The 1153433-nt window shown below is 42.5% G+C and overlaps 4 protein-coding genes and 11 long non-coding RNA genes across 59 annotated transcripts in view; 9 read left to right on the top strand and 6 right to left on the bottom strand.

Moving 5' to 3' along the window:
• LRMDA (leucine rich melanocyte differentiation associated) overlaps positions 1-255735 on the top strand; it is a 733109-nt gene extending 477374 nt beyond the window's left edge. Inside the window, 2 exon segments of the mRNA XM_081913871.1 lie at positions 128323-128407; positions 253135-255735. Of these exon segments, the coding sequence (XP_081769997.1) occupies positions 128323-128407; positions 253135-253214 (165 nt within the window). The 3' untranslated portion in view covers positions 253215-255735.
• LOC309371205 lies at positions 69558-70944 on the bottom strand. The gene is made up of 2 exons (XR_014168908.1): positions 70824-70944; positions 69558-69797 (listed from the first exon to the last, which is right to left on the bottom strand). It is a non-coding gene; the product is annotated as an uncharacterized lncRNA (long non-coding RNA).
• On the bottom strand, positions 137067-154600 carry LOC309371299. The gene is made up of 3 exons (XR_014169027.1): positions 154318-154600; positions 139612-139722; positions 137067-137143 (listed from the first exon to the last, which is right to left on the bottom strand). It is a non-coding gene; the product is annotated as an uncharacterized lncRNA (long non-coding RNA).
• LOC309371307 lies at positions 159294-163635 on the top strand. The gene is made up of 2 exons (XR_014169034.1): positions 159294-159763; positions 163494-163635. It is a non-coding gene; the product is annotated as an uncharacterized lncRNA (long non-coding RNA).
• On the top strand, positions 170377-182338 carry LOC309371293. Its single transcript, XR_014169021.1, has 4 exons — positions 170377-170399; positions 170982-171136; positions 180162-180839; positions 182178-182338. It is a non-coding gene; the product is annotated as an uncharacterized lncRNA (long non-coding RNA).
• Positions 255736-257024: 1289 nt separating the features above from the next.
• On the top strand, positions 257025-272682 carry LOC309371274. Of its 2 annotated transcripts, XR_014169000.1 has the most exons (4): positions 257025-258238; positions 268972-269065; positions 270253-270342; positions 272649-272682. It is a non-coding gene; the product is annotated as an uncharacterized lncRNA (long non-coding RNA). The 2 variants fall into 2 exon arrangements; XR_014168999.1 differs by lacking the exon at positions 268972-269065.
• Positions 272683-364563: 91881 nt separating this feature from the next.
• On the top strand, positions 364564-463539 carry LOC309371193. Of its 9 annotated transcripts, none has more exons than XR_014168872.1 (8): positions 364564-364778; positions 365374-365476; positions 368971-369045; positions 389417-389534; positions 401743-401882; positions 431907-431984; positions 434233-434280; positions 463312-463539. It is a non-coding gene; the product is annotated as an uncharacterized lncRNA (long non-coding RNA). The 9 variants fall into 9 exon arrangements; XR_014168875.1 differs by lacking the exon at positions 463312-463539 and adding an exon at positions 437836-438039; XR_014168876.1 differs by lacking the exon at positions 463312-463539 and adding an exon at positions 435996-436095.
• KCNMA1 (potassium calcium-activated channel subfamily M alpha 1) lies at positions 378615-926176 on the bottom strand. Of its 15 annotated transcripts, none has more exons than XM_081913468.1 (32): positions 925709-926176; positions 780523-780687; positions 679098-679159; positions 618263-618356; positions 614049-614160; positions 591421-591496; positions 584203-584278; positions 581775-581945; positions 579984-580075; positions 557394-557504; positions 553394-553499; positions 551781-551863; positions 547934-548003; positions 546452-546607; positions 537166-537275; positions 526323-526391; positions 522433-522444; positions 512680-512766; positions 510826-510902; positions 497408-497581; positions 462935-463031; positions 442876-442999; positions 438067-438291; positions 435869-436061; positions 412978-413091; positions 411904-411987; positions 409987-410117; positions 405700-405894; positions 400175-400293; positions 397466-397690; positions 394806-394834; positions 378615-385799 (listed from the first exon to the last, which is right to left on the bottom strand). In XM_081913468.1, exons 1-32 carry the CDS (start codon positions 926060-926062, stop codon positions 385645-385647), a joined length of 3948 nt encoding a protein of 1315 aa, XP_081769594.1. In that variant the 5' UTR covers positions 926063-926176; the 3' UTR covers positions 378615-385644. The 15 variants fall into 15 exon arrangements, with proteins under 15 accessions (XP_081769594.1, XP_081769596.1, XP_081769598.1 ...); XM_081913470.1 differs by lacking the exon at positions 497408-497581 and adding an exon at positions 467748-468035; XM_081913472.1 differs by lacking the exons at positions 497408-497581; positions 579984-580075 and adding an exon at positions 579799-579890.
• On the top strand, positions 534078-541236 carry LOC309371237. 2 transcript variants are annotated; one of them, XR_014168952.1, is made up of 4 exons: positions 534078-534317; positions 536251-536333; positions 539502-539592; positions 540538-541236. It is a non-coding gene; the product is annotated as an uncharacterized lncRNA (long non-coding RNA). The 2 variants fall into 2 exon arrangements; XR_014168953.1 differs by having other exon boundaries at positions 540492-541236.
• On the top strand, positions 680181-688062 carry LOC309370467. 2 transcript variants are annotated; one of them, XR_014168582.1, is made up of 3 exons: positions 680181-680248; positions 684031-684117; positions 687926-688062. It is a non-coding gene; the product is annotated as an uncharacterized lncRNA (long non-coding RNA). The 2 variants fall into 2 exon arrangements; XR_014168583.1 differs by lacking the exon at positions 687926-688062 and adding an exon at positions 684915-684974.
• A 267-nt stretch (positions 926177-926443) lies between the features above and the next one.
• Positions 926444-933905, top strand: LOC309371209. 2 transcript variants are annotated; one of them, XR_014168912.1, is made up of 3 exons: positions 926444-928245; positions 928642-928743; positions 933459-933905. It is a non-coding gene; the product is annotated as an uncharacterized lncRNA (long non-coding RNA). The 2 variants fall into 2 exon arrangements; XR_014168913.1 differs by lacking the exon at positions 933459-933905 and having other exon boundaries at positions 928642-930681.
• A 2857-nt stretch (positions 933906-936762) lies between these two features.
• LOC309371313 lies at positions 936763-940458 on the top strand. The gene is made up of 3 exons (XR_014169040.1): positions 936763-937328; positions 938899-939100; positions 940077-940458. It is a non-coding gene; the product is annotated as an uncharacterized lncRNA (long non-coding RNA).
• Positions 940459-943652: 3194 nt separating this feature from the next.
• LOC309371222 lies at positions 943653-945647 on the bottom strand. Its single transcript, XR_014168935.1, has 3 exons — positions 945526-945647; positions 944967-945093; positions 943653-943773 (listed from the first exon to the last, which is right to left on the bottom strand). It is a non-coding gene; the product is annotated as an uncharacterized lncRNA (long non-coding RNA).
• A 67281-nt stretch (positions 945648-1012928) lies between these two features.
• Positions 1012929-1152907, bottom strand: DLG5 (discs large MAGUK scaffold protein 5). 14 transcript variants are annotated; one of them, XM_081913422.1, is made up of 34 exons: positions 1152009-1152907; positions 1110142-1110210; positions 1107337-1107505; positions 1106717-1106860; positions 1105680-1105863; positions 1093973-1094232; positions 1092834-1093146; positions 1092166-1092396; positions 1090365-1090549; positions 1088891-1089061; positions 1087958-1088090; positions 1087611-1087738; positions 1085953-1086128; positions 1085677-1085780; positions 1084602-1084694; positions 1083364-1084389; positions 1080682-1080820; positions 1080388-1080532; positions 1079595-1079716; positions 1077895-1077987; positions 1076722-1076890; positions 1074454-1074531; positions 1073594-1073756; positions 1072276-1072409; positions 1071346-1071510; positions 1070527-1070710; positions 1069633-1069781; positions 1067409-1067579; positions 1066101-1066297; positions 1064799-1064942; positions 1062999-1063126; positions 1061020-1061129; positions 1059069-1059178; positions 1056545-1056689 (listed from the first exon to the last, which is right to left on the bottom strand). In XM_081913422.1, the coding sequence occupies exons 1-34, from the start codon at positions 1152025-1152027 to the stop codon at positions 1056586-1056588; spliced, it is 5910 nt and encodes a 1969-aa protein (XP_081769548.1). In that variant the 5' UTR covers positions 1152028-1152907; the 3' UTR covers positions 1056545-1056585. The 14 variants fall into 14 exon arrangements, with proteins under 14 accessions (XP_081769550.1, XP_081769548.1, XP_081769545.1 ...); XM_081913419.1 differs by lacking the exon at positions 1152009-1152907 and adding an exon at positions 1151046-1151609; XM_081913425.1 differs by lacking the exon at positions 1152009-1152907 and adding an exon at positions 1151046-1151609 and having other exon boundaries at positions 1077895-1077984.
• On the bottom strand, positions 1021149-1052354 carry LOC309371114 (disks large homolog 5-like). Of its 6 annotated transcripts, none has more exons than XM_081913737.1 (9): positions 1052155-1052354; positions 1033715-1033993; positions 1029892-1030051; positions 1029084-1029260; positions 1027665-1027848; positions 1024577-1024785; positions 1023542-1023854; positions 1023043-1023108; positions 1021149-1022110 (listed from the first exon to the last, which is right to left on the bottom strand). In XM_081913737.1, exons 2-9 carry the CDS (start codon positions 1033920-1033922, stop codon positions 1022057-1022059), a joined length of 1371 nt encoding a protein of 456 aa, XP_081769863.1. In that variant the 5' UTR covers positions 1033923-1033993; positions 1052155-1052354; the 3' UTR covers positions 1021149-1022056. The 6 variants fall into 6 exon arrangements, with proteins under 6 accessions (XP_081769863.1, XP_081769862.1, XP_081769864.1 ...); XM_081913736.1 differs by lacking the exon at positions 1052155-1052354 and adding an exon at positions 1040136-1040307; XM_081913738.1 differs by lacking the exon at positions 1052155-1052354 and adding an exon at positions 1035723-1037207 and having other exon boundaries at positions 1029084-1029221.
• Positions 1152908-1153433: the final 526 nt, after the last annotated feature.

Below are 1153433 nucleotides of genomic sequence, written 5' to 3'. Positions count from 1 at the left end.
CATGAAATCTGAACATAGCTGATGAGATTGGGTTTGTCGTTGGCTATTAGCCATGAAAGTTAAATGGAGCTTCTATGTTCAGAGGTAAAATATGACCAGTGAGGTCATTAGGCAGTGAGGTGGCTACCACACACATGGATGCTGAGCGACAGGGGGCAGTGGTGAGGTGTTAGAAGGCATTGCTATGTGTGCAACATGCCCTGACTTGTGCCCCCTAAGCAAGCCTCCTGCCCTCTAAGCTAGCCCTCTGCCCACAGGTCAGTGGTGAATGCAGCCTTGTCACCAGCAGACATGGTGGAGAAATTGGTTTTTTTCACATTTTAAAGTAAAGCTACCTTTATTTCTTTCTTTATTTGTCTTCCTGAAAAAACATGTGATCTGAAACTATCTATCCTTTGAAATTCACATTTCTTTGGCATCTGGGATGCTGTAGAAGGCAGGAAGCAGGTCTCTCCTACTATGTGGCTCCAAGGTTTTGTAAAAAAATAATAATTAACATACACTCCTGGTTTAGATAGACCTTCAGAAGAGTTTCCACCGAAAAACAACAAGAAACGGGAAGTCAAGGTTGTTGTGAGAAGTGTTGACATCAAGCTATTTGAATGGCCCATGTGACATTATGTTTCTAGATCCACATTCTCTGCTCCCCCCCCCCCAGGAGTCACTTCCTTTGTTACTTGATCTTTGTGTGTTACTCTGGCATTGCTGAAAACCATTTCCCTTGGCATCCGATGCTAAGGCATTCACTGTCAACTCTGCTGATTGCAGGGTGCAGAGGAGAAACAAGAAATGTCTTTCAGTAACAATGATACGTGAAAATTATCACTATTGACTTGAGACATTGCCTGTAATATGCAAAGTAAGACTATTGTTGCGCTGGTATCGGGCTTTCTGATTATATTTTAGTTTGTTTAGGTTTGCATTGTTTCCAGCATGTCTGTCTTTCATAATATATTCCTTCCCACACTACAGTATTTTTTCTTTCTTTCTTTCTTTCTTTCTTTCTTTCTTTCTTTCTTTCTTTCTTTCTTTCTTTCTTTCTTTCTTTCCATAAGAAAAGCATGCTGGATTAGGTCAATGGCCCATCTAGTCTGGCATTCTGTTCCCAAAGTGCCCAAACCTGAGTGCAAGATGTCATGGACTGGTTGGATGCAGACGAATGGTGAAAGGAACCAGCTGGGGAACCACCAAGAACCTGGGAGTGGTGGTAGGACAGCAATAAGTGGTCAGAGGGAGAAGACTGGGAAGAGGAGGTGTCAGAATCTAAAGAGGTAACAGGGCTTAGTGAGATGGGAGAGTCTGTGGCAGAAAGCAGTCAAAATCAGAGGCATAAACTGAAGCAAGGGGAGCCAAGAGGCAGAGATGAGTCAGGCTGGTGAAGAGTCGAGGGTGTCTCCTCCTGCTGCTGCAACAAGCTGCCCTCCCTGCTTGTCTCTGAGAACCAGAAGAGTCATGAAAAGGGTGTAGGAGAGGTTGACTTCATGCAGGTGCAGTCTCTAATTGCTTGGGGAAAAAACCCTGGAAAAGGAGGGGACTTATACAGCTTTGGAGAGGTGGGGACTTTCAGTCTCTGCAACTAATCCATGGGGCAAGTCCTACCAGGGATGAGCTGCTATGCTCATTAGGGCTGACAGTCCACTAAGTCTGTGTAGATCGTGTCCTTGCTAATAAAGAGTTAACTCCTACTTGCATGGTGTGATTTACTGCTGGCTCGCCACTGGCAAATAGCAGCACACTTCCCACTTGTGATTCCCAGCACCTGATATTCAGCGGCATGCTGCCTCTGACAGTGGTGGTAGAACATCACCATTGTGACTAGTGGCCACTGATAGTTTTATGTCGACAAAGTTGTTCTAATCCTCTTGAAAATGCATCCAGGTCTGTGGCCATCACTGCCTCCTGTGGGAGTGAGCTCCATAATTTAAGTGTCCACTGTGTGATGAAGTACTTTATTTTATCTGCCCTGAATCTTCCAACATTCAGCTTCCACTCGATGCCCACAAGTCCTAGTGTTATGACAGAGGGAGGAAAAAACTTTCCTCTATCTGCTTTCTCCATGCCGTGCATAATATTATAAACTTCTGTCATGCCAAGCTCTTACCTGCCTTTTCTCTAGCTTGTTGTTGTTTAGTCGTTTAGTCGTGTCCGACTCTTCGTGACCCCATGGACCAGAGCACGCCAGGCACTTCTGTCTTCCACTGCCTCCCGTAAGCTCATGCTGGTAGCTTCGAGAACACCATCCAACCATCTCGTCCTCTGTCGTCCCCTTCTCCTTGTGCCCTCCATCTTTCCCAACAATAGGGTCTTCTCATGAGGTGGCCAAAGTATTGGAGCCTCAGCTTCACGATCTGTCCTTCCAGTGAGCACTCAGGGCTGGTTTCCTTCAGAATGGATAGGTTTGATCTTCTTGCAGTCCATGGGACTCTCAAGAGTCTCGTCCAGCACCATAATTTAAAAGCATCAATTCTTCAGCGATTAGCCTTCTTTATGGTCCAGCTCTCACTTCCATACATCACTACTGGGAAAACCATAGCTTTAACTATACAGACCTTTGTTGGCAAGTTTCTCTAGCTAAAGAGTCCCAAATGCTGCCACATTTCCTCATAGGGGAGCTGTTCCATCTTAGTGGATGCCATGTGAACCCAGCGACTTGTCAGTTTTTGCTTTGTCTGTTAGGCCTAGAACTTCATCTCATCATCACTATCTGCCTCAGTTCCCCAGACTCTCTTCCAAAACAGATGCAGATAGTTCATTTGGCTTCTCTGCAATTTTCTTATTCTCCTTCAGGACAGCTTTGACTCTCTAGATGGTCTCCTGCTACTAACATATTTAAAGAACTTCTTGTGGTTGGTCTTAATGTCTTCCTTCCTTTCACAAACTCTGTGCAGATGTTAAGTTTTATGCTATGATTGTATATGACACCTGTCAGGATGAACAGAATGTATAGAGAAACACGTTATAAATGTTGGAAGTGCTCAACATCAAATGCTCACGTAACACACATGTGGTAGAATTGTCAGTGCACCTATGATTTTTGGAGGTTAACATCTGGTAAAGGGGACTAAGATTATAGCAATTCAAGTGTGGATTCTATTGGCCTAATCACTATAAAAAGAAGAGAGGAATAGAGATGTATTTGAGTGTTATTGCTCCAGTTACATCTTTTGTTTTAATGACTAACGGGCAGTTTACTAAAGCATACCCCTCTCTCTCTCTCTCTCTCTCTCTCTCTCTCTCTCTCTCTCTCTCTCTCTCTCTCTCTCTCTCTATTTTTGGGAGGGGGTACCCAAGACAATAATGCTGACTTAACATGAAGTGATTGTTGATTTGAATTCCTACAATAGGCAGTTGAAGCTTGTGTGCAAGAATACAGTCATGTTCCTCGAAACTGTTTATTTTAATCCTTCTTGTCTGACTGTACATGTTGCATACTTGCCGCCTGATGGAATCTAGCCAGATAAGCAGCAAATACCTCATTAGGCCTTCAGTGTAGGTGTGTGGGTGTGTGGTCTATTAGGTTTATGTTATAAAACATGTCAGCCTGCCCCTAAATGGGTTCCTGGCTCTGTGCTTTACTTCTACATCAGGAGTGGGGAACTTGGAGTGATGCTGGACCAAACATCCCAGCATCCCTGACCATGGGCTATGATGATTGGGAATGATTGGAGCTGGAGTTCAACAAGCCCTTGAGGTGGTCTTCCCATGGTACCTGAAACAAAGCCCAAGCATGTGTAGCTGCATTTATTTCTCACCTTTGCCTTTATCACCCTGTCAAAACTAAATTGTGAGCCCCTTGGAACAGTGACCAGACTTCAGATACATTGCACGTTCTTCCTTCCTCTGCATACTGTAGAAGCTGATTCTCTCTTCCCCTGCATCACATAGTTAAATGATATCTGTTAAGGACAGAGATCTCATGTTAGTTCCAGTTTTTGTTTTTTACTATATCTGCCAGGAAGCTTCTGCTACTCTGGATGTTGTTTCAGATTGACTCTACTTTTTTGAGGCAGACAGATTGCACCTCTTCTAATGCCCTCCTGCCATGCCTTGGAGTGAAAATTGACTCTAAACAGACTTTTGGACAGGGGAAATGTAAGTGAAAGACAGTGAAGTGAATGGGCACCTCAACGTTTATTTATTTTTAAAATAATGACAGCCCTACAAAGATGAAGATTGGTGGTAGGCAAATGGTACCCCTTCAACCTGAAATATGTCATTCAGTGTGTACTGCTTAATGGTCTGCTTTGTGGTTAGGACAATGATCATGGAATCATAAAACTGTAGGGACTCTTGGGAGGGATCCTGAGGGTCCTCATGTCCAACTCTCTGCAATGCAGGAATCACAACTGAAGCATCCATGACTGATCTAACCTCTGCTTAAAATCTTCCAAGGAAGTAGAGTCCACCTTCTGATGGATGGAGTCTGTTCCACTGTCAAACAGCTGACTGGGCTTGAAACTGACTGGGCATCTCTGTTGGGAATGCCAAGTTTCTACCTGCCTGGCTGAACTTACCATTTGTCCAATAAGTGGGTTGGATCTGGAAATACGTTGACTTATTGGGCTCCCAACATTTGCTGCTTAGTTTTTTGTTGCACATATTGTAGATTATATGTTTGTGGGTCCCCCAATCATATGGCAATTCCCCTTCTATTGTAATTATGTCCATATTAAGAGTATGACCACTCTGCTCCCTCTGCTGGACTCGTTGAAAATTCTCCACAGTCTCCATCACAGTAAGTACTTTTGTATCACATGGTGGCGTATTCCTGATTATAGTTAGTGTTAGCCAGTCTGGGAGTCAGTGGCTAAGTGTTTGATGTTTGAAGTGAATAATCACTCTGGTTATTGACCTCTGACATGAATGAAACAGCCTGAGCATAAAACATTCCGACTTGTCATGTTGGAATGATTATGTGCATATAGAAGTAATGGATGGAAAGGTAAAATGTTCAGATAGCAATCTCTGAATGGGTGTACTGTAGAAGGGCAAAATGTCAACCAGTTGCAGTCTGGGATTTGCCGTGTTTGTTTGTTTATATTATTTCATTTTTGATCCCACTTTTCTTCATAGTATCCAAGGCCGCTAATAATAAAAGTAGTCACATTAAGCAGAGGAGTCAAAATCAATCAATAAAAACAGAAGGTGGTTAAAATTTGTTAGAAACAAGCAGTAGATCATCAGAGCCCAGAGGTGGCCACTGAGAAGGCCCTTTCTAGTTCCCACAAATGAGATGTTGAACAACAGAGAGAAGAGCTTCTCCCAAAGATATTAACTTGGCAGGATTATATGGGAGCAGGCAAGCCTTCATGTAGTGTGGTCTCAAGCCATTTAGGGCTTTACAAATTGAAATAAGCACTTTGAATTGGGAACAGAAACAAACCAGTAACCAATGAAGTTGTTGTAACATCCAGGTCACATTCTTGGTCAACAGCCTGACTGTAGCATTCTGGATTAGCCGGAGTTAATAAGCACTCTTCAAATGCAGCCCTGTGTGTGGTGCACATCACAGTAAACTAAATAAGATGTAAGTCACGTATGTAATTAAGGCATGTATCAGTCTGGCCAATCTGACATGTTCAAGAAAATGCCTTCCACATGAAAAATAATTGTGAGATCCAGTGATCCACAATATATTTCCAATGTGTGACAAAGTTGCAAACTCTTCTACAGCCTCCATATGGCAGGATAGAAGATTCTGTGAGATTCAGTAAACTATTGTGCTGTTTCTCAGATGAAAAGCAGTAATACACACATGCACACATGCCTAATTATTGAATTAGGTAATAAAAAGTGATGCCTGAAGAAAGGGTCAACTTGGGACCAGAATACCTAGGGTACCACCTCTCCTGGTTCTCAGGTTAAGCTAATCTTTAAGATCTTATGAAGGGAAACTACTTGTCATAGCTCGGTTAGTAGATATTTACTCTGAATCTCAGGTTTGTGGGTTCAAGCCCCACATTGGGCAAAGGATTCCTGCATTGACCCTCGTGTCCCTTCCACCTCTACAAGTCTATGATTCTATGATTTCACAGCCAACAGAGTGGCAATGCTGAAGCATGACCACTGAGGCATTCTGAGGGAATGCCCTCCTTGGATAATTTGTGAGGCAGAGATGGTAATGACTTGGGAAGGCTTTTTAAAAAAAGGTTTTTTATTGATAATTGTTTGAATAAGTCTATAAGTCTGCTGAGATGCTCAGTTTTCCTGAGCTAGGAGAGCCACCATTGACTTTAAGCCAAGGCTCTGCTGACATACAGATAAATGCATTTAGAATGTACAACCTATTTTATTCTCTGTATAAGACAGTTTGTATTATTAACCTGAAATCTTGGTCTGCAAATAAAAATCTAGATGGGCAAAGCAGTCCTAAACCAGCCAGTTGAAATGACGGAGCCATCACTGCGTTCACAGCCTTGCTGATTCCTGCTGGTCAGGGTGGAAGGTGGGGCAGTTTCTTGGGACCCTCTCTAGGAACAAGTCTGCCATAGGATTCTGTGGGTTGATTGCCAGCTCTGCACCCAGGATGTGTGCAAAAGACTTCACAGAAAAGTAGAATTCTGACTCACAGTTGTCCTCTAAAACAAACTTTTAAAAACCACAAGAAGTTGGCACTCTGCAAGGGGTCACAGTGGATATATTCATCAGGTTCTGTAGACTTGGAAAAGGATGCTACATATTTTCCCCATGGAGTTATTTTCAGACCTGTAGTATGGTTCCCTCATTACTGAACAGATGAAACAGAAAAATCTGGACCCAAGCTGTAAATAGGGGCTGGACGTTAAGAAACCCAATATATAGTAACTCAAAAGAGGCAATATGCTCAGCGACAGAAGTGTTGTGACCTTGATGTCAATCATATGTATATCTAAAACTCAGTTGGGTGCTTTGGCAAAAGCTAAGACTGATAGTGGTAGCCCTAGTTCTCCATCCATGCAGGTAGTTAAGTCACCATGCTGCAATCTTTAACCCACCTCTACCTTACTAATCACTTTCACTTAAACACTAAAGGCCACAGACTGCATCTCAAGTAGCACATGAATGAATGCTGTGAGGTGCCCTCGGCCTTTTTATTCTTAGGATCATTGACTTGCAGAGCTAAACATGACTGAATGAAACTGCTGTGCAACTGCCAGCTGCACAGTGGGATTAGTCGTGCAAACTCAGATTAATATCATTGAATGACACGAGTGCTGGGTCATTTATACTTCCTAAGTTTCATTCTAAACATATGGTTCATGTTACAGCCGTAGTATTTGCACTGAAAGTAGATGGAACCTGAAGCAAGCTTTCCAGGGATGATCACCTTAGGGGGTCAAAGGAACACTAGTGTACATCAGCTTCTGTCCCCTCCCTTCCCACACACATGTAAGAAAGTAATTAGTCCTGTTTTAGAACAGCGTGTCTCTCCTTTATGATGCATACTTAGATATAGGCTGCTAGTTGTTTATGCCAGATAAAAATGGGTTAGGGAAGATAAAGTATGTGGTAGAAGCTATGATTTGGATGTGTGAGGTCTCATGCTTAGTTTCTTCCAGAGTGACTTGTTTCATTCTAAACTGGGGTTTTTTTTATTGCAGAGTTGCTATGCTTTGTTTGATTGTGATTTGTATTACTTTACACCTTTTCTAAGTAAAATGCGAATTGCAGAACAAAACAAAGAAGAACTGTGGAACAAAAATAAATAAAATCAAACCATGTGATTCCTAACATATGCAGTTAAAGGGGCTTTAGCAATTGGGGTGGGAATGAGCTCTTCCTCAGAGAGATGCTGTTGATCAAAGGTGACAGTAATGGGCTAGATGGACCAAAGTCCTAGATCTGTATGAGGCAGTATATGTTTCCCTGCTCATTGAAACAACTCATTATAGACAAGGCTCTATAATGGGTGGGGAACCTGTGGCCCTACAGATGCTGCTAGACTACAATTTCTATTACCCCTGACTACTTGCTGTGGGAGGTGGAGTCCAACATTTTGAGGACCACAGTTTCCCCATCCCTGTTCTACAGTGATGCTAATGGAAGTATGGGGACCTGGTGTGTGCAAGGTGAGATGCTCTTGCACCTTGAAGCAAGAGAGAAGAAAGGGCTAGATCAGTTGGCTGGGAATGTGGAAGACAGAACCTGAAGATACATGTTTGTGAGGCTTCTGGTGCCTCTGAACTAATGGATGGGACCTGAATGACATGATGAGCAGCCACAATTTAGTAAGCAAAGGATACGCAGAAGGTTTCAGATTCAATTCCTGACATCGTGGGTTTGAGCCCTATGTTGGGCAAAAGATTCCTGCATTGCAGGGGGTTGGACTAGATGACCCCTGTGGTCCCTTCCAAAATGTCTCCCATGTATCTGTCTCTACAGCCACAGCAGGTGCTATAACTCTCCAACGGTTTTACTTCACCTTTGAAGGCACACTTTTCCATTGTCTCTCGAGACAGACAGATACCAACAACAAACCAGGCAGAGTTGACAATACCAGGGCATAATAATGAATGGCCTGATTCATTATAAAACCGCTTCGTATGTCCAAGCAGCAGTGTCAATGACAAAGGACTACCTTTTGAACCTTTGGTATATTCAGCACAACTAGAAGGCAGCAATTAAATTGGGGCTTAAGACCCCAAAAGCCAGGGCTGCCCATGGCCAGACCATGAAACAACATAAAGTATTTGCTTAAAGCAGCGTATTGTCATTTTCTTGCCTCAAACCTGCTTATTTATTTATAACTAAGTCATTTATTCCAAAGTGAAGATATCATAATATCTGCCAATATTCAAAGGTTGGTGGTCCCTGGTGGGAACAAGTATTAAAAGCAATTTTGCAGGATCAGATTAAGGATCCGTCTAGTTGAACAGCCTCTTTTCAACAGTACCTCATAAGCAGGACACAAAAGTCTCTGCATGTAGGTTCCAGTCAAGGTAAAAAGCCACTCCTGTCTTGTGTTCTTGAGGCAGATGTGATGCAAATAATGCTTTTCCTCTAACCACACTGACTCTTGGGAATGGTTAATGAACATTTCCAAGTTCTTGTATTATACCGTTACTGACAAAGAGGGATGATGTAAGCATTGGCACCCCTGGGTTTAAACGTTTACTCTGGCATATTTTCCTTTCCCTGTGACACCAACTTAAGCCCATGCTTTATTGCATCATGGCTGGTGCATCAGCTTCTATATGCTGAGTTGCTGGCACAGCAGGTTCTCAGAATTGGGTTGTAAGTTATGCAACGCAGTATGTAGATGTGGGCTCCCATCGATAGAAAGGGGAACCTGTCTGTCCAAATGAACTTTAAATCTAGAAGGTGCAGGCCAAATTCAGAACAGTGAGCACGTACTACTATTTCAGCAGATGGATGTGCACTCAACTTGCTAACCATCTGCAAAATAATTTAAAACATCATTTTCTCATAGCAGCTGCATTTACTGATGGCGCTGGAAATCTTTCCTTGTAACCTTAAAGCTTTAGTAGACTCCAGAGGGGCACAAACAACAGTAAATGCAATCGTTTTATAAAAATTTCTTTTGTTCACACTATAAAATAAAATTGTGCTTGCTGTAGTTTTCCCCTTGTGATGATTACACGAACATTTACATTCTTTCTGCCCTTTAAGAGATTTTGTAAGGCAATCGCATTGCACGTTTTTCTGGACAACACATCTGTGCAAAAATAGTAGAGGTGCTGGGCTGGCAAGTGGGATAATACTGGTTATGAATTACTTTGTAGTTTGAGCCAACTACTGTAACAACCTTGGATCTCGTTCACTCTAAAAATCAGTTTCCAAGATCTGACCATCTTGGCAAAAAAAAAAAACCAACCACCTCATGATCTTCTTTGTCTTTAGAAAAATAGGTCTTTCTCCTATGAACATTCTGAATTGCCTTCCCTTATGAAGGCTTAAGCTGGTTTCTAGTATGCTTTCCTGGAAAATATATTTTCCATCTGGAGGGACAGAGTTACTGTCTTTCTGTTACGTGCTCTGTTTTTATTATCTAGGCTACTGCATCCTAAACTTTGTTGTACTGGTGGCCACTATTCTGATCTTCTTTTTAAAAACGTTTTGAACGTTTTAAATACGTTCTTATTTTAAAATGTGTATGCGTGTGTGTGTGTAGCGCAAACTTGCAACAGCTAAAGAGCAAGTACATAAACAAGGAATAGCCAAAGGAGTGCAAATAAAATGAAATAACAATTGAAGGTCTGTAGTAGTAGTAGTAGTAGTAGTAGTAGTAGTAGTGGTAGTAGTAATTTATTATTTATACCCCACCCATCTGGCTGGGTTGGGCAGCTTCCAACAAAATATTAAAATGCAATAGTCTATTAAACATTAAAAGCTCCCCTAAACAGGGCTGCCTTCAGATGTCTTCTAAAAGTCTGGTAGTTGTTTTTCTCTTTGACATCTGGTGGGAGGGCGTTCCACCGGGCGGGTGCCATTACCGAGAAGGCCCTCTACCTGGTTCCCTGTAGCTTGGCTTCTCGCAGCAAGGGAACTGCCAGAAGACCCTCAGCACTGGACCTCAGTGTCCAGGCTGAACAATGGGGGTGGAGTAAAAAAAAAAAAAAGCAAATGTCTGACAATATGATCCAGAAAAGCATTGATTGTAGGGAAACTCATGCATGCATGTTATGACTTGATGCCTACACTATCTGGTAAATGTTTGCATGTGTCAATAGGCTATCAGAAACAACACCACAGGCAGTACTTTCATATGTTATCGCAACACTTCAGTCACAGTGCTTTCAACTGAACTCAGTCCACACATTCAGGTGTGCCGGTTAAGTGATATACATGCTTGTGTGAACCAGACCTTAGATCACAGAGGAGCTTCCTTTTGATTTATGGTTTTCTGTTCACATATCTTCAGAGAGTGAAGCTACAGGTGAAGAATCTCCTTGGGTCCCTGAACTTCCTAACATTAGCTCCAACTTGGGTCTTGTTGTCAGAAGAAAAAAATTGCCAACTCCTATATATATATATATATATATATATATATATATATATATATATGGACTGATAAAACGCGTTAGAAGTGGCAGCTAGATTAAAACTTCCACATCAAAACGAATGTGAAAAAAGCTCTTCTCAGGGCCGAAGAGGAGATTCGAGTTGTCAGCAGCCAGCCTGGATCTGGCAAACAGCATAATGCACTCAAGGCTAGGGAACTTTAATTAGACTTTTCTTCAGGCTAAACAAAAGTTCTCATGTAGACCTTGTCCAAGATAACCGCATTAGCATTGGTTTCTGTTGTACCAGCAAATATTGATATTAGCAGTGACAGGAGTTAGTGGTTGTGCCCAGCTACAGGATAAATGCCCTATATTGTTATATGAGTGAAATTCTTGGTCTTTTATCCATCTATTCATGCTTTTATACATTTATGCTCTGTCCCACATTCACACCCTGCTTCTGACTTGTGTTCAAGATAGTAGCTCAGTGATAATATGAAATCATAAAACAATCCAAACACAAAAACTTACAGATAAAAATAAAAAATATTAAAAGAAACCCAGAAAGCACTGTTATAACAGGGTAAAATTTACATGCTGCATAATCACCACCAGTGCCCTACATTTCTTTCTCAGTGTACTTGTATGCTGCACCAGGACATTTATGCATGCCAGAAAGTTATCCTTCCTGCCGTGATATAATAAGTCTAACCTGCGGCCCTCCAGATGTTTATGGACTTCAACTCCAGTCATCCCTGACGATCGGCCATGCCGGCTGGGGCTGATGGAATCCAATAATATCTGAAAGAGTGACAGGTTAGCCACCCACAGAATAAAGAAAGATGGCTCAAATGTTTCGGGTGATATGGATAGCTTCCTGACTCTCTCAGGAATTTTTACAAAGAGCAGGAAGAGTTGGTACTGATGGTGATGATGATTTATTACCAGCCATTCACTCTAAGATCTCAAGATAGGTGACAGCAATTTAAAATGCAACATTTAAAAAAAAGTTTTTGAAAACATTTCAAATAATGCAATCACAAAAAATAGGGTGGGTCATGAAAACACACATCTCATGTGTAAAATGTCAGGGGAAAGAAATGTCTTCAGCATTCGCAAGAAACTTTCCAACCTCTGTTGGGAAGAGAGTTCCATGGTTAAGGGGTTGCCCTCTCCCAGGCCATCGCCACCCCAAGCTTCTGTGGGTGGCAGAACTGCCAAGAGAGCCCCTAACACCCAAGAGGATCTGTAAGGAAGGAGTGCTGTATTAATTCCAACCCGCTCTCTTATGCAAATATAAAGCATGTTGAGAAATAGAAGGTCATGGGCATTTGGTTGGCCACTGTGAAAACAGGATGGTGGACTAGATAGGCTTTTGGCCTGACCCCGCAGGACTATTATATCCTAATGAAGTGGGAATTGAAAACACATGGTATGTTGAGGACGTCCCCCTCCCTGTACCCCTCCATTTTTCAGATTTCTAACATTTACATTAATTATGCTCATAAACACATTAAATGATGCCTTGCACAACTCTCCATGATGTTCCCTGTATCGTAACTTTGCAAGTCAGCCATTGTTAGACCTCACAGGATTACAGTGTAGACATATGCATAACTTCTCAAGAGCGGCAAGGCCTCTCTCTTGCTTAAGGCTTAGGTATTTTTCCCCTAAAGCCTGTTTTCAAAGCTTTGGAGATTAAACTTTATGCAGCAGAGATGTTTAAATAGAATCAAATAAGATAATATGTGCAGGAGAGTTCTTTTATAGTTGTTATTCTCATGTCGATTGGCTGGAACCTGATTCACTTGACAGATAATTGCTTGAGAGCCAACGCCTTTGATGTTAAGCTTCAGTAAAGCAGAAAGTCAGTTCCTCACCTCCTCCCAGCAGTCACTGGGTGGTCTTCGGCTGCCCTGTGATGGAAGCCTTCTTAAGAGAGGTGTTTTGTTTTGCTTTTTAAATAAGGGGAGGACCTTGGGTGGATTTCAGCAGCACAGCCAATTCCTCACAAGCCAGCGCATCCTGTGGAAACCGAGTGTGGTTTAAAATAAACAATTTCTAAATTAAAAAGAATGTTAAGTACAGATCAGCTGCTCGGCTCATGACAGCAAATTGAATTCCTCCCTCCCTCCCTCTTTTACCTGACGGGGATGTGCCTTGTGCCTACAGGGTTCGCATCAATTACCTGTTGACATGTGGAAGATGATTGATGAGCTGCCTCAGGCACTGGAGTCTACTTTGTCAACTACTCATAATTTATACATCTTATCTCTAGCAGAACAAAAGGAAGGACAGTGCATGCACTGAAGGAAAAGAAGAAAGAATAACAGAGAGGGAGGGAGGGAGGGAGGGAGTATGGGGGGGCGGGAAGAGGAGGGGGACTGCTTGGGTGCCAGCATGCAGTGTGAGGTGATAACACTGATGGCTATCTATTAGCTCCCCTAGTCAGATGTATTTCCTTGCTGCTTCTGCTGTGGCGGCTTGAGTTCATGAAGCTATTTGCCCCATTCCCTGCTGAAAAAGACGCTGACACGGAAAACACGCCGCAGCTAGAGTTACATTTTAATTACACTCCTATCTGCAAGAGTCTCTGGAGCACTGATGTTTGCTGTGACCTTTTGTTTTAATCAGCATTCTCAAGGCAGGCTGTTAACCACTCCTGACAGAGATTGATAATTTTATACAGTGGGGCCCTGTTTTAAAAGCTTTCATTAGCAAGCATTACTGAAATCGGATATATATATATATATATATATATTTGCTTTCGTAGATTTTCACGGGTACAGGAATGCAGGTTTTGGTGTCCTCGGGTGTCTTCCCGTGTAAAAGTTGGGGTGTCTAGGCGACGTTTCGACGAGGTCTCACTCGTCATCTTCAGGCTGGTGCTTTCGGCTTCTTGTTACTGGAACAGAGCAGGATCTCAGTGTTTGAGTTCCTATAAATACTGTTGAGGGGGTGTGGTGTATAGCCTCCAATGTTCTGGGCAGAGAGGAAGTTCCCAGGCTAGTGTGCCTTTTCTTCTTTTGTTCCTTAATTACTTGAGGGATATCTTGAGTGATTTCTTGAGTGATATCCTGAGTACCACTTAGGTGGGTCATTAGGTGTGGATTAGTTGCTAAAGTCTTTGTGTCTTGACCTCTTGAACTTTGTGAAGAGTTTTTCTGAGAAGATGGCTGTACTGCACTTAGTTGTGCTCTGGCTTGGCTTCGTGTATAGGGGCGAGCTGTGGTTTTGTGGCCTGTGTCAGCCAGATCTGTGTAGGGATTGCAGGGGGGTGCAGCATCCGGAGGTGCCACCATGGTTTGGCTACTGGATGGTGTCTGTAATTTATCTGTGGAGAGGGTCTGGGTTTGGGTCTGGTGTGGTTGATTGGTGATGGCGTTCTGTGTGCCTCTGCTCTTTAACATGGAACATCACCACAAGAGAATAATCATGGAAGCCATCGAGATAGAGAAACACCCTCACAACATGAACAAACGTGACGACACATCCCGCTTGCCAGACATCTGGAAATTAGCCCTCCCCACAAAAACTGACACCAGATCCAGAGGCACACAGAACGCCATCACCAATCAACCACACCAGACCCAAACCCAGACCCTCTCCACAGATAAATTACAGACACCATCCAGTAGCCAAACCATGGTGGCACCTCCGGATGCTGCACCCCCCTGCAATCCCTACACAGATCTGGCTGACACAGGCCACAAAACCACAGCTCGCCCCTATACACGAAGCCAAGCCAGAGCACAACTAAGTGCAGTACAGCCATCTTCTCAGAAAAACTCTTCACAAAGTTCAAGAGGTCAAGACACAAAGACTTTAGCAACTAATCCACACCTAATGACCCACCTAAGTGGTACTCAGGATATCACTCAAGAAATCACTCAAGATATCCCTCAAGTAATTAAGGAACAAAAGAAGAAAAGGCACACTAGCCTGGGAACTTCCTCTCTGCCCAGAACATTGGAGGCTATACACCACACCCCCTCAACAGTATTTATAGGAACTCAAACACTGAGATCCTGCTCTGTTCCAGTAACAAGAAGCCGAAAGCACCAGCCTGAAGATGACGAGTGAGACCTCGTCGAAACGTCGCCTAGACACCCCAACTTTTACACGGGAAGACACCCGAGGACACCAAATATATATATATATATATATATATATATATATATATATATATATATATATATATGCAGGTTTTGGTGTCCTCGGGTGTTTTCCCGTGTAAAAGTTGGGGTGTCTAGGCGACGTTTCGACGAGGTCTCACTCGTCATCTTCAGGCTGGTGCTTTCGGCTTCTTGTTACTGGAACAGAGCAGGATAGTGCAGTACAGCCATCTTCTCAGAAAAACTCTTCACAAAGTTCAAGAGGTCAAGACACAAAGACTTTAGCAACTAATCCACACCTAATGACCCACCTAAGTGGTACTCAGGATATCACTCAAGAAATCACTCAAGATATCCCTCAAGTAATTAAGGAACAAAAGAAGAAAAGGCACACTAGCCTGGGAACTTCCTCTCTGCCCAGAACATTGGAGGCTATACACCACACCCCCTCAACAGTATTTATAGGAACTCAAACACTGAGATCCTGCTCTGTTCCAGTAACAAGAAGCCGAAAGCACCAGCCTGAAGATGACGAGTGAGACCTCGTCGAAACGTCGCCTAGACACCCCAACTTTTACACGGGAAGACACCCGAGGACACCAAAACCTGCATTCCTGTACCCGTGAAAATCTACGAAAGCATATATATATATATATATATATATATATATATATATATATATGCGCACCGTGGAAACTACCCATCAATTTGAAATATTTAAATAACATGGAGTGAGTGAGCCTGTTGTAACAACACAGAGATCAAACCCCAAACTCCTCAATGTTAAATCAACCCCAAAGTGATGTGTTCAGACTTACACAATGTTGCTTGTATTAGTCAGAAACCACAAAACATGTATTTACTGGGTTTGGGGTTTTTTGCAGAGAGAGACTTGTTATCTCCCTTTGGATTTCACAGTTGTGAATGAATAAAACATTTTGGTAAAATTCTTAATTTTGGAACTTGGTAGCAATACTGCCACAAGTATTCTTTTATTTTTGTGTGCATTGTGTTGGGGTGTATTGACTTGCCAAGGCATGCATAGAGATAGAGTTGGGATAGAGATAAACACACACACACATACTGTCTTTAGAACATTGCACTTGGAAGGAACAGCTTGACAGCATGTTTTGTTTTTAATGCAGGTTGGGCATGGCCACCAGATGATAATGTTCAAGAGCATCATGTTCCTTATGTGCACTTGTGTTCCTCCGTGCTTGTTCTCTTGCCCAGTTGCCTGCAGACACCTTGCTCTTGCCTCCTTCTTTGCCCTCTGCTGTTACAACCTTTGAGTAAAGGATTCCAAAGAGGGAAACGTATCTCTTTGCTCTTTACACATATCTCCAGGTATTTCTGGATGGCACTAATTATCTAGGCCTGGATTCAACTAACCTGGTACATTAGCAGAAACAGAGTGAGGGCTCCTGCTAATTCAATGAGACTTCGCCCCTCTCATACCCCAGCTCTCCCCGTGTGCCTTCTCCAAATCCATGCTGGAGGGTCAGAAGAACTCCCAGAACAGCTTACAGAGGGAGGAGAGGGGGAATCATTCCATCTAGCAAGCAAAAATGGTTGCACGACAGAATGATCAGAAGGGCAGAATGTTGAATTCCTCCCCTAGAACTGTTTTAGTCTGGTTTCTGGTTTGGTTTGAGGATACAGCTAAGGGTCTCAAATTTCTGCAGTGCCCCATGAGACACCAAAATGCACACCCCAGCCTCTTGCAGTCTATTCTAAAGAATAGTTGTTGTATGATGCTCCCGAGGCTCTGTGCCCAAAGCAGTCGCGCTCCCCTAAATCCACCTCTGATACAGCCTTGAGCATCCTAGTCAATGACTTGCACTGAGAACTGGAGAGTGGGAGGATGTTCCTCTTCCTTTTTGCTGAACCTCTCAGTGGCTTTTGATATACGTAGTATCCTTTTGGATTGACTGGCTGGAATGGTTCTTTAGCTACAGTTTTACAGTGGTTCTTGTCCTTTCTGGAAGTTAGCTTGCAGATGGTGGTGAATGGGGACTCCTGCTTGAGCCATTAGCATTTGGTTTATGGAGTCCCTCAAGGTCCCAAATTCCCCCTGCCCCCATACTGTTTTACATCTTCATGAAACTGCTAGAATTGATTGTCTGGAGATTTAAAGTTTGGTCCTATAAGCATGTGGCTGACACTCAGCTTTACTTTGCTTTTTCATTTCATTCTGGGGAGGTTAGAGAGGTTTTGAATCAGTGCCTGAGTGGTATTCCTGGATTACGGATATAGATTGATTGAAATTTAATCCAGGCAAAACAGAATGGTCAAGAGGACTCTAGTTTGATTTGGATACAGTTGCACTACCCTTGAAAAAACAGGTTCTCAGTTTCAGCATGTTCCTGGACTTATGAAAAGTGTCAGGCCTGATCTACAGGGTAACACAATCCTGGAATAATTATTTGTTTCAATTTTCAGTACATTTGCTCTGAGTGTAAATATACCCCCTTGTCACCCTGGCTTGAAGGATATATTATTTATTTACAACTTTTATATTCTGCTGTCTTATATGATTTGTGATGGCCGCTCACAAAAGAATACTATAAATCTACCTAATGGAGCAAATGGGCACATAGGCCTAGTTCAGATGTAATGATCTTAGTCTGACAAACCATTGTTTATCAGACTGACTGTCATGCCCACACACACACTTCGCCTGCAATATCCTTGAGTCTTTTAAACCACGGTATCTCATTATGTTAGAAACATGTCTTTTAAACCACCTTTTTGTAAGGAATTTTTTTTACACTGATTTGCCTAGATATTGTACCTGCTGTTTCTGCCTGTCATTCTACAAAATGTTGAACCTAGTGGCTAGGGTCCAAATCCAAGGAATCTGAGGGATTCATTTATAGCCATTACCTTATAGAGGCTGCATTGTCTCTCTTGATGTTGGCTCATGTGGGTTCCTATGCAGAGATGTAGCAAGAGTTTTCTTTCTGACCCGATTCAGACATAATGATCTTGGCCTGCCAGCATGCTCCCTCTTCCATTCTCTATCATCCCTTACTGCATCACTTCCAGGGTTTCTTGAGCCACAGTTTTCTGTTACATAAAAACTGGGAAACAATGGTTTCAGCTCTCATTGCAATGCTGGCTTGCAAAACAGGGTCAATCCATGGCTTGCAGTAAAAACTTAGATCACAGTTTTCCAGATCTATCACAGCATCACATGTGTCTAATGAATATGGATAAAACATATGCATGGGCGTAGCCAGGGGGGGAGCAGGGGGCCAGCTACCCTCCCATCAAGTAAATAATTTTATTGACTTAACTAACTGAGGTTCTGCCCCCCTAACATTAAGCTTGCCCCCCCCAACATAAATCCTGGCTACACCTGTGACCACATGTCAGATCCTTGTGGGGTTGACTGGTCCCAGGGTCACCCAGGGGCTTCATAGCTCAGCATAGATTTGAACTCAGTGCTCCCAGGTCAAAAGCCCAATATTCAGTCAATTAAACTGCTTGAAATGTGCAAGTTTTCCCCATTAGATATTGGTCCAGTAAGGGGTATTGTCAGTGTGCGGTTCTATGAATCTCTAGGTAAAGTCACAGTGATGATGAAGAATATTAGAAGAATTGGCACATTCTGTCCACTTATGGTCTAAGCTAGCTCGCGATTAAAGTGGCTCGATTCTTTTTGTTTGAAATGAAGAGCAGTGGCCTATGAACGTGGCCCAGTATCATCAGTAGAAAGGAAAGGGTGTAATATATTTACTGGTGCTTGTGTAACTAGCCCTAAGGTAATTATTTTTTCCCCAGGAAGGAGGGAAAACTATTTTATGTTCTTTTGCCTCAGATACACACATCAGGAAACCTACCCATTTGAAGCAGCTAGCTACTTGATCTTTGTACTGCAACATTAAAAAATAGGAACAATTCTACTATTCAAACATAACAAAAAAATGCTTTTTCCTGATATGGAGGTAAATCTCCATATTGGGAGGGCGGGAGAAACAATTTAGGTTTCCACTTGGTAGATAGTGAAATTCTTTACCTTGATGGGATACCATCCTCTCGACAGTGCTTATTTGTGTATATCAGCTTCCCACTAATGGTGGAATCAGTGCTGTTTTAGATCACATATGTATACTGAAATATAAATTCTAATCTTAAAAAATGCTAATGTTAGTGCTTTAGAATTGGTTGTCATTGTGGCAACCTCTTTTTACTCATCACTTCACATTCTGAGATTACTCAAACCTTGATTATCAAGAGTTCAAACTGTCTTCAAAAAAAAATAATCTGTGTCCTTACTTTATATTTTAAAGTGCTGCTTTTCTTCAGAGTACTAACCTATTTTTGTTGTTCTGTTTGACAGGCTGCTTGTAGATAGAACAGTTTTCCATAAGGAATTGAAATCATACATCAAATGTATTGTTTTATATGTAAGCCACTTGAGAACAATGAAAGCAGTTGCTGGAACCCAAATACCATTACAAATAGATTTATTGTAGTATGTTTTCTCCCACCCTTTTCTAGAAGTTATTACTTTAATCTTAAGAATTTATGTAAGTAGGTTTGTAGCTTTTATATGCGTTATGCATTCACTTTTGAGACTTTTTAGCTATTTAGTGGCACGGTGTTTAAAACAAGTGTTATCAAGGAAATAATTTCGGCTTTACATCATTTTTTTATATTTGCCTCTGAATGCTACATATAAAATAGCCAGATGGTAATATAAAAGAGTTATGGCGAGTGTCATGGAAACTTATCTTCACAATGCCCTTTAGCTTGCTCAGTGCTCATCTCAAGCTGCAAACATCAAGAAAGGAATTGAGATGCAATATCCCTTTGCAAGAAAATTATAGAAAATTTCAATGTCTTCAAACTTTAAATGTTTCTAAGAGAGAGTGCATGTTGGAAATGTGAGCAATTAAAGTCATTCTAGCACTACATTTAAAAAGAGAGAGAAAGAGAGAGATAGGGGGGAAAACAGCAATAAAAGACTGCTCCTCCTTTGGTGAGTAGAAAGCTTCTTTTGAAGTACAAATAATTCCCTGATGTAAGAAATCAGGTGTTCCAAAGAGAATATTTTCTGTTATTTTAATCTTACAATTAAATCTCATCCCCCCCCCCAGAAAAAAATTATTTACATAGGGTTTAATCCAGTTAAAGAGGAATGTCACAGGGCTCTATATAATCCCCGCCAATTGTCGGCACGTGAGCAGGCAGTGCAAGGGGGCACTGCAGAAAATGGGAGACCCATGTGCACTGCCTATAGCCCCCCTCTAGCTACACTCAATGTGACAAGCGTGTTCATATGCCACATGGAGGAATGACTTGACTGGAAATATGCTGTCCATCCTTCCTTGTGATCCTGGGACTTGCATTGGTGGTGGTGGGAATACAGCAGGCTCTGTTGAGCCCTCTGGGACTTCACCACGTGTGGGTGGTACACAGGCCTTTAACAGGGTTGGTTCAACATCTAGTAGGGCACCCAAGCCGAATAATGTTCAACAACTTCCTAAACATGTATATAATCAAATACTGGTACACTTTCCCAGGTCTTGTTTTTGTCAATCAATTTATTACAAAACACTGCCAGTCGTTTGAAAATATTCCCTTGGGGCAGGGTGGGGAAGTGACAAATGACTCGATGGCAAGACTCCTAGTTACCACATTTCCCCCTACTTGCTTGGCATACATTTCAGGGCCAGGCTAGGTGTGACTTAGAGGCTGTGATTTATCACCCAGCATATTTTTTTCAAAGCTTAAAAAAAAGCTGTGGGTGCCCTGAATTGAGACCATGGTGTGGAAGGGGGAGTATAACTTGATTAATTCCCACCTCCCCCTGGGAGCTGCTGTTTGTCCTCTCTGTGCTACCCCTGCCTTTTTTCATCAGGGAGACTATAAGCAGCTTGTTGGGGTAATTTTGATAAGGACTCTAGAATGGAGGGATGGGTTAAACCTGCTACTCACAGCTGCTCTGAACTGAAAAAGAGGTAAGGAGATAGTGGGAGCACTTCTGACATTGTTTTGTCCTAGACATATTTTTTAAACCTATTTACATTGAGTGGCTGGAAAATGACTAATGATGTGTATCTTTATAATGACAGAAGAGTTCAGTCTCAGTGCTCCTCAGATCCTTTTTGGAATTCATGCTTTACATATTCAAGTCTGACTTTCCTGGCATTGCTAAAGCATCTTTTACTACAGTATTTACTTTGTATACCACTGATATGCCAAAATGGCTTCCTGGTGGTTTGCAACTATATAATCAATTATAAAGTCCATATGTGATTAAAATATACAATAAAAATTCCACTGGGCATCAAAACATCCTTAGTTAAAATACACAGTAAAACACATCAGTGAAAAAGCATGAGAATTAAATCAATTAAAAACAGTTGAAACAATAAGTTCAGAAGTTCAGAGGAATGGTTGCCTAAACTGTTCCAAGGAATGCTTGCCTAAAAAGGTGTGTCTTCAGGAGCCGGCAGAATGCCAATACTGATGGTGCCTCTCATATTTTAGCAGGGAGGGCATTCTATAACATTAGTGCCACCATTGAAAGCCCACTTCCATGCTACCAGAAGCCAATGATTATCAGACCATGTTAAAACTAACCGGGTTCCATTAGCTGATTGTAGTGCGTTTATCGGCCAGGGAAGGGGAAGTCAGTTTTTCAGGTAACCTGGATTGAAGTAGCAAAACCTTAAAACTGGCTTGGTGGCTAACAGGCAGTCCTTCAGCACCAGTGTGATGCATATCTGATAAGGAGCACCACTCACCAGTCAGGCAGTGGCATTCTGCAGCAGCATTAGGCTCTGGACCAGCTTCAAGGGAAGCCCACACAGAACACATTACAGTAGTCCAGGCATAAGGTTAAAAACACATGTGTTACAGTGGCCAAGTTATCACTGTCTAGGAAAGGGCACACTTGACCCACCAGCTGAAGCTGATGATAGACATTGTTTGCCACATAAGCCAACTGGGACTCCAAGGACAAAGACGGTTCCAAGAGTTTTCCAGGAACTGCATACCTGGCCTTTCAGAAGGAATGCAACTCTGTTTAGAAGAAGAAGGCTCCCCAATTCTTAGACCTGGAACCACTTTCTGTCCTAGCAGGATTCATTTTCAGTCTATTGACCCTCATTTAGTCCACCACCGCCTGGTTCAGATTTAATAGAGAAATAGAGCCCCAAGTCTCTGGATAATAGCTCCCAAGAGTTTCATACAGATGTAAAATAGTGTTTGGGAGAGAATTGTGCCTTGCAGCACCCTGCAATTAAGCTGCCAGTATGCAGACATATAGTCTCCCCCAAGCCATTCTGTGGTACAGGTCACACACGTAGGAGCTGAAACGCCGTAAAATAGTGTCCCCAGCTCCCAATATTCAGAGACATTCCCAGAGGGTACCCTGGTCAAACGGTATCAAAAGCCACTGAGAGATGCAACAGTAGAATGAGGGTTCCATGTGTCTCCCTTGAAGGAGGTCATCTGTCAGGGCGTTCAGGGCCAAAGTGGGAATCTTTTCCAAACACAAGATTCTTTTGCCATTTGCATATTTTAAAACATAAGTTATGTAACCAGTGTTAGCACCAGGTTTTAGAGGGCCCGTTGGCAATTTACCCGCTATGGGTTCCCTTCCCTTATTGAGCACCAGGTCCAGAGAAGTCTTGACAACATGGCCCCTCCCCTGTTGGGGTGCATGCACTTGGCATGTGCCCAACCATGCCAAGACCTGCTGCCAGGAAGAGGTCCAAGTATGCTTACACAAGTATCTTTTTCATCAAGTACAGCTGATCCAGCTTGCAGCTCCCAATGGAGTGTTGTAAATGCCATATAAACATGTTGTTGTCTACTACATCTTATTGCATTGAAGTTAACAGACTCCAGATAACCCAAATTATTTATCAAAGCAATGTTGTATCCAGCCAACTAGAGTTAATTTACCTGATTGGGATAGATATGAGAGCTTTTGTGATTATTTGCATCCCTTCACCAGCTTCCAATTGTTATGCTTGTGTACTGTGACTTGAGTTGGCGGGACTGCATATTAGGGAGATTGTGTATGATCCTAGTCTCCCTTTTCTGATCATTAGCTTGGCTGATTAATCATCTGTATACAGGTCAATTAATTAAACTGAATTCTTCAATTTAACAAAACTTTGACATAGATGCCTTTTTGAAGATTTTGAGAGAAAGTACTATCCGATAAACAAAAGCTTCTGCATTACAGGGAAGAGCCAGTCAATACTTTCTGTTTACTATCTCTTTTACAGTAAAGCATTAGAATCAAAACAGCATTTTAAAAAGTAACAAATGTGCTGTTAACTTTCAGTATCATCAGCTAAAATTTGCCGTCACTATTTAAAATTGGTCTCCTCATATTAATCAACTAATGTTTTTGTACAATGATCCAAGCTTGTACCCATTTTAAATAATATATTGACTGTAGCTGCTAATGGTGTTGAACTGCTATAAGTAGTATTTGGTGTTTAAATCAGCTGAGAATTCAGTAACTATATAAATGACAGTACGAGGGAAAAGCATTCATTGATCACATTTCCTTTCTTTCTTCCCTACCTAATGAGGGAAAATAGGTGGCAGGGTGCCCTTAAAAATTATTTCAAAAAATATTTGTGATTGTCATGCAAGAATCTTGAACACTGGCGTGCATCTGATTTATCAGTCATATAACAGAGCATGACTGCATAGCTACCCCCTCCTTCCAGGAAGAAGTTTTATCTGAACAATTAAGGCACACCAGTTGATCAAATCAATTTAAGTTACATGTCATGATCATTGCTTACAATCTTTGCAGTGTAATAGATTTTAGAGAGTGACATTTGGAATTAGAGAAGTAAATAAATAGGAGGGGGAAATAATAGTAATGATGAATTGAAGACAAAAACATGAAAACAAATTAGGGAGGCTGGAAGTACTGCCATTTTAACTGTATTGAGCTACACTGATAATCTAACATTGTGACTGAACGGTGAGCAATTTGCTGCTGTCTAGGACATTCTTTACCTTCCTCGTGAGACTAGTACAGAATTAATTGTATTTCAGAAATGCATTTCTTGAGGAAAGCAAGTGAGGAAGGCAAGCAGTTTCACTTTATGATAATAGTTGTTGTTTACATTAAAGTAAGTGATGTCAGTAAAGTCTTCATTTTGTAAACATCAGACCTTGGATCCTTAAACTTCTCCATTTAGCGATGGTAAAATGCTGAGTGAAGTACTATACAGTGCTGTTAGGGAGGCTGATGACAAATTAGAAAAGATTCAGAGGAAAGAGGTGCAGATGATAAAGGACCTTGATGTAGGTCATATTATGAGGCTGAAGAAGCTGGGAGCCTATTTATACTGTTGCATGCCACCCAAATTTCCGAGTGGTCCAAGATTCCAGGTGTTCCAGATGCTTACCCAAGATTTGTGTTGCCTTTGGAATGAGGTATAGTGGAGGCTGCAGTGTATTTATGATAATAAATAATAATAAGTAATATGAAATTGGATTTGTGGAACCCAAATTGAGTAACTATGTTTGTGTGCCCAGTTTTGTAAAGGTATAAAGAAGGGTAATGATTTCCTCAGGTTTTCAGGTGTGTTGGAGCCCCCCTCCCATTTTTGTTACACAAAATTATCATAATTCATTATTTTTAGTGCTCCTAGCACATACTAGGTGTTGTACATCAGCTACCAATTACAAAGACCTGCCTGCAGCCTTAACAACCTAATCAAAGTATTGGATTTTTTGAAAATTCTCTTCCTTTTCCAACCTCCATTCCAATTCTTTTTATATCTTCCTTCCATCAACTTGCTTCTTATTTCCTTAGTCCTAATCATTTTACAGGCTTCTTTTCCTGTTTTGATTCTCACCTGTCACTGTTATTGTGAAGCAGAGAATCCTCCACCTAGCATATTATTTGTTTCCCTGGGAACAGGAGCCTGACAGTTCTTTACACATTTATTGGGTGAGGCAGTGGGCAGTGGAGCAGCAGTGGTGTGATTATATCCTGTTTGCTTATGAATGAGGAACTTGATTTTATTGGACTAGAGATGCATGATTTAGAAGTCTTTCTCATCAGTTCCAAATCAAGGAGAACAGTGGAGTTTAAGTTGGTTTGGCTGAAGGCTGATTTGCAGAAAGATGCATTTGCTAGGTCATTTCTGTGTAGGACACCATGTGGATCCTGAATGTAATTATTACACCCAGACCTATGGCCTCCCCTGTTTGCAAACTAAAATATCTTGTGAGGGTGGGCTATCAACCGCTTATGCTGCCTTGAGTCCCACTCCAGGGAATCCCCCAACCTCCATGAGAGGCTTTTCAGGTGTTATGAAGGTGGGTTGGGTGGGTTAAGCTCTTGGAGGGATGTACTGTGTTTAGAGTTGCCACCTTTGGTCAGGTCAAAATAAAGGATATTCAAGCAAAATATGAGACAAGTTGGATGGGCAACTCCCCCTCACTTTCTGACTCTGAGTCTCTGTCTCCGACCCACCTGCCTCTGCCTGCACACAAACTCTCTTTCCCCCTGTTCTCCACCAGGGCCATGCAAAAACCCCTCTGCTGCTCTCTGAGTCTGACCCACTCCCTGCCCATGCAAAATCTGTCTCTCCCACACTAGACCGGCCCCTGTAAACCCCCCTTCTCACTCTCCACAACTGACGCTCTGCCTGTGCAAAAACTCTCGCAAATGTCTCCTCCTGTTTCCACTCCACCCTCTGCCCATGTCCCACAATAACTTTTGCTTTCACTCTCACTCTCCCTCCTCCTCTCTGCCTGCACAAATCCCCATTCAGGCTCCTGGTCTCCTCCTCCCACTGGACCCACTCTCTGCTCATGCCGTTTGGAGGAGGAGGAAGAGGAGTTCGAATAGGTGAAAAAGGGCATCCCATTTGAAGCCCAAACAGGACGGGGGACACTTTTATCCAAAAAAAGGGACAACCACGTTTTTCTAGGGATGGGCGGCAATCCTAACAGTTTTCCATGTTTGGTGATTTGGAACTCAGCCCTTGGCTGCGAGTTGCAACATCCTGTTTCTGGATTGTGCCCATTCTGCTCCACTATTGTGACTCCTCTTTCCCGCTTTAGTATATCATGCACATGCTCACACTTTGTAATTAGAATTACACTTTAGGCAAGATCATTATTTTCTTTTGAAGAATGCATAACGATATTATGAATATCCTCATAAAATAATGCACTGGAAAACTAGGAAAGTGTGCAGCCTCGATAAGTGTGTTAAGTACATTTTGAAATGGCTGCTCAGCTATTGTTTAACAAAACTTTTTTCTCTCTCTTAAGAAATGTTTACATTCCTTGTGATCATTCCAGGAAGAGAGAAGTAGTTGTTGCCACTCAGTTCTCATTCTTATTTTATGCATCTCTTTATTAAATGATTGCACTTCCTTGCCCTTCTTTATTTTTTAATTTCTTCCTTTGCGAACAAATCAAACAAATTAAAGAGTACTTACTCACTGTGAGATTAACAAATCCAGAAAACAAACTGTGAAATGAAAATGAGAATCCAGCGATCAAATGAGAATGTCCATCAACTAATCTCTTTGAGTTGGAAGATGAAGATTGTACAAAAGGTTGAACATTGCAAGTGCTATATAAATATCTCATTTCTTAATTAATTAAAGGCTTGTCATTTTCTGTACTTGTGGTTGAGCTCTGATTTCAGCAATATACAGTCATTATTTTTGCTATTATATGCTGATGACACACAGCACTATTTCTCCATAACATCCGAATCAGGAATGGTTTTGAAAGTTCTAGACTGGTGTTTAAATGCAGTGGGGGATTGGATGAGGGCCAGTAAACTGTGTGTGAATCATGGGAAGATCAAGGCTCTTTGGGTGGGTGGTTCCTGTGTCCGGGAGACTGACAAGTGACCTGTTCTGGGTGGGGTCACACTACTTTCCCTTGAGAGTGCTCCTGGATACAACTCTGTCATTTTAGCCCTTTGTCCTTGCTGGCTAGGAGTGTCTTCTACCAGATCTTTCTGGTTCACCAGCGACAGCTGATGCTGGGCAGGGATTTCCTGACTGCAATAGTCCATGCACTGACAACCTCAGGCCCGGATTACTGCATTGTGCTTTATGTGGGGCTGCCCTTGGGCATGGTTTGGAAGCTTCAGCTGGTGCAGAATGTGATGGCCAGACTACTGATGGGGGCTCATGGAAGACAATGTGTGACACAATTGTTGAAACATCTGCACTGGCTTCCTAACTACTCCCAAGCCAAGTTTAAGGTCCTTATATTAATTTACAAAGCCCTGAACAACTTAGGTCCATGGTACTTTAGGGGTCCCTTATATCCTAGCTTAATCACTGAGATCAACTGCAGGAATATTGTTTGTCTTCCCACAAGTTGGCGATGCTCATTCGACAGCAACAAGAACCTGACTCTTCAAGCTTATCAGCCCAGTCAGGCAGAATGCTCTACCAGTAGAGATTCAGCAGGTGTCTACTTTTTTTTAACCTTTAAGCACCTGTTGAAAACCTTTCTATGCCACCAAGCTTATGCTGACAATTAACAAAATATCCTTCTGTAATATTCAGTGGATCTCATATTTTAATTTTTATATGTTTTTTTATCACATGAATTTATGTATGACTGTTGTAAACTGCTGTGATTTTTTTTTAAAAAAATGAATAATGATATATGCATGGTTTAAAATAAATAAATAAATAAGCAAGCTACTCTGCCAGTGATTGATAGCTCTGGGGTGAAAGGGCTTTACAGAAAACCTGAACCAAATTTAACAGCTGTTGGAGAGCCCTGGTATTTACAGCCATTCTGAGCATCAAGAAATAGGTGTGTGTGTGTGTGTGTGTGTGTGTGTGTGTGTGTGTGTGTGTGTATATATATATATATATATATATATATATATATATATATATATACACTTGCATCCATGATTTCCAAAGCTGCTTGAAAGAGCAGCTTTTTCCAGGTGCCTAGTCCCTGGAAATTCCCCACAAATCAAAGCATCCACATTACAGTTCTTCATATTTAGTTCCAGATCATCAAGCATTCTTGGTTTGAGGCAGAGGAAAACTCAGACTCAAAGTAGCCAAGCAGGAGCCATGTGACGTCTCCAAGTGCCCAGAAATAAGCTGTACCCCACTGGATGGCCTTTTGGCACAGGGTGAGAAAAACTAACATATTCAGTTGGTTTTATGCCTTGTGTGGTCTGGCAGGAAGTATAGAGAAGGGAGAAAGGTGTGTAGTTTATGAGGTTTAGGAAGTTCTTCCAGGCAACTCCTGGAAATACACTGAGCAAACCGTTGCTTAAGCTCAGAATTCTGTTGTGTCATTCATGCCAATACTTTAGCGGTTTTTATTATCACATGTTTAGAATTGGTCTCTGTTACCACAAGGACTAGAAACTTGTGGGGGAGGTGTGTTTTTTTTGGGGGGGATATCCCCAGAAAACCTGAATTCCCAGGATTGGGCAAAACAGAAAAAAGAAAAACAAAAGAAATGTCATGTGGGATTCATGTTGTCCACCCTCCTATAACCTCACTCAATTATTTCCTCGCTCCCCCCCCCCTTTAGAAAGGAGCCCTTTTCTATAATGTAGCCATTTAAGTCAAGGACAAGGCTTGTCAAGCTGCTTCTGCCGGGCCATTTGTGTTGCTGCCTCCTCTGCTTTGTCTGACGTCTCCAAACAACTCTTTAAAAACGTTGGTTTTGGCATGCTCCACAATGGAGCACTGAAGAGTGCTGTTTAAGTTATTTAGGGCTTCTCTGTTTTTCTTTCTGTCACACTCAGAAAAGGGGGATCCCCCCTTTTTGAGGGGGTGACTCCCCAATAAATGCATGTTTTAGCCTCAAACGACCCCAGCATCTTAACGTGTCCGAGTGTTAATAAAGTGCTTCAGCCTGTCATAATGTGGAGGGTTAAAGTAAGTCTTCATGAGCTGTCTATTAAGCTGTGTTTTTTTTGTTTGTCACTTTCTGTAGTTTCTTTTACGGCTGCGGCTTGTCTTGGTTTGTGGGCAGCCAAGCAAATGGGCTTTGTCTTTGTTCCCTGCTCTGTTTAATTCTCTCCCTCATTCATTAATCATCCCTTTGACTATTTATACCAGTGGCAAGTATAGCTAACACACTTAACGTTTTCTTTTGTCTCGGTGGCACTCTTTGTGGAGACCAAGGGAAGGCTAATTATTAACTGTAAAATGACATTAAAAACTCTTAGATAAGCATACAAATGCAGCATCTCGGTGAAAAGCATTTTTTTTGTAACCTTCAAAGTGCTGGCGGCCAAGTGAAATTTTTCCTTCTTTATATAATGTCGGGTTCATGGTAAGCAGTGCCAGCACTCGGATAATTAATGAAGGAGCTCCATTAAAACCCATTAGGCCTGCCAATGTCAGCCCCCCACCTCTCAGTTTCACCTCTGGACAGCTTAGCTGAAGAATTCCACACCTTATCAGGCAGAAGCAGGAATGCCATTTTGTACAATTTTAATGCATCGCCTCCAAAAATCATTGTAAATCCCATGCTTTTTAGTGCTCTTAACTGTATAGGATTTTGATGCCATCTTCTTAGTTTAACCTTCCTGGGTTTAGAAAAGGCAGTTTATTAATCTGATACCAAACTCAAATAGACCCCAAATTAAGCCAGTTATATGGGAAACAAAAATATAAAATTGTATTCAGGATTGTTGCTTACAATAAATACAAATAGACAGGGAAATAATGTGGGGTCTGTAGCGACCAGAATTGAGACAAGCTACTTATCAATTTGGGTCAAAACTGGGGCTGGCTGAGGTGAGTAGCTGGAAGTTTCCCTGGCTCACTTTTCTTATTGCTTTTTCACTGTTTCTGAGCCCAGACTTAAGAGCATGTCTTTGACTCATTGTTGCTAACTATTGCTCAGAGGGAAGGAATACATGCTACTGCCCAGTGGGAGATACACAAAATCCTGGCATTATTTACTGTGCCCGTCTCTCACTTCTGCTCCAGAGGAAGTAGAAAACAAAAATACCTTTCAGAAAGAACCAGGAAGTTCAGTCTTCAGACAATGTAATAATATGGAAAGGTAATATTGCACCTGAGCAGATGCTGTCAGACCTATTTCCTACAAGCAGTGGTAACCAATATGTGCACATATATACTATTCTTCCTGTACAGATAGAAGTCGAGGGTGAAACCAGCTGATGTCAGTGCTTTAATTCTCCTTGCTTTAATTTCTATACAAAATAAAACATCTGCATAAGACTGAAGATAAGTTCTGTACATCACCCAGCTCTTTTTGAAGCCATTGTGAAGTCCATTGGAAAATATTAAACAGGTCAAGAAACATAACTTTGTTCAGTAAGTAAACAAAGAAAGGCATTTGTGAAACAACTATTAACAAAACTTTGCTTCAAGACCCAATTTGACAGAAAATGTTTGTGATCAAAAAAGCACAGGAGAAGTAATCCAGCTCCGACTTTTCTCAGGCTCTACCTCTGGTTAACGTCTGCGGTGATTCATTCCTGCCGTTGTTGTGGGGATGTTCCTGAACTTAATTTAATGTCTTAAATGTTGGAAAGATTAAATCCCAGCCAGCACCGCCGAGTTGTCCTTGAGTTTCATCCTCTGTATTCAATCTTGTAAATGCTTCTTGCTGTTGAATAGTAATCTCACTTTCCAAGGCTCAAGCTTTGCAGTGTCTAGAAATATAGATTTTGAAAAGGATAGTACCTGTATCCAAGATGGGGGGGGGATACCTGGCATTGTAATATCACACTTCATTTTGTTCTCTGCCTGTGGTTCTTTCATCAAAACTATGTGTTCATGGATAATAAAAACACACCAAGAGCTCATGAACTAGGAAACCTCTAGAAAATGAATATATGTACCATGGGTATGAGTGGCAAGAATTCTGATATTTTCACCTAAAGGGGCAGGAAGGTATATCAACATTTCATTGTCATCCTACTTGCAGACAGGACATTGTAGTTCTCATCTCCACATGGCTTGTTTGGCTGTTTGGTTGCTTATTCAGGGGCATCATCATTTTTAATGTAAGTTGAGTGATCTTTTCTCTCACACACAGAAGTGTAGGACTCATTCATCATCGGGGACTTCTGGCAAATGGAGAGATTCTGGGCAGGCACAACTCTTTCCAGCTGTGCAGTTTTGGAAATATTGCCTTCGTTTGCATTAACATTATTCATGCACTTGAATTTTATTGAATTTGGTTGCATTTTATTACAAACATGTAAGAATAACACTGCGCAGGAACTTGAAATAACAAAAATGTCTTAATACTCGGGGTGGAATTCCATGCAGCGCTAAGGAGATCGTTTTGTTGGTGCAAGCATTTCTTTATGCTCAACTGAATGGCCTTCTCTCTCCCCCCATCAGTGGACTGTTCCAGGGGTTTTCTCTACCCTCCAGAATGGATTTGGGGAGGTGCCTAGGTGAGCAGGCGGGGGGAGGAGCTCCATTGAAACAGCAGAAGTCCTAGCACTGGCTTCCACTAATGGGGTTAATTGAATATGGCCCTCCGTGTACAGTGTTAGAAATGGTGTGTTAGTCTGCATTAACATTAGTTATATCAGTGGTTTTCAGCCAGGGTGCTACAGCACCCTGGGGTACCTTGAATGGCGGTGTAGAGCCTAACGTGATCCCACAGCTGCAGAGCACATGGCATCTGGCTGCCATAACTAAAATTCTCTTTTTACCTGCCAGGCTGGAAGCAGAAGCTCTGTTGCCCCTTGTGGTGAATCACTCAAAGATGCAGAGAGAAAGATTTATAGGGCAGCATGATACCCTTTCAGGCCCCAAAGCAACTCCTTTCACTCACTCACTGCTCTCTTTATAAGCTGTAAGGTTGTAAAAAAAAAGTCAGGCTTGGGTTGTTCCTGGGCAACAACCAGGGCCTTGAGTCCCTACCTCGATCCGTTGGCTCTTGTTTCTTCTCAGGACTCAGTATCAGGGATGTCTATATTCTGCTCCTTACCCTGCTGCCTTTCTAGGCTACTTAAGGCCCAGCCCAGCATTGCAACACTTCCCCAGAGGTTGTACAGAGCAGGTCTCACCTGTGTAGGTCACAAGACTACCCTTCTATTTAACAAAGTGCAAAGGGGTGGGTGAGAGAGAGGGGGAAAGGGGAATGAATGAATGAATGAATCATTGGAGGTTTTTAAGCAGAGGTTGGATGGCCATCTGTCATGGATGCATTAGTTGAGATTCCTGGATTGCAGGAGATTGGACTAGATGACCCTTGGGGTCCTTTACAATTCTATGAATGTGTGAGTGAACATTATTTATTGCTGGTGGGGGAGGGGGAGGAAGCAATGCTTGTCCCTAAGGAAACAAGAGGTACGATCACTTTATCTAGTAAGCAGCTGTGAATATAATCTTATACTGCACAGTTTAGTTTCTCACACAGCGGAGCACTCACTGGCTTGAACTGGCTCTTGTATCATCATACCGTAAGGATGCGCTCTTGATAGAAGAGCCGTACTCTCCTGGGCCTCACGTGGTTTCAGTTTTCTGAGCACAGTGGGTGACTTAGCAGTTGCATTAGGCTTTGCAGTACAGTTGTTGGTGTATTTTGTAAAGGCGTCATGGGAGCCCCAACTGTCTTCTGGATAATGTATGTCATGCAGATGTCCCTGGAGTTAATTTGATACAGCATTTTTATTATGAGATTCAGAAAGCTAAGTGGGGGAAGGGCATGGGGGGTGGGGAATCAACCTTGGGTAGGATTCACCTAATGTGTCTGGTTGGGTGAAACCCTGCTCAAGGACAGCTGCTTGTGCAATTGGGGTTTCCTCCCTCCCTCTGTGTGCCCTCTATGCCCCTCCTAATCAGTTTGGAGGGGGGGAGTTGGGAGAACCCCCCAGAATAGTTCAGAATGGGAGAGAGAGGGGATTGTTGCATCTGGCAAGCTGCAATGCTTGTGCAGATGGAGCATTTTGAAGAACATGCTGTTGAATTCCATCCCTTATGTTTTCCATGACTTTCAGGCCCAAATACTTGTCCTGGTTTGATTAAATCTTTAAGAACAGACTCAATAAAAAATAATAATAAAAAAAGAACAGACTCAATTGCTGAGTAATAAGCTGTGGAGGAGCAAGAATAAAAATAAAACCTGCTCTAAGAAGCATCAAAGCTGCATCTCCTTCACAGCTCCTGCAATGATTCTATACCCTTCTCTGGCTCATGCATATTGGCTTATATGGTTTAGATTGCGTGATGGTGAAACATCTCTGGAGAAAGGGAATCATGAAAGAATAGCATTTTTAAACTTGAGACAAAGCGATCAGCTCCTACTGAAAGTCTATAGCTGTTGTTGTTTTTTTAAATCAGCCTATTTGAAAGGGTGGGGAACTTGGTATCTTCCAAATATTGTTGAACTCCAACTCCCACCAGTCCCGGCCAGCATGGCCAATGGTTAGGGCGGAATTGTAATCCAAAAACATTGTTGGGGAGGCACGGATTTCCCCATCCCTGTTCTTCGGCTTTGGAGGCTTAACCACTTCTTTATCATTGCTACCTCTCAGGAATCCAGCCTCATGAACCATCTGGGATTTTGCGTGCTTAGGCCACAGAGTTAGACATTTTCTGTGATAGTACCAAGGCTATGGAATACCCTTTCCAAGGAAGCAGGCCTGGTCCTTTCATCAAATGTTTCCCCATGCCCAGTGCAATTTTGGGGAAACCTAGGGGTGGGGGCACAGAGTTAGATGAATTCTGAGCTGCTAGTGATGCTGAGTTTTCCTGCTGGTGTCAGAGGCGGATTTAGGGCAGCACAACGGGTTCCGACGCACTGGGGGTTGAGTCTAGGGGCTACTGCCAAATCAAGGGGGTGCCTTAGGTTTGGGTGTTGATTCACAGGTTTGTCCTGTGACAGGTGTACTGCAATATTACATTAGTAATGATTTAAAGCACTAAAAAAATAATCCATTCATCCTGAAATATAAAATACTGCATAAGAGCTGCTCTTCTTTTCCCCCTCTCTTTCAAATATCCAGTTTTTAGACTGGACTAACTGGGGCACATGGAATCCCCCAAAAGAAAAATCATTTTTTATTTCCTGACCCCCTACCCCAGCTTTCCCCAGACCTTTAGATCTCTAGGTTACTCCCTTGATCCCTAGGCTGCAACCCTGATCTCTGCTTAAGTTTCAGACTTTCGCCATTTAAGAGTCAGAAGCCCTATGGCATCATGAGGTCTTTCTTTTTCTTTAAATTGGACTTGGGCTGGACATTTCTTCAAACAGAGGATGAGCCTCGATAAAATAAAACACACAGCCACCCTAACAATCAGTTAAGATTGTCTTGCGGTGATCCAAGTCGTGAATATGTTGCAGTTGTTGTTGTTTAGTCACTTAGTCATGTCCGACTATTCGTGACCCCATGGACCAGAGCACGCCAAGCACTCCTGTCTTCCACTGCCTCCCGCAGTTTGGTCAAACTCATGCTGGTAGCTTCGAGAACACTGTCCAACCATCTTGTCCTCTGTCGTCCCCTTCTCCTTGTGCCCTCCATCTTTCCCAACATCAAGGTCTTTTCCAGGAAGTCTTCCCTTGCAGTAGGTTCTCAATTATTCTTCACTGGGGGGGGAATACTCTTTGTTGGGTTTTGCTGTCTAATCAGTTGTTTTCATGCCTAGGCAGAGATGGAAGAAATCCTTTATGTTTCTGTTATACATTATAGGAATGGACACAGTAAAAAAAATTTTTGGAGGGGGCTTATATGGCCCTTGCTAACATTCCCAGATACTCGGATGAGTCCTATGTGCAATGTCCCATAGGCTTTGCCTGGCGCCTGTCTTCACGAAACCCCCAAAGATGCATATTTTGAGAGCAAACACTATTAGCCAGAGCAGGCTGAACATCTTCATCAGCCATGTGAGTGGAGGCTTGGGCTGTAATTGAGACACATGCGGTGCTGTCAGCAGGTGATGGCAGACAGACGTACCTGAATGACAGTGTGACAAGGAGCAGAGACGGGGGGCCCCATCTAGCCACTCTTACTGCCAGAGTGATGAGCACACGGGAACACAGTCTGCGAATTATCAGCAGGCCAGGATGGAGCTCAGGCTTCGGGAGGGCTGCCAGACAGTTTGCAATGTGCTACAAATTTCTTTCAGCAGTTAGTCTTTTTGCTATGCACAGCCCCTTGCTATTAAGCAGACAGAGCAGCTCATATCCTGTGGACGGATGATAGATGTGTCACATCTTTGAAAAAAGCTGTTTGTCTTCCACAGGTGTATGGGTTTCCATCTCCAGCAAGAGGCAGAGGAGAGCAACACATGACACTTTTCAACACTCTCTTTCGATAATGATTTGGCATTCAAGGTGTATCAAAAGGGAGAATCTTTCACGTGCAATTATGATAGAAAATAAAGGTGATGACGTCTTGTGTACAAAGAATAGAGGGGAGATCAAAGGGTCCTAATGAAAATGGATGACAGTAAAAGAGATGCTTCAGACTTAAGAGTCACGCATTGCTCTTTGGGGCACAGCAATGCAGCGTGCACAACAAAGGTTACTGACAGAATTGTCAATACTGCTTTGCTTGGAGGGACAGACTGGGGGTGCACTTTGTAGCCCTGTGGCTTAGTTTCATACATTGCATGGAAGAAGACCCACATAATAGAAACATTCTAAAACTGCTGTTGTGTTGAAAGAGCATTTGCTTGTTATTTTTAATATCCTTTATCATGCTTTTATGACTTTTCAAATGTATCAGAAGGATGTCTATTTCATATATCTGCAGTGGACCTTAGATTATTGGCAGGTGGGGGGGGGGTCAAACACCACTGGACTCAAATGGGGGTTTAAGCATGCTTGGTCTAAACATGAAGTAAAATAAGATAAATGATTCCAGAGAAGGTAGAGTGGACTGTTCTACTTCAGGGTGTAGGTGGGAAATGCCATTTTTGAAAACCCTCTTACTTTGCAGGGTGGGGAGAGGAAATCCCTGCATGTAAACAACAAACTCCTTATTATTCTCATCATGGTGCCACATTCCTTCTTGTGCAAGTATTGTGATTTTTTTTCTTAAAACCTAAAGGAGCTTTCAAAACTGTGATTCCTCATTTGCAGTCTGAGATGGTTCCATCCATTCTGTCAACTCTAGGACTCTACTGTCCCGTTCTCTACAAGAGTTGAACAGACGTCTCACTGCACCACCAGGTGCAGCTGGTCAGACGGAAAAATGCATCCCTTCAAGCCAATGGGCAGAAACTTATGGCATTGCCTTAAGCCAGAAAGTCAAGTGATTAAGGAAAACCACTTTCCACTGGGTGCAATCATTTGGAGTTTGGGATTAAAGTGTCATCAGTACCCCAATGGCATTCAGCTCTACTTCTCCATAACATTTGATTTAGGAAGGGCTGTGTATGATCTGGGCCATTGTCTGGGCACAATGGTGGACTGGATGAGGGCCAATAAACTGAGCTTGAACCCTGGGAAATTGGCCAGTTGCCTGTTCTGAATGTGGTTTCACTCCCTCTGAAAGAAGAGGTTCAGAGTTTGGGCGTTGATCTTGGATCCATCTTTACCACTGGAAGCTCAGGTAACCTCAGTGCCTTTAACCAGCTACTGCTGGTACATCAACTACAGCCATTTTTTGACAGGGATAGCTTGTCCACAGTGATTCATGCATTGGTAACCTCAATACTTGACTACTGCAATATGCTTTATAGGGGGCTACCCTTGAGCCTTGACAGGAGGCTCCAGCTGGTGCAAAATACTGCAGCTAGACTGTTCGCGGTAGAGACTATCACCAGCACATAACTCCAGTGTTCAAAAGCTTGTACTGGCTGCCCTTGTGCAACCAGGCCAGGTTCAAGGTTACTGTATTAATTTACAAGGCCTTAACAGCTCATGTCCAGGATACCTCAAGGACCTCCTAATCCATTATATCCCTGCCTGATCACTGAGGTCTGTAGAGGAGTCACTGTGACCTAGATGCCCGGCTCTTATCCACCAGGAGTCATGTGCTTGGTATTATGGTCCCAAATTTACTGAACTCCCTTCCAGTTGAGGTCAGAGAACAGCCCCCCCCCCCTCTGTTGAACTTCCATCATCTACCGAAGACTTTCCTTTTATTTCAGCAGGCATTTTAATTGAAGTCTGGTTTATAGTTTTGACCAATTTTTACCTTTTCTTTATTTTAATTATTGTACGCCACTTAGAGACATAAAGTGTTTAAATAAAATAAATAATAAGAGCACCCCTGACCATTGGCTGTGCAGCCTACAGTAGGTGGGAGCTGGAGCCCAACAACTTTTGGAAGGTACCACATTGGCTTCCCCAATCCATTGGAAACCAAGGGGTAGCATTGCCTCCTAGAACTTCTCGCTGCTTGAAGCCATGGGATAGTCATGCTCAGAGTAGACCTATTGAAATTAGTGGACATGACTAACTTAATTAATTTTAATAGGTCTATTCCATGTGCCGCTTAGTTGGATGCACCCCACACTTTTCAGTTTCACACACACACACACACACATTCTGCATCTGCACACGCTTGCCCAGATGTTTTGTGAAATCTGTTGGTTACACTCAGTTGTGCTTCTAATTACTGTTTCCAGGCACATAGTTTACTGAGCATACACTTCAGAATTCTCCAATAAAGTGAGGCTTATTGCTGCTAGACTGCCAAAAATATGAAAATGTGTGCAATCCAATAATGCCAAGGGCTCTCGTGTAATATGACTTATTATTAAAAATGGGTTTTATTGTCAGCTTAGCAAAACACACTCTTTAATCTCGGACTCTGTGTAGTTTTTATTAATACAATATGCAGCTATTAAAAATAACTACAGATAATGCAACATTTATTAAATGGATCTCTTTAATGTTACTGCAAGACATTTTGTATTGTTTCTTTTCTACATATCCAGGCAGTTCCTTATAAAGTAGCAGTTACGTTTAGCCTGAGGTGTGGAATATTAATTGGGTGGTGTTATGGGGATACTTTGTTTTAAACAGAGCAGTTCAGGGGCAATGCTAAATTTACATTCCTAGTAACTGATATCATCGTCACCAAATAGAGATTTAAAATGCCAAATACCCATCCCTATTTGAGTTTTTTAAAACACACACACAACTTACTAGAGTTCTGGAGTTCACTTCAACACACATACACATTATTATTATCTTGTATAGAGTGTCATACTGCACTCTAGTTTACTATTGGATTAATTCTGATGAAACCAAACCACAATTCAGAAAGCTTAACTATATTTTGGCATGCTCTCTTAATTCAGAAACCAAAATAGCTCTTCCTCCAGATGCTCTGTGCACCATAGATTTAGGAGTACTGAAGGAGCAAGGAAAATGAAACCTACTAAGCAGCTTTGAAATATGCCTTGCCTTTAGGTTTGGAAATGTAAACCGTGGTTTGAGTTCTAAACTGTGGTTGGTGCAAACTACTGTCTGCCATGATGCCTAGATTGAGCCTATGTGCTAAATCTGAGGCATTCAAGTGTTTTTGAAGTAAAAATGCACCTTCGAATTGTACAGCTTTTGTGGTGTAGCAGATAGTTTGGACTTCAATGGGATTCAAAGCTATGCTCGCCCATGAAACTCTCTTGGTTTTCCTGGGGCTGGGAACCTACTAAGATATCTATCAGTAGACCAGTGCAGTCTATTCTGACTGGCAACAACTTTTTTAGGCAGGTGCAGTGTTGTGGTTTTTTTAAGGGGGTACTCAAGGGTACGCAGTACTGGCACCTCTTGGGGGGTGCGTTATAAAGTGTGACACTTACTGTAACAACTTCATGATGAACACCAACCCCTATTTTTCTAGGAAAAAAGCACTAGGCAGGCATCTTTTTTAGCTCTGCTACTTGAAATCCTTTTAACTGGAGATACAAAGGATTATTCTTGCATAGTATTTCTTCCACCACTGACATACAGCCAATTGCGACTTAGCCTACCTCGTAAGTTGGTTATAAAGAAAAATGGTAGGAATTCCTCTGTACCTAAGCTTAAATTGATGAAATTGCAGGATCCAAATGTAATTAGGAATGATAAAATTGCTTTCCTCATCCACTTATTTTTGTAAACTGTTTGGAGGTGAAAAAGTAAGAGTGGCACAATGATAAAAGCAGCAACTATTTGGAATTGTTGGCAAATATCAACAGATTGAGTTTTAGAAAAACACCAGTGCCCCATAAGTCCATACTATAAGGACTGGCTGCCTAGAGCCTGGCCCGGGTGTTTGCAAGCACGGTGCAGCTATTACAGGATGTCAGAAAATGTGGTTAATTGGTAGTGATTAGGGCTGTCTGAAAGCTGATTCCCTGAGTTTTTAGAACATATAATTGTTCAGTGCAATCCAGGGCGGCAGTGCTCTTTCATCTATATGAAGAGATCAGAAAAGGGAGATTTACAACTTAGTTTGCCCCGAGCCACACATAGCTGGCTTAATTTTTCTTTCCAAGAGGATCTAAAGATTGTTGTTGTGACTAGTTCTGTGTTGATTATATGTTATTTTGAGGTCACCTGAGAGTTGTTTTGGTTAAATGACTGACTGACTAAAATTAATGATTCTGTCAGGGTTATAATGGAGGTAAGATTGAGAACATGTTAAGTACAAAAGCTAAAGCAATTCTTGTAAGACCGCTTGCATACCCCTTTTTCATTTTCTTTCTTTTTTAAAAAAAAAAGTTTAAAGGAATCAGGGAGGATATATATATCTAGACTGATGGTATTAGGGTGGTAACTGCTCGGAAATTAATGGCCTGAACTGATTTTCATCCTCTTAGCTGGCTAATAATCAAAACAGAACGAGCCTAAACCAAAAAGAAAATAGCATGTTTGTTGTTGGTTGGTGCATTTATAGATGGCCTTCTAGAAAACGTGTTGTGTACAAACACATGAACACACACACACAGAGAGAGAGAGAGAGAGAGAGAGAGAGAGAGAGAGAGAGAGAGAGAGAGAGATATGATTGGATTTCAGGGGCAACGTGCTTAGAAACACCACATCACAACAGGGATTTATTTTGAGCAGTACAGAGAACTCTTATTTGTAATTGTGACAGACACCCACACTTAAGATGGGTCAAAGGTGGGTTTACAGGGGTGCACACTGGGCGTGGAGCCTTGGGGTGCTGCAGGGGGACCCACAACTATGATGCCGAATGGAAAGCAAGAGGCGAGGGTGGGACCAAATTTTGGGGTCACACAGGGTACTGCTCTGATTCCCTTCTAATATTTGAAAGGTTTAATTTGCAGGCCACTTAGTACATCAAAAAGCCTACTTCAACAATTACCAAAAGTTCTGTACAGACTAAAAGCTTAAAATAGGAAATATTTTCCAGTCTATATCCATTTTTTGTTACAAATCATTCTAAAGAAGCAGTGTGAACTATGTAATCATTCCAGCTAGAGCTTTACCAGGCACTACCAAGTTACTTGGCAGACATAAAGTTATCTCTCTTAATAAAGTCATTTTGCAGCTGGGAAAATAAAACTTTAAAGGGTAGTAAAATGTTTTCTTCTGCAAGTCAGAAAGTTTTTTTACGATTAGCGTGCAAAGCTCTTTCTCCCATGGGAGTTTCAGTGTATGTGTGGGCAAAGGTTCACTGAATATAGTAGCAATCTTTCTCATGCTCGTGGTTTGATGATCTTTATTTATTTATTTGGCTTAACTTCCGGTTGAAGTTACAAGAGACTCATTGAACATTGCTTTTGCAAACATAATCATGTATACATATAGCTAGTAATATTCCACACGTTGATCATTTATTTGAATGATTTGGGTAGCATTTATTGACTGTGAAGCTGCACTGTTGAGATGTTATGTAACGGAATTCCTTATTATAAAACTTGTAATAGACATTTTTATATAAAAATATGACATTACGGATCTAGGGAATTTCAGAGGCATCTAGAATTATACCAATTTTTGGAAACCATATAGATTCCTCACTCCAAACTTAAACTCCTGTACTTTAAATAATAATGATGATAAAGGATAACAACAATATATTTTGGAAAGTTGTTTCTTTGGTAGCATTTGGTCAACTCTTTTGATATCATAACCAAAGTTCACATGCTGGCTCCTGAGATCAAGGAGCAGGTTTCCATCTATGTTTGGATACAATTGGACACCATTTTGAATCAAGATGCTGGACTGAACCTTTCAAAACTGCACCGATTTAAACAACTGCTTTCAAAACTGAACAGATTTTTTTTACTTCTCAGAGTTCCTGAGCCACAGGGAGTATGAGGCTGCTCAAAATAAATAAGGGGAACAATTTTGTCGGTCACCTGTGTATGGAAATGCATGTTCATAGCTCCATAGTGAAAGACTGAAGTGAGTCCTATGTTTTAAATCTTTTTTTTTCGGGGGGGGGGGTTTCATAGCTGTCAAGTGTCCCTTATTTGAAGGGACAGTCCCTTATTCCAGCGCCATGTCCCGCTGCTGTCCCTTATTGAGGGATGTCCCTTAAATGTCCCTTAAATTTCAAAGGAAGCAGCTCCTCTCCCTCCCTCCCTCCCTGCCTGCCTGCCAGGGAGGAGGGAGGCTCCAACTGTGTTGCTTGGCTGTGTTGCTCACCCAATAAGAAGTCTAAGAACGACTGGGGGGGGTGGAGCTTGCATACCTTGTGTGTGGCTAGTTAATGCAAGCTGAAGAGGTTTTTGAATGCTGGGTGCCATTTTGTTGCACGTGCTGCTGCAAACTTTGCAGTGCAAAGCCAGGCTGGGGAGCCATCTTAAGTTGAGGCTGCATAGGCCTTGTGGTGCATGTGATTCAGATTCTATTCAGTTGAACCTCTAGTTACAAAGTTGGTTGGACAGTGTTCTCGAAGCTACCAGCATGAGTTTGACCAGACTGCAGGAGGACAGGAAGACTGGAGTGCCTGGAACAGGTGAGGCTGCAGGTCCCTTATTTTGGCTGCTGGTCCCTTATTTTCAAGGCTGCTGGTCCCTTATTTTCAAATCTGTAAGTTGACAGCTATGGGGGGGTTTAAGAGGGCATAGAATGTTAATCAGCCCAAAGAGGAATGCTTTCACTTGGCACCTAAAAATTTATTAGGAAGGCACCAGGTGAACCGCCTTGGGGAGAGGATTCCACAAATGGGGAAGCACTGCAGAAAAGGCCCATTCTTGTGAAGCCACCTCTTGTGGCACTGGGGGTATCGGGAAGATTTAGACTTTCCAATGCTTATTTGAGAATGAATTGCATAGTTATTAGGAAAGCTGGCAAATATATATTGAGCCAGGTTCATGGGCTCTTAAAATACCACCTCAAATGAATGGTGAACTTTTAAAACCTAAATTCTACTCCAACAGGAGTTAAAACCTGAGCCAGAAAGCAATTTCTAACTTACTCCCATTCTGCACCTCTGCCATCCTTCCCTGTAGCCAAAAGCCTTCCCTGTCAAACCCACAAATTCATAACGCTCCCCTTTTCTTTCTTTCTTGCCTTCCTCCTTGCCTCTTGCACCAGTGCCTTTCCTGTCAGAGTCGGTTGTATTGTCATCCATGGACTCTGAGGACTTCAGTTTGGAAGTCCTAGTAGCAGCACAGTCTCCCCCCTCCACTGTTCTGCCAGAGTCAATTACTGCTAAAGCAAGCTGAATCTCTTTAAAGGTTCTCAAGGAAGGCAGAGGTTCATAGAGCTGTCCGGGGTGCCATGGAAGCCTTGTCTCTATACTGCTGAGAGGCAGTTGCTCGGAGCAGAATACATACCGGGTCAGATCATTTAGTGCAGGCAACCTGGCTCCAAAAGTGGCCAACTCACAACTGGGCATGGAAGCATCAGCCCTCCCCTGTTGTGCTGTTGGTATTTGCTGGTAACAGCAATACTGCCTCTGAATGTGGAAGTATCCTACTTACCATATTTTTCGCTCTATAAGACGTACCAGACCATAAGACGCACCTAGATTTTGGAGGAGGAAAACAAGAAAAAAAATATTCTGAATCCCAGAAGATGAAGGCTCCCCGCTGCCCTGAAGAGGCTGCACGCGGCTAAGCCAGGAGCTAGAACAGCGAGAGGGAGCGCTGCGCAGCGATCCCTCTCGCTGTTCTGGCTTCTGGGATAACTGCGCAGCCTGCATTCGCTCGATAAGACGCACACACATTTCCCCTTACTTTTTAGGAGGGGAAAAGTGTGTCTTATAGAGCGAAAAATATGGTAGGTATCATGGCCAACAGCTGCTGATAGACCTATCCCTTAATTTGTCAAATCAATTTTAAAGCAGTCAAAACCATTGACCACTGCCATGTTGCAATTAATACTACAACCTAGGCATTTGTGTTGTGCTCCATGGGACAAGCAAAGGGCACCCCAGCCCCCCAGCCCCCCCGCGGCCAAAGGAGCTGCATATGGATAAGATGCATGTGGAGTCTCCGAACATGATTTAGAATATGCACATCACTCCCACTGCAGCCTGTTTTAACCATTAGAATATCTTCTCTTGTGTTGATCCAATGAGTATATTTTTCCATTTAAATGATTCCAAGGACGGACACTTTTTATAGCTGCATTATGATGGACACTGCACATCTGAGATTAGAAACTGGCCCTCTGTCTGTAACTATGATAGGACTTTCCACTTATACCTGCCTTCTCCTGCCCATTTCCTCAATCCTGTTTTCTTTCATTCCTGCCACAAAGAATGTCATAAATTCTCCATCTGTGGCTGTAAATTTGTCAGCCTTTTCTTGAAATAAGACTGTGGTCCCTGTTATAAAAAACAGAAGGTTGGATGCGGGGAGCAGCCAGCATAATTTTGACTGATTGATCTGAGGCATTTAGCTTTTCAAAATGGAAATACAGAATCAACAGTTCCTAAAGGGCAAACGCAGTAAATAACTCTGAGAATCAAGTGACTGTTTTAATATGTGCTTGGTGGATTTGCTTGAACCATTTATATAAGAATAAAATAAATTTAACTTTCTCAGAAGTGTCAGGGAGTACACACCAAAGGGAAATTTGCTTTAATTACCCTGTCAGGGTTATAGAGCTAACAGGGTTTTTATCCTTCCGAGGAATCCCGATTCAGTCTCTAAACTTTTTATGCAATTGCAAACCTGGGTCTGGGGAACTGTAACCTTTTCCTCATCCATGTTCAGAAAAGGTCTTCCACCCCATCTTTTATTCCCCACCTCCCTGGGTTCATTTTCAGTAACTTAGGGCATTGTAGCAACCAAGGAAATGCATGTGGGCGGAGAGGGGAGAATCTGAATCTTGAAAATGAAATTTGCACATGGAATTTCCTCACTGTGTTAAGATTGGTGTTCAAGAGTGTCTGCTTGCAACTTCCTTCTCTGCACTTAGAAGACCTGTTTCTTTACTTCCAGATGAGTTGAATGTGGCTGTAGGTAATTGTTATTTAAGGAAATGAACTCTATATATGCTCAGATGTGTTCTGCTATTGCTTCCCTTGGGGCTGAGATCCATTTCAAATGAATCCCTGAAAACTCCACAATCCAACCATGGCCCTTTCTGGTGAGGTGGGGAAGCTCACAGATTCATTCGTTTATTGCAGTTATTTACAGCCCACCTTTCAGGATGCAAATCCAAGGCAGCTTACAAGAACCATGAAAATGCATTAATAGAATCACAATAAATAATCTCAAAATATAGCAAGTAAAGCTGTTTCCCACAGGTCTGGTGATGGTAGACCTGCATTGCCTTGTTTAGAGACATGCTTCTGCTTTTGAATGGGGAACTGGATGTTGAGTTAAGCCAACTGCGGATTGCAGGATGCACCACATGATTCAGTCCTTCAACACAAATAGAAAAAGGGAAATGTCTGAGTGTCATTGATATGCCATTTCATCTTGCAAAAACCAAAAAACAGGGCTTTTTTCAGCTGGAACTCACTGGAACTCAGTTCCGGCACCTCTCAAGTGGGTGCCACTGCCATTCTAAGAGAACAAGGGAACAAGTGTTCATAATGAATTCCAGCACCTCTTTTTCTTAAAAAATAGGACTGCAAAAAAGCAATAAAAGAAAATAAAAATAAGGAAAATAAGGGGTTCTTTTCTGCACATCTCATATTATGAATTTTGATCATGCTTTATTTTATTATTATTGGGTTTGTTTGTTTTTATAGGGAATGGGATAATAGTGTAACTCTCTGAGAATTACTGAATAGGCATTCGATCCTTTACTAGTATGTGGAAAGGGTGAGGCCTCGTTCTCATTGAGATGGTAAGCCTGTATCTGGACTGTGATTGAACAGTAGTAAAACATTCCCTGCATACACAAAATCTAGCATATCAGAGATAAAGATTCTAGCCTAACCTTCTCCCTGGCCTGCTAATTTTCTCTCTTTTTTTGTTTGTTGTGTTCTCTGATTGAGAGCATGCCAAGTGAGGCCTACCAACCATCTGAAAGAGGTACTGTCGGGCTGCCATTTAACACATTTAGCAACAGCTAAGCTTCACTGTATTGTAATATATGTCTTCTCTGATTACAGTGCTAAACTGCAGACATTTATGCTTTGATAGTTCCCTGGTTTAAAAAAACATCCAGACTCAAGGTGTGTGTTATTTTACAAATGTCACACATAATAAAGTCTGTTTATCTAACAGCAAAATTTTATTAGCCTAATATGAAGGATTGAATATGCAAACATCAGAGTTTGTAGATGTACAGTATGAGGTATGTTTTCATTTCATCAGTTGTTGCATAATTTATCTTATACACATACATTTAGTAGTCACATGGGTTTTTGATTTTTTTAAAAAAAAATCAGTTTCTTTTTTTTAAAAAAAAAAGTAGGTTTTTTGCAGAGTTGAACCTAAGCAAAATATTATTATTTTTGAAACACTGACTAGGCTTACTGTTTTCAGCTTTGCTCAGAAGTTAATCCATCTCAACCACAGAAATAAAATTAGCCGAACAATTAAAATTGAAAAAGCCACTTCATCAGTTGCTTAACTGAACTGTGGTTTTTTTTTAAAGAGTGCAATTTTATGCGTCTCTAGTGAAGTCTAAAAACTGCCAATTAAAAAGTCATTAAAACATAGTTAGGTTTGAAAGGATGTTTGTCAGCTGAAATAATTGTTAAACCCTGCCGAAAATGGCTCTAATTCATGTAACTGTACCTACTCAGGAAGGCTGTTTTGGCATAGAGGCTCTTAATCTTTTGTTGCTTATGAGGCCATTTGCACAATATGAAGGACTATCATGCTCTCTAGTAGTGTTCACAGTGAATTCTGTAACTGGGGGACTGAGAAACAAACTTCTGTTTTGGAATTCCTCAGCCCATTATGACATGAGCCCAAACCCCTTCCAGTGTTTGTATCTGGTTCATTCTGAGGTTGGCTCATGCCCCAAACTGGTGCTTTCCATTGACGGGTGGAGCTCACTTCTTTATTTTGTCCCAGTGGGTGGGTAGGGGTGACTGTACACTAGAATGGACCAACAGACTCCTTGCCCTAGACCTGAAGTCAGAGCCAGCCCAAGACATTTTGGTGCATGAGGCGAACCACAAAATGGTGCTCTATTCCCTTCTGGAAAAGAAAGGGCGAGTGAAGATCTATATCAGGAACAAGGGTGGGGAAATGAAGATCTCCATCAGGATCTGCTGCCCCTGTGGATCCTGCCTCCTGAAACTGTTGCTTCACCTTGCCTCATGTGTGGGCCGGCCCTGTCTGAAGTTAACCCTGTTGTATCTGCCATACCTGGGTGCATGAGGATCAGTATTTACACGGTAACTTTAAGTGTGTTAACAGTGATGAATCAATGGCCTACTTTGTTGGCTCCTAAGAGGATCAATTAAATTTAAATGATTTGGGGGGCTTTACAGAACTAAGTTTTGACGTCTTGCATTTCTGAAAAGCACTGAGCAGCATACACTTTACCAGCCCTGTCAGTAGAAGCCTTGCCCAAGGACCCTCACTTGCGCAATGGGGCTTCCCCACCTTCTCTTCCTCCTGCATGTCCCCATGCCCCTCAAAATTGGCTATGGGAATTGGAAGAACACATAGAACAGCATGCAGTGTGTATGTGTATAGTTCTGTTTGGAATACCTGTGTGACTGACAGGATGACAGGAAGAGTGTGGTGTTGAATTCCACCCTGTATGTTTAACTTGCTCCTGAATTGTCTTATTTTTGTGTGTGTGAGCTACATTGTAATGGTCATTGGATACAAACAAGGAAAAGCTGACTAACACTATGTGAGTGGAGCAGCAGAAGTGGTGATGGCAAGGATGACCACTGGTCCACCACTGCAGCTTCCCTCCATTGCTGCTGACCTAGCTGAACCCAGCGCTGTCACTGTCTTCACCTCATGACCTCTGATGTTGACATTGGCAGAAGGCCTCCAAGGCAATAAGAAATAATAAACTGAATGGCTGTGGAAGAATCTGTAATTGCCTTTCCCAGCTCATCTCCACAGTGTTGGGTGATTTGGCATTCTTTTTCCAAAGGGGCCATGGCGTTTACCTGACCATACCTCATGCTGATGCCAGCTCTTCTCAAAATTGCCATCTCTAAGATGTTTTGTCACCCACAACATGAGAGATATGGGAATCCTGTATCTTTCTTCCTGCGAATGAAATAGCAGTTTGGGATAGATGATTTCCAGAGCAATCCTATCTGCACCAGGAGTCTGCCTAGTGGGCCTTTGATGTAAGTGCTGCTACACTGGCAAAGAGGAGCTCCACTGGTGCCTCGGAGGAGCTCCCAGTATCCCAAGGGAAGGCTCTTTCTACATGGAGGTACTGTGGAATTTCAGTACATCAGTGGGGCCTGAAATGTGTCTGGAACAGTCATGGGTGCACATGATACAAAGCACCCTTGTTTTCCTAGCTTGCTCCTCCCAGATGACTGAGACCAGCCTTGGTGCTAACATAGTTTACTTCCCAATTATGTCAATGGAAGGGATTTAAAAAAAAAAATGGAAGAAGAAGAAAAATGGGGCAATGCTACCCTACTCCACCTCTTGCCGTGGCAGACTATAAGAAGTGATATCTCTGCTATGGATTCCTCTGTTCCATAGGATTGCTACTCTCAAGCTTAAAAATGACTGCTGAGGAAAGGGTTAAGCAGTACATCCTTTTCTGTTTTGACTCACAACATGGCTCATATACTGATTCTGACTTAAAAACAAAACAAGAGAAGCTACATAATGTGGAGTTTGACTCTCTTGAGTGCTGGAGAGCAACAGATTCAGATTCCTGGTGAAAATCAGAACTGCATTCTGAAGTAGTTGTATATTTGAACACAGATACTTATTTTAAAAAAACCAGATCCTTTACCTTGAGATTAATTTTTTTGGGGGGGCACCTGAATTCTGTTTAGTTTAAGTGGCAGGGAGACAATGAAGGGCAGACCTTTTCAATGTTTATGAAATTATGCATTGTATGGCTAAAAAATGGCTAAGAAATATTTTTTCTCCACAACACAAATTACTAGAACTTATATTCACCTCCCAAAATTGATGGGCAGTAAATTCAAGGCAGACAAATTAATAATTAGAGATGAGCACTTTAAAGTTCCCCTTAAAGTTCCCCTTGGAATACTGAGGAATTACCTCAAATCCCCATCTGTAATAACAGAATCTTGTATTTTACCCAAACTAATCTGACGGCTCTGAAAAATTACCTACCAGTCTGCACCTTATTTCATGAAATGGCATAAAGTCACTCTATGAGATTATATGGGTGGGTGTAAAATACTGAATGGGCAAAATTCAAGGGAATGGAGCCCACAAGCACAAACAATCTGCAGAAGGTGGGTTTCCAAAACCCCTGGATTTTCACTCTATTGTGTATAATGAAGCCACGTCACTTAATTAACATGAAATAGCAGAAATTAAGATGCAAACCTGAAGATTGTGGGGGATCCCGCCCCTGCAGATTTTTCCATGCAGAGGTTTTGCCTCTGTGCAATCTCTTTCCCCCTTTTGATTGGAGTGGAGCAGTGTTTCCATTCAATAGGTAAAACTGAGAGGCCAGGAAAGCCTGCGTCTTCTTCTCTAGTTCAGATTTTAACCTGAGCCATAGAAGAATTTGGTGCCCAGTAAAGCACACATCTCCTTTGAGTCAGAATATAACAAGCTCCTGAAGTTGTTTCTTGAACCTCTACTCATAATTAACTATTGGAAATTGCAACTGCCTCTGGCTTAGAAGGCTTTAAAAGGGGATAAGGCAAATTCATGGGAGATAGGTAATAGCTTATAATGGCTTGATGGAACCCACAAACTATACGGGGTTCTTATGACTTGCTTGCTCTTATCTTTAGGCTTTCCAGAGGTAACCTGGTTGCCACTTGTGGGAAAAGGCTTGTGGACTAGATGGACCTTTGGCCAGATTCATCAGGATTCTTATTATGTTCTTATGTCACTGAAGTGGTTAATGTTACATAGTATTGTGAGTATTATTGGATTTTAAAAATCCTATACAAACTACTTCATACAAAAGAAGTTATTTCCACATGATTTGAAACTTCCTCCTATAATTTTGTTTTGTGTCTCCGTTTTGTCACTTGTCACACACATCAAAAAGTGCTTCATTTTAACTCTAAGAAACAACCGATGAAAGACAATCCAGGAACAAAACAAAAAAGCCATACAATTACCTACATTTTAAAAGGGTTCTCTCTTTTTTGACATCTGAATTTTAGAAACAAGTTTCAGAACTTCCTTTTTTTCCTGGAAGGGAAGAAGTTTGCTTTTCGGAAGCCATTACGGGGCAGTATTGAATGTCTGAGTTTAAAAAAACAACGAAGAGCAGCAGCAGCAACAATAACTAAGCACCACCACCCAAAAAACCCTGCCAACCTCCAAACTTTTAGAATTGCAAAGGCAGCATTTCTCATCCCTATGTATGATCATTTCTTGAGTTTCTGCTCTATGAGCTGAATTTGCATTCACAACCCAATTAATAAAGGTTCATGGGAGGCAGTGAGCCATTTCTGTGGCACGAGATACAATGCATTTGTAATTTGTAGGCTGGATTATTGTGGAGATTATGGCGACTGTTGTTCTATTCTATAACAACAATTATATACATGGCACACAGTATCTTAGCAATAAAACCCCTACCCTGAAGAGTTTACAATCTAGATTTAAGGAACAGGGGAGACAACAAACTGACTGAAGTGCTTCAGCCATGTCTCACTCTCAGTATGACATTGCCTCTGCTGTTTTGTTTTGTTTTTTGCTATCTTTGCATAGAAGCACCACTTGGAGTTCTAGGTATGGAGAGGAGGCAAGAAAGAAAGAATGGGGTCAGTTTAAAAGGAGCAGGAGACAAGAGGGTGGTGGAGTTGGAGGAGTGATGACTGACAGACATGGGCACGGGAGATAGGGCATTGTGGATAGATAGATAGATAAATAAATAAAGGAGAACATTTGGTTCTGTTTTATACAGCTACACATTTAGAACAGAATTAGAGAAAGATTGCTGAAAGCTGGGTGAGTGACAGAATTGCCTTCAAACCATGCAGTACTAGTTTGGAAAGTCATTTGTGCATTAAGGAAAGCAAAGGAGCACCACCCATGATGGATCTGAGCAATTGTGCCCAGCACACAGTGTCACACGCTTTCATGATAACTGCCAGCAATTTTAGTTGATTACAGAACTGTACGTCCTAATAAAATACAAATACAAACGTCTTCTTTGTGCGTGAGGACCTGTATATGGAAGAGAACAGCATTTCCATAATTGGCAACTGAAAGGGAAAATGTTTAAACACAAGCTGCAGTACAGTAATAGACACCTGTATAATATGTCTACATACTTTTGGATATATGTTAATTTTAAGATCTTATCCTCCTGGTTTCAAAAAAAATGAATTCCATGACTGGCTGGGCTGAGTGAGAGTGGTTGTCCAAAGGATTCCCAGGTGACAGAATGGAGATCTGGACCTAGATTTTCCAAGTTCTAGTTGAACAATATTAATCAAGACACCACACAGATTCTGATTATACTCACTGCCAGCCCAGCTGCTCAGGATGAAAAGGAAGCAGTAGAGAGACCAGTGTCCCATCCATACACACAAAGATGTCACCCAACCAAGTTCAGGAGCAATTATTTAATTATTTAATGTTATGGGACGCAGGTGGCGCTGTGGGTAAAACCTCAGTGCCCAGGACTTGCCGATTGTATGGTCGGCGGTGCGAATCCCCGTGGCGGGGTGAGCTCCTGTCTTTCGGTCCCAGCTCCTGCCAACCTAGCAGTTCGAAAGCACTCTTAAGTGCAAGTAGATAAATAGGTACCGCTTTATAGCGGGAAGGTAAACGGCGTTTCCGTGTGCTGCACTGGTGCTGGCTCGCCAGAGCAGCTTCGTCACACTGGCCACGTGACCTGGAAGTGTCTGCGGACAGCGCTGGCCCCCGGCCTCTTAAGTGAGATGGGCACACAACCCTAGAGTCGGACACAACTGGCCCACACGGGCAGGGGTACCTTTACCTTTATGGCTGACACGGTTCTCTTCTCCCATATGGTAGTGGGTCTTTTCAAGATTGCATAAATACAGTATGTGGGATTAAGCCCTGTAAAATAGCTGTAGAATTGAAATGATTCCACAACTGGCCTCTTCTCCATATCTGACGTAAGTAGCTAGTAGACATTCTAATGAGATCTGGAATTACTTGGATTTAAATCAGATTTCGCAGGTGTGTTTCCCACTGACATGTTTTAGATCAGAGTCCAGACTGCCTGGAATCTGTATCTGGTAAGATGACCTGTGTCTAGATCCAGATCAGGCATTCAGGCCTCACCAACCATGTATTTGTCACCACAGGCCTACAACCATCACACAGCATTTATGCAGCGTTTCATAGCACTGTTCTAGTGAGTGGCTAACCCACCTGGCCACACAAATGTGTCACTGAGGGGTTTTCTCCAAGAACTAGAATTACTGTTTTTAAGAAACAAGAAAAGCTACTTGCTTCATAATCATAAAAGCAGTGTAACAATGCCCAACACAAAAAGCATCAAAACAAGTTTTAAAAATTGAAAATGGAATTAGTAAATCCTGTTATGATTGTAGAGATTAGCACAAATGGCTATACATTGAACAAATAGTTAACTTCTTCCAAGCTAAATTGGCTGCTGCTGAGCCATTAAAATTCATCATATTAATCTTTTGGTACAAACAGAACTATGCTAAGATCTTTATATGAAATCCAAGCACATGGTACGGAAATCACATTCCAACACCAAGTAAATCAATCTTCTTTTTCATTGTTTATTTTTCATAATCCTCCAAGGCACTGGCTCACACAAAGAGGCAACTGCCTTGCAGATTTTTACATTTTTTAAAAATAAAATAAAATAATGTGTATTTATATGTTAGGTGTAAACGGGGAGGGGGGAGTTAACTGAGAAATAAACAGCTTTTATTGGCTTTCATCACTTGCAATTATGAGAGCCTTGTCACCATTTCAAAACTTTCATAATACCATTTTTTAGTGAAGTTTTTAAAGCACAAAAAGCAAGAAATGGTCAGTCTCCAGAGATAGGTAGAACTGACACAGTAACTCCCATGTAATTCACTTTTTTATGTGATTTCAGTCAATGCAATTGTGTAACGACAAGAGCTTCACCTACCTCACAGGGTTGTTATGAGGATAAAACAGATCAATGAGCTATGGCCCTTTCAGGAAGGATGGGATATAGAAACTATAAATAAATTAATAAAGCATTATGTTTATTGGGCATTTCTTACTGAGGCAGTAGCTAACCCTCTTAGTATTTGGAGTCAACATATTATGTTTTTGTCCTAACCCATGCCACATTGTTCTTCATGTTGTCTAAAGGGCTCAGGTATTTGGTCTTGCTTTTATCTTGCCTGCTCATAGGTGTGTGTGTATTTTCATTTGGGTGTTTCCCAAAAGGGCACTGAGTTCAAATGCCCAGTTACAAGTGAATTGGGGGGGTGTAAGGTGGGGGGGGGGAGAAAAGACACTGCACACCCAAGGTTTAAAGGTTTGAATGACCCCACCATGTGAGTGGGGGGGGGGTTCTAGCTGTCAACTTACAGATTTGAAAATAAGGAACCAGCAGCCTTGAAAATAAGGGACCAGCAGCCAAAATAAGGGGCGTGCAGCCTCACCTGTTCCAGGCACTCCAGTCTTCCTGTCCTCCTGCAGTCTGGTCAAACTCATGCTGGTAGCTTCGAGAACACCGTCCAACCAACTTTGTAACCAGAGGTTCAACTGAATAGAATCTGAATCACATGCACCACAAGCCTATGCAGCCTCAACTTAAGATGGCTCCCCAGCCTGGCTTTGCACTGCAAAGTTTGCAGCAGCACGTGCAACAAAATGGCGTCCAGCATTCAAAAACCCCCTCAGCTTGCATTAACTAGCCACACACATGGCATACAAGCTCCACCCCCCCAGTCGTTCTTAGACTTCTTATTGGGTGAGCAACACAGCCAAGCAACACAGTTGGAGCCTCCCTCCTCCCTGGCAGGCAGGGAGGGAGAGGAGCTGCTTCCTTTGAAATTTAAGGGACATCCATCAATAAGGGACAGCAGCGGGACATGGCGATGGAATAAGGGACTGTCCCTTCAAATAAGGGACACTTGACAGCTATGGTGGGGGTCAAATTTAATACCGCAACAGATGCATTTGTTGGGGTAGTCATTAAGAAAATGTTAAGCATTCAGTACAGTGGTACCTCGGGTTAAGAACTTAATTCGTTCCGGAGGTCCGTTCTTAACCTGAAACTGTTCTTAACCTGAAGCACCACTTTAGCTAATGGGGCCTCCCGCTGCTGCTGTGCCGCAGGAGCACAATATCTGTTCTTATCCTGAAGCAAAGTTCTTAACCCGAGGTACTATTTCTGGGTTAGCGGAGTCTGTAACCTGAAGTGTCTGTAACCTGAAGCATCTGTAACCTGAGGTACCACTGTATTGCTTTTTAACATATACATAGAAGGACTTTTAAGGTTCAGCAAGGGCTGCCAGCAAGTGCATGCAGCTGCAGAGTCCTTTGCCTGGCACCCACAAGATCCCCTCCCAGCACGGAAATGAGGTTTACAAGAAGCGCTCTATTGTAACCAAGCGAAGAGTGTGTGGCTGGCTGCAGCCAGGGTGTGTGGTGCCCATGACAACTTTTACCCTTCTCAGCTTGCAAATGTGCCCACAGGTCCCAAAAGTTTGGCACCCCCTGTTTAAAGGAACAAATGTATGACTGTCAAGAGTAGACTCCAAAAAACCCCAAAAACTTATTTGGTTTCTATTGGCACAATACCATCCCTATGCTGTTTTGTTCCAGTATTAATATATAGCATTAGCATACTGTCCCGCAACACTCCAGATTTAAAATACTGCACTTAGTCAGCAGTTTTCTTCCTTCTTTTAAAGTATTTTCTTTTCTTTCCCTCCATCAGTTTTCCTGCTTAGGAATTTGCATAGCCATATAAAGGGGGGGTTTGAGCAGAGGGAAGTTTTTGGTGTTTTTTTTAAACAAAGAGTTGAGTTGAAAGTGTTGGGTTTGTTAATGGAAGGTCTATGCTTTCTTTGCACCCAAGAAAGTCAGCCGGCAGCTGAAACTCACTTAAAACAACCGCTAAATGAAAGAAATCTAAACACACATTTAATGACTTGGTTTTTTCCCTTTTTCTTCTTTCATGAAAGTGTGTGTCAAAAGATTTTCACTTGTATAAGGTAACTCTTAATGATGTGGGAGCCAGAGGAGCCAGAGATGAGTCTTTCGTTGATAATTTCTGAACAGATGAAAAAGAATATTTTAAATTCTTGAGATGTTTGTGACTTTTTGGATGCCTCTTAGTAGATAAAGTTGACAGCTCTATCAGCTTTACACTTTGCGGGGGGAAATACTTTACTTCCAAGAGCAAAATGTCAAGGCATTATTGATATGGTTTTCTATATGTTAATTGAAATACGTGATGGCCTTTCCCCCAACTTAGTGTGAAGTTATCTCTGGCATTATCAAAGGAACAATACACCCTCCAGTACTGTGTTGTAGCAGGTTAGGGTCATGATCTTCAGCTGTTTCCTGAAATGAAACTCCAACATCTCTTGCACAAGAGTTGGCACTGGAAATTTCTCATTCACTGAAACTTGAAGTGATTTTGTGGTTTCCCCACACATAGCTAGGTTGCCCCAAATCTTCCCTAGAGCAAAAGCTGAAGCAAATTTGGAGGCTTCTCAGGCAAAACATCTGAGGAGTGTTAGGGAAACAAAGGATTTCAGTAGCATGAACAAAATATTTATTTTTCTTGTGGGGGCAGAATGTATACATATCCCAGAGCACTATAATTTCTCCATTTCCTGTTGGAAACAGCGGAATCTGCCTTATTCTGAGATGGACCATTGGTCCTTGTAACATATTGCCCACATTGACTAGCAACAGGGCTTCAGTCAAGATTCTTTTCTCATTCCTATTTTGGGACACCAGGAGTGAAACTAGAAGCTCATTTGGAAATCTTTGCATGGATCTAAAACTTCTGATTTGAAAGCATGCAAGTGCTATGCTCAGTGTTTTAAATGGTGAAACTGAAACAAACATTTGTTCCCGTCCTGTTGGAAAAATTACTCTCAGATTCCAGAAGCGCCTTTTCTAAAGCCAAATATGTAGGGGATTGTCTATGATGGCTGAATAATATAACAAAATATCCTTATTGCAGTGAGACTTGTATTCCATATTCTATTAGGTGGCTTTCATGAGGCTATGTGAGCGTTGTTATCATTGTGCAGAAGCCTTATTCTTTTTCATAGTTAATGGCTCGTGTTAAGGACTTTTGTTTCTTTCATGATACCAGTTTTGTTATCTTGAGTGTGTTTATACTTTCTAAAAAGGAGACAGAAAGAAAGATACAGTGGGAAAGAAAAGCACACAAGAGAGAATAGCCACCAAGAGTAATAATTCCAGTTAATGGCTATTTCATCAGGCTATCATTCAAATAATTCTATCACAAGCTAGCTTTTCACGGCAGAGAGTCAATATTTTCCCTGTGAAAGAGATCTCACTCAAAGTCATGGGGATTCTTGCTCTGGGATTGGGGCCAACATTGTCACTGCATTATGGCATGCAACGGATCGCTAAACAGGAAATACTCAATGAAAAGCTCCTTTCCACCTTAGAAAAGTTGTGGAGGGACATTGCGCTGTTAGTGGTAAGATGGCTGTGTAGGTGATAAGTTTACTTTTTATTGCACCACAGTAAAGACTTCCACCCAAGAAATCAACAATAAATGCAGTTTGTTACTCATTTAGCTGAAATGAACAATAAATCCAGCAGTGGTGTACCACACTGCTCACTTGACCGTCAGCTGGTTGAGTTTCTCCAGCCTACCGAGAAAGGAAGGGGTGCAGCAATAAGGTCAGCAAAGTGCAAATACACCGTCAGGAGCTCCAGATAGGCTCTGCTGGCAGATTTCCGTGGCACCAATTTTGCCACCACCACATCCCTCCCTTCTCTGTGCTGGTATTCTGCAGCGACTCAGGTGGCTAGAGGTCAGGTGAGTGGGGCAGCCCCATCATGCCATCCACTTACAGTGAATGTTTACCATTTGCTCTCAGTGATCATATGTGTGTGCTGACAATCCCAGATGAATTTTGTGAATGCTCAAAGACATGATGTATGCTTCTCTGTTTTGTTTTTTTTAGATAGTCATACCAGCAAATGCTGATGCTCACATTTAGATGACTATCTTATCACTTACTTCCGTTTCTTTTTGGGATCTAATTGAAAGTGCTGAGTTTGACCTAAAAAGCCCTGGGTGATTCGGAGCTTAGTATCTAGAGGGACTCCTTCCCCCATATTACCAACCCATACCTTAATCAATGGAAGCCCTTCTTCAAGTGCCCCCTCAATAAGAGGTGTGGAGAGTTGAGGACACAGCCTTGTCAGTGGTGGCCCCCCTGGCAATGGAATGCTTTTCCTAGAAAAGCTGAGCTGCTGCATACTTTACATTATCAGCCCACAGATGGAATGGGATTCCCTTTTTTGCTTCTACTCTTCCATGTGTGCTAGTGGTGTGGGTGATTCCTCCATCTCCTGTGCAAGGTCAATCCATCAGCTCAAGAATCATTATAAAGGAATAATGTGGATATAATTGCTAGAAATCTGTCCTCATTTGAACAGGGCAGGTATGCCATTTGGTTCTTTGGGTGTATAGATATAAAGGAATGTTTAGAGTAGAGGTCACTGGAAAAATAATAATTTATTTGAACTTATTTTGCTAATTGTAATATTGTTCTATTGTAAACAATATTCTAATGTTCTATTGTAAACAAGATTAATCACTGGTCTCATTTAAACCAAACCTGCAAAGATATCCAGTCTATCTTCAGTTTCTTTGATTGCCCAGAATACCTCATTCACATTTAAGGGCAGATACAGAAACAGCTAGGAGGACTTTTAAGACCTGCCAATCTTTTGATTTTGATTTTAATGTAAGTGTTGTCCACACCTCTAGCCATTAGAAAAGACTGACACTACCATTTTGAGTCCATTTTGTTGTTTGTTTATATAAAGCTTTTTAGTAGGCAAGCAAAGAGTGCATGTTAAGGATTTATTTTATTCACTCCCTCTGTGAAACAAAAAAGGTTATCCTGAAGTTTGCAGAAGATTTCATATTTCAACCAAGCTCTGCACATATCTCAAGCAATGTCTTTTCAATGCAAAGTATTTGTGCTTGATCCATTGTGCAGTCGTAGTATATCTATTTTCTCTCTCTTTAATGGCTTAGAAAAAAGGGAAAACATGAACTGCCAGCAAGTTAGGAAACAAATAGTTGATGGCTAAGATCTTATCTTGGAATTTCTCATCTCTCTTGCCATATTAAGTTCAGGCAAGAAACACACACACTGAATCACTAAAGGACAAGAGTTTGGGAAGCTATTTCAGCACTCTTGGGAACAGTGCTGTTGTGGTCAATACAATTGCTAAACATATGCAATAATATAGCTTGTCGCTTCGACCTTTGTGTTCATTTTTATCTTTCTCTGGGAAATCTTTAGCAAACTGATGACCTGGGTCGGGCAGTGGGTGGGTTCCTTTCCTCCTACTAAGCCTGACTTCCCTTCCTGAATATCAGATGTCATCTCCTTGGACTAGAATTCTCATAGGCCTTAGGAACTGGATGTGGTAGTTTTCGACTGCTTTCCACATCACAGTATTGAGACCATATTGCGTAACAACACTCTCAGTAATCCTTAAACACCATTCTGATCTCATTGATTTCTGTCTTCTGTTGACTTGGGTAGGGACAATACAGCAAAGGAAAAGCAAGATAATGTAAAATTAAACATGATACGAGGTATTTATATGATAAAACCAACCCTTCCATTCGCTACCATTAGTCTCACCATCACTTACAGCCCCAGAAGATAGAAAGGAATGTACCACCAGCAACTGCTGCGAAACAAACAAAAGACAATCTTATGCCTGGGAGAACAGAAGTGTCTTTGCCTAGTGCCAAAGAGATATCTGTGTCGGTTGCAGTCAAGCTTCCCTGGGCAGAGTATGTCATCTTACAGAGGCTGCTACTGATCCTACCCACTGCCTTACAGGACATGTTCAGGAGAAGAAAAGGATGAGTGGAGTCCCCAAGATGGTTGAATGGTACCTTGGGCACCTCCTTCTGGCAACTTCTGCAGCCAAGCTGGCACCAAACATATTGCTCAGCTTTCCTTTGGACCACATCAGTGAGGCTGAGAAGGGGGGTATTGTCATCTGGGCATCCCAGGACCTCGATTTACATGGCCCAGGCTTACCCCTTGGGGAGGTCAATGAGGAGGCAGCAGTTACGAGTTATGTGTCTCTACGGTCACAGAGTGGGCAGTAATGGGTACCTGCAGTGGGTAGCAGCATCAGGACAGGTGGCACAAAAGGTCCTGCAGCTGCCACCAGGCATTGGGGGTACAGTGGTATCTCAGGTTACAGATGCTTCAGGTTACAGACTCCGCAAACCCAGAAATAGTACCTCGGGTTAAGAACGTGGTGGCGCGGCGGCAGCAGCAGGAGGCCCCATTAACTAAAGTGGTACCTCAGGTTAAGAACAGTTTCAGGTTAAGAACGGACCTCCAGAACAAATTAAGTTCTTAACCCGAGGTACCACTGTACTGAAAATTGTGGTGGCTGCAGTTGCCTAGCCTAGTACATCTCTCTCTCTCTCTCTCTCTCTCTCTCTCTCTCTCTCTCTCTCTCCCTCTCAGCTTCACACATTAGGCTTTTTTAAAAAAAAATAATAAAACAGGTCCCATGCCATGTTCTTCTTCCAGGCCTGCTCCTGTGTTTCCCCACATTGAAAACCCATGCAAATATTGCTTTTCAGTGTTAATAACAGCAATGTAATACTTAGCACTATAGGCAATTGAAAGTGTTCCATATACATTGCTTTCTCATTCTTACATCTCTTTGAGATGTTGTTGTTTAGTCGTTTAGTCGTGCCTGACTCTTTGTTACCCCATGGACCAGAGCACGCCAGGCACTCCTGTCTTCCACTGCCTCCCGCAGTTTGGTCAAACTCATCCTCACTGTCCAACCATCTTGTCCTCTGTTGTCCCCTTCTCCTTGTGCCCTCCATCTTTCCCAGCATCAGGGTCTTTTCCAGGGAGTCTTCTCTTCTCACGAGGTGGCCAAAGTATTGGAGCCTCAGCTTCAGGATCTGTTCTTCCAGTGAGCACTCAGGGCTGATTTCCTTCAGAATGGATAGGTTTGATCTTCTTGCAGTCCATGGGACTCTCAAGAGTCTCCTCCAGCACCATAATCCAAAAGCATAAATTCTTCGGTGATCAACCTTCTTTATGGTCCAGCTCTCACTTCCATACATCACTACAGGGAAAACCATAGCTTTAACTATACAGACCTTTGTTATACTATACTATAGTATATACTATGCTATACAGACTCTTTGAGATAGGTTAGCATTATTAGCCTATATTGTGTAAATGCAGCCAGAGAGAGAGAGAGAGAGAGAGAGAGTCTTTTCCAAAGTCCAACTAATGAGTTCATGGCAGATTTGAACTGAGGACTTCCTGATTTACAGCTCAATGTCTTAGCTACTGTGCTGCAGCAGCTTTAAGGCCAGAAGTTCACTGCCATCTCCACCACCTAGCCTGCTATAGGAGGTCGAAAATTCATATGTTTGCTTTTCCCAGTGTAATCATTTGTTCTCCATTGCATACAAATAGAAGTATCCAAAATATACTGGAACGTGCAATGCATGAATAAAGAACAATGTGGAATTATAGCAGCTACAAAAGAGTGGGCAGAGTTACCACCCACTACCCAAACAGCCATGAATTTGTCTGCCATCCTCTCTCATTAAAGAAAAAGAGAGGCACATCTTTCCTTTGGCTTAATTACACATAATCTTGGTGACAGCCGAAACACAAACCTAAACAGTCAATCAGAGAAAAATATACACAAAATTAAGCACTTCACACAGTGTCCAACCCTTTCAATCTTTATTAATACTTTAATTATATTAATTACACTGTAGTTTAGTGCATTTGCTATTTACAGGGAGGTGGGCGAGAGTAGTGATGGAATGGATTCTAGTAAGTAATGAGTCTGAATAGAATGGGCTTGTGCTAAAATGAAGATTATTAGCAAAACCTAAAGTAGCAGTGATTTGTATAAATAAATAATTCAAGTTTATGCTTCCTTCTGTTCCACTCATTCACGTATTCTTTTTCTGCAGCAAAGTGTTCTAACATGGGCTGTTGGGCTTTGAGCAACAGAGTAATTATCAAAAATCAGGCTGCACATTCAAGTTTCAAAAGGGTTGTTTTGCTTGTACTTAATTCGCCTAACTGCTTTGAATCTGTGTTGGTCAATGAGCCTGCTGCTCCCCACCCAACCCCACAAAAAACAGTTTGGGGGAGGGATATGGGGCTTGCAGGCTTAATGGCTTAACAGAGGACAGGCCTCTATTTTAAGGTGTCCTCTTTTTTCATAGCAGACGAATCTCATCATGTATATATATATATATATATAGAGAGAGAGAGAGAGAGAGAGAGAGGTATACAAGTTTGGTGGATTAGGGGAATGCTGTTGATGTAGTGTATCTTGATTTCAGTAAGGCTTTTGACAAAATCTGCAATGATATTCTTGTGGAGAAGCTGGTAAAATGGGGACTGGAAGGTAGCTGTAGCTGTTAGGTGGATTTGTAGCTGGTTGAAAGACCAAACCCAAAGAGTGCTCACTAACAGTTCCTTGTCATGGGGGGGGGGGGAGAGAGACAAGTTGTGTGCTGCAGGTTCTGTCCTGGGCCCGTTATTGTTCAACATCTTTAAAATGACTTAGATTAAGGAATTGAGGGGATGCTAATAAAATTTGCGGGACGCGGGTGGCGCTGTGGGTTAAACCACAGAGCCTAGGACTTGCCGATCTGAAGGTCGGCGGTTTGAATCCCTAGGACAGGGTGAGCTCCCGTTGCTCAGTGCCTGCTCCTGCCCACCTAGCAGTTCGAAAGCACATCAAAGTGCAAGTAGATAAATAGGTACCACTCCGGCAGAAAGGTAAACGGCGTTTCTGTGCACTGCTTTGGTTCGCCAGAAGCGGCTTAGTCATGCTGGACACATGACCCGGAAACTGTACGCCGCCTCCCTCGGCCAATAAAGCGAGATGAGTGCCACAACCCCAGAGTCGGTCACGACTGGACCTAATGGTCAGGGGCCCCATTACCTTGACCTAATAAAATTTGCAGATGATACCAAACTGGGACAGGTAGCCAATGCCACTGAAGGCAGAATCGGGATTCAATAATAAATAATTAACAAATAAATAAATGTGACCTTAACAGATTGAAGAACAGGGCCCAAACTAACAAAATGAATTTCAATAGGGACAAATGTTAGGGTCTACACTTAGGCAGTAAGAACCAGCTGCACAAATATAAGATGGGGGGAAACTTAGTCTTCTTTGAGGATATTTCCTTTTTTTATCAAATGTGTAGTAACTTTGTGTAAGTGTGCAAGTGTTGTATAAGTGTAGAAGGAAGGAGGAAGGAAGGGAGGAAGGAACTTTGGTTCTCACACCACACTAAGTCCTTGGAAACAGGAAAGTAGTTTCAGAATACTTTAGCTGGAAAAAATTATGGAAGAAGAAGAAGAAGAAGAAGAAGAAGAAGAAGAAGAAGAAGAAGAAGAAGAAGAAGAAGAAGAAGAAATAATAATAATGCTTGAATTCCAGACAGGACAAGAGAGATATCCAAAGATGGCCAATGGGATTTCTCCAGGACTTGTTCCATAAATATATTCAAGCATTTATGCAGAGGAAGTCTTGATAGACCCCACATACATATACTGTTCTCTGAACTCTGAGAGGATGACTAGAACAAAAGTGTAAGCAACCCATTAAAGGGATGCTGGAAGAAAGGAACTAGCACATATGTGTTCTCAGGTGGCATCTCATTCATGCAGCTTTCCTGGCTGGACTTCCTTTCCTTTAGCAGGAGAACTGCATCATTCAGCATCAGAATCCTTCACAATCATGGGGATCACAGATTCAGAGGTAAACTGAAACAACAGAAGATTAATCCTCCGAATGAATAGGGATTAATTGTCTTTACTCTTCATTTGAGCATACACTTCAGTTATTGGGAGGGGTGGAAAACTTTGTGCAAAACTTAGAAGCTGGGGTGGGAGGAATACTTGGAGCCAGGTAGAAAAGCAAACAAGCAAGCAAACAAACAAATGTTTTTGACCAAGGTTTTAATTAACCTTTTGAGATTTCAAATGTTGTGTCCAGTCAACTAGCATCAGAGGGTTTTTTTTCCCATTGAGTATCTCATGACTTAGGGACGCAGGTGGCGCTGTGGGTTAAAGCCTCAGCGCCTAGGACTTGCCGATTGAAAGGTCGGCGGTTCGAATCCCTGCGGCGGGGTGCGCTCCCGTTGCTCGGTCCCAGCGCCTGCCAACCTAGCAGTTCGAAAGCACCTCCGGGTGCAAGTAGATAAATAGGGACCGCTTACCAGCGGGAAGGTAAACGGCGTTTCCGTGTGTAGCTCTGGCTCGCCAGATGCAGCTTTGTCACGCTGGCCACGTGACCCGGAAGTGTCTCCGGACAGCGCTGGCCCCTGGCCTCTTAAGTGAGATGGGCGCACAACCCCAGAGTCTGTCAAGACTGGCCCGTATGGGCAGGGGTACCTTTACCTTTACCTTTATCTCATGACTTGAGTCTTATTTATGCTTTATCATAAAGCACACAGGAGGGCACACACTCCAATGCACTTGTTCTGTTAGTGCAAGGATTTATGCTTGTGCAACAGAAGTCCACCCCCACCCCCCGCTACATGCACCCTTCACCCTCTCCAAATCTATTATGGAGGGTGGGACAACCTGCAGAACAAATTTAAGGAACATGTTGTTCACTGTGCAAGCATGAATCCTTGCACAGATGGAACAAGTTAGGTAAAAGGTAAATGGACCCCTGACCATTAGGTCCAGTTGTGACCGACTATGGGGTTGTGGCGCTCATCTCACTTTATTGGCCGAGGGAGCCGGCGTACAGCTTCCGGGTCATGTGGCCAGCATGACTAAGCTGCTTCTGGCAAACCAGAGCAGCACACGGAAACACCGTTTACCTTTCTGCCGGAGTGGTACCTATTTATCTACTTGCACTTTGATGTGCTTTCGAACTGTTAGGTTGGCAGGAGCAGGGACCGAACAACGAGAGCTCACCCAGTTGCGGGGATTCGAACCGCTGACCTTCTGATTGGCAAGTCCTAGGCTCTGTGGTTTAACCCACAGCGCCACCCGCGTCCCTCATGGAACAAGTTACTTAGTGCTATATTGAATGTAACCCCAAGGAGTCCATACTGGTAGCAAAGTTACCCAACCCTGGCAAATCATAAGAACTTGTATCAAATGTGATACAATGTGAGGGGAAATCTGTTAAAACTGTTGCATAGAAACTTTGATGCAACAGGAGGTTAAACTTAGAATACACACATTTTTCTTAACATTGTAAGAGTTGCCCAATGATTGGTTTCAAAGTGGCTCTTTCCCTAGGTTTCAATTCTCTGGTGATGTTCCACAGAATTGATTCTTTCCATAGAACCTGGTCATAGAAAATTCTGGTTCCTGCTATCGTTGCAGACAGTGGCATATGTACACATACCATAAATAAAACACAGCAACTGTTGTGCTCTTTGCCCTTTGTTTTGTTTCGCCTCTGTAGTGCTTCTGATAACCGGAATTATTGTCACACGGAGAGTTCTATATTCCACTAAAAGTGTGATATCTCTGAGAACAGATGATGGCTTTATTGCATAAACTTTTGTCGTTGGTGAAGTGCAGCCATAAAAGCCTTAGTCCTGGTCCTTTTATGACTCCTTTTGTTCAGGAGAATCTAATGGAGGAAAAACAGCACTGAGATGTGAAAAGGCTGCTTGTTTACGATTCTATCCAGATTCCTAGCTTGCCTTTCCCCCCCCCCCTTCAATAAAAGGAAAGGAAACCAGCAGGAAAATTACAATACAGAGCACCTCCCGGATTTCTTTCACCATTCCCTCTCATCTGTGTATCAAGCCACAAGGCAGCTGTTGAACAAGTAATATCAACAAAGCCATCTTTTAGCCCTTTGATTTTAGGCTATTCATATCTTCTGCCCTGGAATGAAATGACTTTCACAATTAAAACAGCGAAATCAATGCCGTATCTATTGTCATGTCTTCAGGAGAAAAACTTTAATTACAACCGTCGTTAGATAACACAATCATTACACCTCCTTAATCTCAAATATAAAACCAGTCTTCTTTGAGTGCTACACTACCCTTTTTCTTTCATTTTTTTAAAGAAAATGTGAATGGCTTTTTATCTGAGTACTTCAATTTGCATGGCTTTGCTTCAAGGCAGCTCCCCGTGATATGTTAATTGCAGAGTGCTTTAAGTACTAAAAGATTAACATAAAACCCTTTGCAAACAAGCTAATAGTTTATGATAATTTTTGCACGGCCTTTGTGTGTCTATCACTGCATTGCCTCTAGCTGTAATTTTATAAAGAAGCTGTAAAATATCATTTAAACAAGTTCATTTACACATAATTATTATACCAGAATCACATTATTCAATTTAGATACTCCAGCCTATTAACAATCCATGAACTAAAATGTAATTAAACTATTTTCCTTTTATGAACCTATTCATTACAATGTGTGGGAGATGGATCTTTCGGTTTCACTAAGACTTTCAGCACTTTGTTGTCGAAATTGACAAGTCTGGCACTCATTTTGTGCCTTTAATTATATTAAAAGTACTTCAAGACAGCTCAGATAAAGAATATATTTAGAAAAAGAATGCTTAGAAATGCCAATGATGGTGCCATCGAGAAATTTATATTTATTTCTCACCCACACAATTTTTGCTCACTTAACTGTGGAAAATATGATCAGGAGTATTATTGAAATTATTTTTTTTCCTGTTGGGTTTCTAAGCAAGTTCCCCCCCCCCAACCTCCCACCGCTCCAATATAATTTAAATCATTTTACCACACTGCTCTTTTCTATAATATCTATTCTATTTTTAAACAATAAATTGAACTCTCTAAGGCAGATAATTATATACCATAGATATTGTGTACATTTAGATCGAATGCATAAAAATGGAGTGGAATGCATATTTCGTTTAGCGTAAATGGTGAATATCACACTGGTTTATAGTTCTGGGTTGCATGGAATTGCTCCTTTTTTGGATTAAGGGAGGGGCAGTGGCTCAACTAAGAGAGCATCATAACCAGTTTCTGTTTCTCTTCCCACTCAAGCCTTTGGGATGGGGTGGTCTATAACTTGATATGGAAACAACAAAATCTAGTTTGTTTTAAAATGTCCTCAATGCTTTTTGTCTTTTTATACATCTGACTAAATGAGCTGTGGTCCACAGAAGTTTGTGCTGTGATATATTTCTTAGCCTTTAGCATGCCACGGGATTCTTTTCTGTTTAAGTTTCACAAGGTTATTCATCAGGAATGCTTGCCTGAAGCAAAAAATATATGTAACAAAATGGAATCCTCCTCTTCAGTGCCAACATCTGCTAGGTTGTCCTGAGACCAAAGGAAATAGCTGAACATCCAGTGTTAATTGGGTTATGAATAATTTTGACCCACAGTAGCTTGGTCAGTGTGCATTTGGCTGCCATTGCAGTGTTGGGGTTAGATGAGGAAGGGTTTGTTTATTTATCTAGAAGATTTATAAACTGCTTGATCACTCTCCAAGCAAATACAAATACAAAAGAAGCTGCTGAAACTCAATTCAAATGCACAAACCAATTAAAAATCAAACATGCATAAAACCATAATAATGAAAAACAAAGATAGAAATCAATAAACCTTTATAAAGGTAACTAAATTCTATCACTGGATACAATTTCCTATCTGGTTCAGACCAGGAGTCTTGGGAATTAGCTCTATGTCCTTTTTTACTGTGCCATCGGAACAGCTAGTCAGAAGAAGGAAATTCAACAAGCAAAAACCTTGCCAACTAGAGTCAGAGCAAGGAGAGAGAGAAAGTATTGCGGGTGGTGAACAAAAGAAAAGAAAGCCTTATGACTTATTCACATATGAGCACTATTTAGGTGTTAATCCACTTTTCACCCATTCAAATTAGGCCAGAGTATTTGAATTAGTATATGCGGAATAACTTTGGTCTTCCCTGTTCATACTAGTAGGTGTTCCTGTTTGTTTTTGTCCCCACTTCTAATTCGTTGATTCAATATGCCAATTAAATACTGACAGATAGCTTTTTTATAACCTTGGTTATAAAAAAATATCCCTGATCAGGAAGTGTGCAAAAGCATACAGACAATTGTAAATTCTTAGTGCGCACTTTTGCAGCTTTCTGATTTTGTGCAAATCTGAGGGATCATGGTGCTGCAACACTTATTGCATCCTCACATATGCTGGTAGAAGACAACAGATAGTGCGTTGACTCACCATAAAGCAGGGAGGCTCATGCACAGATGGCACACACAGTGACTTCTGGAATGACAGAGCTGATGTATCTGTAGAAAATGTAATGGTGTTCAAAGGAGTGAAGATGTGCCCAGAGATGATGAGTGGGAGTCACCAAGGACATATAGGAATGGTAGGCTGCGAATGATGGACAAGGGATACAATGTGCTAGCCCAATTTAAAGGCCTAAATTGAAGATATGGTCCAAAACTGTGACCATTGTGCAAACTGAAGACAGAATTGCAGAAAGTCCATGGCAATCAGGAATCCACCCAGCAGGAGCTGCTTGCCATATATTAGCAACAGATCTATTCAAGTAAAGTGGCAAGCCATATCTGCAGTTATTACTTCAAAGTGATGCAATTACAAAAAGCAAAAAAAAAAAAGCAAAAAAATGCTTGCATGTGCTGTAATAAATCACAAGAAGACTAAATTTTCCAGGTGCCGTATTCATGATAGTGAGCCTTGGTACACATCAGAGGAACTTCATAACGTTTGCACATCCAACTAGGGGCAATAGTCTAGTTGAAAGATATGTGATAGATGGGTCTTGTGGTATTGCAGACTATGGGGTGCTTGTTTTGAAGTTTGAGTTAGGGTGGTCATGTTTATCCTTTACAGTGAAGAGTCCTCCGTTTGAAGGATCTAGCAGAGGACGGTCTCTGGAAAAAGTCCTCTCTTTGAAAAATTGCCTGGTTGAAGTCTGGATTAAAGAATTAGAATTAGAGGAAGGGAGAGCAGGGGCTTTGAAGTTGCCCTTCAAAAGATGCCACCACAAGAGCAGGCACACAAGTGATCTGATCTCAGCCTTCCTCTCTATGGTGAGATCAGGGCTTTTTTCCAGCTGGAACTTGCCAGAACTCAGTTCCGGCACCTCTTGGGTGTGTGCCATTGCCATTCTAAGAGAACGAGGGAGATGTTCATGATGAGTTCCAGCACCTCTTTTTCTAGAAAAATAGCACTGGTTGAGATGTATGAGATTTCTATTTAAATTATTGTTATTATTTCTAAATATACACAAAATGTAGCATATGTAGATGTGTCCTCTTTTTTGATATGTAACTGACCACCCTTATTTTACCTTGTGCATTTGTGCACATTTCAGGTGTACAATATTTGAAATTTGCATAAGCTCAATGCATTCTAAGAAAACCATGACCTGCTGCAAATTTAAGGTCCTGCAAAAATAAAACAAAATAAAAAATACAGAACTGATGGTGCGGACGCTTGTTAACAATGAACACTGGGTTGGTCACTATTAGATAGGCTTTTGGTCTGATTTAGCAGGGCTTTTCTTATATTTTGTGACTTGCTTTTATAGAGATCCCCTTTACACAATGCCTGCACTGCCTTTGGGGTGTGTGGGAGAAATTCGCATGTCCATTTTTAAAAGTTCATGTCAGTGTCAGCAAAGAACAAACAGTTGCCAAACACCGGTACAGGAGCTACCTTTTAAAGCATCTATTCTGAGGAACTCAGCTTGTACATGAACATAAGAGAGGCGCAGAAGCTCATGACACTCTCAGTATGAATTATGGGCAGAAGACTAGTTTCAAAGGCAAAGGTCATGATTTTGCAATACTTTTAACATGTTGCGAGATGGATAAACTTAAGGAGCATCACTAGTGGCAGCCATTAACATAGGATGTGAGCTACCATCAGCTCCTGTCAGGAATGTCTGTCAATGTGCCATGGAGACTTTCCACTTGTTCACAGCAATCCATGAGGGAAGCCATTGTTCTCATTATGGCTTTGCATTGTGGATCAATGGCCCAGTACAGCCTGTTTCAAGGAGTCTCCGCTTGGCTTTCATAATGCATAAACCGGCCCTAAGCCATCAAACTTTATGAAATCTCCCTTGTAGCAGAGTTATAGCAGCGGACTAAAACAATGGAGCATCTCTACCATAAACTGAGTGGTTAGGACAGTTACTTAAGGAGAATATTATAACATTTTCTATTCTACAAGGGTATATTTCCTTCTCAGAAATGACAAGCATGCTTGTTTAAATTTGTGTTTTACCTCACTGTTCCAAATCCAATTGCTTCTGATGTATCAGGGAAGAACGTTTATGAAGCAACCACAATGTATAAAGAAAAACATTTTTTCATTTCAGTATCTTCCAGGTCTTTCCAAGCCTCCATTACTTGGGCTGTCACCCCGTCACTGCCTGAGGTGCATTCCAGCTCTCTGCTAAAGAATATGCTTTCCCACTAATGGGGATGTTCTTGCAATGGGAAATGTAATTTTCCACTCCATTACAAGTAGTGTGTAAAAGGACCTTTTTCCTCACTGCACACAGATCAGTTCCCAATGAAATCCTATTCACTAAATATTACAATAGCAGACTCCACTTCAAACACAGGTGCTTGTCATGGTGCTGGGCAAACAGCCTGGATCAACCATGAACAAAACCTGCACATTCGATGTTTGGATGTCTATCACAATTTAACAAAAATAGGGGGGGAATCAGCATGCTTAGTGAAGGGAGGCAAGAGAAGGATGATAAAGAAAGGACTTAATGGTGTGTTCCTCTGACTATTTCCCTGCTGTTTTGCTCTTAAATCTAACAATCATGTGCATACTAGGAGTAAGTCATGTTGTACCTGCAAAACTCTAATGATGAAAAATAACCAAGCAGTTTCCTTTAGAGAAAGCAAAATGCAAAACATTGGAACAAAACCATAGCATTAATAACAATAACCTTGGCCATTAAATAATATACTTACGTGGTGACACATTTCTCTGCCACATTTTCAGTAGCATGCATTTTGATCATTACACAAGATGCTGTCCTGTGCCCGCAGCATGAAGAAAGAGAGAGGAGAGAAATTGCTGCAGGGATTAAGCTAAAATGGCCACAATTGGTACAGCTTGGTGTCCTGATCTGGAACCAGCTTCTCTGCTTACAGCGGAACCCACAGCCTGTCTGCTCAGAGAGGAGTCTGTAAAAAAAAGGCCAGGTTAGGATATCCAGTTATATAAACTACTACTTCTGAGATGGGCTGGCCTATGCATAAGTGCCCTCTGAGGGATCATAACGGATCTCCATGGGGTCACGGGGAGGGGCGGGATGTAATGGAAGCTGCAACCAATCCAGCATATTGAGTTGGATCGTTGGATTCAGCCTAGCCCGATTGGCCCTGCCTCTCCAAGATCCTAGGCAGATGTCTCCCCAAAAATCAAATAGGCTTTTAAATGGAAGAACTCTGCATGCTTAGAATGTGTTCAGCCACTGAGTTAGGCAATTATTGCATACTTTGGATGCAGTCAAAGCAAAAGGCTGTTGTTCAGTTTATCCACTGTGCTCTAGCATAGAAGCTTTTGCAAAAGTAAATTTATATTATCACAGTAAACCAGCCAATCAAACCTCATCCATTCATTAATGGGCCTATGTGCACTTGAGTAGCCATATTGCTTACATGCACATAATATTCATGTCGGAGGTACCAACAAGACAAATTGACTCTGGGGCATGCTCATAGTAGGATTCAAGATGGAACATTGTGGAAATGTTTTGGCTACACACAAACACACTTGCAAAGTGTAACTTGAGCACATTTAACCTGCATGAATTCAGCTTTATACATCTGGCAAAAAAAGGAGGAGGCAAGTGTCCAGGGAAATTTTTTGGCTTTATGTGACATTTCCAGAACGTAAGTTGAGAGTCGCCTTTATACGCATAGACACAGGCATTTATATACACGCTATACGTGTGTATATGTTTTCTGGAGAAATGGCTAGAAATTCTAAGCAGAACGGGGCTTTTAATAAATTTTGCAAATGTGGTTGGAATTCCATGGCAATGATGACTACCATCAATCTTGGAATTCAGCTTCCCAAACTCATCCAGCTCCGAACCTTCATTTTCAGCCTGCGAAAGTGCTTATATAGGCAAAATGGCTTGCAGAGTAGTCTCTGCTAAACAAAACCAAACCTCAAAGGGGCTCCCTACAGTCAGGGTCACAGACCTTCATTCCTTATGGCTGCATGGCTTCTCCTCACCTTCCCTTGGTTGTTGGCCTGTCTGGGCAAGCGCCACTGAATCTGGAAAGAGTGAACAGCATATTGGAGCAAGTATGCTGAGTTGAGTCCGCACCATTTGCTTAAGTTATTGGATAAAATGAGTCCCAAACTTGATTGTTAGTCTGCTTGTTGTGCCTTTCATTTCAGCTTCCTGAATAGCAGGAGCAGCAGTTGTTATTATCAGTGCTTTTTTGTGATAGTACACCTTGACACAGATTACTGACTCCTCTTTTTTACTGGCACCCACAGCACTTTATCTCAAGATATGAATACCAGCATCACATTTTTAAAAAGCATCTATTATTATTGCAATTAAAAAAACAATTACAATTAATTAATTAATGACTCACCTTTTACATGTGTGTGTCAAGGCAAACAGCTAAAAATAGCTTTTAAAGCAGTACAAAAAAACCCATTAAGATGAATCTTAAACTAATACAAAACCTAAGGCAAACTGCAAAAGCCTATTGTTTCTGGAAACTACAAATAGTGGGTACAGAGTTCTGGGACCAGGGTTTTGCATTGTTTTTGAACCATAAAGTCATTCAGACAAGTTGATGAAGTAACAAGGCAACCTGCGGTTGAATTACTTGTCAGGTAGGCAGATTTAGTGAAATATGAGGGATGCGGGTGGTGCTGTGGGTTAAACGACAGAGCCTAGGACTTGCCGATCAGAAGGTTGGTGGTTTGAATCCCTGCGACGGGGTGAGCTCCCATTGCTCGGTCCCTGTTCCTGCTAACCTAGCAGTTTGAAAGCACGTCAAAGTGCGACTAGATAAATAGGTACCGCTCTCTGGCAGGAAGGTAAACGGCGTTTCCGTGTGCTGCTCTGGTTCGCCAGAAGCAGCTTAGTCGTGCTGGCCACATGACCTGGAAGCTGTACGCCGGCTCCCTCGGCCAATAAAGCAAGATGAGCTCCACAACCCCAGAATCTGTCACGACAGGACCTAATGGTCAGGGGTCCCTTTACCTTTACCTTTGTCCATCAGCTTTCTAAGTGTATACCAAAGCAAATGCCTGAAATACTAGTCTTTTGTTTTGTATTTAAATTTTAGTGTTGCAGTTTGTTCGTTAACGTTAAACAGCCCCTGCCAGTTATAAACAGCAGAAGGGTGTGTGATAACCTGCCATTTTGCACCTTTTCATTTGCAGCTTCCTCGTGAAGAAATGCTTTTGCATAATAGCTTGTTTTAATTTTAAAAGGACAAAACATATTGTTTGTGACTTCCTGCTGGCATCAGAGCTAATTCCAAAGCTTTCAAACTTAGCTTGAAATAGCCGGTGAAGCAGTTTGTGTGTGTTATTTTAGCTTTATATCTGTATTTGTAGTCAGTGCATAATAGCTCATTCTAAGAGGATCACTTCAAGGGGATATTATCTTTCTCTTCAAAGGTAATGGCTGAAAGAAACAATGGTTTAAAGCCACTTTGAGGTTAGAAACCTCTACTTAGGAAATGAAAGTTAATTTGATTAGAAAAGATGCTTAATTAAGTCTTTCGACTATAAGTTTGCCATTAAGGAGAACTCTCCATGTCATACGTTTCGAAGGAAGGCAGATTACAGTTTAGAGATAATTACTTCTCTTTCTGAAATGATACTTGTCCTAATTTTATTAAAATGAATATGATCAAGGTCCTCAATCAAATGACAAAGAAAGCAGTCAACCAATTACACTTAGCATGGTCAAATACATGTGCTCTACTTCCATGTTATGTAGTAGATCTTAATTAAAGCTGCTGTCATAAGTTACAGCTCAATATAGGAGAAGGTGGTTCATACTCAGGAATGTGTCTAACAGTTGCTGAAAAGAAACCGATCGAACTGATGGATACTTCACTCCAAGTTGGGGAAATGTGTTTTGGGCAAGTTTTCTGAGTTCTTTGGGGTTTTCTGTTCTTCTCGAGAAGAACAGTTCTGCCAGTAATATAAGAGAGAGAAAATGTCCAGTCATTTTGGAAAACTCAACTGGAGGCCTGCAAACTGAAAGTAGCCCCTGAAAATACTGTTACAGGTTAGTGGGAGAACAGATCCCTGGATACAAGATTTCCCCCTCTAGATTCTTGGGTGCTGGGGTTTAATCAGAGCTGACAGGTTGAGCTTTTATTTTTATCTAACTACTTTGGATCCATCCTTGATGGAAATAGGAAGATAATAAATGCAATTGCTACCATCCTATCCACAGTGAGATACATCATATCTAAGGTGAGCCCTTCTCTGTGTTCTGCTATGGCCTGATACTAGGTTTATTGTTGTTGTTGTTGTTGTTGTTGTTGTTGTTATTTATTGATTTTCCATTTAATCACATCATCATTATTCACTTTACTTCTTTAGCTCTTAAGAGCATATTGACTCCCCTCCCTCCCACCTTGTGGTTTTCAAAGTTAACCTCTGTATCATAGCATTTATACATTTTCCAATTTACAATTCACTCATCTGAAGTGTCTTAATTTTAAATAAATATAAAAAAGGTAAATACAGTTAATGTTGCAAGCCTTCTTACAACCCTACCTGTGTTGTTAGTTGCTTACAATGGTCCTTCAAATATTGTATAGATTTACTACGGTCTTTTTAGAATGCTTGATCACGCTTGTTTCGGATTTTCCCGGTCAGCTTTGCCAGTCCCGCAAAGTCCATCACCTTCATCTGCCACTCTTCTTTCATTAGTACTTCTTGTTCCTTCCATTGGCCTGATACTAGGTTGATCAGGTCACACAAGTTGGCCTTATCTATGGCTGCACCCCAGGAGTGGAATTCTCTCCCATGGGCTTGTTTCTATGAATACTTTTTTTTTAAAGGCATTATTATTATTATTATTATTATTATTATTATTATTAACCTGGGTTTTTATGCTGACTCTGATGGCTTTGATTGATTTACCTGCCATGATATCTCTTATTGTTATTTCAGAATTGTTTTAATTTTTGATTACTATGATTGTTTGCTTGTAATTCTTGAATGCTGTTAGCTATCTTGCATGCTCTTTTATAGTCAAAATGAGGATATACATGGCGTGGTAATGCAGAGGCAGGCTTTTTCACTGGTGGCACCACTCTTGTGCTGAAACATGAGAGTCCCCATCAGTGTTTGCATTCCAGCAGCTCCTAAAGACACACCTTTTACGCAGAGCATTAAATTGTTATGCAGTTATTATATTTTTTACTGTATATATTAATTAAGGATGCTCACCACAGAGCCTAGGACTTGCCGGCGGTTCGAATCCCTGTGACGGGGTGAGCTCCTGTTGCTCGGTCCCTGCTCCTGCCAACCTAGCAGTTCGAAAGCACGTCAAAGTGCAAGTAGATAAATAGGTACCGCTCCGGCGGGAAGGTGAACGGCGTTTCCGTGCGCTGCTCTGGTTCGCCAGAAGCAGCTTAGTCATGCTGGCCACATGACCTGGAAGCTGTACACCGGCTCCCTCGGCCAATAAAGCGAGATGAGCACCGTAACCCCAGAGTCGGTCATGACTGGACCTAATGGTCAGGGGTCCCTTTACTTTTACCTTAATGTTACATTCCCTTCTATCATCAACTATGCTGGTGGACCCAGTGTGTAGGAAACTGAGGCCTGATTGCTTCAAGTCTTCTGGTACCAGACTGTCAAACAGAGAAACCCAGTCATGTATGAATGGCCTAAAGCAGGCAGCAAGTGACTGGCAGAAGCACCCTGGAAGTCCTTGCTTGGGCAGAAGTTATCACCTTGGGACACTATCCCTTTCAGGCCTTGACTATGTGGACAAGAAAAGCTGTCCATTATGTATCAACATAGCCATGATTTCCAAGTCTGCAGGACAGTGACGCGATCACAACTGGAACCTGTAGGAACTTTGATGGAATAATTTACTGGTATTTAGCATGTTAGGTTGCAGCTAGGGCCGGTTTAGCCTTTGGCTAAACAATGGAAGCATCCTCGATCAATATGGAGTTACTATTCAGAATTCATGTTGCTTTTATGTGCTTTTACACAGTTCTGCCTTATAAAAATATTTCCTATGGGTGAGCTCCTAAGTATTATGGTATATGTGAGCTATCAATACAGTTTATAAGGTGTTGGAATGTCAGAAATATAAAATTGCTCAGGGTTGCAAGTGGATTATTTCTATAGTACTGACACCAGGATTTGTTATCTAACACCAGGAGTGTGTGCCAACTTCATTAAAGTTTAAAAATTCACAGTTGAAATATTGCCTTGAACCTCATTTTCTAATTCTGGCATGTCTCCTGTTAACCTTCCTCCTCCCGTCCTCAATTTTTATTTTGCTGTGTGCAAGCTGATGCAATGTTATTAAATGCTCTAAAAGAACAGTTGCAATAAATGGCTCCCTTTTCCTTGATTAACAGGATTCTCTATCTCCTGTGTTTGAAGCTATAAATTAATTGCTATCTGTGGAAAAATTGCAATCAAGGCTGCTCACGGATTATAATATTTTTATGTAGCCTTGCATTTTTCGCACCTCCTTTTCTGCTACCAAATATTTCAGGAGCACACACACACATCTTTTGGTTGCGCCCTTTCATCTAGCATTGCTTTGTGTTTTCTGGAAACGCTGGACTTTCTGAAAAAGGGATTTGGATAGTAAAATAAACTTGCGAGTGAAGCTCTGCAAGCTCTGCAGACCAATATTCACATTCACAGCTGTTGCTTCACCAGGAATCCAAGGTTCAAATCCCCACTCACTGAGCTCACTGAGTGATATTGGGCAAGCCACTAACCCTCAACTTAACCTACCCCACAGGGTTGTTGTGATGGTAATATGGTTGGGAGTAGGTGGAAACCCTGTATCTCACATAGAACTCTTGGAGAAAAGCTGGGATATAAATGTAAACAAACAAATAAATAAAATGTTATGTGAAAGTGAGCTGTCAGTTAGCTATTGCCTGGGTATAATAACAGCATCCTTTAGGATTGTTGAGCTGAACTTACCTATCCCCACTTCCCACCCCCCATTTCAATATCAAAATTAGAATTTACTGTAACTGATAATCTTCTTTGGCAACATTATTGTGGAACTTAGATGGCAATTGAAACATACTGATTAACTATTGAAAGTATTTGTGTGTGCTTCGTTCAAGTCCTGGGTACCAAGTATGGCTCAAATAAGTGTTTGGGCTGTACAGTGGTACCTCAGTTTAAGTACTTAATTCGTTCTGGAGGTCCGTACTTAACCTGAAACTGTTCTTAACCTGAAGCACCACTTTAGCTAACAGGGCCTCCTGCTGCCAGAGCACGATTTCTGTTCTCATCCTGAAGCAAAGTTCTTAACCTGAAGCATATTTCTGCGTTAGCGGAGTCTGTAACCTGAAGTGTCTGTAACCTGAAGCGTATGTAACCTGAAGCGTTTGTAACCCGAGGTACCACTGTATATCACAATGTCCAAGCTTGGAGAAGGTCCCTGATGGCAAAGGAAGGTCCAAAGTGTTTCTTCCATTCAGTTTCCGGGGGGATTTACAGAACAAAAAACAGTCATAGCAATTTGCAACAAAGGGTGATGGATCAACAGGTAGAAAAGTAGTGCTTTAACCTTTCTCTTCAGCAAGGTTTTTCCTTTCAAAACCATCACCCCTAAACTGCTCTTCTCCATCAAAGAGAAAAGATCAGACCTGTATTCTCACCCAGTAGAGGATAGTTCATTAGTTTTGTTTAAGGATCTCCTGCCCTTCCAAAACTGATTTTTGTTTGTTTGCTTTAAAAGGGAAAGTTACGTATGACTGTGTGTAGCGTGGATGTGAGCAAAAGCTCAAGCAGTGTGTGTGTGTGTGTGTGTGTGTGTGTGTGTGTGTGTCTATCATCTATCTATATCTATCTATTCCTCTGTTTAAACTCTCCCCCAGTCCATGTGACCAAGAGTTAGATAAATAGTTTTGCCTAGCTCTGAAACACACACTGAAATTAAATGGCGGAACTGTGCTGCTGTGTGGGAGATGAGCAGTGCCTGCATTTCTAATAGCAGTAGCCTCAGGAGTCTGCTGTTTATTTATCAATTGTTAATTGACTCGATGTTTACCCATGATTGCAAACAGATGATTAATTTATCCCAGACTTTTATGACTATGATAGTGAAGAGATCATTAGAAAGACGGATTATAATAGAGTTCTCTGCACTTATGAGCCTTCTAATAAAGATTGACTAATATAATTAGATATAGCTTTATAACAAATACTATTAAACTGACTCTGGATTTTTATTTAAATGCACTGGCCTGCTATCTTAAACTTATTAGCCATGTGTGGGTTAAGGAGAACCCCCTGCCTGCGCTGTTTACTCTTCTCTCGCCATCAGAGATTAAAGCTGCAGTGTGCTTGGAGGGCAAGTTGTGGTATTATGTTATTTGTTCGAACACATTTCTCTGTCAACCTTACCCACCATCAAAAAGACTGCCACAAATTAGTGGGAAGGGGGGTGGGAATACCATTTTAGTTGTAGGCTTTTAAACGGGGATCATTTTCAAACTTTGGTGCTGAGGATCAGTTGATTGAGATAACGCAGGGAACTAGCATTAGGCTAGTTCATTTGAAGCGGCTGGCATGTTATTTGCATAAATCCATTTAATAGAAGGATGGATTAGAATTACCTGGGATTATATTAAAAAAAACAACCCTACGAAACATTCCCCCCCCCCCCCGAAAATCCTCTTTCTCCCTTTAATTCTGAAGCCGGAGTTTGTGGACGGGGTAGAAAACAGAATATAGCATATACACATATAGAGCCAGTGTGGAGTAGTGGGATATTGGACTGTTGCAATATATGGGTCCAAATCCCTATTGAACCATGAAATTCATGGGATGACTTGGGTCAGTCCCTGTGATCTACTTTACACATGCCTCAGGATGAAGTGATAGACTATGTACCAGACTGTCAGTGGGAAATACCAATTTAAAATGTGACTTTCATCTTACAATGAAACTCAACTCTATGCTAGTTTTATTTCTTCTTCTAGAGAGGTATTACATATAGGATAATGCAAATATGTGATTTTCCACCAACAGCATGGAATGATTTTAGCCCAGCTCTTGACCTAGCATACCTCACAGAATAAAATGGATAAAACCATTGTCTTCTTCAGTGGCATCAGGGAGCAGGAATGTGGGGGGAGGATGACATCATCTGCTGCAGCAGCAGAATTTGTCAGTGTTGTAGGCTTGTGGTGGTGATAGTGATTGAAAGATAGGTTTGGTTTGGCACACGATCCCATTGTTAGGTATGTTAGGCTCAGGCAGTGGACTGTCTCAAGATAAACTTCATAGCTGATAGGAAAATGAACCTAGGTCTCCAGCCAAAGCCCAATGTCATAACCACTAAACCACTTTTTACTAGCTTCTTATTCTGTCACTGTCAGCTGATCCTAATAAAAAGGGCACCATGCTATCTGACATGTATATACATATACATATACATATTTAACAGCTGCTTGCAGTTGCGGGCTCTCCTTGAGGGCATGGCTATGGACTTTCTCTGCTAGTGTGGTTTCAGGGACAAACTCTTGCCTTCAAAATTTTATCACTCTACTGCTGATATTCTGCCTTGAGTTCACCGGAGGAAAAACAGGTTTAAACTGATAATATGTTGAACATCACATAACAAAACTTATCGCTTTCCCATTAAAACTTCATAAATTAGCTAAGAATACCCTCTTAATTTAAAGTGCATGCCCTGGTTTATATAGGATTTGCACAAAGTAAATGAACTCTTGGTCAGATAATTTCCACTTTCCACAGTATAGAATTGTATAGTTCTGAATACCAGGGACTAGAGACAAACAAAAGGAAGTCCATGTTTTCCTTGGTAATTCCCTCAGTTATCTCAGAAGCAGGCTTGTAAGTGTTCCCTGTTGGAAAATAGAATATGTGTCTGGACTGGTTGGAACCAGAAAGGCAGTTCTGAAATGCAAACATTCCATACTCCTCTCACTCCTTTTTTGATGTTACATACCACTTAGATCAGGAGCGGGGAAACCTTTGACCCTCCAGGTGTTGCTGAACTACAACTTCCATCAGCCAATGGCCAGGGGTGACAGGTGTTGTAGTTCAACAACATCTGGAGGACCAAAGGTTCTCCACACTTGACATAGGACTCAGCTACACTGGAAAAGAAAAAAAACAACGCTTTATATTCATTGTTTATGTATTCTAACACTGTGACACCAGAGGGCGCTGTGGAGTTCTGGTTTTTCTAACCCGATTTCTCATTCAAAGTTTGCAACGCGTTTAACTGAAACGCTTCTTTGATATGTCTAGATCCAGCCTCGGATGTATAACAAATGAAGACCTGATTCAAATAATCCTCTGTGTAAAAGAGATCCTAACCACATGATCGGGCTCCAGTTCATGCATTTATTATGTTTTAATGCTATCCTGGCATGGGTTTACTGGACTGAGTGGGAATCAACTTGCCAGTGTCCCCATGCAAACTAGTGGACCTGTGTGGGAAGAGCATTCAGAACATTACTGCTGGTAGATGGAATTCTATTAACATGGCTGCAATTTTCATCAATTCTGGGAAAAGACAGTTTGAAACAAGGCTCTGTTGAGTCCAGCAGTGACAGCCCAACCCTGCCTTTCGACCCATTTCTACATTTTGAAAACACTTATTTAACTCAGGCGCCCAGTCTGAAGGCATTAGCAACAACTTTAAAGGAGTGTATACTGTATATCCCCCTAGGCCCTTATCTTCTATTTTATACAAGTGAAACATTGTGCATTATGTAATGGTAACTAGGATACATCTGGTCTCTGACAAGGTTTTGAAGAAATTTATTTTTTGAAAGCTGTTGTAACAAAAGTTTGTTCTCTGTCTTCAGATGTGAATTAGTTAAAACTAATTGTCTTTCAAGGTGTTTTTGTGTTTCATTTTACTTCCAGATCTGTCCCCCACTTAACACCTGAATAATGGACAGTGGTTTGGAAAAGTAAAGCAGCTTTTTTTAAAGGGGAAAAAAGTGTTGCTAGGGAATTTCATTTTTTATGTAGATGATGTATGGTTCCTTGAAGATTGTAAATCTGTGAAGATAGTTAAACAGAGTAGAAATGAATGTGTGGAGGAGAATGCTTACAGGCTTCATCCATTGTGTGTAAAGATCCACATGCCTAGACTCAAAATGCACAGTTGGTACGCTGCTTATTTATAGAAAATGTGAGGGGAAAACAGCTGCCCCGCCAAGTGTAAGAATATTTTTTGCCCCTTAAAGTTTAACCCAACCTTTAGAGGACAATTAATTCACACCTTACTGAAATGTCTGAAAATTGCTAGACCAAATACTTCAGTTCAGCAATACTTAGTGTAATACATTATCTTCTAATGCATTCTGTACGTTCTTTGAGCAGTCCACAAGAGTATGTTGACCAGCCTATGGGCACACTAACTGATTGATACTGCCCTGTGCATTTTTCCAAAATCCCTTGGATATTATGCATGTCTACTGGGCAATGGGATATGCAAGATGTCATACTCATCCTGCCAGTATTTATGTTAATTCCTCTTTCAACTCACCCTAACCACAACAACATAGTCTGCATTGTCATCCAAAGAAATAAAACAATAGGTTCATCTCACCATGCGAGTCCAGATCTCCTTTAGTGGATGAACCCATAACCCCTGGAAAGGGCAGTGATTTCCAGTATGAGGAGCAACGTGTAAACAGAGGGCCTTGAAATATGAAATATACAGAACACCACAAAAGTCTTAGGTTCTCTTTTTCCTGAAAAGCATTTCAGTTCTGAGACATAGCAGAGTGTATGTAAGCTCCGTGTTTAACATGTACCTTTCTGCTGGAATGTCCACTGATTAATCCATTTCTGTCAACCAGGCAGGACCCTTTAACCAATCTAAATAATCTTTATGTTGTTTCTGTTCACATCCTATAACCAGAAGCTCAGTATAGGCAATAGGCTTGTTAGTCTAGCTCTATTTGGGTGTGAGGTTCATGTAGTTCTATATCACAGAGATTCCAGCAGACTCCCCTCTGCATACATGCCCTTGATGAAGGGAGCACAGCAATGGAGGTGGATCCAGTGGGTGCGGCTGCACTTATCCATGCCACACAATTGTAGTTTTCACTGTCAAGCACAAATGTCAGACTTTGTTTTGTCTGGACACAATTTGACATATCTGGTTATGATTACAGGGCAGCAACCAATAGCTATATCTTGGATGCTATGATGTGTAAACTTTTGATATTTATAGAATTCAAACATATAATATCCTCATTAATCTTTACAGCATCTCTAGAAATTTAGCCAGTGTTGTGCTCACATGGCAGACAGGAGGAGCAGACCGAGATAGCATGCCTTGGCTCAGAGTTAGTGATTTCTTGGCTGGGCCAAAATTTGAATCTGAGATTTTCTGGTTCATACCTCAGTCTCTTAACCACTGCACAAACTTTCTTTGCTAGCAAAGATAACCTTTCCACTAAAGCAAAGCTGCAATACTTTATGAAGTGGCCGGGTAGTGGAAAATGAAAACTTACATGAGAAATGAAATGGAAAACCTCTCAGGACTTGTGTGTAGCCTCCATTCTGTGAGGCTTATTTAAACAATATGGGCTGGGTATTGTGTGTCTGACTTGGCGCAAATTCGCAGGTCTTATACATTTCATTATTTACAGGAAAGAAATTAGCAGGAATGAGTAGAGTGGAAGTCACTCTAATCCCAAAGCTCTCTATGGAATTGTGGTCGAGCTTGCTGTGTCAATGCAGTTTAGCCCTCACAACATTTACAAATAGGCAAGAACTAGCTGAAGATCATGAAGTCAGCAGAAGACTTATGAAGCAAAGGATTAACTCAACTGCTGTTTGTTCTTTCTAATTCTCTCTGTTTATATTAGACAGAAAGGAGAAGTTGACAGTTGTATTACAGTGTCAGAGCGTGTATGGGATTGAAACAATATGCTTTTGAGGAAGCCAAGTATAGTCCCTGTTGTGGAAATAGTTAGATTTACTTCTTTCCTTTCAAACTGTGCTGGGTTGCCCAAACTTCTTGTTAACTGGGATTCCTACTGGGATTCCTCCTTCCCTTCTTGCCTTTGAGAACTACATGAAGATGTTGCTTCCTTGAAGGTGAGAGGCTGGCCATTGTGACCTGATGATGATGCTCCCTCTTTGAAGAAGAGAAAAAAGCCACTGTGACCTCATGATGACGTTGGCTCCGTGAAGGAGAGAGCCTGGCAATTGTGACCTCATGCTGATGCTGCTTCCTTGAACGAGAGAAAAAGCCACGGTGACCTCATGATGATGTTGCCTCCCTGAAGGAGAGAGGCTGGCCATTGTGACCTCATGATGATACTGCCTCCCTGAAGGAGAGAGGTGGCCACTGTGACCTCATGATGATGCTGCCTCGCTGAAGGAGAAAAAAACCACTGTGACCTCATGATGATGTTGCCTCCCTGAAGGAGAGAGGCGGCCACTGTGACCTCATGATGCCGTTGCCTCCCTGAAGGAGAGAGGCGGCCACTGTGACCTCATGATGATGTTGCCTCCCTGAAGGAGAGAGGCTGGCCATTGTGACCTCATGATGATGTTGCCTCTCAGAAGGAGAGAGGGTGGTCACTGTGACCTCATGATGACGTTGCCTCCCTGAAGGAGAGAGGCAGCCACTGTGACCTCATGATGATGTTGCCTCCCTGAAGGAGAGAGGCGGCCACTGTGACCTCATGATGATGTTGCTTCCCTGAAGGATAGAAAAAAGCGACTGTGACCGCATGATTGATGGTGCCTCCCTGAAGAAGAGAACAAAGCTACTGTGACCACATGATGATGTTGCCTCCTTGAAGGAGAGCGGCTGGCCATTGTGACCTCATGTTGATATTGCCTCCCTAAAGGATAGAGGCGGCCACTGTGACATCATGATAATGTTGCCTCCCCGAAGGAGAGAAAAAAGCCACTGTGACATGGAGGAAGAGGTGTAAAGCAGGGTGTTCAGAATGCTACTCCTGCTGCTTGTTGGCCTAATGGAAAAGCACCATTGTGAACATTTGAAAACTGTGGTCATTCAACTTGATCTTGAAGAAATTCAGTATAAATCTCAGTTTGCAGTTCTAAGTGACTTTGCTTGCTTTTCTATGGACACAATCAAGAATTTGACCCCAAGCTCTTTTTGTGATAAACAAAACTCCTCTAAATGTTGATTTAAATGTTCACGTAGAATGTAGGTTTTGCTGGCACATTCATCAATGCAGTGGAAATCAGGCACAGAGGGTTGCAGCACTCAGTTGCAAGATGAATGTTCACAGTAGGTTTGACAAAAATTGCACATTTTGATGATAAATGCCAGAATATTCTGAGTAATATTTGGCTTTGTTGGGATCTCTATATTCAATAAAATTCTGCCTTTTGTGAATTCTAGGGAAAGAACTTAAAACTCTGAAATCTGACATTGCAAATGACTTTAAATGTATCTATAAGCCTTAGCGGGGCCATAGTTGTTCTTGTGAGTCAAATGTCTCACCTTTCAAAGCTGCAGTTATTCTTCATTCTTGTTTTAGAAGCTGGAAATCTAGGCACAGGGAGGCCAAATCACTTGTACAAAGTAATTCAAAGCTTGGCATTTAATAGAAGTCTCAGGTCCAGTACATTAACCTCCAGATAGTTATTTCTGACCTTACGAAACAAGATGTTGGCTAACCATTAAGCCGATACTTTTGGGTTTTGTTTTGGGGGTTTTTTATTGCAAGTTTTAAAACATGAATGGTTCAAAGTCTTCCCTTGGGCTGAATTTAAATTTGCAATAGCTTCAGTTAACATCACTGTTTTGTCAGAGTGTTTACCTTTAGAGGTGGGGGCCACACAGTTTGGTCATTGTTATGTGGTTTTAAAAATTGAATCTTCTTGGCACATGCCACATTAAACGACGCTGGCTGGGATCCACAGAGGAACTGTCTGTGCACGCAGAGCACTTCTGTGCATGCACAGGTAGGAGACTGTTTGCCATTTTTCTCTTTTGGCAGCAGCATCTGTTGTCAGCTAGCGATATGCATTTCTGGAGCTCCTTCAGTTGGACCTGCGGAGGCTGCTGTAAGGAAGGGAAGGCTGCACAGGCACAGTGTACCTCCCAGTTTCCTATCCAGCCACCCCAACATTTCTTCCTTCCACAGCATTACACATAAGGTTTTTCAAGATTTGCATATATGCATTTTCACTATTGATTATTGACCCCCAAAGCACTCATTGGCTATTTATCCTGGGCTATTGCTCATTGTCTTTTGCTTGTTGAAAACACAGTAACCAAAATTTGCTCAGTCCCTGCTCCTGCCAACCTAGCAGTTCAAAAGCACGTCAAAGTGCAAGTAGATAAATAGGTACCACTCTGGCGGGAAGGTAAATGGTGTTTCAGTGCACTGCTTTAGTTCACCACATGACCCTGAAGCTGTATTCCGGCTCCCTTGGCCAGTAAAGCGAGATGAGCGCCCCAACCCCAGAGTCGTCCACAACTGGACCTAATGGTCAGGGGTCCCTTTACCTTTACTACTACTACTACTACCACCACATTCCTATCTTCTCAGTCTTCAGTGATCATGTTAAATAACTCACTAAAAATAATAGAAGTAGTAGAGAGCAAACTTCAACTCTTGTGAAGCTTTGTATTTTTCTTATTTCAGGGTCATGTGAACAATGGGCATTAAAAAGAAACTGCCAGTTCTCTATATGTTGTGTGCATGTTTTCTGCTGTTGTCCTCAGTCATTTCCCACATTTGTCAAGGCAAAGGTTGAAAAGGGGGAGAGGGGGACGGACAAGAGAAATAGGCCACCCATTCATTCCTGTATGTCAGAAGTTCAGTTTGTCATGATAACATTCAAGTGGTATATTTATCTAGCCTGCTACTGGAGGTTACAGAAAGAGTGGAGATGATTTTTCTTTTAAATTGGGGGGTGGGGGTGGAGGAAGAAAAAGAGAAAGAAAGATGAAGACCAAGAAAGAAAAGAAGGAATTTGTGTTTTCAGGCTTTACGGAGTCTACTGGAAAGACTCTGGGCAGAGGGAAGAGTTTGCTGTGGAATGTCTACAATATGGCAACCATTGATATGGGACAGGACTTGTAGCTGCAACAACAAATCCATTCATATAAACAGAGAATCCCTTGCTGCGGAATGGGTCTGTTTTGGCTTAAGGTCTGAGGAACATGTTGCTTTCAAAGTGAATTCTTAGGTGTCACTTCCCATAACTTATTGCTGAAGATTACAAAGCTACTGATATAACATATTAGTTTGATGGACAGAATTATACCCCCAGTGCTTCCTGCTTTCCCCGATGACGCACACTAACTTAGTGTGCTGTGACAGCTGCCTTGATTTACCACCAGGCTGGGAGGCCAAGTGGGAGACGGAACATTCACATGAACGCCGGGGCCGATTCTGGCCCACAGCCTAGTTTATAAAGCTGCCCCATAATTCACCACAAATGTGTCACCATTAAAAGGGGGGGGAAAGGATTGCAGATAATAAATAGTCTTTAATTTATTAGCTAACAACAAAGAGATCAGAGCCAGTTGTGATGTGATTGTTTGACATAATATTGTCAAGGAAAAAAGCTAAGTTGACCAAAGATGTATATTACACATTCAAGCAGATGCATCAACTCTTGGCTTGTCACAAGGGGAGCTAAACAAAACGCCAAACAGAAGAGAGAACTGGCAAACTGCACAGCCATTTATCTCCAAAAGAGACATACTCAAGAGCAAGTGAAATAAGACATAGTTCTTTCAGCTTGGTCAAGAGCCAGATTCTAACTATTATAAATTAAATGTTTTGTGTATAGTGTATGGCAACTGCACACTGGCCTCTTCATGGCCTTGGGAGGGGAATGCTGGAGTCCCCCCCCCTCCAGATTTCCCATTTGGAGAAGGGCTGATTGTGTTTCAGGAGGTGTCTGTGTATGTGTGCGTGCCGATGGCCACAATGGTTTGATCTTTACATGCTCAATTTTAGTAAACAGAAAATTAAGCAGCATATTCACAGTGCACACTGGGATTTGTCCAGCAAATTCTTTCGTTGTCCTGTCTTCTTTCTTGCTTGCTCCCCAGAGAGTGGAATGTTGGAATATATACTGAATAGTCATCAATAAAATGATTTCAGGTTCATATGTTTTTAATCTGATTTTCAAACTGCATGTCGTTTATTTTGAGGAAACATTATTGGCTTATTTCAGCCTGGTATTGTTCATGCTGTTAGAATGATTTGTATCCAGTGTTTTCAGTGTGTGGTTTTGTTTTTCATACGTGCTAAAGAATTTCTGCCTTGGGATGCAAAGAGAAAATGGGAAGAGCTGCATGTGTTTGTTTTCTTTCTGCTACATGCATGGTCCCCTCCCACTGTTTCACTAAATAGTTCAGATGTGTATGAGCAGGTTGTCTGCATCCACCGTCACACTTTGGGATTCAGTATTTTACACACCACTGCAATAAAGCTATCCATGCCAAAACCTAAATACATGGCCATGGATGCATGGGGCCAGCTTACAGTGGGCTAGCAGCCAGCATGGGAGGGCTTTTCGTGCACTTTTCCTGGGTTCCCTGCATGCCTGGTGGTTGGGAAGATGAGCCTCTTGAGTTCCTGGATGAGGCAACATATGATGGGGTCATGAGGCCTAGTCCTGTTACTGTAACTATAAAGATCAAACCATGCAAGACCAATTCTCTTTGGTACGCCTATGTGCCTGGATATGAGGTAGGCTCCAAAGTTTCGGTAGATCTGGAAGTACGGCTGTTGATGCACATCTCTTAAACTAGTGTGTAAAATTTGAAGGATATATGCATATTTGTAGATGGTGAAGCTGTGACCAATCAGGGTACCCAGGCACAGATTGCTAGTGTTTAGGGCACACCTACTTTTTCTCTTTTGGAGGGTTTACTAGAGGAAACCCTGGTGTAAGAATGGAATAGCTACAGCAAACACAGCTACGCTGTAAAGATAAAGCCTTCCTAAAGCTAGTATTGGATTTTGCCTGCCCTGAGAAGGCTAGGGGTAAAAGGGCAATAGAAACATAGAACATTGTAGAGTCGGAAGGGACACCAAGGGTCATCTAATCCAATTCCCCCCAACCTCTGCTTAAAAACATCCAGTGTAAACATCCCACCTTTCTGACTGTCAGTCTGTTTCTAGTTCTTGTCACCTTCCATAATAATAATAATCATAATTACCATATTATTATTTGCAGTAGAACTTCTCACATGGTTTACCAGTCAGTTCCCCTTCATTGTGGGTGAGAAGGGAGGATAATAATTGCAATTAACATTTTTAGAGCATAAAATGTTTGTCTCAGTCGTGTTTCCAAAAGTTCTATAAGGTAGGCCAGTATTCGTGTTGTAATTTTCCTACGGACGTCTACTGAGTCCATGGCTGAAATTAAGCATTTGAGTGAGGGATCTCTTCATTCAGAGCTCATTTGCTTAGCCATGATGCAACGTCAGCTGTCTGGTGTAGTGGGGGTAATGGGGAACAGCTGAAGAAAATAGAACAGAACAAAAGAAAAAATGCCTGCCTTGTGTTTGCAGCTCTGTCAGACTAATATATATATTCCATGCATTTAAATGAGCGTTAGTCAACCATATACTGAAATATCCTCAACGTTTCCATCAAATAATCAGGCACTTAGTCTGATTCACAGCAGGAATCAGACACCCTTCAAAAAGTGAAGGAATCTTTTGGCAATTCCGAAACATTCAAATCCTATTAATTCCAATGACAGTTATCCTCTATGTCACTTGAGGCAGCTGCACTTTTTTTTTCAGTGTTCACAGCTTTCAAGCAATGTGTGTATGTACATGTATGTGTGTTCGCGCCCAGGTCTGCAACCATGGACTAATTTTTTTATATAAGTTAAAAATATGCTTGATACCCTCAGAGGCCAAGTGCTGAATGGTACGTGCTGGTTCACTATAAGGAACTTTGTGCTTGTTGAGAACTTCAAACTAGTATGCCTTTTTATACTTATTTTTAATGGGCTCTCCTAGAATTATGCTGGACTAACATTCCAGACTAGGAACCCAGGAACAAGGGGCTGGGAACAGGCTGTGGGGCCAGGTACTTCACTCACACATATTTCCCAGCCCTCCCCATGCTTTGTCCCCATGGTTAGGGGTTGCATCAGGAACAACTTGCATCATGTATGATCTTAGCCAACAGGGGAGTTGTGTGCAAGAAGGGAGGAGCTGGGGGGAAGTGCAAGTCATCTCATGGCCCATGTTACATCTGCATTGGCTTGCATAGCCATGGTTTGTGGCATAAGGCTGCCACATACCACCCATGCAAAGCACTTAGGTCTTTCTCAATCTGGCACAATCTGGCAGCTCCAAGATGGCGTCTGCCAGATCAGAGGGTAGAGACAGTATGGTAGAAGCATACCCTAGTGGTAGGAGCAGAGGGCAGGTCTTGTAGGGTCAGCAGAAAGGCCTAGCTGTGTTGAGTTCTTCAGGAGTGAAGCTAGAAGAACATGGGAAGTGAAGAGAAATGGAAAATAGACTGCCTCCTGGGTTCTGACCTGCCCCTTTGCTTCTTCCCTTTAAGTCCCTGAGAAACTCTTGAAATTTTCTGTCAAATTTTGAGACCCAAAGAAGATTCCAGTTGACATGAATGAAATTAACCCAGAGTAAACAAGTTGTCAACTGCAGTCTGCACCGGTTTATTGTGACCGGTTTTTGTTTGTGTTCTTAGATCCAAAGGAAGCAACCACTTGACTTGTCACTTCAGGTTTGCAGTTACCATTGGACTATGGTAATCTATACTTTTCAGTGTAATCTACACTTTTCTGGGAGGCAGACATTAGACCCATGATAGGGAAAATAGCTAACAATGTATGTAAAGGTGCTTGCATAGTAAAACAGCCTTTTTAAAGGAAGGAACCTCCTTTATGTGGTTGTTAAGTATAACAAATAGATAACCATGTGCAAATTGAGAAATGACAGGTGGCTGTATTCCATTAAGGCTGAAACCAGAGGGAAAATGCAGAATAATTCCTGATAAAACTGAAGCATAACCCAAAGTTACACATCTGCCATTTTGGGGAGTGTGCGTGTCAGAATAACACTTACTAGATATGTCTATTCGTGGGGTGATAAGGACCAGATTCTCCTGGATCCACCCCCTCCCATCCTGTTTATGTAATTCCTGAGATGGGGGGGGGGGGAGTACACTCACTTGAATGTACAATATCTGTAATTCTCATTGAAAGCAAGATTCTTATTACAGGGTCAGAGAGATGCCCTGAACTCAAATAAACATGGTACCTCCCATTTCAGGCTGTATGTTTTATGCACAGAATAGTCAGAGTGGGAGGTGCATATGAACCTGAGGTCCATGATCAGAGCTTGATCTCCATTCACATAGGTTCCTGAAATAGTATTACTCATGGCAATGGGACCTTTCCCTCGCTGCAGTTTTCTGTTGCAATTTTACATCATGGCTGGGGAGTGAAGATGTAAACCTCTCCTTCCTGCATACAGCAGACCTGGTGGAAATTGACCGCCCCCATAGGAATAATTTTTGAAAATCCCCTGATATAGCTGCAAGGCATGCAATAAACATAATATATAACTGGGTCCTAAGTCTGTGACCTAGTGTGTCAGGAGTGTAAATGAAATGGGAAGCTCTGTAAACAGTTGATTTTTTTAAAAAAAATCAACAACAAATATTAAATATTCACGTATATTTAATGGAACTATTTACGTGTAATCTAGTTGATCTACCCAAATGCTTTAGCACGGTGAGTCTCCCCACGCCTATGTTAGTATTTATGGTTGACATTAAGTAAAACCAATGCCTTTTAAATAATTATCCCTATCTGTGTGATAAAGCTAGATTATACAGCTGGATTCTGTATCAAGGACATCACTTAACTTCATTTAGAACTATGGCCGACTCTGCCGTGCCCATTTCTCGATGCTATAAAGTAACCATAAATCAGGAGAAATGACCGCACAACTTAAAGCTTCTGAAATGAGCTTTTGAGTATCATGCTTACAGGAATGTCAACCCATCTCAGTGTAAATCATCAACATGTCCTTAAACTTCCCTTGCATCAGTGAGATCCTCCTGCTTTATTGGTTGTAGGGTTGTCTATTCATTATTGTTCTCAGCCCTGTATTTAATGCTTATTTTAAGTTTTGGTACTGCATCATGCCTATGTGCAGTGTATTTTTTAAAAAATATATATTTGAGAAACCACTGAATTCACCGGCAACCACAGATAAAACACTGGTTCAGCTACAGAACATCTCATCCATGTGTTTTATGCTGCTTCTTCAACAGCAGTACAACATCTCACAGAGCTGGCCAAGAGAATGTCCGCCAGCCACATGCGGTACGTCCAAAGGGACAGTGGGCCGGGCTGGTGGGGAATACAGCTGTCCAAAGGGTGCACTCAATTCCTTGGGCTCACCTGAAGGAGTTCTTTAGATGTCAACTTTTTTATATATATATACAGTGGTACCTTGGGTTAAGAACTTACCGTATTTTTCGCTCTATAAGACGCACCAGACTACAAGACGCACCTAGTTTTTGGAGGAGGAAAACAAGAAAAAAAAATATTCTGAATCTCAGAAGCCAGAACAGCAAGAGGGATCACTGCACAGTGAAAGCAGCAATCCCTCTTGCTGTTCTGGCTTCTGGGATAGCTGCGCAGCCTGCATTCGCTCGGTAAGACGCACACACATTTCCCCTTACTTTTTAGGAGGCAAAAAGTGAGTCTTATAGAGCAAAAATTACGGTAATTTGTTCTGGAGGTCCGTTCTTAACCTGAAACTGTTCTTAACCTGAAGTACCATTTTAGCTAATGAGGCTTCCCGCTGCCACTGCCGAGCAATTTCTGTTCTCATCCTGAAGAAAAGTTCTTAACCCAAGGTACTATTTCTGGGTTAGCGGAGTCTGTAACCTGAAGCGTCTGTAACCCAGGGTACTACTGTATACGGTAATTCTAAGGCTATGGGTAGCTTAATCGTGACAGAATCATAGAATCATAGAGTTGGAAGAGACCACAAGGGCCATCGAGTCCAACCCCCTGCCAAACAGAAAACACCCTCAGAGCACTCCTGACAGGTGACAGGTTGAGACATATATTTATTGTGACAGGCTGAAGCAGTTGGCACAGGGCTTGGGAGCTTTAACACTTCGCCCCAAAATGGCACCTATTGGAATTAACCCCTTTTGTGCCTGTTGCTCAAAATGGAAGAAGAGCTGTCATTGCCACCAATAGACGCTTACCTCCTATGACAAATAGCCAGTTCAGGGGTGATTCCAATCAGGAATGTGGTGGACCAAAGAGTTTAGGCCACCATTTCACATGCCAGTCTCAGCCTGACTCCTTCCTTCCCCATACCAGATCCCCTCCCCCCCCAGTAAAAAGACGGCCATAAAAAGCCAAATGACATGAACGATGTTATGTCTAGTTTGGCCTTTCTTGTGGTAAGAATGTGAAGTAAAGAAATGTGGGCTGAGTTCCTATTAAGATGCAGCACACAGCACAGCTTCAAGCAAACTCTGTTTATCCCTCAGTCTGGTAGCTTGGCCATGATTTCCATTGGTGGGCAAATGTGCAGCTCCCCAGGGGAATATTCATGTATCTGTGTCCCCTAGAGGAATGCCCCAGAGTTTGGGGCATAAAACAGACAGGTAAAGCCATTTTCACCCTACGGGCTCAATTCATGCCAAATGCCTCCACCATGTGGCCTCTTGTCATTGCTACTTGTTTCTTTTTCTACTTGAATGTTGGATTATCTGAATGCCCTTTGGGTGATGCATATGAAACTGCAGGCTGGAACAGTAATTCAATATCCAAGAGATAGTACATGTTGATATTATATATTGTATAGTTAATAAACTACCGAGATGTTCCTAGAATTTGTGTTTAGCTACTGTTGCAAATAAAATAAGAGAGAAAGAGAGAGAAAACCTTCAGATGGTAATTGTTTTCTGTCAGTAGCTACCCAGGATAAATTTGAACCATTGACCTGGAGGTGAGAGTCTCCTTATCCCATTAGCTTTCTCCTGCTTTTTGTTATCACATGGCGTGTGTGACGGAGATATGTGTGGGCTTTCACTCTGGGAAAAGATTAAAATAAAAATTATGAAGTGTTCTCAAATGAGGCCTGTTATCATGCAGGCCAGTTTTATGTCTATAATAACCCAAAGTCAGTAGCTGTACTCATAGCTCTTATCAATTTGCCTACTTGGGCTCAAATGGAGGCCACAGTTCTAAATTTCAGTCCCATTTTGCACTCTTGGAAATGTTCAAATGACTGTGATTATAGAATGCAAACGCACATTTCTGTTAATCTTGACGAAACAAAAGCATTCCTAGTTATCTCCCCGCCTATTAACAGTAACAGCTATCTAATGATATTTGCATGTGATAACTTTCAGTAAAAAGTGTCCTATTAGATGTCAGAAAGTTAAGTAAATTTGAGCATAATCGTGAACATTTTACGCATTATAGTTCTCAGTCTCAATAATGAACCATTCAGCTTAAGAGTTTAATGCAATTATAGCTATTTTTCTCTCTCTATTGAAACAACCCGGTGTTCTTTCCTGAACATGTTACACACTTGAAATGCAATGGTTTTTGAGGGGAGACTTGGGTGATTATTCTGGTAGTGTGCATTCCTCTGAAGATGTTGCTATAATTTGTATAAAGTTTTATTCCTGTCCCCAGATGTCGACAATCAGGATCTGCATAAATATATTATGTGTAAATCTCTCAGCAGCTGCTTTCCATTCAGGTTCCTCCAGATATTAGCCTGTCTTTGAGTTTATGACAAAGTTAAAAATTATTCATTAAACTGACCTGCAGTATATTCAGTAACTGGAAAATTGCCTTGCAGTTCTATTTGGTTTGTAGATGTGATCACGAGTAAATTTTTAACTTAATTAATTGGCCGTTTCTGTTGACAAGAAATTTATGTGGTAATAATTTGCTCGAAATAGATGCCGACTGTAGGAAATGAGATATCCATCATAGGCTTGTGTTCCACCAGCTGCACAGTGGCTATTATGAAAGTATTTCAGCTTGCAACGACCCCACTGTTTGTGCAGTCAGGATTATATATACCCACGATCCATTGCCTGCCTGAGAGGCGCTCATGGAGGTCTATGATAACAAAGACTTTGTGATTTATGGCTTGCTGTGAAAGCAGAGCTTGATGAGATTAAACAATTTCATAGCACAAGTGTTTCTTAAGACCTGATTTGTAGTTGCAAGCTGATGGTAAATCACATTTATATATCCGAAAGCATGCTCAGCAGAGAAGTGCAATTACAGTTTAAGACAGCTACTTTTTATTTAATTTTTATCCTGGTTTTGTCTCTTTTATAACCTCTTCGTCTGCTAACCATTCACCTTCACAAGTCCTTTCCCCTGGTTGGGAGGCCAAAAGACTGAATTTGCGGATGTTCCTCGAGCCTTATGTGCTCACTTATGGAAAGCACTGAGGCATTTCGAAGCAGCTTTTTACTGGATCCTACTGTCTTTGAACTGGCTTCAGCTGCATTTCTTGGCTCAGTTCTGTGTCAAATGTCGGTGGGGGGAGTCTTTCTCACTTTAAGCCATTGTGAATCAGGCAGCAACACTTCAGAATGCTAGCGATTAACATACAGAGCATGGGCAACTGGCATTCGTAGCACATCACACCACGCATTAGGAAGCCAAATGTTTTTAGATGGCATTTTTGGTGTGGGTTAGAGAAATATTTTTAAATAGTCGTCTAGAACTGCTTTGGGATGGCAAAGAAATTGATATTAGTGATGATAAACTTGCTCACAATTCAGAGGAACTCCTGCCGAGCCACTGAATTGTATGGAACACACGAGTTGCCCAGGCAAAATTACATACAATCCTGTAAGGTCTGCCTTGGAGTTCCTTCTCAGAACCTTTGTGCAACACACACAGACACACACACCCCTTTCATATGCTCAGCAGCAGAAAAAAAATATTGGAGGAGGCAAAGCGCTTATCTGGGATGGGATTTCTGAGGGAAATAGTAACACTCTCACCTCAAATTTATTTTCTCTAAAGCAAAGCTTACTGTTTTTGTTTTTTAAGGGTATGTCTTTCAAGTAGACATGCCTTGGACTAAAGTCTTATTTTAATTTCCAGTTTTTTAATTTCAAGGTCATTATTACTATTTATTAATGTTCATGTGCATTTGCATACACCACATGAGAAGAACATTGATGCATTTATTTCACATCAGAATGGTGGGGGTAGGGTGGGGATCATGACAGGGAACACAATATTTAATCAGTGGTGTTGACAATACAGAGATGGTGGTGGGAGACACAAAAAAATATGAAGGAACTGAACAATGTAGCAAAGAATGGAAGCAGAACATGTTCCACTTCCATAATTAATTTGAGAAATTCAGCTTGTTGTGCCAGAATTTAGGAAGAGAAGAACATAGGGAAGAGAAAGATTATGAAGAAGTATAGAAAAACAGAACAGGAGATATCTGCTCACCCATCCTTTTAGATATTTCCTTGAAACTTACTGGATTAAATTTAATTGTGAAAACTAAAACCCTTTTCCTTAACTTCTGTATCCTTAAAAGAGGGGGGGGGACCAAACTTCCCCTGGTTTATAACTGCACATTTATGTTTTATGAACTGCACTTAAATTTGTATTGAATGTTGTATGATAATTTCTTGCCTTCTGCTAATATATTATTTGCTGGTTGCACCTATATAATTTGTGATTGTTAAGGGAACTGGGGGGAAATAATGGGAGAGAAGGAGAGCAAATGCTGTAAGGACCACACAAACTCACCTCCTCCCATGTTAGTAATATTTCAAAGAAGGAATGCTGCCAAACAAATATTTGAAGTAGGGAGTGACCAAGAGATAAATTACAGGTAGGTAGCCGTGTTGGTCTGCTGTAGTAAAAAAAAAATAAAAAAAAATCCTTCCAGTAGCACCTTACAGACCAACTAAGATTGTTATTGGTATGAGCTTTCGTGTGCATGCACACTTCTTCAGTGCATGCACACGAAAGCTCATACCAATAACAAACTTAGTTGGTCTCTAAGGTGCTACTGGAAGGAATTTTTAAATTTTGTTTCAAGAGATAAATTATTTGAGTTGTTCTACTTTTCCTTTGGGGTGCGGGTGGCACTGTGGGTTAAACAACAGAGCCTAGGACTTGCTGATCAGAAGGTGGGTGGTTCATATCCCCGCAACGGGGTGAGCTCCCGTTGCTCAGTCCCTGCTCCTGCCAACCTAGCAGTTCGAAAGCACGTCAAAGTGCAAGTAGATAAATAGGTACCGCTCTGGCAGGAAGGTAAACGGCATTTCCGTGCACTGCTCTGGTTCACCAGAAGCGGCTTAGTCATGCTGGCCACATGACCGGGAAGCTGTATGCCGGCTCCCTTGGCCAATAAAGCGAGATGAGCACCGCAACCCCAGTCGGCCACGACTGGACCTAATGGTCAGGGGTCCCTTTACCTTTACTTACTTTTCCTTTAGTGATGCTGATAGTATCAATAAATTGAGGCATATTGGGTTACGTACTATTCACATTTCCCTCCCAGCATTTGGATGAGGGGGCACTTTTGTGAATATTTTTGTTGTTTAGTCGTTTAGTCGTGTCCGACTCTTTGTGACCCCATGGACCAGAGCACGCCAGGCACTCCTGTCTTCCACTGCCTCCCGCAGTTTGGTCAGACTCATGTGAATATGTTAGATGGCTTCAAATAGTACCGCCCCCTTAGGTAATTGTTAGGCAACATGCTTCAAATGGGAGTGAAATCATACTGCCTATTCAGTAATCATTGTTCTCCCTCTGAGTTGGTTTCATTTGCCTCACTCTGAATTGGCCATTTGCCTCATCACATAGACCAGAGCTTTCCAAACGGTGTGTGTCGCGACACATTAGTGTGTCAGCTGCAGTGTGTAGGTGAGTCACACAAACACTCTCCACACTCCTCCCGGGGCTGGAAAGGGGTTAGTTTAACCTCTGGTTTGCTAGTAAAGCTGAATTACTGTGTCACAAAATGATGCAGGTCTAAAAAGTATGTAATCAACATGAAATGTTGGGAAAGCTCTGATATAGATAAATCTGATTGGAAAGGCAGCAGTCCCACCAATACCACAGAACAGGGGCTCTTCCTGTTGAATGGGAATGGTTGGGGCATACAGTATATAGCTGGAGAGCACTGTACCAAATGCAGGCATGAGGTAATTATAAAGTTAAAACACACAAGGAGATTAAAATTTCATGACCACAAGGAGCTTGGACATGACCACAAGGAGCCTGGTTCCATGTATTCATTATCACTCAGGTCTCATGTTAGCCAAGTGGCATGGGAACTGCAGCAGCAGCAGCAGCTGACAAGGTGAGAGCCAAAACCGTGAGGGGGAAGAACTCCCACAGCTGTTTCTCTTCACACCTGCATTAATCCCCTGGAAACTGAGCTGCCTTCTTTGGAGAACTGGCCACAGTTACAGCTCTTCTAGCCCCAAACTGGGGTGAAGGGGTTACAAATGGCAGGGGGAACTGAATGGGGAGCTTAGCCCAGCGCCCTCCCGTTTCCTCTGCTGCTTGTGAAATTGTGAACAATGAGAAGTGTTTTCCCTCAGGGTTCATCTTTGGTCCAAGATTCAGGCTGGCTTGCAGCTGCTAGGCCCAGGAAGTTGTGAGGTAGGCGGCTTCTGTGTGAATATAAATGATAGCAACCAATGACTGTGTATATGTATCTGCAAAGTATATCTATATAATTGGGGAATTAAAGGCAGTTATGTTTAATTTGCTTTTAATTACATTCTTTACCCTACTTTAAGCAAATAAGCCTTTGGAAATTAAAGGCTGCTTCTCTTGGGTGACCTTGTAGGAATTTCTTAAGATAGATGCAAATGTAACAAGAGTGTTAAAATGCACCCAGCTACTTCTGAGAAAAAAAAACCATTAATGATACGACTCCAGAAGCAACTTTGGCTTCACAAATCTTTTCTCCCTGAATTCTATCTAATGTGAAATATGTGATTACATGTCTCTTTGGACATGGATACTCCTCACCAGCTCAGGCCATTTAACCTATTACTCCTTTTTCTGTCTGTTTACATCAGCACCGTGTTCAAAAAAATATAAACAAGACTTCAGCAAACAGTTACACCATAGAGATGCACTCATCAGCGAAAAATGATTGGCTTCAGCTCCCAGGTGTAGATATTTTAAATAAAGATTAGATTTGTGCGAATATAGCCTTTAGGCTATTGTCAGGGTTTCAGGGAGAGAAGAGCAGATGGGGGAGGAGACAGAGAGCGAGGGGGAAGAATCCCAGAGAGATGAGGAGGAGGATGACGATGCCCAAAGGTCGTCCATGAGTCTGACCAGTGAGTCAGAGGACTCCCAAAAGGGGGGCCCCCTGGTCAGGCCAAAGGGAGGCCAAGGGGGAAACAGTGAGGAGCAGGGGAGCGAAGGGAGAAGCCCCAGTGGGAGTTGGACACAGGAGCCGGCTTCTCAGCCGGAACGGAGTGAAGGGGGTGGAGTTACCAGTGTGTCAGAGGGAGCAGAGCAAGAAGAAAGACCCTGCGGAAAAGGAAGGAGAGGAAGAGGTGGTCCAGCACAAGCCTCTTAAATTGGTGCCGAGGCGGTACGGATTCAGAGGGGACTTCAGCGGTCTAACGTTACAGACGTAGAGTCACAAAGATGGAATGTAAACGCAACCATGATCTTCAATAAAGACTTTCTGTAAATAAACCGGATCGGAGTTGGGTCTTGTGAGCTGGGACCAGACGGGTGGCTCTGACAGCTATATACCTTAAGTGGTTTAGAAATTAAATTATCACAATCATACCTGAGTGAGTTGGCTCATATTAGGTTAAACAGTGGTAGTGTGCCCTCTTAGCTCTTACCTATGTGCTAAGGTGGGATAGGAAAGCTGGGGGGGGGGAATTCACATCTGGCAACCAGTGTGCCCAGGAGGCTTAATTTGGTCAGAATTGAGTGTACACTTTCCAGAGTTAATGCTAAATACATTACTTCTGGTAAATGAGCTACCATAGCCACTAGAGGGCCATGAAAAATGGTACCCCAGGATTTTTAGACTAGGGACGCGGGTGGCGCTGTGGGTTAAACCATAGAGCCTAGGACTTGCTGATCAGAAGGTCGGCAGTTCAAATCCCCACGACGGGGTGAGCTCCCGTTGCTCGGTCCCTGCTCCTGCCAACCTAGCAGTTCGAAAGCACACCAGTGCAAGTAGATAAATAGGTACCGCTCCGGCGGGAAGGTAAACGGCGTTTCCGTGTGCTGCTCTGGTTCGCCAGAAGCGGCTTAGTCATGCTGGCCACATGACCTGGAAGCTGTACGCCGGCTCCCTCAGCCAATAAAGCGACATGAGCACTGCAACCCCAGAGTCGGTCACGACTGGACCTAATGGTCAGGGGTCCCTTTACCTTTTATCCATGTACTGTCTGAAAACAAAGGGGTGTATTGGTTGGCAGATGTGAAATATATTGGCATTATTTTCAGTTCTACCCCACCACTTAGTTAATCAGCTACCTTTCCCCTACTGCCATCCTCTGCACACATATCTAGAAGTAAGCATCATCACACACACTGGAACTTACTGAGTGTCCAAAGACATTTTATTTGGCTCTCTTTTCAAATCAAACTGTTGCATCTAATATTTGTTAGTGGCTTAATGTGTTAATAACCTTACAGCTGTTGTTTTTCTTGCCTCTCTTGTTACTGGGTTGAAATTTCATTTAGAAGGATCAGTTTGAATTGTTTAAAAAACAAAAAAACAACCCTAATTTTGCATACAGATCAATGTAAATTTATTAGCATTTATTTTTTTTAAAAAAATTACGTTAGAATAAGAATCTGTTTCCAAGCAACTGAAACATTTCTAAATATTTTAACATTTTATTATTTAAAATTGTGAATGGCATAATTATATTGCATTATGCTAGTGACGGGGAAGCCTCTAACACTGATTGGTTGAGTTGGTGTGATGACATAGCATGTTCATGAACATTCTATCATCTCAGGGAACAAAGCTGTCAGCACCAAAAGAATCGAAGTCCAAATTCTGTAAGGAAAGACATTTAGGAATCAGGAATTGAGAAGGCTTGTTGATAACTAAGTTCTGATCAACATCTTATTCCAGGAGGTATGGATCAAGTCAGTTACTATGAGGCTCTCACTCCTCAAGTGTCCCTACTGGTCAGTGCCCCTCATGAACTGAATATGCCCATTACATGATGCCCAAGAATTCTCCACCATTTGCATAATTTTATTTCAGAGAACTTGATATGGAAATTGGTCTCTGGAAGCAGAAAACTGACTTAAGTGATTGATGTAAGTGACACCACATAATAATAATAATTATTATTTATTTATACCCCGACCTCCCCAGCCGGGCTCAGGGCAGCTAACAACCAATAATAAAAACAAGTTTATTAAAATACATTTTAAAAGATTAAGGTACAACATTAAAACATTAGGGTGCAAGCTCTTCATAGGAGGAAAAAGGAAAAAGAAAGAGGGGGAGGGAATCAAACTGATTCTAAGCCAAAGGCCAGGTGGAACAACTCTGTCTTACAGGCCCTGTGGAAAGAAATCAGATCCCGCAGGGCCCTGGTCTCATGAGACAGAGCATTCCACCAGGCCGGAGCCAGTGTTGAGAAGGCCCTGGCTCTGGTTGAGGCTAATCTAACTTCCTTAGGACCCGGGACCTCTAGGGTGTTGCTATATATGGACCTTAAGGCCCTCCGTGGGGCATACCAGGAGAGGTGGTCCCGTAGGTACGAGGGTCCTAGGCCGTGAAGGATTTTAAAGGTCAAAACCAGCACCTTAAATCTGACCCTGTACTCCACCGGGAGCCAATGCAGCTGGAAAAGTACTGGGTGAATATGCTCCCATGGCAGAGAGCCTGTGAGGAGCCTCGCTGCAGCATTCTGCACCCGCTGGAATTTCTGGGACAGCTTCAAGGGCAGTCCTGTGTAGAGCGAATTACAGTAGTCAAGCCTGTATATATATCTTAATTGTGCTGTTTTGCGGAAAAGCGGCAGGTTGTGCAGTTTAAAAGTTAACATTAAATGCACGTCCTTTTTATAGTTTCACCTTTGAACTACTGAAGGTAGATAAGTGTTTTCTTTGGACTTCTTTTGTTGATAGAGAATACTAATTTTTGCCTTTGGTTAAAATGGAGTGTTTAGTGATGATTAACACACACAGCCCAAACTTCCAAACTGCAGAGTTATCTACATCTTTAATATTCAACCTCATGTGCCGCCTTTCAGCTGGAGGCTTGCTGGCGTGAGCCATTAACCGCCTGTTGGATGTAACCTTGCCATGTCTTACACACAGCTGCACACGAGCCTCTGGTTTTGTACAAGAGGCTTTCAGCTCATACCATGCAAATAAAAAAGGCCGTTTAACTTGTGATCAGTGATCATATGATCCATTTACAGGGTGCAGGCTCAGTCAAGTAGAACTGGTAAATCATTAAAAAATGCACTCCACACTCTTCCTGCTGAGTAGAACATCATGCTAACATAATTTCCCCCAATCTCCCTAAGTAGCTCGCGATATGTTATTAGTAGATCTAGATGGTGCAGCAGCATATTTTCAAATACGTTTACAGATTGTGCAGGTTCATTTCAAAATACAAGGAATTCATTGGGTGTTTGCTATTTAAGTTAGGGGGGAATGTTTTATCATTCAGTGCAACTGGATTCCATTGGCTTCAAGAGCTTGGATGCTTTGCACAAAAGCACAGTTGAAAATATAGATTAACGTTATTTTAGAATAAGAAGGTATTGTAATTAATATTAAGAAATTCTGAGGCTAATTTGTAGGCACATGCAGAGTAGAAGCAACTGAGGAATTTTGAGGACAGCAATAAAAGTTTGAAAAAGATTCATGAAATTTATCCAGGGGCTTCTGCACATCCTTAAGATGCTTCCTCCTCTGATCACTTCTTCACTGCCATTCATTTAACCCTAGCCCAAAACACATAAAGTGGTACTACTTTTGAAAGATCTTCATATTAAGAACTTTTAGATTTTCAGGGTAGTTCCATATGGGCAGTTCCCAATGCTGTCCATTCATTGCTTTCCTGCTATAATTTATATGTTGAATAAAATAGGCTTTCTAACACTGCCAAGGGTATTGTGCTTTTTGTGTGTGCATCATGCAATGTTTCATCCATACTTGTGGGTGTAACATATCCATATAGGGGGTGAAGGGTACAGTTTTCTTGAGCAGTACCTTTCCTCTCCTCCTTGATTTTTTCTTTTAAAACAACAACAACAACAACAAAACAGGATTCCATCTTTGCTGCCTCCAGACCCCACTAATCTCTCTCTTACTGGTGACCCCAGAATGAACCACCCACTACAAATTTATTTCCAAAGTTGGTACCCCAATCCCAAGCCAATGTCTGAATGGGTACCATGGCATGCATTAAATTGCGGCTAATGTCTGAATTGGGCACTATGTAAAGGACCCAACTCCCAATATGCTCAGGCCTGAAAAATGCAGTTGGTCCTCTTATGCAGTACAGTGGTACCTTGGATACGAACAGTCCTGTTAACGAACACTTCAGACAATGAACTTTGCAAAACTGGAAGTAGATGTTCCAGTTAGCAAACTTTGCCCCAGAAGACAAACGGAAGCCGAATGGTGGAAGGGCACTGGCAGCGGGAGGTCTCAGTAGGGAAAGCAGGTTTAAGAACGGACTTCCGAAATGAATTAAGTTTGTAAACCAAGGTACCACTGTATAGGAATTGATCTTGGGCGCCCTGGTTGTTTTGTACCTGTGCCCTACTCAACCACAACCTCATACTTGGATATCTGATGAGGCGGAAAAGTGGGATGTGGGAAGAATTGAATGTAGGAATAAGGTTGGAGAGAGAATTTTGTTTGATCTCAGCCACACAGATTTTTAGACTTTGCAGAATCTTATCAAGTTGTTTTTGTTGTTAACATATAGATTAAATCAATGAAATTAAATACCAGCAACCAAAGTAAAGAGGAATTTCATTGAATTTATGTGTAATTAGGGTAATGCAAAAAAATATTGTTGTTTCATTTTGTTATTCCATTCAATTTAATTCTGCATCTGGGCCTAAATTGTGTGTGTACATGGATTATTCATTTGGATAATTTTCTTTTAAACAGTTATTTCAAGGAGCAGATGCTGTGCAAGAACAGTGAGAAATTTTTGTTAGGGGGATAAATGATAATCTAGCTTTTGGAACCAGATTTCTTACAAGCGGGGGAAACTCCACTGTGTGAATTCAAGTTTAGAGGCATGGGCATAGCCAGGATTTTTGTTAGGGGGGCAGGACTTTGTTAGGGAGGGGCGGGGCTTTTGTTGGGGTGGACAGAACTGATGTGATTGGTCAGTTTGTAAGTATTTCTATTGTTTTACATGATCTGGGGGGTGTAAAGCTGCCCCCCGGCTACACCCATGTTTAGGGCAATGTTCTAAAAACAAAGTGTATGTAAAGAATAATCTCATGAAAATTAGAAGAGGGAGGAGAGAGGGTACCATTTGGATTTTCTGCCTCAATACCAGGATGCTTAGGACTTTCTTGGTCTGTGCTGTGTCAGTTTCTGTATATTTGGATTGGCACTTGGATGATGGTAGCACTTTACATGGGTAAGTGCAAAAAAGTGCATATGCAGAAAGTGAATCTTAGCTCATTTTTCACCTTTTTTATAAAAAAAAGATAAGAATACAGATGTAGCAAACATTCTGAAATTCCTATGTTTACACTTCATTGCGGCATGAACAGTTATACTGTTCGGCATGAATCAGGAGTTATACTGTTGCATTGACTGTATCCCGCTCTTGGTACTTAACATTTTTGCCAACAAATTAAGAGTCCACAGTGAAATAAGATCCATATCAGCCCTTTCCATTAATCAGAGTATTGCATGTTCAGCAGACATGGGCCATTTATACATAAGGGGATAGAATCATTATTTATTTATTTGCAATCACGGGGTGAATTAAGTGCAAACAAAAATGTGTAGAAATTTGTAAATATGATCATGCCAATATGTGCATTTATACCATTCAGATTGTAGATTAATGACTCAAGAAATGTTACAGCCAAGAAGGCAATGAATTCAAAACTAGACTCAGGATATATGGGGAAATAGGAAGTGGAGCACTAGGGTAGTCAACTTTTAGAATGCCTCTCCTGCCAACGCAAGCGCACCAACGCAAGGGAGAAGAGGTGTTGTCAGCCCCCTCAATATTCCTTATCAGGGGGCTCAGCCTCACCCCGCAAAATATTCAGGGGGTAGAGGAGGCCAGACTGTTGAGTGTGGTTGCACGCAGCATCTCCTGACACTTTGCAGGCCAGTGCAGCCTTCTGCTAGGCTGTTCCTGAATGGCCTGCACAGCATTGGAAGATATGTGTGATGTCACATGAGCATGCCAGCCACCACCACCCCCAAATCTTGGGGGCAACCTGTTGCCTGTGTGTCTATGTACAGGCCTCTAAGTGCCACATTACACACTACGTACCAGCATTTTCAGGTTTGCAGCAAGTGTAGACTTTATGAGGATCTGCACTCAATCCTGATGGTCTATAAGGACTGATTCAGTGTAGGTGACCATCACCTTCTTTGGCAGACCATCTCCACATCTGCAGTGTGAGGATAATACTACTGACATACATTATACAGTTGTTATAAGAATTAAAGTCAGCACTGTGATTTATGTGAAGGGCTCTGAATGTACAAGTGCACACCTAAAAATGTAACATGAATAAGACAAACAATTTTGGGGGGAGAAATGTGATCAGAAGATGAGTCTAGGCCAGCATCCTTTCCCCACAGTGGCCAGCAGCTGATAAGCAGAACATGAGTTGCTCAAGATCCTCAGCAATTGGTATTCAGATTCATACTGTCTTTGATACCTGAAATATCAACAGTAGCCACTGATGGCCTTATCACTCATGAATTTCTCTAATTCCCCCTTTACAGCCAATCATAGATACACGCATTAGAGAGCCAGGCTACGGTTCAGTCAAGTGAACACTCAATTACAAACCCAGGTTTGCTAATGTGTAATGTACAGAGTGGTTTCATATGTACTGTAGTACAGACTAGGCTAGCACTATTACTTTGGACATGTATTTTTACCAAAGAATTTGGCTGTCCCTTAAGCAATGTTCTCATGAACGTTGATGAGATCTCCAATAAGTCATCTTGCTGTCTTGGCAGCAACCGCAAGTACTCATGGGGAGTAAAATGGGTCATAAATTATTAGAATGAGCACTTCTAGCACAGATACATTTTGTATCAGATTTTTCTTAAAAAAATAATAAGATAGATAGGAGCCCATATTCAAGGTAGCAAATTGTGTGAATGTGTGTTTGTATTTAAGATGTCTATCTCTGTGGAATGTTTCAGGGCAGGAACACCTTGGTAAGATACAAAGTTTATTACATTTCTAGACCACATTATCCTTGTCAGCTAGATTAAAGCATTCTTGCAGTTTCTGCACAGTATTAACATAACAAGTAAGGAAATAATGTAGTGTTTTTACACAGAGCAGCTTATCAATTTTGACATTAAGTGTGTGAGAAATCACATGAAAATGTGAAGCAACCAAGAGGAATAATTAGGAGCCAACAGAACAATCCTGGTAATATGACAACAGAGTCTTAAAGCACCCTACAGGATTGAAATCATCAGGTTTACTTGACCTATATCTTTAATAATACAGCTCATTGCCCTTTTATTAAAGCTTGAGGGGAAGGGGAAGTGTCTGCTTTATCTTGTTTTAGGGGCAATTGCAAACAAAAAAAAGTTTATTTAGTGACCCTTTGCAAATGACCCATTCTCTTATTGCCAGTGACAAAGCAAGTCACCATACTGAAGACTAGTTGTGTGTGTGTGTGTGTGTGTGTGTGTGTGTGTGTGTGTTCATTCATTTCTTCTTAGATAGATGGATATAAACATATCACCCATACACATACATACACACACAAGCTTGGGTTGACAAAGGGAGAATAAATATATAATACTCAAATAAGATAAATGGCTATGTTAGCAGTGGAAATAACCTCCTGTTTAATTAGAGCATAAGAGCTATATGGGACAATAAAAATGGTTACTGCTGCCCTCAGTCTCTGTTTAGGAAATATGATTGTACTGGAGATAATTATAAGCATTATTTATTTGTGCTATATCATAGGCTTTGTAATTGTTTGCAATGTTGATAGTTTTCAGACATGCAGAATAAAGCTGCTTTTAACAAAATACTCACTGAATTATAAATTATATCCCACGAATTTGTCTAATCCTCCTTTAAAGTCTTTCAGATTGGGGGCTATCACTACATCCTTTGGTAGGGGGTTCCATAGTTTAACTACGCACTGCGTGAAAAATTGCTTTCTTTTGTCCCTTCTAAGTGTCCTACCATTCATATTTAGCAGCTGATCGATGAGGCTGAAGCAATCCAGATAAGCATGCACATGACTCAACAGCAGGAATATGCAAGCTTGCAAATGTTGAGCTGAGCTTTTTGATTGCCTGGACCATGGTCAATTTAGAATGCATATTCCTGGGCAAAAAGTGTAATCAGGACATGCGCCTGCAGTGAGTCCTGAACTTGAGGTCTGGTAGATATTTAGGGATGTGTACACACAACATTGTATCCAAGAATCAATGAAGACAGAGCTTATAATAATTATAACATTTATGAACTCTTTAGTAGTTTTTTTTCCTATATAGTCCACACAACAACCTAGATCTATTGCATATATTTTGCTCTTGAAATTTTTTGATTGAGAAACTGTTTCATTCTGAAAATAAAAGCTCATTGCAGATTGCTTTTGCATTACTCTGAAGTGTATCCATTTGGAAACATAGTATGTAGGCAGTCCCAGCAATGGTGTGTGTGTGTATCCACACCTGCCCTATGGCATTGTGGGTGGGTGCATCCCTAAATTGCAATCAGAACTTCCTTCTTCATTCACCTGGCATACGTGCTGGGGGGGGGGAGAGGTAGGTGAATAACCTAATCTAGGGGAGGGTGTTCAAATGTAACCACACCTATACTTGTGGACGCCGGTATCTAGAATCAATTTAGATTGAAAGCAGCATGTTGAGGATTAGCTCAAATGATTCTGCATTAAGAAAAACTGCATTTTTGTGCTATGAATGGGTTAGTGTGTACGCACTTTTTCTGCTATCGCCAAGCTCAACCCAAAGCAGGGAACAGCAAGCTAAACCAGCAAGTATGCCTGTTACACAGCGGTAGTTGATAAGGCTTCAACCCTAAAAATGTGTCTTAAGGGTGCGAAGTGGGGATTATTGTGCTAACTTTCCTGGCTGTAACACTAGTGCTTTTGTCCTGGTTTCTAATGTTCCGTTACCTGTTATAGGACTGTGTTCTAATGTGCTGCATTACCTGTTGTGGGAAACCCAGCCAGATGGGCATGGTATAAATAAATGAATAAATGAATAAATTATTATTATTATTATTATTATTATTATTATTATTATTATTATTATTATTAAATTGGGGATGTGGGGTGTATGTATATATATATATCAATCACTATGTTGTGCTAATCTTATTTTATACTAGTGGGTGTGGTGTGAAACAACAACAATATCATTGGACATGTCACCACTCTTTATGCTCATGTTCTCCCATGTTCCCCTATGTAAATAGCAGGAACTGTATGCCGAATACAGCTCCTAATTTTAAGCTGCAAGGGTCCTTGTACTGAAAACCAAAAGGTACACAAAAGCAGCTATTTCCTCCCCCCCCCCCATACAATTGCCCAGGAAGTCGTGACATAATGTACAGCTGCTTCTAGGTACATTTTACTGACAACTTTTCAGCAAGGAAGGCAGGACCCTCTTCTTGCTCCAATCATTTTTTAGACGCAAGAGGCCATGAGGAAAAGGTAACCCTAATGTAACCCAGCCCTCTTTAATTAGAGTACTGCTTTCATCTCACTGTGACTCCAGTCAAATTCTGAGCCACCTGAAACTTCATTAACAAAAAAATAGTAATTTTAGGAGACACTTCACACTTCTCCCACATCTAATTTGATCTTTTAAAGATGCACATGCTTTCTCTTCTTCCAGACTGTTCCATGAACAGATTAAACACTAGTGATGGTTCCTCAGTGACATATTTATCATATGGAAGGGTTACATGGTAGATCTGAATGAATGGGTCAGCACTAGACATGACAGTATCCTATTTGATATGTAGATAAATAAATGATGGAATGTCTGGATCTTTTTATCAGCAAACCAGGAGTCTATCTCCACAGGAAGCCTACAGATGGTAATATTTATTTAAGAAGTGACAGTTTCCCCCTGATATCAAATCCAACTTGTCAAATGGGCAATTCCATAGCATTAAACCCAATTGCTCTGGAATTCAGCATAGAGGGATTTGAAGGAGAGGACCTGTTTCTGTTGATATACTTGGAATTGCTTTAACAGGAATGAAACATTGTAAAAGGGGAGATTTATTGAGAACTAAGGAAAAATCTGGAAGTGACAGAATTATATGCAGTCTAAGATATCACCATGTTGCTGTTATCTTTAAGGAAGTCCATCTTTCAGTAGTGGTATTTATTGCAAGATGTGCCAGGTTGCCAAGCCAGATCTATTATTGCTTTTAAATGTACCAGAAATATAGGAAACTGGCTGGTGCCGAGCAACATGGCTTCAACACAAAATGTTCTGACAGGAGCTGCATCCCCACAAGGGCATTTTGCCTGTGGAAACAATAAATATTGCAGCAATACAAAGTTAAACTCTTCATCAATCCCAGTGATGGGAAAACTTGCTATTTAAAAAAAAACTTCATAGCCTATAACTCTGCTGGTGTGTTTTATGCCATTAGGTGTCCTTGTAACAAGTTGTACATAAGCAAAGCCACAACAAAATTAACACCCAGGTCATTTAGGTTATTGTCCATCTGCTGACAGAAGGAATCTGCCAAGAGTACAGACAAGGGAGCAAATACGTGTTATTTGCAGCTCCCTGTGCAGCCCCCCATCTCCCCCCTATATCTACTTCAGAGGGTAGGAGGACCCTCTGGAGCTGATTTAGGGGGCATGGAGGGGCTGCAGTGGGGAGGGCCCCCATCATACAGATGGAAGTCTTCCATCAGCAAAGCAAAATTGTTGGATTTAACCCTGTTTATAGCCTACCTTTCAGGATGATTGGATTCAAATAACTTACAACAGTAATGTACATAATAAAATACAATTAAACTACAGTACCAGAACATGGAGCTAAAGGAAGTAGCTCAACAGATAGACAGCAACCAAGAATTGCCAATACCGATTAAAATGACCTCAAAAACCATTAAAAGAACAGGAAAACAGCACCAACTGAACTTTTCTAGAGGGAGCAGTCTATAATTTGGACACCACTGCAGAAAAGACCTCTCTCTTGATAGAGAAGAGCCTCTGAAGATGATTTTTATTGCCAGGCAGGTTCACATGCGGTCTCCTCATGAGCTGCAACTGTATGTCATCAGGAAAAGTACCCCTATCAAGAGATGCATGTCCCCTGCAGATGGTGCACCCCACCCCCAGGATGCACGCCCCACTCCTAAGACGCGCGCCAGCCCCACTCCCACCTGCTCTCTGCCCCCACCCCCCACCCCGGTGCCGGAGCATGAAGCTCCACCACTGCTCCTGGGTCTTTACTTAGAAGACAAAAGGGTCAAACAAACAATGGTCTGTGCCTCAACTTCAGAGAGGCATGGTCTTAGCACATAATTAGTGATCAAGTTCTGAACTGAGTAAATACACAGTCCTGCCTCCCCAGTCCTGCAGCATTACTTCTGCGGTTTTGAATTGCAGCTGCATTCTGGCATTGGGCAGCTCTCACAGACTTTGACTTGAAGCTGCATTTTTACTGTCAGACCATTGGTCCACGCCAGAGTCTCTACTCCTTCTGGTACTGGTTGCTTGAACCGGTGTTAGTAGCTCTCAAAGATGTAGGCCGGTCCTGTTTTGTGAGGTTGTTTTCATCGGGGATCCCAGAGGCTGAATTTAGGATGGTCTTCATGCAAAACAGCTGCTCTGCCAACTGAGCTGCATTGTTCTAAGAACTTTTTAGGAGACTGAAATGTGCAAGACCACCCCCTGGAAGCAGTATTTAGTAGCAAATTGAACAGCTGACCATGTTTGTTTGTATCCTACTTATTTCTCCACTTAATAGCATAGGATGATGTTTGTTTTGATTGTATGTTGTTGATAGTATTACAGCATTTTATTTTGTTGTAAACTACCTTGTGACACAGGTGGCGCTGTGGGTTAAACTACAGAGCCTAGGACTTGCCGATCAGAAGGTCGGTGGTTCGAATCCCTGCAACGGGGTGAGCTAGCTCCTGTTGCTCGGCCCCTGCTCCTGCCACCTAGCAGTTCGAAAGCACGTCAAAGTGCAAGTAGATAAATAGGTACTGCTCTGGCGGGAAGGTAAACGGCGTTTCCGTGCGCTGCTCTGGTTCGCCAGAAGCAGCTTAGTCATGCTGGCCACGACCCAGAAGCTGTACGCCAGCTCCCTCGGCCAATAAAGCGAGATGAGCGCCACAACCCCAGAGTCGGTCACGACTGGACCTAATGGTCTGGGGTCCCTTTACCTTTTACCTTGTGATCAATGATTAAGGGTGGTATAGAAACTCTTTAAATAAATATGAGAGAGAGAGAGAGAGAGAGAGAGAGAGAGAGAGAGAGAGAGAGAGAAATATTTATAAAATAGAATGAAATCTATCAGTACACACTGTGCCATTGGAAACTGACACTCACATTCCCCATGACTTAGCCCTGTTTCTCTTGTTCTTCCATGTTAAATCATCACTTTGGATTGCAATATTTTATTGCTTTTGCAGCCATAAGTTAGCTAGAATTGAGTGAAATAATGTTATCTGATTGGTTAGCTTTGACTAAGCTGGAGTTTGCACCTTGTTCAAAGTATCATCATGGCTGCAGAGTCAATATTTTAATACAGGTTTCATTTAAACCACCTAGTTTCTACCACTGCGAAGCCATGAGGATTTGTGGAGAAAGCTGGCAGCCTGAAGCGCTTTCGTTTTTAACGTGTAACATTGAAGAAAGTACATATATTTAGTACCTTTATTTTCATGCAGGAGAGTTACAAACAAAAAAATAAATTGTATCCATGTTTTTCTCACATCTCATTGTAAAACTGTCTTTTAAAGACCCACTGTTTTTCTTCATTCAATTTCACTGCTGGCTTCAAAATCCCCACCAAATCCCCAATCTCCCTTTCTGCTGACTGGTTCCCACTCTCTCCTTTCCCCGTCTCCTCATGAAAGAAAGGGGGGGGGGAGGCTCTTCTTTTTAAGGGCTTGTAGGTTGGAGAAGGATGCTTAGCAACAGCATTCCTTAAGTAGCTGCAAGCCCCTTGCTGAACCCTTTGAAGTGACTGTCAGGCCAGATTTATTTTGTTTTAGCACATTGTCTACTTGTCCAGATGTATCAGGAGATAAAAAGGAGTCATGTTTACACTCCGTTTTTTCCCCTTAAGATGTAATTAAATAGCAGTTTTGATGAGTCTCTAGGAGATTGGAGATGAAACAGAAAGCAGGAATTGGCTGGAGCAAACGGGAGGAAACTCAGTTGCTAGCCTAACACCTGACACATTAGGGGGAGAGAAAAATTAAGCCATGAGGCTGTGGGTTGATTTGGTTCTGCTGGAGACTTAGACTGTTGCTCCCCAAATGTTGGCTAGTTGGAGGGACACTTCACTCTTAGGCTTACAAGGAGTTGTATTTAGTCAGTGAAAAATATATTTCCTGATGTCAAAGCAGTCCATGCCTATGTCTCTGCCATGCCATGATCTTGCCATATGACTATAAATAAGGAAGCCCTGAGCAATAGCTCAGGCAGAGACAGAGTGGGCAACTTTCACTGTGGGCAAGGAAATTCTGTGAACGTTCTAACTTAGCAGAATTACTAATCCCCGGTGGGAGCTGACTGGAAGAAGGCAAGACCAGAAGAAAGTAATGAATCATGGAGAAGCAGGGGCAATGCATTTCTGTGGGTGGTTGTTTTGGCTCACAGGACCCTTGAATTCTTCAAAGAATGTGTCTCTCCCCACACCCTAGCAACTCTCTCTTGACACATTAGTGTGCCATGGTGTGCTATTTGGGAAGTGTTTTGGCTTAGGCTTTCCTGGCCCAAATGGTAGAGAGGACAAAGTGTTTATATAAAACAAAGCAAAATAGAAACAACTGTAATGCATAAAGTATTTCTTTACTGAGTCTGAAAATGTCAATATAATGGCAAATTCTCTGTACATTATCTATCCTGGTATTGGTGGTAGTCTTGTGGTTGCCAATCACATTGTGAACTGCAAAACTTTGGAGTCTTAGTGGACTTAAGTAAAAAGTTCTGAGCAGGGCAGGCCTAGTTCTATTTTCATAAGAAACAACATTATAAATAAATCCTGTGTGTAAGTGCATAAACCTGCATTGTTCTAACCGCTATTAAAACTTTCCAGAGTGCAGTAATAACCTGGTTCTTGTACTGAATACATGTCCAATCATTTTGAATATGCCTGGTGCCCAAATTTCTATCTTAAACATAGAAGACGTTTATCCATTTGCATCTTTTAAAAGGTTACGCTGTAGCACCCCCTTCTGCTAACTGAGCTGTGTGGCAAGAACCTTCAGGTACAGCTCAGTTTCTCCCCCTTAACATAGTGTAAAGACATCCTAGATTTACTTAATGTCAGAAAACAAAACTCCACTGCTAGTATAGTTGCTAGATCGTGGTCTCTATGTGTAGCGTAGGTAGTATTTGAACTAGACCTTTCCCATAAATACTCAATATGGGTTCATTATATTTTTATATTTATATGTCACCTTTACACAGTAAAACACAAGAAATTTAACACAAGTGGTTAAAACGCCATTATTAAGATCCCCAACAGTTGCAAAACAGCCTACAATTATTGGCAACAAAGGCAAAATATGATGAGTAGAACAACAAAGAAGCTATGCCATAAGAATAAAGAAAATGCTATTTGGAATCTCCTAAAGTCCTGTTGTTCACAATCGTATTGACTGCTCATCTTAAAAAAAGGATTATGAGGCAAGGATTCATTTGGTGACTTGAAAAAGCTGGGAGGTTCTAGGCATGAGCTGAAATGTGGGATCTTCCTTTCACTAAACCTTACTCTCTCCAAAAAGGACTTCTGATAAACTGAAATCAGGGGTGGGAAACGTCATATTGCGCCAGTTGGCCATTTTAAGGAAGGGGAGACACTCCTCATGGAAGAGCACTTGCAAGTGAGAGGCGAGGGATCATACTGTGCTTTGCATCACCCTTCCTTTAAAAACGGGGGGGGGCGGGGGAATGGTGGTGGTTCATATGAAAGAAAGTACTTTAACATATTTGAAATGCACACAAGGTCGATTCAGTCAGATATACACTCTCTCTTTCTTGAGACAGCTGTTTTTCCACACACCCTATTGTGAGAATCCCTATGACAGTGGGCTACAAAAACTTTGATAATCCAGGCCTACAACGACCTGGCCAGCCTCAAATTTCAGTATAGTATGTGTTAATTAAGCTTGAGTGTGTGCTAACCCAAGAGTCCAACATGTGTTGGACAAGACCTGTGCTGCAAAGTGACGACACAAAGACAACTTGTTACAGAGACAAATGGCTGTGTGAAGCAATGATAGAAATCAAAATCAGTTAATGTAATATTCTGTTGTACTTAGAGATCTCATTTCTATCATAATTCTTAGAATTATTGTCATGAGTTATTATATTTCAGCCCGTATTATTATCATGATGAGCCACCCTATGAGGCTTGAGTTGAAGGGTGGGGCAGAAATGCAATCAGCCAACAATTGCAAAACCTTGAAAATCAAAGGAAGCAAATGGACCGGCTTTATAAATGTGCAGTACATTACAGTAAAACAAATCAATTTTGATCTCCTTAGGAACCAGCATTGCCTTATGATTTTGTGAAGTCATGTGGCCTTTGATCATAGAAAGGCATTTAAGACTAGTCCTTAATCCCAGCTTTTAGAGGTGTTTAAGCAGTGGGAGTGGAAAGAGGAGAGAGAGAGAGAAAGTTTGATAACAGCTGGGATTTAAATTTTACTTTGTCCTTTCTTTTGTTTTGAAAGGGTTTCTATTATTTGTTGCTTCCCTTTTTCATACAGGAAAGATGGGTCATTGAGTAAACTGAAAGGAGTAAGAGGAAATGGGTGGGGACTTTGAATTAATCTTCTGAGAGGGGGGGAAATGTTTGATCAGTGAGCAGAAGAGGATGAAAACCTCTGATGTTGACAGCAGGCAACTTTCTGACTAGCATGTGATTGACATCTTTGATGCTTCAGTGGGGAACTGGGGGTCCAGCTACGCTAAGGCATCCTCTGACTGTGGGTGGTAGTGTTAATAGTGTGGCAACTGGAAAGATTAATTGTGGATGAGAGGCAGGGTTATGAGGGGGGCTTCATGTGTCTAAAAGGAACAGTGGTAATAAGGCCTCTGATCTGTCATTCCAAAAGGAAATTAGTCAGGGCAGACTGAATCAGGCCTATTTTATTATAGGAAGGGAGGTAGGGGGCTGGGTAAGGAAGAAATTAGAAGGGAGGCATTTAGGATATTAAAGCAAAGCACTGGAGAGGATATTAAAGTAGGTCATAGGAGAGGAGGAAGCGCTAGCCTTCCTGAAAGGCGAAGCCTGCCCTTTTCCAAAACTAGCTTGAGAAACCTCAGTACACTGGTGCCCTTTTACAGCACCGTCAATCTCTTCAATCTGTTTGCGGCCAGCTCATGACCTGTTGACTTTTGCAGTGGTTTTGCCTAAGAAAATTCATTATTCATTTTGAAACGAGCTTGACAATAAATTGTTTGTCCATTGCCAGCACATAAAACCATGGTTAGATGAATAAACTTAACGCCCCCCCTGCCCTTCCCTACCCTTCTCTCTCTCTCTCTCTCTCTCTCTCTCTCTCTCTCTCTCTCTCTCTCTCTCTCTCTCACACACACACCCACACCCACACACACACACACCAAATCAAAATATATTTGCAGAAAGTTTACTCAAGCAGTATCTGCAATGAATTGTTTCTTTGTATATTTTACTTCCTACCCTTTTGGATAAAAGTAGATTTTTTTTGCCGATAAATTCTGTGTTACCATTAAAGGGGCTATTCATCATGCTTACTAATGTTATTAATCAAGATAACCACAGTACCCTTAAAATGAGATCATTTTGATAAATCATGTATGACATGAAAAGACTTTATTCCTTTTAAGTGCAATTTAGACTGTAATTTCCCCCCCTCATTTATGATTCATGGGAGAAGCATGGATAAAATTCCCTTGCACATTTACACCTTATCTCCAGTCATAATTCAAAGCTACTTTTAGATGGAAATTCAAGGTCTGATTCACCAAAGCAGATTGCTGGCTCATAATTTTTTGGCATTCAGGAGCCCCCCAAAATAATGTCCATACATTAGGCGCTTATCGATTTCACTCAATTAAGCTTAAATGAATAAGAAATCTTTTGCCTTGATTAACATTTCTGATCCAGCTACACCCAGCTCTCAACCACACATTTTTCTGTAAGGTGGAAGAAAGAGATGGGGTGGCCTTCAGCAGACAGAGATTCCTTTGCATATGACAATCAAGTAGAATTTTTGGTGCCTTCTTAGTTCTGAAACAGTGCTGCATTACTTACAGAAATTACCTGGTTTATGGCAGTAAGTGCTTTTGTTGGCAATAGCCTACATCATCAGATTCATGAGCACTGAAATATATGTCCACAATTGGAAAGATGTGCACAGTCACAAGGGAATGCTGTGAATCCCTCATGATCTGGTGAATGTCTGAAAATAGATATAGACCCATGAATGTCCATCTCCTGGTGCCCAGTTTCAACAGTATTCTTTGTCACTGCATGCACTGCTTGTAGAGGTGTTAATATTGCAAACAGGCCATTTAGAGGTTGCAAATAGGTTTATTGGCAATTCATAAGATTTTACATGGAATGCCAGGAGCACCTTGCTGGATTGGCCAGAATCAGTTTGTTAGCTTCCAGCAGATGGGTTGCTCTTACTTACCAGGGGTGAGAGAGGCAAGGCAACAAGGAATATAGCACCATGCAAATGCCTTGGCAGGAGTGCCAGATTGGCACCGCAAATACCTTTGCACCATGCTAAATTCCCAGCCACCTCACTCCTCCTGGTAAGCAGCAGTGACCTGTCTGCCAAGACATAGGGATTTCAAGTTAGGACCTCTCGAGTCTGCAGCTTGAGCTGAAGAAGCCTGAGCTCAGAGACTGGCAAGAAAGTACATGGGCTGAGTAGGGCAAAGGCCCCAGGGCAAGATTCCCAGTATTTCTACTATTACCAGACAATCCAGAGACTTCATGTCACTTCTCCTTCTGCACCTGAAGCCGGTTATAAAGCCTGATCATGCATAGGATGTGGTTCCTCACTAAGCGAGGCTGTACCCTCAGGCCATTTTAAACTTTGCTTATCCCTGACATGCCCGTACTGTATAAAACAAGTGAGAAGTAAAGATAGAAGAATACTTTTCATATCAAACTTTGCATTTTTCCTTGCTATGTTTGTATGTATAAACTTTCATTTCAATTGTAACTATAATCATAATAAAATTTGAAAAACAGCCCTATGCCTTCTTTCCCCCATCAGCCAATGCCAACGAAGCTTTGTTTTTGTTTGTTTGTGTGTGTGTGCTTTATTTTAAAGTAGCATCTTATATGAAAATATGTTAAAAACAACACCAATGTCCTTGTTGTAAAATGTAAAGTTCGCACTGTTGATTGCAAGTAAGACAATGGCACTATTCATTAAGCTGAAGAATGTCTGAAATGTTGAACTGTTATTTTCTTTAAATCCTGAAATAAATTACCTAGAAATGTTTAGTTTACACTGGCATTTAGGTTTCACAAGAGCAAAAAAAGAAAAAGAGTAATGCTATTTCATTTGGAATAGAGCATCATTTAAGACTTGGTATTTTTTGAAAAAACAGCTGTGGTTGAGAGCGGATTGGCTAAGATGGACCACAGGCCTCTCTCTGCTTCCATCAGAGGGTGAAGCATTTGGAGGAGTGTGGTCGGTCTCCAAGCATAACAGGCCTATTTTGTGTTGTCTTTAACCACTGGCCCCTACCAATCAGGATGGATGTGGTAGTTATAGAAGATATATCCTGTCTCTACATGGAATTTGCATTTAGCTCAGAAAAGAAACCTACAGATATGTACAGTTCTCCACATTTTGTAGCAATTTGTGATTACTATTTTTTTAATCATCATGAAAATTCACCAGCATTTATTGTGACTTTCTCCTAATAAACACATTTTTATATGCAGTTTTGGCTAATGTACACATCCTTGCAAGCAGTTTCCCCATATATAATGCAGTTTTGTATGTTGTTTTCATGAATATATTCCTATTTATGCACAGCTTCCCCTAATATATGCATTTTCGTAATCGCTGTTTGGTTGGAGAACTGCATTGCAAAGTCAGTTCAGTGTGAATTTTGAAGGATAAACTGTGTTTTGGTTTGCATATTACTTTGGAAAGTGTGAATTTGATAGCTTTAAATGAATACTGAATCAAATATCTTCCCCATCCCCACCTAGATAGAACACTTTATGAATCTGGTGGAAACGGACTAGATGTTCTTGTTAGTTTTTAAGGTGTTGCAATACCCCTCCTTTTTTTCTGCAGCACACTCAAATGGCTACCCCTTGGGGAAATGTGGAAGGATAGAAACAAACAAAACATTCCAAGTTTGGAAGACAACTTTTAAGACACATTTGTGGCATTCTGATGCATTTATTTTCAGTGCAGCAAATGTGTCATTGAGAAACCACCATACTTAACATTTTATGTCTGCCTTCACCCTAAGACCAAGTGCCCTGTCTTAAAAGTGCCTGAAGAAGAAGAGAATGAAGTCAGAGTGGTCCCTGCTGGTGCCCACTATTTATCCATATTCAGAGGAACTAACAAGTCTTCATTCATTTATGGAAAGGTTTCCTCCCTCCTCCTCCTTTCACTCTCACGCTCCTGTTCTCTCTCCAACTCAGCTGTCTCCATTACTTCCACTTTTCCTTTGGGGTCAGGTTTTAATAATGAACTCTTTATAGAATATTTACCCACCTCTACAATTCACAGCTGTGAGATAAATCAAAACTAGAAGAGTCCAGTTGGATCTTTCAGCCTTACAGAAATGATTTTTCCCCCCAACAGAGCATGAGACTTCATAGCTGTTCATCCATTTCATCGGGTTCTAGAGTGAAACTGTGGACTGTAAGTCAGAGAAATCAGTTAATGGTCTATTTCAATATTTCTCTGATCTCCGTGGGGACCTATAGTATGAGCTGTACACATTTATGTGACTTTCAGCCTCCAGCTCTACTTTAGCATCTGATGAACTAGGAAACGTCCCATGAAAGTAATTTCTTAAGCTAGACTCTTTTAGTAAACTTTTCTTTAATAAAGACTAACCCAGCAACCCTCATTTTAACTTTTATGTTATTTTAATCTGCTTTTAATAATGGTGTGTTTTAAATATGCTCCTTTCCTTATTTTATTATTGCATTTTTTATGGCTAGTATGCTGCTTTGAGTCCAATTTTTTTAGCAAAAAGGCAACCTAAGAAATTTTATAAATAAAGAGGATGTGAATGTTTGGATCAAATGTAATTCAGTTTCGGTATTATAAAGTGTTATATAAAGCCTGTAGCAACTGAGCAGGAGGAAAAGTCTCTGTAGTGTATTGGGTGATATCCAACATTAGTCATATTCAGTGCAGGCCCACTTAAATCCATGGACTTAAAAAGTAATTTAAATCCATTGATTTCAATAGGTCTTCTCTGAACATGATTTAGCTATATACCAAACATTCTGTAAGTTAGCAACTGACCCAAGGTAACACAATGAACTCAATGAACTTTGCATATTTGAAACCTAGTCTCTGTATCCAAGTTTCTATCCACTATGATGTACTTGCTCTCCAAAGACTTAGCATTTCCTTCCATAGCTATGGTTGTATGGATCAGGTTTTCTTCACTGATCCTCTCTCTGAATTGTTGCACAGAATAACCTTAACACATCCTGATGTTTGCTTCTGTTTTTAGTTTTCTTCAGGCTTTTCTCAGGCTGTGGAATAAAATGATGGAAGAGAAAGCTAAAAGTTTTATCGTGAATATAGGTTTTTAACATACTTGCTTTCTCCTGGGCTGGAAATAAAGTTATAGTGGTAACAAATACATTCCTTCACAATATAATTGCTAATGATTTGCCAGAATAAACCATTAGTTTCTGAGATTAATCAGGACCCTATTTATTGCCTTTAAAAATATTGTTTCCATTCATTTTAATACATTTGTTATAATAATTCCTGCAATCGTCAGCACATTGCAACAATAAGGTCTGTTTAGGGGGCATCTTGAGTCTACTTGTGGCGGATAAAGTGAAAAGTAAAGGTTTTTTCACCCATAATGAAGTGCTTGTCTGTTGTTCGGGGCCATGGTCAAATGTCTGAAAAACCACTTTTTGAAACAAGTTGCTGCTTTTATGTGGGGTTACTTAGCAGGTCATCTCATTAAGCTGGTAAAGATTAGTCCACTTGCGATAATGCCATACAGATGGTATTTCGTCCTAATTAAAATAACTCTTTATGACTAATTTATTCTGCAAGTTTACCAACATGGATGCCCCCCAATGTATACTGTGCCATTGCAATGTTTAAAATGAAAAATAAGCTCCTGGGGCCATTAGCAAGGAAAGTCTCTAAGCTACTGGACTGGGCAGGAATGGCATGCCACCTGTTGGATCATCTGAAACATAACAGTCACTGGTTATAAATCACACAGGAGCCCAGACCTTCCTCTCACTTGAAACCCATTTTGCAGTAGGAGGCAAGCTGTTTGTACCTTCCTTAAGAAGAAGTCTTTCTTCTTTCAAGCTGATAAATAACATTGTCATGTGTATAATGTTTACATCATACCTTTCCAGCATGGCCACTTTATTTTCCTCTTGCAGCAAAAACAGCCAACATTCCTGTGGTGCCTTAAAGACTAACAAATTTATTGTGTCATTGCTTTTGTGCATTAAAGCCTAGCTTTTCAGTTGAAAGAAGTGTGATCCTCAAGACGAGAGATAAGAATGATCAGTAAAGTTTGTAAACAGTGTGGTCAGAATACCATGAGTTGCAATGGGAAGCAGAAGTTGTGTGGTGGTAAATTTTGATGTGCAGGAACTCATCGTGATAGACCCAAAGAGCCACACCCCTCAAAAAGCCATAGCTGAAAGGGAAGGTCTGTATGTCGTTCAGGGGTCAAACATCTACTTTGCAGAGGATCCCAGGTTTGACCCCGGGACCCTGAAACCCTGGAGAACCACTGCCAGTCAATGTAGGACAATTCTGAGTTGGATGAACAAAAGGCATAAGTCAGCTTCTTAACAGTAGTACATAACACAAAAAACAATGTACAGTGGTACTTCAGTTTTTTAACATCTCCACTTACAAACATTTCAGTTTTTGAATGCCATAAACCCAGAAGTCGATGCTCTGGTTTTCAAACACGCCTCAGAATTCAAATATACCACACAGCTACATACTGAGTTTTTGGTTTTCGAACATTTCAGAATTCAGTCTTCCAGAACAGATACGACTGTATTAGGCTCATCATGACTGCTATGCATAATTTTCTGGGAGTATGTTGCACTGAATTTCTGATTTCATAGGTTCAATGTATAAAACATTGTGAGCTTCAACCAGCTGAAATGCAACCATTAATTTATAATGAGAAATGGAAACAATTTTGCAAATAGGTGTTAGTCTATCCTCAAAAATGAAAGAAGCATGGAGCCTCTGCTTGATTATTTTCCTACATTCTGGTTTCCTCTGTGCTAAGCTGCTGCAAAGCTGGAAGCTTCACTATGACCTCACTCACTTGCCAGTGCACAGAGCAGTGTTTCTCATGCTTTTTTCTCTGGGCCACACTTTCAGAAACTCCAAATGTTTTATTGATAAGAAATAATTTGAAAAACAAAAAGAAACAACTCCTAGCAGTGCTTGATTGATAACAAAGAACGCAACTATTTTCTAATATGATCACAGGACATGCAGAAAGTATAAAACAATGCAGATACATAAGAAAATGACTCATTCCCAAAATAGTATTGAAATTGAGCCACTTACATATGTACCTTAAGTGTGTATAGAATCTCAATGAGAGATGTGAGTTTGCAGTATCACTTGATGCTCTGGGTCTAATTTTGAAAAGATATCTATACATATTCTGCTATTATTATTATTATTATTATTTAAATGATACTATACCATACCACAGTGAAATGTTTAAATGTTTCTTTGATTGTCCTTGAATCTTCCTGCCACACTTGCCATCCTCTCCTGCCACACAAGTGTGGCATGCCACATCCTTTGAGAACTACTGGCATAGAGAATCCAGGTCCGTCAGTTACCCTGTCACCCATGTATTGTCCTGAATTTGCCCTCTACTTCACTTCTGGGTAGCAATAGGATTGCTGCATTTCTTTGCAGAACCAAATCTATACAAAATAGATTCACTACAGCAATGACTGATAATATTGTATTTCTTACTATATTAATTTTACACTGAAAGAGAGACAGTTATTTCTGGGCTGCAAAAAATATAATTTCAATCTCAATTAAGTTCAAGTTGAAAAAGCTTCAAATATCTGATATAGTTTGGCAGTTTCATACTGAAGCCTTCCTTTGAAATCTTTTAGTTGAAGTCTTTTTGCTGACCTGTGGTTTTCTGGTCAACAATAGAGTATCATAGGAACTCAAATATCCTCCCACAAGTACCTTGGTTTCAGAACAGCGTAGTTTATGAACAACTTAGATTAAGAACGCTGCAAACCCGGAAGTAGGTGTTTTGGTTTGTGAACTTTGCCTTAGAAGCAGAACATGATCTGCTTCCTGCTGAGTGTAAATTGAGTCCCCCGCTGCTATGGGAAAGCATGCCTTGGTTTAAGAACGCTTTGGTTTAAGAACAGACTTCCGGAACTGATTAAGTTTGTAAACCAAGGTACCATTGTATATTAAAGTTGCCATTGTTGATGTTGGATTTGTGTCCATTTATTCTTTTGCATAGACAGTAACCTGTTTGTGCTATGTAAACAGCAGAAGAGCATTGTTAGTACAGTATATATGATGTTGGAGCATGTTCAGATGAATGAACCCCTGATGGTGGTATGAATGCCTGATATAGAAATGAATGAATGAATGAATGAATGAACACCATTGAAAAATAGCGTGTTTCAGGTGATGTACAAGTTTTATTTGTAGCTACGTCATTGATAGTTCATTCTCACTTGGAACTTTTCTTTTGATGCTGAAGTTATTGTGTGACAACCACCAAAGTGTGTTTATGGCCCAGTATAAAAGTCAGTATAAAAGTCAAGTACTGAGGACATTAGTCTTTTTTCTTGAGGGAGAAACCTAGCCTGCCACTTGCCATCCTCTTTGTGCCACTCCTGTGTAAATAGTTTTCCAACCCTGGGCAATAGGGCTTCCCTTTTGGGAAATGATGAGAATGCATACTGTATTTATCAACTATCATAAAAAAACTCCAGTTAATAGCAACTGAAAAATCCAGCAGTCATACACATTCATAGTTTGCAAATGTGACCTATGAAAATGTGAATGGCTATTTTGTGACTGTTGTCAACGTTTGCATTAGTTGTGGATGGCATGGGGTCTTGTGCCCACCATTATTATCTGGTTTGCAAATTCATCAATGAGCCCGAAAAGATTGGATATCCTTGCACTGGTAAACATCTATCCAGCTTCACTTTATAGATGGGATGGAGAAATGACATGAAGTGGATGTGCAGTCCTGGAATGATGTAAAGTGTGCATTTATATCATAAGCAAAAGATCAAGCCATTATTTTTATTATATTTCAAGAGGTGACGGCTAGAGTCTTTCTATTTTTCATTAAAAATAGTGTGTGTGGAGGGGGGGGAACTACATGATGCTGAAACCAGACAGTAGTATTTCCAATTGGGGGCCCTCACATAAGCTATGCACATTAAGAATGAGTAAATACGACATAAGCACACAGCCTGCAACATGCACCTTTGAATGTATTGTGAAACTATTGTCTTGTAGTGTACTTGTTTACCTGAATTGCAAGACTTTGGCTTCTAGACAAATGTTTATCCTAGAATCCGTCTGTAACTACTACATCTCTTTTCTAAATAGGCCAGCTATCTTGACTGTCTTACGCTCTTGGGTTTAAGCTGCTATCAGCAATGTTTATTTTGTTCCTCACGTTTGTATTCTTGCAGCCACCCAGAAATAAAGAGAGAGAGAGAGAGAGAGAGAGAGAGAGAGAGAGAGAGAGAGAGAGAGAGAGAGAGAGAGAGAGAGAGATCAGAGCCGGTGTATAGATTAATTGTCTTCTAACAACCATATGAGCCAAACTAGCTGATCAATAGTGAAAGGGCACCAGGTGTCAAGGTCAAGCTGAGGGTGGGGTGTCCAAAACTCAGAATTCCTGGAGGTCAGGTGTTAGAGCTAGAAGCCTAGAGTACAGCAAACAGGAAGTACTGCCTATTGCCTGGCGAAGACAGAAGACCTATACTGTGCTGGCCAAGGCAGATGCTTCATACTGCCTGGCAATCATCGGGTCTGAACTTATACATTTTTGTGCTTGAAAGGGATTCTGAAGCCTAAGTGAATACACAGCCTGTGCCATCTGTCTCGGCACCCCTGTATTCCTGGTTCAAGAAGCAGAGCCACTAGGTAGGTAGCAGTATGAATCAAAGTGTTCCCAGTCGGACACTGTCCATTGCACCGCACTGGCTCCTTTTAATTAACTGTATGTCATGGTTAATATATTCAGTGTTGGAAATGAGGGGTGTGTGTGTGTGTGCGTGTGCATGCAATTAACGATTTTCAGTGTCCTTTTTGTAAGTGCTCATTGCACGCTCTGAATCCTTTTCAGAGAGGATGTTGACTTACTGCTGTTCTTCCTGTGTTGTAAAATTTTGTCAGGTGCAATATATTAGTGACTATTATGGTTATTGATGTGTGTGCATGTGTGAAGAATTTATAGCATGCGATAGAAATGAGCACAATTTCTCACATATCCTGGATAAATATTTAAAGAGTCAGAGGTAGGGGAACACCACCTTCAACAGGCATAACCGCAAGCTGCGGCACATGGAAGGATACCAACTGTTAACAAGTCTCCTTGGAATACAGCAACGTTGCATCCTATAAAGCAAGACAAACGGTTTGACAGAATCCTACTTTTCATAAGCAATTGCCATTGCTGAAGTGAAAATAAAACGATCACAACGTTTTTAAGGGACATTTCCATTTCAGGTATTGCAGCGTTGTTGAAAAAGCAGCTTGAGAGTCTTATTTACTCAAGGCTAGTATTTAATTTGCTCATTACATCAAGGCTAGGACTTCCCAACTAGGACTGCCACTGAAACCAATGGCTCCAGGCCGCCTCTTCCTATTTCCTCCTCCATTGAGGTTGGGTAAAGCAAGAATGTTGAGTTTCAGTGGGATGGCACAAGTTGTAAAACTTTGCCTTATTTAACATTATGGGTAGAGAAGGTAAGGTAGCAGCAGCTTGCAGCAGTGTTTGCATATCTGCCTTAACAGTTAATTGCAGCCCTGCTTTGCATATCGCTCCTGCAGAAATCTAAAGGCTGCTTAAGTGTGTATGCACTTAGGCACGCTGGATGTCTGAAGGCCTCAACATTACATGCGTTACCTTAATGCTGTTACTACTTCTCATGGCATTTTCAGCAGATTCTATCCAGCCCCCCCCCAAAAAAAAGTGAAATGGGAAATAATTTCAGTAGTGCCAGTGTTTCGAGAGCCAGTGTGGTGTAGTGGTTAAGAGCAGTAGTCACGCAATCTGGGGAACCGGGTTCGCGTCTCCGCTCCTCCACATGCAGCTGCTGGGTGACCTTGGGCCAGTCACACTTCTTTGAAGTCTCTCAGCCCCACACACCTCACAGAGTGTTTGTTGTGGGGGAGGAAGGGAAAGGAGAATGTTAGCCGCTTTGAGACTCCTTAAAGGGAGTGAAAGGCGGGATATCAAGTCCAGACTACTACTACTGCTGCTACTCTTCTTCTTCTTCTTCTTCTTCTTCTTCTTCTTCTTCTTCTTCTTCTTCTTCTTCTTCTTCTTCTTCTTCTTCTTCTAGAAAGTTTTTTAGGGGTGTTCCACACAACACCACTCCAGGGTGGCGTTTCCCAGTTCAGGATGGCTGTAGCTTGGAGCTATAGATTCACCAAGAAGCAGCTCAGACTGGGAGCTTTTTTTGATTCTGTGAACCACCCTGATATCTTATGATGAAGGGTGTTAGATTTATATATATAACAAATAATAAAAAAATGATAAGCTGGATAATTCACCCTCTCCTGGTTGCCAGTCAGAGTGGGGTAGAAGAGCTGAAAAATAATCACCTTTAGTTTTTACTTTATCTGCCACAAGTAGACTCAGGCTCCCTAAAACTCCTGTCTGGCTTCTTGTCTCTCCTCCAGCTGTTGGAGAGATGGGTGGGGGTCTGAGAGCCAACCAGGAATCCAGGGTGCTTGTATTCTGATCTCCAGCCCTGGGCAGGATGCATAAGTTCAGTGGCTCTTCATGGTCACTGATAGCATGGATATCTACTGGTGGACCTCAAATTATGGGTCTGGGCAGGGCCAAACCCTGACCCCCCATTTTGTTCCTATGCCTGTATGCATGTACATTGAATGTTGCAGACAGTGATTATGTGACAAGTGGCGCAAGGTGGCTTGCACGGTGGCACAAGACTTAGTTGTATCTGGGTGGAGCCAGGAGTTTTTTATTGCTATTCAGTATTCTTTAAAAAGAGACAATACAACTTCTTGTCTAACTTTCTGACTGATGTTTCTTCTAAGGCTTCCATGGCAGGTTTTTTCCCCTCCTTGCCTAGACATAGTGAACTTCAGTTTCTTTTAGGGGTGGTCAAAGTGGTCAATTTCAGATCACTTGGTTCTTCCAAGCTTTTCGTCATGCCAGAGCATGACAAGCCAGTTCAATCATCACCCTGTACTACAGCTTGGAAGTTGTGATCTTCAAGCTGAGAAAGGGGCCCTCTCCATTGCCCATTGTATAGACAAAAACCTGCACCAAGATCTTGGATCATGAACACACCCACATCTATGCACTGTGTTTAGGGTGGGTCCCTTGATGCCCAGTTTCCTGGTGCAGTCCTGATTCCTCCTTTGCAAGTTGACCAACCTCCAAGGCTTGGTAGGACGAATCAGACCTAGGAGACGGAGATTCCCCACTGCTGCACTAGCTCAGAGGTGGGGAACCTAAGGATGAGAGGGCAAGTGCTGTCTTCCAGACTTCTCTGTTTTGCCCCTGAGACTTTCTATGTCATGCCCATTCCCAGAGACCACACTCTTAAGTGCTTTCATCTGGCTGTAATGTGTATTTGTGATAGTTCTCTTGCTTGCCTGAAAGAAGGATGGAGAGGTGTTTTTCCATCCATGTTTGTATCTGGCCCTCCCACCACAGTATGTGGCTCCTAGAAGGTTACTCATGAGTTAATGTGGCTCTCAGGCTGGAAAATGTTCCCCACCCCTGCTTCAGGACATGGATCAGACTGTTCAATTGATCCCTCCTTTCCATTACTTACTGGAGGTGGCACGAGAATAGCAGTAAAGGATATGAAGCTAATCAATAGTATGTTTCCTGGGTGTCTTAAGTACATTTGGTAAATTAATTCAGTTTGTCTGGAATAAATATGGAATGGTGGTTGGCAGGGACAGTAGCTAACACATTCAGACTGGAAACAATTTGCCAGTTTTCTCTTAGGCAGGAGAAATATCTTCATTTTTGTTTCTCTTTCTTTTTTGTATCTGTCAGCAAGATCCATTCAAGGTCATTTTTTGCAATGTAACTGAAACTTCAGATATGACTGTCAGAACTATCTGTAGACATGAGCTGTCGCACATCAATCCTTTCAGTATCAAAATATTGTGGCAAATATTAAAGAATCATAATTCTTTACAATTCACTTTTGGAAAATTGGTAAGGGCATGGTGTCATTCAGTAGTTAAAAATGAGAAACAATTGACGCTCTTTTTTCCTTTTTTTTTTCTTTTATACAGACATTATTCGCATTATGTGAATTTTTCAGCCAGTCACCACTTGTGCAAAATAGTCCTGATGTAGAATTAACTAGCATTTGTAACAGAACACTTAGTGCAGAGGTAATGAGACTCTTGTACCCTTGACAGGGAATTATGCACAGAAGAGCACGAAAAGACCTATCTGAAACCCTTCTGTTCTTCCTTTTCTTAACATGGAAAATAAAGCTAAATTGTCCCTTCACACCAGTATCCTTTTTGGAAGTTCTTGAATTTTGATCTGTCAGTGGTATTTGCTGAAAAGGCAGAGTTTCCTTCCAGTAATTTTAAGAAAAGCTATCATCAAACTGTCAACAGCCTAAATTGAGATTAAAAGTACCGAAGAGAAATCTTTGCTATTATCAGGGTTTCAACTAAGAGCCCTTGTGCAGACAGAAAATATCTGAAAGGTCTAAAATGGAGCCGCGTCATCTTTTTTTATCCATTGGAGAAACTGGGGGTGGGGTGGGGGTTTGTAGGTCATTCTTTAAATAAGTGACAAAAGCTTAAACATACTACCTAGATTTGCAGACAAAGTCAAAATATAGTGTAGTGTATGCACCTGTGCTTTGCATACCATTTCAGAGTCACTGAAAACATCAGACTTGTCTGCTGGAGCTGTCCAAAGCCGGAATGGGCTGAATGTCTTATATTCACCTTGGTTGCTAAAGGTGAAGATAAGCACATGTTTCAACTGTCTCTCCCTTTTGGCTAGGGCCAGTCCATACTACTAAATGCTTCTTATACTTAATACTTTGGGAAGATATTGCAGATTCCTTTAGAAAATATTCCAGTGTGCACACGTGTGTGCACCCTGTTAGTATTTCATGCCTCCGATGCTGCAAATGTGATTGGTGTAATTCACATGCCTGTCTGGGAAGAGTGTGGGAATGGTAGACAGTCTTGTCTCTTCCACTATGTGTACTGTTACACTGTATGTAGGGAACAGGGAAAGAGCCATGTTGGTTGTGACAGTTAGCATGTGCAGTTCTTCCTGTGTAGGTTTAGTCTTTCGCCTACAGAACAAAAACAAAAAAAAAGTGTGTCTTCTTTAGATCAAAATGCATGCTTTCACACTTTAAGTTGAGATGGGTTTAATGATCAGTAGGTGTAATTATCCTTCTGTGAGTAGTTACCTGGATTTAGTTGCTCTGAACGCAGCTTGTAACTCCTGTCGGAATGTACTGCTACAGCAGTTGGCCTAATATGCTACAAAAGTTGGCCTAATATTAAAACATGTTTTAAAGTAATATATGTTAGAATAATACAGATTTACAAATAAGACCTGTCTCTTGCTTTTGAAAAAAGCAAAGCTACTTCTTCCTAGAATGCCTAGTCGTAAATATAGTAAGGCCTAAAATTCCTCAGCCTCCAGTAGGAAATAATTAAATGTGTGCTTGGTTGTTTCAAAATTAATTTAGACCTGTTATTACAAGGTTTATAGGTTTATTTGATATTCCAGTTGTTATGGGACAGTTAAGTATGTTCCATAACAGAGTTTGAGATTTATTGTTTAAAAACTAATACTCGCCTCTTATAGTTTATTTTACTTAATATATTCCGTGTAGTTTGGATTTTGAGAGTAGTTAATCTTGCTTACAAGGCAGGATGGCCACATCCAGTGGTCAAAGCTGCAGCTGGTAGAGGTGGAGCTCTCTCCATAGGTAGCTTGTGAAGGTATGTGGAAGCTGGTTGTGCTGATACCCTCTGGGCAGCATACCGTAATGCTCTTCAAATCAAGCCTGCTTCAGACCCCATTTCCTGGAGCTGACTTGCAGATTGCCAGAGTGCCATTTTAGTGTTCAGGTGGGATGGTGGGTGATATAAAGACTTCAGTACTCCTGGGGCACAGTGGCGTAGCGTGGGGGGTGCAGGGGGGCCGGCCGCACCGGGCGCAACATCTGGGGGGTAGGGTTAGGGGGCGCAAATCCACGGGTTAGAGGGTGCAAATTACTTGTCTTGCCCCGGGTGCTGACAACCCACGCTACGCCACTGCTGGGGCAAGTTTCAAAGCATGGTTTAACAGCTTGCTTCTGCTGGGGGGGGGGGGAGCATACCATCACATCAACCCCTGCCTGCAGCCTGAAGTGGTACAGTCAAGACATGAAAACAATTAAAACCTAAAAAGTGAACAAGAGTTGGCTCACCATGTCAGTCACTTGAAAGTTACGTTTTCCCAAATCCAATCAAAGTTCTGGGTACATGGCAAAATTAATTTTATCTCTAATATTGTACTTTGCATTGTGTGTACATGTGTGAGTGTATCCTCTTAATGAAATATACATACTAGCATCAATTATATTTATCTTTCTTCCCCCCAGGCAACAACTGATGCTGCCTCCATTTCTCCTCAGATGAGCTATACACCTCTGCCAACTGGATCAAGGGACCTCACCAACCACAGAGGTAAGAAAGAAAAGAACCACAATACACACATGGACACACACACACAAAGGAACTATTGTCATTCACGACTGTGAGGTGAAAAACTTCACTGTAAGGCCATTAGACTTTACTACCTCTCTGTAGACACCCTGGAAACAATGCACCAAACTTTTGAGATATTGAGAAGAGCAATGTATTTGGCAAAATTAGTTTTTAACAGATTTCAACAAGCCTTACAGGTACTCTACTGGGAGATAATCTATTAAATAACATTTGCTTCAGTTTCAACAACAATTATGTTACATATTGCTAAATTGACAACTGAATCCTCTTATTTTTTTTAAAAAAACTGTAAATGATAAAAATACTAAAATATGTTTATTTTCCAATTAACAGTTCAAGTTGTGATTTACTATTACTTTAGTACACATTTACTTGACATTTGCTTCTTCTTATCATTCTCTGTTTACCATTAAAGGGTAGAAATCTTATCTACCTATCTCGCAGGTCATCGGAAACTAAAAATGCTGTATTCATAGAAAATGGAAAGAAATGAACAGTTGCAGTAAAGGAAGTATTTTTAATGGCCAGGGCAGAAGGGTGGGGGGCAGGCAAAACTTTGTTCCATGCTATTCCAGCCTAGGTCAGGCCTGATATCATCAAGTGTTGACAGTGAGGTCAGCTGGAAATCCAATGAATCTAGAACTGACTTAGTCACTCTGTAAAATGTCCTGTCTTGCTGATTTCCATGGGATGCTCTTTTGGCAGGTAGAAAGGGAAGATTCCCACCTCAGGAGTGAGGCCACTAGAGTGGCGTAGGGCTGCATGAAGGGAGACTTTTGCCCCATTTACCCCCACCCTTCACTCCAGCATGGTTTTGGATTGCAGCCTTAGTTGTTCATTATGCAGCTTTCCAATCTTTTCTCCTTTCTCGGTGGTAGTCTTGTAAAGTAAGTGACTAAATATACCAAAGAACTGTAGTCATGCTTTGTGATAGCAGTAGGGAACCTGTGGCCCTCCATATGTAGTTTGACTGCTATAAATTGTTGCAACCTGAGTAGGGTGCTGATGCATCTGTAAGGGCTACAGGAGAGAACATGGAGCCAGTGATGTGAAGTTGCTCCTGGCAACTGATTCAAGAAACTCCATAGCAACAGAGTCAGTGAATAGGGGTAGAACTACAGCCACTGCGGAATCCTACAGAGCCAGCCATGGCTGTCTATTTCATTGCACTTTAGCTACTACGATATGGGCAAACATATCGGCATTTACCACTTGGTAAGTTGGTCATCTGTATTCATCCATGGTTTATTTTTCAAAGTGTTACTTATTCATGGTGTTGCAATCAAAACTACCAGGTGGGCAACTATTGTTCACCAAGTATCAGAGGGCAAACTAAGTCAGTGGTTTGCCTTAGGCCTCTCGGTGAGTTAATGGCAGGTTGAAATTGTGAGCTTCATTGTCTTAGACGCTATGCTACATGTAGCTCTTTATTTTGATAAGAGAAACATCCTTAACTTGATTAGATGAATTTCAGACTGCCGTTTTATCAATTACTGAAAACTGAGCACACATTAGTAAGGAAAACTGAGGCTCTGAGGAGAGTTTACACCATTTGAGGAAGCGCATAAAGATTTTGAAGGCCTTTTGAGGGAGATAATATTAATAAATAAGAAACTACTTAGTTGTGCATTAGTTTAGCTTCGGGAAAGATGGACGATAGATACAAGTAGTTTTAAAAAATAAATCTACTTGTAAATCTACCCCGAGAGCTGGTAGTTTTTAAACGGTTTATAGTTTGTGATGATTCATTTTGCTAGATTTTTAAAAAATATATACAAACAAGACGAGCAATAAAGAAACAAAGAACAACAGGGTGGAGAGCATTGTTGCCGTTGGGATAAAATAAACAGAAGAGTAGCACACTTCTGCAGAAGGCATAATACAATAGATTCCTCGAAGGAAGAATTTGAGTCGTGTATCGACAAGGTAGCCTTACCAAATAGAGACTTGTGTTGTGGGGCGGGGCTATGCAGTGCACTATTTTTATTTATACAGCATATAAATGGAGCCAATACCAAATCAGCATGTTCTCATTTTGTAACCCCTGTTAGAACCCTCCTATGAAGGGTTAAAGATACATTTTTTAATAAATGTTCAAACCAGTGAGTATTCTTCTCTGTATTTCAAGCTGAATTGCATAGCCATGTGGGCCGGGAGAAGGAGGCAATTCAGTCAAAGTTTCAAGTCCCTGAGATTTCAGTGGGAAGTTGCTAAGCAGGTCTGAGATGAAGTTAAAAATATTTAAGTTTGGCCAGATTTCACCCTGTGTGAATAAGGAGAGGGAAAATTATCCAAGGGTCAGGTAAAACTGGCTCTTAGCAAGATACCATTGGCTCATTTTGACAGTTAATGTGTATATATCCTCAAGGAAATAGTAATTAAGGGATGTTTTCCAGAAATCCAGGTGTTGTGAATTGAGTTTGGAACATCCTGCTGGAAGACTGTATGTGAGCCATCAACTTTTTCTTTAGAATGCAAAGAAGTTCTCTGAGCTCACAAAACCTAATTGGAGTCAAGAGTGTACCAAGAAAAGAATGAAACACATAAACATGCCATTTTGGAATCTCACTCCTAAGGTTTTTCTATTCCCTGAATGGTCTCAGTCTCACATAAAAGATTGAATCAGCTATTGCATATGTAAATATTGGCAGCTTTTCGGGAATTCTTTGCAGCCTGAAGCTAAGGGAGAGAATGACCACTGCCTTTGTTCATCTCCAGAGGGGCTTGTTTACAAGACTGAATCTCTTGTGAGCAACTTAAGGCAGCTGTAAATTAACTCTGCTTGGGGCTCAAAAAGAGGAAAAACAGAACCAACTCATCTGTGTTTGGCTGCATTTTCACAATTTCCACTTCATTTTTTCCTTCGTTTAGAACAAAGGAAAGAATATGACAGAAGCTATGCTTTTCCTACTCAGCTTAGTTTGCAATCTTTGTCGTGGATCCAAAGAACCAGCAACTAGTTGCATGTGCCCAAGCAGTTTAAATGTTTGGCTCCTGACCACAGGCCCTCTCCCCATGCCAAATGAAATCCCATTTTTTTAAAAAAACTAAGGGGAGCTTTGGAAGCAATTTGGTGAACTGTCCCCAACCCATTTCTGAATGGAACTGATTAAAACTAATTATTTTCACCTGATTATTATAATTCAGGTCCTCATTCCAAATTTGTTTCTATTAAACTCCCTACTGCAAATGGATTTCAGTGATATCACTAGGAGCATGATAACACCCAGAGGCTTTCTTGCTGCTACTCCTCCCTCCTTTCCCTAAGTTAATTTACCAGAGTGAAGGTGGTGACAGGGAGAACTCTCAAGAACTGCATGCCTCAGGACTAAATTTCAGGTGCTGCTGGAGGCAGGTAGGCAGGCAGGCAGTCATGGCTCTGCTATGCACAGTGCTTGTAAGGTATTCCTCTCCACTGGGAACCTCAATTGTTCATGTACAAAAGTGGGAGCATTTGGAAGCCTTTTCAAACATACAGGTGTTGGGGGCATGCCAGAAGGGCTTGCTGACATGGGGAATTGACTAGCCATGTATCCCTGCTCCCCTTCAGCATATTCTATGTATAAATGCTGAAAAGAACTAATGTTTCTGACTATTTAAAGATGCCTATTGCTTTCTTTTTGACAATAAACTCAGACTACTGCATAGTGATCTTGGGGACACGGATGGCGCTGTGGTCTAAACCACTGAGCCTCTTGGGCTTGCTGATCAGGAGGTTGGCGGTTCAAATCCGTGCAACGGGGTGAGATCCTGTGGCTCTGTCCCAGCTTCTGCCAACCTAGCAGTTCGGAAGCACACCAGTGCAAGTAAATAAATAGGTACCACTGCAGCAGGGAAGGTAAATGGCATTTCCATGCATTCTGGCACTTGTCACAGTGTTCTGTTACACCAGAAGCGATTTAGTCATGCTGGCCACATGACCTAGAACAGCCGGACAACGCCGGCTCACTCAGCCTGGAGAGAGATGAGCACCGTACCCCCAGAGTCACCTTTGACTGGACTTAACCGTCCAGGCGTCCTTTATCTTTGGCTTTTACCTATAGTCATCTCGGCCTGGTAGGTATGTCCTCTACCATGATGCTCCCTTCCCCTATTAACTCATGGCATTAGAAACAGTGAGCTAAATCCAAACTGGTGAATCTTTTGAAATGTCCATTTTTCCTCCTACCAAGTTTCAGGTTTTTGCAGGGGTTTAAGTGCATATGTTGTGCACAAAAGAATGGGAAGAATTTGTTGCATTTGAACATGGAGAAATTTCAGTGTTCAAGCTCTGATATTTATCAGCAATTCTGTTACAGTAATTCTGCTGTAAGAAGAAATAGTGAAATGACATTTTTCTTTAAATGTACAGGCAGAAGGTTAATTGCTGAAGTAACCAGCGACCTTGTTAAAACTTGTAAAGGTTCCATGTACATTAGCCTCCTATACCTCATCTTCAACTACTGTATCTATTGCTTTATCACAGGAATACCCTGCAGGAGAAAGAAAATAAAGTGCTTCTTGATCAAGAATGATTAGTGTTTCTTGATCAAGCAAAGTAAACTCTATGGAATCTTAGTTAAAATAGACATTGACTTAAAAGGATGAATTGTTTCTCCTTTGTTTGCTTGTTCCTGTTTCTTACTGCTGCAAACAATTGAAAGTCTTCAGCAATATTTAGTCTTCATGAATTTTGTCGTGCGTCACTAGTCCTAGAGTTGTTCCCTAGTCTGTCAAAAACATGTAGATGGGCTCTTCCACTAGATACTATGTACTTGGACGGACTTTCAAAAAGCTTTTGATAAAGCCCCTCACTTAGCTGTTATGAGATAAAGAGTGTGTGTCCTGATAAACTGGTTAAAGGACAGACAGTGGTTAGAAGGACAATGACTATTCACAGTGCAGGGCAGTAAGAAGTGGATGGCAAAAAATAAATGCCTGTTCCCAGTTGGATCTGTTCCTAATTGAGGAGTAAGAAGTGAGTCCACATTTGCAGGTGATAAAAGCTCACAACAACACAAAAGGATCTCTCTAAACTGGGGAAATGAGCAATAAAAAGGCAAATGAGATTTAGTGTAAATAAATGACATAACTGTAACTTCCCCTGTACATGAACAGGGTCAAGAAATGATGGGAGGATATGTTTGCTCTGTGATATGCAGCAAACTGAGTTGATCCATGCCTTCTGGTTCATTGTGTGGAACAGAACATGGTTTTGTAGGATTTTTCTGTCACAGGTGTAAATTAAAGTTTTCGAAACCTTTGAAGTTTAAAAGCAGTCCCCCATCCTCAACAAGGAGCGGAAGTTCCAAGCTTTCCAAATGCAGCCACAAGTGGAATGATGATGTGCCATCTTTGCAGGGACTTGTATGGGAAAAGGTGACTAATGGGATACCCATCTTGTTTCAAAGAAACTTTTGATAGCACAGGGGGGCGGGGTGGCAGAAGTCCCCATCACTGCTAAAATGGGGGGGGGTGTATGGATGGACTAGACTCAAAGCATGTGCATTGGGTACAATATACCTCTTCCACACTGCAAAACTGTATTCCTTTTTTTAAAAATGTTGGCATAAAAAAGAGATAAGTTTTTGCTTCCCAAAAGGTAATTATATGGCTCACGCTATCACTGCAAATCTTTACTGTGGTGATGGTGGTTGATACAGTTGTTAGGTTCCTATCCCAGTTTACAGCCGGAGGCTTCATCTATTTAAACTTGAAATTGATTGCTGGGAATGTCACAGAGTAATTTACATAGCAACTTATCATAATTAGTCAGAGTTTGTAGTTTCCTTAATGTGAGCTGCACTTTATGCTTAGCAATTGATTTTTCTGTATATCTGTGTGAAGCTTCTTAATGTGAACCATCTAAAAAAAAAAACCCCTGTGGGTAGTTTTTTTATCATTTAGTTAACCTGAGGAATCATAAAGTATGTTTAATCATGGACTATAAATAGGAAGTGCTTGCTTTAACGCATTTAATATGGTGCAATGAGATGAATAAGGGGGGAAATGTAAGTGGTTAAAATATATTGGAGTTCCATTTCAGGCAGAAGTGGTTATGAATATCAAGGTTTTTCGTTTTGTTGGTTTCCATAGTGTATTTGCAACACTTCAGAGAGCTTCCACCCATCCCCACGAGCAAGCAAACCCATTTTTGTTGGGAGTAAAGCAATAGAGCTTGCACCAAACTAAACATGTGAGGGTTGATTGACAGGAAGAGTAGCCTGTTCTTATTCCTCAAGGTTTCCTTCTCTGTTCAGTAACTACTTGTTAGTAAAGGAGACCGCGTCCTTCCAAGCTTTACTTCTTTCCTACTTCTTCTCCAAGTTCAGAAGCTTTCAGTATGAGTCAGAATGTGCTTGTGTTAACTTCTTGGCTCCACCTTGGCCAATGTAAAACATATACAATGGTACCTCAGTTTACAAACTTAATCCATTCCGGAAGTCAGTTCTTAAACCAAAACTGTTCTTAAACCGAGGCATGCTTTCCCTAATGAGGCCTCCCACCGCCGGTGCCCTTCCACCGTTCGGATTCTGTTCTTAGACCGAGGTAAAGTTCGCAAACCGGGACACTACTTCTGGTTTTGCTGAGTTCGTAAACCAAATCATTCGTAAACAAGACTGTTCTTAAACTGAGGTACCACTGTACTTAGAATGGCTTGCTTGCCATAAGTTATAAACTTTGCATTTTCTTTATCCATTCAACCAGCAGTCTTACCAGACTATTTCTTCCTGTACATTACTGTTGTATACAATGGTACCTCGGGTTAAGAACTTAATTCGTTCTGGAGGTCCGTTCTTAACCTGAAACTGTTCTTAACCTAAGGTACCACTTTAGCTAATGGGGGCTCCCGCTGCTGGGGCTGCTGCGCTGCAACACAATTTCTGTTCTCATCCTGAAGCAAAGTTCTTAACCCGAGGTTCTATTTCTGAGTTAGCGTAGTCTGTAACCTGAAGCGTCTATAACCTCAGGTTACCACTGTATTTACCAAACATTTTTGTGTGCACTAAAATAATACCTTGCAAAATGGCAGACAAATTGACATAGTTTCCCATTGGGTATTTGCTGTGGAATAGAAAGTGAGTTATTTCTTCGCTCACTTTTTATGGGGCATCTACATAATGTCATGATCAAAAACATGCCCATCTCCTCCTCTGTTTTCCCTTATCATCTCCTACTTTTTAAAAAGAGCTTAGATAATCTTGACTTTAAAAAGCTCTGTGGAAAACTGCACAATGTCTCTAGGTGTAGATGTCACGTTGTGCTGCTACTCTGGCCAGTACAACTTGTTCTAACTATCTCCTTTTCTATGGTCTGTTTCTCCTGTCTTGCAATCAGATCTTACCACTCTAACCCTTCTTTTGACAAATAGCTTAGGTTGTTCTTCAACAACAAACTGAGACTGAGTCCTGTTTAGTGTCTGAAGCTGCAACCCAATAATTAGACCTGCCTGCCCCTGCGTGCCTTCCCGCTTCTGAGTCCTCAACCTCATTTTCTGAAGGGTTTCCAACATCAGAATCTCCACCCCCTCAATAAAATTTGCTAAGCGTTTTAATTTTGCACAATTATTCTACAGTTCCTCACATTCATAGTAGGGTAGGAGTGAAGTAGAAGTCTCATCCCCAACCCTTGGGACACTTTATATATGTTAAGGAGTGTCATAGAAGTGATTTGAACTGCTTTCTGCGTCATTTGTTACCAGGGCAGTGAATGCGAATTCTAACCATTTCAGCCGCATGTAAAAATGTGCATTCTAATCCAGTGTATGTCCTAATCCAGTCTTGAGATTTTGACAGGCCTTGCCTACTGTATTTCATCTTTCGAAGTGTAAGACAATCTTTGTGTGTTGTTCTTTTTTAATGAAAGCCGAGATCCTTTGGAAACTGAAATTTGCACCCAGTGTCATGTTCTTTGCTCTCACAGAGCATCAGTGCATACATGCAACCCCTCCTGTCATTTCTCTCAGCTTGCATTTCAGAACTCCCCTGCTAAAATAATATTTTTTCTTCCATTGCTACAACTATTTTATCCCCTTGTTTAGAAGTCTCTATGTTGGCTGTGGACCACTTTTTGCTCTGAAGCTTTATAATGCCCAGAGTGATGGGAATAAAAAGAGGTTCCTTCGTGTCTGCTTCCATACTTCACAGCTTAATTTATGGCAAAAACACTACCAACCCACCACCTTATATACAATATCAGTCTGAAGCAGTGAGTGGATGCTTGTCTGCTTGCACCATGGCCTAGTTCTCATAGAGGTTGTTAAACCTGTGCCTGGGCTGTAGCACTTCAGGCTGCTCACATGACTGAGTGTTCTTCCATTTATAGAATACTCTCTGCATACAAATGGTAGGTTTCAGGAAGACGTGTTCTAGCTTAGCCTTCTCTCTGAGATGGTAGTTTTCTATGGGCATGGATTTGCACACCCCCCCCCCATAATGTGAGCCCCCACCTGTAGTCTGAAATGGCAAAAGTTTGCCCCTTCAGCAATTGTACGCATAAGAAACCAAACATAATTTATTGATTAAACAACAAGGGATTAACCATTTGCAACAACCACTGAAAACAGCATGACAAAATACAGTATAAGCCAATGATAAATCTAGTGCAAACTTTCAGCTTGGCAGTCACATGAGCCTCTATGAATTACTTCCTTAGCAAAATTAGGCCACTCCAAACATAACAAAGCATATAAGTATCTGAAAACAAGAATTTTACCTGGAGGCAGAAAAGGGCTAGTTAAAAACTAGGTGACTTATGAAATCCAGTCAATTCACACCTCCCTCTCTCTTCTTTTCCTGCTGAGTCACCTGGCCGTATATTGCATATCGTGTAGTAAGTATGCTTTGCTCAGAATGAATTGTTAGCTTGAACCCAGCTTTAACTGAGCTTCCTTTACTTGTACAACAATGGTGTAAGTCGTTTTCTGTGCCTGCATTTTTCTAGGAACCACACAGATGTTACTGAATGTTTAATACATTGCTGTTAGTTTTGATTCTGACCCTTGACTTAATATGGTTCAAAACATACATTTATCTGGGTCACTGAATTCATGTTGCTGTCACTTTCTAAGCTCAACAATTTCTCGTCTGTGCTTCAAAGGAATGTTGGATTCCTATCAGGATACTGTAGGCTGTTAAAACTTTGGCATAGAAATGTACCACTGCCTTGTGTATAATAATGATGGGAGCAGGAAGTCATGTGGAATGAGGGATGGGTGAACGAGCTCAGAATTGTACATAAACTCTCTCAGAGGCTTTGCTGAGAGCTTGGATGAAATGTTTCTTTAGGCACTCGGGAAAGAAAACCAGTTAATAGATTTGAAGTGGGAAAATGCTTTCAATTGGTGAAGTCATCTACCTTCCTGAATTTCAGCCATGAGTCTTGACATTTTGAGAAAAGGAAGAGACGATCCGCATTCGCTTGCCAAGCAAGTTAATGGACCTTTCCTGAGACTTACAATTAAGTGTGCAAGATTGTGCATACTGCCATAAAATGAACGCAATGCTAACAAAAGATTAGGATTAAGGTGTGAGAGCAATTTGATAAAGTAGTGGGAGATGGCAAGATTTACAGTTATATTTAGTGGTATACAGACGTGTTGCAGGACTAGGTACAGCAGCAGGAAAAAGCAGGAGTTGCAAATTATTATCAAAAATACAAAATGAGAACAAAAAATACAAGAGCAAACCAATACCCCACCTCCCACAACACATTTAAAAGGCCATAGATTGTTTAATCAGCCAAAGGCCTGGTTATAGAGAAACGTTTTTGCCTGGCGCCTAAAGATATGTAATGACAGTACCAGGCGAGCCACCCTGGGGTGGGCATTCTATAAACGGGAAGCTACCGCAGAAGAGGCCCATTCTCGTATTGCCACTCTCCATTATTGCAGTGGATTGTTATAGGATTGTTATAAGTTTGTGGGGAAGTGCAGGAACTTGACATGTTTTGCTTCTTATCTCACTCAACACAGAAGTGAGACTGGGAAAGCCCCTGAGTTTTTACAGGAATTTCCCCTCTGCTCATGACTCCAGTGTCTTATCTATTATATGGGAAAGAGGTGAACACATGTTACTATCTATGAAAGACACAGGAAGGCCAAGGTTCTTGAAGCGGTTTGCTAGAGTTAGTACCTTCTTCTAGGTCTTAATTCATACGACATGTTTAGATTAGAGACTGACTTGCAGGATTTCTTCCATGCTGCAGAAGTTTAGTGGGTAAGGTTTCAAGTTGAGGTGACATAAGTGAGTGCAGTTAGCAAACAAACAAACAAACAAACAAACAAACACCACCCTCTCCTCTTCTGGTGAAATATGTACCTTTTTGGTGACAGTTCCAGGCAGATTATGAAAGGATTTTCACATTCAGAATGAAAGCAAGAAGCATTTCACTCATTCCTATGTGCTCCTAAAATTGGTGCCACCATGTAGTCACATCTGAAAGGCTGCATGGTGTCATGATCAATATGCATGGTGTCATGATCAATATGATGCCATATTGATCCTGTGCTCTCTACTTTTCCTGGATCAAAATAGCCAGCAAGAACAACACTGTGTTTTGTTGTTGTTGTTGTTGTTGTTGTTGTTGTTGTTGTTGTTGTTGTTGTTGTTTTTAAATGGCACCAAGTGAAACAATGCAGAACATAATGGTTTCAGGTGTATTTTGGAAAACATTTTAGGCCTCTTGAAACCCTTTCTGACGGCCATAGAGGCTCAGGACGCTGTCACTGTTGTGTAGCCCTGCTGATGAAGAAGAGTGGGGGAAGTGTCTAGACCATGAGAAAGGCATATTAAATCAGAAAGCTGCCTCTAGCATGAGTTCATCACATGAGTTGCAAAGCTAAATAAACAGCATTGGCAAGGAAGGGAAAGGTTGGAAATCAATCTTTTGGTCAAGTCAAAAGATGCATTGGAACAAAAAGAGATGCCATGCCTTCCCACCTTAATCTTTTTGGTGTTTTCACTTTTGTTGGTTGAAAGTGGATTTTTGGAAGCCTCACACTGGATACAGGGCAAAACATGCTGTAAGGAATGTCACTTCAGATGGTAATTTTGCTATTAGTCCACACATGTATAAGAGCCCTTCTGGATCAAGCCAAAGGCCCATTTAGTCCATCATTCTGCTTCTCATGGTGGCATACCATTCAAAGCCCCAAAGCAGGAGATGAATTCAACAGCACTCACCCACTCTGATTCCCCCATGACTGGTCTGTCCTGAAGTGAGATGAGTCTCTCCAAGTTTGGGTGATTGCCAGTAAGGACCATAATTCATTCACTTTATGTAGTGAACCATTGCTAAAGTAAAGTAAAGGACCCCTGACAGTTAAGTCCAGTTGTGAACAACTTTGGGGTTTCAGTGCTCATCTTGCTTTACTGGCCGAGGGAGCCAACGTTTGTCCGCAGACAGTTTTTCTGGGTCATATAGCCACCATGACTAAGCATTTTCTGGCAAAACCAGAGCAGTGCATGGAAACACCATTTACTTTCCCGCCAGATCGGTACCTATTTATCTACTTGCACTTTGACATGCTTTCGAACCGCTAGGTTGGCAGGAGCTGGGACCAAGCAACGGGAGCGCACCCTGTCGCGGGGATTCGAACTGCCGATCTTCTGATCGGCAAGCCCTAGGCTCGGTGATTTAGACCACAGCGTTCTCAGTGTGTGTAGAGTGGGGGTGTGGATTGTTCCTTGCCCTTTCAGAATTTTTTGCTGCTGCTCTTGGTTCATATTGTTAATTCTTGGAGAGGCTCTGAAACAGGGGTGAGCAACTCTTAGTGAATAATCATATTTTAGAACCTTTGACCAGTTGTTCCAGGACTACAACTCCCATCATCCCTGGCTGTTACCCATGCTGGCTGGGGCTGATGGAAACTGGGGTACAACAACATCTGCAGGGTTGCTAAAATAAGATTACGAGATTTTTTTTTCAATGAATCCAGCGACACTTTTCAACTACAATGGATTCTGTATGGGGTCTGCTTTGTAAATTCAGGGACTGTCCCCGGGAAATGGGGACGCATGGTAACCTTATGCTAAAAATGTCTCTTGACTAATAGTGGGGTTGTTCAGTAACACTCAGTTTGAGAATATTTAGGCTAAGCTAGTCTTTCTTTCCAAGAACAGCCGTCATATAGGGGAGTCTTAAGTAACCACAGCATGCCTCTATACATGGAATTAAACTCTGGTGAGCAATCTGTACCTTTTACTGAAACAATAGCTGCAGTTAGTACACAAAAAAATTAATCATTAAGGCTGATGGGTGTTATATGAGTGTGTAGGGAGACTGTAGCAGGTGTGCACCTCAATAAATTTCAATTGACTGTAAATGTCTGTAGCCAAACAGCTTCATCATCTGGTTTTTCAAAGCTTGTAGACAGGCAATTTTTCATGATTTTACCATTTCAGCCAAATGAACCCTTTAAAATTAAATATACCCCATGATTCCAGATGTTTGTGTATTTGTTCCAATGATGCTATAAAATAACTGCATGATCAGGTTGGTGATTTTTGAAAAACAAAAAAGAGGAGGAGAAGTTGGGACTGAAATATTTTTAAAAGCATGGACATTCCCCGGAGTCTGTCTCTGGATGTTTGTTCTAAAGTTGACTCTCTCAGTGGACAGTGGTTCTATACTTAAGTGAAGGAGCATGGATGCACATAAATTTAATCTTTAATGGAAGATTGGGATTATTAATCCACAGGACCAGTTTCCTAGCCTCTTTATTTTTTATTCCTGATTGTCATTTGTGGGCAACTTTTATTCCTAGAATCCAGCTAACATCAAAAGCTGATTTCCACCTAGATTCAGATTCCATTTCTACACCCACCCAAAGGCTCTGTGTGCGCGTGTACATGTGTGTGAATTAAATAACAAGATTATACAAAATCACACAAAAAATTCACACCTGACTGGCATAATTCCTAGAATCTGAATATCCATCCTCAAAGGTCAAAGACAGCTGTTACAATAAATATTGCTCGTGATTTCTTGACAGCAACTTCTAATGGTGTGTTGTTTTTTGTTTGTGTGTGGACATGCATGCATGCATGCATGTGTGCACACAGGAATTACATTTGTACCCAGGAATGAAGGGGGAAAGCTCATTTTTAGAACATAAAGCTTCTACTGCAGAAAATTCTAACTTAGGTCAAGTTCAATACCAATCTTCTCCCAGAGGGGTCTACACAACTGATTAAGGAACCTTAACTATTGTTTGGTGTGATGTTTAAATTGACAAACAGCTGGAAATTATGGTTTTAAGTAAAACTATTGTTTTATGTGCTTTTGCAAACCATGATTTGCACTATGCTTTGGTGTCCCGTGTGTATGGTCAAGCCATGATTACAGCTAAGATTCTGCCTCAAGATATTCTGTAAGATTCTGTACCATAGAGATAGGAATGAATGTATCAAATGGTGTATTGAGATAAAATGAAGAGAGACTATTGTATACTTGGAAGCGTCAATCATCTTTGCATTATAAATTGTGATTAGCACAAACCATGGTTGGGCGTGATTTCTGAATTGAACACAATGAACTTGGCAGAGATACAGGTGTGACATTAACATATGAGAGTGCTGGAGGTGAAATAGTTAAACAGGTTACCCAATCAGAACCTAGGGGGTGGAGTCAGAGTATAAAACCAGCTCTGGGAGGGGCAAAGGGGAGTTTGTTGGGAGTTGGGTGGTTGGTTGGAGTGGGAGTGAATTGGGATAGAGTCTGTGGGTAAGTTGAGTTAGTGTAGTGAAATAAGCTGAGTCAGGAACAGTTAGAGACTAGGAAGACAAGTAAATATCTGAGAGGTGGTTTAGTGAGTGAGTGCAGGTAGCAGAAGTTATAGGTCTGGATAGGCACCCCATGATTGTAATTGAGTGACATTTATTACATAGTACCTTCTTAGGCTGGATCTAGACACATCAAAGAAGTGTTTCAGTTAAATGCGTTGTAAATTTAAACAGGGAAATCCAGTAGGCAAAAACAGGACTCTACAGTGCCATCTGGTGGCACAATGTTATATCGCATCTACAAGGCATATAAATCACTTTTTCTTTACCAATCTACCTGAGTCCTTAGAATGCCTATCTTTATGTAGTCAAGAGAGCACTGTCCACTAACAAGAGATACAGGCAACCCGCCCATTTAGGTGGGTTCAGTATGTACGTGACCGGATATACACATCATGCTGAGCCAGGAAGTGACCCAAAAACATCACAAAAAAGGGCAGGGTGGCATGGAATGGCGAAGCCCTAGGGACTGAGCATGCTCAGTGTGCATGGAATGGCGAGAGGCTGTTTGGGAGTGGACTGGAATGGAGTGGCTGGAGGGGTATTCTATGCTGTACATTTTGTTACAGGTAGAGGTAGAGGAATTTTTTATTTAGCCTACGTTTTAAAACAAACCTACCTAATTGGTTGGTCCTAGACTTGTATATGTGGCAGAAGTGCAGACTACGCACTTCTCCAAATTTTACGGTGCAGTTTCGGTAAAAAAAGAAAATGGCACCAAAGGTGTACATTGTAGAAAAATGCACATTTTATAGGGGATAGCATTTTTAAAATGAGTATTTTGAATGAGGAATGTATGTGAAATGTGTACAAATTAAATACATTTTCTGTGCATTTTTTTAATCCACAAAAAATGGGTTAGAATGAATATATGACTGAGCGCATGTAAAACTAGATGTGGACTAGAGAAAAGCTAATCCATTCACCTCTAGTTGCAGGTCCCACTTTAAATGTAGATTAAATACACTGCATTACAATACTAGTCTGGGCAGCTTGGCAACCCTATTCCTGAGTCTGTGGCCATTTCTTCCAAAAAGGCAAAAGAGGTTATTCATTTCATGGTGTGTGTGTGTGTGTGTGTGTGTGTGTTTCTGTTTCTGTCTTTGGAGAGGGATAGGTATCTCTGATTCTCCTCTAATAGAGAAGAAGAAGAGTTTTGGATTTGATATCCCGGCTAACATTCTCCTTTCCCTTCCTCCCCCACAACAAGCACTCTGTGGCGTGAGTGGGGCTGAGAGACTTCAAAGAAGTATGACTGGCCCAAGGTCACCCAGCAGCTGCATGTGGAGGAGCGGAGACACCAACCCGGTTCCCTAGATTACGAGACTACCGCTCTTAACCACTACACCATACTAGAAAGTGAGTGGTTGTGGAGTCTTGCTTACATGTTATGCGATATAAATTGTTGTATTCATGATCTAATGATGCATTTGCTTATCAAAGTTTCCTCCAAAGCATCTTTCATCTTTTTCTTTTCCCCCATCCTGTGCATTTTGCTGTGTTAGACAGCAGGATTGATTGTGGCCAGTGGCCCTGACAATTCTCCCTTGGTTTCAGTGGCGTAGCGTGGGGGGTGCAGGGGGGCCAGCCGCACCAGGCGCAACATCTGGGGGTTGGGGGCACAAATCCACGGGTTAGGGGGCGCAAATTACTTGCCTTGCCCCGGGTGCTGACAACCCACGCTACGCCACTGCTTGGTTTCATGCTTTCTGTAGTAGGTAGGAGTGCTCAAATTGTCTGTTCTGAAAGAAACACACACACAAAAAAAAAAAAAGCCAAGAAAGAGACCCTTATTTTCTGCTGGAGAATGATAGTTTACTTCCACAAACTGCAGAAGTAGCGGGTGGGGTGGGGGGACTTGATCCCTTCTTGTTACTCTCAAGAAATGTCATCTTATGAAGTTTGAGAGCTGCAGATAGTATTGATTTTGTGTGAAAATAAGCCTCTATTGACGTTGTAATGAAGCACAGTTTTCTTGCACAACTGGTGATATTGGTATCTTTTAGAGTGTTTTTAAACTCAGGGGTGGTTCTTAAGTATCTGCCAGGTTTGAGGAATCGCTTGAGACCCTCATTCTCTGCACCCCCACCCCTAGCCCATGGCAGGAGAAACCTGAAAGAAAGGATGGAAAATAACTCATTGACTCTGCACTTTGCTGCCTGCTGAGAGCAAAATGCAATGCAGTGCAATTTTAGTACTTACGTGCCACTAGGGAAAACAGACACTTTCCGTCACATTAGTGAGCACTAGGGGGAAGAATCCGTATATTAGTTGTTTAAGCTCTCTGTTTTGAAACTCAAGAATGCTAGAGTTACTTCTCGAGTTAAAGAGATTTTGTAGTTTTTATCCACCTTGTATAATTAGCAGGATAAACCAAGAAAACTGAACAAGATCCAGCTACTATGAAAACTGTTCCCTTCTGAGGTTCATGCAATGATGGGGATGAACAAGAAGAGATTTATTTCATTGCTTTGTAGTTGATGCAGAAGCAGGGCACTTTGAGGTGGAAGTGAAGCTGAGACAGAAGTATGCATACATTTTGCACTCTCTCAAGAATTTTGACATTTAATGCTATCAATGTTGAAAGTCCAAAATCCAATACGATTTTTGAGAGGTAGTCTGTGTTTGATGAAGAGTGATCCAAATGTTTTAGTGTTAACCTTTCAAATCTTGTACATAAAGCTTAACTTGAACTTTCAAACAGAAAACTCAAAAAAAAAAATCTCAAATTCCTCAACTTGCATTTTTTTTTGCATGCAAATTTGGAAGTTAAATTAAATATTTAGCTTTACCTGAATTAAGGATGGGACATGAGTGGCGCTGTGGTTTAAACCACTGTGCCACTTGGACTTGCTGATCGGAAGGTCGGTGGTTCGAGGCCCCGCGACGGGGTGAGCTCCCATTGTTCGGTCTCAGCTCCTGCCAACCTAGCAGTTAGAAAGCATGCAGTGCAAGCAGATAAATAGGTACCGCTCCGGCAGGAAGGTAAATGGTGTTTCTGAGTGCTGCTCTGGCTTTGCCAGAAGTGGCTTAGTCATGGTGGCCACATGACCCAGAAAAACTGTCTGCAGACAAATGTCGGCTCCCTTGGCCAGTAAAGCGAGATGAGCGCCGCAACCCCATAGTCGTTCGCGACTGGACTTAACTGTCAGGAGTCCCTTTACCTTTAAATAGAAATATTTATAAGTGCTAGAGGATTGGATGGAGCAACAATAGGAATTTGCATTAAGAGTTTTAAAAAAGAAGAGAGAGAAATATGGCACCCATCTGATCATCAGGTTCAGTCAAGGGCAATTTAGTGCAGCCTAATGACTGACGTAAGAAATAGGATCTGCCAAGGATAAGAAATATAATGTGGGAAACTTCAATGAAGCCAAATGGAGATCATTATACATACTCTCCAAAACCTGCATAATGCTCAGTTCCAGAGCCGAGAATTTCATTTAGGGAAAAAACAATATCTGGGTTTTTGTTTAGTGTCCACTTCACAATGCCTTTTGTTTTTAAACCACAGCATTAATGAAAGAAACACCGTTTTCTCTGATACATTTATTACATAAAAGAAACAGGTACATAGCTGTATTGTCCACCCAGCCCAAAGGTACAGAAAAGCTTCCATCTGTTTTGTTTAAGGAGCGGCGAGAATGTGGAAGGGGACCTACCTTTGTTTGTTTGTTTAAAACATTTACACCCCATTTAGGATATCTGCAGTTGTGCGTGGTACATCAAAAAATCCCATGCTCCATCAGTTCCATGATGGTACTTGCTCAGTCTTAAAAGAAAACTTAAGTCGTTCTAAACATTCAGAGCACAACATTTAGAATGCACATACATCTTTATGTAGAAGTGTTGTTCCACACCCTTGTCCTTAAGGTTCTCTTCTAGATGGAATGCAAGTAAGTCCATGACAGCTGTTAAGTTCACTAGTAAGAGACAAAGTCCTTTGTATCTATTTCAAGGTTCCCCTTTTCTAGAGGCTTCATGCCACAACATTTCCTTGGTAGTTTGTGTGTGTCCTGGTAACCCTGGATGTGGAGCAACCCATTAAGCAGCTTGGTAGTAGCCTATAATCCCACCCCCATGAAAATTGTGAATCCACACAGCGAATGTGAAGGTGAATGAAACAGTTCTGAATTGTTCTTTGAATTTTAGGCTAACTCAAGTATGTGAAAAAGGGAAACAAATAGCTTGTTTTTAACAGTTCCAGATGAAAAATGAGAGAGGGAAATGATTTTATTTCAAAGAAAAGTACTTCTGTACTACTGCACATATTTAACCTGTAGAATTCATAGCTGTGATATTATACAAATCCACAGAGAATTGTTCCACCAGGAGCTAATGTATCTAATATCTACCCCAAAATCCTGTAATACAAAAACAAGTAACAATAACTTAACAATTCATGAGTCTGTCATAGGCTTATTTCATACATTATCCTAGCAGTGTAATTCCTACCTGGGATTGACAGCAGCCCACTGGTTGGTTGTATGAAGCAGCACTTTTATATTTAAAAAAAAGCCCAAAATAAACCTGTGAGCAGCAGCCTCTATCTCTCCCCCCCCCCCCGCTTTGTTCAGCTCAATCAGTTTTGGGGCCCTAGTTCACACTGTATGGAGACATGTCTGTGCCAATTTCCAAGTTACCCCATTTTGTAATGAGTTACGGGGCGGTTTGTGAACAGCATTAAAATTTCAGTTTTTAAAGAGGACTCTTACAAAGAAAGTTAATCTGCAGTTAATTCAGAGTTGGAAAAAGTTCAGAAAAGACAACCAAAATAGTCATGGAATTGGATCAACTCCCCTGTGAAGCGAGGTTGTTTAGAGAAAAGGCGAGGAAGGGTAGAGGGTGCATGATAATGTTGTATAAAATTGTGCATGATGCGGACTTTGTCAGACTGTAACATGGGTTCATCCAATGAAACTGAATGTTGGAAGATTCAGGACAGGAAGTACTATGGAGTGATGTAGTGATGGCCACAAGCTTGGAGGCTTTAAAGGGGGATTGGGCAAATTCACAGAGGACAAGGCTATCAATGGCTATTAGCCACCATGTATATGCTTTGCCTCTACTTTTGGAGCAGTCTGCCTCTGAATACCAGTTGTTATGCATCACAAGTGGGGAGAGTACTCTTGTACTCAAAAGCTGTTTGTGGGCTTCCTGTGGGCTTGTTTGGCCAATCGGATAACAGATCCAACAGGGCTTTAATGTTCCATGTGCACCTTGGGTGTCTGAAAATCCAGGTGTTCAAGCTTAGTGCCTTATTTGAGTCCTGCTTCTCCCTTGTACACCCATGCAGCTCATCACAGTAAATTGGACATTAGAGCTAGTTGCTCTCCAAGTTGTTATCCCCACCAAATGACAAGATGCATTTAAAAAGAAACAACAACAACACCTACAGCTAGATGCTGTTTGCACAGTGGACCAGGAATGGGAAATGTTGTGGACCCATCCCCAAGGTTGCCTCCATGTGGCCATCCCCATAGGAGTGATTGCAGAAATCATTCGTAATGCAGGAACACGGGCAATTGTGTGAATTTGCTGTCTGGAAATAAATGGGATATTTGTGGGAACAAAGTGGAGATAGGTGTTGAGGAATCACAGAGAGGTAAAAGGGAGGGACTTTAGTGAATGGCAGCAGGAGTTGGATGAGGCTCTTGGAAGTGTAGAATGTTGTTATGCTGATGGTTTCGGAAAGGTTATCTATAGAAGATCAGTGAAATAAAATATTCATTCATTCATTCATTCACAAATGTATGTTTTGCTTCCCATTCCTCAGTCTCAAAGTGGCTTACAACATATGCATAAAAGGACAAGAAGTATCATGAAACATCATCACAACAATACGGCACAAACTTTAAAACTCAAGCAAAAGTGACTTAGAACTCGGCTTCTTGCATCCCAAGGCTTGAGCTAGGCTAATGAAACTCCCTTGTTGAGGAGTCAATATTAGATATTGTTAGACTCTTTTCTCCAGCTTTGCAACACTGGCTTTCTATCAGACTCATTCCAAAATACAATGACCGTATGAGAGATAATGTGGAATCAGTGCAAGTGTGAAATCAGTGCAAGTTTCACTCTTCCTTTCCCTCCATTTTTGCTTAAGCTCAGATTGTCCATATTAAACTTTTGCAGAGTTCTTTAAAAAAACAATTAAGCTTTGCACGATTGTTTATGATGTTCTGTCATTTCTTTTTTCAAGCTTGTTATAGCTCAAAAGTGCTGCAACATAATGGCTGTTTATCAGAATATTCATAGATATTTCCTGTGACAGGAGATATAGGCATGTGTGTCAAACTGTTTCCATGGAGGAGAAAAAGATGCATGTGCTTAGATTTTGCTCAAAATTATGACATTCAGTTGTAAACTTGACAGAACTAGTTCAGCACATAATCCATAATAAAATATGAATTGTGGTATTTAAACATGCCAGTTTGTAGGCAAAGATGCTTTTTAAAAGATATTACAAAGTAGTTAAAAGACCCGTGAAACTTCACAGGTGGGTGAGCTGTATCTCCTTCCCCATCCCTTTGCATGAAGGGGCAATGTTCTGTGGGAAAGTGTACAAATATATCGCGTTGTTGTTGTTTTCAGTTTTGCGGGAAGGGTGCCTCCAAACAAGCTGCCTTTTAGAATGATAGCAGGAAGCAGTGACCTTGCTCTGATTTAGCATTGTGATATCAGTGTTAAGTTGTGGGTGAACATATCAGACAACACAGCGATTCTTCAAACAGCTCTTGTTTATTCACAGGCCAGAACAGAACTGAACTGAAGGGTTCAGCCAGCCTGCTTATATAGAGCTCCACTACAACGCAACAGTAACCACTTTCTGTAACTATCCAATCACTGAACGTCACTTTCAATCCCTTATTTGCATATGTGGACCTGAGTGAAAACTATCTACAGTATCCCCCTGCTGGCCCAGGGTGAGAACCTCAGTACATAACAATCACCACATAGCCACTTTTGATGGCTTAATCTTAATCTTGGCTCTTCATGCAGCGGATAGTTAAACTATGGAATTCCACAGGAAGTGGTGATGACCATCAACTTGGACAGGTTTAAAATGGGATTAGACAAATTCATGGAGAGTAAGGCTATCAATGGCCATGTACTACCTCAATTATTGCAGTGTTCTGCCACTGAATACCAGCAGCTGAGGGGCAATCTGCAGGAGAAAGCTATTTTGCTCATGTCCTGATTGTAGGCTTCCCATAGACATCTGGGTGGTCAGTGTGAGAACAGAATACTAAACTGGGTAGGCCTTTGGTCTGATCCAGCAGGGTGCAAAAGTATGTTCTTTATGTAATGACAGCCCACTACTTACTTTAGGGCTGCCATACATCTGGATTTTCCCAGACATTACAGTGGTACCTCTGAGAATAATTAGGCTTAATTGATTTACGGCCCCAATTAAGCGCAACTCCTTCTATGGCTGTCCGGCACTCTTCCGTCGCGACCTCTGCTCAGGTCCTCCTCCGGCAGCCGCAAGTTTGCAGAGTAACACAGCGGAACAACTGTTGCTTCAAAACCATCCAAACACACGAAGCGTTAGTGTGCTTATTTCTTTATCAGCCTTTATTGCAGCAGAATATTTACAGCTCAGCATTTCTCAGATTCTCCTGGGCTGCTAGCAGCCATGTCTCTCTCTCACAGATACACAGAGAGAAGTGAAAGTACAGGAAAAAACTCCTCCTCCTTAGCTTCTAAAAGCTTCTGTCTCCTCCCGGCTTACGTCTGACGTCGGAATGTGACGCACACTCAGAACCCTTAACCGTTTAAGTTCTGAACACTCACACCCCCCCTTGCGTTGGATTCCGACTGCACCTGTGGAACATCCTCAGCAAAACTCTGTGAGATCAATTCCTTCCCCAATGCTTTGTGCCCTCCCTTGGCAAACCTGTTTGGCATTTGTGGAATCACCTCACAACTCTCAGAATCGCACTGTGCGAAACTTACCCACGCACCTGTGGCCTGGTACCTCTCTGGTGGGATACCTTTAGTTGTGCGACTGCTTCGCCTAGGCACAAACTCAGGTGTTTCCTCTGACTCACTTTGATTAGCAGGTGTGTCCTCTGCATCATGGGATTCTCCTTCTGACTTAAAGCGTCTTCGAATCCTCTCCATTACACTCACAGGAGAACTAGGCTCACTTTTGGGCACTCTCTTAACAACTTGTGGAGATGCCACATCCTGCTCCTGACCCTGGTCAGTGACCTGGTCGTCATCAGCAGCCTCAGCCCCTTCTTCCGCCTCATCAGAACTGTCTTCTGGATCAGAGAGACATTCTGAGAGAACATCATGCCTGACAGGAGACTTTGTCTTTACATCCTCCTCACAGAACGCAGCGTGTTTACTGATCAGCACCTTACTCTGATCACCTGAAGGGTAAGCAAACCGCCATGCACGGGCTTCTGGCTCATACCCACAGAAGATCATTTTCTGGAACTTGGCTCCATCTGGCCCTCGCAAAGCCTCAGGCACAGGGATAGCCGCAGGAGACCCAAACCTGCGCAGAAAGTGAACCTGGGGTTTGCGGCCATTCAACAGAGAAAACGGAGTGTCACCTACCAGCGAATTGTAGGTCCTATTCCAGGTGAAGCATGCAGCTCTAGCCGCCTCCAGCCAAAACTTTGGAGGTAACCCAGACTCTGTAAGCATCACCTGTGCTGCCTGAACCAGAGCTCCACTCCTCAGCTCTGCCACCCCCCTCTGATTGGGTGAAGTAACTGTGTGACGTATCCCTTTCTCGTGAAAGAACTTCTGCAAAGCAGAACCAGTGTACTTAGCATTTCTGTCACTGATGATCGCTTGCACTCTGGTGGAGAACCTTAGTTCCACCCCCTCAATCCAGCTCCTGATCAGTTGTGCTGCATCCTCTTGGATCTGAGACCATGACTCCAGGAATTCTGCGAAAAATCATCCAGAAAAGTCAGCAGATACCTGGCCCCCCCTAGACTCTGTTCCCTGACAGGATTGGACAGATCTAGGTGTACCAGCTCAAAAGGTTTGGTGGCAACCCGTTCCACCTTTGGGTAACTGCACCCTCTCACCTTTGCCTGCTTGCAAGTGTCACAATTAATGGCACTTCCACAATTTTTAATCTTACAACCTGCAGCGACCTCAGGTAACACCTGCAAATCCTCTAAAGGATTGTGAATCGTTCTCTGATGCCATGCGCATGCACATGTGGCATGAGCGGGAACCGTAGTACGCTGGGTTAAGTACTTAATTCGTTCCGGAGGTCCGTTCTTAACCTGAAACTGTTGTTAACCTGAAGCACCACTTTAGCTAATGGGGCCTCCAGCTGCCACCGCGCCACTGCTGCGCGATTTCTGTTCTCATCCTGAAGCAAAGTTCTTAACCCGAGGTACTATTTCTGGGTTAGCTGAGTCTGCAACCTGAAGCATCTGTAACCTGAAGTGTCTGTAACCCGAGGTACCATTGTACTGGACTTTCAAATGTGGAATTGACATCCGGGGGGAATTTCTGAAAGGTTACCACTTTGTCCTGGATCTTAGGCAAGTCAATCGAAAAATTGTGGTGTTTTGGTGTTTTTGTACAAAAAGCTCAACAACTTTCGGGGTGTCCTGGTTTTTACTTTTTGAAATATGGCAACCCTAACTTACTTAGAAGAAAGCGAATAATGCACAGGAAACTATTAGGGTGATGTCTAAACCTGTTTATTGCCTCAGCTTATGCCAACAAATAAGAGTCAAGATGGCTCACGAGTTTGCATAGCCCCATCTTGAATTCTGTTTTTTTAGTCAATCAGGAGTTTGACAAAATAGATTGAGGCTATTTTGCAGTTTGCATTTACTCTAGAGCTGAATTAGGACCTTAGTGAGCCCCAATTTGTGGTAGGGGGGTAGGAAATCCAGTATGGTCTCTTCATTTCATTCTAAGCATTTGGATATGTGGCACTGCATTTTTGACTAATTAGGTATTAAGGATGATTTTGAAATTAAATAAGAAAGCACTGTGGAGTTTGCAGAGCAGAGAAACTGCAGCTAGGAATGTACCTATAATTTAGGGTAAAGAGCAATAATGAGAGCCCATAAAAATAAATAGCCATGATGTTAAATAGACTGCATATCATTTGCACCTCAAGACTTTGCTTGGATTTTGTGCCAGTTAAGAAATGTGGTAATAAGCATATGCAGGTTTTGCCAAGAGAATTTCTTAAACATAAACTTTCATTTGTTTTGAAGGGGTTTAGGGTTCCAGAAAATATTCACAAAGGGAATAAGGGGCAGGCATCATTAAAGAGTCTGCTTCCCAGTTTGAGGCAATTCTCCACACACTGATCAGTTATGGGTTGGAGATACTTTAGAGCTGAGGTAGCTGTGGTCATCTTGTAATCTCTGCTGAGTGTAATATACAAGCATATTTTTTTCTTAATCACATGTAGGCAAAACAATGTAACTGCTGCTTTTCTGAGTACTTTTTTGCCACATGGGTAAGAGCCATTTGTTCCATGTCTCCACATGTGTGCTTCTCATTCCCAGAGGCTGTGGCTTAAAGCATCTACTGCATCCCATGATGCACATGGGCTCCCTCTGTGCAGCCCCTGACGATCCTGTACATTTATGCTCCCATGCACCACTACTGCAAGGAGAAAGAGAAGAGCTGGCAGGCAGGTGCACATGCTACCCAAACTACAGTGTGTGATGGATTGAGCAGCCCTTGGGACAACATGCTCTTTGTTGGGCTGCACATGCATCTAATGCCTCTGTTCTTTATGCTCCTGGCTCTTCTGTTTCTCCAAAACAAATCCATTGGACATTAGTAGTATAGAGGGCACTATTTGATCCATATATTAGTAGTCGTAACACAGAGGAAGGTGGCCTCCAAGTCACATGCAGGTTTTAGAGGAGGATTCTTTTCGCACAACTAGGTAAGCACTTCTGAATGTCCAGCAAACATCTTTAACAAAAGCATTTCGGCCTTTGGAGGATTTAAGAAAACATATATTGTTTGGGTTTGTTTGTTTTTTGTATGGAATTCATTTACTGGATATTAGAGCCATGTCAGGGCTGTGGGGAATTATTCATGAGTCTAGATGCACCTAAGCTATGTACACACTCCTGTTTACTCTGTATCCAGTGCACTTTACCACTGGTTTGGGAAGTAGTATACACACGTTAGCTATAGTCCATATCTATCCTGTTGTTCCTTATGAAATACTGTGTTTTTCCAGCCACCTTAGATCTGAACTGAGAAAAAGCATAACGTGGCTACATTTTAAGCTGTTCACAGCCCTGTTCTCCAGCCCCAGGGTCCATGAGATCAGTTGCTGAAACTTGAGCTATGGATGGAAGTAGCAGGCAGATGATACTGCTTGGTTGACTAGGCAAGGACTGAAATAAAAGGTCTTCGTTTTCATCTTGCCTACCAATCACAGTTGTACACCCCTCTTACGGTCTTCTGTGTTATTTGTGGCCTTCTGAAGTCCCGAGACACCCTGAAGAGAGCAGGGCCCCTGAATTCACTTCTTAAATCTTAACCTTAGGTTCTGGGGATTCCCAGTTTAAAATATTGAATTTTCTCACACAGGCAAGGAAAGCATAAGTTTTGTTTTGTTTGTAATTTACTGCTCCAAGCCCAAGAGAGTGGACAAGTCATGATACATTTTGTTTATCTAAAGCTGTTTAAATATCCTCAAATTGCATTTAGAATGCTACAAATTCTAATAATGTGTTTTAAGTTTGGTGAAAAGAGGAATTGCCAACAACATTCCCCTTCTCAAACAAAAGGGAAATTTATCCCCCTCCACTGAGGCATAAAAGTAGTCTACTCATAGTCATTTATCTGCAAAGTCAGTGCTCGTGGTGGTAATTCATCAAACATTTTTGTGGAGTGAATCTGGCGGCGTTCCTTGGCATTGGTCTTTGAAATTCTAAGCATTCTTACATCCTTAGGGAATACTGTGACTTTCACTTCTTATTGCACATCTGGAAGGAATGTTGTTCCTGCTTTGTTTTATGGTAGAGGGATTCCCTCCTCCCCAAGACAGTTATTTCACCTCTTTGAACCATCCATTAAAGTTGAACTATGGGTTCTTTGTGCCTACAATCAATGTACAGGATAGAGTTCTATGATACTTACCTCTGTGCAAATTCACTGTTGGGGACAGCTGGGGAAGCAGCACCGTGGAGTGTGGGTTCCAACACTTGGCCCCTGATAATGGCTTGAGCTAGTAAAACTGGAGTGTAGCAATTAGAAGATAGTGCTCTGTTGAGCAGAAGGCCAGGCTTCTATTCTTCACCCCAGGACTGGCCAATCTGGAGGCTACACGTTGCTGAGAAGCTTTCATAACGACAGATTTTGTCTTCCAAAGGCTTGTCTCCATCTTTCATGTTATGTTCCATCTCTGTTCACTTCTTCCTATTGCTGAGTGGAGTTTTCCTTCCCTGAAGTACCTGTGTGACATCACGGCTTGGCTCATAAGAGAAGTGTATCATCCATGATTCTGATTGTTAAAGATTCTAGAACCTCTAATAAAAGGCTTCATTGGGCGATCCGTGAGGGACTGAGCATATACTGCAGAACCAGGCGCAGACAAGAAGAAAAATGTTCAACAACATCCCTTTTGCATGTGCCCAAAGAAGGCTTGGGGGGGGGGGGAGAGAGAGAGAGAGAGAGAGAGAGAGAGAGAGAGAGAGAGAGAGAGAGAGAGAGAGAGAGAGAGAGAGAATGTGTTCCTAACAACCAATTATGATGCACTGCACTTATAAGCCAAGGCAGTATGTCACACAGCTGCTATAGGGAAAGACACTCCATTCTGCCAGCAGCTAGTCCAGGACTAGATGTGGCACAGAACTGAGCAGAGCTGAAGCATGACACAAAAGATGGAAGCGAGATTCAGAAGACTCACAAATGTACCATTCTGGAATATATTTCAGTCAGCAAAGTAGGATCCAACGATTGGTTTTTGTTGTGGTAAAGTCATCATGAGGTATCATGATGGTAACAGTTAGAATTTAATGCTAAGTTTTGGACTTGGATCAGGGAGAGCTAGATTCAAACCCAATTAAGCCATGCAGCTAACTATATGATCTTGGTGGGTGAAAGACATCATCTACCTCAAAGGGTTGATGGGAAAGCACATGTAGGTCATCCTGGAGGGAAAACAATGGGATTTTGTAGGGAAAAAATGGAAGTTAGTGCTTAGAAGATTCTGAGGGTTTTTATTAAATAATAATAAAAATATGACTAATGAATTTTCATTGGCAATGGTAGCTTAGCAATTTAAATTTATACAATTGGATATTGAAATTTACCCCAAATGTGCATTCGGACACACAACAATTTGGCAGTGTAGTTCTGCATCATTTATGAGTAACTGAAAGACTTTCCCATAACATCCCAACAGTATGTAACTTATGGAAACTGGCCACTACCACCATATGACTAAATAATTTAAGATGTGCTTACATCCAGCAGGATTTAAAATTAAGTATGTCGTTTGATGAATAGGGGTGCATTTTTCAAAGCCCTTTGTATGCCGAAACAGGAACCTATAAGAAGAATAAGAGTTAATGCTCTTTGGAAGTTTTATGTAACTAAAATCCAGCAAAAATTGAATTTGGAGCAAGATCTCAAAGACAAATGGTGTAGGGCAAAATGCCAAGAACAGATGCATTAATAATCCCCATAAAGCAATGGTAGCCAACTAATTTGAGATATTAAAGGAAATCATGAGTTTAAACTTTCCTATATTTCGAAGATGCAAGGTTCCATCGATAAGTGCAGGAAATATTAAACTACACCATTAATGCACAAGGAGAACAATAAAATATCCAGAGATCTTATTTCAGTTCTTTATTTTTACTTTCGAAATGGAATCCATTATCTTACGTGAATGATTGTAAAGACTTACTGTACCTTTTAGGGATTCTTTTATGCTGTTTTTATAAATTGCCAATTGTAATCAAGTAGTATGGACTTGGGTGCATGACATCTTTATTGGACCAATTTATACAGATGAAAATGTGTGCAGACTTTCTAGTTTCACAGAAACTTTGTTAAGCAAAATGGAAAAGTACCTGTCTTTTATAATATATGGGAGGAGACACAAACCTTTCAAATCTGCAATCTATTTTAAAATAATACTCTTCAACAAGAATATATTATAGATGTGAAACACATACCCCCACCAGCTCAACTAGTAATTGTCCGTGTTTCTGAACTTGCTTGATGAGTTCTTAGAGAAAACTTCCATCGTCCCTACCATCCCAGAATTCTCTTGATTCCTAGTGTTGGTGCATGCATGCTGCTGGTGCCTTGCTTGTACTTCAGCTGGTGCAAATGCTGCTGAAAGGGTTTGAGCTACAGCCCATTCAGTCTGCACTGGCTTCCAGTTTGTTCGTTTGTTTCCTGAGCTTAATTCAAAGCTCTTAACGTGGGACTTGACCTCTTTCCGCAGGGCCTGCAAGACAGAGCTGTTCCACCAGGCCTTTGGGCAGGGCACAGCCTGACTCCCTCCTTTGGCAATCTTCACAGAACTCTAGCCCAATGGTTGTCATTAATTTGATTTGAATTAATTTTATAATGAAATGATTTCAGAATGTTGTATTTTTTATTTATTTATAGAATGTTTTATTTGTTTTATTGTTGTTAGCCGCACTGAGCCTGGCTTCGGCTGGGGAGGGCAGGAAAAAATATTATTATTATTAATAATAACAATAATAATAATGGTTGGGATCAGAATATTTAATGGACTACCTTTCCCCACATTGAATTTGCCCATTCACAGAGGAGTCCCGGGACAAGGCTTTTACATTTGTGGCTTGTGGTGATCCCTGCCTCAAGAGACCCAGTGGATCTTCTCCTTACTGGCATTGCAGCACACAATAAAGGCCATTTTGTTTCCCTGTGGCCCTTTCAGGCAGGAAGGCAGGGTATAAACATTTAAATAAACAAGTGCTTGAACTTATAGCATCCATGGATACCGCCGTTTTGCAACTGCTTGCCTAGCTTAAGAACCAGTGAGGAAGCACACACATCTGTCTATTTCAAACAGTTCACTTTCACAGCAATTAGTGAGGGTTTCATTTAAATCTGAGGTTGGGGTGAGAGTGGAGGAATTCCATGCATGGAGCTGCCAAGCAGCTGATGTTTAAGTGCCATACCTAAAGCAGACCATACATGAACAGAAGCTTGTTTAGCATTCCAAACTGTAGATACATGGCCCTCAATTCAGATGTCAGTCAAGTATTGCAAGGTGGCAAAATTTACAATCTGAACCAGGTAATTGTGAACTTTGGGTTCCTTACTAAGATGCACATTTTAGTAGTGTGTCAGGCACTGCCAGCATGATATATATAATAGTGCAATCTAATACTGATGTGAATGTTCCTTGTATAGAACATTAGGGATGAGATTTAGGAGTGGTTGAAATTCACCGTTGTCACCCCAGAGCCACTTTGTCTTCCAGAGCCCACTAGCAGGGCCGGATTTAGGTCTGATGTGGCCCTAAGCTACTGAAGATAATGGGGCCCTTTATATGTCCAGCTGTCCTTTGTCAACAACAAATTGTCGCTGTTTTTGTGTTGAATATATGCTATATGGTAATTTATGAACCTAATAGGTATCTAAATGCATTTGCACATAACAAAATATGTATTTTATAAAAGTAATTGCTGAACTTATCTTATATTTTGGAAATGTACATCCAGTTTTTTTCCCCTTTAATTTTTTTTGTGGAGCCCCAAGAGAGTGGGGCCCTAAGCTATAGCTTGTTAAGCTTATATTTAAATCCGGCACTGCCCACTAGCATAATGCTGCATGATGATGTAATCTTTGGGGGAGGGGGGAGGGATGTCCTGTTACTCCAGAAGCTCTTTTCAGAGCAGCACTACATCATCATGTAGCATTTGTGTCAGAGGGCTTTTGGAGGAAATGGTAGTCACCTGGAAGAACTCCAGGGGGCAGTTTGAGAGCAACAATGAATTTTGTGTCCATCCCAAAATGTTCCCATCCAACCAATGATTTTGCTACCTACAAATAGGGTGGCAGAATGGCAATGCCACTGTAGCTTGCCTCTGACAATCTGTCCCAGCCCTTTGCACATGCACTTTGGCTTGCACAACTACCACCTCCTCCGCAGTTGCTTACATAGTGACTGTTTCCACCCATATGGTTTACAGTGGTACCTCAGGTTAAGAATTTAATTCATTCCAGAAGTCCGTTCTTAACCTGAAACTGTTCTTAACCTGAAACACCACTTTAGCCAACAGGGCCTCCCGCTGCCACCGTGCCGCCAGAACACGATTTCTGTTCTCATCCTGAAGCAAAGTTCTTAACCCGAGGTACTATTTCCGGGTTAGCAGAGTCTGTAACCTGAAGCATCTGTAACCTGAAGCTTATGTAACCCGAGGTACCGCTGTATTTTCCAGCATGGTGTAGTGGTTAAGAGCGGTAGACTCCTAATCTGGTGAACCGGGTTCGCGTCTCTGCTCCTCCACATGCAGCTGCTGGGTGACCTTGGGCTAGTCACACTTCTCTGAAGTCTCTCAGCCTCACTCAACTCACAGAGTGTTTGTTGTGGGGGAGGAAGGGAAAGGAGATTGTTAGCCGCTTTGAGACTCCTTACGGGGAGTGAAAGGCAGGATATCAAGTCCAGACTACTACTACTGCTGCTACTCTTCTTCTTCTTCTTCTTCTTCTTCTTCTTCTTCTTCTTCTTCTTCTTCTTCTTCTTCTTCTTCCATGTGTACTTACAAAATACACATGGTACACAGCCCCTTGAAACATGCATGGCTTCTATATTCTGAAAACATATATGGAAGAGAAATTGCATAGGTAGAATCCTTTACACATAAATGGACGGATGTGGGAACAAACTATGGAGGCAGCAGCAGTAGCCACAACAGGAAAGAAAAGTGTAGAGTCCCAAAAGCAAAGGAGAGAGGGTGGCCACTGTGACCTCATGATGGTGCGGCCTCCTGGAAGGAGAGAGAAAAGCCACTGTGACCTCGTGATGATGATGTCTCCCTGAAAGAGGGAGAAAAGCCACTGTGACCTCATGATGATGCTGCCTCCATGAAGGAGTGAATAAAGCTACTGTGACCTCATGATGATGCTGCCTCCCTAAAGGAGAGAGAGAATGGCCACTGTGGCATCGTGATTACGCTGCCTCCCTGAGAGAGGCTTTGTTGATGGGATTGTGCATCGTATATAGTTTTCAAGAGGGGTGAAGCATATATAAATAGGTCTAAGAGTTATTAAAAAAGAACTTAAGACTGGGGGTTTGTGGCTTCTGGATTCTTAAAAATGTCACTTTATGGAGATCTTAGTAGTTTTCTGAGACTCCCTTGTCTTACAACATCTGATCTAGAGGGAATACTACCATGGGCAAAAGGAGGTGTCTCTCTCCAGCTGTTAGATGCATTTGCCAAAACTGAGGTTATTCTAGAACATGTTAGACATATATGATGCTGCTCTAAATTCTACTAAGATTTCAGTCAGCCAATATTCATCCCAGACTTGGAGTAACAGACTATTGTTGACCTATCTTACCTAAGTATAATGGTGGAGAGCATTACAGCAGGTAAATGTAAAACACATTATTTTGCAGGTGGCATTGGTTGATTTTTCTATTGACAAAAGGTTACACCAGTATCTACCATTGGGGATATACTTCCTCCCATCCCCAATTTCCTCATCCACCTGGTTTTGGCATGCCTCCAGGGTTTTAGAGATGAAAGTTTTGTTCATCTGTGACAGCCACATGTTTTTCTTCATCAGCCTATGTAAGTTAACCTGAAGGCTTGAGCTCTTGGGCAGCCAACCACTGAAGTGTGTTCCTGTATCACTTTCTGCTGTGTCTGAATATATCTAATTTCATGAGACATCCTGGCTTCAACAAATTATAAACCACTCTTGGAAGAAACCTTCAGGGCAATAAATTCAGGGCAGTCAAAATGTTGTTTCTGTAATGATAGCATGAAGGCAACCATTAGCTGGCCAAAGCAGAGAGAGCTAATGGGCTTGCTCCTTTACCATAGCCAACAGTTTGCAATAGGAAGTGATGGCATCCCATCCTTTATAGCTATGCATTTATGCCTGAAATTCTGGAAGCAGGCCTTCCTTCCACGACTGTGTATTGTTGCCAGGAGAAAGGCTTGCTTATCCAGCCCTTGCAGAATGTATCATGAGTAGAACTAAAGGGTAGAGTACTGACCTAAAGCCACTCCCACCCCCAGTCAATATAATATAGAATATATGTGCTCCATCATCTTGTACTGTTTGCCAATGCTGGCAATTCATAACACAACTCGTTCTTTCTCTTGGCAAATGTAATACATCCTTAGTGTCTTTCTTGGGTAATTTTAAAGCAATGCAGTAGTCCATCTACATTCTTTCCTGGTTTTGTTTGCATCTGTTCATTGCAATGCAGAAAGCAAAAAAAAAATGTTTTGTCCTCCCAGTACTTGGACGGCTAAGTTAGTTGTTTGATTACCTGAAGGAGATTCTCAATCACTTTATATGAGTAAGTGCCAATGGGAAAACATGCAGGTTCTGGCTTGGGATCCAGCTATAAGTACCCAGGTTGCCTTCTGAGAAATTTTTGAAATGTTATCGGTGCTGCTTTTGCTTACATGGGAGTTTGGGGGATTTTTCTCAAAAGCAAATTCAAATTTCAGTTGAAATTTTGTCTTAGGTTTAAATTCAGTAACAACTATAACCCTTTTTCTTAATGACGTTGCCACATGCAAAGTTGGCCTGGTTCAAATGTAACACTAAGCTGGGGTCACCAATATGGTGCTCATTTCTCTTTCACTCTCCCCCCACTAAAAGAAGCATTACATTGTCACCTTCAGATGAGGTTATGGTGTGAACTTGGTTGTAGTGTGTGTGGTGCCCGCAGTGGTTTCTCCAGTTTGCAATTGCATAAACAGGGCCAAAAAGGATGGCAAGCCCTACACAAATCAACCTGTGGCTTAGTGTAAACAAGCAAGCATGCTGTTGCATGGAGCAAAAATCATGGCTGCTCCGCTCCTCCTCTGATTCTACTGCTGCCACATTATAAGGAGCTAAGCCATGGTTTAGCCTAGGATTGCATGTGAACCAGGACTCATGGTTTTTCTCACTCCAAATATCCCAAGCACTGTAGCCAAGGTTTGTTCTTTAAAGGAGAAGAAACCACATACTTGGGTTCTCCAGTAGCACTAAACTAAACCATGACATAGTTCTTTTTAGCAGGCCTAGGGAAAGAAATGAACCCATTGCACTCTTTGCTCCACCATCAGTATACTTGCTCGTTCATGCTTAGTATTATATGTAACCAAGACCATTATATTACTGAATAATTTCATTTGCTTTCAAATCCTATGGACGTGAGCTGTGTGCATGTTTTAGTGTTTTCGTTTTTGTTTTAAAGTATGGCTGTGATTCCCCCCCCCCCTCAATTTTATTGTTTTATCTTTTTGTAAACTGCTTTGAGGTTTTGTACAATCAAGCAGAGTATGCATTTTATTAAATAAATATGCATTCAAACAAACAATGGAGACACAAGCAGCTTTAGAGCCACATCACACTCCAGTATGGGTGGGCCATTGATGAACTGAAAAATCTGTGAGACTAAGGCATCCTCCCTCCTTTCTAAGTCTTGTATCTTGTTCAGTTTATTGAGAACTTTAAAACAATTCTACAATCTGTTTAAATGCCTTTATTCCGAAGCAAAACATGTTAGCGGTACTTGGTGCTTGATTGGGCTCTGACAGATACTGGCACTTTACAGTGTGATGAAAATGGAGATAAGATTTGATTAAACAGAGCATCAATAGAAACACTAGGCTTCCATCTCCCTACAATGAATGTTAACAGGGAAGTGTTTTCCAATTTGCATTGCCGTTTAAGCAGCCGTGCCGTAATCACTGAAACAGTGTAATGACTTAATCTCCCTATGGAGTCACCCTGTTGTGGTTTTCTGAGGGATGCTAGCCATTTTCCCACACGGTATACACCATGAAATTCAAATAACACGAAGAGAGATGTAATTCATTTCTCTGTTGCCTTCTGCTGGGCTTCATTCCCAGAGCCTAGAGCAAAGATATGCGCGCACACACAGACACACACGTACGTACGTATGTGTGATAATACGGCAGTCTCTGCACACCTGTTCTGAATTATCCATGGAAGTACCATGGAGAGGGAGAAACTCATCATTGTTTATCAGTGGGATGGTAGGGGTGGAAATATCATAAATTTGTTAGGATAAGAAAGAGGGGCGGGGAATCAGTTTTCATAGTCAAGTTGGTATTCACTGATAACATGTCCAAACCATTTGCATACTTCTGAGGCAAATGTTGAAGCATGGTTCATATGTTACTGGAAAGGATGTGCTTGCCACTTTCCCATGACCACAATACTCCAATAACATTTGGAGGCGAAACCATGTGTGCTTTCTGAACACATGGCTGCTCCTCAGGCCAGTGTCAGCAGCCAGGATGCTGGGTGGGGAACCAGCATGGGTACTTATTTATATATATTTTAATTTTTCCCACTTTTATTTCGGGGAAGAAAACTGGAAACTGCTAAGAACAAATCAAAATACATTAATACAATCAAACACATACAAGGGGGGTGGGGAGCGTGACCAGCCTTTGAAAACTTCCTGAAACATTATAAGATCTTTATTCTGAGGTTGGTGTTGGCTTGTTAGGCCATGAGGTTGTATTTTGTTCAGGAAGAGACACATGGTTTAAATGCAGAAGGTCCCAAGTTCAATCTTCTGCTCTGCTTACAAAGATTCCCTAGTAGATAAGCTGGGCTGGTCTCCAACCTGTAGCCATGGAGAGTCCTTGGTGGTCATCAAAGATAATACAGGGCTAGACGAATCAAGGGGTCTAACTAAGACAGCTTCATGTGTATCTATTTTTAAGGCTTTAATCCTATAGTTGCTTACCTGGGAGTGATCCCCCTTTAACTGAGCAGACATGTATAGGATTGACCTGTGGGCCATGTTACTAAGTGTCCACAACTTTGAGGAACATGCAAGAAACAAGTGAAAGTAATTAAAACTGGGCCACAGTCAGTGGAAAGCATTCCTGTACAAGCTGCATTAAAATGAGCTCTGTGTGGTAGAACCTTTGTGCAGCTCCTGTTCATTTTAAAGGGGCTTGAGCACGAGAAGTTCCCTCTGGATTGTGCCCATAATATTTAAATATTTCCAGCTGAATTTTTAATGTAGTTTATTGATCTTTCTCTAAGTGGATGATGAATAATTGTTTCTCACACTCTCTCCCCCCTTTTTGTATTTTTATTGATTTTAATAGAAACAAACAGCATTACACACACAAAAGAGGAAAAATCAACAAGGAATCATAGGGACAAAGGACAGCACAAATCGCATATTGTATTCTGTGGCAAAATAAAATTTAACCCAAGAGTTTAAAATATATTTGTTGTTAAAACAAATTACTTTTGGTCTTTAATTTTGTTTGGCATAGCACTGGGTGTTTTACACAAAAAAGTAATACTTTTATGAACAAAATTTTGGAAAGAATAATAGAAGGGAGTGTATATACCCTTTAAAAAGTAAAGCTCATGTTGCATAAATAGCTGGGATTGATTTAAATCAATTGAAGACTATTTCATCACTTTAAGTGCCTTCTCAGACAAATGTCCATTATTACTCTGTTCCTGCAATATCGAGTGATGACTCTGAATGAATGGGTCATCACAGATCATTGTTTTACACTTTTAAAACATTTTTATCTTTCCCTTTGCTCAAATACCTCAGGGCAACACACATGATATCCTGCCCCCCTCCCCATTTGACTCTTCCAGACTGAGAGGCCTGTTTCTTTTTGTTTGTTTGTTTTTAACTAGGATCAATTCACAGATGTCGTTATAGACCTGCTCACATTTTGTGTTTCGCTACTGAATTTTCTCCATGCTATCATCCTTGAGTACAGTCATAGCTCGGGATAAATACTCTTCAGGTTGAGCGCTTTCAGGCTGCGCTCTGCGGCGACACGGAAGTAACGGAGTCTGTTACTTCTGGGTTTCTCCACTCGCACATGCACAGATGGTCAAAATGACATCATGCGCATTCATGGAAGTGGCAAAACACGACCCGCGCACACGCAGAGGTGCTATCGCGTCTTGCGTTCCGTTCGGAATGCGAACGGGGCTCCAGAACGGAACCCATTTGCATCCCGAGGTACCACTGTATGTGCAAGCCCTCAATCAAGTAAAAACAATGCCACATGAAGCTTCAGTATGACTGGTACAGTTGGGTGGAATTTTCACAATCAGAGCAGAACACTTGGGGGACACCTTTGATCACAGAAATATCTTCTAAGTAGGCATGGGTGAATCTGAATTTTGATTTCACTCAATTTCTAATTTGACTAATGTTAAATTCAGCTTTCCACATTTCTGCATCAGTCTGTGATGTGTGAATTTCTCCTAATAAGCACATTTTGTATGCCATTTTACCGAATATGCACAATTTTGCAAAGCATTCTTACCTAATACAGTCGTACCTTGGAAGTTGAATGGAATCTGTTCCAGAAGTCCGTTTGACTTCCAAAGTGTTTGACTTCCAAATTGCAGCTTCTGAATCAGAAGCTGTAGAAGCCGTGCTGGATGTTCGGCTTCCAAAAAAAGTTAGAAAACCGGAAGAGTCATTTTCGGGTTTCAGTTGTTCGGGAGCCAAAACGTCTGAGTTCCAGGGCAATTAACAACCAAGTTACAGCTGTATAATGGATTTCTGTACATTATTTTCACTAACAGCTGCATTTCTATGCACATCCCCTGGTATAAGCATTTTTGTACAAGTTATTTGACTGGATAGCTGCATTACAATATTCAGGGAAGTGCCATTTTTGAAGAATGACACTCTTCAGTTAGTGTATTGTTTCAGAAAGTGTGAATTAATTAAGTTCACTTAAATGTGAACTGAATCAAATTTATCCCCATCCCCTATTTCCAAGTGTGTCTGAGTATATACATTATGTTTCTACATGCCATCACTACCTCATTGAGAACATCATGTAAAAAAAAACCAGTCACCATCTAAACCAGTCCCCTACTTCCAGATGTGTTGATTGACTGGTCTGAGTTACACACGCATGTTCCTTACTTGACAACTGGAATACAAAATGCTAACTTTATGTCAACGAACTGACCATCACAGATCTAAAGATAAAGCCAGAACTTTCATATCTGGCTGTGTTGCATATGTTATTCCATGGGGTTGCTTCACATATTCGACTGCCCAGCTATCAAAACTACATTAATCAAATACAGAGGAATTAACTGATGTGCCTCTACATGAACCAGTCTTTGCTGAGGGGGAGCCAAGAGTGTGAACTATTGAATTGCACTGTATGTGAAGTAATAAGAATTTGTGGTAAGTAGAACCTTGCATGTCAAGTACTTCAAACAAAACCTGGGATTTATTATGGATTAACACATACCAGGTTTGTCCCTGGTTGCCTTCCAGCTTCTTAGGGCACAGAGTTGTACCAGAAGCCTCCTTGCTTGTTGCACTTGTTGCCGCTAAGCATTATTTTCTTTTATCTGGGATTCCCAGTAAGAACAATATAGCAGTATCTTGTTACCACACCCTTTGCCTCCATCCATGGGTCCAGTTGGGCATGGTCTCAGCACTCCAGTCCAAGGTGCATTCCACTCTCTTTCCTGCTTTTTGGGCTTCCCATCTCATTTCTCTCTGGGCTTCCTCCTCCCCACAGTTCGTTTTGTCTCTTCCATTTTGTACCCATTGAGTGGTTTTTTATTTTAACCCTTGCTTATCTGCATTTCCTTTGTGCTGGGCCCCTCTTAGATGCCTTCTGTTGCATTCTGGACCATCTTCAGATCCCTTCTCTGACTGGCTTCTGTACCTCATGGTACAACCAGAGTGAAGACAGGTCTTCCTGCAGTATTTAATCTGTGATTATTCATCCTCCTATTCAAATTATTTGATGTCTGTACATGAGCACAGTGAACCAGCCCACTAAAATATTTCCATGCACAAGTGAATTCAGAGAAAAGAAACAGGTTTTAGCATTGCAGAATTTTGAGAGAAAGGTATGTTGATAAACAAAAATTATCCACTTATTGAGTGGAGAATAGTTTGCTTTTATTTGTGGGCTAAAGAAGGGGATATAATCAAATTGTTTTCTTAGCAGTCATTTTCTAAGAAGTTCACATTATAATTCATCAAGAGTTGATTCAATATGTGTAATTGAAAGTTGTACGGTAATTTAAAACACTTTCCTTGCTCTTTTGTGAAGAGTCCAGGCTATATAGATCATTTTAGCATGTAATCTATACATATTTGGTATTTTATGATTTTATCGGTAGATTTATGTGTCGGTAAAATGATGGCTATTATGAGTCTACAACTGTATTTAATTCCCGACTTTCTAATATGCATTCACAAATCAATGAACCTAGCTGTCTCTGCACCTGATTCCCAAGCTATTTAGATTCCTGTACTTTGCCCTACATGGCTTTAGTTGTACTTAAAAATAGACATTCATGTGCCAGAATGAGACTGGAGAACTGTATTGCAATTCACACCCCATTAAAAGCAATGCAGGGTGGGTGCACAACATTGACACCTGGATGTGCATTTGGGTCTCATCAGATTGACTGCTGTAACCCAGTGGTGGCAGCTGGTCACCATTTTTATTTCCCATTAGTCTCCTGGAAACAATGCTAGATCGACATAGAAATATACAGAAGAATTGTGGGAAAAAATAAAAACAGCAGTCCTCCAACCTTCAAATAAGGTGATGAAAGTGGTCATTTAGGGTCGACCCTTTCAGATATATCTTGTTTCTAGTACACATGGGAGTAATTAATAACAAAGCCCATTTAATTTGCCATTTGCCATTTCACAAAACACAATTTTGTTTTTCTTGTGTTGTTTTGGCTAAAATAACACACTCTGGGCAATCAGTACACCAGGTGGAAAAGAGCCTTCAGCAATGTGTTTCTAGTGCAAATGGTTGTGACTAAGACTTGTGGGAGTAGAAGTGCACAAGAATATCCCTATTTTCATCTGTGAAATGGTGTAGGGTATGCCATAGCGCAAACTGTTTTTTGGCAATCTTGGTGAGATGTAATCAAATCAATTTCCTGAAGCAGCCAACAGTTCCCACAAGGATTGTCCCACATTTACAGCAGGAGTCCCATGAGTTTGCCCCATATCCCATTAGGAAGAAGCACCCTCGGCATCTGTTGCATTTGTGGAATCCTGCCCACCTGCTCTATAGTAGTATGAGATTAACCAGTCACACTTTATGAGGACTGAAAAGGAATTTGGATGTCCCTTGACTGGCCCATTGGGGCACATTTCCCCCCTCCTCTATTCTGATGAGGGGTATTGTCAGTTTGTCTAGTTGGATTTTGTTTGTGGGGCTTTTTGTATTTTTTTGAACAGTAAGGTAAAGGTAAAGGGACCCCTGACCATTAGGTCCAGTCGTGGCCGACTTTGGGGTTGCAGCGCTCATCTCGCTTTATTGGCCAAGGGAGCTGGCGTACAGTCATGTGGCCAGCATGACTAAGCCACCTCTGGTTAACCAGAGCAGCGCACAGAAACGCCGTTTACCTTCCCGCCGGAGCATACCTATTTATTAACTTGCACTTTGATGTGCTTTTGAACTGCTAGGTTGGCAGGAGCTGGGACCGAACAACGGGAGCTCACCCCATCACGAGGATTCGAACCGCCAACCTTCTGATCAGCAAGACCTAGGCTCTGTGGTTTAACCCACAGCACCACAGTAGACTCCTACAATTACACTTGATACAAGGTGCTGTTAGGACTCCCTTTTGTTTCAGAAGTGGATTGCAATACAGTGGTACCTGGGTTCTCAAACTTAATCCATTCCGGGAATCCATTCGACTCCCAAAAGCGTTCGAAAACCAAGGTGCAGCTTCCAATTGCCTGCAGGAGCTTCCTGCACTCAAGTGGAGGCCTGTGTCAGATGTTCGGCTTTTGAAAAATGTTTGCAAACCAGAACACTTACTTTTGGGTTTGCAGCGTTCAGGAGTTGATTTGTTGCCATTCGGGAACCTAGGTGCCACTGTATAGCAAGTGGTGGAGAGGCGGGAATAGTTACATGGTTCTTGAGATCCTGGTTGTGGTTCTTTGGATTCCGGACTAGGATGCATTGCAAGGTTGCTGATGCAAGCAGCGCTGCTCTCTTCAGTCTTGCAAACCACTACTATTTGTCTGCAATATCTTACCTTTGGGGAAGGGGAAAGTAACAGTGGCAGAGGGGGGTGTTCCCAGGCATCCAAAGGAACTCCCCTGGAACTGACCACTTTATACATTACATTTGCAGCTGTGCTACACCTAAAAATGTAAAGTATGATTGCAAAATGTATAGATGCAGATACACTCATTAAGGCTATTTACAAACTCTTGTTGAATGCACACTCAATTTCAAACACAAGCTTGTCTTTGGGTAATGTGTGAAATGGCCCTGAATATAAATTCAGTCGCTAATAGAATACTATTCAGTATATTGGGGGTTGGGAATGCAATCAATTTGTGTTTCCCCCCCCACACCAAATATCCTGCATGTGGTTATATGAATCAAACTGTAAATATACAGTTATGCTGAAATATACTGATATGAATCTATGTGTCGGAATAATGCAGTGAATGAGCTTTAAAAATACACCTTCCCTCCAGAGATGAATTATAATGGCTAACCTTTTTTTCCCTTTAATTACAATCAGTTTTTTCTCAATCTATTACACCCCCACAGGTCAAAATGATTTATTTCTCTATTTTTGGACATGTGAGTTCTATTCTACTGTTGCCAGTGAGTGTTCAGCTGTGCCAAAAACTGAGCAGGTTTGTGGTTCCTTTGTAACATCAAAACGAAGACATTTATCATAGAGATTTATCATGGGACAGCCAGCCAGATGGTTTGGGTATTTTAAAAGTGGGTTCTTTGGGTCTTGATCAGATCATGAGATCTTTTAGTTTACAACAACTCCATCAGCTGCACAGTAAAATTTCCAGGGTCTTTTTGTTTTTGTTTTTTTAGTAAAATAGAAAATATTAATATAATGGCTGCTGTAGCATAGACTGTCATTTTCAGAAAGAAAACCTAGTCATAACCAATTCTACTGATTGTGTTCTCATAATAACCTGACCTCCTGTTGCTTTGCAAAGAGGCAATGTTAATTTCAGACGTACTGCTGAAAAGTATGCACAATAAATGACCCTCAAAGGGCCCATTGCAAAATCCTAAATATATTTTCTCCCCTCAAATCAAAGGCTTTTATTCTGCCAGGCCTGCTCAAATTCAGCTGGAAGAAATACTTTCCAAACGCACACAGCACGCTTTGGATTTCTTTGGAAGAGCTTGCTCAGACTTTCAGTATGTTGAACTCATGCCACAGTGTGCTGATCAGTGTAAGTTAGTACTTTAAGTTCAAGTGCTATTGTTAAACAAGAATTTCCTTTAACTTCTGCTGCACACAGTTCCAAGGTGTGAAGAATTTAGGAGATGTAAATCCCTTTAAAGTAGGACCAGAAACTGGCAGCCATTGGGAAGAATCCAGCCAGAGGAAGTTCTCCTGCTTGCCCAAACAGGGGGAGGTAATGAGAAGCGTGGCGTCCTTGGCACTTCCACAACCACCACTGCGTTAAGTTATGGAGTGGCAGCAGCCACATAAACATTCTGGGCGAAAACCTGCCAAGCAAGGCAAGCAGGGTAGGAGAAAGTAGGGGAAGATCAAGTGTATGGTGCATTGGCAAAACCACCTATGTACTCTGTTGCTTCTCGCTTAGCAGATAATATTAGCATTCTCTTTTTGTGGTTACAGAGCAGCTCTGTGATCAGATACTGTAAACACCATGGTTAGATGCCCATGTTCTTTCTGCAGTCTGCGTGCCTCCAGAAAACCTTAATAAAGTTCTGGTAGATGTGACGTTTTTCAGGTAGCCCCTTTCCCACTATTGCTTGATCCTTATGAAGATGCATGTTGACATCTTCCCTGTCCCATATGTTACACCATTATTGTATGCTTTTAATGCAGTGACACATGGAGACTAGTCCTCTACAAAGGACAGGTTGATTCCAGACTGGCCTGCAAAGGGACCTTCATCCGTCAATAATACGCAGGACTTTTTTTTTCAGCTGGAACTCACTGGAACTCTGTCCTGGCACTTTTGCCATTATAAGAGAACAAGGGAGGTGTACATGGTGAGTTCCAGTACCTCTTTTTCTAGAAAAATAGCACTGAATGTGGGGCAGGAAAGCCTGTGGAGTGGAAAATCAGGGCCTTTCGGCTACAACTACTTGCAATGCTGCAATTTTTCTCGAGTGAGCAATAGCAAAATTACTTAGTACTTAGCATGAAGAAGTACTTCAGAATAAATGTTCTAATTGTTTCTTATGGATTATCTCAGAAATTGCAGAAAAAGCAGGATTTTTTATGATAGCACTGTAGGGTTGATCAGTATTATCATTCCTCTATTGATGAAGATAAAGTTTCCCTGGAGGGTTAGTTTGGGAGCAACTTTCACTTTATACAAGACTAGCCTGCATGCTTTAAAAATGTATATTAGTATTAGCTTGACTAGGTGAAGGACGTAGTACAAGTTAAAACACAGGTTTTTAAAAATGTAGATAACTTTCCCAGATATGCCACTACATAGATAGACCTGCATAAATACAGAATGGTTCACAGAGTTAATCACTTGGCAGCTTAATCAGATAATTATATGTAAATCTGTTTATGTATTAATGGGGAGGATAAGTACACTACTCCCTTTGTTCCCTAAGGTGCCTTTCTTCTTACATCTCCTTTGCTGCTGGATCGTGCAAAATAAAAGGGGGAATGAAGAAATAAGGTGGATGAGATGGGAAACTAATGATTCAAGAAATCACACAGCATTGGATAATTCTATTTTGAAATCACAGCAGTGACTCCCAGAGGCGTAAGCTTCCCAAATTACTAGTGAAAACCTCCTTTGACATATCTAGTACTAGCAAAAGCCCAGAGGCAACCTCCCCGCTCCCCAGTAGTGCCTAATGTTTCCTGAAAAGACAATACTTAGAAAATATTATCTACCTATGCAGTGTTATTTTCCAATTTTTCAAGTCTTTATGGAAGGAAACATCCTTTGTTCATCCTTTGCAAAGAATGATGTTCCTTCAGTACTCAGAGTAGTCCTGGTGTTTGCTAGTCAGAGGGGTGTGCAAATCCAAGAATGTCCTCATTGCTGCCAGACTTTTGGGACAATCTTCACTGTTTGAATATGAATCTGTGTTTCATACCAGCCAGTCACTGTACAATAAGGGCCGGCCTGCAGCCAGCATGACCTGAGATCAACGTAATTTTCAGCTGATTTCAGTTCACTAAAAGCCAGTGTGTTATGAATTCATATTCTAAAATCACTGTGTCTGAGAATTGTTGCAAGTTTGCCCCAGGTAAACAGATACACATTTTATTATTTCTGGATTCAAAGGCAATGTAAGTTGGGAAAGTGATTTGTGTAATTTCTTTGCTAATATTTACCCATTTTCATTCTTGGAGATGAGCCTTACTATACATTAGACAGGCTTTCGTCTGTAAGACCTGATGTCTCGGTGCCTGTTAGTATGCCCTGTGACCAGGGAGAAATCGGGGGCAGGGGTTGGGATAAATTGGCCAGCCCAAGAAGTACAAACCCTAGATGAAACAAAGTATCCCCTAACATTCAGACATTGACTCATACTATGAACTGTCACAGCCACCCCCATTTCCCCCAGAAGGTTTTAAGGTATCCCGCAAATAGAATAATTCCTCATAATTTAGAAATGATAATCTACCAGTTCCAAAGATTAAAGTTCTTATTCCAAGATTTAAATCAAGATGTATCCCTCACCCATCTGATTCCACTGGCAGTTTTACAATGCACATGCTTCAATTCCTTCCACAGATCCAACCGTGGACTTGAAAGTTACCTTACATTTAGCAACAACAACAACAACAAAAATGGTCAAAGCAAGAATCTATTGTGAATCCAAGAAAACTTTGATAATTTCAAACTGATATCTGAAAAGAGTGTTGAAAATTCCTCTTTGCCCTGAGGTTTTTTCCACAATAGTGATTTCAACATATTGTCACTTTTGGAACTTGCAAGATAAAAATTGGATTGGCTACAGTAAAGAATATAGAACCAATGAGTGTAACAAAACCTGATGAATTTGAAATAGATAACTTCTAACTGGTTTCTTTAATCTCAAGGCTCTTATTGTTGAGGCAGATTTAAGGAGTGTTTTGCTTATGGATTTTTTTTTTAAAGGTTAATAATTTGTTTTAAGGGGTAAAAACTCAGAATATCTTGATAACCCTCACACCTAATAATTAATCACCAACCTAAAGAGGTGACAGAAAGTGAGTTGCTATTGCACATATTTATGAGAAGACTTAGTGAACTAGAAATTGCACACTCAGAGGTGAAGGTAAACCAAGACTCTGAGGGGTGGCACAAAACTCTGAAGAGGTAAGTGGCAGGACAGGGCTCAGTGGAGTGATACACCATGGAAAAGTAGCCAGTGGCCGAGTGAAGTGTGCCTGTTCATTTTGCCACAGTCCCGCAGAATAACATTAAAAAACAGATTAAGGTTATACATTTTACTGGACCAGAACTTTCCTTAACTCCCCAACATACACTCATCATGAGTTTCCAAAATGTCATCAAATACTTAAGTTTAGTTTCTTCTCTATGTTTAAACTGGCTTCAAAACAATCATTGGACGCGTTAGAAACATTCTCACCTTTTTATAGCCGATGCCAAACCCTTTAGCAACTTGAAGCAGAGTTTGATTTATATTGTGAGTGGAAATGGTTTGCAAAAATAGTAGAATCTGTTACTCTTTCCAGGGCAAAGTATGAATCTGGTATAGGAAAGGCAAAGTGTACAACCATATATTTAAGTAGGGTGGAGGGGGGAAATATCATGGCAATTTAAGAAGATAACTCACTTTAAGAATGTGATCAGTTGATGAGTTGTGACAGGCAATGTCACTTCAAGAACATTCAAATGAGTGAGCTGTAGAGGTCAGAACCAGCAGCTGATTCCAAGATCCTGTTACTTAGCCTAGTAATGGACTGATGTTAACCAGAAGAAAAAAAAGATCTGCAATTATGTGGCTAACCTTAGTATTTAAGTGAAGGGGGGAGGCTTTGAAAAACTTGTAATATAAGAAGGTGATCAAAACAGCCAAAAAGCTTTAGGTTTTTCTTTTATCTCCTGTATATACCCCCCTCCCAAATCTGTTTAATGATGGAACTCAATAAATTACAAGGCAAAAATAATAAAATGAAGCTGGGTAGAGTTAGTTTATATTCACATATGTTATTTATTTAAAATTTGGATGGTTTTGGAGAACTGCTGACTCTGTGGGTTAAGAAATATTGGTGTCATTTTAGGAGGGTGGGGAGTCCTTAATGCTTTGCATTCACTTGCATTAATTTGACATGCTGAAAGGGAGCCTGCTTTGACTTAACGGTTTGAAATAGACTAACCATCGGTTCTATCAGAAGAGAAAGTATTTTAGATTTGAGTTATACTTTCTTATTTTAATTGTTTACAGAGCCATGTACATTGATGGCACTGTTTAAATAAATGTTAATAATAACAGAAAAGGTCTGGGAATGCTACTCCATAGCATACTTCATAATGCGCTATAAGTTACCAACTGTGTGTACCTTTTATGTGTATTCTGTTCAGTGCTTAAATTAATGGAGGGGTGGTTTGCAAACCCTTTTCCTTTGGGGGAGCCCTCTCTACATTGATTCATGTGCTGTGAGGACCCACACACGTCAACCATAGAACCCATGTCATAAAGGCTTCTTTCTCTGGCATATACTAGGACACACTCATGGAGTGCATTTGGGCTTGTTAGCCTTCACTGTCTTCTTGCTTAAATGGACACTGTGGCATCAGATCTGCTTTCCATCCTCTTGCAGGATGCCCCTTGCAAGGGAGAAATCAGTACTGGTGAGCACAGAGTCTTTCAGAGATATTTGTCCCCCTTTCTCATTTTATTAAGGAATTCCTGATTTCATATAATGAACCCCAAAGTAGTCCAGATAAGAACACAGTTTTGAAAAAGACTATCATTGGGCCATCTGTAATGCAGGTACTTAATTATATCTCTTGAACATTGTTAATATTTGAGGTTTTCTGGTTTTAATTATTTGATAGGCGCCTTCCCCAACCTGATGCCCTCCATATGTTGAGCTATAACCCAATCATCTGTATTATTATATTTATTACTTTTGATTAAATTTTTATACCACCCTTCCTCTGAGAATCACAGGATGGTTTACAATATAAAAACACAAAAAATATATAAATTTTCAGCTGCCTCATCCATATTTGTACCCCATTATGGACCATTTAAGCATTTTCATCCTGCTCTACAACTAAATAATGCCACCTTATGAATGCTATTAAGTGACTGTCTCTGTGCCTCAGGCTTATGATCAGACTTTTTGCTGCTTTTTTGAGTTGTGAACTTAATCCAGTTATATGTTTGTTTCTTTTCTGAATCATTTCCCAGGAAACAAACACTGCTGCTTTTCTGTTGTAAGCTACATGTGGAATTCCAGTTGAATTCTCACACAACCAGAGACATAGCCATCTTAAGTACAAACATATCCACATTTGTTGATGTGACATACCCAAGTATGGGTAGGGAAGGGACAATTCTGAGCATGTTTTTTAAAAATATCTTTTCCCTGAACAGTTTTGTTTCATTTCACTCCTCTTACTACGTTAATAGCCTTTCAAAAATCAGCTGTAAGCTGCAGAAACAAGAACACAATGAGGCTTTAGGAGGGCTCTGATCTGATTTGTTAAAGGGGGGTGTTATTAAGATGGCACTTTCACTCTCCAGAATCATCCCAGTTCAACATTATTGAGCCCCCCAAGCTGATGCTCTCTTCAACTCTTCTTCAATTTTCGGGGTGTGTGTGTGCAAAATACAACTGAATGTGAACATCTATGTTGAATAATGAGGCACCAATGCAAATCCTGGACAACCTTCTGAATTTCAAGGATGAAAGCCAATTTGACACCCAATTCAAGGAGGCCAGGAAAAATATAAAACACAATTCCATGTGCCCTCTTCCTTGAAGATGAAGACATTGAAATGAGATTTTTGCTCATTCACACAGTCAGGATACCATTCTGTGTTTCATGTTTGAACTCCCCATGGACCCATACAGTCTATTTTCAAGGGTGCTGGGACAAATGTAAAATGCCCCTCAGTGCAATGTATGACTTGAAGAAGAGACTACAGCCATATTTGATATACTTGACTATGTCGTTTTAAGACATAATTTTCATTGGCAGTTGGGATACTTGCTTGGCCACCCACCCCACCTGTACACACACATCTGTTTTACTGGGGGCAAAGATGAAAGATGCAAACAAGATTATAAAGTGAAACAAGACCTTTCAGTCCCTGCATTTTACTAGTGCTCATTTGATTTATTGACAGTAGTCATCTGTTCCACTGTGAAGCTGAATGCTTTCATTATTAAACTATATTTAGAGCAGGATACTTTGGAGACTGAAGTGGTCAGTGATGCTTGGCCTTAGCATGATGACAGATGATTTACCAGTGGATGAAAAACATGTTTCATCAGCTGGGTTCATCATTGCTTTTATAACGTACTGCTAGCCTAGCAGATTTTTCCAGGGAACATAAAGCAAAATAAAGCTCTAGAGCAGAAATTAGGTGCCTGTGGCCCTCCAGATGGGTTGGGCTACAACCCCTGTCATCAATCTTGATAGGCCATACTGTCTGGGGCTGATGGGAGCCTAACATTTGAAGAGCCACAGATTCCCCTTCCTACTCTTGGGACATCTTTGAGATGTCCAGAGGTCAGCAATGTAAGAACAGGCCTTTCCAGCAGTAGCTCCCCTCTTGTGGAATGCTCACCCCAGGGAGGCTCACCTGGCACCTTCATTACATATATTTAGGCACCAAGAAAAACCTTCCTCTTCTCCCAGGCCTTTGGCTAATCAATCTCTGGCCTTTTAAATTGTGTATGGTGGGGATGGGGATATTGCTTTTGTTTGTTACCACGGTATGTATTTTGTGTTTTTATATTGTAAACCATCCTGTGGTTTTCGGATGAAGGGCTCTGTAGAAATTTAATAAATAAATAAATAAAATTTCACATCAGAGAATGTTGGTTGAGGCAATGGCAAGACAGTCCCTGAAGCCTATCCTGTCCGGAAAGGTGACAGTAGGGAGTTCCCTCCTCGCCTCAGAATTCCAGGCACATGAGGAATCCTCTCCAGGTTTTTCCTCAGTGTGTGACCTGCATGCTAGAGATTCGCAAACAACTACTATTCTTATCAAAAGGGTTAGTTTTAGTGCTTGCTTCCTACATTCCTCATGAAGTAATATATTCAGCATTTGAAACCAGTGGGATACATTTTCTTGACATATTTTTCTTGCCCCAGTCAGTGACATGTGTTCTTCCCTTCACAAAGAACATGACAAAATGCCTTCGTTACACATAATACTCATTATAGCCAAACATACTGATAATGATTGTGGGGTGGGGAGAACCTTTTAAAAATGTTGTATACCTTTTCTGCTTAGCCTGCACCTTAATATGGACAAAATACTCCCGCTTTGGCCTCCCAAGTATTTTGTGTCATCCCCTTTTGGTTGTGGCCTTTTTGGCACAGGTTTCTTGTTTTCCCAAAGGCTGTTGCTGCTCATTTTCATTTTATTTTTGCCCAGCACCCATTCTCTGGAGATCGTCCCAGCTGTGTCTGCACTATGGGTGATATCAGCATTGTCATGTTGTCCACATGCATTATAGCTAGGTGGGTGACACCTAGTCACGTACACTTCACAATTCAGCCAAATGTATTGAATGCCTTACATTCCATAGTTCATCTAAAACACAGGGACCTGAAATTGCATGCCTGGCCTTGTTAGCTTCAAAGTTACTTTGACTATATATATATATATATATATATATATATATATATATATATATATATATGGTTTCATGGTTTGGGGCATGCCATTAGCATTTGTTTCCTTTTTAGTCCTCATATTTCCTTAATAAAATGGCTTTGAGGCCCGAGGGGGTGACCTTTTCCTTTGTGTTCCCATCAACAAAATTTCATGTAGTCACTTTAAAAACTACATATGTAGCTTTTTCCTGTTCACATTCCACATCTTGTTCTCTCTACTGTTGCTGTCGTTCATTGGCTTTGTTCTGCCTGTTTGCTTGCCAAGGTCTGTGCTGTGAAGGCTCTTTCCTTCGTTCCAAGAGGCCATCACTGCACAGCAAAGTTTAAATAAACAGCTCATTTTATTAGACAGAGATTTATGGCTTTCAAGGGTTTTGTTGTTGCAATAACTGACTGGCTGGTTTTGCTGCTTGTCTAATCAGCCAGTACGGGGACACAATTTGCAAAACCTTTCTCCCCAAAATTGTTATGTTTGGTCAGGTTATTTGCCTCTTCTTCCTCAGCTCAGCATCAGAAGGAGATACACACACACACACAAAAATTCCGCTTTTGTAAGAGACAGGCATTTATGATGCATTTATGATGAAGACATCCCTTCAAATTACATAATTTAAAAATGTAACAAATTAAACCAGGGACTATGATTAATTACAACAGTTGCAACTAACCTGAAATGACATGCATTACTTAGTGTTTTAAAAGATATATAGATTTCAAAAACAGGTCATTATTTAAGATAAACAAATGTAGGTAACACACCCCACTCATGAGTTCAAAGCACAACACTTTGTCTCTAGAAGGAAGAGATGGAAATTTCAAAAAACCTTTTAAACTCCACATGTACCCCTCAGTTTCCTTTGCCTCACTCCCAAAGCTGACAGCAGGAATAAAATTTCATTATATTCACATTGGAATGTGATTTTTTTAAATGGCAAAGCCCCAACACCTAGTGACAGTGGTAGGCTTGCTGTTTGGGTGACATCATAATTGGGAAACCACACTGCAGAGCACAACAAGTCTGACCAAACTTTGTCAGCTTGCAGGCTTTCCAGGGAGTATGGATGATTTCCTCCTACCAATGTTGCGATCACTCACACCTTTCCCACACATTCAGCAGCATTTCAGAGATGTCCTCTGGTGTCACTGGCAACTTCTGATAGTAAGCACCAGTGTTTCCCACGTTGCAGTATCTAAGATATGAATTATAGGGCTGGCTGTGTAGTCTTTGTCAGGCTTTGGTGTCCAACTTGGGAAGCGGAACTCAGACTTCATACAGTACTGATTTCCTGTGGGGGAGCGTCCGTGTTTACTGTGGGTTAAGGGTTGGGCACTTGGGCAAGGAGAAGACCTTCAGTAAATGGTCATAGGGCTTATTGTTGCTGACTGGCACATCCACCACTCCTTGATGAGCCAGACCTTCAAGCATCTCTTCACTCTGAGCATCAGTTCCTCCAGATATTAGGAAGACACTCTTCTGACCATGGGTTCTCTCACTCACCCTTTCCTCCTCCAGATTCCTCAGGAGTCATTTCCCCCTCCTCTCCCACTCTGGCAAGGATCTGTTCCCCTTTCTTCTCATCAACCCTGACTGGGCACTCTACCTTACCTCTACTCCAGCATCTGGATCTCTCTCTGGCTTCCCTGGTGTGGTGTTGTCTACTACGTACTCCACTTTGCCTTCAGGCCACTTTTTTCACAGGCAAAACACATGTTAAAATTAGGGTGAGGAGGCCATGAGTGGCAGATGAATGTAACCACATTTGTATTAAATCTGTTTATAAAACAACGTGCAATTACAGTTTTAAGGAATGACAACAATTAGCAGAACAAAATTTGAATTACGGTATTGTCTCTTGATTTGAAATATGCTTAACCTTAATTTATCCAGCACCAAATCACTCTGCAACCAATTTAAGAGCTGCCCTATGTCCCCTGCCTCAGGGTCCCAGCACTGGCCCTAGCAGGACTCTACCTCCTCCTACACCGAGGATGATTTCCCTGCAGCCTTTCCTGCTCCACAGCCACACAGGAGCATCTAGCTGCAGAATAGGCCACAGGTCCTTTAAATATTGCAAGCAGCTCTTGGTGGGAGGGGACAGAACCACAGGAAGATCAAGTCCTGCCAGGTTCTTAAAGGCTTCAGATGACTTTATACCTTTGCTGACACAACTTCCCCAACTCAGCTAGCAGGCCTACAGGTGGTTGACCAGAACTGCCTGGTCTCACCTTAGACTGGTTCTCAATGGCTTTTAGCCATGATGGCTATATTCTATGTCCTGTATTGGAGGCACTATGACCTTGAATATCAGTTGCTAGGAACTGCAGGTAGGGAGAATGCTGTAGCAGCCAGGTCCTGCTCTTGGACTTCCCTTAGACACCTGGTTGGCATCGGTGAGAACAAGATGCTAGGCTGGATGGGCCATTGGCCTAATCTAGCAAGACTCTTCTCATGTTGTTACAACTGCATCTGAATCAGAGCCCTCAGCTAGCCAGATCACACAGACAGGAATTGGGCTGATGTATAAATGGACTAGTAATAAAACACAATAGCATACAGAAATGCTTATTTCACTGGCAAAAACACATAAGAAATTGATGATGGCATTTGCATGTGGATCCATTCTGCCATGGAGCCACTGTGATAATTTTGTTGTAGTTCAAGGGAAATTTGAGAGCATCTATAGCTGTCCTTGGTAAACATGGAGCACTGGAGTATATATTGTCTGTGAGTTTTTAAGGTTACTATAAAAATGTATATGCAGGACTAATAATCATGTTCTTTAAGATGACTTAGACTTTCAAATGGAACAAGGGGGGATTTATTCAATAACAACAAGAAAAAAAGAAAAACTTGAATGTGAGGAAATAGGTTGACACGTATTGGACTGTTAATTCACACTTTCTGAGCATTCCACAGTGAAACTGAGACAATATCATTGCCAGTTAACTGCCTATTTTTTTACAGTATCCCTTCCATTATCTTTGTTTCCTATGGCTGCTGCTCCTTGCTGAGGGGAAAATGAAAAGAAGAACATCAAAGAATAATCTGTTCTATGTTATGCCAGTAGTTCAAAAAGACACAGTTTGACTGTCAGTTTAAGCAGTAGCATCAGTACAATGGAAAAACTATAATGTGGGTACTGAAGGAAACTGAAAGAAGAAAAACTGTGCTTTGGAAACTTGAATTGGAAGAAGTCAGTGAGTTACAGATTTTAGGTTAAACATTGTAGGGGGCAATTGGGGGGTTACAGTCACTTTCTTCCAAACCAGGGAGAAGAAATGCATCCATTAATGTTTTCATATCGTTTTTGCTGTTCTTAGACTTTGAGCTTTAAGGACATATGTCTACATTGTCAGCCACATAACCCCTACCCAGTGCATGGGATCCTGCAGTATATTATACAGTGAGACATAGATACGGTCCCTTGAGCCTTATTCTTCTCTGGTTTGGACTGAGTGCATGCTGCAGAACACACATTCAACTCCCTTATAGCGGCAAATTGCAAGAGAGAGAATCAGTTGTGGTATGGAAGCCTTTTGTGATCTTCACTGATAAACTTCCAATGGAACCTGGGATTCCTTGGAACACAGTTGAAAAACTACTACTACTACTACTGTTGTGAATGCAGTGTTGCATCTGGAGGTGAGGTTCAGATCCATATTCAGTCAAGGAGCTTGGTGGAAGGCTGACCAGGTAACTGTAATTTGTGCAATGCTCTCTCCAGGGAGGCTCACCTGGCGCGCCTTCATTACAGGTTTTTAGGTGCCAGGCAAAAACAGTTTTCTATAACCAGGCTGATTAACACTATGACCTTTTAAATGTGTTTGTGGGAAGGAGGTTAATGGTGTTTTTTTAATGTATTTTGTTTTCTCATTTTGTATTTTTATGCTGTGAACCACCCTATGATCTTCGGATGAAGGGTGATATAATGATGATAATAACAATAACAGTAACAATAACAATGTAATTCTGCCTAATCTTAATCTACACAGAAGGTACATAAATTGCTGAGCTCAGAGTTATAAACTTTGTACATTGCAGGAGCTTAGGAATTTATAAATAATGAAAGTCTCTATTCAGGACCCGTCTTTTGGTAGGCCCATCCACAAAAACATTGTCCTCGCACCAAAGCCATAATACAATAGAGTACACCTCATAAGATTCAGTGCTTAATCCTGAACCAGGTACCTGAAGAAATTTAGCCAAAAGGGATTCAGCATGTGTGCCACAATTTGACTCTGATGAAAGCAGGATACATCAGGGAAGTTAGCTGTGGTAAAACATAAGCCTCATCAAGGATAGGCCAGGGCATTCTGTGTTACCCCAGTAAGGGCTTTCAGGTAGAGCTTGCTCACTTACCTGTCTGAGCACCCAGGAAGCAGTTATTGCTGTTCCTTGTATGGGCTACAACATTCACATTTTCCCCTCATCCATTTCCTTGTGAATGATACAGGGGCATTCACTATGCAGTGGGTATGCTCAGATTATAGTACATGTGGGGTTCTAGTGCATATTATACTTTGGCAAACTGCTTATGCAAAATGCTAGGAGTAGTTTATTTTGTGCCTCCTGTATCGTACACGTTACACAAAGAAACAAAATGCCAGGATATACTGCGTGCAAAATGTTAAGCTCTGAAAAGTTACGGCCTTTGAGGCAGAAGCGCGTTACTCTCATGTGAGCCAGTGTGATGTTGGGTCTTAGCTCACCTTTAGCTGCAGCCAAGCAAATAATATGTACTGAGCACTCTATCATGTACCATTATAATTAGCTCTGTCAGGTCTTAGCCCTGCAACCCTCATGCAGATAATATGATAATATGTCTTCATAACCAAGTGACCTTACATGCACAATATTTCTCCCCTTATGAAGATTGCATGTCAATAAAGTAATTGAGTCTCAGAGGCTGGAGCGAGTGAAGATTTAGATGATTGGACTTTCAGGGCAGTGATGTATGACCGTTATTATTCTACTTGTCAGGGAGCTGCATACGAGCGAGGATGGTCAGAAGATGGCAAGGATGAAGGGTTGTGTTTCATTAAAAAAAAAATATTGCTGTTAATCACCACTCCATTCTTTTCAAAGTCACTGAGAAAAGAAACTCCTTTTCATTTTAGCCCTGGGAGGGAATTCAGACACAGGGGTTTTTCAAAGCCAGTGGCACTGCAAGTCATCTAGTTTGGTGAACCTGGACCAGGACCGCTATTTATTTTTTAAACTGAGGTGCAGGGAGTTGTTTAACGCCAAGAATCTGTATCCATGTCAAGTACCATCTTAAAGAATTATGGATTTGTGTTTGTGGGTGAAGGTTTGAATTGGGAAGGGCACCTGTCAGGCATAGATCTCCTGCCGTGTTGCGGGGGGAGGGACAGGTTGTTGGGACCAAGAAAGGTTGGGGAGTAGGGCAAAGTCAACGTGAGGAGGAGCAGGAATCAAGCAGAGCAAGGCAAAGCATAATACTGCAGCATGGAATAAACCTAGCAAAACTGATGAGCCGTAGGTTGAGGGCAGATGAAAGAAAGTACTTTACATAATGCAAAATTAACTGATGTAAATCACTGTCACAAGATGGTGTGGTGCAGACTAGCTTAGATGGACTGAAAGGGATCCAAGAACTTCATGTTTGCCAGTTGATATCAACATGGTGCACAAAATCTACATGGTGCACATGCATGCAAATAAACACACATGGACACATCAATGCTCTTTAACCAAAAGGACATGCCAAGGCCCCGATTCCCCACCCCATATGTTGAATAATAAAACACATGGACACCTGTATTTTTGGTTAATGGGATAATTAAGGCCACAACTTTATTGGTTACAGAATGTGAGTGGTACTGGCTTAGGCACTGGTATTGAACTGACTATATCTGACTCCTGCCCACCATGCACGTATTCCAGTAAGGGTCAACCACCAGTAGGGGGAACGCTGTTGATGTACATCATCTGAGAGCTCCCCCAGGGTCCCCGATGGGGTCGTGGCATGGCCCTAGCCCAAATCCACACCCCCGGATCCCTTTAATGGAATACCCTTAAAGAAGAGGGGCAGGTGATGGCCACAACCTCCCCTCCCATAAACCAGGTTTTACCAGTGCCTAACCGCCAAACCTTACAAAGTTGTGATGATTGCTATGAGGAAGGTGAAAATCACATGGCTGGTGCCAATTTGCCAAGTGGAAAAATTCCTATCAGGCCCCCTCAACAGGTGACCAACAGTATTCCATAGAAAGGCCAATATAGCAAACCCATGAAAAAAAGGGCTGGAGGGCACAAGATCCAGAGAAGCCAGGAAGCGAGAGGAAGAACCTCTGGCCGTGCGGCTGTTTAAATACTGCAAGCCATGCCCCCCCCCCCCGGCTGACCTGGCTGCAGCTTTCTGTTTGTGCCATGGTGTTGTGATGTGTGAACTAGTGTGATCCCAAAATGGATTAAGGTGAGAAAAAAATTGGGGTGGATCCTGGCTTTTATTAATAGATTGTCTAAGCCCAGAGGTGTATTTAATGATTCAATTTAAATATGTAATGATGTTCTAGCCTACTAGCTTCAAAGCTATGTTTTGCCTAAATGTTTAAACAGTTTCAATAAACAAGAATGGAGCACCAATTGGTATTGGTGGGCTAAGCTATTTCTGCTTGCACTGATTTGACTAGACACTTGTAGTACTTGATACATTTATAGAATCGTAGCTCACAGAATTGTAGAGTTGGAAGGTACCTTGAGGATCATCTAGTCCAGTAATGGCCAAACTTGGCCCTCCAGCTGTTTTGGGACTACAACTCCCATCATCCCTAGCTAACAGGACCAGTGGCAGGGATGATGGGAATTGTAGTCCCAAAACAGCTGGCGGGACAAGTTTGGCCATCACTGATCTAGTCCAACCTCCTCCTGCAGGAATCTCAGCAAAAGCAGCTAGGCCTGTGCAGAGCTTGTCTCAGGCCCAGGGCACAAGTCTTGTTAAAATAAAGTCATAAACTCAAACAGAGTAAGTCTGGCAGGCCATTGGTGCCCCCCCCCCCAGTTTAATCCTCCGAGGCCCAGGGTAAGTGTACCCAGCTGCTCCCCCATGGGCGTGAAAGCATCTGTGACCCATGGCCATCCAACCTCTGCTTAAAGGCCTCCAATGAAGAAGAGTCCACCACCACCTTCTGAGGGAGTCTGCTCCACTGTTGAGCAGTTCTTACCGGACAAGCCCATTCTGATATTTCCACTTACTCCCACCTCACAAAATTGTATTTTCTTCATGTAAATTTGCCATAGGATGTCATAACAGCTGGAAGCATGTACATTGACAAAGCATAGTTTCATGTTTAAACAGCTTTAAATATGTACAAATGCAGTATATTTCTTTATGTCAGCATAAGCTGTTCTTATTTTGTTGCATGCCACACCGACAATGCTTTGCAATATAAATTAAGGAAAATAATTTATAACATCATTTAGTTTAAAAATTGTGGCATGTTTTATCTGTTCACTGGACTTTAAAAAATGCTTATTCTATTTGCAGTTCTGTATGGTGAAAATATTTAATATACAAGGGGAGCTTGGGTTATTATATAAAGGAGCTTATTGTTCATTTAGGGAGTAGAACATTTTAATTGGAAGTACATCTCTCATAAGGAACTGGCCTTAGAAGTCTTTAAATCTTCATGGTTAAGTAACTGACTGAGATATAACAGCCTTGAAGCAGAAAAAGCCTATCATATCACTTTTGAGCGTACACATTAAGGTGGCAATTTATTATATGAAATTAGCAGCAGCATCTTTTCAAGACTGGCTGGTGATACGAATGGCTCCTTTGACACAAACAATGGGAAGAGTACAGCGTCAAGCCAGTTCATTCTAGAATAGTGGTAGGCAACATCTTGTTCTCTGACTATTGCATCATAATTAGAACATGATATGCAGGGTCACTGCCTATTTGTGTGCCATACAGTCTACTCAGAAGGAATGGGGTGTTCCCCATCAGACCTTTTGACAGACAGGCAGTAGGAGGCCTCTGGAATGGTCAGCCTAGTTTAAAAACTACCATATTTTTCACTCTATAAGATGCACCAGACCACAAGACGCAACTAGTTTTTGGAGGAGGAAAACAATTAAAAAAAAATATTCTGAATCTCAGAAGCCAGAACAACAAGAGGGATCGCTGCGCACCTAAAGCAGCGATCCCTCTTGCTGTTCTGGCTTCTGGGATAGCTGTGCAGCCTGCATTCACTCCATAAGATGCACACACATTTCCCCTTACTTTTTAGGAGGGAAAAGTGAGTCTTATAGAGCAAAAAATACAGTAAGTGCCTAGTCTCTTCCCGTTGCCCATTCAACAGAGCAGTGCCTACTGATGTAGAGATGTCACCTCTTATTTGGGTATGTGCAACTGCCCTCTGTTCCAGCCTGGTCCTGGCACTGACACACCTAAGATGTGTGTTGAAAATACTGAACCATAGTGTTCCTCAAAAAAACGCTAGAGTGATGTGATTTATTTCATTGATATCATTCCCCCCCCCCAAATCTCCTTTAGGTAGGTGATGATGAAATTAAGTTAGCTTCCCATAGGAATTCATCTAAGAGATAGCATATCTTCCTCACTTATTTGGATTTAGCAGACAGCTGTGGTAGGCTTTGGAGATGGGGAAAGAAAGAGAAAAATACAGTTATCACAATGTGGCTTAGGAAAAAAAATATAGCAATGAATCTTTCCAAGGTACGAATACTTGAATGGTTATGCAAAAGCCAAAGTTACTAGCCCATTAAATATTTGATATGTCCTTTTACATCAAGAAAGAAGATTGATCCCTTCCAGTCAAATGGGGCCTTGACATGAGTGATCCGTCTCCTCCATTAGTGTGACACCTTGCTCTTTGTTAACAGTTATTGGTGTTGATAGGCGCACTCTGCACAGAGAGCCAAATGAGGCTGTTTTGATCCCTTGTTCTTTTATTTCTATCCCTTTCCCCTGTTTTCTGTCACTGTGTCATGTCAAATCACTGTGTGGTGGCAGATGTGGGACCCCTAAAGTACTTGGAGGGAGGTATCAGGCGTCACAGAGCTGCAATGAAATGAATATAATAATGGGAACCAGAAAAGTAGCACAAACCACTTATCATGGAAGGAAGCCGCTAATAAGTGTTGTTAGTGGTTTCTGTGAGGGTAAAGTTAGAAGTACATCCTGTGGACAGGCAGGTGCAGTTTGCCTTGTCTCAGGGTCCGGTTACAGGCAGGCTGGGAAGATTAGTATTGATGTCTGTCACGTTGAGCCTGTCAAGCTGTTTATTTGAGAAAATGGTAAAGGCAGTGGTTATCCTATCCAGTAATCAACCCTCCTCAGAAAGGGGAAGGAAGGTATGGAAATACTATTTCCTGGGGGTTTCTAGGTGTTGCCCTTAGCCCATTCTGCTGTGTATTCCTCCTCAGTACATTCTGAATTTTTGTTTTCTCCCTTTGAACAAGCCTAGCATACATGCCTATAAAAAACGTTAACTAGAATTATTTTCGTGATCCTTTTATCTGTATATTTTATACCTTCTTTATCTATTCAATTCATTATTATAAGAGACTTCTTTGTTGTTAAACGTTATCCCACCAGGAGCTTAAAGTTACATTTTGCAAAAGAGCAAAAGTCCAGGTCACACCCACACTATGTATTAAAAGTACATTAAGACACAACTGTAGCCCTATGAGGGGAAACGACAGTTCCCATGGTTCTTTGGGAGAAGCTATGTGCTTTAAATTTTTTTAAAATGTAAGGTGAGGATGTGATCTTTAGTCTTACGGAAATGGTCACAAACATATATTGGGCTATCTCCAGTTACAAATGCTTACTATTCATTTATAGTTTAGTTTGTTTACTGTATTTAAGATAATTTCTCTACCACTTAATGTATAAAAAATATTAAGCAGTATACAACAAGTAAAAACACAATATTAGAAATATACAGTGGTAGCTCGGGTTACAGACGCTTCAGGTTACAGACTCCACTAATCCAGAAATAGTACCTCGGGTTAAGAACTTTGCTTCAGGATGAGAACAGAAATTGTGCTCCGGCAGCGTGGCAGCAGCGGGAGGCCTCATTAGCTAAAGTGGTACCTCAGGTTAAGAACAGTTTCAGGTTAAGAACGGACCTCCAGAACAAATTAAGTTCTTAACCCAAGGTATAGTAAAACCATCAAAACGATGGTAAAAAAGCGATAAAATGTGGTAAAAAATAAATGACAACAACAGATTAGGGAAAGTCTGGGAGAAAAATGCATCTTCTGAAGCAGGTAGCTGTTGGTGCTTCCTGTATGATAGGGGTGTGTGTGTAGATATAGATATACAGATGTTTGTGTATATGTGTCTGTATATGTATGAGCAAAAATATAGAGAGTGAAAGAGAGACAGTCAGATAGACAGACATGCATGCACATATACTTAATTGCATTTATAGTATACCACTTCTTCCAAGAAATATAGTATTATTAGTATTGTTATTATTGCTGTTCAACCCTATAAGACAGTTTGGGTTAAAGTGTCTCAGACATTTTGAAGTGGAGCCCATCTGTAAACTTTATCAGTCTTCTGTAACTCACTTGTGAAATAACTCTTATCTTTCAAGCTCTATTTCCCCACTCCACAACAGCAAATACTACTACTACTACTACTATTACTACTACTACTTTTCACCTAAAATTATCTAAGCTGTTTACAGAGGTTAAAAGATAACTCAAACCCTGCTGTTACAAAAGGGGGGAAAGGCTAGGGTAGTAAGAAGAAAGCAAGCATATTAAGGTACTAGTTCTTGAAGGATACTTATATTTGAATAAAATATGCCATGCAATGTGTTTAAATAGAACTTAAACATAATATATAAGGAAGGAAAAGTGATCCTGTATCTTAAAGGAGCTTCGCCATAGCAATGGTGTGTGCTGTTGGCCTAGTGGAAGAAAGCAAACCCCTGAAAATTGGGCAGGGGAGGCTCCCCCTCCATTGTGTGATCCACCCAGAAACAAGTTGGGACTCTTTGTGGGTTGAGATCCTCGGTTTGAGAAACATTAGGCTAAGATAAAGTGTCACCAGGTTAACTTTGCAGTCCCTGGAACCCAGGTCTCCCCACTCTAAGCACAACATTTGATCCCCGGCTCTTAAATTTTTATATATTATTTTACAAAATTTGTATGGAACTGGACTGTAAATAAAACTGTAAATAAAAGGAATACAGCACTTCCTGGGTGTCACGCTTCAGTAGTTTTTGTAGTATGTTAGAGGCTAGATGAATAGTTTTATATATAGTACAGAATATATATAACTAATCAAAACATTCACAAATTGAACAGTTACCCACAAATGAGTCCATAATAGGATTTTGTCATCAAGTTCCTATTCCTGTATTGGTTGACACATTTGATTAATTTTTTGTGGCTTACATGAAGATTTTCAGTTCCATTATTTCCTTTCAATGATTCCTGCTTGAAATGTTCTGTATGTGACTTTAAATGTTTAAAATATGAATATCTAGCAACAGCTAACAAAAAAAACCCCAACCCCAACTAAATTGTGATAGTCTTCAGATATTGCATACTGTAGAATCCAGAGACAAATGAATATGCAGTACTGTATAAATTGAATTTGCTACAAAACTTTTAAGCTCTTATACATTTCCCCAATATATGCACATAATTGCCTTTTATCTCATGACTGTATCAACAGTTTCCCCTGCTGATGTTATAAAGCTTATGGATTTTCCAAGGAAATAGACACTTCTGGATCTTAGAACAGTTTTTTCTCAGCGTTAAACACAACAAAAATTCTGACCTTTTCTAAAAAGAAAATTCCACGTGCATGAAGATTATTTTTTTGGCAACATGCTTATCCCTTGTAGATCAGGATTGCTATCCTAGTACTGCCGATTAATCTGTAAAATTTGATTGCACACAATATGGAGAATGTTTGGTGATCTCTCTCGCTCCAGCTTTATTATAAAACATACACTTTTGCCATATAACCTTTTCAACTACAGTTGCCATACACTGAACCCAGGACCTTCAACATGTAAAATGTATTATTTGCTTCTTCCCCTCTTCAAAGGTGTAGCCTCACTTACTGCTCTAGGAGAGAGAGCACACAAGAGACTCAAACCTGCTGACTGCAGAAGCAAAATGCATAATTCTCAGCCTCTAGTTCCGTGGCAACCTGGCAAGGAAAGTAGAAGAGCCATCTCTGCTTCCTCCAAGAGAGGGTGGTACTAGTGACTTGCATACTGCTGTCTTAGGGTTGTATACAGTGCTGCACCAGCAGGGTTCTGCTGGTACAGTGAGACTTCCCTCTCCTCATTTCCATGCACTCCCCAGATCTGCTCTGGAAGGTTCCCCCAATGCTCCAGAAGGGTTTTTGAGAGTGTACAGGGGGGCGCACTTACGTTTTTGTTACCACTTCATGGCTTTTGACAGAAGGGCAGATTAGAGATGGACCAAGCAGCCTAAATCCATCTCATTTTTGTTTTGCTGGTGCTGAATCAGAGCTTTGTTCTGTCTTCTTGTGTGTTGGCTTTTTGAAAGGATGCATGAAAAACTGCATTTAAATTTTAAGCAGTTTGCCTGCACTTTTAACATAATATATGCATTTCTCAGCATTTTCCCCATAAAATAGGCATTTTCTATGTAAAATACATACTTTTGTGTGAACATTTTGAACATCAAAAGTTCCTCACAAAATCTAGAGAAGTGGAAATAATCCAGCTGGGCATTGCATTCTGGTTGGTCAGTGACCAGAATATGGACTGATTGAATTTCTCCATAATCCATAGGCTGTGGATATGCCTAAAAATTTAGACACTGCCTTTCATTCCTGAACAATACATGAAAATATCAGCCACCACTACCAGGTATGCCTCTGTTCGCCTGTGTGTGAGAAAGAGCACATGCAGTATGGAATGCTATACTGTCCTTGTATTAATTTAATAGGATGCAAACCTATTTGTCTCTTCTTCATTAGCTTAACTGCTGTTCTCCAGTTCCCTTCTGTCTATTTTTCTTCCCATCAACTGACAGACTGCCTTGAATTTTGGTCTTTAATTTAACATAATTAGTTTGTAACTGAAAATAAAAGTGATTGGTGGCTTACCAATGTGTTTCTCAGAACCATCTGTTTCTCTCCAGCGCCTTTTTAGTGCTTGGAAGGGTAATCTATTTTTTTATCTAGACCAACAAAGGTCAGATTTAATTTGGACTTACTTTTGAGCCTGTCAGTGTTAACACAACTCAGGCTATTTCTGAAACAAAATGTCTGGTGTATATTAATTGCATCTGTTATAGCATTCAAACCCAAGTATGCTTTTTCTTACGTGAAATTTCAGTAGTAATGCTATGTTACAAGAGCATCTCCCACTACCAGTAGTGGAGCAGAGGTGAAAATACTGTGGGCATAGATCTCAAGAGGAAGTTTAATGCTTAAAGCACTTGGAATAATTAAATTGCAATTAAAGAGAGAAACTCCTTGTTGTAATGTCTCTTTGAAAATGAAGTAGCAGAATGAGGTGTAGAATGTTGACTTGCACCATCTTAGACTTCAGGTGGGGGTCATATTATCCTAGGTACAGGAGAAAGTCATCTTCTTGCATGTAAAAAATTAACTCGCCAGACAAAGACTTAGCAAAGCCCTCTGTGAAGTACTCGCAGCACTGATCTATGCATTCTTCCTCTACTTTTGTTTCTTCTGCTGACCACATTCAGTGTAGGTGTCTTAAATGAATTGCATTCACCAGGCGGAGACCCCCAAGAGACCACCAGAAGGAAAGAATAACTCATGACAACATGTTATGGGATTAAATTGGCCACAACTTCATTAACTCCTTCAGATGTAGGAAAGACCTTGGTACAGTGTAGTACTTGGTACTACACTCAGCGTAGGTGTCTTAAATGCATTGCTGGCCAGTCGGGCATGAAAGCAGACAATGCCTGGCCAACCAGTGAGGTGCTGGCCAGGAATAAGGGCGTCTGATTGGCCCACTTGAACTTCAGGTTTTTGGCAGGCAATCAGACCAGGCGGCCAGGGGTTGTATGGGAGGAGGCATCCCTTTGTTATGCAGGAATGGAAGAGGTAAATTTTGCTATTATACACTAGGGTGGAATTTTAAAGGTCAGGCCAACACCTGCACAAGAACGTAAAATGTTGAATACTAACAGGGAACAGCAATTACACAATATTTTGGAGTATTCCAAGAATCTTGTTGTAACCTTTATAATTGCCAAAAACAAAGCAGGAACAACATCAAAGGTTTTAATATATATGTATTGGGTTACCTTCCTTAAAAGGATCAACATTTCCCCAAATATATATACTGATGCCCTTTGCGGGTTCCTTCATTCTACCAGCTCTCATCGACATTCGTTATTTTGTACAGGGAAGTATTCAATTGACGAATGTCATACTCCGAGAGAAGGGCAGTCAGTCTATTAGCCATTGCAACAACTCTTGGATGTAATCTATATAATGAGGCAGAACTCATGAGCCTATAACAAGTTGCAATATGAAAGCACTGGATTGCTTATTAGTTTAGTGCACATAAGAGGAAAATCAGTTGCTGCTGTTCATGACCAAATAATTACAAAGCGTTTTATACTTAAAGCAGCGTGTTGAGTAAAGTGTAGACCACATATGCAGGGCTGTCTCCATTCCACATGTCTTTGAGTCCAAGTGAGGGTAGAACTAAATATTACTCAGAACATCGGGTTGCCAACCAAAACAGTGTTTCCGGGTCTAATTCCACCTCCTTTCCCGTAATGAATTGGAATGAATCACATTATGTGATGTTGTCAAGTTGTGTGTTCCCTTGCACCCTGGCAAAGCAGACAATGAATTGGAATAGGGGAGGGATCACCTGCTCCACTCATGGAGGGAGAGATCCACACCATGCATAGGAATGTAGCCCCTGGGTGGTCCCCCTCCCCCATACATACTCTCTTTACTTCCACTGATGGAGCAAAACTGGTCTCCATTTGTTATCTGTTTTCAACATGTAGTTAGCTGTGTTTGGGCATTCAATGTACTCTGGTTGAAATAAACATGAAAGGAGGAAGAAGGGGCGTGTTGCCAAGCTCCACCCGCTTCCCACCCAGTGTGTCACTTTGACTTCTACAAGGGTGCGAGTGGTCTGGAGCAAGGAGCCACCTCTGTCTGTGGAGACTCCCTATAAGATTTAGACTTTTTCTGCCCTCTGCAAAACTTTGTAGTAAAATACAATGGTAAAATGGTGGCAAAGAGTGTGCTCTTTTTCAAGGTTGTAAGCCATGCAGGATATAATGAACTAAAAATTAAATCTTATTTTTACTCCATAAAAGTGTGTCATTGCTTCTTCCTCTGTTCCTTCCTATGTTTATTTTTGCACATCATTTCACAGTAAATCTTATATTGGGATATCGTTATTGTAATGTTATTTTTTATTTAGCTCCATTAGACTGTTTCTTTTGAGGCTTTGCTTATCTTCTTGCATATTAAAATGACAAAACACCCTCTAAGGGCCCGGCTTATTCAAGTTTGACAGATTATGATACTGCAGTTATATTTACTGAGTTAAGTACCTGTCGCTAAAAGACATAGAAACGCTCTGTTTCCCAGTCATCCAATGCGTCCCTTATCTGCAGGATGGGAGCTACTGCACTGTAACTTTCTTTGCTGAGAATGTAGCCTGTGACAGCCCTTGTCACAGGGACATGCTCCACAGGTGAGGGGATTTGGGCAGATCAGGCTTTGAATCTGAAGCATCTCATTTTTCATACCCCCTACCCTGTAAAGTTCTAACCTGGACTTAGTTCCCTGGCTTTTAATTCCCCTTTTAAAATTGTTTGCAGGCTGAGGAAAGAGTTATGGATAACTCTAAAGCACACATAGGGCATTGTAAACATTTTTTCCCATTGATAAAGGTATTATTTTGCTGGTTCTGTACCCCTTTTCTGTTCTTCAGATATAATACCAGCACCAACCTAGGCATGATGTATTTGGATAAAATGGAGACTCCCCTCCCAATGCAAACAGCAGCTACAAGGGGTCTGTTTTAACTGGAACCACAGTGATGGAGATAGGTTTACATTCACCATCCCCGGCAATCCTCCCTCAGAGCTGCTTTTTGCATAACAAAAAAAGTTCACATTGATTGCTTTAACACCTAATTTGAGGTAGTCGTATTCTGTGTGTCAGCTATAGGTATTGTCTCTTAACCATCTTCTCAACTTATAGCTGAGGCAGTTATGTAAATAATGAGAGAGAGTGAATTATTCTCGCTATTCAGAGCAGCTGTACACATGATGGTTTAGTACACATGATGCCTGAATGGGCACCTTGGTTTTGCAGTAATGGGGGAAATGCACTCTTTATATGTGCCAAGGCACTTTCCTGGATAAAAAGTCGTAGTTAAAGGTAATGCACCTAGTGATTTTCTTTTCCTGAGAAACACCTTCAGGTGGCCAAAGTTAAATTTAGCAGTCCCATCCCTGTTCTCCCTCTATTTCCATGCTGAAATTATGTTAAGGAGCTGTTTGCTTGCTTTTCATAGGAATTAATATAGGGAAAGGGAAAGGTACCCCTGACCATTAGGTCCTGTCACAAACGACTCTAGGGTTGCGGTGCTCATCTCACTTTACTGGCCAAGGGAGCCAGCATTTGTCCACAGACAGTCTTTCTGTGTCATGTGGCCAGTATGACTAAGCCGCTTCTGGCAAAACCAGAACAGCCGATGGAAATGCTGTTTACCTTCCCACCGGAGTGGTACCTAGTTATCTACTTGCACTTGACGTGCTTTCAAACTGCTAGGCGGGCAGGAGAAGGGACCGAACAACGGGAGCTCACCCCGTCACGGGGATTTGAACCGCCGATCTTCTGATCGGCAAGCCCTAGGTTTTGTGGTTTAGACCACAGCGCCACCCACATCCCAAGAATTAATATACTGCCTTTCAAATAAATTCTCAGGGCAGTTGTTTCTGATGATCGATTTAAAACGTGAGAAGTTCCATAATACTACAGTAAATTACTTTTAAGCAGTGGAATTGAAATGCAGAAAAGCCAGTTTTGTGTACATGAGTTTTGGAAGATGCCAACACGCTTTCTTCTCTTACTTGCCTCTGAGTTTGAGGGAGATGAGTGCTTGTTAAACTGTTGAAAACTGGAAGATTACCTGGCCTGCTGAAGATCAGTTTTAGACTACAGCATGAAGAGATTAGCTCAAATTTATAACAGTTCACACTTTCCCTATTTCTCTTCTGGATTCAGTTGGCGAGGAAATTATATTTGTGATGTTCATATTGGTGTCACGTTTAAGATTTTGCCCGATACATCCGAAGGTAGACATAAAATGTAATAGAAATTGAGAAAAATATCTGCTTCTTGATTTTTCATTACAGCAGAGTTAAGGAAGCAATTTCTCAGGCTATTATGTGAAATCTTGACTCGAAAGTATCCATTTTAACATGAAATCAGATTGCTTTGATTTCCTATGCAATTTTTAATGAAAAGAATCACTTTTATTAGTCAGTTGATACCTGTGCATACATTGTGTTTGTTTTGGAAATGTTAAATGTAAAAGGAGGGTTTTGGAAAGCTGCAGTAAAGATGATCTTGAGATTGTGCAGGATGTTTCCAAAGGCTTCAGCAAAATTAATCTAGGTGTCTCTTTGGTAGGATTGCCAACCAACCAGGAAAAACAACAACCATTTTGGTTTTGCTTTAAAGTCAGTGTACAGAAAAGGAAGGGCATGTTCCCCTTTCCCTTGACCTTTTCCTACCCCCATTGCTTTTTTGTGTTTTTTCTTCACAACTTAGGTAAATACATAACTTTTGCACTGGACTCTGCCCCTTGACCTACCCCAAACTGCTGGGCCACCCTAAACCCCTCATGTTTCTGCTTGAGGCATTGCTCTGGGCATCCTTCCTGAGTGGAAGGAGATGAGTCAGAGAAACAACTCATGCAGAGCTGCCATTGTCAACCTCCTTTACTAGTTCTGCTGCATCTCTATAATCAAAGTAATTTAACCAGTCATTTGCATACAATGTGGAGTTGTGACAGGGTTGCGTTTCCCCCAGCAGAAGGGAGCGGGAAATTCTTTGTCTAGAAGAATGCAAAGCCAGGGCAGTGAATCATTCAGAGATGCAGCAGGAAGCCTACTCTGCAAATGTATACTTCAGGTTCACAGGGATGTAATGCATTTCTCATGGCATTTTAATGGGTCTCTCGTGGCACACAGTTTTGAAATTACTGGCTTTGAGACATAGTAGTGGGGATGCTGTGGGGGTTTGCAATGCTGGTTACTCTGCGATGTCTGTAATCCAGGCAGACTGTTCCTAATGTAAATGCCCCCACCACTATCAAATTATATTCACAGGATATGCTACTGTGATCACCTCTTCAAAAGTTCCTCTCCATTTAATTCACCCTGTAGTTCTGTGCAAAACCAAGGAAAGTGTGAGCACTAGCTGTATAATTATGTCGGCTCATTAAGGAAGAAACCTTGAATTGTTTCAAAAGGAATCAGTGGTTGTGTAGGAGTGTGATTTGCTTTGAATCCACCTTTCACTAATAAAACTCCTTACGACAAATAATTGTCAAGTTACATGATATAGAAACTGGAATTTATTACACAAGAAAAAAAACATAACCTCTCTCCCTGCTGTGTAAATTAACAGGTATGCAACTTGAAACAAAACGTGCATGCAGTGTTTTTGGCAATTGCTGATGGGGTACATCTCCTGGGGAGTTTGAAAAGTACCAGCAGTGTTTTTCAAGCAAGGTTAGACTGACAAAAACAAAACAAAACCCACCACAGATGTGCTCAGAAACAAAGAATGACCCTATGCTTTTGCTTTGAATATCCCAAGGCTGATGTGTTTGGTGGGGTTAGCAAATTAACTTTGGGAAGAAGCACAAAAGACCAGGAATAAGCAGCCATGATAGTAATGGAATATAAATATTCATACATTTCTATTTGCCCTCTCTCCTTTTTGTTAATCCCCCTATTCCTTTTTTTTCCTTTTTAAAAGTTGAGGATTGGGAATTTTATATTCTTACAGATGTACTGATTACTTCAGCTTTCTAGCTGCTATTAAGGCCAATGCAAATGTGCGAAGGGGGCAACAGAACTCCCACTTAAACCCAACATATTTCTCCCATATATTATTTTCTTGCCCTCTATTAGGGTACTGGCCTCTGTTATGCAATGCGTTTTCACTGTTAGATGGAGGGGGGGGAAACTAAACACCTACTCTGTCAAAATAAATAGGATGTCGGGTTATGTGTGTATACCAAATTTTAGCTTTACAGCGGTACCTCGGGTTACATACGCTTCAGGTTACATACACTTCAGGTTACAGACTCCGCTAACCCAGAAATATTACCTCAGGTTAAGAACTTTGCTTCCGGATGAGAATAGAAATTGTGCTGCAGTGGCGCGGCAGCAGCAGGAGGCCCCATTAGCTAAAGTGGTGCTTCAGGTTAAGAATAGTTTCAGGTTAAGAACGGACCTCCAGAACGAATTAAGTACTTAACCCGAGGTACCACTGTATATTGTTTATTAATTTGTGAATCGCCTTGCAAAGGAGTCTCGGGGTGATTTACATAAAAGCAACTAAAATAGCTTTAGAACAATCCAAAATCAACAACTAAAGACAGGTTTAAAAAACAATACAGAATAAACACCTGAGGCAGAGAACTCTGCAACCAGCTGGAAAAGCTTGTTGAAACAAAAATGTATTCAGTTGTTTCTGGAAATAAGAAATAGTGGCTACCTGTCACATCTCAACAGTGATGCTATAGGAGATGCCACATAGAAAACCCTGCTCTGAGTTTCTGTGGAACAGCCATCTGATATTTTAGGGCTTTGTATGTTAGTACCAAAATCTTGAGTGCAGCCCATCAGAAGATTGGCAGCCAGTGGAGATGCCACAGATAAGATTTTATATGCTGGTGTTAGTTGCTCACACAAGCAACTGAGCCCCTGCAATGTCAGGGACCGGCAGGACACTGATGAGTGTGCACTGGGGGGGCAGGGGGGCTAGAGTCTGACTCTGGAAAGGGGGCCAGTGATTTGTGAGGAACTGTACCAGCTAGGAGGCAAGAGTCAGTCAGGGGAAGGTTCAGAGCTGGAGAGTGGGACACTGGGTGGATTGGAAGAAGAGGAGGATAAAGCCAAGAGAAGCAAGTGAAGGGCCAGATGCTTCTCCATGCTCTCCTGCACCACTGTCTCCCAGAACCAGGAGGGGATTGAAAAGGGATGAGCAGAGGAAGTTTCTGTGCAGGCACAGCCTCTGGCTGTGTGTGTGCAGCCTGTCAGGGGAAGATACATAAATTGGCGGAGGGGGAGTGATCATATTTTGTGGCAACTGCTCCATAGAGTACAGACCTGTCAATATGTGCCTAGATGCTAGATCAGTGCATGTAGAAGCAACTGTAAGTGTTATCTTTGACAGTAATGAGTAAACGATCCGCCATGTGCATTCCTTTAGCTGTGAAGTGCCCTTGATGCGTGGACTGTACTAGCTGCTGCTTTCAGACCAACCTCAAGGGTTGTCCAACCTTTCAGTGGTCCAACTTTGATGTCACCCTGGACTCACCCAGTAATTGGCTAGCTTTAATCAACCACAATTGTCAAGGGTTGAGAAGGCACATCATTGGGTGTATACTCACAACCACCTTGCCAGAATCATCAGGATGCAAAAACTGAAACTGATGCAGCAAACCAAGGAATTAGACCAGTGAGAGCAGCCTCAGCATGGATATTGAATGCCCCAAGACAGTAGTCTAGGGTTCTCCAAAACCCCACCATAGCTGATGAAATGAAAAAGAAATAGCTTTAACTGAGCTCAGGAGTGGATGGTTCAAAAGAAAAGTGTGAGGGCCGTGTAAGGATGGAACCCTGGGGAAGCAGGATGGTTACATAAATGATGTTCCTCTGTGCCTGCAGTCAGTGTAATGGCTCTTCCACTGTCCTGAGCATTCCACTGTTTGTGAATGCTCTGAGATGAGTTCAGTCATACCCAAACTAGCCCATCTTGTGTGCTGTTGTGTTGCAGTGATTTGCAATTTGGCTCATGACATTTGCTCATTTCTTTTGTATTTCTTTGGGTCCTCTCCTCCCTCCCCTCCCTCCAACCTGAGCCTCTGGTGAGAGGGTGTTGAAACCTTTATTGCCAGCCTCAAGTCAAGCGATTCTCTCTGTCGATGTTGGTTCCTGACACAACTTTAAATATGCCTTATTGCCTTTCAATGTATTTCAGTAAACACTTCCTTGTAAGAAGGTAATAAAAGGAGACACTTCATAGCCTTTCAAGTTCTGCTAAATATGCTGTACAGCACTGCAATTCAAATGCATTAAGATTTGCTGACTTTATTGTTCTTAGGAATATGCCCTTCAGTGCCTGCCTTTCATCACACATGTCTAAAGGAATCTGCCAAATGTTAAATCTACAGTTCCAGACAGGTGTGTATTATTTACAAGAATGTTCAATTGTGGGACCTGTAATTGACTAGTCGTCTTGATCAAGCCTTCAATCCTTTTGCACTTCACATTTTCTGACTTGTTTTGAAACATCTCTTGCAGTGCCAAAGTCACACTTAGGGCCACTTTCCACAAGATATTTCTTTTCTTGCATGTTTTCCAGGGTTAACAGTGGAGGTGTGTTGAATGTTTTGCAGGTAGAAACAAAGCATTTTTGTAGGGTACAAATCTGTTCTTACCCTCAACACAAACTGTGTGAATATTCATCTTTCCCCCCTATCCTTTTTGACACCATTGTTTATGCTATATACTACAGCTTCCAGGAAAGGCTTCACAACATTATGCTGGCAGGTTTGGCAATAAGATGACGTCACTGAAAGCAATGCAAATGAATAAGCATTATTTATTGCCTTCTTACAAGGAAGCATTTATTGTGCTTTTAAAGCTTGTACATCACCTTGCATTTCTTCAGGAAGAGTGTGATTTATAAACAAGCAAACATTTTTGCAAGAGTTGCCAAAATTCCAGAAAAGAGGATGCATTTTTCAGCCCTGCTAAGCATTTGTAAAAAAAAATATAAAAAAGCAAAACTGCTCAGCTGTTGTTAAAGCAGGTATGAAAGAGGTTCCACAGATCAGCAGTAGGGCGCTTGCATAGCATACAGAAGATCCCAAGTTTTCAGACCCTCCCAGTGTCCCTATTTTCCAGGGACCATAGTGGATTTACAGAAGCCAACCCTGGTTTCTGATTTGATCCCATAATGTCCCACTTTTCCTTGCTTAGTCGTGTCCGACTCTTCGTGACCCCATGGACCAGAGCACGTCAGGCACTCCTGCCTTTCACTGCCTCCCAGAGTTTGGCTAAACTCATGCTAGTAGCTTCAAGAACACTGTCCAACCATCTCGTCCTCTGTCGTCCCCTTCTCCTTGTGCCCTCCATCTTTCCCAGCATCAGGGTCTTTCCCAGGGAGTCTTCTCTTCTCATGAGGCGGCCAAAGTATTGGAGCCTCAGCTTCACGATCTGTCCTTCTAGTGAGCACTCAGGGCTAATTTCCTTAAGAATGGATGCGTTTGATCTTCTTGCAGTCCATGGGACTCTCAAGAGTCTCCTCCAGCACCATAATTCAAAAGCATCAATTCTTCAGTGATCAGCCTTCTTTATGGTCCGGCTCTCACTTCCATACATCACTACTGGGAAAACCATAGCTTTTACTATACGGACCTTTGTTGGTAAGTTGATGTCTCTGCTTTTTAAGATGCTGTCTGGGTTTGCCATCGCCTTTCTCCCAAGGAGCAGGCGTCTTTTAATTTCGTGACTGCTGTCACCATCTGCAGTGATCATGGAGCCCAAGAAAGTACAATCTCTCACTGTCTCCATTTCTTCCCCTTCTATTTGCCAGGAGGTGATGGGAACAGTGGCCATGATCTTCGTTTTTTTGATGTTGAGCTTCAGACCATATTTTGCACTCTCCTTTTTCACCTTCATTAAAAGGTTCTTCAATTCCTCCTCACTTTCTGCCATCAAGGTTCTGCCATCTGCATATCTGATGTTGTTGCTATTTCTTCTGGCAATCCTAATTCTGGCTTGGGATTCATCCAGCCCAGCCTTTCGCATGATGAATTCTGCATATAAGTTAAATAAGCAGGTTCTAACTGTAGCTTCTTGTTCCACATAGAGATTTCTCACTTTTCCTTAGGATGTCCCTATTTTCATTGGAGAAATGTTGGAGGATATGAATTTCAGGTATCTCCAGTTAACACTGTCTAGCAAACACCTCTCCCCACGACTCTGGAAAGCCGGTATCAGAGTAGACAGGAATGGGTTACCTGGTAGATTGGCCTTAAAGAGTGGCAAGGAGGATATCCAAACTTGTGCCATGGGTTGATGGAGGGTACTCAGGGAAAGGAGAAAGGCAGCTCCATGTGGGCAGTACTGTCTCAACAGACAGCCACAGCGGAACATCCCCCTCTCCAACTGCACTCATCAACCATGGTTGTGGGCTATCTTGGGGCTCATCCAGACTTGCAGTTACCCCCAGGGTAACCCAATCTTTACCGCTGAATTGGAGCAAATGTCAGTTGGGGTTTCAGCCGACAGACGTTTGCATCGATTGAGCGCTAAAGAACGGGGAAAAGCTTTGTGGGAGAAGGCAGTGGGGCAAAGGCAAAACTGCACAGACCCATTTCTAGAAAGCAACAAGCAGGAAATCACTCAGACCTCTGCTTTCTATGCACTGGACAAGTGGAAGTGTGGACAAGCCCTTGAACAGTGGCCTGACTCAGCAGGGAAAACTCATATGTTCATAGTCTCATTTTTATACTTTGCATTTGTGTGTGTGTGTGTGTGTGTTTAAATAATTTTTATTTAATTGGGAGAGATAATGCATGCAGAAGGTCTGACTTTCCATCCCTGGCATCTCCGGTTAAGGTTAAAATATGTCAGGTAGCAGATTATGGTCAGATTTTTCTGCCTCAGACCTTGGAGGATCACTGTCAATTAGCATAGAATACTGGGCTTGGCGGACAAAGAATCAGATCTGGTATAAAGCAGCTCATTATATTATTATACATCTTGAGCTTGCATAGATGTGGATACAGTTTTTTTAAAATCCCATTTCCATTTGTTTATGTGATAAGACTTGGATGACAGATATATGTGTACCTGTAGTTTGCTAGTAAGTTAATTGCTTCAGCAGTGCTCAGCACACAAACTTCGGATGAAATGAACTTTCCCCCGAGTTAAACACACAGCAGATGTTGAGGATCTCTACCGCTTCTCTGAATGGTTTCTGCTTTGAATTGTGACAAAATTACCATGGACTCTTAAATAATAAATACTTGTACTTTACTTGCTTGCTTCTTTTAGTGTGATGGTCTGAAATGAATGCAGCACTTTTTATATCGTTTACATAAGTTGTTTTTTTAAGACTTTCCTTATCTTTTTGTAGAGCTTACAATAAATATTTGGTTATATTTGTGCTCTTTTTTTCTCACATTTGAGCTAGGCCTAGTAAGTTACCAAACAAGTAAAAATGTGAACGTTACATCAACTTTTATATTAATTCTTTAAACGCTAAATTGTGAGTGCATAGTGTTGTTACCTGCTTATTTCAATAGAGTTTTTCAATAGGACCACCTCACCTCAAAAAGGTTATTGTAGAGCTGGAAATATTCAGAAAAGGGCAACCAAATGATCAAGGGTTTGGATCGATGCCACTATGGTGGGGAAATTTGAAAATGACTTCCAAATTCAATGGTAGGTTTCATGATTCAGTTACTATAACCAGGGACACACAGTCGTTTACTGTAGAGGGGAAGAGGATTTTGGAACCATATTTGCAGCCAAGGGAGAAGTGTTGCCTGGGCATTTATTGAGTGGACAGAGAAATCAATTGAACTACCCACTTTTTTCTGCAAGAACAAGTGGCTCACCTTACTGGTGAGTCGACAACTCTAGTTTAGTTTGGAATTAGAATCAACAAATCCCAACCCCCAAATTCCTGCTGTGATCCCAGTGTGGTTGGTAGCATGCCAGGGTCCAAACAGCCTTCATACTTTCCACCCTGCCTTTCTGCCCTTCTCACTTACTTGACAGCAACAAGGGAACTTCCTTCCTTCCTTCCTTCCTTCCTTCCTTCCTTCCTTCCTTCCTTCCTTCCTCCCTCCCTCCCTCCCTCCCTCCCTGCCTGCCTGCTTTGAACAACACTGTTCCAGGTGCCTTTGGTTTTCCAGGGCCCATGAATCAGCTGTCCTAGAAACTGCATGTTCCAGAGCACCTTGCACCTGAAATGTTGTGAATATGCTTATAACAGCATCCTTGGTACAAGGAGCCCTGCAATGCTGCCTTTGCGGTGTTTGTGAAGCCATCAATGGAAGGAGGCATGCGGAGAAGGATGTCTGGGACAAGTGTTGTTCTGTTCATTGTGCAGCCGAGCATTATGTAGTTGAACCAATTTTTATCCAGACAGAGCCAGGTAAATAAGAAGGTTTGCAACATCACTAGTTTCTACCAATGGTAAAGACCCCTTTATAACACTTCTGCCCTTGACCATCCACACACAAATTGATGTAGTTCAGAAACAGCAGTATAGGGTATAGATTTTCAACTAATTGGGTTTTATCTTTTCGGGTCTGTAATTTTCTAATCGCTTTTCCTTAAGTCCCTTTAACTTTTTCTTTTCTTTCTTTTTTTAAAAAAAGAAGGCTAGGAGTATTTCTCAACCCACAGTTGTCATGCCTGTGAACAAAAATAATGGATAATCTTTACATGGGGGAAAAAACAAAACTAATTCCAGCTTGATTATCACTGATGCTTTTAAGTACCTTCAGTCTTTCCCCCCATTATGTCACATGCTGCAAGATGGATTTTCAAAATAATCTTTATGCCCAGGATTTTAACTGTGGAACATCTGTTTCATTTTGACGAAACTATGATGAGCATCTGTTTCCATGGAAGGTATGAATTAAACCAGACCACATTCATTTGTGGAGTTATGGATTATCTAGACTTGTGCTGTTTCACGAATAAATCATAAAGGTTGGATCAGCACTATCAACCATATTAGCATGTTTCAAACTTAGTTAGCATCAAAAATGTTGGTGTTACCCTAAATTTAAGACTACATTTAAAAAAGAACCAGTGTGTTTCAACACACTTCCGGTTTACAGATTCCAGAACTAGCTATACTGTATATTAAACAAGTGGCCACAGTCAAGGTAGTGCATATGTAATGTGCATTTACTGTGGAGAAAAATCTCTTTAAGTATACAAATGCCCCAGTTCAAAAGGTGCACAATCAGGTTCTATAGATACATTTCTTTTAACTGAAAGGCCCACACCACTATACATGTGTGTCCCAGTCACATTCTCCAGTAATGCTGATAGTTCATTTTGGAGAAAGACTGGATCAAATCCTCAATACAGTGGTACCTTGGGTCAAGACCTTAATTCGTTCTGGAGGTCCGTTCTTAACCTGAAACTGTTCTTAACCTGAGGTACCACTTTAGCTGCCGCCGTGCCACTGGGGCACAATTTCTGTTCTCATCCTGAAGCAAAGTTCTTAACCCAAGGTACTATTTCTGGGTCAACGGAGTCTGTAACCTGAAGCGTCTGTAACCCGAGGTACCACTGAACTCCTCTCTGTAGCTCATATCATGAACATGTTAATGAATAATGCTATTTTAGGACAATTTGCTTGTGGCTGTGCTTATTCCCCAGTAAATGAGAATACAGCCCAGAAAATGTTGATCGGTGCTTAGTTAATAAATGTCTAAATAAATAAAAAATTACGCACACACACACACACACTTCTGATTGACACATCCGTTTCCTCCTGTTGGATCAAAGTGAAAAATATGTGAGTCCAGGTACAGCATTTAACTATATAATGAGATGTGATGAATCTACTATGAAATTTTCTATGGGTGAACAGCCTTGCCTTTGACCATCCACTTTTGATGCAGACTGTCACTTGACAGTTTCATGCATCATATTTGGCTTTCAGAATACAGTACTTTCTTTCTCTACTCCTGGTCCAGGGTGTATTTAGATGTTCCTGAAGCTAAACTCCACTTGCTTGGAGTATGGCTGCCCTGGCTATTTTTCAGGCTTTAGTTCTGAACTGAAGATGCTAGCAATGCAAGGCAGATGCCACAGGTGGCAGCTGCCTCCTCACAAATCTCACTTTTCCTGAATCATGAAGCTAAGTTTCCTACCATCCCTCCTCTCGCGAGCCACTTTGACAGCTGTACACGGCTGCCCACCTTCTAATTGTCTGACATCTTTGTAAGTGAGAAGTTAGAGAAAGAAATGTGCCAGAGACCAAGAGGCATTCCTCCAGTCTCATGTTAAAAGCTTTCCTAGTTCTCCCTTTTGAATCCATACTGCTTGTCTGCTCTTTTTTATCATTTACATTTATAAATATTGTCCCCCCTTTCTTTTTTTCCTCCTCCTGTGATGAGGCTGCCTTTTAATGTTTTACTGTTGTATTTTAATCTTGTTTTTTAAATTGTATTTCAATCCACTTGTTTTTATCATCGGTTGTTAGCTGCCCTGAGCCCAGTCTTGGCTGGGGAGGCGGGGTATAAATTAATTATTGTTGTTGTTGATGATATTGATGATTACGGAAGCCTTGAAATAGGAATCATCTACCAGTGACCCAAACCAGTGGAGTTTTCATGTAGTGCTGATAACAAGTACTTGCTCTATTCCATTGCAAACAAGCACTCCATATTTAATTAAAAACAATCAGATTAAACATAGTTGGCCCAGATTCAACTAAAGTCACTGGGTTTACTTGGGCCAGTCACCATCTCCCAAACAAATAAATGACTGGCAGTGGAATCCTATGCACGCCCAGGTAATTGTGTATAGGATAGCTGCCTGTATCATACTGAAACCAACAGAACAAGTTATTTGTGACGACTTTAGGTATTATTACTTCTGGTGGAACATTATAGCTGAATTAGGGATACTTGTTGTTTGCAGTAAACTAAAATATTGGTTGAAGCATATGGACCTAATGGTCCCACCATTAAAAAGCAATAATACTACAGAGGTCACAGATTCCATCTCTAGAGCAGATTCAATGACAGATGTTTCCAATGATCTCTCCCCCTGCTCTTCTCGGTCAGTTAATGACTTTTCAAGAAAAAATGTTTCTTAAGCCAAAGATACAAGTCATGTAATGGACACCCTCCCAACATACAGTTTTCCTGGAAACTGACCAGGATACGAACCACTAGGAAGTTCTCCTGTGCAACCCTCAACAAAACAAACAGGAGCTACAGAAAAGCACTATCATCACACTCTACTGAAGTAGCATAGCTGAGGCTGCTAAAATGATTAGGGAGGAGTTTTTGCTTAATGGAAATAAAATAATATCTTTTCTCATACATAAATGCTGAGGGAAATTTATTGGGAAAGTCAAGCTACAGGAATAATAATAATAACCCTTATTAAATTAGTGATCAATGTTCATGGCACAGCCACCTTTATTTTTTAACATTATTTATCTTCGTTTTGCAAAAAGAAAAAAAAGAAGGAGGAAAGCTAAAACAGTGATAAAATAAGACTTTCTCCATAGAATCAATCATTTGTGAAATTTCATTTTTTAAAAATATTGCAGGTGATTTTGGTGCCGAGGTCAGGGAAGTATTTGAGATACATAAAGTACATAAGAACATAAATTGTGACATTCCTCTGTTATTTTCTCATATATATATATTTCCTTTACAAGTGTATTCAGGCATACTGAGTTTGCCTTTAAAGATGAAAAGAAAAGAAATGATTTTGGTTTCTTTTATTCCCTTTCTGCTTTATGAGGTTTATGAGCACAATAAGCACATTTTACCTACAACTGAATAGCTCCTATTTAGAGATAACATTTGGTATTCTTTATGGCACATCAGTGCCATGGTTGTCAGTTACTCCAAGACAATGGAGAGATACAGAAGAGGCAAAGAGAGCACGCTGCATTGGAACAAGTCCATTTCAGAGCTGGAAAGGAACCTTCTCATCAGACACAGATTTTTAAGAGCCATAATTAGACAACTGGGTTACTTTTCAAAATACAGTATTTTTGCAATCGTATTTTTTTCCCCACTTTAAAACAGCAGCAGCAACAAAACAACAACAACAACATTATGTGAATCTTTTCTCATCTCCCCCACCCCCACTCCCATAAACAACTTTTCTAATCACCCTTGTTCTAAACACTCAGTTGGCATGGGAGCAACTCATTCCAGATGCCTCACTGTTCTTGCATCTTCTCATACCCAAAAGCCTGCACTGTCCTCACTCCTGGTGGCAGTCAGCCATACTTAGTCACCCACCACCATTCCCTCCTTGAGGCTAAGGGGAGCTGATTAAGCACCTCTGCATTTTCTCCAAAGTTATTTCACTATGAGATGCAGAAGGGTGAGCACATCCATATTTAAACAAGAGGTAATTTTTGTAAATTGGAGAGAGAGAGAGAAAGAGAGAGGGGGGGAGGGAGGGAGGGAGAGAGGGAAAGCGCAATTCACACCCCACCCTTCCAGTGTTTCATATTGCATGTGGTTGTTCTTTGAATCTCTTATCCCTCTGGGAGGAGAGCTGCTGTTTGGGGAATGGAGTAATTAGAGAGGGGAAACTGGGAAAGTTAAAACTGAGTTAAAAGCATTCTAATCACAACCTGGCAGGTGGAGGAGTGCTGAAGAAGGGCCCATTAGAGAGAGATGAGAGGGGTTACAGCAGGCACTCCCAAACTTGGCCCTCCAGCTGTTTGGGGACTACCCATCACCCCTGACCACTGGTCCTGTTAGCTAGGGATGATGGGAGTTGTAGTCCCAAAACAGCCAGAGGGCCAAGTTTGGCCATGCCTGGATTACAGCATATCAGAACAGGTAAGGGAGTTCAGGAGGTTGGGGGAGCAGACATGCCTTCCAAAGATGGCGATGAGGTTGTCAGCAGGACAGCAGGGGTGGGTGGCGGCTGGCTGGCTAGCAAACGCTTTTTCATTGACCAAAGTTGCTAAACCAGTGTTGTGTGGTGTGTTTCCTTACAGCTTGTGAAGCTGGATATGTTTGTTTTAGACTGTGGGTTACTGCAACATGTGAGTGGGGGCCTATGAATGTGTTTCCAACTGTGCTGCCAACGGGCCACCCAGTTTCACGAGCTGGAGGATCAGCAACCCCTTCCATTGTATCTTTCTTTTTTGTTTTTTATGATTATTTTATATTTTGCCCTTGTCATTTTATTGTCTACTGCTCTGGGTATTTTATACAGAAAATGCACTAAACTCAGTTCTGTGATCCTCCAAAGAATCATCTTTCTCCAACAGAGGAGATGCTCATGGGGCCATCATAACATAAGGACATAATCTGTTATTTTTCTCTTGAGTATAAATACTACCGAGGAGGTAATGCTGTTCTTCTAGCATACTTCTTCTTTATCGTCACAACAACAAACCCTGTTGTTTGTCACTAGAGAGAGTGTGTGATTGGCCCAATGTTATGTTGGCCTTCATGACTAAGCTAAGATTTCAAATCCAGCATTCCCAGTTCAGCTTTTTGTTTACAACAGTGCTGACGTGTGTGTGTGTGTGTGTGTGTGTGTGGATCTTGCACTTTCTTGACAGTTTCTCATCAAAGAATAAATATATTTTGTCTGTTTCCACAATTTGTATCATGATCATGGCCTATCTGAAATATGAATGCTGTGAAATGTGTTGGTTGTTGTGTTGGTCGGCTGTATCTTTGAGAGAAGTTGGAATGGATTTTATTGAGTTCCAGGTTAAAGTTCTGACAGATGAAATAAATCTTGGCTTCTTTGCCCCAATATCAGATATTTAATATTGTCAACATTACCAATACAGATCAGTGTTAAAGAATCCTCTCTCTTTTTTAGTTACATGTAAACATTTAGTTGAATATAAACTAACTTATTGATAGTCTATACACAGAATGGTTTATTGATACTTTTGTCAGATTTCATAATATTCGTCCTTCTTAATAGCTCCATTGATTTGTTTAGAGTGGGAAAATAATAACGGTAGATAATAAGGAAAAGGGGGGCTATTTTCTGTTGTAAAAACAAATGCTTGAATAATGGTAGATTCAAAGATGCTGAATTCCTGCTACATGCTCCCCCAAAAAACAACAACAACCAGTAAGGTTTTTTTTAAATAAATAATTGCTTGAAGGGTTTGGTGGGTGGCAAGAAAGAGTAGCATGGGAGCAAGAAATGGTCTATGATGAGGAGAAGTGAATGATACAAGTGGCACAGTCTGCAGATCCAAGGAAATATGAGATGGAAAATCTGTGATAGTATCTCATCACTCTTCCATCCTTCCTAGCAGCTGCTGTGGACATTTCAGTCAAAGCATTTTTAAGTGGGGGGGGGGAGCGAATTAAAACCTACCTCCACATCATTTCCTCATTTGGCCCCCAATAGCTGTTATTAGCCCTGCTGAGAGCAGGATGATAGAGGGACCTATTTATTTTTCTTAGTGGGGCTAAAAGGAGCTTCAGAAGGTTGACTTAAATCAGAAATAGCATGGTGGGAAAAGGTTGAGCACTGATAATTTTTTGTTTAGGAGCCAGGCATCCATAATGGCCTGTAGAAATATTCTGGTTATGTTTCAGATGGAGTTTAGAGTGGCATATCTACCCTAAGGTTCTAGAGTGGGTTATCAACCCTGAGGCTGCTGGCAGCTCATTAAAATCATTTGTTCCCTGGCTATGGGCAGCAGTTTTGTGGAGTCTTGCCATCACCCATGGTTCATTTTGGGTGTCCTACCATGTGCTCAGTGGAATCAGTTTGCTCTGTGTGATAGTGTACATGTCAAGTAACACGTTTGAGCACTGAGATCTTCTAATGGGGCCTTGCTCCAGGTGCCTTCTCTGGTTATGATGTAATGAAAAGCAAGCAGTATCTCAGGGCATCCTTAATGTCCCAGACACTGTGTGAATGTTTTGCTGATAAATGTTTTGCTTATAAAATCAAAGTGACACTAATTGCATTTGCTAAGGGAAGAACATTTGTAAATGTTGACTTAAATTTCCTCCTTTTAACTTTAAGACTGCTTGGCACTCTGAGATTCTGCCTTACTTTAAGTATGGAATGTATGTGACCCACCCCCCCTACAGCTTTTCTGCTGCTGTCATCTGCTGCTTCTTTTTTTGGCAACAGTGTTCTGATTACTATCATCACCAAGAATGCTGATGTTGCCAGGGCTTCAGTTATAGTTGAGTTGTTGTAGGAATATCTAGCATATCATTTGTTTAATTTATTTAACAGACTTCTAAGACAGCTTTCAAAGTATAATTATCTTTCCAAAGCAGTGTACAAAATGTAATAAACGCATTTTAAAACAAACCTGGGAGTTCATAATTAACAGAGAGAGAGAGAGCATTTCAAGCTACCCAGTCTAAAACTATAACTCGGTCATTGATGAGGCATACAGAGAGCAAAGAAAGAAAGTTAAGCCTACCCTCTTAATTAAAAAACAGATTGAAAGAAAAAGAAATCTCTAGGGCTCACTTAAAAGAAAATAGAGGGTGCTAATTGTACCTCTTGGGGGGGTGTTCTACTGATGTGGGGCCACCACATTTCTAAATATGCTTAGAAATGTGTGTTTGGATAAATAATACATTTAAAATATGTATTTAAATATATAATGAAACAAACATTTCCATGCAGTTCAAACAAGTAATTATCACATGCAAAAGCAGGATGGAATGGATTTCTGGGTGATCACATGCAAAAAGTAATTTGGATCAGAAACAGACTTGCATGTCCCTAGACTGATTCTGGATCCTTCAGCATAAAAATCAGGCCCTCTACCACTGGGTATGGTCGCCCCCCAAGGGTCCTAGCCACCCCTAATCCCCAGGCATCTTGAACATGTGTTCCATGGAAGCCTGTATATTTTCTCTGCAGGCCTCCACACGCAGGATAATTTTGAAAAGTAAATAACATCTGAACCTTAAGGGGGGAATGTGAATTTTAAAAACCCTAGTTTTTAAAACAAACAAATGCACATACAGAATGTTTATTTGCTTAGAATGTTTGTATCTTCTAAGTTTACACAGATTAAAAGATAAATAGGTAAAGGGACCCCTGACTGTTAAGTCCAGTTGCGGACGACTCTGGGGTTGGGGTGCTCATCTCGCTTTACTGGCCGAGGGAGTCGGCGTTTGTCCACAGACAGCTTCTGGGTCATGTGGCGAGCATGACTAAGCCGCTTCTGGCGAACCAGAGCAGCGCACGGAAACACCGTTTACCTTCCCACTGGAGCGGTACCTATTTATCTACTTGCACTTTGACGTGCTTTCAAACTGCTAGGTTGGCAGGAGCAGGGACCGAACAACAGGAGCGCACCCTAACACGGGGATTCGAACTGCCGACATTCTGATCAGCAAGCCCTAGGCTCTGTGGTTTAGACCACAGCGCCACCCACGTCCCATAAATACAAGTATGTAAAATAAAATAACAATAATACCACAGTAAAAGAGCTGCAGTTTGTTAAGTGTACTGGAAATGGTAGTTCTGTGAGGGGAAAACCACAGTTCCCAGCAGAAATAATGTGCTTTAAATGTGCATTGAATATGTTTTATGTATAGCGTGGATATCACAGAAATAGAGTACTTTCACATTCCCAAACCTGGTGCCCTCCTGATGTTGATGAACAACAACTCAACCATCACCCTCACCACTGGACATGCTGGCTGAGACTGATGAGAGTTTGCATCCAACAACCTCTGGAGGGCACAAGGTTGGAAAAGGCTGTGTATTTGTGAGCTAAGCTCCTTGACCTCTAAATAGCTATATTGATATATATGTCACCGTAAGCATTATTATAATGTAATTATTTTGACTTTCATCATATTCAGAAGCCAATTTTCATTGATCAGTGACTGTAAGGGTTAACTTGCAAGTTAAAATTTCCAGACCCAAATGCGGCAATTCCCATGTTGGATATACAGGAAACCTGCTGAGTGACTGGAACCTTACATGTGACTGGAAATGGGCAGATTTCCTATTCCGTTCCTTTCTTGTTCCATGCATTTGTTCTGCCCTGCACCCCCATTCCTCCCCCTGCCACATGATACCTGTGGGTAATTGGTAGTGTGTTGGCTATGGACGCACTTTTCCACTGCCCTGTCGTTGTGTAACAAGAACAAAAGAACAATGATTTCCAAAAGCAAAAATGTTAAAGAGATTAACTAGGATTTGTGCAGTGACTTCATGCAGCTGACATGCACTCAGAATTGTGCAGTGGTTGGACTTGGAATCTTCAGTCTTGACAATTTTTACACACGGGAGGCATTCTTTCAACGGTGCACTTGCTACCTAGAGGACAGATATGATTTATGGCACCCCAGCAACTTGGTCCATTTTAATTTCCGTATATGAAGAAAAGATGCTAGCTAGTAATGTAAGAAGAGGAGACAGGCACAAAACAGAAACGAGAACATATAGGGAAGGAGCTTCAGAGTGGGGAGTCTGTGGTGATAAAAGGAACAAAAGGAATTGATGAGATTATGTGAATCTTTGTGCACATGTCTATGAGTATCCATGCATCAAATCAAGCTTTCTTCAACACTGTGCACCTGGTATCATAGCAGACTAATTTGTAGATTAGGTGCCCTAGAAAATAAATGCACAATATGGGGTTATTCTGATTGTTGTGCCAACATAACCTCTTCAACCATAATTTATACTTCTGGCACTTAGGACTCTCTGGCAGACATGCCAATGCAAACATTTTATGAGCGTGATTCTGGTCCTGGTTAATGATGCAACAGCACTGAAACTGATATATCTGTATATCACTGTCTTGGATGGGAGACCACTGGGAGTTACATGTGGAAACATGTTGTCATAATGTGTGCATGTCTACTGATAAATTTGATTAAGTCTAGAAGATGCATATGAAAGGGCAGAGAGAGAGATGGAAACGTCAATGCTACCAGGCTGGAAATGGATGGGTAAGGCAGGTCATGGCAAGATACAAATGGGAAGGGATCCACTGCATATTGTGGCTTTTCATTGGTGGCCCCTCAGTTGTGGAAGAGTCTCCACAGGAAAGTTCACCTAGTGCCAATGTGCCAATGTGGCGCTAGGCATTCTCTCTGGTAAGTTGTGGGTGAACATATCAGACGACGCAGCAATTCTTCAAACAGCTCTTGTTTAGTCACAGGCTAGGACAGAACTGAACTGAAGGGTTCAGTCAGCCTGCTTATATAGAGCTCCAGTACAATGTAACCTTGTTGTTGTTGTTGTTTTTCTTTGGCAAATATATTTTATTTGCAAGGTAAATTGGCAAAATTAGTAAGTATTCTGTACTTCAGACTGGTACCCCATTGGTTTTTCTATGACCATAATAAATGCTCTAACAAAGATGCCTCTAAAAATAGTAATAAACGTAAAATGGGAAATGACCATGTGATTGTTGCAGCCGCAAAAAGCTTAGGATAGGAAATACCAACAGCTGTGTTAACTCTGCATGACATTGCATTAACTTGATGTGAGTGTTCTTCTTCTGAGGCAAATGTGCCAGTTAAGGATAATGTTCCACTTAGCCCTTCAAATACATAATTTTTGTCTTTGTTTTGTTAGTGATTCTCTGGTGAACCTTGTAACTTCCACCCTTTTCGTTGCACACATCAGTGATAATGCTTGCGTTTTTTTTTCAGTTCTAATATATTGATAAATACCGCTGATTCAGAACGTTTACATAATCTTTCCAATGTCAGCAGTCATTTAAATTATCCTAACTTTGTACTGAATCTCTAAAATCCAATTACCAGCTAATAATAATTGTCAGTTTTACTCTAAACCTTTAATGATAGGTCACAAGGGATGTTGTATCAGAAGGATTAAATCGTTGGAGACGGTAGCTGTGCCCAGCCTTAAATTACTAGCCTCTTATCTGCTGGTAACAGAGCCACTATATGTTTTGTCGCCATTTTTGCTAAATAGAATAAATGTCACCCAAATTAATTTCATCTCTCTTAAATTAGCTTCTTAGTGTGATTTCTCACTTCAGTCAAAAATTTATTTCCCACCAGAATTAAATTTCCTTCGTAATCTCTTTTATTTGCAAGAGGGAGTTGAGGGGAGGGGTGAGGAGAACGTTAAGGAACAAATGCTGTTTAATTCGTTCTTTGAGTAGCTTTGAACTTTTATTCTTCTTAAAGAATAGACGGTGCAAGAACAGGAACGTTCAATAGATACAAATCCAGCCACTATAAGCTATGAATTGAGATGTGCACCCAGAATGGCATGGTCACTCTGAATTATCTGGAGAAAGGCATGTTTATGTGAGTGGGTATATACTGTATTCCCATGAAGTGGTTAGTCCATTTCTTACAATCAGGAGCCTGCTCCAAACCAATATTCCTGGATACGGAACTGTCCACAATAGTGACATGAAGACACCTGGTTTCCAGGAGGTCTGTATGTGCATCAGAGTTGCTAGGGAGCTTTGTCTCAACCTGCGACTTTTGGTACCCTGGTTCCTCACCTGGGTATGCATCACCTCTTGCCCCCATCTCTATTCATCCTCCTGGCCCTGTTTGCCAAGTTTTGGCAAGATCTCCTTTGGATACATTTGTCCTCACATCTGCAGTGTACACTTCATTCTCCTTTGCTCAGTGACTCTTGGGGCTTTTAAATTAAATTTGAGACATTGGTTCCCTTGCCCATAATAGCTGCTCAGGTGGGCTTATGGTATGAAAAAGTGAACCCACTGCAATTCTTCTTTCTGCTCAACTGCTAATAGAAAAGCAGCTAATTAACTGAACTACAAATCAGGAAATCTCCTTTTCAAATCTCACCTCTGCCATAAATTCACTAGGTTGCCTTAGGCGAAGTACTCTCACTGCATCAGTCCTTCATTGGCAATATGGAGATAATACACTGCTGTTGAAAAGATTACAAGAAGACATATGTGAAGTGCTCTAAGCATTCTAAAAGTGCTATGCAAATGCTAATTGTTATTCATTGTTGTAAGTGAATGAGCCTTGTATGAAGTCTGGCAGCTTTACTATTCTAGTTTAGTCTTGCCAAGGATACTCTGATTGGTAACTATTGCTTACTTTAACTTCTTCGTTCCTCCTCCAAAGCACAGGGTTACCAAGTTTAATACCTAGCCTTTCCCACTATTGCTGAAATGCATTGAATACAGGGCCAGCCCACCCATAAGGCAAGGTGAGGCAACTGCACTGGGCTGCAGAATCCACAGGGGCAACAGATCTGCCCTCCAAGGAATGCCTCACCCAGTGCTGCTGTTGCTGCCATAGTTGGAGCAACAGATCCTTGCAGGCCAGGTCTGCTACCTCTTCAGCAGCTTCCCTCCTCCACGCCACCTCTACGGTGTCCTCTTGGCAAATAGGAGGCACTGCTGGTCTCCTCCCACCCTTGTTCCTGATGTAGACGTCTTCTCCCGTTGTTCCATTTTTTGGTTTGCCTCAGGTGCCAACATGTTTTGGTCCAGCGCTGCCTCCATATTACTTTCTACAATGCCTTGGAGCAACAGGCCTCTCACTTGTGACTTCATCCTTCGCTGCCTTTTTGGCATCAGAGTCACATAAACCAAGTGAAGATGAGGTGCTGGGGAGTCCTGGAGATGAACGTCTGTGTTGATGAGAGAAGGGGGGAACGGTTTGGGGGAATATATGATTAGAAAGAGGAATTGACTGTTTTTGATAGCTGGCTAATAGTCATCTTTATTATTACTGTCATTTACCAATATATTTTTGTTATAATAATAAAAGTGCAACACTCAAAGGACCCCAAACCTTCTGTTTTTTGTTTTTGTCTTAGTAATGCCCCATTAAGGGCTACCATTACTGAACTTTATAGCTTTGGAGAAATATGAGTCCTCCTTGTTTCACAGGAGAGCCTCTCAAATTCCAGCATAAAAATTTCTTATAGAAGATCAAACCTCTGACAGTGTGTTCACTCCCTGCCTTTTAAAACCTGACCACTTTCTTTTTTTGTCCATTATGCCTGGAACTGCCTCTCAGAACACCTATGTGATGCTGTCTCTCATTTCCTTCAAATTCCTCCTCAAAAGTCCACCCCCAATAAGTGTGTGCAGTTGAAATATAGACATATTTCCCCTATAGACCTCAGCCACCATCTTCCTCTCTTTCTTTTGCCACTGCTGTGTTGAATTTCAGATTGTGGGCTGTACCGTACGATATAGAATATGTATGATGATGCAGAATGTGTCAGTATTTTCATTCTCTTGAATGATCCACAGGACACTTCTCCCACATAAAAAAGGAATATTTTATTAATCCAGTGTGACATATGTGTTACATTCTTCTTGGGACCATGTAAGATTTCATGCTCCCCTGTCCCTACTTATGGAGGACCTGTTGAGGTAAAACTACAAGCTGAGCCAGGGATCAGTTCACAGCCCCAAACAGACCCTTGTCAAGGCCCTTTAATGGCACAAAATTCACATGGTTTGAACAGCAGTTCTGCTCATGTTTTCACCTCATGTGCAAGCCATCTTTCAATGCCTTTTGCCTCTCTTTGTGCTTGTCATTGTTGAACACCATGGATTTCCTCCTTCCACAACCTTGCGGTCAGTTCCTTGCACATGTGTTTCCTTGGAAGCATGATGTGCCATAAATGAGAGTTGTGAGAAATGTTGCGCAAAAGGAATGCTGAAGGTTAGCCCTAAAAATGCCAGGTTCCCCATCTCAGGGATGAGCCAGGGTATACTGTTTTAGACAATGTGGGTGCCTTTACAAGTTTTTAATCAGATACAGAAAAATATATCTTTAAAGTCATAGCATAACTGGGAACTGTGTTAGGGGAGCGGAAATATACTTCATTACCAATGAAAAGAGCTTATTACTCCAGAAATATTGCTGAAGAGAACTGTAAAGAAACCACAGGCTCTGTAGGCAAATTTCTCCTTCAGGGTATGAAACACATTTTCCAGATACCTATTAGGGAATTCCAACCAGAACAAACCATCCTGTTTGCAATTTCCTTTTCTTTTTAGTTCTGTGCTTTTTGAGATAGGAAGCTATCATCACAATGGGGCATAGAATCCTCCCACAGAAATGGCTGAGTATAAAATGGAACTGCTTCTTTGTATGATCTGCTGCTAAAAAGCTATGTCATTCCAATGAATGTGGAAAATTCTTATTGTAGATGAATAAAATCAGCAATATCAGGTGAAATTGTGAGGAATTGGTTCAGTCCTCATTTTTCCTTAATGTCTTCCAGTTTTTGAACAGTCTTCCCATCTCTGGTTATGTGTAAGAAATTAATAAATGATGCACACAATGCATTAACTACCGTATTTTTCACCCTATAACACGCACCTGACCATAACACACATGTAGTTTTTAGAGGAGGAAAATCCGTAGGCATGCTACCCGTAGGCATTCCCTCCATAACACGCACAGACATTTCCCCTTACTTTCTAGGAGGAAAAAAGTGAGTGTTATGGTGCAGAAAATACGGTACTTTCCATTTCTATCCTGACATACTGAGTAAGTGCTCTGTAGTCTTGATCTAACCTCTCTCCCCCCAGTTCTCAACATTCTGTTGCATACATTCTGTCACACTTTAGCATGACCAAGAAAGGACCCAGAGTTAAGCTATACAGACAAGGACTGCTTTGGCACTTAATGGATCTCACCAAGTGCTATGGAACAAAGTAAATGAACTACAACCAGGGATACTTGGTTTGCTTTATTTACACTTTGCCTGGAAATGTGACATGTAAACGTTTTAAAATGAAAGGACATACTCAGGCATGGCAAACCTGTGCCACAGGGAATCATGTGTATTTTGACTCATACAGAAACTCTGCAACATGTAGTTTTCAGGCCTCCTGACTTCTTCACTAAGTAGTCAAGAGCCTTAAAAAGTTACCTTGCTCAGGGTCCCTGACCTCTGGAATACTGGCATTCCAGCCTTCAAGGTGCCAGGACAGTAAGGCCTTCCCATTATCACTAGGAGAAGCACCTAAGCTTTAGGCAGCGGTTCTCAACCTGTGGGTCCCCAGATGTTGTTGGACTACAACTCCCATCATCCCTGAGCTCTGGCCTTGCTAGCTAGGGGTGATGGGAGTTGTAGTCCAACAACATCTGGGGACCCACAGGTTGAGAAAGGCTGCTTTAGGGGAAGGGGCCAGATGTGATGGTGAGGATTCCATCCAATTTATTCCATCACATTCATTTGTTTGATTGCATCAGTTCACTCACTGAACCGTCTTGAAAGCATAATGCTGAAAAGCAGGTTACATTTTAAAAAATAAATAAATTAATAAATGAATTTATTGATCTCAGTCTTCTTTGGAGTTTAAGCTTAGCTTCTAAATATGGCCTTTTTGACAGGTGGAGAAAGACCCTTCGGTTTGTTGTTATGCATCTCTCAGTTCCTGTGTGGCCAAATTTATTCAGCTTATTAGCCATTAATATTTACAAATAGATAGTAAAGTCTGGATTATATCCACCAAGATATAAGCAAGCTCAAATGTTGGGGTGTCCAGTTCATGAAAACTCCTTTAAACGATTGCCACCATCCAGGAAATAAAACAACTTGATTAGTTATGATGCTTCTCTATCAGTTGCCAGAAAATCAAGACAACTGATATTTTTTAGCTGCATGACTTTGGTTAGCAGAAACTTTATAACGTAAGCTCCATCCCCTGATTTGCTGAGCACACCTAGGTTCTGCCCCTAGACTGGCTAAAAATTGCTCCATTCTACCTCCCAAACCCACCGAAAACCACTGGGATTGACACCTCCTGCTGCCTCTGAACTCTGTGTCCTTTAACCTAGGTAGCTCCTCCGACACAACCTCCCCAGGTACCAAAATTTATAGTTGGAAACCCGAATATCAAGGATGAAAACCCATCAGTCATGATACTGAAAAGTAATGAGAAGCCCTAAAATCTGCTGCAAAAATTGTGACTGGGTGTGATGATCTGCATATTATCACATCAGTATGTACAGAGAAAATAATTCTGTGTAACTCTGATCTGTAAATTGCATGAGTAGCCCCATCCTATGTATCTTTACTTAAAAGTAGGTCACACTGCATTCTTACTTCCCAATAAGTGTGCATAGAATTCAACTGTACACAGATTTTGTCCTCTAGTTGCACATATATATAATTTGTACACTCCATTAACAGTATAAAATGGATTTTAATAATATATTTCATATTGATCCCCTTAACTTCCACTCGTTGGCAGTATCTTCATAGTGTGTATAAATTGTTCATGCAAGAAGTATAATATTGTAAATTGCTCTTTGAATGAGAATTTTTTAAAAAAAAATCTACAGGAAGTGCTGAAAATGCAAACAATGATCAGGATTCCAAAAACTGAGGTTTAGTAGTTTGTTGGGTTACATTTTTTGAAATCCTAAAATATTTGTAACTAAGATGAAAGTTGCCTGGATTTGAAGCTAGAAAATAGTTCTACTAAAATTGTCAGCTAAACTTTAATGAGGACTTTTTCCTCCCTGTCTTTCTATATATATATATATATATATATATATATATATATATATATATATGCAGGTTTTGTACCCGTGAAAATCTACGAAAGCATATATATATATATATATATATATATATATATATATATATATATATAAGCTCCATTATTCAAATTTTAAACATGATTATGATTATCCATTTGTGGTAGTCCACCTTAGGTGTCAGAGACTTGCTTGTATGCGTCATAGCAGCTTCTCCCCATTTTATTTCATATTCATTTTTTCAGACCCTCAAATTAATCTCATAATCTAACTAGCCACCCTCACAACCACTTATATTTGTAGTTCCCAGAAGCAGTGAGCAATATCGCTACATTAATTAGAAAAATATTGGGGGTGTGGGATGATGGCAACATCAGTGCTGACACTCTTAAATTCAAAATTGGCTGTCCTCTACTTCCAATAGCCTGACAACCTTAGCAGCAATCAGCTCATCACATCTCTCTGTTATCTCTCTCAGGTTTTTGTGACATCCTTCTTGTCATAATTTTTACCAGACACATACTCTTCTTTATTCTTGGCCAGTATGTCTCGGGACTGTTGCCCTTTGCTCCCCGCCACAAAACTTAGTAAAAATGAAAACAAATTACATGAAAATGCAAGCCCACACGACCAGCAGCTCTGCATTCTACCACCCCGTTCTTTAAAAGTACTAAGGCGATTTAGTTTCTTGTTTCTATAATACAGAGAATAACATTTTGTTTTGTTTTGTAAAGTTTATTATTATATATTTTTATTTCTGATGGTGAAAAAACTTGCATTATGAGTACTTCTAGAACGATCTACACGTATTTCAAAGTAACAAAGCAGTATGTCTTTCAGTTTTATGTGAAACACTCCTGAGAAATGTTGCTAATGCTATTGAAACTGGTAGCTTCTCCTGAAATTTTCCAGATGTTTGCCTAAGGAAGAACCTCTAAATCCAGTTGAGGTAAAATCCAGTGGCAACGCAGAAGTGTGTGGAACTGGTATTAGATTACAAAAATTTGCTAGTCATCAAGACTCCTTTGATTTCCCTGAGAACCTAAGGATTCACCTGCCTGAACCTAGGATTCACCTATTTGAGTAAATTCCGTACTGTGTAAGTGGGGCCTTTCAACAAAACGTTGCAGTTTATCCCCAATCTGGGCCTCTCTAGGCTATTATTTTATTATACTCAATTGCATTTTGTATTTGGTTGTTTTATTGCATTCAATATATTCTTAAGAAAATAATAGTGAATGTGGTGAATTTATTCTTCTTTAGTTTGTTTTGTAATGCTTCCCCAATGTTAGCACATTGCTGCTGTCTGGAAGAGTTACAGCGCAACACAAGCAGGATGAAAATAAACTAAAACATTGGTGGTACAAAAAGTTATGGGATTTCAGCACGTTATACGACATACCCTGATTGAAAATGAAGCAGTGTGACTGCTCCAAAACTTTTGCAGGCACAGGAAGTGTAAGGAAGCTGAAGGAACGTTCTTTCACCTCTGGTGGACATGCCCGAAGGTGAAGGCATTCTGGGAAATGGTTTATAATGAGTTGAAAAAGGTATTTAAGTATACCTTTACTAAGAAACCAGAGGCCTTTCTCCTGGGCATTGTGGGCCAGAGAGTGACAAAGAAGGATAGAACTTTCTTTTTATATGCAACTACAGCAGCAAGAATTTTATTGGCTAAATATTGGAAGGTACAGGAGCTACCCACGCTGGAAGAGTGGCATACGCAGCTGATGGACTATATGGAACTGGCCGAAATGACTGGCAGAATCCGAGACCTGGGAGAAGAGGCAGTGGAAGAGGACTGGAAAAAATTTAAGGACTATTTACAAAAACATTATAAGTTATGTGAATGTTGAGAATTTGTTAAGTTTTTAGACAACAAGCTTCAGATCCCAAATTTCTGATATTGCTGAATTTAAGTTCTGATGATGAAATGACTAAAGTCTAGGGTAAAGTTTCTATATTGAGGACTGTTGGAATTGTGAACTAACAATATTTCTCCTAAACCTAATATACAATTGAGGAAAGTACAAAACACAGGAAACAAGGTATTAATTTGCTGTAACTTTATTTTATTGAAAAAGATGCAGGGGATGGAAGATGTGGGGAAGTCCAGTAGATCATGAAAAATTGTTTTGTAAAGTAAGATCTCTTTTTTGCTTATAACCTCTTTCTTTTTCTTTCTGTAAAACTGCCTTTGTTGAATAACTGACGATGTATCTGACCTTGGAAAAAAGCAAATAAAAACATTATTATAAAAAAAAAACAAAACTTTTGCAGGCACAAACAGTATGGAAAACAGAATTGTTTGAGACAACCCTGATTGCATCATTAGCGCAATAATCAACAGAAATATGTGCACATATAAATGATGTCTAGAAGGGCCTTCTCTAAAAGTAGTATTCCTGTTGAGTGCTCCAACCAGTGTGGAACCACAGCTTTTAGTGCTCCTTGGGTTTCAAGAGACCTCTTTTCCAAACCCTTCCCTAGTTGTGCTATATAGTACTAAAAGATTAGCTAATGAGGACCAGCTTTCAACTCTTAACTTGGGTGCTATACTGCTATACTGTACAGCAAAGGGAAGAAGAGAATATTCTTTTTAACCTCACAGCATGCATTCCCCTGCCCTGGGCTCTAATACTCATCTCCATGATAACGATAAGCAGGCCCCTTTTGACTCACAGTTTCAACATTGCATGGCTCAACTGCACTGAAAGGAACTAGAACTTGAACTCAGGCAGAGTGCGTGAATCTAGATACAGTGGTACCTCAGGTTAAGAACTTAATTCATTCCGGAGGTCCGTTCCTAACCTGAAACTGTTCTTAACCTGAGGTACCACTTTAGCTAATGGGGCCTCCTGCTACCGTTGCACTGACACCGCCGCACGATTTCTGTTCTCATCCTGAAGCAAAGTTCTTAACCCGAGGTACTATTTCTGGGTTAGCGGAGTCTGTAACCTGAAGCGTCTGTAACCCGAGGTACCACTGTACTAGATTGACACAAATCTGCTCAACACTCATTTCCTTTTATTTCTTCTTCTTCTCTGTATCCCATAGTGGAAGTTAGAGTGAGTTGCTGTGTCCTACCTCTCCCTGAATCCTGCCCCAGTCATGTTGCCTGTTCCTTTCCAATTTGTCCTTCGCTTTCCTTCAGTCTTGTTGTGCCATCCACATCCTGACTTGCCCTGAAAAGCTATGATTGCAGTGATATCTGCCAGCTCTCTGGATTAAGTGATATTCAATGCAGTTCTCAATGCAGTTGCATGACCACAAGGAGGAATCTGACATATAAGCCTGTCCTCAGCACTGGCGGAGGAAGAGGAGTGCAGGGAAGCACACCGCCCCCAGCAGCGCAATCCCGGTGGGGTGCCATTGCGGCTACCTCCCCTGCCCACGCTGAGTGCCACACCCCCACAGGTGGCACACCACGCCCCAGGACGCGCGCCACTCCCCTGCGGGCAGTGCGCCATGCCCCCAGGACACGCACCAGCCCTGCCCCCGCCTGCTCTCCACGCAACCCCCCCCCCCGGTGCCAGAGCATGAAGCTCCGCCACTGGTCCTCAGACCAAGAAATGTGCGGAAAATTCCTCATTGAGGCATCTTTTAGGACCCCCTCCCTGCAGCCCATGTGGATCTAATATAATTGTATTATTCACATGCTGCTTTTTGAATACATGTCTGGAGAATCTCAAATTCCCCCATCAAAAATATATTCTACTGTATTTTCTAAATTATTCGTTTGCAAACTGTGGCATGTTTTTAGCAAGCTGTGATATTTGCCTTGCACCTTTGCTTCCACATCTTACAAACTCTCCAACTTGCCCTTTTCACCCCCACAGACCGTTGGTGGTCATCTTCCTGGCCCTCTTCCATCATCTTCCAATGGCGGCAAACAGGTTATGGAGGAAACTGTTTCCCCTGCTCTCTGTTTCCTGTCAGTCACAACACTTGCTTCTGTGAAGCTAATGAAAGTGTGGGGTCTCTGGCTACACCAGGTCGCTTGTCTCTCTGCATTTTACAGGGTGACAGTTTCTATGTACTCAAAAACATGCTCTTTGGTAACATAGCTTGAGAGTTGCACTTTAATGCCTCTGGGCGATGGTAGCACGGCTTTATTGCAGTGAAGGTAAAATGCACTGTACGCTACTCTTAAGTAATCTTCCTATGTAGTTAATGCATCAGTTATCCTATTTAAAAAGATTGCTGAGAGTTTAAACCTTTGAATTCAAGGTGTAAATTCGTCCTGTCAAATCCTAGCTAAAATGATGTTCATGGTGTTCAGCCTATAGTGAGGGGCGAGAGAGGAGAGAAATCAACAGGGCAACCCCCTCTTGCTGAATTCTCCAAACTTCAAGCTAGAAATGTATTCTGTTGGTTCTAATACTTTTCACTAAGATAAGAGAACTTTATATATGATAGTATGATGGGATAATGAGCTGCTTGCGCGTAAAAGCTGGATCCCGCTGGGGTTTGGCTGGTCATCCAAACCCAGGCACTAACGGAGCTCCCCCAAAGCATGACTCCGCTAGTCGCTGGTAGAATCTGACAGTGGGCGGCTACGGAACTTACGCCAACATAAAAGTTGTTTGACAGACATGCGCCTTCGTGACTCTCTGCGTGACAGTTTCCGGCGAAGGGATGGAGTTCCTAAGGGAGGTCTAGTAACCTCTTCACTGTTTCCACTGGAAGTGTCCCAGAGCCCTTCCTCCGCAGTGACTCTGGCACTCCCCCTGCTGGTTCCCTCCGCTGCTGCAGAGTCTCTCCTATTCTGCTGGAGCCTGTCCACCACTTTTTCCTCGGATGACAGTTCCCTGACATCCACCTCCCCCCCAGGGCCCCCTTCACACCCCCCCACCTCCTCTCCCACTGGCGGTGAGGGCGGAAAGCCCCTGAAGGAGCTCTCCTCGTCATCCGAGGATTCAAACACTTCTAACCAAGGCGTACCGTCTCTCTCCCCGTCTTCCTCTTCTTCATCGGAGTCGGCTTCCTCACCCACCCCTGACTCTGGGAACCCTTCAAACTCTCCTTCCTCATCGGTGGTCCCAAAGTGTTCCCTTCTAAATCGTGCCACGGGTTGCGGTTTTTTTGGAAAACGCTGGTGAAATGTTTCTATTAAAACCTCGTCCTTGACTACCTCTGCTGGTACCCAAGTGTTTTCCGACTCTACTTCCCCCTCCCATTCTACCAGATATTCCACCTGATTCCCCTTCCACCTGGAATCAATGATTCCTGCCACGTTCATGTCGCGTTCTCTCTCTTCTATCACGGGCGCTTGGGTGGCCTCTCTCTCACGCTCCCCCCACTCCCGTCCCTCTCGGTACGGCGACAGTAATGACCTGTGAAATACTGGATGTAATTTCATGTGACTGGGCAGTCTGAGTTTGAATGCTACTGGATTGACCTGCTGTATGACCTCAAAGGGTCCCAATCTTTTGGGTCTCAACTTCTTACTCCCCCCTTTGAACGGTAGACCTTGGGTTGACAACCACACCCGGTCTCCCACCCTTATGGTTTCACCTTCCCTCCTATTTCTGTCTGCTTGTTTCTTATATTCCTCCTTGGCTCTCTCTAAGTTAAGTTGGAGCTGACGGTGAATCGCTTCCATCTCTTCAAAAAACATTTCCGCCGCCGGCACGCTCCACCTCTCCCCTCCCTCTCCTGGGAATGCCCGGGGATGGCACCCATAGTTTGCCAGGAAAGGACTCATTCCTGTGGACACATTCTCCGCGTTGTTGTAGGCAAATTCGGCCAGCGGTAGCTTATCTACCCAATCATTTTCTCTGTCCTTTATATAACACCTCAGGTATTGTTGTAAAATCCCGTTTGCCCTTTCCGCTTGCCCATTAGTTTCTGGGTGTCGGGCAGTGGAGAAATTGAGTTCTACTTGCAGTAAGCTCATAAGTTTCCTCCAGAACCTGGAAGTAAATTGTTTGCCTCTGTCACTGACCACCCTCAAGGGGGCGCCATGCAACCTGAAAATATGCTCTACAAACAACTTGGCGGTCTCTTCCGCTGTAACCGCATGTGAACATGCTATAAAATGACACATTTTGGTTAATAGATCTACCACCACCATGACAGCTGTTTTGCCTTTGGATTTTGGCAGATCCGTCATAAAATCTATGGATACTGCCTCCCATGGCCTCTCTGGCGTGGGTAAGGGTTGTAATAGCCCCGCTGGCGCCACCCTCTCTCCTTTTGCTCGCTGGCACCTGTCGCAACCCCTGACATATTCCCGCCCGTCCTCCCTCACCTTGGGCCACCAAAACTCCCTGGTAACCAACCACATGGTTTTGTGCTGTCCAAAATGCCCCGCTGTGGGGCTGTCATGCAACTGCTTGAGTACTCTCCCCCTCAGTTCCCCATCTGGTATGTACAGTGCCCCTTTGTAATATAACGCCCCGTTCTTTTCTTCAAACCCCCCTGTGTTCTCTTCTGTCCTCCTGAGTTCTCTGAGTTTCTCTTGGGCGTATGCATCGTTCTCCGTCCCTTCCATCAGTTCCCTTTGCCCCACCAATGCCGCCCCACACACCCAGCGGTCTTCAGATATTACATGCCTTGCCTCAGGCGCTCCCTCCCCCTCTAAGTACTCAGGTTTCCTGGAAAGGGCATCCGCTCTCACGTTCTCTGAGCCTGGCACGTAACGAATCTCAAAGTGGAACTTGGAGAACTCCTGAGCCCATCGCACTTGTCTCTGGTTCAGCACTCGAGCTGTTCTCCAATATTCCAGATTTTTGTGGTCAGTTCGGACTTGAACCTTGTGTTGCGCCCCAATCAGCAAGTGCCGCCATTTCCGGAATGCTTCATGAATGGCGAGCAGTTCTCTGTCGTACACCGTGTAGTTCCTCTCGGATTTGTTCAATTTTCGCGAAAAGAATGCACACGGTCTCCATTCAGACGTATCCTTTCCCGGCTGGAGAAGCACGGCCCCCACCGCTCGGTCTGACGCATCAGTCTCCACTCTCATTGGTTTTTGTAGATCCACGTGCAGAAGCTGCTCTTCCGACGCAAACGCCTGCTTTAGGCGTTCGAACGCCTGCTGCGCTTCTTCCGTCCAAACAAATTTTTTTTTGCTACTAAGACAATCCGTGATGGGCGCAGTCAAATGGGCAAAGTTTTTGATGAACTTCCTATAGAAGTTTCCGAAGCCCAGGAACCTTTGCACGTCCTTCTTGGTCTTTGGTGTTTTCCATTCCAGTACCGCTTGAACCTTGCTGGGATCCATGGCCAATCCCTTGTCAGACAACCGGTACCCCAGGAATTCCACCTCCCTGGTATGAAACTGACACTTCTCCAGTTTCACCCACAGCCGGTTTTCTCGAAGTTTGCTCAGTACCTCTCTTACATCTCGCACATGCTGCTCCTCATTCTCTGAGTACACCAGGACGTCATCTAAGAACGCTACGCAGTTCTTGTAGAGCAATGGCCCCAGGACGTGATTCATGAATGATTGAAAACAGGCGGAGCCTCCTTGTAATCCGAAGGGCATAACGAGGTACTCAAAGGCCCCCAAGGGGGTGAACATAGTGGTCTTCCACTCATCCCCCTTCCTCACACGTATCAAGTTATATGCCCCCCTAAGGTCCAGCTTGGTAAAAATTTTCCCTTTTCTCACCTGTGTCAGAATGTCATCAATTCTAGGCATAGGGAAAGTCACTGGTTCTGACACTGCATTCAGGGACCTGAAATCACACACAAGTCTGGGCTTGCCCGTGTGTTTCTTGTCCACAAAGAACACTGGACTGCCCCCCACCGCTCGTGACTCTCTGATGAAACCTCGCTTAAGATTCTTGTCAATGAACTCCCTTAACTCCTGCATCTCACTGTCTGACATTGCATACAGCTTGCCCACTGGCAATTGTGCTCCTGGGAGTAAGGTGATTTGACAGTCAAAGGGTCTGTGCGGGGGCAGTTTATCTGCTTCTTTTTCGCTGAATACGTCAATTAAATCAGCGTATTGCGGTGGCACCTTCCCCTTGTCCATCACTTCCACCCCTGCTAGAGTGGCCCTGGCACCTGCCTGCGCCTCTCCCTCCTTCCAGTGTTCTAGGCAATGTGCTGATCCAAAGGAAACCACTCTCTGATGCCAGCCTACTAGCGGATCGTGTAGTGCCAGCCAGCTCATTCCCAAGATAATAGGGGCTCCTCCCAAGGTGGCTACGTTAAACGCAATCAGTTCTGTGTGCCGTGCCACCCTCATTATCATAGGTACAGTCTGTTGGCTCACTTCTCCTCCCAACAGCTCCCTCCCATCAATTGTGGTAACCTGCAAAGGCTTACTTAATGGGATAGTCTGTATCTGATGTTCCGCTGCAAACTCCTTACTCATGAAATTACATGAGCTACCTGAGTCCAATAGCGCTTTTATCTTTAGTGGGTGTCCGTTTGCCAGTTCCAGCAACACCTCTATCACAAGCGCTGGTCTTGGAGGTTCCGGCGTGGGCACGTTCACTACTCCCTGGCCTGGCTGCTGTGCCCTGATGTTGGCAACCAGGCGTTGGCTTTTACTTGTTCCTTCATTTCTCCCTCCTCCTTCCCCCCAACAGTTCCTGCCATCCCTTGCCATTCCTTCCTTTGCGGACAGACTCTGGCAAAGTGACCTGGCTGTTGGCAGAGATAGCATCTCTTGCCGCTCTTTCCCTCCTTCTTCCGCTCTTCCCTGGTGTTTGAAACTGCGCGCGCGCGCGCTGTTCCCAGTTCCATCGGCTCTGCTGGCGGGAAAGGCTGCTCCGGAATCTCTGGAATGCGGAAATCCTTCCAACGTTCCCCCTTTTCTTCCCGCTTTTCCATAGCTCTAGCTTCCTGGCGTGATCCTATGGACAGCGCTGCTTTAGTCAGCTGATCCATAGACTCCGCCCTAGGTGCCCGGGAAAGTTCATCCTTCACTGACGGAGACAGACCTTCTTCAAACATCATCTGAATAGGTTCACTAGCAAGGTCCCACCCCAGTCTGTGAATCAGCATGGTGAACTCAGTCCAGTACTCACGTACAGATCGGCTCCCTTGTTTACATGCCATTAACTTCCTGCGCACCACCCCCTGCTCAATCTCGCTGGAAAACATCAAGTCCATGGCGCGAAAAAACTTCATTGTGTCCTTTAAGATTTCGTTATTGGCTGCCATCAGGGGCCGAACCCAGTCCCTCGCCCCTCCCTCTAGATGGCCAATCACGTACGCCACTCTAGAGTTCTCATCGGGGAAGTCATCAAACAGTAGATTGAGAGCATATTGCATCTCTGTCCTAAAGGCTTGATAGTTCCTGGGATCCCCCCCAAATTTCTGCACCAATCCAGGCACCCTTCTGGCAAGTGGGGTGGTTTTCCCCTTATCTGCATCTTGAGCCCTCCTCTCCTCTAGCCTCGCCGTTTGCAGTGCGAGCTGGACCTCCAACGCCCTATACCTTTCTTCCAGGCTTGGACCTGCTCCCGCTCCTCCTCCTGCTCCGGCTGGTTCGCTCATGATGCCCTCTGCTTGCACAAGCTGCTTTCGGAGACTGTCAGATTGCTATGATGGGATAATGAGCTGCTTGCGCGTAAAAGCTGGATCCCGCTGGGGTTTGGCTGGTCATCCAAACCCAGGCACTAACGGAGCTCCCCCAAAGCATGACTCCGCTAGTCGCTGGTAGAATCTGACAGTGGGCGGCTACGGAACTTACGCCAACATAAAAGTTGTTTGACAGACATGCGCCTTCGTGACTCTCTGCGTGACAGTTTCCGGCGAAGGGATGGAGTTCCTAAGGGAGGTCTAGTAACCTCTTCACTGTTTCCACTGGAAGTGTCCCAGAGCCCTTCCTCCGCAGTGACTCTGGCACTCCCCCTGCTGGTTCCCTCCGCTGCTGCAGAGTCTCTCCTATTCTGCTGGAGCCTGTCCACCACTTTTTCCTCGGATGACAGTTCCCTGACAGATAGGGATACACGGTAAACGGTATATGTTTTTGAACTGTTATTGATATGTTGTAAGCCACTTTAAGCACAATTTTGTGAAAAAGTGGTATACAAATAAATGTATGATCATGATATGCACTTGGTGGCTGCAATCCATCCAGCTTGAACTTCCCAGATGGCAGGGATGGGAACCTGTGGTCCTCTATATGTTTTGGACTACAATTCCCATAATCCATGACCTTTGGACATACTGGCTGGGGCTGATAGGAGATGGAGTTCAATAACATCTAGAGGGCCACAGATTCCTGCCGTGTGGTCTTCAACACAGCTCCAAGTACTCCACATGTATGCATCTCAGCCTCTTTTCCACTAGGACTGCCACTCTGTTTGTCCCTGATAACTTTGACCAGTGGCTACTGTGTTAAGATGGTTTTTCTGCTCCCTCTCACCCTTTGTTGGATTATCTTGGATTTTGAAAAATCTTCATGCAACACATTTAGGTGCATTATAAATGGTACACAACAAAGGCAAAACAGGCCAAGTATACCTGAAGGAGCTTCTCCACCCCCACCGTTTACCATTACCTGGACACTGAGGTCCAGCACTGAGGGCCTTCTGGCAGTTCCCTCACTGCGAGAAGTGAAGTTACAGGGAACCAGGCAGAGGGCCTTCTCAGTAGTGGCACCCGCCCTTTGGAATGCCCTCCCATCAGATGTCAAAGAAATAAACAACTATCTGACGTTAAGAAGACTTCTGAAGGCAGCCCTGTTTATGGAAGTTTTTAATGACTGATGTTTTAATGTATATTTAATCTTTTGCTGGAAGCTGCCCAGAGTGGCTGGGGAAACCCAGCCAGATGGGCGGGTTGTTGTTGTTGTTGTTAGCATTCCCTCTGTAGTACTTTGGTGTGGGGGACATTGTGGGGAGGGGTTCTTCCTCAGGTGGGAGTTTGCAGTCTATTATCTCAGTGTCAGCTCTTTTAACAAGTACCGTATCTCTTCTACCCACATTGATAAGCAGTTTAGGGGAAGGAAGGAGACAGACAGACTTGCCAGGGGTGTAGGAAATTATTATAAAACATACATATTTACAAGGGGAAAAGATTCTGAGGGAAATAACACAGTGTATTTTAAAATTTATCATTGATCCTATGATTCTGAGGCACAGACATAATATTCCTTAAACAAAATAGAAAACTAGGCAAGGAAGGGAAGGTTGCAATTTCATGTGTTTATTGGGGAGGAGAAGAGTATTAAGAAGTGGAACACTGATTTATTAAAAGATTTTGGGGGGGATAGCGAACTAAGGCTCTTAAAGCCTTAGTTCAAAGGGGATGTTTAGTACTAGGAAATAAGACCATGCGTGCCCTTTATACACTATAATTTAAGGCTGATTTGTAGAACCATTGTGCGGGGAAAATATTATAACAATAATTTTGTTGGAAGAAGGTTAAGCACATCTTTATGAAAAGCCGGCATTGTACAAACAGTCCTCTTTCTGGTATTGTTCCCTTATTGCTTTGTAGCGTGTGCAACATCCAGGTCACAGCTAGTGCAAACCAGACAAGCTTAAGCCGTGATGAGTGATATTTGGGGGTGGGAGAGATTGGGTGGATCTGGATTGTCTCAAATAGAGACCCCAAGCAGAGATCTAGGGCTGTCAAATACATTGCGGGCCTGTGGGGGGGGGGGGAATTCTGCAATGAACGTCTGTAGAGATTGTGAGTGAGTAGTTCCAGACGAGGCCACCTTGACAAAGGTATTAGGTGTAACAGGACATGCTGGTGTTGTGAACACACCGGCAGTTATGAGCTTTCTAAGCAAATGTTTCTCATTTCTCCCCCCCCCCCCGCTGCCTTTCCCCCCTTTGTTTGTTAAGTTGGATTGGGTGACTGGTGCTGAAACAATTTAATCCATGTCTGCGGAGCAAAGCAGAGAGAACCCATTATTGTGTTCCTTCGTCACTGATTTCTTTATTGTTCTTGGCGGGGTCTGCCTTTTTTCCTCATAGAAGTTTCATTTTGCAATTGTAGCGGTAATATTTTACATGTGTTACTGTGTCTTTCATCACAAAAGCCCTTTGCAGACAAGATAGTGAGGAAGACGCAGCTGTGCGTGCCCAGCGGTGAAGTGGTCTTAAACTTTAGGTCATAAACATGGCCTCTGCTGGAACAGGCTGTAGCCGCACCACTTGAGTATTCTTATTCTTCAGCTTGCCATTAAATACAGTAAAAATAAAAATCAGAACTTGCAACATGAACCTGCTCTTTTGTGCAGCTTCCCGTGTTACTTACAGTGTTTTCATGTGATCAGTGCGCATTAAATAAGTCGTGTGAGTGGAATTCACCGGCAGTGTCACACCGTTACAAACATGCTGTCTGCACAAGCATATCGGCTTGCCCGACTGAATGAGCCTTCCTCTTCCACCAATTGCTGTTCTGGGGTTTCCCCCAACCTGCCAAGCCAATTTCGGGGGGCAGGAAAGGCTACACAGGGAGAGGAGAGACCAATCATTGAAAAGCAATTAAACATTAATAGAATTAAATCTATCTATCATCTATCTATCCATCCAGGCAATGACCATTTTGCATGCGTTCAAAGACTGCACGACTGTGTGCATCTGCATCGCCGCAAACCCGGAAGTGGCAGGAAAATGGGGCAGGCAGGCTTGCCTTGCCTTATACATGCTCCACTGTCATGCGTGGTGACCCAGAACACACACTCTCTCTGTGTGTGCATAAAACAGACAGTATTAGTTCATTGTTACCTATTTTGTTTTGTGCTTTTATAAAACCCGGAACTGCGTATGTGTGTGTGTGCACACGTGTGCACATGTGTGTATAAATAACAAAAAGTTTTAACACTGTCTCTCTTCTTAGTTCATTGTTACCTATTTTGTTTTGTGCTTTTATAAAACCAAAATGTGTTTTAAAACACCTTGCATCTTGTTTTGAAAACTGGTGTTCTGTTAATGCAGCCTTCTGTTGTTTTCTGTGTTGAAATATGAATAGAAGATGTAACTTTAAAAAAAAAAATGCATTCAAAGCATAATTTCCCCCAATTTTAATCCAAAGTAAAGGTTGTTGTTTTTTTAATTGTGTTTTTAATTGTATTAGTTCCTGGACTAGAATTTGAAGGTTTTGCTATGCTGCTAAATTGCAAAGTTAACATTGGTAGGATAATAGGGACACTAGCTTTTCGTGCAGTGAGCACGTTCAGAAGAATCTTAAGGTTTCCAGAAGTATGGGGAGAGGACCCCAAACCACTCAATAAACAATCTACAGTGGCCATGTTGCTGGGGTGGGGAGTGGGGATTGAATGAACTATATTGGAATAAGCATGGCTGGATGGAGCGTTCAACACTGCAACATTTTGTTGCAGCTCTCACTTGTTAAATATATTCTCAATTTTGTTGTTTAGTCATTTAGTCATGTCCGACTCTTCGTGACCCCATGGACCAGAGCACACCAGGCACTCCTGTCTTCCACTGCCTCCCGCAGTTTGGTCAAACTCATGCTGGTAGCCTCAAAAACACTGTCCAGCCATCTCATCCTCTGTCGTCCCCTTCTCCTTGTGCCCTCCATCTTTCCCAACATCAGCGTCTTTTCCAGGGAGTCTTCTCTTCTCATGAGGTGGCCAAAGTAAAGACAACAGGCATATTCTCAATATGGTACCTCAAAAGCCAGATAACTGCTTCCCTAGAAACTAAGTGAAGGTGGCAGGCCTGGCAGGACACTGTGCTGCAAAATCAAAACAACAAAACAACGAAACTTTGAATTACTATTGACATAAATGGGCTCATGTTACCCCTTTGCTGTGAGAGGTTACAACAACGTATGCCCCCTTGAGGCTTCAATAGTGAAATGCACCCATAAACGGGTGAGTTAAGTGCAGGAAGATCAGTGACAGTAATTGATTAATGGGTATTTAAGAAGCAGGGGGGAAATGCAGGTTGCATGCCATTTATCTCTCCATGCTCTGTGCAAGAACTATATGCATGGAATGTTTGCTTTGCAGCTGCATTTGTTCCCTTTCCTGCGTTAATATTCACTTCCTATCATGTCAGAGGGTCAGCAGGGCGAATCCGGGAGCCAGATGTCTTACCTCTCCCGTAAGGAAACATACTGATACTTAGCTGGGTATTGAACCAAATAAAGCCCAGACCAGAATCCAGAGTAAATGCAAGAGCTGGTTTTAAAATGTGTATCCTCGCATTTGCAGCTATGACTTTCTTAAGGCACTAGCATGGTGTTGTGGGGTTTTTTTTTAGTCTTCTCTGCCACTCTCGGCTGCTTTCCCCCAGTAACTACGTCTAGGAAAAAATTACTGGGGGGCAGTGGATGTGTGTGACTCATTTTATTTACGGCCCCTGCTCCGAAACAAGTTTCAGTTATTTTAATCTGACTGAAATAAGAAACCATAATCCATGGATGAAAAGACAGTGGACAAACTCAGTTAAATCTCGAGTACCCCGAGGACATATATTTTGTCCATTTTTCTGGTTCTTTATGTCCCTTTCCCTCCCCTCCCCTCCTGCCGCCGCTATTCCCAACTTTTAACTTTTGAAAAGCCAAGCAGTTTAAGAGGCCGGGCCTGGGGAACTGATTGGTATGCAGCAGCAATTTCAGGATCTGTTCCCAAGCCTGTGCAGAGTGAAAAATGGCCTGCATTTTCTTGATAGCCCATGTGGTTGTAAAGAATAAATGGCTAATGAATTACAGATGAACATTGACGCAAATTAATCTTCCTGATGTCCCTGGGTTATATGGCAGCCATTTAAAAGTTTAATCAATACACTAAAGTTGAAAACATGCAGGCACTGCAGTTGTTTGGATGTAATAAACATCAGAGGGAAACGGGAGGCTTGTACCCAGTCCATGTATCATAATGACAGGTATTTATGTTTAATGGACTAAATATTTTTTATTGGAAGAGAGCAAATGTCAGCCTAACTTTGTAAGCCCTGCATTCAACTTTCCTTTGTGGTTGGTGAGAGACGGCTGACATGTCATTGAAAATGAAAGGGGGAGGGATGCCAATAGAGACAAAGCCAAGGATAAGGAGCCACATTTGCACGCACACCGTGCTGTTTTTAATGCTCCACAACCATTCATTAAATAAAAATGTTGACTCCATTTCTAGCATTGCTGTAAACCGGTTTACTGGGGGGGGGGGGAGGCTTTTAATGGGTATTAGGGAAAAACAAGAACCAACCGCTGCCAGATATTCTTTTTCCTGTGAGCATATTATTTCCAGTGTCCTTTTGCAAGTTTCAGTTTGGGAAGATTTATAATTAGCCCCTTCTACCCTGAAACCCCCCACCCGGCCACTTGGTGAGACAAGTAGAAACAAGGAAATGACTTTTGGAACCTGCGTTTCCACAGGCTTTTTCCTTTGGAGTAGAGTAATAGCTGTGTATATGCTTTCCAAACACTCTGATATTAATTGCACTTCAAGTCCATAAATTTTAGAGCCATCATGCTATTCATCTATGCTATAAACAGAAATGCCCCCCCCCCCTCTCTCTCTCTCTCTCTCTCTCTCTGTGTGTGTGTGTGTAGGTTGCAGGAGGGGGATCATCCTTGCTTATCAGTTTACAGTGGTACCTCTGGTTACATACGCTTCAGGTTACATACGCTTCAGGTTACAGACTCTGCTAAGCCAGAAATAGTACCTCGGGTTAAGAACTTTGCTTCAGGATGAGAAGAGAAATCGCGCAGTGACAGCAGCTGGAGGCCCTATTAGCTAAAGTGGTGCTTCAGGTTAAGAACAGTTTCAGGTTAAGACCTCCGGAACGAATTAAGTACTTAACCTGAGGTACCACTGTATAACACAGCTGGCGGGGGGGGGGGGGAGGAAATACTTTTAAAGGTGAAATAAAGCTTAAAATTGTGGTAGCCATCCACTTCTATGCAGCTGTGCTCCACTTTGGCAGGACATGAAATCAACTACTATAAAAGGTCAGACCTGGCCAAAGTCACAACGGCAAAGGGCAGGGAGGCCAGTTTGCAGTAAGAACAAGTATCCGTAATGTCCTCTCTGGTGAGCAGACGAGAAGACAGCCTTGACCAAGAACCTGGAAATCTTATCACATGACTTGCTCTGGCCTGCTGCTGTTTCGAAGGGCTTACTTGCTAAAATTGACCACTTACAATTCCCTTCTTTTCTCTAGGTTAAGGGTTGCTGCTGCTACTGGTTCTTAACTTTTAGAAGGTCTTTATATTTGAGGGAGCTTTGTCTGTAACAAGTAGGAAAATGTATTGTGGATGGAGAGCGTCCATATTTTTAGTTAAGGCCGAATTGTGCGTCATAACCATTTCAAAGTTGTGCTTTTAATTTAATCAGAAACAAGTGTTGGTTCATTGTTGCTTTTTGAGAAAAGTCAGCAAAGAGCAACACCATTTAAAGCAAGAATTGTTTTCCATAAGTTGCTTTGCTTGATCACCTTATTATGTCATTGCTGCAATAGCTAATAAGGGACACTGTAATGATAGCAGATGTAATGAAAGTGGGTGTATTGGGGGGGGGGAGTAGTTGTGGGGATAACCTATGGAGATTTGAAACCCAGGGTGGCGGCCACTGTGAACCATTAATAAAGAGTTGCACTGTGTTGAGAAAAGTTTGTTTGCTCTACACTTTGGTCTCCTGTAGCATCCTTTGATAAAGTTTCAAGTGCCAAATATTATAGGCTTTAAATTAAAGGCCATTAAAGTAAAATGGTGCAACAAGTTATCTCCAGTTACACTGGGCCCCCTGTACTTTACTCTCATTTGGCACAGGGCTGCTGCTGAGTATGGCTGGAGTGTTCGTGATTTGTCAGGTCGAAAGGTGGTAACTCGAGGCCAGCATCCAGTGTGAATTTGACCCCTGCATCCAAAAGGACTAACAAAAGAAGGCAGCATATCCTTTCGCTGCAGCACTAACTAATCAGTTAATTCCATTTATGAATTGTTTCCTATGAAACATCTCAAAGCAATTTTACAATATAAACCCGTTGAAGTCTGGCCCACCCCAGTTTTCGAAGGGGGCAGGACTGAGGGTTCATTCACACTTGCACTTACCCCATGCTTTCTAGACATGGGTCCAGAAGGTTTTTCTTTTGCACCTCCGCAAAGAATTGTTTGTTAAGAAATCAGCGGTAAACAGCGGGCTTTCCTGGAGGAAAGTGGAGGCACAAAAGGGAAAGCTCTTGGAGTCGTGCCTAGAAAGTACTGGACAAGTGGGATGAGCCCCAGGTCTGCCTGGGAAAGCATATTAAAAGTATTTATGAAATTGCTGCTACCTCCCCACGCCCCCCGGTAAGGCTTTGGAAACAGTGTATTCAGCCAGCCACCTGCCTGAGCAGTTAACGTGTGGGGCTCCCCCTAGGAGCAATGGGACTTGAGGTCACATCACTTGCGTGGGGAATTTTATGGGGTGGGGACATGGGAGAGCCAACATATGCTATACACAACCCTCAGACAACCTCATAGTAGCATGCACCAGACTGTGGATTAAGAAATGAATCACTGATCTAGTCTGGGCCATAGTGATCCACTTGGATCTGATCAGGCAAGTCCGCTTTGGCATCCAAGCAGGGACTGTTTCACTGTGGTACAAACTTATCCTGCAGGGGCCATAGTTCATGGTCCAGAAATACGTTTTGTGGGCCTATTGGTGCAAGACTGGTGATGTTACCACCTGGCAGTACTTCTGTTTCTTTGTTCATTCTTACAGAGCAACACTGAAGATTCTGTGACTTTGGTTAAGAGTCTCTGCCTTTAGTCGAGATCTGGACAGAGCAGCCAATGGACAAGTTGTTTAATTTGAAAATTGTCGGAATACACACTGACGTAGAGAATGGCAAAGTGATGTACTGTGATCTGGCAGGGCATTGTCCTACTGCCACGTCCATCTCGAATTCCTGGAATAAAAATGTTAATGACAGTATGGAGAGAAATCAAGTTGAGAAGCATGCCAGTCTCAGGCCTATGGTGTTTGAACCCCTATCTTTGACAGCTAAGTCAGAAATCAAGTAACTTTTGGTTCTGATACTGTATAACAAGCATGTTTTAAAAATGGGGTCTTCTTCAGTATTACCCTGCAGACATAACTCTGTTGTCTGCCAAATCATACTGCATTTTATTTTGACAAAGAGAGAGCATTAGGGGGGGGGAGTCACTTTTCATCACAAAGGCTTAGTAAGGCAATAAAAAAGCCCCCCTCTCAAGACATTGTCATGTACTGCTGGTTATTTGTGATAGTTAAAAGAATTATTTGGAAACAAAGACATATCTCACAAAAGGCCTAAGTCGCATAAAGCTTTAATAACATTTACATCTGTGTTTCGTCCATGCTTCGAAATGTAACCCATGAATAACACATAAACCACAGCATATAAAGAGCAGACACACCAGCACATCATTTAAAATCCTACATGCCCCCCGCCATCGTCTGTGGAATCAAGTACACAGCAGGAATGGTTCCAGTTGATAGGCGCACAATGAAGTCATTGCAGACAAAAACATATTAATTATGTTCATTTAAGACTAATATAGGAATTCCGTAATTGTCCTGTAATGCTGGTGATTCAAAAATCCAAGTTGTTGTGGGAGGCGGGCATGTATGGTGCTTCAGAAATGGTGGAAAATGGCAAGGTTTGTCTTGGGCTAATCCTGCAATTGTAACATGCTTCCTGGCAGAGTCAACAACTCGTGGTGGTAACAGAGGACAAAACCAGGAAGAATTGCAAACCAAGGAAGGGGGGGGTGAGGAAGGGGTTGTTGGTTCAAATAAGTATCTTTGCCCTACATGTGCTAATTGTAAAAACAGACCATTTTGAAAATGCAGCTGCTATGTACTTAAGGAACCGCAGCTGGGAGAATTGCTTTGTAGTGCTCTTCTGTTATGGAAGACATCAAGAGATGCTTAATAAAGAGAACCAAGAGGGCAATGTCAGAGGGCATGTGTGGTGGTTTTATTGTTTGGGCTTGTTTGTCAGTATTTGGTACCCCAGATGATTATCGGAAAGGTGGATTTATTCATCTTCAGATAGTTTTCTTGGCTGCTTTGTAAATTTTTATTCCTAATCAAGAAGTGTCACTGTAGCTATGAGCATCTGTAGAATACAGGGAAACAAGAGCCACTTTCAGACAAAGCCACCTAATTCTGTTTGTATTACACCCTTTCATTTTTAACGTCTCCTTTGAGTTTTGAAGGAGCGTTCACATGCCAGTTTGCAATTAGGTGCGTTTGAATGCTGGCTCCCTTTCCCCCTGCTATATCCAACATGCATCAAGAAATTTTCAGTCTTTAATTCTATGAGATCTCGAATTATCTTCCCCTCTGCAATGGGTTAATAGTTCTTATTTTGATGCACTTTTAAAATCCCGCCTCTGGGGAACGGTATTTCAGCGAGAGCTGAGTGTAATTGCTAAATAATACAGTCGCTCTGTCTTATTTTAAATGAGTAATACTTGAATCGTAACTGATGCTGCCGTATTATGTCTAAACTGGGGCTATTCCTTCATGGTGTTTGATGGCACCACAGATGTAGGTGTTTGCGAATTTAAGCCTCTAGGTTTTAAAACGCTGTACCACATCGTTTTTAGCTCCTTTATATATGCTCCAGATTATGTATAATTGATGGCCTGCATTTACTGACATGGGTGGTATACAGATGTAAATGTTATTATAGCTTTTATATTTTATGTTCTCTCTGAAATATCATTTTGTCTTTGAATAATATTCTTGTTCAGGTTTCTGGGGGTTGGGTAGGCTGTGTGTGTGTGTGTGTGTGTGTGTGTGTGTGTGCACGCACTGCTGCTGTAGATGTGTGTGTTATCTTTAAAAGGGAATATGAATTGGGTATTGCACATCATATATTTCTTAAAAGTAATTTGGAATTTTAGGATATAGGATTTGCAGTGACTGATAGGCTGCCTGGATGAGCTATACCCCATTGAAAATAACCGCGCCGGTACATGCCTACATCTGTCTAACCTCATAATTCACTTTCACATTGGGTTATGGATGTCTGCATTCAGTGAGTCTATCTCCCCTTCAGGTATTATTTCAGCCCTTTGAGATAATAAGGAAAGTTTAATTGCGTTGTTAATTGATTTTTTGCACAACATTATTACCTTGATTGATTGCCGAGTTGATGAAAATGTTAGACACAGGCAGCGTAAAGTATCAGCCCCGGTAAGGAGTGGGAGCCTTGCGGAGAATAGATAACCTTGATGTTAAGAGCTATATCCTTCAGATATGTCTTCCCTTGACATATTGATGGCCCTTGAAAAGGGAAAAGCTGATTGTATGCAGAATGCAATCATTAAACCCACTTCAGCTAGCTCTTGATTAATTTGTTTTTTTTTTCCTGAAGGATCTAGTTAAAGAGAAGACCTCACTGGTATCAACAGCAGCCATTTCCCAGCTATCAGAGTACTCTTTAACCCTCTCGTGGTAGAAAGGATATATATGTGTGTGTGTGTGTGATGTGTTAGGGGCTATTTCTCATGTCATGAACTGGCCGAAATATTGTGGTGTGAACAATCCAAATGTCATCTCCCACCTCCACTTAATAGCAGGGGCACAATCCACCAGTGCAAATTTAGTTGGAACTAAAGAGTGAACCCATTCAAGCATACAGTAGTATTCTCTGTCTGACTCCCACTCGGTCACCCTTAATGGTGCCAAAAATCTGCTACCTTGAGGCTTCTGCCCCAGCATGCCTCATGGTAGGGTTTTCCTTATATCAGGTTAACTTTTGTGCTGGGGAAAAAAAAGGGTACATGGAGGTGCACCAAAAATATACTGTGAGATTCACCAAAACACACAAGTATCTTACATGAGAAGACCTACACAACTATGCCGCTTCCAGAATCTTACTTTTCTTGTGGCCTCTCTCATACACATTTCTGTGTGGCACATGTATTAAGGTTCTTACATTATTATCCCCAACCATTTCTTTACCAGTAATGTTAAGTAAGAAGCCCCCTTTAATTTAGATTAGGAAAATCTGACAAAAATGTTTTATTCTGACTACAGTTAGAATTCTGCCTACAATAACATCCTACTGAAGTTCCATCTTGGAGTGTTTGAGTATTTGGTTGCTTCAGTGGGGCATGGTTACCTACTGGTAGCTTTTTCAAGAGGGGCTAATGCAGAGAATCGGTGCTCCTGTTTAATCTGTTACACTTTTTGCACCCAAAGTCTGCTTTCAAGTTTGTACTGTGGGTCAGTCACACAACATACACTTTTTTACTCCTGATTGAGCATGGTGAGGTCAGCCTATTTTGGTGATACCATGTTAGCACATACACTTGAGAAAGTGTCCAGTCCAGTCCAGGCAGGCTTCAAATTGGTGGACTTATGGCAGCAGTGTCCCATAAGCTTACTTCTGCAAATATAAACTTCTTAAAGCAGTTGCTGTTGGACAAACTGTTTGTTTGCCGTTGGAGATGCATGTATATGTGCACTGTCTTCGCTACGCAGGCATTTGTTTTAATTAAGTTTTTTTTTGTAGGAACACAATCAAGGTAGCAATTACTCTTACCAATTAGCGCATGAATCCACGAGCAGCTGCCACTGTGCCAAATTTGTATTGGTGGCAACTCCAAGTCATGCGTCTCTCTCTCTCACACACAGCATATGCCTGGCTAGAACACCATGCATATTGAGTATTTCGCAGACATAGCCATGCCATTGGGTGTGTGCTTTCTCGTGGTACATTTCATAGCTCAGTTCCAGCATCTTGTTTGAAACACACTTTGATTGTTAGAAGGGAAAAGTGTCAATAGAACAAACAAACACACACCCCATGCACACTTTTTTAACCTGGCAAAATATGGACATCCTAGTCATCTGTTGCACCAGGAAGACCAAAGCATTAAGAAGTCAAGAGGTTTAGTGTGAATATAGTATGTTGTTCAGCGTCTATTTACATCATTTTAAATATTAAAAATAGGGTTGAAATACAGGTCTAGGATCCAAAAGTTACTAAGTCTCATGCAACTGTGCTAATCTAATGGGCTGCTTTGTGGTTGTTTTAGCACACACAGCAGGTGCGCACAAACAGACCCATATCGTATCACAAACTCCTTTTTTTTGAAATGCCTTTCAGTTTCAGAAGAAATTTATCATGCAGGATGGCAGGCTTCTGTTTGAAAAGAACATGCCTGGAGCCTGTTTGGCTCATGAAACTAGTCTTATGGGTCTTGAGATCCTGCCCCAGGTCACTAATGTGGTGCTATTATTGATGGAGGACACATTGATTAATACAAAGTGGCAAAGGCACCACTATCTGTGGTCTGTGTGAAATATTTTGTTTTCCATTGGGATTTAATTTCTTAGGGGCAAAAAACAACCCTCTGACAATTAAATAAAATGGGCAAAGCTTTCTAACTTTTCTAATTATAGTGGACAGGGACCCTAACATATGAACACTCCATAAAAATGAACAGTTAGCAAGTGGAGTGCTTGGGCTTAAGGTAACCTGCATGTAATAATTATATTGGTGTGTTGATGTTCATGGTCTTCTCTTGTAAGGAAGGATGGGGTGCTGCTGGTGGTCATAGAAACAGAGAATTGTAGAGTTGGAAGGGATACCAAGGTTCATCTAGCCCAACCCCTTGGAATACAGGAATCCTGGCCACAGCTGTCCCTGGGTAGGTTTGAACCACCAGCCGTCATGTTAACAGCAAATCTGGGTGTTCTGATTTATATCTACGGACTTTCAAAGTCACCTAAAACTTGTGCCTCTTGCTGTCAGGGCTTATGGCATACCACAGAATATTCTGGACCCAGTACAGTGTACATAGATTGAGTTCTTCACGCCAAGTGGGGGGTGGGGTCTCACTGGCATCATGCCCACTGGCTCTGTAAGCAAGTTTTGAAGGAAATTTTACAGAGGGAAGTTTGGACAGGAGATCAGGGCCTAGTACAAAAGACCTGAGCCATGGGGCCCCATCAACCACCCCACTGACAAAGTCCGTGGCTACGCACACCCACAGGACAGCAGCCTTTCCTCTCCCTGCCCCAACAGAAGGTGGTGGGTCGGATTGGGCTTATTGTCCTGCTTTTTTTTTACTTTTTGAAATATGGCAACCCTAGGTAGGTGCCACAAACAAGGAAAGTCTGAAGTAGCTGTGATGGTTTGAAAGAAAACTACACAAGTGCTGCTATCTCAGCTAGGGAAGGACAAATATGTCTATTTCCAGATTGTGTTAATTTTGCACATGTTGATAAGTCTGTTTCATGACATTTTTACATTTACAAACATTTAACTGTATTTTATCTCTGTGTACATTTTAAGATGTCTTTTACCCTAAAGTATGTATTTTTTTACACGTTTCTTTAGTTCAGAACTGTATTGTAAAATACAGAGATGTGTGAAATCCAAAGAATAATTACACACTGTGTAATAAAGTGTGTTAGTAGTCACTTCACTTAGAAATGGGGGCCAAATAAAATTCTCTTTCACCCCTAATTTCACCTTAGACTTATGCAAATCTAGTTCCACATAACTTTTCAATAAGCAGAACAGAACAACAGCATCTGTCATAAGTATAAAGATACAGCAGTAATAAAATTCAGGTTCAATGAAATTCAGAACACTGGACATGTTATGTTCATCCCCTTCCCAATTACCCTTAATGTAACCCCACCTTCACATGCTAATTATGTGAAGAGGGTCCACTGAAAGCTCTTGCTCATCGGGCAAGATCACATAGCTTTGCCAGGTCCACTGCCTCTATGCTAGCTTTCTACATGAATAACTTCCCCTCTTCAGTATTCACACCTATTATGTGGGATTTCAACTGCATGCACAAGAATGCAGAATTCATCAGGGGCAAGAAAGCCATGTGACATTTGGGGATGGACCAGCATGTGCCCCCCGCCCCACTTTCCCCTTTCAATGTGTAGGTCCCCTTCATGTGATTAATGCATGGAAGGGGCTATAGATGTTGCTTTCCCCACTTCAGGTACACAGTGAATTAATTTTTCAGTGAGCTGCTCACCACATTCCAAAAAACGCTTTCCTGAGAGTTCACAAGTAATTCAGAACCCAGTACAGTGGTACCTCAGGTTACATACGCTTCAGGTTACATACGTTTCAGGTTACAGACTCCGCTAACCTCAGGTTAAGAACTTTGCTTCAGGATGAGAACAGAAATCGTGCAGCGGCGGCGCAGTGGCAGCAGGAGGCCCCCATTAGCTAAAGTGGTGCTTCAGGTTAAGAACGGTTTCAGGTTAAGAACGGACCTCCGGAACGAATTAAATACTTAACCCGAGGAACCACTGTATTTAGAATTAAAATTGTGTTGCAATCTTAAAAACTCTGACTAGGGAGTAGATCCTATTAAATACAACGGGCTTACTTTGTAATAAACATAAGATTTTACAGTCATTTATCGGATGATCTAAATTGGAGTAGCTGTTGCTTATTGTTGCTGTTTTTTAAGTTTTAAAGGGCAATCAGTGTAAAGAATGCAGTGTAAATAGATATATTTTCGGATAAGTATTTTGTGCATATATTTTTCTAAATGCAGAAATAGAACAGGTTTCATAATGTTTACATGCAAAAATGACAAAAGCAAGGAGAAGAACACAAATTGGTTTAAATTTTATCCAAGTGTCTTGCAGCATCTTACCTTAAAGACTAACTGCTTAATCCTGACATGAGCTTTCAAAGACAAGATGTCCCCCCTCCAAAAAAATTTTTTAAAAAAAGATGTTGCTTGATAAAGTCTGATTTTGCCTCTGAAACTTGGTTAGCTTTTAATGTGCCACAAGACACTTCATTGTTTTTGTTACAACAGACTAACAGGGTTGATCTTCTGGAATTCCTCCGCAATAAAATACTATGTCCTATCACACATGGCGGAAATAACACGAACATCAAAGCAGTTGCTTGCATTTCTATGGCAGCTATCTCCCTTTTCAACAAATGTCAGGTGGGCATGGGCAGAACCTACCTGAGAAATGGTGTTCAGTCTTATCTAAATACTTACTTTGCTTCTCTCAAAATTCCCAGGTATTTCTTTTAATCGGGAGCTTCAAATTTTGCTTCAAAATACAGCTTTCGGTGAAATTCAGTAGTAATTGCTGACCCAAATGTTGCCCTCTGCATTTTATTCAGCTGCAATTTGGTGGCCACTGTTAAAACACACACACATGCCTTTGATCTTTCTCCTTGGACTACACAAGATACGGTCGTATTTTTGTTACTGTCAGCTTTGCCCGCATATTGATGGTAAGTGGGATTTTTTTCCAGCCTCACAGAAGTCAAGTTTCAATGCAGAAGGCTGAAAGCATTGCACTTATAAATTCAAACCACTGATCCTTACAAAACATAAAGTGGACTGCGAAGGAAGTAAACAGGATTGCTTTAATTGTCCTCAAAGAATACTTTGCTTGCTGGCTTTGGCCTCTTCGTTTGACAAATTAATGCTGCCCTCTAGTGGTCAAGACCTTCACTTCAGAGGCAAAGCAGCTAACGTGGGAATAGATTTCTTAGCTTTGGAAACTCGCTCTCCATCCCACTGGAAACAACAAGGGCAACATGCCTTGTGCTATAATTATTAATGCTAACCGTAAACTTACATAGTAACATCAGTCAAATGTGAATACAATTTTGTTTCATCTTTGGTGCTGTGTGTTTCAGAACCTGGCCTGGTTCTGCCCACTATCTATTTGCATTGCCAATGAGATATGATGTGCTGGGCAACCTTTCATGTAAAGTTTCTTTCAGTTGCACATTATGCCATCTGTCAGTTGTATGCTCTACTGACCCTTACCTGTATTGCAGAAACTCAGCCCTTATTTGGGATCCAAGTGGCCACATGCAGAGATGTTTCTGAGGATTCTTTTCCTAAAACAGCCCAGGCCACATAAAATTCAAAAAGGCTGAAAGCAATCGAGGAGAGGCATCCAATGTGGGGGGGGGGGGGCTGTGTTTGGGGAAGGTCATATGGGAACATAAAGATGTGCTTGCATGTACCTATGGGCCTTTTTTGGGTGTTATCCTGAGAATTTTTTGGTATTTCTGAACTCCCATTACACTCCAGTTGGGCTAAAAGGTAAAGGTAAAGGACCCCTGACAGTTAAGTCCAGTCGCGAATGACTCTGGGGTTGTGGCGCTCATCTCGCTTTACTGGCCGTAAGAGCTGACGTTTGTCCGCAGACAGTTTTTCCGGGTCATGTGGCCAGCATGACTGTCAGAGTCACCCGTTTGGTCCCAGCTCACAAGAGACCCAAGTCCAATCCAGTTTATTTACAGAAAGTCTTTATTGAAGATCATGGTTGCATTTACACTCCATCTCTGTGACTCTACATCTGTACCGTTAGATCGTTGAAGTCCCCTCTGAATCTGTCCCGCCTCGGCACCAATTTAAGAGGCTAGCCCTGGACCACCTCTTCCTCTCCTTCCTTTTCCGCAGGGTCTTTCTGCCCCCCTGAGTTCCCCCTCTCCGGGACTCGCCCGAGGCTGAATCCTCTGACGCCTCTGCCCCCCTCCTTCTCGCTTTAGGGCCGGGCTCCTCCCCAGGGCTCTCCTCACTTCCGCGCGCCTCTACCTTTGAACTTGGCGCGCGTACGTTGCTCCTGACCTTTCTCTTGACCGCTACACTGCTCTCGGTGCTGCTCTCCACCCCTTCCGACTGAGCGCCCTGCTCCGATCTCCTTCCCCTGTCTCTCTCCTGCTCTGCTCCCTCTGACACACTTGTAACTCCACCCCCTTCACTCCGTTCCGGCTGAGCAGCCGGCTCCTGCCTCCGACCCCCACTGGGGCTTCTCCCTTCTCTCCCCTGCTCCTCACTGTTTCCCCCTTGTCCCCCTTTCGGTCTGACCAGGGGAGCCCCCTTTTGGGAATCCTCTGACTCACTGGTCAGACTCATGGAGAACCTTTGGGCATCGTCATCCTCCTCCTCATCTCTCTGGGATTCTTCCCCCTCGCTCTCTGTCTCCTCCCCCATCTGCTCTTCTCTCCCTGAAACCCTGACAATGACTAAGTCGCTTCTGGTGCAACAGAACACCAAAACCAGAGCTGCGCATGGAAATGCCGTTTGCCTTCCCGCTGGAGTGGTACCTATTTATCTACTTGCACTTTGACATGCTTTCAAACTGCTGGGTTGGCAGGAGCTGGGACTGAGCAATGGGAGCTCACCCCGTCACGGGGATTCGAACCACCGACCTTCCAATCGGCAATCCCTAGGCTCAGTGGTTTAGAGCACAGCGCCACCCGCGTCCCCTTCCAGTTAGGCTACTCTTTCATTTATTCACAATGCATGTTTTTGAGATTGTTTTGGGCTGGAGATGCCAGATCTTTTGCATGTGCTCCGCAGCCCTAAATGGTGCAATGCCACCTCTCTCCACCCCCATTTGTATATTGTTATTATGGGAAAACAACAGCATAGCACTGTTGGAGAAAAAGGTTCCTAGACTGGAGGTATACCTCCCAGAAACCCAAAAGAAAATGATGCATTCTCCAAATAGGCATAGGGACAGCCTCAAAAATAAGGAGGCTGTAAAGAACCATATCCTAAGCAATGTTTTTAATACTCTTCCATATTACACACGTTTTTATTCAACAGTCGAAAGATCACAGCAATCTTAATAGACGCAACCCAGTGTCATAATCTTGAACCAATCAAAATCATTTGGCTCTTCAAATCAGCCCTCCTGATAACATCATGTGATTACATATAACCAGTATTTCAGTGTCTTTATTAAGATTTTGACTAATTTCCCTATTCATTAAATGTATCCTAATTTTCTTTTTCACCCATCTACAAAACAATTCAATATTAATCACAATTGTTATGCCTAGCCAATTTTCTTTTCATGCTTACAATGGCCACCATATCAGGGTTGGGCATGGCTGGCAATTTTAAAATACTGTAGCGAAGGTCAAGAACAAAACAGGTCTGGGAGCTCACTTTTAAATTTATTTATTTGTTACTAAATTAGGCTGGAATCCTAAACTGGGCCACGTGGGATAGGGGTGGCTATGGCAGATTAACTGCTTCATCTGACACAGTGCATAGCTCTGCTAGCAAGGTTGACTTGAAATGCTCTGCATTTTGCCATGTATTTCCAGTCTACCAACAAAATGTTTAAGCTCCTCACCAACATTTTTTTTACCCACCAGAAACAATGGAAAGGAAAGGAGAATGGGGGATTAAACATGTTAAGAAGTGTGCATAAACAGAGAACTGGAAGGGCTCAGGGTCCATTGGATCCCATCTGCTTCCTGGAACACCCCCTTTTTGGAACTTAGTCAGGTCTCCCTCTTTGACAGCAGAGCTCCTTCTCTCTCTCTCTCTCTCTCTCTCTCTCTCTCTCTCTCTCTCTCTCTCTCCAGTGTCAAAGGGGTACACTGGATCTATCTTATGGTCCCAAGGACAGCCTCTAGGTGCCTAAGAAATTATATCCTAAGTTGCTCTTTGTCCATTTTCTAATGTCTTTTCCTACCCTTCTTCCTCTGTTCTGTGTTTCTCTTTCCTTTTCTTCTTCTCTCACTTATAACAAAGAAAAGAGTGGTGGTACCTTTGATGTGACCTAACTAATGTTGGGGTGCAATCCAGTTATGGAATCAGAATCCACCCATTGGAAAACAATGGATTTAATGCATCTACTCAAGGCAACCTCGAGGTAATGGAGCTGGAAGTTGAACTGAGGGTGGACATTAGGGAAAGAAAACACTCTCCTAATTGCATCAAGATAGCTAGACACGGTCATGGAATTTCCCCTCTTGGTGGTTTCCTAGAACATTTTGGAGTTGGCACTACTTAAGCAGTACTAAAGCACCCTTCAAACACACCCTTCAAACAATGCCTGCTCAAAATTTTCCTGAAAGCTACCAGGAGGGAAAATTCCATGATCATGTCTAGTCATCTTGATGTAATTAGGAGAGTGTTTTCTTTCTAACATTCACTCAAAGTCCTCCTTCCACCGCCGTTGCTTCTAATTTGCTTTCAGTAGATACAGCAAGCTGCTGTTCTTCAGTGAGTGGGTGCTGGATTTGCTGACCTATTGGGTGAATATAGATGACCACTGTCCCAACTGACATTTACCATAGTGTAATTTGCATCCCTTGGTAAGGTGCCCATTTTAATACTCTTAAGACACATCCACATCCAGTTAGAAATTGGGAAGCGGGGAGGGAAGTACAAAAAAATGATCCTCGTTGCTTGGCAGAATTGGTAACAACAACTGGCTAACTCAGTGATTCCATGCACATTACATGTGACTCTGAGTAAATGCAGAAGAGCATTCACCAAACAGCAACTGTCCACTTGGCAAATGGTAATCCTTATTCAGCTGTTGTGTCTCTTCCAGCTCTGTTAGCCTAGAAAACCAAACATCCCAAGCTCTCTTCTTAATAAGAAAATAAGTAAGTAAGGCCTTCCACATTGCAGTTTGTCATCGTTTACAATACAGATGTCTTTCTGCAAAGTCACCAACCTACTCACACCCAAGGGTCACAGCTACTTTGAATGATTTAAGGTAATATGCTGTAAATGGGCTCATTTTCACCAGAGGGAGTGGATCTGTAGATAGCATATGCCTAGATCAAAGGTCATCATGTCACTGTCATTCAAGGAGGAAGAGATTCTCCCTGTCTCCCTCCCCCACTTTTTTTTACACAAACGAAGTATGACATCTAAGGAACAGTGTGTTGTTTGTTCCACTGCCAGGATATGCATAATGGAAACATTAGCTCTGAAATCTTTTTTTTTTTAAAATAAAATCTGTCAACCTAATGGCTCAGTTCCTTAACGTGTTAGAGAGCTTTAAACTATATATCAGCCTGGGTCGTATAAAGCAACCTCTAGATTGTGGCCTGACTAGATCATTGTGACATAATACAACCTTGGAACAATACAGCTTATTATTACATACCAGCTTGTCTGCTTATTCCCAAGGATTTGGGCAAATCCACTCCCCAGCCCACCCCCAACCCGGGAAAAGATTCTGTGAGAATTTTAGTTATTTAAAAATAGGCTTGCAGTGCATCTCTGCCCCCTCCTGCTCCTTTATTTCCTCTCTTTTGAAAAAAAGAACACACATTTCATCCACAGTTGCAGTGGGAACTCTGAAGTACATTTACACCAGACCGAATTTAATCACACATCAGCTTGACTGATAGTTTAAACTGAGCATTATTGCAGCTTCTCCTAGCCTGGTTTGGAAACTTCGCATGTTTCTCCTCCTATAATCTTCATTGCAGATTTTCCCAACATGCGTTCCCTGCTGACTCCAATCTCACCTCTTTCTTCCCGCCACCCACCCCACCTCCAGGCCTTTCTTGCAGCCATGGTGGTGAGGTGTGATTTGCTGCTGTTCTTGTCTGTACCAGCTGCTTGCATGAGGCGCTTGCTCTTGTCTGTACAGGAGGTGATGTTGCCATCCTCTAAAATGTTCTATTTCGCTAGATTATCTTTGGCAGAAGGGAAGAACTTGGCTGAAATTTCCCTCCTAGTTCCTCGGAAATAAGCAGCAACTTGGGTATTTTACTCTGCTCTGTTGTGGGATGCAGATGTCTTTCCGCAAAATCACCAACCTACTCCCACCCAAGGTGGGTGGAGAGAGAGAAATCTATTTGATTTTGGTGGGAAGGGGCTGCCACTTACCTTAGCAGATCTCACCAGGAAGTGTGGCTGGTAGGAAGCTGTGGAAATAGCCTTGCAATGCATTGCAGAGCCCGTGGTAAGCTTGTAGCCTTATGAGGCTTTGCCCTCTGGTGGGAAAAATATTGCGCCTGGGAAAGGGAAGTGGGAGTCAAAAGACACTCAAGGAATAGTTTCGGAGAAAAGGCTTTTATTTCTACCATCCATGAACTGGTAGAAGGAGCAAGTGTGATAACTCACAAAAAGCATGCATGAGTTCACAATCATGTGCACAAGCATATATACCCCTTTCCAGTTCCCTCCTCCTTTCTCCTCCTTCCAAAGTCCTGCCCCATGAGTTCCTCTGAGCATGAACAGAAAGCTGTCTTGGGACTATTGGACTCTTGGCACCCTTCCCAGGAAAGGGGTTTCAGAGTGTTCAGATAGGTTTCAATCTCTTTTTCTGGCATGGTTCCCCGACAGAAAGTAAGTTGCAATGTGGTTCTTTAGCAAGGCCAGAAGGCATCAGAAAGGCCTGAGAAACAATGGACTCTGTTCCCTACCTTTGTTGCAATCTTTTTAGTTACAGCAAACGGAATGTTTCTGATGCTTAGCTAATGCCTTTTAACTGCTGAGAAAAATGATTTTGAAAAGCTCTGAGAAGCTTTGAGCCTGCTTTGGTGGGGGGTGACTTCAGGCCTAGGTGAGGTCACCTGTCCTCACCTTCCTTCAAGCTGAGGAGAGAGCCTTGCATCACTGTGACATTGTTAAAGTTAACAATTTGCTGGTGAGGGGGAATGAAAAACCCTTAACTGCTTTATAAGTTTAAGTAAGGTAAGGTGGAATCCCCTCCTAAACATTACACACACACATACACGAGTATCTATATACCATGACCTTTTCACTCCCAACTAGTCAAGAAAATAAATTTACAAAATTGAGTCTCACATCTTGAAAAATGTGTATATTGTAACCTAGCTATCCAAGAGTTCTGAGCAATGCACACCCAATGCTTTTTTTTAAAAAAAAAAACAACTTGCTTTAGTATGCAAGTGTGTCTTTATTTATGGTGATAATTGGTCCTCCCTCCCCCCAACCCCAGCTCTGGAAGGTCTATCGTGCTGACATTACAATGTAGTGTTCAAGTGAGACCGATCTCTCAGTGCATGCGAGCGATTGCAAGATTGTTACTTAGCCGTTATAATTAGAACATCCATTCCGCAGAGGGAAAACATTTAAAAGATAAAGGGTGTATTTAAAAATGAATCTTCCCAATGCAATTTTTTCATAATTATAGTTTTAACATCTTATGGTGATGGTGGAAGCGGCTACTTAAGAAAAATTAGGAGCCTCATTTGGGGGAAGATGATCCCTCAAGAGACCTCATGTTGTCATTTTTCAAGAGCCTGATCAGGGAGACCGCTCTGAATGGAGCTCACGGCTCCTGATGCATTGGAAATATCCTTAGCTTATTATGACCAGCACTGGATATTTTAATTAAAAAATGCCACTAAATAGGGTGGGGGGGTCTCATTCCCTCTCTTTTTTAAACACGTGTTTTTGGAATTATTTTCTGAAGGTGCAAACAAATGAACAAATTGTGGGCGCACAAACACATACACAGCATGCTGGGTAGGGGAGCTATATCCCCTACAGAGACAGAAGCGGTTGGTTTCCCTAATCCACATATGCTGTATCTGATCATGAAATGCTCTGACTATAGCCCACAGCCCCCTATAATTTTCACAGTTCTCTGCAGTTGCTGTGTGTGTGTGTGTTTAAGGGAGGGGGGTAGAGAGAAATGCTTTTTTATGTGTATGTGGGAAGAAGGGGTGAATCACTGTCACCTCATTTAAATTATAAGGACGCCTATTGTTTTACAAATAACCTTCATGATAAAAATAAAGTCTCGTGGCACCATTTTCAACTGTGCTTTTATCAGGACCCTCTGAGCAGAAGTGTGTACACAATACGCCCGGCAATCGAATCACAGCTGTGCGTCTTAGTAGGGACTCTCGGTGGAGACAACACTTCGTTAATTTAAACAATTGTAGGCTGCAGGAGTTCAAAAAATAAAACAAAATAAAACAAAATCAGCTGACTTTAACTGTCACTAGCCCAAGCACCTTTATCCCCAGGCGAGCAGCAGCAGCTGGATTTCATTTCTTGCTGCCAGACTGTCCGACATCTTTGCTGAACATCCCAGGAACTGAGCGCCTTTACTTTAAGGATTTTATTCAAGGTGACAGCTCCTCACACTTTAGCGTTCAGATCACCTCAAGTAGCTGAGATCTCAGTGAAAATGAGAGCACTTCTGCGGCAAACTCCAAATTTAGATTGACTGAGGTTATCCTTAGGCCTCTAGGACCCAACCTCCATGACAGAACAGGCCTGCCAGGAACTTTAAAACTACAGTGGAGTTTGTAATGATGTCTGGGGAGAAATCTTCTGCAGGAACCACAGAGAATACTATAAGTGATAGGAAAGGATGTCAGGTTTCGTTAGGGCTGGAGACAGTGTTAGAATATACGTGGCATAATATGGCACCGGTATCTCTGTCAGCATCTCTGTTTTCTGTCACCGCACACAATTCCAGGCCTGTCTGTAGCCATGACAGTGTCTTTTCAGATCAGGTTATTGCCAGCCCAAAGACTCGCTCAGCACACCGCCAGATAGCCCCCTTTGTTTGAAGCCTGCCCTTTTGTCATTAACGCACTTGATGTCTATTTAAAATCTGATGGTGAATGCAGTATCTGTTTTCCTGTCAAGAGATCATTGACAATATTAATACCTCATGTCCTTGCCTCAATTTCTAAGCGCTGACACCTAGCTGCAGTCTCCGGCATTCATCAAAGAGCACTCTCTCACCAGGATTTCCATAAACAGCCATAGTCCCAGTTTCTGAGAAACATGGCAGCCCTCGCAGAGGGCTTTTATCAGTGCCGTCTGCCAAAGGAGTCTGAGGAATGTTGCTAATTAAACAAAACAAAACTATTGCTAATAAAAAACACACTTCGTGGTCTTTAAATTTTGATACTTAGAATCTGAAAGCACATTCAGCCTTATGAAAAGGGGTAATGATATCCACAGTGTTCATGGGAAAATGACATTCTAGAAGATAAAAGCCTGGTTTTCCGTAGATGCTGACTCCTAGGAAATGGCTGAGGAATGGGTAAATCAGTATTTTTCTTGGTCCTGACACTTTTACTCCATTCACCCATACGTCTTTTCCAATTTAATGCATTAATATGATTTATTTATTTAAAATGCAGCTAAATAAGTAGATAAGTGTAATTGTAAAATAAAATCATACTCTTCCAAAAATACTTATTTTAAAATGTATTTCTAGTGCGCACCTACACATGTTGACTCAATAGTAAGTCTCCCATTGAGTTCAATGGTGTAAGTTCAAGCCAAGTGTGCTAAGTGTATTTGAAGGGAGCCTTGGGGGGGGGGGCTGTTGATCCTAAGCTTATGAACTCCCTGCAGGACAGATATCCACAGTGGGCAGAGCAGAAAGACCCAGTTTTGCTCCCCAACTCACACATATATAAAAGTTTGGGGAGTTTAGTCCAATCCAGGCCAATAGCTTCTTCCTCCACCTTGAGAGCTGTTAAGCATATAGCAGTTTACTGAAAGATTCTCCATAGGTAACAAAAGTACATTCAATATCTCTGTTTTTAAGTCTTGGCATCTTTACTATCAATCAATTACAGTCAGTTTGAGACATTTTTGGTTGTAGTTAATGAGGGGTGGGGGGAGAGAGGCAAGGAGAGGAAGACAAAGTGAGGGGGGAGATGAGGGAGGCATTAAACTTTCTTTGCATAATATATGAGTGGAGTTTTTTGTTCTCATCGTCACATGGATGGGTGTCTTATTTTTATACAGTACTTTTTACGGAACGGAATTGATAGCTTTACCTTTTCCTGCTCCCATCTCCTTGCACATGCAACCATTACACCAATGCACTAAGCGCTAACCTTTTCGTTTCTCTTCTGCTGCAGGTGTCCTAGGGAAATGCCGCTACGTCTACTACGGGAAGCAATCTGAAGGCAACCGGTTCATCCGTGACGACCAGCTCTGAGGCGAACTCCGCATCAGCAAAACCATCCACGTTAGCCACACACATCACACACACACACACAAACACACACAAAAGCACAAACTTCACCCACATCTTTAAAAGGGGTTAAAAAAAAAAGCTTGTGTAAACCAAAGTCCTCCAGTACCTTCTGCTGACTTTGCCAGACCTGTCAAAATCATCCTTCTGCTTTAGCTTGAGTAGTCACATAGAGATTGACATGATTGCCTCTAAGCAGGTCCCATCCACCAGTGTGACAGACAGCTGCAGCGAAGCACCAGGCCTGACAGGAAGAACACCATGATGGATTGCCTGGCCCAATTGCTGCTTGCAGAAGAGCAAAGGTCACACCTGGGGCCTCACTGAGCATGCTCAGCTGCTTTTAACAAAACCAGCCCTGTTTTATGTACAGCTTGCCTGTTGAGTAAGAAAGCTCTGTGTGTGACTGTGCGTGTGTGTGAGAGAGAGAGAGCGCGTGCACACACACACACACACATACACATAAACAACAACAGTTAACCTGGCTGCTGCTTGAAATTTCAAAGAGCACCCCCTCCTTACCTGCCATTATTTTTTCTCAGGAATTAAGTGTTTATGGTAGATGCACAAACAATGCAGCCATGCCGTATGTGGCTTTGTGTTTCTTTATTGGGGGAAATAACAAAAGCTGTCAGAAATGTGATTTAATTTCAAATGCTGGAGGGGTGGTGGAAATTACTTGATAACATGCGGAAGTGTTAATATTAATTCCAAGCTCCTTGGGCAGGAGTTGGTTTCATAGTTGTCGGGTTTTTTTGCAAAGAGGAGGTTTAGAAGTAAAAGTGCAAGAATGGAAAGAGCAGGGAAACAGCAACAAAAACTGCTGATCCGGATTAATTTTGGGAAAGAAGAAGGGACAAAAGAGCCAAAGTCCTCTCCCCTAACCTTAACTTGTGGAAATCAGAACCACAAAAGATGTATCTGTATGTCCTTAAGCAGTATTGACAGTCCTTTTATTAACAACTCATCAGCATAGATCCAAATGGAGCTAACCACACCTCTTGCCTTTTTGTGAACTAAAACTATCACCTTTTTAAAGTGTTTTCTGAAAGGATTGTTTTGTATTCTGTTTTTTTTTGATAGATATAAAATCCCCTAAATATAAAACCAACTCATGTTTGTGTAATGAAAGCTATTACCATCTGAGGGACCACAAAGTCTTCTGTGAAATGGGTTAGCGGACTCAGGCTGAAAGTAGCCATTACAGTAGACATGTGTTTGAAACTGAAAACAGCCAGGTCAGATCTCTTGCCCCTTTCTCCTGCCTCTGTAACCCCTAGCAGTACAAACTGTGATCATGCTTTGGGTTTCCCTTCTCCACCTCTGCTCCTTGCAGGGAAGTATGAGGGACGTTCACATTGTATGCTTCGTATGTCTTGACATTTCTAGTGGAGAGGAGAGGCAGATAAGGTGTTGGGCTGCTGTTTTCAGTGGCAGCCTTATAACATCTGGTTCCGACCCCCATTCACATTCTAGGTTGAGGACATGCTCACAATGTGGAAAGGCAGATCACATGGCCTTATGTGAAGGGTGGTCTTATCCACCCATATATTAACTTTTGTATGGGGAGGGGGAAGCACTGCTTGCAAATACTAAACCAGGTCACTAGCTGATTACCATACTTTCAACAGCAGTCATTTATACCACACAAAGTCATAGAGCATCTCACCCAGGGTAGTTAGCAGATCTTGACTGATTCCAGATGTTTGTTGGACTCCAGGTCTCATAATCCCTGACAAATAGTCAGGAGTTCAAATCCAACCATTTCCACAGGGCAGCATTTTGGCTACACCTTAACTAACCAGACCTATCTATCTGTATCTGCATACATATAGAAAGTGCCACTGAGTTCCGTTTCCACGTACACATAGCAACAGGTCAAGAGAAAGACTGAATCCAGGTTTAACATTGGGAGCCAATTTAAGTTTTTTAAATGTCCTATATTTTGGATGCAAGTGCGTGAGTCCTGCAGTTACATTCCTGTGTGTGTATATCAGGATTGTGACCATTCTGGTATCATGTTATGTCTGCATTTTAATACATACATATATGTATATATGAAAATGTAGAAGAATATAAACGTGAGAATTCTATACCACGAGTTGACTGCAAAGGAATTGCTTTACAGTGGGTCAAAAAGAGGAATCCATTTTCAGGAACTATTAATTGGTTATTAAACTGAATCGTGACCCAAAAGGCTTAAAATTAGAGGCCTGAGGGTAATTGGTATGACATTAACACATGCAAAAAAAAGTTTTTGAGGGAACTTGAACCCATTTTCCCAAAACAACCGCGAGCTGTACAGATTTACATTTGACTGGCTGTTTTGAATCGTAAGTACATGTTTTGACCATGGCGGTGGAGTTCAAAGCAGGGGTGTCTGAAATCACCTTCTGTCACATTCAGTCTGGTTGGATATCTCTTCTTGTCTACATCAAGGACTTTTTAACCCTGCCTCAAACAATAAAATGCACTTGCAAACTGACCACATGACTTTGGTGTTTTCCCCCCTCTCCCACTGCAATGGTATGTTATTATGTCAAAACCATATGTATCATTCTCAGAAATGCCTTTTCACCCTTTGGAGGCAGAAGTATTTTTAAAATGCATTGTGACCAGAGCGTGGTATTATTCCCAGCCTAATTTGTGTTGAGGTTTGTTTGTTTGCTTTTTCAATGTTGCATATAGCAACTTAAATTAAAATCAGCATAATTATATAACGCTTCAGCTACACAAAGTCTGGCATACCTTTTTATTTTATTTTGTTTGGCCGCAGCAGGCTAAAAACCAGTACATATATACAGTTTCCTTGCTAAGAAACAATAAAATAGCATACAAAGGTTCTGTTGCTATTCAAGCCTGTTCTCAGCCCCCGGCATGGTGGGCAAATGGCAGGGCCCACTGAGGTTGATGCCTGCAGGATCATGCCTCTCTGCCTGTTGTAGCCAGCAGCGTAGCTAGCCGCTCGGGTGCCAGGGGCGGCTTAGAGCCTATTGCGCTGCTCCCCCCTCAGCTGTAGGGCGGCTGAGGGAGAGGCGGAGGGCAGACGCAAGTCCCACGCTGCCGTTTCAGGCAGTGCTGAGCCTGCAGGCGCCCAAGCCACCATGTCATTCCCAGGAGAGACGTGTGGCTTGGGCAAATTGCAGGCCTCGCAGTAACTGCCAGCCCCCGCAATGCGGCACCCAGTGCCAGTCATGTTTCGTTACGTTTTTTGACTGAACTAAAAAGTTTCGTGAGCCCTTTTTTTAAAAAAAACACTCATATTTTTGTCATTTTGTCACCCCCCTCAGTGATGACACCTGGGGCAGCCCGCACTCCATTCCTCTGCCACTGGTTGTAGCCCCCCCGCCTCTACCTTCACTTGCTGGAAGAGACCAAGTGGCTGCCTGTCTTGATCAGAGCTGGGCAGCCTTCGTTTTTATGCCCCATGATTCTTTGAGTCAACACCCACCTAGCTTGCAACAGCATTGTTCCAACTGTCTTTTGCGAGCATAGCTGGATAAAGCTGTGTCCAGCCCAGCAGGCGGCGTGGCAGGAAAAGGAAGAATTTTGCTGTGGGCATGCCGCTGGGAGGCGGCAGTAGCAACCCCTCCCAATCTGAGCAGGACCCCCTGCTCCCCACCCCCACACTTTGCATTACTTACTTGGAGGAGTAAGTATTTCCAGGCTTGGAGGAGCGCAGGTGGCTGAGAGGCCTCAGATATTTCACATATGTCCTCTACGACCCTTGGATACCTGTGTTGTATGTAGAAGCATGTAGAAGCATGTAGAGGAGGGAGTGTGCCCATTTGGGTCAGGAGGAGCCCCGGCTGCTGTGGGGCCCTCTCAGGCCCCTGTTCTTCTCTTGTAGAAATGAGAAGCACACTGGAACCTCCAGGCCTTCCTTGCCAAATCATAATCGACCAGTTTAATAACAATTAACCTTGGACACCCACTTAATCAATTCTTAACGGACCAATTAGGAATCTTGCTTCCCTTGTGTCACGCATTTGATGTTTCTGTTGTGACCTCTGCTAGTGCCATTGGAAACTCCAATTGCAGGGTTTTTCAGTGTATGCATGGGGCTGTTTCTGTTTAATTGTGAATTGCTTTGGTGAATAATATTATCCCAATGGTAGATGAGAAATTGGAGAGGAGTGGCGAAACCACGTGAATGCCAACAGCTTGCACAACACTCTGTGTGTTTAATTCTATTTCTTTAAATGGCAAATCACTGTCTGCATTGGGGTTCCAGTGGTTAGGTGGTAGTGCTTTTCACTGCCAAAACAAGTTGTGCAGGTAAAGTACATCAGAGAAGGTGATTCATCCCGTCATGGTCAGTTCGGATGATACATTTCAATCCCAGAATAAGGCTTTTTTCCTAAACCCTGAATGTGCCCCCCTTCCTTTTTACCCACAATTTTCCATTGGAAAAATGCCCTCCTGCCCCCACTTCCCCTCCCCATTTCCCTTTGGTTCCCTTTTGTGTACTTAGCACATTCCTGTGCTGAAGGGTGAGGGGAATATTTCTGACACTTATCTGGTTTGTGAAAGAGTGGCAGTGTTTATAGCCTTTGCTTCCCTGTGAAACTGTCACTTCCTCAATTCTTTCAGATTCAGCTGGCCCATGGAGAATTATTCTTAGATTGTGTTCCCAGGACCTCTGCATAACCAATTATGCCTGGTCTCTCAGGGAAGGCTAGTAGTATCGCTATAGCAGGCCATTTGTCCCATTCAAAGCCTTGTCTTGGCGGCCACTGAGTCATTAACAAAATGAAACTGGTTAAATAATCTTCTCTAAGGACTTAAAACAAAACAAAAAAACCTTCTGATATATATTCCACCCTATGCTAAGGCATTAGACTCTGAGCAGTCTCTGTGTACATTTCTTTATCGTTTTTTGCTTTTCTTTTTAAATCACAAAGCATCAGGGCCAAGTACCATGCCTGAGGCTGAATTCAGAGGTTCCTCTTCAGGTGAAACATCAAAAAAGAAAATGGAAATTCAAGGTAAGTCAAAATGGTTTCAAGAAAGCTAGCAAAGTATCTCGAAACAGTTCCACACAGCTATTGTTACAGGACAGCAAGATCACAAAAGAGAAAGGGAACCTGAAACTCTGGAGCAAAGTGGACTAGAATTGGGCATATAATTTTTTAATATTGTCCTTCTTCAGAGAGGTGCTTCAGACTCTTGATCATTTTTAGTTGCCCCGCGCTGCAACATTCCCAATGCTGTGCACGCAGCCCAGGGTACTTGGCGCATGAGTGCAATAACAACAACACCCCCCCAAGCCACATTTTTGCATACAAAGTTGGTCATTTTCTGCAGCCCTTTTAGGTGGCTGGCTCTGACTTTGATTTGTAGCCTAATCTTTCTCCTGAAAGAGCTGGATGTCTCAGCTACACCAAGTGTCAGCTCCTTGGCAGAACACAGACTTATTTAGCTTAGGGAAATTGCCAAGGAATAAGAGCCTGAGTGTGGCTGCTGCAAACTATAAAGCAGCAGGATTCAGATCGCCATGAAGGCACCTATTGTACTGCTGTGAAGTCATTCTGACTGCTGCGGCATTTATGGCGTTTTTACAAAAGGATGGCCAGTTATACTTTGTGACTTTTAAGGCTATTAACTCTTGGCACACTTTTAAGGGTCGAAATTAAACTCCAAGACGCTGAGGCAAGCAGCTTCACCCACCACACTTCTAAGTAGAAAAGAATGTGCTTTTGGCCAACCCCCACCCCCCACCCCAACAGACTATGCAAACCTTCAAGCTGATACCTCTCAACCTTGCTTGGAAACACGTCTCAATGGGAGCTCTTCCAATGTCACATGCAAGTCCAAGTGAATCAGAAGAATTACATCATATGGAATGCCTTTCTGATTCCCAAATCCTGGCTTGAGTGGACATTTCCAACCCCCCACTCTAAAAACAAAACAAAACAAAAGCATCACTGGCTATTAGCCCCCGCAGTGTTAGCTGAGACTAACAGCTGTTCTACAAGGCTTGAAAACATCAGGCATTTGGGAGAGGGGAACTTAACCATGGGTAGTTCCCACATGTTCAGTGCTTCATTTTAGCATGGCCAGGATCCATAAACTGGGAAGATGTGGTCAGTAGCAGTGGGTCCCAGAATCTGCCCAAGGATGCAGTATGCATGTCCTTGCATACACCACCATGCAATCTCTCCATGATCCCTTTGCCATAATCCTCACCCTTATAAAGTGATACCAAAGACTTTTAGACACCAGCTTGGGCTGGTGAAGCAGCTACACTTGTTTTTGGACTGGGATAGCCTGAACACTGTTGTGCATGAGCTGGTAACCTCTGGGATGGATTACTGCAACATGCTCTGTGTTCGGCTGCCCTTGAGGTTGGCTCAGAAGCTGCCACCCAAAAGCTCCCTGGGTAGGATACTGCTGGCAAATTACCCAACTGTTTGAAATAATTACACTGGCTACCAGTTAGCTACCAGGCTAAGTTCAAAGTGCCAATTTTGGTGTAGACAACCTTGTACTGCCAGGATACCTGAAAAGATAATCTCACCCTTTAAATACCCAGTTGATCATTGCACTCTGAAAGTGAGGGCCTTTTGAAGACACCATCTTATCCACACAATGTAGGAACGGACACCTACCCGTTGAAATTCCCTCCCCTTGAATATCCGACAGGTGCCATCTCTGTTGTCTTTTTGGAACCTACTGAAGACCTTTCCTCTTTCAACAAGCCTTCTAAGTTGAGATTTCCCCCAGTCTGCATCTATATTGGAATTTTTGAAGATGTTCTTAATGTGTTTTATCAGTGGTTGTTTGCTGAACCTGGGTTCCTTTGGGAAGAAAAGCAGGATACAAATCTAATAATAAATGAACAATATACCTCCCCCTGGCCCCTCCCCTCCCTCCATGGGCTTTGTCAAAATGTGACCAAGGCAAAATTGTTTGAGGAAAATGTGTTTTTGTTTATTCTTCTGTAAGGCAGGCTTATCTGCAAGTCAGATGCATTCAGCTCACCCATCTTGAGTTTGATAGGAGGAGAGAGAGAGAGAGAGAGAGAGAGAGAGAGATCACCTTCCACCTCACTTGTTATTTTTTAAATCTCTACCTAATATTCCACACTCTTGCCCCAGTGAAGCAGGGCCTGGATGTTTCTCATTCTTTAACTGACTTGAGATGATCATGGCTGGTGAGGAGGGCAACAAAAAAAATTAAAAATCACAGACACCTTTGGAAGTCCTGCTTTCATTAGCTTGGAGTGTCCCCCCCACCCCTTCCTCTGTGCTCTAACACAATTATTTTTACAACACCTCAGGGAAATAGCCGAGATGTAAGGGCCTAGCTTGGAACAACACCTCCCTTTACAATGAGGACATATATAGTCGGCTGGTCTCCATGGTGCACCAAAAGGAGGCAAGCTGTTTATTCACACAAAATAAATCCCTTTACCATAGTGATGACTTGGAGGCGCAACTGGAAACTCTAAAACTGAGTCAGCCAATTGTGGACTTAGCGCTTCTTCCTGTTACATCCACAAAGTAGCTCACAGTTAAAGCTGAAAGATCAGCCTTTCCCTGTGGAAGGAGAGTTTAACAAACGAACTCTTAGACTCCTGATCGCAAGGAGCCAACCACCGTATCCTAAAATAGCATCATTATATGCACGTTGTGCCAAAGGATGCATTTCTGTACACATTTTAACATTAAAAATACACATTTTATATGCATTTTGGTATATATATAATTTCCATTTGAAAACAATGCTCCAAAATTTGGAAAATGTACAATAACTGAAGGAGAGCAGTGGTGTGATCTGTGTGTTAGTCCAGGAAATGCAAATCCAACCAGCACTATAAAAAAGAAAAAGAAAAAAGATGCAAACTGAACAAACTTGTCTTGAGAGTCCTCATGCAGATTTAGAGGTGCATTCACTTCTGCAACTGCATCCGTATCAGCAGATTTTGCCCCCAAACTACTTCTTTATTATGCCACTGTGAGAACTAATTATTGGGTGGGAAAGGGTCCTTGGGAAGAGGTGAAATTGTAGAATGAAGGCTTTCAGCCTCCAGCTTCTGGTTTTGTCCCCAAAGCCTCCCCCCACTACACACCCACAATATTTTGCCCACAAAACTCCCAATATTGGGACGGGGCGGGTGCTGGCACTGGCCCTTCCCTGTCCACACTCTCTGGTTATCCTGACTGGCCAACGTAAACAGAATTGGCCCCCTTTGAGTGGTAGATTGCAGATGGACTCCATCTCCCCAGAGGGTCTTTACTGAGTCCCCCTCCTCCAAATTTGTTTTCAAGTCAAGTAGCTCCCTGCTTGGCCATCCCTCTTCCCTCTATCATTTCTGATGCTTGGACTTTATACACCTTAGCAGCTTATAATGCAGTAAGGTCACTCCCCATGTTTCAAGTTGCATTTGCATGCTGTTGTATGCACCAGGAAGAGGCTGGGATGTCTTTACCCAATGCACATTACCTGTCTGGTTTCCCAACAGGAAAACACACCCTTCAGGTCCTTTTCATGAGGCTGACATCCACACATGCACAATGGCTCCTTCAAATGCACACACCCCTGCTTAACTGTGAAGTAAATGTGGTTTAGTTTTCCTTTTGGATTGATGCTAGTTTGAACTGATGCTGGCACACTGAACATCACTATTTCTCTAGCATCTCTAGTTCCAATGCTAGCACACTGAACATCACTATTTATCTAGAAACTTTAGGATAGCTTTGCATTGTGCATAATGTTGTGGGTGCACAGCTTCAGATCGGTTTTTTGGTTTTTTTTTAAAAAAATTGTAAGTCACTTTGAGTATTTTTGTTTGCTGAATTCTGTTTATGAATCACTTCCCATAATATATACTGAAGCGATTTCACAATAGAAAACATAATCACCAATTTTTAAAAAATAAAATTTCATATATAAAACCAATGAGGAGACAGAAACACTTTCATATGCAAAAACAAGACAAAAAGACAATTTCACTAATCAGAACAATTAAACCAATTTCATATGTAAAACAATTTCAGATCTAATACAGATTACAGATGGATGGGACTTAAGCAAAACAAATAACGAAATATACATTTGGGATTGTATGAGCTTTTGGATTTTTCCACATTTATGGCATCATTTCCCTTTCTACCCACTTTTTTTAAAAAAAATTGTGTGTTTTCATGAGTGTGTTTTTTGGGGGGGGAGGGGGAGGATGGGTGCCGCGAGGTCAAAGCAGTGTGTGTGTGTGTGTGTGATGTACACACATGTGTAGACATACAGGTCGTCTTTGTGTTATATTCATGTATTCCTTTTGTAAACAGTCTGCGTGGTGGCTCCCTTCTTCCTGTCATCAAGGCACTAGGCAGGCATATGAGAGATCATGAAATGACCCCATGCCCATAAGAAATAAGCAGTTTGCTGGTGTGATGTAATGCGCATCAAGAATGACAAACTCAAGGATTTTCTTCCATTCCCTGAGATTATTGCTCTTGCCATTTCTCATCTCCTGCCTCCAGGCTGCTCACTCTGATTCATGAGATGAGGGAGGTAGAACCCTTGAAGCTTTGGTGATCCGGTTGTCCTTATCCTATTGCCCAGAGCTGCACATGCTAGTGAGGGATCATAAATTCACCCTAGCCTTCTTTAATAACCTAGCTGCTTTATTTAGCCCTCTGACCCCCTGCTGCAGTGAATTCTGGGTCTGCCTTGTGCGGAGCCGTATTTCTTTCAGTTGTGGCGCTCTTCTTTTTTTGCTAGCCAGTGCTTTTCTTCCATTTATACGATGGCAAGGGAGGATAAAAAATGAGGGCACCTGAGTTCTAAAGTAATATGTGATGCCTGATGAGTTTGTGGCCTCTGTGTCCTGAAACAGACCCTTCTTTGGAGCGCGGGAACGCTGTCGCCGGCCTTGCGGGAACAGTGCTGAGGACAATTCTGAGGCCAGATTATGTCATCAAGGATCTGGCAGCATCACTGTCAGCCCCTGCCCTAGTCATACCTTCCAGAACATTCCATCCTGCAAGTGAAGCTAACACTGGAAGCTATGTAGCAGTTGCTAGGCAGCCACTCACACTTGGTTTGCGCACTTTCACTCCTCCTTCCTTGGGTTTTCTAGGTCTACCAAGCAGGCAGGGATTGACCCTAGGTTTGCTCAGGTATTGGCACCAGCCTGGTCATCTAGACACAAGGGGTGTCATGGCCTCAATTCCTTAGGCTTAGGTAAATTATTATGAAGAGAACAGGAAGCACTATGGGGCACTAGGGACTATGACTGGAGGCCTGGTGGGACCTGGCCCCTCATGATTGGGGTGGGGAGGAGTTCAGCCCCATCCCCACATACTTTGGGGGGGACTGAGCTACCTTCAGCCCCATAGAGTTGGCATCAGCAAGGATTTTGCACTAGGGACTTAGCCTTATGTCCCCAAACAGGCATGCTTGTCAGTTGCCCATGTCTCCATCCATTGACATATAGAACTGACAGCTTCTTACATTTTCTGTTTGCATTACACAGAGAATCTCTTAGCTTCGTTGTCTGCAGTGCAAACCCTTGTCCCATTTGGAAACACAAGTAGCTATACAACCATCATAACCATTCTAATCCAGAGCACAAAAAGCATATGCATAATTGGCGGGGGTATGTGTGTGTGGTCATTGTCTTCACCACCAGAATCATGGATTGTGTTCTCCTCCTATGGCTGCTACCCCCCAGCAGGTTTCAGTGGTAGCTAATGAAGAAATGCTATAAAACTCACCAGCTATTTTTGTGTGTGTGGTGGGGTGGTCATTTGTTGAAACAAGTTATGTGAGTCTCCCCGCCCCCCGCCGCCACCCAGTGTTGCAGGGTAGGTCCATGTTGAGTTGTAGCAACCTGCCATGATAGTAGTCATGCCTCCACTAGTTCACAGAAGAGATAGAGGACCCCCCCTCCCCAGTTTCACTTCAGATTATTTTGCTCCAGAATAAATTGGACTGGATCTTAAAAGCAGAATTGATTCCGCAAGCCATTGGGCTACCTAGCACAGCACAGGGACACTGGACGTTTCTGAGCTATTTCTGAGGGAAATCAGCAAAAACGACACTGCCGACATGGGCTGCCGTACGCCCAGATTTTCCTGGAGATTTCACCAATTTCCGCCCGGGCACTGCTTGCGGCTGCAGTATTCCGGATATGTCCGGGAAATTCCAGACATATGCAACCCTACCTGAGAAGCAATGATATGATCAGTACTGGGGGCATCTGTGCGTGCAGCAGCTGAGGGATACTCCTAGGCCACAGGAGACTCTCTAGGCATACCACTCAAAGGGACTGGGTTGGTAATGACATTGCTAATCTGGCACCACAATGAATGCTAAAGTCCATGGCAGATGAGGCATAGCTTGACATGGAGACATCTCTAAGCTGCTCCATGACTCACCTTGCTTATTATTACTAGGCAGGCCACATAACTGACCAGCAACCAGTGGATTCATCCAGCCTTTGATATGGAAGTCGATCCCACAAATCTGAGGAATCCATCTCAGATTACATCTTATTTTGATGGAATTTAGCACTGTTTCCTAGTCCACTATTTAGGAGCATCTGGATGCTTGGCTTGCAGGAAGCTGACTTCATTAGGTTGGGGTCAGATCCCAAAATAAGTCTACTTGTAACACAGAATTAGGGACAGGATACCGGGTGCAAATGAAAGAAAGCCTGCACTTAGTTTGGGAAGGGGGAAATACTTGCGTTCCTTGCTTAAATAATAATCCCCAAAGCTTTTATCATGAACAATTCCCATTCTCTTGGATCTGAAAATAATTTTCCTTCAGGGTCTCCCCTGCTAAATGGCAACACATTTAAGGCTGGGTGGGGGGCTGTGTCTTTGACTGTGCTAGTCAAAATATTCAACAGCAAATTAGGAAAGAAAAGGAACAAACTAAAACATTTATCTGCGTTTGAGGGGAAGATTTCTATTTTCTGTACACTCTCTCTCCCCATTTACACCATCCCACTGTCATGTCCCTGTGCCCCTCTCTCAAAGCTTGGTTTAGCACATATAAGGCAAATCTGTAAGTCCCTGCCTTGTGCTTGATTTATCACTCTGTCTAGGTAGCCAAATGATTTAAGTGGAAACCAGCCTCATAGCCTGTAGGTGCTACTGACTTTTTAATAAGAGGGATTTTTGTAAAAATGCCACTTGCCAGAGGAGTCACATTATCGCAGTCTGATTGTATTTGGAAAATGCTAAAATTAAATCCACAGAATTTCACCTCCAAGGCCATTAGATTTAAAAAAAAAAGGGCTGCTCATATTAAACTGAAAGGTAGACAGAGAGCACACCCTCAGTCGCAGAAATCAATGACAAGTGAATAACTATTAACTATAATTCTTTGGATACCCCATCACCTCTTCTGAATTGGGGCTTTTCAGTAATATGTGCAATGAAAGCAATTTATTGGGGAGGGAGATATTTAGATATGTTTATGGCATACAAAATTATTTTCTATAAAGTACTGTCATGATGTTGGCACAGCAAAAAGAACACATGACGTTTGCTTCACATGAACCTTCTCCTGCCAAACTTTTTTTTTCCAGGAAACTGGAAATGTTTCATCAGAGCCAGAAGCTGCAGTACATGCACACCTTTGCATTACTTGTAGATTGTTGCATTTCTATGGTGCCTCAGGCATTTTACCACTCTTCCTAATTTCACATTGATACCTCTCTGCTTCTTCCAAGTCTCCTTGAGCAACTGGGCAACTGGATAGCTCAGTCGGTTTAGCATGAGACTCTAAATCTCAGGGTCACGGTTTGAGCCCCACATTGGGCAAAAATATTCCTGCATTGCGGGGGAGAGGGGTTGGACTAGATGACCCTTGTGATCCCTTCCAACAGTGACCTTGATGTTTTTGGTCCCATGTTCCCCTCTTTCCCCTTCCTTTAGCTCTGCAGATTGTTAGAGTATGATGCAGATCTATATTACCCTCACTCTTCACCCCATTTTCACAGCAATGGCAGCCTTTTGGGGTCTCTGACAGGCACTCTCACTTCTATCTGTGCTTTCCTGGGATCCCCAATTGGTGTGTTGTTGTTTGCAAATCACACCCTGCTCTTCGGTCCTAAGCGGGGTGCTAAGTTTAATAAAATATTGGAGGGGGGAGTAAGCCCTGCCTTGCCAAATCAATCACACACACCCCATTTGAATGGCAACGCCCAGCACCCTTGTGGGGGTCCTGAGCCCCTCAAATATTTTAGGGGGGGGCGAAGGGACCTCAGCACCTAAGAGTTGGCTTCCACTGGTCTCTCACAGCTACTGTTTATAAATCTGGGCACAAAGTCAGCTCTGGGAAAGGATAGGTCCCTCCCACCAATTGCAACAAAAGTTCCCAAGTATTAAGGCTGCATCCTGATCACAACGAAGCACTCTGATCCTGTGGAGGAAGAGAAGATACTCAAACAAAACAATCCAAATCCTTTGTATGACTGACATCCAGTCTAGGTCACTAGGGGTCAGGTGACCATCTGGAGTGAACACATGTGGTTTCCTTAGAGACACCTCGGGAGCAGCTGGGGCAATGGCTCAGTGACTAACATCAAGGACCATCTCTTGCTTGAAAATATCCTTTCTGGAATGCAGAGGAGATGTGCCTGGGTCAAGAACTTGACAAATTACTGTCTGTGTCTTGCAGGAATTAATCCGAAAAGAAAAATCCACCCTGACCTTCTATGAACTCAGATGTTGGGTGGCTGGTCCAATGTTATGGCTGCTTCATAATATCAATTAGACGAGTGGGGAGCGTGTTGTTTTAAGTTTCTGAATTATTGCTGTTGCCTGCGTCCATTTGTCTTCTCTCTCTCCCCCCCCCCCTTATCTTTCCAGTGTGACATGACAAGGATTCGATGTGACACACACCAAACTTTGAATGTCCCGCAGCCAGCTTCAGTGGCTCGGATGCTGTCATCTTGAGCCACATCAGCAGGACTGGCTCAATGGCTGCGTTCGTGACACATGTCAGAAACTTTTAAACGTCTGCTCTTTTTTTCATCAGGATGCTTCTGCATCCTTGCGAGGGAAGAGCTGACATTTTCTGTTTGGGTGGAAGTTGCTGCGGTCCCCTCTTCCTGCCTCCTCTAACTGTCAGTCCAAGTTTCCCCTAAACATATCAAAAGGCAGCCAAATAAACCTTGTCATTTAGAAATATATTCAGCAGTAACCAGGCTTTTACAGCAATGTTTTTGTTTTGTTTGTTGTTTTTTAAAAAAAGAAACTTGGGCACATTTTCTCATAGAACAGATGCACCACACAAAACACAGCGCCAGGCTATCTCTGACCTTTGTTATGTGCTGCATTCAAAACTGATGTGCAGAACTCGGCTACACATGAATTCCTTAACATTTCTGGACACCCTCCCTCCTACCCATACACTAACGTGGAACAATTTGGTATACAAAACACAGACAACATGGTAGGAGTGTCCCCCACACTTGGCAGAATTAACATTTTGAGCAAAACGTTTAGTTTAAGGGCAAAAGAATAGGCAGCTCTGCAGATACGCAGCAATGGGCTCTCAGGGATGGCTGCTATTGAAAGTCTCAGTACTTGGCAAGGAGAAGCAATTGTTGGATATGTTATTACACAAAACCACTGTAGACTTCTTTTGATCCACCCCACCCAGCTCAAATGGACAAAGGAAGACCCTGGCTGGATCAGATCAAAGGGTGTAAAGTCAAGCATCCTGTTCTACCAAGGAACTTCCAAGAAGTCTGCAGCGAAGTAGGACAGCATCATCCCTCTCTCTCAATTAGTATATTACCATTGAATACAGTGCTTCTGTGAAGCTGGTATTAAAGGCTGTTGCATTAGCAGTCCTTTGTTAAAGAAACTGTTCGTAAATATTCCAGAGTGGTTGGTTGTAGGAATGGAAAGAGCAGCTTTATTCGATCCAGTTTCAGTCTCACTGGGGCTCAAGCCCAGGTCTGTCCCATTTTGTGTAGACTTTTTGAAACGACGCCCAAAGAGTCCACAATGAAATGGTATGCATTTTGTACACAGTTTTAGCCAAAATACTCATTTTCTCCATGAAAGCACGCGTATTTCAAAGTGTTTCAGTGCCTTTCCCATAAGATATACAATTTGCAAGCACTTTTCGTTCACCGAAGTCACATTCCAAAATTCAGAGAAGTTGTGATTTGATCCCCATAAGCAAGTCCAGAAGCGTTGGACTGGAACAAATTCTTCCTCCGTTCCTAGATGGTAGATATTTGTTTCCTTAATGGAGCGACTCGTTAGGAGACAGTATTATGACACCTTTCACCAATCTGGTTTGAATTGGGAATGGGGAAATTAGCCTATTTCTGTTCTGTGTATGTTTCCCATATGTGCAATCATAGGTCTATTCTGCCCCATGCTTTGTGGACTATATTGTTTCAAGCACATTAGAATTTTGCACTTAAATTGTACATATTTTGCATGCATTTTATGTGTGTTTCCACCCTAAAATACAGAATTCTGAATGTCCCCCCCCACCCCAGATATATGTTAACTTAGAGATGGAAGCCCAGTTTGGTTGACACCATCCCAAGTTGGGGGGGGGATTTTACAGTATGGACACCATAAGAAGGCCCTTTTGTGCACCCCCTCTCATTGGATTAATCCCACTGGAAGAGCTCCATCCCTTGCCAGCTGCAGCACTAGCTGGTGTACGTTTTGACAAAAAAGAGGGGAGTATCCATGTAACTTTTGGTTTCTTTATTTCTTTATTTTTCTGGCAGACTTTGAGAAATGTGCAGGCATGGTATTCCCTTCTGCCAAAGTTCAGAAGGATCAGCTGCAGTGGATGTACTGCAAGGGCAGGCTTTGCAATTTGTGAGTGATTAAACGAAGGATTACTTCATCTCCCCTATTATTTTTTTTTCTTCTGGGCAATTTGTGTGAAAATAGTACATATCATAGAGGTGCCCTTTGGCAGGAAACCTGCCAAAAATCAGAAGGATAGATGTAGGGTGGATTTTGATGTTGTTGTTGCTAGGCAGTTTTAAAATAGATTTTGTGAGGGAGAACTAAAAGCGATTGACTTCCCTCCCTGTAGTTTTTGTGTGTAATGATTTTAATATGAATGCGGCATACATTGCAGAGATGCCCCTAGGAAAGTAAGCTGTAAAATTTCAGAAGGGTAGGTGCAGGGGCTAGAGAGTTAAGATAAATGAAAAGAACAGCTTCAGGCTTGTGTTCTGCTGAATTGACACCAAGGCATAGAAACTAAGTGCAAAGCTGATTTGACAGGAATGGAAGTGTGGGCATGTGGCAGAGAAGCAGCAGGACTTGAATGTCCAGCAATTCCCAAGCATGCACCACTTAGCAGAACAGGGAACAAACACAGAGCAGACAAGCATAAGGTGATAAGTCAACATCCCTTCTCCAAAGCACTGTGGCTGGAGATCATTGGCAACCTGTCGGCCACAAAACTGCACTCCATGCCTGTCCACATCCTGACATTTCCCTTACATCAGGGGTGGTTAACTTGTGGCCTCCAGATACTGTTGGACTACAGATTCCATCATCCTTACCATTGGCTTGGGCTGATGGGAATTGGAGTCCAACAACATATTGGAGTCCAACAACATTTAGCCATCCCTGCCTTATATGTTAATTGTGTCGGGAAAGATTTTACATCCTCCCTAGGACCATAGCATTATGGGGTTAAATAATATTGTCAGGGTGAGTTTTACTGACAGCTGAAATAAAGTCACCAAGCTAGCTCCTACCGTGTTGAAGTTAATTTCCTATTTCAGTTTAGGCATCTGCAGGTCTACCACACAATACCACTAGTACAGAAAAAAGGGGGAGAGAGAAAACGAGAGAAGATTTAACAGAACTAAGATGCATTTGTTTTTGGCTTCTAATTAATCAAGATAACATCTCTTTCAGCCATTAGACAGTAAAATCAATAGGCTGGGCAGCCTGACTGCCATTTAGACTTATATACGAACACCTATTATTGGCAAAATAGTGATGTATTTAACCATTTCATCCTTTATTATATTTCAAATAAGGATCACTCTCGACAAGAAGGAGATGAACCAAGTGCCATGATAATGTTCGCCTTGCTGTAAATGTTCACCTTCCTCACCTTATTTCCCCAGGTAGGGTTTCTTTCTGACGCTTGTGAACAAAAACCACACCTCAGAATACCAGACTCTGCCTGATAACTGAATTACAGCTGAATTTTGAGACAAATTTGGAGGTGAAGTACATGCAGACATTTCTAAAGTAGTTCAACATTTTTTGACAGGGCTGAGCTGAAGCCACTCACATATTTTTATGAACAATTTCAAATGTCAAAACCAGTTCAGTACCTATTCAACTTCATCCCTTCATAATCCTGTCCCTCCAAATGTCTGCAAAAGTAGGGAAATTGCTATGTAGGAGCAAAGAAATGTCCTGTCCCCATTACGAGAGCAGCTCTCCTCTTAATAACAGTTTCTGGGAAACACAAGTGAAGAGAGCGCTGCTGTGCTCAGCTCCTTCTTATGGGAAGCCATTGACATCTGGTTGGCCATTGTGGAAAAGGATTCTGGACAATAAAGGCCTTTTGTTCTGATCAATCTTCCTATGTTCTTAAATCCAGGATACAGTCATCTTGTTGATAAACATCGGACCTCTTGCCAGCATCTCTCTTGCTTAGCTTTCGCTAATAGGATAAATCAGGGCTTTTTTTCCCCAGCCGGAACTCAGTTCCGTCACCTCTCAGGTAGGTGCCATTGCCATTACAGTGGTACCTCAGGTTACATACGCTTCAGGTTACAGACTCCACTAACCCAGAAATATTACCTTGGGTTAAGAACTTTGCTTCAGGATGAGAACAGAAACTGTGCTCCAGCGGCGCGGCGGCAGCGGGAGGCCCCATTAGCCAAAGTGGTTCTTCAGGTTAAGAACAGTTTCAGTTAAGTATGGATCTCCGGAACGAATTAAGTACTTAACCTGAGGTACCACTGTATAAGAGAACAAGAGAGGCATTTGTGGTGAGTTCCGGCACCTCTTTTTCTAGAAAAAGAGCACTGGTATCAATACTATCCATATCAGTACCTCATTTTTTTTTCTCCTCCAGGAATACTACGGTGCTCAGGATCGCCTAATCACATTCAGCATATTGTTGCCATATCATCATATATCTTTCGAAGACTATCAAAGGAGCAAAAACTAAATATGGACCCTTAGGTCATATCCACACCAAACGTTTAAAACACTCTTATACCACTTTAACTGTTATTGAGAAACTCAGTAGCTATAGTTTGTTAAAAGTGCTGGGAATTGCAGCATTGAGTGTGACATATTGGATACAACCCATTATTTTATTTGGGTACAGGGTCATTTTTGTCCTGGCGGCGGCTGCTGCTGCTGCTTTCCTGGATGAATCTCACAGATGGTCCCACTCAATCAGGGATCACCCAGTGAATGGAATACAATAAGCCCACAATTTATGTGGGGTTTACGTTCCTGGGATTGCGCCTAAAGCCAAAATCATGTATAGCCAAAACACACTGGGTTCAATGGTGAGTGCAGTTGCCAGTCAACTTTCCCAGAACCTCGTCCTTTTCTGCCCTTTTATTAGTTTTTTTTTTAAAGCCACATACATAAAGCTACACATAAGATAAATGTACATAGGTTGTGGAGCTTATTGTACCAAAAAAAAAAAAAAAAAAAGGACCTAGCCAATCAGATTCAGATTCATGGCGATGTTACTATGGGGGAATGAGGGCATCAGAAATAATTTAACATTTTCTCAATGAGCACCTAAATCACAGAAATGGGTTGTTCGGCACCAGCAAGAAATGTTTGCAAACAACCGTGAGCAGTTTTAACTCAGCTCTGACGTGCAAATCGCTTTCCCAAGAACATTCCTGCTGGTAAATACAGTGGTACCTCGGTTTAAGTACTTAATCCATTCTGGAGGTCTGTTCTTAACCTGAAATTGCTCTTAACCTGAAGCACCACTTTAGCTAATGGGGCCTCCTGCTGCTGCCGCCGCGCCGCTGCAGCACGATTTCTGTTCTCATCCTGAAGCAAAGTTCTTAACCTGAAGCACTATTTCAGGGTTAGCGGAGTCTGTTACGTGAATCGTATGTAACCTGAAGCGTATGTAACCCGAGGTACCACTGTATACAGTTGCTGACTCACACTTGCGTGCATCAAAGCATTCATCTGAGCCCCTCCCTCAAGTTACTGTGGGTGGGATTTAGCAATTTCCCAGAAGCCTTTGCTCCCTCTCCTTCCCTCTGCTTCTTCAAAGAAGCTGCAGCCAATTAAAGGCTCCCACCTGTGAGGAAAAGCAGGTGAGTGAGAAATCTCTCCAAAAGGAGATTTTTATGGCCCGGTTCTTTAAGAAAGAAGCAAAGCTCGCCCTTTTCAAGTCGTTTGGAACCACTTTCTTTATTTTACTTGCCAACAGATGGATACTTGTTTGCTGAAATGTCTGAAACTCTGCAAGTAAGATCTACATTTTGGTATCTGTGATTTACTCCAGCCTAAGTGGTTTTTTTTGTGGAGGAAGTTGGTTTAAAGGTGGGTGGGGGTCACATGTAAAATCTAACCAAATTTTAATGTGCTTGGCTCATTGTGCTAAATACGGGAGAGTCAAGAATCTCTCTTGCAAACCTCTCTCCAGTACATTCTAGAGCACTGGGGATACCAACCCCTTCCCTACTCTCTTCAGCTGCTAATGTAAATTAATGAGAACAATATTTTCCTTCTGAATAGGTTAGACAAATGCTAAATTATACTCGGGCTGTATCGGTAACTAACAGCCAAATGTGCGTTATTCTCAGGGCCCTGCAACATCAGATGATGGAACAGGCTCATTTTAACAAATCTCTGAGGCTTCAGACCAATAAAATATTGAGGCATACATAATTTGTCTACCAAAGTTAGAAAACAGCAATTTGGGGAAAGTTTGTAGTTTTATGTAGGCTGCCGCTGTTCGACGTCTAAGGCGCCTTGGGCTGCTTTTTGCCACATGAATCTCCACAGCTGCACAAGGCCCCAAATCAGCCTGTTTTGAGTTTCCCCAGCAGCACTTAATTTTAGGCCTTCCACCCACCTGATCCTTGATTGGTGGAGAGGCAGGGGATGAAAACAGCTGCTTTAAATGGCTCCCCATTCAGTCTCTTTCATGTCTATGTACAGTCTCTTACTGATCAACTTTGGGGTTTTTAGCCAGTAATGGGGCAGTCTAAAAGGCCAACGTGACCAGGTAAGCAATATGTCTAGCTTTGCTTTTTAGATGTGTTCAAAGCCCTGACTTCTCTTTATGCCTCTTTCCTGATCCTCATTGTTTGTCCTAACTTGGCTGATTTTAATAGACTATGATAGGTCTATAGGTATGCTGTGTGTTTTTATTGCCTGCTTTGAAGAGTTTCTGAAACTGCACCATATCCATGGGTTTAGCTTGTATGCAAATCAAAATCATCTTTGTATCTTGGAGTCTTCTCTGTTTTTACTGTGGGTTTTTGTTTTGGTCCTGCTCCTCTGTCTTCTCGCAATATTTTAATATTCAGTTTAATACATTTTCCAATATAATGGGGGTTTAGTTCTCTCCTGCCAGGTTTTGTTGTCTTGCTTCATGAAGAACAATAGCCATAGAAAGATGGCCTCCAGCACTGTACAATTTATAGGTGTGGAGTGGTTTAAATAGCCAATTTGTAAAAGCTTCAGACTCAATTTATGTGCTAGGTTTCCCCTCCCCCCCCGGCATTTACGTTGACAAAAGTGTAAAATGTTCCAAGCTTCAATTCTGTTTACTCCTCTTGCACCTTACCAACTAACCAAAGAGAGAGTGGCCTGTTCAACACAGTTCCAAGTCCATTTGTCATTGAAAATAACAAATGCAAAAATATTCTTAAAATGATTAAACCATAAATTGAAGCTACCTAAAAAATAAATAAACAGATGGAGATAGATTCCTCTCCTTCCTGGAAAATACTTTTAGGGTCCCTCCCTCTCTCTCTCTCTCTCTCTCTCTCTCTCTCTCTCTCTCTCTCTCTCTCTCTCACACACACACACACACACACACCCACACACCCACACACCCACACACCCAGTTTGGCATCACATTTCCCCACAATTTCTCCAATGGCTGCTACTTTTCTTATTCACATGGACGATTCCAGCCATTCACGGATCTTGTAGTGACCAATCACAGTATGTAGCCAATCGCTTTCAGTTATGAGTGAGGTAACAATTCCTGGATTACAAGAGGGAGATGAAGCGCCCAGCTGACGAAGCACCTCAGTGCCAGTGGAGAAGTGTCAAGATAAACTGAAGTTAAGCAGACAGGCAGGGTGAATTCAGCAGTGGAGTGGAGGCCAGGGTGATCAACTCTTTCTCCTTTTGATCCCACAAACCCTGGATTCATAAGAAAATAAGCTTGATAAACAATAACAGCTACAAAGACAGAAAGGCAACTGGGGTTTGGGAGTGTCACATGTATAACTGTCCCTGCCAAAGAGGAACCCTAGATGTGTACTTGGTGTAGTCGGCTTCTGGTGCACAAGGGGCCTTTGTTACCCTGGGAGATTGAGGATGTTTTTTTGTGTGTACGTATCCTTGCCTTCTCCCCATTTTTAGTGCAAATACATTCTGGCAAGCTCCTGAATAGGGTTAGGGCAGGGGTAGGCAACCTAAGGCCCATGGCCCAGATGCTGCCCAGTTGCCTTCTCAGTCTGGTCCACGGACAGTCTGGGAATCAGTGTGTTTTTACATGAGTAGAATGTGTCCTTTTAATAATAATAATAATATAATAATTTATTATTTGTACCCCGCCTATCAGGCTGGGTTTCCCCAGCCACTGTGAGCGGCTTCCACAGAGACCAAAAATACACCAAAATGTCACACATTAAAAACTTTTATTCAAAATGCATCTCTTGGTTATTGTGGGGCCTGCCTGGTCTTTTTACATGAGTAGAATGAGTGTTTTTATTTAAAATGCATCTCTGGGTTATTTGTGGGGCATAAAAGTTTGTTCATTCCCCCGCCCCGCCCCCCAAAAAATATAGTCTGGCCCACCACATGGTCTGAGGGACAGTGGACTGGTCCATGACTAAAAAAGGTTGCTGACCCCTGGGTTAGGGTGAACATCAAAACCTGTGGTCAAATACGAGGGTAAATGCTCACCTATCACAGGTCCTCCTACTGAGAACGGTTGGGGAACTGGTCTGGGAGCAAGAGAATGTGGGGTTACAGAGTGTGTGTCTGTGTGTACTGCAAGGGTCTGACAGAAGACTGACAAACCACATGGACAGATGGGTCACTGAAGAGGTGCCTCTCTGCTGAGGGACTACAGGCAGGCAGAAGACATGTTAGGATTCCAAGGAAAATGGCAACACCCGTAGGGCTGTTTCTGGGCATTCTGCTTCAAGAAGCCTAGCTTTTAATACAGCCCTTCACCTGTCAGGTATCCCAGCTGTCTCATGCCATCTAGACATCATGCATCTACCCAGCATTGCCCACTTCCCCCACACCAGGCCTCCACCTCCATGTATTTGCTCAGCAGGAGCCACAACACAAAACCACAACACTATTGATTCTGGATGCTTAACTGCATCAGATGCAATAGCCTGGGTGCCAAGTCCCGGAATTGCTGTCAGCATCCTGGCTGTGTTGCTAAAGATGGGGCCGGCTAATTCAGTCAGGTCTGCTCTTTCTGCCACCGCTTTGAGTGACGTGCATGGCCCAGTGCACATTCACTGAAAACTAGTATCAGGGAATGACATACAGTTTGATAACATAAGATGCTTAGGGTTTTTTTGGCTCAAGTGAGATGTTCAGAGCTAATAGCCCTGGTGAGCGGAGTTTTAGCTGTGATCTGTACCTTGAGATATCGGCTGTGTCTGGCTCAGGGAAAAAGGGGGAAAGAATGAAAGCTTATTTCTAGAAAAGGCTTCCGATGAGCAGCATTTGTCATTGAAGGGGAGATGGGTATAATTAGCTTGTCAGTCTCGTTTGGGCTGAGCTGGCTTTCTGCGCTAAGAAAGATGGACTAACTGCCAGAGCCGCTGACAGGTAGTCGATAATGCAGCAATTAATGTCATAAATAATTCTGGAACCAATTATATCAAAATGGACTCTGAGCTTAAAAAAAGATCAGAATTCCCTTCTCCTCCTCCTCCTCCTTCGCTAACAGCAAGCCCCAGCTTTCATTTTTCTCTGTAATTACTTTTCATTGTATATAGCCATAAAGTAGGGTCTTTTTCTTCTGTCCATATTTTTAAACTCCCTTCCACCCCAGTTTCTCTCCCCAGCCCCCAACGTGTCCCTTTCCGCCCTCCTGCTCCCCCAGGACTCGGTTGTTACAGGATATCTTTGGGTGAGCACATAATCTTTGAGCCTGGCTGTTTACATGATAACTCCCTCTGCACCGAAATGATTAAGAGCCCAGTTTTCTCAAATGTCATGAGCAATGACAGCGGAGAACACCAAAACAATGGCATTTGGAAATGAAGACATTTGTGAAATAAATTGATTTGTCTTATTATTTTAAAGGTTGTTCTGACTTTGCTTACACTGAACTTATCGATTTTTGTTGGCCTCCTCCTTCTCCACTACAGTTGCAACCGGAGAATGTGAGCCAAGCTATTCCCTCTGTGCCGCAAACACAATTTACTACAAGCTTAACAATGGTCTTGTAACCCTTTCTAGTATCTCCTGCCTATGACGGAGAAAACAATATGAATGATGGTGTATTTTTGTTGGGCTGACTGCACTTTTAAAAGAGAGAACTTTAAAATGAGGTTTGGGAGAACAGCCAGGCCCGTTTGTAGTTTTGTCCTGATGTGCATTTTGAGAAGTTGTGGCTGGGATCAGCTTTGTACTTTAAGGTGACAACAGCGACAGCAGTTCAGAATGTTTAAGCTAAAGTGCTTAATATATAATGATCTGAGAATCCTGACAATTAGGGAGAGTCTGATCAGGATCAGTTTTGCCAGGGGTTGAAGTGGTGGGGTCTCCTGGTTCACAGGTCATTTTGCTTAGTCGGCAACATATAGTTTAGTTCCTCAGTCCTCTACAAGCCCCCCACCCCTGAAAGAAACCTAGCTATTTACAACTAAATGATATTTTTGGCCAAAATTCAATGTTGTTAATTAATTGATATAGAACAATTCAAAATGAGGAAGTCTTCCAGGGGGAAGATACACTGGTAATCCACTTGTGCTGAGTTTGCTGCACTCTAGCCTCCTTCGGCAATGAGGGGTTCGATGTGTTGGGAAAAGGAAAGCAATTGCAGCAGAAAGAGTGTAGGCATACCCATGGTATCCATAGGAAATTTGGATGCAGCATGCATGGCTATATCACACACCACCCAAATTGTCTTGAGATGGTGGCTTAGAAGGTGTTGATAAATCAGTATTAATCATCAGCATGCACCCTCATTACCACCCAGGCCCTTAGGGTCTCTGCACCCCATCTCTGTACCCCTCTCTCACACACACATACATACACACCAAGACACAGAACCAGAGAGCGCAATGGCCATTTATTGTCATGATGGAAAAGAGTACACAGCCCAAACAGGCAGGGAAAGCTTTCACAGCAGCAAAACACCCCAAACTGAGCACCCCATGATAACAGATAGACATAGCAAGGAGATGGCAAGTGATGGGAAGGTGGAGCCACACTAGGAATGACAGAGGAAATTTCCTTCTGTCTACCTGTTCAACTCCCATCATGTAACAGTCTCTTGCTAAGAATGATTTTCATCTTGGTTCTCTACAACTGTTGTTTTTTTAATAAAAAAAATCATGTACACGTTATACATAATAGATACGTAAATTGCATAGCAATTTACGTTATTTACATGTTCATTGATGTACAATTGTCACTGTCCTGACATTGGTCTTGCAGCTTTTCTTTTTTTCCTGAAATACTGAATGCTGACTTTGTGTACATATACAGCCTATAGTCACCAAGGCTGCAATCCTAACCATGTCTACTCAGAAGTAAGTCTCACTGAATTACTTCCACGTAAGTGGGGTTATGGTTGTAGCCTTTACCTGCTTCCCACTGTGAATTTTAAAAACCAATGAAATGCATCATTTATTCTTGTTCTTTGTTACGGAAAGAAGTACAGTAGTCTCTATTGTCATCTGTTGACTTTATTTGTGCTCCTCAGTTAAAAGTCTGAGGATTTGAAGCAGTCAGACATAAATCGTGTTTACTACAAACATTGAAAACAAATTAGCTTGAACATTATATTTCAGAAGATGCACACACACGGTCATTTTCTGAAGAAAATACACATTATGGAATAAAAGCATGCACTACAGAAAGGGCTTATATAAGTGCACAATGTTTAATATGCCCACAGGAATTCTTACAGTCCAGGACACACACAGCAAAATACCAGCAGGGTGCGAACCTATCCTTCCTTGATGCCTGAATGAGGGAAAAGAGGCAGGGTTAAGTTCATACCACACTATAAAATCCAGATAGTGAGACTTCAATCCTAGTCCCACTTACCTGGGAGTAACCCAAGTTGAATTCAGTAGAATTTACTTGTCAGAGACATGGTTAGAATAGCTTTTTGATGACCTATTAGCCACTTCATTAACTTTGTCTTTAAGGTGCTGCCAGGCTCTTTACTTTTGCTGCAAAAGACTAAGAGGGGTACTCCTCTGGAAATTCATCAACTTTGAAGGGGAACATACAAGGAGGCAACTGATTTGTCAATATCTCTCAGTGGATGAGAAATGCATCCCTCTATTATGCGCTACAACAGATGTATGAAATTGCATATATTTCTGCGTCAGCGGACAATGGAATGAAAGAAAGGCTTCTGCAAAATAAACGAATTGCAGCAAAATGGAAAGTACCAGATGAAAAGGCAAATGAATGTTGGAGCAGGCTGGGGTATGTCTGTTCATCCCTAGGCCACATGAGTTGAGCCACCAACAAAGAAGAGCACAGGGGGTAGTGAGAGAATGATTTAGACCAGGCCAACTGGTGCAAAGATCAGGCACAACAAATGCCACTGGTGTGCCACCAGTGCTCTACACCAGTATCACAGGCAGAGGGACTCAGAGTTGCAGCAGTATGTGCACTGGTATGAGCAGACTGGCCCTTGCGTTGAGTCCTGCGCCCAATTGCGTCATCGGCTGCCTGCACCAGCTCATGTCCCTTCAGCATCTTTGGGAGGGTCATCCTACAGAACAGTGTCCATGGCATCTAGCAAGGCAGCAGGTGGGAGGATAGCAGTTAACATCACTACCGTTCCCTAGTCATTCCTGCAATATATCATACAATTGGATGGTGGAGGCTGCCTCTGACACAGGCCTCATCCTCCACCTGTTTTGTATGGATATAGCTGGTGTTGGCTTTTTTTTTTTTTTAATCAATCAATAAAGCATTGTGGAAGCAGCAAATTACTGCAGCGTTCTTTCACAACCTTTTGCTTCCTAGAGCCTGACAAATGTTTCCAGTTTCACAGCCATGGTGGCATTTACTCCTGGGAGGTTGGGGGAAACAGTTCATGAAGTTCCCACTGTTTTCAAACTGGAAACATCTGCTGGCATTGCACTCTGTTTTGGCTGTTGGGTTCTGAAGCAGAGAAAGATCCTGTAACCTGATCAGCCCCTCTCTGTAGCAGGAGGTGTCACTGCCATGACTGATAATTACAGTAGATGGTTGCAGAGGAGGCAGGATCATTTGGCCAAACGGGCGAATGCTTTAAACGCTTAAAATGACCATATTTTCAAATGCAAAACCATGTCTGCTGTGTCTGCGCCTTGTCTCTGGCTGCAGCAAGAGGCACAACTGCTTTAATCACGCTTGCAAAGGAGCAAAGTGTTTCCATATTTTTATTTTATTTTATAATACAGACCATTGCTCTGTCAGGCGGTTTGAGGAGTGGGAATTCTTTTGCAAATAAAGCACAGGCTCTGAAGAGTGGAGGCTTTGATGGACTTATATGGATATGCTGAAAACACCATATACCTAGTTCATTTTTTTAAAAAAAAGAGAAAGCATGCTTACTTTCCACAGATACTGCATGATACCATCACATTTAAGCATTCTCTTTCCTGGATAGCCATTGTAGGTCAGTTTAGCCCCCTGCCTCTGGGTACAGTACTTCTGGGCAATGTGAACATATGAAGGCATAATGCCAGGAGTCAAAGGGATTTATTGTAGCATCTATGACCATCAGAAGGCAGGTGTTCCTTGGTGTTGATTAGGCTGGACTGGAATTTCTGGAGAGGATTCCAATTTTGGTAATCCATGGAAGAATGTTCTCTAGTTATTTTCTAGAATGGCTGGAATGTAGGGTCCTCATAAGTCTCGGTCTTGTGATTTCCTTGACATCCCCTCCCCAATAGGAACATAGAAAGATGCCTTATAGTGAGTCAGACAGTTGGTCCAAGTAGCTGAGCATTGTTTGCACTGAATGGCAGCTGCTCTCCAGGATTTCGGACAAAGTTCTCTCCCAGTCCTACCTGGAGATGCTGGGGATTGAACATCCAGAGCAGATGCTCTATCACTGAGCTATGAGCCTTCCTTTTCTTCCTGCTGCAGGAGAGCTTTTTGAGTTTGTTTGATCCAGGGCTGTAGAATAACCAGCTTCATACAACCAATGTGCTTAAGTTTAATTAATGTATGAAAGGGTTAATGCAGGGGTTGGCAAGGTTTACCTTGCCTGGACCGGTTGACTCCAGTGAAGATCGTGCGCCCGCAATTTCCGACGTCTGCGCAGACGCGATTTCCAGTGCCGCGGAAGTGAGTCCTTGCCCCGCACTGCGCCGGTTTAGCGCAGCATGTAGGGACTCGCCAAGTGGGTAGCTAGGTTCAGGGGTGGCTCGTGGGCCAGTTAAATGACCCCCGTAGGCTGTTTGTGGCCCATGGGCCTTAGGTTGCCGACCCCTGCGTTAATGCTATAGAGTAAGCCAGGGGTCCTCAAACTACGGCCCCCAGGCCAGATCTGGCCCGCTAGGCTTGTAAATCTGGCCCACTGGCCGAAACACCATGCCAGGTTTACCTCAGTGTGCGGGGACTGACTTGAGTGGGCAGCGAGGCTTCCGCGGCTGATGTAAATCTGGCACAGCAAGGAGTTTCCATTGAAAAGAGCGCGCGTGAGCATTCTTTTCAACAGAAACGCCGCGCTGGGTTTACCTCAGCAAGTGGGGACTGACTGAGGCTCTGAATGGGAACAAGCTCCTCTTTTTTTTTAATGAATATTTAATAAAGTTTTCAATAATAATACAATAAAAATCAAAAAGAAAAAAGAAAAGAAAAATAACAAAAATACAAAAATGGAAATAATTAAAAGCACACAAAATTTCCATTACTTATTTCCATTAACTTATTTCCCAGACCTCCTCATAACTCCCTTTTTTGTATTCCAATTCAAATTGTTGGTTCAGCAAATTCTTATCAATAAATTTTAACCTAATTCTAAACCTTATTTTCCATATTCTCTTAGAGCATTACAGCTGAGAACCACTAAGTTTCTATCCAACATCATTCTAACATTCATTAATTTTGCAATGGGAACAAGCTCCTCAAGCGGCGGCGGCTCTGCCAATGAAACTCTGCGTTGGGTTGCATAGGAATTGGTTCATATTTTTTTCAAAATATAGTCCGGCCCCCAGCAGTGTCTGAGGGACAGTGAACCAGCCTCCAGTTTTAAAAGTTTGAGGACCCCTGGAGTAAGTTCTGCCAGGCTTAGCTTGGTCACTTCCCTTTACCTTGGGAGGAAATGGATAAATGAGACCAATTCTCAGATGGAAGTGGAATTACCAAGAAGAACCCCTCTGCTTAACACCTGAGAGGGTCTGAAGGGAAGGAGGTAGTCTTTCATTTATCTAGGTCCTCAGTCATTTAGGGCATGAAACACTAATGCCTTGCCAAGGACACCTGGAATGAGTCCCACAAACTGGCAACCAGCACTGCTGCTTAAAAACATAAATTATATCAGTTCTAAATTGAACCTCACCCTGTAATATGACCCCTGCATTTTGTACCAGATGAAATACTGTTTAAAAGGCAGCCCTGGTACTGGATATGCTTTGGGGGAGTCCTGGGTTGTTGTTTTTTTTAAAAAGCTCTCTATATAGTGGATCAAATTTGGCATGTCCTGGGAGTTTCTCATTTGAAAATTTATTCCAGAGGGTAAGCTGTGTTGGATCTGTTGCAGAAAAGTTTTAGGGCACCTTTCATAGGCCAGAACCAACTGCTTTTGAGTATTTGTGCACAACTTAGCGTAGCGGCTTTTAAGTTTCACTTCCAGGGATATAGTAAGTTAACAACAGCATAGAGGAGGTTGGTGTGTGTGTGTCGGGGTGGGGGTGGGGGAGAGATTGCAGCAGCAACAGGCCTAGACCAATCTAGGCTGCTTCTCTCACTGCCTTTATTAGAGATGGGAATATTGTTTTATCTGCCAAGGAGTGTCTCCTACAATCAGTCTGACATGCATTTAGCTTCACAGCAGCTGTCACATATTATGGATTTAGTAAATAGGAGAGCTTAAAAATTCTGTTTTGCTGTCTATATATTCCCCCAATTTACTTGCTTTTTCTTCTTGCAAACTCTGCACATTTTAATGTTACTTTAGTGGCTGAAATTGCTGTGAATACCTGGCAAGCCAGCCAGCCTAAGTGGAACTGGAACGCGGCATACAAATTCAATGTCAGTTAGGAACAATTAGCCAAATTTCGCATATCTCCCCGTGTAGTAATAAAAGCTATTTGTTTCTATAAGGAATGGAAGTTTGTCTAGTCACTGAAGGGATATGCGATGATGAGTGCTGGTGAAGAATAAACGGAAAGGCAATTTTTGCTGGGTGTGTGGACCTAGAAGCCACATTATTGTCGATGAGAATAATTAATATTCTTAGCAAATTGGGTACCTCTGAGACATGAAGACGACAGCACCATCCCTGGTCGTGATTCCTACCAGCGCTTCACTATGAGGCCTGGAAGACCTACTCCTGACCTTACAGGCCTTTATTCACCTGGCCTGAGAGTGTGAGACCCTGACTGACTACAGCTACAGCAGCTAAGGCTGCTGAACAGACTATTGGGCTGCAGTGTTGTTTGCTTGGGGGGGGGGTTGCTGTTGGGTTTTTTGTTGTTTTTGCATCTTCATTTTAGATCTTGTGACTTATGTGGAATTTGTTCAGTTTGGTTGTGTATTTCTTAATGTTTTATTTATTTACGGCTACTTTTGTTATGTTGAAGCTACATACATTTTTTATGGAAAGGCGGCATACAAGTAAAATATGTGTGCATGCATAGCAAAATCATGTAAAAATCCTTCTGGCGCTGTTATTTATTTCAAAAAAATTATACACCCTCAAAGCACTGTACCACTCTTGGATTATAAGCAGGGGAATCACAGGGATCACCAACCCAGCACTCATGGGTAACAGGTTGGTGGCCCTTCCGTATTGGGAAATACTTTTACCTGGGAGTGAGTCCCATTAAACTCAGCAGATCTCACCTCTGAATAGACATATGTAGGATTGCACTCCTGGGCTCTTCATTGGTTTTAGATTTAGTGAGCTTCAGGGCACCAACACCTACATTGCTTTTGAGAGAAGGGTGAGCCCTGAGGAGACCCAGAGACTTCTCCTGAGCCTGTTGATTGATTTTTGTGTGTTTCTTCAGTGCTGTGGATTGTTGGCACCATTTTTCAGGGCTTACCTAGGCAACTGAGGCTTGTGGGGCTTAAGATTATTTATACTTGGTCACGCTGTGATTCAGGGTTTGTGGTATATGTATCATTTAAAAGGCTTGGGTGCCCTGTTCTCCCTTTGGGTGCCTTCTCCAGATCATCCTAATTTTGGAAGAAAGCACCTTAAGCTTACTTAAAAAAATAATAATCCCAAAATCACGTTTGCTATTTTATTTCAAATTATTTTCAGTAGAATATTGTAATTCTACACACTCCCCAGCCTACCTCTCAGCAATTTTTCGTAGATATCTGAAGACAACACCTCTTCCTTGACAGATTCCAAATGACCGCATTTGTTCCTCCTGCATAGAAAAATATGAGTTTCCTTCTTCATTTCATCATCCAACAATTACCATCTAGTATTCTTCCTTTCTCTCTCCCTCTCCATTTAACAAAACCCCAAAGTCAGTTGTGATCAAATACATAAAAAACAATAAGAACATAGTGAGTAATCACCAATGAAAAGTCATAACTTCTGTGGTTGTAAATCATGCCTGAACAATGCACTTTCTAACCGACATACCTTTACCACATCTGATCCGCGAACATACTTACTAGGCAGATAATGAATAACTTATTCTTGGACAGAGTGGCCTAGGTTTGATTTATCTCTTAGTATAAATAAATAAGAAAAGGCTGTCAAATCCAGGTGAATAAATCTCATCTCTCCAAGAAGGCTTGTGTATAAGGATGAAGGGGAGGAGAATAAGTGAGCAGGTGCTTTTACCTTAATTGGAGACAGAATTTTTTAAAACCCTTTTGAAGGAGTAAATCGTATTGTTTCTGAAAAATTAAAGGGCTCTGCAAATCACATTTTCAAGTAGATTCTGATCTCCTTTGCTTTCATGGAAGCCTTGAGATGCTGGAGTGATTTGGGTGAGGAGTTCCCCAATTGAAGTTACCATAGTCTTGGGACAAGCACTATTAAGTTGCTGTAGCTCAGTCAGTAGAGCACGAGACTCTTAACCTCAGGGTCATGGGTTTGAGCCCCACGTTGGGCAAAATATTTCTGCATTGCAGGAGGCTGGACTAGATGACCCTCATGGTTGCTTCTAACTATGATTCTATTATTGTTGCGGTTGTCACTAGGATGTTACTGGTCTGTTAACTCTACATACACACACACACACACACACACACACACACACACACACACATTTGGGTTATTTGACTTATTGGGAACTTCCTAGTTCACCAGTGCCTCATTGCAGGCCCTGTTCAGTTAAACTGGTTATTTCCTAGCCACCCCAGCTATTCATGTGATTCAGGACTGGTTTGAGCTTTTTTAGCATTAGTGTTAAAGCCCGAGACAAGGGCTGCAGGTACTTTCAAATTTGGTTGATTTCACTGATTTATGACAGTTGAATTTGAATTTGAATAACCAAATGGATATTTTAATCTTGCAAGCAATGTGTGCATTCATTCTGCTGTGTTTTATTGCCTTAATCCAATAAGAGTGTGTGTTGTTGTTGTTGTTGTTGTTGTTGTTGTTGTTGTTTGGGGGGGGATTCCATGCATAGAAGTTGGCTTCCACTCCTGCAGTGGATACAGATAGGGGCTGCACATCGCTGTGTCAATCCATATCATGCAGTCTCAATTGGACATGCTGAATGTGTCCTTTGAGGCAGCTGGGAGTGCACAACATCATCTAAGAGCACTAGTTGTTGTTGCTGTTGTTGTTTTTGTAGGGTGCTAGGGACGCAGGTGGCGCTGTGAGTTAAACCTTGCCGATCAGAAGGTTGGTGGTTCGAATTCCTGCGATGGGGTGAGCTCCCGTTGTTCAGTCCCTGCTCCTGCCAACCTAGCAGTTCGAAAGCACGTCAAAGTGCAAGTAGATAAATAGGTACCGTTCTGGCAGGAAAGTAAATGGCATTTCCGTGCGCTGCTCTGGCTCGCCAGAAGCGGCTTAGTCATGCTGGCCACATGACCCGGAAGCTGTATGCTGGCTCCCTCGGCCAATAAAGCGAGATGAGCGCCGCAATCCCAGAGTCGGCCACGACTGGAGCTGATGGTCAGAGGTCCTTTACCTTTACCTTTAGCTGCATCTGGCCTGTTTAATATCACAACACATGAGTACACAACACTCACGTACATAGCTTTCTTACATTTATTGGTGCTGGGTTCCTGAGAAGCTCAGAATGGCAAAGAAACATGGCCAGAGTCATATAGGTATGCAGGCAATACATTCAGATTGCCAGGCCACAGACTGAGTGGGACACTCAGGACAGGATGGGGAACTTTGTCTGGGATCACATTGTTATGATTCTAAATCGGCCAGGGCCTTCATTTTTAGGAATATACAGGCAGATCTTCACATCCAGACTGCAACATGCACTTTATCACAGCAATCTATATATCTACATGCTCCCAAATGTTCCCTCTCTGCCCACCCCCATCTATGTCAAGTTGACCGCCTCATTGTCTACCACAGAACTCTATGACTTGCACAGTATTCTGGGGTCATGTTCTAGGATATACTCTCTGTTCAAACAAGGTGCTGGCCTGCTCTGCTGACAATGGTGACTTGAGAGAGGTTCTCAACAAAGACAGTCTTCTGGGGTTGCCCATTTTGAAATGGTGGTAGGAGCCACAAAGTTTCTTCCTTTTTTATGCAGAGCTATCTCCAGAGAGTAGCACTGGTCGATTTCTCCGCAGCCCAGTGCCGATTGGGTTGCAGGGTTCCATCTTGCCCCTACTGAAGCTGCTGGGTGCAGTCATCATCAGTATGCTGATGTCATCCAATTCTGTATGTCCATTACATCAGAACCAGTTGTAGCTTTGTTGCTGCTGAATCAGAACCTGGAGGTGGGCAAGGTGGGGGCCTGTAAGCTGAAGCCGAATCCCAGTAAGATGGAAACACTGTTGATGGGTGGTTCTTGCATCAAGAAACACACTATTTAACCTGTTGTGGATGGAGTCATGTGCCTCCTAAAGTACCATGTGCACAACCTGATTATTCTCCTTGATCTGTGTTTATCATTAGGGAGCCAGGTAGCCTCTGTGCCTAGGAGCACCTTTTTCTAGCTAAGTCTGCTTTGTCAGCTTTGGCCTTTTCTGGGATAGCCTGGCCACAGTTTTGATTCTCCACTAACCTCTCGTCCTGACTACTGTAATACACTCTGTATGGGGCAGCCCTTGAAAATAGCCAGTAAACTGCAGCTAGAGCTGAATACTGACACCTCAGTGAATAGTCACATAACACTAGTTTTGTGGAATCTGCATTACCTGTCCATATATTACCAGTCCCAAGTTAAGGTTCTTATGGCAATGTATAAAGCCTGAATCACTTGGGACCTGAATATCTGAGAGAACACATCTGCAAATACCAATCTGTCTGGGCTATTATATCAGCACTCCCAGCAAATGTTTCTCACTGTATGAGAACCCAAGATGGGGCCTTCTCGGTGGTGGCACTCAATTTAATGGAACTTCCCCTAGTGGCATGGATGAGCCTTTGTCACTACCTAAAGAAGTTTTTATCCACATAGACCTATGGTAGATCTAGGTAAAGGTAAAGGTACCCCTGCCCGTATGGGCCAGTCTTGCCAGACTCTGGGGTTGTGCACCCATCTCACTCAAGAGGCCAGGGGCCAGCGCTGTCCAAAGACACTTCCGGGTCACGTGGCCAGCGTGACATCGCTGCTCTGGCGAGCCAGAGCTGCACACGGAAACGCCGTTTACCTTCCCGCTAGAAAGCGGTCCCTATTTATCTACTTGCACCCGAGGGTGCTTTCGAACTGCTAGGTTGGCAGGCACTGGGACCGAGCAGCGGGAGCGCACCCCGCCGCGGGGATTCGAACCGCCGACCTTTCGATCGGCAAGCCCTAGGCGCTGAGGCTTTAACCCACAGCGCCACCCGCGTCCCATGGTAGATCTAGTTGGCTGTTATTTATGGATTTTAAAGCTTTGATGCTGCCCTATTCTGTAGGTTTTATGGTATTCTTCTATTACTTGGTGTTTTGTTCCTTTTCATAATTTCTATTTCACCTGTTCAAAATGTATCATTTATATTGACATTGTTTATTATTGTTGGGTTTTTGGAAACCCTTTGGTGATCATTTTCCTTTATGAAAAGTGGTATACAATTGCTTGTATAAATAAATAAAAATAATAATTTGGGCAACTTCTTTTGGTGAGGTGCATCACTTAGTGGGCTGTCTGCATATTTGCCTCCAAGAGATTGGCGGCAGTTGTTCAGAGTTACAGTGATAAATAGGTAGTGGGAATTTTAGCTTTGAACACCCAGCTGAGGTGAGAAGCTTTCTTCAAAGATCAACTTACATCCTCAGTTGTCTTCTTACTTTCCCCATCGACATTAGATATGATTTACAGCTGTGCAAAGTGAGTTTTTGTGTAAGACCCCTCCTCTCCCAATCTGCTACATAGATCATTCTTACTTGATAAATGAGTCTCAATTAGTCTAAAGCATTTGCTGAAGTTCAGTGCATGTTGGGGTTCTAGAATTCTAAGACGGTTTGTAGACCCAGAAGAAAAGATCGCTGTATTTTTTATTTTAAATCACCCTGCTCAGATTCATTAGGTGGGAAAGCCAGTATTGGCTTTCATGGCATAAGTTAAGCTGCTTATGTATACAATGCTGGCAGCAATATGGATGGAAAAAGCATGTGTTGAATACATCTCGAGTGTCTTGGGTCTCTGAAGGTCACTCTGCTAAAGTAATATATAGTGCCAGTATTGGTGGCTCAAGGTCAAGTCAGCTTGCTTTTCATAATGCATAAACCTGAAGCTCTCTCAGACACCAATCATCTGACCTAAAACCTTGGAACAAATATTTTACTAAGTAAATCAGTGAGCATGCTGGCATTTCTATTAACCTTCAATGCACTGGTGACAGGAAATGAATAATGATAAATAATAACTCAGGCCTGTAAATCATACTTAACATCACAGGCAGGAAAGGGGGAAAATTCTGGTAGGCTACCATCTGTTAAGAGTAGAGCTGGAAGAGCTTGCTTGGAGAAAACAAAGGGGAATGAACTTGCCCCTTTTCCCAAAGGCTTCCCAAGGTGCCCTTAATAATACAGTGAAAGGAAACATTGATTTGAAAATATAGGTTTCCTAAAGCAGACCGAGGTAGGTTATGTAGGGGACCTTCATGTGAGGCGCTGAGATTGTTTTCAGTCCCTAGTCAGCAACTTATTTTACTAGGTGTCATATCTGTGACAGGGCAGGAGCCAAAGGGCCAGCAAAATAAGGCTGTACCTATGGACACACTCCCATATGAAGTATGGCAGAGGCAAAAGGCTCCTGAATCCCTCTTTGTCACTATGAACACAGCAAAGGATTTAGCAGAGCCCTCCTCTTATGATGAAGTTTAGCTGTTCACTTCCATTCCACTTGTCCGTGGGTATGAACAGCTGAGACACACTGCCATTGTCTCCTACTGTTTACATTTACGGAGAAAGGACTGAGAGCCCTTTGCTTTGCTTGTAGGAAAGTGGCTGGAGTACAGTTGTCCTTGAGACAGGGGGCGATGCTTATATTCTTCCTGGTGGATATTGTGTCATTAATTGTTGATGGTTGCATTATTAATTTCTTGCTTTTCTGGGTGTTACCTGTTGCCTGAGACAAAAAATAAATCCAACAGATTTATTTTATCTTAACATATGCCTTGTATTTTATTTCTTGTCCCAAATGAGGAGTATGCAAGCATCGTTCCCTGGGGCCCAATTCATATTCCTTGCAGCACAGTCACTGCCAGGGCCCTGAATGGCAAATGCATGATTACTTCTATGTGGGAAACAAAGTATGTTTAGATCCAGTTTAACCACATGAACCCTGCACCTCACTTTTGCTATTCTCTGAAACTATCCCAGAAGTTGGAAAGGAAGCACTTAGTCCTTTTTTTATAGAAGTTTTATTTATCTGTTTATATGATCATGGATAGCCTGCATCATCAGCCCTAGAAAGGGCTCTCAGAGTAGCCAACAGAGCATATGAAAACACCAAATCACGCTAAGAGTAAAATGAACAGTATCAAATGAAGCACAAAACTAATTCCACTACAGCACACATGGCAGCAGCCACAGATGACGACAACCTTCAAAAACGAGAAAGTGCATTAGAGAGAAAATGTGTGCCTAAACAAAGCTGTTTTCACTTGTCACCTATATCCACACAGCGAGGAAGGCCTGCCAAAGTTCCTGGAGCAATGAATTCCATTTCCTATGTACTGCTGTAGAGAAGGCCTGGTCCTGTGCCCCTATCCTGCACATCTTCACAAGCAGCAGGGCCACTTCTGATTATCACAGTGTACAGGAAGAGAAAGGTCTGTAGCTCAGTAGTACAACACCTGCTTTCCATGCTGAAGGTACTAGGTTCAGTCTTCCGCATTTCCAGATAGAGACTCCTGCCTGAAATCCTTTTGAGCCACTGCCAGTCAGGGTAGAAAATACTCTGCTAGATGGACCATTGCTCTGATAAGGCAGCTTTCTGTGTTCCTATGTGCAGAAGGAAAGGGTCCTTCAGATCACTTAGTCCCGAACTGTTAGGGCTTCAAATGTGATAACCATCATTTTGAACTGGAACCAGGAGCCAGTGCAATTGAGATAAAACTTGTTACATGGTCAGGTTCCTGTCAGTAGCTTTGTCAGTGCATCCTGCACCTGCTGAAGCTCCTGAACATGATTTCAAGGACAGCCCCACATAGAGCCATTGCAGTAATCTTATTTTGAAGTGGCCAGGGTATGTATAACTCTGGCAAGATCAGCTCTGTCTGTAAAAGATTGTGGTTGGGACATCAGATGCTCTTAGCCACCACCACAACAACCTGCTTATCCAGGAGCAAAGCTATATCCAGAAGAAAAAAAACCTCCCAAACTACAAGTCTATTACTTCTGGTGGAGTACAGTGCTGTCCAAAACTGTAGTGGATGGGATGAGCCTCTGGCTCTTCTTGTGGGCATAATTCCAAATTTCTCTTGCAGTCCTGTTGCTTTTAAAACAAAGGCTGAAGATGACTCACTCATTCTATAGCTACCTTCAGATGTATGCTTCTTGGGGTTTGAAGCTGTGTGATACGTTGCTTAGCGTTACTCTAGTCTAGAGAACAGTATCCAAAACCTAGAATGAAAAGTACTAAAAAAATTCTGCAGATTACCAAGTGCTCCCTAGAAAGCTGAAAGAACTCATTGAGTCTTAAAAGGATGCAGATTTCAGTTGCTTCATGTTAGATGATTACCTGCATAAGTAATCTTATTTGAGAACTGTTCTTTGCTGGAATTGTTCTGCATGGTTCAATTCATAGATTGCCCCCTCAGTACTAATACTACAAGAGGATATTTGTGCCATGTGGCAAACTCCAGTAGTAGCAGACCAGTAAACCTTATATCTATCAGTGGAAATGCCAAACTACCTGGATCTAATCTGGATAATCAGTGAACCATTGCATCCTTTGGCTTGGGAATAATGTGTGCCCCCCCTTTTTTTACTGTCTAGACCTCTCTTCAGCTGTGATTACTTTTGACTACACGATCTGAATAGACTGTAAGAATCTGACTCCATCGCATTGCCCTGATAATATCTCTCTTGTTCTTTAATTATCTCCTATAGTATCTTGAGTTACTTGCAAGATTGACACATCCAACTAGCCACACTGGTGAGTCTCTCTATCTATTGATTGATCAATTGATCTAATTTTACCCTTGGTTCAAGAAGCTCAGAATGGTGTACATATACATATTGTTATTTTTTGTATCCTGCTGATACACAGAGATGGTTCTTACAAAAAAAAAGAGAGCAAACATATAAATATTGCTTTGACTCCTCTTTGTATTTTATAGACTCAACATATTTGCATGGAAATAACTTTCATTTATTTCAATGGGACTTTCTTGCAAGTTAGTGTGCCACCGCTTATGATTCCACCCTTTGGGACTGGAGGTGGCTTCTCTAGAACCTATAATTAGAAAGGAAAAAATAAAACAGTAAAAGCAAAATGAAGACACTGGTTTCCAGTTAGCAAGAAGAAATATATTGCAAAAATAGATGTATTCTCTTTTGTCAGGTGCCATAGTCTGGTCTGAGACTAGCCCAAAGGGCTACATTAGCGCTTCAGCTCCTTGACTGTAGAAGTGGTACCAGGAGCAAGAGGAGGAGCAGGTCAGGAAAGGGTATGGAGAATGGCCTCCCTTGGTGATCAGACTCATTATTCCCCAACAGTGGGGTTCCATAGGAGGCAGTGGCTTGGGATTTGTTCTCTGGGAAAATCACCTAGTATGAGGAGTATTCTTGCCTTCCTTTTTAGCAGCTTGGTTTCAGCTGCCTGAAACTATCTTCTCTGACTGGTGACTCCACTGAAATAGGGAACTGGTGCCCAACCAGCAAAGTTCTTGGTTCAAACCCCATTGCACCTGATGAAAATGTGCCTAACAGTTATGTCAAGGACAGGGATCCTGTGGCCCTGCAGATGTTGCTGGAGCCCACCTTCCATAATGCCTGACTGTTGGCCATGCTAGATGGGGCTGATGGGAGTTGGATTCCATCAACATCTGGACTACTATAGATGTAAAGAACAACTTAGCATTAAGCAATGGATGTGCACAACTGAAATCTGAAAATGTTTGCCTTGTTTTGTTTCATGCTTATGTGCTAACATAAGCTTCCCCATCCCATAATATACTACCAACATAACATAATATGTCCATTATTATGTTGGATCACGTATTATAAGAATCCCGGCTTCTGTCTTAATAGAGGGCAGACTATGGAGCCTAACAGATATCTGCATGCACATGTATACGTGTGTGTGTGTGTGTGTGTGTGTGTGTGTTGTATCTTATTAATATGCATGTGTAATATAATACTAATCTCAATATTTTGATGTTATGTGGTTAGGTGCTGCATTAATTTCTCTAATCTTGTTATTGTTCTTCTGTTGTAAGAGAAAGAAAAAGAAAGATGAATCTTAACCTGAATGAACTGGCAGATTAGCTGATTTATTTTATCCATTGCCTAGACCTGGTCCTCCCCAGAGAAAGCCTTTCCAATTAAGCAAAAATAAGCCAAACTGTGTAATGTGGATTCTGATGGAGGCTAACCCTTACAAGAGACAGACAAATTAATTTTCAAGACTTTAACATGTAGTCTGTAGCCAGTTCCTAAACAGAAAGCTCAGCGTTTTATCCCTTTAATCTCTACCCTCCACTTTTTCAAATACAAATTAAATCATTTAACAATGATTTAATAAGCACTAAAAAGTGTAATGAACCGGGTAATGAATAGGCGCTCGTATTTTATTTTCCCACTTTGTGCACAAACTACTGTGCAGTCCTCCTTGTACATTTCATTGGAGCTTCCAGAGGAGAACATGCCATCGGATTAGGCCCTTTCTCCTTTATTTTGCACATTCCTGATTCATCTAAGCCACAAAAGAATAATCATGAGAACAGGTGAAAACCCCCACACTCATATGGACTGGAATTTTGTCTTGGGAGAAGAATGGTGTGGCCATCAAAAATAAAGGCAAAGCACAACACTGGAGGGGATTCCGCACTTGAGATGTTCCCTTACAAACTACTTGTACCTTCTCCCAACCTTAAAAATAGTTGTGGGGTTGAAGCTGGCCTTCAAGTGTAGAGTAGTGTTCTGAACATACACATCAAATTTCACTCTATTATGTCATTATTCCTGACTCCCTTGAAACCAGATCTGGTTTGCAGAGGCGTGAAGTGTAACTAGGGTCCCTTGCACCCTCGGCGGGAGAGGTGACAATTTCACCCCGGCCCTTTGCCAGGGCTGGGGTCGCTGCAGCTTGTAAACGGGCTTGGTCCCATCTCCATCCCGCCCCCATCGTTCAGCCCAGACACTGAGATCCAGTGCTGAGGGCTTTCTAGCGGTTCCCTCATTGTGAGAAGTGAGGTTACAGGGAACCAGAGAGAGGGCCTTCTCGGTAGTGGCACCTGCCCTGTGGAACACCCTCCCATCAGATGTCAAGGAAATAAGCAGCTATCCTATTTTTAAAAGACATCTGAAGGCAGCCCTGTTTAGGGAAATTTTTAATATTTAATGCTGGACTGTTTTTAACACTCAATTGGGAGCCGTCCAGAGTGGCTGGGGAAACTCAGCCAGATGGGCGGGGTATAAATAATAAATTTTTGTTGTTCCCACCTCTGCGTGGAGTGATGGCGTGATCACTCAGGAGTGATGGCGATTTCACCCACTATACTGCCAGGTGAAGGCGTTATTGCACTCTGGCCCTCAATATATCACCCAGGCCTACAGAGAATGATGAGGAATATGATCTTGGGGGTCACAGTGGATAACGTTGGAACCATTGTGCAGCAGCTGTGAAAAAAGGCAAATTCCATGTTACAACTAATACTGTAATAATCTGTGATGCGACCACCATTAGAATATTATGTATCATTCTGATCACCTCACCTTAAAAAATGGGTGTTGTGGAGTTGCTGCAGAAAGGAGCAACTGAAATAATCAGAATAATGGAACAACTATATTCTGAGGAAAGGTTGCAGTATCTTAGCCTTTTTAGTTTTGGAGGCAAAAGGTGAATAAGTGGGGACATAACAGAGGCGAGTAAAATTATGCGTAGTGTAAAGAAAGTAGTGGAAAGTTCCAACTGATCAGGATCACATTCTGAACATGATGACATCACAATGTCATATAGCCAATCAGATTTAGCAATGTCCAGATGTCTTTGAGGACAAATGAAGCTCATACAGAGAGGGCAACATTTTCTATACCGGTCACATGACTAGCCCTAGCTTAAATAGGACTGATTCTCAGAACTGAGTTACTTCTCAACCCTTTCATAATGATCCCGGAAAACTTATCCACCATCTTGGCTTAGCACCTCATACCAGATGGTCCATATCAGAGAAGTAAATGATAATGTTGTTTTTACTGGCTATCTAAGCAGCAGCAACAGCAACAACAAAACTTAACCAGAGTTTGTTTTTGTGTGTATAAGGGTGCTGGTTTACACATTTGCTTCCCAAGTATCATACATATCTGCATAATATAATGTGTGATCCCAAGCATTAAACACAAAGGTACTGTGCACACTATCCTTTTGGCTGTTTTTAAAAAAGACTTTAGTGTTAACTAAGATGAATCTACAGATTAATTAAAATTAAACAGTGGGTATTCATTTTGTGGTACAGTCCATGATGAATAGCTCTGAAACCCACGTCACAAATGAATAAATGGTTCTTCATCTATTCCATGTGACTTTATAGACAACTTGATATATTGTAGCCATAGATGTCTCAATGAATGTAATCACTTGATCATAATAGATCATATTGCATTAGGATATGACCGGAGATGTAATTTACTATCCAAAGTGTGAGGTATTAGCACTGCTGAAATAATCTCTACATGGAACAAAGCACTTTGAATTCATTACGCGCAGGCTTTGGACTTTAAAACGTTAATAATATTGTAAACTAAAGGTACACTTTGTGTACCATAAATCTAAGTGTCTGTTCATCCTTTGCGCTCAATAAATATACTTCTCATCAACTTTTAATTATGCTGTTTACATTATTCTGTCCTGAAGAGGATAAGGCTCAGTAAATCACTTACTTCTAGTGTATACTGCAGCATAAGTTTAGTTAATTAAACCATATATTTTATTAGTTCTTGCACTTCCATCTTGCAAAAGTATACACTGCTCTTCTGGGGGGGGGGTGGAAATAGGGAGGTCTTTATTTATGTTAGAGTCAGTGCCAGAGAAACTGCATGCAGCATGATTTTTTCCTTAATATTTTCCAGTAATGATGGGCTACTCTCAGCCAACAGATGGCACCAGAGAGCAAGAAAGCAAGTCATAGGGGAACCAACAACCTTAGAGGTTTCTGCATAGGACAGGGTCCCATTACTGTTGGGAGGATGGCTGGATTTGGAAGCCATTTCCATTTCCAGCTACTTAGTGTCACAATTTTCACTGGCGGGCGTGGGGGTGGGAATGATTGAAAGCGGCTTCATGACACACTAAGATTCAAATGTTACTTTTAAGCCCATAATCTGACCATTCTGATTAGCTACATATATGAGTAGAGATGTGGCCAGCCATATCATTAAGGGGAGTGAGATGGCCACCTCAGGCAGAAGACCCCGGGGTGCTGGAGGACAGAGCTATGCCCTGCATTCCCTAAACCAGTGTTTCTCAACCTTTTCCCGAACGTGGCCCCCTTCCCACCTTGTTTTCTTCCTGTCCTACTGGTACAAAGGCCATCTTTCTAGTGCAACCCTCTGCAATGTAGGAAACTCAGCTAAAGCATCTATGACCGTTGACCACCCAACCTCTGCTTAGAAACCTCCAAGGAAGGAGAGTCCACAACCTCCCAAGGGAGATCCATCTTCCATGTATTATAAAAAGTAAACAACACTTATTTGACCCCAGTTATTTGACGCAGAGGGGGAAACCTACAGATACAGTCCAAAAGGTGCACAGGGAGTTCAGTATATATGGGCGAAAAGCAAAAAGATCTTGTCATGCAGAGAAGCCCTGGCTGCCTAGATAAAACACTACAGTCCCACATACTCTTGCATGGGAGTAAGGCCCACTGAACTCAGTGTGGCTTTCTTCTGAGTAGACAGTTATTTACTAGATGCAAGACAGCAGCAGCAGCAGAATGCCCCGCTCCGCTAGGCTCTGGGATGGATTGCACCCTGCGCCTTGAGGAGATGGCCGGTGCTGCCGATGAGCCCTGTTGGGACTTTTCATAGAGTCATAGAGTTGGAAGGCACCCTGAGGGTCATCTAGTCCAGCCCCCTGCAGTGAAGGAATTGGGGATGTTCTAAATATTGGTGCATAACTGCATTCTGATCTGCACATCAGTTTGACAGGTGCAGATCAGGCGAGTATACATATTTCTCAAATACTGAATTCCTCACAATATATAAGCAGAACAATTCTGGCCCAGCCTTCATGATTTTGCATATTAATAAGGAAATTAGGCATTTTCCAGAATGTGGTATCCCTTCAGAGATTAGTCTTTTCCCTCCACTTAGATTTGAATTAGCATTGACCCCCACCCTAAACACAGAAAAAAGTGCTCGTCCGCTTATAAGATCTATGTAGACCATTGTGAAGCGATTGAAAGACATTCTCCCGTAATCAGAATACAAGTTGTGTGGCTTCTCAAGAAGACAATCTATTTACCAGATGTTTCCCATGTCAAAGCATCCCCTTGGGGCTGGTTTTGCCCACCCTCCACCACTTAGTGAGGGAATTCCAAATACATTAGCTCCACCCCTCCATTGTCCTCCATGAAATGTATTAGGCCAGGTATATTGTCAGTGATGCAGTGTTTTTAAATCTTTTTTTTCTGATTCTCAGCAGTTACAATGTGGAAATTATTTCTCTGCCATAATATATTCCAGTTTCTGGCTCCCAGCACTTAACCAGTATCTTATTCCCAGGCTATACTAACACCAGATGGACTGGTAGGTCTGGTATTTAATAGGCTATCATATATGTTTGAAACTAGGCCGTTCCAGGAACTCTGGGCAGTTGGCCCCAGTCCCTCAAACTGAGCCCTAGTCCTGTTATTTAACAACAGGATCTTTTTAAAAGCGAGTAACCTGGTGTAACAGTAGCCCAAGGATTTGAGGATTCTGCAAAGTTGCTTTAATGTAATCCTGTGTCACTGGTAGCCCACGGTTATAGAAATCTCTTGTGCGATATTGTCCCCACTTCCTCCAGGTGGACAGTTGTTGGGCTCTATCTCTGTTGTTAAAGAGCGAATGACCTCAGGGGAAGAAGAGGGGTGAGTGGAAGAGACAGTGGGATTTGCCATCTAGACCAGATTTGCATGGTTCAATTTAAATGAGGATTCTTCACTAAGTCAAATTGTTTTCCTGTCAAAGAGAGAAGCAGAAATGTATCCAATGTTCTGTTGTCCTGTTCTATGGTCACCCATTGTTCATCTTCCCCATTAATAAGAAAGTAGATGTATTGACATCAGTTTGATCCAATGAGTTCCCACAAAGATACATTATTTCAGGAAACCACTTTTAATATCTAATTTGGCTTCCTGGACCGCAAGGTTAAAGTTACTTTCCTGAAATCTGTGTAGGTTATTTGGGATCCAAACACCTAATTATTTAATAATCTTATGGTAAGGGGCTGCCCGATGGGCCACTTGATCCTTGATGACTTCTGGAACCAATGTGAAAGTAGAACGTAGACTATTTCTGATTTATGATAGCTGAGAGATAGACCTGCCACTATACTGTTGGCCTCAGATCAATTTGTGCACTGGATTTGCACATTGAACACGATGGATTAAATCAGTTGAATATACAGTGGTACCTCAGGTTACAGACTCTGCTAACCCAGATATAGTACCTCGGGTTAAGAACTTTGCTTCAGGATGAGAACAGAAATCGTGCAGCGGCAGCAGCGGGAGGCCCCATTAGCTAAAGTGGTACCTCAGGTTAAGAACAGTTTACGTTAAGAACGGACCACCAGAACGAATTAAGTTCTTAACCCGAGGTACCACTGTAATTTGAACAGAGGTGGCAACACTTTCAGAGTAGATGGCTACATTCCCTTGGAGTAAAGTGGCCAGGGTGGTGGATGGGGCCAAAGCAAAAAGTGGGTGTGATGCCCCTTCTTTCCTCCTCCCCATCCACCCATGGGAAAATAAAACTGCTAGCACTTTTGCAAAGCTAAGCAGGGTCCAGTAAGGTTTCAAATTGGATGGGGGACCCCGTGTTGAGATTTCCTACATTGCAGAGAGTTGAACTAGTTGGCTCTTGGGGCCCCTTCTAACTCTACAGTTATATGATCTGATTCTATGAAACATTCTTTCTGCCTCCTTCCCAGATGTATGAGGGTGGGGTGTTGTATATAGTCCCTGGCTGGAGGTTGCTGTCCTGTGAATTACAGAATGAATTTGGGCAGTATAAGTCTCCGGCTTGAGGTTACATGAATGATGGTGTTTGCCTGCTGTTTCTCCCAGTCAACTAGTTCTTTGGTTCACCGAGGAAGTTGTGTATTTTTGGCATACCCATGTTTGTCTGAAACTGTTTATTCACTCTGCATGTGCATTTGTTGTTGAGATGAAGGAAGACATCTCTGGATTTTTATTTATTTTTTGGTAGCATGACTTAAAAGGAAAAGCGCCGCATAAGCAAATTGGCAGTTTGTTAAACATAATGAACGAGTATATACCCACTTCTGAAATAACTGCTACAGAAATCTGGTTGCTTTTCCCAGTTCCCTTTTTAAATTAATGCACCAGTTCCGTTTTAATATTCTTCTTGAGCCACAAAAGGACACAGGAAGGCATGGGTGCTTCAAAACAGTGAGGCCGCTTATTCTCTCTTTGAGATGGCTAAGAGCCCTACACATTTTCCCTCTCTCCTCCCTCCCTCCCTCTCCCCCATTGTGTGTTATTGATGGAGTGTACACTTCTCTAACCCCACTGCTCAGTACTTAATACAAAAGTGGCCCGGAGCTCTGAACCTATATGCTTTGACTTTAAACACAAGCAGCAAAACTAAAGCTCACTGAAAACAATGACATTTATTCATATTATTATCACCAGGCAGAGGGGTCACAAGGAAAGAAAGTGCTTTCTCTTTTAACTGCAGAAGGAGCGGGGGAGGCCCCCTGGAGGTAGATGTAGCTTCTGTAATGGAACCCACCTGACGGAAACTGTTCTATGATATTTGCCAGCCGAAGAGCACCTATAGCTTTTACTTGGGGTGGGGGGCGAAGGAGCATGTGGCCGTATGATCATGAATTGACGGCCGTGAGGTGAATTAAGCAGCAAGTAGCAATGTTCCATTTAAAAGACACTGCATGCACCCCTTCCCCAGATAGCCTCATTTTTTGCTTCTTTCTTTTTACAAGGCTCCAAACAGGCTTTAAAAGTGCTTCTGAGTCAGTACTGCTTGAAGTTAATTAAAAGGCATTCAGCAGTGTGATGCTTTTACACAGGGTGGCTGGGATTACTCAGATGTTGCAGGACGCCTCTCTGTTAATGGCTGATGTAGCGATAGTGGTAATGCTTCTGATAGCGATGGCTAGACCGAGGATGGCTGGCCAACATCTGTAGGGGCAACATTTCTCAGGAAATAGCGGGAGGGAGGAGGTTGTATCATCTTATGTTCTCGAATAGCCTTGGATTTGGAGTGAGCGGGGTTTGCTTCACTCAGAGTCCTCCTCTGTTCCTTACCCAGCAGCAGTGGGGAACAGCCATCCAGTTATTTCGTTTGCAGGAAATTTGTAGGGGGCCCCCGACAAGACATTTTGGACTACCATGATTATGAAGGGCAGCTGTGGACGGCCCCAATTCAGCTAATAGTTTCTTTGGGGTTTGGTGCAGGATCTCTGAGGCACCCCTTGTTCTTCCCATTTGAGAGCTGTGGCTGGCACACACACACACACACACACACACACACACACACTGCATTTGTGTTCCATAGGTAAAGGTAAAGGGACCCCTGACCATTAGGTCCAGTCGTGACTGACTCTAGGGTTTTGGCACTCATCTCGCTTTATTGGCCGAGGGAGCCGGCATATAGCTTCCGGGTCATGTCGCCAGCATGAATAAGCCGCTTCTGGCGAACCAGAGAAGCACACGGAAACGCTGTTTACCTTCCCGCCAGAGCGGTACCTAGTTATCTACTTCACTTTGACGTGCTTTCTAACTGCTAGGTTGGCAGGAGCAGGGACCGAGCAACGGGAGCTCACCCCATCGCGGGGTTCGAACGGCCGACCTTCTGATCGGCAAGTCCTAGGCTCTGTGGTTTACAAAGACTTTAACAAGATAGATAGCATTTAAAGGAGGCATGGCTAAACTGTGGCTGCCCAGATGTTACTGAACTACAATTTTTGTCATGTCTAGCCTTTGGCCTTGCTGGATGGGAATTAACCACCCCGATTTAAAGTGGGCAATATCTCCAATTCCTACAAGTTGTGAACATATCCTTATTCTTTTTAGTGAAAAATGTTTTTTTTTTCTTGACTGGAAACTTGTACGACTGCTAGATCAAAAGGATATCAAAATGGATTCCAGTTTGTGGGCGCATTGACCACCCCTGATCCATACCGTTGAAAAGAAGCAACTCATTTGCAGAGAGCAGAAACAAGCTGGGTCAAAGGGTATAGGCAGACTGAGCTACGAGGAGGACTTTGAACCTAAGGAAGACCCTACATGCAATTGTGATGAGTACTTCCCATATAATCTCTTCAGCTGAGACTCCTCACATAATACAGGAGAGATGGGGTGATTTATATCTTGAAAATTTTCATTTGTCTGGTGAGCGAAGTTTGAAACACCAGTCCCCTTATAGGATTTTTGAAAATGTGTTCCTTAAGTATCTTTGGTAGTAGAACACAAACATTGATTTCAAATTCAATATGCTTTTAATAATAATAATAATAATAATAATAATAATAATAATAATAATATATAATATAATATCTAGATTATTGAAAGAGCACTTTCTGGAACATTATAAGAAACACATTCTAAGTGTCCTTTATGATTATAACCAAATTATAAGGGTTTTCAACAACAAAAAGTCGTTAAAAAAGAAGTTTGTCTTGGGTAACTGAAGATGCTTGTAAAAACGGATAGTCTGAATATGGAGGCAATTCTCTACACTGATAATCACTCCTCACCCGAAACTGTCAAGGAATTCAGCCCACAAAAATGGAACAATGTCGCAATTGCCACTTGTAAATGACTTAAGACAGCAAACTGAAAGACTTTGAAATCCTTCATGCTGTGTAATGGCCTACATGCTGTAATTCCAAATGATTCAGGATACCACAGTTCATGTTACAGAAGATTCACAGCTCTTCAAGTTTTACAAATATAGGCCAATGTCAACAAAAAGACCATCTGTTTCAAAGTGATGTCCAACATCATCCGACATCTTTATCTGAAACGCTTACAGACTTCTGCATATTCTGCAACCAAAAGCAGGCAAACGAAGGTGGGAATGAATTGAAATATTATGCTAAACACAACCCACCAGACACATGTTTTTGGGGGGGGATGACAAATAAATTTCTCCGGCTTTTAAGACTACTGGCAAAGGAAATAATTCCTCCAATAATTTATGATCATCAGGGATATGGAAAACCTCTCTTTATTTCAAAGGAATTTCACATTTTTCTGCCTTACAGTCTTAGATATCTGCAGAAACTGTGGACACTGGAAACAGCATCTAAATTTGTTGCTTTCATGTAATATACATATGGAAGCACATTAGTTCTTAAACCTCCAGCTAGGCTGTGTAACGGTTTGCACATCCAGCTGTTGTTTATTTTTCCCAATGGCAACTGCATAGGATAGGTGAGTTATATATCTCTGTTCATACAGCAATTTTAAAATATCTACATCAGACAATGGGCTTGTGGGTTACAGAAACTCTTTGTTTTGTATTACTTGGTGTTCACATTTATTCCTATCGGAAAGAGATGATATAATCAAGATAGATTATACTAGCTATTCTAGTTGATTACAGATCTCTAAAGTTAATTGGTAATGCCATTTTGAGCATACCACCCACGCTAGAACAATAAGGCCATCTTCTGGAGGCAACATAAGACCTTTTATGTGAGCAAGAGTACTTAAAAAAAACAACTGGTTGCTTTCCCACTTTTATCAAAATGTATTTGATTCAAATACAGTCAAACAGAAGATCAAACAGTTACAATGACAAAGAATTGAATGATAACTAACAGAGGTGGCTTAATAAATAAAATGATCTCTCTCAATCAGCACCATCTCTTTTTTGTTTCTTTTAAAATCCATAATAGGCACAGTCTAGCAATAAATTAAGCATGATATATAGCACAGCTCTGTGTGTGTTTCCCCAGAAGCAAGTCCTATTAAGTTGCCACCGAGTTAAATAAGACTTTAATGGGTAAGTATGCCTAGGTGGCAGCCATTAAACCCTACCCGAAATATATTCTGCTTCATAATGGTTGTGATCTGCCCTGAGACATCAAGGAAATGGCAGGTTCTAAATGTAAAGAAACAAACAACCTATCACCCTGTGTGGCAAGTGGGGGGGTTATGGGCTCTGCCCTGGACACTAAAGAACAAAAAATGAAAGATAATTGCTATGAACTTGGTCTGGCAGTGGTGTTTGTTTGACTTGATTGCTGCTGTTAAGGTTGTTTCCTTTAAAAAAAATCCACTCCATGCTTAGTACATTTTCAAATAATTCCTTAAATAAAACCATAGCAATCCCAAGTCTTAATCCATAGGAATCCCAGGCTTTTCCAACCCACTGATTCCCCTTAAAGGGTGTCTTTGATCTTGGATCCTAATGTTTTTCTGATAAATTAAATGTGCACATTACCCTAGATAGTACCATCTTTTGAGTTATACATCAACAGAGTGACTCATTCTGATGATGTATTCTATTAATACATCATCAAAGCACCTTGTAGTGCTGTTGCACTAATGACATGTTACTGTAATACATCAATGAAGTGAACTGCACTGAAGATGTATTACTTAAATGGAGATAGCCTTATATGAGCGAAGGTTGAGGGATTGAGTGCAATTTTATGCACAAGCAAAAAGCTAGCTATCATTACAGAGTAGAAGAAATTTCCTAATAGTAATGCTGGCCCTAAATGACTACCACAGTCCACGAAGCCAAAAGCGATGAACTACTTATATTCTGCAGGACTTACTGTGATAGCAACATTTTATGTTTGACCTTTGTCTCTACTGATATGCACTATGGTTCTCAATCAAGGAAGTCCGTCAGCTCCAGCATCTGATTCCCTGCACAGCTATGAGGGTGACACTCAGTATCTTGGATAACACTGATGCAGCTGGCCAGGATGTCTTATAGTCCTGTTGTGGCCTGGCCCAAGAATCTTCAGAGACAGAGTTCTCTGGTTCAGAGGAGAAGCCAGACCATCTCCCTAGTTCTTTCCAAGTAGGGCCTTCAAAGGAGTCCCTGGAAAACATTTCCCACTGCCCTGGCATTCACTTTCTAAAAAGATCCCAAGACTGCAAAGCAAAATATGGACTCTTGAAAACAGTCAGATGCAGCATCTGTGTGGGGCAAGGTGAGTGGGAGTGGGGGATGGAACCGTGTAGACACAAACCCTTGGCCAGTCTATAAACCCTGATAGTTGTTTCTGGCTGGTACTTAGGTAACTCGCCTCCTGCTCTAGCAGCAGAATTGCAAGGTGTGGTACTGATCTCATGCCAACAATCCCTTGGTCAGGAGCTGTCGTCCTGCCCAATTTCCTGAATCTTTTCTGTTCTAGATCAGCACCAACTCATTGCTTCAGTTCCTACCCTCTTACCACAGCCACTACCTCCCTGAGTTGACAGGATCTCTGATGCATCAGGATAACCCTACTGATGATGATGCAGATTATCAAGTGGTGGAAGGAAACTATAGTGCTTCACATTCTCTGATGAATTCACGTTTGGCTGGGTTCTTCAGTTTGACCATCCTGCCTCTAGTGTGATTTTTTACCCTCCTTAACATTCTCTTGTTTTCAACCTAAATGAACACGGCTGTTCATCTGGTTGATGTGTGGCAGCAGTCATTGGACTGGGAGGACTAGTTAGACCTTGGGCTTACAAGGGCAGAGGCTGGGCCAACCAATGGACAGAAGGGATGGTGGTGGTGCCTAGTGACTGTCTCAGAGTGGAATGATCCATACAGCACAGCCCTATGCGATTCAGCTCCCCTTTCCATTATCCATCATTGATCTCCTTCTCCTCTATTGCCTAGCTAATGCTGCCCTGATTGTGACCAGAGCAAATAAGGCAACATGGCAGCAAACTCAAGGTTCTTACCATTTGTTGCAGACAATTTAAGTTCCAACTGGAATGAAGGATGTAGGCCAGTGCTGTATTACTGCCAGCTCAGAGGACGTTAGTGAGCTATTACTAAGCTGAGTGATTTGTGGCTGCCACTTTGACCTATTGGTTTCAGTGATGGACTGTCTTACCATTGCCCCCCAGAAAGCATGGGGAAGCCATTTGGACTATTTTGGAGGTGTATGTGAAATTTACTAGTACTTGTAGGATCCAAAACTACAAGTACACAAAACTATTGCTTATTTGAGACCTGATTGCTTTTTCTCATAGAGACTGAAACATCATTGACCGAGTACTTGGTATATATGTCTTTAGGTTTTGTATTGCACACAATGAAAACTGCTGTTTTACTATTTTCACCTGAATATTGCTATTATGGGTATATACGAAGGTATCACCTTCAATGCTGTTTGACAATACATTTTTAAACTACTCCCTGCATCCCACCCTAAAAAAACCCTTCACTGTGACTGTTGTGTGCAACAAAATTGATTATCAGATCACACAGGCACGCTGAGTATCTTGCATGCAGTAGCTAAGTGTTCTCAATTTGGTGCATGCAACTCTTGCCCTTTAGCATTGCTCTTAATGGCTTTCACTCAGCAAAGCACTCATAGTCAATATGGATCTAATTAGCATTTCTTTTCCAGATAGATCTATATTGGCCCATTAGTACTGATTTAACCTTTATGTTTCAGTCAAACAGAATCACAGAAAAATTAGAGTTTGTGATCTGCAAGAAAGGGGTGGGAACTAGCGCTTCCTCTTCCGCTTCTTAAATTTATTCACCACTTAATGCAAAATGCAACTTACAATTAAAATGGAATTATACAATATCTATCTATCTAATATATAAAGCAGTCTTAAAAAGCAAAGGCTAAATAAATAGAGAATCTCCTTTCAGCAAATATTAACCCCAGTGGAAACTATTGAATCATCAGCAGAGGAAAGATGGCAAACTCCACAAACCTGAAAATTGTTGCATTGTAACAGAGCTCCTAGAGTCTTGGAGTACAGCTAGGGCACAACTTTATTTATTTATGGGCAGAATTTTACCAACATGTCGGTAGTGGTCTGGGTTTCTGTACCAGTTTTGGATCCAAGCGTATTCTGAGCTTTCTGCCCCAGTGACTCCTATGTTAAGTTTTTGAATTTGGCTAAGTATTCCCATTTCCAGGAATTCCACAAACTCTGCTGGGTGGTTCCTACATGCTTCCTATGCCACTGATTGCAAGCATGTCTGGTTTCATCTTCTATGTGCTTCATTCCCGGTCCTCCCTGTTGGGATACTGCCAGGGAGACAAAGGCCATCACTGCCTCCATGCCGACTCCGGACTCCGGACGGATGTCCATTGACCTCTCGTAGATACAGTATCAATGTTTAGCGACACAAGCTCCAGAAACAGATTGCCACATTCCTGGGCTGATGCACACTCTATCAGCAGAATTCACGCAGCGAAAGTTGCACAGCAGGAGAGCATATTTACAAGTTTATTCAGCGTTGGTCAGAACAAAGAACAAACATGGCTGCCTTCTAGCGTGTTCAGGCACCGAGAGAGAAATGAAAGCAATAGCAAACATAAACATCCTGTGAACAGGAAATACGCAGACTCTGACTCACACAGCCTGCTCCCTCTTAAGGTGGAACGGAAATATCCTAACACTCCCCCCCCAAAAAACTTTTCTACCAGCCACAGACAAATTGTGATAGTAATTCAATGTATAACTTTACAGTGATACCTCAGGTTTACATACACTGCAGGTTACAGACTCCACTAACCCAGAAATAGTACCTCGGGTTAAGAACTTTGCTTCAGGATGAGAACAGAAATTGTGCTCCGGCAGCATGGCAGCAGCAGGAGGCCCCATTAGCTAAAGTGGTGCTTCAGGTTAAGAGCAATTTCAGGTTAAGAACAGACCTCCAGAACAAATTAAGTACTTAAGTTCTGTATAAACATTTCTCTAGGTGTTGCCCAACTGACGGGGGGAGGGAGAGGGGTAATGCCCAGTCTTGATCTATCCAGACAACATGAAAACCTTTCTTCTGGGCCCCAGTTGAAGGGCCTGATTGCGGCCAAGCCAAACAAAGTTAGCCAAAGTTAACTTTGTTTCCACAAAACCTAGCTTAGTTGGTTCGAGTGTGGTGCTGATAATGCCAAGGTTTGCAGGTTCCATCCCCTTATGGTACAGCTGCATATTCCTGAATTGCAGGTGGTTGGGCTAGATATGGGGTAGGCAACCTAAGGCCCGGGGGCCGGATGCGGACCAATCACCTTCTCAGTCCAGCCCGCAGATGGTCTGGGAATCAGCGTGTTTTTACATGAGTAGAATGTGCCCTTTTATTTAAAATGCATCTCTGAGTTACTTGTGGGGCATAGGAATTTGTTCATTCCCCCCCTAAAAAAAATATAGTCTGGCCTACCACATGGTCTGAGGGACGGTGGACCGGCCCACGGCTGAAAAAGGTTGCTGACCCCTGGACTAGATGATCCTCAGGGTCCCTTCCAACTCTACAATTCTTTGAAAACTCTATAAATCACTTTGCTATCCCCAGCCTTCCAAATTTTTCTCCCATTTATTGTATTGCTCAGTGGCGGAGAGAGCTACTCAAAGTATTTAGAATAATTAAGACTGCAGTATAGTAATTACAAAAGGGGGGGGGGGGAATCCTCAAACAAATGTATTGAAAGGACCAGAAGCCTCTCAGGAGGATCCAAAATCAAATAAAAAACAGGTGATTTTGAAGTTTCTGGAAGAGGCCAAAGGGGGAAAGGTGTTAAAAAGCTGTTTTGTCCAGGGTTTGTTCCCCCCCCCCCGCCCCATGTTCTCTATACAGTGGTACCTCGGGTTACAGACACTTCAGGTTACAGACGCTTCAGGTTAGAGCTAACCCAGAAATAGTACCTCAGGTTAAGAACTTTGCTTCAGGATGAGAATAGAAATCGTGCAGTGGCAGTGGGAGGCCCCATTAGCTAAAGTGGTGCTTCAGGTTAAGAACAGTTTCAGGTTAAGAACGGACCTCCAGAACTGATTAAGTTCTTAACCTGAGGTACCACTGTATTCCCTTTTTAACTGTGGCTGCTTACTGAGGCAATTAGAAGCAAACATGTAAGATAGTGAGTGGAGTTTAAGCATACCCATACCCACATGCCTGGTGTCGGGATAAAATAACCCTTTGCTAAATAAAGAGGCCCCACAAACACGAAAGGGAGCAAGCCCCTCTGATTTGTACAGCGGAAGAAATAGAATAATGTAACTATAAAAAAGGAAGGAAGGGACAAATGGAAATGGGGGGGGGGGAGAGAGAATGTGAACAGATGGAGGGAAATGAGCTTCAGTGAAGAAGGGAAGCTGAGGATAGAGAAAAAAGACGGGGGCAAGGAAGGTAACCAGACAATGGATAGAAGGAAGAGAGGCAAAGGCAGTAGCAGTATGCTGTGCGCTTGACAAACCCAGGAATAGTTTTCTTCCATTCTAAGGCTCATATCCCTCTTGCATTCTCTCCTCTGTCACACCCACCCACCCACCTCTGCCTTACCTAGAGTGAGGAGCCCCAGGACTTCCTGGGTCCTTGGCCAATGTTCCACCCGGCTGGCCACCTGCTTCCACCAGCCCTGGATCCAGTGCTTTGATGGATTTGCCAGTCAGTGTGACTAGCAGGAACTATGATTTCATGAATTCATCTGGTAGCAAATGTGGCTGAACTGGGGTGGGAGTGAATTGAGCCTTCACTGTTTAAACCAGGGGTCAGCAAACTTTTTCAGCAGGGGGCCGGTCCACTATCCCTCAGACCTTGTGGGGGGCTGGAATATATTTTTTGGGGGAAACAACAAATTCCTATGCCCCACAAATAACCCAGAGATGCATTTTAAATAAAAGCACACATTCTACTCATGTAAAAACACGCTGATTCCCAGACCATCCGCGGGCTGGATTGAGAAGGCGATTAGGCCTTAGTTTGCCCACCCATTGTTTAGGCAGAAATCAGCCATGTAAATAAATAAAATTGTGCCCCATGGCATGTGTGTGCTTTCCAGTGGGTCAAAACTCGTTGTCTACTCTTGGAAACAGTGCTGAACTTGAAGGAGCTTGGTTTGCTTCAACAATATCATTCTTATACTCTCTCAGTCTTATATGGGTAAATATCATTTCTTTCTTAGAATGTGCTTCTAGGAGGCCCATATTCTTAAAGGGAGGGGGTATAATGGATTGCTTTAGATACCTTAGGATTCTTCATGCTACGTGACTTACTGCAAGCTAGCAAAACACGTTATCCTAATTGTATATTTAGTACAAAGTACTTTTCTCTTGCCAAGAAGAAAGTGTGAATAGCAGAAACACATTAGTTGCTCATAAACAATAAACACTCCTTTTGATTGAGTGCCATAAAACCTTCTCTAAGCTCAGGGTCTAAACTGTTACTGAGAAATGATGTGGCTGTTACAAATGGTATCGTAATTGGACATGTGCAAATGTTTGAAGGCCTGGAAAGGAGAATTTAGCCTAGGACCCTGGTTTTGTTTTCATATCCAGAACTGGAGCCTTGGACTGTGTACTGGAAATCACTTCCAATTTTGTTGTTAGCTTAACTGTGAATGCTGTATTTTAGACTGAGTAAACATTTAATTACTGGACTTGTGTTACACAAGAGATAAAATTCCACAATTTCAATTGAGCATATTAAAAGCACTACAGAAAGCACTGATTATATTTTCAATGTGCAAGACTGGTTCATCCAGTGACAGCCCTACAATCAGGTAAAGTGAGGTGACCACTCAGGATGCAGATGGGTTGTCACTAATGACTTGCGTACACCTCTCGCCAAACCCACAGTGGGAGTGCTCTGGATAAGGAGTAAACAATTGCTTTAGTATTAATGTGGAGGCAGATTTCCATGTAACCCTGTCATGTTGTGCTAATTGATCACAAGATTTGGTTCCACTTTGACCTCCACACATTTAGTATACATGGAGAAGCACATGTCTGGATCACCCTGTCGTGTTGTGAAAAGTGAGCAGTAGGCTTCTAAGCTTTGGTGTACCTTGTCTGATCTACATCCATAAGTTTATTGACCCCTAGTGACTGAATCTCATTAATTTAATTGGATTGATGAATGTATGAAATCTGTGGATATGTTTACTCACAGCTTGCAGACCAGTATTTGTGCATTCATCATCTTCACTGGCCCTCAATGGCCTGATGACTCTACCCACAAAAGCTCAGCCACAATAAGCTTGTTACTAGTTTCTCTCAAGTACCTGAACCCAATTGCAAGTCGTCTTCTTTCATGTTAAATATTCCCAATTCCTGTATGTTCCCGTATCTTGTTACACCCATCAAATGAGAGGACAACCTTTTATCCCAAGACTTTTCTTAAGTTAATAGTTGGTGATGACTCATTAATGGTCACTGAAGGATGGAATAAAATTTGCATAAATGAGCATTTATGGCTCTTACCTTTTTAGGTACCGAACACCCCACCTCCATGTTTAGGTGGGGCTGGAGATAAAGAGTTCTTTTTAGGAATGTAACCAGTGCAGCAGGCAAAAGTTTGAGTTTCGTAGGTATCTAGCAAGGAGTCTCAAGGAGCTATTAGGAAATTAGCTATTTTTGAAATGAGCACTGTTTTCCTTGTTTTGAATATATCCCTACTCCATCCTCATCTCCTGCTCAGCATAAAGGTAAAGGTAAAGGGACCCCTGACCATTAGGTCCAGTCACGGACGACTCTGGGGTTGCGGCGCTCATCTCGCATTACTGGCTGAGGGAGCCAGCGTACAGCTTCCGGGTCATGTGGCCAGCATGACTAAACCGCTTCTGGCGAACCAGAGAGGCGCACAGAAACGCCGTTTATCTTCCCGCCAGAGCGGTACCTATTTATCTACTTGCACTTTGATGTGCTTTCGAACTGCTATAGCTGTAAATAAACAGATACTACAAAGACACCATAAGACTCTAGTATTCCCACCTTCCAAGGGAAAGTCTCCTCTTAGATTAATTTCTTATCCCTTGGGGAAATGTGGAGCATAGTGCAAAATAGTTCATTATAGTTCATTTCAAACCATTTACTATATCAGTGGGAAATTTTGGAGCCTTCTCTTTGCTATTTTACATTAAATTAACATAAACCGGAAACAGCTAATAGCATTTGTATGTTTTAAAAATTATTTGCTGAATCATGGATCGTGCCTTAAGCAGGTCAGTAATGTTGTTCTGCACTACTAGAATGAATCACGAAATGTAGCAACGGCCAGCAACTTGGATGGCCTTACAGAGAGGGATAGATCAATTCATGGAGGACAAGGCTATCGGTGGCTATTAGCCAGGATGATTGCGTGATATCGCCAGAATTGGAGGCAGTGTTCCTCTGTATATTGGTGGCTGTTTCAGGTCCTATTTGTGAGTTCCCAACAGACATCTGGTTGGCCACTGTGAGAACAGGATGCTAGACTAGATGGGTCTATAGTCTGATCCAACAGAACATAAGGATAGTCTTATGTTCTTAGAGTATTCTCAGGCTACAAATACAACCTTTTCAGAAACAAGGGGAATCCCGCTACTTTACAATCTGCTGCAACTTTTCAGAGACTTTTTTTTTAATCCCTCCCAAGAATTTGTCCCTGCTGTTTTGAGGACAGAATGATAAATCTATCAATTATCTCATTAAAAACAAAATAATGTTTAATGCTGACAGATGTCAGACCTATGAATGTGTAAATATTAATAAGCTAGTTGACACATTCCACATAAGCAAAGAAGAATCTGTATATTTCAACATTCCCTTGTGTTTTCTGAACATAAGGATGCCAAGTTCCTAAATTGATTGAGGTAGAACAACAAAACAAAATCTTAAATGAGCTTACTTTTTTTTTGTTTTTAAATACTACAGTATCATGAGAACACAGACTTAATATCTTAACAAATCAAGTGTTCATATATGTAAATGTTGCAAAACTTCATATATATATTTCTTTTGATTCTTTGAAAAACATTCAAAATGTGAGCCTTTTCCCTTGAAGAATTATTTGTCATAACAGCTACAACAAAACGCAATACCCCCAAGCTAATAATTCATTACTGCTTTCATTTAACCCCTTGAGTCAGATGCATTCTGATACAACGGCACTGCGGAATAAAATTATTTAGTTTTGTTTATGTATATAGTTATCTGCCCAAAATTTGCTCTGCATTGCTGGCCTCTGTGACTTCCTGCCCAGCAGACCCTTTTCTGAATGTGTTCAACATCCAAACAACACTCCCAATGACGCCATTTTCTTCTGTTGGACAGCTTTCATGTTTATTAGGGAACTTGCTTCATAGCTAACCTTTGGGCTAATGTGCTGCTGTCTGAAGCTAATGCATATGCAGTGATTAATATGACTATAATCATGTAAGGATGCATATGGAACTAAATAACCAGGCTAATGATTGTGGAAGAATTAAATTTTCTTGGATTTCAGTATTGCTTGGATTTCTTTGGGTTCAGCCCTTTTCTGAAGGCAAAACAAACCTTGAAATAAGATGAAAGTTTCAATCCTCGTAATATTTCAACCCTCGCAGGCAAAACTCCACATGAATCACAGTTTAAAACAGAACAGTGCGTAGAGTGCCAATATAAACCACAAAATATTTGTGGAAAACAATGCACTTGGGGGATTAAGACATTCATCTGAAAGGGAAACTGCTAAACAAGTGAAAAGTTATAGAAATTACATTAGAAGCACAGCCGTCAGCTAGAAATATAATCTATAAACAGCCATATAGACAGCACGGGGCTGCTTTAAAACTTTGCAAAGGAAGATGAAAACAAATAAAAATGAACTGAGCAAGATGGAAGGATCAAGGAGCAGGGTTGGAGTGTGTTTATGTGTGTAGGGGGGAGGGAATCATCCCAGGAGTTTCCCAGAACTGCTAAAAGGGCAAAGCTAAACATAATTCGCTGAAAACATGAGTTTTGATAAAGTGTGATAACCAAGAACTTAATGAAAGAATATTGTGACACATGGTTGTAAGCAACATCTCCACAAGCAATTATTTTTATTTATGACTTACAAAATGTTTGCCATGATAATGATCAGTGTGTGTACAGAGGGAGGGTCTGCACTTACGAGGTGCCCTCCAACAGGTCTCCTTTGTTGCCATTGTCAGGTATCCTGAGGCTTAGACTATCAGATTTAGGGGGCAGAAGCTCGCTCTTGGCATGTCTGAGGAAGATCCTTGCTGTGTGTGGTGCCTAAGTGTAGCATCTGATGGGTGTGCTGGTGGAGCACATAGCAAAAGTTCTCGAACCAAGCAGAAAATATTATTGTTTGCTCTTCACTTTCACCCTAAGATTTAACTCTCTCCCCCCCCCCCCCCGAGACCCTGAGAAGAGGATTAAACCCTGAAACTTTAGGTCAAACTCTTTGAGGCCCAGCAACCATGGATGGAAGCCAGCCACTTGGCATCTGGGTCGTGTGGGTGCTCTTCCACTTCAGTATTGCCCCCGAATGTTGCCCTTCACTTTTTCTGGTAGTAATGGACAACAATTCACTTATATGGAAGAAATAAAAAAGCTGCATTTGGCTAAGACATCCCTTGGTTACCAGTATCTAAAGTGGCAATCTAGTTTTGCTTTCTTTCAGCTGCACCCCAGATTGCTACCCATGTACTTTGTCCCATAAAACTCAAAGGGGCCCATTGGGAACCAAGCCGTGGTCTTTCTGTATAATCCTGGCCTGTTTCTCTTTCCTTCCTTCCTTGTGGTCTTAGTATGGGGTGGAATGTTAAGTATTCACTTATTCATATTGTACACTAGCAGCCTTATGACCAGCTGTGCTTAGAAATCCTAAGAAACCCAAAACATCAGGCTGGTTTGTAATCAGTGGTTAAAATCAGTGCAGCTTTCACAGGTTCAGTCTACCATCTTGATTTAAAATGGCACCCAGTTGTATCCAAACATGGACAAAAGCTCTTTGATTGCAGGAACAATCATGCAAAATTTGGTTATGATATTTTAGGAGGTGTTCAAATGTGCAATAAAAAAACAACTTTCCAGAATAGGTATTAGATAGACTTAGATTTCTAAAACACCAAAAATGACTAGGTGTCATACAGTGAAGTTAATATTTTCCCATAGCATAGTGACATGCTGTTTTACCAGCTTGAGTGCTGGTTTCCTTTGTGCATTACAAGAATTTTATATGTTCATAATGGATGTTGAGAACAACCTTTGTGTGTTGTTATGGCCAAACATGAACTGTGAATAGTTTTTGACTCCTCCGATTTTCCTCCACAAAAAGTAGACATGTACCCTTAACACTTAGCCCCGCTAATTAAAGTCATTGTCATAGAATAATAAACAAATATATGGCAATTTGGATTACACTTTCAGGATAATAGCTGTCAATGGGAAAAGGTCTGCTAATATTACACACAAAGAGTCCAAAACAGCGCTGGAGAAATAGTTATTTCACATGTAATAAATCACTTCCCAATCATTGATTGCACTTTAGTTCTGCCTGTGGATTGTTGTTGACTACATAACATTGCATATGGGAACCATTTTGATACATTTTAAAACATTTATTCATCTACTATTAAACAGAATGGTCCTAAGGAAATGCAGAAGCCCTCTGAGAAAGTTTGCTAGACATAACTAAACCCTTTGTGCGTCCTCAAAATAACTCCGATGTTTAGCATCAGCAGAAATAAAGTTCTCTCTTAAATTTCACTATAGGTCAAATTGTGTGGCAAGTTAAAGAAATGTAGAATGCCTCCTGAGAAATTTATCTAGTTTTATTACTATGTGCTTCTTTCAGAATGTATTGGATGTTCCGCACAATAAGGAATCTCCAAATTCACCTGAAATTTGGCTTCAGCCAAGATTTGAGGGCAGAAATTACCCAGCACAGGCTTGTAAACAGCTAGTCACCTGGGGTGAGTAATGGGTTAGCCGGCTGCAATACCAGCTGCACCAGCTGTTCTAGAACAGATTACAATTTGAGGCTAAGTTGCATCCACTTGGTTGGCTGAAGGCAAGGGTAAATTTGTTTTATGTGCATTTAGTTCTGCATACATTTAATTAATGCTATACTATCTGTTTGGTGGGGTTAGGGCAGACTATATTGTAGCCATGACATAAAGTTAATGAATTTATATTGACTAACCCATAAAATGTGTAGGATTTTTCTATAAGGATTAACATCTTTCTCTTAATAAGAAAGTAAGAAAGAGAAGCCAGAGCATGTTATGACACATTAACATTCCCACTAAATCACAGGACTGTACTGACAGGATTAATGAGCTACCAGATTTGGTCATTTGTGGATATATAGCCATTTTGATTACACCACCAGCATCATTGTCACTAGAAGAAGGGTTGATAATTTTACATAGAACATATCCAGGACAGCATTGCAGATAAAAGTTATTTCACATGTAATAAATCACTTCCTAAGAATAGATTGCACTTTTGTTCTGCTTATAGATTGATGTTGACTTTGTAGCATTGCATATGGTAACCATTCAAATACACCAAATGAACGTTGTGGCTGTGTGTAGCACTTTGATTTCTTCAACATTTAAAAACCCTCTCAGACATGTCTGCTGATGGATTACAGTCTTTCAGTATCCCATCCAGTGCTTTCAGTTGTGCCTGCTTGATGGATGCTCTTTTGCCATATGTGAAAGGAGGAAATCAATGGGGAAATGCCTGCTTTGAGCAGGTACATATGCAAGGTTTTGATCCCCTGTAATGAGAGGTTTCTTAGACCATCTCCTTTTATGCATGCGAAGTGCGATGGTGGATTAACAACAATGACTTTTACCTCTGCAGGCAACTGTCCTGTTGTGTGTTCACTTTGTTCATTTATTTCAAACTTTATATACCACTTTCCCGCTGAACAGAACAACTCGCCACAAGTGGAAGTACCAAAAAGTGACCCACTCTCAGCACTACTAAACACAATTTAGTTAGCGCTGATATAAATCTCAGCGGGATGGATCCAGTCTTTGGTTTCTGTGGATTGGAAAGCTCCTTCATCTGTAGAAGGCTTTTAAGCCAATAGAAAGATGCCACTGGCAGATATAGGGGGCATTTTTTTTGCCAATTCCACCTCCCCCTTCTGTCTCACACTATTTTTGGGTCCTCCAACCCTCCAAATCAGGGGGAATCAACAATGGTTGCCTTTCCCTTGTTGACAGGAGCGTCCTTTGAGTGAAGCACAAGTCTTGCTTCAACTTGGTGTTTCTTATTTCTTCTGAATTATATAACTATATATAAACAAAAGTGGTTGCCATATTTTTAAGCATTTTAACATGTGTTAGGAAGCAGATTGAGTCCCTTTCTCCACCTCCTCCACGTTGCAGGCAGGAGGACATTTCACCACCTACGTTTAGGAAAAAACACAACAACAGAAGCTTCCATTTTGTTTAGAGGAACTTCAGCTATGTATCAAGGTGTCTTTCTTTCTGACATCCAGTTTATGTAACCTTGAGATTCCCTTAATCCAGACTGAACAGTGGATAAGGAGAGCAAGCAACTACTTATGGCCTTTTCACACCTCTTAACCTTATGTTCCGCAAAGCCAAAAGAAACAGGGAACAGTTGCCACTGCCCCAAATAGGGTTCATGTTATGACCTTTTCTTCCATTCACATCAGCTGCCAGTGTCAGTGTTCACTCTGCCCTCTCTCTGCCTCATTCACTTTCTTTAGGGGCTCTGGGGATTAGTGCAAGCTTTTATACAGCTGCCAGCATGGCATGGAAAAGGAAAGAGTGAAGTGGAAGAAAAAGATATTAAAGCATCTTACTGGGACATTGGGACCATCCTTCATAATCAGAGCTGTCCTTGAGAAACTACAGCTCTTCCAGCAACCCTTAGAAAGCCATACTGTGCCACTAAGCGGAAAAACAACAATTATCTTCTGATGGATGGGCAAGATTACAGTATTTCTTATTTTCACTTTTTATAGCTTCAAATAAAAATTTCCACTTGTTTCTTGTTGACTTGCTGCTCCTGGAGGCGACATCCACTTCAGCCAGGAACCCTTTTATGAACCATCACAGACCTTTTCTTTAAGTTTTGCTGGGATTGCTAGTTTTGCCCTTTGTCTAAACAGGTGTAGTTGAATTAAGGCTGCACTGAATGTTTTCTTTTTTAATTTTTTTGGACCAGAAATACAACTTTGAGGGTATTTGTGAATGTCCCTTTAATAGTCAAGTCCTTTCCTTATGTTTCTTCATTTCATCCGTCCTTTTTGCCCTTCACTATACTTGGTTATAATGGATGCGGGTGCCGCTGCGGGTTAAACCACAGAGCCTAGGGCTTGCTGATCAGAAGATCGGCGGTTCGAATCCCTGCGGCGGGGTGACCTCCCATTGCTCGGTCCCAGCTCCTGCCAACCTAGCGGTTCGAAAGCACGTCAAAGTGCAAGTAGATAAGTAGGTACCGCTCTGCTGGGAAGGTAAACGGTGTTTCCGTGTGCTGCTCTGGTTCGCCAGAAGCAGCTTGGTCATGCTGGCCACTTGACCTGGAAGCTGTACGCCGGCTCCCTCAGCCAATAAAGCGAGATGAGCGCCCCAACCCCAGAGTCGGTCACGACTGAACCTAATGGTCAGGGGCTCCTTTACTTTTTTATACTTGTTTATGCTCGGGGTTTCTTTTTCTTTCTTGTACTGGTCCCAGTCAACCAGTGATCACATAGTGCTGGGACATCATCATATTCACTATGTAGCCCGGAAATAACATTGGATAGCATTGAGGACAAAGAAAGCTGACTGAGGCTGAAGGCGATACTCCCTCGATCATCTTTGCCCATTGAATGAGCACAAATTGTCAACCTTTTCATTGAATCATAGACTTTTTAATGAAAGGTGTCCCCTGTTGGCTCAGTCCTACTTGGAACTGGTACAAGGCATTGTTGATGCAGGAGAATACACCAGTTTTGTTGGATACACAACCCAAGTAATCTTTAAGAAATCGTACCATGTGAAGCACACCTAATGTCATCATCTAATTTTAAAAGCATAACTTCCCAAAGCAATGTGCTAACAGTTCTAAAATAACAGGGGTGGGGAAACTGACCCTTCAGGTGTTGTTGGATTCCATCTCCCATCAACCCCATCCAACATGGCCAGTGGTCAGTGATGGTGGGTCTAGCAACACCTGGAGAGGAATAAACGAATCAATGTACCAGTGTAAGAGTGATGTATCTCTTTGGATCCTAAAATAGCACTCCTATTCAGAAACTGTTCACAACTTTCTCACGGCATACTGTGCAAGGTGTTGGAAGATTCCAGATGCAGACCTGTGGTATTTGAGATCTGAATTTCACCACTTTGGACCTTAATGGGCAAACAGACAGTCCATGTCCAAGAGAGTTGAACAGAAAACATGACCACTACTTTTCAATCAACCTTGCATAGTTTTATTACATATGCAGAATCACTAGGACATATAACAAATTGTGAACTGATACATGTGTTTAAAAACTGAAATGGCTTTAAAGTTTAATTTACTTAAACAGAAGTTTGCTGCTTTTGCTGGGGGTGGGTTGGATTGTTGAATGTTGACTGTTGCTTTTTGTATAAATAAGTGGAAACAATAAAATGTTTGGGAGGGGAAAAATATATATTTCCAGCACATCTTGCTATAATTCCTATTGTTTTTGTAAAGTTCAGTGAGTGATTTTATATGTGTGTGTGTGTGTGTGTGTGTGTGTGTGTGACTGAGGTAAAATATTTTTATATACTTTTTGAGAAGTAGTGGCCTTTTAACCATAAAAATTCCCAGGTTGTAAAAGATATGACAGCATTCAAATCCTGTGTGCATTAATAGTTTCTTTTACTTTTTTGACTGATATTTTAATTTAAACAAGATAATATGTACTTTTGATCACTTGTGTTCGGTAGTACTAGAGATCAATTTTTTCAAAATCCATTTCTCTCTCCTTTCACTATCCAGCTTTACAAACATGTTATTTCTTGAAGATTTTTAAACCAAAGGGGAATCTCAAAAATATTTTTGTTTTAATCTCCATAAAATGATAGAATTCAGAATTTCTGATGAGATCTTCATATCTTTATGTTCCGTGTTTTTTCCCATTTATCAAAGTTATCTAGCCTCCTCATAGAATTAAATTCCATATTATCAACTACAGATGCTGTTGGAGCTTTAGCTGGAATTGATAGATCCCTATTTGTCCCATAGTCTATTTGAAAGAGTAAAATTATTTATTTATTTCAACTTGATCCATTTTCTTTGCCCAAAGGATAGGGCTTAGATCAATATCTATATATATATTCTTGCTCAAAAGCTTTATTACCATCTTTATCTGTTTGATTGTATAATCAGCTGCAGATATATAATACACACTTCTTTCACTTTTCTCCCGCATCTCCTTCATCGGTGCGTATAGTTGCCAGTAAGTTTTGGGAGACATCGGAGCTAAACTTTCCCCCACCCATCCCCCCAAAACCCTGCCTCATTTATTATCCTCTTACTTTCTGGCTGCCTGGCACCAGCAGGAGGATCCAAAAGTAATTGACTTCCGGCACAATCTCCAGAGCCAGTGTGGTGTAGTGGTTAGGAACGGTAGTCTCGTAATCTGGGAAACCGGGTTTGCGTCTCCGCTCCTCCACATGCAGTTGCTGGGTGACCTTGGGCCAGTCACACTTCTCTGAAGTCTCTCTGCCTCACTCACCTTACAGAGTGTTTGTTGTGGGGGGGGGAAGGGTAAGGAGAATGTTATCCGCTTTGAGACTCCTTCAGATAGTGATAAAGTGGGATATCAAATCCAAACTCTTCTTCTTCCATGGCGAACTGCCAATCCCATGGTAACGGATGCCAGCCATGCAGTTAATTAAGGATAATTTGAGAGTATTATCCTTGCAAGCCCCCCCCCCCGGGGTCGGGGGGTAAGAGCTTTCTCTTGCGCATCCGATAACTGCTTCTCGCTCCAATGGAATGCAGGGGCAGAGACACTGCACGTATTGGAAACTCCCCAATGCGATTGCCATGAGCGGAGGTATCTCTGTTTCTTTTAAGATGTATCTGAATTTGGACTTAAGAAACAGACGTGCTTTGAAAGAAGGAGAAAGATAACCTTCTAAATGAATCAGCCACTGAGTGCCAAGGTTTTGATCTGGAGAGGACTCTTGTTAACATGATTGGAATGCTGCATATGCGAAGAGGAGCCTTTGCTCTCTTTTTTGCATTATTTTTGCTGTGCTATGAATCTGCAAGCCTTCACTGAAAAAGAAACTATTATTAATGGAATGAAATTACTAATGGATTACAACTATATATGGAATGCTAGAGGGATTCAACAAGAACTTATAATTTTCTTTATGGAGTGCTTGAAAGAATAGACTGTGTGAAATAATGTGATGATTTGTAACATTGCCAACTAAAGAGAACTCTAGTTCTGATTTATTGCGGTTTTGGTGAGACGCCTGCTGGTTAGAAGAAGCAAGACGATAAACACTGGAAGTTAACCAGAAGTCACGACTGGATGCTGGATTGCTTTTGGTTTCAGAGAGGCAAAATGGAACTGTGGCATACCAACAAATGAGTTTTCGAAGGAGGGGCAATGTTGAAGAAAATTGACTGATTACCACTTCTTTTCCTTCATGCTGTAAACAAATATTTCACACAGCTACAGGATATAAATTCCCTCTGCAAGTTAATGGATTTGGATTTATTAAACACAATCAAAAGTCATGACATCAGTAGCTGCTAGAACAAAGGATTATGATCGGAATTGTGGAACTTGGACTAATTAAGAGAATTGGTGCAGGATCAAGGAATAACATCAACTCCTGATAGCCGGAACACAGGAAGTCATCCCAAAATGTTTAATTTGGAACTGTTTAATTGGCTGTTTTGATTGTATTATGATTTGGCATGATTGGCATTGTATTAATATGGCCTCCATTGGCTTGCTATTAATGAAAAATATATAAAAAATATTTAAAAAACAAAACTAAAGTAATTGACTTTAATGTGCTTAAGTCTTTATAGCAGAAATGGGGAACCACAGGGTTGGATGCAACTCTCCAAGCCTCTCGGTCTAGTCCCGGGGGAGTCTCTAAGCCACACTTCCCTCCAGCCCTGCTTTGCACCTTCTTTAGTGTTCTTGCCTGGCTAGAATGTCTCATTGAACACTTGACAACTCATATTGCTTGCCTGGATTGAAAGGGGAGCTTAGTCTCTACAACAGTTGTACAAAAGTAAAATTTGTGTTCATTGCTCTGCCCATATTTGCCCGACCAAACCTACTTCTGCCTTTGGCCTCTCCAGACATTGGCCTGTGGCCCCCAGAAGGTTACCCAGAAGAGAATGCAGGTCTCTGGCAGGAAAAAGTTCCACATTTCTACTTGATAGGATTGTGTGGTAAGCCCCTGTTATGGAAATTAGGCCTGAAAAGTCTTTTAACATTGGATAGATCTTGCTTCTTGTGTTAAATGTTACATGTTCTCAGGCCTTTGGAGATTCCACAAGCTCAGGTTACATTTTTGTCCCAATAAGTTGTGTGTGTGTGTGTGTGTGTGTGTGTGTGTGTAATCAGGATGTTTGGTGAAGTAAAAAAATAAATGGAATTTGTACCCTTACTTTTTTGAGGGGCACCTGTATTCAGCACATTCGTAAATTAGTCAAGATATATTTTGCAAAGCTAAAAGAAACCTACTTTTCACCTCTTGTCTATTACTATTTTCGTCTGTTTCTTTCAAACAGTCTGAATTATTATTTTCTTGCACCTCTGGCAGTCTGCCATAACCCTTGGTATTGAATTCCCATAAGGGTGTAGTGCAGAATGTACATCCATTGTTGCTTTTATGTGCAGAGTAATGTATATAATAGATGGAAGGATAAAAGCCTGAGGAATCATCACCTTTGATAGAAACCAAGAAGAAGAAAAATAAGGAACCCAAAGGAAAAATGTATTATCCGCACCTAAACCGAAAAGCATCAAATGAACAATACAAGCATCATAGTGATCACAGAGATGGCAAAACTATGAACATTAATCTGATAGATTGCAAAAGTTTTGTCTAAATCCTATGATACTGATATGATGGGTGGGGGGGGGGACAGACTTGGAACAAACAAATAACATGCATTTTTATCATTGAAATAAAACAAGGAAAAATATATGCATTCTTGTAAGCTGTGTGCCATCTTACTTAGTGCCTTGGCTAATGACAATGAATGCTGATTGATAGATGGGCACCTGCAGTCACTTAGAAATGCAAACTTAACTTACATGTCAGGATGGGTACTGAGGCCTGTGAGCTGCCCCCTATCTGTACCAAATGGATAAAGAGGCAATATTGAATGTGGGCAGAAGAAAATAAATAATGCAGATTTTTACAGCTGCCTGACCAAAAAATAGCATAGGGGACTGCTGTCGCTTTTCGATGATTGATGCTTTTTCGGTCTATTGCTACTTGTGTTCATAGTCTGTTTCCCATCTGCTAAACTGGTACATTTGTAAATAAACAGCTGATTACCAAAGGCAAACTTCTCTCCTCATTAAGAAACCTGCTTTCTATGAGCTCTTCTGCCACTTGGAGAAATGGATACTCCAAAGGCAGTGCTCTGTATGGGCTCTGTATGTAACTGCGGGTTACATAGGTAATAATGGTAAGCATTTCAGAAGCAAGGAAAGCAGCATTCACTTTATGAACCATAAAGGCCTTCTACTGTTGTCACGGCCTGCAGACTGCCAAAGAGAAGATGACAGTGTAGTACAGGGGCAGATGAGGGCTGTCAACCTGGGAAAGTAGCTCATCTAGGAGAAGGAAAACTGATCCTAAACCTTCACTGCTATGCGGGATATCTTCAGGAGAAGAAATGGCTAAGGAGTAAACTAGAGTGGAATTCCTAAGACAGTTGAACTGGTCTGTCAATTTTTGCAGCCACTATGGTGCCTAACCTGTTGGTCTGCTTTCTTTTGGATCACATCAGTGGGGCTGAGAGAAGGGTTTTATCATCTGGGCAGCCCAAGACCTCCATGCAAGCTTGTACCCTGAGGAGGTCACTTTGGTGCTGCTAATGCAGCGTTTTGACTTCACCCTTGGAGTCGCATCCCATTGGCTCTTGAAACAGACAGATGCCCTGTCATACTGGCAGACTATTTCTACATAGAGCAGGGAACTGTGACCCTCCAGTTATTGTTGAACTTCAACTCCCATCAGCCCCAGCCAGATGACCAATGGCCTGTCAACATTTCAGGAGCCACCAGTTCCCCATCCCTGGAGCAGAACAAGCACCTCTACCCACTCATACGTCTTTTTCTTTTGTAAAGGTAAAGGTATCCCTGCCTGTACGGGCCAGTCGTGTCCGACTCTAGGGTTGTGCGCCCATCTCACTTAAGAGGCCGGGGGCGAGCGCTGTCCAGAGACACTTCCGGGTAACGTGGCCAGCGTGACGAAGCTGCTCTGGCGAGCCAGCACCAGCGCAGCACACGGAAACGCCGTTTACCTTCCCGCTATAAAGTGGTACCTATTTATCTACTTGCACTTACGGGTGCTTTCGAACTGCTAGGTGGGCAGAAGCTGGGACCGAGCAAAGGGAGCTCACCCCGCCGCGGGGATTCGAATCGTCGACCATATGATCGGCAAGTCCTAGGCACTGAGGTTTTACTCACAGCGCCACCCGCGTCCCTTCTTTTGTACTTCCCCATAATACCAGGACCCCTCCATTAGCTTTGATACTGCCAGTGAACTATGAGATGGAAATCTGAATCTGGGCAGGCCCATCACATGTGTGATTTGGGAAGCATAATCATAGAGCACAATCTTATTTCTTGGGCAACAGAAGTGACTTGGGCTTTTTGAAGGCTTGCAAGCATTTGTGAGACTGCAAAATAAGAAGAGTTCCAGATAGCTGCTTAGCTTTCCTATGGTGTTGCAAATGGCAACCATTTTTAATTTATTTGCAGGCTGACTTTGGGTTGGCTTGTTGCTATTGACTTCATGTCTTTATGAGAAACAGCTCCACTTTTAATGTAAGCAGCAAATTGTCACAAGGGAGTAGTCACAAGTTTTCTCAAATTGTAAATAAATTATATTTGTATACTGTCATTACGAAAATTTCTCCAGAGGTTTCAATGGCTCAAAGCTACAGCTACTGTAGACCACCCTTTCAGGCAAGATATTCCCCCCACTTTTAAAATTAAAATATTACTCTGAATATTTTCTTAATTGTCCCTCATTACTCTGTTTACTTCAATTGGTAAAGTACTGTTGTTAACACACATCAGAACCTAAACTAAACTAGCTAACTTGCCTTTAGCTCTTGTTGTTTTCTATCTGCAATGTGCCCGTTTACTTTGGGAATGGTTGCATCTAGATTTCAGGGTTTGGCATAATCCCCCCCCCCAAAAAAAATCCAGCACTTCTACTGTATTCTTTAATTTGTTTTCATATCAATGAGCATAGACTCCCAATGTATTTACCCTGGGATGTGCACAACACACTTTACTCCTGGTGAAACTTTTGCAGCTGCTCTAGAGTTCCTCACATTTTGCTGAGGCAGGTGTCTCCAAACTGGCCTCTGTTTTAAGTAGCGTTATCAGACCTAGGTCTCAGGTCTGGACCCTGAAATCTCAGGCTCTGGGATGCTCCTGACCTGGCAACCCTAGTTTTAAGTGGGTTTCGATGGCATCCAAAAGATATATGTAACTCACTTAAGCAAATATCTCAAGGCCTATTGAAACCCTAACCCAAATCCAGACTCCACAACTGTATGGGGTGGTTGTTGTTGCTGGATAGATAGCTGGACCCTGGCAAAAAAATGTGGCGTATGGTGAAGAAATGATTGGACAAGATAGGGTTGAGCATCCAAGGGGTAGTAGGTCATCACTGTTGACAAGCAGCATCCTTCATCATCAGGGTGGGAGCATCTTGGTCAGCCACATTGAATGGACTATCATACATCTTCAGCCAATAACCAATATCATGATATCAAGGTGGAGGTAGCAACGCCGTTGCAATAGGCATTCTTTACTAGCGGGTCTGGATTCATGTTTGAATTGAACGTTGTTTGCCCCCAAGAGCCATCTTTCTGAGCCTGAAAAAGTGAGCCTCAAAAAACAACCTATAATAAAGCAGTGAATAGATAATGAAACGTAGCAAGCAACCCTATGATTTGCTCACCTCCAGAATTATACTGCCTCAACTTTGAAATACAAGCCAGCTCATTTCCCCCCTTTTTCTTTTGTACTTTAGGTTTATACTGTTCTTCTCCATATATATCTCTAAAGATTAATATGAATATGTGTGCGTAAGTATGCATTATTCCTACCCTGCTCTCCACGTCAGAATGGAAAGTAAATCAAGATTGGTGGAAGCTGGTCAGGTTGATTAACTGCCCCCAATTAAGTTAATCCCCAAATGAAGGAACTTAACACTTTTTAATTCTTTCTATTGGACAGCACAGATCTCAATACCTATTACACAGTTGGCCAATGGGGACCCAGAATGTGTGGCTTGTACTTTGTCAACCTCCCAGCAGGCACTGTGGGACACAGTTAACAATATATCTGGTGTTTCTTTTTTTTAAAGTGTGGATCTGTCTGCACAACCTTTTAAGTAATTTATGAGGGAACATTTAAACTGCATATATCAAAAATAACAACATGTGATTACTTATATTAATGGGAATTTCATGCTACAACGATAATCTCACAGAGGAAATGTAAATTTTAAGCTTGGCTTGTAAGCAAAGCACACACATTTACTCATGTGTGTCTGTTCTGCCCAATTATGTAAAAATCACAGACATGGGGAGGTGAACCTCCTGTACAATGTAAACTAGCCAAGGTAACAGCACAGTTGTCAAATGCTGTTGAAAAATAGATACTGCATAACCTTGCTAATGTTAAAAGAATTATGCTAAAGCAAGCGCCGTGTGCAGTTGTACCACCAAGGTGTTGATATGAAACTGCGTGAGCGGGACCTGTGAATAAACAGTGCAGCGCATCCCCGGTGAAGTACAGGTTAAATTCAGGGCCTGGTGCCAGTTATTCCATCCTTCATCTGTCCCAGTCTTCCCTTTCCCCACTATGGCAGCTTGAGAGCACAGGCCCAAACAGCCTCAACTCACTAAATTTATGATCAGAGGGATCATAAATTTGCCCATTATTTTGAAAGCAATAAGCAGAATTCACCAAGTGGGAAGGATGCTCTTCATACTTAAGGATGCTCATCATCATATTTTGCAAGTGAAATAGGGTAGGGTATCCTACTTCCAAGGGATCACTGTTCTTCTAAAGTGCCTCTTACTCTTTGGAATGGATTAATAAGAACCAACTCCAGAGAAGCCTTCTTCTGGGTGGAAATGTCACTGAGGCTGCTTGAGCTGAGGATATCTGTGAAGTTCATTCCCATGTATCAGGGCTAGGTGGAAAAACCTTAAATCCCTCTTCTTTGGCAAGGGAATTGTGCTTCCTGCTTCCAAAACTCGCTCTTTGAGGAGCTGTGGCAGTGGCACCAATGTCCCATGTAGTATATGATGACTCCCTTCTTCACGTTGAGGGAGTTCCCATCTGTCCCTCCCACCTAGGGAAAAATACTCTCCAGCAATCCACCTGTGCAAGGTCAAAGCAGGGGGAATGCTCAGACTGTGACTGTATGACAACATACATAGACTTGTGTGTGTGTGTGTGTGTGTGTGTGTTTGTATGTGTGTGTGTGTGTGCGCGCATACTGCATACTTTTGTACACTAAATATTTATCATTAAGCACGTACGCAATTCCAAAAAGCAGCCCCATTCTCTTTTGAAAGAACTGTGAAATGTTAATGAACCTATAAGGACAAAAGTCTCAAGGCTGCTGAGAAAAATGGTGGCTCTGTATTGAGTTGTGTGTCTTGTCCCTGCTTCCCCATTTTGGTGTCTTGAAGCTGTGAATTTCCTGGGGCAGAGCACATACTTTGCAGGCAAAAATCTGAGGGTCAATCTCTGGTATCTCCTGCTAGGGAAACCCCTTTCTGAAACCCTGGAAAGCCATTGGCAGTCACTGTTGATAATACTGAGCTAGATGAACCAATGGCAGCTGCCTATGTTCCCATCATCAGCTGTAAAGCAGGGTTGAGGAACCACACATTATTTTGATAGCAGGGAAAGGAATAAAATGAGAGGGAAACCTGAGAGTGAGTTGCCATTTATTTTCAGATCATCATTATGGTGATGTACTTTGTAATAGCTAGTGTTGCTGTCAAAAAGGAAATAAGGAGCACTGCTGGGTCATCCAAGGATTCATCTAGATGAGCAACCTGCTCCCAGCAGTGGCCATATAGATGTTTCTGCAATGCCCACAGGAGGGAATGATGTGTTTAAAATACGCCAGCTTTTGTTCGTATGTGGCACTCATGGTATGCAACAGACGGAATAGTGGAACGTTAAATACAGGCCATCCTTACCATACACTGTAGACAAATGTGCCCTCTGCCACCTATAGATAGAACTGTCCTGTATTAAAGTGGGGTTTTGGTACCCAAATGTAATCAAACGAAAGTGAGTTCTGAATAACCTTCCCCAATTACTAATAAGGAAAGGAGGAGTTGTCCACTTCATGAGATAAATGTAGGGTGTCACATATTTTCTTGTCCCTGAAAACTTTCCTTAATCTTTCATCTGAGCAATTCAGAGGAATGTGTTACTTTGGGCTTTATATGTAGGGATGCCAGAATGACCTCCTGACAATTTCAGAGATGAAGGCACATCTTAAAGCAATATATTCGTGATTGGAATGGTGAGGGGCGGGGCAGGATATTTACTTTTTTCTACCATCTCAGCCATTTCTTATTAGCTGCTGTAAAGATGAAAAACATTCCACTTCTGATTCCTTTCTCTTTCTCTGCCCCCCTTTTGCTTTTTTTGATTGAGTAGGTCAGTAATGTAAACTGATAAACAGTAGGGAAACATGATCTGGACATGAAGACTTTAATCAAGCACATCGTTATAGAATAGCCCTCAAGTTAAAAAGGGGAAACGGCGGGGGAAGTTAAGAGAGATATTCATAGATTTCTGAACTTGAATGCTTTCTTTAGTTTAAAAAGTTGCATTTTGTGCTGAAAAAGTGCACAGCATCAGTAAACCTCTTGGAGAGAAAAAAAGCCCCATATCATTTTCAGATATGCTAAAATTCGTACATAAGTTTTTCCAGAACAGAAACATCTGCATGCACTATATGTGGATTTAAGTGAAACTCAGTTTGCACACATAGAAAATTCAATATGGAGGAGAAAGATTCAAGCACAGTCTTCCTCCTGCCATGATAGTAGAACCTCGGTTCTCTATTGTAATCTGTTCCGGAAGACAGTTTGACTTCCGAAACGTTCAACAACTGAGGCGCAATTACCGGTTGGCAAAATCCATTGAAAAATGGAGAAACATGCCTCGGAAGCAGTTTGACTTCCAAGGCGCATTTAAAAATGGAAGCATTCACTTCCGGGTTGTCGGCGTTCGGGTTCTGAATTGTTTGGCTTCTGAAGCATTGACAATCAAGGTTCCACTGTATATGAACATCCCATCTTATGAGCTAGTGGCTCTAACCACTAGCAACACAATCCTATGTGTGCCTAGCTGGAAGTAAGCCTCACTGAGTACAATGGGATTAATTCTCCGTGTATAACATTGCAGTCTAAAATGATGCAGCTCAGACCGGGGTTTACCACCTGTGTTGGCCCCAGAGTGAAATCCAATGGGGAGATCCTGAATGTCTATATTGATTTGAAACCTATTGCTATAACTTTGATGTTGCCATAGCACCACTGGATCTTGATATACCCAGGGTAGAATTTTGTATTAATGGGGTTGAATGCATCATATTCCCGAGTAATTACTAAAGAAACAGCTGCAGTTTTCACCAAACTATTTAAATAAATAAATAAATCAGAGTTTATTTCCAGCCCCACCCCCACCCCACAGATTTGGAGTATTTCTGGAAGAACTTCAGTCTCTCCTATTATTGCTCCCCAAACCTAAATTTACCATTCATTTTGGTTTTTATAGCTTCCAAAATCATTCATATGTGCATAGATCCCTTGGCTGAATATACATTTTACCTCGCACCTGATTAGAAAGAAATACACTCTCCCTAGGTTGGGAAGCGTACATCAAACCCAGAAGATAAAACAATGCCTTGTGTGTCTTTGTTGTTGGGCTTTAATTCTGTTAATCGCCCTAGGTAAAGATTAGCTGCTGTTGTCAATTTAATTCAGCTTCAAACAAAGCAACAAGGTCACTACCCCTCCCTCTTTTTTTTAGCAAACAGGATTGAGTTGTCATGTAGTCCTAATAGGCAGCACAGGGAATCATTAGTCCACCTCGGCTCCCTGACTGATGGGCATTTCATTTCAATCATCTGACTGAGCTCTAGCGGTCCAGTACTATTGACACCATGTCAGGGCTGAGAGTAGATGCCTTAATCGCCTCAGACACTCTCTGCATTGATTTGACAAGTTGCTGTAATGACCTTCTTGCTTCCCCACCCCCTCTTCTTTCTGAAGGATTACTGTTTACCCAGGGAGGTGCCTGGGACTAAATGCACCGCATTGTCATGGAAACTATTATTGTTGCATCTCAATCCCATTAACGCCGTGGTGTGTGACATTGATATGAGACACTGAATATTTCAATGGAGTTCAGGCCACTTCAATAACACTAATCTCTCCCCATTAATCAGGCTTTACACAATCCACAAGGAGTTTTCCCCGTGGTTGAACCAGGAGGAGGTATGTAAGTGCTATTTGGTGGTTTATTTTCACGAATGATCCTTAACGTTCATTTTTGATATTCATCTCCAAATTGAATTATATAAGGAGTCATTGATTAGAACATGCATTCAGTTTAAGCATGGATTTCTTTTTTGCAACTAATAAGTGAATATAGATAATACGGCAAAGAGTCTTATAGGCTACCAAATTTATTATGGAAGAAGCTTTAGTGGACCATAGCTTCATCAGATGCATGAAGTGTTATCCTGAGTTGTAGGTGCGTATATACACGACTTGGGGTGGGGTGGGGATTGTAAACATTGATGTCGGAAGGAAATAAAACACAGAAAACTACAAATGGTCATAATTACCTTAATAACAGTCACCATTCACTCACACACACAAACCCAGCAGCTGATAACAAAGACATCCTGACATTAGCTAGCCAATTAGCACAAGTAAAGTGAGAAAAATCCGCTGTGCTGATTCAGCATACCTGTGATAGCATTTAATATTTTTGTGCATTGCAACTGTTTCACATCATAGACAGTGTACACACTTCCATTTGCTCTGCATGCAGTGTGCACCCACCACTGTTTTGGGAAGCAGTTGTAGACATGGTAGTAACAACACACATCTACCCTGTATCTATCCTGTCATTTCTTAGAAATACTGCATTTTGATACATTTCCCATCAAGCCACAATTGAACACCTAGCAGTGTTTTAAGTCAACAATCTGTACATAGCTGTAGTCTTCACTCTATCCATTATGTAGTGTCCTGGGAGGCTGAAATCTCCCCCCACTGGATTTTCTATAATGCCATTTCTGATGCCAGATTTCTATCCATTTATTATTTTGCATAAAAACTGGTCTTCTTGTGCTATGTAGAATGCAAAATGCCACTGCTGGCAGATTGTATCATATGTCCCATTGGAAGGTGAGCGGGTGAATGAACCCCTGAAATTGTGGGTGACATTATCAGGTCTTCACACTGTTGGGAAGGAGGATTCAAGGCCACAACCTGATATGGCATCATCACTTTATTGGGCTGGAACACTTTTATAATTCTGTGTGTTGTGGAAGATCCTCATTTCCATGAGTGGCTGGCTTGCCAAACTCTGTGGGGCACAGATCTCAGGTCCCAAGAGCCAATCAGCCAATGTACTGGTTTCAGGATAGACCCACATGATCACATTACACTGTACATACAGACTGGGATCATATGGACTGGGGCGGTGATATTGACCAGCACTTAGGCTGTCCAGTGAGAGGATTGTTGATTTACACCATGCTAAACTCAGTGGGCTTTAATCAATAAAGTTATGACCATTATTAATTTCATCCTAGCTATTGCTGCTGGGCACCAGCACTATATGCTGCTGGTTCAAGCTTTGAGTTGGTGAAAAACCCGTAGCCTCTTCTGGCCCAATCCACGCTGCTGTTCCTTGCTTCTCTTTTGTTTTATGCACTTAACAGCTCATTAAAAATACAGCCCTTGGGTTGCCAAAGGGGAAAATAATATGCATAAATAAATATTATTAATACTGTGTGGCATTCATCTGATTCTTCTGGGGTTAACCTCATGCATTTAAAAATATGTTTTGTGTGCATATTTCATATACAGCACAAGATGTGTGCTGATACGCATGATGCTAGAAAGGAAATGACAGGAATATGTGCTATGTTCAAATAGATCATATAGGGACTTGGCTAAATTTATATTAAGATGACAAGACTCCAACCACGATGCACTCTAAAACTGCTAATAGACAGTATGTTGTCTGTTGTCTCCATAGTACATTACCAGTGATTCAAATTAAGGAGGGAGCAATGCTGGATTATGGTGCGTCACTTTAAATCGAAATGCATTTTGGCAATGTACATGGGCATAATGGAAGATTACCTATCTAGCATCAGCATGTTATTGTTATAATACATTTAGCCACGAGAAATGCAGCACACAGAGAAAAATAGTAATAAATGGCATCTAAATTAGGAGGGGACTAGCTCCTGACTAGCTCCTTGAATGAAGGCCCTGAGGGCTAGCATGGAATATGCACGCTACAGCCTTTACTTGCCTTGTTCTGTCCTTTTCTGTTTGCTACTTGCCTTCTATTTAAATTGAACTTTGCCTGGTTCTTCTAAAATGGAATCTACTCAAGGCATGCTTATGCAACCATATGTCCAATGGTATTTCTGAAGTTTCACATTGTGACTTTCAGGATATAGTCAGTGGTATCAGAAGCTAGGTTAATGGGTAGATATCAGGTATCAATTTTTTTGCCATCTGCGTTTTTTGGGGGGGTGTCATGATCTGAGCACTGGGCAGGAAGCCCTGGTCAAATAGCTGAATAACAGGTTCTCCCTAGAGAAGAAACATGAGCGAACACCCTAGAAAACTGGAGCCCGGTATGCTTTCTCTCTTCCCTTGAGTGGTCTCACTCTTTGGAGAAAAATATATTCCTCATACCAACATATCAGAGAGATGGGGGAAGCAGGGAGAGAGAGGTCACACTCACTTTTGTGTCCTCAACCTGTTATCCTCACAGGAATACAGTGTTCAGTGTTGAGGACACTGTTGAAAGGAGCCTGAAACTTTTTCACATGCAAAACTCCTTGAGGAAATAGGGCCAGTTTTCCTAGCTTTCAGTAAAAGTGCTAGTTTTTGCCTGAAGACGAAAAGTGTGCTGGAAGTGATTTGAACATACACCTACTGCATTTAATGTATTGTAAACCACTTTGCGATTTCCCCCTCTTAAAAATATAAAGTGGTATAGAAATAAATATCATCATCATCATTATTACATCAGAGGCATTTGTTTTTAAGTCAGCAAATGAGTGCTGAAGTGGCTCAGGGTCACAGGACCACAAGGACTGCCTCTCCCTATATGAACTGGTCAGGACCCTACAATCATCATCTGATGCCCTGCTTTGTGTGCCTCCTCCACAAGAGGTCTGGAGATTGGCAACACAACAATGGGCCTTTTTTAAGTTGGCTCCCTGTTTGTGGAATGTTCTCCCCAGAGAAGCTCACCTGGTGCCTTCATTATACAGTGGTACCTCAGGTTACAGATGCTTCAGGTTACAGACTCCGCTAACCCAGAAATAGTACCTCGGGTTAAGAACTTTGCTTCAGGATGAGAACAGAAATCGTGCAGCGGGAGGCCCCATTAGCTAAAGTGGTACCTCAGGTTAAGAACAGTTTCAGGTTAAGAACAGACCTTCAGAATGAATTAAGTTCTTAACCCGAGGTACCACTGTATATCTTTAGATGCCAGGTGAAAATGTTTCTCTAGAACCAGGCCTTTGGCTGATTAACATCCCATGCGCTTTTAAATGTGTTTGTAGAAGGGGGGTTATTGGTTTGTTCTTGTTCTTATTACGTATTTTGTGTTCTCACTATTCATGTGTTGCTTGTGTGAAGGGGGCCCATGCATAGAAAAGGGGGCAGTGGGGCATTTTCCCTCTCCACAGGTGCCCATGCATTAGACATGTATGGCTAAGTTGTCGGAGCCTTCACGCACTGGCTTCCCCAGCTCAGACATCCCATCCCTAATACTGGTGTCAGTCAGATTAAGCTGTGCAACCTTAAGGGCAACCTTAGCAGCAATGATGTTCTACTGCTCTTTTCTCTATGGACTCTGTTCATGTGGGTAATACATGAAGGGAAGCCAGACATTCTAAGTATTGTAGAAGTTGTTGGAATCTACATTTTCTGCTCTGAGAACAAATGTCTCAGAATGCAGCAGGGGCATGTTCAAACTGGGTCCGCCCCACTTTGAAAGATGGCCCCATGAGACTTTCATCAGTACCCATCCCCAGCCTTCAGCCCAGACCTGGATGTGGGTAGAAACCAACACACCTAAGGAAAGAGGCAGACATCTGAGCCAACAATGGGGATTGTTGCCAAAGCTACTGGCATCACAAAGGTACGGATGTCATCTCCTAGTAACACAGAAACAGAGATGGGCTACAGTTGAAGAGGAAGAGGGGAAGGAAACAGGAGTTGTGGGAACAAGAGTCCCACAGGATGGAGAGAGGGAGGAAGCAGGAAACAAGGAAAGACAAAGGTGCAGTTCAACATCTACACAAACCCACTGGGAGACTGGGAACGCAGTGTCATCAGTGTGCAGAATGATGTCCACCATTATCTCTTCTATGAGATGCTATGGAAGACCTGAGCCATCATACACTTTCTCTCACTTGTCCTTTGTTAGAACATCTTCTGTCTTCGTTGAGATCATGGTAAAACCTTATTGGGTATCCTTTTTTTTGCTAGGTTCCCCCCTAAATGTAATACTGAACTCATCGATGCCTATAAATGTCTGTGTATGAGATTTTTAATTTTATTTGCAAGGTAAAATTGTATAGCAGTTATTGACTTAGACTTGAACTTTCTAACTACAGTCATAATTCAATTGTTTTTGAATTATCTAAAATACTTAATTGTTCATAGGCTGGCACTGTCAGTTTTAACTTTTAAAGAAAGTGTTGTTAAGCTGATGAATATTATCTAGGAATTCAGCAAAACATAATTCTCTGCTCACCAGTTACTAGAATTTGGCTATTCTACTAAAACATCCATTTCCACCCTGGTATCCTCCAGATTTTTGGGACCACAGCACCCATCAGCCTCAGCCAGCATGACCAGTGGGCAGGGATTTGGGGAGTTGTAGTACAGCATTGTTTTGAGAGCCCCAGGTTGGGAAAGGATGTACTAAAGGAACAGTGACCTTTCTATTATAATATGTAATGATTGGGCAATACAGTATTGACAGTTACAACCCAGCTGCCATTCTGTTCTAGAAATATTCTCCCCCCACCTGTGTTTTTTCCAAACTTCTTTATCTTGCTGGGTTTTTTTTAAAAGGTTACTAGTGTCTGGCACATAAAATTGACCCCCCTCTTTGTACTTCCACTTTTTAATATAAGTTACCCCTTTTATGCAAGCACCTTTTTTATACAATTCTCTCCCTGCACCCACTTCCTTGAGTATATTCTATTAGCTTTCTAAATTGGTGGTGCCTTTTTTAATTAGAGGCACTACTGTCAACATTTTATCCTCATAAATTTCTATTTTTGTGCCCATTCATCTTTCATTTGTCCTTTCTTGTGTTCCTACAGTTCACTTTCTGTCTTTAAAAAATGCTCCTTTCCTAACTCGGACATCTGTCTATGGCATTCTAACTTCCTTATTATATTCCCTTCTTTCTGTGGATGTACAATGTTTTCATCATTACTCCTTTTAATAATTATGCCCTGTATTCCCTTTTTCTGTTCATATGGTTTATAATTCTTCCCCATAGACTATCAGCAGTCATGTATCACTCTTCTATATTTTCCCCATCGGTCCCAGAAATTTGTGTGTGATTCAATCTGTGACTCTCCGTTCCCTCACAAAATGCTTAATTGTTCAGTTACCTGCATTCTTAAAGTTAATGTTCAGTTGTCACCAACAGACTCAGATTCCCACTCACTGCATTCCCTGCTTTCCAGTAGTGATTCTGAGAGGAATGCTCATTTTGCTTAATCAATTAAAAACATGGCCCACTTAATTGGTCAGCAGACCTTTTTTATAATATGCATTTGTGATCAGAAACACAAACATCAACATAGATAAAGCATCCCACCCAAGGCCAGGTCAGAATCCTCCAACCCCAGTTCCCTAGCTCTATTCACTATAAAATTGGGGAGGCAGGCCTTTCAGCAGTTTTCAGGGTGCAAATGTAATTTAACAGAGGTCTCAGGAACTATGTCAACCAGGCAACTAACATTTTTTATTTCCTAGAAGGCCTCATTCCAGTAGATATTGGAAGGGGCCAATATCAGCCACTAGAAAATAATGGAACTGGTTTGTTTGTTTTTGAGTGCTGCCATTTGTTTACCCAAACGCACCATGGTACAGAACATTCTGGGAAATTAGAAATGGCATCTGTCAATTGGACAGTGCTTCAAAGAGCTCTGGTAAATTGTGTCCACCCCTTGTGAAAATTATGCCCCTCCAAATCATGAAAAATAAGAAATCTCCCTTTTTTTTCCACCAAGCCCTCCCCCCAAAAATTATTAATGTGAACATTTGCCTTTGGTCCAGGTCTGATTCCAAACTCTCTCTCACCCAGGAGGTAGTACCTTTTCAATTTAGATACCTTCTCTGGTACCCTGTTTTTAGAAGTACATGTAATAATGATGTGAATAATAATGCCTTTTCCTTCAAAACTATTTTATTCATCAGATTTCATCAAATAACTAATTGATTAAAACTCATATATTTGATTTACTAATGTGCCTTTCTACTCGAAAGCAAGCATATTTTTGTTCAATGCTCAATAAGTGCCTTTATTAGTGCAGGCTTAATTAGGTTATAGTCACAACTCTGGGCAAAATTACAAATTCCTTGTAAGGAAAAAAAAGTATTTCCACCTCAATATTTCTTTGCATTAAGCGGAGATATGTATATATACAGTGTGTGTATATATATAAAACCAAGTCAATCCCCGTCTGCAGCTCATTGTTTAATAAACATATAGACAATGTTTGTGGTTGTTTTTTAAAAAAAGACGGGATGAAACAGGAACGTAAGCCAATCCCCACACTGACTTCATGAAGATATAAAAGTATTTAATGACCAGGTGGAATGGTCACAGAGGTTGACTGAGATGACTGACAAGCTGTTGGGCACTTGCCACTTTTAAATCTTATTAATTTTTACTTTTATTAGCATTTTGCATACCTTAAATGTATTGGCAATTTGCTTTGACTTACAACTTCACCCACCCTGAAATCCCTTCTGCTCTTCATGATGGAGCTTGTGAAGACAGCAGTTCTAAGAGTGGATGGGACACACTTGGATACTGTAGAGTTTACTCTTCCACGTTCACAGTTAGAGGGAGAGTTCCAAGATTGGAGGCCTCCCTCACGTCTCCTTAGCAGAGAGCTTCACCATCATTGTCAGTGTTCTGAGGGCAGCACGGCAAAAAGGAGGTAGAATGGGGAAGGCTTTGGATCAGCTGGATTCAGAGAAACCTCATTCTCCAGACACACCTTCAAATCGGAGGGGAGGACTAAATCAGCCCTGGCATTGTTAGATTTTCATTTTTTAAGAAAGAGGAACTGGTAAGGAAAACTGGGTTAAACACGGGTCAAGAGCCACTTGCCCCAACTCACACAGCTCCTGTCAGGGGTGCTGTGTGTCCAGCAGGGCTTTTGAAGTGGTGGCTCCTTCATCACAGACTCTCCCCACCATCAACCCCTGTAAGGTTACTTAGCAAGGGTGCAGTTCTATACACACTTACCTGGGAGTAAGCACCACCGAAGTCATTGGAACTTATGTGGTGGTAGTAATAGAGTGGACAAGTATTGGCTTGTGTTGGAAAAGGTGTCCTTCACACCCCACCAGGAGCTATAATTTGTACTGAAAATTGCCAAATATGATCATTTCCCATCTCTAAATTTAGATTAGGAGTTTTAGAATTGGAAATCTGATTTTCTGAACCAGATTAAATTTAGCTCTATTGAATATGTTGTTTAGCAGTTCTGCCGAAATCAGCTGCAGCAGAGAGAGCCCCGGGCTATATTTGTTTCACCTCTAATTTCTCTCTTACTTACACACACTTTCAGTAGTTTCTTTTTATAAGAGCAAGAATGAATAATGACAGCCCGAGGAAATACGAAAAGTAATTTTTTATTTAATTGGTTTTGGACACAAATGTCATCTTTGGTTGTTTAGTGGAAGACAAAAGACAACTGCTAATGGCAATGCAACCTTTTGCAAAGAAAAAATGCTATTTAAACAATAAATTGCACTATTATGGAAATGTCAGCAGTCTTTATTCTGCATATATGTTTTGAGGTGAACCAGAGACCATTTAGTCCTCAGTGTTTCCCATGCAGATAATGTTTATCCCAGATAATGGTTCAAAGGCACACAATGCATTTCTTCTGCTAAAGCTGTTCAGAAGGTCTCACTATGCAAGCTGCCAGAGTGGGAAACTACCTGCAACCATATGTAAATTGATGGGGGAGAAAGAATGGAGTTGAAGTATAAAACATAAAAAATGTAAGTGAAAAAGTGGGAATGAAATATTGTAGTAACATTGGACATGTGGAAGAAGTGGCTGGAGGAGAATTACCTTCCCGCCGGAGCGGTACCTATTTATCTACTTGCACTTTTTGGCGTGCTTTCAAACTGCTAGGTTGGCAGGAGCTGGGACTGAGCAACGGGAGTTCACCCCATCACAGGGATTTAAACCGCCGACCTTCCGATCAGCAAGCCCAAAAGGCTCAGTGGTTTAGACCACAGCTCCACCCGCATCGTCCCATTTAAATGGTATAAGATGTTAAGATCTACTAACTAAATTGACCAGGGTATTGAAAAAAAAAGTTTTGTACAGATACCCTTGTCAAGGGGTCACAGTTGCCTACATTTCTGTACTTCATGTACATGCAGTAGGAAGCCTGGGCTTGCCGGTGTTCAGTCCCTGAAAAAGCCCTGTGGCTCATGTTTAAGTCTAAGAATATAGGTAGCAGCCCTTAGAGTTGAACTTGTTGGTTTGTTTGTTTTTAAATTTATATACTGTCTTTCTTCCAAGCAGATCCCAGGGTAGTGTTTGATAATATCTAGAAAACCTTGTATTTATCCCACCCACCCCCAAGGCACACACAGACAATAGGGTTAATTTTGAACAGATACTGCTGTCCTTTTCCAACATGTTTATTTCTTTAGGTGGCCAAGAATAGTTTATTTCCCTTCCTTCTAATTCCTCTGCTTTTATCAGCACAGCTCTTAATTGCTCACTTTTAGAAGGTGGTTGTGTCTTAAGTTTTAAAACTCAGTTTCCTTCGACCAAGAAAGTTTACTGCCCTTCTTCTCCCTTAATGAGTGCCAAAATCATCACGAAAACATACTTTATGAATAATGCATTGTGGCCCAATTAAATGTGACTGCTGCTTATTTATTGCAAGGGGTATTTGCTACCTAGTAGTCAAGTGACACTATCTTTTGACAGACAAACCAACAACCTGGAAACACTTTAACATAGTGGGAATTGTATAAATTAAAACGGCTCCTGTTTTAAAACCTTCACCTTAAATATCATCCCCTCTCAAACACATTAATCATAATGTTTAAGTTAAAAACGTGAAACTATCTGCATTTATTTCCTTAAACCAGCAGCGGCTGCAATACAGAAAGATCTCACAGCGTCAAAACACAAGGAATTGTGGTGAGGATTCAGATGGTGGGGAATTCTTCTAAAATCCTGTTGTGAGTTGGAATTAGAATTGAAATTTGGACGGGGATGGAAACAGAGAAGCAAATAGCTGTGGGATCAAAATGGGGGTATATATTAGGTTCAAATGGTCACTTCAGAGGCCCAATGTTGGGTTGGTGGATCTGCTGCCTGCAGTAAGAGGGTTGATTTCCTTCCAATAGATTCTGCCTCTATATTTGTAATTAAAGCAAACATTGCAAAAATACCACTAGTGTCCTGTGCTATTTCATGCAGTAGAAACTAAACAATGTAGTACAGCCCCTGGAGCTTCTCATCGCTTGGGAAGTGGGGTAAATATACCTTACCATTTGTTGGATGGATAATACATTCATGTTTAGGATACGTGTGAGAAATGAGGGTTTCTACGTTGCCACTTCTATGCCCATTATGTGTCGGGTACCATACTCGGAGGGCGGGAACTCTGAATGGTGAACCACAAGATAGGCAGCAAGATGACAAGGTATTGCTGTTTAAGGGTAGCAACAATTGCAGTGAGGCTGCAATAACTCAGCCAAATTGAAGTGCTGCTGTAGGAGTGTTGAGAATTGTCACTGCTGTAACCACTATGCCAGTGTTTCTCAAACTTGGGTCTCCAGCTGTTGTTGCACTACAACGCTCACCATGTTGTCGGTCCTCCTAGCTAGGGATGATGGGAATTGTAGTCCAACAGCAACTGGAGACTCAAGTTTGAGAAACACGGCACTATGCTGAAGGTGTGTGAGATTTAAAGAGTGCTCTGACTTTAAAGAAGAGAAGGAGGAGGAGGAGTTTGGACTTGATATCTGGCCTTTCACTCCCCTTAAGGAGTCTCAATGCAGCTAACAATCTCCTTTCCCTTCCTCCCCCACAACAAACACTCTGTGAGGTGAATGAGGCTGAGAGATTTCAGAGAAGTGTGACTAGCCCAAGGACACCCAGCAGCTGCATGTGGAGGCGCAGAGAAGCGAACCCGGTTCACCAGATTACCAGTCCACCGTTCTTAGCCACTCCACCCCGCTGGATCTCTTTGCAGACATGCACTATGGCAGCATTAGATATCGGCCACAATGTGCATATTGAAAGTTCTTCAGAAATGCTCCAAAATATTCTCTAATCTACCCTCCACCCTGATATGTTACTTTTCTATATCCAGAGGTTTTTTGTTTTGTTTTGTTTTGGTTTTAGGTGGAAAACCATTAAGATACAATAGCTGTCTTTCATTCTGAAGCTATACACTCAAAAAGGACATTGTCATATGCTTTGGTTGAGCTTTTAGACATTCACGATATACTATAATGTACTTTAAAAGTAGTTTGGGTTTTTGTAAATAAAATGTGTATTTTTTAAATGTGGAAATAATATGGTTTCATTGGGTGGCTGCGGAAACCCAGCCAGATGGTGGGGTATAAATAATAATAATAATAATAATAATAATAATAATAATAATGGTCTGTCATTGCTGTATGACTGTATAAAAATACACAGATAATAAGGCTAAAGTTTGGCTGAGTAGAGGGGGGAAGTGTGGAGCTGTTTTTAGGAAATATATTTTCCCTCAAGTTCAGTTAAAAAATTATTATAGCATGTTTCCCCACACACACTCACAAGTATGTGCCCCCACCCCACTATAGTGGGTAATAATATTGATAAGTAGTTTAACTGATGAATTAATCACCACATTCTGGCAACTCTATGATTCATGTCAATTATTTAGACTATATTGCTGGAAATGATTTGAAATAATTGCTAGTGAAACAATAAGATTCAAGATCTTTTGGAGTGACAAGGCTCTTAGTTAAACTAAAAAAAAACTGCTGTGCTTCATTACAACAAGATGGGGGAAAGTATTATATTATGTGGTTTCAAGATTGTGTGAAAATTACAGCATCACCCTAATGAAATAATTCATGATTCATATCCATAAAAATACATAGTCTTTGAAAGAACAGGGATGGTCATAAGTGGCACCTGCAACAAAGTGTTGCAGTGTAGCCCCAGTCCTTCAGAGGAGCTCTCTGTTTACAACTCTAGCCAGGAACTGGAGCCTTTTAGTCGTGTGGAGGCATGGAAGTGTGAGGAGTGGGAAATTAGCATTTTCCCCCTTTCCCCTCCCTTGAGAGCTTCCCTTTCTGTGATATTTAGTGTTAGAGAGCTTAGGGTAGGGGCTGCTAGCCCACAGATCTGAGTGTTTTATAGCTGTGCAGTGGGATGGGGTGGTTAAGAGTGGATATCCTTTGTCCCTTGCCTTCCTCCTGAAAAGTTCCTCCCAGAGTGGTCCCTCCTTCCCCCAACGGCCACCTCAGAGGTGCCCAAAGGACCATCTGGATCTGAGGGGAGTGAGAACAAGTTTTTTCCTTTCGTTGTGACATATTTGTAATGCTTTCTGTTATAATAATCTTATGTAAACTGTTTTTGTGAGAGGGGCATCAGAAAAAAAAATTCTCTCCAATCCTAATCCCCTCTCCTTTTCAAGATACTTTCTAGAACAGACTTGAACTGGCCAAGGCCCTCTTTGTTTTAAAACCTTTCACCTCCCTTTTTTTCCCTTTCTCTCAGCTGTTACCTTCACATTGCATACATCCTAGAAGCTCAAAAGTACTTGTCAGACTGTGTGTGTGAGAGAGAAACATACTTTCCCCTGTTAATTTACAGATAGTTCTGTAAAGCTGGGGTGATGCATCCCGGTTGCATCCAGAAGCCGCCATGTTGATTTTGAATAGTCCTGGTTTACTTTCAAACCATCCAAGTTTGTTTTAAGAGGAGTAGATGAACAGCTCATACAGACAGCTCCTAAATAAGTTTTATCAGAAGTAAATCTCATTGAATTCGGTAGCTCTTAGATTTATTCTACATATTAGAATATGGCGGAAGAATCCTGCTCTGCCCGAGCTTTGATCTTGGGCTTCTGGAGGCTTCCTCCCAAGATGTGTGGGGAAAGCCAGAGGAGCTTGACATCCTACAGAGAATAAATGAGGTGTCATTGGTCCACAACTCTGGTTTATTTGCCCTGTTATTTCTCTAGTTATCTTTTTGAAGTAATCATCCACCCTGTCCGTGCTAACTGCTAGGGAAGATGAGTTGAGTAAGCTTACTAGGATAACAGAATGGGTCGCTGGCATTCCCCTCCTCAACTTCAAAGTAAGGCCCTCCAACATTCCTCAGGTGGGAGCCTTCAGAATTCTGAAAAATCAGAGCTAGGATGCTTTTCACATGGTGAGTGCAGTGAGACATTTATTGTATGTTAATTAAATATCAATGGAAAGAGCACTGATTTTCAGTTACTTTAATTAAGGTGTATGTCTTCATTACCTGAAAATGGCCATAAGTGGCACAGGCATATTTACAAGCTCCCTGAATATATTTGACAGCTCATTGTCTGTTGGCTTAGGCCTTAGTGGTAGAGAATCTGCTCTACATGCAGAAAATCCCAATTTCAACCTCCGGCGTCTCCAATTAGAGCCAGTAGAGTTCCACTTGTGCAGTGGGACTTTTGGCCTCTTTCCCCCTCCCCTGCCTCCCCGCAAAATGGCTCTGGAGAGGTCATGAGAACCATCTGAACAGCACACAGTGGGCAGGAAGGAGGATAGCTCCATCTTGCAAAATGCAATGTTTGTGTAGATGGACGGTTTATAACAGTGTGAGGATGAATGTTACCTGCTGCTTATTTTTTGTTCCGCAGTACCTCTTTAGTTTCCATTTCTGGAGCACCCTGAGCTGAAGGTCTTCAGTGCAGCAGCACCCGCCCCCCCCCCAGCCCAGTTCTCTTGGCTACGTAGTCACAGGTAATGCAGACTCTGACAGGTTATAGTTGAACCTAACATTTCCACACAATGTGCATCACTTTACGCTTAGTGTATTTCACCTGCCTTTTTGCTACCCATTTACTCAGATTAGATCTTTTTAGAGCAGTGTCTGCTTGGGATGTCTTTATGGAAAGGTTTTCAGGTACCGAAATATGCCTTTGGTAACCTCTTACGTCACTGCACTGCTTCCAAACAATAGGTCTGCCTAGCGTTTATGTCTCTGACATTTATTGTCTTAAAACACAGCTACGTTGTTCTTTTTCTCATTTTGGATAGGAGCTGGTTTGAGGGGGAACGGATCAAAATGCATTATTTCACAAGGAACGACAAGATGGGTACAGGATAGATATGGATTGTGGCTAGTGGTGTGTGTACTCCACTTCATAAACTGGGGGTGAAGGGAGTACACTGGACGCAGAGTTAACAGGAGTGCATACACAGCCTCTGATACCAATTCAGATGAATGCTAGCCAGGCACATCTCAGGAGTCACTTGAAATAAGATTGGCAACCTCTGGTTCTGTATGCTTCTTCCACATGTGTCCAGCTACTGTTATTGCAAGTCAGATCATTCTTCCCTGGGCTAAATGCGTTCTTGCACTGCATGGTGGTTTTACCTGTCCAGACTATTAATTTGATTTGGAAGACACTATGACAGTTTTCTGTAAAGATATGCAGGTAAGGTTGGTCCTTCGCCTAGCTGTGCAAGGTCTTATAAAAATTATCACTCTTTGAGGGTGCTTTATTTGTGGTAAATAACAAATATACATTAGGTTGAAAATAAAGCAATTTAATAAATACTTGGGGGGGGGGAATACTTGTCAGTGCTGACCCTTAATTAAGATGAGGGACGATGCAAGCATATGCATCACCATTTACAGGGCATGATTCAGTCATCCAGCACATATTGCCCACACTGCTGTCCACGATGCTAACAACTGAGTTCTGTTTTTGTGTGTGTGCTGCACACCCAAGCCACCCATGATCAGAAGGGCCCTACTATATTACCCCTTAGAGGATTCTCACCCCATAATTCTGTTGTTCATTGCATCGCTACAGAAAATGGTTTAGGATTCTATGGCTTCTTGAATCCACCTGACAGGATTTTCATCAGTGTGGGGAAGAATCTAAAAAGGGGGCTCTGGAAGTTGAAATGCAGTATGACTTCTAAACACTCTTCTAATCAAGCAGAAAACAGGAAGAGCTTTTGCCAAGACAGCCAGATACTGTTGATGAAAGAATTTATCTTTTGTTCCATAAATAGGTTTCAATCCATCCCTTGCTGACAGAGCAAGATGCAAGATAATGGAGAGGTGATGATTCAGGGAGGAAGAGGATTGGCTAGTCCAGCTTATTCTTCCTCCTACTTCTCATTCAGAGCTCTCATCTGATGCCTGGACAAAATGAGAGAAAGAGAGAGACTAGAATGCCTGGAGAAGGAACAATAATCTGGGCTGGCCAATCTTCCCACCACCAGACCTTCCATGCCACCCAAACCTTGGTCTTTTCTCTGTCTGCTTCTCATCTTCTACACATGGGGGGGGGGGAGAATTGTATCCACAGTGACTTTATAATGATCTTTTTACCCTGTTAAAATGTTTTCATAGTATTCACTCAAAAGCTTTCCATCTTGGATGGACAGAGATCAATTTGCCTCAGTTGTTAAGTGATTAATTCCTCAAATGAGCTTTCAAAATATTGATGGCAGATAAGCTCTGACATCCACATACCATGATAGCATGGCTTCACTTGTATAATCATAGCTTCACAGGCCATAAATATTAGAAGAATAGTGATGCCATGAAACCCTGGCATATAATTGGGGTGCTGCTAGTTTTATATAATGGGAGAGCTTCCACTAGAGACTCATCAGAACAGTTCCTGGACAATGCCACTTCAGACTCTAGGTGAGTGGTTTTAGCCTTGCCTTCCCCATGTCATCATAAGTGTTGTATGTGCATGGATTTCCTCATATGGGGAAGCATTCTTCAATGTGATCTCCTATCTCAACTTTATTTGAAAACTCTACACAGGTTTCATCTGATTAGGACCCACCTAACTGACCACAAAATTTGGCTTCAGGTAAAATTCAATTTATAGTTTTTGAAGCCATGAAAACCTTGTTTCCCCACCTAAAAACAACAACAACCAGCACCTCCCAAAATCAAACATATGTGAAAACCTTACTTTCTTACTATACTTACTACAATTTTCTTGCTAAATGTAAACTTACCAGTTTAGGACTGTGGAATGTTTTGTGTATAACTTAGCACATAAAGTAGTACTGATTGGTATTGTTCCACTCACCCCACCTTCTTTCCTAGTGTATTGCTAGGCAGGCTTCCGCAATACTCTCTTCCTTCACCCTTAGGTTCTAGCAGCCACCCAACCCATAGGTAGTTCCTGTGTGCCTTCCTTATTCCTGTCCTGGTGCTTCCTTTTTTTTTGGGGGGGGGTGTGAGTATTGTGAGGCATCCTTCCCTGCCAGCAGTAAATACTGCCAAGGCAGTAAGAGTAATGCATAGCAATTTTCTCCTCACCTAGCCACCCCTTCCGCTCCCCAACTCTGGCAAGGTAGGGAAGCACTGGCAGGAGTCAGTGTTGGTGACAGTGGTGGAAGTTGCAAATATTGTCTTGAGTTGTGGGGGAAGCAATACTAGTGTGGAGGCAATGATGTGGGAACATTGCAGAGCAATTTATGAAGTGGGAGGTAATGCAGTCTACTTCAAATCCATTATGAATACACTTTGATCACATCTGTGGGTTGCTGCTTCATATACCTGCAGTAAAAGACCTGTCTTGAAGTGCCCATAGACACCACTCCATCATTAGATGGAGAGGAGAGAATTGTATGTCCTTTGCCAACATGTGTACCTATTTCCTGGTCTTTGTGGGCCATTTGCCTGCAAGTATCCTAACAAAAGATGTGCATCACAGCTTTGCCACTGACTATTCCATAAGTTTCAACTCCTCCTCCTGGATGCATTAACCCTTTCCTTTTGCAACCTCCATTCTTAAGATATATTTATAAAAACCTGAAGTATAAATGCTTTAATTCAATTCAGTTACAATATACGCTTTGTTAGATACGGAGATGCAAGCTGTTGCACCATAAGGGTACCTAAGTATATCTTAGATTTTGCCAGTTGGGAAAATAAGAAAAAAAAAATACAGTGAAAATTGAAACCATAAATATTGTAGTAAAAGGAGGAAAGTTTTATTATCTGGGCTTAGAAACAATATGTTGATATAAAAATTCTCTTTTAATAACTTTTGCCTTACATTTGAGGGTGTTCACAGGGCCAAAGGGAGCCAAAACCCCTATCAAGTGTTGTTGGGGTTTTTTTTCTGGGGGGGGGAGAGCAAAATTGGGGTTAGGGTGGAACTTACTAGTATCATCAGTGCTTCTCACAGTAGTCTTATGATATATATATGTATGTATATATTTTTAAAAGGTGACTGCCAAGAAAACCATTGATGAGGCCAGTGACTTTCCCCTCAACCCCCTCAAAGGTCCTCCCCAACTTTTGCCACCTGAATGCCCTGTATAGACCTCTGCATTAATCATGCAGAAACAGAAAAACCCCTCACCTTTTTAAGACAAGTTCAGAAAATAAACATTTGTATACTGTTGTTAAGGAATGGCAATATGTTTAGATACCCAGTAAAACTTTGTAATACTATAGCATATGATCATTAATATTGTTGAACGTAGTAGAGTTGGCTTCTTGAGTAAGCGTGGACACGAGTAGGCTGCAAGCATCATACTAACTGCAGAGAAACATAACTATCCTGAACCCATATAGTCATATATTGCTCCATCCCAGTAAATGAAATATCCTTAAAAATACTAATGTATATTTCTGAGTTCTCAAATTGGTGTCCTAAAGATACATATTTTTTGGTCCTGAACTTTCGCTTTGAGCTTGCATGAATTCAGTGAAGCTCCTCAATTCTTGTACGTGCTTGCTTGTTCCCTGTGTGTAGGTATATATTTTCAAAGTTCTATCAAATTGTTTTGTTTGATGCAGTGACCTGAGGAATGAGAAAGCAGAAATGTCAGAGGCCCAGTTGTCCAAAGGCCTTGTCACCATGCGGCAAAAGAAGGATGACTGGCAGATTCCTAGTTTAGTGCTAAGAGGCTTATGTATTTACTGATGCAGACAGATACGGTAGCAATGCTATAATTACCAGCCTTATTACCTTTCAATACAGGATATAGGAGTTTTGCATCTGTGAAATTGGCAGTAATTTATTTCAATGTGCTACTTCTAAAAGTATTTCAATCATCATTCTAAAAGGTTTTTCTTCTTTTAGAAAAATGCAATGTACCAATATTTCTGCTGGGATAAAGGGAAAAGACCAAAAAAATGGGCGGGAGTAAGGGTTAACTCTAAACCTTCACATTGCTAGATAATAGGGCTTGTAAAACCCAACTTTGGAGTCAAGAATTATTCTTCAAAACCCTGTTGCATGTTTCCCATCCAATGGGCTGCAGTTTGTTATAAGCTCTCTGTTGTTGGCATCTGTCTGTCTCGGGAGACAATGGAAGAAGTGTGCCTTTGGGGGTGAAGTCAAACTGTTGGAAGGTTACGGCGCCTACTGTGGCTGTAGAGACCAATATGGAAGACATAAAGGTAAAGTAAAGGGACCCCTGACCATTAGGTCCAGTCGTGGATGACTCTGGGGTTGTGGCGCTCATCTCACTTTATTGGCTGAGGGAGCCGGCGTACAGCTTCCAGGCCATGTGGCCAGCATGACTAAGCCACTTCTGGTGAACCAGAGCAGCGCACGAAAATGCCCTTTACCTTCCTGCCGGAGTGGTACCTATTTAACTACTTGCACTTTGACATATTAGGTTGCAAATAGGACAGATGAAGGCATCCAGTTGTTCTGCTGCAAATGCACCAAGGCGTTTCTTCTCTGCACTCCTCCCAGTGGCCATTCCTTCTCTGGTCACTGCTATGGATACATGACCTGTCTGTCTGTCTCCAGGCACTGCAGTCGTCTGCAAGGAATTCCCACATGGTGGGGTTAACGTTGACAGCCTTTGTGTCAAGTTTGCAGACATCTTTGTAATGCAGAGTTGGTCTTCCAATGGACTACAGTTTGTTACAAACACAAAGCATTTATTTGCACAACCACCCTATGAGAAGGTAGGCTGCTGTTCTTGTTTGCAGAGGAGAAATCAAGGCTAAGGAAGGTCATTCAGTGTAACTACAGCAGAGATGGAAACTTGATCCAAAGCATACAGGGCCCGCCTCCATCCCTTTGTTCAAGCTAGGTGTGCCCCAGAAGCGTCTTCCTGGGAGCAACTGCCTGAGAGTGGCACCTGACAAAGATGCAACCTCTGCACTTGTTACAACCTTTTCTAATGCATCTAAGGCAGTCGCAGAAAGCTGTGTGTGTACAAGTCAGAGTTCTGCATGACGAATGGCTCCTAACCCTCACACCCCGCTTGCCTGAGCCGTCGCTTCTTTTAAATCACCCATCTTATCTTGAAGAAACACATCTTGTTCTGTATCCGAACCAGGTTGCTTATCTCACCTCCAGAGGCTGCCCATCAGTGTGAGGGTGTGAAGTGAAATGACTTCGCCAGCTATCGGCTCAATTTGCAGTGAGCAGCCCACATCTCGATACCAACACATAATTCAGTTGGTTTTGGCAGATTGCTAAAAGGAAGGCTAGAATCACACTGCCAGGGACGCTGAATTATATCAACTTGAGACAGAATCTGAGCCCTGCAGGTCAGGATTTGAGGACACTAAAGGAAGCTTAAGCTTGTATTTGTAACAACAAATATTTTGAAATGTGGGTGCTCAATGCAGACCAAACTATAATGGAGGCTGAGGTTAACATTTGACAAAATTTTGCAGAAGCAATTAAATACAATACATATGTTATCAGTTAAATTTATAATTCAACACAGGAAGCAGCTGTATTGATTGATCTTTATATTCAATGTGATCATTGTTAGGGGAAACAATTCTTATATTCATTCCTAAAATTGGTAAGAAACTGCTCAAAAATCCTTCATAGCTAAAGTTAGTGTAAACACACTGACCATTTCTATGCCAACCCTAAGAATTGCCAGGCACATCACTATCAATGCTCAGGACTGTGTTTTGCCATAATTCCATGAGAATGTAGAAACAGCACAGAACTGAAAACAAAATTGCGTTTCAACAATTTTTAAAGCAAGTTTCTAACCCTTATGGTCAGGAACACATGCATGTTGAAATTGTGGACAATGATTTCTGAAAACATAGAAGCCTGAGAATTGGTTAAAATGCATTTCCACTGGGGCTTCCATGGCCTGCATAGGTCCTTGACCCTCCACCTCAACTTTTTTGAACTTGTATTATCCCTTCCCTCCTTTGGTTTGTTGATTTGCAATTCCTCCTCTTAGTTGGTCCATGGTTATTTAGGGGGAACCCTTCTACCCACACCATAACAAAATCTGTCCATAGGTGTCAGCTTTTATAATCAAATAAACCAAAACACTGTGATAAGTATATGTTGTTATGGGCTTCTGTTTCAGGTTTCTGTGAATAGGACTGTTGGTGTAAGTTGCCTAGGGAAATACCTTGACATCCTCTTAATAGTCTGTTGAAGCATATAGCTATGCTCCATGCAACCTATCTATTTGTAAGTAAACACAAAATATTACAAAACAACTTGCACCTGCATTTTTGGACACCAAAGTCAATATAGGTTAGGCAAATGGCTCCTACACACACACACACACACACACGTTTTGTTCTGTTTATGGCCTGACAGCTGCACATCAGAATGAAGCCCATAAAATTGTGACGTATGGGTGTATTTCACCAAATCCTTCCTGGGTGACATTTCAAAGGCTGTAGTGGCCAGCCACAAATGTAACCTTAATCACTGAAAGAAGCACATATATTCAACATTCTATATATATATATTGTGTGTGTGTGTGAAGAGCATGGGTAGAGTGTAAAGAAGGACTAGGTATGGTTATTTCTGGCTTCTGTTGCTATTGGTTTAACCTATCTGAACTGGTCACAGTGCCGACATCCCTTATACTTCGTTAAAATGCACCACAATCTTACTCATGTTTATGCAGAAGTACATCTCCCCTGTGACTTACCCTCTGTTAAGTGTGCTTCAGGTCACAGCCTCAGAAGCGATGTTTCGACTGGAGTCCTATACCCACCTCCCTGGGAATAAGCCTCACTGCACTCAATGGGGCTTGTTACTGAGGAGCTATGTGTAGGATTGCACTGTCAGCGAAGTTTTACAAACCTGTAAAGCAGCTGTCCCTCCTCCCTCCTGGTGCCTCCATTGTCAGCATCACAACAGAAAGGTCTGCAAGAAGGGAGGGTCTCTTTTTCTTTTCTTTTTATCTTGTCATTCCAGAATCCCACTTCTCGCCTTCAGCTGCTTGCATCCATATTGATGGGGAACAGGATAAATAGAACAAGCTAATTTGTAATCCCAGATAGAAAATGATGGCTCGACTGTTTCCGTCATTGAGCACTCTGCCAGTTTAAACAGCTGATTAGTCAGCTTCTGTGGAATCGATCTGAATCAGTTCCACCTGCATGCTCCCACCAGGAGCCACTTTATTGTAAATCAATCATTCTGAAAACAACTCACAAAGGGGCCAGTCCTCACTAACAAGCCATCAATTTGACCTGTCTGTCTGGAGCACACTGCCAATTAGGAGTGCAACAAACATTTATTCAAAAATTATGGGCAAGTTTACACAGTTTATTTTTCCTCTTCTTAAGAGGCACCTGTAGCAATATATGTTGCTGCATCATGTTTGTTTTTAAAACCTTATTTGGGGAGGGGGCAGTTTCCAGCTATCACAATAGAAAGGGCTTTTGGTATGTGCATGAGAAAGAAAACATGTTCAGAATTTTAACAAACAGATGGGGCAGTTAGCCTTTATTACCAAAAGCCAATGTTAGCAGGAACTCAGAAGCTTTATGTCCTGCCCTTGATCCCCCAGGGTATAAAGATCAATCCTAGAAGTCAGAGAAGTTCTCCTCTTTCTTTGACATGATGAATTGCTAAATTTTGGCCTTGCGGGATAGTGGCTCATCCAACTGGCAGTGGTTGGAGAATCTGCCTTAGGAGGGATGCACAGATATATGGTTTGGTCTTTCAACTTTTCCTTTAAGATAGTTCAAACTATCCTAAATAAAAGAGAATGAAATAGATACGTTCTAGCTTTCTGCCCTTTCCTTTTCTTTCTTTCTTTTTTAATTGGCGTGTCTGGGCATTTCATTTATGTCAACACTAAAGTGTGAGAATAATGTTTGGAAGCTCTGTGTTGTGCTTAGTATCTCAAGAGTGTAAGACTCTTCCAAATAGATGCAGGAGGGATGGGTGCGGGGATATGTACTGATTTAAGCTCTGATGCCAGGCTGGGTATGCTAGCTGAGCTAACGCCATTGCATTGCCAAAGTGTGCTTTTCGAGACAGGTTATGGTTGGCTATAAAAATGTGATACTCTGTCATACAAGCTGCATAACACCACAGCTCAAGAAGAAGAAAAAAAGGCTAGGGAAAATATTTCATTCAAACCCTAACTTAAAAGCATAAGAAGAACCTGTTGGATCAGGCCAATGACCATCTCATTCCACATCCTGTGGCCAACCAGGTGCCTGTGGGAAACTGCCAAGTTGAATCTGAGCATACAAGCACTCTTTTCTCCTGTTGTCTCCAGCAGCTGGTATTTGGAAACCGTACTGTCTCTGACTGTGGAGGCAGAGCGTAGTCATCATGGCTAGTAGCCATCTATAGATAGCCTCCTTTTCATGAATCTTCTTTTAAAGCCATCTAAGTTGGTGCCCAAAAGGGACGAGGGTGGCGCTGTGGGTTAAACCACAGATCCTAGGACTTGCCAATTAGAAGGTCGGCGGTTCGAATCCCCGCGATGGGGTGAGCTCCCATTGCTCGGTCCCTGCTCCTGCCAACCTAGCAGTTCGAAAGCACGTCAAAGTGCAAGTAGATAAATAGGTACCGCTTCAGCTGGAAGGTAAACAGCGTTTCCGTGTGCTGCTCTGGTTTTCCAGAAGCGACTTAGTCATGCTGGCCACATGACCCAGCTCCCTCGGCCAATAAAGTGAGATGAGTGCCGCAACCTGAGAGTCGGCCACGACTGGACCTAATGGTCAGGGGTCCCTTTACCTTTACCTTTAAGTTGGTGCCCATCATTGTCTCCTGTGAGAGCAAATTCCATAGTGTAACTATGTCCTGTGTGAAGGAGTTTTTTAGGAAGAACTTGGTGACTTTAAAACTTCCTACCATCACAGAACTCTTTCCAAATCAATGCATTTGCTAAAGAGCTCCTCCACATGTGTCACAGAACCCCAGCGCATTGCAGATGATTCTGTGATGTTCCAGGGTGAATTGCACACTCATTTGCTCAACAGGTGGAAAAGTCTGAGAACGTGACCCAGAACGTGTCCAACACTCTTGTGTAGCTGGAGAGGATTGAAAGGGTGTGGATATGCTGTCTTTCGCACAAGTTTGTCTGCTATTACTAATATAACAAAACAGGTGTGAGGGGAAAGGCAGTGGACTTTGCATCTTGTATGATTTTAAGAGGGGATGTGGGAATAGAGGAGGCACAATACAGGTCTGTGAGGATCTGTAGTTGCAATGCAAGTTCCACCAAGCCCTTTTGGGAAGGAGAGGCAAACAGTGGCTGATTTCTCCATCTCTTGAAATACAAAAGCCAAAGAAGATTGTCACATAATAAAGTAAGAAGGTCCACATTTACCAGGATAACTTAATTTATAATTGCTGCTGCTCAAAATGTGAGAGAGGACACCACCCATTACATGCCGTTCCTCCGCTCCCAGAAACTGAAGCAAGAACTTGACAGTCCTTCTCATGTCCCCTCTCTTGGTTCTACTTTATTACCACTGTAGTCAGCCCATTCTTCAGAAATGCTGAAAGTCCAGCGAAAAAAATAAATGGTTTCTTTAGCCTATACTTGTCCTGCCAACTGATCCTTGGAATGCCTTTTGCTATAACTCACTTTCATTCTAGGCTGGAATTATGGAGGCTCAATGCCGAAAAGCGACACCAAATGCTTTGTATTTTCTGTCTCAATGACTTTCACCCTCCGTTTGTAAGGAAAGAGATGTAGGCAGAGTCCTCGATAGGACAGAGAAGGATTCACAGCCTCAAACGGAACCCAAGCCCTGTTTATTATTTGGCTGAGGGATGTGAACTGTTTCAGTGGGACTGATATCAGAGTAAACATAGACATTGGTTGTAGCATGTTTATAGTATCTGTAAGTCTCTTTGAGTCATTTCCACAAGTAAAGTAAGTATGATGATGATGATAAAATATCTGGTCTGGTTTCATACCTGGTTTTGGGAGAGAGATGGGGAAATGTGAGCCTGTTGGTTCCCCTTAATCTCCAAGTGGCTCTTGGCACCATAGACCATGGTGTTCTTCTGCAACAACTCAAGGAGGCACTGTACTACAACAGTTCTGCTCCTACCTGCAGTGTCACTACCAGAAAGTTGTACAGTCGTACCTTGGAAGTCAAACGGAATCTGTTCCGGAAGTCCGTTCGACTTCCAAAACATTTGGAAACCAAAGTGCAGCTACTGATTGGCTGCAGGAACCTCCTGCAGCCAATCAGAAGCTGCGGAAGCCCCGTTGGACGTTCGGCTTCCAAAAATAGTTCACAAACTGGAACAGTCACTTCTGGGTTTGTGGCATTCAGGAGCCAAAACATTCGAGAACTAAGCTGTTTGAAAACCAAGGTACAACTATACTAGGAAATAGCTTTTGGGCTGTGGGGATCCACAAGAATCCAGTCTGTGCCTCCTATGCTTTCTATATGGAACCATTTGAAGCTGTCTGTCTTTCTGGATCCATGTTCCTTCTCCTGCATCCTATTCCTCACTCTGTCATGTCCTCAGGTATCACCTTGGCACCAGATAATGTGTAGCTTCATGTCTACTGAGGAAGAGATCTGATCTTCCATTTAGTGCATGGAAGGTAATAAATGACATTGTTTTCTTCCTAGCTGACTATAGCATAGTATCATAAACCTCAAGAGGCAATTGTCTGGTCATTTCTACTTACTGCACTCAGAGCTAGGAAGGGTCTATGACCACTGGCAGGAAGAAAATGGGATTGCTACTTCCTTTTTGGGTGGGTTTCATGTATTTTTGAGGGTTGTGTGACCAGCAGAGTTGTTAGCACAGCTTTTAAAAGCATAGGAACCCTCCTACACTGGAGAAAAGGCAGCAACCCAAGAAGGTAATCTGGAATAAGAGGTAACCTATGCAAGCTGTTGTATAGAGGCTAAAAAGCGAGAAGCCCCTCAGTTCAAGTGTAATCTCAACTATGAATTCATTAGGGGACCTTAGACAGGCAGGTGTTCTTCCAGTTTCTGCCCCCTCCATCCCCTGCAATATGAGGTCAATAAAACTGGCTTCTGTTACACAAGTACTGTAAAGAATACTGGAGAGCTTGACTTACACTATACAGAAGCTATTATCATGCTAAGATACACATTCTGGAATGTGAGGGTCTCAAGGGCTTGCAAATTGAAATCCATGCATTTCTTAGAAGGCAGTCTTCTGTAGGTCTTTAGGACTGTCATGGAGCCATAATTCTTCATATGCCAAGTCTATTTCTTGAGCCTGTCCTGTTAAAAAAAAAAAAAAATCCAACTGGATCCCACTATCCCATATCAAGCTGCTACATTCCCAGCCAAAATGATCTGAAAGTCCCCCACCAGCTGCCAGTGTTTCAATAAATGCTCCAGAGTTGTGTCTGCAGCCAGATGGTCCTTGACAAAATCTTCACATGTCAACTTGCATTGTGATATCAGAGCAGTTTCTTCCCCATAGTTTTGTGTGCATGTGCACACACTTGCCATTATTTTGCTTCTCTTTTTTTTCTGCACTCAGAAGAAGGATTTCTGTTTTACCTCAGACGTTATTCAGTAATGGCAGCCTATGAATCGCTGAGAAATTCTGACAGTTCTAACACGTTTTATTCCAGGATGTGGCTTTCCTTGGTTCAGAATTTTTACCCATAGAATGGATAGCAGAGAGATCCACAGCTTTGCTATATTTTCTTCTTGTGTGCCAAGGAGGAAGATGAATCGCCACAGAACCCTAGTGAACTGCTAAAGGAGGGACAAAGAGAAAGGAAGGGAATACAAATAATATGCAAAGGGCTAACTAACAAGACTTGGGATAGTTGGCCTAGACTAGTGGGAGAAGGTATGTATAAGGAGCTACAATGGCACCTTGGTACCCAAACGGCTTAGTTGTCGAACAAATCAGCTCCCAAATGCCGCAAACCTGGAAGTATTTTGGTTTGTGAACGTTTTTCAGAAGCCGAATGTCCGACGCAGCTTTCACAGCTTCTAATTGAGTGCAGGAAGCTCCTGCAGCCAATCAGGAGCCGTGCCTTGGTTTTCGAACGGTTTTGGGAGTCGAATGGAGTCTCGAGTTGAACCCTGAATGGCATATTATCAGCTTGAGATGGAGAGAAGAAGGAGGAAAGGGAGAGTTATTTCTTTATCAATCAAACAAACATCCGGAATATCCCTTTCCTCTTTTGAAAGTCTTTTGTCCCCCATGAAAGGGGGACATTAAATGGAGCTTGGTGTCTTCTATTCCTTATGGGGAGGGAGGCTTGCAATTTTGTTTATAAGGATTTCTACTTTTTCTTCCTTTCTTGAACAGCAACAAAATCTTTGCTGCCACTCCCAGTGATGGTTAAGCTGCAGTGGGCAGCCTGACGATTTTCCTAACTATAGTCATTCTGTGACAATGATAAATACCACCCCCAGACATATATTAATACTCCATGAATTCTTATTCTCTCTCTCTCTCTCTCTCTCTCTCTCTCTCTCTCTCTCTCTCTCTCACACACACACACACACACACACACACACACCACCCCAGCCATAATTGTAGCCCAGCTCAGGGTTCGAGTCACGAGTGGCAGCTGGTACCCATGAAAATCAGAGTGCTCAGGATTCCACCAGCCTTAGCCTCACCCCCTCTTGAGATTCAGTATTATCATCCCGTGCTTATGTGTGAGTGACCTCAGCTGAAAAACGTGTGTGAGAGAGATGAATTCTCTTGTTTCTAGTGTCTGACTTGAGATACCCAGTTTACACATGCAAACTGTTACTTGATAGTCATTAACGGGTGTACTTCAAACCAGCTCTGAATTCTTATCAGTGCTCCTCCTTATTTGATACATTTTCTCTGGAGTTTGCATTCATGCTGCGATACCATGAAAACTGTCATATTTGATTATATTTTTTGTGAGACTTTTTTTTCCTTTTCATTTCCATACATTTACCATGAATATTAGTTTTAAAATTTGAAACAGCAAGAGGAAATACTTTGCTTGTTGGGGAAAATATTTCAGAGTCTGTCCAGTTTAATCTTGCCACCATAACCATGAGATGGCCACCCTAACCAGCAGCGAGGGTGTCCTTCAAAGACTAGCCCCTAGGCACCGGCACTGGCGTCTAACATCTAGCAGCCGCACATCAGTCCGAGGGAAATTAAAGCCAATTTCTGGACACCAGACTGTGGTTTTTATTCATGCATCTAGACAGCATGGAGACTGCCTTGCCATATACTGACATGAAGGACAAATAGACCTAGTTATTATCTGTGACACAGTGAGAGCCCAGATGACATGCTCCGACAAGGTCTGAAAACAGTAAAATAGAGATGTTGAAAGGAACTGGTGTTAAAATGAAGCTCCAAGGACTGCATCATGGGATGGTGGCAAGATTAGGTGTGTAGTGTCTCAAAAGTAGCGTATTGGGACACACACGCACCCCTTGCCAGTTAACTTCCAATCCATATAAGAGGCTGAGTTTGATCTTAACAGTGTTAGTCCAGTGGATTCTTTGTTGGAGTTCTGAATTTGCAATATGTGGTGTGAGTGTTGATTCTTATGTAGCCAAAATTCATGGTAAAGGTAAAGGGACCCCTGACCATTAGGTCCAGTTGTGACCGACTCTGGGGTTGCAGCGCTCATCTTGCTTTATTGGCCGAGGGAGCCGGTGTACAGCTTCCGGGTCATGTGGCCAGCATGACTAAGCCGCTTCTGGCGAACCAGAGCAGTTCATGAAAACGCCGTTTACCTTCCCACCGGAGCAGTACCTATTTATCTACTTGCACTTTGACGTGCTTTCGAACTGCTAGATTGGCAGGAGCTAGGACCGAGCAACAGGAGCTCACCCCATCACGGGGATTTGAACCACGGACCTTCTGATTTGCAAGTCCTAGGCTCTGTGGTTTAACCCACAGCCCCACAAATCCAGAGGGTGGTAGTCTTACTTAGACTAGATCCACAACATTAATGAACATAATCCATTTCAGTGGGTCTACTCTGAATACCACCCACTAAATTGCCATACACCAAACAGAATCCAATGGAAACAAAGCATGCTAAATAGCCACTGAAATTGCTAGTAAAAACAGGTGTGGCCCATGGAGAAGGTGATTGGCCGGTGAAGGGGAGGGTATAGCCCCAGTGGTCCAGGAGGCTTCAAAACAAGTTGGCAGGATAGGACTAACTCAGGTATCTTCAACCTTTTCAGGCCAGGATCCATTTTTAACACACACACATTGGGGAACCCATTTCTTATTCTTTTACCATACATTTGCAGGGTGGTAATGTTCCTGTTGCGACCCGCCTTGGATCTGGCTGAGACCCACGTGGGTCCCCACCCACCAGCTGAAGACCAGTGGACCAGCCCCTAGAGAAGGCAAGGAGTGCAGAGGGTGTAAAGAGGAGAGTGGGAACCGAGAAGTTCTGTATATTTATTCCTCCTTTGCCCTTTACTCCATTTCTGTCTTTTTCTCCAAGTGAAATGAGCAAAAGAGAACAGAGGAAGAGACGTGTGTGTGTGTGTGTGTGTGTGTGTGTGTGTGTGTATGTGTGTGTGTGTGTAAGTGTAAGAACCTTCTCATTGTTTTGATATGTCACTCCCTAGTTTACTTTGAGATGCTATTTTTAATCGTCTCCATAGAAGGAAGTGAGAGTTGCCTATAGAAACCAATGGAGAAATTAAGTTAGGATTGGGCATTAGTACATCCTACACCTAACGAAAATACCAAAAATAGAGCAGCAAAGAAAAGAGTTCCTGCAAGTTAAGGGATGGGCTGAAGCCAAGAGGGTTACAAAATAGAATCTTATTCTGTTTTACTCAATTTGAAGGGCTGTGCCGAGATACAGAAACCCTGTGCTGTTGTTAATGCAGATCAGAGGTAGGACTGAATCTGCTTCGGATTCCCAAGTTGCCCCCACACCATACATTTAAAGCAGCTGTTACATGCCACTTTAATTGTCGGGACATCTCCCAAACAGTCTCAGGAACTAGTATATACAGTGGTACCTTGGTCTAAGAACAGCTTAGTTTATGAACAACTTAGATTAAGAACGCTGCAAACTTTGAAGTAGGTGTTTTGGTTTGTGAACTTTGCCTTGGAAGCAGAACATGTTCCGGTTCCTGTTGAGTGTGTTCCATTTGTAAATTGAGTCCACTGCTGCTATGGGAAAGCATGCCTTGGTTTAAGAATGCTTTGGTTTAAGAATGGACTTCCAGAACGGATTAAGTTCGTAAAGCAAGGACCATTGTAATTAGTCTTAAGGGAATGTGGGAACATTGGTGATACATGAATGGCTTCTGCTACCAAATTCTGTGTACAAATCCACTTAAAATGGATTTCTTCTCCAATCCCGGTAGGAGGGCCCCAGCAGTGACTTTGATGCCAGAGGCCTCAGACATCCCAGAACGCGGCATGATTGCCAGTCCGTGTCACTGCTATTCTTGTAGCCTGCAGGTGTCAATGCAAGCACCAATAAAAATGAACCAATAAGGATAGGGAAAGGAATTTAGCAAGATGAGGAAGTTGGGGGAAATATATTTTTCATGCATAAGTCGATCAAATTCAGCAGCCTGCTGTGATGGGAAAGATACATAATATGATAAAGCTTGGTAGCAAAGACATGTGTGATTGAACAAACCAATGAAGAGATAACATTTGAAAGCTTTACAGCTTGGAAAGCTGTTAGCAAGCTGGGGTCCCCTTCATCATTTTTAATTTTAGTTTTACTGCCCTTCATTTGCTTTGACAGGTTGATGTTGCCATGGTGCAGTTGAAATCCTCATAAAAGTGCTGTTACCCTTTCCAAGAAGGCTATTTTTTCCAAGGGTTTATGCCACATTTTATAGTTATGTCAGAAGGTTTACTTGGTTTATGAATCCTGCAAGCAGTAGGATTGCTTTGGAAACTCTGAGTTGCATTTTGGCTTCTGCCATTTAACGGTTTAAGCTTTAAAAAAAGATCACCATATCAACGTGTTATGTCCTTTCAATAATTAAACTCATTACAAATTTATCCTTTTGTTAATAAGGGCACATAAAAAGCATTCGATGCTTATGCTACCCATTTGATCCAAAAAATATTTGCTGCAGAGAGTGGGTGGGTGTGGGGAGCTGTCACATGTCCTTAAATATTGATCAGATATAGGAAACAACATCATCAATCACATAAACATTTACAATTTGGGGTGGGGGTGGGTGGATTGGGACTTACACAGAGTTTTTGTCATACCTATAGAGTTATTTCCACTAGCAGGCAACCCAAGATGCCCATGACAACCTGTCCAAATGCTATGGCCAGCAGCATGCAAATGTCAGTCTGAAATATAAAAACTTTTGCCAGCATGAAAAATAGCATGTCCGTGATAGCTCACTTTCTCTGACCATTGGCAGAGGAAGTATTAGCTTGACATCAAGTTAACATGGGGTCACAGCACAGTAGGAAGTTAGCCAAATATGTTACACTACCCAACTAGCTCTGATCCATATTGCACTTGGCCCTAAACTACAAGAACAGAGATTGGCTAAGATATGTTTATGCAATTTCCATTAAAAATGCAGTACAGTGATACCTCGGGTTAAGTACTTAATTCGTTCCGGAGGTCCGTTCTTAACCTGAAACTGTTCTTAACCTGAAGCACCACTTTAGCTAATGGGGCCTGCTGCTGCCGCCGCACTGCCGGAGCCCGATTTCTGTTCTTATCCTGAAGCAAAGTTCTTAACCTGAAGCACTATTTCTGGGTTAGCAGAGTGTGTAACCTGAAACGTATGTAACCTGAAGCATATGTAACCCAAGGTACCACTGTATTGGGCCATGTGGAAAAGAAACAAGCTGCCCAGCCTGTGTTTTTTGGTGAGCCGCCTCTGATGGATAAGCTTGCTAGGAAGTAAGTTGCACTGAAATAAGTAAGACTTCTGTGTAAATGTGCTTAGGGTTGTTCTGCAAGTAACGTGCAACATCACAGAAAGCCTATATCAGCGGATGGAATTGACCTCAGGCTTCTCAAGAACCAGGCTGGTAGTTTTCTGTGCAGGCTTCCTCTTCAACTTTTGGGTGGTGGCAGTGTGACATGTGCCTTTACATTAAAGACATCTTTGATCCAACGATTTTGGAACAAGAACACTTCCTCCCATTTCTACCCCTTTCTCTTCAGTCAGTTAAGCAGGTCACTTTTGTTGCAGCTTTATAATCCTGCTTTGTCTTAAAAAACAGTACCCTGTCATTGGTCCCTCCTTGCTCAATACTTTCCTCCTTAATTGCCTTTCCATTCAAGCCAGAGACGTATAGCGGCAACTGCAGTGTGGTGCAAAAAAACCCATTCATTGTTATCAGTCAACAGAGTCTCCTACAGGAGCACCTTAACAAGAGCTAGTTCACAACGAGCTGAAGGCATAAGATGGATGGTGTTCATAGTTCATTATTTGAACAAGGGTATCTGACTTATGGCAAATCTATCTGAGAGAGTGTTGTAGAATTCTATTTTATCTTTAAGAAATGGTGTTTTAGAAAAGTAAGATATTTACTTCTCTTGCAGTGAAGAATTTAAGTAGAAAAATTCCCTCTGTTTGTTTGAATCATACTAGAATGATGAGGCAGGGCCGAGTCATACATCAAGCAACCAAAAGGTGGGGGGGCAGGGGGCAGGGAGAGACATGACTCTTCAGGGTTGTATTTTATTTTGTGCAAGAAGAAGATGCCCCATGCTATTGCTGGACATACTTTGTGCTTTAAAAATATTGTCGCATACTACCCCAGTCTCTGAACAGTGCAAGGTTATGGGGGTTCCAAGCCAGGGTTCATGTTTCCTTTGGAATGAGGCACAGAGGAGACTGGGGTGTCTTTATGATACATGGTTTATTTACACATATATACAACCTGAGCCTACTATGGAGGGGCTTGCAGCATTGACACAGCAGAGGGGCCTTGCTTCCCCTGTAGCCACAGCCTTGGATTAAACTAGAAATCAAGCATCACTCTGTCTCTCTGGCTTCCTAGCCTGTCGCTTTTCCATTTCTAGTTTCTAGCTCAAATCTCTCAACTCTCAGCTTTTTTCTTTCTAACTACCAATCAGTTTGCTGCCTGGCAGAGATCCACCTCATTTGTTCCTTTAGTGACCCATTACCTAGGCCAGGCATGTCCAACAGGTTGATCGCTATCGACTGATCAAGTGCGGGGGTGTCACAGGTCGATTGCGGTATCAACTTTGCCCCCCCCCCAAAAAAAAAGCTCTACGACTTTGGTCAATCTTCCCCATAAAAAAGCTCAACAACTCTTGACAAGCAATGAACAAAGGGTAGATCACAGCCAGTCTTTTTATACTGTGAGTAGATCACAGTCCCTTGGGAGTTGGACGTGCCTGACCTAGGCTATTGCCCCATCAGGATGCTAGCCTGGCTTAATTTTTAACACTTGCTGGATCTAGAGGTTACAAGGGTCTCGGCATACAGCCTGCTCCCCTGCCTCTAAATTCATAACAATGAATTCATTGTCACTTCTTTTTTTCTGCTTATGTTACTCCTTAAATTACATAAATGCAAATGCTTAATAATTGTTTCTCAACAGTTTCAGCTGTTCTCTCTCTCTCTCTCTCTGTGTGTGTGTGTGTGTGTGTGTGTGTGTGTGTGTGTATTCCCAGTCATGCCAGATACCAGATACGGAAAACAGCTATAAAGTTGATAGGCATAGATGAGATAAATATAGGCGATGAGCATTTTGTGTTCATTCTTTGGGACCTGGAAGAGGGCATAACAGGTGTAATGGGGCAGGGCAGGCTTTTAACACTCAGCCAATGTGCACAGGGGCCAGGAGCTGAGCTCCCATGCAAAATGACCACCACCTGTAGCAGAAAAGGAAGGAATCATTTTCACCACTTTGGATGGGTCAAAACTTTATAGCTGCAATATCAAGCGATGACTTCCAGATTTGAATGGGCTATAATATTCCACATTGCTTTACTTCACCTTACCTAAGTATACTCAATTAGAGATAGGATGATTCCCCCACCCCCTTCATTAACAGGATTTGTACAATTAATTTCAGAATTGAAGATGCATAGTTTGTTACTGCTTTAAGTCCTTCAGTTGTTTTGCATATTCTACTCCCTGCCACATTGCCAATGGAAAATAAAATACTGTTACAATTTATCTTGATGTGGCTGATTTTAGTTGCAATCATGTGTATGCTCTTTTTGTGCAGTGTTTCACAAACACACACACATATGTTCCTGTGCCCCATTCAAAATGATAGTGATAAAACCTGGACTGTAATTTGCTTTCTTATAGCATCTGATCACTATGCACAGCTGCATATGCATGCTGGTAAAGCACTGCACAAGAAGAATATTGATAATAAGTAGAAGCATTTCAAGATAGAAGTTTTGCATTATGAGAACAACAAAATATCCCCAAACCCAAACAAACTCAGGGAGCGTTGACACTCTGTTTATGCGGGTGGGAGGAACTGAAATCTGAGAGGAACAATGGAAATTGATCATGTGCTATGCTTTGTACAATTTTTAAATTAGATATAATGAGAAAGGGTCCCTAATGCATCTGCTACGTTGAGGGGAAAAAGAAAGAAGGAAAAGATCATATCCAATATTTGGTGAGCTATTCAAATGGATAGAATTTCAGATGCATCAAGCTTCCCCAGCCTCTTAGAGTAAAGGTGCATGGTGCATAGCTTTAAAGCTAACTCCAGAGCTGCAAGCTTCAGATCCAGGGATGAAGGCTGTTTGGCTTTGGAGAGTTTTATGGAGGAATTAACTTTCTCTGGCCCATATCTGGCCCAAACATGTCTCTGACTGGTAGTTTATCATGGGAAGAGGCTGGTGCATTGTGAAGCATTTGAAGGAGTGTCCTGATACTGAGGCGAGCGACACTGCTTTGCAATGATGTCTCTGAAGTGCAAGCATATCACAAATCATTTGGGCTGCAGAAGCACAGCAGAACTGATGTGCACCGATGTTGCCATTTAATGTAGTTTCCCAGCAAACCTTTCATAAAATTCATGATTGTAGCTGACCTCTCTTACTGGGCTCCTCTCTCTTTCTTTTTTAAAGGCCTATAACCTGGCTTTGAGAAACTGTGTGCCGGAAAAGTGATGTGCAGAGAATCATGTTCTCTTCAGAAAAAAGATACAGGAGGTGAGGCCCCAGTCAAACAGTTGATTAAATGTCACAGTGCATTGGGCCATTTCCTAGACTGTGGTGGGATTTATTTCATTCTGTCTGCACAAGAAGAACCGGACCCTGCACTCTTCTTATGTTACAGCTGCCACTGAAATGCAGGCTGAAGTTAATTTTATGCATTTATTAATTAAATGTATTGCCCACTCTTCACCCAAAGGTCCCAGGGCTATATTAAAAAAGTAAAATAACAACAACCACCAAACAAAAAGTTTACACAATAACACCCTATGATCACAGTTAATATACAATAAAAGCAGCAGCACATCAATATATCAGAGAGAGTTCAAAAACATCGGAGACCTTCTAGGATCTGCTTAAATTGCCCCTGGCCTTCCTCTCAGTCACTCTTTCCACTTCCTCTAGTGCAACAGAAAGGCGTCCATCCCTGAAAAACAGATATGCACTAAAAATAATAATCCTGCAGACAAAGTGGCAGTAACTAGGAGGAAGGTTTGGTTAGTGGGAGCTTTCAAATTCCTCTCCAGGAGGTGCCCTGTGTGGTTGATATCTTCCATATGTACTCACATATTGGAAACCTTCAAGGTCCTGTATGGCATCTAATAGCAGAAAGTTTATGCCCAGCTTAGGTAAGACATATCCAAGGGCTCCTCTGCGGATTCCTCAACCCAATGCACTCATGCGCTGCCCCTCCATCTCCACATCTCCTGTAGCAACTGACCTTCAGCAGATACCTGCTGCGTGTGGGCCAAGCTGCTGTTGAAGGCACAGTTGCAAGCTGCAATCTACGCTCAAGGCACAGCTTTGGGAATGACACTTGCAGGGATGCTGCTTTGAAGATAGGCTTTGCCCTCTTACCATTTTTCAGTCCCTTCTCAATGCAGCCCGCCCGCTGCTGACCAGAGCTGAAACAGATAAAACGCTAGGGCAGAAAATTGGGAGGCTGCTGTTGGCATTTTGAACTTAGTGCTATACAAGCCAGGACAGTATGCTAAGTGGATGTAGCTGAAGATTGAACTTTTGGTTCTTTTAGTAAAGTATATGCTGTGTAAATCGATCCTATTTGATACTTGTCTTTTGGACAAAAACACATTAATGCAATCCATGTTATGTTTAGTCTGGTCCAAAAAGCTGAAGAGCTCACATTCTAGTTACCTGCTTCCACCAAAGAAGAAAGAGAAAGGAAATTTGAACAGGCAAAAAACAAATATATCAGTTAGGGTTACTCTGAGTATATGATAATCAAGGAAATGCAACTTGAGGAGAGGCAAGCAAAAGTTCTTTCCCCCATCTCTTCACTGTAATCATTATCAAGGAAGAGCAAGTATTGGTCTGTTCAGCATAGCCAATGAAATGTTCCTCCACCATTAGAAACCAGAGGGAATGAGTAGTTTTCGTCTTCCACTGTTACATCAGTAGCTGTTACACCAATCCACTGTCATCTAGGTGAATGCCTACCAAGAGGTATGAAACGACATGGGATTGGTAAAATGGCTGCTGATGTCACAAAGGCATTTCTTCCACAAGCCTAGTAACCAACACACTTACTCAGAATAAACCCCAGCCTCCTAAAAGCTCTGTAGGAGGAAGCTGGAAGAGATGGTTGGGGAAATACTGCAGTTATTGCTGCATATTCTATTCCTTTCCAGAATGACTTTACTAAGCCTTTGTGATGTTTTCTTAGATCATCAGGCTGCCCCCAACTTGACTCTGAATTTCTTAATGCAGGAAAACATGAGAGGAAGGAGGATTAGGCTTAAGAAGGTAAGGCAGAAACAAGATAAAACAAAAGACGAGCGAAGCTAGTTGGGAAGGAACACAGCCAAAACTACTACCACATATCCACATACATTTGTGGACTTTCTGCTAGTAATAATTACACCATAGGCTTTTCAGCACCCCTGCTCTCAAAAATGATTTCTGCAGTTTTTCACATACCCATCATCAGTTAATGAGAAAAGAAATTCCATTCAGAAATGATCAAAGGGAAGAGAAATTGCAGTGACATTTTTATGGGTGGGGTATGGAGCTTTTTTTTGTTGCACTTGCCTTACCTTCAAGGTGGCCAAGGGGTTTTCTGAGAGCCCTGTATTTTTGTGGTCTGCTTTCTGCAGACCTCCTGGGTGCCCACACTTCCTGAAAGCCCCATGATGTTATAGTTATAGTTCATTACTTCTTTTAAATAAGTACAGTTTTGTTTTTGTTTTAATTCAAAAGGAAGGATTTTCCTTTAAAAGGAAATCAGCAAGCTCTCTTCAGTCTCAGGTGCTCATTAACCAGCTTCTCCAGCCTCCTGTATTTCAATTAAAGCTGAAAGGGAATAGGTCATGAGGTAGCTCCTCCCATTGATATTTTTCAGGTGGGGAAGTGTGAGCAGCTGGGGGAGCCAGGAGGGTGCTGGAGAAATATTCAATGGACATAAAAAACACACAAGTGACCTTCAGGCACCTCGCAAGGCTAAGGTAAGCTCAACTCAGCACCTATCAAGCTTCTAAAAGAAATTCTAAGGTGATACTAAAGCACACTGTGGATAGGTCATAAAACAGGAGCCAAATTTTAAACCCACTTTGGAAGAAATTTTTAAGTAAATTGGAGGGTAGGTAGTTTTCTTGGAGTAGTGAGCAGCAGCCAGTTGTGGTCGTTTCATTGTCCCTTCATGCAGAATTTTCTCAGTCCCATCTCCAGCGCTCAGTGGAAAATGACAACGACTTTTGCTGTTATAAGGGCATAGAGATGGGGAAGCTGTGGCTCTCCAGGTGTTGTTGCATTAGGGCTGGGGCTGACGGGAGTTGGAGTCCCCCTTTCCTGGTATTAAAATACGCTGAAATGAAATTACGTATGTAAAAGAAAAAGAGAGAACACCAAAACTACATTTTTTTTTCAGAATTTTGAATTCTAAACTGAATACTAATACATGATTTGTTGTTGGCATCCATCTGCCTCGAGAGATGATGGAATGCACCTCCAGGGGTGAGGTCAAACTGCTGTGTTAGCAGCACCAAAGTGACCTGGGCTGCCTAGACAAAAATACCCCTCTCTTGGCCCCGCTGATATGGGCCAAAGGAAAGCAGGGCAATACATTTGACACTGACTTGGGTGCAAGTGTTACTGGAAGGAGGTGTACAATGTACCATCCTGCCGTCCTAGGAACTCCACTCTGCAAGGCGTGTGTAGGGTTTCTCCTTAGGCTTTTGTTTTTCCAAAGATATCCTGCAAGGCAACAGAAGTTTAGCATCAGAGTTTTCCTTCTAGTTGGGCTACCTTCCTAGGTGGATGAGCCCCATCTGCCCCTCACTTCCCTCTACAGCATGTGCAGAAACAGCCTTGACCATTGGACCCATTATTGGTCTCGTCTGCTCAATCCGCTGGAGCCTGTCTTTGCATGTAGGGGAAGCTCCAAACTCAACAAGGGTTTGAGACACGTTGACTACCGTCGCCTGGTATGGCTGGCCAAAGCTGTTTCTGGGGTGTGACCTCTGACTCATGCTGACAGCTTCTAGGAGCCACTAGAGAGAGCTCAATGCAGAGTGGAGCCAAAGGTGGGCAAACTACCACACAATGAGGATGCTGTGTCTCTCACCAGAGGGACTGTCTGTCTGTCTACACCAGGGGTAGTCAACCTTTTTATAACTACTGCCCACTAATGCATCTTTCTTGATGGTAAAATTTCCTTACCACCCACCAGTGCTCGATGGAAGGAGAATTCAGCTTCTGCCGTAGAACCCCCTACCACCCACCTAGCATCCTGAAACGCCCACAACACCTAGTCTACACCCACCCACTCCCCTAAGAAATAGTAGCTAAGCTGTGTAAACTGTAATTCCTAGAGGGAGATTGCTGTTTCAGCCAGGAAGGGTATAAGCCAGGTTTGTGCTTTCATTGTCATGTTATTTGAGGTTGACACAACCTCTTCTTCCTACTGCAAAAACAATACTCCTTGTACATCAGTAAACTGAGAGGATAGCCTTGAGAGTGACTACAAGGGCAAATTGGCAGGACATTGTCGTGGACAAGCACAGTCTATTAATTGCAGCAAAAACAGCTGTGGAACATGAACTAGCTTCTCAGCCCAGACAATATAAATCTGCTGGCGCTAAATGCCTTCATTTATATATGAGGATACAAAAGAATGGTCTTTAATTATTTCTGGCATATGTCCTTTAAATTCAAAGCTGAAGAATCGTTGCGGGCAAAGGGTAATACTTCTTAACAGGTTACACTTCCCTCAGGATTTCTTGATTGACATCGAAATGGGTTCCCCCCCTCCCCATCTGATTGACAGGATGGCAGGTGTGAAGTGATGCTGGAGTGCTGTAATAATGTGTCAAAAGACCTTAAATCAAGACTAATGTGGTTTCAGTGATAAGTTCCCATATGGCTCATATGGAATTACAGGGACAAGCTTATCCAGGGACTGTTATTTTTGGAATATCTAGATTATTTAATAGTTCAGTCTCCAAGGAGTATTTGGACAGAGGTTTAAGAAAAGCAATTGCTTTTTTTTTTTTTACTTTTGTGAGGAGGTTCCTTAAGGCAAGAGATGTATGCAGGGGGGGGGGGGGAGTTTGCCCAGACAAAAATTGATGAGCTAACTATAAGAAGGTGCAAAAGCGCTTTGAGGAAATTGGTTTTTCTCGACAAAACTTTATAGTAGAAAGTGCCAAATTCATATTAAGATTTCACTTCAGGTACTGGTAAGTGGCAACTTTAGTCCCAGACCAAAACCAGCTTTCTCCACTGCATCAGGAGGGTCCCTCCCCCCCACATCGTCTCTGAATCCTCAACAAGGACATTCAGCATTGGTGAGAGGCCAAGAGCTCTCACACTATACTTTGACTATAAATGTTTACTGCATGTCACTTCAGTGCTGCAAATGCAGCAGCTACAGCCGTAGCAGGTGCTGTAACCTTCCAACGGTTTGACTTGGTGTTTTGAGGCGCCATGATCTTGCACAGGTTGCATGACTCCTGGGGGAGCATGTCCTGGAATACGCACATCCCCATTTTCTCCCCATGACCTGTTGGAGGGTATGTGAAAGGCATGCTCTCATCGAGGTGGCAGACTTGTGTCTGGGTTTCAGATTGCCGGTGGGGGCTTTCATTAAATGAATGTGCCATATAAATCAACAAAAAAATCTATTCCACATAGAAAAACAAGCTGACTTGAACCAAGTTGAAGGACCATCAAATTTTGGGGTGAATTTGGTGACAGAGGAGGGGGTGAAGCATCTTCTTTCTTTCTTTTTGAAACTTGGGGTTCAATTTTCGAAGGAGATGAAACTTGCTAGATCTCTTTAATGGTTAATCAGGCTGGTGGCCACCAATTTGAATTTCTCTCAATGCCCTGAGGTTCCTGGATTGAGAAACAATAACTGCCCGAAAAAAGTTGTTGGGAGGGCTACCTCTCTCCACCCCTGATTAGATTAGGACATTCTGGAAAACTATAAATGACAACCACCATTTTTGAGGAGCTTCAGTAAGTTTTGCTCCGCCCCCTCAAAAATCCACCTCATGACCAGAATGCCACCTCATTTAATGGTGAACAATGCCATGAAATTAGGTAACGGGTGGATTGCCTAGCTCTAGCAAATCCCTGGGAGAAGTAGGCATCAGTTATGATCGACATGGCTAACCAACAGTGCACAGGGTGACCTAGTCAGAAGCACACTGCCTCACAACTTTCCCATGGAAGAAGAGGTGCTGAACAAAAGTTCTGCCTAGGGGACAAAGGCTTACTGCACAAAGAGGGTGTACCAGTTGGATTGTCCAGGCCAGCTGTCCATGGAGCCAGCTCTGCTAGGAGGTGATAACTTACAAGTGTTTGCTTGTGTCCTGCCTTCTTTCTGCCTTGCTAAATGTGAGGTGCTCCTTGGTAAAGTTGCATGTATTTCAATCTGCCTTCAAGTTTTCCTTCTGCCTAGTGTGATATTTATCACCACCATCATCATTATTTTCAGTGCTCCCTAGCAAACTGGCAAGAACCACTTCCCACCTGACAGACCGCATTGCATCAACCAAACAAGCCAATATAGGTATGTGGATAAGTGTTTTGTTTGGGTAGGTTCATTGTATCGATTTGATACACACACACTGACAGACAGAACAATACTTGATAGATGTTAGATAAAGACGGAGGATGTGAGTATGTTTTGCAGTTTGGCATCCTCCCGCAACAACACTTTCTTGAACAGCTGACAAGAGCTTGGACAATCCAGCAGTATGCATCAGCTTTGAGAAACGTGGAGATTTGTGTGTTGCTCATTTGCTTCATGCAATCCTGTTGGCCTTCGTCGGATTTCTCTGCTTTGTGGCTGAAGCTTGATGTATTGAGTGGACTCTGGCCTTCCTTTGTGTCCATGAGTTAGCCTTACATTAATTATAGCTGTATGCTGTCCTCTCACATTCTTCCCTTCTCTCTTGTTCCCCTAAGAGCAGGCTGTTTCCAAATATGAATAAATCTGAATGTCAAACCGAGCTCCCCCTTACTGCTTCAAATACCGATCTGAATATGAATGTCAGGACCCTGCACATGCTTAGTTTTTCGTATGAGCATTTCTCGCCTATCCCCAGGAGTGATTTGACTTCTCTGTATTGCATTAGACCACTGTCATTAACGACAGGGGTGTCATTTTGATGTGATCTGTGAGGCAGCCGAAGCTTTGAAGTTGAAAGATAGAACAGACATAGATAAATTGTGCTCAGAGTATGCTGCTATTGCAACCATTATTGCTGGCAATTATTTTGCCAAGTGACACATCTGATAAGAAGTCATCCGGCTTGCTGGGAGGGAAGAGAGGAGGGGTGGGGGAACCTCCATTCATTGCAGAAATGTGGTAGATCTGTTTATTTATTTGGGTATTTTTTAAAAAAATAAATAAACAAAACACACCAGGCTGATAAAAGCATATTAGATTTGAGAGTCGGTTCTGTCCCCATATATTTCTTGTGCTGTTCTTTCTAAGCTGTATTTAAGGTGTGACTTTCTTTCTCTTTGGATGACCTTGGGCCAGTCAGGTTTGCTTTCTAGCATTTTGGACACCAGACTTATTTTTTATTGTGTTCTTCTGAGTGTCTTAGCCATTAAGGGCCATGTCAGAATAGCCATAGCAAGCCCAGCCCACCTTTCCTTATAATATCCATTAGTTTATACACTGTGGGTAGTGCACAACCTTGAAAAATGGCAGAATTACCAGCTAGTTCTGATAGTAAGCTCTGAACAGCCCAACACTGCACAACCTGTTTCTTAATCACTTGGATGATGGAGTAGAGGAGATGCTGATTAGATTTACAGAGGACACCAGACTGGAAGGTGCAGCTGCTTCTCTTAGAACAACATGGGTTCCCAGACATTGCTGAACTACAATCTCCACCAACCCTAGCCCAGCCCAGTGATGCAGCAAGATAGATCCCACTGTGGATCAGCAGGAGAGGGGGGCTCTCTGAATATGTTTGTGTGTGCAATACTGTATATACAGTGTGGACATTGGCTTCTTAGGCCAGTGTCCTATGTGGAATAGATTCCTACTAGAATAGGAACCTTGGTGGGTTGGCCAACCCTTGATGCAACTTGGTTTAGCCACCCCAATCTTAAGAGGTTTGGTAGACCACAAGCTAATCACCAGTTAGCAGTTTTAGCTGCTGTATTGCATAGCTAATGCAATTGTAGACCGCATCAACATAGTGAGTGTCCATATCATGAAAAGTAATTGGTCCCACTCTATTTGGCTTTGCTCTGACTTTACCTGGAGTACTGTATCCTGTTCTGTGCACCACAGTTTAAGAAACAGATTGATGAAGAGGAAGGAGTGCAACAAAGGTAGTGAGGAGCCATCACTGGTGGCTGGTACCTATTGAAATTGGTAGAGACGAAGACCAGAGAGGCCAACAGTAGGTGGAGCCAGAGCCATTAATTCTGTTTTTACCCCCACTCTCCTCCCTGCTGGCTTCTGTAATGGCAACACTGAAACTAAGGAGGAGAAAGATAACAGTTCCACACCAAAACTATAGAAGGCAAGTAGGTGGGGTCTACCTGAGGTTGGTGGTGCAATGTCCCATTTGCCCTAATGGAACAGCCTGGAGGTTACCAAGTCCTAACGAGAAAGGTTGAAGGAGTCAGGTATGCTTAGGCTGGAGTGGAGAAGAGGTGATATAACTGCCAAGTTTGAAGGTGCAAGTTTATTTTCAATGGGTTCAAATAATGAATAGTGTTTTGTTTTTAAGAAACATTAAGAATAAATTCCTAACAGTAAGTTCCTGATCAACAAGAGGACCTCTCCTCTTATTCCATGACTGCTAAGCTTACTCAGGAATCTTTGGTAAGATGCCTAGTTGAAAGCTTTTTGAAGCTACACTCTGCCAATGGAATCACCTCTCTGCACATGCTCATTGACACTCTCAAAGAACCCAGATAAGTTAATGAGATAGGACTTGCTGTTGCAGAGGGTCATACCCTTGTCATCCAAGGGACCAACAGGCGCTTCTCTAGCTAGTTTCTTGCTACTGAGGTCTTCAAATAACTTCTTGTTGTTGGTAATATTTTTAGCTATGTGCTGCTTCTTTGGTTTCCCTTACTACATGCTTGCACTTACTTTGCCAAAGTTTTGTTCCTTTTCACTCTCTTCATTTGGACAAGTCTTCCATTTTTGAGGGACTCTCTATCATTAGTGGTGGACTCACCTTCAGCAGAGGGTGGTTGGCCAAATAGCAGGAATGTCCAGAATTTCTATTCATGGAGGAGAGATACTAGAAAAGTTGTATTTCTTTTGGGAGGGAAATACAATCTTTTTCAATCTATACAATATGAAAAACAAAATGGCTTGTGTCCGCTGCTTTGTCTCATCCGCATCCCTCATTTTAAAATTAGAACTGATGGTTTCAATCTGTCTTTATAAGGGACATGTTTATCATATTCTGTCTTGCTTCCCAAATCAGAATTGTACATCGTGGAAGCTTCATCAAGCAATATTAATTCTGTTATCCACACTGTGAAGACTCAAAATTTCATAGCATATATTAAACACTTTAGCTACTCCAGTGTTAAATGATACTCAAAGAGAATCTTCTCCAGCAACCAGCTATAATTCATTTGAATAGTTTAAAAATACTGGAGTTAAAACCATTGATTTAGGGTCAGTGATACCTCCCTTGCATTACAAGACCATTATAAATAGGAAACAAAAGTCTAAATAGGCAAAGTCATCCATTGAAAGTCATTCTACCTCACAGTAGTCAATGTGTGAGAAAAGGTGTCAACTGTTGCATCTGGCTAGATGGCACACCCAGTGATATAGAAACCCTTCGCTGAAATCTCAGATGTGTTAGAATCATAGAATCATAGAGTTGGAAGAGGCCACAAGGGCCATTGAGTCCAACCCCCTGCCAAGCAGGAAACACCATCAGAGCACTCCTGACATATGGTTGTCAAGCCTTTGCTTAAAGACCTCCAAAGAAGGAGACTCCACCACGCTCCTTGGCAGCAAATTCCACTGTCGAACAGCTCTTACTGTCAGGAAGTTCTTCCTAATGTTTAGGTGGAATCTTCTTTCTTGTAGTTTGGAACCATTGCTCCGTGTCCGCTTCTCTGGAGCAGCAGAAAACAACCTTTCTCCCTCCTCTATGTGACATCCTTTTATATATTTGAACATGGCTATCATATCACCCCTTAACCTCCTCTTCTCCAGGCTAAACATGCCCAGCTCCCTTAGCTGTTCCTCATAAGGCATCGTTTCCAGGCCTTTGACCATTTTGGTTGCCCTCCTCTGGACACGTTCCAGTTTGTCAGTGTCCTTCTTGAACTGTGGTGCCCAGAACTGGACACAGTACTCCAGGTGAGGTCTGGTGTGGATGCCAAGCTGGAGTCCTGGGCAGCTTTCTCCAGATCTAGATGTGGAAGGTGTCTTCTCCATTCCAGGGTTCCTGAGGGCACTTGGTATGAGCCAGAAGGGACCCAGGCATTCTTCTGTTGCCGAGTATTCTGAGCAGACCTGACCAATCCAGGAGCTCTGGATAGTTTGCCAATCGCAGGGCCCAATACAGCATAATCCTACTTCCTTCTATGCTTGAAGTGCCTCAGCTGAAGCGGTTTTTTCATGGCCGGCCCGCTTATGAGGCAGGATGAAGCAACCGCCTTGGGCGGCAGAAGCTGAAGAGGCGGAGCCCCTGTGCTCACCCCACCCTCTCCACGACTGGCAGCATTGCCACTTCTCTGTTGTGGTGGGGCAGGTGAGGCACCAGTGGGGGCACCATATCTTTGCCTTTCCAGGCAGGGCCAGTGGCACAGGGGTGGCACATTCCCGCTTCAGCTCAGGAGCCAAAACAGATGGTGTGGCCTTGAAGTCCTGTTTATATAGCAAGATTTGCCTTTTTTCTTTCTTTCTAGCAGGGCTCCTGCTTTTAAACAGCAAGCAAAACTTCCCCACCTCTGTTGCCACCTTTGCATTCTGGTGAAAGCTTCACCTGTTGAAAGCGACACCTCTGGATTTCTGATTCATACTCTGTGCTCTTTGACTAATGTTTGTTATTACTCTCTGGTGAAGAAAATGTACTCTGCACAAATGAAGATATATTCTCTCATTTGTTATTAAAAAGCTGAGCTCAGGCTTCAAAAGTTCCAGAGCTGAGCCCTGGCTCTCAAAGCAAGTCCTCTTGCTACAGCTCTGGCCTGCTAAAGTTTGTGTTTGGGTCTCTCTGGGCTGATATTTTAGTATCTGCTTCTCCTTACTATATTAGCAGTGTTGGCACAGGAAGCCCATTCTGATCTGGGGCCCAGTCCAGCTGCTCCAACATGTCTTTGCATTAATCTGTCCAAAGGCATACATAATAGATTATAAAGGGCTGTCTGTATTCTGTGGAGCTGCAAGTTCATGCAGAATGAGGCATCTCTCTGACAGCTGACTTAGACATAACTTAATAAATGTAAGTAGCAGATGGAAAATGCACCCCCCCACACACACACAGTGAATGGTTGCGGATGAGATCAATTTATTAGTGGTGTGCATGTTAACCTCTGATAGTTGCTGTGTATCAGAAGTAGAGGGGGACTTCTGCCATCTGTTTTTCATACCTTTTTTAACACATAGAGAAATCCCCAGCCCTTACATTTGCAATATAAAACTTCAGAATAGGTGGGCAGTGTCGACTGAAGGCTCAGGAAAAGTGAATTTAGAGCAGCCAGGAGTTGCGCTGTGTTTATCTTCCCCTTCTCTTTTATATTCTTGCCCAGAGACTGAGGAGGGGCTAGAAAATGCCATTAGATGACAGCTTGCACAGGGTCTTGGGATGGAAGGTAGAGTGGATTGTTGGCAAGAGGGATAGTGTGGTTTAGTGAATAGAGTCCTGGACTTGGAGCAAGGTTCAAATCAAGCTCCCTAGATGACCTTGGACTAGTTACGTTTCTCTACCTAACCTAGGGTGGTTGTGCAGAAAACCACATATACCACTCTGAACTCTTCAAAGAGTGTGATGGGCAGTTATGATGATAAGACCAGCCATTTGGAACTTTTTGAAGCACAGAAGAAAAAAAGTGGAATGTGCTGCATTTCATGTATGAATTGTGCTGGTCTAATGTACTGTAAGGGGATGCGGGTGGCACTGTGGCCTAAACCACAGAGCCTTGGGCTTGCCGATCAGAAGGTCGGCGGTTTGAATCCCTGCGACGGGGTGAACTCCCATTGCTCAGTCCCAGCTCCTGCCAACCTAGCAGTTCGAAAGCACGTCAAAGTGCAAGTAGATAAATAGGCACCACTCCAGTGAGAAGGTAAATGGCATTTCCGTGTGCTGCTCTGGTTTCGCCAGAAGCGGCTTAGTCATGCTGGCCACATGAACCGGAAAAACTGTCTGCAGACAAACGTCGGCTCCCCCGGCCAGTAAAGCGAGATGAGCACCGCAACCCCAGAGTCGTTCGCGACTGGACTTAACTGTCAGGGGTCCTTTACCTTTACCTACAAAAGTTGGGTTTCACGTCTCTGCTTCTGTGTAATTTGCATATGGTGGGCAGTATTCAGCTGCCACCCAGAACCACACACTATTTAAGATTGCATTTGTGTGTTGTTGTTGTTGTTTTAGTCGGAACCATGTCTGATCAATATTTGGTCACTTAAAGCACTTTCATGCAATGACACACTACTCCTTCTTTGGCAAACACTGGTAGCCGATTATCTTCCATAAATACGGTTTTAACAATGAGTCGGTATTTCTGGACACACCACAACCATGGCATTGTAATAGAAACAAGTTTTATTATAATATGTTTTGTGTTACCATTTCATCTGGTTCTTTGGTAGTTTTGTTTGGTAACTTCCCCGTATAACTTGGCTCAGAAAGCGCCTGTTTGAGTTCACACATTGAGTGTGCCTTGTGTCAGCCACATCATCTGACAGATGGAACGTGATTGCTCAGCTTTAAAACATGCCGTCTGGGATCTGCATCAGTTCTCTTCTTAGAGTTTTAATTCTTTCTGCATGCCTCTGTCTAGGCTTTGGGCTTCAAATGTAACCATTCTGAATGAAAGAGATGAATGACCCTCTATTTTCATGGGTATGGGTCATTATGGTAAATCCAGTTTGGGGCTTATTCTGTCTTCAAAAGAGAGGCCGCTTCTGGAGCACCAAAAGGGGAAGAATGGACAGTGCTCTTTTTTCCAGGACGGCTATCATAGTATAGCAAGGTCTGGAAATATAAAGGGACATTTATGCTGCTAACCCTGCAGATTTCCAGGCAAAATGCCCACCAACTTGGCTTTCAAGTGCATGTTGATAAAAATTGATTCTAGGAAGTCCGGGTGATTATGTGAAGTTGAAAGAGAAAAGGATTCTGCCTCAGGCAAGTGCCGGCCACAAAGCAATACCAAGAGATTTCAGAACTGCCCCCTGGTCTCCCAGCATCTTGAGGCCCACTGGCTGATTTGGATTGTTGAGAAAGTGCCATGGGAGCCACCACAAACCAAAAATCCTGGGGTCCCATAAGGAGCTGTGCCCCGGATCCATTTTTGTGTCCAATGGCAGCCATGTGAAGTGATGGGTCTTTAATCTTGACTGTGCAGTCTATAGATACTCTAATTTGATGGTGGTCTGGGGAGCCCAGGATTTTTCTTTTATTACAGTACTCACCAGTACAGTACTTGGCTTAAGTCAGTGCAATGTGGCAGCAAAAAATGCCAAAGTAGGTGAGAACTAATCTCCGAAGCCTAACTGTTCACATTGTTTCAGAAAGCGATGGTTTGGTGGACCACGTTATGCAAACCAGCTTAGTGAATTTATAAGGGTTCTTGGTAGCAAAGGCTCACTTCAGGAAATATTCACCTTTCATTCTAAAAAATACAAATCAAGGATATAATATTTATTATTATATTTAAATCCTGCCCTTTATTCAAGCAGCACAAGGCAGGGAGCACACACAGACGCACACCTTATTACACTGCGGTGTGAAAAACAGTCTGATGAAGAGAGTCAAACTTCTGCTAAGCTGTGAAGCTGGCCTTGGACATAACACTGCCTCTCAGCCTAACCGACTTGTGTTACTGCGAGAGAATCATCACAAGTAGGCCACCTCGAGCTCCTTTGCTATTCTAAACATATTTCATGCAGGTGATCTTTAAAACACAGAATTGATCATCTTTCTGCAAGCATTTATTATTTTTGTGCCAGTATTCCAATAAACCATTTACCCCTGAAAATGAAGTAGGCAGGTTAGGTTGCTTCCAGATGGCCCCTTTATTGAGCATCCATCCTGATTTGTTTGCAGGGGACTTAGGCGATGTCAGTTATTTACTGAGCATTCATTCTGATGCAGTTGAAGGATGTTATGACATTGGGTCAAGCAATCATTATCCCACACTTTCCAGTGCATTTTCCCATCCATTATCACAAAATGTCTGTTTTGGGGCAGTGGGATGGATTTGTTGTACAGCACCTCCCAATGGACTATAATTGCACATCTTGAATTTGCCAGTATGTGACTGAATCCCACCCAAAATAGTGATAGTCTGGAAGTGCCCTTGTTTTGAGAGGGGAAATGTGTAACAGACATGGTGTTATTCCTGTTTTTGAAATATTAAAAAAAGTCCTTGACAAAGTGGATTATGTGAGAAACTGATCATGTCAAGGCAGGAAGCTGAAAAGAGCAGCCATGCTGTGTCACATTTCTGTTGCCTTCAGCTGATGTTTCTTGGCAACTGGGCCTCTCACTCCCTAAAGGGAGAATAAGTCTGTGGTGGATCAGAATATCTGGTCTTGAATGGTCTATGTGCCTTGACTATTTGTAGGGCATATTGCAATACATTGTTTTTTTATGAATGCACAGATGCACCATGGTAACCCTGCAGAGGAATATGCTAATAGTTTTGTCTGTTATAACATGCAGCTATTGTAATTGGTATAAAGAGTCAACAAACAGCTTGTCTGACCCTATGGAGACATTTTAGGTGTATCAGGACATTTTAGTTGCATCATTGACATTGGGATTGTTCTTGGAGGTGCAAATGTCAGCAGGGTTCTCCCATAATACACTAAGCACCATCCTCTGCCCTTATCCCACTAGACTCCATCTCTGGGGTCTTAAAGTTCTGAACCTGAAATCCAGAACCCGATTAAGAAAGCCGATCAGGGAACAGACTCTCCAAGACCTGGCCATGTGCATGGTGGCCAGCGGACAGTTGGTTTTGGTCAGTCAGGGTCCACCTCCAAGGTTCCTGGAACAAGCTGGTATTAGAAGATATTAGATATTAGCTTGGAAGATTAAAGGAAACGGACTTATTCCATTGCCCCTTCAGCCCAGGGACATTGTGGTGGTGGTGTTAAAAAAAGCCCAACACCCACAAAAAGCTGGTTTGTAGCACATAGTGTTAAGACTGGCTGGCTTTTCATTGAGTGAGATACATAATCTCCCTAAATTTCATTTCCTATAATCCCCCCCATGCTAAATACACATTCTTTCAAGTTGTGTCTCAAGATGCTTGGCAGGAGGAGTCTAGGGGTCCTTGAATCAGATGAGGCACTTCAGCATTTATGGGATCTCTGGTGAATGTACCTGTTGGCAAGTTGAAACTCAGGCCTTCTCTTCCTAATTCATTTCCTCTGGGGCAGGAAAGAAAAAGGGTTTCCAAAGGTGCAAGAGACAATAATACTGCTGATTCACTTTCCAAGGTTATTGTAAGCATTACTGGGGCAATATATGTGAGTACTGTACTTCAAACTCTCAAAGGGTTACTTCTGGGTGAGACTTTTAGTTGACTGAGATGCCATGAATCATTCAATTACAAGATGATGGTTTAGGGCTCTGATTTAACACTGCACAAGTGCAGAACAGTCAGATCTATGTTCATGCAGCCCTATAAAATAAGGTGCAATTGCACTTAGCTCCCTGCTACAGCTTCTAAATAGATGATTAGCACAGTTGTACCTTGTTTTACATGGTTATGTGCACAAGCTCCTGCTGGTAGATTGGGCTGGAAATCACGTGTGCTACTTGTTTGCACACATAATTCCCTGGCCAGCTGTGGCGGTGTGCGCACACGTCTGCTTCTATATGCATATGACCCCCAACCTAAATATGCATTATATCATGGGGGAAAGAAGGAAGAAAAAAGCCACACAAGTATAGCTCCTTGGTTTTTAGAACACAAATACATAAATTTTTAATCTGAGAAAAATACAAAATGAAACCATGTACAAGTTATGTACAAACCCTTTTTACAAGACAATATATTTATCACTGGATATTACATATGACAAAGTCAGGTAGATCATTTCTGAGCACCAGCATTTGCGCACTCTCTTTCTCTCCCTCCAATCCTTACTCAAACAAACAAACAAAACAAATGATGAAGCCACACTCCTTTTTCTTGATGAACTTTGAGTTAACACCCCTGTTTCCCCCCCTGTTGTCCCTTTGGGAGAAACAGCTGGCTAAGACAGATGCCTCTGTAAGTCATAGTCCCATATTTGCTTCATTGCTGGGCCGTGGGGAGAATGGGTGGGCCACCTTTGATAATTCACAAGATTTCTAAATCTTGACTGCAAGGTTTTCATGACAAGCCGTTTAAAATTTGCCACTTCTACTACACATGTATGTCATGGACAGTATCCCAAAGGAGAAGTTAATTTTTCAAAAAGATTGCTTTGAAAACGTAACACAAGTCTACTAAACCTCACCTTGGAAACATCTGATGACTTTTCTATAATGATTTTTTTTCTTCTTGTTCTAGTCTATCTTCCTAAACTGCATTAAGGTACCAAACTAGCGTTTCTCCTTAAGTTTCAATTAGATGCATTTGTGCAGTTTTCTTTTCTCATTTGAAGGCCTCCAGACCATAAATTAATTGGGAATGAACCTGGGTGAAATGGAACATGCAACAATAGCTGCCACAAAACAATACGAAACTTTGCTTGCCTCACAAACCCACTGGGAAGCATGTCTGGGTGATCAGTGCATAGAGAGTGCATTGCTGCCAGGGTTTAATGCTTATGCCTGCTCTTGGGAGGCACTTTAGCATGGGCACAGCACTCGAGAGTGAGGGAGCCTGCCAAAGTGAATGCAACTAGGCAGGCTTAAGAGTGCTTCACTGGTCAGTTCTCGAGGGTCATATGCATGTAGGTTGGCCAGGTCAATTTTTCAGGAAACAAGGCGTGCTTGGGACTAGTAGTATCTGAGACGAGGGTATTTCTTTGTGGAGTCTGTGGAAATGGGACTCATGGAAGTAAGGAAAAACCAGCTACCCTGATGCAGCATGGAAGCAGACTGCCCCTTGCACAGCTGCATCATGCACATCTGGCCATGTTGGTCACGGGTGAGATTGGTCTTTCTTCCCCATTGTAGATGGAATGGTAGGATTCTGCAAAAGGGGGCGATGCTTTAAAGTGTAGGACAACTGGTGACCCTGGCAGGTGCATGCCGCAAATGGAGCCCTTAAACTGCTGCTACTTATGTGTGGTGTACTTAAATCTTTGAAGACCCTATAAGGTATTTAAAAGGAGGAGGTGGCCGACCTGGCTGTGGACAGCGTCATGAATGCTCAATTTTGAAAGCATGGATCATTAACCCACTTGTAAGTTATTGCTGTTGTTATGTGGCGAGTTCTGCAGCTTATTATTGCCAAGTACCTTAAGCACGTGTTTCTGCAAATAAAGCCCTCAAGTTTACCCATTTTGCTTGCCTCTCAGTGGCATCCCCACCACATCAGATTAATAGTTAGACGCTAATACTGTTTTCTGAATTTCCTTTGAAAATATAGTGAAAGCTTTCTGTGGTTGCCTTCTGCATCACTGCTAAATAGTGTGCTTGAGGAAATACCTTTCATCCTTGCATTCTCACCTGCTTCTGCTTGCTTAACTCTTTATCCTTAGCTGAGTCTCAAGAAAGAAAGAAAAATGCACAAAGAAAAATGCATTGGCAGGGGCTGAGGGGAAACGATATAACTCCCCCCTTACTTGTGTTGCTCCTACTAGTTCCTCAAGGCAACTGGCGACTTGGTTCCCTGTTACTGTGGCCTTTCTCTAGATCTAAAAGGGCTAACTCTTTGATATACCCTGGATGGAGAGAGATCCCATAGCAGTTTCTTCCCCAGTGATTCTTACTAAGTAGTGCTTAGAGGGAGCTGAAACAAATGAAGAAAAGACTCTTCAATTCAATTCAATTCAATTCAACTCAGCTGTGAATGACACAGTGAAACAATTAAAGTGAAAGAAGCGGCTAATTGCACAGTATGTACTTAAGAATGTAAGAATCTCTTTGTAGTCCATTTAATCCAGCCTTCTGTCTCCAGCAGTTACCAAACCCCTACGATATACACAATACAAAAACAAGCAGGGCACAGTGAAGAAAACCATCTGACATTGTTGTTTCATCTCTGGCATCTACTAATTAGAAGTATGCTGTATCTGAATATAGATCTTCCATGTTTTAGCTATCATGGGTTATCAGCCACTGACAGACTTGTCTTATATGCATTGGTATAATGTTGAATTATAGAATGTGTGGCTCTTGGAGTCATCACACCTTATGGTGCAAGACCATTAAGAGGTTGTCTCTTTAATTTTGCTATGTGGCTGCTAATCCAGACAACTTCTGAAATTACAGCTGCATAATTCAATGGGATTGGGGGAGACTTGCAGCTCTACCTTCATTAATTGTCGCTTTCTACCACCAGAACTGGAGGATTGACTGTCTGGAGGCAGTTCACCTATGTGCAAACCCTTTTCCAATATTTTTCACTTCCAAAATTTAGTTTTTCATTTCATCCTAAATTCAAAGCACAGAAAAACATCTTTAGACTTGGCTTTATTCTTCTCTGATTATTATCACTAAGCAGCCCATGAGCTAGCGTGTGCAAATATTCACAGTGTGTGACTGATGGCACAAGGGGATAAGAAAGTGGGATCATGTTTGCAGGATAGCCATATGTTTGTGGTCCTGCCTGTGCAATAGCCAATGCTTGTAGGCTCTGCGTGTATGAGAGCCACCACAAGGTAACTGCAGAAAAAAACACCTTCTGTTGAATATAAATTTGTGGACATCTCTTTAGCCAGACACCACTTATCTGACTTTGTTTAATTTCTCTGTTGCCTAGACAGGGGCTGGTGGGGGTGGAAGGCAGGGCTCCCAGCAATAGGTGGCAGCAGAGCCAATGGCAGGCAGAGCCAACAAATGCCATTTCCATCTTCCTGCCTGGTGAGTTCTACAAAAGCAACACTAAGGAGGATGAGGATGATGGCAAGTGCTGCCTCTTGGACCAGTTGTGAACAAGAAAGGCAGGCAGATGCGGGATGGCTGAGGGACCAGCCTCCACTGTCTCTAGATTTGTAGGCCCAGTTTGCGTGTAATGCTAAGAATAAACCTTGATTACAGCTCATGGTTTGTCGGGAGTGAAGCACGCCATGAGCTTGAGTTCAGACATAATATTAACCTGCAAAAAAGGCTTAGCCCTGGATTGGCTAGGTGTTGCATGTATAACTGGTTGCAGTCACACAGAAGTCATCATTGCTTGATGTATTTGATGTGTGTGTTGGGGTGGGGGAATACTATCCTGGGGCACTGTCTGAAGTCTGAATACTATCTGAAGGCACTTGATGATGCAGTTTTGCTGAAGCTAAGCAGGTTTGGCTATTGGCAATGCCTCTTTGAGTGACTGCCTGGAAACCTCTTGTACCCTGCCTTCATTTCTGTTATGGAAGGAAGGTGGAATATAGGTGTAAAATATCACTTGTGGAACTGATTGGTTAACACATGAAAAGTTCCAATTCTCTGAGGCTGCATATTAATGTGGAACAGTGTAGTGTGTGATCCAGGCAGGCATGGCCAACTGGGAATGCTACTGCTATCATGGAAACTGTTACCAATGGAGGCTGAATGGCCTCTTCCCCAGGGCTGTCTGTGTGCCCTCTATATGAAATGTATTAAAGTTTGGTACTCACTCAAGACAGTCCATATTCTGCACCAAAAACCTGAACTTCTTACAAATTGTGCAAACTAAGTACAGTATTTTTTCCATAGATTCCCTCATTCTGTATATGTTATTTTGCAGTGTTCGTTATATTGAGTCATGCATTCTAATTTTGCTAGATCTGGAGAAGAGCAAGGAACCGTGCTTAAAGGCCAATAAAGTCCCCCTGCCCCATGCTGATTTCTGAAAATCTGTTTCAGCCATCCTCGCTGTTGAGTGAGATTTAAACAGACTTACCTATACTCAGAGACTTTCAAATATACCTTCATAGCAATAAGGGCTAGAAACTTGTTTAAAATAATACATACATACATACATACATACATACATACTAGAAAGTGAGCTGAGAGTCTCAAGAAATTCTATCTATACCTAAGGCCACATTTTGTACTTTTTCTCAACCCACTGAATTGGAGTGCATACACAAGTCCTTGCCTATCGATATCCAGTCATTCAAAGCTATTAGCAGTCACAAGAAGGAAATCGTAAGAAAGCTTCCACTATAATTCCAATCTGTGATCATCTTTGCATGGGCTTATCCGTGTGTTGTATTTATTTATAGGCTACACCTGGACCTGCCCAATTCTTAATAAAGATGCATTGCACAGCTGAGCTATGAGTGCCACTCTCTATTATTTCAACTTCATTGTTATAAAACTTTCTGCTTTATGTAACGTGGCCAAAGAAATAGAATGGTGAGCTTTTTTTTTCTTTACAGGTAATTTAAACTGATTTAATTCCTGTTCTTTGCTCTCAAAGCAAACAACCACTTGGACCCAAATTGAGTGAATTCTCTTGGCATTGAGGCATATTTCACTTTTTTGTGTCTTGCAGTTCATGAATGAAAAAGGAGTACAGACTCAGGCACAATCCACATGCGTTTGCACAACCTACACAGGCTGCAGTTTGGCCTTTGCAAACTGTCTGGGTGGATTGTGCCCTTTGGGGGGGGGGGGATTTTTTAATGACCTAAAGCAAAATCCAGAATACAAATTGCAGCCTGCCTGTAGGCTTATACTTCTCAAAGCTAAAACCCACCTTGGTTTTGGGTATTGTGATATGGGTATAAAACAAACTGCTGTTCGTTTGCTCTTTGTGAGGAAAGTGATGATATAAGTACTTTTGATAAGCAATCCAATTCCCCATACATTATATTCACAGTTCTTAATTTCCTCTCTCTTTTGAAAAGCTAATTCTACAAAACATAATGACAAAGTAGTCACAGTCCAAGAAGTCACTCCGGAATTAAGTCTATTAGGTGTGAGTATGAATATATTTGTACTGCAGCCAGTAGACAAACATTAAAGCTGAGATAGTTTTTAGCTTAAAATAGTGGGTTATATAGTGGACACCTTTATCTGCTCAGTACTCGTTTGATTCACTGATATTACTCTAATGATAACAATATCACAGAATGTTTAATCTCAGCGTTGGTTTTTTTTTACAACTTTGCACAATTACAAAGCCTAAAATCAGCTTGTGTAGTGGAACCTGATGCCAATCTCTTGCCTTTCCCTGATTGTGTCCCCCTTCACTTCAGGAGATCATCTGCCCCAGCTCAGCCTAGATCAGCAGTTCGTAATTTAAACCGGAGAGAGTTGCTAAATTATTTAGAGCTTCAAATGCTGGAGTGACCATATATTGCAGCGCAGATATGAAACATCACCATTTTGCCTGATGGCTAGAAAGCTTATTGGCCGTTTTGTAGAAAAAACTCCTGGCGACCTTTCCTACAGGCCTTTTTTTAAAATATTCTATTGAATACATTCATTATTCTTTGTTACTACAGTTATGCTTGTTTTGTTGTTACCTTTAGGGGCAGAGTCCCAAAAGCTTGGAAATTAAAAGTTTTATTTCTATCACCTAACAAAGGAAGACAGAAATTAGGTGGCTGCAGCATAGCATGAGCAGTGCCTGAACTACCATGTTTACATCACAATTAGAGCTCACCTAATATCTGGATGTATTGCGATTGGGAGGCTGGATTCGGCTTTTGCAAGCACGAGAGGCCATTGGCAAGTTGTGGTATGGAAATTAGTTTTGTCATCTTTCGGGCTGCAGCTTATCTTTTGCTAAAGACAGTTCCTGGCATATATTACAATCGGATCCCTTGTCTCCCTCCCCTTAAAAATCAAAACAAAATAGGTTGGGATTAAAGGCCTCTGAATCTTGGTGATAAACTTGAAATTTCCATGCTTGACCCCTTGGCACCGAGAAGTGCTAATCATAGTCAACATGAAGCAATGAAGGGAAGCAGCATTTCTTCTACCGCTTTCTGGGTAGTCCCCATTAGACTCTCATTTATTTGCTGCATTTTTGTTTTATGCTATGCTAACGTCCGCTACTTTATTGCCACTATTAGCCATTTATGTGATATTGGACTTTCTATTTACCTGTGAGGAAGATGCTCTGTATGAACATCTGTAGTAACTATTGGAGCAATCCCATGCATATTTACTCAGAAGTAAGACCCTTTGTGTTCAGCGGGGATCACTTCCAGGTGAGTGTGCAAAGGACTGCGCCATATGGTAGTAATCTAATGGACAATTTCAGAATGAAGTTAATTTTACAAAAATATGACGTTTCCACTTTTTTTTTCCAAAATAAATATGCTTCAGTTTATTAAGAGCTGGTGTCAATGCTAAACAAAATACACATCTTCCAGGAAAGAAACATTCTAGTATGCTCTTCTTTGTTACTTCTTCTTTGAATTACTAAAATACAAGTTGGACCTTTTTAAAATACATAATTTTTCTCTCTAATTACATTTTTTTTCTTTGTTTTGTGACCATCATTCTCCTGAAAGACATGAAAAGGAGCAGGAATATAATATATATATTTTGCTGGAGTCTGGCCACATTTGTAGCTGTTTTGTTAAGGGAAAATACTGGACAGTGAAATAAAGAAAAAAATATATTTTCTTTCTAATAAATAAAAATAATTTAGAACGCTAGAGCCTATACATGACTGCTTTGATTATGTTGTTTTATAAATGAAATAGTTTCCAAAATACATGGAAGCAAATATTAAAGGCAGACAAACAAAGATCTGTCTACTTTGCTTTCTGGCAAACACTTGCCTTTCTTTAACTTTTCCCACCAGTGGTTCGGCATGAAAGAGGAACAAATGTCACATCACCATTCATGAAGTCTGTCAAGTTGTTGTTTTAAAAAAAATAGTTCTGGCCTTCTGTGAGTCAACATTCATCTTCAACTTCTCTGATTGGTGGTATCAAGCTGCTTGTAGACTTATACTGATTGATCTGATTGGCCATGTGTGTACTCATGGGCTTGATTTGAATGTTTCTGGGATAGGCATTATCCGGCTCATCTGTAAACCATTTCTTTTCTGCTAAAGAGCAAAATGGATAGAGAGACAGAACAAGGGAGGAGGAAAGGGAAAAGTTTAATTAGTGCCATGCCAAAAGCAGTTGAGAAAAGTGCAGGGTGTGGGCGGGGGGAGCAATCAATAGAAAGTGACTTTGAATAATGGCTAGCAGTGAAGTGCTGTAGATTTTATAAACCCAAGAACACTGATTAGAAGAGAGGGTGGAACGTTTGCAGGCTTGAAAGCAAAGGGTTAAAAAGAACTGGCAGGTGACTGACTCATTTGTGGAAGGTGACCAGAGCCTTCAAAGTGGTGTCAGAAGTGCTGCCCTCTGTTTTAATGTGATTAGTGAAATGACTAGTGATTGGCTTTTAGAAAAGCACTACCTGGTTTAAATTTGAACTGAAATGAATTTGCCCCGATACATTTCTCTCAAAGAGTCCCCATTGTGACTTTCTTTGCTTGATTATCTGAACAGTTTTTAATATTTCACAGATGATTTTTAATATCGTATTTACTCGAGACTAATGCACCACCAAATCTAATGCACCACCTCAATTTTCAGAAGCTTGAAACAAAACAAAAAAGTATTTGCTGGTGAATGTGAATCGAATCTAATGTACACCTGAATTTTCACAATGTAATTTGGCCAATAAAGGTGAGCATTAGATTTGAGTAAATACGGTATTAGACAACACACATGTTATTCAATGGCATTAGAAAAATATGTAGTGCTTATTGGGGAATTAATACATGGTGGCTATATCTGATAGCTGACATAGTACAGTGATGATGTGCAACAATACCAGTATCTGACAGCATCTGGTAGAGAATGTATAATGGAATTTAATAGATAGATGACAATTCATGAGACTTGTATTTCATGTCTGCCAAAGTCAAATTAAGAGACACCAACATGTCCAAATCACATACATTTTGAATTTTGAGGTTAAAAATTGGCATTCAAAATGTGGTTTATATTTCAAATGCGAAATGTCAAACTCAGAATCTAAATGGCAAAACTGGAAAATGCAAAATTTCAATTGAATCAGGGCTGGGGCTACTGTATTTCCCAGCGTTTATTGACAAATAGTTGCTGCTGTCTGTTCCTACATGAGCTCCTTGGTAGCCATCCCAGGCTTTGTTTACCCTGAATACAGTCATGAGTAGCTTGTTCAGCACTGACAAAACCCATCAGGATACCCCCCCTCCCCGGTCAAATAACCTATTCTCTAAATAAGTACAAGTTTCTAAAATCTCTATCAGGTTTGAAGGAGATTCTGCTCATATAGTGATGCACACAGAGGGCTCATTCCATGCAATATGGAATTCTGCTTTTTCAACAGTCTCTTCTGTATAATATTAGTGGGACAGTTACTATGTAACCTCATATTTTACTAAATACTGATGTGCAGCTTGGAACTTAGCTAGCCACTTTGTGAATGTTCTGTTGAAATTACTGGCTCAAAAAAGTAGTCAAACGCATTTTAGGGTGCAATCTTACGGTCGCTGGGAGCTACAGGGCCATAGGATAGATCAGAACTACCCCTCCTACTCTGGAGAGCTCTGACATTGAAAAAGGAGATTAGCAGAGGGATGTTCTGGAGGCGATTTGGGAAGCAGCTTGGATCTGAAGATTCCCAAATGTTTCCTGCCCCTTAACACGCCCCCAAACCAGGAGGAAATCGAGAAATGCTTCTGAGACTGTCTCCTCTCTGCCCCCTTTGCCTCCCATTATTTCCAGTGGGAGGGAAAGAGAGGAAGTTAAGGAAGACTTTATCCGAAGCCTGGAGAGGGATGGAGGAATTTTTTTTAAAGCATTCCTCTGTCCTGCCAGCCTGAGTCCAGCAGAGGGTGTTGGTTCAGCTGCCATTCGTCATTCATCCACACCCCTAAAGACTGGACTGTTAAAATGAATTTTTTGTGAAAAAATAATTTTTCATTATAGGGCAGTGGGGGAGGCAGATTACTGTGGGAAAAGGAATGGAACGGGTTTGTGAGATAACATATACACAAGTGGCAGAGGCCAAAAATAGGCTGCTTTCTCAATTCCTGGAACTGGGGAAATGGGCGGTTAAGGTAGGAGCAACTACAGTATTTGAAGGCATGGCTAAGAAGCTGTGGGAGGATGGAAGTGAGCCCTACTTTGGTGAGGAGGTGGGTGCCTCTATCCCCTCCACAATGAGGGGATTGTTGCCGCAGTGGTCCTTGCCAATGCACCCGTCCCCAAAACAAAATTTAACCCATATGGGAGTATCCACACTGTTCCCATTTAGAGGAACTCCTGTTGGGTTCCTTTGGAAACTTTACACAAAAGAATTGTGCATGAATAAATTCCCATGATGGTAGTCAGCCCAGTTTAATGATTTATGTATGTGAGGCCCACAGAAGCCACTCCTGAACACTGCTGCAGATACATATTGATATTACTTTGGAACTGAGCATAGTTTCTAGAGAATGTGTGTTATATTTGTTAGGTGTCCAGCTGAAATTTATGTGCTAGAAAATTAGCTGACACGCTGAGGTTTTATTCACCTAGTGGCTTGTTATGTATAACTTTATGTTGCTTGTAGAATTTTTTTACTTAACAGATTAAAAACTGAAAATATCCCGTTATTTAAAGAAAGGCATATTTTGCCTTTTCTGTCATATATGTGTTCAAGAGTAGGGTATGCTTCCTTCTTCTTTTTTTTTTTAAAAAAAGCATGTATGATTCTGAACCAGGTTCTTCACTCTCTAATTAAGTTTGCTCTGATGTGAACAGATTGGCTGATAGGAATTCATAATGTTAAATCCTGCACAGTGAAGCTAACTGATTGAGTGCCTTAAATTATTCTTCCTGACAAAATGATAAAGTTACAGTCTGTTCTCAGATGATCTACAGCTTGCCAGACTCCTACAGCTTCTTTCTATATTCATTTATCTTTTTTGTCAAGCTGGGTTTTATACACACACATATAGCCATAGATCTTTTAAAGTCATCAGAATATCTGAATTGTTAATGAGGCTCTAAGGGAAGGGTTTCTGACGGGCTGGCTTCAGAAAGGTTGTAGGGGGTGGAATTCTGGGAAATGCGTACACATCAAAATAATTTCAGCTCCATTTAAAAACCATTTAGTTCAAGTGTGACACATGAACCATTATGCATTTGTGAAACCAATTTTGTATGATCTACGATTAAACTAACCTTTCAGAGAGGTGTTAAAATGCACTGGTTCTCATGTTTTAAAAGTCTTGCAAGATCACATAAACAATTTCAAACTAACAGTTTTTCAAATACTTGGTATTTAAAATGATATTGAGAGAAGTTAAGTTTGTGTACTTTTTATCTCCCTCGTTTGTCATTACTTTTCGTCAGATCTGCTGCTTTACAAACGTTGCAGATGGGAGAAAAGCTGGGGCAATTGGTCTGGTCATCGGAGTCTGCTCCCACTCGCTCCCCCCAAAGGTGCAATCAGTTCCTGGACTTTGAAATTTGTATGAAGCATCTATTTGGGGCATGTGTTTCCATGTACTGGTGCAGCATGAGCTGCCCGGAAATAGAGGAGTGGTTGCTCTCATGGTCTAAATATGATATGTGTGCGTAATTTTCCTGAGACATTTTGATGGTTGTGTCAAACTCCTGTTTGTTTCCTTTGCAGTTCTTCAAATATTCTCCCAGAGCCTGACCTCACATTTTGGTTGAAGCGAAGTTTGGCAGTAACACTACTACATTTCCAAGAGTTCTGCAAGACGAAGGGCACAGATAACCAAGCTCAGGTAGGCAAGCTTAGATTATTTTGGAAGGCTCTGCATTCTAGACTTGTGCTGTGAAATTGCCCATTGGTTTGGGGTTCAAATGTGGTTCATGCAAAACCTACATGCAACTTTCTTTTCAGGCTTCTGATATTGGTTGGAGTAAATTACACTTTATTCCCATAGCAATCAAAGGGACTTGAGTTAGTTGTGATCATGACTTATTTGCCTCACTGATTTCAATGGGGTTAAAACTTGAAGAACTTACAGTACAATCCTATACATGTCTACACAGAAATAAGCCCCACTGAGTTCAGCAGAGCTCTCTTTCAAGTAAATTGGCATAGGATTGCAGTCTTAGTCTGGGTACAACCCAAAGCAAAACACAATCCATATATGTCCCCCCACTTCAGTCCTTGATGTCACTGGAGGAGATTTAAGTATGGGCTACCATTGGAACTTTACTGTGCTTAACTGTGACTAGATTGTACTCTTGGGGTGGTATTCAACTTTTACTCTTAAGTAGACCTATTGAAATTAATGGACCTAATAGAGTAGATCTACTAGTATTGATAAACATGACCTAAGTAAAACTACGTAAACCCCCCCCCTCAAAAAAAAGAATGTATAGCTAGATGAAGGGGACAGAATGCCGCTGGCTGCACAAACTTTCGTGTGGGAGAGAGAAATATATAATCCGCTGCAAATACCTTGCAAGTAACAAGTTTCACAGCAGAATATTTACAATGATAAAAGCAATGTGTGTGTTTGTGGTGGGGTGGATTACCTTGCATGCCTTTTTTTCACTCCCTCTAAATGGCATATTAAAAGTTCTGCCACCCCCATGCTTGTTTGTTTGGCAGGGAGTATTTTATATGCAGTAGGTGCCAGTCAGCTTGCTGGGAAGGCAGAGTGCTCTCATTATATCTGAACTGCTTTCACAATTCCTGACTTGGTTTTCCCTGCAAACATGTTTCATGGCATGAACGATGAGGGGCTGAAATAAATGAAGATGCTCAGCTAAGGTTGTCATCTACATTGCTTCATAGCTCTAGGTTGTTTCTCCTACTGCACTCCATGTCTCACTGGTAAGGTTTTATGTTCTTGAGTTTTCTGTGGGCCAGATGAGGTGAACATGCAAGCCACATTGCCTGAATTATATGTGTCCGTCTTAATTCATGCATAAGGCAGGGTGTGTAGCCAGTTTTAAAGAATTGTGTGGATGAGGAGAGCTGAAGCCTTCCCCTTTACCCAGCTTCCTTATAGGAAGTGATCCTGGTTGAGAAAAAAGGAATGCTTTGCTGGTCCCACACAGAAGGAGGGGATGAGGGTTTCGAAACCCCTCCCCTGGTCACGCATTTGGATGTTCAAATCACATCTTTAACCGTCCTGCTTTACAAAGTAAACAGACATGATTGCCACCATCACCACTAGTCTAGCCCTGAGCTTGGGAAAAACCATCAAGTTGTATTTGTGGGACTTTCTGACCCAAGATTAGGGCCATATACGTAAAGGTGCATCTGTCAGCTCAGGATCCACAACTAGGCTTGTCCTCCGCATCACTTTGAAAAGATACCTATCCATAATCTGCAAATAATATAGATAGATAGATATGATACTATACAGTGGTGCCTCGCAAGACGAAATTAATTCGTTCCGCAAGTCTTTTCGTCTTGCGAGTTTTTCGTCTTGCGAAGCACGGTTTCCCATAGGAATGCATTAAAAATCAATTAATGCGTTCCTATGGAAACCGCCTTCAGACCAGGTCCGGGGACAGTCTGTCCCCCGACCTCTTCTGAAGGCCGGCGGGGGGCGAAAGTCTTTGCTTCCCCCCGCCTGCCTTCCCGGGACAGCGGAGACTTCTCCGCTGTCCGGGGCGATCTTAAAATGCTGGCGGGCGGCAGTGCTGCCGCTCGCCAGCATTTTTTAATCGCCCCGGGACAGCGGAGGAATTCTCCGCTGTCCCGGGGCGATTTAAAAGTTTTCCAAATGCAGCTTACAAATGGACACTTTCTTATTACCACCATGCATTTTAACATCGGTTCTAATCTTCCTGCAATCATGGTGCTGGAGCCAGAGCTATACCTCCCACTTACACGAGAGAGGTATCAGACTTTGTTAACGCCAAGGTTTGCTGACACCCCCAAAAACTTTACAGAAAAACCTAAGAGGTTGAACACATCCCTGTCAAACAGCCCCATGATAACTCGGTGGCATGAAATGTTGAATGAATGAAATGAGAGAGCGCGAGAAACAGAACTGGATGGAAGGGAGTCTGGGGTAGAATGTGTGGACCTAGCTATAAAAAGGATAAAAAGAATCATCTCATTGTCCGGATAGATCAATTTCTGGTTCACACTGAAAAGCCATTTTAAAATGTCCTGAGGGATGGAAGTGAGAGCTGCTCATGAAATCAGTAGGGAAAGCAGAAATTTTAATCTAGCTGAAACAAAGCGCAAGTGTGTTCCTCCCCACCAAAACAGGCTGGGGAGGTCTGTGCATACTCAGCGGGCCCAAATGCAGTGCAGAGGGAAACCAGGGAGCCGGGTTAATGGCTCAACCCTCTGAACAGCAGCATTCCGTTCAGCAACATTATGTTGCCGGGCTCACTTGTGTACATATTTGTTGAAATAGCAACTTGCACAAAGTGTGAAAGGACGTCACTTGTTTGTGATGTATTAAAGTCAATTCATGGCCTAAATCCTCTAAATCCAGGGGGGGATAACTTAAGCATGTAATAGCTCAATAGGATCCCTGCTTTTAGGTCTTAAAACCAAGTATGTGTCCAGCCCTTACAGTTTTAGTTCAGAGATGTTTGGTGCCTTAGCATTTTGTGCCATTGTGGTTTCAAAATAAAAGCAGTTGGGCAACACATCTGCCTGTCGCAGTTTAGCCATCATTCATGTAAAGAAAAATTGTGGGAATAGATGTTCGTGTTACTAAAATATGCAAAACAGCTGTGCTCATCAGGCTCATGAAGCGTTCTGCCTTCAGTGGGGAACAAGTTGCCCATTTCTGATCTCAACATAAATGCCCACCCAATCCAGCAAGGGAGATCCATGTGCATAAGCAGGCAGTGGACACTGACCTGGATGTGCACCTGCAACCAGAGGCGGAGCTAGCTGTGCCGGCACCTGGAGCAGCACACATGCTATGCACCTGGGGGCAGGGCTAGCTGCCCATGGGGCGGGGCTAGCCGCCCAGGGGGTCAGGGGAGCATCCCGGGGGGTCACCACCTGTGGCGAGTAGCAAGCATCTGGGGGGGCGCTGCCTGTGGCGAGCGTCCCAGGGGTGCGGGGCAGGGATGACACCCAGGGCGCACCGCACCCCCTTCCTCTGCCAGTGCCTGCAACCACACTGCACTGATCATCTGGGCCTCAGTGAACATTGCTGGATGCAACTTTCATTGTGGATGTCCCCATCTTTTAGCACATCTCCATCCCTGCCCTTGGCCACCACTTGCACTTGCCTCCTTGCATGAATAAAGCCCAGGGGTTTTTTTGTGCGTGTAATATGTCTAGTATTAGAAGTTAGGCACATTCACATAACATTTTCAGCATGAAAAAAGATTGAGGACTTCCAAAATATTCCCCAAATGTTCTTGCATGCTTACTGTTCCTTTTATTTGTCTTCTTCCACTGGTTTGGAGCAGCTTCATAGAGTTAGCTGGCTGCTGCTGCAGTGCCACTCATTTTTTAAGAAATCTTTCTCTCCTCGCCATCACCAAAACAAGCAAGTCAACCTCAGTGAGCTTGCTCGCTGGTGATGGGAGTTTTTAATGGTGCTGCAGTAGCAGCAGCTAATCAAGGCTGTGAAGATGCTTCCAGTTGCCACCCTCCCTGGAGAGAGGAGCCTATATGGAAAGTGGCTTTTGTCCCCTTTGAGCCCCAGAAATAACTATGGAGGATACCAGGGACTGTGCTAAACTGTTTTGGTTAACGTCATGGGAAGGAGTGTGACCTGGGGTTCAATAAATGCCCCATGTCAGCCACGAATCCCATCTCTGTATCACTGCAAATTCTTAATACCCTTTGTAATTTGTACACTGTAACCTGCAAATTTGCTAAGCCAGGGCACCTGGAATTATAGTCCAAATTAATTGAAGGGATACCTGTAGGATGTAGTACCATTTCAAATGGGAGATGGCAGGGACAGGAGGGAATAATAAGCGCATTATTTGGTGTGTGTTTCTCATATAATTTTCACATCTGTTTTTATGTTACAAAGCCTTACGTGCTTCAACACTTTATAAACACCTGGGCCTTTATTCAAAGACAGTGTTTTCCAAATGAGTAAACAAACCAACAAACAACCCCATGCACACTATCTCTACTAAGTGAATCTACTTGTATATTGAAAGCAGTGTAAAAATGGGTAGTGATTTAGGGCACAATTCAGCAAGCAAAGTGGGCGAATACTATTCCAGTGAATGTATGGTGTTCCTGTGCTGGATCTTGTTAAAAGAATGGAAAGGCCCTACAGCAGCAGTATTTGCTGAATCGAGCTCCTTAAAGGCCCAATTTAAGCAAGGCTTTCATTCATAATTTTGTGTCAGGCAGAACATTTTCTGGTCTTTTCCCCCTTTTCTTTCTTTCTCTAATACAAACACATAATCTACAATGGTCTCCATTTTAGATATACGGTTATGCATTTCCTCAGACACATTCGTTGCTGCATCAAATTCATGGGACAACTGCTTTCATATTGATATCCCTTCCATTGTTGGAGGAACCAGGTTGTAGCATTAACAGAAAAGCAGGTCTGATGGCAAAGCAGCATATGGAATCCCCACCCACAATCCCTAAATAAATTAGTAACATAATATCAAGTCAATATTCACCACTAGAAATGGGGAGAGGGGGAAGAATGGTGGTGAATGTATACTGGGTGACAGAAGTGGGGAGATAGAGTGACAAGACAAGATGGCACCACAGGAAAAACAAAAAAACAAAAAAACAGTTTCACCAAGTGAGCACCTAGTTGTTCATTTGGGGGGGACACGTGCAGTTGGAAATGAAATGCAAGCAGGTGATAGGGTAGAAAAAAGAAATCGCAAATGAGAGTTGAGCAACAGCAGCAGCAACAACAGCCAGTTTACTTTGGGTTTAGAAACAAAGCCAAATAAATAAATAAAATTAAAATAGACATTACAACAAATCTGAAATTAAAAAAAAAAAACTGAATCAAGTTTGGTAACGTGGTTTTTAATGTGTCACAAGTTTCCACAAGGACAAAGTTATAGAAGGAAACCCCACAGCAGTTTTCTAGCTCATGCAGAACCATCAATTGTCATACCTTGGCCCATTCTATTCATCCTTGTCGCACTTTAGAAAGAGAAGTAAGCTATGTAAGTTTTACAACGCCTTTAAACTGTCACGCGTCCCATTGAGCACTTTAACTGGCACATCCTTGGTGTGTGTTAGAGAATGCCTGGTGGCAAAGATCAGGACCTTCTTTTGCAAAACTGTGCAAATTTATCTTCAGGGTCCAGCACAATGAGTTGGCAGTACTGCTTTGGTCTTACAGGGCAGAGGGTGAGTGGTTGATGGGGGTAGGGACAATAATAGTCTGAAATGTTTTCCAGTAATGCCAACTTGCAGTCACCCCTCAGTATGTAAGACTGGGAATTCCCAATCAGGATTACAAGTAAGGCGGAAAGGCTTTAGGCATTGCACCAAACCAGAGGTTGTCAGTAAAAGTGCTTGGCTTCATTGTCAATTCACACAGCAAGCTTCTATAATCATCATGCTTTCCGGAGGAGGAGAGGGGAGGGGAAATATCTATATAGCAACTCCCCGCATCCCCAATATACTTTCTAAAACATAAAGCACATGCCAGGCAACCAGCTAGCTACTATTTCTATAAAGGGAAGGGGTAGGACAGAGGAATAGGGAGCAAGGAGGTGCAGTTGCAAGGAACTAGTCTTCTGCAATGGATAAATAAGGTGGTGCAGGGCTCCAAGGTGCAAGCCTGATAGTTTAGAAACATGTTCTGTGAACATTCAATCCTGACTCCATTCCTGTGAACCACATTTAATTCTCTGCAATGTTGTTAGCTTGGCCAGTGTCTTGCTGAACTACATTATTTATGCACGTTTTTTTCTGAAACTTAATGACTAGGTCTTACTGACAAGTAAATGGGTTAGGCACTAGATATGAGCTACTGATTAGCACAGAGGGTTGCAAGATGTCCTTTCAGAGAGCTTCCTGACTGTACAGCGATTCCCCCAAAATGTTCACTGGGTACAAAAGCAGACTTATATATTGGGGCGGCTCTGTGCAGGATTGTTTCTTCACATACAACCTGCCAATTTATGGGCAGTGGCATAAGCGAGAACACACCGCAAATCCCTCAAGTAGCCCTGCCTGCATTCCAGCTGGTAAGTGAGAAGAAATCCCTGAAGCCTCAGCAGGGCCCAGAAAGTATGGGGATGATACCATCATGGAGCCTTCCCTGAATGGACAAAAGAAATTTTTGGGTGCTGGAAGGCCATGTTAACAGGGCTATTCCCAGTCATAAGCATGTCTGCTGCTCTAGGAGCAGATTGTTGTTGTTTATAAAAAAATGCATATATTTTTGAGGGAGTGCAAGAGAGACAGAGAGAAGCAAATTTCTAGTTTCAGTCCAGAAACAATTGTTCCTCACTACTTTGGGAAACTCTGGCTTACTAGTTCTAAGGCAGTGGAATCTTGCAACCCCGATTGAAGGAGTTAGCAATAGGCACTAATGCAAGGCAATCTGTTTTGTGCGTTCTTTAAATCCTTTCAGGGATTTAAAGGGTATGTTGCCATTAAGTTCAGCAGGTGCTATGCAACAGCTATGTTATTATTTACCTTGGCTAAACCCATCAACCTAAAGCATGACCCCAGATTTTCCTGTTCATGTGTATGCAAGTTCTTTCTGGAGGTTTTAATAGCACACAATTAAGCTATCAGAATGGGAAGGGAGTGCGCTGATAATAAGAGTTTATTGATACGTAAAGTTACTTGCTCTTTTCTGAATAAAATGAGCATGAGCGTTTGCCATAGCGGGGAGGATTTATACCCCATTTATTCTGTACATAAGGTGACTAATTCACCTTTTAATAGATATAAAAGTCTCAGGGAGGAAGATTCTAATAAGCTGTATTCTGTATTTATGATACACATGGCTTTTCTTCCCAAATGTCAAAAGTAAGAGAAAATAGTTATTCATGTGGCAGTATAGACAAAAATTAATATGCAATTAGAACATTGTTTTAAAAAGTGGGGGAGGTTAAATAATTAGAACTGAAGAACTACAGGCCTAGTTTTTTTTTTTAAAGTATTTTCGTATTAATGTGAAAAAGGCACTCTCTCTATATATTTTAACAGTCCTATGTGCAAGAAACATCCTGATATTACTTTGGTATAAAAGCAGGTGCAGCAAAAGTCTATAAAATAGTGTGAGGCTGTTTCAGCACAAAAGACTGACCCCCACCCCTACAGCACATTTATCTGAGGCTTAGAAAAGTAACCAATTTGGGGTTGAATTTCATGTGTGTGAATTATTTTACGCAAGTGCCCCTTTTACCACACCAGCCATTAGAGAACTTTCTGTAGCTGACACCCCAAAGTCAGTAGTCACACTACATGTGGTTTAATCTCTGTTAGAATAGTTATGGTGAGGGGTTCTTAGCATCTGCTCTTAACTTTCCCCCCCACCTGCTCTGCGTCATAAATAATGTTTGGTCTGTCTGTTTCGTTGCTGTTGTGCTTAAGGGTTTTATGGTATTGAAATAAAAAATGACAACCACATGCACACTGTTATACATATGCAAAATATGTGTATAAAAATGGGAACTCCACAGGGGAGGGCTGGGGAGAAGAGGGAAAGCTACTATTGGACACACCAACTGGGAGGGTATGGGTGGTGGATACAGCTTCACACACGGTGGGAGTGGGTACACGTATCAAAGTCTATCTTCCTGCACGTACTTCTGCTTTTCCCGGGAGTCCCTGGTCTTAGTTCGATTCTGTCGGTTTGCGGTTGCTGGGATAGAATGAACCGATGAGCTTTTCTTGCTAGACGTATAGGAGGAATGGGAAGAATGGGAGAGACTAGCCCGGGACTGGCCAGCATTGTGGTCGTACTGCATCAAACAGAAGATCCAGTCTGTCGGCACAAGCTCAAACTCATAAGGTGGGTTGGCTATAACAAAACTGAAAAAGAAAAGAACAGCCATCTTACTTCCTTTCCATGAGGTTTCCATGCTCTACACAAATAATATCATCAGCTTGATATTTTCACGCTGAAAGGAAGGGAGTGAGCTTCTATTGTACAGTCATTGCATAGGTATCTGATAAAGGTTGCAGTAGTGCTGTGGGGAGCTGCTTTTTCATGCATCCATCCCACAGCACTACAGCAATGGTTCCCAACAAGATGTGTGAGGGCCTTGACTTTGAAATGTACTGCTGGTGGAATCCATAGAAGAAACAAGCGTTTTCAGGGTAGTGGTGGTGGTGGTTCAGCAAATCTTTGAGTTATATTTGTCAGTCGGAATTTGAAGCAAGACATCCAAGGTACTTCAAGAGATGCCCCTAGATTTTCAATAAACCTGTTGTAATTTCTCTGCAGCCTTCCGCGCATCTCTCACCACCAAAATAATGCAACATCCTCCCATCTTAATGCATTCAGGGAAAGGATATTTGCATCAGCACAAGAGACAGAAAACAGCTGAGGCCATTTTCAGTTCAAAGGGTGAGCATCACTGAGGTGGCTTAAACATCTGGAGGGTGCCAGGTTTGGGAAAAGGTGTCTTACTATCCCTGCAGCCATGTCTGTAGGAAACAGATCCAAAAGCTGATAGGCAGGTGAGGAGAATATTATAAAGTAAGAAAAGTGGGCTGAACAAGTCACTTTGTCTTGGAAGCAGTTGCCTGTAATACACTAATGTGTGTGGCAGCCCCCCTTGCTGGAATATGCTCTGCCACAGTAGACAGGTTGGGGAAGACAGTTTGTCCTGCAATCTGTGACTCTTTTGATCAGTTCAGTTCAGATATTTTTTGTTGTTTGCCTCTGAACCCTATCTGCTGTAAGTCATACCTCCAGTCTTCCCTTCCCCCTAATTTCCTTCGCCCATTTCTCTTCCTTGACCCTCTTTCCATACTGTGAGTTTTAACCTATTGCTGTATCTCATTTGCTAACCTGAGAATTGCAAGGGCTTTAAATCCTGTGCCTACTTTGGAGGCAAAACAATTGTTAAGAGGGAAACAGAATGGGGAAATCTTGTATGTGTTTGCTCACCAGTGGTGTTTGTTCATTTACTTTATCTATTTAAACTACCCATATCTCGTGTTTCTACCCAACAAACGTACAACATTCAAATGTTGAGAATATCAGATACAGCCATGTCAGGAATTTAACAGTAATAATTATGTGTTGTAGTTTTTTTGAAAGTTACCCTCCCCTTTCAAGAGCCCAGAGAAACAAAATAAGTTTTACCTGCTGCTGGAAAAGGAAAAACACATGAACTTCATGGGGGTGGGAATTCTAGAGATAGGGCATCATCACAGAAAATGCTTGCCCCTGGTTCCTACTTGCCTCACTTCTGACAACAGGGGCATCTAAAGCTGGGGTTTTGATGACACTCTCAGCACACAGACAGGTTCAAATGAGAGAAGGTACCACTTCAGATATCTCAGTCACCTTTGCAACTTTGGACTAATAGCTTGGGGTTATTTGGAGCAAGGAAGGGAATATATTTTCTACATCTTCTAAAAAAAACACATGGCTTATTAACAGTTAACTCACTAGTGAAGTATTCTGGTACATTGTGATCAACTGGTGACAGTTCTTTAGTTATTTATTTGTAGTTCAAAATCAGCTTGTTCTACTAGTACATTAGGAAAAAATGGAGCTGCTAAAATAATACCTTTTAGGCTTTCAAGTTATACAGTGTACTTCCTCAGGTTTGATGGGGGGGGGGGAGAAAGTGTGTGAACCCAAGAATGGTTTAATCTTTGCCCATATATTTTTTTCTCTCTTAAGACGACTGAAGGAGTACTTTTATGCACGGCTATCCTCTGCGTTAGGGATGCGGGTGGCGCTCTGGGTTAAACCACAGAGCCTAGGACTTGCTGATCAGAAGGTTGGTGGTTCGAATCCCCGCGACGGGGTGAGCTCCCGTTGTTCGGTCCCTGCTCCTGCCAACCTAGCAGTTCGAAAGCTCCTCAAAGTGCAAGTAGATAAATAGGTACCGCTCTGGCGGGAAGGTAAACGGTGTTTCCGTGCGCTGCTCTGGTTCGCCAGAAGCGGCTTAGTCATGCTGGCCACATGACCTGGAAGCTGTACGCCGGGCCAATAAAGCGAGATGAGCGCCGCAACCCCAGAGTCGGTTACGACTGGACCTAATGGGCAGGGGTCCCTTTACTATCCTCTGCATTAGGGGGTCTCTTGATAAACATGGAAGTTCACTATATTCAGGAAATGATCAGTGGTAGTGAATTCATAGTGAAAAAAACACTGGATGCTTCATACTTACAAAATGGGCTTAAACTCAGTGAAGCTTACTACTTCGAAAGAAGCATGCAGTAGCATATGCACAAATACTTCTACCACCTTGGTGCTGTGGTGAAGTTTACAGGGACAGTGAAAAACAGCAATAACGATAATGGCTGGCCAAGAGGCTTAAGTTTTGTACATACCGCTTAGTGCATTGGCTAGGCGTGCTTTGGTTGAAATCTCTCAATCGGTATATTCCAAAGCAAAGCATATTGTATGTTTTCAAAGCTTTACAAAACAAATCTCCATAACAACCACCGTCCTAGGAGACAAAAAGGAGAAGAAAGGAATTAAGAGGTTGTTCTCCACTTCCTTCCCACCCCCCACCCTTCAGCCTCAGTTGCAACAGTGATAATGAAAGGATGTATGGAGGGGGATATTTTTTAAGTCCGTAGTTCTGTGCCAAGGGGACAAGGTGTGAGGCAATCTGTTGTTTACTTGTCACGAGTGAGAAACAATTAGTCAAGGAGCTGTCTAATTTAAATATTTAATCTTGAAACCAGCTAATAAATGTGTGCATGGGAATGTGTCCGATCCCAGTGATTGTATCCCCCCCCCCCAAAAAAAAACCCTCACAAAAACCCCAACCTGAACTGGGAACAGTGACTGACTCTTATTTTAATTGAACATGTAAGCTTGGGGCCCAGAGAACAGCTATTCCACAAATTAAGAGCAATGTAGTCTGAACTACTGGATGATTAAGAAGGTGTGACTTTTCCTAACTTGCTCCGGTCTTGCAAATTACTGTGTCATATGGCTCAGTTTATTTAACTATGTTGTCAATTTTCACCAAGATAGTTTGGATTTCACTGGGGAGATTAACACTTAGTAGGTAAGAAACCCCCCCCTTTCTTTAGCCCTGAAAAAAATGGAAATTAGAGAAGGTGAGGATGTGTTTGTCTATAACTGAAGTTGCCACCTATCAAAATTGTCTTTTGTCTCCAAGCCAAGCATTTGTTTTGATTAGGGGACTCAACTGGCATTCAGTATGGCAGATACAGAAACTGTTTCATATATATGATGAATCAAACTTCCAGCTTCAGTATCATCTGTATAAGTAACAGCAATATATGACCCCCACATACTTCGAGAACCATGGGGGTAGTCAAAACTGGTATTTCACAAGGATCCAATTTGTGCAAAGGGGCAGCAGGGTTGTGCATGTGCTTCCCATCTCACATAGGATGTGCATGGGCATTTGTGTATTCCCATTTGCAGGATTATCCCTTCTACAAATTAGGTGTCATCACCTCAAGCTCAGAGGAGTCGTCAGCCAAGTCCAGAGCTGCTATGCTACCAACTGGGGAATTGGATCAGGCTCTGGATGTTGGGGTTTCGGAGCCAACAGTGCTTGACTTGTCAGAGCAATCAAGCACTTCCCATGCCACCCCATCTGTCCAACTGGTGGTGAAAGAGACCTAGCAGGCCTAAGTTCACCTCTGGCCTTTGTTGAACCAAGTATGGAGTGACTTGTGGTGCTCCAGCCACTGGCCTGCCTTGTCCCTGTGGATACCTGATTAAGATGGGTCAGAACAATAAGGGGAGGGAGAATCAAGTGCATGGCCATTGGGGTTAGACATACTTAATCTGTTTGATGTTACTCTATATGTACATGACTTCATTTTCTACACTGGATGGCTGGTAGTTCAATGTTTGAACTGATGGAGAAACCCTGTGTCTAAGAGTATGTTGTGCTTGTTTATATTTACAGCCTGCCCGGGTAAAGAAATCTTGAAGAAGATGGAGATGCCTAATTCTCACGGAGGTCAGGTTTGAACCACACCAGATGCAGATGGGGAGCTCTTATGGAAGAATATAAAGCCATGTATAAAGTGCATAAAGAATTGACAGGTCAGTGAGTCCTTCTCAACATTTGTTTTCTGTTTTTTATATAAAGGGCAATTGAGTCACGTTGAGCTACTGGCACAGTTACATCCCAGTTCAAGTTTATCACCACTGCCAACCCTAGTTCCAGTTTAAGTTTCTTTGACCACAGGGAGAGCTAGTCTGGTTAGAGGAATGACTCCTTCCCCTTGAAGAGAAGGCCAAAGGATGGGGAGGAACCTGCCTGATGCCTCCAGTAGGAGGCATCAATTCTAGGAAGAAAATAATAGCTCAGTCAGTAGAGGACAAGACTCTTAATCTGAGGGTTGTAGGTTTGAGCCCCACACTGAGCAAAAGATTCCAGTGCTGCGGGGGTTGGAATACATGACCATCGTGGTCCCATCCAACTCTACAAGTCTATAAAAATCTCCCACTTGGATATGGCAAATTGTAACAGCAGCAATATAGCAAACAACAATAGAAAAATAGGAATTTACCCAAGCCGGAGCAGATGGGACAACTAGAAACCTCCCCACAGAACCATGTTTTATAAGGTGACTACAAGGTAGGTAAAACAGGGCTGGGGGGGGGTGCCTATCTTGTGGAGGACATTGCCTAATGATGGTGCCACATTTAAAAAGGTCCCTGGGCTACTCCACTATTCCCTTGCTATGTCTTGGGTTGCACTCAGAAGCCAGCAGCCAAGGTACATAAGTGAAGAGCTTTTCTTTGCTGCCATTAACAGTTGGAAGGGGGTTGTTTGGGTATTTTGCCCAGGACTGGTATGAGGAGCAGACCACGATGTTGGTATCTCTCAGTGGTATATCGCTGGTGAAACCACCACTGCTCCTGACTGAGTCCCTCTGCTAGCAGTGTCCACTGGAGGGAGTCAAGAGTTCCCTCCTCCAGCGGGCTCTTCTATCAGAGGGACTCAGGGGTGGTGGCGGTTTCACCAGTGATATACCACTGAGAGATACAGTGGTGCCTCGCAAGACGAAATTAATTCGTTCCGCAAGTCTTTTCGTCTTGCGAGTTTTTCGTCTTGCGAAGCACGGTTTCCCATAGGAATGCATTAAAAATCAATTAATGCGTTCCTATGGAAACCGCCTTCAGACCAGGTCCGGGGACAGTCTGTCCCCCGACCTCTTCTGAAGGCCGGCGGGGGAAGGCTCCTGGGAGAGCGGAAAAGGCAGCGCTGCCTTCCCGCTCTCCCGGAAAGGCAGGCAGGGGGCAAAAGTCTTTGTCCCCCCTGCCTGCCTAACCGGGGGCTTTTAAATCGCCCCAGGACTGTCCGGGGCGATTTAAAAGCCCCCGGTTAGGCAGGCAGGGGGGACAAAGACTTTTGCCTGGACCTAGACCTCTTCCAAAGGCGGGCGGGGGACAAAGACTTTTGTCCCCCCTGCCTGCCTTTCCGGGAGAGCGGGAAGGCAGCGCTGCCTTTTCCGCTCTCCCGGGAAGGCAGGCAGGGGGGAGCAAAGACTTTTGCCCCCCGCCAGCCTTCAGGTCCTGGACCTCTTCTGAAGGCTGGCGGGGGGCAAAAGTCTTTGCTTCCCCCCTGCCTGCCTTCAAAAGCCGTCCGGGGCTTTTAAATCGCCCCGGACAGTCCCGGGGCAATTTAAAAGCCCCCGGTTAGGCAGGCAGGGGGGACAAAGACTTTTGCCCCCCGCCCGCCTTCAGAAGAGGTCCTGGACCTCTTCTGAAGTCTGGTGGGGGGCAAAAGTCTTTGCTCCCCCTCGCCTGCCTTCAAAAGCCGTCCGGGATAGCGGGAAGCGCTTCCCTGCTATCCCGGACCGCTTTTAAAATGCTGGCGGTGGGGAGCAAAGCCTTTCGCCCCCGCCGGCCTTCCTGGACCTCTTCTGAAGTCCGGAGGCGGGGGAAAGGCTTTGCTCCCCACCGGCAGCATTTAAAAGAGGTCCCCGGAGATTTCCCTATGGACTTTCGTCTTGCGAAGCAAGCCCATAGGGAAAATCGTCTAGCGAAGCGTCGCAAAAACCGAAAAACCCTTTCGTCTTGCGGGTTTTTCGTCTTGCGAGGCATTCGTCTTGCGGGGCACCACTGTACCGCCATCCCACTCTGCCGTCATATGACGCAGAGGGAGAAACAAGCTGTAATGGTGAGGTGCTGATACAGCTTGTTCTTCCCTCTGCATCTTTAAACTGCTCGACTGAGGAGTGTGCAGCTGCCTTGCCTCAGCTGAGCAGTTAAAGGAGCCCTGATGCTCCTGGGAGAGCACCAGGGCTGTCTCACCTAGTGTGGGGGAACCTTCCTTTTTTAAAAATAAATTTCTGTTTTAAACAACCTTAAGATATCAATGACTTCCCTTCCTCTCTTTCCATGGTTCATTTTGCACAATATAAATCCCTGCATATCTTTATTACATCCATCAAAACTTATTTACACTGTTGAATTTATCTTAATGCTGCCCACGTTTTCAAACACAATTTTCCTCCATATATTCAATAAACATTTTCCAATCTCCTTTAAATATATGTTCTTCTTGTTCTCTTATTCTATATGTTAGAACCTTCCTCTTCCTCAGCTAAGCTGTGTTGTCCCAGCCCGTGAGTGCCTGAGCTCCCACAGTGAGAGTTGCAGCAATTTCACTTGGTGCCTTGTGGGCCAGTGCAGCTTGTTTTTTCAACATCACGATATATTGCCAAACTGTGATGTTTGGCAATACACTGCAATGGCGATTCACTTTCAAGCTGCATTGGCCCCAGCTGGTGAGGCGCAGGGTGAAACTGCCTCAGCTCTCACTGCGGGAGCTGAGGCGCATTCACTCAAGTGCCTTGTGGGCTGGGGCCAATGCAGCTGCCCCCAGCCTGTGGCAGGGGTCCTTGGCATGGGGGGCTGCCCGCTTGCCTTCCACTCCCCAAATATGGACCAGGTGACAGTAGTGTTTAACTGCCTTCACCCATACAAGCATGCTGCCTCTTTCCCCGGGGTGGTTGTTCACCCCAGGAGGAAAGACAAAGTCCATCCTCCTGGGTGAAGTCTGCAAGGGAGGGCTGTCTTAGGGCACGATGGTGGGCTCCGTTTTTCTGGGAGGAAAGATGCAGCCCACCCTCCCGGACAAAGCCAGCCAGGCCATAGCCAAGTTAGGCTGCCTCTGCACGAGCTGGAGGCGTAAACGTCTCCATTGAGGGGCATGCAGCTGCGCCCCCCCCTCAATTGAAAATTGTCACAGAGCCTGCACCTCCCCAGCTAAACAACCACAAACCCGTTCCTACTTGTGTATGAGCAGGAGCCGGAAAGGGGAGAGCACATTAATGGAGACCCCACTGCGCTGCTGGCTCATATGAGCCAGTGGCTGGTCAGGCGCTCTGTAAAACAGCTTGGCTGAGGCGCCGGCCCACTGTGGCGGCAGTTTCACTCAGTGGTATATCGCTGGTGAAACCACCACCATTCCTGACTTCCTTTGCCTCCAGCGCCTGGCTCCCCTTGTTTCTCCCTCAGCTGGGCGCTGGAGGCAGAGTGGCGGTTTCACGAGCAATATATCCCTGAGTGAAACTGCCATCGCACTCAGCCCCCTCATACCAGTCCTGGCCAATATTATCAATATATTGCCCAGGACTGGTATGAGGGGCAGAGTGCAATGCAGATCTAATGCAGAAGAGGGTTTGCCAGGGGTCAGCTGGAAAATATCTGGGAGATGGGTTAAGTCTTCCAGCTGCCAATTCTCAGATCACTGCAGCAAACAACCCCCAAATTCAACAGCTCTGAGTGGGATACTCAAAGAAAGGCAACACTGCCTTTAGAGATTACGCATCTTCTCTGTTGAGGTCAAGACAAAGGCAGCTACGGAATAACTCCCGGACTTTTCATTTTGCTGTCCTGGTCTTACCCCGAGGTCTGCAAAAGGCCCATCTAGCAATGCCAGCTGCGCCACCCGACACCTGTCCCTGTTTGCAAGCGTCTGGGGTGTGCTGTAGCCGCCTCTCAGCGCGTTCTCCTCCGCAATCAGCGACTCCAGCTCTGGCGTGGCTCCTCCTGTTACCAGCGTACGTATCAGCGTGAGAATATTGTCATTGAAGTATGTCTGTGGAGATAAAAGAAAGCTCTTCAAGCAAACACCATTAAAGTCACAACTGAAGACATCCAAATTACAACTTTTCTAGGTTTCTGCTGTTTAAAGTTCTTGGCTTGTCTCTTCAAATAATTTCTCATCGGAAGTGAAAAGACAGCAGCCCCCAATTACTCTATTTTCTTCTGTCCCATTAGGCTTCTGCTCGATCCCCCTCCCTTTATTTTATTTTTTTTAAAATCCAACTCAGGGCTGATTTTTATTAAAGAACAAAAATGTAAATCATTTATGTTTCCTATAATTGGTGTTAGTGGCGAAGCAATGACTGCCTTCCTTCTCATTGCCTTCATGTCTAATAACAGCCTTTAGGACATGTAATTGTAAAAATCCAGACCACATTTAAAGCTTACACAGGCTAGATTGCCTTTTTATACTTGTCACCAATCCATTGGGGAGCCGCCTCTGTGCTTCGGGTGTCATTACTTATTACTGTTGCTGGACTCGAGCTGTCTTCCCGCTGTATTGTACTAAACATCTTATTACGAGACTTGACAGTGTTCAGACACAAGCATGTATCAATTAAACATTTTGAGTTCATTCCAGATAAATGTATGATGAGTTTAGGGTCCTGCTGGTCCTTTTAAAAAACTCTAGGGTATGGGGTAAGTGTAGTTTATTAGGGAAGATTTTCTCCACAGTGACATTTTGCCAGCATCAGTAGCTGCTCTGGTCTCTCAGGCAAAACAATGGGCATTTTAAATATTAATTAGACGCCAGCGGAAGGAAGTTCATTTAAAAGTGCACATGTCGGGTTGCAAGAGGCTTCCTTAAGTAGCTGCAGTCTATGGCTGGTGGAGGACAGTATTTTATTTTATTTTTAAAGAGGATTATCTCTAATCCTAACAAGGACTGCTGTATTGGTCACATATGTGGCAATTGCTTCAGATTCTGCTTCAGGAAAAATTGGATGGCAACCCAGGAAAAACTTCTACAGCACAATCCTATACATGTCTGCTTACTACTGTAAGCAAATCAATGGTGCCTTAGCATTCCTCAAATTATTCATACGGGAAGAATCCTCCAATTGTGCTTAGCAGGCACATTTCTGTTAACAGCTCTACTCCACTGGCTTGGATGATAATATCCTTTTAGATTCAAATAACATCTTTAGAGATATAAACATTTCTGAATCCTCCCAGTTGCAAAAACTGCAATCAGGGCATTGAAACATTTTTGAGGTGTTACCATCTGAGAAAGATCTTTGAAACAGGACCTTATCTAGAAGCCTGTCTGCTGTCAGCTGCTTAGAGCATTCTTCAGCGAAATAATAATTATTTTTATGATATATAGTTTTGGGATTTTTTAAAGCCTTTGCTGAAATGCTCATTTTGCAATTGTGATATTTTATCTACTTGATTGTGAACGCATGATTATCAATATATTGTTGTTGCAGTCCTATGGCTTTTGTTTCAGCACTTTCTGTGGTTGCTAGGGAAACCAGATTCAACAGAGGGCGGGGCGCTTGCACCTCTGAATGGCCATGGCCATGTAGAATAGGGAATAGTCCCCCCCCCCTGTAAAAGTTACAGAAGCCCCGTTCCTCTTGGCCTCTGGTCGCACTATTGACAGCAAGGCTGCTGCTTTCGGATAAGAAGATGGAAGGGATTAGAGTTAGCATCACAGAGACCTCACACTGTTCTGAAAAGGTGCTCTTTCCAGAACCAGGTTGAGTATTTTAATATCCAGAGAGCTATGCCTGCTACTTATTCTACTGTGGCTTGGACTCCTGCATATTTAACAGTTGGTAGAAGTAGGGAAAGTTGCATCTGTTGAAATTCCTGGAATTGCATGGACTGAATTTCAATGGATATGTTTGGTAACCCTGTTTTTTCTTTGAGGGTATAGCAGCTAATCTTTAGCTCTTAGATTACTACAACTACTACTAAAATAACGGAGGAAAATCTTGTGGCAGCTTCAAACATTCTAAATAACATTTTACTATGTAGTAAGGACATGAAACATAAGGAAAAATTAACTAGAAAACTATTTTCTGATTGATCCATGAAAGAGGTGATGCAATCTGAATCTGCTACTCACAGTAGGAAAAAAATCTGAATGCATTTAGAAAGGTGATTAAGTTTAGCAGAATCCTTTTAGGCCAAATTCCTGCTGTTGGCTGTGTAGCAATCAAGGGTAAAGACCTTTTAATATGCAACCACAGTTGCTAACTAGATAATCATGTGAGTCTATCTGCAATTGTTCCAGCATGAGGGACAAAGGTAAGCACAACCCTGGCTTACTATAACCTGGGCAAAATATAGGTCTCTATATTTGAGCTTGCAGTGCCACCTAGCCCTTTTTTCTGCATTCCATCAAAACTGTTTTGAAAGAGCACAACTATTTGGGGCCTGCTTTGTAAAATCCCCCCTCCCTTTGAAAAGTAAAATAATCACAAGATCTTATGGTTCACCATTAATGCTGTCATGCTTCTTAAACTAATTGGTCTCTTACAGAAAATTTAACTGAAAATTAACAGAGCTCTTTAATACATTCTAATAGCATTTTGCCTTTCATTTATAATTATTCTAAAACTATCATTTTCTGTGTCAAGGCTGCCACATTTAAAATATTTGCTAGTTTGCATAGAGTAGCTTAAAGAGAAACTCCAGTTCTGGAGTATTTGTTTTTTGTCAGTATTACAGAAATGCATTTTTATTTGTATAGTTTATTTAAAATATAATGGATCTCCAAATGCTGACAGTCTTGAACTGAAGTCATTATCTTAAAGCTAGTGATGTTACAGGGAGTGAACCCTAAACAGAGCAGAAATAATCTAATGTATTTATCTGATAAATCTACCACACAGATTTGTACGGAATTGCATGATTTAATCATAAGATAAACCAAGAGAGTAGTTTATCGCCTGATAATATTTCTGAACAGCAGGAAAGTATAAGACTTGTGTTATATTTTATTTAACAAAAATTGCATACCACTTGATTGTAAGGAAACCTCTAAGCGCTTTACAAAAATAATCATTGTGGCTGTCAACCAATATTAAAAAAAAAGAAAATTTTATTAGATGGATTGCCTTGTTTTTGACTAATTGACTAAAGTAAAACACTGTATTTACACAAATCTAATGCACACCTCAATTTTCAAAACCTTGAAACCAAAGACGTATTTGCTGCTGGCTGTAAATGCGCCATCAAATCTAATGCGCACCCTCATTTTCGCTGCTTAATTTGGTCAAAAAAGGTGCTTGTTGCACAGTAAAGCCACATATTGCAAAATCTAAACATCCACTACTTCAAGAACTGTGAATGAAAGGATAGCTTTACTCTTAAATATAATAACTTACCTCATTAGGGAACTGCTTACTTCCTCAGCTGTGTTTCTTATGAGGCCCGTACTTGGCCATATCCCTGCACAACTCCTTGGCTGGATGGCTGGCTTCTGCATACCTGCTTCTTACCTGCATTCATTTTAGGTGACTTTATCTGTAGCCATATGGGAACATCCTTGCATTTTGGACAGGATTCTTTAAAGGGGTGGGGGAGGTCCAAAATAGCATACAGAATGAGCCCCTGTGTCTTATCACTCCTGCAGCCATTTGTTCCTGCAGTAGCAGTTCCAGGCCTGTTGTGCATGCAACATTTATTCTCCATCCTGGATGTAGGCTACACACGTGAGCTGAGACAACATTTGAATTACACAGCATGGAGCAAAATTAGAGGTGGGTGTTTTCAACCATGCAACTAGTTGTGGGCTGAAGGACAGAAGCTTAGCTTAATGTCACAAGGGCACTTGAGCAACCTATTCTCAGACCACCTTGCTTGTTTGTCCCCACTGTAGTTCTTAAGGCAAATGAGGCACTGGGAGATGTTTCCCCAGCTGAAAAGCTGTGTTTTCTCTACAACCTATGAGCCACTGGTTTCTGACTGTACTACTTCTACCAGCGCTGATCGAAAAGTTAAGGATGTACAGGCAGAGTGAGACATACAAGGTCAGGTAAAAGCAGCAGTCTGTTTTCCAGCAGAGCTGTGGTCGAAATGGCAGGTTTCAACCGTCTGTGTAATGAGGAAATAGAAAACACTGGATACTTACTGCGCTCATGAGAGAATCCAGCACGCTGACTGCGAATGCAGTTCCACACGCAAAAGGTTGCGTGAGATACAGTTCTGTATCAGGGTCGTCGTCATCATCTTGGTCCAGAAACTGAACATTTGAATCATTCACTAAAAAGATAATGATTAACAAATAAATAAACCAGCAGAAGACCTTGTCATGCTACATGTGTCCGGGTGTGTGTGTGTGAGTGTGTCCCCAGAAACATAGGCGAATGGTGAGAATGGAGTTTAAATGGGTGTTTGAAATGAGTGTTGGGAGAGGAAACAAATAAACAAACACCAGCTGATCGTTATGAAATGTGAATGTCCCAAAAGGTGAAATAACTTTCTCATATGAGGAGTTTCTTGGTATCATCAGGAGCACAACCAAGATTGCCTTGTCAGTAGGAGGGAACAACTCCATTACACAATAGAAATCACACAAAATACTGTTTCAGCTCCAAGACAAGTAAAGGCCCAGATGGCTTCCTATAACAGACCTGGTGTGGCACATTTGAGGAATTTCACCTGAAATTAAACCATATCTGAAAAAAATAGGATCAGTGTGAGGAAGATTTGCTTTATTTATTTAATAGATTTATAAACCGCTTCATGACCAGAGGCCATCAAAGCAGAGTACAAGTGGTTTGTTTTTGTTTGTTTGTTGTTAAAAAAAGATGGTCAGAAAGGAATAGAGACAGTGTCCTGGACCCATATTCTCTGGTCCTAATATTATACAGCAAAAACGCTACAGTGTGTTTTACATGCCTTATTATGAACACTCCCTTTTCCCAGGCAAATTTTGGCCACAACATGTGTGAGCCTAGTTCACACTAAAAGGATGAACGTGAGGCTGCAGTTGGGAATTGACATTCTCCATTTATAAAAATCCCTCTGTGTCTTATAGTCAATGAATAACAAAATTGCTTTGTTTAACATTCTTTTCTTCTTCTTTTTGAAGCAAATGTCTATTTGAGAGAGTACATTCCGCTTCAAAAATGGACCTTTGGGGAAGACAAGAGTCTGTTTTCAAATGCTAAATTAAACCAAGGCACAATCTTCAGCAGCATTGTATATACCACTTCCTACTGGCAGACTTGAAAGACTAATAACTCACACAAGGCTAATACCTGACACAAAAGCTTTCCCACCTTTTACATGGTGACAATTTCCGAATCGCAGCAAAATCTAATGTGAACGTTGCAAGGCTAAGCCTCAATAGCTTTATCGTCCTGGCCTACATTCTCCTGCTAGGATTAGTATGAAATGTCTCTGAGCTAAGATGGGACTAGAGGTAGGATTGGTTTAAGAGTGCAGGACTTTGCCACAGGAAGTGCTAATCAAAATTTCACTTTCCCAAAGAAGCTTGTTTAGAAGCTTAGCTGGTTTCAGGACATCAGAACCCTTAGCTTTTGTGTGGAAAGTGGGCCCCCAAAACAAACCAACAGCTTAAGGGAAGAGCTGATGCTGGCGTTTCTTTCTCCCCCACCTAAAATGTCTCTTATTTCTTCTTTGACTCCTCTGAGAGCTGTTAAGACATGTCAGTCAAATTGACAGGTGGCTAGATTTTTTTTTTTTAAAGGAAAGCAAAGCAAGAGAAAGAGAGAGAGCGAAAATGTCTAGACCAAAGAAAAATGAATTGGTGTGAAGATACTATGGGAGCAGCCGGCAGGTCAGATGAGTGTGATCAAAGATTTACTGATGCTGCGTATGGAGGGGCGGGGGAGAAATCATTAAGAAAAGCCAGAACAAGACAGTCGATTTCAACTGGAATCACAAATAAAACACATTCAAAGCGGTGCTCTGAGGGTAGCCCCTTCTGATACAGCCAGATAAATAAAAGAGAAAGCTGATGACAGTAGGAACAACAATAAAACAAAAGACAGTTGATGTGAAGGAAAAAGGCACTTCTTACCCAGTTCAGTTATCATTAGAATGTGAGTTCCACTGTTTTTTTCCTGACTGATTGAAACCAAAGGCAGAAGTTTGCCAGGCTTAGCTAATAAGTAAAGTGTTTAGGAGGGGATTGGGGTGGAAGGGGAAAGAAGGCACAGAAAGAGAATAAAGTAAGGGATAAGACAGGTAAGGTCTAAAACTAAATGGAAAGAAAGTGAACAGGACAAAAGGACTACAAATCAAGCTTGCCTTTACTATGAGAAACAGAATGGCTTTCACGCTTCACACTGCTTGACAACACTCACTAGTCTAATGCCACAGCAGAAATGGGAAACAAGCAAACGGTCGCCACATTCTCCATGATAACACTCCCAATGCCATTACGGAACAAATTAGTTATTAATTTGTCAGCATAAGAGCAGAGGAATGAACAAGCAAATATTTATTTTTGTTAAGATGCAGGTAGCACACGGGGCAAATGGTTGCATTTTCTCTGCAACCAAAGAGCCACACCTACTCTGGCACATCAGTCCTAATAAACAAATGTGCAATCCTGCATCTGCCCACAGGGGTGCTGTAATCCAGCGGGCAAGTGTAAACTGGGGGATAATTGCACTCAGTGCAATGGCTCTTACACAACCACCCGCAAGGGGGAGAGGGAAGTGTTAAGGTGGTTTTGTTGAAAGGCAAGGGGCAAACAACAGAGTGTAATGGTGGGCAGTAGCCTGTGGACCTTCCAGCTGTGGCATGTTGCCCACCCACACTTCTGTCTGAATGTAGGGATCAGCCCCACTCTTAGCACTGATTTCTGTTCCCCCTCTGGTGGTGCATCCAAGCTTTGTTTTATAGAGCAGATTCTGAAGATCTGTCACCAAATAAGGGAAGAAGTAAAATTATGTTCAGGCTTCAGTGAAAGAGCTTGCTTAATCATTGTTCCCCCGCCCCCTTCCTTCACAAGAATAATTAAACATAAGTACATCAAATGAAAGGTACTACGTATGACCTGTGTTCATTTCCTTAGGCTGGCAAAGAGGGAGAGAAGGAGGGTAAAGAAATGAGCAAAGAAGAACAGATCACCTTCAATTTCTCTTACCTAATTCTGTTATAATAGGGATATCAATTCCTGTTGTGATGGAGTGCTGCCGTAGAAGGCCATGCACCGGGCTGTTGTCTGGTGACGACCTGTCCATTCCTGGTGGTGAAAACCCTGCGGAGAAAACATCATGCCAAAATTTAGGCATTACACTGGGTTACCACTTATTTAACAGCTTTCAATGGTTCCTGGTCTATTCCTGGGCATATTAAAAAAAAACAACGCTTGTATTTTATTTACTTTGCTTTCAAAACCCTTCTTTGGTATGGGATCAGAAATCCTTATCTGAAGGATTTCATATCTTTACATGTGCCTGTCCAGATCTCCATTACCATCTTCTTAGGCCAGGGGTTCTCACAGGGTGTGGCAATGGCGTGGCAGGAGTCTCAAGGACAATCCAAGAAACAATAAATTCTTTTTATTTACAGAATGTGGATAAATATATTTTCAAAATTAGAGCAAGAACATCAAGTGATACTGAGGACAATCCTAGTTGGATCTCCCCCACCCCATGTATTCCTTATCAATAAAAAAATCAGAACCATGTTGGTTTTGATTGCTCCAAGAAGCTCAGAATGGTATGTAAGGGATACCTAGCTGAGTTGCAGCATTGACAGGACCTAATTAACATCAGACATAATAATGGCACCTGCAGACCATCGACCGAGCTTGGAATTGTTATTTCAGATTAGTGGACTGAAATCTCTGAACTGACCTATGCCTTCCATGCCATGCTATCTTACAGACCTTATCATACGACAGAATGGTTAATCAGTTTAAAAGGTAATTAAAACAAGGAACAGGGCTGTGCTGCTATCCTTACCCTCGTCCTTACTTGCACTACAAGGCTCCACCCCCTGAATATCCGTATGCTGTCGCAGGGAGGAAATCTATACGGCAGCAGTCAAGGCCAAGAAGTGAAACACTTCGACCTTTTGTGCTCTATTGCTGTCTATTAGGTGTATCTGACCAGCCGTGTTTGAAAAGAGTTTTGGGAAACAGGAGAAAATCAGGCTATAGTTGGCTGCGTTATTCAGAGCTTCTCCAAAGTGGAACTGGTAGTCCTTTGCATTCTTCTCTAAGCAAAATATGGCTGCAATATAAATACATGGACTCTTCCTACTCACCGCAGCAAGCCAGCTTTTAGCCTCAAAGCACCCACCCCCACTATCCCCTCTCCAGTGTTTGTTTGAAACGCATATGACATTTCTGTGAGACTGTCAGCAGCTTTATAATTTCAAATTGTATACACAAAGCAAATGCACAGAAGAAAAAAGTACTAAATGGCTTGCACTTTCTCCCTGAATGGAAAGCTAGTTCTACACAACTGTATACAAATGTATTTATTTAAAACATTTGCGAGTAATCTTTTCACTCGGAAAGAGAGCACTCAGTGCATGGAATTAAATGGCTGGTTGGCATTTCCTCACCAAAATAAATTAATAAAGGTCGTCTGGTTTGCCAGTCTGGGGGTGCCATATTTCAATAAAATAAATGCACCTTTAGAGCAACAGGAATGAAACAAGTCCATTCCAGGGTTGCCAGGGGAAATGATTTGCTTATTTATATAAATGTTAAGTGTTATTATTTCCATTCTCTTAGAGAGCTGGTAGGGAGAAGAGAGGTAGGCAGTAGGTCCTCCTTCCCTCCTCCAGGAACATCCTCTTTGCAGTCTTTTCTAGCCAGCCCAAAGCATAAATTTTAGATGCTGCCTATTTTCTTCCTTCAAAAAAAAAAAAATTGAAGGAAACATAAACTGTTTTATCACAACTTTTATTTGAAAGTATGAAAAACTGCAAGTGACAGCTGTGCGAATTCAGTGGATGTGAAGTTTTTGAATTTCTTCAACTTGACAAGTAAACACCTTAAATCGGTAATGCTATATATGCATAATACATGGCCTGTATTTTGACATCCATCATCAAATGCTGACTTGAGAAAATACAGATTTGTACGTCAAGGAATAGCACCCACAAAGCAGGAAGGAATTCAGGTCACAGGGTATTAGGAAAGCAGTATTTCATTACAGCACCAGAAACAGGCTAAGTCATGAGATGTAAGTGCTGTTTGGGGATGTGAAGAGATTCTCTTCTACTTCACAGAGCCCTCCTTCATTCAGAAATGACACGCTTTACTCAAAATATCCATTTTCATTTGCCTTCTCATGTTTTCAGTCATCCAAGCTTAAATATTAGGGCCCATAAAACTGAAGAGGGGTGACTGTTATTGTTGATTTTCCTTTGGTTCATAAAACAACCCCACATTAATTAGGAGCCACAATGCTAGCAGTTGCTTTAGTTTATTGTCTAGAACAGTCATTCTCACACTCCAAGCCCTTCCTCTGCTAACCACTTGGAAATGGCTGGGGAGTCTCTCAGTGGACCATTAAATAAACTTTTTTCCTTCTTCAGCACCACCATCATCTTCAAAAACATCATCATATGTTATGGAAATTACATGACCTGGGCCTGAGAAAAGGGCAGCTTTAATTGGTAGGTTGCTAGGGGGGATAATTACATTAAATTTATATCTATTTATTCAATTTAATTTTTTATTGTGCCAAAAGCTTATTTGAGCTACTGAAGGCAGTGTGTGACATCTTGCAGTTTGATAGCTTCCACCCAGTGTTGGAAGGAGTTGCCATATTTTTATATTTAAATAGTATTGAGGATATTGGCTTGGACCCTTAGTCTATGTTGCAGTCAGGATATGGTGATTCCTGCCAGCCTCCAGCTGCAGCCTCTAAAAAGCCAGTCCTGGTGATCAGAAGCTGCAGAGCAAGAGATGAAAGCAGTGACTTCCGCAGACACAAGCAAAAAAAGGCTGATTGGATCTAACCTCTTAATATTAAAGCACATCTTTATTATTTTCTCTTAATCCCAGTTACACAACATACTAAACTAAAGCTGCGTACGAAAACAAAAAACCACACATACAATTATGCCTTGTAGTCTTAAAGGAATATATTCTTTCCCTTCACTGAAAGGGCATTTGTGCTTGAAAGGAATCTTGTTTTTGCCTCGCTTGATCTCTGGGCCCTCTGCTTTTTGGCTTCTGCTACCTCTATGGGCACCCCTCTGAACACACCTTTAGGAAGGGTTCACCCTGACATCACACACCTATCATCAAGAGAGCAGGAAAACTAAGTTTTATAAGCCAATTTCATAGGCTACAAACAGGGAAACGCTTAACCCACCACCAAGGGGAACAGACCCCAGGGCAGAGTGCTCCTTAGGTATTAAACTCTGCACAGTAGACTAACAGTATTTTCGAGGAGAGACAAAAGCAAGTTGTGTATTTAGCCAGTGTGGAAATTGCCACTTCCCAAACTAAAGTTAACCAGACAGTTGGGGCTAATAGCTATATTTTAGCTGGCACCCTCACATATATACCCAATGTGTAATGGATGGAGTGGGGGAATCCAGTTAGCAGATATGTTCAGATTAAAGACTTCTGAAACGTTAAGGGGAAGGTCAGTTTTTTTGCACAGTGTTATCCAAAGACACCCCCCCCCCACTATATACACAGATGTGCATGCGAACACAAATTTGACCCAGTTTCTCCCTGATTTTCATATATTTGCCCCACGAAATGTGTCATTCAGAGCTATTTCACATTTGACAAAGAGATTGTGTGTGGCTAAATGTTAAAAAGATTAATAGCCTTGCTTCTTTTTAAAAGTTTAATAATTGCTATGGGGCTCACACACGAAAACGAAGTTCAACACAGCCAATCACAAACAAACAACCACACCCTAGGCCAACCCCAACCTCTCTCACCACCAAAGGAACACAAGTGAACAGCACAAGCAATGCTGACACCAAACCCTACATACATTAAGCATAATAGAAACATCGCCACCCTACCCCACCTCCACCCCCTTTTTTCTTTTCTTTTTTTTCTTCCCCCCCTAATGTCTCAACAAATGAAACGGATTTGTAAAAGTGTTACATGGAAAAAAATATGAGGCATGACACTTACTTCTGTAAAACAAGAAAATCTTTTTTAAAAAAATTGCTATGGGTGCTTAAAATCTAATCTGAACTACTACAGTGCAGGTGTTTAATTTCCCTCCCAATTTCCATATAACCCCCCCCCCAAAAAAAAACCCCACCCCTGTTATTTCTGGGGTGGAGGGGGGCAGATACAACAATGTTATCGTCCTTCTATGTTTCTCCCGCAGAACAAATAGCAGATACCCAAGGGATTTTTATAAGGAAAATGAAGGGATGGAAGGATGTAAGACTGCTCTTAAACTTTTTAGAACAGTGGGAAATCCTACCATAGCTTTCTTAGTATCACATCTAGTTGTTCCTTCATTTTAAAAAAAGTGTTGTCATTGAAATAGGATTACAGTGAAATTTCAGGATAAAATTGGTGGTTCCTGCTTTGGTCAAACATCCAAGGGATTTTCAGAGGTGGTAAGAAATTTCAGCAAGAAATTTATTGGGAAAGTCACATACATGCCTAAATACATTCACCTGGGCAAACGCAACAAGCAGCAGGCTTGAATACTGATTATGTTACTTGAATACTGGTATGTTCCACTTGGCATGAATGAACCATTTCACAAGATTTGAGTGTAATTATCATGATTTTGAAATACTTACCCAAACTCTGTTCGCTTTCTGGTGCAAACCAGTGTTAAATTTAGTCTTGGTATTAAGGTATTGTGACCTGTGCTCACCTATTCAAATTAATTAAACTGCATTAATCTTTACGTTTCCTAAGGCAGGTTGTCAATGAGTTGTAAATGGAAGCTCACTGTTTCAGAAAGGGAATTTTAAATGCAACTTAGGGAAGACTTCTATAGGCACCTGGCTTTTTAAGTGAGAGAAAAGCAAAGCAAAAATAAAAACATCAGTGCAAACAAAGAACAAAACATATTTTGTTAAGTAAACACAACAATGCTGTTTAACACATGACTGGCAACTGCTCAAACATAAATTATATAAAAAAAATTCCCATTGCCACTTATGGGGAAATTATGCAGATTAGAATTTGATTAGGCTTATTTCATGAGACTCAATTTGGACTTTTAATCTATTAAGCTCCAATAAATGAGGCATCTGAATAGCTCCCCTGAGCAGCAGCTGTAATAACCACAGCAGTCTTCCCTCCCTGCTTCTGCAATACGTATTTCAACAATTTCTTTAGCAGACGATGTTAACGGAAATTCCAGGTCTCTGAGTACAATTACTTTTTAAGTAGTATGAAAATGTCAGGTGTACAGGGTAAGGGAAATGGAGCCTTAAAATGTGCTCAAACTGCATTTTTATGGGCCTCAACATTCATCACATTTTCTGGTGCTTCCGTCTCCCCTCTCTTGTTTTTGACCAGCTTTGTGTGTTTGGTAGGGCCTGCAGATGTGTACATGAATAAAACCGCAATGAGGCACAATTATAACCAATGCAAAGCACACCATTGTGCCAGGCAAGGTCTCCATGGAGAAAAGGCCTGCACGCTGCACTCTCACCTCGCCACCTTGCAGTGGGATGGTGTCTGCTACTGGAGCCTCTTTCTGGGTTCTGGGTTGTGATCAAATTGTGGGACACTTTTTTCCGGTGCTCGGCAAATCTTCCGAGCACCAAATGTACAGAACCAGGGGGTGGGGCAAGCCAAAGGGGCAGACAAAACTAAAAAATGCCCCATCTGGTCATTTTCTGTCAATGGGCTGGTAGGGATTTCCAGCCCAAAATAGCCTGGGCCAATATTTTGCCCTTTCAAACACCTCCCAGAGCATATCTAATTTTCAGTGGCCTGCAGAAGCCTTGTGATTCATCAACGTGTGTGCCTATTCCTTGCACTTGTTCATAAAGACTCCAAAAAAGTATGCTTTCCCCACACAAAACTCAGAGCAAAATTGGTATAATTAGCAAACCATTTGTACAATATGTAAATTGCGGCTGCCTATATTTGAGGAACTGGAATATGACATTCCAAATGCTGTTAAGTAGCCATTGCTGAGCATTAAGTGAAGCAGGAAGAGGGAGCTGCTGTGATGTTAAGTGGCAACAGAGGGAGGGAGGAACGTATTGGGGTGCTGATAAGCCCTCTCCTTACTCACTACTTAGCTACAGTGGCCAGCCAATGCGGCTGTAAGGATACTGCAGACAGCCTATATTGGAATGAAATGTGGTTTTAGAGCTATGAAATTGTCCACCCTCAAAGCTGCTATTAATCCAAGAGCTCTGAGGCTAATAACAGCTTCGGTGGGGGGTGGGGGGGGCATCATTTTCAACGAGAATGCCATGGGCAGGGGAAAGGATTATTGCTCTCTCTGCGATCCCGATCCCGCTTTCTTCCACAAACCCTTCTTGCAGCTGCTCCTATTACAATGCGGAAAACAGGCATGCTGAAGGCATTTGTGTATTTAAACATCACATTTGTATGGGCCCTAAACTTGTGTGACGGGCAATAAGTCTTTGTAGTAACACAGGACAAAGAAGATACTGAAAGAATGAGCCGATATCTCAGAGTAAGAGTAACCAGAAAACAACAGATGCTTTGCTTTTGGTTTTATGGGGAAGCAAACATACTGGAGAAATAAGCTTCTCTTCAAAACAACAACAACAACAACAACAAACAGCAAAAAAGCAACAACTGTGTAGACCAATCCAGTAAGAGCTTGGTCCAGCCCTGAGAGAAAGCATGCAGAACACAGGCTGAACCTTGCATGCTGCATACCAGTTTTTCCTTTGGTCAATGCAAGTACCTAAAGTTATATTCCTTCACAGTGGCCACAAGGAAGTGAAACATATTAACCAGGTTCTGTGTGATAAATAAAAAGTACTTCCTCATAATTGGAAGTAAATTGGAACTGAAATTTAAGAGGATAATATTCTTTTGAACAACATACCTACTATATGGAATTTGACAACTGGGCAACAAAAATGGATTCTGATATAGATGCATTGGAAAGATAAATGTGCAGCTCTGTTTATTCAATGGATTGAAGACCTGACTACACATGCCAACCGATGAATAGACTGCTTATAGACATAAACTTTGCATGGACAAATAGAATTAAATTTGGAACTCATTTACACAAAATACAGTAGGTTAAAAATTGCAGTTGTTAATTGTACCCTTTTATTTATTTTTCCTTCTTCACTTTTTTATTATAAAGAAACACTTTTTTATGTGCTGTATTTAAATTTAAGAATAAATAAGTAATAATAATTGGAATGAAAAGAGCTAATAAAATCTCTTACAGTCTGCAAGAGAATGTTCAGATTGCGCAGAAATGAGGCTATGTTGAAATACAAAACACATCAGAAACATTATGCTACACTGCCCCTTGCTGAAATACCTATTATGCCACTGCCTTCCATGAAAATAAATACCTTTTACAATAACGTATTACAGGGAGTATGGATTTATGTTACCTGATAATAGGTACAGACTGATGGATAATAATGACTTATTATTGAACAAGAGTTTTATGCTATATATGATGGCTAATCATCAATTTCTTTATGCAGTTAGCGGCATTGTTCCACTAGTGCCAAACAACGGAAGCCTCTTTTTCCCATACAAATATTACAGTATTTTTCGCTCTATAGGACGCGCCGGACCATAGGAGGGAGAATGGGGGGGGAACTCCCCCTCTGCTCAGCACCCATTCAGCGAAGCAGCAGGAGAAACGGAGCCCCTTCCATTTCTCCTCCCGCTTCGCTGAAGGGGCACTGCGCAGCTCTCCCTCTCTACTGAAGCCAGGAGAGTCTTGCTCTCCCGGCTTCAGCAAAAGGAACCCGAAACCTTTGGAGCGCAGCGCGAGGTCCCCCTGTGCTCCAAAGGCTTCAGGTGGTTATCCCTGAAGCCTGGAGAGTGAGAGGGGTCGGTGCGCACCGACCCCTCTCGCTCTCCAGGCTTCAGCGAAAGCAACGCGAAGCCTCCGGAGCGCGGAGGGAGCGCTCCCTCTGCGCTTCGGAGGCTTTGCGTTGCTATTGCTGAAGCCAAGGAGCCTGCATTCACTCCATAGGATGCACATACATTTCCCCTTAATTTTTGGAGGGGGAAAAGTGTGTCCTATAGAGCGAAAAATATGGTATCTCTGTAGATCTGTAGTTGGCAGTGCTTTTCCAGTTATGCTGTTAAGATGACACAGCCTACCAGAAGGAAGGACTCATTTGTGCATAATCAGTGTAATGAACAGGGGGGACACAGCACCCTGGGCTGTGAAGGGCTTCAGCTCAGTGGTAAGGCTCCTGCTTTGAACAAAGCAGGCCAGCTCAATCCCTAGCATCCCCTGGTAAAGCAGGGGGAGATCCCAGTCTGAAATCCTGGAAAACTGCTGCCTGTCAATGTAGCTGGACCCATGGTATAAGGCAGCTCCCTGGGTTCCTATGGCAACATTTCAGGCTTGGGGGAGGGAGACTGGGCTCTTTGGAAATCAGGCAGGCACCTTCAATGTACTCTTTTCGGTGCCTGCTAAAAGCATGTTTGTTTAGGCAAGCCTATCCAGACCAGTAGAATGTCGACAAGCATTTTAATATGGTCTTCAGCTTACCATTTTAAATATCCCACCCCCTACATTTCAAACAGCTGTTTTCAAATGCTTTTTACTGATAGTTTCATTCTTGCTGAAAACCACTTTGAGGTTTTATTGCAATCAAGTGGTGTATAAATCTTGTGAAGCAAGCACCCAGAGCATCTCCATGCAGCAAGAATGGCAGTGAAGGATCAGAGCGCTGCAGTTGGACATGGAGCAAAGTAATGCTAAAAATGACTATAAGAGCTGTTCGACAGTGGAATGGACTCTGTTGGAAGGCAGTGGTCTGTCCTTGGAGGTTTTTAAGCAGAGGTTGGATGGCCATCTGCCATGGATACTTTAGTTGAGATTCCTTCATTGCAGGGGGTTGGACTAGATGATCCTGTGATTCTGAGTCTGTCTTAAGATTCTTGGAAAACACACACACACACTACGAATTTTCTGTATTCCCTCTAATAACTACAACTTGTGGACCTTTGATAACCATAAAATGCAGCATATTAATAAGGCATTTAAAATACAAAAGAATGACTCAAAGCGAGTCACCCATCATATACCTAAAGTTATATTCCTTCACAGTGGCCACAAGGAAGTCACCCATCATGATAATCTAAACTGTAGTGTAAGATCTTTGAAATTTATATTTTACCCATTATAAGTAAGCATAAGGGCAATTGGGGGGCAGGGAGGAGCCACCAGCCTCAGTCACTTTCAGAGTAAGCAACCGTGTGCTGGGGAAGCTCAAGCCTGTGAGATGTAATATTATACACACACACACACACACACACACACACGTGTGTGTGTGTGTGTGTGTGTGTGTGTGTGTGCAAAAGACACAGTTATCTTCCATTGAATAAAACAGAACAAACCATTGAAAAATTCAGTGGAACTAGAATCAGTCAGCTAAAACAGCTCTGGAATTCCATCTAAGATGAAGGTCACAGCTGATTAAGGAGATCATCTAAGAAATTTCCAAGGAAGATACAAGAGTTTATCTTCACCTAGTGAAATTTCCCAGGAGGGTTCTGAACATCCTTAGACTGTCATTAGATTTCACTATCACCTAAAATGAATTTCGAAGTGAATTTGGAGAGTCATCCTGGGGAGAAATTTTTAAGGCAAGCCAGAAACAGCATAATTTTGCAGTAGGTTTCTCCACACTGATTGCTATTGCAAAAGTAAATGTAAACTGAAGCCACTTGGAGAAATGTAGGTGTCTCTTTAAACCGAAATATGCTTCACAGTTGATTTACTATGGCCACAGATGATGTGAATAAATCAATTTGTTTTAATGTTACTAAAAATGCAACATTTCCCTCCTAAGTAATAATACGAACTTCTTGCATAATAAAAAAACATCCCTCCCCACCAGGTTGCCTTTTTGTTAACTAGCTGCAAAGCTCGGACTTGGGTTCCCGTTACTGGCCACGTTGCCATTCACATGTGCCCTCTCCAAAACTCACCCAAAGATTAAAGGTGTATTTAACACAAGCCAACTATGCTCAGTAACAAAATACCTTATTCTGGCGCCATTAAAAGTCATTAAAGAAGCATCTTGAACTAGCTTTGAGTAACTCTCTTAGGCTGCAATCCTAGACACACTTACTCAAGAGTAAGTACCACTGCAATTGATGCTACTTACTTCTGCATACACAGGTTTCTCCGCCTTGCTATTATATCTGCACAACCTTGTGAGTTAGATGAGGCTTACAGATAGTGATGGCCCCAGGAACACCAAAATAGCTTCATGGCTGAGTAGGGATTTCAATTTTTTTGCTCAAAAATGGGAGGAATGTTGGAGTTATTATTAAGTATTAATAAATAACCACAACAAATCTATTCTGTGCTTGCTTTAATTAAATCTTGAATTTATCCCAATCATGATCATCTGAACTGCCGTAAATCGTAAATTACTTTTGATCCCCTCCATCTGAAATGTCACACCTGGTCTTACAGTGAATGTAGCATAGTCAGACCTACAACAACACAACTTGCTTACAATGCATGAAACTTGGGATTATTTTTATGGTTTAGGGTAGGCGTTGGAGGAGAGCAGGGCTCTCGTGCCCTTACAAGATATGTGCCTTTTGCAGTATGGAACCACAATTTTAGGGAATGCTCCACCTGTTGATATTATGTCTGTTGGGCTTCTTATTACTTGTGTGTGACCCCTGGTTTTTGTGTGTTCCACTGCCACCTGAGAAAGAAGGTACAGATTTGCATGCCACATAAAGTATACATAAATGTTAGGCAAATACTGTACGTGTCTTCTTTGGCGAATGCAGCAGAAGACCCAATCTACATACAGTATAGTGGGCCCAGTAAAGCCTTTTGGCACCCCTGCCCACACCTGGTATCAGTGCAACGTCAGGTCTAGGGCAGATACATGTTGCTTTGCCAAAATGGCCTTGTGGGCCAAATGGGGAGGCCTAGCAGACTTAACAGTGGGCCAGATATTCCCCATGCCAGCTATAAAAGAATTTAGAATCGACCAGCATTTGGACAGTGCACTAAACGAATGCCACATGGATGGGATGCCATGCAACATCACTGTCAGTTGTGCACTAAAATATTAACATGGACACAACAAAACCCTAGCCCTTTGTTCCTCCCATTATACATTGGGAACATCTTGAAGTTAACATTCCTTTGGAGGCACAACCTTCTAAGCCAAAGAGAAAACACTGTATTTTTAAATTCATGAACTTTCCTAAAGTAATTGCCTAAATGCACATAAATAACCATTTATTAAACAAACAATATGTGCCAAAACAAGGAAATATCCTGGAATTATGCTCGGGAGGCTGCCGGCTATCAGCCATAACATCAAACCTCTCTCATAATCCTGTAATATATTATCGATATGTTCCATTTTGTCGAAGCTATCTTCATAATCAAGATACTATCACAGCCGCTGTGGGCATTGAAACTATTTTTAATTTTAATTTAAAGAGCAATTAAAGAAAGACAATGGATACACAAGATAATAAAGTAAGTGATTAGCGGCATGCAAACGACACAGGCTTAATGATAATACCTAGTCCTATTCTCTAAAGGGCCTGTCGAGAGAACCCTCTTCTTACTCGGGGGTTGTTCAGCTAATGTGCCTCAACCTACAATTACAACATTGCTGACACCATTAACCACTGAAACAACATCACTTCGTGAAACCCTTGTTGTCTCATTAAAATGTAAAGGGTCAGGTAATTTGCCAGCTTTGTAGGTCTAGTTTTGTTGTTGATAATTAGCAAGCATTACCCAGAATAGGCTCCCACTGGGAACCAGTGAAACTTTGTGAAATATTAAAGAGGAAACTCTCTGCATTTTATTGAAAACTGAAAAGATTTGCAGCCAGCTGTGACAATAGCTAGACTTCTGAAAATATGAATTGGTACTGTGCTAAAGCCCAGCATTAATGAAATGTGTGTCAATTTTAGTTGTAAAGATAATGCTGATGAATCAGGTCTAAATGTGACTTGTCTGCCTAAACATAGGCAGGTTATAGATCGACCCCCCCCCCAAGAATGACTTACTTAGAGGTCTCACTGTATTGAACAGCACAAAGCCACATCCCTATATTCACATAGAAGTAAATTCCATCAGATGCAGCACTCTTACTTCCAAGTCAAGGTATTTAGTAGTGTTAGATGGAGAGTTTATGCCTCTGTGTGATTTAGCTGCATTTGTTAAAACAAGGAGATTGAGAGAGAACGTCTTGGAATTCCCGGTCCTCCTTTTATTATAACTTTCCTCCCATCATTTTAAAACAGCTCCAATAACATTTACCATCAGTTAATATGTTGTCTGGGAACTGAGCAGTGTCCTGTTCTTTAAATGGATCTTTTGGAACATAAACCACATTCCAATAAAAAGTGAACAGAAAATTATGAATTCATTAAAACCACTTTGGTATCTTTGGTACTACATATAATATTTATATTCCAAATCCTGTAAAAATATGCTTTAATATCTTTAGGCAACTATAAGGGCTTAAATATTTATAAAATGGCTAAAGATAAAGCATAGCCCTCTTATTCCGACATACAGATGATGTAAGGCATGCAATCAAAGACAATAACACTTTCAACCCATTTGTCATCTTAAAGGAGCCTCTCGACTTCAGTTCCCTTGTGAGCCATCTGCATGAGAATTGTTGCCTGCACGGGGCACTCCAGAGGAGTTTGCTCCTTAAAAACTACCAAGAGTGCTATACTTCACATAAAACAGGGTTTTCGGAAAACGGAGACAAAACTATAAATTTGCAGGCAAAACAGCTCCGGGAGGGGCTTCAAAATACTGCTGTATTTATCTCTGGGACATCTGGGAAACAGGAAGCATTTTGATTTAATATTTCATAACACACAGGCAATTGCTTCCTTGCCTGGTATATAATTAATGCTCATAAAGAGAGGGTGTGTGTGTGTGTGTGTGTGTGTGTGTGTGTGTGTGTGTTTTGTTTTGTTTTATTTCTCAGTATCAGGATATATATATATATATATATATATATATATATATATATATATATGCACACACCTGCATATTAAAAGGTTTTGCTTTCCTTTTGAAATGCAGAACAACAAATAATAATACAAAGGAGCCATAATTTGTTTCTCTGCTACTATTATTTATGTTTGCAGTTAATGTATACCACCATATGCTTAGCAGTAGATTATATCCCTCCTCTACCCATTTTCAGCTCGTTCATTTGGCCAGAGCTGGCTTGACTTTAATTAGGATCAGAGAGGCTGTGGTGGCAGATGAGAAAGGTGTCTCTAACTGAACCAGCTATTTTCATAAAAGCCCATCTGTTTTCAGGACCCTTGGTTCTCTTCTCCTCCACACAACTAAAGCAGTGCAGAAACCGTGTGGCCACCCTGTTAGCCGAGGAGCCAGCCGCAGCCATGCGCATTCCCTTCCCTCCGACATTTGTGTTTCTCTTCACACAGGGTATGAAACTCACTTCATACTGCCATTTTAGATTCTTGGTTAACAGAAACTCGGCTTAACGTAAATGCTGGCTAAAGACTAATCCACTGTTAAATGGGGAAGGTGGATTCCCCAGGAGTCTGGTGGTTGGATCCCAGTCTGGAAGCTAGCATGAAGTGGCCCATTCTGCCATGTTGAGAGCAGCTCTCCCCTCTATCTACTTTTTCAAAAGCTAGGCCTTAAAGGCCTTAAAGAAAGGCATCTCGGCACTATGTCCCCCCACCCCTGGCTACTTTTGCTGAAGTTAACTCTGCCTTGTTACTGCTTACAAGGCTTTCCCTGGCTTACAGTGGTACCTCGGGTTAAGTACTTAATTTGTTTCGGAGGTCTGTTCTTAACCTGAAACTGTTCTTAACCTGAAGCACCACTTTAGCTAATAGGGCCTCCTGCTGCTGCTGCGCTCTTGCTGCACAATTTCTGTTCTCATCCTGAAGCAAAGTTCTTAACCCGAGGCAATATTTTTGGGTTAGCGGAGTCTAACCTGAAGCGAATGTAACCCGAAGTAGCACTGTATTGTTCAATTCTGTGTTGTAAGCTAAGAGAGGCATGGCTAATCCACTTGTGTTTGGCACACCACCTATCATGCATTTATGCCAAGAGTTCTGCAGTAACTGTGGTAGTGATGCCATGAGGTCAAATAATCTATTTAAAAAAAACCCGACAGCTTCCACTGCCCACAAACCATACCATTAGAGCACATTTAAAGCACAGTCCCCACCAAAGAATATAGGGTAGTTTATCCCTCACAAAGCTGCAATTCCCAGCACCTTTCTACAACAGCACCTAGGATTGGGAGGGGTGTGTGTGATATGCTATGGAAATGATGTCAGGGTTGCTGTGTTGTCTGTTTAAACTGGTATAATTTTATTGTCAACTTCACTGCTGGGACTGCATAGGATCTCAACTACACTATGCCAATATTACACTGCTGGTGCTAGAGTCACTGCTGGCATAGGTTTGTCTAACCCCAAACTCATTTTCTATTTTTCTCTATTTATTTACTTTTACACCATCTTGTCACAGGTCCCATTACAAAAATTGAAAATGGACCTCGCAACAAGATCACTTATGTGGCTAAAATACAGTTCCCAGGAGAAACTCCCATAAGTTGAAGTCATTCAGAAAACCGTTCTCTGAACATTGCAAGGCTGAACTACACCTGAACTGTTACGTTGCAATCTGTCTTATAATGCCTTTGGAAAAAATGTTACTGCTCTGTCTCTCTTTCTCCTCCCACTCAGCTTCAGAACTGTTCAAAGCCATAAGGTGTTTTTATTGTCTGAGAATCAGTTTTTAATGACATGCATTGTTCTTATTATGCAGTATTCAAAATCACAGCTTAAATCATTAGATGATAAAATAAAATTATTGGACTGAATATTCAGAGTTATGACTCAGAGGCAAATCCATCACATAAAGGCAATTATTATACTTAACTGTTTAGGAATTTATACAAATAAATTTATACTTATTTATACATATAAATTCCTAAACAGTTATGTATAATAATTGCCTTTATGTGTTTGGCAAGAAGCTACCATGCACACTCTGTTTCAATTGAGGTGTTTGTGTGATGTTTTGGATTTGGTCTGTTGTGGCAAGTATCAGCAGGTTTGAGGAGAAGCAAAGACACATAAGAAATTTAAAGAGGGAATACAAAAAAATGAAAAGTGGTCAGCACTATATTTTTGACAACATTATTCTGCAGTGCATACAATATACTTCAAACTTTCCGTTTCCTAGTATTGTAGCATCTGATAAACAAGAAATTTTATCATATACTGATAACTGCTTTCCCTAAAAATTGTTGACCATGCAGGCATGGCCAGCACCGATTGAGAGTGATGTATCAAATGATACCTGCACATATGGATGGGCCACCAGGCATATTTACAATATAGATGGAATGTGTATGTCCCTTCAAACTCAGTTATCTTCACAAAGAGTCAGTTCACACATGTTGTTGCCGGCAATTAAGTATACAGGAATCAACTAAGGGACAAGTGTGTGAATCAGGCCTAAGCCTCCCTTTGGCTGTGAAAATTTAGAGCAGAGTAAAAGGCCTGGCCTTGCCCACTTAAGAAATGGCAAGGATGGCAAAAATCAAGGATGCTGATTCTGTGGAAAGGACTCACACACCTGCATGCAGTTTGAATCAACATAAACTTCCATTGTGGACAAATGGCTCCCACATGTTTGCAGTTGGGGTATTTGTATGCTTTTGAGCAGGGGGGAAAACAGCCAGGGGAAAAGGGTTAAGTAGATCCTTTCCCCCCCACTAATGACCATGGCTGTCAACTTTTCCCTTTTCTTGCGAGGAATCCTATTCGGAATAAGGGAATTTCCCTTTAAAAAAGGGAAACGTTGACAGCTATGCTAATGACTGTGACCTCCCATAGCTGCGTTTCATTTTTAAAAATCCTGCGTAAAACAAACATGCAACTGTGTGGCGTGTGTATTTTCAGTTTAAGTGCAATTATCTTTACTGGAACATTGCCTTTTTCTCAAGATTGCTCAAACTAGAACCTGTTGGAAAGCTACATTGTTTATTGTGTATTGTTTAAAAACCTATTTTCAGTTTTTTCCAGTTTTAAAAACTATTATTTGCTGTTTGTATTATGTTTGAAAATCATCTTGAGAGACATTTAAAAGGCAATACATTATTATTATTATTATTATTATTATTATTATTATTATTATTATTATTATCTTGGTAACTGACTGATTCTGGGCCATGTTTTCTATCTACAAAATCTATAGTTAAAGCAGATAACTATTTGGAGCAAATGTCGAAGGCCACCAGCAATCCTCGCAGTTCCCAATGTTCTGCTGTCCCTCATAAATCAGCAAAGAAAATGCTTCAACAGTCCAATCTGTGGATACTCAGCTCTTCTATTGAATGTTGCTCATTAACTTTTGAAATAATTAGCCACTTAAAAACACACACAACCTATTTATTAGTCTTTGGGACCCTGCTTCTCAAACATGTTACAAAGGGGCCCCCCTTAATGAAGTGATTTTAAATAGGAGATGGGACTGTATGTTTTAAATTTGCTTAGTTGATCTTCTCAGTTTCAAAGGTGTTCATTCCTTAACGCTCATTTGAAAAGCCTGAAGAAACCCTGTTGTTCTTTATAAAACATCTTTGAAATGACTATTTGGCTTTGACAATGATTTACCGCCTCAGAATAAACTGTTAAGATTATAAACAGCTGTTGAAACAGTTGATGGCAACCCAGCTAACTTTGGGCTGGTTTAACAGAGGTGAAACTGACAAATTATGGTTGGGACAGATTCCCTCACTATCATACAAGAATATAATGTACCCAGCAATCCATATAAAAGCAGTTTAACTTGTCAGGGTGCACATACAGGCACACCTCTGCCTTCATTTAGCCAAAAAAAGGGGGCGAGTATAAACAAGCAGAGGAGGGTGAGTAACCAGGCAGGGGCAGGAAAACTGTTTCCACTGGAATTTTAAGTAAAGTCAAAGCAAGAAGACAATTTCTTTGACGTTCCTCAGTGAAACATCTAAAGAATATCCAAAGCCAAAAAACTCTGATACCAGTTCACCAGTTCAGTCTATGCAATGCTTTTTAGAATCATTAAATGCTTCAAACCTGGGGACGTGGGTGGCGCTGTGGGTTAAACCACAGAGCCTAGGATTTGCCGATCAGAAGGTCGGCGGTTCGAATCCCCATAACGGGGTGAGCTCCCGTTGATCGGTCCCTGCTCCTGCCAACCTAGCAGTTCGAAAGCACGTCAAAGTGCAAGTAGATAAACAGATACCGCTCTGGTGGGAAGGTAAACGGTGTTTCCATGTGCTGCTCTGGTTCGCCAGAAGCGGCTTAGTCATGCTGGCCACACGCCCCGGAAGCTGTACACCGGTTCCCTCGGCCAATAAAGCGAGATGAGCGCCGCAACCCCAGAGTCGGTCACGACTGGACCTAATGGTCAGGGGTCCCTTTACCCTTTACCTTTAATGCTTCAAACCTAGAGAAAATCTTCTAAATACTTGGAACAAATATTCTCAGATTTTGATATTTCATTGAAAATAGCACATTTAGTGCAGCCAAATTACTGCGAAATATTCACACTTAACACCAGTGTTATTTGAATGCTATTTGGCACTCATTTGATCCCTCTCTTAGTGGCCACTTCTGGACACCATGTCCCTCCTCCTTTGCCTTCACAATCTTCAGCTTAGTTTGCCCACTACTCTTTGTTTACAAGTTGCTATGGCGTCCTCACATCCGGTGACCTCACATCACAATGACATGTTGTGATGTAATTGGCAAAAAAAATGCAGGCAAGGGAGGAGGAAGGAAATGGTATTCAGAACAGCATCAGAACTATTTTAATCCTGCAGCCAGGCAAGCAAGAGTTATTATCAGAGCTCAAGGACTCATTCCAGCCAGGCGAAAACACTCAAGAAGAATACTGGTAGGGGTACAGACTGGGGAGTGGGTGGTGTGGGGAGAAGCCCCAGGGCCAGGCAGAGCAGCTTGGAATTGCATTTGGCCCATGAGTCTGAGTGTCCTCGGCCCGTGTGACACCCAAGATAAGAGAACAATCTCCAGACAGGTGTTTTGTTTTTATTGAAAAGCAGCCTTTGAAGATATGACCGAAAGCAGGAGTGGAGAGGTTGATTAACCATTCAGCTCCTTGCTCAGTCAAAATCCATCTCTCCCTATGTCCTTCTTGCTCATTAGAAGGCTGGGGTGGGATCCTGTATTTCCGTATCTTTCTCTCCTGCAGCTGGGCCAGGTGATTTGGAATAGATAAGTGGCAGGAGACATGCTCTCTCCCCAAAAACCTCCCACAAAAAAAGTATACAGCTTTACATATGCTAATTTATAAATAAATATATAAACAAATAAAAAGGTGCATATTATTAAATGATGACTGTAATTGAAATAGGATACATCCAATACAATAGTGGGGAGGGCTGTGAGCAGGTACAGCAGCTAACTGGGCAAACTTCAATGTCCCTGTTCTCAACTTCTTAGGGGTCTTTATCTTTTATGTGGGCTTGGACCAGGCAGATTCCTTTCAAATAGGAACTGTCTTCTGTAGACTAGGAGACTCTGTCGCTGCACCCCCCCCCCCTTTATTCTGCTTAAAGCGGCAGCCTCCCAGGGCAGCTGTTCCATAAAAGAAAAACTCTTGGGAGACTGTTGATGTATCTCCAATGTAACATTGAGTTTGTCCCTTAGAAAAAGTGGTGAAGAGCTAGAGGGAAGGCCGGGTGCAATAGGATTTGAGGAAACAAAACAAGGACAGCACACTGAGATTCGATAGCAAGGGACAGAAATTAACCACTAGCTCTGCTGCTTCATTCTGATACTGATGTATTGTCAGTGAAAATTTGGCATGCGATATAACCTATCAGGTGGACTGCTTGGCTCATCAACTCATTTGAGTTTGATCTCTCTGTCTATATTTGTAGATGTACACGTGAGTAAACTCTCAGGTTCATATGGCCAGAGAACTGCAACCAATGTTATTCTTTACAGAAAACAAGCAGGTGAAGCTTTTCTAGGTTCTGTCTAAAAATATTTATGGGTGTCAATCTGCTGTTAAAAGCATAGAAGCCTGGACAGAAAGAATAAGGAGGTGGCGGCCCTACATGGTCACTGCCACTGCTTTTGGTGCAATTTCAGCTTCCCTGCATTTCAAAGCAGAAAGCTATGCCTAGCGATGGGTCAGGGTTTGTACCAAATGATGTGAATTGAAATGTTTTCCCAGGATAAATAATGCACAAACTTTTAAGCAAAAGTAAAGTGACAGCCGGCTCTGTAAATAAAAGCACTTAGTCGCCAGTAAGGAGCTGCAAAGTGGAGGCACTCTTTGCTGATCAGCAGAAATAGGATCACCATATATATATATATTGCCGCCGCCGCCACTGTACTTCCTGTATATTAAGGACAGGATCTGTGGGGAGGGGGGAGCTCTTCTGAGCAAGCCCCCCCATTGACATTAATATTCAACCGGGGCTTGCGCAGAAGGGCTTTTTGCTGGGTTCTACACTAAAACTGCATCTCACAGAGAAAACTGTCACTCCAAATACAATTTGCAGCAAAGTTTATGCCACCCCTTTGATCTAATTGCTTTTGACAATGTGAACCGTGGTATTTAAGATCCTTCAAGAAAATCTACTGTTCTGTTGTGAAAGCACAATAACGAGATCAGAAGTAGTGCACACGTAAGTGGCACAAACCTCCATGAAGCTAAGCGTTTCCTTACTGGGTACTTTGGAATTTTAAAGAGTAAGTATCTCAGCACCATTCCCACTCAGAGCCAAATGGCTTACTGCTTGTTCCCAACTTTGAGTATGAACTATTGCCCAGGCCCTCTTAAAAACCGTGACCTAGGAACAGATTGTCTGTAGATCAACAGAACAGTCTGTTTCTGGCCTCTCTCAGTTCCACATATAAATCAAGTTAGGTATTACAGTGAAGTTTATAAATTCAAAGCATCTGTATGAAAATTCATATTTAAATATAACTTTTCACTCAACGCACTGTCCTGAATTTGTTTTCTCCCAAAGTCAATATTTCTTAATTGTTTATTGTAAGATATGTAGTTTTGTACATTGGTTTAAGTGGAGAACTGCATCAAAATGTGAAATCCGAAAGTTAATTGTGTTCTGATCGGCACTTTAGCCTAGAGGTGCAAATCAGGCTGGTCACAAAGAATCAATTCCTCAAGCATTCCTAATGTTGAAGTGGTATGTATAGATAACAGGGCATGGCTGCAATATCAACGAATCACCCATATATTCAATCAAGACAAAATAATAGGATTTGAAAAAGAAGAATCAAAATTACAGAAACAAAATTCTAAAAAGAATATATCCAAAATGTATAACCTGTTATTAGAGTGGGATTTAAAGGACGAAGAGGTGTAGGAGGTCATGACTGAAAGACCTACATTGGCTCCCAGTACGTTTCCGAGCACAATTCAAAGTGTTGGTGCTGACCTTTGAAGCCCTAAACGACCTCAGTCCACTATACCTGAAGGAGCGTCTCTACCTCCATCGTTCTGCCTGGACACTGAGGTCCAGCACTGAGGGGCTGCTGGTGGTTCCCTCGCTGCGAGAAGCCAAGTTACAGGGAACCAGGCACAGGGCCTTCTCGGTAGTGGCACCCACCCTGTGGAACGCCCTCCCACCAGATGTCAAAGAGAAAAACAACTATCAGACTTTTAGAAAAAACAAAAAAAATCCTTCCAGTAGCACCTTAAAGACCAACTAAGTTAGTTCTTGGTATGAGCTTTCGTGTGCATGCAGATACACTGAAACAGAAGTTTCCAGACCCTTCTATATAGTGAGAAGGTGGGGAGGGGTATTACTCAGAAGGGTGGTGGGAATGGGTGATTTGCAGATAGCTGTGATGAGCCTGTTGCCGACTCTTAAGGACTGCAATAGGTCTTACAGGAAAAAGCAAGGGGTAAGAAGGTGAAAAGTGGCTTTGTCATGTATAATGAGATAAGAATCCAATGTCTTTGTTCAGGCCAGGTTTGCAGCCCTCTTTAGGGAAGCTTTTAATGTTTAACAGACTACTGTATTTTAATACTTTGTTGGAAGCTGCCCAGAGTGGCCGGGTTATAAATAAATTATTATTATTATTATTATTATTATTATTATTATTATTATTTGATGGTGATGTTGGTGTCTTTTCAAAACACATATTTTCCCCCCACACATTATGAGGATGTTGCAGTTATGGACGGACTATGCCCCTCTATGCCTCTGCAATTATATTTTCTCCTAGGCCCCTTTTATAGATGTGTTGGTGGCTGCTCATAACACAGCAGAATGGGTAAGAAGTTTTCCTTATGTGGTTTTGGCACATATACCAATGCAAATTCCTCTGGGTGGAGGGAAAGGGTTCTAATCTGCCCAAGCCTCATACAGGGTGTGGTTCCTTCTATACAATTACATTGTGAACAGCCTCTCAGTGGGACTGCAGGATATAGGAACCAGGAAGTAGAATAAATAAGGTTGCACACAGCAGTATTGGCCTTTGCTACTGTGCTGCATAGATATTCTCTCCATAAGCAACATTGTTTTGAATATAAAAGTGGGATGTTGAAAGCAATAACAATTACTGTGTACGTTTACTATTGTTGGTGTCTCATCAAAACTTCAATTATTATATCCACTTCTGATATATTATATCAGTCTGAGCCTTATATATTTGGGTTTGCTTCTGGAGTGTTAGCAGAGAGTGGAGATAGTTATATATATATATATATATATATATATATGCTTTCGTAGATTTTCACGGGTACAGGAATGCAGGTTTTGGTGTCCTCGGGTGTCTTCCCGTGTAAAAGTTGGGGTGTCTAGGCGACGTTTCGACGAGGTCTCACTCGTCATCTTCAGGCTGGTGCAGGCACCAGCCTGAAGATGACGAGTGAGACCTCGTCGAAACGTCGCCTAGACACCCCAACTTTTACACGGGAAGACACCCGAGGACACCAAAACCTGCATATATATATATATATATATATAAAATTTCATAGGATGGAAAGCAGAGGTAACTTCGAGGCAGAGTTGGTAATAACAAAAACACATATAAAAGAAATGCACAAAATACAGAGATTTTTACTTGTTTTGCATAATTCTTATTGGTTTGCTTTTTTCTGTGTTGCAATAATGAGATCTGATAGGTAGCGCACAGGAAATGCCCAGTCTTATTTGTGCATTATAATTTTATAGGGTGTTAGTTTTGCTTTCATAAGTGTTTTTATCCAACCTTGGGAAAGCATTGGTGAATAGTGTGGGGGTCAAAAACAAAGGACTGCCTTCATGTAGAAATCATGTAGAATTGTAGATAAATTGTGAGAATCTTCATGTGCATTCTATGAAGCCAAACTTTCCATTCTTTCCCCCTTTTCTCTCTCTTTCCCCCCTGCCTTTAAAAAGTATTATCATTATTTAAAAGGTGTTATTATTGTGCCGTGTGGCACTTGGCTGCTATCTTGCGGACAAAGCAAACACCCTTGTCAGAGAACATTTGCAATTATCCCATTTTGCATCCAGCGTGAGGACAAGCCACCTCTGGCTATGTGATGTGTAGCAATGTGACTTCATTGCTATAAACTTGGAGGCTGCAGAATGCTACAGATTTAGCAATCACCCATCTGAGAGTGAAATGAAATAAAATTCTACCACTCAGTCAATTTTCGCTCCCTTGCTAGGATTGCCAAAACTTGCCTTTGTGTATGTGTGCAAACAGTGTGGTGTTGCGACCGTCCCTTAAAAACCCATCATACCAATCAGCAGGTTTAACTGTCAAGCAAGCTGATGTAAGGTCCCTTTGAATTACTGAGTGAGGGATATTCTTCCTGCCAGGTCCTGTCCCCTGTAGGCACTATAGAGAAGTATTATAGGGCAGTTCTTACCTTGGGAATTAGCCTGCAAGACCCCAATGCTGTCATCAAACTGCATAGACTTGATGTTGAGTGACGCCAAGATGCATTCCTTGTCCTGCAGCGAAGTATCATCAATATTATTCTGATTGGCTGACAGGATTACGCACATGTCGCAGAGGTTGATGTTGACAGCCCTTAAATCAGCTCGACTTAATGGTGTACCCTTCGGCAGAGAGAGAGAGAGAGAGGAAAAGGGGAGGGAGTTGGAGGAAGAAATGGGAAAAAACAAATTAAATACTGAGAAGGAGCTTTGGGAAATTATTTAACAAGTATCTTTTTTATGCTCTGACATTAAGCTGGTCTAACTATGTGCCAGGGAATAGAAGGAATGTGCTAATCTAAAGGGTAGTTGGTGCTGATGGCAGCATTTTAGCGTTAAGTCTCAATACTCAGTCAAGCTATTACTAACAAACAAGAAGCAGGAACGTTGCCAGAGCTCTGCATCTTGTCTGCAGCTCAGAATTGCCTTGATTTCAGTCAGCCTTGTGTGGCAAGTTCTTGCCTTCCAAGCATAGCAAGGGGTGTGTTCCAGTATCTGGAATATTGGGCCATGCTAAACCTGGGGGGGGAGAATGCTCTGCACACACAAATGCAAGGAAAACACACACTAGGTGAAGCAATACCCAGCAAAGTGTAATTCTAGTCATCCCCCGCCCCACGTACTTCAAACAAACTGTCATTTAAAATGGTCTGATTGAACCATTTAAAAAGAAAACGGAATTGTCTCAGTGCCTATTCTTCTGGGAGCAAAATTACCCATAGGAATGTAGCAACATTTTGTAATGTAATTGTCTTATGGATGTGTATAAGTTTCGGACTGATGTTTACTTGGGAATAAGGGATGCTCAAAACCATTGTGGCTCCTGTGAGACAGCCACTGAAATGCATTTATTGTTCCAAGTGGCAGACATCCATTTTTTGACGGGCCTTTCCTGATGCAATGACATATGCATGCATATGAACCACAGCAAGGGGCCAAATGCCAGCCACTTGATGCATGATCAAATGTCAGTGTTTCTGAGGGGGCTTCCACTCGGCAGGCTATAATGTATGCCAGTGTATAGTGTTTACAGTCTAGCATGATTTCCTTCTTAGCCACAGTGGTGTGCAAATGTTGCATGGATGAGGGTCGATGGCCAACACAGATCTGAAAATGTGACATGATTTGCCCTGGATGCAGCACAGGAATGTGCATTTAGACATGCCCAGCATTTTGGAGAAACGAGGCATGATAGAGCGATACATTAGTAATTATTAGTTGCCTTGTGTTTTGGGACAGCGAGGTCACTCGTGATAGCTGCAGCTTTGAAAAGTAACAAGCAACTTGGATAGACAAGCTGGATTTAAAGCCTTGTTACTTTTAGGCACAAAAGAAGAAATAAAAGAAAACAGACAATATTAATGCAAAGCATTTGATGTGGAAATCATGCAATTCTCTTACTGCTTTGCACCTTGTTTGCTGGGTGTAAACAGCAACCTAATAGAAATTTGCACTATCGTTAGCAGTCAGGCATAAATGGCAACACCAAGTAGTGAAGAATTGGGGCCCTTTCAGTTCAGGGCTCATTGTGTTAGAAAGAAATTCATATCTTCTGACTGTATGCCTCCTTAAAAAGATGAAATGCCACTGTCAGGCTGTTAAATAAAGCAGAGCCAGCAGGCCAGCCTTTCAAAGGTCTTTATGGATGCAGATAGATTAGGTAGATAGACAAATAATACAAAAATGTTTCCAAAGGTTTCATAGGCATAAATAATGCCATAAGTAATGACTGTCATGCTGTCAGAAAAAAAAATCATAACATCAAAATTGGCTGCATGCAGGGCACTCAAGCAAGTGTTCAATAGATAACATAGCTAACATATTTGATAGCAGCTGAAATTCATCCTTGACGAGGGACTGAGCACGTCGGCAAATTTCTTCTAATAAGGTCTCCCAGGGCTTAGTTTTCACAGATACAACAAACAGGGAAAAGGCCAAGTCCTGAGGCCTATAACCGAATAGGAGTTTTAAAAGAAGAGGAAGCCCAAGATCAAAGCCAGTGTGGTTCTCTTCAGTTGGTGCGAAAGAAAGAAAGAAAGAAAGAAAGAAAGAAAGAAAGAAAGAAAGAAAGAAAGAAAGAAAGAAAGAAAGAAAGAAAAAGAAAGAAAGAGGTGGGCTTTGGACTTACAGGCAAGATTGAGAGTTTGGGGAAGTTATGCATTGTTTCCCATTCCCTCTTCAAGTATTCAAGGGAGCCCACAAACACAATGTGCTTAAGCTCATGGTAGTGGAAATTGCTGGCTCTTAATGGCATCACAAAATTCCTTAGTCCAATCAGCGCTGATGTCATATCACCAAATATGCAAACCACCACATGGCCACTTAACACTGTCATGGCTGCTTCGCTTCGAGTCTGGAAAAGCAAAACAAAGTCAGTAAGGAGGACAATAAAGAAAAACAATTAGGAGGAGGGGTAAACAAACAAACAAACAAACAAGTTTGTGTGTGTGTAAAGTCTGGCCTTGGGGGCTGAGACGTGCTTTCCGAATTTAATATTTAGGCCTCCTATACTTATTTTGCTGGTGGTAAGCCTCATTGAATGCAAGGGGGCTTACATGAATAGGGCTATCAGAATACCAAGATGAAGGTGGGGTACTTTGACATGTGTGACAAGCAATAGTTGATTCTCTACAAAACACATATTTCAGGGTCTACCGTTGGATGAACAAACTCCAAGCGTGCAGTATATTCTCAAGCATATCCAGACATAAGAATCATTCACAGGAGTGTGATCCCTCAACAGAAAAGGAAATGTCTAAATCAGCCCTAATATAAATCTTACGAATTGAGTGGGATTACTTAGGGTTTAATGCATGATTTATTGCTAGCAATCTGATATTCAATGGGAATTGATGGACCATTGCTGCTGTACTAACACACCACATTGATCACCGTTATCCTGCTCCTTGCAAGAGTGGCATAGGCAGCAAAGAACAGCAAACAGTAGCCTTAGCCCATGTCTTCTGCCTTAGTCAGTTTAATGAGCAACCAGCCAGGGAATGTGTGTGCATGAGCACCCGCATTTCTATGTATTATTTACTGCAGTTCGCATATTTGCATTGTTGGCAGACACACAGAGCAAAACTAAATAGATGATTTCAATCTCAATCAGCAGCCGCAAAATTGTACAGATAATGATTTCAATTACAGGGCAGTCCCAAAACTCGGTAATGGTGGCTCCTGCCTAGCTAGGATAGATAAATCCTGTCCCAAAGCTATATATGACTGTTTGAATATTAAGTAACTCTGTTCCTCCATCACTTGGAGGGGCTATGTGGCATTCTCTCTCTCACTCACTTCTCCCCTTCAAATCTATCCTAAAAACATTTTCAGTGAAGCCCTGACTTAACACTGCTACAGCTGTAATGATGATTATGGGGCACTTGCCACCTTCATCTCATCCTTTAGAAGCTTAGTGATACAGCGGGTGGCGCTGTGGTGTAAATCACTGAGCCTTGGGCTTGCCAATCGGAAGGTCGGCGGTTCGAATCCCCGGGACAGGGTGAGCTCCCGTTGCTCGTTCCCTGCTCCTGCCAACCTAGAAGTCTGAAAGCATGTCAAAGTGCAAGTAGATAAATAGGTACCGCTCCGGCAGGAAGGTAAACGGCGTTTCCGTGCGCTGCTCTGGTTTCGCCAGAAGCGGCTTAGTCATGCTGGCCACATGACCCAGAAAAACTTTCTGCGGACAAACGTCAGCTTCCTCAGCCAGTAAAACAAGATAAGCGCCGCAACCCCAGAGTTGTTCATGACTGGACTTAACTGTCAGGGGTCCTTTACCTTTATGCATGCAGAAAGTCCCTGGCATCTTGGAGAGAACCATTCCTGAAACCCAGGGGGAGCCCCATTTCGGAACCGGAAGTGGGTGGGGCAGGCTTACGTGCACATGGTGTCTCGGAACACAACCCCTGCATAAATGGGGAGTTGCCTGCATATAAAGTCCTCAACAGCTTGGGATCAGTTAACTCAAAGGCTTGGCTTACCCCACGCAGGCCCATTCAATCACTTAGATTTGTGGATATGGGATTTGGAATGTCTGTTTTGCATTTGTGAGGAATCAGACTTCTAGTGTGATACCACCTACTCCCCACCACTTCCTGTTACTATTAAGCAGCTGCCTTTGTTATATTTTTCCGAAGCCTGCTTAAAAACCTTTTTGCTTCAGCAAACCTACTCGGAAATGCAAATTTATTATGTATATTTCCTTTTAAAACGGTTCATTTCATTTGTATCTTTATAATTTTGTTATGTCTACTTGTTTTTAATGACTGCTTGCTTTATTGGCATTTCCTTATCAATATTTTATACTATTTTTATACTTTTTTATGTAGACCGCTTAGAGGGATATTTTTTTTTGGGGGGGGGAGAAATTAAGCGGCATATAATTAAATTTTATTATATAAAATAAGACCTGGGAAATATAAGTGATGCACAAGATAGAATTGTATATGCACATCCATTGTGTGCAACTGGGTTGCACACAACCTGTGTCTTAGATGGAATTGTTGCAGCAACAACAACAACAAAAATGTAATCCTGGCTGCACATGCGGTTATTCCTTGTAGCCATTCTCTGGCAGACATGGATCTCCCATTGGGATCATAGCCCCAACCCCAAGGACCAATTCATTTGACTCTGTACAAGCCAATCGGGTACAGCAGCACTCTCTTCTAATGTGAACCCCTTGCCAAAAAGATAGACATAATCAGACTATAGAATTAAAATGAAATAACTAGGGATTGAGGCACACATTTTTTTCCTTTTCTTTAGAGGGTTGAAAGCGGAATGAGAGAGTCATCATCATGTGTAGTATGACCACACATTGTTTTAACATTGTCTCCTGTGTCAATATATTGTCCATGAAAGTTCTTAGTACTGCAGATGTTGACTATAGTAAGCTGAACTTGTTATTTGTCGCGTTGCTATGAAAGGGCTCTCTCTCACACTCACACACCCCTTTTCCATGTGCAAATAGAATGAATAAATGTTAAGTCACATCCTGATCAGGAGGCCACCCCCAATGTCATATATTTTTTTTACATGCAAACTTTCTGAAGTGGAACATTAAGGTCATTAGCGTCATATCTGTTTGAAATATATTTAAAATATTCTAGCTGACATCTGTCGCCCTCAGTTATTTAAGAACGCAAGGAAAAGTTGTCTCTGGTGGTCTAATGAACACTGTGGAATGCATATCAATTTAAACAGTTTTGAATCAAATTCGTAACAATTTACTCAGTGGAATTGACTGCTTTATCGATTGCTTAAATGCCAATATTGCAGTTCTAGACAATGTCATGGTTATTATACAAACTCCCTGAGGAGCCCGAGGAACAAGGTTTTGTCTCCCAATCGTTAGACTAAACCAGAGCTGTCACCATTATTGGTTGCACCATTTAGTGGTACAGGGAAATCTTGAGGAAGCAGACGCTGGAAAAAGCTGCATCAACTGCAACAAAGTGAAGACACACCAGGGAGTTCATTTCACATATCATCAGTTTTGTCTATGAGATGTGGAGCTGCTACTCTTTGATTCAAGCACACGAACATAAACGGCACAAACTTTCGCTGAACCTAACAAACTAGAAGAGGCCTTTTGATTATATTTAATTAGTTGAGTCAGTTTGATGGCTGGCACCACAAGGAATAAAAGGAAGATGGAGAGAGCCCAAATTAAGGACTCGGATAGCAAGAGCAGCAGCTTTACACTTCAGCTTGTTGGGCTGAGAACAGAAGTTGATGTTACGGAAGACACAGGGATCTTTCCAAAAATGGCACTCTTGTGTTGGAATTTTCTGCCTCTGTAACCTGTATAGAATTGCTTGTTCCAAGTCACCCAAGGGACAGACAAGCAGATAATGTCACAACATCACAACATAAAGAGGAGTAGCACTCAACATGGAAATGCTGCTTTCATCAGCAACCTCATGTTTCTTATAATGTCTAAAATGGCCCTGCAAGTGTGAGAAACTGTGGACACAGCTTACCAAAATTGAATAAACACGCTGGCTGTTGTGAGATGCAAGGCAGAAATATTTTCTTTTGCATTCTCACCTGATTCTGAGAGGCCAGCTGTTACATCTAGGCTTTGCCTGTTTATTTTAATCTAATGAAAGTTCTTGAACTTTGCTCTTAGACTGGACTGAAAAGAGAATTTCAGTACTGTATCTATGGAAACTTCCTTTCACAATCAACTAGCATTTAGCAGAAGGATAGCTCAAAGGCCCCCACAGATATTTCTGAGTGTAACATAATCATTCGCATTATGGTAATCAAGGCTGCAGCATTGATCAGATTAGCTGTAGATGAATCAGCTAACTCATAAATCACATTTAAAATGTTGATTCTGAATTGGGCTTTAATATTGCCAACGTTGCTCAATCATGTTAGTGGCATAGTTATAAAGCGTCTGTGGCAAAACATGGGCATTAAAGGATCTCTTGACCTTATGGGTTTTCCGTAGAACAAATGACTTATTTGTATTTAATTAAGAAACCTATAATTGAATGGTCTCAAATTATCATGTGGACAACTAAAGATGTGGTCATTTGATTTCCTACCTCCACTTACAATTCCCTCCCTCTCTTTGCTCCCAGCAATGAAGGTAGAGGACTGAAGATAAGCACAATCTAACCCTGTGGTAAATTATGACACCAGGCAGTCTGAAAAGCAGAACCTGGCAGCAAAGTGGGACTAATGGCTGTTGAATATCCACAAGGAACAGGAAACCTCAGGGGTCTAAGCCCACCAAAAATCTGTGGACCTACCAACAGTCAGGAAAATGGGTTGGCTAAGGCACACACAGCCTACAGTCCATAAATCCTTCATCCTGGAGTTCATTACTCACTGGATTGGTTATATGCAAGGAAATAAACAAAACAGAGTGCAGTCTGATAGTATGATACGACTTGGGAAGTGCTCCTTCCTTGCAGATACCCACCAAAATAACCTTGTCAATCTCCTTGGCTGGACACCAATGAAACATTCCCGTGGAGTCGTATTTTTTCACGTTGCAATCCATGTTGTCAACTTGTTCATTGCCAGGTATTAATAAGGGGTCGTGTCTGAGGAAGAAGAAAAATGTCAAGGTTAATATCAAAGGAAGCCATAACTAGGAGCAGTGCCTGTAATACGGTTTGACACACCTGCTTTTAAGACAATAACAGAAAGATGAGGTTATATTTAAATTTGGGGAATTGAGAGGGGAAGAAAGAGTCTCACGATAACCTTTTATGAAATACAAGTCTTTCCCTCACCTTATGGCCCACGAACGTCCCACCCCAGTCCTCATTCCTTCCTCCAAATAAACATCACAAGAGTCTCTATTAGCATCTGCAGTGGAGCGGAAGGGATAGCTACAGAACCCCCATGCTAACTGACTAGCATGAGGATGGGAAGCCAATTGCTTGCTTTTACCGCATACAACTTTTGACGTGACGCTCTTCGAAGTAAAAGCTTTAACAGGCTGCACTTTAAATATTTTAGCAATTTGCCCAATCATATTTTGCTTTTCCAAACTGAAGCCCTTTAAAGATTCAGCAGTATGTCATTTTACAGCAAACTGACTAACAAATGCCCACATCTAGAATACATGATTTTAATACTAAACAACAATGCCCATTTTCTGTGACAGCTACGGCATTTGTAACAACCTTCAAAGCATTTCTTGTACTAAAACAAAACCAAATAATAATAGTAATAATAATAATAGTGTGCTTCATCCTCACATATTTAAAAGAGGCCAGGAAAAAAAATGCCTGTAAAATCAAGCTACATCTGCCACAATGTCCACTCTCAACATGCCACACTGATCATGCCCTCTTGAGTCTCCAGCTTTAATTATTTAATGCAAGTTTCCAGAATTCTACCACCCTGACAGCCCTCCCTTTCTCCAACGCAGCTCAGAAGGAAGATGATAAAACTGTTGAAGTGTCCCTCTTACCCCACAGAGGGCTGTGGCTATGGGGTTGTGGGCTCCAGGGTGAATCACACTGTGTACCCTCCCTACCCCGCCATATGAACCATATTCATATGTGCCAATGAGTTTTTCAGTTGTGTTCTGGCACAATGTTGCTCTTCCACCTGTTTCCACGTCACCCCTTAGGCAAATTCTGAGGTGTCAACTTCACAGTGAATGCACATTATGCATCACATAGAGTGATCCCTCACATCTTTAATCCAACTTCTTACATCCATGAACAAGATGGGTTAACCAATGCAAGTTTGAGTAAATTAAGTTCCATCCATTATTCATAACGTTTCTGTTTTGCAGGATGCATTCTAATTTTGATTTCTGAAGAGCTAATCGGATTTGTAAATTGTATAGCTGGGATGGTGCAGCCCTCTTGGTTCTTAGACACCAGCACTCATCAGCTCCAGCCAGCGTGGTCAATGAGGATGGTTGGAGCTGTAGTCGACCACAGGTTCTTACAGTGTCAGTCCATTCTATTCCTTCTGCAGTGCTGCAAGTTACCTTTTCAATGCACTTTGTAGAGGATCCCTGCCCCTCCTCCCATGTCTGCTTTTTCAAGAGTTGCAAAAGGACTTCCAGGTGAATATGTGGGTCCTGCGCAGATGTTGGTTGGGTGTTTGGGATTACCTCCCAGGCAGTAGGGCTGCTATTTGTGGCAACCGGCACCACATTAATGCACTCCCCATTTGAAAAATTGGGAGGGGGGAGGCTGTGGAAACCAATTTATACCACTCTCCCAGGGATGGCTCTGAGCCCGTCACTTAATTCTATATTCACCAGTTCCTTCTGTGGAGTTGAAGCTTATTGGGCTAGCATAATGGTTTTCAAACTGTTCTGGAGTCCTGAGGTTCCTTGGAAACATATCAAGGATTTTTCAATGAAAAGAACTGTAACGGTGGAAAAGCTTATTTGGAAAATACATTGTCTGCCATGACGAATGCCCTCCTGCAATGCAGAGTCATGGGGTGGGGGGATTGGGTGGGTACACTTAATACAGTGGTCCCATATGCTTGGTCAATGGCCCATGCAAAGTGAGTGTACACCCTAGAACTTATTACAATATGCTCTATAACACACAAAGGTTCCGTGGCAGATCGTTTTAAGTTTCCTAGTAGACATATTGATGCAAAAAGTGTTTCTGAAGCTAGCTGGAAAGTATGAAAGCCACTGGGTTAATGTGTAATCGCATAACATTTGGGGAGTTGCTCTTAATTCATCTTTATCTCCCCTCTGCACCCCCTGCATGCTTGCACCGGATTTTGACCAAATAAAATGAATGTGTTCATCCTCAAGGCAAGTGTGCTCATCAATGAGTACAGCTTAAGAGTAAAACTTGCATTGCTGCAAAGTTGCAAAGTGGGAGTTTGTGAATATCTTTACTGGTGGTGCGGGAAGGAGACCCCACTTGTAAGTAATTAAGATCATTATTTTAACCCCAATGGCCAGAGGCTGTACGTTTTCAACGCACTGCAACATCCACAATTTCGTGCAAGGAAATAAACAGAAATCAATTGTACACGCTTCAGAAAAGCTACCAAGCTACTTTTCTCACATCTATATCTCTAGCCATATAAATAGCTTCTCTGTTCTTATGGCAAAAATTATGTGCGCCTGAGTTAAAGCGTAGAGGAAAGTACAATCTTTTCAGGGTTTTGCGGAGCATATAATGCCACTTATCATCAATTAAACTCAAGAGCGACACTAAATGCCATGCTACAGCTGCAAACCCAAAAAGCCTGCCTGGAAGACAACAGCCTAAAGCAAAACCGCAAATCCCTTTTCCAGCAAACCTGCTGTGAGATAGCCGGCATTATATTTTAAAGAGCAGTGCTCCCCTTGCAGCCATTTACAAGTACTCTAAACACATTCAATTGGCGTTTTCAACTCTGGAACTTTTCTTCTGAACTGACCTGGAAATGGAGGAAAAAGTCAAAAGAATGAAAAGGATTCACTCCCCCGCTCCCAGTTCAAATTCCGTTTCATTCCTTTCACGCTCTCCACAATTCTGGCACTTTGTTATTATGGTATGTATTTCAGTATCTTTATATTGTAAACCGCCCTGTGATCTTCAGGCGAATGGCTCAATAGAAATGTAATAAATACTAATAATAATTATGGGGGTCCTGTTAGTTTAAGATGAGAATTGCCAAATGGCCCCACAACCAGTCCTTTTTTTTCCTAGGGGGACACATACCCCTAAACATGTTGTGAATCTAAGTTTGGCCTCATTGAGGGGCAGTATTTCAATATGCATAGGAAAATGAGAGTACCTCTAAACATTTTTTTAAGGGGGGGGTAAGACTGCCTACAACATTGTAATCACGGTATTGTTTTGAGTTGGAGGCGGGGCTGTATGCCTGAATCCCCTCTAATTCCTGGATCCAGCAAGGATTTAATTGCTGGAATAGCAAAGGCAGCTTCTTGGTGGGCTAACGGCTTAAATGTCGGTCATTAAGGTAACAAAGGAAGTGGCTCTGTGCCAGAGAGCAAATGGGTGGGACTGCTTCCCTCAACTGGCTGTTGTTTAGAAGGACAAAGGCCAGAGTTGTGTGTGAAACCTAGAAGCAAGCGGCAGGCAGAAGTCAGAGAAGGAGAGAGATGCTTGATTTCTGTTTGAATCCAAGGTTGTGGCTATGGGAGAAGCAAGACCTCATTGGAGTGTTAATGCTATGAGCCCCTCCATCATAGGCTCAGGTTGTATTTAAATGTAAATAAACCACATATCCTAAAGACACCACAATCTCAGGAAACTGAACCCAGGGTAAGGATCTGCTTGGAGATTGGTGTGGCATGCAGCAGTATGGTGGTGGTGGTGGGGAATTATCGCAATTTCATTTGCATAAAAACAGTGAATGAAATTACTATGCAAAACGATAAGGAATCAACAGTGTGCTTTTGTAATTCTGCTGGCAATTAGATATTAAGAGTTGTGGCCCCAACTCAGCAAGACTTGTTGCTGAATAAACAGAAGGCATAAATCAAAGGATGGTCCAGTGCTCTTATGCCACTTAAATTTGGGGTGACAGTTCACACTTTATGAGTCAAAGGTCTAGTTTTGTTCATGGAATCAGAGTTGGAGAGTCAATCATCTAGTCCAGTGTTTCCCAACCTTGGGCCTCTAGCTGTTTTTGAACTACAACTCCCATCATCCCTGACTAGCAAGACCAGTGGCAAGGGATGATGGGAATTGTAGTCCAAAAACAGCTGGAGGCCCAAGGTTGGGAAACACTGATCTAGTCCAGGCACCCCCAACCTTTGGCCCTCCAGATGTTTTGGACTACAATTCCCATCATTCCTGACCACTGGTCATGTTAGCTAGGGATCATGGGAGTTGGGCCAAAACATCTGGAGGGCCACAGGTTGGGGGTGCCTGATCTACTCCAACTCCCCTGCTCTATGCAGGAAATCAAGACCTAGAACATCCTCAACAGATCAACAGCCAGTCTCTGCTTGAAGATCTGCTGGGGATTTCTTTCATTAAAGCAGACATAGGCAAACTTGGCCCTCCAGATATTTTTGGGACTACAACTCCCATCATCCCTAGCTAATAGGACCAGTGGTCAGGGATGATGGGAATTGTAGTCCCAAAAAACATCTGGAGGGCCGAATTTGCCTATGCCTGCATTAAAGCCTCTGGTAAGGACAGTATATTTAAGGGAAGTTATATGTCACTTGACTGTTGTAAAACCTCTAAGGCAGGTTACAAGAGGTATTAAAGTTCTCATTTAAAAACTCAGTTGAAAAACACACCAACAATTGCCAATAAAAGAACTTAAAACACATCAAGATCTACATAGGCTTGCCTAAATAAAAATATTTTAAGTTGCTACATAGCTGGCAAATGCCTATTATGTTATCTGACGCTGCACAAGCTTCACCCCTGGTTACCCTAGGCTCTCCCATCCAGTCTTAAGCTACTATATACATATTGTGTTTGTCTTATAAACTTTATTGTACAGCTACTTTATTGTACAACCACCACCCACCTGCTTCTGAAGAGGATCTTTCACTCTGCAGCCCCCCTCTCAGTAAGTTCATACCAAATGCACAACTTGCAAAATGACAGTATTAATAGAGCCTGACAACATATGAATGAGTTTGTGTTGTGCCAGCCATTTGGAGTTGTTGTTATTATCCTCCACCTAGAGATTCTCACCACTAGTGAATTAGTGGGAAACCCAGCCAGATGGGACGGGGTACAAATAATAAATTATTATTATAAATTATTATTATTAGGGAAGAATGGAGTGAACGGCCACAAAAGTTAGCCATTCCCAACATTGTGCTATGTTGAGTGTTTTGTCAACAAAAGCTTTTCAGGTTACCAGACAAAATGATTCCCCCACACTTCCCCCTGTGTGCTGTTGTGAGGGTTGTCCTGGCCCACTGGGCCAATTTTGTGGGTACAGGTTGGAGGAGCGGGGAGGGACAGAGGAAAACCACATAGCAAGGGCAACAGTCCTTGTGCAGACTTCTTCTTGATGGGACTCATTAAGGGAATCCCACCCTATACGCTGATGCCTTTCTTGTATACTGAAGTGCCAGTATTTATTTATTCATGAGCTTTTTTACTTATTTATTGTATCTGCCCTTCGCCACAAGGTCCCAGGGTGGGTTATACTCATTTAACCATACAATATTATAAGCCAGTAACACAGCTTAAAACAAACCAAAGAATGTACATCAGGCAATATATCCCACATAAATGACACAAATATTAACTGTCAAAGACCAGGGTAAAAAAGTTTATTTAATGAAGACTATATAATGAGGATGCTTGAAGCATCTCTACAAGGAGGGAGTTCCACATTTTGGGAGTTGCTACAGAGAATAACCTCACCTCAGAAACCATCTCCTATATTTCCAAATGAGCCAATAGTTTTGTAAGTATATGTTTATCTTTCTGAAGCTAAGCAGGGGTGGGATTTGACTAGTATATGGATAAGAGCTATCTAGGAATCCTATGCATCCTACTCTCATAGGGAAAAGATGGGATAAAAATATTTGTAGCCATTCAAGTTAGCAAGTAAAATGTCATGGCTTCTTTTGGCTATTACCTAGAAAAAGCCCTCCTACCCAATAATCATAGTTATTGAGAATCACAGTCACCATACTAAGAGCACTATTGGAATGCAAAAGATGCATTTAATCCTCATTCACTCCCGGCTCCCATTTCACATATGGATAACTGAGACCAAGAGACAGTCGCTAAGATCATACTCAATATAACAGTTAGGCAATGTTGGCTTTGCTTTATTGGGGAAAAACTCTTAATATGACAAGCAGATTAAAAGCTTTCAATGACTTGATTATTCATGCTTTGGTTACCTCCAAACAAGACTGCTGCAACATGCCTACATGGGGCTACCTCTGAAGACGGTCTTCAAGCTACACTCACTACACTCTGGGCAAAATGTAGCTGCATGAATCCTGCTGGGAGCCAGAAAACCTGAATACACAACATCAATCTTGCACAAGTTGCGCTGGCTGCCAGTAGATTTCCAGGCCCAATTCAAAGAACTGGTCTTAATCTTAGAAGCCCTAAATGGCTTGGGGTGAGGTTACCCTAAGGGCTGCCATCACCCATATACTTCTGCATGTACACTAAGTTAATAATAATAATAATAATAAATTTTATTTATATCCCGCCCTCCCGAGCCGGAGCTGGGCTCAGGGCGGCTAACAATCAAAATAATCCGACATTCTAAAAACATTCATTATAAAAATTAAGTAAATCAAATTAAAATCAAATTAATGGCAACCATCAAGCAAATTCTGTGTAGATTGCCGATTGCCAGAGGAGGGGGGTCAGGCTGCGCCCTGACCGAAGGCCTGGTGGAACAGCTCTGTCTTGGAGCCCTGCGGAAAGATGTCAGGTCCCGCAGGGCCCTAGTCTCTTGTGGCAGAGCGTTCCACCAGATTGGAGCCGCGGCCGAGAAGGCCCTGGCTCTGGTTGAGGCCAGCCTAACCTCTCTGTGGCCTGGGATCTTTAGGATGTTTTTATTTGCAGACCGTAAATTTCTCTGTGGGACATACCAGGAGAGGCGGTCCTGTAGGTACGAGGGTCCTAGGCCGTATAGGGCTTTAAAGGTGAGAACCAGCACCTTAAACCTGATCCTGTACTCCACCGGGAGCCAGTGCAGCTGGTATAATACCGGATGGATATGATCTCGCAGCGAAGACCCCGTAAGGAGTCTCGCCGCGGCATTCTGCACCCGCTGGAGTTTCTGGGTCAGTCTCAAGGGCAGCCCCACGTAGAGCGAGTTACAATAATCCAGTCTGGAGGTGACCGTCGCGTGGATCACAGTGGCTAGGTCAGGGCGAGAGAGTTCCACCTCAGAGATCCTTCTTGAGTGCCTGCTGCTAGTATCTGTTAGGCTGGCATGCACACGAAGCAGGGACTTTTAGTGGTGGCCTCAGAACTATGGAGCTCCCTTCCAATGGCCTTATGTCTTGACCCTTGAACTCTAGCATTTAGGCAGGCCTTGAAAACCTTCCTCTTCACAATGGCTTCGTCGCTCTATAAAAATTCGCCATCTTAATCTGCACATCATGCTATTCCCATTTTTCTATTGCAACTTGTCTCTCACTCATCTATACTTTGCTTTGTGAGGGTGTAGTTCTAAAAAGTGGCTTATTTATTTATTCTGTAATAATTTGTTTCGTGAAACAGCCAGGGATTCTTCTTTATTTGCTGTGAGAAATAAGGAGGCAGCATTTTATATGGTATGAATGTGCAACCAATTCACAGGGTTACCTTCCTCAGTTTTGGAGGGGCAAGTACTGCATAAATTGGATGACTGGATACTGTTCCCCCTCATATTCCACAGGGATAATCCAGAGAGGAGAAAGAGCAGGCAGGAAAAGGACAAAATACTATCATCTCAAGCGCACTGCTTCTCTGCTCAAAACCCACTTCCAAAGCTGCTTTGGGTTTTTGTTACACTACATAATGGATAGGCAATTCATGCTGGAGAGGAATGCCTCCTTCATACAACACAGAAAGGAAATTATTTGATGTGAGGGGTCCATGGAAGGTATTTGGGTGGACCTGCTTAGCATGATTCTTCCTCAAAGGGAAATAATAGTCACAGGGCTAGGCATGCATGGCTATTGTCTGATGTAACTAGGTTTATACAGGGGAGGTAGTGCATCATTCTCTGCCACACAAGATGGCACAGGCCCGTGTCTTATTAGCATGGGAAATAATATTTAGAAGCAGTTGCAATCCCAGAGAGTAATTTACTGTATGTCCTGTGGGAGCAGGTGGACACACATTGACTCTACAAATGTGCAGCTTTCTGTCTGCATGCAGCGTAGTGTAGTGATTTGGTTGGCTTGGGATATTTTGGAAAGGTGTAAATGGGAACAGGCACCTTGCAAATGTACCATGTTTAAATGCAGCGAGTAACATCTCCTGCCTTTCACGGTTCCCCTTACAGCCACCCTAACAAATTGTGGCAATTAGCATGCTGTTAGTGTTAGATGTAGGCAGAGAATGCAGGTGCTAATAATTGAAAAAGCGTTTAGAGGTTTTACACCCCAGCTGAATATTTCATAATGTGCTGCATGTTTCGCTATTTGCTCAGTGGGTCTCTGTCACTTCAATCTTCCCTGACTGCTTTGACTGGCGCTCCAAAGCTCCACCAAGCCAAGACTGACGGCTTGTCACAGGCAAACTCCACCGACTACTGCGGCAGCTCGCTGGGACTGGCTGCAGAGGTTGTCACGCCGCTCTGATGGAACTTGGCAAATGTTTTGTGACTAATACACCCAACATTTGTCAGCTAGCATTAGCCAGCGCCCGTGACCCTCTCCAGTCTGCACCAATGGCATTAAGCTGTAATGAGAATTTGTAGCCCCTGTGTGTGAGTGTGTGTCGCACTAATGACACTTTCTGGCTGACCTTTACTTTCACAAGCTTAATCAGCAATGAAATTTCCAAGGATTCAGAGCACATGTGAAAGCAGCTCTGTCAGGCAAAAAAAAGGGTCACAGTGATGAGTAATGAAATGTACCTTTCTCCTCCCACTCTGACGTTCAGAGTTTAGCCCCAGACAACTGCCATGAGTGGATCACCAAATGAGAGGCTTTTCATTCAAGTCCTAAAAAGATTTAATGTGTCGTGGACTATTCCCCCAGATTTCTGCTCAACACTTTATCTGCTGCACCTAACAGGCTTTTGATTCGGTTTTATATTTGTGTTTCAAACCTCAGTACATTGTATCTGAAACATTATGGTATCTTTAAGTGCAGTCTGCATTTGGTTAGCAAGGTTTCCGACATAAATAAGAATTGTTCTCATGGCTCCCACTTGGAACATTTTATATGAGGATTCTAAAAGGATGCCATGAGTTTACTCAACCTTTAGCCCCTCTCCATTTTCTTTTACCAGCTGCTGTTTTCAGAATTTAGGTAATTTGGCACGGGGAGGGGGTACCTAACACCCAGCCAGAAGAATTTGTACAACAGAGTGCCTAAGAATCATTATTCAGTGAAAGAGTCTTCTAGTTGCCCGACTATTTGATGTTCTATCTGGAAAAAAATTAAAATTCGTATTTTACTCTAAATGGAATCCCCGTTTACATAACCCAGCTTTTGTTAACCTTGGAGAAAAGCCAGCCAGCATTACATCCAAACAGACAAACCATGGTTTGGGGTGTTGCTCCTCCCTTGGAAGCCACAATTTAGGAAAGCATTTGGGGATTTTCAAGGGACATGAGAAAAGACAGAAACCACACAAACCATGGTTTGCCTGTATGCCTGGAACACAAATTGCAGCTTAGAGTCTGAACTGCAATTGTTTCATGTTATCTCTTAACCAACCCACTATCTCTCTCCATTGATCTCCACTCTTTAAAACAGGAAATACCATCAAGTAATTTGCATGTTAAAAGTACTAAGTAAAAGATAACAATTATAATGGCAGTTATCTGCAAATGTAGTTGGCAACTAGCTATTAAGAGTCTTAACCGAATCCCTATAAGGCTGCAATCCATGCTTGCCTGGATTTAAATCCCATATATGACTATGAGAGGGACGCGGGTGGTGCTGTGGGTTCAACCACAGAGCCTAGGACTTGCCAATCAGAAGGTCGGCGGTTCGAATCCCCGCGACAGGGTGAGCTCCTGTTGCTCTGTCCCTGCTCCTGCCAACCTAGCAGTTCGAAACCACATCAAAGTGCAAGTAGATAAATAGGTACTGCTCTGGCGGGAAGGTAAACGGCATTTCTGTGCACTGCTCTGGTTCGCCAGAAGCGGCTTAGTCATGCTGGCCACATGACCTGGAAGCTGTACGCCGGCTCCCTCGGCCAATAAAGTGAGATGAGCGCTGCAACCCCAGAGTCGGTCATGACTGGACCTAATGGTCTGGGGTCCCTTTACCTTTACCTATGACAATGAGAACTGAAAAGTGTTCAGCTGCTCAAATTGGCCGGGATCAGACATAATAAAGTATGGCTTAGTGATATGGGAATGAGCCTTAGGGTTGCATACTCCCCTCTCCTCCTATGGCATGGCCTTGAGGAGACTGGAAGCTGCCAGTTTCACTGTCTATCAACCAGAGCTTATGGTTATGGCCAAACCCTAAACTGTGGTTAATCTTAACTATGGTTTATTGAAAATAAGCCTGCTTCAGAAACCATGGTTTGAAGTGGGCGTGTTTCAACACACTGTGGCTAAAACTAAGCACAGTTTGGGGTTGACATAACATTAAGCTATAGTTAATTAACAACAGAAGTCAAAGTTTTCTGTCTTCTTCTCATGGTCGTGCAAGAGGAGAGGGAAGTGCATGACTGCAAAGTTCAGTCAGGTAATATTAAACCATAATAGCCATCATGTCCAAATTAGGTCAGTATGTTAGCAATATCCAGCCTAGAACCAAAGTATAATCTTATGGTATTATGACTTTGACTTACCCTATGGAAATTTGCATCTAAACTTTGGGGTGATATATTGTTCCATGGATGATGGGGCTTGTTTTGTACATCCCACACTGTAACCACTGATGCTTCTAGTAATCATAGTTTCTGGGTAGCTAGCAGAGGCTTAATAGGACACATTGGTTCTCCACAGCCTTCATCCTCTACTGCTAAGTACTCCCATATTGCCTTAAATGACTAAAGCCATCGTCAACAGGCAGGGACGAATAAAAAATTATGAGAGTCTCTTGTCTGGGTGATCAATATTTGAAGAGTTTAGTTTGTCTATCGGTGTTTGCTTTGCATGGAAAGGAAGGATTAGCTCAGATACCTACTTCATACAAAAGCTGAATGTACTGTATTTCTTATTCGGATATTCTAAAAACAAATATCATGGTGCTCCTGGAAGTTTAAAAACGGGATGAATTTGGAAGCACCCAGATTTACTCTGCATACATGGCAGACTTTGTGCTTGATTGTAAGACCTACAAATGTAGGGTTATAACAGTGCAAGTAAGAGATCTATGGGGGTTTCTCTTTTTTCTTTACATGGTTGTAAAATTTAATTTAACAACAACAATAACAACAACAACAACAATAATAATAATAACAGACAAGTGTAACATAATAATTATTATAGCAGTGAAGTGTATATGAATGAGGTAGCTGGCATTTTATGTGATCAGAGCATTATCAACATGTGGCAATTGACTTATTTTTCTCATCACTTGGGATCCCTGATGGCTGCCCCTCTCCTTTGTATTTCTGTTTCCCTGGAGACAAGCTTGTGTATATCCCAGAAGTGGTGGCCTAAGTTTTTATTCAAACAATCTGTGGCCAGATACAAAGAGGGATATGGAATAGTTTGTTACTTATATAGGGATAAGTAGGGATGGTGGGAGTTGTAGTCCCAAAACAGCTGGAGGGCCAAGCTCGGGGATGCCTGCTTTAACCACTACACCATACTATCTTTCATAACAATACCCTTAGCAGCCCCAAGCCCCTGGGATGGCGTCCATTTAAACCAGAGCTTTCCAAACTGTGCATCACAACATGTTAGTGTGGTGGCTGCAGTGTGTAGGTGTGTTGCATGAACGCTCCCTGCACTCCTTCTGGGGCTGGAAAGCGGTTCGTTTAACCTCTGGTTTGCTAGTAAAACTGAATTGCTGTGTTGCAAAATGATGCAAAACTGAATTGCTGTGTTGCAAAATAATGCAAAACTGAATTACTGTGTCGTGAAATGATGCATGTCCAAAAAGTATGTCATCAACTTGAAGGAAAGCTTTGGTTTGAATAAATCCTGCTCACTAATGTGCCTAATCCTTCCCAATCCCATAGGTTAAGAACATCTTAGAGTATAGTTTCCCAGACTTAGGTCTCCAATTGTTTCTGGACTACAATTCCCATTATCCCTGAGCACTGGTCCTGCTAGCTGGTGCTGATGGGAGCTGTAGTTCAAAAACAGCTGGAGACCCAAGTTTGGGAAACTGGCTTAGAGCATTATGTGTCATAAAGAGAAAGATGCAATTCAGCACTGCATTGACTGAACAGAATATAGCATGCGTCTGTGAAAAGGGGGGAACGTCTAGTAGTCCTCATCCAACAAACTACAACTAGTCTAACATGGGGGAGCATCATTTAAATATACACACATTGTGGCTGTGTTTTATATTTATTCATAAGCCTGTCTCATTATATTTTCACGAACACTGCAGAAGCGCTGTCCTTTTCGCAGTCACTTTGCTGGACCTTGGCAATCTCTGAGCAAGTTTAGTGTGTCCTGGTTCGGTTGGCAAGGGAGTGAAGGCAGTGGTGGGGTGAGGGGTGGGGGGGTTGGAAAAATCAAGAAAAATCCTCAGGGTTATGAAATTCTCCTTGGCAACAAACTGGAAACCCAGCAGACCCAGAGCCTCTGTGATTCTGGTGTGTGATCAGGGACACTAATGAGAATGACCCTTTGCTGAGAATGCTGCTTGTCTAGAGGCCAATGTCAAGTATACCATTCAGTTTGGAGTGGACAGGGACAAACTATTTGTTTTCTCTTCAGGCCCTTGGGCCCTGTCATATGCTATTTGCTTCTGCATTAAGAGGCATTGTCTCAGCAGGTCTGACATTTCCTGTGTACGCCGGACTCATGAAACCGCAGCGACTGAAGCACTGAGGACTAGAGGCACAGTCCACCAGGAATTTCCCCCAGTGCAAGCCCAGTTGCAACAAATAGGATATAACACAAGAACAAAACGTGCTCCAATAAAAACCCCATTCAATTAAATGGGCTTTATGCATGAGAAGTTGGATTATACTCTTCAGTGTCGCCAGTTTACACACCTTGTCAGGGTCTGGTAGGTGCCACAGTTTTGCTTAAGTTGCCTCCAGTTTCTTTTCAGTCACATACCATAGGGGTCACATTAACTATAACCATACAATTGCTACAAAGATTATCCCATTAATCAATGCATTTCTTATTGTCAATAATGGCATGTGACATTTATTTCCAGCCCTCCACTGGGATCTGAGGAAATATTAATATCCTCTCTGTACAAACCCTACATTATTTCAAGATTTCTAACACAGGTTTAGACTTCAGGCTCCCTGAATGAGACCTAAACCTCTTGTGATGGTGATGCTAACTACAGATCAACACCACAGATCTGTTGCAGTTTATGTTCTACCACTGTTTTGTGCTCATTAATAAAAAAATTAACGCTTTGCATGTCAGCTGTGTTATACGTCTGTAACTGTTTACTTATTGCCTAAAGTTGGAAATAAATGTCTTTGACAACATCTCTTTCCTCTTTCATTATGGATAGCTCAGTTGGTTAGAGAGTGGTGCTGATAATGCCAAGGTTGCAGGTTCAGTTCCCGTAAGGGGCAGCTGCATATTCCTGCAATGCAGGGAGTTGGACTAGATGATCCTCAGGCTCACTTCCAACTCTATGATTATTCCATGTTGTGTGGAAGTACTGAGTGCCATGGTGGACAGCCACCAGCTGGCAGATCCCTCACCCCACCCATCCACCAGAATGCCCAACTTATTTTAGGAAATTCAGTTTTGGGGCCCCAGGGTCTTGTGTCCTGGCATATTGCCAAGGAAGCATGGCAGCTTCTGGAGGAAGAGGAGGAGAAGGAGAAGGAGAAGAAGAAGAAGCAACAGCAGCAGCAGCAGCAGCATTTGGATTTGATATCCCGCTTTATGTCTATCCTAAGGAGTCTCAAAGCGGCTAACAATCTCCTTTCTCTCCCTTCTGCACAACAAACACTCTGTGAGGTGAGTGAGGCTGAGAGACTTCAGAGAAGTGTGACTAGCCCAAGGTCACCCAGCAGCTGCATGTGGAGAAGTGGGGACGCGAACCCAGTTCACCAGATTACGAGTCTACTGCTCCTAACCACTACACCACACAGGTGCTCTACTTGTGTTCCCTGAGTGTCCCCACAGTGCTGTCCCCATATACTTCATTTAAAGGGGAAAGGAGAGAGTTGGAGAGAGAGAGAATGGGTGAGAGGGAGCTTAGATTTTACTCAGATCTGGTGAAGAATTTCATTCATTTCCCCTCCTACAAGTCAGATGACAAACCACCTCCAGCCAACCCACATATATGTGACTGCTGCTCCATGGCAGCAGCAAGCGACAGAGTGGAAAGAAAGGAAAGGGAATGCAAAGGAGATTTCCCTCTTCCTTCCAGTGCCTGGCATGTTACTAGGCAATGAATTGGGCAAGCACAAGTAGACGAAGGAAATGTAATTTCCCCAAGAAACAGTGACAAAAAAACCCAAGTTAAAACTCCAGGGCCCCCGGAGGTAATTCAATCTGACCCCCTTATATTTCCTGGAATTTTAAAATAAAGAAATATAATAGGTAAACTGCTCTGAGGAAGAGTCAGAACAGCAGCAACAACTACCAGGGAAATGGATGGGAGGGAGGGGCATTTGGGGTTTCTAAGGACTATCAATCCTAATGTTAATCCCAAAGTTGTACTCAAAATAAACGTTGCATGCCATTAGTGTTAATAAGCACCAAAACAGACTCATAGAATAAGCAGTAGTTAAACTACAATTTCTCAGCTCAAATGTCCCAGGAAACAGTTTTTAACCAACCACATCGCCTTCCTTGAAGGTGGGTGCGTGTGTGGGAAGGAGAGAAGAGGGAGAACATGGAAACAAGACTGATTTCTGATCTGCTTATTCATTCCACTGTTATCCCACTCTTCTTTTAAAGAGCTCAGGATAGCATACATGCTCTTCCTCCCTTTTTATCTGCACAAAACAACCACCACCCTACGAGGTAGGTAGGGTTGAGAGATCATGACTAGCTGAATGGGGATTCAAACCTAAGTCTCCACCATCTGAGCCCGAAGCTTTTAACCATGACACTACGCTGGCTCCACGGTTTATTGGATCATTGCGTTTGAATGGGGCTCCTATCCTACGAATGCCATGAATTAAGACAGGGAAAGGGGATTCCATTCAATTTTGTTACTCAAGAGCAGAGTCCTCCCTAACAGCCAGTTTAAGACCTCCGCAGAAGAAAACACACTATGCACCAATGTACGTTTACTGGTGAATCTTATCAATGTATCAGTTTTAAATGAATTAAAGGGGGGAGTGCTCCAAGTATACAGCTGCATATGGGTGTAAAGATAAATCAGTAATCTGTCAAGAGGTTGGTAATAGTCTCATTAACTGAAAAAATAGAAACTTTCCAAATAAATAAATACAGTAACCGTAAGTGGTTCCATTTTTATGGTAGTCAAATTGTTCCATATATAAATCTCCACAGTCAGGATCCCAAGTACTATTTTAGGTGTGCCCAAGGCTGTGTGAAATGACCAGGGGGATTCTCAACAATTTTTTTCTATTTTATTGGCAGACTTCCGTGCCATATCACAAACAACTTTTGAAGTCCTGTCAGTTTCTAAAGCACTTTGACATGAGGCATTTCAGGGTGGGGCTACTGTTTGAGAACCCCCCCCTCCACTTAAGAGCATGGATTGTAGAGGTTTCCTGAAGCCAAAAAGGGTCACATATTAGACTAGAATCATTTCCCATTGTGGATTTTAGTCAATCCTGAAAGTTCCCAACCTAAAATGAAATTCAGGCTAAATTTGGAAGCTCCCATTCACAAGACACTTGCATACAATATTTCAATAGGGATTAGAAAAAGTTTCGATAAGACTAGTTAAATTTCTCATGGGGCTTTTGCATATAAACTCAATGAACTAGGCAGAGAAAATTAGCTGGGGTTAGTCTAATAATTTATTTGCAGATGTTTAAGATAAATAGTATATTTCTGGTTCATACAAATTTGCAAAACGGCCTTTTTCAATATTCTGATTTATCATCTTTGGGGCTTCGTAAACATGGAGCCCGCAAATGATGCTTCACTTGGTCAAGGGCACAAGACGCAGGGTGTAGGGACAGGGTCAGGGATCAGCCACTAAGGACAGGTGACTAGAGTCCAGCAGAGAAGACCAGGGAGGAAGCAAAAACAAGTTCAGTTTTGGCAAGCTCCCCACTCATTGCCTGACCTATGTTTAGCAATTCTGATGTGTTACTGAGCAGACAGCTCAAGCTTGGGATGAGTAATCTCCCTTAGTCCCTCTTCAGCAGGCAATGAAAGCAGGTTCCACTTTGAAAATTCTTCCCCCATCATGCAAGCTGACACAGGCATGCTTTTCAAAAACCCACAGCCAATCTGTTGATCATTACTTATTTACAAAGGCCTTCGGGCAGAAAGTCCTGTAAAAACCATACTTGATATGGTATACACTAGCTTTTTCGGCTTGCAGAAGGGGAGGGGGGGAAGTCCCCCTAAGGCTACCTCAAACCATCACTTTCTATTGCACATAAAATGTACCGTGTAACACTAAAGTATTTAATATATATGGTATAATATATCTACAGGAAAGGCATTTGTGTAGAAGTGTGTTAGCCTGTATTTGGTAATTTGATGTTTTGCTGAAGGCTATGACTTGAAAAAGCCTGCACCTAGTGCCGAGGACCTGTCATCTCAGTACCCAAGAGCCGGTAGAATAAAGAAGTACCCTAAAGCAGCAAAACTTTGACACAGCTTTGAAGCATATGAAAACAGTATAACTCCCTAGAATTATTATGACTTAAGATCAAAGAAATGAGGCATACTTTACATAGCAAACAGGGACAGTGCACTTCACTCCAAATGTTGCTCTGCCCCCTTCTCTCTCTCTCTCTCCTTTTATTTCACATTGATGCCCCTACATTTGTTAGATGATAGAAGGAATGGGAGGTGGGGCGCTCTCCCCCCCCCTTAAAATTTCAAGTGGATAAAATTAATGGAGATGAGATGACTTAGAGATAAGTGGATTGGAAATGATGGAATGACAACATGCACCATACAAGTGAGAAAGTTCTCCCCCACCTCCCATAAACATGCATGCAAACCAGTATTGCACAGGCAATTACTGTAGTTTACATAGGCTTAGTTAACAGAAACTCGGGGAGCATTTAGAACAGCAATTTAACAGCGATACATGGCCTGTGGTGGGCAAAAAGGACAGAACTAGATGCGTTTCCCCTCTAAGAATCAACCCAGGTCCTGCAATCATAATTATTCCAATGGAAACAACTTGGAGATAAAATGGTGGTCTCAGAGGTGACTTACTGCAGGAGCAATTGAATGCATATTTCTCTAAGCTGCACTTAGTGATAGAAAGTGTGGGGAGGGGAAGTAAGATATGGATTTGTTGACAGCCATCAGAGAAACATTGACCGCTGCCAGGTAGAGATGCCTGTAGGAATTCAACCTTTATGAGTTCCAATACAATCCGATCTGACTTGCACCTCTCAAGCTAATGTGAGGATCAAAACATAGTTATCCTGATGTTGGATTCTTCAGGTGTGGTTCTCAGGGGTTTTTAAAAAATATTATTTGGAGGAAAATATTTTTTAAATTGTGTATTCTGTTAAAAATATGTATTTAAATGCAGATTCTCAAAAATTGTACATTTTTACCAAAACAGGCAGAGCAGAGCTGTGAACACATGTAAATGGTTCACAGACCAGAAACAGGATGATCTGTCCATCCATATTGCCATTGAAATAAGATAGCAGTTAAGCAGAAATATCAAATAATTGCAAATATTTGTGTATTCATCAGAGGAGGCATGCCTTTGAATACCAGTTGCTGGGAATCAAAAGCAGGGAGAGTGATGTTGCACTCAGGTCCTGCTTCTAGATCTCCCATAAGCATCTGGCTGGCCATTGTGAGAAGTCGGTTCTGGACATGTCCCTGGCATGATCTGGCAAGGCTCTTATGTTCTTCTTTAATCAAATGCACCCACTTGTCTTTCTGCTAATTTAGGTATTATAACTTGGATCTAAATCGGTCATAATTTATACCCAAAGTTCAACTTTACGTGAAAATACATGCAGGGAAAAGGGACTAACATTGTGTCCCAAAATTTCTGCAACAGTGCCATCACAATGTTCACGTAGCATGGCTTTGGAGTGTTGCAGTGGTGTAGCTGTGGTACTCCTCTGCTTGTATGTGTAACATTTCTTCAAATGTGGTTGTAAAATCACCACCACCACCACCATTGGTAGGGGATTCTTGGCAAGTGAAATAGACTTCAAAGGGGAATATCTTTTTTACAAATTCAGTGGGATGGCGCTTACAGAATCATTAATAGAATTTGGCCAACAGCAAAATCTAAAGTGAATTTGGGGCCTCCTACTAGAGCAAAACATCTGAGGAATTGTGAGGGTTTTAGCAAGGCTGTCGATTTGTTTCTTGGCAGTGGGTATCCCAGATATCTCTATTTTGCCACGGGATTTTGCCTCAAGCAAAACTCAGGGTAATGTGGAGCTTTTTCTCAGGACGAGAAAGTTTTAATAAGATGAGTGAAAACTGTGTCAGAACTTATCACTGCTCCTAACACTATACTGCAGGGGTGAATAACCTCTGTCAGCTCAAGGGCCTCATTCCCTTCTGGTCAACTTCCCAGGAGTCACATGACAGTGGTGGGTGGAGTCAGGGGCAAATGTGGGCGGGGCAACAATGGCGAATTTTAGCTTTGTACAGTAGATTAGTTTCTATTGACACTCAGACACTCCATCCTAACATCCATCCAGACAAGCAAGAGTTATTATCTGAGTGTGAGGGCACACACTCCAGCCTGGAAGAAACACTCAAGTGATTAGAGGCCCATGAGGGATGTGGTCTGAGGAGAGAGGGCTTCACTAGGGATGGGGTGTAAAATGGGGAGAGTTCAAGACAAGCCTACTAAGGGGCAGCGGTTCCCAGAGGCTTAGTATACAGCCTAAGGTGGGCTTGCTTGCAATATCAGCTCCAGAAAACCTTTGCTTAGGGCTCATCCCACGAAAATAATCTATAGGGGAGCTCTACTGGAAACAAATGCTGCACATCTGAAAACACATGGGAGGGGAAAACCACTAACATCCATAATATGTTTTCACCACCTGCCTTCATAATGTCTTTTTTTTTTAAAAAAAAGCAAAAGTCCCCTTATTTCATAATTAATATTGCTTTTAGCCTCAGTAAAACTGCATTAGTTTCGAACTTTGCTTTGGCAAGTACAAAGATTACTAGACCTTTTAAAAAAAACACAGTCAAAATCAATTAGGGGAAATTTGATTTCAATCGACAGGATAAAAGGAAGGTAATATTCAGGTTCATTTTTGATTGTGATGATACATCTCACATATGGCCTTAAGTACAGAAAACAGTACTCAGAGGGATTCCGACAAAAAGAGAATTGCCCAAGGCAAACTAACCACACGAGTTCTTCTGATTGGTTAGTGCTATCATTAGTGCCACTGCTGTTTAAGAACTACACATGGACAGGACAGGGTGACAGCTAAGACTTTAAAGCCTATGTATTTTTCAAACAGCTTTTCAAACTGTTTTTCATGACAGATTTTTTTTTCCAGCTCTATCATTAACTGCTGACAAGCTGACAGAATAAATACTTCAGCCTTTCAGAAACCATCTAACAATCTTCTCCTTTCCCCACCACCCTGCCATGACACCCCCACCCCGTCCACCACCATTTTTATTGGTGAGGAGGATATGTTGGGAGAGGAGATAAAGATGCGAGTTGCTTAGGGTCTTACCTCATCAGCTTGGGTGAGGAGTTGGGCGAATTTCTCATGCCTCCGTTTCGCTGCTTCTTTTTGGGCGAGAGTGTCGTCAGCTGCTGCTCATCTTCAACTGGAAATACAGGCAACCCATGATGAGGTTAGGATCAGCTCAGATCGCCACATGTCATACTACAGGCGAAATAGCCAAAGAACACACACACACAATTCCATTCACACACTGATACTTCACTGCTATCTTGTCTATGTTCAATAAAGACCAAACTGGTGTTAGTCAAAATAGATCAGTTTGAAAGACGAGGAAGAGGAGGAGGAAAGAGAAGCAAGGTATTGACTGAAGAGATTATGACATGCTTTCATAAAAGATCATCTTTTTTCTTTTTTTCTTTTAGTTAAGCTGCGTTTTGGGAAATGGAAATTAGTGTCCTGCTGCATACACCAAAAGATGAAGTCTATTCAGAATCCGAACACTGAACGTTACCAGACTGCACTTTATTAAAGAACCCAATACCCATCGGTTCTGACTCCTTGAATGCCAGACCACAGAGTCTTTGTGAAGAGATGTGCAGCATTCAATGCCTTGATATTCAATGCTTGCAATAAATAAAAACTCTGCGGCTGCGCATTGATCTCCAGCACAACTCAGAACTCATCGCTTCACCCTTTATCACAAAAGGGGATGTTATCACAGGAGCAGGTGGAACGAGACCAAATGACGGGACAACTTCCTGTATAACGAAGGATGGGAATTGTGGCAGAGGTTCTTTTGATGGGGATGAAGTGCACTTTGAGTGGAAGATCGTCTTCTGAATAGTAAAACAATAACAGCCAACCACCTTAATATTATTAAAAACAAAACCACCTTTGGCTAACACTACTGCACGAGGGTCTTCACCTCACCCAAAATTACAGCAAGTTTCCTTACAAGCTAGCAGTAAGTACCATATTTACTCAAGTCTAATGTGCCATCAAATCTAATGTGCACCTCAATTTTCAGAACCTTGAAACCAAAAAAAGTATTTGCTGGCGAATGTAAATGTGCCATCAAATCTAATGCACACCTTAATTTTCGCAATGTAATTTGGCCAAAAGTGAGCATTAGATTCGAGTAAATACGGTATTTAACCACTATTGTTAATGTTTAAGGCTCTATTTCCATCTTGTAACTAAAAAATAAAAATAAGTTTATTTCCATCTTGTAACTAAAAAATAAAAATAAGTTTATTTCCATCTTGTAACTAAAAAATAAAAATAAGACTAAATATGACTGAAGTGGCTGAGCCTTAGGTAGAAGTTGCTTCCAAGTTAGAAGAAAAAGAGCAAAAAGTACATAAGTGAGAGTGATGTTATGAATTACCATGAGAACTGTGGCCAAAGAGCAGGACGAAAATTAACAAAAGAAACAAAGAACTATGTGGATATAACAATGACCCACTTAAAAGGTAGATCTGATTTAAAATACTAATCCATTTCCAAAGAATTATAAAATGCATCTTTCAAAAAAACAAAAACAAGGAAATGCCATTCTGCATGGCACAAGCACTGCAAAAGTCAAATTGCTTAATTTCCCGAAATGATCCCCGCCAAAAGGGATCACATAGGAAACATCACCACCATCAGTTTGATTGGGAGAGAGTTAAGCATGTGTTTTATGTTGCGACTGAAATCAATGGTATATAAAAGCACTTGACTTCAGTTGCATTTTCACTGCTTCTAGGGAATTCTAATTGCAACGCAATACATAAGAAATTGAAGAAAATGCGGCTAAAATTCATACAGCATCTAGCACGGCACATTACAATTGCTACAACAGGCAGAAAAATAAGTGGTCCACCAAGACCTTCAGAAATTTTCAACGGGCCCATGGCAGGGGAGGGGGAAAGCTTTGGGAACCACTGTATTAACTGATTCCCCAATTAACTGCTTCCTGACTGAAGCAATGAGCAGCACATATGGATTTAAAAAAAAATTAAAACGAACGTTTCTAAACATTACTACAGACCATGAAAAGCCAACTGCAGAGCCCACTGCAGCTGGCACCATTTTAAAAACACCACCATTACACACAGAAAAACCCCTTTTTATTACAATTTTGAAGGGCTGGTGCTGATTGGAGAAGAGCCAAACCAGGTAGCTGAAGCACCTGTACTTTCCTTTTTCCACAATATGTCTCTTCTCTACTTAGTGATGGACCTACATTTTTTTAAAAAAAGGGAGAAGGGGGGACAGGGGCATCAGGGGCACTTTCCTTTCAGGTTTACCAGTTGGCAGAAGTGGGAGCAAGTGGCAGGTGGAGTCAGTGGCACTGCAATGCCCAGCCCCATTTTTGCACCTTTAAAAGCTGGGCCTAATGCTGAGTGGGGCGGGGGGGGGGGAGGTATTATAGAGAGAAGCAGAGGCTGGTCACTACAACTCCTTGGCCTGGTGCTGCTCCACTAAGCACCAAGTTTTAAATGAAGAAAAAGAAAACAGGGACAGGCAATACCAATACCATCTGGCGGGCTTATGGATGGTACTTGTGGGAGATGCTCTGGGGAAGGGCCTGCTGGGCAGCTTGCCCAGGGCGCTGTGCAACCTGTTCCTTGACCTCAGGCACTCTCAAATGCCTGGTGAAGCAGATGCACTTCCGGTGGCTTACAAAGATGATGTATGGCCTGCCCTAGGAACCAAGTCCACCGCCGCTGAAAACATCTTGCCCCATGCCTTCACCACCTGCACCTGACTTTCAGATGGGACTTGGAGAAGAGCTTTATCCAACGAGGTCTCATCACCACTATTCAGGATGCAAAAACCTCTAAGTTAAGAGTGCTGTGATTTGCTTGGCGTGGGACAAAGCATTTGCAGACAATAACTTTGGTCCAACTCCTCTCTTGTTTGGGCATCAAGTTAAATCTGTTTGAATTGGGCAAGCGTTTGGGGGAAGGGGGGAAAGCAAACTCCCTTGATATCTTCTTGATCCTCTTATCCCAAATTAATTCACTTGACACATTGGGCAGTAGTTTTGTTTTTTCGATATTTTGATTTATTTCTTAGCCATCTTAGATACTTAAAAGTAGAAACATGAGATAATAGTTATTTAGGTAACTCATGGGGCGGGGCTATATGGGAGAGGATGCTTCCTAAAGTATGTCGATCCCAAGACAAAATAGAAATTGCTGCTTAAAATAACACAGAGATGGTTTCAAACGAAAAGGGTAATAACAACCAAATTTTAATTTACATGAACTAGATCTTGCTCTCAACCACTTGGCCTGGCCTCCCTGGAAAGGTAGACATTGGGATTCCTCTATAGCAGGCTTCCTCAGCCTCGGCCCTCCAGATGTTTTTGGCCTACAACTCCCATGATCCCTAGCTAGCAGGTCAGGGATGATGGGGATTGTAGTCTCAAAACATCTGGAGGGCCGAGGTTGTGGAAGCCTGCTCTATAGATCCCCCCCAACACACACACCTCAAGTTTCTCACACCTCTGAAGTCTGGAGAGCTCTTAATTGGTCATGAGTAATGTGACTTGTTCAGAAAACTGGTCCCAAGAACAAAGCTAAGAAGAATGCGAAACACTGAAGGCAAGCAGGTCTCATTCTGGTGTTTCCCCCCTCCCCTCTGAGCTTCATAAACTAGCTCTGGATCAGGCATCCATTGTGCCAGCTTAACCTAAGCTGACATAATTTACACCAGCTTTCTATGCTTAGGATGGCCCAATTAATTGTTAACACTGCATATTTATTGAGCTGCCTTTTAATGAAAATGTGTTCCTTTTTGCTGAATTGATAAAATTATTGTTGTTTGTTTGTTTGTTTAACTATTCTGGAAAATAAACTGACATCAATGCATGTACAGAATTATGCAGGCTTCCTTTTATCAATTCTGAAATACAGTGGTTCAGGAATTTGACACAGAATATTGTAGGATCTGAACTCCCATCCTGTAAAATCCAAGACCTCAGTTTTCTAGATATCTTTGATTGTGACACATAATATACAGTACCATCCTCACAACAACCTAGAGCTTACTTTTGCCTAATAGACACAGCATTAAACTGTTTTATCTTTTGAGGAATACTTGGTGTAGGAGAAGCATCAGACAATGGCTAATGAGGCTTCAGATACTATGATTAGACTGCAGTTTAGCTTTAAAGTCACAAGGATGTTTTAAAACCTTTGATTATATATATATATATATATATATATATATATATATATATATATATATATTCATTATTTCAATGACATAACCTCCAGACAATGTTTCATGAAGTGATTTAAGATGTGCTGGTAATTTTAATGGCCTTTGTGCAAAGGCGAACATCTGAAACAACATCTTACTTGGCTTTTATCCTCAATTCTTACTTTAAGCACATTCAAGAAAATGACTTCAAAGAAGCAGTGGTCAAGGTCTTTAGCTATTTAAGTTATTTTAATACGCTTATAAAAATAAACCTGTCACCTTCATTGTCTCATCTATGTCACCAACAACACAGTTAACAGGGGCTTTTAACAAAACCCAACTTTGCTGATCCCAAAGTAAGTTGTAACAGCTAACAAGATTAATCAAACATTAATGCAAACTTGTACACTTGCCAAGCTTATTGATGAAAAAAGGTAAAGATTTCAAAGCCAGCCAAACAGGAAACACAAAACCAACCAGAAACCATTAGTTGACTAGCTATCTCGATTAAGGTATTAATCACTACATCTGGAGAAACTCACATCTGCAAGGACTTAGCTGAGCATTAGTAATGTCATTTTCACATTGAAAATGTTCAGATTGCACAACCCATGCACAAAGCAGTATCGGTTGCCTGATGCATCCGGCTTATGGGGCTACCTACAGAGCTCTCGGTTCACCCCCGGCTTTTTGTTCTGGTAATGGCAGCATTTGGAAGGTGAGCTGCGTGCCCTTTGCAGTCTACAGTAGGAAGTTTTTCCATGCTCAGCAGAGTTAAGGGGCAGCAGCGAGGGATTGCTGGGTAGCAGGAGGGCTCCTTTGCGGTTATTAACAAGCATAACTGGTTCCGGGACTCCATCAGTGGACTTGATGCCAACTACTGCATGGGTACATGAGCCCTTGGACTGAACTGAGCGGTTTGAGTAACTCGGTTTAGCTTCATTCTTTACCTCTAAACAATAAGGAAAAAGCGCAAATTAATGCTTTGTGCATTAAAAAGACTGCCCAAAGTACATTGATGTATCGGGTTTATGTGGCAATCTTGGGCTTGCAGCAGTTGCCTCCAAAGCCCAGTTCACACGGGCTCCAAACTATTCACTAGGTGACTCTGGAAACCTCCAGCTTTTCATTAAACTTTTTCTCCATGTGCAGGTGGGTTCTGAACCTTCCCCCCCCCCCCAATCACAACTACAGACTCCTGTGCTGCGTTGTAGTCACTATGGAAGATTCAGCGTGCAGGTTTTTGGATCCTGGCCTACGTGTGTGGTCAGCTTCATTTATTCTAAAAATGTACTTTTGCAAAAATAAATATATGAGGTTCATTTCACTATATTATCATCGTCTGTAAGCAATAATCCCAACCTAGAGGATGTGCATCCAATGCAATCTTTACTTCCCACATGTTGATAAATCTCTCTCTCTCTCTCCCTCTCTCTCTCTCTCTCTCTCTCCCTCTCTCTCTCTCTCTCTCTCTCTCTCTCTTTTCATGGCAGAAGAGACAGATTCTCTCAGTTCACCCAAAATAACAGGGGAAGCATCTATGAATATGCTAACAGAGCTAGGTAGCTCCATTTACAACATTTTCAGGCACTTAATCATGAAATAAACTTTATTTAATGGGACTATATGATGCTGAATCCTGGTGTCCTGACTTAACTGAGTTGTGTATTGGACTACACAACTTCATCTTCAGGCTGGCTGGGGGGGGGGGACTATTAATGTTTCTGGACTATTGCTAATGTATTTCCCCCCCTTTTGAAGATGCACACTTGCACAGCATTGCTAATCCACCCTTCATCCACCCGGATCCCAGGGCAGTTTACAACTGGGACATTAAAACAGCAATAGCATAAATCCTAAAACAATGCTTCAAGCAAATAATGCTATACACAATTAAAGTTAGCCATATTATTGCAACAAACTAAGAGCTTTGTTTTCAGCTAGTTTCCCCCAGCTTTCCACCCCCAGGCCTGTGTGAAGAGACATGTATTCTAATGGCATCAAAAGCCTAGTAGTGAAAGTGCTGGACACCTCTAAGGGGTGGAAGGACCCCCCTCTTCCATATCACCAATAAATAAGCTAAATTCATTGGTGGAACAACAATTTTAGATTTTATTTTATTTGGTTGCGTTGTTATTTAGACATGGTTTAAATCAGCATCAGTATCATTTTATTATTTATACTCCACACATCTAGCTCGGTTTCCCCAGCCACTATGAGTGGCTTACAGCATGTGCATAATTCTATACTAAAGTGATTTGAGGCGCAATCGTCTTACACGTTTACCTGAAAATAACCCCACTGTATTCAATGTGGCTTACTCATAGGTACGTACATATTTCTTTGAGAGGAGGAGGCCCCATGGAGTAAGCATTTATAGGATTACCTTGTCATTTTAACCACCCTCAATACATTTGGGCACCTGAGGCGAACCACAAAATGGTGCCGTCCCCCACCCACCAAGGAAGAAGGGGTGAGTGAATATATCTACATCAGGAACAAGCAGGTGAATAATAATACACATCAGGAACAAGGGTGGGAGGAGACTAGCAGCCCTCCTATTTGCAAAGAGGCCTCTGTAGAGGTGGCATGGGGAAGGGATGTTGAGACAGAAGATCCAACAGATCAGGCTGTGGCAGTAGTGAGCGGGTTATTCCTTGGTGTCTGAATCTGCTGCCCCTTTGGTTCCTGATGCCTGAGGCAATCTCCTCACCTTGCCTCATGGGTGGGCCAGCCCTGTACAAAGCCATGCTACACTAGTGATCCCAACTACATCAAAAAGCGAATAAAGCACATGAAGAAATTTCAGAGCAATGAAAGCAAACTTTCATGCTTATAAATATATTATAATACTGGTAAATAAAAGGGAGCGCAGGGAACTTGTGTGCTGATAAGCACGTATCTTTGTATGCACAGGAAGGTATGCAGAGTTCTGCAATCAAATAAGTAGCTCACAAGTAAATTGCCGATTGGGATGTATACATAGAACCCAGATGTCAACCAGTTGCTTTCTAGAAACAGGAAACATGTCTCTATCACAGAAAGCTTATCACATGCTATCTACACCAGATACATTAAAGCTTGAAAGAGTTATTCCGGTTTGCTTTTTAACAAATTCCATATGAATGGCTTAATCCTGTGCCCGCCAAATTCAGGAGAGGGGGGGGAATCAAAGTTTTCAACGTTAACATTTTGCATCTGCAGCCTTGCTCCAGGAGTAATTCCTCAGGGTGCATGCATGTGAACATGTTTCATCTAAAGGTTATCTGAAAGACTTGCTTGTGCGTTATCTTATGAATGGCAGTATCAAGGATGCCAGCCATGACCTTTATTTCTAGCAAAGAGTTAATAACGCAGATGGCATCTTGGTTTCATATGAGTGTACCAACAGGGATCACTCCAGGAGCTACAACTAGCATAAGACCTAAAATGCAATGAAAATGATACCTACTATCATGTACCCTTTCTAGTTTATACAAAACCCTTGGACAGAGAGGCAAAGCAAAGCTAACTATGAAAAGATAGTGTGCACAGGTGGGCTAGGTGTAAAAAGAGCAAGAGGTGGAGTTGGTGGAGCTGCAGAACCCAACAACGCTGAAAAACCAAGGTAACCTTTTCCAGGAACAGTCAAGAGAAGACTGAACATCCTTACCAGATAGGTTCAAGAAGAATATAAGGAGAGCTCAGCTGGATCAGAACAAATTTACACTTTATCTAACACCCTGTTTCCACCAGTGGCAAACTAAATGTCTCTGGGAAGCCCATGAGCAAGGCTTGAAAATAAATAGCTACTAGCCATAAAGAGAAATATACACATTCTATTTGCCTTTTCACAGCGGTTGCCGATCTGGTTCACTCCAATGTTGTTGGGAGTACAACTTTCATCATGCCTGACCACTGGTCGTGCTGGCTGGCACTGATTGCTGTTGAGTTTATAGAGGTAGCAACAACTCCGCACCACTGCCTTTTATTGGTGTGGAATATGAGATGCAAAGGGATGCGGGTGGCGCTCTGGGTTAAACCACAGAGCCTAGGACTTGCCGATCAGAAGGTCGGTGGTTTGAATCCCCACGACGGGGTGAGCTCCCATTGCTCGGTCCCTGCTCCTGCCAACCTAGCAGTTCAAAAGCACGTCAAAGTGCAAGAAGATAAATAGGTACCATTCCAGCAGGAAGGTAAACAGCGTTTTCATGCGCTGCTCTGGTTCGCCAGAAGCAGCTTAGTCATGCTGGCCACATGACCCAGAAGCTGTACGCTGGCTCCCTCGGCCAATAAAGCGAGATGAGCGTCGCAACCCCAGAGTTGGTCACAACTGGACCTAATGGTCAGGGGTCCCTTTACCTGTACCTTATGAGATGCACAGCAGCTGTCCGATCACAGCTACATTAAACCCTGGACAAAACGCATGATGTGACCTCATCACCCAGCGTGTTTCTCCATCCCTCCTCCATTCCACTGGCTGCCACTTGGCAAGGAAACTCAAGAGCACAATGAGTTCATGTCACACATTTTGGTTCGCTAGCCATTACCAGGAAGAGGGGGAAACAAAATGCAAGGCCAATGTCTTTGGCAGCAGCCCACATCTAAAGAAACTAGTCGTAATCCAGGTGTCTAATCCATGCATGTAGAGGGACATAATTTTGGTTATAACTAATTTTGGCTACATAACGCCTGCAGAAATCTTGTTCCAGAGGCACCCAGGGAAAGATGTCATTAAAGCTTGAGTTATGTAAAGACAACTCTGGACTTTCGTTGGAATTTTCTTTCCTTGATATTTATTTGCTACATTAAAGTTAATATTAATGATAATCAAGTCCCGAAGCATTTTTTAAAAAGTAACCAATGTAGATAATTGGGTATTTCCATGCCCGTGGCACTCTCTGCTATATTCCCTTTGAATGTGCACTTGCCACAACTAAAAAAGGGGGGGCTTTATGTAGCTTTAATTTAAATGTAACAAGGCAGAATACCAGCGCAGCATTTTGAAACAAATGGCTGAAACTAGCTCCTGCATGATTTGCCTGGAAGCAGCGCCAAGAATGCATTTAAAATAAAATGATTAAAAAAGGAAGAAAAAGGAACTCGCCCACTGCCAGCATCAATATTCTTTGGAATTGTTCAACATCCAATAATCACTGTGTCTCCAGATGCCTATGGAGTATTAATCTGCATTAATGGCAAAAACCTCATATTTATTTCTCATCCTACTCAAGCATTATGAGCCATATAGCATAGCTGTGTTTTCCACTATTTCTTGCCACACCCTAATCATAGACACTATTTTGTTCCCTCCCCTCAATTTACAGTTTCTTACCTCTTCTTAAGGAACCAACAAGAGCAAATACTAGGCTTCTATTTTCTGGCAGTTTACATAAAACCCCCCTTCAGCTATTCTCTGAGCATGTTAAACAAACATGCAAGGGTGGAGGGTGGGTCAGTGAGAATCCGTGCCTTAGTTCCACCTGCTATTCTCATTGACCTCCATTAGATGCACAGAGACTGACTGAAGTGGGGAGCCCCCCCCCCTGTAATCATGCGCCTCTGACTTGTGGAGGGTAACAAGAACAATGACAGGGACAGAGCTAGCACACTAATCCTCTTTAACACACACACACGCACACACCAAATCTTATTTAACATGCTTAGGTAATGTGACTTGCTGGGTTACGATGAGCTACAAATTCTGACACACAGACACACAAAAATGATCAAGATTTCTGGTGACCCAAGTTCGGTTTGATTCAGGTGTGGGCAAACAATGCCTGTCTTCCCATTTTTCAATGACAATGCCTATTTAGACTTATCTACTTATGACTCTGTGAATCAGGCATCTGAAAAGACTCACAACGGTTCCTCCAAACTGTCAGCTATTGCTGTGATTTTACCCAGCACCCTCTGTACAAGACAACAGATTAACCATTAGACTAGATATGTTGAAAATATACAGCTTCAACCTTTCCCCAGCTAGCTCAGAGCGATGTATGGATGATTATTTCAACCGTCAGCTGCCGCATAGACTTAAACCCCTGCACAATAACTCCTGGATTCATCTGCCCCTTGTCAAACTCACACAGCCTTACTTTGAATATACGTGGTATGGCAGTTTCACTGCGGATCTAGAATAATCCAGACGGCCGCTGTCTCTTTGTTAACAGGAAGTTGAGCTGATGAGTTTGTAATGCATTTCTTATCAAAGGTAGTTAAAAAAAATGCACTCAGTCGGTCTGGGTTGGAGTTTATCATATACTCAAAGAGAGTTAAATCAAAACATTTAATTTTTTGTTCGGAGAGATAAAAAATCCTTGCAAGTTCCTTAAAAAACAACAAAAACAAACCCTTCCAGTTATTTGTTCATACATTGGCCATTGATACTTCAGTTTCTTTCCATTTCCCAAGCAAGATAAGTAGCAAATAATTGATTATCAGAAATACAGGGTCATGATTTAAAGTGTTTGTTCTCTAAAACAGTCAATCTGAATGAAAGGGAAGGTTTGCAGACTTGTTTAGGACTGATGCAAGAATCTGTGAATTTCTTTTCCCAATGAGAAAAGCTAGGAACATTGGTTGTTGCACTTAAATGTCAGAAGGTTTGAAAATATCACTCTCAGATCTGTGAAAGGAAAACAAGGTGAGGGGACCAGAACTGTACACAGTATTCCAAATGTAGTTGCATCATAGTTTTGCAGAACAGCATTATTATATTGGCAGTTTTATTGTCAACTCCTTTCCTAAGGATTCCTAACATGGAATTTGCCCTTTTCACAGTTGCCACATACTGGGCCAACATCTTCATCAAGCTATCCACTATGACACCCAAGGTCTTGCTCCTGGTCAGTCACCAGATCCCATGAGCGTATATGTAAAATAATAATAATAACAATAATAACAATAACAACAACAACAAATGTCCCAACATGCCTCACTTTACACTATTTTTCATTGAATTGCCCTTGTCAATTGACCACCCATTCATTCAGTTTGGAGAGGTCCTTTTGGAGCTCTTCAAAATCCCTTTTTTGTTTTAATTGTCCTGAGCAATTTAGTATCGTCAGGAAACTTTGCCGCCTCACTGTTCACTCCTAACTGTAGATCATTTATGGTCAAATTAAAAAAGCATATGTCCCAATATTGATCCTTGGGGGGATTCCACTTTTTCATCTGTCCATTTATTCCTGCTCTGTGCTTCCTGAAACTTATCCAATTCCTGATTCACCTCTAATCTTATTCCTTGACTACTAAGCTTACTGATGAGGTACTTTGTTGAAACGTTTTTGAAAGTCCAAGCACACAATGTCAACCCAATCACTTCTGTCTATATGTTTGTTGACACTGTCAAAGAACTCTAATTGCTTCCTGAGACAGATCCTGCCCTTGCAGAAGCCATACTGGCTTTACTTCAGTAACTTTTGTTCTTCCATATACTTGCTTATTTTATCTTTAACAATACTCAAATTTTCCTGTGATAAATATTAAGCTAACCAGTCTGTAATTTCCAGGATCCTCCCCCCACCCCCAATTTAAAAAATGGTGCTACATTGGCTAATTTCTAGCCACATTTGAGTTATTTGAGAACTATCAGGTAGATGCCATCTGGCCACAGTAATTTGTCAGTTTTTATTTTGCCTTTAGGCCTCTAACTTAATCTCTCTATGCCATAATTTGCCTCAGTTCCACTTTCTCTTGCTGCATTTCTATGTCTGGCTCACCTCATTCCTCGCTTCTCCATTTGCTGTCTCACTGCTGAAATTTTGCAAAGCATAATGTATACTGCTGGCTCAGGGCTGGGGCTGGTATCAGCCCCAGAATCCTTGGAGAACTCTAGGGGATCTGTACCCTAGAAAAGCCCATGGGCACTGATACGTACCATGAGCTTCCTCGAGTGGTGGCGCATAGCCACCAGGTAAGCCCAAGGCCATAGTTTCCATCCAACTATGGCCCAAAGCCATAGTTTCCACCAACTTAATAGGGGTCCCGTAGGCAGCACCTTGTTGAGGGCCCCCTCAAACCTGAATCAACCCTGATCAGGATCCCAAATGCTGCACATTACTCCCTCTGCACATTATTCTCTCTGCACATTATTTTAGTCCCTCTTCCAGTGGTAGGTCCTTGTAAACCCTCTATGTTCTTCCCCAAGGGAAGGAAGACCTTTCTGCTCATACACAGGGTTGGCTGTTGCAATCAGTTAAACAAACAATAAAATGACCTTTTCCCCACAATGTTCATTATATCAATGACTAGGCCAGGGGTCAGCAAACGTTTTCAGCAGGGGGCCAGTCCACTGTCCCTCAGACCTTGTGGGGGAGCCGGGCTATATTTTGGAGAGAGAGAAAAAAGAGAACAAATTCCTATGCCCCACAAATAACCCAGAGATGCATTTTAAGTAAAAGGACACATTCTACTCATGTAAAAACACGCTGATTCCCAGACCGTCCGTGGGCCAGATTTAGAAGGCGATTGGGCCAGATCTAGCCCCCGGGCCTTTGTTTGCCTACTCATGGACTAAGCAGCCAAAATTCTCTTTCCCCAGTACTCCAGCAAATGATCTAAAACGTGAGAAACAGTTGTGCACATGCAGAAATGATGGTGCCAGTAACAGCGCATCAGTTGCAGAAAATGTACACAAATGACATTTTTGCAGCATAGTTGGATTGGCCGACATATTATGCCCCTATATGTAGAGACATAAATCTGGGTGCTCAAGAATGCAGCCATCACTCTGCTTTCTAACTCACATATGACCACACTAAACATTAACTGCTAATTTGTGGGAAATTAGAATCAAGCACAATTTCCACTCTGGCACTTTTATGGCCTTATTGAACCATGCATATTTTGGGACTTTTGTCCTCTGATTCCTTCATTTTGCCTTTTCAGGCCTTTCTACAGTGCTGACTTCCTAGTTTATGAATCACTGTCTGTTTATTCAAGTCATTAAAGTGCTATTGGCAAACTGTCCAATGAAAGCTTTCAAAGATATCAGGGGGCATTTTTCTCTGTCAGCTTGACAATCCATACATGTCCATGCCGCCGTGGTATAAAAATGTTATGATTAAATTCCGTGGATGAAAATTCTACAGCCATCCACCCACTCACACATTAGTACTATTAAAATGGAACAGAAAGTTGTTTTGAACAAGGCCAGCGCTACCATTAGGCAGAATATGCCGACTGCCTCAGGCAGCAAAGGCAGGGCAACTGTACAATAACATACCCTCCAACATTTCTCCGATACAAATAAAGACATCCTACCATACCCTCCAACATTTCTCCAAATAGGAATGTCCTAAGGAAAAGCAGGACATTGTGGGATCAAATAAAAAACTAAGATGGCTTCTGTAAATCCAGGAGTGTCCCTGGAAAACAGGGACACCTGGAGGGTCTGTGAAAACAGCCTCATTTGGAAGAGCCCAAAAACATCTGCACACTCAGGACTTTATTTGACTTTCCATGACCACAATCACCCTATAATTACTGGGGGGGGGGGGGGCTGCCTGCCTAGTAACATAATATTTAACCTGAAAAGTTAAATATTAGAACTTTGTATTATGAGCTACAGTTAGACTCCACCCACTGGGCTTTTGTTTGTTCTACTGTTCAGTTTCAGTTCTGTTCTCTGCGCAGTCACCAACAAAGAAGCATTCTGGGTTGCCAAATTAGGTAGTTTTTTCTGCAGTTATTATGAAGGGAAGAGCAGGACTGGGTGCTTACTGCTAAAGGGTGAAATAAAGAGAAAACTTAGTGATCTGGAAAAGCCTACCCTAAGTTACCCTATGTTTTAAATTCATTACAACCTTTTCATTCTTCTTCTTCAGTAACTGATGGCAAAGGATGAAAACATCCCTAGAAGAATGAAAGCACTGCTGTGCACCCTACAGTTCGCTGGGCCATAAATCAGGTCCAATTTCTGATTTTCCCAAAAGCACAAGATATTTTCAGAAAAACCAACCAAGCAACCATTAAACTAAAAAAAATAAAAATTCAATTGATTCCACAATGGGTTTCCAATCTCTCAATAGGCTTCTATATAGCAATCGGTTAAAAAGTTTTCCCTTGATTGTCCAACAGGAAGGAAAATCTGAAGGTCACAAATATGACTAGAAGCAGGGACCCTCAAGAAGGAGCTACCAAACCTACTATAAAGTATTTTCATGTCTGCCCTTCCCTAAATTTGTAGTATGGAAAGGTTTGTCTTTTGGGTGGAATTTGAGATACCCAATTCTGTATTTCAAGAGGGTTAGCTACATTTCTTAAAGTTCTCTACGATACACAAATTCACAGCCAATATTGGGAGAAAATATATATTTCCCCAGAGAAAATATATGAAAGCTTTCCAAGGTAATCAAGAGCATTTCAATAAGACTTAACAATATTGTATTTCTCATTAAGTGTGTGCATATCTAAATCATATCCTTAAATTCAGGCAAATATTTTTTTCTTAATCTAAAATAGATTTTTTTTAATGGATGGCACCATTCCAAGACTCTTTTGTAAATGTAAGTTTTCAAACCAGTCTTTAATGTATTTATTTAATCATAAAATTATTGCTATTATTATTATTCCTTCTTAAAGTTTAACAGTCTCAGGCTAAGCTGTAGGCTTAAGATTATTTGCACCTACATATTTGGGTTTTCTGAACTGAGATACACAAAGTGTCCTTCTCTTAATATATAGCTAAGAAAGACGTCCTCTGCCCTTTGTCTTGTTGCCTGAGAGAAGGTTTTGACACCAGCTACAGGAGACATGGAAGCAAGGAGTTGCAGCGTCAGAAGCATTAGTGGGAACGGGCTGCGATTATGTAGTTCTGTCAAACTGTACTAGTGATCTGTCCTGCTGCTGTTGTCTGCTAGACACTAATGGAGGTTGCACCTTTGTGGCTAAATAGACTGCACAACGATCAATCACGTTAAGGTCAGCGAAGCCTCCAACACGCTCAAAATGCGGAGCTCACAGGTGTATCATATTTAAAACAGAATCACCTACAATCCACCAGTTACTTGTACCTGGTGTCGTTAACTATTTATGCCCACCCAGCCTAACCAGGTTTATGTGGGCGAGCATAAATGAAGATATATACAAGTACCTTGTTGCCAAAAAGAAAAAAGAAAGAGGGGAAAGAGGGAGAGAAGGAATAGGGCCCTTGGTGATTGTTCTGTTCGCCTGGATTTAGAAGCCTTCTGTTTATTGTATACAATGTATTTGACAGGAAACTAAAGTTATTTAGTAGAGAGGGAAAGGGTCCAGCAATACACACATGGATACTTCTCTATAGCACTTAGCTATAAATCTGGAGTCCAGCTCAAAACTCCTTTCTTACTATCAGAGACTGAAATAATTCTACCCTGGACAATGGAGTTAACTTACTGTGCAGGATGTGCGACTAGCTTGGGAGAACATACCAGTAGGCATTGAGACCACAGATGCAGACAAATTTTTTATGCATATTTTAAGATGTACCCCTCTAAACCTTTCAGACTTGGGAGCTACCTTTAATCCTTGCCTGAAACAGGACACACACGATTGATTTTCATTTTTTACTATGTACACCTGCCTGCCTTTCTTTTTTTCTCCCCATGCTCTCTTTTATCGCTTTCTGTCTTTCTCCTTGCCTTTCTCCCTCTCTTTAACAACAATCTAAGAAACTGAAAAAAGAGAAAAATCCACCTTAAGAGTGCAGGGCCGGCCCATGCATGAGGTGGACTGATGCAGCTGTCTCAGGTGGTAGAATCCTGAGGGGTGGCGCCTATGCCTGCCGCTGAAGAAGTGGCAGCAGTGTCTTCCAGCAAGATCTTGTGGAACTCTACCAATTGCTCACAAGATCTCACCAGAAGCTGCTGCCACGCAAATCCCAGTACATGATGCTTCAGTGGCAGGGATGGCACCTTCTTGTTTTGCATCAGGCGGCAAAACAGAATGGGCCACCCCTGTTACATTGGGTGTGATTCACTTATGGGTTTCAATCTACAACTCCACTGAGTTTTCATTTCAAACCAGTAATGAAATAAATGTCTGGATCTTTTTAGCAGGAAAATGAGGCTACCAGAAATTCACCGTTATGAAGACCTGTGAGACAATCCAATTATATTACTGTATCAGCTCTTGGGGGCAATCTATATCTTACTGACTTTATTTATTTAGCTTCGCAAAATCATTCCTTATTGTTTTGGCATTGTGTGTAGTTTTATGCTAAGGGCCACTTCATATATTTTTTAAAAAGCCATATTGGATGTACACCCAAACCTGTAAAATATGAATGCTGTAAGCAGGTCTTTGCAAATATGTACACCGAACAGGGTACATGAGCTGGAATCTGCGGCTGTCTATCAAGAATGCATTGGGACAAACCTGGGTTTGTTGCACAATGTGTGATATGTAATAACCTGCATCTCTTGTCTGGGATAGCTCAGTTGGTAGAGCATGAGACTTTTAATCTCAGGGTCATGCGTTCAAGCCCCACATCGGGGAAAAATATTCCTGCATTGCAGGGGGTGGACTAGATGGCTCTTGTAGTCCCTTCCAACTCTGCAATTCTATTATTCTTCCCAGGTGAGCATCTAGGCTTTTAATACCCCTTTTTTTCAATTCTGCTACTTTTTATTTGCCACTATTCACAGCATCCTTTCATGATCTCCAAGACCAAATTATATGTCATCTGTGTGCCATAAGTAGAGGTATCCATGATCCCCCCCCCCCGTGGTTATGGGAATTTCTTCCCACATATGTTCCTCAAAGTCTGAGCATCTTCTGAAAAGTGTTGTTAAAGTACTTTATTTGAAGCAGCTTCCGGTGAAGTAGCATTGATGTTTGCCTCAGCACATTCTAGAACCAATGCACTTCTCCTTTATATATGTGTTGGCTCCTGGAACCCAAAATTAAGGAAATAGGGTCAGGTTGTTTTTTATTTTTATGATGATAGTGATCAGTGTTTTTGTTCTAAAAAAATGTTTAGGGGTACTCTCATTTTCCTACTCATATTGAAATACTGCCCCTCAGTGAGGCCAAACTGATGTTTAGGGGTATGCGTACCCCTGCATCCCCCCAGAAAAAGCACTGATGATGAAGATTACAGCATCTACTCCATGTTACATTACCTATTTGATATGTTTCTTTGTTTTAAAAATACAGGATTATGGAATGGGGGTATGGGAACTGAAACAAATGCTAACACATTTGGCTGTGTGACGTTCTGACTTGAGCCAGCAGTATGGAGTAGGTTAGCAATTAAAAACAAAACCCTACAGCAGGCTTCCTCAACCTCGACCCTCCAGATGTTTTGAGATTACAATTCCCATCATCCCTGACCACTAGTCCTGATAGCAAGGGATCATGGGAGTTGTAGGCCAAAAACATCTGGAGGGCCAAGGTTGAGGAAGCCTTGAATCCAACAGTGATTGTTGATCAATCCAATTTCAAACAAAAACTATGATGGATAAGCAGTTTATCAGGGGGTGGGATATGTCCTTGCTATTTATGTTTTGCAATTTTATATGTGAAAACAAATCAGAAGTTTAAAAGAAAAGCTGATTCTCACAAGCAAATGAGGCAAACCACTCAAAAGCCAAGCCCACCATGCACAAAATGGATTCTGACAATGGATGCTATAGTCAGCTCCCAAGGATATTATCAGCTAGCATCAGCACACTGGTTTAGCAAAGAGTTTTTGATGTACTGTAGACAAATCTAGAGGGTTTGGATTATTTACAGAGTGGGGCCAATGAAATTAGCCCATCTCTAAAGCAAGCACTGGTGTGAAATACAGGCTGTTGTTGGTTGTTACTGGCCATTGAGGTTCAGCGGTTCTGGCAATTTTCACCTACAAATCTTAATATATAAATTATATTTATACATCCTTTAAATGGTTATACAGTATAAGGAAAAGGTAAAGGTTGCCAGTTCAGAGCACACAACCCTCTGAAATATTTGTTTCCCTTTAGCAAAGCTCTTTTGGCTTCCTGCCAAAGGATAACCCCCTGACTCTGTTAAGTTTCAGGGGCAACTCTATGTAAGACACTGTATAGCAGGCCTCCTCAACCTTGGCTTGAGACTACAATTTCCAGCATCCCTGACCGCTGGTCCTGCTAGCTAGGGATCATGGGAGTTGTGGGTCAAAAACATATGGAGGGCCGAGGTTGAGGAAGCCTGCTGTATAGTGATTGTAACTAATGAGCAAATCACAAATTGAATGTGCTCCATTTAGCTATGCAGCGGCACCATGAAGGCAATTCAGACTGTGGGCAATGCTTCCTACCCTCACTCTGAATGGATTAATACTTCAGCACACACACCCCTCAAAACTCACAGACAAGGGCAGTTTTCATACTGAGGAGAGTTTCAGTGAAAAAATGACCCTTTTTGGCTCAGCCCAAGATTTGTTTACATGTGGCATAATATAAATATTTATGTGCTTGTATGTACATTTAGACAAGTGATAGGCATGTCTAAGTTTTCAAATGTGTTTTAATTGGAAAAAAGTAATTCTTCTCTCTCTCTCTCTCTCTCTCTCTCTCTCTCTCTCTCTCTCTCTCTCTCTCTCTGTTTGATTCTTAAGGTGGCAGCACCACCTGCTGGTATTATCTAGTAGTCTGAAGCTACCCCTACAATCTTTTTTCTGTACTTTCCCCTTAACTTCTTTCATGAAATATACCCTAAAACAGGCACATTTCTTGGCCAACATTAACGATAGGACTTTCATTAACAGCTTTCAAACACAGAAAACATAGCTTACTCCATTACCTCAGTTACGTCTTCCACGAAAGGAAGGAAATCTTAATAGCTCCGAAACCTAATACTGGTATGGAAAGACTGGAAGTCACAACAATTAAGCATGCAAACAAGTAGGTAAATGAATTATCCCATTTCAGTAAAAGCTTGCAATTATAGATGCCATTGGATTGGATACTGAAATTAAATACAGCTCCTCCTGAGTAAAGATGGTGGGGAATTTCACATTAATTGAGCTTTATTGCAAACTCTGCAATATTCTTCACTCATTTTTCCAACTGCGCAAGCCAGTCAGGTTTCTTGCGAGTATCAGCAATATTTAACACACTTAACAACAATGCTTTTGAACCCAGGCCATTATATCAGTGATACTCTGGGGTTTGGGGAGGTAATTGTTTTGGAGTTAGGGTCTGATCTGATGTGCTAAAATGTGTATTCCCTTGAACTGTGCTTTAGCGAGGTAAAGATGGTTAGAGTCATTGTTAGATTTCTCATCCTGTCTCCCTACCAATATAGCTCTATATTACATGGTGGGGTAGGGTATAGAAGGCCATGCTTAATAGTACTAATAGATTATACAGTAAATACACAGGCAAATACATTTTAAAGGAAAAACTATTCTCTGAACATCTCTCAGAGGTATGTGAAGTAATCCCAGAGCTCCCCCCCCCAGCCAGAGCTCAGTTTTAGCACCTCTCAGGTGGGCACAATATCCATTTTTAGAGAATAGGGGAGAAATTCATGGTGAGCTCTGGTGCCCCTTTTTCTAGGAAAAATAGCACTGGGTAATCCTATAAATGAAATACCTCACTAATTTACGCAATCAATGTTGATTAGCAGTCTGTGCCCTGGGACCAAAAGTATCATGATTAGGTGCATGGCAGATGGACAGTAAAATACTATCTATACCACAAATAACCATGTTATGTGGTGGGCCCAGCATTATCAGTTTTAGGCTGGGTCGCACTTTACTATTACACTATGCAACTAAAGGTCAGCGGAAGAAGAACACAGCATTGCAATGTTTAAAGTAGAACTATACAGATACATTGCTCCTCAGTAACACTAAAACAAAAAAAAAATCCAAAAACAGTTAGAGCCAACAACACAATTGAAGATCAATAATTGCATAAACTTTAAAAAACAGCCAAACAATATGCCTTGTTCAGCTGCAAACAAGCTTCACTGAATTCCTAAAAATATATATAGAAAGAAGAAAGGGGCACATCAAAATTAATGTGATACTACAAGACAGACCAATTACAATACCTCTGGGGGCATGCAAATGGCTACTTGACGATGGGCATTGAATAACTGTAGCAGTACTGTAGGTCATGATATCCATTACAGCTGTCAGGAGGATAGAAAACAATAATGTTATTCTCACAAACCACCCAATCGGGCCGAGGTCATATAAGGTTAACAAAAGCCGAACTGCAGCGGTCCAAGTTTGAGTTACATCAGTGCTGTCAAAAGACCAGCAGATACAGAACTGTAAACCCCACCCCTGTTCATGACACAGAGGCCTCCGGAAATATGTTACGAAATAAGAACATTTCTTTTTCATGATTACAAGATGGTGGAAGGAGGAAGTCAGAAGAGATGGCTTGCATTTTACAGAAACACACTGCACCTCCAACACCTGAAGGCCAGGATTTGCCCACATGCAACTGTGTCCCAGAATGCAGGCTTTTCCTTTATATCCCATAAAATTCATTGACAACTCAACCACCCACTACCTGCACAGCCTCACTCCTTCATCTCCTTATCATTGTCCCAGTTGCATTTCTTGGTTTGACACTACAGTGTGATGAAACATTGGGATCTATCTTCTCGATATATTTATATTGATTCCTGACATACACCATTACAGGCTTCGGTGCAACACAGTTCCATTTTCTTCTAAATAAACCCACCAACACCAGATTTGTCAGTGAATGTATTAATGCAACAAATAACCCCAGTTATAAATACTGAAGATTAAATCTGTAAAATAATAGTAAAAAGTGGCAATAGAGGAAGGCAGAACTGAAGCATATTTCAGCAATATAGAGTAGCAGAACATGTGTGGCCTATCATTTTTGGTAAATGACGGCAAGAGAGAAAAGGCAAAGTAACACAATAAAATGGAGCTATGGGTATGTGATAGCTAAATCTGATTACATTTGCAAAAGAGAGAGAGAGAGAGAGCTCTTCCATAAAGAATATATTCTAAAACATCCACAAAAGTACATAGTACTTTGGCTAGAATTGATTGTTATGGGGGAGCCCAGACTGGCAATTTCATGAGTGGAAAATAAACTGTAAGCTAAGAAATCTAGCAGTGATAACTAATGGCAGTGATACTTACAACGGCGATTTGATCTCTAACAGAAAAAGTACTCTAAAGGATGGATGTATGCAGCCCAGGTCATTTTTCCATATAAAAACAAAATAGGATCAAGGCACTTCTGCGAAATAACAAACGGTTGCTATGCGTTTCCACTGATTCAATCGCTAACAAAAATATTACACCGATAACACAGGAATGGCTCTAGAGGGTAGCAGCAGACTACTTATGATTGTGTCATGACGGAAGGAGAGTGTCATTTCACATATATCTGTGAAATGTGATGATGTGCTTTAAAACTTATGGAAATGATTCTTCCCTCCCTCCCTCTTTTTTAAAAACAAACAAACACCTATGTCAGAAAAATCCCCTAAAAGTTCATTCTTCAAATGAGTTGAAGTACAAAGTCTGGTTATTACGGGTGTGCATGGAACGTAATGGGCATTCCCTCTGCAAAAGCTACGAGGCAACTACTGGATTGTGCTGCATTGGGGGTTTGCTGGATGAATTGTTAGTCTACTTTGAATTATCCTGAAGGATATACAGGTTCGCCTTTAAGCCTTCTTTTAAAAGAATTTTAATTTCATGTGATCATATTTTGGGTCATCTACCTCCAACTAATTTATTTGTTCTTTGAAATGGAGGTACAGGAGAACAATGACAGCAAAAACAGCTGGCTTGTTTACCGAAGATACGAAAAGGATCAACACCCACCCGCCCCCCCCTACTGTGCAGAGACTTCTGAATTCCTCCTGGATAAAATGTTAAGGCAATGGACAGTCTCTGGAGGGACATGTGAGACGTAAGCCTGGGGGCTGACTAAAAGCCTGAAGGGGTTCTCAGGCAATTCCTCAAGCTATCTTTGCAAAACTTGTGATGCTTTCTGTTGACCCATCTCAAAAGAAGGAATCTCAGGGGGGGGGGGTTGCAGAGGCAAAAAACACACCAAAAAAGGCAGTTACTAATAAAATCAGTCAACATTCAAAGCTTATGAAGAAAGAGAAATCCATAAGATCTGCATGAAATATGCTTTTGCCTCGATTCCGGGCAATGGGTTTGGGATGCCTGTTGAAAGGTTTTGCTAATGCTATCACTTGCAAGCAGATTTACTTGATTACCTTAGAACCACAGCATATACGGCAGGAGTCGGGAAATGGACTCTTCCCACCCTGACCCTGCAGACCAATCTGAGAGGTGGGCAGGGCCATCATATCCACCTGTCAATCATGTGACATCATTCTGATGTCTAGTGACAATTTCAGAGGGGCTTGCTGTCAGCAATGATCAGCTGATCAGGGCTGACAGCCAGCCCCTTTGAAGGCATGCTGATTGGCACTGACAGCAGCAAGCCCCTTTGAAGTCCATTTGCAGACACTTTTTTGGCTTCAAAACAATGCCTACAAGCTCTGACAACAAGCAAAGCTATCTGCAAAGTTGGCATGCAGAGGAAAAATGCCCATTTGCAGGTAGAGTGTAAATCCAAATTGCCCCTTCAAACAGGCAGCCTCAAAGGACAGCTTGCCAAGGGACAACCAGGAACACATTTTAAGCTCCTGGTTGTTCTTTGGCAGTCACATATTTACCTGTCCCACACCTGGTGTCACATATTGCCTGTTTGTTAGTTTAGCTACGGCATGAATTCTGAAAATATTAGAACAGCATACTTGGATAGCAACGAAGGACCATGTAGTCAACAGCAGGCAGCAGGGGCAGACTTTGGGCTCACAAATTTCAGCGACACCCTGTGTGATGCTAAGATTTGGTGCCCCACTGCTTCTCATGTTCCATTCGACAGCCTGCAGTGTGGCTGAACCAGTAGCATTACCCTAGAACCACCTCTGTGGGCAGACTTCTACTTTGCACCTGGTGCAAAAGACATACACCGAGAATGAGAGAATTGTAAGTCCAGGATTTTGTTTTGAGCACCAGAGCTGAACAAAGCTGAATACCCATGCAAACATCAACTCATGGTTACCCCAGGCTTCCTCCATTTCAGCATCATAATTTATAGCAGGGAGTGGGTCTTTTGGCTGCTGTTTTTGCTAAACAATTGGGAGTCAAAATGCTTGATAATCAACTGCAAATCACTCAAGAGATCCATCAATAGAGCCAGAGTACCTTCTGCCTACTTCATTTCCTTGCCCAGTATTCTGTTCCCAACAGTGATCAACTTCCAGTATGCCCACAAACTGCAGGGCACATTAAACAACAGTTCTCTTTCACTCAATGCTCACAAGTGCCTCTTATTCAGAGGTGTACTGCCTCTACCTTTGGACGCCACCCTACACTCAACTCTCCCCTGTGGTTCCCAGAATGCTACACCCAGGGAATGGCTTTGACTGGCTGGCTAAAGCAGGTGAGTGTAGCCGATGGGTCTCAAGCCCTCAGTGAGATAGGGACTTTCCCTGCATGCGAAGACACACTCCCATTGAAATGGAGGGGCTTTGTAATTAACTCTGTAGAAGCATCCATACATCTGAACTCATCTGAAACGAAAACGAAACAAACTTGATTTGACAATGCAGCAACTAAGTTGTGAGAGTATCTAAACTCAGTGGTAACCAGTGCATTTGCTGAAAGAGGGGAATGTGGCAGATTTACTCTGATACAACTGAGGGCAGAGAACCATAAAACACGTTGGCCAGAGAACATGAGGCAAGGTGGGCCACTGCAAATGAAAGGGGAACTTAATGTGGGGCTGGCATTAATAGCAGCTCCAAGTTTCTTACAACCTGTAGTTATATCACTGCCTAGAAGCAACAGTTTTATTTAAGACAACAACAACAACAGCAGCAGCCCTTTTTTTGAATTTTGACGTTAGACAAAGTTGCTGCTTAGTTCTGACTAGTACTAAAATCCCTGAGCAGCTGTGCTACCACACAGGCAGTGATGGGAAAATGTTTTGCTGTGCTGCAGTGACAATGCGAAGCAATTTGAGTTTAGAAAAATAAGGATAATGCTGTGCACACCGTGGAGACAGTGACATCTAATGCAACCAATGTCTTTTACGCAAGAGCAAGCAATGAAAATTGCACAACAAAGCCTAGAGATGCTGTATGATTTCTAAGATTTTATGTGCACCCCTCTTTTGTGGCTTATATTAAAACTAGAGATTAAAAGTTGTTGGAAATTACATAGGATTTGCCATTTGTTTTCTTCAAACTGAGTTTCCCAGCAATAACCCTTAGAGTAAAACTTTCTTCCAGAATGGAAATATATGGAGATCATCTTTTGCCATTTCCTTTAGTGGAGTAAAGGGTTCAGACAAGGCAAAGAACACACAGAGAAACAGTTCTATATAAAGAAGCAGCTTTTAACTATAAAGCAGAGGTGAGAAGCCTGTGACCTGCCAGATGTTGCTGGACTCCAACTCCCATCAACCCTGACTAATGGCTATAGTGGCTGGGGCTGATGGGAGTTGGAGTCCAACAGCTTCTTGAGGGCCTCAGGCTCCTCCCTGCTGCTAATAAAGCACCCCCAAAGTTGATTCAGATATCCAATTCCTGTGACATCTTGAGCTCTGAATCTACCACAAACATTTCTATGCTACTGCTGTCTATGCAGACACTCATGCACTAGACCCTATCAAGAAACCTAGTGCTATGGGAATCTCAGCCTGGGAAGCTCCTCTGTAAAATGCAGAATGGAAGCCATTTTAGAACGTGACTGCATCCCACTTTCAAACAGTTGTCAAAATTCAAATGAGCACTTTAGCTCTTCTTTTGTGCATTACTCTTTCCGTATTCTCCTAAGAGTTAATAACCCTGGAGTTATTGGTATGACACTAATTTGAAGCAGTGCCCAATCGCATCGCTACAAATTAGCTTCAGACACCAAACAGCATTCAATTTAGGATTCTAAGGAAGCGGGTGGGGTGTTGGGGCGGGGAGGGATAATCTGTCCTGAAATTGGTGCAGGGAACTTCCCAGAACACTTGATGTACTTTCTCAATCCTGCAGCTGTTTCTAAACGCTTCCTCCCAAAGGCACATTTAGGACTAAATTAAATGTAACTTTGACTTAATTAACATTTTAAATGATAATGAACACAATGTAGATTCATAGGAAGCATTTATATTGTGTTGTAAAAATGGATAAAAATTTAATAGCTCTTTGTTAATAAGTTATGTCTCTCCAGACCTGTAAAGCCTAAGGCAGTCCAACGCTCTACACTAAGGTCTAATCTGGGCTCCCTAATGCAGGTGGAAGAAGGAGGCAGAAGTCTGGCTTGACATTTGCTCTAAGCCTGCTCTGGATCAAGGCTTTGCTTGTTCATAAGTACTTTATTTCATATAAGTAAAGGTCAGGATTTGGGCTCAAGGCAGGGCTACGACAGAAACGTTCAAGAGGAAACTGAGCTAGTCCTGGCATCTGTCGCTTGAGATAGCTCAGGAGAAGGAGAGACGGAGAGCTAACTGGCTAGCATCTGTCCTACACCGAGGAGGTAACAGGGAGAATCTGTTGCCTGGTGGTAAGAAACTGTCAGGGTGAGTTTCATGACAACCAGCCACACTCAGGAAATAAAAATGCAAACATAATTTCCATGTCACCTTTCATAAGGCCCTCTCTGAAACCCGCTCCACGGGCTGGAGACAGCTTTTCTTCCCCTAGCCTGTCCCCATCAAGGCAATCCATTCACTAGTCACTTTCCTGTGACCCTGGTAAGAAACACTACCCAAAGTAGAGGCCCGAAGCGATTTCTCAAAAAGACTTCTCTCTGCCTCTTCCGTGCTCCCCGCCTTTTCCATCTAACTCTTCGGAAATATTTGCTGCTAAACTTAGGAGCATCTGGTGCCTGCACAGAAGCTGGTACATGTAATATTCAAAGGGTTGAGGACATCAAATTCCTTTGCACTAACCCCAACGATGAGGATCTAAGCTAACCCACTGCATTGCACAACAAAACCCATCTATTCCATACATTCTAGCTATTTATAATAAACTAGTCAGGCTGTCTTGTGTTTGTTCTTCTGTTGCAGCAACCAGCTTTGAATGGGAGAGTCTACCCCCTTTCCCTGCTACACACTCCTTGTATCTCTCCAGCTATCAATCCTTCAAATCTGTATCATCCTCAAGCAAGCACAATAATCCACTGAAATATCCATGTTAAAGACCTAAATATAAAACTACACATACTAATAGTCTTTGAAATTAATATTTTACGGGGGAAATGTGAATGAGAAATGATTGTGGCAAGAAAAAAAGCACACCAGTTTGTATATGGCCGGTCTTAAGCAGAGCAATTGAGCACAGGGATGAGGACCTACAGATGTGGACCTACAGATGTTGCCTGGCAACTCACAGCATCTTTGGCTAATAGCCAAACTAATGGGGCTAGTTGGAATTGCAGCCCAACAGAATTTGGAGGACTACAGGTTCCCCACCCTTCACCTAGCAATTAAAATGTCTAGCAAAGGTTCCAATTCTCTACCTCAGTGGTCCCCAGTTAGTGGTCTGTGGACCCAGTGGGTCTATGGCACATACCCATCAGCTGTCAGGGATATCTTGTTTTTGGGCACCGTGCTCTCATGTGGGTCATGTGACTTGCGTGGAACCATGGTCTGGAAGATGTGTGTTCCGGTTTTGTGCTGGGACATGTTGGAGGGTACGGTGGCACCAGTGCTATTTTTCGGGGGGGGGGGGAGAGGTGTTGTAACTCACGGAACTCCTCCCTTGTTCTCATGGCAATGACGCCCACCTGAGAAGTGCCAGAACTGAGTTCCAGTGAGTTCTGGCTGGAAAAGAAAAAGCCCTGGGTGGCACCATTCACATAACAAACAGTACCATGGAGGTATCACATTTGCAAAAGTAAGGGGTCCATGGCTTGGCTTTTAAAAAAACAGGGAGTCCACAATACTTAGCTATTTGTAAGCCGCTGTTCTACTTCCTAATCTGTTAAGAAAGACAAGTGATGTAATGATATAAAGTAACACAAATAACTTTTCTTTCCCCAAACACGCAAACTCTACTGCTAGGAAAAAACTTACTAAAAGTAGCAAGTATTCCTGTTAGTCAGACTGCACATTGTTCCGGGCAGGGACTTTATATGTTGCTTGCTTGTTTGTTTGTTTAATTTCTATACTGCTTTATATTTTTAAGAAAAATCTCAAAGCGGTTTACAGCATATTATATCAATAAAACAATCTGAAGAAAGTCAAATATAGAGTATACAGTCAAAGCAACATAATTAACAGAAAAGTAAAATATTATCTTAAAGATTTCAAAATAAAACATTACAAAGGAGGTCAACTACAGAATACATATTTAACATAAAGAATAAAAAATCTTTATATTACTACTGCTACTACTACTAATAATAATAATATTTTTCATATTGCAGAAGCGCTGCTAAGTGATTGCCTAGTTGGCATACTATAAAGTATTGACAGTAATTCATTCTGAAGCAATGACTTCTTGTTCATTATTCTATCTACAGCATGATATTTATAGTGAAGCCAGTGATTCCTAAATAGTGGATAAAGCATCCGCCACTGGGTTGCTGGAGCCTTGTGGGTGGTCCATCACACTGCCAGCAGTTTGTACTGGGATTATAACAACACAGGAATTTGAAGAGGGATGACAGTCAGGTCATGGGGTTAACTAATAAAGCAACATGTGGGTCTCAGACAAAAGCAAAATCCCACTGGTGTTCCTACCCAAGTCAAGCTTTTGCATTATTGGAAGGGTGTATTATTCACATACCTTCCCTTTTGCCTGTTTTTTTCTTTTTCTTTACACAAAGTATACTGAAAGCAGCGGCGGATTTAGAGTGGTGCGGGCAGTTCTGCGGCACAGGGCACTGAGCCGAGAGCCCACATAATTGAGAATATCCATTTGGAGGCACCAAATTGTGGCCTCAAACAGGACACCATATTACAAAAGATTACCGAAGTATACCCCTGATGAAAGTATCCCTGTTAATACATGGAGTTCGCAACATGCAAGAACTGTACATTAGATAATTGCGACGGGAAGGCTTGAAAACTACCATAGTTGAAACTTGTTATTTGGGCATTCAGGATTATCATCAAACATCACAAAGAGGAGAAAAGAATGAAAGGCAGGTCGTCTACAACAATCCTTATTCCATTTTAATGTACATTTTAATGTATTTTTCATCTTTGTTGGAAGCCGCCCAGAGTGGCTGGGGAAACCCAGCCAGATGGGTGGGGTACAAATAATTATTATTATTATCATTGTGAGAGGCTTTCGTTTCCTGGAAGTTCTTCTCCAGAGATAGTCCACTCACATAAATATAGCCCCTCACTTTCGGCTTTTTGTTTCTTCATTGCCCATGCCAATGAAATACTTTAGAAGGAAGAGGTTTGTATGGAAAAGACAGACAAAATCCTGAAGACTACATGCCCAATGCATTTTTTACTTGGGAGTAAGACCCATGGAGCTCATTGGATTTTACTTTCAAGTACACACATGTAGGGCTATGCTACAAGGCAGATGAAACCCCTTGACTTGATTTGTGATGGCTAATGGAATAGAATAGGGGACACGGGTGACTCTGTGGGTTAAACCACAGAGCCTAGGACTTGCCGATCAGAAGGTCCGTGGTTCGAATCCCCACAACAGGGTGAGCTCCCGTTGCTTGGTCCCTGCTCCTGCCAACCTAGCAGGTCAAAAGCACGCCAAAAAGTGCAAGTAGATAAATAGGTACCGCTCCGGTGGGAAGGTAAACGGCGTTTCCGTGCGCTGCTCTGAAAGCGGCTTAGTCATGCTGGCCACATGACCCGGAAGCTGTATGCCAGCTCCCTCAGCCAATAAAGCGAGATGAGCGCCGCAACCCCAGAGTCGGCCACGACTGGACCTAATGGTCAGGGGTCCCTTTACATTTACCCTTTAATGGAATAGAATAGAATGTTACAGTAGAGGAAGGAAACTTTTTAATGTTTTTTGGAAGAAAGCAACCTAAGCATCAGGCCCGTCTTACCTATAGAGGCTAGTGGCGCAGGGTGCCACTGTGCCAAATTCTGGAGGGCGCCAGGCAAAAGTCTGGGGAACACCAAATGAGTGCGCTGAGTGAGTGAGGGCGCGTGCGCTGCTCCCGCCAAGTGTCAGCTTGTTTTTTCCCCCTTTTAGCCTGCAGGTACCAAATTCTGTGGGGTGCCAGAAGGCTAAAAGGGGAAAAACCGAGCCGATGCTTGGCGGGAGTGGCGCATGCGCCCTCGCTCACTCGGCGCAGGCCTGTTCGCACGGTGTGCTGCCTGCCGTGTCCACCATGGCACAAAGCGGCCAGCTGAGCCAGGAGGCACCGCGTCCAGCACCCGCCTCTTCCCCGCTAGGGGAGCCGCCCTCTAGCCACTGCCCACCTCCTCCAGCCCTAAAAAAAAGGTTGAAATCTATGGGGGGGGCGCAGAGGGATCTTTGCACCACGGCACTGGATATGCTTAAGATGGCCCTGCTAAGCATCTATATTCATTATGAGTTTCCTACACAGCAAGAGTAGGGAAGTTCCAGCCCATGGACCAAACAGGGCAAGGTATGGCTCCTAATTTGGTCCATGCTGTATAATATACTGAAAATGTCCTAACAATGCTGGTATAATACCTTGCTCTGCAAGCAACAAAACAGCTGACATTCCTCTCCCCAAGCTTCTATTTTCTAGTTTAGCAAATCTGTGGATGAGGCCATTAGACCATCCCTTCTACACCACACTGGCTTTCTTTACAAAGGTCAGATATTTGTGACACATATAGTGTGTGATTTCTCATCTCTGTGGGCTTGAATTAATACATTTTTTTATTGTGTCACTCTGCCCTTGATTTAATTGTCTTTTTATATTAGTCTCGTTAAGAGAATGTCAGGCCAAAGTAATGCTTAATGCTCTCCAACAGAGACCAGTTTGCTTGTTTCATAAAAATTTGGGTTAGGAAAACACAGCTGCCTGATTGCAATCTCTTGTGTAGCCCTAATAAGATTTTCCTGCAGGGCTTGAAATCATCTCATTTTTCTTTGCAGAGTTTCTTAAGTTCCAGTTTCTCAAAGAAACCTTGGTTCCTTGCTTCTTCCGTTGGTGCCATACCCCACCCCAAGATACTAATAACTACAGGTTCACAGGATGCTGAAAAGGATATACTCTAACAGTGAATTTTTTAAAAATAAAAGTAAACAATAAGGACAAATTTAAATTCTATTATTTCTTTGCAACATATTTCTGTTCTGTTGCAGCTATTGAAAGTCATGTGCAGCAGAGGAAATAGCTTAAGAAATAGTTTTCCTATCCAACTCATCCTGTGCTTCAAAGGTTAAACATTCACAAAAATAATACTTTTAGCATTGGTACAGTGCAATCTCACGTATGCTATCTCAGTAATTCTTTCAACCCACTTGTAAAGTCAGCCAGTAAGTTCATGAGCTATGATTGCTCCCCAAAACCCTCCACTTGCTTCTCAATTCAGAGGAAGCCTTTTTCTCTCTCTATCCAATTTATCCCATCTCCACAACAGCTACTTGGACAACACAGTCACCAATACTAATATCAGAACATTCCCAATGCCTTGCCTACACAGAGATTCAAAGCAGGAGAGCATTATGATGGCAAAAACTAATGTCCGTGTGACATAAAAGGAGCCCTTCTAGATCAGACCAAAGGCCCATCTAGCACAGTAGTCTGTTCTCACAGTGGCTCTTCAGATGCCTAAGGGAAGCTCATAGAATTGCACTCTCCATCTCATATTCCCCGGCAGTCATTATTAAGAGGCATCCTGTCTTTAAACTGGAGTAGTAGATAGTTTTATCCTCCATGCAAGCAGGACATCCACTGAGGTCACAGTGGTTCACTGTGACATCATATTGGTGGTTGGCAGGCAGAGAGAGTTCCCATGGTATCATCATTAACCTCCCAGAAACGGTAGTGGTGGGCATAAACCATCACAGAGGTCATACCCACTAGTTTTTACAAGGAACATGTAACACATTCCCCCATAATCAGAGAGAGAGAGAGAGAGAGAGAGAGAGAGAGAGAGAGAGAGAGAGAGAGAGAGAGAGAGAGAGAGAAGAGTTTGGCACAGTCTGTGGTTGCAACTTGCTGAAGCATCTAAATTTTACCACTACTGGAGAAAGGATACTGAGCCTTGCAGATAAGTGATTTATCTGATTGTAACTACATAGACTGCTGGGGTGGGGGTGGGAGAAGCAGCAGTGTGGGGGTGCTGGTTATGGAGGAGGAGAAGCAGAGATAAGCAGAATGAAGGGGCTGCTTCCCCATTTGTTTGCTTAGCAAGCCCATTTTAATCCGTGCTGCATAACCATAGTGCCCTTGATCTGAAGAACCCTACAATTAGTCCTGCCCACCTAAAAGAGCTTTAGAATTTTTCTTCTTCTTGCAGTAGCTTTCCCTTCTACATGGAAAATCTCTTTCGAAACTGGTGGGTTTTGCAAAGGGTGCATGGGTAAAAAATTTCCATTGGGTAAGCACCCTGTACACCTCTTTGAATCTTTCTATTTTTTCTATGGAGGGAAAGTCACTATTTTGAATGGTGTTGTGAGTCACCCAGTGAACCTTTCAGCTACTGCAAAGAAAGATATTGCAATGCCCATGCCTTTAGCTACAGGAGGGTAGGCAATTCACAACACTGCAAGTTTAAATGGATGTGTAAAATAGATGTTTTCACAGGGCACAGTCTAGCAAGAAGTTCTGCTTTGCCATATAAATTAAAATGGATGGGGGCTGTGGAGGAGTAAAGGTTTTGCAGTTCCCATTCATTACATGGAAGAATTTCCCACAGGATTGTGACCAAAATACTGTGGTAGCCACTTTCTCTTTAAGGATTTCTTTCACCAGTCCCCCTCCCCCCTGTTTATTATTATTATTGTACGATTGTTTCTCTTTAAAATGAAAAGCCAGGAGAGAGATTGGTGGGAGAGAGAAAAAGGGAGAAATGAAAAGCACATTAAGCCATCTTAGAAGCACACACTGACTCAATGGGGAGAGGGGGTGGCTGTGACCAAAGCCAGCCCTGTAATAGTATAATGACCTTTAATGAGTGTCTTGGGAAACAATACAGTGCTAGCATGAAAGACAAAGGGCAAAACCGATCAAGGTTTTGCTGACACTAATTCAAAATGATTTCCCGAACAACTGAAGAATGTAAGGGAGGTAATCTGATCCGCCAATCTGACCTCACTTTGATTCCAGGGCCTTACTGCTGCCATTTCTAATTGTCAAGCACTCTACATTTCACATCTGCTCATATTTAATGAAAAGCCAACTCTCACCACTGTTCTTTGAGCTAACCAGCTCTTGTCAAAATGGGCATTGTCTGACCTCTCCTCACTGGAAGGAAAATGCTGATTTCTATTGAAGCCTTGCCAATTGGATTTCAAGGGTGTGTGGGTGTATGGAGATGCAGATATTACAATCGGGGACAACATCAGCTAATAAACTAGCATTGGTTTACAAAGGGCATGGACTGGTATTGATGCTTGTTTCTTATTATTAACCAGCAAAGGTGGGCGATCTCACACACAGAGAGAAGAATGAAACCTTGTTTTTGTGTGACAGTGTGAATGACGGGTGGAAGGTGAGAGAGGGAAGCAGAGGAACTAGAGACCTTCTAAGCCATCAACATCACTTTTATGACTGAATGCAATATGTGGCTAGTGCATTTTTCAAAAGCTGTACTTTGGGAGGTGTTGATGATATCACATGCAGCGTGTTTTGGTTTGTTGGGGGGGGGGGCTGATTAGGTTATGCAGCCCAAACCTTAATGCTCCTTTCCTTCTAAAGGCAGCAGTAAAAAATAGAAAGTTGCACCAAATTTCCAAGTTATAGTTTCTTTTTTGTTTGCAGGTGCTACTATGAAAAAAAATTATGGGTAGCTCTAGTTGTTGTGGATACTCCAATGATGTGCTAGCCACAATTCAGTAATGACTGGTAAGTACAATGGATACAAGAAGTGCTAGGTAGGTATTGGGGGAAGACTGGGTTCAAGGTAGATTAAGTTGGTTAAATCAATGGGACTTAAAGTCATGAGTAACCTGCTTTATGGATTTCAATGGCACCTAAAGTCAACTTACCCTGGATCAAGCCCACTGACATCAAGCCATCATTAAAGCCCTTGCCTTGGAACCTGCAAGTTCCTCCAGAGCAGGGTTCCTCCAGACAGATATACTTTGGGTGTTCACCAGAAAGATTGAGCTTTGACCTGTGCCATTTTGGATGACTCATTTTTATTTCAAAATACTGATCCCTAGATGGGTTAGAAGTAGGTATTAGGCAAAGCTGGTAGGCCAAGGTGGAGGCAGAGCCAGGCAGAAGGCTGTCAGGTCAATCATGGGCATCTCCAGTTAATGGATTTCAGGTAGACAGCATGGGAAAGTAGTAGCCAAGACTTTGGAGACCTATTGCCAGTCTGAGTAGACAGTACTGGTCTACATGGATCAATGGTCTGATTCAGAGTAAGGCAGCACCTAGCAACTCATGGGAGAAGCATGGGAGAGGTTAGTGCACTATGTATGGAATACTGTAACTCCAGGAGTTTGCTATTTCTGCTCTAAAGTTTACCGACTTTTCAGTTCTCAGTGCTGGTTACCTGTCCCCAATATGTTTCACTGGCTACTCAAGTGTTACCCTCAAAGGCTTGCATGGACCACCAGATCAAAACATGTAATTAGATAAGTTATACAGAACAAAGAGTTTGTGAAACACCCACCAACCATGAACCGATACCGGTAGTGCTAAATGATAATCAAATTATGTTACTTCAGACAAATGATGGGTCATTTGCAGATCTCCAAAGGTACACCTTTGATGCTAAACAGGTTGCGTGCTACACGTACTGCAAACTGTTCCAAATCTGCCCAAAATAGCTACAGCATTTGTTCCCTAAGTCATTGTCCCTATGCCTGGTTCAGAGCATAGCATGTCTACCACAGCCATTAAGAAAGCATTTAACCACCATTATACTGTGTGTATGAATCAGAAACGAAATGTCACGAAACTACACTGTTGCCAAGATGCATTTTCCCTGAAAAGCTCACAAGAGGAAGGGAGAGCAACAATTACACAAAATATTGTTTCTTTTAATGAAGTACATTGAAGAATATATAAATATAGATCTGTATAAATTAAAGTAGTTATAAGGGGGGGGGGAGGAAACGTGCTGACTCACGGTATATATATATTAAAAAAAAGAAACAAGAAAAGGAAAGGGGGAGGGGAGGGGAGAAAGCCAAAACAATAAAACCACAATGTACGACACAGGACGGGGATGATACCACAGACACCACAGACATGGAACAGCATGTGCTGGTGTTAAAACTTACAGGCACGTAAACTGGTGGAGCAATCATTAACAGAGACAGAAGAAAGTGGGAAGGCTCTCTCAAGGGTGTCCATGTTACTATGCACACTGCCTGACATGCAAGAGCAGTCACGCTCAGAGCGTCCGCAATCAAAACAACATGCCAGTTTGATTCTCTTGTAGATGGACATCTTGGCTATAACCATGGGTTGGATGGGAGGAGAGGAAGAGTAGCAGGTTAATGGAAAGGTTAAATATAACAATGCAGCTGGAAGGTCATTTAAGGGATTTAAGATACAGGCCTTAGTTTATGGCAGTCTTGACCCAGGGATATAATCATTCTGATTATTAATAGCACTGTGTTTGTACGTCAAATGTAAAGGAAAGATAAGTGATTCTTTCTGTTCTGTCTAGGGGGTGACACAAGACAAAGACTTTTTTTTTTGCATGGGGGTAATAGAGAGGCAGAAACATATAAAGGTTTTCCCTCGCACCCTTGTTGCCACTGTAATCTTTAAATTGAAAAGGTGAATAGTGCAAAGCCATTGCTTCTTAAGCTAAATTTGGCTTCAGCCATTTCCTCCCCTCAGTACTAAGGAGATCACAATCCCATTCGTTGAGCATGCACCTCAGAGGACATAAAACCATTTTGACAAAATACCAAATTATGTCCATTGCAAGAGATGCTGCTACTAGCTGGGATTCCTGCATTGCAGGGGGTTGGACTAGATGACACCCAGGGTGCCCTCCAATTGTACAATTCTGTGGTTCTAAGATCAACATTAAGGGCAGTTCACATGTAAGGCATCACCAGAGTGCACCAAATATGGGTCCACTGGAACATGTTGAACCAATCATAATCATCATCATCATCTTTTCTCTTCTGTATCTATTGCAGGATTTCAGTATTGTAGCCACCACAAGAAATAATTTTGAAAAGCCATCAAATGTCATAAAGTCAATGATTTCCATCTTTTTCAGTGAGGCTGATGAAGCTCAATGCAAATTGACAGTTCTTCAACTTGGAATGGTTTCAGGTTTCAGTGCTTCAAGTGAAAGCCCAATTTGTTCAATTCTACTAACGTGACTTCATTCACAAATAACACATGAAGGTGAAACCAAAGGACATCTTATAATTGTTTCTCATGTTGCACTGGGCCATATTTTATTGGCAATGGCTTAGCATGAACTAATTTAATTTTAGTGACATTGAAGCATGTCGCTGGTAGTCAAAAAGCACAACCCGTAAGAGCAAATGTGCACCCAAACTTTTTTTAAAAAAAAAATACAAAGAAGCAGTCACAATTCCCATGTTAATTTAAAACATTTCCCATTGACTTGGGGGTTGCTGTTGTTTTTAAACTGAGAAAGGATATAAATCTCCCAAAATGGGTCAAGTCCTATTCTAAGGCCTCTATGACTTGCCATACACAGTATATCTGACAAGCAAGGGGTAACACCATGGTTGTGGGGAAACAGGCATTGAGGGAGATGGATGAGTGATCTCTTCAGCAGTGATTCTGTTTCTCTAAAACTTTGATTGCATTTCCTGTGGCATGTGTTCTTAGCATTCTCTTTGAGTTATCTTGCAGCTGTTTGAATATGTCAACATGCAACATCAGGCTCGGTCAGCGCACCATACATCATTCCCCAGAACTTGATTTTTAGGAGAAAGCTGGAATTCCACTACAGCTTTTGATAGGTAACAGTTTAGACGGCTAAAAATTATTCGGGACAACTTATCAGTTTCTTTGCATCTCCATAACTCATTTAAGGGTTATTCAGAAAAAAGAAGGAAAACATTTCTTCATTCAACAAAGATTATGTTTGTCCAAATATTCCTACATTAAAAAATCCCCAAAACATAACAATATTTGGCTTTTTCTTCTTGTTTAAAGGAAAATTAAGATCTGGTCTGAAATGCACTGATTTAGTGAAAGAAAAATGAAAGTTCTTCCATTCATAATATACAGCTGCTTTGAAGAAGCTTCTACTGATCAAATGCTGTAGCGAAACCCAAGTAACTGCCAGTTGTATAATGTTTTGATATTGGTTAGTAACAGTCCCTGGTTTTCATTTCCATCTAAGTTGTATTTTGTCAAAATGCAATAATAGAATAAGACACTGGGGGAGGGAGGGTACAGAAGAGGAAAATATTTAAGAACCATTTTCTTCAGCAATAATTTGTATTCTTCTGTTCAATAATGGAACTGGTGCAAGGCACATTTCAAGACCCAATGCATTTCAGGGACTGTTTTTAATTATTAATATCAATTATTCAGGAGACCATGCATCATTTTATAATACATTCTGTTAACATGCAGGAAACAGTCTCAAATCTGATAGCAAACTTCTCAAAAGGACTTGCTATGAAGGTTTTAATCAATCATCATATGAGCAATCACATATCAGAGCAGCACAGTTTATAAGGCAACATGCTTATTACTCTTCATTCCTGTTACACAGTCATTTTGCATTCATACCAAATAGAAGAGGAAAATAAATATTTTTAAATACACCCGCAAACATATAACAAGATGGAGTATTAGGAATAATGGTTGCTGAGCAGATTAAAGACATAATGGAGTGATTAAAGCTGGTACAGCCAGACACATACTGTTTCCCATTAAACCACCATAAATGTTAATTAAATATGGCAATCAGCAGAAAGACAGGAGACTCTTCTGTACAACTTCATTAATTTTGGTGTCATGGTACTTGGAGCACCTCTAAAAATTCTACAAAAGCCAACCAATTTCAATCATATACCCTCGGAAGAAGGTATCTGCCCACTAAACAATATTTTCACTTTGACAAGCAAAGCAAACAGGGATAAAGATCTTCTCTGCTGATTACCTGGTTTTTTGTTACCATTGTCTATCCAACTGCTACCACTCCTCTGCCTGGCTTTTACATCGCCAATGGTAACAAAAAGTAGATCTATGAGGACATCTAGTGGAACTGCACCAAACAACAGCTGGCTAAAGAAAACCTGGACTCCATGTCAGTCAACTGGGGTTGAGTAAAAAAAAAAAAAAGGAAAGGGGGGGAAAAGAGCCAGACTACCATTATGAATTGAAATGGATACAATGTCATTTCAATTCAACTTCTCTTATGATCCACAGCAAGAGGTAAATGACAACAAAGGAAAACTTCACAAAGAAATTACGGTCACAAAGGAACTGTAGTGTTACAGGAACAGCTAGATTGATTTAATTTGCCTTGTGGCGATGTTGGAAAAGATCATCAACCTGAAGAATAGCAAAGGGTTCCCCCCACAGCTGTTTCAGCTGTGTAAAAAATATTTTAAAAATTTAAAAATACAGCAGCGTGTCTTAAAACTGGTTGTGACAATTGATTTTTCTCTGTGCTCAACAGGCAGAGCTTTCTCTCCCTTATTCCATAGTACGCCAGGGAAACCACAGCCTTCCTGAGCCTTCTGCAATTTTTTTTTTAAAGTTCTGGCTTTTAAAGAATATTAAAGGGAGAGTGTTAGCTGTTTCCAATTATACAGTCAGAAATTGCTTAGCTATATATGTTATTGAAGGAAGCAGTTTGATCATTCTACTATATAGCACTTTTCCTAATGTTTCATAGCATGTTTGGATTAATGGTGTCTAAGAAAGCAATCAACTTTTTTATATTCCCTGCCTTTTATATTCCTTCAGCATACAACATGGGGAAGTAGCATGCTTCTTAATAAGTGAGTATCTACACTAATATTATATTATAAACTGCAAATCTAAATACCACTGAAAATCCTCTGCAAGCCACAGTCTTGCCTTTCCCATACTCAGTAAGCATCAGCAACGTATTGCCTGCCAGTACTGGTTCTAGCCATGATCAGAGTTTGAGTGTTGATGTGCAAGGAAGAACGAACAAAACTTTACTTTTAGATCACTTAGGGCAAGTTGGGCAGTATTATTTTCTGTCGAGTGCCGCATTCCTTTAGGGATAATCTGTTGAGTGCCGCATGCTGACTGTGCATGGGGTTTAAACAGGGGTCAGCAATCTAAGGCCCATGGGGCACAAGTGGCCCACGGGGGTCATTTAACCAGCCCACGAACCAAGCTGCCAGTGCAGCACGGGGACTCACTTCCGTGGCATTGGAAACCGTGTCTGTGCAGATGCAGGTGCTGGAAATCGCAGGCGTGCGCGATCCAGCCTGTGGAGGGATCTCTGCTGGAGTGAACCGGCCCAGGAGTGGTAAACCTTGCTGACCCCTGGGCTAAAAGCCAGCAGTGGGCAAGGCCAGAGTCAAAGGAAGATAACTTTCTCTCCCTTTCTGACACCTGCTTCCACCCGCGTTTTCTCCCTCTTCCTTCTGATTTGCCGTTCACTTTTAGCAAAGTTCTGAACTAGCCACTTGCAGGGGGCTTTGGGAATCAACTGGGGGGCGGCACATAAAATTAGGCTGAGGGACACATGTGTCTCTAAGGCTGTTCACTCCTGCTTTATCTAAACATTGGCAAAATAACACCCTATAAACTCACACCAACAGCTGTGGGTGTGGATTTTGTAACCAGAATTGGCAAGAAAAATCTACCCACCTTGACTCGCCTCTGAAAATAAGGTATGTGCCAGCCCCACAACGGATCTTATTTTGACTGCCGAAATCTGACTCCCCCAAATATTCAGGTAACAAGTTTGAATTTCAAATAACAATGTTTGAATACACTAAAATTTGATACCCGAATTGTGCATTCATTGATTGATTCAGACCTTGTCTGTTGACTGAGACTGACATTTCAGTTGATACAATTTATGCCTTTCAAAGACTATGGATTTATTTCCCTGCCAGTAACTAAATGATTTTGCTGAACATTACTTAAGAGTTAAATATATTCACAAGTACAGTATCAGGATTCTGACTGGGATGATGTTTTACAGAACTAGTGTTTCTAAAGAAAACCAAACTAATTTTAAGAGTAAAACTAGGATTATAATTTAATCATTATAATTTAATAAAGTAAAATGAACTCTAATATGGCATATGGTTTGTTCTCATTAAACATGGTTAGCTCTCCCAGTGCTCGAGTCTCTGTGCTTGCTAGTCGACATATACATGCTATCTGGGGACAGGGTTTAGTGTGCCAAGCTAACCCAAAGTGTTAAAATACACCTGGGTCTTAACCAGAGCTGGGGCAGCAAACGATCCATGATTCCTGCTAACCATGGTTAAGTCTTATTTCTGCATTTTTTTAATAAGAATGTTGATAAAATGCCAGCTCGTTATAAATATCAAGGCTGCCATAAAACTATAAAGTCATAAAGCTATAAAATCATATAACTCCAGGGAAATGTATGTGTGAGAAGGAAATCTTTCAAGTGGTGCAAAATCCAACAGTGCTAAGTTCTGAGCAATTGGTCCCAAATTAAATCAACAAGGGGAATTCAACCCCAGAAAGTCATACTAGTGAATTCTTCGTGAACTCTGTGCAAGGCAATGATCTTGGCCAAACCTGGCCCTCCAGATGTTTTGATACTACAACTCCCATCATCCCTAGCTAACAGAACCAGTGGTCAGGGATTGTGGGAATTGTAGTCCCAAAACATCTGGAGGGCCAAGTCTGGCCATGCCTCAACTTGGCTCTATTCAGCCATCACTGATCATCTTGAACAAGCTGGCTAATTAATGTGATCCCTGAGTTGCTCACGGATGCCGAGCCGTGAACATGAACTAACACCGCAGAAATTTTATGTTCCTCCTTGCCTCACAATGGGTATCATAATCACTATCACAAAAGGCTACTGAAGTGCAGGAGTACACAAAGTAACCCCATGTGATAATAGCTTTTTGAGAGGTGCCAAAGATGCACTCAAGCTGGGTGGGAGGCCCACCAGGCAAAGTGCCATATTATTGGGGCTTCTTGTCCATACACATGTGCCCTTTTGAAACTGCAGTTCCCTTCCACTACTTTAAAATATTTTTAAGTGGCTTATCAGGAGGTGTATCAACCCTGTTGCAAATGGGGGCAGGGGTTGCATTTCAGGAAAGCCAGCAGGAAGGCTCCACTCCTTAGACTGAGCACCCCACATCCTCTGGAGGACAGAGGGGCCCCCTATGACAGAGTGGACTTGATTCCCTGAAAGCTTGTGCCATAATGCATTTGTTAGTCCTTTAAAGTGCTACAAAGCTCTTAAGTGTTTTTATTTCTTAAAAGAATATTCCACACCATGTCCTGCAGCTACTTAACTTTCCCCTCAAGTGCGCAAGACTAATTAGAAGTTTAGCTTGGAAGCATTCAGTGCAGACTCTATTTTTTTTAAAAAAATGGAACAATGAAGAAGGTGCACAAATGCAACAACACATTTAAAGCAATGTGTAGCTTGGGTACACTTTCTCTCCCCCACTCCCAGATGGTAAACTAACTGTCTTTTGAAACGTAGCCCAAAGGTAAATGAATAGCAGTGCCCCAGGGGACTGATTTACACTTCACGGCTTGTATCCAAGGTTGTGCCCATGGAGGTCCACTTGTGCAAATGGGCTTCCCTTGCCTTTCCTCTCAAAATCTGCTTGGGGTGGGTGGGCAGCCCATCAACCCCGTGGAGCCCATTTGGACAGTGCATGGAGGGCTGCAAGGAAAGAGGAGGGGAAATTCCCATTGCAGAAGTAGAACTCTGCTGTGCTGGGGGAACAGCAGCACTGGGATACAACCCCATTTTTTTTTAGGTGCAGACCTAAAAAAGTATTAATGTATGAATGAGGCCAAGGCACAATTAGGGGGCGGGGGGCATTTAATAAGGGTACAGTTTCACGGAAGGCAGAGGGTCTTCTCGGTAGTGGCGCCTGCCCTGTGGAAAGGCCTCCCGTCAGATGTTAAGGAAATAAACAACTATCTGACTTTTAGAAGACATCTGAAAGTAGCCCTGCTTAGGGAAGTTTTTAATGTTTGATCTTTTATTGTGATTTTAATATTCTGTTGGGAGCCACCCAGAGTGGCTGGGGAAACCCACCCAGATGGGTGGGGTATAAATCAGGCACAGGCAAACTCGGCCCTCCAGATGCTTTGGGACTACAATTCCCATCATCCCTGACCACTGGTCCTGTTAGCTAGGGATCATGGGAGTTGTAGTCCCAAAATATCTGGAGGGCCGAGTTTGCCTATGCCTGGTATAAATATGTTGTTGTTGTTGTTGTTATTGATATCCTGGATTAGCTGCAGCTCTCTGCTTAACACATAATTGGTTACAAACCAATTAAGCAGCCCTATGCTCTGATACATTACAGAAAATGTAGTATTTAGGATTTCCACAATGCTAGCATTCTTTTTCTGACAGAGGTATTCTTTAGTCTTTCTTTCTGAAACATAACAAAAATGCAGGAAGAAGGAGACTAAGTTCACCAGGCCAAACTATTTACAGTAAGTCTGCCCGCCCCCCTGCCTCCCACTCAGTGCTACACTCTATGCACACACAATGCTGTACACTAGACTGACCTGGCCTCACTTTTGCTAATATTTGAAACCAGATAAATTTCACAATGTGATGTCCTTTTACACTTTTCTGTATCTGCATGGGAACTACTTATCTATGAGTGGTTTATAGCTGAGAGCAACATTTAAACAACCACATAGGTGGTGGCTTATTGCGATGGTTCCTGGCCATGGAATTGGTACTTTGCTTGAGGCGAAGTCTTGGTTCCCATGGAAAGAGTGGTACAGTCAGCCCCTACCTATGTGATCAGGATCATTTAAAGGCCTTCCTGCTTTGTGGGTGCCAGTCACAGGGAAGTGGTCCTCATGTGTTTTGGAGGGTATATGAAAAGCATTTCAACGGGGAGTGATAAACAAAATTGGAGACAGTGGATGCCACTAAAAATATACTTAGGCCATGCGCACATGATCATTATCATTTCTTCTCCAAAGTCTACAGACTGAGGGAAACACTTAGCAACAATAATTTATAATTAGTGCTTTAGAACCACCTCTTTCTACTGAAGAACTGGTGCCTAATCAGTACAAGTACCACAACTGTATTAGCATATCAGGGTGCCTTAACTGGTGCACAGATGAGTATTTGCCAAGTTTGAATGTTTGATGCCGGAAGTCATTCATTGGGTATTTTATATCGAACGTTCTGCGCATCTTTGACTGGGACCTAGAACTGAACAACAGAGGAAAGGGCATTTCTGCAGTACAAATATATACTGGTTTAAAACCAGTATACATGGCTTCCCTCAACCTTCCACAAAAGACTCCTAAGAACTGATGGGTTTTCCGTTGGAGACCCTTGTAGGAAAACAGTTCCCAGGGTTCTCCTGGGCTGAGGGGACGAGTATTAACCTAGTCTGTGATGTTGACCCGCTGCAAACAGGGATGGCAATTTCTCTCAGCCTCGTAATACATAAGGAATTAGGAAAGCTTGAGAAAAAATTGTTTGATTTACAATTGGGGGAGGGGAGATACAGTTGGGAATGAGAAGAGGCCAGGGGAAAGCAAGTTGAAAGACTGCTGTATTTTCTTCAACGTCGCCCTGACCAAAAAGGTCAATAAAGAATGAGGAAAGGTGTGGGTATGAGACGCCACCGCTACATGCAACATAAAAGTGTATAAAGAAAAGAACCGGAATACTGAACAAATGAATACTCTCTACTGGAAGAAAGACAGGTTGGATTGCACTCTGGGCTACAGGGAGCCCGTTTTTACTCACAATAGATCACTATCAGTGTGTAGTTAAAATATAGTAGGGGCCGTGTTCCAAGGCAGCAAGAGGAAAAATAAATCAAAACATTGTCAATTATCACAGGTTAATGCAATTTCCTTCAAACATTATCAGTGTACACACACATGACCTGTACCTCGGGGGTTCAATGGCCCCCTTTTGGAAGGAAGCATTGCGGCTGGAGGAGGGGAAGAAAAGCATTGCATATTTATACTAAACTGGTTAATACAACAAGAAGAAACAAGAGTAAGTATATCATCCTCCCCCGTTGCAGCTTTCATCTCAGGCTGGCTGTGGCAAAAAAAAACATTAGAGCGGTCATTCAGTTACGTGAATCAGTCGTGTTAAGTTTTCATTGATCATTCTGTTAAATAAGAAAGTCAATCACCAAATTATCTGAATATGAATCAGACGATTGTTCTGCTTGGGGGGGGGGAAACAATGTTCATTTTTAGATGATCCATGCAAACATTTCATAGCATCTCAACAGGCAGGCACCATCTTAGAAGAGGGTTCTCCTCCTTGCAAGAGAAGGGGGAAGCATCTCTGCTAAAGTGCCACCTGCAATTTTTGTAAGAGCTTGCATTATATATATATATAGTTAAAAAGATGTCTAACACACTTAATCGACTAAATACTGCAGCCTCAATGAAGGTTTGTTTCTCTAACCACAATATGTACACATGCATTAATACTGGCTCTCAGCTGGAAAGTTGTAATGAAATTAAAGCAAGAACACAACTGAAAGCAGATTATACCGCAAGGCTACCACAGTAATCCAGAGCACAGGATTTTCACAGCAGAATTTCTTTTTGGACAACATTACATGAAAATCTACAGATTATTCAAGCAATAAGGAGAAGAGGGCTGTAAGAAGGGGGGGGGGAAATATCTGTGAAAGGAAAGCACGGTTACTCTAATTATCTCTGGCTTTGTGGAACTGCAGAGCTCTGTGCTGAATTATTAATACTAGGCTTAACAGGTTTGGACAAACAGCTATGTAGGTCAGACTCACTTTTAGACCCTGACAATACTGAAGCTAATGTTCAGACAGCATCTGAAGGGACGTGAAACCTCTGATGCATTATTAAAGAACATGGCTTTCAACTATCCCAGGAAACTGCATGTAATTAATGCCACAATAATTAAGATTTCCATGTAAAAAAAGATATTCTATCAAATTCCATTCACCTGTACACACAGGTTTATTCTCGTGCCTCCCTTTCATCTTATGCATAATTTTCATTTAAGGTTTCTAATTTTTATTATGAAGCTCATCAATTACGAAAAGCAAAAGTGTGGGGGGGGGGAGAGGGAGGGCAGAGAGAGAAAAGGTTCGCTCTCACGGCCATCCATAAATGAAGCTGACAAACTGAGTGGAGAGTGTAGAACTCCAAATCTTGCAGCTTTACAAAGTCCATTGTCAGTACTAATGTAGCTATTTGACATATTACAGCAGATTAGTCAAATTCTGCTGCACAGAAAGACATGGGGAGTGGAGAGGAGAGGGGGAAGAGAAGTAGGCAACATTCCTCCTGTCCTTGTTGACATGCTTCTCTCCTAACATGGCCTGCAATCCTCTACTGCTAGTCTCCTGAAATTCAACTGAAATGAATCATATTCCTTTCGTCTATTCACGTGCACTATTTACCTAGCTTTCACCAGGTGGTGCTACACTTCTCTATGCCTCTGCCAATTTACAGGTGAAAATGGCAGAATAGGCAGTCCCCAGACTCAGAAATTCTTGGGGTGAGGGTTGGAATTTTGGGTAGCAAGACTACAAAGACCTCTGCCTCACTGTTGGAGGGCTGGATTGAAGAGCTGTCACCAGTATGACTGAGCTGTGTCGTCATTGGCTTTCTTGTGAACCCTGGGGTTGCTTTAAAGCTTACCAGAGGTCCTTCAGTGAGAAGAACATGAAGGGCAGATAAGCAGCCTTCAACAAGACCTTGCCCACGGATACTGATCTTCCCTGCAAGAGAATTCCTGGCCTGCTATAGGGAGCCTTCTCTGCTTACACAGAGCAGCTTGAAATGAGTGAAGTGCCTCCCCCAATTCCTCTACAACAGCCTTTCTCAACCTGTGGGTCCCCAGATGTTGTTGAACTACAACTCCCATCACCCCTAGCTAGCAAGGCCAGAGCTCAGGGATGATGGGAGTTGTAGTCCAACAACATTTGGGGACCCACAGGTTGAGAACCACTGCTCTACAGCATGCAAAGCTATTGTGGCAAACATGCAGAGGGTTCCCAGGCATTCTAAAGTCCTCATGTGACAAGAAAGAGTGGAATCGAGCACATTCACCCCCACTTCAGGGTTCAAAATCGCGCAGGTAGCCTACATGAGTGGAACAGAATCCCCATTCCATTACAGAGGCAGACAGGGATGGCAAGAAGATGACAGGTGTTGGAGCTAGTGCATTCACAAGCACTCTCCCTCTTCACTGGAGGGATTTAGAACTCCAGCACATGTCTCTTCCCTGAGGGATAATCATGCATTGCGACTGGGCATGCAAAAAACTGCCAACGACTCTCAACAGTCTTAGGTATCATGGTTCACTGGAAGGGCCTTAATCAAATTACAAGTAACGACCCAGTTACATCCAGCTCTAGGGGACATCCATTGGAATCAATGGGATTTGGCCATGCTTAATTAGGCACAGGTTGCTCTCTAATGAGGGATCACTTATATTCCATATGTGTTGAGATGCCAACTGCATACTAGGTTTGTGCTCGGAACCACAGTTATGTGAGCAAACCCTACTGGCACAAAGTGGTTTTTCGTAGGGAAAATTTGCAGGGCAGATGCAGTCAGTAGAAGGTGAATTGGCTGCTTTCCTCCTGCAACTCCCCCCTCCAGGTTTCAGACCTAGATTTGCATTGCAACAATGCAACTTGGTGCATCGTATGCAATTCTGGCCAATGTGTGGACTCATCCGCAGGTGGACTCACACAGAAATAAGGAGACTTAGGATGGGATGCAGTAAAGTAGCCCTATCAGCATAAAGGCTGCTCAAGAATTTCTGCTTGTGAATATTCCCTTGGCAGAAGCCCCAGAACAACCCATGGAGGAAGGAAAGTGGGATTGTTCCATCTGGCAAGCTGAACTGCTCGCACAGACACAACATTCATAGCAGTGCAATGCTGAACTCCACTCTTAGTCTGCAATGCTACATATAGTTGCTTGGACATAAGTCTTATTGAACTCAATGGGACTAACTTCTGAGTGGACTGCATAAGATTGTGCTGTGAGGAAATACTCAAAGGGAGGGGGTGTCCAATTTTGCTATCCATGCCTTCTTCCCAACCTGTCTGGTTGATTCCATGCTCAGGACAACGTTTCTGACATCTTCCTTCTATGCCATCCTTCATTTTATTTCAGCATCTGCCCAACGGTTTTTCATTCGCCAGAGTGACTGATGCTTGCAATCACTAGACTATTTCTTATATACTGAGGGCTGACAGTTTGGTCCTCTGAGAGCTTCCCTGTAGTTTTAGAGTTACCTTTTGCTGGAAGGCATTTTGGAGGATTAATTTCCACTTCTTTAATTTCCTCTCATTGGCCTCCCAAATGTTTATTCTCCTTTGTCATTCTGTTATCTGTCTGCCTGTCATGATATTTCTGTATAGGCAGTGACACAAATATATGATCTGCAGTATTCATATAAAGGAGGAGTTTATATGATCAGCAGAATTGCGATAAAACTTCGTCTCCTCCCTTGGTGTAGACCACTTCAGCCTTTGAGAAGGGCTTTGAGAAGGCCCCTTCCAACTCCTCCCCCCACCTGTGCATGAAAAAATAGCACATGAATAGGAAGGATAAGATGGTTTTGTTATTGGTGAGAAGCATTCAAACATGCAACCCGCAGCTCTCAAACGCAAGGCCATGTAGTTGCAGTCCACATAAAGTGTTATCACTTGATTCTGCTGATTATATAAACTGGCCCTAATATTAACTCGTTTACTGCAGGGGTGGCTAAATTGTGCCCCTTCAGATTTTGTTGGACTACAACACTCTGGCTGGCTGCAATCGATGCAAGCTGGAATCCAACAGCATCGGCAGGGACACAAGTCAGCTATTCCTGCTAACCTAGAATAAATAAATGGACTCTGGGCTGAGGTTTCAATGTGCCAGTGAGCTTTTGCACAGTTTGTTTAGGGAGCTTCCCAAAGTTTGGTCCCTGTGGAGCAGCTTGGGGATTATAGATCTGCTTTGCTTCCCAAGGCTGGACACAGCCTCTTTAAATTTCCTGCACAGCTCCTTCTGATCAGTGCTTGATGTCCACGATTTGTATATGCAAAACAAAACAAAACAAATATGTGCAATGTTCAGGTAATTTAAAATTAGGGTATTTTCCTTCATGTAAGTTATGGTGGGTTTTGCTTCAAACAGGCAATAAGTGTACTGATCTGTGGAAACCCTTATTAATGTTTTTGTGTGTTTTTTGAGAGGGGTGAGGGGATAAAACACTAAGCCTATATACGTAATTTTGATGCCTATACATAATGTAATCATTCTCTAAATTTTGTTAACTTAAGATGCCAAATAAGTTCTAATAACAGCGCAAGTATAACCAAACGGTGGGAAATTTAAATCTCAAAATATGCAAGCAGATATTGCAGGAGACAGTTATTAACCGTGTTGGTATGTACAGATTTCCTAGCCTCTCTCTAGCACTATTCAAAACGTAGAAATATATTTAAAAGAGATCCCTTAATGCTTAACAGTTTCTGTAGAATAGAAAAGCTGGGGGGAGGGGAGGAGGAAAATTACTTACGTCGTTTGCAGCCGCATTTTTTTATCCTTTTGGGATCTGTGATGTCATCATGACAGGCCTTGCAGTAAAAAAATGCCCTAGAGAGGGAGGGAGAATGGAAAAACTGACACATTTCTTAATCCATACAAATGAAATTAGTCCCACATTTCCTCCTTGCTACAAGTGCCAAATTAATGAAACATGCCAGCACTAATTTCCTTTAATCTTTTGAAAGGTTTAGACATTTAAAAAAGGAAATGTTTGCTACAAGACAATTAATTTCAAACACAAGGCCGGGTGATTCAAGTTCGTGCTTCTTTTAATAAATTTAACTTGAAAATAATTGGGGGAACGGTTAATAAATATGACACGGTGGATCAGATCATCCAGCTTTCATCTTGGAAAGTAGCATCCAAAGTGACTTTATTATCCAAACACACAAGAGATGAAAACACTGTTCTTGGCAGGGGAACTGCTGGCTCAAAGCCCCCTGGTTTTTATTTTTATTTTATTTTTATTTTTTTTAAAAAAGCAGACAGCTGAAGATATATAAGGCCATTTGTTCCACTTAGTTTCACATAGCTTAATGTTTTAGAGGAATTCAGATGCTGTCATGAAACAAATGCAGGACAATAGCAATTATTCTTGCAATTACTGTGCTTAGACAGACACCTATGATGCTTTACGAATATTTGGCTTGGCTTAAGGACTCCTCTGTGAAAGGTACTTCTGCTCATACAAAGGGGGGGGTCACTCATTTATCCTTTTCTGTAGCCCTCCATGTACCCCACTGAACTGGCATGAGGTCAGGGCCCCATTCACGCACCTTATTGTAGGAAAGTATAAACAGGGAGGGGAGAACTGGCAACTTCCAGCTTGCTGTGGGGGCTTCTGATCCAATATACTATTATTTATCAATGTAGTTCTAAATGATATTGTGACAGATAGCTGGGGCTTGGGGCTAAATGAACTGCCTTTTTTAAAGGTTCTCCTCACCCATATACTTTGAGCATATGGTGATACCATGTTTTGAGGGTCTCTGACTTCTAAGACTTGGTCCTACAACAGGCAAGGCTTTGTGGTTGCAGCACCCTCTTTATGGAGATCTCTCCCAAATGAGACCCATTAGGCCGGCTCCCTTATGCTCTTTAGGAGGTTGACAAAAGGTGTTCTTCTTCTGAAAGGCCCTTCAATACTCATGTGGCTGGTGTCACCTGATAATACAGATTAGTCTTATGATGCAATGTTGGTGATGCTCAATTGGTATGCTGTTTTAGTGCTGATTTCAAATCTTTAGGTTTTTTTATGTGAGTAAGCGTAAGCTGCCTTGAGTTCCACATTGGGCCCAATTTTGGGGGCAGAGCTTGCTCCAGCTTACCTGGACAGAGCTAGGGTGAAGCAAAGTGACAATAAAATTGGGGGTGGATGGGTGATAGGTGGCACCTGCACAGTCCTGCCTCACACCAGCCCTATTTGGGTGTGGAGTTGATGCAGTGATGCTGGTGTCGGGAGCATGGTTCCACCATACCACGTTGGCCACCACTGAGTTGGAACTACAGTATCTGTTTGTGGGCTTTTCAGAGTCATCTGATTACCTGCAAGCAGAAACAGAACACTGGACTACATGGGCCTTTGGTCAGAACCAGCAAGGCCTTCTCTATCTTTTATCTGCACTGCTGAGGGTTTGCTCTATTCCTCACCAGATGAAGGAAATTTATGTGGGACCAGTTTCTGAAACATGCCTTGGACAGTTGCCAGCACAGTTTACCAAGACAGTTTAAAGTTGCACCATATGCCACATTGAAGAAGGAGAAGAAGAAGGAGAAGAAGGAGGAGGAGATCTAGAGAACAACATAAAATCTGACAACGTATTACCTTTTTACTTCTTTGGCATCGCTTGCAATGAAGAATCCTAAAGTACCCTCTTGAATCTTCACATGGTTTCCAGGATTGATTAATATACTGTCAGACGAAACCAAACCAAACAAAAAAAAAAAAAACAAAAGCCAAGAAGACAACATCATGAGGTCATGCTGCTTTTCAGTTGTGAAATCAAACTAATTGCTTTATCTTTGTTCTGTGATAGGGGGCCCATTAGTTGAGAAAAATCAAAATAAGAAACCTGGAAGCCACTTTTATTGAAGGTCTCGAATCTGACCAGGGCTCCAATCTAAAGCATATTTTAAATATACCTAAAATTCAAAAGATAAACAATGACAGTAATCATACAACTAACTCCCAACACTTGCGTTAAGAGTTGTGTGTCTTAAATTAGGAGAGGAAAAGTCTATGGAGCCTCTCAGAAAAGCTTTGATTTTTTTGCTCTGCATTAAAGGCTGACAAAATCATAATGATTGATGTGAAAGGAAGTGATTCCCAAGGAAAGAGTTGCTTGGAAAAGGCTCTATTTCTCAGGCATTTTACCTCTTCATGTCAATTTCTGTTGAAATAGGGACGTTATTAATGGGCCCCCTATCTCTATATATCACATTACTTACAGTACAATACACATATATACTCAAGGGGAATGGTACAAGACAACCAGTTACTGTAGCTAAAGCAAACATAAAATGAGTATAATGGTTAATAATTTCTCCATCCCAAAGCTCCTTTTCAATGTGTTGCCAATGGATAAAAATAAATTACTCATCCTTTCAGGGCGGGGGTGAAATCAGCTAGATCTGAAGAAAGGGGATAATATCTAATCACATTGTTCATTGCTAACCTCTGTGAATTTCAGGTATGGTCATCAAAATGAATTATTTTGGGTTTCAGGCAGTAATCAGCATAAGCCTAAACAATGCCAGCTCAGGGGTCTTGCAACTACATGAGGTTTGGTGGGATGTTGGGTAAATATAGAAGTCCATTTACCGAGTATGTAACTCATCATCATGTGTAGGTATATAAACATTTGGAAAGCCAAATCGATGTTTAATTTTATCTCACTTTCAACATCAGCTTAGAAATATGGAGCCAGAGTAAATGTCTCTTCACTGCAGGACAGCACAGAGAACTAACTTACTAGCTGAATACACACAGGCTGTGGTAACTTACCACTTGATAAATGGTTATGCCTATTTAGTGTGAAATATATTGTAGGAATAACTTTTTCTTTGTGTTAAAGGATGCTAAGTGCTGGCTTTATTAACACTAAAGACTGGATGAATTTCTCTGGTGTTGCATCCTAATATCCTGATGAGCACGGGTGTTCATGAATCCCCCTTCTGATCTGCTCCAAATCCCACCCATGAGAAACTAGGTTCTCTTATTCCAATGCAAAGTTCACTAGGAATGTATTTGGTGATGGCAGGGGGTGGGGTCAGGAGGTCCCCAGCATTAACTTTTGCATAAACAGCAGCAGAGAGCTTGGATATTAATATAACACTGTGTTGTGTTAACACCAGTAATCATTTTTCTCTTAAGTTTTTTTTCTGTATTCAGGAGAGCAGCTTGCTCTGTGAAGTATCAGGCAACCCCAAATTCTTCTAGGGCAGAACATAGGAGGCAATGGGTAAGATATTATTGTTATTGTTATTTTTATTATTTACTATTACTATTATTATCATCATCATCATCATCATCACTGTGACACTTTTGTGTTCCTAGAATAGCTGGTTCCCTCCAATAACTCCACCTCATCCATTTTAAGGCAAGACTGTGAAACTTGCCCTATCAATAAACTGGGCCATCTAAGCTATTTAGGACTCTGTTTGTGGCAAAGCCTCAGATTTTTCCAAGTAGTGTGAGAAGAGTGTTAATTCTTTTGCTTTGTCTGTGTTAGGTGAGAAGAGAGTCGACATCCATGCAATACAACTTGGCAGAAAACCATGTTATTAAAGGGATGAAGCTGATAGGACAGTTAAAGCACATACATATGAACACATGGCACAAACAGTGCAGGTCACAAAGGGTACAGTTTCCTGGCATTGTCCTGTCAGAGTTGTTGTCCCCCACCCTCAAGAAATACTGCTATAAATTGTATACTTGGAAAACCTTGAAGTACATGAAAGAGATTCTGTAGCACATTGGATCACTAGAAATAATGGGAGGTATCTAACTAGACAGTTCCACCAATGCAAGGACTTTTAGCTATGAAATGGAGCCCTCCCACCTTCTCCTTTCCCTGCATGCCCCAACCTCCATCTTAAATCTGCTCTGGAGTGTTGTTGGAGTGGAAATCCAGAACATATTTTGGAGGGACAGTGGAGTTTCATTGTGCAGCTAAAAGTCATTGTACCAGGAGAACTGATACCACCCAAAGTTGGGAAGCAGAGATTTAGTTTCATATTTACTGCTATATCTGCAGTATCTGGTATCTGCACTGTCTTTTCTCTTTTCTAACCAGGACCGGACTGACTAATATAATTGACAAGGGAGGGAAGCACAGCCATCCAGCCTCTTCTCCTTCACTGATCAATACGTGCAAGAGAAAGCCGTGAAGGATGACATCATTGCTTCAGTCACATGCCAATCATATCAGTGCACTTGCACTAATTGGTCAGAACCCTGGAAGACAGGAAGAGGGTTAACTTCTTACAAAACAAATGAGTAGAATTAGAGTTGCCACTCAATTTCACCTGAAGCAAACATCAAATTTGGAAGTTCCCACTCGGGCAAAACATCCAAGAAATTTTGGGGGAACCAAAAGAGATTTCTACCTTATTTTTGCTACTTATTTTTTACTATTTAAATAAGACAAGCAAAATGCCCCAGGTGGTTTTTTCCACAAAGGAGAGGTCCTTTGTACCCAAACAGAAAACGTGAGTGCAGGTTGTTATATAAGCTTGTCTGTCACTCAGCAGTAATGGATATCCTGGTGGAGCTGGTAAAAAAAAAAACAAAAGTTGATTTAACTCAGGGATAGAGTTTGCCAAAAGTGAAATTCCAGAATGACTTTTGGAGGCTCTTGCCCAAGGTATTTCAAAGGAAGCAAGAATGAATTTTAAATGCAGCTAGAGAACTTTCTCTAGGAAAGGGCATTAAGCACAGTAGGAATGTCTCCAGCAGGTTTTTCCTGATAGCCTCACATTTAAAAGAGCTACAGATCCTTTTAAAAAAGAAAAACGGCTGAAAATTCAGGGGAAGGAGGCTTGAATATCCATAGTGAGTTATGGCCCCGCATGCAGACCTCTGCTATATTCAGGTATATGAGCGATTAACATTGACTACATTTGAATAAGTATTCATGAAGGGAGATGTTGTTGGTTTTTTTTTTAAAAGTCTGTTGGAGATGATAAACTTATGTTGGATCCAAAGTGATACTAAAGTAGCTTACAAGGAGAGTTGACACTCAGTATGTCTATTGTGAAAGCAAAGCTGGATGTGGAATTCTAAAATATGGGACTGAAGTTGAGAAATATCAATTCTTGATATTTTCACCATACACAGGCATGTGTTGAGCCAGAAAAAAACTAATATATCAATTTAGACAATTCTAGGCAGATATTAAAGCTCTCTAAAGAATCTTGCTATAAACCACAAATTACCTAGGTATCATATTTTGGCAGATTCTTTTCAGTTTACAAAGCCTGAGAATTCTTAGCAAACTGAGGCTTACTATGGGCCTGCCTGATCCTTACTATTCCTGGCTTATTTGATCTTGTCTAATATGCACTGGATTATGGAGAAAGCTAGAGAGTTCCAGAAAAACATCTACTTCTGTTTCATTGACTACACAAAAGCCTTTGTGTTGACCACTGCAAACTATGGCAAGTTCTTAAAGAAATGGGAGTGCCTGATCACCTCATCTGTCTCCTGAGAAATCTCTATGTGGGACAAGAAGCTACAGTTAGAACTGGATATGGAACAACTGATTGGTTCAAAATTGGGAAAGGAGTACGGCAAGGCTGTATATTGTCTCCCTGCTTATTTAACTTATATGCAGAATTCATCATGTGAAAGGCTGGACTGGATGAATCCCAAGCCAGAATTAAGATTGCCCGAAGAAATATCAACAACCTCAGATAGGCAGATGACACATCCTTGATGGCAGAAAGTGAGGGGGAATTAAAGAACCTTTTAATGAGGGTGAACGAGAAGAGCGCAAAATATGGTCTGAAGCTCAACATCAAAAAAACGAAGATCATGGCCACTGGTCCCATCACCTCCTGGCAAATAGAAGGGGATGAAATGGAGGCAGTGAGATTTTACTTTCTTGGGCTCCATGATCACTGCAGATGATGACAGCAGTCACGAAATTAAAAGACGCCTGCTTCTTGGGAGCAAAGCAATGACATACCTAGACAGCATCTTAAAAAGCAGAGACGTCATCTTGCTGACAAAGGTCCGTATACTTAAAGCTATGGTTTTCCCAATAGTGATGTATGGAAGTGAGAGCTGGACCATAAAGAAGGCTGATCGCCGAAGAATTGATGCTTTTGAATTCTGGTGCTGGAGGAGACTCTTGAGAGTCCCATGGACTGCAAGAAGATCAAACCTCTCCATTCTGAAGGAAATCAGCCCTGAGTGCTCAATGGAAGGACAGATTGTGAAGCTGAGGCTCCAATACTTTGGCCACCTCATGAGAAGAGAAGACTCTCTGGAAAAGACCCTGATGTTGGGAAAGATGGAGGGCACAAGGAGAAGGGGACAACAGAGGATGAGATGGTTGGACAGTGTTCTCAAAGCTACCAACAAGAGCTTGACCAAACTGCAGGAGGCAGTGGAAGACAGGAGTGCCTGGCATGCTCTGGTCCATGGGGTTACAAAGAGTCGGACACAACTAAACAACAACAATATGGAGAGGTTATCAATGGCTCTCCAAGATAAAAGAAGAACCCTTATTCCAGATAAGATTGCATGGTTCGTTGGGGGTTCTGCGGGTGCTGATTAGGGTGTTCACCCTGTTTTGGTTGGAGTTTGCACTTTCCTTTAAGAATCAGCTTCATAGTTTGGAGGTCTGGAGAATCATGAGTCTGTTAGCATGGTTGGATACTCAGGAGGCATTAATGGCCATAAATATTTTTACCAGCTTCAATTTGTTCACCAACAGGTCTAAGCATGGTCATTTATGTTCTAATAGCCGGAATTAAGATTGCCGGAAGAAATATCAACAACCTCAGATATGCAGATGACACAACCTTGATGGCAGAAAGTCAGGAGGAATTAAAGAACCTTTCAATGAGGGTGAAAGAGGAGAGCGCAAAATATGGCCTGAAGCTCAACATCAAAAAAACGAAGATCATGGCCACTGGTCCCATCACCTCCTGGCAAATAGAAGGGGAAGAAATGGAGGTAGTGAGAGATTTTACTTTCTTGGGCTCAATGATCACTGCAGATGGTGACAGCAGCCACGAAATTAAAAGACGCCTGCTTCTTGGGAGAAGGGCAATGACAGGCCTAGACAGCATCTTGAGAAGTAGAGACATCACCTTGCCAACAAAGGTTCGTATAGTTAAAGCTATGGTTTTCCCAGTAGTGATGTATGGAAGTGAGAGCTGGACCATAAAGAAGGCTGATCGCCGAAGAATTGATGCTTTTGAATTCTGGTGCTGGAGGAGACTCTTGAGAGTCCCATGGACTGCAAGAAGATCAAACCTCTCCATACTGAAGGAAATCAACCCTGAGTGCTCACTGGAAGGACAGATTGTGAAGCTGAGGCTCCAGTACTTTGGCCACCTCATGAGAAGAGAAGACTCCCTGGAGAAGACCCTGATGTTGGGAAAGATAGAGGGCACAAGGAGAAGAAGACGACAGAAGACGAGATGGTTGGATAGTGTTTTCGAGGCTACCAGCATGAGTTTGACCAAACTGCGGGAGGCAGTAGAGGACAGAGGTGCCTGGCGTTCTCTGGTCCATGGGGTCACGAAGAGTCGGACACGACTAAACGACTAAACAACAACAACAACAACAGCATCCAGGTTATATTACTGTAACATGCTCTAGGAAAGCCTGCTTTTGAGAAATAATAATAATAATAAATAAATAAATAAATAATTTATGCCCTGCCCATCTGATTGGGTTGTCCCAGCCACTCTGGGTGGCTTCCAACAAATATAAAAAGCATAATAAAATATCAAACATTAAAAACTTCCCTATACAGGACTCCCTTCATATGTCTTCTAAAAGTTGTATAATTATTTATCTCCTTGAAATCTGATTGGAGGGTGTTCCACAAGGTAGGCACCATGACAGCAAAGGCTGCCTGGTTCCCTGTAACTTCACTTCTCGCAGTGAGCTAGATGTGTGTCTAGGCTGAACAATGGGAGTGGACACGCTCCTTCAGGTATACAGGGCTGAGGCTCTTGTACATCTGACAGGAGGGCGCTCAGAAGTGCTCTGATACATCAACTGGACTGGAGCATTTTGACCGAGCAAAGTGTAAAGCGCATATTACTTTGGTGTTATATCATCTCCACTAGTTGCCATTTTTTTGCTGAGCCTAATTCAAAGCGTTAGTCAGAATCTTTAAGACTTTAAATGGTCTGGGACAGAGATACCCACTTATATGTACCTAGCCAAATACTTAGGTCAACCTTGGAGGCCCTTCTCTCCATGCTGTAAGCAATTATAATGAACAGGCTTTTTCAGTCACCTTGTCAGACTTGTGGAACATCCACATCTGCTTGCCCCATTGTCGCTGGGCCTTCCACTAGACTAAATATGTTATTTTCTAGAACATTTGGCAGGTGTATTCTAGAAGGTGTGGCCCACATCTGACAGGCATGACATTGGTTACCCCTGGACTAAAGCAATTGTATCTATGTGTAATTAGAAGAAGCACCCATTTTGTCTACTGAGACTTATTGCCAATTATGTGTGTACAAGCCTTAGAAAGTGTGATCCTATGCATGCCTTCTCGGACATAAGCCCTGATTAGCTCAATAGAACATCCTACCGGTCTGCTGCATAGGATTTATGCCTAAGTGTACTATATACTGGAAGTGGGCAGGAAACTGATCGAGAACTTGGAAAATGTTAAATACTGAAACATCTGCTCAGTCTTTACATCAGACTATTCAAATTTGAAACTATATATTAGGTTCTAAATCTGCTGCTGACAAATGCAGCTTCCCACGAAATATAAAACCACCAATATCAATTTGGCACGGAAGAGCAGGAAAGATAAGAGCATGTAGCCCTGAATGGTGCCAGGACAAGAGACCACAGGGAGACCCAAGTAAGTTTCTCAAGTTTTCTAGATCATATGTATCATTGAAATAAATAAAAAAAAAGGGTTGGGGAAACCTATTCCTGCCAAACTTCTGGATATCACACAGCTAGTTGTAGTAGTAGTCGTCTAGTAGTAGTAAATATATTTGCATCAAGAGTTGGCATCTCCAGCTAAAGACCTACTCCTGGCTCCATGTCAGTAAAAAATGTCTAGTACGTCCATATGCACACCAAGGCACACAATTCCTGAGTGCATATTTTCTGAGCTCATGTATAGAACAACGAGCAAACTTTTGATGGGATGGGTAACAAAACAAAAAAAAAAGTACAAGTAACTTCCATTATAAGGTAGATGTGCTGTACCATTCCCCAGGCAATTTAAGATCACAACAAAATATATTATTCACCATCATATTGCAATCGCTGTATTTAATTTAATAGACATGGGATGTTCTTGATTAGGTTTATCACAAAGTCAAAACACAGCTGCTATTGGTTGTCTTTTTAAATGTTTGTTGATCCATGGGCTGTGCCTATTGGTTCATGATAAGGCCAGCTTGTAATGTGGCAAACAGCTCCTTAAACTGTGGTCCTTAAAGCAATTAGGAATTATAGGTGTGCTTTCGTTTTCGTTTTTACCCTTAGCCTCGCGGCTTTTTGCAGAACAGTGTGGGAGGCATGCACACACATCTCTTTGGGGAGCTGTGTGTCTCCCACCTTTCTTTGGGGCTTCTCTGACTAATTTTAATACAGATTCCACATCTTTATATATACATAGAAAAAAAATTCACTGTAGACACTGTAGAGAATGCAGACAACAAGGCAGCTCCATAAAGTTACAGAATACTGAAGCTCCATTTAACACCAAAGCAGACAATCGCAAGAGTTGCTCCCAGGGAATTAAAGTCCTTGGTAAGAATGTCAACTGCCAATAGACTACATCACCTGCTCCTTTAGCAAGAATGTGTCCAAACTTGTTTCAAGTAAAACGGTGTCGAACACAATGTGTTCTCAAACATTCAAATTGTTCATGGTCATTAATTGGGTTAGCCACATAATGTGAACAAATGAACGTTAAAGCAGCCCGAAGCTGTTTTATTCTGGGAGCAAGTCGGTGCACTTTTTAAACCACACACACTTTTCTCACACTGCCAAGCATGCCTTTACCACGAGGTTAACATTACTGGTAAGCAAGAAGCCATATTAAGAGGTGCAACAACTGCAGATCCTTGAAGATGCCAAGTGTTGCAGTAACTTCTCTGCAGTTGGATCATATGAATAATGCCAAACTGACAGGAAGCCACCTCTCTTTTTCGCATATCTACTCCAAATCCACAGGATATAAGAACTAAAAAGAAAGAATGTTACAAACTACACAGAATGATGTAACGAAAACAGGAGCAGGAGGGAGAGGAAGGGAAGAAGAAGGAGGAAGAACTAAGGTTGGGGTATGCAGTGCAAGAAGCAATGAAAGTATGTCAAGGTTGAGGAGGTCCCAGTGGGCACCCTCGGAAGTGCAGGCTTGTGAAGCAATACAGAAGTAAAAGGGATTTGGTAGTTCATGCCTTACTTATTTCAAATCCAAAACAGCAGGATGGCATGTAAGCTCGAGATGGGGCGCTGAATATCGGCCCACAAAAGTAGTATGCAAAACATGCCAGTGCAAAGTGTGGAGAAATTAGCCAACTCATTCAAAGGTCCCAGTAAATGGCCTCTCCCATGTTGGTATGAATATGAACATGTAGGACAAAGAGCCACCCACTGTGCATGGATAAAACAATATAGTTGTTTCTCTGTGTGACGCCGTGTTCTCAATTAATCCGACTGAATGTTATATATCCCAAACTTTAAAATGTAAACAAAAAGAAAAATCAACACATTTGTACTTTGTTAATGGAAGGTGAAACTTTAGGACATGGAAATAATACTGTGTGTACAACAGGTATGCTGAAGGAGGACTCAAGGGATCTCTCAGCAAAGGTGTGAATACGACAAAGACAATGGGGCAGTGCAGAGGTTAATAGACAGGGAGCAGACACTGTGGCAACATAAGGGAGGTACATAAAACAGGGGGTGGGGAGAGTACGGAACAGGAGAGGCAGTTCTCCTACTGTAATAATCTTAGGCACCTCTGGCATCTTAATATAGAAGCCTGGAATCAAAATTTCATTTGTATATATACCCACATGTGTGCATGTATATATATATAGATATAGGTATATTCCTGCAAAGAAGTTAATGCGAGAGTCACAAGAACCAACGAAGAAACAAACTGTTGCTATAAAGTTCTCTCTCCTCTTTGAAACTGTGGGGGGGCCTCATATATAGAGATACATATATATATATATATGTATGCACACTTGGATGTGTATATACATATATTTACGTGTATATATATGGAGAGAAAGATAGACAAAGGTGTTATCTTCCTGTACTCTTGGCAAGGGGTTAGTCCTGAAGTTAGGAGGAGTGAAGGTAGGGCTGAGGTTGGAAGGAAAGGTAACGAAGAGGGCATACCGCTTTCGGCTTCTGCAAACGACAAGAAAAAAAAATGCAAATCAAACACTTTGGTAAGAAATCAACTGACACCAAAACAAAGGCAAAAAAACCCTTTTATTTCAAGTCCTCCACAGGCTGCAACATGTTTTGCACTTCTTTTTTCAATGAAAAAAAGGTTTTTCTGCTGAGAATGAGGACAAAATGGAGAGACAGGGAGAAAGTTCAACGGAGGAGTAAACATGGGGTGTATGAGAGAAGGGTGTTGATTCTCTTTCCATTTTTACTTTCTTTTGCAAAAAGAAGAAAAGTGTGTTGGGGGAGACACTGTCAAAGTTGTATTTGAGGAAGGAAACCGTGTTTTTAGTAGGGTACTGAAATATCTAGTTGCTTGATTAACTTTCCCTCTGCAGGGCTCTTAGATTAGATGTTTCAGTTCTGCATTGGGTTGCAAATGATGGTGTCCTTGAGTCTGAAGGAAGACAAGAAGCAAACTGAACCCACCCACTTGGGAAGCTCAGCAGTGTGGGTCCAGCTGACCTAAACTGAAGAGTCACCTGGAAGCCCCCTTTTCAATCAAATACTAACACTCATCCCTAAATGTATACTCCTGCAATCAAGTTCCACTGAATTTAGCTTGTGAGATACCAGAAGGTGACACACAATACTAGTGACTGTGGTGAGACTGGGAGCAGGGGGAGAATCAATATGTATACCACAGATAATGATTCTATTATTATTACTCAGCTGATAAATGTTAGGGTATGCCAAGGCATTGGTCACCAGAGAGCTGGTTTAATGGTTCACACAACTGGCCATAAATTATTGTTGGCATTTCCTAGGCTACTAACTATAATGGGAAAAGAAGCTTCGCTATGGGCTGGGAATGCCCGCTACTGCAGCCATTTCCAATGTAAGTTTAGGGAACTTTGGGGCAGGAGAAAGTGGGGGTGCAGCCTGCTCCTTTCAGGCTGTGACATCTTCAGTTCCATTCACCCGAACTCAGGATGCTCACCTATGCAAGAATTCCCTGCTAAAATTCTCACAGTACTCCCTTAAAAACAAGCTTAAAAGATCAACGACATGCCCAAACCCTTGGGTGTACCTTCAGGTAGCTCGTTGTACCCTAGCCTTAATTTCTAAGAGAATGATCTTGATATATATATATACTGTATATTGTCTTTTGTGATGAAAGATTTGTTCCAGTTTCCTTTGAAAATCATGAAAACCACTCTGGTTAACTCAAAAGAAGGGATTGCCCAGTGTGCTACTAAAGAAAGGATGTGGGAAATGTACATTTGATGCACATGTTAGTAAATGGCAACAAAGGAAATTACTGTGAATATTCAGAGCAGGAATTATTGAATGATGTGCGGAGTAACGTATGACAGCAATTGTTGGGAATGTGGTATTGGATATTGTAGCAGCTGGGGTGGTAGGGCAGAGGCATCGTCCTGTCACCAGTGCCACAGCAGCTTACCTGGACAGGACAGGACAGGACAGAAGAGCTGTGCAGGTTCTCCAGCAGAAGCGTCAGATTGGCTCTGCTGGTGCATCCACACAGCACCAACTTCATCACCGCATTGTGCAGGAAAGCTGCAGCAATGCCATTATTGGGAGGGAAGCCACAGTCAGCTCGACTACTAATGAACAACTCTGTTCAAAATCAAGCATAGACTTTATGTTTGCCAATACATTGTGGGGCTTCTCAATGGCAATATCTATTTTGAAACTGGAACAGCTTTCAAGTTTGTGAATTTTTGAAACTGGGATCCCTTTGAAATAAACAGAGATTAGTATTTGACAACATAAAACAAACATCTGGGATCACATACACCCTTTCTACATATCACTTGTCGGCAAAGTGTTACAGGAGATACGTAGGACCAAACGTGCATGTTTTTGCTCCAAACATTAGTATAACAAAGAGTGCTGAATCTGTGTTTTCGGAGAGTACCTAGGTCACCAAAAAGCAAAACTGATAAGACACCAAGTAGGAGATCAATAATTTCGGGGGGTGGGGTGTCGTCCCTTTAAAATGCCAAGGAAGTGTGCCAAATTTTGAACGTTCCTTTCCAATGAATGACTGGCCTAGGTTCACCCTCAACCCAGGAGAGGTTGGTGCACAGGTGAATTAACAAAGAGCGCAATAAATTTCCACTGTAAAACCTTATCAGAAAGCACAGTTTTGTTCAACTGGTAAGCTGTCTTTATCAGACCTAATCAGGGCTGTTTAGAAAACCGAACTCCCTTACTTTGCACTCATCTTTAGCTTTATGAATGTTTGAAAGGTCACCTTCCATTCACATTCATTTCCAACAAGTGCGGCAAGCACCTTCTCATAGTTTCAGTCCTGTTCTTTCCTTTCCTTTGTGTTGCCCTCATCTTTATTTGTTTACATTGCTGTAAGCAATGTGGAAACCCATGATTTTGCCAATCCCAACACTACACCAGACATGATTATACCACAATCTTTTGTATACAATATATTGTGGGTCAAGACAGGTGAGCTTTCCATAGCATACCCCCCCTCCCAGCTTAACTAGGAAATTATTCAAATTCCAAGGGGGATAACGTAGGTATTTTTTCCTGGGGCTTGGGGTGTGTGGAAATGCTGCAGTTGTCCATGTGGGGACAGCTTTAGGTTACCACCCTCTGATTTCACCCCTGCAACTCTTAAAACTGGCCCTGTGAAAGGTAGTGGAGCAACCTAGCTCCATTATGCATTTATTCCATCATTCTATTTGTATGCCTCTTCTCTATATAAATGTGCCCACAGTGGCAGGGGGACAACTTTTAAGAGGTGTGTGCAGCCTTTGGAGACCAACACACCCATAATCCTTGTCTGGTAAAGGCTTTGCTTAGGCTGTAAACAGCATTTGCCAGTCAGGAAAGCTGGCAGTTCTTCTCCCATCTGGATATCAGTTCAAGCAGAGAAAGAATCAAGGGGTCTTAAAAGCTTGCCTCTCATCTGAGTTGGGCTTCTATAAGCCCTTGATGTTCTTCTCTGAGCCTGGCTTGGAAGAAACTCACTGGCATCTACAGTCCCCCCCAGACAGTGGAATTGAAAAGCCTTATGGGCAAAAAAGGCAAGAAGACTGCGAAGGTGAAGATGGAAAAAATGAAGCTGAGCCAATGGAACAAATGATCACTGGAGAGCATTAAGAAACAAATGTTTGGCAAGGTCCCCCCCGGCCTCAATAATCTGTTTAACTGTGTCGGAAGAGACACTTTCAAAGTGAATTATGCAATAGTTAGCATGGAGCTACATGTAATCTTTACAAGAAATTATTTTCACCGATAACTATACACACATCTATAGTAGCTGTGTATTTACAAGGACTAAGCGGAACCATCTGTAGAATTAGTTCAAAGAAAAGAACCTTTTGCAATACTGATAAACACGGACAAACACCGCAAACCAAAACAAAAAACGAAGTTGATGCAATTATATGTACGATTGCATCAAGATTGGGGTTCTTTTTTTGCAGCATTTTATGCAGGGGTAGAAAAATTGATCCCTCCAGATGTTGTGGATTACAGCATGGTCAATGGTGAGGGATGATGGGAACTGTAGTTCAACAACATCTGAAGGGTGCTAAGTTGCTACCCCTGGTTCCTAAATATGCAGTGCATTTGGGGCAGGGAAAAAGAGAGAGCGAGAGCGCGTTTAGCAACAGAAATTAAAACACTGTTCCTTTCAACCATCCTCATGGGAGTCTCGGTCAGAAGAGAGATGGTGCAGCCATTTGGTTGGGTTATGTGAGCTGGTGCAGCGATGCCACAATGAGAGAGATTTAGAATGTTTCCATAGGTATAAAGATCCATTCAAGGGAAGGAAGGAAGAAATATAAGCGGGCCAAGTTATCAAAGGTGCCTTAGGAAAAATGGTTTTGTCGACAATGACTTACCTGCTTTCCCGTTGTTCCGACTTGTACTCTATGGCTATCATTAAGAGCTTTAGCTTCGCAAACACCAGCCTGCCAGAAGGAAGGAAGAAAACAGTCACCCTATCATGGGTAAAAATGAACACTTCTTCATTACAAACGTTACCAAGACACAATTTCAGCTGGAAGTAAAAGGCGACAGCACTGTTGAGGCTAAACCTGCGTTGGGTAAGCAAAACAACATTGTGCCAAACACTAAGCTTGTCAGTGCACGTCTTATTTCCAAGGGAAGATTATTCCACATGGCTGATACAAGCACAATTTAGTTCAGGGGTAGCCAACTTGGTTCCTTTAGACGAGGCTGTACTTCAGCTCCTGCTATCCCCAGTCAGTGGTGAGGGATGATGGGAGTTGCAGTCAGCATCACCTGGAGAGTGCCATATTGGCTACCCTTGCTTTACATAATGCATAAGCAAGAATCTTTATGTTGTTTCAAGCCAGCTGATTTCATATATATGAGACCAACCATTTCCCATGAAGCCAGTTTTAGAAAACAATGTTTCAAAGTTAGGGGAACACGATGAAGGGGGCTTACATAAATGAAAAAATCCCAGTTTTTTTACACCCTCTTCCGCAGCTTACTGTTCTAACGGCAGCTGCAATAGGGACCTTCTTGAAGTTAGGAACCAACAATAGCAAACATATTGATTCTAATAAATGCTTTTCACCGTGTAAGTACTATAGCAAGATTCACAAAAAGTTTTTTTAAAAAGACATTACTCTTTCCTATTTTTTGAAATGCTAACATTTTATTAATGACAGCAGGATGAACACAGAGGATCAACTGTTTCCACCTGCCTAGAGAGAAATAAATTATTCTAATTTATTATTCTGGGGGGGTGTTGGGGGGGTATTGAACTTACCACTCACATAAAATAAATTTGAAACATTCTGTATACCTAGTTCACTAACCCCACCCCAACATCTGCTATTATCATGGAACACACAGATATAAACATGGACTGGTATCAGTATTTTGGAAACTTCAACGCATATAGAAAATAGAAGGCTACTAGAAAAAGAAAAGGTTAGTCACCCCTTTCCACCTACAGTGCACAGATTAAGAAATTGTGAAAAGGAAACAACACAGAGAATCCAACCATTCCTGCCACCACAATAGCATTAAAACTCCACTTTAGCATGTGGCAGTAATAATAATAATAATAATTTTTTTATTTATACCCCGCCCTCCCCAGCCAAGGCCAGGCTCAGAGCGGCTTACAAACAATAATAAAAACAAGATGAATGATTACAACTTAGAAACAAAAATAAAATACAACATTAAAATAATGGAACATTAAAATATTAAAATGCAGCCTCATCGCAGGAGGAGAAGGAAAAGAAAGAAGAAGAAAAAAGAGAGGGAGGGAATCAAATTGGCTCCAAGCCAAAGGCCAGGCGGAACAACTCTGTCTTACAGGCCCTGCGGAAAGAAATCAGATCCTGCAGGGCCCTGGTCTCATGAGGCAGAGCGTTCCACCAGGCCGGAGCCAGAGTTGAAAAGGCCCTGGCTCTGGTTGAAGCCAATCTAACTTCCTTAGGGCCTGGGACCACTAGGGTGTTGTTATTTATGGACCTTGAGGCTAGACAGAAGTTCCCACAAAAAAACAACACCTTTCACTAATTTGACACCACAGGGAAAAATATCCAAAGTGATGAATTGTCATGAACTGGCAGGACAATAGAGAGGAGGAACAGGATCCTGGCAAGGGGCGTAGCACACAAGCTGAGGATGGGGAAGCAGAAGTTGGTGTAGGAAGTACTCACAGAGTAACAGGCGATGGGATGGGGGTCAGGACACAGGAATCCGAGGAGCAGGACCCATCACCAGAGCCAGAGGGGCCCCTGGCTCCATGAACACAGCAGGCTCTGATGCATAGGAAGCAGCCGAAGGGACACTTTAGGAGGCTGTGGCAAACAAGGGCCCACAGCCCAGCTCACTAGCTGGCCAGGTGGGGTTCATTAACTCTGGGAGGAGGTGTGTGATTCCTCAAGCCTGAGGAGTCATGTGCCTCATCAAGCTCAGGTGCTACAATCAAAAAAGGTAAGCAAAACTGAAGTGCTTTTTTGGGGGGGAGGGGGACTATGTTTGTGCAGGACTGACCTCCATCTACCCTGACCCCTGGGTCAGCTGACCTTTGTGGTCCCTTCCAATCCTATGAACCTACAAAATATTAATTTACAGTACATGGATATTAGCTCAATTAAGTAAGCACCCCCCACACTTTTTACACTTGGTGGTTAGAATTAAGGATAGGTGCTGGTGTATAAAGGGAGTGAACTTTCAATCAACCAATTAGAACAGGGGTGGTGGACTGAATTTGGGCCTTGAGACTATTTTTCAAATTGTACTATCAAATTTTTAATCAATGATTCCTTGCACTCACTTTTAATAATTCCTGAGTCGTGCCACCCCAAATGGTGAATTGGTACCAGTTGTGTTGAGTAAGTGTGTTGTTGTTTTTTGACACGATCTATACGTCAGCAGTTTGAAAATAGAATGATGTCCCACAGAACGATGACGCATCTCAAAGGAGAGAGTTCTCAGATGATGGAAGTACATGATCTGGGGTATTATGATACATATTTTGTGGTGCAGGGTCAAATAAACCATTTAGGCTATTCACACAGCTTTTTGTTGAATAAGGAACTGAGAACCAACTTCAGTATCATTTATTCATTTTTTAAAGACAATGATGACTTCATGGTTACCACCTATATTCCAACTACTGAGGTACAGATCTTGTAAAATAAAAGAAGAAGAAGAATCACATTCAACCTCATTAAGCACACTTGGAACCCATTTTGGTCCTGGCTCATGTTCTCTAAGGAAAGGAAAATAATGTTTCCAAGTTGTGAGAAATAAAAAAATATTTCACATTGCAATGTTAAACATCTCTTTTTAATTTTGTGTTTAATATCAACATGAAACTGCTCTGAGAAACTGTCTGGAGATTTGGTGAGAAGTGCTATCAGTAAGCTCTGTTCTGTTACTCCTTTTCTCCCCTGTTTCTTCTTTTCAATGGAGCCAGATGAGGCAAAAGAAGCGCTCAACAGATGCTTCACATCAGGATATGGGTGAATGAATTAAAACTCAAGCCAGGCATGATGGAGATGTTCGTTGTGGGAGGCCCAGTTGGTATGGGATTTGGCAGTTCCCCTTATTGGGACATCACCCCCCCCCAAAAAAAAACACAGACAGAGCATGTGGTCTGGATATGCCGCAAGTCCCAGGACTTATCTTGGGTTCACAGGTAGAGACAGTAGCCAACAAGTGCCTTTTCCTAGAGTAAATTGTTTTTTCAATTATGACAACCCATACAGGAAGTTAGTAAGAGTAACTTTTGAAGCTCATGAACTTTAATGAACTCTATATTCTACTAGGAGAAAATTCAACTGGTTCAAAATAGCCAGGGGTTAGTAACAGGTCTTTTTCTTGCCAATTCCACCCCTACCCAGTACAATTTTAAAAGTGCTGGTATTAGGAATGGGTGATTGCCTTTCTACTAATCGCAAAAGATCTCGGAGTTTTCATGGTGTTCTGTTTGAACATTCAAATAATTACTGTGAAGTGGCTACCACTGCTATCTCCTCCTCCTCTGCTTGCCTTAAGATAAAATATGAACCTTACAAGGGAGGTGGAGGAGGCGACAGCAGTGGAGGCGGGCTTTCCCAAAGGCACATGGAACACAATATTTTCCCACCACAGACTCAGATTTGACTGCAAATCCCAGGATTACTAGTGGGGAAATTTAGTCCGTGTGCCATTTATTGTAGGAACAGGTGCATGTATAGACATATGTGACCTCAGTGGGAATAATGTCTATGGCAGAACCCAGTGACACCTCTCATTTCTTCTCTCTCTCTGTGCATTGTGAAAGGGTTGTGAGGAAGCACTGGCAGAGGCAACAGTAGCAGGTAAAACCCTCATTGGTTCTGCTTCCTCCATTGCTAATGCTAACTAAAAGTCAGTGTGACTACCCAAGAGACTGCTGAACCCTTCTGCATGCATGCATGCATGTGCGTGCATTCTCTCTCTCTCTCTCTCTCTCTCTCTCTCTCTCTCTCTCTCTCTCACACGCACACACACACACACACACACACACACAGTAAAACTCTCTGGACACCCTCTGCCACTGCCAAAACGCTAATATGTTTTGATTGGCAGGGGAAAGGAGCAGGTTCCTTCCAATTCAACGATTCCATGAGTTTGGCTTTCTACATTAATTTTTGCTCCTACTCAGAGCCAATTTGCATGGTGGAAAACTGGCTGTGGCCATGCAACATTTTCATGGGTTATGAAAAAATCTAGTTGTGCAATACTGCAACTCTATATCTGTAGGTAGGCAGGCATTCATTCAGCTGAGCCCCGCTTGATTTCACCTCAAACAGATTGCATGGAGGCAGGGTGTGTGGCCCTGTGAAGCAGGCCTTTATTAGGGACCTAAATAATTGGAAATCACTGAAGCCCCAGGATGGTTCTGTGAAGAAGAACTGATAAGCAAAAGACTTGCAGCAAGTAGCAAATCATTTATTTGTATCGTTTAGCCTTGTTAGTAGCCAGCCAAATGACCTCTCTGACTCTGTGTGTGGCAGCAACCTTTTATCGGATGCGCCAAACCATCAACAAAAACTCTGAAGTGATTTCAGTTCCCATTCCTAACCACTACTCAGAGCAGGAAACCGGAAAGGGTAAAATAATAATAAGACCTCCTTCTATTCGCTGCCCTCTCAATTCCAAGAAGATGCCATAGATATCCCACTTGACTAAGTAAATGAAAAATAATTAAGCTTTATAAATTGGAAGTAATTAATTAATGAGGTTGATGGAGAGGAACAAGGCTCGAACAACAGGGACAATGTGGTGGTCCTCAGTCTAAGACAGCTCTGAATAGGAACACTTTTTATTCCTTTATCTTGAGCTTCCTGAAAGAATTTACTATCCAGCCCCCTAGGAAAAATTATCTGCTTTATCCCGAATGATCAATGTTACATGATGCAACAGTGCCCTCAGAAATGCTGCTTTTCTATGGCCAGGAAGAACCAGCTACACAAGATCTACCAGTAGTATGTGTTACCAGTAGTATGTGTTAAAAGGATCTAGGGGTCTTAATTGACCATAAGCTTAGCATGAGTCAACAGTGTGATGCAGCTGTAAGAAAAAAGCTAATGTTATTCTAGGCCGCATCAACAGAAGTATAGCATCCCGATCAAGGGAAGTAATAGTACTAACATCTCTGCTCTCCCTTGGTCAGAGCACACCTGGAATACTGTGTTCAGTTCTGGGCACCACAATGTAAGGATACTGGAAAAACTGGAATGTGTGCAGAGAAGGGCAACCAAGATTATCAAGGGTCTGGAAATCAAGCCATATGAGGAATGGTTGAGGGAGTTGCGTGTGTTTAGCCTGGAAAAGAGGAGACATGGGCTGGGCGATATCAGCTTTTCAACATTGTGATGTATTACCAGCCAAACATTGTGATATAGGGATACACTGTGCTGCTGGAAAGTAGAGTGAGGAACAAGCTGCATCAGCCCATGTCCCTAAATAAAGTTCACAAAGCGAAGAGAAAAACTACAGTATTTTAATCACTTTCATGTTTGGCCAGCTCAAACCTCTGAACTTCCCCCCACTTCTTTTTCACTTGGAGTTGCTCTGAATTTCAATTTACACGTTGGCCCTGATCTTTTCTTTGCTCGTCTTTTTTTTAAGGTTGAGACCTGTGAAAAGCCTTCTGAGAACTGTGCTAGCTTAATCAGAACCCTTCCTTTCAAATTCCTCAGACTTTTTGCCTAATAAACACACATGCACATTTTGCTTTGCATTTCTCTTCAGGCACCATTTTGGGTGGCAATTTAAGAACCGGATTATCAATCCCTATAAAAGAGCAATATCCATTACAAACTGTTTTAAAGCACGAAAGGCTATTTAAAGTGCTCCATCTCCGTATATTATATCAAAACAGCTTATTATAGGTGTGCCACCATGTGACTAAACAATAGGTACAAGCAATTTATGTTTGTTTTCTAGAACCAAGTACAAGCACATTTTAATGTATTCCATGTTACCATGAAACAAAACACAAATTCCTTGCTGTAATGAAAATATTCATGCTCCAAGCTTGGTGATATACAACACCACATCCTAATTGCCGCTGAGCTTTAATTAACCCGAAGTGAGGAATCATGTTATCATTAAAATGTTGGTTAAGTTTGAGTTACTGCCTCTCTTTAATTTAAATCAGAAAATAGATAATTAAGTTTCCAGATAATCAAATACTTCAGGAGCGTGCCAATGTTTTGGGGGTGCTCCTAAAATTCATTAAAGGCCTCTTTCTTTATCGATTCTACCTCGGCACTTGGTACAAATGATAGCCGTAGACTGAACACAGGCATAGCGTAGGCATGTTTTCAAGAACCATATGGAAACACAGCTGCCTTGACAATGAAAAATGCTTTGAGCTTTTGCTCCCACTGGGTTTGCTTCACGTGAACCATGCCCACTGGGGCATGATTAGCTGCACTGCAAAATGTTGCAAGAATCATTTGAGATTTTATGTTTAGCAGGTGACATTTTCGGTTCAGATTCATATGAAGCCACGGGGACTGCTCACCACGTTAATAAGCTAAGCACCAAGCTTTGCAAACTACTGCAAACCCTGCTAATGGTGAGCACATAAACTCACAAATCAGTTTTATACACTGGCAGGGGTGATTAGAAAAAGGATGAGTAGGAAAGCATCTTATGTATTTCTATACCTCACTTCTTCATGCCCCTTCCTAACGATGAAAGAATCAGGCCTCTGAAATGATGCTACATGGAAATGACGTTAACATGCAACTCAAAGAGTCCAACATGGAATGCTACATGGAAATGACGTTAACATGCAACTCAAAGAGTTTACCCCTCCTTAAAAAAAGAGTAAAATTGTAATCTGCATATAATTGCTGAGATTCACTTGATTATGTGATGAGAATTTAAATATATGGTATAATTTAAGGTTACCAGACATCCCCGTTTCCTGGGGACAGTTCCTGGATTTACAAATCAGTCCCCATACAAAAACCAATCAAGTTGAAAAGTGTCCCCGGATTCATTGAAAAAAATCTGGTAACCTTATTATGTATAGATTTTTATGTGATAATCTGTATCTCATAGTGAAATAGTTACTAATACAGGAATTAAACACCTCTTTTTAAAAAATAAAAATAAAAATGGCCAACTCATCAGAAATGGAAATGTATTTGAAACATCTTACTAATTTTGAAAAAACAAAAACGCAGAGCAGTTTTATGTGGAAATAAAAATGTTTTATCCAAAGTTTGTCACAGTCTGTGTAGGTTGAAGGCTAAATGGAATGAAGACTTGCAGTGTGAAATAGATGGTGCTTTATTTTCATTGCAAGTAAGAACATGATTTGAGCATGATTCAAACTATGTTAGCACTAGCATAGCTAAAATCAGCATGCTACCATCAAACAGCTCAAGCTTAGAAACTATGTGTGGCCCTGCTATTACTACAGCCAGACAGAGGCAACCCTGAACTGCTTATGATCAATAAATAGCATGCAGGAAGAGAATGGAAAACAGTTGTCCAATAGTTATCCAACTAAGGATTATTCAGCCAGCCACTATTGTGGACATGAGCCATTACTGATAACGTGTTCAATTCGCTGTTTCCTTGGGTTCTAGCCTCAATTTCTCTCCATGAAATTACCCTACTAGGACAACAGGTTCCTTCCTGGCAACCTATTTTAGGCAACACCTTTCAGTCTGGGCGCTTCCTTCCTGCTCCCAACACACACATATGGCCTGATGCCCTCACATCTGCCTCTATGGTAACCTGATTATGACACAGCTTTGACATTATGGCACATCACACACAATGTTTGCCCCCCTGGATCTGAATATCAGTTGGTCATTTGGCCACCAGACCTACTGTCCCGTTGGGATCCAAGGGTAAGTTGGGTGTCTCCAAAAAAACAAACAAGTCATCATCTTTAAAATCTCCAGTGACGTTTCAGATTTGTCCAATACAGTGGTGCCTCGCAAGACGAAATTAATTCGTTCCGCAAGTCTTTTCGTCTTGCGAGTTTTTCGTCTTGCGAAGCACGGTTTCCCATAGGAATGCATTGAAAATCAATCAATGCGTTCCTATGGAAACCGCCATCAGACCAGGTCTGGGGACAGTCTGTCCCCCAACCTCTTCTGAAGGCCGGCGGGGGGCGAAAGTCTTTGCTCCCCCCCCGCCTGCCTTCCCGGGACAGCGGAGACTTCTCCGCTGTCCCGGGGCGATCTTAAAATGCTGGCAGGCGGCAGCGAAGGTTTTGCTGCCGTCCCCCAGCATTTTAAAAGCCCCCGGGACAGCGGAGACTTCTCTGCTGTCCCGGGGCGATTTTAAAATGCTGGCGGGCGGCAGCGCTGCCGCCCGCCAGCATTTTAAAATCGCCCCGGGACAGCGGAGGAATTCTCCGCTGTCCCGGGGCGATTTAAAAGCCCCCGGGAAGGCAGGCAGGGGGGACAAAGACTTTTGCCCCCCGCCAGAGGTCCTGGACCTCTTCTGAAGGCCGGCGGGGGGCAAAAGTCTTTGCTCCCCCTGCCTGCCTTCCCGGGAGAGCGGAGAAACCTCCCACCGCAAGCCTTAGGACAGGTCCGGGAACAGAGGAGAAGGCGCGCTGCGCTTCCCCGCTGTCCCCGGAGATTTCCCTATGGGCTTTCGTCTTGCGAAGCAACCCCATAGGGAAATTTGTCTTGCGAAGCCGCTAAAAATCGGAAAACCCTTTCGTCTTGCGGGTTTTTCGTTTAGCGAGGCATTCGTCTTGCGGGGCACCACTGTACTTAATATGACTGTGGTATTGGCTTTGTTTGGTTACACACTGTTATATTTCTTAATGGTTTAAACTTTACTACATTTAAGAAAAAGAAAAGCAAAAAACTGATTTAACTGAATTTCATTAAAAACACAAAAATAGTTTTGACCAAAGTCTTCCAATATATATATTGATAGTATCTGTATGTATATTATTAATCAATAAAGTTTATATTCAATAAGTTTATTGTACTAGCTAGAGGCCATTTATTGTATCTTAATATGAATCAAGAGGTCATAGACTAGTTTAAGAACAGTCACAGAGGAAGTCTTTGGTTGAAATGTATTTGGCTCTTTTAATGAAATTCAGTTCTAATCATGTTAAGCTGATTTACTGTATTGGACAATCCTGAAATTTTTCACTGCACATATTATATAATGGAGATGACAGATGCAGTTTGTCACTTTTATTGAAGGCATTGTGAATGATGTATAGTAATAAACTCTCTGGCATGCAAGACAACTATTGACATAATTGTTATAAACAATTCTTTCCCTCCCTGCCATCATAACCCTTCGTTTTTACCATGTGTACAGCTCAGTCACCTGGTTGTAGCTACTCAACAGTTAAATTGCCCAACTTTTGATTAAACCAGGAAGCTTGTCTGCAAGTTCTTGGAAGTCTGTAAGTGCCCAGCCACAATCAGAACCAACTTCCACTCACGGAAGAGACATTTATACCTAGATAGCTGCATGTTTAAAATTAAACCCAAGGCTGATGTTCTGCTTGCAGAAGACCTTGTACAGTATCTTATGCAAGCATGAGATCCACTATAGAATTTACCTACTAGAGCATCCAAGTGTTTGCACAACAGCTTATGTGGCTGTTTTCATTCCGTAGATGATTATTTTGGTCCAGCTCTATTATAGGTATGAAAATATATGCAATGCAAAGCCTATAATATGTCAGTATCCTAAATATGTCTCAGTCAACATAGCTCTCTTCTTTGTGAAATGTATCTATATGACAATTAAAATAAGCCTGAACTTGCGGTTGGCACTGATTATTCTTGTTTTGGTCAGTTTTTATAATTGTTCATAATGGAAGCAATGTGTCATGTAATCCCATCCTGCAATGACCAGTCCTGTGTGTACTTTGACTTAAAGTAAGTAGATATCAGCATTCTGGAAAAATAAAAGAATGATTCTGTGACCTGCGTGTATATCGCAAAATAATACCCCTCTGCCTAGATTTGCTTAATTTATTCTGCTTCAGCTATTGATGGGAGGAGGTGCTAGGGAGTTATGAAGGAACCCAAGCCCCACCTGACCCATGGAAATCCTATTCAGCTCACAAGCCTCATACAAATCTGCATGGACACTTTCAAGCTCATTTTCACAGTGATAGGAGCTGCCTTTTTAAAAAAGCAAAAATGGGGAGCAGAATTTCATACCAATTTCTGTGCTTTCATGGTATGTCTACAAAATGTGCAATGTCCTACTTCTTGGAAGATAGCTCTAAGAAACAGATCACAAGTAGTCTGTTTCCCAAAAAAAACCCCACTCCCACTTCACATCAATTCTAAATGCATTTACAGTACATGGGGGGAAAACCTTAGTATTTGAAGATGTCCTGCAATGCTGTTGCATTAACAATGAACCATGGTACAGTTGTACCTTGGAAGTCGAACGAAACCCGCTCCAGAAGTCCATTCGACTTCCAAAACATTCGGAAGCCAAAGCGCGGCTTCTGATTGGCTGCAGGAAGCTCCTGCAGCCAATGGGAAGCCGCGGAAGCCCTGTCGGACATTCAGCTTCCAAAAATAGCAAACCGGAACAGTCACTTCCAGATTTGCGGCGTTCGGGAGCCAGAACCTTGCAAGAACTAAGCTGTTCAAAAACCAAGGTACAACTGTACTGGGTTTGGAACAAGGAGCTTCTGGTGCCATTTGAGAGGAAGAAGGCGGCTTACAAATAAATGGTTGTATAAATACTTACTCACAAACAGCAGGGAATGACAAACCGACAAAGGCACTAGAAAGATACTCTGTATACATTTCATTAGCAACTCCTTCCAAGTAGTATTTCTGCCACGTATCCTCCTCAATCTAGAAAGGAGGAGAGAGAGAAAAGGGGGTGGGGAGAGACGGTTTTAGAATTTGCAACCACATTCCGCAAAAACAAATGGAGGTGATTAAAAACAAATCAATTCTGAGGTAATTAAACATTTTATATCAGTTATTTGCTTTACCAATTAATTATGTCTATTAAGTTTCCATTGCATGTTCTCTCTATCAGTGGCGTAGCGTGGGGGGTGCGGGGGGGGGCCCGGCCGCACTGGGCGCAACATCTGGGGGTTAGGGTTAGGGGGCGCAAATCCACGGGTTAGGGGGCACAAATTACTTGCCTTGCCCCGGGTGCTGACAACCCACGCTATGCCACTGCTCTCTATAATTGTCAGCAAGGAGGAATAATAATAATAATAATAATATAGGCAACTTTTGGAGAACAATAGCCTTAGATTAAAGTAAGCTAAGTCCTATGAATTGCAGGGGGAACCTGGAACGTTTAGTTAGAAAAATATTCAGATGCGTCTTGTATACAAAGGCTACAGTACTACATAGTGCTTTCTCCCAGTAAAATTAGATGCATTTCTGAACAAACCAACATAGGATAGGGCTGCCAGCTATTGATACAGATATAGATATACACAGATTTCCGTCTATTTCAGTTTTCTACTACAAGAAAATATTATCTGCTCCCTTTTGGATTACCCATGTATTTATTTATTTTTTAACAGCAATTTGATGTTGAGTCTTATGAAGGAATGACTAAGCCTTGTAAGCAGTGTGTAATTCTGTTTTTTATAATAATAATAGTTATTAATAATATAATTTTATTATTCTAGCCAAAGGCCATGACAAACCCGCAACAACGGTACCAATAAAACAATACAAATCATATATACACAATATGAGCCAACATCCATGAGGTAAACAGAGGCTGCCAGAGACCCCAACAAACTCCAATCTAGCTTGGTTTCAGATTAAACATCTCAATCAGCACAATATTTTATAGCAGTTTTATCTATCTCCCTTTTCCTGATTTTTTTAATCCAGTGCAAGATGTATATTTTATAGACCCACCCTATTTTTTGTCATTGTATTTTTTTGTAATTGTAGATTTTAAATATTATTTTAATGTTGCATTTTAAATGGCTGTAACCCACCCTGGGACCCGAGGGTGAACGGCAGGCAATAAATTAAAAACAATCAACCAATAATAATGTATCTGTTAAGTATATGTATGTGACATATAAATTCCTTATAATGAAATATGAATGCATGTCTCCAGCAGTAGTCAAGCAAAGAAATTAAAACACTGAACTGGAGCAACTCGCTGAAAGATACCCAAATTAATTCTGTAGCCATTCAGTAATCAATTGAAAACATCCTGAGGCAATGGCTTATATCTGACTGTCTTGTTCAAGGGCAAGCTGCTTCAGAAAAGCATCAATGATAGTCAGTGTGTCTCCACAAAACACAAGACTCTTTCAACGATGGTTTCTTACTACGGATACAAATGCATTTCAGGTCATAGAGCTAAACCACTTGTAGAGTGAGCACTGTTTGCTATGGGAAGCAGTTCAACTACTTCAATCAAATGCTTCAACGATCGGGCATGTCCAAATATAGACGGGAAAATGCCCCCCCCCAACAACTGATTTCCTCAATGTTCTAAAGAAAGCAGAGTGGTGGATATGCATGTGTCTAATTGGTTACAAAACGGGTCAGACAGCTAGCAATCAAGGAATGGAAGTGCCATATTACCATGTAGACCACAAATCAAAACGAGGTCCAGGCAAAATAGTTTTAAAAAAATTAAAAATCCAATAAATAAAAAATTCCAAGCTTTTTCTTCTGAACTGATAATGGATTAGCAACAGAAAATCAGTAACATGCATAAACATCTGCAGGAACCCCCCCCCCCACACACAATTTTTTCTCTTGTATAGAGACAATTTGGTGGCAAAGGGCATCACTGGAGATTGCAATCCTATGAATACTTACTTCGAAACAACCTGATTTAAATCAATGAACTGTAACGCTGTAAGGCCTTACAGAACTAGTTTCATATTTCTCCTTGGATCATTCAGCCCAACTTAATTTTTAGTAATTCTAAAACAGCATTTATATAAATGATGCACACAGTTTACTGATTTTCTGGTTAAAACCCTACTGCTAACTACACTACTCTTTATTTTAGCATTTAGTGGGGAGATGTCAAGATTATTGTTGCTATTATGCAACCTGAATATCCCACTCTTCCTTCAGATATCTCAGAACAGCTTACTCCAGGAATAGAGAACATCATGCCCTCCACATGATGTTGGACAACAATACCCATGAGCCACAAGCCAGGAAGGTCAGTAGTCAGGGATGATGGGAGTTGTAGTCCAACAACTTATGATGGGCATCATTCTGGCCACTGTGCTCCCTCCAATGCACTGATCAGGTCCTTCAGCTCTAGTCATTGATATGAGCTCATTAGAGTAACACTGGCCTTGCTTGCCACTATCTCACATTTAATACATTGAACTTACAGCTTGGCTGCAGAACAACATATCCCACGGCAGGGGGTCATAAGAGAAGTCATGCCACTGGCCAAAAATTGGGGTGTGCACACTTCCTAGACCAGCCTTTGCTAATCTGGTGCCCTCCAGATGTTTTAGACTATAACTCTCAGCAGCCCAGCTAGCATGGGATGACGATGAGTTATAGTCCAAAACATCTGGTTGGCATCAGATTGGCATATGCTGCCATAGAAGATTTCATCATTTCATATATGTTGCTAGAACAGTGTAGAAGGCAATTATAGTGAAGTGGGACCCACAGCCACATTCATTTTGGAGGAGAGATGCTTGTTAGAATACTGTCAGCATTTAAGCAGGGACACTCACAAAACCAAGCACTCTTGTTTTGAGTGCTTGAGAGCAAACAGGATGCAGGACTAGATGGGCTTTTGGTCTGATCCTGCAAGGCTCTTCTAATGTTCTTAAAGTGAGCACAGTGCTACTGGTTGTGTGAACCATCAAAACCACCACTATGTTCCCTTCCTCCAAAGCCTTTTGGGTCAGGAGAAAATGGTGGTATCTGCTGGTGCTTCCAAGAGGCCCAGCAGAGTAGCTTTTCCTGCCAAGGACGGAATTGCAACAACTAGTTTAGCATTGCAAAGATTTCTGAAGGATTGTTACTCACTTTCATCACCAAAACCACCATCAGAAACATAAAAACTGTCCTATACTGTCATATTTTTTTTAAAAGCTGAATTTTACTCTGAAGTGCTTTTTCAACTTCGTCATTTCACAAGCTGAAGTCATACGTCTTCCAAAGAGTATGAAAACCTTTGAGGAATATATCAACTATCAAACCCTAAAACAGCTAGCACATCCACAGAAACAACAATGAAATGGCGATAAAGCCTGGTTCTGCGGCACATGATATCTGAAAGAAACAAGCACATCTATTTTCTTAGGCTCTTCAGTACTTAATAAAGAGAGATTTATACCCAGTGTCTGAATAGTTTATTCGGCAAAACAAACTTAAGGTTTTACAGCTGAAACCTGTGCTCTGAAATGAAATCCATTGTTGCTGGCTCAACTTTATTAGCCCACGTTGTACAGAGATTGGGGATCTCAGGTACTGAAAATCAGCTGTCATGGAGCTAAAGCTTTGTGTCTTCAATGACAGAATTGTGTCTTTATAAAAGGAAAGGGAAGGTCTGCTTCTCACGGTACTCCAAGTGCGTTTTCACAAGCCATGTATGATTTGTTTATGAACCTTTCCAGTTCAGTTAAACTTTGTGGTGATGTCTCATGAGACTTTTGGAGATCCAAGGACAACCACTGGAGCCTACATTCTGTCTTTTAACCAAATCAGTCGTAAATACGCCAGGGCTAAAAGTCTGCAGGCTGAGAATTGGTGAATGAGTTCATATTAATATGTAAAACTCAGCCCCTAGTCTTTCTGCTGCTTCCTGTCTTTCTGTTGCCCGGTCAGGGTTGTCAGGTCACAGTGCAGCAGTGACATCATAAGCCACAACTAGCTCAGTTCTACTTCTATGTAATTATTGAAAGAACAGCAGCTCAGGTAGTTCTAGAACAGAGGTGGTGGACCTGCAGCTATCAAAACCTGTGGGCTCCAACTCTCACCAGCCACATGCAGCATGGTCAGGGATGTTGACCAGTTGTTGTCTAGCATCATTGGAAAAGGTTTCCCTTCCCTACCTCTAGCCAAACACCCCTCAGCCCATCAAACCCACTCTGTATACAGCATGCCTCCTTCCTTCTTACAAACAGTGCATAGTCCCTACCTGTCCTTATCTCCTCCTTTCTTCAAAGTGATAACTCCACCACACACATCTGTGGGCCTCTGTTGGGGTGAGCTCCCATTGCTCGGTCCCAGCTCCTACCCACCTAGCAGTTCAAAAGCACGTCGAAGTGCAAGTAGATAAACAGGTACCGCTCCGGTGGGAAGGTAAACGGCGTTTCTGTGCGCTGCTCTGGTTCGCCAGAAGCGGCTTAGTCATGCTGGCCACATGACCCGGAAGCTGTACACCGGCTCCCTCAGTCAATAAAGCAAGATGAGGGCCGCAATCCCAGAGTAGTCCACGACTGGACCTAATGGTCAGGGGTCCCCTTTACCTTTACCTTTAACATGCATCTAGCAGTTCAAAGATTGTTCCCTTTTATTGACCAGCTGTCCTCTGAGGGAAAATATAAGCCACATCAGGTTCTGGTAGAGAAACAAAACTCTTCCCACCCACCCCTCCTCAAATCCATATTCCAAAAGCTATTAGTCTTCTGAAAGGTGGATGGGGAGCTTGCGCTGAAAATATGCGAACTGCATGTTTTGCTTTGTTATCTAGTTCCAATGAGCGCCACAAAGCATATCATGCAAGCGTGTCGATACGGTTTGAACAGTCAGAGAATGATTGTGGAATTGCTTTCTCGTTACACACAACAAGCTGCAAGCAGCAGATCCAAAGGATACAATGGGGAATAAAGTATGACACTAAAAGTGTGTGTGTGTGTGTAGAAAAATACACATAGGGGAAAAGAGGGCATGAGAATCTAGGACCTCAAACAGCATGAAGTGAAACTATGGGCAAGAAACGAAGGTTCAGAGGGAAAAGATGAGTACAAAGTACAGAACACGACTAGACACAAATCTGGCCTGTGTACATTATAAGGAGCTGATGTGTTTCATATCCTTGTCACTTGTGAAATTAAACACCTTGGCAGGTTTCTACCCTCAGGCCCTTCCGAATACAATAGGAAGTTCCAATAGTGAATTTTCTTTGGAGGACAGAGAAGATAAATGTTTGTGCAGACAGAGCAGGTATTTCTGAGGTGCAACTTGCAATCAAATTTATTTCATTTATATATACAGTGGTACCTTGGGTTACAGACGCTTCAGGTTACAGACGCCGCTAACCCAGAAATAGTACCTCAGGTTAAGAACCTTGCTTCAGGATGAGAACAGAAATTGCGCGGCAGCAGTGCAGCGGTAGCGGGAGGCCCCATTAGCTAAAGTGGTACCTCAGGTTAAGAACAGCTTCAGGTTAAGAACGGACCTCCAGAATGAATTAAGTTCTTAACCCGAGGTACCACTGTACACCACCCTTCATCAAAAGATCTCAGGGTAGTTCAGAAGATAATGATTTTGTTAACTCCAACACCTTGGGAGAGCAGCTGTTCAATGTGGCCATGAGTTGCAGTACACATGGCCTTAACTGCCATTCATGTGGGCTCACATGCTGATTTCAGGAACTTGCCTGCACCGCTTCCCCCAGAATTTGGAGGGCTCTCTCCCTGAGTTCATCTACCTCCTCACTGAGATGGTCAGTGCTGCCCATTCACTTACCCTGGCTATCAAGGACTATTCTTCTGTCACTGATTTCTCGCTCAAAAGGGCAAATGCGAATGCAGACACGACCAGGTGGACCAGCAGCAGAAGAGCCAGGGAGGTCCAGGGGCTGGCAATTGGCACAGGCACTGGTAGATGATGCCTGATTGTTGATGACCCAACAATGGGCATTCTGACCTGCACAGCTGATATGACATGTGAAGCCAGCTAAGCAAAGTGGAGGTTCCAGGACCTCACAGTTGGCACCAAACAGGCTACCCCCCCCCACACACACATTATTTCCTGAGCTTGTTCTGTATCCAAGCACCTTTTGGGAGGGGGGCCCTATGGAGCTTTCCCCACAAAAACCTGCTATTTAAAGCTCAATCAGCACAAATGTCAATCTGTGGAACTCCCGAATTGACATTTGCTCCAATTCGGCTTTAAAGAGTGGGTTTTCATGGGGAAAGCTCAGAGCAAGGCAGCAAACAAACAAAGCAAAATAAAAGAAAAAGACATGGAGCGTTGGTGTGCGGACCTCTGTCTGAAAGGGGCAAAACATAAGTGTAGATAAGCATTTAATTTGCTATACTATTTCCGCATACAGCAACAATTCTGTCTAGTCCTGAGTATATGTACATATTTAAGTACTCATCAGTATTTTATTATTTTACTAGTAATACAACTCTGATGTGGGTATATCCTATAAATTATTTCTGCTTTAATTCCTTCTTCTTTTGCTGTTAAAATCCACATTACTAACTCTCTCTCTCTCTCTCTCTCTCTCTCTGTGTGTGTACACATACATACACTAAGTATTTTCAGAAATTGCTCAGATCATGCACAATTGAACGTTATGTACTTTGGTTGTCTTGGCTTTGTTTTCCTTTGGTCAGGTTAGATGCAAAATAAGAGTTTCCATATGAAGAATGCTGCTTTTTTTTAAAAAAGGAAAAGAAAAATATTCAGATGCAAAATAGCATTTTTGGTTTCCTAAGTTTGTTTTACTGTGGAGAGTTTAGACAAATAATTTGGCTGCAAAGTGAAGCCATAATCAGTTAAGTATGTGCAATGTCACCACTGATCATGCACCGTTGTCAGTGATGGATCAAACATTTATGATGTATTATCCTGCTTTGCAATCAGGGTAGTGAGAGTGGGGGGAGAAACTCTCCACTTCAATCTATTTTTTCCCAAAAATGACAGGACTTCTGCTCAGATTTTGCTGGCAAGCTTCTAACATTGTATATTTCCACTAACGTTATTTACCTGAAGCATTTTCTATATGGCCTGGGAGCAACTGAGACTACCTCGCCATTCCCCTATCTCCACAGAGCTGGAGTAGGGTGGGGGCAATGCACTCCGCCAGCAAAATCATGCAAGCTTCAATGCTAAAAAAATTTGCTTCTTGTTTTTGTGGTCCTGTTCGTGATTGTAATCACATTCTTGACTGCTGCCGGGCGCCTTTAAAAACAAAACAAAACCCAGAAATCCACAGGCTTTTTTTAAAAAAAAACAAAACTGATAAGAATCCAGAGTAAGGCCAGGAGGTTTGAAACAAATGCAGAACAGGACAGGGAATTGGCACTGAGCAGAAGCCAGGAGCACAACCACCATCAACAGTAACTGTGCTGCATGTTTTATCACTCTTTGTTGCAGGCGCACACATCCTGCAACATAATAATAATAATAATAATAATAATAATAATAATAATAATAATTTATTTGTACCCCGGCTTTCAACAAAGACCAAAAATACACTAAAATGTCACGTGTGTGTTTGTGTGTGTGTGTGTGTGTGTGTCTTGGGGACATATATGTACAGCATTCCTAAACATCACATCAGGGCCATCCATAGGTGGCCCTTTGGAGGTACCTGCTGCAGCCCGAATATCCCCACTTCCTCCCTCACCTCTGCTTTGAGAAAACTGTAGTGTTAGAGAGAGAACAGGAAGATTAAAACGAGATGCTTCTGTTTCCTTCTCTGCCAGTATATAACTGCTATTTAGGGTGGGAGACTAAGGGAGAGGAAGGTCTGCCAGGTGGGAAGTTTCAGCTCTCTGTGTGTGGAGATTAAGATAAAATGGTGTCTGAGCACTACATAGATATAGTTATAATTTTGTGTTTTATGAGCATCATATGAGATTATTAATGTATTTTGCTCCCCCCCTTTAGTTTAAGTTTAGTTTTCTTTAGTTTTCCTGTTATATTGTGTTTTTAATATATATATATATATATATTGTTCCCTTTAGTTTGAATTTTATGGTATATTAGGTTGAAAAGCTTTAATAAAATTGATTGTCTAGGGTTGTGGAAGCCTCCATGTATGTGTGACAGAGAATGAGTGAACAGATGAATGAGAGAGGGAAGGAGGGAAAGATAGAGAGAGAGGAGGGAGGAGAATGGATTAATAAAGAGGAAAGTGGGGAAAGAGAAAAATGAGTTTTCCTGTTCACTTTGGCCTTGGCCACCACAGGTATGTAGCCCTCAGCCACCTTCTTTCATTGGAATGTGGCCCTCAGCCCCTACAAGGTTGTCTACCTCTGCTATGCTCTAGGCAGCTTCAACAATTACTAGAGTATTCCATCCCCTTTCTTTCATGATTGCGGTCCTGTTTCCTTGCATTCCGTTTGTCCAAATGAATCAGCCCAAGTTCCCAATCTGGGGAGAGCAGCCAAAAACCAAATGGGAGCAAATTAACTCTGAGGGAACTAGTGGGGTTTTAGCCGAGAAGTCCCTACTGTAGTCGCCTCCAAATGCTTGAGAATCATTGGGCTTTATAATTTATTACTATTTTCACGTAAACCTCGAGGGCCTCGTTGACTGAAGAGGATAAATGAATTATTATTGTTGGAGACTTGGGCTTTTGTACAGACACATGTTCTGTATTTTATACTTGAAGTAAGGGATCCATTGGCCACTTGATGGGTTGGAAATGGGGTGTGTGGAGAAGCCAAGAAAGGAAAACTTTTGTGTCTTTTTTCCTCTCGGCACTTTGTTGCCATATGGATTGGATAGAGATCACTTTTTATATATGTATATATATATATTTAAAAAACAAACCTGTGGGGGCTTTCTACATTGATAAACATGTGGTTTATCTGAAAGAAATAAAGTATTAAAAATGCACTTTGAACAATCTTTAATGCCCATGGATGTGCCAGACAAAAACAAAAGCATAATTTTGAAGGAATCTGGCCCACTGCCCAATTTGTAATAGGCTATGGGTTTTATTTTCCTTTGGAATATGTTGTTTAATGTTTTAACCATCAGAACTGATGTATTTCTCTCTGTTTTGAGTTTAGGCCATGCACTCTACTCAGCCCCATGACAAATTGAATCCCATGCTAATGTCCTGTAATAAGATGAGACATTACCTTTATAAATGACCTCATGGAGAAGAGGTTGGCCAGCATTGTCGATAGGCCTGGTGCCAGGCAGCTCTGGGCGATGAAGCCCAGCTTGAGTTCTGCAAGGCATATTGCATCATCCCCTTCTTTCCAATTCCAGCTTGGGATATTTAGCAGATGGGCCTGCAAAGGAAAAACACAGGTTAAAGAAAAATGGGGGGGGGGAAACCCCTAACCAAACATTTGCATCTGCATTTTGCTAACAAAGGATGGGAGAGAGGAGGGGGGAAGAGGCAACTGCTCTAGGGTTGCCAGTTGTTCAGTTAGAAAATCACTTCTACCCTACTCCTAAATGAGTGTATCAGAGCATGTGCAGAGTGCCTTTTCTTATTTGAAAATAGTTGCCCTAAGGGCAGAATGGCCCCGAGTGCAGGGTCCTGCCCAAATGGTGCCGTATTTTGTGCACAAGAAATGAATTTTATTGACTGTACAGAAAAAGAACACTGAACACACAGGGTATTGCTGGTTGATGTCTTTTTAACAGGCAACTGGCCAGGAGGATGATATTCTGGCTGACTGTTACACCTAGCTGTCCCCCAGAGAAATGCTGGATACCAGAAATGTACCGCTCCAGCCCCTTCAACTCTCATCCTCTGTGTTGTCATAGCTGGATAAATCAAGGTTTACCATTTTAAAAAGTACTTACAATTTTGCCACATATTTAACCACACCTTCACAACTGATGAGTGGAAACACTCAGCACACTGCTTAGCAGCAAAAAAAGTTCGACCAATAGTTTGGTTACCTCTTTTGTCTTGGTTTTTTTACTACACACACACACACACACACACACAGACACACACACACTGCCCATCTGGCTGGGTTTCCCCAGCCACTCTGGGCAGCTCCCAACAGAATATTAAAAACACGATAAAACATCAAACATTAAAACCTTCCCTAAGCAGGGTTGCCTTCAGATATCTTCTACATCTTCCTTGACATCTGATGGGAGGGCGTTCCACAGGGCGGGCGCCACAACCGAGAAGGCCCTCAAGCTTTAACTACAGCTTGAGTTACAGATAGGTAGCCGTGTTGGTCTGCCATAGTCAGAAGAAGTGTGCATGCACACGAAAGCTCATACCAAGAACTAACTTAGTTGGTCTTTAAGGTGCTACTGGAAAGCTTTAACTGGTTAGACTGTTGCAGAGAAACCATACAAATGACCAAGTAGCTTCGGGATGAGATCCTGGAGTAAACTTGGTCATTCATAGAATTCTTCCAAGTGGTGAGGATGATTTTACCACTTATTTAGTGTAGATGGTGGTAACATGTGCAATAAAATGGCTGTAACCACCCTTAAAGGTTGTATCTTAATCAGAATGTAACTGTGTTACAGATTAGCTTTATTCATAATTTCCTGCACATTACTGAAACTTACAAGAAAGGCTTATGGGTGAGGTGTTAACAAGAGAAAGTTTGGAGATGAGCATCCCACAGACTTTCCATTACCTTGTTGTGATACTGCAGCATCTGGGTGATTATTCTTATTTTCGGATGATAATTCTTGATGGAAATTACTCTGAAAAGAAAATACACCAACATTTTTTATTTTCACTCAACAGCAATTCCACAAATATGACTCCATGGCCAAATAGGATGTCATATTTTTCAGTTCAATAACTCCTTCACGTACTTCAGTGGCTACTTAAAATACAGCTTTCCATAATGCCTAAACCAGGAAACTATGGCTTAAGGGCTCCCTCCCAACCATGGTATGAAACCAGGGTTTGATCAAAAGGAGCAAATGTTGCACAGCCTACTGTGAACTGTTAAAACAGGACTTTATGTCCACCATTTCCACGCAGAACTTGGACTGTGTAGTCCAAATTCAAACTTGCTATCTTGCTAGGCTCCAGGTCAAACACTGTGCCCCAGCATCTCTGAATTGTAACAACTTATTGCTCTGTTGGGTCTTGTCTACATTGTTAGCAAAAAAAAAATCAATAGGTTTGGGCCCCATTCCCCTGTTGACTAGCCTGGGTCACTCATAGGACACTGTGTTTCTCTATACACACCATCCATAATATATTTTGTACATTATAATTTATATCCCATGATTAAAGTGAGGCAAGAACCTCTGGTTCTGGCTAAAAATCCATACATATTCTATCCACTTTATTAAAAAGCAGGAAGACACGACACAAAATACTGCATTTGTCGGAAAACAAATAAGTAGCTCCTGTCAAACAAAGGGTGGGGGGAGGAGACTTGTGACCTGTCCTTGAATTGACCATTTTGTGACAGTGCAGATAATGGCTAAGGGACATTGTCCCAGATGTAGGGCAGAACAGGAACAAATGATTTCACAATGTGGTTCAGCTCCCAAGTGGTGCAGTGAATATGAATGCTCTTGCCTTGCTTCTTTTCCCCACCCACAAAATAGATCTCCAAAGCCTTCACCAAACAAACAAATGTTATGGTTTCCAGTCAGCTACTGGGAGTGGAGGAGAATGTATTGCTCCTATATTCCACAGCCAAGCATGGACTTGACAAAATTGGTTGCATAGCTTGCTCTGACAAGCAAGAAGCAATTTGCAAAGATATTTATCCCACTCTTAATTCTCCTTCTTAAACTCTTTTTTAGCTGAAGCATTTAATTAAGCATTCAATTTTATTGAATCAAACTCGTTTGTTCTGCAAATACGCAGGAGGATTCTGTTCACCCAATAACTTTTTTTTTAATTAAACACATGGAATCTATTTAAAAGCTCACTAATCTGCATCTGGATTTCTCTTTAATCTATGTATATAATTTAAAATCAAAGCAAGAGTTCTCCCACCAGATTAAAATGTGCCTTTGGAAAATTAAAGAAGCCGGGGTTGTGTTTTTTGGTTGGGGGGGGGGCACGGAAAGGGATATTCCACAACTTTGTTGCTATATGTAGTAACAGAGGTTCTTGTCAGATCCTAGCCACGCAAGACAGATTTGAAAGGGGAGAGGGGCTAGCCACCTGCCAATTATGTCAGATGATTGGACACTTTGAAATCCCAAAGTTGGGACTTCAAAGCACCACACAAGGCTTGCAGAGAGCCTTGCATGGTACTCTAAAGCAAATATGGATTTGGCCTAAGAGCCAAAGCCTGTTTTCTGTAGGTAAACTCGATCCAGTAGGCTTCAACTGGTGTGCAGTACAGTCAACGCTTGCTTTCTGCCGGGAAGCGTGATCCAGCAGTAAAACCAAAGCCAACTTTCTTTGTGCATTGGATGCCTGAGTGAGTTCCCTGCTGGTTCCCCAACCCTGCCATAGGTATTTGGTCACCTATTTCCTAGTTGGTGCTGTTAATCAAATTATTTGCAAAATTGCCCAAACAGGAACAGGGAAGCACCTGTGGTACTTCTGTAGCTGGTCTGGGGTTTACCTCCCCACACTGCCTTGTGGGAGAAGAGAAGGCATGAGCTATCAATCGCACCATGCCAGAACTACATATGGCTATACACAAATCCAGACTGTGATCTCCGACCCACAGTCCCTGGAGGTCGAGTGCTTGAGTAGGGGTTGGAGCCTGAAGCACAATGAGCACAATGTATATATTTTGTTGATGAGGCAAGGGTAGAAGGCCAGACACATAGGACTTATACAAGGCCTGGTGAATTCAGAGGCTCCTACCAACCTCAGGGTTTGACGTTCCATACTCTTAGTCCCCTGTTCCTGAAGAGGGCTCTGACTCCTGAGCAAGCACAGTGCCATGTAGCTTTTTAGGCTAAATCCTAGTTCACAACCTTGAGATTCTGGGTTCAATTCCCAGAGCTGTTGTTGCCATTATGGGTGAAACACTGCTGCTATCCAACCTCAGTTGGTTTTCACACTGGGGCTCTTACAAGAGTCCTGTGCAAGCCCCATCAGAACAGCAGCTCATCTTACTTATTGTACTGCTGCCTTAAGAACTTCCTCTCAAAATGGCACTCAGGAAAAAATAAAATAAAAAAGAATGGGCACCACCCCATGCAGCGCTCCTTGAATTTAAATGGCTTCTCATAGCTCTGCCTTCATTTTGCAGGATGTGTGTGTGTGTGACAGCCCAATAAAATTGGTTCTGAACACAGGCCAATTCACTGCATTGGTTCATTTTTAATGGTACTCTGACATTTTAGTGTTGTGCTTTTTTTAAAAAAGGGGAAGATTGGTTCCATTAAATAAGATCTGTATTAGTACAATGCAAATAATAAGGAAAGCTGTCTTATTATAACCCTACATTTGTGATTGCTTTGCTACCTTTCTGCCATTGAGATGAACCATAACATATTTTTTTTCTTTAGAAATCAGTACCACCCAGACTGGGAGCTGTATTTTTCAGTTGTGAATAAAGCTTAAATCCAACAGGTTAGAAGCAAGATAGGAACTAACTTCCTATGAGAAGGAGACTGGTGTTACATGGCCCCAACCAGCCAGATTGTTACATAGCTAACTGGATTCTGAATTTGTTTTTTTAAAAAAACCTTTCTTACAAGACTCATATGACAGGGAGATTTGCTTACCACACAAATGATGCACCCAAGAGTCTATGTGCTATTTTTATGATATGCTGAAGGAACCACTTAGTGGGAGCATAATAGATTCTAGGAATGTGTGATAGCAATAATGAAGGCAACTGCAAGTACATTAGCTAAGATACTTGTGAGGGAAGGGTAGATTTTAAAAGTGTGATCCTATGGCAAATGCTAGATTTGGGAGCATGCAGCCTCAGTGGATGAAATGTTGAGAGGGAAAGGGAGAGGAATGTCTCAGCACTTCCTGCCTATGGTGTTGGACTTGGAATCTGAGCAGTTCCTGTTCTGCCCAAATTCCTGAAAAGGAGAGAGATGAAGAGGATGCTATGAGAAACACCATCATTATCCTTACTTTTAACCTAACGTATCCCAAGAGCTCAGAAACAGATGGAAAATATAAAAGGAAACAGTATGAGATCTGTGTTCATGACCCAATGTTTCTTCTCTGAGATTTTGCTGCCTGAGGCAGGCAAGAAGCTTCATTCAACATGAAGAAGCTGACTGGACTAACAGTCGAATCTTACCTCTAAGTCCTTCACCAGACATGAGGGGGCAGGCTAATTTAGGGGGAAGGGGTGCAGGACATGCCACATAGCAAACATAGGTCTGTCCTCCAAGGGAGAGGAATGATCGAAGGGGCATGGAAGGGAACAGCAGGAGGGACTCCTCCTCCTCTTCTTCCTCCTCCTCCTCAGCATTTGCTGTCTGAGGCAGTTGCCTCACTTGCCCAATAATAAGCCTGGTTCCATTCTTTCCATGTTTGTTTCATGGAGTAAAACTGAATCAAAATGTCCTCTTCTAAATTACCTCATAATATTGGAGGCATCTTCAGCATCTGGGTCAGCGCAGTATTTATTGGCAAGGATTAGGCACGCGTCTGCTGACTCTATCTGGACACCAAAGGAGAAAACAAACATAAAGAGCAATCTGATGTTTACAATAATTTTCTCCAACCCTTATCAGCTTTCATGGCATCTCCTCATTCCTGCACTAGACTGTGGAATCATGTATGTGTGTGTGTGTGGTGTACCATGCCGTGAGCTACATGAGTCACATAAGAAGAGCTTTCTGGATCAGTCCAAAGGCTGATCTAGTCCAGCATCCTGTTCTCACAGTGGCCAGAGGGTATCTCTAATCCTCCACTCCTCTATCCTTAACACCATATTGGCTCACGCAGAGGAGACTAGGCCTCAAAAGCCTGGCCATTCCACAATAACAGCATTCCAGAAAGTGGAAGACTCCTGAGGATTAGAAACGGCTTGCCTAGTGAGGTGGAGCCACAACACCAATTTAACCGTAGGAGTGTCACTGCCGTTTACCAAGTGATGGTGGGGAGGTCTGTGTGGACACATTGGGCACAAATGCCAGATTGGCTATTCCCCAATGCAACTCCCACTCTTGGCACACGACAGCAACACCACTGCCAGGAAGCTAGTGTTGTGGTCCTACCCCGCTTCTGCCAATGATGTAAACTCCATAAACACAGGTGGGAGGAATGACACACCTCCATGGGTTGTGGGGAGAGGTAGAAGAATCCTCTTTGAGGTTTTCAACAAATTGGAAGAAGAGTTGTGAAAAGTCCAGGGATAGAGGGACTTTCAAACTATTGAGGCCAGGACGATCTACGGTTGAAAGTGTGGAAATGCAGTTGCCTCAACAGAAAACCCCCAAGGAGTGAAAGCAACTGAAAAGAATGGGTAACGTAATATCAAACCCTGAACCTTTTCATAGGATCCTCCTTCACACATTATCTGCGTTAAGAGAATCCACACACAGAAAGAAGCAGCAGGGTCATGTTATTGGTCTCACCTCCGACATCCACATATTAGACATGGATGTGACAGCTGAGGAAATCTATACATTCAGAACTCTATGCATGAAGGTTTCCATGGGAGCTGGAACTCTATGCAATCAGAGTTTTGGCTTCCATAGCTTCCTCTCACATTGCCATCCTGGCTCAGACACTGCCTCAACTGTGGGCATCTGCAGCCATATTTTGATGTTATTCCATAACATGGGCGGGGAGTCACCACCCATTCTGAAAATAACAAATGCTTTCACACCTTTTATACCCGATCTGCTAGTTTACTAGCACATCAGGTCCCCCACCTCTTTTCCTGCTGATAATTAATTGAAAGTTTCCTTTCGATCCTCTCTGAAGTTGTAATAACCAACAGATTGTTTCGAAGTTGTATCTGTACTACAAACCAGTACCACTTTTACTCCCATAGCTTTCCCCAAAGGATCATGGGAACTGTAGTTTAGTTTGGTAAAGATGCTAAGATTTTCTTGCCTTCCTCACAGAACTACACATTCCATATTTCCATGGGGAAAGAAAATAACTGTAACTATACAGTAGGACCCTTAGTTAAATGCAGACACCAAACAGAAAAGTAGAAAAAAAGGAAGGAAACCAATACCTTTACTCTAGCCAGGTCATGCGGATTGAGAACTGAACCCTGAAAAAATTCCACCTGAGTGAAGTGTCGTTTAAAAAGAGCTTCCAACTCAAGGTTAGGGGAGATACTAAATTGAAAAAGAAAGGACAAAACAAACAGAACAAAGTCAGTTTGTGAGCATTACTCCTGTTTTTTCTTTTCTTTACAAAATTATTTAATAGGTATGGAGTCAATTCTGTAGGAACCATGAGTGGTTTATGTTCTAATTTTCTCTTCCTTTCTATCTCTATTAAGGACTACTGCAATGCGCTCTACGTGGGGCTACCTTTGAAGGTGACCCGGAAACTACAATTAATCCAGAATGCGGCAGCTAGACTGGTGACTGGGAGCGGCCACCGAGACCATATAACACCGGTCTTGAAAGACCTACATTGGCTCCCAGTACGTTTCCGAGCACAATTCAAAGTGTTGGTGCTGACCTTTAAAGCCCTAAATGGCCTCGGTCCAGTATATCTGAAGGAGCGTCTCCTCCCCCATCGTTCTGCCCGGACACTGAGGTCCAGCTCCGAGGGCCTTCTGGCGGTTCCCTCCCTGCGAGAGGCCAAGTTGCAGGGAACCAGGCAGAGGGCCTTCTCGGTGGTGGCGCCCGCCCTGTGGAATGCCCTCCCACCGGATGTCAAGGCGATGGACAACTACCTGACATTCAGAAGACATCTGAAGGCAGCCCTGTTCAGGGAAGTTTTTAATATGTGACATTTTAGTGTATTTTTCATTTCTGTTGGAAGCCGCCCAGAGTGGCTGGGGAAACCCAGCCAGATGGGCGGGGTACAAATAATAAATTATTATTATTATTATTATTATTATTATTATTATTATTATTATTATTATTGTCAACAATCCATAATTTTACTGGTCCAGTCTGGCAAGTCATCAGAACAGAAACATGTAAAAAGGAAGAAGAATAGGAGAAGAAGAATATATGCATTGTTGTCATTGTAATTTCCCTACATTCTATAAAACACACTTTTTTAAAAAAGATGGTGTTCGTCAGAGGACAAGAGACTGTCCATACTATTTATTTCATTAGGAGGCCAATTCCAATCATCTGGAGAGATACTGTGGGTGCCCTCACTTTGAATTTAGATCCTTTTTTTAAAGCACGAGACAGGAGACAATCTACTTATGCTGAAACACACAGTTTAAGGCGTCAACATTGTTTTATGCAAAAGTTGGAAACTCTAATGCCTCACCACTTCCATTTTGCCATCCTTGGTGACTTGCTAGACAGAAACAACCTAAAATGATCAGAGCTTTGAGGCAATCCTTTCTATAGTCATTCCCCACTTTGAGTAACACAGTGACCATACTAAGCAAACTGTGGCTTTGTATGACTTGAGCAATCACATGGACTCCCAGTGAGAATATCAGGGCAGTTTGGCTCCTCCTGCTGTGAGTTTAGCCATGGTTTGGTTTAGCATGTGGTGTTACTCGTATGTGGATTGTGTAATGGCTAAGATATTTTCTCCTTTGAGCCAAGCCAAAGTTTGGCTTAATGTTACATGAGAACTGAGCTAATCTGTTAAAAACAAAACAAAAGCACCACTGTGCCATTTGCACTTTGCTTTATCCCACACTTCTCAGATAATTATACCCTGTTTAATGTAGCCTGCTGTTAAGGGCACTGATATCACTCATTTCAAAATTGCTTCCAGCATTTAAATGATAAGAGAAAGGTCAAAACTGCCTTACAAGCAGCTTTGAAAAAATGGAAAAGGAAAAACAACAACCCTGTCAGTTCTGGAAGACATGTCAGATCTGATGTTGGATTTTATTGTAATGGCAGGATCATGACAAACAGCAACTACTTTAGAGCATTCATGACTATTGGCAAGGACATTTATGGGGAATTATTAAAATCTGTCTAGAGAATCTGAGATCCAGCCTCTCTTTTTTATGTGTGTATTGTTTCATAGTTATGAATATTTGCAAGAGAGGAACACTTCTGCCTCTCTGGAAATTTGTAAATAGTTAGTTACCCATCTAACCACCTGCGGCAATCATGGATAGCCTCCAAGCAGGGAACCAGGAAGAGACACTTTCATAAACTGGAAGAGAGGAAGGAAGGAAGGAAGCCTTCCTATCTGTCAATATGATTTAACATTAAGTAAGTGTAAGCAAGGGGACACGGGTGGCGCTGTGGGTTAAACCACAGAGCCTAGGACTTGCCGATCAAAAGGTCGGCGGTTGGAATCCCCGCGATGGGGTGAGCTCCCATTGCTCAGTCCCTGCTCCTGCCAACCTAGCAGTTCAAAAGCACGTCAAAGTGTAAGTAGATAAATAAGTACCGCTCCAGCGGGAAGGCAAACAGTGTTTCCGTGTGCTGCTCTGGTTCGCCAGAAGCGGCTTAGTCATGCTGGCCACATGACCCGGAAGCTGTACGCTGGCTCCCTCGGCCAATAAAGCGAGATGAGCGCCGCAACCCCAGAGTCAGTCACGACTGGACCTAATGGTCAGGGGTCCCCTTTACCTTTAAGTGTAAGCAAGTGGGCTAGTAAGAAATATTGTGGACTAGAAACTTGTGGATTGACTTGCAAAGCTGGATACAGTCAGAGACAGAACTTGAATAGCATAATGCATCATCTCAAGTACAATGCTTCTGCTGGTCTTATATTCAACTGCCAGCCATTTTTATATACAGTAATAAAGCATAGAGAAATAAAGTCATGCACATGCATGTATGAACCTGCTCTCCACAGAAGTATCCAATTTGCATTTAAAATTTATTTTTTTCAGAAGATTGTTTCAGCCTCAACCTAAGCCCCAAATATCAAAACAATAGTACCTGGGGGAAGGGCTAACAGAGGGCATGTAACAGGTTCTTGTATAAGCCAGAAGTTTATTTGGGTTGGAGCGATCTTTGGGGCTTTGCCAAATGGTCTTAGAGACTGTGCAGCTTATTGTTTCTAGCACCCCAGCAATTCCCTGCACTTCCCCAAAATGTTATTTAAGAGCCAGCCAGCCTGTTGGTTTAGCACCGTCTGAGCAATGATTAGTTTCCAAGACATGGACAAAAAGTAGGCTTATGCTAAAAAAAAACAAAAAACCCAAACATTCTGTACATGTGCAAAATCTCATTTTACATTCCGAGTTGTAGAATAACTTCTCAGGGAAATTTATGCTTGGATTCATAATGCATTCAAGCATTACTACCGGGGCCAATTCATAATCTGAAATAAGGAATGACAAACTAATTTGAGCCAGTTTTGCATCTGTTGATTGAATTTTGACATTCCTTCCATACATGCAAAATATATAAAACCTTTTGTGGTCATCCTCTTGTTAATGACTAGGGCTGGACTGTTTTTTGACTTCATAGTACAGAGTGATGGATTTTTGGTTCCAAGTCTTGGGAGTTATAGGATGACAAGCTATAGAGTATATTTGAGGCCATAATCATGTTTTCTTACATTGAATGATTTCCTCTTTAATAAGCATTATAACATTTATAGTTATTTTTAAAAAGCGGGGGGACAATGGGTAAGCTTAACTGTTACAAAGTATTGTTCTGCAGTATGGGTTGTGCAACCATTTTTGCAAGCACGAGACACCCACCCACTGGATTCAGCTCTTGTGGTACACTAAGAAATAGACTCCTGCTAATGGAATGGCCATTGTGCAAGTGGAATGAAAGTTGGGTATCACCCTATTTTATGCAGGCTGGTGGTTTCCAAACTTCCTACTTTCTAACAATCCTGTCCATCTTAACTTGTCTACTAAAGAGTCAATGCACATTCACAACAGACAGAACTTTTGCTTCTTATTGAAGTTTCATGAGCATCTTTCTAGGTACAAGACCACACACAGTTCCATTGGGTTGCTGGCTATGACTGTTGGTTCTCACTCCTCTCCCACATGAACTGACAGACAAACTTCACTTTATAATTTTTTTCCTTTTTAAAAAAATAATAATTTAAAAAAGCACGTTGAAGCTGGTAATTGAAGGTTTGAATTTTGTACTTACTTATGCAGAAAGACAATTTCTACGTTCACATCATCCCTGTCCTTGTGCAGGAAGTCCTTCAAGAAGTTGGACACGCTTTCCAAAGTTATGTGGCCACAGACAACTATGTGCCTGGGACAGGGAGAAAAAAAGGGAGGGCACAGTTAAAAGTTTGCTGAGAGGAACAACCAGGCAGGAACACAAGCAAGCTCAAGAGAATTTGGAAAATCACTCCTTTGTTGTGGAAAGAAAGAAATGTGAAAAGGGGAAAGGAAAGAAGCACCAATCTACTGGTGTGTGCCTCCAGTTCATTCCTGAAAGAGAGAAAGGAAAATACCAACACACTGAGAAGCCCAGAGACACCAAAATACCCCAGCGGTCTAATTTAGCAAAGGATTATTACGAGCAAATGGCCAACTGGTTATGTCTACATAATAATGGAACACAGGCCCTTTTCGATGTAACAATTCTGCTTGCTTAACTATGGGCCATTCACTCATCCCTCACCTCTTTCCTCTTTGCTTAAGTGCTTCAAACCTGGTCTGTTTAAACTAGGAATCCCTCTTTACATACAAAAAAGGGGAACTCTGGTTTAATGCCTGTTGACCTAGCCTGATCTTAAACCAGATCTGAGTTTGGCCTACAACTAGTAGTTTCTAGTGTTGCTTGCTGAAAGGGTTACATGATGCTTTACCAAAGGTGTCATGGACTTTGAAGACACTCAAACTCAGAACGCAAGGGAGAAACGTGCTAAGAGGAAGGCACACTTGGCAAATCCACACCGTGATCAACTCCTGTCTGGAAACCAATGTCCCCACTGTGGAAGGACGTGTGGGTCCAGAATTGGCTTCCACAGTCACTTACGGACTCATTGTTAAAACCGTGTTTATGGAAGACAATCTTACTTGGCTATGAGTGATCGCCAAAGAAGAAGGAGAAGAAAGAAGAAGGAGACATGATTCTGGTGGTTTCTTTCAATCACCAGGTTTATTGCCCATTATAATCAAAAGTTCCTTCATCTTAACTGTTTGCTAAAAATAGATTATTCTACATTATAGTATATTTTAAGAGCTAAAGTTGTAAAAGAACTGAAGACTTAACCTAGATTATGCACTGATCAAAGGTATGCTTGGGGTATGCACCATGTAAAAAGTCTATTTTCCTAAAACTATAAATTTATTTAGCTAATAACTGATTATTCCTTAACCATATCCTCAATACCAAAATATGCTTATCCAAGGAAAACATGATTTGAGCTTCTTGTTTAAAAGCATCCTTCCTCTTTCCCTTTGATTTTTTTCCACCCAGCACTTAATTTTACTGTGTAACTGTGTATCTTCTGGAATTTTGGTATCGGTGCTTTTTCTTTCTTTCAGAGGGTACTCATGGGTATGCAATACTGGCACCTATCTTTTCTGTTTTTAATAACAATAATAATAATGTGTGACACTTACTGGAACAACTTCATGGTGAGTACTTGCACCTATTTTTCTAGAAAAAGGAAGCACTGGATTGTGAGTTGTGAACTGTGTTATACTACTTGTGGTTTGTACGAGTCCGCAGTTTTATTTGATTTGTTTTGTTGTGTTGTGTTTCATGATGGGCGTAAAGCCGAATAAACATTTTGATTTGATTTGAAGCACTGGTGATCTCGATCAGGGATTGGAAACCCATTGACTCTCCAGATGTTGCTGAACTACAACTCCCATCAGCCCTGACCAACGGCCACACTGGTTAGGGTTGAGGGAATTGGAATCCAACAACACGTGAAGGTGTAGCCCTGACAGTGTCTGTCTCAATTTCTTCCTGTGAGTTTCATTTGCCATAAGGAAGGGCCCAGTGCCCTGTGAGCAGTCCCATTAGCAGGGGCAAGGTAAGGCCACCTCCCCAGGCAGCAGGAAGCCCCCCTCCCCAGGTGGTGAACTTTGAACTGGAGACTTTCTAGCTCTCAGGTAACCATCCTTAGTCACTATGCTCCAAAGACATAGAAATCTGCTATGTCCTTTGAGAATCACATATTCCTCACCTCTACATGCAGATAAGCCATTTAACCTATCGTACATAACAGCTAAGGACGCGGGTGGCGCTGTGAGTTAAACCGCAGAGCCTAGGACTTGCTGATCAGGAGGTCGGCAGTTCGAATCCCCGCAACGGGGTGAGCTCCAGTTGCTTGGTCCCTGCTCCTGCCAACCTAGCAGTTCGAAAGCACATCAAAGTGCAAGTAGATAAATAGGTACCGCTCCGGTTTGCCAGAAGTGGCTTAGTCATGCTGGCCACATGACCTGGAAGCTGTACGCCGGTTCCCTCGGCCAGTAAAGCAAGATGAGCGCCGCAACCCCAGAGTCGGCCACGACTGGACCTAATGGTCAGGGGTCCCTTTACCTTTATCTTTACATAACAGCTAACGCAGCAAGACTACAGATCTCCTTGCAAATACAGTGGTACCTCTAGTGGTACAGTGGTACCTAATTCGTTCTGGAGGTCTGTTCTTAACCTGAAACTGTTCTTAACCAGAGGCGTGCTTTCGCTAATGGGGCCACTTGCTGCTGCTGCACTGCAGGCACACGATTTCTGTTCTCATCCTGGGGAAAAGTTCTCAACTTGAGGTAACTCTTCCAGGTTAGCTGAGTTTGTAACCTGAGATACCACTGTATTTTGTTTTACATGCAAATAAGTAAGATGTTAAGTTATACCCAAATATTTTTTCTCCAAAGGCAGAGAATATGGCAGACTGGAATGACTACTGAGGGCTTTGGGCTTCCATTACAAAGGCTTTTTCTTCTTCTTTTAAGTAACATAAAAAGGGGTTGCTAAATGCAGTATAAGCATTCACTGCATAGTTTGCAGCTTAACCCTTAATTTACACATGTTTTCACAAAAGTGATTTCCACTGAGTGCATTGGGAGTCATTTCCTGGTAACTATAATTAGGATTGCAGTCTTAACATACCATTGCAAATGAGCAACCAAAGAATCAGATTTGACAGTAGCGAATATGACAGCATTCTATAATGTTCCACAGCCTCCAGTGCCTTACATCTCAATCCTAATTATTTTTACTTAGAAGTAAGCTTCTTTGATTTCAGCTGAACTTCTTTTCAAGAAAGTATACTGCAGATCACAGTGGGGAGGGGTGGCCGGAAACTCCAACTGACATCAATGAGATTGATTTCCAAGTAATACAATAGTCTATGATCTTTGCAGAGTGTTGAGTTTTTGCTGGCTATTTAGTGTGTAAACTGGTTCAAAGACTGAGCTGAAATGGTCAACTGAGGGATGGACATTTTCATCACAACACAGATTAAACTAACGCTTTTATTCCTCACAAGTTTTCAGAAGGTTGCTTCATATGAAGCATTGTACTCCCATGCTTCCTGCCATAAATTTCCCACGTGTCTCCCGATATTCATTGGTGATCTATGGGAATGAGTAGAGACAATCTCTTGCTGATATCCTACTACAGTGTGCATATGAGCTACTGGTGAACCAGTCATCTGTGTCATCATGCTAACTGGTGTGGAGAATTTGACTACTATCATGTTTTCCCCAATTCCGCAACAGGTGCAAAGTACGGGGGAATTATCCTCACTGCTTGGCCAAACAATGCCAGCGACCAGTTTGCAAAGTTGGGACTTGCCTCCCTTGGAAACCTACCACCTCCTAAATGGTAATCTGTATTCATTTCCAGAAAAGAGTGTGGCTAAAGTTCATTTTGTTAAGGCAATGGCACCACACTGTTCAATACACCGGTCTCCTGGAGGGTCACCAAGCCTCCCCCTTTTGTTGTGCACAATGTAAGACTGTATTCATCAGCTGGCAGCTGAACTGGCAGCAGGTGGCAGATAATGAGCAAAGCACTTTCAGAGGTAACATTTAGACCATCCAGGTCACTCCTGCTTTGTAATTGTTCTGAACACATTCCAGTAAATGTGTCTGTGTGGTAGTGGGGAACCACTGACTGTAGGCTATGAGAGATAGGCAGCAAGCAATCACCATCCATGTAATTTACCATTAGGGGCCTTTATGAGCTCCTGCCCTTGTTTCATAATTCAATGCTTGACTAAGAATGTGAGAAATAATTGTGGGGGTCTTGTTGGTGGGAGGATAATAATGCAGAACAATGGATAAACCGAGAACAAGCACAAAGGCTTCATTAACATCACCACCCAACATGGTTCTACTTGGAGTGGCGTCATTAGTGACAGTGAAATTGCACTGTTATATAGCACAGTACATCTATATAGCATTGCTTTCTTCAGTGGGCCAGAAAAAACGAGTTAAAACAAAACCCTGCGTATTTAACAAGTTCTTTCTATCCCAATGAAAGTTTCTTTTTCAAAAAAATAAAATAAAATCATTATAGTGATTCTGTCTATATGTCTAAATCCAAGGCTTTTATTGTTAACTCTCATAAATTGTGTTTCTCCACTAACATAATATAATACAGAGGATGTGTTAGGGTGCACAGAGGGATTGTGAGTCAGTAGGGGGAACAGAGCACAGGAAGACTCTGAAGAAGAGCACAGAGATGGACAGATGGCAGAAACATGGCGGAAAGGAAGAGCAGGGTTGGGACAGGATGGAGGGAAGAAACAACAGGGTGGAAGGAGGAGTGAGCAGACTGGCAGAGGATAAATTGAGCTAACACAGGCTTCCTCAAACTCAGCCCTCCAGATGTTTTTGGCCAACAACTCCCATGATCCCTGGCTAGCAGGACCAGTGGTCAGGGATGATGGAAATTGTAGTCTCAAAACATCTGGAGGGTGAAGTTTGAGGAACCCTGAGCTAGCACCTCCTTTGTGGAGCAGTGCATGTCACTTGGGGAGGAGGGTGTCCTATTTATTTCCGAGGCCACCTCTATTTTCCTGCAGGGGAAAATTCCTTACTCTCTGGTGGGGGTGTCTTCTTCCTCCACCGACACAGGGGGAGTTGATTTTTGTTCTTGTTTTATTGGTTTGTTTTTGTTCTCGTTTTATTAAATATTTAGTGTTCTCTGTTTGGATTTTTATGTTGTGAACCGCCCCGTCATCTATGGATGAAGGGCGGTATATGAATTTGCTAGTGTCTCAAGGTGAGCAGGGCTCTGCCCAAGCCTCTGTTGCTGTTCACCATGAGTCGTTCCTGGCTTATGAAAGAGTTAAGTGGGCAGAACCAAAGCTGCTAAGCCTTTCAGCCCTTGCTCGGTTCAAAATATGACCCGAGTTAAAAATTAGTTGTCAATGAAGGCTTATCATTCACATTCTGAATAAGAAAGGCAGGCACAGGGGTGGTACTAAAAACCCCTACATGCTGTTGACATCGTCCAGCAGCCCCACCCTTCTCTTATTCCCATACAATTGCCAATTTTCTTACAGCATTTTCTTCAGCTGTTGCATCACAAAACCAAATCCATACCTAAAGGAGCATGAAACTGAAAACCTGGCCTATTGGCTATAACCAGTCTCCCTCCCTCCCTCTCTCTCTCTCAGAGTTTTGGCTTACTTTTTAAAAAGCTCCTTCTTACAGCACAGTTTCTGATTTATGCCACCAAATCTACAATAATCTCTCCATGTGGCCATGTCACCACCATGAAGACTACTCTTTGCCATGTGCTGCTCAATTGCCAAAAGGAAATGATGGAAGAGAATACAACATTTTAACAGCAAGCATCTATTGATCTCCACATGCCACTTGGCACGATTCAAAGATGTGCACAGCAGGTCAATGTAGCCATTAAGGAAAAACTTGCTTGCCTGACTGCCTCCATTCTCCAGCTGTCCTCCTGTCTCCAATACATGCCTTCTATATTTTCTTGTCTGTAAGCAACACAACCTATAGTCTATGGTGAATGACCTCTGTTACCATTCTATCCTTGGCTTGTTTTACCTCTCCTACAATCCACTGCCATCTGCCTGTGTCATATGCTTCAGTCCAAAACTGGTTTCCTTTGAACAACCCATGACTTAATTGCCATAATAACCTTGTTAAGCCCTACTTGTTGAATTTCCTACGACCTTCTCAAGCACTGCACTTATTTTTGACCCAATTCGTCCAGATGATTAGATTCATCTAGGAGTGCCAGAGGCTGATGTACACCAATCCAGCAGCTTTTGAGCAGCTTGCCTCAAAAGCGAAATATTGGCCAGGGATTCCTGAAGACAACCCGCCACTTCCAAAAGCTTACCAGCTCATGTTGGATAAAGCAGGAGGTGGAACATGGAGTCTCCTCTCTCTCTCTCTCTCTCTCTCTCTCTCTCTCTCTCTCTCTGTCATCTATCTAACATTCCCCCCACTGAAATGAACTGGAATAACTAACCACTCTAGCACCAGCTTGAAGTAGTTGATGGAGATGCTCCTGGGGCCTCTCAAGGGAATAAAATACAACCTGCCTTAGAAATACCCCATACTGCTTATACCTGTGCATATCTACACCTATGCAGCTTCCCATCTCCTCCGTGATCATTCTGCCCCACCCCAACAGAAAGGTGCTTCCAACCCATAAAAACTCTTTCCAGCCATCAGATTTCCAAGCTAAGATTGCTCTCTTAGTGTGCAATAGCTTCACTTCAAACTTTAGCTGCTCAGTAGAATGGTAAGAAGAAATCAGCTGGTTCTAGACTGTCATCTTGAATTGAAAAGAATCACTTTTCTCCTGCTAGAATAAGTGAAATTTATTCTACAGATAAGATCAAAACCAGATTGTCTGCATGCTTAAAGAATGTTATTAGGGACACTATTTCAGAAACCCTGGAGAACCCATATTGTTCCAATCATCTGATCTGAAGAGTTACAGACTCCCCAGTTCCATGCCAAAATTCATGTCTTAAGTGTTTCTTACTTCAGCTTCGTTAAAACAAAATGTTTCTAGAAGCCAACTTAATGAAATTAGAGATGCTGACAAAGCTCATTATGACAAGGCCCATAAACGAGCTTCAGGGGCTCAGACCTTCACCTCAAAGAATAAATGAGCATCAGGATACCCCTGAATTCTTCTCAGTTCAGATTAAAACCCAACTCAGAGAAGAATTCCTGGCTTACTGCAATGCTAGCAGCCCTTGAGAAAACTATTTCCCAAGGGCCACCAGGACCTACAGAGCATGTCAACCAAACAGGAGCGGACTTTGGTAATATGGCACCCTGAGTGAGGACAAAATTTGGTGCATCCCCTCTAAATACTGTATTTCTTATTTTCACAACAATTCATTCAGGTACAGTTTACCCATTTGTATATTTTATTATTACTAGTAACACTACTATAGTTTGTACCCCCTTGGCGTGGTGCCCTGTGCAAGGTACTGCACTGCCCTAAATCCTGCACTGAGACAAAGAAGAGAGGGAGAAACTCCATTATCCCTCTCACTGCAGCTGTTGCCACCAGCACCGCTGCCCTGATAGTTGCACTTTAAAAGGGCTCCTGAGTCCCACAGGGGTGCTGCAGAAAGAATGTAATTGGTCAAGGGAGCCATGGACTCAAATAGGTTAGAAACCTAGCTGGTCACTAAGAGTTGCTTGAGAAGAAGAAGCAAATAAATATATTTATTCAATGATGATTAACATGCAATTCTGGAGCCAAAATCACTGCTCCATGCTGGACCTTAACACTGCATCTCTTTAGCACAGAATAATTAATTATAAATTTATTATAATTCTTAGTTTTTGGTTTGAGGTAATGTTGTTATATGTGGAGCAGGGGGAAAGCTAACTCAGAACACTTTATTAGTATTAGACCTTTAGTTAATTATTGTTATTCTTTTTTAAACTTACTCCAAATTCCTCTGGAATTGACTGCTATTACTGCTGGGCTTCCCCCTTTCCCATTGGTATTAGCACTTAAGTAAGGCAAAGCTGCAAAGTCTGGGGTTTTCCCATAATACCATACTGCTAAAACTCAGACCCAGAATGGAAACTAGTCCAATAACATCTGGAGGACCACATGTTCCCCATCTCTCAGCAGGAATTCAGCCAATACTAGAATATCCACAGTTACTTCTAGTCCAGACCAGCAGAGTTTAGTTGTTTTGTTTAGTTTAGTTTAGCTTAGTTTAGTTTAGTTTATCTGAAGAAGTGTGCATGCACACGAAAGCTCATACCAAGAACTAACTTAGTTGGTCTTTAAGGTGCTACTGGAAGGAATTTTTTTTGTTTAGTTTAATTTAGTTTAGTTTAGTTTAGTTTAGTTTATAGCTGTTTGGTGATGTGGGTGCTGATTTTATATCAGGCTTGCACACATGGTCTACAAAGTCAAATGCCACTAATTCCATTTCCCATCCTCCAAAGTAAACTAAAATTGTTAATACAACAAATGCACCACTATGATTTAGCACATCCAGGTTTTCCAAACTTCTAATAGACAATACACCCCCACCCCGAGTTAAAAATAGAGGTACATTTCACTCATTATATCAAATGTTTATTTTTAGAATATGCACAAGTAAGACTCACCAGTCCTCATAGGAGCCCACTTTCATCTTTTGCTTCTGTATAGCCCCCCCAAAAAAATTTCTAGGAGGCAATTCCCCGAGCAATAATTCTTGCAGTGGCTGCAAGCCCTGATCAATGCATCATGCAGAGATACAGTGGGCTGCTGAGTAGATATTAAGGGCACAGGGGCTTTGCACTTTTAAATTCATTTAATTTCCATTGCATGCTGCCCATTCTTCTTTCACTGCAGACTTGTGTAACCCAGTGCACAGTTTGGAAATTATAATTTTAGAATAAGTGAGCATGAATCCATATGAACAAAATAGGACGTTGTTTTTGTTTCTTTCCCCTACGTACATAGCTTTGCCAACCACAATTAGAAAATCAGTTCCCAGTTGGGGCCCACGTAAGCTACTCCCGAAATTAAAACAATGGGAACCTTAGCATAATCCTTGAGGTGGGATATTCCCTTTCTGTGCACTCACAGGCAAACAATGCAAAATGCAAAGCTCCCCTGGCTGTTTATTTTCAAGGAAAATTACATCCATTCTCTTGGAACAAATATAAAGAACCTCTTAAAAAGTCACCCTTGCCATCCCATCATTTTAAATCACAGGCAGTAAATTGAAGATTCTGTTCAACATCCACTGACCACACTGCATTCATTTTGTCAAGTAAATAAATGAAATATGACATATATTGATCTAGATGTCTCTGTATAACTATAATATTTATATCAAATACATGTGTCTGAGTCTCTCCACCCCCACCCCCTGCATCTTCCTTCTTAACTTTGTGCATTTGTCTACTAGCTGTCCAACATCTCTGCTCCCACTCTCTGGTTCTCCCCTGCTCCTTCTGTCTCCACTCCAGGAGCTGGCAAGCTTGAAGAAAACTCAAGGTATAACATAGCTGACGTAAGGCCAAATCCACATGTAGATCATTATTACTTTTTTTAAAGTGCGTGGAACAATATTCTTAATAACTGCTTTCCCCATTAAACCTATAATGGAACACTCTTTCACATAAATAAAAGCTGTGTATGATTGAGTTTGGGCAGATTAACCATCTTGGACCTAAGATTCTATTACATGGTGGTTAAGGTGGGGAGGGGAGGGGGGGTCAGACCTGGTTCAAGAAAGTTCTTAGAAACAGCATTCTTTCAACAGTTCTATATTTTTGAACCGAAGTTAGATCAGACTATTGCTTCAACAGGACTAATAGAACCCAAATCCTATGTAAGAAGTCATAGAAAGTCATGCTCAAAAGAAACCGCAGAAGATAACTGCTTTGAAGATCTTGTTAAAAAAACAAAAACACAAGCTGTTTTCCTGCCTAGGATTTCTAAAGGAGCAGTGAGGGAAGGGGAAAAGGTTGTAACACTTGATTTTTAATTAATTAAGGGATTAATTTAAGCCTGCTTTGCCCAGAATACATGGCGCTAGATGACTGCATTGGTATCTCACGCTCAAAAAGGGCAACAGTGGCCCACCACGGAGCTTAGTGTCAACCTTGTTTTGCAACCTATCGCTGATAACAAAACAGCCCTGGTAAGGTTGGTGGGCTGTTTTCAATTTAGTCACCATTTGTGAAGGCCTGCTGCACAAGGATATATAGAAGAATGAAGTATTTACCCTACCTAAGATCTGCACCTCTTCTGACCACACCTACCATATCACCAGCCATGTGTAGAAGCAGCCCACTTGAGAGAGCTACATTAGCTCTGAGAAAGCTTTCTTTTTTTCAGCCTTGTCTCTCCAAGAGCCCTTCTCCTTTTGTGTTCTAATCTATTTCTTGGTTCTAATTTTAAACCCTAAGTTTGAACCTGAGCTGGTGTGCATATTCCACATTTGAGTTTGTTCTCAGGTTTGAGCTCTAGGCCTGTCCCTTCGTGTCTAGCAGCCTGCAGTGCCAAACTCCCTGTGCCTCACTCTTCCCGTCTCAATAAATGCCACTGATCCAAAGTTTTGGAAAGCTGGGGCAGCCAAGAGGGCCCCACCTGGGCTGATTCACTGGTCTCTACTGACCTTGACCCTGTAGCAAGTTCTAGCACTAAGAGGCAGGAGAATCACCAAGTATCCTGACTATTACCTGCAGAGCCCTGGGACAGAAGGAAGGTTGCTCAGTGAGGATATTTCACCATCTTGAGAATTGTGAGAGCCATTTACTGGCACTTAAAAAGTGGCCTTATTGAAGCAGGAAGTACCATGACATTTGCTACCGTACAATTAAATCAAGATTGCTGAGAAATGTCATTGATCTAATTGCAAGGGTTATTTTTTTGTTTGCACCCCCCCCCAAAAAAAACAACACCCAGATGTTTTGCCTGAGTAACATTTTGTTTTAGACAAAACTTTAAGGATGTATTCGGAAACCTCACAATTCACCTCAAATTTCACTTTAGCCAAAATTCTAGTAGCAGCTCTACTTTTGCACTAACCAAGCAGGAATAACTCTAAGGTATAGTAAGGGATAGTAGGCACGCCCCCAAAATAATTTTCCACTATTCCATTGGCTTCCCCAGCTTTCAGTCTCAAGGTCCTATGTAGCCCAGACTACTTCCCAAACTAGTTTTTTTCTGGAATCCCCTCATGACCAAGGCTATAGCAATAAAACTTAACAGTATAATTCAAACTCAGTCCAGGATAAATACCCTTTCATTTGCTCTGAGACATACAAACACTGTCTCAACTGTGAGCTGTCTTTCTTTTGCATGACATACTGTGATGAAGTGGACAAGCAGAGTCTAGATCTTTAGTCATTAAGAACTGAGACCAAAACCCAAAAAGAAAATGTTAACAGCTGTGAACATGCAGTTAGGACGGCATGCTAGCCAGCAGATTCATAGGACACCGCAGGATTAAACCACACTTCCAGCACCAGCAGTTTCAGCATCAACCAGACTTCTGTCTACTGCTCTAATCCTTTGAAATCCCGGCAGTTCTTGAGCTTCCAGAAGCAACAGTTAGGACACACAAGAGACACCCTGCTATTATTAAGCAATCAATGTTTTTGCTCCTGCTCCTCATTTTACAGTGTTTCCCCCCTATTTAAATGGCCTTATAATCTTTGCATAGCTTGCAATATGATTTGAAGTTATAGCTAAGCTTTCCACCACTGATGACTACCCTTTTCTAGGGTTACCATTTTAACTGGTACATTAATCAAGAAGTTGTCAATGCGGTGCCCTTCAGATACCGCTGGACTCCAACCCCCATCAGCCCCAGCCGGCATGGCCCATGTTTAAGGTTGATGGGAGCTGTGGTTCAACAACATCTGAAGAGTCCCATGTTAGCTACCTTTGATCTATTGCCATTAATTTATGATTTGGTATGGGTCCATTTTAATCAGTTAGACTAATGACAAATGTTTTGGTTTTTTAAAGGCTGGTGGTTTTTTTTGTCCTGACAAACCACATATATCAAAATTTGAAATGGCACCCTTGGGTTTACTGAACCCCATTAACTGAACAGATGCTGGGACAGCAGTTGCGCATGACTCCTGTTGCAAGATGATTGGGGTGGGTGGGGTGTAAACCTTAACAGTATGAGAAACGACTGGTGTTAACTTCACCTCTTAAGAGGTGTTTAATCTAAGGGGGGAGAGGGTGTCAATACACCAGGTCCATTATATTTGCCCTCAATTTCTGAAAGAAGAGGAGGGGAGAAGAGAGCCTATAAATGGAATTCTCAGTTGCAGGATGTAGAATCATAATAAGAAATCAGAGTGGAAGTTCACAGTATGGTATTTTGAGAAAGTTGTCTATAGGCTTGACAGTAGATCTATATTTAGTAGTTAGAGAGAGAGGTACAGGGAAGGAGGGTGGGGGATTGAGAGCAGACTATTATTTTAATCAGTGTTTTATTCAGAGTTAAGTAAAGCAACTGGGAAATAACTATGCAAAGGGCATTTATTGCTGAAATACTTCAGATGAAGCCTTGGAGTGGTTGAAAACAGAGCCTTCCCATGTTTTCTAACTTTTCTCTTGAGAATTTCAGAGGAAAAGAGACTGCAGTAAGCAGTTAAATCACCAGGAGAAGGTCCAAGTAGCTGTTGAAAGTTGCTGAATTTATTCTTCTGCATTGTCAAGAATCACAATATACTGACAAAGTAAAATACAGTTTGTTCAAGTGCCATATATTTATGTATCATATTTCTGTCCTCTTTGAGGTGAAGGAAATAAATGTCCACCATAATGCTAATGCAATAAATGTGAGCGTTCACATGGGTTGTGCAAGTCATAGTGCAGAAGCTTAATAAAAACAATTGTGCTAGGAGTTGTACAACATCTTTCACAAATGCAAAGCACTTGTTGGAGTCAGTTGCTGTGCAGCACAAAGAACATTAGTGTTGCACTAAGAACTAGCACAGTGGTAGTTGCGCAAGTGGGTTGCCACAACTGGATAACACCCACAGAGCTATTTCATTTTACCTCACAACTATGGAGACTAAGAGACGACAATCCACTGAGCATCATGAATAAGTAGGGATCCAAATTTAGCTTTCTATAATTTAAAAAGTAACAGTATTCACATTAAATTAGCATGGCTCTTCTTTCCTTTAAGCAACATGTGGATGAATGCACATGGTTTTGAAGAGGTTAATTTCAGTGGAACTTTGCCACTGAGAGATGTTTCTCCCAGGCCTTTTAAATCAGTATTGTATGGGCTTGCTCTGTGTCCCTCATTTTAGTGAAGTAAATCAAGCACAGCAAGGAAAACAGGACTCTCCATGTGGTGGCCCCAGTACTCTGCAGCACTCTGCTTCTTTGTGTATACATTCTACTAAGAGGTGAAAGCATGTTTATATATAAGAGACCTTCACATCCACTGTGACTACATTATTTATTTAATTCTGCCCATGCTGCTGATGTTTAAGTATTTGATTTGTTGCTATTCTAGTTTGATCATATTGTTTTTGTTTTGCAATGTTTTAATGTTGTGTACAGTGCTTTGAGTGAACTTTTACCAAAAAGCAACTGCTACTACAGACAGGTGAGGTTTTCGTTTGTCTGCATTTTTAAGTAAAGCGGCCTGAATGGCACTTCCTGACCTAATATGTGGACCGAAGCACAACTATTCCTCAGTGTTTGCACTTCTCTGAATTTTGTAATATGCATCTCAGCTCAAAAAACAACAACACTGAAATGCATGTGAAAATATGCATTTTTAAGATAAAATGTGAATATCATAGCTATGCTGGGGCATGGGAACCTATAGCACATAGCTCAAGGTCTTCACCACTACAATATACAGTATTGCTTAGTGGAATGTCATTTGAAGCCTAGGAAAATCAGAGGAATTATTAGAAAATTTAAAAAGATCACAAGACAGGACAGTAGTCTAGGTCATATGCACTTCCAATAAAAATGTATTTCATTTGCTTGTTCTTCCAAGTCAATTTAATAGGAAATGATATTATTCCTTTTCAGACAGAGTTCTTCCCCTCAGCTATGGGAAATCTAGAGGCAAATTGCTAAGTAGAAGAAAAACAAAACCATGTTATAGCTCAGAATCAACATACTACGTCTAATCTATCCAAGGTGTCTTGTCAACTTAAATTATCTGTTTGTCTGTTCGTTTACACTGACTGTCTCTCCTCAGTTCTTTTTTATGTCTGAGAAATGCTGCTATTAAGTCCCTACGTTTCCTTCCTGAAGGAATCTCACAGATTGTTCTTCTTCTTCATGATAGGCTGATGATTTGGTAAGTTATGGCTCATAGATGAATCAGAATAAATATCTGAGAAGCAATCATGGACTGTGAGAGAAAGAAGAGGTCTTCACAGTGCTACACAGCAGAGAACCAAAGCTAGCTTAAAAATTAAAGGCATTCAGACACATGACAGAAACTTAAGAGGTCTCAGGATAAATGATATTACTTAGTGCTTTTAAAAGCATTTTCAGCAACAAAACACCAAAAAGAGTCAAGGGAGAGGCAGCCCTCAAGCTAGTCCTTGAAAGCAGCCACTTATTATGGGAAGATTGCCCAGTGTGCTTTGACCAAGGGTTTTCCTCTGAAGAAAAGGTCTAAATAGGCCTCAACACCTCACTCAATAATAAACTCACTCACGGGTGGCGCTGTTGGTTAAACCACAGAGCCTAGGACTTGTCGATCAGAAGGTTGGCGGTTTGAATCCCTGTGACAGGGTGAGCTCCCGTTGCTCAGTCCCTGCTCCTGCCAACCTAGCAGTTCGAAACCACATCAAAGTGCAAGTTGATAAATAGGTACCGTTCTGGCAGGAAGGTAAACGGCGTTTCCGTGCACTGCTCTGGTTCACCAGGAGCGGCTTGGTCATGCTGGCCACATGACCTGGAAGCTGTCTGCGGACAAATGCCGTCTCCCTCAGCCAATAAAGCAAGAAGAGCGCCGCAACCCCAGAGGTCATGACTGGACCTAATGGTCAGGGGTCCCTTTACCTTTACCTACCGGGGGGGGGGATCATTTACAATGGTGTGGCTCACAGATTCATGTTTGATTGACTGCATGCATGTGCTCTTATTTGATTCTTCCTTAAGCTCCTTTTACAAGATTTATCATGCAAGGGACACATTTTGACGGAAAAATCGACCGAAGGAGAGAGCAAGACGTTGCCGAACATTCCACATTTTTGGCATGGTTTAAGAAAGGGAAAAGATACAGCCATGTTACTCAAATCCATTGACTGGCTGTACAAATAAAAACTGAAACGAGAAACATGGTTGTCATTTAGCACTAGTGACTGTAGCGCTTGGAAATGTTTTTCTTGAAAAGCCCTTAAGAGTGCAAAAGTGCTGCATATCCCTAATCTCATTCATCCTCATAGCAACTCTCTGAGGTGGGCTACTCTTATTTAGACTTCAAAGATGGGGAACATGTGTCAGGGTGAATTTGCGTTATCAGGCTATGTGGTTGCCTCTCTATGGGTTCCTGGATTAGTGTGCAGACTTGTGCATCTTCTAACTAAACTGTTACTTAAATGTGGTCTGGTATAATTCTGATACATGCCGTCCCATAATTTCTCCAATGGAAATTCCAACCTCCTGCTTTAACTAAACAAACATTCCAGAAGGGCCCATTTGGCAATGTTAGTAGAGGCAGTTGCATTCTGCCTCAAGAAAATGGCTGGTTTCAAAACTATTGGGGCTACTTCCACTTTGGGCTGACAGGATATAAAGTGCTGCTTTACCTTGAATCAGGATACTATTCCATTAATTATGTCTTACAGGAGCAAGTACTTGGGATAATTATATGTTATCCTAACAAACCTACAAAGTAGACTAGACTGAATGATAGTGAATTTCTCAGAATTTTTTTCAGTCTTAGGTTGCCAACTCCAAACTCTACTCTTCCCTCTCCCCCTTTCCGTGCATCAGGGCTGCACTAGTTATGATTTAGCAAGTTGAACAGGATCCTCCACATATGCCAGTCAATGAGGTCATCAGTTATACCCTTTGCATCCTCCTCCTGATAGATGGCAAAAGCAAGAACTACAATCTTAGCCACTGGGCTGCATCTGGGACACAAACTGTGGTATGCCTCAGTGGCTGTCAGATAGACCTGTTGTTGTCCACCTAGGGCAGGATTATCTGTTTTGACTGGTGGTAGCTGCTTTCCAAGAACTCATGCAATGACTCTTCCAAACTTGTTGCCACATATTTTAATAGGAGATATCAAAAACAGAACCTATAATCTTATAAAAGCAAAGCACATACTGAACATTTGCCTATGATCAAAATATTTTCCATCATCACCATGATCTCCACTTGTAGTGGCTTCACTCAAGCTGGTATCCTATGCTTCAAGCCACACCACTGTGGGATTCATTATTCCTACATGATCTGCCTTGGAATCTGCATTAACCAAAAACATGACTGGGGCCCTGATTCACTTCAGGAGCCAATGAAAACACTGATGGAAAAGTCACAAATTTCAGATTTATTGAGAGGGAGTTGCAAAGACTTAATATATCTCTCGCTTCATAAGAAATACTGACAACCCATAAACTCCAGAAATAATCAATAACAATTGCATTGTGCCCTATCATGAACATTCACAGCAGGCAACGAAAGCCTAATAGATAACGGTATGAAGATATAAAACAGGGAGTAGAATCAACCAAAAGAATCCCTATCAAATCAAACACAACTTTGCCCAAATTGTTCCAAGATGATACCTAGTCTTTCACAATATCCAACAAGAAGGAGGTCTGAAAAGTTTGGAGTAGTTTATGTATGAATCTAAATGTCCACAAGCAGTGAATCTGCCCCAACCATCTACTCCTTCTAAACAGCTACACCACATTGGCAGGAAAGGTACAGAAATGCAAGCCTTTCACCTGGAAGAGCTGCACAAACAGCCCATCCCCTAGGTAAGAAACAGACTCCTTGGATACAGAGAGGTGGAACATTGTGACATCAATGGCCAGTGAACCAATCACCTTACTCTCTCCATATTTGAGAGTTGGGCCCTGTTGCTGGCTTTAACTATTCAAGCACTTAGTAGGATTCCTGTTTATCCTTTATTATTCTTGTTGACTGATTGAAGAACCTTTAGTGTATCCAGAGTACTTCATATAAAATCTTCCATAACTCTTACAACAACGCTGATATGGTTGGACAGTATTATTATCCTGTAGGTGAGAGTGGACTAAGTCTGGAAGATAGCAGCTTACTGAGGATCACTAAGTGAATTCATGGCTCAGGCAAAGTTTGAATCAGAGACTTCTTCACTCACAACACATAGCTTTATGTTAAGTGCTCTCAGTACAAATTGTAGATCATGTTGGTGATAGGGACAAAAATAGTCTCTAACATAGGTCTGCATTACTTGAGTCCCACCAGACAGAATGCAATCCAGAAGCCATGTGGGATGGTCCACCAGAGGCTCAGTGAGTCTCTAATTTTATGGCCTGCAGAAAGTGAGTGCTTGTCAAGTACCAGGCAGGTCAAACAATACTGCTGAACTACATTTGGCTTGGTAGGTACCGTATTTTTCGCTCTATAGGACACCTTTTCCCTCCAAAAATGAAGGGGAAATGTGTGTGCGTCCTATGGAGCGAATGCAGGCTTTTGCTGAAGCCTGGAGAGCAAGAGGGGTTGGTGCGCACCAACCCCTCTCGCTCTCCAGGCTTCAGGAAGCTATCCGCAAGCCTTCGGAGCGCGGCGGGAGTTCCCGTTGGGCTCCGAAGGCTTGCGAGTAGCAGCCTGCAGCCCGAAGCCCGGAGAGTGCAGTGCCAACTCCCCAGGCTTCGGGGAGCTATCCACAAGCCTTTGGAGCATGGCAGGAGTTGGCACTGCGCTCCCCATGCTTCGGGGAGCTATCCGCAAACCTTCGGAGCACTCCCCCAGCCTGCAAGCTCCCGGAGCGGCGGCAAGGCTGCGCAACCTTGCCTCTGCTCCTGGACCTGTTCTGGGGGCTGGGGTCGGGGGAAGCTCGGGCTTCCCCCGCCCCAGCCCCGCGGCTTAAAACGAAGCCGCGCGCAGCCTCTCCTGGCTGGAGAGGTTGTGCGTGGCTAAAGAGGATGGATCCCACTGGCTGTCTTGGCTTCTTTGCTCTTTGGGGCTGGGGGGGATTTTTTTTTCTTTATTCCCCCCCTAAAAACTAGGTGCGCCCTATGGTCCGGTGTGCCCTATGGAGCGAAAAATACAGTAATTGAGTTGTGAAGGCCTGCTCTAAGCCTTTATGCCAGAGTTTTCCAAACTGTGTGTCGTGACATATTAGTGTGTCGGCTGCAGTGTGTGTATCACATGAATGCTCCCTGTGCTGCTTCTGGGGCTGGAAAGGGGTTAGTTTAACCTCTGGTTTATTAGTAAAACTGGATTACTGTGTCATGAATTGATGCATGTCTAAAAAGTCTGTCACCGACGTAAAAAGTTTGGAAAGCTCTGCTTTTATGCCAACATGCAGAATGAACCTATGCTCGTTGACTCAGAAGTAAAACCCCACTGAAGATTCTCTAGTAAGTGTGCATGATATTACAGCCTTAAAGCATTATGGATCAAAACTATACTGTCTTCAGAATGGCAGCCTGCTGCCATATAAGCCTGTTTTATGCTTTAAACTCTGCATGGCATTTTTTAAAAAAAATATATATTCTTAAATAATATGTATAAACAAAGGAGCTTAATGTATGTTTCTTCCTGGGAGAAGGAAATGCACACATAATTTTAGGACTCTGAGCAACATCTTTCAACAAAGTTTAGCGGCTCCAGATTTTGCAAATGCATTCAATTTTATCTGGAAACTTTTTGACATTAGAAATTGCAGAACTGTAGTTTCTCATTACGTTTGCTGCCAGAATCTTTGCTGAGCTGCTCAGCTAAAGACTTATATTGCTAATTATTACCACATGCCTCCTATCCCATGCAATGGAAAACTTATTGGTTCTGACAACCCATTCTCTCAATGTTGAATTCCAAAGGAAAACTCAAATTTTTGGCCAAACATAACATTTCATCAATCTTGTTCTACTGACTGCAAAACCAATATCAAACGTAAGATGCTAATGGTTTTTTACTGTGCTGTTCCCAAGCTTATGTGCTCTGATGAAAGATGTACGTGAGCAAAGGGCTTCTCCAAAGTATTTAGAAATTAGCTTTTTGAACCAGGAAACAATGCATAAAGTTAAATTGAACAGTCTGTGCACTGATGACAGAGTTCAGCTTCAGTCAACAAAATATACAAGCAAATAGAAGCAGATGAACGGAGACAAACATAGAGTATGTTTAAAAGAAAGCAAAAGCCCCCAGAGGCAAAACAGACTTAAGCAAGCCCCCAAGCTAGCAGTGAAGCCTATGAGCTAGTTGTTAAGAATCAGCAGGAAGTGGGAATTTGAAGATCAGGTCTAGGTTTAGAGACAACAGAGCACTGCTGGGTACCAGTGACAAAATAGCTTATCTTACAGACTAGCTTCTTGAAAACTCTGTTTATCAGGGCAAAATGTAAATGGATGAGATATCGCTATAATCCTGTTACATCAAAGTACTTTGTTCAACATTTAAACTTCAACTGCAATCCTATTCATTCCTCCCTGGGAACAAGGCCTACTAAACTGAGAGGGGCTTATTTCTGACTGGATGCATTATGAAGACTTGAACTTGTTCAAGAGTAAAGAAAAGTCAGCATTTCCCCGCAATGGGGTGAACTCCCGTTGCTCGGTCCCTGCGCCTGCTAACCTAGCAGTTTGAAAGCCCGTCAAAGTGCAAGTAGATAAATAGGTACCACTCCAGCGGGAAGGTAAACGGTGTTTCCATGTACTGCTCTGGTTCGCCAGAAGCGGTTTAGTCATGTTGGCCACATGACCCGGAAGCTGTACACTCAGCCCTCAGCCAATAAAGCAAGATGAGCGGTGCAACCCCAGAGTCGTCCACGACTGGACCTAATGGTCAGGGGTCCCTTTACCTTTAACACTGAGGGAAACTAGATTAAAAATGAAACACCTTCAACCTTTAACACTGGCCCTCACATGTAACACTAAGCCAAACCACATTACTGTGAGCAAGCGAATGTGTGTGTTTCTAAGGAGAAGATCAAAACCATTATGTTCTTCCTCTGGTGCTACTGTAAGCTAAGCCGTGGTTTGATTAGCATTACTTCTGAACCTGGAATCATGGTTTACCTTCCCCAGACAAACCATGTAACCTGTGGCTACAACTTCATGACTTGTCTGCAGCAAGAAAAGACAATGGCTCTAGGTTTGAATGTAAGGCTAACTTGCATTACAGCAACACAGCAGCAGCAGGACCATAGGAGGAAGAAAGAGGACATGATGCCGTCTCTGGGAAGCTATGTTTGTTCATTTGCCCTAAACCACAGTTTGGCTTAGCATTATGAGCAAACTGGGTCAACGAGTCCTGTAAAAATGACAGGTGAGACACACACCAAAAACACACTAGAAGAGAAGTTCAGAATGATTAAGTCCTGTTGAAATGAACTGGACTTCGAAGTAACCAATGAAATAATCCTTTCACGGCATTCCATTGGACTTTATTGCTTTTCTTCTCATAGTGCAGAATAAGGAGATATAATTCTGGCCTGTACTACTTCAGATTGCAGGCAAGGAATGTCAAATTTCTGAATATTCTCCTATGTTTCCAATATGTAATAAATTTCTGCATTGCAGAAGGTTGGACTAGGTGACCCTCAGGGTCCTTCCAACTCAACAATTCTATATAGTAATAGAAAATGTTACTTTACACATGCAGAGAGGCTTTTGTTTTAATGCAGCAGAGCATTCAAAAACCCAGTCTCTGATTAACAGCCTGAAGTTATTGTAACTGACTTATGCAGGATTCTACCTACTGTTTTTAAGTTCTATCAGAGGCATTTCAATCCCAAAGCTAAATTTCATGTTTAGAATTGGTGAGCATGCACTTCAGGGCTCAAATAATGTCTGAATTTAACAGGGTTTGTACTTGTGAAATCTTCCTTCACAACATTAGGATTCAACATTTATTCAATGGATTGGGCTCATCACATGAGCTTCAACAGGGAAAGGAGAGAGAAAAATCTCACAGTATTTAACTATTTAAATAAATTTCATCTAAAGAAGGACATTCCAAAATCCTGGAATGACATAGACAATGCAAAGAAGTACTAGTTTGGAATGAGTTAGGATAAGATTATAGGTCTTTTGGAGTTTGTCAGATGTGGAGGCAAAGAGGGATGGATCCAATATCATCATGCTCACATCACATCAAAAAGCGACACAGAGCTAGTAGTTCTCACCTCCTGTCCGCCCCCCTCAAAAAGACACCACACAATGGGAAAATGTGGTTTGTGGGTTGAGAGTAGCGGCAACAAGGTTCATTAAAAGGAAATAGTTTGAAAGTTCACTTTTCTATGGTCTATCTGCTACAGCAAATGGGAATTTAGTTTGTTGACTAGTGAGTTGAATGTTGGGTTAGCAGACGAGCTCTTTCCATCTTTTCCTATGGAATGGCAGAACATATACTGGACTGAAGACGAAAGGAAACAAGGAGACTGAATGAAGATACAACAGGGTGCAACTGGGAAAGGTTAAGGCCCTGTTCAGATTTTCTGAGGCAAATTCTTGTTAATGTTATGCTTAAGGTAACCAATATTTTTAAGATGTGAATTTAGTGCAATGAATTTCTGAAAATTAGTAGAACTCACATCATTACATCATTAAATGTTTCAGCCACCCAAAAAGGGACTTTAGTGCTGATGTTATATGTGTATTTATTCTCTATTTACAGATAACACTGATTCTGTTTTGGAGACGGACACAAGTTGTGGTCTGATTTCCTGGCTGAACTGTTCAGATTTGTCAACTGTTGACAAATCTTCAGAAACTCTGCTTGCTGTTAATAAGGGTCATTTTAAAAATCCAACTAAAATAAAAATTAGATTATCAGCAGAAAATCAGTGAAGGACTGCATCTGACAGTACTTTTGGCATGAGTTATCTCAACATCAACGTCAGAGTCACTTGAAAATATTTAGGTATGTCCCACTATTACCAATGAAACACATTTTCAGGGAGAGATAGAAAATGTAAGCTAGTTTGTCAAATGCCTTGACTGGAGATGAATCCATATGGTCTCTTGTGGCATTAACATGGGAGCTGGTTCACTTACGACGTTCCCCATGCAAGTAGCTTGGATGCGAGTGTTCAGAAAAAAGCAGCCACAGATGTAACCCCTCACTGACATGGAGATATTTGACGCAACAAACATCTTAGTCCTATGCACTGACTTCAAATTAATAATAGCAGGGTCATCTTCCAGACTGTGTTAACTGAGTTCTAGCATTACCAGTAGTGCCTTTAGAGAACAGGGGAAACCACTTTGACTTGTACCTTAGCATGGCCCAGGTCTCTTAATATGCAGTGTGACAACTTAGGGAGGAAACGACATTTGATGTCAACAGGACACACACACAAAAATGGCACGTGGGGGAGAGAGAGAGAGAGAGACAGACAGAGAGTGCATATCAGGGTGTGTCCGTGAGTCAGATGTCACCACCATGGCAGGTTCTTTTTAACGTCACACAAGCACACCTGGTCTTCGTCTCTTTTTGGACTTACTTTCTGCCTCGGGTTGAGTTAAAAGTCCCTCCGTATTTCTTCCGGTTAAGGATGAGAGCAGCAATTTCTGGCACGTAGCGCGCAAACATTGCCTACATGCGTGAAACAAAAGCACAAAAAAAGAAAATGGCATGCAGAGAGTGTTCTACTGCACCAGAGGCAGCAGAGCCTCTTGGAATACTTACTTTCTTCCACTAACCGCACTATAGGAACCACCATATTTCTTGCGGTTTCCTATTAACTCTATGATTTCAGGGACGTAGCTGGCAAACATGGCCTAAGGAAGAAGATAGGAGACAGAAGAAAAGACTAAAAAGAGAGGCCAAAGAAAGGGGGATGATGAATATTTTAAGATATATCATCTTTAAGATCTGAAAATGCAAAAGACTTAGATCTATAAAAGGTGTTTTTTTTCCCCTTCAAAAAGGTTTTAAAAAGGGTCTTTTTCCGCCATAAAATTAAAACAAATAGGTTTTGACATAAATGTTGGGTCTCAAAAGAAATGCATGTCTGGTCAACTAAAGAAAATGGTCAAAAGAGGGAGAAAGGCACACAAAACAAAAACCAAAAAAAAAGAAGAAGCCAAGAGCAAAATGAGGTCAGAGTGGCATCTGAGTGATAAAGTGCAGCTGCATGGCTAACACTTTCTGAAAAGGGGCAAGCGGGGATATTCAAACGTTATGCACCGCCAAAAAAACCAAAAACCTCCACCAAGACAAAACAAGCCAAAATATGTATTATTGCTAAGCTGATGGTGCTAATTTATAAAAGAAAGACGAGGGGTTCCTCCCCGTTACCAAAGAAAACAGGGTGGTAGCAGAGGCTTTCCTCCACACACATGAGAATGGACAAGATGTAACTAAAACGTATTTTTAAAAGTTTGCCTTTTAAAAAAAGTTGATAAGAACATGTAAAGATGTAAAAGCAGGGGGGTGATGGTGGGGAATGGAATCTGCCATGTTTTGTCCAACAAACATTTTGCTTGTGGCTGGATACTTCTAAGAGCTGCTGCCAGTGAACTTGGCCTCATTTTTTGGCACACAAATAACGGCACCTCTTTTGGAAATAAATGCGTATGAAATACTGCATTTATAATGCACTTAGCAGATGCAACATCCCCAAGAAAGAGATGTATACAAGATATACAAAAATATGTGAGAGGATTTTAAAAAAATACTTCAGTGACTGCATATATGTACATTACATATATTGTGGATTGAAGTCGATAAGTTACTTACCTTAAGGAATGAAAAGCTTAATGCTAAGGGTGCTGTTTAAGACAATTTAAGACAAAAAAAAATGCAACAGTTGCCGCATTGTCTTTAGCATTGACAGAAAAATAAAGAGGCAATTTGATTAGATACAAGATATGTACATCTACCTATCTATGCAAATATTTTCCTTCTCGTCGTTCAGCGTGTACTTACTCAGCTCCTCAAGCACAGCAGAGACATACTTGACTGACTCCTCTTAGGTAATTGGCAATGACTGCCTGAGTTAGTACCATGTTACTCCTTGTATGGTTGCCATGTGTCGAAATGAAAGAAAACACAGTTTTGCCATTGTCTGGAACGGGCAAGCGGCTCTTTAAAGGTGGTCCTAAGCCACAGTGTTTGTTGGAATATTGGGAAGGAACACAGAGGGTGGGGAGGGTTCTTGAAACCGCAGCTAACGTTAACATTATTGCTATCATAATCACCAAATTAATGCACTGCCGGTAACTGCTAACTGGAAAGTTCATACTGAGAACTCCTAAGGCACTTTGTGTACCTGCATGCATTATAATCTTAAGCACACCACCGCAGTCATAGTTTAATTATAAGTCAACAGCTCTGCATAATGATAATTGTGCATACATTATTATTATTATTATTATTATTATTATTTAAAAATAAAAATGTTTTGTTACTCATCGATTTATTATAATTACTACACTAAGGAGAAAAAAATCCAGCAGAAAATAACAAGAATTTTACCAGTCCCCCGAGGATGAAGAAGACCATGAAAAGGCGACCAAGGGTTGTTTTTGCATAAACATCTCCATAACCAACAGTGGACATAGTAACCATTAGTAAATAAACACATTCCCAATATGTAAGCGCTTGGTTATTTTGGAAGTTTTCCCATGGATCCCCTGAGTTCTCCACCTACAATGAAAGAATAACAGCAGATGAATGATTCAGGTGTACAGATGCCCACAAGGCTGAAGAACAGAACAGCCCTTTACAAAGCTTTGTTGCATGAAGGTAAGCAGCCATTGGGTGACTGAAGGCAAATTCTTTTATTTCTAGCTAGCAATTAATAGCAGTGTTACAGGGGGCTGTTGGGATGTTGAATGAAATAAAGACAGTAAAACACTATAAGAGTGTTCCCCTGATTTTACATATACACAGGTCCTACTATCTGAACACAATGTGTTCCCTGGAAATCATTTGTTAAGCAAGCGTTTGCATAATGAGTTGACATATTCCCTTGATTCCTATGGGGAAATTTCTAATGTGTTTCCGACTATGGAATTTTGGCCGCCCAAAGCAAAAAACAACCCTCTGGTTTGTCTGATTGCTCCCCTCCCCTCTCCTTCCCTCTGTTCTTCAGTCAACCTGCAAAAGGCAAACAAGGGGGAAATAAAATAATGCTCTGTCCAGATATCTGAATCCACTGTGTGTGTATAGCGAGGTTTGGGTACTAATTCCCTGAGTTTGGATAAGTGAATTTTCACATAGCAGGCGTTCAGAAAGCAGGACCGGTGTGTATAGGCAGGGAAGTGTAGCAGTTGTGGGTTTTGGATTTACACTGGGGAGACCCAGGCACAAATCTCTATTCAGCCAAAAAAACCCACTGAATATCTCTGAGCCAATCCCTATTTCTAAGGCGAATTGATTTCACAGGATGCCTGTAAGGATAAAACAGAGGCTCAAGCCCTACCCCCAAAACTCTGGAGGAGGGCAGGATGGAAGTGCAATGACTAATGCACAAAACAACTGGGGAAGCTATTACTGCAATATAAGGCACCTTTTCCCATAAGTAGCTGCCTTATTACTGAGTCAGACCATTAATCCATCCTGCTCATTGCTGTTTACACTGATGGGCAACAGCTCCCCAATTTTTCGGGCAGAGGCTCCTCCAAGCTCTACCTGGAGATGCTGTGGACGGAAATTGAGACCTTCCGCATACACGGCAAATGCTCTATCACTGAGCTGCAGGGCTTCCCAAGCCATAGCAAACTTTGGCACACCTGCGTCCACCATTGCAATAATAATCGGCCACTGTGCTGCTCACAACTGACCAGAGCAGTCGCACAAATTCCTGAGCAGGAACAGGGTGGCAGCAGCTCTCATGTCCTGGGAGCCAGTGCTAGAGTTCTGACCACCCACCGCAGTAGCAGGTGTTGATTTTCTGGGGCTGCAGAGGCAGAGAAGCATTAGAAACATTTGGGCCACTGCTGCAACAAAGATTCAGTGACTGTCACTCAGGGATGCGTTTCAGTGAACGGAAATGGTCCGTATGAATCAATTCCCACCAATTTGTTAGCTGGAAAAGATTTCCATATATGTGAGTTTCAGCCATGTATGACTCAACAGAGCGTTAGGATTCAAGAGATTTATTTAGCCCTTACCAAGGGAATATGTTTGTTAAAGTAATGTGCCTCAAGTGATTTGTGCCTTGGCCTCAAAAAGAATTGCTGAATGCTGACTTAAGGAAGAAACTAAAGCATTATTTATATAACAATTAAAGTATAATTTAAATATTTTCTCCCCCTCTCTCTTAAATATTAGTAACATATAAAGTGCTTGTTAGAACACAGTGTTTTTTTCATGCATTGCCTTTGGTGACATTTCCCCCCCTCTTGCTGTTATTAAGCAAACACTACCATCTAGTGGTTACGTTTTGTTAATGGCGATCTCAGTAAAAGACTCCTGTGATTGTAGAATTATTTCAACCTCTAGGACCAAACAGCACAGTACTAGTTGCTCTGTGATGGCTTCTCCCCCCCCCCACCCCCCACGGATTGATGTTGTGCAAATGAATAATGGCTTCCAAGAGAGGGGAGGACCCGCAGGGTGGGAGCAAAGGTTTAATCCTTTCCTCTGCCCCTCCCAAACAGCTTTTCTCACCAAGAGGAAAAAAGGTTCCTGAAAATATCCGGAGGTATGTATCAGGAATCTTCAAATGGCTGTGGATTATTGGCACATGCTCACAACACGTCTGGGGGGGACGGGACACAGTTCTCCTTTACAGCCAGCGGTGTACCTGAGCCATCACAGAAAGTGTGAAATGGCTTCCTGATGCCTCTTAAAATCCTTTAATCTATATTTATGTCAGTGCTTTATGTCACATGGCAATAGCAATGTGAACATCCCCAAGTAAGTTTTTTCCCCTTAAAAAAACAACCCAAATACTTACCAAATGTATAAATCCAGCTGCTGTTAGCCACGTGCTAATAAATATTGAGCACAGATTCACCAACTTGATGGAATTACTGGTTTAAAGAAAGGAAGGGGGAGGGAGACAGAAATAAACAAGATGTTTTCAGACTTTATGTTTTAGCTGAGCATCCTTTACTTCAGTGTTCTTCAATCTTGAGTCCCCTTTTTAAATGTGTTGTTGTTGTTGTTGTTTTGGGGGTGTTGTTTTTATTTTGATTATGTATTTTGTGGTTTTATATTTTGATTTTATTCTGTGAACCTCCCTGATACCCCCGGGTATAGGGCAGTATATAAATTTGAAGAAGAAGAAGAAGAAGAAGAAGAAGAAGAAGAAGAAGAAGAAGAAGAAGAAGAAGAAGAAGAAGAAGAAGAAAGATGCTGTTGAACTACAAATTCCAACTTCCCTGACCACTGGTTAAGCTGGGGTGATGAACATTTGAGTCCAGCCACAGCCCCCAGAGCTGCATTATATTCTGTAGAAAAATTAACAAATGTGTATAGTGAACTCCACCAAAAAATCCCTCCCTGGTGTGATATGGAAGTTCTCCAATGGCTCATTCACACATGCGAAAACCACCAATGGATTTTTCAGTTGTTCGTATTAAGAGCACAAGTGTGTGAACCAGCCTAATGCTTTAAACATTTGCATCCTTCTCATGGCTCACTTTGGTGCGGTGTAGGTCCTGTTTTACGCAGAACTGTTTCCTGCCTGTAGATGCCTTTTCTCTTTTCAGTCAGGGTTCTAAATATAGATGGGCGGATTAGTCACCAACATTTCCCTGCTCTTTAAGCTCTTTGAGACATCTGTGCAATCTCTGATTCTGACTGAGTCCAGTCTAAGCCCCTGAAGTTGTACTGAAAACCTCATTTAAACCAGCAGCAAGGAGACATAAATAATCAATTCAAATTTGTTCACATTATTCAGTTTAATACGTCATGGTTTTTTTTGGGAACAATGCCTGAAAAACAGTTGTGCAACTAGGTGAAATTGCAGAGGTGACTGTCTTAAGTGCCAATAAGTAATGGATTTGTTCTTTCTAGCACCGGGTGAATTATTGGGATGCTGTCAACTGTTCCTTGCTGAGATCCAGCTAGAAAACATTTGAACACTGAAGCAGGCACCCACAGATGTATATCCTTCGCTGGATGATAAATTGCGTGCAAATGACTGCTGAACAAAAGAATCCTAGTCTGATCAGTGACTGTACTGTGAGACACCGATCAGCAATTCAAAAATGGGAGCAGGGAATTCAGATTAAGCCTCTGCATTCCCTCCCTGTACCACTCAGCTGATTAATGTTGTCACCTCAGCTATCTGACCAGGTAGGGGAAAAGTAAGGGTAGGAGAGATATTTGATTTTGTTTGAATTGCAAAGAGAAAATGAATGCACCATATTTATATATATATAATATATATAAACTGAAACACAATTATACTTTGAAATTTTCACTTTCCCAAATGTTGTGACGCAGCCATCGTGCATGGACATGCATCTGTTGGTGGAAAGTGCAAATAAAAATGCACATATTTGTGGAAATAACGTACAGAAATGATAATGAATGGGGAAACTGATTGCATCAGTTAAAACTACCTACTAGGAGAAATTTGCACTACAATGCTGGCACATGTTCATGAGGATTTATTTATTTTTAATTAAAACTGCTGCAAAAAGGTGGATAACTGGATTTAACGCTGGAAACAATGAGTAACAGAGGGTTCGTTTTAACCTGGGGAATATTGTGTTATAATTTCCTGATTATAATATGAGAGCTTCTGTCTAATTTTATTACAGCGGTGCCTCGGTTTTCGAACATAATCCATTCCAGACGTCCGTTGGAGTTCCGAAGCATTCAAAAACCGAAAACCGGAAGCGGTTCGACTTCCAAGGTGCATTCGAAAACTGAGGCACTTACTTTCGAGTTTTTGGCGTTCGAGTTACAAAACGTTCGACTACAGAGGTGTTCGAAAACCGAGGTACCACTGTATGTTCCTTTCACACTGTAGTATCTGTTGTGTGATGGAACTGTGGCTCTGTGATCAGTATGTTGCCATGTTGCACTAAATTTCATTCAAAACGTTGAGCGTGGTATGCCACAAGCATGAACATCACTGGACAACATTGACATGCCCTCATGCTTTCTGCACATGTGTCCTTCTGTATCACTATGATTCACCCACAAAAACAGCAGGAGAGAACTCTATGGTTGTCTACTGCTCATCACATTATGTTCACGATTTTCTGGGTGAATAGGGTGGCAAATGGATTTTTTCCCCCCCTGGAAGCAATTAACATGGAAATAAGCACTGAACTTTCACTATATTTCCAGAAGTGGCTTTTTTAATAATAATAATAATAATAATAATAATAATTTGTAATAATAATAATTTATTATTTATACCACACCCATCTAGCTGGGTTTCCCCAGCCACTCTGGGTGGCTTCCAACTGATTAAAAATAATACAGTGTCAGACATTCAAAACTTCCCTAAAGAGGGCCAGCTTCAGTTGTCTTTTAAAACTAAAATTGTTGTTTATTGCCTTCACGTCTGCTGGGAGGGTGTTCCCCAGGGCAGGCACCACTACTGAGAAAGCCCTCTGCCTGGTTCCCTGTAACCACACTTCTCATAGTGAGGGAACCACCAGAAGGCCCTCAGCGCTGGACCTCAGTGTCTGGGCTGGATGATGGGAGTGGAGACGCTCCTTCACGTATACAGGACCGAGGCTGTTTAAGGCTTTAAAGGACAGCACCAACACTAATAATAATAATAATAATAATAATAATAATAATAATAATTTATTTATACCCTGCCCATCTGGCTGGGTCTCCCTAAACAGGAGATGTCTTCTAAACGTCAGATAGTTGCTTATTTCTTTGACATCTGATGGGAGGGCGTTCCACAGGGCGGGCGCAATTACCGAGAAGGCCCTCTGCCTAGTACATGATGTGAAAGCAAAAATATAAGGCATTAACAGGGAATGCCCTCTCTAGGGCCTTGAAGCTCCTGGGGGGGTGCTTTTTCAGCTGTAGGTAGTCTGGGTGGCGAGACCGCAGTGTCGCGGGTGCCAGTTTTAGGCTTTGGGTGAAATCTTTTAGTCTGACTATCAATAAGGGGGTGAAGTGGTGACTCACCCCCGCGCGGCGGTGATATCAGGGTTCTCCGTTAAGAGGGGCTTTGAGGGGAGTCGCTGGCCTCAAGCGCTCAGCTGGCAGTCCTTGAACTCCCCTTAACACACTCCAGCCAACCCGAGTGCTGCTTTTGGCGCCAAAAGGGGGCGGGACAGAACAGGGGAATCCCCACTCACGTGTGTCCCAATGACACACGTGGTGGCAGGAATGGAACCCCTACGCAAGTGGGGAACACCTGTAAACTGCTCTGTGAATGCAGTCTGTGAGAACCTGCAACTGACAGATTCATCCAGCCCTAGCAGCAGCAAGGCACCTGAAGGATCTGTTAAAGAAATATCTGAGCATGGGGGGAAATGTTTAAAATAATTACATGAAATCTAATGACCAGCTGATAATATCTCTCCCCCCCCTTTGCTTAATGATTTGCTTAACTGATTTTCCAAGAAACAGAGCAATATGAATGGCCCCTGCACTGATCACTGATTGCAGGAAATAAATTTGTTTGCCCCAGCAATCCTTCAATAGGATGCACACAGCTTCTCTCTTTGGCTCTACACACTACAAAACAGTGTCTTGTGAAGAGTGATCTGGAGTGCAAGCCAAGAGGAGGAGGAGCCACAGGAGAAAAGGGCACCCCAGGAAATGATGCCCCTCTCTCTTCAGTTACACTAGCCACGATCAAAACACACTTTTCTATATGAAGGGAAATCAATGGTTTTACATTTAAAAGCCTTTAAGAGTCCAGGAATTTGGGCAGGGGTAGAAATTTCACCAAGTTTTGCACTTTTCAGTTTGTCACCTTAGAGCAGTTCCTGATGGGTGGAATCCCTCCCCCCCCCCCCCCCGGATACAGGACAGGCACCTATAGCTGAAAACAGAAGGCCCAAGCAACATTCCTTCTCCCCTTCCATAGTGTGTGGTTTCAGGGAGCCACCGACCTTTTGGGGCTGGTGGGAACATTTGCAAACCATTTGCAACATGCACACATCACGACTGTGCACATGCTGCAACCTATTCAATTGCCTGCGACAGAATGCTTCTTCTGAATCTACTTTCAGTGGGCAGGGTGCCTGGTGGGAACCAGTGGGAGCGTCCTGGGGTGCCTGCCTGCCTGCCTGTGGGCATCACACTGGCAACCCCTAGTGCAGCACAATTTCATGTCCCCGTGTCATTACACTGTCCAGGATGTGTGCACGTACTGCTGTTGCGCTGTGTTCTCAGGTTTTTATTTTAGGTTCCATCAACCTCCCCACATCAGATTGTAACTGCTGTCAAAAGCAGGGGTTTATAGGACCGATCAACTAGATACTTCCTAATTTTTGTGTCCCCTTACTATAAAGAAAAGAAACCGAACAGAGCTACGTTAGAAATATAGGGTCACTAATACGTTAGAAATATAGGGTCATATTCAATTACCGTAGGTTTCACACAGTGTGGACCTTTGAAAATTTATGGACTTAAAGTAGCTATGTTAATTAATTTTAGTAAGCTAAACTTAGTTGAATGCCACCTACACTTTTGCATTAAAATTCTTATGCTCCACTATTTGGTTCTTAGAGGACTTGGGGGAGGAGAATCGTTATCAGTGGATCCCCCCCCCCCCCGCTCTTTTTTTCCCAATAATGGAGGGAAGTCTTCTCTTATTCAAAAACAAAACTGATACACTTTAAGACACACCTACATGCTTATTATTTGGCAAAAGTACAATACCTAGATTATTTAATTATTTGAGGATGGTTTGGATTGGGATGGATTAAATACTAGAGAAATAGCTTTACGGCAACTGCAAACTACAATATGGCTTCCAGCCTATTACTGGGCAAAAAACCAAGTTATCTAAAGGGATCACGGCCTCTCATAGGAACCTGACTGTCTTCATTAGAGGATCTGCTCCCTTCACTGGAGACAGAATAGGTGGCAACCAGGGGCAAAACCCTCTCCTTAGAAGCACACTGTTTGTAGCAGGGGTGGGGAACCTGAGGCAAAGGGTGAAATGTAACCCTCCTGGCTTCTTCTTGGCTCTTGCGATTTTTCCCAGACCACATCCTCTCTCTTCAGGCCACTCCTTCTACTACTGACTCCTGTTGTTTGGTTTTTTCTGGATGCAAGGATAGAGAGTGTGTGATTGTGTGTAGAATCTTGCCTACTGGACAAAGGTAAAATTTGCATACATTGCTCCACCTATGTTTGCATCTGGCTCCACCCTCTACCTTCACCCACATCAGACTGAGCAAAAAAGAATGCAGCCTTAGGGAGTGATCTACTTTAGCATTTTACTTCTATTCAGTAAACCAAGCAGAAACTAAGAAACTGCCAAGCTTGTACATGCCATGGGCACCCATTCATTGTTACTAATGAACTCATGAAATGGAGAGAAAATTCCAAGGACGGAAAAAGCACTGGGAAAAGTTCTACCCTGCATCACAGGTCGCACTCTGAAAATCATTACTACAGTTTTAAACCCCTGCTGGAGTGGTAAACTTAGCAACTGCGGCTATTTCCATCTTTCTGCCCTGCCCAGTGTCCATTTGTCTGCTAAAGGTCTTGGCCCAGTATACCTGAAGGAGCAACTTCACCCCCATCATTCAGCCTGGACACTGAGGTCCAGCTCCGAGGGCCTTCTGCAGTTCCCTCACTGCAAGAAGTGAAGCTACAAGAAACCAGGCAGAGGGCCTTCTCTGTAGTGGCACCCACCCTGTGGAATGGCCTCCTGTTCAATGTCAAGGAAATAAACAACTATCTGACTTTTAGAAGACATCTGAAGGCAGTCCTCTTTGGGAAAGTTTTTAATGTTTGGTGTTTTGTCACTCTTTTATATATTCAAATGGGCAGGGTATAAATAATTTAAATTATTATTATTATTATTATTATTCCCTTCTAGGAGCAGCACTCTAGGTGTGTTACAAATAGGCAGAGGACAGGCAGACAAAAGGACAAGAAGTGGCTAGAGGAAAGTGTGAATTCTCCCACTGTATCAGGGAATTTAAAGGTACAAAGACAATCTCTAGGTTTTAATCTTGCTGTCAGACTTGTTGTGCAGTAAGGGCTTTTAAGACAAACACAGGAGAGACTAAGATATTTAGAGCTCTGAGAAACCATCTACTCCAGAATCAAATGGGAAAGTATGTTTGTCATTATAATTCAGAGGCAAATATTGTTTCAACAAGCACACAGGGCTGGAACCGGACTGAGTTATTTGCACCTCAGTGGGATTTAAGTCATGAATAAATTCCCAGTGGGAACCTAAGTTCAACTCATTTAGGGTGAGACCCATTGTTAAATCAGTGCAAGAAGTCTGAATGCCAACACTTCTGCAAGCATAAGCACAGAGGCTCAACTGCTACCAGTTAATAATTCCTGTGCAACATCTACCACAAGCACAAGGCTTGTTGTGCCGTGTTAATGAAGCAGAATGGCTGTTGCATGACTGGGCTGCAACAAATGGGTATCACCCTTCACCTAGTTCTAACCTACTCTCAAGGTTCTATAAATCTCTCCTTGGGACATTCGGAGTAAGACTGCACTGTTGGTTTATCTAACAAACAAAATAGTCCTTGAAAATGTGGTGCCACACTGTTTTTAAGCTATGTTTGCTTTGAACTGCACTCTACAAATGTAAAAGTGACCAAACAATTAAATCAATGAATGAATGCCATTCAGTATTAAGTTTGGCAAGGCAGAACTAGCTATGAAACTGAGTGGAAAATAAGAGTACAGTATTTCACAGAATTTAGCAAGAGCAGTTAATTGCCACATTTATTCATGATTCAATCCTATGCACATTTACCTGAAAGTAAGGCCCTTCTGAGTAAACACGCATAGGACTGTCCTGTAAATCCCTGGATTTTCTGTGAAGTAGAGAAAGGATGACTCCCGGGATTGCTGCTCTGGATAAAGCAATTAACTAGCCATTACCTGAATAGCAGCAGCTGAAGAAATTTAAGCATAACTTTTGTTCATATTTGATAATTAGACAGGAGTCTAAACCTTGTCCTTTCAGTGCCCTGAGAAACTGTGAAATTAATCACTGTGAAAAAGGTTAAGGGAAAATACATTAATGTCTTACCTTGTTTTAAGGATATTCAGAAACTGCAAAATTTCTGAGAACTGTATCAGCCTAAGAGCTCGTAAAAATCTTAAACCTGCAATTTCAAAAGGGTAGAGGGGAAGAGAAAGAGAGAGAGAGAGAGAGAGAGAAATAATCAGGTTATTTTTATCCCTATATGAATTCCAAAGGCAGCTGTGAAATCAAAAGTCACTAACATGGTGAATATCAAATACCTCTGAAATGTTGCTCCATATTGATCAGCCCCAAAGCTTAGCCAGCTATTTTCAGAAAAGTATAGATTTCTTTTGAGAAAAGTGAATATGAACCATATAAACACTTAATGCATTAAAACTATTTTAACTATAAAATGCATAGAGGATAATGTCTCCTTCCAATGATATATTCCTGAAAGCTCTTAACTCCCACCCACCCAAAGCTTCCTGAAAAAAATGAGTGATTATGGGCAAGTGATCAGGAAACCTGTTTTTAAAGAGAACCAGAAAGTACATATTCATGATTAAGATAATACTTTATGACGTAAAAATCTCTGGTTGACACATTCTGCATTTTCACAACAAACTCCCGAAGTTCTAACAGCTCTCCAATAGACCATGGCCTAATTTAGCATAGGTTAAACTATACTACCACTTTTTAGCCAATGCAATTTTTCTAAGAAATTACATTTTTATTAGTGAAGCCAGGTTGTATGGATAGCAACTCTACGGATGACTGCACAGGGTCAGAGAAATACTGTAAAAGATTAAAGGCTTAAATTATTAAGGGAGACTTATGGTGATAGGAAACAATTCTGCTGCAAATCTCTCTCACAGGAGTTAAAGGTACATTGGGTATTATGCAGCTTATAAAGGAAGGAAGGAAGTTTAGAGGACAAATTTGTGTCTTTGTGCAGTTGTGCAGAGCACTGCATAATTATGTGCTCAGTGTCGCTTTTGCTGAAATTCACGGGGCTTTATATTGTCCCTATGTATCACCACCATTCGCTCCAGCAGAAACACAGCCATCTCAGTTCATTATCAGTTTGGAAGTTAAAATCAACAAATAAGGTACTAGTTCCAATATACTTGGGGGACTCTCCAGGTATGCATACATATGGAAGTTTTAAATTAAGAAAGAAAGAAAAGTTTTGTTTGTCTACAAAAAAAAAGAGAGAGAAAGAAAAAAATGTCCCGTGAACTTTCTGAAGGTACAAACCTAAGACTCTTACAGCTTACAGAAGGCATCCTGGAGAGGGTGAAGCTGAGCATCCCTGCACTATAGAGGAGCAAGATAAGTGAAAAGGGAACCCATTCTCTTTTTCACTCCGCAGCCCTTCCAACTATACAGTGATACCTCGGGTTACATACGCTTCAGGTTATAGACTCCACTAACCCAGAAATATTACCTCGGGTTAAGAACTTTGCTTCAGGATGAGAACAGAAATCGCACGCTGGTGGCACAGCGGCCGCAGGAGGCCTGATTAGCTAAAGTGGTGCTTCAGGCTAAGAACAGTTTCAGGTTAAGAACGGACCTCCAGAACGAACTAAGTTCTTAACCGAAGGTACCACTGTACAGCAATTTGTGACCTTTTCTAGTACTATATATATATATATATCATAGGGACACAGGTGGCGCTGTGGGTTAAACCACAGAGCCTGGGGCTTGCCAATCAGAAGGTTGGTGGTTTGAATCCCCGCGACGGGGTGAGCTCCCGTTGCTCGGTCCCTGCTCCTGCCAACCTAGCAGTTTGAAAGCACGTCAAAGTGCAAGTAGATAAATAGGTACCGCTCCAGCGGGAAGGTAAATGGCGTTTCCGTGCACTGCTCTGGTTTGCCAGAAGTGGCTTAGTCATGCTGGCCACATGACCCGGAAGCTGTCAGCTAGCTTCCTCGGCCAGTAAAGCGAGATGAGCACCGCAACCCCAGAATCGGCCATGACTGGACCTAATGGTCAGGGGTCCCTTTACCTTTTTATATATATCATAGCACAGGTCTTTGGGAGACAGAATGGCGGTTGAAAATAAAAAGGTATCTGTCTTCCATTCTCCCCCCCTCAATCCCCCCTTTTTCCTCATGGAGAGATGACTGAACAGCATGCAAGGATTCAGTTCAAGGCTGCAGTGGCATGTGAAACCGGTGGGACAGTTTTGGTGGCCTTCCACTGCTGTTTGCTGGGATGGGGACAGGGCAGCGAAGAGAGCTCTGAGCTGGCAGCATTTTTCCCCTGCGGGGGGGGGGTGTGCGTGCGCTCCTGCAGGGCACTGCTGCTGCCAGCCTTGGGCTCACCACCTCAACAAGCGGTCCAAGGGGGCAGTTTAACCAGCTCACGAGCCGCCCCCAAACTGAATCACCCGCTTGGCGAGTCCCCACTTGCTGTGCTGAACGGATGCGGTGCAGCAGAGGAAATCACATCTGCACATGCCCAGACGCCAGAAATCGTGTCCGCCCATGCCCAGATGCCAGAAAACACACGCGCAGAATTCGGCCCATGGAGAGATCTCCGCGGGACTTGACCAGCCCAGGCAGGTAAAACCTTGCCAACCCCTGCTCTATCTCCACAGAGTTCCACTGCCAAGCGGGCACCGCTGTGCCATGACTCTAGTGTCAGACTCCTCAACTTCAAGGGCTGAAGAGGAAGACTTTGAAACAGAAAGAGAGAGCATGACAGGGTGCTCTCAGATGACCCTGCTGGACCAATACCCCTGCTTCAACTTAAGGATGTGGCACTGCTCCACTCCTGCATCACACTGGATTACTGGAGGTGGTGGGGCTCTTTCAGTACAACCACACCTTGCAGCACAGGGGTAAAAACACACTGCTGCTACCCATCCGGCTCACTTGCAGTTTCTGGGTCCAGGTTGGCCAGAGCCCCAAACAGGAGAGCTTGCCTTCTGCAACATTTTGCTGCAGATCCCACTTGCAATGTATTTTTAAAGGCCACTCCACTTTCTGCCGAGCAATACAAGATTCCAGGGGTCTTGGCACTTAACCATGTGTTCCTTTTGGGGAAAATGAGGAGCAGCAGAGGCTGTGGTGTCTTTATGAGATATGGTCTGAGTCTGGATAAAGAGCGAGGGTTTGGGGCAACACGTCTCAAGAGTGGCGTGCTTCGACAGCAGCGCAGCACTGGATTCAAAGACAGCCCAAATGCCATTTCTGTGTCTCTTCCTCACAACTTGCATGGCACTGGCCCCAACCTCCTTCTTCCCAAAAACTCTTGCTAAAAACGTAACCCAAGCCTCATGCAAAAAGAACATTTTTTCCTGTGGTGACATAAACCTTGACAAATTCCCCCCTAACTCTCCTATTTTCTTTTGCTAACTAACACACAGCTGGGGGAGGGAATCAGGACACTGAATGCTTTTGCCAGGGTAATGACTTGACTTCTTCTTCTTCTTCTTCTTCTTCTTCTTCTTCTTCTTCTTCTTCTTCTTCTTCCTTGCTGAATCCATTGAACAAATCCCACATTTACTAATTTCAGAAATTATGGTGAGAACCTGGCATCCCATAATCCACTAACACTTGGTGGATCTAGAGTGAGATCTAAAGCATTGCATAGATAGGCCCAAGTGCCCAGTGGATATTTAAAAATAAAACTTTTTATTTTAACTTTCGAGCAGCAGACACCCTCCCAATGTTATTCTCACAGCTGCTTTTGAAACTCCTCTCAGCTCCAACTGTGGGCAAAAGATGTCTATATCAGAGGATATAGTTTTGTGTGCAAAAAGCTAGCATATCCTTAATAGGACTCTAAATCCTAAAGCTAGAAAGGCCCTAAGGTATTCCCATTATTTTACCTAAAGCATATTTGAAAAAGCTTCCAGCCTAGTCTTGAATAATTAGTTGATTTCACTGTAATTAATTCCTCTATTTAATAGTGGAGATGAAAGGGGTCCTGGTAAGCTTACATAATTGTATGCATGAAAAACAGTTTTATTATAAATGTGCTCAGAACATTCAAATTAGCTGCTTAATAAAAACAACAATGTTTCATTGATGTTTTCCATGTTTATACCAATTCCAATTACTGTCATGTAAGTGCAACCTACCATCCCTTAGAGAAGATATATTTTATTATAATAAAGGCAAAGTAGAATTCACCGTGTTTGAACTGTGCATGTGCCACAACAACTACAAAACTGAAAATACCGGACAGTAACTTTTTATTTGGCTATGTCCCAGTCGGTAGGAAAATGTTGTGCAAGCAGCTGAAAGTCCTGATGAAATAATCAAAATATGAAAGAGAACAAAATTCCAACACTATCATTTGGGGTGGTGGTGGTGAGGGTTTTATTAACTACAAAGCATTTTGGAGAAGATCATTTTAATTCTCTCCAGCTTGAGAAAAAACAATAGTGTATCTCTGAACGCTTAGAAGTGCAAAGAAAAAATCCTTTTGAGAGCATAGCTTTATGGCATTAACTTGAACAGATCTTTGGGGAGAGTATTCAGTCCAAAACAACACAAGCTAATGCCCCCCCACAGCCTCAGACCAGACTTTTATTAGAGAGTTTCCTCTTCCAACTTAAGAAGAAGAGGGGAAATTTAGCAGGGGTTTTGCCTGCCAGATGTAATCCATCAGTGAAAAACTCTTCCAGGCTCCTCCTTTCAGACCAAAGCAAATGTTTCGTCCCCTGTGAAGAGTGGGTCTGGAGAATCCTCCCCATTTTTTCATCTTTTCCTAAGCCCTGATCCAGAAATGCAGGTAACATATCTTTTTGCAGCCTTTAGTTCTATTCCTATTTGGAATGCTTTGCTGCTACAGCAGATATGCGATTTCATTTTCTCAGTACAATGGAGCTGCAAATGGGAAAACATTTTTGAGGGGATGCACCTAGGGATGTTGGAGAATTCCACTGGAAACAGAGATAGGAGTTAGGAGTTGCCGCAAATTATGTGCTTGCCCAAAGTCAGGAACGGAAATCATGCAAGTGAATGCAAGACATATTCGCTAATGTCAGGCGGTTTTTTAGTGCACAAATGATATTTTCAGCATTGACATTGGCACTGGCATTATTATTATTATTATTATTATTATTATTATTATTATTATGTTTCCCCTGAAATGCATTGAAGTTAGCTATGTAATGAATTATATTAGTGGATAGTCAGATGAATAACGTGAGTTTTAGCTGTAGTGGAAGAGAAACAGTGTTGACTGCAGTAAACACAGGACAGGTTTGAATTCACAGCCTCATGGCATCCCTAAATACACATCTCCCTGCCTATACACAGAATAGCAAAAATGACCTAATAGGCATTACTGAAAGCTGATGGGATGAGACTCGTGAATTGAATGTAAAAATTGAGGGGTAAAACCTATTCAAATGAATAGACGTAACAGGAAGGGAAGAGGAGCAGAATTATATGTAAAGGATGTGTACGCTTGTGAAGAGATCCATGACCTGAGCACAGAAGGAAAAATTGAAAGTATATGGGTAAAAACTGTAGGAGAAGCAGTGACCTTACTGTGGGTGTCTGCTATAGACCACCAAGTCAGATTGACGATTTGGATGATGCCTTCCTAGAGCTGATTACTGAACATTCAAAAGAGGAGAAATGTGGTATTCATGGGAGAATTCAACTACCCTGGTGTCTGTATGGAACTGCCAAGAATGCAACAACCATCCAGGAGTGGCAGGTGAAGTTGACAGAATACGCAGAACTTGCCAAATTGTCAGGGAGGATCCGGGACCAGGAAGACCAAAGATACCAAAATAATTGGAGTAAATCTATTGAATATTTAAAGGAGAATTGTAAAGAGGTCAAGACACTAGCAGGATTGACATAATACCTTCAATGTATGATAGTACTATTGTGAGAATGATGTGCGCGATAGAAAGGGGTTAAATATACCAATTGCAGGGAGGGAGGGGAGTCACGGCTCGGCAGAGTCAAAGGGAATGTATGACATTAATATGGTTTGTTGGAAAAGAATATGTAAGGAAAACAATAAAAATTTACTTGAAAAAAAAGAATGCAACAGGGAGGAAGTGACTGACAAAGTGGAAGTACTTTGGGAGGAAGTGATCATGTCCTCTTGAGTTTTGTGATACAGAGGCAAGGGAAGGCTGGGTGTAGTCGGACATGCACTCTGGACTCTAAGAAAGATGATTTCAAAAAGCTTAAGCAACTATTGGGTGAGATCCCATGGCCAGAAAAACTCAGATAGACAGGGGTCCAAGATGAATGGGAATTTCTAAAAGGAGGAATACCAAGGCACAAATACAAACAATTCCAACAAGAGAGAGAAGTGGGAGGCTTCTAAAGAACCTGGTGTGGCTGCATAAGGAGCTTACAGATGAGCTGAGATTTAAGGAGGACTTGTATAATAAATGGAAGAAAGGGGAAATCACAAAGGAAGAGTATACATGAGTAGCCAACAGCTGCAGGGAGGTCAGGCAGGCCATAGCTCAGAATGAGCTCAGGCTTGAAAGAAAGGTTAAATATAACTTTCAAAGGTTTATTTGGCTATGTTCAAAGCTAGAGGGAAAACAAGCAAGGGGTAGTCTTCTACATGGAGAAGATGGAGAAATGCTGTTGGGTGACAGAGAGAAGGTGGAACTGCGCAACACCTACTTTGTGACTGTCTTCCCCAAAAAGGAAAGCAGTGTCCAACCTGGTGATAACAGAATAAACGATGCAAGGAGGGAGTTGCAGCCCAAGATAGTAAAAAATGTGGTAAGGGAACACCTAGCTACTTTAAATGAATTCAAATCTCCAGGGCCTGATGAGCTGCACCCAAGAGTACTAAAGGAGCTTGCGGATGTAATCCTCGGCCCATAGGAGTTGGCTCCAAGGCATAGTGATGAATACTCTGTTGTTCTATTCCATCTGAAGAGGACAAGGGAATGGGGCTTAATCGCTCAAAAGCATGCACAATTACACCACTGCTTTTTTTTTTTTAACTTTCCTAAAGATACTCAGCTATGCTGAAAGGTACTTCAGGACATATCCACCACAGCAAATACCTGGTTTTTACTTTGAGAATGGGAAGATGACATATATTCACCGCCTTCCTAGCTACAATCTAATCGTCATGTTACTAGGACCACCAGTACATGGAAATTGCATCGTTTTCTCTTAACAGAAAACTCAAGCAGCCACAGGACAAGGGGAGGCCTCAGCACACTTAAGTGAGCCCCATGGTATGCAAAAGAGCAAAATCTCAGTGCCCCCCGCAACCCAGTGAAGACTAAGCCTGCTGAGCAGCTTCCATGAGTCACAAAATACTGATTATCAGCTGGAAAACAAAAACAGAAAACAGTGGAAGAGGCAGAAGGAAGGAATCGATACGTTCGAGTTCCTTGCAGCTTATGGTATCCTGAAAAGGCTGGCTCTCTGAACATTATTGTTGCAGGAGGCAGGTCCCATATACACACAAGACCTGCAACAATTCCATTTGTAGAGTTATTTCCTTCTCCACTTAGTAGGAGTGTCCCTGTCCAGAGTCCCTGCCAGCCAGCCAACTCCTCTTCCTCTAGGACTCTAAAAATTGTGAGGAAGAGGCAGGAGAGTCAACTTCCTCTTTCCCCAACCCCCTCACTGCACTTTTCTGTTCTTCTTTCCAACTGACACTCAACATTCAATGGCTGCTGGGCATTCAGCCCTCATAGGACTGGGGTTGTGTTTTTTTGGGGGGTGGAGAACAGTGTTAGAAACTAAGATATGAAAACTAGGAGCTAAATAGCACCTTCAACCTAGGTTATGGGGGCAACAACGGTTTAGTGTACTTTTTTAAAAAAAAAAAAACCAAGAATACAAAGCTGGAAATGAATGAACAGCAGCTAAAATATTGTGTTCATTTTTCACATGGTCTAGTCCTTCCCCTGCCCACCCCTGTAATATTCTTAAGAGGGTCTCTTCTCCAGTCTTCAGACAGTAGCTGGAAGCGGAGAGGCAGAAAAGGTCCCCCTTTCCTTCCACTCTTCAGTTTTAATCTGAAATCTTAGGTGCAGTACTGAGCCCAGAGCTCAGAAACTGCACATGCTGATAAAATTGCCTGTCGCAAAATGCGCATAGAACAAGGGGAGTTTCAAACACTGGGGAAGAAGTGGTAGGCTCCTTAGGGTTTACTAAGAACTTCTTCTTCTTCTTCTTCTTCTTCTTCTTCTTCTTCTTCTTCTTCTTCTTCTTCTTCACCTTAAAGTTTCCCTGATCACACCAACACCTACCTCTTGTTTCATAGATTCATAGAATTGTAAAGTTGGAAGGGACCCGAGGGTTATGTCATCCAACTCCCTGACTCTGTTTAGCTTTGCAAAGGTGCTAGCAGTTTTACTGCTGCACCACTAGGAGGCCCAATTTGATTCCATTTCTGCCAGGACTCTATCGCTTGACTGCATGTTTGTACGACATAGAGGACAGGACATGAAACGCTTTGCGAAAGGCAATACTTAAAAGTCAAAAGAACACTGCATTTAATTTATAGTACAAAGGAAGCAGGCGCATGACAGGAAATGTATAACACAAGAACTGTGGGAAACGTTCATGGGTCTATACTTGTGAAAATATATTAATCAAGCCCTCACCCAAACCCCCCCTTCCAATAAAACCACATCCCCCATTTTACAGAATAAAAACTTAAAAGCCATCTATCTGGACATTACGAGGAGAGGGGCGGGATAATGACTCTGTTTAAGAAAATGTCTCTAGGCATACAGATGAAAGCACTTCAGCCTTGCAAATGCATTACAAACACAACTAGTGGGTTCATCATGCATTCAACCACAGACAGAATCACGCAGGGCAAAGAAGTAAATCAACTATTTCAGTAATTTATACCTTACCCCAGTATGAGCCAACTTTGTAACAAGACACCAAGGTCTGTCGATACGTATTTTGTTCTTCCTTTTCAGAGGCACTATGCCCAGGTTTGACTCTGTATCCATTTTTGAATAAATCTCCATGAGACTTCTTACGACGCCGGGTACTTTTGTATGTTTCCGTCCGTGTACCCCCTGTGGGGTTGTGATAGACCAAAATCTTGCTGGGAATCATCGCAGCAGAGCTTCAGGGTTAAAGGGGGGGGGGGAATCAAAATTTTACCCGAAAAGGTGTTTCCTCCAAGGTGTGGGCAAAATTTGCCAGAGTGTAAAGTCTCTCCCCCCCCCCCAACTACACACTAAAAATTAAAGAGCATAAAGGAAGAGAGGTTGCTGAGAATCAGCCACTCATGCTGGAATATTTTAAGTTGTGAAATAATTAGGAAGACTGCATATTCTGTATTTGATATTGTTACCAAAAATAATTTTAAAATGGCATAAGCAAAAAAAGGAGGGGGGAGGTAGTGACTGGAAGAGGGAGAAATAGAACAAATTTCTATTCCAAATTGTGCTCTCTAAAACGCAGAGGACATCACGCAAACAGGGACCAAACTGTTATGGCAGAGAGACTTGCTGTGCAGATGCTCCTCTTGTTTGTGTGCCACCCCAGGGCTTAAAAGGCATCTCCTATCCGGATATTGCCATATAAGCTTCTTTCGTTTCCCCTCCAACCTGCGCCCTCCCCAGGAGGAGAAAACAGAACAGATTACAGTTCCTGCAAAAAGGAGATGCTTTGATCCACAAATCCACAGGCCCACCCACAATGCCACAAAATGTATTTGGTTGTCACGGAAATTGTTCGTTTGACAGCATTACATGCCCTATCTCAGGTTAAAGCCTGCACACTGCAGAGAGGTCATGTAATCAGCCAACTCTTACAGGATTTAGTCCTTATGAATTGGGGAGGGATGTGTGTGTGTTGTGTGTGTGTGTGTTGTGGGGGGAAACCTTCAACTAATCCTCAGTTAACGACAACTGGAATACCAAATATTTTAAGCTATAACAAGGAGTGGCTAGAAATAAACAGTATTCAATTAAGTTTTGATAGATGGTATTTGCAAATCCCTTGTTTCCACCTAAGGCCTTACCCAACCCATTCAGGTTAAGAAAATGATAGTGAAAAAATATTATTTTTTAATGAATGCTTGTTTTGCACAAAAGAAAAGAACTAGGGCTCCCCACAGCTGTCAGATGCTATGGCTTATGCAATCCATTATGAATTCAAACACAGTGGGGGTTTTTTCTTCTTAATCTCCACTTTCACATAAAAGCTGTCATCCCAACCCCCAAAAGCTGGGCTAATTCAGAAGATTGCTTATCCTTACATCTGTTTCCGTTAGCAAAAGCAAAAGAGGTCTATCAGTGGCTATTTAACATTCTAGCTAAACGAAACATCCTTGTACAGAGACAGCGCGGGCATTCTGTCTCCCCCATGTGATTAGAATTGTTTGCGGGAGAGCAAGGGCATGTCTGTTATCCATGCCCCCTCCATTGCAAATCTCTTGCCCAGCCCCGCTGACCTCCATACACTACACTATGAACACCAGCAGCTGGGAGCCTTCTGTACTCCTGCAGCTTCCCCCAATCAGGGCTCTAAGGCTCCCCACCACTAAAATTCACCGTTTAGCACATGAAGGGCGGTGAAGCCAGGCACAGGATATGCTGGGTGGAGACAACCAACACCCGCTTCTTTCTTTAATGCAGTTCTAATTGCAGGAATTGCCAACATGGTGCTTTCAGTTGTTGGATTGCAACTCTCAGCATCCCTGACCACTGGTTCTTTTGACTGGGGGTGATAGGAGTTGGAGTCCAATGTCATCTGGAAAGCTGCCCCTGCTAGGAAGTAAAGGAAAACGAGATGTTCCTTCTCAGCAAGCTAACCTTGCAACAGAGGTAGGTCTTTTTAAAAAGCCACCCACCAACTAGTACAACTTTCTGGAAAGCACATTTGCTTCACAGAAAGTCGTACGTCAGCATGACTTTTCTATTTTTATCTGGCTGCTGCCAGTAGCATAGCCCTAAACCAGGACCAGGCTCTTCAGAGAGGTTTTAACCTATGGACAGGACAGAATGTCAAGAAGGAAAGTAAAGGAGGACAAAGGTCAGGGGCAAAGCCTGGATTATGCTACAAGACACCATTCAGATGAAGATGACCAGAGGCATCTCCTGTAAATCACAGAGAACTAGTCACAAGGAGAGGGTGGATGGATGGATATACAAATTAGAGCAATGTGGTTGGGTCGATTCGATTTATACCTTGGGAAACCGGGCTCTAATCAAAATGGAGTTCCAATCCTACTTCTACAATGGAGTCAGATGAGTGGCCTTAGGCATTCCTCTTCAGTTGGTGGGCCATTGCCCACAAGAGAGCCATACCTCCAAGATTCTGGTGAATCACACTAGTGCCACTATCACCTTTTCCCTTTTTGTTAGGGATGTGTGTGTGAGAGAGAGAGAGGGAGGGGAGAGAAAAAGAGAGAAATAGATAAAGCAACCCACAATAACGTTGGATCTGAAGAGGTAAAATACTATTGGTCTAAGCAGTGAAGTGGGGCAGTAAATGTTATGTGTAATGTTTTTCATTTCACAAAGGCTATTAGTAACATTTAACAGATGCCAGATGTAAATACAGTATTTCGCAAGCTGCACAGTTTTCAGTAATATTTACTGAATTCATGGAAAGCAAACATGCTATTATTTCAGATCACCCTCTAGGGCAGCCTTTCTCATCCTTGAGTCACCAGAGGTTTTTGAACTACAACTCCCATCATCCCTGAGTACTGGGCCTGCTAGTTAGGGGTGATGGGAGTTGTAGTCCAACAACAGCTGAGGAGCAAATGTTCCAGGGCATTTAAAAAATAATAACCAAGTTTGAATTGGACATCTTCAAATTCAAATAATCCATGCAATCTGCATAGCCATTTTCAAATTCAATGCCCCCCCCCAAAAAACCCCAGCAACCCTCCCCTCATCACTAAAGGTTCATGATTGCTCTCCCACATCTTAAAACTGCCCAAACCATTTCATATTTATTCTGAAGTTCATTCACACTGAGTTCAAGGGAATTTATCACAAGTACACATGCACACAATTGAAAACTGAATTCAACAACATAATAATTATGTCTTGCCCTTCCAAACTTTCAGGACACATACACAGTACAATTTATATCTTATCTGAACAGGGCTGGAAGCCTGCCTCTAACCACTGGTTTCAGGGATTATTCATTAGGATCAAGCACTACTTTTCAAGAAGTTCCTCCCTCTTATGTAAAACTGAACAGGTGGCTTCTTCTTTTCAAATCAACTTAATAATTGCCTAAATTATTTATTGGAAGCAGCATTTGGCATAGCAACACTCAGCTCAACTTTAGAAACATTTGCAGCAGCATACACCAATCAAATACCAGTAAATCTTTTTTGTACTTTATCAAAACTTCCTATGAAAAGGAACATTCATGATGGTTGAACAACTGTTTAAATTCCTGCTTTCTCGTGGCTCCAAATATGTGTCTTTCGTACTTGGGCAAAACTTTGTTCCTGGAGAACTGGTCATTCTCCTACCTATATGAAATGACCAATTTCCTTAAAGCACAGTTCTGTCCGGGCTCAGAAAAGAAGAGTGACAAGCAATATGCTTGGTGGTTGCAGGAATTTGTGCACACGCATGCGCGTGTGCGAGCACACACAAAATTTTATTTTATTTCTACAAACAAAACTGGCACTGCGAAGTAGTTCTGCCCTCTAAGGTCATTGATGCCCCCCGCCCCAAAGCCTTTCCATACATACAACTGAGAAAATATTCCTTCCGTGTCTGCATATTATATGATCTCCAAGCTACAAATGTCTTTTTCGGTGAATACCACCCTCTTAAAGGATTTTCTGGAGTGTGAAGTTGTGACACCATTTTTGTGTCCTGAAGGACACACTACCCATATCGCAATATCCAGAGAAGGGCATAGGATGTGAAAGGAAAACTGAAGGGAGGTGGAAGTCGGTTGGTTACTGTTGTAGTGAAGCAGGTGAAGAAAAAGGAAAGCAGCAACAGATAGGGCATTAAGAAAATGAGATTAAGGGGCAAATGAAAACCCAACTTTTTTTTATTAACCGAGCGTCTGACTGCTAACACCCAGCTAGTACTGAAGACCATTGACAGGATGGTAGGAATGGGAGTCCCTCCAGTTTCTGACGAGTGAAAGAAAATGAGACTTGTTCTGATCCACAAACCTATGTGTTTTTTCTTTGGAAGCTCTCATTAACCCTGTTTCTAAGCATTCCCCTGAAAACACCTAACTTGATAGCACCACAGGCTTGAGCCTGGAGCCAAGTCAAATAATGACCGCTCCCCACATCAAATGGGGGGTGCCTTTTGCGTGGTCGCGAGCAGCCCCCTAGACACTATGCAGCTCCTGGCAGTACAGCCTGGCTTTGCCCTCCCCAGGCTGGATACCTGGAGATCTCCGCCTACCTCAGCCAATTGCCCAATCCCACCTGAGGGAGGCTTTGCCAGGGGATCGGGCCAGGTAAGGGGAGGGAGCGTCCTGCCCACACAGTAGAGGGTGGATCTTACCTGGGAATAGTCAGTTGGCTCCAGAGCTTCTCCCACCCTGCCCTCCCTCAGTTAGGCCTTCTTTTGCAGGTTAACCTTTTCTCCACAAGTACGCGGGCGTTGCTACATCAGGGTCGCTGTTGAAGGGCCGGAAAGGAGTTTTCCTGCATTGGCAGGTTTTGCCTTCCCCGTAGCAAAACATCACAACTTTGACAGTTTCAGGCTTGGGCAGAATCCGTAGTCTATCTTCCCTAAATGGGGAAGGCATGAAGCGGTGACTCCCCCACCCCTGTGCGCGGCAGCGATCCCAGGGTTCCCCATTATAGGGGTTTTGAGGGGAAGCATTGGCCATACGCTGAGAGGTTGTCATTGCTCTCCCCTGTGATGGCGGCGAAACGGGGGGCGGGCTCTCTGCTTGAACATATGTTCTCCAGAGCCAGCCCAATCCCCACACATTCTGGATAACCCTGATATCCCCCAGGATAAACTCCCAATGCCTAAGCCAAGGTCTCCCCACATCTGAATCTTAATAAAGTTGTGGCCAATTTTAATTCCATAGCACGTTGTCTTGAGTCATTAGTCCACTCGGGAGTCGCCTGGGGTTGGGGGGACTCCGCCTGTCCATGTAAATGGGGGCTGCATGCAAAAGATGTAAGGGGGCAGGAACAAATGAAGAAAGGATCTGTCCTGGTGCTTAATTTCTCAGACCTCCCCACTTTTGCTGTAGAAAATTAACGCAGTGTATCCAGAGGCCCATCCCAGGATGAGCAGGAGATGACAGCGTGCAGCCGTCAGAGTGAATTGTTTGGAGGCAAGAAGCAGCAAGGGGTGGAAATGGGGCTAGTTATTTAGTTCCTGCTTCCTCAATAGCATCATGAGAGATGACTCGAAGGTTCGCTAGCTGTCACTCTTAATCATTTTAGATTGGAGCCTGCTAAGTTAAGTATTCGGTGTCAAAAGCATTTAAGGGCCAAACTAGACACGATGGGGGCAACTACATGAATTCATCCACGTGTCTTTTTAAAAAAATAATAATAAAAAGGAGCAGTGTGGGTGAGGGGACCTGAGCCCCCGTCCTTATCTATGTGTACTCAGTTGCTTCAACAGTTTTCACTGCCTAGTCCAGCTTACTTGCAGTAGCGGTGATAAGCTGGGGAAGAAGTACTTTAAAAAGCAACAGAGCACAGCAAGGTAAGACAGAATGGAGAGGAAAGTTTGGCTTCTCTCACCTGTATGGTCCTATCTTCTCCTCACTACTCTCTTGTCTTGCATATATTTGTGTTGTTTTACTTGTTTTGGATTTTGCAAACTGCCTTGAAATATCTGATGAATGGTGGTATAGAAATGTTTGAAATGTATGCATACATACACGGGTTCCTCCTGTGTTTTTCAAACTTGGGCTCCCCAGCTGTTGTTGGACTACAACTCCCATCACCCCTAGCTAGCAGGACCAGTGGTCAGGATTGCCCTCTCATGTCTAGTTAGCTCTGAGGGCTGGCCTCAGGCAGATGCTTGTATTCAGCAACTTTGCTGAACATTTTGCTGGAGATGATCACAACTCAGTTGTGATCAGTGTAGAGAGCTCCAGGCTGTTGGAGAAGGTACAGTGGAACCTTGGGTTGTGGACGTAATCCGTGACGGAGGCATGTCTGCAACCCGCAGCATTTATAACCTGCAGTGCCGCGTGATGCAATTTGGTCTTCTGCGCGTGCGGGAAGCGTGATTTTCCGCTTCTGCACATGTGCGAGCGGTGAAACCCAGAAGTAATCCTTTCCGGTACTTCCGGGTTTCCCGCGGTCCACTACCTGAAAACACATAACCCTTAGCGTTTGTAACCCGAGGTACCACTGTAGTTAAAAAAGAAAGGGAGACAGAATGCCTGTGTGTGTATGTGTGTGGCTGCAGATGTTGTCTATACACCTTACGTTAATACCATTGCCACACACATTCTGAACACATACTCTCATCCACATTCTTCCCACAACTAGACATACAGAAGCTACTACATAGGTCTAGAGTTGAATCTAGGCAGTCCTGGTGAGCAATGAAACTGCCTGTGCATTGTGGCAGGGATATGCTAGATAGCTAAGGAATGGAGCTGTGTTTTCTCTCGAATTACCATATTTTTCCGTCTATAAGATGCCCCCGTGTATAAGATGCCCCCTATTTTGGGGGACTCATATTTAAGAAAATGAAGGGAGATGGCCCAGAGTATAAGACACCCCCTAATTTTTGACCTTATTTTTTAGGAAAAAATCTAGCCTTATACATGGAAAAATATGGTACCTAAGTAGCTAGAGGACAGGAAAGCAATGCCAGGATGCACACCAAAAATACTGAGGACAGGAGGAGGTTCATAAAGGTTCTGGACTCCCTCCCCACCAAAATGAAACAAAAACAAAAGCCCAGCAACTTTCACTCTTAAAAAAATCAAAACTTGTGGCAATTTCGAGCGACACCAGCACGGTCTGACTCAGAGAACAATTCCTCCAAGCCCCTGCCTCTCAATGCTATTAGTCACTTTATGACATCTGCCCGGCTTGAGGTCTGCAAAACTCTTTGTGACCTCAGAGATTCAGCTGCAGGCGCTGAAGCGTCACAGTTTTTCTGGCTGCCATTGGTTTAGCTCTGCTGACATCACAATCTTTGCTGGTCTGATGTCACAAACAGGGCATGCCACGTGCCATCTCAGGTCAGACTACTGACTGCTTACTCACATTTGAACACATATTGTACTGTGCTCTGTTACTGATACAAGAGAGAGACTAATTACTACCCAGCTTTTCTTACTGCTGGCGCTTAAGCGGGCAAGAGCACAAGGTGATAGAGGGATGAATCTCAGGAGAATGGGAATAGAGGTGAACACCAATGGGGAAAACAGGCATGGTGGGAAAGGTAAGCAAACAAAGAGGCTGGAAAATATGGATGTTGGGTAGCAGAAGCATTCTGAAGGTGTCCAGATAACCAAACAGACAAGGTCAAAATGTGGCCTTTGCCCTAAGGCACAGGGCTGATCCAGGGATCAGATCCTTAGGAGGGAACTAATGGTTTGCTTGAGTGGATGGAATTGTGCTGGAATCTGGGAAACATCAATGGCCACAGTGCAGATCCTCCCACTGTAAGACCCATTATAGAAACATCTGCCCAACCCAGATGTACCACAACTCTCACCTGGACCAGCCAACATGGGGAATGGTCAGGGATGAAGGCAGCTGTAGTCCAACAATATTTGGAGGGCACTACATTGAGGAAGGGACGCGGGTGGCGCTGCGGGTTAAACCACAGAGCCTAGGACTTGCCGATCAGAAGGTCGGTGGTTCGAATCCCTGTGACGGGGTGAGCTCCAGTTGCTCGGTCCCTGCTCCTGCCAACCTAGCAGTTCAAAAGCACGTCAAAGTGCAAGTAGATAAACAGGTACCACTCCGGCGGGAAGGTAAACGGCATTTCCGTGCACTGCTCTAGTTCGCCAGAAGCAGCTTAGTAATGCTGGCCACATGACCCGGAAGCTGTGCACCAGCTCCCTCGGCCAGTAAAGCGAGATGAGTGCCGCAACCCCAGAGTCATCTGCGACTGGACCTAATGGTTAGGGGTCCCTTTACCTTTACATTGAGGAAGACACCAATTTGCACACAATCAAGATCAACTAAAACAAAAAGGGAGTGCATTTCTCTGGCTAGCTACTCTTTCCCTTTTGATTATTATAACGCCCCCTCTTGTCTCTGTGAAAAGGGTCTCCTTTTGTTCCATATGTAACAGTTTGAAAATGACATTTCATTCTCATTCATCTCTGTCCCTTTCTCTCCATTATAGCTTTTTTAAATCACCTAAAGGATTCAAGTGGTTGTTCAGCTGTTTGGTGACAACAAAAATCCGCTGTCTGCACTTTCATGGATTATAGCATTGCATAATCTTTTTCTTTTTTTTTCAAGAGAGAGAGAGAGTTTGCCTAACTGCTCTCTAATCTTTCCTCGTATTTATTCCCACTAATACTCTCTCTTGGGGTAAAATTATGAAATAGTATTCAGAAAGAACATTCCATTGCTCCTCTTTCTGAAGGGTGCTTTCTGTATGGAGCACAAATGCCAAAAGCAAGCGAAGTCTTAAGAACAGCAGAACAGAAATGAAACATATGCAGAGGTTCTCACATAAACGTTTAAATTTGATTGATTGATTGATTTTATATACCACCCTATACCCAGAGGTCTCATCTTAAAGATGTACCATAAGTATTTTGAAACTACTACTGCAGAAACATGAACAGGGGACCTGAATGAATGACTACTGTTTGATTCCTCTCAATCTACCCAGATCTGCCCAGATAGTTTGTGGAGTGAAATGCACAGGGCAAGGTGTCAACCAGAATGCAGATCATGATCTACACTCTAAATCTAAATCTTTTGGAGATTTACCGTACAGTGGTACCTTGGGTTACATACGCTTCAGGTTACATACGCTTCAGGTTACAGACTCCGCTAACCCAGAAATAGTACCTCAGGTTAAGAACTTTGCTTCAGGATGAGAACAGAAATCACGCGGCGGTGGCACAGCGGGAGCGGGAGGCCCCATTAGCTAAAGTGGTGCTTCAGGTTAAGAACAGTTTGAGGTTAAGAACGGACCTCCGGAACGAATTAAGTACATACCACTGTAGATTGTCAAGGATTTCTGAGACCCAATTGTTTAAGAATAGGAATAACAAATCAACACCTGCTATCTAAATTAAGCTCATTAAGTGAAGAAAGCTAATCAGGAGTGGTCTTTTGTGTGTGATTTAGCTGAGATTCCTGCATTGCAGGGGGTTGGACTAGATGACTCTCCAGCTCTACAATTCTATGATTCTATGAATCAGAGCAGCCTGGCACAGTCCTATTGCAGCATCTAATTCCCCCTTGCTAATGTCCCTCACCCACTGAAATTGTTTGCTTAGGTTCCAGTGAGCTAGATCTGTGATCTTTGATATGTGCATTCTCAAAATAAACTGGGAGGAGGGGTAAATTCTCCCTCTATTAGTTCAGTTTAGATTTTTTAAAACATTGACGGGGGAGGGGAAAGAAGAGCAACTCCTGTGCTTTCAAAGTGTTGGTGCTGACCTTTAAAGCCCTAAACAGTCTTGGCCCAGTATACTTGAAGGAGCGTCTCCACCCCCATCATTGTGCCCAGACACTGAGGTCCAGCTCTGAGATCCTTCTGGAGGTTCCCTCACTACAAGAAGTGAAGCTACAGGGAACAAGGCAGAGGGCCTTCTCGGTAGTGGCCCCTGCCCTGTGGAACGCCCTTCTAACAGATGTCAAGGAAATAAACAACTATCTGACTTTTAGAAGACATCGGAAGGCAGCCCTGTATTTTTTAGGGAGGTTTTTAATGTTTTATCTTTTACCGCATTATTATTTTTTATTATTATTATTTTCTGTTGAGAGACACCCAGAGAGGTTGGGGAAACCCAACCAGATGGGTGGAGTATAAATAAAAAATAATTTATTATTATTATTATTATTATTATTATTATTATTCAGACCTGACCTGTTGCAGGATTACCCTTCCACTGGGATAATATAATACATTTTCAGGTGAAATAAATATAAAACAAAATACCATATTACTTATTACAAAGATTTTTTACAGAAACATATGTCAGAACAAAAACTGTATCTAACAAGCCAAATTAAAAACAGAACAAACATCTATACAAGAATCCCTGAAACTAATGATAGGAGGTGTTCTTAAAAACTCTTAAAAACACATTGTAGATGGTCATGATATAGCCACATATCTATACAGTGGAACCTTGGAAGCGGAACACCTTTGAACTCGAACGTTTAAGCTCCTGAATGATAGAAAACTGGAAGTGATTGTTCTGATTTTCAAATGATTTTTGGAAGCTAAACATCCGGCACAGCTTCCACAGCTTCTGATTGGCTGCAGGACGCTCTTGCAGCCAATCGGAAGCCATGTTTTCAAACTGTTCCAGGAGTTTAACGGACTCCCGGAACGGATTAAATTTGAAAACCAAGGTATGACTGTATATGAAAGAATGCACAAGATGAGAAAATAATCATCTAGCAGCTTCTGACAAGTGCAAAAACCACCATAGTAACACTTACACTGAGGAACAATTTTTTTGTTGCATTGAACACCTGTTCTAACCTAATTTCGATGAGCTGATTTCATATCTGAAGTTGGTTTTGTTCTGTAAGCTCTAGTTTTTTTTTGCAATTCATGTATTTCACTTTTCACCATAATCTTTGTTTTTCACAATGCAAGAATTCAATATTTTATTAAACACATAGCCAAAGTAGTACAATATGAGTATAAATGTAAGTGACTTATTATTGTTCTTGTTATTATTTTGCGCCCCTTGGCTCGGTGCCCTGTGTGGGGAAACTGCTCACACTGCCCTAGATCTGGCACTACTTATGGGTATGATTTCCCCTTTACTTAGATAGTTGGCTTTAACCAGAGTTCAGCTTGATAGGTGTGCATTGACGCTAACCGCATTATCCCAATATTGGTTCTTAACCAGGCTTTGCAAAGCTGCTTCAGAAATTGCGCTCACAAACTCTGGGGGGTTACAAGGACAATATTGGATAGCACCACTGCAAAGTTAACCATGTCCTTTCTCTAAAGCATGCGCCCACACAGGGGTGGCCTGTCTCATTTCACCACCTGAGGCAAAATGGGAAGGTGCCACTTCTCCCTGCCCAAGCCTCACTTACCAGGGTTATGCAGCAGGGTCTCCTGGTGAGATCTCGCGAGAGTTCAGTGAGATCTCACAAGATCTTGTGGAAGCAGCAGCCACAGCTGTGTGGCCCTGGCGGTGGCAGCAGTAGCAGGTAGGGTGCCCACGGAGGCACCACCCCATTGAATTTTGCCTCTCGACGTGGGAAGCTGGTCCTGAGCCCAGCAAACATTCTTCATTTCCTACCTAACTTTAAGAGACTGGGAATATGTTTGCTTTAGACCCCTGAGCTACAGGATGTGCATAGACAGAAGGCCTGGGCAGAGAACTGTGCAGGATCTTATCTTTTTGCACCGGGATTTGAGAATACAGCATAACAAAAGAAATAGAAACCTGACAGCTGAAATCTGTTTTGTAGGTCACAGGCTTTTTCAGGCCCTTTATAAGCCTACGATGAACCTCGTACACTGAAGATGCTTTCTCATATTTCAACTTGCTAGTATTATTCCCTTTGTCTCAAGCAATTAGCTGTGTCAGTGCAACTACTCCATGCTTTACACAACTTAATAAAGATAAAAGCAGTTTGCTTCTGGTGGCAAAATCATGCCTCAGCATGACCACTGGATGGCAGAAGCACACAATTCTTTAAGCCACATAAAAATGGAAAGGAAAGAGCAAGTTTTGTGGCCACTTCTAACATCTGCAGCTATGGAATCAGCAAAACAGAATTAGACGGATCCTCAAGCTAGTGAATACAACATTAATGTTATGAAGCTCATAATTATTATTCTATGTCAGCGTTACTACTACAAAACTAGATGCTACCAAAAAAAAAGCTGCTAAAAATTCTGTGCTGAGTGAATAAAATTATCTCCCCCTTTCCTCAACATTGTTCTCTCTTTAATACCAACCTAACAGAGAAATTTTCTGGGAGGCAGGTGGCACTGTGTTCTAAACCACAGAGCCTAGGACTTGCTGATCAGAAGGTCGGCGGTTTGAATCCCCGCGATGGAGTGAGCTCCTGTTGCTCAGTCCCAGCTCCTGCCAACCTAGCAGTTCGAAAGCACGTCAAAGTGCAAGTAGATAAATAGGTACCACTCCGGCGGGAAGGTAAATGGTGTTTCTGTGCACTGCTCTGGTTCACCAGAAGCAGCTTAGTCATGCTGACCACATGACCCGGAAGCTGTACGCTAGCTCCCTCGGCCAGTAAAGCAAGATGAGCGCCGCAACCCCAGTGTCGTCTGCGACTGGACCTAACGGTCAGGGGTCCCTTTACCTTTACTAACAGAGAAATTTAGCAGATGAAACAGATATATAAAGTGATGGGGATGGGGGGGGGGGAAGATTCACATACTAAAGTTCAAGATACAGAGCCAGTTTAACCATAGGGGCACACTATGCGTCTGCCTAGGGAAGCTAAAATTTTAGTGCAGCCACATTTGAAGGGCAATTAAATTCAAAAGGCATCAAACAATGGTGCTGGTGGTGGAAGGAAGAGTCAGCAATGGCCAGTTACAGCAGTCTGCATTTTCCAGAATGCAGAGTCAATGACACCATTCTATCCCAATGAAACAAAACCTCCTACATGGGTCTTTCTTAGAGACACAGTAGCGCCTGCTTCAGAGCTCTCCTGAGAGCCAAAGAGGCCTGCCGCAGTGGTGGTGATGGAGCTGGTGTGGAACCGGTTACCATTTTCCAACATGCTGCCATACCAAGATATTGTTGGGGCACAGCAGGGAGGCAATGGTTTTGATGGAAGTTGTTCTCTGAAATCCCTTGAAGGCAAGCTTCTTGGAAGTACCTGAGAAACTCCTCTGATAACAGCAACAAACCTCCAAGTGTCAACATGCAGAATCATAATGGGCAGCAAACTGATTTCCTAATCAGTTTTCCCCCCTCTCCTTTCTTGCAGAGGAAGCCCATTCCCTTTTCCAGATGAAGAAAGGATGCTTAGGATTGCACCTCCTCACAGCGGAGAAGGTTTCAGCTGCCTGGGGCCTGATCCTGCCTTTTTCTTGCTTGTGTGAAGCGTGGACAGCTCACTAGACTGGTTGTCTTGCAAAACCTCTGGAAGTCAGTGATACTTGCCTATATGTGCTTAGGCAGGTGCAGCCAGTGATCACAGTCTGGTCAGTCTAGCAGAACATTTGAGGGGCAGAGGAGACAGCTGTGAGCCACCCCTGCAGGAGAGGAGGCAATCTCTCATACAGGCTCTCTTACACCAGGGCCAGCTACCAGTAGCGTAGCGTGGGTTGTCAGCACCCGGGGCAAGGCAAGTAATTTGCGCCCCCTAACCCGTGGATTTGCGCCCCCTAACCCTAACCCCCAGATGTTGCGCCCGGTGCGGCCGGCCCCCCTGCACCCCCCACGCTACGCCACTGCCAGCTACAGCTTCTCTCCCTTTGCTTCAGTGTGCTGGGAAAATTGCGCAACACCCCCCCCCCCAAGTTGCCACCAATCTGCCTCGGTTTGTGTTTCTTTCGGAGGGAGGAGGCAGACTCAGTACCTTTCTCTCAGTGCCAATTGCAAGTCATTGAGAACACAGTACCAGTATCCAGCATCTTGCAAACCCACACACAATTAAGAAAAACGCTGTTTACTTACCCAGCCAACTTCTGTTTAAATACACTGAAACGAACACTGGAGGGACTGTGAAGAAATCTACCACCGAGTTTACTTCCAGCCAGAACCATAGCTTGTCGTTGGCTGCTATGAACTGGGGAGGGAAATGAAGAGGATAAAGATACTGGTTGTTGTGGGGTGGGGGGTGGGGGATGGGGATTCCTTATGAAAGATACAACAGATTTTCTGTTTGTCCCTTGGAAATAATTATGGCATTGTTTCGTGACCTCTAATTAAAATACACCTGCTTATTCATTTTAATTCATTAATTAATTGACTAATTCATTTTAAAAATGTTTTAAACCTGTTTTTTAAGGGTGCACTCTTCCCACCTGAAGAACCCTTTGTAAAATACATTTTCATGTAAACTACATGAAGATACAATTGCAAACACGCACACAAAATACCCCAGCAACGAAAGGTTACTCCCCTCCCCAAACTATGTAAACCACCTGGGAGATTTCAACAATAAATCAGCATACGGATATTACAAAGAAATGTGTCTTGAATAAATGAGTTTTTATTTAACAGCTAGCAGCAATGAGACAACACTTATCTCTCTGGGGAGGGGGTTCCAAAGGTGTGGTGGGGCCATGACTGAGCAGGCCCTGTCCCTTGTCACCACCAGCCTAACAACTTTTCCTGGTGGGCTAGTGATGCTTGAGATCACTTCAACCTTGTGTACATGGTCCTACAAGCAAATCTACTTCAGCATTAAAAAAAAACAAGGCAAAGGGACCACTGAAAACCTTCTCTATGGACAGTCTGCAAGTGTTGGAGTTTGTAGGAGCTGGTATGAGGGGAGAAAAGACTGAGAAGCTTCTAGAGCATTATTTGTGCCACAGAGTTAAAGCAGTTAAATAATAATTCCCTCTAAGGGAGCAGTGGTTAACGTGAAGGAGAATATTAAAGATCTCTTAATATTCCCAGGACAAGCTCCACTCCTCAAACTACAATTCCCAATACAGTATATATTCTTTCTGGGAGTTTTTCAGGTGGGAGAGGGGAAAAGGCCACAGCAGCTGAAAAGGGTGGTCCATACATTGGTAACCTCACCATTAGACTAATATAATGTGCAGAAACTGCAAATGAGCATAAAATTAAGTTCACCCAGCTTTCCACATCTTGCGTCAGAAGCGTGGAAAGGTCTGCACTGGAGGCTTAATAGCTACTGAGTCAAGTTGAAGGCTTTGTGACTGACATTTAAAGCCCTAAGCAATCTAGGAACAGGAAATCTAGCAATCCACCTTCCCCTACACAGACCAAACCAATCTTTCCACCTTTGTTGGTGGTTCTCTGGTTTGGTGGCAGTGGACTTTCCCAGTGATAAGTCCATCCTCTGGAATGTTCTTTCTCAGATAAGGTGTGAGGCGGAGACATTAGCAACCTTTCAACACCTCCTAAAATGTTTACCCAAGCTTTCCTGGTTGCCTGACTCCTGATTTATTTTGTTCTCCACACTGCTCAGATTTATTTGGGATATAATCGTTTTATCTCATTTTTAATCATTTTAATCTCATTTTATTATATTATTATGATATATTATATATCATAATATATATATTATATTATGATATTATTATTATTATTATTATTATTATTATTATTATTATTATTATTATTATTATTATTAAACAGGGTACAATAAGCAGGGTTGCCTCAGGGATCCAGCAGCACAAAGGTAAAGGAAGGACCAGAAGGCAGAACTGCCACAGATTAGTCTGACTAGGGTTTAAGGAAGGACAAAGGCTATATTGAGGTAACAGGATCTTCTTCTGGGGCCCCATGCAACTGTATGATCTGTTGTCTGTGGCATGTGGCTCACCCTGACTATTGGGTGGACTGGTCCTGTCTGGTGCCTTTAGACCCCCAGCCCTCTATCCTTGGGTTGAAAGTGAAAACTGGTTTGGATTTTTGGTCCAATGCAAACAAACAAAAAAATCACCCTTTGGGGATACTACTTAAATCGCCTTCTCACATTTTACTCCAGTTCAAATTCAGTGCTCAAATGAACATGGAAGCCTTTACACTCCATTGGCTTGCAATTTTTAAATGTTTAAAAACTAACAAAATATAATGGTTAAAATCGCATTCTTCACATGAAATAAGACTTGAGCTCTTCATATGAGCCTACCTGTATGTGATCGTCAGCTGAGGCCCTTCTTCGTGTGCCTCCTCCATGAGAGGTCTGGAGGGTGGCAACACGAAAATGGGCCTTTTCTGAAATGGCTCTCCACTTGTGGAATGTTCTGCCCACTTCGCACCTTCATTATACACCTTTAAGCACCAGGGACCAGGCCTTTGGCTGACTAACATCATATATTATTTTAAATGTGTTTGTGGGAGGGGTAGGGGGTTATTGGTTTGCTTTGTTTTTGCTCTTATTTTTATTATGTATTTTGTGTTTTCATCTTTTTGTGTGTGTGTGTGTGAATCACCCTGAAATCTACAGATGCAGGGTGGTATAAATATTTTAATGACAATGATAATAATAATATGCTTTGACAAATAACTGTTACACCAAAATATTGGATTACTGCATTGCTTTCTAGGGGGAACCCAAAGGAATGGGGGGCAGGGGGGGAGAATGTATCAAGAAACCAGGCAGCTCCCTATCCAGACAATGGGATTAATTTGTCTACTCTTTAGCAGGTGCCACCAACCCATAAAGGCTTTCAATGGTTCCCCTGGGAAGGTGCCCTGGACTCTGAGTTTTCATGGAGGGGGAGTTTCCAGCCCACCTAGGAAGAAAGTTATGGGACAAAAAGTGCATGTACCTTCTAGATGTGAAGTGAGAGCAAGTGTGGTGTGTCCACCTGGTGTATTTTTCCTAGTACTGAAGAATGCTCCCTGTTGCTGTTAGCTGATGCTGGAAAGCACTGGCAGAGGAAGAGGAGTGCAGGGGGAGCGCACCGCCCCCGGCAGCACGACCCCCAGGGTGCCATTGTGGCTGCCCCCCCCCCCCACGCTGGGCACCCCGCCCCAGCAGGCGCCGCGCCACGCCTCTGGGATGCGTGCCAGCCCCGCCCGCTTTCCGCCCCTGGTGGAAAGTGGAGACACAAAGGCTTGTTTCACTCTGTTGCAGGCTTAGGGCCTCCCAGGAAACCCAATGCGAGGGATAAGAGCTCTTGGGAATGTTAGTGCAGTGAGCCTCTCCATCCCATGCTGTGGTTGTAGATATGTGTAAACAAAACCATACTTCCCACTGTATCACTGCTGTATTCATCAACATTCATTCCAAGGAAACCAAACTTTGGAACCTCAGGAGCATCTCACAGCACTGAGATTGTGGTGCGTGCAGCAAACACCTTTGGGAAGTTTTTAATGTTCAATGTTTTATTTTGCTTTTATATGTGTTGGAAGCCGTCCAGAGTGGCTAGGGCAATGCAGCCAGATGGGCAGTGTATAAATTATCATTCTTATAAGCAACTGATGGTGGATGGAGTAAGATCTGCCACTAACACAGTGTGTGTGTGTGTGTGTGTGTGAGAGAGAGAGAGAGAGAGAGAGAGAGAGAGAGAGAGAGAGGGAGAGCACACTGCTGCTGCACAGTAAATCCATAAACCTCTTTATCATGGAACAAAGGTTTACTGAAGCAATTCCTGTTCTCAACACGGCTAGAGAAAAGTTCCCATTCAAGGGCAGTAGCCTATTTTATTTTATTTTTAAAAACCTTTATGGATGCGGTAAAGTGGTACCTTGGTTTTCAAACATAATGCATTTGGAAGACCGTTCGACTTCCGAAATGTTCGGAAACCGAAGCATTTACTTCCAGAAGCATTTACTTACGGAAAACTCAATATGGAAGCCGTGTGGCACATTAAAACGAAAAGCTTTTGAAAACTGAAGCAGTTACTTCTGGGTTTTTGGCGTTCGGAAAACGAAATGTTCGACTTCCGAGACGTTCAAACACTAAGGTACCACTGTATTTTAATTTGACAAACTTGGCTTCCCAAATATAAACCAAAAAAAAAAAAACCACCTACCACACATGAAAACCAATTTACTCAAAAGGTACTGGCAACCATGATGGCCTTCATACACTTTTGCGCATCCATAGCAGTATGTTGCTGCTTGACACTTTTATGCCGCTGGCATCCTTTTCTCCTGGTTATCCCCACAAGTGGCTCTGGGGGAAAAACACTGTGGCACCTCGCCCTCCCCTCAAGCCAAGCAATATGGAGATTCACACTTACCCGCAAGCCGAAGTAGAGCAGGAAGAACACGTTGAAAGCCATGTCTATCTGTAACGTGAAATCTTTGTAGAAATTCTGGCAAGATTCTATTGGGCTATTTGAGAAAAGAAAAAAAGACCAGAGTAAACTAGAGGGAATGAAGTTTGCATATCAGAAGTATGGCAAAAGTAACGTCAGCTGGCCACTGTTATCACTTCGATTAGAGAATGGACAGGATTCAGTCATTATACGCTGCTTCTGGCTCTTCCATTATTTCTAAAGCACGCAGGCATTGAAAGAAATAATAATATTTGGAACATTGTTTTTGTATTGTCAGCCATTCTTACTGTTCACCTGTTAGTCACAACAGGTGAGCAGAAACATGCAGGCACTTTTAAGGAATGACAAGCAGGAAAATCTCTTAGGATTCCTTAATCCCACATTAACCCTTAAAGAACTGGCTTCTTTCTACCAGGTACGTAAAGCTATAACAGTTCAATCATCCAATCATCAAATTTGGGTTGCCAACTTTTTGGCAGGTCTTGTTACCACACCTGTTACAGCAGGTGGCTCTTCAGGCAACAGTAGGTGCCTATGCATGCGAAAAGCTTCATCTGCTAATTCCTGCAGATTCAGCTGCTGTTAAAGGTACAAGAGCATGCCACCCACCCACCCCCATTAGTTGGCAACCCAAAATCTAGCAAACTTGATTTCATTATAAAATGTTTTGTGTATTTTGGATGAAACAGCATCTTGTAAATCAGTTACGCCAACAATTTCAGAAAGTTTTCTAAAAAGAGCCCCCACCAAATTAATGCCATCTTATATTACGCACTCCCCTTTCTGGTTAATGTAATATAAAAAGAGTTGCTTATGGATTTTAGCAACTTGGGGGAGATACTTGTTTGCTTCTTTACAAATACAGTACCATGAATCTAGTAGAAAGAAGAGCATAGCCCACTGTTAGAATTAATGCAGAACAACATAAATTAAAGGAGTAGAAGCAGGACTCTAAGGGTTAATTTTCACATGCAGATTTCAGATTCACCTCTCTTTCTCAGGCAGCCTTGCAAAATCTAGTTTTGCTTTATTTTAAAGGGGCACATCCAACTCTCTAGCATACTCTATACAAACTGGTACTGTGGTATGCTTCAATAAACCAGGTTGCAGCAAATTGAAAAATATGCACGTGTGTGTGTGTGTGTGTGTGTGTGTGTGTGTGTGCACGTGTGTGCTGTGATTTATTTTGATGGTCCTACGAGATGGTTGGAAAGACTGCAGATCACAGTCCCCAGGTTAAGTAGCATGTCCCAAGATTTGTAACAAGTTACCATTCAGTCAGCATAACCATACAGAGGTCAGGAATGATGCTTAGAAGTTACTTAATTCTGGGAAGGAGATGTAAAAAAATACACGCTTGAGGTAACGGGAAGGAAAATGACAATTAAGGAGAAATTCCATGACTCCTCTTTTTACAAATAAATCACTACATATATCATACCAGTTAGTATAGCGCTACATCTGAAGGTGCAAGGCTAAATTGCTAAACAAGCAAGGTTCTGTGCATTCTGAATGTTGCTGACCTAACTGAAGGCAGGGAAGGAAATTAGCTGGATTTTGAGGGTATTACACATGCAGCCAGGTTCCCATTTACTTGCAAACATCGCAGCTCAAACAAGTCCAATAACAGCATGCCCCCGCTTTATCCTCAGGCATGTTTAGAGTTGCCAACATTTCCCTGAAGGGCAGTGACGCACAGTTCTAAGAAGACTTGGTAGCAACCAACGCCATATTCACAGTGTTTTGAAATACTACTTGCAAATGTTGCATCAAAAATATTAAACACGCAAGTCTTAGCGAAACAGTGTCAATTACAATAAATAAAGGACAAAACGGTATATTTGTGGTATTGTTGTTAGTATCTCACATTGTCTTGCTAGCAAAGCAACCGAAAATAAATCTTGCTTTAATACGTTAGAGAAAAGTGAGGAAACCAGAACAGGGGAAAACTTCTGCTTTCAGTTCTGTCCCCCCCCCCCCCCACACACACACTTTCCCCAGAGTATGCAGAATGAGAGTCAGGCATCTCACTCACTTCCAGATCCTCCAAGTATCTGGAAACCATGGACCTGGCAAGGGATGAAATGTGCAAGCTCCCACATTGTCATTGTAACAGAAACGGGAAAAGCAGAAGTGTGAGACATTAACGCATCTGCTTTGTAAGCTTCTTCTGAAGTCCACGAAGCAACCCTTCCAACAGAAGCTTCTCCAATGCAAAAACTAGTAAGGAGATGAGTTCTAGCTAGCCTCCTTTCAGATATGTGTGGGGAATTGTCAATGAAGATGATTCAGACATGTTTCCCCCTCCCCTCACTTGCAGTCTAAAGTGCCCCAGTACTGTAGTCCAATGTTGTGCAGTCTAAAATGGTGTACTACTAGTAGTCCAAGATTGTCAGAGACACTGTAAAAGGTAAAGGTAAAGGTACCCCTGCCCGTACGGGCCAGTCTTGACAGACTCTGGGGTTGTGCGCCCATCTCACTTAAGAGGCCAGGGGCCAGCGCTGTCCGAAGACACTTCCGGGTCACGTGGCCAGCGTGACATTGCTGCTCTGGCGAGCCAGAGACACTGGGTAGGGGCTTATTTTCACATACTGATTTCTTTCCAGACAATCATCATCACAGAAATCTGAAGTCAACCGAAGGTAAACAGACAACAATTGAAAAAGCACAGTTGTATGGAACTATTCTGCAAAGGACTAGTTGCAGTGGAAGTAACTATTGTCAAGTTCCCAGACTATGGGCTGAATCCAGACTGAGAGTTAGGGTCCACTGAATTCAATGGGGTTTAAGCATAACTACCAGTCTGGATCCAGCCCTGTGTTTACGAAGTGATAGTCAAAATTATCACATGGCAAGAGTGGATAGTGAAATGTCTGCCATGGGCCATCACTCTCTCTTTTCCCTTCAGGAAATTACTTGGCAATGAGGGTGGAGTAATGAGCCTTCCATACATTTCCTCTAAAAAACCCCAAAAAACTAATTGTACATATTCACCATGACAAGCGCTGAGTTGCAGCAAATCCCTGATGTGGGATTGCTGTTACACAAAGCTAAACTGTGACACCACAAATACAAACATCGCATAACAAACACCTCTTAAACACAAGCTTAGCCTTTAAGATCCTGACAGTAGGTTGCTTCACCTCAGTACAGATACTGTAGAGTTGAAAAAGGTCCCCCCACGAGAAAAGGTTACGGCACCTGTAACTTCTTAAGTTTACAGAAAAGGCAGGTATGGCGTGACATGCTAGAAGTTTATAAAACTATGCATCCCTCTTCCATAGCACTAGAACTTGTGCACATCCAATAAAGATGCTGGGAGATTTAGGGCAGTTAAAAGAAAATACTTATTTGCACAGTGCATAGTCGAAAACTATGGAGCTTGCTCACCCAGGAGGCAGTGGAGGCAACAAACTTGGATGGCTTTGAAAGAAGGTTGGGCAAACTGATGTTCTATCAATGGCTACTAGCCATAATGGCTATGCTCTACAGTTGGGGGAAGCAATGCTTCTGAATAGCAGTTGCTGGAAACCACAGGAGGGCAGTGCGCTCTTGTGCTCTCGTTCTGCTCCCTGGTTTCTCACAGGCAGCTGAGGACAGAATGCTGAATGAATAGCAGAATTAAAAAATATGTATTTTTGTTTTGTTTTGTTCCACTTTAGGCCAATTCAGCTACATCAATCGATCACTTTTCCTTCTATCCCACCCTGGCCAACTCATAACATGAATAACCCATAATAAGTTGTTTATTTATGCATCAACAGGGCTATTAAATGAACCACAGTATCCCAGACAAGATGCACAAAACAAAAGGCCCTATACAGCGGTTTTTTTTGTAGTAGTTTCTTCCTAGCGTCCTACAAATTTGCTGGGAAGTAATTAGCAGTGCGCTGGGGAAGTCTTGAAAACCTCTACAGCATTCCAATTAACAATTAGAAAGAGTGCTGACTGGGCGGGTTGTCATTAAAACTTAAATGAAACATGAAAATTGGGGCGACTGCAGAAGGTGGCATTGATAAACAGCAAATGCAAAAGAAGGAGAAACTTCTATCACTGATATATCACCAGCACATTAATATATAATCAAGGGAAAGATTAACTGCAAATGGAAGCCCAAATGGTTTTGTCTGCATAGATGCCTGAAATTCAAAGACATATACATGTATGCCCAGTTAACACCGTGGTATGAGATGCCACACAGGCATAGCTAGATCTGACCCAAGTCACTGGGTTGTAGACAACTTTTTAAAAAAATATTTAGAGTAAACTCATTGAAATGTATGAACACAACTAAATTTGGTCTACTAATTTCAGTGCATCAACCTTGAGTCCTCAAGGTCTATGGTCCACTAGGAAGCTTTGTTATGCAAGCACCATGGGAAATAATAATGTTGCACAATTTCTGTTCATTTCGCTGCTGCATAGCGGGAGCTTGCCAGTGGATTGTTTCTATCAGAACAGTCTTAAAGCCAGTTGGCTCAGCAATTAATGTTAATTGTTACAAACAGGCAAAGAACATACATGTTTTATTTATTTTACTTCTACATGGGCTTCAAAGCCATATATATTAACTGGAGTGCAGGTGTGGAGCAGGTGTTGGGAGAGCAGCTGTTCAGGCTAGGTGTTTTTTTAACTGATAATAAATGCTTAGAAGACCATATTGACTGAATATGGATACTCTGAAGTTTTAACATGGTTACTACATAAGCACAAACCTGCAGTGCCTTAGATAAAGCATCCAGAACTCCTTTGCCATATTTCGTCCAGAAATCTATGCTGGGGCATAGCCCTAGACTACAGCCCTTTTTTGGTGGCGGTGGGGAATAGTGCCGTGAAACCACACAAGATCATGGTAATCAAAATGACTGCCATTCTCTCTCTTTCTAAACCCCCCCCCCCAAACATTGGATGTCCCAGTTTTCCTAGGACACTGGTGGGGTATGTGCTTTGACCTTGAAGAAGAGTTAGCTAAGGTATTAGCTCTTCTGAATAGAATCCTGAAGGGACCTGCAACTAATTAGAAACACCAAATCTCCCCCTTGGTAGCCACTCTTGAGAACAAAGCATAACAGAAGCAGTTTGGCTGCCTGCAGCTGCGCCCATGCCCTTGTAAGCAGCAATATAACTGTGAAGAGCAACAAATCGAAGCACAGTAAAACAAGGTATGCCTGTATTATGGAGGTATGCCTTGTATTATTTTATTAATACTATCACTTAACATATGTTTGTCATGGTCTTTGGCTACAATAAATTTATGAGTAGCAGCAGCAGCAGCAGAAACAGCAGTAGCAGCAGTTTTACAAGCAGTATACAACAATAATGATAGCATAAATATATAATAAACCTCCAACATGCTTTTCCTTTTCATCACCATTATATTCATAAACACTTCCTCCTCTCGGCTCCACATTAAAGAATCCAAATTCCAGTGGTGTCCAAAATGTGCTGCTTCTCCTTGCCTCACAAGTGAGCCACCTCTGGGTTCCAACAAGTCTTGGTCCCAAATTATCCTCAATTCCTTGCTTCTGTTCTAATTCTATCGGGCAAGAGAACTAGATTTGCAAGTCAGTGATGAATTTATAGATGTCTCCAAATCTGAAACACCCATCTAGCTGCCCAGTGAAAAGCAATGGCCAGTATAAACCTTGGCTATAGCTTGACCGCAAAGGTAGATTTAGACAACATGTTACGCCAAAGCATTTGTCAGTGGGGCTGTGGGAGTAACAAACAAAACCCATGGAAGAGCAAAGTGACTGACTGCAAGTTTATTTCCTGGAGCCCATTCATTTGCATGGTATGAGTAATGCAGTGTTATGCTATTACTATTATGGTTTCTGCTACTTAATTACCCAAAGCCATGCACTTAAGCCAACTGGTGCTTTTTAGCTTTTACACTGTTTTAGTTGTATCCTGGTTTTAATGTACGCTTGTAAGTTGTTTTCAGGGTTTTCTGTATAAAAATAGTTACAAAGAAGTTCAAATAACAGCAATAACACTAATAATAGTAGTAATAATAACGGAGCACAGATTGAGGTCAATTGCCCCAACCCAATATTTCAGGACACATGTCTGCAATGTAGCGAGTGAGAAGTGATTGATATTTATTCCTTTTACCTCTATAAAGTACATGGGTGTATCTATCTACAGAATTAAGAGGGGTGTGTGTGTGTGTGTGTGTGTGTGTGTGTGAGAGAGAGAGAGAGAGAGAGAGAGAGAGAGAGAGAGAGAGAGAGAGAGAGAGGTGTAAGGCTGGGACTATTTTGAACAAATGTGGCTACAGCAGGATGAGTCCAGTAGTTGCCTCTAGATCTCAATGATCCTGCTTAATTATAAAAGCTGCCATTTTCCTTACTCCTCCATCACTGAAGGCATAGCTGTCAACTTACAGATTTGAAAATAAGGGATCAGCAGCCAAAATAAGGGATTTTCGAAGCACAGGTATGTTCAACTTCTGAGCCCCTCCAAGCCAAAGGCAGAAAGCCCAGCCAGCAGCCAAACGAAGCCTCAAGCAGTGGTTCCCACTGCGCAGTAACCCGGCAAAGGGGATGCAGCAAGGGAAACCACCGTCACCTCTCCTCTGGGAAGCACTAAGCAAAGGCGAGTCCCCAGGCAACACGGCCGATTTGATTGGCACAAGGCATGCAAGCTCCACCCCCCAGTCGTTCTTAGACTCCTTATTGGGTGAGCAATGCAGCCAAGCAACACAGTTGGAGCATCCCTCCTCCCTGGCCAGCAAGGAGGGAGGCAGAGGAGCTGCTTCCTTTGAAACCCGGAAAATTTAAGGGACATCATCAATCCGGGACAGCAGTGAGACATAGCGCTGGGATAAGGGACTTTCCCGCCAAATAAGGGACGGTTGACAGCTATGGCTGAAGGGCCATGACAAAACCTATCACAATACTGTTTAGTTCAAAGAGGAACAATCCATGAGCCCTACCCAACAGACACACCACAATGAAATGTCTGGCTTTGAGTAGCAACTACAGTGGTACCTCGGATTAAGAACCGCCCTGTTTACGAACTATTCAGTTTACGAACTCCGCAAAACCAGAAGTAGTGTCCCGGTTTGTGAACTTTACCTTGATCTAAGAATGGAATCTGAAAGGTAAAATGGCGGGAGGCCTCATTAGGGAAAGCGCACCTCAATTTAAGAACAGTTTCAGTTTAAGGGCAGGCTTCCAGAACGGATTAAGTTCGTAAACCGAGGTACCACTGTACGCTCCCTTTGCCATAGAAAGTCATTTCAGTTTCCATGCGGCACGGAAAGCTCACCTGGGCACACAGAACTAGTCGCATGATCCTTTGGACCTCAGCCTGAATCAACAGTTGGCAATACTGCAGGGTGTGCAACTTCTGACAAATCTCTAAAAATTGTAGAATGAACGGGTGCAATCCACTTGGTGCCCTTGCATGCCCAAAAGGGCTTTTGATCCGCCTGTGTGGTGTAGTGGTTAAGAGCAGTGGACTCGTAATCTGGTGAACCAGGTTCGATTCCCCGCTCCTCCACATGCAACTGCTGGGTGACCTTGGGCTAGTCACACTTCTCTCTGAAGTCTCTCAGTCTCACTCACCTTACAGAGTGTTTGTTGTGGGGGAGGAAGTGCAAAGGAGATTGTTAGCAGCTTTGAGACTCCTTAGGGTAGTGATAAAGTGGGATATCAAATCCAAACTCTTCTTCTTCACAAATGGATGAGGACATTTATGCAGATTCCCTCCTTCCCACACCACCTTCCACTTTGTTCCCACCCCCCTCAGGAGCAGATTGACAAAAATATGTCTACTCTTCTCTTCCGATCTGCTTGATCAAAAGTCCTCCCATGAGCACAACACCATCAATTGAAATCTACCCAATGTCCCAAAAGCTAGGTGATTGATTAGATATATAGAACACAAAGAGAGAGTGATTCATGTAGGTTGCTCAAGATATATCTAATTCTGTAGAGAAGATAAGTGACTAATGAGTCTGAACAATAAGGCTTGGTGACCTCTTATAGATTGAGTGCCAAAGGCTACGCCTGCCAAACTTGATTAATAATATTTTATATTTTCTTTTCTTGGTAGTCAGTTTATTATCAATACCAGACTAAATTTGAGGCTGACATGAAAAACTCAGCTATAACAAAACAAATATTGATTATAGACTTTTGTCTCATCTGCTGATTCAGAACAGTATATTGTTCTGGGAGCAGAACAGTGATTTACTGTTTTCACCATACAAGTGTGTGACGATATATCAGCCTTCCACGGAAATGTAATTTTGTCATCTGCTACTGCATTTTGCGCTGAGGTCTTCAGTGGTGCAACAGTAAGACCAAAAAGATGCACTTGTCAAATCTCTTACTCTTCAGGCTTGAATTTAGTGGAAATCCTGAACTTTAACACTATGAAGTCTAAATGTATGGTGCTGCAGATGCACTTGCTCAGGCTCAACTCTTGTAACCCTCTACTCTCTTTCCGCTGTCAGAACATATAGGATGAGTTACTAGTCATTTAACCTGGAGCTCATCAGCAAGATCTGCCCATCCCCGTTGGCTGTTAAAATGCAGAAAGGGGTGCGAGGGGGCAGAACTGGTGGCAAATAGATCCTTCAAAGTGTGCCTCAGGCAAAGCTACTTGCTAACCACAGAGACTTACTGTGGTGATCCCATTGACCAAAACAGGGATCTGACACATCTTTCCGGTCTTCTGCTTTCAAAATTGAATGTTTCCCAGTTTGAGATCCAGCAAGGAATCCCTGTTTGTTCTGAAAGCATGGTCTACAATGCACTCAAAATGCTCCATTATCTGCCTATTCCAGAAGATTGGCAGTGGTGCTAATCTATCTCTTGGCAATGTGCTATCACTGTTCTTTTCATTGGAGAGCCCTTGGTAAGTTTTCAAGGAATTCCAGGCTTCCATGGAAAGCCATGTGAAAAACGGTGCCTTTAAAATAGTAGCCACATTACACTAGTAATCTCCCCCCGCCCAAAGGAATCATATGGAGGGGGCAAGGTTTCATCATTCCACACATTATCCAAAGGGAAGCTATGAGACTCAGGTGAAAACATTTCATAGGGCAGCCTTCCCCAACATGATACCCTTTAGCTGGTTTAGGCAGCAGCTCCATCAAGACACCAAGACTAATGGTTGGGTTGATGAGAGCTGGTCCAACAGCATCTGTTGGGCCACAGGCTGGTTGGTTCTGTCCTAAATGAGGACTGAGAAAGCACCATCTCTCCTGCCGTCTAATAAAAGGAAGAGAAAACATTTTAAAGTAAAGAAATGGCCTTTATACTAACTCCATCTCTCATATAACCACTTCCTTCCCATTCAGTGAAATGGGACTATACCCATTACCTGTGTAAGAACAGGACTATGCCTTTGCTATGTTGGCACCCATGCTCTGAAATGCACATTGATTCCATCATTGTTGATTGTTGTCCTTCAACCATAAGGTCAGAATCAGACTTTCAGCTGGCTGGCTATTAGATGATGCTGTTCTATTTATATTTTACTTGAATTTCTACAGACTGCATTTCTTGTTTATTTTTTTGTATTTGCTTTATTGTAGAGTGTGTGTGTATGTGTGACAGAGAGAGAGAGGGAGGGAGGGAGGGAGAGGTGGCTTTTAGATGGTTTTAGGGCAGATTATAGACTGCCTTTGTGACAGAGAATGAGGTGTATAAATGTTTAAATAAACAAACAAACATTTCCACTAACCTCTGTAAAAGACAAATGACTAAGATGTTTTTCTTTGCACCTTTGCAATCTTTTTTCATCTACATAATTTTCATTTTCATGCTCAAGATAGCAATAAAATACTGGCATCATTCAAAGCTCTTTTCACAAGTTTAAAACATGCACTTTTCTCCCTCCCATTTGTCATGGGCTTCTACAGAATAGCAATCAATCTTGGAATGAAAACAGGCAGATTATTACATTGCAAGAGAGAATGCAGACAAAAGCTGTGTGACCAATCTCTAGTACCAAATGGAGGCTTACAATGATCTGAAAGTAGCCAGTGACAGCAGTCAATCAAGAACCATTTTGCTAAAGTGCTGCTAAATTTTTCATTTCCTCCTGATTTTTAGAATGCATTTACACTAAGGCTTTTCAAACAGAAAATTAATGTAGTGCTCTTTAGGATGGTTGAGAGATGAAGACTGCAGTCTTAAACATAGTGACTAGACAGTAAGCCTCATTGAACACAATAGGACATACTTGTAAGTAAACACATACCAGATTGTGTGGTGAATTCTTCATTTCAAATCTCATACACTGTTTTGCTGATTGAGGTTGCAGTCTTAAGTATACTTTACCTGGAAACATTCCATTCAAAGGAGTTTCATTCCATTCCTTCTTCTTTTTTAGTAAGGACTAGACTCTGTGTTTTTGCTCAAGTTCTTGTAACAAGCAAACTATGACAACTTTTCAAGAATATTCAAACTCTCAGCAGCTATAGCTGGCAAGGTCAGTGGCCAGAGATGAATTAAGAACTGGGTCCAGTTGCTAATTTTTTTTACAGGCTTTCCTCCAATGCCTTTAACAGCAGCCTGACAGCCAGAATTGTTGCAGGTGAAGCTTTCCTTGGCACTGAGATGTGAGTGATGGGAAATTCTTACTGCTGCATTCTGTACATCAGGCTTGTACAAGAGCAGGGCCAGTAAACCAATGGCAAAGCCATCTTTTTTCAGGGACTCAGCATGTTTCTGATGGAACTTGATCCTACATACTTCTCAGCTTCTACTCTCTTGCTTCAGGACCTATATTGCTTCTCATTCCAAAGACCTCAATACTGTCTCTTTCCCTGTTTTCTCCTTTTCGTATCATTGTACCTCCAAACAGCATACATTGCCTCCTCCCAGTTCCAGCAGCTGAATGCATGGTGCCTATAACAGGTCTGGCAACTGGCAGAAATATTTGACCTTTATCATGTTACATATGTTTACTTATTATAGTGCCAGCAATGAACACAGTGCTTTTTACAGAGGAACAAAAGAGAAAGACAGGACTCCATCCCAAAGCTGTGTATTTACTTCCCTTTAAGCCATCTCACTTTCAGTGCAACAGAGATGTTTAGGAAGGGGCTCTAACAAAGCAAATGAAATTTGGATTAATATAAAGACATGAAGTACAGAAGAGATAGGGCTAGTGTGAGTCAAGATTTCTATGCTTCCTCTTCCACCTGCTCCCCCTGCGGAATCTAAAATAGTTGCTTATCTCATTCACTATCTAGCCAACAGTAATAGGAAGTCATCAAGTGAGAGCGGGGCCAACGAGGGGTCTAGCTTGAAAGACAGACTGCCTCATTAGTCCCATCAAAATATGAAACATCATAGCCATAATTTAAACTCAAGTTATCACAGATCCATGGTCTCAAATTGGGTTCATGCACTTAATGCTTAGATCGCATTCAGTGTACTGGCTGTTAGAATAAGCATGTTGGCATGCACCAAGCACTATGCGGACAAAGTTTTGCATTGGTCTTAGAAGACCCCCAACATATGAGGTTGCATCATGCAGTGAAACCAACAGCTTGGTTTTGGCTGCCATGCAGGGGGACGGGGAACCTACATCAATGAGTCTGCAGAGCGGCTCCTAGGTAAGAGTTGATATGAAAGAGGTGGGTTATTTCAGCAGTGAAGACATAGGCTGTAAAGTTTATACTGATGTAAAAATACACTGTACATAGCACAAAAGCAGACCTTGTTGTTGTTTTTTACGGCATTTTGAAAATCCAGGAAAAAACCACAAGGCATTGATTAGGTATCAGCACACACCCATTCTTAAAACGTCCACCTTACTAAGCAATTGAGGAACAGCTCCAATTGTTAAAACAAATAAATTTCAAGGTGGCTTCCCAGCACAGGGTCTGCCAAATCTGAAAGCATTTTACTTTCCGCAGGTATCAATGTGCAATGTATTGAACCAACTGGAAGGTAAGTTAGAGGGTGCTCAAGCTTTCCTTGCTCCTTAGCAGATGAATGACCTTTCTGCAGCTTGAAAAGAATCAGCACTAACTCCAACAAGCCACAGATAATGTTATTTGCTTGACCACCTCATCTGTACATCTCCAGAATCCCACAACTTAGTGCAGAAGCGCATTATCCAATATCATACACTGCAGCTTTTACAAGGTTGTGCCATTTCACACTGATGGTTGTAGGAGTGGTTATTTCATGTTTGAATACCCAACCCAATTTTTAAAAGTTTGCATCATGAGTGCTAAAACATTTCCCTCCATCATATTAGTTTTGAATGAGTTTTATATGGGTGAAATATTCAAACATTCCACATTCTGAAGTGGTATAGCCTAGCAGCAAAAATATTATGTGAGGCTGTGTCAATGGAGTTGCACTCAATGACTGAAATACTGTATGGTGTTTACGAGTGAATAGCACGAGTAATGTTGTGCTCTATGGCTGTACTCTATAAAAAGGTGGTCACTCTATGTAAATGTTAGGACCATTCACAAGAGGCAAGTACTGGTATTTCGGGAGCCCTTTCTCAGAAGAGCTTTAAACGTCAATTAAAATTGGGCACACTGGAAAAGGCAGTCACAAGTCATATATCCCTGAATGAATAACAGCAGTGTAATCTCAGTACTTCCCAAGTTACTTCAAAGCACACTCCTTGCACAAAAACAGAATCTATGGGCTCCCCTCCCCACCAGCACATACACACACAGTGGAGTTCTCCTGCGTAAGCCCCACTGAAATAGCATTAAATATAGTCAGAAATATCCCAGTGCGATCTCATCTAGAACCCAGTGCCCATACCAGAAACCACTTCACGTGGTGCTCTGTTATGATACGAAAGCTCTCCTATGTGGAAAACATGACACGTAGAAGACATCACATGGGAAAGTTTGGTAGATCATTATGCCCCCAGCAAGACGTTCAAGGGAAGAAACATTTTGCTTATAAATCCTTGAAATGCCTATAGCTTCTACAAGGAAATCTGTGCCTAATTTCACTTTTGCTTAGCAGGCAGATTGCTGGCTCTGGGTTGGTATAAAGGCTAGCAAGTCTTCATTGGTTAACAAGGGCAACATCACTTGCTTGCCGCATTCCAGGCACTCCAACTGCAGGGAACCCGGTTGCTAAACATGCACTTCACACTTGGTTCCTGGTACAGCAAGTCATGGCCCTGGTGCCACCCAGGCTAGGCCATGAAAACAATCCCTTTAGTGGAAGGTTCCCAGTACTAAACAGGTTGCTGGAAGCCACCTGCCTAAACATGTGTCTTCAATATTTCACAGGCTTCATTTTCACAGTTGCACTTCTGAATCAGAATTTCCCCCTGCCCCACATAGACCTGAATTCTGAGCTTATTTTATTTAGCTCTTGGTTTTTTCACAACTGCTTTGAAAATGCAGAAATCCCTTGAGCAGATTTTCTCTCCCTCTCTCTCTCTCTCTCTCTCTCTCTCTCTCTCTCTCTCTCTCGCAAGGGCAAGAGAACAACAGCAACCCATCCTTGCAGGAATCCTTAAACTTATCTTGAGGCAGCGTGAACACAATGTTTTTTTCTTAACTGAAAGAAGAAATCCCACATGAACATCTGTACAATGCATGCCCTTCAGAAGGCACTGTGCATTTCTTTAAATCATGTGCCATTCCTGTGCTATCAGACAGTCAGTCAACAGTGTACATTTCCAAGTATATTTGTGTGCATGTGCACACATTCAAAAGACTGTCTCTGCTTTCCCCCACTTTGTCTTATTTACTCTCACTTCCTTCTTTGTTCACAACTGTCTGCCCATATTATATGATCCTTGACAGTGCGGGTCTTTGGACCTGAGCCAAATGCTAAGAAGTGTGCAAGGCAGCAGAAGTGATACCATGTTCCGAGAGCAGGTTTGCACAACTGATGACCTACTAAAGTGAAAGTACAGTAGTGAAATAACTATGTATGGAGGCTCACCGGGGGCAAAATAAATCTCCTGTTTTAGCTGTCTGTGATGGACTTCGAGGGGTGAAAACAACAGGTTGTGTACCTGACAAACCACAGCACATGGTACAGTATTTGACCTGAGCATATGTGTATCTGTTACAAAGTGTGTAGACCTGGGCTAGAGTCCTAGGCTGTGATGTGGAAAACCAGGTTTAAATCTCTTCCTTGGACAAATCGCTATCTCTCAACCTTATACCTCATGGGTTCGTTGTGAGAGTGAAAAATCCTTGGAGAAAGGCTATGATAGAATTTTAACAAATTAATTCTGAGGGCTGCAAACCAAGCATGCTGAATACAACACTACATACAGTTCAGTGGTTCCTAAACTCTATACTTCATACGAGATGTGGGGGATATTTGGCCCTCTCATCTTGTCACTGGACTAAAGATCCCATCAGCCCTAGCGAGAATGGCCAATGGACAGGGACAGTGTGAGTTGTAGCAAAGCAACATCTGGACGGCCAAATGTTTCCCAAACCTGCCCCATACAGTTCAGTGGTGTCTGTGGACTGCATTTGCCCAGCAGGAAAATGTTACAAAAACCTATTAAAATTTTAGACAGCCGGTTCAATGGAACCCTGCAGCTTGAAACTCTTTCCCTTGTAGCACAGTTAAATCACAGATGACCTTCAACAAGAACAAGGGTATCCATTCAGTTTTTAAAAAGATCTCCATGTAACTAAGAAACAACATTTGAATTTGATCAAGTCCACACACACACATACAAGCACTTTCAAACATGAACAGGTACGTCTACAAGCCCTATGCATGCATACAGTTAGCTTAGTGCTCGCTAGTTGATTCAATAAAATTATAAGCTCTGCTGACAAAGCCAGCAGTTCTGGTTGAAGCTGTGCAAGGCAAGGAGCTATGGGGCAAAGTAACTTAGAAGTCATGCTTGTGAACTTCTAAGGTGCGCAAGCCAAATAGTTGAGTGCATTCAGTATATACAAAATATGAGCTATACACATATAATATAAACTATTCATAGGCATTATATATGTAACTACACATTGCTTAGAATATTATTTCACACATCTGGGGTTGGGGGGAAACAAAGAGTCCTAAGATTAGGTACTTTCCAATTCTGTAAACATGAATCCAGTGAAGAAAGCATATGGGTTGTATCTGCCAATTTTCAGTTGCAGGGGGCAGAGGAGAAGGATAATGCCCATTAGAAAATAGTAACATTTCCTGATTCAGCTTGCTATTTAAACAGGTTTCTTTAAAAATAATATATATGCAGGTTTAAGTACATATTCACTACACCCTGGAAACACATTCCAGAAACTGAAAATGCTTTCAGGGATGTATGTCCTAACCACTTCCATCATGCATCAAGCATTATTTCTCTCTTCTTCCTTATAATGCACCCTGTTGTCCAAACCAGACTTTCCCCAACCCATTGCCCTTCAAATGTTTGGGACCACAGTTCCCATAATCCCAGACCATTGGCCAAACTGGCTCAGGCTGATAGCAGTTGTAGTCCAAAACATCTGGAGAGGAGCAGGTCGGGGAAGCCTGCTGTAAAGCCAAAGGATTCAAACACAAACATAGGTCACAGTCCAACTTCCTTATGCATTATAGTGTGAACTGTGTATGAGAGAGAACAAAGCAAGGTCCATTGTTTCTGGAAATGCTCAAAAAAGTCACCACACAAAACAGAGTTCTCACATATGTGCTTAAGCAAATGATTTGGGTGTTACAAACTCCATCATTAAGTCCATCTAAAGGAGGAGCAGGAACAGCAGTTAATGTGTGTTTATTGATAGTTTTTGGGTGACATATATTCTCTGCTGTTGGAAAAATGCATGCCATACAGCTAATAATCATCTCTTTTATTAACAAAGTCATTAACAGAGATCCAAGTCTGATAAGCCATTAACAGAGATTTAAATGCATGGGGTAAGGAAAAATGGATTTCCTTTCCCTTGCATATTCTGATAAATGATACAAGCACAAACATCTAGCTTATTAATAACTTATTTCACTGGTTAAAATGCACAAGGCTGACAGCGAAAATGAAGCTTTGCCATGATGGTAAATGAGAAATCTCCACTCTAAAGTACAAAACACCCATTTGTCATAATAATTGTTGAATGCACATTGTATTTCTCTTATACTAATGGTAACCCACTGGGCACAATCCATCAAGCTGTATCATATCCAAGCCCCATGGATTGCACAGAAACACAGTGTGATAAAATGCATGGCCAGAAACTAGATTGCCAACTTTCAAACTGTTCCCTGTAGCTGTCCCTTTAGCTGCAGCTTGATCCACAGCAATGAGCAGGTAGTTATACTTACCTGCAGTCCATAAAAAGCTCCATCTGCTGATTTCTATCAAACCTCTAGCAAAGGTACAGGAGCAAGCCACCCCAGGTTTTGTTTCAAGGCCAGCTGAAATCCAGCTTTCATATTCATTACTGTATACTAAAGTTCTGCTAGAGTATTACTTGTTTGTTATTATAATTTTAATGAATATGCTCACAGATGTATTTAAGCTGGGTATCACAGCAGCACAAAGTTATAGGAAAAACAACCAATGTCTCTGCTTTCACATTTGTATTCCCCACCCATCTTCCAAGGATCTCAGAAAGGCATGTTCTTATGAGTCCTCTACCCTGAGCAACAGATGGAACTGTCCAGGCTGATATTTGGATCCTGAACTCTTGCTCTGATTTGTTGGAATCAGAACCTTTGTCTTGAAGCCCTCCTTAGAATGGAGCCCTCCTACTGCTGAGGCCATAATTCAGAACAGAACAATGACACAATCTAGTAAGTTATATGCTACATCAGAAGTGGCTTGACTTCAAATTTGCATAGCCTACTTTTTCCTCATAGAATCCCCACAGTCTACCAATGCATATTCAATTAATATGCAACAGTGCATACTTTGGATCTCTTAACAAGTAAGCCCTAAATAATCTATGTTAGCTGACCCTCCTGAGTAAAAATGCTTACATAAGAACTGTCTTTTTGTACCAAAGGTCTACTTAGTCCAATATTATTTGCAAGAACCCCAGCAATAACTAACAGCAAGCAATATATGTACTACCAAAACAAAACAAAAAAACGGCCAATCATCCCGCAGTGGATTGTGGTCTATATTCTGGCCTTCCCTGTAATGCCAGTTTTCTAATATTTATATTATTTTAATTAGCAATCTTATTATTAAAAAGTTGTAAGTGAATTGCAAACAAACTTAGAGTGATCTAAGTGCATTTTGGCTGATATTGGAAGGGTCACCTATGCAGTTATGTGAATGCTATATTAGATGATAAATATGATTTAAATATGCCGGAATATACATGACCTTCGGTCAAATTTACCTATTTCAGAAAATGTATATTCTGCCTTTCCACTGCGTCCAAAGTACCGTAATTTTTGCTCTATAAGACTCACTTTTTCCCTCCTAAGAAGTAAGGGGAAATGTGTGTGCGTCTTATGGAGCGAATGCAGGCTGTGCAGCTACCCCAGAAGCCAGAACAACAAGAGGGATCGCTGCTTTCACTACGCAGGGATCCCTCTTGCTGTTCTGGCTTCTGAGATTCAGAATATTTTTTTTATTGTTTTCCTCCTCTTGTGGTCTGGTGCATCTTATAGAGCGAAAAATACGGTACTTAGAACATTTTAAAACCAGAGAGAGAGAGAGAGAGAGAAAGAGAAACAATACCAGAATAACAACAAAACAATAAAAAAACAGCAAGCATAGACAGACACAGTGGATGATACGATCTAAAAACCAGCTTTAACTTAAAACATTCTTGCTTTGGCGTATTTGTTCCTTGCTATGTTCTCTGGACTTTACCAGGCAGTTCTGGCTGAGGCTGAACACTGACTGCATAACAACACACTGTTCTTATGCTAACAAGGGAAGCAGAATGCTAAATAAGCTCTAGAAAGAAAGAATGAAATGGAATGTTCATCTCGATCTGTGATGGGTCAAGTGTGTTATCTAGAGACTATCTAGAGAATGAGAACTGGCATAGCTATTCCCCAAGTTTTCATTGTTATTTGTTTATCATTTGCCCATCTCCCTAAGGTCCCAGAGCAGGTCACAAGAATTTAAAACAAATCTTTAGGCCAAGGTAAAGAGATGCGTCTCCAGCATATGGTGAAATCTATATATCTCTTTGGGGAGAGAATTCCACAACTTACGGGCTGCCACAGAGAATGACTTCTCCCAGGTCACCACAAACCAAAGCTTCTGAGAGCGGTGGAACTACCAAGAAGGTCTGCTCTAATGGTTGTAACACCTAAAAGGTGGCCTTTTCAGATATTTGGGGCCCATGTCACTTAGGGCTTTAAACACTAGTGAATTGGGTCCAGAAACATACAGGAAATGAGCTGTTCTGATATGACTGTACCTGGCAAATGGTGCTTTTTTCTGCTTTCACTGCTCTTGGATGTGTTGTCCTTTGTTGCTAGGAAGAATTCTAGGATCTGGAACTGGTGTAACCAGGGGACTTACAACAATTAGGGGTTACTGCTGTCATTTCAGAGAACAACTCCCAAAGAATTCCAAATGGCATAAAATCCACAAGAGCTTTGACCTGTGCTATATCGACAGCCAAACGTTTTAATTCGAAACAGACTTGGCACCTATCTTCTACATCCAACTGCGGTCAGCCAGAAGCCTCCAGGAAACCCACAAGCAAGACATTGTTTGCCCCGGCATTCAGAGGTATATTGCAGTCAAACTTAGCAGTTCAATTTGGCTCTTATGGCTAGTGTTGATAGATCAACCTTCCATGTCAAACTTATTTTTAAAGCCATCTAAGCTAACAATGGGGATGCAGGTGGCGCTGTGGGTTAAACCACAGAGCCTAGGACTTGCCAATCAGAAGGTCGGCGGTTTGAATCCCTGCAACGGGGTGAGCTCTTGTTGCTCGGTCCCTGCTCCTGCCAACCTAGCAGTTCGAAAGCACATAAAAGTGCAAGTAGATAAATAGGTACCACTCCAGTGGGAAGGTAAACAGCATTTCCATATGCTGCTCTGGTTCGCCAGAAGTGGCTTAGTCATGCTGGCCACATGACCCGGAAGCTGTACGCTGGCTCCCTCGGCCAATAAAGCGAGATGAGCGCTGCAACCCCAGAGTCGGCCACGACTGGACCTAATAGTCAGGGGTCCCTTTACCTTTAAGCTAACAATCACCACTAAATCATATGTCAGGGATCCCATAAGTTGATTATGCGTTGTGTGAATACAAACTTCCTCCTGTCAGTAATTCAACCTACTGCCAAATCAGTTTTATTTGATTAAGCTGAGTTGCGAATATTGTTGCATGTGTCTTCTTATGTCTCTAAACTCTAAACTAAACATCATATGAATGGTAACCCCACTTGACCCACTTTAGGTGTTCTTTTCTGTACCTTCTCCATTTTTAGGATGTAGAATCATAGAATTGTAGAGCTGGAAGGGACCCTGAAGATCATCTAGCCCAACTTCCTGCAATGCAGGAATATACTTTTTGAGGTGGTAGGGAAACCAGATGGATTGAAAATTAGGCTTTAAAACATGAGACCAGTGTTTATTTCTCCTTTTTAAACATGTGTATAAAATGTATAAAAGGCACTAGAATGAATGAGTTCAACTGTCAGTGACTTACAAATCTGATATTTCTCCATTAGTCCAAATGACTTCAGAGGGGCCAGTTGAAAGGAATAAGTTTTGGGACAGCATCTTAACTACTTGTAAGAGTCTGCACTTACAGTCCAACTCACCATTCAATTAATCCAAGGCATGTGGGTTTAAATGAATTAACTCTTGCTTCTCATGATATGGGAGCCCCGGGGGAGCTTTTTAAACCACCCATGTCTAGCAGCTGCTTCGTTCAGTCAACTCCCCACCTTGTGGTTTGTAATCAAATGCTTCTGGTGGCAACTTGTAGCAGAACAAAGACAACCATGTCACGGAGACCAACAAGCCAAGGCAATATGACCATCTTACCAAATGGAGGAGCAACCAAGAAAGTAGTTTCGAGCAGCCTTCATGCAACGGCCATATTATGAAAAATGGCCATCAGCCGCACAGAGAGGGATGGAGAAGGAATATAAATATATTTCCATATTGCTTCTTGTTTAGATGAAATACATACACAATGGGCAATTTTCTGTTATTCATTCAGTGTCTTCTGGCAGACCTGCAGATTTCCCCAAGGCTTTAAGATTGGATGCATTTATCTCTCACAGCAGCAGTAACAAATTGAAGGCTATAAATTATTGCAGATTCACCCGCAGACATGGTTTTCCACCATACACACACACACACACACAGAGAGAGAGAGAGAGAGAGAGAGAGAGAGATTCTGATAGAAATTGATGCTCTCAAGAAACACAAGTACATTAAGAGGTGCCCTCTTTGTTGATGATGACGTTAAATAATTTCTACTCATCCATTTAAAAATGGTGGGTGCTTTTTGTATGTTGTTAGCACATCAAGAGGTCTGCAGCAAGCTGCAATAAAACCAAATATCTTGCAAAGGTCCTGGAAAAGAACCACTGATTCCAATTTCAAGCAAGCAAAGGGGTGGTTTCTAAGGTATTAACAAGACATTAACAACAGTAAAACTGTTGGTCTGCTGCAGCTTTGTAATATCTTGAATTAAGAGCACCTGCATCCTCAGGTTATGCTTCTCTTCAAAATGAAATGCTGATTAATTAAAATCAGGAGACAGTGGGATATATTTTTTTAAGAAAAAGATGCGTAAGGGTAAGCTATAAATATTAAGTGCAACACTGCAAAAGGGCAGGAAAGTCACTGATAAACATGGAAGTCACCATATAGAGATCAGAGGGAAAAGGACAGCAAGATATGCCAGAATTTCCTGATGAAGCTTGTCCCTGCAACTGGTACATGTTAAGGAATTACAGAGGCATCACCATTACCCAGTAAGTATGGTACCATAGCGATTGGGCAAAGAGGAGGACAAACCATCAGGAGGTCATATCAACTGAGCTGTCTCCCTGCTGGGATGTCCACCCACTATTTCAGGAGCTGAACAAGAATAATTTAGTCTGCAACCCAAGTATCAAAAGTTCAGAAAAGAATAATTTGATCTCTTCCACAGTGCTATAGACATGTTCTCCTGCAAAGCTTTTCTGCCACTAGGTTTTTGTAAGTTCAGTATCCTATATGGTTACCTACAAAGTCTGGTGGCTGGCCCTGAGGAGCTCCTATCAGTCTGTTTCCCCATCCAGCTTCTCAACCCAGTTGCTCTCCCTCCTGCCAATTATTCCTCTTTTATCTTGCCTTCTGGTTCAAACCTGGTTCTGCTTTCCCCACAACCCCAGTCCTGCAAAAGCCATCTACGCTCCAGCCTACTAGAACCTGGCAGACTTGCATGAAGCCCCAGAACACCAATTAAATTCAAAGTGTGAGTGGTATTGCCCTCTTTCATGCCAGATATGGTATCATTAAAATGCTATAATATGATCCAAACAATGCCCCTTTTCCTCCATTCTTGATAAGCTATTCCCCCCACCATACAGATGAAAACAAGAACATAATATACTTCTGCTATTCTGTGAAACAGGCATTTTATTCCACCCACTCCTTTGGGAAATATACAAAAGTTCTCTGTGGGAGTTTGACTAGCACTCCAAAAGCAGAAGTAGTTGACTCACTTTAGTACTCAACCCTATGGCTTTAAAACTATGCTGAATGCTTACATGCATATAATACCCATAATGTACTAACCAGAATAAAATCATAGGCTATATGTTAATAACCTCTTGTACTCGAGGAACCCTTTTGTCAATTGTTTGTTTGTTTAAACCAGTCTTTTTTCCAATACTGGGTCCCCCGGATGTTGTTGGACTAGCTAGCATCCAGTAAAACATATATCATGTCCTTACATCATAGTGCTGAGGGCAAAGATAGGGAAATGTACATTATTTTTCGATGGTGGAGAGAACACCATGATGTCAGGGCACAGCTAAGTTGGGAGAATAGTTAAGGGGGAGAATAGATGAGACATGTAGTTGCGGTTTGTACTTCCGGACTTGATCTAATAGTATTAGAATTGCAGCAGAACCTCTCCCAGAAAAACAAGCACCACTTTGGTAGACTACAAGAAAATATGGGACTGATGGCTGTTTGCCAGCCTCGAGTCATATGGTATGCAACATCCCAGCAGTCTGGATGCTTGCATCTCACATCACTAGAAACTTAGGTACTCTCTGATTGCTAACAAATTTCATTTTAGCTTTCTGTATTAGAGTGCAGCAGTAATCCTAAATACATGATCACAGCTTCAGCCACTCACAAACGGATGCACATTAGCCACAAAATAACGAAAAGAGGGTGAAAGAAAGTGGGTAGGTGGGGAAGAAGAGTCTGTCAATATTAGCACTAGGTGTGTATCATTTACCATGGAATTTCGCGTTCTTTATTTCCTTTCCCTTCCTTTCCTCAGTTAAGACACAGTTCTTGGGACGTAAGAATCTTTATAGAATCATAGAGTCCTAGGGACCTCAAGGATCACTTAATGCATCAAACCCTGCAATGCATTGAACCCGCAGCCTTGCTGTTATCAGTACCATGCTCTAACCAACTGAGCTCACTGGTTTATCTTGTGCTATATCTTACTCTTCTGGAGTCCTTCTGGGAGATGGGAATCTTTCTACCGTAATGAATACACAAATCACCAGGCAGCTCAGGGTGTCATATATGGGAGTCCCTCACAACAATCCCTTGAGGAAGGTAGACTGAGAAATAGTGATTTTCTCATAGGTGGAATTTTGAACCTCATTACTGCTGTGGCTCTAATATCAGTAAGTATTCATATATTCACCAAGCACAGCTGCACATTATCTATTCAGATCATGTATAATTGCATTTTCTTTCTCCTTCCCTTCTTCTGTTGTCTCCCTTATGTCTGTTTTTAGACTTAAAGGCCTTTGGATAAGAATCTGCAATGCACCATTTCCATAGACAGTGAAGTAATCCCATCATTATCAATATTACTGTTACTACTACTACTACTACTACTAATAATAATAATAATAATGCACAAGCCCCATTGAAATGTATTGGCAAATGATAACAACAGTGGCAGTGTTTGTATAGTGCTTTGAACACACTATGCTGCTAGCAAACAAAATTGGCATTCTCTCTTTCTCTTGCTCTCACACACAAACACATTTATGGCAGTGCACCCACCGTTAGTGACTTAGAGTAACCATAATTCTATGTTCTATTGCTTTGGGCTGGTTTGGATGGATAAGACCAGTTATAAAGATACTAAGTGCAAAAAAGTGGACTTGGGATATGTACTTTTGCAATATTTCTTTGTGAGTAGCATCTCAGTTATGGCCTCAATCATAATGCGGCCAAAAACCGATATTGTGGAGCAGGGGTGGGGACTCTGTAAGGTGCCTTATACTGGATCAGACCATTGGTACATCTATCTCAGCATTGTCTTCACTGAATGGTAAGAGGTTCTTCAAAGTTTCAGAAAAGGGACATTCCCAACTCTACCTGAATATGCCGGGGCTGGAACTTGGGACTTCTGCATGCTTTACCACTGAGCTTTGACACTTCCCAATCCTGCCTTTCTCACTGTGTCCTCTTTTCACCCTGCCATTTCACCCTCCAATTAGTTCCACCTTCCAAGGGAGTTCCACAATTGCCCTGTGTCTGTGTTACCACCCATTGCAATTCACACAGAGAAGGCATATCTTAATCTATAGGTAGATTAATACAAGACGGGACCATTTACAGCAATGGGAACCAACATGGTGCCATCCTGATGTTGGCTGGGCTCCAACTCCCATCAGCTCCAGCCAGCATGGCCAGTGGTCAGAGGTATTGAAAGCTGCAGTTCAGGAAAACTGGAGGGCACCATGTGGGCCACCCCAGATTTAAGGCTTTGAAGGTCAGCACCAACAATCTTTCAGGCCAGGAAACCACTTGGGAGTCATGCCATTGTTATAAATTCAGTGTAATATACTGTATGTTACTTCACAGTTGTGTTCTGTGCTCATATTTCACTTTGTAAGCAGCCCTGAGTATGGTTTTAACTATGTAAAGGTGGCATACAAATAAAATTATGATGGTGGCGATGGTGATATGGTGTGTTATAGGATGTGACTAAGGCTGCAGTCCTGTTTACTTGGGACTGAGACCCATTAAACCCAGAGAGACTTGTATACAACATTCTAGCAGTTTACTCCTTGAGTTGCTGGAATGTTTGTGAACATTCCATGCCATCATAGCACTTCATCTGATTGATTTGGCAGCATTATGTATGTAGGCATAACTTACACATGCTTTGTAGTGTTAACGCCCGAGGACAGCGCACTGGCCTGCTTCCAAAAAGTGAGAAAGGGAAATGCGAGGGAGTGGCCAATCCTCAGCTTGATGAGCTGAACCTGTGTTGTGCTGGGGCAGATGCCAGAAAATCCAAAGAAGACTCCCCCAGCCTGGTGCCTTCCAGATATTGTTGGACTACAAATCCCATCATCGCAGACTACTGGCCATGCTGGCTGGGGCTGGTGTGAGTTGTAGTCTAAAACATCTGGAAGGCACTAGTAGATATGGGGTGGGGGGATCTTTACAGAGCAGGTAATTAGAATCTGGTACTCAGCTCCCCCATTTTGGACTTTAATGCCCTCACTATCCTTAGTGGGGATAGTGAAGAAGACTGTTTTTTCTTTGGAGCTGGGATTGCCAATACATTTGACAAGCAACAAAAGACTGTTGAAGCAGTTCTGAGAATAATCTGTCATAGTACATACTGCATATAAAGGATGTAAAAATTGTCCTTGCATTTTTCACATCTGTTCTGTTGCCATTTAACTAAGTGGCAGGTAGTGATGAATTATTTGAATGAGTCCAGTAATGATGTCCTCAATCAAAAATAGATTATTGCTTTTGTTTTCCCAGCCTTCTGGAGTCCAGACAAAAGGAAGTGTTTTTCCCCCTTTCTTTCTTTCTTTCTTTCTTTCTTTCTTTCTTTCTTTCTTTCTTTCTTTCTTTCTTTCTTTCTATTAAAATTTTAAAAGATTGGAATGGAGAAATGCAACTGGAGCAGTTTGGTCTCACAATAGCTAAGGGCAAGCATGAATGTTAATCCTCATTTCACAATGTGGCCTTGATCAAGCCATTACCCATTCCTTTCAATTCACTGTCATCTGTACACTGGAAAAAGGCTTGTATGCACATGTCTCTTATATTTAAGAGCCTTGGGGCTTATTTGTTCTTTAAGATGCCAGGCAACTATTTTCTCTTTAAAAGTTCATATGAACAGAACAAGGACTGGCAGACAGGTGCCGTTTGGTAGTTCATTTAATCCTTCAGTCTACTGGTTAAGGCTAAGTGAAGCCCTTGGCATAATTTGCTTGTGTGTAACCCAACATCTATGTCGAATAGTGTGATGCTGGAATGAATTTGGTATACATGGTCAGGACACAATTTGATGTCAATAGTCCAAATACAAACTCAGCTATTTTCAAGTGTGGGTGGGAGAGAAATACATAATAATACGATAGCTGAAGTTTGAAATTTTGGAAGGACAACTGGGACACCACACTGGTTTGAACCTCAGACTGAAACCCATGGAAGGGAGCAGGAGGGCAGAAAAAAACAAAAACCCACTGCAGATTGATATCTGACTTGATAACTGTGAGATCACAGAGAAACTTGGTATGCCGATTTATAGCATAATTCACTGACACTGAAATGCCTACCCAACGTCCGCTTCCATTTTTCAGAGATGTGAGGGAAAATCCCAAAATATATTGCAAGGACAGTGGTGCCCTCCAAATGTTGATGACTCCAACTTCTTTCCGTCCCAGTCAACATGCCCAGTGTTCAAGGATGATGGGAACTGTAGTCCCAGAAGATCTGGAGGGAGCCACGTTTACTGCTACTGATTGCTGTAATGCAGTATCTGCCGCGAAATGTGAGACACTGTAACCTGTTAAGCACATTCAGCACATCATTTGGCTTTTCATGTTCCAATCTTGGTGCAACAACCTTCCTCCTCACCACACACACACACACTTTCAAGCAGGACAGGAACGATATTTCTTTGGCGATCACTTGTATCCGAGTAAGACTGTCTTCCATAAACATGGTTTTAACAATGAGTCCGTAAGTGACTGTGGAGGCCAATTCTGGATCCACGCGTCCTTCCACAGTGGGGACATTGGTTTCCGGACAGGAGTTGGTCACAGTGTGGATTTGCCAAGCGTGCCTTCCTCTTAGCATGTTTCTCCCTTCCGTCCTGAGTTTGAGTGTCTTCAAAGCCTATGACACCTTTGGTAAAGGCTGTTCTCCAACTACACTACTGACATAGCTCAATGAATATAGTTATGAACTTTTGCAGCATAATTCACCATCTCACTTTCTGCACTTGTTTTCTTGGACAGAAAGGATGAAATCATCTGTAATGAGACATCTGCAGGAAAGCCTCTTATATACTGTTTTACTAGTTTATGTAACATACTATTTATTGCCTCCCAGGCACCCATGGACTTCATGGATTCCTCTGATAGAATCACAGAATTGTAGAGTTGGAAGAGACCCTGAGGATCATCCCCTGCAATGCAGAAATATGCAGTTGTCCAGGATCAAACCTGCAACCTTGCCATGGTCAGCACCACGCTCTAGCCAACTGAGCTCTCCAGCGTTGATAGTGAACACAAGACAAAGGGATCTATATTGGAAAGTGCTATACCACCAAAACATACCTGAGACACACTGGGGGCCAAGGAAGAAACATTATCTGCAGTTGAACCTGGAGGCTGGAACTTCAGATACTTCAGCTGGAAGAAGTCTGGAAGAACTGCTACATCAACCATCCCTGCCCTCTCTCCAAGAGGCCTCCACTTGAGGAGGCTGCATACAAACCGAGCTTTTCTAAGTGTGTAGTGACTGCAAATCATACTGCCCTCCCACATTGCCCAGAGTGTTAAAGGACCAGCATTTTCAAATATAAAATGCTTCTATGATACTCAAAGCTTTTCCAGATTCTGCTAGCCCAGATGGAGGAGTACAGGGAGCCATCCAACTGTGTTAAGGACTTCACTCTGGATTTGTGCAGGGTTTACTCCTTAGCCTTTTCCTTCTCCTGAAGATGTCCCACAAAGCAGTGGGTATGGATTTTTCTGTGGGGCTTCTCCTTAAGGGTTTCTCACAAATGAGTATAGCCGCAAGGCAGCAGAGGTTTAGGATCAGAGTTTTCCTTCTCCTAGATGGTCTACCTTCCCAAGTTGATTAGCACTGCTACTCCTGACTCAGAAGTAATGGAAAAACAGAGCTGGGCCTCTTGCCCAAAGATGAAAGGAAGATAAACTACCTACAAAAGAAGAATGGCTGGTAAAGATGATGGACTATGCTGAAATGGCAAAAATGACCGGGAAGATCAGAGATAAAGAAGATAATTAATTTGATAAAGAATGGGGATAATTTATAAGTTATTTAAAAGAACATTGTAAAAAATTAAAAACACTGGCAGGATTCTAAAAGACACTTGCAATGTAGTGAGAACTATGGTGAGAACTGAGTACAGTGGTACCTCGGGTTACATACGCTTCAGGTTACAGACGCTTCAGGTTACAGACTCAGCTAACCCAGAAGTAGTGCTTCAGGTTAAGAACTTTGCTTCAGGGTAAGAACAGAAATCGTGCTCTGGCGGCGCAGCGGCAGCAGGAGGCCCCATTAGCTAAAGTGGTGCTTCAGGTTAAGAACAGTTTCAGGTTAAGAACAGACCTCCGGAACGAATTAAGTACTTAACCCGAGGTACCACTGTATTAAGAAAATATGGATAACATTATAAGATGCAGTTGGGAAAGAATAACTATGGAAACCATAGAGGGATGGAGGGAAGTCCGAGGATTCAGAGAATCCTATGTATACATGATTATGATTTATCTGTGATGATAATTGCTAAAGATAAAAATGAATAAAAAATATTTAAATATTTATATAAAAAAGGAAAAAACAGAGCTGGACATCATCGGCATACCGACGCATCTTGCTGCAAAATTCATAGTGACTGGTCCCAATGGCTTCATATAGATTCAGAATACTTTGTGGACAAAATAATGTCCAGTGGGACCTCATATGTTGAACACCAGGGGGCTGAAGAGCACTTTTCCAATGCTACTCTCTGGACAGGAGCCAGCAGGGAAGAATGGAGCCACCGTGAGACAGTGCTGCTGATAACCATCCCACCAAGTTGGCCCAGAAGCATCCTATTCTTGTCTGTCTGCTCTGCTACTCTGTCTAGGGGTCATCTTCCTCCCCCGACCCAACCCTGGACCAGTTTCAGCATCTTCTCCTTATTCATCCCTAGGATCTGCATTTTTCTTTATGTATCATTTCGTCTATGGTTAAAGCACCGTCAACCTCCCATGACCAAAGTCTCATTCATTTTAATGGGTTTGGATTGCATTGTTAGATCACTGCAATCTCCTTGCTGTTGCTCCCACCTGTCACCACCCTTCTTCTCAGTAATTTGCACTCACAATCAGAATGAGCGTAAGCTGAAATACAGAACAAGATGCCCTTGTTAATCATGGACTCCTGGCTGCCATTTGTTTCTTGCTAAGTGACCAAATAAATAACAAAGATGCTAATTGTCAGGTATTTAGGAGTAAATGGGATAGTAATAGTGAAGAAAGGTTGTCTGTAATTAAGTCAGGTTAGTGGGCTTTCTTTACCATGAGGATAAACTGTGAATTACCTTCATGGAAATTGACTGTGTCAAACAAGTAATCAGGTTATCAGAGAGGTTTACAGATATTTACAGCACGAACCTCTCCATTTCTTCCTGTATGTTGGAAATCTTTAAGCCAAAACTGTTTGGAAAGGTCACAAGTTGTAGGAAATAATCCATTTCAAATGTCATGATTTTTGTTACATTGCAAGGGAGACCCTGTTATGAGTGTGGCATAACCCCCATTTCTGAATCCAGCTGCTAAGAATTCCACAAAATTCAGAGGTGGTTTAGGAGAATGGACCTTAGTTATTTGACAACTGCAGTTTACTTTTCTTTTCCACTAAAAAATAGTGGAAAATGCAGTTTGCAAGATGAATGACTAATAAACGACACCTCCACCACTGTTTTCTTCAATGCAATCTTGGGTGAGATGTGCAATAAAAATGTTACATTAGCTCTTATCTGTGCGGAACTGCAGGAGGCTCTCAAAATATAATGGGGTTTATGATAAACAAACTACACTTTCTCTTTAGGAAACATTTTAAGCATACAAAATTGTCACTGCAGCTCAGTAATAAAGAAAAGTCCATCATGGATGCTCGATGGATTAAGTATGTGAAAAGAAAAGAGTGCAGCAAAAATCAGAACTTTGGGGAGCTGTTTCTTTGTTTCATTTTTAAACAAAATGTATTGCTAGAACACAATGAGCAGTTTACACTATACAGTGGTACCTCTGGTTACGTACTTAATTCGTTCCAGAGGTCCGTTCTTAACCTGAAGCACCACTTTAGCTAATGGGGCCTCCTCCTGCCGCGGCACCGCGGCCACTCCTATATAATGCTGAAGTCTCCCAGTGCTATCATTGTTAGGTCATCCCCATTCAAGCCTCAGAAATGCCTGCCAAGTCAGCCTCTTCATCCACAATCAAGTCATGGATGAGCATGGTTTACTATGGGTTGACCTGGCATTCAATAACAGCACCACCAGACCAGAGGGCTTAATGAAACAGATACCAGTGATGCATTGTTATCATACATTGGCATACATTCCAGACTTTACGGTAAATTATATGAAACAAACATGCTTTTGTAAAAAGGGTACATGTAACTAATATGGCCAAATTCTTGGCAATGGTGGGGATGTGCAGGGTTTCTCCTGAACTTTGCTCGGGAATGAACTCACTTAGTTGGGAAACTCAGCAAGTGAAATTTAGACATAATCCTCAATGCCTGATGAAAGCTTAGCTGCCTTGCTTGTACATAGTCCTTGCAGAAATGTTTGTGTTAAACGTACTGAAACCAATGGTAGAACTTCTGAGTGATCCCAACTATATCAACAAAAGGTTGCTGCTTGTTCAGATGTAGTACAAAGAACAGGGGAACAAGCATCACAAGGCAGCCTACACAATTCTCCTTCTTATGAAGAGTTCATCAAGCTGATTAGCAGCAGCTCTGGTGCTGAGTTCCTCAACCAACTAAGAGATCAGATTTTAATATTAATAGTTCAAGCAACCACTATCAGCAGCTTTCCACAACTGAAAAGGCAAAAAGTATCTCCTCAGCATAATCAGAAAGACTGCTACAAAGAACACTGAATGTGTGTCAAAAAGCTCTTCTGTGCAGCTTTTAGAATTGATTGCATATCTCCCTTCCTTGACAGAAAATGGAGCTTTCTCCATCACCCTGTGAAATTATTATGGGTTCAACGTAATACTAGCTGTGTGTTCTAAATAAAAATACTTTTTAGAAATTTATGTAACAAACTAACAATAAAGGTGTTTGTTTGTTTGTTTGTTTGTTTGTTTGTTTGTTTAGAAAAGGCATTCTCTACTTCGTTTGTCAGGTACCCAGTTCAGGCACATAGCATTGCCTACTAATTGGACCAAGGTGACTGCGTCACACTACATTTCATACAATGTGTTTGTTTCAGTATTTTAAATTGTAAAGTGTATTGGGTGCTTTGGCAGAAAGGCAGTACAGAAATTATATATTCCGAATTGGACAGCTACACATTTTGGTTCAGTGCATATGTACATCTCTGCATTATCTGGATATCTGTATTATGTATGTGTTCTAATCTCGCACACACTCAGTGTGCACCATCATTATCCAGAGTGCACGCTGTATGGTTTGCTGGGCTGAACTGTCAATATCTGTCTCTGTGTATCCTCAAGGCATAGCAGGGAACAAGATAAAAACATGAAACACCCAACACACCGTAATGAAGGCATTGCAAAATTTGGACTTGAACCATTTGAGACAGGGAAATTCTAGTGGCCACCAGCCAATATGAAAGTTCTTGAAACACCCCAATCCCATGCAGATTGTCATAAGGCCACCAGGGACGCATCCAATCATGTCTTGACTTGTAAAATAATAATAATAATAAATGTTAATGTAGCAACCCTGTGAAAACTCCATGTGCCCCCAATTCAGCACTGAATTCCTATACTTCAAATCCCAAAGTGTACAATGAAAACACACAGGTGCAGAATGGTGGTCAGGCTGGGTTCAAGTCATACATGCTGAATGTCTGAGTGCTTGACAGGTTAATTATATTTTCCCTGAATGAGCTCTGGTTACTTCCAAATCAGTCCAAAGAATGTTTTGGAAACTTGCCCACCCCTACAAATTATGCCTAGCCATCCTATGCCCTACTACCAGCCCTTCAGTGATTACGATTTCTAGATGCCCCTAAGACAACCCCCATTTGTGAGACTCCTTCAATGGATCTAGAGAAGCACACTACAGGTAGCTTGAAGGATAACAAATGTCACACCTGTTGCTGTTATTAAATCTCCCATTTCTGGCACAAAGCTCCACATTGCACATCATGAACATGACACTTAAATGGAAAATGAACAAAGCATTCTGAAAATGGTGGTGAAGAGACTGCACAATTTAGGCAGCAACAGGGTGAGAGAAAAGAGCTTTTGAAATGGAGAAACTTCTCAGAGCCTTTTGCAGCAGGCAATTATCAATCCACTGCTGAACTGAAAAGCCACTGCCATATGAAAGTAGCTGCAGATAGCATCTGAAGCCTACCATCACTAAGTAGGTTCAGTGGTCAGTAAGCAGGCCAGCAACAAGAAGGAATGCTGTGCAATTCTCATACGCTAAGAGAACACATTAAATATCAGGACCCTGGACAGAACATTGGGGAATGAAGGCAAAGCGAACAGGCAACCGAGTAGCTAGAATGTTGCTCTAGCAAGCTCTAATCAGGAGCTTTTTTTATATAGGGTGGCAGAGAGTTATCTGTTCATTTCTGCTTCCCTGGAGAAAATGAGCCCTTATTAAAAGGGTTAATGCTCTGCTTCCAAGGCATGTGCTCCAGCAACATTGGTAGGGCTTCTTGTGTTCCTGCTGCCATCTTTCAGCATGGGTACCTTCTCTTGCATTACATTGCGTTAATAATAGTAATAGTAGTAGTAGTAATCCCTTTAGATATTTGAAGTTGGCTATCATATTTCTTATCAGTCTCCTCTTTTCCAGGCTAAACATACCCAGCTCCTTTAACCATTGTTTCCAGACCCTTTATCATCTTCGTTTCCCTCCTCTGCATACATTCCAGCTTGTCAATATCCTTCTTAAACTGTGGTGCCCAGAACTTGACACAGTACTCCAGGTGTGGTCTGACCAAGGCAGAATAGAGTAGTACTATTACTTCCCTTGATCTGGACACTATATGTCCATGCAGCCTAGAGTAGCATTAGCTTTTTTTGCTACTGCATCGCACTGTGAGTCCTTGAGCTTATGCGTCCTTGAGGTATTGCAATCCTGAACAATGCATTGGGCTTAATAGGTCAAACGCAGCACTTTGAATTGGCCACAGAAACTAACTGACAGTGCAGTCAGGCCAGGATCGGTGTAATATGCTCAAACCATCATTCCCCAGTGACCAACCTGACTGCCAAATTATGCACTAGCTGAAGTTTCCTAACAGTCTTCAGAGACATCCCTATGTATAACACATTGCAGCAATCTAACCTAGAGGCTACCATAGAATCATAGAATCATAGAGTTGGAAGAGACCACAAGGGCCATCAAGTCCAACCCCCTGCCAAGCAGGAACACCATCAGAGCACTCCTGACATATGGTTGTCAAGCCTCTGCTTAAAGACCTCCAAAGAAGGAGACTCCACCACACTCCTTGGCAGCAAATTCCACTGTCGAACAGAGCATAGACAACAGTAGTTAGGCTGTCCCTGTCCAGATAGGGGTGCAGCTGGGCCACCAGCTGAAGTGGATTGAAGGCACTCCATGCCACTGAGGCCACCTGAGCTTCAAGAAACATCCATGGATCCAGAGGTATCCCCAAGCTGTGTACCCACTCCTTCATAGGGAGCATAATCCCATCAAAAGCAGGCAACCTTCCAACCATCCAGTCCAGGGAAATGCCCACTAACAGTGCCTTAGTCTTGCCGTGTCCTCAAAGCCCTCCGTCAACATCAAACCAAGCAAAAACAATGACACTGAAGACTACTTTGAAGAATGTTGATGAAGAAACAAATGTTCCCTGTTCCAACATCAGTTTTGACGACCACATTCACAGTGTCCCTAGAGAAGATAAACGCTTTAAAGCTAAAATAATGAACAAGATTTCTGTCATGTTGTCACAGATTCAGTCCACAACAAATCCTCACTGGCCAAATCGAGTCCTGGTGGATTAACAGTGCAATCCTCTGCACATGTCTTCTCAGCAATAATTGAGTTCAATGGGATTTAATCCCAGTTAAGTGTGTATATATGATTTCCAGTCTAAGTGATGCACTCTTAATTCATGGTCATCTTAAAAATGTAGCTATGTAAAAGGGTATAGGAGCATCTCATTCATCCTGAAAAACACAGGAGATGAATGTTTAGCATAGCCTAATAATTGAGAAAATACGGGGGGGGGTGTCCTCCTTATTCAAAACACAAGACCACAAGATGGCGATGTTTTCCGCTCATCTGGACCTTTTGGAGCTTGAGAGTAGACAGGCAGTTGATAAACAGACTGATTTGTGCACTGCGAAAGCTTATTAATATTACTAACACACACTTCTGCCCTCATTATGAGACTGCTAATAGCTATAATCAACTAATATATTTCAAAACACTATTGTCCCTTGGAAGTATGTTACTGGACTCTTGATTGGCTTTAGTGGCATTTAGGGTGATTCCCAGAGGTCCTAAACAGGACGTAACAGGAAGTCTATCATTTTCTGAAGCGAGAAAATGCCTTGCAAATACATCTTTAGACACCAAGTGGAGTGTTGACGATACATACCGTAGTCTGATCTGAAACGAACTTTTTCATCTTAACTGTATGTGCTTAGGAGTATTGCCTATTCATTTTAATTGGACTTACTTCCCCAAAAGGGTTCGTCCAGACTCCAATTTGCTTTACCATTGAATCTGAACAAAAAGCAATCTGTGAAAAACCTGATTGCTGTTTGTTCCAATTCAACTGTAAACAGCAGCTTTTCCAGGGGAAAGTAGTGGGACGAAAAGAAAAAGGGAAAAAACTGCTCAGACATGGACCTAGAAAGTGCCTAGAAAGGGCAGTGTGAAAGGAAGTTTGGATGAGTCCCAAGAACATACAGGATTCCAGCCGGTTTGAATTTGTATCCTACAATTCTAACAAGCTAAGTGAATAAGTTAATTAGAAGTTACTCACTAGTTAATATACTTAGGATTGTAGTATTACAGATAAACCCTATTATTTTAAGTGAAGTAAACTGAGTTCAATAGGGCTTACTCCCAAATGTGTTTGTGTGTGTGTGTGTGTGTGTGTGTGTGTGTACACACATACACATTTGTCATGTTATTTGCCGGAATTCAGCAGTTCCAGCTCTCACTGTTGTTGTTTTCTTTGTGGGGGCTTGTTAGAAAATGTGTCCTACCTAAAAGGGTTCTCAAGGCCGTTTCCAGATTTAAAAGATAATAATACAATAAAAATAGATTTTAAAAAACTAAATACGCCTGAATTAAATTATTAAAACAAGTGCAACACAAGGGAAGTATAAAACATATCAGGAAGTTAAAACAGATAAAAGACACAGCATAGGCGACTGCTTGTGTGCTTCCCATAAGCATTTTTTTGGCCACTGTGGTAACTGGATCCGAACTAGGTGGTTCTTTGGTCTGATTCAGCAAGGCTCTTCTTACCTTCTTATGCTCTTTCCTGCCATTCTAAAATGTCTGCCATGTCTCCAGAGTTCAGCAGTGACCTGTGCACCAAGTTGGAGGCTGCAGTGTCATCAGCTGAAGGACTGGACTAAGTTCCTGGCCCTGAGCCTGGTGCTGGTGAACAGGAGCCACTGAATCTGAGGCTGGCAAACAAGGAGCCTCTGCCAAACCGGATCCCACATCCCTAGGGCCCGTAGAGCTAGGACCCTCACAGACAACTTCCTCTGGGTCCAAGATCCTTCCATGCTACCTTGCTCATTTAATGGCATAGGAAGTATACCAGGTGGCAGGACATAGAACCAAGGAGAAGCACCTCTCTTCAGGCCTTTAAAAGACCAAGAGGGTGGCAGAACACAGGAGAGGTGGGCTGGAGGCTCAAAAGCCATCTTCAGCCCTCGTGGGGTCCCATTTGAACACTAGGAGCTCTCCTTGGTGCTGCAACAGCAAACCTGCCTTGCCCCATGGGCTCAAACTCAGAACCTAAACAGCACATCCTCACTAAACACACCTCTAAAAGCGGTGGAACATGGAGCAGGGCCTCAGATGATGCATGAAATGCATGGAGAAGTTTCTCTGGAAGGAGGCACTTTTTGAGATAACTCGGTCTCATGGCTTTGTAGATAATAACCAGCACTTTGAATTGTGCCCAGACCAGTGGAAATGTTATAACTCTCCTTTAAAACTGAAGATTCAATGTACACCCCCAAACTGAGATAGAGTAAACTCAGCACATATCTATACCAAGATATTTTGTTTACTAGTAAAGTCTAAAAGGGAGACATTTGTCTGTCTCTTTAGGGCATGTGTACTATGTCCGAAAACGATTAAGCTATTTTCAGGTCAAACTGAAAGCCCCAAACAGATAATTTGAAAAGCCTGACAAAACATGGGGGTATGAGATTTGCCTTATAGTAGAGACCAAGAGCAAACCAAGCCAGATCCAGAGAAAAAGACTGGGTTGTGGGAGTCCCATTTCCAGATTTTGGGGAGAGGACATTTCCACTTGCAACAACAAAGACGTATCTGTACTTGTGGAAAGAAAGCTTCACTTGCTAGTGGAGAATGACAATAAAGCAAGACATAGTTGAAACACCCTTGTGAAAGATAATCTATTTGGTGTTTGTCTCTAGCCATTCTGCTCCCACCTCTTCATTGATTCATTGAAATAGGTGGGATGTATGTGTGTGTGAACACTTTATTCAGTAGTCAATCATCCACGCTACAACAACAATAACAGCAACAGAAAAGAGGAAAGTATTATACAGATGAATTTCAGTGATCAGCCTCCTGAAAACGCCCACACCCATTGCATCTTATGCCAACCTTTATCCAATGAGTGGTGCGGCATCCTCAGCGCATTCTCCCTGCCATGTCCCTTTTGCAGTCTGACTGGTTCTTTTAATGGCCAGAACACCAGCCTCAGCACGGCAGAAAGGAAGTCTCCTTGACCTCTCATCACATATGATTCCCCTTCTCAATCCTCTTTTCAAGCCATCTAAGGCAGTGGCATAACCAGATATTGAAACACTGGAACCCTGAACTCAATTATGTATCATGAGGAAGCATTTCAAGAACAGAAAAGGCACTGCTGGATCAGGCCAAATGCCCTGGTCCTGCCAACCTAGCAGTTCGAAAGCACGTCAAAGTGCAAGTAGATAAATAGATACCACTCCGGCGGGAAGGTAAACGGCGTTTCCGTGCACTGCTCTGGTTTTGCCAGAAGCGGCTTAGTCATGCTGGCCACATGACCCGGAAGCTGTACGCCGGCTCCATCGGCCAATAAAGTGAGATGAGCGCCGCAACCCAAGAACCTGGGGCCTTCAGTCTAATTTTATGTGCCCCTCAGCCCAATTTCAAAGGCCCACTTCAAGCAATCCTTTCAGACGTCTGGTAGGAACGACCTCTTCCCCCTCTGGAAGTCTGCTGATCAGGGAAGTGTATGTATGTGTATGAGACAGACAGACAGACAGAAAGACAGACAGAGAGAGAGAGGGAGGAGGGGGTGGAGAGAGAAGAGTCCCCACCCACATTTATGTTTTGTTTCGGCTGACTTTGTTTCAGCTTCAGCCCCACCCACAGTCAACACTTGACACATCTATCCCCTTAGTCATATCTTTTCTAACCAAAAACAAATAAATTTGTTCTGGCCTTTCATCATTGGTAGCTGAGGTGCATTAATGTCCTGATCATTCTGCTTGCTGCCTTTCCTTCACCTTTTCCAGCTCAACAACACGGATTGAACTCAGCATTCCAAATGCTGCTGCACCAGAGATTTAAATGAGGACATTGTCAGACACTGTAAAATTTATTTTCAGGCCCTTTTCCTAGAGAAACTCCAACCTGGCACTTGTCTTTCCCACTGCTGTCTCACACTGAGCTGACATTTTCACCGAACTTTCTACAGCGGCTCTACGATCTCTTTCCTGGTTAGTCATGACCGCATCAGGCCCCTCCAGTTGTATGCCTCAGATTGTTTACATCAACATCTAGATATTTTGTACTGCTGTGCTGAAAAAATGCCCTCTCACTTTTGTAGGCCCATTCACAGGTTGCAAAACAGGAGGGGATTTTATGCAGCTTCCAGAGCATGGCAGCAGAAGAATAAAGCCAATTTCTGAAGGGTAGCTGTTCCTCAAAACTGACAGCAGTTTCCTTCCCATTCTTACCTTCCTTAAAACATGAGGATCTTGTATGTTTTTGCTGTGGTGGCAGTGCTTCCCTAAATAGCCAGAGGCTATGTCTTTCCCACAATACCTCCCTGAACACCACTAGGATTATTTCAGTTACATGGGGGGGGGGATTTTGCTGAAAGTCCATTCTCATTCCATACTGTGATTTATTTATTTCTTTCTAGAGTTGCTCTGTGCATTTCAGGACAGTGAACTACCTATTGTCACAGCTGTTTTAGAGCCTGGCTGTGAAATATTCAAGGAGGGGTACAGAGCGAAGCAAACGGAAATATGGCACATTTGTCAGCAAACTGGCCAGCTATTTTTCTCCTAGCAATGTGAAAAGCCTCCTCCACAGAACATAAATTTTGTACTGTGGGCGCAGCTTTAACACACACTACCAGGATATTTAAAGAAAAATACAAAGTTTACTTGGCGAAAAACATTCAAACTGGTAAACATCATGTCTGCCTTGTAACCACAGTGAAACCACCATGGACAATAATACAAGGTTAGCTTTTCTGTCAGTTTATTTAGCCTGGTTTGTTTAACACACACACACACACACACACACACACACACACACACACACACACACACCAGCTTTCCTGCATTATGCATAATGTACCAAATCCCCACTACGTGGTTTGCACAGAAAGTTAAATTCCACCAGGAGTACTTTCTCCTGTCACTTCAGAACTGCAACCATTTTCCTTCAAATGCAATTCTTAAAACTGCAGGAGCTCTCAGAGGAAAACAACAAACCCTGTGACAGTAGGACCCTGGTGGGAATTCATAATGATACTTGAGGTGCCAGGTAGATAACTGCAGTCCTCTGTCATCAGCTGCAACTGCTATAAAATCTAAGGCTGACAGCAGTAGTGCAGGAGAGCAAAGAGGTCTGCCAAAAATGATAAAAAGTCAAAGGACACTAGGTGATATTGGCACAAGCTTTAGAAATGATTCTCATGAAGATCACCAGGCTCAAGAATTATTAATGATGAGAGCCTTACACAGCTAGAATCTACCAAGTTATTATACACACACGGACTACAATAAAATGCTACTGTGTGGAATGCTTGGGTTCCAGGTTCTAGACAGCCATGCTCTATTTTGCAATATTCCACTCCTCCTCACCCCTGATTTCAGTTCCCCTCCCCTCAACAGTAGGAATGGAAGATAATATTATTTGGTGCACATTTAAAGGCAAACCTATCAAATTTGCACTTTCAAAAACAATATGCAAACTGAAACACAGCCATCCCTTGAAATTTGCACTTATCTGACTTTTCGGATACAGTTTTCCAACCAGTGTTTGCAAAGATGCATATAAATGTGTGCATGAAGGAATGAAGACATCGGTGCAAGTAACATACAAAGATGTAACATATTTGCGAAATTGCTTGCAAAAAAATGTATACTGTACATATGCACATAAAAATGTGGTTATTCAGAGAAAATCACACCAAAATACTGCTTGATTTTCATGAGGACTTTTTTTTAAAAAAAGAAGAAAAATTCACAAATTGCTGCAAAAACTGGACAACTGAATTTCAGAATGGAAAAAATGAGAAACTGAGAACCAAAATCCCATCCCTAATCAACAGTCAGTCAGCAGGTCAGTGCCCACAGAGCATGTTTAGTTTTCACTGAGTTGTTTTCGCCCTTCCTCTACATAATTCTAAGTCTCTGTCCCTGGCCTGTTAAGTTTTTTAATTTTTCTGCAAACCTTAGGGTTTCTCAAACGTGCTGATACCTTTCCCTTTTGTGCATGATATTATATGATATATATAATATGATAAAGCCTCACCAAGACTGTTGTCCCATCTTGCCCAGTAATGTTTCAATGACTGGTAGAGGCTTTCTTCATTTGCATGAGTTTAAAAGTGTTTGTAGTCAGCCTTCTGAGTCACAAAATCCCCAAGGTGACATTAACACCAATGATAAAACAAAGGGATGTTTAAAATATTAGAATATTAAGACCATTAAAACAAAACTAAATCAGCCCAAAGCCACATAGCAAAGATCAGAAATAAATAAGCTAGGAAACAAAAATGAAAAAATGGGCAGGATAAAGGAACCAGCAAGTAAAAATCAATGTAATCAGAGGCCCCACAAAACCCTCTGCAGTAATACAGTACCGCATTTTGCAAGCATCTAAATATTACTATGGAAGGCATGAGGCAGAGTCCTCTTGGGAGGAAATTCCATCATTTTAGTGCCACTGTCGAGCAGGCTTAAGATTATTTTAAGCGGAGATGCCAGGGACAAAATATTATGTGAGCAAAGCATGCACTCGACCAATGAGCTATGGGGCTTGACATTAATATTGCTCAGAACCGTCTACTCCAATTGGTAGCAGTAGTCTATGACCTCAGACCAATATTTCTACCAGGGATCCATTAAGTCAGTGGGGTCACCAACATGGCACCCACATGCGCCATTTTGCCCACCAACACCTCTTACGGCATCCATGAAAGTTCTCAGTAAATATCCCCTCAAAAATCCACAAGATACAGGAGACTGTCGTGCTCTTCCTGCTTGGATTCTGTATGCACTGTCTCGGCCTCTCCTGCATTGAGCACATCCTTGTGAAAAAGCCCACATTTCATGGACTGGACACCAACCATCCCTTCCATGCTGAACAGAGGAGAGATACAAAGAGCTTTTCTTTGTGAGTAAACAGAGCAGTCGCCGATATAGGTGCCTTTTCTCATGGATGATGGAGGCATGTCTGCACCATTTTGTGCATTTTAGATGTGGCAGCCATTTTGTGTTATGCTACACACCACACTGCATCCATTTTGTGACTGGCACCCACAGTCGTTTGTCAAAATTTGAAATGTGCCCACTGGCCCCAAAAAAGGTTGGTGACCTCTTCTTTAACCACTGAGAGGTAAACATGGGTTGTTACCTCTGTAAATTATATGCTCTGTCACTGAGCAGTGCCCCCTTCCTACTTTTCCCGTGGAGGGATTTTCCATGGAGCAAACCTGTTTTCTGCTAATCGTATAAGTCTGAATCAAGTTCATCTGTTATTTTAGCAGAGTCGTAAATCTCATCGCGGAGATGAGCAGGGGGGTTTAACACCAGAGCAAGTGGACCACTGCACACAAAATAGCTTTTGTACAGTACAGTTCTCATGTGATAAACCACAACTTAAATACCTGACATGTTTCATACGGTGGAAGATACCTAGCTACAGATACACCCATGCAGTTGTGACATGATTGCACTGGTGTTAAGCACCCCTACTAGTCTTAGTGGTGATGATCAGAGCAGAACATCTGGAACAATGATGATAATGACTTGAACTTATACTGAAGCTGAATGAATAGCCCCACTTCAAGTAAAATGTTCAAGAGAGGCAACTTTGCTCTCCTGAAGGGGAACAATACCAAGAAAAAGGAGCAGGATGTAAGGGGAGTGTTAGGGGCAAATCAGAGAAAGAAAATCTGGGTCACCTAGGAATAATGAATGATGCCCATGAATATAGAGTAGTTCACAAACCACAGAATAAGTCAAAACTTGATTGTATTATCAACATGTCTAAGATTTAGGTTTGCTTCATCAAAGCAGTGAAAATTGAATCACACTGTACACTTTGAAAAGAACAAACCATTAGGTTTGTTTGGTTGGGGTTTTTTTTTAGCACAAATGACAGTCCCTCCTGTACTGCTGATCCGGTGTATTATTGCTAACATTGTTAGCATTATTTGCGCTGTGCTATTTCTATGCATGGAATGGTATACACAAATAATGGGGCAGATGGGAATGGTAACTATATTCAGCAGTGATTCACAGGCATTAATGTTTGGCTCAGAGGACTCCTGTTTATGTCAGCACTGCTAAACATTCTACTGAAAAACAAAACACAGAGTTCACTGGGCAAGTCAGAAAGGTGTAAATTAACAGCAAATTCACTCCAGGTTAGCTATTATTTGCATTGCACAATACCCCCATTACAGTTTGTGATAATGTTGCTCATAAATTTACTTGCAATATCCTAGTTCTTTCACACCCCTGGAGTTACGTGAAATGGGCTGTCCCTCGTGTTTGCATGTTGACTATTTGTCTCCATACCAACAGAGTGCTGCAGCTGAGCCTGTGAACATGCACAGCGGAATCCAGAACTTCAAGGAGGCCCTGACAGTGGCTTACAGGGCGTCACTCACTGAGCTGGATGAATATTTATTTATTTATTTATGCATTTAAATATTTCATCCAAAGAGCCATAGACTGCCATAGATTGTTTAATCTGCCAAAGGCCTGGTTATAGAGGAATATTTTCACCTGGCACCTAAAAATGTGTAATTATTAATTAAATTTCTATATCACTTTTCATGAGAGGATAGTTTACAATATAAAAACACAAAAACATATAACACAATAAAAACAAAAATAATACCCCCACCCCACCCCAGTTTAAAAGGCCAAGGAATGCTTTTGCCTGGTGCCTAAAGATATATAGTGAAGGTGCCAGGCAAGCCCTGCTGGAGAGAGTATTCCACAAATGAGGAGTCACTGCAGAAAAGGCCCGTTCTTTTTTTTTCTCCTCTCCATGAGACAACACAAGAAGGGCCTTAGATGGTGATCACAGGGTCTGAGTCAATTCAGACGTAGTCCTTGATGTAGGTCATCGAGGGCTTTAAGCCATTTAGGGCTTTATAGGTCAAACCAGTACTTGGGCCCAGAAAGTGTTTGGCAGCCAGCAAAATCGGGCCAGGATTGGTGTAATATACTCAAACCATCTTGCCTCAGTGAGCAACCTGGTCACCGAATTCTGCACTAGCTGAAGTTTCTGAACCATCTTCAGAGGCAGCCCCACACTGCAATAATCTAACCCAGAGGTTAGATTGGGAAAGATTGAGGGCACAAAGAGAAGGGGACGACAGAGGACGAGATGGTTGGACAGTGTTCTCGAAGCTACGAACATGAGTTTGACCAAACTGCAGGAGGCAGTGGAAGACAGGAGTGCCTGGCATGCTCTGGTCCATGGGGTCACGAAGAGTCGGACACGACTAAATGACTAAACAACAACAACAGCAACCCAGAGGATACCAGAGCATAGCCAACAGTAGGTAGACAGTCCTTGTCCAGGTAGTGGCACACCTTGCCACCACCTGAAGCTGATGGAATGCACTCAGCTCCACCAAGGCCCTCAGAGCCTCAAGGAACATTAAAGGATCCTGAAGAACCCCCCCCCCCAGGGCGTGTAACCCCATCAAGAGGAGGCCACCTCTCATCCATCTGGTCTAGGCAGCCACCCACTAACAGTGCCCCAGGCTTATCTAAATTGAGCCTCAGCTTGCTGGCTTTCATCTGGTCCATTACTAAGACAAGGCAACAGTTCAGCACACTCACTGCTACACCTGCAGACATAAAGGAGAATTAGAGCTGTGTGTCATCAGCATATTGCTGGCAATGTACTCCAAAACTCCAGATAAGTTAGCTCAGACTTTGGAGGGCTATGGGGCCAATGTGTGATAGATCTGGAGTGTGGATTGTGACATTCAGTATCCAGCCTTTTGCCACCTTTTCGGATTCTTCCACAACCTACCACATAAACACAATTTATTTTTGTCCTTGAATACAGTCAGTACTATTTTACGTATTCAGGAAGTTGCCTTATACTGAGCCAGAACATAGGTCCATCACAACATACAAATTGATCAGAAAGCAACAAACACTTAAAGTAGTAGCTATTTTTTTAAAAAAAAAAAGTAGAGGAGAACTCATGTAAGCCTGTCAGTACTTAAGGAAGTGTCAGAGTCCCAGGAGAATGAGTTGTTTATCTTCTTCTGCTTTTGCTAACAGCGATATTATTTTCAGCTTTTCATTTATGCAGTTACTATCTTTGTCTTAAAAAAAAAGTTTGATGAGAATAAAGCCAACTAAAAATAATAATAATAATAAGACAGAGCAAGCCTGCACACTGCCAAATCCCCAACTTGTTTATTTAGAAGCTAGCTCTTCACTGGGGGTGGTGTGAGGGGATACTGCATTTTTTATTTTTGGAGAAAGCAGTTGTATATTTCCACCCTTTGTGGCTAAAGCAACAGATCAGTCTTTGCACAACAACCAACCTTTCTCCTCTCAGCTGTGAAAGTATTAGGGGTAACTAATTTTTCAAGTATGAACTTGCAGAGGGTTTTGCAAAGTTCTGTCTTATAAGTGCCTCAACAACACAGTTAGAACCATTTGTATCATGGCCTACACAAGGGAATGTGAGCAAACAATGAGCATGAAGATACACCCTTCCAGAGTCACAATTGCAGCACAGGCAGTTCACAGTGGAAAGGGGAAGCTATTTACCCAAATCTCAGCTTGGAGGAAAGAGGCTGAGGTGCAGAACAGCAAGACAAGCTTACAGCTGCCTGTCTCTATGCAAGGAATTGTAAAGGGGAATTGCAGTTGTATAGAATATGTCTCTCCCCCACCCCAGCAAGCACAGTCTCAGAGACAGGCACATGTCAGCTTGAGATGGCATCACAGCGCCCCTTATGTGCCATTGAGATTCACATCGGTGAAGCCCACTCCTCTCCAGCCAATGGCAGTAAGATCTCTTTGTTATACAGTATTGTGGGGAGAAGGCACAGAAGGAGTCTCTGGGCAGATCCACACTGTACAGTTAAAGTGCATTCAAAGCACATTTAAAGCACATGGCCTAAAAATCCTGGGAGCTATAGGTTCCCCCTCACACAGCTACAATTCCTAGCAGAATCCAAAGTGCTGACGTTGACCTTTAAAGCCTTAAGCAGCCTCGACCTTGTATACCTGAAGAAGCATTTCCTCCCCCATCATTCAGCCTGGACACTGGAGTCCACTTCCAAGGGCCTTCTGGCAGTTCCTTCACTGTGAGAAGTGAAGTTACAGGGAACCAGGCAGGAGGGCTTTTCAGTGATCACACCCATCCTGTGGAACCCCCATCCTGTGGAACCCCCTCCCAGCGGATGTCAATGAGTTAAACAACTATAAAAAAAATTCCTTCCAGTAGCACCTTAAAGACCAACTAAGTTAGTTCTTGGTATGAGCTTTCGTGTGCATGCACACTTCTTCAGATACAAGTGTGCATGCACACGAAAGCTCATACCAAGAACTAACTTAGTTGGTCTTTAAGGTGCTACTGGAAGGAATTTTTTTTGTTTTGACTATGGCAGACCAACACGGCTACCTATCTGTAACTTAAACAACTATATTACTCTTTGTAGACATCTGAATGCTGCCCTGTTCTGGAAAGCTTTTGATCCCCCCCCTTTCCTTTTTGTTGGAAGCTGCCCAGAGTGGCTGGCACAACCCAGTCAGATGGGTAGAGTATAAGAAATAAATTACTACTAGTAGTAGCAGTAGTACAGCTCCCAGGATTCGGCGGGCGGGGGATTTGTGTGCTTTAAATATGTGCTGAAAGTCCTGTGGATATATGGAGTGGATCTGCCCTCTGCCACTTCTTCCTGCAATAAAGGAACCACATCAGACCATTTTCAACTGTCTCAGAATCGCAGGGAAACACACACTGACATCAGATGGGGCGGGAGAGGAGAAAGGACAATCTGGCAGCTGGTGTGAGTGGGAGCAAGCAGCCTTAAGGACAGTGTGCAAAGCGCAGCAGTGAATGACACTTCCATTTTTATCAGAAGCTAAGCCTGGGGAACCTTTAAAACCAGAACTGGATCTGCTGCTTTAATATTTGGTTTTCTAACCTACACACGTTATTGTGTGTCGTCGTCATCCCCCTACTACTTATGGCGGCTTCTATCACTGAAGTGAATTCAAATTAAATGCAGATGGCTCATTTGGAAGCATGGTGAGGCATCCCCACTAAACCACACAAGGAACCTAAAAACAACAACAAATCACTGGAAATAACTCTGGATGTATGTTTCTACTTCTGTAATGTCAAAAACTCAATTTTGATTTTACAGTTAATATAGTAGCAGCCACTAAGTCCTTAGTTCACAGTGTGGGGATTAAGCTTTTGAGATCTGGGTGCACACAGTAATCTTTGCAGGTAGATGAAAGCTTACATCTAAGCAATTGTTAGAAGCAGATGAAAATCCACCACAAGCCTAGCTGCAACCTACCTTTAATATAATGTAGGGGGCACAGAGCAGCTGCTCCAGAGTAAAGCTAATTTATCCAAAGGGGAGGCAGATCATGAAACAGTTTCTATGTAGTGGCACTCGTTGGAAACCTCAATGTTGCAAGCATTAGCAGCCATAGAAATAGAATTATTGGCAGGAAATTACCATAGAGTTGGCATGGTCTTATTATCCAGCAGTGCCCAGGGCACAGAGGCTAAAGTATCACCAGCTAAGTTAGTTGGGCCAGGTTTCCTGGCTCTCAGCTGGACGCTGGATTTTTGTGATTAATGAAAATGGTTAGGTAGTGAGGTTTAGGTAGCGAGGGAAGGCAATGCTGGGTTTATGGGAATAGGCTCTGGCAAAGGCAGAATACAGCAAATTTGGCAAGGCAGCAGCAGCAGCAATGACCTGGAAGATTTCCATAAGGGTAAAGCCTTATATAATGTGACCTGGTCTGGCCAACTGAGTGTCCATGGTTATATTTTAGGTCCGGCTGTTCTTGCCATTTCCTCCTCTCACTAAAGGCCCACAAACCAAGTCCTTGCTTGGTATCATCCCTGTTTGGTTCCGGAACTGAAGTGGGTGGAGACCCAGGTTCAAAAACATAACTAGGTAGCTTATGTGGCATTTAGATATCAACCTTGATAGAAGACAAAATGGCATTAGAAATGTAATGTATTTCGTAAAAACAAAAACAAAACACCCCAGTAAGTATTGCAGTCTAAGCCTAAAAGTCAGACCTACCTTCCTTCCTTCCTTCCTTCCTTCCTTCCTTCCTTCCTTCCTTCCTTCCCCCTCTTCTTTTCTAATGTAACAGCTTCTGTAATCCCTACATTCACATAGCATCATATCACCCTGTGCAGCATATTTTAATTTCTATGCAAGTAATGCAAATCTACATATTAAATCTTTTCACGAAACAGTGACAGCTATTAAAACTGATGAAAGCTGGCTGTGGAGAGATGCTGAAAGATCAATACACATTCCAGCTTGCATAGGATCAAACTACTCTCTTTGTAGTTTATCAGAGACAACACTTTTCCAGAGCTGTTGATACTGAGAGTTGTTTTTCTGTGTGTGGATCAATATACAGCAATGGAATTAATGGGCTAATATTTTCTAATACAACGTTGGAAACACAGACAATTGTTGACAGGAGTTGCCTGTTTGCTGCCACCCCTCCCTCCTTTCTATCTAACCCTGAACAAGACTGTTTTGCTTTTAAGGTATGTATATCTAGTTTGAGAGTGCAACCTGCTTCATGTAGGGTTTTTCTCACTACAGATTAGATGTCACTTCAGGGTAGGTCTGGTAGGGAGAAAACAGGCATGAAAATATAAATAACATAACTGGGGATGGACATGTCCCCATTTTCTTGTTTAGTTCACACAGGAAAATGTGTCATATGAAATACCCCTCTTGTTAGAGCTGCCACTGAAATTTTGAAGAAATAATAGTAATAATCCCAAGTTTGGAAACTGGTGAAACATTCGAGAAATTGCAAGGCAGACTAAAAAATAAGAAGACAATGAAGATTCTTCCTAAAACCTGCAGCGTATGTAGGGAAATCCATATATTCTTTGGCCTTTACCAGATTTGTTTGAAGTGAACTCAAATCGCATTGGGAAGTTTCCATTTTGAGGGAGGACACCCCCCCCCCAATAAAAATAAATAATCAGAATGACTTACTGAAATTCCTCAGTTAAGGGGGGTGGAATTATCTGAGGAACACTAGCACAAAACCAATTGCAAGTCCTCTCATCATTCTGGTGAATAACAACTTCAGCTACTCTGCTTATGAGCTGTTTTGCAAAGCCTTCTTGCTGCCTTCAATATGTAGCTGTGATGAGAACACCTTAGCCAATGAAACCCACTTGTCTGGTCAGATCTGTTGAGATTGAGACTGAAAAGCAATTTCTTACTATAAAAATCATTTATGAAGGCAGCCTGTCTCAAATAATTCCATTTCCATGGCTTAACTGGGGAGAAAAAAAGTGACACTTGACAGGAGGAAATCCACAACGTGACCACTGTGGGTCATTCATCTCGCACAAAGATTTTAGCACAGCACAAAGACATAGGACATTGTAATGGGTTGGAGGAGGTGGGGAAACACTATAAATCACATTTTTCCTTAATGGAAGTCATTCCTTTCAAAGAAGGTGAAAGTCTTAACCAAGTGGAAGTTCTCATTTAAGCTGATAAATGGAAGCAATGCAGCTTGAAGCCTTTCCCAGTTTCTGCTAACCAATGAGCCCCACTCATAAATGGAAGATTAGTGAAAATTATGGTTGATGAAAGTCTTTCTAACATCCCTGATGTCTCAGCCCCAAATTAGACAGACTAATGGGCAGTCACATTCCATGCGCACATGCCTTCCCCATTCACACAGACAGCAGGGCATGCAGGCCTAAATTTTTTTGGCATCAAAGGCAAGGCTTCCCAAACTTTGGTCTCCAGCTGTTGTTTTTTTACTACAGTTCCCATCATCCCTGACCACTGGTCCTGCTAGCTAGGGATGATGGGAGTTGTAAACCAACATCAGTTACAGACCCAAGTTTTGGAAACCCTGATCTAAGGGATTGTGCAGATAACAGGAGTGGACCCCTCTCCTGCCTTGCCTCCCCAGAGTCTGTTCCTGGACTCCCCCACCCCAAGCTTTGCTTCAATATGAAGTCTCCGGATAGGATTCTGGCTGGTCACAACAGAGGCATTCCTTCTGTTTCCCACGTTGCCAGCTCCCAAATACAACTCAGTCTCTCCTGTTCCAATCGTAGCACCTGAGCTCAGTGACTCTGCTGTACTTGAGAACGCATCCCTCCCTGCGTACTGTTTTAAGTGCAGCTGCCCACGGCTCTCTTTTAGGTCACCTCACACATCGCTGAAGAATGCATTAATAAATATCATAACTAAAATGGAACCATTAACTACCGTATTTTTCGCTCTATAAGACACACCAGACCACAAGACGCACCTATTTTTGGAGGAGGAAAACAAGAAAAAAAATATTCTGAATCTCAGAAGCCAGAACAGCAAGAGGGATCGCTGTGCAGTGAAAACAGCAATCCCTCTTGCTGTTCTGGCTTCTGGGATAGCTGAGCAGCCTGCATTTGCTCCATAAGACACACACACATTTCCCCTTACTTCTTAGGAGGGAAAAAGTGAGTCTTATAGAGCAAAAAATACGGTACTCAAACTGCAAAAAAGCAAAAATAGATCATTTTTTAAAAGTAAAGATCAGAGTTCTCTAATAATTTTGCTTCTTCTATTACTGAATCATCACCAACATCGTCATCTTGTTCTCATGCTCCCTTAGGAGTGTATTTTATTTTTTTATGCAGATGCAAAGGGGCCTTTAATATTAATGGGAGCACCACATGTTCATTAGGAAGTGAATAATAGGCTCAGGGTTTTTTTTTAGCATCAATACTGTTATAGGACATGTAGATTATACCAACAGATTTATTGCCCTTTTAGTCAAATAAACTGCAAAGCATGCCTAATAAACAACCTACTGGCTCAACTCCATTCACACCACGCAATATATTTCAAAAGCTGCAAAACCACCACATTTTTAATTACCTTGACTCCACCCAGCTTTTCTCCCCAAACCCCCTAAATTGCCGTTTGAAAGAGAGTAGCACTTGGCACACAGGAGCAATGGACACTAAGAGAGCATGTTGGACTTGGCAAGGAGTTTTGTTTCCCTCTGCCAAAAGAGGAGGAAGTGGAAGAATACATACCTAAGTGCTGAGTGTTAATAGCTCTCACTGTGAAAGTTCTCTCTTTCCTCCTATCAATTTACTTGATAACCTCCCTGTTTATTTGGGGCACAGTCTGTTTGACTAGCTGCAGACTACTTGCCCATAAACAAGTGTGGCACAAAAACACGATATACTGTTTCTTACAAGGGATGTGTGAAAACTGCCCCTTTCTCTCCATGGAGCTTTCTTCTTTTCTGCCCTTTTGGTCTTGGCTACTGCCCACAGTGTCCTTGCGTATAGGAGCAGACAGCATAAATAAGCTGTATGTTCAGAAATGTATCCAAATGTGGATGCCGTCCATTACTTCCAATGGGATCCATATTCAAATGCACACCCCCATTCATAAGCTAGCTTGCTTAAGTGTCTGCATTGATATATTTCCCCTTCCCCCACTGATAAAATCAGACATGAGAGGGGTTCAGGCTTGTTGTCCACACCTGGAAGAACAATATCAAATCTGTGTATTATTGCAGCACCCCTAATTCACACAGTTTTTCTTAATGGGTACCTTACGCAGCAAGGCACATCCATATATCGTTCATCATTCCCAACCACTGACCTTTCTGGGTAGTGTTGTTGGGAGTTGTAGTCTTCTGGAAGGTTGCTACAGATATTTGTTCAACAGCCATTCAGAAAGAAGCCAAACAGTTCTTGTTAAAAGTAAGTTTCTTTGGGTACAACAACACACAGGGCTGCTTGGAAAAGCAGCATGCCTTTATTGAATTTTCACCTTCTCCTTTTGAATTGGGTAGAATCTTTTACAGTATAGTGTGGGGAAGTAGGCAGAAGTATGTATATTGTGGGTACTATACCATACTAGGGGCGGGAAACATGTGATGCTCCAGAGGTTATGGGACCCCAGCTGTCAATATCCCAGTGGCTGGGGCTAATGGGGAATGGAGTTTAATGGCATACCGAGGGCCACAGGATTCCCATCTCCATGTTATATAGAAGAAAGAAAAGACCAAGCAAAGGTTTTGCTCATGTGATGAGCAAAATCCAGTTAAACCTGAAATGGTCCACAATGAAATTATAGAATACCAAAGCAGGAAATGTCAAGTCATAAACTAGGGGAAAACACCCCCACCCCCACATCCACAACATGACAATATTCCTTTTGCCTAAATATAAAAGAGAGAGAAGTTTCCCCACCATGTTTCTCAGCAACTTACACATGAAGTTAAAAAGCAAAATCAGCTAGATACTCATTAGGGTACTTCATGTCTGCATTTGCAATATTTAGGTGATGAATTATTACCTCTTCTCCCTCTGTTGAGAGATGTACATTTTATAACGAAATTAAGATAGGCATCTAATTAAGCAGGGTATTCGTATGACTGTCCAAACCAGGGGACACATCAAGTTAGAAAGGGAAATGGATTTTAAATAGAAGTAATTGGAGACTCGTTCCTAAAGGTACTATTCAAGGTTTCTACTTTCTCAGATTTTAATGATGCACCTGAATGCCTGAACAGAAAACACAATAAGGTCACTGGGATCTGCCTCAGTTTTAATGTACAGTTCAAAAAAATGGCCTTTGCACCAACGGAGCATTGGTGTCACATTGCATTTCCCGCAGTAAAACATTTGGGATTAAAACATCAGGCTCCAAAAAGGCATGTGAGAACTTGTTTTTTGATTTATTAGAAATTTTGAAGTGTTAGCTAGGATAGAGACACTTTTCCATTTAAGTCCTGGAAATAGCTGACCTGAAATTTAAACAATAATGTTTAGCAACAGGCTTTCTTTACCTAAACTGCTTTATGCCCATTAGTCTATGTCTCCCATGTGTTCCACTGACAACCTGCGAAGAGTTATATTAATATGCCGAGAGTTACATAAATTATTATTTAGTTCCGGGATATAATGTGACAAGGATAGTCGCACAGCACAACAATGGATGCAATCTACGCAAAAATATGTAACTTGAAAGTGTGTTGACTTCAAGGGATGCATAGCTGTTTGGAGTTATTTCTATGCTGAGATTAGTCTCTAAATTCTACCCTGCCCAAGGGTGAATGACCCATGGTTTATGAACTTCGAGGGTACTGCCCCTAATTTATTTATTTATACAGATGTTTATACCCTGCCCTTCTAGTGTTAATTGCACCACTCAAGGTGGCTAACTCTATTAAAACCAACAGTAAAATACAACAACGCTATGAAAACACAACACGATAAAAACAGGTGCAGCAGAGGCATTGGATAATAAAATTATCTATCAGAGGAACAAAAAGCCTGCCTAAAACAAAAACAGGGTTGCTGTATGGCAAATATTGTAAGAGAAGCAGGCAACCGAGCCTTGTCCACGATTTAGGCAAGGCCACAGTGAAGCCCCTTCTCTCATCTTCCCCAACAGAGCCTTCACTGAAGAAAGAACATAGAGAAGGACCTCTTCACCCTATTTTTAGGCAGCTAACCTGCTGGCTTGTGAGGAGATGATTTTCAAGGTATTCTGGACCTAAGCCAGTCAGGGTTTTAAAAATTATCACCATGTCTGATCTTGATGGGGCTGTGGGACTCGTGACAATAACCCTCTGAGCAAGCTGGTATCTGGCTTTCCATCTACTGTCTTGAAAACATGCTTCACCATTCTATACCAGGGCTGGGCAGAGAGAACCTGATTATGTATTAAACATTATTTCAATACCTTCTGGCGTGATTGTTCACCTCAAACAGGAGAATGATTGTCTCCCCACCCCAATTGAATTCATTTAGACTTTAAATTCCCCAATGTATTTTGAACAAGATTGTTTGCTTATAAAGGACACTGCCTTTATTACATAATAACATGTAGCCAGTATTGAAAGCCATATAATCGTAATAGCCACATTCAGTTTTCCTGTTGAACACGCAAAACCTATTCAGTCTTAATTATGACATTAAAAGGGAGTTCTAACATATGGTGCTCCTTAAAGGCTTTTGCATATATTGTATTTTTATAGCATTTAGCCCTGGGCTGCTGCCATCTGTCCCCAAGTCAGCTTCAAGGTAATTTGAAGATATGCAGTAGGAATTGCCCTACATGGAAAGATAAGTATAGAGTAGATCACAGATGCCTTTTTGGTTGGGCAGTTGTGCTGCTAGAGTAGCAACCTTCTGAAGGTAGAACAACATGCTTATGCATGTCGTGCAGAGATGGTGGAATTAGTAGGTGAGCAGGAAGGGTGAGGGGGAGGGATTTTCCCCACGGTTCCTACTCCACAAGCTTTTACCATCAGCTTGTTCACAGTCATTCAAAGTCAGCTATGGCAGGGTGGGGGGAAAGAAATGGAAACTCTGGCACAAAACATATTTGCAAGGAAGGAGCAGTGAGTGGGGAAAGGGCAAAGTATTCCTCGGCCTGCTCAACAAATGTCCTCTGCAAATGTTCTCACATTACTGTTACGAAGGGACAGAGATAGAAAAGCTCACTCTCTCTTGCTCTCACACATACATGCATGCATACATACTGTATGTATTTTCCCAGCTCATGATTTTTATTTTGTATTAGCAAATCAGTTTGACTTTGGGTGGCAAGTTTTCTGGGTTTCCTGGGTTAGAATTTCAATAGCTAACATAACCGATAAATTATATTTATTTAAATGTACTGCATTTTGCCCACTGTCTATCTTTAGCCGCCAAAGCAGTAGTTTTAGAACTGCCTCGAATCATGAACAACAGCAAAGAGAGAGAGGCTCCCCTCAGACTTCCAACCATAATGCGGCAAAGTTGGTGCTATGACTCCATCAGTGGTGACAAATGCATCAAAAATGGAATGGGTGTCCTTGCTGTGGGGAAGTCTATTTTTAACTAGAGATGACTCATTAACTACTGGGGTCTCCCAAAAGCTACATCTGTCAAATTTCAAATTGTCACGGGGGGGGGGGGGGTGCAGCGGGAAATAAGCAAGGTCACGTTTGCTGAAAGCTGATAATGGGGATGTGATTATTTTTTGCTTTGTCACATTGAAAGGCAGTGATCCTTGCAAATCCTCCTGTTTTGACAAATGGTTTGTCACAGAAAATTTGCTTTGCAAAAGCCACCCCGTCCTTCTGAAATCACCCAGGCTTATTTTACAGTTTGCACTGCATCAATTTTATGTGTAAAGAAGTATGCCACTAATTCTGTGTGCATAACTAAATCATTTCCCATGGGGGCAGGGAATGAATAAGGAAGGCTTGTGAAGGCACTCTTAGAAGCAAAATGCAAGATTCCAAATAAGAAAATGTTGAGGAGAAAGGAGTTGCAAAAAGTATCAGACATGATGGGCTTCAGGTGTGCTTAGAAATAGAGCAGAGTGTTTCTTGTTTTGGGATGCATCGTCCCAGCAGCACAGAAACTCAAAGAAAACAACACGTATCTCTGAGTGCCAGTCCTTAGGCAGTTAAAATGGCTCCATCATTCACAAGATCAGCAAGCTTGAGGGAATCACAGGGTTTGCAAAACTACAAAAATAAGTTTAGGGATAATCCCAAAAACATCTAAATGAGGACTGGCCATATGCTCATTGGGTTAGGAACACTTATAAAATATGGGGGATATGCCCCTCTCTCTGGGACGGGGAGACTGTGGCCCTCCATATGCTGCTGGTCTGCAACTTCAATCAGCTCTCACCACTGGTCATACTGACTGGGGCTGATGGGAGCTGGAGTCAAATAACACTGGTGGTCACAGGTTCCACATTCCTGGTATAAAAGTAAATAGAACACAATACTGTAAAAAACAAACAAACAAAGCAAAACACTGGAGATAACATACGTAGCATAAATCAGTCAAAGTCAAATGCTACGTGATGTTTTAATAGGATACCCAGATGTAATATAAAGCACTGTACTTTTGCAATAAAAACATAAATGGCAAAAGAATGGATTGGTTCTTGCTGGCCGAGGTCACTGGGCCATATATGAACAGCTGTAACTTTTTACAATAACCTGTAAGATGTACTGAAAAGACATATGATACTTCTAATCAGCTATAGGATCAGATTCTGTACCATGCATAACCTGGCTTTGACCTGAGCAATGCCATAGGAAGGTAAACAAAAGGAAGAAAAGACTTCAACAATGAGCCTTGGAAAGGATGGATGAATTTCTCAAACACTCAAAAGATTCCTTGAGACAGCCACTGATAAAAATATATGTTTTAAAGCAAAGAAACAGAAAAAAGGAAAAGCCCTTCCAAAATATTTTTAACCTGTAATGAAATGGAGCTGCAGCTTCGACTATTTCACAATTAGTAGTGCCAATCGGAAGAAGCCACCTGGTACTCAGCATCAATCAAAGGGGCAACAAGCAGGAATATGTACCAGTCAAGATAGCTCTAAGCCTTATTTTCCATGCCTGTGGTTGCAACCTGAGAAAACAGGTTAGCTGACTTGCCTTCCATGGGCAGAAACCTCTGCTGTCATTGGACAAGAAGACTGTCACATTCTGTGATACTTCATAATATTTTGCCTTTTCATTGGCGGGTGATACCACATAAGACTACATAGGTGGAATCTACATATGTTAAAAACTTTGTGAAATTTTTTTTTATTGTTTTGAAAAATGCATTGAATTAGCTATAGCTCACAGTTGCCATCTAGTGTCACAATTGTATATTGCACTTTACAACACATGCAAAACATTTTATTTGCAGTCCATGGTTTTGCTACTGTTTATTAAACGTGACCAAGTGTTTGCAACATACTTATTATTTATCACATCTTCCATTCTTCTGCACAAGATTCTATTGGCCATTATTGTTTTCATTTTCCATTACGGGTGCTCTTCTTTATTGGCTTTTCTGCTTTTTCCTGGCTTTTTCTCTCCCTTCTTGTTAACTTTCCATACTTTAGTTTTTCACCCATCAAAAATGTAGACTTGATAAAGTGCGCCGGCATGAAATTTTTGGCATGACTTTACAAAACAGCAGACTTCACTGGGAGTTTTAATAGGATAATATTTCACTCGCTTTGATTGTACACCGGCCTAATAGACCTCTGCACAGCCCTTAATGTGAGAAATCGAGCTGGACTGTCTCCCTCCAGAGTGCTGAGCACAGTGTTTCTGTGTTGCTAGTGATGGCAATTCTCCCCCCCCCCCAAAAAAAGGAAAGGGTGTGTAGATACCAATAGCAACTTAGCTTGGCATTCTTCAAGATGGCTTTTCTTTTCCTTAATATGAGCTTTCATTCACTGTTCTCTTATTTTCAGAAGGTGAAAAGCAAGACTAGGAGTGGATATAAAGCACTGAGTAAAACACCCATATAAAGTTCAATCTATCCCAGGGGCATCTCTTATTATTAGGGAAAGTTCCTTATCTGAAGGAGGGGAAATTAAATGCTTTAATCAAAGAGTTTCTGAAACCCCACAGGCTAGGACTCCCAAAGCAAGCAGGCTCTTCAAAACAATTCAGTTATCAGCAATAACTCTGCTGTACTACAAAGCAACACCCAGAGCTTCTAGTGCAATCAGCGCTGGATTCGGCCAGAATCCAAACAAGAGATGAATCCATATCATTTTACAAAAGTGGTTTGTTGAAAATGGAGTTAGACATGCTGCCCGCACAGGAGTAGTCTACCCTTTCACAACACAAGCCAACTGGCCTACCAGCCTGCCATCCTCTTTTCTGGCTGTTCCAAAGTGGCAGCAGAAACAGGAGGTTTGCTGAGTTTCTACTGGACCATCACATCTGGTTGGGACCTAAAAGGAATCTTAAGGTGCAAAGCCTTCACTGCTGTGTGATCTTATCAAATTGCACACATAAATTGTCAGCCCAGCAGCAATTCATGAAGCCAGGTGGTACAGCCAAAATGCTTCTAACAAACCTCCAACCCTGTGTCTTGATTTGAGCCTAGCTGCTGCCACTGGAAACAGAGCAAACACTCACTCCAAAAAGGGAGATAGTGAGGTTTAACTTGTCTGGCCAGTGCCCTACATAAAACAAGTGTGTGTCCTGGAACACAAACACACACAATTCTTCTGCAGTGCAATGGTGCCTTGTGATAAACATTCAGGGGCTTCTCAGCAGATGAGTAAAACAGGGGGGGAAGAGTTTCTGTCGGCGAAGAAGCTGAATTCCATGCCGAGGGACATTCAGAAAGGAACTGAAAATAAAACTGCCAATATCATAACACCGCCACAAATCATTGGCGCAACCACACTTGGAATAAGGTGTTCATTTCTATTGTAGAGCTGAGAAGCCTTCAGCAAAGGCAACTGGAATGATAATGAGGCTGAAGCAACTCCCGTATCAGGAAAGGTTAAGGATTTGTTATTTTAGAACAAAAATGGGTGTAAAAGAAAACATGGTAAGAGGTGTATAAAATTAGGCATCATGGAGAAAGTGGTTTTTTTTAAAAAAAATTCTCCCTCTCTCATAGTACCAGAATCCGGGGTCATACAATGAAGATGAATGCTGGCAGATCCAGGGCAGTCAAAACAAGGTACCGTATTTTTCACTCTATAGGACGCACCTTGAGGGGGAGAACAAAAAGAAAAAAAATCTCTCCTTCTCTGCGCAGTGCCCCTTCAGCGAAGCAGGAGAAATGGAGCCCCTTCCATTTCTCCTCCCACTTCGCTGAAGGGGCGCTGCGCAGAGAGGGAAACCTGCGTAGTGCCTTTCCAGCAAAGCAAAGCCAGGAGAGTGAGAGGGATTGATGCGCTACACAGTGGGCACTCCCGCTGCACTCCCGAGGCTTCAGGCAGCTATCCCTGAAGCCTAGAGAGCGAGAGGGGTCATTGCGCACCGACCCCTCTCGCTCTCAGGCTTCAGCGAAAGCAACACAAAGCCTCTGGAGCGCAGCAGGAGCGCTCCCACTGCGCTTTGGAGGCTTCGCGTTGCTATCTCTGAAGCCATGGAGCCTGCATTCGCTCCATAAGACGCACACACATTTCCCCTTAATTTTTGGAGAGGGGAAGTGCGTCTTATAGAGCGAAAAATACTGTATTTCTTTACACAGCAATGGCTGGACCATGGAATTCCCTCCCCTGACATATAGCAACGGCCACCAACTTGGATAGTGTTAGAAGGGGTTTAGACAAATTCATGGAGAATTAGGCTATTGGATACTTTGGGAAATAGGACGTTGGGCTGGACGGGCCACTGATGTGACCCAGCAGGGCTGTTCTTATGTTTGTATGAGCTGCAGCCCTTCTCCAAAGGGCCCCGCACCACCTGCCCACAGCAATCGTCTTTGGCATCCACAGTGTGAGAACATATTCTGCAAGATGCTATGGAGGCTGCCTTTCTGCAGCAGCCTTAAGAGGATGGACCAGCAGCCACTGCATCCTGAGCATTGGGGATGCCCACCTGCCTGGTTATCCGCAGCCAAAATGATTATTGTTATTATGATTTAGGCACTCTGCTCTCCACTCTGAGCAAGCCCCAGGAACAGTAAATTTGGAATAGATGAAAACCTCATGTTGTGCTTCTTTCCATTCAAAAGCATCAGGTAACACAACAACAGAAAGTGACTAAAGATTTCAGAAAAATGTAATTAGGTGCAAAAAAATAGGGAAAATTGGAAACCAGGGGTGGGGGTGGGGGGAAGTCTGAGGGATCTAAATAATCCCAGGAGTGTAAAAACTGAAAATGATATGAATGTATAAGAATACTGTTTAAAAAGTGAAAATAAAATGCTTTTTAAAAAAAGTGACTAAAGATTAACATTGATCGAAAGAAAGTAGCTGTAGTTCACAATAGCTCTGACAAAAAAAAAATGAACAATAGTCAGGAAAAAGGCAAGTCCATTTTCCTACAGAAGTGCAATTTTATTTAGTCATAGGAGACTTCCCCTCCTGCCACACATAGGCCTGCTGCAGAATCAGCCAGACCCAAGTTAGCTAATGAGGTCCTGTGTTCAGCATGTTTCCATTCTTCTTTCTCTCCTTCCCTTTGTCTCCTTCCTATGTGTGTCAAGGAGATGGAACTCTTTGGAATCGCCACTGGTGTTTGCCACTTCTGCATCTGCCCATACTCAGAAAGGGGTTTTTGGTCATTTATGGATTAAATCTGCATGTTAGGTGGTTGTGACATTCCAGTGTTATAAGAGAATTCCCTTATCCTGCCCACGGAATGGTATGGATATATTTTCACCACTATTCCATTCCAGTCACAATCCTGCTCTTCCCATATCTGACTAATGGCCTGATCTTTCATGGCACAGCTAAACCAGTGGTCAGCCTAGCCTCATGCTCCATAGTAGTGGTGGTGGGGAAACCCCATAGCTAATTACAGTACATACCTTCAAGTTACTTTTTTTTTTTAATGTTGACGTGCCTTTTCTTGAAGGAGGATTTTTTTTTTTGCATATGTTGTAGACATGTTCACATTTTTGGGTGTTGTTGTTTTTTTCCTGGCGCCACCCCCCCCCACCCTTTGAACTCACTGACTTTTGCTTCATTTGTCCACACTTGATAAATCCTGTGGGCTGTGGTGACCAACATCAGTCTGTTGCTGATGTCACTATACATCTGACATGATGACATAACAGACAAATATTCAAATCAGGTAGGTCGCCACAGCCAATAGAATAAAGTGGCAGCGAGGACAGATGAAGCTGAGCACAGCAAGGAGGGAGAAGAAAGGAGGCCTCAAGCTAAGCAAGAGGGTGTTGACGTTTTAGCCCAACAACAGAGTTTTGCCTTTTGGGGGCACTCCCGAACAACCAATTTCCAGCTCACGTCAAGATGCCAAGTCTGAAAGGCAAGTATTTTGGGAGAGGGTAATTTGTTCAACTGCATTGAATGTGCTGCTTTCGAAATGAAAACCAGATCACAAAATATTTGATACACTGCAAGGGCTACATAGAGGGGTGCTGTAATGCTCTGGGAGAACACTATGAGGCATGATGCTGTGGAGGTGCCATGGCTTTTGCACCTATTTCCCCCTGCTTTTTGCCTTGCACAGCAGATGGCAGGGTATCAAACCACATCTGGAAATACATGTGCACACCCTGTCAGACACACACACACACACAAACACACACACACACATTATAGGGCAACCAATCCTAACTCTCTGACAAATACATCCATATGAGAGGCATGTATGCAACATGTTTGTTACATTTACATCTCAGGCGTGAACCTACGAAACAACAGGCATGATCCAACCAAACTGAAGCAGTAACACTGAGTTCAATGGAAGAACTAGCCACCTGCTTCAGTCTCTCCCATTGAAGTCAAAACACTTGGAGCTGCTTTGCTTTCGGTGGATTGTGTGTGAAGCAAGCAAAACTAAGAGTAATATTTGGTGCACACAATCATCTGGAACAGCCTTCCCCAACCAGGTACCCTCCAGATATTTTGGACTCCAACTTCTGTCATAGAATTGGAGAGTTGGGAGGGATCATCCTCAATCATAAGCTGTGCTAGCTGGGGTAGATGGGACTTTTAGTTGAGAACGTTAGGAGGACATCAAGTTTGGGAAGGCTGTTCTGGGCAAACACCATAGCCATGCTAGGTCATCTTGCAGGTGGGACTACAGATGTGATTATTAAGTAGATCAAAGATAAATTATAATCATATAATTGTACATAAAGACACAGTGCTCCTTTTGAGTTACTGTACTAAAGAAAGGCACTGTGATGAAACAGTGACACTTTCTGAAACACATTTACAGTATTATCCTACTTGATTGACATCAATGGAGATTGCTAACCATAAAATAAAATGTTATATTGTTTTCAGGATTCTGCATTCCACAAGAGACAGGAAAAACAACAACATGGCAGAATTCATCCATTGACTTTTAGGTTCTATTAGCAATACCAGACTAGTTATTGCGGTATGTGGTTTGGACTGACAATGCCAACACGGTATCTAGTTTGGTTTCAATAATGCCCATAGTGTGCCACTGATACTGCAAATGGCTGTGTCCTTCCCACTCATGTCAGTTGAACTTGCCTTGTGTTGCGATGTCACAGTGTTCCACATTCCTGGCTCCTACTCGGCATCATTAACTGCCAATGGCAGTAAAATGTGGAATGTTATAACATCACAATATGATGGAAGTTCTACTAGGTAGTGCAGAGGAGAGGGATTAGTTGCAATGGTGGCATTCCTGAGTTGTAGCCATGCATTTACCGAGAATGTTTAATTTGGTCCACGGTACATACAATTATTTTAATTTTTACAAATATAATTTTCCATGAGGTCCCCTCTCCTCCTGTCTTATGATGATATACTCATTTTTTAAAAAAAAAATGTGTGTGAGTAGATATTTAACCTGCTGACTGTAAGAATAAAATGTGTCTACATTCCTCATATTCTGAAAACAGGAATTATTTCTCTCTCACCCCACAGGAAAACATAAAAAAATATGGCAAAAATTACACAAGACCTTCCCCCATTCTCTTTGAAACTTAAGCCTGGGAGACTGTGTCATGTGTTAGTGTTTTCCCGCCTTTCTCTAATTGTATGCAGGTGATGAGTACTGTACAAAGCTTTGAGCTGAAGTAGATGAATGGAGCAATACAAAGTCTCATAATTGCTTTAGGGGAGGGCGGAAGGGAACAGGAAATGTATTAAAATACTCACTTTGACGAATCTATGAAGTATATTACAAGAGCACCAATACTAAGAGCGAAGACTAAGACAACCTGCAAAAGTGAAGAAAAAGAAAATGCAGTCACTTTAAGGCCTACAGCTGAGGCATTCATTATTCAAACAAACAGGAATGAGAAAACAGTGCAAGAAATTTCATGGTTCCATTTTAATTGCCTTATGCTTTACCAGAAATAGGAATCATGCTTGCAGCGCTTGACAAACCTGGGGACAATGCTGGAAATGTATACAACCAGAGCTTGCCAAAGATATCTGTGGGCCTGAGGAAGAAAATCCAGGTGGCATCCACTGGTGGTAATATAATAATAAACACGATAATGGATGATTTCCTGTCCTTTAATGGTGTCCTAACACCTGCAACCTAAGGCAGTCTACCACGCCCTAATATGAATCATACAGACATCCCCTATGTTCATGTGATCTGGGGTTTTGTTCTAGGCCGTATCTTCTCAGGAAGTAAAGCCTTTTGGTCCCTGGAGTATGGTGCTCTCAGAAACATGACCACAACGGCAGAATACATTTTTCACCAAGACCTGTCAAAGCACCTCGCTGCTCTGTTTAATCCACCTTGGGAAAACCTCTTTGTTGACGTTTAAACATTATGAGAGAGGATTCCCAAGTAAGGCTTGTATGCCATTTTGTGGCCTATTGGATTATGAGCAGAACACAACAGGGTATGACAGGTTGCGGGTGGAACCTTGTGAGGTAAATAAGAAACAACAATGTTATTTGTGGGTAATTGTCTAAGTGACCAATCCACACTATTTCATAAAATACAGTAAAGACCTGAAGTATGTAGGGTAGGTTTCACTCTGTTCATAAAACAGGCAGCTATAGATTGCTTTTTACGGTCCTTACTTCCTAGAGAGAGTAGTGGTCAGCTACACTTTTTGTTTTTCATTATGTTCACAATAATATAATGTCAAAGGCAATTGTACAAATAAAGCTTCATACAAACAGTTTCTTTGCGGTTTCACATTTATCCAGCACATTTACTATCACGGACAGATTTTACTACAGACAAAACATACCGGTAAGCATGATCACCTGTGGGTTTGAGACTCTGGCACCTGCTAAAAACATTCCTGTTCAGACAAGCCTACCTAGGTACTTAGAAAGATGAGGTAATTTTAATCTGTTTTCATTTTTGGACTTTTGTATGTTTTGAAGTAGGGCTGTGGTTTTTTTTCTTGATTTTGCTGTTTCATCTTTTTGTAAACTGCTTTGAGGACTTTTATAACCAAGCGGTGTATAAATTTCACTAAATAAAAAATAAACTAAGAATTTTGAAAACGTATATGCTTTTGTGTGCACGCGCGCGCACACACACACACAATATATATACATTAATCAATAAATATACCACAGGCAGAGCTGCTAAATTATTTGCACAACTGAGTAAAAGAAAAGTACAGGATACTGGTCTGTATCTGCTGGATGCAAGAAGGCTGTAGCTAAAGATTTAACTCCCCATTGGGTAGAAGTGGGATTAAAAAACTGTTCTAGTAGAGGAAGGAAGCAAAAATATGTGGGATTTGATGATAATGAGCTAAAAACTGCTTGGTAATAACAGAGGTATGATTATAGAATATTCAAAGTGGGGAACAGAAAAGCCACAGGGGAAATGTTTTGTTTATAACAACATATGCTCAACCAGTGGATTTAAAATCAATTATAAAAATGAATATGCTCTGTCTCTCTCACTAGCCTATATCCTTTGCCCAGTCGCATACCCTCATGTCGAAGTACCCAAAGGCCTGGAACATGAGTGTCCATCTTGCATGTCTCTTGCCTTGCTGATATCTTTAAATTGTCCACTTGTACCAGTGGTGTAGAGATATCATCATATGGAATTGCCAGTTTCACAAGCCAGAGCGTGTCTTGAATTGTACATGCCTCTCTCTGAAAAGGGCACATAACTCATGCGGGAGAGCAAATGCTTAGCAGACCAATGACCCCAGTTTCTCCAGATAAAAAAAATCTCAGGTAGGCAGACTTGGAAAAAAATACTCTTCTTTAAGACCTTGAAGCAATGCTGCCAGTCAAAGCAGAGAATGCATGACAAACTTAATGGACTGTGGTTTAAGGCAGCTCCTTACAGTTTATATATCTCACAGACGTCAGAGCCAATTTGACAGCTGCGTACATCTCTGCCATTTCTCTGCTGCTGAGACTGAGAAGCACACATAGCTTTGCCTTAGACTAACAAAAATCAATACTTTATGCGTGGCGGGGGTGGGTCGGGTAGGGAACGGAAATCAAACCCAAAAGGAAATACTGTCCAGGGTCATTAAAAATCGCAAAGGCCTTGTGAATCTTTGCAACAAGCCCCCCTTTGAATGCAAGATACCTGAAACAGTGTGAGGAGCAGCAAATGAGTTTACTAAGGCTTAAAAAGAATCCTATCTTGAAACAAATATTTCCACTCGACTCCCTAAATCAATTAGTTGGATTTATATAACTGCTTAGCCAAATCAACCACTTAGGAAAGTAACTCAGTCAGATGTGCATTTTCTATTTTGCTTAATTGACCCGAACAGATAAAATGCTTAAAATCAAAAGTTTTGGCTTTTTTCTTCTCCCTACAGAAATCTCTTAGAATTACAAATGAACCAGGAAAGGATTTGGGGGACCCAGTGCAAATAGGAAGAGGGGCTTCCAGCAGAGCAGTACAGTGGTACCTCAGGTTGCAAACTTAATTCGTTCCTGAGGTCCATTCTTAACCCAAAACCGTTCTTAACCTGAGGCGTACTTTCGCTAATGGGGCCTCCCGCTGCCACCGGTGCGCAATTTCTGTTCTCATCCTGAGGTAAAGTTTTTAACCTGAGGTACTACTTCCGGGTTAGCGGAGTTTGTAACCCAAAGCATTTGTAATCCAAGGTGTTTGTAACCCGAGGTACCACTGTATCAGTTCTCTGATATCTGGTGATCACGCTGAACCTATCAGAGAATGGAGAATTGAACCGCAACACTCAGACCCCTTCAGGTCATTTTCCCTTTAGAGAAGTAGCAGTAGACAATTTCTCAGTGATGCTTCCCTTCTTCAAAAAAAAAAAAGTTTGAAAAATTTTGTCAACAAAACAGTCTGCATTAACAAAAGTGTTTAGGCACACAATCTGTGGAGGAGCCTGGCAGTTACATACCTTAAGCCCTGAAGTGGGGAACCTTTTTCAGCAGATCAATTGGTGTGCCTTTGTTTGAGAGGCTACATTTCCACCATGAAAACAGACACATATCTCTATCCCCCTTTGAGGCAAGCAAGAGAAATGACCATGGTCCAGGAACTTTAGAGGAGAGTGTGGCACAGGAACAATGAGGGGTGTATTGTGTGTGGCGGACATGGGCTGCTGAGAGTTCCAGCCGCTGGATAGAAAGTTCCAGAAAGATGCATTTTACTGTTGGGCCTGAGGTTTCCTCACCCCTGCCTTAAGCAAAGAAACCCATCCTCCTTGGTCATACCAGGTCAACCAGGAGACCAGAAGTAGAGAAGGGATGTGTGCTTCTCCTCAACTATACCTACACCAGCCTGCTTCTCAGGAAGCCCTGCCAACTTCTTCAGCTCTGTAGCCCCTGCCCTGTTCAGAACTGCTGTACACAGGCTCCAAGGTTTCATCAAACATGGTTAAGCAGCCCCAGGGAATTGTGGGCTGCTATCTGGGACCATTGACAAAATCAGCCATGCAATGAGGAAGAGACTGCAATGTTGTCACAAAACAGGAAATGAGTTAAAATGGCAAAGGGTGTTAAGAAGTGTGTGCGGCATACTTAGAGATAGTCAATATAGGGTGTGGGTGTGGTGGGATCTTATATTGTGGTAAATTCTGCCTGTCTTGGGCCAAGGAGGAACATAGGAAGCTGTAATATACTGAGCCAAAGCACTGGTCCATCAGTTCAATATATTCTACATCAGTGTTCATCAACCTTGAGTCCCAGATGTTGCTGAATTGTAACTCCCATCGTTGTCAGCCAGCTTAGCCCAGTGGTCAGGAATGACCAACAGCATACAGAGACCCAAAGCTGAAGAACACTACAATTTTTCAGACAGGGGTTTCTCCCAGTCCTACTGGAGATGCTAGGGACTGATCCTGGGCCTTATGTATGTAAACCAGATGTTCTCTGTACCACTGAGCTATTGCCATTCATATCATGACACCAGTTGAATCCCAGAACTAGTAGGTTTAGGAAATTGCTGCTCCCCACTGATTTTTTAAATATTTAAATACTCATGCATGCCTCTCTTTCCTCCCATCCTTCCGATCTAGCCAGTTCCCGTGGGTCTCATCCTGCAAAAGTCCCATGGCTTCCACAATCTCCTGGATTGGCTATCAGCCCAAAACATTTACAAAATGGCTGTTGCTATCTTGAATGCATTTCCTCAGAAGAAAAGACTTGATTTTGGCAGAGTTCCTTTCGCGGGCATGTGTGTTTCAGGATTGCGGCCTGCGTAGTTTCTGAATGCATTGTCAGAGGGCAGACTGACTGCAAGACAAGGCAGGGAATAATTAGCAGTTAACTCCCCAGAGAGATGGAGGGGAAAAACAAAGGAAAGAGAACCTCTGTTCTTCAAGCCATCATTCAGCTGTGTAATAACACTTTCTGAAGTGGGGATAACAGTTATTATATATGGTACACTGAAGCTCCATGAAGGCACAGTCCACAGAAAAGCTAACTAGGCCTTGCATTATTTTGTTTTTGTCTAACGAAAGAAAAACATTAGTTCTTTGGTGTACAACTTTTCTGCTCTGTGCACGTCAGCTGGGTAGAAATGATTTACAAAGATGCTTGTAAAATCCCAATCGCCAACAGATTCAGCCGTCTTCATATCCAGATTTGTATCCTCATTAGAGCCCTTTCATTCTAATTTTATGCCCCCATTTGAATAATGCTTTACTATTCATTTTGACAGAGCAGGCTGTTCTTGCGGAATCTGAAGCAGCCGTGCTATCTAAAAGGACTGGTGAACTGAAAGAAGAAGAGGAAAGCCATTTCTCAGGTAGAAATGGTGTTCTTCTTTTGTTGATTCTGGTGCATCGCAATGATTAATTGATACTTCGGCAGCCCAGGAGAGGCAGCTCACGCGACTGCTCCTACAACACTAAGGTCACAAAGAAAACATCTGCTGACATGGTCAAGGTGACCCTCTGTGGTTCAGGGTCAGAGAACCTAGCCAAGCCACACTGGTGGAGGCTTTATAATCTACCTATAGTAAGATGGGAAGAGTGTGAGGTGCTGAGGCAGGGGGTGGGCAAAACTGTTGAGGAAGGCCTTCCCTTGGGAAATAATCTGCATGGGGTGTCGCATGCCAGTGCAGAGCTGAGCTAGTTGATCACAGATGGAGCCAGGGGCAATTTTGTTCTGGATTAATTAATCCAGAATAAAAAATGGTCCTGAATCTATCATCTCAGAAGTAAGCCCCATTGGGTTTAACACCTACTCTCAAAAAGAGCATTAAAAGAAAAGAAACCCCAAACAGTGGATCAGATCAGCGCAACTGCTCATCTGGAAAGAAGAAGAAGAAGAGGAGTTTGGATTTGATATCCCGCCTTTCACTCCCTTTAAGGAGTCTCAAAGCGGCTAACATTCTCCTTTCCCTTCCTCCCCCACAACAAACACTCTGTGAGGTGAGTGGGGCCGAGAGACTTCAAAGAAGTGTGGCTGGCCCAAGGTCACCCAGCAGCTGCATGTGGAGGAGTGGAGACACGAACCCGGTTCCCCAGATTACGAGACTACCGTTCTTAACCACTACACCACACTGGCTCTCAAATTAAAGCAATTTCTTCTTCATTTTAGTGTGCTATATACATAACCCAGAGAACTAAGAAAAAGTGAAGGGCAAGATAAGGAAGGAACACAAAGAATGGAACCCTGATAGGATGTATATTTACATGAATCCGCACAATACATTTCTTGCCCACATAAGCAGGTTGGATGCTGTGAATGTTTGGTCAAAACTAAATCCTATTGCATTCAGTGGGATTTACCCTCAGGTTAAGTGGAGTTAGAACCGCAGCACAAGGCTTCCACCTTATGCACACTGACCCCCAGGTGTAAACCCCACTGAATATTGTGGGATTTACTTCTGGTAAGTATGCCTTGCCTAAGACAGTTGATGTAGAGTGGAATTCCATGGACACTTGCCTGGCCACAAGCCCACTCAACTCAATGGCCTTAATTCCATGCAAAATTGAAAAACAGGATCATGCTGTACTTCTACTGCTATATGTTCAACTTTCCCTGCTAATCTGCAGAAAAAATGTCAAGGCTGTGTACAAACAACATTTTATTATAGAATCCATCAAGACTAGGTACTTGTTGTAGTTTTTCCCCCTACATAGTCCACACACAGTCTAGATCTACTGCATATTTTTTTGCCCCTGAAAAGCACTTCTTCAGAAATTGGTTTCACTCTGAAAATAAAAGCACATTGCAGATTTGAGTCTGTGTTTCCCCTCAATATGTCCATTTTAAAACAGATGTAGGTGGTTCTGACAATGGTGGGTGGGTTATCTACTCCTGCCCAGTGACACTGCGGGTGGGCATATACCAAAATTGCAATCACCACTTCCTCCTTCATTTACCTGAGGCATGTGCAGGGAAGAAAAGGCATGGGTGACCTAATCAAGGGGAGGGTTTTCAAATGTGGCTGAGCATGCATGAATCCAGATTGAAAAAAACTACATGTTTATGCTACGATCAGGTTAGTGTGTATGCAGCCCCAGCCTTCCATTTACTTTCTCATTTTCAAAGCATTCTAGTCAGTGGCAAATCCACAAGAAAGACACTCCCATCTGTTAGCTGGATTGTGTATTTGAATTTAATTAGGGGTTTTTTGTGTGAGAATGCCTAGCGAGCAGACCAACAGACGTACAGAGAGCTTTGCCAATGCAAGTTGCAATTTAATTAGCAACAAAACAAATCTTTCTGGAATAGTTTGCTCCTGCTATGAGTTTGTTTCTGCTGTAATGTCGGATTACCAATCCACTTGGTGTTTAAAAAGCTTGTTACATCCCACTTCAAGTGACTGAGGAATGTATCTGCCCTACATAATTTATTTTAGTTGTACCAATGTAACAGACATCACTTCTCGCAGAGGATCCTGGCAATTGCAGTGTGGTGACATAAAACATTTCATTGGAGTCTTACTCTACAGCTGCATGTGAAGCTATGCCTGACTGAATCTCGCTTAGTTCTTTTGAGTTATCTCAGCAAAGTGAGAGACTGAAATGCTACTCCAGTATTGTTTTTCTGCTGTCCAATGGTTTGACAAGAGAAATACCCCTCTCATCTTGAAGGCATCAATAGCCACAGCTTTCAGCTGTAGATCAGGAGGAAGGCAGTCTGAGGGATCCATTTTAACCTGATTTGTCCATGGGATTTAACTGTTCCAACCCAACTACGTCATGCCCATATTCGACTGACTCTCGCATCAAGCCCCTGCTTAGGTCCAAGCCACTTGTGATACATCAGGATTTGTTTATTTATTCGTTTTTTAAAAACCCAGCTAATTATACACAAAATTATATATCCAAATTCACATGTGAAAAATGTATAATATGTATGAGTCAAGCCCCATGCTGGACTAAATTTCTGCAGCATAATTTTATAAGTATTAACACTAAGTATTTTTACACAGTGACATTAACTGTTGTAGGCATCTGTTTATATGCAGGATACTTTTTAAAAATGGAGTATATATGCACATAAAATTATACGTACAGTATCATGTGTATAATAATGCATATAATATGGAAGAGTTGTTTGTTGTACTATTAGCAAAACCATTCAATGAAACCCCTTCATGGAAAAATCCATGCAGATAAGCTCCATGTCGAGATTTTCAGAAAATTCCTTCCATACCTCTGATAGCCCCCACTTAGATTAAATAATCCAAACTCAGAAAGACAGTGGGAATCATACATAAAGTTCTTCTGCTTGAGTACAATGAAGTGCAGTTGTTTCGTAATGCAATAAGACCTAGCCTGCCTTTCATTTCAACCAGAGTATAATTGGTGATAGTGTGTACAGAAGCACACAGCCATTCTTTCTGAGTATGTTGCTGCTAGAGAGAAAAAGATTCTACAAATTGTAATCTACTGTAACCATAACAATGGTTCCATCCTCTCATACGGCCCACAACTACTGGTGTGAAAGAAGGCCTAAGCAACCTATCCCCTGATAGGTATGGGTGAAGAATATAAGATAAGGTTACCAGACGTCCCCGTTTCCCAGGGACAGTCCCCGGATTGACAAATCAGTCCCTATACAAAATCCACTGAAGTTGAAAAGTGTCCCCGGATTCATTGAAATAAACTTCTGGTAACCTTAATATAAGAGCCTGGGCAGAAGATACTATCTAAGGGTGAAGATGTGAAGCAAATACTCTGCGTTCACTTGGAGAAACATGAGACATCTGATGCTACAGTTACACTCTTTGGTCCTTGTGACTCTGATCTCCTAGACTGGCCATCTAGCGGTCAGAACACTCCTCTGCAGTGTGTGTGTGTGTGTGTGTGTGTGTGTGTGTGTGTGTGTGTGAAAGAGAGAGATAAGGAATATGTACATTAATGTGCATGAGTTAAAGGTTTATGTATGAAAGCACTTAAATTTTCTGAACTATATCCAATACCTTAGTGTGTCCTTATAGTTTCCCCATACAGTATAAGATTCTCACAAGCTGTTACTTCTTATGAGCTTTATGTGCAAACAATATGTTGCACTAATTTTGTTTGTTCTTCAACAGGTCTTTAACCGTGGTAAATTCTTAGAGGAGTAGACCACAATATGCTAAATTTCTTTTCCAGGCACCCAAGGAAGCACCTTCAGCACAGGACCAGATAAATATGCCCAACTCCACTGAAAGAATAAACTTGGGCAGATTTCCACACATTGGGGGGGGGAGCTGTCCCCAACAAGCACAACAGCTTATGTCTTATAAATAAATAAAGTAATGAGTCCAATAACATTTTACTAGCTTATTCACTGAAACATGCCTATGATAGTCACATGCCCAGATTAATTTTCCTAAAAAGAAACCATTTCCCCCCTCAAAAAAAAAGCTTTCCTGCCTAAAGAAAATATTTACCCTATTTAACTAGGTAAGTGGTTTTTACAAGCCCATATTAAGCACTTGCTAAACTCAACCAGAGGTTCATGGAAATATACTGGCTTAAGATATATACATTGCTTCTAAAAAAAATGTTCTGACCCCCTGCAACAAATTTTCAAGCTATCTGAAATTATTACATATAGGACACCCACCTGCACCCTGCCGCTTTTGAAAATGGCAAATAATCAAGATCAGAAATTTAAGTTTGAATCTGTACTCCTTGTGCAAACATCATCTGTAGACATGGATAGAGTAGCTTCTTTGCAATCACTCAAACAAGCAAAATAATTTTCACAACAAATATATTCACGAAACAAGTTATAAATAACACTGCTGTGGCCTCAGCTTGAAAACTCAGGCTCACACTTGATTCTATGCATGTTTAGGCTGATATTCAATGCACACTTATCTGGAAATAAATGCAGCAGGCCGTGCTTAACACATTTAGCTCAGCTGGTAGAGTATGCGACTCTTGATCTCAGGGTCGTGGGTTTGAGCCCGACATTGAGCAAAAGATTCCTGCATTGTGGGGGGATACCCTTGTGGTCCCTTCCAGAGTTTTAGGATGAGGCTGAAAATATACTGGCTGCAATGAAACCAATGCAAGACAAAGGGGGTCATGCATAACTTGTATAACTAAGTTAAAGTTGGATGTGTTGGGGGGGGGAAGCATGGGAATTTACTCAGAATTACTATTATATTTTCAGAGACAATTCTTGATTTTGATTCTTTGTAGAGACCTTACTAATAGTGGATTGTTTTATCCACGCTCCACCCTCTCCATCCAAATTATTGCCATTTGTTAGCTAAGTGATATGTGAAGGACATGGCATTTTGCAGGGGCGTAGGGAGAAAGCTGGGAAAATCCAACTGCATGAAAGCTAATCTCTAGTACAGCTATGCTGGGTACTTCCTGTGTGATGCTGGGTGATTTAAGCATATTTAGAATCAGTTCTAACAATCAAATAAACTCATTGTAAGATTCCAAACGGAAATACCACGAGGAAGGAAAGTTGGTCTTCTAAAACTGTCGGTTAGAGAAATCAAATTCAATGGTAGGGTTTAAAAGCTAGATGGCGGAAGAGAAAAAAATGCCCAAATATAGGCCTGGCATCAGCAGCTGGCATCAAGCTGCCATGGTCTGAGGTAGGTTGGGATGAATGAATCAGTTTGTTTCCGGTCCATGACTGTTTCTCATGTGTTCATTCATTTTTACTCCATACTGTTTCCATCTTAAACTCTGGGTTGTTGTTGTGTTAAAAAAAATACAAAAGATTTGCATTTAAATATGTATTTTAGCACACTACATATTTAAATATTTTATAGTCAAAGTATTTTATTTTATGTGCTATCATAATAAAACATATTTAAATTTAAGTGTTTGTTTTTAATACATATTTTAACCTAATGTATTCATTTCTAAACACATTGAATGTGTTATTTTTATGCATTTTAGAACATGTTCCGAGCTGAGACATGTATCACAAATGTTGGAGATCATAGACACATAGAATTGTAGTGTTGGAAGGGACCATGAGGGTCATTTAGTCCAACCCTCTGCAATGCAGGAATCTTTTGCCCAACACAACTCACAACTGTGATTAAAAGTCTCTACTTGAAAGATGATCACATGTATTAGTTTCAATCTATATATAGGTCTGGGTGGTACTAATTAGTTCAGTCTGCTTAAAAATGTGGGCCAAACCACTCTGCCATCCCTAGCATTAGGTCCCTGACACTTGCCCTGGGCTACCATGCAGCTAGGTCTTGTTCCCCACAATGCCCAAAATGTTGCATCACTTACAAACATTGTGGGAACTAAATGGCAGCTAGATCCAGCCACCTAATGCTGCTCTGAGCATTACTTCTGCTGCCATCCATCACAACTGCCAGATAAAGCCACAATCCATCAACAGAGGGCACTTTGGGCAACTTAAGGCATCTTTGCCCAGGGACCCCTCAAATCTTACACAAGACTTGTAAAGATGGCCTTCCAAAACCTTTACTTGTCTGATTATCACAAGAGCAGCACTACTGTGAAGTATTGAAAAGCAGGCAGAATTGAAGATCATTAACTACAAGGGATATGCAAAACCTGTCTCTTTATTTCTATGCATTCTGCCACCTTCCTCCATGCTGAACTTCATCACTGCCTGGTTCAGAATACAAATACAGAACACAAATCTGCCTGGCTTGTAACGCTCAGATGAATTATGAATCAACTGTCATTTCCTCCAGAATTTTAACAGTTCAGGGGAGAGAGAGAGAGATTTGGCACATACCCAGAATGGGTCTTTGGTTGAAAGCCTACTTTTTGTCCAAGACTTTGGAAAGGCATCCGAATGACTGAAATAATGCACAGCATTGCACATGGTCAATGCATTGCAATGCATAGCACATGGTCAGTAGACAGACCAAACTAATGGAGGTGTAGCAGAGGGGCCAAGACCAGGGAATCTGGTTCCCTCATTGTGTGAGCTATGAATATCTGAAGAGGGCTTATCACAGGAAATGGAAACACCAAAGTCCCTTCCCGACTCAGGGCAGTGAGCAAGTCTAACCTGTATGGCTTATGGGCAGGAATGGGGAGTCTGTGGCACTGTGACATTGTTGAGACTCCAACTCCCATCAGCCTGAGCTGTAACAACAATGATCAGGGATGAGGGGAGTTGGTAGCACACAGGCTGAATCCACAAATGACATCCATCCACTTGCCAACTCAACACCTTCTGCAACCCTGAGTCTTGAGAGGTGCTCACGTTCTACATTGGCCAGAGCATATTCTGTGAGCCAGCTAGGCTCAGTAAGGAAACAACAAAAATGAATGAACAGAATGATTCTTCCATAACTGGCTCACTCCATTGCTTCCTACTAAAGGGGAAAACCTTTCTCACTGACTTAAGGGAAGCATTTTTTATAGTAAGTAAGCCTCGTTGAAAATAAACACTAGAGGAGATACATTTACTATGCCCTAGTTAAATTAGTCGTGAATAATTACAGTGTACTGTTGATCACATAACTGAAATAGCAAACACTGAATTGCTACATTGCTGAATTAATCAAGGGAGAGTGGGCTAATTAAGAGTAGGAAATCTGCTGGTAAGGCAGTTGAATAAAATGTGTCTGAAGGTCAGTTTTAGAAGGTCTTTTCGCAAAGCAGCTTTCTCTCTTCATTAGGGTTGTAGAAAAAAAATGATAACTTTGCCTAAGAGAACAAGAAAACCATCATAAAACTTATACACAGTTTGTGGAATAGGTGCAGATTGTGTGTGTTTGCTTGCCCAGCCACCATGCCTTTCCACAATTAAGACTTCATATACCAAGCAAATGCATGAAGAAATTAATTTTAAAATTGTCCAGTAGCACCTTAGAGACAAACTAAGTTTGTTCTGGGTATAAGCTTTCGTGTGCATGTGTGTTACCTTAATCGTCTTCAAACATTCTGCAATGCTTGTCATACAAGCAACCACACACACAAATGTATGTCTCTTCTAAAATCTGAGTTGCAATAATCCCCAGTGAGGATGGGAGCAGTTCTGCTCTCCCCCGTCTGCTATGAGGCTGAATGCACTCTCCCTAATTCCCTACAAAACCAGCAAGCACAGCAGGGGCTTAGTAAAGAGGGTGAGCTTCCAGCATGAGACCCTCAAATTTCTCAACAACTCAGGGTAAGGGGCTTCCCCGCCTCCTTTCTTTTCTCCAAACTCTGGCTGCCGAGTCCTGTATCTGCAGGGCCTTAACATTTATTGTATCTTGATCCAGGTTCTCCCTAGTTTCACATATTCTTTAGGGATTCACATATTCACATCCATCCAGCCCTCCTGTGGCTGCCCCCTCCTTCTGAAATACAGAGGGTAGCAATAAGAGTGAGGGGGGTTGGTTGGTGGTGGCCCCATTTGTGGAATGTTCTCCCCAAATAGGATTGCCTGGCACCTGCTATAATGTATTTTCACCACCAGGGGAAAAAACTCTTCTCTTCTACCAGACCTTTAAAAATAGTTTTTAACAGTTTAATATTATTTTACTTAACTCTGACTTTGAACTTATTGCCTCTTTCTATTTGCCTGTTCTGAATATCCAAACGTTCAGCTTCATTAGATGACCCAGGGTTCTAATGTAATGAGAGAGGGAGGGAATTCCAGCCTAATTCTTGATATGTTTTCAGCAAGAAAACTGAGGATGGCAATTTTATTGCATTTGAGGGGAGGGGTGCTAGAAAATGGAGAAGTGCAGTTCCAAAAGGTGGATTTCACAGATACCGGTATGCAGCTGCTATGTTTTGTTGGATATCAGTAATCGTCTTAATCAGTCTGACTAGTGGCAAAAGTCTTCAAACACCTGTGCTTTCATTAATCTAGGACACCCCGAAAGTTGTTGAGCTTTTTTGAAATCCTGGTAATTTCCTGGAAAATCAGGACGTATGGCAGCCCTATATTAATCTCTAGACTAAGGACAAATAATGGGGGAGTGGGGGAACAGTATTATACACACACTGTTGCTTGTAGTACACATGCTCATTTTCCCCTGTAGCATAAATATCTCTGATCAAACAAGTACTGCAAGTTTTTGCTGTGTTTCAAAGGTTAGAGTGGGACAAAAGGAAATGGGTACATAATGGCAGGTAACAATGGCTCTATCAAACCATCTTCAACTATCTTAACAACCACTGTCTGGCTCCACCCTTCTTAAGCAATAAACCTCTCAGCATTGAAATCCTTAAGGCCTGCTGACATGCACCCCTTGCCTGCAGTTCACAATTCATTTATTATTAAGGTATCCTCTCAACAGGTGAGCTGGTGCCTAGAAAGTCAATGAGGTAACTGGGTCTTCAGAAAAGAGACTTTTGACCTTCACGAAATGATGATAAAGTATCAGCGTGAGAAATAATGACACAAACACAGCCACACACAATATACATATGCCATAGATACACAGAGAACCTCTCAGTATCTCATTAACTCCATCCAAGACTTTCGCTTCTTGCCTTTGCTTGACCGCTTGACCGCTTAATGGAATACAGTATATTAATAATTTTTATTAAATTAATAATTTAATAATTTCTCCTATAAATATTAGTACAATTCAAATGGCTACTTATGTCATATGAATCATTCTGGCTTCATGAACCAGTTAAGATCACAGGGGGAGAGGGGTTTTCACAATATATCTTGAATTTTCTACTCACTGTTTCATATCAATTTTCTTTATTTTTTTAGTGACTCTTGAAAAACGTGGTCTGACTGATACGTGGAATAATAAGAATCAGACACATTACGGTGTACAGTAATCATCAGCATTCCATCTTTTAAGTTTTGTCTGTTGTTGTAATAGTCTCCTCTGTTTTATATGCATTATAAAATGAAATAATAAAAAAGCTTTAACCCCCCCCCCCAAATCCCATCAACAGAAGTCCTTATTTCCACTTCATAGTAGTGTTAGAAGTGACCAAGGGGCCCATTTTTAGCAAGACAGGAGATGGCATTGTTCCAGAGGCAACCAGGGCGGCATCTCGTCATTTCCAACCTTTCCATGACCTTCTAATTCTTTGCTGCATTAACAGCTGAAAAAGTAAATGGCGAAACGTAACAAATGTTCCATTTGATAATGTTTAAATAGACAGTGCCAGAAAAGATAATGCTTACTTGAATGGAGCATTCTTGAAGCGAACACTATTAATGTACCTAATCTGGCTTTGTGCTCCCTTCAAAAAGAGGATTCTGTGCTTGTATAGCACATCCCTAAGGACTTCCTTCTCCAGTAATTCATTGCCTTATAAAAGGGATGGCTGCTAGGTAGAATAATGGTAGAATAACTGTATAACTTTGTATTTGCTTATTTATAGTTCCCCAGCGGATGGATTTTTGTTCCAGGACATGTTAGGCCTGGAATAAATCATATATCTAGCACTTGGACTTCTAAAAAGCTTTTCAGATTTTTCTTCTTTTTCAGCCTGTTTTCTGGTGGGAACCAAAGGAGATCCAATAAGACAAGTGAAGTTTCTCAGGCTTGGTTCAGAGATTTAAATGCAGTTTGCCATGGTGATCTCCATTAAAAAACTACAGCAACAAACCAGCAATGACAACAAACAGCAATAGTTGGGAATAAATGATGAGTTGGATGTACTGCTGGAACCATTGTGCACAGTGGTCCCACCAGTGGAGGAATTCTCACCTTATTTCTCTACCACACCAGCCTCCCTCAACCTGGTACCTTCCCAGATTGTGTTGGACCCCAACTTCCATCAGACCCAGCCAGCTTGGCCAATAGTCAAGGATTATGGGATTTGTAGTCCAACAGGACCTGGAGGAAGACTGTTGTACCCTGTACACTTGACAACTTTCAGCTGAATGGTAAGTTCCTAAAACTATGATAGTAGAAGAAGAGAAAGCAGCTGAATCTTTTCCTCTCTGTTCCTTCTCTGGCCTTTTCACCCTTAACCTTCAATAGAAAGAAATGGTTGAGAGGAAATCCTCCTCCTTCAACAGCAACAACAGTAAAGCTGTCAAATAAAATTCATCTGGAAATTATATATTGCATGGCATCTCTATATTAGTTCTTAAATGTGACCTGGAGTTTAGAAGAATAGCTCAGTCAGTGGATCATAAGACTCTTAACCTCAGAGTCTATGATCAGCTTCAATATTATTCATTTTTCCAATTACATAATGTAGCCATTAGCTAAACAAGAAATTCCAAAAAATATTTCTACTAAGAAATGTAAACACAGCGTCTTTGGCAACATTTATGTCAACTAAGATGAAAAAGAAAGGCAGCTTTCATTTTAAACAAGGAAAATCAATTGCCAAAATAGCAAAACTGTGGACAACTGTTGGTGCACTTGCTAAATATGTGGGTTATCAATTTCCCGGCATATCACGGACAACTGGAAACGCCAGATTAAAACTAATACTAACTGCCAAGGCCAGGAAATGAGGCAGTGGCCAAAAAGCTTGTGACTATTTACTAAATGAAATTAAAAGTAGTAAAGTTTATGAATGAAACAACAGCAGCAATAATATAGCAGTTTTGTTATTCATACTGTTTTACATTTATTATCTCAAAGAGCAAAGGTAAACATGTTGGCCATAAGAAAAAAAATCCAAAAGGCCATATTCAGATATTCTTTTTATTAGCCCATACAAAAGATAACAAAATACTGTTCCCTACTGTTTAGTGTTCCCTAAAACTCTTAATAAAACTAGATGCTTAAAACCCTGAGCAGGATGGAGGTGGGAAAAGGCTCCTGGTGTTTTTTACTGCATCCCTATCTGCATCTGGTAACTTTTAAGGTGGAGTGTGGGATGTGCTAGCAGACATTCAAAGGAAGTGCTTTCAGGTTCCAAGCTGCACCGTGGCCTTGTGGGAAGAAGAAACACACAATGGCTGAGTCCCCAATGTCTGCAAATGCAGCAGCCAACTGTTACTCAGTTCTGCTTCTATCCTTAGGCAAAACAGATTGGTTCCTTTAATAGATTGAAAACAGGAACAAAGAGAAACCATATATTTCAACAGAGGTACATATTTTAGGTGTGGTGCCAGGTAAAAACTAAAGTCAATGACAAACCTAGACAGCATCTTAAAAAGTAGAGAAATCACCTTGCCAACAAAGGTCCGTATAGTAAAAGCTATGGTTTTCCCAGTAGTGATGTATGGAAGTGAAAGCTGGACCATAAAGAAGGCTGATCGCCAAAGAATTGATGCTTTTGAATTATGGTGCTGGAGGAGACTCTTGAGAGTCCCATGGACTGCAAGAAGATCAAACCTATCCATTCTTAAGGAAATCAGCCCTGAGTGCTCACTGGAAGCACTCAGCACCGGAAGCTGAGGCTCGAATACTTTGGCCACCTCAGGAGAAGAGAAGACTCCCTGGAAAAGACCCTGATGCTGGGAAAGATGGAGGGCACAAGGAGAAGGGGACAACAGAGGATGAGATGGTTGGACAGTGTTCTCGAAGCTACCAGCATGAGTTTGACCAAACTGCGGGAGGCAGTGGAAGACAGAAGTGCCTGTCGTGCTCTGGTCCATGGGGTCACGAAGAGTCGGACACGACTAAACGACTAAACAACAACAGCACCAACCACTAGGCAAAGCTACTCAATTTGGCTTCTCTAACTGCTAGGTAAATCTACCAAGAACTTCTTGGTTCCCAATTCATTCTCTTAGAGACATCATGCTACACCAGCTCTCAAAAGGACTGTACTTTTACTGAACCCAATAGGATCTCATGAAGTTGTTTCTCAAGTGCCTAACAGGAGAAAGGCAGGTTATAAATAGAGTAAGTTCTGCTGAAACCAACGAACTAATTCCAGAGCAAATGGCAGTGGTCCAGCCCCCATGCACACATGTCAGGCTCTCCAACTGTTGTCTATGGCAAGAGGAAGGGGAAAGCTTTTGTGCAGTACATAGCTGTCAAACAGGGAGAGATCCATGCTCACACAGAGCCCTGGATCACGGCCAATGCATTTAGGATCAGGGTGTCAAAAAGATTAAATCATTCCATCGATTTTATTTTTAATTGTATGGCAGAGCCTCAACAAGAAAAGAAAAAGCCCTGAGTCATGCTCACATTCTGCTGTCAGGTGCCCAGTGCTTTGTGTTTCACTTTGACATTTTTGCCTCATAAATTAAGCTTTAGTAGAATTTAGTCTTTCCAGTAAAATACATCCTTGGCAGAATACCAGGAGAGATTTCAAGCTCGAAATATAAGTATAATATAAGTATATGGAGGAGGAATAATGATTACAACAAAGCAGGTGGGATTTTTAGGAAATCAAGTCCAAAAAGTATCTTGCCATCATCATTACTGGTACCATATTCTTTACAATAGAGCAATATATATGGGTTTAAGTTAGGCATGGTGTCTCAGTACATGTGTCTCAGTGCATGTGCATTGCATGCAAAAGGTCCCAACAGATAAAGACCACCTGAAACACTACAAAGCTGCCACCAGATATTGTAGATGAGCAAATGAACCATCTTAGTATAATACAGAATAAGCATTAAAGCGGCATTAAAGTTGGCATTTTAAAGGAGCATCTTCCAGCAAGTCATGTTCACTGATGCAAGCCACATTAAAAGAAACAGGAGCACTGCAAAAACATGTGAGTTTTCTTGCAGACTGATTAAACTAAAAGGGAGATTGTGGCCCATGGTGAATTTCTCTGAAGCTCACTGTTGCCATGATCCTTCTCTGGAGTTAAGGGAATGCTTCTTCACTCACATACAACCTTTGACGCCAGCGCAAAGATCTGATTATACATTTCGTTCAGGAATTCAGCAGTAGCCAGGAAGCCCATTGAGCAGCAAGCGTGCATTGTGCTTGGCAGCTTCCAGCTTCCATTCAAAGCCTCCATAATTGGAAACCAAACAAGAGTATCTGCCCTGACCTCTAATTGGAGACCCCCACTTCTAACTCTGGATTTGATGCTGTTAACCCACCTTTTGTCTGTTAGTGCAAAAGAAGAGGTCTGTGCTTCCTTCACCTGGCGCTTAATTGTTTCATTTGTTTTGAGAAAAGCAGTTTTCCCCATAGTGGTATTTCCCCCTCTTTTTTGGCCTACCTTTCAGTATACTTGCACAGTTTTTACTGAACCAAATGTGAACCTATAGCTGCAAATGGGGTGCCATGACAGTTGTTTCTATTACACTCCATACACGTGGAATGGATGTGAAACTTCTCCACCTTGGACAGAGAGGCCTGATCCAATACAGAAATTCAGCAGCAAATGCCTTTAAGGAATGGTGAGTTATTCCTTCCTTGATGAAGCAAAAATACAATGAAAAAAGAGTGCCAGCTCTGCAGCACTGGATACCTACGCTCTGTGTTCCCATGCTGAGAAACACATTTGCCTTCAAATGGTCTGTAGACTCGAAACTGAAACATCATTAATCTTAAGCAACATGCCACCAGGAAGTCTACGCTAGACGGGGTAGGCAGCTTAAGTTTGGAGTGGTTTTTATCTAGTGTCTTCGGTTTTTATGACTGACATTTTCAGCTTAGCACTAAAACAGGAAGCAGGAAATCTGTGGACCAGATCATACCAGTGACCTTGCTCTCTTGTTTCAGCCTAACCACTTCTCTGGCTTTGACAGCTATCCCTGGCTCCAGTTTTCTGCTGTACTTGTGCCAGCTCTGTTTTGACATCCCTCATCCACTTTCACATTGGACTGAAGGGAATCCTTCACTCTCCACGTGCTCCTGCCTCCTCATCACAGCAATAGCTCTGTTCAGATTTTGTGTGCACTAAATACGCAAGGGAAGAGTTCTAGAGGCTCCCCATGCATTTTAGAACCCTTGAAATACGGGTTCAAAAGCACATGAGTAGAAGAAGAAGCCCACTTTGGGAAGCTGCTCTCCAGCTCCAAGAGGCAGGCCGGAACAGCAAAAAGGGGGCAGAGGCAAAGCACTCATTCCTGCAGCCCCACCTTGTTTCTTGGCTGCACACACAATCGGAACATGTGATGGGGACTTGTACTAGTTCTTTGTGTGGCAAATCCATCCCCACTTGCCCTCCAGTACTTTTAATTAAAATGTGGGCACCCCTTTATTGACGTGGCCTGAATCCTCCCTTGCGTTCATACACAATTACACGAAAACTCTCCTTTGCTTTATGTGTGCAATTAATTCCTCTTACCCTCAGACTGTGCTTTACAACTGCCCTATTCCTGAGCAAACAAAAAACAGCTGGACAATCCTGATAAGATGTTCAACGTGGGGGCGGGGGGCACTTGGGCCCACTGCTTGCTCAGCTCGCCAAACTCCCTACAAGACACTTTACTTGCCCAGCCAATAAATCATCCCAGCTACTCCCACCTATTTTGTGTCCATTTTCACTTCCCACCCTGTCATCCATGCCTCCTTCTCCCTGTTTCTTTTCCAGAACCACCCTCCCTTGCTCCCAAACCATGGTAACTGTGATGGGACGATGAGCTGCTTGTGCGTAAAATGCAAGTCCCTCAGAGTTTGATCAGGTTTTCAAACCTCTGCCTGTGACGGAGCCCCTCCAGCATGGCTGCGTCAATCACTAGTAGAATCCGAAAGTGGCTGCTTTCGGAATCTTTTCCAACATAAAAGCTCTTTAACGGAAACACGTCGTCTGGCCTCTCGGCGTGACAGTTTCCGGCGAGGTGTGGGTGTCCCTATAGGAGGTCCTGAGACCTCCCCACTGTTTTCGCTGGAAGTGTCTCTGAGCCATCCCTCCGACTCACTTTCCCTTGGAGTTCTTGCTCGCCCTCTACTGGTTCCCTCTTCCGCTGCTACTCCTCTCTCAACCTCAGTGAGCCTTTGCGCCCCCGGCGCTTTAGATGGCAGTTCCCTGACATCCACCTCCCCTCCAGGGCCCCCTTCACCCCCTCCCGTCTCCTCCCCTACTGGCGGTGAGGAGGTAAAACCCCTGAAAGAACCTCCCTCATCTTCCGACGTCGCGAACACTTCCCTCCACTTGTTGCTGTTCCTACTCTCTCGGTAATCTTCGTCATCGGAGTCCACTCCCTCTTCCAACTCCGACTCCGCGAACCCTTCCATTTCCTCTTCCTCATCGGTGGTGCCGAAATACTCCCTCCTAAACCTTGCTATCGGCTGAGGTTTCCTCGGGAACCTTTGGTGGAACGTTTCTGTTAAAACCTCGTCATTGACTTCCTCTGCACTTACCCAGGTGTTTTCTGACTCCGGTTCCCCTTCCCACGCCACCAAATACTCCACCTGATTTCCCTTCCACCTGGAATCGAGGATTTCCGCTACATGGTTGCGGCGTTCCCTCTCTTCCAAGGCTGGTCCCCTGACGTACTCCCCTTCACGTCCCCCCCTGTATGGTGACAGTAACGACCTGTGGAACACTGGGTGCAATTTCATGTGGTTGGGTAATCGGAGTTTGAAAGCTACCGGGTTGACCTGCTGAATGACCTCAAAGGGTCCCAATCTTCTGGGCCTCAATTTCTTACAACCCCCTTTGAACGGCAACCCTTGGGTTGACAACCACACTTGATCCCCCACCCTTATGGTTTCACCTTCCCTTCTGTTCTTGTCTGCCTGCTTCTTATATTGTGCCTTAGCCCTTTCTAAGTTGAGCTGGAGCTGATGATGGATCGCTTCCATCTCTTCTACAAAATGTTCAGCCGCTGGGACGCTCCATCTCTCCCCTCCTTCCCCTGGAAATGCCCTGGGGTGACACCCGTAATTAGCCAAAAAGGGACTCATCCCTGTGGACACATTCTCCGCATTATTGTAGGCAAATTCTGCCAACGCCAACTTTTCGACCCAATCGTTCTCTCTGTCATTGACATAACACCTCAGATATTGTTGAAGAATGCCATTTGCTCTTTCCGCCTGCCCGTTGGTTTCAGGGTGCCGGGCAGTTGAAAAATTGACTTCCACGTGCAGCAAGCTCATGAGCTTCCTCCAGAACCTGGAAGTAAATTGTTTGCCGCGATCTGAGATCACCCTCAAGGGAGCCCCGTGCAACCTAAAGATGTGTTCTACAAACAACTTCGCTGTTTCTTCCGCTGTGACTGCATGTGAGCATGCTACAAAGTGGCACATCTTAGTTAACAGGTCTACTACTACCATGATGGCTGTTTTCCCCTTGGACTTTGGCAGATCCGTCATAAAATCTATTGATATCGCTTCCCAAGGCCGTTCTGGTGTGGGTAATGGTTCTAATAACCCTGCCGGCGCCCTTCTTTCCCCTTTGGCTCGCTGACATTGGTCACACCCTCTTACATACTCCCTTACATCTTCCCTCACCTTAGGCCACCAAAATTCCCTGGTAACCAACCACATGGTCTTGTGTTGTCCAAAATGTCCCGCCGTGGGGCTATCATGCAACTGCTTGAGTACTCTCCCCCTCAATTCACCTTCGGGTATATACAGTGCCCCTTTGTAATACAATGCCCCATTTCTTTCCTCAAAACCTCCGGGACTCTCGCCCTCCCCCCTGAGACCTCTGAGCTTATCCTGGGCATATTCATCATTTTCCGTTTCCTCTACCAGTTCTCGTTGCCCCACCAGCGCCGCCCCACACACCCAGCGGTCCTCAGGGATGACATGTCTCTCTTCGATCACCCCCTCCCCTTCCCAATACTCTGGTTTGCGTGAGAGCGCGTCCGCCCTGACGTTTTCTGGGCCTGGCACATAACAAATTTCAAAGTTGAATTTGGAGAATTCCTGTGCCCATCTCACTTGTCGTTGGTTGAGCACTCGAGCTGTTCTCCAATACTCTAAATTCTTGTGGTCGGTGCACACTTGCACCTTGTGTTGTGCCCCAATTAATAAATGTCTCCACCTCCGGAATGCTTCGTGAATGGCAAGTAGTTCCCTGTCATACACCGTGTAATTCCTCTCGGATTTATTCAGCTTCCGCGAGAAGAAGGCACACGGTCTCCACTCCGACGCACTCCTCCCCGGTTGAAGAAGGACCGCCCCTACCGTCCGGTCGGATGCATCGGTTTCCACTCTCATGGGTTTTCGTAAATCCACATGCAGAAGTTGTTCTTCCGAGGCGAAAGCCCTTTTCAGTTCTTCAAAGGCTCGATCCGCCTCTACCGTCCAAACAAATTTCTTCTTGCTGCTGAGTAACCCACCTGCATCTTCCCCCTCCCACACATTGCAACTAGTAAGCACCCTCTTGACATTATGCCAAATTACAAAGCCACCACCCCCTTCTATTCTGCAACCCCTTTCATTTTCGCCCCATTTCCATGCCTTCTTCCTCCTCCTTTTTTGCAACTCCCCATTGCACTCCTCATTTTTACCGTCACCCCTTTTCCCTCCCCAATTCTTCCAACTAGCCATTGCACACAGACCACCCCCATTTCCATGCCTCTTCCTATTCTGCACCTCACTTTGCATTTATATATTTTACTAAATCTTTTAAGACGAATAGAATCTTAAGTGCAAGCCTGTCGATTCAGTTCTGTACTGGTGAGCACAGCATTTACTTGTGTGAGACTGAAACTGAAGTGCTATGCCAACATATTTAGGAGTAAGCCCCACTGAACTCAATGGCAGTGGCTTTTGAGTAGACAAATATAGGATCCTGCTATGAATTACAGTTCTGCAGGACTGTTTATGAAACTCGCTCATCTTATTCTTCCACATAATGAAGGGCTCAGTCATTGATCCTTGGAATAATCTGAAATCTACATAGCTGCCTAATCCAAACAACATTGTGCCAGCCTCCTGCCATCCATTTTAAGACTCGCTTGCTCTGAGAGTCAAAGGGGAAACATCCAGTTCAGAAAATGACATTTTCAGGGACATTTGAGATCCAGTATTTCTCTGGGTTAGAAATTCTGCTTTCATCATGAAAAGAACTCCACACACTCACTGCAAATAAAAATAAATAAAAGCAGGCACTCAAAGTAACTCTGTGTGTTAGAGAGAGAGTTCCATGTAGCTTTGGCAGGAACTAAACAAAAACTCATTACCAGAGTCACTTCAGGAGGCATTTGATCGCAAGGGGTGCCAGCAGAGCATCACAGAGCACAAGAACTCTTAGTGCAAAAACTGCCCAAGTAATAAACATCAAAGCCTGCTTCTGAGTGTGTGTCACAGGTTGTTCTGACACTCTGAAGGAAGCAAGATGGAGGAACAGAAAGAGAGCACACCAAATTGTTTCTTTTAGGATGAGTGCCCCTTACTTCAAAATATCCCATATCCACACAGCTAAATGGGATCTCCTCTTCTAGGTTCCTGCCATCCACCCTCACAACGAAATCAACAGCCATGGGTGTCTTCCCTCCTTGATGCACTGCTATTCTGGGGTGCTGTTTTGTTAACTTTGTTACCAGCTAGCTTACGGTTGTATTTTTGTGATTTTAATAGTTTTGGGTTTGTTTTGTTTTAAAGGCGGTATTTATGTAACCTGCCCTGGGATCATTCACTGAAGGATGGGCTATTAATTACAAAGAGAAAGGGTGTCTCTAATTTCATAGACTTTGATCCAGCCATCCTAGTGCAACATTTCCATTCAACTTTGCCAGGCCTTCTTTGCACCTCTCCAATGCTTATCCTAGTGGGGAAAGTCCCATTGCACTCAGGCTTACTTCTGAGTAGACATAGACTCATAGAGTTCTAAGGGACCACCAGGGTCATCTGGTCCCACCCCTTCAAATGCAGGAATCTTTTGCCCAATGCCTAGACTTGCGCTGCTAAAAGAGCACTTTTTTAAAATGAGCCAGTTGTGTGGCTTATCACTCCCACCTTCTCACTGGTCTGCCACCATCCTCACAAAGGAACTTAAGAGCACCAGAGCTCCATTGTAGCAGTGGCGTAGCGTGGGGGGTGCAGGGGGGGCCGGGCGCACCGGGCGCAACATCTGGGGATTAGGGTTAGGGAGCGCAAATCCACGGGTTAGGGAGCGCAAATTACTTGCCTTGCCCCGGGTGCTGACAACCCACGCTACGCCACTGCATTGTAGTGGTGTGTTTTGGCAGCAATGGGGGCAGGAACTGGGAGTCTGGCTGGGGACTGCCAAGTGCTGATTGTTTATGAAGGTGGCCCTGGCCGATTCTGATCCAAACCAGGCTGGCAGTGCTTCCTCTGCGGCCTTGGGGCAGCATAAGGCCAGGTCACTGCAGGGTGGCATCTGGCGTGATAAGCATGCACAAGGGAAGTGGATGCAAGCAGCAACCAAGAGGTTCCTGCTCCTAACTCTGTCTCCACTTTCCCCCTCCATGCCCAGCTGCACCCTGCTGCAAGTAGCACACTGGATATCAGGCAGGCAGCCTGGCTTTCTATGGCAAGGAGAGCAAGCAGGCAGGGGCAGGTGAGTGGAGACAGTGATGAGGATATTCTGGTTGTGGGGGCGCTGAATTGGAAAATTAAAATTCAAGGGTACTTTGCATCAGAACATTTCTCAGTGCCCTGGAAGGTGTTCAAATTTACCATGCTTATTTTACTCACATTTAGTAAACTTCCAGGCTCGCCGCCTGACACCCATTCACAGCTCCTAATGAACTTACGGATTGGGGAACAATTCATGGAAAAACAAAGCAAACTGGGAAATGTTTTGTTTGGGAAAACTTTCTGCCCTGTATCACTCATTCAAGCAGAGGAAGGGACACTTCTGGTGGATGAAAGTGTCCCCTCCTGTTGGTGATGCAGGATTCCAAATCTCTCTCTATCTCTCTCCTCTTTCTCCATTGCTAGTAGTGCCATTGAAATCAGAAGCCATGACTGAAGGATGAACCAGGAAACAGGAACAAAGAGCAAGACAGAAGTCAGGAATGAAGGGCAACCAAGGACACAGGGATACACCAGAACTCAGGAAGACATTTTTCCTTGAGAGCAAGGCTTTAGCAGGCCATCTGACCGAAATACCTTCCTGCCCAGGAAAATCCCAAATAATCCTAGCAAGGGTTCCAGTTTGGTTGGAGTAGCACCCTGCCAAACAAACAGCTAGGGTTAATCCAACACCAGGTGCTTAAAATATTTAAATAAAAATTGCAAGCAAGGAAGTGGCATTTTCTTTGTCCAGAGCTGTCAGTTTGTCTATTTATTTATCTATATTTGGCACCAAATGATATTAATTTATTGCCAAATAAAACATAAGCACTGGCAGCCTGCTGAGGCAAGCACATTAGACAGGATTCTATTTCATCAAGGCAAATGGTCTCACAGAGCTGCCAGCAAAGCAAGTGCACTAGGCATTCCATGTCAAAAAAGAAAAGAAAAAAGAAAACCCCAAAGCCACTTTTCTATATGCAACTAATAAATGCAAAGGAATAGAACAAAATAAAAGACAAGTTTTAGCATTAGAAACTTCTGTTACTCTTCCATACATCTCAGAAATGCTGGGAATCAAATCAGCTAGCCAGCTGTAGCTTTTAAAAGATCCGAGTGTGATTCACATGAATACAATGTCATAGGGAAATGGCAGATGTGAAGAAAAGCACATGGGGTTTTTCGAAAGGGAGGAAGAACCTTTTTTTTATCAGAATCAGCCTTTAAATATGCCTTCTTCTTCTGTTTCTTATGCTTCATTGAATCAAAAACGAATTTAAAAAAAAAAACTGAGCATGAGCTAGCCAAATGGTAAGTACTTTTGAATCTTATTAAACACTTGTGCAAATTCCATTTATTTCAGTAAATGTTTAAATCTTTGTGTTCAGTGGCAGAATATCTTTAAACACCAGCTATTAGGGACAGAAAGCCATTTCATTAATGCTCTCTTTGTGGGCTTCCAGAGGCACCGGAACAGCGGCTACTGAAAACAGACTGCTGGATTACCTGGGACCTGGTCTGGGGTCTGTGCATACAGTTTACCTTTGAAGCACATTCTAATTTACATCACAAGGTTGTGGTGAGGATCAAATGAGGAGGAGGAGAACTACGTATGCTAGCTTGAGCTCATGGAGAAAAAATGTGGGGCATGAAATGCAATCAATCAATATTCTTTCCCACAAAGAATTCTGGGCAATGTAGTTTACCCACCACAGAGTTACAATTCCCAGCAATTAACTACAGCACCCAGCATTCTTTGAGGGAAAGTGTGTGCTTCAAATGTGCTCACAGGTATAGTGAGTACACAGCTTAACTCCATTTCCAACAGTAGCCCAGTTCCAACAGCAGCAAGGCTGCACCTTTTTATACAGGGGTAGTCAAACTGGTGCCTTCCAGATGCTGTTGGACTACATCTCCCATCATCCCTGACCAAGGAGCCACAATGGCTGGGGATGATTAAAGCTGGGAGTAACAACATCCAAAGGAATAACATAGTGCGCCATTGCTGCAACATGCACTCCATTTAGTGCTTAAAAGTAGTCATTTGGCTGCTTATAGGTATGTATTTTTTTAAAAAAAAACCATTTTGGAATAGCAATAAAAATAAAATAAAATGGAATTAGGTTCATAAGCCCTTATAAAGATTGCATTATGCAGCTCTGATGACACTGTCATTTTAGTTTCTAAGCCTGACATTAGCTCCGATTTTAAAAAAAAGGAAGAAAGGACTGTCTCACTGTCTTTTACAGATGCTGGATAGTTTGAAAATACAGCTGCTTATATAACCAAAAATGTTAAGTCATCCAGAAGTAGCTTCCTCCCAAAGGGCAGCCAAGCTTATTAACTAGCAGAAAAGTAAAATAAATAAATGCAACTCCTTCCTATACGAGTTTCCATTTTGCAAAGGGACTCATTAGAATTTGCTTTCTAAAACGTTTAGTTCATTGTTCCAAAACAGAGAAAGAATAGAATCTGGGTGGGGCATATGAAGGGAGAAGGAAGGGGAAAACAGGGAGTATTTGCTTGAGGCAAATACACATTAGCAGGTTGTAGTTATTGTCCCAAGCGCAATGGAGTGTAATAGCATGGCAAGGGAGTTGATGAATAATGCACGGCATCAGGACAATTGCCTGCTTTCAGTATAGTGACATCAGCATGCATATAAAAGTTACCGTGCAAGTTGGATGAGGTACCATGTGAGGGTTTCTGCAGATGGTCTGCAAATGTTATGGAGCAGGTGATGTTCTCCATTAGCTGAAAACTGTTTGCTGTGTTCTCAGATGTGTCTACATCATGAGTCGCTAACCTGGCACTTGCAGAGACACACCAGGTTGTTTGCCCTCGTGTATTACTATTACTATTATTGGAATAGTAGGAACTGCTTTCACCCGTCGAGGAGCTTTTCTGAATGTGCTCAAGCATGTTCCATAGGTGTGATTGAGATGCACTTGCGCAAAGACAGGGAGGGAGGTTTATGTGTGGTCTGTGAGAGAAAGGAAATGATACACTTGGGTGGAGAGAGAGGGTTGTTCTGTATGTGTGGGGGGTAGGTGTATTTGTGAGGTGTATGAATGTGCATGAGAAAGAGAGATGCATGCTTGTGTTTAGCCTGTATAATACCCTCCAACATTTATCTGATGAAAAGAGGGATGTCCTAATCAAGAAGAAGAAGAAGAACTTTACTATTTAGATCCCAACCATCTAACTGGGTTGCTCCAGCCACTCCAACATATATAAAAACATAATAAAGCATTAAACATTAAAATACTTCCCTATACAGGGCTGTCTTCATATGGCTTGGGGGGTTGGATAACTCCATACCCTCCCATATTTCTCCGATGAAAATAGGGTGTGTGCAAGAGAGACTGCACATGGTATTGAGGGAGTGCAGAAATGACTACACGCTTTCTAATTTTGTCTTATGCCATGGCCCCAACAGCCATGTCACACCCACATTGGCGACCATTTTGTGACTGACGCCCACAGCGCTTCTCGGAATTTGAAATCTGCCTGCAGGTCCACAAAGGCTGGCAATCCCTGGTCCACATTTTCAAAGATTGCACATCAGGGGTTGAACAACCTGTGGTCCTTTTTGAGACTAATAAGATTATTCTGTTTTCCTGATCTATAGAAAACAGTATTTTTAGCAGACTTTCCGACTGGGTCACTTGACTATGACTTGACTGTCAGTTCCATGAAATTATTAATAATATATTATAGCTTTCTAACGTGACCATTTCACATTAACACAGAGAGAGCCCAAAAAGTTTACACTCTTAAGATTTCAAGCAGCCCTGTTTTCTGACATTCTTGCAGCCTCAAAAATTGCCACTTTCTGCCATGGAAAGTTATGTAAATTATATTTAAATAGGCCTTCACAAATCTAAGGCCATCAATTCAAACAGTATTACAGACAGAGACTGAATATCTCTTCAAACATAATGTCACCTGCCCATATATTGGATGTCTTGGTTAAACAGCTTGAACTGCCTAGAATTGTTTTATTGCATTATTCCTTGCTTGTTGGACTCTGGCATGATGCCCTTTGATCACTCTAGCTCTCCACTGGGAAATCACACTGTGCAGAGGATCCTGACTCAATGCATTACTTTCAAGGCTTTTTTCTGTTCCACAATTATATTACTTCAATCTTCTTTATCATATTTTTAAAGATAGATATTAATGAGATAGATTCAGGACACATTTCAGCATTATTAATAGCATTAAAGCCTGGTAAGAGGACATCTTCAAGTAGCCCAGATATCAGTCAGTGGTACATAAATAGTTGGAACAGCATTTTCTTAACCAAGAAGGATCTAGGATAACAAGTGGAGAATTTTTTTTTACTGAAAGTTTAATAAGTTATAGGAATCTGAAATTTCAAGATATTATTAATCTATATTGCTCTGTTTAAATTAATTTGAATGCTTTGTTACTTAATAGGGTTGTTTTCATATGCTTTAAAAAATCTTTTAAATTATTATAATGATTCGTTTTCAAATGTCTCCAGTTCCAGGATTCTAAACTCAACAACATTGAAGTTTTTTGACCTCGTTCTTCAGAATATTTATACATGAAACATGGATGACGGACATAGCACCGAGACTATTTTCATTGCAAAAGTTGTTATGGAAAATAAGTGGGCAAATGAGTCTTTTCCAACATGGCATACATACACTGTAGGATAAAGTATTCTGAAAGGGGGTGCACTGGCAGGAAGCCATTTTGAAATCAGTGGGGATGTTGCTGTTGTTGTTTATAAGTTTCTTGGTGATAAGGAGAAATTGTGAGCTGCATGTTTCAGTCTCCCGTGGGATCGGTTTAGAACGTTTGCAACCACAACTGTTAAACAAATTATATTATTTTAGAGTGAATCATGAGCTGGGACTTATTTATTTTTTGACTGGATTCCTCCTCAAACAGGTAGAATAAGACCTGAAACACACTATCTTTCTATCTGCATTTCTGATTGGAAGGAAACCAGGTTATTACCTACCCATCAAAACCCCTTCCAAGGTTATGCCAATGAAGCCAGCTTAATTATAGGAACATTCTGTGGACTTGATTAAAAAAACATGGCCACATATGGCTAAAAGAGCATTCAGTGCTCAAGGAGGGGGAGGCCAGATACTTAATTAGTTTTTAAATGTCACTGCAACAAAACAAAACTCCAAATAACAGCGTAACAAAAACTGGCATGTCCAACGGTGAACCTTTACATTGTTACACTCTCTGATGCCTTCCCCCCCCCCCCTCAAAGTTTATTTGAAGATTCTGCTTCCAAAATTTGAGATTTATAAGTTTAGTGTCTACCTTCTCATAGGCGCTGCTTCTGGAAGTTTTCGGGGACAGGAGAGGATGAAGCAGATGGGAACCAAGGAAGCCCTGTGTATTTAGATTTGGTTATGTATTGCTGGCAGTGTAGCACAGTGGCTAAGAGAGTGGTCGACAAAAGGAGGAGCCGCTCCCAGTCATAAGACTTCACCTCTGCCATGGACTCACGTAGGTGGCTTTATGTAGGCCTGCCTCTTGCAGTTTGCAACATAAGGATATATATACTGATGTGCCTTACATGGTTCTTTTATGATGAGTAGCACAAGAAAGTGTGTAGGAATTGCTTTGATAAACTGCTACATACATGTCTGGGCATTACTTATTTGTGTAAAACAATTATATGTCGATCTCTGGGAAGCTTACAGTGAGAAGTTAATATATTATAAAATAAAATTTTAAATCAAAGAAAGTGCAGAACACAGAAGCATTATTCATTAGTGTGGGCCTATCACTATGCATGACCACAGCTCCGTGGAACTACCTCCCCATGACCCTGTTCCATGGACACCCCCCCATTATAACTTGCCAGTGTGTGGGAGCCATAGATTTTCTTTTTCAAATATATTAGTGCTAGAAATTTTCTTCAATATTGGGACAAGCCATGCTATCAATCTATAGCCAGGTCCTACATATGTTTCCTTCAAGCCCTATTGAGGTTCAGTGTGACTCACTTTTTAATGGGTGTGCTTAGGATTCCAGCTTTTGTGGAGACAGGGTTCGAATGCAGCACCTAAAAGGTACAGATAAATTCCAGCGCAACCCCAGATGTGACAAGGATTATGAGCCCCAGATTAGCAAACACGTTTAGTGGCAGATTTGTATGCAGTCAAAGACCAAAGATTTCCATTGATCCACTGCAGGAAAAGACAGCCTGCTTATATTAACCAATTGTCCAGTTCAGGAGCCATCCGTTTCCAAAAACAAGCATATTGTACAAGAACGCTGGGAACTTCGGACTGGGGAGGGTGGTTTTCTTACCATCACCCCCTTTAATCGCCACCATGGTGGTGGGAGGTAAGATCTCCCCACCCCTTCCTTCTCAACCCTCTCCCAATATTCCCTACCTCATTTGTGAAATTTCATGGTGGCAGTGAAGTAAATGGGCAGTGTGCCAGCTTTTATCATGGACTTGCATAGCAGTGCACAAACAAACAAGCCAAGACTACATTACAAATGGTGAATGCTTTAAAGCTTAGACTTTAAACCCTCTCTTCCACTGCCTCCTACCGAGATTTATAAAAGCTAAACAAGGAACTCTATGAAATTATTCCTTTAAAAGGCAAAGGTTTTTGAAGAAATGCCATCAGCCATGCCCCTTTAAAATCAAATTCGCTGCATGGCAAATAAACAAAGAGCCAGCCTGTCTCTTCAATCACAACTACCCTTTCTGGCTGGAAACCCCCAACGTCTTTGCGCAGCTTTTATAAATAGATCTTGACCTAGATATCTCGAGAGCAGGAAAGCCCCTTAAAGAGCCAGAGTTAAAAGCATTACCTGCCTGTGGATTAGAGCAGACAAGTAATCACGTTTTATACCCAGCAATGACCTTCATCTAATGCATATGCCACCTTCACTTAGGAAAGTACCTGAGCAAGATAAACAGTGCCGGTAAGCAACACATCTAATCCAAAACACAGAGCTCAGCAGATTGAGGAGCCTCATGCAAAAGCCATGCTGTTTATCTATCACTCCTCTTCGGTGCTCAGGAAGATGGATGGATATGCTCCTTGGCAAGTTTGCTTCCTAATGCATGTTGAGTTCTTGTCACTGTTAATAAGCCTTAGCTGTATTTGGGGGCAAATTCAGTGCATCTTTACTAACAACAAGTCTATCAACAGATGAAAGAGACTTCTGTTGCTTAATTGGTTAAGAGACAGGTGAGTAGTCAACCATGAATCGACTGAACTTAAATAAATGTGCATATTATTTCCAATACCTCAAACAGAACTCTTTTTAGGAGAAAGGGCATAGAGACGGGAACGGTCGTAGCTAAATGACAGAGCAAAACCTCATGTGCGTTAAGGAAAGTGGTAATTGGGTTAATTCCTCATTGGTTGGTAATGCTGACTCATGCCCCACAATGCACCTGGCTGAATCTGGTGGCTTTCTTATCTACGTTACTGGGCAGATTTGATAAGTAGCTTTGTGTATAAAAAAGCTCAAGCGACATCGTACAGTGTGGGTCATGGTAGGAGAATACAGGAATTGTTGAAGACTAGCTGTTGGAGCTACGGATTCATATGCAGATTTTTCTGAAGAGATCACCTGAGAGGAAGCTGGAGAACTGCCAGACTTCAAAACTCAGACTACTCTGTCAGTTGCAGGACTGGGAGCAACTGGAATTGCTTATGAATTTTGGTTCAGCAAGGACTTTGAAGTACAAAACCCTCTCTGGGACCAGGGGGGGGGGGGGCTTGTGTGTAGGCTGAATACAGAGTGTGTCAGCCACTTAGGTGAATGGACCAGTGGTATGACTCAGTATCAGTCAGCTTCCTGTGTTCCTAGAATACTGAAAGAAGCATAAGATAACTTACAATTTAATACATAAAAATTCCTACTCATTGTTGCTGGTAAAATAAACATCTTATACATTTCCTATGACAGCCTTCCACAATCTGGTGCTAACATACACCAACTCCCTTCCATAGGAGGCACTCCTAGGGGCCAAGGTCCCTTCACCCCCCCCCAATAAAATATTGGAGGAAGCTGCCCCCCAAGTTGATGAGCATTGTCATTCAAATGGGCATGTTATTGATTATGTAGAGAAGGGCTTACCTAGCCCCCTCTCAAATATTTTATTCAAGTTGGACCCCTGCTCCCATCAGCCTCAGTAAATATGGTCAATGGTCAGAGATGATGAGAGCTGCAATCAAATAATATTTGGCTTGAACCAGATTGGCGACAGCAACACACAGTACCAGAACTGTAACAAACAGACACCCTTCTTATAGTCAAATGTGAGGAAGGTACATAAGTTTCTGCTCTGGAGAGGAGGGAGGTGGGCTGCTGAATTTCCAAGCAACTCTTCAGCAGAACAGGTGCTGAGAATTGGTAAAATACATACATGCAGCAGCAGCAGCAGTACACATGAACCTACATTATAAGCTGGGAGATAACCCCTAGAAATAGATTAGCTTTTTCTCTGAAGAAAAGTCCAGGAAAGCTTTCATACACAATCAGTGCAACAATCAAGCCAAACAGAGCTCACCTGCCACTAATAAAAACCTTGTCTAAGCTCATGAAATATCTAGTATGCGAAGTTTTGTGACAGCGTAATGCTCATTCTAATCCAATCCAACCATCCATTGAGATAAAAAGGACCATCCTATCATAGCTATTATTTACTAGTTCTCACCCTTTTGGAAATAACCCCAGTTATTTACTGGCCAAGGTCTCTGTAAAGAAATGGCTTCTACAATATTATTCTAGTAGTGAAATAAACCTGCTCTGTCCTAAGCATTAGGATTCAAAATGTTAGTGTGACTGTACTGAGTGATTAAGAAACAGAAGTGAGATATCATACAAAAAGTCAAATATTAAATTTGACTCAAACTGTAATATTTGACTTATTGTATGAAAGGACACCTCTGTCTCTTATTATCACATCAGTTTTAGAGATCACTAGGTAACGTTAGGCAAGCCACTGTTCTCTTGGCCTGACCTCCTTCCTCCCTATATAGGGATTCTAATACTGGCCAACCTTGCAGTGTCAAAAAGCCAACTGGAATAATGTATGTAGACCACCCAAGAAAAGTACAAAACAGCAGCAGCAGCAACAGCAGCAACAACAATGACTAATGATGATGACACTACCACAGTAGCTCTACATAGGCTGTGGATGTCAAGGAACATAAAGAAGGTCCAAATGGATAATCACGTCCTGCAGCTTTGTTCACCATTACTTCTTTCCCATAAACTTAGTAGTGGCAGTGATAGGACTACCTCTGTTACTGAAAGTCCTCTGCTTCTCCTGAAAAGCCCTCAACTTAATTCTTTAGATGTATTTTGCATGCAAACTCTTTGCTTTGTTCATCATGTGGAACAAATTATCCTTGCTACCAAATGTCCAGTGTTTACATTCACCGGGATCATTTAGCCACAAGGGGCACAGAATCGCTAGGCTTGACCAGTCCATTTCTCGTTATCAGGTGGGGGTCAATCTTCCCGGGCATGTTGAAAGGGGCTTCTTCCCTTTCACCCGTGCATATACCTGATTTCTCACTACTAATTTTCCAGGTCATTCCAGAAAACACAGCACTTCAAAAGTCAAGTGTTGCATGTGAGCTCACAGAGGAGACAGCCAGTCCAAAGATCAGATGAGGTTAAATGTGGCTGCAAGTATTTGTTCGATAAACTGATAAGGGGCTATAATGATTAGAAGGCTTCACTGGCTAACTAGATACCAGAGATTATATACGACAACAAGTCATTTGACATTTCAATAGTATCATAGAGTTGGAAGGTACCTCAAAGGTAAGTCCAACCTCCTCTGTCAGTGTAGGAAATCCACCATCCAAACTCTGCTTAAACTGTCTAATTAAGAAGAGTGCATCACTTCCACTGTCAAACAACTTGCCAGAAAGTTCTTTCCAATGTTTAGTTTAAAACCCTTTCTCCATGAGATTTGAACCCATTGCTTCAGGTCTTTTCCCTTCTGGAGAAACAGAAAACAAAGCTGCTCCAACATCTGACAATCATTCAAATATTTGAAGATGGCTAATGTAATTTTTCTCATTTTGTCTCCTAAGTGTAATGAAAGGCAAGACTAGCCATCATTTTCCAAGGTAAGCAGTAGCAATCTTATACCCATATGTGGATTTCTAGAGGTCACTGCCTAGACTATACCACTTGCAGGAGGGGGGAGAATACTGCATTGGATGGCAATGGAATAAGCTTCACATTATATTTGTGGACATCAAATTCATGGAACTGTGACATTATTTTACTGGTAATAAGCTACGATTTTCAGTAGTAGTTTCCCCCCAAAAAATATACTGCATTGCCACCTCTATCAAATCGGAAAGCAAACAACTTCCAGTAACCTACCTATAGTTGCATTTGCACGGTTCTCCTCTGGACAAGCAAGGGCAGTGCTCCTTGGCTGTGACTTTGACACTGAAATCTATGAGCACACACCATTAAGCACTGGAGTCAGTCACAGGCCCATTAAAAATGACTGGAGATGACTAGGCAGCACTTTTTGCTGGACTGCAAGCTATAATTGATTCTGAATGCAAAATTAGCATCCCAATTTGGTGGGCCTGCTTTGTAAAAGTAAATGTCCAGCTTTCTCTCAAATAGTTTATTTACTATAGAAAGTAATCCTTTCCAAACTAAATATACAAATAGTATATTTACCAACCTGGGAACAAGCTAACAGTCAAAACTATACCGAAAGTTGGATGATTTTGCTTTGTTCTACAGCATGAATGCTAGGTAATTTATATGAGCAGTTAATTTATATGAACAGTTTTCCAAACTTGGGACTCCAGCTGTTTTTGAACTACAATTCCCATCATCCCTGACCAATGGCCCTGCAAGCCAGGGATGATGGGAGTTGTAGTCCAACAACAGCTAGAGACCAAAGTTTGGGAAACACTGAGTTAACAGAAGGGTCCCTAGTTTTATCAAAGCAGGGCTGAGCTATAAGAGCACATTAGCAAAACTGTGGCTCAATTCAGACATCATACTCACCAATAGTTATGGAAAGTTAACTGTAACTTGGTAGTCCCAATATGGTTTGTGATTGCCTGGAAAAGCAGACTGGCAAACCTTGCTTTGAAGTTTGTTTGCAACCTTGGTTTGTACTAGTTATGGTTGGATGCGATCCCTTGATAAACAAATCATAATTATGCCTATTGTTCAGCCTCCAGAGCCAGCTTCACTTTTGAGATACAAACAAGTTTGCAAATGTAAAAGCTCAGAGGACTGAAAATAAAAAACACAGAGCAGCTCTAAACACTGATATGTTTTTTTAATATACAACATCAGGAATCACAAAGCCTGGTTTAAGTTCTAAACTATAGTTAGTAAAAACCATGGCTTGGCCTGTGTTTGAACTGAGCCAGCGTTTTGTGGTGAGGGGCAGCCGTCTTAGTTCTAATTATGGAAACTCCCCCTGGATTGAGATTCCCTACTTCCTGGTGTCTACCGTATTTTAGCTTTGCTTTGCTTTTTCTTCTTCTTTGGAGCATGACGATGGCATGAAGGACTAAAGCTGAGCTACCGCAGTGCCTGAAGTGAAGATCACTCCACAGGCTTCCTCAACCCCCCATTTTAATTGGTCCTGATTTATTCAAATCTCCAGTACCCACAGCGCTGCTTTCTCATGTTATAAAGCGTAAACTGTTTTTTAAGATGTTGCCATTAACTGTGATTTAAAAGCATCTAAGAGTTCCTAGTGTGTTTTCATACGGACTGCTGCTTTCTCCTAGAATTAAACATTTAGCAGCAGATGAAATGTTTCTAGCAGGAATACAGCTTAATGATACATTTCCCCATAGGGATCAATTACAGTACAGTTGGACCTAACTTTTCTCCCCTAATTTGCCAAGGAAAGGTTGTTTGGTTGCCAGAAAGTTGGGAGGGGGACTTATTCCTATTTGCTGTGATGGGTTAAAATCCACAATAAAATGCATTGTCTTCTCTCTTTTACCTTCTCCGGTGGCCATTAGCTACATGTGGAGTCCTGCATCCTGCTTTTCTGAGGGTGGGTGATACCCAGACTAAAGTGGACTAAAGTACTCTGTTGCCCTAGTACAACAAATCCACTTTTTAAAAGGAAAAAGACTTTCTGCAGTTAAGAAAATGATAGGGAAAATTCTTGAAAATTGTGGAACGAACAACCTTTTAACAGGACGATCGATGCATAAATAGCCCACAAGCAAATCAGAATGAATTTCCATTGCTGTCTGCATAAACACCCCAGAAACCAATCAGAAGCAAATGCACAATGAAGCCTGGATACAATCTATGCTCCACCTAAGGTTTGTGCAAGTAAGTCAGGACGAATCCTCAGTGAGTAAGTTGTCTGTCAGAGCCCCAAGAAACATGGCAAACCTTTATGAAAGCAAAAGAAACATTTAAATAATCTGAAAGGGAAAGGGTCATTGTGCAAAATTATATAGAAATAAAGAGAGCGAACCATATCCAAAGGGACCTTGCACCAGACTCTCTAGCAGAACCCAGACACCTCACTCCCATTGCCACTGTGACCACTTGTTAGAAGAGGCAGCTTCTTGCCTATTCCCTATTGCAGTTCCACACAGATGGCACAGATGCAGCAACCAGCTCAGTAACAAGTGACAGCCAGGGCCATTGGGGATCCACTTGGTCCTATAAAGCTACTGACTATTGGCTCCACAGTCTCTGCCACTTGTTGCCTGAGTGAAGACCAAACCAGCTGCTCTTAGGCGGGCCACAGCTTCCTGCCTTTTCAATCACCCCCTCACTTGCCTCCAAAATGCCAGCTATAAGCACTGCTATCTGCCTAGCTCTGCATTTTTAACCCCCCATGTTGTTTTAGTTATAAAGTGAGCCACAGGAGGGGAAAAAAAATCTTCTGTATGCCTCTGATTATAATCAGAGACTCATTCACCATGTGTGCAAATCCGAAAAAGAGCCCAGATTTATTCATGAGTGCTGAACATCCAGCTTCCTATTAAAGGCTCTGTATTTGTAAGGCACAGAACATCAGATCTATACAGCCAAATGCATGGTGTCAGCTGCTGTGTCCGGATGCTGAACAGGAATACAAAACATCCTGGTGCTGTATTTAAATTGACAAGGGTTACTATATTGGGAGTTCTTGCTGTCTCACTGGGAGCCTGGGGACACAGCTGTCAAACCGAGAAGCCAGGAATGTCCTGCAAACTGAACCCTGTCAACCTCTTTCATTTCTGCGATGGGAAACTTTCCTCGTTCAGTCCTTCTCCTTCACCCACCTCGTGCGATGTCTTGTGTGAGTTGAGCTCTTAAACTGCATGTTGTCATTCATTTGATACCAAATCCTTTCACTTCTTGCTTAGGAAATAACGCATCACAGCCTGCATCACTGGATTGTATATGGCAAATGTTTACACAGAGAGCCCAAATCCCAAATCCATAAATTCTGGTCCTGAACTATAAGAAATAAGTAAGTGAGGGCTAGAAGTGGGAATGAACAGAGCTAGTTATGAACTTCCAGCTGGGGTTTAAATGAACTGTGGCCTATGGATCAGAGCAGGTAAGTGTGAAAGTGAATGGAGAACCAATTTCAAGGTGGGCGTAACTAGTGTCATCACTGGTGTCATGGTCGCTATTGAGAGCACAAACCAAATGTAAAAAGGTAAAGGTACCCCTGATCATTAGGTCCAGTCGCGGACGACTCTGAGGTTGCAGCGCACATCTCGCTTTACTGGCCGAGGGAGCCGACATTTGTCCACAGTTTTTCTGGGTCATATGGCCAGCATGACTAAGCCACTTCTGGCGAACCACAGCAGTGCACGGAAATGCCGTTTACCTTCCCGCCAGAGCAGTACCTATTTATCTACTTGCACTTTGACGTGCTTTTGAACTGCTAGGTGGGCAGGAGCAGGGACCGAGCAATGGGAGCTCACCCCATCGCGGGGATTCGAACCGCTGACCTTCCAATTGGCAAGCCCTAGGCTCTGTGGTTTAGACCACAGCACCACCCAAATATACTTTACCTTCAAAACTCCTAATGACTTATCTATTTGCTCTTGAATTCCAAAATGCCCTGCCCATGATGCTGCCTCCTACACCTTGCAATTATTTCCAAAACACGGTGGTGTTGCCTCCACCTGTTCCTTCAGATCCCTCCTCAAAACTCACAGTTTATGTCAAGGCTCTGGCTCAGTTCCTTACAGAGCAATCCAGCCCCTCCAACCTCCTTTGAGATATGTGGTTTGAGTTCCGGTGTTCATCTGCTCAATGCTGCCACCTACCAGTTATCAAACTTGCAAGCAGGAGGGCTGCTGGTGCTAGTCCTGAAATGGGGGGTGCCAAGGAGGGCAGCAGGTCAGAGCTGGCCTGGGATCCACTGGATCCAAGGCGATTGTACAACAGCATTGGGGCCTGATCCAAAGCTGTTTACTAGGCTAGCCTGGAGCTGACACAATAATAAAGTTTCCTTTCCACACACACACACACACGGCTACCATGAGTGGCTGGGCTGAGGATGCAGCCATGGCTCTGCCAAACCCCACCAGCAGGGTGAGGTTGGAATGTGCCTTTAGTCATCACCCCCCACCCCACCCCGTTGAGTCTAAGCCTTAGGGGCCTAATGCCTTTTGTGCATATTCTCCCCATAACTCTTTCATCCAGCTTGTCTTCATCACTGTTGAAATGTAATTACAAGCATCTTAGCCAGGGACCTGGTCGGCCTTTAAAAACAAACAAACACTGTTTCCCAGGGGTTTAGAATTCCATGTGCTTTGGATTATCTGTGGCAACCACCCTGCAGTACATTGAAAAGATTAAGGGGTCAAATTTTCCTGCATGGACCTCTCCTGAACATCCAAATGTTGGCAAGTTGAGAATCCCAGGACACCCAACTGACATAATTCAAGGGGAAATGTGAGTGAAAGCTTGACACCTGACATTGTTTCCCAGTTTAGCAGTGGAATGAAAACAGAGTGGGTTCATTGTTAAGAAATGTTGATGCCAAGCCTGTACAGAGCTATCAAGCTATCAAGCTGACAAATCAAGAGAGACGTTTTCATCCTGTAGCTAGATTCATATGGATGCATTTGATCCGGATATACAGCAGTGCTTCAAACAGGCTGTAGAAGTTAGGTGTGGTCTGACAGCAATGAACTACTGCAACACACACCACCAGCAACCCCATGGTTCACCTATGTGTCATAATGTTAAAATCTTACTTAAAGACATCATAAATATATTCTAAGTTACCCTGATAATGCACACTTGATTCAGAAATGCCTCTCAGGGTCTGACCATTCCCCTAGTCCAGCATTCATTACTAGAATTCCAGCTTTAGAATGCTCCACTTGCCTTCACCCAATTCTATGGGGCAAGAAACTTACTCCTGGCACACTTTTCAATGTTCAATTCACACACAATAAGACCTGCAGGGTGGTCCTTCTAAGACACTGTCACTAATTGCAATTTGTACAAAGTTACTACTCACATTTTCTTTCTAGAAACAAAAAGAACAGCTGCGGTATAAAGAGACTCAGAAATGCATTGAATACTGTCATTGGAATGTGTTTACTACCCCAGCCAATGTTAGCAGACGACTAGCACTGTTAGTAGTTTTGGTTTGGGCTACCGTACTAGCTGGGATGATGGGAGTTGTAGTCTAAAACTTGAGGAAGGGGACCAGGAAGGTGATGGGTGCACTAGAAACTGGCCCAGGATCAAGTAAAATACAGTTTCCACATGTAATGTAAAGAATCAGTAAGCAAATTATATATGCCAGGGTTAAGATATTTGAGATTTCTAGCCAAGAAAAAAGGTTGGTCTCTTCTCTCTTCCACCCCACTTCCTCCTTCCAATTCTTTGCAAATATTTGCATTTTCAGTGGTTAGGTTCATGGGTTGTTGTTGTTTTTTTAAAAAATAAAATGAATCTTTTTGAAAATACTGCATTCTGGAAGTAAGGCAATTGACAACTTCTATACCATCATTATCATCGCCATCCAAGTTAAAATTCTCCAAACTAGGGAGAAACACTTTACACTCAACAAAACATACTCTCCCTCCCTCTGTCTAATTACACAGCAAGACAAATATGCTGGCAAAACACATCTGCACAAAACCAAGGAGAAGGTGTTGTCAAATGTAATTTGATGCATTAAATATTTAAGTTGCTCTTTATATAAAATTCAACAGATGCTGGTGCAGTGCTTCTCCTACCAGCTATTTAACTCTTCTCTTTAGCATAAACAAAAAACAAAACCGAGAAAAAGTCTTGACTCAGCAAAGAAAAACATGGTGCATTTGGGTAATGTCCATAGAGACAGACACACACAGAGAGAGAGAGAGAGGGGGGGGGGGACAGTAATATGGAGGTGGAGCTGAAGAGGATTCTATGAAGTTGAAGTTGGACACATCTCACACCAGAATTTCAAAAACCACCATGTGAATTCTAATCACCCCCAGCCCCGTGATTTCAATAAGAACTGGTGGTGCATTTCAAAATAATCCATTTGTCAAGTTGATACTTCATTGCCTTAAGATTCATCGACAATATTAGCTGTATCGGGTCAGCTCCTTACATGGACTGCAATCCTTACAAACTGCTGCAACTTTATAGCTGTGTCCTGGCTACATCTGCAGTGATGTTTTCCCATGCAATTCCAGCTACATGAGTGGCCAAGGAGGAAGTGCAGCTGCTCACCGCAAACTGGCAGCCCACTGTATGAACTGGCATTCAGCGTGTCAAAATGGCAGGCGTTCAACATTTTCACACAACTGAATGACCTTGCAGTTGAGATGAATGAGGAAGTAAAGCTGAAAAGAGGTTAAGGGGCAGGGGACTGGCTAAGAAAAAAGTATTGCGCTGCTGTAAGGTTCCAGTAATTGAGCATACGTAAACCAACAAAATTCAGTCTTGAGAGCATTTTTTCGAGACTAATTTTGCATGTTACAGTGTTCCGCACTCCCTTAAAGATCAACATTCCATTCAGAGTTGAGAAATATATTCTTCATTATGACCCTTAGCTTCTTGGTGTGTGTTTGCTCACTTTGACCTTTAACAATTTCCATTTGCCCCTGTGCCCTTGTCACAGGAGTGCCTTACACTCCGAGCTTTAGCATTTGCATTGGAGTGGCTGTTGGGACTTCTTTTCCTAAATCGCTAACATGCATGTGCAGCAAATCCTAGGACTGAGCTGCCGTTTTATCACAGGGCCCAGTAAATCTTTGCTTGCCCCAAACTGTCTCTTGCCATCTTCAGAACAGAAGGCAGAAAACCTACAATATTGATCGGCTTTGTAGCAATGGCTCCCCTGGTTGCCTCTGGCAACTAAAAACTGAGTCTAAGTACCAGACATATATAATCTTTGGAGCGCTGATCAGAAAACAGTATTCCATCCTCACTACAACATCCTATAATGGCAGCCAGAAGTGGAGGACAGCAAAGAGAATATGCATGACATAGATTCTTATTGCAACCCATTACTCAAAATGCAAGACTGATTTCCCCCATAGCTATAACCAAGATTCTTTTGAAAAAATAGCAGAATTACCACTATAGACATCTTTAATTGCCCATGTCTGCCAAGCATCATTCTCTCTTGAGAGAAAAATTGCTGCTCAAATACATTAGGCAGTGGTATCTGATCACCCATTTACTAGAGTATAATATTTGATTGTGTGTTAGTTCTGATGCTTCTGCAAAATGGTAAAAAATTAGGACTTAAAATGTTTGTTTGTAGGAGCTTGCCTTCATAATTTTAATCATTTGCTCCACCCCCAAGTTACCTGTACAGTCCCTGGATAAATAAGGATGAGTACATTTTCATAAACCTAAAAATGAATACAAATGCAGAAGCTCTAGCTTAGCTGCCCTGATTGTGCCCCTGACCAAGGACTTCTCAGCTCTCTGTTACTTGGATGGTGTTTTAGCTTGCAGGCCTTTATTTATGACTGTAATAATGCGAAGAGTCAAAGAAAGCTGTTCTCTCCCTTCAATAAAGATATTATATTATTATTATTATTATTATTATTATTATTATTATTATTATTATTATTATTATTATCCTTCCTGCACTTGCTTTGAGAATTTGATCTGCATTACCTTCTGGATATCTTTTTTTAAAAAAGAAAGAAAGAAAGAAAGAAAGAAAGAAAGAAAGAAAGAAAGAAAGAAAGAAAGAAAGAAAGAAAGAAAGAAAGAAAGATAGATAGATCATATAATTCTGTTTGTTGTACAAAAATGTCTCCACTCGTTGAAAAAATCTGGCTAGATATGTTGTCATGCCTAAGGCCAGCTACATGGCTGAGAAGGGATTTTCAACACAGATCTACCATATTCAAATCCAAAACTTGTCCACTGCATCATTACTACCTGTCCTTCACCTTGAAAATATCCTCTAAATAATGTTACGTCCCGAACCGCCTTGCATCTTATGTAAAGCCAAGCAAATCTGCATGAGTGTTGCTCATTTAAATGGGTAAAATAATTAAAAGAATGGAGACTTTAACGGGGGAAAGCTCAGTATTGTCGCCATCTTCTTTACCATGGGTAGAGCACATGTTTTGCATACACAAAGCCTGAGGCTAAATCTCTGGCATTTCTCAAGGATCTCAAATAGCAGGACTGGGATCTCGAAACTTGGGGTGTCAGAGGGCTGCTGCCAGTCAGAAGGGACAAAACTGGGCCAGATGGGCAAGTTTCAATAATGTGCGTATGTTTATTTGACTGACGCATTCCAAGGACTCAACGTAGGCAACAGTGAATTCATTACTCTATGTGGCAGTGTGTTTTTTTCCTGGGGGGACGCAGGGCAACGCATATCCCTAAACATTTTGTGAAGCTAACGGGAGAAGAAACATTTTTAAATATATATATAGTTTCTTCTCTAGCGTGGTGAATCGTCAGTTCTGTTGCTACCCCGATGGAGGCCTCATTTCCCGTCGCAGTGTTTACTGGAAGCGAGCGTTTAATGAGAGTACTCCTAAACATTATTTTTTTTAGACAAAAAAGCACTGCTACATGGTACACATTTTTTATGTTTGTTCATCAGTAAATGTAAGGGCCTTTTACAGTCCTTGTATATTTCCATAATCTTTTCATAATTCAAACATTTTTAGCTCCTTGGACAAAAACACACACCAAATTAAACAATAAAAAAACCTGCAAACATGGGAACTGAGGTCAATTACCTCTCAACACCTTGCAGAGTATATTTCTGGGAAATGAATCAATTGTGAAGCTACCGTCTTCTGTAACTGGGATGTACCATATCAAACAACAAAGTTATTCATCTGCACCTTATTAATGTTCCCACAGCACAGTTGTTATGACTAATTTTTGACTACTTAATTTCTGCTGCTCAAAATACATACTTTCTTGAGGGAGGAGGAGGAAATCAGGGTTTTCTTTTGCTTTTAAACAGAAGAGTAGTCATAGGCACTTCACTACTGAACACAACACCTTAATCATGTCCAGAACGAAAAGCAACCAAGTAGCCACTATAGTATTTCATTACTAGCAGGAATTCAGAATGAAGCCAAAGTAAACTGCAAAGCAATTCTTCTCACTAAAACAAGAAGGAATACATCACCAACCCCTTGCTTTAGAAGCAAGTAAGCAAGTGTGTAGTTAGGAACTGTGAAATTTAATCTGTTTGTGGATAAGGTGACCATGGGATATCTATGAGCAGGTGTTGGGTTCAAGCAAAATGAACTAGTTTATGCTGCCTATTCAGCCTTCCCTTCGAATACCACCCCACAGTGGGGTCTACGTGTCAATAGTTAAATTATGGAATTTGCTCCCACAAGAGGCTGTGATGGCCACCAACTTGGATGGCTTTAAAAGAGGATAAGGCTACCAGTGGCCACCACCCCTACTGCCACTGTTGGAGGAAATGGGCATCTGGGTGCTTGTTGCTGGAAACCACAGGAGTGGAGAGGGCTGTTGCTCTCAGGTCCTATTTATGGGCTTCCCAAAGGGATCTGATTGGCCACAGGATGTTGGACTGAGGGGGCCTTGGGCCTGATCCATCAAGGCTTTTCTTCTGTTCTTATATGTCTTTACTGTGATGTAGGCACACCCATGGTGCAGGGGCCAAGATTGCTTTGGGTTAGGTGCTTTATATTAGTTCTGAATATTTGTTGATCTAGCCCAATATTGTTTTACTGTGACTGGCATTGACCTTCCGTCCCCCCCTCCCCAAAGAATCAATCAATTCTATGCTGTTTTGGGAGGAGGTGGGGCCATATGTTTCCCTGAAGATCCAGATGGTCTGTAAAGTCTTTCATGTCATGTGTAGCATTTAACAAACTCTCTTTCTCAGTCCCTTTAGTAGAGGACATTGGGATCTTCCTCTGCCTGATGCTTCCCCACATGAGCAAAAAGTCGCAGGAGGAAAGTCCTTGTGCATATCATTATATAATGCTTTGTACATAATGCATTGCGGAAGCAATACCTGGAACAAATTTTAGGGAGAGGTCTGACCATGAGCTTGCAATCTATATACTGGTTGGCCAAGGTAAAATATAAATCTGTGAAGACTACACATTTTCTATCTGCAATAACCAACGTGAGGACAAAATTCTTCAGGAAGACTGCTGCGTCTTGCCAGGGAAATTAAGCATTCTAAGTTTGTTTTACGCTTTGATTCATTAAGTTCTTACATAATTTTATTCTGATTTGCATACCTTTCAGATTCAGTTAAACTCAACCCACTCTACTGCTTTAATATTTCATTTTAATATTTGTTAAAAGAGGAACAATCTTTCCTTTTTTTGAAGGGGCATGTTATGATCTGCCAGGGAAATTCAGCATTTTAAGTTGGTTTATGTTGTAGTTCGTTTCGGTCTCAGCTAACCTCTCTTGATGCTACTTTCATACAGTTATAAACCTTGTATTGTGGTGGCCTGATGATTAGGTACAAATAATCTGAATCTTAACTGGTAGGAGCTCTGCAGAGTTTCACGCAAATAAAGTTTTTTACATCACCTACTCCCTGATCCTTTCGGTTCAGGTGCCAGAAATTGAACCTGCGTTCTCCTTCATGCACAATAAGCAGTCTGCAACTAAGCTATGGTCCCTCTCATGACCATATTTTTCTAAGTAACGGTATATATTTGTGTCAGCTGCTAATTAAAACTCCAGGCTCAGTGATAACTAGGGTGGCCATGTGCCCTCCCTCACAGGAGGGCAGGATTCTGTTTGAAGGAGTTGTCCCATCTTCCTGTGCGAAGATAAAAGAACCATAAGAAGGAACAAAAAAAATTCCTTCCAGTAGCACCTTAAAGACCAACTAAGTTAGTTCTTGGTATGAGCTTTCGTGTGCATGCACACTTCTTCAGATACACTGAAACAGAAGTTTCCAGACCCTTCTATATAGTGAGAAGGTGGGGAGGGGTATTACTCAGAAGGGTGGTGGGAATGGGTGATGGGCAGATAGCTGTGATGAGCCTGTTGACGACTCTTAACAACTGCAATAGGTATTACAGGAAAAAGCAAGGGGTGAGAAGGTGAAAAGTGGCTTTGTCATGTATAATGAGATAAGAATCCAATGTCTTTGTTCAGACCAGGTTTCTCCATGGTTTTAAGTTTGGTGATAAGTTGCAATTCAGCAGCTTCTCTTTCCAGTCTATTTCTGAAATTCCTTTGTAGTAAAACAGCTACTTTGAGATCTTGTATAGAATGTCCTGGGAGATTGAAGTGTTCTCCTACTGGTTTCTCTGTCTTGTGATTCCTGATGTCCGATTTATGTCCGTTTATTCTTTGGCGTAAGGTCTGGCCTGTTTGTCCAATATAGAGAGCTGAAGGACACTGTTGGCATTTGATGGCATACACAATGTTAGACGATGAGCAATTCAATAGTCCCGAGATGGTATGTGTGATGTTGTTGGGGCCAGTAATGGTGTTGTCTGGGTGTATGTGGCAGCAAAGTTGGCATCTGGGTTTATTGCAGGCTCTGGCACCAGAAGGAAGTGCAGGTGCCTTTAAGTTGCCCATGAAGTTATCACCTGGACTGCAGACTAAGCCTCCTGGTCAAAGTATTCTCCCATGGTGGTGGGATGCACTGTATTTCTATTTAAATCATAGCAATTATTCCTAAATTTGTATATATACACATAAATAGCACATGCAAATTTCATGCAAATCTAAGGGTGGAATTAAACAGAGTGCTAAGTGAAGTATGTACATTAGGAACAAGGTCTGTTCTCAGAATGAGACTTTTCCACCCGCTCCTCCTATGTCCACTCCTAAACATGTTATGGGGTTTTCTCCAACCCTCCAAATCAGATTTATAGGAGGGTGTGCATGGGGAAGGGGGAAAGTCCCATTGCACAAGCATACCTTGTTCTGCACATACAACAATCCCACCCTATGTTTTTTAAACAAAATAGTAACATGTCTCCTGTTGAGATTCCTGCATTGCAAGGGATTGGACTAGGTGACCCTTGCGTTCCTTCCAACTCTACAGTTCTATGATCCCATGATTCCTATTTTTCACAATGCGTCAATGTGAAATGTCATCCTATTGTCAGCAGAAGGGTTTAAAGCACATTAAGCATTTGAGAACCTGAAGTCAACAGTTGGCACAAACAAGGCCTAATGTCATATGATGAGCTCTTCCCAGTTGGCATCTCTTTGGAAGCTGGTTTTAAAAGGCCCAGTGCCAAGATTCTACAATTATACCTGTCTGGGCTCCAGACCTACCCCACAGATTAATGTACAATGTGAAAGCATTACACTACGAGATTCCTTTTCTCCTTGCCCCATTTTAGTACATTGTGCATCTCTGAAATATGTGGAAGTCTAAACTCTTCTTCCTAAAGCTACCAGTGAGAAAATGACAATGCAAGTGCAGGAAGAAAAAGCTGGGTAACAATTCATTGACCCTTTCTATTCCTTTCTGACAGATAAGGAAAATATACTCACGGCGTGTGATCTTATTATTGTGTATGTATCACTAGACATGACAAATCATGGCAGCTTGATAAAGCTACATGCCTGCACCTTTTCAATCTACAACTTCAAGTTGACAGGATTGTGTACATAACATAGTTTTTTTTTATTCCTGTGCCTAGAAAAGCAATAGGACTAGAAAAGCAATATTCCTTTCTATTATTTTTTAAGAGGGAAAGTGTCCAAATTATACAGTTTTGTCACGCCATTAACTCAAGTACTATTGACTTTGTACAAAAGCCAATGCACACAAATGAAGTTCCTACCCACTGAAATGACTACATAGCTCCCCCTAAAACCAGATTATGCTTCCAGGACAGACTCTCCTTATGCAATGACATGCGATTATATGCATATGTGTTTTGGGGCAAGAACAATGGGTCAGATCCTCAGCTGACATATATCAATAATATAGCTCCAAGCAAGGAGCTATATGGGCACACATGCAAGCAGAGAATGAAATGAGTCACTGTTTAAACTGGCCAATGATTCAGGGGAGCTCCACTTTCAGTCTAATCCAGTCCTTCACATCTGCAGCACTCTGAGCCAAATATACATACTGTTTGTTACCTGTCTAGTGCTGAACAACCCCAGGAAGTTAAAACTGGGCCTCCATACACAGCTGTCTGGTTGCATTTGGCTTGGAAGATCCCACCCTGGGTCACCTTGATCTCATTCATGGACTACCTGGAAACATCCAAATGACAAGCAATGGGAACCTACATGGCCAGTCATAAATATCAGCCAGTTTGGGCAAATGATGGATCCTGGAGCTTTCTGAGAGGCAAATTGTACAGCCACCTCACTATGCAAACCCCCACACACATCGGTGAAGAACTAATGCAAGTCCCCATCAATATTTTTTCTAGCCACCTAGTGAAAAGGGAGAATCCCAGTATCATAGATGATGTTGCACCAAGCAAATGTTACCCAGACTTGCCAGCACATTTTCCTTATTGCATTTTAAAAGCTCCAAATCAACTCTGCAACCTGAATTTGCCGGTATGTAACCAAATCCCATCCCAAAATAGTGACAGTCTGGGAGAGCCCGCAAAGGGCAAATGGGAGGGCCATCTGCACTTGGGGTGGGCTTCCCAGGAATGATCCCAGGTGCATCTCAGAGGCGTCACAGGGGCAGCAACACATCTTGCCTTCCATAAAACCTCCTGGAATATTGGCGTAGCAAGAGTAAGAGACCCGTGCTGCCTGTCATTCTTGGGACCCCCTACTCACAAACCTCCAGGCCAGTCAATGGTATTTCTGCAAGTTCTAGGAGACTGGGTGACATTTTTCACAAGGTTTTCTTTATTGGCACCAGATTTGAGAAGGATAAAGGCAAGACTCAAGTCAAGTGCGTAATAAGAACCTTGGACTGTAAGGACAGGGTTTGTTTAAGAGAGAGAGAGAACCCATCAGGTTCCAACAAAATGTGGTTTTAATTAGTTGATACAGAGCTCAATTAGAGATTAAGTGAAGTAGTCAGCGAACACTCAAACTAATCCATCTCTGTGCTTGTTTGACAAATGGAGTGTACATTCTCTAAGAGAGGTTATTGAGTTGCCCAGTGAAGCTGGATGGCTCGGGAGTCCCAAATCTGACACTAATTCGCTATTAAAATAGAAGTTCTGTATTAGTGATTGATTGATTCACCAAAATAGCTCGTGAGGAAGTGGAGAGCAGGAGATATCCAATTTTAATTTAACAGTGAGAGAGTCTGATTTACAATGGAGGGCTTTCCCCACACCTTAGACCAGGACTGCACATCTTGCAACCCACCAAATCAACCCCAAGGGTTCAGCCCCTGTTACCCAGGGTCTCCTGCTCTAGGTCTGGCATCCTGGTTAGTTCTCAGATTTCCCCTCATCTCTCCCAGAGACCCAGGAGTCAAGGAAACAGCAAGCTGCCATAGAGCTCAGCTAGCAGGATCTGAGTCTACTTAAGGGGATGCAGAAGCACATGGAAGAAGTTGCCCAGGGCCTGGCTGAGAGCCAGAAGGGGGTGAAGCCCCCATTTCCTTCTAGTATATGCTTCTTCATTTGCTGAAGCAACAGCTTCAGCCTTCCTGAACTGGGAATACGGATATGTGACAGCATTTAGCTTGGTAGCTCACAAGTTGTACACCAGTAGTGCCTCGATTATGGAATGTATTTTAGTCCCCGGAGCAAATTATTTTTAGCTGGGTTTTAAGTGCTGTTTTAGAATGACTGTGTCCTTCACGTTAGTTTTCATGTCAAAATCTGAACTTATTTTATTGCTTTCATAACATTTTTTGACTGCTGTGTGTATTTTATTGTTTTAAACTCATTGTTAATTGCCTGCAGGGTGGGGTTAATAAGCAGTCTAAATACATGCATAGGTGCAAAAGGGGAAAGTCAGGAATAGTCCTGAATGCTCACTGGTATCCGCCATAGTACAACACAGTATAACAACCCCACTTGTCCAGTTTGGTGGACAGCACAAAATTATATTCAGATGTAATAGATAAACTTGGGAGAGGGAAGGCGTTGCCTTGACTCCTGGTGTGGTATAGTTGTCAGGGTGTCTATGACCTGGGAGACACCCACAAATACCACCCACAACCAGTTGTTCACTAGGTGAACTTGGGGCCAGTTAATACCTCTCAGCTTAACCTGCCTCAAAGGGTTGTTGAGATGATAATATTTGTAGGACCTTTTATACTACCCTGAGCTACTTCAAGGACGGACAGGTTCAACATGTAATTAATAATGATTCTGGTGCGGGTTACAGGTTGGCTGCAGCCAGATGACAGTCCTGTTGGATGCTTTTGCTTATAAACAAAATGATGTATATAGACTCGTGCCAAAGAATTGTAGAATTGTAGAGCTGAGAGGGACCACAAGGGTCATCTAGTCCAAAGCCCTGCAATGCAGAAATCTTTAAAGCTCCATTCTCAACAGTATTACACACCTAAAAGAAACAGAGGATTTTCAAAATCTAGGGTTTAAACTTGTTGGAATTCATTCATTCATTCCTTAAAGCTGAATGAGTGCCTTTGCCTTGCAGTTACTCAGTTGAGGATCACACAGTTTCTAACACCATGAAATTGCACTGGGAAGATCATGTTCTGAACCATCATTCATGGGGACAATTTGTGCAGGCTGCTCCTGTCTTTTACAGGATGGATGGATTTTTCTTTTTTACCTTCCAACAGCTTGGACATCTATGGGGCTGTGGGAAAGCAGAGTGGAAGGTGAAACCTCCAAGGTCTAGGGACAGATTCTACCAAGCTGCTTGTTAACAGGAGCTGCATTAGCCAGGAGGTGAATCAGAGGCTGTGGGTCTAAAGGAAGGACCAAGGGACAAAATGAGGTTTATTCTTGTTTTTTGTGTTTGAGAAGATAAAGAGTATATTTTTTTCTGCTATTTACGGAGTTGGGGAATCCAGGTTGGGAGGGTTTGGAATAGGTAGGTTAATTTTGGGAGGGTGATCATTTTGATCACGGCTATTTCGTCTGAGAGGGTGAAGTTGGTGTTGTTCCATCTCCTCAAGTCTTTGTTGATTTGTCGTCACAAGGGGTTGCAACTGTGGAGGTATAGATTGTTGAGGTTTCTGGTTATTTGTATCCCTAGGTATCTGAACTTGGTGTGGCAAATTATCTTGGTGATGTTGGTGAATTGCCCAGGGGCAAAATGAGAGCTGTCTTCTCCTGAAATTCCAGGCAAAAGTAACCCTGGAAAGTATTGTGCCGACTAGTGCTGAAAACTGAAATGCTGGATTAGGTAAAACTCATGTTCTGTGGCTCAGTTCTGTGAGTTCTTTTCTAACTGCCTAACCAGGATAAATGCGTTAGCCAATAGATGGAAGTATGTTGTCAGGATGAAAGAAGAGAGCAATAGCATATGTTCAGCAATTGCCCTTATTGCTATGTATGGGAAAAGATCTTCATCTGTGATATTTTCATCAAACACATGCATGACGCGGTTGTACACTTCCAAGAGACTGGAAAGCCAATAAAGCCATTATATGCCTTTTTTGTTTGTTTCTGGATAATTTGTTTGCCTGAAAGTGCCCAATGGTTGCCATCCCCCACCCTCTCAAAGCAGACATGGCTTGCAACAGATGTTGCTGCCATAAAGCAATCTCTGTTCTAGGTGCTTATTATACTGCACAGAACAGCAGCAGACAATTTACTGCTCCATTGCTCACATCCTCCAACTTCCTCTGCCCACAATCACATGCTGATGTTTGCCTGGCAGATGCAGAATCAAATTGCAGGGAGCCAGGCAACAGCAGACCACAGGCTGGGCTGTTTATAAGGGAGAGAGTTGGGCGAAACACTAAAAGGGCAGAACCATGGGGAGGGGGAGAAGGGTCTCTGAACAACACACAAGTCCCAAAGCAGATCAGAGTTTGCAGGAGGAACCACTGAGATTTTCAGAATATTCCATCCCTACTTACAGAGCTGGCCTACCCATTAGGCAAGCTGAGGCAACCAGCTCAGGCAGCAGGCTCCACAGGGGAAGCAGATTCCCATGTGGATATTTATCCCCCCCCCATTCCTGATGCAGATCTTCATTCATGTTTTCTTCCCTGGAGGGGAGAGGGGAGCCATTTTGTTCTTCGCCTCAGGTGTCAAAATGTATTTGGCCGGCCCTGGCTACTCACCATATCCAGACCAAAGACTGGGTTTATCCCAACCCAGGTCTTAGCTGCTCATTATTCAGGCTGGAGCTGCAGCCTGGAGTACAATATACAGAGCTTTTTTCTAGAAAAGTTAGGTGCCAGTACTCACAATGTATAGGGACGCGGGTGGCGCTGTGGGTTAAACCACAGAGCCTAGGACTTGCCGATCAGAAGGTCGGCGGTTCGAATCCCCGCAACAGGGTGAGCTCCTGTTGCTCGGTCCCTGCTCCTGCCAACCTAGCAGTTTGAAAGCACGAAAAAGTGCAAGTAGATAAATAAGTACCGCTCAGGCGGGAAGGTAAACAGTGTTTCCGTGTGCTGCTCTGGTTTGCCAGAAGCGGCTTAGTCATGCTGGCCACATGACCCAGAAGCTGTACGCCGGCTCCCTCAGCCAGTAAAGCAAGATGAGTGCCGCAACCCTAGAGTCGGTTACAACTGGACCTAATGGTTAGGGGTTCTTTTACTCACAATGAAGTTGTTACAGCAAGTGCCACACTTTTTAACAACAACAAAAAGAAGTGTCGGTACTGCGTACCCTTGACTAGACCCCTCGGCCGGGGGGGGGGAGCACTGACAATATATACCATGTTATTATTGTTGTTTATGAAGTGCCAGAGGGTAAGTTCCTGCCCAATAGGCTTACAATCTTAAATCCAACATATGGGAAACAATAGGGAAATACAGGCAAGTGCAATCAGATAAAGCATATTTCAGTTGCGTATACCTAGGAATAATTACCGTATATGGCTAGTGGATCGAAGAACGGAGCCAAAAGCACCAAGGAAAAAGTGGGTTTTAAACAGAGATGTGAAAGAAGCAAGAGGGCTGGTGGTAGTTCCCTTGCAAAAGAGACAGGAAGAAAGAAAGAAAGGGTGGAGTCATTTGAGGGAGCCGTGAACTTTTGGATAAGGGATGGGGAAATGGTGGCCTTCCAGATGTTGCATTGACCACAACAGGTAGCAATAGTTCCTCTTAGTGATGATGCAAAGTTTCCCCTTCCATATATTCATAAATATGCCACTAGGGCTGCCAACCAGCCACTAAGCTGCAGATTCTGCCAGGCTCCACTCATAGAGCTCCTTTGTTCTACTGCCCTGGCTCAACGCCCTGACCCTGGCCCAAGAGGCCTGGTGCTGTTGAAATTAGAAACTGACAAGCCTTTTATAGCACTCATTAGTAAATTCCCAAAAGGAATGATTATTAACTTAATGGAAATCTCTCCGATCAACCGGAACGCTCTAAACAACAGCATGAGTAGTAGATAATCTGGAGTTCCAGATTTTGAAATCTAGAATTGGTATAATGAAAAGTTCTATTTATTATTATTATATATTATTATTATTATTATTATTATTATTATTATTAAACACCTGTTTTTGTTCATTTGAAAATTACATGAAATCAACAAATGGTAAAGAGGAGCTGTGCTTTGAGAGTTGCATCTCAACAGAGCCTATGAACTTCTTGTGCCATGTCAGAAGAGAAACCTAGAAAGTGGAGCGCACATAGCAGTTTTTTCACTTTGTTTCCCATTGTCTTCCTAAGCCATTTATTATATATTTTTTTTATCCTGCTCTTTCTCTGAAGTAGCCCAGCATGGCATGTCCACAATCCAATCCAACAACAGAATAAAGCACTTAAAACACTCGTATGAAAACAACACAGCACATTGTGGAGAACATTTTGCATGCAGAATGGCCTTGTTATCATTGGCATGTACATGGTTCAATCCCCAGCATCTCCATGTGAGGCTGAGATATCCACCTCCTGCTTCAATTCCTGGAGAGCAGCTGCCAGTCAGTATAAACAACATTGACTATGTATCCCCCCCCCCCACTTTGTTTCAGAACCATTATTTAATTGACGTGCAGATTTAACAAATCCATTCATTGCTCGACAGTGCAGTGATATTACAGGTCTACTTATTAAATGCAGCTTACTCCCAGAAAATAAAGGATTGCAGCCAAACTGACTAAAACTCATACCGTTCAGTGACTAACTGTGGGCTGAGAGACAGTTAGCTTGAATAAAGCCATTGGCATAAAGAAAGAGACAATATTTGAACCAAAGACAGCTTAGTTAACATCTGTAAATGTTTCCTGATAAATTTAAACAAAAACAAAACAAGCTTTTCTGGGGTCAGACAGTGTTTAATGAATTCTTGAACACATAAAGGTTCCCTTTCAATGATGAGGTTTTTAAATCCCTGGAGCCCGCATTCCTGTTAAAGCAGGGGCAGGCAGATGTAACATTGGGGAACATCACCTTTATTAGAAGAAGAAAAACAGTGGCACTTAAGCAAAGGAGTTAAGTAATGCACTTGAGAGATACCGAGATCATTACAAATCCAGAATCCAAATTAACATATTGGGCTGCAGTCCTATATTGAGAATAAATCCCTTTGAGTTCAATGGAGCGTGCATATAGCACACATGCATATATGCGTGTTATTCTGCTGTGTTTCCTCTTTGGTTCCTAAACAGTAAATACGGCTATCTTTAGAACACAGTAGACTGCAGCAATTTTTGTGTCTTTTTCCCTTGGGGTCAGATCCTTGGAATTCCCTTCAGTAGTTATGTAATAACTGATGCATTGCTGAAAAATGTTCTGCTTACAAAATATTATCTGACAGTCCTGCCCTGCTTCCTCTAACTAGTCTGTGGTTTTTTCTTCTTCTTTTTAAGCTTGCATTTGAAAGGATAACATTTTATTTAAAATTGTGTGTGTGTCTGTGTGTGTGTGTGTGTGTGCGCGCACACACACACACACACACACACCATGTGAGGAGGAGGGTGGGAGAGGAGGAACGTGGGCGAGACTGAACTACGCAGAGGATAACCAAAGGATGGAAGTGTCACTGATTATAAATATTAGCAATGTGGATGTTGGCAGAGCCAGGCTGCATTTGCAGTCCTGTTCTCTTGGCCTGGATTCCCATATCTAGTAGCTGGGCTAAATGGCACATTAACCAGATGGCACCTTAATCAAATGGCTCATTAATGCAGATGGAGCCACACTGCAGCCCTTGGGCACCGTCCAAGCAGAAGTTAGTGGCATGACAATATCCCATCAAAAGCTAGAAAATGGAACTTAACCTCCATCAACTCAAGTTCTGCTGGAAGCAATGGGACTAAGGGTCAAGGAATCCACGGTTCCTTAGGGACATAACCAGATCTCTTCACTCTGGTTGGTTCCTGCACTAACAGAGTACCATGCAAAACATCCACCCATGTAGTTCAGCCATACTGTTATACCAACTGGGTGGAGAATGGCTAGCATGAACATGACACAACAGTATTTACAACTTACTGGATCAGCATGAAAGTTAATCACAGTGAAGAGGCAACTGTGCTAATGAGTAAATAATGTCAAGTCATCATGGATATCTTCAATCGGACTGGATCCCTTAGGGAGCAAAAAAATAAATGTATTTCTCCCATATGCCAAAGGGTACCATAACATTGCCAAGCACTGGCGGGCAAAATACAGCTGTGTTTGGCCCATCCAATGTTTTTACCTAACCCACGTGTGGGAAACCTTTGACCCTCCAGATGTTGCTGAACTACAAGTCCCATCAGCCCCAGCAAGCACGGCCCCTGGTCAGGAATGATGGGAACTGTATTGAACAACACCTGGAGAGCCAGAGGTTCCCTGTCCCTGACCTGACCTCTGCAGCCCCATGTTGCTATCATGTGCAACACACTGAGGGGCCATTCATTCCAGGTAAAACAGATTCTGGGTATTAGAATGGACAGTAAAATTACTACCACATATGCAGTTTAAAATGCTTGCATTCTGTGTAATTTAGCCTTGCATACCCAAGAGCAAGCTTGCTGTGAATCTTGCAGAAATCATGGTCTCCTCCCCACTTAAACCTGAATAAAGATTACCCCTTGAATTGTAGAGCAGCCTGATTCCAAAACCCTTTTCAGCATGAAGTTCACTGGATTTATTTGTTTGCTGGGCATTTCTGTACTGCTCCTCTGTTGTCATAGCAGCAGGACTCAAAGCAATACAGAACGAACAAAAACTGTACAAACCAATCACAATGGCAGAATTAAAAAACAAAAAACATTGCCAAAAGAACCTATACTTACAAATACTTAGCCATCTAAAAAGAAAGGAAAAAAAATACAAATAAAATATTGTCATAAAAGAAATCCCAAACCTTTCAGCCCGCATTAAAACCCTGCCCAGAGTGCCATGTTTTCCAGCTGCTGAAACGTCCAGAGGAAAGGAAACTACCGGTAGTCAATCCTCTGATAGAAATGCCTTTCATTCTGTCGCTTTACCTGAGGGACATCATTGTCTCTCAACCTAACCTAACACACAATAGAGGCAGTATGAATGGTAAAATTACATTTTGTGCTGAAAATTATTTGGGAAATATTTGATCATCATTATTAGGCCTAAGGAAGCATAAGGTTTCTAATCAAATTGGGATCAGAGAAATGAAAGATCCTTCCATATAACACCAGTCCTGAAACGCCTACATTGGCTCCCAGTACGTTTCCGAGCACTGTTCAAAGCGTTGGTGCTGACCTTTAAAACCCTAAATGGCCTTGGCCTTGTATACCTGAAGGTGTGTCTCCACCCCATCATTCAGCCCGGACACCGAGGTACAGCGCTGAGGGCCTTCTTGTGGTCTTTCACTGCGAGAACTGAAATTACAGGGAACCTGGCAGAGGGCCTTCTTGGTAGTGGCACCCTCCATGTGGAACACCCTCCAATCAGATGTCCCAAGAAATAAGAAACTATACAACCTTTGGAAGACATCTGAATGTTTAATGTTTCATTATGTTTTTATATGTGTTGAAAGCCACCTAGGGTGGCTGGGGCAACTCAGTCAGATGGGTGGCTTACAAATAATAAAGTTGTTGTTTACAAAAAATGTTGTTGTTGTTCCCCACCTCCCAAAGCTTTGAAAGCTTGTCAGAGTACTAAACCCTACCCTAGTTGGGTACAGTTTGGTTTGGGCCATACAGCATGGGCAACCTGCCTTTCCCCTAGAGATTTTCTCATTTGATTGCTTTTGTTTCTGTTTCCACTTATTCATAATTTCTCCTCATTTTTTGGGATGAACTTACTGCTTCAGGGACTTCACCATGAGGCAGTGCTAAGCTGAAGCAAATGTCCATGCAACTGACTTCCACAAATCAGTATTAACTTAGTTGAGCCATTTAAAAAAGGGACAACATTCATCTCATTGTACCTTCTGCATGTCCGGCGTTGTTGTTTTAATCTTTTCCCTCTCTCTGGCATTTTTACTAAGGCCTAGATCTCGCTGTGGTAAGAATTCTCCTATTATCTCCTCCTTCGCATACACAAAAATTATTTCCCAACTGTCTTTTCTGCACTGCTTAGATCCTGTAAGAGATGCTACTAACGGGTGTGGGTGTAGGTGTGGGTGTGAGTAGATATGACCACTAACTTGTAGGCTGCCTATCCCTTACAAGATCCTTCTACAGGTGAGTTGCCACATGGTGGCAGCACAGCCAAGAAGAGCTTTGGAAGCCAGATAAAGTCCAGGTAATTCCCTATCTAGTCTTCCTCGGTGGTTCCATATTCTGCTTACTTCATATACTATTACTCACTGCTGACAGGCAATAAAGAAATATTTGGAAATATAAACTGTCTGTCTGCCCAGTAAGATGGTCCAGTTTGATTACCGTTCCTAACAGCCAACTGCTGGGTTTTGCCTTAGACATTAAGTTTGAAGGTGACTAGGCAGCTCATTTTTATTCATTCAGCTGTCTTAATTGTCTATGCCAGGCATGATTTGGAAACAGCAAGTCTGGATGGAATACATGCATCTTAGAACATTTTCACTTGCGGGGCTTAAATTGCCTTTTGAGTTTCTCTCACATTGTTTATGAGAAACTGTGATTGTTGCTGATGCGGAAGAGAAAGCAGCGGAGAGGCATTTGTAAAGTGAATGAGCATTCTATCTAATGTGAGTTTCCCATTTGCATTTCGAAAGGGACTGAAAAGCAAGAGCTTCTTGTGTGAAAATGCCTCTCTCACAATATTTGTGCGAATGTTTGATCACTGCTAATGCGGAAGAGAGGCATGTGTACATCAAAAGGGCATTCTGTACTTTTTCCATCCACCCAGCAAATCAGCTGAAGGCATTGTGAAGATGCACTAAGATAGGGATGGGCAGATGTCAGGCTTGCAGGATCTGCTGGCTTGTTTGTTTGTTTGTTTGTTTGTTTGTTTGTTGCTGCAACCTAGAGCTCCACCAACCAGAGACAGGTGCAACACTGTGGCTCAGCTGAATAGATGTTTGATGCAGGACAGAGTGCTTCTCAGCACATGCACACCTCAGGAATTTGTGATCAGTACCAGAACCAAGCTCACAAACTCTTCCACTCTCGAATTTTCTTTGGGGACATTTTTTAGCGAGAGGCAGGAGCTGCTGCTGCCTTTAGACAATTGGGAGTCAGAAACCTCTGATCTGCTGCAAATCAGCCAGGCGCATATAAGTAGATCCCAATCCCCCTTCTGCCCACTGCTGTCCTAAGAGGCAACCGCTGCCCAGCTGGAATGAAATCAGTACTTCTAGAAACTAACCCACCTCTGTGTGTCAGGTGGGTGGGGGCAGGAATGCGGCCGCTGCCACCCCCCTGATAAAGAAGAACTGAAAATACATTTGTCTCTGTCTCCTCCAGTAAAATCATTTTAAAATACTGGTTACTGAAATAAAAATTTATCTTCATATTGGGCGCGGTGGGGGTGGGGGAGCTTGCAAGCAATGCTAGAAATCAGTCTTGCCTGACACTATTTAAATTGAATCTCTGTGAGTGCTATCCACAATTTGCAGTGAAAGTTGAAGCTATTAAAAAGTCTACGCCCAAGATTAAAAGTTAGAATGCTGTTTTTTAATAATAGAAAATTCTACTACACATTCACCGAGCTGCCATTTCTAAACTCAGCCAGCTTTAAAAGCGTTTGACAGATAATATATAGAATCCAGAGTAATTGCAACTATAATTTCCCCTCTTTATAGTTCTGACAGAAGAAAGATTATTGTGCAAGGTGGAGATTAATTGGAGCATAAGGAAAGCAACTGAGTCACACAAAAACAAATAAATTATACGATGGACAGGATTTACACGTTCTGGTTGCTTCGCATGGAGGAGACATTTAACACTACCGGACTCCAAAGAAAATTAAGGCTTTCACAGGCACTGAGGCACCTCTTCCAGACTGTACATAGGCTATGATCTAATGAACATCCGTAACACTGGCCTGGTTCATATGTGACGAAGGCCCCCACATCACGGCAGTAGGAGCCACCCTAACTGGCTTGCAGTGAGCTGTATGGAGGCATCATGTGTGTGAACCACCACCAACAACACCATCTCACAAATGCACCCAGATGGAGCCACAAGCCCTCCAAAGGCAATTACAGGGGTGAGGAATCCTCTATGAACTAGCCCTCGTGCAACAGCTCCTAGGAAGCCAGTGCCCCTAAAATGTTCGCGACCCTGAAACACTTCAAGTAGGTCCTGTTTCCCAACAAGTTCCCCATGATGAGATAAACAGTAATCTGGAGAGCATCCACAATATGCAGAGCGAGCCACAGTATGCACAAAAAGGGAAGGTTTTATGCATGGAGATTGTGATTTATTAAAGCAGCTTTCACATGGCTTACTATTTCATCTGCACTACCAGTCCTTTGCATTACATTGTTTTTTTACAGTCACAGCCGCCCCAGTTCTGCTCGCCAAATGTTGTGGGAAGGTGTGCAATGCGAGAGGTGTTTTCGTTTTGAAAGGTTGCTCACAAATAGTGACCTGGAAACTGACTGAGCTCCATGGCAGCTGGCAAAAGGGGTGAATCTAAGACTCAGGGGAACCCAAATAATTCCCTTTCCTCTTGGTGGTAGTGGAAGGTATGGCATTATGGATTGCATAAAAAATATGTAACCATTATCCTGCTAGCTATGGATGATGTGAGTTGTAGTCCAGAAATACTACCCTACAGAGTGAAGAACCCTGGCCTTTCTTCATTATCTGGCTCCTCACCTGATTGCTCTGATTTAAACTCTTTTCCTAGCTTTAAATGGTTGTCAGACAGGCTATAGTTTCAATGGGGGAAATGTTGATAATGATGAAGAGCTTAGCAATTTCTCATATTGCCTAGATAACGTGTTGCTGCACCATCTTCATAACATTGTACCTTCTCATGATGTTTTTAACTGCTAAAGGTAAAAGGTAAAGGTACCCCTGCCCGTACGGGCCAGTCTTGACAGACTCTGGGGTTGTGCGCCCATCTCACTTAAGAGGCCAGAGGCCAGCGCTGTCCGGAGACACTTCCGGGTCACGTGGCCAGCGTGACATCGCTGCTCTGGCGAGCCAGAGCCGCACACGGAAACGCCGTTTACTTTCCCGCTGGTAAGCGGTCCCTATTTATCTACTTGCACCCGGAGGTGCTTTCGAACTGCTAGGTTGGCAGGCGCTGGGACCGAGCAGCAGGAGCGCACCCCGCCGCAGGGATTCGAACCGCCGACCTTTCGATCGGCAAGTCCTAGGCGCTGAGGCTTTAACCCACAGCGCCACCTGCGTCCCTTTTTTTAACTGCTAGTCATCCCCAATTTCTCTTTCAGATGTAGGACATCCACCTGTATGCAAAGAGAGACAGAGATCCTTCTCTGTTGAAGACAGGCAGAAGATGGAGGTTCAGCTTCCACTAAGATGGTTCAGTATTTCTGATTTAATCAGTAAGTCAAAAATAGTAATCACCACAGGCTACAGGACTGCTTTCAAGGAAAGTATTGAAATATTAAATAACCCACAGAATTAGGGAGCAATAACTTAGCAAGGACAGAAAAACAAAGGTTGGAAGGTTCTGTCTTATCACCATTAGAGAGTAGTTTTAGGAGATGCTACCCTCTTCCTAACCAACTGATGCAACATCAGCTGTTGCGTCTGATTGTAGAAGAATTAATGTGTATCCTATCAGATTGAGTATGCTGACATTTGAAATAGAGTATAAAATAAACCCAAGAATCATGACACAGCAGTAGCCCATCAGCGTTTAGTTATAAAAGAGCTGCCTTCAGTGAAATTCAACCATCCCTATATTGCAGTGACCCATTCAGAATACAGCTGTAAAGCATGCCAAGGGCCAATTCAACACATGCAACCAATGTTTGTTTTAAAGGCCAACCATGGTGATGGAAACACGACACCATTATTTATAATAGTTGTTGTTGTTGTTTAAAAAGGCAGAACACTAACATACTCTTCTCCTGCTCAACATAGATGTATAAGAAGAGGAAACCCTCAAGGCTCTGGAGCACGTCATCTGTCAACACTCAAAAAGTCAAATTAGTGGCCTGTAGCCTTGCTTCAAGAACATAATTTCCCAATTTTCAGGCATAATGCAATCTGAAAGTCAGTTGATAGCATGGTCTCATTTAATTCTATTTTTGTTTTCTCTGTGGGACAGGTCTATTGATCAGAGTGACTTTTTTTCTCAAGAAAAAAAATGAAGTCTTTTCTTAAGCATGTATTAACAACAACTTCTGCTCAAGGAACCCAAGGCAAGAGCTGCCACCTCATCAGAACAAGTTATTCACATGGGGGTAAAAGCCATAGCTTAAGACTGGCAAGAGATTCAATGCTTTGCCACAAGTATCTATTTGTACCTTTCAGAACACTTCCCCCTTATCTTGTGGCAGGGGGTAGATCTTCCAAAATCTACCCCTGCGACCCTTCCCTTGGGTGGCCAAGTATGCTGAGTTCCAGGGAATGAAGAGGAGCTCTTGAATTTACCTATTCCTCTAGAAGCACTGAACAAGAACTTTCTGCTACCCAGATGGCACAATCCATAGACAACCAGGAGCTCTCCTCCTAAACCAGGCATGTCCAAAGTCCGTTTTGGGGGCCTAATCCAGCCCATTGGTCGATTTAATCTGGCCTGTGTGGCGGTACATGTTAACAACTCTGGTTGGCCCTTTGGTCGGCTCTCCACTTCATCGAATCTGGCCCTCTTTGAAAAAAGTTTGGACACGACTGTCCTTAACTCTGCCAAACCAGGCCTCCAATAGAGTACAGGAAACTACTGCAAGATGTATTCACAATGGCACTGCATCCCTGCAACTACCAACAGAAACACTGTTAAGCCTGCACTGTCTCAGTGGCAGTTTGCTGCTCTTGCTGCTGTCATTTTTGTGCTGAGCATTGTGGCATATGTTACAAGTACGTGTGAGTTCTCTCATTCAGAAAAGGTGTGTTGTTCTTCTTGACCTGAAATAGTGGGATTAATGGTTGTGATCAAGCTCAACGTTCCAATGATAAGACAAATTTAAGTCCACTTGATTTTAATAGGATTCAGTTATAACTACCACTGAATGCTGGATTGTGACCAGAAAATGCAGAAAGACCCACAGAGGGACATCTCATCCCAAACAGCAAGTAAGCAAACAAACAGGTTTCACATATAATCAATATGGCAATCCCACTGATAACCCCTTTGAAATAGGGATCAGTTAAAATAACCGGATTAATCAACTAAAAGCTATGAACCATGACTGACAATCAACCCAGAAAGTAGGACGAAAGATTTCCTTAAAAACAACAATGTGGAAATTAAGGAAGGAATTGCAGTGACAATCCTGTGGCAACTATGGAATTTGATTGGTAGTTGCATGTGTGAACTAACTCCATCAAAAAGCATTGCATCTGCTGTGGAATTAAAGTTATTTTATAACTGTGAGGGCCCATTCCACAGTCTTCAGCTGATGTTTCTGTAACTGATTGATGAAAATGCCTATGTGAACATGGACAGTGCTGTGAACAAATTCATCTCACGTAGCTACCTCAACCAAAAGTGCAAAAATTACCATTTATGTTGCCTCGCGACAAAGAATATGCCACATTCCAAAATAAGGAGATTTTCTTTTCTTTTTTAAAAATGCCATTATCAGCAGGTTATCTCTGAGATGTCAAACAAGCCTTCTAGGTCCATTTTGCTATTTGTAGCCAAATGATCTTGTTGCAAATGATGATAACCTTAGAAGTCACCTTTCCAACCAGCGTTGCAGATATTAAGGCAACTCTCAAGTTTTATTTTTACATTTTTTAAAATGTTGCTATTGCATTTTTTAAAAAATGTGTTATTTAGGAAGATATTGTGCACATAGCTCAAAAGAGTTGCACTCTGCAATTCCCCAGGGTCTGGGGAGGGGGTGGGATAATGCAACTTTGCTATTTAAATGAGAATGTGCCTCCTGCCTCCATCCACTTACTACTAATTGCCAAAAGACGTGGCTTAGTTCTCAGATTTGCATCCAGCGAACTCATCTGTGGGAGTTTCAAGCAAGACGGATGCAGCAGAGGAATGTAAAAGTAAGGTTTGAAACAGAGCATGCCAAACTCAGAGTTGGAGGGGGGAGCAGTAGGCTGTCTTTTCTTACGTATGTAAATCTGGCAAATCTATAGACTAAAAAAATGAATGTGAGAAGTGAAAAGCTCCACTATACTAAGGACAGCTGTGGTACCACCATCTGACACCTGCTGCAAGGATCAAGTGGGTTAACTGACAGCAATAATAATAATAAAAACCCCAGACTGGGAGTCCTATATTTGGTGAGCAATTCAGACATCACAAGTGCAGATTGCATGGCAGTTATTCAGCACATAAGTCTTCACTCCATCACATTCTGTGGAAGTCAGTTCAACCAAATCCTCAACCGGGTACCTGAGAGGAATTTGAAAGAGCAGGGATAAGTAGAACAGCAACGGGAGGAAATCCCCCAACTCCCAACCGCTACTCCATCCGCTTCCACATAGTCACATACGCAGATATCCACCCCCCTCTTTCTTAAGCATGGTCATCTCTAGACTGTTCCTTTCTGAAACACACACATGCACTCAAGTGCCTGCTCAGCCAATGTTTCACTGGGTGCTAGGCAGTTGCTTTCTACTGAGTCGGACTGCACCAGTCTGCTAGCTCAGGAGTGCCTACACTGACAGGCAGAGACTCGCTAGGATTACAGGCTCCTTGCCCTGTCTAGAGATGATGCCAGTCAACTTACTAGAATCTCCACATACTGGTTTTAGTTATCAGCACAGCCTTCTCCACTGGGAGTAGACGAAATCACCTAGAAAATTCACTGGTCATATCAGAATTCTTTTAGCCTCCCTCCAAAATTAAATCTCTTGTTACACCAGAAAAGGGCTCTCCATATTCACGCCAGTTATTGTTGTTGACACTACAAGAGATGGAAAAGTATTTAGTATTTTGTTCAGTATTTTGCCCTTCCTCCAAGAAACCTAAAACATGGGGTTCTCCCATTTTCTCCTCACAACAAGGAGACTAGGCTGAGCATGAGTAACCCAATATTACCCTTATGGCTGAATGGAGATTTGTAGGTTTTCTAGTCAAAGTTCAACACTATGTACTATCTCTTTGCCCTGGCCTTTGACACCTGAGGTGTATATTTTCAGGACCCATCCTATTTTTTTACAATTTCATTAATTTTAATTGCAATTTTTTAATGTTGTATTTTATGTTGTTATAACCTACTCTGGGACTTTAGGGTGGATTAGAAACAACAAGAACACCCCTCAGTGGCTCTTCTTCTGTGCAAGGTCTTTTGTGATTAATAAAGGTTGCACAGCCTCCATCTCAGACGTAGTGACAAACAACTTTCACACTCCTGAAATCTATAGTATTCACTGAGTAAGTGAATGAAATTTTCTAAGAGCATTCAATTTCTTCCCCATGGTTACTATCCACAGGTGCAATCATTATACCACTGATGATAAAACAGTCTCTAATTTGATGTGTCAAATTTAAAAATAGAGTTTGGCTTTGTAGGAATTGTGTGAAAGAAAGCTCAGTTCCTAAATCGAGAGATACTACTGACAGAAGAGCAAAGTTTCAAAGCAATTATTTCTCATTCCAGCTTGTAGATGAATTAATCTATTTGGTGTGTTTTCTATGACAAAGGTTCTTGTTACATAGATTAAAGCTCTTTTCAATCTCCACTGCTTCACCTGGCAACCCCACCTCTCATCAAACGGAAAATAAGACCCATTCATTTGGAACACCCTATTAGTTCCCTGTTAATAGAACAACGACCTTCTCTACTCAAAAGGACTATTACTTCCAACTCAGACTGATATTTTTGTCCTCATACATTCACTAGTCAGTTCTCTCATAAGTCCATTCTTTCCTGGCATTAAAAAGAAAAAAATGTTTTCCAACTCCTAGCATCTTTATATATACTACACACAAATTCCATAATCTATTTTCTTGGCTTAACCTGATATGAACAACCACAACATACTATAGGATGAATTAAGGAATAAAGACCACATTAAAATCATCACCCACTGAATCAATGTCCCCATTTTATTCAAAGGCAACTTTCCAGATGCCTCTGTCTGGAAAAAGCAAAACTAATGAAAAACAAGCAAGCTTAATAATAATAATGAAGAGGGAGAAGGGAAGGAAAAGGGGGTCTATCAGATTTGGGCTGTGCAATGCAATTGGTTTTCCTTACGTTACTCCTTCCATCTGCAAGGAGGAAGGAACTTCTTACAAGAACATGCCTCAATTTCTGGCAAAGCGCATCAGCACTAAAATCCAAAGTATCGGACAAGCCACTGATAACATTCCAGGGGTCTTGGATTCCCAGAAGCCAGTCACCAGCTCCTGAACTTTCCTGCATCACCCAAGAAGCATGTCGGCTGAAGGCGTTGCAGGCTGAGCAAACCTAGACAGTGTTAGAAGTCCTACCGGTTGACGCATAATCCAGTCAAGTGACCAAAGGAACCAATGAAACTCTGGAAGACCTTGGATCCAGAGCCTGATTTTCCATATGAACAGCACGTGTCTTAGTGAGAAGATCCGGCCAATTGCCTCCTATACCTTCTGCCTCTGAAACTCAACATTTCCCCCCTCACTTTCATCCATGCAGCCAATACTGTTTTCCTGTGGTCAGAACTGTGCCTTGCCCAGGGGCCTGCTAAATAAAAAAACTTCACTGGGTATGTGCTGCTCAAAGTGCAACTGCCTCCTATGATTAAAGGGCCTTGCCCCAGGGTGACACAAGATTTCTGTGTGTCAGTTTTATGGTAAAGGTTAATAGGAACAACTTAGGTTCAGACTTTGATGTATCTCTATGGGAAGGTAGTTCCATCACTGTGAGGCAGCCAGAGAATTTCCCAGTCTTTCCATTACCTTGCTGCTCAATTGTTGTTTGCAAACTGGGCCACAAAAAGAAAGAAAAAATGTGGGGTAAACAATCTTTTCTGAAGTTCTGCAAGTTTGCAGCAAGCGAATCCATTCACACTCCCCTTCATGCATTATTCCTTTATTTTCTACTGAGGTTTATATCTTGCCCTTCCTCACCTTCATGATTCAAGAGCAGGTAACTTTTAACAACATTGAAGCAAACCATTTACAATAAAACACCAGACAACAACAATTTCAGCAGATAATACCAGAACCTTCCTCTACAGCATTACAATAGCAGTTACATCCCACTAGGTATTTCCCATCAGTTCCCAATAAAAATTTATTAGATTAAAAACACTTTTTAATTTGTGCTGAAAGACGTCAGGAGGCAACACCAATTCAGAAGCAAGGAAGTTCCATAGGCAGGGTGTGATCGTGGAAGAGCTTGTATCTTGGGTATCACCGCATAATGAACCTCACGTATTAGTGGAACCACATGAAGGGTCTCCTCTTAAAAATGAAGGAGAAGAGGCACTCCCTCAAGGATCTAGGATCCATGTCATTGGAAGTGACCCTCCTTCGAGTATCCAGGACCCATGTAATCCATGTCTTTCAATTCTAAGGTCAATATATTCAATTGGGTCCAGTAACATACAGGTAGCTAATGAAACACCTTCAAAAGTGGTGCAATGTGACTCCAGATCATCACCCCATCAGGGTTCTAGCAGCAGTGTTTTGCACCAGCAGCAGTTTCTAGCCTGTCTTCAAGGGTAGCCCCATGCAAAGTGCATTTCAGTAATCTATTATTTGTGTTGCAATGCTGGTAAAAAGGGGCTGCAACATAGAAAGGGGCTAAAGCATAGAAAGGCACTAGGTGGCTAAGCCTCTGGCCCCATACATGATGATGCTCCGCTCCCCCATCCTTCCCTCATGTTTATGTATGAGGCAAGGAAGCCTATGCACATTGACCTCTATGCAAATAGGTTTATTTATCTCTGTTGCCCATGCTAATCTGTGGACATAAAGAGGAGCTGTGCAATGTCAGGATGAGACTAGAAGGAAGCCGCCACAGCCCTTTCCTACCCATCTTGCTCCTTCCCACAAGTACACGTAGAGGAGGCTCCTTGCATTGGCTTTCTGATCCAAGTACTGTACTATTAGGGGATATCATTTAGTGGCCCAACTCATTTATAAGAGCATGGAAAGTTTTCAAGTTATCCAAATTGATTCAGCATCATCTATTGCCTTTATTTTCCTTCATCCATCCATCTGTCTGCCTGTCTAATAATGAAACTTGATATTTACTTCCACCTACAGTGCAAGTAATAGATGTTTTTTCGGGACAGAATGAGAAGAAGAAAAAAGATTGCTGCAGTTTACTATGAACTAAAGAAACCCAGATTTTGATATGTTCTTTCTGGCATGAAAGATTTCTCAGCTAAAAAGCTCAAAGGGGCATGTAGCATTTTGAGCAGTTTTTTAGGTGCACTCATGCAAACAGAGTAATGTTCGTCTGCCACAGGAACAAAAGGTTTCCAATTATCTAGCATGCGGAGATCAATATTTTACTAATGTTCCATTCCAGCTACGTCCCTTGCAACTAAATGTTGATTAAAACATAAAAAATAATAAAACACCCTAGTATTTCTCAGTTAGTGTTCTGAGTTTTGAAAAAAGCAATGCTTTTGTGGACTGTCTTTTTCCTCTGCCTCTCTGTCTCTGCCTGGGCACGTAGCATCACCTGCAATCAGCATGCAATGTCATCCCCAGGGACTGCCTGAAAAATGAAACCAATAGACTGGGCAGTCATCTTTCAGCAACAGCCAACTGAAAGAAACTGATTAATGGTTATTCAGACACATGGCCCGCATACAAGAACAATCATCTCCTCCTCTTGCACAACAAAACAAAATAACCAGTAGGCAGAAGAACCAGTAAGCCTCTGTGGGAAAGAGTCTGGAAGACAGCCCCAGACAGTGGTGAGGAAAGCAACAGATTAGATTACCGGGATTCCTGCTACATTGTGAGTGTTGGTGCCCAATGCCTGAAGTGAAAATGGGCCACTTCTTAAGAGTTTGTGAAGCCCAGAAGCAGGATCTTCCATCATCCCTAGCTAGCAGGGCCAGTGGTCAAGGATGATGGGAGTTGTGGTCCAAAAACAGCTGGAGACCCAAGTTTGGGAAACTCTGAATGAGACTATTTGCCTGCCCAGACCAGTGCTGTTTACTCTGACTGACAGCAGCTCTTCAGGACCTCAAGCAACAGGTTTCCATATTCCCTGTTACCTGATGTTTTTAACTGGAAATGCCAAGAATTGAAACTGAGACCTTCGGCACACAAGGCAGCTGTTCCCAACCCTCCCCCCCATGAAAACTCTCTAATGACAACTACTATTATTATTATTATTAAATGGTGACGAATCTTGTATCAATTACGAACATTCACATAGATGTTCCATTATGGAGAATCTTTCTTTGTCTGCAGCCTAAGTACCATTTAGAAACTTTCCAAAGCTTTTTGAATTGGGCTCACTCCTGATCCTCAGATATCAGATGGTTGAAATTTCTTAGCTCTGGACTTATTTTCTTGCTTTAAAAATAAAACCCATTTACCATAAGGTTTTATTTATAAACCCAGCATTCTTCTAAAGGACTCAGGATAGCATACATATGATTGTGCCTTTCCGCGCTTCTTCACATGGGTCCCACAGCTAAATTAGGCTGAGAGATACTGATTTAAACCTTCCTCTCCCTAGTTGTCCATCCATCCCTCTAACCAAGCCTTCCTGATCTGCTGCCCTCTGGATGCTTTGGAATTACAACTTCCATCAAGCCCAACCAGTGGAGTCATGCTGGTGGAAGCTGTGCTTCAAAACATCTGTTTGGGGAATGCTGCTCTATCTGGTGTTTCTTGAACTCCCCCCTACTGACCGCTTGAGAGTTGCTAAGGGTCGTGGCACACGGTGTTGTTGTTTTCTTCCTGCCTGTATCAAATGCAGCATACTGTGTTGGATGATATATGGTTTTGAACTGATTTTTATCACTTCTTTTATTTCTTATAGATTGCGTTTTACTTTGCTCCACATAATTCAAATTGCAATACAGTACAATAAAATAGAGTGTGAGAAATAGAGAGCTTGGATTTGATATCCCGCCTTTCACTCCCCTTCAGGAGTCTCAAAGTGGCTAACATTCTCCTTTCCCTTCCTCCCCCACAACAAACACTCTGTAAAGTGAGAGGGGCTGAGAGACTTCAAAGAAGTGTGACTGGCCCAAGGTCACCCAGCAGCTGCATGTGGAGGAGCGGAGACGCGAACCCGGTTCCCCAGATTACGAGACTACCGCTCTTAACCACTACACCACACTGGCTCTCAGTGTGAAGGAGCAATAAAAATACAATGTGAGTATTAAATGTGATGGGGGTGCCACCTCCCCAACTTCAACCACAAATCCACAGGTGTGCCACAGACCACCTTAATGAAACTCATGGACCACTGGTGCGCCACAGTCTGGGAACCACTGCACTATGCCACATCAGCAGGCTAAAGAGTAAAAAGAGAGGTGTAGCAGGATCTGCTGAATTTCATACAAAAATGCACAGTGGGACCCCATAATTTGTGGAGGGGATAGAATTTAACTATGGAGTGTAAAGTAAAGATGTGAGACCATGCCAGAATCTGGTTTCATATGCTCTGTTAGCAGCAAGCACACTAATAAACTGATGTATTTTTCAGCTTTGGTGTGCTTTATCCTCAGTGGGTTATTGAGAATACAGTTTCCTACTGCTGTTCTTTTACTCACTGATAATGCCTGCTCAATATTTTTCACTCCCTCCTTATATATTGGGCTGTAATGGGATCTAAATCAAAATATCAATGGTAACCCTGAAGGATAATTACGAGTTCAAACAGATCCACAAATTGCATTGTGTTGCGTTCAGTTTTGTCTATTCTTATCTCTCAGGCGGGCAGAAGGCAATCAGCGCTTAGCGTTAGTTGATGGGGTATCTTTGGCTTCTCCTATCAAACCAGTTTCTAGCATTCTTTTTAAAGGATCTGAAATGATCAGAAGAAGTGTGTACTACAGGTGTAGAGAGAACTAAAAGGCCAGGATATCAGTGCACCAGCTATGACAGTGTACCATGGAAGTTTATCTTCTCCTCAAACTAAACAAAAATGGGAAACCTTGTAACAGCTTTAAATGGCTTTTTTTTTTACAAGTGGCCATAGAGAACAATAAAGTTGTTAAATAAATTCAAGAGTTTTGAAAGCAAAAACATTCCTCTTTTCCTAGCCTTTGACTAATTAAACTATTTATGGCCTTTTAAACAGCATGTTGGGGCGGATATTGTTTTTGTTTGTTATTATGGTATGTATTTTTATGTTTTTATACTGTAAACCACCCCCTGATCTTCAGATCAAGGGCAGTATAGAAATAATAATAATTGTTGTTGTTTTGTTGTTGTTGCAAGGAAGGAAGTGTTGCACGGAAGTTTACTTGTCTGATTCTGCTGCTGCTTCTAGCATGGGGGAAAGTATGATGTTTTGGAAGGTCATAAAGTTGTGCCCTGTAGCAACCACACTTTAGCACCCAACATTAATAAATGAAGCTTTAATAGCTGCAACAGGCATATCTGCATGCCCATATCTGCATCTTAGGGTAGAGGTCCACAAATGCAGAAATGATTTGGTTTCCTTGCAGATCTCTAGTCACAATACCTCCAAATCATGGTGTTTTCAACACAATCCCTACCACCACCATTTTTTGCCTAAAAACAACGACAACATAAGGGCATGTTTTGCAGCTTATGCAGATAGCCCTCCTATATTATTATTATTATTATTAATACATTTTAGTGTATCTTTCATCTTCGTTGGAAGCCACCCAGAGTGGCTGGGGAGACCCAGCCAGATGGGCGGGGTACAAATAATAAATTATTATTATTATTAATAATAATAATAACCCATCCTCCACCCAAAGGTCCCAGGACAGGTTACAACATTAAAGTACAATATTAAAAACAGTTTAAAACAACTTACAAAAATAAGCAAAAACTTATGCAATAAAATCAGTCAAACAGAAGATAATGGCATTTGTTATTTTTAGAGTGGTAGCCATCTTGATTATTTCACATGTGGGTTATGTCATCACAACTACATGCCATACATGAGATTAAATCCTCTGGCTATACTTTGCACTAACTGTGCCACAAAACAGGTAATTCATATATTATGGTCTCTGACCCAAAGCTTGTATTTTGCACAATGAAATGTTGGCCAGCAGATAATAGTGGCAACACAGTGATAACACACCAAGGTGTTCCCCCCCCCCCCTATTGCCATGTAAAAGAAAAGTAAATGCAGAAAATAACAATGATTAAGGGATGCTTATGACCTTGCCTAAGCAAAAACAACCATCTGGTCTCTGTTCTTCACCGTCTAAATAATTAATAGTGAAATATACCGCCTTTAAAAACACACTCACTGAATCTATGTACAGTACAACAAACGCTGCCATTTAAATGCCCCATTTTATTAATCTTTATCCCCTGATGAGTTTCTCAACTTCCCATCCCATTGAGATTATAAATGGCTTATGTAAATTATGAGATTTAAACAAATAATTTTCTCAGTTCTTATCTGAAGAATGTCTCTCATTCTCCTAGAAACTATTTCCAAATTCCCTATTCAAAAGGCACACAGGTGAATTGCAAAAATGACACAGAATACCTAGGCATTGGACAGTTATTCTTGAACAGCTTAATTCATTCCCATCACCACAGGCATCTATGGCAAGCTGCTGAGAGTGACTGGGGAAGGTGGAAGGTGAGAAGATGTCAACCTGATCCTTGTTCAGTGCAATGGGAACTCAGGAAAAAAAATCCTGCACTCAAAGCTGTATCACGAAGCAACCAATAACACTTGGGGGGGGGGTAATTGGTGGCAGCAGGTATGTTACAGATCATTCTTCCATGTAAGAAAGCATGCACCCCTCCGGATAGAAATCTAGGTGTCAAGAACCTAGCCTTCTCCCTGACAGGCTAATGTTCTATTTATGGGAAATATTTTTGTATAGAGGGCTACTCCATCATTTATGAGCCCTCACTTTTAGTCTGAAGTTTTGCACACTGTGCCCCTTGGCTTTGACTTTTCTAGCCATGCTGAAAAATCATTCTGATGGTCCTTGGCAAAAGTGTGCTTCCAACTGGAGCAAACATTTTCCAGACACAATGAAAAGGAGATATACTATATATTTTAGAAATATAGTTTGTCCATCTGCATCTGCGCATTTGTCTGTTCCCTAAATGTCTGGATGCTTCTTGAGATACTGTCACCAAACTTGGCACAAAGGTTCCCAAGGTGGGGGCAGCACACTTCACTGAAGTTTGGACACCAGCTGCCATTTTGAATCAATATGGTGGACTGAAACATTACTTTGGCATGACTGCACGTTTTTTGACAGAGATCCAGACTCCTCTCAATAGATCATTGCCAACTTGGCATGAGGGTTTCTAAGGTGGGGATCTTCACCAACGATTAGATTCCAGGCACCATTTTGAAATGTTACTTCGGTGTGACTTCACCCCATTTCTGGTGTGATGGCCCTAAACTTATTTTCTCCTGCTCCCAAGGCAAGGGCTCCAATGAATTCAAGTTACAAGAAAGAAGATTCCAACTAAACAACAGGAAGAACTTTCTGACAGTAAAAGCTGTTCGACAGTGCAACAGACTCCCTCAAAGGTGGTGATGGGTTCCCTTTCCTTGGAGATTAATAAGCAGAGGTTGGGTGATCATCTGTCATGTATGATCTAGCTGAGATTTCTGAATTGCAGGGGTTCGAACTAGGTGTCTCTCAGGGATCCCTTCTAACTCTACAATTCTACACTATCCATTAAAAAAAACACAGTATTTGGGGGTTTCTAAAATTTTCCACATAGTGCTGGGCACTCCCTAATATATTTATAAAAGGGAAGAGGTAGCAATGATGCCAGATTCATTCAAATTTACCTCTTGTCCAGTTATAGTTGCTGTTTTTAATGCAGCTAAAACATTCTACTGGGAATGCCTTAAGCACAATCACCACTGGAATGAACATGTACTAGCCACAAGCAGTGAAGTTTTAGTTTCTTTCACTGACATATGGTCTGCAGCTGGAAACTCCTAATAGAACTCCCAGGTTGTTTTTAGAAAGAGATGCTCTAGTCTTCATAACTGCAGCTTTTGTTTGTTTGTTTCTGTTTTAACGGCAAACACCTTATATGCAGATCTGGCCAAGCTAATCACTTCACAAGTTTACAGATCAATCCTATATCCAGCATGTCCTTGGGTATCCTGCCATCGCTGAGACAGAAGTGCAAACATGCTGGGAATGTGGGCTTGGGAAAGCACATCTTTATTTGAGACTGTCTTGCCACGTGGTGCCCAGAATCTTCCTTTAAAGGATGAAAGTAAATAAAATCAAGTACAAGATACTCATGCATTCTAAAGCACTCATCTCTCAACTCCAGGTACATCTGAAATACATGTCAGTTCAATGAAATTTGGAGTTTAAATCAGGATCCAGCAGCTGAAATATATTATTGTGAGTCCACTTCTCTGAATGGAAATACATGAAAGGAGTCCATGTATTGTTTAGTGCGTCTTCCCCACTTCCCTGGGTCACAGCATTGGCCCATATAAACAATTAGACCACCTAGAGACAGCATACAGTACTGTTCTCCTAAGAAACAAACTACTAACAGTGACATCTAGTGACAAAACGGACCACTGGCTTTTCTAGGACAACAGGAAAGTGTTAAAACACAGATTCTTCTAAACAGCCGAGCACCTTGCAAAATATTCAAAGGCATAAAACACGTCGGTTCCATGAAACCAACCTGTTAAGCATAGTTCTATCCAAAGAAGCATTGCAAAATCCAAGAGAGCAAATGGGCCTCAGATGAAAGGAACTGTACAGACTGTGGTTGGAGACATTTTCACCCAGATGGGTTTGAGCACGTGCGAGCACTTGCACACACACAGGGGTGTAGCCGGGGGCGCAGCTGCCCCCCCCAAATCAATAAAAATCAGTAAAATACATAGCAAACTGAGGTTCTGCCCGCCCCCCCCCATAAAAGGCCTGCCCCACAAAAAATCCTGGCTACACCCATGCACACACAAACGCACACACAAGATTCGTGTGGAATGCAGAGACAAACACATAAAACATATTGTGACCCTCTGCTTGCTTTTAAAAAGAAAAAAAAGAGTTTCAGAACTTTGTGGCTTCAAATAAATTTATGTTATTATTAAGGAGCCTATTCAGTTCAACCCACAACTTGTATCTTTAACATTCTTTGAATGGACTAAGACCGACACGCAATCCAAAGATCTTTTAATGTATTTATTGTTGGCCGTGTGCCACTCAATTGTACAAAAATGGAAAAACTTTCCATTTTGTATCGCCAGAAAAGAGAGCCTGCCGTATTAGAGCCCTTAATGATACCACAAATTTGGACTCCTTTTCACGTGATATGGTGGGACTTTATTTCACAGGTTAATGCTGAACAACTGCAACAGACATTACCAACTGCCTCTTTGGACATATGGAATATATAACTCCTGCCTTGGGATCGATACTAACACCTTTAGTATCTGTATTGTTAACTTATTCATTGTGTTTGCATCAATATCAAGACTGGTTCCTGTTATATCCATTTATTTTTCTGCTTTGTCTTTATGAGTATGATTATGTTTGTTCCTTGCAGAAAAACCAGTACAATGTTTTTCTGAACAAGGAAGAAAAATCTGAAATTATTGTATTGGCGGGGACTTTCTGGGAAACACACAAAAGAGCAGACACCCAGAGCGAGTGAGACCATAAAGAAAATAAGCTTGGGGAAAGTTCCCATAGCAGCGGGGGACCCAATTTACAAATGGAACGCACTCAACAGGAAGTGAAACATGTTCTGCTTCCAAGGCAAAATTCACAAACCAAAACACCAATTTCCGGGTTTGCAACATTCTTAATCCAAGTTGTTCATAAACTAAGCTGTTCTTAAACCAAGGTTACCACTGTACAGATCTTTCCAAGTGCCTTTTTCAGAGATTTTGAGTGGGCTTGTCAGGCTTCTCTTTGAAATCACATGAGACTTGTTGAAGACTGGGGCCCAAGAGAAGAATGATAGACTGGCTGGTTCTTGGGGATCCTAGCAGACAAACCTGTTAAGAGATCTCTGCAGGTAGCAAACTTGTTTCCAGGCTGATGCTTATACAGTGGTAGCCCAGGTTACAGATGCTTCAGGTTACAGACTCCGCTAACCCAGAAATAGTACCTCAGGTTAAGAACTTTGCTTCAGGATGAGAACAAAAATCGTGCTCCGGTGGCACGGTGGCAGCAGGAGGCCCCATTAGCTAAAGTAGTACCTCAGGTTAAGAACAGTTTCAGATTAAGAACGGGCGTCCAGAACGAATTAATTTCTTAACCCAAGGTACTACTGTATGTTAAACAAATACCACTGTATGTTAAACAAATGTTTTAAGTGCAGCACAAATGACTTAACAAATAGCATGCTTGCCATGATGGCTACTTTCTGCAACCAGCGTTGCAGGCCATATGTCTCTGAATCCCAGCTGCTGGGAAACTTGGCTGGGTACCTTGGCTGGGAAACTTGGCTAGGTATTTGTTGTGCTCAGGCCCTGGTTGTGGGCTGGACAATGGGCATCTGACTGGTCACTGTGGGAAAAGAGTGCTGGGTGATATGGGCCTTTAGCCGGATCCAGCAAGGATCGTCTCATGTTCTTGAGGACTGATAGTACTGAGTGTGCTTTTTCAACTCCAGCAGCTGTAACCTGTTGTAAACAGAGATACCCCGGCCACAGTTATCTGTGTTCTGGTAACTTCCCATTTGGACTATGAAGGGCTGAAAACTGGAAGCGTTAGTTATAGTGCAGAACACAGCAGCCATGATTTTGACTGGCACCGCTCACACAGGTCGTATCTTGCCAGAAATTTCGCTGGCTGCTCTTGTCTATTCTCTTCCAGCCCTAATTAAAAAGTGCAGGTGTTCACATTTAATGCCCTAAATGGCTTGGGACCAGAGCATTTCAATGAGCACCTCCTCCCATAACAAACTTCCTAAGGTAAGGCCTACCCTGTGTGGGATTGCACTCCCTCTGAAGGAGTTTTGTGGGGCAGGGTTCTGAGTCCATCTCTGTCACTGGAAGCCCAGGCAGCCTTTGTGGCTAGAAGGACCTTCTACCTGCTGCAACTGGCACAACAACTGTGGCCATTCCTGGGCCAGGGAAGCTTGACCACAGTAGTGCAAGCAATGGCGACTTTGAGTCTGGATTACTGCAACACCACTCTTATGTTTGGGTTCCCTTGCGCTTCAGCCAGAAGCTGCAGTTAGTGCAGAATGCTGCAGCACAGTTGCTGACAGGAATGAGACCCTGTCAGCTCAGAAATCTGAAATGGTTTGAGATTTGCTACCAAGCCAAGTTCAAGGTGTTACTGTTAGCATAGAAAGCCAAAACAGCTTGGGACCAATTTGTTTGTGGGATCGTGTAACCTTCATGGTGGATTTGATTTAAATCAAATCGATTTAAATCATGATTTAAATCACTAGTCAGTAAGACTTGATTTAAATCATTTATTTATTTTTACAGAAAGAGTCATTATTGCTGGTATAATCTTAATTTTTACAACCAGATGAAGGTTTCATTTTTGGAATAACAAATTTTCAGAGTAGTATTTACAGTTATATCAAAAATTACTGATTTGGCTATACTATTAGAAATACATAGACAGATAATTATGAAATTATTGAGAGGTTTACTAAGCTAACTGTTTATATTTGGACGTTTCTGCTGTATTTTATTGGAAGGAGAAAAATAATCATTTCCTTAATAACAATTTAAACAATTTATTTAACTAAAACAATAACATTATAGCATATGTATCCATGTTTGTTAGGGACATGGGTGGCGCTGTGGTCTAAACCACAGAGCCTAGAGCTTGCCAATCAGAAGGTCGGCAGTTCGAATCCCCGCAACGAGGTGTGCTCCTGTTGTTCAGTCCCAGTTCCTGCCCACCTAGAAGTCCAAAAGCACATCAAAGTAGATAAATAGGTACCACTCCGGCGTGAAGGTAAACGGCGTTTCCATGCACTGCTCTGGTTCACCAGAAGCTGTACGCCGGCTCCCATGACCAGTAAAGCGAGATGAGCACCGCAACCCCAGAGTCGTCCACGACTGGACCTAACGGTCAGGGGTCCCTTTACCTTTATCCATGTTTGTTAACTGATGCAGTTAAATGGCTTTTTTAAAAAAGAAAAAGAAAACGTAGACTGAGTTTTAGCACACATGAAAAACTTAAAACAAATCCTTATTTCCTGATGAATAGCCTTTGGACTATAATGTATCTTAAATAGAAAACTATCTTTAGAAAGATGTTTCCTCCGCAAGCATTTTATTTAAAAAATCCAATTCAAATTTTTTTAATCCAATTTTTTTAAAAAAAAAATCATTAATTTTTATCCACCCTGGTTACCCCACATATGCCCATTCAACCACTCCAATCTAAGGAACTGGCACTCTTAGAGAGGTGCCACATAATGCTCATTCCGCAGTTGTAAAAAAACTTATATTTTAGTGTGGAACTACCTATGCTTTGGAACCCCCTGCCCAGTAACACCAAGAACACCCTTTGCTTTAAAACCTTTAAATTAAAACCATTTGAACAAATTAAAGATAAAGTGAATTGGTTGCAATATTATCAAAGTAACGAATTATATAAGATGGATAAGAGAAATGGTTTTGCAACAGAAAAACCAAATTGGAAATGGAGTTGTTAGATACTAATGATAAGAATATGTCTAAAATGTACAGTTTGTTGTTGGAGTGAGCTACAAAGGATGAAAAAGTTAAATCGGTCATGATTGATTGGGCAAGGGATGTTACAGATAGGTAGCCGTGTTGGTCTGCCATAGTCAAAACAAAAAAATTCCTTCCAGTAGCACCTTAAAGACCAACCAAGAACGAAACATACGAAAGCTCATACCAAGAACTAACTTAGTTGGTCTTTAAGGTGCTACTGGAAGGAATTTTTCTGTTTGGGCAAGGGATGTGGGACATAATATAATGATGGAGGACTGGGAGAGGCTATGGAGGAAAGGGGTTAAGTTCACTGCATGTACGATGTTAAAGGAAAACATTATGAAGATGATGTATAGATGGCACTTGACCCCTGTAAAATTAGCAAAGATTTATCACAAAAGTGATAATCTTTGTTGGAAATGTAAAAAAAAAGAAGGTACTTTTTCCATATGTGGTGGACTTGTCCCAAGGTGAAAGACTTCTGGGAGAAGATTTATAATGAACTGAAAAAAATGTTGAACTATACATTTATTAAGAAACCAGAGGCCTTTCTCCTTGGAATAACAGGTTTAGAATTGCCCAAGAATGATGTTAAATTATTTTTGTATGCCACAACGGCTAAAAATTACTTGCTAAAAATTGGAAAACACAAGAACTACCAACAGTGGAAGATTGGCAGATGAAGATGATGGACTTTTTGGAGCTAGCTGACCTGACTGGAAGAATCCATGACCAGAAAGAAGAGGAGTTTCAAGAGGACTGGAGGAAATTTAAGGTCTATTTGAACAAATATTGTAATATAAAAAAATAGAAATTACTTGAAAGAAACAAATAGGCCTAGGACAAATTAAGTTATAATTAAATAAATGGGATTCAGAATGTCAAGAAAAGTGAATAAGATGACTATAATTGGAAATTGTTTTAGTTTAATAATGATATTGGAAAGCTGTTACTTTTAAATTACAAGGAAACTCAGAAGGGAGGGATTTGAGGAAGTCAATCAAGATGTTTAAAAAGTTGGATTTGTGAAGAATTAAGTTTGTTATTATTGTCTATTTGTTTATTGTTCCCCCCTTTCATCCCTCCCTTTTTTCTTTTTTCTTTTTTTTCTTTTCTTCTCTTTTCCCTTTTCTGTTTTTGTGTATTAATTTGCTTTGTGGTTTGTGTTATTATGGTGGAAAAATTTAATAAAAAATTATTTAAAAAAGAAGAAGATGACACCTTTGCTGTTCTCTTTTCAGTTCCTGCTTAAAACAGAGCAGTCACAATAACAGAAAGGGCTTTTTCAGTAGTGACATGCCAGATACCAAATTAAAATTCACTAGAGGAGCTAAGGAAACAGTAGCGGATAAATTGGCCTTTTTCATGCCAGCCAAGAGTAGCTTCACAATCCAAGACTACGGTTATATTTTCCCCCATATGAAGACAAAATAGAGTGAGCATCTGTGATAAGCACCAAGGCACTGGCAGCTGAAATAGGGTCAAAGGAGTGGCAAGATGCAAATTAAGAAATCCTGCTGCAATAAAAACTGCAGAGCAAGAATGCTTCTGCGTAACAATGAGTGCAAGACAAAAGGTTCCCTCTGTAAGACAATGTTAATTGAACACATTTACTAAGCAGACCATTTCATTGTCAGCAGAACCGGTTGTTCAAAGGAGGCCCAGGACAATGGTTAAGACACAGTCATTCCCAATTTCCACAGCACACTCACAAGTTCTCATGAGGTCCTCCCCCCACCTTTCTATCCAAATGAGTTAAGAATGTAATTTAGCATATATTGTGGGAAAGATGCATACTTTCCGAAAAATAATTTGTAGAAAGTGGAAATATTAGCAAAGTATCCTGTTTATGTCCTTTTTTCCGAATGTGCACATCCAAGAAGTTAGATAGCCTTCTTTATTGTCATTATGAGTGTGTGTCATTCCATGTCAGTTCAACGCGGTCATGCCACCCACCATCTCGGATTTTGATGAAACTTGGTGCACACCCTTCCCTTATGGTTGAAATAAACCCCCTTAATTTTTTCCCCTCTATCTCAAACGGTTTTAATTTTATAGCACTTCAAAGTTTCGTGAAATCTGTGTTTGTCCCTCTTGAGATCCTCGGCCTTGTGTGCATTTTATTTTTTTCTCCATAACCAATGATCAGATCTCTTCGAAATTTTATACAGAAATCAATAACATGATGAGGATTTCAGGGGGGAAATACATCAGGACTCAAAAGATTTTATAAATGCCTTTTAAAAATGTATAAATGTAGCTTTTTTGGTGGAAAAACTAGGTTTAGAAAACCTAAATTTTCAGCGTCAGGGCATGATGCAATCAAAAGTTTTTGATGGTGGAAATTATTGCAAAGAACATAAATGTGCCATCAAATCTCATGTGCACCCTAATTTTCGTGGTGTCATTTAACCAAAAAAGGTGTGCATTACATTCGAGTAAATGCAGTATTAAGTGTCTCCTACTCATGCTAGCTTTGCATGACAACTGTTAACTCTTACTCAGAGGATTTTACATTATTTAGATCCGTAATTCTAAAAAGTATGATTCAAGGACCATTTGTTTTAGGCACTTTCAGATGGTCTCCAAACCCACAATAGAAATAATAAAGACTTGAAGACTGAAGCATTTCTTTGGAGCTTCCACTGCATGCTGAGGAGACAACTCACTTTTCAATGCAAATTTGAAAATTTACCATGAAAAGTGGTTTGCCTTGTTCGCAGCAAGGAAACAGCCTTTCAAGCATATCCCATGTGGTGGCTTTAAGATAAGAGTACAGTATGGGGAGATCTGCAAAGGACAAGCAAGCCAGATAGTGATCCTCAGTGCCATGATGGATTAAATAACGGATTAAATAATGCTACACGGAGCCAGAGTAGCTTTATATAATGTAAGAGTTCCAGCACAAAGCCATAACTACTCTGGCCCTCTCACCTCCGTCCGTAAAGAAAATCCAAGAGACAAATGGAAGGGTTACTGCTCTACGAACCACAAGAGATACCCTCTGACTGCCTGTTGTTCCAAGACAGGCGGTGAATTCACAATCAGCCTGCAACATTCCTGCCTGTTACGCAATTGCATTTTTGCAAGGGTATGCTAAATATTTAACTTGGAGATGGCTGCTCGGAGCAGTTTCAGAATAACCTTGCCATCTCTCTCCTTGAAGGTTATGAGACCGTGTTTCAAATCCCCATCACATAGCTATGTTATTTACATGCAGGTCTAATTCCTCCTCAAGCTGTCCAGCCTGTAAGCACAGCATGAAAATGGAAACTGATGAACATCTTCAAAGCACAGAGGAAGCACAGCAGAAAGGTCAGCTGGCTAAGGCGCATATTCTGCCTAATTGTCTCAATGGTGTACACCTTTCACAGAGGAATTAAAGTTTCGAGTAGGGCTTCGCTATTAACACTATTATCCAAGGCGTCTACATGCTGGTTTAATAAACTGCACGTTCATTTCGATGTTCCCCTCCTCCCTTATTTATGATTGATGTGGTTGCATAAAAGTCTGAAAGAACAACCAATTGATAGCGAGAAGTAAGTTTACCACGAGCATATTTCCAAACGTATTTATTTTTAAAAGTTCTGCAAAACTTTGCTACTGTAGTCTATCAATATTGTAGTCCAATAAAAGGTCTTGCTTTGAATTGCATCATTTGCAATCAGGAAAACAATATCATTACATTTTTATCCTTTCCACATGGATCAAGCTGTTGTCTTTCATGCATATTGCAAGCAATTCCGTTCAGCTTGACATCAATGGGATTATTTCACAGGAGCAGCAAGTACGGTATTTTGAATGCAAGCAAGTGCACACAAAATGAAAGCCCGACTCCCTTCTCTATGCAGCCCTAACATTACCCCTGGCAATAGGATGTCCTCTGGACAGCAGTGGGGGAATGTTGAGGTTTGTGCAGTTTAATAGACATACCAAGGGGATCTAATATTACCTTAATATTGGGGGGTGGGGTGGACCATTAATCACATTTATTACTATATTGTACTTTGCCTCAGGCTAACATAATGTCCTGGGCCCTGGATCATTTGCCTAAAGCTATCTGAGAATTCAAAGGGGAAGTAGCCCCATAGTGCAGGGAGCTGGGGGGCCCTAGGTTGACAAAGGAAGGCTGCTGTACAGTATTGTAAACCATATTGAAGTGGGTATAATTTTTAACTAAAGGCTCAGGATCCAACCCAACAAAGTTCCAAAGCTTTTGCAAATTTTAATTTTACAAACTAAAAATGAAATATATCAATCTGGAATTACTGAAACCATGTAAGGTAGTACAGTTATACCGCAGGTGTGGGGCTAAGTCCGAGAGACTGTGCCAATCCTAAGGTCATCTACTTAGTTCTTTTTTGAAATCTTTAAACTCGTGAAACAGGTTCCCACCCTCCCCTCTCATATTTTCCCATCAAAACAAAACCCCCAAAGAAATAAAGAGAAAGATGTACAGAACTCTTGATAGGATTCGTAACTGCTGAAAAAAAATCATGGGGAGAGAATCATTTCTTCCCCTGAGCACACAATTTAAAGCATGAACTAATAAAAAGGGAGCATTGAAAGGCAAACAAGAGCAAGCCCAGCTACATTTAACAGCTCAAAAAAATTATTAACTTTGTAAACTGAATGATATATAAAACATTTAAAAGGTGACCTGTTTAGAAAAGCCCTTTTCACTTATTTCCCCCCCCCAAGGTTCACTTACAAAGCACCTTAACGTTTTTTTTCTGACATTGACACAATTAAAAAGTAACCTTTTTACACAATTATGCAAGACACAAGAATGAATAAGAAGAAGAATACTGTATTGTTTAAAAAATAAATAATTGAGGAAAGCAACCCCTAGCCCAAAGACCAGAAAGCCTTTTTCCATTCATACAAACTGGCATATATGCACTGGGAAGATGACAGTCAGATGAAGAAAACTGACTCCAGTATTTTGGCTGCCACCACTACCCATGAAAACATGCACTACCAGTTCTGTGACCCTAAAGAACAGAAGACCAGCAAGGGGAATAGGGGCTGTTTACAGTATTATGGACAAAAAGCACCAGAAAATGACTCCACCTAGAAAATAGGAACTGAGCTAAGACCACTTCAAACACCCTTTCATGCATTTAGTAACCATGCTGAGGAGGCAGTGGGATCATGTCCACAAGTCACTCACACACACACCCCTGTCATTTCCACCTTAATTAACAGCAGATCTCAGTCCCCTCTAAATTTAAAATCTGTGTTCAGGGTTGTGTGATATATACTACAGGACAGGTATGACTAAAAGGGAAAGGGGGGGGAGTCCCAGTCTGACACAAATATGAAATAGCATTTTTCGTGATCAATTCTTTGACCTTTCCATTCTCTCATATATTATAATAAGATACCCATATTTTGAAAGTGAACTGCTACTACAGCTCCTATAGTCCCCAGTAAACGGAGAATTTAAGGGTTTGTCTTTGTATTTTCATTTCGCGACTGGACCTGGCAATAAAAAGGCTAGATGCAAGTGATGGGTTGAACTAGGACCACATTTTATTTAAAATATATCTGCAGGGGAAATGTGTGGGAACCCAATTTAACTTCAATCACGAGCAAGCCAAAAGGTACCCATTCCTTTTTTTGTTTTGTTTTTTGTTATAGCATTTATTAATTTTCCAATAAAAAACATCCAATTAACATATCAAATCACAATCCAATAAAAATAAAAAATAATAAAATAAAATAAATCAAATTGTCTTCCAAATTATAATCTTGATTTTACGACTTCCCACAGTCTGAATCTCGAAGCATATCCAAATCTCAGTCCTGCCTCTCATCTCTCATCGATATTTTCATATTTCCATATCTCAATTTTACCTCTCCAAACTTGTCTCTGGCTCTGCGATCCTCAATCATGTCAGGTGCCCATTCCAAGGGGAACAACAAGGCAAAGCTCCAAAGCCTGGGCCCAACCTTATGGTGAGCAGGGAGGTCTGCTTGGCCCACATGCTCCCAGCCCCACAACTCCAGAGAGATGTGGAACTGGAGCCTCAAGAATGTCCCATGTCCAGGCTAAGAGCCTCACAACTCAGAGCAGCTGACCTCTAAAAACGCCCTTCACCTTCAACGGGTGCTCACCTTCTGTAACATTCAGCTTTCTTGCACTTTCCTGTGAATAAGTTATCTCCCGCTTGGATTACTGCAATGCGCTCTACGTGGGGCTACCTTTGAAGGTGACCCAGAAACTACAACTAATCCAGAATGCGGCAGCTAGACTGGTGACTGGGGGCAGCCGCCGAGACCACATAACACTGGTCTTGAAAGACCTACATTGGCTCCCAGTGCATTTCCGAGCACAATTCAAAGTGTTGGTATTGACCTTTAAGGCCCTAAATGGTCTCGGCCCAGTATACCTGAAGGAGCTTCTCCACCCCTTTAAGCAGAGGCTTGACAACCATATGTCAGGAGTGCTCTGATGGTGTTTGCTGCTTGGCAGGGGGTTGGACTCGATGGCCCTTGTGGTCTCTTCCAACTCTATGATTCTATGATTCTACCCCCATCGTTCTGCCCGGATGCTGAGGTCCAGCGCCAAGGGCCTTCTGGCGGTTCCCTCACTGCGAGAAGCAAAGCTACAGGGAACCAGGCAGAGGGCCTTCTCTGTGGTGGCACCCACCCTGTAGAACACCCTCCCATCAGATGTCAAAGAGATAAACAACTACCTGACATTCAGAAGACATCTTAAGGGAAGTTTTTAATGTGTGACATCTTAATGTATTTTTGGTCTTTGTGGAAGCCGCCCAGAGCAGAAGGGGAAACCCAACCAGATGGACAGGGTACAAATAATAAATTATTATTATTATTATAACAATGTGACCAACTTAAACATGTAGCCAAATTAACCAAAACAACCCTTTTAACACCACCAACCTCTACACACCAACACCCACTGAATTCAGCACAGACCAGGCAATAAACCCTGCTTACTCAATGTGCAAGAAATGACCCAAAGAGGTGTGGCCAGGCTCATCAAGCCTGTGACCACATCTTCCTGATGCAGATGCCAGTATGTGCACATATGCAGGCCAAGCAGCCTTGCCCAGACACACTGTTGTGTGATTGGCAGGACTTTAGTGGCTTTTAAAGATGCAGTTGTCTTGCAGTCAATCATTCAAATATTTTTGCCCTTCAAGTGCAATTGATTTTGTTCTGACCAATTGCTAAGAAGGGTGTGTATTCCTGGAGACTGTGCTGCTGCCTCTGTTCTGTTCTTAAAACAAACAAAGTTTGCTGACACAAACCCCTACTACACAAAGGATAGACAATGAAACAAAATAATAATACCCCCATCTCCCCCCCAACTGCAAGATGTCTATGATGAAAGTGTCTCTCACCAAAAGTAAACGAACTGTGAAAAATACTATGAACTTAAAGTGGAGACAACAGATGTACCTTTCCCTGTTTATCTGTTTGCTTTGTAACACACACACATAAACTTTAATTAAAAAAGCAAAGTTTGAAAACAGACAGTGGACTCATGGAGGAAACACAGAAGAACTTGATGACAGCGCTATGTAAAAAAGTGAACAAAATTAAACTATTCCACAGTAAACGTCTGGGGTGCAAGCGGTCCTAATTATCGAAAATCCCAGGTCATACCTGAAATGATATTTGGAGTCTAGCTTTTAATTTATCGTTATATCCTCTGCTATCTGTCACTTTCACCAGTTATCTCTGGCAACACCATACAACAGCTGACCTGGGGAAAGGAATCAGCTGTTCTGTAAGCTTAATACCATATTATGTGTGGTGTGCTGACTGCAGACTTATTCATTAGGCTGAATTATTATGGTTTCTAAAGTGCTCACATCTCTCACTGGCACTCCAAAAATAACTTTAGATGGCCAATTACATACAGAAGCAGGCATTCTTTTGCAGTAATGCCAATCCTAAGGGGCTGGAAGGATAGATATTGCAGTCAAAGACTTACCTCTCATTCACAGCTGCCTAGAAAAAAATGCCACTGTTTTTATTTTTTAAAAAGCAAAACTTGCCCTGTTCCTGTGGCTTTAACAGCAGCCAGACATACACAGAAATGGCAGGAGCATGGAAGTAAAATGGTGGGGGGAACTTCAGCTGCTTATTTCCGCAGTTCTTTTGTTGGGAGGCCCTAAAGCAAAACAACAACAAAAACCAGCTAGCCACCTTATTCCATAGCTATTCCCATGAAATACTGACCTGGCCACAAGCAACACAAGCAGGGGAAGAATATGCACCTATGTGGTTAGCTTAATGTCAGGTCTCTCTTTGGTTTTTCCACAGAGCTTGACAGCTACTGCATTCCTTTCCAGGCAACTTTTCGGGGCGAACATGACAGAGGAGGCCAGGGCCAGACGCGAAAGTGGTTGGATCAATGAATGTCAATTTTACACAGTGCTTTTTTTCTTTAAAAAAAAAGTGTTTAGGGGTACTCTCATTCCATCTGAGACTCAGGAAACACTGTGACAGGAAATGAGGCCGCCAATGGGGGTAGCAATGGAACTATGATGATTCACCATCCTAGAGAAGAAACTAAAAAAAATTTAAATTTTTAGTTTCTTCTTCCATTAGATTCACAAAATGTTTAGGGTTATGCAAACCCTTGTGTCCCCCCAGAAAAAAGGACTGATTTTACCCTTGTACAGTAAACTTGTTTGTGCACGCACACACACACACACACACTCCTCTGCATTCTCCATCCCTGCAAGCAATAAACATTATCAGGGTTCAAATGCAAATTCCAGCAAAGCAGAAATACTTGAGGAGGGTGCAAAGCAGGATCAGGTGTGTGAGGCCTGGGAGAGTAGGTGTGGCCTTTGGGAGACCTGAGGGCCAGATAGTGAGGGCTGCATCCAGCCTCTGAGGTTCCCTATCCTTGCTTTATTTATATAGCTCAACCATGTATGTGTGTGTTCATATCTATATTGTACTATAATACTCCTCCCTGTAGATGGACAACTAGAGTGGCATCCCCCCCCCCCCACACACAACACACACACACGTTGAGGACTTAGGCTAGAATGTAGGAAATAAATTCATGAACAAAGGAACTCTAGACACCACATAGATGTTAAGGCAGTTGCCTGGAATCAGTCCCCTCTTCACCTCCTGAGAGTAAATCCTAACAAAGAGCATGCAGAAAGATAAATACAGTTTACATGGGTTTAATCTAAGCAGCTTCGGTCCTGTATACGTGAAGGAGCGTCTCCACCTCCATCGTTCAGCCTGGACACTGAGGTCCTGCTCTAAAAGCCTTCTGGCAGTTCCCTCACTGCAAGAAGTGAGGTTACAGGGAAACAGGCAGAGGGGCTTGTCGGCAGTGACGCCCTCCCATCAGATGTCAAGGAAATAAACAACCCATCTGACTTTTAGAAGACATCTGAAGGCAACCCTGTTTAGGGAAGTTTTTAATGTCTAATTTTTACATTTTTTTAATAAGCTGTAAGCCGCCCAGTGTGGCTGGGGAAACCCAGCTAGATGGGTGGGGTATAAATAATAAAGTTGTTGTTGCTGTTGTTTTTATCTAGCGATCTTTAGTTTGCTCCCTATGAAGTTTAAGGTTGCCAGAAGCCGAGAGCTCGCCGACACATTTTGCTGACCACCTTCATGCCCAACTCTCCCCCCCCCCCCAACAACTCAGGTTACATACGTGTTGCAGAACACCCAAGTTTGCCAATAGCTTTGTCACTCTTGTGCTGGAGAACGCAGGCATCATGTCGCTCAATGGAGTAAAAATAGTATGTAACAATTAAACAAAGTGTTGCTAACTGCAAGGTCAGAGCACTGCTCTTCTCTGCATGAGGAGGCCACAGCGCCTCAAGGGAAAGCCATCTGTGAGGTTTTGCAAAAACACTTCTTTGTAAAATGGGAAGCAACAGTTTAGGGCATTCCGTATACCCTTCATAGATACAGACTAATTATTAATGGCAGTTTACGGAGGTGGAAAGGGCGCAGGCAGCAAGAAATGGCTTTTCGCTGCAGATCTGATTCAAATGAAAATGTCTGGATTTTTTGAAAAACAACTTTTTAGCATATGTATTGGGAGAGGGTTCCCTACTCCCTTTGTTGCAGCCTGTTTTCCTTGCAGCTATTTATACCCAAGTCGCAATGTGACACACATGGTTGCAACACAAACATTTGTGCAACCTGCCAATTGATGTGGAAACGCTGATGGGCTCATTTCAGCTACAAATACAACCTTTAGGCCTTTCTGACTGCATAAACAATGTCCGAAAAGGTAATGGCAAGAAATAAACCGGGAATTTTGTGGGGAAAATAAGTGACTAGGTATAAGAACTGAGCTGCCAAGTCTGAGTTTGACCTGACATTTCAGTGTTTTCTACTCCTCAGGGGCCCTCCAGAGGAATTTAAGATGGGGAAAAGTTATTTTCTGCTTGGCTCAGTAAGAGCTTTTTGCTATTAGCTCAGTTCCCATGTCAATCAGGTTCTGCTCTGTGACCCATGGAGAGCAACTAGGCTCCCCACTTCATCCGCCAAACTCTTCTTCCCTGATCTACGTTTCCGAGCACAATTCAAAGTGTTGGTGCTGACCTTTAAAGCCCTAAACGGCCTTAGTCCAGTATACCTGAAGGAGCATCTCCACCCCCATCGTTCTGCCCTGACACTTAAGTCCAGCTCTGAGGGCCTTCTGGTGGTTCCCTCAGCCAAGTTACAGGGAACCAGGCAGAGGGCCTTCTTGGTAGTGGCGTCTGCCCTGTGGAACACCCTCCCACCAGATGTCAAAGGAAAAAACACCTACCAGACTTTTAGGAGACATGTGAAGGCAGCCCTGTTTAGGGAAACTTTTAATATCTGAAGGACTATTGTATTTTAATATTTTGTTGGAAGCCACCCAGAGTGGCTGGGGAAACCCAGCCAGAGTGGCGGGGTATAAATAATAAATTACTATTATTATTATTATCTACAATGCCAGTGTGGTGTAGTGGTTAAGAGCAGTAGTCTCGTAATCTGGTGAACCGGGTTCAAGTCTCTGCTCCTCCACATGCAGCTGCTGGGTGACCTTGGGCCAGTCACACTTCTCTGAAGTCTCTCAGCCCCACTCACCTCACAGGGTGTTTGTTGTGGGGGAGGAAGGGAAAGGAGAATGTTAGCCGCTTTGAGACTCCTTAGGGTAGTGATAAAACGGGATATCAAATCCAAACTCTTCTTCTTCTTTATGTTCCAGGTTACACCCTCGCATCTCAGGAACAGAGGTTCCAGAAATCCCGAACTTTGAAACTCATTTCTCAGTCTCTGTGTATCAAAACACCGCAAGGGCTAAAATGTCTGCAAGCAATGATATCGTCAAAATAGTTTATCATGTCCACCAAACCGTAAATTGGAATCTATTCTGCTTTAAGATTGGTTCTGGGTGGTGTACCATGGCAAGAAGAATGCCAATAAGAGCAATAAACATCACAACACAAATAATAAAGTGGCATTATAAAAAAATAACTGCAGCAGTCAAAGCAATGCCAGTCAGCACCAATGAATTTTAGAATAAAAAGCAAAATAAAAAAAAGTATTTACCTGGCATCAGAAGCTATAAAGTGATATAACCTACCAAGCTTTCCTTTCCTTGACAGTTTACTATATGCAAGCTACTTAGAGTCCCCCAACCCCAGTATTGCTATTGTTACAGTTTATTTATTTATATGCCACATTTAGGAAAACTGGCTTCCAACACACAAATACGTAATTTAAGCACAAAGAAATGCAGCTTACAAAAAAATTAAGACAACAAAATCTTTTTTTTCCAAAAAGTGTTAGAAGCCAGATACAATCTTGCTGAAACAAACAAACAAAGACAATTGTTACATTTCAACCAAAAACGTGCATGCCAAGCTTATTCGCTGGCATGCTAGTTTTCCACACGCAGGGATTTATTTATTTTTATCAACCTGCAATTTCAAATGATACAGCTGGGGCATGTTTACCATTTCCATGACAACTAAGCCAAAGCTTTGAGATGAGAATGGATCTAAAAACCACCCAACACATGAAACTAAATTGAACGGATGACAGGCCGTGGAAAGCCTTGCTTGTATATTGTTGTTTCAAATTATTTACCCAAAACATCCTATTAAAATATCCTTCTAATACAGATGGTCCAATGGCATGAATACTGCCTACATTTATCTGTTAAAATAAACACAAAAAAGCCTTCGTTTTTAAAGGAACAGTTCAGCTTTTACCATTTTGGTGCTATCCATGACCTTGCATCAACGGTCATTCTTGTTTTTTTTTGCATTCATGGGTCTTTTCTCCCAATTTAAATAGACGTTCATTAATTTATGTTGGAAGTTACAAGTTTTTTCTTTCTCTTTGCTGTTTCATCCTCTTGTAATGGAAGGTAAAGGTAAAGGTACCCTTGCCCATACGGGCCAGTCATGTCTGACTCTAGGGATGCGTGCTCATCTCGCTCAAGAGGCCGGGAGCTGGCGCCGTCCGAAGACACTTCCGGGTCACGTGGCCAGCGTGACGAAGCTGCAGCTGGCGAGCCACCACCAGCACCGCACGCGGAAACGCCGTTTACCTTGCCGCTATAAAGCGGTACCTATTTATCTACTTGCACTTAGGGGTGCGTTTGAACTGCTAGGGGGGCAGGCGCTGGGACCGAACGACGGGAGCTCACCCCACCTGCGGGGATTCGAACCGCCGACCATGAGATCAGCAAGTCCTAGGCACTGAGGTTCTACCCACAGCGCCGTGCCAAATGGAAGTTACTGAAGTGCACCTGTGAATGGACTGAGCTCGCTTTTTTTGCTTTTGCTTTTTAACAAGAACAACAGGAGAAAATCAGTTCCACAGCTGATTTTCAAATAGGAGGGGGTTTTTTGTAGTCAGGAGATTGTCTTGATGACACACCTTGTTTTTTAACTGATTTAATGAACCAATTATTGTCAGGGCTGCAGTATTTCAGTTCAGAGTATATTTAATGAAAAGCTGATTAATCTCTTGATTAAATAATGTAGGGAAAGTATTTCTCTTTTGAAAAAAAACATCTTAAAAGCTTTTGCCCAAGTCACAAGACCAGGATATTATTATCTGATTAGAACTATCTTAAGCTGAACATGCCTCTAGCCCACTTTTACAGTGAAATCCAACTACTTAGATGTGAGACCCATGGAGTTCAGGTAGGCGTGTGTAGCAGGAATGGGGAACCAATGGCTCTCTAGATATTGCAGGACTCTAGTCTCCACCATCCCTCACCCATTGACCATGCTGGCCAAGGCTGATGCGAGTCCAGCAACATTTGGAGGACCAGAAATTCCCCATGCCTGGTGTACAGAACTGCAATCTCAACTGGGTCCCCCACGCAAAAAAGTTTGCTTTTCTTCATCTCTCTAGGGTGGCAATCTATAAAGGAAAACATGTTCCCTCCCAAACCGCTAGGGGTTGTGTCCAGCTAAATTCTAGACATTACTTAAGTAATAATAATAATAATAATAATTTTTATTTATACCCCGTCTCCCCGGCCAAGACCGGGCTCAGGGCGGCTAACACTGAATATAAATACAGTAAAAACATTAAAAACAAAACAAACAGTTGATTAAAATATAAGTTGGAATACAGCTTAAAATGCTGCCTCGTCTTAGTGGTAGCCTATAGATCAAAGCCATAAGGGGAGAAAACGTCAAATATTCACCAGGGCCAAATATCCACGCTGGTCCTACATGGGCCAGCAAAAAGAGCTGAGGAAAAATTTATATACAAAATCCCATATGAGGGGTTCCATTAAAAAAAAAAATTGAGAGGGGGGATTAGACTGAGTCCAGCCCAAAGGCCAGGTGGAATGGCTCCGTCTTGCAGGCTCAGTGGAAAGATGTCAAATCCCGCAGGGTCCTGATCTCCTGAGGTAGGGCGCTCCACCAGGCCGGGGCCAGAGCTGAAAAGGCCCTGGCCCTGGTTGAGGCCAATCTAACCTCCTTGGGGCTCGGGACTTCCAAAGTGTTGTTATTTATGGACCTTAAGGTCCTCCGCAGGGCATACCAGGAGAGGCGATCCCATAGGTAAGGGAAGTCTTTTAATTTCAACAGGTCTGTTCTGAGTATGACTAACATTGAATGCAATCCTATGCAGCTGGGTAAAGAAGATTCTCAGCAAGTACGTGATAAAATTTGATTGCTGTAAAGAAGTATGTATAACTTTAAAACCTTGATCCTACATTCCATATTTCCATTCTTGTGCTAACTGCTGATTTCTATAGCCGAAGCTTGAAAGATGCCTGTCTCACCTTTTGTTTAAGACTTTCAAGGAAGGGATTTCACAGCCTTCCTTGGCAACCCATGCCAGTGCTGAACTGTTCTATAATTAGACAGCTGCATCTTCTTGTAGTCATTTCTATTATGCACTAGGTTTCCTAACGGCAGAACGGAAACAGCGAGGAAGGCTGCCTATGGCTGGCCTGCTGTTGAAGCCTGCAAAAAGTCTGTCTAGTTCAGCAGCGGACAAACAGATGCTTTTGGGAATCCCACTGGCAGGATGTGAAAGCATAAGACAATGTTTACATTTATAAGAATGTTACAAAACTGCCAACTCAATATAAAAAAATGGCAGTGTACAATAAAATGAGTAAAAAAATTCATAAAATCATAAAATAGGGAACAAATGACCAGCAATGCATCGTATTAAAACTGCTTAGCAAAAGAAACATGTTTTCAGCAGGTGACAAAAGAACAAAATTGTAGGGTGCCTGTCTTATTTCAATAGGAAATAGTACAGTATTCCGAATTACTGGTGCCACTACACTGATAAACCTTGGCTCCCATAGAAACTATAAAAGAATACAAGCTCACAGTGGGACATTCAAGAGGGATTCTCCAGGTGATCACAGTGATCTGGCCAGTGTATAAGGGACAAGGTGGTCCTTCAGGTAATGCCTGTGGCACAGCCATAGTCTTCACGGAACAATTCAGATCCTTTTGCAACGTAGGATTTACCATGTGACCAAAGACAAAAGCTGCCACAAGAACAAAACTATTTTTTTAATGGAACGACATTCTTTTGCAATTTGGACTCTAGAGGGAGTCATTTGCTATAGATGTTGAACTGGTAATGGAGACTTGCAACAGAAAGGTGTGTTTTTCCCCATTCCTTTTTTTAAAAAATCACAATTCTTTTTTATAAAAACATTAAAAAGGTTTTCTAAAAAAAAGAGAGGAGGATTTGGACTTGATGTTTTTGTTTCTGCTGACACCCCATTTCAAATGTTCCTACTGCCACCTTCTTAAGTAGTGTTTTAAAAATGTCTTGAGAGTTTGGTCTTACTGCAGCCATCTTTTTCCAGCTTGATTTAGATAAGCGGAGTTTTTGCATGCACAGCAAAAACTGTAGTGTAGTGTAGTGTAGTGGCACCAGTAATTTGGAATACTGTACTAGTTCCTATTGAAATCAGAGAGGCTCCCTACAATTTTGTTACTTTGTCACCTGATGGAAATATGTTTCTTTTGCTAAGGAGTTTTAATGTGATGCAATACTAGTCATTTGTTCTCTACTTTATGATTTTTTTTACTCATTTTATTGTGAAAATATGCAATAGTAAGGAAAGGGTGAAATCATGGGATTAATGCTGAGCTTTACACATTGTGGCCCTTGTTAAAAATAAAAGACAGAACACTGTAACCAATTAAAGATTATCATAGCATGTTGCATGTTGCAAGAAAAGTTTGGTTGGATCATTCTAAGGAATCCTCAAGTCCAGCACCTTGTTCGCAACAGTGACTAACCAAATATTTCCAGGAAGCTCAGAAACAGGGCACAAATCAAGTCAGATGGGTTGGGTGCAAATAATAAAATAAAATAAAACAATAACAATAAGAAACAGCCCTTCCTCACTCTTTGACATCCACATTTGATATTCTCTGAACACAGAGCTTCCATTCAGCTCTCATGGTTAATAGCCATCAATAGAACTTTGCTTCCAGAATTTGCCTATTCCCCACCCCCTTTTAAAAATCACCTAAGTCACCCTTTCCTGGCCAAATGTCCTCCAGATGTTGTCAGACTCCCAATTTCCATCAGTCCCATCATGGTCAGTGTTCTGGGATTATGGGAGTTAGAATCCAACAATACTTGGAAGGCTGATCTAAGCCATGGTCACAGCCTATGGAAGCCAATTAGGTGAGTCAGGTGTGCATCATTTTTGGTCCCGATAAAATCAACTTAAATGGTAAATGATACCACCAAGGGTAGGATCATGACTGGGGAGGGGCAAACAGAAATATAATCCCTTCCAGGAACTTGCCAGGGCGCTGGGTAACTTACTCACTGCATCTATGGGGTGTGACCTTTAACAAAGCCAGATTCTCAGTATAACATAACTGTGAGGTCCATGGGATCTGGAGAAAAGGAGCAGCTCTCTTACAGCCTTGCTACCTCCTGAGCCTCTTCACAACTGGGGGGGGGGGGGTTTCCCCTCAGTCTTGTTTGGTCTCTTAAGTCAAAGCCATGTATGATACCCCTTCCCTATCAATCCTCAGGAGAAAGGCAGGGCCAGTGGAAAAAATAAATTTAGCTTGGCTGCCAAGGACAGCCCAAATGTGTGGGCCCCTGGTAAGTACAGTTATATAAATCATCCACTATGCTATCCTGAAATGACATCATGTGGATGGATGTACTATGTATGATTAATAGATGAGATTGGTACAATAAGTCGTTCATTGCATCTTTCTAGCTTTATATCTCTGTTTCACAACATAACATCCTGAAATGACAATACTGAATCATTTTATGATTCATCTAGTTTTATTTATCTACACGGCCTCTCTTATCTTTTTCTTTCTTTCTTTTAAATTCAAACACAGTTGGATAGGTTTTCAAATCCTGGCATTCGTCAGGTGCATAAAAATCCAGACCATCCCATAAAATTTGAGGCAGATGGCACTACTGAAGGTCTGGTAGCACTTTGGTTTTGATTCCGTAAGAGAATGGAGAAGGCACACACACACACATACAACCCAAACCCAAGATGTGCCAAAAATATATTTCTGCTTCATCATCCTCAGAATTATGCTTGCATAGACCTCCTACAAGCCCGAAATCAATTTCCAAAAATGCACCATAGGTTTGGCAATAATATTGGTGCAGAAGCAAAAAGGGGAAGGGGAAGAAACAGAGAGAGAGAGAGATGGTGGATTAAAGGAAGCTGCAGTTACCATAGAAACCAATGAGACCAACTCAACACTGTGTACTTTGTAGCATCATCATTCTGTTGCTGATGAACCCCAACGGGAAGCATTGTTCCTGTCCCTATGGAAACCTAGGGAACAGCCCACACTGTAGTCACGGGAGATTAAAGCAAACTGGAGCAAATATCTTCCAATTCAGCTATGAGCAATCTCTCCTACTGAGAGCTACCACCGATTTACACACACACACACGCACACACACACACAGAAAAAGAGCATAAACCAGGGACATCGATAACAGACCCAAGCCGAGCAAAGGTGTTCGGTCTACAAATTAATTTTAAGGAAAGAAGAAGTGTTTGCAGGCAGCTTAACACATGTGAACACCTAGGAAGCGGATTTATGGCTGCACCTAATCCCCATGGCAACCCACGAGGAGGTTTAAAGCTCAAAATAAACTGCTCCACAAAATGACTTTTTTCCCCCCTAATACAAACCACTAGCTACCATTCGATAATTAGCATCCATTTCATCCACCGTCCCCCCAGGTGATTATATTTCAAACTAGGAGCTCCTTAGCTAATTATTGCACTAGTAGAGACCCTGAGCTAGTATGCCCAACAGAGGCTGTGGCTTCCTATATTCCTTCTGCGAGGGCAGAGCTTCGAGTGTGTGGAGCAAGAAGAGACAGGAGGAAAAGCAGGAAAGGGGCGAGTCTTGCTCTACTGCAAAAGCTACTGTGGTGAAGTGTGTTAAAAATAATAGTTTACCAGTAAGTAAATGTTCGCCAAAATCAGTGCATATTGTACAGTTGGTTGCTACAGTTCTGCTCCCCAGTAAACCCTTCTCTACCACCATGTAATATGTCATGCCACAATCAGCTCTTAATTATGCCAAACAAAGATAGCATCCCAGGAATGCCAATGTGCAGGCATATTAATTCATTGTTTAGTGATGCTGACCAAGTTCACAATTATGGCCAACACAGTTGGGAAAGTCTCTGCTATAAGGGAGGCCCAGGCTCATTCAAGTCAAGCTCCATCTCAAAAGGGTGTTCACCCCCAACCTCTATCACTGCTCCTGCTAGATCTTTCCACTTTTGCAAGCAACCCCACCTCAAAAGCTTCTGTGATGGAGGGAAGGTAACAGAGGGCACCAATGCTCACTAGCTGGGTCTGGCAAACTTTGCCTCTTAGAACCTGCTCACTGTCGGGAGGTTACAAAGCTGACCATGTGGTGAATACGTTTTTTGGCAAACGTTCTAGCTCAGCGCTCAAAAGAACCAGGTGGATTTCAAGGGAAGTAGGGCCACGGATTTTTTGCAACGCAGGGTAGGAATCACGTAAAACTAGAGCGCTAACAGGGCAGGGCACAGGGAGGCGCTGGCGAGCTCCACCCTCAGAGCCATGTGACTTCCAGGATTCTCAGGTGATCGCAGTGCAGCCGAAACCTTAAGACACATACTGAGAACCCTGGAAGATGGTTCAGGCACAGTCCGTTGCAATCTATCCCACATAACACAAAAATATATGTAAAGCCCATGGCAGTGAGCAAAGTTATAGTGCATAAAACATATGTACAAAATGTTAAAATATATTCTTTCCAACCATCAAATTAGGTGGTGGAGGGGAGCATCTCAAATGTTGTTTTCTTTTAACAGCGTTATTTTCGAAGTGTTCAGGATTAATTTAGAACCGAATTAGCTTTCACAAACTGTTCCTGGTTTTGACAGCTGCCCAGGCAAAGGATGTCACATTTTAAATAATTTTCACACATTGAGCTGCTGACAAGTTTTCTAATTTTTGTAACATGGAAATGAAAGAGAATAGGGATGGACGGATATCCTCAGTTTCCCTTTTCCCCCCTCCCATTCTTGTCCCATGGTTTGCTTCTGACCCATGTTCTGGTTCTGCCTGCCTGCCCTAACTTAGAAAGAAATTGAATTAATTTTGGAACTGGTGCGTGCACAGACTGGTGCAGATTTCAGTTTGCAGGTGATCCAAGACATGCAAGCACAATCAAAGAAATTGTGAGCCTTCCAAGGTTCCTTTTTGCAAAGGGCTTTCATGAATGTGTACCTACGTTCCTGTGGCTTTAGTAACCAGCAGGGAAACCAAAACTTATGCTGCACATGTGCAGCACTCTGAGCCATCACAAAATCAGAAATGAAGAATATAAAGGATATAAAAACAGCTCGATTTTGTGGATGCAGACTGAGCTAGCATAGGTTTGGAGATGGATACTAGACTCTCCAACTTGACCCGGGTATACTAAGAGACCTTCCAAGTGTCCCTATTTTCCAGGAAAAGTCCTAGATTTACAGAAGCCACCCCAGTTTCCAATTTGTTCCCAGAATGTCCCATATAATCAGAATGTACATTCCTATTATTATTATTATAGTTGGTCCTTCTGGATTCAGTGACACTGACTCCTTATTGGGCATAAGTGGGCATCAGACTGCAGCCTTACAAAGTTTTCTTTTCTATGGAAAAGAAACTCCTTGACTGGACTTGATACCAGAGATCTGGTAACTTCTGGTTTCTTCTAGCATTTACGAATGCAACTGGTTATTTGTTTCACAGATGGAGAAATGTCTTAGCTCACTCCATAAGCACTCCTTTCACAGCTAGCTATCGAGAAGGTCGGCAGATCTCACCAGCTGCCAGATATGTGCTGCCATCCAAACCAACTCTTTTGCACTTTGATTGGTGAAGGTAGGAACCCATTTCATGAAGAATGAGATGAGAGCCATACTAAACTGAACAATATGCAAAAAACAACAAAAACAACAGAGAAAGGGTCCTGAAAATATTAGCCTTTGAAGCTCTTGCCCTTTTACAACGAGTCTTATTGAACATATGGTACTGCCTTAAATGGGTGAGACCATTGGCCCATCCTGCCAAGAACTGCCTACTAGGCAGCAAGTCTCTAAGGCCTCAGGCAAGGAACTTCCTTAACCCAAAAGGCCAAAGACTCAGTCTGGAAAGTTGTGCAGGCAGAGCTGTGGGCTGCTCAACTGAGAGACTGACCACCCTCATTGGAGCCCCTTTCCAAGGAAATAACTGATCATATAAGAATGAAAAAAGGGTGATCTGAAGAAAGAACTATTAATGAAGTCCTGTTTTTAAGATCAATTTTCACACCACACCTTAATAACTTTTTTTATTTGCTTAGCAAAGAAATCTAGGCGGCAGTTGCACAACAGCTTTCTTTGCGTGAGCACGCCAAACCAAAAATCAATTGCTACTATTTCTTCTCCCTCCACACCAGTGTTCAGTGAACCACTTCCTAAAGGTTATTTAATTGTGAATCTGGAAGATTGATTTTGATTTAAACTGTGGCCTACAGTATGAAAAGGTACTGTAATTTCTTCGTCTGTCACTCTGGCTGATCTAATTTTGATCTGCAACTGACCTACAAAAAGCCATAATCTTTTACTCAATAAAACAGAATTTTCTGCAGTTGGCTTTCAAGGGGAAATGATCAGACCTTTCAGGAATACACGGCGTGCTAAGTCACTAAGAAGCAGAGGCGGGTAAATATCTTTAAAAGATTTTCAATAACTATGCCCTCAGTTTCAGCTGGGATTTTACTTAAAAGAGCCACAACCCATAAATTCACTGCCAGAAATGTCCACAGAAACATTGGGTGCAAAAATGCTACCTAAAAGTAAGCTGCATTCCTAAACTGACAGGAAAACAATGTGTGGTTAAGTACATTTTCTTCCTATCTTTTTCAATTATATTGCATATTAATAAAGCAAAATATGCACTTTTAATTTTGCTTTGCCATAAAGCAACCAAACCCAAATGTTGATCCAATTTTTAAAAAACAAAACCAATTCCTAACTACCTGTGCAAATGTCAATATACTGTACCCACTTTTAGTGAACCATTGCAACAGACAAAACCATGAAAGGCAGAATATTCATATTGGCCATATATATTCTATCAAAAAAGAAAGAAAACCAAAACCACATTTGCCATCTCATCTTTTCTTTTCATAGAGCTAGGCTGTTTTTAAACAGATCCTTGTCGACTTGTGTAGCGAAGATATTGACATGCCTTTTTGGGGTGTTTGTTCACACAAAAATTCTAGTTACATCTAGTGTTTGTTGTTTGTTAGACTAAATCCCATTACTTTTAATTTATACAAACTAAACCTACAATCTGGCAATGTGTATAGAGACCAATAAACCTATTGTACATCCTTTGACTGTTCCTGATATATAAAATTTTAAATATAAAACCATGTTACTTGCATGGTGTTTAAGCTTATATCAATATAGAGCCAACTGGATTCCTTATATGTACAGAACACACTGTTCTGTACATGGTTCAAAATGGCTCCATAACACTTGCAAACAATTCTTTAAAAATAATAATAAATTAATGGTGTGGGTGTATGAAACCTAATGATAAAACCTGTTAAAAGTCCACAGTAATGATACTTCCATAATATAAGCACTTTGGACTCAAACCTAACAATACTAGCTCTAAATCTCAATTAAATCTAGGCAATTAACCCAAATTAGCCTGTTGGCTGCAGTGTGTCCTAGCAGGCAGCCTACCTAAATTCATTTTGCATAACAAACGAGCCTTGTTCCCACAGGGCCTGGATCCAAATTACTTACACCCAAATAAGGGAAGTCTTTCCCCTGGAGGCGAAGAGCTCAGAACCAGGCTCAAGGGAGGCAAAAATGTTCCACATTTTTAATTTCCTAATAGAACTAGCCCTCTTTCTGTTCACAAGGTTCCATCGAACCAAGTCTTACTTAGACCAACTGGAATCAATAGACTTAAGTAATGAGGTTTATTATTTCAGTGGGTCTACTGTAAGTATGATTAATGTTGGATATTGCCCACCATTTAACAACTCTACAGGGATAACAGTTATCTAGAGTACTGAATACAGGAAACTTTTGGAGCTTTTGTGGCACAAATGCACCATTATGGGGAATACTTGCTGTGCCTGGAAGTGGGTGCAAAATTATGACAAAAACGATGCCTATATTGAGTATCAGAACCTCCCCGACATTAGTAGTTAATTTTCATAACCTTAGGTGTCAGAAACAATACATTTCCCTTCAACAGGAACAAACCTGTCCTCCTTTAACTTCCTGTGCAAAAATTAGTCTACCAGGATCCTGTGGAAAGGAAAGGGTTTTCTGAAGACAGTTTGTCACATAATGTGGCACCCTGATACAAACAATATTTACTTGGAAGATGCATCTCATTTCTCTTATTTGAACTAACTCTCAAATACATAGGTTTAGGAACAAAGAGTTAGAGTGGATGCACATGGCCAACCTTTTCACCTAATTACCGTATTTTTTGCTCTATAAGACTCACTTTTTCCCTCCTAAAAAGTAAGGGGAAATGTGTGTGCGTCTTATGGAGCGAATGCAGGCTGCGCAGCTATCCCAGAAGCCAGGACAGCAAGAGGGATTGCTGCTTTCACTGCGCAGCGATCCCTCTTGCTGTTCTGGCTTCTGGGATTCAGATTTTTTTTTTCTTGTTTTCCTCCTCCAAAAACTAGGTGCATCTTGTGGTCTGGTGCGTCTTATAGAGTGAAAAATACGGTACTTTAAATATCAAGGAATAGCCTGGTTGCCTGTCCTCATGAGTCCATTTTGTGCATGTATCAGCAAGCAGACACCAAAGAGAGAAAGTGTTGTTCATGTGAAAATTACCATATTGTTAAATGGGGGGCATTGGCTAGCCCTCTGAAAAAAGTAGATGGAAAATCTGAAGAAAGTATAGGGAAAGTATAGGGAAACTCACAAGGACTCTGCCAGTTAAGGTCTGGGCTGAAATCATCACCCCTGCCCAGTCTTTAACAGAGGTCATCCAGCCCACTTCTGCTGCCACAACTTCTTCTTTCTCGTCTGTGGGTTTCAAGTCCCCATCTGCCTGGGTCTCCCCATTGCTGGTTATCTTCTGGACCTCCTGTAAAATTGAGAGAAAGAGAGAGAGATTAGCATAGCAGGGGTTAAACTGCAACAGAGTACCAGATAAACACATCATCTCTGTTTGCGGTCTCCCAGTTCAGTGCATTAGAAGCTAAAAAGATACTACCGATGTTAAGATGGACAATTAATGTATCTGTATAAAGTTACCCAATGCCTTTATATCCTCTTTACTGGGGATTCCCCCCTCCCTTCCCTTTTGTTTGTCTATTTTATAAATAATGCTTGTATTTTGGTAAAGTAATAATATAAGTTATCACGCACACACAAGACAGTTATCACCACAACAAATGGTGAGTGGGGAAATTATGTTCTTCTGTCAAATGGAAAACTGGCCTGCCTTCTATGGGATATGCAAATAAGAATATTCCTGTTAATGGCAAGTGCTTACTTTCTAGAAAGAAAGAAAGAAAGAAAGAAAGAAAGAAAGAAAGAAAGAAAGAAAGAAAGAAAGAAAGAAAGAAAGAAAGAAAGAAGCCCAAGTCAAGCCATCAAAAAGCCAACTCTGGTACAGCACACTTTCAGTCATGGCAAGTTCAGAAATGCAACCACAAGCAGCACTGTGATAGGGGCAGGGAGGAGATGGTGGCAGGACCTGTTGTCTGAACAGTGCATCAGTACTAAAGTGCTGGTCCTAGCAGGGAGGGAGATATCATTTGGGATGTGCTTCAGGCACTGTCTAGGCCTGGCACTGCTTTCAACTTTGAGTTCTGCCCATTCTGCGAAATGATGATGAGTTATGGGCAACGTAAGGTGACCCCCACCTAAAAACTCCCCTGGTTGGCATTTCTCTTTCCCAAGCTCTATGCAAATACAGTGAGTGGTGTTTTACAAAAGTTGCTAGGGAGATGCAGTAGGTATTTCTGACACCACAGGAGCTAGTTTCCTCTCTCCGTTCTCATATGCAATGTAGCTGGCACCTGGAATGTCGGCAATCTCAACACAGCCTCGTATTTGTACGGCCCTGTACGCAAACCTCAATGCAAAGTATGCACACAGACAAAATTAACCTACGATGCAACACACAGTGAATGCGCACGATAGTCAGGTGTTGTTTTAATTTATGGTTTCCTGAATGAGTTTTCCAAGGAAGCTCACACTGGGCGAGTGCGTGGAACCTTAAACACCAAACAGAATGGGAATGCAGAGCTGCCAATCTTCCAGCAAGCTGCCGGGTTGCCAAGGAGCCACTCTGAAAAGGGAGCTGCATGATTAATCCGAGGAACTCCTCTCTGGCTGTAAGCACTGTCCCTCACTGAGTCACCAGAGGAAGGGAGGAAGAAGCAAATTAAGAGGAGGCATTCTTGCTGTGCTATGCCGGCTGAATCACCACTGACCCCTGCCATTCACAGCCAGCCCTCCTCGCGGGGCGCTGCTGCAAGGACACTGCATCGCCACACCCAAGTTCGATATGCTTCAATCATGAACAGCACAAAAGATGTGGGGGGGGGGGAGATGTGGGGGTGGACCCACCCAAATACTGTAGCTTGTTTGTTCAGGTCAGTAAGAGAAGTTCAGCTCCCACTGCCGTTTTTAACACTCATTACTGCTTCCTGAAGTTTTCCACAAGACAAGAATACAGAAAGAGGCGCAACTCGGAGGAATCTCCCACTGCGTTGGTGACAAAACAGCAGTAATATTTATTAACTATCCTAGCATAGTAAACATTTGAGTTGCCTGGTGTAAGTAAGCAGCATCCCTCAACCCCTGTAGATGTCCCCAAGGGCTTTAGGAAGCTCTGGATCTCACCAGAGGTTTCAGAGCATGGAACAGCAAGCCGTGGCTTCATTCCTGTCACATCCTCCACAGATAAATCAATATTGCATCCACTGAAATGTTACTGACTTCTCCATATTTTAAATTTTACATTGCAAGTTTCAACACACCAATATTTCAGATTTTGAAGTTTTATTGACATTTTATTCACGGTTGGAATCCTTCCCAAACTTTCCCCCCAAATTGGGGGGGGGGGATATATCCAGAATATTAGAGTGAAAACAAATACGGTACACATTCTGTGGATGGATGAAATCTATGCATTCTAAGCATGGTAAGATTTGGTTTGAACAAGCATTTTCTGCCTTTAAAATGCCTGATTGCTTGCTTGCTTGATTGATTGCTTGATTGACTGATTGATAGAGAGATTGATTTTCTATGTTGATTCCCATTCAACTAAATCCCAAAGCAGCTTGCAAACAATGAATAACAAGCAATTAATGGCTCAGAATGCAGCAAATGTGTATTCAAATTGTTTAGATTTTGAACAAATTTATGATTCAGAATGATTGCTCATGTTCACATTCCATTGTGAAATATGAATGGCAGCATCTGACTGATAAAGTGAAATATACCATCATTTGCACTGTGGTCAAAGCAGATTTCTGCCATACAGAGTAAATGAATTATAATTCAAATCAAAACTCTGTGTGCACGCACGCACACACGCATGCATGCACAAATCAACATCTGTGGCAAGGATAAAAGTCATGCTTCCTTTTCAATTATGTATAGCCTTTATTATATGATAAATATAGATCTGATGAATCAGATATTCTGCAGTCAACATTCATGAATGACACATTCCACACAAAAATTAGCCATCCTCTTGCTGTTTAATGAAGTCTCTATGTGAGGTTGTGTGGGGTTTTAGGCTGAAGTTGATGACAGGCAGTTTTAGTTCTCCTTTACATCCATTTCAGCTGAAGTTGTAGATGTGCCTATAGTCCACAACAGATTGGATTGAAGGGAAACAAACTTGAGTGCAATGCAGAGAAGAGAGCAGTGCAGTTGGCAGATGGTTCTAAACCACTGAGCCTCTTGGGCTTGCAGATCAGAAGGCTGGCGGTTCAAATCCCCGCAATGGGGTGAGCTCCTGTTGCTCTGTCCCAGCTCCTGCCTACCTAGCAGTTCGAAAGCACGCCAGTGCAAGCAGATAAATAGGTACTGCTGTGGTGGTAAGGTAAACAGTGTTTCCGTGCGCTCTGGTTTCTGTCACAGCCCTCTGTGCGCCAGAAGAGGTTTAGTCATGCTAGCTACATGACCCAGAAAGCTGTCTGTGGACAAATGCTGGCTCCCTCGGTCTGAAAGCGAGATGAGCACAGCAACCCCATAGTTGCCTTTGACTGGACTTAACCGTCCAGGGGTCCGTTATCTTTTACCTTTTCATTGGACTAGGGAGATGGTGTTCAGACAGTTCTGGGTGGGGTGGCACTTCCCATGAAGATTAGCGGTTTTGAGATGAAGGAGAATCACCAGTGTTTCACCTTTAAAACTCTGCATGACTTGGGATCCAGGTACCTTAAAAACCACCTGCTTCTACATGAATTTGCCTGCGTGTTATGAGCCTCACCAGAGGGAAAGAGCATTACGGTGCCTGGGGAAGGAATCTTTTCCTTTGGAACGCTCCCCTCCAGGCCTGTCTGCCTCACACCCAATTTAATGAGTTTTAAGTACCAGACAGATTTCTTCTTAATTTCCCCCAGACAGTTAAGGTTTAGCAAAGTTGAAGCTACTTTTTTTTTTTTACTGTTTGATTTGTTCTATGGTTGCAGCTATTTAAAAAAAAAAGTTTTAAGGTTGTTATTTGGTTGTGGTGGTTGTATCAGCTTGAAAATGTTTAAATATAAAGACAGAGAAGTAAGTAAATGGCATTGCAGCCCTTCCATGAGCCAGGAAGCAGGACCAGGGGAAGGGAGAGAGACATTTCAAGAAACCTAGAATGAAGTTTTAATTGGTGCCTTATTTAGAGGCATGGCAGGTACATTTTAAGCTAATACTATCTTTATGCAGGCTGCTTACCTGTTGTTTTGTAAAGTATTCATTATTTTAATTGCTTGATGACAGGAACATATAAATAGAGTGAAGTGGGAGGGTGGTATATCTCTAGCGCTTGGTGTGATGTTGTCTCTCTTACATTTATAAATGGGGAAAGAGAAAAATCCTCTTTATCAGAATACTTGGCTAAGCAGTGATGAATCCATTTGGGGGCTTGTGCCAGACCCTGAAAAATCCAGTTAATTAGGGGAGGGGGTAAGTGTAATTGATTATTATTTAATTCTCCAGTTTTCTACTATCATTCTACCCCCATGGCAAAATCCAAAAGGAATTAAAATGACCAAGGCCAATGCATTTCTTTTTCATAGCTTCCTGCAAAATGCCCAGGGTATGGGGTGGAGGGTCTAATTGTGTCCTCAAAACAACCCTGCGAGGTAGATTAGGATGGGAGATTGTAACTTGCTCAAGGCCAGCTAGTAAGCTTGGCAGAGATTTGAACTGAGGTCTTCCTGGTCCAAGCTCAGCAATGAACCCCATTACCTCCATGCCCTGATTTCTTTCCTTAATGGAGTAGTCATTAGCCAGTAAGGGGGGCAGGGGAGAGAGACTGTGCTGCTGACTTGCCTTCTCAGCTCCAAACGCCATGGCCACTTGCCAATCAGGAGAGGGGCAAGGTAACAGGAGCTTGCTATGGTGCAGGCAAGGCAAGAAGAGCATCTGATTGGCTCTGCCATGCCACTCCTCCTTCCAGTGTGCAACAGCAACACACCCTGATGGGTGGTGCTGATAACACCAAGGTTGCAGGTTCGATCCTCATATGGGACAGCTGTGTATTCCTGCAATGCAAAGGGTTGGACTAGATGAACCTCAGGGTCCCTTCCAACTCTATGATTCTATGGAAATGGTTCTTCCTTTGTTCAGAATGCCTCAGCCTAGGAGGTTGGGGAACATTTATTTGCCTTTTGCATAACAGCTGCAGTTGCCTACAGGGTAGCAAGGCAATGTTTATTGCCGCTTGAGCACATGCAAACGGTTAAACGGAACTCTAAATAATTCAGCGTCCAAGTCTGATTGCATCTTTTGGCACAGGCAATGACCTCATCCTGAAACTGAAAGCTCCAATTAAACTAAAGCTGAGAAATGAGATCTCAGGTTTGAATAGCACCATAACCATTTGTTTTTAAAAGCACCAGGTACATATGTCACTGAGAGTTCTGGAAAATATATACATATGGAATCACTCCAGGTGAGGAGGTGATCTACTGAGCTCACCCAGATTAAAACTGTGCCTATTGGTAGCACAGAAAGTGCAAGGAGGCAGGGGAAGGAAGTGTTTGCAAAACATTTTAGCACGGAGATTTAAAAAGAAGCAGCAAAAGTGAACCAACAAATGTCACCTAACAGCTATGGCTGCTGGCTGACAAACTAGGTTACCGCCAGCCTCCTTCTGAATTTCTTATGTTCTTATTAGGTTGCACTGCCGTCAGATATCATACTGTAACACCCCCCACACCCCAGTTTAAAAGGATTAATTATTGATACCTAGAAAAACATTCTTCTTTTCAGTGCAGAAAGGGAAACAGAGAGCCAAGTGGAAAACACATCTGATGAAACAACCGAACGTTTTTTCCCTATAAATTATTCACAGGCTATGTAATGGTTGCAAATTTGGCGGCTAAAGAAAACCTGCACCCAAAACAGATTTTAGTTCATGCATCCCATGCACAATCACTTGGCGGAAAGTCACACTTTCAAGGAGCCTTACTTCCCAGGATGTAAGGAGCCAACTATTTGGAACCTCCAGTTCAATTGCCATCTCCCCCCAATTGTTTGAGGGCAAACAATTGCCGGGAGGGTGTTGCCTTTTATATGCTGACAGCTGATTTGAGGTTTTGATGTGTTTGGGGGCTCCATGACAGGCCAGCAAAGTAACAGGAGTTGGACAGAGGGTTCTGGGACAAAATATGAAGCCTTGGGTAATGGTACTTATTTTGATCTAAATATTAAGGATCTGTCTATGGCTTTAAGTAAAGGTAAAGGGACCCCTGACCATTAGGTCCAGTCGTGGCCGACTCTGCGGTTGCAGCACTCATCTCGCTTTATTGGCCGAGGGAGCCGGCGTACAGCTTCCGGGTCATGTGGCCAGCATGACTAAGCCGCTTCTGGCAAACCAGAGCAGTGCACGGAAACGCCGTTTACCTTCTCGCTGGAGCGGTACCTATTTATCTACTTGCACTTTGACATGCTTTTGAACTGCTAGGTTGGCAGGAGCTGGGACCGAGCAAGGGGAGCTCACCCCATCGCAGGGATTCTAACTGCTGACCTTCTGATCGGCAAGTCCTAGGTCTATGGCTTTAACCTGAATTAAATGGCTCATATCAAATCCTTCCACATGAAGAGAAACTTACTTGAAATGTGCATATGAGGGAAGGGGGACTACAGATAAGCACACACACAAACACAGCAAGAGAAGAATCAGCTCATCTGCTCACTATCTGTCATCAAGAAAATAGTTATAGGAATATTTCAGAGCCTTGATTTCATCACAGGTACCACCATGCCAATGCCTCACCCTGCCAAAACTGCTGTTGATGTTGGTGTGAGGGCCATTTGGTGATGTAATAACATAAAACACTTGTTTTGAAATGTGACTCAACTTCCTGGATCCCCACTCAGCAGTTGTTTGTGACTTCTAATGTCAGTTTTTAGTTCGTCCGGAGAGATAGAGAGGTTCTATCATTCCGAAAGAGCTCAGACTTTGAATTCCATATCTAGGTACCAATACGTGTCTGATGCCCTCTGTCACAAATTGCAGAGGGGGGAAAGGTTGTTACTGCTGTAAATATATTAATAAATCTGCAGTTTACATAATGTGTGTTAACGTTGTGTGCTGCATATATGCTGGAGTTCGAAAAATAATATGGGCCACAATCCAACACAGCTAAAACCAATGGGCCTCTGTGTGAATCTTGATGTGAATCTTGCTAAACCCTAATGGAATAGTTTCTCGGCAGAATGGAATAGAAGTTTTCTTAAAGCTTGTACAGGGGTCAGCAACCTTTTTCAGCCGTGGGCCGGTCCACCGTCCCTCTGACCATGTGGTATGCCGGACTCTATTTTGAGGGGGGAAATGAACAAATTCCTATGCCCCACAAATAACCCAGAGATGCATTTTAAATAAAAGCACATATTCTACTCATGTCAAAACACCAGGCAGGCCCCACAAATAACCCAGAGATGCATTTTAAATAAAAGCACACATTCTACTCATGTAAAAACACCAGGCAGGCCCCACAAATAACCCAGAGATGCATTTTAAATAAAAGCACACATTCTACTCATGTAAAAACATGCTGATTCCCGGACCGTCCATGGGCCAGATTGAGAAGGCGATTGGGCCATATCTGGCCCCCGGGCCTTAGTTTGCCTATCCCTGCTTGTCAAGTAAAAAAGAAAAAACTTAATACTTTGAACACGATTTCACCAAAATGAAGCGCTTGAAGCCATCTATATTTTAACAGCAATTCCTAGCCATGTACTTCATTGATTTGGAAAGTTGCTTTTCTGCTTGCTTTGAATTTGGCCATCTCTTAAGATATCATAACCCAATTTTGAATGAGGGTTTGTGAGATCAAAGAGCAGGTTTCCATCTATGCTTGGACATGATTGGATATCATTTTTGAATCAAGATGGCAGACTGAACATTTCAAAACTGCAATGATTTTAACCATTGATTTCAAAACTGCCCTGATATTTTGGTTTTTAAGAATTCCCTAGCAAGACCAGGTAAGAAGCTGCTAGCCATTTAGAATGTATGAAACCCCAAACAGGCATTTTGATACAGCAAACTCTAGATGCACTGATGGTCCCTGTTTGGGAAAGGCTATATTCCTTCAATGGAACAAAATCACCACCATTGCTCTGATGGCTCCAGCTTAGACTGCAGGTAAAATAAAGTACTGTATTTTTCGTCCCATAGGACGCTCCGTCCCATAGGACGCACCTACTTTTTTGGGGGAGAAATAAAGGAGGGGGAAATTTCCTTTATTCCCCCCCAAACCAGGTTGGGGAACAGTGGGATGGCGGTGCTGCGCCTCCCCGATGTCCCCCGAGCTTGTGGGGCTGGCCGATGTCTGCCTGGCGTGAGGGGCGCTCTGCTTCAGGGCGCCCCACGTGCCCCCCCGGTGCGCAAGGATTGCCGACACCAGCGCGGAGCACGGGGCGTCCTCCGGAGGGCGCCCCGTGCTCCGTGCTGCCAGCTGCCGCCCGCAAGCCTTGCGCACCCGGGGGAACTCCCCCCGGGCGTGCAAGGCTTGTGGATAGCTTCCTGAAGCCTCTCGCTCTCCAGGCTTCAGCGAAAGCCTGCATTCACCCCATAGGACGCACACACATTTCCCCTTCATTTTTGGAGGGGAAAAAGTGTGTCCTATAGGGCGAAAAATACGGTATGTCACATTTAGAAGTACACTCCATATTTTGTACTTTCTCTAGTGTACCAGAATATGGTGCAGTACCAACATAGGTGTTGAATAAATGGCTCAGTCTCTCCACAGGTTGGACCTGAATAAGCAAAACATTCTGATAGCCTGGCTCTGAACTTCTCTTTTCAATAACGCAAGAAAAGGCCTGCAGGATCAGACCAAAGGTCCATCTAGTCTATAATCCTGTTCTCACAGTGGCCAACCAGATGCCTGTGAGAAGTCCAAAAACAGGCTCTGAGTGGAACAGAACACTTCCCACTTGTGACTCCAAGCAACTGGTAGATCAAGGCACACTGCCTCTGACACTGGAAAAAAATACACATGGCTCTTTCTAGCCTCGTTCCTAGTGATCCATTGCAGGGACTTCACCGTGTTCATTGTACTGTGGCAACAGTTTCAAGTAGTGACTTGAATGTCTGAATGAACCATCAGCCCCATTCCCTCCAACACAATGCTGCTCAGCAGGAATTTCACACGTCAAGGAATGCATATTCATGTCAGACTATGCCCTTAGAGAAGGTTATTTTGTGCTTTGCACACTGTTGATCCTGTGACATTACATGGAAATGTATTCAACCACAACAATGCCCCATGTTAAATGCAAATTAAATTAGGCTGCAGTCAAATTAGGCCGAACCACTGGGGAGTAATCCCATTGAATTCAATGGGGCTCACGTCTGAGCAGACATGGTTAGGATTGCAGCCTTAATCCACTAGAATAGTAGACCAAAAGTGGTCTACAATTTGTTTGTTTGTTTGGACATTGTGGGCTGTCTCTAAAGCTGTGGTCAGACATTCAGCTCCTTGGTAATGTGCTCTGCATAATTCAGACAGCTAAGCTTTGGCAGAGTGCAGCTCTAGCTCCCATCATTTGCAGACCGCCAGGCAGGGCTGTTGCCACAGCCCAGAACTTGCTGTCTGTATGAGGAAAAAGCTCACGATTGTTGGGCCCAAATATCTGAATTTGGCTCAGGTCTCAAAGTAGTTCAGATACTTATGAACTGGGATGATGGCACCACTCTCTCTGCATAACCTAGTTTATTAGATGATTCAGATCACATTACTTAAAATAATCCCCCCAAAGCTCCCACCCAATTATAATGTCACAGCTGGAATTAAAAGTCAAAACCAGGTATTTAATTAGATCAAAGTCAGGACACTATTTAAATCAAAGGTGGAACCATCATTGTTTCAGGGACCTAGTTACTGTGGCCTTTAGCGGTATTACATAAGACAATGGTTTACTGTTCACAAAGAGATTGCTCAGCTTTGTATGAGGGAGGGAGAGCTTGGCTTGCTACTTTACTTTATGAAAGTTATAGCTACTTCTTCCTGCTTGTACAAATTACGGCTGCTGAGTATAGAACCAGGTTCAAATTATGTTGAAATCTTTTGTGCCCACCCACAATTGTAGCATGGGGAAAGGGGCAGGTTTCTTCCCATTATTTCCATTCCTGTTTGTTTATGGTCTGGATTGTGAAGGTGGCCTCGCTTGGGCTCTTTTTGGTACAAGAAGTGACGTTGGAAGGTTCTTGGAGCAGGGCTCTCTCATTGCTGGCCTTAGTACTCTGCAGTTTGTTGCAGATTGATTAGTAAAGACCAGAAAACATTTTCAAATTTATATGAGCACTTAATTGACTCATACTTAAAACATCTCTGATCCCTGTTAAATGCTGTTTAATTGTTGTTTTCCAACTCTGACTGGGTAGCTTTCATGCACTTTTGTTCTTTTGCTGGCTTGATTGTTTGCAGTCTAATTATTGTTTCAACATTATGTTATGTTATATTGTCTGGAATACTTTGGCAGATGAGGACACAAATTATGAAAATTAATTAATGAGGGTTGCAAATATTAAGCCAGGTGGTGGCAGTTGTTCATTCCAGAATGATTAATTCAGCATAAAATGGGCACAAATTTCTTGAAGCTTATGCAGGTGAATTCTCGTTGGATTGCATTTCCTGGTGGACCTGGCAAGATCCCATTCCACTGGTTATCCCCCACACAAACACACACACCAGCCCTGGGTGGCTTGCTTTGTGTTGCATCTTCATAGAGCAACATTTGGGCAGCCGAAGACACATGGGGAACAGGTAGGCTTGGAGAAGATGAAACATGGAGACAGCCTGAGTCATGGGGAGGAGGGAGCCTTTGTATATAAGTGCCCGAAGAGATATGTGAAAGGAACAGTGATACTTGTGGGAGGAGCAGACATCACCATCATCATCACCATCATCATTTTGATTATGATTATGATTATGATTAAAGACAACAACTGGCCAAGGAATTTTGACTGCTGGTACTGTATTATTTTCCCTGAGCATGGACACAAACACACCAAGAAACCATGTAGGCACACAAGGGAAAGGGCATCTTGATCATGATCATGACATGAAAGCAACAGGATTAACTATCTCCATCTTTCTAGCCCCAAACTACAACACTGTCATAAAGAAGGCACAGTTTGTCTCACAAACGTCAGGAATTCTTCTTGCAAATGTCTATTGTCACTCACCTTGACAATACTTAAAAACTCCCACGGGTAAGGATACATAATTAATGGTGATATTTTTGTCACTTTTACATCCTTAAGAAAGCTGGCATACCACTCTCTTTCGAAGCATACGGTGTCTGTGAAGTAACCCATATCATGACTTTTCTGATTGTTCTTTTGATAAGGACCACTCCCAAATAATAAATCTCAACCAGCTGCCTTTTACAGTGGTACCTCAGGTTAAGTACTTAATTCATTCCGGGGGTCTGTTCTTAACCTGAAACTGTTCTTAACCTGAAGCACCACTTTAGCTAATGGGGCCTCCTGCTGCCACTGTGCTGCCAGAGCACGATTTCTGTTCTTATCCTGAAGCAAAGTTCTTAACCTGAAGCACTATTTCTGGGTTAGCGGAGTGTGTAACCTGAAGCGTATGTAACCTGAAGCATATGTAACCTGAAGTGTATGTAACCTGAAGCGTATGTAACCCGAGGTACCACTGTACTGATTAGCTTTGGGCTGATCTAGCTGCTTATCAAGACTATGGTTCTCCAAAGCTGCAAAGCCACAGATCCTTGAGATGCTGTGGTCTAATTTGTAGACCTCAAGTGGCTTACGCTGGATTTAGCAAAGCGCCAACTCTCCTCTTCTGCATTTTGCAGAGCAAGGCCCAATACAATTGTGCATGTAGGGCAAAATATCAGAAGGCAATAAGGGTATGGGTCCATTTTCCTACAGTATGTCTTCCCCTAATTAACAATTAAATGGGCAGCTTAAGAGTTCACACATACACCTTTCTGTTCTGCAACAGCAGGTCAAGGGACAGTAAACATGGGCCCTTGATGGCTGGCTTCAGTCCAGAAGGTTTGGCTAGAATCTGGAGTCAAGGCATTCAAACAGCATATGGGTATAAATTGATCTCGTATACTTTTCTAGATCTCTACAGGTTTAAGTCCAAAAAGAAATGCCTCATGCGAAGTATTTGTAGAGCTCCTGTCACAATGGATGTCTTGATCTGAAATGCAGAGCTTTCAGGCTGATTCTTGGGGAAATAATAATTATTATAAGAAAACAAGGGTAGATTAGTGAAGGCAAGAGGGAGCATTAGTAAGTCTGGAAGCAGGAAATCAAAAATCTGTTTCCATATGGCTCTTCTCATCGAGTCTGCTCCTGAAGCATTATAATGAAACCATTTGAAAACTACTACAAAAGGGGTATTATAAAAAGCCACATGTTTTGCATTATTTATCATGCTAATTACTGCAATAATACACCCAAAGAAACAGCAGTAGGTTTGCAGAGCGCATTTGTAATGCCTGTCAGCACATGGCTTAAGCAGGTGCACTGCACATCAGACCTTCAGACTGTGACGAGCACTAGAGGCAAAATAAACTAAAAGGGAAGTGAAAAGAAAACACAGGCATCCATATAGGGCACAGGGTAGTTGTAATGTGTCTGCACTGTTCCCAATCACTCACTGTCCAAATAAACCTGGAGGAAGTTTGCTGAAGATAATTAGGGATTCAGAAAAGTACCCGCCAGGGTGAATTGTGGCAAACGCAAAGCGAGAGGCTAAGCGTTGGAAGAATGAGCCCTCTGCCGTTCTCAGAATCAAGGGAAGTGCAGGGAGGCTCTTCCTTATTGTGACACTAAGTTCCAAAGCTGCTCCAAGTCAGTGGCTTCTGAGCATCACCTAAAAGCAACTTACCGGCAACTGCCATGGTGAGCCTCCTTCCTGGCTGGCCAAAGGGCAAGAGTTTGTCCTTCAGAGGCAGACTTCCAAATGCCTTCAAAGCTCAGTAAAGTCAATTGAGGAGCTGCACAGGGCAGCCATGAATCCAGGCTAGTTATCAAGGGCAGTCAAAAATGTGTGGACAGCTGTAGATAATATAGGTCAGCCTAAGGGAGATGAGAACATTTGCCTGGAGTTTCATGCCTGCCTCAAGCTTTATTTCCATCAGGTGTGCACTGCTGAACAGCTGATGAGCCAAAGAAGCTCCTCGCAGCATCCTTTGCTCCCCTTTATGCCTTGCAATTGCTGACCTCTCCCTGCAGTTCATTAGATGGCATCAGTCATGGATTCCATGCCATACATTATGTGGGGAGTTTGGGGGGGGCACACCTAAAACAGTAATGCAAATGTGTCAACACACATATTTGCAAACACATCTGTCTGTTGTAAGAGAGCTGTGATTTCCTGTTGAGCATATGCCTGCGAGGCAAATCTGAGGGTGTATGAAGCATGAAATGGCCCTAACAGACAAACCCCATGTTCTGTGCAAACCGATGTAACAGAACATTGAAGGGAGAAAAGGATTTTGGAGGCAATTCATTTGGAGTGGAGCAGTGACAGAGCAAAGAGATGCTTAACTTAAAAAAAATAAATTACTGGCATTCAAAAAGATGACTTAAATATATATTTTATGTTTCGACAATTAAGGACTATGCGCGTTTTCATTAAATTAAATAAATAACTCTCCCCCTGTCTGCTACTTCTCCACTCCAAAAATGACCAGAACCATCCTGCCAGGCCCTCTGTGGCACACTAAATGTTTGTTTACTCCTGTGTGGGGAAGAAGCATCCAGAAGAGCATTGGGATCATAGAAGCAGTGAATAATTTAAAACTTAAGCATTCCCTTCCTTGTCCTACTTCTGTGCTTCAAACGTATCCCTCTCAAGATGGCTTTCCTTGCCTTCTTTTTTTAAAAAAGGCATCAGATCTCTGTTACATGTGTCTGCGAGTACTGTGCACACAATGAATCCTAAGAGTTGACCTAAAACCAGCTTATAACCACCTGGTTCTACTGTAACTATGATTGATTTTTAAGATATACAATTTTAAAGTTATACCAGGCCTATAAGGTAAAGGTAAAGGTACCCCTGCCTGTCCGGGCCAGTCTTGACAGACTCTAGGGTTGTGCGCTCATCTCACTCTATAGGCCGGGGGCCAGCGCTGTCCGCAGACACTTCCGGGTCACGTGGCCAGCGTGACAAGCTGCATCTGGCGAGCCAGCGCAGCACACGGAACGCCGTTTACCTTCCCGCTAGTAAGCAGTCCCTGTTTATCTACTTGCACCTGGGGGTGCTTTCGAACTGCTAGGTTGGCAGGCGCTGGAACCGAGCGACGGGAGCGCACCCCGCCGCAGGGATTCGAACCGCCGACCTTTCGATCAGCAAGTCCTAGGCGCTGAGGCTTTTACCCACAGCGACACCCGCGTCCCTATACCAGGCCTATGCATTCACTTAAACCTTGTCTGTGTTGCAACGTAGCTATTTGCAGTGCTTGTTTTTCTAGAAAAAGAGGTGCCGGAACTCACAGTGAACACTTCCCTCGTTCTCTGAGAATGGCAACGGCACCTACCCGAGAGATGCCGGAACTGAGTTCCTGAGAGTTCTCCCTGGGGAAAAAGCCCTGCTAATTTGTCTATCCAAAGTGAAGGTATTAAAATGTAGCTAGCCTACTAAACTTTCGAAGGAATTAAAATGATAGCAGGTCTGTTGTGAGGCAATTTAGATTTGTCTGAAAAACAAGCAAATTATCCCGCTGTCACTGCAAATTACTCACCGCAGAGCAAATTTATCAGTGAGTTTAAAAATGAAACTAAAGATCTAGAGCCTTTAAGTAACAAAGAGATTTATTACAGAGAGACAGTGATATACACACCCTAAGATTGTCTAGTTTGCATGGTTGAGGGGTGGGGGTGGGGAGTTGTGCGTCTGGCTTTTACAATTCTACATTATCAGTTAATTGACATTTTTTACTACTCAACAGATGACTACCCATCCCATAAATTCAAATACTGAAATCCCTAAAAGCAAGACAATGTGAGCCTATTCCTCTTATACTGGTCCCCCGAGAACCAAAACAGATATCATGGGAGCAGGTTTGTTGTTTATACATGTGCCCGTTTCTCCTATAAAATGGGAGGCTGGGGTGCTTTATTTTTCTTTTGTAAGGGGTGCACGGCAGAAACTTCACCTTCCTCAGTGGCGTAGCGTGGATTGTCAGCACCCGGGGCAAGGCAAGTAATTTGCGCCCCCTAACCCGTGGATTTGCGCCCCCTAACCCTAACCCCCAGATGTTGCGCCCAGTGCGGCCGGCCCCCCTGCACCCCCCACGCTACACCACTGACCTTCCTTATATCCCCAAGCTCTGTCAAGGCAGACACTTTTCACCCACCTGAACTCTAATACAGTGGTACCTCGGGTTAAGTACTTAATTCGTTCCAGAGGTCCGTTCTTAACCTGAAACTGTTCTTAACCTGAAGCACCACTTTAGCTAATGGGACCTCCTGCTGCTGCCGCGCCGCCGGAGCACGATTTCTGTTCTCATCCTGAAGCAAAGTTCTTAACCCGAGGTACTATTTCTGGGTTAGCAGAATCTGTAACCTGAAGCATATGTAACCTGAAGCGTATGTAACCCGAGGTACCACTGTAGTAGAAATGAATTGGGCTGAGGGGTAAAGTGCCTTCTGGAAACATCCTAAGATTCTGACTGGCTGAGTTTCCAGGTTTTCACATCAGATAAAACCATTTTGCATAATATGAACTATCACTAAAAGGACAGCAAATCACCTCTATGGATAATAATAATAATAATAATAGTAATAATAATAATAATTTATTTATACCCCGCCCATCTGGCTGGGCTTCCCCAGCCACTCTGGGCGGCTTCCAAAAAAATATTAAAATACTGTATTACATCAAACATTAAAAGCCTCCCTAAACAGGGCCGCCTTCAAATGTCTTCTAAAAGTCTGGTAGTTGTTGTTCTCTTTGACATCTGGTGGGAGGGCGTTCCACAGGGAGGGCGCCACTACCGAGAAGGCCCTCTGCCTGGTTCCCTGTAACTTGGCTTCTTGCAGTGAGGGAACTGCCAGAAGGCCCTCAGTGCTGGACCTCAGTGTCCGGGTAGAACGATGGGGGTGGAGACGCTCCTTCAGATACACTGGATGGCCCAATTCAAAGTCTTTGTGATGACTGGGACCCAGATAGTTATCCGAATAACCTCTATCTCTCTATAGACCTGTCTGTGTCTTAAGATGCACCAGGAAGGCCCACTTGCTTTCTTGTCATTTGGTGTGGCACACTCTGCAGTGCATTAGATAGGATCTTTTCAGTAGTGGCTCCCCAGCTATGAAGTTCACCCCTCTGACTGGGTGAGTAGCTACCACATTACGAAGCTCCTGTTCTCTCAGGCTTTTGGAGAGACTTAAAAGTCATTCTGCTTTTCACCGTAACTAAAATCTGAAATCTGTTTGATCTGCTTCATATCAGATTACAGGTTTTTCTTTAGAATTACATGGTTCGAATAAGTTGTGTGATGCTTTCAGATGTTGTGTTGGGAAACCACCCTCGATTATTTTTTCAAAGTGTGGGCTATAAACATGGTTAATAAAATAAATATCTACACTTATGGACTTAAACAGGACAGGTAATTTGATTTCTTGGGTTCTTAAATATTTAATCCCTAAACCGGGTAAACATTAAACATTATACTTTAGAAAAACAGAACAAAAGACATTTGGTTTTTCTGTGCTGCACGGAAAGATTCCATCCAAAACAGTTTGAAAACATGAAGCAGGCAGTCAGCAGCAGAAGATGGAAACCATATAAGGACCTCGAGAGAAGAAACTGACTAAGCTCTGCGGCACAACTGTCCCTCACTTTTTGAGATGGAAATGTTGAAAAGGCAAACACTAAGGCAGCACGAAGTGTCCTGTATCAAAACTGAAATCAGAACTCGAGAATCCTCCCCTGAAACAGCTTGTACACAGGCCAACTCAATTAAATACCAAATAAAATTAAGTGCCAATTTTCTGGAGGCAGACTATGATGATGATGGCTCCAAGGTTTCATTCGCTGCTCACTGCAAACAGGACTAGATAAGCCATTATGCTAAATAATAAGACCACAGTGTAACAGGGGCCACAGCTAAGGGGTAATTTTATTTTTTTTTTTAAATCCCCATTTAGAAAATGTGTCCATTTGCTTTCTGGCCACGTGCCCAGAAAATCTATCATATTAGTGAAGACTAGACAAGGTGAGGAGCTAAGGCCTGTCTGGAGTGCAGAAAGAAGGACTGGGTGGTAGGGCTGCCCGATTGTTATTGACCTTGGTCATGTGCTTTTAGCAATGAACTAATGTACATAAGATTTGTGAATGAAGCTTTTTACCAAACCTAAATGTCCACACCAGGGAAAAGCATCACCTGTGAGATTTGTACATGTCAAGATGCTGCTAAAGGCACAGGAGTAATAATAATAATAATAATAATAATAGTGACAATCCTGTGGAATAGATGGGAGTTCAGCCGCAAGGCTCTGTGCATGCACCAAAGCACACATATATTGTATGTCAAAGTCAGCCTGACAAAATAAAACAAATGGGTTATGCATCAGATACCAATGGGACAACCAGAGGATTGCCCCACAACACCTTAAATGCAAAACTGGCAACAAGGACACTACAGTGGTACCTCTGATTTTGTACTTAATTCGTTCCAGATGCCCGTTCTTAATCTGAAACTGTTCTTAACCTGAGGTACCACTTTAGCTGTGGGGCCTCCTGCTGCCGCTGCAGTGCAATTTCTGTTCTCATCCTGAAGCAAAGTTCTTAACCTGAGGTATTATTTCTGGGTTAGTGGTGTCTGTAACCTGAAGTGTATGTAACCCGAGGTACCACTGTACTTTCAAGTCTGCATTTTCCAAATTAAGTTGCACTTTGGGCTCACTTGTGTGATCTGTAATCTTAAATCCGGGCAGCTTTCTCACTCAGAATCATCACAGATGCTGCTGGGTGGGTTTTATTATTATTATTATTAATTTTAGCCAGAATAACTGTCAGTTACTCCCATGGGTGTAGGCCGGGGGGGGGCAGGGGGCAGCTGCACCCCCCATCAGGTACCGTAAATAAATCAATAAACTTAACTGACCAATCGCATCGCAGATAGCTCTGTTCTGCCCTCCCCAACACAAACCCTGGCTACTCCCATGGTTACTCCATGCAGAATTTTCCACTGTGCTCTGCAGAAATCAATGGCTTTCGCTGGAGTCAAAGCACAGTGATTTCCCTGCATCAACCAGGTGAAATAAAATTTAGAAAGAGTCCTCTGTGTGGCTAGTGACTTGGATCTGTTGATTTTCAAATTGACTGCTTTTCAAACCAACAGATCCCAAGAACCCTGCAATTAGCTCCAAGTGCCTAGGGGGCTTTCTCAAACAGCAGCCACTGGCCCAGTGCCACATGGCAAATTGTTTTTCAAAGTGCAGGGACTGCCGGGCATGTCCGGTCCCTTAGAGAAATGCCTGGAGAACTTTGCTTAAAACCAGGCAGCAATTAAAGATTTGGCTGGTTTATCGCGCTGATTAATCGGTTAACTCTTGCAGGCGGCATTTGGTAGGAAGATTTTTCATTGCTTAACACAACCATTACTGCAGCTGTGCAGTGCTTAATATAGATCGTAAATAACAGTGCCATAATGCTATATCAGACAGGCTCTCCATATGCCCCAAAACTTGGAAATGCTCTGCTAGGAACATGGTGTATTTGTAAAAGACCTAATTAAACCATGTGTATACTCTTAGGTATGCATTTAGGCATTTGTCTCGTTCATCCTTCATAAAGATGACTACAATGAAAAGGTGCCATTTGCCTAGAATACCCAAATGTTGTTGCCGCAAGAGATTAATGATGGGATCTTAAGATTAGACTTTTTGATTGATCTGTCTTTTCTTCTTCTTCGTCGTCTAAAGCTTGTGCACGTTTTGAATGCAGACAGTTTTTACTTCCGCTTGATCAAAATAAAAAAACCAAATTGAAGCACAGGTTCCCCTGGGCCTGAAATGACAATCCACATGATATTCCCCAATCGTCCCAACCGGCTGATATTTTCACTAAAATTTGATGCCTGAAGAGTTAGTTTGAAAAGTAGAATGCACACAAGTGGTTCTTACACCTCCACTTATGCTGAAAATCACTGTCAGGATCTGGCTGGGACCCAAGTGACAATGACCAAATCCATACCTAGATCCTTGAGGTCAGTTCTTGGGTTTGGACCTGGACAGTGCCAGGAGCTTGAAATGAAACAGGCAAAATGAAAAGACCTCTTTTCCATGCAAGGGGTGACTCCTGTTAGTAGGACCACAGAATCACAAAATTGTATTTTTGGAAGGGTGATCTAGTCCAACACTCTGCTATGCAGGAATCTCAAACTAAAGCGTTCATGACAGATGACTACTCAACCTCTGCTTAAAAACCTCCAAGGAAGGAGAGTCCACCTCCACTGTCGAACAGCTCTAAGTGGTCAGATGACTAACCTAAATCCATAGATCTACTCTGAACCCTTGTCAGTTAAGTAATAGCAGGCCTGGTCAATCTAGAAAATTCATGCTGTCTGCCAGTCACCAAGATTGATACTGCACCAGGCGGAACATTCCTGGCTAGCATTATTCAGGCCTGCTTATTCTTTGCGGGCTGCCACATTGTCTGAACTTATGGCTGTCACACGAGAGGCCGACCACATGAAATGTCCTTCCTCTGGCATTGTTCCTGCCCTGGAACTTGATTCTCTCTCCTTTATTCCATTTATCATCTTTCCACTCTTTGAAGTTTCCACCGCATCAATTTACGTCGCTGTAGAGGCAAGTTGCTTTTTAGGTCAAGTTTTAAAATAAAATAAAAATAAAAATTGCACTGTAAAATAGCCTGGCTCTTCAGCATGTAATGGCACTCAGAAGAAAACACTTTCCAGTGCTTTCAACCTCTCCCCTCCCCCCCCCCCCCGTTCTATCTGAAAGTGCTCCAGGGGCAATTAGTGATGGTGGGCCTGGAATTTAAAAATCACCCATCTCCATTTTGATCCATATACACGTATAGATTTGAGACTTTGGCAGAATCGTCCTGGGATTAAAATAAGAGGCAGATGTATTTTGGGGAAAGGCAGGCAAGTCAAAGGTCTTATGATTTATCCCAACTAATGGATCGGCCTGCCACTGTCAAGCTATTTGAACACTTGAACGTTAAATTCCACTATTCAGCCAGGACTGGTAAGGAGTACGCTGAAGCATTTACTTTGCCTCTAAATTTGGTCCTGAAGCTGACATGGCTTCAGAATGCCTCCCTTTTTTTCTGTCTTTTGCAAAGCTCCCAGTTTTCTCAAACATCAAACTCAACTCAACTTAGGTATTACTCATAACTGGTGGAATTTGGAATTCCAGATAAGAAGACCAATGGCAATAAATGCATTTAATTATATCAAGCTAACTAGCTTAGATTTATGCCTGCCGCGTGGGTGCTAAAAATAAAACCCCCAAATCCCCTTCTTTTGTAACTATATTGTCTAACCAATCAATTATACCCTCCTGGACTTAGTGGTAACAATTCAGATGATGCATCCTCACAAGAACTCTCTGCTTGTTTTTGTTATCACACCATTCTTGCCAACGAACCTCTGAACATTAACAACATGAAGACAAACAGAGGATACAGTCTCTATTTGCAGGGTTTTTCAAGCTCTACACTGACCCCAGAAGGGCTGCCCCATTAGTGATCATTCATATATGTACTTCAGTTCTTGAAAAAGCCGCCAGGATTAGCTAAAAGGAGGACAGATAGATAATTGGCCACCGTTGCCCCTGCCATACAAAGGCACCTTTTCTCACACCAAAAAACCCAATCGCTTTGGAATAAAACAACTGAGAGGTACAGAAAATGCATTATTTTGTCTCCACTCCATGCATCAAAGTGCCACATATCAAAGGCACACACATACACCTAGGAACATATAGTGACTGAGGAAGTATCTAGCTTTTTAATTGTATGCACAAATATTAGCCAGTGTTGATCTGCATCTCTTAAAGCAGTTCCATATCTGGCTAATTCTGTTTTGCCACCAGAGAACAAGGGAAGGAGGTAGCTTTATTTTATCTTAGATAAGCCTCAAGCTTACCTTAGGACATGGGTGGCGCTGTGGTCTAAACCACTGAGCCTCTTGGGCTTGCCAATCAGAAGGTCGGCAGTTCGAATCCCCACGACGGGGTGAGCTCCCGTTGTTCAGTCCCAACTCCTGCCAACCTAGCAGTTCAAAAGCACATCAAAGTGCAAGTAGATAAATAGGTATCGCTCCAGCGGGAAGGTAAATAGAGTTTCCGTGTGCTGCTCTGGTTTCGGTGTTCCATTGCACCAGAAGCGGCTTAGTCATTCTGGCTACATGACCCGGAAAAACTGTCTGCGGAGTGGACAAATGCCGGCTCCCTTGGCCTGTAAAGCGAGATGAGCGCCGCAACCCCAGAGTCGTTCGCGACTGGACTTAATTGTCAGGGGTCCTTTACCTTCACCCTTTTAAGCCTCAAATGTGGTAATCATAGCACTGCCCCTCTTACAGGATTGTTTTAAGGATGGAGTATTGTATCTCTTATGGAACACCCTATCAGGGGAGATCTGCATGCCTAAATCTTAGTTTGACTTCTAAGGGGCAGCTGAAGTTTATCTGTTTCTGCAGGTCTTTGGCTCTTGCTATGTACATTTTTGATCCGTTGACACTATTTATTTTGCATGATTCTGTTAAATGTGATTATTATTTTAATAAGTTCTGTGTTGCATGTTGTTGTCAGTTGGAATTTGTTAACCACTTTTGGTGGGGGGGGTACTTTTCTATAGAAAAGTGAGGCACAAATATATTCAGGCTAACTTAACGATCTTGAGAATAGAAAACCAGGTATTATTCTTGTTTTGTAATCCAGCTACTCCCTAGAGAAATGTTGAAAAAGTATTTAGCAGGCAGGAAGCATGCAATACAGAGTTCAGCAGATTAAACAGATGGAAAGGAGTACAGCAGATTTTCAGCTGGGTCATAAAAGGGATTTTAGCAGGCTGTATGTAGCTTGACTTTTCCCACCTCTGCTTGACATGCTCAACTCTGCTCACCCCACCATTTACAGAACTATGAAAATGTATGGGAGTTTTGTTTTTCTTCTGCCTTATGAACAGCTAGATATGACCAGAGAGATGCATAAACAAGGCTGACCACACTGCACAGGGGGACCTTTAACCCTCTTCTCTCAACCCCAATCACCCAATTTAAATCACCCAAAGCTTCTGACTTCTGTAACAATTACATCTTATTTAACTTAATCTCTGGAACAAATACCTTAAGACTATATCAAGTCTGTTCTCGCTGTGGTGGATTTGATCTAGTATGAATCATAATGGCATCCTGGATCCGGTAAAATGAGGGCATTTTACTTGTTCCCCTGTGAGGAAAATTTGCAGCAATGGAGGTGACATGCCAGAAAGTTTATAAAATTTAAGCATGGATCAAAGAAAGTGATAGATAAAAGTGCTTTCCCCCTCCTTCCTCCATTTAATCTTCATAAAGATCCTGTTGGGTAAAAGCTTTGAAATACAGAACGTCCCAAGGTCACCCAGTGGGCACTAAGCTTCATGACTGAGTGGGGATTCAAACCAACACTCTTAACCACTACCCCAAACCAATTCACAACATGCTTTCCTAAGTAGTTCAGATGCTGTGTGGTCCAGTGATGGCACTGCAGCATTGGCCTTTCACCTTAGGAGTCTTGGGCATGGAGCATTAAGCATCCTTAGAGTCACAATACCTAGACAAGCTACCATCTCTCAGGCCTTATCCACATTTCTGCTTGTTCCGTGACTAAAAAGCACAAGTCCAAGCGGTTTCCCCCAGCAATCTGTGGAAAACCTGAATTGCTGTTTGCTCCGATTGAGCGCTAAAGAGTGGCTGCCCCTGCAGGAAAGCAGTGGGGGGGGGGGAGAGGAAGTGTGGATAGGGCCTTCGTTTCAGCTCCCCAAATATCAAACGAAACGTAACACGACCTAACTCACAGGGACGCTGTGAGGATAAAGGAGGTGAGCATCTAAAATGCTTCTTGCATTAGCAATCCACGTTAAATAAGAGAAAAGTATTGTAAAGCTAGGCCTGCATGACCTCCCCCCCCCAAAGAAATATATATCAATAAATGGTGGGAAGTGTTTGCGCAGGCCCACACCATGCCCAGTGATTTGAACCAAATTATGAATTACTGTCAACAAAATAATGAAGTAAAATGGAATCCTATGAGACACATTTATATTTATAAGAACATGCTTCTCAGGAATTGTGGATGATCACATGTGAAATCTGATGAATCCATTTATGCACACAAAGTTGGAAGTCCACAAAGCAATTCACTTTGATAGAAACAAGGCTATACCTTAAATGGCAATTCCTGCAAGTACGTGGCGGGGGTGGGGTGAGGTACTGAATTCTAAGGGTTTGCTCCCATCCTGCCTCTCATCTTTACTTGGCAATATTAAGAAGGCAGCAATCAAATCTGCAGGTAAAAGAAAAATACCCTGGGATTATACAAGAGTCTCTGGAGAGTGGTAGGCTAAGCCAAGATACCTATAAAGACAAAGGCCTTTTGATGGCTTCACAATCATCCATCATAATTCTTTTCATATAGAGTTCAATTTACTCTAGACAAAGATTTGCTGATGTACTTGAAGGGAAAATGTAACAGCCTGTGAAATCTATAGCTATCACACACAAACACATATTTTATACATAATGTAATTTTATTTAGATGGATAACTATGGAAAGTGCCTCACTATTGACTGCCTCACTCACTCATGGGGAAGTCACAATTGATAGGACACATCAGCAAAGTTCCAGAAAGCAGAATAGGGTACAAAAGGCTGCCCAAGGCTCAGAGCTCCTTGTTCATCCATGTGAATCATACTCAGAGTAGGCACATTGAAATTAACAGACATAACCAACTTGGGCCCCTTACTGTCAGTGGGTTTACTTTGAGTAGAACTTAGGGTACATTCAGACATGGGAATTACTATTATCCCGCTAGATTTCCAGAAGCGGCTTTCACGTCAGATGCAAGATCACATCAGATGCAAAAGTGATCAGGTAAGGAAACACAGAGAAAACGGAATAAAGAGCTTCCCTCCTCAGTAATTCCCATGTCTGAATGCAACCCTAGTTAGAGACAACAGTCGGAATGTCTGAAAGGGGGTGTATTTGTACATCTAACAGTCCAATTTCAGGTCATGGAGTTTCCCTCACAGTCTAATCACTGGACACATGGGACAGGCTGTCAGGCAGGAAGAATTCTTTTCCTCCTTCACATGTTTGCATCAGTCCTGATGGGGGTTCCCAGTAGCCAGGGAAGGGGATTATTATTGTCTCAGTAGCAAAGGTACCTGCACTCACAGCAGCTTTCTTCTCCCAAACAACTCCAGAGAGTGATTTCAAGCAAGAAAAGGACCAGCGAGAGAAGGGTTAAACCTCCCCTTGCCCTTCTGTCATTGCCACTTAAGCTGCCTCAGGCAGCAAGCAAACAAAAAAGAACATGGAAGTCTCCTTAAATATAGTTTGAGCCTAAGAGACCAAGCAAACTATGAGAAGATAAACAATATGTTAATAGTCACTCAGCCATGGCCAAACACAAAAGGAAGACAGAGAACAATGTCCTCCTCTGCCTTGGAGAACTGGTTTAGTTAGTAAGGAAGATACTGAAATAAAAGGTTTTTAATTCAGTGTGTCACTGACATCGAGTGCTTTGACCTGCCTGTGCAACAGCCTGCACAACTTGTGGTCCACTCAATGAGCTACATTACATCCCTCAACCATGTATGGCAATATTCCTAGGCAGTCAGCAAGGATAATAAGCCTACTGAGCCCTTGGATGGGTTGTGTTTAGTTTGATGGGCCAGAGGTTGCTGCAGAAGACAAATCCACAGAAGATCTGGGCTCTCGTTTTGGGGCGTGGGGGCATTTAGAACTTACCAGCTGCCATGGAATTTAAAATGCTTTGTATTTAAACTCCTTGAACATGCAGTTCAAGAGTCGAGGACCATCAAGAGGTTTCTGAACCACAACCGCCATCATGTCTGGCAAGCGGCCGTGCTGTCTGGGGATATTTGGAGTTGCTGTCCATTAGCACCTGAAGGGACCTGTATTCTCCATCTCTACTGTAGATGATGCAACCACGCTTGAGATTACAAGGCAGGGGCGCCCAAGAGAGCTTCTCAGAACACCTTCCTTACCCAAATGCAACATAACACTCCTCCAGTGCTGTCAGTGGGTCTTACTCGCCAGTAGCTGCAGCAACCAGCCTCCCACTTACTCCCGCAACCCAGATGGGAGGGAACATGGAATGCACTAAAACAATTATTATTTTTTAAAGGATTGGAGCCTGTGCTAGGAGCTGGGGTATTCTTTAGGGGCTTTTGTTGCAGGTTTTTGTTGATGTTAATGAAATTGATTTTTTGTATCTTTATTTTTAAATCTTATAATTTGGGTGTAAACCATTCCTTTTTCTTGTCTACTTTTGATTGATTGATTGATTGATTGATTATGGCTACTTTTGTAATTAGGTAAAGCTGCCTTGAGTGCGGTTCTAACTATGGAAAGGTAAAGGTAAAGGAACCCCTGACCATTAGGTCCAGTTGTGGATGACTCTGGGGTTGCGGCGCTCATCTCGCTTTACTGGCTGAGGGAGCTGGCGTACAGCTTCCGGGTCATGTGGCCAGGCATGACTAAGACGCTTCTGGCGAACCAGAGCAGTGCACAGAAACGCCGTTCACCTTCCTGCCGGAGCGGTACCTATTTATCTACTTGCACTTTGACATGCTTTTGAACTGCTAGGTGGGCAGGAGCAGGGACCGATCAATGAGAGCTCACCCCATTACGGGGATTCAAACCACCAACCTTCTAATCGGCAAGTCCTAGGCTCTGTGGTTTAGACTACAACGCCACCCACATCCCTCTAACTATGGAAAAGTGGCATACAAATAAAATGATGATTATGATGAAGATGATGATGCCCCAGCACTCCTCAGTTCAACCTGCACCATTGTGCTTTAGTCAGAGTGGAATGGACTCCATCAGAAAGTGGTGGACTCTCCTTCCTTGGAGGTTTTTAAGAAGGTTAGATGGCCATCTGTCAAGGATGCTTTAGTTGAAATTCCTACATTGCAGGGGGCTGGACTAGATGACTCTCTGGGTCCCCCTTCTAACTCTACTATGATTCTATGATTGCTGTTTGACTAACAATGTCTGCCTCTAACATTTCACAGATGAAAATACTTACATTCCCATTCATATGATTCTATGTGTTATAGGGCAAGATAAAGGTAAAGGTAAAGGTACCCCTGCCCGTACGGGCCAGTCTTGCCAGACTCTGGGGTTGTGCGCCCATCTCACTCAAGAGGCCAGGGGCCAGCGCTGTCCGAAGACACTTCCGGGTCACGTGGCCAGCGTGACATCGCTGCTCTGGTGAGCCAGAGCTGCACACGGAAACGCCGTTTACCTTCCCGCTAGAAAGTGGTCCCTATTTATCTACTTGCACCCAAGGGTGCTTTCGAACTGCTAGGTTGGCAGGCGCTGGGACCGAGCAGCGGGAGCGCACCCCGCCGCGGGGATTCGAACCGCCGACCTTTCGATCGGCAAGCCCTAGACGCTGAGGCTTTTACCCACAGTGCCACCCGCGTCCCTATAGGGCAAGATACAGAACAGTAAACTGACAATGCTTCTGGACAGGTCCTTATTGTGGGATTGATGATTCTCATAAGCATTTTTTATTATTTTGCAACATCTACAAGCCCATCATTGGCATCAAAATGCCAGTATGTATTTCCCCCTCTCCCATTTAATCCGGATTTACCCTTTCCTGGGAAAATCTGATAAACAAACAGTTGCTAACTATCTGCTTGTAGCATCTCAGTAACCCATCTGCAAATTAGGCCACCGCTTGGAAGCACCCAAACGCCTTTGAGTATATTAAAAGTATTTTTCCTCACTGACTACAGCCTGCCTCCTCCTCGCAGAATAAAGAAGCTGCGTACATACAAACGCAGAGCGACTTTCATCTGCTACAGTCAGCCTCCCCTGCCCTCCAAACACACACACACACACACACACACACTTTTAGTGATTTGCACTTCACTTCCAGACACGGAGGATGGGGCCCCTGGAGGAGATGTGGAGAGGAAACAAACAAAAAAAGAGGGGTTTGCAAAATGGGACTGGACTGAAAAGGCATGCATTTAAATTTCAAACCTCCTTGAGCATGGATGGCGCCTTGGGGCTAGTGCATGGATTGTACAACTCCCTCAAAAACATCGATTTTCTTCTACTCAGCTGCCTACTTTGCTGAAAATGCATCTTTCGATGCAATATATATATATATATATATATATATATATATATATAACATCAGCTCTGTCTCAAAGTGTATCACAGTAATGCTTCCTGGGTTTGAGAGAGAGAATGAGAACCTCGGAGAGCACAGTTTAGACAAAACAAAGGCATCCAAGCTTTACCCAGTTTGTCCTATTTAGCCTGTAGATTGTCCATTAGTACTATGGTGCAATTTGTTTGTTTCATTATAGTTATATACCACTTGATCATAAAAAACTTGATCATATAAAACAATAAAATTCACAACCATAGTTTAAAACATAAAAAAGTTAAAATACTAAAGCAGGTTAAAAAGTACCTCAACTTTCTAAGCATCTGGGTTTGGCTTGTCTTAACAGTAATAGTAGGCACCGAAAAGAGTACAGTGAGAGCACCTGCTTGATTCTCAAGAGGCAGGGAGTTCCAAAGTGCAGACGCCGCCACACTAAATGTTGGAGTTAATACACACACAGAACGGGTATTATGTAGCCGTGCCAATTCCAGTGATTGAAGTGGTCCAGTGGACAAATGTGGGGCAAGGCGATTTTGTAGGTATAGCAGTCCCAAGTTGTTAAGGGATTTATATACAAATAGTAACATCTTGAACTGGGCCTGGTAGCAAATTGGCAACCAGTGCAGGTCTCTGAGCACAGGTGTTATATGCTGACAAGGCCTCACTCCTGCCAGAAATCGTGCTGCAACATTCTGCACTAACTACAGCTTCCCGATCAAGCACAAGGGAAGTCCCACACATAGTGTGTTGCAGCAATCCAGTCTTGAAATAACCAGCACATGAACTACTCCTGGCAAGGTTTTGCTTTATGCACCAAAGGCACAGGAGCTTGGCAAGAAAATGTGAGGAAGATGCTCGCCCTTAGTTTGAACAACTACCATTTGCCTCCTTAGAAAGCAGACCTTTTGAAAACCTCACAGGTTGTAAAACTTCAGTATTTATTTCTAATCACCCAGGTTTGAAGTTTATATCATTTGTGAACCTGCATAATTCACATTTTCCAGATTTTGCAGTGCAGTGCGCCTGTCAAGTGACATGTACAAAACTGCATATAATAGGGTAGAGGAAAACAGTTTGCAAAAATGTATATATTAGGCAAAACTGCATAGACATATGTGCAATAAGAATAAGAATTTTAATATCTAGTGCCACCCATCCAACTGGTTTGCCCTAGCCACTCTGGGAGGCTGGGTGTATACTAAGATAAACTCACACTAAAATGCAGGTAAATTTTTTCAATGACTGTTTAAAAGAATGCAAATGAATATTGAGAATCTAATTTAAGATTTAAGAATGAAAAACAGAGAAACTAAAAGAAAAACTGACAGATTTGCCTATCCCTTGATCTAATTGCCTAATTTCCCATATCATATTCTAGGATTTCAGAGATTGTTCTAGCAACTTACAATTCTCTGTTGCTATAGGATGGTTACACAAATGATCCTGGTAACAGGTGAGCTGACCTTTTTTTCTTCCACACATTAGTTCAACCAGTCAAAAATGATTTAGATGGAGAAATATTATTCTGGTTAACTTTCCAGAGGAATACCTTTTCCCTGGGATGACAGGGCTGAACAAAGAGCTTCTTTCATCTGCATGGAAAAGCCATGGGTGGCAATCACATTTATTTATGGCTATCATAAGGCTATTTAATTCCAGGATATTTATGTATATAGGTATGCAAGCACTGGGAAGATGTTTCTATGAATCTAACCACTTTCAGGTATATTAAAAGGAAATGCAGTGGAATAGCTCAGGGCACAAACTTTCCTGTTCTTCCCTTTTAAGCAGCCCTTTTCATGGATTAAGTACAATGGAGAAAAGAGACAGCAAGAACTCAGAAGAGTACATTTTGGTCTCTTTCAGACAGAATGACTGCGAGCATCCGTTCCTGTCCCTCGGTCGGGGAGCTAGTTCAATGACACTGTCAGTCAGAACCCAAGAGAAAGATCTGAGGTCTTGAAATCTGAACTGGTTGTTGAGAAAAGGTCAAGGGCAATTTACACCTACCAATGCAGCTTCTTATATACCCTAAGGGAATAACTTTGCTGGAGAAGAGGGCAATCTGACAACTTTCACACTGCAGCTGTCATCACATAGATTCTATCTAAGGGCTCCTTCACACATTACTGGAGCTACTTGGATGGGTCTAGGCAGGTAGCAGAATGAGGTGGATCTTGGGCAGTGAAATGCTGAAGAGAGGGATGCCACCCCTGAATGCTCCCTGTTAAAAAGCAAAACACATCCCTGCAAACAGAAAGCCAGCTAATCAGAAACAAGTATTCAAGCCCAACACTTTGTGCTTGTTTTCTACTTGCAATGAGTTTCTAAACAAAGTTTTTAACATTATTTTTTTTAAAGTGATTTCACCACCATCACCAAACCTGCAGTCCGAAGTAGAGCAGTTCATTTTGCCACTTCATCCTGCTACATGCGTAAACCAGACCTGCAGCATCAAATGATGAACGACCTGTGTAACTGACAGCTATCACAGAACCCATGCTACAGAACTTGCACACCACCTACGATCTCACATTGCTCCAAACACAAGCCTCTCAAGGGGATCAGTTCAGACATTTAGATGGGAGCTGGGTGATCAGTATTTAAGTCAGGAGATACTAGGTCATCTAGATGCATGTGTGAACCAGCTGAGAAAAGTAATACAGTACTGGGAATAAAACACTGGGCCTCTAGAGCACAGCTCTAGTGATGGGTGATCTCAAGACAGGGAAACAACCAGAAGCAGAAATACAGTGATAATGGGTGACTTCAATTATCCTCACATTGATCGGGTCAATGTACATTCAGGTCATGACAAAGGGACAACATTTCTACATACGATAAATGACTGTGTCATATAATAGCCATGGAACCAACAAGACGGGAGAAAACTCTTGATTTAATACTGAGCAGTGCCAGGATCTCGTTAGAGTTGCAACTGTTGCCCAAAGGCTAAGGAAGTGTGACCATATACTGGAATGAAAAATGACCTGAAAGCCAGGAATTGGATGCTGCGGCTGATAATGTTGTTGATGGTAATACAAAAATGCTGATTAGTAAATTGGAAATTGAAAGGAGATTCAGGAAGGCTGTAGTCCCTCCAAAAGGTTCCAAGGTCATTCAAAACCAGGGCTTGCTCACCCACTCATAGAACTCTTTAAATGTATGAGTTTTTGATTAATTAATTGACTGAATCTGCACAAACTATTTTAATGAAAAATGATTCTCCTAAAAGGCAAACCTTCTAGAAGATGCATGCATATGTTATAGGAAACAGAATCATAGAATTGTAGAATTGGAAGGGACACCAAGAGTTATCTAGTCCAACCCCTGTGATGTAGGAATCAAAATAGAGGTGTCAGAATTGGGAAAATATTTCCCCTTCTTTCACACCTGCAGGAGGGAAAGACACTTTTAAGGTATGTATTACGCATGAGAAAACAGAATGTTATTAATATCAATTGCCTCCCCCCCCCCAAAAAAAAATCTGCTGCCTGTTTACCTGGGGATTATTATTTTAGTCTATCAAAGTGTTTTTTAAAATGATGGATCTGCTTAATGAATTGATTTAATATTGCAGTTCTATTCAAAACCACTAATAAGGGCCTAGATAGAAATGCATACAATCAGGTAAAAGAAAAAGATCCCTTTAAGAGGTTGCCAACATGGTCTAAATAGCAAATTCAAAAAAAAACAACCCAAAAACTTTCTTTCAAAAGTGGAAGCTATTCCAAAATGAAGAAAACAAACAAACAAGCTTTAGCAAAGCAAACACATCAGCGATAAGGCAAGGAATATGAAGAGGGAAATTCCTGAAGGCATAAGAACAACCCAAGATCAAATCTTTAAATGCATCAGAGAAAAACAAACCACCCTGGAGGGCTGTACAACTTTTAGTTAACTGAATAACAAACATTGCAGAGAGGATAAATGAATTCTTTACATTGGCCCTAACTGGGGAAGATGTTGGAGACATAAACCCACCAGAACATTGTTTTTAGAATAGGTATCAGAGGAGCAATGTCAAATAGAGAGGGAAAGATGGTGTTATAGAAAAAAGATGATGTGATTGACAAATTACAAATCAACAAGTTGGCAGGGCCAAATGGCTTTCACTCAATTGGTCTTAAAAGAACTCAAAGGTGGAACTGCTGATCTTTGAACAAAAATTTGCAACACCATTAAAATCGGGTAAAACACGTAAAACCATTTATATGCTGCATTCTGATCCTATCCGATGTCATGGGGAAATCTGAACTATCTCGCTGCCCTTCAGGAGATATTGCCACAGTAATCAACTGAATTCATCAGTGGCAAGCACATTTGTGTAGATCCATTTATAAACATTGTGAATGACATGGAGAAAGTTCTCTCCTCCACCAACACCAACTCTTTTCCCTTTCCTCCACTTAAACTGATTGGCAGCAGCTTCAGGACAAGACAAAAGAACATTATAGGTCACATAATACATATTTACTCATGGAATTTACCTACAGCAGATGTGATGATAGCTGCTGCTTTAGATGGCTATAGAGGAGGATTAGGTGTCCCCATTGTTATGCTGTGTGAATTGTTTACAACAGGCATTTGGGCTGGTGTCTAAAATGCAGAAAACTGGAGTTAAGGTAAACAAACCATAGTCTTCTGTTAATCTTCCTTTTTGTGGCCTTAACACAAAGAGCAAAATATTGTGTGCAGACATTTATAAACAGTAATCTGTTAGGAATAGTGGTAGATATATGGAAAGAATCGAACAAATTAAATAACCTGCTTGCTACAACGTAAGATTTGGAAGTCTTCACGAATGGTAAACTGAGTCCCTCTAAATGATGGAAGAAACCTAACCTAGATCATTTGTGTGCACTAATTCACTGTTTCTTATTCCACGAGAACTGCTGGAACACAGCCCTCCCATGGAGAATGTCAAGCAATTTTAACCCCCCCCCCATTTGTTTTGTCGTTTGTTTCATGACCTTGCTAGAGGGATCGCAAGCAACGGTGGACAGTGTGTGTGTCTTTCTAAAATAAAAATCTTTCCCCCCCTTTTACTTAATAATTTCAGTTATTTTGTGAATTGGATTGGAGGAGAAATGATAGATGACTTGTGCATGTACTGCAGTAAATTCTATATTAACTATTTCCCTGAATTCACCCACTAGAAGCTGAGGCATCTGAAATTCCAGAGGATTTTCCAGAAGGCTTTCAGGTCCTGGGTATGCATGTCCTTAAAAGGATCTGGCAAGCAATCTGCCCCTTTGGTTTCTGATCGTACATGAATAGATAAGTCTCAAAAGCCCGGCATGCAAATTTTCACAGCTGTCTAACGGGTATGATGGCTCTTTTACCTGAAGTAATGTGCAGTCATACCTTGGTTTTCAACAGCCTAGTTCTCGAACGTTTTGACTCCCGAACGATCGAAACCTGGAAATGAGTGTTCCAGTTTTTAGACATTCTTTCGGAAGCCGAACATGTGACAGGGCTTCCGCAGCTTCTGATTGGCTGCAGGAGCTTCCTGTAGCCAATCAGAAGCCGTGCTTTGGTTTCTGAACGTTTTGGAAGTCAAACAGACTTCCGGAACGGATTCCATTCTGACTTCCAAGGTACGGCTGTACAGTATTTAGTGTTAACTCTGTAAGTGTATACTCAATTATGACCAAACAAAGCCTCCTGGAGCAAAATATACGTTAGGAGGCTTAGTTGGTCAGAAACAAGTATACACTTCCAGAGTTAACACTTAATATACTACTTCTGGTAAATGAGCCACCATAGCTACTAGAAGGCCATGAAAATTTGTGTCCTGGGCTTTTTAAACTCATCTAAAACCAAAGGGGTGCATTGGTTGCCAGATGTGAAATATATTGACATTATTTTCAGCCCTCCTACCCCACTAAGTTGGAAAAAGGATGTTCGAATAACTGGACCATCAGTCTGATGCTAAGCTGAACCAGATTTGAATATGCCATTTAGAGAAGGATGTGAGATAAATACAGCTTCTTGTTTTTGAAATGCCTCATGATGGAACTTCATGAATGCAATCTGAAGACGAGTGGGCTGAATATCAGGTAGAACATATTATTGACATACAAAAGGTCCCAGGCTGAATCCAGAGCATCTCCACTTAAAGGGTCTTTACAAAGCAAAGTGACAAAAACACCTCCACCTATTGACTTGGCTGCCATGTGCAGTGAAAACACACAATACTGAGCTAGACAGACCAATGTCCTGATTCAGTACATAAGGCAAATCCATATATTCACTATTTAATATTTCCACGCAGAACGCAGGGATAAAATGTGTCTGAGGGCTGCTGGTTTCAAGACTTCCCCAGTGATATGTGGCTCATACAGATTACTTTGAAGTACAAAGATGAAAGCGTTGCCAGAAGCATGCAAAGGTATTACAGCTGCATTGTAAGAAGTGGTTCCACAGAGCTTTTTCCTCCCTCCATCCTTTGTGAATTAGAAAGATGACAATTTTCCGTAATTCTTCACCATGCCTATGGCTTGGTCTCAACTGCGGCATGATATGGTACCTTAGAAGCTGCATATAAACCTGAGAGAGGATGAGGGTGTGCGTATGTGTGTATACTTATATAGAATACTACCCAAGGTTGATATAGACAGAGAATACTTTGGCAAGATTAGTTTTTAAAGGAACACCTACAGCAGGCATAGGCAAACTTGGCTCTCCAGATGTTTTTGGCCTTCAACTCCCATGATCCCTAGCTATAAGGACCAGTGGTCAGGGATGATGGGCATTGTAGTCCCAAAACATCTGGAGGGCCGAGTTTGCCTACCTATGCCAGACCTACTACAGCTTAATACTAACTACATCTACTTGGATGTAAATCCTACTGATTGCCAAGTAAGGACTACAGATGCAACTGTGAATCAAAACAACTCTTCATCCTGCAAAGAAAATAGCCTGGGAAATGTCAATCTTACAATTGCAAAACAAGCTGCAGTGGAGAAGGGTCTCAGCTCTTTGGTGGAGCAGAAGCCTTGTATAAGCAAAGGTCCAATTTCCAGTTTAAAAGGATCTCTGGTAGCAATGTGGAAAGCCTCAGCCTGGGAACTTGGGAGGCTTGTGTCAACACTATTTAGAGCAGGCAATGCTGTCCAACCTGGTCTGACTCAGTGCAGCCCAGTTTGCTTGTCATTCAGCTACACAGGCTGAAACTCCCTCTTCTACACAATTGTTAAAGGTTGAGGAGGCCTGTCCTCTTTTTCAGCTGGACACCCTTTTTGCTGGCATCCGTATGTCTCAAGAAACAATGGAGTGTGCCTCCGGGGGTGAAGTCAAACTGCAGCGTTAAGGTTTCCTTCTTCAGCTTCCATTTATTATATAAATTCATACATTAGTGGCACTTCCCATTTTTTTTTTCAATTTACAAAAGCATTCACTGCAGCCATTCAGTCCGTTATGGAAAACTAGGTCAAGCCATATAATTCCATTCATGCGCCTCTGTTTCTTTTTACCCTTCCATTCAGCTTTTATGCTTTAGTGACATTTTGCTTCAGAAAACAAAAATAAAAATTAGAAAGGTACAGTTTTGATATGTCACAGTATACATGATGAAATGAGGCAATATCACAACTCCCCCTAGTAGCACCAAGTCAGACTACGCAATCAATAATCGGAAAGAAAGGGGCTGGGGAGCACCAGAGTATGTCTCACGTGTACTGCAGCAAACAAGTTATAAAACTGCTGCATTTCAATTAAGTGAGAGACTTTGGCCAAAGAACTGCATTCGGGGAGGTGAGCAGTAGAGTCTAGAAGCCAGGATTTGCAGTCTTCAGATCAATGATTCTGGAACTGTGTGCCAAGACACTTCTGCAACCCACTTTGAGTCTACTGGGTAGAAAAGGAGGTAAAGCTAATAAATAAATGAATTACACAGCAACCCAACCCCCTTTTGCTCCAGGACTGGGGGAGTGCTCATTCAGACAACTCAGTAAGTCAGCCCATGATTTGATTCCTGGCACCACCTTATTGCAGCAGTCAAATTGAGTAAAACTTGAAAAAAATAATCTGTAAAAAAAAGGTCAAAAATATACTGACTTTTGAGATCTAGTGTTCTGTGTGACATAGAATGTCATTAATTCATTTTATTAGAATCCCGGGCCTCTAGGTTTTGAAGTAGGTCTTTGAGAAGGGTGGGTTTTTTTGTGCACAGAGAAAACCATACAGAAACTGATTGTTTCCATAAGCAGATATTTTGGATTATACCCATTTATTTGGTTGCTGGGTGGTATACTTTAACTGTTATAGCAACCAATCCATGTGTATGGTTATTTAGGAAATATTAATTAGGAAGTTGGAAACTTGATTTAAATTCCTTCCATATTGTCAGGGAACTGACATCTAAAGCGCCGCAGGTGCAAAGGCTCCCTGAGGTTGAGAGAGCAGTAGCAGCGGAAGAGGGAACCAGTAGAGGGCGAGCAAGAACTCCAAGGGAAAGTGAGTCGGAGGGATGGCTCAGAGACGCTTCAAGCGAAACCAGTGGGGAGGTCTCAGGACCTCCTATAGGGACACCCACACCTCGACGGAAACTGTCACGCCGAGAGGCCAGACGACGTGTTTCCGTTAAGGAGCTTTTATGTTGGAAACGTTTCCGAAAGCAGCCACTTTCGGATTCTACTAGTGATTGACGCAGCCATGCTGGAGGGGCTCCGTCACAGGCAGAGGTTTGAAAACCTGATCAAACTCTGAGGGACTTGCATTTTACGCACAAGCAGCTCATCGTCCCATCACAGCAATCCGAAAGTCACCGAAAGCCAGCTTGTGCAGAGAGAAGCATCATGAGCAACCCAGCCGGAACCGGGGGTGCAGGAGCAGCTGGAGGGGGTCCAAGCCTGGAAGAAAGGTACAGAGCGTTGGAGATCCAGTTGGCGCTGCAAACGGCGAGGCTTGAGGAGAGGAGGGCTCAGGATGCAGAAAAGGGAAAGGAGAAAACCACCCCGCTCGCCAGAAAGGTACCAGGATTGGTGCAGAAATTCGGGGGGGATCCCAGGAACTATCATGCCTTTAGAACAGAGATGCAATACGCTCTAAACTTGCAGTTTGATGACTTCCCCGACGAGGAATCGCGAGTGGCGTATGTGATTGGCCATCTCGAATCCGGGGCGAAAGATTGGGTTAGACCCCTGATGGCAGCGAATAATGAGATCTTAAAGGACACGAGGAAGTTTTTTCGTGCCATGGACCTGATGTTTTCCAGCGATATTGAGCAGGGGGTGGTGCGAAGGCAGTTAATGGCTTGCCAGCAAGGAAGCAGATCTGTCCGTGAGTACTGGACTGAATTTACTATGCTGATTCATAAATTGGGGTGGGACCTATCGGCGGAGCCCATCCAAATGCTTTTCGAAGAGGGGCTTTCTTCAACCGTCAAAGATGAGCTTTCCCGGGGGCCCAGGGCGGAGTCTATGGACCAATTAACCAAATCTGCGCTGGCCATAGGAGCGCGCCAGGAGGCGAGGGCTTTGGAAAGGCGGGAAGGGAAAGGAGACCGTTGGAGGGAGTTCCGCATTCCAGACATTCCAGAGCCATCTTTCCCGCCGGCAGAGCCGATGGAAGTTGGAACAGCGCGGGCGCGCGCAGTTTCAAATCCCAGTGAAGGGCGGAAGAAGGAGGGAAAGAGCGCCAAGAGATGTTATCTCTGCCAACAGCCAGGGCACTTTGCCAGAGTCTGCCCACAAAGAAAGGAATGGCAAGGGATGGCAGGAGCTGTTGGGGGAAAGGAAGAGGAAAGCAAGGAGCAAGTAAAAGCCAACGCCTGGCTGCCACCGTCGGGGCACAGCAGCCAGGCCAAAGAGCAATGAAAGTGCCCATGCCAGAACCTCCCGGACCTGCTTTAGTGATAGAGGTGTTACTAGAACTGCCAAACGGACACCCACTAAAGGTCAAGGCGCTTTTGGATTCAGGCAGCTCCTGTAATTTCATGAGTAAGGAGTTTGCAGCTGAGCACCAGATACAGACCATCCCTTTAAGTAACCCCTTGCAGGTGACTACGATTGACGGCAGAGAGCTGTTGGGGGGAGAAGTTAGCCAACAGACTGTCCCGATGATAATGAGAGTGGCAAGGCACACCGAACAGATAGCGTTTAATGTGGCCATCCTGGGAGGAGCGCCCATCATTTTGGGGATGAGCTGGCTGGCGCTACACGATCCGCTAGTGGGCTGGCATCAGAGGGTGGTCTCCTTTGGGTCAGCGCATTGCCTAGAACACTGCAAGGAGGGGAAGGTCTCGGGAGGAGACAGAGTCACCCTAGCGGGGATGGAAGTGATGGGCAAAGGGAAGGTGCCCCCGCAATACGCAGATCTGAGCAACGTATTCAGCGAAAGGGAAGCAGACAAACTGCCACCGCATAGACCCTTTGACTGTCAAATCAACCTACTCCCAGGGGCCCAACTCCCAGTAGGCAAGCTGTACGCCATGTCAGACAGGGAGATGCAGGAGCTGAGGGAGTTCATTGACAAAAACTTGAAGCGAGGTTTCATCAGAGAGTCCCGAGCGGTGGGGGGCAGCCCAGTGTTTTTTGTGGACAAAAAGAACACAGACAAACCGAGACTGGTGTGTGACTTCAGGGCCCTCAATGCAGTGTCGGAGCCCCTGGCTTTCCCTATGCCCCGAATTGACGACATTTTGACCAGAGTAAGGAAGGGAAAGATTTTTACAAAACTGGACCTGCGGGGGGCGTACAATCTGATACGCATAAGGAAGGGAGATGAATGGAAGACCACCATGTTTACCCCTTTGGGAGCCTTTGAATACCTCGTTATGCCCTTCGGTCTACAAGGGGGCTCCGCCTGTTTTCAAGCTTTTATAAACCACGTTCTGGGACCTTTGCTCTACAAGAACTGTGTGGCCTTTTTAGACGACGTGTTGGTGTATTCGGAAGATGAGGAACAGCATGTGAGGGACGTTCGAGAAGTGTTGGGCAGGCTGCAAGCCAACCAGCTGTGGGTGAAACTGGAGAAGTGCCAGTTTCATACCAAGGAGGTGGAATTCCTGGGGTACCGCTTGTCAGACAAGGGATTGGCCATGGATCCAGGCAAGGTTCAAGCGGTACTGGAATGGAAGACACCGAAGACCAAGAAGGACGTGCAAAGATTCTTGGGGTTTGGGAACTTTTATCGGAAGTTCATCAAGAACTTTGCCCACTTGACGGCGCCCATCACCGACTGCCTCAGCAGCAAGAAGAAATTTGTTTGGACGGTGGAGGCGGATCGAGCCTTTGAAGAACTGAAAAGGGCTTTCGCCTCGGAAGAACAACTTCTGCATGTGGATTTACAAAAACCCATGAGAGTGGAAACAGATGCATCCGACCGGGCTATAGGGGCGGTCCTTCTTCAACCGGGGAGGAGTGCGTCGGAGTGGAGACCGTGTGCATTCTTCTCGCGGAAACTGAATAAGTCCGAGAGGAATTACACGGTGTATGACAGGGAACTACTTGCCATTCACGAAGCATTCCGGAGGTGGAGACATTTATTAATTGGGGCACAACACAAGGTGCAAGTGTGCACCGACCACAAAAATTTAGAGTATTGGAGAACAGCTCGAGTGCTCAACCAATGACAAGTGAGATGGGCACAGGAATTCTCCAAATTTAACTTTGAGATTTGTTATGTGCCAGGCCCAGAAAACGTCAGGGCGGATGCGCTCTCACGCAAGCCAGAATATTGGGAAGGGGAGGAGGTGATCGAAGAGAGACATGTCATCCCGGAGGACCGCTGGGTGTGTGGGGCGGCGCTGGTGGGGCAACGGGAACTGGTGGAGGAAACGGAAAATGATGAATATGCCCAGGATAAGCTCAGAGGTCTCAGGGGGGAGGGCGAGAGCGCCGGAGGTTTTGAGGAAAGAAATGGGGCATTGTATTACAAAGGGGCACTGTATATACCCGAAGGTGAATTGAGGGGGAGAGTACTCAAGCAGTTGCATGATAGCCCCACGGCGGGACATTTTGGGCAACACAAAACCATGTGGTTGGTTACCAGGGAATTTTGGTGGCCTAAGGTGAGGGAAGATGTAAGGGAGTATGTAAGAGGGTGTGACCAATGTCAGCGAGCCAAAGGGGAAAGAAGGGCGCCGGCAGGGTTATTAGAACCTTTACCCACACCAGAACGGCCTTGGGAAGCGATATCAATAGATTTTATGACGGATCTGCCAAGGTCCAAGGGGAAAACAGCCATCATGGTAGTAGTAGACCTGTTAACTAAGATGTGCCATTTTGTAGCATGCTCACATGCAGTCACAGCGGAAGAAACGGCGAAGTTGTTTGTGGAACATATCTTTAGGTTGCACGGGGCTCCCTCGAGGGTGATCTCAGATCGAGGCAAACAATTTACTTCCAGGTTCTGGAGGAAGCTCATGAGCTTGCTACACGTGGAAGTTAATTTTTCAACTGCCCGGCACCCTGAAACCAACGGGCAGGCGGAAAGGGCAAATGGCATTCTTCAACAATATCTTAGGTGTTATGTCAATGACAGAGAGAACGATTGGGTCGAAAAGTTGGCGTTGGCAGAATTTGCCTACAATAATGCGGAGAATGTGTCCACAGGGATGAGTCCCTTTTTGGCTAATTACGGGTGTCACCCCAGGGCATTTCCAGGGGAAGGAGGGGAGAGATGGAGCGTTCCAGCGGCTGAACATTTTGTAGAAGAGATGGAAGCCATCCATCAGCAGCTCCAGCTCAACTTAGAAAGGGCCAAGGCACAATATAAGAAGCAGGCAGACAAGAACAGAAGGGAAGGTGAAACCATAAGGGTGGGGGATCAAGTGTGGTTGTCAACCCAAGGGTTGCCGTTCAAAGGGGGTTGTAAGAAACTGAGGCCCAGAAGATTGGGACCCTTTGAGGTGATTCAGCAGGTCAACCCGGTAGCTTTCAAACTCCGATTACCCAACCACATGAAATTGCACCCAGTGTTCCACAGGTCGTTACTGTCACCATACAGGGGGGGACGTGAAGGGGAGCACGTCAGGGGACCAGCCTTGGAAGAGAGGGAACGCCGCAACCATGTAGCGGAAATCCTCGATTCCAGGTGGAAGGGTAATCAGGTGGAGTATTTGGTGGCGTGGGAAGGGGAACCGGAGTCAGAAAACACCTGGGTAAGTGCAGAGGAAGTCAATGACGAGGTTTTAACAGAAACGTTCCACCAAAGGTTCCCAAGGAAACCTCAGCCTATAGCAAGGTTTAGGAGGGAGTATTTCGGCACCACCGATGAGGAAGAGGAAATGGAAGGGTTCGCGGAGTCGGAGTTGGAAGATGGAGTGGACTCTGATGACGAAGAGTACCTAGAGAGTAGGAACAGCAACAAGTGGAAGGAAGTGTTCGCGACGTCGGAAGATGAGGGAGGTTCTTTCAGGGGTTTTACCTCCTCACCGCCAGTAGGAGAGGAGACGGGAGGGGGTGAAGGGGGCCCTGGAGGGGAGGTGGATGTCAGGGAACTGACATCTAAAGCGCCGCAGGTGCAAAGGCTCCCTGAGGTTGAGAGAGCAGTAGCAGCGGAAGAGGGAACCAGTAGAGGGCGAGCAAGAACTCCAAGGGAAAGTGAGTCGGAGGGATGGCTCAGAGACGCTTCAAGCGAAACCAGTGGGGAGGTCTCAGGACCTCCTATAGGGACACCCACACCTCGACGGAAACTGTCACGCCGAGAGGCCAGACGACGTGTTTCCGTTAAGGAGCTTTTATGTTGGAAACGTTTCCGAAAGCAGCCACTTTCGGATTCTACTAGTGATTGACGCAGCCATGCTGGAGGGGCTCCGTCACAGGCAGAGGTTTGAAAACCTGATCAAACTCTGAGGGACTTGCATTTTACGCACAAGCAGCTCATCGTCCCATCACACATATATATACTGTAACCAGATTTTAAATCTCCTTGATTTAGAATGAATCAACCTGGGTGATGACCAGAAGTACCTTTTAGTAATCTTATCCATTACCTAGACTATGCTCCTTTTCAGCAAAAAGGGAACATTTGCACACTTGTCTATGTTTTTGTAACATCTAGGATTGTCTACTGAAATGTGCTCTGTGTAGGGCTAGCCTTGAAGATGACACAGAAGCTTCTAGCTTGTTCAGAATTTTGCAGCCTGCCTCCTGGTAGCTCACTGGAAGTGGGAACACAGTTAATCAATTCTGTAGCAAATGCATGGGTCAGCAATTAGGTTTTTTAAAAAGATATTATTCATAAAAGCTTTCACATGAACCACAGAGGTGTCTTCTCCTCATGCAAACCCAGCTGCCATGTGTGTTCTGCATCTGTGAAAGGCACAGTCCCTTTCCTGAAATTGATGAAAATAAGTGGAATGACGCCCCCAATGCATTCCATGGCTGTCATGTTCTTACAGCTTTTTTTGGACAGGATACAAAAAAGGCTTAGGGTTGCTGAGTGGCCGCTGCAACTTTGTGTTCCTGCTGCTACCACTAGTGCTGCATTTTATTGACTCCCCCCCCCCCATTTCTTTTCATTGTCATTTAATGTTTTAATGTTTATTTTCTGATTTCCTGGAGAGGCTATGTGCACATGTTTAAAGTAATATATATATATATATATATATATATATATATATATATATATACACACACACACACACACACACACACACACACACAATCACAGAAATATTGATTATTTCACTGTCATCCATAATACGTTACCATCAGAATTAGCAGCAACGCAGCTCCCAAACCATCAATGTGTCCAAATCAGAATAAATTGTTTCATTAGGCTAGTTTGCTTTCCCAGCTTTTAGTACACAGAACAGCTTATTCTAGGCTGCAGTGTCATAAATAAAGGAAAAGGGCTTAGGCACCAGGTAGCAGGTGTGCCTTTCTTGTCCATATAAACAAGGCCAAATGCCAGGCAGGAAAGCAGCACAGGAGAGGTTTAATTAACAAACTGCTGAGATCTTGTATTCAATGATTCACAACGGCAAAATTAAAAAAAAAAAGGTTTTTCCTTTCCCATGAATATTTGAAGGGAGACATGATCAAAGCCCTTTCCGTTTTACAGGTATCTCAAAAACTTCCTTCCAATTAAACGCAGAAATAAGCACAGACTCCAAATGTCACGCTGCACAGCTCTTGTCTAGCAACTATGCGAGGGAGACTCCTTTGAGCATCTTGTTGATGAAACTGTACTTGAATCCTGGATCAACAAAGAACCCAGGCTTCAACCCAGAGAGGAATAGAAGGGGGTGAGCTTTCCTGCCCCCCAGGCCTTGGCAAGGAAAAGCCAAAAAGAACTTGGGTAATTTCCCAAGCCAACCCAAGGCTCTGAAAAACGACCCTCTCCTGGTCAGGAAAATCCAAGGCACTGCAATTTTGCCCCACCCCTAAGCTAGGATATCTTTCCCAGGGTGGGACATGTTTTCAAAGCAAATAATAATAATAATAATAATAATAATAATAATAATAATAATAATAATAATAATGGGCGGCTTCCAACAAAGATTAAAAATACATTAAAATGTCACACATTAAAAACTTCCCTGAACAGGGCTACCTTCAGATGTCTTCTAAATGTCAGGTAGTTGTTTATCTCTTTGACATCTGATGGGAGGGCATTCCACAGAGAAGGCCCTCTGCCTGGTTCCCTGTAGCTTTGCTTCTCGCAATGGGGGAACCGCCAGAAGGCCCTCGGTGCTCGACCTCAGCGTCCGGGCAGAACAATGGGGGTGGAGACGCTCCTTCAGGTATACTGGGCCGAGGCTGTTTAGGACTTTAAAGTAGCTACCTTGGCAAAGCAGCAAAGAAAGATCTCCTGGAAAGTGAGGAGGAGGGAGCTCACACTGCACAAGTTTACAAAACTTGAAAAAAAGATCATCTCCCAAAGTTCTAATTCTTCCCCTTAAGACACAATGGAGAAATCTAAAATGTATCCACCTGTTTAGAAGTTCCTTAGGAAAACTGTTGCTACAGAGTTTTGATATAAAATGGCCTGCTTAACCCACTTAAAAATAAAAATAAATTGACACATGAGCAAAGCAGCTCCAGAGGCCTTTCAGGGCTTAAATAGCATCATAATAAACCGTGCTTTTCCAACTGTGTTCCTAGGATATCTTACGAGTTCCTTAGAATAGTAACAATAGTTATTCGATAACGGTAAAGAGCTTTCCCAAAGACAGCTTGTATACATTGCTACAAATTTTCAGAAGCAACAGTGAGGCCCAAGCAGTCTGGCCCATCATCCTACCCATCATCCTCTGCTATGCATGTGGGTTTTGCAGTGAACAGTCAGGGTTTCAAGCAAACATGCTTGAATTCATGTACAGTGAATGAAGCTTCCACCTATTGCAGTGTTGAAAGTCAATGCATTTGATAACCAACAGCTAATCCATTTTGTTGTTGTTTATTGAACTGTATTAATTGTTTTGATTAATTTGTTGTTCTTGCTTGCTTTATATGCTACTGTGTTTGGTATTATAGAGAATGAAATGTTTGTTGTTTTTACTGCTGCTATGATTATTGCGAGCCGCTTTGAGCTCAACATTTGTTGTTGGAAAAGTGGAATACAAATATTACAAAATCCTTCCCATCTGAATTTCTACCTGCCCTTTAAGGTTCTGAATGATCTATTTGGTTTTAGAGAAGCAGCACTGTGTTAGTGATATACAATTTGTTCACACTTGCAAATTTCCATACTTGATTCAGACTGCTCAGTTTGCTACAAAAATCCCTCTCCCCGCTTACAGATTACTAATGTGTGCTGATTAAAAACTCTGCACAAAAGCAGAATTTTGACATGACAAATGATAGCCAACATTCCCCTTTGGGCAGCGTTTTGTTCAATGCACATCTGCACTCACGTGCATTGGTGGCCGTAAGTAAAACACAGACATGAAGTGAAAATTGCAGCTAAAGAGCACAGGAGCCAATTCTGAAATTAATTTTCGCAATTAAACTGAAAGGTAGGCAGAGCAGAACACGAAGCAGAGCCAACCTACAGAACAGAGATAAAGTGGAACTGGGGACATCCACTCATCCCCAGTGAACAGATACATGAATCAAGCCTATTAGATAGGCCCCTAGGAAGCCTTTCCACGTACTGGTTATTTTTAACAGCGGCTGAAAAGCTCTGAATAAGCATTCCTCTTGGCAGTTTCCCCAGCTACTGACAATACCCATCATTGCTACCTGAACTGGCCCCACCTACGATTCCATGCCAAAGCAACACTGGTTGCTGCTGCTGCTGCTACTTTTCTGGGAAAATATGCTGGACTTGCAATGCAATGGTTTGCAAGAAAAGGGGCTTTATGAAATGGTTGACCTTTTGCTTTGACCTCAGCAGCTGATTCCACATGGATGAAAGCAGACTGACACAACTGTGTGCAGTAACTACAGTGTACATTAGGCTGCAGAGATGTGTCTCCGTAAGATTTATAGTGTAATCCATAGGTTTTGCTTACGTAACACAGGAGGCCAATGTGTAGTTGTTACTCAGTCGCTGCAAAGCAGCAGCATCCACAGGAGTGTAATGAGACATAGGCCAACATCCTGTTTGAGGCCTGATTTCTTTAGGCCTACAAGTCGACATGAAGGCAAGAGCCCTACTCTGCTGTTTGACCTCCAGCAACATCTGGAGATGCATTATTGTCTCTGAATCAGGAGGTTCTATTTAGTCATGGACTGCGCCCCAAAAGATGTCAGAGAGAAAGCAGCTCAATAAGCACCTGTTGAACCAAAACTGGTTTGTAATATTCATTCCCTCTCCAAAGGGAACTGCATTTCAGTGACAGAGTAGTAGGGAGAAGGAGTGGCCTAGGTGTCTCTAATACCAGATACCAACTTATCAGGAGGTCTCTTCTGTACCATGTTGCAAATTAGCCCTCAGCTTGGCAGCAGCCACGCTTTGCAACACCCTCTTACTGCAATCAGGCAGGTGCTTGTCTCCACTGCCTTCGGAACATCTTTTGAAGACCTTCCCTTTGCAACAGTGGATTTTTTCCCCCTCCCAGTAGATCTGCATGGGATTTGAAATTGTTTTTCATATATTAAATCCCTTTAATTATCCCTATAACATTAAGCGGCTCTGTTTTATTTGTTTATGACAGTTCCATCCCACCTGTCCTTCAAGGAGCTCAAGAGGGCATATGTCAGTCTTCCTTACCCCATTTTATCATCACCACCACCCTTTGAATAACAGTTTAGGCTATGAGATGGTGACCCAAGGTCACCCAACGCGTTTCATGGCTGAAGTGGGGATTAGAACTCTGGTCTTCCAGGTCCTAGCCCAATATTCTAACCACATTGTTTTTATTGCATTTATATATGGGTTCCCCCCACCCCATTCCTTGCTGAAGCTTTTATTGTTAAATTGCTTTGGTAGGAAGTGGTATGGAAATAATTGAATAAACCACAGAATTCTCACCATACTACACTTCCCAGGATCCTTTGGGGGAAAGCACATGACTGTTAAAATGTGGCATTGTCTCAGCCCAAGCTTGTAGCACAGACCTTTCTTTACAAAAATGCATGCTGAAAGCTGCTTGTCTGTATTGAATCATGCCTATATACTTTTTCCCCCCCAAGGAAACTCATTGGAATGATAGCCTGACACAGCACGACACCCTGTCCAGTATCTTGCTTCTGGCAAAAATGTGACTTTTGGAAGCTTCTCTGTCTTTGAGGCTCCATCCAATGCACTTCATAATGACTCTCGTGCACCCAAATTCACATTCACAGGGTGAGTAAATTAGCCCAATCAATATATTTCTCACAGTGCATCACTAACAAATTAATTATAAAACCCCTTTCAAGCATTATCTCCACTTATTGAGCAAATTCAGCAAAACATGGCATTCCTTGTTACTATCTGGTTTCTGACAGTCCTAACAATCACACTGATTGAACCTTCAGTACAAAGTTTATCTTCCCATCAATCTTATCTTTAATAGCCTGTCAGGTAAAAGAGATAGGGGGACAGGGGAGGGGGGAGTACAGATCCACTGGCTAGGAATCCAGATAATTCTTTACAAATTGTGCAAGCGAATGAGGAAAATCCCTATCAGGACGTCTGTCAAAAATTAACATCTTAATACAGATTTTCATGTGGAAAAATTGTATTTAGATGAAAAATCTGATGTGAGAACTCAGTGTGGAATCTTTGATCTTTCACTCTGGGTGGCATGAATATTAAAATGATCCAAATACCAGATCTTGCCAGGTACTAGCAACTTGGGAAAAACTGGACTTTTTCCACAATTTTTCACTGCACATTACTGCTTCTAAGAAGGCCACTTTTTAATAAATAAAAAAACCACTTTCAACATGAATCAAAGCTTTCGGCATAATGGCACCATTAACTGTCCCAGTAATACTGTCCCTATGGAGCAATCATACAGGCCTCTACACTTTTGATATTCCATCACTTACTGAAAATGTTTTTGTTTCACCAAGCATTTTTAGATAATTTATTTGATTCATTGCTTGTCATTTGCTCTGTATGTAATGTTTTACGGTGTTTTGATTATTCTACTGCACACCACCATGATTTTTCTGATGAGTTGGTGGTTTGTTTAAATAATAATGATCTTATGGGCAGGAGATCCAAAAAGTCCATGGGAGAAAAGCAACCAAGTGGAGCATTGACTGATGGAGATAGGATTAAAAACCACCAAAAGAACATTACACTCCTTAGATTGGCCCTAAGTCACCTTGCAATGTCATGCCTGATTCTATTTCTGATAAATTTCCAGGCTTAAAAATAAATAAATCAAAAATCAAATGCAAATACTCACATGTGCAACAAAATGCCTATTTGATGACCATTATTAATACAACTAGACTAAAAACCCTTTTGGAAGTATATCATTAATGAACATATCTGAAAGCAGTTCTTCCGCTCAACTATGAACAACCCTTTAAGGAATGAACCCATTGCATACATCTCCACTTTCAGAAAAAGCTTGTTTAGTGCTCAAATTCCAGTACAGATAATAGCCAAATAAGAAAACATTGCTACAGGCAGGCAATTATATCAACAGCTCCAGGACTAGATTAAAGCAGCCTTATTCTGAGCCATCTTGGGACACCTATCCAGGAAATGTGCAAGCTTGGACTGTCCTGAAAACCACGAATATCTCTCTTATTCATGGGGAATGAGTAACAGGGACAATGTATTCCTCCTCAACCGTCCCCACATTTCATTTAACAAGTTGCACTCTGAAATGGCTACAGCATTTCAACTAACTAGAAAATAGTTGCATATTAAATTGTTTCAACATATGAAGTCACTGGGAGAGATCATCAGGTGATTTGGGCTGGGTGTTCATCAGTATGCAGATGATACCCAGCTCTACCTCTCTTTTAAATCAGAACCATTAAAGGCAGTGAATTTCCTGTGTGAGTGTCTGGAGGCGGTTGGAGGATGGATAGTAGCTAACAGATAGTGGCTGAATCCTGACAAGACAGAAGCAGTGTGGGGGACTCCCTGGTCTTGAATGGGGTAACTGTGCCCCTGAAGGACCAGGTGCACAGCCTGCGAGTCATTTTTTTTTTTTTTTTATAAATATTTTATTAAGTTTTTAATAAACAAATTTCCACTTTCAAATACATACTTCCATGAATCCAATGGACTCCCCCCATCTCCCGGGCACTGCATTCCCTGTGTAACCAAAACCTCAGCAATTTGTTAACTTGTTTTATACATAACAATATATCTTCCATTTTATCGTGTTATCTGATGTGAACATTTCAATACAATTGCATTAATTTTTAATTTCCACACAATAAAAATATTTCGTTACCTCACTTCTGTCTTATAGTGTCTTATTTATCAATTCAGAAATTTGCCGATACTGAAGCTATACCTTCCTAGAGAGGAGCATTTTTTAACATTCATACAACTTATAATGCTTTTTCAAATAGTCCTTAAATTTTTCCCAAACTTCCTCCGTTTCTTCTTCTCCCGAGTCTCGAATTCTGCCAGTCATTTCAGCCAGTTCCATATAGTCCATCAGCTGCGTCTGCCATTCTTCCAATGTGGGTAGATTTTGTGTCTTCCAGTGCTTTGCCAACAGAATCCTCGCTGCTGTAGTAGCGTACATAAAGAAAGTTCTATCTTTCTTGACCATCCTCTGGTCTACCATGCCCAGAAGGAAGGCCTCCGGTTTCTTAGGTAAGGTGAATCTCAGCACCTTTTTTAGTTCATTATGTATCATTTCCCAGAAGGCCTTCACTTTCGGGCAGGTCCACCAGAGGTGTAAGAATGTCCCTTCCTCTTCCTTACATTTCCAACATTTATTATCGGACAGGTGATATATCTTTGCAAGCTTGACTGGGGTCATGTACCACCGGTATATCATTTTCATAATGTTTTCCTTCAAGGCAGTACATGCCGTGAATTTCATTCCGGTGTTCCATAACCTTTCCCAGTCTTCAAACATAATGTTATGCCCCAAATCCTGTGCCCACTTTATCATAGAGGATTTGACAATCTCATCCTGTGTGTTCCATTTAAGCAGCAAGTTATACATTCTCGAAATTAGCTTAGATTTTGGCTCAAGCAACTCTGTTTCTAGTTTCGATTTTTCTTCCTGGAAACCCACTTTTTTGTCTGCTTTAAAAACTTCCTGGATTTGAGCATAATGCAACCAATCTCACACCTTGTTTTTTAACTTTTCCATACTCTGTAACCTCCATTTATCTCCAATTTTTTCAATTATTTCCCAATATTTAGGCCAGTGGGCCTCCATATTGAGTCTTTTACGTGCTTTGGCCTCCATCGGTGAGAGCCACCTCGGAGTTTTACTCTCCAATAAGTCTTTATATTTTGACCAGACCATGAAAATTGCCCTTCTGACAATATGGTTTTTGAACAATTTATGAACTTTAACCTTGTCATACCACAAATATGCATGCCACCCAAAAGCATTATCAAATCCCTCCAGGTCAAGGACGTCGGTGTTCTCCAATAGAATCCAATCCTTCAACCAGCAGAGGGCTGCAGCTTCATAATATAACCTCAAGTCCGGCAGGGCAAACCCCCCTCTTTCTTTCGCATCTGTTAGTATTTTAAACTTTAGCCTGCGAGTCATTTTGGACTCACAGCTGTCCATGGAGGCATAGGTCAATTCAGTGTGCAGGGCAGCTGTCTACCAGCTTCATCTGGTAGACTGGCTTGCCTGCCTGCAGACTGTCTCACCCAAATGGTGCATGCTCTGGTTATCTCCTGTCTGGACTACTGCAATGCGCTCTATGTGGGGCTACCTTTGAAGGTGACTCAGAAACTACAACTAATACAGAATGTGGCAGCTAAACTGGTGACTGGGAGCAGCCTTCGGGACCATTTAACACTGGTCCTAAAGGATCTTCACTTACTCCCGGTATGTTTTCAAGCACAATTCAAAGTGTTGGTGCTGACCTTTAAAACCCTAAATGGCCTCGGCCCAGTATACCTGAAGGAGCATCTCCACCCTCATCACTCAGCCTGGACACTGAGGTCTTCCTCCAACTCTTATGGCAGTTCCCTCACTGTGAGAAGTGAGGTTACAGGGAACCAGGCAGAGGGGCCATCTTCGCAGTGGCACCCTCCCTGTGGAACACCGTCCGATCAGATGTAAGAAGAAGAAGAAGTAGTTAAAGAATTATATGGCTTTTAGAAGACATCTGAAGGCAAGCCTATATCGGGAAGTTTCTAATGTTTGATGTTTTTATATGTCCTGTAAGTTGCCCAGAGTGGCTGGGAAAACCCAGCCAGATGGGTGGGGTATAAATATTATTATTATTATTATTATTATTATTATTATTATTATTATTATTATTAGCTTAGCATATCAGGAGTCCTGAATACTTGAAAAGTCTAAAAACAGGACAGTTGTATCTTCTATTCAGATCCCTTTTTGTGCATTCCTTATTATTTGTGCTTATGATGTCCAGACGCGACCCCACTTTCAATATGATTTGTGGCTACAAATGTTTTTGGGTGGGGTTTTTTTTGGGGGGGGGGGCGGGTATCACGGTGGTTCATTTCCAGCCAGGGCATATACCGAAACTTGCTGTTGAAATGCCGTCACATTTTATGCCACAAATGGGCCCATCAGAGAGCAATTAAAATGGAAGCATCACAGAGCAAGCCAGAAGCAGAAGAAACACTATTATTGTGTCAAGAGCAGGTTGCAGAACACCCACAATAAAAGAGCAGCCTGGAGGGGCCCAAACAATCCAAATATGTGCATTTTCTCTCCATTCCTCTGCCCCCCCTCCCCAAATACAGGATAACTAGCATCTACTCAATAAATCAGGATGTGGCATTGGACTACTAGTTCCATTGCCTATGCGTACACTTGAACCTAGTTCCCTTTCCCTGCTAGTGAAAGCTAACAATCTTGCACTGCAAAAGGAAGGAAAAGAACATGACTTGAGTGAGGGGAGTAGGAAGAACAAGGGAACATGTGGATTGTTTTGGGAAGGATAGACAAAGGGAGAGGTCATCTTTTGTCTTGTGACTCTTACTCATGTGATGCCCACATCTACAGTACAGTGCATGCAAAACAGTCTTTATACAACCTTGACAGTCATAGCTTCCCCCACCAAAGTATCCTGAAATACTGTTAGTTTGTTAAGGGTGCAGGGAACTGTAGCTCTGTGAGGGGGGTCTCCTATTAAAGCTCAGTACCATCAACAAACTACAGTTCCCAGTACTGGGGGGGAGAGAAGCTATGACTGTTAAGGTGGTATAAGAATGTTTACATGTTTGGTGTAGATTGACGTGCAAGTCTTAAACTGGGGAATTTCAGCCACCCTGAACCTTCTGGGTGTTTTTTTTCAAAAGCCCTCAAGGAAGGCAGGATGAGGCTCCCTCTACTTGCCCTCTTCACCTTCTGTCAAAGCCATTTAGCTACTTTCAAATTCTCTTTGTGAAAGAACTAGGCCATTCTGGCATCTATCTCCTCATAAGGCAGAACTTCCTCCCTTTAAAACACATTTAGATAGGTCAGACCTGGAACGTAAAAATGTAAATTAAAAAAAATTAGCTGCGTATTCCGCATGGAATGCTGCTAGAAATAATGAAAGAATGCATAATTTCAGTTCGAGAGGATGCTGTTTTAAATACAGATTTCTCCACAATTATTGTTATTAGATCATTCTGTTGCCATTCCTCAAAATGGCACAGAGCAAAAATGTCAGCAAATAAATAAGCAGAATCAAAACGACCTTCCCACAACTAGGATCTGTTATCCTAGATGCAAATTAATGGCATTACTCATGAATTCCTAACACAAAGCAGGTTATTGAATGAGTGTGTCATAGAGGAAATAATGCATTTTTTGTGTGTACCTGTAAAATCTCTAATTTTAAATCTGTAAAATTACAGATTCACCCTAGTTCAATAGTCATTCCATCTCCCATGGGAACTGTGGTTATATAAGGAAGAGAATGGGACCGGGGTTTCTTAAGATAGAATTATCAGAACCCACAACAAACTGCAGTTCCTAGAACCTTTTATGAGAAACATGTTTAATTAATAATAAATAAATAAAAATCTATCCCATGTCCCTGCAGCTGCATTCTCAAAATACCAATTCTTACTGGTATATTACTTTATTTGTTTTATTTATTAATAAAAGCATTTATGTACCACCCACTCATAAATTGTCAGAGTGGCGTTCAGCAATAAAAAAACAGTTCGAAACCATTAAAAGCAGTGCAGAAGAATCATTAAAATGACGGGCTACTCAATAAAGCTTTAAGCAACTGCACAGGCCTGTCAGCATTAAAAAAAAACAGGTTCAAGAGACACCTGGAAGTTAAAAGTCAGGATGCCTGCCGAATCTCTGCTGGACGGACATTCCACAGCATGAGACAGGAGACACTAAATGCCCAACTCCCCAGGGATTTTGACATTTCCCCCAACATACAAACACCCCCTGCACACATACAATGCCAATGTATTTAAATGTATGAAGCTGCCTTAAAATGTGTCAGGCCACAGATTCACCTACCACAATATATTTTAATTGGTTGTGGCTCTCTCATGGAGCAAAAGCATCTCTCAGTCAAAAGCACACACAAAAAAGGCAGAATGGGATGCAGCTGTGATAAGTCAGCAGCCTCAAGCAATTGAGCCTCATGTTCAGGTTGCCTCTGCTTGCAATCTAGGGAGAGGTTTACTCATGCCAGGGTTTTTCTTGGGCAGGGGGACAATGGGGATTGCTTCGGTTCCTGCATGCTGTAGAAAAATTGGAAAAGCATGTCAGAAAGCCCTGCTTTCTAGCTGGTTGGGGCTTCAGGGAGGGGGGCTGAAACTGAACCAAAGTGAGCTCTGTTAGCCACGAGCAATTAATAAAGCTAGAGACTACAATTATCCTCAAAGCTATTCCCTCATTAGAATAATTATGTTAACTGGTCACTGAGTAGGCAGAGTGATTTATAGAAATCGTGACAGCTTATTAAACATCCAATAGATATCAGGATGCTAGCTAGAACAAAACCTTTTGCTATAAAAATTATCCCACATGGAAGCGGCTACCTAGCTAGCATGCTTTGCATTGTAGTAAAGGCAAGGCATCTTTCATTGGCATTCACTTTTCTATGTGGCAAAGATGCAAAGCCAGAGCTGCACATTCCACAACAAACTCGGGATGCCCCAAAGCATTTTTGGTTGGAAATTACCGATCAAGACTCTAGGTGCTGGTATTGGTACCCAAAGGTCTATGCAGCTTGGGACCAGGATATGTAAGAAATTGCTTCACCCCCTACTACTGTTCACTGCTTTCTGCAGGAGAGGGCAACCTACAGACACAATTCTATTGGAAGGTCCATTCCACATGATGTATGGGCAATGGTTTTAACTGTGTGTGCCTGTGTGCCTGTGTGTGTGTATAACGCTATTATTGCAAATCATTTTAGGGTGTCTTATGGGAGGCAATTCCTAAATAAATAAAGGAAATAAAGTGAATGCAGGAGCAGGAAGCAATTGAAGAAGAGAATCAGTAAGAAGAGGGTGCTTAACCCTTGTCCTGCTTTTCTCTTGTCACTCCTCCTGCGACCAGGCAACATTTTATTTTATCTATATGTAGCTTTTCTGGGCAAAAAAAGCCTGAGGAAATGCAATTCACGTACACATACAGTCTTGCAGCCAATAGTCACAAATGAGGCTCCATGGCTGACAATAAGCCTGGCTGGGTGGGATTGCAAGGGCAAACCAGTGAAGCAGGGGAAGGGTCAAGTACATTTAAAATGTGTTTGGCGGGTTACTTAAATAAGCTCCACTATAAAGCTCTGCTGATCTATATCTTCCAGTCTGGCTAATCTGTTCTGAAAATTGTTCCCATAGTGATGGGTCATACAACACGGGGAAGGATTCCCATCCTCAGTCAACTGAGTTGAGGGGGACAAGCCAGCAAAAGTTAATCGAGGCTTTTGAAAGCAGTGGAATAAGACTTTCAGTGCAGCTCTGCTCAGGTGTAAGCCTTATTTAGGTCAACGAGACCTACTTCCAGGTAGGGAAGGGGGGGGCAAATTCAGTTCATATTTAAAGACAATTTGCAATTTGAATTAAATGAGAAACTGACAGAACTGAAGTTGACATGTCCTTCCAGCTGTCATAGAAGTATGTATAGGACTGTAGCCTTAGTTGGAACTAAAGTTTCTCTAATTTCAACGGTCTTGTGCCCATTATATCTGCATTTTGTAAAGGCTCTCTTATCTAAAATCTAATTTTTTCTTCTTCTTTTTACAAACTATTAATATTCACAGTATGGTGTCTTAGAGTTTTGAGATAGCCTTACATTTCCGCAGGAAGGATATCTAGCCAATTGCTAGAAATACATATTCAGCAGCATGAATATAGGCTTGTAAATAGTCAGTTGCCTGCTGGCTTACTATGAGTAAGTACATCCTCAGGGCAATCAGGCAGGAAGCCTTCTTGTAACTTGGGATAGGAGCAGTATTTTTTGTTCTTCTTCTTGAGGCACATCAGTAGCTAGAAAATGGTTACAATATGCATAGGCAGGCAGCACAGTGAAAAACAAACATTGTGGGATAGTAGCTTTGCATTCTTGTTTGCGAGGCTGCGTGAAGAGGCCCTGTGCTAAGTGTACACCACTTTCTGAGAAATGCCCAGAGAAAACAATTCTGAGAGCAAAGTTCACATATTCAAAAGCAAAACTGCTTCCAATATATTTTAAAATTCGGCCGTTGTTGTGTATGCATCTCTGCCCATATATTTTTTTCTCATTAGACCTTGCCTTTCTGCCCCATAATCCTCTCTGGCCTTGTGCCTTGGGAGTGCTCCAGACTGTCCGATTTATCTCTATAATCTCATGTCACTTCCCAGACATCACCAGCACCCTGCATGAGGGCTTTTTTCCTTTAAGCCTTGCAGTGCCTGTAATGCATCCCCTTCCCACCCCCTTCCGTTTCTTCTTGGCTAGCTAAGGCGATTCATTGATGAACTGCACCTCCGTCCACAAAGCATAATAATGTATTAATTAGTTGAGAATTAGTTCTGCGCAGGAATGTCCTCTGAAACGATCTGGGTTATTTATTTGTCAATCTGCCACTTGAGATAGGATAAAGCTCACATTTGGTCCAATTGATCACTGAAATGCAAGCCCCAGCTGAAGTTTAGCTTTTATATTATAGTCTACATTCAAAAATAATGATGAAACATCCATTCCATGGGCAAGAGATTGGGATACAGCCCGGGGGTGGTGGTCAGTTATTCAGATGCTCACCATTCTCTCAAAAGAACCCTATGAAAATACACATAAATAATGGGTTCGTGAAACAATGCGAGTATTTTCATACTTGCCAGTAGACTTGCTAAGTGTTGTGTGCCCACAAAAGTGATGCAATTCTACAGAAATCCAACTGAGGCCAGACATGTCTCCTCCTTGTTGAACTTCAGGTGTTTGACAACGACTATCCCAGCAAGCATTTTAAGTAAGTTGCGTTAGGCCTATTTCACATTTCTACCTTTGGTTTTTATCATTTTAAATACCATATCATTTGACTGGTGCACTGTTTCACTGATTGTTTTGTAAACTGCTTTGAGGACATTTATAGTGAAAAGCAGCCTATAAATGTCGAAAAGAAAGAAATGAATGAATGAACTTTATGTTGTTTCACACAAAGACACACTGTTCCACCACCAGTTCTCTACTTCCGTTATACCCAAGCTAAAGCGTATCAGAAGTGCTTAACCACCATGCCAATAAAGCACTGGAGATATATATAGAAAAAGCCCAACATCATGATAGGCATATTTGCCTTTCACCATGACAGTGTTCCCAAGTACTCTTCTGCAGAGCAATGAAAGGGATCTAAATGTAAGAGGAAAACGATGTCCGCTGGGGACTAAACCTGTTTCCATCCTTGATGTCCTGAGCCACTGAGAACCAAGCCTGTTCCTATTTTCATAACCCCATTTGCACAGGTCCAGTAGTCATGGCCCCATTCAGTGGATGAGACTGGAACCCAAGGAGACTATGATGCTACACCTGGATGCTAATACTGATCAGTGCAAAGTGGCTGTGCAGATCTGGCACCAGCAGCCAGCCAGGTCAGGCATTGGCCAAGAGCTCCAGGTCTCAGAAGATCCTCTCACTGCCCCAACATTCCACCTGCTCACTTACCACAGGGTCTTGTGTGGAAATGCAAGCATGCCACTTGTGAGCCAAACTCAGCTTCCAACCATGGTGGCCAGTTAGCCACCTGCCTCCACCTGCCTGCCAGAATTGGCCTCCACAGTCACTTACGGACTCACTGTGGAAACCATGTTTATGGAAGACAATCTTACTCAGCTATGAGTGATCGCTGAAGAAGAAGAAGAAGAAGAAGACCTCCCCTGGGCTCTGAGAAAGAGCCATGGGGGTCCTTCATATGCATGCTTTGCTGAGGTGGCACAGAAAATGCCTGCTTCACTTTAAACTTTGATTTTACACACACAGAGAGACCCCAAAAAAGTCTGTCTAGCTGCTGCAGAAAACTAGTGGTGGGACAAGCATTCTGCTGGCCATCTTGCCCAGAATCCCTAACCCAGAAGGTCTTTCCCCACACCCTTTTCACAGAGAAGCCACAGCTCTGCCAGCACTATTGCAGTGGTGAAGAATATTGCAGGGAAAGATAAGAGGCGAAAGTGGGATGGCAGTGATGCTGACACTTCCAAGAGGAATGTTGATTCCAGCAGCTGGGATGGTGAGTCCAGCAGCAATAGAGGATCCTTCAGCTGGACCATGCAAAGAGACCCACATAGCCACCCAAAACATCAGCCTAGTTCAGAGAGGAATGTTGTAGGGAAGCAAGACATGCAACCAGTAACAAACCCCAAAGCCAGGAGGAGCCTCTTGAAATGTGTGTGTGTGTGCGTGTGTGCGCGCACGCACACACACACACACACAGAGGGGGGGCAGGCACCCAGGCACCCACCCATTGTGAGCGACACCCAAGGACTCATCAAGAGAGCATGAAACTTCACATGAGTGCAAGGCATGGTGCCTTTAAGAAAACACTATTCCACTCAGGAATGGCCAGGTTACACTTCAGAACCTGCACCAACACATAAGAGTTAGATTAGGTGCAGGACATTTCTGGAACAAGTTGAAGGGCTTGGAACTGTCCAAGGTCCTGCAGCTCAAATGTGACTGGTCGTCTAGCCTGCCCTGCTTCCTCCTCCTCTGATGAACTGCTTCTGAATGATGAACTACTCATTGGATGAAATACGACCATTTCAATTTATTGAGGTCTTTAGCCCCTGGCTATGGCCAGAACAGAACAAAATTCCACGTTTGATGTTTTGACCAGAGTGTGACATGATGGAACTTTGACAACTGGGTTTATGTACATATCTAAACAAATTAAGTTTCTTAGTTATTTTCTTACCTGCTCTGTTACATATCTACTTATACAACTCTGATCCAGTAGGAATGCCCTTTATGTTTTCTGTAAATGTCATTTAACAATATTATCATGACACCCAAGAGAGTAACACTGAGGGAAGAAGGGAGAACGGAATAATTGCAAAAAGATTATCTAGTTCAAATCAGCCTTACTTTTCATCTCTCTTTTTTATGTTGTTGGTCTCAAAATAGATCCATCATTTGACAAGCATGAAGGAGTGACAGAGGTAAGTGGATGTCGTGTTCTCAGATGGGTGAACTTCACTTGGTACTCAGTTCAGCACATATTTAATTAATTTGCTCAAGTACTTGCAGAGGCCCGAGAAGGGAACTTAAAAAAAAATCCAGGCAGTCAGCAGAGATTTACATTTTAATTTATTTTTAATTGGATGCACCATTAGTGGTGCATAAGGAATGCTTTTAAAACCATGTTCCCCGCCTTTAGTAGTTGGTGGCATAACTAAGGAAACTACACAGCTTAATTCAATCTTATCCTTCAGACTCAATGCATCATTCAGCTAACAAGGAATTTAAACTATGACTTTGTTCCCCACATAATAAACTTGTGAGTTTATTCCAAAAGCAAACAGGCAGCAAAATGCCATTGGACTGTGGAATAAAATAAAATGCCCACTTAGGACAAGATTCTACCAGTACCCTTCTTTGGCATCTCAGTTTTTGCTCTCTAGTAAAACTACAGGTGAAAGATTGAAATACTATACAGTATATAAAAGGGAGAAATGTTCCTATTTTGCTTGATTTAAAGTGCTATTTATTTCCCTCTATAAAATTACTGATGCTCCATTTGGACACACACACACACACACACACACACACACACACAAACACACACCTAAATGCATTTTAAAAGTCTGGTTCACACATCACAGTAAGCCAAGAAATGGCTTATGGGGACAATTCAAACTTGTGGGCGTCCAGCACTCAGGTACTTTGCTACTTCCTCATGCTTTTTACTCCCTTGCTGCACTGAGCTAAGCCAAGGTTAGCTCATCTGAACCCAGGCTTATGACTGAGTTCTCACATAGCTAACCAGGACCTGTAGCTGAGTACAAACCATAGCTAAAGTTTGTGGTTAGTGTGGAGAGGGCTTAACCACAAGACCAAGATCAGATAACACGTTAAGACAAACCTTAACTTAGCTCAGCACAGGAGGAGAAAAAGTTGAAGAGGAACAAAGCCACTGTGAGCTCCTCTTTGGAGTTCATCCATGCAATTTCAGTAAGCCATAATTTGGCATAGTTGATATGCAAACCAGGCCAATCAACCTATTGCAAATGTTGGTGTTATACAAATACTCTTTGAAGTATCGGCATCGCTATTCAGAAGGCACAACTATTGGAATTATGTTCAAGCTATCCAATAAGGTCCCATGTGACAGCAAAAAGAACCCCTGTGCACACGTAATCAATCTCTTTATTAATTTTGTGCACCCACACGTTTGTGCTGAAAATGTAAAAAGTGCTAGTACTTGTGTGTAGCAATTAAAAACTTCACGCTACCTACACATAGATTTGAATGTGTGCCCTCAAAATCTTCATATTCCCATTGAGTTGCGTAATGCTAGCAACTGCATATATAACATCCGGTGCATATATTCTAATTTGCCAAATACAAGCACCAATATGCAAAAAAGGACATGTCCAGGCATGAGTTTTTGGGTGGTCAGAGAGCAATGCTCAGTAGGAGAGTCTGATGGCATAGGAAAAAAGAAAGTTGACATGGGTCTCAGTAGGCATTTTATAAATGATTCCTTCATCCTTTATTATGTCATGCTGTGGCTCAGATTGGCTGTCCCTCAGAGCTTCACCCTTTCCTAGGCATGCATGAAAATACCTACTATGTCATCTCTGTGCTTCAGGCAGCTGAGATAAAAAGTGATACATTGGTTAGGCTGCAAGAACTACCAATCATGCTCTCTCAGCCTAGCCTTCCTCACAGTCTTGTGAGGATAAAATGGGATAATCTCCCAACTGGGAAGGGGAGGAGGGTATGTATTTGAGCAAGAATAACAAGCTAGAGCAGAAAGCATCATGAACTTGAAGTAAAAGAGGGAAGATAGAAGACCGGGTTAAATTATTTCTGAAAAGTGGATAGGGAAAACTCGTTTGGGATCATTACTGCCATACACACAAATTATATCCATATTTATTCAATACCTTGTCCCCTGCATTTTTAGCCTACCACAGATTCTCAAAACGGGACATGAATCTGAGTGGCTAGTTAATTCAATAAGTTGTCCGAATTAACAGGCACATCTAGAAACATCCTGAAAGTGAAAGTATTCAACTATGTTTGTTGAAACTTAGTTGAATACCACCCTAAGGGTCAGATTCAACTAGACAGTTGTACTTGTGGGAGCCAAAAAACCGAGGCTTTCCCTCTGCCCCCTGCATACTTCCTGCACATACAATCAGTTCTGGAGCTAAAGAGAAAACCCAGAACAGCATGGGGAGCAGGGGGGAGGGAGATTGTTCTGTGTCCACTGATGGAACAATCACCTTGACATGTAGAATTCCACACTATTTAACAAAAGAAAAAAATCACCTTGCCAGCTAATTTAAGTTAAAACGCAGCCACATGCAGGTGTGTACACACATTTTAAAAGAACAGCAGCAGGTTCATTTCATAACTATTAGAAACCACCAGACCACTAAGAGCCATTCAAAAGACATTAAGAGCTCTCAATATATATTAAATATCAGGGAAGACAACCATGTCTTGGCCTGATGCTGGAAAGCAATCAAATTCATCATTGGGCAACTGTCGGAGGGCAGGTCCTTCTATTGTACTGAGGTACCGCAATATAAAAGGCTACCCACATTATCTCAGAAGGTGGAACCCCCAGAGTCATGTCTCCAATGCTGACCTAAACCAGAGACCAGGATCTCATAGAGGTAGATAGTCCTTCCAATACTGTGGTCTTAAGCTTTTTAGGAGTTTAATTAATTTGAACCAGTACTGTGAATGGCACCTTGAAACAAATGGGGAGTTGAGTGAGGATCTTTAATAAGTGGCAAGGCCTAAACATATCTAGAAATCCAAAGCCATATTTGCGTGTTCAGTTCCCCTGTATGATTAGCACTCGCCAGCCCTGCTCCCTGCGACCCTCCACACGCTTGAGGGTTAACATCTGTAGCAGGGAGCCTGTGGTACTTGTGCACCTCCATGATTTAGAACCCCGCATGAACAGTGTTCAACTATTATATAATATTATAGGACAGTCATTTAAAGATTAAAACACAGAAGGTAAGGCGGAGCCTCCTAGATGCCTATAGCAGAAATGCCACAGGGCAGAGCAGCTTCTGGAATCAATTACAGATAGGTAGCCGTGTTGGTCTGCCATAGTCAAAAAAAAAATCCTTCCAGTAGCACCTTAAATACCAACTAAGTTAGTTCTTGGTATGAGCTTTCGTGTGCATGCACACTTCTTCAGATACACTGTGTATCTGAAGAAGTGTGCATGCACACGAAAGCTCATACCAAGAACTAACTTAGTTGGTCTTTAAGGTGCTACTGGAAGGAATTTTTTGTTGTTGTTGTTCTGGAATCAATTGTTTAAGTAGGAATGGAGCCATCAGAGTGTGGCTCCTCCAATTCTCACCCTTCATACTTGATACCTGCTACATGGTAAATGGCACTGAAAGCCACAGACAACACCAGAAAAATTAGAAATCTCACTCCTCCTGGCCTTCTCCTCGAGAACCTAGCACAAAGAATTTGGAATAGGCTTTCTATCTTGGCAACCAAGGCTTCCAAAACTGGGATGGAAGCCAAATCAAAATGAACCTAAGAATTCAGTTTCATACAAAAACAGCTAGAGTTGGGTGGCAACCGACTGCTCAAGCCCTTTGCTCAAAAGGCGAGCTCCGGCTACCGGTCAATATTTGCCAAGGTCATCTGAGTCATGGCCACCTCCATCAAATGATCCATTATGAGTCTCAAGAAGGCGTTAATCATCTTCTATGACCCACATAATTGTCCTTGTCCAGCTGGACACAGTAGAGGGCAATAAGCAAGGGTGAAAGAATAATAGAGGAAATCTACACCCCTGTACATCGATGTAGGTTGTTACCTAAACTTTTATTTGACTATATGTATACACTTTTATTGCTTGCTCTCTGGTAAGTTTTGTGCAAACAGATCATAATCTTATGAAATTCCTTCTCAATAGAATCATGCTTGGCTCCTTCGATGTTTGCTTTTAAATAAGCCTTGAATATATATTTTTTATGTTTCTTTGGTTAAAAATAAGATTGAGCTAGGTCTTTAAACTGGTTCTGCTTTATGTTTTTTTTAAATTAAGAAATGTAAGAAATTAAGATTTTATTTTTATCCTGCTACTTCTGGTTAGTTTTAATTTTACAAACAATCTTTTAAAAATATGTATTAATTGTAAGCCACATTAATAAGCCCCCTGTTTTGAAAGACAGCATTTAATTCTTTAAGTAATTAACACAAACTGGAATTGTTAATTTTAATGCAAAAATCTGAGGTAATCTCCATTAATGCAAGCATTCAAACATAAAGCAATTATGTTACAGCTTGGGGGCGGTTTTAAGGAGTCCCTAAACAATACTAGAAACAATAAAGCATTACATTTATTGGACATTTTGATCTACACACTTCAGAGGACACCGTAGTGAATGGTTATGCTACATTGCATTTTAAAGTGTTATGGTTAATGTGTAGTGCAATCCTGAATGTGTCAACTAAAAATAAGCCACACTGAGTAAAATTGGGTTTTCTCCCTGGGTGTAAAACTGCAGACACAGAGTACATTTGTGCCTGTCTACATCCCTGTGATGTGTCCATACATGAGGCCATGGCAGGCCATCAGTGCTAAATACCACTGAACAGAATCAATCACCAAAGCTTTTCCAGGACTGTATCGCTTCTGGCTGAAGGTGAGTGCTACATGTGTAAAAGCAACCCCGCAAAATAAAATTCCTTCAGATAGAACAATAGCATGTTAGGAAGAAGGTTTAACCATTCTCACAAGCACAAATATATTCACAATGGCTGCCGCCTTACAGTGATGAAACTTGCTGTTAACTTGGTGCTAAACTGTAGGGATTTAAAGGCTACCATAAGGACCTTCGCCCACATGAACCTACTCAAGTTTAAATATCAATGGTGAAGGCCCTGCTTCCAGTCCCACTATTGGCTAATAACATTGGAAAGGCAGGTATCAATGAAAAGGCCTTTTCAGTGGTGGCCCCACGGTTGTGGAATTCATTCCCAAGGAAATCACCAAGCTCTCTCTCCTCTTACCTTCAGACACACTTGGAAGGCCTCTATGTTTTGGGAAGCTATTTATAACTGAGATGTTTTTACCAGACTCATGAACATTAACCGTTGTGTTTCTAAATGTTTTCATTGTGCTCAACCTGTTTTAATTGTCTTTATGTAGAGGTGTTTATCTTGAAAAGTGGGGTATGAATGCCTGTCTAAATCCTAATCACCTTATGCCACATAAGAATAATTTTGGCTTATTATTTATTTATTTCAATATATATATATACCACTGTATCATAAAGATCTATCACAGCAGTTTACCGCAACCTAAAAAAAAAAAAAACCAAACAATAAAATCATAAAAAATAAATTAAAAATAAACATCACTTTACCATTTTGAGGCTTGTACTATTAACTGCCTGCACAGACCTGGTGGTACAAACAAGTTTTTAACAGGCATTTGAAAGTCGGCACAACTTTTATCAGTTTCAACAGAAGCCTCAAATTCAGTAGAAAGTCATTATAGAAACATAAGTTCTCATAAGAACTTCATGATTACAACAAAAACAATGTTTCCTTTTGCTACTTTCCCAATGTCTTTATTATTGGGAGCTCAAAGTAGATACAGCAAAAGTTCTGCCAAAGTTTCTGGGAATCAATGGATACAAAATGAAATTAATCTAGGAAAGGCCTCTATTTCCACCTGCTGAAAGAGAAAGAAGGGCAATGAATGACCTTTCTATCAACTTTTAATGTAAATTCCAAATGATTCCCCACCTTAAAACCCATGAGAAACTAATTTTAGAAGATAAATTATCCATTCACTGACTGGGAAGATTGGAATCGGGGGAATATGCAGGCGACTGGTTCATTCTAAATATTACAACATCAGGGAATGGTTACAAAACAGACTCTGTGTGAGGTGGGGGCATGGTTGGATAATGCTCTTCCCTTCTCATTTTTTGGCGGGAGGGGGGCAATCCCTTGTTACCACCCACAGCAATTATGTTAAGGACACATTGAAGGATATGCTTGAAAACAGGTCAGTTGTGAGAGAGGATGTCAGATCAAAAATACTGCTCCATTACCCGTTTCAGAGTACGAATAGCAAGGGATTCTAACCTCTTATCTTGTCTTATGCATTTTGTGGGGTCCAAAACCATGAAACACCATTCTAACACTAGGACCTAGAAAATAACTTAGCTGTGAAGCAAAGAACAGATTGCACTGCCAGAACTATAGGGGATTGCAGGACTATCCTTCTGCACGATGCCACCTTTTCAATATTTCATCATAGATGGTCTGTGGTGGCCTGAATTCTCCAATCTTTCCCCATGCTTCAATTCTCTATTTGTTTACTGATATATGCAACAGCTTTGTGCTCAGCTTTTGCGATCCACCAGCATGTGTGCAGTCACACCTCTGTGGCAATGCAATGATCTTGGTGGGCTGGCAACATCACCGCAGTATCCCAAGTGGCTCCACTGAACCAACATCGTAGTCCTTGCACCTCATTCTGCACAGCCATCTGCAGATTCAGTAGTCCATCGGACCTGTTCATGCGCTCTGCTTGCTGCCAGTCTGTTTTACTTTACGTTATGGAGGAGGGGGAGCAGATTTCTTTACCCAGCCCCATTTTGGGATATCATCACTCAGATTGGCTGCTTGCATGGTTGAAAGCTCCCCAAATGCATGTATTTATTTATATATTTATACAGTGCTGGTTTTTCTAGAAAAAGAGGTGCTGGAACTCACCATGAACTCACCTCCCTTGTTCTCTTAGAATGGCAATGGTGCCCGCCTGAGAGATGCCGAAACTGAGTTCCAGTGAGTTCCAGCTGAAAAAAGGCCTGTATACATAACATATGTGTGTGTGTGTGTGTGTGTGTGTGTGTAATTGTTCCTCAAAATGAACATTTTCCATGACAAAGCCAGCTGGGCATCTGCTAAGGTTATATTTTTGGGGGGAGGTTTCAAATACTACACTCCTTCACCCACAGACTGAAGCAAGAGATACATTATATGAATGCGTTGATCATATCCTTTGTCTTTTAATCCGATTCAAATTGCTTGTGCATTCAACACCTGAGCTTTCTAAGCCTAAGAGCTTGCTTTTGTTAAGCATGATGTCATGAAAACCATTGCAACGTGGGGTATAAGGTATACAATGCTGGCTGGATATCACAACTTGTGGTGTTGGTGGTGACACGGCAAGCTGACCCAGGATGTTGTTTCACTACAAAGCGTTTCCAAGCAGAAAGCAATAGGCCCAGCAGGTGCAACTGGCATTTGATGACATTATAGTGTTTAATTTTCTAGACATGAAGTACTACATGAAAGGGTTTGGTAGACAGGCCTGGCTTGCCGCTTATCAAGTAATGGATACCATCAATCAATAGCTGCAACATCACTCTCATTAATCAGAGTGGTTTGGTTGTCTGACAGGAAATGCCATAGAAAGAGTTACACAGGGAAGGGATCACATTATCACCTGCGAGTGTTGACAGTGTCCACTTGGAGCCCTCTCTCGGACAAAAGGCTTGGTGTCTGAATCCCTAGCAAATGATAACGCATGGGGAAGGGATCTGTCAGCAGACTTCACAGCACCGACAATAGTCTTCTACCATCTAGACTAGAATGCAAGCTTGATTTCCGACTGCTGACAAGCTCCATTGCCACCCCCCCCTTCCCCCCTTTCCCTACGCATTTGGTTTTCTATCTCAGTACCAAGAAGCGAGGCTTTCCCAGAACACTGTTTCTCAAATGTTGTTGGACCACAACTCCCATCATCCTTGACCACTGTTCCTGCTAGCTAGGGATGATGGGAGTTGTAGTCCAGCAATGGCTGGTGACACAAGTTTGAGAAACGTCACTTTGATTCTACAATTTGCCCTGGGGAGTGGATTTTTTTTTATTTAAAAAAAAATGCCTTGCACACAACAGGTGATTCTAACATTGTGCAGCAGATGAAGGCTAAAAAAATGCTCACCGAAAAGTTTTAAATGTACAATATTACATCTTAACTACCCCCCCAACCTTCCATAATGCCTCTTAACAGGCTTCTAGAAGTCACACCGACAAGGTTACAAGACCGTTTCTGTTCCCTGGCAAAAGGCATTTTTCAATAGGTCTCCCTCTCTATATTGTTAGACCCAAAAAATATGGTACACTCAAAATCCATTGCAAAGCTTTCATGTTATTTGAAACACAACCTGAATTCTAGGTGGGAATCAAACTTGTTTTTTTCTCTGTAAATTGTATGAATGTTAAGAAAGATGTAAGATTATCAACAATATGGCACCAATAAGTTAGTTAAAAGGAATATGAAGATAAATGTAAGTACAAGAAAAGATAAATTTTGGATAAATATCATGTTAAAATTAAGCTTTTAAGGTTTGGGTTTAAATTATCTAAAATTAGGGATACAATATTGGAAAATTATAATATAAGAATTGAAACAAGGTAATAAATTGCTGGGTAAAGCTCGAAAATTTGGAACACAGGAACGAGAGTTGTGAGGAAGTCCAAAGAAGTGAAGAAAATGTGGATACTGAAAAACTATATGTTATTTTGTCTGTTTTTTCTATTGTATTAAGAAAATCTTTAATAAATATTTATAAAAAAAACCAAACTTGTTTTTTTCTGTACATCTCATGGGTATTCAATCATAAAAAGAGCTCCTTACCCTTTTGTCTTTATATGACCCTACAAAAGGTTGGTAAGAAGCAACTCGAAATGAAAACAAGTAGGGAGAGAGAATTGTGGCTTATAAATTTTGTGTATGATATTCAGGACTGGCTCTACAAATACCAGAACTATACCTCATCTTCCTTTCCCCCAGTCTGCTGGACCCTGTATTATGAGGAACTGCTCAAAACTTGATTCAGCACTTCCCTTATCCTATCTGCTTCCCCTTCTAAGTTGGCACAAATTTCTTCCCCTCCATTCTTTTTCCTAGCTATATTACTGTGCTCAGTGAGCCATTTTCCCAGTGCCAAATCCTGGATATACCTAGGGAAGTACAGATGCATACTGAGAAATGTAATCAGTATTATGGAAGTTATTCTTTGTTGCAACGCAGCAACCTGCAGCAACATTTTGCTTTAGGGAAAAACCTGGAGGTACCTAAGCACTGGGCAACTACTTCTAAGAAATTTCGTGACTCGTATCTGAATATGTTGCTTCCTTGATAACTGGTTTGCTAAGCTGAACCCTCCGCATTCACCTTGTCTTTTCTCGTTCGGTGAAATTCAGTAGCAAACTTTGGAGCAGGAGTGGGGAACCTGTGGCCCTTCAGATGTGGTTGACTTCCCTGAGGGTTACTCTCATATAAGAGAAATGCAGTCTTAGCTGAACTTCGTAAATGCAAAATTGTTCACAGGATTCTTGCCCAAATTCTAAAGAAAGATTTTGCCATCTGTTCTTGAGAAAGGCTTCCATATGCTAGGATTTTTTCCCCCAAGAGGAATCATGAATTTCTGCCCAAAATTACCACTTTAATAGTAATATAATAGAATAATATGGTCATGGATGCCTGAAATTGTAGTCCAGGAACATTGGGGGGCGGGAGATTCTGCTCAATACAGAATGATGTACCCTCCAATGAATTACAGAATTAGCAGCAATATTGCTAATTACTCTTTGATGTTGATGTATGCTTGCCTTCTAAAATGTGAAGAGCTTGTCCGGAGCCAAATGCTAAACACCTAGTGGACTGCATGATTCTGTAATTCTTTGGTTATTCACATGACTGCTATCAGTGAGGGTGTGTGGTCCAAAAAAGGAGATATAACTGGGAGTTGATCTGAGATTTGGCTTTTCATGTAACACACTACTAATGTGTACATACCTCATTTTCATTTTTTAACAAAAGTCTTATTCTTTTACACTTTGTTTGTTTGTACCCTACCTTCCTCCAAGAAGCTCAGAAAGGCATATATGTGAAATAAGAATCACAGAATCATAGACTCATAGAGCTGGAAGAGTCATCTGGTCCAATGCAGGAATCTCAACAAGAATTCATACATGACAGATGACCATCCAACCCCTGCTTTAAAAACTCCAAGCAAGTATTGTTCTTGGCAATTGGGCACTCTTTTAAAGCGATCAAGGCAACATTAATCAGCCCTAACACCCAGATAAACTATATTCAAGTACTGCTAGTGGGTGTAAAATAAAATCTTCATAGCAAAAACACTATATGAAATGTTTGTATTACCACACTTGGCACACCTTCGCTGTATAAAGTATTAATTCCAAAGGATTACACCAGGCTTGGAAATAGATGTGGGAGATAACGGAACTGTCAATGTGCCATAAATGGCTGTATGTAGCCGGTGGGTAGTAAAACACACACACACACACACACACACACACAAAACTTTGGCGAGTAACTTACATGGACTTATTTACAAGGTTGGATTAAAAAAACAAGACCATGGGGCAAGCCTTCAACTAACGATAGGTATTCCTACTGTGAGGGTGAAACCCTTAGGTACAAGCACTCCCTCTCACTGACTATGCAGTCACCATCAGAATCTGCACAGGAACCTAGATGCACTCTCAGCTCTCACAACAAATATGTGTGAACATCTCTTAGCAACAGCTGGTCATAAGCAAGCAAAGAAAGGCAACATTTCCCATTTAAATCATCCCACTTATGTATTATAAAGTAAAGTGAGAGAAGTCGGGGAGGGCAGAAAGAGAGACTTCATCCAAAGCACTTATGTTTCTGTGCATCTAAGAGAAAACGCACCCTTGATTATCCTCAATTGCCTTATCCTTAACAAGGAGGTTAAAGTTTGATATATATATATATATATTGTTCTCATGTTGATTTTTCAGGGCCTAAATGAGAAATCTCAAGTGTTGGCGGCATGGACTCCAGCTTAGGCTGCAACCATAACCCCACTTACCTGGGAGCAAGTCTCAGCAAGACTTACTTCTAAGGAAGCATGGTTAGGTTTCTACCCCTAAATGGGGGCTGTCTGTCTGTTATTAAAAACATAGAAGGGAATGGGGGCTTGTAACACCATCCTCTGCAACTGGCAGGAAATGTGAATCTTGTTTACTGGTCATGCATGGAATAAATATTGGACTTCAGCCAATATTTCCTGCTTTTTCACTGCAGGCTCCGTTTTTCCAGCACAGCACAAGCCACTAAACACTGGGGATCCTGAACTTGAATCCAGGTCTAAATGTGGGTCTGGGTCCCATAGTTTCAACTTGGCACTGACTCAAGAAAAAGAGGAGGGAGGCGTATCAGAGAAATATTATTTGACCAACCTCTATTAATATGGGTGTCTGGAAGCATTTACCGTATTTTTCGCCCTATAGGATGCACTTTTCCCCCTCCAAAAATGAAGCGGAAATGTATGTGAGTCCTATGGGGCGAATGGAGGCTTCAGGAAGCTATCCGCTAGCCGTGGGAGACGCAGCTCTCCCACGGCTAGCGGAGAGCTTGCCGGCACCCAGAAGCTTGGGGTGCACTGAGCTCAGCACGCCCCAAGCTTCGGGCTTCACGCAGCGCTCCGCTAGCCGTGGGAGAGCCGCGCCAAGTCGTGCAGCTCTCCCACGGCTAGCGGATAGCAGCCTGTTCTGGGGGCTGGGGTCGGGGGAAGCTCGGGCTTCCCCAGCCCCGCACCTGGGGGGGAAATAATTTTTTTTTCTTTATTTCCCCCCCGAAAAAACTAGGTGCATCCTATGGGCCGGTGCGTCCTATGGGGCGAAAAATACGGTAATTGTGCAGAATTTTGGATCAAGAAGACTGGATACAAAAATGGCACTCCTTGCACTTGGGGAGCTGAGATCCTTTGTATTTCTTACTTAAATACCAATACCTAAAATAACAATAACACTAATGTAAAATTGTCAAGATTCACATGACCACTTGGGCACGAGAAAGTGTGGATTCCTGGGCAAGACTTAATGGTGTGTCATATGCCCAAATGAACAAAATAAAGGGTTGTATTCAGCTAATACTCAGAACAGACCCATTGGAATTAATGGCCATGACTAATTTAAAAGGTAAAGGGACCCCTGACCATTAGGTCCAGTCGCAGATGACTCTGGGGTTGCGGCACTCATCTCGCTTTACTGGCCAAGGGAGCCGGCGTACAGCTTCCGGGTCATGTGGCCAGCATGACTAAGCCACTTCTAGCGAACCAGAGCAGCACACAAAATGCCGTTTACCTTCCTGCTGGAGTGGTGCCTATTTGTCTACTCACACTTCGTGCTTTCAAACTGCTAGTTGGCAGGAGCAGGGACCGAGCAACGGGAGCTCACCCTGTCACGGGGATTCAAACCGCCGACCTTCTGATCGGCAAGCCCTAGGCTCTGTGGTTTAGACCACAGCGCCATCCGCGTCCCTAAATGACTAATTTAGGGTCCACTAAATTCAATGAATTTGCTTCTCTGAGTAACAGTTAACTGCATAACAACCCGAAATCTATTGCTTCTCTGAAGATTCAGTGCTTGCTGCACAGTCTGTAATTGAAAGCTTGTTGTGATGGATGGTGTTAAGCAACTGGGAAGGATGACTAAGGCTCCAGTTCATCCTCAGCCAGGATGCTCACTGCAGAACATCCAGATTCAAACTGCAGCTCAGCCCACCTCATAGGGCTGTTGTGAGACTCCTGCACTGGGTAACAAGTGGCCAAGGGTTCTGCTTCTTCAATCACTGGAGTTGCAGTAAAGCACTCCCATAGAAGGCACCAAAAATGGCAGGGAAAATGTTTGTTGTAACTTGAAACTTCTCACCTGCTTTGCTTTATGGTTATGCTGTGGACCCATGACAGTCAATCCTTCCTATTGATCTGTGGTCATCACCACAAAGTGCAAATCAAACACCGATTTCTCCTTGACAAACCTAGCATGCATTTTAAAGAGATAAAAGATCCCTTTGAGTGGTGTCTGAACGCCACATTTCTCCATTCCACTGATAGCAACAGACGCTCTTCTCTTGCGAAGGCATTAATCTCCCCCGTGGTATAACACCAAAGTAGGAAATACTTAGCATGGGTATGTATATAGATTAATGTGTGCCGTGTGATGTGTGTTCAGGGACCTGCGTTAGGTTATAAATAAGGATTAGCATAACTTTAGGGAGATTAATGTGTGGCAACTTGGGCCTGTTTCCTTACAGCAGAAAAAGATCCCAGGCAATTCTGACTATACAAGGGGGAGGGGTACAAACTGAGGCTTGAGAAGTAATGGCCAGTTGAGGGGGGAAATCCCATGGAGTACTGTAAAGTCCTGTATATGGGACTACCCTTGAGAACTATTTGGACACTTCAGTTAGTGCAAAACACACCAGCTAGGATTCCTAACTAGGACTAGCCGTGTGGATGATATCCTCACCAGTTGCATAATGGCTCCTAGTCTATTCCAAAACGCAATTTGTGGTGCCGTTTCTTACATTTAGAACTCAAGAGCTGGAAGGACCACATTCTCTCGTAGTAACTTGGTCCAAACATTAAAATTGTATTCAGAGACTTTTCTCTGAGTTCCCTCTGAAGTAAGAGGGACAGTGATTAGCGAAACAGCCTTCTCTGTGATGCTGCCAATTAGGGATGTAACCTGGTGTCCATTCTCCATGTATGTTTTTCAACACCAAGGAAAGTGTTGGACAAGGACCAGAGAGATCTGGGTTCAAATCAATACTCTGCTCATTAGGCGATGCTGGGCCACTCACTATGTCTCAACCTAACCTACCACACAAGGTTGTTGTAATAATAAAATCATGTATAATACTCTGGGCTCCTTGGAGGAGTTGGATATACATTAAACAAACAAACAAATGCTCAGCTGTAATGTAATATCTATACTTTAACTTGGATTTGTTTTGTTTTTTTCATTATGAGATAGTTTTGTTTACTGCTACTCTCAGTTCTATTTCTTGTTCAAATAGCTGTCAACTTTCCCCTTTTCTTGCGAGGAATCCTATTCAGAATAAGGGAATTTCCCTTTAAAAAAGGGAAACGTTGACAGCTATGGTTCTAATCTAGGGGAGCCTGTTTTGACTCAGCCCCAATTAAGTTTCCCTGCAAGCTCTTCCAGTCTCACATTTCCTTAAAAAGGGCTCTATGAATGGCACTGGCCTCACTGAATACTACAGCCATCAGGCTGGGCGTAACAGAAGTAGCTGTCTGGATTACTATCTAGGTTAAGCAGGCCCCATAGTGCAGATAACACACTAGCAGCTGCCAGGCGCATGGCTGCTTTTGAAGGCGTTCAAAATCATCCAGCTTATCCTTCACTTTCGTCATCAATAGTGGATCATAATATTCTGGATACTATTTAGAGCCCAACCAAGTATTCCTGCTGTCACAATGGTATTCTCTGCAGGTGTGGCCAAAGCAGCCACAAATATTATTGCACCTCTCCAGCAACACAGTAATCACACACCCTGTTGGTACTAAAGGGTTAAGAGCTAACAAGTCGCTCTAATCACTGAGCAGCTGGAAGTCATTAAGCATCCAGGAATGTGAGTTAGTTTGTATAAATAGTCAGTTCACCCATGTGTTTCCCCCCCTTTTTGACCTGACTCGCAGACTCAGTTTGTGGCCATGGGCGTGTTTGCTGATATGAGTTAAGTTTAGAGTAAAGTTTTCTTTATGCCGGAGATAAAAGCATGTGTGCTTTATCACCAGGGTTTTTTCTTTTGTAAATAAAGTTCCTGAGTTCCAAAGTGCTTGCTCCAGAATTCTTCATTGAAAGGTACTGACTCTCCTGCCTTCTTCAACCGCTGCACAAAATTCTCTGCTGAGATAAGATTTATGGCGTTGGAAGCGCACTGGACGTTTACTTAACATTAAACCAATTAAAGTTTAATGGACACACCCTTCCGACATTTCACAGATGAAAACCAGGATACCACCCTCCTCTAGTTATTGAACCCCCATTCTCACTACCCCATCATTTCCTATCCCCACTAGGCACTGCCAGCTGTTGGTGCTGAGGGATAGCTCAGTGGGTACAGTGTAAGATCTCAGGCTTGTGGGATTGAGCCCCACACTGGGTGAAAAATTCTTGCATTGCAGGGGGCTGGACAAGATGGTCCTCATGGTCCCTTCCAACTCTACAATTCTATGTTCTGGATTCATTTATTTTGCCTCAGCTGGTCTTGCACTGACTGAAAAAGAAAGAGGGTGCCTGATCTTCTGAGTAAAGGTATACCAAGCATAATTGCCCTACCATCAACAGTTAAAAATGAATCCCACTTCCCACAGCAGCATATGAAATGTCAAGCCACACCCTGCATGGTGTCTTAATTGTTTTATTCTTACATTTGTGTTCTGGCTTTTTCATAGGGGGCAGATGGGGCACATCAACTTGGGAAGGTGGCCAATCTTAAGAGAAGGTAGACTGTGATTCTGAAGCTCCACTGCCTTGCAGGATATCTTCGGGAGAAGAAAAGGCTAAGGAGCAAACCGTATGTAAATCCAGAGTGAAGTCCTTAAGATGTTTGGGTGGCACCTTGTACGCCTCCTTCTGACAACAACTGCAGCTAATCTGGTGCTAAACATATTGCCCTGCTTTCCTTTGGACCCCATCAGTGAGGCCAAGAGGGAGTTCTTATCATCCGAGCAGCCCAGGACCTCAATACAAACTGCCCAAACTTGCGTCCCCGAGGAGGTCACTTTGGTGCTGCTAACACAGCGGTTTGACTTCACCTTTGGCACAGCTCTCCATTGTCTTTCGAGACAGACAGATGCCAACAACAACCAATAATGTTCTGGCTTTTCATCAAAGGAACTCAAGGTGTTCTACATGACTCTCCTCCTCCCTGCTTTGTCTTCACAACAACCCTGTGAGGTAGGTTAGGCAGAGAGTCAGTGACTGGCCCAGAATCACCCAACGAGCTTCACAGCTGAGTGGCGCTTTGAACCTTGGTCTTCCAGGTCCAAGTCTGACACTACTATAGCAGGCTGGCTAATAACACTGTCCAAGCATTCAAGATGCATGTTGCATCTACCATCTACTCCACAACATTTAATTTATTTACACTTAAGGGGGAAAAGCTGGAAGCCCAAGACTGGCAATTCTAGCAAATTGTGCCAACAAAATCCAACAACAATAATAATCTGAAAACCCCCTTAGAAAAAAAAAACGAGAAAGAAAACAGGTACCAAAAAAGAGAGCATATGCCATTGAATAAGCCAATAGTTCTATGCTATCATAACAGGAACAATAATTAATGGGTTGTAACAGAGATAATGGGCCACTTTTATATTTAAAACAACAGTGAACTTTCAGATTGAAATGTATCTTTTTAGCTTCTCTCTTTTTCTTTTTGTTTAAAGCAAATAAAATCCAGCATTTGAAAACCCAAATACTTTCACACACACACACACACACACACACACACACACACACACACTAGGAATGCCCCATTTGGAATATGACAACCCTAGGGGCAGGACATGGGTACCAGCAGGATTAAAACACAGCATTTGACAGCAACTTCAGGCGGCTGAGTGGCCATGTTGTTCCTGCAACCATTGTATGCAAATCATGACCTAATGGAGCCACCAATCTGAGGTACGATTATCTTCAAAACAGTGCAGATACTACAAGGCATGCTTGTCCTAAATGGTTGAATATGATCCAAGCCAAGTGGGGGCTAGGGAAGGGAGTGAAGAAACAGCAGGGATAACAAAACCAAAAAAAAACCTGGCTAGGATTCAGAGGCAAGCTTCTGTTGGCACAGTTCCTGCAATATGCACAGAAATCCTCTAATCTGCTGGACCATCCTACTGGGATATTACACCAGCACAAACATTTATTACACACATAGACACAAATGAAATAAATCTTAACACAATTTCGTGTGTGTGTGTGTGTGTGTGCGTGCGTGCACACACACACACACACAGAGTTTTTTGACCTTGAAGGCTGGTTACCAGACCCAAGCATCTGCACAGATAAACTGAAGGGGAAATCCTACCTACTATGGTGGAGTGGAATCCCCATTGATACAAATAATACATTGAATTACTGTACAGTGGTACCTCGGGTTACATACGCTTCAGGTTACAGACGCTTCAGGTTACAGACTCCGCTAACCCAGAAATAGTACCTTGGGTTAAGAACTTTGCTTCAGGATGAGAACAGAAATCGTGCTCCGGCGGCACAGCAGCAGCAGGAGGCCCCATTAGCTAAAGTGGTGCTTCAGGTTAAGAACAGTTTCAGGTTAAGAACGGACCTCCGGAACGAATTAAGTACTTAACCCGAGGTACCACTGTAGTTACACAAGTGACAAAATGAATGACATGCGTGTCAGCATCTGGAAGTCAGGGCTATCAAGAGCAAAAGCAAAGGAAGACAGAAAGCAAAGGCCCAGAAAGAAGGAAACAACGTGTTGACGTCCAGTCAGTCAGTCAACATCTGGCAATACTAGTATGGATGTGTTGCAATGCATGCTCAGATGAAAACAGGGCCTATGCATCTGGTTATGGCACAAAGTCAGGCCTGAACTCGTGCCAGTCTCTCTGGCACTAGGTTAGTAAACTGGAGGCAAAGCCATTAGGAGACATGGCTAGCGACCCAATTTCTATGTGCTTGCAAAAAAACAAAACAAAAAGCAAACCATGGCCACCTCTCTTGTAGACCACATCTGGGGCTGTGACCTGATGCAGAAAGGTTTCTATAAGGTTACAAGGTTAGGCCAAAGCTCTATTTGAGAGATCTTTTGAGCAAGACAAGAGAGGGTAGTTCAATTGGGCTAGCCATTTATTATATGAAGCTGAAATGACTTAAAAATTATAGCGTTTTCGCCTCTCACATCTCAGCCACTTAATATATACAAAACTGCCACCTTGAGTATACTCCTATGATTACAAGGATGTCTCAACCCCCTGTAAATCACAGGAGATGCTAATGAAGTTCTGTCTATTGCTAACTTTAGATATTCCATATGCAAAGCAATCAGTTAACACCACAATATCTGCTGCTCCCTAGAGACACCAGCACTTGAATAATTCAGCTCCCTTTTGTTACAGATCACAGGCACATACTTCTTTACACTGCAGAAAATAACTCTTTCTGCTCAACTAAAAAACCCCAGTTTATGCTTGTCTGATGTTGTACTGCTTGTGAACCATTTGTTAAAAAGTAGAGGTGGGTGCATTACCCATGGTTTGCATGAGAAAAATTCTGAGCCATTTCTTCTTCCTTTTTAACAGGGGGGAGGGAATCATTACAAACCAGTCCAAACTTGGCACCTTAGGTGTTGAGTTACAAGTCCAAGGGCAGAGGAGGAAACAGCACACAGTGCATCCTATGCTGTTGAAAGGATTTCTCATAATTCCTGGTAAAAGCTAGCACTGCTTACTCAGAAAGTAATTTAGGAGCTTTTGGATGTTGCTATTTTAATTCTAATTTATGTGGGGTTGGTGGTGGGAGAAAGACTGATAAAGCAGCTTGCATGTATGCTGAAAGGTTAAAATACAGAATACAACAAATGGCAAACAAATTTTAAAAATAAACTTTCAGCATAGAGTGTCTACAAATTGCAGCATTCACTTTAATAATCAGAAGGATGCATAATCAAAGCCCTTAAGTTTACAAAGCTGACATCTGCCCTTGCCTCAAGGACATTTAGTTACTTGAGTGTGGCTGAGATTTGTCACAAAGGTGGCAAACCCACATGAGGTGCAATGTGGTGCTTGCTGCTTGGAGGCAAGAGAAATGTGTGGAGAAAGTAGGCACAGGAAAACACCGAAGCCCAGACCTAAAAGGGATGAGTCATCCTTTGCATCTAGATAAATCTTGATCTTGCAGAATTACTCGTGAAGAAAAATCTCCTTTATCCAAGTGCTTCTCAAAGCACAGGATTTCCTGATTGTGACTTATTTATTCCACAAGACACATCTGAGGTCAAGGGTTTATGAAAAGCAAAGAGTGAAAAGAAAGGAATTAGATATACAGGAGCAAAATATACACAGCTTGATTATCAAACCTCCCGCCAACTGCACCAACATTTTGAATGGGAAACTGGCAGCCTATGTAAGCTAGGCCTGCTAAAACAACAACAACCAACTCAGTCCTCAGCAGCCTTTTCATTCTGAAATCAAGATACAGCAAGGATGTTTTGCCCAGTTCTTTTAACTGTAAGGAAGCAGACAGGGTCCAGTTTTCTGAGAACAGAGTTTCACTTGCAGAATACAGATGTCTGCTCCCCTTTCAACACTGCAGCCCCCTGCGTTCTCCAAAAATCTCTGGATGTTTGGAGGTTCCTCTGGAATAGTGTAAGACAAGACAAGTGTGGGAATCCTTTGGCCTTATAGATGTTACTGAACAAAAACTCCCACAAACCCTGGCCATGCTTTTTTGGACTGGTGGGATTTGCAGCTCAGCAGCCCTGGCTGTGACAAAATTCCTCTTGAAGGTAATAAGAATTAGAAATCAACATGCTCTGGATAAAACACAATGACTGTCTAGCAACGTTTCCCCTGTATCCCTGCTGTATTTTGCTTTCAAAATTGTTTTTGTGGGTCTTTAGACTATAATAAAGAATGTGTATGTGTGCCTGACCACTGGATGTGAGGGGGTTGAGCTGCTCAACAAACACCACATTTAATTCCGTTCCTACTCCAGTTAGCCTCAGGAGAAGCGTTCTGATAAACAGGCCCAATTCAACACAGAGACAAAGACACACTGTCAGTGTTCAGGTCCTCAAAGAAAGCATGAGGGCATAAAGTGAGATGGGGACATTTATGTTGCCAACACCCACCATGCAGTGTTCAAAATTAGCCAGGCACCAGGCGCATTTTGCACCTGTCTATTGGTCACCTGCGACCATGTGAAGATGCCTGGGTGCCACAATGGTGCCCTTACACCTCCACCATTGGGTTGGCTGGCACACAGAAGCTCCCCCCCCCCCCGCTTTGCTATGGCATGAGTCAGATTTTAGCTGGAGCTCATAATATACACAATTCATTTTCAGCTTTGTAATCTTTAAGGCGCCCATAACCTAGGTTTGAGTGGCCATATGGTGAATAGCTTTTTATAAAGCTTCCACCATGTCCCCACCCGTGCCTCATTCCCAGCTTGCTTCCACTAAGTGGCAAGGTGAAAAGGGGTTTTGTACGAAAATTTGGCTGAACAAACTTAAAGTCTCCCTATGATTGGGAACCCTGAAAATACAAGGGGAGAATGAATGATTTCCAAAGCTATGTTTCTGCAGTACAAATTCAAAATTGGAATATCATAGTTATTGACAGTAGGGGAGTGAATAGGATCTCAACCTGCCCTATGGAGAAGTCTGTAGCAGAGCTGATCTCAGCAGAAAGCAGAACTTGAACTCAACAGATAGGCATTAATAGCCAGCTCCCTGGTATTTGTCTGCAGCCAGCTGATCCTTTAAAGGGCTTGCAAACAGCCAAACTGGGCTCACTGCAAGCCCATTCTGCCTTGCAAAAAGCCCTGCTCAGTGCCTTGAAGACAGAACAGTCAACTGATGGGCAATGCTTCAAAGCTGAAGGGCTCTTTGGAAGCCCCAAGCTAAGAACACGTTTGGTGCTTTGAAGTACCAATGGCCAGCCGATTGACAGAACTTCAAAGCACCATGCAAGGCTCTTTGTGAGCTCTGAACGGCGCTTTGAAGATTGTTGAGACTTCAGAGCACCCCATCACCTGACATCATTGTGACATCAGTAGAGTGTCAGGTGGGCAGCTCCACCAACTTGATGAATTGGGCCCACATGGGATAAGAGAAGAGGCCAGATCCAGTTCCCCACCCAATCTAAATGCGGGCACTGGGGGAGATTCAAAAGCATCAGTTTCAAGTTAATAAATGATAGTTGCTCAAGACACCTGAGAGTTTGTGATCTTTACTACCTCTTTCCCCTTTGTGTGATCACCCTAAAGTCTGCATGTGTGCATGGTTTCAAGGAGACAGTAGTGGGTCCAGCTGTGGTCTAATGATTTTAGTGATTAGGGCAGAAATAAGCATTTGGTGTATTTTCCATGAGATCGTGCATACTCGAGGGCAGTCACCTAACATGTGCTAAGGCTAAATAACCGACACTTCTCAGTTAGTAGGAAAATCAGGGCACCATGCATAAACATCAAGTGAGTCTATTGTATACAGATGGCCTGTAGTTACCTATAAATATTGGACTTGCCCAAAGTAAAATCATTCATCACTTACCTGAATATACAAACATGTACAGTATATTCATCCCAAGCTAGAAGTTGTTAAGGGTAACTGCCCTTTTCATTTTTGCAACGTATAATCACTATCCACAAGGCGAGGGGGGAGGAATGTGGAAAATTACAGGATTAGTCAGAAGGGAGGCAGGACAAGACGGAATCAACTTAACATGAGTAATGCCTCCTGATTTTGTCAGTGTATGTTTATTACAAGAAGAAAGCAGTTTACAAAATCCTCAGTGCATCTAGAAATTAAATCAAAAGTGCAATACGTTACTGTGAAATCTTTGCTGGCCTAGTACATACCCAATTTGCAACATCGGCAAAACAAGGTTAATATAATGCTTTACTGTTCTAACATAATTGGCAGGATGTCTTCCCAGGTACAAGGAATCTTCATGGGAGCCACAAGCATTTATTTACAGGGAGTAGGGAGTTGGGGCTGACTGTATCCCCTCTTAAAAGTTGTCAGAACTGAAATGAAAGCATGTGGCAAGAGTTGTCCTGAGCTAAAAATGACTGTATTTTGCTGAGCTTTTCAGCAGTGCCCAAAATGCCTTGCTTTTTGGGGTAGTATTTTGACTTTTGGGACCATTTATTTATTTAAAATGCTCTCTTGGTGATGTCATCATGCAGCTAAGTCTGATTGGCTGCATAGTGTTGTGACATCACCCTGTCCACTATTTATAGCGTACTGTCCGGTGCCTGTTCTTTCTTCATGCTGCAGCCTCGCTATGTCGCTGCAAAATTCTCAGTCCTCCCCAGGTACCTTCCAGATGTTTGGGAATACAACTCCTATTGGTGCTATACCAACTGGGGCTGATGTGAGTTGTTGCCCAAAATGTCTGGAGGGCATCAAGTTGTGGAAGGTTCCTGTGTCTGGTGAAAATTTGCTATCATGTGCCTGTACCAAGGAGGAAGCACCAACTAAGGGAAACAAAGGCGTCAAAAAAGGTGAACATCTAGACTGTGTCAGTGTATTCATTAGCAGCCCACTGAAGTCTCAAAAGTAAAATAGATGTCTCCTGGACAGCCCCAAATGACATAGCAGACCTCTCTACTGTGCCTTTGGTGTGTTTCTTTCATGCCTAACCACCACTAAAAAGCTCATTTTGTAGTCCTTTCAAAATTCCCTCCAAGAATATATCTCTCATGGTTTTGTCAACCTTTGTTGCTGAAAATGTTGGCACTTTGGACTAAGTGCCTCTGAGCACATGCATTCTTTTCTCTTCTCTCCAGCAAAAAAAAATGTTAATTTGATTTTACCACACACACACCTCCAATTTTGCTGGCAATAAACACACCCAATGGAATGCACCACATTATATGTGCTTGGCATCTCATTTAAAGAGGGCCTTCATGGGTGCCATATTGCCACACCAGCCCAATGCTCACACCTGCAGGCTATGGAGCCCTGGTATGCCAGCCATGCATGTGTAATGCCTTATAGGTTTAAGGCACTGTGCATGTGCAATGACACATGGATAGATCCCTCTTCTCCACACACATCTGATTAAAACTGGCCTAAGAGGCAACTGTCTATATTACATGGTAGTGAGCATGTGTTCACATTTGACAGTGACCAGCAGCCACCAACCACATGAAACACATTAGTGTACATGTGCATAGTGTTACAGCTCAGCACCAGCGACAATCACTCAGCTGGAATTTTAATTTGATAAGTGTTTGGCCCCTTCATTTGCCGCAACCTGCTAAGAATGGTGAAATTCAGGCTGACCTTTATATTTTTGGCAGGTTTGTAACTAATTGGTAACTTGCTCTGTTTGTGTAGGGAAGAATTTTATTTTATTAAAGACCCAGCGGGTCTAACACAAAATGTTGTGGTTATAGAATTAATAGGTTCTTAGAAGAAATTAAAATTAATGTATAAATGACCCTTAGGCTATATCATTTAATAGAGGATAATATCCATCCTCATTATTTTTTTACCACCTGCCAAACTCCAGGATGTAAATACAATTTCATATGACATCTTACAGTTCATAAATCTGTTTTTTAAGAAGAAACGAAAACCACCCACTGTATGCCATTTCCAATAAATGTTTTCTAATGCTCCCATTAGTTAGATGAAGCAGTTTGCCTTTCAATCACTTATCTATAGCATAGGGCTCTTATAGCTACTCAGGGAAGTCTAGCCCACCAGTTTGGTTTTGAAGGCAAAACATAAAATAAAACAAGGCACTAAAATGGTGGAAGGGAATTTAAAGTCACTTTGACAGCCAGTATTTATGACTTGTTTGTGTACCAAATGAAATAGATGTATTTTATTTGTTTAGGTGGCTGCTTAAGTCTTGCAGGGGGAGATAAATTCTATATTATTTATGACCTGCTATTTCAGCTGGACACTATAAATTCAAATCACTAGGACTGCATCTCTTCTATTCCATCCCACAACACATCCACCCATTTTTTTTAATCTTCTCCATGTCTCTCAGAAGTTATTTTGAGATAATGTATTATCATTCAGGGATTTCTGAAAGGGGAAGCCAAGTTGGCATGACACAGTTTCCCCTATGCCAATGCTGCAATTTAACAAAGAGACAAGTTAAGTGATGAAGACAATTTATGCAGCTGGAACGGGATGAGCATTCTGATCCTCTCTGCCCTCCCCTTTTCTGAAATGGTCTTGACACACCTATCTGCCTCAAATGACTCAGACACACAGTTTATCACTAGCAAGGCTGTTTCTCTTGATGGCAACCTCTCAGATTTGTTTGTGCACACTGAAATCCTCGCCGTACCTACTCAGAAATAAGCGTACTTGAATTCAGTGGGGCTTACTCCCAGGTAAGTGAGGTTAGGATTGCTGCAGTCTTGGAGCAAAACCAAGAGAGGATTTTGTGGCACCCTGAAGATGCAGCACAAAACCTGCATCTTGGCAATGTTCTTCAGGAGTCTAATGGATTGCCACATCATAAGGTTAAATCTGGTTTCTTCCACAGGGAGTGATTCCAAAAGCATAGCTGAGCAACAAGTGTATTCAAGGCCACCAGAGTAGGTGTGTCTTCTGATTTTGCTAAAAGAGACCAATTCCTTTAGGAACTGATCCCTATGGAAAAAATACCAGATATGAGGCAGACATCCATTAGTTCTGGGGAAAAACTCACCCAGATTCAGTCAACAAGTGTAAGTGACATCCAAGTACACAATTGTGTTATCACCTCTTCAGTTGCTTGACCTCTGTTGTACAGATACCGCAAGAGGGAAATGATTATACCTTTTAAAAGTGGCAAGCAGCAATAATATATTGCATACTCACTTCTCAATCGATGCCACAGGCACATATATCGTGCACAGATACCTCTACCAGACAAGATGAATGAATGAACGAAAGAGAATACCATGTCCTGCAATAAATCAATGAACTGTAATTCCCACTTACTGATAAGTTATCATAATACCTCAGTCAATCATGCTCTGATAACCTCCCTCTTGATTACTGTAACACATTCTGTATGGGGCCAACCTTGAAAATAATTAGGGAGATGGAGCTAATACAGGGTCCTGCCACTCACCTTTTAAAGAGGGCAAGCTGGGTGGAGCACTGTGCCCTGATACACACTCACTGTATTGGCTGTCAATATGCTTCCAACTCAAAAGGGCTGGTGCATGTTATTTCAATACTGAAAAGTTTATTTAAAGCCTGGCGAAAAGATCTCCTGGATCTGATCAAAAGCCAACCTGATCCTGGAGGTAGCACACTACCAACATGACTAGTAGCTACTTGTGCCTCCTTATTCACACAAATCTGCAGAAGAGGCATCTCCATGTTTCCTCTTTTATTCAAGTGAAATTAGCTATGTCACAAGCTGGGGCCTTCTCGGTGGTGGCACATATGTCCTATAGGAAATCCATCCCATTCTGCCTGCGATCTGACGGCAAATGAATATGACTCCCTACTTGCAATCCCACAGGGGTATCACTGCGTCATCCAGGACTGCCAAAAAGGAATGGTGGAAGGGTGCTGAGATACTCAGTAATACGCTCTATTAAGCTGTCTCTAGCCACCAACCATTCATTTTACACCATCTTCTGCCTGAAGCATGTTCGGTTAATGTTCAAATGCCATTAAATTCCAGAATCAAACCTCTCTGAATAATACATCTTGATCTCTGCAGAACCGTGAGAGAGCCTTTCAAAAAATTAGGAAGCATGTAAGATATATTTCAAGAGCAGTTCTTTGGAAGCATCCAGGTGGTTTTTAGGGCTGAACGGCGGGGTGCCAGAATCAGCAGATGCAGTTTAATTAGTTCACTGCATAAATAAAAGGGAAATAGCCTTTAAAAACCTAACGCCACAGAGCGACAGAGCTGGTTGGACTAGCTCTGTGGAACATCTCGTGGTGACGACTTCAAAGCAGCATTAGGCAATCTTCTGGAGGGCAAATCTTATCAGTGGCCATTAAGAAAAACAGAATGTACAGAAGCTGTATTCTGAATGCCCACTGCAGGTGTCCAAAAAGCTCATTTTGTGACAAATCTCATCCTCACCAAGGCAGGGGGAACGAACTTTCGCACCATGCCTGAAGGAAAAAGAAAAGCCCTAGTGTCTCAGGCACTGTAAACTCCCAGCCTTGAACAAAGTGTTGGTATTTTTAGATGGAGGCTTGTTTCCTCTTCCCCATTATGCATATTCCAACTCCAAACTGCTTTTGCTGAAGATTATAATAAAGCCTTCAGGGCAGCAGAATTAGCTCTCAACATTTCTCAAGTGCATTTGTGTGCCATAGTAATGGTGTGTGTGTGTGTAAAGGACTCTGTACTCTCTCCACACACACCCCCACTGGTTGCCTTTGCTATCTCTCTACAGAAAATCCCCTCTTAACATTTTGCTTCCTGCTAAAATACCTGTACTAGTGCTACTGAGGTCCACTTACCGATTCTGAGAGCTGCTAACTGCCAAGAGGCCTTCAGCTCCTCCTCATCAAACAGAAAAGGTGCATATCACAGAGAACAATGACTCAGCATTCCTCACAGCCCTACCTGGGAGCAAGTCCTGAACAGATACCTTGCCTTTCCACCTGAGAACTCAACATACCCCTCACTCTTAAACATTTGTGTGTGGAGAGCAGGGGTCCAATAGATGGACACAAACCAAAACCACAAAATTATTTTCCTTCTAATAAAAACAATGAGTTCGGTGCCACCTTAAAGACTAACCAATCCATTAAGTCATAATAATACTAAATTCAATTTATCTGAGGTAATGCCACTGAGCATCAGGATCTGCTCTCTCATCTACCTCTAGTGATCAGCAAAGACTTTCAAGAATACAAGAAAGGCGTATTAACTATGATCTTTCAATTCCCCTTCTATAATGGCTGGCTGCAGTAGAAACAAAGGAATCATAGAATACAATTCTATGGTTACAAAGTTGGTTGGACAGTGTTCTCGAAGCTACCAGCATGAGTTTGACCACACTGCAGGAGGACAGGAAGACTGGAGTGCCTGGAACAGGTGAAGTTGCAGGTCTCTTATTTTGGCTGCTTGTCCCTTATTTTCAAGGCTGCTGGTCCCTTATTTTCAAATCTGTAAGTTGACAGCTATGGACTCTGTGTAGAATACATATAATACTGAGTTAGATGAACTGATGGTCTGGCTCAGTAATAAGACAAGTTTCCCAATGCCTGGATAGCTCAGTTGGTGAGAGCGTGGTGCTGATAACACCAAGGTTGCAGGTTTGATTCAGGGGGTTGGATGAAAAGGGTGCTGACAGCGGCTTGCCAGGGTTTAAGCAAGGGTCCCCCCCCAGTTAGCCCCCACCCCAAGATGATGAGAACTGAACTTGGAGTGTTTTGCATGCGCAACAGAAGTTCTACCACCAAGCCCTGACTGGGTGCAAAAGTCAATCAAAAACTCTCAGCAACGTTAATAGATATGGCCTAAGGTTGTTGCATAGATAAAACCCAGAAGATATGCCTTTGCCTTTAACATGGGGCTGTAAACAGCCACTCATTCACCTGGTAATCATCTTCTTCTACATTTGAGTCCTTTACTTCCAAGCTGTAAATTACCAGCATTAAGTATATGGAATCTTTCGTGGGTTTTTCTTTTAGAAGGCTGTTTCCACAATATGATGCAACAGCCACTGTCTTGGCTGGTCTCGAGTCCCACTGCTGACCCTCCTCCCCATCCGCTGAAGCAAGAGGGACTTTCATTTTACCCCCACAACAGCTGGGGGAGGAGGGCAAGCAATGGGTCTCAAATGGAATGCTGCCCTAGTCTCTTTGGGAGGAAAAGGCAGGGTATAAATGTAATAATAAATACAGTAATAAATAAATGGGGTGGAAAGAGACATGGCAAGCATTTCTGCTGGAGTTTTACTCGTAAAAACAAAGCTGGCAGCCCTATCCTGGACTGCATGTTATGTCTCCATGAGAGGCAGCGGGCAGTTGCTTCTTAGTGTCAGAGTTGGCAAATCTGCCCTGCAAACGGGCTTGTGCCAGTTTCACTGTCTTGGTTTTCCCCTCCTTGGGAACTATAGTTTGGTGTGCATGCTAAGAATTATTTGATATGGATCCCTAGCTAGCCTCAAAGAACATTCCCTGAAGAAAGGGAATTATTAAATCAGTTAAATCCATGTACAGTCTTCTGATTGCAAAAGTGAATCCTTAGCAGAAGAAAATCTCAGAGTAGCTCTACCTTGCCATAAAAGACCAAACAAAGAAAAGATGAGGTCTTTTTCTCTCTCGACTACCTCCGGCAGCACCCCGAGCCCCTCCTCCATAATCCTTAATTATGCATATGATTATCTTAGCTTACAAACAGCAGCTATAATTGCACCTAATAACCGTTTGTGGTCTTGTGAGTTCCATATAGTTTTCCTTGATGACCTGTTTATTGCAATGAATCTGGCATTCAAATACACGCCAGCAACATGTAGCAGCACTGGACTGGCAGAGAGAAATGCTGCCTTAATCTAATTAACAATGTCTTCCCACCATCTCCCAGTGCTAGGCATGGGGTTTAACTTGAGATCAGTAAATCACAGGTACTGCAAGACTGGAAGGGCCTACAAACATAATCCACTAACTCCAACACTAGGGCCTTCCTTGCACAAATGGATATATGAAGGCCCGGATTTTTTAAAAAAACCCAGATATAGCTTATGAAAGTTTGGATAATGACTATATAAATTGATATAAATAAAATACTGAGATAATGTGCAATCTTTTTAAAATAACCACAAAATGCAACTATTTGCACCATTTTGCAAATACTGTAAATGGTTTTGGACGTAAAACAGAAAAGCATTAATTGTAATACACATCCCATGTACATAACAGTGCTGAAATGAACAGTGCTGAAATGAACAACTTGGCCCCCATGCAAAAGTAATTATGTGGACAGGCACACCCATATATCATGCTCAAATGCTGTGGCTTTCCTTTCCGCATGCAACATGAACTAAATGTCAAGGGTTCCATTGCCAGACAGTTGACTTAAGCAGAATGAATAGCTCTCCCTACCCCACCCTGACCAAACACAAAGCCAAAACAGATAGCCACATCTATAGCATCTGGGGAAGGAAATTGCTGGGTGTGCACAAGCTGCAGCGATGATTGTATGACTAACCCACTCTGCAATTACCGTCAGACCACATGCAGTATGAGGGATGGAATCTGTAACTTATTTCAAAATTTTAAAAATCAAATGCACCCCATCTTATACTCCTGTGCCTCCTTTCAAAGTTATAAAAATTAACCAGGAGAATAAGCAAACCTCACCTTCTAACTTACAGTGCTGTCTTATACATGTCTACTCATAAGTACTTCCCCCTGAGCTCAGTGGAACTGATTCCCAGTAAAGTGTGTATAGAATAGAGCATTTGTTAGAAAGCAAGTGTGGAAGCTTTTTTATTATTAAGTGAATTCCCAACTTGATCCAATATCTTTTATGGCATGACCTGTAGGGGCTGGGTTCTAATGGGCATATTCGAGGCTTGTTTTCTTAATTTCCGTTTTAAAAAACCTAAGCCTCTGGCACCTATGTTTACAGAGATATAAAGAAAAACATGCAGGCCGTATTTATGTACATTGCATTTACCTACTTACATTCTTAACATTTAATGCACTAAATTATTTTAAACATGTGACCTCACCCCCCCAAAAAATGCTGGCTACAGCTTGCATACACACACTGTAAATGAGTATTCTGAAGGGTTGGATCCCCTTGTTGTTGGACTACAACTCCTATCATACCCAGCAAAATTAGGCATAGCTAGAGATAATGGGAGTTGTAGTCCAACAACATCCGAGGACCTAGGTTGAAGAACTCTGCTCTACATGCTCAAATACACGGGACTGAAAAGAGAATTCTCTAGAACACTACAAAATGTTGATTTTGAAATTAACTATGCTTTACGGTGTTGCACTAGATTATACCAGTTTGGGAATTCCCTCCATCCCCCATCCTCAATAATACATGTCCACTTTTACTGTCCTTCATTTTCAGCTAAGCAAAGAAGTCAGGCATGTGCTAAAAATGGGTAGACCACCTATGAGATATAATCTTCACCCTGATGTTCACCCCATGGTGGAAACAGTCGAGGAATACATGTAACAATTTTTGCTTGTAAATACAAAGAATTCATATTCCACTTGAAGAAGGATACTGTACAGTTCAGTTCATCTTGCCAAACACAAGCAGCTCTTCTATATTCTTTTTTTTAAAAAAAAAAAAAAGCCCACTGTCAGCCAAAAATTATACATTGCAAAATGAATAAAACCATACGCTATCTATCTATGCAGTGCCTTTGAATGCATGCATATACCACAATAAAAAATGGAAGCTACAAAAATGATCGAACTCATGCACCAAGAATTCAATTTAGCTGAAGACAGAAAAAGAAGCCGCACTCCTTTTGAATGACCTTCATTCAATGCAAAGTTTTCTGCCTCGCATAACCTGCATGCATGTTACTGGCAAAAAGTCATGCATGCCCCACAAGTCCTGCTTCTGAAATTCTGCCTTACCCTCTATAGTTCTCCTATTTGCATGTACTGTATGCGAGTATGCATAATATATGTGCAACATGCTCCCATGATTTCATTTTAGCCATTTCATTTCACATGAGGATAATCTGACTGTCTAAAAAAAGTCAATATTTGTTATGCAATCAAATTTGCAGAGCCCAAAGGTCATGTGCCGACATGTTGCTACGAGGGGGTTGAAAAGTCATTGCTATGGAAAGTGTCTTCTCATCACAGATCCTATTCCTTGAGTCATGACCACAGACAGGAAACAACCCTCCCCTCTTTCAGCCCCTTTCCCTTTCCAGGCTTTAGCAACACCATGGCTGCTCAGCGAAGGGATGCACTGGCAGACAGACGCACATCACCAATGTTTACTTCAGGCTTTATTCCCCACTCCTTCCCCAAGTTGCTATGACTTTTATCTGTTTTGCAAATAATCTCCAGGTACTGTCCTTTAACCTAATTAGACTGCGACAGCATCCTCCATCACCGTATTGGGACTGAAATGAACTGCAGGAAACACTTCGAACGGGGCTCTCACCGAGAAACATCTCATGCCTGCCTTTTCCAATTTTGTTCTGAGCATCCACCCTGAGGAAGAGTTCTGCTTCCTTCAAAAGCTTCTTATCGTCCACACTGGTGACACTGGTTCCAATGTATTATTTTATACTGCCTTTGCAGAATCGGTTCTAAAAGTAAAATTTGGCTGGGTGCTAGGTTTTGTTTTTTGCTTTTTAAACACATTCTCTTTCTCTTGCAAAGAGCTCGGGAGGTTATTTCGATTTGGCCCCTGAAACTATTTATGATTCCTTTACCTGCTTGTGTACAACCTGTGACCCATAACCACAAGACATGGGTTGTGGCCTGCTAGGCTCCTTCACAGTGCACAGGAACTAGTTTGTTTTGAGAGGGTGAATCAAAATCCGCCTCAGGGCCAGTTAGCCACTCTCCCCAGAGGTGGATTTTGGGCAGCACAACCAGTCCCGCCGCACTGGGCACTGAGCCTACAGGGTACCAATAGGGCGTTGCAACTATGACATAGTGAATTGAGCAGAACAAAAGGCGAGAGGTGCAGGGGTCAGTGTCGCCAAATTTTGGGCTTTTACAGGGTGCCCCTGCCCTCCCATTCAGAGATGCCAGGGACTGAGCTTGGGATCTTTCGTTAGGCAAAATATTCTGCTACTGACTCATGTCCCCCACTCCCCTCCCCTAAGTTTCCCCTATGAGGATAATTAAGTTAACAACTCCAGTGTATTACAGTCCACTAACCTAATTTAAGCCGATGATTGAAGAATGGTCCCAAACCTGGGAAGCCAGCACCACTGACTCAAGCCCAACCCCACCACCAAGTACACAATAGGTTGTCAACATTAATTAAAAACAAAGTCTAAGCCTAGATGCTTGCCTGGCTTACAGTCTACTTTGAGAACAGGAACCGCACTGCATGTTGTAAGCCAATCAATAACCCATAAAACTGGCGCTGAGGTGCAGGCTGGCTGCCAACAAGCTACAGCCACTGCATTTCTTCAAGGCATCATCCCAGGCCTTTGCCTATATTAAATTTCAAATTAGTGCAGAGCATTTTTTTTATTATTATTATACAAGCAAGCAGGATAGAGGAAGATATCGAATGAATCAGCAAAAAAGGATTGGGAGTGAGAGAAAGGTGTGCCTCTGGTGAGGGGAGATGGGGACGACCTGTATGGGTAACTGAATTACTGTCAAACTGGAATTATTGATGTGTCCCTGGACACCTGCTACTGGCTGGGGAAAATTCATACTGACTTGGTGTTGGGGTGTTTACACAAGGCTTGTACAGTTACATAAAAGTAGCAAGTGTGTTAAATGTGATTTACAAACTGCCTACCTTTCCACGTTGACTCACCTGCGGATAAGCCACGCCCTCAGCACATGGTGAGGAATTCTGTGAGCACGCCCAGCTTAAGCAGGACTCTGGCCAGGCCTCTTGGGCCTAGGGCAGTTGTCAGGAATTACACCAAAGAGCTTGTAGGGGAAGTCCCTAACTCGCCAAGACCCATCGGCTACCAGAACCTGGTTCAGCCATCCAGTCAAAGCCATTTCCTGGGGTGTGGCCACTGCCGGAGCCACAGGTGAGAGCTGAGTGCAGGGTGGGGACCAAAGATGGGCAAACTGCCCCAGAAGGAGAATGATGTGTCCCCTATCAGAGGTACTACCGCTCCCCACATCACAATTATCACAATAATGGTATTAATAATAGCTAATGCCCATGACGGACACTGAAGTTTCTGGGTTTTTTGTTACATGAAAATGAGTATCTTGGTAGGATCTTGTGACCGTTTTTTAGATTTATATAACTATCCAAGTAGGGAAAGAGGCAAAATGGCAAGGGAGTTGGAGAAAACTATTTTCTGCTCAGGATTTAATTTGTGAAGTTTATCATACCTACTGCAGGGACAAGAACTGTGTTTTACAACCTCCCCCCCCCCTCTCTCTCTCTCTTGTGTGTGTGTGTGTGTGTGTGTGTTTGTCTCCAATGTGGAAAGAAATGTGTTTTGCACAGTTGTTGTCTTTTCTTTAAACATTTGCCACAGACATACTTATGGATCAGCTCTAAACACATTCCAATTTGAATTTCAAAGTCCACTGTGATGTTGTGAATGGTCTGACATGTAATTTGCACATAAGACAATTTTTTTGAGGGGAGCATGGTATTTCCATGAGACCACTCTTCTCAACCTGGTGCCTTCCAGATATTTTGGGCTACAGCTTCCATCAGCTCTAGTCAACAGAGTCAAGTTGGTTGAGGCTGATGGGGGTTTAAGTTCGAAATATCTGAAAGGCACCAGGTTAGGGAAGGCTGCATTTGTCAGTCAGTCACAATTATGAACCTCAAGCATCACCAGAAACTCTGTCAGAATCTCCCAGAGAAACACTGGCACCATCCAACAAAGCTGGTGCAGTGTAGTGGCTCACAGACTGACTGAGCTGCAATTCAGAAAGCTCGCAGTTCAAATTCACCTCCAGAATGCATGTGCTAGGGGGCTTAGGTAAGCCAAACTTCCCCAGCTCCCTATGTGCTATATAGAAATAATAATACTGACCCACTTTACAGGACTGTACAGACTGCAATAAGACACCGGACGAAAAGTGCTCTATCTAAGTACCTTTAGAATGGTTTCTGTAACTTGAAACCATATCAGTTGCTGAAATGCTCTAATCCGACAATGCTAAGCTCATCCAAGATGATGTGTGCAATGAATTGCAACGCTGAAATTCAAAGTAATAGTCATTGGCATCCTCTGGTATTCTATTGCCTCACCAAGTGATTCAGAAGTCAACCTATATTGGCAGGAGCTTGGGCATGGATGTCAAAACCGGAATAAATGTATGCCATCTGTATTGACCTTTATATCAACATTCTGAAAACCTTCTAGCTTCAAGGTGCCATTTCCACATCAACCTGCCTCCTGAAGAAACCTTGAACTTTCCACACAATAACAGTGTCTCTTGCAGAGGATGCTAGCTGGTCCAGCCATCAGCATAAGCCAACCTCAGGCAGCTGCTGGGGCTCTAATAATAACTTGGCAGTGCCCAAGGCTGTATTGCCGGAACCCTTCACAATGGGCAGAGGAGTCTGAGGTGTCATTTTGAGTCCCCACAATCTCCCCCAACATGGTGACGTCCTGGGGCATTACGGGGAATTAAAATGGCATGCCTCTGCAGCCGTGCATATTAAGAGATAGATGATCTGCTGCAAAGCAAGTTGTCTTTCAGGGAAGTCATTCTGCCATTGCTGATCTTTTCATTTGAGAACCCCCACCCCACATTTTCATTCCCCCCCCCTCCACCTCCACTGCAAGCGCCTTCATTTCTGAAGTAAACTATTGTCAGCAGTGAGAGTGATGAGATCCTGGATTTACTTGGCCTGTCAAGAGGCAATAAGATGAGTGGCATTCCTCAAAATGAGAAACAATTGAGGTACCTGGAAGGCAACAGGGATGATAGCGCTAGTTTTTCTCTCACAATTGCTCTTATGGGATTGAATGATGGCAGGCAAACAGCCGCTAGCTGACCCACATGTGGGGTGATATACCACATTTTAATAACTCCATGGCGCTTCCTTACTCATGCTTTGGTTCCAGCACTGAATAGGAGATTATTTGAACACAGGAACTATTGTAATCTGGGAGAAGTTATCCCCTCCCTGCTTTAAAGAAGGTTTTCTTTTCCATGGATCTTCCACTGGATCTTCAATTCATTTGTATACTTCTCCATTTGTGAAAGGAGCAAAGAAGGAACTAGAGATGCATATGATCCTGAAGACGATTCTCAGTATGTCTGTCTCCAGGAAAAGCTAATGCCCACGTCCAATTCCTCTCCAAGGACAATCATGGAGTTGCGGGGGGAGAGAATTCTCCACAGTTCATTAGGCTGTATATGGGTAATTATATCTGAATTAACTGAAATTACTTCCCCTTAACCATTTCACTAGTCCTGATGTGACAGCATCCCCTTTGTTTTTCTCCGCAACTTATGAACATTTGGTTTTAAACTTCATCTTTGTTTGGCAATTATTATTCCTTTCCAGATCAATGTTTTCTATACTATTTATGAAGCCATATAAGATAATATTTCCCATAAAGAGCTGAATTCAGACTTTATTAAATCAGTTGCTCAAATGGGACCAATGAAGCAAAGCTTTGGGGCCCAAACCAAGGAGGGAGTTCTCTTGCACTAACTCAGCTTGAAAGTAAAATAGCTTGATGGGCAATAGGTTACCTTTGCCTGTAACTTCCATTTAGGAATATAATCTGGATGGCTGGAAATATCTGCACATCTCAACTTGTTTTTCTAGGTTTCATTTCAGCTTGGGTCAGAGGTGGGGGCAGAGGGGACGAACTAAAGGCCATGAGGGGGGAAAACCTAACTTCTCTTGGAAATGTGCTTTCATGTTCTTATTCATCATCTATTGAAAGGTGCTACTTTTCAAAAGCTGCTGCTCCATTTTAAAACAGGCCTTGATTCCATCCTTCTGGCATGTCTTCATTTTTAGCCTTCCAGAGAGAAATCCTTGTACACTTTTATTCAAAGAGGCTTTACGTAACGAAGCTTCAATGAAACGTTACTCTCATTGTGTTTGCCTGCGGTAAATAAAGAATGGATCTGTTAGCTCACAGCCCTAGCTACATGATGATCTACTGAAACCTTAGGCAAGGAGCCAAATACAGTCCTCGGATACAGCTACACATACGTGAGTGCTGCTAATAAGCCCGGTGATCCTTCTGTGCTTACTCTCAAGATGAAATTTGCCTTTTATGTCTTTAATGCCTAACGTAACAGCAATAATCAAATGATTAGGAGCTGTTTTTAGAAGTAGGCATTGGGTCCTTTCTTCTGTCTCTCTAAAAAGAGGGCATCAATAATACAAGCAGGCAAGTGAAGGCAGAATTTTCCAATACACAGCACGTAATTCTAGTATCAGTTACACTGAAACAAATTAAGCGTTGTCTTTACTGGAGCTGCCACAGCTACTAGCATAGAACCCATTGCAACCAAATCTATAATCCAGTTTTCCACATTTTAACCTTTGGCCCCATGCTAAAATATAAAATGTTGCAAGTAGTACAAATTATGCATGCTTCTGTTATCCAACACAGCAGGATGAAGGAGATAAAGGTAACTTCTCAAATGCAGATACTGTGATGGTTAGCAATGTTGTTGCCTAAAGAAACTTAATACTATTATATGTTTGCGGGGTGGGGGTCCCCCCAAAACCTATAAATTAATAAAGGAAGAAATACAAGCTGCAGAGAAATTGCTGGGCTAGCCTGTGCAAAAAGGACCTGGCCAAGCTAGGGCCATTAAGAAACATCGCAAGGCCACTGAGGGCCATTGGCAATGAAGGGAACTGTCCTTTCCCATTGCCATGAGGTGTGGACAGACACTGGGGATTTGGACAGTTGTCAGGGTAAGCAGGAGAGTTTGGGGCCTTTGGCATGAGGCTTGGAATAGCTGGGAAAAGGCTGGGTCCATATTGGGAAGGCTGGCTGAAGGCAGGCTGGAAGAGATGCCTTGGACGCAAGTGCTGCATTGCTGTGGAGAACAAGCCTCTCTTGAGACGACCATGCAGTAAAATCTGGACTCCCTCTATCTAAATTCAGGTGTAAGTACATGAATAAATCATATTTCTTAAAGCCCTGTCTTAAATTCTCCAAAGGAGCACAGACCCTGGTGGAGGGCTAAGACCCCTGGGAAGCCCATGCACGGCTCAGCAGGGATTGGGGTGGCCTGCAGCAATACCTTAGGCATTCCTTTTCGTCTTTGGTCCCACAAATTTAAAGATGCATCTGTAAGGCCCTCTTAGGAGGGGTTGAAAGTGTACTTAACATGTATCTAATTCCTCACAAATCATACTCAAGACAAATTTCGTCCTCCCTGTCTACGCCACAATCAGGGGCCATCCTAGGGCCACCACAACCCATTCATTTCCATTTCACTAATTTATCCCACCTCCCCTGTCATTTAAGGGGACCTAAGAAAATAAAGCAACATAATAAACACAATTTAAAACATGAATAAAATCCACATACACTAAAAATGGAGGGGGTGGGATTAACCACAGGAGATCACACAGAAAACCTGTCTGCTTCCTCACTTGCATGCAAGCAGACAGGCACACGAAGGAGGCAAATGAGGGAAGAGCAAGGGAAACCAGCTGGAGAGAGCATGGGCAAACACTTTCAGAGAGCTTGCTCCATGCCCATCAGTTCCCATTTTAATCTCTCTGGCAGATGGAATGGAGGAGGGCACTCTTAATGCGGGGATAGGATTGTTGGCATAGGTGATTCAAGCACTCAGTGAATTGCCTTTAAGCGGGACAGAAATACTGGATGTAAACAGCCTAGACCTCCAGTTTAGAACTATCATGCGTTACTCTGTAAGGCTTACACGAATTGTTGAATGCTTTCATAAGGTGCACCATAAGACAGAGCACAGGAGAGGTGATCACTTGGATCACTTTAATCAATAGCTATTGGAGGGGTGATCTTAGAATCCTAGAATTTTAGAGATGGAATGGACCACAAGGGTATTCTGGTCTAACCCCTGCAATGCAATAATCTTTTACCCAACGTGGGGCTCAAACCCATGACCTTGAGATTAAGAGTCTCATGCTCTAGAAACTGAGCTATCCAGGCAGCTTCTCTGGCTCTGGCTCCTCCCTAGCTGAATAGGAAGAAGTAAACCTGTGCCTGACTTCCAAGGTGCTGAGATGGCTGTCAAGCATATTGCCTTAACATGACATGCATTCATTTCAATGTGGCTTGCACAGCAGAACTTTTCACTGAATCGTGTCCTTCATGTGCAATAAAAAATAGGGGGAGACGTTCTTTGTATATTACACCCATAAAATAGAAATTACAAGAGTACTGCCATATATGAGTCTCAAATCCTCTCTGGATACTATTGCAACATATAAATGCATCATTAATTCACGCTGTTTCCCTCTCCACCCCCCGGAAACAGGGGTGTTCCCTGCCATTCACTGCAAATAACCATTGCTTTATTATAACTCTCTACAATTAATCTGACATAAACTGCTGTACTAAAGCCATCAGCCTCCATCTCTGTATGCAACATGTAATTTCTATAATTGATTTCTAAATAAATATATTTATTTAGCTGTTCGTCGTATAATGGCCTCTAAATGAATTATTGGCATACATAAACACAATTGACCCTGATTAATTTATAGGAACCAGTTTAATTAAATGAATAACAGGATGCTAAATTTCCCAAACGGGGATAAAACGGAAAACAACATTTCTCGTCCCTGTGGATACTGTAACCCTCAGAGGTGGCTTTAAAGCTAGGTGTTGCTTTTGTGTGTGCTCTTTGAAAGGCATTTTCAAAGCCTCTACAGAATCCCTGAGAAATTTGTGTACAACAAACAGCCACTGAAAAGAAACAGGTATTGATGAATATACTAATTATATGAACATGGAAGGTGTCAGGACTGAGTCTGTTGGCTGGCCTGGGTTCCTTTTGCTTCTTGTTGCCCAGCTGCAACCTGGCACTGATTGTGCTTAGCACACCCTCCTGGGAAACCCAGGAAAGCTCACATCTTTCAGAACCAGCCAGATTTGAATGTTTGTGTACCTTCTGGGTCCCAGAGGGGAAAGGCCAATGGGACTGTACTATGCTTTTCAGACTCCAGAGTTGCTGCGTGCGCGCGCACACACACACACACACAGAGAGAGAGAGAGAGAGAGAGAGAGAGAGAGAGAGAGAGAGAGAGAGTGTATTGGTCCTGTCCTGGACCAAAATGCTTCCTATATGGCAGCTCGCATATCTTTCCACGTTGGCCTCTGGCCACCATGTTACCTACATTTCTATGGGACATGACAGCTGACTTATTAACTGTGATCTGGTTTATTCCTGGTGGCCACCAGTTGTACAGAGGGAGGTGCCCACGGAAGATTATGTTGGAACCGTACTAAGCAGTCAGCCTGCGGATTGCCTCATGCTGCCGCAGTCTTTCTTTGCCTACCTTCTTAGCATGTTTTTCCCCCCAGACTCCCATGCTAACTAGCGTACACAGATGTCTTTCTCACGCCCACACTGCCAGCAAACTGGAGAAGCATCTTGAGTTACCAAGGAAAGGAAAGGAAAGGAAAGGAAAGCAGTAAAAGGGAGAGGAATCGTAAAATTGAAGTCAATGGAGAAATAACTTCATCTTAAAATTTTAGGCTTTTTGACACTTACACTGCTATGGGAACAAGGACAAAAGTGTCCTAAGGATTAGATTACATATTAGGTATTGAAATTAGAAAGCACATTCCTTGAGGGATGAATTCCATTTGTCCTCTTGGGCTGAGGATAATTCTCTGGTGGCTGGGTGGGTGGATTGTGGTAGTGGATGATTTGATCACTAGAAGACAGTTAGGGATGTCGTGGGCGTACGGACCGCAATGTGAATTGCCTACCTGACCCAAATGTTGCAGATATTGCCCGTCACCCAGATGGCCTGGTAGGTAGTGCTGGGTGCATGTTGGTTGAGATGCAATGACACAGGGAAACTTACTGGACATCCAGTGAAGTTGAATGTCGAGTCAAGGTAGATACAAGAAAGTACTTTTTCATGCAGTACACAGTTACACTATGGAACTCACTTCCACAGGAAGCAATGATGGCCATCAACTTAGATGGCTTTAAAAGAAGATTAGACAAATCAGTGGAGGAGAGCGCTATCAATGGCTACTAGTCATGATGGCTATGTTCCGCCTCCACAGTTGGAGGCAGCAATGCTTCTGAATTGCAGTTGCTGGAAACCACAGGAGAGGAACGTGCTCATGTGCTCAAATCATGCTTGTGGACTTCCCACGAGCATCTGGGCAGCCACTGCAAGAGCAAGATTCTGGACTAGTGTCAGGCTTCAGAGAATCCGATCCCTCCCTTGGTGGCAGCCAAGAAGCAGATAAAAAAAGAAGAGCTCTTACCAAGTCTTTTATTATTCAGTATCACAGAGAGACAATGTAGAAATGCCGTCTTTCCTAGATAATGGTGTTGCTCAGAGTAAAGCACCCCCCCTTCCACCTCTCCTATTGTACGTCTTCCCTGCACCAGCTAATCTGTGCTTTCTGCCTCTGAGCTTTCTGTTCTACTACTCTCAATGCCCGCTGGGTTCTAGGAGAAGGGGGTGGTCAGGAATGCTTTCTAGTGATAATAAAGTGCCAGCCAGATACTCTGGCTCTGCTGCTCCCCCCTCCCCTCCTCTTCCATTATCTCCTAGCTTTTCTCATCTTCTGTCTCAGAGTCATGACCTTCTGCAAACCACTGTTGTAATTCTGTACTGCCCTCCTCTTCTCAGGAAGGTTCATGAGAAGGAGGGGGGCTGTCTCCACCGTTCCTCCTCTGGTGTCCAGTCCCTGATAACTAGATGGGCCACTGATCTAGGTTCTTGGCTTTCTCTAACAACTGTTAGCTCAGTTTAGACGTCAGGTCAAACTGTGGTGTCAGGGTTTCAGGGAGAGAAGAGCAGATGGGGGAGGAGACAGAGAGCGAGGGGGAAGAATCCCAGAGAGATGAGGAGGAGGATGACGATGCCCAAAGGTCGTCCATGAGTCTGACCAGTGAGTCAGAGGACTCCCAAAAGGGGGCCCCCCTGGTCAGACCAAAGGGGGGACAAGGGGGAAGCAGTGAGGAGCAGGGGAGCGAAGGGAGAAGCCCCAGTGGGAGTTGGAGACAGGAGCCGGCTTCTCAGCCGGAACGGAGTGAAGGGGGTGGAGTTACCAGTGTGTCAGAGGGAGCAGAGCAAGAAAGAGACAGGGGAAGGAGATCGGAGCAGGGCGCTCAGCCGGAAGGGGTGGAGAGCAGCACCGGGAGCAGTGTAGCGGTCGAGAGAAAGGTCAGAAGCAACGTACGCGCGCCAAGTTCAAAGGTAGAGGCGCGCGGAAGTGAGGAGAGCCCTGGGGAGGAGCCCGGCCCCAAAGCGAGAAGGAGGGGGGCAGAGGCGTCAGAGGATTCAGCCTCGGGCGAGTCCCGGCGAGGGGGAACCCAGGGGGGCAGAAAGACCCTGCGGAAAAGGAAGGAGAGGAAGAGGTGGTCCAGGACTAGCCTCTTAAATTGGTGCCTCGGCGGGACAGATTCAGAGGGGACTTCAGCGGTCTAACGTTACAGACGTAGAGTCACAAAGATGGAATGTAAACGCAACCATGATCTTCAATAAAGACTTACTGTAAATAAACCGGATCGGAGTTGGGTCTCTTGTGAGCTGGGACCAAACGGGTGGCTCTGACATGTGGTTTGTTGCAATGTCTGCACTCGCAAAGCACAGTCTGGGATCAGCTAGGAAATTCGATCAGAAACCAGGCTTTTAAATGAGTTTGCAAACCATGATTTGTGCCAAATATGGTTTGCTGTCAGAACTGACAAACCTTAATTATAGTAAATATTCAGCCTTCGGAGCCCACTGAACCCAAAGGATGGTACTCTGAGAAGGCAAACATTAAATCAACAAACAGCTCTAAACGGTAGCATATTTAGAAGCTCAAATGTTGGCTTGGGTTCTAAACCATAGTTAGTGCAAACCATGGTTTGATATGATGTCCAAACTGAGCTGCAGTATAACCAGTTTCCTACAATAGGTTCTCAAAAACTACTGGCCCTTTTTAATGTAGTCAAGAAGATTTGCTAAGCAAAATTTGAATGGTTAAAGGCAGACACTAAAGAAATCTGGCAGGTCAAGGGCATAATTTGGAGTTTATTGTCTCTTCAGCCCTAAAGCAGACAAGGGAAGACAGTCTGTTGAAATGGAACTTTGCGCAGTCCTATACATTTCACTATGGCTTGCATAGGAGTGCTACTCTGTCATTCATGTTGCCACCCTTAAGGACACCAAAACCTTAAGGTTAAAGCAGCCCTTCCACCTTGACCTTATGTTAAAAGCCAGCATTGTTGTGGCCTAGCATTTTTCACCCTCTGTTCTATTGTACTCTGGAAGCTTAAAATGCCAAGGTGGCATTATCTGTTCTCTTTGGGAGCACTTCCTGGCAATAGCTTCCTGCCAATCAAAAAGAACTTGCTGTACTAAACATCTTTCAAGACAATAATGCCCACTTACACCACAAAGAACTCATAATCCACCTACTTTCAGCAGCCAGAAACATCATAACCAGAAACTGGAGAAGCCTGTCAGGAGTAAGCATGAACCAATGGTACCAAATAGTATGGGAAACAGCCTTACTAGAAAAATTAACAAATAAACTGAAACTGACACAGGGACAAATAGAAGACGCCTTCGCCCCGGTATGGCTCCCCTTTATCACACACACAGCCCAACAAGGCAATGACAAAAATCCACCAACAACATACAAATCAATATGGCTAACCTGATCCAAAACACCCACCCACCCCCACTCACACATGAAAACAAAGACCACCACAGCCAACCCCAAATGAACAACCACACCCTAGGCCGACCCCAACCTCTCTCACCACCAAAGGAACACAAGTGAACAGCAAAGAACCTGCACAAGCAACGCTAACACCAAACCCTACATATATTAAGTAAAAGAGAAACATTGTCACCTGACCCCCCCATCTCCCCCCCCACCTCTTTCCCCCTTTTCTTCCTAATATCTCAACAAATGAAACTGATTTGTAAAAATGTTACATGGGGGGGGGAAATATGAGAGAGAGACATGGCACATACTTTTGTAAATCAAGAAAATCTTTAATAAAAATACATTTTTAAAAACATCTTGCTGTCTAAACAATGGTGTTTTTTCCCACAGTGTCATATGGAGAACACATGTTTCGGGACTCAAAGAACTGTGGAAATACTTTCACATGTCCAAGGGGACTATGGTTGGCTCCTTCTCAGGCAGCAGGGTCGCCACATAACAAGTCAAGGGGCAGACCAAAATGAATTCTAGCCCTGAGAACTTTAATTCCACTTTCCGTCCTGAGTCAGAAAATATTTGCAGCATACAAAGCCGGCTTCAGACCACACCTGGTATACAGTGTCCACTTCTGGACACCACAATTTAAGAAGGATATTGACAAGCTGCAGAGGAGAGTAACCAAGATGATCAAGGGTCTGGAAACCAAGCCTTATGAGGAACGGTTGAAGGAGCTGAGTATGTTTAGTCTGGGTAAGAGGAGACTGAGAGGAGATATAATAGCCATCTTCCAACATCTAAAGGGCTTTCACATGGAGGATGGAGTGAGCTTGTTTTCTCCTGCTAAGCTAGGACCTGAACCTATGGATTCAGGTTACAAGCAATGAGATTTCGATTAAACATCACGAAGAACTACCTGACAGTAAGAGATTCAACAGTGGAACAGACTCCCAAAAGAGTTGGTGGGCTCTTCTTCCTTGGTGGTTTTTAAGCAGAGATTGGATGGCCACCAGTCATGTATTATCTAGCCAAGATTCCTGCATTGCAGGAGGTTGGGCTAGATGATCCTTGGGGTTCCTTCCTATGATTCTATGAAGCAGAAGATAGCAAGGCTGGGCATTTGCCAGGGTCCTGAGACCATGAGAATTACCCACCTCCTAGCAGTACTCACTTTGGACAGAGCAGCAAGAAAAGTCAAAGGCGGATGGAGAGAACATAACATTTGCACGAGTTGCCTCATCTAGGTTGGAGAGCAATGAGGCACTGAGCCCCAATCCTAGCACTAGCATCAGACATTTAACTGTTTGCTTCCTGGAGCCTCAAACTCCGGTAAGATATGAGGCGTATGACATGCGAGTGTGAAAAGCAAACAATTGTAAGTTGTTTCAGATTATTGTAGCCATTATGATTATGGGTGTATGTGGGTTTTTTTTCCTTTATAGTACCTTCTATGTGCATAGCACTTTACAAAGCAAATCATCATTAGGGTGCAGCTGCAAAGGCCATTTCGGGAGTGGGCAAATAGTTTCACACTCTCAGTTCTAGCAGTAGAAACCAAAGGAGGAGCCAACAGGGGTGTTTAATTACTCACAACGGGGCTCTACATGGTCACGGAAGATCCATATCGTTTTCTGTGAATAGAATTTATAGTTTTGGAGGACCCACTGCTCATGAAAGGTATCAAGTCCCCTTTTCCAATACTGCACTGCTCACAATTATAAGAGCATCTGCATGGGCAGCTCAATGTGCATATCAGCCAATTACAGACATGGCATGAACTAACTGCCTCTCAGGCTAAAATCCTATATCCACTTATGTGGGAGTAAGTCCCGCTGAACTCATTAGGAGTAAATGGGTAAATGAATATAGGATTGTGCTGTTAGCTGCACGTGTCCTACTCTTTGGACAGAGATGCATTTAAGAAACTTAAACACCGCTGTTTTACATGCAAGCTTCTGATGTTTGACCAAAGTGCAAGAATCCATCTGGAAACAGCTTCATCTCTAGCTGAACATGTTTCAGCTCCCAATTATCTCTGAAAAGCTTTATAGGCTCTCAAGCCCTTTTGAAGGAGAACTTATCAGGACCACCCTTAGTCAAGCAGAAAAACACAGGACACGTTGATTCCAGCACCACTGCTTGGCAGATTGTCCCAGCAAGGAGAAAAAGGATTGCCTAGGCATAATCTTCTAGGAATTTATTCCGTACAAGTCCTCATCAAAAGGCAGGGAGTTGTATGAGATCGCAAATGGTTTACACAGGACTTGTACCTAGTTCCTTTTATTTCTTGTAAATGTTTCCCAGGCATATTCTGAAGAATTCAGTAGCGTCAGAACCTTGTCATAGCTACGCTGGGACAATAGCCACACATACAGAGATCCACAGATAATTAAATAAAGCCTAGTTTTGCCCCTGTTCAAGGAGTGTAAAAGTGTAATTATACCGTCATGGGAAGCTGTGCGATGCCACTTGTACAGCTGCAAAAAAGACAGATCAAAACCCATCTTTATGAAGGGCAGGAATATATGAATATGGAGAGAAACAGATCTCCCCACAAACCCATAGAAGAATTATAGCCAAGCTTTGGTTGGTTGGATTCTGCAACATATTAGATTAGCAGTGTTTTGTTTTTCTGTATTGGAAGCAAACCAGACTGGCTGGGGCAACCCAGCCAGATGAGCAGGGTATAAATATTAGTGTTGTTGTTGTTGTTGTTGTTGTTGTTGTTGTTGTTGTTGTTGTTTTGCCTCAGAGCTGCTACTGAAATATGCCAGGTTATATCCCATCCATCCCCACTCTATACCAGGCACCCATATCAGCCCATGCGAGTTCCCTTCATTTCCCAACCGCAGATAGCTATTGATGTGCAGCGAGGTCTGGATAATGCTGGGAGATGCAAGAGACAAGGCTGACTAAACCAGAAAGGGGAAGCTTCACATAGGCTGACATTTTTGGAAGCAGCTGCATGTCAAACACCACATCTAGTTCCCTCTTGAATCTCTGTACAGAGGGGTTTTCCTCGCAAAGCCTGGAAGCTGTTAAGTAGATAGTCAAAACAGATGAGAGATAATAAAAAAGCGCTTCTGTTTTCCTGGTTCAAACTGCAGCATGGAGAATTCTCCCCGTGAACCAAATTAGTAGAGTGGAAAAGAGCAAGGATGGCAACTGCTCCAGCGCTAGTCAACCTATTTATATCTGCACATAGTAGGGATATAATTAGTAAGGCCACAATCTGAATAAAGCTATATTAAACTACAAGAGTTAAGGGGAAGAAACAAAGCATTCTTTGGGGGGGGGGGAGATGCAATCAAATGCCTTATGAAAAAGCACCCTTATAAATTAGGTGGTGTCTCTAAATAGCCTCGATTTCACACACACTTTTCCAGAAAGCTTGATTGCTTGGAATTCTCTTAATGGAGGCCACCCAGGCTGCCAAACAGAATGTCAAGGTTTCCTAGATCTGGACAATAGAAACATCACATTTGACCCATATGGAGGCTTCCACTGGGGCAGGGGTGGTTGGTGCAAAAGAGGACAGGGCTCCTATACAGAAAAAGGGATTTCAGCATATGGGTGTTCTACCTGCTGGAATTCCCTCTTCTACACAATGGTTAAAGGTGCAGGAACCTTTGCCTCTGGTCACTCTACTTTCACTTGTTTTGCAGTTTGTATGAGTTGGTAACAAAGGCTGTCATTCTGCTGTCTTACAGCGGAAGAACTGGCACCACATGCCGGGGCCCCATAATAATTATTTTCTTATTTCCAGGCACATGAGGTTAGGCTGAGAGTGCAGGAAAGCCCAGGGAGAATGCTTGCTTTGTGGGATTTTAAGGAGGCAATTTCAGAAACAAACAGTTGCAGGTGGGTTGGGAGAGAGACAGTGAATAGGGTGCAGGAATGTGTCACTCTTAGGAACACAGGATGGCCAAATCAGACCACTGGTCCACCTAGCTCAGTACTGTCGGCACAAACTGGCAGTGAGTCTCCAAGGTTTCAGACAAAAGCCAAGCTCAGCCCTGCCTAGCCATGCCAGGAATTAAACCTCCGACCTTTTGCGTGCAACACACGGGATCGGCTGCTGAACTGCAGCTCTTCCTCTCAGCGGGGAGCTGACCTGTCTTTATTTTACAACAGTAGTGAAATCCTGTTTTGGCTCGGTTTCAGATTCAGGATGTGTGGCACAATTACTATTCGTTTGGCTTTGGTTCCAATTTAAACAGCGGGGGGGGGGGGTTTGAAATAGTTTGGATTACTCTCCACTTAACCCCCCACCGATTTTCCCCTATGGCTGCAGCAAGTCAGGGCAATGTGAGGCTCTTCTGCCTCCAGCATGATTGACCTTCCATTTTTGCCAAGTGCAGTCAGAGTTGCACAAGTCGCTGCCCCAGCCTTGAGTCTTACAATCTAATGAGATTAAGCCAGGGGTAGCCAACCTGGGACCTTCAAGATGTTATAGACTCCAAAATCCCATCAGCCCCAGCCAGCATTATCCATGGTCAGAGGACGCTGGGAGTCATAGGCTGGTTCTAAGACACATCAAAGACGTGTTCCAGTTTAAAGCGTTGTAAATTGAAACAGGAAAAACAGGTAGAGAAAAACGGGACTCCACATCATCATCTGGTGGCACAATGTTATATCGCACATACAATGCATATAAATTGCTTTTTCTTTACCATATCTAACTGAGTCCATAGTCTAAAACATTTGCAGGGTGCCCCTGGGCTAGACAGTCAAAGGAAAGAAGGACAGAGGGATTTATTTTATTATTTTATTATTATTAAAATTTGTATACCACCCTATTCCCGTGGATCTCAGGGCGGTTCATGACATAAAACCACAAGAAACAGGAAATACATAATACAAACAAAGACAACCCAATAATTCTCCCCCCCCCCTTCCACAACACATTTTAAAAGGGCATCGGATGTCAATCAACCCAACATTTTCGCCTGGTGCCTAAAGATATGTAGTGAAGATGCCAGGCAAGCCTCCCTAAAGGTGTATAATGAAGGAGGCAACCGATCCTCCCTGGGGAGAGCATTCCAGAAATGGGGAGCCACTGCAGAGAAGTCCCCGTTCTTGTGTTGCCACCCTCCAAAACATAGTGAAGTCGGGGAAGCGGTTGGAGAATGACAGAGTGGAGGTTAGTTTTACACAGGAACGTAAACTTAACACATGAATGGAAGGAACCAGGAGCCAACTCCTAGGGGCCGTAGGAGCTTCAAAAAATATTTGAGGGGGTCGAGCCCCCACAAAGTTGATGGGCATTCCCATTCAAATGGTGCGTGTGCACTGTGTCATGTGAACAATTAACCGAGGTGGGGTTTACCTGGGCTCCCACAATATTTTATTCAAGTTGGCACCCCTGAGGAGTTAAGAAGTACAATAGTAAGGAGCAGTGAGGGAAGAAAGGTACTGCTATGCTTTGGAGGATACGGTTTAGGTATAAAGTTACCCAAATAGTGAAAAGGAATGAAAACAGATTTGGAGAAAGAGTAGAACAGAAAAGAGGAAGCAGGAAAATTAAGACATTTCAAAGTCAACAGAAGTTAGCAGACAGTATGTGAAGAAAGCCTGTCTGCACAGCATGTTTGAATAAATAATAACCATAATAATCTCCCAGTTCTTGTTGGCACAGCTATAAACTGTAACCAGCTTAGAAAACTCGGCCAAAATAATTAGCACAAGGTTTCTGGAGCTCATCACATCTGGCAAGTGGGTCACGGCGATTTAGAGCGAGATGACCCAAAAGAGAACAGACTGAAATAACCAACGCAGTGGTCTTGCTTAAAATGATTATTTTCCCCAAAGCCAGGAAATTATCTAATTAGTGTGTTTTTTTTCTCCTAATGGTAACTGTCTAGCAGGACCTAACATGTCTGTCTTAGTCTTGCTAGGTTCTGGAAATTATTCTTTAAGCCACCTTCATTATCATAGCTAGGAAAGTGGGGTAGAAATTCTTCAGAGAAAAAGAAAACAGTAGTATTCAATGGGATTAATAAAGTCAGGAAAATAGTATTATAAAGTGTAGTTTTGTTATTATTTTAACACCTTCTGAACCACTGTTATTTACACAAAAGATAATTAAAAACAGTTAAAAACACAAATGCAACAAATACATTTAAAACAAGACTAAAGCTCTCGAAGTGGCCAGGTTATTCATCTTGAAGGACACTTGCTTTGTTATCTATTATCAAACAGAAGATACCCAACACTTTTCTCCATACACTCATCATAAAATAAAATAAAAACCTGCTTGCCTCATTTGCCTGTCATGCAGAGTCAAACAATGGCTTAGCATTAATCTGCAGGCTTCTGGAGAGGAGATTGCAGTTGCTTCGCTCTTTCCTAATCCATTTGCTGCTGCATCGCCCTGAGCTAAACCATACTTTGGTTTAGTGTGTCATCCAAGCCCAGACTCATGGGCAAACAGCATGCCATAAGCCATAGGGTAAGCACTGGTTACAGCTCTTGGTTAGCCTGCAGAGAGCTAAAACAGATGGAAAATTCCAGGAAGGAGACTGCAAATGCTTTTCTCCTCCTTGGTTGAGAAAAGCAGTTGCAATCTCCTTCCTGGAGCCCACACACTCATATTCAACCATGGTTTTGTTTAGTGTGATATCAAAACTAAGCCATTAAGACCATAAGTATATAGGAGTACCTTACGATCCAACACATTTTTACCTACGCATCTGATATAAAAAGTTATCTCTCACAATTAATTTATTAAAAACTAATATATGAAATGTATGCTAAGTTTAACTTAACTACTTTCTTTAAAAGAAAAAGCAACCGCTTAACTATATTCTAGGACAGTGGTTACTAATCTTGCCCCCTCTCTGCAAACCACTTGAAAATTGGGTCCCGGATGATGATTTTTTCTGTCTGTTGTAGCAATTGAAATGCACTGTGCTAGATACTGTGTGATTTTTTTAAAATTTATTTTTTTGTAACTGTATTTTTATAAAGCTCGCAGATCATCTATGGTCCACAGACCACAGTTTGGGAGCTTCTGCTCTAGGTTCACATGTTCGGCTGGCCTCACTGTGCCGCTATGCAAACTAAAAAGACAACCAGAGGAAGATCAGCAATGGTAGGCACACAATTATCCAGGAATGCTTATCTGCCATTACTTAACTTCTCACTGAGGAACCCCAGGTAAGCACCCAAGTGCTTACAGTTTGGAAACCACTGTGTTGAATGACATGCCCACATCCCTGAAATGTGGGCCTCAAGCAGTGGAGGTTGGTGATTGGAGAATCACCCTCAGGTAGCCCTCACCTGTCTCCTCACCTGGTTCTGCCTTTCATTGGCTCTGGCTCCACCTACTCCTGTCTGTCACCACTAGCAACAAGAGAAAGAGTACAGCACCCAGGTTGTTAATTGGGTTTCAGAGATATAGCCTATTTATATATTTCCTTTTATGGTTACCTGCTCATGCAACTGTGTGTTCTTCATATATGAAGCTAGGCCACTTGTGTGTTATCTGTGGAAACTTGCTAATTCACCCAGCCTGGTAGGTTTCTAAACACAGGCCTTCAGCAGGAAGTATCCTAAGGGGCAACACAATTAATTCATTGTGCCTCAATAAAAAGGTAAAGGTAAAGCCCCTGGACAGTTAAATCCAGTCAAAGGTGACTATGGGGTTGCAGCGCTCATCTCGCTTTTCAGGCCGAGGGAACCGGTGTTTGTCCACAGACAGCTTTCCTAGTTATGTGGCCAGCAGGACTAAACCGCTTCTGGTGACAGAAACCAGAGCACACAGAATTGCCGTTTACCTTCCTGCTGCAGTGGTACCAATTTATCTACTTGCACTGGCGTGCTTTCGAACTGATAGGTTGGCAGGAGCAGGGACCAAGCAATGGGAGCTTACCCTGTTGCAGGGATTCAAACTGCCGAACTTCCAATCAGCAAGCCCAAGAGGCTCAGTGGTTTGGACCACAGCGCCACCCTCTCCCCACGCCTCAATAAAACACAGTGTGAATGCATCAAGTTCATTCATTCATTTAACAAATGTATTATGCTAGCCAGAGGCCATGATTTGGCGGGAGAGTGGGAGAGAATTAGAGCAACCAAGCACCTCTGCCATCAAGATTTATTGGAAAAAATGGAATATTAGCCAACTGTAAATGCTACATAAGCACAAACAGTTACTAACCATATCTACTCAGAAATGTCCCACTGATTTCAATGGGGCTTGCTGCCAGGTTATCAGTGTTCAGATTGCAGTCTAGGCCTCATTTTTGAAGAGGACAGCAAGGGGAAGCAGAAAGCCACAAACCCTTATCCCCACTGTGATCTCTCTGGAAGCTGTTGGGAGGCTGAAATTGACAGCAGTCCCTGCAAAAACAGAGAAGGAATATTCAGTAAAGCTGTCCTAGCTCTTCCAGAGTCCTAAAACTATTCTAGGTTGGGTGGACAATAATGCCGAGCTGTCTATTCCTTCCTCCACAAATTACCAGGGATACTGACTTGTTTTTCCATAAAAATCTTGGTGGATTTGCATAAGTTCAGAACAAACAAAGCAAAAGTCTACAAGACATATTCTAACAGCCTTTGCTTACACTGCTTTTAGAGACATTTGCAACATGGTGAGCTGACTTATTGGATAGCTGCCTGATTATATTTTCTGAGTACACCTTTTACATTTATTTGCTTGCTATCAGTTTCTGGCTGTACAGTCTGTCCTCACTAGGTAATTAAGTTAATTGCACTGAAACACTTCTTTACAATATGCCATTTCAGGTTTGAAACATAACACAATTTATAGGCCGGAGTGCCACAAGAATCACAATTTCTAAAAGCAACGCTTTAAATTTTGTGGCAATCAACAACACCCTCCATGCATCATTCTACACTAATCCAAGAAGGAAAGCCAGAGCAAGAGTCTTCATATATTCATTGGTACACCCTGTTCTAGAAGCGAGAGCGTCTTCAAGACTCTAGAGCAGGAGTCAACAACCTTTTTCAGCCATGGGCCGCTCCACCATCCCTCCGACCATGTGGTGGGCCAGACTATTTTTTTTGGGGGGGATGAACAAATTCCTATGCCCCACAAATAACCCAGAGATGCATTTTAAATGAAAGGACACATTCTACTCATATAAAAACACGCTGATTCCTAGACCATCCGTAGGCCGGATTGAGAAGGCAATTGGGCCGCATCCAGCCCCCGGGCCTTAGGTTGCCTACCCCTGCTCTAGAGAAAGTGGACAGAAGTCAGAGCCATAGCTACAGGGGGCTAGCCACGTTTTTTGCCCCAGGTGAAGCCTCCAGAGGCTCCCAACTTCTCTGTGTGTGTGTGTGTGTGTGTGTGTGTATGTACGCAAATATACATGTTTTTCTTCCTCTCTCATCCAATGAAGCTGAAGGGTGGGACAATTCAGGACAGATGAAAGAGATGCTTCCTTCTAATCGTCATCTCACCCAGGAAGCAAAATAAGTAAACAAGAATTGACTGTGCCCCATTTTAGTTGGTGGCCAAGGAAGAGCGATGTTGACACCTGCTGATATATTTATGACTTCTTCTTTTTTTACTCCCTTGATGTTTTTCCTGTAAATAATCAGCACTCCGTTCAATATGAAATATATATCTACATGACATTGCTATCCAATTGCCGTTCTCCCATGTTTTTGACCTTTTGCCTATTTTCGGATCACAGAAAATTCAACTATTTTGGGGGGGGGGGGAATGACACAGAATAGTGGTGCAATGTCTGTAAATATAAATCACCTCAGCGCCGTGCTTTGGCACATGGAGTGATGTATCAGGTGGGTAGACTTATTGTTATGCATCTATTTTTGCACACCTCCACTATTTGTGCCAGTTCTATTTAACCATGTGCCATTTTAAAATTGGTGCCGACTCAAATTTCTGCCTTAAAAAAAAAAATGCTGTGTGAAAATTTGTGCAAAAGCACTTGTTTTACTGCAAATTTAAAATCACACTGCTTTTACAACTAGGGTCATTTTAATGCCATGTTGATTTTTGCCAACCTTTCAAATCACGTGGCTGACTTAAAAACAAAACAAAAAAGTTTTTAAAGTAATCACTTACTAGCACCTAAATAAGCAAGTGCTTTAGCATACACTAAATGATTTATTTTAATAGTCAATGGGGGGAAATATTTTTTAAATTATATACAGAATGTGCCCTTCCCAGCCCACATGGCTATGTCACACCCACTAGTGGCAGGATATGGAAAGCCAATTGAAATTCTACATACATTTATTGCACTCAGATATTACTTTAGAAAGTCATGGCTTTCCCCCATTGATTCTGGTAGCTGTAGAAGGGTGCTGAGAATTGTTAGGATTCCCCTATTCCCCTCACAGAGCTACAACAAACAGTAGTTTAGCAATCAATCCTACTTTACAGGGAACTCTGTAGCTCTATGAGAGGAATAGGAGGTCTCCCTTAACTACACCTCCCAGAATTATTTGGGGGAAGCCTGTTAGCAATTTCACTCCTCCGATGCTGCAGATGAGATTGTTGTAAATCAAATGCCTGTCTGGGACAAGTCTGGGAAAGGAAGGGTGTCTGTTTGAACATTTGATGTACGGGGAGAAAGGCCACCTGAAAGGTGACTGCAGGAAGCACCAGAAGCCCAAGGAAGCTACAAGGAGCTTTGGGGCAGGAGGGGCCAGTGGCAAGAATTGTGCCAAGCCCAGCTCTACCCAGGCACTTGCTTTGATCACCCAATGCACCACCTCACCTACCCTGGTTGATTATTATTCTGAATATGCATGGGTGTATATGCGAGACTGTTTGAAGTGGTATGGTGCAAACGTGGCATAATCTCATTCTGGCTTTGCATAAATGAGCATCTGGAGACAAATTATGTATTCCGGTTGAAGATCTGGTCCTTATTAGGTCAACTCATTTACTTCAAAAAGGTGACAACAGGATGATACACAGTCTGTTGGTGGAGCCCTTGGTGACTCACCAGTGAATGCCCATTCATTCTTAACTTTCATCATGTTGCCAAGTCACGATGGCTTTTTCCATCCTGGCATTTTTAAAATATATATTAAAAAGTAGGGGAAAGTCTGCATCAAACTGTACATGATTTCATAAAGGTGGAATTCTACTGACCACTGGGTTTGTTTATCTAGAAAGAAGAGAACACTCTGCCCCTGTTATATTGGGGACAGGCACCAAACTGTGAGAGCTGAGCACATGGAATTCAGCTGGCTTCCTACTGGACTATTTGTATAACAGGAGGAAGGAATGAAGTTCAGTGACGGCAGAACACATGCTATGTATGCGAAAGATCCCAGTTTCACTCCTTGGCATCTCCCGGGAAAGACTCCTGCCCATGGAGAGACACAGCCAGTTGGTGAAGACAATAGGCCAATGGTTTTATTCAATAGAATCATAGAATTGTAAAGCTGGAAGGGACCCCAGCGGTCATCTAGTCCAACCCCCTGCAATGCAGGAATCTCAACATGCGGTCCCCCATACAATTTGAAACCATACCAGACCCTGCTTAGCTTTGCAAATGTGCCAGCAGTTTCATTGCTGCAGCACAAGGAAGCTTTCTATTTATTTATTTAGTAAAATGCATTTGCCACTTGGTTGTAAAACAAAACAAGAGCTCAAAACAGTTTCAAACCTACAGAAATGGGATTGTCACCACAATGAAAGTATATGGAAATATGCAAAGTAAATGTCATTTTGGTACTTTTAATATATGAATCTTCAATCATAACTACAACTTATTTACATTTATTTGCATTTAATATACAAATCTCCAGTCAGGTATACGTGTTATACCAGCACACCATGCTTCTGAGTAGTGTTGGTGCAAAGGTTCTCCCTGCAATCTAAGAGTTACATTTCATCAGCATCTCTGCACTTTACAAGGCCTGCACGGACCCTCCATGTCCTCTTCTAATCTCTAGAGCAAGCGCTAAGATCCCTGAGAAAGAGCCTTTAACAACAAAAACCCTGGCTTTCTCAAATTTGGCTTAACGTGATAACACTGCAGCTGGTATGCAAAAATCACATACTTCCTGAAGCTACATTCTGTTGAACAAAATAAGGTTATTGAGCACAGGTCTAGCTTTCAAGGGAAGATAAAAATCAAAGATATTTTCATCCGCTAATAGTCAAGACAGCTACATTACAAATGATGCTTATGATAATCCACTCAGCGGCTCACTATTCTGATGTGACATTTTTCTATGAATATATAAATAAGAGATAGAATTGTTCATTTCTTAACTTCTCATTTCAGCGAGAGAGAAAATCATCATTCAGGCAGGCAATCGGAATCAAAGTACATGTGTCTCCTCCTCTGACATGCAGGGAATTTAGGCCAAGCTGTAGGACTTTGTCTGCTCTGCATGGGAATAGCTCTAAGCTGGGTTCCCTCCTTGCACCAACATACTGTACATGTATAGTTGGAATTGGCCGAGTGGGCTCTCCATCTCGCTCCCCTACCCACCCAAGGAAATGCCACCTCTTTCTCTTTCCTAAGCTGCCACTTCCCCCAGTCCTCCTGACTCAAATCCTGCCAAGCGCAATGGGCAAACTGGGACTATGGGCTTTAAAAGGTGGTTCTCCACTGGAGCTGCGGATTTGCAACACATGCACAGAATGGTGGATTGGCCTAGGATGGGCATCCAGGGGAAATGTCCTATTTATCCAGTGAGGAAGATCTTCCCCTTAATCCCAGAAGTGTGGGGCCTTTGTAGAAATTAAAGGAAAGGGCACTTTGCACATGCCAAAGGGGTATCAGTCAGTAAGTCCTTTTATTTCCTGAGAATCACTGCAAAACTCAAAATATTCTCAATTACTTCATGTGCCTGGGCTGACATCAAAGGCAGGATCTGGTGAGCCACTGATGCCTGCCTGCTAGCTGGCGCCATAGTGAGCTCCTCTCTGTCTGGAATCAAGGCAATTTCTTGTACAATGCCTGAAGTGGGAAACTTTGGGGTGGGCAAAGGAGCAGCGGACAGGAGCCCAGGAGAATAGTCCACCCCACCCCCAAGATCCTACATTTAAATCAAAATTGCCTGCATTTTCCCCAAGGGCAGCCATTTCACACTTTCCACTGCATTTTGCTACCACTTTCCTTATTGTGGAATGTCCAATGTTTTGGGGAAGAGGGTTCAACTCCCAATTGCACAACCGGAATTTGTTGGTATGCTGTTGAAATTAGTGACGGTCTTGAGGCACCCTTGACATAAGTTTGTTATGCTCTTGTTCTGGGTGCTTAGCACTAAATTACGGCTCACAAGAACCCACCACTTGATGCAATGTGTTGGGTTAAATTTCTGGACTGATGGTCCATTCGCTGAAATGAAGAGTAGGCAAGCAAGTTATTCAACTGTAAGGGAAGAATGTTTGAAACTGGTGGTGTTTTCGTTGTCGTCACCAGTTCCAGCACCACTTCTCCATTCACATTGAATAATAAAAAACACCTTGTACACACAGTCCTTCATCTATTTTGGAGTTCGTGTTCTAAGTGCATAATGTGTTCTTCTCCGTGAGGCACATCTTCTTCATCTGGCCATCTGTGGAGATCTGGGATTCTCAGATCTACAAGACGTTCACTGTATGTTATGCCATGAACATCAGCTGCCTCTTTGTCTCCCTTCACACAAATTGGCTGCTGTCAGCAGTCTGGAACACAAATCGCCCACAGATCCCTGATCAAAAAAACTGTCAAATGCCTATGACTCTGTTGCCTTTTTCCCTAGATGAAGCCCCTTCCTGAAATGAGCCTTTGCTCTAGAGCTCTGCTAACCATCAGAGCATGTTTTCCAAGCCTTGTTGCTTTGTGTGTTTTGTCAGACTATAAAGTCGTGGTACTCCGGTGCTTGAGACGGATGGAAAGCTCTGACAACACATACTGTCATACCAGAGTCCCAAATATAGAACAAACTCCACAGAGAATATTCTGTAAGGCCTCTGTATGTCGGTCTTATTGTTGCATCTCTCTTTTAATCACATGCAATCGCTGTGCAAGGCAAAACAGGCCTACTCACTCGGTCTCTTATCAAATTCATATTTTCTCTGCTGGAGAAAGGAAGCATACTAGGTGGCTGGGTACAGATGGGTGGGAGAGAGAGAGAGAGAGAGAGAGAGAGAGAGAGAGAGAGAGAGAGAGTGTTTTCTAAATTGTAAGTGTTGTTTCTAGAAGTTGGAAGAAGAATGCAATAGAACTCTGAGTCAGGAACTTGCATTTCCCATCAGTTCCTCCCGCAAGGGATGCTTTCTTTTTCTCAGCAGTCCTGACTTTGAAGAGTGAAAAGCAAATGCCCAGCAGAGGTTCAAGGACCTGGAAGGATGGAGGCTTTGGCCCAGAGAAGTCTGTTGTTCTTTGGGATTCTCCAATTGCAACTGTAAAAGCCTGTTCTGAAGGAAGTTTGATGCTTTGATCCTAGGTAGGCTTGCTACTATTTTTGTAAATAATAATAATAATCACCAAGGCTTAGAGGAACAGGAGGTAGAGACCACCCGTTCTATTAAAATAACAACTCCAGGGAAGATTAAGGGTCACATCAAACTTTCTTCTGGGAGAAGAAAGGATTGAAGAAGATTGGAAGAAATTTAAGATCTATCTACAAAAATATTGTGATTTAGTGGAATGTTAAGAAGGATGCTTGGTTATAAATAAATAAATAATTGGCCATCACTAAAATGGATCAGAATTTGATGATAAGAGAGATTAAGAGAAACAAAATTTGTAAGAGAACTTTTATATTGTATTTAAATGAGTGGCTATAAAACTGCAAATAAGATGATAATTTGCTTGAAAAAATTTATCAATGACGTAAGTGGGAGCGGGAAACGCGAGGAAGTCTAAAGATGTTATGAAATCTTGTAAAAACAAAGCAATGTTGTTTATTATTTTTGTATTTCTTTTATTAAAAACTCCAATAAATATTTATTAAAAAAAAACTTCTTCTTTTTTAAGCATTAACTTTTGCTTCCTATGTTTGTATGGCTCCTCACTATTACCCAAATAAATTACAGCATTTAAAACCACTCCTGTGTGCATTATTCTTACAGCAATATTGCAGCAGAGTGCTACTGTTTCTCCAAGGTGTTGGGAAATGGGTAGACCGGCAAAACTAGTACGGGAGTTCTACGTTAGAATGACCAGGCATTGAAATTAAAAGTTTGACCAGATTCAGTAGGCCCCAACATTCTTGCTTCTGGGGTTACACGTTTCATTCTATGACCAAAAGTATATGTCTGAAGTTGACCTATCTTATAGTTTCACTTTCCTTGGCTAATTTGTTCTGTAGAAGATTTGAATCACTTCTCTGAACGATTCACTCAGTGTCTTTGGAACTAATCTTAGCCTCCCTAGTGGAGGGTAAATCACATTCCTTAGGTAAACTATTAAATTAAATGGGTAAGCACAAATGCTTAATTCCTTGATGATATAGTATATATTCTGTGATGGGATGTGTAGCCTGTGAGTGAGATTGTGTGCTTTAGTTGCTTACTATGCGCTTATTTTGAGTTCTTGTTTTGTACAGTGCTACCTCGGGTTACATACGCTTCAGGTTACAGACTCCGCTAACCCAGAAATAGTACCTCGGGTTAAGAACTTTGCTTCAGGATCAGAACAGAAATCGTGCTCTGGCGGCACGGCGGCAGCAGGAGGCCCCATTAGCTAAAGTGGTCTTCAGGTTAAGAACAGTTTCAGGTTAAGAACGGACCTCCGGAACGAATTAAGTACTTAACCTGAGGTACCACTGTATTTGCAGCACACTGTACTGGTCCAGGCTATGGAAAATTGATAGCAGAGCTGCATAACATCTCTGGGCGGTGGGGAGTTTCTTCTTGAATGAGAATTCCACCCCAAAGTGAGTCTCTCGCTTGCCTTGAGATGGAAAGAGTTTTGTCTTTCTCTGCTCCATGTACTGCACTCATTATGAAATGCATTAGTATACCAATGCTCTCAAATTAAATATTTAAGAACATAAGAAGAGCCCTGCTGGATCGGACCAATGGTCCATCAAGCATCCTGCTCTCACAGTGGCCAACTAGATGTCCATGGGAAGCCCCCTATCAGAACTTGTGCACAACTGAACTTGCAATTTCCACCAACTGGTATTCAGCAGCAAGCTGCCCCAGACAGGGGAGGTAGCTCATAGACATCACAGCCAACCATTGATAGTCTTACCCTCCATAAATTTGTCTAGGATAAACAAGTAGGTTTCTCCACACCAAAGCTAGACATATACAACTGATGAGCAATCTTTCCTTACCAAATGTTTATCGCTAGAGTGACTTCCAAAGCCCCAAGCATGATTAACACCAAAAGCAAACAAGCAACACAAATTGCGAAGCAAAGCTGAAAGTTTGCAGTCTCCAGTTCAAATGGTTCTCAATTTAAAAGCTGGGTTGACAAGCCAAATCCTCTTCTAATCCTGAGATAGCTAAATATGCATCTTGTTTCAAAGAGAAGATATAAAATACAGAATCCCTGATACAGTATCTGCTGACAGACTTGTTAAACTTTCCACCTAGCTTGAAACTTGAGATGTATATTATTAAAAGTTAAGCATTCCCCAACTTTGTATAACAATAATAATTTATAATATATATATTTATTTATACCCTGCCCATCTGGCCGGGTTGCCCCAGCCACTCTGGGCAGCCCCCAACACATATTAAACATAGGTTACTTTCCCCTGTTCTTGACACAGGCTATTTATCTTTAACAGTGGCATCACATGTCGAAATTCAGCAGGTACAACTCTTCTTCCCCTCCAGTGATGGAGAAAGCAGTACCTACTGGATTTCTGCCTACTCACTACTCACTATAAGACACACCCTTGCCTAGTGAAATGCTGGCAGCATTACATAAAATCTATACTTGAGAGATCAGCACAGTGCAGTGGACAGAGTAATCCCTGTTTAGTCATGAAACTCAGTGAGTGATCTTGGACTAGTCAACATAAACTCAGCATCTTCTAAATCACAGATAGTTGATGTGATAAAATGCCCTGAGCTTCTGAAGGAAAGCTGGAATACAGGTGTAATAAAATAACAATAATAATGAAAGCATTTTGCATCTAAAGGGTTCCCAACCTTTTTATCGGCCCTGCTTGTCTTCAGGCCAAGTCTCTATGTCATAATTTAGGCAATCTGCTTCTTCTTTAAAAACACTTGAACTCCCGCTCTGCCTTCATCTGTAAGTGACTGTCAAGTAGTAATTAAGTTCTAAGTTCAAATGGCCAAAGACGCATGCAGGCTACCATGCAGTTAAAACACAGCAGAAAATGATGTTCAACAAAACACCTACACAGAGCACTTAATGCAACAAGGATGATGAGTGGAAAACACTTGGCTTTATTAGTTCTCCCTCTAAGTGTGCTCTCCACTCTTTCCATTTAAGCTGACTCATCTGCCATCATTGTGATGTCAGGTGATTGATTGACAGGTGGGAGGGCTTGCCCACCAATCAAAGCAGCTGGTGGGGAATGCCTGCCAAATCTTGTTTGGGATGGCCCCATTCAAGCAGGCAGGTCATCATGAGATAAAAGCATGTCTGGCCCAAGGCACCTCAACATTTATACATCTCTCCCTCAAAATGGTTAAGGTATTTCAACACCACCCAGAAAGGTGAAATTGGATGGACACACCTAGCCCAAGACAACCCAAATCCTACAAAGAACTATTTTTTTAACGGCTCATAGTTAAGACTGAGGACATAGAATCACAGAATTGTAGAGATGGAAGGGACCACAAGGGTCACCTTGTCCAACCCCCTTCAATGCAAGAATCTTTCAGCCAATGTGGGGCTTGAACCCACAACTCTGAGATTAAGAGCCTCATATTCCAACAACTGAGCTATGTTTACATCAAAGCAGAGGTGAGCAATCCAGTATACAGCAAGCCAAACTACACCTGGGATGGAATGTGGGGCTGTGGGAATTCCATTTCTCTTCACATGCTTGAACCAAGTTCATATTTGGATTGGGGAGGGAGGCTTTTAGGAGTAGCCAAAAATTTGTGTGCATGTTTACAAAACCCAAGCTCTATTTGTTAGTAAGATATCTGAGGTTCCAAAGAGTGCCGCAGAACTGTCATTAATCTGAGGCGAGGAAGCGCATAAAACTGAGGGCAGTGCTACTTTCCTGGGCAGAATATCGTTGCGGGAAAGAACTGAAGTCAAAGTGCGGCGTCCAACCAAGTTGTTTCTCCTTACAGTACTGCTCTCATTGCAGGTGGCCAGAACTGCTGGAGTGGAATTTTCCTGCAACGAGCAACATTAGTCATTGGCACACAGAGAGGGCCAAGTGACCTCACCATCCTTTAGTCAAAATAAATTTAACTAATTTGGAGGAGCTGGACTGATGGCTTTTATACTCCCTTTTCCAAGCTTATTTTCTTGAGGTAGTCAAAAGTTGTCCTTCAACAGAATCCAAACGAGACATTCTGGAGAATGTATTTCATGGTTGTTACAGTCTAATTCTGAATTAGTTGTACACTTCCTTGGGTTTTCTTGTAAAAACAAAGGAGTACATAAGGGTACAAAATATTACATGGCCTGTATTTCAATGTTAAACTGCAGAGGTTTGGCAATAATGGAAAATCTGTTGCTGACACCACATATTTCACAGACATGTTTCGGGAAACATCCATGCAGATCTCCATCATAAGGCCAGTGGAGTGCTGGGGGCAGGGGAAGTTCTCGGAGGAAAAAGCTGATACCCCTCATTCAATTCATGTAAACATTTTAGGAGACCACGTAAACATAACAACTAAAAAAGAAGACAACACACTTCAACACATTTGGAACTTAAATCAGTGTATGTGTTGATGAAGAGCTTAAGTTCTCATAGGTACACAATTCATCCCTGGAACCAGCTGTAATTAATGATTTGTATTCATTTGGCATACGTAAGACCTTTGGCACATTATTTACTGAAGTGTAGTTCCATGCAATAAAATTCAACTAAGCATTAGCTCATTAGACTGAGTTTAGTTACTGCATTACATACAGAGGAAGGTGTGGGATCCTGTGTGGTTGAGCTAAATAAAGTTCCAATAAAGTCTATAGTGTGCTTATCCAGGCCATAGACCACATCCACTGTGAATGTGCTCTGATAGTAATTGTTGTAAGTTCACCATGGTCTTCCTTTAGTGTTCAAAGCCCTAATAACTGTATATACCAGGAACAGGCAAACTCGGCCCTCCAGATGTTTTGGGACTACAACTCCCATCATCCCTGACCACTGGTCCTGTTAGCTAGGGATGATGGGAGTTGTAGTCCCAAAACATCTGGAGGGCCAAGTTTGCCTTTGCCTGGTATATACATTCAAATAAGAACCTCCGTCCCACCCACCATTGACAAAGTGCATATCTTGGAAAATAAACATTTCCAACAGACTACCCCCCTATTTTGCCATATTTTGCTTCAGGTTACTTCCTTTTAGACTACAGGAGAAATATATTATTGCTTTGCGTAATGGGTACACTTCATTGGGAAAATAATAAAAAGGTTAGTTTCAAAATTCTGGGACGAAAATTTGGATTTAAACATCCTATAATCCCCTAGCTGGCCTTCAGGCTTCTTATAGGCTAGAAATAAAATGTTCCAATATTTGTAGGGCTGTGAAACAGCCATTTCAAGGCACATTTAAATGCCTATGTTTGGTATTTTGCCTCTTCATAGATTTAGCTGAAGGAAGGAAAGTATTTTGCATTTCCCATCTATAACACTGAGCATCTTTCATCTGTGTTCAAAGTCCAGGGAGGGGGGGAGATTGAATTGGAAAGTCCATAGACAGAAGTCACTGTTATATCCTAAAAGATTATCTTCAATACTGGGAGCTCACTGTGACACAAGACTTACAATGCAGAGGATGATAAAGGTGGAGAATTTGGCCCTGGAATAATGGCTTTGTGCCAGAATACATCATGATTTTTTTTTATAGTCTATGCCTGAAGGAGAGTGATGGTTTTAAGAATGAATGGAAAACAAGAGGCTTCATCAGAATTCCAAGTCAGGAATAAGGCCCACAAGTGACCCCCAAGCAGGGATGGCTTGAAGATTCACAGTGTCACAGTTTGTCAAAGTAAGTCAGAGACATTCTGTGTAATGCTAAGCTAAACCATGGTTTGGTGTGAATATGTGTATGTGGGGGAACAGACAGCATAAATCATGATTGCTCCTCTTCTTCCCGCTGTCCTCCTGCTGCTGCTGTGTTACCCAAACCCAACCCATGGTTTAGCTTAGCATCATGTCCCAACCCAGGTTGTGGTTTGTCTCCCCCAGACAAACCATGATTGGCAAGCCAAGAACAAACCTTGGCGGTGATTTGGTGTAGTTTTGCATGCAAACTGGGCCATTGAAAAAGTGAGGTTGTTTTTGTCCGGAGGAAGCACACAAATACATGCATCACCTCTGTGAAATCACCTTATGCATATCCATTGTTTATAGTGTGTGTGTGCATTAACATTTAAGGTGTCTGGGCTCATTTCAAACTGGTAGTTATGCTGAAAAGGGTATAACCACATGAATAGATGCTGCAGAAAACCCAGCATGCTGAAACCCTTTTATCCCTCTGCAAAAACAGCAAAGATCTTTGTGGCCTTAAAAATAGTTTTACATGCTTTCATGGGCTTCAGCCAACTGTCTCAGAACTGTCTAGTTCAAGAACCTCAGCAAAGCAGATCCATGTCCATCTCCTCTAGTATCCAGTAATGATTAAATTTCCATTGCTAAGCCTTTCTAGTGAAATGACTGGGAGCAGTCTCAGTAGACTAGAGCATAGTGTTCTTAATATATTGCAGTGGTTTTCAAACTACCGTATTTTCCCGTCTATAAGACGCCCCCATTTGTATAAGAAGACCCCTATTTTTGGACATAATATTTAAGGAAGAAAACCCAGTCGTATACATGGAAAAATACAGTATGTTCTGGAGAATTGTGAGAGTACCTCATCAAGGCTTCCCCAAAAAGGAGATCAGTACTGCTGACCAAATTTCCCTCAAAGACTGCTGATCTCAGTTCACTCAGTGGCAGTAATGCAATATGAATTTGCCAACAAGAATTTGCCCCAGAATTCTCTGCAAAAACAGAAGGTTCTGTGGCTTATATGCAGGGCATCCTTGACAGTAAAGTTAATGTGGAAGGATTTCCTAAAAGTAGGAAGTTTGAAAACTACTGTGATGGGGGAATCAGGAACCAACCTGGGCCAACAGACAGGTGCTAACGTTTACAGTCCATCCCCTGCAACATTTACTCTGGAGTAAACTGCATCAGGTTCAGTGGGACCTACTTTAAAGTCAGAATACTTAGGATTGCAGCCTTAGCAAGCAAATCATTCCCTTCACTGTACTCGCAATCCTGGCGGAAGCAGCCACCGCCACCTTATGCCTCTTGAATGATGAAAATGGACTGGGGTTTTTATCTGCTTGACTTCCACTGCTTTTTAATTGGAGTCATGCAGCTTCGAACCCCATGTGGACCTAAGCAAGGAGGAAATGGCATATCCTCTGCTCAGCAGAACTCAGAGAGCCCTAGGACACTCTGGCTACCAGGTGTTCCCTAATGGCAGCCCTTTACTTTGAATACATTTAATACTGCTGTTGTTTTCATGGCTAAATCACATTGAAATGTTTCATGGGAAGAGATTAATAAATGAAATGAAATGCATCAAATAAGTATTACTGCCGGGGGAAAAGAACCCATAAACTGGCTGCAATACACTGGTGGCAGAAGGGGGATTGGTGCGCCATCTCCTGGTCCCATCCCTGAAAAGTAGGGGCTGAGAGAGGAGTTGAGAAGGGAGTTCCTGCACGCTGAATGGATAAGAATCATGCTTCAGCCAGGAATGGAATCAGAGGTGGCCTTAGAAGACAGCACTGTTGGCACTCAAGGCCTAAAGTGAAATAAGCCCTTTCTGCTTGCAAGACATCTGGTGGGTCTAGATGAATGCTAGACTACAGGGATAGCTCAGCTGGTAGAACATGGGACTTCTTAATTTCAGGGCCGTGGGTTTGAGCCCCACACTGGGTGAAAGATTCCTGAATTGCTGGGGGCTGGACCATATGATCCTTGTGGTCCCTTCCAACTCTCTGATTCTATTATCTATGACTTTTTGTCTGATCCTGTATTCTTCCTGCATCCTTAGGCCCCATCTGCACTATACATTTAAAGCAGTATCACACCAGTTTAAGCAGTAACGGCTCCCCCCCCAAAAAAAAAACAATCCTGGGAACTGTAGTTTGATACAGGTTCTGAGAGTTGTTAGGAGACCTGTACTTCCCTCACAGACCTACAATTCTCTGGGAAAAGACTGTTAAACCACTCCAAGAATTGTAGATCTGCAAGGGGAATAGGGGTCTCCCAACAACTCTCGGCACCTTTAACAAACCACAGTTCCCATGATTCTTTGGGGAATGTATGACAAAGGGAAGGGACATAGCTCTGTGGCAGAGCATGTGCTTTGCATCTGGGTACTTTTGGGGTCAATCCATTGCATTCTCAGTTAAAATAAATCAATTGACCTTATGAATGCAAGGCAGGGAGAGAGTGCTGCCCATGGTCCTGGAAGGCCACTGCAGGTCAGAATAGAGTACCACTGGATTATAGTTGGACCAATAGTCTGGCCCAGTCTTCTTTGATCATTTAGTTAGAGAAAGGAATAAAATAGAGTGGAGGGGAAGAATAGGAGCAAGGAGGATGCTGGGTCCTTCTGCTGATCATCATCTGCTTGGTTCAGCACCAAACAACTTATGAACTATAGCTGCAGCCTGCGGCCTGCATGTGTGACTCATTGCAAAATGCACAGGCTGCACTGCCCTAAGAACATTTTGGGACAAGGTAAAAATCCACCTCGAGCCTTTTCTGGCTGAATGTTCCCATAAGTGGCATTCTGCTCTACAAGGTAGCTAAGTTCCTCTTTTCGATCTTCTTGCAAAAGAGGATATGTTATGCAGGGCTTGACAATCTGCTTGCGATGCCATGATCTGGTTATCTGCTGTAAGAATGAGGGTTCTAGTGCATGCACAGAGGAGCTCTCCTGACAACTAAAACGGCCCCATTCATTTCTGCCCCATTTATTTATGTCTGTACCGGGAGGAGGGTGCATAGGAGAAGTAAAAATTCAATGACTCATTCAGGTCTTCATTTGGCTAGAAATGAAGAAGTGTTTTGCCTGCTGGTCTTGTTTCCAGTTTCAGTGCACTCAAGGAAGCATGTGCAGGCTTCTGTGTGCACAATCCGTACACTTTTCTCTCTTTTTCAAAGTATGGATTGTGCAATAGGTTCTGTGTACATGGGACCCTTGAATGCATAGAGGGCAGCAGTGGAAGCAGCAGACACAACCCTGATGCTCATTTCTAGCTGAATGCCTAAACAGGGCTTGTACATGCAGGTGCACACACAACTGGAGTTGATCCCCAGAATTCCACTCCACCAGTGGAATCCCAGAGAGCCTCACAAGGAATATTACCTTCCATGTACACCCAGCAGACTGCACTGTTAATGCACCAACTCCAGCTTAAGACAGTGGCCTAGCAACTGAATACTACTTAGGTGTTGTAAGCCGTTCAAGCCACTGGGCCTTATGAAATCAAGAGAATGGCACTTTTAAGCAAACCAAAGGAGAAAAATGGGGAGAGGAAATGGATGTGTAACTTAATTGCCTCTTGGCTACGCAAATTATAGGGCTTTTAAGGCTCTGACAACCTCAGTATTTCATTGGAAATAGAATCAATCCTTTTTTTAAAAAATGGTTGGGCCATTAAGATGGGGAGAGTTAAAGCAGTTAGTTAAGTGATATGCAGAGGCAATATGCTTGCTTGTTGTTTCTTTAATAAGGCAACTCAGATGGGCTATATCACATTATCCTGTTGAGCCATATATCAAATGATGTTTCTGAACTCATCGAGCTCCTGCAATCTTCCTAGTTCCTAATGCACATGGTTGAGCCAATGCTCCTTATCAGAGCCAGCCCAAAAACATCTCTATGCCTGAGGCGAAAAATTCAAATGAGTCTCCCTCCCATTGGTTGCCACTTTTCCATTTTTCCTGGCCAGGTTCATGTGACAAACAGCTGTCGCCCCTGGAGGTACAGCAATGGGAAATGTCTCCTACTGAATTTCTACCTGCCAGGAAAAGCCGACAAACACAGGCATCTTATGGCAGGGTAGAGTGGGAAAGGAGGTGCCAACCCTTTTAGCAGTGCCAGACAGAGTGATGATAAATTAAGCAACTGACCATTTTTGACACATTTCAATGGTGCCTAAAATCTGCCGCCCAAGGCAGATACCTCATTTTGCCCAATGGTTGGGCTGGCAGCTTGTCATTTACCCTGGTGTCGGAGATATGCATGTCCCATAAAAGAGCCAGGGCCATCTGTCTTTGACTCTTTGCAGCTCTTGGGGGAGTGAGTGAGGAAATCTGGTTTCATGAACAGCATTAAAACGCCACCCTGGAAAGTCCGACAATCAGTAACGTTTTAAACAGCTTTGAATAGCCTTTTAAAATCGATAATATTTTATCTTGTTCACTTCCTAAACCCATTTCTAATAATAATTATATATTAAAAGGAGGGTAACTTGATGGATCTCTGCAGATGGCCAGTGTGTATTATCACTACACAAAGGGGCCAAGCCCAGTTTTAGCAAGTCAAACAGGATCGATAACAGTGAGATGCATTTATTCTACAATGGGATTTGCCTGTTGTTCTTCCACTAAATCATCCAGCAGGACACTTCCATGAAACCCTGGCAAAGCACTTTGCTACTTATGGATAGAAACAGGTTTCCAAACTGTGGTTTGGGTTAGTTGGCTAAAAAGCTAGCACAGGTATAATGCTAACCTCTGAAGTTAAATGGGAAATGCCTGCAGAAAAGAAGAAGAGGAAGGAGTTCACAATCCCACAAGGGTCAGAGAGAAAGAATGGATGTCTATAATTTTGTATACTGAAGACGTAGGGGGAGAAATTAACTTGTATTAGAGAAACCAGAGAATGATATGGGAATATCAATATTTCTAATAGAAGCTGGAGAAACATTATCGATTCTTGAAATAACCATTAACAAACTGTCTGCTGCTGTGAGCTTGTGGATTTAGTTTATGGTTTGCTATTAAGTTGGCTGTTATGTTTTATGTCTACATATTTTTTTAAAAAAAGTGAGGGAGGGAATAGCACGCTTGACCACCTAAAGATGACCAGATAGTGTTATATCATCATCACCATCATCATCAGGCCGATATATTCTTGCCTGTGACAATTGCTCCTCCAGCTTCACCCTCCTGAGTTGAACAAAGGTCCCCTTCTTTAAAAAAAAAGTTCTGCCCATTCCCCTCACTGCCTCTTCAGCCTAGAAATCCCCTGTAGCTTATTTTGTAACCTCTTGCTCACTTTCCACCTCTCTCCCAAATCTTCACCAACAATTGCTATTGAACATATGAAGTTGATTCATATGAACAATCAGGCCATTGATCCACCTTGCCTAGCCCTACTACCTAAGGACATTTTAAACCAAATATGCCAAGGGCTTAACTCCTGAGTTACAGCCCCATTCTGAAACTGAGAGTATAGGGCTGCAATCCTGTGCTCGCTTGCAGCATTTACAACCATCCACACCTCAGTACTCTCCCACACACCCCAGTTCTGCCTTCATCCCCCAAAACTATGCAAAATGTATATTGTAATTATCCTCTGGACCAGTGTTTCCCAAACTTGGGTCTCCAGCTGCTGTTGGACTACAACTCCCACCATCCCTAACTAACAGAACCAGTGATCAGGGATTATGGGAATTGTAGTCCCCCCAAAAAGCTGGAGATCCAGGTTTGGGAAGCCCTGCTCTACACCAACGTTTCTCAACCTTGAGTCTCCAAATGTTGTTGGGCTACAATTCCCATCATCCCTGACCACTGGCTCTGCTAGCTAGGGATGATGGGAGTTGTAGTCCAACAACATCTGGGGACCCAAGGTTGAGAAAGGCTGCTCTAGACAATGACCTGCCTTTGCTGCTGTGAGATGTTCTGTGTACCCTGAAAGTGTATCACTTTCTGAAGGCAAATTCAATGGACTGCACTGCTTGGAGGTCTTCAAACTTACTGCAGGGGTGGGGAATCTCTGACCTGTGGGCCAAAGTGGCCCAATTTGGCTTGAGGGGCCACTTTCCCCAAACAATGCTCACTCACCAAACACATGACATTGTGAGGCGGGTGCATGCAGTGAGTTTTGTTTGTGTTTGTGTGTGAGAGGGGAGGAGGGAGTTGTTGGGTAAAATTAGCCATACCTATTTGTACATGTAAATTGGTTTTCATACATGGAAATTCCTTTTCCATTTAAGTTGGGCATTCGCTGCTTTGGAAGGTAAAACCTTTTGTCCCTCCCTCACTCCGTGCACCTGAAGAGCAGAAATTTTCAGCATTAAGGAGTGAGCTGCCTCTGTGTGCATCAGGTCAGAAGGGAAAGGTGCACAGAGAAGAAAGGATCCCAAGGGCTAAATCCAAAGTCCACTTGGAGACTGGAAGAATGGAGAGAAGGTTGGGGTAGGTACATAAAGGATGACCTAGAAAAGCATCACTACTTGAGATATTCAATTCCTAATCCAGGTCTGATTACATTAGATTCAACATCCTCTTTCTAGCGTTGCATACTAGCTAATTCTCTGCTCTACATTGCTCTCATCTTGCTCTTATCTTGCTTGCATTTCAATGCTGAGCAGAAGAAGCAAACGTCCCCAGGGCTCCTAATTCAGTAAGTGTAACAATTATGTTACAATTTATGCATATGCATATGCTGTAACAGCTACTTCAACAAATAAACCATAGAAAATTCCTGAGAGGGAGGAATGGTGAGCTGGTTTGAGTTATACAGAAAGGTTCATTAGAATAAAAATTGAATGCTAAAGTTGCAACTGCATGAAAACCCCACTGCATAAACCATGAGAGCCAGTGTAGTGTGGAGGTTCTGGTGTCGGACTAAGAGTGGGAAGCCCTGGGTTCAAATTCTACATTTAGACATGAAGAAGAAGAAGAAGAAGAAGAAGAAGAAGAAGAAGAAGAAGAAGAAGAAGAAGAAGAAGAAGAGGAGGAGTTTGGATTTGATACCCCGCTTTATCACTACCCGAAGGAGTCTCAAAGCGGCTAACATTCTCCTTTCCCTTCCTCCCCCACAACAAACACTCTGTGAGGTGAGTGGGGCTGAGAGACTTCAAAGAAGTGTGACTAGCCCAAGGTCACCCAGCAACTGCATCTGGAGGAGCGGAGAGGTGAACCCAGTTCACCATATTACAAATCTACCACTCTTAACCACTACACCACACAGGGTGACTTTTGGGTGGTTGCTATCTCTCATCCTAAACCACCTCAGCCCACACAGCTTATTGGCCCAGCTCCACACTCTCTTCAAGCATTCTTGCCCTGTTTTATTGAACTGTGGTAATGCTGCTTGCTTGCTTGCTTGCTTGCTTGCTTGCTTGCTTGCTTGCTTAGACAATGTGTTTGTGGATGTTTGTGTGTGTGCACATGCAGAAACCTCTGACTTTTGCCTGGCTGGAGTGTAGCCTACTGTGTGATGGTAAGAGTCTATTTATTTAGTTATTTATCTATCTATCTATCTATCTATCTATCTATCTATCTATCTATCTGGGCGGCTCCCAAGGGAATATTAAAAACACAATAAAACATCAAACATTAAAAACTTCCCTAAACAGGGCTGCCTTCAGATGTCTTCTAAAATTCAGGTAGTTGTTTATTTCCTTGACATCTGATGGGAGGGCGTCACTACCAAGAAGGCCCTCTGCCTGGCTCCCTGTAACTTCACTGCTCACAGGGAGGGAACCACCAGAAGGCCCTCGGAGCTGGACCTCAGTATCCGGGCTGGGCAATGGGGGTGTAGATGATCCTTACTCTGCCCACTTTTTGTCTCTGGCTCTGCCCACCATCAGCATATGGCCCCTGGAAGGTTGTGGAGGAGGGAAAGAGACCCTCAGAACTGGGAAAGAATCCTCACCTCTCCCTTAAACGGAAGCAACACCAAGTTCCTTCCGTCAGACTGTTAAAGAAACCTCATTTGCTTTTATAGATGCTGCCTTGACACGTTAAACAAAATCAGCCTGCCATCTGTCGCACAAGGACATTTAAGGAAAACTAGCGGATTTAGTGTTTATTTTGGCTCCCAACACATCACCTGTTCTCTCTCACCCATCCCCTCCCCTAGAATCACAAGGCAGCAAGGTCCAGGCAAAAGATACATTTTACGAATGATTCTTTGTGATTAATAGCCGTTGACTCAGGTCCAGTCTCCAATGGACAGGCCTCCTGCTGTTGTCCTTTCTTGGTTATAGCAAGAGAGCCTAGCTGATGCTGTGAGAGATTTTCCTTTTAAGAACAGAATACCGCATTCACAAATGGTAGCTGGGGAGAACATGTGTTGCTTAAAAGGGCTAAGAATAGCCCTGCCAACAAGACCTGCCGTTGAAAACTGAAATCCTTCTGAAATCTAAAAGCCAGGTTATTTGGTTCTTTAGTGGCCTGTGCACTTCAAAGCTGAAACTTTTTTAGAAACTTAACCCCTTAGGATGCAGGCGACATGCATCACACAGAGGGGAATGACAAATGAAAACATTAAACCTGAGGAAGAAAAATATCACATTGGTATGGGTGATGGACTTGAAGGGTTTTAGGGAATTTGCAGAAACATACTGTAGTCTAACTGCTATGCATTTTTAAAAATGGAACTGATACAGTGTATCACACCATACATTTAAAGCGCACCAAAACTGTATCATTTCTCCCACAGAATCCTCAGAATTGCAGTTTGTTAATGGTTGCTGGGAACTGTAGATCTCTGAGGGGTAAACTCTAGTTCCCATGATTTGGGGGTGGGAGTCGGGATATGCATTCACAGCTAGATATGAATTAAATGTTCAACCCTAAAGTCTAGTTTGTGGGAGTCTGTGTTGAATTAAGAAAAAGCTTGTACGGCATATAGAATGTTGGCCTAGGTTGGCATCATTTCTTGGAAAGCAGCCCTTTGCCACTGGCTGGGAGCACGATCGGTACCCTCTGCGAATGGAAACCTGGAGATAATTGGCTGGCGGTTGATGGCAAGCCCTGTGATTCTGGACAGAATCCCACCGCCCTACAGCACTGCAGATGGTGAAACCTCTGGCCGCATTGTGATTTTGTCATTGCTAAACTTTGAGGGGCCCTTTTTCTTCCTGTCTGAATCTCTGGGAAGATGAAGTAAAGCTGTGTGGAGAGATGCATCAGGAGGGTTTAAGGACGTATGTAGCAGACCAAACTAATGGGAGCATGTACAGCGACTCTGGGGAGTCGAGGGAGTTGTTTCGGTTGCTTTTCTTCTGCAGCTAGGATGTCATGGACCTTGCCCAGAGAAACTCTGAGCATATCTAGGCTACAGACTTAAACTGATTTTATCCCCTTACCACGGGGAGCACTGAAACAGCAGATCAGGGAATCTTCAACAGACAATTTTCAGCATCCTCATCAAACCGCAGTTCCCGGGATCTTTTTGAAGTTGCTTTGAGATTTATTTGTGGGCAGTAGCAAATAAATTCAGTAAATAGTAGCAGCAGTAATAGAAGTATTAGTACCAGCTGAGCTTTTAGTGTGAGAACTCCTCAGACCAGAGCTATGTTCAATATGCAGAGGCTGAATGCTAATTAGGCAGGCATCAGCAAATTGTTTCAGTGGGGGGCTGATCCACTTTCCCTCAGTCCTTGTGGGGGCCAGACTATATTTTGAAGGGGAAAAAAAATAATGAACGAATTCCTATGCCCCACAAATAACCCAGAGATGCATTTTAAATAAAAGGACACATTCCACTCATGTAAAAACACGCTGATTCCCAGTCTGTCTGCGGGCCGGATTTAGAAGGCGATTGGGCCGGATCTGGCCCCTGGGCCTTAGTTTGCCTTCCCATGTCCTTAGGTGAACCATCAATAGACGTCCAGTCAAGGAATAAGACGTATTCCTGCTTACATCACCCTGTATCTGTGATGGCTCCACCATCTCTTATACTGTCTGCTACTCTGCCTGGCAGTCTTTGGCAGAGGATTCTCCCATCTCTCCAACATCCTTTTAACTGGACAGCCACACAGAGATTGTCTTAAGTCGTATACAAGCAAATTAAAGAAATAAATAAGGACCACAGATTGATCTGCACACACAGCGCATGTGCTCTGCTATTGCAACATGAACTAGAAGAACCAAGTCTCATGGGCAACCCTCAATAAACCCTCCTTTTTTTTTCAGGGAAAGTGGAGCTAATTTTGCAGATACCCTCCCAAGTTCAAAGTGCATTGTCCCGCCAACCCTATCTGCACCCCAACTAGAATTAATTTGCATCCTGACATGGTAGAGTGTCACATCTCTCGCAGCATGACTCAGGATTGTATCACAAGTAGGTGAGTATGGTTGATTTCGCTTGGCCATTAAAGTACAGAAGAGCAGAAAAACCTGAGCCAGGGGGGAAAGGAACCAAGAAGAAAGGCTGTTAGGCAAAATACACACAGATAGAGAGCACCATATTGGCCTTGTTTAACTACTTAAGGCTACAATCCTACTGACAATGTGTCGGCCGGTCTTCTATTTCACCTATCTTGAAGCAGCTTGCACTGGCTTGCAGGACCAATTCAAGCTGCTGGACCTGATCTTTAAAACCCTAAACAACTGAGGTCCTGATTATTTCAGGAAATTTCTCCTCCTTGTCCAGAGTCTCCTAAGGATGTCCTGTAGAGGAGACTACAAAGAGTGTGGCACACTCTGACACTGATGCTCTAGTCTAGAACTCTCTCCCAAGAGAGGGTCTTTCAGCTTTCTTCCTGCTGTCTCTCCAGTAGTTTAAGGCTGTTGTTTTTTATTGGACTTTCAATTTTGGATATTGCCTGTCTTAATTTCTGTTTGGTGTGCAGGTTCTGCCCCTATTTAATAGGACTGTTTTGCTGGTTTGAATTCACTCTTTTGATGTTGTTTGTGTATTTTGTAAACAACTCTCTTTTAAAATGAAATGTGGCATAATAAATAAAAAGAAAAACATCACCGTTTCTTCTTTATAATAACTGGTGCTAATGTTCAACTATACACACACACACACAAACAAACAAGCACACACACACCCCAGACTGATATATAAGACAGGGAAACTGAGCAGTTCTACAATCTCCTACCCAATCAGTCCCACGAGACACCCAAACCCTGTATTGCTCTGATGCTGTTAAGATTTCCTGCAAAGCTTCGCATTGGTGCACCTGATCCCTGCAAACCACAAGGGGACTCCACCAATCCTCTAGTAGGATCAACATGAGCGGTAGAGCTTGGCACTTCTACTGCCAAATTCCTGTTTGCGCTGCTCAGAGCTAAAGTTGTAGTGGCAGGGCTCGTTGAAAAAAGTTTTGAATTCTGCACTTCAAATCCAGCATGCATACTGCACTAGGATTTGGGGGACTGGGGTTCAAATCCCTTGGCCACGGAGCTCACTGGATGACTTCAGACAAGTCAACATCTCTCAGCCAAACCTACTTTGCAGGGTTGTTGTGAGGATAAGGGAGAGAGAGGATAAGTTGTGTATCCTTGGAGCTCCTTGGAGGAAACGTGGGATATAAATGTAATAAGAATAATCTTATGCTTCAAAAGGCCAGTTTCTGTAACCTGCATAAGTTATGCAACTTAAGTACATGTACATCTTATATTCCACCATTAATTTTGGTTCTGCTAATCATGGGGAGCAGGTAGGCACTACACAGGGCATTGAAATCCTGCCTTCAACCACTGAAAACCTTGTTCTGCAACCCCTGGAGCTTCTGAGATTTTAGCAGATCTTGCCTACACATTTTCAGGCCTAACTTCACAGCCATAAACACACACAAAATTTAAGGAAGTTGCATTCCATTACAGTGATACCTCGGGTTAAGAACTTAATTCATTCTGGAGGTCTGTTAACCTGAAACTGTTCTTAACCTGAGGTACCACTTTAGCTAATGGGGCGTCCCTGCCGCTGCCGCCCCCGCACGATTTCTGTTCTCATCCTGAAGCAAAGTTCTTAACCCGAGGTACTATTTCTGGGTTAGCGGAGTCTGTAACCTGAAACATCTGTAACCCGAGGTACCACTGTAATTTACTGCTATATATATTTACCTGGACTGAGCAACAATGTTTTCCTTTCCTTACTTTTTCCTCCCAGATTCACATGGCCTCCCCCTGCCCCTAAGAAACCTATTTAGTGTTGTGATATTTTGCTCCAGGAATCAAAAACTCCAGTGGCTACATGAGGCTCATGTTCTGTGATCATTCAGCAAATAGGATACTGTAGTTTGCATCATCTTTCTGCATCATAATTTGACTAGTAGTATGGAGAATATAACAGATTTGTTTCCTTCAACATGCTTCACGGGTGTAACTCAGGTATTCTTCTTTTCCTCTGTGTGCTATTAAATGGCTAAGCAATTGGAGATGCAACATTCCCTGCGAGGCAGGAGAAAAGATAAATGAACAGGGAGGCAGCTGGTTGTAAACTGTCACAGATAGGAGTGAGAGGCGTAAACACGGTTGCTTCATCTCTTGCAGGCTGGCTGGTACCTGACTCATTGAAAGATCAGAGAACATTACAATTACATTTACGTATTTGTATCCATTATTTGATTGCCTAGCAAAGACCATTTGGCACTTGGCTTGAGTGGGAAAGCCAGCCTTGGTAAGTGGGTGAAATATTTTGCAAGCCCAAATGCCGTCATATCTCAGGAAAAGCCTCCACCGGGCACATCCTAAGCCCGCCCACCCCCCACTCTGGCTGAATCACCCACAGCACTTAGGCAGCCTCTTTCCCTCTCAGTCTTTCTTCTTTATTTGGTGGGATGGTTCTCTCGCAAATGTTCATCATTTGATGACTGCAATACCAGGTGATGATGGCCTGCATAATGAGTACTCCAGTGTTGTACACATATGTATGAACTAGTCATAGGTTTTTGCCTTCAACGTGCCCAGTCTCATACCCAGCTGCCCATAGATACATATCTCTGCTCCACCAGTCTTTTCTTCCCTCTTTATCCCCTTCTATCCTGTCATATTCTCACTTTTCTCAACCTTTTCATGCAACCAAGGCAGCACCTGGGGTCAGATCAAAACATCTGCCTTTTCTCATTCACCTCCTGCAGACAGCCACCACCTGCAGCATTTTCAGCCACAGGAAGACGAATATATTGATCTCTTTCCCTACTTTTACCTACAAGACTGGGAACGGAAACCACTGTCCCAGAGTGAGATCTGTTCTCTAGTGCTGCTTGTCATTTTAGATGGAAAGGCTTGCTGAGAAAAAAATTCTACTCCATTTAACTTCAAAGACAATTGCAAACATATAAGAGCAATGCTCTGTGAAACCTCAAAAGCCAAAGAGAGACTTTCCAGTAGTTGGGAGGGGGGACAAGGTTATAATGTTCTGCATAAGTCATAGCTCCTTCCTGTGACTAACATCAGCAGAGTAAGACATGCTAGATTTGTAGATTTGCAATAATCTGCACAAAGTTCAGATTTCATCTTTTCTTGGTGAATAGCCAGAGTTCTCTTAGAGCAAATGTGTATTTTGTGACCACACAGTACATACTAACCTTCTTTAAAAATACAATTTTTAAAGTATTTCTAATATATTTATAAGATCCAGCCAGCTAAAGTTTACATTTGGCAAGCTTAGTGAGGTAAATGAATATGTGAAGGCTTGGTTGATTGATGGATACAACACCAAATATCGGATGAGGCAGCTGAAAACATTCACCCCCTATCACAACACCTCAGACAAAAGATCTCATCGTATCTGCTCATTATATAAAGCACAATACTTTTCCTTCCAATGAAAGCAGTTCTCAATAATGAATCATCGACAGATGAAACATGGAGCAATGTTCATGTATGAATTAGCCCAGGTAACCATTCTGAAATGTGCATCTGTCAAACAATAACAACAATCCCCAAGCACTGTGGGCTCCAGACATCCGATGTATTGTGAAAGTATGCATATTTGTGCTCATGATGGCATACTGGTGCATTCAAGCTATATGAAGCTACAATTTACAGTCAGAACATTGGAACATGTAGTCCACTCCTGTGTACTCCAATGTTCAGTAACAATTACTCAAAGTCTAAGGCAGAGGTCATTGTAGAGTTTGAGTCACGTCCATGTTTTACATATATTCCAGTTCATAAAGGGTTGGAACAGTTCCAGTCCAGGTCTAGAGACCAGTTCCTAAGGTGGCAAAGGACTGAGATTTCTAGTGCTCTCCTTGTTAGGCTTGATGTTTGCTTGAGGTTTGGTGTTTTGTTTTGTTGTTTTGTTTTGTTTAGCATTTTAGCGACCATCCTTTGTACTGCTCCTACAACTTACAGTCCTTTCACTGAAGATGCCAAGAGTTGAACCAGTGACCTCCTGCTAGCAAAAAATGTATTCTGCCACTCAGCCATGGACCCCCTAAGAAACCTATTTTTAAAATGTTTAAAATACCCTGGCGCTTTCTTGAAAGCTTTAACCGAAATAAGTAGGCTAGTTCGTTTGAGAACCAATGTAGAAGGTTATTCATTTCATGTTTTGGTTATTTCAGCCTAAGACCATCTGTAATTTGAATCAAAGGCGGGTCAAGACGACTCCCCAAAACATCTGTTTTCACAGAAACAGCTGCCATGTGGTTCACAGTTGGGTTTGGGCAAATGTGCATGATGCCCACTGGCACTTGGAGAGATTCTATATTAAGCGTCATGCATTTAAGGGTACTGCTGGCTTCCAGAGTCAAAACCAGTGAAAAAATAGAAATATACTAGGCTGCCTTCCTAAATTTTCATGTCTCACTCTCTCTCCTGAAATGGAGGACTAGAAGACCCTCAGGCCTTCCAACTCCACGATTATCTCTCTTGGTTAAATAAACTTTGCCTTTACCCTTCTTCTGTGTTAGTTTTCCTTTCTTCCTTAACTTCAGCAGCAACAAAATATGACCAGGGGATGGGAAAATCTGGAGCTAGGTCAACATTAGTGCACTGTAAGTCTGTTGGAAATAATGAGTTTGCCTCAGGTAAAGGAAGGGGAGAAACAGGAGGAGAAAATGGGTGCCCAGCCTGTGATCAGTCACCCTAGGGCACCTGAGCATGCGTTTTGACACCTGGTACTTGAAATCTAATTCAGGTTCTATCGATACATTTAAGCTGCAATCCTATACCGAGCCTTCCATAAGACTTACTTTTGAGATCGGATTGCACTCTGAAAGACTGTAAATGTATCCAATTTAGGTTTTTGCTGCTTCACATTGACTGACAAGGGATCTCCCCAAAGTGCCCCAAAATGTCTAGCTGCAAGCTTGCTGGCCACCTTCCAACATTCATAGTTCAGAGAATCTCCGTTCTACTTTGGATAGCAATACAGGTGGTCTTCTACAATTCACAAGGCTGGCATAGCATAAAATTTGATAGGTCAATAAAGAACCCAGTCCTTGATACATTTCTTTTCTTAAAAAAAAAGTAATGTGTTAAATACATAAATATAATAAATGATTTAATAAACTATTATTAGTAAAGGTAAAGGTAAAGATACCCCTGCCCATACGGGCCAGTCGTGTCCGACACTAGGGTTGTGCGCTCATCTCACTGAAGAGGCCGGGGGCCAGCGCTGTCCGCAGACACTTCCGGGTCACGTGGCCAGCGTGACGAAGCTGCTCTGGCGAGCCAGCACCAGCAAAGCACACGGAAACGCCGTTTACCTTCCCGCTATAAAGTGGTACCTATTTATCTACTTGCACTTAGGGGTGCTTTCGAACTGCTAGGTGGGCAGGAGCTGGGACCGAAAGATCCCAGGGTGATGTACGACATGAAAAACATTTTACAGAGCGTAAAAAAATTATACAAAGCATAGTAATAGGCAGCATAATAATAAAATAATCATAATAACTGCCCCCCTTACCTTTAACAGGCCCTATGTTATTTAATGGCTCAAACTCTCATCAGGCCCAACCACGATAGCAAATTGCTGGTGATGATGGGAGTTGTAGTCCAATAACATCAAGAGGGCCACAGATAAGCACTCTTCTAACATGCTTCCAGCAAGGGGAACACCACAAGATTACCACACAGCCAAAGTTTTTCCTCCCTTCACAAAACAAACAAAATGTAGCTGGATTCTAGTTCCAATCAGCTGCATCCCCAGTCAATGCTCACTATGATGGGAGTTGTAGTTTAGTCACATTTGGAGGGCCACATGTCCCCAACCCCGATATCATGCTGTCCAACATTTCTCCTGTGAAAATAAGGATGTCCTATTCATATTATTATTATTATTATTATTATACCCTGGCCATCTGACTGGGTTGTCGCAGTCACTCTGGGCAGCTTGCAACATATATAAAACATTAACTATATATAAAACATATATAAAACATTAACTATGAAAACAAATCCCCATATACGGATGGCAGGTTGGGTAACTCCATACCCTCCAACATTTCTCCAATGAAAATGGGAACGACGTCCTAAGGAAAAGCAGGACATTCCAAGTTCAAAACATAAACCGAGATGTCTTCTGTAACTCAGGAACTGTCCCTGGAAAACAGGGACACTTGGAGGGTCTGTGATATAAGTAAATAAACAATCCTCAAGCCAAGGTATTGGGCTTGACTACATAAGGGCAAACTGTGTCCATGCCATTTCAATGGTTAACTGCTATCAAGTGACTTAAGGTAAGGGTGGGGCTTTAGCACCTTATTGTGCCCACAGCCTGGTTGAAGCAAAGGAACGTTGGATCAACTCCAGATGCCGCCAACATTATCCAGAAGACTGGAAAGACTCCATGACATTGCAGGTCCAAGCCACAAGCAGTCAGGTGCACCTCAGGTCACCCTGACCCGGGTTCTGAAGGTGCAGTGCAAACAGACCTGCTGGAAACATCACAAGAAATTCAGACGATTATGGAATCAACCAGTAACCACGGACATTTCCTTCCAATGCCGAAACGTCCAACTCCACAGTGCAAAAAGAACATAAATAGTCCAAATAGGCAGTGTTTTATGGGGCCTTCAACCACATGCCTGGAATGTGAGGAGGTGGCTTTCCCCCTTTCCCTCCCACCTTGAGGCCTTTCCTCTGCTGTGCTATATTAGTGGGATCAGATTTAGGGCTGACAACTAATTGTGAACCTGAGCATTTGATTACTACACAGTAAGGGGAAGTTGTGGCATGACAGTAAAGGTAAAGGGTAAAGGGGATGACTCAGGGGTTGCAGTGCTCATCTCGCTTTATTGTCTGAGGGAGCTGGCGTACAGCTTCCGGGTCATGTGGCCAGCATGACTAAGCCGCTTCTGGCATGACAGTAGAGGCAATTTAATCTACTGTTTTCTTATCTCTTCGATCCAGCGCCATCAGTTTTCTGTAAATCCTGCCAGTGCATAAGTCCTTTGGGGTAATTATTTTTCTTTTAATTTACAGGTGTGTATACTTCTGCATACCAATGATACCCAGGTAGAGACCATTTGCTTACTTTTGGGTAGTCCTGTTTTGCTTCCAAACAGATAATAATAATAATAATAATAATAATAATAATAATAATAATAGGAGTAGTAATAATTTATTTATACCCCACCCACCTGGGCAGCTTTCAACAGAATATTAAAATACAATAATCTATTAAACATTAAAAGCTTCCCTAAACAGGGCTGCCTTCAGCTTGGGTGATCATGTGATCACCCAAGCTCACAATTAGAATGATTATGGGCCATCTGATGTGCTATTCCTTGCATTTATACACTTTATATCACAATGTCACGAGCAACAACCCATGAATAAGAATTCATCTAATTCCCCAATATTTTTCCCATTTTTAGATACAAACCAGGACCCAAGTTAAGGGAAGAACATCAAACACAATACATATTTCTCCCTAGATCATACAAGCAAACAGTACTTCTTAAAATTGCACAGTTATACTTTTAAAAACTGACATTAATAATTCAATTCATATATTTAATAGAGAAATCACTAGTTATATATACTCTGCTCTACTGACTGAGCTATCCCAGCTACAAGTAGGGATTCACACAATTGAATACTTCTCTATACAAGGGGTAGGGGGCACCTGCACATAGAATGATTGTGTAGACTCTTCCACCCTCTCCGACTTACTAGTTGTTTTTTAAATGTTCAAGAAAAATTTGGGTTTCTTTTTTTGCTTCTGTAGGAAGGAACACTCCGTTATGTGCGCTCCCACCTGCAGTTTGAAGTGGTACTTCCTTACAAAGGTTTATCACCTCTCAGTGAGAACCAAACCACATGTTATACCACACCAATGGTTTATCTTCTGTCTATCCTTAAACTTAATGCAGCCACAAGGAAGGAGAGGCTGCTAATTTGAACAGGGAAGTGGCTTAGGGATTTTCAACTCTGTTTCCCCATCCTATTGTGCCAGTCTAAACCACATACCCCCTAGCTGCTATTTGAGAAGAAATGATAATGCAGGCAACTGCATTCCACCCACCAGCAAAATGTAAGAAAAGGGTGAGGAGGGAAGGGATTGGGGCAACAGTGGAGGGAGGGAAGTGTTAAAATGCCTCCAGGTTGCATGTGAAGTCCAATTAGCAGTTCCTTTCCCTCACTATAGCTGCATTTAGTAAAAGCAAACAGGGGAAGATTAATCAACTACTAATCTCCTGATGCAGCATGCAGTGAGAATAAAGTCATGGGAACTAGGCCCTTATGTTCAAAATGATGCCTCTTTAATAATAATAATAATAAAAACCACACTGTATACAATACCAGCATGCTTTGCCAGGAAAATGGCCAGGACCTCTCTCTTTCTTTTTCTCTCTCTAGTATGTTCATTTGTATGATTTGCAAGGAGGAGGGTTTTATGTGGGAGAGATTTCAAGCATTTGACATCTTCCCACAGACACATTCGCAATCTGAAATGGTGCAGCTCAGCAATGGATAATGTGGGTCTTCTTTGGCTGATCTGCTTCTCCCTCTTGTATGGAGGCAGTGCCTTAAATCCCAGTCAGCTTTCCTCCACCTGCTGCCCTCCAGATGTTTCAGACTGCAGTTTCTATCATCCCTGACCATTAGGCACATACTGCCTGGGGATTATGAGAGCTGTTTATATCACGTATTTTTTTATGCTGTGAACCCCCCTGAGATCTAAAGATGAAGGGTGACACTAACTAACTAACTAACTAACTGAATAAATAAATAATGACAACAACTACAACTACTACAACACCACGGAATTATTAGCACCTCTCCAGGAATCGTTGGGGGAATTCTGTGGAGGGAGCCATGATAGTTACATTAATATAAAGCTTATAAAGAGGTTTGTATTGTAGAATATGCTCCCTGCCCCAACATATACCCTTAAAAGTACAACTCTGTTTAGAAAATCCAGGTGTCTTTGAAAATCTCCCGCTTGCTTTCCTCTGCCCTCTGCCAGACAGACACTCACAGATCTGAATTTGTTTGCTCCCAGGCATAAAATCATTTCTCCACACGGCGGAAACCAACCCTCACATAACTAAGATGTGTGGGATTGAAAGCAAGGGGTGTCACCCAGGAGTGAGCAGTCTTATTTATTTTTATTTTTCGTTTCAGCTACTTTGTATTTCCTTTCACACATTGGAGGGCCAACCGTTCCTAAATACTGTGGAAGTTTTTGCTTTGTTCCATTCCCTGTTGGAAATAAACCTTACCCATTCTCCCTTTCTTCCCTTTCCATTATATCATGGCATCAGAAACCTTAAGGTGCAAAGTATGCACAGCTAAACAAGTTATTTGGGCAGTAACAAGGCAGAAAATCAAATAAGCGGGGATTTGTGTAGCCCCTTTAATGGCCAAAACAAGGCCATTAAACAAGAAGAAATGAAATAACATAATTTCCTGATTTTTAATGACACCCCAAAACACTGCCAGAGGTGCATGCCTCAACTTGCCTAATGTTAGGGCCCTGGTTGGGGCTTTCTAACATATTGAGAAGATGGAGCATTCAGAAAATTAGAGAAAAGATCTCTCACAAGAGAGGAAACTGAATGCATGAAGGCATACTAGGCATTCTCCAACCAATACTGGTCTGAAGCTCATATGGCTGAACAGTGACGAAGGAGAGTTAGAGGAAAAAGAAAACAAATCAAGTTTTGGTGAAATGAAGACAGCCCAGCGGCCATGTATTTTGTAAATGTGTACAATTACTCAACCAAGGAACACATTTTAATGATATGAAATGTATATTTAAAACAACAGACCAGAAGGACACATAGGCCTTTCAATGTCAGTAATGTTAGCTACAGAAAGGCAGTAAGAAAACGTACACAATATACAACCTGGCCAGGAAACATCAACAATATATGGCATGTTCAAAAAGAATGTTCGACTGTGCAATATGGTGCTTTCAGTTTTGAATGAGAAGGCTTCTTTTCAAAGACAGTTTATGAAGTGTCAGCTATTAGCTTGCTCAGGGGCTTAGGGAGGGCAGCATGCCAGGAGGAGTGCCATCTCTGCAGTTTCTCTTGGACTTTAAGCACAGCACAGTACAGCACTATTCAGCCACCCTGTACTACTGACGGTGAATGAGATAAAGTGGAGATGTGTGACTCTCCAGATTTATCAACGACTCTTTGAGAGACGCTGCAGGGTTAACTGACTTGGCAAGTGGGACATATAAGAGCCCACTCTGGCTGTAGAAATTGCTAATACTGCTGGACATTCAAAGGGTGGAAACTTGTTCCTACAACCGAGTCCATGAGGATGACTTGGCAGGATGACCTGGCAACCCACAGAAGAACTGTAGGTACTTTGTTCAGTTCTGTAACTTTGGGATCAGGTGCTCAAAGGAAATATAGGTAGTGCTGGTAATCATCTACGAATAATTTCTGGGTATTTGCTGACTTCTGGACTCCTTAAATATGTTTCTTGCAACAAACAAAGGAAAGCACTTGAATATATTTATTAATATATATAAACATAGAGAGAGGGACGCGGGTGGCGCTGTGAGTTAAACCACAGAGCCTAGGGCTTGCGATCAGAAGGTCGGCGGTTCAAATCCCCATGACGGGGTGAGCTCCTGTTGCTCAGTCCCTGCACCTGCCAACCTAGCAGTTTGAAAGCAGGTCAAAGTGCAAGTAGATAAATAGGTACCACTGCGGTGGGAAAGTAAACGGCGTTTCCGTGTGCTGCTCTGGTTTGCCAGAGGCGGCTTAGTCATGCTGGCCACATGACCCGGAAGCTGTACGCCGGCTCCCTCGGCCAATAAAGCAAGATGAGCACCGCAATCCCTTTGCCTTTAAACATAGAGAGAGAGAGAGATAGGAAACTCCTTCAGACCTATCTAGCTACCGTATTTGGCTTTCCTTTCTGAGGAGCCAGTTCTCTTCAAAAATATACATTTGTCATCATATAAATAGGGACGAGTGTTACAGCCCCAACAAATCTTCCTTTCCAAAAACTCACATTTCCATTTCCCCTCCACAAAAAGAATCTCTTCAGCAGGAAAAGGCTATTGCTGTTATTTACTTAGCAAGTCAAAATGAATTTTAAAGCTTCAAAATACCCCATAGCTTATGATAGCATCTTTTCCAGAGTAAACCCAGTTTGAAATGATGGCAATTCGTCTGCTGGAAGATCACAGGCACTTTTAGGAAACTCTGAGCATTCTACGACTTAACTACACATACTTGAGCCCCCCCCCCTATTTTGATGGGATTTAGATGCACCTAACTTTCTCAAGGTTGCATTCATAATTGACACACAGAGACACACATACATCCCTACTTCATCACCACTTTCAAATTAAAAATAAAAATGAATCCACGTTTGCACAGCCAGGTTATACCATGTCTTGGGGGAAGCAGGGGAAGCCGATAGCTGAATGTCAAATCATGACAGCAACCTAGCAACCATATATATTTAAAAGGTTTGGGTGCTTTTTGTGTAGCTGGGTGCCAGGAATAGCTGAAGCAGATCTATTTTTCCATTCGTAATCCGAAAAATGTGAAAAGGGGAAGGGAGAAACTCCAGCTGCTGGTCTATTTTGGAGGGTCCAAATAGCCTGTCAGATGCCACGTTAGCAAATATAGAGCATTAACACTGTTTTAGCTAAAAAGAATTCTTACAAAGACTGGGGTGGGTGGGTGGGGATCCTCATTATACTCTGTTTCCTAACCTTCAAAATGGGATGGCATTTTAAGCATATTCTACCTTCTGGGTAGCTATACGTAAAACTGGAAGGGGAAATCCTAACAAGGCAGCTGTAAGCCACATTACACATCCTTTGGAGTAATCCCACTGAGCAGGAAATGGCCTTTGGCTTCACTGTTTGCCTTGACAAGAATCTAAAATCCACAGTGGGGAAATATATTTATTAGGACCTACCCAAGCATCACAAAATAACAATCAAGGTTTTGAGTTCTCCAGAACTCTTCATCAGACTATGTATTAAGCAAAGGGGGAGTGGGAGGGGGGTGAGAAAGAAAAAGTTGGCATGATGTTAAAGTCCTTAGCAAGAGTCGAGTCATCCCTTTACAGGAAGTTGGAAGTGAAGAGGCAACACTTTGCTTCCCCGAGACGTCCCTTTTGAGCTCTTTCTTGATGGATTTTTTTGTTAAAGCTGACATGTTCCAGGTTTTAGTGGGCCTCTAAAGGTTGAGGCGGAAGGGAGATGGCAGGGTTGGCACTGCTCACATTCACTGGGCTGATTCACACATATCTGCTCATCACTTGATGAGAAAGGAGACGTTTCACATCTCAAATGCAACTGAGTCCATTCACATGCCGAGCTGCACATCTGGCAATGGCATGCGTGCACAAATGGGCCCAGGGAGGGACAACCAAGAGGGTGTCACCAATGCAGAAGGATAACGATTAGCCAAGTCAACAGCTTCACAAAAATATATATGAAAAATAAGCTGCCTTGAGACAACTTTGTTATCATTTCACCTTTCAGCAGTGGTTGCCCCCATAGCCCTCAGGTGTACGGGGAACAGAAGCAGCACGAACCAAGAAATCTTGCTTACACCATGTTCCATCATTTGCCAGATTTCATGGAGAACCTTTTGCCCTCCACATGTTGCTGAACTACAACCCCAATCACCCCGGCCATTGGCAATGCTTCAAGGGCTGATGGGAGCTGTAGTTAAGCAACATCCAGAGGGCCAAAGGTTCTGCATCACTGGTATGATACATGAAACATTGGTGACAGGTGTGGATTTTCCGCAGGTGTTGGCTTTCCAGTCTTATTTTTTTACTCCTAGTCTCACAGCAGCAGAGACCTACAGCCAGTGAGCAGGAGATGGAGTCAGGCAGCAAAACGCAGCGGCTGGCTGACTTGCTTAGTGTAGCTCATGGCTCAGTATGGCTTGTTTGGCGTAAGTGGTATGGGACTTCTTTTGCTCAAATGGAGGGCAGAAGGCTCTAGAGGCAGTGTCTGAACATCATGGGACTCAGGCTACAATCCTGAACACAATGAGGCTGCTTAAATCCTACCAAAGTCAATGGGATAGGAGTAACCCAACTATGCACAGGATAGCCACCGACTGACCCAGTCCAGAGAAATTTACATAGCAATCCTTTGCAAGTCTACAGAAAGCTAATTCTCACTGTGTTCCATGTGCTTGCTCCCTAATAAGTGTGGTTTAGGACTGCAGTCCTAGTTGTGCTTCCGTCCCACTGAAATCAACAGCACAAGTTAGTTGTGACCTGCCATTTCAGTGGGTCTCATGAGTGAGCAGCTTTCTCTGGATCAGGGACAATATTTCCAAGACCAGTCCTAGGTCGGCTGTAGCCCAAGTATTTATTGGAGCGTAACACACAAATGCAGAAGTCAATTCCATTGAAATCAATGGGAGGCTTGCACCAAAGTAACTGGAGAGACCACAAAATATTCGGCCCACTGCAATCAATCAACATAAGCCTTCCTGCACAAGCACCAGCCAAAGAAACAACAGCTGTGTGCCTCTCTGTAGCTCCCTGCTTCTTTCAGTGGAGCTTGCATGGGAGTACCTCCTCACAGGATTCTGCCCAAAATGTGTTTTCGGACAGCCGAAATCCCAAATGTCTTGAGTTAACTGAATGCAATGGGCAAGGGGCCCATGGATTTCAGAGAGGGTGAGATACTCAAAATCCTTGTTCCTGCGATATCTGGGTGTAGATAAAGACCTGTTTCCCACCACCACCCATTGCTCAGTTATTTTACTTGACAGTTTTCAGCAGTCACCTTAAGGTGGGCAATGTGGCCAGGTCTCTTCCACAACAATACTTCTGGCAAGCTAAAATGTTTCTGCCTCTACAGTGCTTATGGGATTCTCCCTCCATGGCAGATGACAATTCCACATGGATTCTGCTTACAAAGAAGGGCAGAAAGAGCCATACAGAGTGGCTCAGTTTGAATTCTGACCTTAGAGGGAGCAAAAATTTGATTAAATGGGAAGAAACAGGGGTGAACGAGAAGGGGTGGGCAGTGTGTGATTGTTTCAGGAATATTCACCCATTTAAATGTCTTCTTTGTGTTCTGTTTACATGTATTTTCACAGTCTGCCATGACTTCTGGCAAGTATTGCAAATGGCAAATCCCGAATTCCCCCTTTCCTCACCAAAACGCTTTCACTGTCATTAGATCTAACATGAATGGGCAGTAAAACTCTTGAATTGGATTATACATATTCTGAGTTACCATTTGTAACTTTGGGGGCCACCGAATCCATGTTGTTAGCTAGTTTATCCATTGATTTGTTACCACCTATGGCTAAACCAAACAAAATGTGATTTGGACATATCAAAATCGACAGTACTTGCTGCTAGAAAGGCAAACCCATCCGAGTGCAAGAGAGACCTGGCAGCAATAATAGAGCAAATTGGGTAGCAAGTTTATTACTGCCAAGGTATGTTTCCTTCTCAGCCTGTGTGAGGTGGGGAAGAATAGCTGAAGCCATCATTCAACAAGGAAAAGAGGAACCACCACCACTGTTCTGAAGACTCCCTGTCCACTTCAGACAAAAGAAGTCTCAACCTTTGAACCTCAGCTCACCCATGACCACTACTGAACTGCTGGTCCAACACAATTTGATCCAAAATCTGAGGTTATTGCCTTTTGAGGATGTTTTTAACTTTTCATGCTGCAGCAACAACAACGAAGGGCCCTCCGCTCTCCTAGTACCAAAGCAGCAGGAGGCAACCTGGGACAAAAACACACAACAAGCAACTCTTGCTGAACTGATGATGGTTAGAAGGCAGGAGGTTGAATTACTGTCATTGTGTTAGAGTAACAATAAACCTTTGATGTTACTACTCTGACTTCTATTAACGCTAAAACTCAATATATGGAAAACAGTATCAGAAGAGGAAGAAAGGGAAAATAGAAGGGGGAAATGAAAAGAAATAGTAAACAAAGGGGCATGGGGAAAACATGGAGAAGGGACACAGTAAATTAGAAAGGACTAAAAGAAGTGAAGGAAAGAAAATGAATCTTCCCATCCCTTGCAGTTTACTTGGGACTAAGGCTGCAGTCCCCGAGTCCTTTGAAAGAAGGGCTTCTGAAGAAACAGGTTTAGGACTGAGCTGCATGTGACATTCAAAAGCACTTGCTCTCCTAAGCAGATGCCCTCAAGAATGAAGCCTCTGAACTCACTGGGACCCATTTCCCTGTCAACACGCAAAGGCTCCAGCTGCACGGTTGCAATCTTAACATACAGTTTATTTGTAAGTTTCCCTGAAATGAGTTGCAAATAATACCAGGGATAGAAGGGCCGCTTCACACATTCTGCAGGTGTAAACCCTCACCTTCCCCCCACTCCACGGCCATTCGCAGCTCCCTGGAGAAGACAACTGCAAGACACACGAATGTGCGCGCTTTGCACGACCTCAGCTTCCAGCCCCGCACTAGGCAACGTGTGAAGCGGCCCTCAAGCGGGAGAACCCGGGAAGGAAGAGAAACGTTACCTTCTCCTTGCCCCCACAGTGGCAGCAGACGGTCCACAGGTACTTGAGGGTCCTCCAGAGCAGGATAATAAAGAGTCCCCCGAAAAAGGTGACCATGGACGAGGCCAGGAAGGCCCACCACATGCGCTGCCCGCTGTCGCAGGGGACCTCCATGGTCATGGGGATGATGACCGCGTTGATCGCCTTGGCGGGCGCCGAGGAGGAGTCCGCGTTCAGGTTGCTGCTGGCGCTGATGGGGCTGTTCATCTTAATGCCGCCGCTGCCGCCGCCTCCTCCTCCCGAGTAGTAGCTACTGGAGCCGCTGGAGCCGCCGCCGCCGCCGCCTCCTCCGCCGCCGCCGCTGCCATTTGCCATGGCTAACAGCGGGCAGGGCGCGCCGCCGGGGCCCCGGGGAGCTCCCGCTGCTGCTGCTGCCGCCGCCAGCGCCCTCGGCCAAGCCCATCCCCAGCCATAGCGCTGCTCTTCGGCGGGGAGGCGCGCAAGCCGAGCCTCAGCGCACGTCCAGGCAGGCGGCCGCCGCTCGGCACCTCTCGCTCTGGCGCCCTCGCCGCCGCCTTCCAAGATTCCGGCGCGAGGGAACCGAGCGGGAAATAAAGGCGCCGCCGCCGCCGCCGCCGCCGCCTCCTCCCGGTGGCCAAATCAGCGGCTCCCCCTTCCCCCCACCCCCTCCCCGAAATCAAGCCAGCAGCCACCCCTCGCGCCGGCACCTCACGACGCCCGCCACGAAGGGGAGAAGGCGGGCGGGCAGACGCGCGCAGGTCCCGGCCGAGATCCGGGATTCGTCCCTTGGTCGCCTCACGATTTGAGCGCCAAGGCGGAGAGCGACCCCTCGTCAGACGCGCCCTCTCTCTCTCTCCACCGACCGGAGAGTGAGCCCACGCAGCCCTGCTCGTTCGGCGTCTCCCTCCGGCAAGTCCAGCCCCTTCCTCTCTCCTAATTCAGCCTCCTCCACTCGCCCAGCCGGGCTTGCGTCGTCGCTGCGGCGGCCGCCGCCTCGCCTGCCATCCTCGGCTGCTGCTGCTGCTGCACGGCCGCCTCCTCCTCCTCCTCCTCCTCGCCGCCCGTTAGCAACGCGCCCAGCTCGCCGTTGCTGCGCGCCTCAGCTTCCCGGGCAGCTGGCGTAGGAGACTCGCCGGGCGCGCGGGAGGAAAGCGGCGCCTTGTGATTCGGCCGCTGAGGAGGCGGCGGTGGCTTCGGCTCCCCAAGAAGAAGAAGGGGCTCCCCTCACGGCTGGAGGCCGAGCACGGACGGCTCCTGCCGGGCCAAGCTGCTGCCTGGTCTCGGGGCTCTCTCCAGGCTCCCCCTCGCCTCCTCCCAAACGGCCCTGCGCGCTTCTCGGAGGCTGCCTCGAACAGATGGAGGCGAGCGAGAGAGCGACGCGCTTTACAGGTAGCGGCGCAGCAGCGGCGGGAGGAGCCAAAACGCAGGCGGCCCGTGTGACCTGCCGCTTCAACAAGTCCTCCTCGCACCACACAGAGAGAGAAGGCGAAGGGCTCCGCGCGTTGCTTGGACGCGGAGCAATTCGAAGGGCCGTGGAGGCGGCGGCGCAAGAGGGACGCGCAAAAAACCCTGCGCGATCCTGGCACTTGCTGAATGGCGTGACGCACTGGCTGTCACTCTCTTCTCCCGCTCGCTCCCCCACTCCCGCTCGCTAATACGGTTGGAGTCCCAATACACCGATGTTTTCCCAGCCGCTCTCTCTTTCTCAGCAGATCTCAGTGACTTGCATGCCTAATGGTCGGGCCGGGGAGGAAGGACCCCAAATGGCAAGAAGGAAAGGCGGAAGAGCAGAGAAATCGGCCTCACCGCACCCCGGCTCGCCTGTTTGCCATTCATTCTTTCTCTGTTTTCCTTCGTTCTCCACCGGAGGAGCAACGAGACATAGCGAGCACCCCCGAGAGGGACACGATCCCCGCCGATTAAAGGCTGCTCTTGAAACCCAGCGTTCGGCTGGGATGGTTGGCGTTGTTGTTGTTCTTGATCGCGGCCCAGATCTGAAAGCAATCTTTGGCTGAGGGCAGGGAAGGAGGCCGTGGGGTCTGGGAAAATGAACGAAAGCAGCGAGCCGGATCTTGTGCCAGGGTTGAGTTGCAGAAACAGGTGCTTCGCGATGCGAAGGGGGGGGGGTGTTGTTTTGTTTTGTGCGGGCTTTTGTCGCTCTCGCTTTTAAAGCGAAACACCCACCAGGATTTTATTTTTAAAAAACATCTTCGTGAATATGGCTCGTGGTTTTAAAATTGGCACAGATAGCAGGGTGGGGTGGGGGCAGAGAGAGAGAGAGACTGACTTAATCCCAAAATGCAACAGAAGCAGCCTGGCAATGAAACCTACATGACATGCAGGGGGAGGGGAGAATTCCAGGAGAAAGTAAAGCCCATTGTCAACGTCACAGCGACTGGATTCAGCCCGAGTCTCCCCTCGCGCGGAATTCCCAAGGCGCAAAAGCGAGTGCGCCTGGAGACCATTTGCACACGCGCCCCTCCGCGCCATTCGCAGAGATCTAGGCAGATCCATCCTCTCGCTCCCTCTCTCCAGCAGTAAACACCGCCGAGTCCGGCTGTGCACTGACGGACATGCTCTCCTGTTCGTCATATGTTTATAGCTCCTGCATAAAGCCACCATTATAAAATAATCGTTACTTAACCTATGACACAAGTGGTGTCCATTTTGGCATCTGTCACTGGGTTGTTTTTTCTTTCGCCTAAGCTGTCAGCTACTTGGGACTTTTACAGTGTTCCCTTTTGAATTATTGTGCAAAATAAAATAATATTATCTAATCCCCCCCTCCACGCAGACAGGGAGTGCAATCCAGTGAGGGGTTCTCCTGCACAATCCCCACTGAAATCCCATTCATTTCTAGGGGTCAACTGCCCATGAGATTGCAAATCCTGCCGGCAACCCTGACTCAGTTAGTTCTGTTCCCTTCTATGCAGGTCTACTCAGAAGTAAAGTCCATTGAATTCAAGAGGACTTACTTCCAAGGAATTGCATCGTGAGCCAGTCACATTACTTTACAGTAGCATGTCTCATTAAAGGTAAAGATAAAGGTACCCCTGACTGTTAGGTCCAGTCACGAACGACTCTGGGGTTGTGCGCTCATCTCGCTCCATAGGCCGAGGGAGCCAGCGTTTGTCTGCAGACAGCTTCTGGGTCATGTGGCCAGCATGACTAAGCTGCTTCTGGTGAACCAGAGCAGCACACAGAAATGCCGTTTACCTTCCCTCCGGAGCAGTACCTATTTATCTACTTGCACTTTCACGTGCTTTCGAACTGCTAGGTTGGCAGGAGCTGGGACCGAACAACGGGAGCTCACCCCATTGCGGGGATTTGAACCGCCGACCTTCCAATCAGCAAGCCCTAGGCTCAGTGGTTTAGACCACAGTGCCACCCATGTCCCCGCATGTCTCATTAGAGTACAACCAATAGTGGTACCCATAATGTTGCTGAGCTAATAAGGCTATAATGCCTTCGAAATTGTGAACAGGTGGAGAGCAGCTGTCTTAGCAAAAGGAACCATTCATCTCTACCCTTTTTCAATAACGGGACTATGATGACACCCAGCTCTTTTTCTCTGTGTCATCATCTAAGACAGGTAACACTGTCTTAGATAATAATGGTGTGGCTGAGGGTCAATAACATGAAGCTGAATTTTGACAAGATAGAGATCCTACAGAGTGGTGGTTCCTGGGTCAAGGAAGTGATGAGGTGGCCTATTCTGAATGGGGCTGCACTTGCAGAGAAGGAGCGTGTTGTTGGTGTGAGTGGGGACGTCTCTTTTTTCATTACATATTGTATGCATTATGGTTATGATGTTGCAACTTACACTGGGTCTATGGCAAAGGGCGGGATATATCAACTGCGACTGCAACCTACTGTTACTACTAAAAAATAGTAAGGATAACTGGGGCCTTATTCAGTCTGCCCTTTATGTATACCATTCAGGATGTCCAGCTCACCACTCCTAGAAGGGCTATTGGTAGGAAATGGGGTTGCCAGCAGTAAACTCCCATGCCCAGAGGGCGTGGAGATGGTGGATAATAGCCTTGGTATGAATTGATAGCTGTCATGCAATAGCATCTGGTGTTCAGCAGCTTGTCAAAATCAGAATAATATTCACAAGTCTAAAAGAACAGTGAAACACTGGTGTTAAAATTCATGTTTAGATTTTGAATTTAAATCCCAGAATTTTAAAACTTTTCCCCATCTTTCTGCTTTTGGTTTGGTGGGTTTTTTGGGGGGTGGGGGGTGTCATTCAGCTCTCTTGGACAGTGTGACACACCAGTAGGGCAGCAGTGGCTGGCAAGGAGCAGCAATGCGAGGACTTTTAAGACTGACCATACAAAAATGAAAGGAAAGCTGAATACAGTGGTACCTTGGGTTAAGAACTTAATTCGTTCTGGAGGTCCGTTCTTAACCTGAAACTGTTCTTAACCTGAAGTACCACTTTAGCTAATGGGGCCTCCTGCTGCTGCCGTGCCGCCAGAGCACGATTGCTGTTCTCATCCTGAAGCAAAGTTCTTAACCTGAAGCACTATTTCTGGGTTAGCAGAGTCTGTAACCTGAAGTGTATGTAACCTGAAGCGTATGTAATCCGAGGTACCATTGTAAACTTTAAAATGCAGGGCTTCTGGTTTGGGCCAGCCTTTCCCAAAAATTAACTAATGTTTAATTTGGTATTAGGTATGTTATTGCAATGATTCCCAAACTCCACCCCCACCCCCCATGGCCCACTTGAAAATTGCTTAGGGTCTTGACTGATAACCCAACGAGTTTTCTGCTTGTTGTAGACATTGTAACACACTGCGCTAGATGTTCTATGATTTGGCTTCTAAATTGCATTTTTACAGACAAGTCATGAACCACCTGAATGAAGCTTGTGGATTATTGTGGTCCACAGTCCACGTTTTGGGAAGTGCTGCACTTATTAGATATTTCTGCCCTTCTATCATAAAAACTCAAAACTGATCGGACCATTTTCAAACTCTATGGCTGCAATATTATACCCACTAACCTGAGAGCAAATTCCATTGAATTCAATGGGAGTGTACTTCTGAGTAGATGTCCATAGGATTACGTTATAAAGCTGCAGTCCTATACATACTCACCTGGCCCATTAAACACAGCAGGACATGCATAAGATTGTGCAGGACACAACTCAGAAACATTTCAAGATTCAACAACAACAACATGCAAATCCCAATAAGGCTAACATTCTAAATAAGCACCACCCCACCCTGATACACTGAAAGCTGACCAAACTTACAGGATTTCTAGAGCATTCTCTCTCCTCTGCACCAGTTAATGAGCCCTAGGACTGAGAATCAATAAAAGAGGAATGCAAGGAGATAAACTGTGAATTAATAACCAGCCTTTAAACTAGGTCCCCTCTGCTTCTGCTCCTTCAGCTCCAAGGACATTTTAGCAGCAAGCAGACAAAAGGGCATTGCTTTTATAATCCTTGAATGTGGCTTCCGGGATGACAATTTTTGTTTTAAATTGACATGGTAGTAACCTGGTAGCCCTGTTCAGCAGTGACTGTACACTATCCAATCTGCCATGCAGTTATGCATGATTTGGTCCCCACTGAAAGGCAAAGGCAGCTCACTCACTCCAGCTGCTATTTAAAAAGGGGCAAAAGAAGCAAGAGTGAAACAAGACAGCAGGAAGACTGGGGAACCTCACAAGTGGTGTTGGTTTCAGAAGGACTTCTTTAGACTGGCGGCAGTGGGGGAAGGAAAGACTTGGCTATTTTAATGATGGTTTTATGCTCTTTAAATAAACAAATGTAACTGGGATGAAATAGCACACACATTGTGAAATCTCCCTCACACACACTGTGGAGCTCCTTTGATGAAGGGCGGGGTGCAAACTTCATCATCTCTATATGCATATTTCTACTGATTCTCTTGTTTTCAGTTCAATGCTGCTTCAAGACAGCCATAATCCACATTAACGTTTTAAGCATTTGAATCGTGGAACTGTAGGCTTGAAAAGGGTCCTCAAAGCTCATCTAAACCAACGCCTGTCGATGCAGGAAACCCACAACTCCTGCATGCTTGACAGGTGGACATCCAGCCTCTGTTTCAAGATCTCAAATGAAGGAGAGTCTGCCACCTTCGGAGGCAGTAAGTTGCATGGTTCTTCCCAGCGTTTAGTCTAAATCCTTCTAATTTAAACCCTGGTGCTCACTCTGAAGCGTGCCCCACTGTGTTCATTGAGGCTTATTCCCAAGAAAGACTGTAGCTTGGGAAGCGCTTAGCTTTGGCTAGGTTGAGCTCTACCAAAGTAATTATTCATTGCCAATTAAGTAGCATCTGAGCACTTCAGATATTACAGATGAACGATCCTATTAAATCTGCCATGAAAGCGCACAAGAGGCATATATAGTTGATAATTGGTAAAATAGTTTTCCCCATCTTTATTTTCTACAAACATAAAATCTTAAACCATGAAGTATTGAGATCAGGCTCAGCTGAGAGCCCAGTGAACAATGGAAAAAATGTTTCTCAATCATTCTTTTAGATTCCCATGGAGGTTTGCCAATGTGTTTTGCTCTTCCTCCCCTTCTTCAGCAATTGAATAAAATAATTATTCTCATGTGAGTCTCTGCATTAATATTATGAAAAATCATTTTATACTCTAATATGGCTATGCTCAAATTACCTATCCAGACTAGGGGTTCAAATACGGTACCTGGCTGATGTCTTAAAATAGTAATGTTGACTAGATGCAGAAGCATTCAAATAAATTAGACTCTAGAAACTATAAAACCAGTAGAAACATCCATGTTTCTACTGGTTTTATAGTTTCATGTTTCTACTTACAATATACTTGGGATGTAACTGAATCATTGCTGTTCCACAATTAAGTGCCTTAGGGTGCAATAGCCAAAGTTCAGAGCCCATGAAGTTATGGGAATGTAGCAGAGGTGCTATAACAAGTATTTAGGGCTTTGGGCCTCAGGCTGAACTATTCTCAAGGCAGACAAAGAAGGCACAATTTATTTATTTAATTTGCTGCTGCAAGATATGGTGCTGCTGACCCAGATGGCTTAAAAGGGGAACCAACTGTTCTTAGTAATGACAATTAAATGGATATTTCATGATCTGAGGCAGTGTACCTCTGAACACCAGTTACTGGAGGAGGGACACAGCCTTAATGCCTTGTTTGTAGGCTTCCCAGAGGCCACTGTTGGAAAAAAGAATGTTAGACCAGATGCTAGACCTTTTATCATCTGATCCAGCAAGACTCTTCTGATGTCTTAAGTGCCACATATCCTGAATGGATCCATCATTAAACTAAATCTGGAGTGGCTGTGTTACCTGGCTCATGAAAGCCCTGCTGAAAGATCTCATATCGATATAATAATTCTCCCTTGATACATTGTGCATCATGTCCCAACATTCGTCCAAGCAATGTTTGCTCCATACCTTATTTAGCTCTTAATGCCTGGCACCAGCTTTTGTTTAAAGAGCTTGACCAGCTGTGACAGGGGAGGGATTGAGTGGGAAGGGAACCTTGTGGACCCCACACCACTGTTTGAAGAATGGTCTGGTTCCTTGCTACAAAGAACATGGTTCCTCTGTGCTAAGTGCAATATGGCATCTGTCAAATGTGCGTGCAGGGCACAGGTCTGCCATGCTAGAATTAATTTAGAGCTTCCTAATGTGAGTTTGTTCTGCTTTCTTTCATGCATTGTCCTCAACCAAATTCTCTGTTATCTTCTCTCTGTTGCTCCCCCCCCCTGCAGTGTAGCAAAGCAGTGCTAATATGCACAGGGAACTGCAAAGCCACCTACTTTGTTGGTATCTTTGTCAACACGGTGAATGAATCATAGAACAGTAGAGTTGGCAGGGACCTCTAGAGACTTCTAGTCTGACCCTCTACAATGCAGGAATCTCAACTAAGGAATCCATAACCGATGGCCTTCCAACATCTTCTTAAAAACCTCAAACGAAGGAGAGTCCACAAAAGTTCTACCTGACATTTAGTAGAAAGGTCCTTTCTTGTAACTTGAATCCATTGGCTTATGTCCCATCCTCCGGAGCAGGAGAAAAAACTAGCTTGCTCTGTCTTCCACGTGACAGTCCTTTAGATATTTGAAGATGTCTATCATATCTCCTCTCAGTCGCCTCTTATCCAGGCTAAAAATACTGAACTCAAACTAGGAGTTGAGCACTGTCTCAGGCTGACTGCTCTGCAATGGAGAACAAGAGCAAATAGGTCAGTTTCCTGGGTTCTTGAAAGCCTACATACCTTAATTCTCTTACTGAATGTCAGAAGAGCTGGACGATTTTAAAAATAGTATCGCTGCATGTGTTCAAAAAATAGGATGAGTTTTGCATTTTATTCTGCCCATTCGAAAGCATGTTGGGATGCATTGAAAGGGTTAGGAAAGAACTCATCTTTAGAGTTCCCTCTTGTGGATATTCTGTGTACAGAAAAATTCCACAGTGGATTTAAAAAATATTTCTCAAAATGCAGTCCTGTATACTGTCAAGCTTAAAGTTGCAAAAGCTGTTTCTTAGATCATATAAACTCCAAGATGTTGTGGAGAAAATACCAACCTAAGCTGGCACATATTAACATTAATATTTGCTTTAAAACACCTTTTTATTCTATAAATAAATATTTATTCTATAAATAGAAGCCTTATGAAGAAACATAATATCAATTTATTAGTTCTTCTGTCCAGTAAGTATTCATTAGTCTTGCTGAATAACCAGGGTCATAACCATGCCAGTTTCTTCCCTAAATTTTCAGTTATCATTTGAAAACAAAATCATAACGGCACAAATTGATGCCTCCTCACTTGAGAGGCAGTGTGGTTTGGTGGTTAGAGTGTCAGGCTAGGAAAATGTGATTATTATTAATTTTTATGTGCTAAAATACATAACACAGGGCAGCCCTAAGTAAATTAGATTTGTACTTAGCTATGAAACTCACCTTGGACCAATCACTATCTCTCGGACTAACCTACATCACAGGATTGTTGCAAGGATAAGAGAGAAGGCAGGATATAAATGTAATAAATAAATATATGCACAAAGCGCAGCCTGCACCCCACTCCCCGCACATGGCAATGTTGATCTCCTTTACATAATAAAGGAAGTATGTGGTGTAGCAGTGCCAACTTGAATAAAATATTGAGGGGGCCAGGTAAGCCCCGACTTGCATTATCAATCACGAGACACAGTGCACACACATCATTTGAATGGTAATGCCCATTAACGTGGGCTCAAATGTTTTATTGTGGGCTCTAGGAGTTGGCTGCTATGACCTGGTGCAAATCAACACTCCGATGGAAGGTTACAGCTAAAGGGACCCCTGACCATTAGGTCCAGTCGTGACCGAATCTGGGGTTGCGGCACTCATCTCGTTTTATTGGCCAAGGGAGCCGGCGTACAGCTTCCGGGTCATGTGGCCAGCATGACTAAGCCGCTTCTGGCAAACCAGAGCAGCGCACGGAAACACTGTTTACCTTCCTGCTGGAGTGGTACCTATTTATCTACTTGCACTTTGATGTGCTTTCGAACTGCTAGGTTGGCAGGAACAGGGACCAAGCAACGGGAGCTCACCCTGTCATGGGGATTCGAACCGCCTACCTTCTGATCGGCAAGCCCTAGGCTCTGTGGTTTAACCCACAGCTTCATCCGCGTCCCTGGAAGGTTAGAGCATACCAAATTAAGCTTAAGCCACCTGGCCGCCTGTGGTATGGTGGATGCTTTTGTACCTACACAGACCCACAACATGAGCAATGTGAGCACATCATCTGGGGAAACAAGGTGGTATTCCTACTGATTGGTCGTGTGGACAGGTGCCGTACGCGTTAGAAGACAATTTTAAAGCAGAGCTAACCAGATGCAGTAAGTGCCGTTGAGGTCACTGGCCACCCCAGAGAACGCACATAATGTCATCTCAGGGAAGCACCTCCTGGCCGTGGGAGAACTCAGTAAAGAGAAACACGATAAAAGAAGCTTAGGTTGTTTTGAAATCCAATTAGGAAATTAAACCGAGAGGAACGTGTTTGGAGAAAATCCAAATGCTGCAGCAGGACAATACCTTTATTAGGACCAGCTGAAATGTCACCAAGTGGTGAGCATGATTTCAAGTGCTCCAGAACTTCTTCAGGTTGGCTGTGTATGTGATAAAATCTAGTCATGGTGCTGATGCCCCAACATTTGTAGACATTGTGGCTGGTGTTTCCTATCTACCCATTTGCCCCACCCTTTACCTGTATTTTGAAATCCAGCCTAAATAGAAATCTTGCTCACTACTTTGTGACATTTCAGTTCTAAAAATATTGCTCTGCTGCAGCTTTCAGGATTTTCCCCGCCTATTTGGCAACATGTTATATTCAGAGAAGTTACTTAATGGCATTTGGGGAAGAAACCATTTCACTCAGAGGAGTGAAAAGGGATAGCACTGAACCATCAAGAGGATGCCAAATCCCAGTCAATGAATGACTGCCCGTGGTTTCTAGAAGCTATCAATTATCTGAGCAAATATAATTTATCAACCTATTTGCTTGAATACTGCCCTTTGTCATATTTGATCTCATCCTCCGTTACACTGTGAAATCACATCACCATGAAAACAACAGCCTAAATGGTACTGTTCAGGAAAGTTGATTAAAAATAAAATGAATTCGAACACACTTCAAGAAGGCAGGAATGCCTTAAAAGAGAAGCTAACGAAGAAGCCATAATAAAATTTTATACTTCAGGTGCATCCATAAAGATTTCGACCCATGCACCATCACAGAAAAGGCTGGTGCCCTTAACATAGCAGTTGCAAATAAATGTTCTGTATTTAATATATAAGGCTAGATGGCCATAGTGGCAATAGACCACAACCCATTTTTTACAAAGGCAATGAACAAACGGCAAGTTAAGAATAAGCTGCAATTGTAGAATTGTGGCAATAGACCACAACCCATTTTTTACAAAGGCAATGAACAAACGGCAAGTTAAGAATAAGCTGCAATTGTAGAATTGGGTTGCAACATGCGCTAAATAAATTTATGTATACCGCAGTGGCATTACCATAGTCTAGAGCAGTAATTTGCCATGTGAAGTCAGAAAAGGCCTTAGAAAGTGAAACAAAAGCGTATGCAGATTTAATTGCCCAGGCATTTCCATTAGCTAACACAAATGCAGCAGATAAAAGCAGACACAAGGAAAGATGAATCACTAAGAGACCTGAAAGAAACAGCAGTTAAAGAGGGTGATCAGAAACCCAAAAGTAGCTGTGGTTTAAAGCCTAAGATACTCCTAGAGTTGCAACCCATGTGATAACTAGGAGAAATTTTTGAGCATAGCTAGCAAGGTAGGGATAGAGCGATTAGACTGATAAACCATGAAAATCAGCTGCACCACAATCCCTTACACACTTAACTGACTTACTAACTGAGTAGACACACATAAGATTGCACTGTCTGGCCATGAAATGAAAAGTTGGAAAGACAAATACAAAAGGAAGGAAGAAGTCTGATAAACAAAATAATGGTCATGATGTTTCAACATAGTAGCAGTCCTTTCTCTTATTTCAAATTTGAACTAAGCCAGAAGGTGGAGCCACTGAAATTATACCCAGGTGCAGCAGTAAATAATGCAATTAGGTAATAACCTGATTTGGAAGAGAAGCTTATAGGACTCTGCAAAATGTCATATATGTGGATGGTGCCATATTATGACTTTTTCTGAATCAAACTGGAGTGTGGGGCAGATTTTGCCAATCTGGGGTAATTTGTGTGGGGCATTCAAAAGGTACAGAAGGCAATTAAAAACTCACAGATATTTAAAAGTCATACTTTATGGTGCATCACCATACAGATTATTACATAGTAAAAGAGCTAATATAAAAAAACGAGTGTGAAAAATGTGCTTTCACATTAAAAATGGTAGCAAGGTAGCAGGAAACCAGGGCAACAATGGGTGTGAAAAATGTGAACGAGTGGGAGGGAGGGGTTTTTCACGGACGTTTTGAACCCCATCTAATGACGATTTTTGCATTTAAAAATCGATCACCTGAAAAATGCATCATAACAATAATTATTATTAAGGGATGGCAAGATATAAACTTGGAACCCCAAGTATAAGTTATACCTGCAGATTGATATTATTATTATTATTATTATTATTATTATTATTATTATTATTAGCCTGCACATTGCACAACGCTGCAATCAGTTTTGACAACATACTGAAAAGATGTGCAATTTCAGACAATTTCATGAGTAGTAATGACTCACTGTTTTAAGTACTGTAGTCAATTGAAGCTTAATAATTGAGATATGGCTAGACAATCCCGCCCCCCCCCAAGGGCTGAATGTTGGTGGTGGATAGGGCTGAAGCCATTGGTAGACAGAGCCACTCCTCTTCCTTCTATGCCACCCTGTTTTCCCTCTTTCTCTTCACCCCTTCTTCACCCCCACTCAGCAGACTGCCAGGAGAGGGACATATCACTCTTTCCAGAGGTCTGAACTGATAGTTTACTTGCCATTTAGACCACGGGTTGCATGGAATTAGTCAGATGGCTGCAGGTTGTGAACCCCTGCATTAAGCACTTAACGTAAATGGAAGCAACTGGGGATGTTTTAAGAGAATATAAATTCAAAAAAATATATTTAGAATGTGAGAGACCTGATGTTGAAAACATTTAACTTGTTTGTTTAATACACCTCTAGCTTACCTAGGGACACCTCTGAAACGTAGCTGGTTGTCTGCAAAGCTGCTAATAGGAAGGGGGGGCGAAATTCACTTCATCTCCTGTCAGTATTGATTTGCTAAAGAATCATAGCAATAGAAACACATGCCGCAGTAGAAATAAATGCAGTAACAGGAATAAATATGAGTATGAAACAAGATTGTAACATGGGATTTTTTTCGGAGGAATTGTGTCTTGTCATAGTAAAAACCAGACTAGAACTATTAAAGAACAGCTGAATCTATAATAGTATTTTTTATTTTTATTTTGGGGGGGACAAACACAGAAGACTTAGTCCAATGGAATAACTACTGTAATTTCGCTGGATGTGATTCTACACTTCCCAAAGAGGAAAAAGGGTTAAGTGGTTCTAGAGGGAGCCTAGGAAACAGAAATGTGTGAGAAAGTGAAAGGATGGGAAGGCAGTTGGGTAATCTCCTTTCTCCATTCCCCCTCACCTTCTTTACCATTCACCCGCCAAGCTCCAAGTGTGAAGGTAGAGCTGCTGAGATCCTGGCCTATCCTTTCCCATTCACAGAACATTCTGTTTCTCAATCAACACTCCTCCTGAAACACCAGGTGGCACAGAGGGCAGGCAATTCTTCACTGAACACTTCCACGTGATTTGATTAGGAATCTGGGTACCATCTCTTGTGTTCATTCCCACTCCCAGACAGCAACGAGGTAACTGCCTTTTTTTATTTTTGAAGTGGTGTTGGATTGTAACTCCCATCAGCCGCAACCAGCATGGCCAATGGTCAGGGGTGATGAGAGCTATATGCCTACAACATCTGGCTACCTTTGCTCTCAGTCAAAGGCATGGATTAACAGTGCAAATTGACACAAACACAGATCATGCATCTGAGGGACATTAGTTTCTGGGTGAACCATAGTTATGGCTCTCAAAGTGTGAAACGAGTCTCTCTTTGAAATATTGAGAGGTGCTAGAAAAAGGTACAAATTTTGTACCTCCTGACCTTTTTCTCCCAGAAAACTATTCCAAATATTGCAGTGCTATCCAGTGCTGCTGTGTGTCTGGGTTCTCACTGAAGTAGTCAACCTGTTTCAGGTGTAAAGGTAAAGGTAGCCCTGATCATTAAGTCCAGTCGTGGACGAAACTGGGGTTGCGTACTCATCTCGCTTTGTCCGCAGACAGTTTTTCTGGGTCATGTGGCCAGCATGACTAAGCCGCTTCTGGCAAACCAGAGCAGCACACGGAAATGTCGTTTACCTTCCCGCTGGAGTGGTACCTATTTATCAACTTGGACTTTGATGTGCTTTTGAACTGCTAGGTGGGCCGGAGCTGGGACCGAACAACGGGAGCTCACCCCGTCGCAGGGATTCGAACTGCTGACCTTCTGATCGGCAAGCCCTAGGCTCTGTGGTTTAGACCACAGCGCCACCCGCATCCCTTGTTTCAGGTGTATTCCACTTCAAATTCAGTGGGTGGGAATGTCATGTGATAAAATGCTTCTCCATACAAAATGCCCCTGCACCAAATAAGACCAATGTTAGAGAGAAGGGTTCTAGACTAGTTTGACATTCTAGTTTTCCATGTGGAAGTATCTTTATGCTATCATTTATGTGGAGGAACAGAATCCCTGACCTGCAATTTGAAGCAGTTCAAGCCCACTAGACTAAGAGACTTTTTGTTTTTCAGAGACACTTCACTTGTTTCATTCATTCACATTCATATTAGAACATGCTGATTAACTATTGTGAAGCCCTGATTCTATGTATTTGGATCTGATTGTCCCCGAGTATGAGCAGAATATAACAACTGAGATGTCATTCTTTTCTAAGTTCTTGATCTTGGTGAAGCTTGAGGAATTTTTGCTTCTCTTCCCTTGAGGAATAGGAAATGATCAAGTTTGAAAAGCAAGTTTGAGAACACCGTATCTGACATAATCATTTCCAAAGTGAAGCCTGCGAGACTATAACATCATATTTCAGTTTGTGAGGATCCATTAACCGATGGAGAAATAAAAATTACAAGCCTTCCCCCATGGGTTCTATCCAATATAGCACCAACCTGAAGTCACGTAGCAGAAAACTTGTTCCAGTGGCAAAATGCTTTATCAGTGGAACATTGTTGTGCAAGAGCGTTGTGACTTTGTTGCACAACAGAGTTGTGTTACACCATCTGTTACGCCACAAATGTCTGCTAGCACAACTTTTGCACCAGATCCCACTGTTGTGTAATGTTAAAATTCACCCATTTGCTAGCATGAGAGCCCCTGTTCTGGGGTCAGAGAGCACCCATTACATTTCTTGATTTGATGCACAGGCAGAAAAATGAAGGAGCAGGAGAGAGTGGGGGTGGGAATGATTCTGTCAATTATCACACATGGTAGACTGCAGTCCAATTTTGAAAGCACACTTTTGATGGTTGGTGATCTCAGCTGGAAAGGTTGCAAGTAGCTTTGGATTAAATTCTCTTACGAGCGTGCATCTCTGTGATGTATGATTACAATGTATTTTTAATTAAGGTTATCACAATGGGATCTTAGCAGACGTGGCTACATTTTATATTCCAGAATCATTGCAAGAAATCGTATTAAGCTGCAGCACAGCAAGCCAAGCAGTCTCGTTTGCTGAGCGAAATGTCATCCAAAGTCACCACCTCCGGTTTATTTTCTATTACCTTATCTCTCCCACCATGTTTTCCCACTGCCACCTTCTTAAGCAGGAAGTAATGTTGCTGTACAGATAGTGCCAACTATTGTTTATCTACCTTCAGCCGGTAGAGAATCCAAACACATACGGCAAGTGAGCCAATTTTAACAATATTTTTAATTGTTGCACAATTCACTCACTACATTCTACAACATGCAGTTACATAGCTGCTATTGTAGTGCTTCAGATAATTCTCTTTGCAATGAGTTGTCTTTCCTTTCATAACACCACAGCTTCAAAGTTGGCCTGTGCTTCGCGCCAGAAGAGTGCAGGCATCTGAGATATTGCTCAGTCTCCCTGTGTAGTGATTGCTGCAATGATTGCTGTAATGTAGAGGCACTTTCTTACAGCAAACAAAGGGATGAGAGTTGAGAGGTGATTCTTGGGGGTTTGTGTAGCGGAGCTGAGACAGGAGATTCAACAGAATCTCTTGGGGAGCCATATATTTGGCAATACAGTGGTACCTCGGGTTACATACACTTCAGGTTACAGACTCCACTAACCCAGAAATAGTACCTCGGGTTAAGAACTTTGCTTCAGGTTGAGAACAGAAATTGTGCAGTGGCGGCGCGGCAGTGGCAGGAGGCCTCATTAGCTAAAGTGGTACCTTGGGCTAAGAATAGTGTCAGGTTAAGAATGGACCTCCAGAACGAATTAAGTTCTTAACCCAAGGTACCACTGTAAAATGCTATATTAATTTGTTCAGTGTGACCTTTATGTTAGCAAACCTCCAAGTTAGTACATTGTGCATGTTCAACTGGGTGCAGGAATTTTATGAGATCATCTGCTTTCTGTTGGAGAGACACATTTGGAAGAGAGATTCCTACTCTCCAATGGCAATTCATCCAAGCATATCAAAATTTGCTTAGATTTTACATCTGCCCTCATCCACCTTAAACAACTATTTCCCATGGAAATACTTAAAAAGGTAACGGTAAAGGTACCCCTTCCCGTACGAGCCAGTCTTGCCAGACTCTAGGGTTGTGCGCTCATCTCACTCTATAGGCCGGGAGCCAGCGCTGTCCGCAGACACTTCCAGGTCACGTGGCCAGCGTGACAAGCTGCATCTGGCGAACCAGCGCAGCACATGGAATGCCGTTTACCTTCCCACTGGTAAGCGGTCCCTATTTATCTACTTGCACCCGGGGGTGCTTTCGAACTGCTAGGTTGGCAGGCGCTGGGACCGAACGACAAGAGCGCACCCTGCCGTGGGGATTCGAACCGCCGACCATGCGATCGGCAAGTCCTAGGCGCTGAGGTTTACCCACAGCGCCACCCGCGTCCCTCACGGAAATACTTAGGCTAGAATAAATCACAGACATTAGCTTTCCAAATAAGTGAATTTTTCCAGAAGTTACAGCAAACGAGTCTCCATCTGCTGGCAGTAAAACAAATATGAAAAAAGGTTCCAGACAACTTAACAAGAAATAACTTGGTTTCCTTACAAGAAGGATCATGCGATCTTTGGGTTAGCATATATGCAAGCTATAAAATCTCTTTTAGAGAGGTTCAGTTCACTTGCAGGGAGCCATGGTTGCATGGCTTCTTGCTTGTTTGTTCTAGGAAGCATGAAGGTTGGGAAAGGGATGAGGGTAGAGGCTGTAGAGAGCCTGCTAAGCTGAACTTTACATCAGTCCCAGGAAGCATGACTCAATGGCCAGGGATAATGGGAGCTCTGAAATGAATTAAGTTCTTAACTAGAGGTACCACTGTATGTATACTAGGACAAATGTGCACTGAAATGCCAGTTCTCAATGGGTCTTTTTGTTTTTTGTTTAAATGCAAACTGATGTGGAAATGTGGCAAGCTGAACTTTAGACTGGAAAAATGAGAAGCTGAGAGAAACTGAAACTGACTGATTGATTCATCCACCCCTACTTTTGAGGAGACATGTCTAGAATTGCACTGTTTCAGAGTACCAAAAATTGCTGGGGTGGATCTTGACCCAGTTAATACTTGCTATTTAAGGGTGAAATAAGTCCTTTATCACCCCACAACTCAAAGCAAAATGTGAGACTTCCCCTTTGCCATGCCTTTTAGCCACTGAGTGAGCTTTCCAGTAGTACAGCCCTGCTTCTGAGATCCATGTGGGTTGCAGGGTGGAAGGTGAAAACTTCTATTTCTCAAACTCAGCTCTAACAAACCACCCATAAAACTGTTCTTATAAAACCATTGCACTGGAGTGCTTCTACAAAGGGAGGGAAAGAATCATTATAAGAAGTCTCAGCTTTACAGTGCTGCATTATCTGCGTAAAGCTGTATCAGACATGGGCTTAATGTAATAATATGCTCTGCAAGATAGATTAATTTCTCCATCTAGGTGTTTTTGAAGTATTCACGGCTGCCTGACACCAAAAATCGGTTCTGAGGGAGAAAAGTGGCATGTGGGGCAGCAATATTTGTTCCACCTCAAATGATCTGAATATTCAAGTCAATTTCTAGAAGAATTGACCTATTTGAGCTTTTATTTGGCTGGCATATCATCGCCCCTGAATTGTTTGGTTTCATTTTGCATATCTGTTTTGTTCTTCAAATTTTGTTCCCCAAATGGTGCCTCAAAGTTATTGACAGTCAAGGTTTATTCCTGTCATGACTTTCTTCCTGAACCAGGTGAGTTACCTGTGAACATAGGAAGCTGCCTTCTTATGGGGTCTGACCAATGTAACTCGTACTTGTTACTCCTAGAATCACAGAATTGTAGAGTTGGAAGGGACCTGAGGGTCATCTAGTCCAACCCCCTGCAATGAAGGAATGGTTAGTAGCACTTCTCCAAGGTTGTCCAAATGCAAATCTTGAAGTTTGCTTCCCTGCTTTTTTTCAAAAGATAGTTTGAATCTGCTTCCTGAGACTCTGAAACTCAGATTCTGGCCAGGCACTTTCTGCATGGGAAGCTTGATCTCTCCACCTTTGTGCCATTGGAGCTCCCCTACTGCCAGAGGCTTCTGTAATAAATGAACTCTGGAAACCACCAATTTTGAACTTGGGAGAGTTCATTATTCTTCTGAGCCTGCTGTCAGTCCATTACTCCTCAAAGCTGCATTGTGGGGTGGGGGGGGGGACAACACGAACCAGTACAAAACAACAGCAACAACAAATGCTTAGAGCTATCACTTGATTAAAGAACTCTCAGTCAATCAAGTGTATGAGTTCACAGTGAAATTATATGTGCACAGTTCCTTGGGAGTAAGTGGCACGACTTAACCCAATGGGACTTCTAGATAAACATGCCAAGTCAGTGACTCAGTTAGTTATATTTGCACATACCAAAACAATAGTCCTGAAGCAAGAAGCATCCTTTGTGTTTAGTATTTATTTGTTTGTTTGTTTGCTACCTTTCTATGCCCCCTTTCTTCCAAGGAGCTGAAACTGGTGCACATAGTTCTCTCCACAACTCCCCCTCTATTTTTATTCTCACAACTAGGGTTTTTTTTTCCAGTTGGAACTCACCAGGAGACAATGCCTGGCTAAGGTAACCCAGTGAGCTCCATGGCTCAGTGATGAACCCTGGTCTCCCAGGTCCTAATGTGTGTGCTGTAACAGGCATCATCTTCCAAATGGCATTTCCTTTCATGTAAGGGAGGAGAAGAAGGTTTATTTTAAGATGGTCCTTGTTGCCTGCACTTTTTCCTAGTACTTATTAGCAGCCCCCTGTAATAGCATATGCCAATCTGATTTTTTCCTGTAGTTTATTACTGCAGATCAGTCAAGTTGGCATAACTTGATATAAAATACACCCCTCAATGAACTGTTTTCACCCTGATACAATTCCTTATCTCAAACGAGTCCAGGAAGGCATTGGTAAATATTCTGAGCTCTTAATATTTAATGTAAAGATCAGCACACTAATCCTGGGTTATTAGCAAACAATTTTCACCTCCTGCTGAGCTTCTGCAGAGACAATAGTATCTTCCTCTTAAAAAACAACAACCCCAGGATTCAGAAAACATACAGTCAACCAGTTTTGTCATTTCTTAGCAGGGCCATGTCCTTTCTGCTGTCAACTAGGAAAGGTAAAGAAAAAAGCAGATGGGAACTTGTAGGAAATAAACAATAAAAAAGGAATACAGTGGTAGCTCAGGTTAAGTACTTAATTCGTTCTGGAGGTCCGTTCTTAACCTGAAACTGTTCTTAACCTGAAGCACCACTTTAGCTAATGGGGCCTCCTGCTGCCGCCGCGCCGCCGGAGAACGATTTCTGTTCTCATCCTGAAGCAAAGTTCTTAACCTGAAGCACTATTTCTGGGTTAGCGGAATCTGTAAGCTGAAGCGTATGTAACCTGAGGTACCACTGTAAAGGTATTATGAGAAATCACCTGTCTAAAAAAGCCCCCCTCCCCTTTTCATTAGAATACATTGACTTAAAATAGTACAAGAACTCCAATTTTCCAGTGGCTGGGTAGCTCTCAAAGCTCCACTGAAACCCCCTCTTTGCACCTCAGTAATCTCATGAACCAACACTTCACTGGGCCACAGACCAAGGAATGGCTGAGAGAGAAGCTGTAGCCTTGCTAGTACAGGTGACTGATGAGGAGAGCATAACTCTCAAAGGAAAGGCACAACAGGATGGTGCTTATGTAACAAAGGGCATTTGTGAGGTCAGAACTAGTGACATGTCACAGATCTGGCCCTTGAGCAACTTAGCAGGTGAGGTGGAATCCTCTCCCCAAGTTTGCCACCCCTGCTTTAGAGATTCACCAGATCTCAAACATCTTCTAGGAAGACCTCTAGATTTTGTTTTGAGATGGCGTTTGTCCAGTACTGAAATTCTACCCTCATCGCTGAAGCTAAAGCAGCTGCTTCAGTAGCAGTCCCTGTACTACAGGATCAACAAAATGTTTGCAAGGCTGATATTAGGTCACCTTTCCAGTATAGACTGAATACTGTACCAGCATATGATTAAGAAATGGTGGAAGCAGCTAGATTCTGTTACACTGAAACCAGCAGCTAAGTGACATTCAGCAAGAGATTGGATTGCATTTTAATAAGCTACAAACAGCCGATAGAGTTGATCCCATGGAAAATAACTCTTGAAGATTTTCCACTTTGATCATGGAAAGAGAGAATCAGCAAGAATGTCAGTAAATGGAAAACCACTCTACATACTCAGGAAGAACTCCTTGACTTGTGATGTAGCTTAACAGCTCTCTTGCAGAAAGGTAGACTAGTTTGGGAAAGCTACATAGGTTTTAATATGATGTCAAAACACTGCAATGGAGGGGAAATAGCAAGGAAAGTGTGGAAAGTTCTTCCATATGAGTCCCATTGAAATGAATGGGAGCTACAAAGGAGCATACAGTAGTAAGTGCTGTTATTGTTCATTTCCTCAAGATTTGTCTTGCAGAAGAACTGATGTATTTGGTTACAATTAGAACACATCCACACCACAGATTTAAACTGGTTCCATAATAATTCCCTTTTCAGTGCAGAAACTTGGGAGCTATAACTTTGCACAGAAGGCTAAAGATCTCTAACAGAGCAGCCCCACCAAGCTACAGTTTTCAGGGGTTCAGGCTGGGGGGGGGGAATCTTATACCACAGTGTGGTGTAAAATCAACATGGCTTCATAGTGTAAATCTGTTTTTACCTGAAGATCACTTTCCTGGAAGGTAGCACATTCTTGGGGCAGTCTTCTTCATGGTCGGTATTCTTGTGAGACTGCTGTGAATCAGGTGGTTGACCTGGTCAGCTGATCTTAGAACCCATTTGGATAGGCTTTGGGCATGGTCAGATGGTGAGAACTTAGGGCTGGGGTAGGAACTTAGGGTAGGGGTCCTGCCCTAACTGCTGAACTTAAGCCTTCAAGTAGTATAGAAGAAAGATGCAATGCAGTATCTGGCTCCCATTCTGATGATGTATGTATGCTTGGGAAGCAGTTAAGGCTCATCATCAAGGATTTCTCTGCAGCAAACCAGCTCAAGAGGACTGGATACCTATGGTGGCATTTGTAGTAAATTCTATTTGCAGGTTCAGTAAGTGGGAAGCAAGCATACCGGCAGATAGTGTTTTTTGTTTAGTCCTTTAGTCGTGTCCGACTCTTCGTGACCCCATGGACCAGAGCACGCCAGGCACTCCTGTCTTCCACTGCCTCCCGCAGTTTGGTCAAACTCATGCTGGTAGCTTCGAGAATACTGTCCAACCATCTCGTCCTCTGTTGTCACCTTCTCCTTGTGCCCTCCATCTTTCCCAACATCAGGGTCTTTTCCAGGGAGTCTTCTCTTCTCATGAGGTGGCCAAAGTATTGGAGCCTCAGCTTCAGGATCTGTCCTTCCAGTGAGCACTCAGGGCTGATTTCCTTAAGAATGGATAGGTTTGAACTTCTTGCAGTCCATGGGACTCTCAAGAGTCTCCTCCAGCACCATAATTCAAAAGCAGATAGTATTAGCATCTGCCTAAATTAGCATCAGCTAATCAGCTTCAATCCTACCCCCTACAAACAGAACAAAACAGCAACACCCTGAGAAGTCATTTTGCCAGCCAGCTGTAAATGTTTAAATGTCTTTCTTTTTTAATGGCCAAATTAAAATAAAAACCTCTCTCCCCAATCCCCACTGTGACACACAAACTTCCAGGCAGCAGCCTTGTTTAAAATCAATTGTTAGATCGCTGTGCAGGTCATACCCAACCACTCTTGAGTTGGTTGGCATCCATCTGCCTTGGGAAACAATGGAGGAGTGCACATTTAGAGGTGAAGTCGAACTGTTGGGAGGTTGATGTGCTTGCTGTGGCTGTAGAGACAGATACAGGAAAGATATGTTTTGTTGCAGCTGGGGCAGGTGAAGGTGTTTGGTTGTGCTAATGCAGATGTACTATGTTAACATTCATTGCTAGTGTCCAGAATGCCAAAAAGCACAACACTGGTCCATGTCATTAAAAGTAGTTGACTAGATTGAGGGGAAAGGGAGCTCTTTCAAAATCACTCAACAGTTTGAGAATGTAAACCTAGCAAAGTCTGTAATCCATCTATTTACAGACTAGCTGATGCCTTTATGGGCTACCCATAAAGTATCCGATAGGAATCAAGCCATATCCAAGGCACCAGGTCATAAACAACTAAGGTTGAAATCCCCATTCAGCCATGACGCTCACTGAGTGACCACTGTCTCTGAGTCTACCTCACAGGGTTGTTTTAAGGAGGAAACTGGCTTGGGGGGGGAACCATGTATGCCACATTCACCTCCTTGGAGGGACAGTGGGATGGAAATATAATAAATAAGTGCCAATACATAAAATCCATTGGCATTTCTCCTCCTTTCCACAACATAACCCTGAGGCTCCAGACATTAGCTAAAGCAAGTGCATCTGAGAGATGTGCAGCAGTGAATTGCAGAAGTGGATTCCAGAGACCACAGGCTTGAACAATTTCAAGGGGAGACAGTGGCCAAGGTGCTTATTGAGAGGGCAGGGCACACGGGGCCAAAGCAGATGCAACCCCACCCAGTTAGGAACCCCCATCCCATCCCTAGCATATTTGTTCCAAATGCATTGCTACTTGTATTGTTGTTGTTGTTCTTTAAATTGTCATGAGCCACGTTAGAAGCCAATTTATGATTGGCAAGCTGGATAAAGATATGCAAAGAAATTAGACCTTGGAGTATTTCAGTGCCAGAGCTTCCCCATCTGCACTGGCTCAGTACACCAGCAGCTTCACTCTGTTACAAAACCTCGGGCAAGGCTGGGTGCCTGGGACTGTCAAGTCTGATTAGCAGACATCATAAACAATTATTTGCTGTCTATTGCTGCTGCCACTACATTAGGAAGTGGAAATGTACAAAATGAAAGCTAAGCTTGCTCAGGAGTCTTTGGTGAAGTACTTCATCAAGCGCGTTGTGGAAGTCCAAGGCTCAGAGTTTTGCACGTCTTTTAGCATTTGACATTGCACAGCTCACCTAAACACCAATATCAGCATGATTTGGGTCCACACCACACATTCAAAGTGTGTTGCTTCCTGTAAAAAACACTGAGAATGTAGTTTGTATGGGGGAGCTGGGAATCGTAGCCCTGTGCAGCTCCCAGGATTCTCCAGAGGAAGTAATGTGCTTTAAATGTATGGTACACATATGACATTACAGTCATACCTCGGGTTACAGACGCTTCGGGTTATGAGATTTCGAGTTGCGCACCGTGCCGAACCAAGAAGTACCGGAATGGGTTACTTCTGGGGTTTGGTGCTTGCACATGCGCAGAAGTGCTAAATCGTGCTTTGTGCATGCACAGAAGCACCGAATCACGACCTGCACGTGGGCTGCGAACACTGCGGGTTGCGAACGTGCTTCCCATACAGATCACGTTTGCAACCCGAGCGTCCTCTGTAATCAGCAACACGCTCTGAATTCCTAGTCCCCTCCTTGCCTTGCATTAGATCCCTGACCTGCTGTTGTCCTTTTTTCCCCCCAACCCAAGACAGGAGATAATATCAGTCTGTTCTAGAGATTTATGCTGAGTGGGATTGTGTTAATTAAATTTTTTAAAAATCTTTTGGAGTTCTGAACAAGTTTTAGAAGCCAAGTTTCTTTAAACTGCCATCAATTACTATTAAAATATATTTTTTCCATGAAGTTTCTTTTTATATAGAACTGAGTTTAATTATTTAAAATGAAGATTAAAAATGCCCTTTCACATGATTTTAAAGACAACTGTTGGGGTGTCTCGGTTTGTAGAGCATGAGACACGTGAGTTTGAGCCCCACATTGGACAAAAGATTCCTGCATTGGACTAGGTGACCCCTGTGGTCTCTTCCAGCTCTACAATTCCATGATTCTAAAGTGCCCATTTGAGTTCATGCCCCTGCCATGAAAACTCATTTAAAATAGACCTGGAGCAGCATGTGCAATTTGTCAGCATTAGCAGTCAAGGGGAGGGAAGAACGAATGGAAGAGGTAGCCTTGGGTCAACAGATCCTTGGATTACATGAATGTTTGGGACTGGCAGGATGAGAGTGGGAGAAATTGTTTTGGCAGGTGGTGGGATTTTGGAAAGGATCCAGGGGACAAGTGGAAAGCTGGTTATGGGATTTGGGTGGGGCGAAGACAAGCTGGTAAGGCGGGCAGCTGGTGAAGGGGCAGCAACAATGCCAGTAAAGGGGGTTTGGCATGTAAACTGTGAAAGGCTGGCACACTGGAAAGGGGATTGGATGGTGAGGTGTTTTGAAGGTGGTTGATGGGTGCAGGAGTGTCATGACCCTGGGGTGATCAGCTTGATAGCTCAGTTGGTTACAGCATGGTGCTGATAATGGCAAGGCTGCAGGTTCAATCCCCATATGGGACAGCTGCATATTCCTCCATTACAATTCTATGATTCTATTTCTCATCTTCAAGGAACAAGGCTGTAGATTTGTATGAAGTATCAGATGAACAAATATAATGAATAATAACAACGCTGGTGTCTGATTGAGGTTGGTTTGGTGGAATTGACATTTTTGCCAATCAAATACACTTCCCTGCTTACTGGGAATGTGACCCTCTGATCTGCAGTTTATTATTCATAGAGTGCTTCCTTGCAGTGATTTTCCTTCAAAAACTGGCAGTCCACAGGGTCACCACACTATTGCAGCATACTCTGCATCATGGTCTCATTCAAGAGAATTTTCCTAATATATATCTTGGGGGTGGTGGGATTGTTTTATTTAGATTTTTAAAAGCAGAATCCAGCAAAAGACATACATTTCCTCCATGGGTGCAGGCTTGCTACACTCCAATTCTTACCTCCATTTCTCGCCTCAGTTTACTTCTTGCCAAATATCCCACACATACCAATTTGATGTTATTATATAAACAACCCCCCTTCGCATTAAAGTAATGGTAGACTTGCAGATAAGCAGTCAACGTTAAATTTAACCATGCAGCAATAAACAATGACTAAATTAAAGTGCGAGAGGAAAACCCAATTGCGTTTCACAAGAATTCAGGCAGTTATAATCAACTAGGAAGCAACCTCCGAAGAAAATAAAATGAACAAGATGCTTTCCAGAAAACAAACCTCTTAATGTCTTGTCCAGCGGGCATCCCCCAACTGCAATTTGTTCAAAGAAATGTGTGTGAGATAATAAAGGTAAACACAGAAAACACTGTTGTAAACACAACTTTAGGGTCATTCCTGCACACACATCCCCAGCTATCACAACGTCTCCTAGTAGTGATGTTCAAACAAGCACTCTTTGTGTGTGGGATGGGGGGGGGGGGACACACAGGGTCACACCTGCCAGATCTCTAACACACTTGCCAAAAATGCTGTACAAACTATATGTTCAGCAAGTCATGCAAGGGAGGACTGACCAGCCAGTTTTTGATCCTAAAGCTCTTCTAGGCAGGGATGTGTCTTTTTGTTGTAATAACTATTCCAAGCATCATTAACACCGATGGCCCTATGTAAATAAATACTAAATTTGCTCTGTTTTGCTACATCAGCTGTCTCTCAAGTTTTGTTTTAGTCCCATATTTAAAACATTAAAAATCCAAACATATGAATTGCCTATGTCATCTTATGAAGGCAAACATGGGCACGGTCAGGATTTATGTCAGCGGGGCCAGGGAGAGGACACCCACCTGTCCTGTTCCAGAACCGAGCTACCTGTGACGCGATTGGGCAGTTTGCAGAAGCCACACCTATTGCTCAGTCAGGTTTCCAGTTGTGTCACTAGAATGCACCACAGTATCATCCAAGTGAACTCAGCGAGTATTTCAATTCCAAATATTCTGATTATTTCTAATTTTAGTTAAGCATTTTTATGATTGGGGGCAGCTGCCCCCTTGTCCCCCTGGCTAGGCCCATAAAGGCAAACTTGACTTTCAAAACAAATTCTGATTATCCTTATCTGACCACTTATCAGTTCAGTATTTGATTTGTCTGACCAGTGAAATAGTGCAATTATAAAACACTGGGTTCTGAAATGCCAATGAATTCAAGGTTCTGCCAGGCCCAGGCACACCATTTTCTGCAAGTCTCCACCCACAAGCCACCAGGTTTTATTCAGGCTCCGCCCCAACTTCCCATGTGCCGCTCTTGGCTCCACCTCCAATCTGCCAGATTCTCTAGGTGCCACATTTGGTCACAGCGGGTTCACCAGGCTCTGCCTGCTCAGGTTTCAAAGATCACCACTTGTCCTGCGCTACGGCAACTGTGATTTCAGAAGTTACAGGAACTATACAGAATGAAATTCTTAAGACATGTGTTTTTTAATGTTTATGTCCTACTACGTGGGTTCATAATGGGATATACAATCTTGTCTGCAAGTCACACCAAGTCACAAAGGCAAAGGTTTAGAGGCCTTTCTGGAGAAGTTTAACAGGTCTCGCCGTCACTTGAATGACAGATGTACTCAAGGTCTTGGTGACATTGGCAGTGGTACAGAGGCAATGTTTTTCCTTCTCTCTCTCTCTCTCTCTCTCTCTCTCTCTCTCTCTCTCTCTCTCTCTCTCTCTATATATATATATATATATATGTAAAAGGACAAAGTGTTCTGAACCATTTTACTAACCTGTCAGGAATACAGATTATTTCCTTTAATACCTCTCATCTAACCAACCCACTCCTTTTCACTACGGAACTAGTAATTTTCAATTCCTTATTTATAATGGGGGAATAAGGAATGCTATAAGGTGACTTCCATGGGGCACAGAGACCACAGACAGCACAACCTGGGATCCGTTCTGTCTTTGGCCAACCCTCTGGGGACCACATGCTACATGGTGCATGTGGCAACCTCACTCTTCCCCCCACACACACACACTCTTGCATGTGGGCATGCACACACACACACAGGTGGACATTCACACAGGTACATAGGCCTGTTCGCCAGCTGATCCATGACACGATGGAGGATGCTAGAATACATGTGTCTTTGGCCTGATCCTGCAGGGCTTTTCTTATATTCTTACTTCAAAGCTGGGGCAGGGGGCTCTGCAGGGGAGAAGAAAACTAGCAGGGCAGCTATAAAAATGCTAACACACATTTGCAAAGCTAAGCAGGGTCAGGTGTTGTTTTGAATTGGATGGGGAACTGCATGTTGAGATTGCTGTATTGCAGGGGGTTGGCCCAGATGGCCCTAGGGGGGGAGTCATTTCCAATGCTATGATTCTATGAAAACCCTCTACCAATACAGAAAAATATGAAGGGTCAAAATCCCTCCCCAAGCTGTAGCAGTATTGTGGTGCAGTATTCACACTTTCCCAAGCCCTCATGAGTGCCCAGGGCAGTAGAGGCAGGTCTGTAGGTACTGAACCATTATCTGAGCCTTGGCATCAAGGAGAACATCATGGCACCAGGGAACTGGAGGGAGGACAACTCACTCTCAACAGAAGAGTTCTCTGCCTTCTTTTGCATTACCTTCCCCAGGAACTGCTTTTGGCCACCCCATTCCTGTCTGCTCTCTTGCCTTTTGGTCAGGGATGGAAAGTTGGATTTGAAGTTCCAGTGTGGTACAGAAGCAGGGAGAGCAGGTTGACCAACCTATTGTTTGGTTGGTGGAAGAAAGGTTGAGGGCAAATAAGTATGTTGTGTTTTCCTGCTTCTCACTACCCCTTCCTGGTTGGGGACTCCTCAGGAATCCCTCTCTGTTTCTGTTTCCTCTTTGATATTTATTTATTAGGCAGTGTCTTATCATAGGCCTGCCAATATTGTGCTTGTTCATGACTGTTGGCCATGCTGCCCGAGGCTAGAGGACTTTCTGGAGATGTTTAACAGGTCTCGCAGAAGTTGTAGCTCAACAATATCTGGAGGGGACCCGGTTGGGGAAGACCGATTTAGCTGGTACCTGTTATACTTATTGGTCTCTTGCTTGTTTTGGGGTCTCTCTCTGAATTACAATTCCTAGAGTAGTTTAACTATCAATAATTCTCCACACAGAACCCTGGGAATTGTAGCACTGTGAGGCTCTCCTAACAACACACAGCAACACACAGCAAATTCCTAGGAATTTCTGGGAAAAGCAAAGACTCCTTAAAGTGGAATGATCTTGCTTTAAATGTATAATACAGAAGGGGCCTGGGAATGCCTGTCCATCTTTACTCTTAAGCCGCAAGCCTGCGGTCAATGAGTGTCCTCTTTTAATCTCTTTGAGCTGCCAAGATACCATCTGCCTAGATACCTAGATAGAACTGCAGTTTCGGAAGTGATGATTAACTTTCCCCAAAGGTTCAGACTTCCTATTTTATGGTACACAATGAAATACAGCTTGTCAGCTCCCAGGCTGAGAAATATGCAGCAAATAATACACAACCCTGCAAGTGAGAGAGGGCTTCAATTCTTCAAACCATTTGAAAGTGTAGGCAGCTAACTATCCCCCCATGAATTCACAGGAACAGACTTAAAAGAGGTTTAGGGTGATTTTCCTTCCACTACCGCGGATCAGAAGTCATTCAGAGACCATTAAAGCCAGCCTTACTAGAAACAGCCAATCTCTGGATCTCATAAAAATGCAGCCTCTGAAATGTGATTTAGTGTGCTTTGGGAATGAACTTTCCTTCACCCAAATTTCCTAGAGTTGCAGGGACATGGTGCCAGCTGTTTTTCATCTTCTCTGTTGAAGAGCAGACAAAGCTCTGGTACTTGGGTGCCAAGCATCTTGGAGGAAGCTTAGTCAATATGTGCACTCCAAATAAGCTTTGTGTGGGGCCCTAGGGCACATTCCAAAAACACATGGTGGCACAACCATGCAAAAACCAAGCAGGTCTGGATCTGTGCAGTGCTTCAGATAGGCACTGAAGACCTTTCCCAGTCTGCATCTGCCCTGGTGTTTTCATCACTTGTTGGCCTCCCCTGAGTTCCTTTGGGAAGAAGGATAGGACATAGATTTAGTAAATAAATAATCTTCCTACACCTGAATAATGTGCAAATAACTTCGGGAATATACTTTGAGCCCCTTTCTTGCAGGAGGAATGTGCAGATATCTTGTTTTAAACCCCCCCCCCCCATTGTGGTGTCTGCTAGAACCATTAGATATGTACCAAAGCCTCAAACCTCTGGCTTTCCCAACCAAAAGATCAATTGTCTACTTCCAGTTTTGGCATCCACAGTTTTGTTTAAAATATATATATACTATATAAATGTGCAGTATGTTTAAATCTCCCCCTTCTTCCTCCTACAGTATTAGAAATAATAAATGGTTTGCCCCAGAATTGAACAGGGTATTTACTACAGAACCAGAAACATAATGTAGGTAATTTTGAAAGCCAGTGCTTATCCCTGTATAGATTTAAATATATTTGGATAGTTTCCCGTGTCTTGTTTGGCGCTATCATAATCTATAGGGTTTTTAAGGCAGCAGGAAATAGTAAGAAAACAAGCTTTCCTGCACATATGCTAGTAAATCTGTCTAAAGAAAAAAGACCCAAGTGTTCATCTCATGTTTGAACTAGTACTACATCACACTTCAAATCAGACTGAAAATGGGAAAGGAAAAGTGTGAGCTAGATTTCTCCCACCACCTGCCCCATTGCCAGCTTCAAAAGGTATTGCCGGAAGCGGAACAATGCAGTTCACTTGTCTATGATTTGACTTCAGTCATCCAACATTTGCTAAACGTCAGTCATCTATCTTCTTCTTTTTTTTAACTCGGCTTCATTCATCTATCCCTTGTTAGCTATGAAGTCACCTGTCAGGGAGAGCTTTCCAGATAAGAACTCTTGCCCCCTCTTTAAAAATCTGGATAACCCTAATACTTCTGATGGTTAATAGTGAGCCAGCTGAACTGTAAAGGTAAAGGGACCCCTCACCATTAGGTCCAGTTGTGACCGACTCTGGGGTCGCGGAGTTCATCTCGCTTTACTGGCCGAGGGAGCCGGCGTACAGCTTCCGGGTCATGTGGCCAGCATGACTAGGCCGCTTCTGGTGAACCAGAACAGTGCACGGAAACGCTGTTTATCTTCCCGCCAGAGTGGTACCTATTTATCTACTTGCACTTTGACATGCTTTCGAACTGCTAGGTGGGCAGGAGCAGGGACCGAGCAATGGCAGCTCACCCCGTCGCGAGGATTCGAACTGCCAACCTTCTGATCGGCAAGTCCTAGACTCTGTGGTTTAACCCACAGCGCCACCCGCCTCCCTAGCTGAGCTGTAAAGTGCATTAACGCCAAAAAGAAGACTAGGAATGGGGATTAAGCTTGAGGGTGTGCATGAAGATATGGATGTTGACATTCAAAGAATTTAAAAGGCCCATGTGGTCCAGCATCCTATTCTCACAAGGGTCAACTGGGTGCCCATGAGAAGCCTGTAATCAGGACCCAAGTTCAACAAGACTCTCCCCACTTGTGCCAGCAGCTGTTAAATTCAGTGGCATGTTTTCTTAATTCTAATAATCATAGCTTATTTGGATTGAAAATGAAACCAGTTTTTTATCCCTTGTTGACTTACTGATTTACCTGCTCTGAGACCCAAGGCTGAAGGCCACCTAATAAAGATTTCACAGTCCATCCATCAATTAAGTTTGCCTACAAGATTGCTTTACCCAATGTGCCCACTCCAACGCTTCAATCAGCGGAATGGGCACTTTTACAGGTGCCACATAATACCTGCACCCCATCTGTAAGAACTTGATTGTTTAATGTGACAGAACTGACACTTTGGAACTCCCTGCCACTTGATATCAGGCAAGCACCTTCATTGAATTCTTTTCGGCACCTGCTGAAGACATTCTTATTTAGACAAGCCTACTCAGATGTTTAGAAATCTCATATGACTTTCAGTTTCTTTTAGTCTATTCTATTGTGGTTTTAACTTTTTACGTGTTTTAAATAATGGTTGTAACTTTTTTTAGTGATAATGTTATTGTTTTATCTTTGTTGTACTGTAAACCGCTTTGAGGTTTTTTCCCTACAATCCAGCAGCATGTACATTTTAAGAAATAAATAAAGATGCAGATATATATTTAAATCTATGATTATACAAACTGAAACTATTTTCCACTGAGTCAGGCTATTATATGGTCCTTCACTGCAGAACCTACTTTACAAGATAATATAGGCTATGGATCAGACCACCATTTATCTTGTTCAGTAGTCCGTTTTCAGCAGTGGTCCAGCCAGAGCATGGTACAGTTGTTTGTCCTCAGCACCTGACATTCAAAGGTATACTGCTTCAACATGGAGTATGCATTGAGCTCTGTGCATCATGAGTCTAAAGGGTTTACATGTGATCATACACTATATGGGTGAGGAAAAGACTGTCTGAACAAATTTTAGACAAATCACATACAGCGAACAGCTGCCAGTATGACAACAGGTGTGAATTAATGCAGGTGGGTCACATTCCTACAAAGGGTGGAATCAGACAAGCCAAAAGGTGACCCAGCCAAGATATCAACATTTCTAGAATCCAGCCAGCTCATACTCTTATTGGCATTGCCATGCTATAGGCAATGAGGTGCGTAAAAGGATTATCTGCTTAGGTGACAAGAATTGACTTTGCCAAAATATGAGGAGACGCCCTGTACTGTGGATTCATTTTGTTATGTCGTGTTTATTTTGCTTTCCCTTCCTCTCCAGGATCTAATTAAGCCCATTATAAAATCAACAGTGAGCAAAAAGGACAACTTCTTCCACGTACCCAAATGAATAAGTGGGCCAGTGTGGGGAAATTCCACAGAGTTGCTCAGCAGCTGCTCTTTGAGATCAGACAGCAAAGAGGCTTGTGGTACCTTGCAGCTTACAATGGCATAAACTAGACTAGAGCCAACCTTGTCAGATGCATAAAGAATCATACAATTGTCGAGTTGGAAAGGGTCCTGAGGATCATCCAGTCCAACCCCCTGCAGGGCAGGAATATGCATCTGTACCATAAGGGGATAAAACCTGCAACCATGGCATTATCAGCACCACACTCTAACCAAGTGAGCTTTCCAGGCTCCAGCAGAGTTCTGCAATGAGCATTGATGGTTCATGGCTTTGAAGCTGGGCTCACCCCTGTTCTGTAGGGACTGGCATGTTTGTATTGGAGTGGGCTACAGAGAAAGAAAGCAAAATGTGGACAAGGAAGGAGGCAGGGTTTTGCAAGCTGGCAGGAGGAAGCAGCCTCATTTTATTAAATATTATATCTATTTCACCCTTCATTGTATAAGTTCCCAGGACGGTTCGTGATGACAGGAAAACAATGCAGTCTGTTAAAACCGCACCAGCAGCAACTGTTTAAAAAGCCTGGGTAAATATGAAGACAACAAAGGGTTGGCCCTGTGCTCTTGGCAAAACTAACGCTGCTTTGCTACCATTGCCTTGCTTCCCATGCTCAGTCTGTTCATCTGCAGATAAACAGTTCTCTCTCTCTCTCTCTCTCTCTCTCTCTCTCTCTCTCTCACACACACACACACACACACACACACACATACACACCTCTGCAAGTGTCTGGGTACCCTCTTTTCACAAGTGTAGTGGCTATACTTCAGGAATGGGGAACCTATAGCCCTCCAGATAATGCCCTCCAGACTTCAACTCTCATCAACCCCAGCCAGCACCTCAAATGATCAGGGATGAATGGAGTTTCAGTCTAGCAACATCTGGATGGCCACAGGTTTTCCATCCCTGGTTTACCACTTGGGAAACGGGGAGCTTGTCACCGGCACACAAAACACATTTAATGGCAGTGTTGCCTTGTGCAATAACTGCTTCATTTAATACCCTATTGTCACTCGGTAGCTGGTCAGTTTCAGGCATACCCATTCCTCTAACTGCCGTGCGACAGACTGGCATTTTGTTTCAGGCAAGCACTGGTCCAAGCCAGCTTTCACTGTCAAGACATCTTTGGCTTTCTCCGAGTGCAAAATTCCTGGTGTGCCTTGTGCAGGACATGTAAGCTGTTAATTGCCTCAAGAGCAAGACTTTTTCCCTTGAAGGAGAATTCAGGCTAGGGGAGGTTTCGCCTCCATATCCCTTTCCATGCCACCCGAGAAACAGCTGTTAACTACCAGATGCCTAAAGTGGATGGCAAAACTATGGGACGAGCAAGGGCTTTGCTATGCGCAACTGTTCCCTCGCTGAAATGCCAGAGAACTCTTGCATTGCTTCCCAGTGACAGAGGGAAAGTGTGTGTTCCTGTGGATGATGTCCAAGTTCTTTAATTGGACCACAATTTAGAAGACGTCAAGGATACCCAGTTGCACGGCCTGATGCCCCGGAGTCTAAGACATCGGCGGACATAATATTAAAAGGAGGCTCAGAAGGGCATTTGTCAGATGCACTGCCAATCTGTCTTCACGGCTGAACTGACAGACAAGCATCCCATCAAACAGAGCAGTGGCTCAACTTGTCAGTCCTGCTCTTTTTTTCACCTTCATTGCTGCGACTTCCTTCTGCAATAGGAGAACATTAACAAAGCAGCCTGCAGTCAAGTGTGTAGGATAGGAAACTTCCAGTCTCAAGCAACTACCTGCAGGAAGCCGCATCAATTTTCACCAACCAGAGCAGAGGGAAGTCAGCAACGGTTGTGGCAGCAAAGGGGATTGGGGGCACATAGGCCAATCTAATTTAGGCATGAAGGCTCATTTGCAGTGCAGTCACAGTGAAGCGAGCTGTTTTATTGTGTCATATCTGTCTTCTCCGACTCTTATCAGCCCCAGCAAGCATGGGATGATGTGAGTTGTAGTTAAACAAGATCTGGAGGGGCCACAGGTTCCCTGCTCCTGGCTCTCTTGAAATGGACAAGTAGTCATTGCAGTTGATACATCATTTTAGTAACATGCTCAGTTTAAGAACCTGTCTTACACCAAATCAGGTGACTGGCCTATCTATCTACAGTATTAACTACATTGACCGGCAACTGCTCTGCAGAGTTTCAGACAGGGGACAGAGGCTTCAATCAGCTATGACTTGGGCTTCAGGTACTGGCCAAACAATAAGCCTTATGAATCTAGTGCCAGATTGGCCAAATAGCTTGGCACCATGACTTTCACAATAGGTTTCCATTCTGGCCTCCCTTGCAGCCCCTGAGTTTTTTTAAGTCTTGGCTTCTTTGAGTCACTTACAATGCAGCACTGCTAGTTGGCTGCAAGCAAAACAGATTGCATATTCTGCTCAAATGGCTAAAGAAACACCCCAAGGTTCTTCAGATGTTGCCAGACTACAACTCCCATCATCCCTGACCATTGGCTGTGCTGGGGCTGATGGCAGTTATAGCCCATCAGTGCCACAGGTTCTCTAGTCTAAATTGTCCTATAGAGTATTCTGGAATGCACAGATTGTGAGCATCTCTCTCCCAGTCTAAATTCTAAGTTCTACAGTCCAGGAACAGCTATATCAAGTGATATGTTGTGCCTAACCCATCTCCTGCTTTCAAGCAAACTATGCTCAGGATTGCAACAAGAGATTAAGAGTCTCATGCTCTACCAGCTGAGCTATCTGGGAACACATACTTGTTTTTCAGGAGGTGCTAACCTGGTGCCCACAGAAGCACATGTGCCCACAGAGGCCTTCCCTGGTGCCCGCAGGCTCCCCCACCCCCTGCTGAAATTAAGCTTGAATAAAGCATTCTGTTGTAAGTAATTGAATACTGTGTCCTTGGTCACAATGTGTGTGCCCACAACAGTTTCTCGATTTTGCAAATGTGACCCCTTTGCTAGAATGTCACTAGTATAGGAAAGTACCAAAATATGTAAAGTACCAAATATTTAAATGAAATCTGCTTTTCCAGCCAAGCATCTCCATGGACTCAGCTATACAGCTGCAAATAAAACCTTTTAAGTGTGGTATCTGAAGAAGTGTGCATGTACACTACAGCTTATACCCAGAATAAACTTAGTTGGTCTCTAAGGTGCTACTATGGGACGCAGGTGGCTCTGTGGGTTAAACCACAGAGCCTAGGGCTTGCTGATCAGAAGGTCGGTGGTTTGAATCCCCGTGATGGGGTGAGCTCCCGTTGCTCAGTCCCTGCTCCTGCCAACCTAGCAGTTCGAAAGCACATCAAAGTGCAAGTAGATAAATAGGTACCGCTCCAGCGGGAATGTAAACGGCGTTTCCGTGCGCTGCTCTGGTTCGCCAGAAGCGGTTTAGTCATGCTGGCCACATGACTCGGAAGCTGTACGCTGGCTCCCTCGGCCAGTAAAGCGAGATGAGCGCCACAACCCCAGAGTCGTCCGCTACTGGACCTAACGGTCAGGGGTCCCTTTACCTTTAAGTTGCTACTGGACAATTTTTTAGGTTTTTAATTTATTTCAGCTGCAAATAAAGCGTTTTAAGTGCAATATACAATGTGACACTAGATGGCGATAGTGAGCCTTATGGAAAATTCAATTTATTTTTTAAAAGGCTTTTTAAAAAACCATTTTCAAAATGGTTTTTATATGTGTGTGGATTCCACCCATATGTTGCTTTTATATTATTGAAAATAGAGAGAGAGATGGGGATAAAGTCAACAGTCCCACATTGCAGGTACTGTACAGCCAGGCTCTTAGAGAAGCCTCAGAGGAAATTTCCATTCATCAGAAATGGTGTTTTGTGAGTTACATTTCCCCCTTTCTTCTATTAGCACACATTGCATCTTGTGTGTTGTTGAGTCTGTATTTTATTCACTTTACTGACTTTGAACAACTTTTTCTGCAAATCCACCCCAACAGACAATTTATCTAACCTGCACTTTCTCTCCCACCGCCACAGCTTTGAGTTCAGGAAAAACGAATGCAAAAACAACGGCGTAATGCCTAGCTTCTCATCAAATTCCAAGGAAACTCTTTTTGCATTGCATACTTCAAGGGAAGCTGCTGTTCTTCTCAGTGACTTTTAATAAAATGTAAGAAGTAGTAAGGGGGAAGGTGTCTTTGTCTGCATCTCTTGTCGTTAACTCGAGGCACACATTACCCTGTAGTTGCTATAGTTTATGGTGCAAGTTGGAGACCGAGGCTGAAAGTGGTACATAAATTTCCCAACACTGTCATATCTTGAAGGGGATAAAGTCGATATCTGGGTCAAAGCCACAGGGCAGATGGCGCAGGACTTTCATTGCAGAGAAATAGGAATATTCCTTTTGGTTGGAAAAAAGGGGTGGAAAAGGAAAACAGAGAAAATGCTGATGAAGACTGAACACCCCAAACCAGCAAGGAAAACCCAGTGCATGGCATGAAGCAAGCGAATGGTGCTCCGCATGTCTTGGAGCCAAAGTATTTTGAGGTTATGAATGAAATTGCTTCCCGTCTTACGCAGGCTACTTACATATGAGAGCTGTGAAAATCTGCAGAACTGCCGGTGTGCCACCTGCAATCATACAAATATGCCAAACTGAGAATGATCTGGAGAATCTCAGCTTTCATTTTAAAAGTTCCTGGCCATTATGGGTGCAGGGAGAGCCATAAAAGCACATTGCTAAGCAAAACACATAGTCGAGGAAGGGGCCTCTCATTGAAGCAGCTATTAACCACTTGCTATGGCTCCCTTTATTTGCCTTCCTGGAAATAAAAACGCATTATCCCTCTCCTTCCACTTTTCCTTAAAAAAACAACAGCTTCTAGGAATCTTTGGGTGGAGTCCTTAGATTCATATAATTGTATAGTTGGAAGGAAGCCCACGGGTCATCTAGTCTGACCCTCTGCAATGCAGAAATCTTAGCTAAAGCATCCATGACTGATGGACACCCAACCCCTGCTTAAAAACCTCCAAGGAAGGAGGTCCACAGCCTCCAAGGGAGACCATTCCAATGCTGAACGGCTCTTACTGTCAGAAAGCTATTCCTGAGGTTTAGTTGGAATCTTCTTTCTTGTATCTTGAAGCCATTGGTTCAAGTCCTACCCTCCAGAGCAGGAGAAAACAAGCTCGCTCCATCCTCCATGGGACAACGTTTGCCAGAGGGAGAGGCCAAGTGGTCAGAGACCATTTTGACCAGAGAGGTGGTAGAGCAGCAAAGGGGCTAGGAACATAGGAAGCTGACTTATTAGTTCATCTAGCTCCTTGGGGTTTCTCTCGGCCCTTTCTGGAAATGTTGGGGGCTGAATCAGCAACAGGCATGTCAATCAGATGCTCAACCACTGAGCTACGAACCCTTCCCCAAGTGTTCCCTTTCTCTTCCTTCTTTTCTTATCCCCCTTCCCCTTCCAAAGATACTTTCCCATGGAGAACACAGCCACAAAGCATGTGCTGCACATGTCAGCCTGGATAGCTCAGTTGGTTAGAAGGTGGTGGTGATAATGCCAAGGCTGCAGGTTTGATCCCTGTATGGGGCAGCTGCATATTCCTGCATTGCAGGGGGTAGGACTACATAATCTTCAGGGTCCCTTCCCACTCTGTATTTGCAAGTGATGTGTCGTTAGGGCCTTATTTTTGGCACAAAGCAATTTTTTGGCTAAAGCTGGAATGCATCACTTTAGCGAACAGGTCTTCTGCTTGATTTCACAAGGAGAGTTTCATGCATCATGCTGATAAAATTAATGCTAATAACGGAGTCTCAAGCTCGCATAAGATAAATTTAGCTATAATAGAAAAATGGAAACCCCATATTCAGAGGCAGTATACTGGGTGCTGGAGCAGGCCACAAAGAAAGTTGTTGTTTTATGCTCTGCTTTTAGGGTTCATTGATGGATCGTCTAATATAGCATGGCTCTTATTATGTCCTTATTGAAATGCTGTGAACATGTAGATTTTGTTTCTGTGAGAAACAAAGCAGAAAAGAATATAGTATCAGCTTCCCACTCGTGTTAAGCCATCAGTGCAAGACCAATGAAACTCAGTCAAGAACTGAAAATCAATACAAGCATATTACCAACTTACCGGCTGAAAGGGAATAGATTTTCTCAGGTAAAAGCTGCACACAGTTGGTAAGATCAGACAGTGTCTAGCCTTAAAGAGCAATAATGCTCCTTATAGCCTTTCCAGGTGATTCATGCTCTACTGATGGACAATCTTGCTGCCCACCCAAGTCGCATTTAGCAGGAGCACCATCACAGGAATGCCAGAGGACAGAGCAGGGAGGCAGGGAGGAATAAAAGTATCAAGAAGGAGAGGGGAATGCATTTCTTCCCCCTCTGTATGCATCTTAGATCCATATGGTTTCATACTGATACAGATATATACTTTAGAATCATAAAACTATAGAGTTGGAATGTACCCCCAAAGGGCCATCTAGTCCAATCCCTTGCAGTGCAGGATTTTTTTGCTCAGTGTGGGGCTCAAACCCACAACCCTGAAATTAAGGAGTCTCATGCTCTACCAACTGAACTGTCTCAGCAGAACCTCCAGAGATCCCCCATTATGCTTGTGCAAAGAGGTAGAGGAAGAAGGAGCTGCTTCAATTTGGTTGTGTATTAGCATCACCTCCAGTCCCACCTGCACATGGACACAACGCTCCATCAACTCAAAAGGTTCATGTGCCAATCAGCAAAATTTCAAACATTAACCTTTTCTGAAAGGCTTTGCAGTGACCATGTATTACAATATATGCCAGGCTGCTAGGAGGGAATTTGACCACATGCATTTGTTCCTCCTTTTAAAAAGTACTTGCAGCAATTTGATACACAAACAACAACAACAACAACACTGTACTATTTCAGTATTGAGTATATTTAAGAACCTAGCTGCAGGTCTTGGCCCTCTATCCAAGCCTGCTCCTAAAAAAAACTTCAACAAGTGAAAAATGCAGATGCACGCTTTACAGCAGGAACTTGCAGCACAAGAACGTCCTTATACGAATCTTTAGTGCTGCTGCTTTTTGGAACAATGTGTACCATTCTGATCAACCCATCTCAAAAAGGATAGCATAGAAAAATGCAAGCAAAGGATCAAAGGTGTGGAGCAGCTCCCCTACAAGGAAAGGCATTCCGTTTTTAGTCAGTTTTTTTTTTTTGGGGGGGGGGGGACAGGGAAAGATAGAAGTTGTATGCAAGCTGTCTTTCAAGAAAGCATCTCTTTCTTTACTGATCTTATCACTGATGAAGCCCAGGGCTCTCCAGAGCATGCTAAACAGTTGCCCTTATTTTCCAGGTCAATGTAAATAAGCTATTGTGTGCCAATGCTACAATGTTAATAACATTCAGATAGCCAATATATCTGGACCAGTTGTAAACCAATGACACAGGAAAAAGGCAGGTTGCATATCCATAACCCATTACCAAATCTCCTAAACTACCTAGGCTGGGCTTATGTTAGAAGCAATGCCATCTGTTGCAGAAGCTTCTTGACTTTCCAAAAGTATTACAGGCACAAAGACAGGCAGCTCCTAACCTAACACTAAATATCAGTCTCTTATCAAATTGAAGCTCCTGCCTTTCAAGATCCAAGGAAAGGCTGTGGCAGAAAAACGAAAGGCTATATCCTGGCAGTAATATGCTGAAGCCCAGGGGAACATTTCTCTCGTAGATGATATGGGGGGGGCACACCCTAGCTGTGGGCGGGGCCAGTGAAAGCAGTGGGAGTGTTTCGATCTTGCTGTGGGTGGTGCTAGAACCAAACATGGGCATTATTCCTTTTCTCTGTCTCTTCCTGCTGCCTGCCATTCATCTCTTCCTGACATTTTTTTAATTCCCTTCCATGCAATTTGCATGAAATTATGCCGAGGACAGTATTTTGCACTCAGACTTGCCCAACCTAGCTGTAACCAATTCATGCACTTTTTAAAAGGGGTTTGGCTTAGGAGAATTCAGGTCATGTGGCTCAAGGGGAAAAAAAGAAGAGGCCAGAAGAGGCTTCAGTTGGTTCACTAGCCCTAGTTGGTGGTAAGGTAAAAGGTAAAGGGTAAAGAACCCCTGGATGGTTAAGTCTTGTCAAGGGCGATGATGGGGTTGCGGTGCTCATCTCGCTTTCAGGCCGAGGGAACTGGCGTTTGTCCATAGACAGCTTTCTGGGTCATGTGGCCAGGATGACTAAACAGCTTCTGATGCAACAGAACACCATGATGGAAACCAGAGCACACGGAAACGCCGTGAGCCACCAAAGATTGGGCTGGATATAATAGCACCCCCAGACTATGAACATGGACTTGCAGGGAGAGGACATGCCCATCAACTGCAAGTCACACATCATTTTCCTGGCATACCTAGACCATCTACCAGCAGACTCTCCTTCTCATTAAAACGGACCTCCAGTAGTCAATTATCTATAGTAAATTTACAAATTTAGCACTGCTGGTGTTTTGCCTGAATTTTGTAAAAATGCAGTAAAAAGGAGAAACAGAGTAGGGTATCATTAGTGTAACGATGAGCCCACACTCCAACACTCTAGAGGACCTCACACAAATGTTTCATGAAGATGCTAAACAGCATGGGGGATGAGATAGAGCCTTGAGGCTCACCATAGCATGGCCAGAACAATAATAGTCCCCCAGCACCACCTTGTGGAAACAGCCACCTACATAGGCATGGAACCACCACTGAAGCACAGTGCCCCCCAATTTGACCACACATTTTATCAAGAATGAGTATCAAGGTTGATTGCTTCGGAAACTGCTGAGAGGACCAGGAGAAGGATCATGGTTGGGCTCCCCTGTCATTCTCTCAGTGCTGGTCATCATCTGCACAATCAAAGTTGTTTGAAGAGCCAGAATCTAGACTGGAAACCAGATTGAAATGAATCCACATAGCTAACACTCTCATAACAGTGTCATCAAATAGCATCTGGAGTTCTGCAGCAGCCACTCATTTAAGCATCTTGCCTGTGCATCTTTAAAACAAGCGTTTCCACACAGAGCAGAAAGGCGTCTGTCCCCCCTTCAAAATGAATACCAGCTATCCTAGGGACTTCTAATTCAAGTTTAACATTTAAAATAACTGTATCCTACATAACACAACTAAGGTAGCTCTTTGGATTTGAGCCATCTAGTCGGTTCAGCATCTTTTCAACTCTGCTTGATGAAGAGTTCTGTAAAAGTTGCATACCCAGCCTAAGGAGCTCCAGCTTTTCCTTACTTTTGTATCTCCTGTCCTTTAGGCACTAACATCTTTCATACTGAGAGCCTTCAAAGGAGTCTTTGCCATCCTTAGAATTCTTTTCAGCTGAAGAAGCCTAAGTAATTTGGATTCTCGAGGTGCTGCTCACAAAGCCTTAAAAGGTGAAATCTCAGCCTTGCAATACCTGCCAGAAAAGGACTACATCAAATAAACAAAAAACAACAAGGAAAGCCTCCAGCTTTCAGGGAAGGCTTTAAGGCTTTAAGTCCCCAAGCGTTTCACCATAATATATCCTTGTTTCTGTCATCTCTCACAATAAAGGACAAAGTTAAGAGTAATGCTATCATCAATATGACCTCAAGAACAAAACCTAAAAGTCTTTTTAGTATCATCTACCCTATTAAAACACAAAAAGGTGGAATTGTAATGGAGAGGGGAAGCATTTGTTTCTGAATATATAGTAACTGAAAATCTGTAGTAATTTTTTAGACTACTTAAAATGTGTTTTTCCTATATTGTAGCGGAGTAGTGCCCCATTTTTCAATAGCAAAGCTATGCTTTATATGTACAGTGGTACCTCTGGTTGTGAAAGGGATCCATTCTGAAGGCCCGTTCGCAACATGAAAAGAGAGCAACCTGCAGTGGCGCGTCTGCGCATGCGCGGGTTGTGATTCACCGCTTATGCGCATGCGCCTGACTTCATTTTGCCCTTCTGTGCATGTGCAAGCAGCGAAACCCGGAAGTAACCCTTTCTGGGTCACCACTGGATGTAAACTGAGAGGATGTAACATGAAACGGACGTAACATGAGGCATGACTGTAGTAGGTCCCAGGTTCAGATCTCTTAACATTTCTTGTTAAAACAAGGAATCATTAAGCGGTGACGAGAAAGACACTAAACCTTTAAAGTACAATCAGTGCACATTCCCCCCCTCAAAGAATTCTGGGCACTGTACCTTACCCCTCACAGAGTTACGATTCCCAGCAACCCTTAACACGCTACGCTGGACAAAACTATTTGAGGGTGGAAATGTGTTTTGAATGTGCTCAGTGGCAGATTTGTGGTCTGTGGGACCCTGTGCACAGCCATTTGGGTGGGTGGGGGGCTCTATTCATTCACCTACCATATTTGCTCTGTATGCTATTTGCTCTGTAAACATGGCTATGTCAAAATTAGTAGGGTATGAGGAGATTATAATAACGTATCTGCCCTTGCATTCCTCAAACAGCCTGGGAGCAAACAATCCCAACTGTGGGCATGGCAGGAAGAAGAGGTGATGGTAATAATTATGCCTCTGAACTGGATCTCCCACGTCAAAAACAAACAAACAGACAAACAAAACCTTGAGAAAAAATAAGAAAAACCATAATAATCATCAATGTCATGCACCTGCACTTCCACACCTGAAAACAACTTGGAAACAATCTGGGAAATGGCAGTCATAATGAAGATGCCATTGCACTGGGCTCCCCACCTTCAAAAATAAAACCCAACAACTTGGGAACAATCAGGAAAAAGAAGATGATGAAGGTGAGGATGCTTTTACACCAGGCTCCTCCCCAACAGCTTTGTAACAATCTCTGTGGTATGGCATGCAGCTGAATCAGGAAAGAGCTGTGATATCTTCCCCACAACCTCCTATTCCATTGAGGCTCCACTCAAGTAGCTGCCTGCTCTATGTGCTGGCAGGCAGTAAAACAAATGCAGCAGCAGCAGCAGAGGAAGAGGAAGAGGAAGATTCCCATGTTTCTTCCTATACTCCCCAACACCATTTTCACATGACTGGCAGGCAGCAAAATGAGAAACAGGTGATTTGCATGCTTTCCCCGTCCCATCCCAACACACACAATAACAGCAGCAGCAGCAGCAACAACAACCTGCCTGCTTGCCTACTGCTCCATGTGGCTGACAGGCAGCAAAACGAAACAACCAGAGCAGGAAACGGGTGGATTCTTTGGGGCAACAACACAACAACAGGCCTTTTCTGAGGTGGCTCCCCACTTGTGGAATTGTCCCCCTAGGGAAGCTCACCTGGTGCCTTTCTTACATATCTTTAGGCACTGGGCGAAAACCTTCTCTTCACAGGCCTTTGGTTGCTTAAACAATTTAAGGCCTTTTAAACTGAGGGGGTTATTGTTTGTTTGTTATATGGTACTGTGGTACCTCAGGTTAAGTACTTAATTCGTTCCGGAGGTCCGTACTTAACCTGAAACTGTTCTTAACCTGAAGCACCACTTTAGCTAATGGGGCCTCCTGCTGCCGCTGCGCCGCCGGAGCACAATTTCTGTTCTCATCCTGAAGCAAAGTTCTTAACCTGAAGCACTATTTCTGGGTTAGTGGAGTCTGTAACCTGAAGTGTATGTAACCCGAGGTACCACTGTATGTATTTTATTGGCTGAAGGGCAGTATAGAAATGTAATAAATAACAATAATAATAATAATGTTAACAATGAATACTAATAACATGGGAGGGGGGACAGCTTAGCTGACCGGGGATGGGGAATCTTTTTCAGCCTCAAGGCTGCATTCCCTTCTGGGCAACCTTCCACAGGCCCCATGCAAGTGGTGGGTGTGGCCAGGGGGAAAGTAGGCGGAGCAAAGAATGCACATTTTATCTTTATACACTAGGCTAGTTTCTACACACAGGGACACTCTAGTAAAGCATTACTGGTTATCTAGGACACATTCCAGCCAGGCAAAAACACTCAAGGAGGGCCAATAGAGGGTGTCCTTGAGAGAGATGGTATGGCCTGGGAAGAGTCCTGAGATCCTGCTAGAGAAGGTGGGGAGGCTGCGTGCAGCTCCCAGACCTGAGGCTCCCCACCCCTTAAGTAGACAACATGGGGTTAGATGGAGAAACAGTCTGACCTGCCAAATGGGCCTCTAATCTAATTTAGGCAATTGAGTATGAGAAATGAAAGGGGAAATAAAGTAATAAATTGGAAGGAAGAGAAGGCCAAAAACAATCAGGCGTGGGCTGGCTGAAATAAATGACTTCACAGTTGCTTTCAGAAAGAGGAAGGGGATCAATTGAACAAATATCAGAAGGTAAAAGAATAAATACCAAGAGAAAAAGCATGACAATGCAAAACCGAAAAGCACACTTTGACAAAGAACCAAGAACCAGAAGAATACAAAGGGCAAGGAGGAAAATGCAGGCAAGCCAAGAGGAGAGTTGGAGGCAGGATCTAAGCTTTGGTTGGTATTGGCAGGTCTCCAGGGTCTCAGGCAGAGGCCCTTCCTCAAACAGAATAGATTTTCAAGAGCACTTTGTGATATGGATTTGTTATAAGATGTTTGTTACATTTGTTATAAAAAGGCCCCCTAAACGCTGCTTGGCGGAGTCTTAGTTCTTTAGGGAGTGACCCCCCTGAGTCTATTCGCTGTACAGCTAAAATAAAGAATCTTGGACTCTCTTCTCCTGTCTCTTGAGTCTGATTGGCTGGACCCAGGAAGAGCAAGGGATCTCCTGCTACGCCAGCACAAATCAGCTGGACAGAGGGGAGATGATCTGAGGGTCACAGGCTGCCCATATGTGCTTTCAAGCCCAACCCATCCATGAGGCAAGGTTAGGTGACTGCCTTGGGCAGGAGGCTTCACAGAGGTAGCAGACCCCAATGTAGATCTTTATTCCATCCTTGTTGCTGATGTAGATCTTCACATACCAGTGGCGTTGCATGGGTTGTCAGCACCCGGGGCAAGGCAAGTAATTTGCGCCCCCTAACCCGTGGATTTTAGCACTCGAGAGAGCTGCGAGCGCAAGTGCGCCCCCCAGATGTTGCACCCGGTGCGGCCGGCCTTCCCTGCACCCCCCACGCTACGCCACTGTCACATACCCCTTCTTCTCTGGCGGGGAAGGGGTTGCGTCATTTTGTGGTTCACCTCAGGTGCCAACATGTCTTGGGTTAGCCCTGTGTGCTCTGAAGTACTTTCAGGGACTGCCAGCTTTCTATATAATCCTGGGGAAGGGTACCCCTCTCTCATGCATTGGGTTTTTCATCCCCCACTAAAAAAGTCAGCATTTGAGAGCAATGCCCGTGAAGTCAGCGTTTGAGAGCAATGCCCGTGCCATGAAATCCCAATTCCTCTTCAAAAGAATTTAGAAGTGATTAGAGATAGGGGAGCCATTTGCCAAGATGTCTACTTCAGCAGAACTAAAAGCTAGCAGGCAATAATGGTTGTTTGTCATTGTTTGATTTGCTTAATGAATGAGCATTTGTTTTAGCTCTGAAAAGAGGGAAAAGGCTTATTTAGGCATATTAACTTCAGGAAGAAATTGTCACTGCTGCTGAGATCCTAACCACATGCAGGGAGTAGATGTGCAATAATTAATATTGGAACGCTCTGCAAATCACCTTCCAGATTCCTCCGAACTCTCCTGCTGGGTCAAATGCTGTGAAGCCGACAGAGGTGAAATTGCACCATGGTTTACTGCTGCCACTCTTCCAGCTGTGCCACCTCCAGTATACCACAGGGGGGTTTTAAAGGAACGAATCAGGAAAACAAATCCCTCTTTTTCTTTCAGTGGGATTTGCATGCTGACATTTCTTCAGGATTTCTGAAAAGCTCACCCACACGAGGGGCTGTGCTTTAGATCTCACGGTGTGCAGAGGGAACACAGAAAGTGGGCAGGAGGGTGTAAAAAGATGTTTGTTTCCATCTCCTCCCAAGCCTAGCCTAGTTCCCAAAGAGTACATCTGTTGCGTTGCTCTGGTCTCCCTTATATAGCAAGAGTTGTTATTTCTGAAATCTGCTGCAATTCTAGTCAAATAGCTAAGGAGTGTGATTGTACTGGTTTATTGCCCTTAGCCAGGACTGTGCTTATGCTGTGATGTAGAAGGAGCATGGAAAAACCATTGTGGTATTAGGATGTGGAATTCAGCTTCCTGTGAATTTCAACTTTCTTTTTTTAAAAAAGGAAGTTTAGAGACATGATGGTGGCAGATAAATGCTTAGAAAAATCTAGCCCATGCTTGTTGAATAAGGTCAATAATTGGAGGTAGAATACTGATACCAGGCAGGTGCCTTCCCTGTGTTCTTTTCAGCACTTGCTAAAAACATACTTATTTAGACAAACCTACCTAGATGTTTAGGAAGTTTGTATGAGTTTTAATTTGTTTATTCTATTGTGGTTTTAGCTTTCTGCATGTTTTAAATTATGGCTGTAATTTTTAAATGATAACTTTATTGTTTTATCCTTTTTGTAAACCGCTTTGTGGGTTTTTTTTTCATGCAATCAAGTGGTATATAATTTTTTATTAACTAACAAATAAATAGGTTTCAACATCCTGCAGAACTCATTTTTACTCCCCTTGTTTGGCCGATTCACTGCAATGCAGAATTATGCAAAGGAAGGTAAAATGTCTACTTTGCATGAATGATAGAATTGCACAATTTAACTCTCCTTGGCGCAGCTTTTGAGTTTCAAAGCTGTACTTCTGGGCATGTTGCAGAATTCCCAGTCACATATCATCCATCAAAATGCCTGGGTGAATATGGAACATCTTTTCTTGTCTCTAAAAGATAGTATATTGTAATTTACTATCTCTGGAGCAGGAATTCCCATGATGAGGTACACCACGGTCAAAAAGGCCTCAGCCCATACAGCCCAGAAGGCAGGGACCCCAAGAGCAGAAGAGCCTTCTTGAGAATTGTTAGGCTTTCATTTAAAAACAGCAGCAGCAGCAATGGGGTTATTGAGTTCATTCTCCTCATGCAACAGTACTATAGCCAGAAAGGAGTTGCTTGGCAGTATGTGGCATTTAGTTAAACTTTCTGATCACTCTTAAGATGGAAAACCCCACCAATGTTCCCAGAAAAATTCCAAAACTATAAATCACTCCCCTATGTAGGCAGCACTTTAACACAATTAAATCTTGCAGTATATTTCTTGACTTTAACCCAGTAAGCCTGCCAGAGAACAATAGTGGCACTCCTTGCTCCTATGCCAAGGTCATTGATCTTTGAGATGAGTAGAATGAGCAGACACAAGTCATACTTCTAATCACATGGAGGCACTGGAAAGAGAAAATAGCCAGGTACAAATGGATCCTTACCTGCCCAAGCCAGCAAAATGGGGAGTGAGGAAGCCAGCAGGTTCAGACCTGCCTTGCAGCACATGGTATTACTGATTTGGGACCAAGGAGCATAGTCCCCATACTAGGCTACTCCAGCCAATAGACTTCCATTACCTTAAGACTATGGCACAATAGAGAATGGACACTTCACACCTTGAAACGTGATCATCACTATTTCCAAGGTGGAGATCGCAGGCTACATCCTTGCCAGGTGCTATCAGATTACACACATCGGCTATATAGAGCCCCTAGCTCTATTTGCTTGGTCAGTCAGAATACACCAAATGTTTATGTGGGGGAGCAGGATTGCAATAGCAAGCTCCAACCCAAACTATGCACATTTAGTTGGTTGCATGAATAGTACATAGATATGTGTGTCGACTCCGTAAACATGACCAGGGACCTGGCAGGGCCCCATTGTGCAGATCAGTCTATCCCTCTAAGTTTGTACTTGTGTAAGGTCTGCTCATGTCATGTGTGGCCAACTAAACAAGGAGAAGTGAGAGGTGGAATCTGCCCCCACAAACCTGCTTCCACCCCCTACACACATTCATTGTTCCCCAAGTACAGGGCTTATGCGAACACTTCTAGTTGGCTTGCCAGCTCTCGGGATTTAATTTCTAGTGTTCTTCTTAGGGTGTTTGGAAAAATGGGCCTCAGAGTGAGAAGCTAGAACCAAGGAGATGGGTTCTTTCTTTTCTGCTTTCCTTTAGTGTTCTTGATATTTTCTACATCTCACCATGTCTTTCAGGCTCCATCCCTCAGACAGGCTCTTCTAACTGGCCAGCTATGTTACTCGCTGCTTCCACTAAGCACCCCAGGACTCTGTCAAATCTCACCGCCAGACTCCATCACTGATCTGCCAGGATGGAAACATGTCTTGTTGGCTATGTCCATGCAGCAGAGTCTGAGTTTTGGGAGACCTGGAATACTTAGGGTGGCTAAAGGGTGATGAGAAGTTAGAAATTTTATTCTAGATTATTTAACAGGATGCCTTTGTTATGTGTTACCTTCTGAACTGGGCTGCCACTGACATTTTTCTTCCATTGTTCTGCATTGGAAAGAGGCACACATTCAGCACAACCCTTGCAGATTCCCATTTTTAGCAGGTTTGCCAGCTTTTTCCTCAAAGCAACCTGTTTCCATGCCCTCAGGCTGAGCCTGCAGGGGGAGATAAAGAAATCCTTCCTTGACTTGTAAACAGGGGAGACTTTATATATGGATAAAGCCATTACTCCCTTCCTTAGCGGTTGCTAATTTTAGGACAGTGCCATGCAAAGTCATTATAGGTTAGTTGTATGCTAATTTTCTCTCTCTTCCTTATCTCTTTCAGTGTTCTGAGATCTTAGGGGTTTATCCAGCAGGGATGATCTGTTTTTATGGTGAGGCATACCAAAACCTGTAAGAGTGCCAGGAAATCCTAATGCTTCTGCCTGCCTCCCCAGGGATAAGCTTGCCCTGAGGATTAATTCCCCTGCCTGGAGTTTCAAGATTAAGAATCTGTGTTATTCTAATTCACATCCTCAGCAACTTTGCCAAGAAATGATGACTTTTGCCCTGCACAAGGGCAGGAATTCAGACCTCCTGAACCATAGATTCCCAGAAGGCAGCAGTAAATCAGAAATTCTGCCTTCCTCGAAGCCTAACATAATGGCTTTCTGCTAGCTATCTTGGCTCACGGTTATTATTTGTAAAGCTTAACATGGGAGGCCAGTGCACATGGTGAGTTATTACAGAACGGCTGCTGGTGGGTGTAGCTGAACAAGACCTTTTAACACTTTCCATGAACAAGGAAACCATTTCCAGAAGTCCCTTGGAACCTGATCTTTGACAGTGAAAGTCTGTGACCTCCTGTTTCCCATATCATCGGAATAAATTGCACAAGCAGGATCTATTAATGACACGTTGCATGTAGTTTTGAGATTCCATTAAATGGGGGCGTGGGCGCACCCCCCCACACACCTCCTGGGGAAAACTTAGCAGCCACAACAGGCTTTGGATTTAGCAGAGGACTGGTGGGTGGTACTGCATTGTCATTTCTTTGCAAGGAAGTTGATTTTCTCCCCGAGGACCATATTTTTTTCTCTTGCAGGTAGGGAAGCAGGGGCGGGAGACAACAGATCTGAAATCTCAATAATGGCCAATCTGAAGCTTAGGGCTGGCTTTAAGGAGAGAGCATGTGCTCTCAGCCTCCAGGAAACCCGCCCTGCCAGGGCAAACTGGAGATTCGGGCCTTGCAACAGGTTGGGCTGGATGACACGGGGGGGGGGGGTGCTTCCAACTCTGCAGTCCTATGAGTCTATGATTCTCTTAGCACAGCTATAAACATGGTCCAGGAGAGTAAAGTGGGTGCTGGAGTAGGTGACAGTGTTATCTGAGTGTGTGCAGAGAGCAGCTCAGCGAAAGATGAGCATTTTGGGGGCTACGCTCTTACTTGGGTCACCCAATTTCCATGGAAGCATGGCCCCAAAAGACGTGCATCCCGATTTTCCTCTGTGGCATGTTGGAGGGTATATCATTTACATCATCGAACATAATAACACAAGAGTATTGCTGGTTTTGGTCCAAGGCCCCTCAAGTCCAGCATTCTGTTCTTACATAGCCAACCAGATGTCCATGGGAAGCCCAGAAACAGGAAACAAGAGCACTCTTCCCAGTTGTGATTCCCACCAGCTGATATTCAGAGGCACAAAACTGCCACCCCACAGAACCAGAGGCTCCTCATGAAGTGGTGCCTAGTACAGAGACGACATTTCCAGATCCTGTGAGGCCAGCATGCATGGAGTCTTCTGGCTTTGCGAGAACAAATTTACCTTCAACGATCTGTAGCATTATACATCATAAAAGCAATCAATTGCATATTCTCCTTCAGAATGCTAATATTCTTTGGCTGCTTCTGCAAGCAAAGCTAACGGCTTTAACTTCCCGTACAGTAACCTGATAATACACAATGTTAATTTCTACAATAATAATTGTAATTGCAATTATAAAGCAACAGCAACTTTAATGTCACTATGGCTGCAATATATACCAAATTATTTGGAAATAAGCCCCAGCGAACTCAATGGGATTTGCTTCTGATGTACAGGACTGCACTCTATATACTGTAAATATTTGCTTAAAATATGCAACAAATATGTTACTTTTCCAGAATTCTATGATAGTATTTGCAAAAATGGGACGCGGGTGGCGCTGTGGATAATACCTCAGCTGCTAGGACTTGCCGATCACATGGTCGGTGGTTCAAAGCCCCGCGGCGGGGTGCGCTCCCGTCGTTCGGTCCCAGCGCCTGCCAACCTAGCAGTTCGAAAGCACCCCCAGGTGCAAGTAGATAAATACCAGCGGGAAGGTAAACGGCGTTCCGTGTGCTGCGCTGGCTCGCCAGATGCAGCTTGTCACGCTGGCCACGTGACCCGGAAGTGTCTGCGGACAGCACTGGCTCCCAGCCTATAGAGTGAGATGAGAGCACAACCCTAGAGTCTGGCAAGACTGGCCCGTACGGGCAGGGGTACCTTTACCTTTACCTTTATTTGCAAAAATAGAATTGGCATATGATAATATATTTTTAAAAAGGGCTTCGGGTTCATATTTTTCATTAGTTGCCACTGGAAAAAATGTCCAAATGTCATACTATTAATTACCAATTTGTAGTTTAATATAGTCTGTTCCAATGTATCAGGCTGCAGCTCTTACTTTCTTGTAGGAAATGCCATTTTAAAAGGATGACCTTTCTGTTTGAGGATAAATCCAGAAATGCAAAACAAGAGGATATTCAAAGATGCCCTGGAGGGTTAATTTAATTTTAGGAAATTGACTAAGAAATATTATTTTTCTAGGGTACAACAATAGTACTACCTTAACTACTATTAATAAATATAAAACATACACATAACAATTGAATTATTAGTCTCCTTAGCATTATATACAATGCATCCAAAAATATACAAACCCTGTACAATATATCTATATTATCAAACAGTGAGACAGATGCAGAAGATTCATTGAGTTCAATGAGACTTACTCCCATGTAAGCAGGTAGAGCATTGCAGCCTGAATAGGCTTTGTTAAATTTAAAAAGCTATTCCCCTTAAAGCAAAGGGGTATATTTTGGTTATATTTCTTGGCATTTTCTTCATAGGAGAATCATCACATAGAACCAATAAATTTAATGAACAAAGCAAACAGTAGTTTGAAAAATAAATGTTTTTTGTGTAGGCACACTTCTTCAGATATCTTGTGCATGCACACGAAAGCTCATACCAATAACAAACTTAGTTGCTCTCTAAGGTGCTACTGGAAGGATTTTTTTTATTTTGTCTCGACTACGGCAGACCAACACAGCTACCTACCTGTAACTATGCACTTTTTAAGTAATCTTTTTATTAAGCTTTTATTTATATCAACACAACTTACATAGCCTTAAACCCACCCACCCCCCACAAAAAAGCAAACTTATGTTGAGGGTGGAGAGACAGGGTGTGGGTCAGCACTTGTTCCCCAAGTTTTTTTAATTTATGGGAGTGTCATAATCAACATAACTTGGCATTCACCTAGGCATAGAAATCAGTATATGCTTGTCATAGAGATAGCTAAGCAGCACCTGATTTCACTAATGCCAAGTGATGAAATGTCTTCTGTCCCTTTGCTGATGGCTAGACTGAATTTACAGCATTGTAAAACAATATTTTGGGGAATCAACAGGGTGTGACTAATCCATTTCCCCCAGGCGAGGATAAGATTCCATACAGATGGGAAGCATTGTCCATTCTATTTTGTCTGCAAGTTTTAGGTCTGTCTCCGGAAACAATCTGATACAGACAATAAATTCTGTCCAGCATTGACACACAACACAAGAGTACAACATAGTTGGCATGTCCACATGCAGTGATAAGCCGAGAACCTTACAGTGCACAGGCCATGTGCTCGATTTGCTTCGATTTTGGACCTCCCCTAGTGCAAGGAAGTAAACAAACTAGCTTAGTGTTACTTCTGACCCCAGGATCATGAGTTGGCTTGGGCAGCATTGGTCAACAAAGTAGATCCTCTACTATGGAGGACTTTTTGGAAGCACTGACAGCAAAAGGACTACATTTAGAACCAGTTTATGTTTCAATTGCAGGAGGTGTCACTAGGAAGTGTCAAGAGGTCCATATGATTCTCTAAAGTAACAAAAGGGGGCAAAAACTACGTACTTGCTTTTGTATTCATTGCTCAAACATAAGGATTTGATTAACTGTCCATGTGTTTCATAAAAACATGTATGCAACAATGTTGAGTTTATTTTTATTTTATTACATTTATATCCACCTTTTCCCCTTCCCTCATGGAACCCAAGGTTCCCAAAATGTCACCCACCCAGGCATTGATCAGACCCAAATCTGGTTAGTTTCAGCAATCTGGTGGCCTCATATGCCCTTTGACTTTATGCCAAAGTATTTCATTTTTAAAATATGCATACAGGTTAAAGTTGTGTTAATGGTATGGGATATTCTATGTCTCTCGGGTAGGGGTAGAGATGGTAGAAAGTTAGTAAAATTATAAATAAGTTTGAAACTAAGGGTTGTTCACACTGTCAATGGAGAAAGGTGTTCTCGTATTGCCAGGCTGGTGTTTCATATGAGAATGCTGGCTGAGGATGTACCGTAGTCTGGAGACAAGAGAACCTTGGAAAGCAAGAAATTTGGAAAATTAAAGCCTCCTTCTTCGACAGGAAATTGGAATCAATGTAACAAATATATGGGATGTTGTGTGCTCTATCTAAAGTCGATAAAAAGCTTATTGATACGTGCAAAATAGGAATATTTGTAATCGATACATAAATTAAGTGCGGCATCACATTCATTTTGATTATTTAAATCTTATTCTAGATGCTATTGGATAATGTAACCCACTGATCCAAGTCAAGTTTATAGCACAATATGATCCCTGTTGTCTTTGACCATGGAGGCCAAATTACATGCTATTTTGATTCCTGGGTTTGTTAGCCTCTGGGGATCTGATACTGGAGCACCAAAACTATGGGGGGGGGGATTTCCTGTGCCATGCAGTCCTGTGCTCCCTGTAGGGGCATCTCAGAAGCCATAGGAAGCATTGGTTCTCCATCTCTGAGGGCAGAAAGGGGATTCTGATTTTGGGAGAGGGAGATCCAGGATAACCCACTTCCTGCTGCATCTACGTTTGCTCTACCAACACCAAAACTCTGTTGTCAGTAGGACTGCAAGGGGCCATGCAGATAATTTGCTGAGGTTGTGTCAGATGCAGGCCAGTGAAAAACGTTTGGATCTGAAGGATCCAGTGCCTTCCCATTCCTCTCACACACTCCTAAACCAGTGCGAAAACCAATTCCAATCCTGGAACTGGCATTGTTTATTTCCCATTTAGCAGCAGCTAAATCCTTTAAGAAAATAAAAACTCAGAAAAGGTCAGAAGGGAACTACAGTGCTGATTGGCTCTTGTGTCTGCCTTGAGGGCAAGAACCCAGCAGGGTGTTGGATGAGGCGATCAGCCACTTTAAGTTTTTGCTCCCCTGCCTTGGGAGTGCCGCTTAAAGACTTTCGTTCCCATTTGGATCAATCTGTGATCTATGCCCAATAGATGGCAAATTTGTGAATCAAATCACATGAAGCTGGTAAAGTTTCAAGGTCATCGAGAAATAGAAAAACAATTAACCCACTTTCCCCTCTTCAACTCTTTCCACACATGACAGTTTCTTTGCAACTGTACTTCTCAGTTATTGCAAGATTCACATATCTGACTGTCAATGCATAGTGCTAAGGACATTTCTCATAATAAAAGCGTCATTTAACAAATATGGGTGATTCAGTAGAAAGTTTTAAAATAGAAAGGCCTTCCCCATTTAATATATGCCTTTCATTCTTAAAAGATATTGATTCCACTGCCTCAAAAGTAAATTCCATAGGCTTGTAGATGAAAATGCTTCACTGGCCAGGTGCTTGTCCTATGGTAGGAACATGACTTTTATATTCTCCTGTTTGTATATTCAGTTTTCTTGCTATCCCATCCAAGTCCTGTTTAAAGAAGGGAGTGCAGCTAAAGATGCCCATTGACAGACAGCACCAGGACAGAGGACTAAGCAAGCATGTGATCACCTGGTCAGGCTTCCCCACTAGGGTGTACTGTATGGTATTTCTATTTAAATTATCATCATTGTTTACTAAAGTTATTAAAAGATTTGTTGCAAAACTATCTAATTTCTTTTTCCAATAGCCAAAAGTAGTTTAACTGAAATATTAGATTGGGAGAGGGGGGTTGAATAAAATGCAATAGGGAATTATTTTCATCAGAATACTTTTAAATATTTTAAGACATGACAGCTCAATAACATACACTTCCCTTACATTATTCAGATTTTAAGGGAGGGAAATGAAGGCTCTGTTAATATATTAATTTTAACATGCCTCCGGAGCTAGGCACATAACTATAAGGTCTGTCAAAGTTAATTATCACTTCGATTTTAGATTTGACTAGCATCCATTCCAGCTGCCCAGTTTGACTTGTTTTGTGTCAATTCCTTGTAATGCTGATTAATTTTATGAAGCAATGCATTTCCGAAAGTGGAAACATTTAAGGTTGGAAAAATATACCCACAACAAGGTTGCACCAAAGACTCATGCCAAAGACTGAAAAGGCCCCACTCCTGGGTTTCTGTATCCTGCCCCGGTCCTTGGAGAACTGAACTATAAATTCTCTAAGCTACTCAAGGTCTAAGAATTTCACATCAAATACTATGGAGTGCTGTATGCAAGGGCCCCCTATTTCTGGGAATAAGATATAAATACTGTGCTAATTCTGAAGACTTTATTCTTGGAAGGAATGTGAACAGCATGACGGGACTCCTCAAAAATAAGCATATTCTTGAAACACTGGAGAACAATCTGTTGCCAGAAGCACCGTATTAAATATCACTTTCTGAAATGCAGATTGCTATCTGCAAATAAAAAATGTCATTGCAACCTGGGATTAGTATTCCATTGTAGTCACACGAGCCCATGTGAAGCACAACCGTCAGGTAATTCTCATATTAAGAGTCCTTTTATTCTTCCTGTTCCACCTAAACTCTAGTTGTGAAGATGCATTTGGTTCCGCCTGCTATGTAACCTTGGCTGGTGCAATTAGTTGATTCAGATGAGGAATAGTGTCCTGCAAAGGTATGGTCCGGGGACACCTGATGCAGCCACCTTGCTCAAGCTTAGCAGGTTCGGGACTGGTCAGTGGCTGGATTAGGAGACCAGCTGGGGATTCTATGCATACTGCCTCGCCTTCCATGTTAAATACCGTATTTTTCGCTCTAGAAGACGCACAAGACGCACCTAGTTTTTGGAGGAGGAAAACAAGAAAAAAAATATTCTGAATCCCAGAAGCCAGAACAGCAAGAGGGATCGCTGTGCAGTGAAAGCAGCAATCACTGTTCTGGCTTCTGGGATAGCTGCACAGCCTGCATTCACTCCATAAGACGCACACACATTTCCCCTCGCTTTTAAGAGGGAAAAAGTGAGTCATAGAGCAAAAAATACAGTAAATACTTGGGGAAAAGACAAAGAGTAAAATCGGTGGCAAGATTTTGAATTTGGAAAATGAAAAGTGTTTGGTTTGTTTAGAAGCGTCCTCCACTTTGCCCTGGGAGAGTGGAGATTCCAAATAACATTCATAGAGTCACAAAATTGTAGAATTGGAAGGGACCACAAGGGTCATTATGTCCAACCTCCTGTATTGCAGGAATCTTTTGCCCAACATGGGGCTCAAACCCACGACTCTGAGATTGAGTCTGATGCTCTACTGACTGAGCTAGAGTTGGCTCATGTTGGCATCCATCTGTCTTGAGAGACAACGGAGTCTGCCTCCAAGGGTGAAGTCAAACCGCTGGAGAATCACAGCACCTGGTGTGTCTTCAAAGACTGGCAACTTGTAACTGCTGCCTCCTGAATTGTTTCTGAAACAGCAAAGTGACCTCTCCAGGGCACAAGCCTGGAAGTGTGCATGGAGGTCCTGGGTTGCCCAGGTGACAAGACCTCTCAGCCTTGCTGCTGCGCCCCAGAGAAAAGCAGAGCAACCAGCTTGGCTGCAGATGTTGTTGGAAGGAAACTGTCCCCAGTGTTGTTGTTTTCTGAAAAAAAAAATGTTTAGGGGTGCTCTCATTTTCCTACTCATATTGAAATACTGCCCCTCAATGAGGCTTAACTTAGATTCACAAAATATTTAATAATAATAATAATAATAATTTTTTATTTATACCCCGCCCTCCCCAGCCAAGGCCGGTATGCGTACCCCTATGTCCCCCCAGAAAAAGCACTGACTATCCCAGAGCCTAGGACTTGCCGATCAGAAGGTCAGCGGTTCAAATCCCCGCGACGGGGTGAGCTCCCGTTGCTCTGTCCCTGCTCCTGCCAACCTAGCAGTTTGAAAGCACGTCAAAGTTCAAGTAGATAAATAGGTACCACTCCGGCGGGAAGGTAAACAGCGTTTCTGTGCGCTGCTCTGGTTCACCAGAAGCGCTTAGTCATGCTGGCTACATGACCCGGAAGCTGTCTGCTGACAAACACCGGCTCCGTCAGCCAGTAAAGCGAGATGAGCGCCGCAACCCCAGAGTTGGCCACAACTGGACCTAATGGTCAGGGGTCCCTTTACCTTTACCTGTCCCTACCCATGGCCAAGGTATTGGTGAGTTCCGACAGAATGAGTGCATTTTATATACAGTACAGCCAATTTGCAAAATACACAACACTGCTGCTTTCAGCCTTCGCTCAGGTGTTATGTAAGTAAGACAGGTCAGAGTAAAAGAAGGCTATTATGGAGTTTTCGGGTACCTGAGAAGGGGCAGTAATTTCCTCTAATCAACTAAACTGGCAAGGTATAGAGAAGTGTGAAGGAATTCAATATTCTGGGAAACCAGGTTACTCTTTCTGTAATTCTTAAAAGTGAGCATTGACCAGTTGCCTTGGCAACAAGAGCTATGTAGAGCTGTAATTTAGAACCGAGGCAGGGAGGTTTTTGTTTTTAAATCTTCACATTTAAATAGGAAGAAAGGGGAAAGGCTGCTAGGTGGGCATGCCTAGATGATGGTGGTGGTCGTTGTTGTGAGGTTGATGCCTTCTGTGGAAAAAAAGGCCCAGGATAAAGAAGAAAACTTGAATTCTTCAAAGAAACTGATTGCAGTGTACAGTGGTACCTCGGGTTAAGAATTTAATTCGTTCTGGAGGTCTGTTCTTAACCTGAAACTGTTCTTAACCTGAAGCACCACTTTAGCTAATGGGGCCTCCTGCTGCCGCCGCGCCGCCACTGCACGATTTCTGTTCTCATCCTGAAGCAAAGTTCTTAACCCAAGGTAATATTTCTGGGTTAGCGGAGTCTGTAACCTGAAGCGTATGTAACCTGAAGCGCATGTAACCCGAGGTACCACTGTATAAGCTACTGGTGGCTGCAGAAAATCAACATACTTTAGACTTCCAATCCATTTCCCTGGAGCTCTGTAATTAGTGAGGAACAAAATATTGTATTTTGACGGAAATGATTGCAGTTGAGAAAACTGACATACATCACAGGGCTGATTACAGGGCAAAAACATGTCAATTTCACATTGATCTCCTTGTTAGTTTTGGGGAACCGGCAAGCCCCAGGGCATTTCTCGTGTGTTGGTCCCAAAGGGCCTTTTTCTTCTGGGGAGATACATTTCAAAATGGCATGGCAGCAGTTGGCAAACCGTTTTCTTTGTTAGGCGAGTTGTGATTTAATATCCTGGGATGAGTGCTGATGTTCCTTTAATGGAAGATAGTGCGTAGGAAACAGATGAGATTATCTCCATATGTTGGAATAAGATAAACTGAGGGGCAGACAAAGGACCTTTAAATTTCTGTGGCTCCCTATGCAAGGTCACAATTTGGCAAACACCTACCTCTCACCTTCCATTCTGCTCAATTCACTGTTGTATTTGGGTGCCCTCTAGGCTCAGAGGCCAGTGGCAGAACCAGTTGCACTGCCCTATATCTGCCTCTGATCACCTATCAGACAGTCCCCTCCAACACACAAACACACACACACACACACACTCAGATGAGGAGGCAGCAGAAGTGTGTACTTGTTTGAATAAGCAGCCTGCTGTTGGGGAGAAGCAGAATGTGAGAAAAACCTATGAAATGGCTGTAAGCTGAATGTATTTTGGGGGTGCAGGGCCTCTCTGCCACTACTTATATTTTCTACTTATATACTTGCCATGCTCATCAGAAGTCTTCAGTGCTCTTCCTTACTCAAAGCATCCCTAAACCCAGAGAGTTCTGACCCTGAAATTTCTCGTGGCTTAAGCAACTGGGAAGCATGAAAGTATATGATAGCTTAAGCAACTGGGAAGCATGAAAGTATATGATAGCAATAATTGCTAAAGGGCTGGAAACCAGGAAATGGATTTTAAAAGCCAGCATTCAGGGTGATCATCTCTCATTATTTAATGCTAATGCATTCCGAATTTAAAAAATATTGTTGTGCAACGAAGGCAAAGCATTTATAGTTTGACACATGTCATGTTAATGGATATATGCAAATCTACTTATTACAGGTACAGTTGGTAGACATTTCACATTCCTTCTACAATATTTATATTCTGACCTGTCACACTATGCATATAAGTTGTTTCACAATACTATTTCTGATGTGGCTCTTGATCCTGAACCAGTTTCTTGCCTCCGACAGTGTATCAGCATATCTATTACCTCTGCTGCATTTTGCATGGTGTGCTTGTCTCTCTGAAGAACATCCTAAACTATTTTGTAAATTTATGAGATTGCATTCATTCAGGAAAATCAGGGTGGCTTGAACCTTGCTCCATTTTATCCTCAACATTACCCTGCAACGGAGGCTAGGTTGAGATACAGTGACTTGCCCAAGTCTGCTTAGGATATTTCATAGGCATTTCTGCATCAAGTTGCACTTGTTAAAAAGAATCCTCACAAAAATTCTTCAGAATGTTAGTGCGGCTCTTGCCTAAAAACCACATTCTTGTCTGCAATTTTGACTAAGGTACATATTTTTGCAAGCAGTTCTCAGGTTTTAATATATTGCTGCAAGAGCCGTTTTGTTCTATTAATTGTGCAGATACTTATTTCAAGAGGTCTCGTAAGCATGCATAATGATCACTAATGAAACACAAAATCACCTCTGGGAGGTATTTGCATTCTATTGTTGTTGCCTAAATAAAAAAATTCCTTTTGCTTGCATGATTTGTCAAATGATAGACAAGACCTGCTCTTATTTCACATGTCTTAACTTATTTGCTAATGTTGATAGTGTGATGCACTCACTGGTGGAGGAAGGCTGGTGAGGGGGGGTGCACTCTGCACTGGGTGTCAGCCGTGAGGGCGGATGACATTGCTGCCCACCCCACTCGCTGTGCGGGCGATGGGCCACTAGGGATGATGCTGCCGCGGGCAACTATCAGTGCCCCCCCGCTCACCGTGGAGGCAGTGGGCGGCTAGCCCCGCCCCTGCACCGCTTTGGGTGCTGGGGCAGGTAGCTCCACCCCTCAATGCACTGAAGAGGTTCTATCGAAGAGTGGACCAAAACACTGGTTAAAAGGGCAGGTAAGATTGCCAACTGATCAGGGGAGAAAAATTGACCGGGACATTTCTTATGATTATTATTATTTGCCCCTAAGCCCAATCATCAGCATAAAATTTGGGGCTGGATGCTAGAATTTTTTTGAGCAGAAGTCGACATCACCAGGGATGCGGGTGGCGCTGTGGGTTAAACCACAGAGCCTAGGACTTGCCAATCAGAAGGTTGCGGTTCGAATCCCCGCGACAGGGTGAGCTCTCGTCGTTGGGTCCCTGCTCCTGCCAACCTAGCAGTTCGAAAGCACGCCAAAGTGCAAGTAGATAAATAGGTACCGCTCTGACGGGAAGGTAAACAGCGTTTCCGTGCACTGCTCTGGTTTGCCAGAAGTGGCTTAGTCATGCTGGCCACATGACCTGGAAGCTGTACGCCAGCTCCCTCGGCCAATAAAGCGAGATGAGTGCCACAACCCCAGAGTCGGTCACGACTGGACCTAATGGTCAGGGGTCCCTTTACCTTTAGCTTTAGATATCACCATTCTCAGTTTGTGTGCATGTTTGAACCCATGTGCCAGGCTGTGGAGCTCACCAAGAACTCAGGCCAATGTAAGTTTCAATAGTGGGAGTGGTCCCTACTCACAAATCAATAGTCAATAGTAACAAAAACTATTGAAACTTACGTTGGCCTGAGTTATTGGTGTGCTTTTTTCTTGGTATATTTAATAACAAGAACTCCAACTTATTTAAGGCTGTGGAGCTCAACTGTAGTATACAGAATGGTGTGAGAAACTTCCAGGAGCCTCCATTTGCTTCCTCCTTAGCTAACTCCACAGGTTCTATTAGCCAAGAGCTTAGGTTTATTCTCTAGCACAAGGATGAGCAACATGTGGCTCTCCAGATGTTGCTGGACTGCAGTTTCCATCAGCCCCAGTCAGCATGGCCAGTGGTCAGGGATGATGGGAGTTGTAGTTTGATGACATCTGGAGGGCTACATGTTCTCCATCTCTGATTTAGTCTAGGCAAAAACAACATTACAGCCAGGCTGTCTGTCTGTCTGTTTATCAATCCCCATTAAAGTCTGCTCTGTCGGTTGCCTTTTACCATCAAAGAGGATGCAGAAGGCTTTATAAAAAATCTCTTTGATCTTAGTGCTATGGGAGCATAGCACTAAGGTTAAATAGAAGCCTGTGTCTGCTCCCAGCTTGATATTTGAATCACCTGACATCTTATGACATTAGGTGATTGACGGGTGGTTGGCTCCACCCATGCATCAAAAATGGTTCCCCATCACTGCCCTTCAATTATATAATAGGCAGGTGCTTTAGATTACTTGGTTACTGGGGAACCAGCAGTTCCATCCATGATAGCTATGAGCTAACTCAGGGGCACAGAGGAAGTACAGACTTGTCCTAGCCAAGCAATTCCCATCTGGGATGATTTGGTGTCTAGGGGTTATCTGAGACCAGCAGGAGCAAATCGATGTGTTGCCCAATGCCAGGACAGGAGTTATTTAATACAATTTATTTCTAACTCTGTGCGACACAGGATATAAATGGAGGGGAAGACCTGTGGTGACAGGTTCAGAACCTGGACTGCTGAGCCTCAAAGAAACGCAATGGGCTGTCAAAATGGCCAGCTGCCAAGGATGGGAGGCGGTGCTAGCAGGACATTGAAAAAGACATTTCTATCTCGCTTCTAAAGGCTTGCCATTTACTGCAGTTTAATGAGACAACAAGCCGCTACAGCTAAAGTTCTCACTCCATACTTTCTGCTAAGCACCATTCTCTTTTCAAAAGAAAGAGGTGACTGAACTGACACAACAGACATCACCCCACCCTATCTCTCAAACACCCAGTGAGTTGATTCACTTGTTTTGAATTCAGAGTAAGATGTGGATTACAAAGTGAAAGTTCTTGAATCTGTGGTACCCCCATCATTGTTATTGTCTTGCCTCATTTCTCAATCTCTGTTTACCTGATCACTACCAGCTTCTGAAAGTCAGCTGAGCGATGGCAAGTTGAGTCACAATCTTTGTCAGATTAAACAAATAGCTTAATAACTGCATGGCTGTGGCTTCATCAGACACTAAACAATTCACCCATGCTCCTATATGAAAAGCATCTGTAAACAGCCCATAATCCTTGTGGTACCACCATAATCCACACGCATAACACTTTTCATTCAGCATGTCAGCTTGGGATGGAGACAACACTGTTTTTAAAGCTGTTGAATGTGGTTTGATAGAGCCTTCGCTTCCAAAGGAACATTGGAAGCACGTAAAGACAATACTGAGCTTTATCGATCCATGGTCTGGCTCAGAATTACAGTATTGATTGATATAGTTCAGTATTGTCTCTATGCTGACTGACTGTGGCTCTTCCAGCCTTACCTGGAGATGCTGGGAATTGAAGTCAAGAGCTTCTGCCAAACCCATTTCCTGCAGGTGAAAGTGGTGTATGAGCATATTCACAACAAGCAGTGATACCTATTATAATCTACCTAGCTTTTCAGCTCCTTCCTCCTTTCATGGTGTCCATTTCTATCTTCTTGTCACTCCAATGGTGCAAATATCTCTTTCATATGTATAAGTCTCTAATGTTTATGAACCAATGTGCCCAGCACCAGATTTAGGGTGGTGCAGGTGGTTCCCCCGCACAGGGCCCCCAGCCGATGGGGCACAAAATTTAGAAGACCCACAATTGAGAAGATCCATTTGGGGGTGCCAAAATTTGGCCTCACACAGGGCACCAAAGTCCACTCTTGAATGTGCCAACCCCCTGGAATTGCAGTATTGAGGCACAGAAATCAGCTGGAGGGGGGAATCATCTACTCCTTCCAAGACTGTATTGCTGACATCACTGCTGACATCACAAACGCTGGGCTTTGAGGTCACAAAATGAAAAGCTGGTACAAGTAACTGCCAGAGTTGTCAGATAAAAATATCTAACTAACTTACACACAGTTTAATGCCAATACATCTTATTTAATCAGGCTTATTTGGTAAACACTGTGGCCTGATTGAACAAAGCATGCATGCAAATAGCCAGACCAGAGCACACGAAACAGGTGAATCAAGAAAGCTGGAATCACCTGTTTGGTAGAAAGGACAAAGAGAAGTACTGAATCTCTGCTTCCCTTCCTCTGCGTCCCTTCCTACACAGCTGATCAGAGGCAATCTAACTTTTTGGCTTTCGATACATATATATTGCTGGATCAGTAGTATCCCAGTATCCCCAATTCATCTAGAGTTATTTATTTATGTTTTATTTAAGGAGCTCCCTTGTAATCTTCTAGTCTATCATATAGCTTCCCAAAACAACATACAATAAAAATGTTTTAAAACAACCACCACCATTCTCATTTAAAATATTTGAACAGTAAGACCATTTCATTTCAAGCCAGCCAAAAATATACAAAAACCCTAACTCCCAGCCACTGAAGAAGGGTAATGAAGTCACACATCTAGTCAAAAGAAGATAGAAGTCAAAAGAAGACAGAGCTCACTTATAAGAAAATGCCGGGGTATGTGTGTGTGTGGAATCATACTACTAAAGCAGGGAGATCCTTAGCTATGGGGCCACCACTGAAAAAAACTTATTTCCTGTGCTCATGATTAAAGATCTGGCTTTTTGACCAAGCAGGTACACAAAGCTGTTTTCTAAAAGAAAAGAAAAAAGGGGGGGAGATAAACACTCAGAAAGCCTGTTCCACATGCTAAAAGCTGGACTGATGTGCAAGTTATAATTTATTATTGCTAGCATACCAACAATCCTGACCTGAACACTGATGGGTTATTTAGTTATTACCAGCGGTAATAACTAGCATAACACTATTGCAGTTAATTTCTTTTGGCCTGAAGACACACATATTTGGAGAGGGTGGACAGAAGAATAATCTTTTGAATGCAAGCCCAGTCTTGAGCTGCAATTAAATCTATTCAATTTAGAAATGGCGTGTTGGAAAAACAAAGATCTCCAAGACCTATAATGCAAATGAGCTGATATTAAGAAATGACTGTGAAACTGAAGGCTCATTCTTCTGATTTATTTATCACCCTTCACTCCTGTGACTCACTGCCAAATGGATGAACCAACTCTACTGAAAAGCACAGTACTGGAGGGTTTGTTCCCATGTGATAGGGGAATGGGTGGTAATCTAGAGAGACATCACACCAGCCCAAACTAAATGTGATGGGGGCAGACACACCTGTGGTTCACATGTCTGCCCAGTTCCCATATGAGGGTGTGACTGTCTTACTTTTACTTCAAAAGAGGAGCACAACTGAGAGGAAACTACCCAGAACAATTATCCCCACCCTCCTGCTTTATATGCATACAAGCAGGGCAGCTGGTCGAGTAAAGCAGGGGTGGGGACCCTGTGGCCCTGAAGGTATTGCTGGGGCTCTAAATCCCGTCAGCATGTCTAATGGTCAGTGATAGTGGGAGTTGTAGCCCAGCAAGACCTGGAGAGCTGCCAAGTCCCCCACTGCAACCCTAAGCACAGGGCGGCCATTCAGGGCACCAATTCACCACGAAGAAAGGAAGGCCCTGTGCTGATTAAAAAGCTCTGCAGAGTCTCTTCCAAAGAGGCTGCCATGCAAATATTAATCTGTCCTAGTGGTGCTTAATTTATTGAATCTGAAGTGATTGCAGTGCAAGGTGGGCTGCATTCGTCTCTTATTCCTGATTAACCATTTTTCCTGGAGAGAAAATGCTATTTATTTGATTAGGAGGAGGTAAAATGTATCAGCAATTTTTATGCCATCAATATAAATTTATTTTTACAAGCCGAGAGAGAGATGGTTAAGTAATTGTTTTGAGTGCTAGAAAATTCACACTAAACACATTAGGTCTATTTCATTAGTCAATTTTCTGCAGTTCAGTCATCTAAAACTTTCGTCCTCTTGTTTGGGAAATGTTATTTGGAGTCCTGTTCTACAGAGCATCTGGGGCTGTTATTTTTAACTTTTTAAAATGCTGGCACCAAGTACTATACTTTAAATTCCTAATATGTCAATTACTAACATTAAGCAACATTAAGCAGGTGCAAATAAACTCTATTACCAATCATCCATGAGCAACGCAAAGGCACTTGGTCACCATCCTATAACTAAGATCCCTAAGATTCACAGATGAAGGATATAAAATAAAATAAATTCCTTCCAGTAGCACCTTAGAAACCAACTAAGTTTGTTACTGGTATGAGCTTTCGTGTGCATGCACACTTCTTCAGATACCTTCAGTTGAAGGATATGTAAAAGGGGGCTGGAATTGCACAGCAGTTCTACAAAAAGGCTTACTAAAGGTTATTGATTTAAATCTGTTATCCTGCACCAATAGCTAGAGGCTGCTTTATTGGCATGGCATTGAAATCTGGGATTACCGGATTTACCCCAAATTTGAAGGTATGGGGCTTGTGGAACAATGACAGCTCTGGCTCTTCTGGGTTATCAGAGAGGAGAAGAGAGAAATAGATAAATGAGGGGACGATGCTGTGAAGCGTCAAAGGCTAGATCTGGATAACGGGTTGTATCCATTATCTAGTTCCTGTGTGTTACATGTAATGGACATTGCAAATATTTATTTGCAGTCTTTGTTCCATGTGAAAACAAGCTGGAATGCACAACAACTGATATTCCTCTTCCTATCCCTCATCCCGCAACTTATTCATCCCAATGGAAGCTTCTGCGGAAATGCTGATTGCTTCAGAAAGGAGATTTTCTTTGTGGAGACCTGGGCCAGGAGAGAGTTGCATTTTCCCTCTCCCAGAGCCATAAAGATGCTCAGGCTTCCCTGCGGCTGTTATTTACATAATGGGAAATGTGCCATGTTAACTGCGTGAACGCCATCAACAGCACATCTATTTTGGCCCTCAGCTGTGCATGAGACTCTCCACATCCAAAGCGCCAACTGATGACTAGTGATGGCCCTGCTAGGCTTTTGGGAGAACGTGTACTTTGTGTATCCAACGTCCTAGCAACCGTTCTGGCACCTCCAGTTAAGAGGAACTTAATAAAGCAAGCAACATCTCCCTTGCCTGAGAATGGAGCACGATGGCTGAGGCAGCCCTCCGAATTATCCGTATGCTTGGAACCACACTCAAAAATAGACGTTTCCACCTCCTTCCCCACAAGTCTTAATAACTGCAGTGATAATTATGTGCAACATAAGAAGCTGCAAGGTGAACTGATGAATGTAACCACTGCTAAAAATACCATAATGGCAGAATTTTGAAAAGACAACCTTGGCTGACTCTGCTCTGACATTTGTAATAGATCCAGGACATCTCCCTCTCCCCCTGCCCCCTGAAAAGGAGGAAAGACTACATATATAAATTAAGTTGCGTGTTCTCAAGTTTAAAAATAGCAAGATGTTGCCATCAGGGTCTCTTCATGGGGTGAATCTTGTTTATCTAACATTTCTCATATGTCAGCTCCTCCTATTTCATTCCAGTCTAAATGAACTAAATACTTGAAGAAGTTAGGACTTTGGGATTTGCAAAAGGGTTTAATGACCCCGCATGCAACATTTCAGATCTACAAAGGAGCCTGATATAAAGGCATCTGTGTGTGCACACCCCACTGATAGCTTCTAGCAGGAGGACAGGAATAAGGATGCACTGTCAGAAGGGAATCAGGAACACACCATCTTCTATGATGGGGAAGCTGTGGCCCTCCTAGGCTACAACTCCCATAATCCTGATTATTCGCCATGATTATTGGCTAGGGCTGATGAGAGTTGGAGTCCAACAATGTTTAAAAACCATGGTTTTCCCATCCCTGATTTTAGACTACTGAACTCACAGCATAAAATCCCCTCTTATGGAAGATAGTTAGTCAGGCAGGCAGTTAGCAACATTCAGGTTATACACACACACAGATATATATATATATATATATATATTTGCTTTCGTAGATTTTCACGGGTACAGGAATGCAGGTTTTGGTGTCCTCGGGTGTCTTCCCGTGTAAAAGTTGGGGTGTCTAGGCGACGTTTCGACGAGGTCTCACTCGTCATCTTCAGGCTGGTGCTTTCAGCTTCTTGTTACTGGAACAGAGCAGGATCTCAGTGTTTGAGTTCCTATAAATACTGTTGAGGGGGTGTGGTGTATAGCCTCCAATGTTCTGGGCAGAGAGGAAGTTCCCAGGCTAGTGTGCCTTTTCTTCTTTTGTTCCTTAATTACTTGAGGGATATCTTGAGTGATTTCTTGAGTGATATCCTGAGCATCCGGAGGTGCCACCATGATCCAGAGGCACACAGAACGCTATCACCAATCAACCACACCAGACCCAAACCCAGACCCTCTCCACAGATAAATTACAGACACCATCCAGTAGCCAAACCATGGAGGCACCTCCGGATGCTGCACCCCCCTGCAATCCCTACACAGATCTGGCTGACACAAGCCACAAAACCACAGCTCGCCCCTATACACGAAGCCAAGCCAGAGCACAACTAAGTGCAGTACAGCCATCTTCTCAGAAAAACTCTTCACAAAGTTCAAGAGGTCAAGACACAAAGACTTTAGCAACTAATCCACACCTAATGACCCACCTAAGTGGTACTCAGGATATCACTCAAGAAATCACTCAGGATATCCCTCAAGTAATTAAGGAACAAAAGAAGAAAAGGCACACTAGCCTGGGAACTTCCTCTCTGCCCAGAACATTGGAGGCTATACACCACACCCCCTCAACAGTATTTATAGGAACTCAAACACTGAGATCCTGCTCTGTTCCAGTAACAAGAAGCCGAAAGCACCAGCCTGAAGATGACGAGTGAGACCTCGTCGAAACGTCGCCTAGACACCCCAACTTTTACACGGGAAGACACCCGAGGACACCAAAACCTGCATATATATATATATATATATATATATATATATATATATATATATATATAATATATATACACACACACATTATTATACAATGTAGACAGCAGGCTTCTTTCACCTCTTGTCAACTCCCATCAACACCAGCCAGCATGGCCCCACTTGTGCTTGAAGGGAGGTAACTTTAAACTTAACTCAAGCATCCTTTAGCTGGTTCTTTCTTGCAGAGTTCAGGAAACATCTTAGTCAGGCAAGAAGCTTCTTTTGCAAGAGCTGGCAATTCTCAAGTCCAAAGAGAGTGGAAGGAATCCTTCCACAAATGCCGATTGACAAATATTGTGCTTTTACTTTGAACAGGTCCAACTGATGCATTTAAGAAGTAAATCTTTCTTTCTTATGAGCATGCTGCTTCTGTAACTTCAGTTCAGATACTGGGCTATCATGCTTTGAATATAAGCAAGGTGGATATATGTTAAAATGCAGTAAATCCAGATTTCCACTCCTACAACAAGCTAACCCTCCAGCATCCTGGAACATTCTGTTGTTGATCGTGGTGGTTATGGACTACACACTTCCAAAGAGGACCAGTGAGTAAACTTTAGCTGTAGCTAGGACAGCTCTGCCTGACTTAGGAGAAACTGCATTTCTCATGCAGCTGTTGATACTCAGAAACTGACAACCTGGAGTGCAATTATCAGCAAACAAATCTCAGAAACTTGCTAGTCCTCCTAATAAAGTGTGTTTTCCTTCATGGAGAGCATGTGTTGCAGTGGGGGCTAGCAAGACACCCCGCCATTGCTGGGCCGGAAAGAGTTTGGCCACCATTAGCAGAGGGCTGGCTGTTGCTGGGGAGAATTATATGTTGCCATTTTTTGATTGACAGCCCTAGTCTTTAAATGCCCTGCATGCAGCGTTGAGCTTCCTCTTTTCGCTCCGTGCATTGGATCACCCACCCTCCCTCCCTATTTTAGGCTGTTGGCTTGACCTTGCTATGCTTGTCATGGGGTCGTCTGCTTTGGGGGCAGGGGCCCGGTAGGAATTTTGTCCATTTGGCTGGTTGGCTGGTGCCATTTGGTTTTTTCCTACTGCGTAGCAAATCGTCACAACTTGTAAGGTTGCGGTTAGGCATTGGTTTGGGAATTGGTTGGTGGAGGGGTATGGATTTGGCTGTGCCTGCCCCTCCAAAATGCTGCTGCTGCAAGGGTTTTCCACTAAAGGAACCCAGGGGCTCGCCATGCTTTTGTCCGAACCCTGTCAAGGGGCTAGGGTCACGCAAGAGCCCCCGGGAGCATTTGGGGAGAGGTGAGGCATGGTTCCCAGTCCCGTCTCTCTCCCCGGGTGTCTTACTCTTTTCTGACTTTGCAGGCGTGCGAATGTCAGACTGTCCCCGTGTGGGGTCAGATAGTCGCAGCCCATGCCTAAGCGACCACTCACATTGCTTGTAATTTAATAAAGTTGTGGCCAAAATTATGCCAAAAACCTTAAACAAAAATAATGTGTCACTTGTGTTTTATTGGGGGGTGTCTTGGGGACCTCGGCATGCAAAGATCCTGCAGAGAAGACTAGATAATTTACAGCACTATCCTAACTATGTCTGCTCAGAAATAAATTGCCCAAGATGCATGGCTCAGTCAGTAGAGCACAAGACTCGTAATCTCAGAGTCATGGATTTGAGTCCTACACTGGGCAAAAGATTCCTGCATGGGGTTGGACTAGATGACCCTCGTTGTCCCTTCTAACTCTGCAATTCTGTGATTCTATTATAGGAATTCATTGGAGCTTACTCCCAGATAACCAGGGCTCGAATTGCAGCCTAAACATCCACGTGGGATGAAGCAGTGTTCCTTGAATCTCCAGACTTAAAAAACACGCTAAAAAAACTGAGTCTGAGGTTAAAAGTTTAAGGGCCAACAAATTTCAAACAAGTTGTTAATGTGCACACAAAACCCAGTACACTGTTTATGTGAATGTCCATTAGTTCAAGTGCCGCAGGTCAACACAAAGCCAGATATGGACTGTTTTGAAGTTGGGGATCCTAAACAAAAGAGTGAGAGAGAGCAAAGACGTGCTAATCCTTATAAGGCAAAAGCCAACAGCGGAGGCCAGAAAAGTCGATGTATGCCATTTTTAAAGTATGCAGAAAGCCCATAAGATCACAACACCAACTGGCAGGGTGTCAAGGAAAGGTATGACTGTGAAAGGAAAGAATTTTGTGACCAAGTCTACTCTCATGTGACTGAAGGGGGTTTTGTTTTCCATCACAAATGCACCAGGCAGGAGATGTGTCACAGAGACCTATTAACATTACAAGACCTAGCTTGCTGTTGTCTACAGCACTGATTCACAACAGCAAATTTTGCCCAAGTATTTTGTCTTCCCAGTTACTAATTTGTTGGAGATTAGTAGCTGCTGCAGCAGCAAGTCCTAGACGTTTGGCTTAGTGAGTTAAAACTGATATTTTTACTATATTTCTAGAAAAAGAGATGCCGGAACTGTCCATGTTCTCTTATAATAGCAATGGCAACTACCTGAGAGGCACCGGAAATGAGTTCCAGCAAGTTCCAGCTGAAAAAAAACCCCAGACTTGGTCAATGTAAGTGTGGGTTCTAATCCTATACTCCTCCTAGCCCAGAGGAAGAAGGGGTTCTGTAGCTAAGAAATTGGGGGTGAGTGGATATAGATGAGTTAAACCCCTCCTGTTTTGGGCCAAAAATATATCTAAATCCAACCACAGCCAACCAGATACATTCCTGCCTTGCTAGTGATTGTTCCAGAAGTAACAACCCATTTCTCCATTGGCCAACCTTAATAGATGATATTCAGACATATACTACTACTGATCACGGGGTTCCATTTAGCTATGATGGCTAATGGATGTTGGTAGACCGATCTTCGTGAGATTGTCAGTTCCTTTTAGAAACTATCTATCTAAACTAGTTAAGAGGAAGCCAATCTGAGATAGACCAAGCTACTGCTGGCTGAAGTAGACATTATGGGAATATAAAGAACAGGTTATAATTCTGCATTAAAAGGTTCATATATTCCACATCACAGAATTGGAATAAATGTAGCCTTGTTGACTCCCAAGGTAGGGAAAAACGAAAGTCCAAATTAGAGCAATACCTTTATTAGGTACACTGAAATGTCACAAAATTGGCAAAAAGCTTCCTCTCTATTTTATATTTATATCTTGATCTTAAAAGCTTGCACACTGGTCTGTGGCATGTTGGTTGGCTTAATAAAAGCTATTATTGTGTTACACCCACAGATTTGAGCTTTAAAGCACGTTCAAAACACTTTCCATCAAAGAATCTTGGGAACTGTAGCTTACCCCTCACAGAGCTCAACAAACTATAGTTCATAGGATTCTTTGGAGAAAATGTGCTCCGAATGTGCTTTAAAGCTATGGAGGATAAATTTCCTTTTGCTCCTTCCACATTTCAAAACTAATGTTAGATATAGCACAAGCTTAATTACGGGCAGTGTTGTTTTTTCTGGAAAAAGAGGTGCTGAAACTCACCATGAACAGCTCCCTTGTTCTCTTAGAATGGCAATGGCACCCACCTAAGAGGTGACGGAACTGTGTTCCAACAAGTTCCAGCTGAAAAAAAAGCCCCGGTTATGGGAAATGTTTTATTTTCTTTCTAAAAAAAGCCCACCTCTTTTCCTCATAAGCACGAAGCACAATGAATCACTGGCCAATTATGTTTCCTATCTGCTAATGGGCATTATTGCGGCAACAGCTGCCATTTGGTAAGGAGAAGCCACATAAGCACAGGCTTATGTTTTTGGCCCAAAACAGGAGGTTAACTCAGTGGCAGAGCTTTATGCTTCGGCACCGGGGGCAGAGTGCGGGCGGGGGCATGGCTGGCGTGCGTCTTGGGGGAGTGATGCACTGCCTTCGGGGGCATGGCACCCAGCTTGTGGGGGGGGGGGTAGCCGTGATGGCACTCCACTGGGATCATGGTGTCGGGGTGGTGTGCTGCCCCCGGCCCCTCTTCCTCCACCAGTGGGTTAACTCCTCTATCTATCGCTCCCATTTGGCTAAACGTCTGAAGCATGTTGGTGTACTTTCTGATCCACAGCTACTCAAAAGCAACCCAATCCCTTCAGGCCATTGTTGACCCCTTACCTCGCAAGACCCTGTGTGACTGACCATCCAGGAGCAATGGCATTTCAAAGGGAACCTGTGGTGTGAAACCCACTGTACTGCAACACATCAAGAGAGGCAATGCTATCCCTTGTGGCACAATGGGTTTTTCTTGCACTAGACGTGTTCATTGCTTTAATGATGCCAGGATGTCTGTACTACTGTCCTTTTCTGCAGTTCATTTCTGGCACAGATACATAGTGGACTGTAGTCCACAAATGCTACATCACAATGGGACAGTGGCACTGTGGTCTAAACCACTGAGCCTCTTGGGCTTGCTAATCAGAAGGTTGGCGGTTCGAAACCCCACAACGGGGTGAGCTCCCGTTGCTCTGTCCCTGCCCCTGCCAACTTAGCAGTTCGCAAGCACGCCAGTGCAAGAAGATAAGGGAAGGTAAACGGTGTTTCTGTGCACTCTGGTTTCCGTCATGGGGTTCTGTTACACCAGAAGCAGTTTAGTCATGCTGGCCATATGACCTGGAAAGCTGTCTGTGGACAAATGCCTGGCTCCCTTGGCCTGAAGTGAGATGAGCGCCACAACCCTGTAGTCGCCTTTGACTGGACATAACCATTCAGGGGTCCTTTACCTTTTACTTTTCTTTTTTTATTACATCACAATAAATTTGTTAGTCTTTAAGGTGCCACAAGACTCTTTGTCATTTCAATACAAAATGCTGGTGTGTCAGCAATCACAAGAATAAGCTGGGGAAGAAAAAAAGGACTGCCAAATCCTTGTCTTGAATGGAGCTGGGTGCAACTTTAATAGTTGCTTGTTATGGAGGCGATTGAACATGAGACATTCTGCATGTACAGCATGTGCTCTACCACTGAGCTATGGTTCTTCCTCACTCCGGAAAATGCTCAGACTGCAAAGCCTTCCTAGACTTGAGAAAACAGTCTCAATAGCTAACTAGGCGAGTCAAGGAAAAACAGGCAATGCAATTAAATAATCATGACAAACACCAAGTTACTGCTGGCTGAAGTAGTTAAACGCTTTGTCCAGCATTGTATGCGCTTCCTAGAACAGTACTGCAGTGGCTCTTTTAAATTGCCATGGCGTCCTCCAAATAATTCTGGGAGCTGCAGTTTGCTTTCATTTTTATTATTATTATTAAAGATTTCTTGGTTTACAAATGTATGCGCAATGTCTCTTTTTTCAAGTTACATTTTCCATTGGTCAGTTTCATTTGTTGAGACATTAGGAGGAAAAGGGGGGGAGAGGTGGAGGGGCCAGAGCTGCGGTTTGTTAACGGTGCTGTGAGCTGTTAGGAGACCCCTATTCTCCTCACAGAGCTACAATTTTCAGACCGGTTCAACAATCTCTAATCCTAATCTCCAGTCCTAGGAAATTCTGAGAACTGTAGCTTTGTGATGGTACTGCAGGTCTCAGAATTCTTTCAAGGGCAAGTAACTGACTGTTTAAAATGATATGATACCGCTGTACATATATACCACAGATGGGGCCTAAGAATACACAAAACAAAGCTAGGAAATGAGCAACGGTGCCTGCTGATCTCCAGGGCACAGTTCAGCACTTTTAAAATGATGCAGATGCTCCCTTAAATTTCATATTGGGGCCCACCAGCATGGGACTTTTACAACCCTAAAATGATGCTGGAGCCACCAGCCAGAGTGTGTGGTAAGTCCAACTGCTAGGCAAGTGAGGAGATGAGTTCTCAGCAGCCACAGGACACCCTCTCCTTAAACAACAGACAACCAACTTGATAGCAACATTCAGTAGACGCCTCTCTGACACTTAGTGGCAATCATCACCCTCTCAAACCCCTTCCTCCAATTGTTACCTTTTCTTTTTTTTTTAAAGTTCTCAATAATGTTATTTAAAGTCATTACCAGCTTCAATGCAAGGATAATCCCCAACAGTAAAGCAGAATATCTGAAGGTTCTGAAATGGTAAGTGGCTGCAATTTGGAGCCTGGCTGCCTGCAAGCATGGCCCATTCAGTTTCTTCTCGACGACCCTCCGCTTATTAAAGTTCAGGCTTGGAAGGTGCTGCTGCATTTCTCATACGGCTGCCTGCCTCTAATTAAAGGGGATGTGAGCACAACCAGAACCCAGCTGAAAGCTGCTCCAATGCTTTATCTTTTAATTCAGTTCCCTAATGCCTTCCCCCTTGCACATGAAGAGCAGCTCATTAATTTCCCACCCAAATGTGATGTGTGCTCTTCCTGAATGCATTTAGCCATGCTTCACAGCCTCTGGACCTAATTGCTATCATTAGAGAAGTTTTCTGCACCACAACATACGGCAACCACTGCCGCTTCCGTTCATTTGCACATTGCTTGGTAAACCTCGGGGTTCCCACCTTCCCACCTCTCTTCACATGAGCATCTCAGTTTATCATAACTTCTTGTGTATCTAATAATGGTTTAATCACTCAGTGTATCATGGCTCAGTAGCAGAATGAGATGTGCCCAAGAAACTATTCTGTCCGTGAAGTATCTCTATTTCAATTTCATTAGTATTCTTACCAGGATCTTCTGTTCCTTTTCAAAGTATCTGCTGTACACACCGTGTTTGCTAGGACTGTCATCAGCAACTTGGTTCTCCGGCGGCTAGATGCATGTGCTGCACCGTAACACATTATCAGTTTCAACACGATGCTTTGGATGATGTTTTTGTTTTGTCAGCGAAGGATTTGCCTCATTGCCTCCCACAACTGCCTTGTGTTCTGCATTACAATGTTCAATCTTCAGTATCTTTATGTGACGTCCTGGCCACAACTCTGATTGCCCTGTTGCTACCTTGTCCTGGTAACACCAGCATAGATAATTCTGGCTTCAAAAGGCTGGAGAGATGGAGTGGAAAATGTTCAGAGATGGAGGCCAGCTGTCCCACAATGTCCTGAAAGAAAGCAGAGGAGGAGAGTCAGTTCACCTGTGGACATCTGGAGGACCACTCTAACCCCAAACTCAAGGCTCAGGGTTGAACTGGCCCAATTCCTGTATGGTCCTCCTCTCGCCCCCAACCCCAGGCTCTCCTTCCACCTGACATCTTCTAAATCTCATTCCCAGCTCTCTAACACACCCCACTGCCGGATATCTTGTGAAGCATCTCACTCACCACAATTGTCCATGTGGCTTGCATTTTTTGAAAAGGCTGCAATTTGCTGGTAGCTCCAATAAGCCTCTGAGCTAGCGGCAAGCATGCAGACCAGAAATTTGTCATCCCTGTTGAGTGGCCCAAGTTGCAAAAAGCAGGCTTTTCATCCAGGGGAGGGGGGCTTCTTTGCACCCAAGACTTTGCTGAACTGGGGCAAACACCACAGGTGGAGAGAGCATCTGAAGGACTTAGTACCTCTGTTCCTCTGTTTTTTTATCTTAAAGTCAAACCTCAGGTGCTGGCAAGGCCTGGCTCTGTGGTGAAACTGCAATTGGGGGGGGGGGCAATATTTATTATACAGTGACAGGCAACACCTGTCACAGACCCTGCATCTCTCCTTGCTTGAGTGTTTCTGCCTGGCTAGATGGTGTCTTTGAATTGGGATTGTGCTCCCTGCCTGCCTTGTTGCTTGTGTGTTATGTGTTTGTATATTTGGTGATTTTTAACCCATGGCTGGGGGACGCGGGTGGCGCTGTGGGTTAAAGCCTCAGCGCCTAGGGCTTGCCGATCGAAAGGTCGGTGGTTCGAATCCCCGCGGCGGGGTGCGCTCCCGTCGTTTGGTCCCAGCGCCTGCCAACCTAGCAGTTCGAAAGCACCCCCAGGTGCAAGTAGATAAATAGGGACCGCTTACCAGCGGGAAGGTAAACGGCGTTTCCGTGTGCTGTGCTGGCTCACCAGATGCAGCTTTGTCACGCTGGCCACGTGACCCGGAAGTGTCTCCGGACAGCGCTGGCCCCTGGCCTCTTAAGTGAGATGGGCGCACAACCCCAGAGTCTGTCAAGACTGGCCCGTACGGGCAGGGGTACCTTTACCTTTACCTTTAACCCATGGCTGGAATGTAAGGCAGTGTAGAAATGCAAAAGCTGTATCTTTTGCTCTACCCCAGTGATTCCATTCCCAGCCCTTTTTTTTGCCATGCCCCACCTTAGCATCTCTAAAATCCCAATCCCCCCCCCCCCGGTGACATGTAATTCTTATTATTCAGAAAATGAACTTCTGTTCACGCAGAGGAAGCCTAAAAGGCCATTAACTTGGTTTACCTCATTCTCAAATTGCTCCCCTTAAAAATCAAACTGCCCTTCTGTGGGGTGTGGGGACCACAGCTCTACCCATTTCTACCTCTGGCCCCAGCTGCCACAGGCATGTGGCCCTCAGAATGTGGCGCACGAGAGGAAATGTGCCCCCTGAACATCTGTGACTATCGGCTGTGTCTGAGGCCTACTCAGAAATGCCTTCTTGTCTCAGTCAAAATCATCTTCATCAGTGAGGGTACTCGTGAGGGCTAAAAGGCAGCTGCAGCACCACACTGCCCCCTCCCCCCGTTGTGTCATAACTACCATTTCCATGTTTTGTTGGGGTTTTGTTCCCATTCACAAGTATTCCTTTATTAGGTGTCTTAAAAGGGCCTGTAGGCCTCAAAAGGTGGCTTCAGCCCTTGATTCTGGCTCCACTTACCCTCATTGGAGCAACTGACATTAAAGGCCTCAGCTGGGCCTAGCAGATGGCAAAGCTGTAAATAAGGCTGAATTAGGGAAGCCAAGAGCCTCCATAATATGAAATATAAACAGAATATTCAACATATTTTACAGGGAATTAACCATTTTGTCCATGTGGTGTGTCTGTGTCTCTCTCAGTCTCCATGGGAAACAGTAACAAAGAGTCTGTGAGACTTCAGCCACTGTTTCCATTCTGGTATAAACTTTTCTAGGCCAAAGCCTACTCCTCTAACTATCTAATATTTTATTCTACCGAGCTTTAAACAACAGCTTTTTACAACAAACACTCATAAATTAGTTGTTTTGTGTTGCCAAGTCACCCTTCTGAAAGAAAAAGAAAAAGAAAGAAGGGGAAAGAAAAGACTCCCGTAGCTGAAGGGCCAGGAAGATGAAAACAGTATTTTCTGTGTTACTTTTCTTAATGCATAATTTGTTTCCATTTATTCATCTTGCACAGAGATCACCTGGTAGCAGTTTGCCCTATGTATGAAAGTTTAAATGTACATAAAATGCTGCATTTGAATGCTCTGTATTTTAAATGCTGTAAAGGGAAGTTTACCTTAGGCCAGAGGTTCCACTACAGCAAGAGCATCAAGAGAAGGCTGGTGTTTTTCCATTTCGATGAGCTGCCATTTTCCATTTTGATGACCTGATGAGTCATCACCAGAAAGGAAACACAAGCTGCAGAGCAACCACAGCAGGAAGCTGAAGCTTGAGAAACCTGTGTGTGCTACTTGGTGATGGCTAGCAGTAGCAATAGTAAGTCTGCATATCCCACTTCTGAGTTTATGGTCCCTGTGAGAAAAGCCTGGTTGGTGAGCATGGATGGAGGGGAATGACATCTCATCCATTAAATATGATTGATGTGTGTCCACTACAGATCTGAAAGGGCTATCAAACTAAGGAATTCCAAGCACTACCATGTCTCAAAGGGCTTGGGATTTGTAAGAAAGTATTCTAATCTTGTTCACTTCCTAGATTACTTTGTGGAAGTGAAACTTAGGTTTTCAGTCTGGCTGCTCCCTTAATTTTAAAAAAACATATCTTTGTTAATAACTGCAGCTATCTGACATGACCTCATGGTCCTATTTATTTTGTAGGTGGCAAAGCTGTCTCTAGACTAATGTCACTTCAAAATGTCTAAAATGAGCTCAGATGGAGGCCTCTCTACAAGTTAAAAATAATAATAATCTGCACATAGAAAACTAGCATTTTAACAGACATGCTACCTTTCTGTGTGTAGGAATCGTTTTGAAGTGGGGCAGGGTGAAGAGGGTGTCACCCAGTTATGAGAGATTACATCTGTATTCTGACATATGCAGCCCATACATTTACCACTTTGGTGTGAATGGCCATTTTGTGATGTCGGCCACACTTGTACTCTCAAGAACACACTCATATCTTAAGAAGCATAACACCAGACCATAACATCAGAACATTAGCTTATCATGAAGATGCAATTTACCCTAACCAATTCAGTGTGTGCTTAAACTGCAGAAAGTTTACAAAGAGTCAACAATAAAGAGTAGAGATATAGCAACCTTGCACAGAAAAGCAAGGAAGAGGCTTTCATCTGTCAAATTGACTTTTCCCCCCAGGAGGCTGCATCACATACTGATTTTGAAAGTCAGTAGTTGAACTAATGTTCAGGTTTGACAGCTTGCAGACATGACTGTGTCTTTGGGATTCAGCTTCGAACACTGGTATTTGGTATTATTAAGAAACACAGGCCTATATGCAGTTGTTGTAACTTATTCTGGCAGTACTTGGGAGTCATAGTTTCAACATGACATGAGCAAAAGGCAGTTCAAAACGCTTCTGAATGGGGGGGGGGGAGAGGTTGAAACGGCTTGCGTAGGAATTTTCAGGCAATATGTCTTATACTCAAATGCATTGAAAGTTCCATACATACTGATCATCCTTAAATCTGGGAGATGTTTGATCTGCATGTGCGTGCATGCGTGCACACCCCCCCCCCACTTCACAGTTTGCCAAATCACCTGAATTCTGTAACCTGTGTGACCAGAGAATTTTTTCTTGAGCATTAAAAGGAAAACAATAACAAGGTATGCTGTAGCAAGCATAGGAATATGCTTGCACAGGATTTTGTGAAGCCTGCCTCCCCATGGCTAAAAGTGGGGATGTCCCCGCAAGTGGGTTTTGGTGGTCCTGGCCAGGAGGTAAGAATGGAAGGCTCACAGTGTAAGGCAGGACTCTTTGTACCTTCGCAGGCAGCGCCTTCTAGGAAGCGATGAAGACTAGCAGTGCCAATTCCTTTGGTCTTGTAGATGTGCAATAGCCTTTCTTGCATTGAATGGAGGGGTGGAGCTAACCCCTTTCCCTCCCAGTTCCATCATGCACTAGCAGAACTTGGGACGCCTTGGCCAGGATATGTAAGGGCATAAATCACCCACCTGAATAGCAAAAGTTACAGATAATCAACTATTTTCATCTTTATGTGCCCCAAGCATCCCCAATCATTGCCCATACTAACTGAGACTCACAGGAATTCTAGGGCAAAAATACCTGGAAGGCACCACATTGGTTAAACTTACTGGAATTACTTAATTATCTTCTTCAGTCTGAATTTAAGAAGAGCTGCAAAGAAATCAGGCAATAATACTAACACTAGGACTGTTGAAATTACAGACCACGTTTACTCAATTGTATTTTGAATACCCCTGTAAAGAACAATATAATATAGAGAAGATTAAAACATGGGTGTGTGAATCCCTTAATCTGGTCCTAAAGCTGTGGAGGAGAAATAAATTAATCCATCTAATGTATCAGAGAGCCTCTAGCTATGTTAGTTTTAGCTAAACAATTATGCAACTCACTGCAGTGTCCACCATAGTTCTGTCATTTTGTCAAGTCAAAGTGCATTATTTTTAGAATTACAAAAACCACCTCATTCCTTGAGATATCCACATGCCCCAGATAACAGCAGAAAATATTTCACTTAGCCATTATGGGGAATTTATGGCCATCTTTCAGTATGATCACCAAAACAAAATCATGCAGATTATTAACCAGGGAGAGGATGAGACAGCTATTCAAATATTTCAGTAGCTGAAGGAATTCTAGCTTGCTTCATAAAGTGTGCATTCATAAGACATTCTTTATCTCCCAAGATATCTGAAATCAGATCCGATTAAGCCCTTGCATGGTCCAAAATATGTATCCCCCACCCCACGGCTTTGCCATTTTAAGTGTTCTCTTCAGATTTTTTTGCTTAATTTTTCCCAGGCAGCAATCTGAAAGACCAAAATTGTTTTATTTTTCAGCCTTACACACATTAGCTTGAGAAAAGCTTATAAAGCACCCCCATTTCCAAACTGGGCTTTGGAAGCTCATCGGTTAGGACTCCAAATCTGCAGGGCTGAGGTAGTAGAATTTTTACCTTTTGCCTAATGCCTCTTACACTGGAAAGAAAAAGGACCATCTACTAAGCCCAATTTCCGTCAGGGAGATGTTTACCACTGATACTCAAAATGTAGTATTTTGTTAAATAGGAAGGGCACAAAGAGTGATATGTCAAGTTGGATCTTTTAAATTCAATGGTATCAAAACTGAACTTTCTTTTGGAGTCATTATGCTTCACGGGTAATTGCAACTCTAGCAACAAAATGCAATTTGGAATCTCACTGTAAAATAACCATTAGAAATGTCTGTGAATTTGTTTTAATTCTGTAACCTGGTTGATAGTAGTAAACTGAACAACGGAGTCAGAGAGGGATTTATTCAACACTTCCATACAAGTCAAGTTATAGAAATTGACCTTTATTTTAACACAATACTCAGTTTCTTTACCTTTTTTTGGTTTTCATACCTTGCCTTTTTTTAGTTCAGAAAATATATTGTAACAAAAATTAAAAAAACAAAACAGACACACTACATTTATCAACAGTGGCAAAACTAACAAGTTACAGGACCACACTAGAGGTTGTCAGATCCCTATAACAGAGACTGCAATTCTAATTAAATAAAAATCCCTATGGCTATTATACACCAAAAGAACAAAGCTTGAGCAATGTAAGCTTCCAATTACATAGACTACCTAAATGTGACAAAATAAAGACTGGGGTAGGGGAACCTGAACAGGTTGCTTGCAGCATCACAGTCTTATGAAAAAGGAGTCCACAGGACCTTGTTTTGTTCTTGATCAACTGTTGTCATGATCTGAGTGCAAATGATCGAAAGAGGGCCTCCCTGGACATTCCCTGTGAAAAGAAGGATCACACACACCAATCAATCAGCATGATTGTTTACTGGTGGCGGGGTGGGGTGGGGGCTGAATTTGCACTAGCGCCAAGAAATCAAAACATACTGAAGAAACAAGAAGGGGGATTAATAAGCCCCTTCTTGGTGGTGTTGATTTTCTACCCTTTCTCCTAAGCGCTCAAGGTGGTCATATGGAGGACACCCTCCCTTATCCTCACAACAACCTGCAGAGAACCAGGCATGTCAGTTGGGCTTTGTTTGGTTTCTCACCTGTTGTCACTTATCAGTTCAAAAAGTGGCCTGCCTCTTTGGCAACGGGAACTGATGCTGCAAAAGGAGGGAGTGTAATAGCACCTGCACGGCCTGTTTCCCTATAAGCATCTCCACCAGCGGGTATATGAACTAGACCTCACTCTTGATGTGGTCCAGGAATCAGGAAAATGAAGGAAGGTGCATACAGAGTGTGCCTCTCTATGCGTTCTCACTGTACAGTGGTATCTGGGGTTAAGTACTTAATTCATTCCGGAGGTCCATTCTTAACCTGAAACTGTTCTTAACCTAAAGCACCACTTTAGCTTATGGGGCCTCCTGCAGCTGCTGCGCTGCCAGAGCACGATCTCTGTTCTCACCCTGAAGCAGAGTTCTTAACCTGAAGCACTATTTCTGGGTTAGCGGAGTCTGTAACCTGAAGCGTATGTAACCCGAGGTACCACTGTATGGCCTTCGGGTTTGATGGTGGAATTTGTAGGACCCAACTCTTAGCATCTTTAATGGCATTCAGGCGTGCTCAGCTATGCTTCTCATAGACAATAGTATCAGTTTGTCACTGAAGCACTTATGCAGATACAGCCACAAGAGATCACAAACAGGACATCAGGGAGGTGGGTGGGGAAGAGGTAGGCTTCAGCAATGGTGTCTGGCTTCTTAGAAGAGAGACAGACAGCAATGCAGATACACACAGAGTAATTTTTTCAGGAGACTGAAACGGCGTGTTGTTTCTTTCAGGGGAATAGTTTGAGAGTGAAACAGGGAGAGGCCTAAGATAAGGGGGCATCTCTTTTTGTAACTCCCATTGAGCTCTGGGAAAGGAGAAAGGAACTGGGCTTTCTGGCTTTCACTTTTCTTTACCGTTTGTGGAAGCAGAGTTCTTTTTGTGGTTAGCAAAATAAATCAGTGTTGAAGTAGCCAAGCTTCTGAGAACCTTCATTCCTGCTAAGAAAGCCTTTGCTGTTGCAATACAGCTAACAAAAACATGGCAAGAGGAGAAAGCAGCCAGGCCCCACGAGTATGATCCTCTAAGACAACTGTTTTGTTACTGAGCCCTCCGAAAGCTATTTTCAGTGGCATCAGGTGACAAAGTTTACATATTAAATCTAAATATGGTTAGAGGGACCCCTGTTATAGCATAATAAACCTTCATGGCTGAACAGAAGGCTAAGTTTAGTAGCAAGGCAGAAATATACAAAGAGATGATGGCCGTAGCAACAAGCCACTATTTCCAAATATAAGATGATGGCAGTTTATGGATTTCGTTAATAAAAGAGGCATGACTGGTTGATAATAATAATAATAATAATAATAATAATAATAATAATAATAATAATAATAATAATAGAACTGACAGGCTTATTCAAGGGATCAAGTTAACAGAAAATACAACACACTGGTGCTCAGTTAGAGCCTATTAAATGCTTTTAGGGACATTCAAGTTGGATTTGCAAGGCAAAGCACAATGGGAAATTGCCAGGAATTTCCTGCCACCCCATTCTGGGGGATTCAGAGTTAAACAGTTAAAACTGCATTTATGATCAAAGCCTGTCATAGTTGCTTTGTTGCTCTACCACAGCAATCAGTGGAGAAAAATACCAACACAGCAAGAGTCTCTCATAAGGATATGTTGGCCTATTGCAAAACCTCCTTCTCAAGCAAAGTGTTGCAGGGTTACTCCATCCAATAATCTTGCTGCACTCCAAAAAACCTGACTATTTAGCATGTCTCCACTGCACAAATCCCACTGATTCCCAAGGCTGAGAGGGATCATGCCATTGAGATACCCTTGTAGGATGCCACAGTAGATCTGCATGCATAAATGAAGTTCCCTGTTTCTCCCTCAGTTTATCTCTAATTCTACCAGGAAACTGAACTTTCTGTACCTCTTGAGGGAATGGGGGGAACTAGTGCTTGGGGCTGAGAGAGTAGCCACCACCCCTAAAGCTTGGAGGAGGACGGGACTTCCCCTCAAACCTCCAGAAGCATGTCAATAGACAGCAGTAAAGCGTGGGGGGGGGACCATGGGAGTGATGGGCAAACAGAAAATGGAACCACCTCCAGAGAAAAAAATTAAAATCATACTTATTGGTTGATTTTGACATCTGCAAAATTGTTTTGAGCTCTGGGAGGTGATGTATTACTTTTGTGAGACCAACTGGCGTCCAGTGTCTCTGGGTGTTCTTACGTCTACTGAAAATTCTGGCAAAATTGGACACCCAAGACCCTGAACTTGCTTATTTCCTCCTCCCTTTTGTGACATGTCCTTTAAGGTTGTAAGCTTGAGGGCAGGGACTACATTCTTTTTAAAAATAGTGATTTGTACTGTGCATATGAACTGACCACACAGTCCCAAGCAGTCAGAGAAACCAGGATGTAGACCAACAGACAGAATGGCTTCATTCTTCAAACAAACTACCGTATTTTTCGCTCTATAGGACGCACTTTTTCCCCTTCAAAAATGAAGGGGAAATGTGTGTGCGTCCTATGGAGCGAAGACACCATAGCCCCGCGACCCTCTCCCGGTTGGAGAGGTGACGCGCGGCTCAGGCAGGAGCCTCCATAGCCGCGCGTCACCTCTCCAGCCCGGAGAGCGCGCACGGAGCTAAAGCAGCCCCTCGCGACCCTCTCCCGGCTGGAGAGGTGACGCGCGGCTATGGCAGGAGCCTCCATAACCGCGCGTCACCTCTCCAGCCCGGAGAGCGCGCGCGGAGCTAAAGCAGCCCCTCGCGACCCTCTCCCGGCTGGAGAGGTGACGCGCGGCTATGGCAGGAGCCTCCATAGCCGCGCGTCACCTCTCCAGCCGGGAGAGCGCGCGTGGAGCTAAAGCAGCCCCCCGCGACCCTCTCCCGGCTGGAGAGGTGACGCGCGGCTATGGCAGGAGCCTCCATAGCCGCGCGTCACCTCTCCAGCCCGGAGAGGGTCGCGAGGGGCTGTTTTAGCGCCGCACACGCTCTCCCGGCTGGAGAGGCGACGCGCGGCTCTGGCAGGAGCCTCCATAGCCGCGCGTCACCTCTCCAGCCGGGAGAGCGCGCGCGGAGCTAAAGCAGCCCCCCGCGACCCTCTCCCGGCTGGAGAGGTGACGCGCGGCTATGGCAGGAGCCTCAATAGCCGTGCGTCACCTCTCCAGCCGGGAGAGCGCGGACGGGGATAAAGAAGCCATAGCCCCGCGACCCTCTCCCAGCTGGAGAAGTGACGCGTGACTATGGCAGCAGCCTCTCCGCTGCGCCTTTCCGCTGCTCCCAGACCTGCTCTTTGGGGCTGGTGGTGGGCTTCCCCCCGCCAGCCCCAAAGAGCAGGTCGAAAGGAACCTGAAGCCAGGAGAGCGAGAGGGGTCGGTGCGCACTGACCCCTCTAGCTCTCCAGGCTTCCAAGGTAGCCACCTGAACGCACCTTAAATGGCACCTTGTTTTAGAGCGGGAAAACAAGAGGGGGAAAATTCTCCCACTCTCTGCGCAGTGCTTCCTGCCGCTTTGCTGAAGGGGCACTGGTCAGAGAGCGGAAGAATTTTTTTCCCTTGTTCTCCCCCCTCTAAAACAAGGTGCGTCCTATTGTCCGGTGCGTCCTATGGTGCGAAAAATACGGTAAAATGCTACTAGCCATTCTCCACAGTGTCTTCCACAGTCTGCTTGCTGTCCTCACTTGCTAATATTGGAAAAGGTCTTGCATTAAAATGTTGCACAGGCAGTATCTTGGACATAGTCAAGTGCCTAAGTAACTGAGCAGGGGCTGGCAGGTCCAGTTTGCAGCAGCAACCTATGTAGTTGGAAACAGCTATGGCACCATTCTCCTAACTGTAGCATCACTGCATTACCTGGATCGGATTACCTGTAGCATCTGTAGCATTACCTGGATCGGACTGGGCAGCTGCAAGCTCTGCCCCCCACTCCTCTCAGATGCTTCTGCCAGCTTTTAGTGCCCGACATTGCTGGGTTTCCTATCCCTTGAGCTGACCGTTCGGGAAATCCTAGCATGTAATACAGACTTAATGGTTGTTCCCGTTCTTTGAAATAGAACATGTACTAAAGGGATGATTTATAATTCTTCTGGTTGTTATGGGGAACCAGGTGCTATGCTGTGATCTACACACAGGAGACTGCTAAGGGGGGGGATGCTGTTGCAAAAAAATACACACACATACCTCAGGTTACATACGCTTCAGGTTACATACACTTCAGGTTACAGACTCCGCTAACCCAAAAATAGTACCTCGGGTTAAGAACTTTGCTTCAGGATGAGAACAGAAATTGTGCTCCGGCGGCGCAGCGGCAGCAGGAGGCCCCATTAGCTAAAGTGGTGCTTTAGGCTAAGAACAGTTTCGGGTTAAGAACGGACCTCCAGAACGAATTAAGTACTTAACCCGAGGTACCACTGTAAACACGACCCAGCTAGAGGAATCAGAAGCCAGCCTTCCACTTTGCTGTTGTTTCCTTTGGCTTACAAACCTGTGAAGTACTTGTTATATTCCTGTTCTATCTTCTGAGCAGTCTCAAACTGTTCTTTAGAATGTTTCTGCATAACTGTCCGTCAGGAAGATGGAGTCTTTTTGCTCTCTATCACAGAAACATAGAAAAAGCTCGTTAAATGCTTAATTTTTCAGGGGACACAAGGCAAACCATTAGGGAGCTAAACAGATTTGCAGCCTGTTTTAATCAGCATAGATATACAATGGTGTGTGCAGAGCGCCACCTGGTGTCCAGTATAGGAAGGCTGCTTGATACACTGCAGCAGCAAGAGTAGCAGCAGTTAACCTTTGATCTGCTGCAACTGGCAAGTCAATCTGCCTTAATCAACAGCCACCTACACAGAGGCAGTGCTGTCAACTGTGACCAGAAAGCACACTTAGGGCGCTGGCTGGCTGTCCAAAACCTTTATATATAGGAAACATCATTTATAAATGTTGCTTAAAATCCTAGATTTCAGTTATCTTTTATGAACCATAATTGTAAGGAACCAAGCATTGAAAATTGTTGGGCAAGGTGGATATATGGAGTGTGAGTGCAGCTGCCCCACAAAGCCCAGTGGTTGCCACTTGGCTCCCAAAGCTGGCTTGCCTCTGTCACTCCACCTGGGTCTGGATTCCTGTTTTCTTATCAGAGCCACTTTTCAAAGTTACTTCTTCTGTACGAAGATCTCTTCCCTCTCTTCTCCCTCTCCTCCACTGGCAGTTTCATCTTGCCAAAACCTTGGGGTACTTGTCCAATTTTCACATCTTCATTCTCTCTCCAATGCCTCCTGACTTTTGCACCTCTCCCTCCTTGCAAGGGTTTAAATATCATGCTGGCAGGGAACATCTGACGGGCACCTTGTTGGCTACCCATGGTTTAAACAGCTTCTATGGCGCTGACCCGGCTTCTCCCTGTTCCCTTCCTAACTGCCTTACTATTCTTTGCAAATCCTGGGGGCCTGTTCTTAATGCAACTATTGTACAGTACACCTTGGCCTCGAGGTATTTTAAAAGCATTAAAAATAGTAGCCATAAATGATTATATATGAATGTAATCCTATGCAAATCTGTAGACCTCATATGGAAATAAACCACCCTTTACCCAGCATATATTATTTATATAGCATATCTCTGTTTCTAGCACTGCTCTGAGACACCATTCTGGTTGCATTCCTATTCTCTCTTTGTATTTCTGTACTTTTTGCTGCCCCCATGCTACTTCACTCTCTCGCTTGGCTATCCTTCAATTTCCACCCCTCCACCACCAACACCGTGTCCTCTATCTCTCTTACAGTTCCTGTACTATTTAAATATACCAACAGAAGGAGCCAGGAAGTGCAAACACCTGACTTAAAACTCATCACCAGCCTAATATTCTCAAACCTGCCTCTCCCCAAGCCGTCTTTCCTATCTGCCCAGTTAACAATGGAAGGGGAGCCTGCTGGACCAAAGGCCCAGCGTCTCACAGTGACCAGCCAGATGCCTTTGGGATGTCCAAATGCAGAACCTGAACACCATAGCAAATTTACTTAGGCCCAAGCTAGTTGTGATGGAGGCAAGCAGCATGCTCTTATTTAAACATACGTCTCCATTAGTGGGGCGGGCAGGGCATGCTTTTTTACCATGGAAGTTGTGCTCAGGTGAGCAGACCTGAAACTTCCAAATGGCCTAAAAGCACTTTTCTCATCAGCTTGGTTTACTTCCAGTAGCAGAGCTGGCCTGAGATAAAAGTTCCTGTAGCAATGGGACATGGAGAGAGGAGGTGGGGAGCTCGGATGGGTGCTCTTCCTGATAGAAGAAGCAGAAACCTCCCACTCCTCACCTGAGATTAATATTCTACTGCCTTTTAATTGTATCTGTGGGAAGGGGGGTATTGTTTTACTGTTCTGATTTACTTATTTACTTGTTTTTATCCTGTATTTTATTCCGTGAACCACACTGAGATCTTACGATGAAGGGCAGCATGTAAATTGCATGCGAACAACAAATGGCTTTGAGGTTTATTACAATCCCACACTATGTAAGGTTATTAAATAATGATAATTTTGGCTGCCATGTTGCATCAAATTTGGCCCGTGAAGTGTAAGCTTAAGAAAAGGGGCAGAAAGTTTGTCCAGTGTGCCATGGAAAGTTACTGCCATGTGCTCTGAAGCCAACAACACCCAAGGTTAGACTCGAACACAAGACTTGCTGGCTCACCAACTTAGCCATTTTCATCTAGGGATTGCAGACTCAAAACAGCACATCAATCCAGTTTTTAAATATAAGAATGTAAACATAATTGGGAAAGGGTCATATTTCTATCTCCTTGTCATTGCCTCTTCTCCAAAGAGTTCAGATAAGTTTTTGTGTGGTTCCAGACTGTCTCCCACTCGAGAAGCTGGCAGGCCCAAACTAGTTTAGCTACAGCAGAACTGTGGGTGGGTGCCTTTTTTAAGAGGAAAAAAGAAAGCTACCATAAAGAGAGAGAGAGAGAGAGAGAGAGAGAGAGAGAGAGAGAGAGAGAGAGAGAGAGAGAGAAGCACCTTCTCTGTTATCTCCTTTACTGAGGCAACAGTTGTCACATCAGAATGTCCACTCCTACAATTATAATCTATGAATAAACAGTCTTTCACACCCCGCTCGATGGCTTGTTGAGAAGCTTTCATCACTTCTGTTTTGGAAGAACAAAAACAAAGAATGGTTTATTCATTTTTACTTTCACAGGAAGGCGGCATTTGGATGCTTCAGACCCAAGTTTTCCTTTGCACACATACAGTATATATATAAAGCACGCTAATATTTAAACCAGTTAAAAGCAATCATTTGGCCTTATGTCTACTGAAGGGTTTAACTGGATCATCAAGGAATATGCACCCACAGCTGCACATTCCCCACAATGCAATATTCGCACAAGCTAATACCATGATGTTTTCCCCCCTTCTAGAATGGGGAGGGTAGAGGGATGTTACATTGCGGCCAGGAGAAAGGAGAGAGAATGGGGGGGGGGCGCAGCACTGCTGGCGTCTCTCCTGCCTCATTCAATGTAGGACCACACACAGAGTCTTGGGGAAAAGCAAGGAGGCTGTTGCAGCAGTTGGCTTCGTAGCGTGACAACTGCTTCATAAACCCATGCTTTAATAAATCCATGCCGGGACAACTGTTTAATAAGTCCGTGCTGTCAAATGAGGATTTCCAGGCTGCATGCATAGCTGTCAGGTAGCGCTCTCCCCAAAGGAGCAAGCAGATAAAGAGTTTAATAAATTGCACAGGAGGGAAGGGAGACCGTGATGCTAAACGCGGCACCATCACTTGGTACTTCTGCTTAACCAGGAGTGTGTAGCAGCACCTGTACCTTGGTTGATGATTGCCATCGTGGCTTGTATTTACTTTCCTTCTGAATTGAAAACAACAAAGTAACGGCGTTGTTCACAACTCATATTTAGCAATTTCCCACAATTGAGTCTTTCTGGCCTGTCTCTTCCCTATACACACTGGAAAGAAACAAAATACGACTCTTGGATCAACTATTCCATCCAAAACCAAGGATCATTGTTTGTTTCTCTCCCAAAAATACATAGCTCATATTTGTTCTTGATCCTAGTTTTTTGGGAGTGAAAAAAGCCAACATCTCTGGTTCGGAGATAACACTAAACCAGGTCTTGTGTTTTTTTCCCTCTGTGTGCTGGAGGGGAGAAGATGAAAACTACAGTAAGGAGAAGAGACTTAGAGGAAAGAGAGCAGAGGGAGAATTATAAGCTGAAGAGGAAGAGGAGGAAAGAGTACCTGAGAATGCAGAGAAGCACAATGGCCAAATGGGCAAAGGAAAAGAGGTATAATAGAAGGGAATTCTTGCCGATAGAGGGTGTGTGTCACCTGAATTACCCATAACACCTAAGCAACCATTGTTTTTCTACTGCTCCCTCTGGAGACCAACTTTTTGTTACTAGAGGACCTTCAAGTGCTGGCATATTTACCTAGAGGACACCGACCAAATTTTCCTGGAGATTCCTTGACTAGCATGTCCTTCACAGCATCAAGTAATGGCCCTAGAATAAGCACAGGCCTGGGAGACGTGCAGTCCACTTTCTGGACTCGTTGATAAGCAAGGTTTACAGAATCTGGAGAGAAACGGAGAGTTGCTTACATGATCCGGAAAAGAAATAAATAAAAGAATGCAACAGCTCAAGGGCCCATGATAGTGAAGGTAACTGAGGTGTGGGACAGTCGCTGTCTGAAAATTGTGAATCTGAATTCTCTAACAATATAAAATCCGAATTGAAAAAAAGCAAACCCCGAACAGGTAATACAGAAAAGGATCATTGGGAACAACTGGATAAACTCCAGGTTCTATGGCTGATAATCCAAATCCATACTTAGCTACTGTGAATAGCAGATTTATGGGGACATGTGGAAATATACTTTAAGAAGGGTTATGGGACATGCTAATCAATCTTGTATGTAAAAGATTAAATGTGCGAGAGAGTGGGACATGAGATACATGGCATTTGGCTGGCACCGAACAGCTTTGAACATGCAGCGGATATGGCAGGCTGACTCTCCTCCGCTCACCCTTGCCTCAACTCCTCTTGTTTTATTCTAAAACCCAAAGTCATAGGCCCTCCTTTACCTGTTCAGGGAAGTTTTTAATGTATGACATATTGGTGTATTTTTGGTCTTTGTGGAAGCCGCCCAGAGTGGCTGGGGAAACACAGCCAGATGGGCGGGGTACAAATAATAAATAATAATTATAATTATTATTATTATTACTACCAATGTGCAAATAAACCTAGATAATTTTGTTGTGGGTTAAGCAAATTCAGTTAAGACACTTGCCATCCAAAAAAGGGATGGAGTCTGTGCTGATGGTGTCAAGGGCTAGCAGTTCCTTTCCATCTTTGGACCCGCTGCGTTTGTGCTTGTGCTTCCTCCTAAAGAACGACTTCCGAGCTGCTGCCGATGATGTCTTTGCAGAGCTGTTTTCATCTTTAGCTTCGGACATGCTGTGCCTCCTGTAGAACTCCTGCTCCATCCTGCAAAGAGATTGTGGACTTAATTGGGCAAAGTCTGAAATGCTCTCAAACAGAATATAGGTAGCAGTAAAACCAACAATGGATCTTGAGACAGGCCTTGCTATGGGGTCGTCTGTAGTTGACTTGAGGACATAAGCCATGACTTACCACAATCGAGCAAACACAAGGATTCCTGGGGTGAAGACTGTGGCCTCTGCACCTAACCTAGGCTTGTGGCATGTCTCACTACAGACAAACCATGAGCTGTAATTAAGACTCCCTACTCATGGTTTGTCTTGAGGAAGCCAAACCATGAGCCCAACCTCAGATGCCCAACCTAAGTCAAATAATGAGCTTCTGTTCAGTGTGTGGTGGTCATCTAAGTGGGTTGGTATAAAAACTTGAAGCGCAAAGTGAATAATTTAGTTAAGAATAATGGAGTCCCATACAAAAGAGGAGAGCAGGTATGGCCACACTAAAAACACATGATTCTACAGTTCCAAGGTAAGATGGAGGGAAATGAAGTGAGAAGGTTGGTGAAATGCTATTGCAAAGAGGGAGAAAGAGAATGATATGATCAAGTCAAAGACCTGAGAGTGAGTGAAAACCAAGAAAAGTATAAGCTGGCAGCCAGAATGAGGGACATCCCCCTCCACCGATTGGCTGCATATACACCATGACATCAGGATCTTAGCTGAGGCAGAAGTGCCCAATTCTGCCCCTTGATCTTGATCTCCTTGATCTTTATTAAAAAGCAAGCATTAATTTGGTGGATTAAAGGGGGGAATGTGGTGTTCTCTTATGTTCCAACCCATGGACCAAAATTAAATATGGATGCCATCCATCCCTGTCTAAAAGTGCTGCGGCATGACGACGGGAAGCCACTTAGGCTGTCCCGGAATAAAAGCACAAAAACAAAGTCCTTTCCATTTTTAGGAAGTAGGCAACCATCAGCAGCACTAAAAATGACTTGACGGAATAGTTTCTTTAATTGAGAGTTATTAAAACATGCCACCTCTCTCAAGTAACTTTACTGGGAAACTCAATACCCCCTCCAACATTAACAGCAAGGCTTTGAAGAACAAAACGCTTGGCTTTTGTTCATACTTCATCGTAACTGCCCACTTTTAGCAATGAGGCAAACGCCACTTGTATCTCAGAGATTTAATTACATGTACTTGCTGGGAATCTGTCCTCTTTCCAGCTTTTGGGCGTTTTCATCCAGCTGCCACGCCATCCAGCAGCCAAAGTTCCCCTGCGGCAGAGTGTCATCGACGTACAAAATGTCATCCTTCTTGAAGCTCAAGTCCTGCTCCACTTCTGCCATCCGGTCATAAAGTGCCCTGCAAAAAAGAGAGATGAAGAGACCCTTTTTATTTTATTTTATTAAATATTCTTTTTCTTTTTTATTTTTGACAAACTAATAATCATAAATAAATAAGAATAAAAATGTGCACCCACCACTGAGACCATTCCATTGTAACTATCCAACCTCCCAAAATTTCAACACCTCTTGCGATGGTGTGACCTCTTTCTGTTTTAACAGTACAAATTCTGCAAACACCTTCCACATATCCTCAAAATCATTTTGCCTGCATATTCCCCACCTTACCTTAAGGGCATGTGTTAATTTCCTTCTCTCTCTCTTTCTCTCTCTGCTTCTGTGGGGCTGGGCAGCTGCTCTATATTCTAGGCTGATTCAAGGGGAGTAGGGTTGAAAGCTGAGTGCCAAATTTGAAAGCAAGGGCTCCACTTCTAGAAGGAGCTTGGTCCTCACATTGCTCTTCTCCAGGGCCAAGCAATTCAGCACGAGGGAGTAGGATTTCCCAAGAGGAACACTGAATTTGGATCCATTGTGGCAGTGCTATTCTTCTAGAAAAACAGGTGCTGGAACTCATGAATGCCTCCCTTATTCTTTTATAATGGCAACATGGTGCCCTCCTGAGAGGTGCTGGTACTGAGTTCTGACAAGTTCTGGCTGGGGAAAAAAGCCCTGAATGGAGGAAATGAGTCAATTCCTTCTTGCCAAATAATGCCACAGAGAACTCAAATTGGGGCAGCTGGGACATCTTTGAGGCCTCTCTTGCTGAGAGCTGAGAGATAGCAAGGGAACAGGGGTTAAAGGCTGGCTGGAGCTGAGGGTTTGGAGGAGCAGGACCTGATGAGGATCAGCTTGTCAAACAGGCCTTGGGTGTCTTCTCTTCTTCTATTGCCATTGAACGGAATTCTGTAGACACCAGCAAGAGGACACCTGAACCTAGAACAGTTACCATTAAGAAGTCCCAAGTGGAACTCGGAATCCAGATCTGTGGTGGAAACCTACATGGTATTTTTGTGTCCGATGTAGAAGATGACAGCCCTGCCAAAGGACCTGATGGGCTGGTGCTTGGAGACATGATGCTTGAGGTAAGCAGTAGATAGAAAAGGAAGGTGGTTGGTGGTTCAAACACTTGCAGAACCTATGGATGCAAAACACATCCATAGTTTCTCCCATGAAAGGAAAAGCAGCTTGGGTTTTTTGTTTTTACTGGACAAAAATAGTTAGCAAGGAAAGGGGAATTCATCCCTTGTTTTCTTCCTCTTCTCATGCACCCACATGCCATTTCAGCATTTTTCCATTTTCGAAGACGCAGGGTTCTTAATGCACTGTGACTGTATTTCCTTTCCCCCGGTTTTGGCATAGTCAGGCTCTCTAGTCCCACATAACATCCTTTTCATTGTTTGGTTTGTTGGACGCGTGCATCCGATTGGAGATTTCAAGTGTTTTTGTTTCTTCTGCTTCTCTCCCACCCCCCACCCCCCAGTATGGATCTGTTGACATGCGGAACAAAACAGCCGAAGAAGCTTATCTTGAAATGCTCAAGCCAGGTGAAAATGTTAGAATAAAAGCTCAGTACAGAATAGAAGAATTCAACAAGATCAAAGAGTTACCCGGAGACGGATTCTATGTCAGGTATGTAAAAGTTCAACTGGTAAACTAGGAGACTATTCATCTGCTACAACTGTGGGCTAATTCACACAGATATGAGCATCTCTTGAACTTTCAGCACTTGATGGCTTGCAGATGAACGTGTAAATGGGCTGCACTGAAAGCATTGTGTACATTGTGTTTGAACAGACTATAGGGAACAGGACAGCACTGTCTCCAGTGACTTAATCTGCAATGGTTTATTTGCACATAAAAGTTGTCACTTGTCTATAGTCAACAGAAGCAAACATGCATCCCACTTTTATGAATACAGCTCAAGAGCATGCCTACAAAACTGGCATCAAAAGTTCAGTCACAATAAGGCAAACTGTATTTATGGTGATTCCATACTTCCTTTTCAACGAATTTAATAATCTCCCCTTAATTACCTGAAGGATGGATATCCTATGATTAGGGAAGTGGGCCTTAGGCTCAGCACAGCCCTGTTAAGGATTCTTGAATGATTCCATAGCCTGTAAAATTGAATATTATTAATCTGCCTCCCAGAGATTAGTGAAGATGACTAAGTATCAGAGAGAGCACTTCCTTAAAAAAGAGAAAGATAAGTGAGCCAGCAGTTTTCTGGTTCAAAGCTTATCTCAGTCATGAACTCCTTGAATACCCTTAAGTAATTTTAGGCACACAATTAAATAACGTGTATTCAATAATATAAACTATTGAAGAAACTAAGTAAAATTCCCAGCCTCTGTACCTCAGCAGGATCTGTGATATTTTGCTGGACTTCCTTTTAACAGATGGCTCTAATGTGAAGCACAGGGGTAAAATAATAGAATCGTAAAATTGTGGAGTTGGAAGAGACCCAACCCCCTGCAATGCAGGAATATGCTGCTGTCCCAGATGGGGATTGAATCTGCAACCTTGATGTTATCAGCCCCATGCTCTGACCAGCTGAGCCATCCAGAGCATGTATTACATGCCCTGAAGCACAATGGTACAGTGGTGAAGCATAGCTCTAAGGGTTGGGTCTGGACTATGTTAGTTGAACTTGGGTCCCATTGAGATAAAATTAGTCATGACTTACTCAACTCCCATTGAAATCAATGGGAATTAAGTTCATCCATCCCATTAACAATATAAATATACACCCCAGGTAGATAAAGGCTGTGGGCAATCATGTCCACATCAGCCCTGGAACTGGTCGCCTCCTACTTGGGATTCTTGAAATGGCTGTAGAGGGAGAAGTGGGAGCTTTAAGTTACTACTCTGTTGACCAGGCATGAGAAGAAGAAGTATTTATTTCTCCCAGGCCTTGCCATTCCACAGGCTCCTTACTGCCTACTAGTTGCAAGGACTGACATGCCCTCTCTGTTCTGAACCTGAGGACACCGCTGAGGCTCAAGTATGCATAGTCCCAAGGAGCTCAACTCGGCAAAGTCCCAGCCTCAAATCAGGAGGTTCCTGGTTCACCTTGGAGTCTCTGATATACAGTGGTACCTTGGTTCTCAAACTTAATCCGTTCAGGAAGTCAGTTCCAAAACCAAGGTGCACTTTCCCATAGAAAGTAATGCAAAACGGATTAATCCGTTCCAGACTTTAAAAAACCACAGCAATTTAACATGAATTTTACTATTTAATAAGACCTGGCTTCCTCTGCCTCGGCCCTCCAGATGTTTTTGGCCTACAACGCCCATGATCCCTAGCTAGCAGGACCAGGGGTCAGGGATGATGGGAATTGTAGTCTCGAAACATCTGGAACATTTCCCTTTAAACTGTCAGTGTACCCACAACTTAAGGTAAAAGTAAAGGTACCCCTGCCCGTACGGGCCAGTCTTGACAGACTCTGGGGTTGTGCGCCCATCTCACTTAAGAGGCCAGGGGCCAGCGCTGTCCGGAGACACTTCCGGGTCACATGGCCAGTGTGACATCGCTGCTCTGGCGAGCCAGAGCTGCACACGGAAACGCCGTTTACCTTCCCGCTGGTAAGCGGTCCCTATTTATCTACTTGCACCCGGAGGTGCTTTCGAACTGCTAGGTTGGCAGGCGCTGGGACCGAGCAGCGGGAGCGCACCCCGCCGCAGGGATTCGAACCACCGACCTTTCGATCGGCAAGTCCTAGGCGCTGAGGCTTTAACCCACAGCGCCACCTGTGTCCCACCCACAACTTACAGATCCTTAAAAAAAAAAGAAAAAAAGACTTGCTTGGGAATATTAGAATTTTCCTCCTTCAAACAGATGAAATAATCCCCCACTTTTATTCCAACTAGAAATTAAGTATTCCATTCCAACAAATAGTAAGAATACATGAAGTTACAGCCAGCCATCCAGTTGACAGCCATGGAGTCTTCAACAGTTTATTAGAAATAATGTAGACATTAAAAAAATCCCCACTGCTCTGAACACAAACTGGTCAAAAAACAACAACAAACACACCCAAAAGAAGATCGTATAGTGTATTAACATTTTGTCACTCGCTTTCATACAAACAGTGCAAATACAATTTGGTCTAAATGTACAGATTGACAAGCAACAACCTCTAGGCTCTACCGTAATCCCTCCCTAGTGAGATGTAAGAGCTTTGAGGATCAAACATACAAATGTATGGGCTTTACTCATTTTAAGTTTCAAAAGGAATTGCTAGTTTTAACTAGGATATCTTGAACACTAACTAGTGATTAAAAACAACAAAATGAAGAGCATTAAAAATTAGTGGAACATACCCTGAAGACACCCTTTTCTCCTTTTCATAAACAACATAAGACAGATCTGTCTGTTTTATGCTTGGATTCATTTGGATCAATTGAATTATAAAGATCAATTTCATTTAAATGCTTGAAGTTATCATTTCCTCCAAGACAACTGAACAAAAGTTTGGATTTCTCAAAATTTACATTAACATCCTCAACACAAAATTCAATAAAGACGTAGTCCCTTCAGCCACTTCGCAGAAGCAGGCTGCATGGCAGATGCTGCTGGTGGCGGCGGTGCGGGTCCTCTTCCTCCTCTCCAAAGGGCTCGGCCAGAAAACAACGGTGGCGGGGCAGGAAGACCCTCAGGTAAAGGTGAGGAGAAGGAGGAGGCGGCTGGGACTCCTTGGGGCTCAAAAGCTCAGGCCTATTAACCACAGAGCACTGCACATATGCATCGGAAGAACCTACTTTAAAGTACAAAAGGAAAAACAGTCAGGCTTAATAAGAAAGAGGGGGGAAACTCCTTTAGGCCCTGAATTTCACAAGAGATGTGCAAGATTTCTGCTGTAAGCAATATAAAGTGCTCCTCCGGAACAAGTTTTCTTATTACAGAGAAAAATCTCACTGCATTCCCTGGTAGTTATATGGAGATTTATCAATCTCATGGGGGACATCTTTTTTTAAAGAATAAAAAACCAAAAGGAATGTATGGGTAAGGAGTGGGGCACCATTGTCCCCTCCCTGCTATCCTTCTCCTGAATGCTTTCCTCCTCAGCTGAGCTCACATATTGGAACTGTGCTCAACTGGGAGGGAGAAAACATTTGAAGAAAGGGTTCTGCACTCCTTACTCCATACAGCCTTTTTATTCTTAAAAATAGGACCCTTCCCATCCCTGTATTATTGAGAAATTGCTGTCTTTAGCTACAAACACACACCACTCATACATGCATGGAGCACACACAAATCACCAGTAGCTAATGTGGCCCTTATTTTCATATTGCAGTTGAACTATTTACCGCCCTAAAAACAAAGCCAACATTACTGCCTATTGTTTTCTTCCCCTAGTTCAGGACTGCCATCCTGAGAACAGTTTCAACTGAATGCAACAGGGCTGCAGCCCCTAGCAAATACAGTGGTACCTCGGGTTAAGAACTTAATTCGTTCTGGAGGTCCGTTCTTAACCTGAAACTGTTCTTAACCTGAGGTACCACTTTAGCTGTGGGGCCTCCTGCTGCCGCTGCAGTGCAATTTCTGTTCTCATCCTGAAGCAAAGTTCTTAACCCAAGGTACTATTTCTGGGTTAGCGGAGTCTGTAACCTGAAGCATCTGTAACCTGAGGTACCATTGTAACTGGGCATCTTAACTGTACACTATCATTCCATGAGCCCACCCTACCTGGATAATGGCTTCTGTTTTTTTCTTCCTAGCCACACCTCTCTCTTCCTTCACCGAGTTCAGCTCCTGAAATAAAATAAAAATCCATCATTGGAAGTACATTAAGTGTACAAGAAAGTCTTTCTCTTAATGAAAAGACACTGAATTTTTGAAAGCCTGTGCCATGCATAAGAAGGAATAATACAGCACACTGCATGAATTAGATGCAACTAGCAAATATCTTTAGAGCTGCAACACATATTTGCTTGCTTCAAAAGTTGAAACACTGTGCAGCCCCAAAGTAATAATAGAGAAATCAGAGAAGTTAATTCTGACCAAGGGATGATTGGCACGAAGGGCAATAATACTTAAGACTTTTGTTTTGCCAGCTGTAGTTCTAAATATCTGGAGTGCACCGGGATGAGGAAGACTGGTTTAGAAACTCGCAGAGTTACACAGTCAACACCACTAGGTTTGAACAACTCTTTCTGGCCAGAGCAAGTGCCATACAATACCACACCTGTCTTAAGGCTTCCATTTCCCCACTAGCCACTCTTTTCTCTGAGCACATGTTTTTCAATTTGGATTCGGCAAGTTCCAATTCTGTATCCAGCCTATCCATTTCATTGAGGACTTCGTCCCTCTCGCTCATGATGAGACAATACTCGGTGAAAACGGCGTCCCTCTCTTCCTTGTACTTCTGTGCATCCTTCACTGCTTTCAGCTGCATTGTCTTAAACCTTGTCACTTCTGCCTGCATCCGCTCCATCTCTCTCTGTAGCTCCTTGTTTTGGGCAGTGGCCTTGCTCAGTTCTTGCTGCCCGGTCTCAAACCTAAAGAGAGGTGGGAGGACAGTCACAGCAAGTCTTTTCACCACTTGTAAGCGAAACGCAGCCCTATGAAAGCTTCCTTCCTCTTTTACACACCAAACTAAACTGTGTAAAGGACTAAATAAGAAGTGGGAGAGTCAGCCATGTTTTCTTTGTCACATTACTGCCCTGCTCACATTTCAATGTGGGAGCGGCAGGGGGGAGAGAAGCAGTGGTTCTCATCTCATTATAAAAGAAATCTTGGTGAAAGGAGATGAGCTCCTTTCACTTCACAAACCATGGTGCAGGGGAGGGGAATAGTTCACCCACGTATGATGTTTTTACTTAGACATGGGACACATAAAATTATATTGAACGCCGTGCAAGCAGAAATCCACTTCTGCAGCAGGACTGCAGTTTCCTCTCTACCTCCACATCTCTCCCCCAAATGTGCTCCAGAGGAGAGAAAGAGGAGGTGTCACTGTGTGCACAAACGTTTTTGGCATCATGGGATGCAGCCCTCACACAGGCACACATACACAGCACTTTATATGTGGCTGGAGCAAACACATGAACAAAATGTGGCTACTCAGGTCAACTTTGTTTGTTCGATTTTTGGTCACTAGGGAGCAAGCAGAAAAACCATGACTAAAGCCAGGAAAGTTCAGAGAGGTAACTTGAGTGTCAAGTTTGTTCTAGTAAAAAACAAAAACATGAAATGGCTTTCTGGCAAAAGCATCTTCTACCTTCTGTTCAGCTTGTCAATCTGCTTCTGGAGTCGTCTGTTTTCGCCTTCCTTCTGCTCTAATCGGCTCAGATCAGTATTGTAGCTCGCCATCTTCTCATTGTACCGCTTCCTCAGTGCGTCGTAATCCTTCTTCACGCCCTCCAGCTTGCCCATTGCTTTATTGTAGGGTTTATTGAGTGTCTGCGACGACCCATTCTGCTTCATTACCTGGAATAACGGAAGATATTCTGAATAATAATTCCTGGCAGATAAACTTCAGTCATATTGTAAACAGGAGGGGGAAAACACAGGGAGGTTTTATTTTCTGCTCATTAGGGCCCTCAAAAGAGCTCACGAGGTAACATATTTAAAAAATCACAACATGCTTAGAGCCAAAGAACTGTGAGCAGAAGGAAAATAGCTGCTAGTGCTGCGTTCCAAAGAGACTGTACAGAATCCTCAGGGCTTTGAAAAGCTGGTTTCATGGCACAACACATGGTTCTGCTCATGTAAAAATCTGAATAAGTTCTTGGACAAACGGAGTAACCTTTTTAGATTTAATTTAAGTTTTCTCCTTAAAAAAAACTACAGTATAGAATGGAAGGGGAGGAATTCCAGGAATGAAAAGGGCCCATAACATCCAGGAAGGAACATAAACAGCAGTTAACAGTACCCAGACTTTGTACTGCATATTCCCTCCCCTTCTGAAAAGAAATCTCTCCATATGTATACAAGTGGCTGCTCTTAAGAGATTTAGCTCTCCATGATCACTGGGATTTATACTCAATTTATTAGCATATGATCATTGATTAAATACTCTTTGGACACCAGAAGGCCCAGAACACCTCTCATGTATGCAATGTACATGTTAAGATGTAAAACTATACAGGACATCAAAGCAGACAACAAGATGAAGGGTCTGTCCTGCCTGACACAGTTACTGATTTTTCCTTGAAAATAATATACTCGCCCCTTCCCTTCTATTGATTTCTGACACTTTTAATCCAATGTCTCTTCACGGGGCTTTCTCCCAATATATCACCCCGCCCAAAGGTGTCTCCTGAACATGGATCTTCTCCCACTGTGTCCTTCTCAGTCTGAATGGCAAAATCATCCCCCAGTCCCAAGCTCCTCCGTTCTTTGATCTACTGTCCACTATTATGAGAGAAAATGCAACTGCAGTTCTGTTTAAGTCTACCACAAGGTGGCACACCAGTTACAATGTCCATTGCAGCCCTATTATAGATGCGTAATGCTCAAAATTAAGCTAAAACCATTACAGTAAAATATATTCTCAACAAAGGGAGAATGGATTGCTTTCGAAACACTTGTTTTTATGGCCCTGTCAATGTTAATACACGTTTATTGGGGTCAATTGGTAGGCATGCATCTATTTCCAGAGAGTGTTCATAAACTACTCAGAGCAAAAGAACCCTTTGCCGGTTTTTATTATTATTATTTAATCATTTTTTCAATACAAACAACAACCACAAAAAACACATACAACAAAAACCGCAATAACACTAATAACACAATTTAACATTTCAGATTTGAGTACTAATATACCTATGACTACACCTTTTTAACAATATTTCCCCACCTCTCATCCCCCTACTTCCCACCACCGTCCGCCTTATCGCTTAAATATTTCTTCCAGATTTCTTCATATTTATCCATTCTTAACTTGCATCGACATGCAATTTCTTCATATGTGGCTAGTCTGTCCATATTGTCAATCCATGTGCTCAATGGAATCTTTTTGTGGCTCTTCCAATTCTTCAAAACAAGTTTTTTTGCTTCTAATATGGCACGGTACATCCATTTTTTTTTGGACCCCTTGTAATCTCCCACGTTTCCGGTATATAATTTAGAATTCAATTCAATTCCCCTAAATAACAATTTCTTTTTATTACTCTTGCTATATATAATCTTCACCTTGCACCAAAATGATCTTATCATTGGGCAGTTAATCATCATATGTACTAAGCTCGCATTTTTACTTCCACATCTCCAGCAGTTGTCTGCATTTGTTATTTTCTTCTGGTAAAGTTTTGCTGGAGTCCAGTGGACTCTGAATATTATTTTCTGCTGAATAAGTCTTAGTCTTAGATCCATAGAGGCTATTTCTGTTGATTTTATACTTGACTCCCATATATCATCTGTACCCCTAACTCTTCACTCCATTTTTGTATTCAAAATCATATTTCTTCCTGTTGAGTAGGGTTTTATATAGTGCAAGTGTAGAGTTTTTTGTTTTTGTTGCAGAAATTAAATCTTGTAGCAGCAGGGGTGTTTCTGATGCTACTATAGCGTCAGGGCCAAACTGCCTTTCCAACATATGCTTCAATTGGATGTGTTGCCATTGTGTTTCACTAGTTAATCCTTTACTACTTTACTTTACTTGCAAAGTCTTATATTCCACAAATTTGTAATTTTCATCAATTGATTCAATGTCAAAATACCTTTTTTCACCCAATTTTGCCAAATTATTACTTGGTTTTTTACTTGAATTCTTTATATATTCTGTCAAAAGCCTTTTCTGCAGCTAGTGCTGAGTAAAAAGCCTTTGAAACTACATGGGTTGACAAAGACACAGCTCCACGTGTTGACAAATGGATGCTACACAAGGACGGCAAGGTTAAAGAAGAAATGAATAAGCCGAGGCTCTCTTAAAGATACCTGTAGGCTACATTCAAAATACGTTTTCAAGGCTGTGAAAGGAGAGGGATTTCAAGGAATAAAGCTGCCCACACTTGACTTAGAAAACACCCCTATGTAGTAGGGGCAGTCAGTGTGGCACCTTCTGGATATTGTTGGATTACAGCTCCCATCATCCTTCACATCTCTGATATGAAACCAGCAATATTCCCTTTTGGTCTTCTACATGCAGTTGACATCACAGATGCTGGGGTTTTTGGGGGTGGGTGGGTTGGTCCTCTATGGAAATTAAAGAAAAGAAATAAGCACTGTGTATTAAAGAAATGGAATGGAAGAGACATTCTTCTGAACCCACCCCCCGAAACACTTCAAAAATCAGTGGGAGCGGGAAGAGAATAGAAAATAAACGAGAAGCTGAACTCAGCTGGCAAAAACAGAGCAAAGGCTACCTGCTGCAGCTGACTGCGCAGGTCTGTTATGTCCTTCAGATCCTCATCATGAAGTCTCTTCATCTCCTCACATGCCTGCTGGAGGTGATCACGTTCTCGTACCAACTGGTTGTTCTTCCGTTTCAAAGTGTCCATGTCCTCCTCCACCTGCGACTGGTCACTCAGCAGACGACTGTGCAGTGTACTGTTCAGATATTAGAAACGTACATATAAAAATGCTCCAACGGCAATTAAAAAGCAATTTTAGAAAACATGGAAAAGCAACGTTGCTTTATCGAGTAAGCATCCCTGTTAAGCCATAAAAGAACAACCACAAATACAGCAAATCCTCCAGACTCAGAGGGGTTTATTAATTCTATACAGCTGTGTATCTCCAGATGTTGTTGGAATCCCCATCAGCATGCATCAGTTGTGTTCCAAGACTCTCTGGAGGATCATAGTTTAGTCACCACCATTAAAGGTAAAGGTACCCCTGCCCGTACGGGCCAGTCTTGACAGACTCTAGGGTTGTGCGCTCATCTCACTCTAGAGGCCGGGAGCCAGCGCTGTCCGCAGACACTTCCGGGTCACGTGGCCAGCGTGACGAAGCTGCTCCGGTGAACCGGCCCCAGAAAAGCACACGGAAACGCCATTTACCTTCCCGCTATAAAGTGGTACCTATTTATCTACTTGCACTTAAGGGTGTTTTTGAACTGCTATGTAGGCAGGAGCTGGGACCGAACGACGGGAGCTCACCCCGCCGCGGGGATTCGAACCGCCGACCATGCGATTGGCAAATCCTAGGCGCTGAGGACCCTAGGACTACCCGCGTCCCACCAGTCACCACCATTATACACTATCAAATACAGAAATTAGTATGTGTAGTGTCATCTCCTCCAATTTGATAAAGAAGTTAAAAAATTAAGAAATATCCACCATTAGAAACCACCAGATATTGCACTGTTGCTTGGTGTGGTGAATTTTGTTGATACCTAATTGCCCTTAAGAGAATCCTCCTTGGCAGTATCATTTACTGCACTGGACTCCAACTTGGAACTGGTGAAAGCAGGGTTCTGAAAGGGGGAAACAGGGGACAAGTATCATCAAATCGCTGAAGAGGAGGTCACCCAACAGTTGCTAAACTCGATTCATTCCACACCAAGCTAAGCTTATACTCCCCACCATAATTTTCAGAAACTGGCTCTCCGTCTTCAAAGATTTTTTAAAACTAATCCTAAATCTGCAACCAAAAGCTCTGAACGTTATCTCTCTATTGATGTTAAAATGATGCCATTTTAAAAGTTGACTGAAGCTGGGGATAAGAAAAAAGCTATGAAGGACCTTTAAACATTAAGATCTAAGGCAGCTTAACAGACACGTAATAATGGTAAAAAGAAACCCAAATGCATCCCTGTGCATATGCTGTGTGCCTTTACTTACTGATAGAAATCAGCCTCCTTAGCAGACTCTTCACATCTTTTTAGCGCTTTGGTGTGTTGGTTCTGTAGAGACTGCAGATCGGGCATTGCCTTCATGCACTGAATCTTCAGCCTTTCATATTCATGGTTTGGCTTGTCGCTAGGCGGCCCACCAGGATAGATATCAGATGAGCATGACCTTAGCATAAAATTCACATGTATACACTTCAAACATTTTAAGTACAGTGCAAACTCGGTTGCCAAACATAATCCATTCCGGAAGCCAGTTTGGCTTCCGAAATGCTCAACAACTGAGGCTCAATGGGGCGGTTGGCAAGCCCCATTGAGAAAAGAGAGAAATGCGCCTTGGAAGCCGTTCGGCTTCAGAGGCATGTTCGAAAATGGAAGCAGTAGCTCCTGAGACGCTTGACAACAGGGGTTCCACTGTATTAAGGTGAAAGAAAACATGCACCCTCCCATAAAGGTTACTTTATATGAAGCATAAAGAATACATTAAGCATACTCTGTACCCACATGGAGTTGGCCACTGGTGGTGTAAGTAATTTGCAAAGATAACATCACTAGCTAACAAAGACTGGGTCATCTAGTTCAACCCCTTGCAAAGCAAGAATCTTTTGCCAAACACAGGGCTGTAACCCACAACCCTGAGATTAAGTGTCTCATGTTGTCTGACTGAGCCATCTTAGGCATCCTTTACTGCCCCCCCCAACTCAAACAGCTGTGCCTTGGAAAAGAGCCAAAGACCCATGCCCAAGTGCACATGCTTTAGACCTGGAAATATACCCTCATGTGACCGTTCAGTCTTTTACCTGCACTCATCAAAGGTTGACCCAGGAGACGACAGTGCAAGACGTTTCCTCAATTCATCTTGCTCCTGGCATGGCTGAAACAAAATGGTCTCCAGTTTCTCATTCATCTGTCTCACATCAATGACTGCAGGGGGTAGTGATGATGGTTTACCCGTTGTACCTGTTGCCAAACACAAACAAGCACAGAGTTAGGGGGTTAGACAAGAGCATTTTCCAAAAACCAAGCTAACTGTTTGCCAGAAAAAGTGGGAATGTGAACAACCTACCAAAGGAAATGAATGGTAAATTTGCCAGGACCATGCATGCCTGCAATGAAGACAGACTTGTGGTCAAGTGCACACATCTGGGGTGCTATCCACAATGCTTCCACAAACAATTGGTTTTGTTGATTTGTTACCCCCTAAAATCAGTTATCTAAACACAACATATTGAGAACTGCTGCCAGGTTTCTAGGCTAGTATCCACTCTAGCCACCAAAGTAGGCTCACTCATCTAACTGTGATGTGTCCCATCAACATAGTGAAAAAAGTAGGCAGTCTACCTACTGAAGCATGAGGTCACCAATGCTGATGTGGAGTGCTGGTTGACATTGGCACACAAATTCTTCCCAAGGAATAAACTTTGGGAACCGTGACCCTTAACATATGTTTCCAATTTCCTTAGAGGAAACTCTTTAAAATTACAAGCAACAACTATTTTGCGCAAGTTCTAACCATGCATGACTGTGCATGCATGGATTGCAGGAACCCTGGAAGCAGCAAGAGTAATGACCTGAAATGCAACCCCCGAACAAATCAGGGGTTGCCTGTACTACACAGATGGTACTGCACTCCTTTGCACATGTCAAAAATGCTTTCTTCTATATCACCTAATTTTGGGGGGAGGATTGCAATAAACTATATACATATCGTTTATGTTGGGAATGTCAGTTGGTGCAAGATTTTTGGAATTTAATTTTGATAAGAGTATTACTGAAGAAACTACTGTTTGTTGTCCAAATTTAACGTTGCTGAATATTTTGATGACACCAATGTAAATATATTGTCAAAAAAACTGCTTGATAAATGAGCTTGGCAGCGTGGAAAGCAAGCAACTCATTGGGAAACAGCCTGAAATCTTACACTGGACGCTTGGTACCACTCACTCTGAAATACAGCTATAATGGAGCAAGTTATATGTAACCTGAGATTTTGACAAGGACTAGATCCTCCAGCCACATTTATATGATTTGGCATTCCCTCATGACATATGCAGGGGAACCATCATTTCCAAGACAACCCTCATCACAAACCTGGAAAATCTGGAACTACAGTTGCAATCGAAATTATTCAATTCCCTTTGCAAAGCAGGGGTATTATCAACATTTACATACTTTCAGCTGTTTGCAATGAGCAAATCAAACCAAAGCAATTGAAATAGCTCAACACAATGGATGCTTCAAGTGGTTTCTCTAAATTCAGCTGAAAAAGCAGCTTCTCTAGACTCACTGTTATTCAACCCCTTGAATGGAATTCCTCGCAACAGCACAAATACAACAGGTGTTGTCTCAAGCGTACCCAATGCAACTCATCAAGGGCTTTGTGAGTTGCGCAAGGTGTGCTTGAGGTGGAACACATGAAATAAGGACCACAATTTTTTGGAAGACATATTTGTGTGTGACGGATTGTATGTAAGGCCCTCTTCCACTGGAAAAAATGCAGCTGACTTGTAACCTGAGCTTCTGTGACTGTAATCTGTGCCACTGTGATTACAGTTCATGTGCATTTGTGGTGTCTGCCTCAGCCTTGTGGAGAGGTGCCTGCAGTTACAATAGATGGCTAGCAAGGGAAGTGCAAGGCCATATGAGCTGGCGGGCATCAGAGAACCTTGGAAAGAATTGCAGGGGTTCTTGCTTCTAAAGAAAGGTATCTTCCTGTGTGACCTTTGCTCCTAAATGCAAAACAAGAGTCCTTTTTCCTGCCATTTCTATCAGAATGTCAGAACAATGCGATTAAAAAACTACTTATGCAAGGGTCAGGGGTGAGGCGCACAACAGTGGGGGAAGATATATGCATAAAAGTAAAAGAATCGCTCTTTGCATCTCATTGGCATCTCAAAAAGGGCATGATTCAAGAGAGTAAAATTTAGAAAAAGGCAGAGTACAGCAGGCCAAGGCTCCTTGTGAACCACTAAGCAGCAGGGCATAGCTCAACTGCTACCAAGTTTGTCCAAAGCCTCTTGCTATTGGTGCTTGGGATATCAGGTCCAGCAACTACCATTTTCCACACATTCAAAGCATGCACAACCGTGCACACAGGTGCCGCTTTCGGACCTGGAAGAGAGGTGAAATGGGGAGGAATGGGACTCAGCGTAATGGGGTGGGCTTATGACAAAACTGACAAGGCAGCTGAATTTAAGTTTCCTAATTCACAAGGGAAGAACGCAGCATTTTGTTTAGGCTGATACCGAGGGAAATGCTGCACAAAGTACTTCTGACCAAACCATATGAATCAAATGTCCGCATTCTTGTTATTAGTTCTGTATGCTGAAGGGGATGTGCACATGTGCATCTCTTAGCAAGCCTTCCTAAATTAGGAAACTAAGAATTCAACTAAGGCTATAATCGTGTGCAGTGCTACCTGGGTCACCTGTGATGTACCTGTGTATGATGATGTCATCATACCCCTTACTATACCATACAAGGGTACACCTCTTCTTTGCTGAAGCTCTGAGAAAAACCATGGTTCTATAGCAGGGCTGGGGAATCTCTGGCCCATAGGCACAACACAAGTCTCAATTTGGCCCACAAAGTCTGTCGATGCGTGCAATGACCAGGAACTCAACTCCCATGCAAATAGGGGTATTAGGAATTAAAGTTCACTCTTGTTCGACATCAAGTGTGGGCCAGGTATAAATGTGGCTACAAAGGAACAACCAGGAGCTTAAATCCTGATTGGTGCTGTTGGAAAGCTCTGCTTGCAAAGGAGAAATCAGCTTGTTGGAACTGACAGGAAGAACCATGGGGATTGAGTGCACCAGGGCTGTGTTTTGAAGTAGTTTACATTGAAATTTCATGCTAAAAGAGCACACACACAAACCCCATTTTAGCAAGCTACTTTGAGCTAACTGAGCAACACTCTCCTATGAAAGTGGGTGCTCTCTCTCACTCTCTCTGCCAATGAGCTGATTGATGCTGGAAGCACACCTTCAAAGAGGGTCGTTATAATTGCCCATGAGCTGGCCAACTGTTGCAACAAGACACCCCCCCCCTTTGAACTCTGATAGGTGTTAATCACCTGACATCTTTACAACATTGTGTGATTGACAGGGGGTGGCCCTGCCTTCTAGTCAAAGCTGGCCCATGGCAGGCTGGGGACCAAGGGATCCAATTTGTTGAGCTGATCCAAGTCCCCAACCCCTGTTCTATAGAATATACAGTGGTACCTTGGGTTAAGTACTTAATTTGTTCTGGAGGTCCGTTTTAACCTGAAACTGTTCTTAACCTGAAGCACCACTTTAGCTAATGGGGCCTCCTGCTACCGCCGGAGCACAATTTCTGTTCTCATCCTGAAGTAAAGTTCTTAAGCTGAGGTACTATTTCTGGGTTAGTGGAGTCTGTAACCTGAAGCGTATGTAACCTGAAGCGTATGTAACCCGAGGTACCACTGTAATGAAAACAAGCTTTTGGAAGGAAAAAAATGACTGTGACATCACTGAGGCATAGGAAGCCCCTAATCTCAGTTTTTAAAAGGTTTTAGTTGTTGTTGTTGTTTTAAAAAAGAGGCATGACAAATGGGCATGTAAAACAAGCAGCACTTAAAATATGAAAAGGAGGGCAGCTCACCTGAAGGTCTGGTTTCTGAACCAGCTTTTCTACTTAACTGAGTGGAGGTCTGTTCTGCAGGTTGTGCAGGTGGATGGAGACCATGCACACACCGTGGATCAAGTTCCTGCTGTGACTCGTCATCAAAGAAATGGACAGATTTACCTCTCCCTGAACACGCTGCTGTAGCTTTGGTGCCACTGCGCCCCAAACTGGGACAAAGACCCATTTTCAGTAGAAAACTTCACCCTGTGTTCTGTACCAGTATGGGTGAATACATTCACAGCTGATCCTTCATTTCTGGAATCCAGCAAATGAACAAAACAAAGCTTAGACTGCAGCCCTAGACACAAGGACCTGGGATATTCTCTCACTTTAGTTAATTCAGATTGTTCTCTGCAATACAGTGACTTATAACATAAACCCATTTATTATTTCTAGAGTGACCTTGACCTAGCTCACCTGGTTACTCAAAACAGCAGCAGACTAGCCTGGGGTGGGGGTGTCAAGGAACGTATATTCCTATTGTCAATCAAAGAACCATCTCCTTTATCCCCAATTACAAAGAGCCACTGGGAATGGTGATTAGGAGTTTTGGGGCAAGGTGCCATCTGTATGCTGATGACACACAGCTCTATTACTTCATAACACCTGGATCAGGAGAGGCTGTGCAAAACCTGGGCCAAAGCCTAGAGGCAGTGGTGGGATGGATGACGGAAAATAAGCTGAACTTGAATTCTGGCAAGACAGGGGTAATGTAGGTGACAGTTTCCTGCACCTGAAAAGCTGGTCAATTGCCTGCCCTATATAGGATTACACTCCACTTGAAGGAGCAGCACAGTTTGGGGGTGCACCTTGATCTTCCTGTCACTGGAGGCCCAGATAGCTTCACTAGGATTGGTGATTTCAAGCTTAAAGGTAAAGGTAAAGGTACCCCTGCCCGTACGGGCCAATCTTGACAGACTCTGGGGTTGTGCGCCCATCTCATTTAAGAGGCCAGGGGCCAGCGCTGTCCGGAGACACTTCCGGGTCACGTGGCCAGCGTGACAAAGCTGCATCTGGTGAGCCAGCGCAGCACACGGAAACGCCGTTTACCTTCCCGCTGGTAAGCGGTCCCTATTTATCTACTTGCACCCGGAGGTGCTTTCGAACTGCTAGGTTGGCAGGCGCTGGGACCAAACAGCGGGAGCGCACCCCGCCGCAGGGATTCGAACCGCCGACCTTTCGATCGGCAAGTCCTAGGCGCTGAGGCTTTAACCCACAGCGCCACCTGCGTCCCATGATTTCAAGGTTAGATTACAGCAATGCCTGTGTAATCTGGCAGCGCCAACCACCTTCTGAAAGCCACATATCATAGGAACACAGCACTAGTAAAACTGGTTCACACGAGACATGGTTCTTTTACTCAATGGACATCCCAGCCCTACTCAGATGAGAGTCTTGAGTCTCAAACTTGGGTCTTCAACTGTTGTTGGACTACAACTCCCATCATCACTAGCTGGCAGGACCAGTGGCGCCCCAAGTTTGAGAAATGTGCATCTAGTCATTTGAAACTGTCACCTCCAGGCAACCAGCTCACCCACAGTATTATTAATTCTATAACAGCACCTACAGTTACTTAACACTGGTCTTAACACTGTATCAGAGGTACACAGACCCCACCAACATGTGGTTGCCTCCCAAAAGGACTTGTCCTTTGGATCGGTTCTGGACTGGTTGGTTTTGCAGCTCTTGATTTTTGTTTTTTAAAAAAAGATTTTATGTTTATGTGATTTTTATTTATCTCACCTCTTTCATTCCATAACCTTTCAATTTCCTTAGATCGCAAGCCTCTTTGGGACAGAAGAATTACAAATTGGGGGGGGGGGGAGAGAACTGCTCTGAGTTGTCTTGAGTCTTCTAGGACAGAGCAGTAAATTAAATTAATATGTGACAGGTCATTTGCACACCATGCCAGCTGCTCCTAAATGACATAATACCAAAAAAGGGGAGAAAGGAATGAGTCAGGAACAGGAGAGCAGGTACCAACCTCTTTCATCTGTTATGGGATGAACAAGTGAAATAGTTGTTGAAGAATGCTCTGGAAAGGGGAGGAGCCAAATGGCTGTTGGTTCCAACAGTCACTGAAGGTTCCGTTAGCAAGGGGCCAGGGCTTGCTGTTGTCTTTTAAAAACATTTGAGTTTTAACAGCTAGCTTTCAATTCTACTCACAGCACAATCTGTCACTGGCTGCGAGGCTGGGAAACTCTGAAGCAAGAATGCATTCAAGGGAAACCTTTGGCAAACTATTGGGGGAAAAACACATAGGCACACACCTCATCTTTCTTCCTTCTTTTGGGAAACATTTATTATTTTTCCTTTGTGGAATGTGAGCCATTTAATTTAGAAATCAAGGGATGTGATTAACGACTGAGCAGCAAAATCCCACCGTTGGGATGCAGCCAATGAGGAGCTAATTGTAATTGTATGTGAATTGTGCCTCTTTTACTTCCCTGGATTGGGAAAGATGGTGGCGAACAAATTTCCTCACCACACAGGCAGCCAACTACTCCAGGTGTCTAATTTCTATCAGAATCACTTTTTGATAACTGCCAGCTTATTCAGAGTGGAAGGATTAAAATATCCTTATGCTTTATAGCATTAGAGGTGAGGAAACAGCTACCTGTAGCTCCATTTAAAAATAATAATGCTACACTTTGATTTGCTGAATTTGTGTTAAGTCACTAGGCGGACTTTTTTTTTTTTTTCCTGTTGATGCTGTGGAACTGGCTATATTGAAGAAGAAAGCTATGCTGTCCTTGTTCTTTTTTTAATGCTGCATGTGGAAACAGACAAGAAGGGGTAGAAACAACCCCAGTAACTGCACTAAAAAAAGCAGGGTACTTTTAAACCTTGGGTAAAGTCTCCAAGTAGCTTTGTTTACAATAACTGCACCTTTAAAACACACACACATTTACTCCAATGCAATATAACCTAATTGGGATCACTCAATTGCCTGTGCCTTTCAAGTTAATTGCCTGGTGCTTTTTTATTATGATTGAAGAGCAGTCATCAGGGAGCATAATTTTTAAAACTTAACATTGCATCACTATTACATTTCATATTATCATGCGCTTCAAATGCCTCTTCATTAGATTGCTGCACTGCAGCAATTAGAACTTTTATTGAAATTATCTTCAAGCAAAATGGAAATTAAAAGGAGGTGGGGTATTTAAGGCATAATAAGGCTTCATATATAGAAGCTCACCCATGCAATTTCCCATTCAACTGTGCAATTAAGATCTGGCTCAGCCATGGCATTACCACGTAAGAAGTGCATACAGTGGCATACATAAACTTCCACTGCTGCAGTTGCTGGTAACTCTACGGAATAAAGCAAGGTCAGACTACTGCTATTAATACTAAGGTTGGGCTTCCTACTGTCTGCAAATCAAAGTGGCTGATATTGCAAACCCAGTCTTTTTCCTGTGCCTGAAAAGCATCTCTTCAGCGGGAAAAGGCTATTGCTGTTATTTACTTAGCAAGTCAAACTGCATTTTAAAGCTTCAGATCAAGGTAAAGGTAAAGGGACCCCTGACAATTAGGTCCAGTCATGACCGATTCTGGGGTTGTGGTGCTCATCTCGCTTTATTGGCCGAGGGAGCCGGTGTACAGTTTCTGGGTCATGTGGCCAGCATGACTAAGCCGTTTCTGGCGAACCAGAACAGCTCGTGAAAACGCCATTTACCTTCCCACCGGAGTGGTACCTATTTATCTACTTACACTTTGACGTGCCTTCGAACCACAAGGTTGGCAGGAGCAGGGACCAAGCAACTGGAGCTCACCCTGTTGAGGGGATTTGAACCGCCGACCTTCTGATCGGCAAGTCCTAGGCTCTGTGGTTTAACCCACAGTCATAGCTTATGATAGCATCCTTTGCAGAGAAAAACTTGTTTGAAATGATGGCAATTCATCTGCTGGAAGATCACAAGCTCTTTTAGGAGACTCTGACCGAACACCCTCCCCTTCAAAAACAACAACTCAGAAATTAGGAAGTAATTGCACAAGATGCAATTCATAAAACATACTTGAGCTCCCACCTAGTTTGATGGGGTTTAGATGCACCTAACTTTCTCAAAGTTGCTTTCATAATTCTCGGCATAGCAGTGTTACTTATGTCATCACACGGAGATACACTCACATCCCTTCTTCATTACCACTTTGAAATTAAAATTAATAAAGGATTCCACGTTTGCAGAGCCATGTTATGCCATATCTTGGGGGGAGCAGGGAGAGCTGATAACTGAATGTGAAGGGATCTCATTTTACTCTGTTTCCTAGCCTTCAAAACACAATGGCATTCTAAGCATATTCTACCTTCTGGATAGCTATACGTAAAGCTGAAAGGGGGAATCCTAAGAAGGCAGCTCTAAGCTACAGTACACATCGTTTGGAGTAATCCCACTGAGCAGGAAATGGCTGCTGGCTTCACTGTTTGTTTTGACAAGAATCTCAAATCCACAGTGGGGAAATATATTTATTAGGACCTACCCAAGCCTCACAAAATAATCAAGGTTTTGAGTTCTCTAGAACTTTTCGTGAGGCTATGTATTAAGCAAAGGGGGAGTGGGAGGGGGGTGAGAAAGAAAAAGTTGGCATGATGTTAAAGTCCTTAGCAAGAGTCGACTCATCCCTTTACAGGAAGTTGGAAGTGAAGAGGCAACACTTTGCTTCCCTGAGACGTCCCTTTTGAGCTCTTTCTTGATGGATTTTTTTGTTAAAGCTGACATGTTCCAGGTTTTAGTGGGTCTCTAAAGGTTGAGGCGGAAGGGAGATGGCAGGGTTGGCACTGCTCACATTCACTGGGCTGATTCACACATATCTGCTCATCACTTGATGAGAAAGGAGACGTTTCACATCTCAAATGTTACTGAGTCCATTCACATGCCGAGCTGCACATATGGCAATGGCATGCGTGCGCAAATGGGCCCAGGGAGGGACAACCAAGAGGGTGTCACCAATGCAGAAGGATAACGATTAGCCAAGTCAACAGCTTCACAAAAATATATATGAAAAATAAGCTGCCTTGAGACAACTTTGTTATCATTTCACCTTTCAGCAATGGTCGCCCCCATGTGTACGGGGAACAGAAGCAGCACGAACCAAGAAATCTTGCTTACACCATGTTCCATCATTTGCCAGATTTCATGGAGAACCTTTTGCCCTCCACATGTTGCTGAACTACAACTCCGGTCACCCCCAGACATTGGCAATGCTTGCAGGGGCTGCTGGCAGCTGTAGTTAAGCTACATCCAGAGGGCCAAAGGTTCTGCATCACTGGTATAACACATGAAACATTGGTGAGAGGTATGGATTTTCCGCAGGTGTTGGCTTTCCAGTCTTATTATTTTACTTTTAGTCTCACGGCAGCAGAGACCTACACCCAAAATGTGATTTGGACATAGCAAAATCGACAGTACTTGCTGTTAGAAAGGCAAACCCATCCGAGTGCAAGAGAGACCTGGCAGCAATAATAGAGCAACTTGGCTAGCAAGTTTATTCTTGCCAAGGTGTGTTTCCTTCTCAGCCTGTTTGTGTGAGGTTGGGGGGAGTAGCTGAAGCCATCATTCAACAAGGAAAAGAGGAACCACCACCACTGTTCTGAAGACTCCCTGTCCACTTCAGACAAAAGAAGTCTCAACCCTTGAACCTCAGCTCACCCATGACCACTACTGAACTGCTGGTCCAACACAATTTGATCCAAAATCTGAGGTTATTGCCTTTTGAGGATGTTTTTAACTTTTCATGCTGCAGCAACAACAACAACGAAGGCCCGCTGCTCTCCTAGTACCAAAGAAGCAGGAGTCAACCTGGGACAGCAAACACACAACAAACAACTCTTGCGGAACTGATGATGGTTAGAAGGCAGGAGGATTAAATTACTGTCATCTGTCATTACCCTGACTTCTATTAACGCTAAATCTCAGTATGTGGGAAACAGTATCAGTAGAGGAAGAAAGGAAAAATGGAAGGGGGAAATGAAGAGAAATAGTAAACAAAGGGGCATGGGGAAAACCTGGAGAAAGGTGACAGTAAATTAGTAAAGGTAAAGGGACCCCTGACCATTAGGTCCAGTCGTGGCCGACTCTGGGGTTGCGACGCTCATCTCGATTTATTGGCCGAGGGAGCCAGCGTACAGTCTCCGGGCCATGTGGCCAGCATGACTAAGCCACTTCTGGCAAACCAGAGCAGTGCACGGAAACGCCATTTACCTTCCCGCCGGAGCGGTACCTATTTATCTACTTGCACTTTGACGTGTCCAACCCTCGCCTTCCCCCCACTCCACGGCCATTCGCAGCTCCCAGAGGAAGGCGCCTGCTAGACACGCGAGTGTGACCCGCCCTAGGCAACGTGTGAAGCGGCCCTCGAGCGGGAGAACCCGGGCAAGAAGAGAAACTGTTACCTTCTCCTTGCCCCCACAGTGGCAGAAGACGGTGCCCAGGTACTTGAGGGTCCTCCAGAGCAGGAGAAGAAAAAGGGGACCATGGACGAGGCCAGGAAGGCCCGCCACATGCGCTGCCCGCGGGCGCAGGGGACCTCCATGGTCCGGGGGAGGATGGCCGAGGAGGAGTCCGAGGAGTATCTCCTGGAGCCGCCTCCGCCACTGGCCATGGCGAAGAGCTCTCGGCCAAGCCCAGGCCCAGCCATAGCGCTGCTCTTGGGCGGGGAGGCGCGCAAGCCGAGCCTCAGCGCACGTCCAGGCAGGCGGCCGCCGCTCCAGTCCGAGGCTGCCCCTTCCCCCTCACGACGCCCGCCACCCAGGGGAGAAGGCAGGCGGGCGGGCGGGATCCCTCCCTTGGTCGCCTCACGATTTGCGCGCCAAGGCGGAGAGCGACCCCTCGCCAGTCTCTCCGGCAAGTCCAGCCCCTTCCTCTCTCCTCGGCTTCGGCTCCCCTCCCGGCTGGCTCCCCCTCGCCTCCTCCCAAGCGGCCCTGCGCGCTTCTCCGACGCTGCCTCGAGCAGATGGAGGCGAGCGAGAGAGAGCCACGCGCTTGACAGGGAGCGGCGGGAGGAGCCGAAGAGCGGGCAGGCGGCCCACGTGACCTGCCGCCTCAATAAGTCCTTCTGGCGTCACACAGAGAGAGAGAGAGCGCAGCGTCTTAGGCTTGGAGGCGGCGGCACTTGCTGAATGGCGTGACGCGCTGGCTGTCCCTCTCTTCTCTCGCTCGCTCGCTTATGCGGTTGGAGTCCCAATCCAGCGAAAGTGAACGAAATGAACGAAAGCATTGCAGTAACAAGAATAGGAATAGACGCTTGCACAGGGTTTTGTGAAGCCTGCCTCCCCGTGGGTAAAAGTGGGGATGTCCCCGCAAGTGGGTTTTGGTGGTCCTGGCCAAGAAGTAAGAATGGAAGGCTCACAGTGTAAGGCAGGACTCTTTGTACCTTCGCAGGCAGCGCCTTCTAGGAAGCGATGAAGACTAGCAGTGCCAATTCCTTTGGTCTTGTAGATGTGCAATAGCCTTTCTTGCATTGAATGGAGGACTGGAGCTCACCCCTTTCCCTCCCGCTTCCATCATGCACGAGCAGAACTTGGGGCACCCTGGCCAGGATATGTAATGGCATAAATCAGGGTTCAGCAACCTTTTCCAGCCGTGAGCCGGTCCAACGTCCCTCAGACCATGTAGTGGGACAGACTATATTGGGGGGGGGGGGAATGAATGAATTCCTATGCCCCACAAATAACCCAGAGATGCATTTTAAATAAAAGGTCACATTCTACTCATGTAAAAACACTCTGATTCCTGGACCATCCGTGGGCCGGACTGAGAAGGCGATTGGGCCAAATGCGGCCCACGGGCCTTAATTTGCCTACCCCTGGCATAAATCACCCACCTGAATAGCAAAAGTTACATATAATAAACTATTTTGATCTTTATGTTCCCCAGGCTGTAGAGGAGAAATGAATTAATCCATCTAATGTATCAGACAGCCTCCAGCTACATCAGTTTTAGCTAAACAATTATGCAACTCGCTCCAGTGTCCACCATGGTTCTGTCATTTTGTCAAGTCAAAATGTAGAATTACAAAAACCACCTCATTCCTTGAGATAACCACATGCCCCATATAATAGCAGAAAATATTTCACTTAGCCGTTATGTAGAGTTTATGGCCATTCTTCAGTGAGCTCACCAAACCAAAATCATGCAGATTATTAATGAGGGAGAGGATGGAGACAGCTATTCAAATATATCAGTAGCTGAAGGAATGCTAGCTTACTTCATAAGACGTACATTCATAAGACATTCTTTCTCTCCCAAGACATCTGAAATCAGGTCCAAGGAAGCCTTTGCATGGTCCAAAATTTGTACCCCACACCCCATGGCTTTGCCATTTTAAGACTTCTCTTAACTTGGAGTAATTGTTTTCTTTTTCAGCCTTACACACATTAGCTTGAGAAAAGCTTATAAAGCACTCCCATTTCCAAACTGGGCGTTGGAAGGTCATGGGTTAGGACTCCAAATCTGCAGGGCTGAGGTAGTAGAATTTTTACCTTTTGCCTAATGCCTCTTACACTGGAAAGAAAAAGGACCATCTACCAAGCCCAATTTCCATCAGGCAGATGTTTACCACTGATACTCAAAATGTATTATTTTGTTAAATGGGAAGGGCACAAAAAGTAGTATGTCAAGCTAGCATCTTTTAAATTCAATGGTATCAAAACTGAAGCAAGCTTTGCTCTGAATTTTATTTTGGAGTCATTATGCTTCACAGGTAATTGCAACTATATCAACAAAATGCAATTTTGGATCTCACTGTAAAACAACCAGTACAAATGTCTGTGAATTTGTTTTAATTCTGTAACCTGGTTGATAGTAGTAAACTGAACAACGGAGTCAGAGAGGGATTTATGCAACACTTCCATACAAGTCAAGTTATAGAAATTGACCTTTATTTTAACACAATACTCAGTTTCTTTAACTTTTTTTGTTTTCATATAGTGACTTTTTTTAGTTCAGAATATATATTGTAACAAAAATTAAAAAACAAAACAGACACACATCATACAATTATACATACTAAAGCTAATTTTGGTCATCTGTCTCTTTAAAAATCCTTTGCCCTTCCCTGTGGAACCAACTGCCATAACAGTCATTAACAATTATAAGGCTGAAGCCTCCTCTGCTTCAGAGCATCTGACGAAGTGTGTGTTACACACGAAAGCTCATACCTTGAAAGCTTATATTTAGTTGATCTTTAAGGTACCACTGGAATTATTAAAAAAGATTTTTTCATCTTTCATCTTATTTATTATCACTATATTTATCGACAGTGGGAAAACTAACAAGTTACAGGACCACACTAGAGGTTGTCAGGTCCCTATAATAGAGACTGTAATTCTAATTAAATAAAAAACCTATGGCTATTACACACCAAAAGAACAAAGCTTGAGCAATGTAAGCTTCCAATTACATAGACTACCTAAATGTCATAAAATAAAGCAGTCTCTAGACACAGCTATTAACCCTTATGATCTACTTCTTAATGTAGGCCCAGGAACCCAAAATTATTATTCTGAATACACATTGAGCACAGTTTGATCAGATACACCATGACATTTAAATATTAACCCATGCATAAAAGAAGCCAATAACTTTTTTGAACAGACAAAGGAGTTTATGAGATATAAACAGTGGCCTCACCCATATATCGGAAGAGTGCTTCTTCTCCCTGGATTCACTCCCCAAATGGGTACCTAGAAGAAAACCCATTCACAATACACGCAACTGATTGTTCTTGAAGGTAGAACAGCTCTTATGGAAGGATAGAACCACACTTCATGAAAAAGTCATGCTCACTCAGCTGAGTAGGAACTCGACACTCTTTCGTTTGGCTTTCTTCGTATCAGAAGCAGAGGAGAAATAAGCAGGGGGTTACTGAGGAAGGGGAAGCTGAACAGGTTGCTTGTTTTAAAAAAATTCAAGTAAACATGAACCACCAAATACTTGGGATTGGGGGGGGGGGGAGAGGTTTTTATAAACGTATCCTAAAGGGTTTCTCTCTCACTCACTTTGCAGCATCAGAGTCTTATGAAAAAGAAATTCTGCATTCATTCATTTGTATAGGAACAAATGTAGAAGAATTCTGCCAGCGAAAGGCCTACCGCCTTCCACGGAGGCCTCAAAGATGTTGTCCGCAACAACTTCCAAGTTGTACCAACCATACAGGCAGCTAAGGGTGGACCAAACAACGAATCTGTGGCAGAGTTTCGGTCACTTCACTGCATGTGTCTATAGAGGGCCGGCTGGAATCCACAGGATCTTGTTTTGTTCTTGATCAACTGTTGTCATGATCTGAGTGCAAATGATCGAAAGAGGGCCTCCCTGGACAATCCCTGTGAAAAGAAGGATCATAAACACCAATCATTCAGCATACTTGTTTACCGGGGTGTGTGTGTGTGTGTGTGTGTGAATTTGCACTAGCGCCAAGAAATCGAAAAACACTGAAGCAACTAAAAGGAAGGGGGATTAATACCCCCCCTTATTGGTGGGGATGATGTTCCACCCTTTCTCCTAAGAGCTCATGTAGGACACCTTTATCTTCACAACAACCTGCAGAGAACCAGGCACGTCAGTTGGGCTTTGTTTGGTTTCTCACCTGTTGTCACTTATCAGCTCAAAAAAGTGGCCTGCTTCTTTGGCAACAGGAAAAACAACCAGATTTAACATGGACACTGGCACAAGAGCCTGCAATAAATCTAGATGCCAACTTTGCTGTCACATACACCCGGACAAGATCATTATTGGCCCCAATAACATCAAACATACCATCTCAGGCCTATTTGTTCATCTTCCAACATTATATATGCTATCAAATGCCAACAGTGCCCTTCAGCTCTCTATATTGGACAAACAGGACAAACTATATGCCAAAGGATAAATGGGCATAAATTTGACATCAGGAATCATAAAACAGAGAAACCAATAGGAGAACACTTCAGTCTCCCAGGACATTCTTTACAAGATCGTAAAGTAGCTGTCTTATTGCAAAAGAATTTTAGAAATACACTTGAAAGAGAATTTGCTGAATTGCAACTCATTACCTAACTAAAAACTATGGAGAGACCTGGTCTGAATAGAGATATTGGATTCATGTCCCATTATACATACTAAAGCTAATTTTGGTCATCTATCCCTTTAAAAATCCCTTGCCCTTCCCTGTGGAACCAACTGCCATAACAGTCATCAACAGTTATACGGTTGAAGCCACCTCTGCTTCAGAGCATCTGATGAAGTGTGTATTACACACAAAAGCTCACACCTTGGAAGCTTATATTTAGTTGATCTTTAAGGTGCCACTGGAATTATTAAAAAAGATTTTTTCATTTTTCATCTTGTTATTTATTATGACTATGACAGATCAACACGGCTATCCACTTGAAAATGTTTGTGAATTTGTTTAAATTCTGTAACCTGGTTGATAGTAGTAAACTGAACAATGGAGTCAGAAAGGTAATTAAGCAACACTCCCATAGAAGTCAAGTTATAGAAATTGACCTTTATTTAACAACTTTTTTTTTCTTTTCATACAAAGTGACTTTTTTAGTTTAAGAAAATCCGTGCTACAACAGTACCAGTCTGTTTCAATCCAACTCTGGCCTCCCTCTTAAAAAAAAATATGTTGTCCCTCATCTTATTTTAACTAAGAATTTATCAATAGCCTTTCTACATTTCTTCGTCTCTCTCTTTCTCTCTTGTATTTTGATCTATAAAATAGTATCTGCAAAACAGAGGTTTAAATTTCCAACCAAATTTTGGCTTTGAACAACTGTGCAAGTAGAATACCTTTTTTTAAATTAATGCAAATAGAAAGCAAATACTAAAAAAAAAAAAGGAAGGGGAAAAAACAGAAGAAAGAAAACCTAAGTATATAATGAAATGATAGGAACAGTCACCACAAATATTATTAATAATAAATATTTATTGCGTTCCAAAGACCCACAACATAGATTCAGAATAAAATACAGATTCATACAGACAACCCCCCTGGAGAGGTGGACCAAGACAGTATTTATTTAGTCTTGAGTATGATGATCTTTGATACGTATGACTACTGAAAGAAACTTTGCCACGGCCACTGTATTACACTTGTCGTCCAGAAGATACTTAGTATAGTAGGCTTCAGATTTACCTGGCCGATTTGCCACTTGGGGTTTAATCAACAGATCCCTAGCTTGCTCATATTGTCTGCAATGCAGTAGGATATGCCTCATACAATCGACATCCTGAGAGCATACACAGAGCCTATTCTGATAAGGGATGCCTCTCAGTCTGCCATTTAGCACTTCTGATGGAAATACATTTAATCTGGCTTTGGTAAAAAGACGCCGATAAGTTGGTACAGACAGATTTCTAAGATATGCAGCTATCTGAATATTGTACCCGTAATGAATTCCTACTGCTATCGGGCCGTAGATAACATGAGATTGAGATCGGAGATCACTATGTGATATGTCCCAGAGCCTTTGCCTCAGAGATTCAAGGGCAGTATCATATCCCAGATGGTACAAGAGAGAAGGTGGTACAGTGGTACCTCTGGATGCGAACGGGATCCGTTCCAGAGCCCCATTCGCATCCTGAGTAGAACGCCACCCGCATCTGCGCGTACACGGGTCGCCACTTCTGTGCATGACATCATTTTGGGCGTCTGCACATGCACGAGCGGCGAAACCCGGAAGTAAGGCGTTCTGTTACTTCCAGGTCGCTGCGGAGCAAAACCTGAAAACACTCAACCTGAAGCATATTTAACCGAGGTATGACTGTATTCCAATCAAGTGGTTTTCTGACCATAGTTTTCATCTATTAGCTGATAAACTCTCGTTGTATAGATGTGGAAGTAACCCCTTCCCTAGGCCAAAGACTGAGATCCTAAGCCAGTACAGTCATACCTCGGGTTAAATATGCTTCAGTTTGAGAATTTTCAGGTTATGCTCCGCGGCGACCCAGAAGTTACGGAACGCGTTACTTCCAGGTTTTGCCTCTTGCGCATGCGCAGACGCTCAAAATGATGGCATGCGCAGAGAATCGCGACTTGCGCATGCGCAGACCTGAGTTGTGTTCGCTTCAGGTTGCGAAAGGGTCCCTTTTTTAAAATTAATGCAAATAGAAAGCAAAAAAAAAAAAAAATGGAAGGGGAAAAAACAGAAGAAAGAAAACCTATGTACATAATGAAATGTTAGGAACAGTCATCACAAATATAGTCCTACTTAAATGATACTTGAACAATAAAGTTACAGTACCTACAAAACATGACATGCAATTTTTTATGAAGGGGAAAAAAAGATAAACACACGGTTGGGAAATGAAGTCAGAAGTGCAAAAAGAAACACAGAATGGAATTTGGTACAGGCATAAGATACGTATTGTAACAAAAATTAAAAAACAAAACAGACACACTACATTTTTCGACAGTGGCAAAACTAACAAGTTACAGGACCACACTAGAGGTTGTCAGATCCCTATAACAGAGACTGCAATTCTAAATAAATAAAAATCCCTATGGCTATTATACACCAAAAGAACAAAGTTTGAGCAATGTAAGCTTCCAATTACATAGACTACCTAAATGTGACAAAATAAAGACTGGGGTGGGGGAACCTGAATAGGTTGCTTGCAGCATCACAGTCTTATGAAAAAGGAATCCACAGGACCTTGTTTTGTTCTTGATCAACTGTTGTCATGATCTGAGTGCAAGTGATCAAAAGAGGGCCTCCCTGGACATTCCCTGTGAAAAGAAGGATCACACAACACCAATCAATCAGCATGATTGTTTACTGAGGGCGGGGTGTGTGTGGGTGTGTGAATTTGCACTAGCGCCAAGAAATCAAAACACACTGAAGTTTCTCACCTGTTGTCACTTATCAGTTCAAAAAGTGGCCTGCCTCTTTGGCAACAGGAACTGATGCTGCGAAAGGAGGGAGTGTAATAGCGCTCCCCCCTTAGACCCTCTTCCTAACCCTCTCAATTAAAAAATAAATAAATCAGGGTCTGGTTCGTTTTTAATTTAGCGGTCGCCTTTCTTTGTGCCTGTGTTGTATTTATTAAGGGGGTATGCATGGGTGTTTTACCTGGTGCTTTGGGGAGGAGGCTTTTCTCATCCCATTACTGTGCATTGTTCTTCTGCAAAAGGGCTATGTTGTGGTGCCCATGACAGTTTCTTACGATTTCCAAATGTGACCCTGGGGTCCCACCAAAGGTGGGAGGGTTCCCCGTTCTAAACATTGACAAAAATCTACTACCTAGAATGCAGAACTCTCCATTCATGCAGTAATTCCCAAGAAAGAAATAATATAAATATATATATTACCCCTATTGGAGCCAGTCTTCGGGTACTTTGGCATCCACAGTATTTTTACACCTTCTTTTTGATATTTTATGGTGATGGAAGAACCTGCTTTAAAATACAAAAGGAAAAACAGTCAGGCTTAATAAGAAAGGGGGGGGGACACCTTTAGGCCCTGAATTTCACAAGAGATCTGCAGGATTTCTGCTGTAAGCAATATATAGTGGTCCTCTGGAACACGCGTTATTATTACAGAGAAAAATCAAACTGCATCCCCTGGTAGTTATATCAATCACAAGGACATCTTTTTTAAAAAACCCAAAAGTAGTATATGGGTAAAGCGTGCAGCACCATTGTCCCCTCCCTGCTATCCTTCTCCTGAATGCTTTCCTCCTCAAGCACAATATTTACTCTCACAAGCACAATATTAAGAGACATTGCTCTGTTCTATCTTTGGCAGTTCTAAACAAAGATGTAAACTCACTGAGACAAGGAATCATGTGCACTGGGCGTGTAATACAACATGGGCAGTGCATGGGGCCCAACACAGTCCTTACAAGAGTTGCACAAACCCAATGATTCACTCCTGTGTCTCATAGGAGGCTGGTACATGAACTTGGGAGAATTCTAGAAATCTGCATGACAGCACTGCAGCAGCATTCCTGGAAGTTGAAATGAGGATTATTCCTGGGCCTTTGAAAGGCTGTCTCTGAGTGGCCAAAGACAGAGAACAGAGTCTGAATCAAAGGCTTGCAGCAACAGCTGGAGAGAAAGCAGAATATTTTCTTCCTAAATTGCACAGACGACAGAAGGAAAAAAATGGCCTGCACTGTCCAATCCAAAATGCCACTTACCAAGTCTTATCATTGAAGGCCGTGGTGGAGGATTCCGAAGTGGAACTTTCTGTTTGTGTTAACAGAATCACTTCTCTTGGGAGGGATGGAAATGGCTTCCGTTTTGGAGGGCTGAGATGAATATCTCAATGCTCTTAAGCCCATCTTAGGAGTCAGAGGCCTCTTGAAAGCGGACTTCTGTTGTTAAGGCAAGAAGAAAAAATAAAGGGGACTGTGGTCAGAGAGAAATCTTCTAAAGCAAGCACTTATGCCAAATATCTAATATTAACCACTGATAACCCTAGAGAAAGCACCCATTGAAAGAATGGAGTGCATTCTTGTACCTGTGGGCAAAGTTCAGAATCACACACACTTTCAACTCAAAGTGAAGAGAAGGATGCTCTTCACTTGCTGGAGTGTGTTCCCTTTATGCAGGGAAGACTGAGGTGTGTGGCTGAGCGGGGGGGATCCTAGCTTCATGTAGGGGAACTGGGGTGTGTGGCTGAGGGGGGCCTGGCGGGGGAGGGTGGCTGAGGGAGGGGTATCCTACCTTCACGCAGGGAAGGCTGGGGGCAAAGCGAGACCTGTCTGCCGAGCGCCCAGGGCGCCGCTGAGCTGCTGTTCCCAGAGCCTCTCCTTTGAAAGTGGGTGCTCTCTCTTGCTCTCTCTGCCAGTGACCTGATTGATGCTGGAAGCACACCTTCAAAGAGGGTCGCTATAATTGCCCATGATCTGGCCCATGAAACCCCCCCACTTTTGAACTCTGACAGAGGTCAGTCGCCTGACATCTTTAGGACATTGTGTGATTGACAGGGGGTGGCCCTGCCTTCTTGTCAAAGCTGGCCAATGGCAGGCTGGGGACTGAGGGATCCAATTTGTTGGGCAGATCCAAGTCCCCCACCCCTGTTCTATAGAATATAATGAAAACAAGCTAATCTCAGTTTTTAAAAGGTTTTAGCTGTTGTTGTTTTTTTAAAAAAGAGGCATGACAAATGGGCATGTAAAACAAGTGGCACTTAAAATATAAAAAGGAGGGCAGCTCACCTGAAGGTCTGGTTTCTGAACCAGCCTTTCTACTTAACTGAGTGGAGGTCTGTTCTGCAGGTTGTGCAGGTGGATGGAGAACATGCACACACCGTGGATCAGGTTCCTGCTGTGACTCGTCATCAAAGAAATGCACCGATTTCTCTCTCTCTGAACACGTTGCTGTAGCTTTGGTGACACTGCGCCTCAAACTGTGACAAAGACCCATTTTCAGCAGAAAACTTCACCCTGTGTTCTGTACCAGTATGGGTGAATACATTCACAGCTGATCCTTCATTCCTGGAATCTAGCAAATGAACAAAACAAAGCTTAGACTGCAGTCCTAGACACAAAAACCTGGGATATTCTCTCACTCTAGTTAATTCAGATTGTTCTCTGCAATACAGTGACTGAACAACACACACCCATTTATTATTTCTAGAGTGACCTTGACCTAGCTGAAATCCACATATCATGTGAACTCAGCGCCATTAAAACTGGTTCACAAGGGACACGGTTCTTTTACTCGATGGGCATCCCAGCCCTACTCAGACAGGAGTCTTGGGTCTCCTAACACCTAGCCCAGTGTTTCCTCAAACTTGGGTCTTCAACTGTTGTTGGACTACAACTCCCATCATCCCTAGCTCGCAGGACCAGTGGCGCCACAAGTTTGAGAAATGTGGATCTAGTCATTTGAAACTGTCACCTCCAGGCAACCTGCCAACCCACAGTATTATTAATTCTGAAACAGCACCTACAGCTATTAGCACTGGTCTTAATACTGTATCAGAGGTACACGGAGCCCACCAACAGCTGGTTGCCTACAAGAAGGACTTGTCCTTTGGATTGTTTCTGGACTAATTGGTTTTGCAGTTTTTGGTTTTTTATGTTTATGTGATTTTTTATTTATCTGACCTCTTTCATTCCCCAACCATTCAATTTCCTTAGATCACAAGCCTGTTTGGGATAGAACTATTACAAATTTATGGGGTGGGGTGGGGAGAACTGCTGCAAGTTGTCTTGAGTCCGTAGGACAGAATAAATTAAATTAATATGTGACAGGTCATTTGCACACCATGCCAGCTGCTCCTAAATGACATAATACCAAAAAAGGGGAGAAAGGAATGAATCAGGAACAGGAAAGCAGGTACCAACCTCTTTCATCTGTTATGGGATGAAGAGGTGAAAGAGTCTTTGAATAATGCTCTGGAATTGGATTATAAAACTCTTGAATTGGATTATACATATTTTGAGTTACCATTTGCACTTTCAGGGCCACCTCATTTCTTTAGTTAGCTGGTTTTTCCATTGTTTGTTACCACCTACGGCTGAACCAAACAAAATGTGATTTGGACATAGCAAAATCAACAGTACTTGCTGTTAGAAAGGCAAACCCATCCGAGTGCAAGAGAGACCTGGCAGCAAAAATAGAGCAACTTGGCTAGCAAGTTTATTCTTGCCAAGGTGCATCTCCTACTCAGCCTGTTTGTGTGAGGTGGGGAGGAGTAGCTGAAGCCATCATTCAAAATCTGAGGTTATTGCCTTTTGAGGATGTCTTTAACTTTTCATGCCACAGAAACAACAACGAAGGGCCCTCAGCTCTCCTAGTACCAAAGCAGCAGGAGGCAACCTGGGGCAGCAAACACACAACAAACAACTCTTGCTGAACTGATGATGGTTAGAAGGCAGGAGGATTAAATTACTGTCATCTGTGCTAAAATAGCAATAAACATTTGACATTACCCTGAATTCTATTAACGCTAAATCTCAGTATGTGGATAACAGTATCAGAAGAGGAAGAAAGGAAAAATGGAAGGGGGAAATGAAGAGAAATAGTAAACAAAGGGGCATGGGGAAAACCTGGAGAAAGGTAACAGTAAATTAGAAAGGACCGAAAGAAGTGAAGGAAAGAAGATGAATCTCCTTATCCCTTGCAGTTTACTTGGGACTAAGGCTGCAGTTCCCAAGGACTGCGCTGCATGTGATATTCAAAAGCACTTGCTCTCCTAAGCAGATGCCCTCAAGAATGAAGCCTCTGAACTCACTGGGACCCATTTCCCTGTCAACACGCAAAGGCTCCAGATACACGGCTGCACTTTGTAAGTTTCCCTGAAATGAGTTGCCAACCATGAACGGGACATTCCAACCCTCGCCTTCCCCCCACTCCTCGGCCATTCGCAGCTCCCAGAGGAAGGCACCTGCTAGACACGCGAGTGTGACCCGCCCTAGGCAACGTGGGAAGCGGCCCTCGAGCGGGAGAACCCGGGCAAGAAGAGAAACTGTTACCTTCTCCTTGCCCCCACAGTGGCAGCAGACGGTGCCCAGGTACTTGAGGGTCCTCCAGAGCAGGAGAAGAAAAAGGGGACCATGGACGAGGCCAGGAAGGCCCGCCACATGCGCTGCCCGCGGGCGCAGGGGACCTCCATGGTCCTGGGGAGGATGGCCGAGGAGGAGTCCGAGGAGTATCTCCTGGAGCCGCCTCCGCCACTGGCCATGGCGAAGAGCTCTCGGCCAAGCCCAGGCCCAGCCATAGCGCTGCTCTTGGGCGGGGAGGCGCGCAAGCCGAGCCTCAGCGCACGTCCAGGCAGGCGGCCGCCGCTCCAGTCCGAGGCTGCCCCTTCCCCCTCACGACGCCCGCCACCCAGGGGAGAAGGCAGGCGGGCGGGCGGGATCCCTCCCTTGGTCGCCTCACGATTTGCGCGCCAAGGCGGAGAGCGACCCCTCGCCAGTCTCTCCGGCAAGTCCAGCCCCTTCCTCTCTCCTCGGCTTCGGCTCCCCTCCCGGCTGGCTCCCCCTCGCCTCCTCCCAAGCGGCCCTGCGCGCTTCTCCGAGGCTGCCTCGAGCAGATGGAGGCGAGCGAGAGAGAGAGAGCGAGAAAGCCACGCGCTTGACAGGGGGCGGTGGGAGGAGCCGAAGGGCGGGCAGGCGGAGGCGGCGGCGCGAGCCTGGCACTTGTTGAATGGCGTGACGCGCTGGCTGTCCCTCTCTTCTCCCGCTCGCTTATACGGTTGGAGTCCCAATCCAACGATGTTTTCCCAGCCGCTCTCTTTTTCTCAGCGCATCTCAGTGACTTGCACGCCTAAAGGTCGGGCCTGGGAGGAAGGACCCCAAATGGCAAGAAGGAAAGGCGGCAGAGCAGAGATTGGCCTCCCTTCACCCCCGCCCGGCTCGCCTCTTTTGCATGCCATTCTCCCTCTCTCTCTCTCTGTTTTCCTTCGTGCTCCATCGGAGGAGTAAGGAGACATAGAGAGCACCCCCGAGAGGGACACGATCCCCGCCGATTCAAGGCTGCTCTTGAAACCCAGCTTTGGCTGGAATGGTTGGCGTTGTTGTTTTTTTTATCACGGCTCAGATCTGAAAGCAATCTTTGGCTGCGGGCAGGGAAGGAGGCCGTGGCGTCTGGGGAAATGAGCGAAAGCATTGCAGTAACAAGGATAGGAATTGACGCTTGCCCAGGATTTTGCGAAGCCTGCCTCCCGGTGGCTGAAAGTGGGGATGTCCCCGCAAGTGGGTTTTGGTGGTCCTGGCCAAGAAGTAAGAATGGAAGGCTCACAGTGTAAGGCAGGACTCTTTGTACCTTCGCAGGCAGCGCCTTCTAGGAAGCGATGAAGACTAGCAGTGCCAATTCCTTTGGTCTTGTAGATGTGCAATAGCCGTTCTTGCATTGAATGGAGGGCTGGAGCTAACCCCTTTCCCTCCCGCTTCCATCATGCACGAGCAGAACTTGGGGCGCCCTTCAGCAACCTTTTCCAGCCGTGGGCCGCTCCAGCGTCCTTCAGACCATGTAGTGGGACAGACTATATTGTGGGGGGGGGGGGAAATGAATGAATTCCTATGCCCCACAAATAACCCAGAGATGCATTTTAAATAAAAGCATACATTCTACTCATGTAAAAATGCCAGACAGGCCCCAAAAATAACCCAGAGATGCATTTTAAATAAAAGGACACATTCTACTCATGTAAAAACACACCAGTCCGTGGGCCGGACTGAGAAGACGACTGGGCCGCATCTGGCCCAGGGGCCTTAGGTTGCCTACCCCTGGCATAAATCACCCACCTGAATAGCAAAATTTACAGATAATCATCCATTTTCATGTTTATGTGCCCCAAACTGTGGAGAAATGAATTAATCCATCTAATGTATCAGACAGCCTCCAGCTACATCAGTTTTAGCTAAACAATTATGCAACTCGCTCCAGTGTCCACCATGGTTCTGTCATTTTGTCATGTCAAAATGTAGAATTACAAAAACCACCTCATTCCTTGAGATAACCACATGCCTCATATGATAGCAGAAAATATTTCACTTAGCCGTTATGTAGAGTTTATGGCCATTCTTCAGTGAGCTCACCAAACCAAAATCATGCAGATTATTAATGAGGGAGAGGATGGAGACAGCTATTCAGATATATCAGTAGCTGAAGATTACTTCATAGCTTACTTCATAAGACGTACATTCATAAGACATTCTTTCTCTCCCAAGACATCTGAAATCTGAAGCCTTTGCGTGGTCCAAAATTTGTATACCCCACCCCATGGATTTGCCATTTTAAGACTTCTCTTAACTTGGGGAAATTGATTTATTTTTCAGCCTTACACACATTAGCTTGAGAAAAGCTTATAAAGTACTCCCATTTCCAAACTGGGCGTTGGAAGGTCAATGGTTAGGACTCCAAATCTGCAGGGGTGAGGTAGTAGAATTTTTACCTTTTGCCTAATGCCTCTTACACTGGAAAGAAAAAGGGCCATCTACTAAGCCCAATTTCCGTCAGGCAGATGTTTACCACTGATACTCAAAATGTATTATTTTGTTAAATGGGAAGGGCACAAAAAGTACTATGCCAAGCTAGCATCTTTTTAATCCAATGGTATCAAAACTGAAGCAAGCTTTGCTCTGAATTTTCTTTTGGAGTCATTATGCTTCACCGGTAATTGCAACTATATCAACAAAATGCAATTTTGGATCTCACTGTAAAATAACCATTACAAATGTCTGTGAATTTTTTTAATTCTGTAACCTTTTGCTTGGTGTTCATAATATGGTTGATAGTAGTAAATTGAACAGAGTCAGACAGGGAATTATGCAGCACTCCCATACAAGTCAAGTTATAGAAATTGACCTTTATTTAACACAACTTTTTTGTTTTCATACAAAGTGACTTTTTTTTTAGTTCAGAAAATCCATGTTGCAACAGTACCGGTCTGTTTCAATCGTACCGTTGAAGTCCAACTCTGGCCTCCCTCTTTAAAAAAAATATATGTTGTCCCTCAACTTATTAACAGTATTTTAACTAAGAATTTATCAATAGCCTTTCTACATTTTTCCCTCTCTCTCTCTCTCTCCTGTATTTTGAATTATAAAATAGTATCTGCAAAACAGAGGTTTAAATTTCCAACCAAATTTTGTCTTTGAACAACTGTGCAAGAAGAATCCCTTTTTTTTTAATTAATGCAAAAAGAAAGCAAAAACTAAAAAAAAACGGGGGAAAAATCAGAAGAAAGAAAACCTATGTACATAATGAAATGTTAGGAGCAGTCATCACAAATATAGTCCTACTTAAATGATACTTGAACAATAAAGTTACATTACCTACAAAACATGACATGCAATTCTTTACGAAGGGGAAAAAAAGATAAACACACGGTTGGGAAATGAAGTCAGAAGTGCAAAAAGAAACATAGAATGGAATTTGGTACAGTGAGAAGATACATATTGTAACAAAAAACAAATAAACAAAACAGACACACACTACATTTATCGACAGTGGGAAAACTAACAAGTTACAGGACCACACTAGAGGTTGTCAGATCCCTACAACAGAGACTGCAATTCTAATTAAATAAAAATCCCTATGGCTATTACACACCAAAAGAACAAAGCTTGAGCAATGTAAGCTTCCAATTACATAGACTACCTAAATGTGATAAAATAAAGCGGTCTCTAGGCACAGCTATTAACCCTTATGATTTACTGCTTAATGTAGGCCCAGAACCCAAAATTATTATTCTGAATACACAATGAGCACAGTTTGATCAGATACACCATGACATTTAAATATTAACCCATGCATAAAAGAAGCCAATAACTTTTTTGAACAGACAAAGGAGTTTATGAGATACAAACAGTGGCCTCACCCATATATCGGAAGAGTGCTTCTCCCCCCTGGATTCACTCCCCAAATGGGTACCTAGAAGAAAACCCATTCACAATCCACGCAACTGATTGTTCTTGAAGGCAGAACAGCTCTTATGGAAGGACAGAACCACACTTCATGAAAAAGTCATGCTCACTCAGCTGAGTAGGAACTCGACACTGTTTCGTTTGGTTTTCTTCGTATCAGAAGCAGAGGAGAAATAAGCAGGGGGTTACTGGGGAAGGGGAAGCTGAACAGGTTGCTTGTTTTAAAAATATTCAAGTAAACATGAACCACCAAATACTTGGGAATGGGGGGAGGGGAGAGGTTTTTGTAAACGTATCCTAAAGGGTTTCTCTCTCTTTGCAGCATCAGAGTCTTATGAAAAAGAAATTCTGCATTCATTCATTTGTATAGGAACAAATGTAGAAGAATTCTGCCAGCGAAAGGCCTACCGCCTTCCACGGGTGCCTCACAGATGTTGTCCGCGACGACTCCAAATTGTACCAACCATACAGGCAGCTAAGGGTGGACCAAACAACAAATCTATGGCAGAGTTTCAGTCACTTCACTGCATGTGTCTATAGAGGGCCGGCTGGAATCCACAGGACCTTGTTTTGTTCTTGATCAACTGTTGTCATGATCTGAGTGCAAATGATCGAAAGAGGGCCTCCCTGGACAATCCCTGTGAAAAGAAGGATCACATACACCAATCAATCAGCATGATTGTTTACCGGGGGGGGGGGGGGGCGGGGAGAGCTGAATTTGCACTAGCGCCAAGAAATCTAAACACACTGAAGCAACAAAAAGGAAGGGGGATTAATACCCCTCTTATTGGTGGGGATGATGTTCCACCCTTTCTCCTAAGAGCTCAAGGTGGTCATATGTAGGACACCTTTATCCTCACAACAACCTGCAGAGAACCAGGCATGTCAGTTGGGCTTTGTTTGGTTTCCCACCTGTTGTCATTTATCAGTTCAAAAAAGTGGCCTGCTTCTTTGGGCAGCAGGAACAACAACCCTGCCTGTTTCCTTATAAGCATCTCCACCACCAGGTATATGAACTAGACCTCGATGTGGCCCAGGAATCAGGATAATAAAAGGAGGTGCATATACAGAGTGTGCCTCTCGATGCGTTCTAACTGTATGGACTTTGGGTGTTGATGGTGGAACTTGTAGGACCCGGATATAGGGCAGTATATAAATTCAATAAATAAATAAATAATAATAACTCTTGACATCTTTAATGGCATTCAGGTGTGCTCAACGATTTAAAAGCCTCCGGACGGCTTTTGAAGGCAGGCGGGGGGGGAGGAAAGACTTTTGCCCCCCGCCAGCCTTCAGAAGAGGTCCAGGACTTCTTCTGAAGGCCAGCGGGGGGCGAAAGTCTTTGTCCCCCTGCCTGCCTTCCCGGGGGCTTTTAAATCGCCCCGGGACTGTCCTGGATGGCTTTTGAAGGCAGGCGGGGGGGCAAAGACTTTTGCCCCCCGCCGGCCTTCAGAAGAGGTCCAGGACCTCTTCCGAAGGCGGGCGGGGGGCAAAAGTCTTTGCTCCCCCCCCCGCCTGCCTTCAAAAGCCATCCGGGATAGCGGGAAGCGCTTCCCTGCTATCCCGGACTGCTTTTAAAATGCTGGCGGTGGGGAGCAAAGCTTTTCGGCCCCCACCGGCCTTCCTGGACCTATTCTGAAGGCCGGGGGGGGGGGAAGGCTTTGCTCCCCACCGCTAGCATTTAAAAGAGGTCCCCGGAGATTTCCCTATGGGCTTCTTGCGAAGCAAGCCCATAGGGAAATTCGTTTTGTGAAGCGCCTCCAAAACGGAAAACCCTTTCGTCTAGCGGGTTTTTCGACTTGCGAGGCGTTCGTCTTGCGGGGCACCACTGTACAGCTAACAAGGACATGGCAAGAGGAGAAAGCAGCCAGGCCCCACGAGTATGATCCTCTAAGACAACTGTTTTGTTACTGAGCCCTCTGAAAGCTATTTTCAGTGGCATCAGGTGACAAAGTTTACATATTAAATCTAAATATGGTTAGAGGGACCCCTGTTATAGCATAATAAACCTCCATGGCTGAACAGAAGGCTAAGTTTGGTAGCAAGGCAGAAATATACGAAGAGATGATGGCTGTAGCAACAAGCCACTGTTTCCAAATATAAGAAGATGGCCATTTATGGGGATCAAGTTAACAGAAAATACAACACACTGGAACTCACTTAGAGCCCATTAAATGCTTTTAGGGACATCCAAGTTGGATTTGCAAGACAAAGGAGCCAAAGCACAAGGGCAAATTGCCAGGAATTTCCTACCACCCCACTCTGGGGGATTCAGAGTTAAACACTTAGCACTAAATGCAGTTTTATGATCAAAGCCAGTCATAGTTGCTGATTGGCTGCAGGAAACTCCTGCAGCCAATCAGAAGCCCCATCAGACATTCGGCTTCCAAAAATAGTTCGCAAACCGGAACAGTCACTTCCGGGTGTGCAGCGTTTGGGAGCCAAAATGTTCAGGAACTAAGCTGCTTGAAAACAAAGGTATTGGAAAAGGGCCTTGCATTAAAATGTTGCACAGGCAGTATCTTGGACATAGTCAAGTGCCTAAGTGACTGAGCAGGGGCTGGCAGGACCAGTTGGCAGCAGCAACCTATGTAGCTGGAAATAGCTATGCACCATTCTCCTAACTGTAGCATCACTGCCGCTTACCTGGATCGGACTGGGCAGCTGCAAGCTCTGCCCCCCACTCCTCTCAGATGCTTCTGCCAGCTTTTCGTGCCCGACATTGCTGGGTTTCCTATCCCTTGAGCTGACCATTTGGGAAATCCTAGCACATAATACAGACTTATTGATTGTTCCCTTTCTTCGAAGTAGAACATGTTTAGTGCTAAAAGGGATGATTTATAATTCTTCTGGTTATGGGGAACCAGGTGCTATACTTTGACCTACACACATGTGACCGCTAAAGGGGGGGGGAGAATGCTGTTGCAAAAAATTACACAAACACACATAAACACAACCAGCTAGAGGAATCAGAAGCTAGCCTTCCACTTTGCTATTGTTTCCTTTGGCATACAAACCTGTGAAGTACTTGTTATATTCCTGTTCTATCTTCTGAGCAGTCTCAAACTGTTCTTTGGAATGTTTCTGCGTAACTTTGTCCCTCAGGAAGACGGGGTCTTTTTGCTCTCTAACACAGAAATGTAGAAAAAGCTCGTTAAACACTTAATTTTTCAGGGGACACAAGGCAAACCATTAGGGAGCTAAACAGATTTGCAGCCCATTTTAAACGGCATAGATGGTGTATAGAGACCGCCACCTGGTGTCCAGTATAGGAAGGCCGCTTGCAGGAGCAGCTACCAGGGGCCAGCAAGCTTTTTCAGCAGGGGGCTAGTCCACTGTCCCTCATACATTGTGGGGGGCCGGACTATATATATATTTTTTGGGGGGGAATGAATGAATTCCTATGCTCCATAAATAACCCAGAGATGCATTTTAAATAAAAGCACGCATTCTACTCATGTAAAAATACGCTGATTCCCGGACCGTCTGTGGGCTGGATTTAGAAGGCGATTGGGCCGGATCCGGCGCCCAGGCCTTGGTTTGCCTTCCCATGAGCTAACCTTTGATCTGCTGCAACTGGCAAGGCAATGTGCTATGATCAACAGCCACCTACACAGAGACAGTGCTGTCAACCGTGACCGGAAAGCACCCTTAGGGCACTGGATGGCTGTCCAAAACCTTTATATATAGGAAACACCGTTTATAAATGTTGCTTAAAATCCTAGATTTCAGTTATCTTTTATGAAGCGTAATTGTAAGGAAGCAAGCATTGAAAATTGTTGGGCAAGGTGGATATATGGAGTGTGAGTGCAGCTGCCCCACAAAGCCCAGTGGTTGCCACTTGGCTCCCAAAGCTGGCTTGCCTCTGTCACTCCACCTGGGTCTGGATTCCTGTTTTCTTATCAGATCCATTTTTCAAAGTTACTTCTTCTGTACGGAGATCTCTTCCCTCTCTTCTCCCTCTCCTCCACTGGCAGTTTCATCTTGCTAAAACCTTGGGGTACTTGTCCAATTTTCACATCTTCATTCTCTCTCCAATGCCTCCTGACTTTTGCACCTCTCCCTCTTTGCAAGGGTTTAAATATCATGCTGGCAGGGAACATCTGATGGGCACCTTGTTGGCTACCCCTGGTTTAAACAGCTTCTATGCCGCTGACCCGGCTTCTCCCTGTTCCCTTCCTAACTGCCTTACTTTTCTTTGCAAATCCCGGGGGCCTGTTCTTAATGCAATTATTGTACAGTACACCTTGGCCTCGAGGCTTTTAAAAAGCATTAAAAATAGTAGCCACAACGGACTATATATAAATATAATCCAATGCAAATCTGTAGACCGCATATGGGAAAAAATCATCCTTTACCAAACATATATTATTTATACAGTGGTACCTCGGTTTACAAACATTCCTGTTTACGAACTATTCGGTTTACAAACTCCGTAAAACCAGAAGTAGTGTTCCGGTTTGCGAACTTTACCTCGGTTTACGAATAGAGGCCGAACGGTGGAAAGGCACCGCCGGCGGGAAAGCGTGCCTTGGTTTAAGAGCGGATTCGGTTTAAGAACGAACTTCCAGAATGGATGAAGTTCATAAACCGAGGTACCTATGTATAGCATAACCAATGTACAAAAATCAGTTGTGCAGAGAAGGCAGATTTCTTCCAACGTATGCATAACTAAAAGCACGACAACATTATATGATCTGATTAAATAAAACCAAGCCTTTGATAATGCAGTGCAGCCCCATACTCAAAATTCATAGAATTTTGAAGTGCAACGTACACACATCTACTCGGAAGTTACCCCTGAATGGGGCTTACTCCGAGGTAAGCAGATATAAGACTGCAGCCTAAATGGCATATCTAAGTGAAAGCAGATTTCCTGTTGCACACAAGAAAGCACCGGAAGCACGCCATCCTCCAAGCACTACCCGAATCCCTACAGCCACCACCCGGCCCACATCTCACACTTACTTGATCTGCTTGGCATTTTTGTAACGGACAAAAATGACGATGGGGTAGATGTGAATGCTGTGGAGCCGCTCGATGGCATGAGGAGCAATGTCCAAGAGGCAGTGACAGTCCTGATAAAAGAATAATCGATTAATGATATGTTCAAAGCATTTCATGTGCATTCACTCAGCAACCCTTACAAACAGCTATGCAAGGCAGCTCAGTATCATTAGCCTCCTTTTGCAGAGGAGGGGGCTGGACAATAGCAGCTCACTTTACTATCAAGGAAATTCACAAGTGTCCCTGCAGCTTGCCTGCTCTCTCTGAGACAGTGCTCTAAACACCCATTGTTCCAGGCGCATTTTGTGACATGTAATTTCATTATCGTGAGCAGTTTCTGAGCTATGGGCACAGTACTGCACTTGAGATTTCAGATTAAAACTGCAGTGGAAGGAAAGGGGGACCCTTTTTCACTCTTTCCACTTCCAGCTACTGTCTAAAGCCTGGAGAAGAGACCCTCTTAAGAATATTAGGGGTGGGCAGGGAAAGGACTAGACCATGTCAAAAATGAACAGAATATCTTAGCTGCAGTTCGTTCATTTTCAGCTTTGTATTCTTGTTATTAAAAAAGTGCACCTAGACATTCCGTTGTTGCGCCCATAACCTGGGTTTAAGGTGCCATTTAGCTTCTAGCTTTCATATCTCTCTTTCTAGCACTGCTCTGAGACACCATTCTGGTTGCATTCCTATTCTCTCTCTGTATTTCTGTACTTTTTGCTTGACCCATGCTACTTCACTCTCTCGCTACTTCACTCTCTCCAACAGAAGGAGCCAGGAAGTGCAAACACCTGACTTAAAACTCATCACCAGCCTAATATTCTCAAACCTGCCTCTCCCCAAGCCGTCTTTCCTATCTGCTAGGTTAACAATGGAAGGGGAGCCTGCTGGACCAAAGGCCCAGCGTCTCACAGTGACCAGCCAGATGCCTTTGGGATGTCCAAATGCAGAACCTGAACACCATAGCAAATTTACTTAGGCCCAAGCTAGTTGTGATGGCGGCAAGCGGCATGCTCTTATTTAAACATACGTCTCCATTAGTGGGGTGGGCAGGGCATGCTTTTTTACCATGGAAATTGTGCTCAGGTGAGGAGACCTGAAACTTCCAAATGGCCTAAAAGCACTTTTCTCATCAGCTTGGTTTACTTCCAGTAGCAGAGCTGGCCTGAGATAAAAGTTCCTGTAGCAATGGGACATGGAGAGAGGAGGTGGGAAGCTCGAATGGGTGCTCTTCCTGATAGAAGAAGCAGAAACCTCCCACTCCTCACCTGAGATTAATATTCTACTGCCTTTTAATTGTATCTGTGGGAAGGGGGGTATTGTTTTACTGTTCTGATTTACTTATTTACTTGTTTTTATCCTGTATTTTATTCTGTGAACCACACTGAGATCTTACGATGAAGGGCAGCATGTAAATTGCATGCGAACAACAAATGGCTTTGAGGTTTATTACAATCCCACACTATGTAAGTGTTGTTAAATAATGATAATATTGACTGCCATGTTGCATCAAATTTGGCCCATGAAGTGTAAGCTGAAGAACAGGGATAGGAAGTTCTTCATTTTGTCCAGTGTGCCATGGAAAGTTACTGACATATGCTCTGGAAGTCAACAACACCCAAGGTTAGACTCAAACACAAGACTTGCTGGCTCACCTACTTAGTCACTTTCATCTAGGGATTACAGAATCAAAACAGCACATCAATCCAGTTTTTAAATATAAGAATGTAAACGTAATTGAGAAAGGGTCATATTTCTATCTCCTTGTGCAAAGGAGTTCAGATAAGTTTTTGTGTGGTTCCAGACTGTCTCCCACTCGAGAAGCTGGCAGGCCCAAACTAGTTTAGCTACAGCAGAACCGTGGGTGGGTGCCTTTTTTAAGAGGAAAAAATATAACCGATGGTAAAGTTACCATAAAAAGAGAAAGAGAAAGAGAGAAGCACCTTCTCTGTTATCTCCTTTATTGAGGCAACAGTTGTCACATCGAAATGTCCACTCCTACGTTTATAATCTATGAATAAACAGTCTTTCACACCCCGCTCGATGGCTTGTTGAGAAGCTTTCATCACCTCTGTTTTGGAAGAACAAAAACAAAGATGGTTTATTCATTTTTACTTTCACAAGAAGATGGCATTCGGATGCTTCAGACCCAAGTTTTCCTTTGCACACATACAGTATATACCGTATTTTTTGCCCTATAGGACGCACTTTTCCCCCTCCAAAAATGAAGGGGAAATGTGTGTGCGTCCTATGGGGCGAATGCAGGCTTCAGGAGAGCCCCACCGCCAGCCCCGCGTTCTGGGGGCTGGAAGCTCGGGCTCCCCCCTCCCCCAGCCCCTCAAGCTCCCAGAGCGATGCCAAAGCTGCACGCAGCTTCGGCATGGCTCTGGGTCCCATTCTGGGGGCTGGGGGAGGGGGAAGCTTGGGCTTCCCCCAGCCCCGCGCTGGGGGGGGAAATAATTTTTCCCCTTTATTCCCCCCCCCAAAAAAAATCTAGGTGCGTCCTATGGGCCGGTGCATCCTATAGGGCAAAAAATACGGTATATAAAGCACATTAACATTTAAACCAGTTAAAAACAATCATTTGGCTTTACGTCTACTGCAGGGCTTAAACGGATCATCAAGGAATATGCACTCACAGCTGCACATTCCCTACAATGCAATATTTGCACAAGCTAATACCATGATAATGTCCCCCCCCCCCTTCTAGAATGGGGCAGGGTAGAGGGACGTTACATTACGACAGAGAGAAAGCAGAGAAAATTGCCAGGTGTAGGGGGGAAGCAGCACTGTTGTCATCTCTCCTGCCTCATTCAATGTAGGACCACACACAGAGCCTTGGGGAAAAGCAAGGAGGCTGTTGCAGCAGTTGCCCAGTTGGCTCTGTAGCATGACAACTGCTTCATAAACCCATGCTTTAATAAATCCAGGCTGTGGCAACTGTTTAATAAGTTTGTGCTGTCAAATGAGGATTTCCAGGCTGCATGCATAGCTGTCAGGTAGCACTCTCCCCAAAGGAGCAAGCAGATAAAGAGTTTAATAAATTGCACAGGAGGGAAGGGAGACCGTGATGCTAAACGCTGCACCATCACTTGGTACTTCTGCTTAACCAGGAGTGTGAAGCAGCACCTGTACCTTGGCTGATGTGGCTTGTATTTACTTTCCTTTCGAATTGAAAACAAGGTAATGACGTTGTTCACAACTCATATTTAGCAATTTCCCACAATTGAGTCTTTCTGGTCTGTGTCTTCCCTATACACACTGGAAAGAAACAAAAGACGACTCTTGGATCAAGTGCTCTGTCCCAAACCAGGGATCATTATTTGTTTCCCTCCCAACAATACATAGCCCATGCCTGTTCTTAGATTACTGATCCAAGTTTGTTGGGAGTGAAAAACAACAACAATCTCTGGTTTGGAGATAACACTAAACTGGGTATTGTGGTTTGTTTCCTCTGTGTGCTGTAGGGGAGAATAGTACAGTAAGGAGAAGAGACTTAGAGGAAAGAGAAGGAAGAATTATAAGCCAAAGAGGGAGAGGAGGAAAGAATACCTGAGAACGCAGAGCAGCACAATGGGCAAATGGGCAAAGGAAAAGAGGTCTATTAGAAGGGAATTCTTGCTGATAGAGGATGTGTGTCACCTAAATTACCCATAACACCTAAGCAACCATTGTTTTTCTACTGCTCCCTCTGGAGACCAACTTTTTATTACTAGAGGACCTTCAAGTGCTTGCATATTTACCTAGAGGACACCGACAAAATTTTCCTGGAGATTCCTTGACTAGCATGTCCTTCACAGCATCAAGTAATGGCCCTAGAATAAGCACAGGCCTGGGAGACGTGCAGTCCACTTTCTGGACTCGTTGATAAGCAAGGTTTACAGAATCTGGAGAGAAACGGAGAGTTGCTTACATGATCCGGAAAATAAATAAATAAATAAATAAATAAATAAATAAATGCAACAGCTCAAGGGCCCATGATAGTGAAGGTAACTGAGGTGTGGGACAGTCGCTGTCTGGAAATTGTGAATCTGAATTCTCTAACAATACAAAATCTGAATTGAAAAAACCAAAGCCTGAACAGATAATACAGAAAAAGTTCATTGGGAACAACTGGAGACACTCCATGTTCTATAGCTAATGATCCAAATCCATACTTCTTAGCTACTGTGAGTAGCAGATTTATGGGGACATGTGGAATATACTTTAAGAAGGGTTATGGGACATACCAATCAGTCTTGTATGTAAAAGATTAAATGTGTGAGAGAAGAAGAAGAAGAGTTTGGATTTGATATCCTGCTTTAGAACTACCTGAAGGAGTCTCAAAGTGGCTAACATTCTCCTTTCCCTTCCTCCCCCACAACAAACACTCTGTGAGGTGAGTGGGGCTGAGAGACTTCAGAGAAGTGTGACTATAGCCCAAGGTCACCCAGCAGCTGCATGTAGAGGAGCGGAGACACAAACCCGGTTCCCCAGATTACGAGTCTGGCATTTGGGTAGCACCAAACAGCTTTGAACATGCAGCGGATATGGCAGGCTGACTCTCCTCCGCTCACCCTTGCCTCAACTCCTCTGTTTCGTTTTGTTCTGAAACCCAGTCATAGGGCCCTCCTTTAAAGGTAAAGGTACCCCTGACCGTTTGGTCCAGTCATGGACGACTCTGGGGTTACGCGCTCATATCACTCTATAGGCCAAGGGAGCCGGCGTTTGTACGCAGACAGCTCCTGTGGCCAGCATCACTAAGCTGTTTCCGGCGAACCAGAGCAGCGCACGGAAATGCCGTTTAGCTTCCCGCTGGAGCGGTACCTATTTATCTACTTGCACTACTTGCTTTCAAACTGCTAGGGGGCAGGAGCTGGGACCAATCAACGGGAGCTGACCCTGTTGCGGGGATTCGAACCACCGACCTTCTGATCGGCAAGCCCTAGGCTCTGTGGTTTAGACCACAGCACCACCCACGTCCCATGAAGGCCCTCCTTTACCAATGTGCAAATAAACCTAGATCATTTTGTTGTGGGATAAGCAAATTCAGTTAAGACACTTGCCATCCAAAAAAGGGATGGAGTCTGTGCTGATGGTGTCAAGGGCTAGCAGTTCCTTTCCATCTTTGGACCCGCTGCGTTTGTGCTTGTGCTTCCTCCTAAAGAACGACCTCCGAGCTGCTGCCGATGATGTCTTTGCAGAGCTGTTTTCATCTTTAGCTTCGGACATGCTGTGCCTCCTGTAGAACTCCTGCTCCATCCTGCAAAGAGATTGTGGACTTAATTGGGCAAAGTCTGAAATGCTCTCAAACAGAATACAGGTAGCAGTAAAACCAACATTGGATCTTGAGACAGGCCTCGCTATGGGGTCGTCTGTAGTTGACTTGAGGACATAAGCCATGACTTACCACAATCGAGCAAACACAAGGATTCCTGGGGTGAAGACTGTGGCCTCTGCACCCAACCTAGGCTTGTGGCACGTCTCACTACAGACAAACCATGAGCTGTAATTAAGACTCCTTACTCATGGTTTGTCTGGAGGAAGCTTCTGTTCAGTGTGTGGTGGTCATCTAAGTGGGCAGATATAGAAACTTGAAGCACAAAGTGAAGAATTAAAAAATAGTAAGAATAATAGAGTCCCATAGAAAAGAGGAGAGCAGGTATGGCCACACTAGAACCCCAAGATTCTACAGTTCCAAGGTAAGATGGAGGGAAATGAAGTGAGAAGGTTGGTGAAATGCTATTGCAAAGAGGGAGAAAGAGAATGATATGATCAAGTCAAAGACCTGAGAGTGAGTGAAAACCAAAAAAAGTATAAGCTGGCAGCCAGAATGAGGGACATCCCCCTCCACCAATTGGCTGCATATACACCATGACATCAGGATCTTAGCTGAGGCAGCAGTGCCCAATTCTGCCCCTTGATCTTGATCTCCTTGATCTTTATTAAAAAGCAAGCATTAATTTGGTGGATTAAAGGGGGAAATGTGGTGTTCTCTTATGTTCCAACCCATGGACCAAAATTAAATATGGATGCCATCCATCCCTGTCTAAAAGTGCTGCGGCATGACAACGGGAAGCCACTTAGGCTGTCCCGGAATAAAAGCACAAAAACAAAGTCCTTTCCATTTTTAGGAAGTAGGCAACCATCAGCAGTACTAAAAATGACTTGACGGAATAGTTTATTTTAATTGAGAGTTATTAAAACATGCCACCTCTCTCAAGTAACTTGATTAGGAAACTTAATACCCCCCCCTCCAGCATTAACTACAAAGCTTTGAAGAACGAAACACTTGGCTTTTGTTCATACTTCATCGTAACTGCCTCCTTTTAGCAATGAGGCAAACGCCACTTGTATCTCAGAGATTTAATTACATGTATTTGCTGGGAATCTGTCCTCTTTCCAGCTTTTGGGCGTTTTCATCCAGCTGCCACGCCATCCAGCAGCCAAAGTTCCCCTGCGGCAGAGTGTCATCGACGTACAAAATGTCATCCTTCTTGAAGCTCAAGTCCTGCTCCACTTCTGCCATGCGGTCATAAAGTGCCCTGCAAAAATAGAGAGATGAAGAGACCCTTTTATTTTATATTATTTGTTTTTTAAATTTTTCTTTTCTTTTTTGACAAAATAATAATCATAAATAAATAAGAATAAAAATGTGCACCCCACCACAGAGACCATTCCATTGTAACTATCCAATCTCCCAAAATTTCAACACCTCTTGCAATGGTTTGACCCCTTTCCATTTTAACAGTACAAATTCTGCAAACACCCTCCATATCTCCTTAAATCATTCCTCCTGCATATTTCCTGTCTTACCTTAATGGCACGTGTTAATTTATCATTAATAGCAATATCCCTCATCTCTTTATACCATTCTTCCATTTTATATTTTGCTTGCCCCTTCTACTTCCTAGCTATAGTAATTTGCGCAGCTGTCAATAAATTTGTGAGCAAGTCCTTCATAGCTTGTAAACCTTCCATCCCATCATAAATTGATAATAATGCTATCTCTGGACTTTCAGCCAGCTTTAACCCAGAGATTTCTGTTATCTCCTTAAAAACCCTCTGCCAAAAAAATTGTACATATTTACGCTTTTTATTTTAACAATGCTTTATATCAGAGTTTCCAGGGTGTGAACCAGGAACCTCCAGATTTGAGGCTGGGACTTTGCCGAGTTGAGCTCCTTGGGACTATGCATACTTGAGCCTCAGCGGTGTCCTCAGGTTCAGAACAGAGAGGGCATGTCAGTCCTTGCAACTAGTAGGCAGTAAGGAGCCTGTGGAATGGCAAGGCCTGGGAGAAATAAATACTTCTTCTTCTCATACCTGGTCAACAGAGTAGTAACTTAAAGCTCCCACTTCTCCCTCTACAGCCATTTCAAGAATCCCAAGTAGGAGGCGACCAGTTCCAGGGCTGATGTGGACATGATTGCCCACAGCCTTTATCTACCTGGGGTGTATATTTATATTGTTAATGGGATGGATGAACTTAATTCCCATTGATTTCAATGGGAGTTGAGGAAGTCATGACTAATTTTATCTCAATGGGACCCAAGTTCAACTAACATAGTCCAGACCCAACCCTTAGAGCTATGCTTCACCACTGTATCATTGTGCTTCAGGGCATGTAATACATGCTCTGGATGGCTCAGCTGGTTAGAGCATGGTGCTGATAACATCAAGGTTGCAGGTTCAATCCCCATATGGGACAGCAGGATATTCCTGCATTGCAGGGGGTTGGACTAAATGATTCTTAGGGTCCCTTCCAACTCCACAATTCTACGATTCTATTATTTTACCCCTGTGCTTCACATTAGAGCCATCTGTTAAAAGGCAGTCCAGCAAAATATCACAGATCCTGGTGAGGTACAGAGGCTGGGAATTTTACTTAGTTTCTTCAATAGTTTATATTATTAAATACACGTTATTTAATTGTGTGCCTAAAATTACTTAAGGGTATTCAAGGAGTTCATGACTGAGATAAGCTTTGAACCAGAAAACTGCTGGCTCACTTATCTTTTTCTCTTTTTTAAGGAAGTGCTCTCTCTGATACTTAGTCATCTTCACAAATCTCTGGGAGGTAGATTAATAATATTCAATTTTACAGGCTATGGAATCATTCAAGAATCCTTAACAGGGCTGTGCTGAGCCTAAGGCCCACTTCCCTAATCATAGGATATCTATCCTTCAGGTAATTAGAGGGGAGATTATCAAATTCATTGAAAAGGAAGCATGGAATCACCACAAATACAGTTTGCCTTATTGTGACTGAACATTTGATGCCAATTTTGTTGGTGTGCTCTTGAGCTGTATTCATAAAAGTGGGATGCATGTTCGCTTCTGTTGACTATAGCATCAAGTGACAACTTTTATGTGCAAATAAACCATTGCAGATTAAGTCACTAGAGACAGAGCTGTCCTGTTCCCTATTGTCAGTTCAAACACAATGTACACAATGTTTTCAACACAGCCAATTTACAAATTCATCCGCAAGCCATCAAGTGATGAAAGTTCAAGAGATGCTCATATCTGTGTGAATTAGCCCACAGTTGTAGCAGATGAATAGATTCCTGGTTTACCGACTGAACTTTTACATACCTAACATAGAATCCATCTCCGGGTAACTCTTTGATCTTGTTGAATTCTTCTATTCTGTACTGAGCCTTTATTCTAACATTTTCACCTGGCTTGAGCATTTCAAGATAAGCTTCTTCGGCTGTTTTGTTCCGCATGTCAACAGATCCATACTGGGGGGGGGGGGCGGGGGGAGCAGAAGAAACAAAAAGACTTGAAATCTCCAATCGGATGCACGCGTCCAACAAACCAAACAATGAAAAGGATGTTATGTGGGACCAGAGAGCCTGACTATGCCAAAACAGGGGGAAAGGGAATACATTCACATTGCATTAAGAACCCAGCGTCTTCGCTAATGGAAAAATGGGGAAATGGCAACCCAGTCCAATAATACAGCTGGGCAGCACAAGTTTTCAGAAACGTCATTCATTGGAGAATGTCTAGGCCATATTTCATCCATGCATCACTGCTCTGAATCTTAAGCATCCTTGCTGGTCTCAGGTGACATTCCACCTCAAATTTTGTACATTTTCCAACTGAGACCTAATAGATTTCCTGCTTATCTGAACCTTCCTCATCACACTAGAATATTTGAGGGCCAGACTACATATCAGATGTAGTTGTACGATTATTTTTCCTTATGGTATTTTATTTTTCCTCTCCAAAAGCACTAGCAGCATCCTGGAATCTCAAATGAAGGATCAGCTGGAGTGGCGGTGGCATGTGGGTGCATGAGAAGAGGAAGAAAACAAGGGATGAATACCCCTTTCCTTGCTAACTACTGTATTTTTGTCCACTAAAAACAAAAAACCCAAGCTGCTTCCCCTTTCATGGGGGAAAATATGGATGTGTTTTGCATCCACAGATTCTGCAAGAGTTTGAACCACCAACCACCTTCCTTTTCTATCTACTGCTTACCTCAAGTATCATGTCCCCAAGCACCAGCCCATCAGGTCCTTTGGCAGGGCTGTCATCTTCTACATCGGACACAAAAATACCATGTAGGTTTCCACCACAGATCTGGATTCCGAGTTCCACTTGGGACTTCTTAATTGTAACTGTTCTAGGTTCAGGTGTCCTCTTGCTGGTGTCTACAGAATTCCTTTCAATGGCAAGAGACAAAGAAAAGACACCCAAGGCCTGTTTGACAAGCTGATCCTCATCAGGTCCTGCTCCTCCAAACCCTCAGCTCCAGCCAGCCTTTAACCCCTGTTCCCTTGCTATCTCTCAGCTCTCAGCAAGAGAGGCCCCAAAGATGTCCCAGCTGCCCCAATCTGTGGCATTATTTGGCAAGAAGGAATCGACTCCTTTCCTCCATGCAGGGCTTTTTTTCCCCCAGCAAGAACTTGCCAGAACTCAGTACCAGCATCTCTCAGGTGGGCACCATTGCCATTATAAAAGAATAAGGGAGGCATTCATGGTGAGTTCCAACACCTGTTTTTCTAGAAGAATAGCACTGCCACCATGGATCTAGATTCAGTGTTCCTCTTGGGAGATCCTACTCCCTCGTGCTGAATTGCTTGGCCCTGGAGAAGAGCAATGTGAGGACCAAGCTCCTTCTAGAAGTGGAGCCCTTGCTTTCAAATTTGGCACTCAGCTTTCAACCCCACTCCCCTTGAATAAGTCTAGAAGCAGCTGCCCAACCCCAAAGATGCAGAGAAAGAGAAAGAGAAAGAGAAAGAGAAAGAGAAAGAGAAAGGAAGAATCTTCATGAAGTGAAATGAGGAAGCAGGTTACCTGATTGAATTGCGGGGACTGGTGGTTGGGGTGGTCTGCTTGGATGGAGGCGTCATGGTCCCTTCATCCTGTTCGCTCACAGTATCAATTATGGAATGGCTGTCAGGGGTTGCAGCTCCGCTGCCTTGTGGAGTGGAATGGCTGCTCACGGGTTCTAGCCGGGAGCTCAAGTTAGCAGAAGGAAGAAGAAGAATACCAGAAAAATTAAAAGCTGATCGACTGCATTATATCTAAACAGTTTCAGATATTTAGATATTTAAATGGGTGCTTAGATTTTCATTCACAACCTGCTCCAAAAGCTTAAGGATGACTGCCCCTGCTGCCTATAGAATATAGATCTATCCTGGTCCTGGCTAGCAGCTGAAGTGACTTGCATCTTGCTTATTCTGGGATCAGCTGTTCTCCTCCAGCAGACAAAAGCAGCCGGTCTCAGAGTGAGCAAGGCACAACTGCAGTAGCCTGGACAAGGAAGGGTTGGTTGGTGTAGATGGCAGGAGCTCTGTGGAATGTCCTGGGTGCTGGTGGGATGGAATCTGCTCCTGTGAACTGGATTCCAAAACAGGTGAGAGGTACCTAAAAATACATTTACTTCCTGTGTAACATATAAATTTGCTGTCAAGAATCCCATCCTCCCACACACCCTTTCACTGCTTCAGACAAGTGTTGTGATTGGCTCTTGGTTTCGACACCCAGTAAGGAGGTTCAGCCTGGGGTTGTTGACATGGAAAACAATATGCACTCTTCCCACCAGTCGTCCTCAGGGAGAATATGTATTTCACAGTGGTTCAATTCAAACATCATAGCAAACCACAACTAAGGAAGATTAACAATTACAGCTATCTGCCAGCCTCCAAATGCCTGATCCGAGAAAGCAAAAACTATCAGTTCACACGGCGTAGGCCATCCTGGATAAGGGCTAACCAAGCTTACCTTGATCGTGAGTGATTGCCAAGTTGGAACATGTGTAGGTTATATTGTGCTAGAATAGTTATGGTGTCACACTGCTGTCCGATGATGAGCCGTGCTTGCTGTTCTGTAGCATTCCGCAGATTTATTCCATTAAACTGTGGGAGGAGGAGGAAGACACATGCATTCAGCAGCACATTCCTGCTGATGAAATAAGTATAGATTTCCCCATTTAACTTCATATTGCTTTTTGAAATTTGATCCCCCGCCCCGATTTATTGGATCTGTAGCACAAGATATTTGTTGAGTTCAAGTCAGGGTGGACAGGAATGCCATTACTGATTCTATATTATTTAATTACCACTTTGAAGAAAAAATCAATGCCATCATAAAATCTCGACAATTTGACCTGACTGCTCTGTAAGTGGATAACTTACTGACCTACTTAAGTACAGAAAGGTTTTACTAAATAGTATTTTTTTTAAATAAAAAACCAGCTTTTTACATAAGAAACATTTTAAACCCACATACAATGAAGTAAATGCATTTCAAATTTGATTAGCTATTTTCTGAGGCTGGTGGGATACCAAAGACTAATTAACCTTTAAATTTTAAGTAAATTCAAGAGTACGTGGAAACACAAGCCTTGTGGACAATCCCTCTGATCCAAATAGGTGCTCTTTGAACATTTGTCCAGGCCGAAATTTGATCCAGTAGCCAGCAATGAACATCATACATTTGGAAGCTGAATAGGTGAGTGAAAGAGGATGAGCACTTCTGATGACAATTTGACTGGCTTTGTTTCCTCCTGTTGGATTACGCCAATATGAGTAACAACTTTGTGGGACCCCCATGCTCTTCTTTTAGGCATCCAAGACAGCAATGTTGTGAAATATGATTGCAAACATGCCAGACAACTTAGCAAGGGGGTAAGTCAAAGGAAGCTCCCACCCCCATCTTTTAGGATTCTCACATTACAGCTTAATTCAAAAGTGCAATGTGTGAATGTGGCAACGCATATTTCTAAATGTGTGTTAACATGCAGGAATACTCATTGGAGACCCAGAGCAGGTTGCTGCTCCTCCAATGGGCGATACAGACCCAAATCCCTGTTTTCCCCAGATTGGCTCATTTCCTGTGTTTGTAGGTGGCAATTTCAGGCTACTGTAGAAATAGCAACACACTAAGTACATTGTGATATCCATTCTCTTTATGAAAACAAGTTGATCCGCAAATACAATTGGCAATTTGTAAATGCCAGCATCTAAACCATTTGGAGCAATCTGCCCCCGGTGTAGAAATAGCAGCATTGGTCAGCTTACAAAGGTCAGAAAACCTTTACCTCCAGTAACTGGTCACCATATTCAAGGCCAGCCTGATGGGCGATGCTGCCACCAGTCACTTTAGAGACAAAGATCCCACCATTTTCACCACATACAATGGAGATTCCTAGTGGCTCTGAACCCTTCTGCACTTTGACATGCCGCGGTTCTTCCATATAAGGCCTTTGGGAGGAAATGAGAAGGAGGAACCATCAAACCATGGACACCCCACACAAAACGGAACAAATTAGGCAAAAGACATGCACTACTCATTCCCACCCTAACCCTTAAAAGCAGAAGACCACCTTAAAAAAAGAAATGCTGCAAGAAGCAGCATTGCCTTAACACCATCATGCAATGTATGGTGGCCAAATCAATAAAAACGAACATTTTAAATGCATTTAGAGAGAACAACAAAAAGGGAGGGAAGAAAATTAAAACACAAGAAGTAGAAATTAAATGATGAGTTTGAAACAAAACACACCTTTATCCATATTATATATAGGTAAGCGAACATATATAATATGCATTTTAGAAAATGTTTTAGAAGGAAGCCTTACGCCAATTTACAAAGAAATGTGAGATCCTTAAGAGGCAACAAACATAAATATAACATGGTAAGGCAAGGGCAAGGAAAGCACAATACCAATATTTAATATCTGTATGCAGGGAACACAACATTAGTCAATGAAAATTAAGCAGCTGTAAAAAAAAAACCAAACCATTAAAAATGGTCAAGCCATTAAAAATGGCAGCTTGCATGGTAGGATTGCAATTACCATGCAATTTTTCCTTTGGGGGGAATTATCCAAACATGTAAATAGCACGGGGAAGGTGCGCAAATACTGCTTGAGAAGGACAACCTTTATATCAAGCCAACCTCAAACTCCTTAGTGAACAGAACCTTGGCCTAGGAGCCACAGGGATTCTCAGAAAAGACCTATTACGGAACAAATATCTGAAAGATGCAGAGGGGTGCAGAAAGGAAGAGAAGAAGAAACACTTAGAAAGAGAGATAGTAACAACAGAGACTAAATTGAGACCAGAAATCAAGCCCCATGAAAAGTGCAAGTCAAGCCTTGGTACCAATTTCCTACCAAACGCAGCTCAACCCTGGTTTGTGTCAACTGTTTGACTGACAACTCCTAGTGGCTGCGATGCATGCACCATTCACATGCATATGGCACAAAGGCCCCCAACCTCTTGACTTTGGGTAGTTGCAGGCATGCAAAACCCTGGGCTAAACTTCCACTATTGGCAGGGAAGGAAGCCGCAGCTTTCTCAGCCATCTTGCTGTTTGCACAGGGAAGTGTCCACTCAGTGGGTGGTTGGGTGACAGCTCCCAGCAAACTGTTTGGCTTTTTACTCCAATTCCCCCCTCTCCCCAAGGTGCAAGATTAACCACAGACTCTTGATATCAGCTCTAAGGCACTTGTACTCTTGTGGGTACTCTTGTACGAAGAATGAACATAGTGAATAGAGTACATGATACATTTCTATTAAACACATGCATGAGCTGCTCATGCCAGAGAAGCCAGACCTGGCCTGGTTTCTGGGCAAAACTGTCTTTGCGTAGGTGCTTTTTTGGAAAACAAAATGAAAAAAGAGGGGTGTGCTTTATAAACGTTATTTCCAAAGTATTGTTTTTGTGAGAGTAGCAGACAGGCCTGTAGTGAATAATAATTATTATTAATAATAATACTCTTGTGACCGGAGATAGAAGCCTCTACTACAGTTGGCCTGCATGAGAGTCCACTGGCAGCCCCAAGCGCTATAGCCTCATGTACGACCCAGCCCTTGGTATATACGGCACCTTTCTCCAATATTATTGGGGGTTGGGCAGCTGGGGAAGACCACCAGCCAACCCATTCACAGATTAATGAATATGCTCCAAAATCCACCAATCTGTAAGCTGCTTCTGTCCCTCCATGCACCTTTCAATGCTATGAACGGGAGCTTCACAGATTTGGTCATGATTAGAAAGGGACACCACTGCCTTTGCTCAGTGTGATGACAGGCGAGTCTCTGCGATTCTGAATTTTGTCATGAATCTTTTTGGAAGAATCTTTCATATTCCCTGGAAAAGCTTTGCTCAGATGCAGTCAGCTCCTTTGGGAGCTTTGCCATGAGTTTACATAGCACCTACTTAACCTTAAGTACAGAATTTTTTTTGGGGGGGGGGGTAATACTCAGCACAGCACTAACATCTTATCATACTCATCCCTGAAGCAGAAAAGATGGGGCAGATCAGAGTTGCCAGACCTTTCTGTTTCATGTGTCACAGAAAGGGGTGTTATCACGGTTCAGATCGTACTACTGCCTTTCACCCTTCCGCTACCCAGAAATTGTTTTATTTGCAACGGATTATGCATGGATCACTGGTCACCCTATCCTTTGACCGCAATAAAGTCAGGAATGCCCTGGTCGCGGTCCTTCTTTTCTACAGCGCAAGAGTGAAGCCTCTTCACATGCTGCTCAACCCTGCAAGAATTAAAGGTCGCACACACGTATGTCTTCATTCAGAAGCAGCTGCCTCCCCCTCCCCATGCAGTTCTCTCTCTTCTTTCCATTGGCTCATCATACTGGCCATGTGCTGTTAAGTGAAAGAATCTCCAAAATGGAACAGTCAATTCAAGAGCAATCATGAAGCAAACCCACATAAGCTGTTAACGCATTCCTTGTTGTGTTTGCTGCCAGAAGGGGGGGCATCATCTATGTGACCTGGCACCTGTAACTTTTCTGGGAGGGACTGCTCTCTGGAACATTGGTCCTCAACAACTGGGCCACCCTAATGTGGGCTGCACCAGGGGTCCAACCCACACCTTTGCCGCTTTTCCCCATTTTTTTAAGAAAAAAGAATGCAAAGCAGAAAGTTTGTGGGCACAAGGACAGCCAGGGGACACGGAAGAGAGGAGCAGAAAGGTAGCATAGATAGTAGGGACTGGGATGGGGTGGGGGACAATCAGTCAAATTTTGCAGGTTGGGGTCAAAGGCAAATCCAGCTTGAAAAAGGGCTGAAGGCTACTGGTCTAGAAGGCTGCAGTTTCTATACTTAGCACATTTTCCCCCTTTCTTTTTTTTCTTTCCATTTACACATTTAGTCACTATTACAACTAGCCCTACCTAAGACATTTACAGAATAACTTACTTGTCTTTTCGACGTTGCCCTACAGATACTGGGCTCACCGAGATCCTGGGCAGGGTGGAAAGCGAGTTCTGCGACTGGCTACTGGCAAAGGATGAGGTCTCCAGGTTAAGCGGCGACTGCGGTGGGGTTACCAGGCTGGGGCTGCTACATTCGGAATGAGACAGTGAACCTGTATAGAACAGCACAGGAGCAGCCATGGCAGTTGGATGTGTTGCAAAAGTTATCGGGGAAGTCACACCGTTACTTTACATTGGCTTCCAAGTGTTTTTAATAGTGGGCTTCCAACAAGAACAGCACCTAAATGTTAAATTATGTGCACTATTTGAAGACTACCCCACCACTAGGATATGATGGGAAATGGGGAAAATTTATAACTTTTCTTAAATACCATTGTAAACAGTTAATTGGATTAGAATATCACTTGTAGTTTAAAGGTGAATTTTGGACACAATGGAGAGGTAAAAGATTTGGATTATCATAAAAGACGCAGGAGGAAACGATTAACAATAGGACCCACAAAGGGGAGGAGGGAAGTCCAGGAGATTCTCTGGAATCTTGTTTCTATGTTGTATGTTGGATATGTGACTGTAAAATTATAAGCTGAAAAACCAAATAAATAAATTAAAAATAAAATAATAAATGCTCTAATGAATTTTTTTTGGAGGGTTTTCATACTAACACTGAGAGGTTGAGGGGGTAGAGAGAACATTTTTAATATGCATGCACTAGAAATATGGGATGGGGGCATGTCCTTGCTCAAAATGTGGGGTGCTCAATGTTCACCGTGGTAGCCTCAGACTCCCCCTTGAGCTCCCCTTCCTAACCCTCTCAATTAAAAAATAAATAAATCAGGGTCTTGTCTGTTTTGTTTTTTTAATTTGGGGGTCGCCTCTCTTTGCGCCTGTGTTGTATTTGTGAAATGGGTGTTTTACCTGGTGCTTCGGGGAGGAGGCTTTTCTCATCCCATTACTGTGTTTTTCTTCTACAATATGGCTATGTTGTGGTACCCATGACAGTTTCTTAGATTTCCAAATGTGACCCCGGGGCCCCCACCAAAGGTGGGAGGGTTTCCTGCTCTAAACACTGACAAAAATCTACTAGCTGGAACGCAGAACTCTCCATTCATGCAGTAATTCCCAAGAAAGAAATGATATAAATAAATAAATAAATTACCCCTATCAGAGCCAATGACGGACCTCGGGTACCTTGGCGTCCATGGTATTTTTATTCGTTCTGTCCTATATTGCAAGTTGCTGGAAGAACCTACTTTAAAGGAAAAAGGAAAAAGAGTCAGGATTAAGAAGAAAGAGGAGATAAACTCTTTTAGGCCCTGAATTCCACAGGAGATTTCTGCTGTAGCAATATAAAGTGGTCCTCTGGAACAAGCTTTATTATTTCAGAGAAAAATCTTAACTACATCCTCTGGTAGTTAAATGGAGATATATCAGTCACATGGGGGACATCTTTTTTTAAAAAAATACGAAACCAAAAGGAATGTATGGGTAAGGAATGGGGCACCATTGTCCCCTCACTGCTATCCTTCTCCCAAATACTTTTTTTTATAATATTTTTTTATTAGCATTTTTAAAATACAATACACCAAAACCAACAATGTCACATATGTTTTAACATAGTTTCATAACCTCTTTGGACTCCCTCACGTCTCCCGCTCCCACTTTCATCCCAATAATATTTCCCAGCAATTTATCACCTTATTTCCAATCTTCATATCTTACTTTCTCTTATTACTTCTCTGATTTCAAATGCCCTATTTTCAAGTCCCTAAAATTTTAAATATAATCCAATAATTATCCGAAAGAAGAAAGAAAACTTCTCCCTAAATCTTACTCAAACTCATAACTCCATCTAATTTAGTGGTGCCAAATTATTTATGATCTAGCATCCTTCTTAACATTCAACCAGATTACACTGTTTCTGTAGATAAATCTTGAATTTCTTCCAATCTTCTTCAACCTTCTCCTCTCCCAGGTCTCGGATTCTGCCGGTCATCTCAGCCAGTTCCATATATTCTATCAGTTGCGTCTGCCATTCTTCCAGTGCTCCCAAATACTTTCCTCCTCAGCTGAGTTCAGATACTGGAACTGTGCTCAGCTGGGAGAAAAACATTTGAAGAAAGGGTTCTGCACACAGGCATAGGCAAACTTGGCCCTCCAGATGTTTTGGGACTACAACTCCCATCATCCCTAGCTAACAGGACCAGTGGTCAGGGATGATGGGAGTTGTAGTCCCAAACCATCTGGAGGGCCGAATTTGCCTATGCCTGCCTTACAGCCTTTTTGTTCTTAAAAACAGGACCGTTCCCATCGCAGTATTATCGAGAAACTGCTGTCTTTAGCTACAAACACACACCACTCATTCTGAAAGGGCCTATGGAGGCTCACATCTTTCTCAGTATGAAGAATGCAATTGGGACAAACCAAAGAAAGTCATCGCCAACTCCCTCAAGCACAATTAAAGAGACGTTGCTCTGTTCTAGCTTTTGTAATTCTAGATAAGGATGTAAACTCACTCAGACAAGGAATCATGTGCAGTGGGCTTGTAATATGACATGGGCAGTGCATGGAGCCCGACACTGTCCTTACAAGGGCTGCACAAGCCCAATGATTCACTCCTGTGTCTCATAGGAGGCTGGTACATGAACTAACTTGGGAGAATTCTAGAAACCTGCATGACAGCACTGCAGCAGCATTCCTGGCAGTTTTAATGGGCTGTCTCTGAGCGGCCAAAGACAGAGAACAGAGTCTGAATCTTGCAGCAATAGCTAGAGAGAAAGCTGAATATTTTTTCCTCAATTGCACCAACCTAGGAAGGAAAGAAATGGCCTGCATTGCCCAATCCGAAATGCCACTTACCAAGTCTTGCGCTAGAAGGCAGTGAATTTGAACCATGCGATGACCTTGTGCGTGAGTTGTCAGAACACTCACTAGAGTGCTTATGACTCAGGTCCAAACTCAGACGGCCCTGGTGTTGAGCACTACAACACATAGAAAAACTGGGTGTAACTAGTTCAGAATCACCAATCACCCACTATGTGTGGTTAAGACACAATCCTGACATATGAAAGTGATCAGAACACAACAGCAGAATGGAGACGATTCACCGATTTGCTTGTGGAGAAATAAATGGAAACAAAATGGTGGCCTTCATGTACTATCTGGTTGGATATAACAATAATAATAGTAATTTATTATTTATACCCTGTCTATCTGGCTGGGTTTCCCCAGCTACTGTGGGCGGCTCCCAACAGAATATTAAAAACACGATAAAAGATCAAACATTAAAAACTTCCCCATACAGGGTTGCCTTCAGATGTCTTCTAAAAGTCAGATAGTTTATTTCCTTGACATCTAATGGGAGGGCGTTCCACAGAGCGGGCACCACTACCAAGAAGGCCCTATGCCTAGTTCCCTGTAACCTCACGTCTTGCAGTGAGGGAACCGCCAGAAGGCCCTCGGAGCTGGACTTTAGCTGGAAGTGGAGACACTCCTTCAGGTATACTGGGCTGAGGCCGTTTAGGGCTTTAAAGGTCAGCACCAACACTTTGAATTGTGCTCGGACACTGCTGAAAGCAGAACAGAAAAACAGCTAGACTTTCAGTCAGATCCAGCAAGCTTCTTTTTTTCCTTTTTCCTTTTTTTTACATACCTGGGATGCAGATGCTGATAACAATACTGGCTGGCAACAGAAGGGCAATTGCTGGTGTTAATTCTATGGCTCCAAGCAGTGTAAACAGGATTTCTCATAACAGCTGTTACTGCAGGACATGGTGCAATGTTTCGTGGTACCGTACCTATAGGTTGTGGAACAATACATTAATTAAGTGCTGAAGGTTCATTCAACAAGAAAAAATGCATCCCATAACAGCATAATTGATAGCGCCTCTGCTTACCAAAGATTCAAGATTTCAAATCAAAACACAGTTCTTATGTTGTAACTAACCTGATGACAGGCTTCCAGGGTATAAAGAGGTAGGCACAAACCCATCGCTGTGCCTACCAGACTGTTTTGGTGAATACATTGGCCATTCTTGCAGCTCAGGAGAAAGATGCTCTTCACTTGCTGGAGTATATTTTTGTACCTGTGGGGAAAGTTCAGTATCACACACACTTTCAACTCAAAGTCATTATTCTGGTATCCAGCATGGCAGGGATGACCAACATCTAGCCCAGCATATTTTGCTGCACAAAAGATATCTAACAGCTCCCTGAGATTCAGGTAGGTAGCCATGTTGGTCTGCTGTAGTCAAAATAAATTAAAACAATTCTTTAAAAAGAGAAGTTAAAAACCTAAAAACTCCCTTAAAAGAATCAAGTCTTTCAAGAAAGTTATATGATCTAATAAAATCTTTAAAAGAATCCTTCCAAAAGAATTAAAAAATTTAATGTAGCACCTTAGAGACCAACTGAATAGTTTTAGGTATAAGCTTTTGTGTGCATGCACACTTCTTCAGATATACTGAAACAGAAGTCACCAGACCCTTATATATAATTGGGGGGTGGGATGGGTGATTCGCTAATGGGTATGGTAAGTCTGTTAGTGATCATTAATGACAGTCTGCGGGCAGGTACGGCCTCAGCCTGCATACCAGATGGAGCTGGTAGACAGCTGCCCTGGACACAGAATTGGCCTGCACCTCCATGGACAGCTGTGAGTCCAAAATGACTCCCAGGCTGAGCACTCTCAGGGACACAGTTACCTGGGAGTCCTTCAATACCCACCCACCCCATCCCCCCAAAAACAATACTTCTGTCTTGTCAGGATTCAACCTCAATCTGTTAGCGCCATCCATCCACCAACTGCCTCCAGGCACTCACACAGGACCTTTGCCGCCTTCACTGGTTCTGATTTAAAAGAGAGGTAGAGCTGGGTATCATCTGCAAACTGATGAACACCCAGCCCCAACCGGGATGATCTCTCCCAGCAGCTTCATATAGATGTTAAAAAGCATGGGAAAGAGGACGGAACCCTGAGGCACCCCATAAGTGAGGGCCCAGGGGTCGAAACACTCATCCCTCAATACCACTTTCTGAACACAGCCCAGGAGGAAGGAGCAGAACCACTGTATAACAGTGCCCCCAGCTCCTAGCCCCTCTAGCCAGTCCAGAAGGATGTTGTGGTTGATGGTATCAAAGGTTGCTGAGAGATCCAGAAGAACTAGGAAACAGCTTTCACCTCTGTCCCTAGCCCGCCGGAGATCATCGACCAGCACGACCAAGGCAGTTTCAGTCCCATGGTGAGGCCTGAATCCTGATTGGAAGGGATCCAAATGATCCGCATCCTCCAGGCATGCCTGGAGTAGTTCCACAACCACCCGCTCAATCACCTTGCCCAAGAATGGAAGATTTGAGACTGGCCAATAGATGGCCATATTGGCTGGGTCCAAAGATGTTTTTTAAAGAAGCGGTTTAATAACTGCCTCTTTCAGCAGGTCTGGAAAGGCTCCCTCATAGCTTTTAGGAGCCAGGATGGGCAAGGATCAAAGAGACAGATGGTCGGTTTCACTCGTCCAAGCAGCCTGTCCACATCCACGGAGGTAACAGATTGGAACTGATCCCATGTAACTTGATTAGACAGGACTCTAGCACTCTCCCGCCCGAGCCCTGCTCCCACGGTGGAGTCTACCTCTTTCCAGATCAGAGCAACTTTATTTGCAAAAAAATTTGCAAAATCATTGCAGGAGATCTTGGGGTCCTTACTGGGCACCGGTGGCACAGGTGGTTCTGTTAAATTGTGAACCACCTGAAAGAGTCTCCTTCTGCTGTTTTCTGTAGATGCAATAGAGGCAGTGAAGAAGGTCCTCTTCACCGCCGCTATCACCACTTTGTAGGCTCAACATTGAGCTCTAACCTGTGTCCGGTCAGATCAGAGTGAGTTTTCCACCACCGGCACTCTAGCTGTCTCAACTATTGTTTCATTGCCCTCAGCTCCAGAGAAAACCATGGGGCTGTCCGGGCTCCATGCAATTGAAGAGGGCACTTTGGAGCCAGACAGTCGACAGCCCTGGTTAACTCCGCATTCCAGTGGGCCACCAGGAAATCAGCTGAAAGGCCATCAACATGGGATAAAACATCCTCTACCACTCTCTGGAAAGCATTTGGATCCATTAAGTGGCAGGGGCGGACCATCCGAATCGGTCCCACCTCCCTGCAGAGGGGAAGGGTTATGGAGAAGTTCAATGCATACAAACATATTCAATTTCATATTTACATGCAAGACGTAATATCAAAATGGAGGACAGCTTCTCTTTACAGCTTGATGAATCCTACCCTACAAGTGGAACTGTGAGTTAATCTATCATAATTTGATTACAAATTGGAAGTTCAACCAAGGGCTCAAATGTAAACTGCCTTGGGGTTGGATCTTGACTACAGGTTGCTAATGGGCCACTCCTGCATTATGGGGTTCTGCTTCTTAGTAAAGGCAACTACCATGTGTGGAACTGCCCCACAAACTTTCCACTTCATTTCAACTTCCAGTTTCCGGGATCTTAAGCATACACGTGGGACAACCAATTAACCCTTTTCTTTTGCTCTTTGCCTTGATGCAGCAAAGGTACACAACACAAATAAATCTCTTTGGAAAGTATGTGCCAGGACCCACACTTCACGTTCTGGTATCTACCTGAAGAGGTGGATTAGGAATAGGCACAGGGGTTAGTTTATGTCTCAAGGCAGGAGCAGACTTGGGCCTTGGCCTTTTAATTTTGGGCTCTTCCATTCTTTGAAAACCAATGTCATCTTCATAGGATTTCCTTGAAGGCAAACGTGCAGAGTCGACCCCCTCTTCCCTGTAATAATGTCCAGAAGGTCTACCTCGCCCCTTATGAATACCACAGTCTGGCTTGAGTTCAATGGACACAGGAGGCTGAGCTGTGGCAGGACTGGATGGTGGCGAGCCGGTCATGGCGGTGGAGTCCGAGGTGGAACTTGCTTGCTGTTTGTGTTTGAACTTAATAGAATCGCTTCTCTTGGGAGGGGTGGGAGGGGTGGAAATGGCTTCCGTTTTGGAGGGCTGGGGCGAATGTCCCAACACCTGATTGGGAGACAGGTAGTCCATCTTAGGAGGAGTAAGAGGCCTCTTGAAAGTGTCTGGATCAAAGATGGACTTCCGTTGTTTTGGCTTTTTGTACACAGAGAATTTTTCTGTTTCTGCAGCTGAAATGTTGACCATTATCTTGGGCCAAGTGCCACCGCTGTGCTTCTCACCATGCCCTTTGTCCAACACACTCTCAATCACCATGCAGTCTGCTACTGTGGGCTCAAAAGGCAGTCTCCTGCTGTCCAGACCAACAATGCCATAGCTTGGCTCCCCATACACATCTGGACTAAAGGAGCCTAGGCTGTGTTCAGAGGTACTGTGGCACCCATGGACTGCACTCTGGTGAGAGTCTGTGTGCAAAACTGTGTTGGAGAATGGTTTGAGATCGCAGTACAAGTTGCTCTCCTGATCATTCTGGTCCTTCTTGGTGTCCATTATGTCTGGATTGAAAATGTCTGTTTGGGTTGAGCTGTTGTGTTTTAAGTTTCTTTTATTCTGAGCCTGCACCTCCGATGCATGGACCCTGCAGTTTGATATTTTCTCTGAATCCTTGAGGTTTTCAAATATGTTTTGACCACTCCAAGATGAGCTTGAGCTCTGAGGAAAAACCTAGGTGGAGAAATAAAAAAGAACATGTTCTCAGCAGAATGCCAAGACTGAAGCATCTTGTTATGTTCTGCCCTCCTCTTCCTGCTGGTATAATTTGCAGGTTGTTAGGCAGTATTTTTAACAGCTACACAGTAGATGAAAGTAAGCCTATGTTTTAAAATGGAAGGTGTGTCCTTTACTCCCTTTTACCTCCCACCCCCTTCAACACTCACCTTCATCAATGAAAGCGTAAGTGATTCCCTGCAGTTTCGCAGCAAAGCTTCACATTCAGTCAGTGATTTATTATCTAGTGCAATGCCATTTATCTGCAACGAAAGTATGGCATGTCAACCATGCAAAAGCTAGCAGTGAGTCAACACCTTGGCTGGCTGACATTCAATAAAGAGAAGTGCCAGGCTGCCTCAAGGCAATACCATCATGTGGTATTCACTATGCTCAACTCTTAAAAACTGCAAATTAGGTATCAGACACGGGTTTCCTACTGGTATCTGCATAACCACTGTGAGAACAGGATGCTGGGCTACATTGGCCTTCTGGCTGTTCTATGTTCTTAGACTTGGATGATTTATGTTCCCACTCCCTCTAAAGAGTATTATGCCATCCCTTCTCTTGTCATGTGTTTGCATATGAGCCTAAACTAAGTATGTCTCCTTGGGAATCATGGAAACATTGTGTAACAATGACTGAAAACTTGGACAGCGCTGGATTCAAAGCTGGAGCCCCAAACTACAAGCCATGATTTTCAGGGAGCCAATATTATCTGTGTCAGACTACATCATCAGAAAAGAAACAAACTGTGAAAATTTGACAAATGGGGTTCAACTGTCGAGTTTAAAAAGTCTTGACTTTAGACTGCCCCTCAGATTTATTTCTGCAAAGCCTTGGATATATCATGGAACATATAGTATGTCTCTTACTGGCACACAAAATCGTGGTCACGGAATCTAACTATGTTTTGGTGTGATACCTGAATAGACAAACTATGGCTTGCTGGCAAACAGCAAGCCAAAGCCCCAAACCATAGTAAGTCTTGCAAACCATGGTTTATGCAAAGTAGGGATGTGAAAACCACTGTGTCTTATAGACTGGAGTGCTAAGCAGATGCAATTCTAAAACAGACTAGTAACTCTTAAAGCATGCATTGCCTGGATGTTTGGTAGCACAAATCATGGTTTTATTAGCACAAACTGTAGTTTGTCATAATATCTGAATCTCAGTTCAGATATCTCTATATACAATACCTCAATTCTGAAATGTGAGCTAAGAAACACTAAAAATGTGACTTACGGCAATTATTCTATCTCCCACTGCAAGGGATCCCTCTTTGGCAGCTGGGCTACCAGGCACAACAGTAGCAACAAATACTCCATTTTCTAGACCAATTCCACTATCTGAAATTGAGAAGATAGGTGTATAGGTTACTTTGTTCGTTACTATGGTATATATTTTTGTGTTTTTATATTGTGATATTTGAATGAAGGACGGTATAGAAATTTCACTGGGGAATGTGTGAAACAATACCATGAACTCATCACTGAAATTAAAAAAGTATAAGGGAATTACCTTTGTGGCCAGCAAGATTTATGTGTAGTGGTGTTATCACTTTCCCTCCTAAGGACTTCCTTCTGCGAACAACCATATTTATAACTCCTCCGCCGTTAAGTACCGCTTTTATTACTTGCTTCTTATCCTTGTTGGTAAGGTCCACATCGTTTATCTTCAGCAGCCAATCATTCACTCTGATTAATTAGAGCAAAGGCAAAGAAATCAATTTCCATTTATCCTACATGTACTTATAAGCAATGATTATGCCAAGTGAAATGCAGACACTTCTAAAACCATGATGATACAACAATATCTTAATTCATTTCTTGGTTTCAGGAGAACGGTTTGGTGATTGCTCTATTTTTGTCATGACATCAATTAAGGATTCCTTAAGGATTGCAGCATCTTTCACATTCATCAGACAGAGAGAACATGTCTCATAATTTTTTCTGAATCAGCATTTAGGTACAGCTCACATGAAGTAGTAATATTTCTGCCAAAAGCTGTACGGATGGAGAATTTCTGGTTTACAGATCAGTCTCTAAGCTACAGGTGAAACTCGAAAAATTAGAATATCATGGAAAAGTTCATTTGTTTCAGTAATTCAACTTAAAAGGTGAAACCAATATATGAGATAGACTCATGACATACAAAGCGAGATATGTCAAGCCTTTATTTGTTATAATTGTGATGATTATAGGGTACAGCTGATAAAAACCCCAAATTAACAATCTCAGAAAATTAGAATATTGTGCAAAGGTGCAGTAGCTATTCAATCCATAACACCTGCAATGGGTTCAGTAGGAAGCACAATCATGGGGAAGGCTGCTGACCTGACAGTTGTGCAGAAAGCTATCATTGAGACCCTTCATAAGGAGAGAAAGCCTCAAACAGTAATTGCAGAAGAAGTTGGCTGCATTCAGCAGCCTTGGTAGGAGTGTGAGGCACTAACTGAGAAAAGGTTTTGCTCTGTGCAAGGTATCAGCGGAGAAGCTGAAGGTTACATGCTGCATAGTTCAGTATAGCATGGTGAGCTAGCATGGTAAAGTGCTAGCGGACCTCTCTGCATACTTGCATCTTCACAATGTTAACTTCTAAGACCAGAAGAACTGTATTATAGTAAATTAGCTCATGATGTACCAGCATCTCTTAAGGCAGGAAAACCCTTGATGCTCTGCTGAAGCAGTGCATACTCTGCTGATCACACTGGTCCAAGTGTGGTGTAGTATTAACAACAGATGGTGGGCCCAAGTCTAACAGGGTATGGGCCGATTGACTTTTACAGGTCATAAAAAGTGTACTCTGCTCTTCAAAAATATAACCAGGGAAGTAACCTTCAGAATACTGACAACCACTTCTCCTTTGCTGCCAACACTATTTTTGGGGTGGGGAGAGAAAATCATATGCCCTATCAATGTAGACCTGTGCAGACTGTCAAATCCAGTAGAAACCTACAGTTTGAAAGAAATCCTATTCACCCAGTCCCTACCTCCACAGGTTGATTGCAATTTACACATCAGCATGCAGTGTGTCTGAAAGCATTATCTGAAACCACAGTCACCTCCCCTGACCGTCCATGTCAACCCAATTTGTCCTCACAGGACCAATATATTATATTTACAATGCACATTATATATTAGCATTGGCAACTAAACGACAAACTACTGATACTTTACCTTAATCGACCATCTGCAATGCTTCCTTTGTCCACTTTGGTAACAAATATCCCGCAGTCTCCGGGAAGATATGGTTCATTCACACCTTCGGCCACATCAAAACCAAGGGCTTTCAAATCCATATCTTCCTAATGGATATGAAATGCTATATGTTATATGCAGTGATTCTGTACACATACAGAGTGTAAGTAAGTGAATTATTTCGACTATATAGTACCTCCAGTTTTCTGTGTCTGTTTTTTCTTGGGGGGGGGGAGATAGGGGATGAGAGAGAGGCTTCAACAAATGGGACACTCTCTCACACACACAAAGGAGAGAGTGACATTTGACCAGGACCTCAGTCTTACCCGGTCTTTCTCAAACTCTACTACTTCTGTTTCCCACTCTAAAGAATCCGTATCGATGGCTGAATCATGAGAGCTGTGGGCCATCAACTGCCGGAACCTTGCTTCCTTTTCCAACTGATTCTCCATCTTCTCTCTATGGGGAGAAACACACCTGAGTACTTCAAGCAAGGAAAGCAGGTATCAACAGCATACAGTAAGAACAAAAATATTGTAACAGACAGTGGAGGTTGTGTCGGCATTCCAAAACCTTACATCAAATGGGACTGAAGCAGCAAATGCAGACCTGGATCCTTTCTCTTTCATAAAGCGGTTACAAATCATGCCGACGCGTACTTGGAACATTAATGCTATTCAAGAGGGCATCCACCACACCCCATTCTGCTTGCCCAACCTGCTGCTGCCGCCAGCACCAAGTCATCTCCTTTACTCTTCCAGCTTTAGAGAGCTTTTAGCCCTTCAGGGCTGGAAGAAGGGAGAGATCTGTGTGCAGTGTTTCACGGATGCCATCTTGACAGAGAGACAGCCCAGAAACTGAACAAGTGAATGTATTTAAATGCACAGGTAGTGGCACTAAACTATACCAGTTATGGAGGCTGCTCTATCTCCACTGCAGATGCTACAGGAAGGCTCACCTGGGAGGAGACTGGCTACCTGCAGAGATGGTCAACACGGCCCACCTGTTCCAAAGGCAAGTACAACTGCCCTCCTGATTATACAACTGAGTGTTTTCTCCCATTTCTCTCTCTCCTGCCCTCTGATTACTTAGCTATAGGCCTGGCTACATTATTTTGTGACGTAATTCTGGTACACACCTCCTCAGGTTTGCCAATTAACAGCATTTTTTAAAGCGGGAGGGGGAAAATGCATACACATTCTTTTCAGCCTTCTAGGTTGTCCTACCCAAGGGCTCAGGTAAGAAAACACTTAACATACAATATCAAGTCAGAGTTACACGTTGAAGGGGTTTCTGGAACGCACTTCAGCTCTTTCAATTCACGCACAGCGTCGTTCTTTTGCTTCCTCATATCATCCAGATTGCGAAGAGCCTCAGCCAGGTCGCTCACTGCTCTGTCTCTTTCCCTCCTCAGGTTATCACACAGAGTCCTTCAAAATGGAGAAAAATTGAAAGGAAATGTTAATCTATTGAGATATTTATTTTTTTAAAAAAAATCACCAGCACCCAAGGTGTTGTTTTTCAGACAGCCTTGTGCTAGACAAGCAGCCTTTACTCCCAACACTTCAGACTCTTTTCTCCTTCACTCCACTGGCAGTGGGCTAGAAAGACAATATCAAGTGCAATTAATTAATAGAGTCATAGAATTGTAATTGGAAGGGGCCACGAGAGTCATCTAGTCCAACCCTCTGAATTGCAGGTATCTTTTTGCCCAGTGTGGGGCTCAGACTCATGAACCTGAGATTAAGAGTCTCGTGCTCTACCGTGGACTTGTAAAAGGGTAAAAGAGTATTGGGAAATGATATATAATGAATTGAAAAAAAATGTTTAAAAGTACTTTCCCCCCCAAAAAACAGAGTTCTTATTGTTGGGGATAATTCAGAGGGATATTCCCAGGTGTCAAAAAATATTATTTATGCATGCTACTACTGCGGCCCGTGTTTTGCTAGCCCCAAAATGGAAAATGAGCGAGGTCCCAACCTAAGAAGAATGGCAACTTAAACTGATGGAATACGCACAGCTTGCAGATTTAACATACAGAATAAGAGAACAAGAAGAACATACATTTAAAGAAGACTGGAAAATGTTTACTGAATATACGGGTGAAAATTGTGTTCATTTAAAAACGCTGGTAGCATTAAGATAAATTCAACAGTGTAAATAAGCTTTGATGCGAAGTAACAATGATTCATGAATGGTTTAGTTCATGTAAAATATGCAGGGATGTATGGTGTGCAAAATGAACCATGGAAAGAGAAGAAGGGAAGTCATTGAATTAAGGCTGTCTAAATGAATTATTTCAAAATGTAAATTTGAAAAAAAAAATGAGAGAGAGAGAGAGACTCATGTTCTACCAACTGAGCTATTTTAAAAAAATGCAAATTTATTACTATTAATCTGGAATACGTGCAGAGGGATAAGTTGGAGAGAGGGTATATTCTGATATAAGGCTTGCATACCACTCCCAGTTGTCCACATGCATGGAGAACACATGAATCAACAGTAGCTAATTTGGCCCTTATTTTCAGATTGCAGTTGTACTATTTTCCCTCTTAAAAACAAAGCCAACATTACTGCCTGTTATTTTCTTCCCCTAGGTTCAGGACTGCCATCCTGAGAACAGTTTCAACTGAATGCAACAGGGCTGCAGCCCCTAGCAAATAACTGGGCATCTCAACTGTACACTGCAAATAAACTCCTGGGGAGAACTGTCCAACTGTTGTTTGTTTTTACCGTATGCTCTCTCGTTCTGCCACAATCTTGTCGCGTTCCTGAAAGGCCCAATCTCTTCTGCATTTTGCGACTTCTGCTTCCTGGACAGCTTCTTTTAACTCCTGTGACATTGCCTCGTATTGCTTCCGCAGCATTTCAATTTCTTTGTTTGCTCGTTCTATATCCAGTGTAGCAGAATCTTGTATCTGGGGAAGTCGAATCATGCAATTCATTTAAACACCATTTGTGGGATGTAGTTGGCTTTAAAAAACCCCAACCTTTTTACAGGGGTTTAAAAAATACACAAGAGTTCTGGATTTGGAGTATGAGCCAATTTCCCAGAATGTGTCCTATTATCGTGCCATGGGCTCACTCTACCTACCTCCTACTTTAACTAACATAATTTCTAGCATTAATTTCGGGATAGGCACATGCGCAATATGTCAGCTTTCAATACTTCATGCACATTTTTTTCTTACAGGTTACTGAACGCCACCAGTGTGTGCATGTGTATTGTTCACTTACTTAGTCACTCGGGTTTCTGACATCCATTACTACCAACTGCTGTTACTGAACTGTTTGTTTGGATTTGATATCCCGCTTTTCACTCCTTTTTTTTAAGGAGTCTCAAAGCGGCTAACATTCTCCTTTCCCTTCCTCCCCCACAACACTCTGTGAGGTGAGTGGGACTGAGAGACTTCAGAGAAGTGTGACTGGCCCAAGGTCACCCAGCAGTTGCATGTGGAGGAGCGGAGACTCGAACCCGGTTCCCCAGATTACGAGACTACCACTCTTAACCACTACACCACACTGGCTCTCTCTTGTTAGATGCCTGGTACATTACGCTTTTGTTTTACTTGTGCATCATTTCTCTTTTATTTTGAATGTTTTGATTTTTAATTGCCTTCATTTTTTGTACACCACCTTAATTTTCTTGGAATCTAAATGATTAAAAAAAAGTATGCCCACTGATTCTATCAGTGTAAAGTAGAAAATGGTGAGATTTCTGGGACACGTCAATATTCTTTTTTGTACACTAATTTAATCACAATGTGCATGCACTGGTACGTTTTTGCAACCTAACAGATAGAGACAAACTGAAAACTACGCAAATTATGCATTCCTAGCAGGCTGAATAGCAAAATAAATAAATAACAGACAAATGAGAGATTAATGTACTCTGGAAGCAAGGATGGGTAATTCAGAATGCCCAGATCAAGTGAGAAATTTGGAAAGAGAGAATCTCTTAAATATCTCAACTTGATGCCAGATGTAAACCTTTGAGTGGCCAAGGAGTGGGAGCTGATGAACAAATTTTTGTTTTTAGTCATGTGCATAATAATGTAATACAGGCACATGACAAACACAATTTCACAAAGGTACACGCATAAGAGAGCTAGGGGACTGATTCATCACCTAATGATATTACGGGTTAAACTCTACAATGATTTGAACAGCAACTACAATGATTTGAACAGCAACTCACACTGAACCCAGCCCAATGCCTACTGAGTCACAGAACATCCTTTTCCAAATTCTATCCTTGCCATTTGCAAGATTGTCACTCAAATAAAAAGCATATACTGATAGGGACTGCAGGTGGAGAAAAAGGGGGAGGGAGAGAAAACCCACCAGTCCTGCAATTTTTAAAATGATTATTGCATCTTTCAACCCAGGCTTTCCCCCTTATTTTCTGTTCCCTTTAGCCTCTGTAGAAACCAAATGAGAAACTCTATTGATGGGCTTCCTTGTGGTAGCTGATTGCACAAAGAGTCCTCAATGAGTGCAAGAGGAAGAACAAACGTGCAAACTTTGCCTCTACCTGGCGAGCTTGATAGTACTCTCTCAGTAGATGATCTCTCTGGATGATGGCTTCTGTTCTTTCCTTCCTAGCCACATCTCTCTCTTCCTTCACTGTCTCAATATCCTTGCAGGCTTGATCCAGCTCCTTCTGGGCTTCAGCCTTATCTTTCACTTCATGGCAGTACTTTTCCAAGAGCTCATTCCTTTCACAGATTGCTCGATCTCGTTCCACTAGAGCAGAGTTCAGCTCCTGAAATAAAATAAAAATCCATCGTTGGAGGTACATTAAGTGTACAAGAAAGTCTTTCTCTTAATTAAAACACACTGAATTTTTGAAAGCCTGTGCCATGCATAAGAAGAAGGAATAATACAGCACAAAGCATGCATTAGATGCAACTAGCAAATATCTTTAGAGCTGCAACACATATTTGCTTGCTTCAAAAGTTGAAACACTGTGCAGCCCCAAAGTAATAATAGAGAAATCAGAGAAGTTAATTCTGACCAAGGGATGTTTGGCACGAAGGGCAATAATACTTAAGACTTTTGTTTTACCAGTGTAGTTCTAAATATCTGGAGGACACCAGGATAAGGAAGGCTGGTCTAGAAACTTGCAGAGAGTTACACATGCAACACCACTAGGTTTGAACAACTCTTTCTGGCCAGAGCAAGTGCCATACAATACCACACCTGTCTTAAGGCTTCCATTTCTTCACTAGCCACTCTTTTCTCCGAAGATGTGTTTTTCAATTTGGATTCGGCAAGTTCCAGCTCCGTTTGCAGCTTATCCACTTCTTTGATGACTTGATCCCTCTCGCTCATGATGAGACGGTACTCGTTGAAAACGGAGTCCCTCTCTTCCTTGTACTTCTCTGCATCCTTCACGGCTTTCAGCTGCATTGTCTTAAACCTTGTCACTTCTGCCTGCAACCGCTCCATCTCTCTCTGTAGCTCCTTGTTTTGGGCAGTGGCCTTGCTCAGTTCCTGCTGCACAGTCTCAAACCTAAAGAGAGGTGGGAGGAGAGTCACAGCAAGTCCTTTCACCACTTGTAAGCGAAACGGGGCCCTATGAAAGCTTCCGTCCTCTTACACACCACACTAAACTGTGTAAAGGACTAAATGAGAAGTGAGAGTCAGCCATGTTTCTTTTGTCACATGACTGCCCTGATCACATGTTCGATGTGGAGGCGGCAAGGGGGAGAGAAGCAGTGGTTCTCATCTCATTATAAAATATATGTTGGTGAAAGGAGATGAGCTCTCCCCTGGATTACTTCTCTGAACTCCATCACTTCAGACACTTTTCTCTCAGCTCACTTCACTTCACAAATCATGGTGCAGGGGAGAGAAATAGTTCACCTACGTATGATGTTTTTACTTCAACATGGGACACATATGATTATACTGAATGCTCGTCAAGCAGAATTCCACTTCTGCAGCAGGACTTCAGTTTTCTCACTACCTCCACATTTAACCCCCAAATGTGCTCACCAACCCTCAGGAGAGGATTTTGAGGGTGCACCAGGTTGGGGTAGAGAGGGCAGGAGAGAAAGTGGAAGTGTCACTGTGTGCACAGAAGTCTTTTGCATCGTGGGACACAGTCCTGACAAACACACACACACACACACACAGTAATATGTGACTGGAGCAAACACATGAACAAAATATAGCTACTCAGTCAGGTCTACTTTGATCCCAAGTGACCAAAACATGAACAAAGAAACAGAAAAACCAAGACACGACAAGAGTCAGACAAGTTCAGAGAAGTAACTTGAGTGCTGAGTTTGTTCTAATAAAAAATAAAATGGCTTTGTGGCAAAAGCATCTTCTACCTTCTCAGAGAGGTAGAGTACTGCTGCTGGAAGTGTATTGCTGTGTCCCGCTGTTTCATCAGCATGTCAATCTGCTTCTGGAGTCGCCTGTTCTCCTCTTCCGTCTGCTCTAATCGGCTCAGATCAGTATTGTGACTCGCTATCTTCTCATTGTACCGCTTCCTAAGTGTGTCGTAATCCTTCTTCACGCCCTCCAGCTTGTCCATCGCTGTATCGTAGAGTTTATTTAGTATCTCTGACGACCCATTCTGCTTCATCACCTGGAATAACGGAAGATATTCTGAATAAGAATTCCTGGAAGATAAACTTCAGTCATGCTGTAAACAGGAGGGGGGAAACCAGGGGAGATTTTATTTTCTGCTCTCTAGGGCCCTCAAAAGAGCTGACGATGTAACGCCTTAAAAAAATCACAACATGGTTAGGGCCAAAGAACTGTGAGCAGAAGAAGAATAGCTGCAAGTGCTGCGTTCCAAAGAGATTGTACAGAATTCTCAGGGCCCTGAAAAGCTGGTTTCGTGGCACAACACATGATTCTGCTCATATAAGAGGTTGAATTAAGTTCTTGGAGAAACGGAATAACATTTTTAGATTTACTGTATTTTTCTGTGTATAAGACGACCCCTATTTTTAAGCCCAAAATTAAGAAATAAATAATTGCAACATTCCGTGTATAAAATGACCCCCAATCTTAAAATTTTGGGGGGGAAATATAGTCTTATACACAGAAAAATACAGTAATTTTGGTTTTCTCCTATAAAACACTCCAGCACAGAATAGGAGAGGAATTCCAGGAATGAAAAAGGCCCATAACATCCAGGAAGGAACACAAAGAGCAGTAACAGTACCCAGACTTTGTGCAGCATATTCCCTCTCCTTCAGATGAACCTTGCTGCATGGAGGAAATTATTTCACTTTGAAAAGAAATCTCTCCGTATGTATACAAAGTGGCTGCTCTTAGGATATTTAGCCTTCCATGATCACTGGGATTTATACTTAATTTGTTAGTATATGATCATTGATTATATATACCTTTTGGACACCAGAAGGCCCAGAACACCTCTCATGTATGTAAAGCACCAACTTGAGTACAATCAAGGAGATGACAGTTGCTAGTTCAAGTAGTGATGACACCAGGGTCCACGGACTAATAACCGATGCCCCAGAGGTAGTGGAGGAAATACACCAGGAAACGTTCAGGGCCCCAAGTGATAGCCAACCCATAGACATGCACCTAGATAGACTTCATGCCATGGTTGGGAACCTGGTGTAATATTCCTCTCTGAAGCTGCTATCATGGAATGTGGCAGGGTGGTTTTCAAAGTTGTGTCTCCCTGACTTTACAAAGTTAATAAGAGCACACAATATAGTTTGTTTACAAGAAACCTGGTCACTATGATCACATTGAACTTGCAGGTTTTAATGCCTTTTCAGTTCTGGCAACCAAAAGCCATAAGAAAGGTAGGCCTTCGGGTGGATTGTTAACCCTGGTGGCTCCCCATATAAAAAGTGAACATATCCTGTCGACAAATGCTAGTTGTAAATTACTAGTAACAAAGATAGAGCTAGAGAGCCAGGAAATGTTATTGATCAATGTGTATATCCCTCCCATTCCCACAGCCAAGACGAACTTATTGCTCAGGTGCTTGAGAATCTGGACTTCATCTGCCCTGACCTACCTATTATCTTGACTTTAATGCCCGCCTAGGCCAAGGGTGGGAAGTGTACACAAAAGCATGCGAGATCTCGAATACTTCTGTTCTCCCAGACTGTAGATCCCGGGACCCAGTAATTAATCTGGCTGGTCTGCGACTCATTAAGCTGACCACCACCAGGGCCCTGACATGGCTCAATGGGCTAACTGACTGGGAAGCTCTGGGAATTTTACCTACATCTCCCTACAGGGAAATAGTGTGGTGGACTATATTCTGATTCCCACTAAAATGACATCCTATGTGGTTGAGTTCCACATAGGTGATCCTATGCTCAGTTAATTAATCCATCCCCCCAGGAACCGAGACCCCAGCACACAAGGATATGAGTCAACGAGCATACACTATCTCTTTTCCAAAGCTTGGTGAATTCTGACCGTGTGATCCATTTGCTCTTGGTAGAGAAAGGTGAACTTTCCCCTGTTGTTGGAGTCACTCAGTTCGAGGAATTTATCGACATTTTAATAACCAATCTGTCCTATTTACACTCGCGTTGGCCACCCAAGGAGAGGGGGATTGATCATTATAAACTGAGGAGTAAAGCAGGGCTGTGTACTCGCTCCCTCTCTTTTTAATCTTTTTCTTAATGACCTCGCTTCTTCACTAAAACAGGTGGATGCTCATAGCCCAAAACTCAACGTATCAAGCGTACCCATCCTCCTATACGCAGATGACATTATTTTGCTTTCACGGACAAGAATTGGCCTAAAACAATTGTTAAATTCCTGTACTGACTATCTGTCCAGAATGAAATTGTGAATGAATTTTGATAAAAGCAAAATAATGGTTTGGGGGAATTCACGCAAGAGCTATAGCTGGGTATTTGGTGGAAAACCCATCCAGCAGGTATTTGAATTTAACTATCTGGGAATTACATTCCATCACAGGCTTCTATGGCCCTTGCACCATGCAATGGCGGTGAATGCCAGTAAGATGTCTATGCAGGCCATAATGTGATTTTTCATAACAAGAGGTAATTCCCATATGCCCTCTGCCCTCAAGGTCTTGAACGCCAAAATAATAGCTCAATTGCTCTATGGAATTCCAGTCTGGCTGCCAGGGTTTACCCAGCTGGTAAACGAGTGCAGGAAGCTTTCCTTTTTTAATTTTTGCTGTTCCACGTTGTGTACCCTAGGCAGCCTTGTGTCTAGAGGGAGGTCAACACAAGGTAGAGACCGTTGCCTGGGCAAGATTTCTTCTATGTTGGTTATATATTAGACAAAGATCCCCTCCTCAGCGAAGTCTTGTCAGACCCCTTTCTTTCCCCAGGGCTACAAGTTTAACATAAAGGTATAGCAACTTGGACTGTCAATGGAACTTTTGCAATCGATGCCTCCACCATCTGCCAAGGCTATAATAAAAATTAGGTTGTGGGACATTGAACGCCAGGAACTAACAGCAGCAGCAGAGAAAACATGTTCCCCTCTTTACTTTAAACTTTCTTGGGGACATGAAACTAATCTTGAATTTCTGCTTATCCCTCAAGAAAGAAGGGCATTTTCACTGGCCAGGTTTAATTCAAACACATCAAACCTCCTTTGGGGTAGGTTCTCGGGAATGGTGGAAGGAGAAATAATTTGCCCATGTGAAGACCACCTGCTGGAAGCTCTTACTCACATGGTTCTTAAATGTAAACTATATGATGATCTACAACAGCAGTTCCTAGATCAACTCTGCATGCCCAAATGGAAACCTGAGTTGGAGGTCATACATTTTCTATTACTGGGGAATGATTAGGAGCTCACCAAATTAGTGGCTAAATATATTTATTTGGTTTTTTGTCGCAGAAACACATTGCAGACGTCTGATCTCCCTGGAGACCTAGAGATGTAACGTTAGACTTTTTCGCCTCTTTTCATTTGACAAATGTTCTGTGACATTGGGGAGGTGGTAATTCTGTATTGATTTACTGTGGATGTTTGTATGTGATGCCAATAAAAGGTTTGATGATGATGATATGTAATGCAAACGTTAGGATGTAAAACTACACGTGGCATTAAAGCTGCCAGCAAGACGAAGGGTCTGCTCTGCTTGACACAGTTACTGACGTATTCCTTCAAAATAATACGGATGTCTTGCACATACTCTCCCCTTCCCTTCTATTGCTTTCTGACACTTTTAATACAATGTCTCTTCACGGGGCCAATATATCACCCGGCCCAAAGGTGTCTCCTGAACATGGAGCTTCTCCCACTGTGTCCTTCTAAGTCTGAATGGCAAAATCATCCCCTGGCCCCAAGCTCCTCGTTTCTTTGATCTACTGTCCACTATTATGAGACAAAATGCAACTACAGTTCCGTTTAAGTCTACCACAAGGTGGCACACCAGTTACAATGTCCATTGCAGCCCTATTATAGATATACAACGCTCAAAATTAAGCTAAAACCATTAAAATATATTCTCAACAAAGGGAGCATGGATTGTTTCCAGAACATTTGTTTTTATGAACCTGTCAATGTTAATACACATTTATCGGGGTCAATTGGTAGGCATGCATCTATTTCCAGAGACTGCTCATAAAATACTCAAACAGAAAAAGAACCCTTTGTTGGTTTGAAAAGGACAGCGTTCAAAACATTTGGTGAAGAACACAATAGGGAAAAGAAGCCTCAGGTTAGATGGTGGGGGTGGGTTGGTGGGAGTCCTGTTCCCCAGAAGCAAACATGATTGCTACCATTTCCTCTGCATAATATCCAGGCCTGGCCCACCCATAAGGCGGGTGAAGCAGTTGCCTCTGACAGCAGAAGCCCCCAAGGTGGAACCCCCATGGGCCTACTTCCACCGGAAGAAGAACCGGCATCAGCACTGGTGTCTGTTTCCAGTGAGATCTTGCCAAAATCTTGTGAGATCTCATGTATAGTGCAAGGCCTTCTGAGATTTCAGCAAAATCTCGCTGGAAATTGTCTTGGGTGCTGGTGATGGAGGCTGCAGGGTGGGTGGCAGCAAGGTGGGTGGCACCTCACATTTTGCCTCAAACGGCACACACTGGCCCTGCCAGCATCAGCGCAAGTCCAAACCAGACCCCAGGTCCTGAGTTTTTTAATGACCAATCAAGAACCAACAATCTGCTCCTCCTTGCCTGCCAGCACCTCTGTGTGAGTGGAGGACATTATAAATTTTGGCATTCACTGGCATAAGATGTGGTGATGGCCACTAGCTTAGATGCAGTTGAAGGCAAATGAATTAAGTTAACCTCATGGAGCACAGGTCTATCAATGGCGATTAGCCATTATGGCTACACAGAACCTCCATGTTTCAATGTCACTACTTATCCAGCACAATCAAGGAGGGATGGATTTAGATGATTGCCTTCTGTTGGGTGACACACTTCATAAAGGGATGGTATCCACATATATGCAAACACTTTCCTCCTGCAGCGCAGTAAATACGGTGTTTCCAGCAGGAGGTTTAAGGTCTGAAACCATGAGCTACCCAAACTCTAAAAAGAGGACAAAATCAAGAGCGCCACATTCAGGCCTTACTAAACATGGACCTAAGGTAGTCCTAATGAGAAGGGTTCACTTCCTCCACAGTAAACTGAGCTCGGTCACTTCCAGATGACCTCTTTAGTGAGCATTCATCCTCATTTGCCTGTACAATTTGCAAGAAGATGAGGACGGCATTGTGTCTAGCCACCCCACACTTCCCAGTGCATTTTCCAATCACTTCTCTTACCTTGAAAAGTCTGATTGGGGGGGGCAAGAACAACTTTGGCTGTATGCGGCAGTGACTGAATCCCACCACAAAATAGGAACAGTCTGGAACTGTCCCTTATCAAGAACTGACTGCTTGTCTGGAAGAAGACAGATGCACCATGTGCCCAGTCTTAAATATAACTCCCGCCCAAGTAGGTCTACTTTTATAGGGGAGCGCCAACCCACCTCATTCATCCAAAGCTTAATGATAAAATAAGTCTTTCTATAAATCAAAGATGAGTCAATAGGGCCCTAATTGCTCCCCTATGCATGGCAGGGAACAAGAGCACTCCTTATCTACCTCCCATACCCACCTGGCACACCTGCCCTGCTTCCAATTCCCCAAGCTGTCTACAATGGGGCGTAATATTTAATGACAGTCCACACATGTCAAAATTGCAATGTGTACAGTATTTCATGAAGTCAGTTTCCCCAGGCAAAAATCAACAATCAATCACAAAATCAGACTACGCGCACAGAGGCTGTATTGAAAGGTTATACCCACAAATGGATTGGGGGAGGGGAGCAAACAGATTCTGCCACATGCATCTGAGAGGAATTGGGGAATTACCAACAGAGAAGAAAAGGGTGCAGAGTGAGTAAGAAAACGGACAAAATCATCTCCCCTTTTGCTCTTGAAAAGTTGGCAACTCATGGCTTCCAGCTCAGCCGCCACTGCAATCAGCTGTGTTCGCACTAGCGGACGCCAGCCGTGCAGGCAATCAAGGATAATCTGGGAGTAATTATTCTTGCAACCCCCCCCCCCCAAGGATCATCCAATAACTGCCTCTTGCTCTGATGGAATGTGGGGGCAGGGACACAGGGGATAGCGCTGCACGTATTGGAAACTCCCCAATGCTGCCGCCATGAGCAGAGGTATCTGTTTTTTATGAGAAGTATTTGAATTTGGATTTAAGAAGCAGGCGTGTTCCTGGAAAGAGAGACAGATAACCTGTGAAATGAATCAGCCACTGAGTGCTATGTTATGAACTGGAGAGGACTTTCATCGTCACAACTGCTGGAGTGCTAGTAGGAGAAGGAAAGCCTTTGTTCTTTCTTTATATTACTTTACTGTTGTGCTATGAATTGGCAAGCCTTCACTGAAAAAGAATTAACTATTAATTAACCATAAAGGGACTGAAATTACTAATGGATTACAGCTATGTATGGAATGCAGGGGGACATAACAAGAAGTTATGGATCTATTTACAGAATGGTGAAAGAATGGATTGTGCAGAATTTTATGAGGATTCACACATTGTCAATTACAGAGAGCTCAACTCTATATATTACAGTTTGGATGAGATGCCAGCTCATTACAGTGGTACCTCAGGTTATGTACTTAATTCGTTCTGGAGGTCCGTTCTTAAACTGAAACTATTCTTAACCTGAAGCACCACTTTAGCTAATGGGGCCTCCTGCTGCCGCCGCGCCACCGGAGCACGATTTCTGTTCTCATCATGAAGCAAAGTTCTTAACCTGAAGCACTATTTCTGGGTTAGCGGAGTCTGTAACCTGAAGCGTATGTAACCTGAAGCATATGTAACCCGAGGGACCACTGTAAAAGCAAAAAGATAATACAGTGGTACCTCTGGATACGAACGGGATCCTGAAGCAAACGTAACCTGTGTCTGTGCATGCGTGGGTTGCGATTTGCATCTTCCGTGCATGACGTCATTTTGACCATTCCATTACTTCCGGGTCGCCGCGGAGCGCAACCCGAAAGCACTCAACCTGAAGCATATTTAACCTGAGGTATGGCTGTAATTGGAAGTGATCCAGTTGTGGCCAGACCTGGACTACTTTCGATTTCAAAGCAAGATGGAGAGCTATTGCATACCTGAAATAGAGCTCTCGAGGGAGAGGCAATGTGAAGGTGATGTTTTGATTTCAACATGGACAAAGGAAGAAAGCAAATATTCTGCACAGCTACAGGAAATAAATTCCTTCTGCAAGCTAAAGAATATGGATTTATAAAAATATGATGGAAAGTCATTCATCAGCGGCTGTAAGAACAAAGGGTTGGATAGGAATGGTGGAACTTGGACTAAGTAAGAGAGCTGGCGCAGGATTAAGGGAATAACATCAACTCCCGAGAGAAGTCAGGCAAAATGTTTAATTCAGATTAATTGGCTAGTATTGAGATTTGGCATGATTTGGAAATGTATTAATGTGGTTACCATTGGATTGTTATTAATGAAAAATTAATAAAAAATATTTATTTATAGAAAAAGAAAAGTTGGCAACTCACATATTTCAGGGCAGACCCGAAACAAAGGGGTCTTACTCCAGTTTGAGCCCAAAACTAACTAAATAACTGCATGTTTTCATACCAACATATATGTGTGGAAAGCCAGTGTAGATTTCTGCTTCCTACAGAGGTGAAATTTAGGGTGAGGGGACTCCACCTCTCTACATTTCAGACTGCATATTATTCTTCAGGATCACCGATATCCCTCACCAACTTCATGGGACTACGTACTAGCTGTTGTTGTAACTCAGGATTGGAATCATGCACAAGGAATGTATGAAAAGGCAGAAATATAAGCAGTTGCTGTTTGATCTGTGATAACATAGCTACAGTAAGTATATATAGAAAAAACAAAACACACCAAATGCTTATAAAATGCATTTAGTACAAACACACACACACACACTTTGCAGCCCTTCTTAGGTTACTTTGTGCTTGTGTACAGTGTCAATATTTGTGCACGAATAACATGCAATTCAGCCTTATACAGGCACAGCAAATTCCCTTAAAAACCGAAGCTTCTGGAAAGGGGGATAGAGGCAAAGACTAGAGCAATGGAACAATGGCTTCCACTGGGGGGTGGGGGGGCAGAAAAGTTTGTGCCCCTTTGAAATAATTCTGCTGAAACTCCTTAATAAACAAATAGAAAACGAAGGCTAAGCCATCTCTGAAAACGTTTGCGTTTTCAAATGCTTGCTCTTTAACGGAAATAAATAAAAGTCGAGGCATGAGCATAATGGTGATAGAAGAGGAGAGAAAATTTAACAAGGAGGGAATTCTCCCATTCAAATCCTTGATAGGAAGAAGAGTAAATAATCCGAGCTGGGCCAAAGGGTGCCACCATGGCAACAGCAAGCAGGAAGAGACTTACAAGTTAGTCAGCTGCTGCACGAGAGAATCAGTGGCCATCTCTGTCAGTGGAAGTAATCTGATCCCAACTCTCTGTCCTTTTAAGCCATCAGGCTCCTTGTGCCTTTTGAACAAGCTGAAAAGACACCAAGCTCAACGCACCTACAAAGATTGGCACATGTTGCTGTTTGCCTCCCACCCCCACGTCAATAAGAATGAGACTAATCCTGATGGGCAGTGACAAAAGCATGGATGCACACTCGCAGCTCCTGTTCCAGACCAACGCAATTCACTTCAGCATACTGAGAAGAGAAGCCGCAGATTCTTTCTTTTGCTATCGACTGTGATGAAAGCAAACAGGGTGCAAACCCCTCCCCAAAGGAAACTAAATGATGGGGGCCCCAGGTTAAGATTGGTACAGTCAAACTTCGGCTCCCAAACGCCTCCGTTATCATACATTTTGGCTCCTGAATGCCAGAAACCCAGAAGTAACTGCTCCACTGTTTGAACGATTTTCGGAAGCTGAAGGGCTTCTGGAGAGGTTGTTTTTTCTTCCCTCCATTGACTTTGTCAACTGCCCTTTGCTCCTCGGTTGTCAAACGTTTTGGAAGTCAAACGGTCTTCCGGAATGGATTATGTTCGACAACCAAGGTTTGACTATCATCTCTCTTGCCAAAGCACCAGAACTGATGCACCAGATTTTGGCCGTTTAGTTCACAGTGTTTCTTATTAGTATTTTTATTTAAAAGCTCTCAACAAAGATTTTTCACAACGCTTTCCATAGGAAGCATTCACTAACAAAAGCCTGGCCTGGAGTAAAAACCAGCACCCTGCATAGAGAGTAGGATCAGCAGCAGCCTATGCACATGCACAAAGATAGAAGCATTATTATTATTATTATTATTTCCACTCCTACCACTTAGTGAACACAGTTTCCCCTGGTTTACAGAAGGCCCTGTGGTGGGTGAAACATAAAAGGTAGGTGACTGGAGTGGAAGTGGTTCTCCACCAAAGTCCAAGCTGAGCAATTATGGCATAAATTCCAAAAAGGAAGAAGAAAGGAGATGGGATCCATGATGGCGGAGGCAGTGAAGTATCTCATCTGCTTTGTAGCAGCTGTCCAAGTGCGTTTCCTGTTCCAGGTGGTGAACGACCTAGCAAATCTTGGATCTCCATGCTCAACCTTCTTATCCAAAAAACTGAGGAGTTTTAACTAAGAAGTTTTTTCAGTGCGCACCCACCATTATTGTCATATCATATCTGTTGCAAATTAACCCAATGCACCAACACCTCCCTGCAATTATACTTGGGGTCTCTTTCAAAAATGAACATTGGATCCAGTGCCATTTCCACTTGAAGCGCTTTCCCGCAGGGCCCTAATGCGCCCCGTGTTCCTGGCCCGGGTGGAAGAGGCTACGTGCACTTCGCCTGAGTTGTTTCCCATCTCTGGCCAGGCTGTTCAGTTCCCCCCACTTTGCGTGCTTCAGCAATGGAAGCAAATTAGAGAGACCCCTCAACATCCTTGTCCCCCTTTCTCTACAAGGGTCAGGCTGCAAAGCCAGAGCTCAGTCCTGTGCAAAAGGTGGTTTCCTTTGGATTCAGAACAGGGGTGCCAACTTGAAATATTGGGGTGGGTGTCATGGAAGCTACACCCTGCAAAATCGATCCCAAGTTCCAGCACACACACATACACAGCATTTGAACGGCAATGCCCATAAACGTGGGGGGCAGGCTCCCTCAAATATTTTATGGGTTGTGGCGAAGGGACCTCGGCTCCTAGGAGTTGACTCCTATAATAATAATAATAATTTATTATTTATACCCCGCCCATCTGGCTGGGTTTCCCCAGCCACTCTGGGCAGCTTCCAACAGAACACTAACATACAATAACCTATTAAACGTTAAAAGCTTCCCTAAACAGGAGGATACAGGAGGATAATTTGGGGTTCTGGACCTAAGTATTAACCCCATCACGTGCTTTCAGGAGGTTCAGCTTGGGCAGTTTCACACACTACTAACATGTTCACATTCACATTTCAGATGCCTAGCAAAAACAGTGAATGAATGGGACAGAAGAGCTTGTGGGACTTGCACAGGTCAATGAGCTCTTTATGCCTTCATCTCCTACCTCTGGGAACCAATGACACCAATCCTTCCCCTTTATACTGCCTAAAAAGCAGTGGCGTACCCAGGGGTTGGCCCCAGTAAAAGGCAGACCCATGGGAGCACAAAAATTGCACCTGTCTATTCTGGCTCATAGGGACGCGGGTGGCGCTGTGGGTAAAACCTCAGTGCCTAGGACTTGCCGATCGTATGGTTGGCAGTTCGAATCCCCGCAGCGGGGTGAGCTCCCGTCGTTCAGTCCCAGCTCCTGCCCACCTAGCAGTTCGAAAGCTCTCTTAAGTGCAAGTAGATAAATAGGTACCGCTTTATAGCGGGAAGGTAAACGGCATTTCCATGTGCTGCTCGGGTGCTGGCTCGCCAGCTGCAGCCTCGTCACGCTGGCCACGTGACTTGGAAGTGTCTTCGGACGGCGCCGGCTCACAACCTCTAGAGCGAGATGAGCACGCAACCCTAGAGTTGGACATGACTGGCCCATATGGGCAGGGGTACCTTTACCTTTATTCTGGCTCAGATCCTCTAGCAAGGATGCAAGGGACCGATACATCTCCTTGCCAAGAGCACAAGGGAGCCTAGGTATGTGCAGTTCCTAGGAAGCCTGGGAATTGGTTCATTCCCCCCCCAAAAAAAATAGTCCGGCCCCCACCAGTGTCTGAGGGACAGTGAACCGGGCCCCTGTTTAAAAAGCTTGAGGACCCCTGCTCTAGATATTGTTGGGTTACTGCTCCTCCCATCATCCTTCCCATCTCTGAAATTAAGAGCAGCTGAAGTGCAAATTGAGCAGCCCACTGTACTAGAAATTAATGAGATAGAAAATGGCAGCATTTCTAATTTACACAACTAGGTCTGTGTTATAATCGAAAGTAAACTGCTCCTTGTAGTAATGGGGAGGGAGGTATGGAAATTAAGGAAATCTATGGAAATTAAAGAAAAGAATAAGCACTGTGTGTTAAAGAAATGGAATGGAAGAGACACTCTCCTGCAGTGCCCAAACAAACACTTGAGAAATAAGTGGGGGTGGAAAGAGAATAGAAAATAAATGTGAAGCTGAACTCAGCAGGCAAAAACAGGGCAGAGGCTACCTGCTGCTGCTGACTGCGCAGGTCTGTTATCTCCTTCAGATCCTCATCATGAAGTCTCTTCATTTCCTCACATGACTGCTGGAGGTGATTGTGCTCTCGTACCAACTGGCTGTTCTTCCGCTTCAAAGTGTCCATGTCCTCCTTCAGCTGTGACTGGTCACTCAGCAGACGACTGTGCAGTGTACTGTTCAGATATTAGAAATGTACACAGGAAGTGCTTGTAAAAATGCTCCAATGACAATTAAAAAGCAAATTCAGAAAACACGGAACAGCAACATTGCTTTATCAAGTAAACATCCCCATAAAAGAACCACCACAAATACAGCAAATCCTCTGGACTCAGAGGGGTTTATTAATTCTATACAGCTGTGTCTCTCCAGATGTTGTTGGGCTCCCCATCAGCCCAGCCAGCATGCCAAACATCAGCTGTATTCCAAGACTCTCTGGAGGATCATAGTTTAGTCACCGCCATTATAGACTATCAAACGCAGAAATTACTATGTGTAGTGTCATCTCCTCCAATTTGATAAAGAAGTTAAAAAATTAAGAAATATCCACCATTAGAAACCACCAGATTCTGCACTGTTGCCTGGTGTTGTGCATTTTGTTGATACCTAATTGCCCTTAAGAGAATCCTCCTTAGCAGTGTCATTTACTGCACTGGACTCCAACTTGGAACTAGTGAAAGCAGGGTTCTGAAAGGGGGAAGCAGGGAACAAGTATGATCAATGTATGATGAGAAGGTCATCCACACCAAGCTAAGCTTATAGCCCCCACCATAATTTTCAGAAACTGGCTCTCCATCTTCAAAGATATTTTTTAAAACTAATCCTAAATCTGCAGCCAAAAGCTTTGAACATTATCTCTTTATTGATGTTAAAATGATGGCATTTTAAAAGTTGACTGAAGCTGGAGATAAGAAAACTACGATGAAGGACCTTTGAACATTAAAATCTAAGGCAGCTTAACTGACACATAGTAATGGTAGGAGGAAACCAAAATACATCTCTGTGCATATGCTGTGTGTCTTTACTTACTGATAGAAATCAGCCTCCTTAGCAGATTCTTCACATCTTTTTAGCGTTTTGGTGTGTTGGTTCTGTAGAGACTGCAGATCGGACATTGCCTTCATGCACTGAATCTTCAGCCTTTCATAATCATGGTTTGGCTTGGGGGTAGGCCTACCACAAAGATAGATTTCGGTTGAGCATGACCTTAACACAACATTCACATGAATACACATCAAACATTTTAAGTATTAAGGTGAAAGAAAACACACACCCCTCCCCCAAAGGTTAGTTTATATGAAACAAAAATGATGTATTAAGCATACTCTGTACCCACATGGAACAGAGTTGGCCACTGGTGGTTTAAATAATTTGCGAAGAACATCACTAGTTATCAAAGACTGGTAGTCATCTAGGATCATCTAGTTCAACCCCCTGCAATGCAGGAATCTTTTGCCAAACACAGGGCTGTAACCCACAACCCTGAGATTAAGCGTCTCATGCTCTCTGACTGAGCCATACGAGGCATCCTTAGCTGCCCCCCACCCAACTCAAACAGCTGTGCCTTGGAAAAGAGCCAAAGACCCATGCCCAAGTGCACATGCTTTAGACCTGGGAATATGCCCTCATGTGACCGTTCAGTCTTTTACCTGCAGTCATCAAAGGTTGACCCAGGAGACGACAGTGCAAGACGCTTCCTCAACTCATCCCTCTCACGGGTAACTTGGCGGAGCTGAAACAAAATGGTCTCCAGTTTCTCATTCATCTGCCTCACATCAATGACTGCAGGGGGTGGTGATGATGGTTTACCCGTTGTACCTGTTGCCAAACACAAACAAGCACGGAATTAGGGGGTTAGACAAGAGCACTTTCAAAAAAACAAAAACAAACAAGCAATCTGTTTGCCAGAAAAGGTGGATAAGTGAACAGGCTATTCCAAAGGAAAAGACTGATTAATTTGCCAAGGCCATGCATGGCTGCAATAAAGACAGACTTGTGATCAAGTGCACACATTTAGGGTGCTATCCACAATGCTTCCGCCAACAATTGTTTTGTTGATTTGTTATCCCCTAAAATCAGTTATCTAAACACAATGTATTGAGAACTGAAGTCAAGTTTCTAGGCCATGTAGCTTTGGAGACGAGCTTGAATACCACTGAGTGCCACCTGAATGACTCCCAAAGATAATCAAAATAACAAAGTGGTAAAATTTCTTATGATGAAAAAAAATATCTTAGGGCCTACTCTCTGGGCACAGTATCCTGTCTTCAGCTACCTATTCCTCTTACATCGATTTTCTACTTAATCCTAGGCTATCTGGAGATTATTAAAAAAGCAAATGCTGACAACTGGAGCATTGTGGAGCAAGCTGAAGCGCCAATGGTGACAAAAGCAAAAAACCAACAAACCAGAGCCAAAGGGATTCAAATTCTGCCTTTTCCATGGGAGGAAATTCTGAAACAAGTCCCACAGCCCTTCTCTTCATTAAAATGTCCCCCAGAAACAGCTTCTCTCTGCTCAATTTAAGAGGGAGCCTGAGTTTTTCATTACCACAAAAGGTTTCCTAGCATTGTCAAGTGTGACTTGGCATATGCTTCAAGTAGCCCTCTAGCTTCAGGGGATGGGGAAGATTTGCAACACTCATCTCTTTCCTTACAGAGGACATTTCTAGCTGAATGCTAAAAGGCTTTTTATTTCATCTGACAGCTCACTTCAGTGTGAAGGAAGTGACCTGGGCTTAAGCTCTGTCTTCTTTTTTCCACCTGACTGACTGCTTCATGCCGCAGCATTTCCATCCTTCGCTCCAGCCAATCCAGTTCCTTCCAACACGCTTGGGCCTGGAGACCAAAGCTCCGTTTTTTAAATTATTCCCCCACCTTTCGGTAACACGCCTCTTTTCAGACAAACTGGATTTGTCATAACATTTTTATTACAACTGCCGCCAAGTGCAGCTTGTTTTGTCAGCTTAAATAAGTGCTTCACAACTCAATTTTTGCTTCCACACTCAGCCCTGAGAACCAATCAGTATGTGGGTCACTTTTTCAGGCTTGCTTCCAGGTAGCCAGTTTCCACTTTAGTTACCAAAGTAGGCTCACTCATCTAACAGGGATGTGTCTCATCAACATAGTGTTGCATCCAATGTACTATACACACAAAGTCCATGAACTTTGGGGATGAAAAAAGTAGATACAGATATGGTGGCTGGGGACAAAGAGTGCATTGTCCCCCAACTTGGCAACCTCCAAGAAAAAACTGTTGGCAGTTGCAGTGCCTGCTGTAGGTATAGAGACTGATGTGGAAGAGACATGTTTTGTTGCAGCTGGGGCAGATGAAGATATCTGATTGTGCTGATTCAGGTGTACCACTGTGTTGTTGTTGTTTCTTCTCCTCCCATCCATTGGTCATTTCTCCTTGTCACTTCTATGGATGCACAATTTGATGGCCTGTCTCCAGGAACTTCGGTCATCTGCAAGGGATTCCCCCATGATGTGGTTAATGTCACTAGCCTTTGTGTCACATTTGCAGACATCTGTGTAACACAGAGATGGTCTGCCAATTGGCCTGGTGACTGAAGCCAGCTCCCCATAGAGCACATCCTTGGGAATCCTGCCATCTTCCATTCTGTGGACATGGCAAAGCCAGCATAGACATCGCTAAAACAGGAGTGTGAACATGCTGGAAATATGGACTTGGGAAACATCTTTGTTTGACATTCTATCCTGCCATGCGCTACCGAAAGTCCTCCTGATGCAGATGTGGAAGGCATTGAGGCATCTCTCCTGATGGCTGCAAGTTGCCCACGACTCACTTCTATAATGAAGTGCCGAACATACAGGCTTCGTAGACCTTCATCTTTGTAACACATTCTCCTATACCCTTCTGTGGAGGTGGGCCCTTGCCATAGCTACCTTGACAATACACTTGTCCAGCTCAGCATTGATGGAGAGATTGCTGGTTATGGTGCATGCATGCATTGCTGTGAACCCAGAAGCAGCAAGAAAAGGGGGGCGGGTAGGCTTATACACACTCCTCTATTGTGTGCAATGACACGAAATGCAACCCCCGAACAAATCAGGGGTTGCCTGTACTACACAGATGGTACTGCACTCCTTTGCACATGTCAAAAATGCTTTCTTCTATATCACCTAATTTTGGGGGGAGGATTGCAATAAACATGGTACATATCGTTTATGTTGGGAATGTCAGTTGGTGCAAGATTTTTGGTATTTAATTTTGATAAGAGTATTACTGAAGAAACTACTGTTTGTTGTCCAAATGTAACGTTGCTGAATATTTTGATGATGTCAATGTAAATATATTGTCAAAAGAACTGGCTTTATATATGAATCTTGGCAACATGGAAAGTAATTACAACTCATTGGGTGGGAAACAGCCCCATTTTTTACACTGGACGCTTGGTACCACAACACCACAGGCACAAGCACGGTTCTTACCAGTACTGCTGAGAGAACTGCTGCTTTCAGAGTCTGATGGCATTATGGACAGTACGCTGTAAGTCGATCCTGTGGGGGGTGGGGAAGATAAAAAATTACAGATTTTTTAAAAAGTGTTGCTTAATTTACATGGGATATGCAGTTAACAAGCACAAGCAACCTTAAAATTTTTCCTACCATCTCCCAATCCCCCTTTCTCTAAAACAGCTACTCACCTCGTCACCTATGGCAAATAGCAGATGCAATGGGGTGAGGATAAAGGGCTTTTTGTCTCCTTCATTCCATGACTACCAGTTTAGGAAGGCCAGTCAAACCGAAGACTAAGTCGGCTGCCACCACTCCCCTTTATACTCCTAATCTTAGACAGGAGAGAGCTCTGAAGCAGAGATAGCATCCAGCCTTAGACACAAATACAGCCACACACCTACTTAGCATAAACTAAGGAACTAGGAACATTGGAAGCTGGAATAATCCTGCAAGTTTCCATACAAATGCATCCAGGACCCCAACAGTCAAATTCTACCACATTTATTCAAAATAGAAAAGAAAGAGGAAGAATAAAATAAACAAGTGTCTATTACATCCTATCCTATTATAGCTACTTACAATCTTTTGGCTTTATGTATAGCATAAATGGTCAGTTGAGGGATTTTGTGTGACAACAGCACACTTTTTAAAGAATTCTGATCCAGGTGGGCCTTAACTAACAGCTGGCAGTGTCAAGACAATCACAAGCCAGTCAGGTGATTGTCCTGGGGGCTGAAACTGGGGCGCATTGAATTTTTCAGCTTTCAAATTTCAAAAATGAGGGGCACTAAGAAGTTGCAACGTGACTGGGGAATTACAAATATGTTTTGGTACAATTCATATAATTTAGTTTTGTTCGCTAAGTAAAATGTGTGTAAAATTGCACAGAAATCATGAAAAATGATTGTCAAGCAGTTGCAGTTATAGTATATATCATTATTAATTTTTATTTAGCATTACCTGACATTTTCAGAAGGTAAAATTGCAATTCTTTGGTTTTCAGAAAGCATCAAACATAGACTTACCCAGCTAAATGTTATCCAATCACAAAAATCCCACACACCCAAAACTATATTTTAAGACCCCTCACTGAAGAAATTCACAAAAATTAAGCTCCATGCCCTAAAATGACATGACCTACAAACAACCAAGGGCCAGTGAGTGAGAGATGGGCTACTTGGCTGGAGATAGGCTGGAGATAGGCAATCAAGGTGCAGAACAACAGTCTTTTTTCAGCTCTTGGAAGTAACTTCTTACAGAAATTGGAGGACTGGGGAGATCGAACAGGCTCAAAGGGGGAGGTTAGGGAGAGCAGAAATGTGCTACAACCCTCTCCTCCCAGCAACCAGGCAGGGGAATTTAGCTGGAGCAGGACTCTGGTTCACCCATGCTCCCTCACCAAACACAAAATGTCTGCAACTGGTCCCCAAATACATTCATCCATCTGTACATATTCCCACACATATGAGTGACACCATTTTTACCAAAAGGAAATGAAACCCACAAGTGCCATTCTCCTTTTCAATCTATACACGGGCGTACCTGTTCTTAAAGCGAAAAAAGGGAAGGCATGTACAGCTTTCCTCAAGCATCCCTAAAAGCTTGAGAGTATCCTAAAAAGGTGTAAACTTTCCCCACCCCTTTCTCTAAGATACAGCATTGCACTGCAGTGGCAATCCCAACTACCCCACAAACTCAAATTTTCAATACCCCATTGTGGCTGTGTCTATTCACCCACTCCCACTCCTCCAGGCTGCTGGATAGTTAAAAGCTTGATGGTTTTTTGGTGTGTGTGTTTTTTAAACACCCTTTCCCTCAGGACTGCAGGTCTCTTCAGATGGAAAGATCCTCCATATAGCCAAGGTCCCTGGCCTGATGCCTGACTTGAACCACAGACTGAAAAAGGAATGCCAACCATTAAAACTGTGTATCCTTTCTCATCAGTGCAGCCAGATGACAGCCACCAGGCATATCGGGGCCTGGCAGACCTCCACAGAAGCAGCTGGTGCCACAAAAACAAGAAATACCCATATGGGAGATCAACTGGCGACAGGGAAAACGGAGGAAAGAGATTAGCACACGAATCCAAAAGTAATTAAACGAAAGGGCTTCTCTCCTTCCTTCTGTCTCGTTAACCTCAAATGGTCGTACCGCAAACGAAAAAAGTCAACAGCACTGGTCACTGTAATTATTTGGAACAAAGAAAGCAACAAGTACTTTGTCCAATGCAAGACTACTTAAATGGGAAAGGATGACCAATCCTTCAGCAGAAAGGCCAAATGAGGCAAGGCTGTAACCCATCACATGCCAACAAATGGCACAGTGGGCAAGAATAATGTAGTGTTACATAAAAAGGCTCAGGATGTCATGGTAATGAGTGACGGTTTACTGAGCCGCCTCCTGCCTATCCTACACTAAGGCGGCAAAGGGAAATGCTCTCAGCGAGAGAAAACAAGTCCTCCCTCTTCCCTGGCCAGTTCCGCCAACAAACTGCTCAGGTTGACTACGCTCTAGCTCCCCTCCCTCCCTTGCCAATGCCAGTGGGATTGAATCTGGCTCCAGGACAAGTAGCCAACTTTGGGCTCTTCAGTAATCAAAAGCTGAATTGAGACTGACAACAAAAACAAGAAGAGCTGATTGTGCTAAAGGCACTCTCTGACCCATCACACACCCCTGATATAAAACAGTCTTTACTTAGCATGTAAATGCCACAATGGCAGGAAGCAGTCAGATCTTCCACAGCAGGAAATTGCGCAGCTTGGGTGCCATGACAGAGAACCAGTGTTTGTAATGTGTCAGGCGCATTTTGCTCCTGGCTTTCGACCCCTTGAGACCAAGTGAAGATGCCTGGGCACAAGGATGGCGCCTGACATCTCCACCATCTGGGAAGCATTGGAACTGGACTGCTCTCACACACTAATGCCCCGTCCTGTAGAATTCTATCAGTTATAGTTTATCTGCACAATCGGAATGAATTCTGGAACCAAATTGCTTTTTCTGTGCAGACTGAGCAGGAGCAGTCACCATTAAGAAAAACAGGCCAGAATAGGGCACAATATATTTGGACTGTCCCTGGATCAAGTGACTTTTCTGCTTTAACCTCTCAAAGCTCTTAACCTAGCTCAAAGTTGTCATCTGAACTAGCCAGATGTTTAACTGAGAATCAATCACAGTCAGTCCATCATTTGAAAAATAAGACTTTAGAGCCATCTTGCCCCCAACTGGCAACTAGACATTCTGTTTTGGCGACCGCAACCTTGGTTTAAGGAGCCATTTGGCACCTCCTCATTGGCAAAGTTGATGAAACTTCTCTCTGTTGCAGGAAACCATACGTCAAAACAACTGCATAAGGCCAAAATCTAAGAGTCATACTCTATTATTGCTGTTGTATAGCCTCTGCACAAAAAATAAATAAATAGATTGTTTAAAAGAATAAAAGCCTAATCAAGCTCAGTGTTCGAAACTCCCATTGTTCTAGGCGCATTTTGTGACAGGGAATTTCTTTCATTAGCGTGAGCAGTTTCTGAGCTCTGAGCGCAGTACTGCACCTGAGATTTCAGATCAAAACTGCAGAGTGGAAGGAAAGGACCTTTTTCTGCCTCCCTGAGGCAGAAAAGCTACTCTCTGAAGACGGGAGAAGAGACCCTCTTAAGAATATTAGAGAGGTAGGCAGGGGAAGGACTAGATCATGTGAAAAACAAACATACGGTAACATTTTAGTAGCAGTTCATTCATTTTCAGCTTTGTATTTTTGTTATTAAAAAAAATGTGCCTAGACATTTTGTTGTTGTGCCCATAACCTAGGTTTAAGGTGCCATTTAGCTCCTATCTGTTATATCTTAGTTTCTAACACTGGTCAAGCTAGATTTTAAAACTCAAGCATTTCTATAATGCTTAAGGCAGGTGCTTAATCTTATACATTAGATAAGGCTTCCAACTGAAGTACTTTGGTACAATGCAAGATGTAGTTGGACCTGCTTACCTAACATTTTTGAGATTAATTTAGAAAAGGTGCAGCTATTTTTCTATACATATTTTTCACTGCACCTTCTCAGAAACAGCATCAGTAAGCATCTCTTCCTAGTTGCCTGCTGGGAATTTCCATTATCAATTAAGCACAGATTTCCCCTTCCACACCACTTCTGTTGCTCCTGGTAACACCTTCTCCCCACTCCTCCTGACAAAGGCCTGAGTTCAGCAGTATGGCAAATGTTTGCTTATCCACATCTCAGTGCACCAAACTGAGCACCAAACAGGACTCCAATTAGCTTTGGGGATGCAAAGGAAGTTTGATTAAGATGGGAAATGATCCAGTTTATAAGGCTTCCGTTGCCTTTCACATCACCAGAAAAACTGCCCAAGGAGCTGAAAATTCACATGGATATGCCATGCCGCATCTTCTTTTGTTAAAAGCTTGTGTTGCCAGATTTGTCAGAAGCAGTAAAACTCACAGCAGTTGCAAGTGCTAAGGGGTGTTTTTTGGGGGGGGGGCGGTAAGTGTTGTGGTTATCAAAGCCAAATTTGTGCATTACTGATGTTCATTTACAACTGCAAAATGCGGTCTGACATATGCATCAATTTCACATTGGTGTTTTGCTGCTAATATATATCTAACAGAAACTTCAAGAAAATAGGAAGTTTCAGGGCAGTCTTTTACAGGGTTAATTTCCTTTTCCAGAGAAATAAAAGTACTGGAGACTAGGCATGTTTTTGCATATCCATGAATAAAAATGAAAGTTGACCAGAAGGAGCCGGCAAGTACTGTACCCTGTCAAACTATGCTCGTCCTTTACAAGCATATTGTAAGGGTCAAATCTGGTCCATAGCTATTGCTGAAAAATTAAGGTATAGTAAGTCAAACAAAAGGCTTGTAATCAACCACATGGCAAAAAAATAATAATATTTAAAATATAAATGATGCACACAATGTTAAAATGTATCCAGTGAAATATGCCAGTATTTGGAATTCTTAGTAACTCTTCAAGTGAAGAATCTCATACGACCCCGAGGACAACGTCCTGATATTTACAAACAAAACAATTTATAATAAGGACACGTTACTATGCTCCAATATCAAGAATTGTTCTACTTCCCAGGAACTGTGAATGCAACAACTCACATTTGTGCTTTTTAAAAAAGAGTGCTTAATTTTAAACTTAATATTTCACTGGATACATTTTAACATTGTGTGCATAATTTATATTTTAAATATTATTATTTTTTTGCCATGTGATTGATTACAAGCCTTGTATCCCCCTTTCTTATATGTTATTGATATATGTTACCAAATTTTATGCTTCTCTGCTCAGTATGGGATTCATCGGGATTCTACGAGAGTTAGTCCAAGTCACACAAATATAAGGAGTCAATCTCAGAAGATCAAATATTGGGCTTTTGTAATTCCCCCTTTAAAAGTTTTATTGGCCAGGTGTACAGAAAAATTCAGTACAAAAAGAAAACACCTACTGTGGTTCATAGAATCCTTATAGAATTTTTTAATCATCACCAGAATGGGGCCATAGTTTACTGAGAAGCTAGCAAGCAAACCTCTGGAATCCTTAAATCCAACTCTGGCATTTCACTGCAGGTGAAAGAAGTTATGCAACTGCATGAATAAAGCACGTGCTTTTCAATTCAAACAATAAAACTTAGACTCTTGGTTTTATTAAAATGAACCTAGTGGAAGTGGAAATAGTTTAATCAGACTACTGCTGTCAATATTAAATTAACTACTCTGATCATATTGCAAACCATAGAATCAGCCACAGAGAAGCAGAAACGAGACTCACAGTATACTGGTGAGCAACAGATAGGGGTAAGGGAGGTGATCAGAAGTTTGAGGAAGTACATTCTCTCAACAGTTGCCAAAAAGAAAATCCACTCCAAGTATATCTACTTTAACAGATCTCAGTAAATACTACCTTCATCATTATAAGCCACACAAAAACAAACTTTTCATTGTTGTTCTTTTCGCACCCAACATGATGGATGCTAGAAACCAATACCTATGACCTGCAACACAACGCAGTTGTGCAATAACCTCCCTCATGTAGGATGATAATGCTCACAGTGCAACGATTGTCAATCTGACAACTGACCTTGGTTCTCGGAAAGGGAGCATTTCCGAAGGCAATGGCAGTATAAAAGGGTGTCTGACTCATCAATAGTTGGCAGACAGCTAGTGTACATTGTGAAATCTGGTACCACAGTAAGGATCTCAACACTGCCATATGAGAAGAAAATGGGCACACGGTCATTATGCACTGTTTTACACAGATTTTTACAGTAAGGGTTTTTACATTGTATTTTCAATAGCTGTATTTGTTCTGCAGAGGACACAGATAACTTGCATTATGTGGTGTGTATATATAAATTCTGTTAATTAACAAATAAATGAAAGATGTTGGGAATTTTTCTACCTCTGCCATGAAAGGGCAGTTAAAGAGCTATAATGTAGCATTGGAATGGAGAACATGTGACCTTCCAGATACTTTTGGACTAAATTTCTCCGATCACTGTCCATGTCGGTTGGGGATTATGGGAGTTGGAAGTCCAACATACAACAGGTTCTCAGTTCCTGGTGTAGTACGTATTTGCTGCCCAAGGCCATGGTAAGAATCTCTAGATTAACAGTGGTAAATATTATTGCTTTGCCAGAATTTGGGTTCCTACTCTTGATAATATGCACTGCATAACATTAATCATGCACGTCAATACTTTAACCGGTTTAACTGTTTGTTTAGTATTTCTGAATGTCAGTTGCATCCTGACAGTTTGATATTAAAGCTAAGGCAATACAACCATATGATGAAAATTTGGCACATACCAAGGAGAAAACAATCTTTAAAATAGAAAAGGGGAAATATAACCATCTGGATTCTATTTTTCATTTGCAATTTGTACGTGGAGCAAGAACCCATCTCTAAACTGTGTACGTGTTGAATGTTTGCTTGAAAGCTTCCCATATTAACAGGAAAACCACTTTGCTCCATTAGAGGGAAGAAACATTACCTCTATCTTAAATGGATTACAACTCAGTAACTCAGGCAGGCAACCTTTTCTGGCGATAATCAGTGAAGGGAGGGGCACTATCAAACCTGCTCTTCTCATTCCTGATCCAAACACCAAATGTTTCTTTTACATACAGTCTATCTGCATGTAGACTCTGTGAAGACAACCCAATGGAGAAAAGCACGAGCAACAAGTGCAATCCCATTGCTCCCTCCTACACCTGGCATCTGTTCATTATCCCTAGAATTAAGGTAATCTGCATAGGACATCAGACACCACACTGAATGAACTATGGTTTGCAACAGACATGGTTTAGAACTCAAACCATAGCATGTTTAACAAACAATGGTTCAGAACCATTTGATCTTATTCTCCACCCTTTCAGCTTCACTCTGTCTCCATTGCAGGGACTTACAGAAACAAACCATAACTATATTTTGTCAATTCGGACACTGCATCAAATCACAATTCAACTTAGCCATGGCTGAGCCTTATGTTTGGGCTGGAAAACATGAATACTATATACAGAAAGTAAAAAAAAAAGTTACCTACTACTATATAGATATATAAAATGACTGGAGGGTTAATCGTCCTTGCCTGCACAATGTAAAATTTGCTTCTAACCCTTGTAACACAAAGAATTTTGCGCTCAATTTATCTGAACAGTAAATGTTGCTTGCCAGCCGTGCACTTGCAGAAGACATTTTCTTCAAAGCTTAAGTAAGAGAGGCCATGTATTATACAAGCTTTCAGAAACTATTATATTCGTTTGGTAGATAATGCTTGATACGCCAAAGGCAAAAAGAAATAGGGAGGGGAAAAGTAAAATGCCATTTTTACTATAAGCTTTAGGGTTCCTATGATCTTTTTATTAAATTACACTGGTATATTAATATAATTTATAAGACCTATTACATAAAACAAGCTGGTTCCAACCATTCTACTGAGGAAGAGAGACTGCCCTCCAAGTCCTTGGTGGCTTCCCCTCAGAGCTCCGAACTCAAGAGTGAACTCATGCATGCAATATCCAGTGATGATTTCCATGTGTGAGACAGATTAGACCTATATAACAGAGCTTTCAGATCCCTGCATGTCATCTCAAGCACAATCTCTCTCATAGAAGGCACCTCATGCTTCTGCCGTGAGCCATCAAGTGTGTTTTAATCAAAAGTTGAGATCTCTGCACTGGAGATTCAACGAAAGCATTTTTGCTCACTAGATTAGGGTTGCCATATGTCCGGAATTTCCCAGACATACCCATGATTCGGCAGTCAGAAGCAGTGTCCGGGCGGAAATCGCTGAAATGTCTGGGAAAATCCGGATGCATGGCAACCCATTTCGGAAGTGTAGATTTTGATGCATTGTCTTAAAAATAGCTTGTAAACATCATTTTAAAAAAAAGATTTTTTTGGGGGGGGGGGAAGCTCAACAACTAAAACAAAAACAAAGCTATGGCAACCCTACACTAGATAGGAGACTTCAGTCTTGGAATAGCCAACATGGTGCCCTCCAGGCTATGGATGCAGTGAGTTGCAGTCCAAAATAGCTGATCGACACCACACTGGCTGTTCCTGGTTACAGCATATTTAAGCTGCAAAACCACTGATTCTCTGTCTTGAACCCACCATCTTAAAACATGGATAATACGGGGAATTGTGTGCTACATTAAAAACTTCCCTAAACAGGGATGCTTTCAGATGTCTTCTAAAAGTCAGATAGTTGTATTTCCTTGACATCTGAAGTGTGTTCCACAGGGAGGGTGCCACTACCGAGAAGGCCCTCTGCCTGGTTCCCTGTAACTTTGCTTCTCACTGTGAGGGAACTGGCAAAAGACCCTCAGAGGAGGACCTCAGTGTCCAAGGTGAGCGATGGGGGTGGAGACACTCCTTCAGGTATACTGGGCTGAGGCCGTTTAGGGCTTTTAAGGTCTACACCAGCACCTTGAATTGTGCTCGGAAACGCACCGGGAGCCAATGAAGATCCTTTAGGACTGTTGTTATATGGTCCCAGTGGCTACTTCCACTCACCAGTCTAGCTACCGCATTCTGGATTAGTTATAGTTTCCAAGTCACCTTCAAAGGTAGCCCCACATACAGCATGTTTCTGCAGTCCAAGCGGGAGATAAGACAGTGTGTAGGCAGGTAGGGTCTCAGCCGGTGTACCAGATGGAGAAAATGCCACTAACATTGGTGCATTTTGCACATTGCCAAAGATGGAGGTACATTTTTTAGTTAATTGCATTTTTCTCTTTTCATGATCTAGGTCAGCCTTTGTCAACCTGATACTGTCCAGATGTTGATGGAGTACAGCAAGACAGCCCTGCTGTAGCCAAACAACATCTGAAGGACCAGGCTAGTAAAGTCTGCTCTGGGCCATTTTACCTTACATAATCACAAGGTCTTTTCAGCATCCAGGAGGACACTTCTAAATCCATTGTGCTGAGATGCGGTGTAGTGGCTCATTGGCCAACTGGGTGTGTTCCTCACCTGCCTAGGGGCCACCTCTTGACAAAGATCATACTACCAAGACATCTGCCTGGCAGGTATGGCGAGGTGAACAATTGCTGTTGGATCTAAGCTAAATGTCAATAAAATTTATTTTACTTGCAAGGGTTATTTCACACATCTTGGGGCAGGACTGACACTGAGTGCCCGCTCAGCAGAAAGCTGCAGTCCAGGGTAGCAAATATTGTGAGCCCTCCAGCTTGTTACATTTCTACACTTAACAAATGGTGTGTGATGTGGCCGTTAAGAGGCTCACTATTAGAGAACCTAATTCCACAGAAGAATTTCCGATTTCCAACACAACACCCACCCACAGAACAAGTATCAAAGGGCAAGAAATGCACCATTAAACGAGATCTGCTTGCCTCTTCTTAATGCCTGCATTTAATCAAAATGGGAACTCATCCTTTCATTCCCGTAAACTCATTTGATACTGTATAACTCACAGCGGAAGAACAAAGGAGGAGATTAGAATACACAGTTTGAAAATGACAAAACGGGTATTCAGAAGGCCCAGACCTCCGCTAGGTAAAAGCAAACATTACTTCTCCAAGATTAGGCAGCGAGTGAGTTACTGCATCCAGCTCTTTCATTAAATGCTGGGAACTGGGTATTTCCCACTGCAAAACATGCCAGAGGGCAAGTCTGTAACTGCTGGCAGCAGGAGGTTTATCACATGTGTGGCTCAAGCTATTCTCTAGTAAATCAAACTTGAACAGTGGGGAGGGAAAATCAACATTATAACTCTTCAAATGTATTTATGTAAAATCAAAGGAAAACACTCTAAGCCTGACTTTTCTACCCACAAACTTTTAACATTATTATTAGCATATTAACAAAAATGCCAGACCCAATGATCATTTGGTCTGTGTAATGCTGTGTATGTGTTTCAAGACCAGAAATGTATTGGACTCCACTGCACGAGCCTGGCCACGTGGATTGAAGGCAAGCCTTGCTCCGACTGGCTGCACCTGCTGAATATAACACTAAGCTACCATAATGTACACATATTGCGTGCACCAATACATTGTCTGAATGCTCCCACTTTGCTCTTCCTTTGGCTAAGCAGGGAAAGTAAACCAATGGGGTGACTAGCTTACCATAACATCCAAACAAGCACATATGTGGTTGGCTTTCCCAACGCAAACCACAATCTGAAGGCAATACTTTTTCCTGGCCTCCTGTTGTAGTTTGGTTTTGGGGTTGTTGTTGTTTTTTTTGGGGGGGAACCATGAATGCTGGTTCAGGTGTGATGCTAAGCTAGCAGCACCATGGTCTGCTACCCAGTCAACTGAGGCAAGAGTGAAGTGGGATCTCTTGAACTGCATGTGCCATTTATGATTTTTAAAAACTATGCAGCTTTGCCTAGTGTTACGCATGAATGCAGAAATTATGACACTGCCCCTAGCATTGTGTTTGATTATTGAATTAATATACTGCCTTTCCTCCCAAAGGATCCCAGGGCGCGTTTGCTAACTCCCAGAAGGTTCATAGTCCATTCATACAAAGTGCTGACCAGGCCTATGGGAACTCAATGTTGTCCTGCAAGAGAGAGGACTTGCTCAACTACCCTCCTTGAACTTTTCTGTAGCTGAGCATCACAGGGAAGATCAGGAGTGATGCTGTCATCCATCCATCTTCTCATGGGGAAAACACCTAATCAGCTTCCAAGGAACACAAAAGTTCTTGGACCAATCTGAAAGCCACCATATTGCCCAATGGCACCTCTCTGACTAATGCAGCCCATCAATTAACCTGTTTAGATATCGAACCTTCAGAAAAAACAGGGAGACAAAACACATCCCTTTGTCCGCAACAAGTGTATGGAAGTACAAGAAGTGTCAAAATGCATGCTTTCAGTAAGTGCAGCAGAAAAGGGGGAATCCCCAGGCAAATTGTGTGTCGGTGGGGTGGGGAGCAGGAAGCAAAGGAGTAGGAGAAAACATTTGAAACCCAATGCATTTCAGACCTCACAGCTGCTTCATCAGGGAGTTTCAACTACTGACGTTCCACCTTTTGTTATATAGTAATAATAATAATAATAATTTATTATTTGTACCCCGCCCATCTGGCTGGGTTTCCCCAGCCACTCTGGGCGGCTTCCAACAGAGATGAACAATACACTAAAATGTCACATATTAAAAACTTCCCTAAAAAGGGCTGCCTTCAGATGTCTTCTGAATGTCAGGTAGTTGTTTATCGCTTTGACATCTGATGGGAGGGCATTCCACAGGGCGGGCGCCACTACCGAGAAGGCCCTCTGCCTGGTTCCCTGTAACTTGGCCTCTCGCAGTGAGGGAACCGCCAGGAGGCCCTCGGAGCTGGACCTCAGTGTCCGGGCAGAACGATGGGGGAGGAGACGCTCCTTCAGATATACTGGACCGAGGCCATTTAGGGCTTTAAAGGTCAGCACCAACACTTTGAATTGTGCTCGGAAACATACTGGGAGCCAATGTAGGTCTTTCAAGACCGGTGTTATATGGTCTCGGCGGCCGCTCCCAGTCACCAGTCTAGCTGCCGCATTCTGGATTAGTTGTAGTTTCTGGGTCACCTTCAAAGGTAGCCCCACGTAGAGCGCATTGCAGTAGTCCAAGCGGGAGATAACCAGAGCATATAGGGCTGCCTTTCCTTCCATTGTACAGGCTACCAGCTCTTAAGCCTGAGAGATGCTCCCACTCCAGTACTTCCTATATGATTTTTTAAAAAAGAAATGGCTTCAGTTTGTTATGACAAGAAAGAAGCTGCTTGAGGCCTGCCTGAGGGGAAAAGAAGCTGAAGGAGTTACACCGGTCACCTCAATGGAAATGATGTTGTGTGTCAATCCAAAATCAAATCATGGTAACCAAGCCACAAAGACCATCTATGGGCCAGTAAATCATGGCATAAGCCCCCTACGCTCAGCAGACAGTACCACACTTCTAAAAGATAAAGAAGCTATTGCACTGTGCTGGAAAGAACATTACCAACATCTCCTTAACTGCACCCCTCCGCCCCATAGCTGCTGAGGTCCTCTCACAAATTCCGCAAAAACAAGTTAGAGATGAGCTTGCAGTATCTCCAGATCTGGGAGAGTTGTGTATAGCTATTACCCAAATGGAAAACACAAAGCCATCGGACCTGATGGGATATCTGCTGAAGTCTTCAAAGTGGGTGGAATTGAATTTACACAACAACTTCACAAGCTCATTGAAAAAACCTGGGAGAGAGAAGAGATCCCAACAGATTTTAGGGATGCCAGAATTATCAATCTCTTTAAAAAAGTGACAGAACTGGTTGCGAAAACTACTGAAGCATCTCTCTATTAGCTGCAGCCGGCAAAATTCTTGCAAGGATCTTAGCAAACCATCTCTTAACAATATCCGAGGTGACCCTTCCTGAATCCCAAAATGGTTTTCCGCCTTCTAGGGGGACAGTGGACATGATTTTCACCGCTCAACAGCTTCAAGAAAAATGCAGAGAGCAAAACCAACCCCTGTATATGGCGCTTATTGACCTGACTAAGGCTTTCAATGCTGTAAATTGTAATGCCCTGTGGACTGTCCTTCTGAAAATTGGCTGCCCAGATAAATTTGTAAACATCATTCGGCTCCTCCATGATAATATGACAGCAACAATCGCAGATAAAAATGGCTCTCAAAGTGAACTATTCACAGTGGGATCAAGTGTTAAACAGGGGTGTGTTATTGCCCCAACTCTATTCATTATTGTCATTGACATGATCCTACACTTTGTCAAAGGGAAACTCCCCACCGGAGTAGAAATCATATATCGAACAGATGGAAAGCTCTTCAATCTGAGCAGGCTGAATGCAAAGAGTAAGGTTACCATAACTTCCGTCATAGAGCTTCAGTATGCTGATGACAACATGGTGTGTGCACGCTCAGAGGATGACCTCCAAACCATCCTAAATATTTCGCAGAAGCTTATGAAAAGCTTGGCCTATTACTGAACATTCAAAAAACCAAAGTGCTGCACCATCAAGTACAAAATAACCCCTCTGCAGCACCACAAATCCAATTCAATGGTGTAACGTTGGAAAATGTTGATCACTTCTTCTGCCTGGGCAGTTATCTTTCCACAAGGGCCAACACTGATGCCGAAATCTAGCATTGCCTGAGCTCTGCGAGTGCAGCTTTCTCCCGATTGAAGTGCAGAGTGTTTGAGGACCAGGACGTTTGCAGGGAAATCAAAATGCTTGTTTACAAAGCTATTGTACTACCAACCTTACTGTATGCTTGTGAAACATGGACCACTTATAAACGCCATCTCCAACTCCTCAAAAGATTCCATCAACGGTGTCTCCAAAATTTTTTACACATCACTTGGGAAGACAGGCGAATTAATACCAGTGTACTGGAAGAAGCAAAGATCACCAGTGTTGAAGCAATGATTCTTCAACATCAACTTCGTTGGACTGTTCCTGTTGTGTGGATGCTTGATTATCTTCTCCCAAAGCAACTACTCTATTCTAGACTTAAATATGGAAAGTGTAATGCTGGTGGTCAACAAAAGAGGTTTAAAAACTGTCTCAAGGAAATCTAAAAAAATGTAGTATAAACACCAACAATTGGGAAACACTAGCCTGCGAGCGCTCCAATTGGAGAACAGCCTTTACCAAAGGTGTCATGGGCTTTGAAGCCACTCGAACTCAGGGCGCAAGGGAGAAACGTGCTAAGAGGAAGGCACGCTTGGCAAATCCACACCGTGATCAACTCCTGCCTGGAAACCAATGTCCCCACTGTGGAAGGATGTGTGGTTCCAGAACTGGCCTCCACAGTCACTTATGGACTCATTGCTAAAACAGTGTTTATGGAAGACAATTTTACTCGGCTACGAGTGATCACCAAAGAAGGAAGAAGACACCAATGAAAGAAGCAAAATGAAATCCCACCAGGGTGCTTGATCTTGTAATTTGCTTGGAAGCTTTTCTGCCTCCATAACTGTTCCCTCTTCCTGCACTTGAGTGTGTGTTTTGGGAGGGGGAGGGGTATTTCAGAAGCCACCCTCTGGTCCTGTGCATGAGTGAGGCCTAGTCTGCAATGTGAGACCAGGGGGAAAGTGCGGACAAGTGCTTTCTGTGTGTGTGTTTCCGTTGCTTTAGTCATAGGTAATAGCTAATTCCTTCAAACAACGATATAGATATTGTTACTGAGCTATTCCTCACTGCCGTAATAACCCTTAATTGATCTGGACCCTGCGGTCATCACTTGAGGCCCTTCTTTGTGTACCTCCTCCACAAGAGGTTTGGAGGGTGGCAACACAAGAATGGGCCTTTTCTGTGGTGTCTCCCTGTTTATGGAATGCTCTCCCCAGGGAGGCTTTCCTAACACCTTCATTACAGAGCTTTAGGTACCAGTTGAAAACATTTCTCTATAACCAGGCCTTTGGCTGATTAACACTCTATAGCCTTTTAAATGTATTTGTGGGAGGGGGTTATGATTGCTGGTGTTGCTATTATTATATATTTTGTGTTCTCATTTTATATTTTTATATTGTGAACCACCCTGTGATCTTTAAATGGAGGGCAGAAATAAATAAATAAATAAATAAAGTGTGTTTTTGCTGAACACTGGAGTGTTAAAATGTGCATATTTTGATTTTGTGTGTATATAATAACCAGATCTATTTTAAGACCTGCATGACTATTAGGTAAAGGTAAAGGGACCCCTGACCATTAGGTCCAGTCATGGCTGACTCTGGGGTTGCGGCACTCATCTTGCTTTATTGGCCGAGGGAGGCGGCGTACAACTTCCGGGTCATGTGGCCAGCATGACTAAGCCCTTCTGGCGAACCAGAGCAGCGCATGGAAATGCCGTTTACCTTCCCGCCGGAGCGGTACCTATTTATCTACTTGCACTTTGACATGCTTTTGAACTGCTAGGTTGGCAGGAGCAGGGACCGAGCTATCTTTTATATTCACTTGTTTGCTCATCTGCACTGCACAACAGCTGTTAGGGTATGTTCACATTGCCACTTACTCTGCATCCAGTTTTCTAATTGGCTTGAAGCTTGTGAGAGACAGAAAACACACAAAGCATCACTATTAGTGAAGAAACTGCAGGACTAGTACAGTTTATGGCTAACAACGTGTGAATGTGGTTTCTAAAATTAGCAGCGGGAGTGCCTTGGCTGTGGAATAAGTGGTAACATGAACATATTCTTAGCTAAGTATCACTCACAACTATTGCCCCATCGAACGGTAAAAGATTAATAGAACAGTACCTCCTCAGGAGGGACGCGGGTGGCACTGTGGGTTAAACCACAGAGCCTAGGACTTGCCGAGCAGAAGGTCGATCGTTCGAATCCCCGTGACGGGTTGAGCTCCCGTTGCCTGGTCCCTGCTCCTGCCAACCTAGCAGTTCGAAAGCACGTCAAAATGCAAGTAGATAAATAGGTACCGCTCCGGCGGGAAGGTAAACGGCGTTTCCATTCTGCTCTGGTTTGCCAGAAGCGGCTTAGTCATGCTGGCCACATGACCTGGAAGCTGTACGCTGGCTCCCTTGGACAATAAAGTGAGATGAGCAGCGCAAGCCCAGTCGGCCACGACTGGACCTAATGGTCAGGGGTCCCTTTACCTTTACCTCCTCAGGACATATGTTCATGAAAACAAAGGAATCCCTAAAACATAAGCAACACTCCAAAAGGATAGCACAGAATTAGAGAAGGTGAACTCCATGGATTTAGTCACAGCGGCTGGTGCAAAATAATATTTCCTACTAACTTTATATAATTCCCCTTTTCAGGATAAGTATAGGGCAAAACTGACTGGGCAGCTGAATTTAAGTTTCCTAATTCACAAAGGAAGAACGTAGCATTTTGTTAATGCTGATACTGAGGAAAATGTTGCACAAAGTACTCCAGACCAAACCATATGGATCAAATGTCCACATTCTTGTTATTTATCAGTTCTATATGCTGAAGGGTATGTGCACATGTGCATCTCTTAGTAAGCCTTCCTATATTAGGAAACTAAGAATTCAACTAAGGCTGTAATTGTATGCAGTGCAGTGGGTCACCTGTGATGTACCTGTGCATGATGATGTCATCATAAACCACACTATATTCAATACAAGGGTACACCTCTTATTTGCTGAAGCTCTAAGAAAAATGCTGGTTTTTTCTCTCTGACCCATATGCCTGATTAGGCACAGCACAAATCTCAATTTGGCCCACAAGGCGTATCCTCACTAGTCATGCCCACCTGCCTCATACCTGATATCTCATGTGACATCAGATGTGGGGCAAGTATAAATGTGGCTACAAAGGAATAATCAGGAGCTTAAATCCTGATTGGTGCTGCTGGAAAACTCTCTCTCTCGCTCTGCCAGACAGCTGATTGATGCTGGAAGCACACCTTCAAAGAGGGTCGCTATAATTGCCCATGAGTTGGTCAACCATTGCAGCAAGACACGCCCCCCCGAACTATGACAGGTGTCAATCGACTAACATCTTTACAGCATTGTGTGATTGACAGGTGGTGGTCCTGCCTTCATGTCAAAGCTGGCCAATGGCAGGCTGGGGACCGAGGGATCCAATTTGTTGGGCAGATCCAAGTCCTCTACCCCTGTTCTATAGAATACAACGAAAACAAGCTATGGGTGAATAAAAATTGACTGTGACATCACTGAGGCATATGCAGCACCTAATCTCAGTTTTTAAAGAGGCATGACAGATGGGCATGTAAAACAAGTAGTACTTAAAATATAAAAAGGAGGGCAGCTCACCTGAAGGTCTGGTTGCTGAACCAGCTTTTCTACGTAACTTAGTGAGATCTGTTCTGTAGGTTGTGCAGGTGGATGGAGAACATGCACACACTATGGATCAAGTCCCTGCTGTGACTCCTCGTCAAAGAAATGAACAGATTTACCTCCACCTGAACACGTTGCTGTAGCTTTGGTGACATTGCGTCCCAAACTGTGACAAAGACCCATTTTCAGTAGAAAACTTCACCCTGTGTTCTGTACCAGTATGGGTGAATACATTCACAGCTGATCCTTCATTCCTGGAATCCAGCAAATTAACAAAACAAAGCTTAGGCTGCAGTCCTAGACACAAGGACCTGGGATATTCTCTCACTCTAGTTAATTCAGATTGTTCTTAGCAATACAGTGACTGAACAACATAAACCCATTTATTATTTCTAGAGTGACCTTGACCTAGCTCACCTGGTTACTCAAAACAGCAGCAGGCTAGACTGGGGTGGGGGTATCAAGGAACGTGTATTTCTATTGTCAATCAAAGCACCGTCTCCTTTATCCCCAATTACAAAGAGCCACTGGGAATGGTGATTAAGAGTTTTGGGTCAAGGTGCCATCTGTATGCTGATGACACACAGCTCTATCTCTTCATAACATCTGAATCAGGAGAGGCTGTGCAAAACCTGGGGCAGGGCCTTAGAAGCAGTGGTGGAATGGATGATGGAAAATAAGCTGAACTTATTTTCAAGACAGGGGTAATGTGGGTGACAGTTTCCTGCACCTGAAAAGCTGGTCAATTGCCTGCCCTGTATAGGATTACACTCCACTTGAAGGAGCAGGTACACAGTTTGGGGGGGAGTGCACCTTGATCTACCTGTCATTGGAGGCCCAGATAGCTTCAGTGGCATTGGTGATTTCAAGGTTGGATTACTGCAATGCCTGTGTAATCTGGCAGTGCCTACCACCTTTTGAAAGCCATATATCATGTGAACACAGCACCATTAAAACATGGTTCTTTTACTTGTTACCTAGCCCAGTGTTTCTCGAACTTGGGTCCCCCACTGTTGTTGGACTATAACTCCCATTATCCCTAGCTGGCAGGACCAATGGGGACCCAAGTTTGAGAAACGCTGATCTAGTAATTTCAAACTGCCACATCCAGGCAACCAGCCCAACAATAGTATTGTTAATTCTATCACAGCACCTACAGTTACTAAGCACTGGTCTTAACACTATATTAGAGGTACACAGACCCCACCAACATGTGGTTGCCTACAAAAAGGACTTATCCTTTGGATTGGTTTTGGACTAGTTGGTTTTGGGTTTTGCAGTTCTTGTTTTTTGTTCTAATTATATTTTATGTTTATGTGAATTTTTGTTATCTGGCCTCTTTTCATTCCCCAAACCATTTGATTTCCTTAGATTGCAAGCCTGTTTGGGACACAACTATTACAAATTTATGGGGTGGGGTGGGGAGAACTGCTACAAGTTATCCTGAGTCCACAGGACTGGGTCAGGAACAGGAGAGCAGGTACCAACCTCTTTCATCTCTTACGGGATGAACAAGTGAAATATTCATTGAAGAACACTCTGAAAAGGGGAGGAGCCAAATGGTTCTTGGTTCCAACAGTGACCATGTAGAACAGTCATTGAAAGTTCTGTTAGCAAGGGGCCAGGGCTTGCTGTTGTCTTTTAAAAGCATTTGAGCTTTAACAACTAGCTTTCAACTCTACTCACAGCACAATCCGTCACTGGCTGCGAGGTTGGGAAACTCTGATGCAAGATTGCATTCAAGGGAAACCTTTGGCAAACTATTGGGAAAACACATAGGCACACACCTCATCTTTCTTCTCCCTTTTGGCAAACATTTATTAATTTTCCTTTGTAGAATGTGAGCCATTTAATTTAGAAATCAAGGGAGGTGATTAACGACTGAGCAGCAAAATCCCACCATTGGGATGCAGCCAATGAGGAGCTGATCGTAATTGTATGTGAATTGTGCCTCTTCTACTTCCCCAGATTGGGATAGATGGTGGCAAAAAAATTCCTCATCACACAGGCAGCCAACTACTCTAGGTGTCTAATTTCTATAGGCATCACATTTTGATAACTGGCAGCTTATTCAGAGTGGAAGGATTAAAATATCCTTATGCTTTCTAGCATTAGAGGTAAGGAAATAGCAACCTGTAGCTCCATTTAAAAATAATAATGCACCACTTTGATTTGCTGAATTTGTGTTAAGTCACCAGTCAGATTATTATTATTTATTTATTTTGGGGGTGGTTCATGTTGTTGAACTGGCTGTATTGAAGAAAGCTATGCTGTCCTTGTTCTTTTTTAACGTTGAATGTGAAAACAGAAAGTATGGGGTAGAAAAAACCCCAATAACTGCACTGAAAAAAGCAGGGTACTTTTAAACCTCGGGTAAAGTCTTCAATTAGTTTTGTTTTCAATAAATGCACTTTTAAAGCACACACATATTTGCTCCAATGCAGTATAACCTAATTGGGATTGCTCAATTGCCTGTGCCTTTCAAGTTAACTGCCTGGTGCTTTTTTATTATGATTGAAGAGCAGTCATCAGGGAGCATAATTTTTAAAATTTAACATTGCATCACTATTACATTTCATATTATCATGCGCTTCAAGTGCCTCTCCATTAGATTGCTGCACTGCAGCAATTAGCACTTTTATTGAAATTATCTTCAAGCAAAATGGAAATTAAAAGGAGATGGGGTATTTAAGGCATAATAAGGCTTCATATATAGAAGCTCACCCATGCAATTTCCCATTCAACTGTGCAATTAAGATCTGGCTCAGACACGGCCTTATCATGTAAGAAGTGCATACAGTGGCATACATAAACTTCCACTGCAGCCGTTGCTGGCAACTCTACGGACTATTAATACTAAGGTTGGGCTTCCTACTGCCTGCAAATCAAAGTGGCTGATATTGCAAACCCAATCTTTTTCCTGTGCCTGAAGAAGGCCCTAAGACCATAGCACAAAGGATGGTGGAATGATATCTAACCTGTCAGGAACAAGGTGCCATTTCTAGGGGGAACAAGCAGGCAGACAGAAGAGGATGCTCAATCCTTTCTATGTCCATTGATTTTCACTTGCGAACACCCCCAATGACATTCCCCCCCCCGCTGTGCTAAAATGGTCAGGGGGCATTTGCAGAAGAGAATCCATAAATATCTCCCCACAGACCCTGCTTAGTATCTTGTTTCCCTTGCAATGTGTAGTTCAGGCCAGTCCTAGACAGTTCACTGGGTCTGAGCCCTGAAATAGGCTGTGAGATTATCAATGCAATCCACAAAGTATTGAGCTTGTTATGGAAAAGGAGCTATGGGAGGGAAAGGATGAGGTGCAAGAGAAGTAGGTGCATGCAAGTGGCAACTATCCACTGAAAACCTTGGGCAAAATCCAATGTCAGTCAAGCAGGTCTCCCCTTCCTCTCCCGCACCCTCCTCAGATCTGCTCCAGAGAGTCTCCTAAAGCTCTGGAGCAGATTCTGGAGCAGATTCTGCAGGAGACAGGACAAAGGAAGCATGGTGTATGGGGAGATGAGGCTTGCCACTCAGCTGTAAAGAGGAAACCAAAAGAAGTAAGGTCCACATACAGAATGCTCATCTGTCTATTTCATATTTACCCATCCTACTTGTATGTATCTCATCCTCTCTCAAAGGAAACTCAAAGGATACACGGGGTTATCCAATATTTTCCTCGAAGCAACCCCTTGAGGCTTGTTAGGCTGAGAGTTAGTGAGTTTCATTGCTTGTTGATGCAAATCCTTCCCTATCCACGACACCCCAGGGGAGTCTCTTCATATATACCCACACAAAAGTGTTTTAGAATCTTCCCCTAAATTCAGAGGACAAGGGAATTAATCCACTGAAGTAAATAGATGAACCACTAAAATATACAGGAGTTGGAAATAAGAGTGCTACAGATGGCCATGGCTGTCCTTTAAAAGATTCATACTGTTTTGAGGTCAGCTTTTTTGTCTTATAAAAATTTAAAGCAGAACACCGTCAATGCTTTTAAAACCGCATCCCAAGCTTTTAAAGATGAAAGATTTTGCTCGATTAGTCCTAATTATGGCAGCATCAATGAAGCTAGAATGTCAATGAGTGTAATAACTTGGTCCAAAAGTGACTGTAAATGCAAAAGGACAACACAACAGGATCTCATGCAAAAGCAGAAGGATCTGACCAGTATTTCTTCAAGTAGTGCAAGTCAAAGCCACCTAACGGTCTGCTTGATTTCTAATCGCAAACCTATCATAAACAGCACAACAGATTGAAACCCAAGTCACTGGGATACCAGCTGACAGGTCCTCTAAAAAGGGGGCGGGGAGAGAAAAGAAACATAGCAACCTGCTGACAATGCACTTTGGACAGCCAAGCACACAACAAAGGCCTTTTGTTCCACATTAGCAAAGACACAGTGGTTGAACCAGTTGGCCTACTGCTTTAATGCAGGCCTGTATTGCGACAAAAAAGACTTGCTGTGACCTTAACAGAAAATTAGTAAATTGGTGTAGAATTACAGACTTCTAATAGGCCAGCCAAGCGGTAGTAGAACAGAAAATGTACTCTTTGCTGAGGGCGGTGGGTGGGAAGATTTTCTAGAGCATTGAGGAATCTTTACAGAGCAACGTTCAGAATCTCTACCTGCTAGAAATCCTTTCCCACAGCAACTAACCCTGCCTTCCAGCACAGAATCATTGCATTTTTGAAATGAATTTTGTATCTAGAGGTTGCAAATTTATTGGGATAGATACTATAAATGAAAATAGCTGGACATACAGTACTTACAAGCTACTGAAAGAGCTATTTATACCTATCCAACAGAAAAGTTGAGGCAGTCCTCCATTTAACCATTCCATGCTGGCAAGTAAATGGAATTCCCTCCAGGCGAGTGAGTAGACTAGCAAAGAGCAACAGAACACTATTACATACAGTGGATCCTCGGGATACGAACTCAATTCATCCCAAAGGTGCGTACTTATCCCGAAAAGTCCGTATCCGGAGGTGCCACTTCTGCGCATGTGCGCAGTGAAACCTGGAAGTATAGAATTCCGGGTTTGCCGCGTTCGTAACTTGAAATTACATTACCTGAAGGTAACGTAACCCGAGGTACCACAGTACACCTTGCCAGCTCAATTTGCTTCTAGTCTGCAATATGCTTCACCACCCCGGTTTTTACTCATGAGATGGGTCCCTCTTACGAGTAAAAAGTAGGTTAAGTAATTTTTTTGCAGGCTTGTAATTTTTGCAGGCCTAGTAACAAGGCTGTATTCAGTGTAAAAATACAGTGGAATAAACTGCTTAGTCATCTATGCTCTTTTTTGTGGTTAATACTGCCGCCCAATTAAAGAAAGCTTAGTAATTCATAGAAGTTTACAATGCTATCTTACGCATTTGTACACAGAAGTTAACTAGGACTTCCAGGCAAGCACATATAGGATTGCAGTAGTCATATACAGGAGTGTACTAACCACTTGCATAATTGCACATATTAATTAAGTAATAGTTCTGAAGGAGGGAGAAGCACTTTTTAAATTATCCTTCTGCATGCTTTAGTTTGCAACCTATGATCCACAGCGGGGCAGGTATGGATAGAGCCCAGACAATAGGTGATGAGCAAATTAGTAGGAGAATATGAGAGAAGGAAAGACATGATGGAGAAATTAGAGGGCAAGCAACAGCACTGGGGCAGAAGGGGCTGAGCAGAGAAGGAGACAATGATGCGTATGCAGGAAGGAGCAGCTGGACCAACTTCTACAAAGTCATTCACCATTCTCAGGAGAGGATATTTTTCATTCTGGCAGTTAAGAACGCTGCAGGGGCCAGGAGGCCACCTTGTTAGTCGTGTCCAATTGACACGTGATCACCGACATACAGGGACAGGGCACGCTTATATGTAGAATTCTATCAGTGATATTTTATCAATACAATCAGAACAAATTTCAGGAACCAAGAAGTTTTCTTGAAAAATGCAACTTCTGAACTGTCTGGCCCCAAAATGGGAGGCATTCCATTTTGGCAACTGTAACCCTGCTGCCATTAAGGAAACCCTGGTTTGGCACCTATCTGTGTTTCTAACATTGACAGTAGCAGAAGGTAGAAGTGCATTGGGAAAGCCTGCATTACATCCACTACATGAGATTGCTAGACCCTCTTGCTGCATTAAAAAAAACGACACAAGTTCTTTTCTTCTTCTCATGGAACAAATGATTGTGTTCACTACTGTTTAGGCTGGAGCTGAGAACAGTTTTGTTCTGGGAGCAAATTAACTCCTGCATTGTTGAAGTTGGGTGCATAGAATAAAGAGCTTGCTTGGGATAAGACAGTCAGCATGGATTGTTAATTATGAAGGGCTGCTGGTTGGGCAGTAGAGCTTGGGGAGAGGGAGTTTGTATTCTCTAGACTAGCTAGGGAGGCAAGCACAATACTTCAATTTAAAGAGGGAGATGGATAAGGGACTTACACTTTGTGGGAAGAGTGAAACAATACTGTCTTGACCCATAAGCTCTTTTCCTTAATTTTGGGGTTGGTGGGAGAGAGCAGATTTTAGTTGCTCAGTGGAGAAGGAAAGACACTCTGCATGTGCTCAGGGTGACTTTTGCTATATCCCCACTGGTTAGCAGAAATTGTGGTTGGCTATCAAGCCCAGATACAATTTGTTGATCCCAGGCAACAATGGTTGCCAAGGTCTCAGGGGAGCCCCAGCAACAAAAGTTAACCTTAGGAACACCAGCTGCTAGGGAAAATAAAGGATGAGGAACAAACACAGTGACACAGACAGACGGAGCAGATTAATGAAAATCAAGAATTGCAATAAAGGCAAAGCAACACCTAGGCAAAGCTAAGGAGGAATGAATGAAAAACATATAAATGAGTGGCTTTAGAATGGGGATGTGATTTGGGAAGCAAACACTAGAGAGAAAGATGTGCCAGACACTCTGCACTTAGCAGCAGACAGGGGATCAAAACAATGGCCATCTTTAGAAATAGTTTTCACAGCGCCTTCCCACAAAGCCCCTAACAGGGAATTATCAAGTGGGGACATAATCAAACAGAGACTGGCATCCATAGCTTAGTGCTTACTACCTGATGTGTTTGCAGTGCCAAACACCATTATGATCTCACTCCTTTTTGGCTATGTAGGTTGGATCCCCACCTCCTGGCAGACACCTACGTACACAGAATATACAGTGGGGGAACTTAATTTTCTACACTCGTTGCTACTGTTTCTGCAAAAAAACTACCATATTTTTCCATGTATGACTATGCTTTTTGCTAAAAAAAAATAATAATGCAAAAATTGGGTGTCGTCTCATACACCGATAGTGAACGCAGAAGGGGGACGTGTGATTAATGGCAGCAGCAAGCAGGAGACTGGCAGCAGTGATTGGGTGGGTGACTGGCTGTGGCTGCAGCAATTGGGAAAGCGACTGGTGGCTGTGGTGAGGCGGGCAGGCAATTGGCGGCTGCGGTGAGGTCTGCAATCTGCAATGGCTGTGGTAAGCGATCAGCAGTGGCGGGCAGGTGGGTGAGTGATTGGTGGATGTGACCTCCTCCACTCCCCCTAAAAGCTAAACAACTTAATTTCGGGTTAAAAAAAATAGGGGGTGTCTTATACATGGAAAAATACGGTCATTTGGGAGTGGCAGGGGACTGGTAGAAGTTGCACAAGCTACTTTTGAGGCCATGGCGGCCCAGGGGGCGGGCGCCAAAGAAAGATGGCAAACGGATCCAATGATTATATTGTAGGCGTACTTGAAGAAACTTGGAATAAGCCCCAGGTGGAACAGATAGTTCTTCAGATAATTTCTGCCAAAAGGTTAACTGCCCATGGAAAACCAGCATAATGTCTGCAGTTATAAGACTGGTTACTGAAAAGGTGGAATAACACAGGCCTTTTAAAACTTGTTTGCTCCATAGGATTGAGAGAGGAAAGGGGTCTTAGATTGAATAAAGTCTTTCATGAAGAACAGATTTGTTTAACGCTGGAAACTGATACAACAGAAATAATGTATAATAAAATATGAGCTTTAAAATATCAAGCCACACTTTGCTCTATCATTTTAACAGGGGAAGGGGAGGAAACGGCCGCAAAACATCATCTTGCTACAACTTCCTTAAAATGTGCAACAGTAAACTAACAAAATTACACCCGCCACTAGCTCAAAATGCTTTTCACGCAGAGCCTACAGTGCAGCCGCACAATCCCATGACCCACAAATAACCTTGGCATTAGCGTTTCTTCACACATGCCCTATTTCCTTAGGCATCTCTGAAACTTCAAAACAAGAGATGCCTTTTAAAACCTTCAGCTGCATTCAAATTTCCTTCTCCGTAATGATGCAAGTGCCAGGACGCACATTTGACACTATCACCATGTTTTTCAGCTACAACTTCAACCAACAAGTCAGCTGATCCTACAAAGCAGGAGAGAGATAGTTTTCCCAGAAGTATTGGCTTGTTTCAAGAACTGAATGGAAAAGGCCTGAGAATCACGTCACTACTGGGCAACTGGGAACAAAAGAAATCTGGATTCTTGTTAAAAGCTTCCTACCCCTCTTTTGGGACGCGGGTGGTGCTGTGGTCTAAACCACGGAGCCTAGGGCCTGCCGATCGGAAGGTATGACCACGACAGGGTGAGCTCCCATTGCTCGGTCCCTGCTCCTGCCAACCTAGCAGTTCGAAAGCACGTCGAAGTGTAAGTAGATAAATAGGTACCGCTCCAGTGGGAAGGTAAATGGCGTTTCTGCACGCTGCTCTGGTTTCACCAGAAGCGGCTTAATCATGCTGGCCACATGACCCAGAAAAACTGTCTGTGGACAAACGTCGGCTCCCTCGGCCAGTACCCACTTACCTGAAAGTAAGCCCCATTAAATGCAATGTAATGGTTAGGGATGCACTGTAAATCAATTTCACTCAGTCTCCTCCATGTCCTTTAATCCCAGGTAACTTTAATCACAAAGTTATCAAAGCAACACCAGGCTGCTGTGCACAATTTAACCCAGGTGACACACGTGGTGAATCTAAACAGAGGGGTGCAAGGGGAATTCCTGCTCAAGTGGAGATGGAAAGATTAATGGGCATGTGGAGAGCTTTGAAGTCTGAAGATAATACTCACGGTTCTCATTACAGTATAACAATTATGTGACTTACGTCACCAAGAGCAAGAAATCACAGAAGACGACCTGTGTCATTTAGAGTCCCGTTTTGAATTCTACACTTGGCCATACTAACAGCAACCTCAGTACATGGACCAAACTTGACATAGACAATGATCTCATAACTCAGCCTGTCGCTCAGTTTTCCAAAGCATGCATTCAAGGAGGAGGATTATTCAGTTGCATATACAACAGTTTACAACTGTTCAATATATCTTCTCCCACTTTAATTTCTTTCTCTCCCAACCCCTCTCCATCACTTAAGTTTGGGCACGTAAACGTGATGCGCTAGGGATAGAGCGTGTCTCTCTCTGTCCCAGTTGGCCTCTTACCTATTTGGAGGGAGGATACTTCCCTACATCCCTGGCAGGTAGGGGAATGAGAGCCTTCCTCCACACACCATTCATGTCTTCAAAGGGGTGGGGAATGGGGGCACAAAACACACACACAGCATGTCCTTGAGATTGAGATGCAAGGTAAACCTTGACAGAGCTGAAAATGGGGACTATCATGTCACTGAGAGGTGGGGAGGAAGGTGCTTCAGATTAGGGAAGGACACAGAATCATAGAGTTGTAGAGTGTAAGGGCCACAAGGGATCATCTTATTCAACCCCTTGCAATGCAGAACTCTTTTGCCCAATGTGGGGCTTGAACCCACGACCCTGAGATTAAGAGTCTCATGCTCTACCAACTACCAAATTGCACTGGAGTTAACAGGGGAGAAAAACCCAGTATTATTGCCTCTCCCCCACTCAACAACAGATAGAAACTCTTTGCTATCATGCCTGGAGCCGCATTCTCACTAATGTTGCCTTTGGGGGGTGGGATCTGGGCTTGGGGTATGCTCACTACGGAAGCCAGGGGAGAAAGATGCACAGAAAGATACTTGCTAGTATCTTCATCCCTGAGTAACATGGCCTGGTAATTTTACTAATTTCTGTTGGGGGTTTCACTTCCTAGAAGCATTTGAGGTGGAAGGTTGGGGTGGCTAATGAGTATAACTGCGCTCCACACTCCAAACTGAATTACTACAAAGCACTTTGTGATGCAGCCCTTGAAGGAAAGTCAGAAACTTCAAATGATCCAAAGCACACCAGCCAAGATAGTGGCCAGTGTTCCACTTAGAACTCAAATAATGCTTGTTCCATTATAAGAATTTTATAACAATTATTTTTTTTAAAATGTAGTAAATTAAGTGAAGAGCATTTTCTCCCTCCTTCCACCGCCACCATACTGGTTACATAATTTTTTGCACAGAAGTTGCTTTCTGTTCCAGCTATACTAATTTAAACAACAGCACAGATATATAATCAGTGGCTTAATGCCAGCTGTAATTACGCCCTGTTTGGGTTGATTTGCATGAATGGGGAGACTGTTGTACTCTAGTTGTAGCTGATAACCACTGTAGTTTATTACCCGTGTAATGACTACTTCAGCGGTTGTTCACGTAAAGGAGTGGTTCTCAAAGTTTTTTCTCTGAGCCACACTTTCAGAATAAAAAAATGCGCATGCCACAATTTTTTAATTGATACCCTGGAAAATACAACTAGGATTGTCCTCAGTATCGCTTCATGTTCTTGCTCTCATTTTGAAAAGGTATCTATTCATAATCTGCAAATAAAAAAATTATGTGATGCTATCCTATTCCATACTATTTTGTACAACAATGCAACGTTTAAATGTTTCTTTGATTGTCCTTGAATCTTCCTGCCACACTTGGTAGTCTCTCCTGCCACTCCCTTTGAGAACTACTGATGTAAAGATACCTTACAGGATTTAGCAATGGTGCGAGTGTTCTAACTACTGAGATAAGGGAGGTAAAATGTTTTAGAACTTACACATAATACATGTTGGCTTTCTGATGCCACAGATGTCTGTCCAAAATTGTTCAAATGTGTCCAGCCTATTAGCTATCATTCAGGAATATTAAAGCTCCACCTTTGGGACTCTGCTCAGAGGAGGCAAAAAACATTGTGTCTGGATAATGCTAGGAGGCTTAATTCAGACACTACACCAAACTATGGTAAGGAAAGCTTAACTGCGGTTTAGTGTGATGTCTGAAACAGACAAACCATAGTTAACAGTCATTGCTCTGCCCTTGGAGGCCACTATCAATTGGACAGGTAAGCAGAGAGAAAATCAAAGCATGGAAGCATGTGCAGGTTTGCCCACACATTTCTAAGCTATGTTTGAGTTCAGACAATGATTTGGTGCAGTATCTGACTTGAAGCAAAGTGTATACAGCCTACATACTAGGGGGAGCCCAATTACATGTGTCTATTCCACCATCAGACATCTACACATAAGTCTTAGCATTTATAGGGCCTAAACATAGCCTGTGACACACACCGGGCAAAACTATATGAGCACTAGTCCTCAAGAATTAGTGAAACAACTGCTATGTTTAAGCTTGTCTAGAAGGACCCTATAAGCAATCTATGCTCATGCAGATGTCTGGCAGTCCCAGAGGCAGAGCAGAAACGGCATGCCCCATAAACAGAGACTCAAGCAAAAACTGGTATGTTTGGGAGCAGAGTTTGGGAGCAGAGTTTGTATTCCTTTTCATCTTTAAACTGTTTAACATGGCTGCTTTTGAGATCTATCTTTGTTTACATTAGGGGATGCGACAATCACATAAAATTATAAACAATAAAACACTCAGGCAAACATTTGTGAATATATTCACAAAGTTGTGTCAAGGTGTATATAGCAAAATTACAACAATTATTACCAATATGAAATGATGCATAGTGATGTGTATTTGCTTGGATTGTGAGCATAAGTATTTTGTATCAATAACAATTAGCTTTTATGTGAAATTATGGGGGGGGGAGGGGGGAAATTAAAATATATACTTCATGCATGCCAGACTGTGGTACTGTTCTATAATTCTATGAAATGCCTCATTATTTGTGTAATCCATCATCATCATCACACCAGACTGCATAAAAATTGTCATGTTTCTTTTGGCCTCACTACATTTAATTTTTATGTCAGTTTTTCCAATAATGCTGTTTGTGAACTGCATCATATCATTGGTCCATAGTTAATAACTGTAATGATTTCCATGTTCTGACAATAGTTTTTCTTGCAGCAGTTAATATATGTGTTATCAGTTTTTGTTTCTTACTGGCAACGTATCATGACTATATAAGTTAAGCAGAGCCAGTCCTGGGGTCATGGGGACTGTCTGCCTTGTAATCAAATATATTTATGTAAATACATTAAAAAAGAACTGACCCTATTTTAAGTTGAAACAGAACGTACATTACATGGTATCTTTTTCAATGCAATGTTCCTGCTCTAAGTGTGATGGATCAATGACACATTAAAATTCCATTTATAGAGAGTAAATGGATGGTGGTTCTATGGTTTCACACCTAACGTACTGGTATTTTCAAGCCACTTTTTGTTAGGCATTTTAAGCACCCACGCAGAGAGAGGCAACAGAAGAAGCAAATAGGGAAAAAGAGTGCTTTAATGATTAGCAATACACTTTGCTCCAAACCAAGGAAATTTATAGCAAACAAGACTCCCTTCTACAAATCCACCTGCAGGCATTTAACCCCCCCCCCAAAAAAAAGATTTCTACTTAAACAGCCCCAATTAAATAAGGCAGTGCAATGCTAAGAGAGCTAAAACCAAGGGAGTATTTGTTTATTTTCTTTCAAAAAGAGATGCATTCCCTGCTTTCATCCAGTGTTCAAGATGGCTTCTAACAAAGAAGCAGCAGCATATCTGAAGTGTTCCTGCATGCATTATGCAGCGTACAGTTTGGCTCCCTGGAAATCACAGCTAATTTTGTCTCAAGTTTCTACCCTTCGTGTTGTGAATGAATTGACCAATTTACACAAACAAAACACAGAGCATACAACACTCTAGAATCTGACATGTGTAATAGTCACCCATAGACATCCACAGGGGAGTAAGGGGAGCATTTGCCACCCCAATTAATAGTAATATCCAAATCCCCAACTACACACACACACACACACACACACACACACACAGTTTCTAGCTTCAAATAACAAAGTCTGCATTCATACAACAGCTTTTTTCCATTTTTGCAACTTTCCTCCTATTTCTACAGTATATATGAGCTTCCATATGATGTAAAAGCCACTTTCAGAAGTATTGTGGAACAGAGCACAAGTTTAACAGTCATTTCCATCAAGTCCCCCCCCCCCCCGAAGCAAATAAATATGTACTATATTCCACTATAGTTCCAGAAACTGCTTTTACATCATTTGGAAGCTCACATATAATGCAGAACTTAGGGTTAGGGAAAAGTGATGAAAACAGAACAAATTGCTATGTGAATGCTGCCAAAATATACAGACCAGTTAGCATTTTAAAATCATAAAATTGTAGAGTTGGAAGGGACCCCAAAGGTCCTCTAGTCCAACCCTCTGCAATGGAGGAATAATAATAATAATAATAATAATAATAATAATAATAATAAATTTTATTTATACCCCACCCTCCCCAGCCAAGACCGGGCTCAGGGCAGCTAACAATCAATAATAAAAACAAGTTGATTGAAATACAACTTAAAAACATTAACTAGATCATGCAGGGCGGATGGCCATCCAACCTCTGCTTAAAAATCTCCAAGGAAGGAGAGTCTATCATGGTCTACACAGTGTCGTCTGCTTTAACAACTGGTTAATGCTAACTATGTAGAGCTTTGAACAAATGAACTTGAACTGTATACAGTGTATACAGTGGTACCTTGGTTCTCAAACTTCTACATGCAGACATTAAATGGAACAAAGGACAACTAAAAACTGCATCATGTTACTGAGTCACATAAAAACCAAATCATGTTATTTGATATAATTCTCTCGCGTGTTTCTTCAGTCTGAACTGAAGAAAGAAAGAAACGTGAAATTATTGTGTCTCGATTTTGGTGGGGTTTTTTTTTTCTAAACACACATCTGTTTCTTCAACATGCTGAAGATGATGGAGAAATCAGGTGAGTTGATTTGAGAGCTGCCCAAGTTTATAGTATATAGGAATTGTAGTACTAGATTGTCTTATACAGTATAGTTATTTGAAAGCATTTTAAAGGGGTAATGGATAAGCTTAAACAACATTTTAAAACCTTGCCTTTAAAAGCATTACACTGGTCATCTTAAGAGAAAATATTTCATGCCATGTTTTTAAATTTTCTTGATATTGCAAATTCCTTTCATTGGAAAAATGGAGGGAAAGTCCATGGTGTGTGACAATGAACCCAAGTTTTCGGGGTCCTCATATATTTATTCCCTTCAGCACTCAGGGAATGTGAAATGTGCTGCTTCATGGCTTATATTGCCTCTCTGCAAAGGCCCCAAATTCTGCATAATCACCAATGCAACAACAATAATAATAATAATAATAATATATCGAGCAAATTCAGACAAAACCCACATCATCTACATAATTTATTCCAAGCCAAGTGAGATTTATTTATATATGCTTTCCATGCAATTACTGCACTCAAACTGGTACAATGGAATATTGTATGAGAAATCAAGTTTGTTACAAAAGTGAATACTCAAAACTATCAAATCACGGAACAATCTGAATAATCAAATTCTCAACAATTCATTATACTAAACCCACCATCAACATTACAACAACAGAATTAAATAGGGATTCATTTTATCACCAGTAGAAAACAGCAGCAACAAAATATAGATTAAATTAAAAGGAGCAGAATCTGCAGCAAAATGTTATCACGCAAGACGCTCCTGTTCAGAGTTCCAGCAAGCCAGTCACACCTTGTTTCAAAGTATTCCATTCCATTTCCACACACCCCTGCAACGATAGGCTCAGTCCTCAATAAACTGCCCCCCCCACCTCCCCTCATCCCTACAATAGTTGTTTGGAACTTCTGCAAAGCTCTCCTCCCACAAAGCCTGGAGATAGCTCCTTTCTGTGCATGGATGTTTCCATTGTGGCAACACAAAAACTCACACTTGGTGAAATAGTTTGCTATTACCATATTAACTCGAATGTAATGCACACCTTTTTTGGCCAAATTATGCCACAAAAATTAGACTGCACATTAGTTTTGATGATGCATTTACATTCCCCAGCAAATATTTTTTGGGTTTCAAGGTTTTGAAAATTGAGATGCACATTAGGTTCGATGGCGCATGAGATTCACGTAAATACGGTAGCACAGGAACAATTAAGGTATTAGAAACACGTAGCTAAAACTTCAGCTTTATGGAGAATATATTTCTTTAGAATCAGTGGCACTGTCACAGGAACAAGCATGGCACCAACATCTTCATGGCTCTCTCAGAACACTACTCTCCCAGCTCCTGCTCCAAAAAAACTTCCCCCATATACTGATGACATCTTTATCATCTGGACTCATAGACAGGAGTCACTGATGCAGGGAGACCGCTGAGTTTACATCAAGAGATGTCAATACTATTACTTTCAGACTAATCTGAGGCAATGGATTTCCAACGCATTATGTGTGCTAATTGGCAGACCAATGCCACAATGTCTGTGTTATCAACCACTGTTTTGTGAATTGTCACTGTCTACAGTTTTTCACATTTCATTTCCCACTAACCTTGGTGTTTATTATTTTCCCCAGCTGTGTGTGTGTATGCACACACCTGTAACTTAGGATAACACTTCATACCTCCAATGTAGTCCACAAAAACATGTTATGGTTCCCTGACTCTTTGCACCTTTAGCTAAAACCTGAACACCTTCAGTGTAGTCCAAGTGCAAAATTTGTTTTCCCCCTGACATATGAACACAAGACATTAACAGGTCCCAGAGCCAGTCAATAGTGTGTGGTCTTATAAATGCATTCTCCAATAATTTGATCTGCAAATATGCTCAATGGAACCCCTCACTGCGTTTCATTTGGGAGCATACTGAAATCCCCCCCCCCAAAAAAACATAACACACTACTGAAGAGAACCTTGCAAATCCGAAAAAAGGATGTTCTGACCCTGCCTAGGAGATTCATCCTTAGACGCGCCAGCCAAGCAAAGAAGCACCCTTTTTCAGAAGGGGATTCCTTTGCTCCTCACAACATGTTACCAGGAGCCACTACTGCTACAACCAGAAATCTTCCTGGTATGGCATCATCATTGATGGCTTTTAAAAAAACTTTGAAAACATTTTTCTATTCCTGGCCGTATTTAGCTAATTTGCTGTGCGGGGAGTTAACCGCAGACTTTTAATTCTGTATTTGTATTTTATATTATTATTGTGTTGTGGTGTTATAAAATGTTCTCTTAAAACTGACTTGCAAGGAGAATGAGCCCTGTGAGGTAGGGTGTAGGAACACATTACTTTTTTCTGGTACTTTTAAAGTTTTTTATCAGAAGTTTTACTAAGCTGTTAAAAAAAAGTTTAATTTGGGGGCGGTTTTAATCCTGTTATGGTTTCATCACTTTTTAACTATTATCTTTTATATGTTTTTAGCTTTCTGTATTTTATGTGCGTTAACTTGCGCAAGCCACCTTGAATCCTGGCCTGGGAAAAGGATATAAATGAATGAATGAATTTTTGAACCATTTCATTTCACCAACTATTGTTAAGATTAACCACAGTTTAGGGTTAATATGTAACACTAAAATGGAAATGGAAGTTTCTGATCTCACTGTAGCCACATTCTAAGACAGGGGAGCAGAGTACATAAGCTTGAGACTTGTTACTGCTCATAGAATCATAGAACTGTAGAGGTGGAAGAGACCCCCGAGGGTCATCTAGTCTACCCCCCTGCACTGCAGGAATCTCAACAAAAGCATCCATGGCAGATGGCCATTCAACCTCTGCTTAAAAACCTCATCCTCATGACACTATATGGAAACCAAGACATTCTCTTTTCCCACCATGGTTGTCAATGAGGAAGTAAATTATGCTGTATGAACTAGTGACAGAGCAGTGTGATAATACACCTTGCCCACTCCCTCAGTGTTCTTCTATACATTCAGCTGATGACTGCAGGAAAGTGACTGATCTATTTGCACCAGCAAGCCAATAGCAAGTGACACATGCAATCATCTCGAGGTTCGGTTACTTAAACTGGAAAAAACCAAACTAGCGCATTTCATATAATGATGATGATGTTTGGGAGTCTACAGGCAAGATTGTTAAAATGTATATACAGAACTCCTATCTCCAAATCTGCATCAAGAAACTGCTAACGCTCAGAACACAGATTCAGGTTTTGTCCTTCAAGATGTTAATTTTGTATTTGGTCATGCTTTAATAACTGCAATGCATCAGAGCTATGACTCAGGAAAAAACCACATCATCAAGACAGAGTGTGTGTGTTTTGAGCAAAAGTTTTGCTTTGTCATCCAATACACATTTCCGTTTGGTATTTCCAGCCAACCTACAAGGCTGTCAGACACAATGCCCTCAATTTAGTAACTTCACTATTATTTTTAACTCTGCCAAAGCAATTAAGTAAAGCTGCAATCCTATGTCTGCTACCAGAGAGGTTCATTGAGCAAAATAGGACTTGCAGCCTGATGTACATTATTCAGAAGTACAGTGGTACCTCGAGTTACAAACGCCTCAGGTTACAAATGCTTCAGGTTACAAATTCCTGGAAGAGTTACCTTGAGAACTTCGCCCCAGGATGAGAACAGAAATCATGTGCTGGCAGCGCAGCGGCAGCAAGAGGCCCCATTAGCGAAAGCACGCCTCTAGTTAAGAATAGTTTCAGGTTAAGAACGGACCTCCGGAACAAATTAAGTTCGTAACTAGAGGTATGTTTTACCAATGAAGACATAAAAAAAATTGTGACAACTGAGATGAGTCATCCATAACTCAAGACTTATCAGGAGCGCCTAGTTGCCCGGCAACTCTTATTTAAGTCATAACAGTTGCTGGGCAACAAAACTGCATTTGCTTATCCTCGCCTTTACACCTCACCTCCTTGGAGCAGGGACCTGGCTTTTTTAGGTAGCTAAAACTGGCTTCCAGCTCCTTAGTTGCAATTCTGTATTTGACTCAAAGGCGCAAAGTAAGTAACTGGGATTTGAATGGCAGCACAGCCAAAAATATTTGGCATCCCCAAATGTTGGCTTGGCTTACTAGGTAGCCACTATTTGTGGTTGCCTGCGACAGGTGCAGAAGGAGCTCAGGAGTGAGATTGGGTCTTTGCTCAATTACAATGGAATTTGGAAAAGGCAAATAACTGAAATGAACAGCCTAAGAAGCTCCAGCTTCTTCTTAGCTCCTCTTCAATTTTCTAGAACTCAGAAAGAAGAAGATTGTGCTGCCATTCCCCTTGCTAGCCAGGGGGCATTCACCCTTGCTGGATTTCTGTAGGACTGACCCTGGGCAACCTCAAGATCATAGAATTGTAGAGTTGGAGGGGCCCCTGAGGATCATCTAGCCCAACCCGCTGCAATGTAGGAATATGCAGTTGTCCCGTATGGGGACTGAACCTGCAAACTTGGCGCTATCAGCACCATGCTCAAATCAGCTGAGCTACCCAGGCAGCTATAGCCATGTATCACTAGCAGACTGTCCCCTACCTCATGCCCTAGCAGAGCTACACAAATAATAAATGCAACATATATAATAAAAGCATTACTTGTGATAGAAAAACAGGCCACGTCCTGCCAAACTTCTCAAGTCTCCTCCTACTGTAGGGCCAGCTCTGGAGGACTGCAAGTGGCTTCCAGGCTAGTTAAGGGTCTAACCCCCCCCCCTCAAAAAGCACCCCCATTCTCACTTCAAACAAAGCCCCAAAGGAAATCAGACACACAGAGAAAGAAGACTGCCCATGACATTTCTCTTTGAAATCAATGTGCCTCCCAAAATCCTAGATTTTGTGCCAACTACACACACATGCACGTTTTCTTCTATGTACGCCATAATACTATCCAAATAACTATGATGATTTTATGCAGCTATCTTGACAGTGATACGGCAAATAGCAACCCTTCTCTGACCGCACGGCATTAAACGTTACAAACACAGAATACTCACAAAGGAGAGCAGAAGCCTTAACAGTTTGGTTCCTGTCCACATATTCAAAGCACAGTAAACTGTTTATCACTTTAAACTCCAGCAAGAGCATTCAAAGAGATGATTGGCTGTCGCCAAACAAGCCTGTAATTTAATTGTGTTTGCCCTAAATTCCTTCATTAACTATACTCTAAATAAGGAGACGGCTGGCTGAGGGAAAGGGCCTTAGGCTAAGCCAAATGGAAACAAACATGACACAGTCAGAATATATGCATTTTCTTTATCCTATAGATATGCAGAAATGCTTTCCTTGGCTTTTATATCTTTTTCATAAAAGTTATTTTTTAAATTTTTAATTGTATTTTGACAAAGTAATAATCATAAATAAATAAGAATAAAAATGTGCACCCCAGCACTGAGACCATTCCATTGTAACTATCCAACCTCCCAAAATTTCAACACCTCTTGCGGTGGTTTGACCCCTTTCCGTTTTAACAGTACAAATTCTACAAACACCCTCCATATCTCCTCAAAATCATTTATATCTAACATACAGAAAAAGACAAGTCACCTCTTCAGGAGTTGCAGTGACCCAATCACAGAGTACTGGACACAAAGTGAAGGTTTGTCCTCAGGGTGAGGGACTCAGGTAGGCCTGAACTCCAAATTAAAGGCAAGAAGACACTTGCAAGGAACCCCAAGGAACCATGGGGATCTGTAAAGGTGCCTAAATGTTCCCCTCAGAACAGATTTCCCTCAGCACTGCCATAAGAAAACAACTCCCACAGTTATTTAGAAGAAAGTTGCATCAGTTAAAAGCATATGAAATGTTTACCCGAAAAAAATTCGCCTCAGAATGAAGGAGCCTCCCCAAATCTAACACACGGCTCTGTCAGCACTAACGAAGATGAAAGTTTAGAATGAAAACTGTCAGAGAGGTAGCCATATTCGTCTGTGGCAGCAAAGTCCACAATATTTAGGGAAGTTTTTAATGCCTGATGTTTTATTGTATTTTTAACGTTTTGTTGGAAGCCACCCAAAGTGGTTTCTAACAAAACCAGATGGGTGGGGTATAAATAAATTATTATTATTATTATTCCCAATCCTCATTCTGACCCAGGCAGATGAAAATGGCAAGGATATACAGGCTCTATATATGCGCAATTTAAAATCCTTTGGAGAAAAAAACCCAGCAGCGTCCTCAAGGATTGCTGGAACTGGAAATTAACTTGAGAGAGAAGTTACCACTTAACTGCTCCATAGTGTCTCAACTGAAGGCTACATCCTACTCAAGTCATCGCTAAAAGCACCTCAGGAATATTTATTTTGAGGCCACCACATTCACAAGAAGATGTCATTTGTGTGAAATAGTGTCTCTACTAGAGGGTGAATATGCCTTTGAGGTATTTGCACGACAGATACCACAGAAGGGAACCGGCTCCAGTTTACCTCAGACACTCACCAACTTGTTTGAGAGAGGGTTAATGGCCATGTTTGCCATTTTTTGCTAGGTCTGATGCAGAGATGCCAGATCTAACATGGTAAATTACGTAAGACATTTCTATAATAAAGAACGTTAGCCAAACAAGTCTAGGTCAAATATTACAGATAATAAAAGCAAAGTTCCTCAAAATGTCAGAAGTGGTCCGGAAACTTTGCTCCAAACACCCTCAACAGGGCTTCAAGATTCCTCCCTATATTCACTGCCCCCAAGATGAATCAAGAGAGTCTTAGGCAAGTCTCAACCTACCCTGCCTCACATGGTTGTTGTATTGTTCCACAACTCTTCCCATATTGGCTGTTTCTCATGGAAACTCAAATGTTGGCAAACGATCTGGGACTTTCTTTGGAGCTCATTTCACTGCCCCTTGCGAATGGAGTGTACCCTAAGGAACTGTATGCAAGTTGCTTTGAGGGTCAAATCAGATATAATAGTGGCAGACACACTTGTTTATAAGTGCTCTGTTATATAGGCTGATTTTTCAAGCAGGTGACAGTCTGTGCCTTCAAGCACTTCCCAGTGTTAGAAACTCATATATAAGCTAGGCACCAAATGGTTCATTAAACAAGGGTTGCAGTTGTCAAAGCAGAATGTCCAGTTGCCATTGGGGGTTGTCTTTTTCCACCACCATGTGGTAGACCTATAAAAGGGTAACGAAGTATTGGGAAATAATTCATAATGAATTGAAAAGAAATGTTTAAAAGTATACTTTTCCAAAAAAAAAAACCCAGAGTCCTTTTTGCTGGGGATAATTCAGATGGAAATTTCCAGGTGTCAAAAAAGACTATTTATGTATGCCACTACGTCTGTGTTTTGTTAGCCTTAAAATGGAAAATGAGCGAGGTCCCAACTAAAGAAAAATGGCAACTTAAATTGATGGAATATGTGCAGCTTGTGGACCTAACATATAGAATAAGAGAAAAAGAAGAGCATACATTCAAAGAAGATTGGAAAATGCTTATTGAATATATGAGGGAAATTGTGTACATTTGAAAACATTGGCAGCATTAATAAAATTCAACAGTGTAAACAAGTTGTGAGGGATGTATTAATGGAATACTGAATGGTTTAGTTTATGTAAAATATGCAGGGATTTATGATATGCAAATTGAACCATGGAAAGAGAAGGGAAGTCACAGATAAAATATCACTGATAGAATTCTACAGTATGTGTTGCTAGTGTGTGAAAACAAGCAAGATCCAAGGATCCCCCGGCATGCACCTCCAGATGGTGGAGACCTCAGGCACCCATCCCAGCATGCAAGCATCTTCACTTGGTTGCAAGTGGCTGATAGCCAATGCACCTGGTGAATTTCAAACACTGTTCTCGCCCCTCAATCAATCTCCGATACTGGAAATGGGTATGGTGGGGGGTGGGGAGTCTGAAGTGAGAGAATCCTACACCCCCAATCTGCATCAGACTACTGCCTCTACAGTAGCCCACTAAATAAACTATGCCTTTGTCTGAGACAATCTGCAGATTAGCGTCTTGGCAAAGGTGTCTTGCGGAAGGTTCCTGCATAGAGGAAATGTGGACAACTTTCAAACTCATAATTAAAACCAAACTTCTCTTAGCTCCTCTCACTTCCCAAGCAAGAATAGTCAAAGCATACAGGAAGGCTCTGTTGCCTTTCTACCCATGGATGAAGTCAAGTCCTGTCGTCTTCCACCAGACCACTCCAGTTCAGTCATCCACCAACAGAAATAATTTCAACACTGCAATTGGCCCTGAAGATTTTAGTGGCTCATCCACATTGGATGTAACAGCACTGCTGACGGAGGGCAAAATTTCAGTTTTCCACTTACCAATACATTCACTGCCTTCCAGGCACAATAATGGTTAAAGGCATTAATTAAACAAATATGCAGCTTCTCCAAAAATGTAATATCAGGAAGCAATATCTGCTTCAACATTTGTACTTGCTCAACAAGTAGAGGCACCTTGTTGAAGAAGAAGCAAGGCTCGTGAACATAATAGTGAGGAGGAAAAAAGCAGATTAGGAACAATAACAACCCCTAAATCAGAGTATAGATAAAACTACCATCAGATCTCAGTCAATCTTCTGCCTGCCATCACTGTAGGGATCCTTTGGATCTGGACACAGTGACATATTGCGTGGTTTTAATGGAAGGGGTCCACACATTTTGGCTTTGCTGTTTGCCATCTCCACAAAACCCTTTGGCCAAGTTCTGTGGCAGATGCAAAGCACTCAGGGAAGGGAACAAAATTTGCATTATGTGCTGAGTTTCTGTGGAAGGCAGAAGAAGTGCCTCGTTGCTGCTGGCACCTTCTGCAAAGCCCAATGGATGAGAGACCAGTAGCCTTTCCTCCCCTCAAGCTCCCTATTTATTTATTTTTCCTGCCTCAACACTGCACTGGGCTTCTTCAGGAAGCACTGGCAGCACCTAACTATTATAAATCTATTGGCCTACATGGTCATCAATATATATTTAAAACCTTGATACAACCATGTTGAAAACTGCATGCCTACGTTTCACACATGCACACCAAATAGCAGTAGAGTCGAAAACCATTTAGGCGACGTGTGTTAAATCTACCCCTCCTAGCCTTCTCCAGCCTGGTGCTCTCTAGATGTTTTGAACCACAACTCTCATCAGTCACATCCAGCAGTGCTAATATGTGACATCCTTTTCCATTGCACAGAAGTTTGACGCCCTCTATTAATAACAACAACAGATTTTAAACGGAGCTTTTTGCATCTGTTGTGTTTTCCTCTATTGCTCTTGGGTGCGTTTTTCTCCTCTGGTTTGCATTATTTGCAATTGGCGCTACTGCTTTAACTTCGTATGTGTCACACTGCCTGGAGAGGGGCGATCTGCCAGTAATGCTACTTACTTCTGCCACTGCCACCAATACTTTACAGCCTGAAATGTGCTACCATGCATTTCCTCCTGGCTCCCTGAATCAATGCAAGCAGGCAAAGCACTCCCTTGGTCCCTGTATCCCAGGCTTCCCCCACCGCCACCATGCTGCCCCCCACGAGTGATGCAAAGCCCCACTCACCAGCCGCCTCGCCAGGCTGCGCGCCCGCCACGCCGTTATTCAGGTACAGGATGGAAAGCAGGTGAGGCTGCGTCTTCTCCAAGGCCACGCGCAGGTCCTGGAAGTGGTCGCGGTCCTTGGCCAGGAGCAGCTTGATGAGCACGTCGGCCTTGCAGGCGCTGGCCGAGGCTCCCTCCTTCCCTCCATCATCGCTTCCTCCTCCCGTTACCATCCCGGCTTCCTGCAGCTCCCGCAAGTCGTTGGGGCTCAAGGTCCCCGCAGCATCCAGCAGCTCGATCACCTTGTCCACCTCCGTCATGGCCTGGGCCAGACTCTGGTGACACTGGGCCAGCAGCTCCTTGTGCTTCGGCTCCATGGCAGCCGGGAGGCAGGCGCTGCAGCCCCGCCGAAAGTAACTCGCCAAACTCCTCGCCTCCCGGGAGGAAGAGCCGCGCGCCCGGTGCGCGCGCCGGAGGCACAGTGGCAAAGAGAAGATGCTTGGCTATGGTGCGTTGCGCCTTTGCCTTTGCCTTTCCTTTCCCTGTCTTTCTTCCTTCCTTCCTTCCTTCCTTCCTTCCTTCCTTCCTTCCTCCCTCCCTCCCCGCACAACAGGCCCCGCCCACCCCCTGCAATCAAAGGGAGCTGGACAACTTTTCTATTTCTTCCCCTGCTCTCCTCCCTCCCTCCAGACAAAGATCCAACGACCCCTCTTCCTTTTCCCACCGCAAAAGCAAGCGCAAAAGAGCGGCTACATTCCGCCTCCAACCCCCCTTCAAAGTCGCCACTCCGGGGGAGATTTCCAGAGAAAAGGGGGGAAAGAGTGAGGGGGGGAAAAGACTTATTTTTGCACACACTCAGGGGAAAGTTATGCAGAAGGGAAAACAACTGTTGCTCTTTCGCTGCCTCCTCGATCAAGCCCACCCACCCCTCGCTTCCCTCTGAATCCCCAAACTCCAAATCAAACAGGTAGCTCTTAAAAAATACCTTTCCTGCACCGGGTCATCACGCGCTGAAGGCGGCGGAGGCTGGCGTGGCTCCTGCGTTCCCTAACAGTTCGGCACCTCCTGTCACCCACCAACTCCCCCCTACGAGAGAAAAGGGGGGGACCCTCTCCTTTTATTTCCCCTCCCCCCTCTTCTGTTGTCTTCCCTGCCAAAGCTTGGAGAGTTCAGCTGCAAGCTCCGAATTGGCTCCGCTTTGGGCAAAGGGCTCCCCGCTTCATCTCGGCCCTAAAAAAAATGAAAGCTCGAACCAACTTCTCTCCCACCCAGAGTTGTTGGGGTGTTTTCTTGCAGGGCAGAGGCCCCGTTTATACAAAAGAGGGGGGGATGGCGGTGGAAAAGCGAGAGGGGGGCGAGGCTTCAATTCCTCCCAGGGCCTCCGCTCAGGAGCCCCGGCAGCCGCACGCAGCCATATTTGCTGCACCGGGCTTCTGCCGCTCCTGCAGTTTTTCCTGGGTGCAGGAAATGCATTTCCCTGCGTTGCCTGCGGCCGCCTTCCTCTCGGCTCCGGGAGAGAAGAAAGCGGGCGCCCGCCCCGCCCCCAGCAATGGAGAAGCGGGGGGAAAGGAAGGAAGGGAGAAAAAGTGAGGAGGGAAAAGGGGTGCAAAAGCGGGAGGCAACAAGCACCTAGCAGGAGGAGGAGGAGGAGGAAGGGATGAGGGCGATGGCCAGTCGTGCTGCTGCTGCCGCCGTTGTTTGCTCCATGCTTTGGATCCTTTCTGTTGCTGCTGCTGCGCCTTTGCTCGGCTAAGTTTCGCCTTCCCAGCTCCCCGCCGCAGCTTCCTCCGCCATAGCTCGCCCTGGCCGTCAATCAAAAGAGCCTTTGCTTTGGCAAATGTGTAAGGCGAGGCAAACGGGAGGAGGAGCTCCCTCTTTCTCCAAGCCGCTCCCTGGCTCTGTTCAAGAGTTGCAAGGGAAAGGGCGGGGGTGGGGTGGTAGAAGCCCGTCCCACTCTTAATTACCGTCCTCCAACTGCACCTTTTAAATAGGTACAGGCAGCGCTGCCAAAAAAAAAGCTTTTTGGGATGGAAGTTATCATTTAACAAATGCTGCTTTGGTGCTCCTTTGCTGTCTCCCCATGTGGACAGTCTTGCACCCAACACCCTTTCATCTTACCCATATCGACTACCTTGTAGTGAAGCTTTGTTCTTTGTGCTTCACCTGTCAGCAGCCAAGCAAGCTGCAGCATGATGACACACTTGCATGTTTATTCTATAGTAAGATAGCAGGCATCTCCTTTTTTAGCTCTGGCTGGTTTGCCAGCTGCAGCTCCTTTGGGAATAGATAGAGATGACTTTGCCACTGTACACCATGCTCCGGTAACTTCCAGGCTGGGTTATTGCAATGCACTCTATGTGCGCCCTTGAAGAGGACTCTTAAGTTTCAATTGGACCAACATGCAGAAGCC

Source organism: Podarcis melisellensis, assembly GCF_964234715.1.
Source record: "Podarcis melisellensis genome assembly, chromosome: 5".
Taxonomy (NCBI): Eukaryota; Metazoa; Chordata; class Lepidosauria; order Squamata; family Lacertidae; genus Podarcis; species Podarcis melisellensis.
The sequence above is the reverse complement of the archived record's forward strand: the minus strand, read 5'-3'. Positions and strand labels throughout refer to the sequence as shown.

Excerpts from the sequence above, each read along its gene's own strand:
- KCNMA1 (XM_081913470.1), bottom strand. The coding sequence starts at position 926,062 with ATGGCAAATGGCAGCGGCGGCGGCGGAGGAGGCGGCGGCGGCGGCGGC. Across the intron at positions 580,076-581,774 it reads TCTTCATCCTCGGGGGACTG|GCCATGTTTGCCAGCTACGT; the intron begins GTAAAATTCTTG and ends CTTCTTCCTTAG. Across the intron at positions 463,032-467,747 it reads GGGGGTGAACCGAGAGCTCT|TTGAAGATGAGCAGCAGCTG; the intron begins GTAGGTAGCCCC and ends CTGTATTTCCAG.
- LOC309371114 (XM_081913737.1), bottom strand. The coding sequence starts at position 1,033,922 with ATGGGTCTTTGTCCCAGTTTGGGGCGCAGTGGCACCAAAGCTACAGCA. Across the intron at positions 1,030,052-1,033,714 it reads TTCAGAAACCAGACCTTCAG|GTACAACGGGTAAACCATCA; the intron begins GTGAGCTGCCCT and ends GTTTGGCAACAG. Across the intron at positions 1,023,855-1,024,576 it reads ATTGACAAGCTGAACAGAAG|GTTTGAGACCGGGCAGCAAG; the intron begins GTAGAAGATGCT and ends ACCTCTCTTTAG.
- DLG5 (XM_081913419.1), bottom strand. The coding sequence starts at position 1,151,400 with ATGGAGCCGAAGCACAAGGAGCTGCTGGCCCAGTGTCACCAGAGTCTG. Across the intron at positions 1,087,739-1,087,957 it reads TAGAGTTTGAGAAAGACCGG|GAAGATATGGATTTGAAAGC; the intron begins GTAAGACTGAGG and ends CATATCCATTAG. Across the intron at positions 1,059,179-1,061,019 it reads AAAAATGCCAAGCAGATCAA|AGAGCAAAAAGACCCCGTCT; the intron begins GTAAGTGTGAGA and ends TTTCTGTGTTAG.